The 984312-nt window shown below is 47.0% G+C and overlaps 2 protein-coding genes, 1 long non-coding RNA gene and 1 other non-coding gene across 7 annotated transcripts; 3 read left to right on the top strand and 1 right to left on the bottom strand.

The window, feature by feature from the left end:
* Nucleotides 1-12568: 12568 nt before the first annotated feature.
* On the bottom strand, nt 12569-583864 carry LOC138548412 (vitamin D3 hydroxylase-associated protein-like). Its single transcript, XM_069642275.1, has 15 exons — nt 583637-583864; nt 504073-504186; nt 455160-455303; nt 416037-416170; nt 388411-388617; nt 227113-227153; nt 210773-210897; nt 206993-207118; nt 180518-180615; nt 153053-153152; nt 140269-140312; nt 102928-102967; nt 57031-57139; nt 41422-41567; nt 12569-16705 (listed from the first exon to the last, which is right to left on the bottom strand). Exons 1-15 carry the CDS (start codon nt 583829-583831, stop codon nt 16586-16588), a joined length of 1743 nt encoding a protein of 580 aa, XP_069498376.1. The 5' UTR covers nt 583832-583864; the 3' UTR covers nt 12569-16585.
* Nucleotides 60513-139261, top strand: LOC138548429 (uncharacterized). Of its 2 annotated transcripts, XR_011292242.1 has the most exons (4): nt 60513-60862; nt 138629-138773; nt 138869-139011; nt 139156-139261. It is a non-coding gene; the product is annotated as an uncharacterized lncRNA (long non-coding RNA). The 2 variants fall into 2 exon arrangements; XR_011292236.1 differs by having other exon boundaries at nt 138629-139011.
* Nucleotides 459893-460080, top strand: LOC138565570 (U2 spliceosomal RNA). Its single transcript, XR_011301411.1, has one exon. It is a non-coding gene; the product is annotated as a U2 spliceosomal RNA (small nuclear RNA).
* A 196655-nt stretch (nt 583865-780519) lies between the features above and the next one.
* On the top strand, nt 780520-971826 carry NSUN4 (NOP2/Sun RNA methyltransferase 4). Of its 3 annotated transcripts, XM_069642274.1 has the most exons (7): nt 780531-780618; nt 827464-827517; nt 829613-830064; nt 884369-884523; nt 888769-888929; nt 953818-953942; nt 965037-971826. In XM_069642274.1, exons 3-7 carry the CDS (start codon nt 829667-829669, stop codon nt 965311-965313), a joined length of 1116 nt encoding a protein of 371 aa, XP_069498375.1. In that variant the 5' UTR covers nt 780531-780618; nt 827464-827517; nt 829613-829666; the 3' UTR covers nt 965314-971826. The 3 variants fall into 3 exon arrangements, with proteins under 3 accessions (XP_069498374.1, XP_069498373.1, XP_069498375.1); XM_069642273.1 differs by lacking the exon at nt 827464-827517 and having other exon boundaries at nt 780520-780618; nt 829613-830040; XM_069642272.1 differs by lacking the exon at nt 827464-827517 and having other exon boundaries at nt 780520-780618.
* The last annotated feature ends 12486 nt before the right edge of the window (nt 971827-984312 follow it).

The raw sequence follows: 984312 nt of genomic DNA, 5'->3' as shown, positions 1-984312 counted from the left end.
GCACCTTTGTAAACTATATGTAGAGAATTCCCCTAACCAGTGCCAGATCCCCCCTATTTGTCATGGGTATCAGGCAGGTAGTTGGGGCAAGCTCGGTGGATGCTTACCAGGCCTGGCATGGGCACACAAAGAGCCCATAACAAATCCCTCCTTTCATTCCTTCCTTGTGTTTGTAGTAACTTCCTGGTTACCACTGCCTGTTGCCAAACATGAAGTGCATGATAACCCATGAGCTATCTAGTGTTTGGGCGTGGCTGGCTACATAAGCCACACACAAGATTCTTCCAGGGCTTCGTGTTGCTTACTGTGAGCTGTATCAGCAACACACTTGCCGTGCTCTGGATCCGCCAGCATCTGCTTACCTGCTCTGGATCATCCTGCTTCTGCTTACCTGCTCTGGATCATCCTGCTTCTGCTTACCTGCTCTGGATCATCCTGCTTCTGCTTACCTGCTCCGGATCATCCTACTTCTGCTTACCCGCTCCAGATCATTCAGCTTCAGTTTACCTGGTTCTTACTCCACGCCGCAGCTATCTCCAGTCAGGAGGGGACTTCTACACAAGCACCTGTAAGAACAAAGAAGAACAGCATTAACACGCGCACATCAGTAATGCTGCGCATACTCACCGAATCTTCTCGCAACGCTGGAATCCAGGTTAGTTGCACGAGCGTGCAAACCAAAGTAAGATAGAAGAGACATTATTCATTGCATTCGCTCCAATAACGGGGATACTTATTTCACTGCGCTCTCTCTACGCGGTACATACTTACCAAAAGCCTCCGTGCAAACCAAGTCCCCAGTAGCGCTTAACCTGGACTCGAAGCGCTAATACCACATAATTTCTCCTGCAAGGGAAAGGGATAGACATTACAAGGCGTGCTCGAATTGAAGGCGCTGCACAAACCTCCCAGCAGCTAGCTTCTACACGCAGCACTACTCACCCGCAAAAATACCGGCAAACAAAGACAATACGGACAATTTTGGACACTCAACATTCACTCACAACGTTCACTTGTGGGAAGGACTTTCTAGCCAGTGAAGAAACTGGCGCCCGGAACTCTCAGTTTGCCATCTAAACTCAGCCTACAGACATTGGCACCAATCACATGAGTGAATCGTGCCCCTGCAAATGCAGGCTGGAGTGCACACCCTACTAAAGATCAAGGTATTCCTCCAGGTGAAACAGGGGAAGTGAAGACTCGGGGTCAAGGGAGGCTCGTCCTGCAGAGACACAGGTGAGTGTGACATATTTGTGCAGGCCAGACAGTGGCTACACAACTCTCCATATGCTCCAAGATCCCCCATATGTTTTTATAACCAAGATTGTGATGTCAATCATGACGTATTTTGAGGTTAAAACATGTTTGCTATTGAAGAGTCGGAAGAGCTTTGGAGACTAAGTTGCTTATTGCTGTCTTTGCTTTATATGGATAGTTAATAAAGCAGACATTTTGCCATTTACTTTGACTCTTTCTGTCATTGGGTGCAGGACTTTAAAACCTGTCTGTTCGGCAAATACTGGGGTTTTCCAGTCTACCCGTACAGGTTGATGTAGGATGTTAGTGTTTGGAGTAGGGAAAATAGGAAAAACCTGTTGGCCACATTACGCTTAAACCAGTGGACCAGTACAAGGTTGCAGGAAAACAGCGACGTTATCCTTGGATTTGTCACAGTAGTCTGTAACAAACATAAACAAAGAAAGTAAGCAGAATGTGTTCCCATAAAAAATAAGTCATACATCCCCAAAAGATAATGATTACCTGAATCAAACATTAGGACAAATTGTCTCTGAACATACATCACAAATTAACAGAACCACATAAACTGGGGACCAATCTCCCAACCTCCTAATGTAACAGCTTTTGTCAAACCTACTGCGGCATTCTGTAGCTGAAATCAACATAGAAAGGCAGTGTGTCTAGCAAAGATTACAGTCACTTTCTTTGTTCAATATGAATACAATATCCACAATTATCTTTCATGCAACACTTGCCAAGTTCAAGAAGCAGCAAGACGCTGCTTCAGTGAGCATTCTTACGAAAAGAACCTGCTTGAAGCGCCACACTAGTTAAATGGGGCAAAAACATTCAGTGCAAGTAGGGGCGTCATTAATCTATGTACAGAATATTCAGCAAGATTGCAAGACTCCAACTCCACCACACTAGATGCCTGTGTGATCGAGCTATCAATAAAATGTTTTTCATCTGTGAATATCGGCAGTGTTTTTAATAAAGAGGCACTTAGAAATGGTTAGTCAATCCTGTTTGTTTTAGATTACAGAGGGGCAACGTACTTGCTGGTTTTACTATTTTTAAACAATATTTGGTACTTAATTGTCAGCGGGAGTGGGCCAAGATCACTTTCTTGTGACCGGTCCCAGGTTTTTTTTTTTTCCTCAACAGCGGGAAATAGTCTTCCTTTTTAGTCTTAGTTGCCTTCTTCTTTGAAGCAAGCTGTAAGGATGTGTCACTCACGTTGCAGAAAGGCGTACTAATACATTGTGCTTCGAGGGGCAGTGACGTTGCCATAGCCAAACTGAGCCTATTCTTTTTTATAAGAAAAGACTAGCAGAACCAGTATTCAATCTCAATTTTTGGCCGCTGCTTGCACTTCACTCCTCAACTTTGGCATCTTTCCAATTCACCAAATGGGGCTTTTAAGCAAACGGCCAAATTCAAGCACAAAGTACAAAAGAAAAATATGAAAAAGGAAAAGGAGGTATTTGGCTCACCCTCTGCAATTATGTCTCACGCTCTTCCTTCAATCTGACAATCTGCCAAACTGCCCAACTGCAGATGAAACACTTCTCAGAAGTGCGTGCGCAGGAGCACGTGGCAATCAGCTTTTAAGAAGCCCAGGTCGAAATGGGAGGAGTCACTGGAAACACAGGATATATGGGAGTCGAACTAAATAACCTGGCCAACTGCAGATGAAGCACTTCTGAAATACTTCTCAGAAGGACACGCCAAAAGTTTATAATGGGGTTTCTTCAAATGTTTTCCAATGTGAATAGCATATGTACAGATTATGTCATTACAGCAAAAGTTCTGGTCAATGTGAGAATATATGTGTTCCTCTATTCTGTCATGTTAGTAATTCATTAAAACTATATTGTTTAAAACTTGAGGATAGGAATGGAAAAGCTATTACTTTCTTTTTACAGTGTTATGTGCATTGAAAGGACAGGTATGCATGTACAAGTGAAGAAATTAAACTTACAAGAGATGGAATTAAAGACAAGAATCAAATTACATTTCCGTCATTTGCACCACAAAGACCATACCGCTGTTGACCTACAATGCTGCTGTATGGGGTTATCAATTAATAAAGGTGATATAGGTCCCTGAAGTCAAATTGTTTAGAAAAGTCATGGGCATATCACAGGGTTTCCCAGGGTATTTACTGCATGAAGAGTTGAAGCTAGAATATGTGCCCAGGACTTGATTTTATTACATGCACTTATATACTGGCTGCATCTCTGGGCTATACCTGGTGTATCCCTAACCCAAGCCGTAGTCAGAGACGTAATGTCATGATTACATGATAGGAGTTTCTCACTGTGGTTGAATTACATTTAGCTCTCCCTTCGCAGAATTGGCTATCAAGATTATTTAAATGAGGTGGTAATGCCAGACAAGTCTGCAAAAAGGCAATTTGTTTGATGTTTTATTTCTGATCGTGTAGATACTAGGTGGGAAACTGAGATGCAAAAGATTAGTGTACAATTCTGTCACAAAAATACAATCCCGATCATTCGAAAATTGGATTAACCTTGCTGGTTTAGCCCAAGCAAAAGGGGAATTATCCTGCACCTTAGAACAAATCTACTCTTTGCACATACACATGTACGCTTACTGAAGACTAAGAACTTTGCAGGGCGAAAATGTGCATGTTCAGAGTATAACGTGCATGATCTCCAACATTTTTTACTATTTTGCCCTGTCTTCTCCAGTTTGAGAAAAAGATGTATTTTTCCCTTGCTGAGGGAACGGGGTGTGAGATATGCTCATGAGGCTTTCACGTATCTCCTTTTTTTTCTCGAATTTACCCGTGTCAAAGTGTCTCTCTTTCTACGTTGACAATGCTTTTTTATTGTACAATGATCTATCGGATGTAATAACCCCATAAGCTACTCTAGTGTTTTTAAAACTGGACAGAACTGCGTCCTTTGCAAGATTTGTAATTTTATCCCTTTTGTCTCTATTTCTTAATTATTTATCTCATCAATGGTTGTGCATATGTACATTTTGTTGTTTGTCTGTACAGTTTGATGGAATGTTATGATATGATAGGTTATTTATAGCGCACTTAATACATAGAGGTTTCTAAGCATGGACCCGGGGATCGAACCTGTGTTGCTCCGTGCCGCCTTGCTTCCAAGGTGAGCAGTTGCCCCTGAGCTATCCTCCCGAGACAAACTTAAACTAACAAATTACATTTTAGTTTCTTTTCTGATGTATAGGCACACTGAAGATAACACTGGCCTCCAGTTCAGTTGGAGCGGTCAGAAAATAATTACAGGTTATGGTCAGGCAAGATCGATTTTAAGATCTGTGAGAAACCTGAGGGTATTCTCACTCCTAAAACCCGTGGGTCCTCTTCTCAGGTGGCCAGGGAAAGGCCATCGCTCTTAGATCCTGACCCTGGGGGTGGAGAAGCGAGGGAAGATCACTAGGGTGGAGGATCATTGGGGATTGGGAGTGGGGTATTTCCTTTTGAGGACCAATCTAACCCTTCCCCAACCTTTATGGCTTACTATAAAGCTGTTACCCTCATTTCCCCACATAGGACACTTGACAGTACTGAAACGAGGACGAGGTGACTAAGAGTAGTGAACACTACAGCATTTCACCACTCTCGTACTGGGATGAAGAAGATGCATGCAAAGGGTTGCAAGAATCAAGCATGTCCATTTAATCAAAGTCAGGCAGATGCAACTGAGAGAATACACCTGTAACCTGTTGAGTGGTTTTGCAGGTGTACAAAATGAGACACCAAGAACGCCAAAGAGAGCCAGAGGGAGGCCTGTGGGGGAGAGACCAGCAGGGGACCCATGGAAAATGGAGGCAGCAGTGGTGGGACTGTGGAATGAGCCAGGATGCTGGTGTATATCTCAGAGGACCTTCGGGACCCAGAATGAGCGAGCCGGGTCTTTGCTGCAAGCCTGGGAGCCTCTGCGATACTGAGCGAGCAGCAGGAGCTGTGGGAATGGCAGGAAAAGAAAGGACTCCGCCATCGTCCTTGAAGCACCCAGCAGACGAGCTGGGCTTGTAGCGGTGGACTTCCCAGCCTCAGAAGTGCATAGGAAGCAGTGACGTTTGAAGGAGATGAGTGTCGGGGAGGGCGCTTACACCAGGACGCTCCTATCAGACTGAAATTAAGTAACAGCCCTTGAAAATGAATAACACAAATAACTGTTGAACACCGAACTGAATGGAAAATTCAAATTGTAAGCAACATGAGTGCATATTGAATACTGAATATACTGAACGACGAAGGGCACAAGTGTGTGGGGTAGGAGTAAAATACTCCAAAGGGACATTTTGTGAACAAATGCAGTGCAGCAAGGTCAAAGACTGGCAAGGAGTGTAATTCAACACATAAGGCCAAGAGGACAATAAAGTGGAACTAAGTTGAGGTTATTTGGTGCCCAGGAGCAGTGCCAAAGAACCTGTGTGGGATGAAGAGCCCATGGATCCTGGTTGCATGACCTTTGATGGGTGGAACGTGTGGTCCAACAAGTGCGCCTAGGCAAGTTAGCCCTGAATTCTGGAAACCCAAGACATTTGTGTAACAAAACAATAAAAGCTCTGTAAATGAACTGGTGGGGCAAATGTATGAAGAGCCCATGGATCCTGGTTGTGTGACCTTTGATGGGTGCAACGTGTGGTACAACAACTGCGCCTAGGCAAGTGACCCCTGAATGCTGGAAACCAAGGACATTGTGAAACAAAACAATAAAAGCCCTGTAAGTGAATTGGTGAGGCAAACCAGTAGGAGGTTTGAGTAGACCTTGAGCTGTGTGAATCCTTTTGAAAAGACGGACGCAAGTATAACTGGTGAAGATAGTCTTGGGGAAGGGAACCCTGAGACTTAAGCCACACGTGTTGTCTTGGGGATGGAGACTCAAGACCTTTTGTGTTTGAACTGTATTGCTTGGAACTTGGGGAAGGGAACTCTGAGGATTGTTTGTGACTGTGTTGCCTCGAACTGGAGAAAGGAAATCTGGAGACTTTTGTTGAGCTTACTTACACTTGGGAAAGTGGAGCTTAAAGAGCTGGGAGCTGGAAGAGGCTCGTCATTTTGAGTTAAACGCTATGGGCCTCATTCTGAGTCTGGTGGTAACCCTGCTGGTACTACCAGCGTGTTCCGCTGGACTCAGAATGAATTACCGGCACCTGAGTCAGGCGGCATCAATTTCGTTAATCCCCATTCCCTTAGTCCTATGGGACTCAATGGGGACACCAGAGCACTGGCACTGTTGACAATGGTGCCAGTGCTCCTGTGACAAGTCTTCCTACCGTGGCTGCTTTACCTAGCAGGGTCAGACCCGTCGGGCACAGAGGCTCCAGCAGGCAGACTTGTAATTTACCGGTCCGGAAACAACGGTGCTGGTAGGCTTACCAGCACCAATGTTTCCGGACCAGCAAATTATAATGAGGCCCTATTTCTTTTATTATTAATATCCCTACACATTGTTTAGCTTTAGTTGTGAGGGCTCATATAGGTTTTGGAACCAGGCAGACTTTTAAGTTGAAATCTTTGACTCAGACTTCCCTTAGTTTCAGTCAGTCAAGGGAATACCACTGTAGCATAGGGCAAGTTAGGCCTTCTATCATTTAATTTAATAAAGTATTTTAGTTTGAACTTTAAGTCTGTTGTCTGTGTCTTACTTCATGATGCCTTCACAGACCCCAAAATGATCCAATGTATTCAAAATAGGCATTCAAAGAGATGTCACAAGCTTTACTGCACATAATATCATAGATCAAATCCATTCAGCCGAGGTTGTCAATGGCATTCAGATGCACCACGACTAGGCATCTAACTATGATTAGTAAAGTATAAAGGTCATTGAACTACACAACTAAAAGCATTTTACTCTGAATAGTGGTGACACAGAGAGAGAATATTTAGGCCATGCATCATATTTGCCACCTGGTGGAAAACTGCTGCAATAAAACGCCAAAGAAACCCCGATGCATTTTACATGAACAAAAATCTTGATGTAAATGTTCAAAAGCAAAATGAAGCCTTGCTGTAGATAAAAAAAGCTCTATCCGAATATTAAAATTGAATATGTTGTCATTTTGGAAATGCCTTAAAAATGGCACAAACTCATAGAATTGTCGAAGATGAACAGAATGTAATCCTTCGGAATCTAAAAATGAAAGTTTTATTAAGGTAGCACCAATGGGTCAGAAGTTGGAACATAAACCCCAAATTAGCTTTTCTTTAGAAAGAGCAGCAGCCCCCCTCCTCAGGTAGCTGGGTTATTACACCTCTATGTTAACAGTCGAGCTGGGGAATAGGTCTATAAGAATAGCATATCTACAGGAAGGATGGAGAGATGGATTACGGAAGATGAGTTTGGGTGATGAACATGAAAAAAGGGGAAAAAACTGGAGGTTGGAGAGAAAAATAACTGATTACACCCAGAAGGGGAAGACTGGTCCATTGAGAGGAGGAATCCAGCAGCCCAGACCAGCCAGTACCTGGTTAGTGATTCCAAAAAGGCCACTAGAATCAAGGGATGCTAACGGGATGACATCTGGCTGACTGGTTTCATAGCTAGTTTTCCCAAAATCAGAAGTTGCATCTTAAAAGGTATATCAAATGAAATCCCTACTGATTCCCTAAAATTGTCCTACATTTAGCAGGGGAAAATCTGGGATGGGAAAATGTCAGTGGAATACAAAGGGGGTGCAATTCAAAATGAGGGGTACAAGTGCCAATACACCAAGGTTCTGTGCCTTCTAGACCCATCCCACTTTGCAGTGATGACACTTTAAAGTGGGCTTGCCTTGGTAAAGTTAAATATGTGTTGTGAAGATAGGTAGTGGTTCAAACTGAAGTGGAATCACAGTCAGTCATAGGGCCATGCAAGTACTATCGCCTGGGATAATATCATGCAGGTAATGCCACAAGCACATACCATGGTATGGATTTGATATTTGCGCAAGAAATGCATGCTGTAAGAATACATTTGTTGAACTAATAATTGTTAAAGTGCAAATCCTCTGCATTCTCCAGTCCTTCAATATTTATGCAGAGTCTGGTGTACTGTGGGAGGGAAGAGAGTTTTAAAAAAAAAACTAAATATCTGTTACTGGAGAATAGTATATCTTCAGCCCAGAAATCTAATCGATTGAAAGCATCACATGCAGGCCTCTTTAAAATTGCATATTTATATGAATATATCTAAGTTTTGCAAAATACGCACAGTTCCATTTATATTTTGCAAATGTATACAAATTGAAAAGACATGCACGTCATCAGATGTAAATACACACACACACGCATACAACCATCCACAAACATGCTTAGATTGGAAACCATACATTCTTGTTCAGTTAAAGAAACAAAGGTATGAATAGTTAAAGCTGCACCCACACACGCAGGAAACAGTGTATATGTAGGCTCAGAACAGTGCATATAGATTCCCAAGAACATTACCCGTGAATTCAAACTTACATGAGCCAATATAAACAAGTTGCCATCTGCATGTAAATGGTTTAAAACATAGTTCTAACTTAGCTGGTCATTGCCTATATGTCAAAAGGCCTCTACATACCTACAGAGCCAGGAGGGGTGCAGGGGTGTATGGCTGACCGCACTTGCTCTCCCCAGGTGCTCGGTGCACTCCCCAGCACCATATTACCTGCTGCCACGGCACCAAAAGCTGCCTCCGCTACCGATAGCTAATGTATTCACTACCTTCCATATATACAAGTGAGTTGGTGCATAGATGTATATTTGTCTTGATGCCGGAGAAAATCAAATGCTTTAACCATATTTGCCTTGTAAAATGTTTCATTGAAATATTAGTAGTGTTCATAGAGAACCCATACTAAGTCGAAATGTCTGCCTGTCTAGTGTCTATTAGAATACAACATATATGGAGATTGTGTGTCTGACAATGAATGCCTATGTGGAGATACATATGGGCAGGTATAATTTAGTTTTGTATGATTATATATACCATATTGTAGTGGGCCCCCGGGGTAAAGCCATATGCCCTGATCTAATTCTTTTAAAAACATTTCGATTGTTGAATACCTTACTGTCTGATATTTGCCCTGAATTGTGGGGTGGGCTTGAATAAACAGAGGGGGGAGGTTAAATTGGCATTTCACATCTGCTTGAGCCAATGTTAAAACGTATAGAAAATGCTAAACAGCTCAGTGGGGCCAGTAGATCCTGTCCACAGCGGACTGATGGTCTCTCCAGTGAGTGAGACGAGAATGGGGGGCCATTAGGTTGGTAAAAACAAGTGACTGCAAAATGTCCCAAGTAGGTGAACATCCACATTTAGGAAGGTTGGAGAGCTCAGGCTGTTTCAGGTCTGCGTTGTGGGGTGTTGCCTCTAGCAAAAGTAGAGGTTTGTGACTGGATCCACATGGATGTTTTGTGGTTTGTAGGGACTCATGACAAAAATACCATAGTCACGTAGATTGATGACTTGGAAAATGGGAAGGGATGGAGCCTGGACCAGCCATTCAATTCTAGGAAAGGAATACACCATGCTAGTGAAACAGGGGCTTTGTGGTCTCTTCTCCCCAGTAGGTGGTCCACTTCTTGAGTCTTTACAGAAAACGTACGTAGGAAAACAAGAAAACAGACTTTAAGGTGATATATGTATTAATTTATTTGAAAGTTATGGGTGTGGAGCTGGTGAAATCAGATGACAAGGCACAGTGCAAACTCTGTCTGCTTTCTTGAATCCTCCGCTAATCCAACGTATTTATTATTGTCCTAGAGCAGTTCTTGAAGGTTGGTCAATTTGCATGAGAGGGGTCATATTATGTGCAATAAACATATTTGTACATTCAGACATAGGAGCTAATAAGTGACACAATCAGTCTTTTACATTTTTGACAAGCATTTACAAGATCAGTGCAAGCTATCAACCTAAGAGTTCAAACAACCCCGACTATACAAGTCTACAAACTATGAATTACCTAAAAGCCGAGGTAGATATGATGGTAGATGTGTTTTTGATTTACATAATTCATTTTTCAGGCTATTGAGGCCCAAGAAGAGGTTTGCAGGCAGGACTCTTGGCATTTAGGGGGCACATCTCCAGAACGTGTTACCTGACAACCTAAGAGAAGAAAATAGCCATTCTTTTTTTCGGAAGCAACTCAAGAAGGTTTTATTAAACATTCTGGCTAGAGGCTCATCCCTCTGTAACTTGCCGCCTGCACTGGTGCTTCACTGTAATCGCTCGTTCATGCCTGCTGTTTTACCCCATTCTCTTACCCCAGTCCATCTCTGCCACCTTCTCCTACTTTCTAGTGCCCCTTGAGGTGTGTGGCTCTCCCTTCCTTCACTGTAAGCACCTTTATCCGATCTCCTGTGCTTACATTATCATGCTAGCCTGCATTTTCTCTTATACCCTGCCTCTGTTGACCTGCTGGAACGGAGGAATGGAAGCCTACATGTGATGTACAGTGGTAGAAAGGTAGCCTAGTCTTTGGGTTATGTTATGCTATATTAGGTGTTATATAGTGCAACGTCTACCACTTTTGTGAATTAACCTTATGATGAAAAGGCAGATGTGTACACCCTGCAAAGGTCTACATGGTTAATAATCGATTATACAGAATATGGCATGTTTATAGGGAGGCAGTCGAAGGTCACACGCCTGTCCACGTTCCGGATAATTCGCGGGTGCTGGATAACTCGATTTCAGCCTTTCCACGGCTTGGAGACTAGCGCCTCATGTCAGGGTGGAAGTGCCATGGTCCTGCCTTTCCTTTTTGGAATTGCATTTCAAGCTCAAACTGCCAGCCATCCTTTTACAATATCTCTTATTAACAGCACATGTACACAACTTGCAGTTTGCAGTATATGGCTGTAGACACAGCAATACGTTCGTCAATGGACTGACTTGTCTGTAGCATAGAAGTGTAAATGGTGACTAATGAGAAAAGCGAGGGGTGCATACAATGTAGCACGTGGTGTGAAACAATGACTGCAAGCAGGTGATCTTATTATGCATTTTCGTTCACAGTGTGGCTAAGCCTTGAAAGTATAGTTTTGTAGAACAAAGGGGAGATTTCGGTAGATTTGCATTACCTTTTTATCCTGTTTGTTGTTGTCTTCCATTCCGTGGGAAATAAAGCTATACTAGCACTCTTCATGCTCAACTTGAAACTTTAACAATGGATATATTGTCAGTTTGCTTTATTAAACACACTGTGTACTTTTTAAGTCATATCTATAAACTGGGGCATTGTGTTAGTCCTTGGACCCTACACATTAACAAGCATGTCTACAACTAGAGCTGGGAAGATATGTGGCTAAGTGTCTAACTTGCAGATTGAACTCAAATCCTGCTACTCCGTTTATCCATGTAATCCTGGGCACATCGAACTGTGCTTACGTCAAAATAGACTCCTTGTATGATTTCAGTTCATACTATATACTATTCAAAACAAGCCTCACTCATAGTTTACTGTAGACTATTGTGCAATATTGACAAAGGCACCAATTATGGCTTGTGGATGGTGAAAATGTTTTCCCTGGTCCACTAAATTCTCCATACAAAGAAACATTCATTATTTTTGAAAAATGTGGATGGCACCGAGGATCTTGGTTACATATTCAGATACTGCCGCGGATTGCTGTGAGGAGTTGCATCTCATACAAAATGATAAAAACACATTTCAGGTCTTAAATGTCTGAAGAGCTTTCAATTGAGAGCAAATGGCTGAAATACAGATTACATCGCAGCAATATATGCTTGTATGGCAACACAATCTAGGGGAGTTTTTATTATTTAGGCAGTCAACTGAGGAAATGAAGCACATTTTGTTTACAATATTGATGTCTACATTGCTGTGTCTACTTTTTACTACAATGTAACAACTCCACCTTTTTCTCATATTGTAATGCATTTAGAATGTTGGGGAAGGTTTGCAGTGTAGGGATTCCAGTGTGTTCTAAGGTTTCCATTCTGGGTGTTCTAGTGTCTGGAAACTGTCCTGGGCAGCACATGTAGACTCATGTGCAAAGCAAGATATTTATTAACCATAAATATGGTTTGTGAGGGGTAATTCCAAAAGGGTATAGGAGCACGTGACATGTCAATAGAATACACATGATTGACAAGGAGATGGAGGAGAAAGTACAAATTCCAGATGAAGGGATGAAGTGAGAGCGGACAGCAGGAGAAACATTCTGGAATTCCTGCTTTGGGGAGTTAAAGCAGATGTCGTTTCTTTTGGGTTGTCTCGTTCCTCTAGAACCTGTGTGTTTTTCCAATAGCAAACGTTGGCTGTGCATTACACAATTCCATGGCTATGTTGGGTACTAAGATGTCATAGGCACTGAACGCAACCATTTCAATACAGATTTTATTTATTTATTCCATATTTATAAAGGCGTCTATACACAAAGTGTTTCCAGCGTCACAAGACAGAAAAGGGGGGTGGGAGCAAGGAGATAAAAAACAATAATGATCCTGCTAAGCCTTGTAACATTCTGATCATGCACGTGCAGCATCAAGAGGTGCTGGGGGGTAGTAGGGCTCAGGTGTAGGCAAGCCCAGGAGGGCAAGAGCCAGGAAGGGACAGGGATCACCTTCAAGTGTAGGAAAGGGGGTGCACAGGACTCGGGAGGGGTGCCAAACCTCCAGGCTAGTCAGGGAGGGGGCCTGGAAAGGCAGTGGTAGTATGGCGGGTGCTGAGGTAGACTGGATGAGGGGGGCCTGGTGCCCTGTGATATTCATAAGAGACCAGGCCACCAGTCACAGAAGGTAGACAGGGTCAATAGCAGGGGAATGAAGAAGAGAAGAATAGGGTCTTGAGCAGCTTCCGGTACTTAAGGAGATCCGGCTCTAGTTTGAGAAAGGCAGGGAGGCCTTTCCAGAGGGAGGCTCCTGCCATAGATAGAGGTCTACCCACACTCTCTGCTTGGAGAAACGTCTGATCTGCAGAGAGTTGCAGCTAGAGGATCGAAAGCTCTAGCTGGGAGATACTTGGGGAGAGAAAGTTGGATGTAGCTGGGTCCCAGGCCCCAGAACACCATGTGGATGATGCAGAGGGTCTTGAATTGCATCTTTGCAGCCACCGGGAGCCAGGGGAGAGATATTAGGCTGCAGAGGGGTGGTCCCTGGGCTTGAGGCCAAGGATAAGTCTCGCAGTCCATTTCTGGATTAGTTGGAGGGGGCGAAGAGAGGAAAGAGGGAGATTGAGCAAAAGGCTGTTGCAGTGGTCAAGCCTAGAGAGGACCAGATCTCTGGAGATGTTGAGCTTCTAGGGGAAGGTGAGGAAAGGGAGAATGCCTCTGAGGAGGTGCAGCTGAAGTGGGCCTTCTTGGCAAGGTCTGTTATGTGAGGGGAAAAGGAGATAGGAGTCGAAGATGATAGCAATGTTTTTTGCCTACCAAGAAGGTGAAGGGAGGGAACTCAAAGAGGGTGGCCAGAGAGTGGGAGGGAAACAGGAAGCATGAGTCCCATTGAGAAGGATCTCGGTCTTACTGGCATTAAAGCAGAGAATATTAGCTTTGCACCATGCCTGAATATCAGTCAGGCATGAGAGAGGAAGAAGAGAAGGTAGTGAAGGGAACTTTAGAGGAGAGATGCGTGTTATCAGCATAACACTGGAAGTGAGGACAGAAGGCGGACATCAGAGGGGCAAGGTAGATATTGAAAAACCACAGTGATAGGATAGAGCCCTGAGGGACGCTGCAGGTAGAGTGATGTGGAGGAGAGTAAAGGGCCCAGTTGCACCTGAGAAGGTCGGTTAGATAGGAAAGAGGTCAGCCAAGCCAGTATCAGGTCTGTGATGCCAAGGGTATCACAGAGACGGTTTATGAGGGTGGCATGATTGACCGTGTAAAAGGCCGTGGAAAGATAGAGGAGGATGAGAACAGAGAGAGAGAGTTGGAATCAAGGTTTGAGAGCAGTTCATTACAGGTGTTCAGGAGAGCAGTTTCCATTCCTCTAAATGCTCTAAAGCCAGATTGGTGGTCGTGGAGACAACCAACAGATTCGGTGTGGTGGATCGATTGGGGGATAAACAAATTCTCCAGGCTCCAGGAGTTTGCCCAGGAAAGGGGTGATGGTGATAGGGTGATAGATAGCCAGACAGGAAGGGTCAGCAGATGGCTTTTTTAGGAGAGGGTGCATAAGGGAGTGCTTGAGGAGCAGTGGGAAAGAGCCAGTAGAAAACGAGTGGTTACAGAAGTCGGCCAAGGCAGGGGCGAGAGAGGAGATGTTGTCCTTGATAGTTCTTGACGAGCAGGGGAGCACCTGTTTGGAGGAGACTGTCATAGAGCGGACTACTTTATCTGGTGCAACAGGAGTGAAGGAGGAGATTATGGGAGAGAGGGGGGCCAAGAGAGGCATGAGAGGTAGGGGGAGGAGAGAGTGGACTTGATGTCCTGGGTTTTAGTAGTGAAGTGGGATGCCAGTGTGGTACAGAGGGCCTGGGAGGGAAGAGGATAAGTGGAGACTGCAGTAGGATTGGCAATTTCTCGGCCGATTTTTAAGATTTCAGCCGTGTTGTTGTTGACGCCAGCAATGCGGGCCTGGACATGGGCACTCTTCTTAGAGCGCAGGCCAGTTTGTCAGAGGATGTGCGTGAGGTCTGCCACTTCCACGCAGCAACTGGACTCATACCAAGAGTTGCGCTTGGAGGCAGGTTTCACGCAGATCCTCATAACAGGGGCAAAGATGTCCAGGGTGTTGAGATGGATAGATGATGGCTAGCAAGAGCTGAGTCAGTATGAGAGTCAATAGCAGGGGTGAAAGGAGGAATTAAGGTGGCAGCAGATGCATTGACTGACACTCGCTTCATCGGTCGAATGACAGAGAAGGAGACTGGCAGAGGCTTAGCCGGTGGGACAGAGAACTCCAGGTGGGAGGAGAGCATGGACTGACCACCAGGAGAGAGGTGTAGTGAGAGGGTTAGAGATAGGGATGTCTGCGGAGATGAGCGCAACCAAGGTGTGTCCGGCTGAGTGGGTTGGACCGGAGGGAAGAATGGTGAGGGACAGAGATTACGGAAGAGTACAGAGGTCGCTTCGGGAGAGCCAAGATGAATGTTGAAGTCTCTGAGGAGTAGAAGCTTGGGGGAGGTGAGGACATGTCAGCCCATTCTGAGAAGAAAAGGGGGATGGGTCCAGTGGCTTTATAGATGGCAGTGGGGGAGAGGATAGGAGACACAGCAAGCTTACAGACAAGGCATTCAAAAGAAGAGTAGGATTGAGTGGATATGATAGTAGCAGGGACCATTCAGAGAAAATCAGGGCCACTACGCCCCCAGATCGGTTGGGCCTGGGATTGGAGAGGATCGTGTAGGCATCGAGGAGAACAGTGACAGAGCTGTCCTTGAACCACCTCTCAGTGTGTGTTAGGATGTCATGGTCCTCAAGGAGGTGGCAGATATCAGAGGAGTGTTTGACATCTATGCAAGATAAGATGTTTGTACAGTTTGTTTTACAGATCTCAATAGAGTGGGTACAATATTAAAGTGGGTCTTGGACAGTTTGGGGTTACTATATACATCCAGGATTTAGCCAAAGAATGGAGGAAAGCCCCAGATGTTGCACCCACCACTGTCATTGGCTTGTGTTGAACAAGCTAGTTGTAGCTAGGCAAGTGGGGATCTGTTGTATCTATACTTTATATAACCTCTGGCATTTCAAAAGAAGCTTGCATTGCACTATAAAGCACACACTAATTAAGTGAAATATTTTGTCCACATTGAAAATGATCAAAACAATGTTGATGTACTAAACGCAAGTAGGTGAAGTGGCAGAGTACTTTGTCGGGACCAGGCGAAAAGTGCACGGCTGTGGAGAGCTGTGCCAGGTCTCGGTGACAAGAGAACGTCTGGCAGCACAAACAATTATAGAAGGCATCAGTTAACTTGTCATTGTTACATGTACAAAATTGCAATTGAATGCATGACAGCTGTGACATATAGAAAAAGACAGAAGTATTAGAATTTGTTGTATTGTTGTAGAATGGATGTAATGTTAAGTTAATGGGTTTTATACCATGCTCAGCTGCCACTTGCATGGTCTCCAGGCACTTTGGCGTGTCCAAAAGAGAAGGAGTTTGGTTAACCTAGTGGTAATAGAGGGAAAAATACAAGATAGATTTGCTGTTGTGTTTTGGTGTGGGCAGACCGGGAGCACCCAGGTCTGCATGGAGGCTTGTTTCTAGGTGTTCAGTGTTGAGCACAGAGCCATTTGTGCTAGAGAAATATACTTCTTCGAAATCCCTTCATATGAAATAATGCAGGGCACTTTCAACTCCTTGCCAAATAAACTGCAATGTTGGCTGGGTGGTATCGAAAGCTCTCATGTACGTGGATCACCAGCTCTGTCTCACTGAAGGGCACGGGCAGTTTAGTTCTTCTCGCGTGCCAGGGTCTCCACCTCCTTCATGAAGCGTAGGCACAGTTCTTCCTGCCAAGGCAACGCCACGCACTGCACACCAACGGGGAGGCCAACACTTCCTGCCACTGCCTATAGGGGCAATACAAGCAAAGAGAAACATGTTCTCATTGAAAAGTGCAGTAGTACTGTATCAAACTTAAGAAGGCTGCTGCCACACACTGCTCAGTATACAAGAATATACGTATGGTCTTTAAGGGGCCTCAGGCAGCACCTTATGATTCACACAAAAAACATTACAAATACTCTTCGATACAAAAACAAATATTTATGTGAAACTGTTGACCACAAATGTACGCTAATCTGTTTAGCGTTGAGAACTAAGCCGTTCAGACAGACTGTATTAGTTGATGGGTTCTTGAGTCTCTGTTGGTGGTCACCATCAACACTTCTGTGTTCCTCATCCTTGACATGTCTTCCCTGCATTTAACTCGCTCTTTGTGCCCTGCACCCTTTATCACCCTTTTTCCTCTGTGCTTCTGACTTTTCCTTTAGCCCTAAAATCTACAATCTTTGGGCTTCCTTTTCGTACCCTGCTAATCAATCTCCATTGGTGGCATCTGTTCCTACAGCGTCTTGTTAACCCAATGCCTGAATCAAAGATTGGGTTGGGCCTTTGGTGTGCCAATCCCTGTGCTGCTCCGCCAATTCTCTTCTATCTTCTCTGATCCAAATTATTTACTTGTGTCCTCTACCTTATCTCGTATCGGTTTCAGTTTTTTGTCAACTGGTGAGTCTGCACAATACACATTCTACAATGACCTGCTCACTCGTATCTAACTGCCTTATATCGCCTCTTCTATTGCAGCTTCATTTGTAATTTAAAAAACACACCTGTCAGATTGACATTGAATTTGGGCGCTGATAATTGATTGACAAGCATACATGTGAGATGATGTGATCCCAAATAGATAGGTTTATAAAACGTTATGAAATAAGAGTAGGGATGGGATGTTCCTTAGTCCCACGGGCAGAGAGTTCTGCAATCGTGGCCAACAGCTAGAGAAGCGTCTATCCTCTTTTTGAGTGTAGTGTGATGACTTTACCTTGCTCATTTTTTATTCTCAGATCTGTGTGATCTCATAGGCTGATAGATCTTATTTGCGACACAGGAGGGAGCCAGACCATTTATGCATTTGTACATCAAGCATAGGATCTTAAAATCGATTTGTTTACTCACCTCCAACCAATGTCAGGAATTTCGATAGTTTGTCACTGAAGTCAATTTTGAAATCTTATAATAATCATTGTGACTGCCGCATTTTGGGCCACCTGCAGGCTTTGAAGTTGGTATTTAGGAATGCATATTAACACAGCATTAGTGTGGTCCAGCTTTGAGTTAAACAAAGATCCTAAAACTATGGGGGATCAGCGTGGTCCAAGAATGGAAGCGCTGACCGAAGCAGTCGTACTATCCTGATTGTATGGTGGTGCTAATTTGATGGTTCTAACCGAAATCAGACTGCCGGGAGCATTTTCTTAACGGTTGAAGCATAGATAGAAGGTAGGCCAAACAAGTGCGTAGGTGGAGGTGCTGCCTCTATTTTATTTTAATATGCTTTTTGAAGCAAACAGTATAATTTCTGTTTCTGTGGGATTGAGTTGGAGTCTATTTATGGTCATCCATTGTGCAATCGAATCAGTGCATTTAATGATATTTCATAACAGCACAGTGGGGTCTTCAATCCACAGGTATAAGTGGAGTGTCATATGCGTGATATGAGAGTTTGCGTTTTGAGATAATTTTCATCAATGGTTGCATATAGATATTAAAAGGATTTGTGGACAAAGAGGATCTCTGTGGAACTCTGCAGTGTATTTTGGTTTCTGTAGAGGTGAAGTTTCCTAGCTTAACACTTTGCCGACGATCCTTCAAGAAGGAACAAAACCAGGGCAATGCTTTATTTGACATCCCTGCCACATTTGAGAATCTAGACAGCAGGATATCCAAATGTTCTGTGTCAAACGCTGCAGAGAGGTCCAACATAATCAACGTTCATGCCCCCCAGCAGAGGTTTTCAGCACAACGCCCCACACCACCACCAACGCTGTCTTGGTCCCATGCAATGGACGGAACCCAGATTGATAGATGTCTAGGATTTGGTGTTTGTCTAGATGGGCCTGTACCTGAAAAGACACTACTTTCCCCATCACCTTATCTGTCCATGGAAGACATGCCACTGGCTGATAATTCTGTAATATTCTAGGATCAAGGTATGTTTATTTTAGTAATGGTGTCAGGGTAGTGTTTTATAATGCCCAAGGGACAATCCCATAATTCAAAGAGAAATTAACTAAATCTCTTATGAAATCTTTTAGAGGGAGGGCATTAGTCTTGACAGCATAGGCTGGGATTCCATCAAACGCAAGTGTAGTGGTTTTGAGGTATTGAAGAAGCTTGAGGATAGTGTCATATCAGTGCCCATGAATTCAAAAAGAGCAGCAATTGGTCCTATTTCTTCAGGTTTAACTTTCAATTTAGATGCTTTTTGAGTGATGGCTTGTTGGATGACTTCTATCTTTTGTTTGAAAAAGACATTAAAGTCATTGGCCAGGGTATCAGAGGGGACCGAGTTAGAAGAAGTACTCAGAGTTGATAAAATTATTCAATAATAAAAAGAGTTCAGTGTTTTATTACAATTCAGATTTCTCCATTAATAATAACCTATAAATGTACAGCAAAACATCGAAATAACAAAATAAGTTGTACTCTATATAAAATAGTAGCCCTTCTAATGAGTGCTCTAAAAACATAATTATATAGATTATGCAAACATTCATCACTACAGCCCATAATCAGACAAATTGCATCATGATAAAATGTAATATGTTTACCCTTAAAATAAGAGTTTAAAAAAGCTTTGCGAAGATCTAAATAAAATGGACAAAGTAGTAATAAATTACCCAGGTCCTTCATCCTGCCCCTGTTACAATGGCCATTCCTAGATGTAGCGGTTATATACCACCTTATCCCATCTTTCAAAGGTAGCAGATTCAGTCTAGTCATAAGTATCAACCGCCTACAAGCCCCAGATCGAATCAAACATATTTCACCACCCCGACGCGTGGGATCACAAGAGGCAGTGAAAAGGACAAGTGAGGAAAGACCCCTCATTGTACCATTGGTATTTTAACATGGCCGGGGATTCCCTAATTTCCCACAACCACCTCCTTTAGGTTAGTATTTGTTGGCTGACCCATACAAACCTTTAGAAAATAGCTAAGAAATCTAATTTGTGCCTGGTCCTCTATTGTTGAGATCCAAAGTTCTAAACTCAGGGCACTGTTTGGTGTGCTGTGAGGGAGATCTAAGTTCAAGATTCTATTCTGAATCTTTTCTAGAGCTGTGCAATCAGCGTAGCCCCAAATCTCACTCCCACAGGTCCTCAGAGTGCGTACTTTGGCTTTGAACACCACACAAACATTTGCCTAGCATATGGCCACCGTACAGGGATGGACTGGCCTTTAGGGAACTCTGGAGATTTCCCGGTGGGCCTCTGCACCCTGGGCCTCTTTTCTGTGGTATTTCCAAATGTTCTCATAGGAAAAGCATTGGCTTGCTGAAAATGTGTCATATAGGGCCACTTTGAACTTTATTTCCAGGGCCTCTTTTGGTCCCCAGTAATTATTTCCAGGGCCTCTTTTAGTTCCCAGTCCAGCCCTGCCACCGTACATATAATAAATCTAAGCAGGCCGCCCAGCCTTGCACAGCCTTCTCAGCAGTAGCTGCAACATGCCCTGACCATTTCCCGTTCTTGGTGAAAAGCAATCCGAGGTAGCAGTATGATTTGACTATTGCAAGGAAAACATGGCATCAACAATAAGACAGACACAAGTGACCACAGTTCAAGGGTGTTTATTGAACTTCACAAAGCACAAAGGGTATGATAAACGCCTATCTAAACCTAAATCTACAGCAACCTACGACCATAAAATAATAACGCAGTCCTAGTGGTGTCTTGTCAAAATAAAAGGGCCTATATTAAAAAAAAACTATTGCCAATCCTTACCTCTAAATACAAATAGTGTCGGAAATAATGTTATAAAAAAGAAAGAAGTGTTCATAAAAGATATGTCGGATTTATAAGCCGTTGGCCTTCCTTCCTCGTGTTTTTAGAACAGGATAGGCAGTTCACTCGAGCATAGCCCTGCTTCTGGCTTCTTGAGCATGAGGTTACAGTTCACTCATCAGCATCAAGGCCTCCGGAGCGTACGTCTCTTTGCTTCTCAAAGTCCCTTCACTTAAAGGGCCTGATGCAATCAGATATACAACCAGATATTTTCCCCTTTCAGGTTTTCACAACTGGGTTTCAATATCCACCCTGGATCCCCCTCAACCAAGTTCAGGTCCATTAAGCATAAAGTTCTGCACAGGCTGCCCTCTACCGGGCTCGAGCCTGTCTTTCACTTTTCACTTTGCTCACAATGTTCGTAGGTTCTTCCTTTTCCGGGTGACTCAGGTTCACCCTGGATCCCCCTCTGCTGGGCTCAGCTCCCTTCTACACAATTTGTCTCCCTCAACTGGGCAATGTCAATTTTACATCAAGTATCGAAGACTTTCGAATGTGCACAGGGTTTGGCTTGACCACTTCAATGTCACAATTCACTTCTTTTAACGTTCGCACCCTTCTGGGTGGATACCCAACATCTGTCGAGTGACCAGCGTATCAGCTACTGCCCTGAACGTCTGTGCAACATTCGGCAGATCTACATCTGGAGGGTTAAACCCATTATTTAGTATTTTTGAGATTATATCTTTGTGAGGTACTTGATGCCAACAGTGATTAAGTACCTGTCGGTGGATAGGATGTGCGCAGCGGGTAGGCGTCAGCAGCAGAAAAGGCACTGCATAATGGCCAGACCAGAGATAGGAAATGGTCCAAATGTGGTAACCAGATAGGGGGAGGAGAAAATTAGGTCCAACGGGTTGCCCTGAGTATGTGCTGGCCCAAGAAATAGTTGTTCCAAATTCAGATCGTTCATGGCCTCCAGAGATGGCTTTTCTGCAATATGCGATGTACCAATAGAGCTCAAATTGAAATCCCCCACAAGATGTGGGAATTCCAGGTACAAATTAGTAGCCAGTTCATGGAACTGCTTGTAGAATAAACAGTCTGACCCAGGAGGGCGGTAGACTGGTAGAATGTGAATAGAGAACTGATTGGAGATCCTAATGCAGCCAAAGATGGTTTCAGAATTAATGTTATGATTTAGATTGTATAAGATCATAGGTGTCAGGAAGGGCTGGTCTGACTGCAGGTTTAGATGAGCCCTTTAGCCACGTTTCGGTGATGCGGAGCAGGTTGAGTCCTAGGTCAGTTAGCAGGTCGTAGCAGGAAACAGCGTGCTTAGCTAAAGATTGTGCATTCACCAGTAGAGATGTAAGGGCTCCGGTGCTAGTGGCTGTAGCAGGCATGGTAAGATCCGTATTGGGTGGAAAAGCTCCGTTACAAGGAGCAAGGTTGGGTAAATAACTTTGGGACTAGATTGTGCACAAGTGGCTACTAGGTCTATCCTTAATGGCCCAGGGCCCAGACTGCACACAGACGAGCTGGACTTTGGCATGACGTTGACGGGTGAGGCTCTAGCCTGCTGTGCTAGTCTGCTGTGCTTCCGTGAAAGTGTAGTATTTACACCGGTCATATTGTGTCAGCCGGGTGCCTCCCACTGTGTAAACAGTGAAGGACTCCCGGGTTCTCAATGTATGGAGGTAAGAAAAGAAGACCGCCTCCAACCAGGTACGAGGCCCTGATGGCTAACAGAGGAAGCCAGGCACCTTCCTGCTGGTGAATCCAGCTAAAAGTAAAGTATCAATAGAAAATAATGAATTAAAATAAAAACAGATATAACTTTCTTTAGTTAAAAATCAAGTTAAAAGCAAGACTCCAAGCCACACGCCCCACTTGAGTAGCAGGTTTCACAGGAAATTAATAGAAAGTTAGGCAGAGATGGGAAAATCAACATTAAGCACTCCAAAACAACAAACCTGACTGTTACTCCAGTGGTAGCTGATGTCCATAGTGCAATGATGGCGCTCTCCCTAAGAGCTGAGATTGCTGGGAGCCTCCCACTTTGTAAACATTGAAGAAGGACTCCCAGGTTCTCGATGTATGCAGGTAAGAAAAGAAGACCACCTCCAACCAGGTACAAGGCCCTGGTGGCTAGGGGAGGAAGCCAGGCACCTTCCTACTTGGATTTCCCTCCTTTCAATCCTCGACGGTCTTGCCGTCTTACGCCTTGTATAAAACTGCCGTCTTGGAACTGCTGCTTCCTTGTTTGCTTTGCCTTGCTCAACTGTGCTTTCGTGCTCCGCCTTTCATCTGTGTGGGGAAGTGTGATGGAAGTCAGGTGTGTGTAATGATCAGTAATTGCCTGACCTTGCCCGACCATTGTGTTGGGGCATGTCGGGTATACGGCTCTGGTGTTAATCAGTTTTCCCTCACGGTGAACTGTCTCTGAGAAAGTGTTTGTGTTGGGAAAGGGGTGGGGGGGACTGAGTTCCCAAGTATCGTACCGGTTAAGGTGTGACAGGGAAGGGGATACTGCATCTCGCGGTCCAGTGTCCCACTCCCACAAGACTCCCATCCAGGTGATCATCCGCACTGGTACATCCCCAGGAACTGGATCCAAAAGCGATGGCCATATCTTGGCCACCTGGATGACAGGTCCCCGGGGACTACCAGGTGAGACACCTTCATGTTTCTCACACTACCTCGATCATTTCTACCCTTGCCGAAGACCAAAACTTTGGTCTTCGATTTATTCAGTTTCAGGCCATGAGAAGGCCTCAGCCTACCCGGAGTTAGATCAATCAGGGCAGTGTCATCTGTATGCAAAAGAGAAGCAAAAGTGATACCGTTCAAAGAGGCGGGAATAACCCTGGTTCCCAGGTTATCTGGACTGAAATCAAACCGGTAAAGAATAAATAAAATTGGGGCACCTGTGCACCCGTGCTTCACATCCTTGTTGGTTTGAAGTGTGTCTGACAACTTTCCTTGAGAAGAAACGCACACTGGAGCATGCATGTCCCTATAACAAAGTTAAAAAGAGTTCCCACGGTCTATTTAAGGCAGTTGCAATGTTATTCAGGAGAAAAGAAGATTTAACTTTTAAATGGTTTTCTTGTAGTTCTTTACAGCTAGATTTGCCAGGTCTTTTAATTTAGCATTAATACGATAGGTTCTTGCTTCTATGGCGAGCACGTTGCCCCTGAGCTATCCTCCTGAGATTACATTGCAATGTTTTCTCCATTGTTTCTTCTTTTACCTATAATTTGTTTGTAGGTTTTTTTAGATCAGGAGTGAACCAGGCATTGGACATTTTATTTAGATGTTTAGGTTTTCTAGGAGCAATAATATTGCACGTTTCTTTCAGTTTTCTGAAGCTAGTGGCAAAATACTCTTCATACTGTAAGCCACCTTTTTCAGTAGTCAAGGCCTGGCTAATATCTCCTGTTATTGTATCCAAATTTTCTTCTGCGATGACGCCAGTGAAAGTCTAGTGCTTTGTCTTTGTTAAACTGTGCCATCTTGGCAATGTCCATGTCCTTGGCAAATTCCATCGTGCACCCTGTATGGAAACTATGTTTCTCTCCAGCACAAGCTCCCACACCCCATCGTTCTGAACTGTCTTCTTAGTCATCTTGACAGGTTGATCATTCGTCACTCTGTAGCACCCTTTCACCACTAGTTATTTAAGGCTCTGTCCACTAGTGATTTTCCTAATGTCCCTCAATACTTTTCTACTTATTCTCTTGGTCTGCCGCCTCTTTTCCCTCCCCTTTCTTTAGACATCCCACAGTACTCTGTTTTTGGCCTGTTTCTATTTTCTATCTGAAAAACCATTCTGGCATCTATCATTTCTTAACAGATGCTTCTCAAATGTTTCTTTAATGTTCCTCTTTTACTGGGGATATTCATGTTATCACTAACTCTCCCTCTGGCATTAAACACTGGATGACTCCCACGTTTGATTGAAGTTTTTAAGAAAACATGTTTCATCCGCTGGCTATGGGAACATCATAATTGCCAGCAACCACCAATTAAAAGCAATAGTGAAATGGAAATAAAAGATAGGCTTAAAAATAAGAGAACAATCACAGTAATGGCCAGGCGCATGGTCGCTGTGAATCCTTTGAATAGGAAGAAAAAAAAAGAACAGGAAGAAGTGGGTGGGAGTTGGGGGCATCTTTTCCGATCTTTAAGGGACCTCAGATAAACTGTGCCTGAAAAGTGGTAAAGTCTAGGCTCTATATCTCAGAACCTATATCTCTGAAACTTTTTGCAGTTGGAGCCGAGACTTGATTTGAGTGTCCAACGTTTGGCAAAACCTATAACCTCCAACTCTCATTTCAGATGTCTGAGTTGATATGGCTTCTTTGTTTGGGCTCACATGTATCCTGCCATTCCGCATCACTGCGGTCCAACCAGGGATTATGTGGTTTGACCCATCCCTATTTGGTCTAGGACGATCTTAAAGTTGGATATTACATTTTCCAGGTTTCTGTCTCAGCTTAGAAAGTGGGGCAGGTTGCTTTTTTGCAGCTTCCTATTAGGAGTTCTATTTTGCGAACAGTGCAGCATTCTTCTATATGTGGCCTATGGAGTACTTTCAAGTTCAAGTGCTCTGTAAAGCGCTTTGGATAAAGGCGCTATATAAATAACACATCATTATCATTATTAGACCTTGTACTACTTCTTGGTGCAGCCATCATGCCTCAATGGTTTCTTCACATTAGGTATTTGCTGTGGCTTTGATGAGCTGGCAGTGTCAAGATGCATGTGATAAACTAAAAGGCATGATGGGGTACACTGAAATTGTGCTGGTGTTCCCTCAATAAGAAGAATTTTCACTCCTGTTCTTTGGCTCTGCTGTTGAAGGATTGTCCCATTTGTATGTAATAAGGTTTTTCCAATTGTACTTGGCCTGCTAGTTCTTTCATATGTTGGGTCCTGCCTTCCTACTGCAGATTTATCAAAGTCTTTGTATTAACCATGACCAGTATGCTAATATTGGCAATCATATCAGTATAATTGCATAGCTCATCACAATGCTGCTTAATTGTGAGTTGTATATGAATTTTATTAAGTCAACCTCCATGTTCCAACATTAAGAGTACAAAAGAACAAACATGCCTTGAGCCTTTATGCAGAAGATAAAACTCTGCAAAGCTTTGCCAGCTAGCCTGACAAGCCCCGATTCAATTGATTATCATCTGAAGTTGGAGGAACATAGGAAGTTCGGGAACTGATGCAAACCACCGCTTACCTCAGAGGGCAGAGCAGAGAACGATATCTGTGAAACAATGTTGAGTATCGCCAAGCCACCCGTGACCAGGCAAGATGGTGGGTGTGGCTTTCTGGGGGTGTAGTTCACTGCAGGTACTGTGAGCACTCGACATTTAAAGGATCTGGTGTGGGAGGCTTAGACTGCTCCGTTGCTGGAGGGGGAGTTCAGATGCCTGTCGATTGCAGGCAGCCCTGGAAGAATGCAGGGTGAGCCCATTAGGTAGACAGAGCAGGCACTGGAGGCAGTGCAGTTATGACTGGGAGCCCTGTTGCAGTCTCAAGAGATGTAGCAGAGCTGCCGAGCAGGGTAAGCATTCTTGCCAAGGGTGTAGCTCGCTGTGGAGCTGTGGTTAGGGGAGTTCATTCATGGCGGATCCCAGCGGCTTGGAGTTTGCCCCTCTGCCAATGTTCAGCAGTGTCAACTAAACCTTCACTCCCAATTGTGCACCACTCCCAACAATTGTACACTCATTCCCCCGTCGCTATGGGAGTGCATGACTGACATTGGGCATACCCACTGGAGGGAATATGGGTTGCACCCAGGTTTGAGGGGGAATGTCGCATCCACTAGGGTGCCTGGGATTATCCCTGAACTAATCAGAGGGTTGCCTATGTGTCGACAAGTGGAAATCCAAGGTGATTGATTAATACAATGTGAACAAAGATGGCAATGGTGGTTTTTCAGTTTTAGTTTTTATGACAATCCACCTCTAACCCACTACAAGGTAATCACCAAAAGCAATGGGAAAGAATAGAATGGCCAAGGCACAGAAAATCAGCAGCTTTGCATGGCTCATGTGTCCAGATGGGGCCATGGGCTCATCAGGAAGATTAAGGAAGGAAACATGGGGCAGAGGAAGTCTGCATCATGGATGTTCCAAAAGCAGCTCACAAGTCCAGAAAGATGCTTGAGGTGAAAAATATGTGCTGTGGCAATGGATGTCTGAACCATTAGATGTGACCTATGCAAAGGGTTGGGCAGAGTGACGGGATCCGAAAGCATGGTGTTGGACTTAGAAATTGTGGTTAAGCTGCCGAAGGACCAGGTTAAAGATTTGTTAGTAATGTCCAATGGACTGGACGAAAGAGCAGCGAGAAGACCTAGGAGGTTCTACATAAGGATGGTTGGTCTGCCTGAAGGCCTCTTAATACAGTCCCTCATAGAGGGATACAAGATGTTCTGTAACTGAGGAGAGATGACAATGTTTTCTTGATCCAAAGAGCGTACAACTAAACCACCATTGCATCCTCCCTCCCACAAGAGCTGCAACTGCCACAATACTAAACTACAGGAACTAAGATGCTATCCTCCAAGCAGCCAGAAGCCTGGCCAGAATGTCAATGGAAACATGCGTTTGGTGTTTTGTCCTGAGTGTACATAGAATGTCCATGGTTGCGCTTCAAGTGGCCAAGAGGAAGCTTGCGGAGCTAGAGGTGAGGTAGGCGCTAATATTTCCAGGCACGCTGTGTGGTTGGCAGCAGGCAACTCCTGGCTGGCTACACTGGGAATGGACAGAGGCTTCGAACTAAACATTCGAATCGAACTGCCAAAATAAAAAGGCACAGCAGATACTTCCAGAACCCACTAGAGAATACCCTGTAAGGAAGAGTGACATAGAAAGTGACCTGCAAACCGCAGTTGTAGCAGCAGAAAAAACCCTTTGAAGGAAAGCAACATGGGGGCATTGCCCGCGATCAAGGAGACCCTGAAGAACAACCAATTTTACATGGTGCAGTGGCAGACTCAAACAGTGGAGGGTGGTGGGATTGTAATTCAAAAGGGAGTCCCCAGCAATACACAGGATCTGGAGGCCCAATGCCTTCCACTTTCTTTGCAACGAAATATCAGAAGATATAGAGTCGAAATAAACAGGATTATGTTTTTGTATCATTGTTCCCTCAGTCCAAAGTAAGCAGGTAGTTTGTGAAGCATAGGCGTTAATGATGGGGGAGAACCATGTTACAGATTGCAGCAAAGACCAAAAAGAGAGTTGAATATAGGCAAAGAGGAGGAAAGGAACCTAGAGCTGGAGGTGAAATGCATAGAAACCCAATGAGAGGATATTCAGAACAAAATAGTTAGAGAGGAGGTGCTACTGAAATACTGGCAAAGTGCTTAATGGCTTAGCTTGGGAGCACAGTGTGAAATATATTAACACAGGGATAAATCAGGGAAACTACTGTCATAGCTGCTGACAAAGGAGGAAGAAAGGACTCATGTGATTGAGAATAAACATACATGGCGATCTGAAGCTCCGGAATTGAAGTTGTGTAAAGTGTTGCTAATTATTACAGGCAGTCATACTTGGGACAGAGACAAAGTACGGGACAGGAGTTCAGTGCGTCATCGGCTTTTGCCAGAGGCGCAAGCAATGGTTGCCGGAACAATGTCAGTAATTTGACCTAGTCAAGAAGGTATGGGGACCCCTCTAAGCCTAGCCTACCTGGGTGGAAGCCAGTGCCATTCCTACCAAAGAAGGGCAAGATAGCAGTTGGGAGAGTCCCAGTTCCTGCCCCTCCCTAAGTGCCAGCACGAGTATCAACAGTACTACTGTGGATCACCCCATACCCCCTCAAACCATTGCTGGCCAGTTTCTTGCTTTGCCTTTTAGATCACCACAAGATACAACCAAGACTTGGGCTAACTGCCCACAATGCAACAGCATACCAACTCCATTTATCCCATGATTCCAGGCAGCCAGAGAGCTTCCAAACCAGCCGCCAGGGACTCCAAGTACCACTCACCAGCTGCATTATGTGCCACGCTCTAACAGCCGCAATAATGCTTGCCACGGAGCGGCTTCCGAACAGAGCAAAAGACATGTACCCGTTGGCTATAGATTTTGCTGCAATGCGACCCCCTAACCTGAGCTGGGGATCTCTCCAATGCGGACCACCAGACATAAGAAAGGCTCAGGGCTTAGACCCCTATTTGAATCCTTTTACCACTGTAACATCTCCCGGGCGGGGAAGTCAGGTCGAGATTGTTCAGGGAAAGCGGTCCAATAGGACGAGAGCGAGAGGATGTGTCAGGAAACAGGAAGTTGTGAGCTGTTCCAGTGAGGTCAGAGAAAGAAGTGGCAGACCAAGACACCAGGAGGAGAGAGGACGGTAGACTGGAGTGTGAAGGTGAATTGAAGAAAATGTGAGGTATTGATTGGTGAGAGCAAATAGTACTATGTTGTGAGTGTGTGTGTGTGTGTGTGTGTAGGGTGAGTGAAAGGTGACTGAGGGAGTGAGTAGAATGAGGGGGTGGCATAGTAGTGTAGGGGGGAGAGTGGTAGTTTGGTGGAAAGTGGAGAGGACTGCAGGAGTGGAAAGAGGAGAGTAGTAGTGGAGAGGGGAGGGAGACAGAGGGGAGTATGAGAGAGTAATATAGGAGGGTGGAAGTATAGGATAGAGCTAGAGAGACAAGAGGGTTAGAAAGAGTACTAGGAAAGAAGGTGGGTGGAATTATAAATAAGGAGGAGAGGAAGAGAGAATAGTAGCCTCTGGGCGTGAAAAGCAGACAGAGTGGCGCTTGAGTGTCTGAAAGGCACATCCCAAACACTATAGACCTAGCAAAGATTGCATAGGTCTAGTCTAGGAAATCTCTGTGATTTATAGAATAGTCAGAACATAGACAGTAGGAGTCAATAAGCAAGTTAGATACTAGCCTGAGGAGTAAGGAGGCCTGTAGTAGGGAGGAAACTGAACATCTTTTTTTTTTATTTAGTTGGTTTGGTCTCGACAAAATCCAGACCTTTCAACTTTTAAAAACAAATTAAAAACTCATATACACAAATTTACAACAATTTACATAATTGACATATATACAAGATAAATAAATAACAAAAGGTGATTAGATCTTTACATGTAGAAAACAAATTTAAAACATTACTCATTATGGAGTTTCAACAGTAGATCTTTCAAATTGTATTTTGCTCACAAATCAGCTTTTTGACAGTGCATACCTCGGTATTTTGAGCTGATGTAAATAATTAACCACGGCATATCTTACAGCCTTTCTGGTAGTGTGAAATAATAAGACCCATAGGTTTTCTGGAGTCAGGATCTCTTGGGTCAAAAATAAGGGTTTGAAGTGAGCATAGCGAATTGACAATAGGCTATCACATTCTGTGCACAAATGCTGAAGGGTTTCTACATGTTGTTTACAGAATCAGCAGAGTAATTGGGTATTAACATTGTCCTGTCGATTCACCACATCATTGGTCAACCACAGATTTAACCTAAATCTCATAAATCCATTCCGGTGGCTTGAGTTAGGAGACCTCACCATATAATCGGCCATCGTATTGTAGCATTTAAGTGCGAATGGAAAAGCCTCAAAATGTTTATAGTTTACACAAGCCAGGCGTGTCCGGATCCAGTCATCTTCCCAGATTTTTGATCTTGCTTTATCTGGGTTCTCCAATAATAGGGTTGGATCTATCTGAGCTTTCCTTAGAATTGACTGGATTTTTTGTCGCCATGTTTTCGGGAAAGTATCCATAGAGTTTAGTAGATACATAGATATGATATTGGTAATCCCTGTTGTGGCTTGATTTAGGAGGCATTTGCGGTATAAGGCACATAAGTGCCATTTATAAATTGCATATAGGGAGATTAACCCTAGCTCATGTCTTACAAGTGGTAAGGGCTGCGATGTTGGTAGCTGTAAAATTTGCCTGCAAATATGACCTTCCCTGATGGCCCAATAAGTATATGACATAATATGTCGGGTCTCAGCACCATACAAAATAACAGGTACTAGTTTTTGCTTATAGTATGTAAGAATCGGTAAGAGAGAATTTGCAATATCTCGCCTTAATGATCTTAGCTTGTGAGATGCACATTTGGAGTTTGTGGAGCCCTCGTTTATTGTACTGATCCTGGGCACACAGATTAGAGATGATGATGCCTAGGTATACATAGACATTAGTAACAGTAATCTTACTGTTCTGAAGAGGCCAATGATGCTGACCTAGGCTTTGTTTCCTAGTGCCAAATTGGACGACATTTGTCTTGCAATGTTAATTGTTACACCATTTGTTTTTGTATAACCATCGAGGGCACCTAGTAATTTTCGTAAGCCTTTAGGAGTGTGCGACATCAAGACCATGTCGTCAGCATACAATAGCCACTGAATCTGAACTCCCATTAACCTTGGAGAGTCAGATATCATTTTGCTAAAGCTACTCTGGATGTCAGAAACAAAGAAGTTAAACAAGGCTGAAGCTAGTAAAGAGCCTTGCTTCAGGCCTCTAGCTGTTGGAATGGGAGGAGTTAGTAAGCCACCGTTGGTGAGTCGTACTTGAATTATAGTATTGGTATATAGTTGTATTATCCATTTTAGAATGTGCCATGGACAATCAGCATCTGCCAGTTTCTTATACTAAAGTTCTCTTGGCACCGCATCAAACGCCATCTGAAAATCAATAAAGGCGAGATACAGGGGCTGTTTTCTTTGATAGGCTTGCCAGATGAGACTTGACAGGGTGATGATGTTTATACCAGTGCTTATTCCTTGCAAAAAACCCGTTTGATATGGATCTCGCAAGTTACTCCTCTGTAGCCATGTATTAAATTCTTTCAGGAGAAGTCTGGCAAACAATTTGCCAGGACAGTCCAGTAATGCTATAGGCCTATATGATCTGGGATTCTCGTGATTACCTTTTTTAAAAATCGGGAGGATAATTGACTTTTTCCAGGTTTCAGGGATAACACCAGATATCAATACCTGATTGAAAATACGGTTAAGAATGCCTGCCCATTCATCAATATGCATTTTTAACATGGCATTGTGCAGCCCATCTGGGCCTACTGCCCAGGACGAGAACGCAGGACGCATCGCTGTAGATAGCAAGTTCAAGAGGGGAATCACTTACAATGATTTGAAAATTGCCCTTTTCCCAGACTACACGAGGGAGGTGCAAAAAGCTTGCCAATCCTTTGATTGAATCAAGAAAAAGCCTCAAGTGCAAGTCATCAAATACACCCTTTTCTTCCCATCTCAATTCAAGATAAACTTATGTTCACCTCTTCAGTGATCCTCACAATCCCTGGGCATGGTTTGAAACGAACATCGGAAGAGATATGAGCTCTCAAGAGCGGAGAAACAACATCCCGGCGGTGTCAGACCAGGTGTCACCTCCGAGCACGGCAATTCACTGCAACGCCGACGCTGCCCCAATGGAAGGAGACACAGCCATCCTAGAATGCGGGTGATGGCTCTGCGCCTTTGATTAGAGGTCTTCCCATACACAATTTTTGGACAGGACTATGTATTCTGTGACTTTATTATTAAGGCCGCGTTTGATTTCCACTGGCTTAATGGAGGCAGGGCTCCTCCTCAGAATTTACTCTATTTCACAGGCCCCTAGTTAGTCACATATGCATGCCAATTGTTGCCAGCATACCTTAGGTTTGACTATATGTCTGTCGACAAGTGCTTCAGGTTGGGGCGAAGTGCACAGTGGGGGCGACGGGTTTGGGGATGGGTGGATGGTTATAGGTTTTATTGGTTCCCTTTCTTAGGCAAATTATAGGGACCAGGTATATTCATCCCTTCTGGGTTAGCGGACAGTAACAGTAAGATACACGCACATCCCATGAAGCACTTACATGGGGACCAATAAAACCTCAAGATATCTGTCACTCTTGACCTGGAATGTAAACAGACTGGGCTCTAGCATTAAATGACAGCTGTTTTTACAATTCCTTAACAGGTATTCATCAGATGTTGACCTTCCACTAAAACGCAACTTGTCGGAAAAGAGTGTAACCTCTATAAAAGGTCAAATTACAACACTACAACTTACGCCAGATATTCCAGGGGATCAAGAGGTGCCATGATCCTCATTCACAAGCCACTTAGACTGTTAAAGGTTCAGCAAGATCAAAGGGGACAATTTGTGTTGTTACACACTATCGTGCTCCTCCATGACTGTCACCAGAACAACTAGATAAGATTCAGACTTTGGCTGTGAACCACCAAGTAGTTCTATGGATTTTAGGGGAAGATTTCAATGACGTTATGTACCCAGTCATGGATCGAACCCATCTTCGAGGTAGAAACCCCAATAGCACAGAAATCTACACAGCTTCACAACGGCTCTAGTCCTGACAGATGCATGGAGGAAATTGCATGTACAGAAACGTGGCTTCTCATTTCACGCTGGGGTTCATACATCCATGTCCTGGCTCGATGACTTTTTTATTCCCAAACAAGACACACGTAGGTTTGTATCAGCTAGATTTCTGGCCAGAGGGATATCATACCACTCCACGCTTTTAATGGAACTCAACTGCAATAGATCAAAGTCCCAATCAAATTGGCGTCTAAACAGCTACTATCTTGGATTCGCAAAGTTTATGTAAGGTATATTCTCCAAAATGAATGAATACTTTACTCTTAATGAAGGGAAAGTTGGCAGCCCGGAAACACTTTGAAAGGGGTACAAAACTGTACTCGGCGGGGGGTGGGAGGGAAATAATCTCACCGAAATCAGCAAAATAGAAGGCCCTATTAAAACAAATATGCAGAGGCTGACACTGTATGACTGGAAGAGGAATTCCTTAGCACAGGATCACAGACAACACATGATGCACTTTTAGTGGCTAGAAAAATAATGCTAAATGTAGCCCTTGATGATGCACATCAAGCTCACTGGTTCATAGGGCAACCAGATTTATAAATCTGGTGACAAGGGGGCAAAAATGCTTGCTTGGCTTGAGAAAAGAGATGAAGGCACCAGGAATGTAAGGGAAATATTAAATTGGGGAGGACAGAAGGATTAGTGATGATGTAGAAATCACAGAATCATTCATGGACTACTATGAGGAGCTCTACAGAGCCCAGCACGGTCAGAGATCGATTGCTGGATCTAATGTTCTGTGTAATTATACCTTTCCTCGATTATCAGACCAACAGAAACTAGACACTGAAATTAGCGAGGAAGAGATAGCTACAGCCATCCCCAACTTCAGACCGGAAAGGCCCTGGGTCAAAATGGTTCTCCGTAGGGACTTGGTTGAAATTGAGTTACAAAATTGTTACGCATCATAATAGGGATATGGGTATCCTACCCGCGGACATCCGCCAGGCTAGTATTTTTGCATTATTATTATTATGTTATTTATTAAGCACGTACCTCTCTACAGATGTATACAACAGTACAGATGGATAACAGAGCGCTTTTCAGAGTTAACAACAGAACAGATATACAGCGGGGGTAGGATACAGAGGGACAGAGGTAAAGTTGTAGAGGTGGCGGGGAGGAGCGAGGTGGACAGCGCCTAGCAAGTCAGGTGGCATGGAGGCAACGTGATGGCTTAGACTCCTTGAAGAGGTGGGTCTTTAGTTCTTTTCTGAATTGTAGAAACGTGGGGGCAAATCTGATGCTGACGGTGAGGAATATTGTGGTTCTCTCCAAGAAGGTTAAGCCACTAGATCTTTGCTCCTCCTATAGGCCGATTTCCCTTATTAACGGGAAGGCTAAGATCCTGTCCAAAATATTGGCTAATCGCTCTTTTTACATCTCATATCCGCCCTAGTCCATCCAGACAAATGCAGATTTATGCCAGAGTAATCAATCTGCAGGAACATTCAACAATTACAACTGAAGATAAACCAGGCCTCCATGCTTCAGGATTCATCAGTGCTCCTATGCATGGATTTGGAAAAGGCCTTTGATTCAGTCTCATGGGAATGTCTGTGGGAAATCCTAGGACACCTCGGCTTTGGAAAGAATTTCCTTGGCTGGTTCTGCTTAGTTTATGAATCACCAACAGCAGAAGTTTGGGTAAATGAGGTGACCTCTAGATCCTTTCCATTGGGCAGGGGAACCAGACAGGGGTGTCTCCTTTCTCCATCATTGTTCACACTAGCCATCGAGGCATTGGCAATAAGCATAAGAACAGATCCGACATTGACAGGGTTCCGGTGGCTAACAGGTTGGGAGGACAGAGTTTCTCTCTATAATCCTTGGATGTCGACACTTCTCCCCAAGGGAAAGCCCCTTCCCATGAGGCCAAGGAGGTGAGGCCATTACCCAATGGTCCCCTAGAGGTGGTACTCAGCGGGAGGATCTCATGGGGAGAGACTCCCCCTCTAGGGACAAGGGCGAACATCTAAGGGAGACTTGGTATAACACCCCTGACCCTATACACCTCCCCACTTTGTAAACCCCAGTCATATACCAAAGCAACCCATGTACCGATCTAGGTACATAAACTTGACACAGAGACGAGGAAAACATGGACTACCCAAGGTAAAGTGATGGTAGAAGTAATGAGACGACGAGGACGCGACGAGGAATAAAGATTGAAGGGCAAAAGACATTGAAAGGGACTTAAAACATAATGCCAACCAGTCAATATAAAAATAGAAAAAGGACTACATGAAGGGAGACGGCCAACAAGAAGGTTAGGCAATCTAGCCTGGGAAGTTCTACGAGAGGACACCAAAGATGCCACGAGCAACCCGCTCACCAAGTCAGAGGCTGGAGAGGGGAATCCTTGGTCCATTGGCTTGGAACTAGTTCAGAGCAGAGCTAGGAGCTGAAAGGCGGTGGTGTGTACCCAGAAGGGGGTGAACATTATGGTCACGAAGAGCGCCATGACCACCATCAATATCCTTCCGCAGAACCGTGCAGGAGTGCAAATCAAGACACGCAGACCTGTCAAGAACCGGTGATGAGCTCCAGAGAAAGAGTTAATGGGAGAACGAGAAAGTCCAGGGCCCAGATTACAGAAACTTTGCACCGGTGCAAGTGAAACGTCTGCACGGTATTAACACTGGGGCAAAGTTTGCCGTATTTTTTAAAATACTGGGACACATTAAAAAAAAACATTGCACCTCGACAAGTGCAGTTTGGCATATTAAAAGCACCATAGAAAGAATTGCCCTATTGCAAAAAAGATACATTTTCAGTACATTTTTGCACCAGGACAAAGTTTGCCCTAGTGCTAATATGGAATGGTATAAGCACTAGGGCAAACTTAACCTTGATGCAAAAATGCATCAAAAATGTATCTTTTTAGCACTATGGCAATTTTAGCACTTGTGCTTTTAATAAGCCAAAGTACACTTGTCGCTGTGTAATGGTTTTTTAATGTGTCCTAGTGGTTTTAAAAATAGGACAAACTTTGCCATAGGGCTAATACCGTGCAAACTTTGCACTTGCACCGGTGCAAGGATTCTGTAATCTGGCCCTAGGTGGGGACCGGGTGTGATAGCAATAGTGAAAGAAGCTAGAGAGTGCCTCAGGATTCATCTTTCTCTGCACAGTGGTTGGTCGCACACCACTACTGAAGATAACCATAATAGAGAGTACCTCAGGAGTCATCTTCCTCGGCACAGTAGTTGGTCGTATATCACTACTGAAGATAACCATAATAGAGAGTACCTCAGGAGTCCTCTTCCTCGGCACAGTAGTTGGTCGTATCTCACTACTGAAGATAACCATAATAGAGAGTGCCTCGGGAATCCTCCTCGACGCAGTGGTCGGTCTCAAAACTACTGTTGAAGCAGACAGCAAGTCAAAGTATATTGCAAGTAATTTTTCTTGTGGCAGTACCTGGCAGGAGAGTGAAACAGGTCTGCCTAAACCAAGTCACAAAGAAGTACGGGTCTGGGATCTACACCCACAAGAAACCATTCCCTGCATTGTAGTACTTGGCAGGAGAGAATACCAAGTACTCCTGGGGAATGAAGAGAAACATGGGTCTGGGACCCTCAATCACAATTGGATCTTTGCTTTATGAGAAAGGCCAGGGGAAGGGAGTCATTCCCCCTGGTGTTGTGAACTGTGAAAAAGAGTCTAAGAAAGACCAGAGGTGAGGGGGGTCGGGTATTCCCTCTGGTGTTGTGAACTGGGAAAGCAAAGCTGAAGAAGGCTAGGAGAAGGGAGTCATTCTCCAGGCAAATTGAACCTGCAAGGAGGATCAGACCTGTGGTCCAGGGGAAAGGGAGTAATTCACCATGGGATACAAAGTATTAAACTTTCTGAAGTTAGAGGATCTACAAACCTTTTGTTTGCTTGTGAAGATCTAAAATTAGGGAGTCCTTCCCCATGGTGGAGAACTTTCAACCAGAACTGTGCCAGCTTGTCCAGGAGTAGGGAGTAATTCACCTGGACAAGAACATTGGTACAACTGTTTAGTTTAGTGATACGTGTATGGGACAGAGACAGGGACATTTTGATACAAGACGGCGGACTCCAAGTTACTAAGACATCTTGACAGACCCATTAGCTCTTAACCTGAGGCAGGGAATCCCCTCATAGATATATGGAGCGATGGGATTTCTCTTTATTTTCATCTCAAATAAAAGGCAATGGCTATGCCAACTGTGTGTCTGTCGCCTCCTTCTGCACCCTTACAATGGGTAACCCAGGACACTCAAGTCTGATAATAACCGACAGGCTTCAGGAATACAAAGTGTTTAGCAGACTCACAGTGAACTGGCACAAGTCTGTTTTTTTCCTGGTACAGGAACAGAAGTGAGCTATCCATCCTGACTGCTGTTTCCATATAATGAGAGATAGCTTTAAATACCTAAGAATTCCAGTGGGAACAGACCTAGCACAATATTTTGCACTGAATTTTCAGCCAATTCCGGACACATTCTTGCAAGATGCGAGACACTGGAAGTATTTACCAATACATCTGTTAGAAGACAGCCCTGTTCAAAATTTTAATGTTACCCAGATATACCTATATCCTTCAAAATACACTTCTCCTTGTTCCTTAACTATAATGCAACAAGATCGATACAGCCCTTAGAGAGCTTCTATGCGGCGGGAAGCAACCACTTATTGCTCTAACACCTCTGCAACGTTCAGTGTGGGAAGGGGGGGGATTGGCTTACCCAACATGTAACGCTGCTACTGGGCGAGCCAGCTTGCAACAGTCAATGGTTACATGGCGATCGCCCTCTACCTCACGTTAAGGCTGAAAAGGCATGGATGAGAGGTGCCACGCCACTCCAGATTCTGTACAGTAGTTACAGGGACTCAATCTTACCTACCATGATGCAACACATCATACGGGTATGGACTGATATACACCAACACGTGGGATGTGGTGAAAGGTGGACAGTGGCTCAACCTGTATGGTATAACGCACACATGCCTGAAATTAATAAGCTAGGTAGATTTGGGGCCTGGATTTACTGCAGTGTACTATTAATAAAGGATTTGATCAAAGATGGTAAACTTGTCTCCTAAAACGACCTTAAAGTTTCTGGTGGGCTGCCCGAAACAGAGCGTTATCACTGTATACAGTTTGCTTATGCCCTCTGCACACAAATTAAGAAGTGTCAGGAGATCCAGCCAGGCTCCCCTTTTGAGGCGAACCTTTTCCCAGGAACATAATGCGTCCAAGGTTATCGCAGCACTGTACCAGTTAATTACATCTTTCGCAACCCGAGATCTACCCGATCTTATCTCTAAATGGAAAACAGACATGGGCCTAATTGATTCAGAAGATTGGGTGGAGGCACTGATGTTTCCAAGAGAGGTGGTGATCTCAGCAAAGCTCTGGCTAATACAACTTAAAATTCTGCACAGGGTATACTATGCCCGTACCTAATTGTTCAAATGGGGTGCACAGAGCACTCAAGATGTGGGGGTCTGGAGGGAACCTATTTTCACATTTTGTGGGGGTATGGAGGGAACATATTTTCACATTTTGTGGGAATGTATATATGCCCATGTGGCCTCTATTATGTAGGCCAATCGCAAAGGGCGGCCAAAATAAGATGGAATGGACACAGATCATGTATAAGGAATCGGAATGCAAACTCGGCTGTAGCCAGGCATTGGCAAGAAAAAAGCACAATCTGGCTCAAATTAAATTTGTAATCCTCGAGGTAGTACAAAGAAGAGATCAACACGAGAACCTACAGAAGAGACTTGACCAACGAGAAACATTCTGGATTGACAGTCTCAGCTCTTTAACACCGAAAGAGTTAAATGAGGAGATAAACTACATGTGTTATCTTTAACCACTGTGATATCGATATACACTACCACTGTACACCTGTGTCACTAAATAGTGTATGGCTTTGAGAGTCACCTTCTAGAGAGATCCATTTAACAATTGATAATGTGTTTGCGCAGATTGAATCAGATGGATTATGTTTGTTTTTCAGTTTCTAGATTAGGCACTTTATGCACACTTGTTATGCTATTTGATCTATATATTTACCTAACAGTACAATTTTTTTGTATACACGTCTAAACCCATGGTTGCACTACTCAACAAGCAATTACGTGCTTGTGTAGATTTAATCAGAATGTTGGTGTTTGTTTACTATATTTTATAACACATATAGTGCTGCATTTCTATGAGCAGGCACATCAATCATACTTGGTGTGCTTTGTGATCATATTATTTGCCTCACACATAAGCTCTTAGACCTGAGCCAGGGAGGGTACATTATCAGGGAGCCTCTCTCGTAGATACGATGGGACGCAAGGGTTCCAGTTCGAAAAATGTACCTTGTTTCGAACTCTCTGTTTAGGCATAAGCGAATACAGTATTTCCATGAATAACACTCATTGTAATTAATATATACGTTTATTTGTGCGACTGATCCTTCACACCCTAGCATTACACTAAAGCATTCTATGTAGCCATGGAGACATCCCCGCCCCACCATGATCCCACGGTGGGTGGGGCGCGAGGCATACGTGCTCCGGCAACCACGCGAGAGCATGACGCCTCGTCCCGTCGCCATGGCTACACATAAATACAAGCGAAGTCGGCGCGCACACGCGTCTGCGCGGCTTCTATCAACTGCAGCTTGCTTGGAATTCTGTTGAGAGGTGAGTGCTGTTTCAGCTAAAGCGTTCTCTTAATTTACACAACAGATACATGGGCTGATAGATGTTTGATCTCCCCATAGAAGCCGCTTTCAGTACGTGCTCAGTTCACGTTCGAAGACACTTCATAAGAATAGAAGGAGGTACGATTATAACTTCCATCTCATATTATTAAAGCTTTAAGAAGGCATTTAAAGGTACGCTATTAGAGTTGACATGCATTTTCTCTTTTCTCCTATCCTGCGTATTGGGATGACACCCATTAATGAACTCGTTGGCATTAATTGGTATGTTATTTTTTGAACTTTTCTAAACACCACGATCATTGCGTGAAATGTTTGGATTTATTGTAATGATGTTCTGCCTGATGCTACAGGTTTGCAATTAGAGTATGATACTCAACACAAGCGTACAGCCCTGAAGATGGTTTTTACCGAAATGCATTGGCACACGTACACTTAATGGCCTACAGTTATTATCGTTTTGCCTCACTACTAGAAACACAACTTATAGTATTTTAACAGGAATGTGAACAAAACAATTCCCGGTATAAACACAAAGAGTCCCTGCATTTTTCAAGAAGGACTTTACCCAGAAGTCCCATAAGGAATTGTATGGGCTACATTTGGGAAGAAACGAATCTACAGTTACCATAAGAATCTGAATAACAAACGTTTAAACTCTTCTCAGCTCCTTTGGGGGCAAACTGAGAGCGCCAGTTTTAATAGGGTGGTGTCACCTTATTTACTTTTGTAATGTATACAGATTTGTCACTTTTGGAAAGCTTGTCTTACCAAGTTGTCTGCAGTCATTGGGGTAGAGCTGTCGGAGCATCCGGGATTGTTGCTGCTGGGGATCCTAAGGCTGTTATTAAAAGTTGTCCCTCTCTGTCGCAATTAGTCTAATAAAGCATAATATTGCCGGTATGTGGTGGGCAATGGAGCACCCCAGATACAGCACATGGTTGTTGAATGTTGATATGTGCATGCGCCTTGAAAAAAGGGTCTACAGCGCACATGGGCGTCTTGAGAAAAGCACAGAATATTTGGGGGAAATGGGAGGAAGACGGCTGAATACTTGTGCATTACTTTAGATGCGGTGGCATACATTAGAGCCAAGTGGTTGGATAAGGTCTACAGAAATGTCTCAATCTTATGTTCTCTGATGTCAAGTGATCAATTGTATTTAAGTTTGCTTTGAAAACAAATAAAATGTGTTGATAGAAATGAATAAATCTACCAATTCAGCCTACACTCTTGATTGGTTTTTACTTGTGAGTTTCCAAGACATTTTAAAATGTGGTCTTTGTTTTGTTAATATCAGGCATCAGAAATGATGGTATCAGAAATGATAGTGGCTTATCAATATATGTAGAATTTTCTTTAGGCCATGGTTCTGTTGGGAACATGACCAGGCCAACTGCAACTCCCCTCTGTCTGCGCTCTTCCTCTTGTTTTTCCATTGCGTTTCAACGCAGCCCCACCTCCCATGCCATCACCCGCTCGCTCCCTATTATTTCTTCATCTATCTAGGATCTCCTCTCCCTTTGATGGACAATTTGTTGCATTTTGTGTGCAAGCCATACCCATACATGACAATACAGAGCTGGCATTGTTGACAATGTTCTGCATATTACTTTAAGAGCAGTGCCAATACGAAAAGAATAAGGCAAAACGACAGGGGAAAAACTCACCTCTCGGAAGAGTTTATCATAAGTGTCCTTGTAGTAACCTTTGTAATGTTTCAGCTCTTCCTCGTCTCTTTCGGTCACTGTTGTGACTGGTACAACCCCAGCGGGAAAGTCCAGCAAGTTGTACAGGATCGTGTAAGAAGCAGCCGCTGGGAAAAACATGGAAAAAAGAATGCTGAATTGTACTCCGAAGAACTTAACAGTAACAAAAAACAATTATTTTAGTTTAGCCTGTTAGGAACACTGGCAGAAGCAAATGCGACTGCTGGTTGAATGCTGATCTTTTAAACTATTGGGGCACTGTAGGTGGGAGCAACCATCTTATAATTATTTTAGGGCCCTGGACAGGTTTTTTTTTGCTAATTTCTGTGACAAGCTCCGGTTTTGTAAGGTTGCTGATTGGAATCAAGAGACCATGAGGGCCAGGAGGGAAACTAAGGATGCTTCAGGCTACCCTGCCCATCAGCAGCCTTAAGAACTTCACCTGCCCTCTGCAACGCAGGACACCTCGGCATACAGCAGTAAAAGATCCTGACAGGTATCGAGACCCCAAAACAGCGGGTAACTGGGGTAAATGATTGGATATTAGAAGAGTGGCATCTGGTAGACTAACTCCAGCACGACAAAACCCTAGGGAAAACAAGCCAACCCTGAAGACATTTCCCATTAATATCAGAAATAAACCCTCAAGCTATTGCCCATAGAGCAAACCGCGCCATCAGAATATAGCAGTTGATTTCATGGTTAGAGACAACCTATTTTCCAGGTTTCAGGGAAATGTTCATCTTCCCACAAATTCTACATGTAATTGGGTATACAACATGCATTTTCAACCATGGCGGTCACTATCATTGACAGTCATCAGCGCAAGAGACGGTTAGGATAATTGCTCTGGATCAACATACATCGGATCCGGCAGATTCATACAACCAAGAATTCAGGAGTTCCAGTCATCAGACACTGTGCTTTTCCATAAGTCTTGAGTCACATCACTCCCAGACTGGAGTAGCAAAAACGTGCAACACTATTACTGCCAGAGTAGCAAGAGCCACTTGCCTGGCTTGCATCAAGGACTGCAAGGAACATACAATCAAGATGGCAAATAGCCATAATGAGGGCTTGATCCCCAGCTATGCCTGCAAAGTGTAAGAACTTCCAGTCTGCACTATTAGGGGTGGGAGTTAGACGTTGGAGCTTGAGAGAGCGTGAGAAAGAGATAGAGTGAAGTGCGGAGGGGAAGCACTAAGAGATCAAGTAGACCAAGTAGGAGGAAGGAGAGTTAGAGGAGAGGAAGACTGCAGAGGATTTTGAAGAGATCAGAAAGAACAAGAGGTTGGGAAAGATCATTTGGTGCTTGAGAATAAGGAGAGGGAGGGGGGAGAGGGAAGAAAGGGGGAGAAATTAGTGTGATGGGGTGGAGGAGATTGTGAAAGACCAGGAGGTATAGGAGGAGGGAGAGTTGAAACAGTTGGAGAGTAGACCTAGTGCAAAGCCAATTATGAGGGGAGCTGTAGGGAAGTACATGTGTGGAATTGGAAGAGAGTAATTGTTTGGAGAGGAGGAAGGAGACAATAGGAAGATGAAAGGAGTGTCTCAATGTCGAAGCAGTGGAGAAGAAAACTAAGATGGGAGGTGGACAGGGACCAAACTTTGTGGAAGTTGAGCAGGAAGGAGGAGAGACCAAGAGTGAGGCAAGAGCAATGAGAAAGAGGAGGTACCAAGAGATGGGACACCTAATTGGAAGAATGCAAACCATCCATGTATTGGTGGAGACTGTGGCAGAGACAGCAAATGGCAACTGAAGGTCAGAGCTTTGCATTTCCTGGTCCCCAAGAGGTCTTGCCAAGCATCATTAAGGCCTGGATATTGGGGCCATGATCCTCTTCCAGACAGTGGAATGTGCTACCAGGGAGTGTAAAAGCCTAACAAGCAGGGGAGTTGCTAGGTCTGGAAAAGACCCGGGGCTAAGCTGATGTCGGAACTGTTGGGACTGGGGGCTAGCTAGTCTTTTGGCTGTAGCTCCTGAGATTCTATCCGGGGCTACAACCGAAAGATCAGGGGTTATAGCCCCCTTAGCCCCCCCCCCCCTAGCAACGCCCCTGCTAACAAGTGCAGCAAAGGAACAACTTACAGTCCAAGTCAAGAAAGAAGTGGCAGGGCACTTAAAACCCCAAATGCTTTGACTTTATTTGACCACCACTGGTGCAGCCAAGGGAGTGAGAGAGAGAGAGAGAGAGAGAGGGATGGACATATGGACAACTGCCCTTAAGTTGGAATTCCTAATTTTTTCCCCTGAATTTCCTACTGCCCACCTTAAAACAGTGACGTTGATTCATCAAAATACCAGGGGAAGTGGAAGTGACATCACACATCTGATGACATCACAGGAAGTGATGTCACATGACATTTGACCAGATGGTAAGTTCCTCTTTAACCCTGGTGACATCACCAGAAGAGGTTTGTGGGTGTAAAAAAAGTTGTTTTTAAAGTTTTTAAAAAAGTACAATTCCTAAAATGCCAGGAGGTTACTAAAGCAGGGGCTTAAAAAAGGAAGATGTGATCAGTGTCCAGATCCCAAAATTGCAATTGTGGAGTCCATTAAGCTTGATACAGAAATAGGCTCAAAATCCAATTTATTGTTCATTAAACAGCCATCTGTGTCCTCAAAGACAATAATTAGAGTCGATTGCCCGCAGGGTAAGCAGGGATAGGCAAGTAGTAAAGTACCAATAGTTGCCCTGGCCAGACCCAAAAACCATATGGTTTTTGGGTCTGGACAGGGCAACTATTGGTAAACGTGGTGGTGATCTTTGTATGAAATTAAGGAGATTAGAATGTAAACTCATTTGTCATTTCAGATGCACCTCACTTGGACTCAATTCAGACCATGAAATGCATGTTTTTCTATAATGTCTTACTTTCCTTATTTACATTTTGCTTGCCTTGCCAAAGGATGTTTTTATTTTAATTGCAACTAATTTTTGGCAACATAATATCCTTACTATTGTCCTACACTTTGTCATTTTGTTGCAGCTTCATTGTACAATTGAACATTTGGTGCTAAACTATATATAATGTGTGAGATTGAAATGTGACCATTTTGAACTGCGAAATTGCTTAATTGTATACTTTACTACTTGCCTATCCCTGCTTACCCTGCGGGCAATCGACTAATTATTGTCTTTGAGGACACAGATGGCTGTTTAATGAACAATAAATTGGATTTTGAGCCTATTTCTGTATCAAGCTTAATGGACATCACAATTGCAATTTTGGGATCTGCGCACTGATCACATCTTCCTTTTTTAAGCCCATGTTTACCTGTACTGGTGTTTACTAGGGGACATCAGTGGAAGATTATCAGAGCAGCAGGCCATCAAACTTGCCCTAATTTTGGTATTAACCAGCGCACTGGCTGCTTACGATCCCCAGTCTGTCTTATCTCTAGGTTACTAAAGCAGACAGGAATATTTTACATACTAACCACATTTTAACAAGGATGCTGCCTTCATATGGGTTTCACCAAATAGAACCAACATAGGTTGCATCAATGGCATATGCCTCTCGCCCAGTTACTTCCATTTTATAATAGTTATAGCTTCACATATCAGGTATTGTCATTATATGAAAAGTAGAGCACCCATATTGCCAATTGCTGCAATAATAGAGTATGCTAAATGGATAATCTGTATGCAGATACTGCCATCGCCTATCTGTTATAGCCTTACAACGCAGGTATTGTCAGAATATGCAAGTTACAATTGTACATATGGAGATGCTCCCATCATGCCAAGTGAAGCCTCATATGGCCACTAATGGCCTCCAAAGACAGTGTCTCAGACACCTGCTATGGTTGCCACATGCGATGGTGAGTCTCACATATCTAACTGCTACCATCATAACATATGTGAATTGTCATATACTCCAAAAATTTCGTTCCATAGACAGTGACTAACTTTTATAGATAGTATAAGACACCATATGTGCAGCCTTAGGTTTAATTGCTGCCATAATATATCAAGAGCAGCATCAAATGCCTTTTTCACCATAGGCGATGCAGCCTCATATAGTCAGCTGCTGTTTTCATATGCGGTAGGATAACTCATGATAACAATAGATGTCGAGTAAGGAACAGTATATGGAGAATTTAAAAAAGGTTTTCATGATCCCTGTGATCATTATATATTCCAACATTGCCACTGTAAAACACCTTCCTGATAATGCACACAATATATCCCACCCCTGCTACTGTAAAGCACATGCTCATGATGCTTCTATCCACAATTTAGGTTAGCATGTTTGTGTAAAATGCATGTACCAACTGGCTGTGCCAGACATTAATGCTGTTAATGGCGCATTTAAAACTTTACTGATGCCGCACCAGCAATATATGCCAGCGTTACCACTGTAAAACACTTTCATTATGGTGCCCGGTGACTGAACTACCACTAGAATGCACATTGCATGATCTGCCCACAATATATGCCAGACTTGCTATATTGACTGTGCCCAATAAATGCTGCTATTGTCACTATAGGGATAATGCTGGTTTGTCAAATATATACACACACCCACACTCTCTCTCTCTCTCTCTCTCTTTCTCTCTCTCTCTCTTTCTCTCTTTCTCTCTCTCTCTCGCTTTGGCTTCTACTTTCCCACTGTTCTTGATTTACCACACCACGCTGTTTGCTTGTTTTTTCCACACCTGTCTAGTCTCAGGAATCATCTTCGTTTTGGTTCCTGCCTTTCCGGTCTAGAACCTGACTTCACATTCAATGTTCCTGCATGTATGTTACATGAGGAAGGCACATTGCTAGGGTAATAGTTGGGGAACTGTCACTACAGAGGCAGTACTCCTGCTCTGATGACCTACTTAAAACTCAGCCAAGGAAGTAGCTTTGGGGTACACCGGATTGTGGGGCAGCAGCCCACAGGGATGCCCCTTGGTACCCCCCTAACTGTGCCACTGACTAAAAGCACAACTTTTTTCTGACCTGGGAAAACCTGAGCGTTCATTGTTCCGCTAATGAACCAAAAGGTCTTCTCAGTTACAATTGCTCTTTTGTGAGAGTAATAATCAATTCAAATGTTCCGTTTATTCTTTAAGTTTTTCTAGCTCAAAGTTACAGATGTAATCCCCTCTGAGTGCTAGCTGGATAGTTAATGGTAATCGGTGCAATGACAAATGGTGTTAAACAGTTTAAAATTAACAAGCAGACTTTAAAGGCATGGGTAAAATTAACACCTTTGTCTGCCTGAGCCTTTTTTCAATGGTTTGCTTATATAGTGCTTAATGCCAGTGCCCCTTATACTTTGAAGTGCTTGAGGTGACCAGATCGAACGAAGTTGCACTGCACCGTCCTGCTCAGGAGTGCACTGCCCCTGTGTTATTCTCCCACTGTACCTATAGCATTGCTCTTGTTATGGTTAATGTTGACTTTCTGTAGGTCACGAGTAAGCATTCGGATTGCTAGACAAATATGTAAGAAATGTGCAAACAAGGACAGTGGCATTGGGCATCATGCCCGTAATTCAAATATTCAAACCTCTCTGCGCCTTGGGTCACTTTTGAAAGGGGAAGAAGACATATCTGCATTTTATTGTGTTGCGCTTTGAGACAGTGCGCAGGGAGGCCCCCACTCCTCCCAACCCCTCTCACTTTGACACTGGCAGATAAATGCAGAAGCAGGTGCAGGGCCCGGTAATATTAATACATGAAATCAATATCGGCATGTTTTAATCTGGATGTTGAAAGGGGCTGTGAACATTTTACAGGCAATGGGACGCTGGGTTTCTATGAGGCAACTTCAGGCAAGTAGGGGGGTGGGAGGTGAGGGGTCCCAACACATTGTTTTTACCGCCAGAGCATTTTCATGATCATAACATTTGTAGATTTACTTTCATGGGATAACACATCTGATCAAGCAGCAGCTCTTTGCTGCTGGGTGGGTAAACGCGGCTATTTCAAGGTTCACGTTTCCCATGTACCCCCTTGTGTTGCATCAATCTGTTTTTCTGTGTTTGCCCTACTCACTCAGCAAGTGATGCAAGCAGTGGCGTGTCCAGCGAGTGGCGTGGGGTAGCACGTGCTACCCCTGAAATCTGATTGGCCGCCCCATTATCCTAAACTATGACCATGAACTGTGTGCGCCCGTATTCCATGCCACCCCTGCATAATTCAGCGCCCTACTTGGGCCACTCCAGTCCAATGCGTCTGGACACGCCAGTGGATGCAGGGAGCTTGGAAGTGTTACGATGTGGTAGGTGTATTACCCATTTGATAAGAAGGTCATGACTTGTAACTTACATGTTTACCCTATATTTTACTCTTGCTCATAAACCTGATATAACAAACAAATGGAATTCGTGGGAATGTCCAACCAATTCACACCACAAAAAAATGTTCTTATCAATGAACGTGCAATAGATGAATGGGCTGCCTTATTTAGTTCAGAGCTGGTTAAAGGATGTATAGTATACACCATTGTATGGTGTATTCCCTATTAACGTCTTTGTTTTGTCTGAAATTGTCTGCAATCCACAAAAGGCCCTTTTCCTTACTTGCGTCAGAAAACATGAATTCCAACTTCTCTCCGCCGCAGTGCAGGTGAAACAAGGCCTGCTCATTTTATTAATTAATACAAATCAAAAAGCAAGGTCTTTCGCACCGGTTCCAGATGGCAACTCATCACAGCGCATGTACGTTCCGTGTTTGTGTTTGACTGTAATGGGCACACTTCAAAATTCATAAATTTTGAAAAGTTAGCAAAGTGAATCATTGCAATGTTTTGGTGAGTGCACCTGTGACATTCAAGGCCTATGTGTAAACCAAAATTTTAAAAACATCGAAGTACACCATTTTGGGATATTTCTCTCAAAGGCAGTACAAGGTGAAGATTTTTTTAAAAATGTTATGTTGATTTATACTGTGCACTGCTACCACCTGCAGACAGTCTCCAGACGCTCACGTGGCTCTGCAAAAAATAGTACGGGATCGGTTAGTGAGGGAAGTGTGATAGGATAGGTCCAGAACCAGGAGAAACTGGCATTTGTGTGTGTTGGCTTGCAGACGGTTGGTTGCGTGAACTGGTTTATCTTATCCATAAGGGTAAGGTCCAATGCCTGGGTTGTTTCTATGTGCCCGTTTGTTATGTGGGAGTGCGTCTGTGTGTTTTATGTTTAAGTTGGATGGTATGGCAGGTTGCGCGCACTGCGTTGTTGTATCTGTACGGGGATGGTCCAATGCCTGGGTTGTTTCTATGTGACTGTTTGTTATGTGGGAGTTTGTCTGTGTGTTTTATGTTTAGATTGGATTGTGTTTCAGGTTGTGCGCACTCGCTTGTTGTATCCGTGTGGGTAAGGTCCAGTGTCCACGTTTGTGTTTGTAAGCTTGTGTTACTTGTGTGTTAGTGTATAGGTTGGGTAGCCCAGTGGGTGTGTGAATTATTTGGTGGTGTGTTGGAGGAAGCAGGAGCGGGGTGGTTAGTACCTTGCCTGCTCTCAAAATTCTTCTATGTGGTTGATCTACACAATTCTATATAGTGATACACATGGTTAATTTCACAGTCCTTCAAAGTGTGATGCGTGGCTAATCTGTAGGGGGGTGGAGTAAATGTTTCACAGTCATGAGCATGAGCGGGTATATCAATGGAGCCAAAACATCCACGATTGGATCAGGGGACTTCTCGGATTGCCCCCCCCAGAAAATGTTTTAAATAATTAATTAAAAGAACAAGTTACTTTCTTACCTGGTAACGTTCTTTCGATGGGATGGTCCGACGACGTATTCCATATCTATGACATGTAATCACCACAGCTGTGCTGCTTCGGAAACTTTTTTCGGCGTCTGCGTCCTGCGTCGATGAGCCGTCTTCGAGGACCTCCTCCGACGTCCAACGTCATCCGATGTGATAAGTAGGACGCACGACGCCCGTAGCCTCAGTTGTAGTTTTTTCCCCCAGAACGTGGGACATTAGTCAACTGCCAGTCAGACACAAAGCCTTGCGGAACGTAAGCTGCAATCGCAAAAGAAATTCTGCAGCGGGGAAGGCAGGGCGGGAGCGATATGGAATACGTCGTCGGACCATCCCATCGAAAGAACGTTACCAGGTAAGAAAGTAACTTGTTCTTCGAGGGGATTGGGTCCTCCGACGTATTCCATATCTATGACAGACTCCCAAAGCAGTACCAGAGTAAGGAGGAGGGAAAGAATTTAGAATCAAAATGTAGAATAGTCAATCAAATAGCAGAGCAAAGGACCGCCTTGCCAAAGGCCAGATCCTGTGCTCGGATGGAATCAAGGGAATAGTGACGTACAAATGTATGTACTGAAGCCCAGGTGGCTGCATCACAGATGTTGCGAATAGGAACACCCCTCTGCAGGGCAGTAGATGCAGCCATACCCCTGGTAGAATGGGCCCGCAAGCCAGCCGGTGGGTCCTTACCCGCCAAGCGGTAGCACTCCGAGATGGCCAAAATAATCCAGCGAGACAAAGTCTGTTTCGTCACAGCTTGCCCTAAACGCTTTCCAGCGTAACCAATAAAGAGTTGATCGTCCACTCTGACCCGGGACATGCGTGAAACATAAAAGCTTAAAGCTCTCCTAGGATCAAGCCTATGGAGCCTCTCCTCTTCCTTACCATGATGCGGAGGAGGATAGAATGCCGGAAGAACAACCTTCTGGGCCAAATGAAATTCCGTCACTACCTTCGGAAGAAAAGAAGGACGAACTCTAAGGACAACCCTGTCCTTGTGAAATACAGTGAAGGGTGGCTTAACTGAAAGTGCCTGCAACTCACTCACTCTGCGAGCGGATGTAACCGCAACTAAAAACACAGTTTTCAGAGTTAACAGCCTCAAAGGGCAAGAATGTAAAGGCTCAAACGGAGCACCCATAAGAAACTTAAGAACAAGGTTTAAATCCCAACCGGGCACCAGGAAAGGTGACGGAGGGAACAAATTAGTGAGCCCTTTCAGAAACTGTGAAATTAAAGGGATTTTAAAGTAAGGACACTCTTCAGACGAGCGCTTAAAGATGGACAGCGCCGCCAGGTAACCTTTAATGGTACCCACTTGCAAGCCCCTGTGGGCCAAAGAAAGTAAAAAGGACAGAACCATGGGGATGTCACATGCAAAAGGATCCACATTCTGAACTCGGCACCAGTCGCAGAACTTACGCCAACGGCAACGGTACCGAGACTTTGTTGCTGGCCTTCGGGCCGAAAGCAACACCTCCATCACGTCTTCAGGGAGGTCCCAATCCATATACCTCAACCTTTCAGAAGCCAAGCGTGAAGGTTGAGGGATCTGACCTCTGGATGGAGAACCTGACCCCCCTCCCGTGAGAACAGATCGTCTCGGTAGGGAAGACGACGCGGAGGGCAGATGGACAAGTCGAGAAGGTCCGGGTACCACGTCCTCCGAGCCCACGCCGGAGCAATGAGGATCATCCGGGAACCGAACTTCCGTAACCTCCGCAGCACTTGCGGGATGACGGGGACTGGAGGAAACGCATACAGCAGCGGGAACGACCACTCCACCACAAACGCGTCTCCCAAGGCTCCTTTTGGAGGAAATTCCCGCGAGCAAAACCTTTCGCACTTCCGGTTGACACTGGAGGCAAAGAGATCCACTTGAGGGGTCCCCCAAAGGGCGAAGATCTCCAGGAGAATCTCCTGAGCCAACTCCCACTCGTGAGAGATCGTGCTCTGCCTGCTCAGAGCGTCCGCCGTCACGTTTTCGTCTCCGGCCAGATGAACTGCCGAGATCGAAACTTCCTGCTGGATGGCCCAGAACTCGAGCTGCATCGCCTTCCTGCACAGAGGAAGTGACCCTGCCCCCCCTTTTTGTTGAGGTAGTGCATGGCCACCGTGTTGTCCGTCAGGATCAGGACACTCTTTCCTCGCACAGTCGGCAGAAAAGCCTTCAGGGCTAGCCTGACGGCCCGCAGCTCCAACAGATTGATATGGAGTCTGGACTCCGACGGAGACCAACGACCGCTGACTGTCAGCCCGTTGGCATGAGCTCCCCAACCCGTGAGGGATGCATCCGTCACGATCGTCACCTCCGGCCAGGGAAGCCAAAAAGGAGCCCCCTTCATCAAGTTGCCTTCGGCGGCCCACCACAGAAGGTCCCGGGCGACCGAGGGCGGCACCTGAACCGGGTCCGACATCCTGCCGGAGGACTGCGACCATTGCGTCTTGAGCGCCCACTGCAAAGATCTCATCCGCAGGCGAGCCTCTGGCACCAGAAGAATGCAGGATGCCATGAGGCCGAGCAGCCTCAAGAACTCGAACGCTGGGAGCGTCTGGGCATGCTGAAACTTGTGCACCATCTGCTGAATGTGAAGAGCCCTCACCTGGGGAGGAAAACACTGCCCCAGGGAAGTGTCGAGCACTGCTCCGATGTACAGGAGCCGCTGTGTTGGCGTCAAATGGGACTTCTTTAAATTGAGGGAGAAGCCCAGCCTGTGAAGGGAGTGGCAGGTGACGGACAGATGATCCAGGAATTGCTCGGGAGAGCTCCCCCTGATCAACCAATCGTCCAGGTAGGGGTAGACGTTAATCCCCCCTTGCCGGAGATGCGCTGCCACCACCACCATGAGCTTGGTGAAAACCCTCGGGGCGGAGGTCAATCCGAACGGCAGGACCCGAAACTGAAAGTGCGAGTCACCAACCGCGAACCTCAGGTACTTCTTCTGCTTGGGATGGATCGGCACATGGAAGTAAGCATCCTTGAGGTCGAGTGACACCAACCAGTCCTGAAGCTGAAGGGCCTGGAGGACTTGAGAGAGAGTAACCATCTTGAACTTGTCCTTCCTGAGGAGTTTGTTCAAATCGCGCAAGTCCATGATGGGTCTCAATCCCCCGTCTTTCTTCGAAACCAAAAAATAAGGGGAATACCATCCCATGTTCCTCTCCGCTACAGGCACCAGTTCTATGGCGCCTTTCTCCAGCAGGGCTTGAATTTCCTGCGCAAGGAGCGGAGCCGGACTCTGCAAAGAGAGGTTCCCCGGTGGATTGTCGCGAGGCCTGTGCCGAAAAGGAAGACAGTAGCCGTGGGTTATGATCTCCAGAACCCACACATCTGAAGTAATGGCTTGCCACTCTACAAGATGCTGCGCCAGCCTTCCCCCAACCGGCGAACCATGGGACATGGCCTCATGACTGAGTGGGAGCGGCCGCGGCGTTACCTGAGGGCAAAGAGGCAACTGCCCGAGCGGCCTTGGCACCACGGGTACCCTGTCGTCCACCTCTGGTACCCCTGCGTTGGCCTCTTTGACTGCCAGCTCCTCTCGCTTTACTGAAGGACGAGTAATAGCGAAAGGAACCACCCCTCCACTGCTGTCCCCTAGGATGAAAAGGCGGAGGTTGGCGAACTGCAGCGCCCAACGACTTCGCTGCAGCTTTCGAGGTCTGCAACCTCTCAAGGCTCTCATCAGCCTTGCTGCCAAAAAGGTGTTCACCGTCAAAGGGCATGTTGAGGAGCCGAGACTGCACATCAGGAGCAAACCCCGACTTCCGCAACCACGCAAACCTGCGTATCACGGTGCTCGCCGCCATGGACCTACTGACGCATTCAGCTAAGTCCAAACCCGACTGAACGGACTCACACATGGCATCCTTACCATCCTGGACCATAGCAAGGAAACCATCCCGTTCGTCCCCTTCGGGAATATGTTCAGCCGCTAACGCAACACAGTTCCACAGAGTGTGTGTGAAACGAGACAAGGCACAAATGGAGTTGGCCGCCTGAAGCGCCATACCACCAGAAGAAAACACTTTCTTCGCCCAGCCATCAAAACGTTTGTCGTCCCTATCAGGAGGGATGGTAGGGTACGACGCCTGCTTTGCCGGGGCCGTGGCCGCCTGCACCACCCAACTCTCCGGATTAGGGTGCCTGGTCAAGTAGCAGGGGTCGCTACTGGCTGGACGGTATTTTCGCGACAAGGATCTGCCCACCGCCGGGAGACTCACCGGAGCAGTCCAAGCCGCTGCCACCCTACTCTGTAAAGCCATATGAAACGGCAGTACCGGATCAGTTGGGGGACCAACATCAAGGATGTCCGTCAGATCATCCTGCACAAACTCCCCTGGGGGAGCAGACCATCCCAAGTACTCAGAAACCCTAGCCATAAGGCGCCGGTACGAGGAATCGGCATGAGCCAGGCTCAGGCCTACAAAACTCCACCTCCGGAGAGGTGTCCAGTCCACTGGCATCATGCAGTGACTGTCTCAAATCGTCAAACTGACTATGGCCCGAAACAATTTCATCTGGAACCTGACTAGGAACCAGGCCATCAGAATCTTCATCCGCCTCTGAAATATAGTCCAGGTGGCGAAAAGAAGGCACCCGAGAGTGCTTGCTCTTAACCAGAGCCTTCCCAGGGGGTTCTCCCGAGCCACGGGGCACCTCCGACACGAAAGGCGTCGATGGCGTCGAGCGAATCGGCGCCGGCGTCGAGAGAACCGGCATCGGTGCCGAGAGGATCGGCGTCGAGGAAATCGGCGTTGAGGTCAGATGCAGCGCCTCCAGCAACGGCGGCGTCGACACAGCCCTCGAAGCCGGAGCCCCGAGCGTGTCCCTCGACCTGAGCGTCGATGGCTTCGACGACTTCCTCGGAGCCGGAGCCTCGAGAAAGCCTGTCGACGCCCTCGACGCCTCAGACGTCGATGTCTTCCTCGAAGACCTCACAGGTGCACGCGGTCTCGAACGCGTCGAGGACCGGGACCTGGAACGGGTACGTCGAGAACAAGTCTCCTTGTCCGAACGGGACCTCTCCCGTGACTCGTGCCGACCACTCTTGCGAGCGGTGTCTCTCGATCTCTCACGACCGACCCCACTCGGGGGCGCGGACGGCATAGTACCCTGCGACTCAAGAATCGCCAGCATTTTCTTCCCAAAGGAAGCCCATTCCTCCGGCGACGCACGGCTGGTGGGGTAAGCGACGTGCCGGGCAGAGTCCTCCGAAGAGGACCTGGAAGACGACCGGTGTCGGCGCTTCCGAGAATGCCTCGAAGAGGCTGAGGAGTGGCGAGACCGACTCCTAGAAGGAGACCCACGAGACTTCCGACGATGACGCGGAGAGTCACCCCTCGAATCATCCGTCGAAAGCCCCGCAGACTTCGACTTCCTGGGCTTGGACACCCGACCTACCGACAACTTCTTCTTACGTTCGCGTAAGGCTTTGGACGTGAGCGACTGGCAGTCGATACAGTCATCCGTGTCGTGGGCCTCCCCGAGGCACCAGAGGCAGGCGTCGTGCGAGTCCGTCACCGACATCTTGGACCCACACTCCCCGCACTTCTTGAAACCCGGACGCGGGGTCGAAGACGAAGTAGAAGACATCTCCACACGAAGGATTTTCACAAAACGAACAGGTTCGAAGAACCGAGAAGAACAGAACTCTAAAGAGTCGAGGCTTGAACCGAGAATCACAAAGCAACACGTTCGCGGAAAAAACGGAACTGAGGCTACGGGCGTCGTGCGTCCTACTTATCACATCGGATGACGTCGGACGTCAGAGGAGGTCCTCGACGACGGCGCATCGACGTCAGACGCAGACGGCGAAAAAAGTTTCCGAAGCAGCACAGCTGTGGTGATTACATGTCATAGATATGGAATACGTCGGAGGACCCAATCCCCTCGAATCATGCATTTTCAGTACAATTTACCTGAAAATAGGGTAAAAAAACACAACTTACATTCAAGTTACACCTAAAAATCCAACACTTGCAAAGTCACTAACAGCACATATGACCATTTTCCTACACATTTTCAGGATGGTGGTGCCCACAATATATATATCCCATCAATTCCGGTTTAAGAAGAACACAACCATGATAGCTTTGCCCAATAGTGCCAGTACTGTCATACGCTGTAAAACCACACTTGCGTTCGCTTTGCCCAATAATGACAATACTGTAAGAACGCACCAAAACCAGTATTGCCAGGCTGGAAGTACTAGCCACTATAAAAATATGCTTGTCGTTGCCTTATAATATCCATAGTGTAACTGTAAGAACACACCCTTGATGGTGTGGTCCAATACTGCAGTATTGCCAGTCACTGTAAGAATGCACTTTGCTTGGCCCAATTATGCCAGCAAGAACTTTAAGAACACACTCATGATGACTGTTTGGACCAATAATGCTAATGTAATGTATTTGTCTTTGCCCAAAAATGACAGTACCTTAACAATGAACACACTCATAATGGCCTGGCAGTACTGGAACATACGTGTACTGGCTCTGCCTAATAATGCCAGTATTGTAAAAACACAATTGTGTGATGGCAGCTTCCAGGAACGCCGTAGTGGTCTACAAAATACGTTTCTATGATGCAAGGCAGGTTGTTGTAAGATACCTGATATTTTGATTTTCAAGCAATACCTGAAAAATGTGCGAGTACCACAATTCTTGGCAATGTTCAGAGTTTCAAGGGCATTCAATAGCAACACCTGCCAATAGTGTGGGTACCTGGTCACTGGATGGCAGTACCAGGCAACGATGTATCTGCCAATGGCCTAAGACCAGGACATTTGATGGTAATGCCTGCCATTGTTGTGTGCACCTGGGCTTTTCATGGCAAGACAGCGCAATGACGGGCATATTTGATTGTTTGATAGCAACAGATGCCAATAGTATGGGTGGTATCTGGGAATATGATGTCAATGCCTGAAAAAATGCCCATACAAAACCTGCATAGAGCCAACACTATTGGCTATGTGAATTCTTGTTTAGATTTGCATCTGATTGTTATCATAATAGCTTGTATTGTATTGTAGTCATTATATAGTGCCATTCCCCCATTTGTATGGCCTCAATGTGCTTTGCGGTTGGAACGGCCTCAGGCCCGAAGTCCAAGTATGAGAAGTTCTAAGAGTTTGGTTTAAGATGCTTGTGCGCATTCTGCCAGTATTAGGACTTCAGAGGGCTGGTTAGGCTCCAGTAAGCATGGCTACCTCCAATACAGGTACCAAGTCCGCCCTGGTTCAATGGGGACTTATCGGGCTATTCCGACCTTTGCAGGACCGGTAAATCCCCATTGAAAATACTATTCCCCATTCCCATTTGAGCCACCGTAGGGCTCAATGGGAATCGGGAAGTAGCTAATAACGGTACCGCAATTTGCCGTACCGTTATTAGCTCCAAAGTCCCTTAACATCTCCCGCTAAGGGACCTCGGAATAGGGCGCAAAGGGATTACCGGCACCGATGTCCTTAACTGTGCCCGGTATCCCTTTGCGACCACCTAGTAATGAGGCCCTTTGGGTGTCAAGAATTGACATGGTCTAAGAAGGGCCATTATAAATGGAGAGGGAGTCAAGGGAAAGGTGAATGGTGAATGGGAAAATGCAACTAGGAGGGGGTGGTCGGTGAAGGACCCTTAAACCAATTCATGAGTCAAATTCTAGGGGTAGATGCAAATGCAGGGGGAGGGGGATTTTGATGAACTGCCCCTGTCCTTCTGCTCTTCACACACAATGGAAAGAGAGTCCAGTTTTAGAAACACAACAATAAATACTAACACACTTGTAGGGTTGGGCAAGGTCAGGTCTACAGTTTAATAAATTAAGTGAGGAAATGTACGAGAGAGTTTTAATGTTACATACTCATCAGCCTTGCAGGGTACCCGATACCAAAAGCAGGTGAGAGAACAGGGCACAGTATCACGTCCAGATTCAGTTCTGCCCATTTTTCAATAAATTCTAAGCGGTACTCCTAGAAAAACAGTAAGAAAAACAAGGCATCCATCATATGAACTGCATGCATTTTGATAGGCAAAAGAAAGCTGGACAAATATGGAGGCGAATGATGGTTCACTCTAAAGCGGGTCTAAAATTCAGGGTCACCAACTTCAATGAGAATGGCAAGCCAATATATATATTAAAATGACGTTGAGCCATAGTGCACTTAAGATGCTGTCACAGGATGGACTGGGATCGAGCAAGAAAGTATGTGCAGTGCAACACCTTTATTTAGTAAAATGATTAGAAGAGGTTGACCACATCGCCCCCATCCTACGATTATTACACTGGCTAGCCATCCAAGCCAGGACACTCTTCAAAACTGCCTGGATCAGATGTAAGGAAACTACTGCCAGAACACCAGCCTAGCTAGCCACAAAACATGTGGGTTCAGGTGGGACACCAGCCTAGCTAGCCACAACACGTGCTCTTCTACGAGCCAGACCGTTGTGATACTTGAGGCTTGACTGGCACCCAAAGAGAGTAATGGAAACCAGACTTCTATTGCTTTGTGCCAGCCCACCCGCATTCCTCTTTCCAACATCTGGTCTTGTCTGGGATCAGCATGGCCTGCCAGAATGCCCGAGTCCTGTCTGCCTATGGGATTGTTCTCTTCCTTCTCCTCAGTCCCACCTTCAACACTGGATGTTCCGGGCCTTCAACTCTTATGTATCATATGGTCTTCTTGATGAGGCCCCCACCTTACGCTCTTTCGATATCACCAATGGTCCTGCACTGTATTCACCACCTGATGTTAAGACCTCTAAATCACCTACTCCTCGTAGCTTTAATCTCACCCAGAATACTGCCTCCTCCCCTTGATATCTCTTCTGCCTCCTCTGAGCCAATGTCACCAGCTGATATTAACTTCTCTGTATCACCGACAGCTCCTGATGTTACAGCCTTTTCTTTTACTTTTTCACTTGCCCCTTTTGCCGCTTTTACCACCCCCACCTCTTGTCATCACCTCCTCTGCTGTTACCACCTCCTGGTGCACCCTTGATGTTAACTCCATTCTCTTAGCTCTCACCACCTCCTGCTGTCCTCTGCTGCCACCTCACCAACGCCTCTCCACCCTCCACTTTCTACAACTCTGTACAATCTCGAGCCACTCCCAAACCTGAGCTTGCTGCTACTCCAACCTACACAGGCTGCTTGGGATCCATGGGTTTTAAGGGGCTCTCCCTGGGTTGGTCATTGATTCGGCGGCTGCACCGGTGTTTGGTAAATCAGCCAGGGTTGTTATTGGTTGTTGCTCCCTGGTGTGCCTGATCTCACCTTTGGCCTTGGGGCCTCGGCAATACCTTAATTTGGCCCATCTGCCCTCTTTGATTTTTGTTTTTGTCCTGCTGCTGAGCCCCTCTCCTGGACTGCCTGTGCAGTGTCCGGATTGATCTCCTATTCCTTGAGTGTATGATTTACAGGCTGGAAACTCTTAGTAAGTTACAGCTTCCTGAATGCATACACATTATTGGTCTGTAGTGGATTTGCAACATTGTCTCCTTGGCGTGGAAAGGACATGCTAGTAGTCAACAAATTGATGACTTCCTCTCGCTTTCAATTTATGTCGTGTGGGTAGCCCTGGAGCAACTGGTCAGGGCATGTTGGATACCACTGATTGAATCGACACGGTTGTTGAGTCAATGCTAACAGGACTGTTCTACACTGGCATGTTTGTGAGCAGGGAAGGTTCACGACTGCCAGGGCTGTCCTTCTCAATAGCACCTGATTGTCCCTTTTCCTGTGACGGGGACCAAAGTGATCATCTCCATACAACCAATGGTCCCAGCATCCTCTGGCTCAAAGTGGCAAATGGCCCCTAAGTCAACCCTTGTCAGTCTCCAGACCCGGTTACCAGACATTTGGTCGAAAAAAATTGGTCGACCAGACAAATGGTCGAACCAATTTGGTCGAAAACCAAATGGTCGAATTTTTGTATTTTTTTATTTTCACCCCTTTTTTTAAATTTTTTGGGGGGTCCCCTCCCAACCCCCTTTTTTTTCTAAAAACCCTTTTTTTTAAAAAACAAAAACCCGAAAAATAAATATATAAATAAAAAAAAATTCGACCATTTGGTTTTTGACCAAATTGCGTCGACTAAATGTCATTCGACCAGTTTTCAGTCAACCAAATGACTGGACACCTCCAGACCCTTGTAGAGGACTTTATCACAGGTGCATTATCGCATTAATTCTGCAGTTCCACACAGTCTGTACTCCAGCATCTTGAATGTTATGATGCATGAGTAGAGAAATGGCACAATCCCATTTCTTGGGTACTGGAGGCAGTAGGTGCTGATTCGTATCAGTGAGGCTGCGAGGCTCCATTGGCATCTTGTAGATCAATGAAGTAGGGGATTCAGTCCAAATGTCTTGATGAGGTGAGTCTACTCAAAAGGGTGGCAATTGGCAAATGACTAAGTTGAACCACGAGTATTGACTGGCCATCCAGATAGCTCGACAAAGCGAAGTGGGGACTTGGGGCACAAGCAGCTCTGAGGTGTATGAAACAGTGTCTCTAACGCAGTTCAGCGTTTGGCCAACAGCCTGGAACGTGTCTCGAAATCAAAACACTGACCAAAACCAGTGCCTCTAAAAGGAATGTCCATCAATTTTACAACACTAAGGGTACCAGTAGTTTCCCTGTAAGGGGCCATCTTCTTTATTTCCCAAGCCAGGAAAGTACCTACAGGATACACTCCTACTCAGGGTTAGGTGATTGTTCTGGTTACTTAACTGCAGTCAGGCTTCAGATTGTTGCAGCTGGTGGTTTCTGTGCTTCAGAGACCTTTAAGGAATGGGTCTGTGGCAGGTTGACTAGGGTGACTGTCATCATGTTCCAATAACTGAGACTAGACACAAAGTATTATTTCAAATGCCTTTACTAAAGAAGTGCTCAAAAGATGAAGTGTCAGGATGTTTATAAAACTCAATAAATAAGATGTCTGACGAATATACTGTATTCATCACTTCTCGAAAAGGGGGAGTCACCCCCCTTTAGTTTAGGGAGGTGAGCCATCTCCGCATGACCCTCCTGAGAGGCTTGGGCAAGTAGGACCTCACCGGGAGTAACTTCCCCCTTTGGGGGACAAGAACTACCAGTATAGGTTGAGAACCCCGACAAAATCTGTACTCTCTGCCTATACGGGGCCCACCAATTTTAGACAGAAAATTTAGAAATGTGTTAAGACCTTTTTACACTGCTGAACCCTCCTCAAAATCAATCACTATTCATCAGAAGCATGTTACGTCTTGTAATTTGTTAAAACCTGTTTGTTTGGTTAACTTCACTGTTGACTTGACATCTAATACTCAAAAACCTGTTTCCTTTAATTTCAGAGATGAAGATAAAAGGGCCAATTTCCTTCTTTGGAAGAGAGTGAATCCAACGCAGAGGCAAATCTCTGACGGGAAGATGTCCTGGAGGGGAGAGCCACACTAGAACACAGAGACAAGGGTAGCTTGGTGAGCGAACAAAACGCTCGCAAGATGCCGCAAGGCTGGTGTCCTGACCAGCAAAGAAGTCCTGGTAAAAAGGGAGAGTCCAACAGTAAAGGGACCACTCATGAGCCGTGGTGGGCTTGTCTCTCCGTTAACTAACACTGAGACCAGAGAGCAGAGAGACCAGAACCCTGAGCTCCGCACTAGACGTGTACTATCTGCCGAGCAGCGGAAGGGAAGCAAACGCTCCAGAGGAGGTAATGCTGTTGAGAGGGGCAACAATTGTCATTAGAGGTTGGTGAAGCCATAAATGTTAATCATATACAAGAGCTAGAGGGATTTGGAGAGCCCAGAGAAATTGAAAGACATTAATGTTCAAAGCTGGGGAAGACACAAGGTTTATGGGAAGCAGGTAAACCCGAGCGGGCAGACTCCCTACTGAAATCAATCGAAAGTAAGCCTATCAGAGCACGAGAGGGGTTTGGAGAGCCCTGAGAAACAGAAGGACAGTCTGAACTGGAGAAAGAGAGAACCTGAAGGGTGCTAGCGCGGTATCTGGCATTTTGGTGATTCTTTCCGATCGATTTGACCACTGTATTACGTATATAACATGACTAACATGTGTTATTCAACAGGGTTATTGTTGAATATGAATATTAACAAAGGATACTTCTTGCTTCGAGCATTATCAAAAATCTGGGGCTTGGGAATTGAAAGAGTAGAACCAGTGAATGTCTGTATTGAACCGCACTCAGATGCTCAGACATCGATATTAGCTGGACTGTTAAACACCAGATCTGCAGTTGCACATGCTACAGAGATCTGTCTTTTAATTGAGTCCCAGAGTTTGGATGTTTTATCTCTGACTGAATGGTGGTTTACAGATACTGCCCCTTCTATTTTTCACTGTTTAATCCCAGAAGGCTATTTAATACAACCTATTAATCGACAGGACAAATTGGGTGGCGGAATAGCAATCATATCGATCCCACCTAAAATTTTACTATCTGAAATCTTTACAATGGGAAAGCGGCTCGGAGATAGGTGTGATGACCTTTTCACTGACCCCAAAGCATTCTGTAAGAATTGTATTGGTCTATAGGCCCCCGGGGCCGGTAGCAGTATTCTTTGAAGGTCTGGATGATTTTCTCATCTCAACAGGTAGCAAATATAAGGAATTGTTGTGCATTGGTGATCTCAACATATGGTTGGAGGATCCCACAAAACCAGACTCAAAGCAGTTACATGAACTTTTAGCTCAACACGAGGTGTCAATTCTGGCTCATTCACCCTCACACATTTTGGGTCACTGTCTTGATGCAGTTCTGGCCAGAGGAAAAGGGATTAGTATGATTAATAGACTCCCCATTCGATGGACAGATCATTACCTTAGGGGTTTTCGTATCAAGACTAGTCAATGTAAAACTACTACACCAGCTTCGGTAGGGGCCAAACAGACCCGAAAGAAAAAGGAATTGATTAGTATTCCAGGAATTGAACTTAGTAAGGCATTGAGCAAGTGTATCCATCTGCAAGGCTGTAATGTCCTTTTTCAAAAAGGGACTCAAATAATGAGCACTATTTGTACAAAATATGCCCTCTAACGCCCCCAACGCGTCAGCTATGTCGTCGTATACCACACACCTTTCTGAGTTAAAAATGGAACATAATTCCATGAAAACAGATGGTACTGTTTGAAATCACCTGAACATGCTGCACTAGCAAGTATAGCACTCAGTACCTACAAAAAGGCTGTATTTAGAGCTAAATCTGATTTTCTGTCAAAACAAATCTCTATTGCAATAAATCGTCTGCAAGAATTGTTTCGAGATAACATTTTGAATATTCAAAAAAAACATTAGGTTTCTTAGGGAAGCAAATAATACAGATATCACATCCTAACTGGATGGTGTCAAAATAAACAACAAAATTACCAGCACAACAGAGATTGGAACAATGGGGACAGGTCAGTTTAGTTTTCAACAAGTGTCAGAGGACGAGATCTGCACTCTCTTGTTACAATTAAAACCTACAAATGACTCTTTTTCCGATCCCTGCTTTAGTTGCTAAGCGACTCTCTTCTGATCTAACTCTGTTCATGACCAAGTTTTTTAATCTATCATTAACTAAGAATGTTCTCCCTGATCTCTTGAAACTTTCAGTTGTTTCTCCGCTACTGAAGAAGGCTAACTTAGACCCTGAGAACTATAATAATTATTGCGCTATTGCTGGTCTTCCCTGTCCGGGAAGGATTCTGGAAAAGGTGGTTACAAATACAAATTAACTACAGAGTTTTGTTGAGGATAATGGCCTACCCCATGCCCTGCAGTCCGTTTTTCGCCCCATGCATGGGACGGAAACAGCATTGCTGGCAGTATGGGATGAGGTTGCAGGCGGGGGATGCAGGCAAACTTTCCTTGCTCGTAATGCTCGACATGTCTGCCGCTTTTGATACGGTGGATCACAATATTTTGCTGGACAATATGAAAAGCCTTGTGAATGTAGATTCTTGTGCTCTGGACTGGTTTACTTCATTCCTTACCGGGCGCAAACAATGCCTTCAGTCGGGGGGTTTATTATCTGAAATCCTTCTTCAGTGTTTTGGTGTGCTGCACTTTCCGTGCTTCTTTTTAATATACATCTTCGTGCCTTAATGGACATTCTGGAGAAATATCATCTTAGATTCCATTCCTACGCTCATGACACTCAGCTTTATATCAGGCTTGATGACGTGGAGGATGCTATTGCCCTAGTTGGCAGGTGTTTGGAAGGGACCTGGATGGAAAGAAACTAGTTGCAACTCAACCCCCAAAAAATGGAAGTGATACCATTCGGTCCCAAGCACCTGCTTGAGGGAAAGAGCTGCCTCCCACCTCCCCAGTTCTTGGGGACTAGTCTCAAATATGCTACCAAGGTCAAAAACGTAGGCTGTATCTGGCAGAACGATTTGGGCTGTAATGACCATGTCACAGCCAAGGTACAAGCAGTTTTCTATAACATCCATCTCCTACGCCAAGCCCTACCTTATGTTCCTGACATTGATAGTGCTGTGGTTTTCATTCATTCGGAAGGAGTACCCTGCTGACTGCCTATCTATCTTGACTGCAGCACCTTTTGTCCTCCCAGCACTGCGAGCAGAGCTCTTGCTGGACATTGGTTGGCTTCCTGGAGGAGGCGGACTTCGTCGCGGTCACGTGACGAATCACGTGACTCACAGCCCGCATTTAGTGCCGGCCCAACCGCCCGAGCGGCGTGTTTTCATTCATTCGGAAGGAGTACCCTGCTGACTGCCTATCTATCTTGACTGCAGCACCTTTTGTCCTTCCAGCACTGCGAGCAGAGCTCTTGCTGGACATTGGTTGGCTTCCTGGAGGAGGCGGACTTCGTCGCGGTCACGTGACGAATCACGTGACTCACAGCCCGCATTTAGTGCCGGCCCAACCGCCCGAGCGGCGTGTTTTCATTCATTCGGAAGGAGTACCCTGCTGACTGCCTATCTATCTTGACTGCAGCACCTTTTGTCCTCCCAGCACTGCGAGCAGAGCTCTTGCTGGACATTGGTTGGCTTCCTGGAGGAGGCGGACTTCGTCGCGGTCACGTGACGAATCACGTGACTCACAGCCCGCATTTAGTGCCGGCCCAACCGCCCGAGCGGCGTGTTTTCATTCATTCGGAAGGAGTACCCTGCTGACTGCCTATCTATCTTGACTGCAGCACCTTTTGTCCTCCCAGCACTGCGAGCAGAGCTCTTGCTGGACATTGGTTGGCTTCCTGGAGGAGGCGGACTTCGTCGCGGTCACGTGACGAATCACGTGACTCACAGCCCGCATTTAGTGCCGGCCCAACCGCCCGAGCGGCGTGTTTTCATTCATTCGGAAGGAGTACCCTGCTGACTGCCTATCTATCTTGACTGCAGCACCTTTTGTCCTCCCAGCACTGCGAGCAGAGCTCTTGCTGGACATTGGTTGGCTTCCTGGAGGAGGCGGACTTCGTCGCGGTCATGTGACGAATCACGTGACTCACAGCCCGCATTTAGTGCCGGCCCAACCGCCCGAGCGGCGTGTTTTCATTCATTCGGAAGGAGTACCCTGCTGACTGCCTATCTATCTTGACTGCAGCACCTTTTGTCCTCCCAGCACTGCGAGCAGAGCTCTTGCTGGACATTGGTTGGCTTCCTGGAGGAGGCGGACTTCGTCGCGGTCACGTGACGAATCACTTGACTCACAGCCCGCATTTAGTGCCGGCCCAACCGCCCGAGCGGCGTGTTTTCATTCATTCGGAAGGAGTACCCTGCTGACTGCCTATCTATCTTGACTGCAGCACCTTTTGTCCTCCCAGCACTGCGAGCAGAGCTCTTGCTGGACATTGGTTGGCTTCCTGGAGGAGGCGGACTTCGTCGCGGTCACGTGACGAATCACGTGACTCACAGCCCGCATTTAGTGCCGGCCCAACCACCCTTGCGGCGTTAAGCCCTGGAGGCAGTAAGGGCTGGAGCCGCTGTTTTGCTGTTCGGCTGTGGCCGTGTTCGTATGCAGTGAGTACTACAGTTCAGAAATACCTTGTTCTGTTCCGTTAGCTACATAAGCCCTCAATTGCCACAAGGGTAAGGGGGGAGAGACGGACTCTGGCAGCTCCTTAAGCTGTCGGGCGTGCCTTACCCTGCGGCTGGATAGCCCTGTGAAGTCCCACTTTGCCGCGGCGAAACGAGTTCTCATATTCTACATACTCGCCTTTTTTGTCTTTTCACTTTCCTCTTCCTTTCCCCCTCCCCAAACTATTCCATCTGTCTGTAGTGAGCGGATTTAAATGATTCGCAACCCTAGCGAACCGTATCGTCTCACAACGGAGATGCCGTGTGACATACGCCAACGGATTATGTCAGAATCCCAAGCGTGCCCAGAGGAACGATCCCTTACAAAGGTGACCAAAGAATTATGCTCAACTCCTAAGCAACCACTACCTAAAAGTAAAACTAATCAAAAGGAAAAGTTGAAAACGGCCAATAAACGCAATGTTGATATACAAAATTATGGATTCGGAGTGAAAAGTAAACCTGCTGCAAATCTGATCCCTGCTGCATCTATGCCACTGGTTTTGCCATCCAATGTAAGTCCGCCGACTGATTCGGTAGTGTGCATGACCAAGGTTGGTTCACAAAGCAGTATTGTTGAAACTGCTGTATGTGTGCCAGCCAATTCCATAATGTGTTTAATTAAAAACACTATGCCTATGTCAGATTCTCACATGCATGCTGAGGGAAATGTCACTTTGCCAGAAATGCCAATCCCACTTTCTGATAGTATGTTACTAGAAAATGTCTCTATAGGTGTCCCAGTTGTTGCAGCCCCCAATATGAATGGCATTGCTAAGGAAATCACAGACACCACAGATACCAACATTATGAGTACCTCGATCAGAGTAATTGAATCTAATTTATCTAAATCTCCTGAGATGTTTAATCTATCGGAAAACAGCATCTCCACATTAGACATCTCTTATATCCCTCCAACCCCACGGAGGCTAAATAACGCCCCTCTGAGTTCGGAAAAAGTACTCAATTCCTCGAAATCTACCACGTTAACATTAGAAGTTATGAACATCGCTCTTATGGCTCTTGCGAAACTCTTTGAAACTGTTGATAGTTCATTAAAAAATGTGACTGAGAATATCAAAGCAATGGAAATAGATCAAAAGAAACGCAACTTAGTTGCCAACTCCAGGCATAATGACATCTATAATAAATTGATCCACATTATTGAGCATCAAAATGAAATAACACAGCGTGTGATTCAAAAACATGAAAATCTAAAAACCAACATGATAGGAATTTGTGCTTCTACCCAAACACTTGAAGATCTTGACTGTGAAATCATAGAAGTAATTCTAGACTCACAAACATATCTTCCTCCCCAAATGCTAAATTATCAACATAAGGCTAACTCAGACATTCCATTTGTTGAAGGTATTATAATAGAAAAAATTGTAACAGCTACCTCCACAAATCGGCATGTGAACTGCCCGCTCTCACAAAGAGAACAAAGGTCAGACTGTGGACAAAAATCCCAACCCACGTATTCAGTTTTCGACATGAAAGTGGCCAATGAAGCCATAATCAAATCAAAAAAGAACTGTAATAAACCCTCAGACCAATTAAAAAAGACAAAAAATGAAAAATCTGCGAAGATATCAGGAAAATCTTCCACTAAACAATTTATAACACTCTTGCTAGAGCTAATTTGAGAGCGACAGCGGCTGCGAGCCTTATAACGAAAAAATATACTGCGTTAGCGAATTTAAGAAAAAAAAATAAACAAGCAGACTCTATTCAATTGACAAAAAAAATTGCAGACCATCCTCCACTAGATGAACTCATCAAATTGGCTGAAAAACAGAAGTCTGCACACGATAAAAACCCTGATGCGATTACGAATTCCATACCAGTCATCGGTGGTGATCAGGAAATAGAGAACAATGAGGTTAACAAAGATTTAGCAGATTCAAGAAAGGCCATAAGACATGAAATCGATTCATATCTTGAGTCCCGATCGTTTGAACCACCAATCTTCCCAATTATAATGAATGGCCCTGCCAAATGCTCTACTGTGACTCATTCTGACACATTGTCAAAGACGAATGCAACAACAAATAGTCCAGGAAAGCGAGTCTCGTTTGCTGAGCTTGGTCCCTTCGGTGTTGAAAACAAGAGCCAAATCCACACTACCAATAATAACATATTACAAACAGATTTGAATGAAATTAAAGATTCGATTGCGCGTCTGTGGCAACTCAATACTAGATCACAGACGGTATCATCCTCAAAACAAGCAAATGAAAGACAATGGACAAGCCTGCAATCTGTTCCAAACATAAAATCTTCCCTAGGCAAAACATCAATGCTATCTAACACCCGATTAGCAAAAGAGGAGAACAGACATTCCGTGACACTTTCGTGTCGACAGGATTTAGGTTTGTCATATAATATGAATCGTCAAAGCATCCTAAGACTTTTTGGTGATGTGAAATCATTACAAGAAATTCAGTCACAAGATCTTGATCAAATTGAATTTCCAATCGTAGATGATAACACCATAGTCCTGATATGTTCCCGGTCACTAGTAATCCATAACATCATTTGGGCCGCGCGACAGGACTTATTTAACTTGGGATTTCTACTCACTCGTAACGAAAACAATCAAAAACAAATTAAATCCTGCCTGAAATCAACACCTAGATCTGAATCTTACATCCCAAGAATTCCTGCTGACCCTACGAAAAACATGTATAATGCCCAAAACTATATGACTAGAGTATAACTAGCTAATAATGAAGAGTTTGCAGAGCTAGCAGTATTGAGCTGGAACACACGGGGGTTTAAGCATCTAATCAATAACAAGGATAGCATATTGGGTGATTATGATCTAATTTTCTTGCAAGAAACATGGCTCTCCATTATACCAACATGGAATAATTATGATGTGTTGCTTAATCCAGCTATAAAAGCAACCAGAGGCAGACCTATGTCAGGATTGCTTACAGCGTCAAACTCTTTAGCAGACATTCAGCTTTGTTCAACACCTTCATCGAATGCATATATACAATGCTCTTACGTCACTATCAGACTGATTAAGATTGCATGCCTTAATATTTATTGGAATCCTATAGGCATAACATCTGCTCAGTTCTTCAAAAACTTAACGTCTGCTTTAGAGAATGCTAGGTTGAAATATGAAACTACTCACGTGATCATTGCTGGTGATCTAAACTTACATCTTGTAAATAAAAAAAAAGTGAAAGATAATGAACGTATATGCATGTGGAACAAATTTATGAAATCTTGGGATTTAATCATGCTAAATGGTACGAGCGTGGCTGACTCGCCTCCTCATGACACTTGGTTTAAAGAAAAACAATCAGCTATCATTGATTACATATTTGTTTCAAGAAGTTTGTTTGCACATTCAAACAACTTTGCAGTCAAAACATCACAATACAGCGATCATCGACCATTAACCTTCAAGATCAACCTACACCTCACTTCAACTGCACCAAGATATTTACTTAAAGGTCAATATGAAATTAATAATTCTTTAAATCGACTGAAATGGTCACATGAATCTCTAATTTCATACTATGACCATCTACAATCTTATAAATCATGTGAGTCATCATCTAAACCAAATAAAATATCTCCGTTTAGCTTAATGCAACTATATGCCTCCCAACAAAGCATTAACACCAAAATAAGTAAAATCTCTGATAACATAGTTCGTACTCGGAAAACAGTATTCAGATCACAAAAAAGAGAAGCCATGAAATTACCAGCTCATGTAAAAATACAAGCCATGAAATCCATCAAAACCAGCTATAAAAATTGGTTAAAAGAATACAAAATTACCAAACATCAGAATGATGGAGAACTCATGCTAACTGAAATTAAAAATAAAAACACGGCACAGCTCTGGCAATTACTAAATTCGGTAACCACCCCGTCCCAACTATCTTCACACATTAATGGTGTTTCAGAATATGACTGGTGCCAACATTTTAAAAATGTGTATGCTGCGCCAACTGCAAATGAAAATGTGTATATGACCTCCACTCCGTTTTCTCTTGAATTTGACGAGGATGATATTTATCATTTTATCACCAAAGCCAGTATGTCTCGAGCTCCCGGCCCAGACGGTCTATCTAATGCCATCTTAAAAAAAAACATTGACCTATGGGCACCGATTTTATTCTCTCTTTTTCAACTTATTATTAGTCATCAAAAAATTCCATCATCATGGACACAATTGATCATCGTTCCCACCTTCAAGAAGGGCAACAGGCAAGATCCGTTGAGTTATCGGCCCATTGCCCTTCTTGATGTCTCTGGGAAAATTTTCTGCAGGCTGATATTGCGAGAACTAAACAACTGGTCACTACAGTTTAAACGAAGAGACCCTTTTCAAACTGGGTTTGTTTCGGGCATGGGCACGGCCATTAATTTAACTATTCTCAATGCCATTAAATGTTCGTATGCCGTGCGGAAGCAACCACTTTATATAGCATTTGTGGACTTTCGCATGGCTTTCGATTCAGTGGACAGAATACTGCTAACTCAGAAACTGGTGCGATATAGCTGTCCGGAAAACTTGATAAAAATTGTGACGCTGTTACACTCTGACACCTCTGTACAAGTTAAATTAAATATGGAGGGCTTACTTTCCAAATCAATTTCGACTGCAAGAGGCCTGAAGCAAGGATGCATCCTTGCATCCACCTTATTTAACCTTTTTTTACTTGACATGGCTGATGATTTCATGAGAACTCAATCAGATCCTCCGAAGCTGGGTGATCACGTAGTTCCCTGGCTTCTATATGCGGATGATTTAATTCTGCTATCTCAAACTCCTTCTGGTCTTCAAAAAATGCTAAATGCTCTTGAGGCTTATGTTGCGAAAAATAACCTCACAATAAACGAGAAGACTCAAATTGTCACTCTTGGAAGACACCCAACTCATTCACATAAAAAGTTCCAGTGGACAATTTGTGATAAGAAACTTCAAGTAGTTACTGAGTATAAATACCTGGGCGTAGACTTTAACAATCTAGTATCTGAAAAGACAATCGAGATAAAACTTCAATCCAAACTAACAGGACTAATTTCCCAAGCAAAAATAATTCATGCTAGATTTGGAAAATTTTCCTGCATACCGGTAATGAGGTTTTATCAGCAGAAAGTACTACCTATAATTACATATGGCTCAGAATCTTTGTTACCCAGGCCTTCCAACTGCCTAACCAAATTAGAAGCTAAATTCTGGAAAACCATCCTTAATCTACCAAATGGCACCCCTAGTCTGTTGCTTAGGTTTGAACTTGGTCTGTTATCAATCCAATCATTGGTTACTTGGAAAATGTGTGTTCTGCTAAGAAAATGCATAATGGGTCTATTCAAACAAGACTGTCTAGCCATCTTAGCAAAGTATCTTCTAACATCATCTCATTCTTTTCCATTAAAATGGAGAACCCATGTATTAGATGCCCTTGTGGCGGCAAAAATCTCTATTGAAATATTACTCACCAATCCGAACCGGGCAAAAACCAAAATTTTCCAAGCTGATTGGATTATAACCCAAGACAAATGTTCTAAATAAAAAATTTTTAACAGGATGTTATTTGGTCACAAAGAATACCGAAGAATGGCAGACTACTTAGTTAGATGTCCATCCTTGAGTCTGAGACAAAAAACACTACGATTTCGATTAAATTTATGGCCTGTCAACGAAATCTTGCTAAGACGAGGCCTCATAACTAAAGAGCTAAGTTATTGTCGATTCTGCTCTAATAGATCGATTCTTGAAACTTTGGAACATATTATTATGCAGTGCGAAGCCTTTGTACCTCAACGTTTAAAAATAGCTGAATGCTTAGCCTGGAATCTTGCTTATCACACGCTGAATGAAATATGGCATGAAATCTTTAACTCCAGAAAGATTTCAGTTAGAATCGCGACAATGCGATTGCTTGATTTGGCTTTTCCGTTTGTGGTAAAGATTGCAAATAACAACCAAAGAATTCAATAAGGTGATTCCCTAGTAACTGAGAAGTTCCTTCTTTATATACTTATGTCACATGAAGCGCTTGACATTTCAACATGTAAAACTATGTAAAAAGTGTCATATGTCATATATGCACAAGTGTTTTATTTCATTTATTGTCATGGATTTTAACTTATGAACTATCACATATGAGATGATCCTATGATGAAATATGGTGTGAAATTTGAAATGTTGTAACTTAATACTGATTTTATTTGTTCATCTGTAAAAAAGTGAAAAAAAAAAAAAAAAAAAAATTTGTAAAGTTGAACTAACAACTAAATCAAATTAAATAAATAAATAAGTTAAGATAGTGCTGTGGTTGTGGGAGCCTTGGTTATTCTAAGTTAGATTACTGCAATGGACGTCTGCTTAGAGCTACGGCCAAACAGATTTACCGTTTACAAAAAGCCCAAAATGCAAGAGTAGGGCAGGTTTTCGGTGTAGCAATAAAAAAACAATCATCTCTGGTCTCCGTCGGTCGCTGCATTGGCTAGCAATGGAAGACTGTATAAGATTTAAAATAGGGTACTTGGTGTATTACTGTATGCGCGGGTTGGCACCAATCTATTTAATAAATAGATTGACGCGCTGTCAGCCTACCCGGGCTCTTAGATCGGAAGACCATTGCTTACTCAGTATTCCCAGGAGGAGATTACAGCTTTTCAGTTGCTGGACCAAGACTTTGAGTAGTCTTCCACTGGATCGAAGAAGGGCAAATATTCTTTTTTGACTTTTAGAGCGGTTTGAAGACCTATCTGTTGCAAGTAGATGTTGCTTTTTTTGTGCAAATTTCCTGGTAAATTTCAGCTGCATAAATTCACCCAACTAGCTGATTTTGTTTTTCTCATACTACGCTATCATCTGCACCAGAATTTGATTAAGTATGTTGTGTGCGCTATATAAATAATTCAAATCAAATATTGAATCAGAACATTGTCAAACACCAAGTCGGAAATGGGGGTATTGTATTAAGAAAGCCTTTTGTCTGGAAAAGAGGGAATCCGTATGGACTTAAGAATGGGCACAGAGGTTGTGTACTATGTTGTGAGACATTGACAAACTTAAAACCTAATGGCCTTAAAAAAAATTTCTTCCTGGAGAGAGTAGCGTATGCAATTTAGATTTGGCATACAGAACCTGTAGGAAGTTTGTGAACTTGACAAACTTTCAAAACCTCTCTGAGAAGGAATCCAAGTGATTGGGTCAGACAGAAGCTAAAGACTGAAGCTATTGCTCAGGCCTCCTTTTTATTTGTTATATTCTTTCTAAGTTGTAGCGCCAGAAAGTAGGACTATTTTGGACATGTGAATAGCACCATTGGTTTTAGTTGGCTAGTGTGGTGGTTCGGAAGAAGAACTCAGACTCTTTAATGACATTCTAATTCACTTTTATTCAAATTATAAGAAAAAAGCCAATCTTTCCCTGTATCTAAGGGAAGTTCCCTACCTATGTGTCTCAGGCTGAATCTAATTCTATCTGACCCAACCACGAAGATACCTAACAAACAAGTACTGGAGATGAAGAAGTTACATACCCATGGTAACGTTCTTTCGACTGGATGTTCCTCCCACGTATTTCCTATCTTTGATATTCCCATATCCAGCTTGCTGCTTCGGCAAAAGAATTTCAGTAGAGGGCGCTGCGCGTCGATGTGTGCCGAGTCGATGTCCCTCAGAGGCCTCCATCTTGATGACGGTGTGATCACGGGTATAAGTAGCCGCGCACAGCGTCCGTTGCTCAGTTCCGTTTTGAAGTGTTAGACATTGTCCAGGATGAGGCGGTTACTACCCTTGAGGGAGCGCAGACTGCAATTACAAGGGAAGTTTTACTGCAGGGAAGGATGGGAGAGGACGATAAGGAATATGTGATGCTGGAAATGCATTGGAGGGACAGGGCCTCCCTGTCCTTGTCCTGTAGTCCTTTTTCATTTGTGTTCTGTATTGATTTCTGCCCAGGAGTCCATGTGGGACTCCTGGCAGTGCAGCTCTTCCTGTTTTTGGTTTGGTGTACAGACCCATGGGATACCCTTATGGCACCCATGGGTGGGGGTACAACCCTGTGCCCCTAGTGTATGTTTTTGGGCACCGGTGGGTGGCCCACAGAGCAGGGTATGGGCTGGTGGCAGTTCCGTGCTGAATTTGACAGGTGCTCTGAGTATATTTCATTTTGGGATAACCAGGCTCTGCCATCGGAATCAGTTGATTCCTGATAGAAAACAAGATGGCCCCTGTGGCCTCTTGCTTTCTATTGCCTGTTACCTTGTTTTCCCCAAGTCCTGGGAAGCCCTGACTCTGTCCCTTCCCCCTGATTGGCTGTTGGGTGGAAGTTCCATATATGGTGTTGTTGTGAAGTCCAGTCCAGACTGGCTGGAGCCTTCCCAGTGACTGTATGTTGTGGGTACACCCTGTGGGTGGGACCTGGGTGAATGGAGTGTGTGACCAATATGCACTTCTTGTTGTGGCTGTCTGGTTTCTGGTATGAGAGACAAAGACTGAGACAGCCCTGCCCGAAACTGGCCTGAATGCAGTGTGTAGTGTTGAATGGCTGGGTACTTGTCCCAATCCACATTCCTTGTTGCGAGTGTCTGAGAGGGAGGAGGATGGCCTGAATGCACTGTGTGCCTGATTGGCTGACTGACTGCATGAATGCCCTTCTGTATGATTGGCTGCTGAGTGTGACCCAGCAGTGTGGATGAGAGACAGGATAGTATATCTGGGGACCTCTCACCACTGGAAATTGTTCAGAAGCTGTGTCTACACTTGAAGAGTAACTGGAACTGCTGATCCTCGACGCCCAGCTGGAAGAAGACTTGCTGTTGCATTTGCTTTGACCTGATCTGAAAGCTGCTGAACTCGTCAAAGACTGATTCGAGAGAGGAGCTGGTAAGGTGCCCTCTTCCCGTGCTCCGAGGGACCACCGAACACCGCTAACCTTCGCCGAAGCTCCCTGGAAGTCAGACCCTCGAAAGGCTGCCGACCCGAGATGGGACCGCCGAGGAGAACGAAGTGAAGCACCAGGACTTCGCCGCTGTCGAAGTCCATTGCCATCGACCAGGGTTCGCAGGTTTGTGTAACCGCTGGAGGCCCGTCGAAGTTGTGTTGCCCAGACGCGGGCACCACTTGATGCCGTGCCGCCGACGACCGGAGCCGACCGCTCCTTTGCCTAAGAACATTTGAATCGAAGGACTCCCTTGTCCGCAACGTCGACCGCTTTGTCCTACCGGAGAAAGTCAAGGCCGCCGACGCACCGAGTAGAATCAGCCGGTGGGTTTCCCACCACCTGAAGGCCACAAAGACTTTGACGACTCGACGCCCTTGCTGGGCCCCAGTTCTTCAGAAACTTTTTGCGGTCCTGAACAATCAATCGCCGAGGTGCCCCGCAGACCTCATACTCACAGGACGTTGCCGACGAACAGCACCTGGATCGATGTCGTGGTCTCGGCACCCTCGAACTTCTCATCAACGCCGTCGATGCCAAGTTCACCTTCTTCGACGCCCTCGACGATCTGTGGCTCCTGCTTTGAAGGTAGTCACTCAAGAAGGATCCGTTGACGCTACTTTGAAGAACTCTACTCCACCAGGTACATTGGGGGGGTAAAAACATTATAGGAGAAAACGAGACTATTGAGCAATATATGGACTGGGCTTGTGCTATATCTTTATTTTACAGGTTGCCCAGGTTGGGGGGATCTCCACACAGAACTGTGTTTAGGTAGCTGGCCAGTAGTCTGCCAATTGTGTCAACCATTTTGCTTTCCTTCCCATCTCTTGCTGGTTTCCTTGTTAGTATTTGTTTTATTTGTTTTGTTTATTTATTTGTTTGGTAATGCGCACCAAGCCATTAGGTAGACGGGCGCAACAGAAACAAGGAGTCTTAAAACTTAGTTACAGTGCAAAGGTAGCAATACATAGAGCAGTGATTGCAATAGGAGCAAGTTACAGGTACAGGATACATTAAATACAAAGCAATGGTCTTGGTAAAACAGGAGGCAATGTCATGAATATCAGTATATACACCTGCATGTACATATATGCATATAAACCTTACATGTCTACATTATTGTATATCCATATTACATGCAGATATGACAGAGCAGAGCGACCTGCTGTTAACCAGACTACAGTGTAGTAGGTGGAAGCAAAGTCGTGTAGAGAAGTAGGGGTGTGGTTCGTCAGTTAGGTGTCATTGGTATGTAGCCAGTTCAGTATTTTATGTCTAAATTTGGTGTAAGGTTGTCCTAGCCTGAGGTCAACTGGGAATTTTTTCCAACATTGTGCAGCTACTAGTTCCTCCTGCTGTCGAACGTTTGAACCTAGGGATCTCCAACATAAATGAGTGGCGGATCTCGTAGGGCGGGTGGCTGTTCTCCTAGTAATTTTATCCATTAGGTATGGAGGTGCTAGGTTGTTCAGGCATTTGGAGGTGAGGGAAGCTGTTTTGAGCAGAATTCTCTGTTATTTTCAACCAGTTTACCTCTTTCCCGAATTCGGTAATATGCTCTCTGTAGGGGATGCTCAATGCTGCCCTTAGGGCGTTATTTTGTAGTCTTTGGATTTTGTTTGTAATATATTTATTAGCTCCTGAGTACAGGGCATTACAGTAGTCTAATCCTGACATCATAAGAGCATTGGCTAATGTGGTACAGCTCACTCTCGAAAGGTATGGTCTGGAGGCTCTGATGAGTGTGCAAGTGTACGTTGTAGATGAGGCGAGGGAGATAACTTGCTTTTTGAGAGTGAGAGAGGAGTCCAAGTAGAATCCTAGGGTTTTAACTACAGACATCACCTTGATGGGATTGTTGTCAATGTTAAAGGATGTGTAGTTTGGGTTGAGTTTTTGGATATTAGCTTCAGAGCCTAAGATTAATAGCTCTGTTTTTTGTCATTCAGGCAGAGGCCATGGGATGCCATCCATGCCTGAATGAGGGTGTATATTTTGTTCACCAAGGCTGAGTCCTCCTCAAAGTTGCCCGAAAGGGGTATGAGGATCTGTGTGTCAGCTGCATAGTTAGTGTAGGTGACACACAGTCTATCCAACTTGTCAAACAGAGGCTTGGTGAAGATATTATACATGGTGGGGGATACGCAGGAACCTTGTGGGACCCCGCAGGTTATTTTGATAGGGTCGGCAGAGGCTGAAGTAGAAAAGACTCTCATGGTCCTGTTGGCTAAGAAGGATTGAACCCAGGCTGTTGCATCATTAGTGAAGTTGGCGGCAGATTGGAGGTGGTTGCATAACACTACATGGTCCACCAGGTTGAACGCTGCCGACAGGTCCAGTAGTAGTAGCAAAGCTATTTTCCCATTATCCTTTAGTTAGTTCTTCAATTTGTGTCTTAAGGTCTAGCAGCGGTGTTTCTTTGCCATGGAGAGGGCGGAAGCCCGATTGTCGTGAGCCGAGTAGGTGGTTGGCCTCCAGATAGTCCTGAATTTGTATGTAGGCAGCTCTATCTACAATGTTAAGAAGAAATGGCACAGTGGTGATGGGTCTGTAATTGGTAGGGATGGTGGAGTCCAGAGTTTGTTTTTTAAGTAGTGGTAGAACCCAAGATTCTTTAAGGTTGGCTGGTACTGTATTGGTTTTAAATGAAGAGTTTATCAATTTGGAGATAAAAGGGGCTAGGTCCCTGGCTGCATCCTTTATTATCTGTGCTGGGCACGTATCGCCTTTACAATTGGAAGGTTTGAGGGAGAGTATTATTTTTTCTGTTTCAACTATGGAAATGGTTTTGAATCTAAAGGGTGTGGTTATCCTAGTCACCCGGGGTCGACTAGTTTGTTGGTCGGAGAGTGGTAGTGAGGCCTTTTTATTTAGCAATTTTACATTGTAGGGACACGAATATATTCGATAGAGCATTTTGTATGTTGGTACACCATGCTTTATCCTTTGGGGCATTGTCTATCGGTTGGATAGGGGATTCTAGTTCTCGGAGGATGGAGAATAATTATTTAGTGTTGGATTTAGCTTTCTCGATCATGTCATTGAAGGTGTTCTTTTTGGCTTTGGTTATTTCTTTTTTGTTCATTTTTGCAAATTACGTTAGGTTATTTTTGTTATTTTCAGAAGGGGAGTGGCGCCAAATAGACTGGAGTTTCCTTTTTTGTAATCTTAAGGATTTAAGTTGGGGGGTGAACCAGGCATTCAGGTGCGCTACTTGCCTAGCTTTGTGCAGTTTAACAGGAGCAATCATGTCCAGTGTTTACCAATGCGTCAGGGTTGTTGTTATTTTATATTCCAGAGATGGCAGGGAGGAGAAGAGGGATACGTTTTTCAGCAGTAATATCCTTCTTACTTCTGGTAGGGAGAGGCGGTGCCATGTTATTAGGTTTGGGGCTGAGGAGGTCTAAAGTGGCAGAGAAATGTATTAAGTGATGATCTGTCCAAGATTGTGGGACAATATCGGTGATATTGATGTTGCAATTTAGGTCGGATACCCAGTCAAGGGTCCTTTTTATATGCGCTGATGAGAGGACTTTTTTGTGAGAGAGTATAGTTGATGCACTTTAATGAGATCTGATAATATTGGTGGTACCACTTTAGAATTGTATATATTTACCATTGTTGATTTCTGAGTACAAAGTGTGTTATTGTGATAGTGTACATACCTTTGAATATTAATTATATAAAGACTGTGTTTTCAGTAATAGTGTGTGGGCATTCCTTTGTGGTGGCCTGGGTACTACACTGTACTTAAGAACCAGCCTGCATCACCTCCTGAGAAGCTAGGCCTTGATTGCTCGACTACATTACCAATAATAGAGAATCTTTGCTGAGGTCCTCTGTGCCTCTCCTCTTCCATATAGAGAGCAGAAGTAAAGACACCCCCTCCAGTCTTTACAAACAGCCAGTCAAAAGAACGTTACCATGGGTACGTAACTTGTTCTTCGAATGGATTATGTCCTCCCACGTATTCCTTATCTTTGATAGACTCCAAAAGCAGTAATGTATATAGGAGGAAGGAGCCTTCCCGAATTGAGTTTCTTGGCTAGTGGAGGAATCCAAGCTATAGAATCTTGTAAATGTGCGTGCAGATGACCATGTGGCAGATGCACAAATGTCTTTTACTGGAACTCCCCTTTGTAGAGCTGACAAAGCTGCGATACCCCTGGTTGATTGAGCCCTCAGATGCTCCAGAGGGTCTTTACCTGCCAATTTGTAGAATGTTCCATCTATGGTTTGCTTGATGATGGCTAGGCCCAGCATATGACCTGTTTATCTCACAAACAATTGGTCAGTTTGTCTTAGTTTTGCTAGTCAGCTAATATAGAAACTCAAAGCACGCTTTGTGTCAAGTCTGTGCAGCCTTTCTTCCTCTTTCCCCGGATGAGGAGGAGGGTAAAAGGAAGGCACGGTTATTTTTTGGGCGATATGAAATTCCGAAACAACGTTTGGGAGGAAATTAGGCTTCACTTGCAGAATACCTTCATCCTTACGAAAGACAGTGTGAAGAGGTTTGCAGGATAAAGCCTGTAACTCACTCATCCTTCGTGCAGAAGTTATTGCCACCAAGAAGACAGTCTTGAGGGTAAGATATCTCAACGGGCTCAAAAGGAGTACCCGTTAGAAATTATAAGACAACATTTAGGTCCCACAGGGGAACTTGAAAAGGAGTTGAGGGCTAAACATTGGTCAACCCCTTTAAAAATGGAATTACCAAGGTCATTTTAAAGATTGAGGGTTACCTCAGCCGTGCGCTTGAAGATGGACAGCGCTGCTAGGTAACCATTAATTGTGCCAATCTGTAGCCCTAGATTTGCTAAGAGTAAAAGAAAAACTAACACCATTGGTGTATAACATGAAAAAGGGTTAACATTCTTGTCCCTACACCAGCTGCAGAACGTGTTCCAACGGCAGCGGTATAAGGATTTGGTTGCTGGCATTCTGGCCGAAAGCAACACCTCCATTACATCATCCTGGAGGTCCCAATCTTTGTACCTCAGCCCTTCAGAAACCATGCGTGAAGGCTGAGAGTCCTGTAAGAGTAGATCCTCTCTTTGTGGAAGACGAATCGGAGGACAGATGGACATGTCTAGAAGGTCCGGGTACCAAGTTCTCCTGGCCCAATCCGGGGCAATTAGGATCATGGTTTTCCAGAACCTCCTCAACCTCCTTATTACATGAGGAATAACGAGGACTGGAGGAAACGTGTAGAGGAGTGGAAATTCCCAGTCCACCACAAACGCATCCCCTTGAGCTCCTCTCGGGGGAAATTCCCTGGAACAGTACAGCACGCAATTCCTGTTGGCATTTGTTGCGAACAGATCCACTTGAGGGCTTCCCCAAAGGGCAAAGACCTCTTGAAGGACTTCCTGAGCTAATTCCCACTCGTGGGAGGCTGTATTCTGTCTGCTCAGAGATCCGCCAGCGTGTTCTTCGCTCGGCTAGGTGCACTGCCGATAGAGAGACTCCTTGTATTGCTCAAAACCAGAGCTGCATTGCCTCTCTGCACAGTGGTAGTGACCCTACACCTACTCTCTTGTTGAGGTAGTACATGGCGGCCATGTTGGCCGTCATTATCAGGACATTCTTTCCCCGTACAGACGGCAGGAAAGCCTTCAGCGCTAGTCTGATTGCTCTCAGCTCTAAAGGGTTGATATGTAGTTTGGACTCCGATGGAGACCCACGACAGTTGATGGTCAAATCACTGGTATGAGCTCCCCACCCCATGAGTGAGGCGTCCGTCACTACTGTTATCTCCGGCCATGGTTCTCTTTTCAAGATATTTTCCCGACAGGCCCACCGCTGAAGGTCCAGTGAGACTCTGTTCGGAATTTGAAGGAGATCTGACATATTTCCTGAGAACTGTAACCACTGGGTCTTGAGAGCCCACTGGAGAGATCTCATTCTCAGATGGGCCTGAGGCACCAAAAAGATGCAGGATGCCATCAGGCCAAGCAACCTCAGAAAATCGAAGGCTGGAAGATATTGGGCATTTTGGAATTTCGTCACCATCTGAAATTGTTTTTTAGCCCTCTCCTCTGATGGCAAGGCTTTTCCCAGGGATGTGTCCAGGACTGCTCCAATAAATTGGAGTTTTTGTGATGGTATTATGTGCGACTTCTTGAAGTTGAGGGAGAAGCCCAGCTTGTGGAGGGAGTGACAAACATAGTTTAGATGATCCAGAGCTTGTTCTGGGGATCCCTCCCTGATCAACCAATCATCTAGGTAGGGGTAGACGTGAATCCCCCCTCTCCTGAGACTCGCTGCCACAACCGCCATTAGCTTGGTGAAAACCCTTGGGGTGGAGGTTAGCCCAAATGGCAGAACCAGAAACTGATAGTGTGAGTTGCCAATGGCGAACCTCAGGTACTTTCTGTGCTTGAGATGTATTGGCACATGGAAGTATGCATCCTGAACGTCCAGAGATACCAACCAATGCTGAAGGTGGAGGGCCTGAAGGATCTGAGAAAGTGTAACCATCTTGAACTTGTCTTTCCTGAGGAACTTGTCAATTCTCGCAAGTCCAAGATGAGTCTCATTCCTCCGTCCTTTTACGGAATTAGAAAATATGGGGAGTACCAACCCTTCGCTCTTCGCTGTAGGTACCGGTTCTATAGCACCTTTCTCTAGGAGGTCTAGAATCTCCTGCATAAGGAGCGGGTCTAAATACGTCAAAGAGTTGTTCCCCGGTGGATGACTCTGAGGTGTGCGTAGAAAAGGCAGTAGCATCTGCCCTAGCATCTGAAGTAATAGCCTGCCATTCTGTCAGATGTTGAGTTAACCTGCCTCCTACTGCTTTGTGATGTAAGACCTCAGAGGTTTTGGGGCGGCTGACGCAGATGCTGAGGGTAAAGCAGCACCTGCTGTTCAGGTCTTAGTACCTTTACAACTTCCACCACGGGGGAACATCTCTGGCCTCTTTGAACTGCCCATCCTCTGCCTTTTACCGGAATGTGGAATAATAGCGAAAGCACCTACCCCTCCAGGGTGCACTTGTGGGGTGGTTCAGAGTTTGTCTTATCGCAGCTCCAGGGGATTTGGCCGCTGCCTTGGAAGTTTAAACTTCTCCAAACTGTCATCAGCTTTCTTGCCAAATAGATGAGTGCCGTCAAAGGGCATATTCAGAGGTCTGGACTGTAAGTCAGGAGCAAATCCAGACGGCCTCAACCACGCAAATCTGCGGATTGTCGTACTAGCTGCCATGGCTCTGCTGATGCTGTTAATAGAGTCGAGACTGATCTGAAGGGACTCACACAAAGCGTCCTTTCCGTCCTTGATAATGTTCAAGAAACCGTCTCTCTCACCCCCTTCAGGGAGATGGTCAGCCACCATTGAAACACACTCCGAAAGGGTGTGGCTAAATCTTGCCAGCGTGCATGTGGCATTAGCAGACTTTAGGGTCATGCTGCATGCTGAGAAAACTTACTTGTCCATGGCATCAAACTTTTTATCATCACGATCCTGCGGGATTGTAGGGTATGCACTCGGTTTTCCTGAAGAATTTGCAGCTTGAACAACTAGGCTTTCTGGGGACGGGTGTTTTGACAAGTATAGGGGATCTGCAGCTGATGCCCTATATTTTGCTGTCAGTCGTTTGCTGACTGCAGGGATCACCTCTGTCGTTTCCCAGTTTGTAGATACCTTCTTTTGTAAGGCCTTGTGAAAGAGGACAATAGGATCTTCTTGTGGTCCCTTATAAAGTATGTTGGTAAGGTCATCTTGCTCATATACAGGTGTGGGCCTAGACCACCCCATACATTCCATCACCCTATTCATAAGTGCCCTGTAATTACTCTCTGCATGATCCCCTGGGTCAGGCTTACAACATGGGGCTGGGGAAGTTTCAATCCCGCTTGCTTCCTGCAAAGAGTCCTGCAGGTCTTTCAATCTGGCCTCTTCTGAGACCAGTTCTTCCGGTATGGAATGCCTCCCACACTCCAGACCAAAGGGTCTTTCTGCATCAGAATCCTCTCCCTCCTCATAAATTGAGGATAACGTTTTAAAGTCATCTGAACGGGACAGAGGTATATAGCTTTTTTTCCAATGAAGAAGGGACAATAGCAGTCACAACATGATAATGCATGCTACATCTAATGTCCTGTGGTGTTAAGTGTGGAGGCAGAGTGTGGAGTCTGCTGGAGTCAAGTCTGTCCACTGTGTCTACTATTGGAGGTGTTGCCAAAGAACAGCATAACTACCACTCCTGGCCACGGAGCGGGCTGCGGAGTGGGCCGCGGAGTGTGGAGGCAGAGTGTGGAGCCTGCTGGAGTCCGCGGGATCAGCGGATCAGCGGAGCTGAGGACGCGACCTACCCAGGTAGAAAACCCCTATTGTGCACAACCATCTACAACTCAACTAGAACACAAAAGAAACTGTGTTAGTTCAAAAGCCGGCTGCAGTTAGCAACTTCCCACGTCCCATAACAAGCCGGCAATCGACAGAACTAGACAGACTTTAATCTTAATCATTTTGTCAACTGAAGCCTTGAAAGACATTGAGAACGAGCAGCGTGGGCGGACTGCGGAGCTACGTCCTTTGACCCCCTTGCGACAAACTGAGAAGCTACCACAAAGTACATTCAAATATACAGAACGTAACTTTCACCTAAAAGACTGCGTAGATCACTTTGAGCTGAGAAGAGAACTGTGTGGGGGGACTGTGGGACAAGATCCTTTGACCTCCACACACACCCATGAAATAACAGAACTCCCCCCGCCATTACCTGGTGCCGAGGCTGCCTGCAGCGTGGGCTCACTTGCGCGAGCTGGCGAGGAGAGAGGGCACCCGTGCTGGACGCGAATAGTGCCTGTGGTACGCCGACGGTGGGCTGTGGATCGCGGGATCTCTTGCTGACAGGAAAAGAACAGGGAGGGAAAGCAGAGAGGAACGCAGCAAGCGAAAGCTCCTCCCCTCAAATTCAAAACAACAAAATAATAACAAAAACAGCAGAAGATAACTAAACAATTACCACAGAGAAATACAAGGTCAAGAACCAAAATAATGCCAGAGAACCAGATGAAGCATGACGACAGCAGCAGCAGTGCAACGGAGGAGGGGCACAGTCCATGTCAGTTAGAAGTCCCTGGCAATCCTCCATTTAAAGAGACAGGACTCGATAAGAGAGAAAATAACAATATGAAAGAAAATAATTATGATTCCGTGCTGCCCAAAAAAGACAAACCATGTACAACACAGAAACACAAAGTAACTCAAAAAAATGTAGACCAGCATTGCAACAAGGGGCTAACCTATAACGAAACAAATATTGGAGAAAAAAATAACCCACAGCTGCGAAGGGGAAAGGACCAAAACACAACGCCCAAACACATGCAAACTGAAGAGCCTGAAACATTTACTGAGCAAAATAACATTTCAAAAGAAATAACTCAAGGAAGTGATTCTAGTAAATGTGACATCACTTTACTATCGCAGAAAGAGAAAGCCATCAAGGGAAAAGAACAATGGAAATTATATTACCAAAGAGCAACTAAATTAGAGTGGTTTGCAAAAGAAACTGCACCTATCAGCCAACGTAGACTGGGACGACTATCGCTTCATCTAACGGAAATTGAAGCACTCATGGAATTACAACAAACAAATAGGAAAAACAAACAACAAGCTAATCTTTCAGGGAGTAAGATTGAAACAAGTATGGAAACCAATAACTTGTCATGCTATTCTGATTTAAGCAATGCAACAGTAAATAAGACTCAAACAGCTAACATTGAAACAAATGATAAGAAAACAGCCCATAAGATAGAAGAATCAGTCTGTTACTGTGCACCTAAGCCAGCAAACCAACAGGAATCAGTTGCTACATCAATGCTGGATTTACAGAATATGCTGATATCCGTAACAACGCAAACAATGATACCCTACATAAAACTACAAGAAGCAAGCAATGAAACAACCATAGAACATACCACGATACTTAGCTCCATATTTACCAAACAGAAGAGTTTAGAACAACTCATACATAAAATACAAGAACGTCTTAGCATAGATGCGGAAAACAGTTAGATATGGCAACAACGTCTCGCTGGGATAGAAAGACAAGACAGAATGGACAAAGCATCGCTAATGGAAGCCTTAATCTCTTTTACAAAGACATTGTTAATGAAGAATAACACAGAAGAAAAAAACTCAAAAGGAGAATGGTCGTATAAATGGAGTTCCAAAGGCTTGCCTTTCTAAGACAAGAGTGTATAGAGTACAGACCTTGACCGAGACGCATCACACAGAGGGTGTGAACGTAGATGACGATATCCTCTTGATTGATTTGACACCTGAAGAGCTACAGAACAAAATAAGCAAAAAGCCCACAAATCAGGGTCTGGAATCAACTGCACATGAAATAAATCAACACAGTAAAATAGCAAAAGGGAATCAGAATTATAGAATATTTGAACAACAGCCCCAGAATAATTCAAACAAAGCGAAAACGACAGCGGCAAAGAAAATTGACCAAAAAACAACAAAGAGGCTCTAGAGCATTCCTCAGGAATCTGGGCCAGAGTGCCAAAAAAACTCAGCCCCAAGAACAAAGAAATGAGAACAGCTAACCCTGTAATAAAAGAAAGACACTGGAATTGGAGGGATAGAAGAGTCCACCCAAACCCAAGAAAGAATAAGAGTAGGCTCGAAAACAAAGTCCATAAGTTCCACAGCTTCTGAACAGGGAAACATCGAATCCCTGATGAACCTTTCCACATACTCAACACATGAATCAGAGAGTGCCCAAAATGAAGAAATTATTGAAATTGAACAACAAGAATCACAGACAAATACTTACTCAATGATTATAATCGACTGTTATGAGGAAACTATTACAGGATCATATATATCGATTGAACTTTCCTCTGAAGAAATTTCAGATGAAGAATTATATTCTGGAAACAGTACCTTGAGCTCAACAAGGCTAGAGAGATCAGAGCAGGAACACCAGTTCGAAGAAACAAAAGTAAATCTAGTCATGAACGCTCTGACTGGAACAAGAAACAAAAAATGAATGAAGAAAGCCTCCACTCAGAACAACCACAATTTGTAGACCCTTACTACAAAGAAAAAGTAATTAGATTGAAGTTGGAAGGAAAAACAGAAAAAGAGGCCAATATTGTGATGAATAGAACTAATTTATTACGACTTTTCAAGGCAATCCCAAAATTGAAAATGCTAAAGTCAAAAGATCTGAAATTAATCGAGTTTATAGATGAACAAAGATTGGATAAAATCTGTATATACTGTTGTTCATGGGAATTGCAGAGTTTAATATCATCATGTGCCAAAGAACTTGAATCACGTGGAGAAAACTTCAACATGACTCATCAAGAGAACAGCAGAATGTATTCTGACATTAGTAGTGCTACAAGCATTACGTGCAATGTTAATAAAGGAAAGATAGAAAAAGAGGAGGAAAGATGGCACAAGGATTATCAAAAAAGAATGAATCCCCAACAACATACAGACAAAATACCAATTGGATGGAATTATGAAAAATCCCCCTTTTGGCGAGAAATTAATACAGAAACGAGCAGGCAAAAGAAGACAGAAAAACTGATGCAATAACAACGAACAGAAAACATCGAACAAGCAGTAATACTTTGCTCATGGAATACAAGGGGACACTCGCATCTTTTCCAAATGGAACAACCAGAGCTGAACTCAGCAAATGTGATATGTCTACAGGAGACATGGTTAACTGAACCATCAGTATGCGAAGGATTCCTCACATACATGAATCCTGCAATAACCACCAAAACAGGAAGACCATCAGCAGGTCTCATTACCTTAATCAGACAAGAATTGGTAATAGAAATTATTGAATACCAGAATATAGGTAATTGGGCACAAAATACGCTATTTAAGATGCAAGCTATGATACAACCACGGAGCACTAACATGACAACAAGGGCTAAATATTTAAACATCACTAATGTCTAATGGAATCCGAGAAAATTTCAGGAAGAAATAGTAATAGATTCTATATTTACTAAGATCGATAACATTTCACAGAAACACCTAGATGTTGAATTTATTGTATGTGGCGATTTCAACTTGCATCTATTTGACGGCAACGGAGAAATAATAGAAGAACCGCTGCTCGAACATAGAGCCCGAAGATGGATAACAGAGACACGCAATAGAAACTTAGAAAGATGGGATGCATTTAATGTTTAAACAAATACACTGGCACCAACATGGTCCCGTGGGGAAACCAAGTCAATTATCGACTACATTTATACCAGCAAAGGAATCACTCAAACTAAAATCAAAGCCAAGAATCTGTTTAGCGAGCATAGTGATCATTACATACTTAAGCGCACGTGGGAAATGAAAACAGGTGAGTGCCTCAAAATTAAAATATTCCTAGCCTGACTGTATCAAATAGGAAGAATCGACTGAGGATCCCGCAAAACAGACTAAGTGAAATCACAGAAACATTAAAGAATTCAAAGAAATAAGATTGCAGTAAAATTTATTATGGATGGTTAACTAACCAATTCCAACTGAAGCAGAGACCGAATAACCATCTAAAGCCTGAACGAAAGTATACATATGACAAAGCTATTGCGGAAAAGAAACATGAAAAAAAATCTACTATAAAAGGAGCTCAAAAGGAATCCCCTCAGTCAAAAAAAAAGAATAGGTCAAGCCAAACAAAAATTAAAAAACTGGCTTAAAAATGCAAAAATGATCCAAGATCAAGAAATTGCCGAAACCATGATGGATTCCCTTAAAAACTATAACACCAGACGATTATGGGAATTATTGAAACAGAACAAAAACACAGAGGATGTAATGATAGTGGAAGTCCCAGAATCAGCGTGGGTAAAGTACTTTACGGAACTCTACAAAGAAAGACCCTCAGTAGGGAAAAAATCCCTGCAACGCACGGAAATGATATAGAATGTGAGTTATGATATCAATGAAATTATCAACACAATAAAAAAAACGAAATACATCAAAAGTCCCTGGCCCTGACGGCATGTCAAATGCGACATTAAAACAAAATCCTGAAGTTTGGGCCCAATTTTGTGGGAAAATCATAGATTCGATCAATCGTACCAAAAGCGTTCCTGATTCTTGGAAAATAGCAACATTAATACCAATATATAAACAAGGATCATCTAAGGAGCCAAAGAACTACCGACCATTGGCACTCTTGGACCCTCTGGGGAAAATCTTTGCCAATCTCTTATTGACAAGACTAAATATTTGGGCAAAACAAACAAACCATCTGGCAGTTCGTCAGACAGGATTTGTACGCAATGTTGGCACAAATATAAACCTGATAACACTAAATCTGATGAAGCACGAAGCTGAAAGAACAAAAACAGAAATAATAGTAGCGTATGTCGATCTGAGCCTTGCCTACGATAAGATCAATAGAGACTTGCTTTGAACCAAACTTAAGCCATGGAAATGCCCTAGCAACATCCTCGAACCAATACAACTCTTGTATACTAATACAAAAATAGCAGTGAGAATGACATCTGATAGCATAATAACAAATCAATACTTGGCATGGCCTAAAGCAAGGGTGTCTGCTGGCTGCAGCACTGTTTAGCCTTTTCACGTCAGATTTCGAAGCATCTATAAATACACCGAGCATTAATCTGCCGAAATTAAATGCGACTGCAGTACCATGTTTGATCTATGGTAAATACACTGTGCGGATTACAAACAGCACTCAACAAAACACAAGAATATATGGAAAAAACGAACTTACAATAAACATCAAGAAAACAAAAATTATGTACCTAACAAATAGGAAACAAAAAGGGAACAAAGCTTTTTCTTATTATCTACAGAAAAAAAAATTGATCCAGGTTATAACCTACACATATTTAGGAATATGGATAAATCAATCACTCACAGAATCTACATGGGCAGAACATTTGAAGTCCAAAACCCGGGCACTAGCACGACAGGGTCTGACGATCCATAAGAAATTTGGGAAATTTTCGTTTAAACCGGCTGTAACATTTTACAAGCAAAAGGTGACCGCGATCCTTGCGTACAGTGCTGAAACTATGATCAATCTGGACCGATCTATATGGATAAAACTGGAGGCGATGTACTGGCGGAAAGTATTGGGCCTACCTCAAAATATGTCGATGGCCCGCATCCGTTATGAGCTGGGCCTCCAATCACTAGAATCAATAATAGAATGGAAAATATTAGACCTATTCAGAAAATTGAACAGTGAAGAAAAGATACCGGCTTTGGAAATATTAAGAACCTCACACTTACACGTCAATGATACAGTATTAAACAAATGGAAAGAAATGATAATGAGCATATGTAACAAAAAGGGAATTGCATTAGAGACATTGACGAAGATGCCACAAAACGCATAAAAGAAGTTGAGACGAATCGATTGGATTCAGACACAAGAGCAGAAAGACCGATACAAACTGACCCTAAAGTGCAATGGAGAGGCACGAGCACTCAATCAACTACCACACTACCTAAATCTTTATCCAGATCAAAGAATTAGAGACATGTTTCTAAAATTAAGACTGAACCTACTCCCAACAAGAGAAGTCCAAGGGAAATGGAGCCAAAACAAAAGTGCAAACAGCGACTGCAGATTCTGTCTAATATTGGGAAAAACAGAAACTTTATACCATGTAATTATGGAATTTGAGGCACTCAATCAAAAAAGACTGCTCTACAGCGAGAAATACCAAAGTGCCCTAGTAGAAACAGGAAAAGAAGAAAGATGGAGTCAAATCCTAATGGGAAACAACAGAAAGATGCCACCATAGTCCACTTTTGGGAAACCATTATGTTGGAAAACAGTGGTAGCAAATAATAATAGTTAACCAAAGTATTTTTAAACAAGAAAATGTAAATTGATGTGAATCATAAATGTAAGGTTTAAGATGTAAACCGAATGCATTTTAAAATAAAAAATAAAATAAAAAATAGCAGTCACTACAGGTGGAGAAATACTTGTAATCGTTGTCATTGGCCTCAATGGATTCGTGATTGGCTTAGAGGTCATCGTTAGAATCGACTTTGACGTCTTCGATGAAGTCGTCGAGGGTATTGAAGCGATTGGCGACGACTAACGAGGGGATGACCTCTGCTTCGACGGAGACATCTGAGTCGATAGTGACAATGTCTTGTACATCACAGAGGCTTTTTCTCGATTCAAGGGTTTTTCACGCCCTCAAGGTGTTTGTTTTGGCAAGGTCGAAGACTCACAGCTCTTATGTCTACCAGGATTTTATCCTGGGGTATCACTTCTAGGTGTCTCTGAGGTGGGCAACACCTTTAGCATCTTTTTACGGAATTCCTCCCACTGAGCTGGGGAATTGTGCTTGGTAGGACATGTAAGCTCTTCTACAACAGTCTTTGTTTTTGTGCTCTTGAGTGTCTTTAGTGATGCATCTGTGACGACTCTCCTTGTGATACTTACTGGTATTTCCCCTCTCCTGGGTTCTCCCTTTGTAACTACCGTGTTCACTTGATAGTTTTGTCTGTCTTTCTTTATTATTTATATGCCACTGTTTTTCCCTTTTACTTCTGGGTGCTCATAAAATAATTACCCTCGTTTATCAGGTATTGGTATTCATAGGCTTCCCACACAGGGTTATTCAATCGCCTCTTTGTCAGCTTTACACAGTTCTAATTACAATGTTTTATGTTAAGTAACATGTCGTGAATACTGGGACGAGTTTCTCTTCTCGTATTTATCTGCCCCGGCAGTCTCCCTCTTTTCCCCCCATAACCTCTCTGTATGTCGGCAAACGTTGCTGTCCATGGCATTCGCTCGGGTGATACTCATCGATAGTGCCTTTCTCGTTCCTTGGTTTCATCATTGTAAAGACTGTAGGGGGGTATGTGTACTTCTGCCCCCTATATGTTAGGGTAAAGGCACATAACAACCCCAGCAAGGCTCTCAACCAGGTAGCTATGGATGAACAGTCAGGCTTAAGCTTTCAAGAGGTGATGCAGGCAGGTTCTTAAGTACATTGTTTCCCCAAAGCCTCCACAAAGGAGTGTCCACACACTATGGATGATAACACAACTTCTTTATATAAAATAAGTTTTGCTACTTATACCAACAGTATATACATATAAATAATAACACTTTGTACATGGAATATTTATTCAGAGAATGGTAAATATATACACTACTTAAATTCAGTAAGAACTGCACTAACGGCAGACAGTTTTAAATGGCAGGTGAATTTTTAAATAAGGTGTAACCAGCATAGAGTAGGAAAGAAGGGCAGGTTAGTTATGAACAGTGGCAGAATGCTTTCTTTAGACTACACAAGTAATTCTGAGTGAGGATCCCCCCACCTGGGCAACCTGTAATAGAAAAGTTAGGGAATAATTAATGTTGTCTTTTACAGCCCAGTCCAATATTGTATAATAACTTTGTGCTTTCTTTTAAAAGGTTCTACCCCACGAAAGTACCTGAGAGGCCACAGGGGAACAGGATCCAAGACGAATCTGGGACCCCTGGACGACTCTTGAGGATGCTGGGTCCAAGAAAAAAAGGAACCAAAGTATTTCCGAATGGCAACAGTTTGGCTCTTCGTGGTGCTCTCCTTTGTTCGATGATTTCTCCAACTGTAGAAGTCCTGTGAAGAAAAAAACCTGCTGTGGTCTCCTTAAACGCTTGGTGGATGAAGATAATTATAATTGGTTATTTATAATGTGCTTAATACCCAGAGGTTTCTAAGCGCAGACCCAGGGATCCAACCTGTGTTGCTACGTGGGGTCTTGCTTCCAAGGCAAGAGCATTGCCCCTGAGCTATCCTCCTGAGATAAGACCCCTGGGACCCTTCGATGACTTCTGGCGGCGACGGGTGCATAGGTCACTTTTGGTGTCACGTTTCAAAATATTGTGCTTTTCCGACTTTTGGCCCTTCAGTGCTGCAGCATGGACGTCTGGATGGCTTCTGGCAACCTGGACACCAAGTCTGGACCCTGGGGATGACTTTGATAGCTTCTGGTGGTGGGAAACCCACCGGCGTACCTTCCATGGCACTCAACAACTCTGGGATCTCTCAGGCGGGAAAAAGTGGCTAGTGGCGACTGCAAGGATGTCCTTTTAAATTTTATTTGCAGCTCCGGCTGTCCAGCAGCACTATGCCAGGGTACCCCCTCATCTGGGCAGGAGACAGCAATGGCTTCCAGCGGCAACAAAACGCACCTACGGACCCTGGGCGACACAATGGACTTTTCTGGCTCGAGATGTCCGGCACTCCTCCTCTGGACTTCGAAGACACCTTCTCTGGACAGCAGAGACAAAGGACTGACTTCCAGGATACTTGAATAAAGAGTAGCATTTTTGCACAATGGTCCCTCGTAGCTCGGGGAGAAGTCTCCTTTGCAGGTCCTCTCTGGGTCAGTCCTTGGGAGACACGACAGCTTGCAGATTGTTGAAGGAATCCAGCAGCAGACTTCTCTTCCAGCTGAGCTTCAAGGTACAGCTTCTTGCTAAGCTCCAACTTCAGCTACTGAACAAATTGGTAGGCAGTGGTGCTCAGATTCACCCCAACAGCCATTCAGGGGGAAGGGACAGAGTCAGGGCTTCCCAAAACTTTGGGAAACAAGGTAAAAGGCAATAGAAACCAGGAGGTCACAGGGGTCATCTGGACTCCTAACAGGAATCCATTGATTCCTATGGCATGGCCTGGGTGACCCAAAAATGGAGGACACTCAGAGCCACTGCCAAGTCAGCATGTAGCTTCCCCAGCCCATACCCTACTCTGTGGGCAACACACAGATGGACAAAAACACACATAAGGGGTACAAGGGTGTACCCCCACCCGGGGGGCGTGGCCATCTGCCATGAAGTAGGTTGACTTCTGAGCTAGTTCGCACCTGATCCGTAATGATCCAGTGAAACGAGTGACTCCTCAGTGGAATTTTGGCCTGACAATCGGCGAATGAAGAAAGGAAAGGCTTGGGAGTGCACTTCTGCAAGCATAGGCAGGGGTCCTGAATAGAACCCTGGTTACAGCGCGTCGGAAAACGGGGCTGCGAACAAAGCCCGAATCAAGATGGCGACCGGGAGGACCAGCTAGTGTGGACTGCGGGATTGTGGCCAGGCACAGCGTTCAAGGCGAGCATATCCAGGCAGAACCGGGAAGAAGCACCTTTGGGCAGAAAGACCGATATTGGCTGCCGTAATGCACCCGCTGACTAGGAGGGGAAGATCGGGGGCCGACGAGAGAGGAGAGAGCAAGGGAAGGAAGCTGTATTGTGGGATCCTTTTGAATTGGTGTTAAGTAAAAGCCAGGCCAGTTTCTGAGCATATTCCTTGTAATATTATCCGGCAGTCCATCTGTGCCTGGCGTCTTCCCCCGTCGGCAGGGACCTGATCGTCCCCACTATTTCCCCTACCGTGATAGGTCCGTCCAAACCATTCTGGACTTCCTGATCTAATATAGGGAGGTCTATCTCGCCCAGCAACTCTTCTAAGTGCTTGGGCGATATCGAGGGTCCCTTTTTATAGAGGGCTTGGTAGAATTCCTGAAAGGCCTCATTTACTCCTGTTTGGGTATTGCAGAGGTCACCTTCTATCGTGCAGATCGAGCAAATTGGGCTACGCTTCTCTACCTTCTTTTATAGCCATGCTAATAGTCGGCCCGTTTAATCTACTTCTTTGTCCTGCCTTTCAATATATTTAGAGTAATTATACTTGCACAACATCTCCCAGCATTCAATGCATTCCCGTCTTAGTATCACACTCTTCGCTGCATCCCCAGCTTGCCCTGCAGTGGACTGTTCCAGTTCTCTTAATTGCTGTTCTGCCGAGGACAGCACCCTGTTAATGGTAGCCTCGATGTTGCCAGAACCTGCGATGGCAACTCCCCTAACTACAACCTTCAGCGCTTCCCAGAATGTCCCTGCACTGGCAACACTCCCTTAATTATATTTGACATATTCCACAATACTTTTCCTAACATAGTCACGAAATGGGTGATCCTGTAACACTTCTCCTCTGAGTCTCCACATGGGTATTGGAGCCCTAGGGGGCTTAAGCCACCATTGTAGACTTAACGGGGCATGATCTGACAACACTCTACCTTCCTACTGCACCCTATCAATTACATGGGCAATGTCCTGCCCTACAAAGAAATAATCTGTTCTAGTATGCACTGCATGCGGTGCTGAGTAATAAGAATAGTGTCTAGTATATCCATGGAGTACCTGCCAAATGTCAACCAGGTCAAATACCCCTAGCAGTGTACTCAGTGCCTTAGCAGGTGGGGCTGGTTTACTATACTTAGCGTCTAACCTGTTCAGGGTTGGGTTAAGCGTGTAGTTGAAATCCCCTCCCTATACAATATTATTGTTCCTGTACGGGCCCAACCTCTCGTAGTGTGACTGGAAGAATACTGCTGCATTATGGTTGGGTGCATACGTGTTAACAATACAAGTATCTGTGTTTTCAAGGAGGCCCTGTACAGGACCATTCTACCCTCATTGACCTTTTTAATTTGGGTCATCTTAAATGGTACCGTTGGCGCTATCCATATTAGGACCCTGGAGCATAGGCGGTATACGCTGAACCAAACACCTGCCCATTCCATTTATCCACCAACAGTGTCTGCTTTTCGGGTGTTAGATGTGTCTTCTGTAACATTGCAATGTCAACTCTACTTCTTTTCAGGTACGCATAAACCCTATTCCGTTTGATATAAGCGTTTAGCCCCCTTACGTTCCAGGTAAGCACTTTTATTGTCCCAGCCATAAGCGTCCCATTGATTTGGAGATGCTATCTGCCCAGACCTCATCATGTGCTGATCTTATACTGCCATATAGGAATACATTTAAGTATGTTCTACTACTACCGCTCATTGACAGACAGGTGGACAAACCCCATTAACTCCCTCAACTCTCCCAACCAATAACATCAGCCCAACGTCTAATTCCGCGTTCGGACATATCTGCTTCCCACATCGTCCTTCAGTGTTCATGCCCCTGGATGGTGCACAGTGCGTTGGCACATAAAACAAGTGCCCTATAAAATAGAACTCGGAGGAGGTTGCTCAGTACTACCGTAAATCCTGTCATTCTTCGTGTAGTTTGTATCGTTGGTCAGTGGCCTCTCCCGCCATGTAGATCTAAATTAAGAGTCCACTCTCACTTAGAAAATCAAGTAATAAAGTAATAGAGTAATATAGTAAGCCCCTCAGCCAAGCAATATTCTTCCCAAAAGAGCCTGCTTATCACGGGGTCTTCTTGATAGCACTGGTGTGCCCACAAACTCTTTGGAGGTCCATTACCCCAAGAGAAAGTCCCTCCCGGGACCCTCGTTCTCTTTTATGGCTCATTCTGTTTACTTCTCCCGTGGTTTTCTCTCTCGTCTTTTCTGTCTGGACCTATTTTCTCTCTGTCCATCCACGCTTGGGCGTCCTCTGGGAGGTCGAAGAACCAAGCCCGGTTCTTGTTTAAAATGTTTAGCAGGTCCGGGTAAATTAACATGTAGTTTAGTCTGGCTTTGGCGGCCATTAATTGCACCCGGTATTTCTGCACCTGAAAGGTATAGTTAGGGTACACTGCCATCTCTTCTGAGGCTCTCTTCAGTACTCTGCCTTGTCTGGAGTATGCCAGTATCTTCTTGCGGTCTTTGTAGTTCAGGAACTTTGCGATAATTGGTGTAAGAGGTGCGCCAGGAGGTGGCCGTCTGGTCAACGCTCTGTGTGTTCTCTCTATTGTGAATCCCTGTGTGAGGTTGCCGGGGAACTATTTCCTGATGTAGCATGTTTTCTATGTATTTAGTGGGGTCCGCACCGTCCTGTCCTTCCGGTAGCCCCACTATTCGAATATTGTTCCTCCTGGCTCTCCCCTCTGCTTCCTACACCGTATTTTCAAGGAGACTGACCTTCTTCTGCAAAACCTGCACATTATCCTGCGTCTCCTGTAGCGCTTCTATGTTGATCTTCATTTGGGTCTCAAGGGTGGTGGTGCGCTTTGCCAAACTGCAAACATCCTGTCACAGCAGTCCCACATCCAATTGTACAGCCCCAATTTGTGTCCCTAGAGAGCACTTGAGGTCTGCAATAGCCTGAATAACCTGGTTATGTATTTCCGTAGACTCACCAACTGTCGCCTGTGGGGGCTCGGTGATCCCTTTTGAGTCCTGAGGCACTACTTTAGCATAGTTTTCAATGGACATCTGGCCTGCCTTCATCTTGGCGAATTTGGGAGGCATGTGGTCGGCAGAGCGCTATATTGGTGGTCCGCAATGCCTCTACTCCATATATTGCTGGCAAATGCTGAGGTGTGACTTGTGGCGCCTGAACTGGAGACCACAATGCTACAAGGCCTGCAGTCGCTCTGTTATTACCAGGCTCCTAATCATAGGTATTCCCAGTCCTTCTCCCTTCGCTGCAGATCCCTGATCTGCTCCCCCAGCCTCCTGCTCACCTCAGGCAGATGTCTGGGCTCTTTGGCCCTGTTCAGTCCTCCTCTTTACAGAGCAGAATGGTGCAAGTGCCCTGTCAGCCCTCTCCAGCCAAAGGATTCTTAGCGCAGGGGAGGATCTTTAAATGTAATTGCAAGGCTTGTGGGCCATCCGCTGGCTTAGGGTATGTGCAGGCCGCTGCTCTGCTCTACTTATTTTGTGTATTGCGCAATCACCACCATTATGTAACTGATGGCTGTCCCCCCCGCACCTCACTGCAGCCTCCAAACACCGCCTGCAAGGCAGCTTCCACTCGCTGGCTCTGCCTTTGAGGTTGCAGTCCTGTTGTGTCGGCCCTCCTCTTTCTGTACAGGGAGGGGAGGGGAGATTATGACCTCCATCTCTACCTCCAGTTTCGTTGCATGCTTCCCGCTGTCTCACTGCCCCTCCCCGTGAGTGCCACTGTCCACTGGAGCTGCCGCAGTGTTCCCCTGGCTCTCTGCCAATTTTGGGGGGGGGGGGAGTACCGTTTATAGCACTGCACTGCCCGGCCCAGTTTCACACGAGCGAGGCTCCGCCTCTCCTCTGTACCGCAGGAGTTCCTTAGCTCTATATGGAGATTCCGGCCTAAGCCCCGCAAGGGTTATTATTGTCCCCCTTACCGGAGTGGCCTCTGGCGTCGTACGCTCTCCTCTCAGGCACCGGCAGCGCTCTCCTCACAGTGCGGCCCTCCATACGCGTGCAGATCTTAAACATACAAATATACATAGAAATACATCCGCTCTGTATATCCTGTTGGTGCTATCTTCAGGGCACTCAGTCTTTATACATGTTCTGGTTTTCACGCGTGTCATCACGTGTCAGTTTGCCACAATTTCAAAATTTCTATTAGAAGCAGGGCAATAGTTTCCCACTGCTATCCTTGCTTCAAAAGGTGTGGACTGTACTTTTACTGCAGGTCGCTGCGGCGCAACAATCTGTTTGGATACCTACACCAAAGATCTATTTTACTTCGCCCCACGATCTTATTCTCTGGAGAAAGATTAGTGGTTTTCCACCATATTCGGCATTGTATTCTTGCTACGAAATCTAATAATCTCTGTGCTGGTCTCCCGTGTAACTCGCGTATGCTAGTCTCCTCTCGGAACGCTGGAGCGGCTCGTGGGGCGAAGTAAAATAGATCTTTGGTGTAGGTATCCAAACAGATTGTTGCGCCGAAGCGACCTGCAGTAAAAGTACAGTCCACACCTTTTGAAGAAAGGATAGCAGTGGGAAACTATTGCCCTACTTCTAATAGAAATGTTGAAATTGTGGCAAACTGACACGTGATGACACGCGTGAAAACCAGAACATGTATAAAGACTGAGTGCCCTGAAGATAGCACCAACAGGATATACAGATCGGATGTATTTCTATGTATATTTGTATGTTTAAGATCTATGTTGGTTCTAGAAACACATTCTTGAAGTGTCAGCACAGCCTTTTTGCCCACAGAAATCAGGGAGGGCATTAGTAACAGTGGTGTTTGAAATATATAAATACCCCATATTTAGGCATAGACAAGGTTTGTCAGCTTCTATGCCAATAGTGGAAAATGTATGCACAGATATATGTGGTTCACAATGAGTTTGGACCACAATGATGTGTTTTTAAAAACTTTTTTTTAAATTTATTGTGAATGTGATGTGTTTTTTGATAAACATTAAAATATGTGTATATATTTGATAAGTACATGGTTTTTCGCCCCTTTTGTTTGGTTAAGAGGCGAGCATGAGCAAGTGTATATGCATCTAGGGTGACTCACTCTGAACAGCAAGGGAAGGAAGCTGTATTGTGGGATCCTTTAGAATCTGTACTTTATTGTCCTCACCCACACAGCCCCTAAAAAGAGGACATTTGTAGCTCATCAGAATTGATTTTACTTAACACCTACACCGACTCCTATGAGGTTGGTGTTCTCCCCCCAAGCTTACGTGAATCAGTCACTATACCCCTCCTAAAACCCCACAAGCTAGCGACGGAATGTAACTCCTACAGGCCTCTGTCAATGTTAAATCAGGTTAGCGAAATTCTTACAGCTATACTAGCGGACAGAATGAAGAAGATAATACACACACTGGTGCAGCCGGACCAGATGGGATATGTCCCGGGGCGCACCATGTCCTGGAATTTGAGGCGGCTGCGCCATGTGATAGACCGTACGGCAGATTGGGAGATCCTGTGCGCCATAGCCATGCTGGACGCTGTGAAGGCGTTCGACTCAGTGAGATGGGACTGGTTGGATGCAACATTGTGCAGATTTGGATTTGGGCAGGCATACATACAGTGGGTTAGGTTGGTGTATACTAGACCGATGGCAAGAGTCAAAACTGGTGGGTGTATCTCGGAAGCCTGGGAATTGGGTAAAAGTACTAGACAGGGCTGCCCACTGTCCTGGCTATGGAACCCATTGCACAATACCTTAGGAGGGAGTTTATGGGAGCAGGTATAGTAATAGACGGGGCCACGCATCTGATATCATTGTACGCAGACAACACGTTATTGTATATCCAGAACCCTTAAGACAACCTGGAGTTGCTCTTAGAGGCGCTAGAGCTATTTGCGAGATTATCAGGGATTACGATTAGTACCGACAAATCTGCGCTGTTCCTGTTAGCGAGTCTGCGCAAGGTGGAGCAGGGGGCGCTCCCAGTATTGGTGTTACAGTGGACAGGGCCCACATTCAGATATTTAGGGCTCAATATATATAATGATCCAGCCACAGAGCATGTACACAACACGCAAAGGGCCCTAGTGGGCATCCAACGGTCCATGAAATTTTGGATCAAGCTGCCTCTCTCCTCAATAGGGAGGGCTGCATTATTGAAAATGGTAGCGCTGCCCGTCTGTTGCATTTCTTTGCGAATGTACCATATTATATACCACATTCCTTCTTCAAAATGATAGACAGTGTGAATAGAAGCGGCCTGTGGAATGGAGGGAGGAAGATAGCACTTTCCACGTTACATCGGCCATGTTTGTAATGGTGAGACAGCTGCAGTTTGAGGTGGACTGGCTTGCAGATGACCTGACTGCAGATACACTGATGCTGCAACCCCCGGGATCACAGTATTATCTAAAGGAATTAGTGTGGAATAGGAAGTCCCGGGGAGAACAAGGATCGCACCTAGTGTCCTTGGGAGTAAGGATGTGGCACAGGGTATTAGGGTGATAGGGCTCACAGACGCATTTTCAGTCCAGATTCCCCTTGTCGCCGTAGTGGCCAATTCAGCTCAGGCAAGACAAAAGATACAAGTGTACTGGGACCCTCCTTGGGTGGCCACGATAGGTGATTTGTTGCAGGATGCCTCATTTCTTCCCTTAGAAGAACTGGCTGACCATACAGGCCTGTACAGAGGCCAATACTTGTTGCATAACACTATTAAGAGGGAGATAATTTGAGGTGGCCAGCATATAGCAAACTGAAAGAACAGCATGCTATGGTAGATATCTTGTATGACATATCAGAGGGGGGGACACAATATCTAGGACATACGACTTCCTGTTATCTAATCAGATTTCCACCCCCCTGGCGATAAGGAGCCATTGGGAGGAAGACCTGGGAGCCCCTTCTACAGATGCACAATTGGCAGGGGTACAAGTATATCATAAGAAGGTGCCATGGAACTCGAAATTGCAATTGATACAGCTGCAGATTACACATAGAGCATATATGACGGCCCAGCAAATTTCACGGTTCTCTGGTGCTTCAGAACAGGTATGCCCCAGGTACAAAGGAGAGGAAGCGGGCATGCTCCATATGTTTTGGACGTGTCCGATAGTGGAACAATACTGGCAGGAGGTAGCGAGTAGAATGAACAGAGGGGGCTTGCTGTTGAATGTGGAGGCCCCAGCAGTGGGACTCTTGGGCCATTTCCCCTAAAGGGGCAAAACACATCACCAAATTGAAGGATCTGGTGTACATATTGGCTAAACGCAGAATTGCTATGGCATGGAGATCACCCATAGTTGACAGAGTCGTCCCTCGGCTGAGCAGGCAGAACAGGTAAACTAGGCCCTGCGCAATCGTCACAGTCGTCCTCCTCTTCAACGTCCTTGTGGACCAAGTGTAGGGACTCCTGATCCTCGTTGTCCGTGGACAAGATCTCCATGGCTTGGTCGATGGCCTGGGAGGGCTGTTTCGGGGCCTCCTCGCTCCTTCCTCCCCCCTCCGAGGGTCTTGAACCGGGGTATGAGCTGGTTTCACACCTTCTGGTGTGCCTCTAGACTTTGCCAAAGTCACTGTGGCGGTGTCACGCCTTGGGGATAGGACACCTTCTGAGCTGTGGGAGCTACCCTTTCAGTATCAGCGCCCTTAGCTGTCGTGGCAGTAGCAGTCGTCGACGGTGTCACCGAAGAGGTCTTAGCATGCACGTGCACCGGTTGAACCTGCTTTAGTTGTTCTGCCTTTTTCTCCTCCGTCTGTGGCTTCTCAGATCTCTCACGTAGTTTAGCAGGGGTAGATGATTTCCTCTTTGAAGAGGAGCTTGATGGTAGGCTGGCAATGGTGGCGGAAGGTGATGTTGATCATGCCCTATCCACTTTGGGACCCGCTTCCGCGGCAAACCCGGTGGACTCAGACTTGCAGCTCTTGGCCTTGTCTTGGGCCTTCCCGCCCTCAAAGGACTTAGAAGACCATTCCTCAGACCGGCCGGTCCTGGGTGAGGCATGACCATGCACGGAGCACAGGTCAGAGGCCTTGGCGTTAAGACATGCCGCCAGCCTATTGTGCCAGTCCTTCGCTTTTTTCTTCGAAAATCCGAAGCAAATCTTGCACTCTACCCTCCTTGTGGAAATTCACTAACGAGTCCCCAATGTCGGCAGATAAAGAAAAGAGCACACAGGCTTCTTTGAATCAAAAATAGAACTTTTTCTTTCAAAAACATGAAAAATTGTACAAATAGCTCAGAGAGCACACTCGAGGACTCCCAGCACTGAAACGTGCAGTAACAATCTGAAGATGGCTGCCAGAGGAGGGGCGTAGGGAGAGGACTGTTATTGGGTGGGGATAGTATGACCCAGAGGTCAGTGATTGGTTTAGAGGAGAAATACAGTTTTTAAGTGAAAGTTAAACTGTTTTTTCTGTTACAGAGGATTCCAGCCCGACGACCCCATGCTGGGAGAACTTTAATTACTAGATTGCTTGTGCACAGGGATTACTGTTGTGGACCAAATATTTGTGAAGTAATTATTTCTCTACACATTCGATAATATTAATTTAGGTGGAGCCCACTCAATACAGATTTCTGTGTTTCATAATGTCCCAGTTTGTGTTAGGGGGCCTATGGATGGTTCCCTCAAGGTTAGTGAAGGGGTTTTGGGTTTGTGGCTCTTATTGTTTTTAGTGGCGGTCTAGGGGCCATGCAGCGATCTTGACGCAGCATGCTCTGAAGGCTGTTTAAGATCTCCGGCTCTCCCTCTGATCGTTGCTGCAGTTATAGTGGGGTGCTGGTGGGCTGCTGTATCTCTGTCGTTTCTCTCAGCTTGATGGGTATTAACACTGGGTCTGAAAAAGAAAGCAAAAACCTTACAAGTATTGTGTGGAAGCGGTATGGGGTGGTGCAAGTGGGTGCTGATCATCTCACAAATGAACAGGCACTTGAGGGATGGGAAGGAATTAGGACCTCTCCACTACCACATCATCCTCTGGGGTAGGACTGGCTCTAGATTCCTCTCAGGTAGGCCTCCCACCTCAGGCTGAGTGGGGTTCCCATCCCCACTTGGCCAGGCCAGAGTATTGACCCTGTCATAACCCTCGAATATGATATTCAGAGTGCAATAATGAATGACCCACTGCACATTTGTTCAAGATACTTAGTTAAATGACTTCTGGAAGATGAGAACCTTAATCAATACAGTGACAATCATGAAGAACCCTGATGACAACACACAGATAGAGTGAAGAAACTCTAAGAAAGAGTTAAGATTCTTCTATTTGTGATCTCATGTATGTGCTCATGGGCTGAGCAACGGGGTCAGGGGCACCCTGCGTTAAGACTGCTGTCAGTTCACGTATCTGCCAAATTTCCTGGTTTTTGTTGGGCTTAATCGTATCATACTCACTCTCTTTTAACTAAAGTTTATTTCTGAATTTCAAGGGTTTGTAATACCATATCTTCTCCAGAGCGCACTTGCGATCGCCTTTGGCCATGGCTGCTGTCCATGTGGCACCAGTCATAAAAGACAGAGGCCCACTCGCCATGCCCTAGGGATGGAACTTACACCTATACCCCTGCCTACTAACTAACCAGATCCCCCCGGCAATGGCATTTGCCCATGGCAAGTGGCCAGGGCCGTCGCTGTGTCCAATGTCCATGTTGCAACAATAATGTCCACTGGGCCATGACCCCTGTCCATTACTTTCATTTCGAGGTTGTTTCCCCAGGCAAATTCTGACATTAAAACGCAAACAAATCCTTCCTGACCACTTTCAGTCGCCGGCCCATGTGTAACTTTTCCACAGCGCTTCTTGCAATGTTTCTGCTGCAATCCTGTGGGAATCCCGTGGAGATTCCTCAGTAAAGCAAAGACGTTGTGTTACAAAAAGGTGCCTCCCACCCACCCCAAACACTTCAGCTACGCAAGTGGGCCACTTCACCCTTCCTGCTTCTACCCTGTGAAAGCACCCTTTGCCCCTTCCAAATCTTTTCTTTTTTGGCTTTCTGGTGCATTCCTGCAAGAATGTCTGCATAGAGCAAAAGAAATAAAAGGTGGGTTTTTGTTTCTGGAGATTCTTACCGCTGCAATGCACCCTGGGAAACAAAGGTTTTTATTATACATGGGGCATCGTGTTCACTGTTGAATTGTTTAAAAACCAATGGATGGATTTACACTAAACTAAAAAGAGTGTACGTCACACTAGGGACAGTATTACTGGCACGCCCTGTGTCAACGCCCATTTTCGAGTTTTGAAAAACAAACTTAAATACTCTGCAGTTTCCACTAGATGACAGCCTATGCATGTGAATCTAAGCAGATACAAGCATCAGAAATAAGATTACGGTGAATAATGTATCATATATATATATATATATATACACATATATACACAATTCAGAAAGTTTCAGACCTTAATACATTGCTCACCTGTAAATACATTTGGGATGTATGTAATTGGGAGAGAACAGAGTGAACAAAGTGAAAGTCAGCCTGAACATGGAAGGGGAGTGGCGACATCAGCATTTATGAACACCAAGGAATGAACAGAGACAATGCAGAGATGGAGGGCATCCGGAAAAGCTCCCTGGACAATTCATGTCTTCACATGACCACGCTCTGCCATTGAGAAGAGAAGATCTCCACACTAAATGCTGTTATCCTACACCTACGTGATGCAGCCATGTCCTAGTGATGTAATAGAAAGGCGCTTCTTTACCTCTGCGTCACCATAGTGCGTATGCAGCTCCTTCACAGACCTAAAAGGGGAAGAATCAAAATAAAATATCGATAAATAAGATCACAAAAGAGTACCGTGGTTTAGAATGAGCTAATCAAGAAACAATGGCAAGTTAAATATATAAACACTAATTAATACAACAAGGAACAATTACACCAAGCACGGTGGTACAAAAATCAAAATCGCAAACCCGCTGTGAGGTAATTTTGGGTAAGTTTGTGCAACAAGGATACTACCAGGAATAGAAATTGTGATGTGCCTGAGAGGTGAGTGGGAAATGGGACATTAGGTGGGTTCCAGAAAGTTTCCTCAGACTCTGCATCACTGAATAGCATAGACTTCACCCGGTCTACGTGGATCTTGTACTCAGAGCAGTGCGCATTTACCCTGCTCTGAGAATTAGTGGCAGATATAATTGGCCATCAGCAAACTTAGTGAGTGAGCACCTAATTGGTTACAACCAGCGAGCTTTATATAAAAAGGCCAACTTGCCTACTAAAAAGGTTACCAAATCTTGATTTGCAGCCAAAATCCAGGTCTGGCAAGTACGTAATATTTTCGAGTTTACCATCTTCAATGTTGGTATTATGTAACTCTGGACTGGGTTTGAGTGATTAATCCTGTATGTGAGATGCCAACGTCCTGGTGAGCACCTCAGGTTTGCTTAATGCACTTGAATAGTGAACTTCCCACTGATCCCAATCTTGGTTTTATTTAAGACATTCCACCTGCCCATATGTGAATCGCCAGTCAATGTTTTACTCCACTCGGAGCCTGAGGCCTACAGCTGCTAACCGCAGTGTCACTTACATGGGCAATCTAAACTTCTGGGACACTATTCCAGCCTGCGGCTTTTAGGGGTTGGGGCCTCTGCTGTAAAATACAACATAGTGTGTTTCTAAAGCTCTATCTAAGAGCACCTATAAGGCTTGCTACATGCACTAGGAGGCTTCAGGCCACAGTGTAAATAATACTGGCTTTAAAGTGGCCTGACCAACCACAGAAGGGCAGTCTCTTACAGGTAAAGCAATGATTATGAACATTTACAAACCAGCACACAGCCACACAATGTTTTGAATTCTTGCTATCTGAAACTCTTGAGCTTCGCCCACACTCCTGAAGGATAATCCAGAGAAACATGTATAGTTGCCCATCTAGGATCCTGCAAAGAGGGCCTTGGAATGAGATGACTATATGTGCTTGGGTGGAACATGTAGGGCAGTACTCTATGATCGCATGGCCCTCATGGAGAATGTGATAAAGTGTCATGCCCTTGGAGAAGGAACAGTCTCCAGACACTACGCTAGATCCTCTAGGTTCTCTACAGGCAAGCCCCCAGAGCCACAAGAAGGCAAGGGAAGAAACCCCAGTAAATGGAGGGTGGAGGCGGGGGGGAGGCTGATGCTCCCTCCAGACAGACCCAACCTCCCACTTTAGGGAAATAAGCCTTTCCCATTAAGGGAATTAACATGTGACATCACAAAGTCCCAGGAAATATATTTTCACCTTCAGCATTGTTGCTGAAGGAAACATTACACATTACGAGTCATACCCGCGTAGAATCTAGAGGGTCAGTGGATGGATACAGACTTCTATATATACACAAAGGGAGACTGACTCGCCTAGAACACAAGCAACGAAAAGAAAAACAAAGCCAACTGACCAGCTCCCATGAATTCTGCAGGAGTTAAAAGATTGCAACCCCAAGGCTACAAAGAGGTTAGAAAAGTAGCAATTAGTGCAACTCACTTACCTGAGGGTTTCTGGACCAATGTTGACATTCTGGAAAAGCAGGGAGGCTAAGGGGGGAGATACTGGAGGCAAGTTGAAAGAGGGAGGAGAGATGTTCTTCTCATCACAGCCAGTTTAAAAACCAAAATGGTGACAAGGTGTAACGCTCACCTTCTATCCACAGGGACGCCCCTCGACTGGTCTGGGACACTTCTGGGTCCACTGCACTATCCCCGGACTTCGTTCTGTCAGGAATCAGTTCTAAAAGATAGGAGGTAGATTTTAGAGACTACGCCTTCCCACGAGGGACCCACCTCCCTGCGTTCCCCTTGCGGTTTCCTCTTGGGACTTCTCTCACCTTGATTTTCATAATGTCTCGCTCTCCGTCCTGCCGAGCTGGGCATGGGTGCGTCATTGTTGGCTTAATCCACAGAGTTACTTCACTGGCGATTGCCTGGAGTCCAGACCGGCTGCGACTCCACCTTTCAGGTAAGTCTTTTAGTGTTTCTTGCGTAATGTCTATTTTGATGAATGCCCCAATAACCTTCTTCTCTTGTCTTGCAGAGGCTGATGGAGGAAGCCGAGTCGAACGGCAGAGCTTGAGAAGGTAAGGATGCGCTAGATGCAGCGCTGAAAGCGTCCTTGCAAGTCGACTGACCTGTGCTGCTGTTCTTCACAGGTCGTGGAGAATTCCTGGGAGCGGCGATGAGTTGGGACCAAACGCCGAAGATGATGTTCGGAATGGCGGAGGCCTCCCAGGAGGGCTGGTAAGTAGCTTCTAATTCTTACCTCTGTGGTCCTAACGATGTAGCTGGAGAGAAATGAAAAGCTACGACTGGATGGAGGCGCCAGAGCTGAACAGGTAAGATAGCGATGCTCTTTAGAGTTGTTCGCACATGCAGGCCAGGAACCAGAGCAGGACCTGGTGAACGTCACGCTGCGAAAGCAGAATAACGCGAAGCGCGTGCCTTGGGTCGGGCGTGGTTTAAATACCCGGCAGGTATTCCAGGTGTATTTGGGGCGGACCCACCCTGAAGCTAGACTGCTTGTTGTAGTTCCCCAACAATCTTTGTGGGGGCAGTCATGTTCACCCATTGTCGATTGGAACCCATACTTGCCAAGAGAGCCTGATGCCAACGGCTCCAGGATTGCGTCCAAGGCACCCGCAATGGGCTGGTGTGGCCCTTTCTGGCTCTGTGGGAGTACTGAGGCGAGGGCCATGGTGCCCGAAACCCGTAGTCTGGGTTCGAGGTCGTGACAGCACTCCCCCCCCCCCCAAGGCCCCTCTCACGGTGACCTTCCTGACCGGTCCTGGCTTGTCAGGATGCTCTTGATGAAAACGTTGAAGCAGGCGCAGAGCATGGACGTACTCACTGGGCTCCTATGTTCTGTCCTGTGGGCCGTAGCCCTTCCAGGCCACCAAATAGTAGAGTTTCGTCCTCACATATTTAGAGTCCAGGATCTCCTTTACTTCATGCTCGGGCTCTCCCTGAATGATAACAGGCACAGGTGGCGTAGTAAGCAGAGTTCCCGGCTTCACAGGCTTTAGAAGAGACACATGAAACACCGGGTGTATCCTCATGTGGGCTGGTAATGACAACCTTGCAGCAGCTGGGTTAATGATGGATTCCACAGGGTACAGACCCAGAAACCATGGACGAAATGTTCGCTTCCCTTTTATAGGTATGTGTTTCGAGGCTAGCCACACCTGATCCCCTACTTGGTGGGCCGGTGCCTTGGTGCGATGCTGGACCGCATATCTTTTCTGGCGCGCTTTGGCTAGTTGCAGATGTTCTTGGGCTCTCTTAAATGCATGTGAGATGGTTTTGTGGAGGGTCTTGACAGCTGGCATTTCCAGCGTCGTTGGGAGGTCTAGCTCGGACGTGCGTGGATGTCTTCCGTAAACCGTAAAGAACGGCGTTTGTCCAGTGCTGCTGTGCAGTGAGTTATTGTAGGCATATTCGGCGAGCCATAAGAGATCCTTCCAATCCCCTTCTGCCTGGTGGAGCATGCAATGTAAGTACTGCTCGAGGGTCTGATTAGTTCTCTCCGTTTGACTGTCTGAGGGTGGTGGCTAGTAGACAGTCGGATGTCTATCTGGGCTAGAGAGCAGCATTTTCTCCAAAAGTTGGACACAAACTGAGTTCCTCGATCAGATATTAGGGCCGAAGGAAATCCGTGCAGGTGCACTATTGTAACGCTCACCTGGCTCCCACGGAGGTGCCGACCTGGTCTGGATTGCTGTGACCTCTTCAAGCGTGATGCGCAGGATTCGAAACACCGACTGAACTGGACACCCAAATCTGGCTTGTCTGGCCCGTAGAAAAATCTTTCTGTAGGTGGAGAAAGGGGATTAACTGTCTGCAGAGTATTGTGATTGCTTCCCACCTCCCCTTTGCTCTCTGACCACCTCCGAAATCCCCAATCAAGGCTCACCTTAATGTTTGAATGGATGAGCTCTCCATCCTGCTTCTGGTGCAGGGGCGCGTATTTGACCAGTTACTTCACTGGTTTCGGAAGGCGAAATGCCGTAAGTATGCAGTTTAAAAAGTTCCAGAGTAGAGTCTTCTCTTTGTTTGCTTTTCTTAACCTGCGATCTGTCCTTATTTTCAGGTGCAGAGTGGAAGTGATGCTTCGAGGGATATTGCCGGAGATAAAATCAGGTGAGTTTGTGATAAAATGATCCCTTTAAATGTCTTTGAATCCCTCTAGTAATGTCTTTCTTTTTTCCCCCCTTAGGGGCCAGGGTGCGGTCCCAGGCCAAGAAGTGGCGCCGACCCGAAATGAGGAGTGGTTCCGTCAAATATGGCCAGGTAAGTCTTGTGACGGAAAATCAGGCTTTCCTCATTTGTTCCTCCTGCTCACCTTTTGTCTCTTCTTCTCCCCTACAGGTGCAGAGATGTGGCGGAATGCCCAGAAGGTCGCGGTGGATAGTGAAGAGCCCACGAGGCAGGTGAGTGATGCGCGGCGCTGCAACAAGTAGCGCAATGCTTTTAAAGAATGTCTATCTTCAGGATCGCTGGCGTGATGGTTCCGGACACAGGTAGGAAGTTAGATTAAGTTCTTGGTTTTCACCTTTTCTCTTCCCTTCCTTCCTTTCAGGTATCCCAAGATCGAGGCGGGCGTGGCTGGAGGCAAGATGCAGGAGCAGGCACGGTGAGCGTTCAGCTGCTAGATGCAGAGCAACGCGAAGCACGTGTGGCAGTCCGGGCGTGGTTTAAATAGCCTTGGAAGAAGTTCCAGGTAAGTATTCTTCCACGGTCCCCACCCAAGTAAAATAGTTCCTTTGATAAAATAGTCCCTCCTAAGCCTCATTTGGCTTGAGGCTTCATGCAGCATGGTCTGCGTCAGGTAAGTGCACCAAACACCCTCTTTTATGAGCCTGGCGCCTATGGCGCCAGAACTGATGTTCAACATGAGCCTGGCGCCAAAGGCGCCAGGACAAAGTCCAAAGAGCCCCAATTAGGGGCTGCTGGGCGTTTACCCGAGGGCATGATGCCTGCTCCCGGGGGTGCTGGGCCTGTCCTGCTGCTCCGGGGGTAGGCATCATGACAGCACTCCCCCCCAAGGCCCCTCCGAAGGTCGTTCCCTCTGGAGGTTTCAGTTTGTTTGGGAAATCCCGATGGAACTTTTTTACCAGCCGAGGTGCATGTACGTGGTCGCTGGGTTCCCAAGACCTTTCCTGAGGCCCGTACCCTTTCCAATCCATTAGATAGAAAAGTTTTGATTTTGAAATTTTAGAATCCAACATTTTCTTCACCTCGAATTCAGGCTCCCCATCTATCTGAATTGGTTCTGGTGGCTTTATTAATCTGGTTCCTGGTTGCACTGGTTTCAAAAGTGACACATGAAAAACGGGATGAATACGCATGTTAGCTGGCAGATCGAGCTTGACTGTCACTGGATTAATGATAGCTTTGATCGAATAAGGGCCCAAATACCTTGTATTAAAAGTTCGAGGTCCCTTGAGCAATAAATGTTTGGTAGCCAACCATACTTGGTCTCCTATTTGGTATGAAGGCGCCTCCTTCCGATGCAGATCTGCATTTTTCTTGTATTTCTCTTTAGCTTGTTGCAAATGGGCAGTTGCATTCTTGAATGCTTGAGTTATAGTGGAATGCAAATGGTCTACTGCGGGCATTTCAAGGATCAGAGGAGAGTCCTGGTCTGAAGTACGAGGGTATTGTCCATATAGGGTGTAAAAGGGGCTTTGTCCAGTTCCAGAGTGCACCGAGTGATTGTATGCATATTCGGCCACCCATAACAAATCCTTCCAATTACCCTCCGATTGGTGCAACATACACCGTAGGTATTGTTCAAGGGTCTGGTTCATTCTCTCCGTCTGACCATCGGTCTGTGGGTGATGGCTGGTTGAGAGTCTTACGTCGATTTGTGCTAGTTGACAACACCTTTTCCAAAAATGTGAAATAAACTGGCTTCCCCGATCGGAGACTAATATCGACGGGAATCCATGCAAGCGGATGATATTTTCGAGGAATTCCTTAGCAAGGACAGAAGCTGAAGGTAATCCTTTCAACAGAATAAAATGAGCCATTTTAGAAAATAGATCCACCACAACCAGAATAGTATTGTATCCATTACAAGGGGGCAGGTCCGTGATAAAATCTAGTGACAAGGTGTGCCAAGGCGCTGGTGGAATGTCTAAAGGCTGAAGAAGACCGGCGGGTTTTGTCTTTTGGCCTTTGTTTTGGGCGCAAACTCCACAAGACATCACAAAAGATTTAATATCCTTTCGCCAGGAAGGCCACCAGAATTGTCTTTTTATTTTTTCCTCAGTTTTGGCAATGCCAGGATGTCCTTCCATCAGGGTACCATGATGACGGGAAATAACCAGTTCTTGTAATTCTTTTTCTGGCAGAAATAAGCGTCCTTGGAAGTAAGGTAGGCCATCGTTGACCGAAAAGTAAGACCCCCTTTGGATTCAATCCTGCAAAGCGATTGAGTCCAGGAGTTGTTTTACTCGTGCTTGAATGTCTTCAAAGGTTTGTAAGGAGGTTAATCCCAAAATTCTTTGTTCGGGAATGATCGGCACAGGTTCTGAATTAGTGTCTATTTCTCCCATTCCTATTCTAGATAGTGCGTCTGCTTTGCCATTCTTACAGCCGGGACGGTAAGTGATTACGAAATCAAACTCAGCAAAGAACAAAGCCCATCGGAGCTGACGTGATGATTGAGCCTTGGCAGTCTTTAAATATTGTAAATTTCGGTGATCAGTGATCACGGTGATGGTGTGCCTGGCGCCAAGAAGATAATGCCGCCAAGCCTTAAAGGCGGACTTAATGGCTAATAATTCCTTATCGGTAATTGCATAATTTACCTCAGGCGGTGAGAACTTTCTGGACCAAAATGCTACAGGATGCAGTTGGTTGGTTTCAGGGTCTCTCTGAGACAGGACAGCTCTCATGGCTAAACTGGACGCGTCGGTTTCGACTATGTATGGGAGATCGGGACGCGGGTGCTTCAAAATAGGTGCAGACGTGAATTTAGCTTTCAATTCCTGAAAGGCCTGTTCGGCTTCCTTGGTCCATTCGAAACGTTTATTTTTCCGCAAGAATGCAGTGATGGGTTGTACTACACGTGAAAATTCCGGAATAAATCTGCGATAAAAATTGGCAAACCAAGCATGCTTTGGACCCCTTTTACCGAGCTAGGAGATGGCCATTTGAGGATGGCCTCCACTTTCCGTGAGTCCATTCGTACCCCATTAGGTGTCAGGATGAATCCAAGAAACTCCACCTCGGTGGTATGGAAAACACACTTTTCCAGTTTAGCAAACAGTTTGTGCTGGCGCAATTCCTCAAGGACGGCCCGGACATGCTTTCTGTGATCAAATTCCGTAGACGAGTACACAAGAATGTCATCGATATATACGACAACACAAACATCGATAAGTTCCCGAAGGACATCGTTCATGAAGAATTGGAAGGCAGCAGGCGCGTTGCACAACCCAAAAGGCATCACCTGGTATTCGAATAAACCATATTTTGTGCGGAAGGCTGTTTTCCATTTGTCGCCTTCTTTTACTCGCACCAGATAAGCCCCCCGGAGATCTAACTTGGTGTATACGCAAGCGTCCTTCACCTGGTCAAGGAGTTCAGGGATCAAAGGCAGAGGGTAACGGTTTTTAACCGTTATCTGGTTCAATGCGCGGTAGTCGATACAAGTTCTAAGGTCGCCTTCTTTTTTAGGCACGAAGAACAAAGCCGAGGATACCGAGGACTTTGACGGGAGAATGAAACCATTGGCTAGGTATTGATCTAAATATTGTCTCAAATGCCGGTTCTCAGGTTCAGTAAGGGCATAAATCCTGCTACAAGGGGGTTGTGCACCGGGCACCAGATCGATTTGGCAATCGTACGATCTGTGGGGGGGTAACGTGTTGGCCTGTTCCTTTTGGAAGACGTCCTGAAAGTCTTGGTATTCCGGAGGTAGTTGCATGGAGACAGAGGTTACAGATGCTAGACTAATCTTCTGGGTAGCAGGTTTGTGCACAATCCGGGAAGGTTATCCTCTTTGCTCGCCAATCAATTTGAGGATTATGTGTCTCTAACCAAGGAATTCCAAGAATAACCTGAAACTGTGGGGCCTTGATTACGTCAAACACAACTGCCTCCCGATGGCCGTCCGGACCAATAAGAGTCACCTCAGTAGTGGAATGTGTTACCGGTCCTGAGGCAATTTCAGTTCCATCGACTGTGGTGATGACATCTTTGCTGGTTTTTGGACGCAGAGGGAGGTTAATCCTAGAGACCAATTCACGATCCACATAGTTTCCTATAGCCCCACTATCGATGTATGCCTTTATATCATGCAACCGCTTAGGCTGTTCCGGATCTACGAGAACCATTGGCACAAGGAAATGCGAGGTCTGAGAGTTAGTTTTCAAGCTCGGCAAGCGGACCCCTACGCTTGTCGGCCGGAGTCGTTTCCCGAAACAGTCTTCATGGTTTTTTCAGCGGCTCCTACCACCTTCTTGGGCGGTTTTGCCGGGCAATCTCGTAGAAAGTGTCCAGAGTTCCCACAATAAAGACATAATTTTAACTGCCGCCTCCTTTCACGTTCCTTTTGGGTTAAAGGTCCTCTAACCCCTCCAATTTGAATAGGCTCGGAGACATCGGCACCCTTGGGAGTGACGTGGGTCTTGACCAACACCCGGGTTTCAAACTTGGACCGATCCACTTTTCGGTTTTGGAGCCTGTGATCCAATTGGACCACTAAGTCTATATATTCTGTGCATTCTTGGGGCGGATTTACAACTTGGGCCAAGACATCTTTAAGTTCTCCGCGTAGACCCCGATAGAATAATGTGATTCTTTTATCCTCTGGCCACCCAGTTTCCACGATTAGTCTGTTAAAGGTTGCTATGTAGGAGAGGAGGTCTTGGTTGCCCTTTCGCAGGGATAGAAGTTCATCATCCAGAGCTTGTCCCTGCGAATGTCGAGCAAATAATCTCTCCATGCTTGCTTGAAATCCTTGGAAATCTCGGAGGATTGGGTCATGTTGAGTAACCAGTGGTACTGACCAATCGGCAGCACAGCCGCTAAGGTATGACAACACAAAAGCTACCTTGGTCTGGTCATTAGGGAAGGCCCCAGGTCTGCATAGGAAGTGCAAACGACATTGATTCATGAATACGGCGAACCGTTTGGGGTCCCCAGCAAAGCGTTCAGGTGGGGCCAGCGGCATATTTCCAGGTAGATTGATTTGCACAGGGTTACTTGAAGCCACAGGAACAGAATTCCCCCGGAACCAGGTAGAGGGGTTTGCCCAGCTTGACCTTGCAATACCTGCCTAGCCAGGTCATCAGTTTGTTCCTTAGATACGATTATTTCCCTCCTGAGGGCATTAGTCTCTTGACGAGCGGCATGTACTTCGGCCCATAATTCCCCCAGTAATTGGGCCAACATATCAGTCTCAGAAGTTTCCATAGCGCCTGGGTGGGAATTTGTAGGAAGGCTTCGCGTTCTGTAACGCTCACCTGGCTCCCAGGGAGGCCCGACCTGGTCTGGATTGCTGTGACCTCTTCAAGCGTGATGCGCAGGATTCGAAACACCGACTGAACTGGACACCCAAATCTGGCTTGTCTGGCCCGTAGAAAAATCTTTCTGTAGGTGGAGAAAGGGGATTAACTGTCTGCAGAGTATTGTGATTGCTTCCCACCTCCCCTTTGCTCTTCTCTGACCACCTCCGAAATCCCCAATCAAGGCTCACCTTAATGTTTGAATGGATGAGCTCTCCATCCTGCTTCTGGTGCAGGGGCGTGTATTTAATCAGTTACTTCACTGGTTTCGGAAGGCGAAATGCCGTAAGTATGCAGTTTAAAAAGTTCCAGAGTAGAGTCTTCTCTTTGTTTGCTTTTCTTAACCTCCGATCTGTCCTTATTTTCAGGTGCAGAGTGGAAGTGATGCTTCGAGGGATATTGCCGGAGATAAACTCAGGTGAGTTTGTGATAAAATGATCCCTTTAAATGTCTTTGAATCCCTCTAGTAATGTCTTTCTTTTTTCCCCTTAGGGGCCGGGGTGCGGTACCAGGCCAAGAAGTGGCGCCGACCCGAAATGAGGAGTGGTTCCGTCAAATATGGCCAGGTAAGTCTTGTGACGGAAAATCAGGCTTTCCTCATTTGTTCCTCCTGCTCACCTTTTGTCTCTTCTTCTCCGCTGCAGGTGCAGAGATGTGGCGGAATGCCCAGAAGGTCGCGGCGATGCTTTTAAAGAATGTCTATCTTCAGGATCACTGGCGTGATGGTTCTGGACACAGGTAGGAAGTTAGATTAAGTTCTTGGTTTTCACCTTTTCTCTTCCCTTCCTTCCTTTCAGGTATCCCAAGATCGAGGCGGGCGTGTCTGGAGGCAAGATGCAGGAGCAGGCACGGTGAGCATTCAGCTGCTAGATGCTGAGCAACGCGAAGCACGTGTGGCAGTCCGGGCGTGGTTTAAATAGCCTTGGAAGAAGTTCCAGGTAAGTATTCTTCCACGGTCCCCACCCAAGTAAAATAGTTCCTTTGATAAAATAGTCCCTCCTAAGCCTCATTTGGCTTGAGGCTTCATGCAGCATGGTCTGCGTCAGGTAAGTGCACCAAACACCCTCTTTTATGAGCCTGGCGCCTATGGCGCCAGGACTGATGTCCAACATGAGCCTGGCGCCAAAGGCGCCAGGACAAAGTCCAAAGAGCCCCTATTAGGGGCCGCTGGGCTTTTACCCGAGGGCATGATGCCTGCTCCCGGGGGTGCTGGGCCTATCCTGGTGCTCCGGGGGTAGGCATCATGACAACTATGTGCTCGAGGAAGATCCGGGCGAGGCCGGAAGAGCTGGGCAAACCCTTGAATGGAAAGAAGTGAGTCATTTTGGAGAATAAGTCCACGACTACCAGGATGGTGTCGTAACCTTGACAAGAAGGCAGATCAGTAATAAAATCTAGGGACAGCGTGTGCCACGGGGCTGATGGAATGTCCAAAGGTTGAAGGAGCCCTGCGGGTCTTGTTCTGGGCACAGATTACGCAAGAAGCAATGAATTCGATTACATCTTTGCGCCACGTTGGCCACAGTAACTCCTCTTCACCTTAGCCAAGGTCTTTGCAATTCCCGGGTGTCCTTCTATGAGAGAGTCATGGTACTCTGAGATGACTTGTTCTTGCAGTTCCTTCACCGACACGAACAGCTGGTTCCTATAGTACGGCAGTCGGTCTTTAACACAATAGTGTTAACCCCTGGAACCCTATTCTTGTAGTTGCTCTTGAGTTAGCACTTGCCGGATTTCGTATAAGAGCTCGTCCTGGGTCATGGTAGTGGTGATGCCTAGGATTCTGTCCCCAGGGATAATGGCCACAGGGTTAGGAGGTACATGTGCCATTTCTTCGGTGCCCATGCGCAAAAGGGCGTCTGCCTTGCCATTTTTGACTCTGGGTCGATACGGGATTACATAATCATACTCCGCAAAAAAAAGGGCCCAACGTAGTTGCAGAGATGACTGGGCTTTCGCATCCTTTAAATATTGGAGATTTCGGTGATCTGTTATCACGGTGATGGTATGTCTGGCTCCCAACAGGTGGAGTTGCCAAGCCTTGAATGCGCCCTTGATGCCAGCAGCTCCTTATCAGTAATGACATAGTTGAGCCCTGGCGGCGTGAACTTCCGCGACCAAAAGGCCACTGGATGCAGTTGGTCTATGTGCGGGTCTTTCTGTGACAGCACTGCACACATTGCCATACTAGACGCATCTGTTTCTACAATATAGGGGAGGTCTGGGCGTGGATGCCGCAAGATCGGGGCAGTGGTAAACTTCGCCTTGAGTTCTTGGAAAGCCTTCTCCGCCTCTTCTGTCCAGCGAAAAGTCTTGTTACATTTCTGTAGTAGTGAAGTAATCGGATGCACAATTTGGGAGAAACCGGCAATAAAGTGGCGATAAAAGTTTGCAAAACCCAGCATACTCTGGACCCCCTTGATGGAACTTGGCGCTGGCCAATTGAGGTCCGCGTCAACCTTGTGAGCAACCATACATATTCCCTTAGGTGAAAGGATGAAACCCAGAAACTCCACCTCTGAAATGTGGAACAAGCATTTCTCCAGCTTGGCGTAGAAGTGGTGTTGTTGAAGCTTGGTCAAGACTGTCCGTACATGCCTTATATGTTCTTACTCGGATGTTGAGTACACCAGGATGTCATCTATGTATACTAGGACGCAGACATCAATGAGTTCTCTAAGCACATCGTTCATGAAGTATTGGAACGCGGCTGTGGCATTGCACAGCCCGAACGGCATTACTTGGTATTCGTATAGGCCGTACTTGGTGCGGAACGCCGTTTTCCACTCGTCCCCTTCTTTAATGCGCACAAGATGATAGGCCCCTCGAAGATCCAACTTGGTATAAATCTGGGCTTCTTTGACCTGGTCTAGTAACTCCGGGATCAGTGGCAAAGGATAACGGTTTTTGATAGTAATTTGGCTCAGGGCACGGTAGTCAATGCACATTCTTAAGTCGCCTTCTTTTTTGGCACGAAGAATATCGGAGCCGCGGCCGATGACTTGGACGGACGGATGAACCCATTGGCTAGGTATTGCTTTAGATATGTTTTCAGGTGTTGGTTTTCTGGTTCTATGAGCGCATAGATGCGTCCACACGGAATCCGGGCTCCAGGCAGCAGATCGATCTGGCAATCATAGGGTCTGTGAGGTGGCAGAGTGTTTGCTTGCTCCTTCTGAAAGACGTCTTGAAAGTCTTGATAGTGCACTGGCAGTGTAGCGACTCCTCCCAAGACGCTCACTGCACCCTCACGCACCGGAGGACTGGCGTGCTTACCCCTCCGACCTTTTGGGTAGCAAGTGTGAGTGCAGTCATGGGCGAAAACCAATTCACAGGCACGCCAGTTGATTTGTGGGTTATGTGCGACTAGCCATGGCATTCCCAGGATTAGCCGAAACTGCGGTGCCTTGATCAGATCGAAGGTGATGATTTCGCGATGTCCATCCTCACACAAGAGAGTGAGTTCTGTGGTGCTTTCAGACACAGGTCCCGAGGCGATCTCGGTGCCGTCAACGGTGGTGACCGCCTCTGTGGTTTACTTAGGGCAGAGTGGTAGCCCCATCTTTGCTGCAATGTCCTGATCTATATTGTTTCCCACCGCTCCACTGTCAATATAAGCTTCCAATGAATGCATGACAGATGGGTACTGGTGAGTGATTAAGATCACAGGTAGAGCAAAATGGGAGGTCTGTAGTTGAATCTCCTCGCTCGACAATTGGACCCCTACAATTGTCGAGCTTGGCAGTTTTCCGACTCCTCGCCAGGGCGTTCTCCTTATCTGTAGCCCCGACGGTCCTTCTGGGCGGCTTGACCGGGCACTCTTTAAGGAAGTGGCCAGCCTTGCCACAATACAAACACAACTGCAGCTCTCTCCTTTTCTCCCGTTCGGCTTTGGTTAAAGGAGGTCTGACCCCTCCTATTTGCATGGGTTCAATGGCACCTTCTGACCCTCGAGGCGCTTGGTCCTTGGGTCGCACGAATACGGGGCGGGTATCCGACTTACCACGGTCGCTTTTTCGATCTTGTAGTCGCTGATCTAGTTGCACCACTAGGCTAATGAATTCAGCACAACGGGGCTTGTCCAGCTTGTGACTCAAGAAGTTGCCTACTAAGGTCATCCGTTCTTTCCTTGGTCACAATTAGTTCCCGCCACAAAGCATTGGTTTCCTGCCGCGATGAGTGAACCTCTGTGGGAAACTGCCCCAACAACTGGGCCAACGGATCAGTCTCTGAGGTTTCCATGCCGAGCGCCCGGGTGGATTATTAAGTACGGCTTTGCGTTCTGTAACGCTCACCTTGTATCCACAGGGACGCCCCTCGACTGGTCTGGGACACTTCTGGGTCCACTGCACCTTCCCCGGATTTTGTTCTGTCAGGAATCAGTTCTAAAAGATAGGAGGTGGATTTTAGAGACTTCTCCTTCCCACGAGGGATCCACCTCCCTGCGTTCCCCTTGCGGTTTCCCCTTGGGACTTCTCTCACCTTGATTTTCGGAATGTCGTGCTCTCCGTCCTGCCGAGCTGGGCAGGTGTGCGTCGTTGCTGGCTTAATCCGCCGAGTTACTTCACTGGCGATTGCCTGGAGTCCAGACCGGCTGTGACCCCACCTTTCAGGTAAGTCTTTTAGTGTTTCTTGTGTAATGTCTATTTTGATGAATGCCCCAATAACCTTCTTCTCTTGTCTTGCAGAGGCTGATGGAGGAAGCTGAGGCTGACGGCAGAGCTTGAGAAAGTAAGGATGCGCTAGATGCGGCGCTGAAAGCGTGCTTGCAAGTCGACTGACCTGTGCTGCTGTTCTTAACAGGTCGCAGAGAATTCCTGGCAGCTGCGATGAGTTGGGACCAAACGCCAAAGATGATGTTCGGAATGGCGTAGGCCTCCCAGGAGGGCTGGTAAGTAGCTTCTAATGCTTGCCTCTGTGGTCCTTACGATATAGCAGGAGAGCGATGGAAAGCTCCGACTGGATGGAGGAGCCAGAGCTGAACAGGTAAGATAGCGATGCTCTTTAGAATTGTTCGCACGTGCAGGCCAGGATACAGAGCAGGACCCGGTGAACGTCACGCTGCGAAAGCAGAATAACGCGAAGCGCGTGACTTGGGTCGGGTGTGGTTTAAATGCCCGGCAGGTATCCCAGGTGTCTTTGGGGCGGACCTGCACTGAAGCTAGGCTGCTTGTTGTAGTTTCCCAACAATCCTTGTTTGGGCAGCCATGTTCACCCATTGTCTATTGGAACCCATATTTGCCAAGAGAGCCTGATGCCAACGGCGCCAGGAATGCGCCAAGGCACCCGCAATGGGCTGGTGTGGGCCTTTCTGGCCCTGTGGCAGTACTGGGGCGAGGGCCATGGTGCCCGAAACCCGTAGTCTGGGTTTGAGGTCGTGACACAAGGCTTGATGTAAGTTGAGATCCTGCTCCTATAAGCTCACTTGAGCCAAACCCAGAGCAGCCCAGTCCACACAGCCCAGCCCATTATTCCAAAGCACCAACCAAGGGGAGGAGAGACTGGCCAGAAATGGTCAGTCAAGAGAGTTGGAAGGAGGGCACACACAGTCCCTGGAGGTCCCTAGTGGTGGGACCTAGAGTGCAGAGAGGCAGAAGTGGAGACCTGGTAGAAGATATTGATGTGTGGTAAGGTGAGAGAAGTATGGGGAGATCTATGTAAATATAGACACTTGTGAGCTGGAGGGGGGTTAGGGAGATTGTTGTAGGGAAAGGGAAAGGTCTCTTTGGAGAAAGAGGAAAGAAAAATTGATTTTTTGAAAGTAGGGAAGTTTGAGCTGGAAGCCATCTGGGAAAGGACAGAGAGGGATGTACTTTAGATAGGGAGGAGTAACATCCTCTCTTGGAGAGAAATGAGAGATGCTGTTGGAAAGGTGTAGAAGTGAGATCCAATTTTGGAGAGGCAGGACAAAGGTACCGTTGGAGGGAAAATAGAGTGAGATACTATTTTGTAAGTGACTTGAGACACAAAGAGATGGAGAGAGGAAGGCCGAGGATACCATATGGAAGAAAGATGAGTCAAGACGCAGGATTGGTAGATTGATGCAAGTAAAATAGGATTTGAGGTTGGAAGAGAGTTGGGGAGTAAAGCAGAGATATCATCAAGAGAGAGAGGAAACTGCTATGTGGCTAGAAATCGAGATAGAGCTAGAACATTGTCTCAGTAGACATTTTAGGGAGGTTTCAGAGAGCCATGATGTTCCACAGGAACTTGTAGAGGTGGGAGAAGAAATTAGAAGGCCTCACTATGCAGGTGGACAGACAAGAAAGCCCAGGTGTAACTAGGCACAACAGAGATCAATGTGTGGAGATGTTGGGAGGGGAGGAGGAAAGTAGGACCATGCTTCTCCTCTGGACTACACCAGGCACACCAGCCCCCAAGCTAAGAATTCCATGAAAGACCCTAGGAAGCAGGGAACCTGAAGGCCCCGGGAACATCTTTCTGTCCAAGAACAGTAGGCCTGCAAAACTGGAGAGCCAACCCTGGCAGAGGGTTAAGGGCTAAGACACCCTCTCCCTCAAGTATCCCTGAAAAGGGAGAGACACCCTCCTGGAGCGGGGAGGATTTTGAGGGCACAGGAGGATTTTGAGGGCACACCAAAAAGACTAGGAATCTTTGTTTTAGTGTTGCATCTGCCACCAGACATTTGGAGGACCGGTTAGCCTTTGGGACATTGACCACCTTGTTACAGAACCTATTTTGGAGCCAGTGGGGAAACACCAGTTCTCTGTTGGCCCAGTTGTTGAGACTCGCTGGCCCCTCTTTCACATTATGCCTGGACATTTGGAGTCCTCATCCTGACACATTACTGGTTTTGTTTTGTGCTCTTCTGGATTCATTACCTTATTCTTTCAGCACTTCAATAATGGAAACACTTTAAATCATATTCTTGTGTGTCTGGTCCTCAGTTCTGGGAATACAGTGAAAAGCAGGCTTCTACCGGCCCTGTCACAGCATATACACTTGAAACCAGGTTGAGAAGACCCTGTGCTGGATGCAGACACACTAACTATGCAGACTCTAGTTGCAATGTCTATGCAGTAATATGAAATGGAATGTATCTTTGACCCAGCACCATGCCAATACATTTTTTAGAAAATGTATGGTGGTATTGTGGGTAGGAGTTCTGCGGATTAGCTGTAGAACAATAGGCTTTCCTTCTTAGCAGGTAGATCAGAGGTGGCAAACAGAGGCATGTGTTGCAGACATATGAGGAACTTATTTGCGAAGACCTGCCAAAGCTAGTGTATGACCGAGACCTCTTCTAATCCGAAACATAATCGCAGCCCTTTGCGGTTTGCATGCTATAGCATTGAAGCCAGATGGTTCTTCTGAAAACACGGCTTGCCCTGCACCTGTATAAAAAGCCTTAACACAACACATTTATCAAAGCCTACCACGGGGTAGATGTATAGCCATGAGATTAATACTCAGAGCTACCTTGCCACAGTATCAGGGGCAAAGGCTCCTCACAGTGCACAGAGTGTCACTCTGCTACAATATTAGTAGCCTCATCTCACAGTCCAAGACACTAGCTTTGCCACAGTACCGGGCAATTCACATGATAACCCTGCTCTAGTATTAAGAGAAGAACACCTAACCATCGTCACCATCAGGACCATAAAGACCTCTCAAATTTAGAGGCTCGCCTTGCTACAGTATCAGTGTGAGGATTGTCTCCAAGCTTGCAGAGGCTCACTTGTATCCGGAGGCACATGCTGCTCACAATACCCAAAGGTCTGTCCTGCTGCAACACTGGGACCAGAAGCTTGTATTGTATTGTCACCATCCAATACATGGGGTGATCCAATACATGGCTCACCCCATGTATTGGATGGTGACAAGGATGTTAGCCCCTTTGTTATGTTGCATCGGGTCATAGAATATGTGGACACTACGTTACTAGATGTCCTACTATACTACGAGATCATGTAATGTTCAGTTAATTTCCTTGAAATAAATTAAACTAACTGGGGAAAATAAATTGCTGTTTTATATATTTGTATTTGTTTATTTGTAATGCTCACCCTGCCCAGGGGCATCAGGGCACATGTTTGAAGGCAGTGGTTACAGCAGAAATAAAAGTTACACGCATTTAAACAGTACATAAGGCGAGCAAAAAAGACAAGTCATGCAATATACAAAAAGTGACAAAAATGATACAATAAAGATGGAAGATACAGAGATACCGGAGCAGGTCGCACCTTCCAAAAAGGTGCCTGCGAGGATTAGGTTGAGGCGGTCAAGGCATCGAGTTCATGGAGCCACAGTTTAGTTTTATTTTTGAAGGAGTGGATGGCTATTTTAAGAGTGTTGGGTAGGAGGTTCCAGAGCTTAGCCCCAAGGACTGGGAAACTCGAACCTCCAGCTGTCTGTAATTTAAAGCTAGGGATAGACAGTGTGTGAGCCTGGGCAGATCTCAGAGGTCTGGTTGCAGTATGTTGCGAGAAGCGCGTGGATAGGTAAGTAGGTGCCCTGTTGTTCTGGGCCTTGTGAGTTAGTACGAGTGCCTTGAGTGATATGCGATGTGAAATCGGTAGCCAGTGCAGGTCACGTTTTGTGTTGGAGATGTGAGAACGCCTGGGTACGTTAAGAGCAGCCCTGATAGCATTATTCTGAGTGACCTGAAGTTTATCAAGGTTTCTTTGACTAGTTCCTAAATAGAGGGCGTTGCAGTAGTCAATTTTGGACATGATGAGGGTTCTGGCGAGGATCAAACAATTGCCAGTTGTCAAGAAGGGACTGCACGCTGTAATAAGTTTACAGATGTAGGATGATGCTGAGACTACCGCATTGGTTTGTCTATTAAGGGAGAGAGTAGAGTCTAAGTAGATTCCGAGTGTTTTGGTGACGTTGGATACTTTAATATCGTTCCCGTCAATAAAAAAGGATTTGTATTCTGTGTCAAGTTTGGAGAGTTTGGTGTGAGAGCCTAGAATGAGTAACTCCGTTTTTTCATCATTGAGGCAAAGCCCATGATGTGCCATCCAGGCCTGGATGACTGTGTAAACTTCGTTGAGTGCTTTGGAGTCGGTTACATAATCTCCTGTGATAGGGATGAGTACCTGGGTGTCGGCCGCATAGTTGGTATAGGAGACACCCAGATAGTCAAGTATATCAAAGAGCGGTTTAGTAAACACATTGTACAGAGTGGGAGATACGCAAGATCCTTGTGGGACTCCACACGGTACATGTGCTGGGTCAGCAGCGGCTATGGGTGAAAAAACCCTCTTAGTTCTGTTAGCCAGGAAGGAGCTGATCCAGGAATTGGCTGTGTCAGAGAAATGAGCAGCAGCTATTTTGAGGTGGTGGCACAGGATTTGATGATCAACCAAGTCAAAGGCTGCTGAGAGATAAAGAAGGAGCAGGAGAGTTTGTTTGCCTTTATCTTTCAAGTCCTCAGTTTGAGTTTTCAGATCAGTCAAGGCTGTCTCCGTACCATATCTGGGACGGAAGCCTGATTGTCTAAGCCCTAATAAATTATTGGTTTCTAGGTAATCCTGGATTTGTAGATATGGTACCGTGGTGATGGGCCTGTAGTTGGCACGGTTACTGGGATCGAGAGTAGGTTTTTTGATTCAGGGGATGACCCATGCATCCTTGAGTTTGTCCGGTACAGTGCCCGATTTGAAGGATGCATTAATGAACGAGGTAAGATCATGTGCCGCCTCCTTAATGACGGGGCGGGGCAAGTGTCTCCTTGGCAGTTGGAAGGCTTGAGCTTCTTGATAATATTTTTCGACTTCCTTAATGGAAAGGGGTGTGAAGCTCAATGGTTTGAAGGAATGATTAGGTGAGGGTGTTTTGTACGACGGGGGTTGCCCGCCGAGTCAGATAGGTGACTGTTTTTTGGTATTCATTTTGGCTTGGAGCAAGGCAATTTTATCTAAGAGTGCCTTTTGAATATTGGTACACCACGCGGTGTCAGGGGTGCAAGTATCAAGCAGTAGTTTGAAGTAGTAAGTTATGATGTATGACATACATTACTCACCGTAATCGTATTTCTGATGATTGTATCTGCTTAGATTCACATGCTGTGCATATAGTCTGACATCTAGTAGTAATCACAGAGTATGGCATCTTTTTTCCAAAGGGACTTCGGCATGGGTGTGACTGTAACACTATCCCTAAAGGGATGATTACGGTGAATAATGAAGGTCTGATGATGCTTGTGAATCTGCTCAGAATCACATGATGTGCATAGAATAGCGAGCAGTACCAGGAAATGGTGGTGGGATGTGTGAAGGAACAGTAGCAAAGAGATATCTTAGCACAGCTTGCCCCACCTGAGAATCAGACTTAGAGTGTGTGTCTAAGCAGTAGTGTTCGGTTAAAGTGTGAACATAACTCCTGGATGCTGCTTTGCAAATGGAATCTAGAGGAACATTTGCAATGAATGCTATGGTAGCCCTTGTGCCCTGAGTAGAGCGAGCTCTAGGCGTACCGGGTAAATCTCTCTTGGCAAGAGAATAACACAGTGTGATCCAATTAACATCCTTGTGAATAGTCACAAATGGTGCCTGAACTGAGAGAGCCTGCAGTTCACCAACTCTCGTTATCAAGGTAATTGCCAATAGAAAGGCAGTCTTATAGGTGAGGGCCTTAAGGCTAGCATTATCCATGGGTTTGAAAGGACATCCCATTAATCTTGTTAGAACAATTCTCAAGTCCTGTCTGTGAGATGGGTTTGAAATAGGTGGGTGAAGTCTCTTCACCCCTTCCATGAAGGCTTTAATCACAGGAATCTTCCATCATGAACCCTTCCTCAGATGTGGTAGATGCAGAGAGAGCAGCAAGGTGGCCCTTCAGGGAATTGAAAACAAGTACGGAGTCTAAAAGGTGTGTTAGATAAAAGACTATGGGCCTCATTACACGGTAGGCGGTAAACCATGGCGCTATTAGCGCTATGGTTCATGCCGGTAAAATCCCGGCACCGCCTTGGTGGAAAGGGGAATTACCGCCCTATTCCAAGGTTGGCCGGGCGGTAATTCCCCCTTCCACCATTGCCCTTCCCCATTCCCATTTTTGCCCCATAGGGCTCTATGGGAATGGGGAAGGCGCTAATTACGGTACCGCAAATTGCGGTACCGTAATTAGCTCCACTGGTCCCTTTGCGGGCGTTAAATTCCCCAACCCGCAAAGGGACCTTGTAGTAAGGTGGTAAGGATTTACCGGTACCGGTAAACCCTTACCGCCTACCGTGTAATGAGGCCCTATATCTTTAGGAGGTCAGTTAATAGGATTAGCGTTCTTAGAATTGCACCAAATGACAAAACATTTCCACTTATTGGAGTAACAATGTCTGGTGTTGGGTTTCCGTGCCTCTTCCAGTATGTCCATACATCTCTGAGGGAGTTGGAGATGCCCAGACTCTATGACTTCAGGAGCCTAGTTTCTAAGTTGAGTGTTTGGGGGCACGGATGCAGTGTCCCCCCCAGTCTTGCAACAGCATTTTGTATGGGAATGGCAGTTTCCTGGGAGGGGAGACTGATATTCTCATGAGATGGGAGAACCATGGCTGCCGAGCACACATTGGTGCCACCAGGATCATTGTGACTTGTTCCTAGTGCATCTTGTGCACTATCCTGTTGAGAAAGGGAATCAGGGTGAAATGGTTAAGCAAATCTCCCGGACCATGTTATTCAGACACCGTTCCCTTTGGACCATTTCTATGGGTACCTGGAGATGCAATCTGTGCATTGTGCATTCTCAAGAGTCACAAACAAGTCGATGTCTGCAAAACCCCACTCTGCAAGGACATTGAGTAGAATATGCTCTTGCAAGTACCACTCATGCTCTACAGGTAGGTGCAAGCCTCTGCTGAGCATGTCTGCTAGAAGATTGTGTTTACCTGGAACATGTTATGTTGTAAGAGAAGGAACATGTTGTATTTGAGTGCCCACTTCCAGATGTTCAGAAACAGTTTGGATAGCCCTAGAGAGTGAGTGCCCCCCTGTTTGCTCAAGTAGTACATAGCTGTGGTACTGTCTTTAACAATAAAAACTGTCTTCCCCTGTGGATGTGTTTGGAATGCTTTGAGGGCTTTGAACAATGCAAGCAGTTCGAACAGATTGATGTGATTGATTCCTACTGAAGGGGACCACACATGCGCTGCCTGTTGAAGGAGGTGAGCTCCCCACCCTACAGAGGGCTGAGGGAATGCCAAAGGGGGGAACCTTGAACTGATAATGTGTGTCCTCGATCTTGAACCTGAGGTACTTTCTGTGCGTTGGCAACATTGAAATATGAAAGTATGCATCGTTCATGTCCTATGTGGCCATGTAATCCCCTTGACGCAGCAGTGGGATTACTTACTGAAGATTTGTCATCCTGAACATTTGTGGTTTGACATATTTGTTTGCAGGATGCAGATCGAAAACAGAGCGCATGGTTAGATCCTATTTGGGTAAAAGGAAGTATATTGAATACATACCCTTGTTTACCTGGAGATGATGGACGACTTCGATGGCGCCCTTTTCCAGCAGGACCTGGACCTCATCCAGCAGGATACGCAGTTGGTCTGGTGACAGTCGTTTGCTTCAGTGTAGATAGTAGCGTGGTGGCTGGAGGAACTCGATGCAGTACCCATGGGTGACGGTCTTGAGTACCCACTGCTCTGATCCCCACCTACGCGTGGGTAAAAGATGTTAGTTGTCCCCCGACTGGGGACGTGTGGGTGGAGATGCATACTACCGAGTCACTTGAAGGTGAAGGCTGGGGAGCCTCCGGAAGCAGAGTTTCTACCTCTGCCTTTCCCTCGTCAAAACCCTCTTTGTTGAAGAGAATGAAAACCACTGGAGGAGCCCTGCCCAAAAGCCCAGTGGGTTACCCCCAAGCTGTACTGTCCTTCCGGAGAGCAGGAGAAAGACTGCCTGCGAAAGGGGTGTTGTTGCTTCCTTGCTGGACGAAAGGTTTAGCCGAGATCGGATTGAGTGATTTTAAGGTCTGTTGCTCCTTCTTGGCAGTTTGCAAAGCTTCATTAACCGCCTTTCCGAAAAAGGTGACATCCTCCACTGGCTTATTAAAGAGGGAGACCTGGGTCTCCGGCTTTAAACCTGAATTCTTTAGCCAGACGTGGAGCTTGAGAAGAGGACATCTCCCGCAGTTTCGGTACAGTCTATGGTGTACTAAAGAATATTTTGAGTGACTTGCCGTCCCTCCGCAACCACGGCTAGAAGGCGGGTGCGTGTTGGTTATGGAACATCTTTAAGGCCATCTTGAACGAGTCCCCACTGAACGTCACTGTAGCTCACCAGAAGCGCAGTATTGTTGGCAATCCGGCTGTAAAAGGCGGCAGAGGTGGTGACACGGTTGCCAAGGGCATACATTTTCTTGCAGTCCTTCTCAGGGGTTGGATGGGGAGTTCCGACGAAGATAGTGGTATCTACCGCACTTTTTTGTGTAGTATTGATGACCAGGGAGTCCGGGATGGCATGTCCCGTGATGGGCAGCGGGTCTGAAGGAGCTGGGCGGTACATTTTCTCCACATGGGGATTGACCGCACAAGTGAGCAATGGTTTGAGCAATGAGGGGGCCAGGTGCTTCTTCACTGAGTTCAACAAGGGGATAGCTTGGCTGACCACGAATTTTTCTTTAACCCTTTAAGTGCCAAGGATGAGAAGCGTTTTTTCCCCCCACATTTCGGGCGTTGCAGGGGTGTCTGGGTAGTAAATTCTGGGCCGATTTGCGCAAATCATACCTCTGCGGATTTCCACGGGTGTCCTCTTTTCGAAAATGCATGGGGTTCCCTGTTTTCCTTGGTGGCTTGGACACCCGAGGCCCATATCTGTAGGGTGTGCGGAGAAAGTGTGAAATTCAGGTGTCAAAACAGACTTGGGGTTACCTGTGTTTTAAGCTTTCCCCTTGGTGCCAAGGAAGGTGCACCCACACATGTGAGGTACCGTTTTCATCGGGACACCTGTGGGAACGCGGGACGGTAGGCCATGTGTTGTTGGCGGCGTGTTTCGATGGGTGAGCCGAGGGAAATGTGCGGAAAATGCATTTTTTTCCCCCACATTTCGGACTTTGCAGGGGTGTCTGGGTAATACATTCTGGGCCGATGGGCGCAAATCATACCTCTGCAGATTCCCACGGGTGTCCTCTTTTCGGAAATGCATGGGGTTCCCTGTTTTTCTTGGTGGCTTGGACACCCAAGGCCCATATCTGTATGTTGCGCTTGTCTGGAGAAAGTGTCAAATTCAGGTGTGGAAACAGACTTGGGGTTACCTGTGTTTTAGGCTTTTCCCTTGGCGCCCAGGTAGGTGCACACACACATGTGAGGTACTGTTTTCATCGGGACACCTGTGAGAACGCGGGACGGTAGGCCATGTGTTGTTGGCGGCGTGTTTCGATGGGTGAGCCGAGTGAAATGTGCGGAAATTGCGTTTTTTTTCCCATATTTCGGACTTTGCGGGGGTGTCTGGATAATATATTCTGGGCTGATGTGCGCAACTCATACCTCTGCGGGTTCCCACGGGTGTCCTCTTTTCGGAAATGCATGGGGTTCCCTGTTTTCCTTGGTGGCTTGGACACCCGAGGCCCATATCTGTATGTTGCGCTTGTCTGGAGAAAGTGTCAAATTCAGGTGTCGAAACAGACTTGGGGTTACCTGTGTTTTAGGCTTTCCCCTTGGCGCCCAGGTAGGTGCACCCACACATGTGAGGTACCAGTTTCATTGGGACACCGGTGGGAACACGGGACAGTAGGCCATGTGTTGTTGGCGGCGTGTTTCGATGGGAGAGGCGAGTGAAATGTGCGAAAAATGTGTTTTTTTCCCCACATTTTGGAATTTGCGGGGGTGTCTGGGTAATATATTTTGGGCCGATGTGCGCAAATCATACCTCTGCGTATTCCCACGGGTGTCCTCTTTTCGTAAATACATGGGGTTCTCTTTTTTCCTTAGTGGCTTGGACACCCGAGGCCCATATCTGTATGTTGCGCTTGTCTGGAGAAAGTGTGAAATTCAGGTGTGAAAACAGACTTGGGGGTACTTGTGTTTTAGGCTTTCCCCTTGGCGTCCAAGTAGGTGCATTCACACATGTGAGGTACCGTTTTGATCGGCACTTCTGTGGGAATGCGGGAAGGTATAACATTTGTTGCGTTTGTGTGGTTTTCATTTGCAGGTGCCCTTTGTCACACAACCCTTTCATTTCCCAAATGTGACCTACATTTAGTCGCTGCTTTATGGCACCATACACTTTTGTAACCTGCACAAGTCACCTACCCTTGAAAAGGTCTGCCTGTGCTCTTTCAAAAAATGTGTGCTTGCCGTTCCTCACCACATTGGTTTTCCCGATTTACACATACAAAGTGCATCTGTTCAGGCCGTGAGCGCAAAACTCCTGTGTTCCGTGGCTCAGTGTTTGGCTTGTGGTATTGCTTGTTTTGTAAAACACTACAAAAAATGTGTGCTTTCCTAACTACAAGAGTCGAGGGAATGTAGCGGAGCATTGCTTCTCTGAAAATTCATAGAAGCCATTGCCGTACCAAGCCAACCATGTCCAACACATACCTTTTTGTTCGGTCATTTTCCCGCTTTTCCCCCAATCTATGGCATTTTCCCCTACCTAGTGTTTGTCTGACCTACGCAAATCACCCCTTCCTAAACTTGGAATTTTGTCTACTTTTCACAAATATATGCCTTTCTGTCCTCCAATTCGGCTTTCCTACCCTTTTCTCCCATTCTGTCCATGCATGTCCAATTGGCAAAAATGGCCAAAATCATCTACCTCTCACAAAACAGTTGATAACCACATCAAAATATTTATTTTCCGTTTCCACTCAACCTGTTCTTGAAAGCCAGGAAATTGGGGAATTCAGCACAGCAAACCATTTGTGTTCCTAGCTCTTACAAGGAAAAAGCCACAGGCTTCTTTGTACATCATTTTATTGGCATTTTTTGAAAAAAAACAACATTTTTGCCCTTTTTGCTTATTTTCTCTCACCCATGTGGGAAAAAAAGGAGCCAAATTTGGCCGAGATATCTCATGTAACAAAAAAGTTACAAGGCTTTGAATGGCCACACACATACCGAAATCACCAAAAAAGGCCCTGGCACTGGGGGGAAATACCCATGGCACTTAAAGGGTTAAGGATGTTTTCCACAAAGTTCAAGTCAGGGACGGCTTCTTGTGTCCTGATTTTAAAGTGATCAGCTGTCTTGTTAAGAAGGTTATTAAACAGCATCTAGTCGTAGATATGCGACGAGTCCATGGGTTGAGTGATAGGAGGAGCATCCAGAAAAATTTGCAGATTTCCAGACCATGTCATTATAGGCAGGGTTCTGGCCGCTGTGGCTAGGGTCCTGGACATAGTATACGTCCTGGTCGGGGTGATCTGTGTCATCCAGATCTGTCTGGGTTCCTGAGGATGGGATTCCTTCAGGGTTGCAAATTGAGCACCTAGAGAGAGGAGCCTTTGTGATTTTAGAGGGACAGGACAGGAATCAGCAGCCCTATGGCATTTCAAAACCTCATCAAACTGGCCTGAGAAATTTATGAACTCAACCATTTTGTCCATACAGGCTTCAAACGTATCCCTGGTCCACTCAGAGGAGCCTGAAGCATCAGGAGGGGGATGGGCCAGGTAGATGGAGCTGGGTCTAGCTGCAGGGCCCTGGAAAGAGGAGGATAGGCCAGAGAACAGTCCTCAGGCAAAGGGGAGGCCTTGTTGGGGTCTGAAACGGAGGCCATTGATTTCGAGGAACCACAAGGTTTGGAAGGTCCCGCTGAAGACTTCGATGGGCCTGCGGGTGTAGAAGCTTTCCTCGAAGGATCCGTCGGGGGACATTTCAGGGGTTGTGTGTTTATGAGTAGGCGGTGCATGTGTATCCTTGTCGCCGGGATGCGACTTACCCATCACACTGTCGACAGCATGCTTGTCATGATTGGGGGCAGACACGTGGGAGTGCGAGGGTACCACATTTGGGTTAATGGCCTCCGAATCTGAGTCGTGCCTCCCGACAGGCTTCTCGTCTGAAGCGCTGAAGGGGCAATGATTCTCGGCCTGCATAGTGTAGGCTGCCCTCCATTTAGTACGCCAAGGTCTTAGGCCAAAATTGTTTGCAGGCTTTATAGTGACGCTCCTCGTGATTACTAGGGAGGCACTGAATGCATTGGCGATTGGTGTCTTTTGAAAGAAATTTGCTGTTGCAAGACGGGCAGAATTTAAAAGGTGTCTTCTCCATAGCAGAGGGAAATGGCAGCCAGACCAAAGAAAAGCAAAGAGAAGGGGTAGGCATTCTCAAGAAGTGAGAAGAACAGAATCTCACTATCCCTACTGTAAAGGCCGGGCCGGAAAGACCACTGCCACGGGGAAATCAGTCACCAAGCAGTCGAGGATGAAGTGTTGGTGGGCAGGATCAGGCATCAAGCATCCATCCAAGTAGTCTTCGAAGAGCAAGTGAATCGCCAGAGAATCCACTGGTTGTTTTGAATTAGCAATATAAACTCTTACGAGCTCTGCAGTATGTGCCACCAACTAGTTAGGTGGAAAAAACAATCCGTTGGACCTCAACGCATTAAGGATTTTGGGTACACTAGTTGTCACTTTAGAGATAGTGTTAAAGTCACACCCATGTCGATATTCCTTTTCGATATTCAAAAAAAGTATGCAATACTCCGCAATTACCACTAGATGACAGACTATATTTAGTATTTATTTTATTTTATTTATTGAGCATCTGTATGCCGCCTATACATCAAAAAGTGTTTCCAGGCACCACAAGACAAGGGGGGTACATGGGAGAAATAACAGTAACGGTCCTACTAGGCCTTGTGGCACATGCACAGCAGTGATTCTAAGCAGATTCACAAGCATCAGAAATAATGTTTAAGTAATTTAGTGATGTGCAATATAAACCCATTACATTGATTAATAATGTATTTTTTAGATATAAGCTTGAGAAATTCACTGAATATGAGTTTGATCATTATCATATATGTTTGTGCATTGTATTATTTGTTATGGCCAATGTCGTTTTTTACTTTTGTAACTATGGAGACTTTTGATGCAAGTGTTTGATTTTATTGTTGGAACACTTGAACTCACGTTTTATTTTTTGCCTGTCGTGCTTTACATGCTGGGGGTAGTCGCATACATATTATGAGAACAACTAAACTAGAAGTCTCAGAAATCAGAGGGGTATTGGTTGAAAAGCAAGGACAAGCTCTGGCGTGCACTTGCCAAGCGTTTCCTCTCCCCAAAATTAGGTGGTTTGGTTTCGTGCCAAAATCAGAAGTACCTACAAATTAAGAACTGTGAAAATGAACACCTGAAATCTATGTGTGTGTATGTCATAAATCAATAGGCTCCCACATCACGGCTGCTGAGCTATCTCACTTCTTTTTAACATGCTCTGGACAAGAATGCTTTCCCTTACTGGGCTTTGTACCCAAACATGGATGATCATGGTTCAAATCTACTCCTATCCCAATGACAGGAACTCTACAACCAGGCATCCCTAACAATCTTCAGATTTTGCAAATTGTTACAAAAGCCGTTTGTCTCCTCCATAGGGAATGGTCGGTGGAGCCGTATGACTCTCCATCTTCTGGCATTTAAGCGACTGGCTGTTAATCTGCAAAAGTGTTCCTATTTGGCTCAAAGGTTTAATATTTAAGAGGTTCTCCTTGTCTTCAGCAGAGTTTTTACTTTTCTTGCTGTGTGTTCTGCTCCTCTAAACCTATTAACGAATTCTGGCAACGAAGGACACGCCAGGTGTAGGCGGGGGACAGAAGGGGCAGTCATACCTTTTCTGATCCCACTTCCTGGCGTTCTTTGCTTCATCAGTTTTGGTTTATACTAAATCATCTGCAATTCAGGAAAAAAGTAAAATCTTGTAATTTCTCCATTTCAGGTTAATCTCTGCTCGTGGGCTTTAACACACTTTAAAACTATTTTATTTTGAATTTTTGTTTAGCGCTGGCCCTACCACTCGGGGTCTCGGAGTGCCTTACATAGTTACATGTTTTAAAAGGTGGGAGATGTAAAAAGAAGTTATACAATGTTTTCAAGACAGGATAGGAAGATTAGGATAGGCAAGTGATGTGTGAATGTTTGGGCAGGGGGAGGAGGAGTCTGGCACTGCATTTTGTATGGCTTGCAGGGGGCAAGGGTACTGTTGGGGAGTCCAGTGAGGAGAGTATTTTTGAGAGAACCAGTGCTTGGACTGTGGTGCAGTAGTAGTTAGGAGGAAGGATATGTTTGGTTTTGCATAGGAGGTGTAGTTGTAGATTGCATGTTTTGGTGACAGCAGCTATATGGTGTGTGAAGAAAAGGTGGGGGGCGATGGTGAAGCCAACGATTTGACATGTGTGGAGAGGGATATGTGTGGGTCGTCTGTGGCGAGTTCTTGGATCCGGGATGGGGTTGGCTTTGTGCCTTAGGGGGCAGATGAGGAGGTATTCTATTTTGGAAGGGTTGAGTTTGAAGAAGTGAGTGACCAGTTGGTGATGGTGGAGAGACAGGTTTTGAGGGTGTGGAGGTGGGAAGGGCGTGACCTTTGGAAGTATATTTGTGTGTCATCTGCACATTGGTGGAAATCGACGTTGTGTTTGCTAAGAGGTTGTCCATGGAAATCAACATGTTGATTGGATATAGGGAGGAGCCTTGCAGGACCCCATACTTGACGGTTGTGGGGTATGATCCATAAGGTGGCATGGAGACAAAGTGTGTCCTGTCAGTGAGAAAGGAGGTGCCAGAGAGATTCATCCTGTGGGCTAGGATGTCTAGTAGAATGGTGTGGTCGATGGTGTTCAAGGCTGTAGAGTAGTCGAGGAGTAGGAGTAGTGTTTTGCGTCTTTTGTCTGTGCTGCTGTAGAGGTCATTGAGTATGTGAAGAGGAATGGTCTCAATGCTGTCTCCAGTTCAAAAGCCATATTAGAAGGGGTTTAGTAGGTTTTTTGTGGTGATGTGTTGTTGTAGTTGGGTAGTGACAAAGCGTTCCACGATTCTGGTGAGGTATGGTAGGACAGTAATGGGGTGGTAGATTTCAGGGTGCGTGTGGTTGAGAGATCATTTTCTGAGGAGGGTGAGGTTTGTCTATTTTTGTGTGCAGCGGGGAATAGTACCATGTGAGAGACAGGAGTAGATGTTGGTCCTGACAGCCGCTAGATCGGTGATGCAATTGAATGCAGGTTGAGGTGGGCACGCATCATCCAGCACTAAGAATGTCTTAGTTTTGCGGGCGCTTAGGGAGGAGTGGACAACTCTACTGAACGGGCATGCATTGTCGATGAAGAAGTGCTGTAACTTGGACAAAGGTTTGATACTGCTACTGGCCGTCTCATTCTTTCATTCAAGGTCAAACTGAGCACTACAAACCTGGGTAATGATGACACTTGTTATTAACACATATACCAAGCTCTCTGAAACTAATTCCAGTACGCACTGCTACAAAAAAACACCAAATATTATATCATAATCGAACATTTTGTAAAGAGCAGTTGCAACAGGCGCCTGCATTCTGCCAGGTAAACTAACAGCTATAAAGAACAATAGGAGTGAACGCAGAGTCCAAGCCTCAATGGCTCAATTCTTTGATTGGTGTTCAGCGATTTAATAGGCCATCTAAAATGTTAATCTAATTGCATATCTGCGTTTCAAAAAAGAAAATTGCCCAATCCAGCATATTTGCCATTTGCCCAATACCTGCCAGGCACTAGCATTATGCGCACAGGTACACACCCCAATTGACAGCTGTCCTCATTTTACGGGCATGTGAGTTCTCTCGGAGCAGCTGGACAGGCTGCAGCACCTTTGTCCCGCGAGTAACAGGGCAAATGATGCCAATAATGGGCCAATGTGTGAGTGTTTGGGCATAGGCTCAATGTACATAAGATGAGCAGCCTGATTCATGGAATTATCTGCGCGTAAAACGCAGATTTGCGCGCCATTCTGCCTGAAAATCCCTGTTTGAGGTATGGGTATTTTCGGCCAGACTGGCGCACAAATCTGCGTTTTACGCACAAATAATTCCATGAATCAGGGAGAAAGAGTAGCCTTCAATGTACATATGCTTGATCCAACATTTTGGCTTTTACCAACAACTGTTTCCTCTGTACTTTGGCTGGACATCACACAGCAGCTTATCGACACCAGGGGAACAGAATCCATTATGTGCATGGTCTGTGTGGGTGGGAGGGTAACGGCCATGGCAGACCAAAGCCAGTGCATAGCAATTGCTGTGCAGTGGGAGGGAGAGCAGGTGAACTACACCTGTGAACATACTTATGTCGGCTCCTTCCCTCCAGATCTAGAAATCAAACATGAGGTTGGCAAACGCAAATGTTGCCTCCACCGAAAAGAGAATGCAAGGAACACACTCCTACATTATAACAGTGATCACCCTCGTCATCTTAAGGATAACCTGCGCATAAGAAGAAAGTGTACCAACCTTTCAGACTTTCATGAAAAAGCAGATGAATTAGATACAAGACTGAAAGAAAGAGGTTACCCAAAAAAGCTAATCAGCCGCTCACGTAAGCGGGCTCGATTCACGGACCGTGAGTCTTTATTAACAACTAAAACCCTGACATCGGACAACAGTAAGATGACATGCATTCTCACCCATGGATCAGAGACCTTCAAGATAAAGATAATGATTCTCAAACATTGGGATTATTGTGAAATTAAACTTAGCGGATGAATCCTGCCCCCGTTTTGCTCTAAAAAGAGCAGCACATATACGGGACAAACTGATACACTCCAGCTTTCAAAAACAGTCACCCAGAACTGGCCTCTGGGACCTAAGATCAGCAAAAGGCCACCCTCCATGCGGTGCATGCTCATTTAAAGAATTCCGGATTGGTGAACACATATGGACTCTACCTACTTTGTCAAACTGTAAGACTAAACAAGTTGTTTACTGTATCGAGTATCCATGCGGACTTAGATACGTGGGACAAACAACCAGAGCCGTCCATATCAGAATAGCTGAACACTGGTCCCGTATCAGGTGCAAAACAACCACGGCACCGCTTGTAAATGATTACCTGGCATCAAAACACTCACCCAACGATATTCTGTGGTGGGTGCTAGATGTAGTAAATACTCGACCAATACATCCAGATGCTTGCTTGAGAAAGAAGCATGTTGGATCTATTGGATGGAAACACATACTAAAGGGCTCAATGAGGAATTCATTCCACCCCTCTAAGAACCCTTAAATTCTTGGAAAAGCCAGCCCTCTCACCAGCGCCAACAGCAGTCTAAATCTATCTTTATAGGGTATTCTTACCCCATATACTGTCTGTAGGTTGAAGGTCCAATCCGCTATCAATGGAATGTCTATGCACTAACAACAGTAAACCCATTGGTTATTAAGCTGTATATCTGGTCTAAAGCGATAACTACAATCGCATTGATATGGTTACAATCAGAAATCTTAACGAGCCGACTTATGTTTTACAACAGAAAGATTTTCTTTTTGTAAAAAATATGGTGGTAAAATTATGCATATGATATGATATGGCATTTGTAACGCGCCTATACACAAGTGTTTCAAGGCGCGACGAGGTGGGGGGTGAACAGAGGGGAGACAACGATCCTACTAGGCCAGGTGTCATTCAGATCGCGCAAGTGCAAGGGTAGAGGGGTAGGGAAAAGTGCAAAGGGGAAAGTGCAGTACAGGGTTAGTAGAATACAGGATAAATGGTAAGGGCCAGCTGGTGGCAAGTGCAAGGTAAGTGCAGACAAGTGCTGGTAGGAGGGGCTGTAGGGATACAGAGACGGTCCCGCAGTGCAGGGGTTGCCAGAGAGGCAGTGCAGAGGAGAGTGGCTGGGCCGAGGACCGAGATCGGTGAGTGGCCCAGTTGCAGATTCAGTGCAGTTTCAGTAATATTAGAAGGGGAGAGGGGAGTGAAAGCGGAGGCAAAGAGAAAGGTTTTGAGGTGCTTCCGGAACCGGAGATGGTTCTCCTCAAGTTTCAGGGAGGCAGGAAGGCTGTTCCAGAGGGAGGCCCCTGCTGCGGAGAGAGATCTACCCCCAACTTATTGCTTGGAGAAGCGGCTGACCCTGAGGGAGTTGGAGACGGATGAGCAAAGAGCTCGAGAAGGGAGATATTTAAGAAGAGAGAGTTGAAGGTATTTTGGCCCAAGGCCCCAGAAGGCATTGTGGACAATGCAGAGGGTTTTGAACTTAATCCTTGCAGCCACTGGGAGACAGTGTAGTGATTTCAGTCCTGGAGAGATACGGTCCCTGGGCTTGAGGCCAAGGACAAGCCTTGCAGTCCTGTTCTGGTTGAGTTGCAGAGGGCGGAGAGTAGAGGCAGGCAGATTTAGATAGAGGCTGTAACAATAGTCCAGCTTCGAGAGAACCAGGGCTCTAGAGACAGTGAGCTTCTGGGGGAAGGAGAGGAAAGGAAGGATACCTCTGAGGAGGTGTAGCTGGTAGTGTGACTTCTTAGAGACGTCAGATATGTGAGGAGAGAAAGAGAGTGTGGAGTCGAAGATGACCCCGAGGTTTTTTGCAGGAAGAGGGCCAAGAGAGGCCGGCCAGAGGGCTGCAGGGAAGGAGGGAGTGGGTGTGCCGATGAGTAGAATCTCAGTCTTACTGGCATTAAGGCAGAGGTCGTTGGCGGCACACCATTCATGGATAGCAGAAAGACAGTCAGAGATGAGGGAAGGGGAAGAGGCAGCCGAGGGTAGCCTGAAAATGAGCTGAGTCATCCGCATAGCACTGAAAGTTGGGGCAGGAAGGGAGTGATAAGAGATTGGGCGATAGTTAGCCGGGCAGGAGGGGTCGGAAGAGGGTTTCTTAAGAAGGGGGTGCACAAGGGAGTGCTTGGGGGGGATGGGAAGACTCCAGAGGTGAAGGAGTGAATGCAGAAGTCAGCCAGGGCAGGAGTCAAGGAGTCGATGTGGTCCTTGATAGTTTTGGAGGAACAGGGGTTGACCTGTTTTGACGAGACTTTCATAGATCGGACTTGTCTAGAAAACCTTGTCAGCAGAAAAAAGGGGAAAGGCAGAGAAGGAGGGAGGAGGGGTGGCTGCAGGAGGGCCAGAGGAAGAGCAGGGAATAGAGAGGGGGAGGGGATAGGAGGAGAGTGAGGACAGGATGTCCTGAGTTTTTGAAATGAAGTGAGAGGCCGTTGCCATGCAGAGGGCCTGAGAGGGGACAGGAGAGGTAGAGACTGCAGCAGGGTTGGCCAGCTCCTTGCAGATTTTAAAGAGTTTGGCCGAATTGTTAGATGCCGCAGAGATGCGGGCTTGGATAAGGGCTCTCTTCTTGGTGAGAACGGAGAGCCGGTATTGCCTTTGGAGCAGGCGGCAGGCCAGTTTGTCAGGAGATGAACATGAAGCACGCCATTTCCTCTCTGCCACCCTGCAATTGCGTTTAAGGGTGACGAGATCCGAGTCATACCAGGAGTTACATTTGGCTTTGGGCTTCAGGCAGATTCTCATGACAGGGGCAAGGATATCAAGAGTATCAGATATAGCAGAGTGGAGAGGGCTGTGTCAAGGTGGGAGTCAGCCGAAGGGTGGGGGGGGGGCAAGAAGGTGGCAGCGAAAGCCTCAACTGACACGCGCTTCATGGGTCGGATGACCAAGAAGGAGGGTGGCAGTGATGTGGGTGGCTTTGCCTGTGGGGTAGGGAAGGTGAGGTGGGAGGATAGGAGAATGTGATCACTCCAGGAGAGAGGAGTGGAGAGACGGACAGAGAGGGGAAGGTCTGAAGAGATCAGAGCATGAAGAGTGTACCTGCAGAATGAGTCGGCCCAGACGGGAGAATAGAGAGAGAGAATCGCAGAGGTCCCGAAAGAAAGAGTCCCGAGGGGTGACAGGAGGCATCCAGGTGGATGTTGAAGTCTCCAAGAAAGAGGAGTTGAGTGGTTGAGGACAGGAGTGAGGAGGAGAGGTCCGCGCACTCAGAGAGGAAGGAGGAAATTTGACCAGGTGGCCGATAGATAGTAGCCACGGTAAGGGAATGGCTAGGAGAGAGAGAGAGAGTTGGCAGACAAGGCATTCAAAAGAGGAGTAGGTCTGCGTAGGAGTGACAGTGGCAGGAATCCTCAGGGAAGATAAGAGCCACACCCCCCCAACATATAATTCATGTTACAGTGGAGAGCAGCTAAGCCACTAGCATATACATTAGGTGACTACTTCACGCCGGCACATTAGGACATGAGTGGTATTCACTGTTCGATCCTTAACTCTCTTATTCGAATTAGATATATGGTGGCTGCAAAAATACATATCATAATTATTACTTGTTTGTTGAATAACAAGAATATATTCACCATTCTTCTAAAACGCGGCTGGCAGAGTAACGAAAAAACTGTTTACATGTTGCCTTGGTTACAGTGCCACGCATCCACAGGAAGTTATGCTAATACCCAATCAGGAGAAGCACAGCCCCAAACAGGTAGTAACTAACCAATCAGGAGTAGGTTACGTCACTACAGGAAGAAGGCATTTAGACGTACTCCTTTTCGAGTCACCATGTAAGTTGAATCATTGCAGCACTGCCAGATCCACTGTCAATGAGAAACATTGACACAAAGGTCAGCATTATTCACCGAATTTGAATGGGTTACTTCAGAATTTTACGCATCAGTAGACCCTATTTCAATCCGGTCTCGCGCTATAATTCAGATATCAGGTGCCTTTGACCCTTTCAGGCTAGTAGTCAATTGTCTCGCTTGAGTGCATGGCATGGCTTGCATTTCACGTCACTATCACTGCGTAGACATTGTCTCAGAAACTACCGCTATTCAAAACTATGACCACGAAGAGAAGCACTGCACGCATATTTAAATGCGCTATTTCCCATTGACTTACTGGTTATTTGTCTCTCTTGAGCTAATTAATACTAAGCGTTGCAGTTCATTTTTGCCCATATTTATTAGCACGGCCAAAGAATTACGTCATCGTGATTCTAAAGCCATTTTCCTCTCTATTATTTTTCCAGGATTCACTTCCGGAGATACATCCGCCGCAAGAATATCAACAAAATTATTTTGGACTCCGGCATGGAAAAGAAAACCTAAAAACGTCACAATTGAATGATTGCTCTTGAATAATACAGATGCAACCGTGACGAACACAAACAAATGGTACTTTTATAGACAACTTTTAGTAATTGAAAAAACAAACATCTTACTCCTATTAATTTAAAGGTCACTTACATTCATTAATCCTATACATTCAGAACTCTGCCAATGTAATATGAAGAACAGACGCCATATGAAAACGCGGGCACTGACTCTTCAACATGCTGGAATACGCTTGCTAGTAACGACGGGGCTCTTTCTGGGATAAACTGCTCCTCTTTTTTCCTCACCAACTAATGTGGTAAGATTCTCTTTCAGGAGTTTTATAAATAAGTAATCATCAGCTTACTTAACCCCAAATGTATAACATAAACCTTTGTAATTAAACACAGCCAGTACGAAACTCTCAGGATTTTTCCTTTCTTTGTGAATGCCTCCCTTACAGGGATTGTTACCCTAAAAATCTGCCCCGAGGAAGGCATGTATTCGAAATTTAGGCCCCACAGGTGGTCTCACCGAAACGTATAGAGGTCAACATCAAAGAAAAACTCAATGAGCTTGGAACATAGCATTTCAGACCCTGAAGTCAACTACCAATTGTTGTCTTTTACATAGGCAAACCTGTCTAACAACTCATCGAGATAAACTTGAACAACTTACAAATAATTCATTTTGCACAAACAATATTATAAACTGTTTTTGCTGTTTTATTGTTTATTGTTGTCTAAATGTGTAATGATTTCTTTCACATAAGTTGCTTTCACAAAACTGTTTCCCAAAAAAAGAAAAAATATTTGCTTTGCATTTCATTGTCTATATCTGTCTCATTTTGAGTTTTATTTAGCAACCACATTGTTTAGAACCCCTCAGGTTCTTATCATTACTGCTTTCATTGCAAACTATCTGCATTAATTTTTCTTGTCACCATGGAATAAAATTGCCAAGATTTAATACTTTTTGAACTTTTCTTTCTCTTATTTCTGCAGACAGTGCACTTTAACGACAAAGGATGAATGTACATGGATATCTAGGATACCAAATACAAAAACGAATGGAATTTATTTAATTATTGGGGCTAAATAACAATTTTATTAGCAGCTTTTTGGAATTTAACGTACGCATACTTTCAGACCCCCACCATAAGTTGCATCACTAGGGGCAAACCCCTTTTTTGTTACTGGCTTCTTCCCTCCAGGCCATCTGCTTCTATATCTCCTTCTCTATACTTCGACAATAGTTTTGCTCCATGGTGGGTGCCACCTAGGAGCCAAATGCAGAAACTCTTAGTCTCAGAAGGATAGCACATTGGCAACACGCTCGACTTGTCGACGCAGAGCAACACCGGTTCGATCCCTCTGGGTATTAAGCGCGTTATAAATAACCAATTACAATTCTTACCCTTCGATAGAGAACCAATACAGAGTCAGTCCACAGTGGGTGCTTTATGATCAATATTACTCACTAACTCAAAAGTACTTTCAACCAGTGTCGATCAGGAGGCAGAGGCACTGACTGCTTGGTGAAATGCTACTCCTAGATTCATACCAGCATTACTTACCCAAGTCCTCGAATGCTTTTGCAGATGTACGAAAACCTAGGAAACTAAAGGAAAAATAAAAATATGGTTATTTATGTGTTAGTTTACTTTTTTTAATCTTTATTGCTCCTACTATACGCAGGATGCAGAATACATCGCATCAACCAAAATGATGCTCATGAGGGAACGGGTATGGTGAGCACTGTGGCGGGCTGGGCCGTTGCCCCCACCCCACCCATCGAATGGGTTACTAACGCCACATTCAGACCTCGGCCTTGCAACGAGCAGGCCTGTTACTATGCCAGCAATGAAAAGTAGACTATTACTTAGGGCAGTGGATAACATAGGACAGAAAATGCATCAACCTTGGTTGCTATGATAGTTCAATGGGTTAATGTTACAGCTGCAGAGACTGTAGCGCAACCTGAAATTCAGTGGAGCAAACTCTAAAAACCTTTGTGGCTCAAGTGAGTGCATGCGCAAAAAAAAGCCACATAGTAATCCACAAAGGGCTTCTGAAGGTGCACATCTTTCCCTTTGCATTTTTGTGCAAGTAAGGGGGCGTTTCTTTGCATTTCAACATGGGAGGTGCTTTGATATGCGCAAGAATAAACAACCTTCCCCTATGCCTTTTTGGACCAGCCGCAGGGGGAGGTGCAGTGCATGAGAGGCTCATTTCGTATTCCTCATCTTTGATGACGATGATGGATTCCATCCGGCGCCCTCTGCTTCGGCAAAAGAATTTCGGCAGAGGGTGCCGTGGGTCGATGTTGTCGAGTCGATGGTCCCTCAAAGGCCTCCGTCAAGGGTGACGTCATCGGGTGTATAAGTAGCACGCACAGCGCCCGTTGGCCTCAGTTCCGTTTTTCAGCAGTGTACGTTGCTTCGGAGATTCGGTGCGCCTCGAGTTCTGTGATGAAAGAATAAACAACGAAATATGTCTTCCTCATCGACGCAGACCACGAAATCGGGTTTCAAAAAATGCAAATCATGCGGCTCAAAAATGTCGATTACCGATCCGCACCGAGTGCGCTTATGGTGCCTTGGAGAAGGCCACGACATGGAGGCCTGTATGAAGTGTCAGGCGATGACGGGGAAAGCCTTGCGAGAAAGGAGGGGAAAACTGCAGGTAGGTCGTAAGTCCAACCGAAAAGCTTCTAGCGTCGAGTCGAAGTCCCATGAGGAGAAATCTCCTCGACGCGAAAGGCATCGGTCCAGGTGCCGAAGCGATTCCCATCGCTCGTCGTCTTCGATGAAAAAGTCGAAGAAACGACGCCACAGATCCCCCTCCACTTTGTCTTCGGACGAATCCCCAAAAAGAATGAAATGTCCCACCAAACATTCATCATCCGAAGAGTGGGAAGCATTTAGAGTAAAAATGATGGAGGTGATCGAGAAAGCGAAGCCTCGGTCCGCGCCTTCCTCGGAAGCCGGCCGGGAGCGTTATCGCTCCGATACTCGTGTGCCCTCGAGCCCGGGTGATCGAAGGAGGAAGGATAGAGAACCTTCTAGGACGTCGAGCGAAAAAGATTGCTTGAGTCGAGTCGACCGCTCGAGGTCACCGACGCCGTCCGAGACTGAACAAACCTCGAAGGGCAAGTCTATGAAGAGTGCCTCGACGCCCTCGAAGCTGATGCCGTCAAAGTCGGGTACAACGTCGACGTTATCGACGCCGAAGCCCTCGACGCCAAAACTTCCAGCTCGACAAGATCAGCTAGGAAGAGAGAAAGAAAAGGCTAAAACACCTGGTTTGCATTCAGAACCCATTAGCACTCCTCCTCTACTTCCTCCAGAGAAGGTTTTCAAGCCTCTGCCTAGGAAGGAGTTTTTCAAATCCCTCACCTCAATTTTTGAGGAACAAGAAAGATCTGATGAGTAAAAAAATGTACCTTTTGGGCTTGAATTTGTTACTCCAAATGTTCCTGAATGCCTGATTTCAGAGGATAGCAGGGTGAAGGATTTGGTTGAATCATTGCACAATGCAAGTGGTATTGATACGTCCCCAGAAAATTAATTTGGTAGACCAGAGCCAGGTGAACATGCCAATCCATCATACCGTCAGTTAATGACGAAGGTAGTAGATTATTTGGGCTGGGCCAGGCCTACAGCCCAATTTGACCAAGATGATCTTACAGACATACTGGACCATGGTCCTACTGAAGACCCAATTCTACCTTTCCATGTGGCCTTACAAAATAGGGTGGCCAAAAATTGGGAGATGTCGGATTCTATTCCTCCAGTGAATAAATCCCTTACCTCAAAATACTGCCCTGCCAGTAGCGACCCCGGCTATTTGTCTAAACATCCCACTCCTGAAAGTTTGGTCATACAGGCAGCCACAGCTTCTAACAAACTTGCGTACCCGTCTATCCCTCCAGACAGGGACGATAAGCGTGTGGATGGCTGGGCACGGAAGGTATTTTCAGCTGGGAGCATGGCATTAAAATCAGCCAACTCCACTTGTGCCTTGGCAAAGTTTTCGTACACTCTTTGGGAGTGCATTGCAATGGCGGCGGAGCACATACCAGAAGGGGAAGAAAGGGAAGGATTCCTAGCCATTGTTAGAGATGGAATGGAAGCTATGCAGGAATCCCTTGAATCTGGTTTGGACACTGTTGATAGTGTGAGCAGGTCCATGGCCACTAGCACAGTAATGCGTAGATTTGCATGGTTACGGAAATCGGGTTTTGCACCAGACGTACAGAACCATCTTCTGAACATGTCCTTTGACGGGTCTCACCTTTTTGGCAGCAAGGCTGACGAGAGCCTTGAGAGGTTGCAGACCTCAAAGGCAGCTGCCAAGTCGTTGGGAGCTGCTATCAGGCAACCTCAGCCCTTTCGTGCGACAAATCAATCTTGGAGGGGACGATCCTATCGTTACTACTCCACATATGGAAGAACAAGAGGAATGGCCAGTCAAAGGGGCCAAAGAAAGTCCACTCACGGTGGACAAGCAAAACGTGCAAAGCCAGCTCCAGCTACAGCTTCTTTGCCATCAGCGGCTGCAGCAACCGCCACAAAACCACTTTGAGGACTTGCATCACAAAACACCTGTAGGAAGCAGGCAGTCACAGCATCTGCAAGAATGGAGAGCCATTACTTCAGATGTTTGGGCTCTAGAAATAATAGCCCAAGGTTACTGCCTTCCTTTTCTAACGCAACCTCAAAGCAATCCACCAGGGAGACACCCGTTGAAGTTTTTGGACCCGCTCCTACAGCAGGAAGTTCTAACCCTGCTTGAGAAAGGTGCTATAGAACCGGTACCTGCAGCGGAGAGGAACATGGGATGGTACTCCCCATATTTCTTGATCCCCATAAAGGACGGAGGACTGAGACTCATCCTGGATTTAAGAAACTTGAACAAGTTCTTCAGGAAGGACGAGTTCAAGATGGTCACTCTTTCTCAGATCCTTCAGGCCCTTCAGCTTCAGGGTTGGTGTTATTGGACCTCCAGGATGCTTATTTTCATGTGCCGATTCATCTCGAGCACAGAAAATACCTGAGGTACGTGGTTAGCGACTCACATGATCAGTTTCGAGTCCTTCCATTCGGATTGACCTCCGCCCCGAGGGTCTTCACCAAATTGATGGTAGTAGTGGCAGCACACCTCAGGAGAGGGGGGGATTCATGTCTACCCCTATCTGGACGATTGGTTGATCAGAGCACGATCTGCAGATCAGGCACTGGATCACCTAAAAGTCACCTGCCATTTCACAGTCTGGGCTTCTTCCTCAATTTCAAGAAGTCACAAATGACACCTTCTCAACGGCTCCAATATATAGGAGCTGTGTTAGACACATCCCTGGGAAAGAGCTCGTCTCCCAGGTCGAGGGCTCAAGACATTCTTCAGATGGTTTCCAAATTCCAAAACGCCCAAAATCTTCAGGCTTACGACTTCCTAAGGTTGCTCGGCCTCATGGCATCCTGCATCTTTCTGGTGCTAGAGGCACGCCTGAGAATGAGATCCCTTCAATGGGCTCTAAAGACTCAATGGTCCCAGTTCTCAGGTCGAATGACGGATCTTCTCCAGATTCCGAACAAGGTTCGTCAGGACCTTCTATGGTGGACTTGTTCAGAGAATATTCTGAAAGGAGAACCTTTTGGCAGCCATGGCCGGAGATTACAGTAGTGACGGACGCCTCACTCAAGGGGTGGGGAGCTCATGCCAACGATCTGACAATCAGCGGTCGTTGGTCTCCATCGGAGTCCAAACTACACATCAACCTTCTGGAGCTGAGAGCAATCAGACTACCCGCTGAAGGCTTTCCTCTGTCAGAGGGAAGAATGTCCTGATAATGATGGACAACACAGTGGCCATTCAATATCAAAACAAAAGAGGAGGTGTAGGGTCACTACCTCTGTGCAGAGAGGCAATGCAACTCTGGTATTGGGCAATTCAAGAAGGAATCTCTTTAACGGCAGTTCGCCTAGCCGGGGAAGAGAATATGACGGCAGATGCTCTGAGCAGGCAGAGAACAGTGTCCCACAATTAAGAACTGGCTCAGGAAGTCATTCTAGAGATCTTCGCCCTCTGGGGAACCCCTCAGGTAGACCTATTTGCGACCAGTATCAACCAAAAGTGCTAAAGGTATTGGCTCAAGAGAATTTCCCCCGAGAGGAGCCCTGGTGGACGCATTTGTGGTGAAGTGGAATTTCCCACTATTGTATGCGTACCCTCCGATTCCCGTCATTCCTCAGGTCATCAGGAGACTGAGACGCTTCGGGAGCCGCATGATCCTAATTGCCCCGGATTGGGCCAGGAGAACGTGGTACCCAGACCTTCTAGACATGTCCATCTGTCCTCCAGTACGTCTTCCTCAGAGAGAACCGTCTCTCTCAAGTGGAGGGTCAGGTTCTCCATCCAGAGGTCAAAACGCTCAACCTTCATGCTTGGTATCTGAAAGGCTCAGATACAGGGATTGGAACCTTCCAGATGACTTTATGGAGGTGTTGCTTTCGGCAAGAAGACCAGCAACAAAGTCTCTATACTGTTGCCGTTGGAAAAAGTTTTGCAACTGGCGCAGAGAAAAGAATGTCGATCCTTTTCTATGTTCTATTCCGGAAGTACTATCTTTTCTTCTGACCCTAGCACATAGAGGTCTGAATGTTGGAACCATTAAAGGTTATCTTGTGGCACTTTCCATCTTCAAGCGCTCGTCAGAAGAATGCTCCTACTTCAAAATTTCTTTGATAGCACAATTCTTAAAAGGACTCACTAATGTGTTTCCTCCTCACCCATTTCAAGTACCGATTTGGGATCTCAATTTGGTCCTAAAATTCTTAATGTGTGCTCCTTTTGAGCCTTTGCACACGTGTCCATTAAGATTACTAACATGGAAAACTGCTTTCCTAGTTGCTAGTTGCGAATTGCAGGCACTGTCTTCTGGGCCACCCTATACTGTGTTCCATAAGGACAGAGTTGTGTTGAAGGTTAAACCCTCATTTTTACCAAAAGTAGTATCTGAGTTTCATTTAAATCAAAAAATTGTGTTACATGCATTCTATCCTCCACCCCATCCTAGTAAGGAGGAGGAATGATTACACAGGTTGGATCCAAAAAGAGCTTTAGCTTTTATATCTCTAGGCTTTCTAGGCTTAGATTGGACAGCCAACTGTTTATTGGCTACATAGGAAAAAGATTGGGTCAATCAGTAACAAAACAGACAATATCACGCTGGATTGTGCTTTGCATTTCGGAATGCTACAGACTGGCGGGAAAAGACCCACCAGGAGGTCTAAGGGCTCATTGCACCAGGGGCATCGCTTTGTCTACAGCCCTGCAAAGAGGTGTTCCTATAAGGTCCATTTGTGAAGCAGCGACTTGGTCATAGCGGCATACTTTTTCAAAATTCTACAACCTAGATGCTTCCCAATCTAAGGAGCTAAATTCTGGTAGAGCAGACCTATACTCAGCCATCTGAAGATATTGAAGAAAAAAAAATCCCTCCTCCATAAGAATTATCCTTACTGCTTTGGGAGTCTATCAAAGATGAGGAATACATTGGAGGACACAATCCACTTGAAGAACAAGTTACTTACCAACTGGTAATGTTCTTTCGATTGGATGTTCCTCCAACGTATTCCTCATCGCCCTCCCAACCTATCCGTCTGTAGACTTTTCCCGGGCTGTTGCCACTCCAACTCTCGGAAGGCAAAATACCTGTCTACCGGTACAGTCTGCACAGTGGAAAATCGATAATGAAAGGGGGGAAAACAGAACTGAGGCCAACGGGCACCTTGCGTGCTACTTATACACCCGATGACGTCACCCTCGACGAAGACCTTCGAGGGACCATCGACTCGACGACATCGACGCACGGCGCCCTCTGCCGACATTTTTTTTCCGAAGCAGCTGAAGCTGGATGGAATACATCATCATCATCAAAGATGAGGAATACGTTGGAGGAACATCCAATCGAAAGAACGTCACCAGTTGGTAAGTAAGTTGGTCTTCTGAACCGTTCATGCATTGATTTTAAGAGAGGTGCCAGCGGTGTGAATCACTCTCTCCCACATATTTATTTATTTAGGCATTTGTATAGTGCACCGAACCCGGAGGCATCTGGGCACTTAGGCATATGAAGGTTGGTTACAAGTGTTGCTTACATAGGTGGTAGGTTACAGTCTTTGGTTACATCGGTTACATATACCTTGAGTTACAGTGGTTACACTTTACATTAGGTTACAGTTTAGCAGACAAGTTAGGACATAGTTGTTACATGGTTCGCCAGAGGTCAAGGTAGGAGGTAAGGACCTGGTGCAGGTAAGTATGTAGTTGAGGTGTTTCTAAGCGTCTTGGGAGAAGAGCCACTTGCAAACAAGGATAGAAAAGCATTTTCCCTTATACCGCATTTCAGTGTCAATCCTTGTGAAATGTGCTCCCAGAAACCACATGGTTGCCAGAAGCTAATGTATACAAGGGGGCTGGCCAACGCATCATTGTGCTACTATCCAGCCCCTGTGAAATGCCAAGTCATATTAGACAATAAAGTTACCTGTGCATTTCTGCAAATGAAATAAGCACAAAAAGCGCTTCCTCTGCACTTTCTTCATTTGTGCTCATTCCAGAGTTTCTGCCCCATTGTGTTTAACCTGAGCAGGGCAGAACCTGCCTTTCATCCTTCAGATGCTGAAGAAGTTCATTCTTGTCATGCCTTCAACCTTAAGGAGCTTGAGACATACCAGAAATTAGGCTGGAGCGATGTCTGCCACGGCACACACATCATGTTCTTTGCCAGGATGGACTTGTGCCATTAACATAGCTTGAGATGTGCCAATCATGGGATCTGATGGACATTTCGGTCAGGAAGGCATGGAAATCGTGGGACTAAAGCGCGCTGCCAGCTGTCACAATGTAAAGTGTCAAGTCATTTACATGACACTTTACATTGCGTGATCAGGCAGCACCCTTTATCTGCAGCACCCAAGTGCCACTGCACAACTTGATCACCCCTTGAGCCTGCTCTGCACAGAGACCAGCTTGTGAATTAATGAAGAGCAATGCTTGTAACACATATCAGAGAAAAAAGCTCTTTTTATTATGAATCAGCTTAAATCCACAGTCAAAAGCGCACAATGTATAGGATCAGTGCTGGAAATACTGTGGGATGGAGGGGGGGCAGTTTGAGATGGGGATGCGTGGTTCGGGGATGGGCTGTGAAGGAGTAGTCCTTTTATTTATTGTGTGTTATAGTTTAACACAAACTTTTCACACAAAAGGACAATAACAAGAAAATCCATTAAGAATCGTTAACATCAGTTACATTTAATAGTTGCGGGTCATTCTACGCAATTCATTCCACCTCAGCGGGATGCATCTAAAATCATCTTTCCAATTCAGCAAACATACAATTAACACAATACTCCTCTTTCTTTATTACTTTATTTCGGCCCAAAAATTCCATAAGAGTAAATACAACAGATAAAAACAAACAATAAAATGTGGTCATTGACAGGCCCCGCCTTCCCACTCTCACTCTGGCCGACCTCCTTTGGCCCTGTGCCCTCACCCACTAGTGAGGCAAAAAATCTGGGTTTCATCTTCGACTCCTCACTCTCCTCCTCTCACATCTCAGGCATCTCTAAAAAAAAATGCCACTACCAGCCTCCCCTCCTCAGAGGTATACTTCCTTTTCTCACTTTCCCCCAGAGGCTTACCGTCTCCAGAGCCCCGGTCCTCTCTAGACTGGACTATTGCAACAGTCTCTTTCTCAAGCTGCCTACTTCTACCCTCTGACCTCTACAACTTATCCAGAACAGAACCGCAAGACTTATCCTTGGCCTCAAGGCCAGGGACCGCATCTCTCCGGCGCTGAAATCCCTCCACTGGCTCCCTGTGGCTGCAAGGATCAAGTTCAAGACCCTCTGCATGGTCCACAAGGTCTTCTGGGGCCTGGTCCCACACTATCTACAACTCTCTCTCCCTAAATACTCTCCTTCTAGAGCCCTCTGCTCGTCCTCTTCCAACTCTCTGTGGGTGAGCCATTTTTCCAAACAGAGATTTGGGGGTAGATCTTTATCCTTCGCAGGTGCTTCACTCTGGAACAACCTCCCTGCCCTCTCCATCTTGAGCCTGATCTCCTTAAATTCTGGAAACTCCTTAAGATATTCCTTTTCTCTTCCTCTTTCTCTCTCCCTCGCTAACCTCCTCTCCATTCCCTCCTCCTTCTCTTCCTGAACTCTTCTTCTCCGTTTATGCTTGACCGGGCGCCTAGTGCACCTGCAGAGCATCACAGGTCGCAGGATCCACTGCCAGTCTTTGCACTTGGCCCCGGGCGTCTGCACTTCTTGAATTCGCTCCATGAGAAGGGTAACCTCTCTGCACTTATCCCAGGGCACTGCTTGACTGTGCGCACTTATTCCCCTCCCCCTCCCTTTCACTTCCTGTCTGTGCACTTACATTACCTAGAATGCACTAGGCCTAGTTCGCCTGGCCTATTCCAGTAGTTGTTTCTGTATGTTCTTCTCCTCCTCCCCTCCTCTATCTCCCCACTTTTTGTCATGCACTTACACTATCTGAAACGTCGCTCGCCTAGTATGGTAGCCTATGATTGTATGTCTTCTCCCTCTCCTCCCCCGGTCCCCTCTTTCCTGTCTTGCACCTCACTAGTAATAATTCCGTCAAGGCCTAGTATGCTAGTCATTTTTTGCTAGATCATTCAGAATCTTCAAGGCCTAAGAATAACTCTGTATTCCTCTGTTCCCTTCCCGCCTTGAAGTGCTGAAGCACTTCACTTGTGTATTAGCGCTTTACAAATAAACAATTACCATAAAATATGGATAACATCCAGGTAATTATGAGATAAAATAATCAATACAAGACAATGACACAGTATAGCATTCGCAATAGTACATTAGAACAAAACATCCCACATGCAAACACATAAACACAATGTTGGTCAAAACAGATTAGACAAGAACATCAGTCTAGCAGGGGACAGCCTTTGTCCTTCTCCAGGCGCACAGGACAGAATTACCTAGGAAATGAGTTGCCAACGAGTCCTTAGCTGCCAGACACAAAAAGATGACACCTCGAGCCCTCACAACACTATGCTGCTTAAACAGTGGTCTCAAATATTGTGTTCTTATGTAAGCATACTTTGGACACACTATGGCAAAATGACCCACACTTTCTACTGTGTTTGGGCAATGAGGGCAATCTGGCAAGTTACTCTCTTTCCACTTGCTCCTCAAAATCGCGAGGGGGAGACACCCCATTCGCAATTTTGTACATAGCACCCTCACGTGCTTAGGATGCAACACATCCAGGTATGGTTGTCCATATAATTCCTTTAGGAGACAATAGCTATTTGGTTGCGGTTTCTCTTTCCCATTTTGTCATGTAAGCTAATTTTATTTTTAAGTCTTGCTAGAATGGATTCTGGGCTCAGCCAATAACTAATCAACCCAAATTGAAGCCAATTCCACATTAACGGCCGCAAACCAGGCTAGGCTATGTCCACTGTTGGGTCAATAATGCCTCTAATGGACTGGCTTTGCTTTACAGATGCAACCGATGCTATGCAGGTTCATTTCCATAAAAGTTGGAAGATCTGGTGCGTTAGGGGTTACCCCAGAATATTTTTAAGACATTTCTGTTCTGCAATCTGGAGTTTTCCAGTTGTATTCATCCCCCACAATTCTGCCCTATATAAAGCAGCTTACCTGGCTTGGCCATTATACGTTTCCAAGGTAACGCTCACGGCTCCACCCCCGTGGCTCTGTCACGAATCTCGATATTGTGCCACTATGTCTGATCAATGTTGGAGCAGCATGCTCTACTTGATCCGTCCAGGGGCAATCGGTTTTATCTGTAATCCCTTTGGGCCCATCTCTCAACTTTAAGACAAAACTATATGTTTTCTTTGACCTACGCCTCCTAAATACTATTGCTTTTGTCTTTTGGGCGTTGATAGCTAGGCCATTTTGGTCACAGAAACTTTCAAAAATATTCAGCTGTGTGCATAAAAAGGGAAAGCAAAACAGCGTTGTCAGCAAATCACAAAATTGGATTTTTCTCAGTCGCCAAAGTGGGTGCATCAGTTAGCCTAGAGACCAATTTGCCAGTGACGCCAATAATAAAAAGACAGAACAAACTATGGGCTAGAATGCATCCCTGTCTGACGCCTATTTCAATACTCACTCTCGGGGTTTGTACGAACATTCAGGGAGTGCTTGATCACAGAGCCATTCTCCGCAAATCATCCCATTTGGATAGCTTTCAGAACTGTGCTTGGAAATCCCAAATAACAAATCTTTCAGAATTGTGCTTGGAAGACCCCAATATCAAATCACACATCTAAATATTTACATTTCATCAAGACCTGCAACTAATCTGAACGTCCCATAATACATAGCAGCATTACATCAAATTACACCAACATTTACAAAGACCATAATATTAATAAGAAACACGTTAAATCAACAGCAAAACTACTCTCAATACAATCACACATCCAGTATAAATCGTATTACATCATCATTAATACATTTCAATAGTGACATTTGTATATCTCATAGCAGCAATGCAAAGGGTGTCATCAGGATTAAACAGAAGTACCACAGTAATTCCCAAGAAGACATACCGTTATTTACCATGTAGTGCCCAAAGTAATAGTTTCAAGCAGCCTCTAGAAACCCACAATTCACAAACAAGTGTTTTAACGTCTCAACTTCCAAAGCACAGAAGCGACACAACCTTGCCTCTTTTGCAACTTTTGCTCTGGCCCCAAAACATACCTTGATGGGATCAAATTACATTTTTATTTACAAAATTGCTCCTCTGCACCTCGAGAAGGATGCTTATGCAAATAGGAAGACATTGTGCTAATTGATTTGATGTCCAACCTAAAATGTTCATTTCACGTCGATAACATCTCCCTAATTACAGGTCCAGTCCAGCTGCTTGATCTTTTTTACTTTATGGGGAGAAAAGGTCAACTCCTATATGGTTGACCCTAGAGTTATTAACACAGAGAGGCACAATTCTGTCCACATGGCCAACATTTTGGAAGAACCAATTAACGATACCTTGCTTAGTTTTATATACACAGTACCAGAGGGAGGTAAAAGCAAACCTGTAAACAGTTGAAGTCCTTTCCAATTCATGCGTGCCTGTAAGGACAGCAGGCCCAACTTGTGTCTGCTGCAGGCAATGGTGTAGCCTGCGGGAGTCGTACGACTTTCTTAGAGACCTTTGCCTGAAGCGTGTCTCGAGCTACCGCTAAATCAGTTACCTCAGCACCATAAATTAAGTTTGGTACAATTGTTTGATTATACAAATTGATTACAAGACATAGTGAAAAGCGTATAAAAGACCAATATCAATAGCACATAAAAGATAATGAATGGGGACCGAGCTCAATTGAAGCAGATTAGCACCAGGCCCCTGCATAAATGTACCCAGATATGAAATGTACATGCTGAAGAGGAAAGTGGCCAGCACACATCCTTGCCTAAGACCCCTCTCACTTCTTATCCACTCTGAGCACAGGCCCCGCTGATCTAACCTGGTCTCCTTTCTGGTTTCTGTATGTAGATCTGTCAAAATAGCAAGCAGGGATTCCGGACACCCCTACTCCCTAACTGTCTTACAAACAATTCTTCTGATGACGCAATCAAAGGCCTTACTAATGTCTAAAAAAGGCCACGTAGAGTTGTCTCTTGGCTAGGGTTGTTTGTTTTGCCAATAAATTAATTAGCAAACAAGGTATTGGTGCCACATTTTAAACTGAATTGCTAAAGATCCTGGCACTGAGATGTCTCTGGCCAAGAACGAGGTTTCTTCAAAATAAACAGAGAACTTGATATGCAGCATCCAATAAATATGTTGGTCTATAATTTATGGGATTAAGCCTGTCCCCACTTTTAAAGATCTATAGAATAGCATCCCTCCATGAAGGGGGATGACCCTTTGATCAATGATAATAGTTCAAAGAGAACCTTTGACCACAGTACTGGTGCTGATTTTAATGTGATGTTAGAAAGCCTGTCGGGGCCTGCGGCATTCAAACTTTTTGCCCAATCAATCACACATCCAATCCCCTGTATATCGAAGTCAAGTATGTTCAAGGATACCTTAGGATTCAATTTAGGATTTTTCCCCTCTGGCAAACAGGAATAACAGGTGACCAATGAATACAGGTTCCTAACGTAGACCTTCTTTTATGGTGTTGGTCATCCTGTTCTTTTTGTCTTGAAAATCTAATCACCCCAGCCTGGCTGTTCCTTGAGGTAAGGCAACGCCTCATCAAATGGAAATAAAAAATAAAGAACAAAAGTAAAAAAACAAAAAGAAGTTGCTCACCAGTGGTTTTGTAACAAAAGACAGGAAAGTCTTTATCAGGCGTGGAATTCGATAAAATGAGATCTGTGCTTTCAGGTTTGGATCGACAAATTCATCATTGCTGCAAGATAAAAGATTGCATTTTATGGAGCAAGAGAAGATGAATGACATTTTTAAATAAATGGATGCAAGCTGTGATTTCAACCAATCATAAACCGTGAATAGGCTGTGCTACATGTGCCAGTTCCCTTGAAGGCCTTCGTATTGGGCTGGCAAGGCTAGAAGAAAGTCCAGCGCTACACCTTACAATAGTCCATGTGCTCCTGATGCTACTGTTCAAATGTTCAGGTATCTGCAGCTTTACACCACTGTGAACCTAAACCTAAATCCCTCAATGTACCCATAACCATTAACCACACAAGTAACCTTAGCATATATATTTTTTTTATATAGCGCACCAAACCCGAACGTATCTAGGCGCTTGAGTTTAAGAGATTGGTTACAGTGCTTATGGTTACAGGACAGAAAGCGCAGGAAGTAAATTCCTCATAGAGAGCAGTACAGAGGGTAATTACATCACAGAGAAAAAGTATAAAAAGAGTTCAAATGGGCACATTCATGGAGCCTAACCCCATGTTGCCGGGTGGCTGCGACACAAAGATGCAGTAAAGTCAATCAGATGGGCACATTCATGGAGCCTAACCCCATTTATGTTTTAGGGTTCTTTTGTGAGATTATTGAATTGACTTTGCATTAAGCATTCTGCCTCCCCCCCACAATATACGATGTCAGCAACAACAGGTGTATGAGACCAACTAGGTCAACTAAGGAACCATGCAAATAATACGCTATCAAAGGGGGTGGAACATGACAAGTCCATTTGAAGTTGATATTGTATGCTGAGGGGCATGTGGACGGGTAGGCACATGAAGACATTGGGCACTGGACCTCCCGTAGCAAGGTTAATTTTACAAATGGGTCAGAGGGCCTGCTTATTAGTTCATACATTTGTGTCTCCTTAATTGGCTGCCCCTTGATTGGTTATGGAATAGAAATGATCCCCAGCACTTAATATTCTGCTACTTCTCTCTAGTTGATGTGGTGAGAAATTCCTTCCCCTGAGAATGGGTCTTTTCATACAATGGGATGTTCCTTCTTCAAGAAACCACTGATTGCTGGTCTGTCTTTTTGAAGGCACTTTTGGATTCTGCAAATTGACATAACTACAGACTGAAGAACCATGTCTATTGGATTGCCATGGTCTGCTGCCCTAGATGATATTTTTGTTGCATCGCCATGGTCTACTGTCCTGGAATATACCTGAAAGGAAATGTGAATTTGGGTACGGTCCTTAATTGAAGGCGCTAGAGCCCCAATGTGATTAGTGAAACGGGAGGATGCGTGTTCCAAAAACCCATAGACCACCCGTGTAGGCCTATATTAAGTGTCAAACTGGAATGAAGGAGCAGGGTCTTGGAAGTCAGCGCTCTACTCATTTATCTTAAAAATCCTGTTTCTAAAGTTTATTTAAGAACAATGGTCCAGTAGTTAAGTGCAATTATTAGACATATGCAAGGTTGATAATGTATTTTAATTGTCCTAGTGGAAAAGCTGCTCAGCCGACATATGTTTCTACCCCCACTGGGCCGTCCTCAAGGCTGATTTTGGACATACATTATTGCAGAAAACAAAAGAAATACACATAGCACATATTTAGTGCTACAGATGTAAAAATAAATACAATATTAACAACAAAAGTAATATTCAACATAGATCATACAAGGTTGTAATGTAAAATATATGATTCAATATAGATGTGGATAAGATCATTCATAATACATACCCGTTGTCAATTGGAACCGGAAGGGTATTTGCTTAAGCAGGCAAGAACAAAAGAAGAACAATGGTATTGATGTCAAATGTTCTACAATACATCTCTAAGATTAGTCGGTGATACACCCATGTTGTCAAAAATAGAAAAAAGTGTGTTGTAAAATACAACAGTAACATGCTATGCGGATAAGGGGTGTGCCTCCCACTTGCCAAACCGAGCCTAGAAATTCCCGAAAAGTATGCAGCAAGATGTGGGTTAGTCCTGCAACACCAAAAGACCAGCTAGTTGCATGCTAATGGAAAAAGAGAAAGGAATGAAAAGTCACAAGCCAACACCCAGAAACTGGAGTGTGCCACTAATCCGCAAAGACAGGACTCATCAGATCCGTCAAAATGAGAAAACAGATCCTATAAACAAGGTTTAAAAGCTCTTAGATAAGCGTAATTCAGAAAATGTAGCTCACATTATCAGATATCCTACCCTAGCCAAAATCCACAGGTTGATAAGGAAAGGATGTGTATCATCAAATCCTTTACAAAACAACAATTATGTGGTCCAGAACTAGATTAAATCCAAAATCTGTATGAAAGAAACAGAAAGTGGAGATCTGAGAATTCATATGCCTAATTCCTAGTACCTCATTAGAGCCAATCAAAGTAAAAGCACACAATTGCAAAACTAATGCAAGAGTCCAATAAGAAAGATATTACCATATATCATATGTCTCTTACACTTGAAACAAGTGATGTTGGTATAAAACAGAGTAGTGCATCTAATTCCGTGTTAAATCCCTGTAAAGTAACAAATAATCGTTGCTGTAAGTAGCAATACCATAGAGATCTAACATGTCTCAAGACAAAAAATATAATATCAATCCGAAAAGAACTCCCAATGTCCATGTGGCTTACCTAAAGACAGAACAAAATATCCTGGCTTCCTGACAGCAACAGCGTTTATCACGTGTAAAAGAACGCAAGGGCCATTATTATGGTCACTACTGTTAGGAAAGATTTCATATTGTATTTAATTTTCCCTCCATGTGGCAACTCCCAATCTTTTTGCTGCTGTTTTACACCCTGATCTAGACTTTGCCAGAGAAGCGCCGCCTTCCGCCGCACTCCTCTGGGCTTTTGCTCAACTCTTATGAGGAAACTGACATGCCCTTAAGACAATCAGTACTGGGAGACTTTGTTTCCCTTAGTCCTTTCCTCATGTTGCAGCTTTTGAGCAACATGAAACAAAAGTGCACTGTAACTTACTTTACCGCGCTCTTGGGTCTCTAGTCATTCCAAAGGCCCTAGAAACCTCTCGCTGGACTTATTATGAACTGTGCAAGTGTGTCACGGACGGGACTGGTGGCAGCTATCGTTTCTCTTGTGTTTTGAACCCTTTTTTGCCATGTTATCCGCGCTTCCCGCGTTGGGCACGAATAGGTGGCCTGGCTCCCAAAATGGCCATGCCACGAGGTTCTTTGTCCTGTCTGCTGACCGTCTTGCCCCTTCACCTTCCCCAGGTCGAGCCGACCCCGGGTCAGTCCTTATTTGGTTATGCACTTTCCCGCGAAACCCCAAAGCTTTTGCGGGCTTCTGCATGCCTTGTGTGTGCCTCCAGGATGTGGGCTGGGATGTCTGTTCCCAATACACATCCTGGGTGCCAGAGAGTCTAGAGTGTCCTGAATGCCTGGGACCACTGTGGTCCGTGATAGGTCCACGTATGGTGCGAGTGTTTGTGAGCAGATTTCCCATTGGGTCCTCTCCGTTTTGGCGCGAAGGGAACTTTGGATAAGAGGAGGCTGAAAACACCACTACCATGTCGATCTCCTGAGTTCACACCGAACAAGGGATAAGGAGCCAAGTATACTGCAACAAGAAGCTGAGTCGAGGAACCGCTGGTGACCCGCTGAAGGTTTGGCACACTAAGCCGCTGTCGTCCTGCGAGACCCCTCTGCATCTGATCGTCCTAGAAGGTCTGCGAAGGCGCTTCGACCCATTGGAATAGTGGGATCAACTATTCCCGGCACCTTCATCAAACCCTGCAAAAAGCCTCCCTGGAAGTGTCCCTGGGCCAACCAGTGGGCTGACCAGCTTACGCAGGACGCTTTGCTCTGTCACTGCTGCCGTTTCAGGGAAGCCCTCAAAACTTGGTCTACTGCTTGCTCTGCGTCCATGGCACTCTCACACCGAATTTCATACACTTGGCATTCCCAGGTCTGAAGTGAGACGAGTGTGCCCGGACCAGAGTAAACGCGGTTGCCGTGTTGCCCTGCTGAGGTAACAACCTGTGCACGTCCGCTGCATTTGGGACACCCTCGACCCTGCATCCTGCTACACAGAATCTACACGGTGTCAAGACGTCCTGATCATCGCAGCTGAACCTGCCAGCAACGTGAACTGAACTGGAGAGGTCTGGGTCTGCCTAGGTCGGGGACCGGTGAGTAGTCCATACCCCAACCGGAGGCCCCTCGCACAGGAGTCCATTTCTTTTCTACCGCTGTTACGAAATAGCGACTCTATCCAGCACTCTCACCCTGCATCTGCCCACAAGTGGAGGCCTCGCTTGAGTAGTGGGGACTTGTTCTTCATCGCTTCATTCACCTTCCTGAACTGCCTGAGACCCTTGAAAGAGACCCTTCTTTATCCATTGGCACCAGCGAGTGCATGTACTTTTGAGCATAAGGCTCATCTCTTCGTAGGGCTCGGACTTCCTCCTAGTTAGGTGTATTTCATATGTCGAACTGGGTCTAATGATTACTTGCACTGCCTGTTTTCCTCCCCATCTAGGTGGTCTACATATTACGTGCTCCTAACTCCTTAGACCCCTCGGTCTTGTATATATAATGTATTGATTGTGATGTGTTGGTTTACTTTAGTATTATTGTGATTCTTTGCTATGGTCTATGTTACAAAGGCCTTGTAATAAATGTGTCTATATTTTTAATATAACACCTGTCTGGAGTAATTTGTAAGTGTCCTTGCGTTGTGTGCTCATTGCGGTCTTTCAGTCACCCTCACCCCGCTTGAGACTTAGTCTTGACCGCCGCCATCGCTACCCTGATTGGTCTGGCTTGTCCAGAGGTTACCCTGTTCCAAGAAGCTAGGCTGACCTTCTGAACCTCTGCCCCTCCAGGTCAGAGTTCAGAAATCCATCTTAACAACTACCATCTGCATCATGAGCGTGTGATGTCACGCGACCCAGATGTCAGGGTGCGCACGGCATCACACGCTGCTGCTGCATGACGTCATCTGTTTACATCTCTGGTGTACATGCGCTTTAGAGATTCGAGAGATGTAATGGTGTTGCATCATCCGAACGTTCAATGTAAGTGTTGTAACCAGTGGTAAATAGAAATAAGCCTTATGTCTAGTAATGACCTTATGATACCAATTCTAAAATTAATCAATGCAACTCATGCACAGTGATACGAAAGGATCATGTGCAGCCAGTAATATACTTGTGAAAAAGATTAGAGAATCATGATCGAGTGAACTCAAGTTTAAGCAATGAAATTCTAATGGGCATTCCCAACAATACTGTAATAGAAGATGGGCTCTCAACTGACATGACATAGATAGATTACATATAAATGATAAATTCACTGGGCAAGAGCCCACAACACCAGCATGGAATTTACGGGTGAGCTTGGCAAACAAGGGAAGGCAGCGCCCGACTCCCCGGCACCCAGACAGTAACTAATGCTTGAATAAAATTCAGTATGAAAGCTTAAAAACTCGATCATAGCATCACATCAGGTACAACAGCATGTGTGACTGAAATTAACATAAAAGTGCCCTCATTTCATGGTCTTTGTTAAACAGCATATATGGCTGAGTTTTAACATAAAAATACACCCATTTCATGATCTGTGTTCAGACCTCGTACAGTACAACCTACGAGACATATACTTTCCATTTGTCTCAGTTTCAGTTTAATGTCTCCACCCCTTTTTCCTCTTTTGGCTCTCATTAGCCCCACACATTTGATTTCTGATTTATTGGACAATTGATGAAATGTTTGCCAATTTACTGCAAGTGGTACCAGTTGGTCCTGGCTACTAAGACTAGAGAGGTGTTCTCGAATCCTAATTCAGAGTTGCCAAATAGAACTGCCAACATAAATCTTGCCACAAACACAAATGAATGCGTATACAACATGTGTAGTCCTGCAGTTAATACATTCCTTAATTACAATTGTAGTTCCAAATGAATCAGAAAAACTAGAACAATCTGGGTGTGCATGTTTGCACATAGTGCATGTCCCACACTTGTGAAACCCCACGTTGGGTTTGAGCCAGTTAGAACTATCGGCTCGTGTATGTCTTTTAATGTCCAAATGTGAAGGGCAAAGATCATTCTTAATGGTGCGTGCTCTTGTATATACAAATTTGGGCTGGTCTGAGGGAAAAGGGCATAAGTCTTTGTCCAACCGCAGGATATTCCAATTTTTGGAAACTAATTTATAGAGTAAGCGTGTGTCGGTTGAGTATTTAGTTATAATACTCCGTTTCTGAGCCTGTTTTTTTTTTTTGGTGCATTTAATGAGCAAATTGGTTCCGTTCAAACTTTTGTATTTTTCAAAGGCTTTATCAATGCACTCGGGGTGATAGCCTCTGTTCAGAAACCTATTATTCAATAGAACACGTTCCTGATCAAAATCTTCTGCAATACTACAATTACACATTTCTGTTGTACTGCTACAGTCTGATGTCCTAGAGGATATTCTGGCACCAGCCCCAAAGCATAAAAACAGGCTGCAGTAATCAAGATTGTGGTTTGTACGGATGAGGTCATGGGAAAAGCTGGAGGTAGACAGAGAAGCCCGGTGGTGGACGACGAATGGCTGAGGGGAGCGTTGGAGAGTTGGAGACAGAGCTTAGCAAAGGTGAGGTCCTTGAGAGAGTGGTACCAGTAGTGTGAACCTTATTGTAGTGTAGTGTAGGAAGGGTGTGTATAGAAGCTGTGAGACAGAGAGAGAGATAGTGTGGGAGATACAAGTAGGGGAATGGGGCAGTAGAAGTTAATGAGGGTTGTGAGTGTTAGAGAGAGTGAGGTTAGGCGAGAGGGGTGTAGGAGAGGCGTGCTAGGAGAGGGTGTAGAAGAGAAGTGTGGAGGGAGTGTGCCTAGTGAGAGTGAGTGTAGTGGAAGGGATAGCAGGATACCCATGCCTGAGTTTGGTGGATAGGAGAGAAGTGGTAGTGTGGAAGGAGTGATAGTAGTAGTAGGATGCGGGCATGGGGGAACCCCCAAATAAAATGTAAAAACTATCTGATGAGTTTTTTTGGCCAAAAATCTGCAGCAAAAAACTCCAAGACGAAAACCCTGGTGGTGGAATGACATAGAACCGGGAGAAAGAAAGGAAGTAGCATAGGAGTGTGCAGATAGATGAGGAGGAGAGTAGCATCAGAGATACTGAGGTGATGAGTTTGGAGAGGAGTGAAGGCGTGTGGAGGTGGCGTGAGGAGCAGAATAGGTGGAGAGTAGAAACGATATAGAGGGCTTGTAGCATAAACAGCACACTTACACCACCCACTATTACTAACCAACTCTAGGGTTAGTACCAGGGTCTAAGTGTTTCACTTCTAAACCAAGTCAGTAGTAGACAGAAGGGGATTTTGGTCGGTAGCACTAACTGGAGGTTACGGATACTTGGGCTAGTGTGTGAATCTCACGGGCGGTGAAATAGGGACGCCTTAGCACCCCTTTCCCAAACCACTTTTTCAGCCGGTGCATCTAAAGAATTACCTATCAGCATTGCTCCAAAAAAAAAAGCAGTCTATACATTTCGATTTATTCTTAATATAACCCTTACAACTTTTTTGTGAGTCTGCAAATACTTGAACCCATCAGTGACGTGAGGCAGAAAGCTGCTGACTGCGCTGGTGCTCGGACAATGTCCTTGGCAGAGGAGTGACATAGTGAGGAGAGCTAAATGTGAGATGTATTGACCCACTTTTGCTCTGCCATGCGGCATCCATGTGTTCTGGTGGTGCCAGAAATCCTAAAATGGCCGCAAAAACTTGTGCGCGCCAAAACCACTGAAAACCGCGCTCTGCAAAACACAAGAAGATGGCTGCCCAATCTACCAACTATGCTGTCAGTGGTGGACCAGAGATCTCACTCCTAAAATATGTCACTGGGCTTCACAACAAGTAAAAATGGAGCACAGAGGGAAAAGCAGTGCTTTGCTGAAAGAAATCCAAAAACTTGCTTTTAAATCCCCTTTTCTTGGTTGCTGAAACTGCAGAATGCTGGTACAAGACACCCTCAAACATCCAATATTCTTGTGGGGTGCTACAATTCATTTAGTTCAAGAAATCATTGTGCATTTAGTTCAAGAAATCATTGTGCACTTACAATGTCCTGGAAAGCTGAATTTGTCATAAAAACATTCACAAGCAAAAGTTTCCTGCCTGGAGAATCTGTCAAAATCTGGGCGCAGTACCCGTGGCCGTCTGAATTACAACTGTCAGAAGTCTGCCTGATTAACCTTAAAATGTATAAGTTGAAAGTAAGTGTTTGCAATGTAAATGGCCTGTTACTGAGAGTAGCCTATGTTGTAATTGTTAATCCCATGGTTTAGAATCTGAAATAAGTGTTCTAGCTGCCTGTTTTGAAATCACAAGTTGTTTTTAAACCAAGAAAAATGCAACAGAATTGACATTTAATTTCAAGCCTGGCTGAGCTGCAAGAACTTGAAAGGCAGGTTTCTTCCCAGAAGGAGGACACTTCTCCCCAGCTTAAACTCACGGGGAGGTGCCAATTGCTGGGGAGCCAGAAGGAGACAATAGACTTCCTCCAGATCAAAGCAATGCCAAGTGTGAAGGGTCGTAAATGGCCTGGGCCCAGGAGGAAATGGGATGAGACTGCTTCTGAACTGCAGAGAGACAGAAGGAGGCAGAGACAAACAACCCTTTGTTGCTTAACAAGAACAAAAGACACATTTTAAAAAAAGACTGATAACTTACTGTGTAAAATTGTTAAAAACACAAAAACAACAGCATTGTTCATATAAATATTGGCTGCAAATTTTAAAAGGCGCCAGAACTCTGACATGTTCTAGGAAGAAACAGCGGAAAATGTGATATTACACAAAATGTATTAATAGAAGCATGAAACTTCATACACTTATGCCCATGTTCAACGCGCAGATTTGTACACATTTTCTGATAAACTGGACATTGTGTTCCTGATAAAAAGGGCAACATTCGGTGGAAAGCAGACACAAGATCCTACCGTGATGGGGTTTTGTGGAGTACCTGCTACTCAAAATATGTGATCTATATATGTGGTTGTTATAGAGGCTGCATATGGAACAAGTTACTTACCTGTAACTGTTGTTCTCCAGCATGGGTCTGGCATGGATTCACATGCTCATGAATATTCCCCGTCGTCAGGCTGGGAATCCTCGGTAAAGAAAAAACCAGTATCAGTTTCGTTTCTGATCTGTCTTTCGTAGTAATAACCAATCACTGGTCTCTGCGTCATACTGACCACAGCCAATGACTGCCCTCTACCTAAGCACCGCCTCTGGCAGCCATCTTCAGATTTGGAAGCACATGAAGTGGCAGTATGACCAAGTGAAGAGCCGCAGAGGGGTAGGCGGGAGGGTTCGCATGTGAATCCATGCCAGACCCATGCTGGAGAACAACAGTTACAGGTAAGTAACTTGTTCCTTCTCCAGCATGGGGTCTGGCATGGATTCACATGCTCATGAATAAAGAATACATAGCAGTACACACATGCACAACCACGGGAGGTGGCAAAGGCTCAACATTAAGCATCACATCAACTCAACATTAAGCATCTTACCTCCTCACCAGGCTCACCTCAGGCGAACAGGTTGCGCAGCACTGCTTGGCCGACCCTGGACTCCTCCCTGGAATCCCGGTCGACGCAGTAGAATTTCGTGAAGGTGTGCGTCGACCTCCACGTAGCAGCCCTGCATATGTCCAGCAGGGGCACACCAGATAGGAACGCCGTGGTAGCTGCGATCGCTCTGGTGGAATGGGCTCTCGGACGGCCAGGCAGCGGTCGGTTTGCCAACCGGTGACAGCACATGATACAGCCGGAGAGCCATCTGGAGATGGAAGCCTTCGAGAGAGCCTTCCCCTGATTGACAGGTCCAAAGTTCACAAAGAGTTGTGACGTCTTCCGAAAACCCTTCGTGCGGTCCACGTAGAACTTCAGCGCTCTAGCTACATCCAGCGAGTGCAAAGTCCTCTCAGCCGGCGACGAAGGCGACGGGAAGAACACAGGTAACACCAAGGGTTCGTTGAGATGGAAGTCCGACGGTACCTTGGGCATGAAGGAGGGGTGCGTCCTGAGCACTACCCTCGTGTCGTGGAAAGTCAAGTACGGGGCCTTGCAGGAAAGGGCCTGGATCTCTCCCACTCGTCGTGCGGAGGTGATGGCCACAAGAAAAGCAGTTTTCCACGATAGAAACTTCAACGGAGCCGAGTGCAGAGGCTCGAACGGAGGTCCCATGAGCTTGGTCAGCACTACGTTGAGCTCCCACGCCGGGGCCGGAGCCTTCACCGGCGGGAACGATCTGAACAGTCCCTTCATGAACTCTTTCACCAGGCGATGAGACCACAAGGACGTCCGTCCCGTGGTTCTGGTGTATCGGGAGATCGCAGCAAGATGAATCTTGATGGACGCGTGTGCCAGGCCAGCTTTGGCCAGCGTCAGCAGGTACGGCAGTACTTGGGGAGCCGTAATCCGTAGAGGGTTAATCTTCTGTGCGTGGCACCAGACAGAGAACCTCTTCCATTTGTGTCCGTAGCATTTAAGAGTCGAGGACGCCCTGGCCTTTGCAAGAATCTCTCTGCAGTCGGCCGGTATGTCGTATCCTCCAAACTCTAGCGCTGCAGGAGCCAGGCCTGCAAGTTCAGCGACTTTGGGTCGTGGTGGAGGATGGCGCCTCCTTCCCTGGAGAGTAGATCCGCGTCCGCCGGCAGTTTGATCGGCGGGGACGCTGACAAGTCCAGAAGGTCCGGGAACCATATCTGCCTCGGCCACGAGGGTGCGACGAGGATCATCCTGCACCGTGACCTCTTGAGCAGGTTGACTAGCCGGATTAGCAGAGGCAAGGGAGGGAACGCGTAGAGGAACAGGCCCTCCCAGGGGAACGAGAAAGCATCGCCCATGCTCCTCGTCTGGGGAAACCTGCTGGCGAACCTCCGGCACTTGGTGTTCGTCGCCGTCGCGAACAAGTCGATCTGGGGTGTGCCCCACCGTCGGAAGAGACGATCCACCAGATCCTGCCGTAGTTCCCACTCGTGGCACGAGCGCAGCTCCCTGCTGAGTGAGTCGGCGATGGTGTTTTTTATCCCTGCCAGATGAAACGGCACCAGAAAAATCCTTTGGGCGACGGCCCAATGCCACAGGTCCTGCGCCTCCTTGGACAGCGCTGGGGACCTGGTTCCGCCCTGTTTCCTGATGTAAAACATGGTGGTGGTGTTGTCGGTGAAGATCCTCACCACCTTGCCCTTGAGGGATGGAAGGAAAGACCTGAGAGCCCAAAACACTGCACGGAGCTCCAGGACGTTGATATGCAGGGACTTCTCCATCGGGAGCCAGAGTCCCTTTGCGTGCAGATTTTCGGTGTGCGCTCCCCACCCTTCCAGGGAGGCATCCGTAGTCACCGTCTCCTGGTGGGCTGGGGTCTGGAAGTCCATGCCCGCCGTCAGATGCGCGCGGGTGCCCCACCACCGTATCGCTCGTCGGAAGTTCTCGTCGAGCTTGATCCTTTCCTCGAAGCTGCCCGTCGTCTGGATCCAGCGCGCATCCAGGAATTCTTGCAACGGGCGCATCCGGAGCCTGCATATGGGAATGAGGTAAATGCAGGAAGACATCATCCCGAGGAGGGACTTGATGGACCTCACTTTGGCCGCGTCGGCCACCAACATCCGTTGCACCTTGCCCAAGATGGTCCTGGTCCTCTCCTCCGACGGGGAGGCCAGAAGGGACACTGTGTCGAGCCTCGCTCCGAGAAACAGTGCGACTTGCGCGGGCACCAGGTGGGATTTGGCGTAGTTCACGAAGAATCCCAGGTCCGTGAGGAGTTGGACGGTCCTTGCCGTGTGAACCACGGCGAGTTCCCTCGTCGGAGGTCTAGGATGGGGCGCCATCCTCCCGTCTTCTTCTTCACGAGGAAGTATCTCGAGTAAACTCCGGAGCCCCGAAGCCTCTTTGGGACGATTTCGATGGCGCCCTTTCTGAGCATCGCCTTTACCTCCAGGAGAAGTTGAGGGATGTGAAGTTCTTTCCTGGCCACGGGGGGGACACGCGGGCACCTTCTTTGAAACTCGAGCGCGTGGCCCCGGGCCAGGGCGTCCAGAACCCAACGGTCGGTGGAGATGGACTCCCACACGCTGACGAAGCCCGCCAGCCGGCCTCCCACCGGGGTGCTCCGGTGGGGGCCCGACCCCACAGCCGGTTCAATCCTGCTTGGACGCGGCCTTGCCGCCTTGACCTCCTGGGCGACGACGGCGGGGTCCGCTAGACTTGCCTCGTCCTTTGTAGGCCTCTTGCGACGACGAGCGGGCCGCTTGACGGTAGGAAGCGAAACCGCCGCCGGAACCTCTGGAGGCGCCCTTGCCTCCGCTGCTCCGAAAGGGCGTCCGACGTTGCTGCAGAACTCCGAGGGCCCGGGCCGTCTCAGTATCCGCCTTGATGGCCTGAAGGGAATCGTCCACTGTCTTCCCAAACAGGTTGTTCCCGTCGAAGGGCATGTCCAGGACTCTGGTCTGGACGTCCTGCCGGAAATCCGTAGCTTTGAGCCATCCACGACGTCGAAGGCAAACGCCGTTGCCCAGCTGGCGGAACCCAGTGTCGGCGATGTCCGTCGCCACGGTGATGGCGTGGTCAGAGGCCACCTCACCTTCCTGCAGGATCTCCAGGGCCTCCGCCCTCTTGTCGTCCGGCAGAAAATCCAGCAGGGGAGCTATCTTGTACCAGAGCTCCCTGTCGTAGCAAGCCACGATAGCCAAGGCGTTGGCCGCTTTAATCGTCGTCGCTGCCGACGAGATGACTCTACGTCCCATAGCATCCAATTTCTTTCCCTCGCCGTCCGGCGGGGAAGTCGATGTGGAGGCCGCACCCCCCCCGCTTTCTTCCTGGCTGCCGCGGAGACGACGGAATCCGGGGTAGGCTGTGCCCGGAGGCACAGGGGGGCCGTGTCCGGGACCCGGTACTTCTTCTCGTACCGGTCTCTTCTAGCTGGCGTCGTGGAAGGGTTCTTGAGGAGGGAAAGGCCCTCATCCCAAATGTCGTCCAACAGAGGCACTGCGAGGACCGTCTTCCTCTTGGCCTCGCGCCGCTGATAAAGGAAGCCTTCCTTTTTCTTCTCCTCAGGGCAGAGTTGGAAAAGCTCGGAAGCCCTGGAGATCATGGAGTGGAAAGATCCGATCTCGTCGGGCGGAGAAGCCCTGGCGGGAGGCGACGACGGAATATCCTCGTCGTATGCCTCGTCGTCCGTACCCGTCGCTGCCGAGTCAGTCCCCGTATCATCCCCTCGGGTGGACGGGGGGGAGGGCTGGACGGGGCGCGACGGTTGAAAAGGAGGTGGTGGATGGATCCTTCTTTTCTTGGTAGGGGGAACACCAGAAGGTCCCGGTTCTGGGTCCCCCGACGGGAAAGGTTCTTCCGTCGGTAACGGTAGTCTCGTCCTTATCTCGGAGCATAAGGACTGTATGGCCAACAAAATGGCCGCCGAGTTGTCTTGCGGCGCTGGCAGAGGGGAATCCGACGGGCGAGCAGGGGCCCCGTCGGTATCCTCGACGATGTCGTCGTCGTCGTCACCTGCGTCGGGGTCCATTCCGACGGGCTGGCCTTCTTCCACGCCTAGGCCGTGGCTTAAGACCTCGATCAGCTCCTCTTCTGAGGTTGAGGCCGAATCTACGACGACGCCCTGCCCCCCCTTCTTCTTCCCCACGGGGGGTTTCACGGGGGTCCTATCGATGGGCACAAAAGAAGACTCCCTCCGAGGAGGCAGGGAGATTCTGGGCCCCGAGGTCGCCACCACTGGCGCAGCCTCCACAGGCTGAGCCAGGGCCGCCGCGACCGTTTCGATAGAGGGCTTGGTCGGATGGATCAAGGCCTTCACCACCTTAGGTGCGCTCACCGCCTTATCCTTGAGGGAGGGGGCACTGCCACGCTCCTCCTCTGCCTTAGAGCTCGACCGGGGCCTCTCCAGGAGTTTCGCCGGGTGCTCGGCCTTCCTCTTACCCGACCCAGAGCGTTGGCTCATGGTTGATGGTGCCGGGGAGGGTGCGCCCTGCCTGGCGCCCGTAGAGCCCGACCGTTCGGCGCTCCCGGTGCCAGCGGACTCGCGGTGCTTAGCCTTATGTTGGGCCCCCGTCGCCGGGGCGCCCTCAAAGGTCTTAGAAGACCGCTCGGGTTTCTTCTTCTTCTCGCCAGACGGGCTCTTACCCTCCAGCCAGTTGGCGAGACGTTGATGGCGGTCCTTCATGGTCCGTTCCGACATGTTGCCGCAAAACGCACAGTCCTTTTCCACGTGCGTCTTGTCCTCATGAAGGCAGTAAAGGCAGAAAGAGTGTTCGTCCTCCTTAAAGACGTTCTGCAGCTGGCATCCAGGGCAGACCCTGAACAGCTTTCCGGGCGTCGAGCTTCCCTTCTCTTGGGCCATCTCCGAGACCGGGCCTGAGAAGCTTCTGGAGTCCTCCGAAGTGTAGCTCGACGAAATCTTCACCCTTGAGGGGCGCAGACGAATCCGACACGGGTCCCCGTTGATCGGATGTAGGATCGGTGGAGCTTGAGGCTCTTTTGACCGAAAGAAATCGAGTTTTTCTGAAAAACGCGAAAAAATAGCACTAACGCTCGAGAGCAATAGCACGAGGATCCCAACACATGAACGTGCGGTAAAAATCTGAAGATGGCTGCCAGAGGCGGTGCTTAGGTAGAGGGCAGTCATTGGCTGTGGTCAGTATGACGCAGAGACCAGTGATTGGTTATTACTACGAAAGACAGATCAGAAACGAAACTGATACTGGTTTTTTCTTTACCGAGGATTCCCAGCCTGACGACGGGGAATATTCATGAGCATGTGAATCCATGCCAGACCCCATGCTGGAGAAGTGTAAATATGCATTGTGTCAAAAGTATATTTTGATTTCAAGAGGCTAGGGGTGGACTCTAGGCCTCGTAAACCCAAACAATAAAGATGACACACTGTTTTTCTCATCCTATCAAGGAAGAGAGGAGACCCTGACCAATCCCTGGCAAAGGGGCGCGCTTAGGATAAACCAGCACACACACCCCTTTATCATAAGCATAAATAGAGACAGCTCAGCACTGAAAAAAGGACTCACAGATTCACCCACAGATTGCTGGCGGAGCACCCTGCTAGAGAACCATCCATCTTCCTTGCTCCAGACTCCAGAAACTTGGCAAACAGAAAGGCCCATTGCATAGCTGAACCATTCTCAGCTAGGCCTTAAATTCCAGAATCCCACCACATAAGGGGAACCAAAAGACAGCCAGGCTGTGCTGTACTGCTGCCTGCTGAAATAATTATCATCAGAACCAAGAGATCCAATCCAGTCTTGTGCTGAGCTGTGACCAGAGCCATTGCAGACCCGATCCAGTCCTGTGCCGTGCTGTGAACAGACCCAGTCCAGTCCGGTGTACCCAGCTGTCTATCCCAGAACCAGATTCCCTTCCCTGACCAGAAATCTTGACGGACCAGAATCCTGACGATTCCGTTTGAAACATATCTAGTGAGTATCTATAGAATAGGACTGTGTCACTAGCATATGTACTGTCCATAGTTAATCCCTATCTTAACCCATCCTATCTTGTCTTCAGAACCTGATATTGTTAGGAGTACTTTTGAATTGTCAGAACTTTTCTTGCGCTAAATTTCTCTCATCTGTTTTCTAAAATCATAAATCATTAGTGTTGTGAATAAATAAATTGAATCCCAGAAAGATAGTGAGTATCCACCACGTGAAGGGTCCCTGGCCAGGACTGTGGAGATTTATGTGTGGCATTCTCTTTTTTCAACTTCTGCTTGTAGCTAACATCACCAGCTTTCCATAGAACCTAAAACCGTATCCCAAATCCATACGGTTCTCCCGTAATCGCGATTACCACACGCTGAAAAGTTTGCCATGAATTTCGTTTTAGGGAAATTCCGACACGTGTAAAACAGCTTTTGATTGCTCCCGACCTGAGTTTTAAGATTTCACATTGCTTCTTAGTATTAAATCCTTGCTAGGGTTTATGTGCAACTATCCAAAGTGGCTCCCATAAGAATTTAAACAATTTCATCAATTTAGCCCATAATTTGTGTTTTACCCAATCCATTCTCAAGATGACTTTAAAACCATTTTGACAGCTTGCCAATCAATTCTGTTTTTCTCTTGTGTTTGCTGGGCGAAATTGGGATTGTTATTTTGTTTGAATTCTGCCATTCCTGAAACCTGTTATCCCCTAGCTCTTTACATTGCCTATTGGGGTTGAGGGGCGTCCAGCGGGAAATAGTAACCACACTGCTATTTGATTTGAACACACACACCAAAGTATTATTTCTGTGCTGAATTGTTTTTGCCCACTATTACATCTTGTCCATTAAAGAGATTGCTTAGTGTTGCATCACCTCATTGGGGATCCTTGTGTACCCATTAAATGTAGTGTGATTGAATTGTAACTACATAAATAAATATTTTAACTTTGCAAACCAGCCTGATTCCTGGTTCAGTGTGACCGGAGGGGTTCCAAGAGAGGGGCGTGATATGAGTGGTACATCGTTCAGAGTCAAAGAACTTTTAGACACAAATAAATAAGGATTTCAGTTGTGCATTACACGATAGGCGTTGACTTAGGTGAAGTGCCGGATTGAAAGCACCTACATAAACAAGGAGAAGCAGGAGAGCTCCCTGTAGAGCTGAGAGAAAGCAATGTGGGAGCTGTAGTGCAGAAGCTGGTACGAGTAGTGATGCCATCAACCCAAATAAAGAAGTCTTGCCGACGGTTGAAAACACAAGTGGAAGGATGTAAATTCCTGTTTTGGTTACTGAGAAACACCTGGAGGAAGAGGGGTCCCATACAGGTCTTGTACAGCTAGCCGTTGTGAAACCTCCGCTTCATGGTTACATCCCAGACCAAGTCATTGCATCAGACTATTCTGAACATCCGAAGATTACAGGCAGGAGAAAGACCGGAGCCATGACTAGGACATAGTCATTGTGAAAGAAGTGTGCAGTGATACTCTATACCCTGAGTGACATGTTGAATACTGTCCTGGTGGATGCATGGGTGTTTTCGTTTAATATTAGATTAGGGATCACCTTTGAACCTCTGATACTTTAGACTAGGCCCACTTTCCCAGACTACGTTAATCCTCCTTCCGTGCATTATTCTGCATGGATTCATCTTCTATTAAGGTGACCAATCATCATATAAGAAAGGGTTCTGGAACGTAGGGCTCCCCATATGTTTTGGACTAGGAAACAGATGACACTTCACCATTGAACAGGGCTGATGGGAATTGTACTCCAAAACATGTGATGAGGCAATGTTTTCAGAGATGCACTGAGCACATACTGTCCTGGGTGGAGGCCTGCGATCTCTTATTGGAAACTAGATCAGGATGTGGACTCTGGATCTCTGGTCTGTCAGGTTAGGCCCCTTTTTCACAGGCCTTCCACTTCCCCTGCTCTATTCGTTCACTTCTTCAAATGTATATCCCACTCTAATAGGCATCCTCCAACTCTAACTCTGCCTGTCCTTGATAAGACAGAAAATTCACCAACTTGTCAACCTCGTAACTGAGACTACGCATTTCCATTTACCGACTCCCACTACTGCGCTCAAGCAGAGAAGGGGTTCCACCCACTCTCCTTGGGGGCAGTAACGGGAGTCAGGGGTTACGGGGGTGTCCCCCACTTACCATTGTGGTAAGTGGGGGACAAGAAAGTTTATTAAAATAAAAAATAAAAAATAATAATAAAAAAAAGGACCTTGCAGCGTCAGTTCCGACTCACAAAAGCTACAGAGGAAAAGGAGAACAGGTTTTCCTCTGTAGCTTTTGACCTAGTCAGTGAAGCTCACCTAGCACATAAATGATCTGGCGACACCTCTACACTCCTTGCAAAAGCGGCATAGCTTCATGGCCATGTTCAAGTAAAACAAGCATTGAAACATTCAATAGTTTGGCAGATGGGTGAATGAACGGAGTGGTGCGAGGACAGCACGGTTAAGCCCACACAGGAAGGCAGTGTCACTTGGCACAATTGCACATCCTAGGAAGGCCAGAAGGTTGACCATGCAAGGACACAAGAGTGTAGGTACATGTGCCAATTTAACGAAAGCCCATAAAATGACAAGATGCAAGTTGGTCTTTTAGCAGTGGTTGACTGTCCTTATTGCCACAGCTTGAATTTGTGGGAAAAGTGGCCACTTTGTTTCAGCTACTGATTCTACCAGCAGCCCTGTCCTAAGATCTAGGCACCAGCTCTGGGTGGCAAGGGCACCACAATGTCATAGAGGACAGTGGCTCCCGGTGGCCTACGACATTCTAAATGGTTTATGGTCCTATGTGGATGGTTAAACATTTTCAATGGAATGTGAGAAGGCCAGGCCCCTTGTCACGCATGTGGGTACCCCACTCAGCCTGGGGTTGAAGCCTCCTAGGGTGAAATCCAGAGCGAGTCATCCCCCTGAGGTGGATGGTGGCAATTAAAAGGGCCCTAATTCTGCCCCCCCCTGCAGTACACCTCCAACACAAGATGTTTGCCAGTGGTTCTGTTTTTTTTAGATAGACATCACATCAGCAAGAAACCAAGAAGAAGCATTAGAATGAGAATTGTGATCTAGTGACACACATCCGTGACAAGAAAACTGAAACTCTACTCCGAACAGCCTACACCACAGTATTCAATGATCAACAGTCAGGGTTGAAAAACCAGCAGAAGCTACGGCACCCATGGGAACATGCGCTGCATCGTCCAGTGATCCACAGCAGAGAGAAAGACCAGTAGAGCAAAGCTGCAGCACCCATGTTTGGCAGGCAGAAAGACGGTGTGTGGTGCAGCGGAGGAACCACAGCGAGCACGCCCAACAACCAGAAAGTTCCCTAGACCACGAGGGACGAAGGAGGAGGGCCTCCATCTACTCTCCTATGGAGCTTGCCTTGGGGGAACCCGAAACCGGCCCTCTGAACATAAAAGCAAATTGGTGTCGTCCCGGGCCGCCATTGTTGTTTTTCGGCAGACCCACGTGGAAAAAGTGGGATTAACCCACTACTTATGACTTTTAGTTTCTTGAAAACGCCCCTGGTGAGGTAGACAGGGCCAGATGGGCCAGGGACGGAGAATCAATGCCAGTAGAGAGAGGGGGATATAAGGAGGCACCGGGAAGCATAAGTGTGAGTTATTTGGTTGAGTTAGACGGTTTATAGTCATAATGTCGACAACAAAAATGTCGACAGTCAAAAAGTCGAAAAAAAAATGTTGACTTTTTTTTTCAATGCATTTTTTTTTCGAAATGGGGGGTTCCCCCCCCCAGCCCCCCCTTTTTTTTTTATTTTTCCCTTTTTTTTTACTCCCGAACCCCTAAAATAAATATATAATTTAAAAAAACGAAAGTCGACATTTTTTTTTCGACATTATTTTGTCGACATTTTTGTCTGTCGACAATTATTTTTCGACATTATGACTCCCCACCGAGTTAGACTATGAGGCGAATATGGATGACCAAGAGAGAGGAAGGAAGAAAGGAAAAGGAAGGAAGGAAGGAAGGAAGAAATTAAAAGGAAAAGAGGAAGGAAGGAAGAAAGGAAAAGAGAAGGAAGGAAGAAAGGAAAAGGAAAAGAGGAAGGAAGGAAGGAAGGAAGAAAGGAAAAGGAAAAGAGGAAGGAAGAAAGGAAGGAAAGAAGAAAGGAAGGAAGGAAGAAAGGAAGGAAAAGAGGAAGGAAAAGAGGAAGGAAAAGAGGAAGAAAGGAAGGAAGAAGTGGGGGTGGTTTCAAGAGAGGGTGAGGTATTGGCTAGTGTTTGGAAGTGGAAATGCAATGTGAGTGCTTCAAAGTGTGACGTGTGGTTGGGTGAGTCAGTGGAGGGAACGCGTGTGATACTGGGTGAAATGAGGGTGACTGTGTAGGAGCTGGAGTGAGTAGTAGTATGGAGGAAGAATTGGTATTGAGAAGATCTGGGGACTGTTAGGATATGTTCCCACCTAGAAGAACCCAGAGGGAGCCAGATGAATAAGGCTTTGGCGATGTGCTCTGGAGAAGGTGTTTTAAAACAACTTCACTAGCCCTAAATCTAGCACTGCAGCACTTTATCAAGAATAATGCTTTATTAGATGTTTAGTTTATTATTTTAGGATATGATTACACAAATTATAAAAGTTTAGTATGTTTTAAATTATGTTTTAGTGCAAGTGGAATAATTGGGGACTGTGCTAATATGTGATTTTGGAATATTAATGTATTTTCTTTTGTGTGTATTGTGTAAGGTTGTATTTTAATACTATTTTGAAAAAACAAAAAAGAAAAGGCTTTGACCTTCAAGCTCGCACCACTAGTCAGCAAGTTTTTAGATAGTAGGTGTTGGCTATCTCTAGTTTACAGTCATCCTGGGGATTAGGGAGGCCTGGGATAGGGGTGGAGGGAGCCTACAGGAGATGAGTGCCCCCATCTCAACCTACACAATACCAAACCAGTCCTTTGCACATATTTTAATGGAAATCCTTGAACTGCCCTCAGAGCTTCTGTGGATTATTAAGGCCATCTGTGCCACTAGTCCTTCCTTTTGGGCAGTCCTCTCTGATTGACGCACCCTAACCTGCCCGATTGTATACTCCCTTAGCCTATCTTTTCTTAAGTATGTGCGATGGGTGGCTGACTGTACAGTTAGCCTTCCTAATTCAGACTCCTGTATTTCCCTTTGGCAATTTACCGCATGGGGGGGGGCACACTGAGTGGAAAGGTTCTGCGAGTTTCACTGAACTACCATTCCACATTTCCCTTAAAGGTGCAATAGCTATAGAGTCCCCAGCTCCAGTGGAAGTGAACGCACTGTGCTTTGGTGATGAGGAGGGCCTGATTTCACCTTTTCTCATGTGGTCTCTGCTCGCCTTGCATGAGGATAATTCCCGTAAAGGGACTCCATCCCTAGGTGGGGCTATGGAACTGCTCGCTGCATTGATGCCGCCACAGGGCCCACCATGCCTGAAGCTCTCCCACTTCACCCACATTAAGTAAACAAGCACAGTGTTAGGGAACATGACAGGAAAACAGGAGCAAGCAAGGAAACCACTGGGCAGAGGAGGCCAACATAATATACCAGAGGGAGATCTGCAAACTAACGGCAAACTGGAACACACAAAGGAGATGGAAAGGAATACAGGAAGATGTAGTAGGCTGTGTGTAGAGTACGGAAGAGAAATGAAAAACAGGCCGGCATGCCTGGTAAAGTTTAGATTGTCTTTACACCAAGATCTGTTAGGGTGTGTCATGCCACCAAAACTGTGTAGATTCATCAAGTAGATGCAAAATATTACTCCCACATAATGGAAAATGGGCACAAATAAATATCCAGCTTTCTTATTGTAGGACATACAGTCACATGGGGTTTCAATGAATTACTCAAACAACAAATGTGGTCCAAAGGCAAAGATTAAATGATTTTCAAATGTCAGTGAACATGAGAACATTGCCCCTGCATCTGCGACTTCTCTAAAAATGTACTTCTATGACCGAATCTTGAGAGTTGGCAGGCATAGATTGTCTTGCAATATGAAAAAAGATGGAAAAACCACAAAAGGAAATAAAGATAAAAGACGAAAGAAAATGCAGAAAAGGGAACTCAGTAGATGGTAGAAAATGTTACAGACAGAATGGGGAAAATGGGGGAGAAACTAATACATGCACAAAGAATGCAAGGCAAAGACAGATCACAGAAGGCAAAAGAAAGTGTGAAGGTGAACCAGCAGCCTGTGGCTAGTGTGGGACAGACAACCTATGTGATGCAGAGCCCAAGAACATTCGGGGGAGGATACCATGGTGGCACAGCACCGGAAGCCTGGGGCAGGGGATCTCCAGAGTGATTCTACCCCTACTACGGTCCCTTTTGAACCTTCCCACGGCCCGCTGCGAGGGACCGCACTCATTGAAGAGCAAGAATGAGAAAGTTATCTTACGTTATCTTGCATTTGGATTACACCTCCAGCCATAGTTTATGGTGTCGAGGTGCTTTGCCTGTCAGAGAGGCAAAGGAAGAGCATGATAGAACATTCAATAGTGGTAGGGAGAAGCAAAGTAGGATAGATAGTTGGGATGAGGGTGAGGGATGGTTAAGATGCCCAGGAAGGCATGAGAAAAAAAAGGTAAAGGAGCTATGTGTACAACTGGGACTCAACTGTATTCTATGGGGCACAGCACCAAGAGGAGAAATAGCTGAAGAGGAGGTGTTCTGCACAAAAGGTTCTGTGAAAAGCAAGCAAATAATCCTCACATTTTTGGGTTTTCTCATTTGTGTCATGGTTACCAAATCCCTAGGTTTGTGCGCAAAGTACTTATGGCCAAACTATGAGCCTTCCACAGTATCCTGGCGAGCCAGAGCATGTAGAAAACCATGCCCAAGAAAACACAGCATGCAAAGCCCCTCACAGCCAGGTTCTATATATGGGAAAGTTGGAAGGAAATATGAGCACATTCAACTGAGTGTGAGATTTCAATCATGCCTTCCTTCGGAGCAGAAGCCCAGTCCACCCTTCCTAGAGGTTCCAGAGTCCTGCTAGGGCCTTTAAGATAATGGTTCTATTGGTGCATGAGGCAGGAATCCTCTTAGGCAGAGGCTGGGCGCTTATGGGAGTTAATTTACATAACCCAGCCTTTGAATAGCCTTCTCATCATGGCCTGCAGTTACTGTGTACTGTTAGTAGAGAGCATCGTGCAAAGGTTTTGTGTGTTTAGGTGGTTAGTGTCTTATGGCTGCTTCAAAAGCGCTTCAAAATTAGACATTCAATGCAAAGCATTGTAATGAAACCTCAACATAATATAACATGGCCTAACCAACTAGTATAAACTGACATCATATTCTCCCTCAAAAGGAGCAAATGAGTACATACAGTAGCGCTCATGTAGATTCTAGTTAACATGCAATTAGCTTTGGGAAACAAACTCTTTAATCCCAGTAGAGCAAGACATTACAAACATGATTCTACAACTTAAAACAGGACATGGGGTAGTATAGCATAACAGTGTAGTATAACAATACACACACACTGCTTAAGACTCACCCAAGGTGAAACGGCTATTCTTGAAAGACCAAGGCCATGGGTCTTCAAAGGCAAGGGACTCCACCCCTCACACCTTCTTTTACTCAGTCCTACGGCAAATTGCTGTTTCCTTTCATTAAGAGGTGCCATTCCTCATTTTGTTAAGAGGCGTCATCTCTCTTGACCAGTGGCAGGAACTATTTAGTGGTTTGGATAGTGATAGCTCATCCTTTGAAACAACTGGTGGCTTCCATAAATAGTTTCTTTTGTATTTTATTTATTTCACTTTACTAAACCCTAGGCTTGTGCTTCTGGGCAGAGTGCTTAAGGACCCCATTACGTCATTAGCTCAGCTTTGTTCAGAGTCTTCCACTGTGTCATGGGGACCGTGAGCATGATGAATCTCTAGCAAGAAAACACACGGCCTGATTCATGGAATTATGTGCGCCGAAAACGCAGATTTGTGCGCCTTTCTCCCCGAAAATCCCTGTTTGAAGTATGGGGATTTTCGGGTAGAAAGGCGCGCAAATCTGCATTTTCGGCGCACATATTTCCATGAATCAGGCAGACAGATGGAAAAGCCGTCTGACCTACTTCCCTGGTGCCCTCCCCCCACCCCCAACAATGTTTGGAGGGATTGTATGTCAGGAACCCAAATTTCCCAATTTCTTTTAAACAGCTCCCTGAAAAACAAGCTAAATCAACTTTTTTGTTGGGGTTTCCTCAATCATGTTATAGATATCAAAAGGTTTTTTATTATTTTTGTTAACAAAACTCTGCCCTTGTGCTTCTGGGCAGATTGCTTAAGGACCTAATGCATGCGATTGGCTCCACCTTGGTCAGACTACTGAGTATTCTGCAGTGTCACATGTCAAGAATCCTAAATGAGATTCGTAAATTCACTATGTTGGAATAGAAATCTACTACCAGGGCGGAAGCCAAGGCCAGTCCTATCCCCGAGGGGGAAGTTGGAAGTTGGGATGGCCCCAGTCCCTATGTCTTCCTTATGGGCCAGCATGATTGACAGTAGGTCCACTCCTGATTTTTATTAATATTATTAGGGTATTTATTGATTTGGGAAGCAACAGAGCTCTTTACAAGTCATAAGGGAAGGGCATGGTGAGGGGAGCAGTGATGTAAGGGAGCAAGGAGCTAAAAATGGGGCGGGAGTAGGGATGGCAATCTGCCAGTAGGGATCTACAAGCAACTAAGGAAGGAAACAAGGGGGCAGGGGATCAGATAACTCAGTCTCAGGTTAGGGGGGAGTGGAGGGTATAAGGACCTAGGTTTTAGGAAGGAGCCATTCATTGAAGAGGAGGGTCTTAAGCTCCTTCTGGAAAGGCAGAAGGGAGGGGACGAGTCTGGTGTTGACAGGGAGGAGGTTCCAGGATCTCGGGGCGTAGACAGAGAAGGCTGGTCTTCTGATTCTTTCATTCCTGACAGAGTTTAGGTCTGAGCATGCCCTTACTTCCCGTGGATCCTAGGCATCTGAATATGCAGGTTGGAGACTTCTGGGTGACAATCGTATAAATGATGCATCAGGATTTGAAGATGATGCATGATGGCAGAAGTAGCTAGTGCAGGTTCCGGGTGATGTGCTCGATTATGTAGCGTCCTTTGATGACTCATGCTGCAACCTGTAGAACACAACTCTGGGGTGCCAGGGTAGTCGCAGCAGATCTGATGTTGTTTTCTGGGATAAAGTGCTTGATTTACTGCAGGAGAGAAAGTTGGTGCCATTTGTGTCTTTCTTGCTATGTGCTGCTTGAAGGAGAGGTGTCTCTCAATCTGTAACCCAAGGGACTTGGTGCAGGTGATCAGCTGGGGTGTGAAGCTCTCAAGGTTCATAGTGGAGTGCCAGGTCTGGATGTAAGGGTGTTCTGTGTTGTTGGTCAGCAATATAAATCCAGTCTTAGAGGGATTGAGCTTCAGGTAAGCACTCAACATCCAAGACTAGATCAATGGGAGTCGGGCCTTGATCCTGTGGATGTCTTCGATAGAGGAGATCTTGAGGTAGACCTGCGGGTCATCTGCGTATTTGTTAATGGGGATGTTGTGTTTAGCCAGGTGTGTTCCAAACGCCTTTATGTAAACATTAAAGATCATGGGGGAGAAGATGGATCCTTGCGGGACACCTCAGGTGACGGTTACAGTTGGTGATCTGGAGGAATCCATTTGGACAAACTGGTAGCAATTAGAAAGGTAGGATTTAAACCAGCTGAGGACATTCTCGCTGATCCCCATGCAGCAATGTAGAATGTGGGTGAGTGTTTGGTGGTCTTCTGGGTTGAATGCTTCTGAGAGGTCAAGTAGAACTAGAAGTAAGGATGGCTACCATTGAGGAATGTAAAGGCATGATAAATCACCTTGATGCTAGCCATTTACGTGCTCTATCGGGGTCCGACGCCAGATTGGCAGACTGGATGAGGTTGTTGGCTTCAATGTTCAAGACGTTACATGGTATCTGCTTTCTCAAGGACCCTACCTATGAAGGAACGCTGGGTGAGGTGGTGGTAGTTGTTGAGGTTTCTTGAGAAGTGGTAGGATTTGTCCAATCTTGAGGCTTTAGGGGAAGGTGTCTTGATTTAGGGAGCTGTTGATGATTGTCAGGTAAGGGAGGAGTGCTGCAGTAGGAAGGGTCTTGAGTACGGAAGCAGGGAGGATGCAGTCTGCGTTGGATGTGGCCCTGAGGGATGGTAGGGTGACAGTGAAGTCCTCCATTGTGAGTGTCCTGAAAGCTGTCCAGGTAGTTGTGGTTTTGCAAGATGGGATGTGTAGAGTGCTGTCAGTTGTGGTGTTGGTCTCTATGTGTTGGCAGATCATGCTGTTCTTATTGATGTAGTTAATGGCAGTGGATTTTTTTTGGTGGCGTGCAATAGGGTGGGTTGGGCAGAGTGTGGATGCACTTGTTTTATGGCCTTGAAGAAGGCTTTGCTTTCATTGTTGGCCTTTGCTATGGTGTTTTGGTAATAGTTGGCCTTGGCAGTGTTGATCATTCATCTGTGTGTTCCCTGAGCAGAAGGAGGTTGGATGTGCTGCAAGATTTGCGCCAAGTCTTTTCTTATTTTCTATAGTTCTTTTGTGGAAGCTAAGTTCTTGAGTGTACATGGGGAGGAAGGCTTGAGGGTGCATTGTTTTACTGGGACATTTCAGCTGATATTGGTTCTGAGGGTGGTGTTGAGTCCATAGAAAATTGACTCACAGTCCTCATTTGTCTGGGTTAGATCAGCCCATGGGAGATGAAGGTTGGCAAGGTATTCTGTGAGAGCCTCCACTGTAAAGTTCTTGAATGATCTGAAGGCTCGTTACTGGGTTTCCAATGGGTGTGCTTGACTGGGGTGGTGTGACTAATGTCAATGTGCACTGCCACATAGCCCGACCAGCCGAGCGGGATTAGATAGCTTTGATGGAGCGCGGACAGAGCAGCAATGAGGTCAAGGATATTACCTTTCCAGTGAGTTGAGTCTTTCATGTGCTGTGTTAGATTCATAGTGTTGAGTAGCCAGTGGAGATCTTCCTTCATTGGCTAGGTTGCTGGGTTGCTAGGTATGTTGCACTTTCTGAGAAAGATTTTCTTGGAGTCCGTGCGAGACAGGGAGTCTTTGATAAAGGTTGGTGTTGGACTTGCTTGGTCTGTAGATGAGGTGGAAAGTGACTGTGTCCGTTGGGGAGAGCCGGAAGGGGCATGAAGGTTTCCGAAAGAGCAGATGGTAACAACGTCCAGTTGGAGTGTAGCCACGGTACCTTATGAATGATGGTGAGGCATCCGTCCATCTTGTTCGAACAGCCTTTCATAGAATTCTCTACCTGTTGCAGATGGGGACATCTAGAATGTGAATGTAGGTGGATGTCATCCAGGTCCAAGTATTGAAGATGGTGTCCAAGTCATGTGTGGTGATAAGGTTGGTGATGTCTGCTTGTGGCTGATATCCGAGCAGACATTGGCGAGCATCAGTTTGTCTAATGGTGGATGATGGAGTGCTGATGTGATTTATGTTTATGCGGATAAGGTTTCTGAAATGTGGTGTCCATGATGTTGCTGGTGAGTGGTGTGGTTGGTGTTGAATGATGATGATGAGGATGACTGCTGGGGGAGAGTGGTGAAACAGATTCAATTGAGCATACCTGATGTTAGAAGACCAGGGTTTCTGGGTCCTCCCTATCCAAACAGGTCCAAACAGTAATATTCCTTTTCTTCGTGTGTTCTTCGGTTCTGATGCCTGGGCAAAGGACACATTTGATCGAAGAGTTTGGAGAGGAAAGGAAGTGGCAGGGCTAATCAGGTGGGTGGGGCTTATGTCACATGGACTAGATCCACTTGCACCAACTTACCAAGCGCAATAGAAAAGGGGAAAAAGGACAGCAAAATAAGAATATCGGTTCCAGAAGTAGATACTTGCAGATACCACTCACAGTGTGTCCAGCAAAGCGGAGGCCGCATCCGACAGCAGTCCTTGGTAAGCCAGCTCAGTGAAGGCGAAGTCCACGCGAGGAGGTGTGAATGCCACCAACTATACGGAAAAGGTAGAGTGTGAGAATATTGCAGCTCCACGTTGCTCAGTCTGTATTATAATGCATTCCTGTAGGCCTGCGTAAACCATTAGTTAAAATCTGAAGGCCATGCTCACTGTTCAAAACTGGATCATACCATTATTAGGAAAATTACACGAGGTGTATAACACTGCCTTATTTCCCAGAGCTCTTGAATGCAATGCAGACGCTAATGTTTATGGTCAGTTTTGAGCCACATGAGCAAGGCATTTCGGGTATGCAAGTTAGCCCAAATGAAAGCCTTTAGCTCCAGAAAATAGTCCTCGTCTTTCAAGGAAGTGCTATTTTATACATAGTTTCTTCAACCCATGACAGGCAGACAAATCTGCAGACAACAGTAGAACACGTTTGCACCAATGCAAGTGCAATTTTGCATGGTTTTAACACCAGGGCAAAAACAGCCCTAGTGCCAACAACGTATACTTTCAATGCATTTTTAGACTAGGACAAAGTTTGCCCTACTGCTAATGCCACTCCATATTAGCACTAAAGCAAACTTTGCACAGGTGCAAAAATGCCTTGAACGAGGTGTTGCCCAAGCAGCACACTTTGCCCTAGTGCTAATACCATGCAGAATTGCACTTGCACCGGTCCAAAGTTCTGGCCCATTGTGGTTAATGGAAAAACATGCACAGAAAGAGGTCACAATCAATCATTCCCCACTAGTAGCCACCTGGGAGATCTACCCGCCTAGACCCCCTGTCCCCACCTGGAGACTTAGGGCTGAAGCTCTCCTAGACATAGCCCTCCGCGAACACATTGCTGATAGGACTGAAGACTACTGGGAAAGGAACCTCAACAGTGTTAAACACATAGGCACCGCCTGGGAGGCATACAAAGTGGTCCTGAGAGGGGAGATGATTGCAACCATGGGCGGAGCACTGAGGTCGATTACTTCCTCCTTAGAACATGCAGAGAGTGAGTTGGGGGAGCTCGAAGGCAGACTAGACCCATCCCCAGAACATTTACAGAAGGTGATTGACCTCAAACAAACCTGTCTCACGCACTGGGAGTCCCTGGGTAGGCTGAGCTATGCCAAACACACCGAACGTACCCACGCTCTAGGTGACAAACCTGGTAAACTCCTAGCTTGGCTGTACAAGAGAGAAGCCCCCAGAACACCCATTTGCCAAGCACTCAAGCCAGATGGCTCCCTAGTGCACACCCAGACTGAAATTAATTCGGTGTTCTCTGAATTTTACAGCAATTTATACGCCGAACCCCCACCCGTGGACGTCTCCAACATAGAGGACATCCTGGACGACATAGATCTCCCCAGGCTAGAGCCCCATATGACGGACGCCTTGGACGAACCCATCACCCCAGATGAGGTCAAGGTAATCATTAGGTCACTCCCGACCGGTAAGTCCCCAGGCACTGATGGCCTCCCCGGGGAATTTTATAAATTGTACGAAGAGACCTTGGCCCCACTGTTGGCACAGGTGTTCAACGAAGCCTACGAGCGGGGTGCCCTCCCCGACTCCATGAGGGAGGCGGTGATTGTCCCCCTCCTGAAACCCGGGAAAGACGGATCGCACTGCGGCTCGTATAGACCCCTCTCCATGTTAAATGTCGATTGCAAGATCCTAACCTCCCTGCTAGCTAGTAGACTGCGAAGGGTAATTCCCCACCTGATCCACCAGGACCAAACGGGTTACGTGCCCGGTCGCTCCATAACAGAGAACCTGCGTAGGTTGCACCATATTATGTACAGCACGGAGCAGAGGCCTCAGAAATACGCGGTGGCGTCACTAGACGCCACCAAGGCCTTTGATTCAGTGCGTTGGGAATGGCTTTATGCCACTATGGCTAAAATGGGGATAGGACCTGCCTTCCTGAAATGGACCCGGCTAGTCTACACCAACCCCACCGCTAGGGTGCGCACGAATAGGACCTTCTCCAACAAATGGGCGTTACATAGAGGCACTCGCCAGGGCTGCCCACTCTCCCCGATGCTATACATCATCGCCACCGAACCCGTAGCCACGTACCTTAGGCAGGAATACGGAGATGGGGGTATTGTAATCGACGGAGTGACCCACCTCGTCTCTATGTATGCGGATGATACGCTATTGTTCTTACATAACCCCGAACACCTCCTGCCCTACATCTTAGAAACACTGGACGGATTCAGTAGATACACGGGTATCCGTATTAACAAAGATAAGTCCTGCCTCTACCCTCTTGCCGCCCTATATAAAGATGGCCCTGGATCCCTCCCCTCCCTAGATCTAGAATGGCAAGCGACCTCCTTTAGATACCTGGGAATCACCATACACCGGGACCCATTCACGGAACATACACTTAATACGGTGAGAGCCAAAGACACTCTAGAAAAATCTATGGAATTCTGGGGTAAGCTTCCGCTCTCGATGGCCGTTAGGGCCGGTCTACTCAAAATGGTGGCTCTCCCCCGCCTACTATATAACTTTACAAACGTTCCCTACAATATCCCCCCCTCCTTCTTTAAAAACATAAACAAACTATGCAGACGGTTCCTTTGGCAGGAGGGCAGACACAGGGTGGCGCTGGACACACTCCAAAGACCTTACGAGAGGGGAGGAGTTAAGGTCCCTAATTTTGAATTGTACTACCTGGCGAGCCAGCTAAGGCATGTGATGCGATGGATGGCCGATGAGACCTCCTCGGACACTAGGCTCCTCCAACCTGCATTACCCAACCTCCTCCTGAGGGACCTACTGTGGGCACAGGGCAGATTCACACAGCCCCTTCCATACTTAATTAGACTTGGAATAAAGCTCTGGAACAGAGCGTGCAAAACTGTGGGGCCAGCTGATCCTTTCTCACCACAAATCCCTATAGCAGCAATTATGGCTCATCAGCCATGGGGCTTTCACGAATCACGCACCCAATGGGAACCTTACGGAGTGGCCACCCTGGGAGATTTAATGCGGGATGAAGAGATCATGCCCTTTCCTGATCTTGCCGAAACTACGGGATTACCCGCTGGCCAATTTTTGCTCCATGGGGCAGTGATACACGCCATAAGGGTCAGATGGCCAGAGGCTACCACCCCCATGACGGAAAAGACGGTCATAGAAACACTATTGAACACAGCCGAGGGCGGCCATGAAACCTCGCGATTGTATGAAACCCTGCTCCAGGGCACGACTAACGCCGAGCTTAAATGTAGAGCAAAATGGGAAATCGAATTTGGCTTAGACTTCACGGATGCCGAATGGGAGAAAATAACCCACTACCATAAAAATGTTTCCAGGAATGCCCGATTGCAGCTCATTCAACTGTACATCACTAACAGAGCCTACCTAACACCAGAGGCTATATCGAATTTCAGGGGAGCCGAGGTCCAGCTATGCCCCAAATGTAGGGAGCCGAAGGCGGGTATGACGCATATGTTCTGGGGCTGCCCGGAGATACGCCACTTCTGGACACAGGTTCAGGGGAGGGTGGCGGACGCAGACATCGAGCTAGAGGTGAACTGCCCCGCAGTATGCATCCTGGGCAGATGCAAACGCAACCACAAAAACAAACCTCTGAACAAGCTCAAAGACTTGATCTACATAACTGCGAAGAGGCGCATAGCCATGGGATGGAAGAGCCCTAGGGCCCCGCATGGGGCATTGTGGTGGGGGGACCTGACTAAATGGATAACGGCGGAGACTGGCGCGTGGGAAACGGCAATCCTTGAACAAAGGCTAGACTCCAGCGGAGAACTACAACGCTGGGTGGCCTTGACTGAGCCACTTCTGCATCCTAATAACTCTGACGATGCCTCGGATGGATCGGACTTCCCTAGCCATCAATCTGGCCTATCGTAATGAGACAATAATGTTTACTTGGTCTTGAGTTGGGGGGGGGGGTGGGAGGGTTACGTTACTTTCTGATTATTCGTCTGATATTCAAGTGATGTATACTTGTTTTTGTGAATCTGTTAAAACCAATAAATACATTTTTAAAAAAAAGAAAGAGGTCACAATCAGGTATCATTTATTAGTAGACTAGGAACTAAGGGAGTCATTCAGGGTTGGGCCGATTTTATTTTTAATGAAATCTTGCTGGGGAAAGTTACTATCTCCGTCAGTGTCATGTCTGAGTTCATAGTGTACCACGAGGAGGGGAGGTATTTCTGGAATACATGCAGAGGTATTACAGAAATACCACCTACACCAGTGGCAAGGTATTTTGTAAAACATTTTGTAAGCCATTTCCACTTTCAATGTGAAGGTCGAAATGGATTATATACAGAAACCACTAGTGTAGATTTTGTTATGCACAAAAGGGTAACATTCTGACCTGTTTATACATTAGATGGGGGAGGCATCAGTGATGCCCACCTGTTCACCCCATTATCCTGTCCCTTTGTAAAAGCTTTGCCTGCACTTCCCTTTTGTACAGTAAAAGATGTTTTGCAAAATAATCCAGTCAATTTGGATTTGTTACCTCCACCTTTTAAGTGGGGGTAAACATAAGTGAACGTTCTGCAGATAGTCTGCCTAAAATCCTTCCACCATTTTCCCATGGAATATAACTGATGGTATTTGGTAAAGGCCTGAATTGTGTGGATGGTAAAATTGGCGGTATTTGCCAAACTCATCTGATTTTACGGTTATCATTCAAATCTAAATGACCCATCCAAGACGAATTGTTTTTCATTTTCTTGTTAAGATTACAATGTGACAAAAGACACCTACACATCAACAGCATATTCACATATATAGATACATGAACACAGATTTGCTCAGTCACACAAACAAAAACACAAACAGACACACTCTGTCTCCTTGAAAACAACAATAAATATACCAAGTCGCTCCCTTTCCATCTCCAGATAGACTACATTGCAGTTCACACACTGCGTCATTGAATGGTAATATGAAGCTGACTATCCAATAAAGTGCGGAGTCAGCTGAGTCTTAGAGTCTGCAAGAGTCTGCATCGAGCTCTGCTTGACGGATCCTGTTTGCTGCCTGGAGGCTGCTCCTGCTTTCTACGCTCGTCTGTGCTGCCTGGAGGCTGCTCTCGCTCTCTACACTCGTTTGTGCTGCCTGGAGGCGGTGCTTAGGAAACTTTGCAACCCTTCAAAGACTGCTGACTCTCGCGGAGCGAGCGCGGAGTCAGCTGAGTCTTAGAGTCTGCAAGAGTCTGCATCGAGCTCTGCTTGACGGATCCTGTTTGCTGCCTGGAGGCTGCTCCTGCTTTCTACGCTCGTCTGTGCTGCCTGGAGGCTGCTCTCGCTCTCTACACTCGTTTGTGCTGCCTGGAGGCGGTGCTTAGGAAACTTTGCAACCCTTCAAAGACTGCTGACTCTCGCGGAGCGAGCGCGGAGTCAGCTGAGTCTTAGAGTCTGCAAGAGTCTGCATCGAGCTCTGCTTGACGGATCCTGTTTGCTGCCTGGAGGCTGCTCCTGCTTTCTACGCTCGTCTGTGCTGCCTGGAGGCTGCTCTCGCTCTCTACACTCGTTTGTGCTGCCTGGAGGCGGTGCTTAGGAAACTTTGCAACCCTTCAAAGCCTGCTGACTCTCGCGGAGCGAGCGCGGAGTCAGCTGAGTCTTAGAGTCTTAGGAGTCTTTAGGAGTTATGGAGAAAGATGACTGCGTAAGTTCTACACTGCAGTCTATCACGCGTTCGAAGACAAGACGTTTAAAACAACCGTCTGCACGACCTCGACCACAATGCCGACAGGGATCTGCTGTTTTCACTGGACCCGCTATTCTGCCGGTCGCCTGTGCCGGGGTTGGGAGAGAAGAATCTGCAGATCTGCAATCCTCCCAAGTAAGTGTTTGTCGTGTGGTCCGAGAGGATAGTGACGTTGATACTTTACAAACTGATTCCTCTGGCATTTTCATGAAAGATCCCATCATTTCCCGGCCAAATGTTTCACCCTTGAATAATCAAACGGCACGTAAAAACTTAGGGGGTCAGGGCTCATCCTTGACCCACCCGTTTATGCTGTCAGCTTCATGCTTGGTGCCCTGCCCTGAGGAACGTGGAGGGCTTGGGTCTGTTAGCCGAAGTCTGACTTGTACTGGTGGCATGAACTTGGATAACCGCTCGAGTTCTCTTGAACTCGCCATAGTTAATGGTGGGTCCCTTGGTGGTGCACCACGTTACGAGGTTCCAATGTTGAGGGTGCTTGCTTGGCGGATCGTAAATAAGTTTTCGCTGGATACAACTCTGCCGGTTACGACAAATTCACCTTTTTTTTCAGTGTCAGAAACTCCATCTCATTGCAGAACCCCTGTGTCTCAGGAGAACGACAACATGAGACACCCGTTTGACTTTTCTACAACCACAAATACTTTGCTGCCGATTGTCTCGAATGTTGATAACACCTCGAATATAGTACAATCCAACGAGTTGCCTTTAAAAACTGCTTGCTCCCTTGGAGTATGTGCAGTGGGTGATTTTTCCATGTCTGATCTAGCCTTATTTGTAAATACACAATCCACAAATGAGCCCGTGGTACGCAATGATTGTAGAGAAAGAAGTACAAGTTGTGATGATGTATTTGAAGCATCGAAAAAGTCTATTAATCAGGCGTCAGATCAAAATATGCTCCCACTCCAACAACAAAAAAATGCTTTAGTGACTTCTGAAATAATACATTCTGAACATCTGATTGATGAGACATATAAGACTTCAAATGCAAATGCGTGTGAAGTTATCTCTTCTAGGAGAAATTCATTGGATGTGGTGAATAAACTATTAAAAGACCTCACAAAACTAAATCAATCCAGAATGGATAAAAAAACTCAAGAATCAGATTTGTTTATCAATCTGGAGAAGCCAAATGACATTAACAGCAAAATAGCTTCTACAACTAGTCTGAATCCAAAAACAAAGCGATGTCGTCTTGTAGATAGCGACTCATCGGGTCCCATCTGTTCGCAGCAAAGTGCTCCAAAAAAACGATCTGTACAGATCTCTGCGTACAAACAAACTGCTGAGAAAACCCAGGAGAGTACTCACATTCCATTCACAAAGACGCAAATGTCGCAATGTAGTGACTCCTCATCAGATGCTTCCTCAACTGATTCTTCAATCATTGAAAGGGATTTTCCTAAAATAAGGCGATCTCAGAAAAATATTCATATTCAAAGACCGCCTTCGGCTGCCTTAACGGAAACGATTGTTAAAAAACTGCTCCAAGATATACAACCTACATTGACCTCTACCATGTCTATGACGATTGGTCCTTTTCTCAAAATGTATGAGCATTTGAAAGACAGTATGAACGATTTGAGTACTTTAGCTGCTCTCTTGAACTCAAAGATGGTGAATATTGAAAATGACAACAATCTCTTTAAACAAGTGATTTATGACTCTAATAACAAAATTGATCACTCATTAATGGTCCTAACTGAGCAAAAAGAAAACAACAGAGAGGACAAAAAATTACTGGTAGAAGTAGCAAAACAGGCACTCGGCCTTCTAAAACCTCAAAATTCTAACATACGCCACTCTTCAACCGATTCAGTGACGCAGCATCAAATTATCGAAGAGAAAACCAATAAAAATATCACTATCGAAGTTGACGCTAATAAAGCCTCGGATCACGTAATGATAGAACCAACGCAAACATTATCTAATGAATTGAGTAAAAGCGTGATTTGTACTAGTGATGTCGAGGCTACTGACTCTCGTGGAACAAGTAATATCAACACAAAGCAAATACTAACCAACAACTCGAGTAAGAGTCTGACTCACAGTACTCCAGAAAGTTTGGAATCTGAGTCAATGGCAACCCTAACTCAGATGCAACTAAAGGAAGTTCTCAATCCTGAGAAAGAAAGTCTCTTGCAGCCTTTGAGCGGAAAGATCCTAAGGAATTTTTCTGAGGCTGTTGTAAGCTCCCTGTCTGCGATCAACTTAGCCAATACCGATCCGCAACTTCCAGCCTGCTCAAATAATACTGATGGCTTAACTCACAAGGATAATGATATCCCTGTTGTTATAAACCCTGTCGTCTTTCCCATCTTCAACCGTTCCACACATCAGAACACCCTTCAAAGGGGCTTAAAATCAAAACAAGTAAAGAAATCAAAAAATATACGAATCAAAGCTACAAATATGACAAATAACTCAAGAAAATTCCTCCGGAATATTAAAGCTGTCTATATGAATGTGCAAGCTGGAACTGTAGCTGAACAGAATGTCCCATTGCCTAAAGAGCAATTATCAGTGGACATCATTACTGATCAACAAGCGACCGATGCAAAAAAATCACCAGTACCCATTGTGCAGAGAATGCCGATAGAGGGAAGTACTAGGTCGACGGCTGCTAATATTTCTGTCAATTTGCTTGACTTATCAACATATAATGAGGAAGCAGCAACTGAAGTTACAAATGAAGATCTAGATGCGACAGTGGATGAATTGATTGCACCAACCTCGCGTGGACCGAAAGCACCTGCTTTGGCATGTATGCCGTTTGGTTGTGAAAAAAATACAAGGGTTTGTACTATAATATCACCAGAGAAACCACCTGCAGATTCACGACCAGCTCTTTCAACTTCGCCCTTCATGACTTTATGCCAAAGAAGGAACAAGCTTACCGAAGCGCGAAAAAGCTCAAAAAAGGCTCCAGATCAAGAGACAAACTGGTCTGTTATTAGCTCTGTTAAAACAGCAAATGAGCAAATAGAAATCAAGGATTGTGTAATTCGAGAACATACTCCCACTGTAGAAAAATCTCTAGGGAGTCTTGTTTCCAAACATAATCATAGACTTGTAAAGGAAAAATCACACTCAAAATATTGTTTGGTTCTCGAACGAATCGAGGAGAATGATGACGACCTTGTGCTTAATCGTAGGAACGTCTTGCGTCTCCTCCATTATGTCCCTTCACTACGCATGATTGAGACTAATGACATAAAAGTGGTAGACTTTTTCAATGAGAAGCGGAATGATATTGTGCGGCTATACATTGATTCACGAATCATCTGCAACACCTTATTGGAAGCTGCTTCGGTGCTGATTTCTATGGGCTTCGATATCAATGAAATTCAACAGAATAAAGAAGAAGATGAGAATTATAAAGAATCACGTAAACGGTTAATGACCGAACACGCAAGATATGCTCCCAATAACACTCAAGCCGTTATTAAATCGGTTTACATTGAGGAAATTGAATCTAGTCAAGACAAAATGTTGTCTGAGGTTAGTGGCTCAAAAATAGATAAAACCCCGAAGCTTCCAACTGAACAAATCAAAATTACCATCGCACAAAACTTAAGCCCATCATCGGCTGTTGTAACTGAATCAAAAAATGCCCGAGCAATTGATTCCTCTAAAGACTGGAGCTGGCTTGCTAAAGCAATAAATTCTCAAAATTCTCAACAACAAAGCTAATGCCAAACCGACAAAAAACCTATAACTAAGATAGCCAGTTGGAATACTCGTGGCCATGTGCACTTGCAAAAATCCATTTGGTTAGAAAATATTGATATTATGTGTGCCCAGGAAACCTGGCTAACTACATGTCCGGTAATAGAAGGTTTTGAGATTGCTTTTAATCCTGCAACTAAGAAAAAACTTGGCAGACCAACTGTAGGATTAATGACTTTGGTTCGAAAAAGTTCGGGCTACAGAATATTCGAAACTTGTAATCACACTCCCTATATTCAGACAACTGTGCTTCAGTGTGGAAAATCTGGAAAACAGAATAAGAACTTCCTGTATATCCTTAATCTTTATTGGCAACATAAAGTTTCTCCTGCCGCAATTTTCATTGACCAAATAACAAATATTATTGATAATATTTATGAGGTAGATGGGGCAGCAAACATAGTGCTGTGTGGCGACCTAAACATAAATTGCTTACCAGTGCCATCAAAAAAACCCAAAACTTTTGTCTTCGAAAAGGTGGCCCAATTATGGTTAGGAGAAATGGAAAACAGAAACATGCACATGCTGAATGGTCATACCTACGGGGATATACCACCAAAAGTCACGTGGATGAGGGATGCACAAGAATCCATTTTGGATTATTTTTTTGTATCTGAGAGCGTGCATATTAATGTCTTGGAATTACAGGTTATGCAAATGAAGGAAAGTGATCATAACCTTGTGACGATTACGATTGCGGTTTCATCACAGAACCTTTCCGATAAATGGTCTTTTGATTTAACATTGGAATCAAATAGAGTTCGGTTACGCCTTTCGGAAAAAGAGGCTCGGAGCATAACCCATGCATATCAAGAAAACAAAGATAAAATTGAATACTCCGATTTATTGGAAACATATAAGGAAAAAAAACATGGATTGAAAAACAGATGCTTTAAGAACTTGCACGTTTTTGATTTAGAAATCTCCAAACGCAAGCGTAAAATGAGAAGCGACATACGCACGTGTAGTGGAATGTCTTCAAATGAAACTGTTAATAAGATCAAAAACATAAAACAAGCTTATAAAAACTGGATAAAACAACACAAAAAAATCATGCTGCAATCTGACGCTGAACTTATGTTATCAAAACTTGGAAGTAGTAATACACGCGACTTTTGGAGTCTAATAAATAATCTTTCTGGCTCTCAGAGTGCTGTACAGACTAACATGGTTAGTGAGAGCGTCTGGATAACCTACTATAAAAACTTGTATGGGAAAAAAGGCTCTACTATAGAATCTGGACTGGCAAAAATGGAGCACTGGGATCTGGAGTTTCAAGAAGATGATATTTTAGAAACAATTAACAACTTAAGTACCTCACGTGCCCCTGGGCCTGATGGTCTTACCAACTTTACCTTGAAAGAAAACCCACAAATTTGGGCAAACTTTTGTAATACCTTATTCAAGAAAATTGTGTCAAGATGTGAGACACCAACATCTTGGAAGAGTGCTATAATTGTTCCTGTGTTTAAAAAAGGTGACAGACTAAACCCGGCACACTATCGCCCAATTGCGCTTCTTGACGTTTTAAGCAAGGTTTATGCTACCATGTTAAAAAATAAATTTCTAAAATGGTCCCAGCAAAACCATTTTGTTGATCAAAGACAAAGTGGCTTTGTGAAAGGAGTTGGATGCAGCCTGAATCTATTTATAGTTAATACCCTGAAAATGGACGCAATAAGAACTGGGACCAAGATTTACTTGGCAGTAATTGACCTATCCCAAGCCTTCGACAGTATAAACAGGGATATACTTTGGGCAAAACTTGAAAAAACAATGTGTCCTCCAAGCCTTCTTGCTGCAGTAAAAGACCTGCACACTGAGACAAATGTCAGAATACGACTTGATCGCCAAGGGAACTTGTCAACACCAATTCTGACTTTTCGAGGTGTAAAACAAGGATGTCCTCTTGCCGCCATTATTTTCAACTTCTTTCTTCATGACATTGACCAAACAATTAACGGAGAGGGATCATTCTCACCAAAAGTCAACGGATCACACGTGAGTCATCTACTTTATGCAGATGACTTAATTTTGTTAGACCTAACTCCAATTGGTCTACAACGGAAATTAACAGCATTGGTACGTTACGTTGAAAAAAATGAATTATGCATAAATGCTGCAAAATCGGAAATCCTTGTATTAAGAGATCTACGTGGTCAAAAAATCACCTTTAAATGGCATATAGGAAAAATACAACTTCATTCTATCACCGATACCAAATACCTAGGCATGAGGATTAGTTCCAGCTTGAACGATGCTCCATGGGTGGAACAAACAAAACTGAAGTGCCGGCAACTGGCTACACAAGCTATGGTGTTACATAAGAAATATGGCCGGTATTCCATGCTTCCAGTTATATCCTTTTTCAAACAAAAAGCTACCCCAGCTTTAATCTATGGGGCAGAATGTGCTTTTGGCTGCTCAAGCGACTTGTGGAACTCGATCGAAAACATCTTTTGGACTAAAGTCCTTGGTTTACCTAGAAGCACTCCCTCTGCATGTATACGATATGAGCTGAGTCTAACATCTATTAATGCAAGAGTGATTTGGAACTCATTGACCTTGTTTCGAAAAATGTCTCTTAAAGATCTTACCTTGCAGTTTAAAATTCTTACAAATCCTGTTGGGCAAAAAATGAGTTGCATTCTGATCTTTGTCGATTGTGTAATGAAACCAAAGAAACTTTAAAACATCTTGTTCTATTTTGCGTGGGTCTCACTGAGGATAGAACTCGACAATTTGGAAGCATCGCGTTGGAAAGAGCGACCTATCGTGTAAAAGACTGGTGGCAACTAATGTTTGATGCAACCGATCAAAGACTAATTTTAGCGTTAACTTTTTTTCTTGGAAGCTATGGCATCACGACTTGAACAGCTGGAGGATGAGGGAACATACAACTTGGAAACTACGAGCGTGCCTCGTGTCTAATCACTGCTCCAAGTTTATGTCCCTGTGGTCGCATTTGACGTATGAAGTTGGGATCGATCGAATGTGAAGCTTTGTAACTCGCTTGTGCTTGTCTGATGGGTTATATCTTCCTTTTCTGTTTTTAAAGGTTTATTATAAACCGTATAAAAATTAAAAAAAAAAAAAAAGTGCAACTTGGGAGCACAATAAAAGGCAAGTCCCCTCTGAGTCTTTTGTTCTTCATTGTCCAAGCGTAGAGCCCATATCCCCAATTACCAACAGGGCTCTGACCACACTTTTCTTGTTGTGTCTGGCAGAGGCTGACTGGTAAATCAAGGTGGTCCACCATCTACATGTGAGTCCAAGCAAAAGAAGGTGGTGAGTGACAAGGAATTCATGACTGAGTAATGTGGGCAAAAGAACGGAATGGAACGGAATGGAACTTAGTTAAGGGATGGATCATCAGGGGGAACATAATTGTAAGGAAGGGGGAGGTGAAGGGGTATTGGATTAGGGGCAAGGAAAATAGGATTAATGAGCCAGACGAAGAAATCTGGAAAGGTAGGTCAGCTGGTTGTGTGGCTGTTGTTGTGATCTGTGTCTGGCCTGCATGCCAGTGCACCCAATTGTGGGACTGATCCAACCCCTTTCGAATGGATTGCGTCCTCCCAGGTATTCCTCATTTTAGATATATTCGCCAGCTTGCTGCTTCTTTGGCAAAAAGTTTCGCCAGAGGGCTCTGTGCTCCAGGCCGCGTAGCTTGGTCCCTCGAAGGCCACCGTTGAGCTTCAACGTCATCCGTCGTATAAAGGGCTTGTGCCGCGCCCGTTGGATTCAGTTCTGTTTTTCCGAGCTTCTGCTTTGTGTATCGAAACGGTGCATCAGTTTTCTCATCAAAAAATGTCTTCTTCCTCAACTCCGACAACACATTCAAGACAGGGTTTAAAAATTGTCTGAAATGTGTAAGAAAGATGTCCATTACGGATCCTCACCGCAACTGCCTTTGGTGCCTTAGTCCTGATCACCGAGTCAACGAGTGCGGGTCGTGTCAGGCGATGTCGAACGAGGCTCTTAAGGAACGCCAAGGTAAGCTAGCGGTGAGAGATGAGTCTTTCAAGTCAGCTAAAAGACTAAAAGACTCGGGAGAGTTGAGAAAAAATCTCGTCATGAGTCGAGGCGGTCGAAGTCGAAAAGTCGCTTGAGGAAGTCTTCTTCCTCTTCATCTAAAAAATCAAAAAAGCGACGTCATAGATCTTTGTCCTCTTTTTCCTCCTCACCCGACACAGAAGGTTAATTGCTTGTCCTTCTAAGCATGATTCCCCCAAAAAATGGGCGGCCTTTACTGCTTCAATGCTAAAAAATTTTGAGAAGGCGGCCCGACCCCCTCAAAAAAGTTGCGTGAAGAGCATGCCCCTGTCCACTCTAAAAGTGACAGAGGGAAATCTAAAACGACACATGCTAAATCTGAAAAAAGGTAGAGGGCGTCCTCAGAGGATTATTTTGCAGCGCCTCATGAAACAATACAAAAACCTTTGGTGCCTAAATCGAGGTTGACAGAGGACAAAATGGCGTCCTCATCGTCGAAGTCAGGCATCGACTCGACGCATCCTTCGATTGGCTCCATCGAAGCCAAAGATGGCGTTGATACCTTTGACCTCAGTGTCGAAGCCTTGTTCGATGACGTTGAAGCCTTCCTCGATAACCTTGGGGATTCCTTTGACGCCTTCGACGCCTGCATCGCGGAAATCTTTTATACCGGTGCCCAAGACGACAGCTATGGCTAAATCCAGGTCTATGCCGCCACCTTTACCAGAAAATATTTCCACCCTCAGCCCAGGCAGGAATGTTTTAAATCCATGTCTGCTATTTTTGAAGAACAAACCTGTGACGAGGAAATTACATCAGCTGGTGTTAGATTTGGTACAAGGGAAGTCCCTGAGGAACTAGTAGATCCTAGTACAAAAATGACAGACCTTTATGACTGCCTACAATCGGCCAATGGCCTAGATACCTCACCTGAGGTAGAATTTGAAAGGCCTGACCCCACTGACCATGCTGAACTAGGGTATAGGAACCTCATGGGAATAGTGATAGATTTTAGAAGTCAGTGGCCCTCATTACGACCCTGGCGGAAAGTGACTGACCGGACCGCCACAGCGCAAATAGCGTTTCCGCCATTGTACGAAGGAGCAAAGTGCGGCCCATTCCGACCCATCGGGCACGAGCACCACGGCATGGCGGAAGTGCAAAGTCCGCGATGGCGGAAAAGACCCCAAAATGGCCCACACCGCCGCCGTACGGCGCCCTAGGTGCAATACCGCCACCCATCACAGCGGACACCGCAGTGTGCGCCTACCGGAAAGTACGGTGACCGGAAATATACGGAAACGGAAGTTAAAACATGGGCCCGGAACGGGAAACATCCCGCGTACACCTATAAAACCACTAAAACCACACAACCACTAAAAACACTACCCTGAGACACACCCCAACCCGTCATCCACCCTAGCGAAACCAAGAAAAATGGGAAAAGTAGCGAAGAAAGCGTGCGACCGCAAGCGGCACGTCCACTTCTCCCGTGAGGAACTCACCGTGCTAACAGAGACCCTCCAGGAGAATGCTGCCGTCGTCTTCTGCACGCAAATGACCAGGACGGCACTTGCAAACAAGAAGGCCATATGGGCTCTGATGGCACAGCGGGTAAGTGCGGTGGGGACCGCACCCCGCACCCCACAGCAATGCCGAAAGCGATGGGACGACCTGCGGATACGCGTCCGCAGCATACTCTCTGCCAACCGCAACATTGCCACAGCCACCGGGGGAGGTCCTGAATCACCCCTCAAGTTGACCCCCTGGGAAGAAATCTGTGCCTCCACCATCGGAATGGAGAGCATAGAGGGAGTCGGAGGGATGGAGAAAGGAGTGCAGACATCCAAAGATTCAGGTAGGTGGGCCAGATAAAACAATGCCAAATCCACAAAGTCCAACCATGTGAAGTACCATGTGTCCACATAGTGCAACAGAAACACATGTCCAGGAGAACGTCCACACACATCGGCCTGATAGCGCACGTTAAAACCCACAATAAATACATAAATAATGAAAAACCCCTAAAACACGCACTACACGTGCAGCAGGCACACCCTAACTGCAGGCTGCCAAACAACTGCACCCTCACTCCACACACAAATGAAAGCACCTCCAAGGCCCCGACCCAAATCACCCTCAGGTACCACCCCAATGCATGTGATACAATGCCATTCCAATTCCCACAGACCCATCAATAACCCTCGCCCTCCTTTACTCCACCACAGGGTCCGATCCAAACGACGAGCTACAGGACACCCCTACCAGCACACCTGCAAAGAGGGCCAAGACCAACGGCCAAAGACCCTCCACCTCAGCTGCACGCATCAAGACACGGCAGCAGCACAAATCAGGTGGCAGCACAGAGGAGGGAACATCAACAGGCACCCCAGCAGCCAGCATGCCCACACCACCACCACCACAGGTCCCCCCAACGGATGCCACAGAAGGCACTGCCTCTGGTGGCAGCAGCACCATAGGTGACACCCCATTGATGGCAGCATGCTCCGACACAGAAGACGGGGATGTCGAAGACAGATCCATCCATGACCTGTCCCAATCCCCCTGTCTGTCCCATCCCGTACAACATGAGGATACCACGCAGGGGCACCCACAAGACGACGACTGGCCATCCCCCACAAGCCCTGTGGCAAGGCAACATGAGGTCAACAGCCCCTCTGTGACACCCCCGCAAATGGCCATGGCCCAGCAGAGGCAACAGTCCCTCGACCAGTTAATCGTGCAACAGCAGCAACTGGCCACGCTCCTCAAGGACCATGCCGATGAATGTGGGGGCACTAAGGCAGACATAGAAACATCAACTGAGACACTTAGGGCAGAAATGGAGAGAGGTACAGAGACACTAAGGGCACAAATGGAGAGTAGCACCGAGAGCCTGGGAGTCCAAATGGAGAGAAGCACCGAGAGCCTGAGGGGGGAACTGCATGCGACGTCCAAGGACGTATGTGCTGAACTTGCCGCAGTGCGCCGTGTGCTCACTGAGCTCTCGCAAACCCTTAGGGACATGCATGGACGTGAGCAGGCAGAGACATCATCCGTTGCAAGTTCCGTCCAGGGCAGCCCCCAACGTAGATCTGGGAGGAACCTGCGCTCCACAGGCAGGGGTGCCCCTGATACCCGCAGAGGGGGCTTGCAATAGCGACAGCCCACTGACAATGAGCATCTTTGGACACTGGTGTTCGGGGGGGAGGTAGGAGGGTGGAGGGGGTGTGTTGGGCTCACTTGGGTGGCGGGTCGATAGGGTGTTCAACATGATATCACATATGCCATAAACAGTGCACGATCAACCAATGAGATGTGTGGACATTGATCTTTGTGTACTAGGCCATCATAGGCGTACAGTCCATATTGTGCATGTCCCAGACACACACAGTGCCACGAGTCCCGTGTCCATGTATCAGCCACCAGGCGTGAGTGCTAGAAGCATACATCAATGAGATGCTGACGAATGTCACGGCCCTCCGGTGCCTCGCAGACTCCTTGAGGTGCTGCCACGTCCCCGCCCTCATCATGACCTTCATCAGGTGCTTGCAGTTCTGCGTCAGGGGGCATGGGCACATTTCTACGTACGCACATGTTGTGGAGCATGACACATGCCATCACCATCTTTGCAACCTTCTCATGGCGGTACAGGAGTGCCCCGCCAGACCTGCTGAGGCAGCGGAAACGACCCTTCAGTAGGCCGAATGCCTGTTCTATGACTACACGGGTACGTGAGTGGGCATGGTTGTAGTCCTCCTCATGCTGGTCCCGTGGGTTCCGGACTGGTGTGAGGAGCCATCTCTTCAGTGGATATCCAGCATCACCTGTATGTGGACGAGAAACGTATGATGTGGAATGCCATTGCTACGTACGCACACCCCCCCCCCTTCCTGCCAGGTCATTGCCGAATCACATACCCCACATTATCATGCATGTAATGAGACTCACCGAGTAGCCAGGATCTGTTCCCTGCGTGTCGCTCCATGTAGCGTGGTATTGTAGAGTTCCTCAAGACCATAGAATCATGGGTTGATCCAGGGAATCTGGCACAACAATGTGTAATGATCCTGTTGGAGTCACACACCATTTGTACATTAAGAGAATGAAATTGTTTTCGGTTGCGGTACTGGGCCTCCATGGCATGTGGGACGACCAATTCCACATGGGTGCAGTCGATGGCACCAATGCAACCCGGTATGCCGGCAAGTGCATGGAATCCCACTTTTGTGTTGGTAATTTCCTGCTCCGAGCGTGGTAGGGAGATGTAGTCGTCTGCGTGCTGCAGGAGGGCATCGAGCACTTGCAATAGTGTCCGTGAGAACAGTGGCTGAGAAATGCCATGCAACTGTCCGACTGTGTGCTGGTAGGTGCCTGTGGCCAGGAAGTGTAGTACAGACACCACCTTCAGTAGGGGTGGGATGGCGATTGGGCTGTCTATCATGCTGACAAGGTCAGCCTGTGTCATGTCCACAATGGCGGCTATGGTGTCCCGGTCCAGACGGTAGAGGGTGTGGATCTGCTCATCAGTGAGGTTGAACGGATGTGCTCGGAGGCGTGGGATTGCGGGCTGCCTGCGTGGTGGTAGTGGCTGTGCTGGCGGCCCTTGCTGGCCCTGCCTTGCCCTCCTCCTCCTCCTGCGTCTCCTCCGTGCGGCCGGTTGTAGTTGGTGTTCGTCTTCTTCCTGGAGTTGGAGTACTTGCAGTGCTATCAGGTCCCCCAGGGCCAACATCGCGAGTCCTGCCGGTAGCATTTCGGTGTGGTTGTGGGAGGAGACTGGCTGTGCAATTTATGTGTTTTCAGGCTGTATGGCCTCCACCTGTGGTGATTCATTCCACCTGTGCAAACTGCTCTCCCCTTTGGCCGAGCACGTCCCGCACACAACGCTGCAATTCGGGGAATGGCATCTTGCTATTGCAATCATGTATTTGTACCGGATGGCCGTGTAACATTGGTTGATATGTTCATTCTGCTATGGTCCCATTGTTTCACATACTATCTGTGCAGTCGCGAACAGACTTGTGAAGGGTCAGTGGTACGTAGTACTCGAGTAACGGTGGGCCCTCATGCATCACTGTACCGAGTTGCAACGACGGGCGGGGCGTCCCATTTGTGGGTGAAGGCAGTTGCCATTTTCACACACAGCCGCACTTGATGGATTAATTAGTGATTTCAAACGGCCACAGATGCTTCTTCGACGTGATGTTGCAAATGAGGAATTCGAAGGGCGGCGCTTTCGGTTTTCAGCTAGCGGCGGGGAAATGCCCACAGGTCTGTCTGCAAATATAACGTACTATTGTTCAATGTCCTTGGGACAGGGGCCATGGCGAGGATGCAATGATTGATATGAATGGTTTGGGATGCGCAATAGCGACGTGGGCGATGAGGCCGGACGTTCCCAAATACATGTTACTTCACAACACTGGCATTACGGGCTGGGGCACTGTGGATTTTGCAGGCTGCATAACGCACAGACTCAATGGATATTTCTAATGTTATGTGAGTAAATATTCAGGCGTTTTAATCCCGGGATGAGGGAATGATGAATGGATGCATGGGCAGGTGATTTGATACAGAGTTTGCCATGTACAGGGCTTCTTGGAATCTATCCGCCTCCCCTGCGCTATGTGATGCAGGGCTGCCATAGTGGGACCATCGTCTATCTGGCCTTGTTGAGCCCTCCCTGTCTCGACGCGCCCTCAGACACTTGTGTCCATGCACGTTACCAATCCCATCTGATGGATTCTGTTTTGACAGACGCATGCACAGGTACACTCGTTTGTGATGGTGTTTACACCTCGATATAGATAGTTATGAGTCGCAAGTGGTTTTTGGGTGGTGATGAACCTTTGGAGTGGGCTAGCATGCATATGGCTGTGGATTTAGTGTGATCATTGAAGTGAGTTGTTCGAATGTAGTTCTGATGGCCATTCTGTTCTTTTTCTTTTCTTTTGGTTGACAGGTATCTCCTCCCCTTTTGCCACTGCCATCTGTATGCCACTCCTGCAGATGGGTTTTACTCCCGACACCTGCTGCTTCGTGTTAATCAGTGGAGCAGCATTACGATCTTATGGGACGATCGCCAATGGGCCACATGCCCTTACGCAGTACTGGTGGCTCGGAGCAACATTTCGGCCTTTCAGCTGGACTAGTGCCTCCCCATTGGGACGGCCCTGCGGTTCTGTGCGCTTCCATGTTGCCTTTTCGTACGTGAATGTGGCTCTGTGTACCATGATGGAACAGGGCGTCACACAAGTAGTGGCTGGTCATTTCTTGCGGATGCAGCCCACAATGGTGAAATGTGTTTTGGAGTTCATGGCCTGATGGCTGTATGGGCTTGGTGATTTTGTTGTGCATTAAATTTCTATTCTGATTTGGCCCGTGTAGCGTTCTTCTTTGCAAGTGATGTGGCATATTCCTATTTGGGGAGCGATGTATTGTGAGGAGATCTGCATTGGGTTCCAGCTTCGGAGTTTAGTTGCGTGGTACTGTACTGGACGCGTTTGCCTACGAAGCCCGTGAGGTCAGGGATGGGGGCTGCCAATATGACTGTTTGAATGTTGTCATGCTCAGGGGCGGGGGATTGGGTTTTGTGTAACAGATGCCGGTCAGCCAGGTGGACTGGTGGAATGATGTGATTTTCGGAATATTGCTGGTCACAGGTGCCTGTGTTTGCGTGCGTTTCTTGGTGGGGGACTGTGGTCATGTCCATTGGGATGGCTTCTGTATTCGTGCCATCTGTGCCCTGCAGCTCCCATTGGCCCCTCTTGTGTTTCATTTGTTCGTTGGCATGCATGGGTGACTTGTACATTTCAATGGTTGCATTGTGACTTCATTGCACCTACGGGGAGTTGTACTTTGTGGGCAGGGAGCGGTGTACAGGCACTCAGTGGGGCCGTTTACGGTTGATTCGCGATGCCGTACTTCTCACCATGGCGGAATGGTTCATTCCGCCATGCTTGATGGCGTTAGGTACATGTCCGCTAGGGTCGGAATTGGCGTACCCTTGCGCCATGGTGGTGTTTACGGTTTGGCATGGCGCGCGCGCGCGTGCTTGGTGCAGTTTGCGTTGGCGTTCACTACGGTGTCGCTAATGGCTTCGTACTTTGCGGTGACGGGTCATAGTCGCACCGAGCGCTATTCGATGGCGGTATTGCATTTCCGCCATCGTTTTCCGAATTCCGCCAGGGTCGTAATGAGGGCCAGTGTCTCCAAGGTATGACCAGGATGACTTGACTGATATTATTGATGAAGGACCTCAAAAAGACCCAATCCTTCCTTTCCACAAAGCTCTTCAAAAGAGAGTTATGACAAATTGGGAGACCCCTGAGTCTTTACCAGCTGTAAATAAGAAATTTGTAGGGCAGTACACACCTGCTCCATCGGATCCAGATTATCTGTCTAAAAACCCATCACCTGAAAGCTTGGTGATTCAAGCTGCGACTGCAAATAGGCAATCGGCTTACCCCTTCATGCCCCCTGACAGGGATGACAAAAAGATTGACGCCTGTGCGAGGAAAGCTTTCACTTCGGGTAGTATGGCCCTTAAATCTACTAATGTGGCTTGTACATTAGCTAGATTTACTTACACCGTGTGAAGCTGTTTAGATGCAGCGGCTGATCACATCCCGGAGGGTGAGGAGTGGGAGGGTTTCCTGGCGATAGTAAAGGATGGAAAACTGCAGAGAGTATAAGCAGATCCATGGCATCTAGCGCAGTCTTGCGTAGATTCGCATCGTTAAGGAAATCTGGCTTTGCATCCGATGTACAATCTAGATTACTTAATATGCCCTTTGACGGCTCAATGTTGTTTGACAGCAAGGCGGACGAGAGCTTGGAGAAGCTGCAGACCTCGAAAGCGGCAGAAAATCACTCAGCCTCAGCAACACTCTTACGCAGGCTCATCTTCCTGGAAGAGTCGCCCGTTTCGCTTCTATTCCTCTTTTGGAAAAGGGAGAGGGCAGGCCAGTCAGAGAGGCCAACAGAGAAAACCCTTTCGTGGTGGAAAATGGAGAGGCGCTAGATCAGCCACAGCAGCGGCTACTACCTCCTCAGCCACAGCTGCTGCAAAGCCACTTTGAGTTCTTAACCCACAAAACCCTGGTGGGAGGCAGAATCACTCAGTATCTGGACGAATGGCGGGGCATTACGTCAGATGCCTGGGCACTAGAGATAGTGACCCATGGTTACTGCCTTCCTTTTCATTGAAGACCTCAGGATCATCCACCGGGAGCCAACTCTGTAAAAATTCCAGACCCGCTCCTTGTGCAGGAGATTTTAACCCTGCTTGAGAAAGGTGCACTAGACCATGTACCTGTAGGGGAGAGGAACAAGGGTTGGTACTCCCCCTATTCTCTCATCCCCAAAAAGGACGGAGGATTGAGACAAGTTCAAGATAGTGACCCTTTCTCAGATCCTTCAGGCTCTTCAGATTCAGGACTGGCTGGTTTCATTAGACCTTAAGGATGCTTACTTTCATGTGCCAATCCATCTCAAATATAGAAACTACCCGAGGTTTGCAATTGGCGGATCTCACTATCAGTTTCGAGTTCTGCCATTTGGGTTGACCTCCGCCCCGAGGGTCTTCACCAAACTAATGGTGGTGGTGGCAGCGAGTCTCAGGAGGGAGGGGGGTTCACATCTACCCTTACTTGGACGATTGGCTGATCAGGCCAGGTTCACCCGAACGGGCCCAGAAACATCTAGCCATGACCTGTCACTTCCTACACAAACTGGGCTTCTCCCTCAATTACAAGAAGTCGCAAATGATTCCGAGCCAAAGACTCCAATTCATCAGCGCTGTCCTGGACACCACCTCAGGGAAAGCCTCGCCACCTGAGGAGAGAGCTCACCACATTCTGCAGATGGTAAAAGTTTCAAAATGCCCAACACATACCGACGTTTGACTTCCTAAGTTTGCTAGGCCTCATGGCATCCTGCATTATTCTGGTGCCAGAGGCTCGACTGAGGATGAGATCCCTGCAATGGGCCCTCAGGACTCAATGGTCCCAGTTTTTGTGGGAGATATCAGACCTTCTACAAGTCCCGACCAAAGTGGCTCAAGAGCTCCTATGGTGGGCTTGCAAGGAGAACATCCTCAAGGGGATACCTTTTTGGCAACCATGGCCGGATATAGCAGTAGTCACGGACACCTCACTCACAGGGTGGGGAGCCCACACCAACGATCTGACAATCAGTGGTCGTTGGGCTCCATCGGAGTCCAAACTACATATCAACCTATTGGAGCTATGAGCAATCAGACTAGTGCTGAAGGCTTTTCTGCCATCTGCACAGGGTAAGAATGTCCTGATAATGATGGACAACACAGTGGCCATGTACTACCTCAACAAGAGAGGAGGCGTAGGATTACTTTCACTGTGCAGAGAGGCAATGCAGCTCTGGTTCTAGGCAATGCAAGAAGGAATCTATCGGCAGTTTACCTCGCCGGAAAGATAAACACGGTGGCAGACGCTCTGAGCTGGCAGAGCACAGTCTCCCACAAATGGGAACTAGCTCAGGAAGTCCTTCAAGAGATCTTTGCCCTTTGGGGAACCCCTCAAGTGGATCTGTTCGCGACCAGGGCCAACCGGAAGTGCGAACTGTATTGCTCAAGGGAATTTCCCCCAAGTGGAGCTCTAGGGGACGCGTTCGTAGTGGACTGGGTATTTCCACTCCTTTACACATTTCCTCCAGTCCCTGTGATTCCTCATGTAATCAGGAGGTTGAGAAAGTTCAGGAAAACCATGATCCTAATTTCCTCCGACTGGGCCAGGAGGACCTGGTACCCGGACCTTCTGGACATGTCCATCTGCCCTCCAAAGCGTCTGCCACAAAGAGAGGATCTTCTCTCGCAAGAGGAAGGTCGGGTTCTCCATCCAGAGGTCAAGACACTCAACCTTCACGCTTGGCTTCTGAGAGGTTGAGATTTAAGGATTGCGACCTCCCGGATGACGTTATGGAGATTTTGCTTTCGGCCAGAAGGCCAGCAACAAAATCCTTATACCGGTGTCATTGGAAGAAATTCAATAACTGGTGCAGGGATAAGAATGTGTATCCTTTTCAATGTACCACTCCCATGGTGCTTTCTTTTCTATTGCATTTAGCCAACTCTGGGCTCCAAGTTGGAACTTTTAAAGGATATTTGGCAGCGCTATCTATCTTCAAGCGCTCCTCAGAAGAAATGTCATGTTTTAAAATGCCCTTAGTTATTCAATTTCTTAAAGGGTTAACAAATGTGTTCCCTCCTACACCTTTCCAAGTTCCCATTTGGGATTTAAATTTAGTTTTAAAGTTTCTTATGTGTGCCCCTTTTGAGCCTTTACATTCTTGTCCTTTAAGGCTCCTAACTTTGAAAACTGTTTTACTAGTGGCTTTAACTTCAGCCCGCAGGGTGAGTGCGTTGAAGGCGCTCTCTTGTAAGCCTCCTCACACGATTTTGCACAAGGATAAAGTTATTTTAAAGGTCAAGCCTTTTTTCCTACCCAAAATAGTTTCAGATTTCCATCTGTCACAGAAGATCACTTTACCTGCCTTTTATCCTCCTCTGCACGCTAGTAAAGAGGAGGAAAGATTCCATAGACTAGACCCTAAAAGGGCTCTCAGCTTCTACATCTTTAGACTGGAAAGATTTAGACAAACTGATCAGTTATTTGTCGGTTACACTGGACACAAATTGGGCCTTTGTGTGTCCAAGCAAACCTTATCCATATGGATCATTCTGGCAATATCTGAATGTTACAGATTGGCAGGGAAAGAGCCTCCAGATGGTTTAAGGGCTCATTCAAGCAGGGGCATAGCAACTTCCACGGCTCTTCAGAGGGGTGTACCAGTGCAGGACATTTGTGCTGCGGCCACTTGGTCATGTATGCACACCTTTGTAAAACATTATTGTTTAGACACCACTTCTTACCAAGGGGGACTTTGTGCAAAAGCCGTCCTTCATTCGATACATAAGTAAAAACTCTGGTACCCCCTCCTCCAAATTAATACAGCTGTGGGAGTCTATCTAAGATGAGGAATACGTGGGAGGACACAATCCATTCGAAGAACAAGTTACCAACTGTAACGTTCTTTCGACTGGATGTTCCTCCCACGTATTCCTCATTGACCCTCCCAGCCTACCCCTCTGTACAGTTTTTACCTTTTTGCACTTGTACTTCCTTAAGAGCCTGACATCTGCCGGCACATAATACAATTGATGCGACCATTAACATTGAAAAAACAGAACTGAATCCAACGGGCACGGCTCAAGCCCTTTATACGACGGATGACGTTGACGCTCGACGGCGGCCTTCGAGGGACCAAGCTAAGCGGCCTCGAGCACAGCGCCTTCTGGCGAAATTTTTTTCTGAAGACGCAGCAAGCTGGTGAATATATCTAAGATGAGGAATACGTGGAAGGAACATCCAATCGAAAGTTGGTAAGTAACTTGTTCTTTTTCTGACAAAGTGATGTATACTTGTTGTTTTATGAACATATGTTTCAATTAAGAGTTCTTACATTTTGTCAGGTTGGTTTATTATGTGACTTGGTGCTTTGCTTTGAAAGCCAGACTTATTGAACAGTAACAATAACACATTTGCAATTTTGTTGGTGCTAATACCGAAGACTGAATAGGAGAAGATGAAGTCTCCCCGGCTGCATAATTGAAAACCCTGGAACCAGGAAGCGAGGCCTGAAATCCCCACTTTCCACACTTTACACATTATGTGATCCTCAGCATCAGCTATGTCTCAATTTTCTTAGCTATTCTCAGGCAAAATCTCACCCATATGGAGTAATAATCTATAGTGTTACTCAATAAATTCTACTATTAGCCCTATATATATATATATTGCATAATGGTGGTGGTGCAGGATGCCATGTGAGGGCTGTATGTTGTGAGGGAGCGGGAGGGGTTAGACAGGGTACCAGGGTACCCGTTATGGGTTTTGTGTTATGGGCTGGGCAGGCAGGAAGCCAGGTACTGATGTTTTACCAGGTTATCTCTTGCTTGGCTCTTGGAATGGTGCCAGACTACCTGGTTCAGCTATGGCTCAACTTTACCATTGAATGCTAGCTTCCCCACCTCCTTACATTTTTATATTGGTCTAAAACTAGATAGGAGGGAATGGGATAGGGTGAGATGTAGTCTTCTGCCAATTTATAAACTTGGACATGAGGACACCTGGGCTCAAATCCTAGATTTCCCAGTTCACCAAATGATATTGTTCCGGTGAAATCATTTTCTATATTAGGTATGTGAGAGGGGTTCCCTGGGGTCTGGGTTTCTGAGAAACCCCAAACATAAGTTAAAGATGTGTAACATAAAAGGAAAGTAATATCCATAATGTCTACTACATATACTTGTGAATGTGTGACACGGGACTGGATTTTTTTCTTCTCTTGCATCTTTCAGTATACCAACACATTCTCTTTGATCCCAATCTCACTTCCTTCTTGCAGTTCCTAAACCCCTTTATCCCCCATCTTTCTTTCTCGCTTCTGACACCTTGGCACTGGAACCAGCTGCCTTTTTCCATCAGATCTGTATCTTCTCTCTTTACTCTCAGTTTATGTCTCAAACAATACTTTCTCTTTCATAATCTGGTAACTACATTGTAATTTCCTATTATTGTATTGTTTATTATGTATCAAGGGGCTGTACATAATTTATTATTTTTATTCAATAATATGCTAATATAATTACAGAACATTTATGGGAAATGCTCAGGAAGGCATCGGTTTTCAGCATTTAAATTTTCATTGGAGAAAGAAGGTTTGAAATTCTGACACTAATTGATATTACCAAGTGATGTCCTCAGAGTATTAATACTGTAATGGGCATAGCAGTGACATAGTCTCTCCAAGGAGCACATTTCTTTATTGGTCTAAGTTCCTTTCTGCGGCTATATGAGTATATATGCCCTGTAATGTAGCTCTCTATAAGAGCCCTGAAATTCAGAAAAATAACAGTGTCAGTTCATGCAGGTACCGTGTGTCCAGCCTTCTCCAGCAGCTGCTTCATATCCAGCACTGCACGCCTCATGGAAGGAGATGGCATCGTGTATCCATCAGTCTCAAAATACCCCACACGCAGCGGCCTGGTACTAGAGTACACCTGTAATCAGAAGAAAGATCATCAGGACCATCGAATATGGTGCGGGGGGGGTGGCAACAGAAATTGGCTGTAAAGCGCCTGCGTGTTGGCTTATCTGGAGAACTCAATCCCTATCAGGGTGCTCACTGTGTTCATGTCAGGTGACACTGTTAGTTTCCAGACACTACCAAGGTATTTAAATCAAGGGATCTAGTGGTAATTTGCATCCTCGTACACCGACTCTTAATTGCAAAGTGTTTTGTGCAAAAAGACATTCAGAGAAAAAGCGTGGATCATTGTAGTTCTATAGCAAAAAGGAGAACCTTGGCTGCTTAATCGCATCCTTATGTAAATCATCAATGAAGCGGATGAATATAGTGATCTTTCTCTAGGTAACTTAGATATAGAAGTATCAATTCTAGGCTTGTTGGGGCTAGTCTGGTGTGTCAGGCCAACATTTGGGACTTTGCAGGACACTTCTTTGCACCTATGGTCAGTCGGCTAGTACCGTTTCATTGTGATAACCACAAGCCCAATGGGGCACAGCAATTAGATAATGTGTCCAATGGAAGCCACGATAGGTTTTCGCATATGTCTGATTAATAGTCCTATGGGGACACAAACAGCACTTTTGTATAGATAATGATTTTTAAACATTTTGCAGCAGAAAAAACGTTTTTAATTATGTAAAGCTGTAGGCGGGAAAGACAGGATGTTCGAAAGTACATACAAGCATGTTTTTCATGAAAAACCTTGGAAACATATGAAAAACACTTGCAGCAGAACAGACTGTCAGAAATAGGATAACAATTTAAAAAATGCCTTGGATAGGCCAGAGGCAGCAAGTGCAAACCGGATAATAGACATGGACTAGGGCTGTGATGATTGTGATAGGAGTTGATAGCAGCGCCATGTATATATTGGGCTTATTAAATGAGACGTGGGTTGATCTGAAAATGATTTGATTTCCCCTTCTTTTCCTGATGTGATGTCATATTATTTTAAATGGAACATATATTTTCTTTTTATATTTTGATAAACGTTTTGTAGTCATGAAATTGGAAACGGACGGATGTGATAAATTGTGTTACGTATTTGTAAAATTTGTTTAAAATTATGATTGTAAAAGTTCAGTTTCTGAACTAATATGCAATTATAATAAATAAATAAAACACCTGGAGAACAAGTAGAGTGGGCCATCTTACAATAGTGCAAACAAATTAACAGGATATGTGGCGCAGTGGGACTCAACTGCAGTTGAAGTCTATCCAAAGTGTCATGAACGTCATAGAATTCATATAAGAACAGTGAACAACAATACTTACAAACTATGCAAGTGCTAGGGTGTTGCCAATTTGCACGCATGGTAAAGGAAAGACCCTCTTGTGGGTTGTGGCCTGCCCTTGTAATACAGCGCGAGTTGACAATCACTTATTCAAAATACATAGTGTGTGCTAAATTATAAATTGTGGCTTTGTTTCTATTGCTAACATTCCTTGTTTACAACCAGAAATGTCATTTCATTGTTCTGCAGCTTTACATTAACCAGAAATATTCCTTTAAAAAAGATGCAGTGTTTTAATTTGCATTCTAGGAACAGCACAGTCATCAAGAAGAGCTAATGAGATGCTTATACATGCAAAAGAGGCTAGGCCTCCAAATAGAGAAAGGCAGGACTGGCTGCTCGAAGTCATTCGATTAATGTAAGGCTTGAATCAACCCTTTGTCCAGACCCACCCTTTTCACAGGGCATTACAGAGGATCCCGAACTCTTGGCTGGTTGGTGGCAGAGCTGGGAAGGCGATAAATGTGACTAACAGCTTTCTAGAAAGCGTTTTCAATGTAATGCAAGACTGCACCTTGGTTCTAAATTATTGCAATTGTTTCAATTATACTGCAATATTTTGGGAGCTTAAGTAAGACTTTTTAAAGCCATGCTTCCTTTTGTATATTTCCTGTGGTCTTTAAATGAATAGCAGAATGCCCTTGTTTTGACAGGGTAGCTTCTTCACTGTTCAATGGTGTTTGGGACACACTGGGAGTCATTTTACAAAACCCCAGAGCATAAAAAGGTGCAAACGACAGGCAACACCTTTTTTTATGCGGCAGGCATTTTTTGTTATTTTTGGAAGAGAGAACAGAATGTACCCGTTTACGCCACTCTTTACACCTTCACCTCCTCCAAAAAAGTACATGTTTTTTGCCAGCAGGGTATTTTGCACCAGCAAAAAAGCCAGCGGATTTCATAGGAATCCATTGAATAAGCTGGCCGCCAGGTGTAAATGGCAGGGAGCAATTACCACATTTGAACTGTGAAGATATTTGTATATGTCTGATGGCGTCCTGTAAGGTTCCATTGGTGATTAGTTATTTTTTTTTAAAATATGCATGGGAGTGCCCTTGTAATGGCAGACTGGTTTTTCAACAGCTGTGAAAAAAGCTGCAGAGGCAGTGGTATACGATAAGCTTAAAATGCAGAAGTGCTTGTTTCAGTAGAAATAGAGCGCTGGGATTTGAATGGATTTATTAACATGGGGTTTGCTGCAGGAGTGAAGCCAAACTGCTCAGCAATTAGAGATACATACATAGGAATATAATAGCAATGGTGTGCTAGGTAACTTGCAAGGCAGTGTGAAGATGTGGTACGTTTTGAAATGCCTGAGGCCACCTCAGCTGAGTAGGGAGGGCCCAGCTGTTCCTACTCCTTCAATTACATCAGAGCCGTTTGTGTGCTTTTCCGCATGTTGACAAAGGGTGATAGGGCGTGCACAAGATATGATTTACCCCACTGGTGGTTAATGAATGGGCTGCCTCTTGCAATGACGCAGATTACATACAATAAAGAGAAGCTGGCTGGATGCTTAAGGACATGTAGCACTGACATTCATAAATGCAAGTGGACCAATGTGGTACACCAACATTAAAGGGTATTGAAGGGCACGAGCGACTGATCATTTCTGTTAGGGATGCCTGTTCAGGTGCCAGGGGCCCACAGGTTGCAGACACTGTGGCAAGCTATGGTCACCTGAGAAGTTGAAACAGGCTTCAGTGTAGAGAAACACTATTTCCCGCACGGCAATTTAGGCTATGTGGATGTTTTGTGCTACACTTCCCATTATCCCATGCCCTCGACTATGCTGGCTAGGGGTAATGGGAGTCGTAGTTTAAACATCTGGATAGCACAAGGTTGCAGACCCCAGTCTTATACTATTGGCTAAAGTGGGGGATAGCACCACATTCACATAAGACAACATTCCAGTGGTTGATCTTCCTTTACAATAACTCAAGCCACACAGAGAAATGTGAAGCTACAATGCCCCGATTGCCCACATCAATGTGTGACTCCTCCTCCTTGTTCCCTGATGTGAAGACCTAAACAGCCGACACATGTATCTGGCGCAAGCAAAAAAAAAGGTTAATGGTAACCTAATGAATTTTATAGCCTCTATCACCCGTCCGGCTGTGTATTTATTTATTGTGTTTTGCTTTTTGTTTGGTAATTACTGTTTTGTCTAGTTTAAGCATTATACAACTGTTTTCTGTTATTATGGGTATAGCAACAAAGGTGGGCGTTGTAGCATCTTAAATTAACTTTGAGAGTAGGGAACTTTGTGTTAATACAGTCAACTACAAGCATAAAGACATGAATGTATTCTAATCTGACCATGTATTTACCTCTTCATTGAAGGGAATGGGTGGAACAGTTGGATCCAGTCGGAACATGGTGTCACACAGTAGCGCTCTCATGCACAGTACCAGGCTGTCCACGTCCCTCGCCAAAGGTCCAAACACTGCTTTAACTAAGAGAAATGAGATAAAGGTTACTGCTCTCATCTTTTGTGTAACGCATACAGGTAAGAAAGAGGCCATGAGAGCGCTTGAACTGGGTCGTCAAAAAATCTGGGGTATCTGGTTCTTGGAAGACCTGTTCTATATCCCAGGCTGCAAGCAAACAACCCACCCAATTCTAACTTGGCCTTTTTAGCAAAGTGTCTAAAATGGTTTGCATCTTTAGGAAGGAGCACAAGACCCTCCTTTTCTAGAATTGGCTCCGCATTAAATGCTAGGTCCACATCACCTCCATTCCCGACCTAAAGAGAGATTGAGTGATCTGCTCCCCTGTTTGCTTGTAGATCCTTCTCGACCACATTGCCCGCCCTCCCCCATCCCATTAGGGTCCTCCACGGTCCTTTATATTGATCCCTTGCAATCTGCTTCCGATCTTTGCTGTGTGCTTACCCTATGACTTTTAAATCATTATGTTGCATCCTGAACCTAGGTCCATGCTCAATAAGTACCATAGGAATAATATATTACTCCTCTGCATCCATTCAACTGAAGAGAATTTACCACACCTTCTTGATGTCAGATACCTTTTCGAGCAGTCGGATAAGGCGCGAGAAGTCATGCTTGTTTCCATTGGCAGAACATGTGGGCTGACACTGCACGCAGTTGCCAGATCTGGGATTGGGATGGCACCTGGAGACCTTTCGGTATCCGGGGGTTGATGGCCAGCTGGACGTGGTGTCCTCCCATGAACATTACACACAGAGAGAGTGGGACGGTGCCCTCCTATCTACGTTGTTCTGGCAGAGATTGACCCTGTCGGTGATGGGCAGGCCTTGTTTGTTATATCATTTCGCCAACATACCCTATGTTATTCCTGGGTGGTTTTTCATCAAAGAGCACTCGGTGGTTAGGATCTTCCTGTGTGGGGGTAAGAGAAACAGGAATCTGCGTGGAACCCTGCAGGTGGATTTTGATAGGGGAGGAATACGACTGCCCTACTTTTAACTATATTACCCGGTAGGCCAGCTGCAGCTCATGGGGAGCTGGCTAGAAGATGAGACTACACTAGATACGATGCTACTGCAGCCGTCTCTTCGGATGGGGTTTCTTGTAGGAGGTACTGTGGGTCACAGATACTGGTCTCTCGCCCGAGCCCGTGCTCTTTCAGTTAGGGAGGACTCTTTAGAGAAGAGTCTGGAAGATGTTGGGCACCCGGAACCCTTCCTTCCCCAATATTTTGCTTGTGGAGATCGCTGAGAAAGGGTCGGAGCCTGCGACTAGAATTAGGAAATACTGGGAGACCGCCTGGAAGAGGAGAGACTGATGGATTTTGCAAGCATGTGGTAATGCTTAGGCATAAATGCAGGACAATTTTTGATGTATCAGAGTCTGGTGAGGAATATTGAAGCCCGTTGGCCAGACATTCCGATGGGAATGGAGGAGGACAGAACACTGGAGTCCATGCATGATGTAGCTGAAGGAGGCCACACGGTATCTCGATTGTATGACTGACTTCTGAACAGGCATGTGGAGACGACTTCGGTAGTACGCACACAATGGGAGGCAGATTTAGGCAGACTCTGAAATGGCACGTGCACTGGGGTACACCATAAGGATTTCTAGGAACTCCAGATTCAAGCTTACCCAGCTGTATATTACCCACAGGGCCTATATGAACCTTCACAGGATTTCTATATTTGGGAGGGGGGACACTGCAGTCCCTGAGATGCAAGCATAAGGTTGCAGATTTCTTTCTCATGTTTTGGACCTGCATGGTCATAGGCAGATTTTGGCAGGGGGTGATGGACAAAGCAGCTATGGGATACAGATGTATGCCTGGCCAGCAACAGCCTTTCTGTTGGGCCTATACCCAAATGGGAGGAAGCACACAGAAAACATCACACGCATGAAAGACCTTATTTGTGTACTGGCTAAGCGAAGGATCGGAATGGCGTGGAAACAGGCCGAGGGCCCCAGACTGCAGTCTTGGGGGGTACACCTGAAGAGATGGGCTTTTGCTGAGACTGCTGTCTGGAATAGGGCAGTGCATAGTGGGATGAAGGAAGGGAGTGCCGATGTTGAGCCTTGGGATGAGTTGGTGCTGGAAATGTTCCCGCCGCCTGAGGCGCACTCTCTGTAAGCGCACCTTTTAGTCAATGTCATTACCCTGGTGATAGGCTTTGGAGGGGTGCAGAGGGAATTGGAGGGGGAGTGCGAGGGCTCCGGGAGGGGATCACATGGTCCGGCTCAATGGCACTGTTGGCCTCTGGGTAGCCACTATGCTACCACCAGGGCAATGGGGGTTTTGCTGTATTGTCGCATAGTGCCTGGATACTTGAAGGTTCATTGACTGGACCATCAATGCTGATTAGTCACGGCTATGAGATGCGCTGATGGGATGTAGGCAGCCTACGGAGGAGGCTGGGATGGGTCCAGCCTTAATGGCACAGTTGGAGCATGTCTGATCAGAGCTCTATGCTTCTAGAGATGTGCAGTCTCTATCACCATCGGAAGTCTTTGGACTATGCAGACTATATCAGGGCACAGGACTTGATAACACTGCACTGTAGTGGGGGTGCGCTTATGCTCCTGGGATGGGCTAATGTGGTGATTTGGGTTTTGTTGGGTGGCTGGGGGGGGTGGGAAGCCATATAAGTCTTGTGTGGGTTTGACCGGGTAGTGCTTTCATTGTATGTTTGTGCAGTCTCTAGTTGGGAGGGTTGTGCTATCTGTTTTCTCACAAATGCTAATGAAACATTTAAAAAGAATTATAAATAATAATAATATTTAATTGACTGTAGTTTTACCATTATTTAAACCCTGTGCTGCCTGGTTTTGAAGAAGCTTCAGTGCAGGAAACGCTCATGAAAAGGTTCCTCATCAACTACCAATACAGAGGAAAATAAATACTCAGCGGGTGAACATCAGACACCAATGTGATTGAGTTGGGTTGCAGCGCAAATATTCCAGTTTCATGCTCTTAACTCTGAAGGGTCATATCCACAAATGCCTGCACTTTCTATGGGCATGGTGTGCATGTGTGAAGTACAGCCCGGTGGCTGAGGTATATGGAACCTACTGATCACAATTTCAATGGCTACAACTGGGCACCACTGTGCTCCCTTATCATTGGTGGGTGTGCTGATTGTCACAACGCAGAGTAGGATGACCACAAGGCTGGCACAAAGATACATTTATTCAAGGGTAGGTTTATGGACTATTTACAGGGCTGCACCAAATTAACAAAAAGTTATTGAACTTTAGCAATACCAGGATGTCCAAAACTGTAGGTCAACAGTTCAAGTCTTTTTAGTTACTTAATTTTAATCCAGTATCCCTTCCCAGAGTGAATGATCTGTTCAGTCACTTGCAGTCCTGGGGATTAAAGTGCCCTCGGCCCTGTCTCCTTGTGCTGCCAACTTGGGTCATCTGGTTCTCGTCTTTGGTTTGATGACTGTCAGCGTTTCGTCCTTGGTTCGGAGAAGCCTCTTTTCTCTGGTCTCCGGGCCCAAAAGCCTGGGCTGAAAAGTGCTAGGGGAATCTCTAGTGCTTCCACCATGAAATGGTAGCCAGGTCTACCTAGACTCTTCACTGCACGTCATTCCAGCATTGACTACTAATCGCAGTTTGTATTTGCCCACCAGCCAAATCAGAACACTTCGAGTGGATTGTGTCCTCCAACGTATTCCTCATCTTAGATGTATTCCATCCAGCTTTGCTGCTCTTCGGAATTTTTTTCGGCAGAGTGCGCCGCGCGTCGATGTCGTAGAGTCAATGGCCTCAGTTCTGTTTTTCCGCATTTACCTTGCTTCGGACCTTCGGCGCGCCTCGAGTTCTGTCAAGAAATATAATATAACGAGAAGTAATTATGTCCTCGTCATCGATGCCGACCACGACCCTGAGATCGGGTTTTAAGAAATGCAAGTCATGCGGCTCAAAAATGTCGATCACGGACCCGCACAGCGAGTGTTTGTGGTGTCTCGGGGAAGGCCATGACATGGAGGCCTGTTCGAAGTATCAGGCGATGACGGGGAAGGCCTTGCGAGAAAGGAGAGGAAAGCTACAGGTAGTTCGGAAGGATCGAAAAGCCTCTAGCGTCGAGTCGAGACCCCATGGGGAAAAATCTCCTCGACGCGAAAGGCATCGATCTAGATCCCAAAGCGATTCTCATCGCTCGTCGTCTTCATCGAAAAAGTCAAAGAAATGACGCCATAGGTCTCCCTCCACCTCGTCGTCAGACGAGTCTCCGAAAATGAAATGCCCCACAAAACATTTGTCTACCGAAGAGTGGGAAGCATTCAGGGTCAAAATGATGGAGGTGTTTGAGAAGGCGAAGCCTCGGTCCGCGCCTTCTTCGGAAGCCGGCTGGGAGCATCATCGCTCCGACACTCGTGCGCCCTCGAGCCCGGGTGATCGTAAAAGGAAGGATAGGGAAACTTCCAAGACGCTGAGCGATAAACGCTCGAGTCGTGTCGACCGCTCAAGGTCACCGACGCTGTCCGAGATCTATCACACCTCGAAGAGAAAACCGTTGAAGGCCGCCTCGACGCCCTCGAAGCAGACCCTGTCGACGACCACTATGTCATTGATGCCGTCAACACCTTTATCGACGTCGATGCCGAAACCCTCGGCGCCAAAGGCTCCAACCAAGCCAGGGCAGCTAGAAAAAGAGAAGGAAAAAGTTAAAAAAACATGTAATTCCTTCAGAGCCTGGTACTACATCTCTTCCTCCTCCTCTCCCAGAGAAGGTTTTCAAGCCTCTCCCTAGGAAGCAGTTTTTCAAATCCTTGACCTCAATTTTTGAGGAACAGGAGAGATCAGATGAGGAAAATGTACCTTTTGGATTGGATTATGGCAACCCAAATGTCCCAGAATGCTTGATCTCAGAGGAAAGCAGAATGAAGGATTTGGTGGAGTCTTTACACAATGCAAGTGGCATTGACACCTCTCCTGAGAATGACTTCGGTAGACCAGAACCAGGAGAGCATGCCAGTCCATCTTACGGTCAGTTAATGACCAAGCTGGTAGATTACTTGGGATGGGCTAGACCACCAGCGCAATTCGTCCAGGATGATTTAACAGACATATTGGACCGTGGTCCCACTGAAGACCCAGTACTACCTTTTCATGTAGCCTTACAAAACAGGGTGTCCAAGAATTGGGAAACTCCAGATTCTATTCCTCCGGTAAATAAATCCCTCGCACCAAAATACCGCCCAGCCAGTAGCGACCCCGGCTATCTGTCAAAACATCCAACTCCTGAGGGTTTGGCCATACACGCAGCCACAGCTTCCAACAAACTTGCGTACCCGTCTATCCCTCCAGACAGGGACGATAAGCGTGTGGATAGTTGGGCACGGAAGGTATTTTCAGCCAGGAGCATGGCATTAAAATCTTCCAACTCCACATGTGCCTTGGCAACATTTTCATACACTCTATGGGAGTGCATCTCAGTGGCGGCGGAGCACATTCCAGAAGGGGAAGAAAGGGAAGGTTTCCTAGCCATCGTTAGAGATGGAAAGGAGGCCATGCAGGAATCCCTTCAATCTGGATTGGACACTGCGGATAGTGTAAGCAGGTCCATGGGCACTAGCACGGTAATGCGCAGGTTTGCGTGGTTACGGATGTCGGGTTTTGCACTGGACGTACAGAACCGCCTCCTGAACATGCCTTTTGACGGGTCTCACCTTTTTAGCAACAAGGCTGACGAGAGCCTTGAGAGGTTGCAGACCTCAAAAGCAGCAGCAAAATCTTTAGGAGCTGTTATTAGGCAACCTAAGCCTTTTTGTGCACAAGGGTGATCATGGAGGGGACGATCCTATCGTTATTACACCTCATACGGGAAGACGAGAGGAATGGCCAGTCAAAGGGGCCAAAGAAAGGTCACTCGTGGTGGACGAGGAAAACATGCTAAGCCAGCTCCAGCTGCAGCCTCTTTGCCATCAGCAGCTGCAACATCCACGACAAAACCACTTTGAGGACTTGCACCACAAAACACCTGTAGGAGGCAGGCTGTCGCAGCATCTGCAAGAATGGCGAGCCATTACTTCAGATGTTTGGGCTCTAGAAATAATAGCCCAAGGCTATTGCCTTCCTTTTCTAAAGCAACCTCAAAGCAATCCACCAGGGAGACACCCGTTGAAACTTTCAAACCCGCTCCTACAGCAGGAAGTTCTAACCCTGCTGGAGAAAGGTGCTATAGAACCAGTGCCTGCAGCGGAGAGGAACAAGGGTTGGTACTCCCCGTATTTTTTGATCCCCAAAAAGGACTGAGACCAATCTTGGACTTAAGAAACTTGAACAAGTTCCTCAGGAAGGACAAGTTCAAGATGGTTACCCATTCTCAGATCCTTCAGGCCCTTCAACTCCAGGACTGGTTGGTGTCATTGGACCTCCAGGATGCTTTTTTTCATGTGCCGATTCATCTCAAACACAGAAAAAACCTGAGGTTTGTAGTTGGTGACTCACACTATCAGTTTCGAGTCCTGCCATTCGGGTTGACCTCCGCCCCGAGGGTCTTCACCAAGTTAATGGTGGTGGTGGCAGCGCACCTCAGGACAGGGGGGATTCATGTTTACCCCTATCTGGACGATTGGTTGATCTGATCAGAGCACCCTCTGCCGAGCAAGCACTGGATCATCTGAAAGTCACCTGCCACTTCCTCCACAAACTGGGCTTCTCCTTCAATTTCAAGAAGTCACAGATGACACCTTCCCAACAGCTTCAGTACATAGGAGCTGTAGTAGACACGTCCTTGGGAAAGAGCTCGCCTCCCAAGTCGAGGGCTCAAGACATTCTTCAGATGGTTTCCAAATTCCAAAATACCCAAAATCTCCAGGCTTACGACTTTTTAAGGTTGCTCGGCCTCATGGCATCCTGCATCTTTCTGGTGCCAGAGGCACGCTTGAGGATGAGATCCCTTCAATGGACCCTAAAGACTCAGTGGTTCCAGTTCTCGGGTCAAATGACAGATCTTCAGATTCCGAACAAGGTCAGACAAGACCTTCTATGGTGGACATGTACAGAGAACATCCTAAAAGGAGAACCTTTTTGGCAACCATGGCCGGAGATCACAGTAGTGACGGACGCCTCACTCCTGTGGTGGGGAGCTCATGCCAACGATTTGACAATCAGCAGTCGTTGGTCTCCATCGGAGTCCAAACTACATATCAACCTTTTAGAGCTGAGGGCAATCAGACTAGCGCTGAAGGCCTTCCTGCCATCTGTCAGGGGAAAGAATGTCCTGATAATGACAGACAACACAGTGGCCATGCACTACCTACACAAAAGAGGAGGCGTGGGGTCACTACCCCTGTGCAGAGAGGCAATGCAGCTCTGGTATTGGGCGATTCAGGAGGGAATCTCTTTAACGGCAATTCATCTAGCCGTGGAAGAGAATATGACGGCAGATGCTCTGAGCAGGCAGAGCACGGTATCCCACGAATGGGAACTGGCTCAGGAAGTTATTCAAGAGATCTTTGCCCTTTGGGGAACCTCTCAAGTAGACCTGTTTGCAACCGGAATCAATCGAAAATGCGAAAGGTATTGCTCAAGGGAATTTCCTCCGAGAGGAGCCCTGGGGGACGCGTTCGTGGTGGAGTGGAATTTCCCACTATTGTACGCATTTCCTCCGATTCCCGTCATTCCTCAGGTCATCAGGAGGCTGAGAAGGTTTTGGAACCGCATAATCCTAATTGCCCCGGATTGGGCCAGGAGAACCTGGTACCCGGACCTTCTAGACATGTCCATCTGCCCTCCAGTACGTCTTCCTCAGAGAGAGAACCTTCTCTCTAAAATGGAAGGTCAGGTTCTCCATCCAGAGGTAAAAACGCTCAACCTTCATGCTTGGTATATGAAAGGCTTGGATTGGAACCTTCCAGATGACATTATGGAGGTGTTGCTTTCGACAAGAAGACCAGCAACAAAGTCTCTATACCGTTGCCGTTGGAAAAGGTTTTGCAACTGGTGCAGAGAAAAGAATGTCGATCCTTTTCTATGTTCTATTCCGGAAGTATTATCTTTCCTTCTGACCCTAGCACATAGAGGTCTGATATTGGAACAATAAAAGGTTACCTTGCGGCGCTTTCCATTTTCAAGCGCTCATCGGAAGAATGCTCCTACTTCAAAATTCCTTTGATAATACAATTCTTACAAGGACTCACTAATGTGTTTCCTCCTCACCCATTCCAAGTACCGATCTGGGATCTAAATTTAGTCCTAAAATTCTTGATGTGTGCTCCTTTTGAGCCTATGCACACGTGTTCATTAAGATTACTAACGTGGAAAACAGCCTTCTTGGTTGCTCTAACATTAGCAAGAAGATTGAGCGAATTGCAGGCACTGTCTTCTGGGCCACCCTATACTGTGTTCCATAAGGACAGAGTTGTGTTGAGGGTAAAACCATCATTTTTACCGAAAGTAATATCTGATTTTCATTTAAGTCAGAAAATTGTCTTACCCTCATTCTATCCTCCACCCCATCCTTCGAAGGTGGAGGAAAGATAACACAGGTTGGATCCGAAAAGAGCTTTAAGCTTTTACATCTCTAGACTTTCCAGACTTAGAGTGGACAACTAGCTGTTTATAGGTTACACAGGAAGGAAACTGGGTCAATCGGTGACAAAACAGACAATTTCACGCTGGATTGTGCTTTGCATTTCAGAATGCTACAGACTAGCTCAAAAAGACCCTCCGGAAGGGTTAAGGGCTCATTGCACCAGAGGCATCGCCTCCTCCACGGCCCTTCAAAGAGGTGTTCCAATAAGATCCATTTGCGAAGCAGCAACTTGGTCTTCGCTATACATCTTATCAAAATTCTATAACCTGGATGCTTCCCAGTCTAGGGAGCTAACTTTTGGAAAAGCAGTACTATACTCAGCCATCTAAAAGTATCGAAAAATCTACCCCCTCCTCCAGAGGAATTGTCCATACTGCTTTGGGAGTCTATCTAAGATGAGGAATACGTTGGAGGACACAATCCACTCGAAGAACAAGTTACTTACCAACTGGTAACGTTCTTTCGATTGGATGTTCCTCCAAAGTATTCCTCATCGCCATCCCAGCCTACCCCTCTGTAGATTTTTCCGGGTTATTGCCATCTCAAATCTCGCAAGGCTCATACCGGTCTACCGGCACAATCTACACAGTACAAGATCAAAGATAAAAAGGGGGAAAAACAGAACTGAGGCCAACGGGCGCCACGCGTGCTACTTATACACCCGATGACGTCACCCTTGATGGAGGCCTTCGTGGGACCATCGACTCGATGACATTGACGCACGGCGCCCTCTGCCGAAAAAATTTCCGAAAAGCAGCAAAGCTAGATGGAATACATCTAAGATGAGGAATACGTTGGAGGAACATCCAATCGAAAGAACGTTACCAGTTGGTAAGTAACTTGTTCTTCTTTAGTGTATTATTATGCAATGCTATTTCCTGTTCCGGCATCCTTCAACAGGTGTATTTAAGGCATTGTAGGTGGGGTACTAAAATGCAGGAGCCCCTGGCTTAGCTTAAAGCACTGGAGGTCCTCTCCAGCCACTAAGAAGAGTTGGATAAATGAGTTAATTGCTTTCACATAGCCAACTATCTCAGCACTGCCCCAGACGCCACAAAGGACGAATGCATTTGCCCCCATACCCGATTCTTCCCAGGAACTAATGTATGATATTGCTGTGTACTACCAAAACAACTCCTGTACCCCTTTTATTGCCCCCACACCTAAAGCCTTGTGAATATCACAATACACTAACCTCCCGCCAACACATTTGTGCACAGTGGGGCAAGTCATGACTCCTCAGTCTGACACATTTCAAGATTCAGATCATTATCTTGTTCACTGTTCTCGACATAAAGTGAGTTCTGTATGACACTTACCATAGCACCAAACGCAGGATAGTGAAGTCAACCCTATTCCTCTAGACATAATTAAAGGCCTAGGCCCTAGTTGATGCATGGGCAACCCTCATATTTAGTGTCTGCCTGTGCTCCTTGTGTATTGTGTAGTATGATCGTGGACAATTTGTGAACTTGAATTCATTGTGTTTTTTAGATCCAGGGATCCACTTCTGAAAACTGCATCAAGCGAGCCAGTCCTGCGGAAAACACTGTCTACATTAGGACTACAGATGTGTTGAAACTAGAAAGAAGGGTGGCTTTTTACCATCGTTCTATGAGCTCTTTTGTTTCAAAGACAATAATAATATACAACAGAGAATTATCTCTTCTAGTAGACATTTGGCTCAATAGGTCAGGAAATTTAGCCAACCCCTCCTTTTGGCCCAGTAGGTCAGAATATCGTGATTTCTGGATATTGTCAATAGATGTTTAGCACATAGCACTTTGTAGGAAAATCTTGTCTTGCTGCTGCTATTTACACTTTTATGTATGTTTATTGAATATGGAGTTGGGGGCAGATCTCTTTCTTCGGCTGGCTCCTCCCTCTGGAACAGCATCCCTGCCTCTCTGAAACTTGAGCAGAACCCTCTCCGGTTCCGGAAGCACCTCAAGACCTTTGTCTTTGCTTCTGCCTTCTCTCTTCCTCTCCCCTGATGATCTCCTGTCTGATACCGCACTGGTCACCTGGTTACCCTCTGAACTCTGGCACTGGTACAGGTCCCGGCTAACCCAGTTGCACTGCCGCACTGCCTCTTGGCATCCCTTGCACTTGTGGCCTGTATCTGTAACCCTACAGTCCCCTTCCTGCACTTATTAGACACTTGCTGGCTGCACTTATATTACTCGCACTTGCCACCTGTGGCCGCGCTACTTGTTGCTTGGACCCCATGTACTGCACTTACCCATCCACCCCCCTTGCACTTGTGCGATCTCAATGTCACTAGGCCTAGTAAGATTGTTGTTTTGTCCTCCCTTTGTTTCCCCTCCCTTGACCCGGCGCGTCTTGAAACTCTTGGGTATAGGCGCGTTATGAATGCCATATCATATCGCTGTTTTAATATTATTGTATGTATATATTGCTTATGTGTTTCTGTTGGTATGTAACTCATACATTCCACATTGTTGAAGAACAAGTAGGTAATTGAACTGATAGATATGAATATATATTTTTTCTAAAATAATAACCTCTGTACACTGTTGTGTTGACTTATTTGATATAATTTGCCTCTGTGTTGAAGGTTCCTTATTGTGCACACCCACCTTTTGTTTTACTGTCATTATATGTGTTACAGCGAATCAGTTTCGTATTACCACCCTCTAGCCTGGCCGTATAATATGATGTAACTCCTGGGCTAGAGAAAGCATACTGGTCTCAGACATATTGGAAGTTGCAAAAAACACTATGGTGCAGTCCGGATGGCTGCCTTGTAATGCCAAGATTTTATGTTGCTTGGATGGCTCTCTCTGTGGCTCATTTGGGAACAAACTGTATGATAGTGGTTTGCACCTTATTTTGCAACAGTAGCTCAACGTTATTATAGTATTTGCTCTATCTGTTTAGCCCAAAATGATGGTTCAACAGTCAAGGCGTAATCAGTTACCCAAGATATATGTTGTGCATGTATTTTTTGTTGATTGTTGATGGGATCTCTGGGTGGGTTGAAAAGCTGACTGCCACTGTCCTTAAATGCACAGCTTTTTGTTCCTCAATTTGGTCTTTCTGTTAGAAATTGACAGTGACAAAAGCACCCATTGTACTGTCCAAGTGGTCAGATATATTTGCAGAGCTCTAAACCTTACCAGGCATTTAAATTATGCCCATCATCCCCCAATCCAGTGGTGCCGTAGAGCACAGGAACAGCACCATTAAGACCCAACTGTCCAAGGTTTGCAAGAGACTAGTCTTGAATGGTCTGTGGCCCTACTTGTAACCCTACTTCATATGTGTAATTACCCAAATTGGAAGCATGAGTCATGAGATTTTAACTGGATGCCCTATTCTAATTCATGCGAACCCCCCCCCTCTTCGATCCAAGGCAGCCTAAATGTCCATTTAGAAGATTAAGCTATTTTGAACTATTTTATGTCCAGTGTTCTTTTTGATATTCAAAGTTATTGGATGCTCAATCAACAGGTAAAGGTCGGCTAATCAGAACCTGCTGATAGACTCAGGCATCCAGTTTGAGGGAGTGGCAGGGTCCATCTGCAAGTGCGTTAGGCAAAGTTTGTATGCAGTACCCTTTGGGACCACTACACACAACTAGGACTATATGTGTAAGCAAACCCAACCTTTGGTATACGTCTGTACTACACAGTTTTGGTAGTGTTGCTGAGCGGCCAGGCTTATCTCAAGAGGGGAATGTGAGCAGTAATGATGTTACACAGAGGTGTAGAATCACAAGTATTCAAATAGACCCTTATACTCAAGGATTCTTGGTAAAACACTTATTCATTTATTTCACAGTCAGTTATAAAACATTCACTAGAAGGAGGCAATCTATATCACACAAAAATATACTACAGTACTTTACATGGTACGGGTCTGAGGCATTTAAACTACTTTGAAGGAGGAGCAAAAAGGCATAGGTTAATAAAATGAATATTACACTTCCTCTTAGACAATGCAAATAGTTTGAGTTCACCAGAGGAGCCAATTCAATGCAATAGGGTAGGCCAAAGTCAATGGGCTAAAGTCTTGTATCGGATAAAGCAGTTCAGGTAGTGAAACGGAAAAGTCTTTGCCAAAGTTCTCAGAAGTAGTTTGTAAAAGAAAGATTCATATGTTGGATCACAAGCGGACTAGGCCTGCAAGATGCCAAAGTTTCAAGCACTTTCGCAGTGAGAAGTAACTTCTCTCTGTCGGGTTTTGACAGTACCTTACAATGAAGAAAAAGACTTCTGTTCCTGGCAGTTCCTGCACAACTCGATGTTCCTGAGCCTCAGTCATAGGGACAAGAGGGAGTATATCAAAGGACTCCTGCAATGCACTGGGACTGGTTGCAAAGCTGGCAACTGCCAAATCTTCAATCTGCAGCACTCTGATAAAAATACAACCAGCTCCAAGAATGGTATCCAGGTGGCTTATGGGTCGAGTTGATTGGTCCCACCAACTCAAAGGGAGAAGTCGTCCTGGCAGGGCTTCTCTGTCGAGATGAACTTGGCGATTTGGACCTGCAGCAGGCCTTCACGGGGCAAACCAACGGTCCAGGAGTTGCAGCAGCCGTCCTCTTCAAGCTCGTCTTTGGTTCTTTCGTTCCAGTGGTCGACTCTGCCTTCAAAGCCAAGAGACTCGCCTTTTATATAGTTTCCTCCCATTCATTCCAGCCTAGCTGCCACTCACCCAGCAGGGTGGCTGTCCTTGCCGGACAGTCAGCCAGCCAGTCACGCCACAGTGCATTTGTGTCTCCTAGGAGACTAAGCACAGGGTGTTTTGGGCACCTCCCTCACTTCCTGCACACCCCAGACACTCGGGCGCCAAAGGCGGTCTTCAGTCCTGAAGGTTCCAAAGGCACCAAACCTGGTTTGGCACACAGAGACAAACTCTAGAAGGACCTTTCCTAAAAGAAATGGTGAAAAAAGAAGACCGGGGCCTGTTTAGACAAAGGGGGCTCAGAGGCCATCTTGAAAGACATGGCTCCCGCAATTTAATGCTACTGGTGTTCGTGGTCGGGTAAAATTATGGTAATTTGTTGTAAAACCACTGCCACCAGCCACTTCGAGAGGAAAGGGTAGCATTTCACTGCTACATGAGTTTCTAGACATAGGGGATACTAGGTAACCCCTCCAGCTCATTGTAAGATAGGGTGTGCTGGGTCTAGGAATTTGAAAAGAGTAGCAAAGTCAATTTCACTTTACTTTCTCTAGGAAACAGTAGTTTATCCCAGAGAAGGGATTTAAACCTTGGGACAGCCTAAGAGGCTTCCCTGTGTCACTGCACTGAGGGTGCTGTGTGACACACATGAAAAGATGATGCCTATGGAGTTTGTCTAAAAACTCCATAACCAAAGAAACACCAGATGACCTATTGGAAGCAGCAGATAGGGGAAGCAACTCAATATTGTTGATGCTCGACCTATCTGCGGCACTTGATACAATTAACCACAATACTGTTCTTCAACGGATTAAAAACATCGGAAGAGCAGACAAAGTGGTGGTAGACTGTTTTGACTCCTTTTTACAGGATAGAACACAGCGGGTAATTCTGGGAGCATTTCTCTCAGATTTAATACACTTGAGGTGCGGAGTCCCTCAGGGGTCAGCACTCTCTCCCCTGATCTTCAATTTATATATTCGACCACTATTTCATATCCTGAGGAGACACCGCTTACGATTTCACTCATATGCAGACGACACACAGATTTATGTAGAGACAATCTGTCGGAGGCATTTGAGATGATAGACCGTTGTATGCAAGATGTGAAAAAGTGGATGGCTTGCAATCAATTACAACTGAATGCAGGCAAAACAGAAATAATTCTGTTTAGATCAGAAAAGAAAAATAGAGAGGAAGATACAAACTACAACCCGCAAATCCTGGGAGTGAGCATTCCATTCTCAAGGAAAGTGAAAAATCTCGGGTGCACCTGGCAAGAAAATCTGGCCAGTGAAGCCCAGACAGGGGCAAAAGTAAAATCAGTATATTATTCCTTGCGACTGCTCAGAAATGTGCTCCCTTTCTTAACACCTCAAGATCTTCCAGTAGTGGTGGGAGCCCTGGTTAACTCCCACCTTGACTACTGTAATAGTCTTCTGACAGGGATCCCAAGGAAACAAATGCTAAGATTGCAGAGGGCCCAGAATGCGGCCGTTAGGCTAATAGCTCACCTGGGCAAAAGAGATCATGCGTCCACAGCCAGGAAAATGCTGCACTGGCTGATGGTGGAAGATCGTATTCAATTTAAAGTGGCATGCCTGGTGTACAAGTGCTATCACAAACTTGCACCTCGATATTTAAACACCAGAATTTCTACACTATTACCCAACCAGAGCCCTCCGCTCAGAAGATAAACTTCTGGTATGTGTCCCGAGGGCAAAATGTATCTCAAAAGGTGACAGAAGATTCTCTGTATTTGGGCCTAAGCTCTGGAACCAGTTGCCTCTTGGCACCCTTTCATGCACCACTCTGGAAAGATTTAGAAAGGAACTTAAAAACTTCTTATTTAAATGATCTTACTTCCTCAGGGTCGCCGTTACTTCAGACTTTCCACAGCGATATGTTTCAACCCTTTAGTTAACATCTGCGCCCTAATGCAGTTATCTGCCTGGTGCGCACTAAGAAATGACTCAAACTCAAACTCCGAGTAAAACACATTCAAAATACATGAGAGGGTGGGAATAAAGGGTCACACTTTCCCCAGGTAAAAAAAAATCCAGCAACGTTGCTGGGGTCTCTAAGGTGAAGGGAATTAGCACTTTTATGAGAATTCTTCCAAACACAGTGCACCAGAAAAAGTCGTCTATTAATCCAAGCTGGAGACATCAAAGCCAACGCAGTGTTTGAGTAACATCACCCTGAAGGCTGCACTTGATAAACCAGTGTAGGCAACCATGATTCTGCCTACTTAGGTTCTCATGACCTCAGTTCTTCTGCTGTCCAAGTCAGCCTAAGCAAGACATTCTGTATATGCTGCAGGGTATTCTGTGGTGGAAACCCCTACAATCTATGAACTGCAGCATTTCAGGATGCCATTGAATGCCTGGTTATTCTGATAGTAAATGCTGCAATGATAATTGAACATCCCATCAAGGCCGAACTGGAAGAAGATGCCATTTCACTGCAAGAGCTCACTGAGATGCTTGAATAATCTGAAATCCATGAAGGGACATATACTCTTAATTCTAAAACTAAGAGAGATTAAAGACAGTAAGAGAAGGAGCAAGGAATATTGGCAATAGAGAAAGAGGAGAAAGAGCTAAAGAAGAAAGGACAAAGGGAGTGCTAGTAAGGAGAGACACAGAAGGGATGATAGATGAGATACAAAGATATAAAAGTGTTAAGACAATGAGAGACCTCCCAGGTCCCTGCCACTTGTATAGGGGAGAATGCATTTTCAAACACCAATGATTTTCAATGAAGTCTCTATCCCACGCATGGATCATGTTCCTTAAGAAGGCTTTTATTCAATGATGCAGGATCCCATACAAGATGTGCTCATTCTTAGACCATTTAAACTGTGTTGTATTTTAATCCATGTTTATAATCTGCATTACTGTTTCGGGAGCACAAACTCTATTCCAGGGACCAGTATGAGAACTGTTAGGCATAATGTGGGATAATTATTAGGCACTTTACGAAAAGACAATAATTGACGAGACGAAGATAACCTCACCTGTCTTCTGTCCAATTTCTCTTGGGGATTCACCACGCGTGCTGTCAGATGAAAAACAGAACTAAATAGTTTCACACATCATCCCTACTACATAACAGCACATATACATGAAGTACACGTTCTAGGAGGTAAAGCATATACATACAGACACATACACATGGACAGTTATTTGTCCAAAATGGGTCACACACCACACTTTATAAATGTATAATTTATACAGTTTCAGTAGCAACACAGGTGGAGGAAAATACTTTACACAATTTGTCATAAGGATTAAACATCTGAAAGGCATCACCCCTATTCAAAACTAACCCTAAAGAGTTTGAACCCTATCCTAAAACTTATTTCAGCAATATTTAAAGTAAGAAGACTCTTTTGTGGTGCTGTGCAAATGTATACACAATTCTCATACATGAAATATTGGATCTTGGTTAAGTAAACAGCAATGGGACAGTTCATATGGTACATTTCTATGGTGGAGGGGTAGTGGCAGCTACCTATCACAGTCATCCAGGCGGACCCAAGACAGGATCCCATGTCTCAGTTCCACCATCTAAAACCAGACCTCACTAGCTCCAGATTAGGACTTTATGCCCCTAAGTATAAATGGCAGAAAGTGTGGTATCAAAATAGTTTAACAATCCAGCATCTTGAACTTTAATCAAAACAAAACAATCCCAGATAAGGCAGGGCTGTTGCAAACAACTGATCTCACTGTAAGTTCTGCTGTTGGAGATCAAGAGGTCATGGTGCAGAGATGACTGGCAGCTGGTTCCCAGGATTCCGGTCTCCATCAGTGACCTGACAGAATAGACCAGCAGGAGAATGAACTTGGCTGAGATGAAGGAAGACCTCTGCAATTACTTTAATGCTGGAGGTCCCCAAGGACTTCATGGTGTGATGAGCAGTTGAAGTGGCCCACCACAGTAAAGGACGAAGGACCATTGGACTCAGGCTCCACCTGGGCCATCTTCTTTGCAGAGGGCAGCAAGCAGAGCAGCATGGTCCCAAGCCTAAAATGAGGATGCACCAAGCTGCATGACGTCCCGCAATAGGAGAAGTGCCCACTTTGGATGCTGCACTCTTGATACAGGCCCATGACTTGTGATGAATCCTGTGGCATCTTCACAAAACCCCTGCCGAAAGTCTCTTCCCATTTGGCCAGGGGAAGGCAGCCGCTACCTCACTGAGTCATCAGTAAACCCCTGCCTAAAGTCTCCTCCCATGTGGCCAGTGGAAGGCTGCCGCTACCGGATCCTACCCGAGGGGTGGTATCAGGAGGGAAGAGACGACCGTCAAGGGGAAATATTGACTCTGTTAGGAGAGACGCTGTATTCATCCTATTTTGAAGATGACATTTCACTAATGCCTAAATATCTAATAGCATGTTGTCACTGTACAGTTCCCTCTCCCAGAAATACCCAAAGTACCAAGCATGAAGACTAATTTCATAAATATGAAAAGGGTACACTAGGGGATTAGGAAGTTAAGATCACAACCTCTAGGTGTTATGATTCTGCTTTACATCAAAGTTTTAAACGTAAAGGGGAAACACCAACTCTTAATAATATGCCCTAAACCTGAACACTCAATAAGATTGGGTTAACTAGTAATCAAAAACAAAACAAAAACAATATGGACTCCAGGTTCCATAATGCCCTTAATACTGAGATGAGGAAGAGGGGCCCAGAGTAAAGGAAGTGTGGTGAGCGGTCTAGTTGTTCCAATGTGAAACACATGAGCGGGACCTTTAAAAAGGTAAATGCTATCCAGGTGCGAGAGAGGAAGCAGCAGCAACAGCGGCATGGAGACGTTGTAGCGGTAGCAGGACGCCATGTAGTAGATGTGGCAGAGGTCGGGACAATGTGGCCATGCAGAAGACGTGCAGCGGGAAGCGGTGCTGAAGCCAGCCACACAGTGAACTGCTCCGCTACTGCAGTTACACCGGAGAGTGTGCAGAGCTGTGGACGCTCCATTGAAAGTCAGCGCACATGGCGGCTGACCGAGAGGAGCTGTCAGAAGCAGAAGAGGTCCCGACGAGAGCAGCAGCAACACTGGCGAGTCCGAAGGAAACGCCAACGCATACCAGTGAGTTGGTCCGGTGTAGGTGACCCAGGGGTGTTCGGAATGAGACCGCTAGGTGATACTAACTATTTTGAATACCGAACATTTGAATTAAGGCGAAGTGGGCACAATTCTCCTAATGAGGGATTCCACATATGGGAATATTGTAGCTCGCATTATCAAAGCCAGAAAAGATTGTTACACAAGCAAATTTGACGCAACTCTCCTAAGGAAGGATTCCACATAGGTGAATATTGTAACCCCGGGTTAGAAATTGCCAGGCGCTGGGAGCTATTTAGCTCCTGATTATGGCCAAGGAGAGCCTGGTTAACATGAAGCAAAGACCTACCTGGAGCTACTTTTGACTCCTGGTTCCCAAAACATCTAGCTATGTGATTTTAACCATGAATGTTTGGGAATGTATTTAAAAGACGATACAGAAAACACTTCAATGACATTTTGAGCATATTGGATAACATGGAATGGACAAAACGTTAGTTTGCATCTTGTGCAAAGTTAGATTTGGTGCACACTCTGCACTAGCTCCTGGTTCCCCAGAGGTAGCTCCTGCCTAACTGGTTATGCTAGATACCCAGAACTGCTTTTTGCTCCTGGTCAACAAATCCCAATTTCGATCTCTGTAACCCACATTGGGTGCAACTCTCATAAGGAAGGATTCCAAGTAGAGAAACTTATAACCCGCATTATCAAAGCCCAGAAAGATTGATACACTGACAAAATGGGCCTTAACTCCCCTCACCAGAGATACCAATTATTGTAACCCTCATTGTCAAGTCAGGCAAAGAGTGATCCATAGACAAACTGAATACAACCCTCCCCAAAAGAGATATCAAGTGGGAGACAATTGTGACCAGCATTGCCAGCAGTCAAGAAGTTTCATGGGTAGAAAATAAAGGTTGCAGGAGCAAGGCCCTCCTTGTATAAGAGATCAAGGCGGAGAGCACTAATCTGTATTTGCATTGCCTCAATCCAAAAGATAAGCAAGAAAATAATGAACCTTTTTGTGGAATATCATTTGAAGAAATGTAACATATTCTGTTAAGAGTCAAAACATTATCAAGAGAAACTGTTGGTGGTTCAGATCTCCTCATTTACGGTTATAGTGTGGAGATAAGCCTTACCACAGAGTACACATTGTAGTAGTAGGAGTTTTATGCTCGCAGGCGAGTACACTAGGAAAGGGATCAATTAATTAGCCCTGGCAGGTGAGTGTACCAGAAAGAAGAGCATTTAAAGTACTGTGTCCATAGTAAAATGTTGTAGTAGAAAAGAAATGTTGACTTCATCACCTTGTTTGGATAAACTGTTGCATTTCAGAAAGTGATGGTTGAACCATCCTTACTACTGTGTTTCTTACTGAATACGAAGTATGATGTACTAACAAGTGCGTAGCCTTTTTGAGAAATGATCACCTGCATTTCATTTGTGAATTCATGTTTGAAGGAAAACACTCTTTGTTCTATCAAGAAGGAAGGGTTTTGAAGAAATAGATTTTTGTTCTAATCAAGCAGGAGGTTGTGAAAACATTAACAACTGCCTTTGATTGTGAGCAAGCCTCTGGAGGAGAGATAATTTGCCAAGAGAATGGATACATTGAATGGGAAAGACTTTGTATGCTACATTGAATGGAACTTTGTTATTGCACAGAACTTTCTTGAAGTTCAACTTTGTCCCTAATATTCCTGAATTGATCCAACGGACGAGAAAACAACCCTGGCCACAAGGAATACTGGTTATACTTTTTGAGTTTGGATTGAAAAGTTATTTTGTGAGATTTAAGAAAGCCAAACAAACCTTGTATAATTTTGTTGTGTATATTAGTGTGGGGGCCAGATACTTTTTGGGCACTAGGTCATTTTTTTAGCCTTAGTTTGTCAAGATGGGACAACCGTGTTAGTTTAGGGAAAGATAGGCATTTGTCTAACCGCTTTTTTTACTTAATAAAAATGGCAACTTGTGAGAAAACTATCTGTGTGTCAGTCTCACATTTCTGACCCCTCACATACTTCTCAGAGCTATTAAAGGAACACCCTGGCAAAGCAAGTCTCAGAACTGGCTAGGTCCACCAGATGAAGGAAAAGAGGTACTGTCGACTGAAGAGCAGAGCTTGGCAAATGGTGGTCCAGCAGCTGACAACTGGTGTCCCTCTGCAGAATTGCAGACCCATAGACTTTGGATACCCTAATTTCCAAAATCGTGAGCTGGGGTACTCCAGCCCACCAATCTGGGATCATGCTACATTCTATCTTCTGGGTGGCTGTCTAATACTGGACAGCCAACTCAGGCAAAGCTAAAGCTATGACATGGCGTCATGGGTAGAATATGTATGCTGCCTCCTACCAAGCCTAAGTTACTTGCACACAAAGAAAATATTTCCCAGGCTCTGGAAAGAAACAGGGAAGCAGTTGTCCACATATATCTAAACCCTTCCCTGGTCTGAAAGGGCAACAACCAAAAGCACTGTAAAGCACAATAAGAGGGCTTTAAACGACAGTGGCCGCAATTTGGAGCACACAAAGAGCTGCCATGTGATAGAAAATAAATGTACCCAAGCCACAAAGCTGTCTGGGCTTCACTTTGTATGGGAAATACACCCACACAGATTAATGGAAAAACAAGGTTTGCTGCACTACTCTTCATAAGAGAGGTGGTAATGTTACAACAGCCCTAAATGGGGGACAGGAACCCCTGGACTAAAGGACTAACCTCTGCCCCTAAATCAATTGAGTTAAGCTTGTGAATGGGGTTGAAAACGACCTGTCTCTCAAAAATCAGCCAAACATTACACAAACAATCTGCAGATATGCTGGAGGTCCAATTTGTGATGGGAAACCTGAACAAATAAAGATTTTCCTAACAGGAAAGCTGCAAATTGAAAAGGTTTTCCTAACAAATACATATCCAGTTTAAATAGTCATCAATAGTAAACTGCAAAAGCCAAAAATAGTCATAGGCGCCCCTCTGTGAGAACGAACACGGCTAAATTACCTATTCTTTGGGAAGGTACCTACTCGAGAGTCTGCAGCCACATTTTAGCTCACTGTACCTTTCACAGAAGGGAAATCGCATTTGCATATCAGTCTTTGTCCTGCCCACATGGGTATTCATCACCCAAATGCTATGGCAATTCTCTTCTGAACCAGAGTACCAACAGCAACCCCAGACACGTGTTTCAGCCTTGTTGTGCCTCATCAGTGAGGTGGAGCTGTGCCTCTCTTTGCACAGTGAGCAAGGGGCCCATGTCTGGATGACCCTAGGAAACTTAGGTTGACTGAACCTAAGTCGCTTAAATAATCAAAAAGTAGTCCTAGACGCCCCCCTGCGTGAACAAACAGGGCTAAATGACCTGTTCTTTGGGAAGGTAACCACTCGAGAGGGGCGCTTACCAATAAACAGCAGCCTGAAGGCCCCCCTGTTTTGCAAAATGCACTGTGCAGACTACCATGCCGCCATCAATACCCATGCACGGTTTGCAGTGGGCGCTTGTTTCTCACCAGGGTCCTCTTAATCCTCTTCCTGGTGAGACAGGGCTGCCCAGGCTCAGAGCGACCTCAGACCCTCTGTCACACCACGTCAGCCTGCAGCGCAGACATACTGCTCACCAGTCCTACTAGAATAGCATCAACACCCTGTTTCCGAGTGAAGCAAGGGCCTATAACGTGGGCCCCCGGGACGTTATCCCCCGTTCCAGCCCTCGAATTGGGGTGTTCGCTTTATTAGCACCCTGTTGTGGCAAAGCGGTAACCCAGGGTGTTAAAAAAACGTATTTTCATTCAAAGAACGGGACGCTGCGCGCTCCGTTCTTTGAATGAAAATACTATGCTAAGAGGTACGCCATTTCCATGGTGGCCGCAAACAGAGAAGTAGGTAAGATGATGCGGCAACAGATGCTGCCGCAACAATCGGGTAAGTGGGGCTAGGGGAGTGAGGGATGGGCTAGTTTTGGAAAAAAGGGGAAAAAAACAAGGGAAAGGGTTAGGAGAAGATGACGGCACGCGGCAGGGGCGGTCACCTGCAAGTTCCATGGAACGAGGGCTGAGATCAGAGATTTCAGCCCACAATCCGCGTAACCTGTTTGGCTGCGCCCCTCCCCTCTGTCACCCCGGGTGCTAATATTCTGTCTGGCCGTTACCAGGTGCTGTGCTCCAGTCCTCAACAGGGTCTATATCTGGGCCTGAATTCTCACCATTGGCACTGGATCAGTGTGAGCACATGCGGCTGACCCCCTCCTGGACCTTGGCTCTGACCGAGGTGACACCCTCTGGCCCCTTACTCTCCAGCCCTTGCCATCCTCTCCTCCTATTCCTGTTCCTTCACCACCTTCTACTTCAACTTTAAATTCTCCTACAGTTATTTGTCCGCACCTCCACCTACTCCTGTTTGCCCTTACTCTCCAACCTCCCTTTCTCTCTCTTCCTTGCTCACTCATCCTCCAATCTCTCCCCAGCCCATCTCTATAAACATCACCCTTTAGGAACACTGTGCTCTCCCCTTCCCAGTCAGGAGAAGTCTGCCTCCTTTTATACTGTGTGTTTTAGGCTGATTGAGATCATGAGGACTCGGATTGCCCCACCGTTCCTTCCTGTTTCCTGGCCTTGTGTTATCACCACCTCTCCCATCACTATCCTTAACAACAGGTTCGGGGAGATTTCTACTGGTTTAGTTTGTCTGCCTAGCATGTTAAGGACAGGCAATAGTGGCATGACTGTTTCCTGCACCAGTGATCTTCCTTAAAAACTCATGGGGAATTGGCTTTGTTCTCGGATCATGCAACCTTTAAATGAATCCGAGATACCTACGTCTGCTGTGTGTTTTGCTTCATATGTGAGCCATGTTTGTCAAGCCAGGGCAATGTGTGCGCTGCTGCCTGGGATGAATGCCTGAATAGCTGCCCAGTCTGGACCGCGTTGAGTGGGAAGGCCACTCCGAACCGGGCAACCTGCCGTGCATTGTGTTAGGTGGCAGGCCCACACAGGAAAGTCCTCCCAGGCCACGATGAGGGTGGAGCAGTGAAGAGAAGTCTCCTGGGTTGCCCCCCTAGGCAGCCTAGGTGAAGAGGGAGAAGCCGTTGGGCAGCCTGGGTTAAGAAACGTGCCAAGATGCCATGCCTAAGCAGCTTGTGTGAAGACCAAAGGCCCACCCCGGTATTTCCCAGATGCAGCGGTGGAAGGAAGCAGGTCAATGAGAGCATCACATTCACGGCAGTGAGCACGTCCGTGTCCCCATGTCGACAGGGGATGCTGTCTCAAATTATTGCCCAGAAATTGGAAGAATGGCCTGTCACCGCAAGGGCATGAGGCCGCCCAGAAAAGGAAGACTGGCAGCAGGGTCGCAGTAGTGAGAATGGGCAGGACCCTACACTCCAGATGCTGCTCAGAAGATAGAACTTTGCGGCATGTTTGGCGGTGGAGATAGTGGGCCCCCACCCAGGCATGGGTCATGCACAGTGAGTTCAGGTAGCCCCACATGGTGGACAGGGCCACCCAGAAGAAAGAAGCTCTGGCGATCAGTCGCCAATGGATGCTAGGGAAACACCCCAACGCCCCCCACTCACCCCATCCACCTTCCATATCAGGGGGAAGCCACCACAAAGACAGCCCTTTAAGGTAATGTGAAAGGGGTGGCTGACTGCAGAAGTCAACCCTTTGCGATAGAACGTTTTATATGTTGTGTATGTCATTTTTTTTATCATTTGTATATTTATGTTTAAATAGAAATGTATTTTAATAGTTAGAATAATGTTGTGTCTAGTAGGATAGTGTATGTAGCTACAACTAGTCAGAATTTTAAGTCGGGGGGCTAGCTCAGGAAATGTTATGTAGTCATTGTTATGTAGGTGTGGAGTTTTAGGATTACATTTAGGGATTAGAGGTAGTGTATCCTGGTGTGAGGGCAGTGGCGGCCTGCCTAAGGCTTCCTGGTGGGCAGGACCCCCCACGTAGGTCATCCTCTAACCTTATGCATCAGCGGGTGGTACACGGGTGATGGTAGGGGGTCTGATTTGTCATGTTCGCCCTACATGTCTCACTGTGACCTCTCCAAGGAAGGACGGGCTGACAGAGCAGAATACATTTCATAAATAACACACACCAGGAGAATTTAAGAAGGGGAATCAAGTGTTAGAAATATAGAGGAGTTTAATTTAAACTCAGAAGTGTTTTTTTTTATAAATAAAGATCCTTATAAATGCATAAGGTAAGAACATATGGAGTAGAACAACTCCTGTTAACAGCAATATTATTTTACCGGTGCAGGGCCCCTTCCTATCTAGCTGCCCTGGGGACTGGGGCTAGGGTGGTGGTTACCATGGTGAATGTCCCTTGCCTGGGGCAGGGAAGGTGTGATCCCTGGGCTAGATTGAGGCTGGAAAACAGGGGCTACATCTGGCTTTGTCCCCCGAGCAGATGCTACCCTGAGGCTCACGCTCCGTGCATGGACTAGGGGATCCAAGCATGTATGTAGCCGCCTCCTCTCAACTGTCGTCTATGTGTGAGCTTTCTAACCCAGCTATGCTTTTTCTGCTGTGGCATACATGTGCCATACGCCTCATTGGGAGTACTCGAGGAGCTCTGCTGCAAAATCCTCCATTTACCACTTCCAGGGATTGCACAACGGAAATGGTAGCTTCTCCTGGCCCAGAGTGCCCCCCTTTGCCTTTGCAGCTTGTGCCATAGTGACCTTGATAGACAGTCTCCTTTGGACTTTCAAAACCTTATGAAATCAGTGACTTGCAATATCCTTATAACGTACCAGAGCGGGATTGCTTTCCCATATGCAGTATTGTGTTACTACTTAGGGCTTCATGCCAAATTCCTACCACGTCCAAGGGCTGTATAAGATGCTGTTTTATTGCCGGACTAAATGGAGCTCGATTGATCAACGACTGATCTCTTTATACAATGGCTGTTAAATACTCATCAGCACTAGAGACCAACCCTATGATTGAGTATGGACTGATTCAGCTGCAAAGGGGGATAGGCCAGACATGAGATGCAATGTTTGTGATGATCAGAGTTACTGTAACTGTTTACTATTAAAAAATCAAAAAATAGTCATAGGTGCCCCTCTGCAAGAGCGAACATGGCTAAATGACCTGTTCTTTGGGAAGGTACCCACTCGAGAGCCCGCACCACACAGTAGCTCAATGTACCTTTCACATTACATTAAATGGTAGGGTTTGTTTGTTTATCAGGGCGCTCTCGCGCCGCTTGGGTACAATGCCTGGTGATGCCTGGCCAGTTAACAGTGGGAGGAAATTCTACTGTACTTTATCTTTGAGAGATCCAGAGATAAAGTCCATACACCTCTAAACTCTGCTCGGGAAAATGAGAGAATATGGGGGTGTGGCAGCACTGTAATGCAAGAACATGCGCATGGCTCGCCAGGGGCCCCCAACCCACACACTTAATGTGAACCAACGTTATGGAACACATGAAGGTAACCCTGTGGTTATTTCGCCTTCCGGGCATCTCAAGAAAATAAATAGATTGTTATAACCCAATGCACACACAGGGACGTCATTTGGGGGTTGCCAGGGCTCGCAACTGCGACCCCTGAGGTCTCCCTTGCTAAACTTATTTTTAAAAATAAATAAATGTTTCAATGTAAGCTCCTGACCTGGCTGTGGCCAGCGCCATGTGGCTTTTTGTTTCTGGAGTGGCTGGCTTTCTTGTTCAGACCTAAAAAAAAAGACACAAAAAACAACAACAAATAAAAGGGGGTTGCACAACTGTAACACTTTGAGCAGTGACCCTAAATAAGAAAGAATAGGAATAACACATAATTTGTCTATCTGGAATTCTATACAATCATTGCTAGACTCATTAAAGATTTATTTCAGGCACACTTCAGGGGGTGAGTCACTGATTTAGTCTGTTCTTAAACATCTCACCTCAACCTTTCATTCTTCTGAGGTCGATAAATGAGTACCAACACATGTTGGGTGATATTTTATGCATATTTGTTCTATATAAAGCGCTTAAGCGTAAGCATCATTATCATTTGGATTTGGACGTCTGCTTGAATTCACAGTAATTTGCTAATATGGCCTTTTACATGTTGGCCTCTTTAATGGCAGTGCGGTGCCTGCTGAATAACCACACGGGAGCCAGTCTCCATTACGACCTCCTCTTTATTCCTCCATACTCAAACTGCCTTTCCTCCTCACTTCTCCTTCCCCTTCCCCTGTCTTCCCGCCACTCTCCTTGAAGGGGCTCTGCCCTTTATTCGCTCACAACACCTCCCACCCACTTAACATGAGACTTCCCGTTCTACATTTGCTCAATAAGCCGTTGTGGTCTCTTTGTGGTTCGACGAGGCCTGCTCGGTTAGTTGCGGGTCTCCTCCGCATTTTCTCGTTGCAGTTTCTCCTGTTTCTCTTCGCTTTTTGTTTCCTCCATTTCGATCGCTGGCTCTTTCGTTGGTTCACTTGCCTCTAGGTATAACTTGTGGAAGAGGGCTGTGGCGTCATTTCACTGTGGTCCTTTGTCGTGCTTGTCGCTGGTTCTTTGTCCCTTGTCGCTAGGCCGGGATCTGTGTGGCCCGTCCTTTCTTTGTCTCTCCCGTCTCTTGTTCAGGCATATAGTCCTTCACCTGGGTGACTTCAAACGATCTGTAGTGGATGTTGAGGCTGAGGCGGCTGTGTCCTATATCATGTGGATGGTGGTGGGTACTCCGCGGTGTCCATGGGTTGGGTCGCAGCATGGTTGTCCTCTTGGTTGTGCTGGCTGGGTTATTCCCCATTGCACTACGTGTGCTTGGGACCTGCCCAGGGGGTATACTTCTTCTCTGGTCTAATGACACTGCTTGTGGTTGACGTTGGTTGTGGCTTCGGCGCCACTCCCCCCTTCTCGGTATCTCGTAAGGTCCTCGGTGGTTTAGCTCCAGGTGGTGTGGCTGCTCATTCCTGGGTGGAATGGCTCTCCTTATGGCATTCTGAGCCACCTGTTGTACCAGGTATCTTTCTTGTGGCGGCGGTGCTCGGATCCTTACATGTATTGACCGGGTGTCAGGCCCTCTTGGTAGGTGTGGATCTCTAGCCGGGCTCATTGGTGGCATATGTCAGCATGCAGGGATTGTAGGCGGTCTCTCTCTGCACATCACATGAAGGTGGCTTTCTTGGCTACATCGCCAGCATCGCCTTCCGATGGCCGGGCATGGTCGTCTGTGTGGGACCTCCACTCCGCACCTGTGACATTTCTCCTTGTTCCGGGTTTGGTGTTGTGTCCTTCTGAGTCCTCCCCTTCTCCTTGGTCTGGTAGGCGCACAGTATCCTGGCTGTCTTACTGTTAGTATTACAATGTGGGCATTTTGGTTGTTATTTTCAATTGTGGCGGACACTCGCTCATGTGTTCTTGCCAGGTTGAGCATCTTTTGTAGGTAGAGGGACCTTTTGGGAAGAAGTTTCCTGAGTGTTGACGAGGTACACCCTTCTATGATCCTCAGTTGTATTGCCTCCTCCTCGTTGAAGTTGTTGAAGTTGCAGCTGCTAATTGTCTGTTGGAGACGGATGACAAACTCGTCAATGGACTCATGCGGAAACTGTACGTGTTGATTGAATGTGTAATGCTAATAGTCTTTGTTGGTGGGTATAATCAGCTTGTCGTTGATATGTGTTCCTCTCCTGCGCGGGAATCGTTTTCATGATCCCTTTTATTTCTTTGCCTGCTAGGTTGGTGAATATGGCCACTTTGTTTTACGGGTCATGGTCTCTGAGTGCCCGTATGAAGTCCTCAAACTCTTCGACCCATTCTTCCCACCTTTGGCTTTGGTTGTGGAGTGTGTGTAGGGTGAATGGGTCCGGCCATCGTAGGAACGGGGTGTGGAAGGCAAGCCCCATATTTGCAAGGGTGCGTGTTCCTACGTCAGTAGCTTGTTGTGATAGGTCTCCCATCCTGTTGAGGCATTGCAGTGTCTGGTCTTAGATGTTGTTTGGCTTGCAGGTATTTTGACCAGTTGAAGGTCTCCGCCAGCGTGTTCTACGGGTTTCATGCGTGTTATGTGTGAAACACCATTGTTGCTGGGGTGTGTGGGCCGTGCTCATACAGGTGGCTTTGCTGTGGTTATGCTGTCGGAGAAGCGTCCCCCTTGCTGGGGTGCGTGTGTGTCGCCTCTGCGCTGCTTACTGTTGGCACTGTGCTGTCGTGATGGACCTGCGCAGCGGGCCTTTGGTGTCTCTTTGTACGCAGTTGCCAGTGCGGGTGGTCTTTAAGCGCCTTTGATCCGTGGCTATTGGCAGCGTTTGTGGCAATGGGCAGTTGGTAATTGGGCTTTGACCTGGTGTTACTGTGTTGCTGGTTGGGCGTTCCGCTGCAGTGTTTTCCATGGTCTTGATTGTGGCTTCTTCTGTAGGCAGTGGCTTTTTGCCCGTGTACCTTGTGTGCTCTTGGCTTGTGAGTGGTGTTAGCTATTGTGTCCCTCTTTTGTTTTCCCTCTGAAATTCACTGCCGATCCTCCAGGGGGCGGCCTTTGCTCTCCACCCACATGGGTTGTGGGCTGCGTGTTATCCCTTGCTTTTCTTTTTTCTGTGCTGCCTTGCAGGGTTACTTTCCTTTTGGATGGGCTTGCCGACATGTGTTGTGGCACGTGTCTTGTTGATTCCCTCTGCTGCCTGGTGTGTGTCTCCTCTGGCTCCTTTGTCTTGTGCACCCCTCTTCCTCCACGGAGCTGCGCTCTGCTGTGCTCCCAGGTGCCTGTTATCACTGGCGCCTCTTCTCTCACCCGCCACTTCTCCTCGGCTGGTCGCGCTCCTCAGTGCACCTCTCGCTCGCCGCCCCTGCTACGCGGCATCTCGCAGGGTCGGAGTCTCCTGGTCTCAGCTGGGCTATCCACACCGTATTGCTGCCGGGCTCCTTGACCTTCCTGCACTCTGGGTGCTACTCAATCTGATGCAGCGTGACCTTCCAGGCCCCATGCCTCTCCTCGCAGGGTGCATACGGCTCACCTCTTCACTGCTGGTTGGGCAGACCTCCACTGGCACCTCACTGCTGGGCATGATGTCCCTTCATCACTGCTACTGCTGGGCTGGGCTCATCAGCTGCTCCCCGTCCTCTCTTCAGTTCCGTCCCACGGCGTACATCTTGTTCGGCTTGGTTCCCTGGGCTGGAACCCTCGTGCCTCTTCCGCGCTCCTTCTGCTCTCTTGATGCTGGGCTCTTTATTGCAGGGTGCCATCTACATAGCACTGCAGCCGTCTGTTTCCTCCTGGTCGTCAGTTGTTGGCCCCTTTCATGGCAGCGCGGCGCCTGATGAATAACCACACGGGAGCCAGTCTTCATTACAACCTCGTCTTTATTCCTCCATACTCAAACTGCCTTTCCTCCTCCCTTGCCCCTACCCTTCCCCTTTCTTCCCGCCGCTCTCCTTAAAGGGGCTCTGCCCTTTATTCGCTCACAACAATACACACTGATATTAATGATACATATGGTGATCCATTCTTGTATGAAATGTATATCACATTATAGTGATATCGTAACCATATTTCGATTGTGTCCTCCCACGTATTCCTCATCTTATGATATTCGTATTCACCAGCTTCGCTGCTTTGGAAAAAACATTCTCGGCAGAGTGCGCTGTGTGCGAGGTCGTGGCGTCGATGTCCCTCGACGGGATCCGTACCGCGTCGACGTCACCATCAGTATAAGTAGCTTGTGCCGCGCCTGTTGGCTTCAGTTCAGTTTTTCCGATTGCTTCGCTCTCTTGAACGGCGCGCTTCTTCCACCCCTTCTACTCCCAAGACAGGGTTCAAAAACGTTATCGACTGCGCATCAAAAATGTCGATTACAGACTCTCACTGCGTTTGTCTTTGGTGCCTAGGTTCAGACTATCAAACTTGCGACTGTGGCTCCTTTCAGTCGACGACGGAGAAGGCCCTTCGTGAGAGAAAAGGTAAACTGGCGGTGGGGCGGGAAGCTTCGCCTCTTCGAAGGCCTTGTCAAAAAAATATAAATAGTCGAGCGATTCGAACAAATCGGATCGCCGTAAACATTCTAAGAGGTCTCGATCACGCAGTAGATCGAGATGTTCTTCATCTTCTTCATCAAAGAAGGTTAAAAGGAGACATAGGTCTCCCTCCTCTTCCTCGATACGTCTACCGAATTGGTAAGAGGTCCGACTAAGTCGGATTCCCCAAGAAAATGGGATGAATTTAGAAGGCAGATGATGAAGGTCTTTCAGAATGCGGCCTCTACCCCCTCAAAGAAACCTCAAAAGAGCCAAACCCCGGTCGCTCCGTTGGACGACACAGGGAAGTCAGGAACTACTGCGGAAAGATCCAGTAGTAAAGGTGAACATCGAAAATCTCGAGTCAACGTCAAATTGACACCGACAAAAAAACATAAATCGCCGACGCCATCGGCGCTGACGGCTTCGACATCTTTGTTGAAGACGTCATCGGTGCCTTCGAAGATTCCTTCGCTACCGGTAACCCCTTACCTCAGTATTCTGAGGTCCCTTGGCGGGCCCCACTACGGCCGGCTGGTTTTACCAGCCGTCCTTAGCGGGAGCCGCTAAGGGACCATGGAGCAAATAACGGGCCCGCTATTTGCGGGCCCGTTATTAGCTTCTTCCCCATTCCCATTGAGCCTTATGGGGGCTCGAATGGGAATGGGAATGGGGACTTACCGGGTCCTCCAAGGTTGGAATGAATCGGTAAGTCCGTATTCCGACAACCCAGACCCGGAATGCGCTAAGAGGGTAGCCATGGTGCTACTCGCACCATGGCTACCTCCAACCTCGTAATGAGGCCCTATGTCTTCTATATTTGAAGAAAGTGCCTCAGAAGTTTTTCCTTTTGGAGTGAATATGGTACCAGAGAGGTTCCAGAAGAATGAATCTATCCAGAATCGAAAATGAGAGACCTATGTGACACCCTTCACTCTGCTACTGGCATTGATACGTCACCAGAGATAGAGTTTGCAATACCTGACCCTGCAGAACGTGCATATTAAGGGTACAGGAGTTTGATGAATAGGGTTGGGGAATATATGGGCTGGGGTAGATCCTCACTCACATTTGATCAGGATGATATGACTGATATACTTGACCAGGGCCCCCAGAAGGACCCGGTTCTCCCCTTCCATAGGGCACTTCAGAGGACAGTGGAAAAAAAACAGGGAGGTTCCTGATACTGCTTCTGCGGTCAACAGTAATTTTCCAAAGAAGTACAGAACTGCGAGTTCTGACCCTGATGACTTAAGGAGGCATCCCACTCCAGAAAGTCTGGCTATTCAGGCAGCAACTTCATAAAGACAAACAGCCTATACATCTATCGCCCCGGATAGAGAGGATAAGAAGGTGGATGCTTGGGCCCGTAAGGTCTTTACCTTGGGTAGCATGGCTCTCAAGTCTACAAATGTCACCTGTACCCAGGCCAGGTTCACCCATACCCTGTGGGGCTGCTTTTCGGCAGCGGCTGATCATATTCCGGAAGGCGAAGAAAAGGAAGGCTTCCTAAATATTGTCAAAGACGGAAAGGAGGCAATGGGGCAATACCTCCAGTCTGGACTGGATACTGCTGATAGTATCAGCAGATCCATGGCTGCAAGCACTGTGCTATGCAGATTTGCGTGGTTGAGGAAGTCGGGGTTCGCACCAGACGTGCAGGCCAGACTACTCAACATGCCTTTTGATGGCTTGAGGCTGTTTGGCAGTAAAGCTGATGAAAGATTACAAAAACTGCAGACCTCAAAAGCGGCGGCTAAATCTCTTAGCGCCTCTATGCGACAGCCTCAGAAACCTTATTCAGGCTCATCTTCCTGGAGAGGTCGTTCTTTTCGGTACTACTCCTCTTTTGGTAGAGGAAGAGGCAAGCCATACAAAGAGGTAAAAGAAATGTTGTTCGTGGTGGACGAAAAAGTGCAAAACCAGCCTCAGGAACGGCATCTTTGCCTTCAGCCGCTCCTGCAGCCGCTTCCAAGTCACTCTGAGGCCTTATCACACAAAACCATGGTGGGAGGCATCTGAAAGAATGGCATGGCATTACTTCAGATGCCAGGAACCAACTGTCAAAATTCCAGATCCGTGCCTTGTGCAGGACATTTTAACCCTGCTAGAGAAAGGTGCAATAGAACATGTACCTGTAGCGGAGCGGAGCGGAGCAAGGGTTAGTTTTCCCCCTACTTTCTCATCTCAAAGAAGGACGGAGGATTGAGACCCATCTTGGTCTTAAGAAACTTGAACAAGTACATCAGGAAGGACAAGTTCAAGATGGTAACCCTTTCTCAGATCCTTCAGGCTCTTCAACTCCAGGACTGGTTGGTATCTTTGGACCTTCAGAATGCTTGCTTTCATGTGCCAATCCATCCCAAGCACAGAAAGTACCTGAGGTTCGCAATTGGCGGTTCTCACTATCAGTTTCGAGTTCTGCCATTCAGGTTGACCTCTGCCCTGAGGGTTTTCACCAAACGGATGGTGGTTGTGCAGCAAGTGTCAGGAGAGGGGGGATTCACGTCTGCCCTTACCTGGACGATTGCTTGATCAGAGCGCATTCTCCCGAACAAGCTCAGGAACATCTGTCACTTCCTTCACAAACTGGGCTTCTCTCTCAATTTTAAGAAGTCCTACATGATACCATCCCAAAAGCTCCAGTTTATCGGAGCAGTCTTGGATACTTCCTCGGGCAAAGCCTCACCTCCCGAGGTGAGAGTTCTTCACATTCTGCAGATGGTAAAAAATTTCCAGAATGCCCAGCATCTGCTGGCCTACGATTTTCTGAGGTTGCTCGGCCTCATAGCATCCTGCATTTTTCTGGTTCCACAGGCTCGACTGAGGATGAAATCTCTTCAATGGGCCCTCAGAACTCAGTGGTCCCAATTCTCGGGGAGTATGTCGGATCTTCTGCAAGTCCCGAGCGCAGTCGCTCAGGATCTACTATGGTGGGCTTGCAACGACAACATCCTCAAGGGAGAATCTTTTTGGCAACCACGGCCGGCAAATAACAATAGTGACGGACGCCTCACTCACGAGGTGCTTAGCCCACACCAACGATCTGACAATCAGCGGTAGTTGGTCTCCATCGAAGTCCAAACAACCCATTAACCTATTGGAGCTGAGGGCAATAAGACTAGCGCGGAAGGCCTTCCTGCCCTCTGTACAGGGAAAGAATGTCCTGATAATGACGGATTACACGGTGGCCATGTACTACCTCAACAAGAGAGGAGGCGTAGGGTCACTACCACTGTGCAGAGAAGCAATGCAGCTCTGGTTCTGGGCAATATGTGAAGGAATCTCTCTATCAGCAGTTCACCTAGCCGGAGAGCAGAACACGGCGGCAGACGCTCTGAGCAGGCAGAGCACAGTCTCCCACGAGTGGGAGCTAGCTCAGGAAGTCCTTCTGGAGATCTTCGCCCTTTGGGGAACCCCTTAAGTGGATCTGTTCACAACCATGGTCAACCGAAAGTGCAAACAGTACTGCTCAAGGGAATTTCCTCCGAGAGGAGGTCTAGGAGAGGTGTTCGTTGTGGACTGAAAGTTTCCACTTCTGTATGCGTTTCCTCAAGTCCCTGTGATACCTCATGTAATCAGGAGGTTGAGAAAGTTTGAAAAAACCATGATCCTAATTGCCCCGGATTGGGCCAGGAGGACATAGTACCCGGACCTTCTGGACATGTCCATCTGCCCTCCAGTACGTCTTCCGCCAAGAGAGGATCTTCTCTTGCAAGAGAAAGGTTGGGTTCTCCATCCAGACGTCAAAACACTCAAACTTCACACATGGTTTCTGAGAGGTTGAGATATAAGGATTGGGATCTTCCGGATGACGTATTGGAGATTTTGCTTTCGGCCGGAAGGCCAGCAACTAAATCCCTGTACCAATGTCATTGGAATAAATTCAGTACCTGGTGCAGGGATAAGAATGTGGACCCTTTTCAATGTGGCACCCCAATGGTGCTTTCTTTCCTATTGCATCTAGCCAATCTGGGGCTCCAGATTGGGACAATTAAAGGATATCTCGCTGCGCTGTCCATTTTCAAGCGCTCCTCAGGAAAAAAGTTTTCCTACTTCAAAATTCCATTAATCATTCAATTCTTGAAAGGGCTTACTAATGTGTACCCTCAAGTCCCTTTTCATGTCCCAACTTGAGATTTAAATCTGGTACTTAGGTTTCTAACTTGTATACCTTTTGAGCCTCTGCACTCCTGTCCCTTGAGGCTTCTAACATTAAAAACTGTGCTTCTTGTGGCCTTAACATCAGCCCGCAGGGTTAGTGAGTTACAGGCTCTCTCATGCAAACCTCTGTATACTACTTTTGAACAAGGACAAAGTAGTTCTTAAGGTTAAACCCTCTTTCTTACCAAAAGTAGTTTCTGACTTTCACTTGTCACAAAAGATCATATTACCAATGTTCTACCCTCCTCCTCATCTGGGCAAAGAAGAGGAGAGGTTGCATAGACTGGACCCTAAGAGGGCTCTCAGTTTTTACATTTCAAGAATGTCAAAATTGCGTCAGGATGACCAACTTTTTGTAGGTTATACTGCCCATACATTGGGATTAACGGTGACAAAACAGACCATATCCCGCTGGATCATTTTGGCTATAATTGAGTGCTACAGATTGGCGGGAAAGGACCAACCGGATGGGCTTTGAGCCCATTCTACTAGGGGGATGGCTACTTCTGCGGCTCTGAAGAGGGGAGTCCCTGCAGCAGATATTTGTTCAGCTGCAACATGGGCATCAATGCATACCTTCATCAAGCATTATTGCTTAGATGCTTCTTCTTCCAATGAAGGCTTATTTGCCAAAGCGGTACTCCATTCCGTCCATGACAAAAATAATTAGTATTCCCACCTCCAAAATTAGCACCGCTATGGGAGTCTATCATAAGATGAGGAGTACGTGGGAAGACACAATTCATTTGAAGAACAAGTTATTTACCAACTGTAACGTTCTTTCGACTGGATGTTCCTCCCACATATTCCTCATCGACCCTCCCATCCTACCCCGCAGTACAGTTTGAATTATTTACACTTCTCTCACTCGAAGGGTCTTTCAGACATTAGGCACGCCTGGGTGTTCCTTGAATATCTCCTCGAAAAAACAGAACTGAAGCCAACGGGCGCAACACAAGCTACTTATACTGATGGTGACGTCGACACGGTACGGAGCCCGTCGAGGGACATCGACGCCACGACCCCGTGCACAGCGCCCTATGCCGAGAACATTTTTTCTGAAGCAGCGAAGCTGGCGGATATGAATATCATAAGATGAGGAATACGTGGGAGGAACATCCAGTCGAAAGAACGTTGCAGTTGGTAAGTAACTTGTTCTTTTCGTGTACTTAGGAACAATGCAATGTGATGTCCCTTCCTGGTTGTGTTCCATCACTCACTGTGATGTCACTTCGGGGTTGGGTAGAATGACATCACTTCCTGTGATATCATCAGGGGTCATGCGATGTCACCCAGACATTTTGGTGAAATGACGTCCCTTCGCACTCAAAGGAACAACTGCGTTAACTTTCCACACTGTGCGGTTACCGAATTTTAACAGATGACATTTGTGGCATCTGCGCACACAGCCGAAAACTGTAAAAGATCCACACTGGCGAACTGGCCCCACATAAAAGTAATGAAATTCGGGTCAGAACAACCTGAAGCAACTGCATGTAAAAAAAAAAAGACACGCATGTAAGGCAAATCAAGGCGAGCCAAAGGCCTTGATATGTTTAAAGTTCTATGAGCGGATAGGGCTGGGCCCGATCGTTTACACAGTTAAGCTTTTAGGCGGGCATGTATCGCACGGTGAGCATTGACAAAAAGCAACCAACCAAAGTCTTCCTCGTGGTGCTCCCTCTATGTCCCCTCCCCTCTTCTGCTCACTCTTGATGCTTAGGGGTAACATGACAGCGGTGTAACCCATTTAAACAAGTAACCGACATAGCATAGATCCATTCACATTCTGGAGGGAGAGGGGCACAATTGAAGCCTCCCTTATATGTTTAACAATCGCATCAGTAAGCTGCAGAGAAGACCCCTGTGACTCAATGTCTGCTGCTCCTGCTCTCTTCTCTGGCCAACACACGTCCTGTGATGTTCTCCTATTGTGATGAGGCAAAAACCTCGGGGGAACAGCGATGTGGTACAAAAACCACCACCAGTTGTAACAGCCCAAAAAAAGCGAACTGCATGACAGCACAACAGCCTTGCCAAGTCTTTGTTCCATCGTTATTTATTTTTGCATTTATTTACATTGCACTTAACCTGTAGGTATCTAGGCGCTAGTTTCATTGTAGGTTATTTATAACATTCTTGTTTTTATTTTTTTCCCCCAAGTGTGGGTCCAGAGTCCGAACCTGTGTTTGCTCAGCGTGGTCTTGCTTCCAAAACCTGTGTGTTGCCACAGAGCTATCCTCCCGTTTACCTTCAATTGTTCAATCTGTTCTTGCTGAATGAATCTTAGAGGGTAGCAGTGATCACTGAGGGGGGTGGTGCAGTAATTGCTCTCTGGCCTCCATGTGAAAGGTATATCTTTCCGTAAACCAATCTGAAAACCTCTCTGGAAATGTGTTGAGTGCCAAGGTTTCTGGGTGCCCCACCTTCAACAGTAGCAATCCATTGCTAGTGAGATTTTGTCACATGGTAATCATGGTGAGCTCTGGCAGGACCATCACATGACCGTGTCATGGTCCTTTCAATGTCCTTTGTTGAAATGAGTGAAATGCAGTGGTCGAAGTGAGCGGGAGCAGTCGGGAGCGGTGCTCCTATACTTTTTTAAATTACCTTGTACAGCTCCTATACTTTTATTTTAAAAAGAAACCGTTCCAGAATGGTTTTGTTTTAAAGTAAAAGTGTAGGAAGAAGTTGAAACCTTCTCTTTCAGTGCACTGCACTGAACTTTCCCTTAAACAGCAGGTGCAAGTGTTGGGGGGGGTGTATTGTGTGTGGGAGGGGTTGTGGCAATGGGGTTTGTGGGGAGCAGGGGCAGGCCAGCAGGGAACATAGTTCCATTACTTCTTTTCGTACACTTCGACCACTGGTGAAATGGAATGCCAGGAGAGAGGCTTGGCCCAGAGGAAGCGGTTGAATTAGTTGGGGTGTATGCAATGTTAGCCTTGTAAAGAATCACCCCTAAACTCTTCAACAAATGTTTACTTCAGTCATGTTCCCCAATCTAGTTAAATTTAAAGTGGAAATTATTTGCTTTTTACCTCTGCCATCGCCGTCCTGCCGCAGAGTGAATATTCCTGTCCCCAACTACTTCATGTTCCGATTGCGACACCTATAAAACTCAAATTATTGCATTCAAATACTGAATTACAGGAAGAAGGGCTTTTGAAGAGGGAACACGGAAATGACATTTGAATAGGGAAAGACAATTGTTTGGTTATAAACCCACCCATTCCTTGCCCATTTCCAAGCTAATCCCTATGGCTCCAACCCTTCCTGCCTTTGCCCACTCACAGGTTCTCTGAATGGGAACTCTTTGAAGTCTGAGTTCTTCCATGCTGGCGACTGACTGGCAAATGATTTCTGTTATCTCGTTTCTGTCTGTTCTTCATGTGCACTCTGAGGTCTATCGGCATGTGGTGCGTAATAAATAAATACGTTTCTAGAAGTCCAAAAGGCAAAAGGAGGAATGTCCTGGAATGAATAACTCTTTGTGGATCTTGCAGGAGTTCCACAAAAAAAGGGAGAGAGGGGGAATGAAGGGCATCGGAAGGAAAGTGAAAGGAAGACTGAACTGAGCTGATAACCGCGAGGCACGGAAGATACAGAGCAGAAAGAAAAAGGAAGGCAGAGAGGGAAACCGGAACAGAGCGGGACCGCGAAGAGCGTAAGGAGAGCGCAGTAGATGAGACCACTGGGAACAGAAGCGCGGTCAGGAGTTGACAAGGATGAGAGAGAAGTACAGTAAAGGATTTGCACGGATAAGGATAGCCACACGAGAGAAAGACCAAAACCGTCTCTAGCCGAAATGGTGTGACACAGGAGCAAGTAGCACAGGTCTGATTAGGACAAGCAGCAGCAAATGAATGCTAGGAAGCATAAACGTAGCAACGCCCCGGCTTGTCTATTTCCATGACAGATATAGTTGTCCGAATTCAGGCACCATCATGAAAAACACTAGAAGGTTCACTGGTGCTATGAACTAAATGTAGTAGTCGCCATCTTGAGTGATGTTTAAAGTGGATTGGATGGCACATTTTCCATTTATTCCATAAGGAGCAAGCAGTTTGTTTCCTAACAGCACGCTGTGTGCCCTTCAAATACAGCTATAATTTTAACAAACAGCTGATGCAATTTATCATAAGTCACAGGAACCTATGTGCCCTTCCTTGAAGTGATCAGCTGTAATCCCGATATTTAAGAAGGTGGACAGTAGTGACCCTATGAATTAGCGACTAATATTGACCTTCAAGATATGCTAGAAAGGCGTATGTTATGCCGGGAACAGCTAGTACATATAATAATTCTCTTGCTGTGCGTTCCCCCTTTGCTGTTATTCACCCCAGGTCAACTGCCTCACTTTAGCTCTATCATGCCAGCATTATTTAGAATTAAGTATGATGCATGCCCTGAAGCACACATCCTTCACGCAGAACTCACAGAATTTTCAACAGAGCCCTAGACAGACAGTCAATACGAGAAGCAACGCAGGTATGCAAGAGAATGAGAAGGGGAACAGAGCAAGGGAGGAAGTCATTGAGACAGGCAGCCCACAATGATGAGCAAGATGAAATATGAGTGAGTAAGAGTGATGGGATGGAGGGTACCAGAAAAAGGGAGGATGTGCGTGGATGGAGGTTGACAAATACAACCATCCGCATGGTGGGCGTGGGCTCGTCTGGGCCTTTTGAAATTTTAAAGTAAATGTATGATGGCAGACCTGCCACATGAAAATGTGTGGGGCTAATCTTTACTCACACCACAAAAAACGCATAGACCTGTGTACTCCAGCATGGACACAGCCTACAGGTACAGTCCGTCCCTGTCATATTTAGTTGGAATATGACAGAAGAGGAGAACACAATGTCATCCCAAGAAGTGAGGAGCTTCCCCTTGCATGGACCCTGATTAACTGACAAGGGTTCCACAGAACTTCCCTGCTCTTTGTGTCAGCCCTGAAGCTGGTGGCAGCGATAAAAATACTGTTAGAAACCAAAGGATGTCGCCCCCGCTAGTCCTCAGGGACTTGTCATTCAGGTCGCCAGGACATGGCCATTACTTTTGAATCCAGTTCCTGGGGGTGGACCAGTGCGGGAGGATCATCTGGGTGAGGGGTCGTCAGGGAGTAGGGGTGAGGCAGTCAGTGACAAGACGCAGTATTCCTCCCTTTCAAGTACCCGTGATCCCTCCTATTTCCTAGTATACTATGATGTCTGTATTCCCGCCCCCCTTCCACACAAACACTGGGCCCAGGAAGATGTCGACAGAGAGTATTAATGCTAACTCTTTTAAATCGTATTGGACGTGTCCCGCTAATTGGGTCAGGTAAAGTCAGGCACTTGACTCCAAGTGCATGCATCTGATGGCTATTAGCTCTCCACACACGGGTAACAGGAGGAACATAGAGACACACTCTGAGGAAGGTGGAACACTAGTAAGAGCAGAACTTCCAGGGCGAAGGCAAACATACTGGAGCAGAGCAACTGACCGATGGACAGGAGCCACGGGTGGAGATGCTCAGGAAATCCCTGCAGGAGGTTGTTGCCTCCAAAAGACTACAAAAGACACCTGGAGAAGGCTTAATCACAAACAAGAAGGCTGCATTGTTTTTCAAGGTCGCCAGTGACCCTCTCCGGTGAACGCCAGAGTTGGGGAGGCGAGGCCAAGTCTGTGGTACTAACCTTGACTCGTAAACTGAAAGACAGTAAAGACAAAAAAAGATACGCACACATCCGGTGAGTTGGCAAGCGATGTGAGAGACATGTGTGTGCTAAAGAAAGATTGAAGTGCAACATTATATTGCATAACTGAAGGCTGTACACGTATGGATGAGACACGAAGAAAGTCAGACCTGCGAATGAACCTTGAAATAACGATAGCTGTAAAGTCAGTGATACTGAGTAACGGGGTGGTCTGGCGAAAGGAAGTAGCCCACTCAAAGGTCTCCATGAAAGGTGAAATGTGTGCAGCGATAAAGTGAATGAACTGTAAAAGCGAGGTGATTGAAATTGACCCAGAGAAAAGGGGAGAGTAAAAAGGTGAACGTTGAACTTTGATGCATAATACAGTGAACTACCCAGACCAGGAAGCACTGGAACAAATAACCCATAAGTGTGTGAATTAAAAGCTGGAAAGTCGAAATTGTCCTGCGGAGGTATGTCAAAAAAAGCCATATACATTCAAAAGTCTTCAACATCAGGAAATGGTCTGAGCCCGACAAAGGGAGACCGAAGCTGTAATAAGTTAGGGGAAGGGAACCCCTGAAGGAGGTGAAATAAACTTGGGGAAGGGAACCCTTGCAAGTGGTTTGTTTTTTCTATGAAAGTTTTGAGCCCGACTGTGAAAGGTCTAAGTACGATTTAGGAAGACCGATTTGAACTTTTTTCTTTAAGAGGTCTGAGCCCAACAGAGGGGGACCAACATGAACTTTTTGGTGAACTTTTGCTTTAAGTGGCCTGAGCCCGACAGAGAGGGAACGACGTGAACTTTTGGTGAACAGTGTGTTTAAATTTGGAAACAAGACATTAACGTGGAAGGCCTTTGTGTTAAGAGCCCGAGCCAGAGTGTGTCATCTTACCTACAGGGACCGCATTACTATGTGTTGTCCAACGTGGGGAGGAGAGCTGATTCAGCCACATTTATTCTTTATATTTAAACATAGACTTTCCTTTGCATACATATTCTCGTTTTTACACTTTTTGTGCAAGATATAGGGCAGGCATTAGGTTTCTGCTAGTATAGGCCATTTTGATTTGATGGACTCATCTAGGACTGTTTTGTTTATTATTTGATGGTCGAGACTACTCCCAACTATAGGGCAAAGTAGGAGTTTCTCCAACTGCATTGAAACTTTGATAAATGTTTTACAAATTGTATCTTTGTCTCAGTGTCATAATTGTGATACCATGCCTCCCTTACAATAACAATAGAGATTGCTTCAAACAGGCCCCCATGGGGCCTGACTGCAGAGGGTAACAAAAGAGACAGGAAACCCAACACTACTTTCATATGTAACTGTCAACCTAAGGCCAGCTTCCTCCCTTCAGTATCAACGACAGTGAACTGACATTTCTGAGTCTATAGTTGCAGTAGACATCCCCCGCTAGGGGGACACCATTCATAAGATACAGAACGTGGTTTGCAAAAGCCATAGAGTCTGGTCTCTTAGCATCTTCAAGGGAGATCTGCTGCATTAAAATTGAACCACACAGGGAGAAACATTAACCAGAGAGACTCTTTAATCACAGCAGACAAAAAGGTGGGAGGGACATAGTATCACACAGGAGTGAGCCCAGAACTCCTTCTGTTGAGAGAAGGGTTCAGCCATATTGGATCTGGGACACCCCTTGTTCCTTTAGTACACCCTTACCTTTTCCTGTTTCAAAACACTCTGGTCATGACCTCCCACATATAGAAATGTGTTGGTAGGAACCCCAGGATAGGGTTCACTAAAGTAGGCTCAGCCTACACCAATCACTGTGGCCCACCTTGCTTTAAGAGAGGGGTGGAGCCCCTCTTTCAGCAAATCATCTGCAGACTGCACTTGAAGCACGGAGAAGAACTGATCCTTGGACACTGGCTGAAGATACAGACTCCCACAAGGATGGCCAGGAACATCCAAATATGGAAGAAATCTCGCTCCCCTTAACTTCTCCCAGGGAACAGAGGGAGAAAAGACCAAAGAGGACCCACCAGCCGCTTCAGAACCAGTACCCAGCCAGCACACAGCGTGCCCTGCTAGGCTCTGGAGCAAGCTCCCTAAACAGGGAGTCCCTACTGCTGTCCGCTTTAACAGACATTCACGAGCCAGGAGTTCCTCGATCCGCAACCGCCTTCAACACCGACCGCTGTCAAGCCTCAAGCTACCGCCATTTTGCAATCACTGAATGAACCCAAGATGTCAAGACCAGTGCTTCAGAAATGCCGAGCAGCGCAGAGACAACTATTCCTGCCCCTGAGTCGCTGTGAAAGCCAGCGTGCAGCCATTCGACAAGCTTCGCTCGCCTAACTGTCTTGCCAAATGATACCCCCGCTGACTCCCGTCTTGAGCTCTGTCGCAGAGGCCGGAAATGCCCATAAGCTGACTCGACGCTGTCGAGCACCAAGAACACCAAGAGGTACATTGTGGTTCTGCCCCCTGCTCCTTCCCAGAAGGCCCCTAGCAACATTGTAAGACCTGTTCTCCCTTTTAACTGAAGCCAAGAAGCCTTTTAAAAAACTTGTGGTTATTAACCATACCACCTACCTGTCGCGATTTGCTCCCTTCGCTCCCGTTCCCACCACTTGGGGGCATGATTTGAGGTTTATTCCCTACTGGACTTTCCTTCCGAACCTTATGCTACAGTGCTGTGATGAATTGGGAGCGCTAAATCCTTCTTTTCCAAGCTACTTCCCTTCCGGATACATTCCAGGTTTTTGGTAGCCAGTATGCTGCTTTAATCAAATGACTAATCTTCCCAGAATAACCTGGCCCACAGCTTCATCTCCAACCTTGCAAGATAAGGCTGGGTGGAGGATAGGCAACACCTGTGGCTGCAGGTGCAGCAAGCAGCACACCTGCGGCATGTGCTCGTTAAGCAGCTTTAAAAGCCTCAGTTTGCTTCAGTCCAGTGCTGGTCATTGATGCAGTGTTCCTGTTTGTGACTGGTCCCTTGTTCCCGGTTATTAGCTTTGTGCCTAGTTCCAGGTTTCTATTTCTTGTTCCTTATCCTTGGATTTCGAATGTATGTGCTTAATTGATTTCTGCTTCCCAGATTCCCTTTCTGTCTTCCTCTGTTAGCAGGCAGCTTTTCTCAGTGCTTTCCCTTTTGGTGCAGCCCAGTTTGCCTGTGTTCTATATTTCTTTGACTTTGTCCTTTGCTGTTGTAAACCTTGATACTTTAGTCTTTACTCTCAATAGATTAGCTTCCTGCCTTTTTCCTTGGATGGGTGGGGGAAGTTTGCCCTTGTAATTTCGTTTTCCCTGCTCCTGTTCCTTACTTTCTCTTGGAATCCATTCCATGTTTTCCCTTGCACCTTTTCATATATTTCCCATTGATTATTAGGTGTGGTGTGCGGTTGTAGCTAGCTCCTGTGTGAATGCCTATGTTTTCCTCACTATTCTGTAATCACTATTCCTACTTGCCCCTTGTCTGGAGTCTTATGTATTTAGTTATCCTTCCATTGCTGTTACAGCCTTTCTAGGTCCCTGTTTGATCAACAGGGTTCGTGGGCTTGCTGACATTCAAGTGGTATTTCTCGTCCTAGTAAGTACTGTTTTTAAATTCCTTATTCAATACCATCAAGAGTGTTAGATCACAGATCCTGTCGTTGCTTGCCCTCTTTGTGAGCTTAGCGATGTCAGTACCTGTAATAGCAATTGTGGGTAAGGAGCTTGCCGACTTTCCTTTCAGTCATAAGTGTTAAGATGGATTTCTGAACTTGATCCTGGAGGGGCAGAGGTTCAGAAGGCCAGCCTAGTTTCTTGGAATAGGGTAACCTCTGGACAAGCCAGACCAATCAGGGTAGCGATGGCGGCGGTCAAGCTAAGTCTCAAGAGGGGTGAGGGTAACGGAAAGACCTCAATGAGCACACAAAGCAAGGACACTTACAAATTACTCCAGACAGGTGTTATATTAAAAATATAGACACATTTATTACAAGGCCTTTGTAACATCGACCATAGCAAAGAATCACAATAATACAAAAGTAAACCAACACATCACAATCAATACAATATATATACAAGACCGAGGGGTCTAATGAGTTAGGAGCACGTAATATGTAGACCACCTAGATGGGGAGGAAAACAGGCAGTGCAAGTAATCATTAGGCCCAGTTCGACATCCGAAATACACCTAACTAGGAGGAAGTCCGAGCCCTACGAAGAGAGGAGCCTTATGCTTAAAAGTACCTGCACTCACTGGTGCCAATGGACACAAGAGGGCCTCTTCAAGGATATCAGGCAGTTCAGGAAGGTGAATAAAGCGATGCAGAACAAGTCCCCGCTACTCAAGCAAGGCCTCCACTTGTGGGCAGAGGTAGGGTGAGAGTGCGAGTTAGAGTCGCTATTTCGCAACAGCGGTAGAAAAGAAACAGGCTCATGCGCGAGGGGCCACCGGGTGGGGTATGGACTACTCATCGGTCCCCGACGCAGGCAGACCCAGACTTCTCCAGTTCAGTTCACAATGCTGGCAGGTTCAGCTGCGATCATCAGGACGTCTCGACACTGTGTAGATTCTGGGTAGCAGGATGTAGGGTCGAGGGTGTCCCAAATGCAGTGGACGTACACAGGTTGTTACCACAGCAGGGCAACACGGCATCCGCGTTTACTCTGGTCCGGGCGCACTCGTCTCACTTCAGTCCTGGTAATGCCAATTTTACGAAATTCGGTGTAAGGGTGCTGTGGATGCAGAGCAAGCAATAGACCAAGTTTCGAGGGCTTCTCCGAAACGGCAGCGGTGACAGAGCAAAGCGTCCTGCATAAGCTGGTCAGCCCACTGGTTGGCCCAGGGACACTTCTGAAGAGGCTTACTTGCAGGGTTTGATGAAGGTGCCGGGAATAGTTGATCCCACTATTCCAATGGGTCGAAGCGCCTTCGCAGACCTTCTAGGACGATCAGATGCAGAGGGGTCTCGCAGGACAACAGCGGCTCAGGGTGCCAAACCTTCAGCGGGTCACCAGCGGTTCCTCGACTCAGCTTCTTGTTGCAGGATACTTGGCTCCTTATCCCTTGTTCGGTGTGAACTCAGGAGATCGACTAGGTAGTGGTGTTTTCAGCCTCCTCTTATCCAAAGTTCCCTTCGCGCAAAAACGGAGAGGACCCAATAGATCTGCTCACAAACACTCACACCATACGTGGACCTATCACGGACCACGGTGGTCCCAGGCATTCAGGACATTCTAGACTCTCTGGCACCCAGGATGTGTATTGGGAACAGACATCCCAGCCCACATCCTGGAGACACACACAAGACATGCAGAAGCCCGCGAAAGCTTTGGGGTTTCGCGGGAAAGTGCATGACCAAATAAGGACTGCCCTGGGTTGGCTCGACCTGGGGGAAGGTGAAGGGGCAGGACGGTCAGCGGACAGGACAAAGAACCTTGTGGCATGGCCATTTTGGGAGCCAGGCCACCTATTCGTGCCAAACGCGGTAAGCGCGGACAACATGGCCAAAAAAGGGTTCAAAACACGAAAGAATATGATAGCTGCCACCAGTCCTGTCCGTGACATACTTGCACAGTTCATAATACGTCCAGCAAGAGGTTCTAGGGCCTTTGGAATTACTAGAGACCCAAGAGCGCGGTAATGTAAGTTACGGTGCACTCTTGTTTCATGTTGCACAAAAGCTGCAACATGAGGAAAGGTCTAAGGGAAACAAAGTCTCCCAGTACTGACTGTCTTAAGAGCATGTCAGATTCCCCATAAGAATTGAGCGAAAGCCCGGAGGAGTGCGGCGGAAGGCTGAGCTTCTCTGGCAAAGTCTAGATCAGGGTGTAAAACAGCAGCAAAAAGTTTGGGGGTTGCCACATGGAGGGAAAATTACATACAATATGAAATCTTTCCTAACAATAAGGAGCATCTAAGTGCTTACACCACATCCCTTTTCATATATTTGTATTGTTGTCACACTCTGCACTCCTGGGTTTTAGTAAAATGAGTCTTGGTTCCTGTGTGTATGTTGTTTGACTCTAACTATTCACTGTGTGATATTGTGCACATGTCCCTTGCCATATTCACTGCCGTTGTCCTTACCTGACACTACCCCATTTCAGTATCCAGATTACATTCCTTTTCCTTCTTAAAAACTGTCGGTTCTCTGTATTCCTTTATAGGTTGGACTGTTTTTAGTAGTATTATCAGATTGTCTGTTGTGATAATAATAAAGTAGATATTTGGTGTCCAGTCATAATTTCGAAAACAATTTCGAAAGTCAAAAAAGTCGAATCAAAAATGTCGAAAAAAAAAAATGTCGAATTGTTTTTTTTTCCGATATTTTTTTTTGGGCTCTAGTTTCTGTGAAAAAAATAGGTAAAAATAAAAAAAGGGGAGTTAGGGGGAACCCCCCCATTTCGAAAAAAAAACGTCATTAAAAAAAAATTGACATTTTTTTTCGACTTTTTTTTCGACTTTTTGCCTTTCGAATATTTTGTATTCGAAATTATGTCTATGAACCTAGATATTTGTATACAGCCTTGACTAGACACTCCTTTTATCATTGGGAAATAATTGTATTTTCGCTGTGTTGCAAATAACCAACAATCCACGACTTTTAGAGGAGTTAAGCCTACTGTTCCGTCCATGATACCAAAATTGGACAAGGAGGTTTATATATATGTTTATATATTTTTCTTTAATCAAGTTTATTATCGTTTTCATCTCTTACAACTGCTCATTAAACATTTTTGCAATCCAATATGTGGTTCTTGTCAATTATTCCCCGCTCCTTTTGACCCCTCACCTCTATGCATTGCTATCACAACCACCTTACCTTGTCACAACCTTCATAACCACATTCAACAACCTAGCTCTGCCGTGGTAGGTTAATGTCCATATTTATTGACAAAGGGAAGCATGCCACCTCTATACTCATGCGTGTCTCATCCAACAAGTGCGTCAGGTATTACATATCATACATAGTTCTTGCCTTCTGTATCTCTTCCTTTTTAGTTGGGATGTCCTTTTGTTTCAAGTGCTGTGCAACATGCTTCTTGCTGCAACTAGGAAAGTATGCACCATGTGGCCCTCCTCGTCTGCCACCTCATCCTCCACACTCATCCCCAAACAACAGTAACCCAGGCAACAGTGTCCTCTCTATCCCATCCAGGTCTTTAAGCCAATCCAGGACCTCCGCCCAGTACCTTTGTATACAGGAGCACCCCCACCAAAGTATACAGGAGCACCCCCACCAAATGTGGTAATAGTCACTGCCAGATTGTCTACAGCGGCAGCAGCGTGAGTCCGCCCCCGGCTACATTCGGACCAGCGCGGCCAGAGGATAGTGGCAGCTGTTTATTACTTTTAACGCCTGCATTCTATACTGCAGAGACAGCATAGAACGTTTCAACCCCCTACAGATCCCTGTATCAAATGATCTGTTATGTCTACCTGCACATTTTATTGCCCACTTTGCCCTTGTTGGGAGGATATCAATTTGTGACACCACGCCTGATTTCCCCATAGAGTTTGGCTGTTCGGCCTCTTGTGTTTTTACTCTGCAGTAATAGCTTCTCGAAGGGGGTGAGATCCCTTTGCAGGTTTTCCCCTCATCCTGGCTTTGTTAGCACCCTTTTGAGCAGCAAGTACCTAAATACCGATAATTTACCTATAATTCATTGCTCCAACCTGTCGAGTGACACAAAGCTACCCTCCTCCCACATCTGCCCTGCTCTGGATAGGCTTTCTTCTTACCAAGATTGAAAGCTCAATGGGTCCCCAATCAAGTTCCGCAGGGGTGGTGCCCAGATATAACTAGGGGGTGAGGGCCATGTCGAGAGCCAGCGTGTGGTGCGGTTTTCTTACCATATTGACCAGAACACTTCACCTATGTGGTGCGTCAACATCCTCCGTGGAATCTCCTTCTGCTGTACCCATATTCACTCCCCCAGTGTGACTGGCGCCAGGACCGTCTTGTCCATATGAAACCATTGCTTCCCAGAGTTGGGGTCTACCATGATTCTCAGCTGTGCCACTTTGTAATACGCTTCCATGTCAGGGAAACCCACCCCTCCCTTTTCGATAAGCGTTTTGTGGGCCACACTGGGTTTCGCTCTTGCCCACAGAGTTTATAATTGTATTGTATGCTTGTTTAATCCAATCTGTACGGATCCATTTTGGTGTATTAGAGGTGTGGGGCTGATTCATGGTTTAGAAACAGATATTCAGCCCTGGACCACTGGTACCCCAGAATTTAATTTGTCACAGAATTAATGACTGCATGCTAAGGTGAGAGTTAGAGAAGATAGAATGAGGGTGCAAGAGACCTTCCCTCACTCCCTGTAGACCCACCACCCTCTTGTCACCTTTCTGAAAGTTAACTAGCTACAGTTCCTACTCGCATAGCCCAGACGCAAAGCTTCATACCAAACCTCACCGCCATCGCATCAGCAATTGTAACAAGGAGACATCGATACCAGAATCATAGGAAAGTCACACACAATACAGCGACTCAAATACGGCTGGCTGTAGCGCAACAAAGGGTCAGATGTCCTAGGCTATGCCAATTACCTGAACCACACATCACAAGAGCCCAAAACGAGTGCCTTGTGTCACTCAGCACTGTCCCTTGCCCTCAAAGTCTGCACCCTGCACACATGTCTCCCCATCTACGGCCAGAAACTGTTAATACATCAATATTGCAATCATATCTGCCTTCCTTTGTTCTACTGTACAAATATGCTGTATGCTGCTCTGCAGCCAAACGCCCTCTCCCTCCACATTTAGCTAGTCTCTTGTCACCGGATGAAGCCCCAAGGTAGGGTTCTTCATATGCGAATGTACTGTGAGGGCATTAGTCATCCTAAACTAAAGGTGTTCGCTTGCAAAAGCCCTCCTGAGCACATATTGTACACTGAACCTGCAGCACGTTCATTGTGATACCTTATTCATGAAACATTTGCCTACCAACCGCAATCATCCTTTGAGCACTGGTCATTGCCCAACAGCAAAGAAAGGAAATGTTCTGGTGCTCACCTTTCCCTTGATTGATATATCCGGACAGACAGACTTTCCCTTAGGATCTAACACATGGCAATCACTGTGTACTGGTTTCTGTGGCAATGGAAGTACAACTTCCTTAAAGCCTCTACTTTTTCCCATATAAAATACCATTTATTTTTCTCCCACCGATCTGTGGCTCCAGCAGGATGACGGCTTGAAGGCCTTCTCCGAAACCTTCCAACATGCATAAAAATTACTACTTGAAGATAGAAATGGGTATATTTGCAACTTATATTGTATTTGTACTTTTTTTTTTAAATCACTATGAATGCATCAGTGAGATTAGCACCATAATACTACAACCGAGATGGGTCATTGCAGGCGTCTCTGGTTAACCACATTTCAGCGACATCCGAAAACATAACCATTTGAGATGCGAGACACACATCCAAGTTATAGTTGGTCTGATGTATGCTCAAACACCCACCTTCCAGCTGAAAAAGTGCTCAAACCTGACCATTATTCCTCATCTTGTTTAAATGATTTATCGAGTGAGAACTACTGACCATTAACTGATGACAATTAGGACAAAATAAAACAAGGCAGCATTCCAGACTGCCTACAATTCTATGTCAAGACCGGAGGCTCACATTATGCTTCTCTTTCTTTAATATACCAGTAAAGAAAAAGCTCAGCAGCAAGATATTTTGTGCACCAGAGTGCAACATGAATAATGTGCATAAAGAACAGGTGCACTAAATATAATAAACACAATAAAACATGGTAATACAGTCAAATATGTCCAAGAGTCTCTGAGGAAAACTCCATTCCCCAGAGGACTTCACTCGAGTTAATTTAGAGGCCACCAACATGTGACCTAGTCCTCCAATAGGTATTCAGATCCCTTCCATAAACAGTTCTAAACATGATGGAACTTCCTCCTTCTTTGCTGCTCACAGCAAGAGATAAGTACATTCATGTTTAGCACTGTTTATGACATGCTCATATGATTTCAATATGACGTTATTCCACAGTTATTTGCTTTATTATAGCATATTTCATTGTTATATTTTAAATTAAGCGCACTCTTTTTTCTATTAATTCATCTTCATTTGATGCAATTCGTACCTTTTGTTTGACGCTGCTTTCTGCTGGCGTCGGAGACTGTGTAACACAAACCTTTTCTTCGCACCTTTGCAGCTGATCAGCTGCTTTGGATCCACGCAAGCGGACCCATCGGTGGGCTTGCGCCCGCTTCCCCGGCACTTCAGTGCTCTTCTTGGGCACGGAGAGGCTGGCGCAGCCTTGGTGGAGCCCACAGCGCTGCCTGCGGACCACCAGGGGAGCTCCAGCTCTCCCTGGTCCTTTCCTCAGTATTCCGGCGCTCGAGTGCGCATGACTGCTCGCAAAACAACATGAATACTCACGCGAGTGACTCTCTATATTTAAAGTTAGAATTAGCATATATTTTTAAAAAATAAAATAAAAAAAGGGAGACGGAAATCTCCTATTCAGTTATCCTTCAAGGATAATAGCAAAAAGCTGAACTGATACTACTGGGCTAGAGAGAAGGTGTTCTAGAAGCCCAGAAAAAATAAAAAAAAATAAGTGTATAAAGGTGCTTTAAAAGACCATGGCAGCGAAGTACTCCCCTCAATCAGATCAGGCTTGGTCTGAGTGTGAGGAAGATACCTGCTATATTGATGAGGTGGCAATGGCAAACAGCCTGCAAAAAGTGCTGAGATCTTCGGTTGAGAACAGCATTAAAAAGGCAGTGACTGACATGCTCCTACCTATTCAACACCGCCTAGATACAATGGAGGAGCACCTAAGAGAAACATCTCCACCATGGAGGAAAAAGACTCAAAAGAGGAAGCACCTTACTGAAGGGGGATGTATGTATCCCGGCTTGCAAGAGCAGAAGCTCTCCGATCCCCTCCATCCCCCCCGAGCCAGCAGAACCTGCCACAGCTGCCGTAACGGACGCCTTCTCCAGGCTAAAGAAAGCCTTTATGGATAGGAAGGTAACCCCTTTCCATGATGGACCCTCTTACCCCGAGGAGGATAATAATGGTAATAGACACAAGCCCGGAGGGAGACAAACAGGGCACGGAAGACGATCAGAGCAAAAGCGTGTACGACATGATCTTTCCCACACCTCCTCCGATGAGGACTTTCAAACATAGGGTCCGAAGCCCTTAAGCTCGGGGATTGCGGCAGCCCCATCCCCAAGAAGTCAACTGGGAACAAGTCTCTTTCAGAGGGGATGTTCACACCAGAGGATCTCATACATCCCAGATCCACTGACTGGGAACCGTCTTCCAGGACAGCAAAATATATTTATTCCAGGCTGCGTAAATCTCTCGATAAGGAGGTTAGAGCCAGAATGCCCCCGTCCAGATATTGCAGACAAAGTAGCTTTAACACCGGAGCTGGATTAAAAAATTATTACCTTCTTAGAAAAAAATGTGAAAGACCCTAGGAAAGGCACAGATCGTGCCTGGACTTGCAGGTCCACTGGCGAAGATTTCAGATCTAGCGGAAGCAGCTATCAGCTCCTCTGACCCCATCGACATGGTGATCCTCTCTGGCTGGGTTCATGAAGGAAATGTAAAAGTTTGTCAGGACCTTCACAGCATTAGCTAAAGCTCAGGCATACATCAAGAGGGTCTTCGCTTCCAACATTTTCCTCCAGGGCCGGACGAGGTAGAGGTCGCTCCTCTGGCCATTATTTATTTGACAAAAGACTTCAGCACTCCAGAGATCAGCATAACGCCTAGCAAGAAAGCACCGACACATTCTTCCATTCAAGAGGTCATGGAAGAGGGCGTCCCTGGAGAAGAGCGGCTAGATATCCAGCCCAACAACAATCCTCAGGTCAGTGTACTTATAGCAGCACCGGCGCCACATACGCCTGTGGGAGGGAGGCTAAAGATGTTTACAAGAGCTTAGGATACCTTATCCGAAGATGCCTGGGTCAGGGACACAGTTCGCGGTCTGCGCCTAGAGTTTTTCGCGCAGCCCATTCAAACCTGTCACCCTATCCCTATAGTAATGTCCCAAACAGACCAAATAGCCTTAGACAACGAAATACACGCTCTATGGTCCTCATTACAAGAATGGAGGTAATGATCAGCATAGTTAACAGGTCCGGGCTATTACAGCCCGACAACCTGCCAATACCGCCACCGCCCGTACCATGCCCCTCCATACCGGCTCGCGCAAGTACATGCGCCTCTTCGGCAGAGTAAATACCGGGATGCCGGTAATAGGAGGACATCACAACTCACGCGGGCATGCAATTACCGGCATCCCGAAGGCAGTAATTAGGGCCTGCACGATGGCGGCCATACAGGCATCGTGGACCATTCATAAACAGCAACCTGCAGTCAAGGCAACTGCCACAGGTGCACACATTCACCACAGGTGGAGTCAGTGGAGCCTGTCCCAGCATAAAAGGAGTACACCCACACACCACACCCCTTCCCACACCAAAATGATACCACTAGCTGTTGCAATCATGGGGCTGGAGGACATGCCTATACTGCTACAACTACAGCAACACCACCAACTACAACAACAACTACAGCCACAGGCAGCACAGAGGAGACGCAGGAGGAGAAGGAGGGTGAGACAGGCCCAGCAATTACCGCCAGTGCAGCCAGTAGTACTTCGTAGGCAGCCACCAATCCCTCGCATCAGACCCAGTTCATTCAATCTAACCCCTGAGCAGACCCACACCCTGTACCGGGACACCATCACCACCATTGTGGACATGATACATGATGACATCGTCAGCCTCATAGAAATACGCACTGCCATCCCCCCGCTACTAAAAGTAGTGTCTGTGCTCCACTTCATGGCCACAGGCACCTACCAGCACACAGTGGGCCAGCTGCATGGCATTTCACAACCACTCTTTTCACGCATGCTGACCCAAGTGCTGGATGCCCTCCTGAGGCACGCTAGTACCCACATATCTCTACCACGGACTGCCCAGGAGATTGCCGACACCAAAGTAGGCTTCCATGCACTGGCAGGCATGCCCAATTGCGTCGGTGCCCTCAACTGCACCCATGTCGAATTGGTAGTCCTTCATGCCATAGAGGCTGTGTACCGCAATCGCAAACAATATCACTCCATCAATGTGCAGATGGTATGTGACTCCAGCAAGATCATCACACATTGTTGCGCCCGATATCCTGGATCTACACATGATGCCATGGTGCTGCGTAACTCCACGCTACCACGTCACATGGAGCGACATGCCAGTGCATCGGGGTTGTGAGGTGAGGGGATGCATACTCCACCAGGGAGAGAATGGGCGGCGAGTGGAGAATAAATAATATTTGTGCATACGTACAGGAACATGTGCATGTCAACAGCAAATTGCTGCGGCCATGGCTGTGAATCCTGAAGGTGGCAGCTCAGAGTGACTCAAACAGACCTCTTTGTATTTGCATGCAGGTGATGAAGGATATCCCTTGAAGCCATGGCTACTTACCTCTGTGCGGAACAGCCATGAAGAGGAGTACAGTCTGGTTCATACCCATACCAGTGTAGTGATTGAGCAGACCGTAGGTTCCGCTGCCTAAGCAGGTCTGGTGGAGCACTCCTTTATAGGCCTGAGAAGGTGGCAAAGATCACCATGGCCTGTGTCTTGCTGCACAACATGTGCGTCCAGAGAAATGTACCACTGCCACCTGACATTGACATGCATGCACCGGGTGTGGATGATGAGGATGAAGACGGAGGAGAAGCAGCACCCCTGTCAGTACGTGATGCACAAGATGGCCATGCTGTACGCCAATCACTGATTTTGAATACCTCTGAACCACAGGGACGTTGATGGATATGTGTCAGTGCTACACTGACTGAGCACTGGCTCCATGTGGACATGCACACAGGGAATGTGAGGAGTTGGTCACTGTGCACTGTCATGAATGAAATGGATACACACGAAATGAACAATGTCCAGGCATTAAATGATTTTTTACACAACGGGTGTATTAATGTAAACTACAGTAAAGTGCTACCCCCCCCCACAACACCAAAACTACCCACATCCCCAATGAACTCCCCATATCCCCAATGAACTCCCCCTTATACACCTGTACACCGCCAACACCATCTAACCCACTCCCATTGTTGTCCCACACTATTTCCGTGCTTTCTTGGTGTTCAGGTGCAGCATTTCTGACTGCCTCGCACTCCGCCTTGTCTGACGCACAGGGCTGGAGGGTGCAGAGGAAGCGGGTGTGGAGGATGGGGGTGTGGTGGATGGAGTGGATTCCGTTGTGATTGGCACGGCTGGCGGGGTTGTTGCTGCTGCATGTGCAGCAGTATTGATGTCAGGATCTGCTTGACGGTCCCAAGACTGGCTTGCATCTTCACCGCAGAGGCATTTATGGCGGCAGTGTTCCCTGCAATGGCCTGCGCTATCTCTCGCCTGGTGTCCTCTCCCTCCACCACATATTGTCGGACAAGTTCCAGCATGGAGTCCTGTCTTGCCTCCACCCTTGATAGCCGTGACTCAAGGTTGGTGGGAGCAGCAGTGGTTGAGGGTGCTGCGACCGGGCGTGCATTGGGCAGGGCTGGCCTCGGGGGTGGTGCTGAGGTCGGAATTGTGGTGTGCAGGATCCGCAATGGTGCTGGTTGGTGTGGCCTGAGTGTGGGGTTGGGGGGTGGACAGGGGGCTTGTGGAGTGTGGACATGCCACATGGATTAGGCCATCCTCGTCCGCATACTCCTCCGCTCCAATTTCAATGTCGGTCAGTGGGGCAGTGGCTGCTGCCACGCCCACGGAACTTGTCTCTGCAGAATGGTTGCCACTGCCCTCGTCTTCCGCTGGTGTTGCCAGCTCTGTGGTTCCGGTCTCAGGCGTAGCTGTGGGGCCCTCATGTGCGGGCATGGCCTGGGCACTCGCCCTGGGTTTTGGTGTGGGCTGCGAGGCTGCCCCGGAGGTGGTTTTGTCTGTGGCAGTTGTCTTGGCCGGGGACGTGGATGCCCTTGTGGGTGGTTCTTCACTGGCATCTTCTCCATCGGTGCCTAGGGGGGGGTAGAAGAGATGCAGGGCATCAGTGATGGTGTTAAATGCAAGATGCATTATATGGTGCTGTGGAGATTTTCATTTATGATGCATTCATATCTTACAGCTGTGTCACACAAGGTAGTTTGAAGGGTGGAATTTTGGCATTTGCCGTGTCGTCTCAATTTGGGAATGCTGCATGGCAGGTAGCATGCCGTTGTATTGGGGTTTGTGTGATGTATGACATGGGAATGGTCGTGTCTGTTGGTAATGGGATTGGCACTCATCATGCATTTCAGTGTGGCAGGGATTGGGCCTCCATCTGGACATGGATATATGTTGATGTGTGTGTGTTGGGACATGCATTGCCTTGCCTAGACTCTTTTCCAGATCACTTGTGCTACGTCATGGTTTCCCCTACTGGGCTCTGCAGGGTCACTCACATCCATCTCCAGTTGTTGCGGCACCTGTCTCCATCTCCCTGAAGCCCTCGATAGACTCCATCTGGATGAAGGTACTACACGTCTCCTCCCGCACATTAGTTTTCTCGGGGAGTGGGCACCACCGCCTGTGGCCATGGCCTCCCTCCAATTGCTGACCAGGATGTTGCGTACCCTAAGGCGGAGGTCATCCCATCTTTTCTTACAGTCTTTGACTGTCCCTGGGGTGATGCTGACTGCAGATAACTTTTAGGCTACCTCCTCCCAAATCTCCTTTTTCCTCTGCTGCGCCTTCCTTTTGAGGTTATGGGTGTTTATGTCCTCAGCATGGGCAGCGAGGGTGTCCACCAACATGTTGAGTTCCTCATCGGAAAAACCCTTCTTGCGCAGGCGGGGGTTTGATTTTCTGGTAGCTGTGGACATGTTGATTTGGGAGGCCCTGGTCTCTCCTGTGTAACACTGGTGGTTTGGGAGGATTGCAATGGATTGTGTTTTTAAAGATGGCCGCCGCCGCTTTTCCCGTTCCGCCGCGATGATGTTACTTCCGGGTCCGGTATTACGAGCCCGGTATTAGCATGATGTTATTACCGGGTCGGTATTAAGGGGTGCCTCTTAGGCGGATGCAGCATCGGGGGGTTGGAGGGCCTTTAGCGGCATGGCAGTATGGCCATTACCTGCATGGGGGTTCGCGCGTGCTCACTCACTCGTAATCAGCCGCTATTAGCACCGTCAAAAGAGCACAGACCCGCTAGTTCCTCCATGCCGGTAATGACCCAGTTTGTAGCGCACTTCTCGTAATGAGGCCCTATATCAGACACATGCGATTCGCTCCTGTGTGAGTCAAGGAGGTTTCTTCAGTCCCATATTTCTGGTGCTTAGAAAACAAAAGGTGCACCCAGTAAGAAACCTAAAAGCTCTCAACGAATTCATCATTTACCGCCATTTCAAAATGTATGCATGAAGGTATACATATGCTCAGGGACCTGCTGAGACTGAACAACTGGCTCATGCGTCTAGACCTGAAAGACGCTTACCTCAGTGCCGATTCATCAGGCACATGTAAGTTATCTGAGATTTTCATGTAAAAATCGAGATTGGGAGTTCACAAGTCTGCCTTTCGGGCTCTCCTGAGCGCCGTGGGTTTTTACCAAACTTCTAAGGCCTGTAGTAGCTCATCTAAGAAAACAAGGTGTCCGACTTATAATTTATTTAGACGTTATCATCTTTATGGCCCAGTCACAAGAACTAGTTTAGAGGCAAACCAGGCTAGCCATAGATTTGCTACACAGCCTCAGTTTTGTCATAAAGTGGGAAAAGTCAATTCTTCATCCATCCAGGAACCTAGAATTTCTGGGTTTCGTCGTGGACACTCAGAACTCCCAACTCGGTCTCCCATCAGCCAAGATCCACTCCACCGAACAAGAGATACGCAGACTCTTACAAAGGAGTCCATTTTCTCTTCGAGAGCTAGCAAAAGTGATAGGTTTACTATCCTCCTCCATTCAGGCAATATTTCCCGGCCGCCTTCACTATCGAGAACTACAAAGACTGAAGGGCCAGCACTTAAGACACAGCCTTTCTCACTCCAAACTCCTGACACTATCACCCCAAGCAAGGACAGAGCTCAACTGGTGGCTCACTCACATGGAAGCCTGGAACGGCAGAGCCATCTTCGGATCCGCACCAGAAATCACCATCGAATCGGACGCCAGTCGCTCTGACTGGGGAGCGAAATGTGGTTCTGGAGCCATGGGAGGAACTTGGTCTCTTCAGGAGCTGGATCTACATATCAACTGTCTAGAGCTTCTTGCAGGTTCCTTTGTAGTACGCTCTTTTTCCAGAGACAGAGTGAGTTGCTGTATCTTGCTAAAAATGGACAACATTTCCGTGGTAAAATACATCAATCATCTGAGTGGCACCAAGTTGAGGCCTCTAGCAGAATTAGCCAAGGATTTCTGACATTTCTGTCTGGAGCATCGAATTTCAGTCACAGCGGAATATCTCTCCGGTCTCACAAACCTGGTGGCGGACTGTATTCCCGTCACTCTATAGATTACAGCGACTGGAGGCTCAACAGGAAAGTCTTTCTCCGCCTCCAAGAGATTTGGGGTCCGAAGTCCATGGACCTCTTCGCTTCCAGACTCAATACCCAGCTACCAGTGTTCTACAGCTGGAGGCCGGATCCAGCAGCAGCTGCAACAGACGCATTTCTGCAACCATGGTCCCAGGGGACACTTTAAGCTTTTCCCCCATTCACCATGATAGTGAGGACCCTGGCGACGGCCCGTCAGGAGCATTTGGATCTAATCCTCATAGCGCCGGTCTGGACCTCTCAGACCTGGTATCCAGTTCTTCTGGAATTTTCCTCGGATTCTCCAATCCTACTACCCCAATTTCCGGATCTCTTACTAGATCCATCAGGTCAGCGTCATCCCCTTCTTCTCAGTGGATCTCTGACCCTAGCGGCCTGGAGGATTTCAGCTCAAGATGGAGAGTCCCTGGCATGTCCCGCATGGCGATCAGTCTCATCGAGGAGAGCTGGGCTCCTACTACCCTTAAGAGGTATTCCAACTCTTGGGGCACCTGGAACACCTGGTGCAGAAGGAAAGGATTACATCCAATTTCAGCACCTGTAGAGGAGATACTGAATTTCCTAGCTTCTCTAGTGGAAAGAGGGCTTGCCTACAGGACAGTGAACACCTATCGTTCATTTCTACGGGTCATAACCTTGTCCAAGGAGTCCCAGCAGGGGAACACCACCTCGTCTGCAGATTACTCAAGGGTGTGAGACTTACAGTCACAACCCTGTCCCGCTACGGCAAGCTTTGGGACGTTAATAAAGTATTGAACCTTTTCCTGTCATGGCAACATAACGAAGAACTATCACGTACGGCCCTATCCGGCAAACTTACTACCCTACGCTGCTTGGTCTCCAGCAGGAGAGTCTCTGACGTCAGAGCTCTCGATCTAGCGGGCAGGACCTACTCTCCTGATGGCATCGTATTTCATATACACAGGGGGACGAAGTGCAACTCCAGGGTGATTTCTTATCCCGCTTTTAGAGACCAGCCCAAGCTCTGCTTGGTTAAATGCTTGAAAGTTTACGAGGAAAAGACAGCTCCGCTCAGGACCTCCCCTAACGGGCAGCTATTGATAGCTCTGCGTAAACCACACAAGGAAGTTTCAGCTCCAACTTTGGCATGATGGGTGTGTTGGAGTCTAACTCAAGCAGGGATTGATACCCAGCACTTCGGAGTCCACTCCGCTAGAGGAGCCATGACCTCCAAAGCCTTTCAGGCAGGAGTTTGCTGAGAAGACATCATGAGGATGGGAGACTGGGCAAGCGAATCAGTATTCAAACAACTCTACCTGAAACCGGTAGATCAGCTGGCATCTATTGTGGTAAGTAAGCTTTAAACAAGCATAATGTGAGCCTCTGGTCTTGACAATGAATAAAGATTTTCCATAATAACTTACTAGAAAGTCTTAATTCTATTAAAGACACGGAGGCGAGCATTATCCCACCCGGCGAGGAAATAGCAGCGTATATCATACTTAATATTGATTAAATGCATTACTATGATTGTCAATGATTTGGAACTTATATGTATTCTGCCAGGATAATCCAATGACATTTCTCTCACACCCTGATAAGGGAACTAGGGTTGTCATATACATGAAGTAATTTTACCCTTTTATCCTTTTTTGAAAGCACCTGAAGAAAAGTCCGTCTGATCGGCAGCCCGACACAGGTTTCTTCTACGAGTTGGCTACAGTTAAAATTCTACTATGGACCGCCAAGTTCGCAGCTTCGAATGAGGAAGTTACATCATGTTTAGGACTGTTTATGGAAGGGATCTGGATACCTATTGGAGGACTAGAGACTCTTGGATGTATTTTACTGTATTACCATGTTTTATTGTGTTTATTATATTTAGTGCACCTGTTCTTTATGCACATTATTCATGTTGCACTCTGGAGCACAAAATATCTTGCTGCTGAGCTTTTTCTTTACTGGTATATCAAAGAAAGAAGTATAATGCTCGCCTCCGTGTCTTTAATAGAATTAAGACTTTCTAGTAAGTTATTATGGAAAATCTTTATTCTACCTTAAATCAATGAGTGCAAAGTTGCTGCTGAAAATGTAAATGTTCCTTTCTCTTCGTTCTCTATCTTATCCCATGTTCCGCTCTGCGCTTAAAAAAAAATGTATTCACTCTGAAAACCTTTTTCTATTTTTAGTTTGGGCTATTAGGTGGCACTGAAAGCGATATCTTTAACCCGAAACTATATCATTAAAATAAGAGCGTTAACATAAGAGCTTCAAATAGTAGCTGTAATTGAGGGTCTGTAATGCTTTTCAATGGAGATGGCATATGAGGATGGATGCATATGCTTTTCCTGTTAATTGGCTGTGTCCACCCATTTAACACCCATTTCCAAGTCAAATCCACCCATCCCTACCCCAAACCACACCCCTTTTGCACTCTTTCCCTGCATTTGTATTGTCTGCTGACATGTTCAGTTGGAAAATGTCTCTGAAAATGTCCATGTACTTACTTGTGGCTGTTGGTTTAGTGTTTTCTGATGGAAGCAGTATCTGATTGAATGTGCAGAAAGTTAGTGATGTCAGTATGATGTGATCGGGTGTAGAGTATGTGATTTTTCCAAGAAGTAGCTGTTTTCTTTCACCAAATTCTGTTTAACAAGCATACACTGCTAACTCCTGAGGCTGGGGAAAGGGCTGGTGAGATAAGCTGGGAAAGCGTTTATTTTTTTTTTAAACAGGACGTAGCGAACCACAGCAGGCTTTATTTTATTGTGAGCCCAGGCACGTGCTGCTCTTCATTCCTCCCGGCTCACCAGGGGGCCGCGTCCACCTTCTGTTATTCTCCAGCACCAGCCAATGCTCTGCAGGCCAGGGGGGATCTGCAGCAGACCGCTCGACCCACCACCGCACCTCCTTGCTCTCCCCCTCAACAGCGGATGTGGACACACTACTCTTCTCCCGTTGCACTCCTCCTGCACTGGGCGTCACCCAACAAATCAGGGGCCTGTGGGACCCATAGTTTGCGACACGCACCCACTCGGGCACAGTTGGCACCTCACTCCACTGTTCTGACCACCTTGGGGCCAGTGGCTGCTTCTCCTCACTAGCTTATGTGTGCCCCTGGGCTTGCAAGTTGTTCCAGTGAGTGTCCGTGTACCCTCGGTTGCCGTTCCAAGACGGCTAGTTCAAACTTCCTCAACACCAGCTGCAGATCGTCTGGCAGGTCTGATCTCCAGCTGTTGTAACTGCTGCTCTTCTGCATGCTCTCCGGCCACATATTATGGTCCCAGTGCCATCCTCATCTGCGACCTGCGCTGTTGCTACTTTTATTTTCTCATCTGCTGTTGCTATTTTAAACGGAATACTTATTCATTATTACTTTCATATTTTTCAAAGCCTAATTGATTAGCGTGAGATTGAGCAAGGGCTACCACAAAAGATGATAACAAATGTGAAACAGCATTTAAATTGGTGTTGGCATCCTTCACCTCGCTCCGTGTCTCCAGCAGCAGCATTCGTCCTAAACTTAATACAAATCGAAGAAAATGTGCACACCGGCAGCGCTCCTGCCCGCCTTGGCCTTGGCAAAATGTTTCATTTTAAGGTGAACATTATTTGACTAACATCACTGGGCCACTGCTAGGAAGCAGGAACCCCTTGGCCTCTGACTGAGCAATTGCAAACTCTGATCCTTGTTTTTCAATGCATGTAGCATAAGCACCACCTGGGCTGCATCTCACCCATTTTTATTGCGCCTTGTCGACTGGACTACCTGTCCAAAGATACGTGCATGTTACAACTGGATCGCCTGTCCAAAGATACGTGCATGTTACGACTGGATCACCTGTCCAAAGATACGTGCATGTTAATCTATCGCTATTTTATGCTTGTCCAGTGTAGAATAAGGAAACACATGTACAGAGTTAGGTCTTTATAAACGGGTAGACTCAGCATCTGTGGGGTTTAAGAGGTAATGGGGGCAGATATCATGCAGGCTATATTCCGAGTTTAGTGCATTGCATTGTTGATTATTACAACTGTTTATGCACAGCATGTACTTATATTAACTTTATACTTTAGAACAGCGGTCTGCAACATCTGGCTCTCCAGATGGGTTGGACTACAACTTCCATGATCCTTCACCATTCACTATTGTGGCTTGGGTTGATGGGAGTTGTTGCCCAAAACAACTCGAGAGCCAAAGGTTGCAGGTCCCTGATTTAGAATGATATTTTGGACTCTTGCAATGACCTAGTGCATTCTATTCGTTTTATGAAAACCACAGCTCACGGAAAAACTGCCTCGTTTACTTTTTAACAGCATGGGTGTTTTCTCCTTACAGCAAAACTAGATAAAAAGGAAGTGTCTCCAAGGCACATGATGCAGTCCTCGTGCCGGCCATCGTCTCGCTACTAGTTTAGAACAATAGTGAATGAAACTCGTCGGCACTATAGCCTTGTTCTGAAAATCGACCTTTTAATAAAACTGTCAGACTTTATCAAACTATGTATATATTTATTTATGCACATTCAAAAATCACAAAACCCGCGTTCAATAGGAGTAAGTATAGCAGCTAGTTAGCCTGATAAAAGCCACCTGATCTGTATGTATATTTATCATTTTATGCGACTTAACATAGTAGTGATATATAGTGAGCCAAAATTGTAATTTCCACAATTGTGTTCATGACCCCATGCTGCATTATAAACACCTTAATCTTGTACTTAATACCTCCTAGTGATTACTGGCAAGCTAGAACGAGTACACGATTGCACTAGGTCTGCGTGCAAAGACAAGTTTGATATATAATAATTGGTAGTGGCATGGGAACTATCTCTTTTTATAAAACTGCACTGAACCGATTACATAGGCAGTCCTCATTAGCGAGCAACTGGCCTCGCTCATCAAGTTCCCGCAGAACGCGAGGAAATGCATACAACTCAAACAGTACGGCAGGTCCAGGCAGAAACATGCTTCCACTCGGGGAAGTACCATGTTACCTCTATACTGTAATTATAATTATATTCAGTGAAATAGGGCCCTAGGTACACACATTCAGCGGTGGCTGGTGATTTTTAGTTTTGACTGTTGGGTGATGCCAAAAGCCCCAAATGTTTGCAGAAAGTATTACATCGCAGTACAGATAGGGATAAATGGCATATGAGGAGAGATACAAAGCTTGTAGGTGTTTGGTTAGTTGCCCACCCATTGACGGGCAATGGCAATGCTAATCCCTTTAGCCATTCCCACCCTCTTCCTGCGCTCCCCCCAACCTAAACACATCATTCTGGGATCTCTTTGAGCTACCTTTATTAAGCCTCAGCACCAAACGTTGTGCTCCATGCGCCTGCCAGAATTTTTGCAAAACTGTCTTCTGAGAGTTGACTTAATTTGAGCTGTAAACGCGCTACTGATGTCACAAAAAATGTCTTCACCAGGTCTACCTTCAGCCACTCGATTTACAAGCACTACGTGTGTCCTTCCTGTTTAGAAACAAGCATTGGCAAAGCTAACAGTTTTGGCTTGGGTGTAAGTATTAGACATTTGCTAGGAACTACAGAGAAAGGTAAAGGGGTGCCAGAAAGCTGAATTTGTGGTTGGCATGCCAAATGGAAATGCTGTGGCATAATGTATTTTTTTTGTATTTTTTATTGTTCTTTATATAGCACCTGTGTCCAAAGCGCTTTACCTAGGAGATCAGTGGTACATAAGAACAGTGGAGCAAAACATGGATCAGGTACAGCCGGTAGCAATCGAAGCAGGTGCGTTTAAGGAAGAACGGAATAAGGAGTAAGAAGTAATAGAGCAAAGGGACAGAGGGAAAAAGTTCCAGTGAAGAGGGGCGAGGAGCTGAAAAGAGCGAAAGCGGGAATGAGCGCAGGGGGGACGGGGAACGGTCAGTCTAAAGAGATCCGAGGAGCAGAGAGAACGAGAGGGAGAGTAGAATGAAAGGAGAGATGCAAGATAGTCAGGAGCCAGTCCGTAGAGAGATTTGAACACTAGGCAAAGAAAATTGTATTTAAGCTGAGAGTGGAAAGCCAACCAACCAAGTGAGTCAAGAGAAGAAGTGATCGAGTCACGATAAGAGAGAACAAAAAGTGAGCGAATAGCCGATTGATAAATAGATTTAAGAAGAGCAAGGTGCGAGTGAGGAAGACCAAAGAAGGTGACAGAACAATAGAAATGTCGAGAAATGATTAATGACGAGATGAGAAGTTTTGAGGCGTGGAAAGTAAAGAAGGGGAGGACTCTGCGAATGTTGTAGAGATGAAATCGACAGGCGCGGGATGTGAGAGAGATATGGTGATCAAGTCAAGTGGCACAGCGAGTAGAGCGCTCGCTTTGACATTCGTGCAGATCCTGCTAACGCAGGTTCGAACCCCGGCGGGGCCAAACTCAGCCTCTCATCCTTCCGAGGTCGATGAATGAGCACCACACAACGTGGGTAATAATAAGCAGCGCTCAGATACCTGAGGGTTCGTAGCGCTATATAAATGCCAAATTATTATTAAAGGAAAGGTTAGAGTCAAAGTAGAGACCAAGATTAAAGTTAGAAAGTGGGAGGTCATCCAGGATTTGATGGCAGACAGGCAAATTGAGAGGGTAGAGTGAATTTCAGGCGTGAAAGGGGAGAATGAAAGAAAGAGCTGAGTGTCATCACTGAGTGGTGAGATAGTCCAAAGGAAGAGATTATAGGAGGGAGGAACAAAGTATATAAGGAGAATAGAAAGTGACCAAGTACTGATCCTTGAGGAACACCATGATTGATTGGAAGAGGTAAAGAGGTGTTGCCACCCCAGGAGACAGGAAAGTGTGGTTGGATAGGTAAGACTAAAACCACGATAGAACAGAGCCACAAAAGCCAAACGAGGAGAGAGAATTCAGAAGCAAAGAGCGATCGACGGTGTCAAAAGCAGCAGATGAGTCGAGAAGAATAAGGACAGAGGAGTGTTTAGAATAACAAGCTGTGAGAAGAGAGTTAATCACGCAAGTCAAGGCTGTTTCAGTGGAGTGACGGGGATGAAATCCAGACTGAGTGGGAGGAAGAAGCGATAGACCAGAGATAAATGAGGAGATTTGAGACTACACAAGACGCTCAAGGAATTTAGATAGAAAGGGTAAGAGAGATATAGGACGAAAGTTTGAGACACGTAGAGGATTAGCTGTAGGTTTTTTAAGATAGGAATGATGATGGCATGTTTGAAAGCAGAGAAGGTAGAAGTGGGGAGACCGGTAATGAGAAAAGAGGTAAGAAGGGGTACCAGCAACGGGCAGATTTTAGGAATGAGTGGAGTCAGTAGGGGCAGTGGTTGGGTGAGCGTTAGCCAAGAGGAGAACCCCCTCAAAGTCAGAAACAGGGGTGAAGTGAGAGATAGTATTGGAAGGGGTACAGAGTGGTGAAGGAGAGGGCTTATAAGAGGGTGACAGTAGAATGTCCTGGCGTAAAGAGACAACTTTAGATGAAAAGACATTTGCGAGGTCAGATACTGGTAAGGGTGAATTAATGGAAGGATCAGTTAAAGGAGGAGAGAGAAGCCGAGTTAGTGCTTGAAAGAGACGTCGAGGGTGAGTAGATTGAGTATGGAGAAAGTCAGAGAAATAAGTGCATTTGGCAGAGTTGCTATAGTTGACATAGAGAGTATGATAGGAAAAGTAAGTGGCGGGATTGGTGGGAGAACAGAGTTTGAGTCACCGCCTTTTGAGGTGACTGTGATGCTGGAAATGCATTGGAGAGACAGGGCCTCCCTGTCCTTGTCCTGTAGTCCTTTTTCATTGTGTTCTGTATTATTTTCTGCCCAGGAGTCCATGTGGGACTCCTGGCAGTGCAGCTCTTCCTGTTTTTGGTTTGGTGTACGGACCCATGGGATACCCTTATGAGTGGGGGTACAACCCTGTGCCCCTAATGTATGTTTTTGGGCACCCTTGGGTGAACCACAGAGCAGGGTATGGGCTGGTGGCAACTCCATGCTGAATTTGACAGGTGCTCCGAGTATACTCCATTTTGGCATACCCAGGCCCTGCCATTTGAATCAGTTGATTCGTGATAGAAAACAAGATGGCCCCTGTGGCCTCTTGCTTTCTATTGCCTGTTACCTTGTTTTCCCAAAGTCCTGGGAAGCCCCAACTCTGTCCCTTCCCCCGACTGGCTGTTGGGTGGAAGTTCCATATATGGTGGTGTTGTGAAGTCCAGTCCAGACTGGCTGGAGCCTTCCCAGTGACTGTATGTTGTGGGTACACCCTGTGGGTGGGACCTGGGTGAATGGAGTGTGTAACCAATATGCACTTCTTGTTGTGGCTGTCTGGTTTCTGGTATGAGAGACAAAGACTGAGACAGCCCTGCCCGAAACTGGCCTGAATGCAGTGTGTAGTGTTGAATGGCTGCGTACTTGTCCCAATCCACATTCCTTGTTGTGAGTGTCTGAAAGGGAGGAGGATGGTCTGAATGCACTGTGTGCCTGATTGGCTGACTGACTGCATGAACGCCCTTCTGTATGATTGGCTGCTGATTGTGACCCAGCAGTGTGGATGAGAGACAGGATAGTATATCTGGGGACCTCTCACCACTGAATATTGTTCAGAAGCTGTGTCTACACTTGAAGAGTAACTGGAACTGCTGATCCTCGACGCCCAGCTGGAAGAAGAAGACTTGCTGTTGTATTTGCTTCGACCTGATTTGAAAGCTACCAAACTCGTCGAAGACTGATCCGAGAGAGGGCCTGGTAAGGCGCCCTCTTCCCGTGCTCCAAGGGACCATCGAGCACCGCTAAACTTCGCCGAAGCTACCTGGAAGTCAGACCCTCGAAAAGCTGCCGACCTGAGATGGGACCGCCGAGGAGAATGAAGTGAAGCACCAGGACTTCGCCGCTGTCGAAGTCCATTGCCGTCGACCAGGGTTTGCAGGTTTGTGTAACTGCTGGAGGCCCGTCGAAGTTGTGTTGCCCAGACGCGGGGACCACCTGACGCCGTGCCGCCGATGAATGGAGCCGCCCGCTCCTTTGCCTAAGAACATTTGAATCGAAAGACTCCCTTGTCCGCAACGTCGACCGCTTTGTCCTGTCGGAGAAAGTCAAGGCCGCCGACGCACTGAGGAGAATCCGCCGTTGGGTTTCCCACCACCTGAAGGCCACAAAGACTTCGACGACTCAATGCCCTTGCTGGGCCCCAGTTCTTCAGAAACTCTTTGCGGTCCTGAACAATCAATCGCCGAGGTGCCCGGCACACCTCATCCTCGCAGGACGTCGCCGACTAGCACCGCCTGGATCGAGGTCATGGTCTCGGCACCCTCGAACATCTCATCAACGCCATCAACGGCAAGTTCACCTTCTTCGACGCCCTCGATGATCCGTGGCTCCTGCTTTAAAGGGGGTCAACTCAAGAAGGATCCGTCGACGCTTCTTCGAAGAACTCTACTCCACCAGGTACATTGGGGGGGGTAAAAACATTATAAGAGAAAACAAGACTATTGCGCAATATATGGACTGGGCTTGTGCTATATCTTTATTTTACAGGTTGCCCAGGTGGGGGGATCTCCACACAGAACTGTGTCTGGGTAGCTGGGCCAGTAGTCTGCCAATTGTGTCAACCATCTTTCTTTCCTTCCTATCTCTATTGCTTGTTTCCTTCTTATTGATCTGTGTGACATTCTAACAGTATAGTTGATGCACTTTAATGAGATCTGATAATATTGGTGGTACCACTTTAGAATTGTATATATTTACCATTATTGATTTCTGAGTACAAAGTGCGTTATTGTGATACTGTACATACCTTTGAATAATAATTATATAAAGACTGTGTTTTCAGTAATACAGTGTGTGGACATTCCTTTGTGGAGGCTTGGGGACTGCACTGTACTTAAGAACCAGCCTGCATCACCTCCTGAGAAGCTAGTCCTTGATTGCTTGACTACGTTACCAATAATAGAGAATCTTGGCTGGGGTCCTCAGTGCCTCTCCACTACCATATAGAGAGCAGAGGTACAGACACCCCCTCCAGTTTTTACACTGGTGGCAGCGGTGGGATGCTTATGGTTTTAAGAATCAGTGTATAACCGTGCCACTTACAAAATATCTGCACTTTATTAAATTAAGATTTGGTTGTGTACAAAATAACTGCATTACAAACAATGGAGTCTATCGCAAATGGTAAATTGACTAGGATGAGCTTAGAGGCTCTCCAGAGTGCTTGTGAAGCCAGGGACGTAGACTTTGTGGATAAGTCTAGGGCTGAGCTGATAGCTGCCCTGGTGGACTACCAGACTGATGGTGAAACTCTTGATTGGGGGGGGAATGCAACCAATGATGACTCTGCCCCTGGGGTTTCTGCTGAATCTGTTTCTGGGAATGCCACCATTCCTGCTGCCTCTGTTCCGAACCCCAGCAATTCCATAGTACTTGAGTTATTGGCCTTTGAATGCCGCAAGTTGGAGATAGAAGCTGAGCTTAAGAAAGAGGAGCTGGCACAGCAAGTGGAACTCAAGAATAGGGATCTTGAACTCAAAGACAAGGACACTGAATGTCAGAGAATCCAGCTAGAGAAAGCTAGAGTGGAGACTTCAGCAAAACCAGTTGAGAGTGGCAGGTCCCCAACCACCAAGTTTATGAAAGATTTGGTTGGTGCGTTTGTGGAGGGTTCCGATATCCTCCAATGGATTGAAGCATTTGAAATGGCTTGTGCAATTCATGATGTTGACAAAAGAGATCGGGCTAAGTGTTTGTTAAGCAGAGTGCCTCAGACTGGGTATGACTGTATTTTGAAGCTGAGTGTGGAGGAAAGGGGTCAGTATGAGTGTATGAAATATGCTTTGATTGCCAAGTTTGGCAAGACACCTACCCAATACCTTAAAAGGTTCAGGGAATTTAAGAAAAGAGAGAATGTGTCTTGGATTGACCGGGTGAGTGCTGCGCACACAAACATGATGGGGTGGATTGATGGTTACAAGGTGAAAACCTTGGTTGAATTGTCCCACTTATTGTTTTTTGAGCATTTTTCTGAAGCCTGTTCACCATAGCTGCGTCAGTATGTTGCTGACCAGAACATTTTGGATCCCTTTAAGCTGGCTAGGTTGGCTGACAAGTGGGTCTCCCACCGGGTGTTCCCTAAGGACTCCAGTGGGAAGGACAAGGACAAAGAAAAGGGGGCCTCTCAGAAAGCTGAGGAGTCCCAAAAGCAGACACAGTCGGGTAAACCTAAACCCTCCTCTCCTAATACCCAAAAATCTAGTGGGGATAAGTCATACGTGGGTGTGAATAAGAGTAGTGGTCCACCTGCTGCAAAGCAGGCTCCCAGTGGTTCCAGTACCGTACCCCGCACTCCCGGCACTTGTTGGGACTGTGGGGCTCTGGATCACAAGAGGGGTGACTCCAAATGCAAAGGTAAGGCACTTGGAGTACAGGCTGTCAGCCTGACCTACCCTTACCCCATGTCTGAGGTGGAGGCCACTGTCCTCCCCTCCTCTACAGGGATCACATTTGGTGCTTCTGTAGAGATTTCCTTAGTGCCCCTTGGGGCCTGAGACCAGTACGCAGAAGTACTGGCGACTATCCCACAGAACACCCGTAGGTTTTTGAGAAGTGTCCTCTTGAATGGCCAGCCTTCTACTGGTTTGAGAGACACTGGGGCAAGCATGACAGTGGTGGACAGGACCCTGCTCAAGCCAGAGGACTATGTAGGTGCTCCTCTGAGAACCACCAGGTTAGCTGGTGGGCCTCCCAAATTATCGCCTGTAGCCTTAGTCACACTCATAATTGGAGACAAGACAGCAAAGCTTCCTGTCCTGGTTCATGACAATGTCCCTGCTAACATTCTGTTAGGTAATGATCTAGTAGAGCTGGGATTGATCTCGGATGCTCTTACCATGACTGCTGCTGCAGTCACTAGGTCATAGGTGACATAGGGTCTGGCTGTGAGTCAGGTACCCGAGGCAAAGGCAAGGTCTAAGGCAAGACGAAGAAAGAACAAGAAGGCAACCTCTGTGCCAGGGGCCCCTTCTCTTCCTGCTGTTCCTACAGCACCCATTGGGATCCATGCTCCGGACGGGCTGGATCCAGTGGTAAACCCCGTCTCAACTCCTGTGGGAGAAGAGCCAGAAGACTCTCCTGTGGGAGAGGTTCTCAACCCGGAGGATCATCCCGACCTTCAATGCTTGTTAGCTGAAGGGGGACCCTCCCGGGCAGACTTCTGTAAGGGACAGAGAGAGTGCCACTCTCTCGAGGGTCTAAGGAAACATGCCCTGACCCAGGCACAAGGAGAAGTGCCTATGACCTTCCGGATATATTGGGAGGGTGAGCTCCTTGTTAGTGAGCCCACTAAGCCTGAACCTGGTGCCCTCAAGAGGTTGGTGGTACCCCAGGTTTACAGGCCCTTCCTACTGCAGTTGGCGCATGAGGTGCCCTTGGCTGGTCATCTTGGTACCAAGAAGACTAAGCAGAGGCTCTCTGCCCATTTCTACTGGCCTCGGATGGGAGTAGAAGTGGAGTCCCACTGCAGGACCTGCCCAACTTGTCAGTTGTCTGGCAAGACTGGAGGCAGGGTCATTGCCCCACTGCAGCCATTGCCAGTGGTTGGCATACCATTTGAGAGGGTGGGCATCGACATTGTCGGTCCCTTGGACCCTCCCACTTCAGGAGGACATTGGTTCATCCTGGTCTTGGTAGATCATGCCACCAGGTACCCTGAGGCTATACCGCTTCGGACTGTAACTGCCAAGGTGGTTGCCAGGGCTCTCCTGGGCATTTTCATCCGTGTTGGATTCCCTAAGGAGGTTGTCTCTGACAGAGGATCCAACTTCATGTCTAGTTACATGAAAACCATGTGGAAAGAGTGTGGGGTAACCTATAAATTCTCTACCTCTTACCATCACCAGACCAATGGTCTGGTTGAGAGATTTAGTAAAACTCTCAAGGGCATGATAGGTGCTTTGGAAGAGCCCCTAAGGAGGAAATAGGATCTCCTCCCGCCATGCCTGCTGTTTGCTTACAGAGAGGTACCTCAAGAGGGTGTTAGTTTCAGCCCCTTTGAGTTACTCTTTGGAAATCCAGTGAGGGGGCCCTTGCCTTGATCAGAGAAGGCTTGGATGCCACCCCTCCAGGTCCCGCCAAGCAAGTGGGGGACTATGTGTTAGGCCTCAGACGGAGGATGACACAGATGATGGGTCAGGCAACAGCGAATCTCAAGGCCAGCCAGGAATTGAACATGTACTGGCATGACCTTAAAGCATCGCAAGTGGATTGGACTCTGGGACAGGAGGTCCTCGTGATGGAGCCTACCAAGCCTCCGGCATTGGCAGATAAATGGACTGGACCCTTCCGGATTATCTCCAAGAGGGGCAAAGTCAATTATCTGGTTGACATGGGAATCCCAGGGGAAGCCCCTCAGGTATTCCATGTTAACAGGCTCAAGCCTTTCCACAGGGGAGCAGAAGTATCATGTCTCTTGCTAGCTTCAGAGCAAGAAGAGGATGAGAGTGAGCCCCTTTCTGATTTGCTGCATAACAACCCTCAGGATGGCTCAGTGGAGGGAGTGAATCTCTCTCCAGATTTGACTACCAAGTGCCAGATAGGGGAAATTCACATATCTTGGTCATGGGGTAGGAGGGGCTCTCCCCATGCAGCAGAGGGCGTGCTGGACTTTGCTCCAGCAGTATGCCTCTCTGTTTTCACTGACGCCCGGCCTTAACCCGTGGTGTAAGCACGAGATTGACACTGGTGACAGTGTGCCTGTCAAAAGCAGGAGCTACCATATGTCAGACACTGTTAAGAACCACATCCAGGCTGAGGTCGCCAAGATGTTGGATCTGGGTGTTATTGAACCCTCAAGCAGTCCCTGGTCCAGTCCTGTGGTCCTTGCCCCCAAGGCAAGTTCCCAGGCAGGTACCAATGATTGGAGGTTCTGTGTGGACTACAGAGGAGTCAATGCCGTCACCAAAACTGACGCGCACCCACTGCCCAGGGCTGATGAGCTCGTGGACACCCTAGGGGCTGCCAAATTTGTGAGCACCTTGGACCATACCTCAGGCTATTGGCAAATAGCTCTGACGGACCATGCCAAGGAAAATAAGGAGTTCTCAACACCAGAGGACTCTACCAGTTTAGGGTCATGCCTTTTGGGTTGAAAAATGCCCCTGCCACCTTCCAGAGATTAGTCAACCATGCGCTCAGTGGGCTGGAAGCCTTTTGTGTGGCTTACTTAGACGACATCACCGTCTACAGTTCCACCTGGGAAGAGCATTTGACACATCTGGATAAGGTGTTACGGGCCTTGAAAAGGGCTAACCTCACTATCAAGGCTACCAAGTGCCAGATAGGGGAAATTCACATATCTTGGTCATGGGGTAGGAGGGGCTCTCCCCAGTAAGGTACAGGATGTACAGACTCCCACTACTCAAACCCAGGTGAGAGCCTTTTTGGGCCTCACTTGGTATTATCGCAATTTCATGGCAGACTATGGAACCATAGCTCCACCCCTGACAGCTCTGACTTCACCCAAACAACCTAGGAAGGTTAATTGGACTTTGGACTGAAGACTGTAGAGGGCCTTTGATGGCTTGAAAGAAAGTCTGTGTAGGGCACCTGTGTTGTGTGCGCCTGACTACAGCCGGCCCTTTATCGTTCAGACGGATGCCTGCGACACCGGAATTGGAGCTTTCTTGTCCCAGTTAGATGACAAAGGGAGGGAACATCCTATCATCTTCATCAGTAGACAACTCAAGGGTAGAGAACTTAGGTGGGCTACTGTTGAGAAGGAATGTTTCAGTATAGTTTGGAGCCTTAGGCGTTTTAGGCCCTACCTTACGGGGTCTACCTTCAAGGTCCAAACAGATCATAAGCCCCTGAAGTGGCTCATGCAGATGAAGGGTGAAAACCTGAAACTGCCCAGGTGGTCCATTAGCCTGGAAGGGCTAGACTTCACCATAGAGCACAGACCATGGAAGAGTCACGATAAAGCAGATGGCCTTTCCAGAAGGTATGTTGACCGTCTGGATGAGGGTGTCTATCCCGTGGGAGATTAGGCACTGTAACCTCAGTCTGGGGGGGGAGGAGGAAACTGTGAGGCTGGAAATGCATTGGAGGGACAGAGCCTCCCTGTCCTCATCCTGTAGTCCTTTTCCATTGTGTTCTGTATTATTGTCTACCCAGGAGTCCTTGTGGGACTCCTGGCAGTGCAGCTCTTCCTGTTTTTTGTTTGGTGCACAGACCCATGGGATACCCTTATGGCACCCATGGGTGGGGGTACAACCCTGTGCCCCTAGTGTATGTTTTGGGCACCTGTGGGTGACTGTCACGCTCCCCTGGCTCCCACAGGGGCGTCAATCTGAACTGGACAGCTGCGGTCTCCACCAATGTGACACGTAATGCCGAGATGATGGACTGGACTGGCCCCCTAGCTTTGTTTGCTTGTCTCTGTAGGAATATTCTTCTGCAAATGGAGAAAGGGAATTAACCACCCGTGGAGTTGAGCGTTAACCCCCCCCACTCCCGCTGTTCTCCCACTGATCACCTTTGATGTCCCCTCTTATAGTCTCATCTGATGGTTTGGAAAGATGAGCTCTCCATCCTGCATTGAGCGCAGGGGCGCGTAGAGAACCAGTTGCTTCACTGGATCGAAGGAATTGGTGAGTTCCAGAACAATATTGACTCAGATTCCCTGCAAGATGCTGTAATTATGCAGTTCATAAGAGTTCAAATGCCTGACTTTCACTCTGTCCGATTCCTTGCAGGTTGCAGCTTGACCCTAGCGAAGAGTTCCCCGTGGCAACCGGTAATATTCAGATAAGGATTTGTATTACCCAACACAGTTCGATAAAATAATGTCTATTTGTAACCTGTTGCTTTCTCCCTTATTCAGGTGCTGAGAGAAAGTATGAAGTCTCGGGGAATAATGCCTCCGGCGGTAAAATCAGGTAAATCTATTGTGGTGAGGAGGTTTCCCCTTGTTTGTCCCTTTGTTTCACCTTGCTGTCCTTTTGTTTCCCCTTAGGAGCGGGGTTCAGCAAGGATGCAGTGGAAGCTGCGCCGACCCGTGAAGAGGAATAGTACCCCTGGTGGTAAAATCAGGTAAGACTATGGGGGGTAACTAATATTGCCTCTGTGTATTCCTTTGGCTCACCTTGCTGTTCTTGTCTTCCCCTTAGGTGCCGGAGTGCGGCGGGAACATGCAGAAGGATGCGATGGAATGTGAAGATGCTGCGAAGGGCGGTGAGTTCAGCGCGGCGCTGCTGCAGGCGAGGCGACGCGCATAAAATAACTTCTTTCTTCCAGCTCGAAGGCACGATGGATCGGGAATTCAGGTAAGGATCAAAGGTATTGCTCTTGTTCTAACCTTTTCTCCTTCTTTCTCCCTTTTTCTAGGAGCTCCAGACTCGAGGCGGGCGTGGCAGAAGACTGGATGCAGACTTGCAGGCACAGTGAGCGTTACGCTGCTGGATGCAGAATAATGCGAAGTGAGTGCTGCTCTTCGGGCGTGGTTTAAATAGCCTCCAAAGTAGTCCCAGGTAAGTAATCCTCCCCAGCCCCACCCGAGTAAAAAATAGCCCCTAGGCAAAGTAGTCCCTTCCAAGACTCTTTTGGCTTGGAGCTCTTACAGCATGGTCTGCATCAGGTAAGTTTTAATTTATGAGCTTGGCGCCTATGGCGCCAGGACTGACTCTTCATATGAGCTTGGCGCCATAGACGCCAGGACTGCACCCAAATAGCCCCTAGCAGGGGCCATTTGGGTGCACGGTCAAGCACCAATCAGGGTGCTTGACCGTGGTCACTAGGTTCCCATGACCTTTCCTGTGGTCCGTAACCTTTCCAGTCGATTAAATAAAAAAGTTTTGACTTTATCAGCTTGAAGTCCAGGATGTTCTTAACTTCAAATTCGGGTTCCCTGTCTACAAGGATGGGTCTGGTGGCTTGGTTAGTCTTGTCCCTGGTTGCACTGGCTTCAAAAGTGACACATAAAAGACGGGGTGAATTCGCATATTAGCAGCTAAGTCCAACTTGACAGCCACCGGGTTGATAATGGCCTTAATAGAGTAAGGTCCCAAATATCTGTGGTTAAAGGTTCGTGTTCCCTTTGGAGATATAGGTTTTGTGGCTAACCATACTTGGTCCCCTATCTGGTATTGTGGAGTATAACTTCTACGCCGATCAGCATCTTTCTTGTATTTTTCTTTCGCCTGTTTTAAATGTGCAGTTGCTTCCTTAAAGGCTTGTGTAATCGTAGCGTGCAGATGGTCCACTGCGGGCATTTCTAAGTGTTGGGGAGAGTCAAGGTCTGAGGTTCGAGGATGGTGCCCATATAAGGTATAAAAGGGGCTTTGTCCAGTTCCCGAATGTACTGAATTATTGTATGCATATTCAGCGATCCAAAGAATGTCTTTCCAATTACTCTCAGTCTCATGTAACATACAACGCAGGTATTGTTCGAGAGTCTGGTTGGTCCTCTCTGTTTGACCCTCGGTTTGGGGGTGGTGACTGGTCAATAACCTCACATCCATTTGCGCCAATTGACAACATTTTTTCCAAAAATGTGAAATGAATTGACTGCCCCGGTCAAAGACCAATACGGACGGAAATCCGTGTATGCGAGCAATGTTTTCGAGGAACTCCTTGGCCAGGATTGAAGCTGAAGGTAATCCCTTTAAAGGAATAAAGTGGGCCAATCGTGGAAAAAAGATCCACAGTAACTAGAATGGTGTTAAATCCATTGCATTGGGGTAGATCAGTAATAAAGTCTAACGATAAGGTGTGCCATGGTGTAGGCGGAATGTCTAAAGGTTGTAAGAGTCCAGCTAGTTTTTTCTTTTGACTTTTGTTTTGGGCGCAAATGCCACAAGACATCACAAATGCTTTAATATCCTTTCGCCAGGTAGGCCACCAGAATTGTCTCTTAATTTTAGTTTCAGTTTTTGCAATACCTGGGTGCCCTTCCATTAGGGTATCATGATAACGGGAAATGACTAGCTCTTGTAGTTCCTTGTGTGGCAGAAATAGCCGCCCTTGGTAATAAGGCAGATCATTGGTGACAGAGTAGTCCGGGCCTTTCTTTACCCAGTCCTGCAGGGCTGTAGGATCAAAGAGTTGCTGGATCTTTACCTGAATGTCCTCTAGTGTCTGTAGAGTAGTCATGCCAAGAATCCTTTGTTCGGAAATTATAGGTACTGGTTCTGGGTTCACTTCTGCCTCTCCCATCCCTATTCGGGATAAGGCGTCTGCTTTACCATTCTTACAACCTGGTGGATAGGTTATCACGAAATCGAACTCGGCAAAGAACAATGCCCATCGGAGTTGGCGTGACGATTGGGCCTTGGCTGTCTTTAAATACTGTAAGTTCCGGTGATCGGTGATCACAGTAATGGTATGCCTGGCACGGAGAAGATAGTGCCGCCAAGCCTTGAAGGCGTATTTAATGGCTAATAACTCCTTGTCAGTAACCGCATAGTTTAACTCGGGTGCCGAGAACTTTCTGGACCAAAATGCTACTGGGTGAAGCTGGCCAGTTTCAGGGTCCTTTTGAGACAGGACAGCTCCCATGGCTAGACTGGATGCATCAGTTTCCACTATGTATGGAAGTTCAGGGCGCGGGTGCTTTAATACAGGTGCAGACATGAATTTCGCTTTCAGCTCTTGGAAGGCATTTTCAGCTTCTTCAGACCACATAAAGCGTTTATTTTTTCGCAACAGTGCTGTGATGGGATGTACAACATGCGAAAAATCCGGGATGAATCTGCAGTAGAAATTGGCAAAGCCGAGCATGCTTTGTACTCCTTTAACTGAACTTGGTGATGGCCACTTAAGAATTGCGTCCACCTTTCGTGAGTCCATTCGGACTCCTCTTGGGGTCAGGATAAACCCAAGGAATTCAACTTCTGTGGCATGAAAAACGCATTTTTCCAGTTTTGCATATAGTTTGTGCTGGCACAATTTCTCAAGGACTGCTCGGACGTGCATCACATGGTCGGATTCTGAAGAGGAGTATACTAGAATATCATCGATATATACGACAACACAAACGTCAATGAGTTCACGAAGGAGATCGTTCATGAAGTATTGGAAGGCTGCTGGTGCATTGCACAACCCGAAAGCATCACCTGGTATTCGAATAACCCATACTTAGTGCAAAAAGCAGTCTTCCATTCGTCGCCCTCTTTTACACGTACCAGATGGTATGCCCCCCGGAGATATAACTTAGTGTATATGCAAGCGTCCTTCACTTGGTCTAGTAGTTCAGGGATCAGAGGCAATGGGTATTGGTTCTTAACAGTTATCTGGTTCAATGCGCGGTAGTCTATGCACGTTCTGAGGTCACCTTCCTTTTTGGGCATGAAGAACAAAGCTGAAGATGCAGGGGACTTGGATGGGCGAATGAAGCCATTAGCAAGGTACTGGTCTAAGTATTGTCGCAGGTGAAGGTTCTCCGGTTCCGTAAGGGCGTAGATCCTGCTACAAGGGGGTTGTGCACCGGGTATGAGATCGATTTGACAATCTATGATCTGTGAGGAGGTAAGGTATTTGCCTGTTCTTTTTGGAAGACATCCTGGAATTCTTGGTATTCTGGAGGTAGTTGCACGACTGCTGTGGTTACTGTGGCCAGGCCTACGTTCAGATTTTTCTTTGGGTAACAGGTTTGTGCACAATCCGGGAAGGTTATTCTCTTCTCTCGCCAATCAATACAAGGATTATGTGTTTCCAACCAAGGTATCCCCAGTATTATTTGGAACTGTGGGGCTTTAATTAGATCAAACACAATAGTCTCTCGATGCCCATCCTGACCCAATAGTGTCATCTCTGCGGTGGAATGAGTTACAGGCCCAGAGGCAATTTCAGTTTCATTGACTGTGGTGATGACATCTGACTTGGTTTTTAGGCAGAGAGGTAGATTCATCCTGGAAGCCAATTCGTAGTCCACATAGTTTCCTATGGCCCCACTATCAATGTATGCCCTTACTGCGTGCAAGCGCAATGGCTGCCTTGGATCTACGAGGACCATTGGTATGATGAAATGCGAGGTCTGAGTATCCTTTTTCAAGCTCGGCAAGCGGACCTCTACGCTTGTCGGGCGTGGTCGTTTCCCGAGTCTGACTCCATATGGCTTTTATCAGCAGCTCCTACCACCTTCTTGGGTGGTTTTACAGGGCAATCCCGTAGAAAATGCCCAGAAGTTCCACAATATAGACACAATTGCATTTGCTGCCTCCTTTCCCTTTTCTTCTGGGTTAAGGGTCCTTTAACCCCTCCGATTTGCATCGGTTCTGAAGCATCTGCTCCTTTGGGGTTAGCGTGGGTTTTGACCAACACCCGATTCTCAAACTTGGCTCGATCAGCCTTTCTGTTCTGAAGTCTGTGATCTAACTGGACCACTAAGTCTATATATTCAGCGCAGTCTTGAGGTGGGTTCACGACTTGAGCCAAGACATCCTTGAGTTCTCCTCGAAGCCCTTGATGAAATAACGTGATTCGTTTTACCTCAGGCCATCCAGTTTCCACTATCAACCTATTAAAGGTTCGCGATGTAGGATAGAAGGTCCTGGTTTCCCTGTCGTAGGGACAAAAGTTCGTTATCCAGGGCCTGTCCTTGGGAGTGCAAATAGTCTTTCCATGCTCATTTGAAAGCCCTGAAAATCCCGAAGAATTGGGTCATCCTGAGTAACTAGTGGAATTGACAAATCAGCTGCACTGCCGCTGAGATATGACAATACGAAGGCTACCTTGGCTTGACCGTTTGGGAAGGCTCCAGGTCTGCATAAAAAGTGCAAGCGGCATTGGTTCATAAACACGGCAAACCTTTTGGGATCTCCGCCAAAGCGTTCGGGCAGAGCTAATGGAATATTTCCTGGTAGGTTTATTTGCACAGGGTTACTCGATGACACAGGAGCTGGATTTCCCCCGGGACCTGGTAGGGGTGCTTGTCCAGCCTGGCTTTGCAGTAGTTGCCTAGCAAGGTCATCAGTTCGCTCCTTTGACAAAATCAGTTCTCTCCTAAGAGCATTGGTTTCTTGACGGGCGGAATGCACTACAGCCCTCAGTTCCCCTAGTAATTGGGCCAATTGGTCAGTTTCTGAGGTATCCATAAGGCCGGGTGGGAATTTGTGGGTAGTCTTCGCGTTCTGTCACGCTCACCTGGCTCTCACAGGGGCATCGATCTGAACTGGACAGCTGCAGTCTCCACCAATGTGACGCGTAATGCCAAGATGACAGACTGGACTGGCCCACCTAGCTTTGTTTGCTTGGCCCGTAGGAATATTCTTCTGCAAATGGAGAAAGGGAATTAACCACCCGTGGAGTTGAGCTTTAACCCCCCCCACTCCCGCTGTTCTCCCCACTGATCACCTTTGATGTCCCCTCTTATAGTCTCACCTGATGGTTTGGAAAGAGGAGCTCTCCATCCTGATTGAGCGCAGGGGAGCGTAGATAAGCAGTTGCTTCACTGGCTCGAAGGAATTCCTGAGTTCCAGAGCAATATTGACTCTGAGATTCCCGGCAAGACGCCGTAAGTATGTAGTTCGTAAGAGTTCAAATACCTGACTTTCACTCTGTCCGATTCCCTGCAGGTTGCAGCTTGACCCTAGCGAAGAGTTCCTCGTGGCAACCAGTAATATTCATGTAAGGATTTGTATTATCCAACACAGTTCGATAAAATAATGTCAATTTGTATCCTGTTGCTTTCTCCCTTATTCAGGCACTGAGAGAAAGTATGAAGTCTCAGGGAATAATGCCTCCGGCGGTAAAATCAGGTAAGTCTATTGTGGTGAGGAGGTTTCCCCTTGTTTGTCCCTTTGTTTCACCTTGCTGTCCTTTTGTTTCCCCTTAGGGGCCGGGGTTTGGCGAGGATGCAGTGGAAGCTGCGCCGACCCGTGAAGAGAAATAGTACACCCGGTGGTAAAATCAGGTAAGTCTATGGGGGGTAACTAATATTGCCTCTATGTATTCCCTTGGCTCACCTTGCTATTCTTGTCTTCCCCTTAGGTGCCGGAGTACGGTGGGAACATGCAGAAGGATGCAATGGAATGTGAAGATGCTGCGAAGGGCGGTGAGTTCATCGCGGCGCTGCAGCAGGCGCTGTGACGCGCATAAAATAACTTCTTTCTTCCAGCTCGAAGGCGCGATGGATCGGGAATTCAGGTATTGCTCTTGTTCTAACCTTTTCTCCTTCTTTCTCCCTTTTTCTAGGAGCTCCAGACTCGAGGCGGGCGTGGCAGAAGACTGGATGCAGACTTGCAGGCACAGTGAGCGTTACGCTGCTGGATGCAGAATAGCGTGAAGTGCGTGCTGCTCTTCGGGCGTGGTTTAAATAGCCTCCAAAGTAGTCCCAGGTAAGTATTCCTTCCCAGCTCCACCCGAGTAAAAAATAGTCCCTAGGCAAAGTAGTCCCTTCCAAGCTTCTTTTGGCTTGGAGCTCTTGCAGCATGGTCTGCATCAGGTAAGTTTGCAGCATGGTCTGCATCAGGTACGTTTTAATTTATGAGCCTGGCGCCTATGGCACCAGGACTGACTCTTCATATGAGCTTGGCTCCATAGACGCCAGGACTGCACCCAAATAGCCCGTAGCAGGGGTTGTTGGGCTTGCTTGGAATAACTTGATGCCTGCTTCCAGGGTTGCTGGACTTGGTCTGGGTCCCCGGGGGTAGGCATCATGACAGTGACCCACAGAGCAGGGTATGGGCTGGTGGCAGCTCCATGCTGAATTTGACAGGTTCTCTGAATATCCTCCATTTTGGGATACCCAGCCCTGCCATTGGAATCAGTTGATTCCTGATAGAAAACAAGATGGCCCCTGTGGCCTCTTGCTTTCTATTGCCTGTTACCTTGTTTTCCCAAAGTCCTGGGAAGCCCTGACTCTGTCCCTTCCCCCTGACTGGCTGTTGGGTGGAAGTTCCATATATGGTGTTGTTGTGAAATCCAGTCCAGACTGGCTGGAGCCTTCACAGTGACTGTATGATGTGGGTACATCCTGTGGGTGGGATCTGGGTGAATGGAGTGTGTGTGACCAATATGCATTTCTTGTTGTGGCTGTCTGGTTTCTGGTATGAGACAAAGACTGAGACAGCCCTTCCCGAAACTGGCCTGAATGCAGTGTGTAGTGTTGAATAGCTGGGTACTTGTCCCAATCCACATTCCTTGTTGTGAGTGTCTGAAAGGGAGGAGGATGGCCTGAATGCATTATTGGCTGACTGACTGCATGAATGCCCTTCTGTATGATTGGCTGCTGAGTGTGACCCAGCAGTGTGGATGAGAGACAGGATAGTATATCTGGGGACCTCTCACCACTGGAAATTGTTCAGAAGCTGTGTCTACACTTGAAGAGTTACTGGAACTGCTGATCCTCGACGCCCAGCTGGAAGAAGAAGACTTGCTGTTGCATTTGCTTCAACCTGATCTGAAAGCTGCCGAACTCGAAGACTGATCCGAGAGAGGACCTGGTAAGGTGCCCTCTTCCCATGCTCCGAGGGACCATCGAGCACCGCTGACCTTCGCCGAAGCTCCCTGGAAGTCAGACCCTCGAAAGGCTTCCGACCCGAAACGGGACCGCCGAGGAGAACGAAGTGAAGCACCAGGACTTTGCCGCTGACGAAGTCCATTGCCGTCGACCAGGGTTCGCAGGATTGTGTAACCGCTGGAGGCCCATCGAAGTTGTGTTGCCCAGACGCGGGGACCACTTGACACAGGGACCAGTTGACGCCATGCCGCCGACGACCGGAGCCGCCCGCTCCTTTGCCTAAGAACATTTGAATTGAAGGACTCCCTTGTCCGCAACGTCGACCACTTTTTATCCGGAGAAACTCAAGGCTGCCGACGCACCGAGGAGAATCCGCCGGTGGGTTTCCCGCCACAAAGACTTCGACGACTCGACGCCCTTGCTGGGCCCCAGTGTTAGGGAGAATTCTTTGTTAAGGCTAATTTCCCAAACCTAGTGAGTCCCCCAGCAGCTTTGCTGGATTTCTGGGGTTTATTTTTTTCTCCTGCTAAGAGTGAGACTCTTTTTCTCCCACTCTTAGGCATGATTTGAGAATGTCTTTTGACTGTAAATGTGTTTTATGGGCTATGGGGTCTTTTACTCCATAGGGCTTCTTGTGTTTTTGGTATGTGTGTTGCACAGCACCCTCAGTGAAGTAACACAAAGGTGTCATAGTGACTCCCAAACATAGACTCCATACCCTGGGACTGACTACTGTCTCCCAGGGCATGTAAAGTCACCATTGACTTTACTAGTTTCAAATTGTGAACAGCACCAGTACAAACCATCATATTGTGGAAGTACTGGTGGGGGTCATTTGATTGCCCCTGGGTCTGTTTTCCAAGGGGGCACTGTCCAGTCCCCCCTGGTCGAGTTCCTGGCTGGTGGCAGTGGATATCACGCAAAATATTCCCCCGGAATATTTCCTATGGGATTTTCCCATTGATTTTAAATGCACCACTTTTTGGTGCAATGTTAAAGATACCGCTGGGTTATTTATTTAATATTTATACCCCGGTTGGGTCTTTTTGCCAGGACTGAGTTTTAAAATGGCGTTTGTGTTTGCCTCTGAAACTCTAACCCAACCCAAGCCGAGCCCACAGAAGCCCTCCAAATGGTGCCACTCTGTCTGGGATCTGCAGGATGTTTGGGAGGGGGATTAGGCACCCTGGACTAAATTGCCTTGGCAACTCAAGTTGCACTCTTGTGTGATTGGCCCAGTGGTGAACCCTGGGGGTTTTTCTGCATAAAAGCAGGGCTTTGGGGACTGGAACTTCAGAAGTCGCCACAGGACCTAAAGAATCCAAAGAGGGGAGAAGCTGAGCCATCTACAACGACGACACCACTGGTGGAGCCCTGCTGTACGCACTCACCACTTCCCCGACGACAGAGGAGATCATCTTCCAGGAGAGTCTTCTTCCCGTTGAGCTGGTGGGACCAACCAGTTCGCCTTTTTTGCCTTCCAACGTCTCGTGGTCGAATCGCCCGTGCCAAGCACCCCGGCGGCCGAATAGCCACGCTTCACCTCTACCGCGAATAAAAGGATCGTACCTTTTAAATCGAGAAACTTAGCGGCTGGTTTCTTCCCTGGCAGTGCAACGACCTCCAGCTTTCTTCCTCGTCGAGGTCATCTCTTCCTCTGGTTGAAGCCACGACTTGCACCCGCTGCCAGGAACAACTGCCACCTCTGGTGCTTTCTCACCCTTTCAGGTACTGTGTCCCGCCTGGTCTCCCTTGCAACAGATTGTCCAAGGTGTCCCATAAATCCTTGACTTTCTAACTGGGTTGACCTCAGACCTGCTAACTTTGTCTTTCTGAACTGATCCAACCTCTTTTTGACTTTTCTGCAAAGACTTTGAGTGCATTTCCACTGTGTGATCTTGGGCACACACAGCCTTGCTCTCTCCAAGAGTGGGCCTGGCCTATGAACTTTTTGCTCTACTGTAGACCCTGCCTTTCTTGACTTGCTGTGGTTTCTTAAAAGTGTTGGTACTGTCTTATTTTCCTACTCTGTCTTTTCTCTCCCTTTTTAAACAAATTATTGGAGTGCCTCTACAGTTACGCGTTCACCTCTGTTTTGCTAAATAAGTGGTGTCTTAACCTAGACTTGTCAAATAATTAATTAGGGAGGTGTATATACTTATAGTGACTGTGTTTGAGCTTGCTTGATATATTAGTGCCAGTGTATTTTCATAAGTGTGTTTTTAAATAAATAATTATATACTTTTATACCAAAGCTCTGGTCAGTGTTTGCTTGTCCTACTGTATTTTTAGCCCTATTGTGTATACTCTATATACTGCCTAACTCTTCTTGAGAGAAGTCTGACTGCTCAGCCACAGCTACCAGGTAAATCTGGGTGGTGCAGACTGCTACCAATTAGGTTTACTGCTTACTCCTGTAGTCTTAAACTTTTTGAAGTGGTCCCTAAGGAAACTGCACAGGTTTCTGCCTAACACCCAGTTCTTCAGAAACTCTTTGCGGTCCTGAACAATCAATCGCTGAGGTGCCCCGCACACCTCATCCTCTCAGGACGTCCCCGACGAGCACCGCCTGGATAGACGTTGTGGTCTCGGCACCCTCGAACTTCTCATCGACGCCGTCAACGACAAGTTCACCTTCTTCGACGCCCTCGACGATCCGTGGCTCCTGCTTTAAAGGGAGTCACTCAAGAAGGATCCGTCGACGCTTCTTCGAAGAACTGTACTCCACCAGGTACATTGGGGGGGGGGGTAAACACATTATAGGAGAAAACGAGACTATTGAGCAATATATGAACTGGGCTTGTGCTATATCTTTATTTTACAGGTTGCCCAGGTGGGGGGATCTCCACACAGAACTGTGTCTAGGTAGCTTGGCCAGTAGTCTGCCAATTGTGTCAACCATGTTGCTTTCCTTCCTATCCCTATTGCTTGTTTCCTTGTTATTGACCTGTGTGACATTCTAACAGTATAGTTGAGGCACTTTAATGATATCTGATAATATTGGTGGTACCACTTTAGAATTGTATATATTTACCATTGTTGATTTCTGAGTACAAAGTGTGTTATTGTGATAGTGTACATACCTTTCAATATTAATTATATAAAGACTGTTTTCAGTAATACAGTGTGTGGACATTCCTTTGTGGGGGCTTGGAGACTACGCTGTACTTAAAAACCAGCCTGCATCACCTCCTGAGAAGCTAGGCCTTGATTGCTCGACTACGTTACTAATAATAGAGAATCTTGGCTGGGGTCCTCTGTGCCTCTCCTCTACCATATAGAGAGCAGAGGTACACACACCCCCTCCAGTCTTTACAGCGACGAAGAAAGCGGCGCATAGCACAGAGATGGGGAGTAAGCCAGGGTTGGGCAGGTTTGCGAGTAGGTTGAAAAGGAGAACGAGGATAACGTTGGTTGAGGCTGGAAGCAAGAGATGAAGAAAGGCTGGACGCAGCTTCGTCGGCTGTGAGAGTAGAAAAGTTTGTGAGAGAAGGAAGGGAGTTAATACAGGTATCATTGAACTTGCGTAAGTCACTTCTAAATACTGTATTGGAAGAGGAAGGACTAGAGATACTAGGAGAAGTGAGTGGGAGCAGTGAAGCAGAAAGTAAGTAGTGATCGGATAAGTGGACAGGTAGAGCAGAAGAAGAGGAAACAGTGAATGAGGAAATAAAAATCAAGTCAAGAGTGGAACCAGAAGTATGAGTGCGAGGAGTCGGAAGCGGGGAGAGCAGGTGTGAGTCAAGTATGCTGAGGAAGGGAGAGGCGGAATGAGTAGAGGAGAGATGGATGTTAAAGTCTCCAAGGAAAGCAAGTGGAGTAGGGCTAGGTAGGATGTGACCAAGAAGGTGGCCGATGTCCTCATAGAATGAGCGAAGTGGGCCAGGAGGGCATTAAACAATAAAAAAGGAAATGGCATGGGGAGCAGAGAAGATCTTAAACAAGAATTCAAAGGAGGAATATTCCAGTAAGGGGATAGGTGAAGGGATAGACAGACAGTTAGAGCGATGTGGAACACCAACGCCACCAGCCCTTCCATTGGCACGTGGTACATGGGCAAAGGAGGAAAGGGAAGACGTGAGAGAAGCAGCTACTGTAGAGTTATGGGGAAGAATCCAAGTTTCAGTTATACATAGGAAGTGGAGATGTAAGTGTAGAAAAAGGTCCAGTACTGCAGCAGTCTTATTGCAGAGTGATCTAGCATTCCATAGGCCCAGGTTAATCGTAGCAGAGGTATCACCAATTTGTGGGTAAACAAGGTTAGGATTTGAACGTGTAGCATTAGAGCGACAGTTTGAATGAGGCGGACCAGGTGGTGAACTGGTAGGTATTGTGGTAGTCATTGAAAGGATAAACAGTACCTTGCTGGTGGTCCAGACTGCGGATAATGGGAGCCGGGAAGGTGCAAAAAGGGGCCAGCGGATGAGCAGGGTCATGACTATAGGGACATTGGCCGCAGACATGCCGCGGACAGCTGTAGACAGCAACGTCTCACTTAGCCCCACTTCCCCGTGGCTTCACCTGAAGGTGGGTTTTTCAAGCCGCGGTGAGCGGGATGAATGCGAGGCAGGTGGGTGTGGTCTTGCGCTGTCAGTGGTTGCCTGGCAATGGGGAGCGTGCTCCTAGTGGCCACGCTGGCAAGGTGGTCCCAGATGGTGTGAGGGCCGAGATGTAGTGCCCCAAGGCAGTCCTGGAAACACTCCCAGAGCTGCAACCAGCTGGCCGACACACTAAGTGTTATTTCTTGTTCCATTACACCAATATAATACAGTAGTGGATTGTTTAACTAATTTTCTCCCAATCAGGAGTTCTGTGCCATGTCATGTGGCTGTGTCACTTCAAAGCTGGGATGGTGTAGTGCTCTTCCTTTTCTCAGCCAGAGGGAGTTGGGCTATATTTGGGCTACTTTCCTGGCCCCCTTGGGCTACATGTAAATTGCCCTTTCTGGACACTTACTATACAACATAATTTTTTGGAGAGGAGCATTAACACTGACAACATACAGATGTTGCCATTATAAATCTCAGATTTCTTATGAGGAGAACTGTATGTGGTTAGTGGTACTGCACCACTCTAATAAAATAAGTTGTGAGGCAATCTATAAGATGTAGTTAATTGAAGTGGTTTAGTACCACTGACAAATGTTTCCTCCTACTCACAACATGTTTCCATTTCTATTTCATGTTTCCCTGGTTCTTATTTTGAGAGGTGCAGTAATTTTGATTTCTCATGAGGATATCTGTATGTTGTCAGTGGTACTGCTCCTTCCAATAAAGTAGGTTTTGAGGACATCTGCAGGTTGTAGTTCATTGGATAGGTGTAGAACCACTGACAACACACGTGTCCTTTTTAAGAAATCACATTGAAATTAAAACTACAAAATAGGACTACAACTAAAGACTGCAATTATACATAAAAACAACGGATGTCACTACCCACTTACGCTGTTGCTCCTGCCCCCCTGGTGCTCTCCCTCCTTCCCACTTGTGGGTCTACCTCCTTCCCCCTTGCACTGTCGCTCCTCCCCCTTGCACTGTCACTCCTCCCCCTTGCGATGTCGCTCCTTCAAGGATGAGTAGGGATAAAAATGCCCACTCAGCTCTCACTCACACAACCAAGAGCCAACGCAATCATGAAGGTAAAACAAGCACAGTTAATACCTCCTATACCTTTTGTGGTAAAGTGGGTCAAGGGAAGGCCATGCTCTTAAGAGGGGTGTGAATGTGAATCAGTAGAAACCCCAAAAGCAAAGCATAACAGTCCAAAATAAAGGGAACGTCCAAGAAAGGCGTCATAAAATAGATCTACTTTAATAAAACACATCATCTGCAAGCCAACTAAATGGAAAACACTGTACAAAACCCACCCCTGTGGAAAAACAGAGAAAATGCAACAAAATGAAGAATGTAGCACTTTGAGCATGAATACAGGGGTGATAGTCAAATACCAACCAGGGAAAGGGTATGTCTTAAGTGAAAAAAGGTACTGAGGTGACCTAACAAGTCTCTAGGGTCGCATTGGATCAAGGGGGCAGTCCGGGGTCAACAGTACCTGGTTTTGATTCTTGGTGGGTTGACGGATGTTGAACCCAGTTTCGAACGTAGATGCAAGCGGATCAGGCTCAGTTCAGGAACATTGGATCATGTGTGCCCATGCAACAAGTAATGTGCATTGGGCTGTGCAGTCGCGGGGGGGGGGGGGTCTCTCAGCAGTGCAGGTTGGGCAGTTCCAGGATCTCTTTGCAGTGGGCCAGGCCAAGTCAGGCTTCTAGTCGCTTGGCGGGACCGATGCATGGCGCTCCAGTGGGTCGAGATGGCGTGCGACGGTGGTCAAAGGTGGCGATCTTGGGTGCATCGATGTGCTGGTCGGTGAGGTGGCCATTTCAGGGCTAGCTGGACTAAGCCATGGTTTGCAACCCCTGTGCAGAGTCAGTGTGTGACTCGCCAATGGTTTGGGTTAGGTTCCGGCATCGAGCAGTATCTTCGGCCTAGCATGTGACGGACGCAGCTAGTGCACGATGAAGTGTCAAGCTGGTTAAAGTACACGCAAGAGTTCGGATTTGGGGAGGAGAACAAAAGCCAGTGCCAGGGTCTTCCCTCTCATTAAATGAGTGGTGAGCATGGAGTGACCCGTTTGGTGCAATAGAACAGAGAGGTTCAGCTGGTCTGGTCCTACGGCTGCCGTGTGGCCCACTCAGAGGGACCTAAGGACAGGATGGTTCCGTGCAAAGTCTGCTCTCCCAGCTTTAAGAGATTCTGGTGCACAGTGACCGGTCTTGGTCCACAGCAAATGTTCACCCCCATGTGCCCTGGGAGTGGCTAGGGGGTAAGCTCTTTCTTCTGCCTTGGATGGCTCCTTCACCTCAGGCTGAGGGCTTCAGAAGGTGTAACTTTCCCAAAGGAAGTCCAGTGAGTTCTTCTCTGGTGTAATTCCAGAGTGAATCTATGAAGTGACGAGACCCCTAATTTTAAAGGCAAAAACCTGCAGGTGATTGGACTAAAGCTAGCCTGGTTTAGTGGTTCAATCACTGTTCTTGAAAGATGTGGACTTTGCCCTTTTGACATCACACTGAAAGTGCTCTGCTCCAGAAGAAGTAAAGGGGTCAAGAAGGAGAGAGAGAGAGGCAGAGAGAAACAAAATTGTGGAAGTCTCCTGCCACTGAACAGATTGCTCCCGACTACTCTACACCTACTCCTTTCCTTCTCACTGGGATCAAACGCCTTCAGAAATGCAGCACCCTTTTGTTAGGCTATTCCCTATGAATGGGTGTGCTCCTTTGATGCTTGGGCCGAGGGAAACTGCCTGCTTTTGCGGCTGCCCCTGACAGAGAACAAAAGGCATGCAGGCATTCAGGCCATTCACTCCACCCAGACACCCATAACAAAGAATGTGGATTGGGATAAGCACCCAGCCTTTCAGCACACTACACTACATTCACTTCAGTTTCAGTCAGGACTGTCAAGCATTATGTCGCGCACACCACACTTAGACACCCACAACACAGAAAGGGAGTTCATTTCCATTCATATATGTCCCAACCCAAGGGTGTACCCAGAACATATAGCCCCTGGGAAGGCTCCAGCCAGTTTGACAGGAGGCAGCCCAGAGTCATATATGGTATTGCCACCCAAGAGACAGTGGGGAGGAAAGAGACAGAGCCAGGGCTTCCCAGGGAAACAAGGTAAAAGGCAATAGAAAACAAGAGGCCACTGTGGTCATCTTGCCTCTCTTCAGGAATCCATTGATTCCTATGCAAGGTCCTGGGTGACCCAAAAATAAAGGACACTCAGAGCCACTGCCAAGTAAGCATATAGGTGCCCCCAGCCCATACCCTGCTCTGTGGGCCACGCACAGGTGCCCAAAAACACACATAAAGGCTACAAGGGTGTACCCACACCCATCCCATGGGTGTTGTTCACTGAAACAAAGCAGGATCGGATCCTCAGGCACATCAGGTAGGGTCCAGCAAAGTTACTTTAATCAGCTTCAATAAGTTACATTAAGATGTTACAGTAAGAACACCACTGGCTCCCATCAACCAGACAGGAGCACTCCAACTGACACAGTCTGGAACCTTTACTGCAAACATACCCTCACTCACACTATAACATTCTCTCTGACACACCAGCACTCTCTGTTACATCACCAATCGCCTGCATTCATACCAAGCACAATACAACACATATCCCTTCTTTCCAAATCGCACATCACAACAAAGCAAATCACAACACATCACCTCTCCTAACGGAACATAAACATCCTTCACACACAGATCCACATGAGGGAAACATACGGGGAACACTCACACAGTGCACCTTTTTAATGAGAGTTGCAAGTCAAAAACATGGTACAACTACTCTAGCTGTTTCTCCACACATGAGCCATTCACACTTGGCGGAACGCGCCCCCCTATCTACTCGGGCTATGTCAACACACACACCAGCCACTCTCACTAGTCAGAAGGCGCTCCACCCGCCCCTTTCTGCTCAAACTTCATCCCTTCCATGGTTCACTCAAATGAGACTCATGCTAGTCCACAAAATCACCCATGTCCATATGCGCCAGTAACCACCCCTCATACTGAAGGAGAAGTCCCATACCATACAAACAGAACGTTTGAAGAGCACGGTGTCACTCAAAACCACTAACCACCCTTCACACCGGAGGAGAGGTCCCATACTAAAACCATACTAGCATTATATTCTATGAGCGCAGTGTTGCTCCACTTACAGCATCAAGTACAAACTGTGAGAAACCGGAGGGTATTCTCCCAGGTAGACCTCAGGAGTCCCTTATTCAGGTGGCCAGGGAAGGGCTGGCACTCTCAGATCTCAACCCTGAGGGTGGACGAGCGAGGGATGTTCACCTGGGTAGGGGGATCCGTGGGTATGTTTGGGGAAATACACGAGGAGAGGCGCAGCATTTTACCAGGGAAGAAGGACGAAGTCCCAGTAGCTTTTATGGGCTGGTCTGCATTTGCCTCCCTTCAGCCCAGTAGATCTCCCCTATTTTAATCCAACAACCCCTCTGCATCTGATAAACCCATCAGAAACTACAACTCCCAGAATCCCTGCTATTCTGTCTTCTTCCGGATATTCCCAATCATTCTTCTTCCCATCCCTCGGATTACCATTTTCTGCATTTCCAACCTGCTCAAATAAAATACTACCATTCCCACAAATCGCCTTGTTTATTTTATGATCATAACCCCTGATCACTCATGATTTCTTCACAATACATCTCATAGGATACTCGAACACTCTAACCCCCGCCCCCTACTGACACATACAATTTAGCACAACAGACTAATTCTAGAACTGTTCACCCGACATGTCCCAACCTAAGGGTCAGGCAAAGTCAGGCAATTGACCAAAATCACACACACCTGACAGCCCTTCCCTTTCCCCACAGGGATAAAAGGAGGAGCACAAGATGAGTAAGGCAGACCGCACGGTGCAAGAGCTAACTCAGCACAACAGTTCAAGAGGAGCTGCTAGATGGCGAATACTGAGAGGGTGACAAGAAGAGAAGTGACCTTGCCCTTTCCGATCAAGGCCCATGAAACCTCTGCAGATGGAAACATAAGTTTGCGAACAATAGCTAGCGTGTGTTGCAGCAGCAGATGTCTATGGTACGCAAGACCATTCTCTGCTGATAAAGCCGGGGAAGGACGCTGGTCTTGGTGGTACCAACCTTGACTCCAAGGATAAAGAAAGGCAAGCAGTTCATCACAGCCGGTGAGCCGAAGGAGAATCGATAATGATTGATAAGAAACCAAACTGTGTTGGGCGAAAAGTAGCCAAAGGCTAATTTGAACTTTGAAGGCTTAATGATACATTGATAAAAGAGGGAGAAGACCAGCAACAGAGGAGTACGGCACCACGTGGGCGATTACCCGAAGATAGCAACGACTATAACCAGAAGCCCATGGGAAAAGGCAAAGAAAGGTCAAAGTGGTCATACAGGGGTCTTGTAAAATCCTCGAAAGTCTTTGACCAGCAGATGATTGCGAAAGCTAAGGGAATTGAATCCTGCATGGTGAAATGAGCATATGAACAGTGTATTGAAGTTGGCAAGAGTGAACCCGGCAGAGCGATGCTAACGAAAAGGGGCGAAGTCTAAAGTCCTGTGATGAATTGTCTATAACCATCGGCGAGAGTGAACCTGGCAGAGGGAAGCCGACAACGAAAGGTCGGTGAGAGTGAACCCGGCAGAGGGAAACCAGTAACAAGGGGCAAAGCCAAAAAACCTGTTTAAAAAAACATTAAGATTTGTGAAAGCAATAAATATTACAAGATAAGGGGAAGGGAAGTGTCCCCCTCATCATTTGGGATCCGTGCCAGGCTGAGGGAGATCCAGGGGTGGAAATCTGTCACCCAAAGTTCACTGAGAAAGGAACTATCTTGTGAATTTGGTGAATACAATTTGAGGAGTCTGCACCCAGAAGAGGGGGATCCAGAGGTGAAGCCAAAACCCAAAGTGTTCGTAGAACTGAACTTTTGTGTTTGTTTGTTGAAACAAATCAGACCCTGAAGGCGATAGACTTTTATTGAAAAGAGACTTAAGGTCAAGCAGCCAGGAAGATGGCTGCATAGTCTTGGATATCTGGCCCCACATCATCCTGATTTGTATAAACTCCTGTAATATTCACCGATATGATTCCAGCAGGTACGCCCGGGGCTGGCGGACAGGACACAGTGCCTCCAGAGCGAGTTTGGCAGGGATCCGTTGCCTGTGGCGGACATGGTGGACGGTGGCAGATGGTGTTGGCTGCGCGTGATACGCGGCAGGCGGCCTGGTACTTGGTCTGGTACTTGGACTGCCCTCAACTTTCATCCTTCCTGCAGTGCCATTGAGTGAGCGGTTGGGCTGGTGCTGTAATCTGTGCCCCGCTGTTTGATCCTGGGTCGGCTCCCTACCGATGTTCGTGGCTTAGAGTTGCAGCCTCTGGGTGGCCACTGTCGGGTGCCTCAGCACAACAGATGTAGTCCGGTCTGCAGCGGACTGGATTGGTGTATCGCTGGCCGCGGCGCAGTGGGTAGGTCTTCGCCCTGCTCGTTTCCAGCCAGGGGACGTCCGGCCAGACGAGTCGGAACACTGTCGGACCTATAATGCCTCATTTCATCGTAATCACCTGCTCCCGCCGGTCCTGGCACCAAGACCCGTGCCCCTGATACGACCTGTCATACAGGCCGGTACTTGAAGCGGTTGGGTGGTCATTGCAGCCCGCTCGCATCGCTGTTGGAGTAGGGGTTGGTGGGCTGATACCGCTGGCCAACACAAATTGTTATTTGGCTCATTCCTTATATTTACCTGCAAAATCCTCACTGTGGACCCTGGTGCCAGTAATTGGGAAACTGTGGAACACTGCTGGCTCCCACCTGCTTTTGCTTTGCATGCTGCATCCTGAGGTGCGACTTTCCCTGGCACGTCGGGGCTGTCCCGTGCATGGCCCGGGAAGTGCCCTATGGACATGCATTTTCCGCTCCATTGCGCTCCCGACGCTCTTGGGCTGCGACCGCTCTGGCGTGCGACTAATCCAGGAGATGATCTCTGTCTCTCTCGCCTTCCTCTCCATTGCCTGCGGTGTTGGAACGATCAGCCTACAGGATCCATACGAGGTGAGTGCAGGAGGCCTGTCCCCCTCACTGGACATTGATAAGCCAGCTTGCTCATATAAGGCTGCAGACATCTGGGTTGTGTGAACTGGGGAGGGTCCACCCGCTCCTGCGCTGTCCCACGGCAAGGTGAATTGGGCTTAACATCAAAAAGTGGTGTGGACAGGTAACTTTCAGCTGGCCAGAGCCTTCTCGGGTGGTGGGGCGATCAGAAAGGTTCTGGGACGATCATTGGGCCTTCGATTGCTGACAGATCCTGATTAACATTTGCACCCCTTCCCCTGCATGACCCTTGTCTGGGTGTGTTTTCTTGTGCGCATTCCGCCTGCGCAGGACTTGAAACTACAGCGGTTCAAGTGCTCTACTGGACTGCGCTTGAGAAGAGGCTGGGTGCACTGCGTAGCTTACAGAAGAGGCACCCGGGTGACCATCCATTGAAGCAGATTCCTGGTCTTAAAGAAGCATTGGTGGGCACGGCCCAGTGTGTGTGGGGCTCATCTTGATAAACCCACTTTTGCTGAATGGTCCTCTCTTGTTGATGCAGGGGTGAATATGCCGATAGGTTGACCCTGTACTGGAATATTAATGTGGCAACACCTTATTGACTTGGATACTTCCAGTAGACCACACAGAGTTTTTCGCCACCAATCCTCCTGTAACATTTCCTGCTTTGACCTCGTGGTGGGGCAACATGACAAAGGGCTCCGGTGGCAAAAAAAGGGGCCCAATGGACTCGTACACTAACACCCCCGCCAAAACCCCAGAAGCTACTGAGCCGGTAACTGGGGATGAGCAGCCCTCAGCTTCCGCCTCTGCAAGGGATGACCACTTGCTGGCCGCCATGCAAAATGAATTCATGGCGGTCAACATGAAACTAGAGGACATCGTATCCACTATAGGGTCCCTGAAATCCAAGCTGTAGAAGGAGTGTGCACGCATAACGGAGGCTGAAACAAAGATTGGCGAGACGGAGGATAAAGGCGTCAAGCACGATCGGGATATAGCACAGCTGCAACAGGAGGTGAACAAGATCAGCAATAAATGTGATTTATTGCTCACGGCGCAATAATATCTACATCATAGGAATCCCAGAGGCGGCCTGCAAGGTCCCGATGGAACAATTTTCGGAAAACCTACTGAAATCAATGTTCGACTCAAAGTTCTCCCAACACTTCCTGGTGGAGAGGCGCATCATGTGTTGGTCCCTGTCCGCAAGCCAGGAGCTCCACCCTCCCCGAACCACCCTGGCTAAGCTTCTTAACTATCGAGACAGGGATCTCATCCTTCGTCTGGCCAGAGGAAAAGGAGTCCTTCGATACGAATCCGCTGATATACCCATATACCCTGATTTCTCTGCCAATGTTCAGGCTAGGCATAAATTATTAGACACTGTTAAAAAACTGTTACGCATGAGACAAGACCCATATGTACTACTGTACCCGGCTAAACTGAGCATCCAGCATGGTGGGCACGCTCATTTCTTTGAGAACCCTGCGGTGGCGACGGCCTACATCGAGGTCTCCATCTCCATTCCGCTCCAAAGGTGTGATTGGGACGGGGGGTGGTTGCAACATCCACCCACGCATCAATGAACCCGACATCATGGAAAATTACTGATCAACATATGGATATACCATTTTTATAAGTTGGGGCTGGCTGCAGGGGTGCGGCCGTCTGGAGAGTTTTGTTTTCTGCTCACGGGGCTCCCCGATTGAATTTTTGGGTCAATGGGTTCCATCGTCAAGTTGGTGGTGAGGTGGGTGGTGGGAAGGAATGTTGTCAAGTTGGGGATTCATGACACGCTAGTTACTTGTTGTTTCAGAGGTCTAGCAAGTTGTGTTCTGCTGTTAATATTTATTTTACTGAAAAATCGGTGCAGGCTGCTCCTCGACTACACAATACAGTTGTACCCTAAGTTTACCTTTTTACGTAATAAAAATGTACCCCTATAGATAATAAAATCTCATTCATGTCATGAAATATCCGTGGTCTCAATCACCCTATTAAATCATGCAAGGTAATAGCATACATTAACAGTCAAGCCCCAAAGGTAGTTATGCTGGAGGAGACACATGCCCAGGAGAAGACTAATGAAGTGTTTGCTGCCGGCTGGGGTCCTCATTACTCCTCGCAACATAGAGGTGTGATGACACTTATACACCACTCTATCCCCTTTCAGGAATCCAAACGCTGCATTGACTCATTAGGGAGGTATGTGATATTGTGGGGAGAAATGGCTGGTATCAATACTACTCTACTGAACACATATGGTCCTAATATAGACGACCCTGAGTTTTATGGCCAGATTATGGGCATCCTAAAAAAGGGAGCCAGTACACATATCATTTGGGCTGGTAACATCAACTTAATCCTGAACTGTGTGCTTGATCGCTCCAGGGCGACTCAGCGAGTCCTACGAATGCTGGTCGCACAGTTCTACATATCATGAAACACTTTGAAATGATTGATGCTCGGAGAGACCGCAACCCTGGCATACGCAAGTACACTTATTACTCGTCAATGCATGACGCTCACTCCAGGATTGACTATTGGTGATCTCGGCCACGCTAATGGCACGAATACAAGACTGTAGGATTCTCCCCCAAACAATTTCAGATCATTCTCCCATCATATTGACTGTATTGTGGGATGATCAGCCACTCCCTGTCCCCCCTGGCGCATGCCTTCATCACGTCTGCTAGACCAGTTCTTCCTTGATTCGCTCCGCAGTGGTGCAGTAGATTTTTTCCATAGAAATTAAGGTTCGGTGCAGTATCATTACACAGTATAGGAGGCTTTCAAGGTATGGGTTAGAGGGGAAGGTGATTTCCATATCCTCAGGGACACTCGATGGAAACTGCAGTGTGGAACTGGACCTCGGGAAGCTCGAGAATGAATATGGGAACACATCCCTTTGATGAAGGGATGACGTAATTCTTCTCTCTCTCCTATTGGCTGTCTGAATCAAATTAGACCCTCCTCCCGTGAATCTTCTGCTTCTTTTTGTTAAATGTCCGTCTTTGTCTATGTGAGCACATTGAGGCCTGCGGGCGAGGTGGCGCTATATAAAAATAATATATAGTTCGAAAGATAGACACAGGACCGAGCACTTTTAGGACTCATTAATGGCAACCTGATGCGGTTCAGGGATTTGGCGGATAGGGAAGTTCGACTGATGTATTTACCCATGCAGGCAAGACTGTATGGGGAGGCGGATAGACCAGGACGGCTCCTTGAAAACACTGTTAGATCTGAGAGGGGGGTGCAGTACATCACAGGGATTGGGGGCCTTTTGGGATCCTCTGCACAGCCCCAGAGGCAATCAATGACAAATTGTGTCGGTATTACGAATATCTATATTTTAAATCGGACCAATGCACTAATACAGAGTTGGAGGGATATCTGGCAGAGATACCACTCCCTGTGGTGTCGCAAGAGGCATAGCTGGCACTTAACCAACCACTGACTCCTGAAGAAATCACTGATGCTATCATGTTGCTCACGTCCGGCAAGGCTCCCGGCCCAGACGGCTTATGTATCGAGTTTTACAAGGCGTTTCACCATATTCTTGCCCCCAAGTTATTGCAACTATGGGAGGAATCTCTCCAACTTGGTTGATTGCCCCCCTTCCTTTCAGAAGTGGTGATCATGGTGCTATTGAAACCCAATAGACCAGCCACAGAGATGGCCTCCTACAGGCCCCTCTCCCTGATCAATTTGGACACCAACATTTTTGCTAAATTACTTTCCACTCGTCTCCTCCACTACATGTCGCATTTGGTTCATCCAGACTAATCTGGGTTCATCACCGGACGCTCAATGGCATTTAACCTGTGTAGACTTTTCAGCATTCTTTCCCAGATGAATCCAAAAGCACAGGCTGTTGCTGCCTCGCTCGTGTTAGGGAGAATCCTCAGAAATGTGCTAATTCCTCTCTACCCTATAGACCCCCAGCAACTTTGCTGGATTTTGAGGACTTGATTTTTTTACCTGTATTTTAATGTGATTTTGAACTAGTGTTTCTTTTGGCATCATCTTTTGCATTGTGTCACACAGCACCTTCACTGCAGTGGCACAGGGAAGTCTTCCAGATTTCCCAAAGGTTTAAATACCTTCTCTTGGATAAACCACTGTTTCCAAGAGCAGTAAAGTGAAATTGACTTTACTTACATTTGTTACTTTCTAGAGTCAGCACACACTATCTTACTATAGGGTGCTGGAGGGGTTACTTAGTATCCCCTTTGTCTAGCTTCTCATGTAACCATTTTATGTTACCCTTTCCTCGATGAATGGCTGGTGGCAGTGGTTTACTTTTAACTACCGTGGTGTCTTTATAACGTGGGCTGCAGTTGCAGCTGAAGTAAAGCACCCAAGGGCGCAATTTTTGTCAAAATGAACCTGTCTTTTTTAGCCATTTCTTCTTGGAATGGTCCTTGAGATTTACTCTGCTTGCCAAACCAGGTTTGGTCCCTTTGTTCGTTTTGCCTTTGGCGGGATTCATGAGTGAAGCCCGCCTCTGGCTTCAGGGTGTCTGGCTGGGGCAGGAAGCCAGGGAGGTGCCCAAAACTGTCACGCTCCACGAATCCCCCCCGAGCTTCCTCCTCACCGGTTTCTTCTTTCTGCATGGTTTTCGAGTTTCCTTGACCTTTTTCTCCTTTTTCTGATGTAAGTAAAGGCGAGCTCCCTCAGAATCCACCTTGACCCGAAGAGCAACACAGGCCCAGTGGGACTCCAAGGAGCAAGCTCCCAAAAGACAGGGAAAAAGCCACAATGGCACAAAAAACCCTGATGGAATGTCTTGAAAGACGATGTAGATGAAAGTCCTTTCTCCTCTCATTGTGGCGATGAATGGCACAGAAATGTCAATAAACTTCCCAGAGGGGAAGAAGAACAGGTTACTCCCTGAAATCTTCCAGTAAGCACACAAGAAGGCAAAAGTATTCCAACGTATAAACCTAACGAAGTAGCAAGAGAGAAACGGAAGAGGAACGACAAGAAAGTAGAGAAGAGCAATTCAAAGACCACTGAGTCCCCTTGAAGACAGGAAATGAAAATCACCCTCAGAGTTCAAGGAAATACACAAAAGTAATACCTCAGAGGAAGAGTCACCAGGCTGTAGAGATGGTAAGAAAGCTCCACAACAGAGATCACCCAAGGCTTTACAACGCAGTGCTATGTGTACTAGAAAGGGAGAGCCGCGTATTAATGTGCAGGAGAAAAACTGACAAAACAGAACGCAGGAAGTGTAACGCCCATGAATCGGTGTATGGGGAAAAGAGTGCCAACTATAAGAGTACCCGGAGACAGGTAAACAAGTCAGTGCCGTCCGAAGAAGACGCAGAGAAATAAATAAGGTACACGCACTGGGTGCATCGAAAGGCAAGACAGACAAAGGTTTGGAACAAGACGGACCGCAGGCAATCAGGGGCGCCTACGACCACAAAGGAGAGAGGACAAGGAAAACTAGGGAGAGGAAAAAGAACAAAGAATGGGGGACGAGACCCCGGGGCTAAGGTAGAAAGCGAGTACGAAGAAGAAGTGCTGGAACTCAGAGAGATCCCGCAAGAGTCTTTCTGAAGAAACCACAGATACAACACAGATACAACACAGGGAGAGAATGGCTCTGCCTACCCATATAGAGGCGGCCCCCATCTTCGTGGAAGGCTAGACCGCAGCAGAAGGTGCACAGATTAAGTGTATCTCCAGCTTTGCCATAGCTTCCATGGCCAGCGCATGACAGAAACTCCCTGTGCTTAGTCTCCTAGGAGACAAGAAAACACTCATAGGCGATTGGCCGGCTGGCTGTCCGGCAAAGGCAGCCACCCTACTGGGTGACTGACAGCTAGGCTGGAATGACTGGGAGAAACCTGCATAAAAGGCAAGGCTTTTTGGCTTGGAAGACAGTCGACCACTGGACGAAGAAATCCGAAGAAGAACTTAATGAGGACGCCTGCTGCAACTCCTGGACCATTGGTTTGCTCAGTGAAGCCCTGCTGCTGTGCAGAAACTCCAAATTCGTGTAGACAGAGAAGCCGCTGCAAGGACGACTTCTCCCCTTGAGTTGGTGGGACCAATCAACTCCACAGTAAGCTACCTGGACATCCTCTCGGAGCTGGTTGAAATTCCACTGCAGTTGCTGCTGGAACCAAATAGCCAAGGAGAGGAGCACCAGTTTGTGTGCGTTGCTTTTAAGCTGGCCAAGAGCGCCAGGAAGATCCTCCGGACTTCCAGCAAGCAGGACTGACCAAGCCTGAGCCACCTCAACAGAGTGCTGGACCCCAGAAGCAAGGAAAGCCCATCTCGACAGGCAGGAACCGCTGTGGTGCTGTTTGCGGTAGACGCGACGAGCTGAAACACTGAAGTGCCACTTGTTTGAAGATTGCTGGCTGCAGTCGGTGACCTTCCCATTGCAGTGCAGGAGTCCCCAGAAGTCCTCCCTCTTATCCCCACGACTGAAGAAGGCTTACTCTAACTGCCTGTTAAATTAATAATTGTTTAATCAAGAAACCTTGTGTGTAAGAGTTTATTTGAATACTTGTCACTGTGAACCTCTGTGTAACTCCCCTACAGCTCACATTGACCCCTCTTGAGATAAGCCTCACTGCTCAATATGCTACCAACCTGTGTAGTACAGACTTATACCAAAGGTTGGGTTCCTATTGCCAGGAGGTCAAGGTTGTTGTAGTGCACCCAAAGGAAACTTCATTCAATCTTGCCTAACAGCTCAATTTCGAAAAGGCTTTGATTCAGTCTCTTGGCAGTATCTATTCGCGGTACTGCAGACTATGGGCTTGGGTGATCTTTTTCTTCAGTTTGTCCATCTGTTATATGCTTTCCCTGCCGCTACGGTTTGCACTGGAGGCACACTAGCGTCCAAATTGTCATTAGGACGTGGCACCAGACAAGGGTGCCCACTGTCCCCATTGCTGTTTGCGCTCACAATTGAGCCCCTTTGCTTGCATAATGCGACTCAAACATATACACTGTGGTCTGCACATACAAGGTCTGCCACAAATAATGTCTCTCTATGCCGACAGCACGCTGCTGTATATACGTAATTCAGTCCTAATTTTGTTCCCATTGCTAGGGGGGGCACACAGGTTATCTATCTATTCAGGATATCTTATCAATGAATCCAAATCAGAACTGTTTCCATTGACCGAAATCACTCACGCTCCGCCAGACCTTGCTGGCTTCTGATGGGTACTTGATAAATGTAAATATTTGGGCATAGTTGTATCGCACACACATCGTTCCCTGCTGGTGGGAAATCATGTGGTATGCTTCTTGACATTAGCGGATAAGTTGGCTCTCTGGGCTAGACTCCCTATTTCCTTGTATGGCAGGCTCTCTATACTCAAGATGATTGTGGTCCCTAAACTACTGTACTATTTCACTAACATCCCTGTCTGGCTGGGCCTCGCTTTCTTCGTCAGGCTGCGTTCCCTGGTGGTTGGCTTTGTGTGGGGCTCGACCAGGCCATATGAACAAGGTGGTCTTCAAGCCCCTGATTTTGAACTATACTAATAAGGTATTGCAGGCACAATTTGCCAGTTACTGGTACTCCCCATCGGGGAACCCAATACATACAACCCTTGAGAGGTATAGCGCCTCTCCCTTTGAGTCTGAGAACTGTTGTTATTGCTAATAAACATGTGGACACATGCACATTCGACCCGGTCTGCATGATGGTGAATGGCTAGACTGTTTAGAAGACTCAGAGTCTACCCCCTACTGTGGTGCTGTTACGCTCACCTGATTCCCACGGGGGCGTCGATCTGGACTGGCTCGCTGTTGCTTCCACCAGAGTAACACGTAGAGCCGAGATGACAGACTGGACAGACCCACTTAGCTTCGTTTGTTGGGCTCGTACGAATATCTTTCTGAAGATTTGGAAAGATGAGCTCTCCATCCTGCGTCGAGCGCAGGGGCGCGTAGACGACCAGTTACTTCACTGGCGTGGAGGAATTGGTGAGTTCCAGTATTGACTCTAAAGTCCAATTGTTCGTAAGAGTTCAAAAGTTTGATCTTCACTCTGCCAGATTCCTTGCAGGTTGCAGATTTAAACCACCAGAAGAGTTCCAAGTGGCAATTGGTAAGATCCTGGTAAGTCTATTGTGGTTCTCCCCTTTGGGGCCGGGGTACAGCGATGATGCAGAATTAACTGCGCCGACCCGAAATGAGGCGAGTACCCCCCTGTGGTAAATCAGGTAAGTCTTTGGGGTTAGGTTGTATTGTCCTTGTTTTCCCCTTAGGGGCCGGGGTGCGGCGGTGATGCAGAATTGACTGCGCCGACCCGAGATGAGGTAAGTACCCCCCTGTGGTAATCAGGTAAGTCTTTGGGGGTGGTTTATATTGTCCTTGTTTTCCCCTTAGGGGCCGGGGTGCGGCGGTGATGCAGAATTGACTGCGCCGACCCGAGATGAGGTGAGTACCCCCCTGTGGTAATCAGGTAAGTCTTTGGGGGTGGTTTGTATTGCCCTTGCTCACATATTTGTTCTTGTCTCCCCCAGGTGTTGAAGAATGGCCTGGAGATGCTGGGTTTGCGATGGAGTAAAGGAATGCAGCCCCGGATGGTGAGTTCAGCGTGACGCTGCGAGGTGCGTGGTAATGCACCTGTGAAGGCTTCTCTCTTCCAGATCGACGATGTGCTGGATCAAGGATTCAGGTAAGGGTTTTGTTCTGACCTCTTCTCCTTCTCCTTTTCTTGTTCCAGGTGTTCCAGGGCTGAAGCGGCGTGGCTGAAGACTGGAGCTGCTGAAGACACGGTGAGCGTTACGCTGCAGCAAGCAGAATAACGCGAAGCACGTGTGGCTGTCCGGGTGTGGCTTAAATAGCCTTGGAAGAATTCGCAGGTAAGTATTCTTCCACAGCCCCACCCGAGAGGAAAGGAGTCCCTGAGGTAAAATAGTCCCTCTAAGCCTCATTTGGCTTGTGGCTTCGTGCAGCAAGGTCTGCATCAGGTAGGTATGCAGCATGGTCTGCATCAGGTAAGTTTTCTGTAATGAGCCTGGCGCCAATGGCGCCAGGACTGACTTTATTCTTATGAGCCTGGCGCCATAGGTGCCAGGACTGCAGCCAAATATCCCCTAACTGGGGTTTTTGGGCATGCTTCAAGTGGCATGATGCCTGCTTCCGGGGGTTGCTGGGCCTGGTCTGGCTTTCCGGGGGCAGGCATTGTGACAGGTGCGCTCCCGTTGTGAAATTGCCTGGCCTCCCCCAACATATGACAAGGATATTCAGATTGCGTGGGATCCCGTCGAAACACTGACACTACAGGATCTCTTCCCAAATGATTCCTTTGTCACTTCTGCAGACTTCTCTGAAAAGCTGGGCAACAATCCAACCCAAACACTACAATACTATAGGAGAGCAGCGGCTGTGAAACAATGGCCCTCTTTCCCTGCTGAGCCCAGTGAATGTGAGCTATTGGCGACCGTGGTTTCCGGCAGGGACCCAAGGGGGATGGTGTCCAGATTATACAGGGCATGCCAGGAAGCCCAGTCGCTCACCCAGGGTGTTATGGTAAAGTGGGAACTGGACTTAAATAGCCCGATAGACGACGAGAGGTGGCTCTGCTGGTGCTGGCTTACTAAGGAGGTCTCACTGAACGCCAAGTACAGATTGATACAATTCAAGATACTGAACCGGTTGCATTACACCCCCAAACGAGTTGCTCGGTTCACACCCGATGCTACTGGAGAGTGTGCAAAGTGTGGCGCTGATGTGGCTGACTCTATACACATGTACTGGAGCTGCCCACGGGTCGCCCATTTCTGGCAACAGGTCACTGATGGTTTACACGAGTTCACTGACATATGCCCCACGCTTTCGCCCCCTAAATACTTGTTTGGTGACATCGGTAAGGTATCTGTTAAGATACGTCGCCTCTTTAATTTGGGGTGTCTGATTGCTAATAAATGTATATTGAATTGTTGCCCCTGACATTAATGTATGTATGGCTTAAAGAAATGACTGATGCGAATGAGAACGAGGAAAGATACGTCTCCCTTGCAGAACCCAGCTGCAGACCCAAGGACATATGGAGACCCTTCCGAGAAAACCTACGAAGGACACGGTCAGACCTGTAGGTACATCACAAGCTGTGCCCGTAGTATTTCATATCCGTTTTACATGGTCTGCTTTTTTGTTTATTATGATGCTCAGATTCAATGGGAACATTCTTGTATGCTTTGGTGTTTCTGAGGCTGTATGTCTGTAACTGCACAAAATAAAGTTTAAAAAAACAAAAAAAGAGACTTAACCATCGAAGAACCTGATAGCTGATACGGAACTGTTCGCTTGTGCTGGGAAGGTTCGAGCGTGTGCTGTGCTAGCTGGAACAGAACTATCGGCTCGTGCTAAGAAAGCTTAAGCGTGTGCTGTGCTCCAAAGTTCCACCTTGTCCCGTGCTGAAAATGTGGGGAAGGGAGACCCCTGGCAAAGCCATTTATGATTTGAGAACACTTCCTTCTTTATTGAAAACCTTATCCCATACTCTTCCTGTAATTAGTTGTAAGGACTTGGCAATAGGTTTTTGTTAGTATAGGCCCTTTTATTTGACAACGCCACTAGGACTGCCTTATTTTTCATTTGATGGTTGACGCTTGCGCCCATCTTAGATTTCGGTTAGGCATTTTTCCACCCTGCATTCATTGTTCAATAAACACCCTTGAACTGGGATCACTTGTGTCTGTCTTTACTGTTGCCACCATGAGTTCCTTACAAAACACAGAGACATGTCACAAGCACACACCTCTCCGAGAGCCACTCTCACTAGTCAGAGAACTCTTCACAATCACACTATAACATCTTAGACATTCTTTCATAGCCCTAAAAGTCCATAGCTGAACACAGCTGTAAACCTGAAACTCCTCGAAGAGGTTAAACTAGCGCACAGCCTCACCACTCTCATCCTCTCTAGCTACTCAAAATACTATGACAATTTATATTTTATCTCAGCCCTAAAAGTCCATAGCTGAACACAGCTAAAAGCAGGTTAATTTGTGTACACTTACTCACATATACCGACACCAAATGTCATTAAAATACCCAGAACATATATTATGAACATATTGACTTAACTCCTAAGAGCCCATTGCTCTGAAGGAGCAGTTAACCTAAACAAAAGTCAGGGGGGATGCCGGAATAATGCATATGTTGTGGTCATGCTGTGCCTTGTCGGTTATTGGGACAAGGTGGACCAATCCATAACATGGGAACACACAACATCTATGCTAGGTTATGTGCATAACCTGAACCCATTGAAACGCAAATTGGTAAATATTGGTCTGCTGTTAGCTAAAAGGGCTATATTAATGTGGTGGACGAGTAAAATGGCCCCTACAATTGAAGACTGGCTCGTAGATATGATTTTGGCAAATGATAAGGAGGAACTGTATGCTAGCTTAATACCTCCACTAAGCCAACCGAGAGATATATGGGGAGACTTCCAACAATACTTGGTGAATAGAGGTGGGGAGGATGATGGCGTAATGAATGTACTGTAAATAGCATGTGTACTGAACTGCTCTCAATTATGTTATCGGAAATGACTCTCTGTGCTATGTATTCTATGCAAAAGTGTGTTTGTGCGATGCTTTGCTTCTGTGCAAGTTAAATAAAGTAAATAAAACCTAAACAAAAGTCCGTAAGTTGCTTGTACCTCTAACCTGGAAATCCAACAATGGACACTTACTGTTAAAGCATTGAACCTCCTGCAATGCAATACAAAAGTAAACTGCAATGTTACATGTAACACCAAAAATGTCCACACCATAATACTAACAGCTTCAACATTAATGCTACGCCACACGACACACTTTGGGGACATTACATTATGTCTGTCCGGGAGATGTCACACAAAGAATCCCTCATCCTCTTGCAAAGGACCACACGTGTGCATCTTACTCTTTAGCCCTGGGCTCTTCTATTACCCTTTTCACCCAACGCTAATCTATTCTACTTCCATCTCAGAGCCGCCATGCAAACGCTGTGCACATTGCGTTCCAACTCCCCCAGCATCTAACTTGACGTCACCATAGGCTTTTTGACCAGGACCACTGCAGAGGTCTGTCTTCCCAATGGCCACGGGTACCTTATTATGCCCAGCTTCTTCTCTCTCGGCAAGGCAACATCTCTCCCCATGCCCAGGCAGACCTCTTCAACCCCCATCGTAGTTTCTGCATACTCTGCTTTTCCCTGCCTTCATTGGAGGCACAAGGCGCTTCTCGTTACTTTGCCTGTGTCCTTATAGCTATGGCCAGCGGCCATTTTAGTGTTAGTGTTACTTCTTGCCCTGGCCCTTCTTGCTATGGTCAGGTAGAACCCCTCTATTCGCGCAAGGTGGTCTGCCGGGGCCTCAGCACCCTCTCCATCGCCCTGGGTCCTCTATAGAAATAAAGAAATAGAAATAAAATATCAATATAGCAGGCCTTGTTCCCTCTGTCCTAGAGGGTCCCGCTTGGCCCTTTTGCTGCGGGTGGCAGCTCTCCTTTCTTCACTTTTGTTTTTACCCTGGGTGATGGGGCTTACTTGTTGGGGGGAGTGGTTTTCCTCTCTATTCCAATTCTGCCCCCCCTTCAGCAGACCTCTCACTTAAGCTTCTTCTTCCACGTAGGTTCATTTCCAGGCCTCACCCAGAGACCAGCTTGTCGCCAGTGAAATAAAGCAGGGTCCTCAGGCACATCAGGTAGCCTCCAGCACAGTTACTTTAATCGGCTTCAATAAGTTACATTAAGATGTTACAGTAAGAAAACCACTGGCTCCCATTACCCAGGCACGAGCACTCCAACTGACACAGTCTGGAAGCATTCCCTCACTCACACCATAACATTCTCTCTGACACACCAACACTCTCTCTTACATCACCAAGCACCTACATTCATACCAAGCACTATACACCATTCACCAAAAGGAAAACATGAAGAGTTGCACTGCCAGAGGTCCAGACAGGACCGGAGTGGCAGAAAACATAAGAAAACACACACAGAGAAATGGTAGGACAAGGACTTGGAGGCCCTGTCCCTCCAAAAGGCTTTTCCAGAATCATACCGACATTGACATATATCCATATGGCTCGAAAACGGCACACCTGTGAAAAGTATAAAATAGCTAAATTGATAATCTATGTCATCAAAGTGGACATAGCAGGAGGTTGCATCCTCAACTTTAAGTTAGCAATGCAGATGTCGTAGTCCACATTCTATATCGAATCATGTGGGCATATACATCAAGTACCAAGGACATGGTGAGGAAGCTATATGCTTCAATAGCTATATGACAGACAGATGACATTGCACATAAATAAAGCCGTCAAACATACATCACAACCTTTCAGTCAGAGTTATCTAAGACTCAGTATACAGTCACAGGTGGAAGATGATATAATATTGGAGCAGCATATAAATGAACATGTAAGGGGACTAACACCATGAGTGTCACTCATTAGTGCCGGTACCCAGTAAGGAGGCAGGCGGATGCATATGCTTGTGCGTGGACATGCGCAGCCCAAACCAAGCAATAGAGAGCAGGCATGTTCATGCACTGTTGCATGAATCTTGACAGGAAGACGTGCCAGTAAGAGTAGGGGTCAGTTAAGAGAAGATGGAGGCAATAAAGAAGACATACTTACAAGACCTTGTTGTCGGTGTACTTATATAAAATAGCTGACACTGGTCCCCCACACCAGGACACAACATAGGGGGAGGCAGTTTCCAATCTTAACATGGGGGGCCAGTGATCTTGGAGTGTGATAGTGGTTAGTGACGTGTGGTGCAATCGTGTAGGTGTACTTTATGGTGATTGCACAGGGCACAGTGCTAGTTGGGTTTCTGCAGTGTCCCATTGCTGGAAGATAGTGATGCAGACTGTGACATGCCATTTCAGAAAAGCATCAGGAAGGTTAGCCATTCCAAGCAAAGCTATAGAATTCTATCCAATTAACATTACATATGGCTGTATGTTGTTTACAGTTTGATTAGCATCCTGGTCAACTTCTTGCCCAGCTTTACTACCAGCCTTCTGCCCTAGATGTGTCATGAGCATGGTACAACAGAGTTGTTCGGTTGGAGAGATCAGAAGGAAAGCCAATTGGAGTTTGTCATTGCCCTGGCATCCCTCCCCCTCCTTCACTAAAGCAACAGCTCTCACAGGGCAGTCTTAAAACTGCATCCTCCACCTCCGGGCATAACCAAGGGCTACACTTCTGCATGGCTGGTAATGAACGAGATTTCACCTTGTTTCCACTCACTCTATTGCACAGCCCCTCTCCACTCATTTCAGCAACTATGCAACTCTCTTGTTTGCCAACACTAGAATGCTCGATACCAAAACCAATTTTTGCTTCACTCAGTGAATGATCATTTCTGCTGAGAATTATTTTGCATGTGCTCTCTGTTAGGAAGCGGGGGTGATCGACCCAGGCTCCCAAGAGGTTCAGGGTCAAGCAGAGGGCTTCAAGTGTGTTGTAGACGCTTGTGGAGGCTATAGGGGGAGAGGAGAGGGGGTGTCGCTAGACGGTGTATTATGGGTGGGTTAGTGTGTAAGTATAGGTTGCATTGGGAGTGAAGCGTCATTTTAGAAATAGCTGCGATATTGAAATCATTGCCTAACGTTGCGCTGCAGCCAGGGCATTAGGCCCGGGCCATGTGTGCATGCTGGAATAGGTTGCAACATGGGCAGCAGTGAGAAGAGCCAGAGCTACATAGACTCATGAACATTTCATTGTTTGATACTGCTAGCATTGGTATCCCAGAAAGAATGTGCCCTGCAATGCCATCTGGGAGCTAAGAGCTCCCTGCAAATAGTTATCCCACGAGAAGAAGGGCATGAGTCTACACAACCTTCCCCTGTCCCAATTCTAAGGTATAATGCCCAGATGCCCCTGTCCTAAGATCCTAGCATTCCAAGGTACCAGCCAGCTCTAGACCACCGACCATAAAGCTGTTAGATTACTAATCAATCAGAAAAGATCAGAAAGCAGGGACAGGTTGTGCTGCAAAGTGCAGGGACAGGCAAAAAAACAAACCTTAAACCAGGGTGGCAAAGACTTGGAAAGGCGCTGACGTGTCTTGAATCAAACTGGGGTTTATAAGATATAGTGACCCCGAGTGTATCCTCTGTGCCCATGTCTGCAGTACCAGGTCCACGTTAGGTTACAGATAGAGAATTCAATTTTTTTCTGTTCCTAATTGGGAATTAAAGTAGCTTAGCACCTGATATTGTGCCAAAAAGAAGCCCACGTGGGAGAAGATGGAAAGGAGATGCTTGGACCAATGACCTTGCATCCCATAGGGAGCAGGCTGCCTATCTATAGGGTCGCACCAACCAGCTATGCGGATTTACAACCTATGTGATGTACATCAGTGTGGGATTTTGTTTTTTATAAGCTATTGTCCATGTTGATTCTGTGAGAGCGCTCCATTTGCTGGTGCATTTTTACATTTTGTAATAAACCTTGTTCTCCTTGTAAGAGGTGTGCTGGGCATTTTTCCCTAGTGGGTTGCATTTTTTCCTGGTGTGAGCGTTAACGGGCTTCTCTACATTTTTGGTGACCCACAACATGATTCCAGTGACCCCCTGTGAAAACAGAGGCTTCCAGGTCGCACATCTGGAGGGGCCGTGCACACCTGCAGTGACCAGTCCCACGCTCGCAACCCACTGTGGTGTACAGGAGCCGTCTTCACAGAATTCCAGTCTGCTCTTTGGACAGGGGAGTGGCTCCTAAGAAGGTGCAGACTGTTATTAGGACCCCGTGACGGAGGAGCTTGGGTGAACACGCAGATGTAACTACACCTCTTGCAGCGACAACAACTAGGGCTGAGTCGGGAGTGGGAGAACGGGGTATTTGTGTGTGGCTTTGTGCGTGTGGTAAAAGGGGGAGCGAAAGGGTGTGGTAGAGTGATGCATGTTTTGTTGGGAAAGTGTGTGAAGACCATGCAGCAGTTTTTTTAATTACTGGTTTAAGGATATGAGAAGAGATATGGTGACATGTGGGATCCTTTTCGAGCTTGGAGAGGTGGTGACGCCATTTGTTGAATTGTGAACAGAGGATAAAAAAGTTCGGGCTCTGTATAATTAGAAAGCCTGGATTCCTGTGTCCATTATATCCCAGGTGGGGGACTAAGGTGAAGTAGTGTTTATTATCTTAATTAATAGGTTTAGCTTGTTGTTTTAGTGTTTTATATTTTGTTTTGTAATAGGAGGGGGCCAAGGGAGGGCCTATGGAAGAAGAAGCATGAGTGTGGAGAGCGTGGATTGAGAAGGTGAGCGTGCGGCAGTGGTGTGAGTAGGGGGGTGATGGGTGAGCGAGAACGAAGGACTGGTAGGACCGCTGACAAACTATATTTGGTATCTGATTTAAGTTTTTTATTAAGATAAAGATTGTTACCATGGGGGTAATGAATCCGTTGGAGTATATTTGTATTTATTATGTTTATATAGCGCTTTCATACAAAGTGCTTTACATTAGAACATCAGAATACATAGAACATTATAACAAAAGAAGCAATTTCCAATGAATCAAACCAATAAAAACAGTAAGCAGAGCAATTCATCAGTGTGGGGGAAGGGGTGGCAAGAGGAGGGAAAGGGGAAGGGGGGTTGTGTATGGTGTGTTGCTGTTGTACAGGGACAAAATAGAAAAGTATCACAGACAGTAGGTGGCAGAGACACAAGTGGGGATGTCTCACGCATGGCCAGAGCAGAACACTAATAACAGAGGGGTACTAGAGCACATGAACATATTTCTGACAGCTAAATACAAAGGTAAAAAACTTCAAAAGAGGAAGGAGATTTTAGAACTGTGGATAATGGTAGAGGACATCGATGATAAGGATGAGGGCAAAGATCAGGGGAACCACAGACTGGACCCAGGAATAGTTAAGCCAACTGCCCCAGAAGAAGCACAGTTGCCCCTTCTCCAAGGAGGGTTGTACCTGCTCACCGCCCTGCCCGGCACTGGGTTCACCAATCCAACATATGTAGCCTCACCCCCATATCACATGGCACCTAACACCACTACAAGATTGCAAGCCGCAAAGAGAGTTGGAGGAGGCGTTAGAAACAGCTCAAGCCAAATTGGCACGGTTGCGGGCCCCAGGGAGGGGGAAGTAAACTGGGGTGTGGCCTGGATGAGTGGAGGGCCGGCGATATTCTGTTCCAATTGGGCAGCAATCCAATAAAGGATGTGCATTTTGAGAAGGGGAAGAGTGGTAACTGCAGAGCGGAAAGTGTAGATTATGGGACAGTAAGATTGGGCAGAGGGACAGAGACTTGCAGGAAGGAGAGTGGGGCAGCATGGATGAGGAGGAGGCACAGGAGGCACCTGAAATTAGCCATAGGGTAGGAAGTTTGTAGAATCCGCAGTCGAGGAGCAGGATTGGCCGGGCGGCAGTGGCATGGAAAAAGGAGCGTGGTGACAAGAAAGTGAAGAGGGGAATGGGCACACAGTTACCATTACTGTGCAAAGGACCTGGGAGGGCGCAGTACATATCCTGGGCTCAGATGGACAAGAATAACCTGATTAAAGCACTCCCGCTGCTTACTTCAGGGGATGTGAAATGGATATATGCAATCGAGAAAGAGACAGCTGGGATCCCTTTAGCGATGGGAGACAAAGAGCTTGCTTTTGGCGATAGTGGGAGATCAGGCAGGGGATGTTTGGGTGAAGGCTGGATATCCGGGAGTAAAAATAGAAGACAACACACACGATGGAGCACCATTCAACAATATCAGAGCGCAAGTGTGGGATGCATTGCGGCAGGCATACCCATACACGCCAGACCTACAGTCTATAATCCAATATACAATGGAGGAAGATGAAGACCCTGAGCAATACATTTTAAAAGTGAAGGAGATGTGCAAGGAGGAGACGGGGGAGCAGTGGGACTGATCAGTTCCTCTTTTCTATTTCGTTATCAAAAGGAGATTGCCCAAGGAGGTTCAGAAAGCACTTCAGAAAATAGTGGGCATCGAGGCGAAAGGGTGGGCCAAAATTCTAACTATAATTATACACCACTACAAACGAATTAATGAAGGAGAAAAGGAAACGGCACAGAGGTTACAGGCTGAGGAAGCGAAACTGGCACAGAAATAATTGGCAAAAATAGCAGTTGAAGAGGCAGGAACTGCAGTTCCTCAGACAGAGAAGGCTGAGCAAGCAGCGGCACAAGCAGATGGGAGAATAGAGGCACTGTGGCAAGGCAGAGGACAAGGGCAAGGAAGTGGTGGACCTCAGCCACAGTACTCCGAATGGTATCACGGAGGTCAGCAGTGCAGAAGAGGGGATTTCAAGGATGCAGGGCAGGCAGAGGAGGTTTTGGTGGGATGGGGCCGAGAAGAGGAGCGGGACCCTCTCATTGCTGAAGCTGTGGAAAGTGGGGGCATTTTGCAAATGAATGCAGAAGTAGCCCGTGGGTGGGGTACAATACATACAACTGCTCTGGCCCTGCACCACCACAACCATAATCCTTCCCACCCCTGATGTCCACCTCCATACCATATGAGATACACCAAGCATATACACAGTTGCCACTGTGGCCCCCACAGGCGCAAGCACCTGCCACGGCTAAGACCCAGATGCAAGCAGCAAAGTCAAACCAACCATAGGGCAGTAAAACTTCTAACAGCAATGCCGTTCCAAATGGATACCAACACATATCCCAACTAGGACAGCCCACAGAAAGCGCTCAATTGCCCAGTCCTGTCCAGGACTACCCACCCTGATGAGGAACCCTTGGTGGGCGCTGAGATAGGAAACCAATTCATCTTTATGGTTGACACCAGTGCCACTAAATCATGCATCACCTCCCACTATCAGGTGAAACTCTCAGCACGCAGGGCTTCTCTTGGGCTATTGCAACAGCTCCATATACAGAGGAGATAGCAATTAAAATAGAAGGAAAAGTGGTGAATGCACCCTTATTTTATTCAGAAACTTCCTCAGTAAATTTGTTAGGGCGCAACTTGTTGAGTAAATTGAAAATGACCATTTCCTTCACAGACAGGGGAGTAATATGTGCTACCGCAGGAATGTGTGCCATGAGAGCGATGGTATTTATACAGGCCAGAGGAGGGGAAATTGGTGGTTCGTGACATTCCTGTCGACCCAGATATATTTGTGTATGGGATCACAGTTTTCTTTGATGCAGTGCGCCAGATTGGTAAGACGTTTTGGCGGGTGTCATCTAATTTCATTTTTCAGCCCATTATGACTCCAGAGCTTGTGACAGGGATGATACTTTCACTAGATTTGCAAGTCCTGGTGGTGTTGGTAAAAAGGATTGTTGTGGTTTGTGACGGATACTGATGGGTGCGAATGGCCATCGTGTTGTGTATTGATCCAACAGTACTTTTGAAAGAAGTAACAGATGGAGAATTGTTTGAGGATCAGGTTGATGATGGAGAAATAGTGCTGGCTATTTGTATCCCCTGCGAGATTATGGTGCAATATCACAAAGTGCAATGTTCTTTAATGGCCCTTTTTGCCCCGCCCTCCTTCAATGAGAAAGATCTAGAGCAGGTCTCAGAGAGGTTATGGACAACCAGTGCCCACGATTTAGGGCTCCTACAGGGAGTGTCCTCTGTGCGAATAACACTCAAACCAGATGCAGTACCACCCCGAGTTAGAAGAAATATCTGCTGTCCAAAGAAGCAGAGGAGGGAATATGAGAGACCATTTACACACTCCTAAATCAGGGAATTATTGAGCCCTTCAACATCTCCATGCAACACATCAATGTATCTGATAAAAAAAGGCAAAAGGAGAGATTTGGAGAATGATCCAGGATCTCTGCCCCATAAATGACATTGTACAGGCAGAATTTCCTGTAGTTCCTAACCCAGCGACAATTCTGTGCAGCATCCCCAAACAGGCAACACATTTCACTGTGGTGGATTTGAAGAATGCCCTCTTCTCCATACCCCTGCACCAAGACTCACATATCTCACTGTGTTCACACATGGCGGACAATGGTTTGAATACACAAGGCTGCCACAGGAGTACTGTGAATCCCCTATTATCTTCAACAGCATACTGCAGGATGATTTAGGAAACATTCAAGTGCCCAGCATGATCATCCAATACGTGGATGACTTACTGGTCTGTGATGACAGTGAGCAACAGTGCCAAAAACATTCCATTATGCTCCTACAGCTGTTGGCATACAATGGGTATAAAGTAGACCATGTCTTCAGGGAGTGCTCTATTTGCGACAACTGATATCTGTCCACAGGAAGAATATAATACCAGAACACACTGCATCTGTGCGCAGTGTTCCCCAGCCAAACACTGTCAAGGAAATGCAAATACTTCTTTGGCTCTGTAACTATTGCAAAGCATGGATTTTAGATGATGCGGCCTACACCATGTCCTTGCAGCAAGGACTAAAATAAATGCAGAAAATAGATAAAAAGATAATATGGATAGAGGATATGCTTACAAGCTTTAATGACCTGAAAGAGGTAATCTGTAATGTCCCAGTGCTATCAAACCCCTGACTACGCAAGAATTCTTCCCATTTTCACATTCCAATTGTCAAATGATGACTGTGGTGCTCATGCAGAAAAGCATGATGTGCCAGAAGCTATTAGACTACTATAGCGGAGTGCTAGATTCAGTGATGCGGGGCCAATTCCCATGCGAACAGTCACTTGCTGCTGCTGCTACATTCGCAATTTAGAAAAACTCGACAATTGTGACTGTGATTTTCTGTAACACTGTATGTGGAGCAAGCAGTGTTTGCCATCCTTGAGTGATCAAAATCAACTCTGACAACATAGAGGGTATCGGCATATTAGGACATTCTGTCCAGCCAGAATATCCACATAGTGTGATACAAGACCTCGCAAAGCATGATTGTGTGACATTTGAGGGGGGAGGAAGACGACATACCAAAAGCAAAAGACAGCTCATTTGAAGGTGGGGTGGGTTCTCTTCATTGATGGGTCAGTGACAATTGACCAGGGGACAGGTTTGAGGCATACTATGCAGCAGTTGTTCGCCTAGTGGATGGGGTACATAAGGTCCTAGTGCAAACAAATTCAGCCCCAGCAGCAGAACCTATAGCGCTTATTGAGGTGCTTTAAGCAACTCAGGGGTGTTGCGTGACAATCTATTCTGACTCAGCCTAAGTCACCACCACATTGCACTCAGGGCTGGCACAATGAAAAAGAGAGGGGTTTGGGAGGGTGGACCGGTCCCCAGTATAGCATGCAGCATTATTAGACAGACTGATTGAAGCGCTATCCCAGCCCTCCCTGACGTTGTTGAGGAGAATTCTCAATAAATGGCTGATTCCCCTTACCTAATGAGTCTCTCAGCAGCTTAGCTGGATTTCTAGGGTTTATTTCTTCACCTGGTAAGAGTGTGAGCCTTTTTCCCACTCTTACCAGTGTTTTGCTGTGTGAATTTTTACCGTTTGTGTGATCTTGGGCACTGGAACCTCACCTACTCCAAGTGCACCACTTTTTTGTGTGTTACACAGCACCTTCAGTGCAGTGACACAGGGTTGTCTTTAAGACTTCCCTCTGACTCCATTTTTCTGGGTCTGACTACTGTCCCCCAGAAACAGGTAAAGTTGCCATTAACTTTATATAGTCACTTTAATTTGTAGACCCAGTACACCCCATCTTACATGGAGTACTGGAAAGGGTTAACTCTTATCCCTTTTTGTCTTTGCCTCTTGGACCCTTGTTTCGCTCCCTTAACTTTAAGACTTGGCTGGTGGCAGTGGTATCTACTCAAACTTTTCTACCGCAAATATATTATATAAATGTGGTATTGTTTTAGGCTATTATCGTAGCCTCGAACATAAACCCGCTTGACCAAATACATTTTATTCTGGTTCCGGCTGGGTTTATTTGCCATTTCTTTTTGTTAAAGTCTTTCTCGTGTTTTACTCTACACGCCAAACCGGGGAGGATTCCTTTGTTCGCTGTCTTTTTGCGGGTTTCTGCACAGAAGCCTTCCTTAAGGCGCCTGATAGTCTAGAGGGGCAGGATGTGAGGGAGGGATCTTCAGACCCCTGCCATGGGTTGTCTTGGCAACCCAAGTCGCACTCTTATCTGATTGGCTAAGGGGACTGGCCTTGCCAGGCCAGCCACCCTGCTGCGTGATTGACAGCCAGGCTATATGAATGGGGGAAAACTGCATAAAAAGCAGGTCTCTGGGTCTGGAAGAGCAGAGTCACCACTGGAATGAAAGAACAAATGAGGAACTGGAAGAAAAGGACCCCTACCACGACTGAACCACCCGGTGCTGCCCTGCTGCAGGTCCAAATCTCCATATCCGACAACAGAGAAGATCCTCCAGGAAACTTCTTCCCTTGAGCTGGTGGTACCAACCAGTTAGCCCAAACTGCAAGCCAGGACCCCTCCTCTGGTCGAATTCGCTGTACAGAGCTACAGTGGGCCGGATAGCCAGGAAGGTCAGACCCTGCTTGGGTTTTAAGGAGCGCACCTTTTATTTGTTGTTTGGCGCTGCTGCTGGTTTCTTCCCTGGGTAGTGCAGGGCCCTCCAGTCTCCCTACTTCTGATCAGTCCGACAGTCGCTTCAGGAACCGTGAGCCTGCAGGAACTACCAGGAACGTCTGCCACAGCTACACCCCCCTCTCCGTTTTAAGGTACTGTGCAAATCCGGTTGTGCGTTTCACTCAGCTGCGGTGAAAGTATTTGAAATCTTTCTCCAATCCGAGGGCTTGTCCTTCTCTTCTCTTTTACCTAACTTTTCTACCAACCAACCTCGTCCAGAATCTGTGCCACAAACTTCACCGTGATCTACATTGAACCTATTATCTTGAGCAAAAGACTTTTGAACCATTGACTTTGGCCGTAAGCCTTTTCTATCTGATTTTACCCTTGTAGCCTCTTGTTCAGTTTCGCTGCTTACTTACCTGTTGGTTTTGCCTAATTTGTAATAACTTTGTCTTTCCCTCCCTTTTAAATTGCTGGAGTGCCATTTTGCTCCCACTTCATTTTGTGAGCCTATCTTGTCTAGAATTTAAGGGAAGTGGTGTGGTGTATTTTGATTGTGATCTTGCTTATAATAGTGAAATGTTATACAACTGTTGAGTAAATAAATATATAGGGTCTCATTACGAGGTATGCCGGTAAGGCAAAAACGATGCCGGTATGGTAATACCGGCATCGTTTACCGTCCTGTTGCATTCCGAGCCGCAAACCCGGTATTAGCGGCACACTAAAAAACAGTGCTGCTAAAAGCGGCATAGGTGCGTACATGCGCCCCTTCAGGGAGCAAATACCGGCATGCCGGTAATAAGGGGTCATTCCAACCCACGCATACATGCAAATACCGGCATCGCGAAGCCGGTAATCACGGGCTGCACGATGCCGGAAAAACAGGCATCGCGGACCACCCGCAAACAGCAAGCAAGATACAAGGCAGCTGCCACAGGTGCACACAATCCCCACAGGTGGAGTCAAAGGAGGTTGTGCCAGTATAAACTGAGCAAACCCACACACCACAACCCCCCCTCCACAGGTGTAAGCAATGTAGAGTTTCCCAGTACAAAAGGAGCACAACTAAACACCACACCCCTTCCTACACCAAAATGCTACCACTAGCATTTGCACTCATGGCGCAAGAGGACATGGCTATACTGATACAACTACAGCAACAACTGCAACAACAACAACTACAGCAGCAAGAACAGGCAGCACAGAGGAGACACAGGAGGTGAAGGAGGGTGAGACAGGCCCAGCCATTACCACCAGCGCAGCCACCAGAGCCTCGTAGGCAGCCAGCAATCCCTTGCACCAGACCCAGCCCATTCAACCTAACCCCTGAGCAGATCCACACCCTGTACCGGTTGGACCGTGACACCATCACCACCATAGTGGACATGATACAGAACGACATTGCCAGCCACATACAAATACGCCCTGCCATCCCCCCACTACTAAAGGTTGTGTCTGTGCTACAATTCCTGTCCACAGGCACGTACCAACACACAGTGGGCCAGCTGCACAGTGGGCTCACAACCACTATTCTCACGCATGCTGAACCAAGTGCTGGATGCCCTCCTGAAGCACGTAAGCACCCATATATCCCTACCACAGACTGCCAGGAGATAGCCGTAACCAAAGTAGGCTTCCATGCACTGGCAGGCATGCCCAATTGTGTCGGTACCATCGACTGAGCCCATGTGGAATTGGTAGTCCCCCATGCCATAGAGGCGGTGTACCGCAATCACAAGCAATACCACTCCATCAATGTGCAAATGGTATGTGACTCCAGCAAGATCATCACCCATTGCTGCGCCCGATATCCCGGATCCACACATGATGCCATGCTACTGCGAAACTGCACGCTACCCCGTCACATGGAGCGACATGCTGGACCACATGCCTGGCTGCTTGGTGAGTTGCACAACATGGCCATGGCCATGCTGTGGGGTACTGATGTGTGCAGATTCAGAAGGGGGGCTACTGCACCAGGGTGGGAAAGGGGGGGTAAAAGTTGACCTGGGTGGCAATAGCCAGTGAGTGGAGAATGCATGCAGAGCTAAAAACTCCTCACCTGAACCAGCAAAACGGAACAGGACACATCACTGGGCCACATATCACAAATAATGCATATGGATGACAACAGGTAAGAGGCACAACCAGGGCACCATGGTGATGGCAAGCAATGCATGACTGAATAGGATGGCAACTGTGGTAATGCGGCTAGTGTTACCATGCATAGTAATCAATATACAGCATGAATTTGAGACTAAACATTGTCGCACTACCACAGCACATCTGCCTCAGCATGCAGGATTACACCCTGCATCATCTAGTTAACTCCATCCTGTGTACCATACCTCTGTACAGTATACATTGCATATAGGTGACTATTTTGTACACGTACAGGGACATGTGCATGCCCACACCAAATAGCTGCTGCCATGACCGTTCTCCCTGAAGGTGGCAGTTCAGAGTGACACACACCTATTTGTATCTTCTTGCAGGTGATGGAGGATATCCCTTGAGGCCGTGGCTACTTACCCCTGTCCGGAACCCACAGAACAGCCATGAAGAGGAGTACAATTGTGTGCACACTCGTACCCGTGTTGTGATTGAGCAGACCTTTGGCCTGTTGAAGGTGCGGTTCCGCTGCCTAAGCAGGTCTGGTGGGGCACTCCTATATAGGCCCGAGACGGTGGCAAAGATCACCATGGCCTGTGTCATGCTGCACAACATGTGCGTCCGAAGGAATGTACCACTGCCACCTGACATTGACAGGCATGGGCCGGGTGAGGATGAAAGGGATGGAGACGGAGGCGAAGGAGCCCCCCTGCCATTACGTGATGCACGGGATGGCCATGCTGTACGCCAAGCACTAATTGACGAATACTTTTGAAACGCAGGGACAATGAAAGTAATGTGTCTGCGACACACTGGCTGAATGTGGACATGCACACTTGTTTTGTTAGAACTGCCCCACTGTACACCATCATACAATAAATGTACATGTACAAAAAGAAGTATGTCCAGCCAATGATTTGCTTGCACACAATGGTGTATTTTCAACAGACGTGATATTGTGAGCATAATCTCCTCACAGCCCCCAGTAAACTCCCTCACCCACCCCCACAAACCCCAAAAATACCCCAGTAAACTCCCTCACCCACCCCACAAACCCCAAATGTCCCCATATATCCAACAAACAGTGGTCCCTTCACCAACGTACTTTTCAATCTGTCATTGCCTGTCCTGTTATTTCTTGGCAATTTTTGGATCCGGGGGTGCCATGGTCAAGCGCCGTGCACTCCTCCGCGTCAAACGCACAGGGCTTGATTGGGCCGAGGTGGAAGGGGTTGTTGCAGTGGAGGTGTCGATGGTCAGTCCCATGGTTGCCCCAAGGTGTGGGCAGAGCATTTGCGGCAGATTCGCAAGCAGGGCCTGTGTAAGTGACCCCATACACTGCCTAAAGGCACATGTCGATGCCTCCACAGCAGCAGTATTGGCTGCGATGGCCGTGGCAATGTCCCTCATGGTGTCATTCCCAGTGGTTACTTGTTGCCGCATGAGTTCCAGCATGGACTCCTGTCGGGCCTCAACCCAGGCGAGCCTCGAAAGAGTCGTTGGCTGCAGGAGTACTGGTGGCCGGGGTGGCGGTAGACAGGGTGGTGGCTGGCAGGGAGGTGGATGGCACCTGCGTGGGGCCCACGTCCAGAGCACTGTCCTCCTCAAAGATGCCAATGTCAGTCTCCAAGGTCCGAGTCATGGAGGCACGGATCGTCCATGCACTCAGACTCTGTAGGTGGGGGTGCTAGTAATGGAGCTTGGGGTGGTGTGCCGGACATGATGTCACCCTCATTATCCACCTTTGTAGACACAATGTCCGCGGTGAATGGCGGTGCATCAATGGAAACGCCTCCCACTGTTGTGGGTGGCTACTGCTGTTCTGTGGCTGCAGGTGTCCCCTGCAGGGTTACTGCCTTGCATGGCACACTGCCTGTTGCTCTAGGCAGTTTCTTGGGCTGGGGGGTGGCGGTGGCCCTGGTCCCTTGGCGTGCAGTGGATGAACTTGCACCCCTGTCCTGCATTCCATCTTCCTCATCGGTGCCTGGGGGATAGAAGAGATGCAGGTCATCAGTGATGGTGTCAAATGGCAGCTATGATGTATTGCGGTGTGATATGTTCATACATTCAGGCATTTAATTTCTGGGGTGTGTCATTTGGTGTTCTGAGGGGGCATGTGGGCAATCAATGCATGGCTGGTGGCATGGCATTGGTTTGGTGTCTGTGTGGTGAGTCCCATGGGCATGGTTGGGTCATGTTGCACCTCTGTTGGGATTGTGATTGGCACTCCGCATGCGTGTGGTGGAGGGTGTGGCACACATTCTTGAATGGATATGTTGATGTACACTTGGGACATGCATTGCCTTGCCTAGTCTCACTTCCACATCACTTGTGCCACATCATGGTTTAGTGTACATGGATGTGATGGTTCACTCACCTTCCTCTGTGGATGATGCGGCGCCAATCTCCTGGTCTCCAATTTCCTCGATTGATTCAGGGTCTATGAAGGAACTTGCGGTCTCCTCCCATGCCGTCAACTTCACAGGGGAGTGTGGGACCCCGCCTGTCGCCATTGCGGCCCTCCTGTTGTCCGCCAGGATCTTCCTCACCCGGAGGCGGAGGTCGTCCCTCCGCTTCTGCCAGTCACGCACACTCCTTGGGGTGCTCCCCACTGCCGACACCCTCTGTGCGACCTCCTGCCAGACTTCTTTTTTTTTTGTTTGGGCCGCATGCTTCAGGTCTGTGCTCCTGATAGTATCTGCATGCTGTGCAAGGGTGTTAGCAAGCATGCTTAGTTCTGCATCTGAAAAACGCTGCTTTCTCTTCCTTGGGGTCGACTTCTTGGTAGCCTTAGACATCCTGCTTCTGTTGTGGCACACAACAACACAAAAGAAGTGGTGGTTGTGGAGGATGGCAATGGATTGTGTTTTTAAAGATGGCCACCGGCCCATTTCCCGATCCTGCGCGATGATGTAATTTCCGGGTCCAATTTTTGCGAACACGTTAAAACTGTGCCGGTATGACCATGCCAGTGTTTAGGTATTTGTAATGAGGCGGTTAGGCAATGGGCGGGCCCCGCAATGCGGTACAGGGGGGTTGGTGGCCCTTTACCGGCATGGTGTTATTGCCACTACCGGCATGGGGGAACACGCATGCTCGCGCACTCGTAATCACCCGTTGTTAGCGGGTTCATACGAGCACGGACTCGCACATTCCGGCATGCCGGTAATGAACACGCTTTTACCGGGCAACTCATAATGAGGGCCATAGTTTTTACTCAGAAACCTTCAGTCAGTGTTTGCCTGAACCATAGTAATTGCTGTCCCTTGTGTAAACACTTGTACTGCTCACTTACTCTTGAGATAAGTTTGGCTGCTCCGCTACTGCTACCATTATAACTGTGTAGTAGGGGCTTGTACCAAAGGTAAAATTGTACTGTCACTTGTAGTCTTAATTGTGTGTAGTGTTCCCAAAGGGTACTCATGTAATTCTGCCTAACACTGGTGTACATCGGTGAGGATAACATTATAGTAGTTACACTTGGAGTGCTGCTATTACCTTGGATCATCTAACCACAAGGCTATCATTACTATAAAGCTATATTAATCATGTCTGATATGGATAGCCACAGTCAGGAGACCCTCCTGAGTTACATTGCAGATTATTTAAGAAACATTTAGAGGTCTATAATTCCATCCCAGATAATATTAAAGAGTATGATAAAGATAGTGTTCTTGCGAATGGTCAAGAAACTCCTGCCATCAGAGACAGTGGAGCCAGCATAACTGTGGTGGATGAATCATTTTTCAAGGTGGATGATGTTGCTAAGGCACCCAAAAGCCTCACCAAGTTAGCTGGAGGCCCTGTGCAAATGCTTCCCCAGTTACCACCTCCCATCCAGTGTAATGATATGACTGTCAAGATACCTGTTAGTGTGCAGAGTGAAGTGCCTGGGAGAGTCCTGTTGGGTAATGACCTTAAAACTCTTGGAGTTTTGTCAAGTATCCCCAGGCCTCCCAGTAAAAGGAAACAGGAGCTCACAAGGTCTGCAAGGGAGAGAACCCCGAGAGGCTCTCCAGAGGAGATGATGGAAGAAAATATCACTCCCACTCCACAGGAGTTGCTTACTGCTATTTCTAGGAAAAATTAGGCAAAGGGGAAACTCAAGACCTCCAAGAAAAAGACAGACAGCACCCCTGTGCTACCAACAAGGACATCAACAAGATTGTCCAAGGTCACACCTGTGACTACCCCACCTGTTGAGGCAGAGTGTGAGGTGCAACATTGTGTGGTTGAGCCAGCATCTGAAAAATCAGATCTGGAGGAAGACACCTGTCTTAGTTGGAGATCTTGACCCTGAGGAACATCCTGAGCTGCAGTCGTTACTAGCAGAAGGTGGACCCAACAGGGCAGACTTTAGCAAAGGACAGAGAGAGTGTCCTACTCTCGAAGGTCTTCGACAACAGGCTGCTAACCAACTTGATGGGCAAGTAGTTGGAAAGCACAGGTTGAGCTGGGAAGATGGCCTCTTCTACAGTGAACAGACTGAGTGTACTCCTGGGGACTGCAAAAGAATTGTAGTGCCCCTTGCTAATAGACTCCAGTTCCTACAGTTAGCTCATGAGATACCTTTGGCTGGTCACTTGAGCTTCAAGAAGACCAAGGAAAGGCTCTCTCTCTACTTTTACTGGCCTAACATCGGTTCAGAAAAGTGGACAAATTCTAGAGGAGCTGTCACACTAGCTAAACCTCTGGCAAGAGTGGAGCCCCTGGTGCCTCTCCCAGTGGTGGGAGTTCCTTTTGAGAGGGTGGGCATTGACATTGTCAGTCCCCTTGACCCTCCCACATCTTCAGGGAACAGGTTTATCCTGGTTGTAGTAGACCATGCTACAAGGTACCCAGAAGCCAAACCTATGAGAACTGTTACGGCTCAGGCTGTGGCTAAGGCTCTACTTGGTATTTTTACCAGACTAGGGTTTCCTAAGGAAGTGATATCTGACAGGGGATCCAATTTTATGTCCCACTACATGCAAGCCATGTGCAAAAACTGTGGTGTCACTTACAAGTTCTCTACAGCCTAACATCCACAGACAAATGGATTGGTAGAGAGGTTTAATCGTACTATGAAGAGCATGACAGGTGCTTTAGAGGAACCCTTTAAAAGAAAGTGGGACCTTCTACTGCCATGCCTTCTCTTTGCATATAGAGAAGTCCCTCAGGAGGGAGTTGGTTACAGTCCCTTTGAGTTTCTCTATGGCCATCCAGTCAGAGGTACATTGGCACTGATCAAGTAGGGGTTGGGAAGTGCTTCTTCCCCCAAGCCAGTCAGAGTGACTGACTATGTGATAGGTCTCCGGTGGAGAATGTCACGCATGATGGCAGAAGCAAGTGATAACTTGAAAGTAGGTCAGGCTCTGGGTAAATATTGGCATGACCAGAAGGCCAACGTGGTTGAGTTTACTCAAGACAAGCTTGTTCTAGTTATGGTGCCAACAAGGCAGAGGGTCTTGCAGGACAAGTGGATAGGACCCTTCAAGGTTGTGGGCAAACTTGGCTTGGAGAGGTGAACTATCTGATGGACTTAGGCAGACCTAAGGAGGCTCCCAGAGTCATTCACTCCAACCGTTTAAAGGCTTTGTCTCGAGACCAGATGTAGGAGCTTTGCTTCTAGCATCAGCTCAAGAGGAAGATGAGAGTGAACCTCTATCTGACCTCCTCAGAGGCCAACCTTTAGATGAACAGATAGAAGGAGTTAATCTCTCTTCTCAACTGACTTATAAACAACAGGAGGAGTGCAAAGTTCTGTTGAAACAATTTGCCTCCCTGTTTTCTCTATCACCAGGCTTGACCCCTTGGGGCCAGCAGGATATTCTCACTGGTGACTGTTACCTGTTAAAAGTAGGGGTTACAGAATGTCGGGGCATGTAAGATCCCACATCAAAGGAGAGGTCAACAAGATGTTTGATCTCGGGGTTATAGACACCTCTACATGTCCATGGTCTAGTCCAGTTCTAGTACCAAAGGCAGGATCCAAGGAGTTGAGATTCTGTGTGGACTATGGAGCTCTAAATGCAGTCACTAAGAATGATGCCAATCCTTTGCCAAGAACAGATGAACTGGTGGATAGACTTGGTTCAGCCAAGTACCTTAGTACATTTGACCTAACCTCGGGCTATTGGCAAATAGCACTGACAGACCATGCCAAGGAGAAAACTGCATTTTCTACCCCAGCAGGCGTCTACCAGTTTAAGGAAATGCCTTTTGGACTAAAGAATGCACCTGCTACATTTCAACGGATGGTTAATCAAGTTCTGAATGGGAGGACTTCTGCGTGGCATACTTGGATGACATTGATTGATATTTTATTTCTATCACGCTCGTACACAAGTGTTTCAGAGCGCGACAAGGCAAGGGAGGGGATGGGAACAGGGGAAAACAAAACAGCGATCTTACTAGGCCCAGTGACATTGAGAATGCGCAAGTGCATGGGAGAGGGGAGGGGAAAAGTGCATGGAAGGGGGGAGAAGTGGAAAGTGCGAAGCAGAGAAGAAACAGATAAATAGTAATAAATAAATAATAAAGGCAACAAACAGTGGTAGTGCAGCCAGCAATTTGCAAGTGCTAGTTTTAAGGCAGCAGACAGAGTAGGTCTGATAAGTGCAGGAAGAAAAAGGGGGGGCTGTATGGGTACAGATACAGACCCCAGTGCAAGGGGTGGCCCGGAGGCATTGTGGGAGGGTGGCAGGGTGAGCAGGTACCTGGGCCCGAAGGACAGAGGGTGGCCAGGTGCACGGTGCCAAGAGGGAACAAATCAGCAGGGGAGAGGGAGAGTGAAGGCAGAAGAAAATAGGAAGGTTTTAAGGTGCTTCCGGAACCAGAGATGGTTCTCCTCAAGCTTTAGAGTGGCAGGGAGGCTGTTCCAGAGGGAGGCCCCAGCCGAAGACAGATCTACCCCCAGCTCGTTTCTTTGAAAAACGACTAACAGCAGTGTTCAGCCCTACATGGAAGGAACATATTGATCACATTGGATATGTTTTGCAGGCTCTTGAGCCGGCCCATCCGACCATAAAGGCAAGCAAATGTCAAATTGGTCAGAGTAAAGTGATTGACCTTGGTCATGAGGTAAGAGGAAGTGAAATAAGGCCATTGCCCAGCAAAGTACAAGCTGTGCAAAACTGTGCCACCCCTACTACTCAGACCCAGGTGAGAGCTTTCCTAGGTCTCACTGGGTACTACAGGAATTTCATTGAGAACGATGGGACCATAGCTTCTCCCTTGAATGCAATCTCCTCTCCATAATTCCCTAAAAAGGTTAGATGAAATGAGGAGTGCTCCCAAGCCTTTGAAAGCCTGAAGAAAGCCCTTTGTCAAGCTCCAGTCCTAAGAGCTCCTGATTATCACAAACCCTTCATTGTGCAGATAGATGCCTCCAATATAGGTATAGGTGCAGTCCTTAGTCAACTGGATGAGAAAGGTAGGGAGTACCCCATTTGCTTCATCAGTAGGAAACTGAAGGAACCAGAAACAAGGTGGGCAACCACAGAGCGTGAATGTTTTGCCATTGTGTGGAGTTTGAAGAAGTTTAGACCATAGTCATATGGATCTATTTTTGTGATTCAAACTAACCACCAGCCCTTGAGATGGTTAATGCAGATGAAAGGGGAGAACCTAAAACTTCTGAGATGGTAAATCTGCCTGCAGGGGTTTGATTTTACCATTGAGCACAGAGCAGGATGTCATCACCAAAATGCTGATGGTCTCTCTAGGATGTTTATAACCGACTAGAGGTAGAGATTCATCCAGAAGTGGATTTAATCCTCCTGACCCTTAGTCTGGGGGGGCCGAGTGTTAGGGACAATTCTTAATAAATGGCTGATTCCCCTTACCTAATGAGTCCCTCAGCAGCTTTGCTGGATTTCTAGCATTTATTTTTTCACTTGGTAAGGGTTTGAGCCTTTTTCCCACTCTTACATGTGTTTTGCGTGTGTATTTTTACTGTTTGTGTGATCTTGGGCACTGGAACCTCACCTACTCCAAGTGCACCACTTTTTTGTGTGTTACACAGCACCTTCAGCGCAGTGACACAGGGTGTCTTTAAGACTTCCCTCTGACTCCATTTTTCTGGGGCTGACTACTGTCCCCCAGAAACAGGTAAAGTTGCCATTAACTTTATATAGTCACTTTAAATTGCAGACCCAGTTCACCCCATCTTACATGGAGTACGGGAAAGAGTTAACTCTTATCCCTTTTTGTATGTGCCTCTTGGAGCCGTGTTTTGCTCCCTTAACTTTAAGACTTAGCTGGTGGTATCTACTCGAACTTTTCTACCGCGAATATATTATATAAACGTGGTATTGTTTTAGGCTATTATAGTAGCCTCGAACATAAACCCGCTTGACCAAATATATTTTATTTTGGTTCCAGCTGGGTTTATTCGCCATTTCTTTTTGTTAAAGTCTTTCTCGTGTTTTACTCTACGTGCCAAACCGGGGATGATTCCTTTTTTTACTGTCTTTTCACGGGTTTCTGCACAGAAGCCCTCCTTAAGGTGCCTGATAGTCTAGAGGGGCAGGATGTGAGGGAGGGCTCTTCAGACCCCTGCCATGGGTTGTCTTGGCAACCCAAGTCACACTCCTTATCTGATTGGCTAAGGGGACTGGCCTTGCCAGGCCAGCCACCCTGCTGTGTGATTGACAGCCAGGCTGTATGAATGGGGGAAAACTGCATAAAAAGCAGGTCTCTGGGTCTGGAAGAGTAGAATCGCCACTGCAACGAAAGAACCAATGAGGAACTAGAAGAAGAGGACCCCTACCATGACTGAACCACCCGGTTAAGCCCTGCTGCAGGTCCGAATCTCCAAATCAGACGACAGAGAAGATCCTCCAGGAAACTTCTTCCCATGAGCTGGTAGGACCAACCAGTTTGCCCAAACTACAAACCAGGACCCGAATTCGCTGTACAGAGCTACAGTGGGCTGGATAGCCAGGAAGGTCGGACCCTGCTTGGGTTTTAAGGAGCACACCTTTTATTCCTTTTTTTTGTGCTGCTGCTGGTTTCTTCTCTGGGTAGTGCAGGACTCTCTAGTCTTCCTACTTCTGACAGTCGCTTCAGGAACCGTGAGCCTGCAGGAACTACCAGGAACGTCTGCCTCAGCTACAGCCCCCTCTCCGTTATAAAGTACTGTGCAAATCCGGTTGTGCGTTTCGCTCATCCGCGGTGAAAGTGTTTGAAATCTTTCTCCAATCCGAGGGCTTTTCCTTCTCTTCTACCTAACTTTTCTACCGACCAACCTTGTCCAGAATCTGTGCCACAAACTTTACCACGATCTACATTGAACCTATTATCTTGAGCAAAAGACTTTTGAACCATTGACTTTGGCCGTAAGCCTTTTCTATCTGATTTTACCCTTGTTCAGTTGCCCTGCTTACTTACCTGTTGGTTTTGCCTAATTTCTAATAACTTTGTCTTTCCCTCCCTTTTAAATTGCTGGAGTGCCATTTTGCTCCCACTTCATTTCGTGAGCCTAACTTGTCTAAAATTTAAGGGAAGTGGTGTGGTGTATTTTGATTGTGATTCTTTATCTTTTATTACCACGATCTACATTGAACCTATTATCTTGAGCAAAAGACTTTTGAACCATTGACTTTGGCCGTAAGCCTTTTCTATCTGATTTTACCCTTGTTCAGTTGCCCTGCTTACTTACCTGTTGGTTTTGCCTAATTTCTAATAACTTTGTCTTTCCCTCCCTTTTAAATTGCTGGAGTGCCATTTTGCTCCCACTTCATTTCGTGAGCCTAACTTGTCTAAAATTTAAGGGAAGTGGTGTGGTGTATTTTGATTGTGATTCTTTATCTAGTTTATAATAGTGAAATGTTATACAACTGTTGAGTAAATAAATATATATTCTTTTACTTAGAAACCTTGAGTCAGTGTTTGCCTGAACCATAGTAATTGCTGTCCCTTGTGTAAACATGTGTACTGCTCCCTCACTCTTGAGATAAATCTGTCTGCTCCACTACTGCTACCACTGTAACTGTGTAGTACGGGCTTGTACCAAAGGTGAAATTGTACTGCCACTTGTAGTCTTAATTGTGTGTAGTGTTCCCAAAGGATACTGCATGTAATTCTGCCTAACAGACGGCAGTGGTAAAATGCACCGTCCATACTAATGACACAGACATGGTCTCACTCGGTAACGCTGCTTCGACTACGGCGGCCAAACAAGCAGCATATCTTCTGGTGCCAAGTGTTTCCGAATACCGAGTTGTAGCGCAGGGCCAATAGTAGTTGCCAGCATCCTACAATTCATTACCAATTGCACAACTAATTGAACTACAGGGCCGTTCCCCACAAAAGGAAAGTGTGCAGCTAAATCTTTGGTCACAGAGGTGTTCCCTCGCTGGGGTGTGTGCGATGTATTAAGATTCGATAATGGCACTCACTTCTTTAATGAATTGTCTAAGGAAGTTAAGGCACTACTGGGCATCAAGCATCGAATGTGCATAATTTACTACCCTCAGGCCAAAAGGATTGGAGAACATATAAACAGCCCATTGAAAAGAAAATTGTCAAAGCTGTGCACCATGTTGAAGAAGAACTGGGTGCGCTGCTTGCCTCTTGCGTTGTTTAGCATGTGCATGCAGCCCTGTAAGGATCACCATTTATCACCCCATGAGGTGGTGACAGGGTGGAGTATGCACATGCCGATATCTCCTATCAGGACAGCATCCGATGCTCACAGGGCTGCATCTATTCTAGGGGACAAATTTAAAAGTTACCTTTCTCCCTTAACCAAAGCAATAAAATATATCTCGCAACAGATCGCCACACTGCGGTTGAAAGGCAACCAGCGCTGCACCTGATCTACAGATGTCACCTCCTCTACAGCTCTTTCCAGGAGATATTGTTTATGTTAAGAACGTTTGCCGCTGGTGGAGTGAGCCTGGATACAACAGCCCCTTTGAGGCCGTCTATGCAACTACCCTTGCAGTTAAGGTGTAGGAGCTGCGGTATTGGATACAGCTTTCGGGTGTCCGAAGAGCACCCCATGCCACACCCCCTTTCAAGATAAGTGAAATTTAAATGCATACAACCTGTACCACACACTGTCCATTGATTTGAATCACGTTTGTGAAGACACATTTGTGCTTACCTATAAAAGTGCAACTGAATATTGTTTCATGGTACCATTTTTAATGTGTCTTTGCAATTGATAATCCTTCCCAATACACAAAAGCTGCTATGCATAATTTACACAAAAGTGTTCTCTTTCTCTCTCTGTTCCACTATGGATGTGCACGTCTCACATAGCGCAAGTGATGAACAGCCATATTCTCCTTCCCGTGAATATTCTCTTCTAACAGTGTTTTCTTCCACTTATACCAGGGATATGCACTGTGCAGCTGGATTATCCGCTCTAAGTTTCGATTATATTTAGGGTGTAGTTTTATATGGGGTCGACATGACATATAAAAAGGGGGGGTGTAGAATTGCTGTAAAGGACACCCAGCAACAAATGGGGAAGCGTACAGACTTACTTATGTTATTTCATCATGTGCTCTCTGAAACCATCACAAATTTCAGTTCCCTTTAAAATGATTCCAATGCTGAGGCATTAAAATGTTTTAAAAGTCAGAAGAGCCAAGTACGACGAGTACAGAGGTCTAGGAATAGACATAATAGAAGATGTGCACCACCCAGAATTAAGCAATAGTTGGTACGCACACATGAGCTAGGTGGTTAAAAAGATGGTTAATGGCAGCTGTTACATTTGTTCCTTGATATCACACGCGTCGGGGACCCTGAGGTGTTAATGCCACAAGAAACATCGCTTTTGGAGGCTCAATGTTTGGTCCATCTCACTTTGTGCAGACAGCGAAGCACCTTTCAGGTACGAAGCATACGACTGGAGATGATGGACACAGATGAACTGCAGTGTGTGTGGAACCCCAGAAGTGTGCAGTGCTTACAAAGATCATACTTAAAGATGGAAGGTGTGAAGATTGTAGTGAGCAGGTGGCAGGAGACCACAATGAGCTGCATGGTGTTACGCTCACCTGGTCTCCGCGGGGGCGCGGACAATGCTTGATTGTGAATACTACTTTTGTGGTCACTGTAGTCTATGATGCACCCTGGAGAAGTCTGCTCCTATGATAGGTGAAGGGAGCGATGATTAGAGAAATGTTTGTAATTGGAGTGGCCCACCTTTCAGGTAAGCGCTGGGAATAATGTTGTTCGGTTCTTCCTCCTTGTAGATCGGCGGTGTTGTTCCTGGAGGAAAGATTTCAGGGCCAGAGATCAGGTAAGTTGGAGCTGGACACGGTGAGCGTTACGCTGCAAGGTGCAGAATAACGCGAAGCATGATTTCCATCCTGGGCGTGGCTTATATAGACAGCCACTCCCGAGGGCCCAACCACACCCAAAACATTAGTCTGCATGGGCTTGTTTTGGGAACAGAACTGTAATGCAGACCTCGATGTTGGATTCAGATCAGTACCTGACACTTGCCTGCTTTTCTCCAATGAGCCTTGCACCACAGGCGCCAGGACTGGGACAAGGAGTCTTCCTTATTGCCTTTGAGACCCGTGGGGCCATTCTTACACACTGCAATGTGGCCTGGGGGCAAATATGTAAAGAGTCACCAGGGGTATGAATCGTGACAGGTCTCCCCCCTAAGGCACCTTTCATGGTGGTCTTTCCGTCTGGGCCTGGCTTGGTTGGATTGTTACGATGAAAGAGTTTTACTAGTCGAGGGGCATGGATTTGTTAAAGGGGGGCTCCCATGTTCTATCCTGAGGGCCGTACCCCTTCCAATCCACTAAGCAGTACAACTTGGATCTGGTAATTTTTTTAAACCAGGATTTCTTTGACTTCAAGCTCGGGTTCACTGTTGATCAACACAGGGTTTGGAGGTGTTTTGATCCGAGTGCCAGGTTAAACAGGCTTTAGAAGTGACACGTGGAACACCGAATGGATCTGCATGTTTGATGGTAAAGCCAGCTTCACTGCCACAGGGTTAACAATGGCCTTGATGCTATAAGGTCCTAGGTATCTGGGGCGAAAGGTCTGGGTTCCTTTTATGGGTACCTGCCGGGAGGCCAACCAGACTTCATCCCCTACTTGATACACAGGAGGTTTTCTACGATGCTGGTCCGAGAATCTTTTGTGTCTTTCTTTAGCTCGAGCCAGGTGCTCTGTTGCTTTTCTGAAGGTGTGAGTGATGGCTGTGTGTAAAGATTTTACTGCAGGCATTTCTAAGGTCATGGGGGATCCAAACTGGAGGTGCGTGGATGTCGTCCATGCATGGTATAAACAGACTTTGTCCGGTACTGGTGTCTAGCGAATTATTGTATGCATACTCAGCTATCCATAAAATATCTTTCCAGTTACCTTCAGCCTGATGTAGCATGCACCTTAGATATTGCTCCAATGTTTGGTTTGTTCGTTCGGTCTGACCATCAGTTTGGGGATGGTGGCTAGTGGATAGTCGGACATCAATCTGCGCAATCTCACAACCTTTCCTCCAGAACCTGGAGATGAATTGGCTGCCTCGGTCTGAGATCAAGACGGTAGGAAAACTGTGCAATCGAACAATTTGCTCCAAGAACACCTTTGCTAAAACGGAGGCACACAGAACAATGAAAGACTCACCTGTGTGGTCACACATGGTCCCAATACCTTTAACTTCAAAAAAGTCATTAAAACGTACTGGCCAATAGTGAGATTGCAACTGAACGAGGAACCTACACCCAGATTCGCCTTCAAGAGAGCAAAAAACATTAGGGAACATCTAGTGCATTCCTCGTTCTCCAGGCCCCCACCACGAACTGGCCTTTGGGATTTACGCAAAACCACAGGTCATTACCCCTGTGGTTCTTGCTCAGTTTGTAGACTCACAAAAAAGATTCTCACATTCAATATTGGCACAAAACAGTGGACTTTGAAAAACCTATCCAATTGTAAAAGCAAGCAAGTCATCTACTGCATCGAATGCCCATGCAGCCTTCGTTACGTGGGACAGACTATGCGAAAAGTCGGCACCCGCATTTCAGAACATCGTTCCCGAATTCGGTGCAAAAATCTCACTTCCCCATTGGTTACACACTACCTGGCGAACCACCACACCCCAGACGATATGCTATGGTGGGTCTTGGACAGAATTCATATTGGTCAGAAGATACCGATTAGACTTTCTGAATTGGAAAGAAGATGGATCTACAGACTAGATACACTAGCACAGGGTCTCAATGAACAAACTCCTTATTGAAGACCCCAAGCTTTAACACTAGCCCGGGAGCCTGATTCCAACCCCCTTTCCTCCTTGATACTAACAGCAATACCTCTTAAGGAGGCCAATACCCATTCCACCCCAGGCATGACAGGTCCCCGTGGATCCCATCTTCTCGTGGCCCAACAGGCTCATTGGGGTTCAGTTTCATCTGTATTTTTTGCACAACTGGCTGGTTTGCAGTAGTGCCCTTCTATTTGATTTTCTAGGAACATTCACGGCGAACTATAGGCTCACATTTTCAGTAACACCAACATCTCACGTGCTGTTCCTACCATTCAGCCTGGTACCAGTTCATAGATCTATTTCTCAGATCCTTCCTTTCCTGCACGGAATACGCAGGGGATCAACAGGCCATCACTCGCATTTCAGGCATTGATTTCCTTTCTAGTCACGAATGAAGCTCGTGACCGGCTCTTCCCGCCCCCTTCGTGCCACGATTGGTTGGCCCCAACACACACCCACCTGCCAATCACATGTCTTGGCAGGTCCCCATTGGGCTTTACGTGATTTCCACGTTAGTTTTCCGGTTTCTCCAGCCCACATTTACAACACAGATAACCGAGCACGGCAATTGGTCGGCACGCGCCCACACCCATATGTCAATCATTCTGGAGGCAGTCTCCGACTGTATACAGCACGAGTTGCAGGGAGCTTCCACCTCGCTTGGGAGACACGCTCAACACGGTTGCCAGGACAAACGGTCCCCTCTGGCTTTCCCACTCGCCGCAATCCGTACTTCATACGGCAGCCACAGAAGAAGCAGACACTTCGTGGCTCTCTGCACGTTCTATTCTGGCTCCAGCCACGTCCAAGGAACGTCGCTATCCTCTTACCCAGGCAAGTCTTCTTGGAATTCCTTGACATTCTATTATCAGGTCCACTAGCCAGGGCAGATGGCAGATATTAGTTCACAGCAGCATGCCCCCCTTTTCCAGTTCAGGGGCATGCCATATGGCCTTCATTGAACACAACATCGTTGTAGATGTTTCTAGCAACTAAGTCTGCTCCTTTCTGCAGGTCATTTTCCTAGGCAGTATCGCGCTTTGGAACAGAGTTGTAATACCAAATGGGTATTTCACCCGCCAACAATTCGAAGTGGACACAGACGTCTCCAGTGACTGAACACCTGGCGACATCCACTCCTCCATCTCTTCACTTTTTCCTGAGAAGACATTACTCAGGCAATTTCCTTGTACTGATGAGCTCTTTCCCAGCACATTCTATCGGCTCCTCACATTTTACCATCTGGTTTTCATTTATTGCTTCCATTCACCTTCCTCAGGTCCTGTTGGCCCTGTCCAGTAGTGACGACTGAGGGACCAACTAGTACTGTACAGTAGACCCTCCCGGTCCCCTGCCTCAGCTACAAGCAACCTCCACTTAACCCACTAAGGCTCTGATCATTCCCACCCATTCAAGGTAAGCTACTCCTTACCACTCCAGCCTGCCCCACCACACCGTCATGGACCTAGGTTTGCAGACCGGCGGGTAGCCACCAGGGACTCCTGCACTGCTCTTCCAAAGGGGACCCAATGCCACAATCTGCTCCCCCTGCTCCTAATTCAGGGGGAGTTTCATCTGAACTTTTTCCAAGACTTCCCTCTCTACAAGGTGCTTTGTACGCATGTGGTCATGAGCTACATCTCAGACTCGACCAGGATCGATGTCTGCCTTTTTGATTAGTTTCTACCTTTGCATGCATTATAATTTTGTAGAGATGCACCTCCTGGGGACTCATTCCCCTCTGTTTCTTTTTTACCGAATTCTGTTTTCTTTCTCCTCTTTTCCACCCATACAGGGTCCTGCTAATTATTGCCCTGATGAAGGCGGAGTAGATTCTGTTTACATGGTAAAACATTTCTTCACCAATTTTGTTCCGCCGAAACGCTTTATTCTATCAGAGGGGAAACAAGGTCCTTCACAGCGACATTTGTGGACCACCAGGACCATTCTGCTCACGTGACATGATCCATTGATGGGAGCATGTCATCTAGGTTAAACACCTACATCCTATATGGTTTTTTTATTCCCCCTGTAGCGTTGGCAGACCCTATCCCGACACATAATATCTTCAACTTTGTGAATTGATTCTAATTACTAATGAATACCACTCCCAATTGCTTAATATGTTATATTACATTGAATAGAGGTTCAATTGTACTCATCACTTTGTACGTCTGTGTTTTTCTGTGATTCAATCAAGTATCCCAGTGATATATAACTGGCTTTTTGTCAATATTGTAATTGCTTTTCATTTATGTTCTTTCCTTGATGTACCAATTCTAATTTTCTTAGATTGTTTGAAAGCTCTCATACCCAATTGACAAATGTGAAATGAATGTTCGTTTTCTTGATTACACATGTCTTTCCACGTTGGTTTTTACTATATGTACTTAATTTTTTTACAATATTAAATTTTTTTTCTTTTTTACATCAATCTCTGTAAATATCTGTTTATTGTCTAGGAGTGTTCCAATATGTATTTTTGCATGCAAATTGATAACCATTAAGGTTATGTGGGTTTAGACCGGGTGTAATATTTCTAATTCATTTACACTTCACACTGGCTAACCCCTAAACATACCAGTACCTTTGTTCTGTTGAGAAAATGGAGGCATTTGGCAGATCTTTTAATGGAATGAAGTGGGCCAGTTTGGAAAACAGATCCACTACCACCAGAACGGTAATATAAACATGGCAGGGAGGCAGGTCAGTGATGAAGTCGAGTGAAAGCGTATGCCAAGGTGTGGGTGGAATTTCTAGAGGTTGCAGAAGGCCCGCAGGTTTTTGTTTCTGAGATTTGTTTTGTGCGCAAATGCCGCAGAACAGCACGAATAGTGTTATGTCCTTTCTCCACCTTTTGACATTTCGGAGTGGTTGCAACAGAACCATCCGTCTCCTGAAGAAGGTCGCTTATATTTACCGGCTTGAATTAGGGGCCTATTGTGACGAACGAAACATATGTTGAGTTACAGCAAATAAGCAATATGCCATTTGTTTTTGTATTAACACTTACTGTAATCACCAAGAGGTGTTGAAATGTATGTTAATATATTGGTTCAAGGTGGTCTTAGTACCACAAGTGTGGAATATTGACATGTATAGTGAGATTGTGAATGAATGATGGAATGAATGGTGGTGTTTAAATGTGGATGTTGAGAACAATAAATATATGTGTAAATTGTTATAAATAAATATATATTTTTTTGACAGGACTTGGTATTGTTTAAATGTGTGCAGATGTTCTGATCTCATTTCACCAGGTACATTTTTGTTGTTCCATTATATTTAGCCTGTAGAACCTGTGGCGGTAAGGCAATCCCTATTTCAAAACTCTTTCGCCAGGTTGGCCATCAATAGTTTCTCTTCACCTTAGCCAAGGTTTTGGCGATACCTGGATGTCCTCCTACTAGGGAGTTGGGATAGCTGGAGATGACTTGTTCCTGGAGTTCCTTACTAGGTAGGTATAGACGTCCCCGGAAGTATGGGAGTTGGTCAATTGTGGTGTGCAGTTCAATCCGTGTGGCCCATTCCAGTAAGGCCTTCTCATTCATCTGGAGGTGAATTCCTTTTTGGAGATCCTCCAGGGACAGAGTTGCCATAAGTCCTAATAGTCTTTTCACCTGGAATAATAGCTACTTGGTCTGAAGCCGAGTATACATTCTCATAGATGCCGATGCGGGACAGAGCGTCGGCTTTTCTATTCCGAACCCCGGGCCGGTATGCAATCACAAACATACTCTGCAAAGAATAAGGCCCACCGAAGTTGACGGGATTACTGAGCTTTTGCTATCTTGAGATATTGCAAATTAAGGTGGCCTGTGAATTTTTTTTTTAAACTTATTTTATTGACATTTATTCATTGCATATAGTTGGTATTTGACATGTGACCAATTAGAAGTTGGCAAAGTGTCTGTCTTTTTGTACAAATAATAACAGTTAACAGGTAATAACATAGTAAGCAGTTAGCCGAAACAGTCTTCATATTGCGCTATAATGTCCTCAGCGTTCAATCAGGGCTAGGGGTACAGAGGACTAACAGTTCAGGTGTCAGGGGGGATCCGCATTGGGAAACTCCCAAAGTTCAGATAAGTCTCATCTTTAGGCTTTATTGGTTTGGACATTCCATTCAAGTCGGCTTGTGGTCAGCGGTGAAGTGTATATCGCGCAGAAGGGCTTTCCATGATTCGAGAGTGTCGTTTGTATTATCTTCGCCTGTGTTGGCCCCATCTTGCCAGGCTTTGGTTTCTGCTTCAGCCCATCTTTCCAACTCTTTGATCCAGCGTTCGTGTCTCGGGCCCCCTGGTGATTTCCATGCCATTGCTATGGTTCTCTTTGCGAGGATGCAAGAGATGTCCATCAACTTGACTACGTGCTTGTATTTGCTCGCTCTGGGATGGGCACCTAGTAAGCATTCTTTTGGGTCCCATTTGTACCTGGTTATCCCCGCATCTGTGCAGGTCTGCTTTACCCTAGACCAGAATTTCATCGTCTTGTTACAAGTCCAGAACATGTGGATCAGGTCAGCTGTGTCGTTGCCACACCAGGGGCATTTTGACGATGCCTTTTTTATTGAAACTGGCCACTCTCTGTGCGGTCATATACGTCCTATACAGGACATTTAATTTTATCTGTCTGAATCTGGTGTTTCTAGACACCTCTTTGGGGTAGAGTAATACTCTTTTACATTCTTTGTCTGTCAGCGTAACTTCCAGATCTGCTTCCCACCTTTCCTTCAGTGTTGCATCTTTGGGATTGGGTTTGTCCATCAGTCAACTGTAGAGCCGGATCACCGGTTTCCAACCATCTGTGAGGTTGTGCATCTCCTGTAGTAAAGGGTCTGGGGTGGGTTCCTCATGCCAATCATTCCAATTTTCCTTGGCAATCTGTTTGAGGCAATGGTACCACAAAAATTGACCACTCGTGAGTGCCTCTCTTGTTTGCAGTGATTCAAAGTCTCTGAATTTGCCCTCATCAAACATGTCTCCCCATGCATAGTTCCCAGCTCTTTTCCAGCTTCTCGCCACGGTGAGATCTGTCAGGGTTTTGCATGCATCTGCAGGATGGGGGTATTGGGGGAATATGGGTGTCTTAGTTGCAGTATAAAGCAGGTTCTGGACCAAATCTGCCTACCTAGTTTTTCGATCATGTGGACGTGTTGCGTCTGTTTCAGTGGGTTCCAGAGTGTCTCTTTAGGGAACAGCTTTGAGGGCATTTGTATAAATAGTTCTGACTCGGGGATCAATTTGTCTGGAAGCCACCTCGTCACGTGGCTGAGCTGTGCCGCTAGGTAGTACATTTGGAGGTCAGGGAGCTGTATCCCACCTTCTTTGTAAGGTAGCGTAAGAGTTGTTAAAGACAGTTTGTGCCTGGCTGGTCCCCATAGGAAGTCCCTGATTAGGGTTTCCAGCTTCCTGAAAAAGAGTGGTCTGATGTAGTGGCAGATGTTTACGAAGTAGTACAAAAAACAAGGAAGGATCATCATTTTGACAATAGCTGCTCTGCCCATCATCGCGAGTGGCAGTTTTGACCAAAATTTCATGGATTTGCGGAGGCCTCTCATTGCTGCTTCTGTGTTATGTTCATGCGTAAGCTCCGGGGTGTGCTTCATGTTGATTCCCAGGTATCGGAACATTTCGGGTTGCCATTTTATCCCAATATTCGGCAGGTCAGTTTCCTTCAAGCCCCTGAGTCTGGCCAGTGGAAATGCACAGGATTTTAGTCTGCTGAATTTAATCCCTGAGTAGTGTGCGTAGTTGTCGAGGACGTCTAATGTGACTAGTGCATTGGTTTGAGGGTCTTTCAAATATAAGAGCACATCATCCGCGTATAGCGATATTATGGAGTGTTCGTTGCCCAGCTTTATGCCCGTGTCGAACAACTGCTTTGTGAAATAGATGGCTATCGGCTCGAGGCCTAAGATGTACAACATCGGCGATAGTGGGCATCCCTGCCTGGTTCCTCGCTGTATCGCCCAAAGTTTTTAAATTGTTCCGCCAGTTTTCACTCATGCCACGGGCAAATTGTAGAGTACTTTGACCCATCTCACAAAGCCTTCCCCGAAACCAAACTCTCTCAGCACCTCAATCAGCCATTCCCTGAATATGGAATTAAAGGCCTTGATGGCATCAAGCGAGAGTACCGCTAGATCTTTGTCTCTTGCATGGGTCTCTGCCATGATGTGTTGGAGTCTTCTCAGGTTGGCTGCGGTGTTGCGTCCCGGAATGAAGCCGTTTTGGTCATAATGAATTAGGGTTCCCACCACCTTTGCGAGTCTCTTGGCCAGAATAGTGGTCAGGATCTTACTATCGTAATTCAGCATCGCTAGTGGGCGATAGGAGTCACAGTCGTTGGGTAGTTTGTTCGGTTTAAGCATAGGGATTATGATAGTTTCCTTCATAGTGTTGGGAAGAATCCCATTCTCATATGCCTCCAGAAAAACCTCATGTAGAATTGGGGTGAGAGTTGCTTCATACGCTTTGCAAAATTCAGGTGGGAGGCCATCGCTTCCGGGAGCCTTGCATGTAGCTAGTGATCTGATTGCTTCTGTCACATCTTCTGTAGTGATCTCTATTTCTAATGCCTCTCTCTGTTCAACAGCCAATTTCAGGAGCCCCATCTCTTCTAGGGTGGCCTTGATTTCCTCCATGGGTATTTGTTTGTCATGAGTGTAGAGTTTGGAGTAGAATTCTGCGAAAGCATTATTGATGTCTTGTTGTGTCTTGTGCGTTATCCCGCTTTCATCTGTAATCTCTGTTGGAAGATGTCTTGGATGTTCACGCTTGCACAGCCAGGCCAACAATCTGCCTGGTTTAGCGACTTCTTTGTGTGCCCTGGCAGTGTGTGTTGCAAAATCAAATTTAGCTAATCTGTCCCAGGCTGATCGGCATTCCTCACAGAGTTCCTTCAGGTTCGCCTCTACCTCCGGCGTGGCGTCAGAGCAGATTTCCAGATGCTCTATTTCTGCTTCTTGTACCTCTAGTTCTGCTTTTAGGTACTTCCGGATACCTCCAGCTCCTGATATTACTTGACCTCGGGTCACTACTTTCATAGCTTCCCATAGTGTGCTCCAGCTTGCTACAGAGCCTTTGTTATTGTCTATGTAGTCCTCTAGTTTAGTACCCTGAATTCATGATCAGTGAGTGCTGCGGTGGGCATTCTCCACATCGGGATCGGTGGTCTAGGTCCCCTGAGTTTCCATTGCATGATTAGTGGTGAGTGGTCAGAGATTGATCTGCCTAGGTATGCTGTAGTTTCTGCCATCGAAATGTGTTCCTTATCTATGAACAGATAATCTATCCTCGTGTGGATATTTTGCAGGGATGAGTAGTATGAGTAGTATGAGTAGTTCCTCTCAGTGGGGTGTTGTTCTCTCCAGATGTCCACCAAATTGAGGTGTTCTAGTGTGCTGTTCAGCACATGGGTAGCAGCGTTATTTGGATGTTAGGGCGGCACTGACCTGTCGATGGATCCATTTCTGACACAGTTGAAATCGCCTCCCAATATATAGGTTCCTTATCTATGGTGCACAATTTTAGCGCATAGTGTTTTAAGGTGAGAGGGTATTCCATGTTGAGGAAGGTAGGAGTTCACCAGGCACACCGCAATGTGCTCGATAGTTCCCCACATTATTAGGTACCTGCCCTCTTTGTCGGTCTCCAGGCCCAGTTGCTGGAATGATACATTCGGGTTCACCCACGTGAAAACTCCACGCGCGTAGCTGGAATAAGGTGCACCTCTTCCGATTCCACCCCATCTTTCGGATAGTTTGGACTAGGACTCTTCCGTGAGGTGGGTCTCTTGAAGCATCGCAATCGAGACCTTCTTTCTGCGGAGATAGGATTGAATCTGATTCCTTCTTAGATATGAGCCCATCCCCCTCACATTCCATGTCATCACTTTAAGTTGTGTTGCCACTGGGTTGTTGTAGTGGGTTCTGCCTTTCTATCTCCTCTGGCATTCCTTGGTGGTCTCTGCTTCCAGCTAGGGGGTCTCCCGTTTAGGTTCCAGGTTCCGCTCGATCTTGGAATTTGAGTTTGTCCTAACCTGTGCCTCTTCGATTTTATTGGTATGAAGACTGTGTATCTAACAAAACAATTAACGTAACTGAAACTGGTGTGCCTAGCGACTACGTTCTCCTTGTGGTGCTCAGGCGCTCTCGCGCCATCAGGACCCATGCGGGTATCGGGCGCGAGCGGGGTCGGTCAGGCAACTCCTGGTCCTGGTCTGTTCGTGGGGGTTGAGCCTTGTGCCAGGCGGGAGGCCAAGCGAGGGCCGCGTCTGTTTAACTAACTGTTGTGTGAGTTACCTTCTTGGTTTCTGGTTGCTTTATGTCTGCGTTAAGAGTGCGGATTAGTGGGTGCTCACACTTCCCGTGTGTCATTTCGTGGTTTACCTCATTCATCCATGGGGTGGGTGTCTTTACCTTCTGCCAGGTTGTTATCTTCCATCCACATATTGGCGGCTGCTGTGGTCTCTAGGAATATCGCACGACCTTTGAAAATGACCTTTAATCTTGATGGGTAGAGCAACATGTATTTCAGGTTTAATTGCTGGAGCTTTGCCTTAATCGGCACAAATTAGTTTCTCTCCCTCCCTCCCTGGAATATTTCAAGGTGGTTCTCTGTCCTGAAAATTAAGTATTTTGGCGATTATGGGGTGAGGGTGTGAGCCAGGCGGGGGTTTCTTTTGGAGGGACCTGTGTGCCCTTTCTACTGCAAATCCTTGCGTTAGTTTCTCGACACCTATCTCCTGTTGTAGCAGGGACTCTATGTACGCCATTGGGTTGGAGCCTTTGTTTCCTTCCGGAACCCCTAGTATTCTGATATTGCCCCGTCTAGCCCATCCTTCAGCCTCCTCGGATCTTGCCTCAAGTATAGCCACTTTCTTCTCTAGGTCCACAACTCTGGCCTTCATATCTACTGTGTCTTCCGTTGTTTCATTTATGGTTGACTCAGCATTTGTCACTCTTTCGGTTAAGTTCCTGGCATCTTGGCACATGAGTTGGATATCAGACTTGAATTCATCGATCTTTGAGTCTATGAATGTGCGCAGTGATGCTATGGCTTCCAGCACTTGGGATTGGTTATCATTAGGTTCTACTTCTTTTGCCTGCGCGGGTTCAGGAGTGGAGGGATGTGGTTGAGTTGGGATCTTTGTTTTGGTGGTGACATAAGTGTCCATAGTGATTGATTTCACTTTGTTTCTGGCGGACATGATGAAGCTTTAGTGATGTGATGCCCAGTTTACCCCAGAGGCAGCGTATTTTGGTTTCTAATGCTGGACTAGTTGGAGGATCTTGAGACTAGGCAAGTGTGCTAGGCTTAATCCGTTGTAGTCTCTTGTTTAAATAGGAGCCAATCTTGTGACCCACAGCGCTTGCGGTTCGTTGTTTTGGGTGTACCAAATGTTTATCTAGTGCCTCAATGTGGCATGGATGGCTCCCCTGGTGGGGGACTGGTGCTTCCTTGTGGCCGCTTGGGGCTGATGCCCATAACCTTCTGGTTAGTTCCTGGGGGGCGTTTGATGTGCAAGTGGTGTGCGTCGGTGCTGAGATCAGTGAGGGAGTTTAAGCGGCTCCACTGTTAGGTGCGCGCACCCCTCAACCCTTCTCAGCTCTGATTTGTCAGCCTCCCCCTCTCCAAGGCCGGCTGATTCGGAGGCTACGCAGAAGGCAAAGCCCCCGTGTTTTCTTGGCTCAGCGTATTGCCTTCCTTTCTGTTTCGCCGCCGCTCACTGGTGCGCGTCTCTCTTTCTTCTGATGCGTGCATTTACGATCCTCAGCAGGGCTGGAGCGGAGTCGCGGCTGGCTGTCATCAGTGTTTCCCGTCTATGTCTTTTTCTATCCCTTTGCATATGGCAGGCGGGGCTTCCTCCCTCCGCTGGAGCGGGCACCCCGTGGTCGCTCGCGGTTTGGTGTGACTCGCCTGGGCTAGGTATCGCCCTGTGTCTGCTTGTGCCTTCGTGGAGGGTGAGATTCTCAGCGGTTGCGGCCCCCACCAACCACTTTGCTGTGTGTACCCGCTACAGTGGAGGCGGCTGGCGTCTCTGTCCCGAGTGCGTTGGTGTCAAGGGACAGTTGCCATCTTGGATGCGGGTAGAGGTAGGGGGGGAGATCAATTCAAGCGGGATCCCACAAGCTCCGTAGGTCCGATTCTCCTGCAAACTTGTTGGACCGTGTTGGGGTCCTCTTCCGCCACCCTCGTGGCTGCTTTCTTTCGTCGGAGGTGTAAATAAAACCAACTAAAAAGGATCGAGATGCAGCGTCTTGGCCGGAGCACGGCAACACAGCCTCTTCTTGCCATGAGCTCCAGGCCAGGCCCCCCAGGTGGTCTATAATAACCGTGATGGTATGTCTTGCACCTAGAAGGTAATGTTGCCATGCCTTAAATGCAGCTTTGATTGCTAGAAGCTCCTTATCTGTTACTGCGTAGTTAAGTTTGGGTGCTGAGAACTTACGTGACCAGAATACCACCGGGTGTAGTTGACCGGTCTCGGGATACTTTTTTGAAAGAACAGCCCCCATCGCCATGCTGGAGGCGTCGGTCTCGACTACAAAGGGAGATCTGGGCGAGGATCACATAGTACTGGGGCCGTGGTAAATTTTTTCTCGAGGTCACTGAAGGCCTTTTCAGCCTCTTCGGTCCATCAGAAGTTTTTGTTTTTTCGCAACAAGGAAGTAATCGGGTGGACAATCTGGGAGAAAACCTGGATAAACCGGCGATAAAAGTTAGCAAAGCCAAGCATACTTTGAACTCCTTTTACTGATGATGGTGATGGCCAGTTGAGAATGGCATCCACCTTGTGGATATCGATCCGGACACCCTGGGGAGTGAGGACGAAACCTAGGAACTCTACTTCGGTGACGTGGAAGTAGCATTTCTCGAGTTTGGCATATAGATGGTGTTGCCTGAGTTTCTCAAGAACGGCCCGGATGTGCGTGACAAGGTTTTGTTTGGAGGCAGAATGTACCAAGATGTCATCGATGTAGACTAGTGCACAAACGTCGATGAACTCATGCAGTACATTGTTCATGAAGAACTGGAATGCCGCAGGTGCATTGCAGAGCCCAAAGGGCATAACCTGGTACTCGTACAGTCCATATTTGGTGCGAAAAGCGGTTTTCCATTCATCTCCTTTTTACACACGTACGAGATGATATGCCCCCCTGAGGTCCAGTTTGGTATAGTCTTGGGTGTCTTTGACTTGATCCAGTAGCTCTGGAACAAGAGGCAGCAGGTACCGATTTTTTACTGTTACCCAATTTAAAACTCGGTAGTCGATGCATGTTCTCAGGTCCCCCTTCTTCTTAGGGACAAAGAAGATGGATGAGGCTGCGTGGGGCTTGGATGGTCGGATAAAACCATTTGCCAGGTATTGGTCCAGATAGGATTTCAGATGGAGGTTCTCTGGTTCAGTAAGTGCATAAATCCGGCTACACAGAATTTGTGCACCGGGTATGAGACCAATTTGGCAGTCACATGGCCTGTGAGGGGGCAACGTATTGGCTTGTTCCTTCTGGAAGACATCTTGGTAGTCTTGATATTCACTTGGTAGCACATTTGTTAAGCCGAGTACCACCACCCCTTTATCTTTGATAGTTCCTTTCTGCTCAGATGGAGATGCGTCCACTTTGTAGCATGTGCAAGCACAATTGTTGTAGAAGGTGAGACCTTTCGCACGCCAGTCGATATGAGGATGAGCCTCCAACCATGGCATCCCCAGAATCACCTGAAACTGAGGGGCCTTGATGAGATCGAAGGCAATGGCTTCCCGAGAGCCATCTTGACATAGGAGAGTCACTTCTGTTGTACAATGCGTCATAGGACCAGAGGATTTCTCTGTGCCGTCAACAGTGATGACCTTTTCCATTATCTTCTTCAGGCAGAGGGGAAGACCCATCCTCGTAGCTAGATCTTGGTCTATATAGTTACCAACAGCTCCGCTGTCTACATACGCTTCTATGCATCCTGGACGGTTGCTGGTGACAGATCAATTTTACAGGCAAGGTTAGGTGCAAGGTCTGTGGTTCCTTCTTTTCACTCGAGAAACGGACCTCTATGCTTGCCGGGCTTGGGATTTCCCGACTCATGTTCTACTTCTTCTTTGTCTGTAGCTCCGACTATTCTCCTAGGAGGTTTCACCGGACATTCTCGAAGGAAGTTGCCTGACTTCCCACAATACAAGCATAATTGCTGTTGTCTTCTGTTCTCTCTTTCGGCCTTGGTCAACAAACTCCGTACCCCCCCTATCTGCATAGGTTCTGAAGGGCCTTCTACCGGCCGCGAGATGTTCTCTTTTGGGCATACATACACAGTGCGGTTGTCTATTCTGGTTCAGTCAGTCTTTCGGTCTAGCAGCCTGCGGTCCAATTGTACAACCAGGTTGATGAACTCCGCGCAGTCTCTTGGGGGATTTACTACATGGGCTAACACATCTTTTAGTTCCCACAGTAGGCCTCGGTGGAACAATGTGGTTCTGCTTCTCTTCAGGCCAACCTGTTTCGACAACCAGTCTGTTGAAAGTGGCAATATACGTTAGCAAATCCTGACTGCCTTGACAAAGTGATAGGAGCTTGTTGTCCAAGGCCTGGCCCTGGGTGTGTCGTGTGAACAATTTCTCAATTTCCTGTTGGAATCCACCAAAATCATCCCAGTTAACTAGTCGTAGTGACCAATTCGCGGCACTGCCACCCAGATACGATAACACAAATGCAACCCATGTCTGGTTATTCGGAAATGCTCCGGGCCTGCAGAGAAAATGAAGGCGGCACTGGTTTATGAATACTACGTATCTTTTAGGATCCCCTGTAAAGCGTTCCGGTGGAGCCAAGGGGACTTCCCTCAGGGTTATCTCTCACCTTGTATTTGTGAGCGGTGAGCTCTCCGTCCTGCTTCTCAATGCAGGGGCGCCATTGTGAATGCAGGTATCCTAATGGACCTAGTTGCTTCACTGGTCTGCGGGCCTGCGTGTGGAGCCCAGACCGGCTGCAGCTCCGACTCTTGGTTTTGCTGTTTTCAGGTGAGTGAAGTGTGTCTTTTCCCTGTAAATGGTAAGAATCTCTTGTATTCTTTCTCAACTGTCTTTCAGACTCTCTCCTGTCTCTTTCCTCCTTTTCCATGTTTGTTCTTCTTTTCGATGTCCTTTCCAACCGTTCAGAAAGTGTCCGACTAATGTGATGTTCTTTTGTCAATGCAGGTGTTGCCTCAGCCGGTGTTCGTGACGTGGGCCGCGTGTAGTCTATGGTTGCAGCTGGATGAAGAGCGGGGGTCGCTGAGCCGAGACCCACGAAGATGACAGGTAAGGTTCGCAAAGCGCTGGCGTTGGGCTTGAGGCAATTATGGAGATTGCTAACCTGCTGTCTTGTTTCTTCTCTTTTGCTATGTTGCAGGTAGCGGAGGTTTCCTGGAGCAATACGCAAGTGAACAGGCTGGATGGAGTTCGATGTCCACTGCTTTAAGGTAAGCGCTGGGAATAATGTTGTTCGGTTCTTCCTCCATGTAGATCAGCAGTGTTGTTTCTGGAGCAAAGATTTCAGGGCCGGAGATCAGGTAAGCTGGAGCTGAACACAGTGAGCATTAGGCTGCAAAGTGCAGAATAACGCGAAGCATGATATCCAGCCGGGGCGTGGCTTATATAGCCAGCCACTCCCGAGGGCCCAACGACACCCAAAGCACTAGTCTGCATGGGCTTGTTTTGGGAACAGAACTGTAATGTAGACCTCCATGTTGGATTCAGATTAGTAACTGACACCCCCTAGGCACCACCAAAACTCCCCCACCAGACCCCGAGAACTATGTAAAACACTGGGTAGACCTAACAGGGGACAGAGGGTGTGTATATATATGACATGTACCCCCAAGCAATATGCACAAGCAGGGGAAAGCTTACGATCTGTGTACAAGGCATGGGTACCGAAGGAAGGGACACTGCCATACTTGGAAGCAGAAAAGTTGGAAAGAGAGAAAACAGAGAACGAAGAGAGGGAACGGCTTACATGGCAGTTTGTTAATGTGGGATTAACGAAAGGGGGGTAATGTTGGGAAGCGGGTGCTCGTCCCAGGCTCCTAACAGGTTCAGGGTGCTTGAGGTGTATTGTAGATGCCTATGAAAGGCTATAAAGGGGGGTGAGGGGTGTCGCTAGGAGCTGTATTATGGGCGTGTTAGTGCATGTGTAAATATAGGTTTTAATGGGAGTGAAGTGCCATATTAGAAATAGCTGCCATCATGAACTAAAGGCCTAATGCTGCGCTGCGCCAGGGCATTAGGACCGGGCCATGAACGTGCAAATAAGTGTTTGCATGCAGGAATAGGTTGCAACATGGGCAGCAGTGAGAGGAGCCAGCTACAGAGACTCAAAAACCTTTTTTTCATACTGCCAGCATCGTATCCCAGAATTAATGCTCCTTGCAAGGCTAGGTGGGGGCTGAGCGCTCCCTGCGAATAGTTATTCCATGAAAAGGAGGGCACGAACCTCTCCCCAGCCCCAACTCTAAGTTCTAGTGCCCAGATGCCCCCATCCTAAGACCCCAGCATTCCAAGGTACCGGCAGCTCCAGACCATCGCCATAAAGCAGTTAGATTACCAATCGATCAGAAAAGATCAGAAAGTATAGACAGGCAGCCCCTACCCGTCATGTGATTTGGGCTGCAAGTTGCAGGGAGTGGCAAAACAACAAACCTAAAACCAGGGTGGGAAGACTTGGAAAGGCGCTCACATGTCTGGACTCAAACTGGGCTTTTTAAGCCAAAGGGCCTCATTACGAGTGTGCCAGTCCGGTAACAGCGGTGCCGATAAGCCTACCGGCACTGTTGTTACTGGACCGGCACACTCAGAGTCTGCAGGCCGGTGCTGTCCCGCCTGCTCGGCCTGACCTGGAGGGCAGGACGGCACCCGCCTGCAGACTTTCCGGGAAGCACAGGCACCCTTATTAACGGTGCCGCTGCTTCCCTCATCCCCATTGAGTCCTATTGGACTCAAATAGGAATGGGGATTAACATTTCTCCAGCGCCTGACTTCCAGGAAAACCAGGGTTTCTGTGGAGCCAGGCACCACAAAAATGCACAAGTCCGGAGGCAGCCTGCCGGTTTTACTGACACAGCTACCGCCGGACTCGTAATGAGGCCCATAGTGTCCTTGAGTATATCCTCTGCGCCCATGTATGCAGTACCAGGTGCATGTTAGGTTACAGATAGAAAATGTATTGTTTTTCTGCTCCTAATTAGTAATTAAAGTAGTTTCGTGCCTGATGACGTGCCGAAAAGAAGCCCACGTGGGAGAGATGGACAGGAGATGCTGGGACCAATGATCTGGCATCCCATATGGAGCAGACCGCCTATGTATAGTGTTGCACCAACCAGCTATGCAGATTTGTAACCTATGTGATGTATGTTTCTTCTTTATAAGCTATTTGTCAGAGCGCTCTGTGGCAGCAGAGTTCTTTGCTGGCGCATTTTTACATTTTGCAATAATAAACCTTGTTCTCTTTGCATAGGTGTGCTAGGCATTTTTCCCTAGTGGGTTGCACTTTTTTTGGTGTGAGCATCAAGGGGCTTCTCTACATCTCTCACAGCATTCAGAGACGGGAATATGCCTTGGTATGAAGTACCACATTGAAACATGTTCATAGTATTGCCTTACATATATCGCAGTGTTCTCACAATGTTCTTTAATTTCCATATCAATTTACTCAAATATGGTTGTGCCATGCCTCTTCGATTCATTCACACAAATTCCTGCCTTGTAAAACACTTGGGAGCTTGTGTCAGGCTGAGACATAACGTAAATGAATGGCGTAAAAGCATGGCATACGGCTTGTATGCCATTAATTCATGCTACAGCACATATTCAATCATTTGTATGATGGTGAGGAGGGGCGGAACACAACTTGTGTTTCTCCCACCTGCCTTCCTCTACGCCACCCAAATGCTCCAGTATTTGCGCCGGCATGCTGGCACGAATGCTGGAGATCCCTATGGGGTATGCCATAAAGCTGGGGAACCTAATAGGGAACCATTGTACATGCTGCCTGCCATGCTCGCAGACTCCTGTAATGTCACCCTAGGCTGATGCAGGTACTAATTAAGCAAAGAGACTATGATTGTCATACATGTATTAATGGAATATTGAGTGAGCAAAAACAGATATCTGAGGAGATATTCAAAAACCTAAAGCAGGAAAAGGGTTGTGAAGCATCAAGAAAGTGTAAACAACTATTGTGGGGAAGAGAGAGAAAACTCCAAAAAGGGATTTGTTAAAGAGTGGGGAGACCACTGTATGAAAAGTTGTGAAAGGTATTGCGAGTTGGGAGTACAAAGTGAAGTACACCAAGAAAGAAGGAACTTGGTAAAGCCAAATAAGAGGTGGAAAACTTTTTAAAACTAGTACAAGGAACAACTCAGAATGAAAGAAAAGTGTTTAAAAGACTACATTCAAGAGAAGAACATTAAGGGTCATTTGCTCAGGAAAACAATCGCCACCAACAGTTGGGAAGAGCTGCAGGAGCTCATGAAAGACATTTCAGTACCAGAGGAGATCATCATAAGGAATATTTTTGTGCTACAAGAGACATTTAGATATTGCAGACCAGGCAATATACCAGAGATGGAAGAGAAAGACAAGTACAGCAAAAAGTAGTTAATAAACATCAATCTTTTCTGTGCGCTCGTTGCTGTCCGATCCCTGTGCATTTGCAGTACCGTAATTAGCTAATTACGCAAATTGCAGTACCGTAATTAGATCCCTGGGTCCCTTTGCGGGTTGGTTTTTAACGCCTGCAAAAAGCAGGCGTTAAATTCCCCAACCCGCAAAGGGACCTCGTAGTAAGGCGATAAGGATTTACCGGTACCGGTAAAATACCGGTACCGGTAAACCCTTACCGCCATCCGTGTAATGAGGCCCATAGTCTTCTGGTTTCCTTCACCAGTGTTTGGCCCTTCCAGAGTAGATTGAGGCAGTCCCCAACCTTGTCCTATCTCATGGTGTCCAGATAGGCCCACCACTCCGGTCTTCGTTCCTCGTCCTCTTCTCTTTCCTGGAAAATGGAGAATCTCGTCAGTTTCATTTGGCGCGCTTTTATAGGCTTCCCTACTTTCAAGTCCCCACCAATCGGCATCAGCCTTGTCTGGCTTAAACCTTATTGGCTGCTGAGGGGTTGTCCCACCTCCCTTAAAGGCTGCCGTGCTAGCGTGCACCATTTCTTGTTTCCGGAGTCCTGGGGAACTTTGGAGGCGATCACGTGATTGCATTGGGTATGGGCGGGCTCTGGGTGCCTTCCAGCCGCAACCGTTCCGGGGCCGCCGCGGGGCAGGCCATGCTGAAAGGCCGGTCGCCCCAACCCCACGCCGCCATGGAGTGCCTGCGCCTTCGTCCCCCCCCTTTGGGGTCGGGTTTCCTGTCAGGTGAGCGCAGCTATGATGCGCCGCGTTTCCGAGCTGCGGCTCGCGTTCCCTCGCTCTCGGCGCCTATGACAGCCGAGAGTGAAGGGGCCGACCCGCTGCCTCGGTTCTCAGGGGCCCCGATCACCGGTGCGCCCAACACCCCCTGCGGGCGCCGAGGCGCATACCCACAACAGGTTTCAGGAATCAACACTCAACAAATGCAGTTTCAATCCCAATTCCCCCAGCAAACTTAGAGAGAAACAGGACTGATTTTAAACAGGTCAGATGCTTTTGAATGTGGCTCTGAATGAAAGGAGAAAATGCTAGAAATGGATTTAATTCGCTAAATTGGATTCAGAACTAGTGGGAGCTGCTTTGGATGGTTCAGGTAAACACTAGCAATGATGATTGAATGACTGGCAGATAGGAAACTGAATTCAGAGGTTGAATGCAAAGAAATAGCTGTTTTACATGGAATGAAATTGAGCCAAATGCAGATTCGCGGAAACTTTTCCTGCACGCGTTAAACGCGATTGCGGCAAAACTTAAAGATTTGTTTGAAAGCTGCGGAGGTTAGCTTCAATTTGACACTTAAATTACGTTCCTAGCATGTACGGTTCATAAGTTATGAAGGTTTTAGTAAAGTTCGATTTTTCTCAAAAAGAGTCAAGATTTCAAATGAAAGATGCGCTTTTGAAGATTACAAACAAGGATTGGCTTTACACTAAGGGGCTATGAAGATGCGAGATACCAACGGTACAGCCACCAGTCCAGAAGCGCCTCTCTCTGATCTTTGCCCGCTTCGACACTTGCCTTTCTTCAGCAAATATAAATTAGCGCAAAGATGAATTATCACTACAATTATCACAGGACTATAGGGATGAGGGAAAGATTCAGGACAGACAAAAGACATTCTACAATGCAGTTCTGGATAGGATAAAATTGGTTGGATGGAATTTCTTAAGGATAAGAGATTGGCTATGGACAGTTCTATGCTAAATACTCACAACTATGGTTTTGGAATAGGCCCGTCAGGATCTGGTCAAAGGGTTTTGACTGGAATCTGCTCGCCACCGGACAGGATTCAGGGCACCTAGTTCTGCTCTCAGCACAGCACTCTGTCTCTGCACACCCTTTTGAACTGAATCTGACAGGTTGGTTCTGGGTTACAGCTCTGCTCTACTGGTTTGGATCTCTGGGTTCTAGCAAGAGTTCTTGGCAAGAAGCAGAAAAACAGCACAGCCCCGCTGTTCAATTTGTTGTGCCTCTTGGAAGTTTGGGGTTAAAATCAGGTTGCAAGATTTTACAGGCAAGCTGAGAAGGGTTCAGCTTTGGATTTTGTGCCTTCTGCTTTCAGAGTTCTGGAGTCTGGATCTGGGTTCCCCTGCAGAGCGCTTCGCCAGTAAATCAGTTGATGGGTGAATGTGTGTGTATCTAGGTCGTCAACAGTCCCTATTTATGTATTTCCCAAAGGGGTGGATAGGCTGATTATACTAAGCCCACCCTCTATGAAACTAATTGGTCAAAGTATTCCCACTTGTAACACTCACCTGATTCCCACGGAGGCGCTGATCCCGGCTGGGCTGCTATCGTTTCTTCAATTGAGAAGCGTAGAGCTCGGACGACTCTCAGGACTGGGCTTCCGCTTATCGAATGTCTGACTTGCAGGGTAAGTTTTCTGCAGGTGGAAGAAAAAGGGTTAATCACCGTTTGATGGGATTCCTTCTCCCACCAATCGCCAGTTTCTCCCACAGCCTAGCTTTCTACTTGTCTCGGCGAGCTCTCACCTTAGGCGTATAAATGCTGAGCTCTCCATCCTGCATCTGGTGCAGGGGTGCGTGGATTCCAGTTACGTCACTGGATGAGTTCAGTGTTGAGGCTCAAGTCTTTTGCGGCCTTAGTTGTGGCACTGGTGCTGGGATGCCGAAGAGCGATGCCTCCGTTACTGCACGAGCGGATGCCTGTAAGTATACTGTAGTCTTTAGGCTTTAAAAATGGGCACCTCAATAATGTCCCTTTTCCTTTGTTTCAGGCCTCGGGATGCTCTGGGCGTAGTTTTCCGTTGCCGCTGCACGTGCCGATGCACGTAAGTATAATGTCCGTTGGCCGCTTTTAATGGCACCTCTAATAATGTCCTTTTTCTAGTTTTCAGATGCCGGGATGCTGCGGGCTTTATATCCGTTGCCACTGCACGTGCCGATGCACGTACGTATAATGATCATTGGCCGCTTTTAATGGCACCTCTAATAATGTCCTTTTTCTAGTTTTCAGGTGCCGGGATGCTGCGGTTGATGCGGCCGCTTCTGCACGTGCAAATACTGGTAAGTTAAGATGAATGCGACTGCCTTCACCCGAACCCCTTTTTAATTATGTCCTTTGCCTTTCAGGTGCAGAGAAGCTGCCGAAGAGAAGGCCGCGGTTAGCTCCGTTGCAATCACGGATGGATCAGGTAAGCGGGCGCGGCTGCGAGCGAGTTGCACTTTTCTAACCTTATGTTTATTCTTTGCAGGTTTTGCCGGTGACTGGATTCTGGGATCTGGTAAGTATTGTTCTGTGTCTTTCTTCATCCACAGGTTGCTGCGCGGAAGCTGAAGATGACTCTGGACCTGGAATGCAGGAGCCGACTCGGTGAGCATCCTGCTGCTGCTGCAGAATAACGTGAAGCACGTGTTTTCCATCGGGCGTGGTTTAAATAGCAGAGAAGTGCTTCCAGTGTGTGTTCTTCCACCGGTTCCACCCAGGTAAGAAAAGAGTTCCTGAATGGAGGGAATAGTTCCTCCCAGCCCTGATGGCTGGGGACTTCAACCAGACTGGATTGTTCTGGGTAAATATGCAGCATGGTCTGCCTTAGGTAAGTCCACCCAAGCATTATTACACTGTTTATCAATATGAGCCCGGCGCCTATGGCGCCGGGCCTGAAACCCTTCATGAGACTGGCGCCAAAGGCGCCAGGACACGGTCCAAAGGGCCCCTGTAGGGGTCTGCTGGGTCCGGAGTAGTGGAAGACGGGTCTGCTTCCGAGGGCGCTGGGCCAGTCCTGGCCCCTCGGGAGTAGCGCCCATGACAGCGCTCTCCTGATTTCAGAAGGAAACCAGTGTGTCATGATGTGTCATGATGACGCTGTGTTTATGGTCCAGGGAAAAACCTCCCCTTTGTTTCTTCACAGAAAAGATATTTTTCGTATAAAGCATATTTTCAATATCACCAACTTGCTAATACTACATATTTACATCCCAAATTAAATAAGGCACGTATCCATCAAAGTCCCATCTTCTTAAGAGTTTTGGTTCACAATTGACAGTTTTTCGCGCTTTTGATTGGTTACCCAGTGTCCGATCTGTATAAATGTGTCCACATACATGCGCATAACATCTGGGCATACTCCTGTAAATTTTCATATTCCTAGCATTATCACAATTACTACAATATCAACATTTTTAGTGGTTCAGTCTCTGAACATCGCACACATTCCAGAGTAGTTCTACTTGTGAGGCACATTTTCATTTTAACAACCTGTACATTTCAGATTTTTACCAGTTTGGCTCAGTTTTCTATGAGTCTTTTTCTCAAAAATATATTTTCTTCAGTTCCAGATACACATTTCAGTCTAGCCCCAACCTCCAAGGTTTGGATGAGCCAAGAGCAACCTGAGTCTCTTCCTGCCAGCAGCTGGTTTCTGTTGACACCCACATTTGCATTTCCTTTCAGTCAAGGGTGTCTTTTGTCTCCTGTCAGGCAACAGGCCAAAGTCCTCCTCCCTCTTCCTTTCACAACTCCCTGCCAGTTCATCTGCAGAGAGCAGGGGGGAAGATTCCTTTGTTTGGGAGAAACTGTGGTGGAATGTCTGAAGCCCGGTGTGGCTGGCTTTAACTCACTTTTAAAACAATGTTTAAAATAGTCTTTTTCTAAAATACAATTTACATTTTTAACAAACATAGCCACAAATCTCTTAATTCCAGCCTTTTTAAAAACATAGAGGTTGAATTGTATCAACTGATATTGCTTTTGATGGTAAGTCTCTTCTTTTCCATACTTTGATTTTAATGTACAAGTTTAAATTGACAGGTTAGGTAAATGCCAGCTTCTGACACAGGCGAGCAGCGGTACTGCGCCCATTTCTGACTCATTTTTCCCATGCAAGCACCTTTGAATGTGGATTTTCTTATGATGAAATGTGCTTCTGCTGACATTGTGCTTAGGTGGATTCTTTAAATAAAGTGATGTTCAACACCCAACACAAGGATGTTGGATCGTTTGTGCTGTTTGAGAATCATTATTTTGCAAATTTAACAGCCAAGGAAAAACGGATTTTCAAGCAGTTCTGTGTTTCCCTTGCAATGCAGCACTCTTTTTCAAGTAGTTTCATTTTACTCTGTGGGCAGCCCAATGATAGGTTTTGACAGCGGTCTCCTGTGTTACCACTGACATAGGCAAAAATTGATTGGTGGACTATTTTTCAGGTTTTCCTGCGCACTTTCAGAGATTTTTAGCGCACACAAAGCTTTTCGGCAGCCATTCTGATGTTTTTGATGAAAACAGCGCACAACAATGTTGCAGGGCATAGACTAGTGGGTTAGGAAATCCCACACCGTGGGAACAGTCCCGATAGGCATGCACCAGGTGACCACTCTCCCATGATCACAGGGCATGACCAAAACATGTGTAACATCCCTGTTGAGTCACTTGCGCATCTGGGGCACCTGTGCACCTCTGCTCCCGGGAGCTGTGAGATTGCTTGCGTGGTCATGTCTGTTCTGTGTGACTTGTAGCTGTATCTGCTTAAATCTGGTGTTCCTAGACACTTTCCTCATGTATGCCAGCACTCTGCCACATACCCAGACTGTGAAAGGCAGCCGCAGGTATTCCTCCCACTTGGATCTCGCCTTGAGCTCTGTCTGACCGAGTGCGTCTAGTACAATCTTGTAAAGCCTTGAAAGTGCGTGTCTCCATTCTGGCACATCGTAAAGTGCATCCAGCATAGCGTCCCCCTACTTCAACGCTGGCCATCTGTCTTCAGCTGTCTTTAACAGCCTATATGACATAAATTGTCCTTTAGGGATGTCGTTTCTATGTTCTATTTCAGTTCAGCGAAGCCCCCCCACACCCCCTCCTTATATAAATTGCCCAAAGTGATTATCCCATTCGATTCACAATGAAGCTGAAGGCTGCACACCTTCCCCTCCCGACCCCCCGATTCCTACCCACAAATTGCTGTCAAGGATATTTTGGCAGAGTACGGGTCTCGCTTCCCCCACCATCTGCCACAGCCTGCACCAAATTCTCCTTCCCCTTGTTATAAGCGCTTATGTATCCGGCAGACTGGCGTTGCCCACCCTGAGTACCTCTATGAAGTAGTATGGCCCTACCTCGCCGCGCAGCAACCCTGTGTCAAATGAGCCTTTGTTGCTAGCCAAATCAGAACTGTAGTTGGCAATCCAGGTAGTATGCTTTGAAATTCGGCAGCCAGACCCCCCGCCCATCCCTATAATCTCTGCTCAGTGCGCCCAACGATATCTTGCACATTCCGCCTCCCCAAATGAATCCCCTTGCCAATGAGTTCAGTTTCTAGAAGAACTGCCCCAGGATATCATATGGTATATTGATAAAATGGGATAGCAGGAGCTGCAGTACCACCATCTACTTCTCCCTACTGATAGTTATGCTCGACAACCTTGTGAACCAGTCTAGGACCTCTAGCATATATGTACGTTTTACCTCAGGGTGCTGTACATATAGCAGCATGTCATCCACGTTCAGCAAGAGCACATGCATGTCACTGCCCACTGGTATACCTGCTCCCTTAAAATCCGCTCTGAGAAGTGCCGCTAAGGGCTGAAGTGCTAAGATAAACAGCATGGGAGAAAGCAGACACCCGTTTGATTCCCCTGTCCAGTTCCTACGCCTCTGAGATATGCTTCCCGTTTTTACCCTGGCCATTTATATAGCAGTTACTGCCACAGTAAAAAACACAGGCCTGCCCTAAAGCGCCGCAAAACCGCATGCAACCACTCCAACCGCACTGAGTCAAACGCTTTAATAGCGCCTAGCGAAGCCACCGTCAGCCCCCAGCGTTATGCCAGTAGGCAGCAAGAGTATAGTTGCCCTCAATTCCTCCTCTGTCAGTGGTGCATCTAGCATCTCCTCTTGCTTCTGCTCCATGCCTGGCAAAGTTATGTTGACTTCTATTTCTGCGGCGTCCCTTTCCATGCCTGAGCTGTACAACTTCCAATTGACTCTGTCGAAGTTGCATTAATTTCGCATTGGGCCCACCACTCCTCTCCCCACTCATCTCTGATAAAGCTGAGTATTTCCGTCATATCTGCGCGGCACAGCCAGGTCAGTACCCTGCCAGGTTTATCCCCACTTTCGTGTGACTCGCCAAGTATCTAGTGTAATCGTGTTTGCCTAACGGCTCCCAGTGTGCTATACAAGTCTGTCGGATCCTAGTGAGTTACTCCTCGCACCTCCCTTGGTGTTCCCGCCACTCCACCAATGCCTCCATCTGCCCCTCAATGCCGGAGATAGTATGCAGCAGTTCTCTGCTGATGCCCCCCATTTTACCAATCGCCTACCCTCTCATCACAAACTTAAAGGCCTCCCACAAGGTCCCTGTGCCGTCTACACTCAGCAAATGTTGGGCAAGTGGGCAAATAACTCCTCTATATTCTCCCCCATGTGGGCTCTGAACTGCTCATCCAGTAACGCTTCCGTTCTCAGCCTCCATGTCAGGATTGGGGGCTTAATCGCAGCTCTTTGTCACGTCACAACCAGCGTTGCATGATCCGAAAGAACCATTGCTTTGAATTTGGCTGCAACAATTTCTCCCAACGTTTCATCTCTCGGATCATATAATCTATGCGTGTGTGCACCCCATGTGGGCTCGAATAATAGAATTAGCCCCTCCCCTCTCCGTGCAGCTCCCTCCATAGGTCTATGGCGTTCAGTACTTTTGCCAGTGGTGCCTGTTTCTTGTGATCGTCATCAGATCTATCCAAGGTATGGTCTAGTGTACAATTGAAGTCTTCCCCCCACATCCACATGTCTCCTCTATACAGGGCCAATCTGGGGCACAGTGCCTTGAAAAAAGCGGTAGCATCATGGTTGGGGGCATATGTATTAATAATGCAGATCTCCCTCTGCTCTAGGGAACTCTGCAAAACCAGCATCCTGCCCGCATTGTCACACTCACATTCCAGCAGCCTGAATGGTACGGAGGGAGCCATCCATGTAAGAGGGCCGCAGGCATATGCGGAGTAAGTCGAGCCATACATCTGTCCTCCCCCTTCTTGGCAATCAATGCTTGTCTAGCCGCAGTGAGATGCGTCTCCTGCAAGAGGGCTATATGTGCCCCTTTTCCCTTCAAATATGTATGTACTCTGTTCCTCTTCACAAAGCCGTTTAACCCCCTAACATTCCAGGTGATGACTAACATTGCTCATTCCTGGCATCAGAACCCCCTTCTCATCAGGCGTCCCACTCGCCATACCCCTGTTCCCCTTTTTCCCTCTCCAGGTATGCAGGCCCTGGCCTAGATTGCCCCATTCTCCTCTTTGTCGGACTCCAACACTCGTTCGCCCCACGTGTTCCTCTCCCACTTTTGTGCGCCCTATTTAGCGATTTGTCCGTGTGGGCCTTGCGGCAGATTAGCATGCATTGTAAATCAACAAGTAATTGAAAGTCGTACTCCCACCAAAATCCTAACAATTGCCTAACAGCACACAGCTCACACTCCACCGTTCGTCGTCCCCCTCCCGCCGGTCTTGCATGCAGATGCTGGGTGTCTCTGACTGGCACCACAAAGAATTCAAAGAGGTTAAAGTGTGGAAACACAGTGATTACTGCGTAGCCACTCACCTCCTCTGCGCAGTGTCACCACTGTCACCATCGCAGCCTCCCAGCTTAACATCGTCACTCCCCCTACCGCCATTTGTAGAACTTATACTTCCCTACCACGTGTATTTTTGAGACCAGACTCTCGGTCTCCTCAATCTTCCCTCAAGCCTCTATCCCGCGCATCATCAGGAGAGGTGCGCTCCACGAGTATCCATCCATGCATGTGCTCCTTTCGTGTTGTTGAAAAAGCGAGCAGCACTGTTGTATACTGCGTTAAGCTTTGCAGGGTAAATCAACATGTAATTTGAAACAAGCGTTCCCCAGTCTTTCCTTGGTGGGTCCAAACGCTGCCTTCGGTTTCTGCACTTTCAGTGTGTTGGGTATACAGCTATCTTGGCAGACCCCCTTTCAATGACTGCCCCCTCATTGGGAAAATACAAAGATTGTCTCTTTATCTCTGTAATTCAGAATTTTCACCATCACAGGTCTCGTGGTGCCCTTGGTGGGGGTTTTCTGGCGAGGGACCTATAGGTTCGTTCTACAGTGAATCCCTGTGTTAGGTTACCCAGCCCTACCTCCTGTAAAAGAATATTTTCCACGAATGCTGTGGGATCTCTACCTTCCTCTCTTTCTGGTAGGGCCAGAATCCTTATAATGTTCCAACACGCCCTTTCTTTGGCATCCTCTGCCCTGCTTTCCAGCGCCACCACTTTCATTTTAAGCTCCTTTACCACCGTCATGGTCCCTGATATGTGCTGCTTGCTCTCAGCTGCTTGAGTTTCCACTGTTCGCACTTTTTCAGCTAGCATACGGATGTCCTGCCTCAGCAGCCCCACATCTGTACTAAACTCCTCTATCTTCTTTTACAGAGTGGTTTGGAGAGCTGCTATGGCCTTCAAGATTAGATTCCCTTCTGGTCTCTGTTTGGTTGCTACGGCTCTCTTGCGATGATCCACCACCACTCTCTCCATTGCGTGCAAAGGCGTCCATTCTGGTCTGCCTGGTTTTCCCCTTATATGGTCTATCAGGCATGTGAGCAGAGTACCCCCTCTGCGGCACCGTCCCTGTCCCCCTAATTTGTGCATAGGCATGTGTCTGTGGGGTGTCCTGCCCTACTTCTCCCTGCTTTTCCTCCCGGCGCGTCTCACTCCTCAGAGCCTAGCTAGTTGTGTGAGAGCACCCTCTGCTAGGGTAGTAGCCATCTGTCCAGTGTGCAGTGCGTGCGCATCTCCTCATGTCAGGACCTCCCATGGAGTTTGGATGTAGATGCGGCGGCTGCACATTGAAGGGACTCCAGTAGGTCCACCAATCCTGGTCTTTCAGTGCCAGCCCATGTTATTCTGCTTCCCGTGGCAGTCGATGGATGTGATCATGGACAGTGTTGGTGCAGGCACATTGGTGTGCCGCAATTGTCCTCCCAGTCCTGCGCCAACTGTTGGTTCCCCGTGTGTCTCCCTCCTCCCGGCCCAGCTAGCTGCCTGAGAGCACCCCCAGCTAGAGTATGGGCTTTCTGTTCAGTGCATCATGCGCACGCTCTCACCTCTGCAGTGTGGTTGTTTCTTCACAGCAGGGCCTCCCGGGGAGTCCAGGCGCAGATGCAGTGCTCCCACCACAAGGGGTTCCCGGTGAGGACACCTATCTCGTTATCCCTGTATGAGAATGCCAGCCCACGTTGCTGTGCTTCGCTCTGCAGCCGGTGGGGGCCGATATTTATCTGGACAGCAGGGCACCTCCTTCTGCCTCGCGGTGCAGCCCAGGCACGCCCGCCATCTGTCCTCACTAGAGGGCTTAACCGGCAGGCAGCCACTTTTTCTCCTTTCGCGGCTGTCAGTGGGGAAGCCCCGTCTTCTCCCTCAGTATTTTCAATGCCGGCTACCCGAATCATCTGCACACACGCCGGGGCAGCAGTCTCTGCGCAGATGCCAAAGTAGCAGTCACAGCCTACAGTGCAATTCCGGGCCCATGATGCAGTCAGCAGGTCTGATGCGAGCGCTGACAGCGCTTTCATCGGCCACAGTGCTCAAGGGTGCCAGGCACCATTTTCCTCTCTGGAGTGCCTATCAGCTTGATGCCGCTCTCCTCTCGTTCCAGGACTCCGCTTCGAAAGGTGCTGCCCTGCAAGTCTTTCTCTCACACCGGACAACAGACACTGCAGTATTCTGCTGTTTTCCACCACTTACTACTGTGTAAGGCTAATCTTTTGTCAGATTGAGCGTGAGCTCACTGTCAACACGTCTTCACTGCATGGCTGCTGGCCACGTCCCCCATTTAGATATTATAGACTTGTATGAAACCAGAAGACCCAGGGAGAAGTGCAAAGACAAAAAAAGCAAAGGGGAGGCGCCAGGAAGATTCTTTTGGGCCCAGTTTAGTTAGTATTATTAGTGGTAGGGTCAGATAGGGTTTGGTTTGGACTGAGGGCAATTTAGATTTTTGACTTCCGGACGATAGACAAGCACCTTAGTTTAAATTAGTAAGGCGAGAATATCCCTATAGCAATACGGCAAGCTAGGCATTTTCTATTATTTAAAATAAAACACTTAAAAATGTCTTTTGTTTCCGACTCCTCCTTCCAACCTGCCACATATGGTGTAAGAAATGGGATGTCAACCAACTGGTAAAAGGTGGAGACCGATGCTGTTCACTAAATAAATCCGACAGATCAAAATCCTACTGTGGTCACTGAAAAGTCAGTAGATTTTGATTTACAAAGTTTTGAAAACATACTAGTCCTAATGAATGAAAGGCAATTAATACCCACAAGGCTTAGTATTGTACTACCCCAGGTTGCCTACATTAGACTTGCCTCAAAATCAGGGCTCACATGGAAACATGGCTGGACGTCATGGCAGAGGTGATCAATCCTGAATTTAGAGGCGAAGTCAAGGTTTTGTTACACAACAATGGAAGTAGTCCATATACTGTTAAAGAGGCGGAGAAAATAGCACAAGGAATTCTTGAACAGACATTTTTTCCTCTTCCCCAAGAGGCTGCATGACTAGGAGGGACCGAAAGTGGCTCAAGGGGTTTTGGAGAGGCTGACATCCCTATAGAAGAAGTTCCCAGAGATGAGGCAGAAGAAATTGCACCCTTTCCCTATCTAGCCTTTGCGCAAGATTAATGATCTGTGCCTTAACTAGGCCTTTAGGAGGGTGATCACAGAAGAGCATGGACGTAGCTAGGCTAGACCTTTTTTATTTCTGAAGCAAGTGTTGTTGTAGAGGAGAGATGTCAGGAGAGATGATCTACCCCGAACATAGTTGGTGGTTCCCTGGAGCCATCAAAGGATTGTCCTAGAGTTGGCACATTCCCACTTGACAGCCATTCATCAGGGGGGTGGGACAACTCGGTTAGGTTGTCCCTAAATTCTACTGGCCCGGAGTCTTTGCTGAGGTTAAGAATTATTTTTTTGGCTTGTGAAATCTTCAGGAAAGCCTACAGCCACTTCTGGTTCCTTCTGCCCCCTTGCACCCTTTACCGATTATCGTGGTCCCTTTCTCTAGAATAGCCATGGACATAGTCGGCTAGCTCGAAACATCTAAGCTTGGGAATAAATTAATTTGAGTGACTGCAGACTATGCCACTGATATCCCTTTGAAATAACACCAGGCAGCAGATCTTGAAACCTCTCTTACCCTTTCTTTCTAGAGTAGGATTCCCGGAAAGAGATTCTGACTGACCAAGGCACCACATTCTTGTCTCGTCTGATGCAGGAGATAAAGGAGTTACTCCACATTAAGACCCTGTGGACATCAGTCTATCATCCACAAACAGACGGGTTGGTTAAAAGGTTTAACCAAAAAGGATCTTACATAGATTGGTGGAAACCAATAGAAAGAAGTGGGACGTAATGATCCCCTGGGCTTTATTTGCTGTATATAAATCTACTAAAGGAAATTAAGCCAAACCCCAGCAAAATAACCACAGTCACTGTGGCAGCCCTCCTCGCTGACTCTGAAAAAGAACATCAGTTGATCCCTCCATTGTTGCCCACCTGTCAAAACGATTTTAGAGACTTACTATCAGTTTACCCCAAACCATTTTTGGAAAAACCAAATAGAGTCACTAAATTGTTCCATTATAGTTGAACACCTACAGGGAACACCATCAACCTAAAACCTTATTGAGATCCTGAAGCCAGGAGAAAAATCATTGAAACAGAAATAGGGGAGATGCTCAAGGCTAATATCAGGCCCTGGTCCTCGCCGATCATTTTGGTTGCCAAACCTGTCCAATCCTGGTGTTTCTGTATCAACTTAGGAAGCTACACTCTTTTTCCCTATTTGATAAGTCACCCATGCCAAGGATAGATGAGTTGATTGAGAAACTAGGAACAGCTAAGTATATCTCCACGCTTGACCTGACAAAGGGATATTGGAAAGTCTCCTTAAATTGCGTAGATAGAGAGAGCATAGCGTTATCTTAACCTCCAGGCCTATTTCAAGCTTCAAAGACCTAAAATACATCTTGTGCCAGGAGCCAGCCCTCAAGAAGCCAGACTTCAATAGGGAGTTTATCCAGCAGAATGACACGTCTAAAGTCCGTCTAGGGGTAGTACTATCACAAGAACATGACAGTATTGTACACCCCATACTCTATGCCAGCAGGAAGCTCTTTCCCAGAGAACAGTCCTATGCCACGATGGAACCTGAAGCACTAGCAATCAAATGGGATGTAGTGAGATAAGGCCTCCTGGTAGATGGTGTACCATGTTGTTTCGTTATACGCAGATGATATTTTAGTATATGTATGGAGCCCGTAAGACTACCTGTAATCCAACCTGGATGTGGTAGATAACTTCGCAGGACTGTCAGGGATAGCGGTCAGTAGAACAAAATCATGCATATTTCCATTGGCAGGTTGGGTGGTGGTGGAAGACTCGAGACTCCCGAACCTAGGGTTGCATTGGCAAGTTAATGTATTTAGATATTCAGGGATTAATATATATATATAATGATACAGTAGTGACTCACCAGGAAAATACACTGAGGGCAAGAAACAGGCTGGTTAATTCAATTACATTTTGGGGAAAATTGCCCCTCTCAGTGATGGGTGGGAATACCCTGCTGAAAATAGTGGCCCTCACCAGATTATCATTATTTTTATTTATTTTTTACTTTCATTTAGTTTATACAAACATTTGAAAAAGAAAGAACAAAATCCTTTATACTTACTATTCAATACCTAATACAATTGCTACCTATCGAATCTTTGACTTCTAAAACTTCTCGCAATTCCTTGGATGCATATTACTATATACTCTTGCATGAACCACAAGTCTCTTTTTTATAATTTCACTTACGTCCTGTTGTTCACTATTGCATCTAGGTGGCTGCTCCTGCGATTCTTTGTCTTTTTCATCCATCATTTTTTCCAGCTGTTGGAGAAACAAGGCAAGTGCTAGGGACAGTTTTTTGTGAGTTTTGCAATGCAGACGTATCCACCAGTCTTCAGTACTGAATGTTGCCACCAGGTTTCATTCTTGGATCAGATATTTAGTACGTACATCTTTGAGCCCGGTGCAATGCAATACCAAGTGTTTCAGAGTTTCGGTATTGGCTTGGCAGAACCTACATCTTACATCTTTGCCTGCCTAATTCCTTCTGTTACTGAGAACATCACGTGTTTCGTATAAGTTCAGTCTGAACCTCAGATAGTACCTTCTTAGAGTTTTGCACGGAAACAATTCCATGTATTGGAGTGTCTGGTTCACAACCTTTGCTTCTACTGGGCTGTTTGCCATGCAATTATGCACACTTCTTTTCTCTATTGTCCTGATCCAATAGTGCTCAAAGAGTTTCTTTTTTACGGCATTTGGATTGTTTATCAACAATTTGGCATCCGCCCCTACCTCCTGCAGGATTTTCTTGCAGTTCGCTCTCGTTGTTGAAGAATCGGCTGTGTCCGCACTGGTTCTTGTTCTACCAATATCTCATATTGCGGTCCTGTCGATTCTATTGTCTTGTCATATAGTGAAAGCATGTTCCATATGATTCTGCTGTTCAGGGTCACCACTCCTACTTCATACAGGGCACATGCCGTTGGGTAACTTGCTGGAATTTGTAAGATATTTTTCCCGATCATGCCCTCACAGTGAGACCAAATTTCACATGAACAGCCGAACATGCTTTCTACTCCAAAGATTAGTGCTGGGACAACCTTGCTCTTATAAAAGTTTATCACTGGTCTGTACGAGAATTTTCCGTATTTGTTATGAACTACCAGTGCTTGTGCTGTTAGTTGCTTGCATTTGCTTAATATTTTGTGTACCATTGGTTCGTCACATAAACTCGAGTTGATGTAAACACCTAGGTATCTGTTGCTCTTCACCTTTTTCAGTTGTTCCTTTCCCAATGTCCAGCGAAATTTCAGTTTTTTCAAGGAGGCTCCTTTTAGATTTTCAAGGATCAGGATCTCTGATTTGGCCCTATTTACTTCTGAGCCCATCTTCTCTTGTGTACGCTTTCAAGGCTGTTAATTTCCGTTGCAGACCTATCGGTGTAAGATCTAATAATACGATATCGTCTGCATATAGGAGCCAGCTAATTTGAGTACCATTCAAGGTGGGCAGTGTACTTCTTACGCCCTCAAATGCATTCCCCACTTCAACTTTTTTATTTCCGAACAGCGTTGCACCTAGAGGGCACCCTTGTTTTATTCCTCGGGCAGTTGGAATTGCCTTTGAGTGCTGGCCTTGGTTGTCTAGCCGGATCTTCACTGTAGTTTGGGAGTACAACTCCTTTATCGCCAGTATGAGACTAATGGGACATCCTTGCTTTTTCAGATTCAGCCAAAGGGGTTCCCGATCCTCTCCGTCAAAGGCGTGTGCGAGATCAATTAGTGCTAAGTATACCTTCTGACCTGAGCGGATTACCTCCATTTTTAATAGATTGATCAGAAGGAGATTCAGGCTGCACCCTACTCCCTTTACAAAGCCCGTTTGTCTGATATCAATCGCTTTGCATGTTTTCAACCAAGCCGACAGATTCTGTAACAGCAGAGTGGCAAAGATTTTCCCTACCACATCAAGCATGGCTATCGGCCTGTAGTTAGTTGGCTCCGTTCAACATCCTTTTTTGAAAATAGGTACGATTATGCCCTCTTTCCACGTCAGTGGTGTTAGAGCTTCTTGTGTGATATTTCTGAATAGCGTCTCGCAGAACTCGGTCCATTCTTCTACATTTTCTTTAAGCATCTGGCTAGATAGGCCGTCTGGACCCGCAGCACGCGAGGCACTACATTTTTTTATACACTCCTTTATGTCGTCATGCTCAAAAGACAAGTACCAGGGTTGGATCATAGGGAACTCAGGAGAACTGGTCGCCATTTTCTTTTCAAAGAAGCAAGTATAGTGAGTTTCCCACTGGCTTTCTGTTACCATGTTTTAATCACTTCCTTTTGCGGATTGTCTGCTTCATTCACCAGCGACCAAAAACCTCTAAAGTTTCTTTGCACAAGTGTCTTCAACATTATTTCAGCATCTTTTTGCTTTAACGTTGCTCTGTGAATTTCCGCCCAATTTCTATATTTGTTCTTCAGTGATCTTATTCTTAGCCACTGATCTGCCTTATTTCCCCTTTTAATTTTTTGGCAATTTTTCCTTAGGTCTCTTTTTCTTTCAGCGATTTGTTCATCGAATGTGTGTTTTTTATGTTGAGGCTTCGCTAGGCATTTTAATGCCATTCTGTAGATTTCCATAAATTCCCGGTATTCAGTAGGATATTTGTTTGGCTCACTGGATTGAGGTTTTATCACGTCAGCCAGCGTTTTTATGTCTTTTGCAATCATTCTCAAATGGTTCCGTCCTGGTTCCAGTTCGAAGGCTTGGTTTGGCTGTGACTTTTTCAAGGGAACTGTTTGATTCCAGTTCAGCGTTACTAGATTGTGATCGCTTTGAGCGGTCTTTATCACCTCCAACGCTGTAGTTTGAGCTTCCATGGTTTCAGTTAGGAAGAAGTAGTCTAAAATTGACTTTTGCATTCCTCTCTCCCACGTTTCCACTGGTGGGATGTCTCCCTTTGTGTTCCCATTCATCATGTTCAGGGATCGATCATCCATTTCTTCTAACCATGTTTTTTTCATCTTCACCTCTTTTATCGGGAGTTTTGCCTTCGATTAACTCTTTGCCTCTGTTTCTATAAGTTTTAAATTGAGAATGCCACATATCACCATATTCGTCTCACCATTGTTTGCCATCACACTGTCCACAGCATCCAAAAGTTTGTCCATTAGAGTGTCCAATTTTGGATCCTGATGGTTCCAATATATATTGAAAATATGGACTGTTTTTTAATTTGTTCCCATCTGGGTGTTTGACTCCACTTTGGCATATTGTATATTACATGACAAATTTCTCGTTGCTTTAATACCAAATCCACAATTACGGTTGACTAATATAAGCTGACCTGACTTGGGGCATCCCTTCTTCTGGTCTATAGCGGGTTTCATCGCAATCTCGAAACCTACAATGCATGGGCATTCAGACAGCCAAGTTTCTTGTAAACATAGGATGTCACATGTTCGGAGTACCTCTGCGAAGAGACCTGCTAAATGTGCGAAACCTCTGGTGTTCCAGGTTGCCCATTTGACCTGATTTTGTTCCTCTTCGCATTAACTTCTCTGGGGTTCATTTAAGCCCTTCGCTAACCAGTCCCATTTACTTTCTTCTTCAATACTGTTCTCACTTTTTTTGTAGGATTATGAACACCATTTGCCTCTGGTGTGTTGGTCACTGTGATTTCGATTTTGGACACTTTTACCATGTCCCTGGGCCAGCTCGTCAACCTTGATTTGCGCTTTCAATGATTCTGTATCTGAGTATTTGCACTCAGGATTTCCTTTATCGGATTCTGCTTTGTTGATAATGCATTATCTACTTTGTAGATCTGAAATCCGGCTTCTATTAGGAGTCTTTCACACATCATCACCTGTTGGGTTATTTTCAGGGACTCGATGTGTAACAGCGCGCTTGCACATCCATTTTCATTTAGCAGTTCTCCACGGCTTATTTCTGCACTCTTAATTGCCCTCAAGGCAGGAATAAAATGAAAAAGTTGTAACACCAGGTTTCTAATTTAACGGCTGGTCGGTCTTTTTTGGCTCGATTCATTGATTAAGACTCTGAAGGGCAAATTTGCCCACATTGGTCTTTCGTGGTCTTGGTTTAACTGGCTTTCCAGGTTTCTCGCCACCTAGCAGGCTCTCATCTTTTCTCACGAAGTCTGTTCTAGGATTTTTATTGCACGTCTGAGATGGTACTTCCTTCATGGCCATTTCAAAGAAGGTAGCAGGCGCTCCTCTCCAGAAAGAATATGGCATGATAACCTGTTCTGAGATGAGAATTTGCAGCACACGCTTTTTGCTCACTGTACCTTTCACAGATGGGAAATATCCATTTGCATATCAGTTTTGTCCCGCCCACATGGGCAGTCCAGCACCGAAATGCTATGGCAATTCCTCTCTGAACAAGAGTACCAAAAGCAACCCCATACACGTGTTTCAGCCTTGTGGGGCCTCATCAGTGAGGTGAAGCTTTGTCTCTCTGAGCACAGTGAGCAGGGAGTCCACGTCTGGTTACCCCCAGGTAACTCAGGGTGACCAACCCCAAGTTCCTTGCAAAAATTTCAAAGAAGGTAGCAGGCGCAAAAAGCGTGTACTACAAACTCATCTCAGAACAGGTTATCATGCCATGTTCTTTCTGGAGAGGAGCGCCAGCTACCTTTTTTGACATACTTCCTTCATGGGTTGCGCCGGAGTTATAATCTCCTCAGTGACCACCTTTTTCTGCACTTTTCAGACTCGAGCTTGTTTTTCATCAGGCTTCGTTTCAATTTTTCTTCTATCGTGTAGAAGGATTTTGCATTCGAAGAGTCTACTGCTCTGCCACTAGCTTGCCCCTCTTTCTCTTGTTCCGGCGAGGCGATTAGCCGGATTATTCTTTTGGTTGGTAGTTCGATCTTCGGGTTCCCAGTCTCTGATGTTTTTGTCTCTGCGGGTTCTGCGGCCGCCACATTAATAGATGGTATCCGTACCGCCTCGTTTATCATCTCATCCTCCTGGTCATCATGTATGCTGTATACTGACATATTCAACAGTTCCTCCCCATCACTCTCTTGGTCACTGCCCAACACAGTCGTCTTGCCCTTCTCGGTTGACGCTTGCATCTCCGATAGGTCGCTTTGCTTTCCATTCTCTGCGCCCTTTTTATTGGCCGCCTGTTACGCTCACCTGGCTCCCACAGAGGCGTCGATCGGAACTGGACAGCTGCGATCTCCACCAATGTGACGCGTAGGGCCGAGATGACGGACTGGACTGGCCCACCTAGCTTCGTTTCCTTGGCCCGTAGGAATATTCTTCTGGTGGTTTGAAAAGATGAGCTCTCCATCCTGCATTGAGCGCAGGGGCGCGTTGATAACCAGTTGCTTCACTGGCTCAAAGGAATTGGTGAGTTCCAGAACAATATTATAACTTCGAGATTCCGGGCAAGACACTGTAAGTATAAAGTTCGTAAGAGTTCAAATGCCTGACTTTCACTCTTGTCAGATTCTTTGCAGGTTGCAGCTTGACCCTAATGAAGAGTTGCTCGTGGCAACCGGTAGTATTCTGGTAAGGATTTGTATTTTCCAACACAGTTCGATAAAATAATGTCAATATGTAACCTGTTGCTTTCTCCCTTATTCAGGCGCTGAGAGAAAGTATGAAGTCTCGGGGAATAATACCTCCGGCGGTAAAATCAGGTAAGTCTATTGTCGTGAGGTGGGTTCCCCTTATTAGTCCCTTTGTTTCACCTTGCTGTCCTTTTGTTTCCCCTTAGGGCCCTGGGTTCGGCGAAGATGCAGTGGAAGCTGCGCCGACCCGTGAAGAGGAATAGTACCCCCGGTGGTAAAATCAGGTAAGTCTATGGGGGGTAAGTAATATTCCTCTGTGTATTCCCTTGGCTCACCTTGCTGTTCTTGTCTTCTCCTTAGGTGCCGGAGTGCGACAGAACATGCAGGAGGATGCGGTGGAATGTGAAGATGCTGCGAAGGCCGGTGAGTTCAGCGCGGCGCTGCAGCAGGCGAGGCGATGCGCATAAATAGCTTCTTTCTTCCAGCTTGAAGGCGCGATGGATCGGGAATTCAGGTAAGGATCAAAGGTATTGCTCTTGTTCTAACCTTTTCTCCTTCTTTCTCCCTTTTTCTAGGAGCTCTAAACTCGAGGCGGGCGTGGCAGAAGGCTGGATGCGTACTTGCAGGCACGGTGAGCGTTACGCTGCTGGATACAGAATAACGCGAAGCGTGTGCTGCTCTTTGGGCGTGGTTTAAATAGCCTCCAAAGTAGTCCCAGGTAAGTATTCCTCCCCAGCCCCGCCCGAGTAAAAAAATAGTCCCTAAGTAAAGTAGTCCCTTCCAAGCCTCTTTTGGCTTGGAGCTCTTGCAGCAGGGTCTGCATCAGGTAAGTTTGCAGCATGGTCTGCATCAGGTAAGTTTTAATCTATGAGCCTGGCGCCTATGGCGCCAGGACTGACTCTCCATAGGAGCCTGGTGCCATAGGCGCCAGGACTGCACCCAATAGCCCCTAGCAGGGGTTGTTGTTGCACCCAATAGCCCCTAGCAGATAACTTGATGCCTGCTTCTGGGGTTGCTGGACTTGGTCTGGGTCCCCGGGGGTAGGCATCATGACACCGCTTCCCTGTTGAGCTCATTGTTATTGATTGTCACATTTAAGGCCTTAATGTTTCTAAAGAAATTCGATGTGCTTTTTGCATTTTTATTCTTCTGCGCCGCCATGTTTTTTGTTTTCTTTTTACATTTGCCTTGCTTAATTTCCCCTTCTTTTGTCTTTTTGATTTCCTTCCCTTGGTTTGAAGTATGGTTTGAAATATTCGAAAAACCACAATCAGGTTCAGTGGTCTTCTCTTTTAGTGGCGATTGCTTTGTCGGTGTTCCCCTTGGCGCGCTGTTCCCGTCCACTGGAATTATATTAGGCGTCTCTGCTGTTACACTTGGGAGTGGATTCGACTCTTCAATTGGAGGCACGTGTCGCTCCTCTTCATTTAGGCAGCACTGGGGTTCCAATTGCTCACTTGCGTCGCCACTACTTGATATGTTATCAACTGTCTCCGGCTGCATATCCTTAGCCAGCAGGCTGGTCCTTAGCCAGCAGGCTGGTCCTTTTTGTTTCATATCGTTCTCCCTCTTTGCCAAGGGATACTGTATTTGGGGCAGACTTAGATCCTCCTTTATCAAGGTGTATACTCATGTCTTTTTTGTCTCTTGGGGGTACGTTAATGAGAACTGGCTCATTTCTTTGTTTTGGCTGATTTTGATTTTCGTAATTTTGGGCTCTTCCTCTCAGATCTTGTATACTGGTGAGCTCCGTTCTCCTCATTTGCTCTTTGTTCAGTATCGTTAATGCTTGTTTTGCGACCTCTGCTAAGGGCGGGGATCAAATGTTTATTTCCACATCAGGCCATTCTGTTTTGTAAGACCATTTCGAGCAGATCACTTTCCATTTTTATCACTTTTGCATTCAATAGGGCGATTAAGGTGTTTTGGTCCTTGCATGTCTCATTTAGTTGCTCATATAGTATTGTCAGTGGGGCTACTGCAATTGTTGTGGCTGACATCAGTATCGGCTGTAGTTCATTAACTACTTTTTCAATTACTGCCTTAGAGGCCATCATCACATCCCGTTCTTTTCGGGAGAGCAACTTTAAGTTTTTATCTTTCTGTTGCACTTCGTTTGATTTTTCTGAGTCGGACTCTGTTGTTGATGATGCTGTTGAGACCACTCTCTCGGTTGGACCGCTAGTCCTGTTCTGCTATTTGGTTATACCGCCTTTTGGCATGTTATTCTCCTCACTTAGATTTTTTGCATATTTCTGGGAATGGTAGAATTCACTCTGCGAACTTGCTTCATTGCGGGTCCTTTTTGACTGTCCGTCATTTCTTGCCTCTAACATGGTCTTCATTTGATGTCTTGATGCAGCCATGTCTAGTGGAGTTATAAATCTATGAGCAGGGTTGATTTTATTCACTTCAACCCCATCTTGCACTCTGCTACTTACATACATCCGGACCGGTGTCGCCATTTTTGCGTTCAAAAGTGCCAGGTCTCTGATCACTTGATCCGCTATTGCAATGGAATTTCTTCGGGATTGTTGCTGAAGGCTTGTGGAGATCTCTAATTGCAAACTTGAGGAGGAGGCCAGTACCCATGATTATACCTCTATTTGTTGGTACGTGGGGGCTGGACTTGACTTTTTCTTTTGTGTCATGTCGCCCCTCTCAAATGGGTTGTTCCACTCTTGTTCGTCTGATGATGGTTGACCTGATGATGAATGTCCTTGGGTGTGCCTCCACCGCCACTTGTTCTGTCTTCTAACAGATTTTTCAGCACTCAATTGGGGTATTGCTCCGCACATTGCCTTCTTTGAGATCTTCTCTAGGCAATCTCTGCTGTCATCGCCTTTATCCCTGCTTATTTGCTCACTTTCTTTACAACTTTCAGAGGCACTAAGTGGGGAGTTTCTATTTTCTTTTCTATTGTCATGTACACTCATGGCATTGTCTTTCTTCATTTCATTTTTGTTTCCCTCCTCGACCTTCTTCCACGCCAGTATTTTCAGGGATCTAATATTTATTTTCTGAGTTTCCAACTGGCACAGCAAATCTGTAGACTTATTTGCAGAATTGTTTCCTTCGTGGCTGCTCCTGTAGGCTTCCAGGTTAACTGCACCTTTAGCTTCAATTCTGCCTGACTTCGGCCTCTCGGAGATGTCTCTCTTGCTGTTAGACACATTCCCATGATCCAACGCTACTCTGGGTCAGCCACAGTACTCCGTCGCTCTCTCACCACCCTCCTCTGTCGCCGCCTCCTCGCTTGCTACACTCGCGGCCCCTCCCACCTCTAACACCTTCACACCACAGGTCGCTGGCATTCTCTGCCCCCTCTCAGTTTCCGTCTCCGGGGGCCCGCTCGCGGTGAGTATAACCCCATTTGTTTCCTTTATTTTCTTAAATGCATTGTTTCGGGCAAGTATTTGTGCAATTTGTGATGCCAAACTCACAGGCTTTTGTCGTCACTTTTGTCCGTAGTGCACATTTGTACAGGGGGGAGGGTCTGAGCGACGGGCGTCTGCTCAGAAGCTTCCAATGCTTCGAGGGCTTCAATTTCACTCGTGGGTTCCGGGGGTGAGCAGCGAACTGCGGCCTTCTCCTGTAGACCCTCGGCTGGCCGGCAGTCGCCACACTCCATACCTCCCGCCACCAGTTCACCCTCATTCACTCTCTCGTTCTCTCTCGTATGAGGCCGACTACATCGTTGTTTATTGTTGACCCTCACTTCTCCGTGTTGTGGTGCAGGGAGGGCTCCGGGCAGAGGGGGTAAAAAGGAGGGTGAACAAGATTCAAGGGGACTCACCGGATTTGCGTGGTGGTGATGGGTTCTACTTCCAGTGCTGAGTCCACCGCTGGTCTCACCGTGCTCCACACGCCTCAGCTGTGCACGGGTCAGCGTTCTCCCTGCCATTTCCCTTTACCGCTCCACCGCCCACGGTTCCCAGGGAACACAGGCAACACACTCCTGCCATACTGCGTGACGCTCCGCGTCTGGGCAGGGGTTTTACCAATTCAGCTCCTCCCTCAGCAATGGAGCAGGAAAAAACACTGATCTTGGTCCACAGGCAACACATTTCTGCCACAATCCGCCAGATTATTATATAATTTCCTGAATGTACCATACCTTATTACTGGGTCCTTTTTTGAAGAATTGAAAACGATAGTGGGTGGATTTATTTGGAATTCAGGGAAGCGTCGGATAGCCCTGGACACTTTATGCAACGATTACAAAGATGAAGACATGAGGCTTCCACATTTTGAATTGTACTATCTGGCGGGAGAGTAACAATATGTCACAGGGTAGTTAGCCGATATAGAAAGGATAGAGCACAAGCTACTGAGCACAAAACTAACCCCCTACCTACTAAGAGAAGTCCTGTGGTTAAAGGAAGGTAGAACCAGAAACCCCTCACTCATGCAGTTAGGGTGGAAGATTTGGGAATGGACCAAGGCATTGTTGAAACGGAAAGAGCCATAATCTCCCCACATTCCCTTGGCGGCAATATATGGAGATAACACGTAAGACCTAACACAGATTAGGACACAATGGGGGGCCTTAGAGACTAGCGACAGTGGGAGATTTGCTCACGTCTGATGGGTTCCAGAAATTTTAAACACTAGAAAATGAATTTGGCATAGATAGGGGACAATATATAGTACATGCCAGAATGATACATGAAGTGAAGAGCAAGTAGGTAGCCACTCCGCTCCCTATGGAAGAAGACAGTGTACTTGACCTGTTATTCGTCATCTCAGAGGGAAGGCATGGTATGTCCAGGATGTATCAGGGACTGCTGGAAGCTGTATAGGGAGTGGTACTCAAAGGAAGAAATAAGTGGGAATCAGATATAGGTACAAGATATACGGAAACTGAGTTGGCCCAAGCATTGATATACCCCAAAAAAGTCTTGAGAAATGCTAGGTTAAAATTGACCCAGCTGTATGTGCACCATAGAGCATACATGATGCCACACCTCATTTCACAATTTCAAGGTGCAGCAGGTAGGAAGGTAGGAAGTGTCCATGGTGTGGGGGGGATGGTGCTAATATGATGTATATGTTTTGGACGTGTCCAGTGATTCAGGGCTTCTGGCAGGAGATGGAAGTAAGGCTCTGAGGGGGAGGACTATCTACTTACATGTGGACCCCAGAGACTCGTCTACTGGGAATGTGCTCATCCTGAAAACAAAATGATGGATCTTGCATGGGCATTGACAAAGAGGAGGATTGCTATGGCGTGGAAATCTCACAAAGGCCCTAGTATAGTGGGGTGGTGGAATGATCTGAAGAGATGGTCCATGGCTGAAACTACACTGTGGTACGAGGCATTTCAAAGGGGAGGGGGGGCAATATACAGAAAGTAACGGCTTGGAATGCCCTGATAGGTGCTTGCATTATGGAGGAGTTAAATAAAAAAGGAGGAATGCTAATTGGAAATCGTAGAGATTTGGCCGGAATAAGCCAGCTACAGTAGAAAGGGGGGACATCTGCCAATTTACAAGCTATGTATATGTGGTTGTCTTTTTGGTTCTTTTAGGGGGTTGGGGAGGGATACAAGAAGGGTGGGCAGTTAAGGAAATACAAATGATGGTATAACACATTTGATGCTGTAAAAGTGATTGAACGAATGTGAAAAAAAATAAAGAGGTTTAAAAAGAAAAGGTCTGTTTTGCATTTAAGATACTATATGAGGGGAAAGTTCAGACTTATCACAGACCACTCCAAGAGCCATGAGGTGGTTCCTAGACCTCAAACCCTTTTGCTTTTTAGTGGGACATAGAAAAGGAGAGGAACATGTGGACTTCAGCAGATTTCTACTTAAGACCAATGGAGAAGCCACACACTTAAGGGGAAGAGTATGTGACGAAGGAGGAGTTTTGTCTCTTCTTCCCAAGGGGCAGACACCCCTTTTGAGGCCATGGGGGAGAGCCCATTTCGCAAGACCAACCCTAGGTGTCTGGGCAAGTGGGACCTCACAGGGAATAACTCCCCCTTAGGGGACAACGAGTCCCATTCCTGAAGGGAACTCCCCATGCAGAACACTTTATCTGCATAAATGGGACTGCCTTGCATTCAAAACATTGTGTCCTCCTTCTGTTTGGCTGTAGGTAATATGGAAACTAACATGGTATCTGAAAATAAAGGAGATATCACTTTAAGAAGAAATGGCTATGAAAACGGGATGATGGGTCCCAAATCGAGCAGAAAGAGCAGTACGCAGGCAACCCCCCGGATGTCAGAAAGTCAAAGAGTGAGCAGAGCTAAGTACAGCCGCACAGCCCGCAATACTCTGAAAAGCAGGGAAGGCATTTCGGAGACGCCAGAGGACGGGCGTAGCAGACAGTGGGAGAACCGTTGTCAGGATGGAATCAGAGGAACAATCTAAAGAGGTGGCGTGACCACAAAGGTGCCGTGGTGGGCCTGGAGCCCTCCAAACTACACCAAAACCTGGATGATAGAAAGTGGGGAAAGCTGTTACCCACCGTCATTAGAGGAACACAGCGAGCTACAAAGAAGCCGAGACCGGAGCAACTGAAAAAAATAAGCGAACAGAGGAAATCGACTACGCGACCGTGAGTCAATTCCTGCTAAGTCACCCAAGGCTGATGCAGGTACAGTAGTGTGCTGGAAGAGTGGGCATCCGCCAGGAGGAAGAATAATTAAGCAAAGAGATTATGATTGTGATACATGTATTAACGGAATAACAAGTGAGCAGAAACAGATATCTGAGGAGATATTTAAAAGCCTAAAGTAGGAAAAAGGTTGTGCAGCGTTAAGAAAGTGGAAACAACTATCGTGGGGAAGAGAGAAAATCCCAAGAAGTGATTTCAAGAGCGACAATTGATAAAGAGTGGCGAGACTGCAGTAAGAAAAGTTGTGAAACGTATTGCGAGTTAGGAGTATGAAGTGAAGTATACCAAGAAAGAAGGAACTTGGTAAAGCCATGTCAGATGTAGGGAACTTTCAAAACAAATAAGTCAGAGGAATAACCCAGAGTGAAAATGTTTAAAGACTATATTCAAGAGAACAATATTAAGGGATATTTGCTCAGAAAACACGACCCACCAAGAGTTGGATAACGCTGCAGGAGATCATGAAAGAAAAATGTCAGTAGCACAGGAGATTATCATAAGGAGTATTTTTGTGATACAAGAGACATTTAGATATTATATACTTTACATATTTGTATGAAACCAGAAGACCCTGGGAGAAACCACAAGACAAAAAGGAGGCCGCCAGAAGTGAGATAGTTTAGTTAGTATCATTACTGGTAGGGTCAGACAGGTTAGGTTTTGGACTGAGGACATTTTGATCTTTGACTTCCCGACGACAGACGAGCACCTTAGTTTATTTTAGTTGGGCTGGGAATTGCCCTATAGCGATAGGGCAAACTAAGCCTTGTCTTCTATTATTCTAAATAAAATACTTAAAAATGTCCATGTTGTGTCTCCTTCTTCTGACCCGCCGCAGTATGCAAATTAGCCCAAATGCAAGCCTTTAGCACCAGGCAGGAAATTGCATTTGTCTTATCGGGCAGTGCTACTTTATACATAGCTTTATCAACCTAAGAAAGACATCTTTCAAGGATGCTAGCCAGTTAACTACATGATAGTAGTCATGAAGTTGCTCAGAGTGACCTAGAACACCCCCATTTTCCTAAAGGTTTCTGTCTAGACCTAGTCATTAGCACAGATTTATATGAGCTGAGGGGGCAGCTACAGATTACATGGTTGATGATTGATGTTCGAGGTAATAATCAGCGTGCAATAGAAAAGAGAAGTAGGTTCATTTTCCGTCTAGTGAACCATGTAAAAGATCTTAACGAAAACATAGAATGGCACCAGTTATGGTAATTCGCATATAGTGGAATCCATAATATTCTAATGTGAAATATATACTTGGGCTCTTTCATCTTTTAAAATGGCAGGTACATTTTTTGGATTGGAGAGCCATTTAAAAGGCTGTAATTAAAGAATATGCTCAGTTATGCCAAACCAGATACAGTGGAATAAGTAACAATGCGAATGCCATATGCAGATGTGGGCCTTTCTTCCCTTTTAACATGGCAGGACTGTTAGTGTAGTTTTGACCATCTAGCAACAGTACGACATAATTATAATTTCCTTTATCGGGATTAAAGCTGCTATATAATAACACAATAATATAGGCAGATCAGAAAGTCAGCCAATGATATATATGTAGGCTTTCTCTAGCTACAAACATTTGGTATACAATCAATTAACTTGGGAAATTACTGTCTTTATTAAAAATCGATGTATGATAGATGTTACCGTTTTTTCCCCATGTTAGGTATTGGAAGTATCAATCACAACACAATATAACAATGGTATTATCAGTAAAAGAAAATATCATAAAAGGGTATGTGTGACATTTAAAGATGCTCCCAGTAAAACACACTTTGAAGCTCACGCAACGTATGTAGCGTCCATGCCACCTATGCCGTGAACGTACAAAAAACTACCTGTTAGGTTCAGCTTCCTGATTCCCTAGAGAAACAAATCAAGGACAGAAGATATTATATCAGTTTACTGGGGTCCTGGATGCAAGCAGGTATGATGACAGACGAAGAGGAGTTTTCCGTTTAAATTATCAGACACGCAATGGAATATGGTCCGTTATAACTAATGCTTAGTATTGCACAATACGGGTGGCCCTTTCCGGTTCAGCTTCCCAGCTCGTGAACCTAATACCATTATCAAATAGAAGTCCTGAGTGGGAGTCGGTACAATATAGCAGTAAGACACTTTATACAACATGTATATTAACAAACATGTGATAACACACAGTAGCCATGTAGATTATGGGACAGCTTCAATGTGAAATAGATGTTCAAATGGATTGGGGAGGTAAAGAACTTTTCTCCTACTTGTTGGCCGTTGGTTTGACGATCAACATAGGGTCCGAATGGTGTCAAGTCTATTTAGGATTCTGACACTGGGGAAAGAAGAAAATAGGTATGTTGTTTCCATTCGGGTGGCACGTAATATGTGGTATTGGATGAACCTAAGTGTATATACTAAAACATAGCGACGTTTTCTTGTAGAAACATTGGGCCTCATTACACGGTATGCCGTAACCATGGCACTATTAGCACCATCGTTGCCGCCGGTATTTTACTGTGTCCGCCTTGGTGGATGGCGGAATTACCGCCCTACTCCAAGGTGAGCGGGGGCGGTAATTCCCCATTTACCAAGGCACTTCCCCATTCCCATTTTTGCCCCCATAGGGCTCAATGGGAATGGGGAAGGAGCTAATTATGGTACCGCAAATTGCGGTACCGTAATTAGCACGAAGGTCCCTTTGCGGGCCCATTCCTTAACGGCTGCTTAAACCAGCCGTTGAGGTCGGGTCCGGCAAAGGGACCTCGTAGTAGGGCGGTAAGGGTTTACCGGTACCGCGTTCCGTGTAATGAGGCCCATTGTCTAAGGAGCGCAGAATCGAATGAAGTGTAGCTCTGGCAAACTACGAAGTCATGGAATTTCTTGTATTCTCTTGCCTAGAAATGTCCACGGGTAACAATGAACTGTTATATGGAAATATGATTAATGATCTTCCACTCAATGGTGGTTTTGTTTGTAATTAATTGATGCTGAATGTACCAAGAGACATTTCCTGCTGAATATTAGCATATATTGCCCAAATACAAAATTGTTGGGAATGCAGGGACACTTGAACATAGAGAAAGTGTTAAGAATTGACATTGCAAGCTTGCTAGGTCGTTAAGGATGCTGCACCGTTTTCGCTGTATCTTGATTCAATATTACTGAGAATTGGTGGTGGTGTCTATTTCTTCATCTATCAATTCACACTGAGGCACCTATGAGGTGAGGTGTAGAAAATGCACTTTCAGAAAATAGTGTGGTTCCGTAAAGGAATTCAATATTTTTGGGAATAACTATATTTTTGTATTTTTAATTTGTTTTGTAAATCAGAATAATAAATATCTAATTTAAAGGATTGCTCTTACTCAGGTACTTAACATTGGTCTAATGCCCAGGCTTGGTAAGAGCTCTGGAAATTTTCCCTGAGGTCTTGCAGTACTGAAGTGATAGTTGATGATTGTTCACTAGCCTTGAAATTGGAAGGTTTTCGGTGTGAGCAATCTGTCTCATTTGATCATCAGAGGAAAGTGAGTATGCGCACCTCGTTTAGCCCCTGTGCCCAGTCAACTAATCAGGTAGTAAGCGCAAGTTACAAAAACCCTCATAAAATAAGGGTCTGGATAAAATGACATTATAAATAGAAGAAAACAAGATCTTCCTTTACCTGAGCCGATTTCCAGTTGGTTTTAAACCACAGGCTCCACAGAAAGCACCCGGGAGGCGGATGCTCCCTCCAATGTCAGATCCTATCCCCAAGAGGGATCCTCCAGCACTTATCAGGGCTCCTTCTCCTCCAGAGGAGCCACCACTGGTCTTCTTATTATTCAGGGGATGCACCGTCTGTCCAAAGATGGGGTTACTGCAGTCATAGCTGAAATAGTGTAAAACAACAGGACTAGTCAGCCAGATACGCGTCACAGGGCTAACTCTGGCCACTATATCAGAGCCAAAGTCTACATTTTTAGGTAATAGTTTCCCATTTGTCAACACAGCTAAACAATGTCTGAAAAACATTGAAAATGGAAAAAGCGCTTTCTAAATATTCTTTAGGCTTCTAGATTGCTTCTACTTTATCCAAACAGCTGAATGGTCGAGTTGTCATCAATAAATAAACCCTAAATGTGCAGGTATCTATAATTCTCCATAGCGACCCCACTACTGATATTATTATGTCCTTAACCTCAGAGCAAAACGCACCAATGGTGCCTTCATCAATGGTGCCATCATCAATGGACAGCATCTTCAATATGTTGATCTCATGGCCTTCCATTAAGAACATGTAAATGGACCTAATGTCAGAAATTATCTTTTACAGATGACCGTAGTTACAAGGTATGTGCAGCTCTACCTTAACTGCACACCTGCACACTAATAAGCCCCAAGGCAAGTAAACATCAGTACTAGAGCTGTATTAAAAAACTTCAAAATGGGCACTAAAAGATACATCAACTGTGCCCACTAGAGTACTGATGAACCATAATTTCCACTTATTGTTTTTTAAAATGTTTATTATTGTTGCATTCGCGGTTTACAGAAAACCTTACACAACATAAATAAGCAAAGAAAAATTGAGAGGTTCTCTCATAAAAACTATTAAAACAAAGAATAGAAATTCAAAATTACAGATTCTAAATATGAAAGCATACCACAACAATATCTTTCCACTTCTTGTTGTTTGAGTTTTTCAAATGTGTATTGCATATTTGGTTTTGATCAAACTGTACATAAATAAAAGACACAACAACTATAATTAAGGATATTTTCCATCTTAGATATCAAAAAGAAATCTACAATGCCGTACTACAACTAAAATCATAGAAATTTGTTTACCCAACATCATACGAGACCATAGGCAACCATTGCAATACAATATATTTACATACTATTGTAAGATCTCCCTGGAGCTAAAGCCCTACATTCGACATACAAACGAAAGAGCGTTTCTAAATATGCACTATTATTACAGAAACGGCAAATACGTTTACATGTCATAACCCCAACTGTTGCTCTTTGGAACTCCTGAGTTGGAAAAAGATTCAATCGAAAAAATGCAAAATGTGTCTAGCAAAATGTTTCACAGGAAACTTGGATGTGTGACTGAGTTACAAATGTTTTAGGAAAATGATGATTCACATAGATAACAAAAAAGTGCTTTTAATCAAAATCAAACCGGTTTGATGGACTAAAATCAATTAATACTTCAAACTAGTTAACACCATTTACATACTCCTTCAATAAGTTACTTTTGTGATGTTCCATTAATACCTTATTTTGATAGAACAACGTTCTTGGCCTAGCAACACGTATGCGATTACACAATGTCAATCAGCATAACCTGGTGCTGGAATACATGGAAAGAAGGCCTAATTCAGTAAGTATAACCTGTATAAGAGTCTACCTAGGATGACCAAGAAGGCCCTTGAATTCCTTTCCTTCCCATAAATTAAGTATTTTTAGATTAACCTCTATACCATACGCGAATACAGGGATGATTTTTTTGAGGGAAGAAAAGCCACAATAATTTCAGCTTCCTGGCTAGAACAGCCAAGAAGTAACCTTCTTTACTTTATTTCGATAAAAGTACATTTTACTTTTCGAAATATTAAATCTTAGGTATGTTACTTCTTCAACTTGTGGTAAGCTAATTCTGAATCCTCTTGGTCTTTTTAATAGAGGTAGCACATCGAACGATGGAGGGGGCTGCAGAACAACTCTTACACCAAATAATAAGATCGACTCAGGAAGTTGGCAAAAAGACTGCTTTAATCTCAATTGTCTAAAACAGGGAGTTAAAACGGACATCAACGGATGTCATCCAACATAGTCCCCATGCGCTCAACTCAACAGATTTAATTACAAAAACATACTTTTATAATGAAATTTCATCATACGTGACGTCATACTATGTGGCAAACTAAAAAACCTACTTGGGATTGTGATTGGACTAAGGGGAACATCTAAGTATACTTCTATAAGCGATTGGATTGCGATTGGATCTCTATCGTCAGGTGGACAACACATTCCCACTCCTAGTGCAAGTCATCTTCAACATTTGTTAAGTACACAGCATCTCATTGGCTCTCAAACTATAGGGCTCAATGTTCTATGGCCCTCTATTATTGGTTGGCACACAGGTACCCTTCTGCAACATTAGACTCGCTAACTGCATGTAAGCTGGTACCCCAGGTGTCAGTGGGTGGACTTGACCATGTCTCCCCACCCAATTAACCCAACATCTATCATGATATGGTAGGTTATTTATAACACACTTAATACCCAGAGGTTTCAAAGCCCAGAGCCGGGGTTCAAACTCGTGTTGCTGTGCGTCATCTTGCTTCCAAGGAGAGCACGTTGACCCTGAGCTTTCCTCCATGAGCTATCATCACTCGTACCTTCTGGCATTTGAATTGTCTTTGAACTTGGCCTTGCAAAGTATCACTGTTCCTGAGAATAGAAGGGAGTGAAAGCACATTCTTATTTGCTTGCCCAGTTTCTATTTCCATCCAACCCATGTGACCCAGTAGACTACTTTGGCTCCTTTATCGTATTTAAATGAAAGAAACCTGGCACTCATGGTATCTTTTCTTTGCATCTTAACAGGGGTTCATCCTGCTTCTCGCATTCTCTGTATTTTCAAGGATAGATAACCAATTCTTGGCTGTCCTAGCCCTTGACACCAAGCCAGACAGCCTTCTATATCCTTCCTCGATCTTCAGCTGTTTTCTTTGCTGCGCCACTCTTTCAGCCATCAATCCTTCTTTCTCCATAAATCTGAGCTTACTAAAGTTGCGATATCGAATGTCCAGATTCTATATACACATATTGGCGGCCCCACCTACAGTCTTTTCACTACGTATAGCCAGCCTTCACGATTACTTAGTCTACTTGCGTTACAGCATGTGTACAGTTACGAAACGGCTTGCATTTTCTGCAGTGCTCTTTGCACGTGCAATATTCATTCCACGTACTGAAGTCTTCTCAATTCTTTACTTCATCATCAGATTCTATAAGAACTGTACATCCTTTCCTTTGGTTATTCTTCTCAATGCATCCCCTTTACTTCGTATGACGCAACCAATCTTCTCTTTCACTCATCTTCACACTTCTTCAGGGATCTCCCTCAAGAAACCGTCATCTTTTTGGGGGTACATCATATAGGGCTTTCTCAATGGATCCCTTTTTCATAGATTCTTCGTGGAATATGCATCATTACCGGTGTTGCGCATGTCACAATGTCTGGCTTCCAACATATAAACAAAATGGGGGCGGGACCTCCGGTAGAGGCATTCGGCTGCTTCTCTACAGTTCCATTCAAATTCCAAACCAAGCGGGATGAACCACAACGCTTCGGAGGAAACTGTATAACATACGATTTTTTGGCATTAATGGTGAGATTGTTAGTCACTGTGTAGACTGTATTTAACATATGTTGTAAGTTGATTTGTGTTCTATCAAAACATTTGTGTTCTATCAAAATGATACCATCTGCATAACAGTCTCCTCATTTTCTTTCACTTGCTCTCTATCCCTCTATTATTATTATTATTATTATTATTATTATATTTATTTAGTGCAGAACTAGCTTTGAGAAGCAACGGAGCGCTTTACAGAGGTATACAACAGAACAGATGTACAGCGAGGTGGGATACAGAGGGGCACCGAGGAGGGGTACTGCTGTACCGGGTGGTGGGGGGAGCGGGGCGGGTGGCATCTAGCGAGTCGGGTGACGCAAATGTAATGGTGAGAGATATGTATGTGGGGAGGGGGATTGGGGAAATATTTAAGGAATGTGATTACTTTTTTCAGCAAAATCCTCTCGTAAAAACACCTTCCGTAATAATGTCAGTCGATATGACATAGAACCCTTTCCTTCTATCCATCCTCTCAATATCTACCCTATCTCTTTCTCTTGCTCTATCCTCTCTCTTTCTCCGTCCCTCTGGTCTCTTTCTCTTTCACTTACTCTGTCCCTCCTATCTTACTCTCTATTCCTCCTCTGACTTCTTCACTTTCACTCTATTCCCTCTTCCTCTATATCTCTCTAGCCCTCCTCTTTCTTTTTGTCATTATTTCTCTCTCTCCTCTCTCTATCCCTCCTTCACTTACTCTATCCTCACCTCTTTCTCTGTCTCTTTCACTTCGCTATCACTCCCCTCTCTTCTCTCCCTTCTAGCTCGGTCTCCATCTCTGCACCCCTCTTCTCTCTCATTCTATCCATGCTCTCTCTCCTATCTTCTTTCACTTACACTCTATGCCACTTCCACTTCTCTCTAGCCCTCTTGTCTCTCTCTCTCTCACTCACTCTACCTCCTATCTCTTACTCTCTTTCTTAGGCTCTCCATCTCCCTCTTTCTCATCTTACCTCTCTCTCTCTCTCTTTCTCTGTATTTTATTTATTTTTACCCGCCCAGACCCTAGGGTATCACGGTGTGGTTACAGAACAGTTTGGGCATCGGTCATACTTTGCTACAGAGTGCAGAAATTACTAACAGCAGACATGTAGTACATCACATACATAAACATAATTTACAATTTCCACTGGAGAGTTTACGCTAGAGAGGAAGCACAGCTCACTATGTTAATATTGATTAAATAACCATGTTTTTAGCAGCTTCTTGTATCCAGGGAGCAAAGACTTTTTTTTTATATTGAGGGGGAGGGTGTTGCAGTGTTTGGGAGCTAGAACTAGGAAACTGCTGCCCTCGCTCTGGTGGTTTTGTAGCGAGGGGATACAAGTAGAAGGTTGTCATTGGATCTCAGTGATCTAGTGGATTCTTTTAACTGTAGGGTGTTGTTGAGGTATGTTGGGGCTTTTTTAGCAAGACATTTATGCGCGATGCAGAGTGTTTCGCAAATAATTCTCTCTTTGATAGGTAGCCAGTGTCTTAGAAATGTGGTCAGACTTTTTTATCCCTAATGCTGCCCTTAAAACATTATTTTGTTATAGTTGCAGTTTGGTGAGGTTGGTGCTGGAGGTGCCTAGTAATAACACATTGCAATAATCCACCTTGGATAATACTAGGGCCCTGACCAAGGTGAGGCAGTTGGTTGGGGTCAGAAATTGTTGGCTAAAAGCAATATGTTTGGAGGTGTAGACTGTGAAAGAAGTGAGTGTTGATATGTTTAGTCATAGTGAGATTGGCGTCAAGGTAGACGCCTAACGTTTTCCGTCAAATAGTATCTACCAGAGGGTGGCTGAAACTGTGCTGGCATGGCGGTGGTGGGCGGCACAGTTACGTGAAAGGGCAGAGGGGCACCAAGGCCAAGAACACGGTAAGGCAGTACTAGCTACGCTAGGTACCAAATGAAAATCTATGGCAACGCTAGTAATACGGCGTCAAAGACAATATGACAAAGTTGAAATCATAAGGCACACAAGTGTTTCAAGGAGATATACACAAGTGTTTCAAGGCGCAACTCTACAATATTGATATTTTCTGTGTTTATTTGCGAGCGCCAGCTTGTAAAAATCTTTGCCTGTGAAGACAATTGTAACTGCAGATGTTAAAACACCATTGACCTTGGTGCTTTGTTTGATGGTAAATATGATTCTCTCCTGAAACCTTCCATAAGAATTTTACGGAGTATCGCATTCTAAAGATATATTTGCCTGCAAGGAACCTCAAATAAACAATCCTTTGTTAAATTTAGACTACTTGAAATTACCCAGAAATTACATTTCCCATTTGTTCAAGCGAAAACCACACGATATATCAGTCATGGAAGCAGCAACTGTCCTGTAAGTTTCATATCTATTTTTTATGTAATTATGAAATAGTACATACATGGGGAAAAATAAACAATGATTAGACATATATTGGTAGACATGTATTTGTAACAAAAAGTAGAATGCTAACTTTTTTTTAAATGATCACCCCCACTCCTCCATCTAGAGAAGATTTCGAAGTAGGAGTTTTACTTCTTATGTTTTAAAGTTGGGAGTAAAATTCCTAATGGGAGTATTTTAAAATAGAGTAAAAATATGTTTTAACTGGAAAATTGATTTCTTGTGTAATATTTTTAATTGTCATTTATGTATAGCCATTTCCCAGTTGAATTATCCTCAAAGCACTTAGTGGTAGGAACGCCCTTGGTGACCGACGTCCAAGTGTAGGAAAAATTCTCATAAAAGGTTTAGAATGTTGTGTGCAGTTGGCAAAGATAAGGAATTGGGTGAGTTAGCTGGGTTCCATTAAGCAACCCAGAAGTCAGGCATGTGGGTGGGTGCTGAGTGAGGTCACGACAGAGCGCTAGTGCAAGGGAATCTGTGTGTGGCTAGCTAGACTGAAAATTGGCGAAGGTTGTTGCTGTATTCAAATGGCAGAAGCCTTGAGGCAAGTCTGGTGTTAGGGGCAAAGCCATTACGTTTCCAGCTAAACCAAATTTGTCGTAGACGTTGCTGCAATCTAGAGTGTGTGGATGGATACCCCGCCGATGTCCACAGAGGTGGTGCATTTATGCATACCTTAAACTCAGATGGACCTTTTCTTTGATCTTGCTGTTCAAACCAATTGTCTGTGTAAGCAGTCGAGCGACCCTCATATGCTCTTTTAGACGCTATAGACAAGCTAACCTCAAAGTCCTTTAAGCCTAAATGATCGGCTATCCAATACCGTCTTCTAGACATGGCAGACAGGCTGACTTAAGATCTAGGTCAAAGGATTTTGTAGCATCATAGACAGGCTACCCTTAAAGTCTTAATTTATATCTTGTACATTCCATAATAGGTCACCTTCACACATCTTCTAGTGCAATGTAAGGATACCTGTATATATCATTATGTGTTACAATGGCAAACTTGTGGATTTTCTAAGTGCAATGGATAGTTTGCCGTCATGTATCCTCAAGTGCAATAGAAAGGTAAGCATTATAAGGTGCCGCCCAAGGTGTCCTTTCCCGGATCCGACCAGATGCAGCACATTGCCCACCCTTCAGTCCGTCTAAGTTTCACTGATCTTCTAAGTGACGTAGATGTGCTAACCATCACAATCTCTTCACAATTCTCAATGTTTAATTATATCTGAGGTAGCTGGTGCTTAGGCCATCTGTGAAGGCTGTATGATCTCTAGATTGAAAAGGACATGATGGCCTCATTCGTCTTGTATTAGTAATAGACAGGTTGTCATTCCTGAACTTGAGATTCCAGTTTCAAGAACATTCCGAGTGCTTTATCAGCAATCATATTTAATTCTTTGACAGGAGATGGGCTACCAGTGTGGGTCCTCTAGCTGTGCAGCTGAGGGGGGTGTAATGTGTGGGATGTTTTTACCCATGCATCCAAGCCCTACCATATAACTGTGCGTTACTGGCATTGAAAACATCATGATGGCCAGAACTCCCCAGAGAGTGCACAGGGAAAACATGAAGAATAGGCTGCCACCCATTTTTGCCTATGTTGTGAGCACAGGTGGGCACTGCCTAAAACCACCATTGGGCTACACACACAGTAGCCTGAAACCATTGGGAATGGCAATGCTGATTGCCAAAAGCAACCCAGACCTGTGGGGAATTCATTTTCTTAATGTCAAAAATGGATGCAATACCGGTGCTCACCACTATCAGAAAGCCGGCGTTTTAAAACCACCAGACTTTGGTGTAAAACTGAACAAATGAACCCAAATCAGGCCAAGGAAAGACTTGCTAAGAGGTGGATACAATGTAAAACTATATTCTGAAATGACTTGAAGGAAGTAATTATTTAATGTATATATAAAAATAGCTGCATGTAAGTTGGATTTGAATGTAGAAAACTGGGAACTAAAGTGACATTAAGCTGAATTCTGCCTGACAACTACCCCCGACAGGAGAAACCTGCTCAGCCACTCTTCCCAGGCCTAGCTGCATCCTGCTGCCCCTGCCGAAAGGAGATGACACCTCTCTGATTGGGTTAGGGGAGGAGCACCTGGGGACTGCAGGAAGTTGAACAAAGCCCTGTCCTGGACTCAGGCAAATGTTATATTGGGGGGCTCGTAAAATGGCTTCCTCTTGGGAGAAACTGGGAGGGGCAGGGCCTCTGCTAGCAAGCTGACCTTGGGGGAAGTGGACAAACCAGAAACTCCATGTGATGTGGGAAGCCACACCCCTTTTTGACCAGGGCATACATTTTAAAAAGATAGATAACTCATAGTGCGGACTGGTCAAAATTATATAAGTGATATCATTATTCTTGTGATTTTTCTGTGCACGTTTTAAGAGGTGTTTGGACCCTGTGGTGTATTCTGGGTGGTTGCTAGCAGAAAATAGGGTCTTACTCCAAATGTCTGCTTGTTAAAAATCTGACACTTCATCAATTAATGTCCATACTCCTTGCGCACATTTGTGTAATTTTTGGTAAATGTCCGATATTGGTAAACCGACCAAAAAGCGCAAAATGTTGTCATTTCTGAATCCCAGCTCGCAGGAACATGGGGCTTGAACAGAGACCTGTCTTAATTCATCTGTAATATGTACATTTAATGTCAACCACTTGTGTATCTGGGAAATATGTATTTGAATCAAATATAGATTTGTGGGCAAACTGACCAGGGGAGGATCCTCTGACCCATAAACAGACCTCATGATGACAATCCATTTCCTTCCCCCAATCATGGGAGAGGGGAGAATTGGGCCAATGACAAGTAGAGAGGAGCAGGCTCAGTTATGCCACGCACACACTTTCTAAACACATAAAAGCAGACAGTGCAGGACAGGTAGGGACATTCATTTTCCACTTTCTTGTGGGACGCTTTGCCGGGAGACTTCAGACTTCACATCCAGAGATCCAGACTTCAAATCCATCAATCTCCAGAACCTGTAGCAGAAATTAACTCCAGAATTTGTAGCAGAGAGGCATGAATCCACAAGCTGAATCCTCTTCAGCAGGCCTCAAAACCAACCAAACTATTCAACAGCCGAGCGAGCTGTTTGAATTTTTTGCCAAGAACGTTTGCGAGAACATGTAGCAGTATCCAGAAAGCAGTGCTGTATCCGGAACCAGAGAGAACCACAAACCAGACCGTTGTCAGCAGAACCGGTGCTTGACAGACCCAGAGAGCAGAGCTGACCTAGGTAGCCGGGACTTCAGAACCACCCGCCGGAAGTCCCGTCCAACCTGACCAGACCTTGACGGCTTATTTCAAAAATATAGTGTGAATACTCACTGTGCCAAAACCAATCTCTTAGTTTAAAACAATCTAATCTAAACTATTTTAGCCTATTAGAACTGCCTCCTAGAATCGTGTCACTCTGTCATCTTTAAAACTGAAAACTGTCATCTGTCATTCTGAGCTTTAAAATGTAACGCTCACCTGATTCCCACGGAGGCGCTGATCTTGGCAGGAAGGTGTCTGACTCGAAAGGTGATGTGCAGAACCCGATGGGCTTCTGGGGTCGAACCTCTTCGCACTGTGTCGAACTCGTAGGGTGAGGTTTCTGCAGGTGAAAGAATATGGGGGTTAATGGTCTGGGTTGTTCAATGTCCCTCTTCCTCTCTCTCCCTCTCCGTAGAACCCCCAGGTCAACGTGCTCACCTTAGATAGGTGAATGCTGGGCTCTCCATCTGCGTCTGGTGCAGGGCGCTGTTGCCAGTTCCTTCACTGGTGAAACATAGGCCTCTTGGACTCAGAAGACTGTTACCGTCGTTAACTGCACGAGCGGTGAGTTTCCAGACACCTTTTTAGTCTTTATAGTCTTTAGGTGCAAGGCACGTTAACATTGAACAGGACTTCGTATAATGCTTTTCTCCCTTTTGTCTTGCAGGACTCTTGGGGAAGATGGAGTGAAGCGCCTGGAAATGCGTGAGTAAATGCAAGCGCTCTAACTGTCTTTTCCTTGCAGCGTAGTTCGTGCTGAAGAGCAGGCGTTCTATTGCAAAGAGCGCGATGGGCGTAAGTAAATACCTGTCTAATGTCTCTTCTTTTGTCTTTCAGAAGTTGGTTTGCAGCGCCGGAGTCCGCGGAATGTCCGTAAGTAGATACAATGCTTTTATCTCCGCAGGCGGCGATGCAGTGTGAAGAAATCCAGAATTCACGGAGTGCCGGTAAGTAGTGACAATGCTTTTGTCTTCGCAGGCGGAGGTGCAGCGTGCCGAAAATGACCGCAGCCGATGGATCAGGTGAGTAGCACTGCGAGATAAGGCTGCCTTGCTAACCTGCTGTTTCTGGTCTCTGCAGGTGCTGCTGTCGACTGGATGCAGGAATGGTGAGTATGCTTCTTGCAGATTCAGGATGCAGGAATGGTGAGTATGACTCTTGCAGATTCGGGATCGTAAGAAGAAAGGCTGGAACAGACTCGGTGAGCATTCTGCTGCAGATGCAGAATAACGCGAAGCACGTTTCGTCTATCGGGTGTGGTTTAAATAGCCTTGGAGTGATGAGGCGTCTTCCTCCACGGCCCCGCCTAGGTAAGAAAAGAGTTCCAGTTCCAGAAGCTTTCCAGTGCTGAATCCAGGGAGTGGAGCTTGCCCCACCCAGGTAAGAAAGTAGTCCCTGTTCACAGAGGACTTCTAAGAGGCTGGTAAGTAAGCAGCATGGTCTGCTGCAGGTAAGTCCACCCAAGCATCTGCACACATATTATGAGCCCGGCGCTTCCAGTGCCGGGACCGAGGATTCTGATGAGCCTGGTGGCACCGGCGCCAGGACATGGTCCAAAAGGTCCCCGTGGGGACCGGCTGGTGCCTAGGATTAGGGTTAGGGGCCTGCTTCCAAGGACGTTGGGCTGGTCCTGGCTCCTTGGAAGCAGTGATCATGACAGTACCCCCCCTCAAGGCCCCTCCTAAGCGTGTCTTCTCCGGGGGTTTTGGCTTGTCAGGGTGATTCAGATGGAATCTTTTGACCAGACGAGGTGCGTGGACATATTCAGAGGGTTCCCAAGACCTTTCCTGGGGGCCGTATCCTTTCCAATCAACCAGATAATATAACTTAGATTTGGAGATCTTGGAGCCTAGAATGTTCTTTACTTCGAATTCGAGTTCTCCGTCTACCAAAACAGGTTCTGGGAGTTCAGCCAATCGGGTTTCTGGTTGTACTGGTTTTAATAAGGAGACATGGAATATTGGATGTATTTTCATATGCGCAGGTAATTCCAAATTGACCGCCACCGGATTAACTATGGTAGAGATGGGGTAAGGTCCAAGATATCTCGGGTTGAAGGTGCGGGGTCCTTTTAGAGGCAGGTGCTTAGTGGATAACCAGACCTGATCTCCTACTGCGTAGAGAGGGGCCTCTTTACGGTGTCGATCTGCTCCCTTTTTGACTTGAGCTTTAGCTCTTTGCAGATGGGCAGTGGCTTCTTTAAAAGCACGGGTAATCTCAGAGTGCAAATGATCCACAGCAGGTGTTTCGAATTCTTGGGGAGGATCCAGATTAGAGGTTCTAGGATGATGTCCGTATAATAGGAAGAAGGGAGTCTTCCCGGTTCCAGAATGAGTCGAATTGTTGTAAGCGTATTCTGCGATCCAAAGAATATCCTTCCAAGGGTTTTCAGTTTGTTGGAACATGCAACGCAGATATTGTTCTAGAGTCTGATTTGTCCTCTCGGTTTGTCCGTCAGTTTGGGGATGGTGACTGGTTGAAAGTCTTACATCAATTTGGGCTAGACAACAGCAACTTCGCCAAAAGTGGGAGATGAATTGACTTCCCCTATCGGAGATTAAAACCGAGGGAAAACCGTGTAACCGAACAATGTTTTCTAAGAATTCTCGAGCCAATACCGATGCCGAAGGTAGGCCCTTCAGGGGAATGAAGTGAGCCATCTTGGAGAATAGATCCACGATTACTAAAATGGTATTATACCCTGAGCATGGAGGTAAGTCCGTGATGAAATCCATGGACAGGGTATGCCAAGGACAGGGAGGAATATCCAGAGGGTGTAACAGGCCGGCTGGTTTCTCCTTCTGACTTTTATTCTGGGCACACACACCGCAGGAGATTACAAAGTCTCTAATATCCTTCTTCCATGATGGCCACCAGAAATGTCTCTTGATCTTTTCCATGGTTTTGGTAATGCCAGGAAGACCCTCCATTAGAGAGTCGTGATAACAGGAAATTACTTGTTTTTGTATTTTCTCACAGGGCAAGTACAATCGCCCTTGGAAATATGGTAGGTCTTGATCCACTGAGAATTCTTTTCCCTTTAATTGCCAGTCCTGCAAATCGGCCGGAGTTAGGAGTGACTTGACTGTAGTCTTGATGTCTTCAAAGGATTGAGCGTTGACCAACCCCAAAAGCCTTTGTTCTGGGATTATGGGTATTGGTTCTGGATTGGTCAAATGTTCATCAACTCCCATCCGAGAGAGGGCATCTGCTTTTCCGTTTTTACTTCCGGGTCGATAAGTAATTATAAAGTCAAACTCAGCCAGAAACAGAGCCCAACGAAGCTGTCTGGAAGATCGAGCTTTGGCCGTCTTCAGATATTGTAGATTGCGGTGATCAGTCATTACGGTGACTGTGTGTCTGGCTCCCAAAAGATAATGCCGCCAGGCTTTAAAGGCCGATCTGATAGCTAAAAGTTCCTTGTCTGTAATTGAATAGTTGATCTCGGAAGCCGAGAATTTGCGGGACCAAAAGGCTACTGGATGTAATTGGTGTGTGACCGGATCTCTTTGTGATAACACTGCCCCCATAGCAAGACTAGAAGCATTTGTTTCCACAATGTAGGGGAGTTCTGGGTGAGGATGTTTTAGAACAGGAGCAGAAATGAATTTAGCTTTTAAGTCCTGAAAAGCTTGTTCTGCTTCTGTAGACCATTCAAAACGTTTGTTCTTCTTTAACAGAGCGGTGATGGGCTGGACTATCCGAGAGAATTCAGGAATGAATCTGCGGTAAAAGTTAGCGAAGCCTAACATGCTTTGAACTCCTTTTACCGAGGTTGGTGATGGCCACTTGATGATTGCATCGACCTTCTTTGAATCCATATGAACCACATTAGGTGACAATATGAATCCCAAGAACTCAACTTCAGTTACGTTGAAAACGCATTTTTCAAGCTTGGCAAAAAGGTTATGTTGACGCAGTCTCTCGAGAACCTTTTTAACGTGTTTCTGATGTTCCTCTTCAGATGATGAATAGACAAGGATGTCATCAATGTCGACAACAACACACACATCTATGAGTTCTCTAAGGACATCGTTCATAAAATACTGGAAAGCGGCAGGAGCGTTACAAAGTCCAAAGGGCATCACTTGATATTCGAATAGCCCATACTTGGTCCGAAAGGCCGTCTTCCACTCATCGCCTTCTTTTATTCGTACCAAGTGGTAGGCTCCTCTGAGATCCAACTTTGTATATATGCATGCTTCTTTGACTTGGTCCAGGAGTTCAGGGATCAAAGATAATGGGTATCTGTTTTTAACAGTGATTTGATTCAGGGCGCGGTAATCTATACAAGTTCTAAGGTCTCCTTCCTTTTTCGGAACGAAGAACAAAGCCGAGGAAGCTGGAGATTTAGAAGGACGGATAAACCCGTTAGCTAGGCATTGGTCCAGATATTGCCTGAGGTGAAGATTCTCTGGCTCGGTGAGGGCATAAATCCTACTGCAAGGAGGAGTTGTTCCGGGTATCAGGTCTATTTGACAGTCGTAAGACCTATGAGGAGGCAGGGTGTTAATTTGATCCTTCCGAAAGACATCTTGGAATTCTTGGTAGTCGGGAGGCAATGTGGGAACCTCTGAAGAGATCGCCGCCACTGAAACTTCAGGCCGAGGATAACAAGTGGTAAAACATTCTGGAAACTGAACTGTCTTTGCTCGCCAGTTGATCTGAGGATTGTGCTTCTCTAACCAAGGGATTCCCAGAATGATCTGGAACTGAGGGGCCTTGATCACATCGAACACGATTTTCTCCCGGTGTCCATCTTGGCTCACTAGCGTCACTTCTTGGGTGGCGTGTGTTACTGGTCCGGAGGCTATCTCCGTGCCATCCACTGTAGTAATGACGTCTTTTACTGCCTTAGGGACAAGGGGTAGATTCATCCTTGATGCCATTTCACGGTCCACATAATTGCCGATTGCTCCGCTGTCGATGTAAGCTTCAATTGCATGCAAACGATCCGGGCGTGCAGGTTTAATGAGGACCATGGGCACCACGAAATGCGAGGTCACGGGACAGATCTTAACGCTCTGCAAGAGGACCTCTACACTTGCCGGGCTAGGTCGTTTCCCCTGCTCGGAACTTGAGGTACTGGAATCTGCGGCTCCTACAGCCTTCTTAGCTGGTTTCACTGGACAGTCTCGAAGAAAGTGCCCCGAGTTCCCGCAATAGAGGCATAATTGCAGCGGTCTTCTTCTTTCCCGCTCCTTTTGGGTTAAAGGACCTTTCATCCCCCCTATTTGCATGGGTTCCACAGTGTCAGCTCCCTTAGTTGAAGTCTGTGGTTTAGAAAACACTTGGGTATCAAATTTAGAACGATCAGCCTTCCTGTTCTGTAATCTGTGGTCCAATTGGACGACTAAGTCAATATAGTCCGAACATTCTTGTGGAGGGTTCACAACTTGAGCTAACACATCCTTGAGCTCTCCACGCAGGCCTCTGTAGAAAAGCGTTATTCTCTTATCCTCGGGCCATTGAGTTTCCACTATGAGTCTGTTGAATGAGGCTATATAGGTCAAGAGGTCTTGATTACCCTGTCGTAATGAAAGAAGTTCATTGTCCAAGGCCTGCCCTTGTGCATGTCTTGCAAACAGTTTCTCCATGCTGGACTGGAAGGCCTGGAAATCATGTAAAACCGGATCATCCTGGGTGACTAAAGGGATCGACCAATCTGCGGCGCTGCCACTGAGATAAGAAAGTACGAAAGCCACTTTGGTCTGGTCTGTTGGGAATGCAGCTGGTCGACATAAGAAATGTAAGCGGCACTGGTTGAGGAACACTGCAAATTTCTTTGGGTCACCAGAAAAACGTTCGGGCGGAGCCAAGGGCACATTACCAGGTAGATTGATTTGCACTGGATTTACAGATGATGCAGAAGGATAGCTTCCTCCTGGAGCGGGCAGGGGTGTCTGTCCTGCCTGCGTTTGTAGCAATTGCCTAGCGAGGTCCTCTGTTCGCTCCTTGGAAATGATCAGTTCTCTTCTTAGAGAGCTTGTTTCCTGTACTTCTGCTCTTAATTCCCCGAGCAACTGGGCTAAGTGATCAGTGTCTGAGGTTTCCATTGCGCCTGGGTAGGAGTTTTGCGGTGGGCTTCGCGTTCTGTAACGCTCACCTGATTCCCACGGAGGCGCTGATCTTGGCAGGAAGGTGTCTGTGACTCGAAAGGTGATGTGCAGAACCCGATGGGCTTCTGGGGTCGAACCTCTTCGCACTGTGTGTCGAACTCGTAGGGTGAGGTTTCTGCAGGTGAAAGAATATGGGGGTTAATGGTCTGGGTTGTTCAATGTCCCTCTTCCTCTCTCTCCCTCTCCATAGAACCCCCAGGTCAACGTGCTCACCTTAGATAGGTGACTGCTGGGCTCTCCATCTGCGTCTGGTGCAGGGCGCTGTTGCCAGTTCCTTCACTGGTGAAACATAGGCCTCTTGGACTCAGAAGACTGTTACCGTCGTTAACTGCACGAGCGGTGAGTTTCCAGACACCTTTTTAGTCTTTATAGTCTTTAGGTGCAAGGCACGTTAACATTGAACAGGACTTCGTATAATGCTTTTCTCCCTTTTGTCTTGCAGGACTCTTGAGGAAGATGGAGTGAAGCGCCTGGAAATGCGTGAGTAAATGCAAGCGCTCTAACTGTCTTTTCCTTGCAGCGTAGTTCGTGCTGAAGAGCAGGCGTTCTATTGCGAAGAGCGCGATGGGCGTAAGTAAATACCTGTCTAATGTCTCTTCTTTTGTCTTTCAGAAGTTGGTTTGCAGCGCCAGAGTCCGCGGAATGTCCGTAAGTAGATACAATGCTTTTATCTCCGCAGGCGGCGATGCAGTGTGAAGAAATCCAGAATTCACGGAGTGCCGGTAAGTAGTGACAATGCTTTTGTCTTCGCAGGCGGAGGTGCAGCGTGCCGAAAATGACTGCAGCCGATGGATCAGGTGAGTAGCACTGTGAGATAAGGCTGCCTTGCTAACCTGCTGTTTCTTGTCTCTGCAGGTGCTGCTGTCGACTGGATGCAGGAATGGTGAGTATGCTTCTTGCAGATTCAGGATGCAGGAATGGTGAGTATGACTCTTGCAGATTCGGGATCGTAAGAAGAAAGGCTGGAACAGACTCGGTGAGCGTTCTGCTGCAGATGCAGAATAACGCGAAGCACGTTTCGTCTATCGGGTGTAATTTAAATAGCCTTGGAGTGATGAGGCGTCTTCCTCCACGGCCCCGCCTAGGTAAGAAAAGAGTTCCAGTTCCAGAAGCTTCCAGTGCTGAATCCAGGGAGTGGAGCTTGCCCCACCCAGGTAAGAAAGTAGTCCCTGTTCACAGAGGACTTCTAAGAGGCTGGTAAGTAAGCAGCATGGTCTGCTGCAGGTAAGTCCACCCAAGCATCTGCACACATATTATGAGCCCGGCGCTTCCAGTGCCGGGACCGATGATTCTGATGAGCCTGGTGCCACCGGCGCCAGGACATGGTCCAAAAGGTCCCCGTGGGGACCGGCTGGTGCCTAGGATTAGGGTTAGGGGCCTGCTTCCAAGGACGTTGGGCTGGTCCTGGCTCCTTGGAAGCAGTGATCATGACATAAAATTTCAAATCCGGAAAACTACCTTGACTAAATCGGCCGTATCTCTGGAACCGTTTGTGCTAGGAGTGACATTAAATTTGCCGCGATTTGACATTTTGCACAATTTCAGCCACGTGTAAAAATCAGCAGCTCCTTGCTTTCCTTTGCTAAAATTCGTTTTAACCTGCAAGTTACTCAGAGCATTGCTAAAGTGAGCCTGAACTAATATAAACTAGATATCACTCACCCTGACCCTCCTCCAGGGAATTAAAATCAATTTTAGCATCATTTCACTTCATTGCCACCACATTCAAAGCATTTTGGGCCTGTGTTTTAAAATCATACCTGTTTTTCTCTAAGCTTGCTAGGGGGGGAACTGCATTTCGTATTGCATTTTGTTGAGATTCTTGAAGACTGTGTGCTCTCCTTCCATTTCTTACATTGCAAAGGGGGGGGGGGGGTGAATTGCCAGAGAAAAAGTGATTATATTATCTTTTGCTAAATCATATCAAGTTATTTCTGTACTGCACTTTATTCATCATTGCATTGTCCTTGAAGCCTTAAAAGCATTCTCAGCTACTTTATCCTCTCTATATCACTTCTAAGCCATCAAAAAGAGTGTACCACTGTAACATTATCCATTGTTGATCACTATCATCCTCACAAGTGTGCTATCAAATATTAATTTACTATAGAAGTGTGATATATATATTGTTTAATTTTTCAAATAAAACCTTTTAATTTGTGAAACAAACCTACTTCTTGGCTCAGTGGGGTCAGGGGGATTGTAAGAGAGGGGTGAGATATAAGGGTTGTCATCCAGATTACATGAACTGGACATAAACATATATCAATAAGGGTTTCCATCAGCAAGGCACTGACTTAGTGGGATTGCTTGATTGGAGTCACTTACAAATGGACGGAAACACAGTGAGGATTTTGTGTCCAGGGTGGCAATCCTAATACACTTCCTTGGTAAAGAACTGGCTACCATCAAACTGTCAAGAGCTGTATATAGTCAGCCTGAGCGCACCAGTCAGAGCAAAAGGAGGCTAGGTGGGCAGATGTGTGTTTGTGTACACTGACTGGTCAGTGGATGGGTGTGCAGGTCGGACCGCCACGACAGCAGCTGTCATCCGCCTACAGGTGTGTGCACACGTGAACTGTTTGTGTTTGAATTTAGGCGAGGTTGATGTATCTTGGTGAGGCAGTGGCAATAGAAATAAAAGGTGGGGAAGAGGGTTTCTGGTTGCCATAGGGAATAGCCAAGTTTTGAGGGCCTTTTTTAAGGAGAGGTAGTTATCAATGCGACAGATGTCGAGTGGAAGCAAGCTCCAGATGCCAGGGGCTTGGATGGTGAACGGGGATCCCCCTAATCCAGTGAAGTTGAAATGGGGCATAATGAGGAGAAGAGCAGATCCAGATCAGAGGTTCCTGGTGGGTCGATAGCTTGCGAGTTTATCCCAAAGGAATTTGGGTCCAGTTTTGTGGAGGGCGCAATGAGTGATTCACATGGCTTTAAAGGTAGTCTGTCTGCCGATAGGGAGCCAGAGTAGCACTTTAGTGTGGGGCTAACATTCTCTTGGCGAGAGCTCAAGTAGGAGGCAGCAGAGTTTTGGATTTTGTGGAGTTTCTTGAGCTGGTATGTCGGAGCGCCTAAGGAAAGGGAGTTTGCATAGTCTACGCAGGAGTGGATGATGGAAAGGATTGCAGAAATTCGGTGTGGGTAGGTTAGGTACAGGAAGATTCACCTGAGGATGTGACGGGAGAGTAACAGATTAGAGTCCAATGGGCATCCGAGATTTGTTACAGAAGTGAATGTTGCAGGGGCGGGTACTAGGGAGTGTGGCCAGGGGGCAGGTTGAGGAAGGAGAGTGGATTTGCAACATAATAGGATTTCTGTTTTGCTAGGGTTGAGGAGGAGGTGGTCGATTGTCATCCAGTGGCCGATATCGGAGAGGCAGGAGGTGATGTCTGGGCAGGGGGCGGCTAGCGACTTGGGAATCTTAAGGATGATCTGGGTGTCATCTGCATAGTTGTAGCATATGAGGTTATGATATCGGATGAGTGCAGTGAGTGGGCTAAGGTAGATATTGAAGATGAGGAGAGACAGGCGCCCTGTGGGACCCATTTCGACACAGAGCCGGAGGAGAAAGGGGGAGGAGCATAATTTGCGAGCGGTTCGAGACAAAGGAGCAGATCCATCTTAGAGCAGAGTCTTTGATTCCTAAGGAATGTAGCCTGTCTGTGAGAATGGTGTCGAAGGTGCAAGATAGGTTGAAAAGGATAAGTGCAGCACATTCTCCCGAGTCTGTTCTTTTTAAGTCATCCCAAATCAACACGAGAGAAGACTCAGTTCCTCGGAGGGGTCTGAGGCCTGTTTGGGCTGGGTCAAGAGGTTTGTTGGTTTCTGTGAAGAGGCCAAGATATTTTGAATGCAGTGCGGTTAAGAGTTTGGCAATGAAGCGGGTGTTAGAAATACGGTGGTTGTTGGGGGTTAAAGAGGGGATCAAGCATGGGTTTTTTGAGGAGAGGTTTGCTGTAAGAGGTTTTGAAGGCCTTTGGGGAGATGCTTGAGGAGAGGGACTGGTTGATGATGGACCATGCAATGCTGCCTGCACATGTTGGAATGTTCTTGAGATGAGCGGGGCACAGGGGTCTGTAGGGAAGACTGACTATCAGCTTCACGCTAGAAGCTTGAGGAACTCCGGGTGCGATATGGGGGAGAAGGAGTAGAAGACCGGCATGGAGGGAGGGAGGGAGTGGGTCTAGGACTGGGTGGAGAATGGTAAGGGGGCGTCAATTCTAGTTTGGAAAGGATGGCACAGTGCCTATCAATAGCAATATTGTGAAAGGGTTTGGATAGTGCGTTGGCAAGAGATTGGGAGTTGGGCTGTGGGTGGGGAGTTGGGCAGCCTGGCGCTTTGAATTCTGAGATGATTCTGTGCAGTTCCTGGCTAGGGTTTCGAGAGTTGAGGATTCCGTTCCCGTAGAACGATTTTTCGGCTTTTCTAATTTCTGTTTGGCAGGCCCTTGTCAGTCTTGCAAGGGATGTTTTGTTTTGAGTTGTGGGTTTGGTTCTCCAGATCCACTCCAGTTGGTGCTTGAGAGTTTTGATGGATTTGAGGTGGGTTGTGTACCACTTGGGGTTGAGGCCCGGTCCCGGAGATACACTGCAGGGCGCTGGAGAGTCAATAATCGAAGGGTTCAATTAGGGGGAAGGGGGGGTACTTTCCTGGAGTGAGATTGCTGGGAGTGTGTTTAGGAGGCAATGGGCTAGATCTGGGTTAATGGTGACTTTATTCCAGAGAGGGAAGTGGGAAAGAGGGTTTGGAGAGGGCAGGCTGGTGACCCTGGAGAGGAAGGGTGGGGATGTCAGGAGGGAGAAGGAGATTGTAGAGAGATCTGTCCAGATCAGAGGGCGGGAGAGCAGGGTGGATATCCCGTTTGTATTACAGTGTTGAAGGTGTGGCCTCCGATGCGGGTGGGGAGAGATATGCGTTGTGTCAGATTGAGGACTTATAGCTTATCAGTGAGAGAGCTAGTAATGAGTTTTGAGGTATTATCGAACCAAATGTTTAAGTCTCCTAATCTGTTGAGAGATGGATGGTGAATTAAGGTGGTTAATAGGGCTTTACTGAGGGCGTCTGCAAAATTCCTGTTGTAGCCATGGGGTCTGTACAGGAGTAGAAAGCCGTGGGTGATAGAAGGAGAAAGTTGGAACTTTACTAGCAGTGATTAACAATCCATGCTGCAGGCTAGGTTATCCTTAAGTAGGATTGGGAGCCAGTGTTTGTGGAGGGGGGCAAACCCTCCTCCCATGCTGGATCTATTTTGTACAATCAGGTTGTACCCTGGGCGAAGGCCTCAAATGCAATAGGTTCAAAGTTGTCAGCGAACCAGGTCTCTGTGATGAAAATGTCTGGATTTTTGTCTGAGATGAAGTCAGAGATGTTCAATTTGTTTTGGCGACTGACCTGGCGTTGATAAGTTTGCAAGAAAGCAGGTTTGGTTTCTGGGGAGGGAGTGCATTAGGGATAAAAGCAGCGGTTTTGTGCATTGGTGGAGGACGGTGACTGGGAGGGTCTGATCGGGCTAGGGTCACAGGGTGTGTTGTTGTAGGACATGATGGGTCATGGGGGTGAGGAGAGGGAATGAGGGCAAGGAAAGGATGGGGGGGTTCATTGGACAGCCTGGGCGAGGGTTCGGTCAGCAATTGGTGGGGCTTGGGGGGCACTGGGGGAGAGAGGAAGAGAGCTAGGACAGGGTTACGTGTGGGAGGGGTGAGTTGGGCGGCATAGGGCATGGGCAAAGATTGGGATCTCGGATATGAGAGGAGTGGGGAGGTTCTGTGGTGGCCAGGATCATAGCCCTTTTGGGGGATTCTGGGGTCAGGTGGGTGTGGGTGAAATTGGCAGGGGCTGTTGAGATTGTTGTGTTAGCCAGGGAGGCCCTTTCTGCACTTAGGGATGTGAAGTGCGAGTTGGTGAGCGATGGGGAATGTTGTGAGGGTGATGTGGGTAGAGGGAGATGCAGAGAAATCGTTGGGGTGTGTGCGTGGTGAAGTAGTTGGGTGGGGCGTCTGGAGAGGAGAGATGGGAGGGTGGCTGGAGGGGCTGGTGTTTTCGATACTAGATTGCCAGCGTGCAGCTCTGATTTCGGAGGGGCGAGATCTGCATTTGGAGGTGGGTGAGTGTTGAACTGGGTGTGGTGATGCGGGGAGGGGGCTTTGTGTATGATATGGTGTAGAGGGAAGTGGATGGGCGGGTGGAGGAAGAGTGGAGAGGTTTGCTGGGTAGGCCATTAGTTGGAGCGCCAGCATGTAGCTCTGATCTGGACGTTGTGTGGCATGGTGTCTAATTGTGGGAAACAAAATTCAGGCAAAACCTTGTAATGGGTGAAAGTACCTAGATTCAGAACTCACACTGTAGCACCTATATTCAAAGCATGTACTGTAGACGGAGGATGCACATACATTCGAACATTCAATGTAGTGAAAATGCACCTAGATTAAAAACATTCAGTAGTGTGGAAAAACTCCTAAATTCAAGATATACACTGTAGTCGGAAGAGTGATCCTAGATTCACAACATTCACAAGTGGGGAAAAGCACCTAGATTCAACAGCATTCTGCAGTGGGAAAATGCACCTAGATGCAAAACATTCAGAGTAGTGACAGTGCACCTAGATTCAAAACATTCAGAGTAGTGACAGTGCACCTAGATTCAAAACATTCAGAGTAGTGAACACGCACCTAGATTCCAAACATTCAGTAGTGGAGAAAACTCCTGGATTCAAGTTATACACTGTAGTGGGAAGAGTTTACCTAGATTCAAAACATTCACAGTCATGAATAAGAACCTATATTAAAAAACATTCAGTAGTGAGGAAAAACACCTAGATTCAAAACCTGCACTATGCTCGGAGTGAGAGAGGCCAATAGTGAGGGGTCTCAGGCCACCCAGAATTGAATCAGAACCTTACCCGGTGCAATGAGCACTCCCCTCTTTCACAGCTTAGCTACCCTACCCAATCCTCTAGATGTGCAGTGGTGGCCATCCAAGGTGAGTTATCGGGCAGGCTTAGTTATTCATGCACATTAAAAGATGCATGTTTACTTCTTCCGATTTAGACCTATGAAGAATGTGTGTAGATAATGCTCTGTTTATCCTGATCTTCATAGGTGTTTCAGGACCCCTGCTGTGGTGTGCTACTTGTTCCAATCAGGCAGTAACAATAGTAGTTTCTTCCTGTGGCACATTCACTACTGGTCCAAAGATATCCATGGAGCCGGGGGTGCAAGCAGAGGCAGATGGTTCCACGTGTCCGTTCGTTTCCTATTCTTTGTTGGGAGTATTTTAACTCCCTATCTTTATAGTTATATAACAACGCGCCTGCACACATGTGTTTTTGGCAGTATTTGCCTATTTTTAGGAAGTCAAAGTGGCCAAAGGACCCCATATCTGTAGGACTGATCACCCCTCTTTTGAGTATAAATAAAGTGGCTGGCATCCCATACAAGCATTAACAGCTGTTAATTTCTACTGGATGTAATCAACGCAATTCCTTTTTGAATAGACTGGACACCCCACCACTGAGTCATGGGAACTGATTTGGCGTTCCCGGTAGAGTGCCCATCTTTGGATTCAAACAGAGAACATGTGAAAATTATGCCATCCAATGGAGTGATGGTTACAATTATCTGGGACAACCGTGCTGGTCCTGTTCGCCCTTTTGCTGTTCCAATTATATGAGCCAGTGCTCCAATCGTAAGGTTTTAAATATAAGGCAACTGAGGAACCTTTTATCCGGTGTAAAGCTTACATTGCTCAGCCAACTGGTACGCAATGTGCTTCTGAAGAACCACCTATCAAGTCCAATGTGCACATGAATGTTTCTGAGATATGCACGAACCATCTAGATTTGCAGTTTGCATAATAACGTTAAAAATCAAAAGATTGCTGGGGTAATCAAACGTACCTGTTTCATCCAGCATCGTGTATTGTCACCGGTATGATTTTTAACCACAAAAATGCATAGAGGTGCTCAGGTTTTTACATAATGACTGTAAACAGTTAGAATGGCAGCAATAAATGTATTTAAAAATGTGCATTTTAATACAAAACATACTGATATACTAAAGGCTCGACTCCTTCACGGATTAAAAATAAAATACAATAAAGTGTCTTTTCTGCGAAGCCACTAAACAAAATAAATCCGATTGTACAGTGAATGAGTGAATGTCTTCTGTGATTTGTATGCCGAAAAATGTATTTAAATGTATATAGCGCACAGCGGCCTTGGGGCATCGTGGCGCTGTTACAGAATACTTGCTTGGTACAGACATACATGACAAGTTGCATGTTCAATTGGTTACAGTGGAACAGCATAACAGGCTTGAGAGAGTGTAGCATGTTACAGGTAGGTGACCAGATTAGTAGAACAACTTGATTTTCAGCATTTTGCGGAAGACGATGTAGGACTTTTCATTTCTGAGTGTAGCGGGGAGGGCTTTTGAATTTTTAGGTGCTAAATTTTGAAAACTGGAGCCTCCTGCTTTGGACCTTTTGAAGGAGGGGACAGAGATTTGGTTAGTGAGGTGGGATCTCGTTGGTCTGGATGAAGAGATGAGGGTGATCCTTTCCGATAGGTAGGGGAGGGAGGCGCTAAGTGAGAGGCATCTTTGTGTAATGGCCATGGTTTTGAATAGTATGCATTCTTTAACCGGCAACCAGTGAGCGTCTTTACTTGCCTGGAGAGCGTGGTTTTCAATGACTTGTTGCTTGTTAAGATTTTTGGCGGAGGTGCCCAGGAATAAGGCATTACAGTACTCAAGCTTAGTGCCGACTGTGGCTCTAGCAATTGAGAGGCAATTTTTGGTTGACAGGAATGGTTTGACTGCGTTGACGATTTTTGTGGTGAAGGCCGCGGAGGAGACTATGGCGCTGACCTGGCGTGTCATGGATAAAGAGGCGTGAAGGTACACACCTAGAGTTTTTATTGCTGGTGAGGCAGTGATGGTGGTATTGTTCATGTTGAAGGTGCTTCATTGAGGGGAGAGTTTATGGAGTGTTTCTTTGGTGCCTACCACAGGGATCTCTGTTTTGTCTCAGTTAAAACATAGTCCGTTGGTTGCCATCCATGTTTGGATGGCTGTGTAAATATTGGTTAGGGCCACAGAGTCTTGTTCGTAAATGCCTGTTTGGGGGAGAAGGATTTGTGTGTCGTCGGCATAGTTTGTGTAGGTTATGTCTCGACGATCTAAATCATTGAAGAGCGGCAGGGTGAAGATGTTATACAAGGTGGGTGCAGTACAAGATCCTTGTGGGACTACACAGTGTATGGTGGTTGGAGAGGCACATGCAGAGTCTGAGAAGGCTCATGAGTCTACCATTGAGGTAGGACGCAATCCAGGCTATTGCTTGTGGTGAGAATTGAGCTGCGTTTTTTTGTTGCTTACCGAGGATATCATGGTTGAGATCAAAGGCAGCCGATAGATTTAACAAAAGGAGAAGTGCTGGTTTGCTTTTGTCCATGATGTCGCAAAGTTATATGTTAAGATCAAGCAAGGAGGATTCTGTCCCATGACCTGGGCAGAATCCAAATTGCCTTTTGCCTAAGATCTTGTTTTCTTCCAGAAATTGCTGGATTTGTGTATAGGCAACCATATCCAGGATTATGAGCAGAAATGGGACGGTGGTGAATGGCCTGGAGTTGTTGCCTATTTCTAGGTCCACTGAGGGTTTTTTCAGAAGTGGGCAAACGCAATCTTCTTTTAGGCTGTCGGGGACAGTGTTGGAGTTGATAGAGGCGTTGATGAATGTTTTCAGAAAAGTGGCTAGGGTTTCTGCACATTCTTTGAGTAGTTTGGCTGGGCATCTCCTTTAAAATCGGATGGCCTGATTTTGTTGACAATTGACTTCCCTGAAGGAGAAGGGTTTTATATTGTTTTTTGTGACCTTAATGTCAGAGTGAGATGCTAACTTAATGTGTTCAGAGAGGTTTTTGTGATGCTCATGGATCTTCTTTTGCAAAAGTTCAATTTTGTTTAGCAAGGCTGTTTGTGTACTATTACACCAAGCTTTGTCTTTATCAATCTCTTGTGATTTGGTGGCTGGGGTGGAGAGTTTTTTGAAGATGGCGAAGAGCTCTTTAGATTTGGAGGTGGCATTAGAGATTCTTTTATTGAAGGAAGAAGATTTGGCTGAAATTATGGCTTTCTTATATTGAGTGGCCAGAGTTTTGTAGCCGGATAGCGTGGATTCCTGAGGGGAAGCTAGCCATTTAGTCAGGGCTTTGCATTTTTGGGCACGTAGTTCTTTCAGTTCTGCAGAGAACCGGGTATTGGTGTGTTTAATTTGTTTACCTTTTTTGATCTGTAATGGTGCAATGGTGTCAATAGCTGTTTTCAGTGTTTTGTTATAGATATCTGCCAGCACTGAAGGGTCTGGGTTAGCAGAGAGGTTGAGCGTTAGAGTGTCTAAGAGGGGGAGGATCCTTTCTTTGGTAAGGTTCGTGCACTTCTAGCTAACGCGGGTGGAATGGAGCAGAGATTTTTGGGAGTAGTGGCTCCGGTCGGTATGAGGAAGTGTATAAGATGATGGTACAACCAAGGGGTAGGGATATTGGAGCTGACGTCTACATCACGTTTGTGGTCTACTACCCAGTAAATGGTGCACCCTTTGCAATAGATAGGTGTGAAGACTTTTTGGTGGAAGCCGGGCTCTTGTAGAGCTTGGGCCAGGGCTTTGGAAGGCCTATCTTTTTGGTCATTAAGTCTCAGATTGAAGTCACCTAGGAGAACTGCTTTTGTGGAGTTTTTTAGGTTTTCACCTAGGAGATGGATGAGGTTCTCATAGAAGTCCGCTATTGGGCCTGGAGTGTGGTAGGCTAGGTGGATGGTGATGGTGGGGGAGACAGAGATTTTAATGGTAAGGGAATCGATATTCTCCCTGTGGTGTGAGGGGGTTTTTCTCTGACCGCCAGGCCATCTTTGATTATAAGGGCTACTCCCCCACCTTTGGCTGAGTGTCTGTCATGCATATAGATGAAGTGTCCTTGTGGGAGGGCTAGTGAGAGGGCAGGACCGGCTGCTTCATGTAGCCAGGTCTCCGTGATAGCTAAGATGTCGAGGTCGAGATTGGTGATTAGGTCGTGGATTTCTGTAACATGTGCTGGAAGGGATCTAGCATTAATCAGTGCACAATGCAGATTTGTAGGTGCCACGTTATTTCTTATTTTGCCTTTGCTTGCGTGTTTGGTCATAGTGGTTCCTGGATCCTTGGGCATGATAGGTGGTGATGGGACTTTGGCAGTCACCGAGGGGCCAGTTGTATTTTATTAGGGCCGTGATATGCGTTGCATAGCGTTCGCATCTGTTGATGTCACAGAGGGATGCATGTATGATTTATTGTCACCCGGCCACTTGATCTTATGGTGATCGCACAGCAAATAAGATTACCACAAGATGGCAGTTAGGAAACTGTGTGGTTAGCAGAAATTGGGGGCTTTGAAACACAATTTACTTGATGTATAAGCCCCTTACAAATGCACAATACATAAATAAATATTTATATCATGAAATGTAAGTTAAGATGTACTAAAAGGAAGCATTTCATAGGTCGATGTATTGTTCAAAATGGATGTGCTTGCGATTGGCCGATTTTAACACCGGAGTGCAACCGTCCATTAAGATATCTTGGAACCTCACTGGGTATTTTACTCTGGGTGATGGGCCAGTGGGCTATTTCCTCACGGACATGGTTGAACAGAGTGCAAGTGCTTCATTCCTAAAAGGCAGGCCCAGTGAATTCCATCAGGAGTTGCTAACAAACCATGAACAGCCTCAAAGGCAGCAAAATTACACATTGGCCGGATAGCATAGAAAGATGGAGAAACTAAAATCACAGCTCCTCCCAGCCAGGTTAAACAACCTCATGAACAAGTCTCAGGTGGTGGCGACAAAGGAAAATAAGAATGCCAATCAAGTTACTATCTGTACCAGTTTGGCCAACAAAAATAACTGGGCGAGGATTAGTAAGCACACAGGGAGTAGTTTCCGTTCTTTGAACCTGGTGGCCCCATTCCACCAGTTCGTAGTGGAAGATAGCTGAGCACAATTGAATAATGTTTATGCATTAACAGTGACTACATTTAGAATTAAAAGAATTAGCTCTTATATCTTACTTCATCAGCGACTGCGGAACATTGGTTTTCACGAAGGGAACTGCACCCTGCTTCTTCAGAACTTGAATGAGAACATCGTCTTCGGGTGAAGGTACGTCTATGAGCTGAACATAGCCTAAAGTAGAGTCATGGCCCTAGAATGAAAACAAGAGACGGAACACAGAATGTAATAATTTTCAAAAGGGCCAATGATTTCTCGTGGTGCATGTTCTTCTATAAGCCCAACTGAAGATAACTGAATGGAGCCAGCCTTAGGAGCATGTGTATATTGTGGCAAATACTATGATGTTGTCCCTTCTCCCTGCAGGAAGACCCTTTTCATTTGGCCAGGGAGGTGAGGTAGCTACCCAAAATTACCCCTGGGGGTGGTACTCGGTAGGGGGATTGCATCAGAATGGATTCCTCCTTTGAGATACATGGAGGATATCATGGGCCAACACAGTATTACCATCCCTCACCCACCTTACCTTTCTTTACTTTCCTCTTAATCCATAAACTCTACCATGTACCTATGTCAAATAAATAGTATTATTATTACTGGTACAATGAAGAATAGGGTTTACTCCACTGGACAGTCATCTCATAATACTGGGCAAAAAAGAACAAGGTTGACTATACTGAATACCTAGGTCAAGATACTGTGACGAAGAGCCCTGAACAACTGCTCTGAGAACTGGATTGATCATTCTAGAAATCAGACACAAAGCAATTTAAAGATGGTTGAGGGACTAAAAGAACGGTCAGTCCCTCCCCTGAGGCAACGCCATCGAGAGCCCAGCACCACAGGTGGCAGGGCTGGGGGTGAAGCTGCTGAGAGGGTGGTGACCCGGTGTCCCGACTTGCTGTGCCGGGCAACGACAGACCGAGACAAGTAGAAAAAGAAATCCACATGAACAAAAACACTGTGCTACGCCGACAAGTAAATATGCGCAGTCAGGACTGGACGAGGTGCAGCGGAACCGCTGGAGGCAGTGGGAACACAATAGGAAACTAAGAAAAGTGGTCTGAAGACTCGCAGAAGCCCGAGACCAAAGCCACGAAACAGGAGCCCGACAACAAGGTACAGGGGTTGCCTGGTTCTGTGAAGGGTTGTGGGGCCGAAACTAGAGAAGCCATTTTGAAGGTGTCTGGGACCCGAGCAAGAGCAACCATATTGAAGTGGTCTGGTACCGAAGCCAGAGAAAGCAAATGAAGGGGTCTGAGACCTGAGCGAGAGAAACCAAAGTGAAGGGATCTAGCAATAGTTAACCATTATTTTGGATGGCCTTCATCTTTCCTGGGTAAATCCCTTCCCCAATATTTTCCAAAGTCAGTTCTCCAAAGAAAAATCTTGAACCAGTTCTTATAAGTTCTAAGGCAACATTAAAGTTCATTAAACAAAAATCCACTGGTAACACTTCTTCAGCTATTAGTTGAAAAGATCACCTTCCAATTACAGCCAAAAGGTAGCACCAATGGTAATCCTGGATGTCTCCTTTCCATGATTAATTGCCACAGTTAAAAGATTAGGTGAAAAACTTCTTCTACGACTTTACAACTGATTACGACTGATGCAGTACATCTAGTGTAATTGTCAGGATGCTTCTCTTCGGGTTGTTGCTTTCCTCTTGACAACCACCATTCTATTGCTGTTACTGTGGGAACAGTCTCCTTTGTTCCACGGTCTGCTCTACTTCAGTCAACTTCAATAGAACATCCACAGACAGTCTATTCACCACCACAGTTCAGGCTTCTTCTACAGCTTTATACTTTAGAATTGTTAGGCATGTAAAGACAAGACACTAACCTCTACAGGTAGGCAAGGCACTCTCCTTTCCTAAACTTCAAAAAAAGATCAGCTTCTTTGCCTCTTCTGACTGCTTCACTGCCCCTGCTTCTTCTTCTACAACTTTTACATTCCAGAATTATTAGGCATAGAAAGAAAACACACTGTAACGTCTACAGGTAGGCAAGGCACTCTTTCCTATATTTTAGGAAAAGGGCAGCCTTTTTGCCTTCGGAAGCTGTATTACCACTTACCAGCTTCAGTTAATGTCACACTTGTATCAGAGGACACTGGACCTTTAACAACCTCGCAGATTAGGTGAATAGATCTCAATAGGACTGGTTTCACTCTGGAAAGGGTTGGTTTGAATAGTGCGTGTTCTTCTAGTCAGTACAACAATTTCTGGACTTAAAAGATAAATGTTTAGAATAAAACAAGGTTTAGTCTTCAAAGGGAAAACAGCTTTAAGTTCACACGACCACTCTAAGAAAGTTGTTTAACCTTAAAGAGACGGCAGTGATTGTATTTCTATTAAATATCGTGGAGACAGGACTCCTTTAGAGAAATACAATTGGCCACACACAACAATTCACTTGTTACATTTGTAAAGGTCAACGTTAGGTTTTTCGGAATGGATGTCTATCAGGCGTTCTCTTTTAATGAGAGACACGCACCACTCCGACAATAGTTAATTGTTCAACAATGGAAATAATAGGCTTCTCTTCTTATGCAAAGACTATTGTTCTCACTAACAGTGCACGTGTTTCATTTCCATTGTTAAAAGGAATTTCCACAACAACGAACAGTTTATACTTGCGTGTGAACTTACGCAATTTGCTTCTGAGCTGGTAACAGTTACCGGCAAGACTTGCTAAGTGAACTTGAATGCTGAGCTTCACTCACCAGCCCCAGGAACACCGATTGCAGGCTGCTTCACTTTCCCGGCTTTTTCAACTACAACTACTTCCGGTACTGTTGGGACCCACACCCTTCTGCAACACGGGTGTCTCCGGTCCAGCCACGCCAATTGGGCATCTCCTTCACGCCTCAGTCACTCGGCTTGCCTTCTGCTGCGGGCCTCAGGCTTCAGCACGGTCACGGCTCTGCAATCACAGCCACACGACGCACCTGGGGAAAGCGCCACTCTCAGCCACAACAATGCAGGGTTTGAGACAACAGGGCCCTCTCTCAGAGCTTACAAGTGAAATCTGCTGTCTCCACGCCCAGCGTCCTTTCTGTGATCACACTTCTTCGTAAATTTTCCAGTCTAATGCTCTTCTGCTACTGCTGCTGCTGCCAGCATTCCGACTCCTGCTCCACCTTTCTTCTGCTTCAGCCTTTTATGCCTCACAGGTTTGACAATTAGCTTCAGGTGCGAGCCATTGATTTCAATTTCCTGACCCTTGCAAATGCTATTAGGCATCATTGCCTGTCTACTACATCTACAAGTCAGTTGTTTCGACTTCTTGAATATTTTTAATGGTAGATTTAATTCCCTTAGCAATAAGAGAGGAGCTACAGGTTTTGACTTTACTAGAGGAAAATGATTTAGAAACTACTACTACTACTACTACTACTTTAACGGCTGGTAAAACCAGCCATTAAGGTCGGGTCCCGCAAAGAACCTCGTAATCAGGCGTTAAGGGTTTAACGGCGCCGACAACTTTTACGGTGCCGTTAAACCCTTAACGCCAGGGTTGTAATGAGGCCCATTGTCTGTGCCAACGCTTTCCAGGCTTCTATTCCTATACTCCTCTCAATCATCCCTTTCTGCAGCACCCGGTGCCATACTATGGTTTCAGCTAGTGACCAGCGCTTCTAGTCTGCCCACCAAGCATCTATCCTGGGACCTTCAGCGGATTTCCGGGCCATTGCAATTCTGCACTTTGCCAGCACGCAAATTAAGTTGTTCATTCTAGAAAGATATGTATGATATTTTTCTGCCACTCAGGAACAATCCCAGCAGACACAATACTGCAGGCCATGATTGAATTTGAATCCCTTCTCTGTTCGCTTCCTCCGTCACCCCCTCCAAAACCTTCCAACCACGGGGCATGTCCAGAACATTTGCATATGACTGCTCACTCCTGGTCCCACCTTGGACAGGTCTGGCCACAATTACTGCCTATGTACAACAGCCTGTGTGGGGGTCAAATACGCCCTGTGCGTAACTTACAGTTGAGTTAGCTTAAATTTAGCGTTTCCTCCTCCATAAATCAGCACCCTCCTCCATGCCGCATCTGTGGAGACTCTCCCCAGATCAGTCTCCCAACTCCTACGCACCACTAGCTCTGTTGAGTCTCGGCTATTCAGCAGCAAGTCATACAGTCTGGAGACCATATTGTAACGCTCACCTGACTCCCACGGAGGCGCTGGCCTGGTTCGCGCTGCTCTGACCTCTTCTAAGGTGATGCGCAGGGTTCAGAAGACGGACTGGACCGGGCCCCCAAATCTGGCTTGTCTGGTTCGCAGAAGTACCCTTCTGTAGGCGAAAATAGGGGATTAACTGTCTGCGGGGTAATGCAATCGGCCTCCCACTTTCCCCTCTCACCCTCCTCGAAACCTTTCTGTGATTCCCCGTAGCGTCTCACCTTAGGGTCTGGAAGGACGAGCTCTCCATCCTGCTTCTGATGCAGGGGCGCATTGGTATCCAGTTACTTCACTGGATTTTCGGATTGGTGAGAACCAAACTTGCTTGGCTTCCAGGTAAGTTTTTTGATAAGAGGTTTCCTTGTGTCCAATCATTAATGTACTAATGCTAGTGTCTTTTTCCCCATAGGGGCCGGGGTACGGAATGCCGGGGAACAGGCACCGACCCGAGAAGAGAGGTGAAATCCTTGTAGAAATCAGGTAAGTCTTTAATGAGCGTTTTTTGGTAATGTCTTTTCATTCGCTCATTAACGCTGATGTCTCTTTTTCCCCTTAGGGGCCGGGGTCCGGAAATGCCAGGATGCGGCGCGGACCCGAAATGAAGAGGGAATGAATCAACAGGTAAGTCTTAACATGGAGATTTAGCTTTCCTTATTCCCTTCTCTCTCTCACCTTTTGTTCTGGTCTTTTTCTCCCTAGGTGCTGGGGCGTGACTGCGAATCCGGATGATCGCTGCTGAACATGGAGGCGCCCTGTAAAGGTGAGTGAAATGCGGCGCTGCAGCGATCGATGCGATGAGCTTTTAAATAAAAGTCTTCCTTTTCGGGATTGTCTGCGAGATGTCTCCGGGATGCGGATTTAGCAGGTAAGGACTTTTCCTTCTTCTGTTCTCTTCTTCTCTTCCTTTGCAGGTGATCCAGGATGCTGGCAGGCGTGGCAGAAGTCAGGATACAGGAGCAGACACGGTGAGCGTCCAGCTGCTAGATGCAGAACAACGCGAAACACGTGTGGCTGTTCGGGTGGGGTTTAAATAGCCTTGGAAGAAGTTCCAGGTATGTATCCTTCCTCCAATCAGGTATGTATCCTTCCCCGACCACGCCCGGATGGTAAATTAGTCCCACAGGTAAAGTAGTTCCTTTCAGGCCTCAAGGAGGCCGGGATCCTGCAGCATGGTCTGCATCAGGTAAGTGCACCCAAGCACTCCCATAATGAGTCTGGCGCCTATGGCGCCAGTACTGATGTCTTTTATGAGCCTGGCGCCATAGGCGCCAGGACACTGTCCAAAGGGCCCCTATATGGGGTTGCTGGGTCCTTCCTTGGGGACTGGATGTCCACTTTCGGGGACGCAGGGCTTGAACCGGCTCCCCGGAAGCAGGCATCATGACACATGTGGCGTCCTGAAGCATTGTACATAGTGTCTAGCACTACAATAGTATTTACCCCCTCTCAAAGGCACGGCCATCTCTTGTCTATTCTTCCAACCATGCCAAGACATAAGAACTCCGGACCAAGATGGCCGCCGTCCCCTGAACCCGCACGATCCCCGCTCTCCGCCCGGGCAGCAAACAAAAGGAGGAAAAAAAGCAGAACTACACCCACCAAAAGACCCATCGATCCCGGCAAAGAGGATCGAAACTGGGGCGCTACATGCTCTCGAAGGAACGGTCCCCAACGGACTGGCTGGAGGTGCCGGAGCCCTTGCGCGTGCAGCCCGCGCCGAACCCACCACAGAGCCCCAAAGGCCGAAGGCCGAGCCCGGGAGCGAGAGAAAGCCGGAAGGATCGCGGCGGAGCCCAACTTCCCCGCAAAACAGACTGGCGGCCCCCTCGGGCCGGAGCGAGGGAGCGGCGAGGCACAAGGACCTGTGATGCCGCCTCCATCCAGCGGCGCCGCGCCGGCCCATCGCGTGATCCCGGAGACAGCTGCAGCACAGTCGCGGGGCGTTGGGGATAACCGAGCACCCCCCCCGCAACCCCTGGAGAGACCCGGAGCGCGGACACAGCAGCGGGCCCGGCAGAGCTAGCCCGGACCCTGCAGAGCAACAGAGCGGTAAGGAGCACCCGGCTCGACCACCCCTGGGCGCCGCGCAGCCCGGGATGAAAGCTCCCTCTCCACCCAAGCGGCGCAGCGTTGGAGGAGCCGCTGGGTGAAGTGCTCCGGGCCGCCCACTTCATACAACCCACCCCAACCCGCTCACGGGCACACAGATACTGCCGGGCTCCCCAAAACCACTAACTGAGGCCCGGCTGCCCCCAGCCCCCTGAACTATCGTGATCCCCGCCCGAGAGTCATAACTTAGCAGATTTAATCTGGGGGTACATCTAACTCGGACCAACGCAGCCCCCAAGGGGAGGAAAACCCAGACAACAGACCCTGGCCCCCGCAAGACGCCAGGAGCAGGTGCCACATCAGCCATCTGGAGGAACACCTAACATCAGCGTGGGCCACACACCACGGACCAACGCAGCCCCCAAGGGGGGGGGAACCCAGACAGCAGACCCAGGCCCCCGCAAGACACCACGAGCAGGTGCCACACTAGCCATCTGGAGGAACACCTAACTTCAGCGTGGGCCACACACCACGGACCAACGCAGCCCCCAGGGGGGGGGGACCCAGACAGCAGACCCAGGCCCCCACAAGACACCACGCGCAGGTGCCATACCAGTCTACGAAGCCCCAGAGCGAGCTCAAAAGTTCCCCCTCCTCACCCTAAATTTGAGCCGCAATACACACTGCTGGCCAAGATACGGTGAAACCTGCCACGAGAGGGGAGCATGGAAAACACCTGAGGACTCACACGCACCAGGCCCCGCAGGACCTAAATGCAAAACAAGAACTGGCCCCGGAGCTCTCTTCATCTCCTCCGGGCTTGTGCTGGGCCTGACCCGCCCTCCCGAGAAACAGATGCCAGGCACTAGACAAAGAAATACCCCTGCAGGAGCCAGAACTACGGCGAAAACACGGGGCAAAACAGCTGGAACAATACTGGGGGCACCTCCAAGACGCAAACCAACACGAGGACATAGAGGAATCAAGTACTGAACTGGGAACAGCCACAGCAGACATCAGCACGATGGCACTAAGCAAGGAGGACCTACAAGATTGCTTGAGAAATATGGAAAACAGAATGATGGAGGCCCTCCAGACCCAGCTAGGCACGATCCGGGATGAACTGAAATCCTCCCTCCAGGAGGTAAAGAAAGACATGGTGGAACTGGGAGACAGAGTGGACACAGTGGAAAGACGCCGCTCAGACACAACGGAGGAGGTGAAACAGAACAGCATCCTCCTAGAACAGATCGCCAGGGCCACACATAACCTAGAGCTGCAGGCGGAGGACCTCGAGAACCGCTCATGAAGGTCCAACATACAGGTCAAGGGCCTGGCCGAAACAATTGGAGATAAAGACCTCAAAGACACATTCCAACTATGCTTTAGCAGCATGCTCAATGACATCCCGCCATAAAGCACAGCCATCGACAGAATACATAGAGTGGGCCCCAAACGGAGCGACCCGGGAGCCAGGCCAAGAGATGTGATCATGGCAATGACCTCGTACTTAATTAAGGAGGACATTCTACGAGCAGCCCGAAAGAAGCAGACCATCACTATCAATGGTAATCAGATCCAACTCTTCCAGGACCTGGCTTTGTCTACCCTGCACAAAAAGAGACTGATGCAACCAGTCACGAGAGCCCTAAAAGCCCAGAACATCACATACAGATGGGCATACCCCTTTGGACTGCAATTCACATGGGATGGTAGACCACAGCAAATCTCCACATGCGAAGAAGGGGTGGCGCTGCTGCAAATAGAAGAAAACGAACCCCAAGGAAACATAGAAACACAATACCCAAGGAAAGGGGGGGACCCAGAGGATGGGAATGGTCCCCCAACACCAGGCGACGGTGAACAAAGGAATTTACACTAGAGGGGCCCACACTATTAAAAACCCCAAGGGAACGGGCCCAGCGCACTGATGAACGAAACACATGAAGGGCTGGAGAACCCGGGCCCGCAATGGAAGAGAGGCTGACCACAACCGAAGGATCACACTGAAAGGTAAAATAAGAGTAAAAGACCGAACAGGCCCGGGCGGAGAGAGAAGGGGGAGGGGGAATCTTGGAATTCTCAACAAGCCCAGGAATACCCCGGCAATTGGGACGCTGGGGGTACCAAGGGACCCAACGCTCCTGGGGGAACCCGGAGAAGGCGCAAAGACTCCTTGGTCCCACCACCATTAGGGCAGAAATAAGTTCACAAGTTTTTGAGTTCAAAATGTTTTCTTTTTGTTTTTGTTGGGAAATGTTGAGCTGGGAGGGGCTCCAACCACACACCGCTTAATTCACAACGCCAAAAGAAGGCACACAAATGACGAAATAGACCCCACGATTGATCCATGGCCGAACTGACGATAGTATCCCTGAACGTACAGGGCCTAAACTCGCCAGTGAAACGACGAAGCATACTAATAAGCTTGTCAGGGCTTCAAGCTACAATCGTTTTCCTCCAGGAAACACACCTGCTCGGCCCAGACGAGAAACGGATGGCCCACAAAACCTTTCCCAAACAATACTTCGCCTCCAGCGAGGGGGGGGGAGTAAAACCAGGGGAGTTGCAATTCTACTCAACGCCAATTTACTGTTCAAGAAAAAGCTTGTATATATGGACACAGAGGGCAGATTCCTCCTACTCAAAGGGACCCTGTACGAACAGACATATACCCTGATAGCATTATATGGCCCAAATGATAGACCAGACATCTTCATAGGGGAAATCCTGAGAAACCTGGGTAGCCGATGCGAGGGACAAATCATTGTGGGGGGAGATTTTAACTACATAATGGACCCCACTCTGGACAAGACTCTCTCCCCCACGATGGCAGATGGTAGGAACAGACAAGCACTGGGCAAACTGTTCAGGGACCTAGAAGTAATAGAAAAGTGGAGGTTTTTTCATAGCACAGAAAGGGAATACACCCATTACTCGCCTGTACACAGGGGCTACTCGAGGATTGACATGATCCTGGTCTCTCCCTCCCTCATCCCACAAGTAGAAGAGGTGCAAATACGGGTACAATACCTCACAGATCATGCCCCGGTTATCCTAAAAATGGCCCCCATGAAAGAGACACCCTGCCCCCACAGAACTTGGAAACTGAACGAAATCATACTCAGAGACATAGCCCTTAGAGCCCATATGGAAACAGCGCTGGATAATTATTTTCGAGACAACGCTAACGGGGAAACAAACTGGGGGTGATATGGGACGCAGGAAAAGCAGTCATGAGAGTGGAATTCATATCACAAACCACAGCATACACACGGGAAAGGAAGCTACTCGAACAGAAATTGGAACTAGAACTGAAGGAGGCGGAATCACAACATAAGGCCAAACAAACACCCAAAACAGTGAGGAACCTACGGAAAGTGAGAGCCCAATTAGAGACCCACATGGCAGACCACACCGCACAATCCATTCTACACACTAAACAATCCTATTACGCACACGGCGGCAAGGCCAATAAATTCCTAGCAGCTAAACTCAACAAACAAAAAACACGAAACTATATAGTTAGCCTCAAGAACCCCAAAGGGGGGACAAGCAGATCGGAAGAGGCAAAGCTAAATATCATGGAAGTTCCACCGAGAACTCCTGGGGAAGGAGGACCTGTCCCTGCAGTTCCAACTAGATTACATGGCCAGAATAACCCTCCCCCAGATAACGGCAGAAGACAATCTAAATCTCCAGGCCCCCATAACATCTGAAGAAATAAGCAAAGCCATAACGCACCTCCCACATAATAAAACACCTGGGCCAGACGGATTCGGGAACGGGTATTACAAAACCTTCAGGAACCAGTTACTGGGGCCGCTAACGAACCTTTTCAACTACATCAGGGAAACCGGGATAACCTCGCCAGATATGGGTAAATCAACCACAGTCCTCATCTTGAAGCCGGGAAAAGACCCCACAGACTGCACAAGTTATAGACCAATATCACTACTCAATGGCGATGCGAAGCTATGCGCAAAGATCCTAGCAAACAGGCTAGCGAGGGTACTACCCCAAATAATCCACGAAGACCAAGCGGGATTCATCATAGGGAGACACACACAGGACAACATTAGACAGGCGGTAGATATTATAGAAGTAGGGAACAAAACAAAACAAAAATTCTCCATAGCGGCCCTGGACGCACGTAGGGTGTTTGACAGCATAGACTGGGCATACCTGGAGCTAACCCTAAAAAAATACGGTTGTGACCCCACCTTTGCAAAGATGGTCCTTGCTAATTATAAACTCCCCTCCACCACATTTATAGTCATGGCAGATCCACCACGAACATACAAATCCGTAGAGGCACACGGCAGGGATGCCCATTATCCCCTCTCATATTCGCAATGGCTATGGAGCCAGTGGCACAAACCATAAGACAGGACCAGGAAATAAAAGGGGTACTAGCAGGTAGGGTGGAACAAAAAGTAGCCCTGTATGCGGATGATATCCTACTGTTCCTACGCGACACCGCCAAGTAACTACCCAAGGCCCTAGATAGACTAAAGTAATTTGCTAAAGCGTCAGGGTTCACCATTAACCTCACAAAATCTAAAGCCCTCAACATAACAGAAGAAGAAACAATACCCCAAAGAATGTCAGCCCAACATCCACTGACCTGGCAATAGACTACTTAGGAGTCCAACTAACACGTAAATATAAACACCTATATGGGGAGAATATAGTCCCTGTGTGCAAACAACTAAAGGAGGACCTCCTGAGATGGGACGCCCAGGAACTCTCATGGTTCGCTCGTATGACCGCACTCAAGTTGACCCTCCTGCCTCGCCTCTTGTATGTGATCAGTTCACTCCCGATAGAGATCCCCCTCAAAACATGTAGAAACTTACAGAAGGACATGGTGACCTTCGTTTGGAACAGAAAGAAGCCAAGAATACAGAAAAAAATCCTGACTAGACCACCCCTATTGGGAGAGCTGGGATTCCCCGACATAGAAAGATATGCACTGGCATCCCGGATAGCCCCCATGCTGAAATGGATGGGAGACCCCCCTCATAAAGGATGGATGGGAATAAAACAGGGAGAAACTAATATCCCGATCAGGACTCTACACGCTCTACGGTCGGGGACTAGAGGAGCAGAGGGCCACCTACTGGAATCCACCCACTCCTCATTAAAAGCATGGGACACAGCACTCAGAAAACACCACATAGCCCCCGGGTTGGGGCCCTTTACACCGATGGCACACAATCAAGACTTCACCCCGGGTAAACAGGATAGCTTCTGGGAAAGCTGGGGGCCGACACACCCGGCCTTCCTCAAAGATCTCTACCACAAAGGGTCCCCATTACAATTTGAAGAATGCAAACGGAATTTTGGCATAGGAGAAAGAGAGAGATTTAAGTATATACAAATCAGGCACTGGATCTCCCATGGAGGGGTGAAGAGGGCGGCCACTCGGACTCCCATAGGTCTCGAGCTCACCCTGCAGGAAGGCCAGACCCAAAAAGCAATAACGAGGAATATATAAGCTCTTAGACAAGGCGAGAATGGATGACTGAATATCTTACAGGGATAACTGGGAGAGGGACCTGGGGACCCCTATCACGGAGGACGAATGGGGCCAGATCTGGAAAAGGGCCCAGAAATCATCCAAATGCACCACAATCAAAGAGACATCATATGAACTATTCACAAGATGGTACCTAACCCCACATAGGTTAAACAAAATGAATCCAGCCTACCCTCCTAGTTGTTGGACAATGCGGCAAACGAGAGGATCTTTACCACATGTGGTGGACCTGCCCCAAGGCTGAAATATACTGGAAAGAGATACTGGGGCACATAAGAGAGATCACAGGGAAAATGCTCCCACACGACCCAAAGGTAATACTCTTGGAGACCGCAGTCGAAGGCGTCTACGCAGAGACAGGCAACAACGCTGCCCTGATTACTCAACTACTAAACGCGGCGAGAATAACCCTGGCCCAGGGATGGAAGAAACCTGAAGGCCCAATAGTCGCGTGTTGGTGGGTCAAGATATGGCACATTCTGGCGATGGAAGAAGTAGGGGCCCTAAAGGATAACAAATATCTGAAATTTAGGGCAGTGTGGGACCCATTCATAGACTATGTCACAGACAGGGAAGCTCACTTTCATAGACCCAACCTGCTGAGATCAATCTTGAACTAAGACTCTAGACAAGGAGGAAATACGAGGAGGCTCATGCCTCCAGCCAACATAGGCGGCCAAGGCCCAGACTGTAACAAAACTGCCTAACGGTGGACGGAAGCGAAACCATCCCAGCTCTATTGTTGTTGATCTTGTTTTTGTGTTTGTTTTTATTTGGGAGGCAGGAGGGGTGAAAGGGGAAATATACCGAAGTTCGAAGGAAGAGGGAGCAGGGGAGTTATAAATGTTAAAACTCATGGACGTACTACAAATTTGAAAACGGAATGGGGGGGGAAGTGGGATAAGAACAATACTGAGATTTAAGTATACTGTTCCTTACCTGAACGTTTGTAAGTAAGACTCCATGAGAAGAAAATAAAGTTGGTTAAAAAAAAAAAAAGATATAATAAGAACTAGCCCTTGTGTTTACCGTATTCACTGACATGGGTCGGGAAATCTATCATCCTGTTGTCCCCTAAAAGGTCATCCACCGTGGGTATTACTTTACTTTCCCAATGTCTTCTAAACTGTTCCACAATACCCTGTTGAACCCCAATTATTCCTGGGGACACACGAGGAGCAAGGGTCAGTGGCCCCCAGGAGTTTAGAGACCCTGCGCCACAGGTCTTTGCCAAGTTTCCACAGTCTAGAGAGTCTTGGTAACACAACCCGCTCCGACCACAGCACTTCCATTAGAAAGTATTGCCCCACTATTGGCTGCAGCAGTGAGGTGTCTTGAGCGACCTCATCCCCAGCCAGCGAGACCTCATCCCCCAGCTAATTCACCACAAATTGTGGTTGCCCTGCTAAATAATACAACTCAAAATGGGGCATTCTTTTTCCGCCACTGCTATAGTCCCTCTGCAAAGTGCGCAAGGCAATTCTATTTCTCCCTCCTCCCCACAAAAATTCTCAGGCTACCATATTCAACTGCCTAAAGAACCCTCCAGGTATCCTATAAGATATGTTAGAAAGGTGATATAGGCGACGCGGAAGTACAACCATCTTTAATAGTGCCACCCTACCTGGTACCCCAAGTGGCAGCCTCTTACAAACGCTCATGCAGTTGACCGATTTATCCTTATGTGAGGAAGCAGGATCATGCCACATGTTAACGCCTAAGTAACGGAAGGTGTCGACCGTCCACTGCAGGCCCAAATTTGGCAGCTGCTCCATCGTAAGTCCTCTAGGTCCCACCAGAGCGAACAAACAGGATTTCATCCAGTTGACCCTAATACCTGAAAACATGGCAAACTGACCAATGAGATCCAGTAAGTACGGTAAATTGGCCTGAGGTTGATTTACGTACAGCAGCATATCATCTGCATATAAAGAAACCAGATGTTCCACCACATCTACCTCAATTCCTGCCTCTGCATACTCCGTTCTAAGGAAGACAGTCATTTGGTTCTAATGCTAGGATGAAGAGCATTGGTGACGGTGGGCAGCCCTGCTTGGTACCCTTAAGTACTTTGCATGCCTCCGAGTAAAAAGGCAGCGGCATTCCCAAAACGCTCAAAAGGCCTTTACTGCGTCCAAGGAGGCCACTGCATAGACCTCCGCCAAAAAACGATTAGTACTATCTATTACATGAGGTAGCCTCCGCAAGTTCCACGAGGTGCTACGCCCCGGGATGTACCCAGTTTGATCAGTGTGGACTAAGCTTCCTATCACCTTTTTAAGTCTATTTGCCAATGCCGCGGTTAAAATTTTGCAGTCCTGATTCACCAGAGAAAGGGGCCTGTATGATGTGCAACTTTGTGAGGGTTTTCCAGGTTTGAGCATAGGCATTATAGTGGATTACCTTAGGCTGCTGAGTAGTGCTCCCAGTTCATATGCTTCTACGAAGCCTTCCAGAAGCATGGGCGCCAGTACGTCTATATATGCCTTTAAGAATTCCCTGGGGAGGCTGTCCGGTCCCAGGGTCTTGGCAGTCGGGAGTTCTGCTATTACCACACTAATTTCATCTAATGTCAGCGGGGCATGAAGCATGTCCACCTGCTCTCTCTCCAGCATCTGTAAATCTATTTGGGCTTGGGCATCGCTAATGTCTCGTCATCATCCATTATATCCTTTGAGTATAAAGATTCATAGAATCTCGAAAATACCTCATTAATCCCACTCTGAGTGCTGACAGCATCCGCATTTTCTATGGCACTAATCATATCTCTTGGTTCTTCCCATTGACATAATCCTGACAACAACCTCCCAGGTTTTTCTAACTCCGCAAGTAATCTCAGAGTAAATTTCGCAAAGTCTAATCTACCCAGCCTTTCCCATTCCCTGATGCATCTTTGGTGCAGTTCCAACAATTTCGACAACCCCCCGCTTGCCCCCTACCCAGTACCCTCCTCCAGCACAATATCGTTCTCAATAACCTCTAGGGCCCCCAGTACATCCTTTCTAAGGCCGCCCATTTTCGCGATTCCCACCCACCTCACATAGCTACCTCAAAGGCATCCCACATGGTACCTGCCTTTGCAACACTGCCTATGTTCATGTCAAAATACTCCTCCATCTTGTCCCCCAGGTAATTCTTAAAATCATCATCTTCCCTTAGCTGCCAAGCAAGTATCGGGGGACTCTGTGTGATCCCCTGCCATATTGCTATCAAGGGGCATGCTCAGAGAGGACCCTAGCCTTATGATACGCACCCAGAATTTCTATCCCTGTGAAAATATAATCAATACCCCTATGTACTCCATGAGGGGTATACCTCACCATACCTTTCCCTCCAAACATCTAACAATCACAAATTTGGTAAAAGGGAACTAAGCGCTTTAGCTGGTGTGCAGGTTTCCTACGTTTCTTGTCTGAACTGTCCAAGCCAAGGCTAAGGATACAATTAAAATGTCCCCCCCAGACTCATGCAGACCCCCTGTATGTAGCCAACCCTGAGTGTAAGGACCTACAGAAACACTGTGGCATCATGATTCGCAGCATATGTGTTCACCAAGCAATCTTCTCTATTTTCCAACAACCCGTATACCACGAACCTTCTGCCCGCGTCATCTCTTTGAACTCCAAAAAGTGGAAGGAAACAGAGGGAGCGACCCAAATGAGAATTCCACTGGCGTATGCCAGATAAAGAGCGAACCATACAGCTTACCACCCCATTTCCTAACTATTGTAGCTAGGCTGTCTGCCCTGGGGGTACGTTTCCTACAACAGCGCAAACTGTATCCCCATTCTAATTAAGTACGCATGTACTCGCAGTCTCTTAACCCAATTATTAAGCCCCCTAACATTCCAGGTGACTATACCAAAACCATTAATCTTTGTCATAAATGATCCCACCAGGGCCCCCCTTCTCCCACCGCCCCAGCCACCTGATTTCTAACTCACCTCCCGAGGGTCGCCCTCTCGCCAATCAGGGCCATGCTGCTTTCCAACTGCTATCCCCGCAAAGCAGAGCACTGTTATCTGCCACCCAGGCAAGGGGGATGGGTACCTGCAAATAGCCCATGTCCACATTTCGCCTATCAATATCGCATCGATCACAATTCAGCCTGTCAACTAACAAAACACTCCTCCTCAAACAAACACATTGTAAACCCACCCCTCCCACACCACCCCATAAAAACATAAAAACAACCCAAGAACTTCCCCTCAATCCAAACATCCCGGAAGCAATTTGTCTGCTCAGGCTCAGCCGCCTCTCCTGTACCCGCCACCCCTTCTCTGGGTAAAGTGCAGCAGCTCAATGCCTTAAAACTGGCATCTTAAATTACAACTGGGGTGTATGCAAGGTGCCTTCACAACAGTGCCGTTGAGGCACCTACTATACATCCTGGTGTCCCAGTTCTGCATGCCCCCGCATATCCCTCATGCCTTTTCATCTAGACGGTATGGGGGAGGAGAACCCAGAGACATCATTCGCGATCTGCTCCTATGCCGCCACACTGGCTCGTTGTTGCCTCTACTCGGGAGCTGCAGTGTCCCCTGCTTGTCCAGCAAGGAGCGTGCCTCCACAGTCTAAAAAAAATGGTGACCTTCCGTTATGCAGGACCTTCAGTTTGGCTCGATAGATCAACATATACCGCAAACTTGCTTGCCGTAATCATTCTTTGGTTGGCCCAAAAATCATTCTGCGCCATTGCACTAAAACAGTATAGTCAGGATAGCCAACTTCGAAGATCCTTTGGTGATAGTTCCTCCTTCTGTAGAATTGGCAAGAATCCTTTGCCTGTTGTTATAGTTCATAATTTTTGCTATTAATGATCCCAGGGGGTTGGAGGCACCCGGCGGGGATTTCTCCGTCAGTGACCGGTGTGCTCTTTCGACAGTAAATCCCTGTGTTAGCGTACCCGGGCCCACCTCCTACAGACACATGTTTTCAACGTAAACCGTAGGATCTCTACCTTCGTCTCCCTGCGGGAGTCCAAATATTCTAATGTTATTCAAGCGGGCCCACCCAAGTGCATCTTCCGCACAGTGTTTTAGTAACTTCACATCATCAAGCAGGTCCACGACTTGGGTTTGAGTACTAACAATGTTAGTTGTATTGTCTTACACTTGTAATTCAGCAGTGCTCAAGCGGTCTGCCAGCGCTCGTACATCCTGATGCAGTAGACCGACATCCACAATGACTGCATCAATCTTGTGCTCCAATGCGGTTTTCAGTACTGCTATTGTAATAAACTGGGGCACCCCCTCCTGCAGGGCTACTTGCGATGATGCAGCCATTTCCTCAGGGTTTCCCTGCTGCTTTGTGTTTCTCCCCTCCTTGTGTGCATAAGCCCCCATAAGAGTCTGCCTGGCCTTCCACTTACAACACTTGTCTGGCATCTGGAATCAATGTCTGAGCGCAATATTCCTATATCACGGCTGCCGAATTTGAAGGAAAGGTGCTCCCCAATCCACCAACCATCCTCCAGGGCAATGCAGGCGTCACACTGCCCCACTCTGTGTTACCACCCCTTATGTGGCCCTCTTGCAGGATGTACTCACCCCTAACAGCCCAAGGGTGTCAAGTGTAGAGTACACCCCTCTGGGGCTGGGGCCAGCCAGCCTACCTTTTCCTTTTCCTCCTTCTTGCGGCCTCTCAGAATCAAGCATCAACTCTTCTTTCCCAGTTCCAATACTTGGACATTCAGTGGATATAAAGGAGTTTCCCACTCGCTGCACCAGCTTGCTAAGCCACTCTCCCCCACTCCTTGTGCAGGTCCGGCACCACGTTCACTACCCAGCCGCCGTCCAAGTCTGCGCCTCCATGGGTGACACAGATCTGCCAGAGCACACTGCCCGTAGGTCACTCTCACCAAGTCCTCATGCAGCGCTTTGGTATTTCAAGCTGATCTGGCCCACACGCCTCCCATGCATCTCCAACAGGCCTCACTTGATTGTTCTAGTTTCGCCGCAGCCACGTGGGCCTAGCACTGTTTTTCTCCTCCTCTCCTCAGTGTCCCGCGAGTCCCACCAATCTCCCTCGTCCGTCAGATCAGCTAACCAGCACCTGTGCAGCCCCACGATTCCAGTGGCTACAGGCCAGAGTGGATCGCTATTGATATTAAATATATTAGTGTTCCATTATGTAACTAGTTCCTATGACCACCTTGCAAGCCGTTCCCCTTCATGCGCTGATCAATGTAGCAAATAGTTTGTGCCAGACAGTAAATGTTAATAACAGTTGGCTTTGTGTCCATTAATTAAATGCAAATGCAAACTGTGGATTGCCATTCAGCACAATGATATTATTGCTTTAATGCATAAATTGTCATTTTCAACAGAGAGTTGTGCAGAGCTGAAATCTAAGACAAGGCAGTCTCTAATCATCATAACAGTAACTGCTCTGTACTTCACATGATCCAGGGCCCCAGTGTGCACCCAAGCCGTACCCTCCATGTGTGAGCACTCACCATTCCCGGGGGAATCCTAAGCCGCCTGTCGGGTTTTCACGGCTTGCGCCGCTGTATTATATGGTCCTCGAGGGAGGTCTGCTGCGCCCCGGCAGGAGGCCCCCTTTCAAGCCAGGCTCCCACAGTCATGGCACCTTCTCAGTCTCTAGGAGGAGCTGTGCCTCCGACTTCACAGAGTCTGGGCCGGGCACCGAAGTGGGGCAAATCAGCTCACCCGATCTCCTTCACTGGGGCCCCTCCGTCTCGAGTCGAGTCAGCTTCTGGGTTGCAGATCACGTCGTACCACAGGGCCCGCTCCGTTGTACCTTTCACTGCCCCTAGCTCGAACTGTCACTCCATTGGTGCCGCAATCATTAGGCTGAGTAGTGTGGGCCCCCCTCCGCTCTTGTTTCTGATACCCTAATACCTGGGGGAAGAAATAACCATACAGACAGAGTATTTGTTTCGTGGAAAATTATGGCCGTAGGCTATTTTATTTTCTACAGAAAATAAGACCACACCATAATCATAATGACCAACAATAAAAATCGCTTTTGGGCACGTCGTGTCCAGGGGATGTGAAGCCCCGCCTTTTTTTTGGCTAATCTCCGATACCCATGGACATCCGTTCCTGGACACGCGCCGCCACACCTAAGTGGGTGTTGCATAGGCCACTCAGGGCCCACCAAAAAGCGTCCCTAACTACATCCCCGTGTTGCCAAAGCTCTGAAAATGTTATCTGAAAATACCCCCATTCCCTTGTTGGAGAGGTGTACGCCATCCTGATGGAAAAAATCCTGGTCATTCTGTGACAAGCCATGTTTTATGAAATGGATCCCTGTGCTCCTGCAGTACCTTTCTACTGTTTTGTTTAGCTTTTTTCTAGCCGTTTCAATGGCATGCCTCCTGTGTGCCCCGTACCATACTCTACGGGTGATGATCTCGGACATAAAAATTTCTGTTTTTCACCAGCAGTGTGCTATCACCCTTAATGACTCACACATGTTGCGCATTAGCTCAGCCCTATTTGTTTTGTCCAGGTCGTTACCCCCAAGGTGTATTACCAGGTATTCTGGAGGGTCCCTGAACCCGATCAAATCAGACAGCTGGTTGTGAATGTCTTCCCACCGCATTCCTGGGAATCCCCACCAGGAAGTTATTGTCTTTTTAAAATGCAGGCCCTCTTTGACGTCTATCCACCTGCCTGCCCGGGTCACGAACGAATGGCCGACTATCCACTCTGATCTGTATGGCCCTGTATCTGCATTTGTGGGCGGGAAAGGCATATCAGATTTTCTCGTACATATTTTTTGAAACATTGCGACCTCCACCCCCCAATTTTCTTTACGCCCTTTGTTCCCAGGCCCCCTGCCCATGCCGATGTGGCTCCCCCGATTCTGAAAGAGTGGGTCCCAAACTCAGCTGCATCCCACCCCGCTTTTGCTATGGTTTTCTTTAATATTGCTTGGAACTGGTATCTGCGGGCCCTGCCATCCCTGTGTATCAGTAACTGCCCACCGACTTCGGGTCATACCTCCAGGAATTGTTTGGTAATGCACCTGGGGCAATGTTCCCTTTCCTTGATGCAGTTTAGCTCTATTGCTCTTCCCTTCCCCATTTGGTCTGTTTTTGATTTTCTCAGTATTATTGACATGTCCTTGGACCCTATGCTGATGTCGCTTTTTGCTAGCCCGTCCCCTGCGACTGTATTGCGTGCTACCAGTTCCCCGATCCTGAATGCCCCATAGTATGCTAGCACAAAAGCCGTTCTGAATAACCTAGTCTCATAGTTGTCGCTACATGTGTCATGCAATAATTGTAACAGCTTCACCACTTTCTTAAAATTCAAAGGTCTCCTGCTGTCTGGTTTCCTTCCTTCCAACTTTGCCCAACCCTTCATTGCATATTTTATCTGTGGGCTAACCGTCGGGTCTATCGCACCGGCCACCTTTGCCGTATATGCGACCGCGGCCAAATGCGCTGCTGCCCAGATTTTCCGTTTTCCTTGCGCAAATGCTTTTGCCAAAAAATCGCACATTTTGGAAACTGTAATTTCCCCAACTTCTTGTAAACCTGTTCCTTTTAGCACATCAATCACATGTTTTTCATATTGCTTACCAGTCTTGTATGTTATCGCGCTCCTTGCCAATTTTTCAATCACTTGGCCTTGTTCCTGCGGTCTTTCCTCCTCTTCCGAGTCAACCTTGTAGTTAACCGATCTTTTTCCAGTGCTTCTAGTGGGACCCATGCCTTTTTTGGCGTGGGCGTTTTCATCCATTTTGCGTCCGGCCGTAGCTCCCTGAACCTGCCCCACTGGAAACGAGACAATGCGTCAGCAACCATATTTTCTTCTCCAGTGATATGCCTTGTCCTTATGTTAACATTATTTTTTAGGCAATCCAACGTTATTGCCCTCATTATTCCAAGACCAACGGGCATGATGCGCTTCCGTTATTTATCACGTGCACTACTGCCATGTTGTCGGACCAAACATTTAGCTCTCTGTTTAGCTCTGTTTCCCATGCGCACAGCGCTACCCAAATCGGGAACAGCTCTAGTAGCGTAATGTTACTTGTCCATGCAGCCTCGTGCCAAAACGTTTCCTGTCCCCCTTGGTCGTTCTCTGCTTCACTCTTCCCCAGCAGTCGTGATCCGCCATCAGCGCTCCTGTGGCCCCGGTCTTTGCAGTATCAGACCCCCACTTCTTGCAAATTCGTATAAAATCGGGCGCATGTAACTATCTTAATTAAAGGATCATGCGGGAGCTTCGCAGAAAAACATCCTCATGCATGGCTGCTAGACACGCCCCCCCCATCTTTGGCTCTGTTTGGCAGTTTACTAGAAAAAGCATGATTTGGTTACGGACCACAAGACCTCAAGCCACATGTCCATATACTACATTGGTGTGATATTGCCCGAGTGGGGGGGCCAACCCTTTAGGTAACGGACTGCCGCACAAGGTAACGGCCCGAGCCAAGCGACGGTGGCGGCGGTGCTGTTACCGAAAGGGGCAGCCCGCGGCTGTGGGTAATATCGCCATTAGCACCCGTGTAGCTTTCTACGCGGGTGCTAAAGGTTTAATAAAAAAAAAAAAAAAAAAAAAAAAACTCACCTTGCAGCATGGCCCAGCACAGCAACGTTGTTTACTCGAGACTCTTTTCAATGTTGATGAGTGATGTCAACAATTGAGCTGACTCATGTAAGCATGGTGGAGCGCTGTGCAGCGCAACGAGGTACGTTTTTCTTTTTTTTATTACATACTCTTTGCACCCGTGTAGGGAACTACACAGGTGCTAAGGGAGAGGGGTGATGGAGAGTGGGGAAAGGAAGAGGGTGCTGGCTAGTAGAAGCCAGGCTGCTTGGAACGCAGGCTTGTACCATACAATACAGCCTGTGTTCTGATCATCCTGATTGGCCAGCGAAGCTATTTTATGGATTTCAGTTGTTCCTTTTCCATTCTGAGAGGCTCACATTGCTGCTAGGGATATGATATGGCATTTATAAGGCGCCTATACACAAGTGTTTCAAGGCGCAAAAGACAAAAAGATATTTAGGTAGCATGGGATTGGCTTATTTTAACAACCCAGAAAGCACTGAGAGCCTGTCGATTCAATCGCTTAAATCATACTTTTGGTCTGTTTAGGACAGTCTGCGAGAGGAGGAAAACTGGGATAAACCTTACGTCAGATTCCACCTCCCGTTGAGCCAGGGCAGCAGAATATCTTATTTCAGTCACCAATATTTATGATTGGATGTTGCTAACTAGGGCGCGATTCAATGCTATCCACATTAATGCTATTAGATGTAAAGGGTTGGGGGTTTCTCACACAGGCGATGGTCAATGTTTGTGTGGGGAGATGGAATAACACACTGTCACGTTGTGTTATTTTGTCCACTCTATAGCGACATATGCAAAAGATATTTACTAAATGTGCTTGGATCCAGCGGCCTACGCCAATGGAGACCGACCCTCTTGCTTTTACTGTCCCTCCCCATGGTGGGAGTTGCCTTTGCCTGTTTTTGAAAAAGCATATGGTATAAAAGAATCATTCTTTGCAGTGAGGCTGTTAAATCATGATGTCATGTAGGCTATATTTTGTTTGCCTCACTTTCATTATTTGGGAGTTCACATTTTATTATTGCGATATCAGGCGACACATGTTTTTAGCTTTCTGGTGCTATATATTGTTTAATTGTGAGCCACGTCGCAAGCTAATGCTTTGTTTTTATGATGTTTGATGGAAACCGAATCAATAGATTTGACTGATTGGCACTAGGGATGTCATATGGGGGTTGCAAGTGTTACCACGTGGTACCTGTGGTACTTGCTTAGTACTGTGGGCACTGTATTTGAGACCCTTGGCTCAGATCGCAGAAGCAGGAATTAGAGTCCTGTTTATTTTAAGGAGTTGCCACACCTGGTCACATTCCCTAACCCCTCAGCAAACCCCCCCCCCCACATCCCCCCATTGGTTGCTGAGGCTTTAGAGCACATGCCAGGAGACCCACTTCACTGTGTCAACATGACCTTGCTGATGCAGTGAGCACAAATAGGAAGCTGCCAGGTGGGGAAAGAAGAACCTTTGAACGCTTGCCATCATAAAAATAACAATTTACAGGTTTATTGCTGGAGCAGTGCCAGTAGATGGAGCTTTGGCCGACTTGGCATGTGGCCAGGTAGGTGCAGGCGGACTGGATGGGGGAGTGGGACTAGGCAGAGGAACGGAAATGTATTTGCTGTGAATACCATGTGGCTTTAACTGACACTGACCAAATCACTGAGGCATTTCAAGCTGTGTTTTGGATACGATTGCAGCCTCTTTAAATGTGAGGGGCCACCAACCGAATACAATTGGCAACAATACCATACATAGGAAGCATTAACTTTCCTTTCTGGGCACAAGAGGCTATGAGGCTGTACATTACATTTGGTGGCTATACTGTGCATATGAGACACTTTCTGGAATTAGATGACATTTCTGGGGCATTTGAAGCTATACTTGCATATTATGAAGCAGCTGGACAAGCGAGGCTGCAGCTTACATGTGGTGATCATACCATGCACATTAGACATCAACTGGTTCTGTGACGTTGTACTTGGCCTTTCAGGCAGCAACACTTCCTTGCAAATGGCGACTATCCCAGGCATATTAATCCATTTACTGAGATGACTAAAAAGGCACCACGGATAACCAGAGACGCAAGCAAAATGGCTGCCTGAACAACTCACTGCCCGAACAATCGTGTGGTATTTCACTTCAAAAGGAGAAAATGGGAAGATTTTGAAGGTGAAGCCTCTGTGTAAATCTCGGTCTGCCCCCACAATGTGAGTAAAGCAGTGAATAGAAATGTGGCAGCTGGCTCAGCTGAGTACTGCAGCGTGACTTGAAACAGACCAGTAGCGCGGCACCGGAGCCGAGCAAATGGAAAGCTGGAATGTTGAGATTAGGGGGCAGCAGTCTTTAAATTCACCCAGCTAATCAAGAAAGAACTTTCCGCGAACGCCCATAACTCGCACCAATGGCAGTTAACGGAATGGAGTAAGAAGAATACACAGTGGCCGGTTTCTTCGCACCACAGCCTTTTACAAAGTCCTTTTGCTGCTCAGAAGAGCATCAGGGGATAATTTATGTTGAAGTAGAAAGAAATACATTTTTATATACTGGGTGAGCTGGTGACGAGAAAGCTCCCATAATGGAGGGTGGGGAATCAATGCTGCATGTGACTACATCCAACCCCCATTTGGGGTCAGGCGTCCCACCGGAGTGCTGATTGAGGTGCCGATGGCAAGCGACTCAGAAGAGGTGGAATAAGTAATTGCTGCTAAAGGGACAGGTTGCCAAGAAAGTAAGGGAAGGATCTCTGGGGCCCAGCAGCCCAGAAACAAAGAGAACCACGACTGAGCAGTGTGTGGCGAGGGGTCGGCTTTGGGCCAAGGAAGAGAGGAGCACACACTATTAACGTCAAAAAAGGGATGGAGCCTGCCACCAGACCCTCAGCAGATTGGCAACCAGGGAGGATGCTCGATGGGCAGGCGAGACACAAGCAGACGAAGAACCCGCCTGAGAATGTAGCAAGGACCAAAGGTCCATATTGTCATTTTGGAACTGACACACAGGGAGCCGGTAGCCCACCACAGGGACAATACTCCAGGCAACTAATAGGTCTCATCATCACCCAGATCCTCAAGGAAAATGCAGCCCAACTGGTGAGAGCCTGATAATTTTGACCGAGGAAAAAATCAAGATCGATCCTTTCCTCACTACACCACCGTACAAGAACTAGCAATAACTTGAAAGTACATAACCCCTGTTGGATAACAGCAATTAGACCAAACTACTTAATCTGAGACACAAGATATCCGCACTGCACAGTGCAAGAAAGAGCAAACAGAACTGGGGGCCAGTAACATAATTTAAAGCAGACTACGGGATACATTAGGCTTTTCATGTTTAATACGTTGCTGATTCCGTAGGTGTGCCTGTCCACCATTCAACAGTTTCTCACGGCAAGTAACCCCAGTGATAGATGAAAGTAACATGACCCGTCACTGCCCCACAGACCAAAAGTGGAAGAAGTCGCAACCAAAGCAGACATCTTGCTGCTTCCCGAGGAACTCAAATCCCTACAGTGAGACTTGTGCTCATTCATGACAGATCGAATATCCAGAAATTATAAGAATGCAGAAAAAGGGGAAGCACTAGAGAATAATCCACTATCGGCAGACCTCATGGAGAGGAAATATGAAGCTTGCATAAAAGAACTGAAAGAGACGCAATTAACCCTGAAGTTGGTTGACCTTTAAAATTGCGAAAGATGCTTTCCATAAAATCCTAGGGGCAAAGGAAATCGAACTTGAAAGCATCTGATGCCTGGAGGAAACTGTTAGGGCATTATTGTACACCCTATTTCAGGAACAAGGTGGAACTAAGGGGGAAGCCATCTTGTTTGACAGAATTCAACGAGGTTGTGGACTCCCCAGTGGCCTGTCCTCCATATTAGCAAAATGCCATAGAGAGAACAGAGATAGTAAAAAAGTGAGACTGAAGGGAGACACAGACTTTGACACCCATCACATTCCTGCAAAGTGTGATTTCTCTGGGCTTACAAATGAGCTATTCTACCGCCTCTGCCATCTATGTGATACCCCTCAAAAGGCAGAGTATTGAGATCTTTCCCATTATATCGTGTGGAAATGAACCAAGATTTGCTGTGCTCAACTTTTCCCCTCTTTCTAGAACTGTTCGGCAGGGTGAAATACTAGGAACCATTATATATGAGAACCTATGGAGTTCCCCACCGGAGGACATCGCTAAAAACCCAGAGGGGGTCAGTGAACTCCCAGTAAGACCTCCCTTCCTCTCCCCAGAAAATCACCATCTTTCTGAATGCAAGGGATATAAAGCTCCATCATTAGAGAACTTCGTCTCAAACTCCAGGGAAAAGACACTATACACAAGATTCGTCCCACTCCCACAGGTTGAAAATTGGAGAAGAGGGAAATTTGAGAAATGAAACAGAGCCTGAGCCGAGAGGAACACCCGAAGAAAACCCAATGTATGAAATCTTCGGGGAAAATACCATCTCGTGAAACATCAGGAGGAAGCTTTAAAATCACCTTCCGTCAACAATGGAATTCAGGAATCTTATTCTTATTACTTAGAGGGAAAACGAGAAAGCGAACCATTAAGGGAAGAGGTAGAAAATCTAAGCGAGGAGAGACAAAATCTAGACCACCCAACACCCAGGATTTATTTTTTAGCCCCCTGAATAAAGACATGCGAGGGTCAACATCCACCATCTCCCTGAATAACTCAGAAACCTCTCAGGCTGAACAATGTCTATTCTGTGGAGCCACAGTAAATAAATTTGCCCGGAAGCAATAGAGGAAGAGTTAATGGAAATCCAAGAAAGGATGAGGAAGATAGAAAGAGAAAGAGAGTTGAGGGAACTCTTCAAATTGTCTCCCGAACAACCCTGGGTTGACCAAGAAAGTGTTGAGAACCCCACCAGTAACCATCTTTATATAATGGAGGATAAAATCGATCCAGATTATATGATGGAAGGTTTGGAACAGCAACTTGGTAGTTCCACCAAGACATTGCTTAGTGAAACAACCCTGTCCAACCAGCATAGGGTATGTGAAATACCTGAGGGTATCTAGCATAACAAACCTCGAGAAACCCTTATTCAGGTGACCAATGAAGGGCTGGCCATCTCAGATTCCAACCCTTTGGGGGAAAGAGCGAGAAAGGCTCACCAGGATGGGGGAACCCGAGGTTGTACCCTTTTGTAGGATACAACACCTCTTCCTCGCCTCCTCCTATTAAATCTCTCCTACCCAGATTAAAAGACTCCTCCGTCTAGAGCCAATCCCCTAACATCCCCAACCCGCTTGCACCCGAAGATTATCCATCTCAGACTCCCTGTTTCCATACGCCCTACCCGAATACTGCCAGTCATTTTCTGTCCTGTCTCTCAGATTATTTTCTGCACTGCCAACCTGCTCAGGCAAATACTGCCGTTCCCACAATCCCTATAATTTGTTTAATGATCTTAGCTATTCTTGTTTGCCTCACAAACCATCTTACCCCGTAGAACAATCTGACACTCTAACCTCACTTTTCCGACATGTCCCGACGAAAGGGTCAGGGAATTAATCAGAATCACACACACCTGACAGCCCTTTACTTTCCCCGCAGGGATTAAAAAGGTGGAGCAAGAGAGCACAGTAGGAGCAAGGCAGACTGCACGACGAGAAAGCTACCCAGGACCGGCAGTTCAGGAGGAGGAGAAAGGCAGAGAATATCAAGTGGCTGACAAGGTGAGACACGACCTTGCCCTTTTCGACACAGACCCACAAAACCTCTGCAGAGCGAATCATAAGACCAAGGACAATAGCCCAAGTGTGCAGCAGCAGATGTCAACGGTACACGGAGCGTGTCGATGCTGATAAGCGGGAGTGAGCGCGACTCCTGCTTCTGAGGTACCTGCCTTGACTCCAGTTACGATGAAAGCCCAGCGGTTCATCACAGCCGGCGAGTCGAAGGGAGAGCCGATAAGAGCCGGGCTGCGGTGAGTGAAAGATGCAAAATGGCAAGTTGAACTGAGTTCAAAGAACTGTAAAAGTGTTGAGGGGAGACCAGTTGCAGAGGGAACCGGCACCACGTGTGTGGTAACTCAAGAGACTCTGGTCGATCCCCGTCTGAGTGAAACTACAGTTACCAGACAGCCATAGAAGAGCCGTCAACTTAGGTCAAAGTGGTCATACAGGAGGTCAAGCAAAATCCTTGTACAGTCGAAAGCCTTTGACCTAAGAACTGTAGAGAAAGTAAGGGAAGTGAATCATGCCTCATGAGAAAGTAAGGGAAGTGAATCCTGCAAATGATTGAAAGCAAAGTGAATGTGAAGTTGGCAAGAGTGAACCCGGAAGAGGGATGCTGACGAGAAGGGGGCAAAGTCTAAAGTCCCAAGAAACAGTGTTGACAAAGGTGAACCCGAACGAAGGATGGCCACTGGAATGGTTTAAAAAGACATTAAGATTGATAAGTGAAACGTTGAGATGCGTTAGTGAACTCGGTGCAGGGAGGCTGAAGATTTGAGAGGGGTCTGCGCCCAGAAGAGGGGTGTTCAGTGGTGGAGACCTATCACCCGAAAACAGGGAAGAAACCCTTTTGTAATAACGTTTTGTTTTTGGCACTTCAGAAGCTATCAGGCCCTCGGAACCAGGGCCAAGACCACCTAAGGCCTTGCTACTGATGGAAACTGTTTTTGAAGGGTCCGAGCCCAAATGAGGGAGATCCAGAAGTGAAGCCATCACTGAAAGTCCATTGAGAGAAGGAACTGTTATTTTGAAAAAAGAATTGTGAAGGGTCAGATGCATCCATCCCCTAAAGAGAAAATGTAAAAAGGTATGTTGTGTTTGTTTGTTATTTTACTGATCCTCAAAGGCTAGAGACTTGGCTGTCCTGGCTTCTGAGAAGCTGAAACAGGAACTGTTGGCTCATGCTAGGGAAAGCTCGAGATCTGTGCTATGCTCCAAGATCCCACCTTACCCCATGCTCAAAACGTGGAGAAGGGAGACCCAAGCCAACGCATCCTGACATATTATTTGAGAACACTTCTTTTTTTCCTTGGAAACTGTCCCACATCCTGTTTGTATTAGTTGTTAGGTTTGGCAATAGGTTTCTTAGCATAGGCCCTTTTTATTTGACACAACGCCACTAGGACTGCCTTATTTTCATTTGATGGTCGACGCTTGCTCCCATCTTAGATTTAGATTAGGCATTTTTCCAACCTGCATACAGTTTAATAAACACCCTTGCACTATGATTACCTGTGTCTGTTTTTACTGTTGTCACCATGGGTTCCTTATAGTGGATACAATCTGTCAAGACCTTAGACCTAATAGTGGCACAGGTAGGGATGTGGTCATCTCTATAATGCTGTCATTTTATCATAGGCCAATGGTCATGGTCGCAGTGAATGGAGTGCCATCAGACAGGTTCCTGCTGGGAAGGGGAACCAGACAGGGCGGTCCACCTTTCCTGCCATCATGGAAGTTGCTACCACAAAGTGACATCAAGTAGCGACTTGTCCTAAAAACAAGCTCTCTTTACAGATAACATTAGCTTACATCTCGGACCTCAGGACGTCGATATCCAATCGTTTGAAAATGCTTGCCGACTTCAGAGCGCTTTCAGGTCTAATGATAAATGCAAGCTAATCAGTTGTTTTACCCCTTAAAGAATGCACAACTGACATTAAAGAGCTACTAACAAATCCAGCATTGGAATTGCTTAAATACTGGGAATCCTGGCAGTAGAGTTCACCATGTAGTCCAAAGCAAACTGAAGACAGTTTAATGACATACTGGGAAGCCTGGTAGGAGAGTACAGCAGATATTAAAAAGGAAATGGAAGATTGCTTAATAAAAGAACTGGGAATCCTGGCAGGAGAGTACACCAGGTGCTATAAAGAAACCTGTAACTGTTTGAGAATTGGGATTCCTGGCTCGAGGGTACACCAGGTTTTCTTAAAGGAAGCAGAGCCTAACAAGCAACTTGGATTGTTGGAACGTCTGAGCTCTGTAACATTGTGTAATATTCTAGGGGAAAGTCCTTCCTTCCTGTTTTTCTGGGAACCTTTGAACATTTATACTTTGTTTTGCCACATTGGAACTGTGTGTTTGGTCTGCTAGGCTAAAGTCTTAAGAGTGCGGCTAAAGAAGGTTATCCCTATCACATCTTATTAGGTTTAAAATGTGAGGGTCAGATTAGAGTTGTGTACACATGAGAGACTTTTTACTTTGCCATCCTGCCTGATCCCTTTGTTAGTTTTATTGAGGCAGGGAACCTTAAAGGAAAGATAGGCATTTGTGCAACCCTTCTTTTGTTAATAAACATGTATAGCCACAAAATCATTTTGTGTCTGACTCTTACTCTCGACTCCTCACATATGATGTAAGGAATGGGGTCCGGCTCAGTTGACACAAACTGGGGGACCCTCGAGGCCAATACAACCACTAGTCTAAATGTCAACAGTATGGCTATTAATTCAGGAATGGAGTTGACCCACATCACCCTTTCTCCTAGCAGGTCCTATATCCCAAACAAGGAGACCAAACACACCCAGTTCAGTGGGTCAGAACCACAAAATCTGACTCAACTGAAAAACCTTGAACCCCATGGCCATCCACCCTCTACAATGGGTCTCGCTTTTCATCCATTGTGCGCTCAAGCTATTCTCCCGGTGAGGTGAACCGTACAGGGAAACAACTGCCTTCTCTTTTGTCCCTGAGAGGGCCTGATCCTAGTTGGAGACAAACCTATTGTTTCTTTGGAGCTATAGGTCAATCTTCCCCCTTGGTGGGCAGCACATATCATACCTCCATAAGATAAAATAAAACAAAACACAAGCCAAGACGAACATGGTTACCCATCCTATCCTAAGGCAGGGAGGTGAAGTTGATTCTTCTGTATTTTTCAACAGACCCTATTTAAATACAAATGGAAGCGGTTGTAGGTAGTTTAACGTATGAAGTATGAAGCCCTTTGGGATTCTCCTTCCAACAAAACCTGAGAATTAGTTTTTTATCCTTTGAAGGAAGACACTGATAGAGAATTCCCCCTAGAGGCAGATAACCCTCTCACTTCTCACATTCCCTGGTAACTTACTAAGCCCCCAGAAATAACAAATCTCGGGTTACCCAGTAACTCCAACACAGTCAGTTTCTCCCATGATAGAGACCCAGAAATGTCTGGAGGGCCTAGTAATCTTAGTCCCAGTCAGGAAGAGGACAACCCGAACAAACATGTTGCTCTCTTCCCAGAATCAGAGAGACAAAGGTTTCTCCCTTTAGAGAAGACCATCTCCAATTAAGAAGGGAGGAAGAGAGGGAACTTACAAGGAGATTTGAAACAGATAATGTGGGAACCAATCCTGAAGAAAGGGAAAAGCTAGAGAGTCAGGAAGCCCTGGAGCAAGTCCTAGAGTTACCAATGTCTAAACCTCTATGGAAAGACACTCACACTCATTCGTAGAACAGCGGAATCCTCATTGTAAAAGCCACAAGAACAGACATTGATACTTTTCGAATCCCCAAGGATACCATGTCTCCATACTAGAGATTGCGCCCAAACGTTTTAGGTCAAATGTTTTAAGGGCAATTATGCAAATACCAAGCCGTCTTATGAGGCAGTAGGATCCAAACCATTGGAGTATGTTCCCATGGCCACAGATACTTCGATAGTAAGAAGTAAGGAGGAAGCTACATCGATACATCAGTCTTTAAAACTCTCTCTTCTGTTCAGAGGCAACTATGTTCCTTTTGTGGGGAAACGGGTCACTGCCCAAAACATTGCTCTTTTAAAAACCCTGAGAAACCAGGGCTATCATCCTTGGAGGGAAAACCCACACCCTCAGGAGGAATATGGCATTACAAAAACTACTATTTGCAACAACAGAGATTCCTAGGCGAATATCCTCTACACACAGCCCCAAGAACTAAGAACCTTCTAGTTGGAAAATCCGTGAAAACCACGCCAAAAGGAAGAACGGGAAAACTGGTGAGAACAGTAATACTTTTCTTTGTACTGGGGACCAAAATACATAAGACTCCCCATTTCCTTGTACAGACAGAACATCTGGGACCTATTGGATAGTGGAAGTAAAAGGTGCGCTATCTGAGCTGAATTACTCACAAAGGGCTGGAAAAGGAAAGGCATTCAAAGAACCAATTGCATCCATGGGCATAGAGAGATGTACTACTACACTCAAATTGCCGTTGCCATCTTGGGAAAGAAATCATTTAAGGCGACAGTGTTCCCCGATTTGCCTACTCCCATAATTCCGGGCCGTAGTTTTCCCCAATGTAATCAATATATCTTGCAACTGATCAAACGGAACTCGGCAGAAAGGACCAGAAGGGTATTACTATCTCATCCGACTCCTCCTCCATTAAAATCCCACTCACTATTTGATAACTAGAAAGGAGAATAATTTAGCCCCAATTCCTATATATTGACTTGGGAACAAGTCAGATTAAACATCCAGTCCTTTTTGCCCCATAGGGATAACCCAGACTGTAGTGGAAGGATATGTGATGAACCCGAGGGTAACATCACTTTTGGGGGAAAGTTTGTTCCCAGGTGGCCAGGGAAGGACAGAAGCTACCCGACACAAACTCTGGGGGTGGCTATAATCGGGAGCACCACCTGGGGAGAGACTGACCGCGGGAAGAGGAGAGCTCCTTATTAGAAAAGGAAACACACAATTCCCCTCTAGGACAGAAAGCCAACTGTTACTTTACACTAGCCCCTGTGTGTATGTCATTTTGTATGATAGAAGGTGTAGGATAAACTCTTGGTTGCGAGTCAGGAAAAATGTACTGAGATGAAGAACAACAACCAAGTAATGAAGATTGCTCCTTCGGAGAAACCACTGATGAATACCGTTTCTTTTCATCAATACCGGGAACTTTAAAAGTGGAAGAGAACCAAAAAGGTGGAGTCTCTTGGATCCCGATGTGGTTTGGGAAGCAGCATTGGCGCAGTGTGGAGAGGCAAGCGGGAGAGAACCAGAGAAATCCTGTGGCAAAGAGTCTGAGTCAGAAAGACTTCTGTCGCAAGGCTGGGAGCTGCAGAAGCTCCAGAGTGAAGACCAAAGCATGAGCGGACGGAAAGGGGCTAGAGTAGTGACTGCAAGAAGGAGGAGGTTCAAACCACAGCTCTCACACAGCTGAGGACGCAGAAGTCACCAAGAAGGTCCGGTGAGCATGGGGGAAGCCATAAGGGCACCAGGGTGCTTCAGTCCAGATACCGCAAACAAACATAGAGGCGAGCCTCCGCACGACGGAGATAAGTAAACAAATTAATGGGCAAGCATTGTCAAAAGTCAATAGTGATGACATTGAAGGTTTGAAGAAAGGAAACCAAATGATCAAACAATTTCAAAAGCCAATAGTGATGACATTAAGGTTTGAAGAGGAGAAACCGAGTGAATGATCAAGCATTGTCAAAAGCCAATAGTAATAACATTGAAAGTATATGGAGGATTCCAAGATGGCCGCCACACCTTGGGGACGTGCGCGCGGTGTGCTCTGCCAGATCATGCTAATACTAAAGCACTGGCCCCCTCAAGCTTTTATCTTTGATGTGCAATTCAATTCCGGAAAGACCCCAGGCATGCTGGAACGGCGACGCGTGCCCACCAAAGTATTGGCGGTGAGATGCAAGTAAGGCGAGGAGACAACCCTCCGTTAGGGTGTGGCCTGCTGGATCCTGAGCCTGGCAGGGTAGGTGGGGCAAGCACAGACTTTCCCCTCCGGTTAGGTGACATTGATTAGCAAGTGAACACCAGATTGGGGATGAGAGGCACAAATACCAGGATCGATAAATCAGGGATCACTCAAGAGGATGGGACACAGTGGAGGGGCACCGCAACAGAATCCTCGAAACAGCTTAATTGACACTAGGAATAACTGTTGGCAATGTGAGATACAATGCTGGGTAACCTGTTACAAATCAGGAACAACTATTGGTGAAGTTTTAACCTGGAAAGGCAGTAGCTGCTCGTGGTTAGAGGTTGACTTTTGCAGGACTATATATAATTGGGCAGCAGCTTACTAATTTACAGAACTTCTACTGGAAAAACATTGGCTAAAAGGCACTGCACCCTACACATCACATGCCGAGTGGGAAAAGAAGGCTACCCAGGTGGGAATCACCAAAGACCCTCAGAGCAAAACAAATCTGCTGCTAAAATTGTGTGCATTGGGCCAGGACTTAGAGATGGTGGCTTCTAAAGAGGACTTTGCAATGAGCTTCCAGGAAGTTCCTAGCCTCATTTAACTGCAGTTTACTTCTTTTACCACGGAAATTAGGCAGTCACTATCTGACTTTGGCAAAGACATTGCTTCCCTCGCGGAGCATGTAGAAAACAATGAGCGGGCAATCCAGGAACTGACAGAGCAAACAGTCTGATATAGCCATTGAAGATCTGGCCAGGCTAACACGCAATCTCGAAATGCAGTGTGAGTACCTTGAGAATAGATCTAGATGCTCTAATATACATATAAGAAACTTGTCGGAATCGATCACGGGTGCACACTTGAAGGATACTGTAACCCACATCTTTGCTGACATAATTGCGGGAGAAGAAACTGAAACGGTTTCGCTGGATCGCCTTCATAGAACTGGCCCGAAAAGAAATGACTCTTGGCGCTCACCCACGGGATGTCTTGGCAGCATGTACTTCATATGCTCAAAAAGAGCAGATTCTAAGGAAGGCATGGGAGTCGTCTACAATTACTTACAATAAGAATGAGATCCAGCTCTTTCAAGATCTCTTGCAGATAACCCTCCAAAAACTACGCGAGATGCAGCCGGTCAGAACACTACAATCAAGAGGAATTAAATATAAGTGGACTTTCCCTTTTGAATTGAGCTTTTCGTTAGAAGGCAGACAGCATAGTATCACCTAATGAGAATCAGCATAGCCCTACTACAAAATCAAGGATGATGCGACAGAAGGGCCAGCGGAGACCGAGAATGGACGTTTGACTCAACAACTTAAGCCCTGGGAGTGGTTGACTGCAACCCATCGTGGTAGGAAGGAGAGGCCGAAAAAACAAGAGGACTGGAAGGTGTGACCGTCATCAAACCACTACCAGAATAAAGTATCTTTAATCAAGGTAGTTAGAAGCAAACGGGTTAAGAACTGATTTACGGATTATCATGAGATGGAGGGATGGAGCACACCATCTTGGAATTCATCTGTTCAGGTAACAGATGGGGATACTAGGATGCCCCTCACGTTGCCCTGGGGTTAAAGTTGACTCATGATGGGGTTTTTTGCCCAGGGTTATGTTAGGTACCATGGCTCACACCAGGGGACATTGTTTGGGGACATAGTTGGGATGGTTGGCAAGGGTCTGGCACTCAACGGACGGGTTTGGGAGTGTGTTGCATGGTATCTGAGAGGAATTTCAAAGACGTCAGCGTTCAAACTATCTTTTGATTGTATGAAATCAATATGGTATGAGGACAATTCAAGTGTTTAATGTTAAATATTAGGGGCCTGAATGCGCCGGCGAAACGCAGGAGGTTAGAATCGCTCCTGGGGCATTACCAACCGGACTTGATGGCGCTCCAAGAGACCCATATATGTTTGGCAGATAGAAATAAACTTCGTCTGCAATGATATCTGGTGGTATTACAGGCAAATGTGGTGGGAAAGGTGGCTGGGGTGCTGATACCGATAGGGTCAGCTCGCCATATCAAAGTGCTAAGGTCAAAAACTCACAAAGAGAGTCACTATGTTTTTACAGTCTTGGCCATAGGCCCAAAGAGGGTAACAGTGTCCTCGATTTACGCTCCCAATACTGGCCAAGAAGATTTCTTAAAATAAACTCTCTCGCTATTGGAAGCTTTTGGGGAGGGGGAAATCATTCTTCTGGAAGATTTTAACATGGCTTGGGACCCTCTGCGTGAACTTAGTGCGGTTACCCGCTCTACAATACCTGTGCATTCTAAATTGCTAAAACAAAAGCTTGCAAGTTTAACCTTGGTAGATGTGTGGCCGACAATTATGGGGCAGGAGAAAGGATATACTTTATTCACACGTTCAGCTGTCTTTTCCCCGCACAGACTATGGGCCTCATTCTGAGTCTGGCAGTAGCCGTGCTGGTAAAAACGGCATGGCTGCCGCTGGATTATATTTTTTCTGGCGCCCGGGAATGGGCAATCACTGGGGCAGTACAGCCCCGTCAGACCCAGTAGTTTCCCATTCCCGGGCACCGGAAAAGATAACTCCCCATTCCCATTTGAGTCCCATTGGACTCAATGGTAATGGGGAGGTTGGATGCACCGGCACCATTCGTGAATGGTGCCGGTGCATCCAACATGGTCTGCAAGCGGGTGCCATTCCGCCCGCCAGGTCAAACCTGGTGGCGGAAAGGCACCCGCTCGCAGAACTCGTAGTTTGCCGGTCCGGAAACAACGGTACCGGCAAGCTTACTGGTACCGTTGTTTCTGTACCGGCAATCTTGTAATGTGGCCCTATGTATGGGTCTCATAACCACTTTTGGGAACAATCACCCAAATCACCTGTCAAGCGATTACACTCTCGGACCATGCACCTCTTATTATAGACTTGAATATAGCTGGGGAAATTCAGAGGGTATGGGCTTAGCGATTTCCATCTGAAATTTTGGGGGACTCAGTACTGAAAGATAAAATTGAAGGCAAGATTGGGTTTTTTATTTAAACTTTAATTTAATGCATGAAACCTCTGCAGATGTAACTTGGGAGGCCTTTAAAGTGACTCTTTGCAGAGTTTTCATAGCAGAAGCTGCTTACAGACGGAAACAAAACATAGTATTGTAGATGAGCTGGAGCAAGAGCTAGAACAAATAATGGGGAAAATGTAAACGAAAATGGGTCCCTCCATCCAAAGAGCTTAAATGACTGTGGTTGGCAAGTTCAATTTACTCCAAGCAAAAAAAGGCTGAAAAGTCCTTATTATATCTTAGACAGAAATGTTATGTTAAAGCTCATAGGGCAGAATGCTTGTTAGCCAGACAACTACTCCAAAGAACAGCATCACAAACTATTCAGTCAATCCAATTGCCCGCAGGGGATATAGTTACGGAAACACCACATCACAATTTCACACTTTTTATTCGAATATATAACAGTTAGAGTGTCCACAAATGGGAGCTCATGTGACGTACCTGGAGGCAATTACCTTCCCCCAGATAGCATCAGAGTATTGGGAATGCCTTGAGAGGGATATCACTACAGAAGAATGGTTATAAATTCTCTCCCCCCCCCCCCCGAATAAATCTCCAGACACAGATGGATTCTCTGCCTTGTTTTATAAAATATATTGGGAGGTACCGACAACTTGCATATTTATAGAATACGTTTATACAGACAGGTTGTATATCCTCCTCTATGGAGGAGGCAAACATATTACATTTCCCAAAGCCTGCAAAAGACCATGTTAGGTACGGATCTTATCGCTCTATAGCTCTTATAAATCTATACGCTAAATGGTATTCTAAAACATTGGCCAATAGGATAGAGGATCTACTCCCCACAATTATACACCCAGATCAATCTGGTTTTATAAAACATTGTCAAACTCATGATAATATTAGGCGTACTTGTCACATCTTACAGAAGGTTGGAAAAAGGACATTACAGCAGTCTTACTATGCATGGGTGTAATTTTAGGGGGTGTTGGGGTTTTTTGCCCCCTCAACTTTCATGGCACACCATTTTGTCCCCATTCGTGCGGCTGGGGCACCTTTTCTTCAGATGTCATGCCCCCCCAACATTTTCAGCAAAGTTACTCCACTGTTACTATGCCTCGACGCTGAAAAGGCCTTCGACCGGGTCGAGGGGTTGTTTCTTTTTTAGACTTTGGCCAAAATGGGCTTCAGCCCAAAGTTTACAGAGAAAATAAGGGTACATTATAAATTCCTGTTAGCCCGTTTATTTATTAATGGACAACTCTCCCTACCCATCACACTTCAAAGGTGAACTAAGCAGGGTTGTCCGGTGTCACCGTTGCTGTGTGCTATTTGTGTTGAGCCATTCCTATCAAGGGTCCAACAAACAGAAGATATGCAAGGGATAAGCCTTTGGGGGATATTGCATACAATTATGGCCTATACGGATGATATGTTGCTCCTCATATCCGATCCGGTAAGAACAATATCCTCAGTGGAACGAGAGTTAAAGAACTATGGATCAGTGGCAGGTTTGAAAATTTACCATTCTAAATCGGAAATTTTAAATCTGTCCCTTCCCCTAAAGAAGTACAGTCAATGCGCACACAAACACAATTTGGCTGGGCACAAGATGGAATTACATTGCTAGTTGTCACTATAACCTCTGAAATAGATGGGATGGATGAGGCCAACTATCCTCCCTTGCTGAAAGAAATTATGTGCCAACTAGCTAAATGGGGGTCCGTTAACGGGCGAATCAACAAGGTAAAAATGGGTCCCGGCCCCCTGTTTCAAAAAGCTACAAAGAACGATATCAGCATTCGTTTGCAATAACAAAACTCCACGGGTAGCTCACGACATTCTAATCACCCGTACAAATAGGGGAGGTCTGGGACTCCCAAATTTTCAAAAGTTCTATCAAATTACACAACTTCCAATAGTGAAGGATTGGTGGGGTACATATGTTGAGAAAAGGTGGGTGCAGAAGGAACGCGCATTAGGAGGGTCGCAGCTTGGTGACAATTTATGGCTGCCCAAAAGTGACTGTTCCCCCATCAATAGCCATAAGAGAAGGAATACAAGCTTGGTGGAAGAGGTCTGGGATATTGCGGTTAGGAAATATCAATTCATGATGTTTTCCTCACCCTTCACGCCATTGTTTCTTAATCCCCAGTTTACACCGGGCCTCGACTCATGAGCATTCATTAAATGGAAACTGGCAGCCTGCACAAAACTGCGAGACATGTTTCAAGGCACTGACCCAAAGTCTTTTATCCAATGCAAACTAGAACTGGGATCAAATGAATCAGCTTGTTTTCAGAACTTCCAGGTCCGGCGCTGGATATTGGCTCCCCCGAACAAACAGGCGGCAACCAGAGAGCTAACCTCATTTGAAATATGTGCTATCTCCAACCCAGGGAATAAGGCTCTAATATCAAATGTATACAAAATTATAGCAGAGGTTTCCCCCCCCCCGATACCCCTCCGTATTATAGGTCCCGCTGGCAGCTAACGCTGGGAGAACAGATCTTGGAAGCAGAATGGGAGGGACTTTGGAAAGATATTCCCAAATGTACCTGTTCAATCCAAATAAGGGAATTTTGCTATAAGTTGCTAGCTCAATGGCGTTATACTCTGGCCCGCTTGCATAAAATGAGATCACCATTTCGGATCATTGCTGGAGACAGTGTGGCTTGCTTGGGGATTGGGGCATGTATGGTGGAGCTGCCCGATTCTGAAGGGATACTGGGCAGAAATATTTGGTTCGTTAAAACCTAGTACTCTCAAGTCTAATATACTGTGTTGATGTTGGAGACAAAAATTAGAATGTTCGAAACAAACCTTTGTTATATTGCAATTGGCAGCTTTATTAGGGGTAGCACAAAAGTGGAAATCCAAGGACCCGCCATATCTTGCTGAATGGATATGCAGATTAAGGAACTTTGTTGCAGTTGAATGGATCACATACCCTATTCAAGGAGATGAATCAAAATGTTCACAAGACTGGGCTGAGGTACTTAACTTTCTAAAAATTGACTATCACTTTCGATACTGTCCTCAGCACCTTCAAATCCTTGGCATTCAGTGACTTTATAGTATTTCAATATGTACCATGCAAGGGGATGAGAGGGGCTAGGAGGCTCTAAGGTTACATTAACCATCCTGTGAGGCTGAAAGGTAACAAATCAATCAGAAACAAGTCTTAAAGTAAAGCACTGATGTACCTTAGAGTGATTACTTTCCTTGATGCTGATGGGAACACCATACAACAGGCCTTTGTCCTTCTGTTTCTTCAACTCCTGAAGTTGATCCTCACACTCAGAAAGGTAATCTGTCAGGCAGTTCACATCTCTGTGCACTTCCAAGGCCTTGGAGTGGTGGAGAAAGCCATGTGACAGAAGTCAGTATTGTCTTAGTTTATACACAGCATACAATTACAATTTCCAATTACAGTTTCCAAACAAATTCTAGTCAGTAAATATATGGTTATTTGGAGGATTTTCATGAATAACAGTACAATACATCATTAAGTAACAATTGCAAAAGACAAATACATTATCAAATCATCCAACAATAGGACAAAATTAAAATAAGCAAATCAATAATAACAATTTATTTGCACAATCGTAACGCACCAATGTAGACATCTTCCTCTTCCCAATAAAAAGTGTAGCATGGAGATATATTTCTAAAGACCAGAAGACTCTAGGATCATTTGCCATCTGCGCCAAGGTATTCTCATTGCATACTTTTATCAAAACAAAACGAACACCCATGGGGGAAAGAACCATCATAGGCCAGCACAGTGATCTGTGGACACTCTGGCAGAAAAAGAAACCCTTGGGACAAAGATCCAGTTTATCCAGACAACAACACATGCAAGCACTATGCTGTCAGCAATGTGAGAAGAGGAAAGATAGATGGGAGCGGGAGCTTCTATGCGGCAGACTCCCAAGTCATAGACTGCATGCCAGCCCCAAGAAGGCCTCAGGGAGCTCAGGGTGGGGTCCCTAGACCACCAGGGACTTGCAAAGGAACAGAAGCCACTCAAAATCTGGATACCTCGGGGGAAACCACTCCTCGGCTCCCTGACACAGACACGGACTCTAAGCAGAGCTGGCCATCATCCCAACAGAGGTGTGGCTCCAAAGAAAGAAAAGGGGAAGGCTTAACACACCATATAGATAATTTCTGTAATATAGATTCCTCCCAGGTGGGGGAAGATGGGGACAAATTGGCCAGCGGTAGAGGACCAATCGGGAATCACAGAGGGGTTTTAAAGAGCTAAAGATACCGGAAGAAAAGTGTTGTTCGGATGAGGAAAGAGGAGGTGGAGGCTGCAGACAAAGAAATCAGCAGGAGAGTGGCTCGAGTAGTGGATTCTGGATACAATTTTAAAGAAGGTGAGGAATTTGTTAGTAAGTGTAAGTGGTATTGCGTTGTGAGGGTGCATGAACGAGTGGCAAGTGCGTTTTAGACAGCAGGTGTACAGAGAAAATGGAAAATAAAAGGAGGCTAAAGGAGGGTGTTGAGTAGTAGTAGTGTGGTGGAGGGAGAAGTAGTGTCAAGAAGGTAGTAGCAGTGTAAAGGCAGCGTTAGGAGTCAGGATCAGACTGGGACAGGAAATAGGCCTGATCACACAAAAAAAAGTGGCCCACCCCTCGCCTCAAAAAATTGTCCCACCCGTCGCCTCTTGACCTCTGATGACATCACTGCAAGTGATGTCATTTGACCCAACCCCAAAGTAACATCCCGGGAAGCAATGAAACACAACCTTTCACCCCTTGACAAAACAGGAAGTGGCATCAAATAGCATTGTTCCTAAGTTCACTAAATTACTGTGAATCCAAGCAGACGGCCAAGGCCAAATGATAATATGTTATTGTATAGCACTTACGCTTAAGCTCTTTTTTATAGAACAAATATGCATACAATATCACCCAACCTGTGTTGGTACTCATTTATCGAACTAAAAAAGGATGAAAGGCTTTTAGAAAAAAAAGAAAAGATGAACAAAAATATATTTTTTTTATATTTTATTTCTTCCAAACCGTCTCAGGCATGGCCAGAAATCGGCCCCCACTTCACAGGGACGATTTTGGCCCCGCCACGGGTCGAATGGCCGAGGGGCCAATCCAACCCTGGTAGGAGTGTTGTGTAGTAAGTGATCACATGCAAGGATGGAGGCAAGGCTTAGAAGGACAGATGATATAGACACAGGAAGTAGACCGAGAGAGTGAATGGGGTAGAGTGAGAGGAGTAGAGTAGTGAAAGAAGACCAGGAAGTGAGAGGGCGAGGAGTGTTAAAGCATGACAGAAAAGCGACTGAATAGGGCAGAGTATCTGTAAGGCACAATCCAACAATCCTATTATAACACTAACCTCTGGATAGAGTACAGACAGTCCAGTGCATCCTTGAGGGAGTTTAGATAGAGAAGGCATTAAGTCTTTCATTCTTCCCTTCTAAGATAAGTAAGCACTTGGACAGTAGGGTGAAGTATGTGTAGGTATATAGTAACCTAGGGAGTAGGGCGGACTAGTGCTTTTAGACGAGAAAGGGATTGTCCTAGAGCCCGGAGAGTTTAAATAAAACCCAGTGAACTGCCTGAGATTTTCTTGAGCCATCTGTGGCACATCAGAAGATGAATATATGCTGGCGGCATTGCCAATAGCACAATATACGGACAGCAGATTTGGCTATCATTTTTTTCGGATGACTGTACCAACTGCAAAAAAACAAAGAATTGGTTTCCTCTGAAGCCGCATCACAGACAAGGCAGTAGGTAGGTCAGTGCCTCAGCTTAATGTATTCATAAGTATCAGAAGTTTAGCTGACCCCAAAATTCCCCAGTAAAGTGAGCAAAGAGATGGAAGAAACCAGCCATCGCTCTATGAAAAAATGGAATGAAATAGCCATCATGTGGTTCAAGCTGTGGCATATCATGGAGACCCATAGAAATATTTGCAGTTGGCGTTATTTGTTAGCAAGACCAACATTTGCACTATTCAGCTCATGTAGCAGCGAAAATACAAACAATCTCATACTTGTGGCTTGTTGTGCAGCAGAACCTAAAACATTCTCAGCGGTGCTCTCTGCCTTCTGAGATGGTGGCTCTCCTCTGTGCATTATCGTGCATGCAAAAGAGAAGGAGTAGAACTCAATATGATAATAGGGGAATCCCCAGAACTGCCCAAAAAATGTTCTATTGCTTTGTGTGTCTGGAAGCAAATACGTTATAATAGGAGCAGGTGTGTTGGCTCCAGCTATTTTGCCATAGTCATCTGGAATGTACTGCTCATTCCTCTTAACAAATATCAATTATTCGGCATAGGGCACAGTGAGGATCTCCTGTAATCAAAGAAAAAAAAAGACTCCCTCAGATTGTACACTGCCAGAGGTGCAAGGAATTGATTAAATGGCTACTCTCACGTGTGCTGCTGGCTAGATGGACCGCCTAAATACCTCAGGTTTATCACATCTACCCCAACCGTATGACAGGCATCAATTAGACAAGCACACAGTGCTGAAATACTGTAGGATCTGCAGTTGAAGATGGCTCAGCGAAGAGTTTGCCCCATGGGCTCCACCTTCTATCAGCAGTGTTCACAGAAGATGAATCATATGGCATAAGCAACAAGAACATTATAGGTCCCAATGATTTATGTTCAGGGGTTTGTGCAAAATATTTCAGCTGCTGTGCTACATGCAATTTGTTTTACAAGCACCATCAGATAGTGTCTCATGCTGCAAAATCTGAATTCTTGGACTTTTCAACTACCATAGAGTTTGAAAAGTGTGCCCTTTAACCTTGAAACAGGAGACAGGAAGTTACGTCAGGAGGTATTCAATACACATTTTTATTGCAGCTATGCGTGGATCCTCACTGAAGGTTGAGAGCAAATCGCTCTGTTGTAATCAGTGATGACATTGTGTTGGTCAGTCCAACATGTGTAAAGTGGAATTTCAGGAAGTGATCATAGAGGTCAACAAGTTGGGTGTGGCAAATTGTGGTGCATCTGTAACTGGTGGAGGCATTTATTGCACTGTAGGCTCAGCTGTAGTGTAAGCCAATCTTCTTTTCCATGAAAATCATTTAATGCAAACACTGGCAATTGCTGATAACATATTTAACCACCACGTTGAGTGCATCCGTCTACCAAAAGCCATGTGTGGTTCTTTCAACTCGTAGTGCAGCAAAGCCCATGTATACATGAAGGGACCATTGCCACTGTGCCAAAACCCCCTCTACCTTCTATCAGACATTAACTCCCATCCTAGTGCCAAACCACATGCATCTGCTGTGCCCCGAATTACTTGGGACCTCTTAGCTGACAAGGAAAAGGCACCCAGTGACAATCATGTAGTCCATGCTCTGTGCACCTGTCCATATGTCCACTGTGAAGCAGATTCTGTGGCACTCGGACAGATCTAGTGCCTTCCCTACTATGCAAGGACCCTTTTGGTAAAGCTCAGGTACAGCCTTGCATGAAATGTAACAGTGATTGGGAATTTCCCAGTTGTGTTTGACTATTTCTATAAGCCACTACAACCTTGTTTTTCTACTAAGAAATATAGCAGAAGGACTGGGGACAACATAACAAGCAGGTTAGTGTTGATTAATCTGAATCTGTTGGGTCCACACTCAAACACCTCCATCACACTAAACTTGAGCAAAATAAGGGGGTCACTGCTGAGCCTGCAAGCCCTATGGATTGGGCCTCTGCATCCCACATGAATGGGCAATGGTACAGAATAGGAGGTATCGTGATTGCTTGCTTGCATTGGGATGACTGCATTCTGGCTCCTGGGTCCTTCAGAGTCCTGAACATGGTGCCACATTATATGGGACAGCACAAATGTGGTACCCAAGTTAGCCTAGCCTTTACATAGCCCACCATATTGGCAGAGTACAGGTGTATAGATGGTGTAGTTCTTTATCATGTATGAACTAATTCTATTGCTTCAATGCTTTTTGGCTAAGATCAAGTGTAGTATTTGTTCTTAGTTTAATATCCGATACGTCCTCTATCTGGGGATCATATATTAAATTGATTTTTGGAACAAGGAGATCGAATGGGAGCTTGCTCTGTCCACTCAACGCATCAACCTGGTATTGCAGTACCTCCAGGATGTTTGCACTTTACCACTCGGGGTAAACAAAAAACAAACAAAAACATGTATGCACTAATTCCACACTTAGAAGTTTTCTGGTGGGATGATACATTTTCGATGCTCATCTGGCCACTAAGGTTGTTATCGTGGTGGTGGTGGAGCTGTGGTTGCCCCTAGCTGATGTTTTGCTCTTACACATCTACCAGACTGCACTTGATAGACACCTTACATAAATGGAGGAGTAGCATTGTCAATCCCTCCCAACTCTGTATCTGTGGATTGTCATAATCTCTTCCTCTTCATCAGTGGTTTCCAGAATAATATCCAGTAGCCTGGACTTAAATCATGATACTGCTCCCCATCATTCTCAGAATAATCAGTTGATGTGAGAGCAGTGGTCAACAAAAACCTGGCATATTATGTGCCTATACACTAGTTTGTAGAAACACACTATCTGTGCCACTCCCCAGTTTACTGAAGAGACAGTGAACTGAACACCCTTCTCTTACGGCCTGCAAAACCAGAGTGCATACTGCTTTGTCTTGCACACCAGAGTGATGTGCGGCAGAAACCGCTGAATGACAGATTGAGCCCTGTGTACAAATCACAATTCTGGCATCCCCAGTGTATAAAACAGCTTCCGTAAATGCAGGTTAGAAGCATGTGCTTCCACTGGCATATTGGCGTGCGCTAGATCATTTTGCACTGAAGATGGCCGCTTCTCCTTCACAGACACAAAAAGAAGGCTAAATGTGCTTATTACACTAATCGCATTGAATCTCCTCTAAACCAAACTTGGGAACATTTTAGCCTAGTACGATCGCTCTCTTCTACCTCGTCGCCTCACGTTTGGTCTCTCCTTCACAGACACTGTGCGACTCATAGTCGAATAACTGTCAAAAATGTCCACAATTCAAGAGAAAATGCTATTGTCTGGCCTTAGAATGGTCGGTCCTGAGGCTTTCCCATTGGTCACTGATCAACTTAGCGTTTCATCCAGTTTTCCTTCTTTTGCTCCCGCTGACATTGAAGCAGCTACTAATAGAATTAAATCGCCCTCTCCACTTGATTCCATACCGCTTTTCATTTTGAAGCAGGTCATGTCTAACATTGCTTCGCTGGTTGCCCAAGTAATCAACCATTCTTTCACTTCTGGTCTTGTTCCTTCTTCCTTAAAGCACGCACTGGCAGTCTCACTTCTAAAAAAAAAACAATAATATACTTCCTTGGAACCTACTCTTCCTGCTAACATTTGCCCTATTTCCCTCCTTCCCTTTTTAATGAAACTCTTGGAAGCACTTACTCCTCTGCTCAGTACTTTCCTAGATGAGCAATCTTTCTTTGATTTCTTTCAATCTGGTTTTCGCTCATGACCATGTGCAGCTTTAAGATCAAGGTGGTGTTAGGGTGCTGATCCTAGTTGATTTATCAGCTGCTTTTGACACCATTGGCAATTTGATACTGCTTGGTCGTCTAGCCGTGGCAGGTATCTTGGCTCTGTGCTGTCATGGTTTAGATATTTTCTGGCCAATTGGGCTCAATCACTTTCTCTCTTCTCTTTTCACTCTACCTTGGTCCTTTTGACTTGTGGGGTGCCTCAGGGATCAGCTCTCCCCCTGTCTTGTTCACTATTTATATTTAGTGTGAGGAGCCAGGAATGCACCGCAGAAACTGAGGACTTATGGTTATACAATTTTATTCAAAATAATAAGGGGTTGAAAAATGTCTTACTATCCCTAATCTAGGAGGTAGTGCCCTACCTCAACCAAAAACTAAGGTGTCTGTCCTTTTTCAAGATGTCCAAAAGTTAAAAGTATGTCCTGTGTCCGAAAATCCTATTCTGGCCCTCAAACTCTAAAGTGCAAAGCATAGTATCTTTGGTTCACAGGTTGCAAAAATGTACGACTTCAACACAAAAATACAAATCAAAAGAAAATGTTCCAAGTGGTCAGTATTTACAGTTCCAGAGAATGGCTCCCTTCCCCTGGTTTCCTTTACCAATATGAAAGGTTCACACATAGAATAACCAAGTTGTTCAGAACCCCAAGAGAATACTTCCCTCTTCTTAGCGTATTTACAGTACCAGGAAAATAGATCCTTTCCCCAGGTTTCTCTTCACATTCCAAATAATTTAAAATCCTAAGGGTATGTGACTTTCTTTGAAATCTACTTTCTTTCTTTACTTTTATTACAATCTCAAATGTGTGGGTCTCCATAGATATACTTCTCTCATGTACTCTCCTGTCAGAACTTCTTTGCAATCTTTTAAATACTTATCTTCACCTGGTATACTCTGCCAGGTGTGAGGGGTCAAGAATGTGAGGCGGACAACTTTGTATAGGCTTTTCATAGGATGTCATTTTTATTAACTCAAAATGGGGTTTGACAAACGACTGACTATCCCTACCCTGAAGAGGATTTCCCTGCCTATCAAAATAAACTAAAGGAAACACTCGAACAAAAGGAATCTGTCCCTCTCATGACTTTAACCGCTGGCCTGAGAACTCATGGCCTTTGGTCCTCGCCACAGTATTCCTGCAAGGCCCCCAGGGCCCAATCATGCCCCTCTCGGCTGTCCTGGAGCCAGTCCTGGCGCCACTGGCGCCAGGCTCATATGGCTGGTGGAGTTTCCATTGGGCAGTGGACCAACATGGATGCCCCCACAAGGATCAATGTGGAACTGCATCATGCAGTCTAGCATCCAGGGCGTGGTCCGCCCTGAAGGCACCTGGGATACCTGCTGGCCATTTAAGCCACGCCCGAGCTGAGGCACGCGCTTCCTGTTATTCTGCACTTGCAGCGTGACGTTCACGGAGACCTGCTCGCAGCATCCTTGGCCTGCGTTTCCGGGGAGAAGAAGACGACCACCGTTATTCATCCTTACCTGTTTTGCCTCCAGCTCCTCGATCAATCCGGAACCTTCCCTGGAACTTATTTTTCCACTAGTAACATCCTAGAGAGGAGAGTCAAGAAGAGGACAGTTAGTGAGCCTTCGTCTTCCGATTCCATCGCCTCCAGGCTCCGCTTACTTACCGATGCTCTCCTGGAACTCCACCGCCGACCAGACATCTTCCATCCTACGATCCGCTTCCCTCTGGCCACATTTCTTCCAGGAACTTCGCGGCGACCTGCAAGGAAGACTAGCACAGGTTAGCCTATTTCAAAGACGCTAATGGTGCCGCGGTTCGCGCATTCTCTTACCTACTCGAGCACCGCCCTCTCCATCAGCTCGACGTCTCCATCACCCCTTCTGCATCAACGAGAGAAGGAGAAGTTCAACAGGGCAACAACTATTGCGGACACTTATTCTTTAAAAAGACTAAAGGCTTACCTCAAGAGTGGATTTGCGGCCGGGCCCACACCAGTGAAGTAACTCGACGGAAAGGTGCCCAACCATGACGCGCCCCTGCACAGAACAGCAGGATGGAGCGCACCTTATCGACATACAAGACTAATCCCACGGCAGCGCGAGTCCCCAGGGGAGGTGCATCCGTCCCAGAAGTGCTCCAGACCAGTCGGGTGGCGTCCCTGTGGATACAAGGTGTGCGTTACAGAACGCGAAGCCCAAACATAATAATCCACCCAGGCGCCTAGTATGGAAACCTCAGAAACCGACCAGTTGGCCCAGTTGTTGGGGCAATTACGTGCGGAGGTACATTCAGCCCGACAAGAAACCAACGCCTTGCGGAGAGAACTAATTGTGGCCAAACAAGGAACTGATGATCTTGGCAGACAACTCCTTCAATCGCAGGCCGGACAAGCCCCGTTTCCCGGAATTAGACCGCCCACGAGTAATCCGGTTCAGATCAATCTACCGGGGACAGTTCCACTAGCTCCACCGGAGCGTTTCTCGGGGATCCCCGAAGATATGCGATCTTCATGAATCAGTGTCGCCTCCACTTTTTGTGTCAACCTGGGGCGTTTCCCAATGACCAATCGCGAGTGCCTTCGTTTTGTCCTACTTGAGTGGTAGCGCAGCAGATGGGTTGGTGCCGTTCATCAGCCGGGGTGATCCACTGTTACACGATTTTGGGAGCTTTCAGCAGGAGCTGGAAAAACTCTTCGCCTGTCGCTCCCATGGCCAGGCTTTGGATAATGAACTTTTATCCCTCCAACAAAGGAAACCAGGATCTGCTGGCATACATCACCACCTTTAATAGGCTGGTAGCTGAAGCAGAATGGCCAGATGAAAAACGAACCACCTTGTTCCACCGGGCTTGTGAGGGTAGTTAAAGGATGTACTGGCCCAAGTAGTGGACCCACCCAAAGACTGTGCCGAGTTCATTAATCTGGTGGTGCAACTCGACCATCGGTTGCAGGATCGGAGAATAGACCGAAGCAAGCCGGATGCACGTCCCATGTTTGCGCGTCCCGAAGAGCATGCCCAGGGGGGATCTGAAAACACCATTGAACCAATGCAACTAGGAGGGGTTAGGCCTCCTTTAACCAAAGCCGAACGGGATAAGAGAACAGCAGTTATGCCTGTACTGCGGAAAGGCAGGCCATTTCCTAAAGGAATGTCCAGTTAAACCACCAAGAAGAGCCATTGGAGCCACAGACAAGGAGAAACCAAGTGAGGAGTCGGAAAACTACCAAGCCCGGCAATTGTAGGGGTCCAATTGTCGAACGAAGAAATCCAACTACAGACCTCCCATTTTGCTTTACCCGTGATTACCCATCAACAGCCAACAAATATGCATTCATTAGAAGCTTACATTGATAGCGGAGTAGTGGGGAATTACATGGAGCGGGAGCTTGCAGCAAAGATGGGGCTTCCCCTCTGTTCTAAGCCTACCACAGAGACCGTAATTACTGTAGATGGCACCGAGATCGCCTCCGGTCCTGGTCCTGTGTCCAAATGTACCACAGAACTCACCTTCCTATGTGAAGATGGCCACCGCAAAACCATCACCTTTGACCTCATTAAAGCACTGCAGTTCCGATTAATCCTAGGGATGCCGTGGCTGGTCGCGCACAATCCACAGATCAACTGGCGTGCCCGAGAGTTGGTCTTCTCCCATGACTGCACACACGCCTACTATCCCAAAGCAAGGAAGGGGAAGCATGCTAGTTCACCCGTTCAAGAAGGTACGATAAGTGTCTTAGGTGGGGTTGCTACCTTACCAACTCAATACCAGAACTTTCAAGACATGTTTCAAAAGGAGCAAGCGAATACCTTGCGACCTCACAGGCCCTACGATTGCCAGATCGATCTGATACCTGGAGCCCAAATTCCATGTGGCCGTATCTACGCGCTCACCGAACCTGAGAACCAACATCTGAAGACATACCTGAAGCAATACCTGGCCAACGGTTTCATCCGCCCTTTGAAGTCATCGGCAGCGTCTCCCTTATTCTTCGTACCGAAGAAGGAAGGAGAATTGAGAACGTGCATTGACTACCGTGCATTGAACCAAGTCACCATCAAGAACCGCTACCCCCTACCTCTGATCCCGGAACTGCTAGACCAAGTCAAGGAAGCCCAAATCTACACGAAATTGGACCTTAGAGGTGCCTACCATCTTGTGTGCATTAAAGAAGGGGACAAGTGTAAAATGGCGTTCCGTGCCAAATACCACGTATACGAATACCAAGTGATGCCGTTGAGCCGGTGCAATGCCCCAGCAGCATTCCAATACTTCATGAACGATGTTCTAAGAGAGGTGATTGATGTCTGCACCTTAGTTTACATCAATGACATCCTGGTGTATTTGGCTTCTGAACAAAATCATGTCAGGCATGTACGGGCTGTTCTTACCAAGCTCCATCAACTCCACCTCTATGCCAAACTCGAGAAATGCTCATTCCACGTTACAGAGGTAGAGTTCCTGGGTTTTGTCCTCACTCCAAAAGGAATACGAATGGATCTACACAAGGTTGATGCCGTCCTCAATTGGCGAGCTCCAAACTTAATCAAGGGAATCCAGAGCATGCTAGGTTTTGCAAACTTTTACCGCCATTTAATCGCAGGATTCTCGCAAATAGTACACCTGATCACTTCGCTATTAAGGAAGTACAACAAAACGTTTAGATGGACAGAGGAGGCCGAAAAAGCCTCTTGGGAACTCAAGGCGAGATTCACCACTGCTCCAATCTTACGACATCCACGGCCAGACCTTCCCTATGTGGTGGAGACGGACGCTTCCAGTACGGCGATGGGTGCTGTATTATCGCAAAGAGACCCGTACACTGGCTAGCTACACCCGGTGGCTTTCTGGTCACGAAAGTTCTCACCACCTGAGCTCAACTATGCCATCAGGGATAAGGTGCTGCTGGCCATAAAGGCCGCTTTCAAGGCCTGGCGACACTATCCATTGGGAGCCAGACACATATCACCGTGATAATGGACCACTGAAATCTACAATATTTGAAAGGTGCAAAGGCTCAATCTTCTCGACAACTACGCTGGGCCCTTTTCTTCGCGTAATAAGACTATGTGATCACGTGCAGACCTGGAGTCAAAAATGGCAAGGCTGATGCCCTTTCCCGCATGGGCACTGATGAGGTGGTGTATAATCTCCTGACCCTGTGACCTTCTTTCCGGGGGACAGACTCTTGGGCATTACAACCACGATGACTCAAGAAGAGTTGCTGTATGAAGTTTGGCAAGTGTTAACTCAGGAGCAACTACGAGAGTGGGGTTCTAGAGGAGAACACTACTGTGTTAAGGACCAGCTGCCTTACTACAGAAATCGGCTATTTGTGCCTGTAAAAGAACTTCAAGAACAGATCATTTCGGAGTATCACGACTCCCTCATGGAAGGCCACCCGGGAACTCCCAAACGCCTGGCCAAGGTGAAACGAAGTTACTGGTGGCCAACGTGGTACAAAGATGTAATTAAATTCATCACTTCCTATGGTATCTGTGCTCAGAATAAATCATAAAAGCAAAGACCTGCTGGGCTCTCACAACCATTGGACATTCCACCGGCTCCGTGGCACACGTTGTCACTTGATTTCATCACTGACCTACCTTCCTGTCAAGGTTATAACACTATCCTGGTGATCGTGGACCTGTTTTCCAAGATGGCCCACTTCTTCCCGTTCAAAGGTCTACCAAACGCATCTGGTCTCGCCTGAACCTTCCTTGAACATGTGGTACGGCTGCATAGGTTCGGATCGAGGTATCCAATTCGTGTCTAACTTTTGGAGGAAGTGTTGCTCAATGGCCAAATAGACATCCGATTATCCACCAGCCATCACCCCCAAACGGATGGTCAAACGAAGAGGACGAACCAAACACTTGAGCAATACTTGCGCTGTATGCTTCACCAAGTGGAAGGGAATTGTAAGGATCTATTATGGATTTCTGAGTATGCCTATAGCAACTCACTACACAGAAGCACCGGGCAAACTCTGTTCTTCACAGTATATGGCAGACACCCACGCACGTCAGAATTGGACATCCCTACGACTCTGGAAATGCCAGACGTCACGAACCTACACGCGACCATTTCGCGAGCTTTCACGAGAGCCAACTTGCATCAAGCCAAGGCTCGCCAGAAGAAATACGTGGACCAGCATCGCACCAAAGTCCCTGACTACCAAATCGGGGACATGGTATGGCTAGCCTCTAAGCATGTACCTCTAAAGGGAACTCGGACATTCCGCCCGCGGATTTTAGGGCCGTATCCCATCGAATCCATCATAAAGCCTGCTGCGTTAAAGTTGACGCTACCAACCCACATGCGGATACACCCGGTGTTTCATGTATCCCTTTTGAAACCAGTTCATCCTGGAACCCGAGTAACTACCCCACCAGGGCCTGTGATAATTCACGTAGAACCAGAATTTGAGGTAAAAGACATCCTGGACTCCAAGTATGTTAGAACAAAACTCTATTATCTAGTGGACTGGAAAGGGTATGGTCCGCAGGACAGAACATAAGAGCCCAGTGATTACATTCATGCTCCACACCTGATTCGGCATTTCCACCAAGAGTACCACACCAAGCTGGGACCAGACAGAAGGGCCACCCTTTAACCCCTGGCCTGGGAACTCAAGGCATTTGGCGCTTGCCACAGTATTCCTGCAAGACCCCAAGGGCCCAATCATGCCCCTCTCGGCTGTCCTGGAGCCAATCCTGGCGCCGTAGGTGCCAGGCTCATACGGCTGGTGGAGTTTCCATTGGGCAATGGACCAAAATGGCTGCCCCCACTAGGATCAACGTGGAACTGCATCATGCAGTCGAGCATCCACGGCGTGGTCCGCCCTGAAGGCACCTGGGATACCTGCTGGCTATTTAAGCCACGCCTGAGCTGAGGCACGCGCTTCGCGTTGTTCTGCACTTGCAGCGCGACGTTCACCGAGACCTGCTCGCAGCATCCTTCGCCTGCGTCTCCGGGGAGAAGAATAAGAACACTGTTATTCATCCTTATCTGTTTTGCCTCCAGCTCCTCGATCAATCCGTAACCTTCCCTGGAACTCATCTTCTTCCACTAGTAACATCCTAGAGAGGAGAGTCAAGAAGAGGACAGTTAGTAAGCCTTCGTCTTCCGATTCCATCGCCTCCAGGCTCCGCTTACTTACCGAAGCTCTCCTGGAACTCCACCGCTGACCAGACATCTTCCATCCTACGCTCCGCTTCCCTCTGGCCACATTGCTTCCAGGAACTTCGCGGCGACCTGCAAGGAAGTATAGCACAGGTTAGCCTATTTCAAAGACCCTCATAGCGCCGCGCTTCGCGCATTCTCTTACCTACTCGAGCACCGCCCTCTCCATCAGCTCGGCTTCTCCATCAACCCTTCTGCATCAATGACAGAAGGAGAAAGTCTACTGGGCAACAACTATTGCGGACTCTTATTCTTTAAAAAGACTAAAGACTTACCTCAAGAGTGGAGTCGCAGCCGGCCTGGACTCCCAGGCCCACGCCAGTGAAGTAACTCGACGGAAAGGTGCCGAACCACGACGCGCCCCTGCACAGAACAACAGGACGGAGAGCGCACCTTATCGACATACAAGACTAATCCCATGGCAGCGCAGGTCCCTGGGGGAGGTGCATCCGTCCCAGAAGCGCACCAGACCAGTCGGGTGGCGTCCCTGTGGATACAAGGTGAGCGTTACAGTCCCTCACACTTATACATACAACAAGCGTATAAAGGGAATGTATGACAATTCAAATATAAAAGAAATAACGGTTATGTTCAAAACCTGATAACTGTTTCTCCTTGTAATCTGAGTTTATTACCCGTCCCCAGATTCAAACAGGATTCTCAATCAAATGTTTAAAATAGGAAAGATAAGTCTTGCAACAACATTCTAATAAAGTTATTCTTTCTCCAACATGTCTCTCACTTGGACTTGAACAACAGTTCAAAATGTTCAACATGTCTTTATCTCTCCACTTGTGGTAGAGAGTTCTGCACAACTTCTTAGAAAACCAATATACTTCCACAGTTTATCTGTATCAACAAAAGTGCTTGTCAGTTCACAAAATACTTGCATCAGCAATAATGATTTTTCAAGATGATTCCACAACAGTTCACAATATACTTAAGTGGTCTTGCCACTTCTTTTTCTTCACGGTCTTTAACCACAACACAGTGCTTCAATGACTTCTACCTGGCCCACTCACCTGTCGGGTCTACAACTAAAAAGTCCCTTGCCCTGGTATACTCGCCTGCCAGGACTCAATGACTTGAAGTCCTGAATGTTCAAATTACTCCCTTCAATGGATTTCTAAATTTACCAACTTCATTTCTATCCTTAATTACATCTTCTAAAGGAGGATTATAATGAGTGGTTCTGCTTTACGTGAGATTCAGAATTTTTAGAATCGAAGATGTTAATGTTTTGAGTTTTGCATTTAACATTCCCCTGTGAAAGGAGTCTTTACCATCATAAATGTCGGTGACTTTTGGGGGGGTTTCTACTCACAATAAATGATTGATTATAACAGCTGTCATCACTGTCAGAATAGGGAGCATTGGGAAAGAAACCCCTCTCCCCCACCAACAGCAAGCCATTACATATTCTGGCATCACTGACATTTCTTCATCTAAGTAAGACAAATACAGCCTCTTTCACAATGGAGTCTCCTGTCCCGCCCGGGGCTATTTTCCTCCGAGGTGATCCTCCAGGCTAATACCACCCCCAGGATCTACTGCCGGGGCTTTGACACAATAGGTTTTGCTTTTATCCATGAAACAAAATTTACCCACTGTTGGCATGCTGTTCTTTATTTAACAATGTTGGTTTCAGTTATGCATCTTTCTTTCACCCAATGCACCTCTGCTTCTCTTCCAAGTGTTCACTTTTACTGGTCTTTCTTTCACAATTACTTCGCATTCCTTTTTAAGGTGCGGATTCAACAACCACAACCCCTTCATGGCATAGCTTACAGGTATGTTAGCTTCTTCAAATATTCCACTTTGCTTGCGTGTTGCTTCTACAAAGCGGCGTACACTCAGGTAACACTTCTGCTTTCCCTGGACTTCATGTGTGCTTGTAGAGTCATTTGCGCTTCTCTTCTTCGGTTCCCTTTGGGTTGCCGACTCGCCCTGCGTCCCGTTAGCTGCTGCTAACTGCTCTTCTGCCGTCTGGGTCAGCCTTGACACAATTTCTTGCGGTGTCCTCTCTCTTAGCATACTGGTCGGTCTCCGTGCAGGCCACCATGCAGCTCGTCTGCAGCTCTCACTTCTTGCTGTCAGCTGTGCTGGTTTTAAACTTCCCGGCATGACTGAATAGTTTCCAAAGACTAGATCCCTGTTTGGGCTTACCAGTCTTAGTGATCTTCATTGTTCTATCCCCCTTCCTCATCTCTCCTGTTATCACGTTGTTCCTTATGTGATGTTGAGGAAACTGGTATGGGAACCTTTTGGGAAAGATCATTACTGCTCCCTGCCTCTTACTCGTCTCATCTCAGAGATTAGCATATTGTTCTTTGTTCCATGTTGGGTATTACTTAAAGTAGATCTGGTACATGGTTGAGGGAGAGTGTCGCAATGTGTCATTAAAATCTGAGAAATGGAGGGAACATCCCTAAAGGAGAAAGGGGGATGTTGTGTTTTACTGTGCCAATCCACTCCACTCTCATAGGTGTCGTTTCTAGTCCCATGGTCCAACATCAGAAGACCAGCCACAAGATCAGTATCAGTCAGCTTCCGCCTTTCGCTCACCATATGGGGAGAGACTTTCCCCAGAAAAAGAGTGATGAGCTTCGTCGTTTTCATCACACCAGCCGCTTACCAAACTATTCCAATCCCATTGCTTCCGGTGCTATTCATATGCCGACGACACACAGATTGTTGTACTTTTGGAAGGCTCTCAATTTGACAAAGCCTCTCAGTTAAGGCTGTACTTGGTCTCTGTGGGAAGTTGGATGGGCAACAATTGGCTGACGCTCAACGAGGACAAGACTGAGATTTTGGTAGTTGGTCTCCCTTCGGCCGCATCTTTCTGGACTCCAGCTTTTTGCCCTTCTTTGCTTGGCCCCTTCCCGACTCAAATTTCAGTGGTTAAGGACCTGTACTGTAAGATTTCAGCTTCTTTATCTGCTGAAGCCCAAGTTAGCACTGTATGTCAATCCGGCCCTTATAAACGAAAGATTCTTCAGAAGGTACTCCCCCATTTGTCGGCCCACATGCATGCTCCTGTGGTAGTTTCCTTTGTCTTTGGTACTATGGATTATTGGAAAACTCTTTCTAGTGCAGCCAGCATACCTAATCCAGCTTGAGCACATTTTGCAGGTTAATTTTTCCCCTATTTTACATTCTTTCTTTTTGGCTTCTCGTACAGTCATTCATTTTAAATCCATGTGTATTGTTTACTGCACCTTTTATGCCAAGAGTGCTGAATATCTCCAATTGAAGTTCCTGCATACATTCCTTCTCGAGCTCTTTGCTCCCAAGATACTCTTCTTGTTCAGGTCCCTCCTTTCAAGCGATCACAGCCTAGAGGACATTCATTCTCTGTGGCTGTGGCTACTTTATAGAATGAACTCCCTCATTAACTCTGGGCTATTGAAAATCATTTACTTTTACTGAAGCACGCTGAAAATGCACCGGTTCTAGGTCTCTGTGTAGTCTTTAAACTGGTGGCTGTTGCCTTTTGTACAGGTTTTCCTCAGCAACAAGATGCCTTGTGGTGTGGCTTTAGAAATAAATTAACATAACAAGATGCATGTGTTGCACCCTCGGTTAAAACATTTGCAGATGTTCTTCATCATATGCTCTCCACCCCAGTTGTAATAAAAAATATTGGACACTCAGTTCTGCTACCTGCCGCAAACGAACTATGGATTTTGTAAAGAATAACCAACCTATCATATTTCATTATTTTAACTCTCCTTCAACAAAGACCTTTTTCAATCTTGGACTACTGCCCAAAGGAGCTTAAGTTAACTCAAATGAAAAATTATTATTCATTCATCATCGACTTACATTAGCCAAACTGCCAGTAAACACCTGCCTCCACATACAAGACTGATCATAAACCCAACCAAGCGTGTCCTATTATTAACTGAGGCCAAACTCAACCAAACATCCCTGCCTGAAGGACGTTTGGGGAGGTTTGGTCTAACCAAACCTGCAGAAATGTGGGTAGCTTGTAGTTTACCAGAGCAGGTTTGCCTGGGCTTCTGCATGAAATAAATTATTAGAACGTTTCAGGCTGCACCCTACCAGAGGCAGTGAGCAGTCTTAGAAAATAAAGGTAAAAGCGGTCAAAAAATAAGCATTGCTGCCTCTTCAATCTATTTTCGGCAATGGTCATGTACACACACTTCGCCAGCATCTCCTGCATTGTACCTTAGTATCGACTCTCACACTGCTATTGGATATCTAGGCATTCCCCTTGACTCACATATTAAAAGTCATATTGCCAGGCGTACCCAGATACTCCTCAAAGCACTCAAAGGGTCTGTGGACTTTCATTTAGCAAGCTGGCTCAACCATGTGCCGGATTCAGAGAAACTGGACTGACCCATTGGGGAAAAAAAAAGATTCTGCTTTTGGGCCCTGCAGATCCAATCCAATCTATCAAATTGGCCAGCTTTGTTTAGCCCTCCATCAGCACATAATATAGGCAACCTAAATCTGGCTTTGTTGGACATTGATCGCTCTTCCCCAATCAGAGTGAGCACTGAAGTCAAAAATAAGTTTATTCACCTTCCCCTGTTCAGAGGTGTCCTTTCCTTTCTGAAAGCCCCTAAATTGCATGCAAACTGGATACAAACATGTTGCCTGCCTAATCTTCAGTCTGATGCAATAAAACCCTTTCCTACAAACATTGAGGCCTGGCACTGGTCGATTTGAAACCCAAATCTGTGTCAAGACCGAAGGCTCACATTATGCTTCTCTTTCTTTATTAACTTAAAGAGAAAAAGGTCAGCAGCAAGTGCAGCAGCAAGTGTTGATGCACCCAAAATGATGATATGTTCTATACATAACAGGGGGGCAGAAAAAAATATATTCATGAAATAACATTAAACCTGAAGAAAAATAAGTTCCAGTCCATAACAAACAGTCACTGAAGATAAGGAACACAGAACATGTGACAGTAATTCTCCAATAACAGTAGACAAGCCCCTCCAAATAGGGACCAGTAGTGCATAACTCCCTCTTTCTTTGCTGCTCACAGCAAGAGATAAGTATATTTTTCATTATATTATGCTTTTCTAATTGTGAAAATATTAGCATGCTTAACATTTAATAATATTGTTCTTACAATATTAAGAGCTGTCGGACTCCTGCCTGCAATGTTAAATTTCGTTTTATTGATTTATTTACTTGTGAAGCCCTGCCGCGTAACACGTGTCTTTCTTTGTTGTTCCTTTTTCGCTTCTCCCCGACACCAGCTGCTCCTCGCTGGCGTTGGAGAACGTTGCCCTCGATCTGAGATCCCTCGCTTATGTAAACATCAATTTTTGCTTTTCCCTATTTCTTTTCATCATGCGAAACGCTTGCGCGCGCCTTCCCAGACTCATTATAATGTTCTGTCAGGTTCAGGAAGGCCGCGCGGAGCATCCTCATAGGTGCAGTAATGCTCGCAGCCACTAGAGGGAGCTTGTGCTTTGTATCTGTTGATTTCAGGATATTTTACGAGCACGAGCACCGGAGGAGAGCTCTCTACACTTTAAGTCCTTCTGTCAGTCTTTTCGTTAGATGCATAAAAAAATACAAAAAAGAAGATAAATTACAATCTAGCAAGAGTGGGTTGGAGAGAAGGTGAAATCTGATTTCCCACTGTAAATCAAAAAAAAAAAAAAAAAAAAGTGTGAGGAAATGTCATTCATTACTATGGCAGCTCAATATTCCCCTCAAGCTGACCAAGAGTGGTCAGAGGAGGAGGAGCTGTAACGCTCACCTGGTATCTACGGGGACGTCACTCAGCCAGTCCTGGCCTCTTACGACCTCAAACCCTTCCCTGGAGGCTATTCGACTGGCGACTGGGCCTGAAACACAGGATTGGTAGAGTTTAACTCCCTATTGTCTGTGTGCTTAAACCCCTTCCTCCCCAGGGTCCAACCCTTCCCTTTGATCCACAGCTCACCTTGTTTTCTTGGATGGTGTGCTCTCCGTCCTGCTTTCAGCGCAGGGGCGCATTGATTGATGCAGGCTCGTTGGTGCCTAGTTACTTCACTGGCGAGAGTCTGACTGGTAAGTATAATGAGTCTTTGAACAGTTCTCTAATTTCGTTCCTTTCCTTCTTAGATGATGGCCGGCGTCCGGGGATGGCGGCGTGCTGCTGAGATGAGTGGCGCTGAAGGTGAATGAGAGCGTGATGCGCGATGCACCCTTTTCGTATTTGTTCTTTTTCTGTGTCTTTTAGGTGCCGCGACGTTGTCAGCGTGGATGCCGGTTATGAAGAACAAATGCAGTGAGAAAGCGTGGTATGCGGCGCCTCTAGATGTTTCCACGCTAACCTGGAGTGTCTTTCCACCTCGCAGATGGATGAGAAGTTACGGAGACACAGTTCCCCCAGAGCGGCTAGGATTCAGGTAAGCGTTTGAAGCTTGTACTGTATTTTTTTAAAAAAAGTAAGCGAAGAGCTGTAGAATGCTTACTAATGCCTTTTCTCTGTTATTTTCCTCTTCTTAGGGAAGCGGCGTGCCGGGATGGAAATGACACACCGCCGAAGATTCCAGCAGAACAGAAGGAGCGTTGAATGATGGGCAGAAGGGCTGCATGCTAAGGCTGTTCCTAACGGTGTTCTTGTTCTTGCAGGAGCTGAGCGCAGAAGAAAGATGCAGGCCCACTGGAGACCGATCCGAACACGGTGAGTGTCACGCTGCAGGTGCAGAAAACGCAAAGCATGCTTCTCAGCCTGGGTGTGGCTTAAATAGTCTCTGGGTATCCCAGGTGGCTCTGGGCTGAACCACACCCAAAAGACTAGACCGCACATGCAGTTCTGGGAACCGAAATATGTGGGGGCATCCATCTTGTCCCCATCAATGCATTTCAAGTCCAATCCCCAATGTTATCCTATGGGAGTGAGTGAGTCTGATGCCACAAGCACCAAGTCTGACTCCAAGTGAGTCTTTGGAGGGATGGAGAGGCCCTTGAGGGCCATGTAGGTGATCGTGGCCTGGCTCCAGCCTGACATCTTGGAGGGCTGGGGACAAGAGGGGCAGGAATCATGACAGCACCCCCACCCCCCCCAAGGCCCGTCTCATGGTGGCTCTTCTGTCTGGTCCTGGTTTGGTTGGATGGTTTTGATGAAATTGTCTAAGCAAGCGAGGTGCATGGATGTACTCACAAGGCTCCCATGTCCTGTCTTGTGGACCATACCCCTTCCAGTCTACTAAGTAGTATAATCTGGTACTGACGTACTTTGAATCCAGGATGTCCTTGACTTTGAATTCTGGCTCCCCGGGCAACTACTACTGGCTGCGGTGGCGTTGCTACCCTGGTCCCAGGTTGAACAGGTTTAAGGAGAGACACGTGGAACACAGGATGAATCTGCATGTTTGACGGCAAAGCCACAGGATTTATCACAGAGGTGACGGTGAATGGACCCAGGTATCTTGGATGGAAAGTTCGGGGTCCTTTAATGGACACGTGTTTAGACGCCAGCCAGACTTTATCTCCCACTTGGTAGTTGGGGGCCTTTACTCGGTGTTGATCAGCAAACTTCTTTTGGCGATTCTTCGCTTGAAGTAGGTGTTCAGCTGCCCTTTTAAAGGTTTGAGAAATGGTCGTGTGCAAGGTTTTGACTGTTGGCATTTCCAGGTTTGTAGGAATGTCCAACTCAGAAGTACGTGGGTGCCTGACATACATGGTATAAAAGGGTGTCTGCCCGGTGCTGGTGTGTAGGGAATTATTATAAGCATATTCAGCAATCCATAATAGGTCGAACCAGCTTCCTTCAGTTTGGTGTAACATGCAACGCAGATACTGCTCGAGCGTCCGATTTGTCCTCTCCGTTTGACCATCCGTTTGGGGATGGTGACTGGTGGACAGCCGGATGTCAATCTGGGCCATAGAGCAGCATTTTCTCCAGACGTTTGATACGAACTGAGTACCTCGGTCTGATACCAAAACTGAAGGGAACCCATGGAGCCATACAATGCCTTCAAGAAACACCTTTGCCAGAGTGGAAGCATTTGGGAGCCCCTTAAGAGGAATGAAATGTGCCATTTTTGAAAACAGGTCCACGACCACAAGAATAGTGCTAAACTCTTGACTGGGTGGTAAGTCAGTAATAAAATTGAGGGACAACGTGTGCCAGGGTGCTGGTGAGATTTCCAATGGTTGTAATAGCCCAGCCGGTTTCTGCTTGGACGACTTGTTTTGAGCACACACTCCACAAGACAAGATGAATTGGATAATGTCTTTACGCCACGTGCGCAACCAATATTTTCGTTTTACCTTGGCTAGGGTTTTAGCGATTCGGGGGTGGCCCTCGATCAAGGAATCATGATAACCGGACATGACTTGTTCTCGTAGTTCTTGGTTTGGTAAGAATAAACGATTCCTGAAGTAGGGCAGCTGATCTTTTATCATGTAATGTTCTCCTTGCGCACCCCACACTTGTAATTGTTCCGGACTCATCAGGTTTTGGATTTCTTCACATATTTCTTTGAGTTATGGTTGCTGTGATTCCTAGGAGCTTGTCACTCGAGATGATTGCTATTAGATCAGGAGTCTGATACCCTTGCTCTTCCACCCCCATACAGGAAAGGGCATCGGCCTTCCCGTTTTTCACCCCTGGTCGAAATGTAATCACGTAGTCATATTCAGCAAAAAAAAGAGCCCAACGTAGTTGTCGTGAGGATTGGGCCTTTGCCGTTTTTAGGTACTGGAAGTTCCGGTGGTCAGTTATTATGGTGATTGTGTGTCTGGCGCCCAAGAGATAGTGCCTCCATGCCTTAAAGGCTGACTTAATGGCTAGGAGTTCTTTGTCTGTAATAGCGTAATTGAGTTCAGGTGGTGTGAATTTACGCGATCAGAAGGCAACAGGGTGTAACTGGCCCGTTTCGGGGTCCTTTTGTGAGAGGACGGCCTCCATAGCCATGCTTGAGGCATCCGTTTCCACCAGGTATGGGAGATCAGGGCGAGGGTGGCGTAAGATTGAGGCAGATGTGAATCTTCCTTTGAGTTCCTGGAAAGCCTCCTCGGCTTCAGTTGTCCACTGGAACTTTTTGTTGCTTTTCCTTAGTAATAGTGATGGGATGCACGATTTGCGAAAATCCTGGGATGAACCGGCGTTAGAAGTTTGCAAAAACCAGGCTACTTTGAACCCCCTTGAATGAAGTTGGGGATGGCCAGTTCAGGATAGCATCTACCTTGTGTCCATCCATTTGGATTCTATTTGGGCTGAGAATAAAGCCCAGGAATTCCACCTCAGAGACGTGGAATGAGCACTTTGAGCTTGGCGTAGAGCTGGTGTTGGCAGAGTTTCTCCAATACGGATCGGATGTGTTTAACGTGGTCCTGCTTTGATGCGGAATACACTAGGATATCGTTGATGTACACTAGAGTGCAGACATCAATCTATTCCCGTAGGACATCGTTCAGTATTGAAATGCAGCAGGCGCGTTGCAAAGGCCAAAGGGCATTACTTGATATTCGTACAAGCCGTATTTGGTGCGAAAAGCGGTTTTCCATTCGTCCCCCCGTTTTACACAAACAAGATGATATGCCCCCCTCAGGTCGAGTTTCGTGTAGATTTGGGCATCTTTGACTTGATCAAGCAATTCAGGGATCAGTGGCAGGGGGTAGCGTTTTTTTATGGTAATCTGGTTCAGTGCGCGATAGTCGATGCACGCTCTCAAGTCCCCCTCCTCCTTCGGTACGAAGAATAGAGGACTGGCTGCTGGAGACTTCGAGGGACGGATGAACCCATTGGCCAGGTATTGGTCAAGACAGGCCTTCAGGTGCTGGTTTTCTGGTTCTGTGAGTGTGTAAATTGGCCCACAAGGGATTTGTGCACCGGGTATCAGATCGATTTGGCAATCGCATGGTCTATGCGGTGGCAGGGTATTAGCCTTTTCTTTCTGAAAGACATCTTGAAAATCCTGGTATTCACTTGGGAGGGTGCCGATTGCCACCGTCGCAAGCGTGGAGGTTCTGGTGTCTATTGATTGTTTCTCTTGGCGATAACATGTGTGGGCACAAGTCTCGGGAAAGGCCAATTCTGTTGCCCGCCAATCGATTAGAGGATTGTGAGCTACCAACCATGGCATTCCCAAAATCAACCGGAACTGTGGTGCCTTAATGAGGTCGAAAACGATAGATTCTTGGTGTCCATCCTGGCACTGAAGGGTTAAAGCAGCAGTGCATTAGGATACTGGACCAGAAGCTATTTCCGTGCCATCGACAGTGGTAACAGTGTCGGTGGTTGATTTAGGGCATAACGGGAGCCCCATCTTTGCCGCAAGATCCAGGTCGATGTAATTCCCAATGGCCCCACTGTCTATGTACGCTCTTACTGCGTGCATCTGAGATGGTTGTTGGGGATTGATGAAGACCACAGGTAGTGCAAAAGGGGAGGTCTATAGTTCACTTTCTTCGCTCGACAAGTGGACCCCTATACTTGCCGGGCTGGGGAGTTTTCCGATTCCTTGATGGTATCTTCCTTGTCCGTGCCCCCTACCCTCCTCTTCGGTGGCTTCACAGGGCACTCTTTAAGGAAATGACCTGACCTTCCACAGTACAGACATAACTGCTGCTGTCTCCTGTTATCCCTTTCCGCTTTAGTCAAGGGGGACCTGACCCCCCCGATTCGCATTGGTTCTCCTGAACCTTCCGCTGTTCGGGTAGTATTGTCCTTTGAACGCACATACATAGGGCGAGGGCCCGGTCTGGCTCGGTCTGCTCTTCGGTCCTGCAACCTATGATCCAGTTGAACAACAAGGTCAATGAATTCTGAGCAGTCTTTCGGGGTGTTCACTACTTGTGCAAGAACATCCTTGAGCTCCCCCGCAACCCCTGATGAAATAACGTGATTCTCTTCTCCACTGGCGATTCTGCTTCAACTACGAGTCTATTGAACGTGGCTATGTATGTCAATAAGTCTTGATTCCCCTGGCGTAGGGACAGAAGTTCGTTGTCTAATGCCTGCCCATGAGTACGCCGGGCGAACAGCTTTTCCATCTCCTGCTGAAAGCCCCTGAAGTCATGCAGCAAAGGATCGTCTTGGGCCACAAAGGGTACAGACCAATCCGCAGCGCTACCACTCAGGTAGGATAGCACAAAAGCGACCCGTGATTGGTCATCCGGAAAGGCCCCTGGCCTACAAAGGAAGTGCAGGCCGCACTGGTTCATGAACGTTGCAAACCTCTTGGGATCCCCGTAAATCGTTCAGGCGGGGCCAAGGGAACTGCCCCAGGAAGGGTTATCTGAACGGGATTGGCTGATAGCGCTGGCATCGAGGGCACGCTTCCCGGCAATGGTGCATGACCTGCTTGTGACTGGAGAAGTTGTCTGCTTAAATCATCAGTACGTTCTTTGGCTACTATCAGCTCCCTTCTCAGGGTGTTGGTCTCCTGCCTGGCTGCATGTACTTCGGAACGTAGCTGTCCCAACATTTGAGCTAACTGGTCAGTTTGACGTTTCCATGACGCCCAGGTGGATTTTGATGTGAGGCTTTGCGTTCCGTAACGCTCACCTGGTATCCACGGGGACGTCACTCAGCCGGTCCTGGCCTCTTACGACCTCGAACCCTTCCCTGGAGGCTATTCGACTGGCGACTGGGCCTGAAACACAGGATTGGTAGAGTTTAACTCCCTATTGTCTCTGTGTGCTTAAACCCCTTCCTCCCCAGGGTCCAACCCTTCCCTTTGATCCACAGCTCACCTTGTTTTCTTGGATGGTCTGCTCTCCGTCCTGCTTTCAGCGCAGGGGCGCGTTGATTGATGCAGGCTTGTTGGTGCCTAGTTACTTCACTAGCGAGAGTCCGACTGTTAAGTATGAGTCTTTGAACAGTTCTCTAACTTCGTTCCTTTCCTTCTTAGATGATGGCCGGCGTCTGGGGATGGCGGCGTGCTGCTGAGATGAGTGGCGCTAAAGGTGAGTGAGAGCGCGATGCGCAATGCACCCTTTACGTATTTGTATTGAACTGAGTTCTTTTTCTGTGTCTTTTAGGTGCTGCGATATTGTCAGCGTGGATGCCGGTTATGAAGAACAAATGCAGTGAGTAAGCGCGGTATGCGGCACCTATAGATGTTTCCACGCTAACCTGGAGTGTCTTTTCCGCCTCGCAGATGGATGAGAAGTTACGGAGACACAGTTCCCCCAGAGCGGCAGGGATTCAGGTAAGTGTTTGAAGCTTGTACGGTATTTAAAAAAAAAAAATAAGCGAAGAGCTGTAGAATGCTTACTAATGCCTTTTCTCTGTTCTGTTCCTCTTCATAGGGAAGCGGCGTGCCGGGATGGGAATAACACCGCCAAAGATGCCAGCAGAACAGAAGGAGCATCGAATGATGGGCATAAGGGCTGGAAGGTAAGTCTGTTCCTAACAGTGTTCTTGTTCTTGCAGGAGCTGAGCGCAGAAGAAAGATGCAGGCCCACTGGAGACCGATCCGATCATGGTGAGTGTCACGCTGCAGGTGCAGAAAACGCAAAGCATGCTTCTCAGCGTGGGTGTAGCTTAAATAGTCTCTGGGTATCCCAGGTGCCTCTGGGCTGAACCACACCCAAAAGACTAGAACACACATGCAGTTCTGGGAACTGAAATATGTGGGGGCATCCATCTTGTCCCCATCAATGCATTTCAAGTCCAATCCCCAATGTTATCCTATGGGAGTGAGTAAGTCTGGAGCCACAAGCGCCAAGTCTGACTCCAAGTGAGTCTTTGGAGGGATGGAGAGGCCCTTGAGGGCCATGTAGGTGATCGTTGTCATGGGCGCTACTCCCGAGGTGCCAGGACTGGCCCAGCGCCCTCGGAAGCAGACCCGTCTTCCACTACTCCGGACCCAGCAGACCCCTACAGGGGCCCTTTGGACCGTGTCCTGGCGCCTTTGGCGCCAGGCTCATGAAGGGTTTCAGTCCCGGCGCCATGGGCGCCGGGCTCATATTGATAAACAGTGTAATAACGCTTGGGTGGACTTACCTGAGGCAGACCATGCTGCATATTTACCCAGAACAACGCAGTCTGGTTGAAGTCCCCAGCCATCAGGGCTGGGAGGAACTATTCCCTCCATTCAGGAACTCTTTTCTTACCTGGGTGGAACCGGTGGAAGAACACACACTGGAAGCACTTCTCTGCTATTTAAACCACGCCCGATGGAAAACACGTGCTTCGCGTTATTCTGCAGCAGCAGCAGGACGCTCACCGCGTCGGCTCCTGCATTCCAGGTCCAGAGTCATCCTCAGCTTCCGCGCAGCAACCTGTGGATGAAGAAAGACACAGAACAATACTTACCAGATCCCGGAATCCAGTCACCGGCAAAACCTGCAAAGAATAAACATAAGGTTAGAAAAGTGCAACTCGCTCGCAGCCGCGCCCGCTTACCTGATCCATCCGTGATTGCAACGGAGCTAACCGCGGCCTTCTCTTCGGCAGCTTCTCTGCACCTGAAAGGCAAAGGACATAATTAAAAAGGGGTTCGGGTGAAGGCAGTCGCATTCATCTTAACTTACCAGTTTTTGCACGCGCAGAAGCGGCCGCATCAACCGCAGCATCCCGGCACCTGAAAACTAGAAAAAGGACATTATTAGAGGTGCCATTAAAAGCGGCCAACGAACATTATACTTACGTGCATCGGCACGTGCAGCGGCAACGGAAAACTACGCCCACAGCATCCCGAGGCCTGAAACAAAGGAAAAGGGACATTATTGAGGTGCCCATCTTTTAAAGCCTAAAGACTACAGTATACTTACAGGCATCTGCTCGTGCAGTAACGGCGGCATCGCTCTTCGGCATCCCAGCACCTGTGCCACAACTAAGGCCGCAAAAGACTTGAGCCTCAACACTGAACTCATCCAGTGACGTAACTGGAATCCACGCACCCCTGCACCAGACGCAGGATGGAAAGCTCAGCATTTATACGCCTAAGGTGAGAGCTCGCTGAGACAAGTAGAAAGCTAGGCTGTGGGAGAAACTGGCGATTGGTGGGAGAAGGAATCCCATCAAACGGTGATTAACCCTTTTTCTTCCACCTGCAGAAAACTTATTCGATAAGAGGAAGGCCAGTCCTGAGAGTCGTCCGAGCTCTACGCTTCTCAATTGAAGAAACGATAGCAGCCCAGCCGGGATCAGCACCTCCGTGGGAATCAGGTGAGCGTTACAATCGTGGCCTGGCTCCAGCCTGACATCTTGGAGGGCTGGGGACAAGAGCGGCAGGAATCATAACAGGAGCATATGAGATTGACGAGGTGGCCATGGCAGACAGTTTTAAAGGGGTTTTGTTTCAAGGGGTTAGGAGTTTGCGCAGGGGACCGGCCGTCCCGATACCACACGTTCAGTTTGAGGTAAGGGTCTTGCCTGCAGCCTGGCACATGGTTTGTCTGGGAACCAAACTCCAGGGTTCCCGAGAGGTTCGGTACTGGGTGGGGTGACAAAACCTTGTTTGGTGTGGGCCCTGGCAGTTATTGCTGGTCCATTATTTGAAACTCTTGATACTTGGAAATTATCGACAATTCAGTCTTGGATTAGTGTTGTACACAGTACTTTATCTGATACAACATGACAATTGTGGCATCTGGTGCCAAATGTGGTGAAACAAAAGAGCTGACGCGTGTTTCGACCGTAGCCTTTATCAAGGCAAAGGAGTTTCCCAGGCAAACATCTGAGAAACATTCAACTCTTGAGGGAATGTTTACACCGGAAGATCTGATCCACCCCAGGTCAACGGACTGGGAACCGTCACTAAGATCAACATAATATATTGAAGCCAGACTGCGCCGGCCCTTGGAAAAGGAAGTCAGGGCTAAGCTCAAATCGGAATGCCCTCGCCCAGAGATTCCGTGGAAGGTAGCCCTGCCCCCTGAACTCGATACGAAGATGATCACCTTCCTAGTGAGGAACATTAAGGATCCCAAGAAAGGCATTGATCGTGCCTGGAGATCATGTCAAGATAAGGTCCTGGATATCACAGGGCCCCTGGCAAGGATAATGGACCTGGCCGAAGAGGCCATTGACACGTGCAAACCAATTGACACTGCTAGCCTATCGGGTTGGTCCCAAGGAGCGCTCTGCTTGCTAGGGAACATCAACTGTGCCATTTCTACAGAACACAGGAAGGGCATAATTCTTAAAAATGTACCCAAAATTGGGAGAACTGGCAGGCACAGAGTTGGAATAGCAGCTCAAGATCTTTTATTCGGAGACCCCTTTATGAAAGACAAGGCCCAAGCCTCTTTTAAAAGAGTATTTCCCTCCAAGATTTTTTACCGGGCCGGATGAGTTAGGGGTCGCTCCTCCAGCCGATACTCTTTTCACAGAAGAACTCAACATTCAAGGGACCAGCATAATTTCTGGCAAGACCATTCAGACACATTCTTCCCATCCAGAGGGCGAGGAAGAGGACGCGGCTGGAGAAGAGCAGCAGGGTATCCAGCCCAACAGCCAACAGGACATTGTAACCATAGCAGCGCCTGCTCCGCAGACACCCATAGGCGGGAGGATAGCTCTTTTTGCGCAAGCCTGGGACTCCTTATCAGGGGATGCCTGGATCAGGGACACTGCGCGAGGCTTGCATCTAGAGTTCTTTGCTCAACCTTTATAAGCGAATCGCCCCTCACAGATAGTCATGTCCGAGTCAGACGCAGCAGCGCTAGACAGCGAGGTACACTATCTTCACCAAAAGCAGGCCATATGCCCATGCTCGAGTCAGGGCGGATTTGTCAGCCCTATATTTTTGATTCGCAGGAAACAAAAGGTACATCCAGTAATAAATCTCAGGGCTTTGAACGACTTCATAGTATACTGCCATTTCAAGATGGAGGGGATACACATGCTCAGAGACATTCTAAGACTAGGCGACTGGCTCATTCGCCTGGATCTCAAGGACACTTATCTGGCAGTGCCCATTCAACAGGCAGACGTAAACTACCTGAGGTTCTCCTGGAAGGATCAGGATTGGGAGTGTACGAGCTTGCCCTTTGGGCTCTCTTCGGCCCCTTGGGCATTTACAAAACTCCTCAGGCCAGTCCCAGGCCTTGGTAGAACAACAAGCCCCACTCACCATAGATCTGTTACACAGCCTCAGTTTTCTCTTCATTTCGGAGAAATCGGTTCTCTGCCCCACCAGGAGCCTAGAATTCATGGGATTTATTGTGGAAACGCAGAGCTCGCAACTCCGCCTGCCTACTCCCAAGATACGCACCACGCGTCCGGAGATTCGCAGGCTTCGACTGAGGAATGTCATCTCCCTCTGGAAGTTAGCGAGGGTAATAGGTCTATTTTCATCTTCCATACAAGCAATATTTCCCGTCCCCCTTCACTACCGAGAATTACAGAGACGGAAAGGACAGCATCTGAGGCAGAGCCTTTCCTACTCGCAATGCCCAACACATTCACCTCAGGCAAGGACAGAACACGTCTGGTGGCGCACGCATATGGAAGCCTGGAACGGCAGAGCGATCCTCGGGTCCACCACGGACATAGTGATAGAGTCGGATGCCAGCCACTCAGGTTGGGGGGCAAGATGTGGCACAGTCGCCACCAGGGGAACTTGGTCCCCTGAGGAACTGGAAATGCACATAAACTGCCTGGAGCGCCTAGCGGGCTCTTTCGCTGGGCGATCATTTGCCAGAGGCAGAGCGAGTTGTTGTATCTTACAGAAAATGGACAACATTTCAGCAGTGAGATACATAAATCATCTGGGTGGCACAAGATCAAGACCTCTAACGGAACTAGCCAAGGACTTTTGGCATTTCTGCCTGGAACACCAAATCTACATCACAGCGGAATATCTCCCAGGGCTCAGAAACATAGTCGCAGACTGGCACTCCTGCCATTTCACCGACTACAGAGATTGGATGCTCAACAGAGAGATCTTCCTCTGCCTCCAACGGGTAAGGGATCTGTTTACCTCCAGCCTCAACACCCAGCTCCCGGAGTTTTACAGCTGGAGACTGGTTCCAGCAGCTGCAGCGACGGATACATTTCTCCAGCAGTGGACCGGGGGGAATTCTTTACGCCTTTCCTCCCTTCACCATGATAGCGAGGACCCTGGCGAAGGCCCGTCAGGAACGAACAGAGCTTGTCTTCATTGGTCTGGTCTAGACATCTCAGACTTGGTATCCGGTTCTTCTGGAACTTTCCTTGGATTTTCCAATCCTTCTACCGCAATGTCCAGATCTGCTAACCGGTCCGTCAGGTCAATGCCACCCCCTTCTCCTCAGCGAGTCTTTGACTCTGGCGGCCTGGAGGATTTCAGATCAAGATGGAGGGTCCCAGGCATCTCCCTCAAAGCAGTCAGTCTCATCGAGGAGAGCTAGGCCCCTGCTGCCTACAAGAGGTACTCTAACTCTTGGAGCGCCTGGACACGCTGGTGTTTAGACCGAGGGCTCCATCCAGTATCAGCACCTATAGAGGAAATTATGAAGTTTCTAGCCTCATTAGTAAAGCGAGGTATTGCTTACAGGTCGGTTAACGCTTACCACTATGCAATTTCAGCTGGCCACGATCTTGTGGAAGGCCTCCCAGCAGTAGAACATCACCTAGTATGCAGACGTCTTAAGGGCATTCGCCTAAGGGTACGGCCCACGTCTGATACAAGAAACTGTGGGAAGTTAACAGGGTGCTTAATCTTTTCCTTTTTCTGGCCTCATAACGAGGAGCTATCTCGCACAGCCCTCTCCGGTAAGCTCACTACGCTGTTATGCTTGGTCTCCTGCAGGACAGTCTCAGATGTCAGAGCACTCGACCTAGCAGGCAGGTCATTTTCTCCAAATGGCATAGTCTTCCACATATCCAGAAGAACCAAATGCAACTCGAGAGTTATATCATATCTTGCCTTTAGAGAACAGCCAAAGCTATGTCTAGTCAAGTGCTAGAAGGTCTACGAAGAGGTGACGGCGCCACTTAGGATCACTCCTAACGGGCAACTGTTGATAGCGCTTCGTAAGCCACATAGGGCGGTTTCCACACCAACATTGGCACGCTGGATACACTGGACTCTCTCCGAAGCAGGAATCGATACTGATCTCTTCGGTGCTCACTCAGTGAGAGGCGCCATGGCCTTCAAAGCCTTTCAAGTTGGAGTCCGTTTAGAGGACATCATGAGGATGGTTCACTAGGCAGGCGAGTCCATTTTTAAACAATTCTACCTGAGGCCAGTAGAGCAATCTGCATCCGTAGTGTTAAGTAAGCTTTAAACCAGCATAATGTGAGCCTCCGTTCTTCACATAGAATAAAGATTTTCCAGAATAACTTTTTAGAAAGTCTCAATTCTATTGAAGACACGGAGGCGAGCATTATCCCACCCGACTAGCGAAATAAAGGGGGCATAACGCGCTTAAGTGCAGTTGCTCAATGTCCTTTCAGGGCTCGATTTGTTGTACTGCATGCCATGTTAATTTGCATAATAAAGTGCTAATTTCTCTCCCGCCCATGCACGCTGAATAGGGTTGTTATATACATCAGGTAAGCCTTGATATTTTCTTTCCTTCTCATAGTGACTTTGGACACGCCATCCTGACCTGCTCTGGATTTCCACACAACTAATACAAAACAATGTGTAGGGATGTCAACCATAAATTAAACAGTGTTCCAAAAGTAAAATTCGGAGCCATTTCCAGATCGGGCTTACTCTTCAGCTTCTTTTCCCGAAATGTCAATACGTTAATTACAATGTTTGGTTTCGGATTTGTAGCAATACCGCCAGGATGCCCTTCCCAAGTTCGACTCTTTCGTAAAGGTCAGGATGCCCTTCCCCCAAGTTGAATACAATTTCAGGGCAACATGTCAGGGTTCGCTTCCCCAAGATCAATATCAAAAAAGGCAACACAAAAGAAGTCTCTTGGAGCTTTGGTTTCGTATCTCAACAATTCTTTAAGACTTGGGCTGCCCTTCCTCAAGTTTGCTATACACCAATAGTTGTTTTCCTACTTCCACAACAGCAAACTTCCTTGTTAGCTTGTAGGGGTTCTCTGGACGTGGCGCAGTTTTAGACCACAGAGTTCACCCATTACAGGTCACGCAACCAGGAATATTGGATTCACTTTTCAACAGTTCTTTATTCCACCGATAGTAGTTCTCTGGTCTTGGCACAGTTTTAAAAACACTGTCCAGTTCATTGTTCAACATTTAGCAGGTTTGTTCTTCACTTTCTTTCAGTATTTAATACATTCAATATTCAATAAATGTAGTTTAACTTATTTCACTCAGTTCAATACTCAAAAAGTGCAGCCTTGTATGTTTAATGAAATTCAGTATTCAATAAATGTAACTTTGTTTCCTTCATTCAATTTGGTATTTCAGAAATGCTGCTTCATTTGTTAATCCACAGATGAAACTTTGCTTCTTGCATTCAATCCTGTTTTCAAGAATGGCAACTTTACTGGTTTCATTCAGTTTGGTTCTCATTAAAGTAACTTTAGTAGTTTCATTAGTTTCAGTATTTAATAAAGGCAGCTTTGCATGTTTCATTCAGTTCGATAGTCAATAAAAGTCAACTTTGCCTGTTGCTGCAAACCGCTACTACATTCCCTTGGAGCGCCCCGACACTTACCTGGACCTGGCAGCCCTGCTCCCATTGGTGGCTTCTCCACCAGCGGGAAACACGTTTGCTGGGTGCTTCGCTCAGCACTCTCTGGCTCTCGTGCGCAGCTTCGCCTCTTCTTCTCAGCAGCGCTTGCTGCCAGCCTCCCCTTCTGTGGGATCTCCATCCTGTTCAATTATACCAGCAGGTCTCCCAGGGTGCGGTTCCCTTTTCAGCGTCTCGGCTTTTCATGCTTCCGCATGGCCCCTTGTTCTGCTTCTTGCTCGTTCTCCGCTTCTCTCTTGTGGTTCAGCCTTCCACTTTGTATAAACCTGTGGTCCATTAATGGGCTGCGGTGTATACCATTAACCAAGACTGCCTGGCCCTACTTACATGAACATGCCGGACCTTCATGCACCTTCTTCGTCCCAGTACCAAAGGGGTGAGAGGAAATGGTATCCATTGCTCTCAGTTGCTTCTTCCCCATCTCATTACTGTTAGTTACTCCAAAAGGGGAACAAAGGGGACTGCCTTGTAGTGACCTATAAAAAGTTGGTGAAGGGTTAAGCTGGTTATCACAAGGGTAAGGGGGTACCATGTCTTGCCTAAGGATACCACATTCCCAAACCCCAAGGACCCACTACCAAGGTGAATGCCCCCCCTCGCTTGTCCACCCCCAGGGTCAGGATCCAATAGCAATGGCCACCTGCGTAGAGGATCTAAGGGGAGTAGGAAGGAATCTATTGTGCCGTCCGCCAGAGTTTAAACTTGTCAAGATCACACAGTAACAGAAAAGATAGAGATGTGTAGAGGGGTGAAAGCAAGAAGAACAGGGGACAATTCACCACAAAATCAAAGGTCAAACTCAAAATGTTCTTAATCTTTCAATATCCAGAAATGAGAATTGAGAAAAACGCGCTTGGGGCAGAAGGAGAACAAAGCTCATCAGACTCCCTTGTGATTTGATAAAAAGCTGCTTTATGTTGATGATGGTTCAGTGTATCAGTTTGCATCATCACGTGCCCCCTTGCCTTTCTCACTAAATGGCCCTTTCAGCTTTTATTATATCGTGTTCCAATTCCTCCCATTTTAAACAAATGTGCCTTTTATTTCCTATTTCCGCCCCCTCCATTTTGCATAAACGAATCCATAGATGCGGAAACACAAGTGAAAAGGATACATCCACATTACACAATACGCACTGTGCAGTAACAGTTGATTGCAGATCCCTTACGGATGATCAGTGAATAGTCGACTTACCCGCATTACTCAATGCTCACAGGGCAAGGATGACAGCTGCTGGAGAGCGCAAAGGGATGCACAGAATCTTTGGAATGTGAGTTTCATTACGTGAATGTCATGTTCCCTTTATGTGTGACTTTACAAAGCATGTTTAAATATTGTACAAAGGTTCATGAACACAGAGTATATTTCCTTGATGCCAACTTTGAATGAGGAAACATTAGAGTGCCAGAACCCAGAAATATTGCATTTTTGTGACAAGACAGGTGCCAAGGTGGAGCATCATACATTTCCCTATCTTCCGCTATCATCACATTAACAAAAGGTCCATTTCCCCTTTATGGTGACTCGAAATCCCACTACCCATGCACTCAAGCGCCCTAATCTTCTCCAACCCCACCCCTGGGGCGGACACAACCTCTTGGGATTTTTGGAGTTTGGCAAGCTTGTTCAAGTATTTTTGGCTACCAGTATTTTACTCTGGTTGTCATGTTCCCAGTACGCACGCTTATCCACACGACCACAAGCACTTCCCGTATTGGAATTTTGTTTACCAGGGAACATTTCACTACAGATTGCAGGTTTAAAAGGTGAGCACCTTTTATACTTTGCCAGCATATTTATTGGAACTTTTTTCAAGGTCCAATGCTATTTTGTCTTGCACACTTTCCTCTAAGGGGAAGGTCAATTGAACTTCATTACCCTACTTATGCACACAATGAAACAAAAAAATATATGTGTGTTTGCACTGGAAGAAAAATAGCCACGATTTTTAGAAGAGGGCACACACTGATGAACACAGATTCTGAAAATGTTTGAAAACACTGGAAAAACACCCCCCACACATGCTTGGGGAAAAGGCAACTGGGTGTCATCAAGGAATACAGGTAGGCGTCTGGTTTGACCTAGTGTGTTGACTATGCTTCCCCGAGGGTTGGTCTCTCCCATGTGGTCCTCCCACAGATAGCCACCCCCAGGATCAGAGTCAGGTAGCGTTTGCCTTTCCCTGGCCACATGAGGGGAGACTTCCCCCAGAGAAGTAGTGACCACTTCACTATGTTCTTCACACACCCAGAGTGTGGCGGGTAGGCCCAGATATGGACCCAGGCATGCTGGGCCTAGAGACCCATGCTATACCTGACTGATGATGCCCAATGAAGCTGAAACATGTTTGGGGATGCTGGTGATCTTGTGCAGAATAGATGTGACCTAGCAGTTTGGGTTGGATTGCTCTGTTGGTGGTGGGACCAAGCCTAATTTGCATATGGTCTTTCCCCTTTCTGTACTGGCTTGTGGGGCAAAGAATGATGGTCTGGAGAGTTGCCCATAGCAATTGCCAGAAGTTTAATTCTAGACTTTTCAGCCATCACCTCTTTGTTTTATTTTGCCTAGTGTAAGAAACCTGATGGTGTCTCACACGCTAGTCCCCAGGGATCTGTCATCCAGGTGGCCAGGACATGGCCATCCCTTTTGGAACGAGTTCCTGGGGGTGGAACAGTGCGGAAGGATCACCTGGATGAGGGGTCCTTGGTGATTGGAGGTGGGATACCGGAGGGTGAGACGCTGTATCCCCTTCCCAATAGCACCTTATTTCCATCCTACCAGGTAGGATACCTAGGAATTGAACCACCTCCCACCCCTTTTCCAGCACTAACACTTTCTCACTGACAGTTCACTGTGATCGACAACAGACTAACACCAGAGCCGTATACGTGACATGTCCCAACACCATGGACAGGCAAGGCAATTGCAGATTATTACACACACCTGACTTTCATCACACTTCCCCACACGGATAAAAGGCAGAGCACAAAAGCAAACTCTGAGCGAGGCAAGCCACACGAGGAAACAGCACAGTGTGCGTCGATAACCAAGGCGGGGAGTAGCGATTTCCGCCGTTGTACTGTCCTTGGCTCCTACAACAAAGCAGCGTCAGAAAAGACAGCACAGCCGGTGAGTCAGCGAGACCGATACCAAACCAGCTTGTGTTTTGAACCAATGTTGCAAGCAGCAACATTGTACAAAGAGAACAGTGTGTGAGGCGTTGGCGATGAGCAATGCGAGTAAAACTGGAACCAAAGAAGTAACTGAACTTTGTGATTGAACTTTGGGAGGCAACCCAAGATACCATACGCAGAGTGGTCCGGCACCACATGGGCGCTCATTCTAAGGTCTCCATTAGGTATCTAACTGATGCTGAGTGTGAAGAAAAGGAATACTGATATTGAAGTGGTCATGCAATGGGTCTTGCTAAATCATGTGCACATTCGAAAGTCTTCGATAGTTTAAAGTATATCGCAATTGGTCTGAGCCCGGCTGAGGAGACTAATTGACCAAAAGAAAGGGATCTGAGCCCAGCTGAGGGGGCTCTGGGGTGAACCGTGAGTCACCAGAGAAATAATTATCTGAACATAGTTTCAAAGGGATCTGAGCCCGGAAGAGGGGGCTCCAGGGTGAACACCCAAATTGAGTGCTGGAAAAGGATAATAATGCTTTTGTGTCGTTTTTTTATACCAATCCCTCTGAGTCAAGAGATGTGCATGAAGTAAAGAGGCTTGGACTCAGGTCTTGAACTGTGAAAATGGAACTGCATCCTCGTGCCACAGAAGCCAGAGTGTGTGTTTTGCTAGAGTGAACCGCCTTGTCCCGTGCTGAAAACGTCAGAAGGCCAACGTCCCAAACATCCTGACTTATCATTTTTGTGAACACTTCTTTCTTTTTCAGGACCATCACCCCACCTCATTTTGCAAATTAGTGGTAAGGATTTGCAATAGGTTTTTTTAGTATAGGCCCTTTTAATTTGTCAAGACTTCACTAGGACTGCGTTATTAGTATTTGATGGTCGTAGCTCACTCCCATCTGTAGATTTAGGTTTAGATAGGCGATTATCTCACCTTTGTGAAAGTTCAATAAACACCATTGAACTGTGGTCACTTGTGTCTGTGTTACTGTTGATACCATGCTTTCCTTACACCAGGCATGGGTCCTGTGCCTGCTGGGCCTAGAGACCCAAGTTACTCCTACCTGATGCCACCCAATGAGGCCGAAACATCTCTGGGGATGCTTTTGGTTTCATGCAGAAGGGAGGTGACCTAGCAGTTCGGGCTGGACTGCCCCTTCGGGGGTGGGACTAAGCCTGTTTTGCATATGGTCTTCCCCCTTTCTGTAATGGCTTGGCAGGCGAAGAACAATGTATTATTCATTTATTTATATAGAGTCAAGAGGCCCAAAGGCAAAGACGCATCAATCCACCAGGGGATACAAACCAGATGGACAGACATACTAACAATTACCAAAAAAGCCAACTACCCCTAGTCTAACAATATTCTGGAGAGTTGCCCAGCCAGAGGTTTAAGATTAATTCTAAACCATCCAGCCATCACATTTTTGTTTTGCTCTGTAAAATAATATGATACATGGCCAGAACACTCCATTCCTTTCATTTTAAAAACTAGTTTGAGCAAAACTCTTGCATGTCCTACATCATTAGTGGCATATTAGTGGGTATTAGCCTATTTCACCTAAACCAATGGACCTAATCACAGGGTCGGACTGGTGCATAAAATTGTCTCGGGCACCAACGAAAAAGTGGCCCGTAGTTGCAAATGGGAATTCATTCCTTTTGTGACGTTGTTTGAATAGTACCCAATGGAGAGGTTTTTTTATACAATGTGATGCAAATTGTACATTTTAGATAATATTTATTCAGCAACGTTGGTCAAAACTATTAGCCACAAGTAACTCATCAAAATGCCCCACATTGGCCAAACAAGTGCTCCACTTTGACCCAATAAACTGTCCCACACAAGCATTTTGCGTTTTTGGTTCGGCCGTGGGCCTATTGCCCTATATGCCAGTCCGATCCTGCCTAATGACCGATTTGGTCGAATTTTGCATGGGTTATTTGGCCTTTGGGGCAAATTTGGTTGCATGCATTGCAAAATACCAGCCATGGAAAGCGGGTGTTGCGGGGGTGGCCCACCCCTTCCCAAGTTTGATATTTTGCAATTTTGGGTGTGAGGGTGTGTCCCCCGCTTCCTTGAAATTGAAAGCGGGGAGGAGGGACAAAAAAAACGCATGTGCATTTAAATTGGGACCCGGGCAAATTAATTGTTGGTCAGTTTGCCGAGATTAAAATAAAATCGGCAAAACATACCCAAATATGAGTGTGTATGCAGACATTTGCATTATGCCTGTATTGTATTATTGGGGCATATAGAGTTACAAACGTCAAGGTGAAAGCAATGTCCTCGGATGCGGACATACTGAATAACCAAATATGGGTCGCTGGATCACAGCAGCCCGAGGGGTGTTGGCAGAGTTTTCCAATTGAGGGATACTGGCCAATTAATGCGCAATGTATTGTGGGTATATCTTATTGAACTTCCACAAAAACATGATTAGAATTTTATGGCAGTGCAGGCGTTGCTTTTTAGGCATCCTAAGATTTTCATTATGAATCATGACACAGGTAAATGTACCGAATTTTTTGATGGCCTCTTGCACAATTTCCAAGACTGCCTATAGAGTAAGAAACATAAAAGGTGGTTTTAACTTTGTGCTGCATAGAACAACTAAGAATGAATTACCAACATACAAAAAGATGATGTTCACTATTACTTGAAGATATCTCTAACATAAAAATGTTTGAGATGTGGATGAAAATGCACAGTGAAATACATACTTCTTTATTGAAATTGGGAGTAAGATGAGAAATGCATCATATGAGATACGTATAGCGTATGGAGGTTTGTTTAACCTATTTATAATCAAATTCTTTCACTATTAGGTAGTTTCCAGGTTATTCTTCTATTGTAATAATGAACCTGTGGGAAAGGTGACAGAGTAGCTCAGGTTGCAAGGGATCTTTTTGTGAAACCTGTCCAGCATGTTTGCCAATCACAAACAGAGCTCAAGAGGCAGTAACAAGGTATTTCTGAAGAAAGGGAAGTGTAATGAATACACTCAATACAAATTGTCTTTTATCGCACCCTTCTGACATAATTGGTGGACTTGCTGCGCGTGACTCTAAATAAAAAGTGGGTCATCACTGGGAGAGGAAGATGCGAAAACTGGGGTGTTGATGGGTGCTGCTCGGAAGTACCCGGTTCCTGTGTGCCAATCTGCTTTCTACGAGTCTGGGGAAGGAACTGGTCTTCCATAGAAAACATGCACAAATCTGATAAACTACAGCGCATTGGGCCTGGTTAGCTGCTGTTTTGGGAGTATATGATATGACTCAAGAGGAGAGCTTACTTGTGGCTCAGTTACATTTAATTTGCTAATGGTCAGAATTGTGGCAGATGTTTGTAACAGGGGATGTGTATAGCAGCAGGAGATCTTAGAGGGGAGTCGGTTAGTCAGGGGAAAAAGGGGTCAGACCAATAAGGCAAAACAACCTGTAACCCTGCACTTCCACCACTGGCCTCCTACAGACAGGTGCCATTTCACTAGTTCACATTGCCACTGTCAAATCGATACACTGTATCCCATGTGCAAAACAACAAGCATCTGGAAATTGGCAGATGATGGGGAAGGGGCAATCTGAAAACTCAACACAATTACCATAAGCTACATGCTAAGGGTTATGGGAAACGAAAGTGTTTATTTCTGAGAAAGAGGTACTTGAAATTTGAAGTCCCCAATTACCCATTTTGTCTTCTGTAGTATACTGGTTGGCAGCTGAGAGATGCTTCAAACCTTACTCTAGCATGCTCAGATGCTGTGCTCAATGGCCTGCTGTTAATTCTGCCCATCAAGGGCTGTGTCCATCTTAGGCAGGGCAGGAAGGCATTTGTCAGCTATTCGATAGGCCGTCGTAGCAGGGGCCAGAGTCCCTGCTCGTCCCTCCCAAGGTCAACCTTGCTCTCTCCCACAAGCACCAAATGTCTTCTCACACGGCCAAAATAACATTCCCCTGCCATCAACGGCATGGAGTTCTTCACGATGAAACGAGGAGCAGAAAAGATGCAAGGTGAAGTATGGAGTCCTGGAAAGTACAGCAGCTTGGCCTAAAGGTGGTGGTGGTCCCAAAATGTATGGACATTCCAATAACACTGAAATGTCAAGTTTGCAGTCACTCTGGCTCCTTGCTAGGTAAGGGTTCTGGCCGATGGCCCTGAAAACTTTTCCACCACAGCTAAAATGGACCAGGACAAAAATAGCAATGCCTTATTCATCCAGATATTAAGGACTGTCCTTCTCAAGGTTAGAAGTAGGGATTACCAAATGCATAAACTGTTCCCCACAAGGGGGTCTTCTGCAGCCAAGAAGGTACCGCCTCACCCATGCACTGCTACTTACACAATGTGACGAATCTAGCAAAGTCATCACTACTTCTCCGGGGGAAGTCGCCCCTCATGTGGCCAAGGAAATGCAGAAGATACCCGAATCTGACACTGGGGGTGGCTCTCTGCAGGAGGATCACATGGGGGAGAACCACCCTGGGGAAGCATAGTGAACACACTAGGTCAAGCCAGACCCCTACATGTATGTCTTGATGACACCCACTTGCATTTTCCCCAAGAATGTATGGCACATTGTGATGTAGATACATCTGCATGTGGCTCTGAACACCAATCTTGCTTACATCACCACCCCTTTCATAATACTGAGTCAAGGAAGAGGGAGAGAGTAAGGAGGATCACTAGAAGCAGTAAGCCAATGCTGCGTTATCATCTTTGGATGTTAACAAGTGCCGGGACATTTAAAAAAGGGCATGCCTGAGCAGGGAGAGACTCGCATCACCCAATGCTGTTTAGGATACCGGAGGAGTGCAGGCTGCAGACCGGAGCAAGGAGGCTGGTGAATACAGCGTGTAGGAATGTCGTGCAGAGAGGGGTTCGCCGCACCATTGCCACAGACAGATGGAGCTGCCAAAAGAAGAAGGCAACGCAGGAACCATGGAGCCAACGAACAGCACTCCCAGTCCTCAGGCATGCAGCAAAGACCACCGTGAGATGCGAGGGATGCCAAAGCTGCCAGCGAACACTGGTAAGCCCAGAGAAGAAGATTGGGAAACCCGGGACACTTCAGAGTGAATACCACATACCATTAAAAGGCGAGTAAGCCCAAATAAGGAGCTGGAACATGTGCTGATATTAAGACTGTTGCAAGAGGGTACATTAAGAATAATTTCCTGGATACAAAAACAAATGAATGTTGAATGGATAAAGCCCTGGCAGGAGAGTAAACCAGTCAAGCGAGTCTGGGACTCGCACCCGTGTGAAAATCCCTGGCAGGAGAGTGTACCAGGGACACAAAAAACGAGGGGGGAATTCCCCAATTGTAAAATTCGGAACAGTATCAGTCTGAAAGGAAGTACCATCGCCCTTATTGAGAAAAGGGCATTTGAGGTCCAGTGAAAGGGAAGATCCATTCCAGTTTTTGAGAAAATTACATTTGATGTTCAGTGAAAGGGTAGAACCATACCCCTTTTGGAACTAGGATATTTGAGGTCCAGAAAGCGACAAACTGTATGTCTAAAAAATATTATATGACTGGAAGGAACTCAAGGGAAGAGCTGTCCTCATTGGGAGTTGGAAATAGGCTGAAGTAACGAGGTAGCAACAACTTAAAACCCCAGTAGGAGAGTAAACCAGGGGTTGGAGAGGAAGGGAGAATACCCTATATGTGGAGTAAAAGATTGCGAAACTTAAGTGAACAGAAAACCCCTCTTGGAAGCATGAATTAGTACAAATCAGAAAGGGAAGGAACATACCCCTTTGCAAAAGGACATCAGAGGTCTGAAGAGAAAGAAGCTGTATATTGTGGAGTATATTAAAACTGAAGCAAACTCAGGGGAAGAGTCATCCCCCTTGAGATTGTGGAACTTTGTTGCTTCTTCACAAACAGATGAAAGCGCCATTTTAAAAAGGGCTAGAAGAAATCCAGGGGGGAAAGAGTACCCCTTTTCTGGTGGAACCTTATTTGTTTTCTTCACCTTTTTGAACATTATGTTTTGGAACTTTTGCAAGCTGCAGGTGTACAGCTAACAGACATCCCCATTTTCACGTTATATTAAGTTTGGAGTGTGAGGGTCAGTTTAGGAATTTGGACACATTATAGAGAACTCTTTTTGATTTAGACCTCTTGACACAGACAGTCCTTAGTTTTGGTGAGGCACGGAAACTCCTCCTAGAGATAAGGATAGGTAGGATTTCCCCAACCCACTCTTTTGTTAATCAAAGTCTTTAACCATCACTGAAGAGGTTACTGTGTCTGAGTCTTACTCTTGATTCCTTACAATTCTAAAAGAGAGAAAGGAGAAGAAAGTCTGCCTTTCTGCATAAAGTCAGGGGCTGACTAAATTGTGCCCATAAATTTACAACTTTAACACAAGTTGGTATGATGTCCGAGGAAGAATGTAAGAGAATTATGTTTGCATAGTTTTGAACTGGTCCCAAAAGTTATGAAGAGGACCTTTTGGCCATGTGGAATCATTTTGTTTTCCTAGTAATTTTCTACTTTTCTTGTAGCACATGGGCTCTGAATTTGAATAGCTTTGCTGTCTAAGACTTGAGCATGCAAGGTGTAGTATGTTCAATTTAGGGAGATGGTTCTGTTGCCTTGGGTCTGATGGTGAAGGGTGTTACATTTATGGGGGTATTTCTGCTGTATAGCCTGGCCATGTACGATGGAGGACATTTTATTTAAGGGAAAACACCAGGAAATGGTCTCAATAAATGGTATGAGATTACAGAAATCAAGAACTAACACGGATTGATTATGAAAACACAAGAACGTTTTTATGAACTTTACGGAATTTATAGTAACAGGAAGCCATGTGGTCAACATGTGGTCAACAAATGTGGCATAGTTTAGCTCATGCTTCTAATCTAAACAGATAGAGAAGTTGCCTATAAATAGGGCGAGAAATTAGAAAAATGTGGCCATTTCATTCAAGATATTTTAGAGCTCAAATAATATACCTTTTCAGAAAGTTTTAAGTAGTTAAAAAAAGACATACAATTTTGACCACAAGACAGTTTTTTCACATACATCAGAAAATCTTTCTACCCGATGAACAATCTCAGCTGTGACAAAGTCCCATTCCCTTTTATTGGGACATTAATGGGGTGACCAAGGGGGTCAGGGACCTTCCGAGGTAGTAGATGACTGCCCCGAGGTGGTATGGCCGGACTGTTGGTCAACCTCCCTTAGTCCCAATGTCTTGGCAGGGGACTGTCGCATGCAAAGAGCAGATTGCTAATGGCCCTTTAAGGGTCTTGTCAAAAGAATTGGAGCCTAGGGCGGGACAGACTATGCGTATACACATGTTCAGGAAGCCCTTATCTGAGTGGGCAGCGGTCTGGCCAATTCCAGAATCAAGAAAGGCCATAACCTGCTTTCCCTCCATCTGGATCGGGAGGTAATATCGCCTGCCTGGCTTCATTTGGCCCAACATCTCTGCTTATTCTGCTGTTTCGAAGTCTTGGTATTCTGGCTCAATCTGCCCTGCCTAGCTGAACTTGACAATGGAGAAAAAGTTGAACTTGGACATTGTGCTTCCAGACATTTATGCTGAAGAGAGACTGAGGCAGACCTAGTTTTTAAATCGATTCCACAGAATAGGGGAGAGGCCACACTTACTGCTTCACGTTGGAAATTTGTTTCGTTTTTGGATTGTTAATTACTTTCAAAGTAGTTCTTTGAAGAATTGTGTGCAGAAAGCAAAAGGGTCAACTTAAGACAACCACAGTGGAAAGTGGTTAGGTTGGTGAACATTCTAAAATTGATTCAAGTACTATTGGTCTGATGAAAACAAAAGAGAAAATCAAATTTAGGGCCATACCCAGCTTGGTTTCGTCTGTTAATCTATGTCCATGATATGACACATCTTAATCCTATCTAGCATGAAAACCATGAAGAGTAAAGTTCAGTGAAATCGCCAACAGGTCAGATAGTAGCAATGAAGAGGAGGGGGCTACATCAGGCTCCTCTGGTACAGGACAAGCAAGTGGAAATAAAAATAGATATCAGTACCAACAAGGTGGCTATACAGCATTTTTGGGATGGGATAGAGGAGGGACCCAAGATTCTGAGATCTGCAACTGCAAGCTGGAGTGGAAGGAAATGGTAATAAATAAAAGAAACCATCATCTAGACCCAGCTGAGTTGACCTGCTCTATCACAGCATAGTTGTTGTGATAACTAACCCACACAATGCATAAAATGTAATACACGGTTTAGAAAAATTTGAATTACACAACTTTTTGACAATAAACCAACATACAACTCTTCTAAGATTATGGCTCTATACAAGATCACCTGAACCCGTGGATTTTGAAAACATAACACTTGGAGATCACCAACTGGTTAAAAACCAAGAGTAAAAACAATTCTATGGTTATGCCATGGTTGAGAACGGTGTCCAGACATTTGGTCGAATGAAAACTGGTCGAAAGACATTTGTTCGACGCAATTTGGTTGAAAACCAAATGGTCGAATTTTTTTTTAATTTATATATATATTTTTCGGGTTTTCGTTTTTAAAAAAAAGGGTTTTTTAGAAGAATAATGGGGCTTGGGGGGGACCCCCCCAAAAAAAAGGGGTGAAAATAAAAAAATAAAAACATTCGACCAATTGGTTTTCGACCAAATGTCTAGTAACCGTTGAGCAACGTGCATTTGAAGACTTCAGCTTGGATACAGAAATAAAAATTAAGAGCACAGACAAAAGAAGAGTCACAGTAATAAATGCTTTGGGGGATGTACAACAATGGGGGTTTTAGGAGGTTGAGTGTAGAGCCCAACATATGTTTAAGAGAACTAATTAAAGATACATTATAAAAAATAAATTTACAACCGCTCTAACCGAAGAATCGATAAACCAACACGTTTAAGAACAGGAATAATTTACACTGGGCCCAAAATTAATTTAAACTCCCAAAATCTGCCTGCCCATCCAATAGTGTAGAGTGGGATCCATAGTAGAGTCCTCAATTAAATATGTTTTTTTCCCCTAAATGAGTACATTCCAAAAATGCTAATCGTATTAATAAGACAGAACACAATCATTACAGTGGAGGTTTTGAGGTGCATCATCACAGAAGTCTCTCATCGCTCTCGATATTGAATATTTATATACCAGAATAATTATGGATAAAAGCTGGGATTTTGCATTGTGACCCTCTAGAATATCACCCAAAATAATGTGGCTATTAGTGTATAATGGTGGTATGGAAGGAGAATGTCTTTCAAATGTCATGGTGCATTTAGTCACAAAATGGAATGAACACACATTGGGGAATCAGCGGCCGCCAATATAGCTCACCTATATGTGGAATCATTTGAAAATGCAGCTATTTATGATTAATACAATCCTTTTATACATATCTTAGTCTGTAAAGGCTTTGTAGAATGGTGAAATTACTAGAACCCTCATTTGAAATTCACACCCACCTGAATTAAAGATATTGTGAACTTTCCTTGCTATCGCCATCTATACATCTGATAACGGAAGGTCAGACTGTATGAGAACCTACAGCTGGGAATTCCCTGTTAAGGTACCACTCTTTCCATCCAACACTAAGCCCCTTTGGGACAACGTACTATTATGGTCATTTTTATGCTCATCTAAAAAGGACAACAATAGAAGTGATTGTATCCCCTATAGCGAAATTCAAAGGTAGAGGATATCGAAATTACTAAACAAGCAATATTATTATTATTATTATCATTATATTATTATTTTTATTATTGTATTTAGTGAGCAAAGGCATAGCTTTGGGAAGCAATGGAGTGCTTTACAAATCATAGGGGGTAGGATACAGTGAGTAAGCAGAGAGACGAGGGAGCGAAGAGGATGAGGGTGGGCATTTTGGCAGCAAGGAATCTACAAGCAACCAGCGGAGGAGTAGGTGGGGAGCAGATCACCCATTGTTAGGTAGGGTAGGGAGTGGACGGTGTGGACCTAGTTATTAGAGTGCAGCCATTACTTGAAGAGGTTGGTCTTGAACGCCTTCCTGAAATGTAGACACGAGGGGTGAGTGTAGCGTTGATGGGGAGGCAATAACCATAGGCTGGTTTGGGGAAAAACAAGCATCCTGCCTAGAAGTACGAGCTCATATCCTCTTCACATTCTCCTTCAACACAAATGGCAAAGTTCAAACAGTTCTCTTTGGCAAACACATTGCCTATCTTCTAACAGTCTGTATCACAATGTCTTTACAACTTGACACCCTTCTCCTGGTATCTTGATTTAAGAATTCAGCACAAGGGGGAATGACTCCCTTCACCTGGTTTTGATTACCAGTAGAATGACTTCCTTCTCCTAGTCTCCTTCCGCTTGGTTGCACAGTTTATCAATACCAGGGGCAATGACTCCATTTCCCTCTCTTCCACTTTGGTAACACAGTTCATCAACACCAGGGGGAATTACTCCCTTCCCCTGGTCTCCTTCTGCTTGGTTGCCCAGTTCATCAATACCATGGGAATGACTCCCTTCCCCTGGCTTCTCTTCCACTTTGGTAAAACAGTTCAACAACCCAGGGGGAATGACTTGCTTCCCCTGGTCTATGTAATAAGTAGTTTCTGCCACAGTTCTTCAAATGATAGAAGGACCAGCAGCCCTGCTGCTCCCCTTCTTCGATTGGCCTCACTTGGTATCTCTCTCTACCAAGTAATGAAACAAAGAAGAGGACTTGTGTTATTTTCTGAATTTGGGTTCCAGACCTTGGTCTCTCTCTCTCTCTCTCTTCGGTTTGGGCCACTGGATGTACTCTCTCGCCAAGTACCAACATGAGGAAGATGCCTTACTTCTTGATTTGGGCCCCAGACCTCAGTTTCCCTCACTCTTCGGTTCAGCTTACTCTCTCGCCAAGTACCGCCATGAGGAAGATTACTTGCTTATTGATTCGGGTCCCAGACCCTTCTCTGTTGGTCAGTGGTTTTCGCTAGGCCACTGGGTTGAGGAAGCATTCCTCAGATGCAAGACCCTCTCACCACCTGCCTCGCTTCCCTACCGGGCCTCCCGAACTTCCCCATGCCCGTCACTGGAATCAGGTAGCACTCCAGTTTTTCCTTGGATCGTGGTGTCTCAATGACAGCACCAGTGTTCCTTCTCCCTTGGTCCATTGGCTGCTTGGGTCTCTGCTCGTCTTCTCTGCTTTGTTGCCCCGATGCGGTCACCAGACCGTCCGGTCCACCTGGCCAGAGTCGCACCACTGCGCTGCTTGTCAGGACTGGCGGAGGGGCGTTGCTTCCAGCTCGACCTCTGGACTGCCCCGGCTACTTGCCTGCATCCGCCGCTCCACCTGGTTCTTCTCTGGATGTAACATCAAAACACCTGTAGCTGTAGTTGTCATGTCAATCTGTATTCCTCCTATGGGCTACCCCGTCCCAGTACTTGGGTCAGGCAAACCCTCAGGGTTCTCAAAACCTTCTTCGTCCCAGTACATCTGGTCATGTCATTCTCTGATATGTTATAGAAGTTCATGGGCCTACTCTCACTATAAGAGTTTGAAATGGTAGTGGGGCTTAAGAAGTAAAGGGGTGACCAGAACATGGGTGGAGGGTGGGTATACTGCGTTCTCCCTGATTTTCTCCCTTATCCCCAGAGGGGAGGTCTCTGCCAATGAGATCCCCCTGATGAGTAAAACCGTCAGGGCGACTATCGGGTAGCAGCCTCACCACCCTGGCCCTCTGAGGAGAAGTGACAACATCTCAGGATTCATCACACAAGTTATATGCAATTTTATCTACTTTTGTAAAATCATAAAGTCTCTAAAACCTATCTTGCATTGATCAACAGACCGTGTTAGAATATGCTTTTGAAATGCGCTATGCAATGCCATTCATGTTATCACATTCTTTTTGAGGTCAAACACACAAAACCCTCCCTTTTCTTAGTTATGGTAATCTTTATTTATCTGGGCTACAATAGTCCATGCCACAGGTGTTCTTCAGAGATATGTTTAAATAGAGCGCCCAACATTTTGGCACCTGGAAAACACAAAAGAGGGAAAATGTGTGTTTTGAATGAGTGTCCAGTTTTCTTTATCCTATTGTAGTGAGGACAACTTAATGGACACAATATTTTCCCTACAAATAAAAATAGACTCTGTACATTGGAATGTATGTAGTCAATTGGCAGTGGTGGTGCTTTGCTGCACTGGACCAGCTTAAGAGGAGCATGTACAGGGATTGGTTATTTGCATATGTTCCTTGAAGGTTTTCTTGCCATTTAAATAGATGTATCTTGTACAAATTATGGCATTAGAAGTCTAGCCAACTTATATAGAAATCCCATGTTCCATCTTTAAATGAAAAATAAAGTATAACAATGTGTTGAAGGGGCAAACGTGGAAGCTCGAGTTACATTTCTTTGCAGGTAGGACAAACCATATCGAATACTGCTGTTCTTGGGGTAGAATAGCTGCATTTTCAGTTCTCTAATTCCCTTTTAACAATGCCTACTAGAAGTGGGGGAATGTTGAACATCAGGAGGGAGTATTAACTAAAAGGGTTCCTCGCTGCATGCATAATCAAGCATTGCTCTTTCAGGTTACTTTCCAGCTTTGTTATCTGCCTCTATTATTTGGAATGCTCAATTAACCAGCACCTGTCTTGCAATTAGTAGCTAATAGCATTTGGATGAAAAAACTCTTGGTAACAAAGTATAAAATTCCAGTTTAACAGAGATGCCGGATGGTGGAGACCTGGCAAACATGTGCAAGTCAAGGAAACTTTAAGACTGTCCAGAAGCTAAACATCAAGTACCAATGACCACCAAATATTTCATATCCCCTCACCTTTCCCATGTAAGTGTAGACGGCGCTCTCTGGGGACAGGGACCCATCTTGCAGTTTATTAGTCAGCTCCACAAGAGACAGGGAAAGGATGGATGCGGGGACCAGCCCAGGATTCTGAAGTAGAAACACACATTTTTCTATTAATAACAACACATTTACGTGTACCTTCTATAAATATGTACTTTGTCATTGTGGAACATTTACCTTAAATAGATTAAAAAAAGAGAACCCAACAGTTTTGAAGACTATAGTATACACAAATCATTATGCTGATGTAGGGACTCATCATACAATGCATGTAGGGATGTATGCGGACTTGTAGAGTGCACCCTCATTCATGGCGATTTGCTGGTGTTCGGCAAGGGTGGGATGTCTTTAATAGTATTTAAGAACCAGATTCGAATATCCAGGTTTTAAATTTTCTCTGGTAAATGTAAAACCTGCAGATTGAGTGTGCGTGAGTCTGTGGCGGGGGCTGAAGAGAGGTCTATATAGGGTGTGACTGTGAAGCGAATAGCCCAGAGTGAAAGGAGCGTGGTTGTGTAGTGAAGTAGTCGTGCAGGAAAGTAGTCGCGGGTGGAAGAGAGGTATTAGGGGGGAAGAGGGGATAATAGGAGGAACATAGTAGTGAGGAGAGGAGTGTAGTAGTGGGAGGAAAAAAATAGTTGAGGGGCGGGGTATTCTGAGGAAAGGAGTAGTAGAAGGGAGAGGAGAGGAAGGAATAGTAACATAGAAGGGTGGTAAACCACTTCCTCATAAGACAAGAGATTAGACACAGTAAGGGTTAACGATCCAAAGACTAACCAGGGGCAACAGACGCCTGCGAGGTTGGGCATCGGTAGTAGATATGAGAGAATGGGCCCTACAAATATTACAAGACTGTCGAACTGTCCCCACGGCATAGCATGATTTCTGACTACAGTGTCCGTTTCTTGGAAATGTATGGGCTACCTGTGACATACAATAAAACGTTTGTATGTTTGACAGGGATATTCGCATTCCAGCTATTTACGTTCGAGGTCATACCACCTTCTTTAATCCCAATATACTCCCCCTGCAATCTAAACTCAAAACATTGGCCTGTAACATTAAACAATATATCAACTTTGGACATATGAGCCCATCCCCTAACGTTCCACCTGTTACACTTTCCAAACTGTGGTCAATGAACCCACCAGTGTATGTCTGTCAATTTTAACAGTTAGACCAACGGGATGGATTAGAAGCCAGACAGTCCCTACTGTCCAACCGACAAGTGTATCATGGCTTAGTTTATTCCCCTCACTTTAACTTTCCATACTGTAAGGCACTCATGGTGGCAACAGTAAAGACAGACACAAATGATCACGATTCAAGGGTGTTTCTTTTTTTTTCAACAATACTTTTTATTAAGCATTTAAACAAGTGAAAACTGCAGACATTGCATTGTCAGCATTAGCAGTTGCAATCGACAAACACCATGTCACATCAGCCCTCTGGGAGAAAAGGCTGGTAAATGCTCCAAGTCTGGCAGGCAGCTTGCCCAGGGCCTGTTGAGACTCCAACAGGGCCTCTCAGTCCTGAACCAGCGTGTGAGCGGGGGCCTTCGTGTGAGGGCGGGGTATTGTGTAGCAAAGTCCATCAGAGAAGCCCAAGTGTTTAAGAAGGGGCCTAGTTTCCCAGCGTGAAGTGCCGAGATTTTTTCAGCTGCCACCACTTCCCAGCATTTAAACCACCATAGTGAGCTTACCGGACCCTCTGTACTTTTGCAAACACGGGCCAGTGCAATCTTTGCGGCTAGAAGCAGATGAGTGCATAATCGTGACATGTGCCTGGACACCGGGAATGCCCCTCCCCCCGTTTTACCCAGGAGAATGACTCCCGGATCCCAGCGTATGGATACACCTGCAATTTCTTTGCTATGACCTACCACTTCCCTCCAATATTTCTCCGCTCTAGGGCAGGACCAGAGGAGATGGAACAAGGAGCCATTTTCAGAACAGCCTCTCCAGCAGTTCGGGAAAATGTCCGGGTTGAGTTTATTCAGTTGAGCCGGCGTTGCATAATATCTATAACAAATCTTGTAGCCGCATTCCTTGTTGTGCTATTAGCTCCATGGCTGCCTCCAAACCGGGTTCCATTACCCGGTTCCTGCAATGGGGACTTACCGGGTCATTTCGGCATAGGAGGACCCGGTAAGTCCTCCTTGCAGGAACCATTCCCCATTCCCATTTGAGCCCCCATAGGTCTCAATTGGAATGGGGAGGGAGGTAACAACGGACACATTACAGGTGTCCCGTTGTTACCTCCCTCTTCCCCTCGCGGGACCCGGAAAAGACGTCTGGTTTTACCAGACGTCTGATCCAGGACCCGCAAAGGGAACCACGTAATACGCGCTCCCGTAATGAAGGGGGCCGGTCCCGAACCAGCCCCCTTCCTTACGGGAGCGCAAGCCTCATAATGAGGCCCATTGAGATCTTTTATGTAACCTGGACCAAATGTTCCCCCATTCCATGGAATCTATCTCCCGTCCTAGATCCCTCTCCCATTCCACCATGTATCTCTCGTTTGTGGAGGGGTCGGTTCTATCTAGGAGTTTGTAGAGTGAGGACACCTTCCCCCTGCCTTTCGGTGCTGCAAGAGTGAGCTGAAGAGCTGAAAGGGCTCTCGCCCCCTTTATCTTCACCACCCTATTTGAGGCCCAGTGCCGCAGTTGGGAGTATCGAAACTGCTCTAATTCTGAGACCCCAAATTTCTCCTTACACCTCTCAAAGGAAAGGGGGGGCCCTCCTCCAGGAAATCCGATAGGATCTGGAGCCCTCCAGCTTGCCATGCAGTGAACCCATGTGGGTAGATTCCAGGGGTGAATTCAGGGTGGTTCCACCAAGAGGTGAGTGGGCCTAACCAGGCAGTGCAACCCCATTTGCGGGCTGCCGCTTTTCATTTGCACACTGTATTGCTGGTAGATGCTAACAGGCCTAGTTTACCTTGGATTTTGATAGGTGGGAGGTGCGGGAGATCTGCCAAAGGCACCGGGCACCAGGCCTCTTCTATGTGCCTCCACAGGGGATAGTCTGAAGGGAGAACCCAGGCGAACGCGTGAGACAGCTGTGCCGCTAGCGCATACCTGTTCACATCCGGCCCCCCTAAGGCACACAGCTCCCTCCCCCGGAGCAAGATTTTCTTCGCTATTCTGGGCATCCCCCTACCCCCCCAGATAAACTTTTGCACATTTCTTTGTAGAGACATAAGTTCCTTATCTGGGAAATGCACTGGAAGGGCAGCGCAGTAGTATAGCAACCTGGGGACCAGGTTCATCTTCACGCCGATATGCGGCCAAACCACGATATTTCCTGCGCTTGTCATTGTTCCAAATCTCGCTCGAGTTCGCCGAACAGCCGCGGGAAGTTGCACTGTGATGTTAAGGCTGGATGTCTAGGGATCCGGACACCCAGGTACCCTATGGACGAAGCGGCCAATGGGATTGGGAGGGCCTGACGAAGGCCCGCCTTATGCAGTTGGTAAGGTTGATTGCCATCACTTCCGATTTGTCAAGATTCACCCTGAACCCCGAGAGCTGGCCGAATACTTCGATTTCTCTCCAAAGAGAGGCCAGCGAAAGGAGGGGGTCAGTTATAGTGAGCAGGACATTGTCCGCATATAGCGCTACTTTGTACTCCCGATTTCCCACCAAGAGCCCCCGAATCCCCCGGTTATTCTGGACCCTATTCGCGAATGGCTCCATGGAAAGCGCAAAGATCAGAGGTGATAAGGGGCAGCCTTGCCTCGTGAGCCTGGAGAGATTAAGCGCCTCTGACCTAGTGCCTTTGACCCGCAGTTGCGTTTTGAGGAATTGGTAATTAGCCATCACCCAGGTTACAAAGTTCCTGCCAAAGCCACAGTGCTGCAGAATGGTTCGGATGTAGCCCCAATCCACCAGATCGAACGCTTTATGAGCATCCAGTGATATTACCAGCGTCCCCTCCCCCGTTCTGGTGGCGCATTCAATGAGGTCTATAATACGCCTAATATTATCGTGTGTTACCCTCCCTGGGATAAATCCTGTTTGGTCTAGATCTATAATTTGCGGGAGGTGTGCGTTCAGCCTGGCTGCCAGGATTTTTGAAAAAAGTTTACTGTCATTATTCAGCAGGGAAATAGGTCTATATGATGCAGGGTCCTCGGGATCTTTACCTAGCATGTGCAGGAGAACCGTTATTGATTCCGCCATTGACTTGGTGATAGCCCCTGTCTCCGGGAATGAGTTGAATAGCCCAGTTAGTTGTGGGGCTAAGATGTGGGAAAAGGATTTATAAAATTTAGCCGTTAATCCATCCGGGCCCTGGGTGGAATTTTTCAAGGATTTAATGGCCTCAATCGTTCCTTCCACTGTGATCGGACCTTCTAAGGTTCTCAGTCTGGGCCGATAGTCGAGGGTTTTGCTGGCAATAAGAAATTCTGGTAGCCCCTCGAGGATTGTAGGGGGCCCGACATAATCGCTTTGTGGTGCTCCACAAGCACCTTCATCTTATCCCGGTTGTCATAGTGGATATGACCCATCTTGTCCCTGAGGCGGGCTATAGTATTCCTAGTGTGGACTCTTTTTAGCTTGTATGCTAGGATGCGGTACGCTTTGTTGGATCTGCTATAGTAGAACTGGTTGGTGAACGGAAGGGGTTTTGCTGAGCGGTGCACCCAGTGCATCTCTTGCGCTATTCTAGCTTTGCGTAGCACCTTTTCTCCCTTCCTGGACCAACAACCTTGTAGGTCTTTTTCCAATGACGAGACTGTCCCCTCTAGTTTAGCCCCTAGGATCCTTGAAACCCTTTGTAGCTCAGCCCCGGCACTTATGAGTGATCCCAGAATCACCGCCTTCATGGCATCCCAGACAACCCTGATGGGGGTCTCCTTCCCCAGGTTTTCGGAGAAGTAGTTATTTAAAGTTTCCTCGGTTTCCCTTTTTATATTTGCATCTAACAATAGGGAGTCACATAGCTTCCAACACCTCGTTGGTGATGGGGGGGGGCCCTGGATGCATAGGTCCGCCAATACGGATGCATGGTCCTAGATTGTCCCCGAGTGAATCCTTACCCCCTCTAAGCATGGGTAGATGGCAGCTGTAATCAGTAAAAGGTCAATTCTGGAGAATCCTCTATGGGCATGAGAATAGTGCGTGGAGCCTCGGTCCCCCCCATTGGCCAACCTCCACGCGTCCACAGTCCCAGTGTCCCTAAATAGTTTGGATAAGGCTAGTGCTGAGGCGAAGTCTAACTTGGACGGTGGGAGTGTTTTATCTACGTTGGGGTCTGGAACAGCGTTGGAACAGCGTTAAAATCCCTCTGCGAATGTCAAAATTAGTGGAGTGAGTTTCGCTAAAAATTTGTCCTGCGCGGTGTTTGGTCCATAAATGGAGATTAAGGTAATTGGTTGTTCCACCAGCCACCCCTTCAGTAAAATGTACCTGCCGTCTGGGTCGCGCTTTACAGTGATTCCCGTCAGAGGGACTTGTTCACTTAGCAGGATAGCTGCACCTCTTTTCTTCCCCCCGGAGGTGACAAAGAATCTTGCTTTGAACCTCTTGAATCTCACCCGAGCTTCATCAACCGGGAGCAGGTGAGTCTCCTGCAGAAAGACAATGTCTCCCTCTATCTGACTGAGTGTGTGCTCCACCGATCTACGTTTCCCCGGAAAATTGAAGTCCTGGACGTTCCATGTCAGCACTCTGAGCTCTCTTTCGTCAGCCTGCCCCACGGGATGCCTTGATAGTTTTTACTTTGGCGCTGGCAAATGGCACTCCCGTGCCGGGTTCCGATGCATTCTGAGATGGCCCAGGGACACCCCCTGGTAAGGCCCAGCCTGACAACCTCAATATTTCCCAGTGACCGGACATCATCATTAGAATTCGAGACAACCTACAGAGCGATAATCTATGGAAGACAAAGCCAGCCCCGAAAGATAGTGGAGGGGTTAGGATCACCCCCGACCCCCAGGTCCAATCCAGTCCGTTCCTGGTCCCCATGCCTGCTCGATGAAAAGTGATCAAGCTCAATTTGGATTTGGCTTCCTCTGCGGAGGGCCCCAGGGTTTGCGCTGCTTATTCACCCTTGTCCATGATTTTACAGCTTGCTTCTTGCCTTGCTCTCCGGCATGTGATTCTGCCTCGGGTCCGTCGCTCAGCACTTCAGTGCCCATTAATTTCTCGGCCTCCTTCAGCGATTGGAATTGATACTGCACCCCTTCACATAGGAATCTGATGGATGTGGGGAACCCCCATTGATAAGGGATTTTCCTTTCGCGCAGCCAAGCCGTCGGTGGCTTAGTATAAGCACTGCAGGAATGGTAATGCTGTTTTAAAGGCTCTTCTTGGCAGGTGCATTGTATGAGGATGCTGGACATCAAAAACTTGATCACATGGGCATCAACACTTAGGTAAGCACATAAGGCTCTGGCAAATTAATGTAGAGCACATTTGCACCCGGAGGTTTTCTGAAAGTTTCATTCTCATACAAAAGCACAGCATGGATATTAATCCACAATAGGACAACGATCAAAAAAATCAAATAACGATTCGCCCCTACCTCGCGGGAGTTTCAGTGCAATTACATTCCAGCTAAATAACGTTCCAAGGTATTCGTTATTAGTCATCCCACACATTGAAAGTAGCAAAAATCGAATCTTCTTGTTAAAACAACATACCAATTAATTATTCATGAGCGGCGACCCCCTCCTTTTATTCCCAAGTGTGACACATTCTGATACTGTCGGCCTGATTACGAGTTTGGCGGTAATGTTAAAACACACACTATTTAAGACGGACACATGTTTTACTCATCCGCATAACTGAGAAACATTTGCAGAAGTCCAAAAGCTTTTGTATAGAGGAAATTGCATACACACAAGCTCAGCCTCGAGAGCCATTACGCTTGTGGTAATAATTCAAGACCCCAGTGAAGTGGGGTATAAATGAGTTTTTAACAACTACACTTCTTTCTTGCTCAATCTATGGTGCAACGTGCAAGTCTTTTATCCATGCAGCTGCCACTTCCATCAATGGTAAATGATTAATCCTCAGCTCCAAACACATCATTTGTCTCAAGCTGCATACTAACAAGTTATTTCTGAGGGACAAGATCCACCCTTAGAATTTTATTGCATCCAAAGGGTAATCTCTTTTTCGTCAATAATTCCAACCTATGTGCAGCATAAGCAACAATAGCCTATTAAAGTTATTGTTTAACCTTTACATGAGATTCCAAACCTGTCAAGTTCAGACTTAACTTACAGATATAAAATGGCTATGTAAATCATTTGTAGCATTTCATCTTTCAATAACTATGATTGCCGCTCCATCGGGTCCTCAACGCAAATATTCATGTATGCAGTAAAAGATGACTTTCTACAAAGCATTAGGCCACCTTTGAATTGCCTCTCCTCCAGCTGGCTCCAAACACATCCCATGATGTTTGCTTTAACCTTTTCAGATGGGAAAAAGAGGCACCTTCGCACCATAAACAAAGATCAGCAGGAAGTGTTCCTTGTAAATTTATATGAAAGCGGGAGGGCCGCAAATTATCCCCATGCAGAGAGAAGCCCCATCTTCTGAATCTTATGCACAAGTTTTATCTGTGGGAAACCATTTACTAGCCCCTCACTACTCAGTCACTGGCTAATGCTGGATTCCCAGGAGCTGCTTTTAGTTCGCGCTTAGCCAATCTTAATTTTTCAATCCCTGCTGGTGGTGAAAAGGGGTAATACTTGAAACCAGTTAAACATTGCCTTCCAACTTGGAGAAGGCATGGAGAGGTTCAAATGTATGCCACAACAGATGTCAGTGGGAGAGAAAGCACTATAAGAGGATTCTGCACTATCCAGGCAAAGTTGCTGAAAGGATGATATAGAAAAAATTCATGTGCGTCGTAAAGCAGCATTTCTACCGGAGAAACGCTTTCTACCCGGAAGTGACGCCTTAAGTGGAGAGTTGCTTTGAATGCTGAAATAGTACTCAAGCCTGAAAGGCACTTTCACCCTATAATTGGCACTTGAACCAGATAATTGCCTTGGGTCCCAATGCAGTCTTTAAACCTGAAATTTGTTTTGGCCCCGAAATATAAGCGATTCTTTGAAGTCTGAATTACTAACCCCAAGGTGCCTTTAAACCTTCTGAAATGGACTTGCAGTCTTTTTTTGATAAAGATCACCTTTTAAGACTTAGAGATGACAAAACATTGATTCTGGAGTCTGCCATTGATGTGGCCGAGGTTAGTGCTGCAATATTGCAACTGAAAGACGGAATATCGCCAGGGCCGGATGGGATTATTTCGGAATTTTATAAAATATTTGTTGAGCAAATATCGCCTATTTTATGTGTCCTCTTTAATGAATTTTTAAAGTCAGGAAGGGTATGCGATTCAATGACAGATGCGATGATTACTGCCATTCCTAAACCTGATCGAGATCACAGGAAGTGCATTAATTATAGACCTATTTCGCTGTTGAATGTGGATTTCAAGATATTTACAAAAATTTTGGCAAATAGGCTTATGGTTAATATGGGTGATCTAGTGGATGAGTCTCAAGTGGGTTTTATCCCGGGCAGATATGGATATGATAATATCAGGACTCTTTTAGATGTCATTGGAATACATCATAATAAAAAATCGAAAGGAATAATTGGGTTTTTTGATGCGGAGAAAGCATTTGATCGAGTTAATTGGAGGTTTTTGGAATGCACTTTATTAAACATGGGATTTGGACCAACCTTTATGAAAATGATTGTGTATTCATTATGAGGTTAAAGCAAGGGTGACTATAAATGGTTTAATATCGGAGTCTTTCTCTTTATCCAAGGGCACGAGGCAAGGGTGCCCTTTATCGCCTTTTTTTGTTTGATTTAGCACTTGAGCCTTTGGCGGCTTATATTAGGCAATATGGAGAAATTAAAGGTTTGTGTGTTGGAGGTGTGGAAGTTAAAGTATTGTCTTATGCAGATGATATGCTGGTCCTGTTGTCTAATCCTGAACAGTGTGGATTGGTTCTGAAACGGATGTTTGAAGAAGTGGGTAAGATTTCGGGCCATAAAATAAACTGGAATAAGACAGATATTCCCGTTGTCTAATGACTGTAGTAAAGATATTTTGAAGGTATGGAAATGCAAATGGTCTCCTGAGTATGTTAAATATCTTGGTGTGTATATCATTAGTGATTTGAGGAAAAATATGCACTATAATATTGATAAACTAGTGGATAAAATTATATATCCAATAAGACGATGGAAAAGACTTCATTTATCATTATGGGCAAAGATAAATGCGATAAAGATGATTTTATTACCAAAAGTATTATATATAATCCAGTTGATTCCGTTATTGATTTCCAAAAAACAGATTATGGAAATTGAAAAGATTTTTCAATGTTTCTTGTGGGGGTTGGGTAAGAAGCCGCGGATCCCTAGATTTATGCTGATGCAAAGTGTGGATGAAGGAGGTTTTGGATATCCTGATTTATATAAGTACTGTAAGGCGTTCCTGCTCAAGAAGGGTACTTATTATTATACGAATGATGACTTTGCATGTGCTATATGGCTATGCATGGAGAGAGGGGTTTGCAATCCGTATCGTTTAAATAGCCTTTATACCATGGACAATATGTCAGTTAATAGATTAAAGTTGAAGTCTATAGTGGCAACCAGGCAAACCTTGCAGGGATGGTTTGGAGAGAATTGCCAGTCGTATGGTTTTAGTGAAGCTGCTTTTCTTTGGCACAATGAGGTTTTACAATTAAACAATAGATGTTTGATTTGGCAAAATTGGGTTCGGAAGGGAGTTTTGACAATAGGTGATATATTGGGTGGTGATGATCTTTTGGCATTTGGGGACATACAGAGGAAATATGGGTTGCATGAAAGAGAAAGACAAAAATATGAAAACCTGAGCTCCCTGATCTATCTTAGGAAAAGGATGATTGGCAATTCATTGGGAATCAAACCCGCACTGTGTCAATTGCTTACAGGATAGGAATATTCTGTGCGTACATATATGACCTTTATGCAATTGGAAGATAAACATGTTGCGGCGTGGGATAAATTGAGAATGGTGTGGTCGGATGATCGAAATATATATTTTACGGACAGGGAATGGAAGGATATTCTTAGGGTAAGTGCCAATGTAGGTACGGATTTGAACTTGCATCTGATTAGACAGAAGGTGGTGGGTAAGGTGTACTGGACACCAGTTAAAATGTATAAACTGGGGTTACAAACTGATAATCTATGTTGGGATGTGGAAATGATGTTTGCACTCTTATGCATCTTCTATGGGATTGCTCTAGAGTTCAGACTTTCTGGACTGATGTGATTGATAGAATTGATTTAATTGTGGATGTAGCTTTACAGAGATCGGGTTATTTCTACATCGAGGTAGGTGTAGGTGTTCTTTGATATATATTGGTTGGATAAATAAGGCTTTATTGGTGGCCATAAAACTGATCCTTCGAGTTTGGAAAACTAGGAAGAAGCCTACAGTTGAAGATTGGTTAGTTGATTTGTGCACCTTTTCGAATTTTGAAGAGTTCTCATTTAGAGTGAAAGACAAGGAAGAGGTGTACAATCTGTTTTGGGGTCCATTCAATGCCTTTTATGATTGACATATATATATATATATATATATATATATATATATATATATATATATATATATATATATATATATATATATATTCCTTTCTGTATTCGATTCTTCTGTGATTTAATTTAATGACACACTAATAAAGATATTTAAAAAAAATAATTAAAAAAATAAAAACCTGGAAAAGGATTTGCATACAAATGGACGCTGTGAATCTTCAAAATAAATAACAGGAAATACTACATAAGAAATTGGGATCCATCCAAATTTTGTTGGGAAATGTTGATCCAGTAACTATGGGTCAAATGGTCGGACATCTTGTGCAGTGGTGTCCCCGTTCAGATCCCCAGTCATGACTATGTCATGATGTACCCTTAATAAAGGAAGCCTCTTGCCGGCATGTACTTTAGTTTGGTGGCAGACTTAACGGCAACTCCGTCTATGGCTCATTGTTTGGTTATTCGCCATGTCTCACAGACTGTGTCTGTGATTGGCCCGTGCGGCCATGGACCCATCGGCGGTGACTGGGTGATACGAGGTAACTCCATCAGCCCGTGTGACCACAGCCTGGCTGCTCTGGATCTGTGTGATCACAGATTAGAGTGTCTGAGCAGGCTGCACCCTGCAGCTATTCTTGCCGCGTGAAAATGGCAATACTAATCCTTGCTGTATGCCCATAGCAACTGTCTGGCCGCCACGGGCACCCCCGAGTCCTCCACCACATCTTCGAAAGTTGACAAAACGCAAAAGGACACAATGGAGTCATCAGCTGGAAACACTGGGTTCAGGAGTGAAACTTATAAGAAGACAAAAGCTGAATGCTCTTTTGGCAACTCTGGTAAGCGGAGAAACTGTATGGAACTTCGAGAGAAAGTGATTTACAGAGTTTACAGAGAAGAAGGATGGGTATTGACAGGAAGGATTGACTGAACTGGACACGGTCCCCTGATAAAAAGTGAAAAAGGATGTTAGAACTGTAATGTACATTGATTTAGTAAAACTAGATGCAAGCATTCTGGCGTTTACTTGTTTTAACGGTACCACTCCGTCACACCGGAGAGAGATTTCCGCTATTAACCTTTGGGAAATGCAACTTTGGGATCCTTCTTCATTTACAATTCACAAAGAAATACACACCCATCAAGTTCTTCACTTGCCCCTTATCCCCTTTCCTTGTCTGTCTTTCCGGTAGCCCCCTCAACTGCTATTTTGCTCGCTTTTCCCCTCAAAGGCCATCCGAAGTGATGACAGAGAAAGTACTCTTTGGTCATATTCTATGTCAAGACAGGAGTCTTCTTATTATGCATAACAATCTTTACTTACTGACACCACAGCAGCAAAGGAAAAACCTTTATATATAAACACATTTCTTTTAACTTAAAACTGAAAAACAGTATTTCGATGATACCGAAGGGAAAAATACCAAACCAAGATGAAGGACAGGTCATGCCCGGCTAGCAACCAATAGGCAGAGACCCTCCCCCATATAAGTCATTTTCTCTAACATCCTATCCTCTTTCTTTGCTGCTAACACAAGCTAAGTCATTCCCTTTGGTTATGTACTTTGTTGCGAGTTGGTGTCTATAGCATTGTTCAGAAAGTTCTATCTTGATACTAAGTTCATTGTCTAAGCCTCTTTTTCCTTGGTTACACGCTGAGGTGCTTCCCATGAAAAGCATGTGTCAGTGGCAGCCTGAGAGGTTTAGGTCGATTTTACCGCGCACACATGGTCGTAATGACCGAAAGTTGTAAAAATGCTACCACCAAAGGTTCGAACACCAAACGTTTGTACCTTTGGTGGTAGCATTGCAGGTAAGTATAATAAAAAAAAAAGACTGCAGGGGCAGCGGGGGTGTCCGCCGCAACACCCCGCTCACTATACTTGACTGTATAGTGAGCAGGGCTTGCAGGGGACACCCCCGGCAGACCCCGTAGTATGTGTGTTTGCATGAGAAAGGTGCAAACTTTTGGTAGTTCGCACCTTTCTCATGCGAACGTTCCGACCGCGGCCAAATCAGCCACGGTCGGATCACTCGGATTCGCCTGAGGCGCCGTGTTTATCCCTCGCTCCAGCCTTGGCCGACTTTTGCAATCACTCTTTCACCAATGGAACCTTCCCTTCCCCCCGAAGCACTCTCTTGTGCACCCTCTTCATAAGAAACCCTCAGCCGACCCCTCCTGCCCGGCTAACTATCGCCCGATCTCCATTACTCCTTTCCTGGGCCTAGGCAGAATCTTGAAAAAGCTGGCCATCTCCCAGCTTAATCTTCATATTGAATCTGTTGGTTGTCTCCATGACCATCAGTCTGGCTTCAGAGCAGCCAGAAGCACAAAAACTGCACTCCTGAACATCTGTGAAGACCTGCTCTCTAACCTTGATGCCAATCACCCCTCTGTCCTCATCTTACGCAATCTCTCCTCTGCTTTCGACATGGTCAACCATGCCAACCTGCTCAACAGGCTCTGTGATAACCTGGGTATCACTGATCAGGCCCTGGCCTGGCTGACCTCTTTCCTCTCTGACCGACCCTCCCAGATCACACTTGGGCCCTTCCTCTCCTCCATCTCACTCTCTATCTGTGGTGTTCCCCAGGGATCTAAACTTTCTCACTGGCTGTTCAACCAATACCTGGCACCTCTTGCCCACCGCATTGCTGCTCTCTGCTCCACCTTTCCTTGCTACCCGGATGACACTCAGCTTGCTCATAGGCTCCCCTCAGCTGCCTCCCCTCCCTCTCTCATCCCGGATTGTCCGTCTGCAATCCAGGAATGGTGTGCCTCTAATGATCTCTGCCTTAATGCCGGTAAGCCGGAGATCCTCCTCATCGGCACACATGCACTTTCCTTTCCTGTCACTCTCTGGCTGCCCACTCTAGGCCCTCTTCCTGCTCCCATCTATGAGGCTAAGAACCTCAAGGTCATCTTTGACCTCACACTCTCCTTCTCCCCTCACATCTCTGATGTCTCTAAGAGGTCAAACTACCAGCTGTACCTCGTTAGAGGTATTCTTCCTTCCCTCACCTTCCCCCAGAAGCTCACTGTCTCCAGAGCTCTGGTTCTCTCTAAGCTGGACTACTGCAACATCCTCTTTCTAAATTTGCCTGCCTCTACCCTCTGTCCTATACAACTCATCCAGAACAGGACTGCGAGACTTGCCCTTAGCCTCAAGCCCAGGGATCATATCTCTCCAGCCCCGAAATCTCTCCATTGGCTCCAAGTGGCAGCAAGGATCAAGTTCAAGACCCTCTGCATTGGCCACAAGGCCTTCTGGGGCCTGGGACCGTAATACCTCCAACTCTCTCTTCAGAAATATCTTCTAACTTGAGCTCTTCGCTCCTCCACCTCCAACTCCTTGAGAGTCAGTTGCTTCTCCAAACAACGAGTTGGGCGCAGATCTCTTTCTTCGGCTGATGCCTCCCTCTGGAACAGCATCCCTGCCTCTCTGATACTTGAGAAGAACCATCTCTGGTTCTGGAAGCAACTCAAGACCCTTTTCTTTGCTTCTGTCTTCTTCTCTCCTCTCCCCTGCTGATCTCTTGTCTGATACTACAATGGTCACCTGGCTACTCTCTGAATTCGAGCCCAGGTCCCTACCCTCCCAGTTGCACTCCTGTACTGTCCCCTGGCACCCAGTGCATGTGTGGTCTGTATCTGCAAACCCAGAGTCCCCTTACCTGCACTTATTGACACCCAATGTCTGCACTTCAACACTCGCACGTGCCACCTGTTGGCTGCACTACTGTTTGTGATCCTGTGTCTGGCACTTGCCCATCCCGCCGGCACTTCTCCCATCCCCTATCCCCTGCACTTGCACAATCTCAAGGTCACTAGGCCTAGAAAGATAATTGTTTTTGTCCTCTCTTGGTTTCCCCTGCCTTGCCTCATCGCGCCTTGAAACACTTGTGTATAGATACGTTATAAATGCCATATCATACCAATTCTGTTCATTTTGAAGTGTGACATAGTGTGTGCAGACAACCGGTACATTGATCTATTCATCCCGGCAGCATCGCACTCGCACAGAGGCCTGTCCTCCGGGCCCAACCATTGCCCGTTGACCTCAAGCTCGACGTGCACTAGCTAGCGGTGCTGAGTGTCAGCAACTGCAGCCTCCCTCTTTCTCCCCTGAGGGGATTTTATAGTCTAGGCGTGCTTTGCCGTCATGTGTCATGCTCCGCTCCCTGCGCCTGGGTAGGAAAACAAAATTTAGCGAGGCTTGTCTCTCATTTGCAATTACATTGGGCCCGCTCGCCTCAGCAGTAGATACTGCAGCGCTAACGCCTTCTCAGGGTGTTTGTGTTAAACACAACCTTACACCTCAATAGCGGTTACACTGTAATTAGTGGCAATTGCTGTGGAATTACTTGATCTTTTTGCTTTTCTGCAAGCCTGTCACCAGCCCCTTGATTAGTTCTTGACGTTGCCACGCTGCCCCATACATAAACATGGTTGCTACCAAAGCGCGGGGGGGGCACTTCCTCAGCTGATCCCAGTACCCAGGTTAGGCCTTCAAAGAAAAGGCAAAAGGTCTGGGGAGGATACTACATTTAAAGGGTCTGGGGGGGGGGGTGTCTCTTTCTGCTTCAGACACTAGAGCAATTCAAGACTCTATGGACTCTTCCCTTCACAACCATAGCTCTACCCTGGCCTCAGCTTTTCATAGGTTGATCAATAAAATTTTGTATTTTCAACCTCATCCTGAAGCTGGCCCTTCCCTTGCGGTACATGCCCTTAAGAAGTGTTCTGTAGGGGATTCCAAGATGGCCGCTGCTCTTTGAACACTGTTACCCTGGAGCTCCCGTCCTGTAACCGACCGAAATGGCCGATGGCAAGTAATTAGCCCTCCCCGGCGCTCCATACCGGTGGAGAGACGGACCCAGTGTTGCGAAAGGGTGCGGCGATTGAAACATGAGTGGCGGAGCAGTGAACTGCGGCGCTTGCAGGCAGGCGCGGGTGGTCTGGTTGGCGGCCATTGATGACGAGGGACCTCCCGAGCGCCTACTGAAGACTGTGCGGGACCAGTCTTACGTGGCTCCCGAACATCCGAGCCCAGACCTACGGCACGAGGGAGCACAGCCTGCAGCCTCCCGTAGCCGGTGCACCTGGAGAGTGATGCGGGGCGACCCGCAGATGGCAGCTGTCGTGTCTGGCTGTTGACGGTGGTCGGCCCCCCGGCTGTGGTGCTGTGATCAGTGGGGAGACTTCCGGGGGTCTGCTGTTATCCTGGCGGGAACTCTCTGGGGGAGTGAAGAGGCTCAGATCGTGGTCCCTGGTGCACGGAGCAGCGGGGGCGCGGGGTAGAGACCTGCTGGTGTTGCCCGACTTGTCTGCTGACTGGAGGCCGGCAGCGGGAGGTGGAGGGGCTGATCCTCTGGCTGGAGAGACCCCGGCGGCGCCCTGCACTAATTCGCTGCCTTGGAGATGGAGGTCACTCGTGGACGGGGAAGCGTTTCGGCTTGGTGGAGGGGAGAGCCCGAGCTGTGACAACCCTATGCATAGATCCATTGGGATCTGGGGCATGCTGGAGGTCAGAGAGACATAGGATGGGGGATTGATGCACCTGCCGCCCCAACTGATTCTTGCTGTGACTTCCCCCATTCCTACGCTGTCGCTGCCAGTACCCGGCGTCGGGCTGTGCTGGTCTCTCCATGGAGCACATTGGGCGAGACCTGGATAGATCTCTCTGTGGAGTAGTCCTGGGGTTTCTTCCTGCCCAACACCCGATCCAGCTGGGTTTCTGCCTGGGGAGAGGTGAGAGCGCTTTGGCCGGCACTGTGACACCTTATGGATAGTAGAAGCAAGATGGACTGAGGTGAGGTGTTGGCGGTCTACGCAGTTTTGTCCTGGACAGGTTGGTATCCCGGGCTGCTGGGGTGGCCGCTGCTACTGGCAGGGACCTGGGGAGAGAGTGCGAGTGACCCGCAGCTTGGGGAGGCATTGCAGTATATCGAAGCAACAAGACACCCCCTGGGCAGAGTGGCGTGTAGGGGGGCCAGCCGCAGAGATCCGCGTAGATCAAGCACAGTAGAGTAGACGGGACCCCAAATTCCCCGAGGTGCAACTGGACCTGGGGGCTTACCATGTCCAGGAATAGACTCCGGGACCCCCCCCTCACACTCCAAGTGCAGTGGTAAGAGTCGAGAGACCCCCCTGGCTAGTTTTTGGGCCAAAGAACAGGACCAGGAGGCGGGGCCTGGGAGGGAACAACCAGCAGACGATGGAGGAGGACCAGGGGGAGGTATCTCCCCCAGTGCGCCAAGAGGGGAATGTCACATATTCGGCCCTTCGCCAACTCCTCGGGGAAATGGTGGACAAGATCACGTTGGTGAACCAAAGTCAGATGGACATTCTGAGAGAGGATTTGGCTGAGGGTCTAAAAGATATAAAGCGGGATGTTCACAAGGTGGAAGAGTGCGTGGATACCAATGAACGAGCCATTCAAGGCCTGACGGAGGACGCGCGTAAGGCGGATAACTTGCTGGAAACCCTAGCGCAGGCCACTCAGAATCTGGAGACCCAAATGGAAGATTTGGAAAACTGCTCCAGGAGAGTTAATATACGAGTTAAGGCATTGCCAGAGACTGTGCATAGTCAGGTCCTGGCGCAGACCCTCATGACTATCTTCAAGGACCTTCTGGAGGGAGATACGGTTATCGGAGCTCGGGACTAGGCCTAGAGATGTTCTAGTGGCCTTCCACAGCTATGTGATAAAAGAAAGAATCCTTGGAAAAGCGAGACAAGCCGGCCGGGTATATTACAACAACAGTGAGATGTTTCTATATCAAGATCTGTCCCAAATAACTCTCAACAAAAGACGGCGGATGCGACAAATCTTGGAATTCCTCCGTAAGAAACAGGTTAGTGCAGATGCTTCACCCTTTTGCATTGGTATTTATGTGGGAGAATCAGCAGCGCAGGATCACGACCTGTGACCAGGGCCTGGACTTGCTGGGCATTGAGGAACAGTCATTGGCAGATTCAGAGGGCCCCTCTGGTCGAGACGGGTCCAACAAGACTTGGGAGTGGGCTACAGCCAAGCGGAAAAAGTCTAGGAAACGGTCTGCCCGGGCGGCGGGTCATGGCTCATCAGAGGGGAGCGGCTTGCACGCCCAATCTGTTTCTACAGATGCCCCGGTGGGAACCGGGGTTTTGCAGCCATAGCCGCTCAGTAGACTAAGTCCGGGGAGGGTGCTTGCTACATATATCAGTTTCGGCTGTCTGATTGCACAGGTGATTATAAAGGTTCAGGACGGGACAGGGAAGGGAAACACGTCTTGGGATGGGATTGGGATATCCTGCGTTGGGTGTTCCTGGGTTGCTGTTGGAGCTCAGCTCTCGCCCATTGGGGATGAGGGGAGCATGTTGCCAGCTGAGTCCACCCAGGGAAGGGATGGGGCGTTGGGGACAGGGAGGGGGGAGGAATCTCTCAGGAGCAGAGAGAAAGAGTAAAAAAGCTGGCCCATATACTCTGAGTATGAGGTGGGTACCAGGTAGGAGGAGGAGGACTGCGTAGTGGGTCTAGTATTAATGGTCAGTCCCTCAATTTGAGATGAACCACTTGAAGATTCTATCGCTGAATGTGAATGGGCTTAATTCTCCAGTTAAAAGGAAAAAGGTAGAACTTTACATACGCAGGGAGAATCCACACATAGTTGCTTTGCAGGAAACCCACATCCAGACATGAGAGCAATGGAGGGTCAGGACCTGGGGATATGGCAGGCTCCATCAGGCCACACAAATGTGTAAGAATGGAGGGGTAATCCTTGCCCTGAGGGATGGGCTCGACCTCTCGATTAACTCCATACAGAAGGATAATCAGGAGAGGTATTTAGCGTTATTGCTGGAAGGCAGAGGAGAGATTTATATGGTATTCACCCAATACAGGTCAGGACGCTTTCCTCCAGAGATCTCTCATCCGGTTAAGGGATTTCACCAAGTGGCGTATAGTTTTGACTGGGGATTTTAACCTGGCCTGGGACCCATCCAGAGACAGAAGCAGGGAAGTATGGGGCATGGCGGGCGGACCCTCTGGGGATCTTAAAAAGAAAATCCGAGACTTAGCTTTAGTCGATGTGTGGAAGGAAACACAGGGTAGAGATAGGGGGTATACCTTTTACTCCTGTGTTCATAGAACCCACACCCGTATCGACTACATCTGGGCTTCGGCCCTACTTTTGGGAGCTGTTACTGATATCTCCTTGGGGCCCATAGCGCTCTCGGATCATGCCCCTATGACAATAACCCTCCGTAGATTGCGGGGACCTTCTGGTTTGTGGAGGTGGTGGTACCCCTCATCTCTGTTTAAAGATCCGGTCCTGGTCAGGGAGGTAGATCAGGAGCTGGGGGACTATGTGGAGAAGAACGTTTGGGAGGATACGTCTCCACAGATATGGTGGGATGCCCTTAAGGCTACGATTAGGGGTAAAGTCCTGGCAATAAAAGCCAGGAGAGAGAGGGAGCTGAGGCTGGAAGAAGAGAGGGTGGGTGCGAAACTTAAGGAGGCAATGGGAAACCTGGCTACGAAGCACACACCAGCCATCGCCAAAGAAGTCCGAATATTAAGAGGACAATTAAAACTCATCCAAACTAGAGCGCTGAGTGCAGCTCGTTAAGTTTGCGCCAAATGCATTACATTAAAGCAAATAAAGCCGATAAACTGCTAGCCCGAATGTTGCGTAAGAACGAGCAACGTGGGACGATCCTAGCTATAAAGGGGGATGGGGGCCTGAGACTTACGAACAGCGATCTATGCCGCCTTATATACATCAAGTAACCCTGATCCCTATTGCAGAAGGCTTACCTAGACAGGATTGATCTCCCAGCAATCTCGAGGGAAGAATGGGAGCGACTAGAGGGGGAGATTACTACGGATGAGGTCAGGAAGGCAATATCTGCACTCTCCCCAAATAAAGCCCCTGGTCCGTCCGGATGGTTTCATGGTTGAATTTTTTAAAAACCATAAAGAGGTCCTAATTCCGCACCTAACTCGACTTTTCAATCACGTCGGGGTGAGTGGCGTCCTCCCGGGATCCATGGACGAGGCCAAAGTGACTCTCATATATAAGCAGGGCAAGGATCCAGAAGAGTGTGGATCTTACAGACCAATTGCACTTATGAATGTAGATGCAAAGATTTACACGAAGATCTTAGCATCCGGATTGGACTCCCTAATGCCCAAGCTAGTACGTAACGACCAGGCAGGCTTTATAAGAGGGCGCCAGACTGCTGATAATGTGCGGAGAGTGATCCATTTGATTGAGAAATATCAAATTAAAAAGGGATCCCAGCTCTTCTCCTAGCGATCGATGCCGAAAAGGCTTTTGACCGCATGGAGTGGAGCTTCCTATTGCCCACAATGGTAAAAATGGGTTTTGGCCGCAACTTCATGGCTTGAGTAAAGGCTGCCTATTGGAATCCATGTTTCCGATTGTTGGTCAATGGCCAGCTATCAGAAACAGTGCAAATCGGGAGGGGTACAAGGCAGGGCTGGCCCCTGTCCCCGTTACTTTATGCTCTCCATCTGGAACCTTTTCTAGAAGCGATAAGGGAGGACGGAGGGATAAAGGGCATGGTATTTGGCGGGCGTACCCATAAGGTAGCCACGTTCGCCGATGATATGTTGCTCTCACTGACTGACCTGGAGACATCTCTACCAGCTTTGCAAGAGGAAGTAGATCGGTTTGGGCTAGTGGCGGGATTAAAGGTGAATACTACTAAGTCGGAGATACTCGGCCTGAATCTGCAATCTGCCACTGAACAGAGTATCAAGGAAAGTTATGCGTTTAGGTGAGTGGGCGGGGGGCTTCGATACTTGGGGATCCATCTCACCAGTGCGGTGGAGGAGCTCTATCGGGCGAATTACCTCCCATTGCTGGAGAGAATTAAGTCCAAGCTTATTGACTGGGGTCCATTGCGCATCTCGTGGCTGGGACGCATCAATGTTCTTAAATTGGGAGTATTGCCACGGTTGCTATACTTCTTTGCTGCTCTACCGGTGGCGGTTCCCAATTCCTTTTTCAAAAACCTTAGGTCCCTTACTGGCCCGTTTCTTTGGTCCCACAAAAGACCTAGGGTGGCCGTAGCACTCATGCAGACCCTTACCAGTAGGGGGGGCATGGGGGAACCCGATTTTAGGGCCTATTACCTAGCAGCACAGGTGAGAGTGCTCCGAGATTGGCAGAGAGACGACCGGGACAAGCCGTGGAGGCCAATGGACAGGGCGGTGGTAGCGGGGGCTCTTGAGTGAGGGCTTTGGCTCCCAAAAGCAGATAGACCCCCTCAGATGTATAAAGGCCGGGTTACCTCAACGGTGGGGGAGGCCTGGGACACAGCAGTGGTGAGAGCGCATATAACTACCTTCCCCTCCCCTTATACACCTCTGTATGATAATCCTCAGTTCTCACCGGGCTATAAAACCTCAGCATTTGATGACTGGTAATCGGGGGGTTGTCAGATGATTCGGGACATGTTTGAGGGAAATTGAGATTAAGCTAAAGAATTTCGAACAATGTAAGTCCGAATTCGGACTGCGGGAAATCCACAGATTTGGTTATATGCAGTTGAGGCACTGGCTATCCCATCCTGTCCAAAAACTGGTGGGCACGCGCCCCTTGACTATGCTTGAGAAATAGCTAGATACACACGAGGGAGATAGGGGCCTTATAGCATCCATCTACAAGGTTCTTAAAATGGGAGAGAATATTCCACGCAGAACATACATGGAGAAATGGGAAGAGGCCACTGGGGCGGTAATAGATGAGGGAGAGTGGCAGGAATTGTGGAAACAAATCCCGAAGCTAACTAAATCCATTCAAACCCAGGAGAGATGGGTAAAGTTAATCCATCAATGGCACCTAACCCCTGTCAGATTTAGTAGAATGCTTGAGCGGCCATCCCCGCTCTGTTGGAGGGATTGCGGGGGATGGGGCTCGTGGGCCCACATATGGTAGGAATGCCCGTAGCTGGCCAGTTTCTTTGGTATTATTCACCAGGCTATTAAATGGGTGCTGGGCCTCACGCTAGCTGGTAACTGGGGTCTTTCCATGTTGGGCCTGAATAGGACCCTGATAGATATTCCCACGAAGTCGGGTCGTATAGTATACGTTACTATGATAATGGCTGCAGCACTGACACTGGCGTGTAGATGGCGATCGAAGGAACCCCCACGGGAACATGAGTGGGTAGCAAGATTATGGTCGATTGTGGCCATGGAAAGGCTTTCATACTACTTGCAGGGTCAGCATGGGAAATTTCTGTCTGGCTGGGCTCCTCTGCTAAACTTTTTGAAAGAGGGTGCACGTAGGGTTTGGCTTCCTAGAAGCATGGAACTCCTTGGCATCGTTCTACCGCAAGAGGACACTCACACAGAAGCGACTAGAGACGAACAAAATCACTATTTGTCCTCGAGCAAGGGGTTGGAGGATACCTCTTTTGGCCATTACTCCTCTTCCACAAGGAAGATTTGCCTTAGTAGTGAATGCTCCTGGGATTTAGGTGGGGTGGGGGAAAATGGGGGGAGGGAGGGTTTTTTTTGTCTTTTTCTTTTCTTTTGTTTCTCTTGTCTCTTTTGTTGGTTATTCAGTATTCAGAGTTTACTGTTTTCCCTATTGTGTTTGATCTGTTTTACTCAAAATATCAATAAAAATTAATTACAAAAAAGAAGTGTTCTGCCAAGTACAAACATTTGGAAGGACAACTCAGTCATGCGTCCAGTTCCCCCAGTCAAGGTCATTCCCCTAGGAGGGCGTTGAAGCCCAAGTTGCTGCATGGGGGAACCCCTCAGTGAGGGCTGCCTTTTAACACCCCTTTTATTCCCATGTCCTCACAGGATAGTTCTGAAAATTCAGATTCCGCACCCAAGAGGCGTAAAAAGAAGGGTTCCCCCGTAGATCTACCCCAGGGTGCTACTGGCCCTTTGTTAGATTACAGCGGGGTGCCATTCTTTGATCCTTCCCTCATCCAACACCCAAGCTCTGCAGAGTGGCACCCATCTAATGCAGTCTCTACCTTTTTACACCATTGGATTACGAGACCCTTAGGAGGATAGCAACAAACTCTGTTATGAATGCACTAGACCAGTTATCCCCATCAAGGTGGCTCTTACCCCCAACATTGACCAACCTATGGTGTCTGTCTTGTCCCAAAAAGGGTAGGACCTCAAGAAGGGTGTTGACAAAGCCTTATGCAGTTGCCAAGATAAGCTATTGGATACTTTGGGTCCCTTAACACAGATTTTTTAATTAGCAGAAGAATATGCGCTGTCTAGTACCCCCGTTGATGTTCAAGCTCTTCGGGGCTGGGTCCTGAGGGTGGTCTGCCTGCTCGGCAATACGAACGCCGCTATTTCCAAAGAAAGGCGCAAGTCTCTGCTTATGCGCTTTGATTCAAAATGAGCAGATATGGCAGAAGGGGAGGCAGCCCCAAAAGCCCAGGGCACCTGTTTGGTGAAAGGTTTATTAAGGACCTATCTGCTTATGTGCATATTTTCACTGCCCTGGATAAGGCACAGGCTAACATTAGGAACGTTTTTGCCCCTAAGGTTTTTGACAAGGCTGGACGAGGTAGAGCCCGCTCTTCTGGCTGCATCTCCCGGGGCTCTACCCGTCCCAAGCAATATTCATCCAGAGGTGCACATCCTTCCTCATTTACTCGAGGAGCCCAAACCACTTCCTACCCCCACAGGGGGTTTCAATGGAGATGGCATGCCGGCAGAGAAGCTGGTAGAGCAAGAACACCTCCAGGTATTGCCTCATATTCCAAGTGTTTCTTCCTGCAAAGGTTTGGGGGCCAGGTTGGCAAGATTCTTTCCTTGGTAGGAGGTGCTCACTTTCGATACTTCGGTATTGTAAACAATGCAAGGGTTTCAAATAGAACTGTATTCCCCTCCCTGCCAACTCACATCTCAAATTCCACTGTTGTTCGATAAGGCCAAGCAAAGTTTGGTAGATGCGGAGGTCTGGGATCTTATTTCCAAGGGCGCAGTAGTCCCAGCCACCATCATGCCCTCCGAGTTCCTCAGCATGATTTTGATAGTGCCAAAACCCGAGGAGGGGTTTCGCCCAGTCAGAAATCTGCGGGCCCTCAACTCATTTGTAGTTTACCAACATTTCAAGATGGAAGGCATCACCTCCTCAGGGACATCCTTCTCCATGCAGATTGCATGGTCAAAATAGATCTCAAGGATGTCAACTTGGTAGTCCAGGTCTCCACCGTTCACCAAGAGTTTCTTCAGTTCCAATGTGGGGTGTGGGGGGGTCGCATTTGGCAGTTTTCCTCTCTTCCGTTCAGCCTCTCTTCAGCCCTGTGGTGCTTCACCAAGCTAATGAGACTGGTGATTGCTCGCCGCAGGTCAAAGGGTATACAAATAATAATTTATTTGGACAACATTATCCTTCTGGTACAGAATTTTCAGATTCTCCAGGGTCATCTTCATCTAACGGTCTCTCTTTTGCAAGCCCTAGGCTTTGCCATAAATGCGAAAGTCAATTTTCCAACCTACTCAATGTATCCAGTTTCTGGGCTTCAATATAGATTCCAAGCAGTGCATCCTTTAGCTTCCGGACTGCAGGCTCTCCAAAATTTGGAAGAGTTGCCTACTCATCAGGAAGGGGGGGGTCTCCCTCAGACAGCTAGACAAGGTAGCGGGGAGGCTTTCCACCTCCATTCAAGCCATCTTTCCAGCGCCCTTATATTACAGAGGAGAGTGTTTATTGCACTTCGCAAACACTTCAGGATGGTGTCAGTGGATGCCTTAAGCCGGTGGGTCAGGTGTCATGCAGCAAGCAGGCATCAATGTGGACAGCTTCAAAGCGCATTCAGCATGGGGCGCTATGGGCGCTAAGGCATTTGCCAGAAAAGCGCTCCTTCAGGATATCATGAAGGCCGTGGATTGGTCGAAGGAATCTACATTTAGGACCTTTCATTTCAAGCCAATTGACCAAGTAGCCTCGTCGATGGAACAATTTGAACAAGCATAATACAAGCCTCTGGTCTTGAAATAATTCTATTAAAGACACGCAGGCAAAGTATTATCCCATCCGCACAATCTGCAGGTGACTAGAAAAGTCAGGGGGGAGAAAGACAAGGCCGCACGCAAGAATGGCAGGCACAGACGAGGCTAGAAGTTCAGTAGGGCAAATAGTTTTGCAATTGCCTGCCCGACAGGTGAACACGTTCTTATATCTTATCTATTTCTCCAGGTGCAGAGGCTAAACCAGGGAGGATCCTGACCCCGAACAGGATATCAGCGTGTGCATGAAAGCACAAACAAGCCGAGCACAGCCCTGTTGGATCGAGTTACTATTTGTTCCTGGACTTCCCACCATTGGGCTTTCAAGTGTTACAGATGTCTGCGAGGGGCAGCAAACGAAAAAGGAAGGGCAGAGGAGGATAAGGAGGTGTATGTGGGGGTCTTCCTCCTGATTGGTGGACAGCATCATGTGGGACTAAAATTGGAGTAGTCAAGTTTCAACTACAAAAAGACTGACTCAAGGAAATTGTAGCCCTGTGTTGCTTACATCTTTGAAACGTTATTTGCTGCTCGAGTTGTCAAATAAAGAGTTTAGCATAATGCATTGCCTCCGTGTCTTTAAGAGAATGCCTTTCCTTAACAATAGTATGGAAAATCTGAACTGGTACATAGCTGTTTTAGAAAGTCCACTCCAGAGAGTCAAATGATTTTTCTTTTTTGAGGGAAGGCAACCACAAACATTCGGTCCCCCTGGAGCACTTGATCTGTTTTTATATATAGCCACATGAGGACAAGCATATTGAAGCACAATTCAAAGCAAAGCAGATGGGTGCATTGCCAGGATAGTGGTTAGTATTTAAAGGGAACGGCAGAGGCACTATATCAACCAATGTGTTCTATAGTTTGACTACTTACAGTCGTTTTTCTTTTACTGTACATTTGCAGTATATATTTGCTATTTTTCTGCTCTGCTCCTATCAATTCTTTCTGAAGAGTTCTGGTGGGAGACCATGCGGATGCCCTAATGTGTTTGAGAGTCAATATAAACCTTTTAGTATGTCTTGCTGCGCGATTTGTTAATTTAAGGACGATCTTTCACCGTGCAGTCATGTTGCCGCTGCCTCACATGCTCAAAATGGTCTACCCCTCTGGCTTCCATCTTTGATCCTTAAACTTCCAGGAAATATGCTCCAAAGATGTTCACATAATATCTGGTTTGTCAAGATCTACACTGCCTGTTTTTCCATTGTGTTGAAACTACGCTGAATCTCCTCGTTGTAAAAAGTTTTCCCCTTAAATGACATGATTGGTGTGGTCATGTCTTTTGCCTTTAATCTCTGCCAACTCAAGCCTTAGATACTCTCGCACTTCTTTTGACTATTTCCAGGAGACTGTGGTCAGCGATCTTCAAGTATTGAATCTTCTTATCTAGGTTTCCTTCTCTGCTGAGCTCTTGCCATCATTGCTGCCTTATCTACATTGCATTGTTTGCCTACTTGCCTTACACTCATTCCCTAGAGTTCATGCTTGACTAGAAGGCCTGTTGCTATGCCATCAGAGTAGCAATCCAGGCAACACCCTCCTTCCTGTTCTTGAATGAGCTAAAAACCTGGCTATTGCCTTCACACCTTTATGTTACCTAGACTCTGGTACCACTTTCCAATCATGGGGTGACTATCTGCAAGTAAACGTAGTGCTAACGCGTTGTTTGTTTACAAACACACACCGTACTGCATTACTGTCTGGCCTTCAACACTCTTGCCTGTTATTGTTACCCTAATCGTTTCCCGCTATATAAATATAATATGTGTGTTCACCATCTTCAGTAGTCATCTTCCAATGTGCTCCTTTTCCCCGGCTACCTTTGTTGGAACTAAATCCACACACTTTTTATATCAGGGTAGATAACCCTGAAAACCTTTGTTTTGGCCCCATTATTAGGCAGTTTTCTAGACACTTTCTCATCAGTATGACATCAGTTTTACCTATGAAATGCTCACTCTGCCATCAAGCATGGAATCAGTCAGTGCAATACCGCCCATCGACTAAACATCCCCCTGACTAGATGTACCTTGTCTCACTGATACTATTGGATCCTGATCAAGGATCAAGCAGATGCTCCCTTTCAACTTGATCTGCTCAGCCTGTCGGATGGTTCTTAGTTGCAATGTTGAATATTTGCTGAGCAGCAGCTAAACAGAGCTCCTTGATATCTATCATCTAGTAAGCAGGGGCTACCACTAAGCAACGAAGATTTAGATATGTGGCACACTATGTACGAAGTTTCACATGAGATGGTAACTATAGCGTTGTGTCCCTTATTTACATACCATTTTGTCTTCAAATGTGCCCTACACAGATTCCTAAAACACACACAATAATATCGCGAAGGCCTCTTTGTACCCCACTAATTTATCTGCTAAGTCGAAAGTATCTCCTCAAAGCTGTTGGTATCAAGCTTGTAAACTATGATAAATAGCTCTAAAGTACAATAATGAGCTAAATAGCTCCTAGCTATTATGATCGCTACTGAGGCAGTTCCCTCCCACCCCCCTTCATTTGAAGACTGTGGGCCTCATTACACGGACGGCGGTAAGGGTTAACGGTCACCGTTAATGGCAACGGTGACCGTTAACCCTTACCGCCGTACTACGAGGTCCCTTTGCGGGTTGGTGATTTAACGCCTGCTTTTTGCAGGCGTTAAAAACCAACCCGCTAAGGGACCTCGGAGCTAATTACGGCACCGCAAAATTGCGGTGCCGTAATTAGCGCCTTCCCCATTCCCATAGAGCCCTATGGGGCAGAAATGGGAATGGGGAAGGGCAATGGCGGAAGGGGGATTTACCGCCCCTCCAACCTTGGAATGGGGCGGTAAATCCCCTTTCCGCCAAGGCGGTGCCGGTATTTTACCGGCATGAGCCATGGCGCTAATAGCGCCATGGCTCACCGCCTTCCGTGTAATGAGGCCCTATGAGCCTCATTACACGGTAGGCGGTAAGGGTTTACCGGTACCAGTATTTTACCGGTACCGGTAAATCCTTACCGCCTTACTACGAGGTCCCTTTGCGGGTTGGGGAATTTAACGCCTTCTTTTTGCAGGCATTAAAAACCAACCCGTAAAGGGACCCAGGGAGCTAATTACGGTACCGCAATTTGCGGTGCCGTAATTAGCACCTTCCCCAATCCCATTATGCCCTATGGGGCAAAAATGGGAATGGGGAAGGGCAATGGTGGAAGGGGGAATTACCGCCCCACCAACCTTGGAATGGGGCGGTAATTCCCCTTTCCACCAAGGCGGTGCCGGTATTTTACCGGCATGAACCATGGCGCCAATAGCGCCATGGCTCTCCGCCTACCGTGTAATGAGGCCCTATATCTTCTATTGCCCATCCACAGGTCGGCCGCAGGTACCACCACCCTTGGAATTCCTTCACCATTCTCATACTCAGTCTTTCACACCGCTGGTCTCTTATCCTCCTCCAATGAGCTAAGCGCAGACAGCTTCTTCCAGCGTTTTGCCTCCTACTCTAACCTAATGAAATCATATCTGGATTGACTCCATTAAACATTCTTCAGCCAACACCTTGAATTAAAAAAGGTAAGCGCTGCCTCTCCTGTCCCATGCATTCCAAAGTACGTACTTACACACACACACGCGCACACACACACACACACACCCTAACAACTCAGACAAACTTTTCCAAATCTGCAAGGAGGTGGCCGTTCCTGTTGCAATCTCTACCTCTCCTGTTGCATGGCTCTGGCTTCTCATTTCACCACTAAAACTCAGGATATCCTGTTCACTCCCTCTTCCTCGACCTCCTCTTCCTCTCCCTTTACCACCCCAGGCCCCTCTTCCGCCATTTCTCCTACTCTTTTCTCTTCCTTTCCCCTGTTCACTCCTGACTGTTTCTAGACCAGTCTGATCTAGGAAAGTCTCGTCAAACCAGGTGCTCCCCTGCTTTTCCAGAACCATCAAGGACCACATTGACACCCTTGCTCTAGCCTTGGCCGAATTCTGCAGTCACTCTTTTGCCACTGGAACCTTCCTTCCCCCCCTTAAGCACTCTGTTGTGCACCCCCTTCTTAAGAAGCCCTCTGCCGATCCTTCCTCTCTGGCAAACTATTGCCCGATCTCCATCAGTCCTTTCCTGGGCAATCTCCTGGAAAAGCTGGCCATCTCCCAGCTTAATACACATCCTGAATCTGTTGGTTGTCTCCACTACCACCAGTCTGGCTTTAGAGCAGCCAAAAGAACGGTAACTGCTTCTGGCTGAACACCCGTGAAGACTTGCTCTCTAATCTTGACTCTAACCTTCTTTCTGACATATTCTCCTTGATCTATCCTCTGCTTTCGACACGGCCATCCATGCCATCCTGCTCAATCGCCTCTTTGACAACCTGGGTATCTCTGGTCAGGCCCTGGACTGGTTGACCTCCTTCCTCACAGATCGACCCTCCTAGGTTCAACTTGGGTGCTTCCTCTCTTCTAACTCTTATTCTACTAGTGGTTTTCCCCCGGGGGGGTCTATCCTCTCTCCCTGGCTCTTCAACCACTATCTGGCACCTCTTGCCCATTGCATCTCTATTTTCTGCTCTAACTTTCAGTGTTATGCGATGACACCACGCTCTCCTTCAGGCTCCCCTCAGCCACTTCTGCTCCTTCTCTCATACCAGACTACCTGTCCACAATTCAGGAATGGTGTGCTCCAATGATTTCTGCCTTAATGCCTCATTAGGACACATGTTCCCTCCTTTCCGCTCTCACTCTGGCCGCCCACCCTCTACCTGCTCCTTCCTGTGAGGCTAAGAAGCTTGGGGTCATCTTCGACTCCACCCTGTCCTTCTCCCCTCACATTTCTGATGTCTCAAAGAAGTCACACTATCAGCTGCACCTCCTCAGAGGTATTCTTCCTTTTCTCACTTTCCCCCAGAAGCTCACTGTCTCCAGAGCCCTGTTCTCCAGAGTGTGGCCTGGTTCTGGACCATGTAACAGTTTAGTTTAGTTTATTTTCTTATATAGGGCACCTCACCAAAGGGTATCTGGGCGCTTATACTTTGACAAAGAAGCAAGGTTACACACATCAGATACAAAACCCGCCAGGCGGGGAGGCGGTGAGTTACAGATCACTTTTTTGCAGAAATGGGTACTGGAGGTGTGTTGCAGATCACCTTGATGGCAGAGTCAGTGAACAAGAGATCAGAACATAGGCAGAGGCAATTATTATTAGTTACATTTATAAATATATTTACATAGATTTGGAACATAAGTAAGATTATTTGCAACCCAGCAGTGGGACGCACACTCAGGAAGTATGCGGTTATCAGGATGGGGATTAGACGTGCTTAGGAGTCGTTTGGACTGAGGAGCCAGGCTTTGGTTTTGGTTCTAAATGTCCAGAAATCAGGCTCTGCTCTGATGTCAGGAGGGAGGGCGTTCCATTGTTTGACTGCTAGCACTGGGAAACTGGCCCCTCCTGCTGTTTTTAGGTTGAATTTGGGGATTGTAAGCTGGTTGAGGTAGTTGCATAAGGTGGGTCTGTTGGTCCGGTGTCTTGTGAATTTAGCTGTCAGGTACGCAGGAGCTGTGTTGGCTAGGCACTTATGAGTGATGACCTATGTGCAGAGAGTAGTTCTGTCCCGGATGGGTAGCCATTGAGCTTCTCTTCTGAGGGAGGAGATGTGGCTCGATCGCGGGATATTGAGGGCTGATCTAAGGGCATTGTTCTGCAACACGTCGAGGTTGTTTAAGTTCCGTGCAGAGGTCCTGATGAATAGCGTGTTGCAATAGTCGAGCATGGAGAGAATGAGAGCTTTTGCTAGTGTGGTACAGCTGGTGGTAGATAGGAAGGGCTTACACGCGTTGATCAATTTGTTAGTATAGGCTGTGGTGGAGGCTAAAGAGTTAACTTGTCTATTTAACGTCAACGTGGAGTCGAGGTAAATACCCAGTGTTTTGACTTCCCCCGAGACTTTAATGATATTCCCGTCAATGTTAAATGACTCATAGCGGGAGTCTAATTTGTTTAAACGAGATTGAGAGCCAATGATAGGTAGCTCCGTATTACCATCGTTTAAACAAAGGCTATGCGTTTGCCATCCAAGCTTGGATCTCTAGATAAATCTTGTTAATCAGTTTGGTATCTTGAGAGTGACATCCAGTGAGTGTGACGAGGATCTGGGTGTCGTCTGCATAGTCGGTATATGTGACACCCAGATTATCGAGGTGGTCAAATAGGAGTTTGGTGAAAATATTGTAGAGTGTGGGCGACACACAAGAGCCCTGAGGGACACCACAGTTAATGGGCACCGGTGGTGCTGAGGCTGCGGGTGAAAAGACCCTGGTGGTTCTGTTGGAGAGAAAGGATTTGATCCAGCTGGCTGCATTCGGTGGGAAGGCAGCTGCTGATGTTAGGTGTTGAGTGAGGATTTCATGGTCTACCAAGTCGAAGACAGCTGATAGATCCAAGAGCAGGAGAATGGCAATCTTTCCCCTGTCTTTAAGCTCCTCCATCTGAATCTTGAGATCTAGCAATGCCGTCTCTGTACCATGTCTGGGTCTAAATCCGGATTGACAAAGTCCTAATAGGTTGTTGTCTTCAAGGTGATTTTCTATTTGTATATAGGCTGCGCGGTCCAGGATCTTAAGGAGGAACAGGGCCGTTGTGATGGGTCTATAATTTGTGGGCACATTGGGGTCTAAAATAAGCTTTAAGAGGGGCATGACCCAGGCTTCCTTGAGGTTGTTGGGTACTGTTGGCACACAAGTTTTTGAATGATGCATTTATCAGAGTAGTGATAAATGGGGCTAATTCTCTTGCACTGTCCTTGTTGACTGCATATGTCACCCTGACAGTTCGATGGTTTAATTCTTGAGATAATATTTTCCACATCTTTGATGGAGACTTGAGAGAAATGGAAGGGGTTACACGGTGGGATATGGTGCTTAGACTCTTTGAATAAGTGCGAGTTAAGGGAAAGTTGTTTTTTTTTTATTGTAGGAGAGCTATTTTGTCTGAGAGGACCTTTAGGATGTTCGCACACCAGGTCTCATTTTTGGAACAGTCGTCGATAATAGAGGCAGGGGACTCTAGTTCTATCAGGATAGTGAAGAGTTCCTTAGTGCTAGATTTCCAGTCTCTTTCTAAATCTACCTGCCTCTACTCTTCCCCTTTACAACTTATCCAGAACAGGGCTCGTGTCTCTCCAGCTCTGAAATCTCCCCACTGGTACCCTCTGGCTGCAAGGATCAAGTTCAAGACCCTTTGCATCATTCACAATGTCATGATCCCTGCTTCCAAGGGGTCAGGACTTGCCTCACATCCTTGGAAGCAGGCCCATAACCTTGATCCCGGGTACCAGCCAGTTCCTATCGGGACCTTTTGGACCTTGTCCTGGCGCCAGTGGCACCAGGCTCATAAAGATGACCGGTCCCGGCGCTGGAAGCGCCGGGCTCATAATGCTTAAGAGTGCTTGGGTGGACCTACCTGCAGCAGACCATGCTGCTTCCTTACCAGCTCGAAGGTCTTCTGATCCTTCTCTGCCTGGAACTACTTTTCCTGTCTGGGTGGGGCAGGAGCCACTCCCTGGAATCAGAACACAGGAACTCTTTTCTTACCTGGGCGAGGCTGTGGAAGAAGACGCCTAAGCACTACAGAAGGCTATTTAAACCACACCCGATTGATGAAACGTGCTTCGCGTTATTCTGCATCTGCAGCAGGACGCTCACCGTGTCAGCTCCAGTCTTCCTGAGATTCTTCAGCTCCAGCTCCTGTGAAAACGAATTCCTTACCTGCTAGAGATCCGATCCTCAGCTGCACCTGCCAAGACAAAACAACAGGTTAGCAGAATTCAATTCGAGAGCAGCGCTCTTACTTACCAAATATGGCGGCATCTTCCAAAGCCTTCCGCCACTTTCTTCGGCTCCCCATCGACATCTGCAAAGAAAAGGACTTGATTAAGCATTGCATTCTTGAATTGCTTACCTGCGCTCCGCACGTTCTGAACTTCAAGAAGCGCTGCATGCCGGCATCTGCAAAACAAAGGGAGACATTTTAAGGCGCATTCTAAACCAACCATAAACTTTCTACTTACGCGCTCGCAAGTTCGCCGGCATCCATCTAGCAACGCTCTCTGCATCCACGATCTGCAAGGACAAAAGAGACATTAAGGCGTGCTTTTGAAACAAACAGCAGTCATTTTACTTACGTGCACCGCGCTTCATCTTCTTCGTACATACGCGCTTGCACGATCCTGGGCACTTATTCATCAGCGTCCATTGCACCTTAACCTGCAGGACAAAGAGACATTATAAAGGGTGACAGCAACCGGTCATCTTTCCTACTCACCTGCTCGCCGCATCATTCCACTACAATTTCAATCTCGACACCCTAAGACTGAGCAAGGGACTAAATTAAGGGTGCTCCAATAACTATCAAGAAACCGCTCGTGCGGTAAACAGCGGTATCTTCCAGCATCAACCTCTGCAATCAAGAGGATTGTCAGTGAACCAGTGAAGTAACTGGTACTTGCTCCCCTGCAAAGACGCAGGATGGAGAGCCCAGCCTTAATATATCTAAGGTGAGCAAGCCACGCCCTTGGTTCAAATAAGAGGACTGAGGAAGGAGAAGTTCAGTCAATCCAGTTCCTAAATCCTTGTTCTTCCGTCTGCAGACACCTCACTCTACACGTCCGGTACATCGTGAGAAGGGGACCAGCCCTAGGAGAAGGCCGAGATCTACGAGTCACACTAGAAGACACGGCGACAGCTCAGTCCAGCCCAGCGCCTCCGTGGAAATCAGGTGAGCGTTACACACAAGGCTTTCAGGAGCCGGGGACTGCACTACCTCCAACTTTCTCTTCCTAAGCATCTTCCTTCTCAAGCCCTCTGCTCATCCACCTCCAGCTCTGAGGGTCAGATGCTTCTCCAGGCAGAGAGTGGGGGGTAGATCTCTTTCCTCTGCTGGGACAGCCTCCCTGGCTCTCACAAACTTAAGCAGGACCACCTTTGGTTCCGAAATCAACTGAAAACCTTCCTTTTCGCTTCCGCTTTCTCTCTCCATCTCCTATTCTGATGTCCCCGATTGTTTTGCACACTGGTCACCTGGCCACCCACTGAACTTCAGGTCCAGGTACCTGCATGTCCAGTTGCCCTTGCACTGCCTCCGGGGGCCCCCCCATGCACTGACCGGTCTGTTCTGCAAACCTGCAGTCTCCAGATTCTCTGCACTTTTGAGCCACTTACCATCAGCACTTATGAGCTACCTCCACTACTCCCCGCCCCCCCTTTCCGGCACTTCTCCTCCTCCTTACCCCTATACTTGCACAATCTGAATAACACAAGGCCTATTAAGATCGTTGTTTTGTCTTCTATCTGTCCTTCCTTGTCTTGTCGCACCTAGAAACACTTGTGTACAGGCACATTATAAATGACTTATCATATCCTTCTGGGATATATTGACCCACTCAACAGAATTTCCCCACATCGCCAAGCTGCATTTGGGCAGAAACAGCCAAATGGCTGCGCTGGATCCTGTGAGTGCCATGGCTCAAAACTGAGTTTTGACGACAACAACAAAAAGATGGCTGCATCATCCTGCCTAGCACGTGAAAGCAAGCGTCCCCAAAAAGGCATTGCCCTCCCCAAAAAGAGAGGCAGTAAAGGACACACCCCAGGAGGGAATGAGGCCAAGACCAAGTAAAAGGTTTTTTATCTAGTCAAATAGGGCATGCAAAGGACTCTGCAAGCTCAGAGCGCTTTGTCTGACAATAGCAAAGACAGTCTTATTTATTACAAAACCATGTCATGAGTCCTACACACTATAGGGTGCACATAGTCTTAGGGATTGGGGATTGGGTGGCGTCGACTAACTATAGGCACAGCAGTGATGAGCAGCTCCAGGATTGGTGGACATCAGCGTGGTGCCAACGTGGGGCGGATGGGTCAGCTGGGCTCGTCGGGGTGGGGCTGCCAGGCCAGGCGCAGTCAGTGTCGTTGATAGATGGTTGCCCTAACATCCTGACCTTGTGGCCACACACACACTCATCCGTTTAGACGATTCCAGTTGTCCTGCAAATCCTGCAATATGTTACTCTAAGGGGTAATAGGATACTGGAGAAACACATGCAATGTGAAGCTTTACCAATACATCAGGGCACTGTTACTTCTGACCTGTTGACCGGGTGTCATAAACTTGGGTGTCTGGTCTAAGGGCATGAGGTGAACTGCCCTGTCATTCTGGTCTTGTTAGATGTAGTAAAAAATTACTTTATGATATGTTAGTATAGGGTTGCATATCTTCTCTCCAAGGCCCATTAACTTGGGGTGAGCAGGAGTACTACTAGATCAATGGAGGTACACCTTTGGCCCCTTGAGGCGGTGGGGTTTAGGACCAGGTTGTAAATACTTCATTTGGCCGACCATGGCAGCCTCGGATATGTGGGAGGTGAATACTTGAAGCAGGTCCAACGGAATGAGGGGAGGTGAGGCTGTGCTGCCCGCGCACCAGCTAGTCCTGGCGGCCCTTGGCGGGAGGAGGGGGAGGTGTGTGTGTGTGTGTGTGTGTGTGTGTGTGTGTGTGAGCAATTTTCTGTGCCTGGGCTGCACACTATGCAGAATGAGGAGACGGTTATTAAAGTTAGTGGTTACACATTTCTAATGTCTATTCATTCATGTACTATTTCATATACGACTATGAAAGTTTGGCAGTGTTTCATATATCACTGAATATTGGAAGACTACATTTTAGCAATCACACATGGTAGCAGTTGGATAACGCATGAGGTAGCATTAGGTTTGGTGGTGTACTCAGGAGCATAAAAGCAATACGTTCAAAGGTGGTAGTACATTTACATTCTTGGTCATGCATTTAAACGTGCCCCACTGCACGACACACACATATATTCTCGGTAATACTTTTTCCGCCTTCCTTTGTATTTAGCAGCATTCGTTAGTTAGCACTAGGTGGGCTGTATCAAGCCCTTTCATTGAGTCTTCTAGGCACATGGTATCTTACACGGGCTGAGGTCATTCTTACTTTACCAATACTATGAACTATTATCCCTTCCCCAACACGGGTGATTATAATTAACATAGCAACCCTATGAACTTAGACTTTGTTGTGTGGTTGACACTTCATTTGGGGACCATTGACAGGGGTTCACACGAGGAGGATATCGACACCATATATTTTACATGTTAGGGGTTAGATGCGGGGTCGAGGCCTGTTCTATTAGGATGGTTTTTTGTTATCTTCCAGAATTGAACCGCGAGTCAGGTCACTTCGGGGACAGTGATGTACTGTGGAAGGTAAATGATACAGTGTTTGTTCTGATACTTGTTCGTGTCTGGTTGCTCGGGAGAACAGGCCTTCAGCGGATTTACCATGGAGTGGAGGCGGTGGGGGAGGGCATGGCTCCCTGTGCACCGTGAGTGGTGGGCCAAGCTGCAGCATTTGCAGGCATGCTGTCTCATTCGGGTACAGGTCGCTATTATCTAAAATGGAGTCCTGCTGCTTCCAAAATGGAGTCTATTGTCTGTTAAAGTACAACATGATTGGCCCTGTGTATCGATCAGCAGCCACCCCGCTACCTGGGCCCTGGTAACATGGGGCCCCCGACGAGCCACAAACCTCACATTGGAGGGATATGTTGTGGAGGGGGTCTTATAGACCTATCCTCCCATACACACGCTTCAGGCAAGATGAAACAAGGGGACACACTGAAAAAGTATGCCAGTGTGTTCTGAAACAAATAAAAGGAAGAAAGTGGAAAAAGCAGCGTTGCTTTGCTGCAAAAGCCCACATCTCAATTTTTCACCTTTAAAAATGCGGCTTTGACGCTATTTCCATCTGTTCATTCTGAAACCACTGTGATGAAAAATGCCCTGTCATGCCCAGGATATTTCCCTGTGCTTCACCACAACCAGGCATAATTCCTGAGTGACAGGCTCAGTCAAAACAACTCTGGGAGAAATCAATAAGCAACTTCACTTTCACTCGCACGGAAACCCGCGTTTATTTCTTTATAAAAGTATCCAGGCTCAGCAGTTCAAAGAGACTTTAACTCTCTGAGCCAGGTCAGTGTCAATGTATTTATATTTTAGATGAACCTTCTGCATTCAAGGAAATGACTATATCTGCAAAGACAGTGTGGGCATCTGGAGGGAGCTGCCAAACCGAATTGTGGCTGGTGATAATACACACATAGGCTATTTTTTATTTTTTATTCCTCAGGTTTGTTTTAAGTCAAGACTCAAAATAAGAAATTAAAGAGTTTAAAAACACATGGGCTGAGTTTGCAAGTTCCAAAAAAAAACAGTTATTCAAGTGCCAGCCCTGAAACTTCCCCCTAGGAAAGGAGGCACACCATAAACTTCCTCGTCAGACATTCATCTCTGCTCTAGGCTGGGACAATAGAAGTCATGGGACACTAACCTGTCAAGTGGAACGTGGACATAAAACCTTCAATTAAACTGGGACACCCCACCCCACACAGGGCTGAAGTGACAGTTGGTTACAGCTGAAAAAGAAAAAATGGTGCAGTGACAGACAAAGGACTACCTTTTGGTTCCAAAGACAATTTTGTAAAGAAACTTTAAAGACTTTTCATCTCTGCAGCAAGAATTAGTAAAAATGTAAAAAGTTTGCAGTTTTAAATCTAATTTTATGTGCTTTCTTTTAAGACTTGGTAGAACTCATTGCCACATGGGGAAACAGAAGTTACAAAATATGACAGATTACCAGTAAAGCATCCATGTTGCAAATGTGAATTTTTGTATATACATCCCTCATGATAATCCACACCCATGTATACAGTTCTAGAGTGTTGAGTCATCCGTTAAGAAAAGTACGGGCAGGGTTGTCTTCTCATGCAGGGCGGTTATCTTTGTCTACTAAGGAGTTTCGAGACAAGGCATTGTACTGGTGTCAAATTTCTTTTAGCCAGCAATTCCGGGAAGAGGAAAACCCAAAGTATGTTGAAGTATTTTTGTGCCTGATTTGAGGAAGGATGCTCTTGCCTATATTATAGGATGTGAAAATTGTGTGCGTAACAAGGCGGACCATACTAAAAAGATAGGGTTGTTACAGCCTTTACCAACACCTGAGATGTCATGGACACACCTTTCCATGGACTTTATTATGGATCTTGCCCTAAACAATCAGCATGATCTGATTTGGGTTGTGGTAGATTGCTTGTCTAAGCAAGCTCATTTTATTCCATGTGTAGGAATTCCTGGTGCAGGTCATTTGGCAGAATTGTTTTTACAGCACATTGTTAGATTGCATGGTCTCCCCAGAAGCATTGTTTCGGGTAGAGGAACCCAATTCACCTCGAGGTTCTGGCGTGCCTTTTGCCTGATGTTGGGAATCAGCTGTACTCTGTCCACTAGTTATCATCCACAAACTGACGGTCAGACGGAGAGAGTTAACCAGACTCTCAAGCAATATTTGCGATGCTATTTGGGAGATGGTATGGAATCCTGCGTGAAAGCCTTACAGCTGGCTGAATTTACATACAATAACACTGAGCATGCATCCTTAGGGATGGCACCCAATGAATGTTTGTATGGTCATGAGCCGAACAGGATACCTGACAAATTGCTTGGGGTGAAACAGATTCCTGTTCTTCAAGGGTTCAAGCAGCTGCTTCTCGATATCAGACAGAAGGCACACTCAAATTTAGAGCAAGCTAAAAGTGTGTATAAAGCACAGGCTGACAAAAGACGGCAAGAGGCCCCGAAATGCAAGGACAGAGATAGGGTATGGCTATCTACGCGGAATCTGTCTCTGGTGGGTACCCGTAAGTTTGCACCCCGATTCATTGGGGTGTATGAGATTATACAGTGCGTGTCATCTATGGCTATGAAATTGTATTTGCCAAAGACATTAAAGAGCCATCCAGTGTTCCATGTATCTTTGCTTAAACCCGCAACTCCGGGGATGACCACGCGATGACCACCACCCATTCTGAAAGAGGGCCAAGTGGAATACGAAGTAAGAAGGATCATGGATTCCAAGAGAAGGCGACACAAGTTGTGGTAACTCATTCAACGTTCTGGTTATGTTCCGGAGGACGGTTCATGGGAACCGGCAGGGGCCATACCTGCTTCTAAACTGGTGAGACAATTCCATTTGTCTGACCCTGAGGAGCCAGGTCCTGGGAACGGTCCTGGGAGAGGAGGTACTGTCAGGATTAAGGACTGGGGCAGACAAGGGGTTGTGCAGCGTGGGAGATAAAACTGTAGGCAAAGGAAAGGCTGTGTAAATTGAATCAGTCTTGGAACTGCATTTCCCAGCAGCACCTGGAAACTTTTCTGTAGTTGTGCATGTTGGCACACATATGCAGCTGACACTAATTGCGGCTGGCATATTCGCCATCAACCGCCCGTGCCAGGTACGGATTATTTTGTATGCATGGGGTATGATGGCGAGGATGCAGAAGATCTCTAGGAGCGGCAAGCCGAAGGACGGGAAAGGCACAGGAGGACTGCGGGCCATGCGGCGGTGAACAGCAGGGTGCCCGCTCCTAACGGGGAAGGTCTTCTGGTCCAGGTAGTCCCGGCAGTCCTCCTGGGCAAAAAGCTAAGTACTGGGTGCTTGTTTGATTTTGTGCTGTCTGTGTTGCAGTCGGTGCATCGGCCGCCCGAATCAGTTTCACGACCATGCCTCGGAACTGAGGGATATGATTGTTTCTTTTTCCTGTCAACACGCATCACTATGAAAGTATAGTTTATTGATTGGGAACTTAATACGCTCTGAGGAGGGACGTGCTATTTGCTTGTTTGCAAAAACGGTGGTGTGAATGAAAACCATTATGCTGCTGGCAAGGAAGGAGCATGGACTACAATTGGTTTTCTGTTTGAAGGAGGACAGGGGATTTGCGTTACAGCTCGGACGCGTGTGCTTTAATAACATGTGTCAGTATAGATGACCACCATGCACGTACGCTCATGTTAATATTGGGAAGCTGAATTCAGGGCTTGTCGGGTTTGCTTTTCCCTGACCACGGGGCCATGTGTTTGTATAATCATTGTGGGAAAACCTCTCAGTATGTCTCTTTCTGCTTGCTAAGTGTTTTTCATACTTTCATGCTCATCATGTTTCACGTTATCTGTTTGCATTTACCAAGGTTTGCACAGGCCATAGGGAAGTAGGTAAATGTACAGGAGAGAAAGGCTCAGGAAGGGTTAGGATCACAAGAGTGTGTCAGGTTATTGGTATATGTATGTATGTTTCCCCGGTGCTTCCTCTTACCTATCCCAACAAGATTTCCCTACTCCTCTTTCCCGTTTCCTAACTTCCCCCATCCCATCCACAACCTCTCCCTAATCCCTTCCCCCCCCATTGGCTGCCATGTGGCTACCTGTGGTCTTGACAATCAGGCGCCTGTGCCAACCACGGTTGGAGGGTCGAATCCATTCGGCTTCGGGGGAGAGTGTCGATACTTTTCCTTGTGTAATCTTGACAGAAGGTGTCCTTATACTTAACATATGTTTTCAGGGCGATAACGATTATTTTACTCACATACAAGATGCCACTAGTATGTCTGCCAGAGGGGAAAAGCTCTCTTAGGCTCAGCGGGATCCAAGTTTCCACAATGGAATCCTGCAAGGAAACCCCCACCACACTGGTCAATATGTCAAATTCAGAATAACATACTCTGATCTCTAAAGCCCCATTGCATAATCCTCACCTTCATTTGGTGAAGTCAGATTCTAAATTCCGCCATTGTCGATTGCATCTATGTGAAATGCTAGGTTCTTTTCACTCACGGAACATAATAGCATCATCGCGGTGCCGGATGACATCACCACGCATGGTGCCGCGATGACATCATCGCGCTGGGTAGCGCTATTAAACTCACCATACATAGTGATGGGCACACAACGTGTCCCCTATTCTCGGCCCACATACAAAATACACGTCCCCCAATGTGAGAAAAGTTATCAAAACAAGCACATGTCCCTACCTAGCCGAAGGAGTCATACTGTTCAGCGGCCGTGTCCAATTCCAGAGTCATTCTTTTTACAGAAAACATCCCTTCTTGAATTTCTAGAAAATAGGAGAGCCCTAGCTCTTCAAGAAGACTGGATACCACTTCCTCATGCGGTACCTTCATAGTATTTCTACACATTAAACCTTTTTCAGGATTGGTTTGTGCTCCATATATAATCTGTCCTGTCATGTTGTTACTTGACATCTAAAAATTATTTAACTGCTTAGTCATCACCTCAGCCACAGCTACCACACTGAATATACTTCCTAGGAACCATTAGTCACAATGATAGCAACAAGCCACATTAACATTGGTTTGCAACCATATAACCAGAATGATTACCAGCACAGTTGTGCTTTAGGTCACAATGTGCCATTCAATATTCTCATTTAAGCCCCTAATGTGACTCTTGGTCAATGATATAAGCTTTTGATCTAAATTGAGCAGTTTCTTATTAACACGATCTTTAATATGTCAAGTAACAACATGACATTTCTCACCTTTTAAGCTTCTAAAGTCCAAATTTCCACCTTCATTTCTTTTACGACTCTCACTGTTCCACTGTCCTCTTTGGACTACCTAGTTCACATCTTACCCCTCTCAAATCTCCATTCAACTCTTCCATCTGTCTTCTCTCTTTCAGAGATTATATCTCCTCTTCTCTTGCCACTGTTGGTTGGTTACCCTTTCACACTCAAATTAAATTTCATTTTCTCTGTCTTGCCTTTAAGTCCCTCTATGGTCTTGCTCCTAGCTATCTCTCGGCTCTGATATCTTTCTATACTCCTTCTCGTTTTCTCCGCTCTACTTCCCAGCTTCTATTGGTAGCACCTCGTCCCCCTTGGGCCCACTCCCGTTTTCGCACTTTTAAGCTTTTAGCCCCTCTTCACTGGAATGCTCTTCCCTACTTTCTTCATTCTATTTCCATCTATTCTTTATTTCGTGGATCGCTTAAGTCTCATTTGCTGCAACATCCTCGATCAATTGTTTTCTGAATGTTTTGTTTAACCATTATATTGTACCGTTCCTTGTTCTCTGCACAGCACCTTGGCAAGGCGCTTTATAAAACACAAATAAAATATATCAAAGTGGACTATGGAACACCTATCAATCTTCTCCTTAATGTAGATTGCTACCAATAGGAAAGCGACAGTGCCGATGGCAAGATGGAGAGACCATCCTGGGATGCCAAACTGGCACGCGATAGGGAATGTGGTTCTGTGGTTGTTCTCCAGCGATAGTGCACGGGTGGTGTAAAACATTCTGTCAGTGATGGTGAGGATTTGCTTGACCATGTAGCATTTGTCAAGAAGTAGGGTATCGGGGAAAGATATACTTCTCTTTCAAGTTCCCCTTACACCTCCTGTGGATGCCCGGTAAAGCCAGTGCAAGTGATGTGGATTCACCGGGTGACCTGCTAAGTTAGAGCGATGTTCGGTGCTTGCACTGCTGTAGCATGACTGACCAAAGGCCGTGTGACTGGGATTGGGATTGGGCTCAGTCAGTGTTTGTGGTAGTGGAGCGGCAAGCTGGGCTATGGTATGGGATGTGTTGATTTAGGGATGAGGCAAGTGAAGAGTCTGTCATCATCCTGTCTGTTTAATGTTGGTTATGTTTGCATTCAGAAGTGTATTTGTATTTTATTGAATTTATATAGCGTTTTAATCCAAAACGCTTTGCAAGAGAAACAAACAAGATACATCAAACATTAGAAACATCAAGCATTAGGTAACAAATTGAATCAAACCAGAAAACAGTACAAGAAACAATTTACATTATAGATGACTATTGGTGAGAGAGAAGAAGGAATAAGGCATGAGAGGGAAAAAGAGGAATGAGTAGTGGTAAAAGCAGAAGTAAAGAGGAAGGAGGCAGTGAAAAGGAGAAGAATGGAAGAGATAAGATTTAGAGATGCTGGAAGAAGGATAGGAGGGAGTAGAGTGGATGGGTTAGGGAGGTGAACGGAAGAGATAAGATTTTAGAGAGGTACAGAAGATATGGTAGGAGGAAATGGAGCGGATTGAGAAGGGGAGGCGGTTCCAATGGAAGGAAGCGAGCAATTGGAAAGAACGGAAGCGGGAATGATGTATGTATGATTGTTATCATACACTGCCAACATCGCCTTAGTTTCCTTTAAGTGTTTGTCCCTTTGCTGCGGTTTCTTCGATTAGGATTGTTCTGTATTGTAAGATGACACAGGGAGTATTGTCTGCTGTTTAGTTCTTGCTCCGTGTCATTGGCTGTTAGATCTGTGTGGCATTGTGCTTCTATGACCACGGATGATCGATGCATGTGTTGAAGTAGTGCTGTGGATTGGGTTTAGGGCTATTGGTAGATGTGTTGTGTGCATTACAGTGCGCTGGCAACTACTCAAGTGCCTTCAGCTATGGTTGGAGAAGTGGGAATGGGGTGCACGTTAGACTGGTAGGCATGTTTGCATCTCGGCTGCTAGATTTTTAAACTCTTATAATCCTAGGTTCTTACAGTACTGTGACAGAGCCATGAAGCGCTGATGTATAGGTATTGAAAACTCTGCGGTACCCTTGATGGGTGCAATGTTTTAGTATTGGACGTTCTCTGCCTAGAACATGGTTATTTATTTAAAACAACATGGTAACTTCTTCCAGCATTTTAATGCCTTATCACAAGGGCAGGATGTTTATGAGGGCTCTTTACGTAAAAGAGTCGCATCATGCATTGTTGTGTTTTGAAATATCCATCAGTGTCACCTCTGAGATTATCAATAGTGTATAAGTACATATATAAATTAGCCTACAAAATGAATGCCTCATTTGTGTTTCTGTGAGGGCAAGGGGGAATTTTAGAATGCCTCTGCCACTACAGCATAACTCACAAAGCAGCACAAATAGATTGCAAGCTATCAATCTCAAGCTTCCAGTTATGTCATGTCCGAAAATAAACACTGTGCCAATGTGTACCACTGAACTACAAGTAGACAGCATATGTGAAAACTACATTTCTATCTAGGCCTAGCAGATGAGAAGTGTGTTCAGGAAGGAAGGTTCCGGGAGCTAGCCACGAACAATGGTGCACTGGCTTACAGATAACTCTGGAGATTTCCATGTAGGCCTCTGCACTATAGCCCTCTTGTATGGGTACTGCGAGGGGTCAGAAATGAGAGGACGACACAAAATTGTAATTTTCTCATTATCAGACATCTTTATTAAACAGAAAGCGGTTGGATAAACGCCTCTGTCCCTATCGTAAGCAGAGTGACCTTAACTAAGAAGCTAAAACTAAAGATCAGTCTGTGTCTAGTCATCAAACGAATAAACTGTCCTTGTGTCCAAAACACTCTAATTTTGCCCTCACACTGGAAACAAATTAAGGGTGTAAGGAAATGTATCTGACTTTATGGTTGGAAAAAGTGTTCAGGATCAAAATAAAATGGATTCAGAAAAGTCTTTTCCAAAGAGAACCCCTTGAATACAGAGGGTGGTTCCCTTCCCCTGTATATTTAGATAGAGTGGCTCTTTCAAACAACAGTTTCTTTGGTTCTTTAAGTTAGTTTCAGACAGTTCTTATGCAGACAATACATTCCAGATCATTCAACTCTTCCTACTGGATTCATAAAAGTTCTTATTCATATGATGAATTTAACAATAGGTTTTTTCTTGTTACAGCTTTGGTGGATCTCCTGGTATACTCCCCTGCCAGGAATCCTCTTGTGAATTCTTCAGATTTCCTGATGTACTCCCCTGCCAGGTATCTTGTCACAATATCAAAAAGTCTTGGTTCAACTTCACAACTTCAAATGTCTGGTGCGTCTATGCTATAACCAAATTTGTGATAATGAACACAACAGATACAGAAGGAATGTCTAAGGTTCACTTAAAGGATACAGACTGCTAGTTACAAAGGATACACTCGATGTCTTCTCCCATCTACTGTTGTCAGAGGTAGAACGTAGTGTCTCAAGAGAACCTTCTAGCTAATGTCACTCTCTGACTAGTAAAACCCACAGTCAAAGAGAGCCATTAGTGAGAAGGGCAGGAGTGGACCAAGACTCACCAGGCTGTCGATAGAGAGTGGACTAATTAGAAGGCTATTGTTACAAAAGGACAGTAAGAACCTATGTTAAATACACTAACCTGGGTGTACAGCCACAGGTAGGTCCAAACAATGACCGAATGAATCCAAAGAGAAAACAACAACAAGGAAAGGGTAGTGAGGAATCTAACCCGGGCGGAACGAGGGCCGCACTAGAGTCGGGTTGGTGCACACAGGTAAGCGTCCAAAGTTCTGTGCACTTTGTAGCAGGAGAAAAAGAAAATCTTGATCCAGGAAGACAAACCCTTTACAATAGTTGAAGGTCCAGTTGAGTCCTGATCAGGAGTGAGTACGGAGATTGTCAGACTAAACTCTCCTGCAAGTAGGGTGGGATTAAGGAGAGGAAGTATATCCAGAAGGGAAATAATAGTCTATGGAAAATGACAAGGAGTAATGAGGTTGATAGTATTGCCGAATTGGATGTATATGGAGTGGAACTCTGCCGGGTGTTGATTGCAGTCCGTGGAAATTGCTATGTCAAGTAGGAACGTGGCGGGGCTCCGTCTTGGAACGAAGCAACAGGTTGAAGAGTGTTGCGTAGGAACGCGATGGAGCTGCCAAAATTAGAAGAAGGCTGCGTAAGAACGCAGAAGAAAGGAGTAGCTCTGAGACGAGTTGGAGGTTGCCTGAAACTGCATAGGAATGCGGGGAAAGGCAACAACTTCTAGCGATCAACGCCATCAAACCATTCCTCTCCAAAGAAAACTGCCTTTCAATAGCAAGAGCTACCATAGGCGCTAAACTTGACTATTGCAATGCACTCTTAGCCGGCACCTCTGAAAAAAACCTAAACAAACTTCAGGTCACCCAAAATAACGCTCTAAGAGCAGCCTTAAACATCTCCAAAAGGGACCACATCACACTGGCAAGACAATCAGTTCACTGGCTCCCTGTCAAAGAACGCATCACCTTCAAGGTACTGACTACTACCCACAAATGTATCCACCACACTGCACCATCATATCTCTCAGACACCATTCTCAGACCGACCTCATCCAGACCTACCAGACTGTGCTACACTAACCAACTCACTGTACCACGCATCAACAAGATTACAGCAGGAGGGCAGGGTTTCCCCTACATAGCACCAAAACTTTGGAACAATCTCCCCCACGCCCTAAGAGCAGAAGGCTCCCTCACAGCGTTTAGAAAAAAACTCAAAACCTCTCTCTTTAACTAAATTTCCTCTACCTACAGCCAATCAGGCACACATTGCTAAATATTGCTACTGCCCAAACTTGTATGCCTGTATGCCTCTATGCTGTAACTAAGACGCGCTTTTCCTGTAACCAGCGCTATTCTGTAACCAGCGCCACGATGCCTCAGGGCTGATTCTGTGCGCTTAACAAATACGAATAAATAAATAAATAAGAGCGTCTGTGAAGAACAGCAGAAGCAAGCTCCGGAATGCAGATACCAAAAACGATCAGAAGCGCAGCTGTAAGGCATCAGCCTTGTTAAATAATGTAGGCTGACGTGCACCTGACCAACGCGATGATGCGTACGTTGGTCATGTGATGCAAGCTCTCTCAGAAGCGTCTCCGGGCCAATATCCAATGAGTATAGAATGGCTTGGCTGTTCTGAAGGCTGAGGATGCCGGGAAATAGGAGCATTTGGGGTAAGTAACGGACCCTGGGGTGGCAGGCATGACAGTCTTTACACCAAGACCTCCTCCATGTGTTTCCCAGTTTCTCCAAAACTGGTACATTTCCTTCTATGACTTTAATAGACTTCCTGGTATACTTCCCTGCCAGGAATCCTTTGGTGGGTTCTTCAGATTACCAGGTGTACTCTCCTGCCAGGTATCTTCCCACAATTATAAGGTTCGCATTCAACTTCAGAATGCCTGGTCTATTTGGCTGCCAGGGCTTCCTCTTTGGACTTCCTAGATCCCCTGATATACTGCACTTTCAGCAATCTTGCCACAATGTCTTAACACTTTATATGCTTTAGTGGATTGCCTAATATACTCCCCTGACAGGAATCCTTCTTTGGGGTCCCACAGATTCCCTTGTGTACATCTCTGCCAGGTATCATTGCTCCCAAATATCCACTTCCTGGTGTACTCCTTTCACCAGGGCTTCTTACGAAGTTCATTGTCCTCCAATATGCCACAGTTGCATCACTTTGCTGTCTTTCGATTTATTTGCTTAGGGTAATACTTGTTCCAACTTTTCTAACATTGACATCTCAAACATAGGGTCTTCTCAGGTTTTGTTGTTGCACTTTATCTGGTCGGTATTTAAATGTTCTTAATTCATTCACTTATATGCCCGTCGGTACGCCCCTGGGTCCCCAATGGTTCTGGGTAGTCTCAACGACGATTTCCAGAATCCCCGACCTGTGGCATTTCTCTGCAATGCAACTTCCTCTCTAGATCGGCCTCCTTCATGCTGCAGATCTTTTTCCAGTGTGTATTTCAGGTCTGTGCTCCACCTCTGGCTTCCCTCGCTGGCCGGGACAGGAGAATGCTACTTTCTAGTAAAGCCGTATCTCAGGGGGCTTTGTTGCTGCTGCGGGTGTTCCGACGGTCCTCCGAAGGTGCCCACTGCATTTGTCTGTCCTTCGCACAAAGCCTGTGTGGGACTCTCATGGTTGAGAGCTGCCACCTGGATGTGCCTGTTCTCTTGTCTTCCTCTGGCACGGTCCTCTGCCGTTCTGCTTGCATTTTGAGTGTGGATGACACTTTTAAATGTCCTGTGCACTTGTGATTCAATCAAACAACTAGTCTGCATATTCAGTTTGGGGCTTCTTTCAATCTGTATCAACTCCTTCCTCCTCGTCCTCATCTCAGTACTTGAGGCTTATGGATGTTGATGTCCATAGAGATCATGCAATTTCTAAATTGATGTTTAGAAATCTTACTTAGAAAAACATCAGGAACAGGGGATGTCGCTGTGTTATGTATGTTTAAGGCATGCATGGAACTCTGTCTAGAGTGACTCAAAGGAAGGGGTTCTAGGTCTTACAATAAGGAGGATTTGTGGGGTGACAAGTGTAGGGGAGGACTGGTCCAGGTCCAGGAAACCCCTCTCGCCTGCGTTTCTTCCCCAGGTGAGGGCTATGGCCCATTGGGCGTTCCCTCATGCCACCCGGGCCCAGGTGGTGGAGGGCTCACCCACTGGAGACATTGCCCACACGTATCGAATGCCCACATGTATTGATTACAACACAAATTTAGCTAGGCCCAAAAACCATTCTTTGCCCGGTAAAGATGGTGTGAGCTCAGCGCACTGTAGCGCGGCCCCCACCCTTGGAGAACATCCCTGTTGCCGCAGCACCCTGGCAGATCCGCTGCGAGCACGTTCCCACGAACAAGACGGACATGAGCTAGCGCAATACGCTAACATTGTAACAGTTCACCTCCCGCAGTGTACCATCACTATCAGCATGACCCGGCCAGCAGGCCTGAACAATGAGAAGAACAGTAAAATGGTCCTCTGATGGCAGACAGTCTTTATATATATGTATATATTAATGTCAAGACCTCTTGCATTATTTCTTTCTTCCACAAAATACAAATGCCTGTAGAATGTATTAAAATGAGAGAGTATGCTCCCATGATATAAGCTATGGCGAGCTCGCACCATTGCAGGTGGATGCCAATGATAAAGGAACGCTCCAGGGATCTGTTCGTTGCGTGTATCACTGGGCAGCCTACCTCACGTGGTTTCGCGCCATAACTAAAGCTAATGCTGCTAGAGTACACGAGAAAGCGGATGCAACTATACTATGAACTCATTAAAGAATGCGCGAGAGTGCACGTATCATGTGTGAATGTCTGAGCCCCTCATATGCCACCACCGTCACGAACGGTGGCGGGTCGTTTTCTATGTACTCCACTGATCTAACCACTACCTCATTTACTGCGAATGTATATGCATGTAACTGAAGCACTGTAGCTGCTAGAGTGTAATGTACAAATATGATGCTCGAACTGGGTATAATCGAAACGCACCCAGCAAAGGTTAAATGCATGTTTTGACGTGATTTTAAATAAGTATTATAGAAAGTGTTCAAATGTTTGCGATGTCTTTGCTTGTATTCAGCAACACACGAGGGAGATACCTTTGTGAAAACGTACAAGGTCTCGATGTATCCCTCCCTCAGAAGGCTGCCAAGACATGAGAACAGAGCCCCGCTCTGCGTTATCACGCCTCCCCCGACCCGACTGGAGCCGCTTCAAAGACTTGTAGCCCCACTGCAGCACCCAAGGCCGCGGCCAGCCACCTGCATTATTTACAGCACAGTAGTAAACCTTAGTTTAAACTCAAGCACCCCCTCGTAAACCCCACAACCCACCGGACTGTCTCAGACTTATGGCCCTGTGCAATCAGGACACCCAACACTTTGACAGCACACAGCAAAACATCCATAACCACTTCTAACAAGACAGAAAGACCTGTACCACCAGCCCCAGTTCCCGAAGCTTAGCCCCTCGACCTACGGTCCCGGTCAACAGATCACGAGTAACCAGGCCACGATATATTATCTCCAGACCCCTCACAAGGTGCATTCCTCCTGTGTTGCATTAACCTATTGAAAGATTTACTAAAGAGAATAGAACTGTAAATGACTGAATGATTGCAGTGTGCATGGCAGAGGGCAAGTAAGTCAGAAAAGGCATTCATCTCTGCCACAGGCCGCCTCGGCACGCCAACACCGCCCGGATGAACTCAAGCCGACCTGCCAGGCCCAGCCCACCCCACGAGGGTGACCAGTGACGTCCTCCAGCCAAGACCAACCACACCGCAGCAGCACCTATAGTTAGTCGTCGCCACCCAATCCCAAAGAACTTGTGCCCCCTATAGTATGTAGGTTTTGATGACGTTTTTTGTAAATATATACGCCTGTCTTTGCTATTGTCAGGCAGAGCGCTCTCGCAGTTTGCAGAGTTCTTTGCATGCCCAAATTCTGATTGATAAACTCCCACTTACGCTCACCCGCACTCTGTCTTGGCCTTATTCCCATTTTGGGAGAGTCCTTCATTGTCTCTCATTGCGGGGAGGATCGTGCTGTCTGGGGACGCTTGCTTTCAGTGGTGACCCCGATAGCGTGATTTTTATTTCTTCCTAAACTCCTTATAACCGTCCCCGTTTGGCACGAGAATCTCTGGTCGAAAAGGGATACGCACGGTGAGCCGGCTCCAGGAGGCTGCCCGCCAACGGCGACCGGTACACTAAGAAGTGCGCACTCAATAGAGAGGGGGCACGGGATCCCGGTTGAAAAATCCCCTTTGAGTACCGCTCGCCGGAGCCGGGGCTGACTGTTGAGCTGACGGCGACACTGCCTGGACGACCCAGTTTCGGAGAGTATCGGTTCAAGACGGGCACGTGAGTACTGAGTGCGAGCGATCTTAAGGGGAGCGGGAAGTGAAGTGTAGAACAGGAAACGAAGAGGGGCTACGCAGATCTACTAAAGATCATCTTAAAATTTCCTTGCTTTTTCTTTGCATATGGCCATTAGGATTAAGAGGTAAATAAGAGATAAAAGTGACGGGAACCTAGCTCCGAAAGGGGGTGGAAGGCGGCGCCGCATAGTGCTATCTTGACTAGTACTGGGAATATATGAAGACGTGGAGTATAAAATAAAAGTGTTCAGCAAAAGGGGACACTGAGAGTACATTAGTGACCGCTATTACTTTCTTCCTTTTTCTTAAGGGTAGGGGGGAGAATAAAAGAACTGTGATTAGCACAGGCTTGGGGAGACAGTAAGAGAAACAAAGTCCTAATAGAAGGAGGGGAAAACAGGTTAATATCTATATATATATGCGCATCTAGATATTCAAATAAGGCGATTAGGGACAGCCGGCTAGGGAGGAAAGGGAGGGCAGCTTGAATGGTGAATGGTGCCAAGAGGTGTGTGCACCTCGTATGTGCTAGAAGAGATTTTGACGTTGTGAATGTGTGAACGATTATAAGTGCATAATAGTTAAATGGTCATGATAAGTGTGGTCGGATAAAAGTTTTTTTTTTCTCTCTTCAGACAACGCCAATATAGTGGAGTGAGTGGGTACCTTTTTGATTTCCAGTCTGACATTGTCAAACCAAAGGATGGGTTGCTCTTGTATGTGCCCCTCAAAAAGAACATAATAGACATTGTGTACGGCCAGTTTTGTATTGTACAGATAGGGAGGGGGAGAGCCCAAAGGGACCCAGCATTGAATGTGAAGTAAAATATAAAGAATAATATTTATACGACATTTACATTGTAGTTGCAAACACACTAGGCACATCAGCACTAGGAGGGCATAGAAATGGGGGCTGAAACTCCCTTATCGCATATTTGTAAGAATCTCCCGGGGTACGTAGAGCGGATTAAAAAATATCACGACCAATGGGTGACCGAGCTAAAGGGGGAGGGGTTACCTCAGATTTGGCCCGAGGGAGGGTCATTTGATAAAAGTGTCCTGGATACAGTGGCCACATGCATTTATCTAAAATACAAAGGAAAGCAGCTGCAAAATAGGAGGGAAATATTAGATCTTTGGAGGTTATTTGAAGAGATACCACCGCCTAAGGCACCAGCACTAAATCCTGATCTCCCGTCCACCACAGACAATCCACTGCTAATACAAAGAGATGTCAAAGAAGGCTCAAGTGTAGCGCCACCAGTAGAGGTAATAAGTTTGTACCCGATAATAAAGAAGCCTGTGCCCGCAGAGGGGTACAGTGATCCCACTTACATACCTCCCCCGAGAGATACTACACCCCTCCGGCCCACGGCACCTCCGCCATACGAAAGCACGAGGGAGCGAGCCCAGGCAGGCGCACAAAGGGTGGATATAGAGAAGCTCACAGATGATTTAGAATCAAGACTGACGATAGCAAAGGATGAGCTCTCGAGGATAAAAGACATATGCGAACGAACAGCACTAGATGCAACTAGATCAGGGCGTACGTCTAGAGCGCTAGGTGAAAATAGAAAGCCCGAAGAGGGGTGGAAAAAGGGCGAGATTTTGTTCAGAATTGAGGAAGAACCAACGCGAATAATAGAAGTAGGGCCCGGAGAAGGAGATGTTGTAAGTGAAGAAAGGAGGGGGGGGATTAGAGAAGAGTTGCTGTGTGATATAAGGGACGAGGTAGAAGAAAGCGACAGGTTGAGTATGGCGATAGGAGGGGGAAGCGAAGGGGAGGAAGGTACGTGTTCACTGAGAACCTTGGATGATGAGTGGACGGGGCGACTAAGGAAGCATGGACTGGAGGATCCAGGCGGAGTTCCTCTTCCGCCCCATAGTATGCCCCAACACAGCACCAGGATCAGTGGTATCGTTAGATTTGCACGCTGTGCAAGTGTCAGCAAAAAGAATAGCTGTGATCGGAGAGGACGAGGAAGGGTGTGAGTGGCGCACAGTGCTATGCACAAACGCCAACATCGCCCTGCGAGAGGTAACAGATGAGGATCTCTTTTCAGACTCAGAAGGGGATGGTGAAATAGTGATGGAAATAGCGATGCCCTGTGACAGCAGTCCTGACACAAAAAACATCCTTAGGACACAAGCCACTGGCTTACTATAGTGGCACTTTAGATGCCGTGATGCAAGGCCATTTCGCGTGCGAGCAATCACTCGCTGCAGCCGCGTTCGCGATTGAGAAAAGTGCCACAATAGTAATGGGCTGCCCTGTGACATTGTTTGTGGAACATTCATTATTTTCAATACTCGAGAGATCAAAAAGCACACTGACCACACAGCGGGCAACTGCCTATGAGATTATACTGTCCAGTGCCAACATCCATATAGTGAGATGCAAGACAGTGAACCCCGCCACATTCATTACAGAAACGTGCACGCTCGAAGACATGCAGAACCACGATTGCGCAACCTACACAGGAGGAAGTGGGGAGGAGACAGTGGTGTGTGAGAACACTCTAAGCGAAGGGGAAGTGTACTTTGTGGATGGGTCCGCATCTATTGACACGGACACGGGAGAGAAACACGTTGGCATGGCAGTGGTGAGGTTAGAAGACGGCGAGTATGAAACACTGGTACAATATCGTCTCCCATCACATTACTCCGCGCAGGCAGCAGAACTGGTTGCACTCATAGAAGCACTACATGCAGCAAAGGGTTGTGCAGTGACAATATACACAGACTCAGCTTACATGACAACGACAGTACATGGAGGCCTAGCAAGATGGGGGCGGAGGGGCTTTAGGAGGGCAGATGGAACACCTGTACAGCATGCAGAATTGTTAAAAGAGTTAATTGAGGCCCTGCAAAACCCCACGGCAGTAGCAATAGTAAAGTGCCAAGCACATACGTCCAACACAGATGTTGTGTCTTTAGGGAACGCGGCAGCGGACGCTGCCGCCAAGGAGGCTTCCTATTTTCAGAAAAATGACACAGGTGAATACATGCTTAAGGACAAAACAAACGAAGAGCCCCCAGAGGGATATAATGTCATGCCCATACCACAAATAATAAAATTGCAGGAAGGAGCCAGTGCAGAGGAAAAACTATTGTGGACAAAGCGAGGGTGCAGCAAGTCAGGAACAGACCTGCTGTGGAGGCAAAATAACTCGGGGAAGGTGGTAATGCCAATTCAGCTACTAGAGATTGCATTTCAACAGCTACACTTCCCTGCACATAACACCAAACAACACATCGCAGCAGAAATACAGGAAGAATGGTTCGTGCCCTGCCTTCAGGAGCATGTGTCTCGATTGGCAATGGAATGTACAACATGCCAAATATACAATTCAGGGATGACATTACGCACTCTCCGGGGAACAATCCCTAAACCCATTGGCCCATTCAAGGAACTACACATAGATTACGCAGACATGGGGGAAAGGTGTAATGGTGCACGGTACATGATTGTGGTCGTGTGCCCATTTTCAAGGTGGGTGGAAGCAGGACCCTGCGCGCGCCCCGATGCCAAGAGCGCCGCCAAGTTCCTAGTAAGGGAAGTATTCCCGCGCTGGGGAATTTGTGACGTGATCCGCTCAGACAATGGCACTCATTTTGTGAATGAGCTTTTTAAGGAAGTGACTACATTGTTGGGAATAAAACATAAATTATGCTCAATTTATCATCCTCAAAGTAATGGCGTAGTGGAAAAGATGAACGGACTGTTGAAGGGCAGGTTATCAAAACTATGCTTTTCATTAAAAAAGAATTGGATTTACTGCCTACCGCTTGCGCTATTTGAGTTACGAAACCAGCCAAGCAAAGACCACCATTTGTCCCCGCACGAGATCGTGACCGGGAGACGGATGAACACTGCACATTCACCACTGCGCGAACACTCAGACGCTCACAGAAGCGCCGCGATATTGGGGGATGAGTTCACAGACTATTTAAAGAAACTGACAAGGGCAGCGCGCGTGATAGCAAAGCAATTGTCCCCACCCTTCACTAGAGAAGAGGGAAATGTAACAGGCGCTGTCACGGAGCCAGGGCAACAGCTACAGCTAATGCCAGGCGACTGGATATATGTCAGAAGTTTTGTGCGTCGGTGGAATGCACCACGATTCCATGGCCCATATGAAGTAATATTTTGCACGCCTACGGCGGTAAAGGTCAAAGGGTTGAGGTACTGGGTGCACTTGACCGATGTACGGAAGGCATATAGCAACGTACAAGAGGAGGTAGATGGGGAGGCACAGACAACAGCAAACGCTGCAACTGAGCAGAATGACTGAATATGAACTTGCGTGTATGTGTTGGTACTGAATTTGAAGAAATGCACAACTGATAAAGATGCAAAAAAAAAAAAAAAAAAAGGGGGAAAATTTTGTTTTAACTTTCATCTTGTTGAGTGTTAATATATATATATATATATATTAAATGGAATGCCAAACTATGAGCTTGTATACACCCTTGTCTGTGAATACCCCTCCCCGCATCCCCACCCGCTCCCATTCCCCGTCACATGTATATTGGCGCTGATGGTGCCAACAAAATGTTTACATGTATGCACTCAATGCACTTTTATATCTTAAAACAGGAGCTTCCATGGCATCTAACGGGCGGCCTGCAACGGATAGATTTACTAGAATTAGAGAATGGTTAACTGTGAAATGTATATATTCGTATGAATGTGGACTATCTGCGTGCATTATATTGTTTTTTACATTATTATTTGGTCTGGTTACATACTGGTTCATAGCGTTCATCTCTATCGAGATGAACGAGGGGGGAGGGAGTAACACAACTACTGGGACCAATACAACTGCAGGTGTCAATGCAACTACAAGGGAAGGTGATTTTTTGATATGGGATGGAACTAAACTTGTGTGGGGCTACTATACTACGTCATCCAATGTTGTCATCTCACACGATGGAGGGCCAAAGGGTGAAAGACAAAACAACACACTGTCCCCACCTGAGATGTCTAATTACAATGCTCACAGCTTAAACGACCGAAATCCCTCTGCCATATCCTGGTTGTATAATACCCCCACCAGCCAACCTGCCCCCACGGCCATAGAGAATCAAAGAATGAGAGAAACACATGAAATATTATATGATGACTGGGTGAAGGGGGGCGGGAATGAGAAAGGGGGGTCTAGTTTGTCTCTTGCCCAGGGAATCGGGAAGAATATGAGGAATAAGAACAATAGACGGAAGAGGGAAGCAGGAAGGAGGAAGTATGATGAGTACTATGGGCTAGGTCTAGATAAGATGGAAGACCCACGACACCCCCACCAAACAAATAAGTGGTATGCAGACATGAGTGCCACAGCTAAACAAACAACAAACGAGAGCTGTTATGTTTGCTCCCTCATCCCTCACGCATCAGGTACACCCAAAGTACTGTTACCCAAAGAGTTGCCGATTATAGATGCCCAATGTCTCCTTCATCTCACGTTATGCAGAATTAAGAACACCTTCCAGGCACATGAAGTGACTTTTCAAATGCTGCAGAACGAGAAAACGTGCTACCCAAAACCGTCAGGGGTTGTATGTCTGAAAGAACCATTTTTTGCAATCGAAGGGACACTTTTTTCTGACAACAAGTGGAAGAATGAAGAAGTAATGTGTAAAGCTGAAGCACTGAGGGGTGTGGCACCGGAGAAATTGCAATGGATAGAAGAAACATGCACACCCGTATGGAGAGAACACATTTCAAAACTAACCTGGGTTACGCCCATCGAAAAGCCTTTCAAGTTGCAGAATGAAATAGACTATGAACTATGTTTCAAAGGAGAGGGGAAAACGTCCATGGGGACAAACAAGAAGTGCAACAAAACCCTCACTATCCCAGACCTAAGAAAAGGGACTGCGGCCCTTATGGACACGTATTGGGTATGTGGAAACCAGGCATACCTACACCTCCCCCCGTCGTGGAGTGGCAGCTGCTCAATGGCCACTCTGCACTCAGCTCTAATGGTGATACCAGAAAGCCACATCGATGGAAGCAAAAGGACACAGGAACGCACACAACAGAGTGTGGCTCAACCAACTGCAGAACCACAAATGTATGTCCTGTCTTCTGGAAACAGGGGAGAGGTGCTGACCCGCAACAGACGAGCATCAAACTATATATCAAAGGCATCATCAGAATTATTGGCCCAGATCCCAGACAAATATCGATTATTCAGCTCAGCAGAAACATTCTTTGCCTCGCTCATATCAAGTGTCCAAGCAAGGGCTAACGCAAAATGGCTCCAGATAACCCGCTGGGAATTAATTCAGCTGGCGAACGACACCGAAGAAGGTTTTAACATAATAAAGGTCGAACTAAGAGCCTTGCGACTGATGACCATGCAAAACAGGAGTGTCTTGGACCTGTTGACGGCGATGGACGGCGGTGTTTGCCGAAAAATAGGAAGTGCCTGCTGCACTTTCGTACCTTCTGAAGACGCAGAGAACGGCTCCCTGTCCCATGTGATCGAAGCAGTCCACAACCTAGGAGAAAAAATGAAGATGGAAGGCGGAGCAGAAGATAGTACATGGTTCGATAACCTCTTCTCCTGGGTCCCCTCATGGCTTGGAACAACGATGAAATTTTTGATGCCAGCTGTGGTGTTCCTCCTTTTGATTTTCTGCCTATGCCAGGTGGGTCTTCGAGTCTGTGCTAACGCAGTACCAAATGGTGCAATGATGATGGTGACAATGGGCAACTCACACGGTACAATAAAAACGGTGCAAGAAGCACAAGTGCAAACAGGGGTAGACAACACACCGAGGTACCAACTGGTGCCCATGTACCACGACAAGGATATTGTAGATAAGCTTTGGCACACCACCATCAAAGAGCCCCGCATACTAGAATGGTACGAGGAAGTGTGGGTAGATTTGGAAGGAGATGGTGGGTGCATATATCTTACGTGTACTCCAGATGAATACGCCAGGAGAGGTGAGAGTTTAAGGGGGGTGTGCAGAGCATGGATGCCTATCAAAGGAACTCCTGCATGGGATGAGGCGGTGATGGACGAAGCAGAATGTAGGAGGATAGAGGAGTTAAAGAATTCATTACTTAAGTAACGAAAGGGGGGAAATGTAGGGGAGGACTGGTCCAGGAGACCCCTCTCGCCTGCGTTTCTTCCCCAGGTAAGGGCTATGGCCCATTGGGCGTTCCCTCATGCCACCCGGGCCCAGGTGGTGGAGGGCTCACCCACTGGAGACATTGCCCACACGTATCGAATGCCCACATGTATTGATTACAACACAAATTTAGCTAGGCCCAAAAACCATTCTTTGCCCGGTAAAGATGGTGTGAGCTCAGCGCACTGTAGCGCGGCCCCCACCCTTGGAGAACATCCCTGTTGCCGCAGCACCCTGGCAGATCCGCTGCGAGCACGTTCCCACGAACAAGACGGACATGAGCTAGCGCAATACGCTAACATTGTAACAGTTCACCTCCCGCAGTGTACCATCACTATCAGCATGACCCGGCCAGCAGGCCTGAACAATGAGAAGAACAGTAAAATGGTCCTCTGATGGCAGACAGTCTTTATATATATGTATATATTAATGTCAAGACCTCTTGCATTATTTCTTTCTTCCACAAAATACAAATGCCTGTAGAATGTATTAAAATGAGAGAGTATGCTCCCATGATATAAGCTATGGCGAGCTTGCACCATTGCAGGTGGATGCCAATGATAAAGGAACGCTCCAGGGATCTGTTCGTTGCGTGTATCACTGGGCAGCCTACCTCACGTGGTTTCGCGCCATAACTAAAGCTAATGCTGCTAGAGTACACGAGAAAGCGGATGCAACTATACTATGAACTCATTAAAGAATGCGCGAGAGTGCACGTATCATGTGTGAATGTCTGAGCCCCTCATATGCCACCACCGTCACGAACGGTGGCGGGTCGTTTTCTATGTACTCCACTGATCTAACCACTACCTCATTTACTGCGAATGTATATGCATGTAACTGAAGCACTGTAGCTGCTAGAGTGTAATGTACAAATATGATGCTCGAACTGGGTATAATCGAAACGCACCCAGCAAAGGTTAAATGCATGTTTTGACGTGATTTTAAATAAGTATTATAGAAAGTGTTCAAATGTTTGCGATGTCTTTGCTTGTATTCAGCAACACACGAGGGAGATACCTTTGTGAAAACGTACAAGGTCTCGATGTATCCCCCTCCCTCCCTCAGAAGGCTGCCAAGACATGAGAACAGAGCCCCGCTCTGCGTTATCACGCCTCCCCCGACCCGACTGGAGCCGCTTCAAAGACTTGTAGCCCCACTGCAGCACCCAAGGCCGCGGCCAGCCACCTGCATTATTTACAGCACAGTAGTAAACCTTAGTTTAAACTCAAGCACCCCCTCGTAAACCCCACAACCCACCGGACTGTCTCAGACTTATGGCCCTGTGCAATCAGGACACCCAACACTTTGACAGCACACAGCAAAACATCCATAACCACTTCTAACAAGACAGAAAGACCTGTACCACCAGCCCCAGTCCCCGAAGCTTAGCCCCTCGACCTACGGTCCCGGTCAACAGATCACGAGTAACCAGGCCACGATATATTATCTCCAGACCCCTCACAAGGTGCATTCCTCCTGTGTTGCATTAACCTATTGAAAGATTTACTAAAGAGAATAGAACTGTAAATGACTGAATGATTGCAGTGTGCATGGCAGAGGGCAAGTAAGTCAGAAAAGGCATTCATCTCTGCCACAGGCCGCCTCGGCACGCCAACACCGCCCGGATGAACTCAAGCCGACCTGCCAGGCCCAGCCCACCCCACGAGGGTGACCAGTGACGTCCTCCAGCCAAGACCAACCACACCGCAGCAGCACCTATAGTTAGTCGTCGCCACCCAATCCCAAAGAACTTGTGCCCCCTATAGTATGTAGGTTTTGATGACGTTTTTTGTAAATATATACGCCTGTCTTTGCTATTGTCAGGCAGAGCGCTCTCGCAGTTTGCAGAGTTCTTTGCATGCCCAAATTCTGATTGATAAACTCCCACTTACGCTCACCCGCACTCTGTCTTGGCCTTATTCCCATTTTGGGAGAGTCCTTCATTGTCTCTCATTGCGGGGAGGATCGTGCTGTCTGGGGACGCTTGCTTTCACAAGTCATCAAGAACCTGGGTATTATAAGATCTTCTTTAGTGAGAGGGGGAGAATACTGCATCTCTTTCAATGGAGTCACCACCTTCCCCCGGCAGTCGTCTCCTCTCATATGATCCTCCCTTATATTACCAACCCCAGGGTCAGGATCAGGTGGCCATATGAAGAGGTCATCGCTGGGGAATCAGTGATGACACCACAGGGTTCATCACAATACCCATGTTTTCTGTTTCTCTTACTCTGCCTCCCATGCACAGTGCCTGCGTTGTTCCAGGGCTCTGCCGTGTCCCCTTCATGTTCTTGTGGGAGAACCTCAAGCCCTAGTGTGAGGCCTGGGTTTGCTAGCACAGAACGTAATATGTGGCACTTTGAAAATCATTTCCAGGGCCGAGATTCATTCCCAGTCCACCCCTGCCTGCAAATAAAGCTAATGAGGAGATGGCAGGGTGGAGGTCAAAGGCTAAAAGGCAGAGCTGATGGGGGGCCTTCGGAGAAGACTGACTCAATGATATGATATGATATGATATATGGCATTTATAACGCGCCTGTTCACAAGTTTTTCTAGGTGCGACAAGACAAGGAAGCGGAAACAGAAAGAGGACAAAACAAGGCTCTTACTAGGCCTTATGTCATACAGATCGCGCAAGCGCCGGGAAAGGGAGAAGTGCAAAAGGGGGCGGGGTATGGAGAAGTGCAGGTAATCAAAAGTGCAGCCAGTGGGTGGCTCAGTGGAGGTAATCAGAAAGTGCAGCCAACAGGTGGCTCATAAGTGCAGAGAGAGGTGACTATAGGTTACAGATACAGACCACAAGTGCTGGGGAAGCCAAGAGGCAGTGCAAGGGGCAACTGAACAGGCAGGGGCAAGTTCAGAGGGTAGCCAGGAGACCGGTGTGTGGAACAGACAGGTCATCAGCGGGGGAGAGGACGAGAGAAAGCTGAAGTGAAGAGAAAGGTCTGGAGTTGCTTCCGGAACTGGAGATGGTTCTGCTCAAGTTTGTTGGAGGCAGGGAGGCTGGTCCAGAGGGAGGCCTCAGCCGAGGAAAGATCTGATCCCAACTCTCTGCTTGGAAAAGCAGCTGACTCGCAGAGAGTTGGAGGTGGATGAGCGGAGAGCTCGAGATGAAAGATACTTAGGAAGAGAGGGTTTGAAGTAGTGCGGTCCCAGGCCCCAAAAAGCCTTGTAGACAATGCAGAGGGTCTTGAACTTGATCCTTGCCGCCCCTGGGAGCAAATGAAGTGATTTCAGAATTGGAGAGATACAAAACCTGGGCTTGAGGCCAAGGACAGGTCTCGCAGTCTTGTTCTGGATAAGTTGTAGAGGTCGGAGATTAGAGGCAGGAAGATTTAGAAAGAGGCTGTTGCAGTAGTCCCGCCTTGAGAGGACAGAGCTCTGGAGACAGTGAGCTTCTGGGGGAAGGTGAGGAAAGTAAGAATACCCGTGAGGAGGTGCAGCTGATAGTTTGACTTCATAGAGACGTCGTAAATGTGAGGAGGATAGGGTGCAGTCAAAGATGACCCCAAGGTTCTTAGCCTCACAGGAAGGAGCAGGAAGAGGAGCAAGAGTGGGCAGTCAGAGAGAGATAGAGGAAAGGATGGAGCTGGTGTTTCCGATGAGGAGGATATCTGTCTTACTAGCATTAAGGCAGAGATCATTGGCGGCACACCACTCCTGAATTGCAGACAGTCAGGAATGAGAGAGGGAGTAGAGGCGGCCGAGAGGAGCCTGAAAGAGAGGTGGGTGTCATCCGAATAACACTGGAATTTGGAGCAGAGAGCAGCAATTTGGTGGGCAAGAGATGCCAGGTATTGGTTGAACAGCCAGAGAGAGAGGTTAGACCCCTAGGGAACACCACATGTAGAGATAGAGATAGAAGAGAGAAAGGACGCCAGTTGGACCTGAGAGGGTTGGTCAGTGAGAGAGGAGGGCGGCCAGGCCAGGGCCCGATTGGTAACACCCAAGGCGCTTGAGCAGGATTGCATGGTTGACCGTGTCAAAAGCAGAAGAAAAATCGAGGAGAATGAGGACAGGAGGAAGGTTAGAGTCAAGGTTGGAGAGCAGGTCTTCACAGATGCTCAGGAGAGCGGTTTCCATGCTTCTTGCCACTCTGAAGCCAGATTGATGGTCATGTAGACAACCAACCGATTCAGAATGAAGGTTAAGCTGGGAGATGGCCAGCTCTTCCAAGAGTTTGCCCAGGAAAGGAGTGATAGAGATTATGCGATAGTAAGCCGGAGAGGAAGGATCGGCAGAGGGCTCCTTAAGAGGGGGTGCACAAGAGAGTGCTTCAGTGCGGAGGGGAAAGTTCCAGTGACAAAAGAGTGATTGCAGTAAATGGCCAGAGCTAGAGCAAGTGTGTTGATACGGTCCTTGATGGTTCTGGAAGAACAGGAAAGAACCTGTTTTGATGAGACTTTCATAGATCAGACTGGTCTAAAAATATTGTCTGGGGTGAACAGGGGAAAGGAAGAGAAAGGAGGAGGTGTGGAGGCCACAAGCAGGTTAGGAGTGGAGGAGGAGGAAGAGAGGGTGGACAGGATGTCCTGGGTTTTAGTGATGAAATGAGAAGCCAAGACTGCACAGAGGGCCTGGGAGGGAACTCTCAGAATCTGAGTCTTTGGATTATTGACTGACCTGTTTGATTCTTGTGGATAACTTCTTGGAGATTGCGGATTTCTTTTTCCTGGACGAGCGTGCCTTGTAGAGGTAAGGTCTAGAATCCTCTAAATCCAGTCTGCTGGGCTTCGGTGAGCGCGCTGGTCGCTGACTCCCGGTCGCGGCGGCTCCGGGGCTAGGAAGTCGGTCAATGTTCCAGGAAGGGTCCGGGACAGAACCAGGACAGGAAAAAACAAGGTAACGAGGTTTCAAAAATGGAGGACACGAAAGGTAGAGGAAAGGAGACCAGGAAGGAAGGGAAGCTGGGGGAATCACGAAGGGAAGGGCTGAAAACTTAGAACACAACTTGCTGGGCAAGGTGCAAGCAAGTGAAGCGTTGAGACGCGCGGAAGCACGTGTACGTGTCTGTTTTCAAGGAAGCATGTGCATCAATATGGAACACTAGAACGCGCCGAATCCTGGCGTCGGCCATGTTGAAAGTGAATGGAGTAGTGGTTATTGACTGAGGGACCAGGCAGACCAGAAGGGTCGATATCGCCGATTCATGACAGCATGCCTCCTCCTAAACTCTAGTCCACCCGGCTTTCCTGGGTAAGTCCGATGAAAATGTTGCAATAGGTGTGGTGCATTCATATTGGAGACTGGTTCCCAAGTCCATTCGCTTGGTGGATAGCCCTTCCATTTCACCAAATATTGGAGACTACCTCTTCTGTATCTGGAATCGCAGATCCTAGAAACCTCGAATTCAATTTGGTTATTAATAAGAAGTGGAGGAGGTAGTGGTCTTGACTTGGTTGACTGGTGGAAGGGTTTCAGCAGTGATGTATGAAAAACCGGGTGGATCTTCTTCCAAGTGGCAGGTAATTGGAGTCGAAAGGCGACCGGATTGATAATCTCAATTACTGTGAAGGGTCCGTAAAAACGAGGAGCCAACTTGTTGGGCCTCAGATGCCTGGGTAGATATTGCGATGAGAGCCAAACTTTATCTCCAACAGTGTAGGAAGGCCCGGGACGTCTTTTGGTATCCGCAAACCTTTTCATGTCCATTCTGGTCTTTTCTAGGTGTTCCTTAACTTGCTTGTTAATGGAGACTAGTTGTGCAATCCAAGCGTCTACTGAAGGAATCAACATGGGTTGTGGTAAGAATGTGGGTAATACTGAAGGGTGGAACCCTTGGGTACACAAAAACGGACTGATCTTTGTCGTGGAATGGTCTGAATTATTGTAGGCAAATTCAGCCACAGGGATCAGGAGTGACCAATCATCCTGTACCTTAGATGCAAAACATCGTAGATACTGTTCCAGGGTTTTGTTTACTCGCTCAGTGATTCCATTTGTTTGTAGATGATAACCTAATGACAATTCACGTTGAATAACCAATTGTTGAAAGAGGTGCTTGAAGAACCTGGAAATATATTGTGGTCCGCGATCAGAGACGATTTTGGGAGGACAGCGCATGCAACCGGAATATGTGAGTGACAAAGATCCCTGCCATCTCGAGTGCTGAAGGTAGTTTGGATACAGGGATAAAATGCCATGTGGGAAAAGAGGTCTATAGTGACCATTACGGTGGTAAATCCTTTGGAGGGAGGAAGGTCCACAATAAAATCTGTGGCAATGAATTCCCAGGGTTGAGATGGTAATTCAGGTTGATGAAGCAGACCTATTGGCTTCCTATTGTCAGTCTTGTTCTGGTTGCAAACTGAGCAAGATTGTATAAAGGCGCGTATGTCAGAGCGCATCTTAGGCCACCAGAAGTTTCTTCTAATTGTCTGATAAGTGGCTGTGATTCCCCGGTGCCCGGAATGAAACGTGGCATGGCAGAGACTCATAATCTTGGACTGAACTTTCTGGGCAGGAACAACCAAACTCTTGTCCTTAAAGAGGTATCCATCCTTGATAGAAAGAGCCCAGGGATTGTCTTTAAAATACTCCTTCCAGATATCCGAAATTGCTGTCTCTTCTCGTATCATTTCTAAGAGCGAGTTAGCCTGTGCTATGAACACCTTGTCAGGAAACATCTTGGGAATGAGTGGTATGTCCTCTTTCATATAATCCGATCTTCGGGAGAGAGCATCTGCTATTACATTAGATGGACCAGGACCGGGTTGAATGCTGAATTGATATTTGGCAAAATAAATAGGCCCATCGTGCTTGCCGACTGTTCCGGCATTCCATGGCCTGTAAAACTCGGAGATTCTGATGATCGGTCCTTACAAAGACCGGATATCTTGCTCCCAAAAGGAGATGACGCCAATCTTTGTAGGCTTGTCTGATGGCAAGTAGTTCTTTCTCCAAGACTGAATAATGAGTTTCGCTAGGATGCAATGTTCGCGACAGATGAGCAATGGGGTGTTCCTGTCTGTCTTCAGCTTCTTGCTTGCCCCGATTGCGTGTTCGGAAGCATCAGTTTCTACGAGGAAGGGTTTGGTAGTGCCCGGTTGGGCCAGGCTGGGTTCACTAATAAACAGATATTTGAGGTTCTGAAAGGCGGCTTCTTGGATGGCTGTCCATTGGAAGGGGGTATCTTTCTTTAGCAGATGGACACTGGGTTGTACAATGGCTGAGAACAAAGGGATGAATTTCCTGTAGAAATTAGCAAACCCTAGGAATGACAGCACCTGTTTCACTGTGGTTGGGGCCGGCCAAGAGAGGATTGCTTTGACTTTGGTTGGATCCATGGCTACCCCTTGAGGACCTAGTACAAACCCTAAGTATTTCACTGTGGATACGTGAAAAATACACTTCTAAGGTTTGGCCAGCATATGGTGTTCACGTAATCGTTGTAGGACCATAGAGACGTGTTTCTGATGCAGGGTTGAGTCTTATGAATAAATCAATATGTCATCTAGGTAGACGATAATGAATAGAAACAGCATGTCAGAAAAAACTTGGTCCATGAAACGTTGGAATACTGCAGGAACATGTGCAAAGCAAAATGGCATCACCAGATATTCATAGTGACCAAAGGGGGTCAGAAAAGCCGTCTTCCATTCATCGCCCTCCTTGATGCGAATCAGGCGGTAAGCCCCTCTCAAATCTAGCTTAGTGAAGATCACAGTTCCACGTAGGGCCTCGCCTCCAGGATGTCCAAAAAGAGTGGCAAGGGATATCTATCTTTCAAGGTACATTTGTTCAAACACCGGTAATCCAGGCATGGACGGAGTTCCTTAGTATCCTTTTTAGGTACAAAAAATAGAAATGCTCCGGCTGGTGACTTGGGTGGACGAATGGTTCAGTTGGATAGGTTGGTGTCTAGATACTTGCGCAAGACAGCTTTCTCAGGTTATGACATAAACATCCTTCCGAATGGAATTACTGCATTCTCTTCTGTGTCAATAGCACAATCTTCAGGGTGATGAGGAGGGAGTGATTGAACAATGGCAGAAGAAAATCCATGGTACACCTCGGGTACCTGGTTGATGGCGGAGACTGTGACGTGTTGTGGATGAGGAAGCTTCACTCCGGAGGACTGTTTAGGTTCCCCTAATGTACCACAAAGACAATGAGTGAGACAAAACTCGGAACCCGAAAACAAGGATTCAGCTGGCCAGTTGATATATGGATTATGTTTACGCAACCATGGCATGCCAAGCACTATGGGATAGTGAGCCGCTTTGATTATGTCAAAACGCAATATTTCTTGGTGATTGTAAATAGAGAGCATAAGATCAGAAGTTTGTTGAGTTATGGGTCCGGAAGATAGGGGTCTTTTCCTTCCACTGCTTGGAAGACTTCCTTGGCTTCTCTGGGAATATGAGGTCTCTGTGCCCATTCGTCATCCAGAAAAAGACCCATGGCACCGCAATCCACCAAGGCCAGGATAGAAAGTATCTCTTTGTTGGGTGTTGAAAGGTTCACTTGGAGTAGCACTAATGTACTACTTAAAGGACAGTCTTGTGTAAGTGAAATGTCGGAGCATGATTCCTTTTCGCGAAACTGGGCTCAGTTCAGGATTGCGAGCTGGCATTTCTCGAGCGTCGTGGAGGGGCAATCGGGCAATTACGCACTAAATGTTTATCTGATGCACAGTACATGCAAAGACCGCTGTTGATCCTTTGAGTTCTTTCCTGGGTAGTGATGGGGCCTATCAAGGATCCAAGCTGCATGGGTTCTGGCTCAGGTTGACCTTGGGTTGGATTTTCCTGTTCCCTGGGACTGTTATATTCAGGCAGAGATTTGGGTGGTAGGTTCGGTGTCTTCTTCTTCTCTGCCTTTCTCTCTTGTATCTGGAAAACTATCTGTAAGGACAGGTCTAAGAGGGCCTGGTAGGATGCTGGATGGGCTACCCTGGCTAATTCATCCTTGACTTCTTTGCTTAATCCGCGTCTAAACAAGGTAAAACAGGCTTCTGGGGTCCAGTTAGCATCTTTAGCCAATTGTTTGAAGCGAGTAACATATCAGCATGTCCTGGTTTCCCTGCCGGAATTCTAAAAAAAATTCTTGGGCAGAATACACCTTTTCGGGCGGTCGAACATGGCCTTGAGGGCAGAAACAAATTCATCGTAATTGTCGAGTACCGGATCTCCAGCGGACACTAAAGGGGTAGCCCAGGCCAGCGTGTTGCCGGATAGATGAGAGATCATGAACCCCACCTTAGCTCTGGGGGTAGAGAAGTAGTATGGCTTGAAGGTGAAATGAACCAAGCATGAATCCAGGAAGGAACATAGGGTTTTTGGATTCCCATCATATTTAGCCACAATGCCTCCTACCGATGCACTCTCCTGATATGCTGAATCCCTGGACAAAACAAGCTGTTTTAAGGCAGCATTTTCAGCCTTTAGGTTCTGCACTTCAGTAGCGAGTTCCTGCATACCTCTCATTAGGTCTTGAATGGCTGCCTCCATAGTGGAAACAGTAGTAGTTTGTTGACGTCTCAAACAGGGACGTCATTTCACCAAAATGCCAGGGGTAGCGGAAGTGACATCACACGACCCTTGACCCCCTGATGACATCACAGAAGTGATGTCATTTGACCCCGCCCCAAAGTGATATCGCAGGTAGCGATGGAACATGAAATTTCACCCGTTGACAAAACAGGAAGTGGCATCACATAGCATTGTACACTACGAAAAATATAGTTAAGATATCACTATGTGATGTACATTGATACAAGAATGGATCGCCATATGTATCATTAAGTTCTGTGTGTTTTGGCTCATATTGCCAAATTACTGTGTATGCAAGCAGACGTCCATGACCAAATGATAAGCGTAAGTGCTACATAATAACACATCATTAAGCGCTTGATGTAGAAAAAATATACACCCAATATTACCCAACCTGTGTTGGTACTCATTTATCAACCTCAGAAGGATGAATGGCTGAGTGAGGCGTTTAAGAACAGACTAAATCAGTGACTCACCCCCTGAAGTGTGCCTGAAATAAACATTTAATGAGGCCACCACTTATTGTATAGAATTCCAGAAAGACGCATTATTTGGTATTCCTATTTTCTTATTTAGGGTCAGTGCTGAAAGTGTTAGAAGAAAAATAAGAACAGGAGTCCCACAAGTCTTTTTTTAAGGGGCCTGAACAAGAAAGCCAGCCACCCCAGAAGTAAAGAGCCACAGCCCAGGAGCTTGCATTGCGAAAAAAAAAAAAAAATGAAAAATTATTTTTTTTTTTTTTTTAGTAGAGGTCGCAAGGGAGACCTCAGAGGTCGCAGTTGTGACCTCTGGCGACTCCCAAATGACGTCTCTGGTCTCAAACTGTCAGAATCCGAGTCTTCGGATTCGTGACTCACCTGTTTGATTCTTGTGGATATCTTCTTGGAGTTTGCGGGTGTGGGATGTATTTACCCATGCATCCGAGCCCTACCTCAAAACTGTGCAGTACTGACATGAAAACATCATGATGGCCAGAGCTTCCCAGAAAATGCACAGGGAAATGCATGAAGAATAGGCTGCCACTCATTTTTGCCGATGTTATGGGCACAGAAGGAAACTGCCTAAAACCACCATTGGACTACCCACACAGTAGTCTGAAACCATTGGGAGTGGCAATGCTGATTGCCAAAAGCAAACCCATAACTGTTGGGAATTCATTTTCTTAAATCCCAAAAAGGGGTGCAGTACCAGTACTCACCACTATCAGAAAGCCGGCGTTTTAAAACCACCAGATTTTACTTTTTGTAGAAAACTGAATAAATGAACCCAAAACAGGCCAAAGAAAGACTTACTGAGAGGTGGATACAATGTAAAGTTATATTCTGAAGTGACTTGAAGGTTTATAACAAGACTGGCTGAGCTGTGGATTTCAGCAGTTTAAGTAAATTTGGACTGAAAGACACTAAAAAAATCTAAATGTTTAAATTGACTGAGTGACCTACTTTTGAGTGTCACATAGGTTGCAATTGTTTAAATGTCATAGTTTTAAACTTAGAATCAGCCTTCTAGCTGCATATGTGAAAATGTTTAGTTTTATTTGAATGCAGAAACTGGGGAACAGAAATGACATGTAGCTAAAAACTGGCTTAAAGAGATTCCAATTTGCCTGGCAACTACCCCCATCAGGAGTGAAACTTGAGTCACAGCTGTGTTCCCAGGCCCATCTGCCTTTTGCTGGCCACACTAAGGATATGCCATCTCTCTGATAATTGAATTAAGGGGAGCCCCACAGAATACAGGAGCTCTGAACAAAGCCCTGTCCTGACTCAGGCAAATGTTTTATTGCAGATGTCGTAAAACAGCTTCCTCTTGGCAGAAGCTGGGAGTGGCTGGGTCTCTGAGCTTGGCAGAAACTGGAAAGACTGGTTTCTGTACCATGTGACCTGAAAAGACACACCTCTATAGCCAGAATATGGTTTTAGAAAAAGATGAATAACTCATAGTACGGACTTGTGAAAATTATTTAAATGATACCATAATTCTTGTGATTTTTCTGCCCACATTTTAAGAGGTTTTTCGAACCGGTGGCATGTTCAGGGGGGTTTTAGCGGAAAAGAGGATATTACTCAAAATGTGTGCATGTGAAAAATCTGACACTTCATCAACTAATGTCCATACTCCTTGCGCACATGTGTGTAAATTTGGGTTAATGTCCGAAATTGCGAAACCAGTTAAAAAGTGAAATATGTGCCATTTTTGAATGCAAGCCCCCAGGAAGAGCAGATTTGGACAGGGTATACCTCCTGTGATATGTGAAGGGTGCATGTAATTTAAACAAATGTGTACCTGTGCAAATATGTTTTTTGAGTAAATATAGATTGTGTGTAAAGTTGACAGGGGTGGGTTCTCTGTATCATAAACAGACCTCATCATGATGACACTTCATTTAATTCCCCCAATCAAGTGGAAGCGGATGAAGTGGCCAATGACAAGTGGAGAGGGGCTGGCTAGTGATGCTGCTCACACACACCCATTTTCAAAACACATAAAAGCAGAGAGACAGGACAGATAGGGACTTTCAAATCCATTTGCAGCTGGAAGCTCTGCCGGGAAAATCCATACTTTACCTCCATCAATCTCCAGAGAAAGCTGTGCAGAAAGATCCAGACTTTAAATCCCTCAATCTTCAGAATCCAGAGAGAGAGCAGACCCAGATCACTGTGAAGTGCAGAGACCAGAGTCCCATCTAAAATCTGACCAGATCCATGGCGAGGCCCATTTCACTCAAGAATATAGTGTGAGTACCTAGAAAACTGTGCAGAACCAATCTCCTAGTTAAAATAATATAATTCAATCTAGTTTAATCTAAGTAGAACTGTCTCCTAACTGTCACCTGTCATTTGCAAAGCTGTCACCTGTCATTTTCTAGTTGCAAGTTGCACTTGTCTTTTTGAACTTTAAAATTTCAAATCTGAAAAATGACCTTTATTTAATTGCTAGCCCTTGTAGTTCCTCTGTAATCGCACCAGACGCATTCGCGAATTTTACCACGATTTGCAAATTTCTCCACTTGCAAAAAGATAGCTGCTTTTGCTTTCCTCTGAAAAAAATTCGTTTGCCTCATAAAAATTATCCCTGAATCATTGCTAGAGTGAGCCTGGACTAATATTAACTAGATACCACTCACCCTGAACCTCTAGAGGGAATTAAAAGCATTTTAGCATATTTTTTTCTACATTGCCAGCACATTTAAAAGCATTTTGCCTGTGTTTTCAACTTCTGTAGTCTAAGTTGCTGGGGTGAACTGAATCACATTTGATTGCATTTCTGAGAACTGTGTGCCTTCCTTCCATTTCCTTGCATTGCATAAAAGGGGGGGTGAATTGTACAAGAAAGTGATTACATTGTTTTTGCTGAAATCCTATCAAGTTATTTTCTGTACTGCATTTCATTCCACATTGCATTCATTTGAAACCATAAAAGTATTGTTGCTATCTTATCCATTTCATGTCAACTCCTTAGTGATTATAAAGAAGTGTGCTAGTGCCAGATTCTCCGTTGTTAATCTTTATCATATCAGATTAAGTGTGCTATTCAATTATTAATTTATTATAAAGCGTGATATATATATATTGTTTAAATTATCAATTAAACCTTTTAACTTGCAAAACAGAACTACTTCTTGGCTCAGTGGGGTCAGGGTTATTCAAAGAGAGGGGTGTTATATAGGGGTAGTCATCCAGAACGCATGAACTGGACATAAAGATATATTAATAAGGGTTTCCATTCAGTATCCCAGACTAGGTATTGACTTAGCTGTAGTGTTGAATTGAATCCTCTTACACGGGTTTCTTTTTCCTGGACTGGCGTGCGTTGTAGAGGTAGAATCCTCTGAATCCAGTCTGCTGGGCTTCGGTGAGCACGCTGGTCGCCGACTCCCTGTCACGGTGGCTCCGGGGCTAGGAAATCATTCAATTTTCCAGGAAGGGTCCGGGACGGAACCAGGACAGGAAGAAACAAGGTAACGAGGTTTCTGAAAAAGGAAGATGCTAAAGGGAGAGGAAAGGAGACCAGGAAGGAAGGGAAGCTGGGTACCAGGAATCATGAAGGGAAGGGCTGAAAACTTGGAACACAACTTGCCGGGCGAGGTGCAAGCAAGCAAAGCGTTGAGACGCGCGGAAGCGTGTCTGTTTTCAAGGAAGCATGTGCATAAATATGGAAGACTGGACCGCGCCGAATCCTTGCGTCGGCCATGTTGAAAGTGAACGGGGTAGTGTTTATTGACTGAGGGGCCAGGCAGGCCAGAAGGGTCGATATTGCCGATTCATGACAGGAACAGGAGAGGTAGACACTGAACCAGGGTTAGCTAGCTCCTTGCAGATTTTGAAGAGTTCGGCCGAGTTGTTGGCTGCTTCAGAGACTTGCGCTTGGATGTGTGCTCTCTTCTTGGCGAGGACAAAGTCTGTACTGCCTTTGGAGCAGGCGACATGCCAGTTTGTCAGAGGGTGCACCTGTAGCCCTCCACTCCCTCTCAGCCACCCTGCACTTGCATTTGACGTTGAAGAGGTTGGAGTTGTGGCAAGAATTGCACTTGGATTTGGGCTTCAAGCAGATCCTCATGACAGGGGCTAGTGCATCAAGATTGTCAGAGATGGAAAGGTGGAGGTTGGAAAGGGCAGTGTCAGGATGTGAGTCAGCCAAAGGTGCAGAAGGAGGAGAGAAAGTAGCAGTGAACGCCTCCACTGACACACGCTTCATGAGTCGGGTGACTGAGAAGGTAGGCGGCAGTGCTGGAGTTGGCTTGGCCTGAGTAGAGAGAGAGAGAGAGATTGGAGGAAAGGAGAAGGTGGTCATTCCAGGAGAGAGGAGTGGTGAGAGGGTTGGACAGGGGGGAGGTCTGAGGGGATCAGAACATCCAGGGTGTGCCCTGCAGAGTGAGTCAGGCCAAAGGAAAGAATAGAGAGACAAAGTGAGTCAGAGGTCACAAAAGAGTCCTGCAGGATGTTAAGGTCTCTGAGGAGGAGAAGTTGAGAGCTAGCGGCAAGGAGGTAGGAGGAGAGATCCGCCCCACTCAGAGAGGAAGGAGGCTACCTGGCCAGGCGGCCAGTAGATAGTGTCCACAGTGAGAGAAAGGGCAGGAGAGGAATTGGGTTGTATGGATAGCCTAGAGCGGATTATTCATTTTACAACTCGCATTGTGTAAGTCCCAGTGTAATGGGGGTTGTGACATGATTAATTTCTAAAAGCGCATAGGATTCACTGAAATATTTTTCTAAAAACAGCCAAATTGATACATTAGCATCTCACTGTCATTAACCATTGAAGGAAAAGAAGGAAAACTTTGTTTTGTTAAAATATGCATTGTCTAGCCCCCCCCCCCTCATGAACATTAAGGGGGAGGATTTAGTCTTGCGGGGACAGCAAATGGCTAGAATATTGGAAGAGCATGTTTGGTGGACGGGTTTTTGTTATTCTCTCCTCCAAATCCTCCCACCAGCATTCTGAGGGTGATGGGAAGAGTGGGGGAAGAAAGGCTATCGCGCAGGCAAGAAACAACAGGGTTACGGTGTCCAGTCATAATGTCGAATACAATAATTTCGAAAGTCAAAATGTCGAAAATATTTATTCGAAAATAAAAATGTCGAATTACAAAAATGTCGAATTTTTTTCGAATTAATGTTTAAATAAATAATTAATTATAGTTTATAAAACATAATATTTTTAAATGGTTAAAGGTATATCCATGGTGGGTGGGGGGGATGGGGTAGGGGATGGGTTTTTTTTAATAATTAATTATTTAATTAATGTTTTATTAAATACTTTTTTTTAAAAATTAAAGGTATATCCATGGGTGGTGTTGGGGGGCATGGGGAGGAGTGGAGGGTTGGGGTAGGGGTTTGGGATGGGGGGGACCCCCCCATACCCTAATAAAAAACGTTAGTATGTGTGACATTTTACATAGTTATTTTAACATTGGTTTTTCGATTTTTTTTCCGACATTTTATTTTCGAATTAATGACTTTCTATTATATGTGTTTGACATTTTTGAATTCGACATTTTTGTAATTCGACATTATTTTTTCGATATTATGACTATAAACCCAGGGTTACCACACACAGAGCACCTCTAGCCAGAATATAAAAAGCAAAGGCACGTTTGTACAGTACGGAAAGTGTCAAGGAGCTTAAAGAATCTCTGCAGCACTTTTTGCAACGCAGAAAATGTGGCGCTCACAGTTTGAAAAGATAATATACTTGAATTTGATGCCCAATATACAGGGGCTACTGGCGAGAGCTACTCGGCTGGTGATGTTCACAAATATGAACATTTGTACCGAGATTTAGATTGCCGTTTTATTTGCTCTTTATATAAAAAAAGAAATAACATATACATCGAGAATAATATTAATACCTGAACAAAACTCTCTCTCCTAAATATTGTCAAGCATATCAGAATGTAGGAAACTCATTGAGACATTCAGGCTGACACCGTATGCTATTCACCAGTACTCGGTAATCTGGTGTGTAGCTTGAAAGAGCAACAGCATTCAGATCCTGTCAGACCCGATCAAAGTTTTGATTTCAGGAAGTTCCTGTATGAAAAAGGCCGGTTTGCACAGGTAGGCTAACAAATTGGCTGAAAATGCAGACACACTCCTTGTCTTAGTGTTTGCACCTCACTGCACACCTGACATGGCAGATATGCATTCAGAAAAAAAAGGGAGGTCCTGGGAGTGTCTCTCTACCGACCTATATCCCGGGTCAGAGTCTCAACCAGAGTCTTTAGCTCATCATCCTTTCACAGAAGAGACCTTTACACTACCTATCAGTCTTTGGCCTGCCCAAGGGCAGTCCAGCACCGAAATGACAGGCAATTCTCTTCTGAACAAGAGTACCAACAGCATCCCCAGACATGTGTTTCAGCCTGGTTGGGCCTCGTCAGTGAGGTGGAGCTGTGTCTCTCTAAAAACAGTGAGCAAAGTTTCCACGTCTGGATTATCCTAGTAACATAGGGTGAAAACCCAAAGTTACTTAATGTGCACAATAAAAGGGGGGACCTGGGAGTGTCTCTCCCAAAGTGGACAAGCACCAAAATAAAGTGCAGCGAATGGTTTTCCACATTTAATTAAATGTGAAATTGATATTAGTGCTTGAATTCGTACAATTGGGGTACGACTGACATAAAATAAAGAATTTAGTAACTTCAAATTTAAAAGAATGAATTCAGTTTTACCATAAAAAGCAAAAAGTACCTGGATGTACCTTTTTTCTTGCAATGTGGGACTCGCATGTGCAGTCATGTTTCTACACACTCACACATACACGCTGACAAAAGAACGATTACAGTTGTAGCTTTATTGTACTCATTACGATTGCATGCTGGCAATGGTAGGCTGTCAAAGTAACGCCATGTCGAATAAATCTAAAGAAACACAGTGAGATTAAAACGATCACGGCTGCAGCTTTGTTTCACTTGACATGCAGATGTATGCACTCCTTCCCTTTCTAATCAGCCATCATTGGCACCTCTTGGTGACAATGGCCACTAAACGCATTTCCTATTTACTCTTGTTATTGATAGTTAACCCCTTGTTGGCAAACAGCTCGATCCCTCCATGCACCTCTGAATCAGGCTCCGATTTGCAGAGAGAGGCTTGCATCCCTCAGCTGGCAGTTTAACACCCCAAGCTATTCTACAGTGATTGGACCCTACATTCATCCATTTTGATTTCATCTTTTTTTAATAGTGTGTTATTGTTGTAACAAATCAACTTTTCACACAAAGATATACATAAAACAAATACATTTATTAACACCTCAATAGACATTGAAATAAAAAGTTATATACAATTAATAAAATATAAAAATAATTCAAAGATTGATAATTCATGTATCCAAACTTCTACAAGCTACCATTCAGAGTTTTTTCCACTTGTAACCAAACTTGTGTAACTGATAGTACTAATGACAATCTTTTCACTCTTTTAAACAGGACCACCAAAAATGATGACGTTTACTTTCATACAAGTCCTGCACCAGAGACTCAGGGCCTCATCACAAGTCTGTCGGTAACCCTTAAAGGCGGCGGTAGCGCTATTACCGCTACATTTAAGGGGCCGCCAGATCATGGCCTTGGCGGATTTCCCCCCAGCTCTTAGCGGGGGAGAAATCCACAGCAAAATTGCCGATTTTCGGCTCTGTTAACGGCGATGGGAAATCCGCTGGTGGAAATAGCGCAAATGTTCCCCATTGGGCCTAATGGGCAATGAGGAATTCCCAAATGGGCCCAATGGGGAAAGGGCACTAACCGTTCCGCCAAACCCGTGATCCGGCGCTAATAGCGCCGGGGGTTTGGTGGTAGGGCTAATAGCACCGTTGGTAATACCGCTGGCGTTACCGCCAAACTCGTGATGAGGCCCTCAGTCTGTAACATCAACAGCTCGAAGCACAGTGCAGTCAATTAAAGAACGTGTCTTAATATCTATAATATACTTCTGCCGTTACAGAAGCGATAGGTTCTTTCTTCCAACGGTATCACTCTCCAGGCCCCAACTACCGCCATCACTTTCAGTTGATTAAAGTGCATTTGCATAAAAATACGCCTATGCTTTGGGCTTGGGAATTGACATATGTATTTTTGTGGCTGTAACAACTAAAGAGACGACAATGATACGTTTGAAAGGTTTTCAACTTTGACAGGTGATCGTGGCTGTTAGCCCACTCATAAATGTTCGCTCGTTCTTTAGTTCCTTTAACAAAATGGCCGATCCGTATTCCTGTTGCGGCCTCCATACTATTTCTTCAAAGAACATTTCATTAGTACATTTGAACCACTGAAATGGCAGATTAGTATCCTCCAGCATAACTTGTTTTAAAATACTTGGTATCGAATTTTCACCTGCTGTCAATATTTTAATACAGATCTTCCCTCTATTTAAATTGGCTCCCAAAGCCGAAGATGAGAAGACCCAATTCCGTTTTGTTCTTACTTACTTAATGGGCGTCCCCTGCAGTGACTCCCAAAATCCTCCTCTATACAATACCCTTGATCTTATTTTGACACAAGTAATGCTCGATGTTACTTGCTTCCAAATTGTTAACTATACTAGCCTCCATGTTCAGCTTGTATGCCTGTCTTACGCCCAACAGGCTTAGGCCAGCAGTTTGTGTTGTCAGCTTTTTATTAATGTCATGGTGGCCGTAGACATTTTTCTTTTCTGCATCTCTCCACCAGTTGCCCTCTGTTTTTCCATTATTGGCACGCCTAAATAAATGTATGCATTAACCTTTTCAATCTGTGCAACACTTGTTTTTATGTTCTTAACCTTCTCTTTCTTACAGCCAAACGACATACTTTGTTTTAGACCTATTTAGCTCCATCATGTTGTTTTCCCTTGCGTACACCATCCTGGCTTCAGAATTCGCTTTAGACAAACCAACGGGTGGTCATATATGACCACATCATCTGCATAAGCCAACCATGGAAGGGGGTGCTTTCCAATCTTAGGGGGGAAATTATGCATCATCTCCAAGGCAACCCCCAGGTCAATAAATATCACATGCAGCGGTGACTATCGCGTTCGATCATTAATAGAATGTTAAACTGCGTAGAAAGCACTGGTCTAAATCCGGTTTGCAATTGACCCAGTAAAGCTGACTGGTTCACCCAACAAGTTACCTCCTTCGGAAACAATGCCGCAAACACTTTGCTCGACACGTCAAGTAGCGAGATTGACCTGTAGTTATCTGGGTTTTTCCTACTACCCTTTTAATGTATGGGTATAAAGTGTGATACTTTCCAGGAATCGGGTATTAATTAAGTCTGTCTCAACAACCTTATTAAATAAACAAAACAGGAGGTTTTCCCAGTCCTCCAGTTGTTGCTTCAGAACAATATTGGCTCTCCTGTCAGGACCCGGGGCTCTTCAGTATTTCAGGCTCTTTATGGTAGATAGAACATCTTCATAAGCAGTTTCAAGTCTGAAGGATATTCTCTCCTGTATTGTCACTTCCATACCTCTACATTTCTCCAAGATGTTCTCATAACAACACTTTTCTTCAACCACGTTAACCAGTGCACCTTGATTACGTGCTGGGCCTTTCGTTAGTGCATGCATCCATTTTTTATTATCCCCTTTTTTCAAGCTCTTATACGTAGATTGTCACTCCTTGACCCTGTATGAATACATGTACCTTCATCCAATTTCTGTAGTTGTTTTTTATTTTTGTAATGTTGGCATCCCCCAAAATTCTTACTCTATGGATGTCCTGCCTCGTGTCTTTTTACAAATAGCAATAGCTTAATCCTAAGAGACCAGATCAACCTTACTATCTTTACAGATCTTAAATTCTCTGATCGATAAAAAAGGGATCTGTAATGCTTCAAAACTAACCTGCTATCTCGTTGGGGGACAGAAAATTTTGCAAGGAAGCTACATCAGTGTTGCGAATGTTCCCTATATCAGCAGCTATTGCTTTTAGATTCTTGATAGTCTAGCCAATTCGGTGGTCTGCATCATTAACTTCCACTCCTCCAAACACTGGCTCTCTTACTTCCTCAATCAACTCAATTCCAACAACGTCAGCAGCGCATGATCACTACAGTTGTTAAAGACATCCTTATTTCTACCACACAATCCATTGTTGACTTGTTCAAGAAAAAGTAATCCAAAATAGACTGCTTCTGGCCAGACCTCCATGTATTTGCAGCCAGGATGTCCCCCTTAATCATTATATTTGCCACTGTTTGATCTAAATCTGCCCCAAAAATGAGCCAAAGTTTCTCTTGGACCACCCAACGGCCCGCCTGCAGCACTCTGGCCACTCTATGCGCAAGCCGGGACGTGGTGAAAACTGGAAAATTCTTATCTACCCTATATATAGGTATAAAATCATAAGTGACATAACGATTTAATGTAGAGAATTGAGGAACGCTTTAAATTGGGGTTATTCTATACCCTAAAGATAGGGGTTAGGTGCCATTCCTTACTACATGTATCCAACTTTCGTGGAATATAGTTTCAATTTCGAATTCTTATTGCGTTTCAAAATTATAAACTATTGAAGTTGTGTTCCTCCCACGTATTCAACTGGATGCAGGCTACCATTTGTGTTACACAGACGACAATTTCCTGTCGTTTTGGCCTTTGCTACAACTATTAATGAGTCCCAAGGGCAGAGTTTTCACCGTGTTGGAATATACGCCTATAGACCCGTATTCAGCCATGGACAATGAATTACATGTTGCACTGTCAAGATGTCGCTGAAAAACAGGTATGAAAACGGAAAGTTCTGAAACAATTAATAACATTGTTTAGAAAGAAGTGCTGTAAATAAAGATGTTTCCAAGTTCATCCCGTGTTCACTTTCTTCCAAGTTCTGTTACATGACAAAGGAACCCAGTGACCAAGTGACCAAAGGAGGGGTGCGAACAAGCCGCCGAGTTCAATGCGCAGCAGTCGCCGGGGGCAGGCGAACGAATTGTGTCGGTCAGGGGGATGGGCACCAAAGGTGCAAGGGGGGGGCAAATATTTTACAAATATTTTTAAACATTTTGATCCCTTTAATGCCAGGAACAAAATGTCACTCGGACTCATTTTATTCCTGGCATAACATAAGCAAAATGGGAAGACTTTTAAGCATTTTCTTTACGCTTCACCCCATTTTCGTCCATTCGCATGACGGAGAGCAGTGGCGGAACGCAACTTACGTTTCCGCCACCACCCTTCCTCTACCCCATATGAATGCCCCAGCGTTTGCACTGGCATGGTTTTTCATGTGGCACAAATGCTGGTGATCCCTATGAAGCCCGTCTGCTTTATGCACATTAATCAGATGGACTCCATAGGGATCCATTGTAAATGCTGCCTGCCATGCGAGCATTGGCAGGCAGCCTGTACAATTATAATTAAACACTGCCTGCAATTAACCAAAACGAGCACAGCACGCTTTGGTTAATTGCAAGCGTAAACGCTGCGGGCCATGCAAACATGGTAGGCAAAGTTTACTCATTTGCACAGCGGGGTGCAAATGTGCAGGGTAAAAGGCAGAGTACATGTGAATACACCGCTGTGCAAATGACCAAAATGTCCCCTAGGTGTCTGTGTCTATATGCACCAGGTCCCATCCGCCAAATTACGCTCCGGGCAATATGAGCCCCACTGTATGTTAGCGCCCATATGTCTTAAACGACACACATAGCTCACTGCGCTAGGTGCTTGTTGCGGAAGTTTCTGCTCATGCTGTAGAAAGCATGAACAAGCCCGGATAGGGCCAGATCGTTTTTTTCCTGGGTTTGGTAATAATGTGCGTTAACACTAGTGCTTTGAAGCACGGTTAAGTGCTATATAAAAGCAACTAGTATCCGTTATGTTTATTTTTACAACGGCTTGTGGACACTGCCTGTTGCACGGTGATGTGGAGCAAAGTGTTTCAGAGGGAACGCTAATGCGTTTACAAAGTGTTTGAGACACAACATGGATGCATTACATGGTGATAGCCATGTTAGCAAAAGGTTTAGAACACTCTCGTTGTCATTGCTTCTGAGTGCAGTGTTCACGGTTATCATGCAGGGATGGGGGTCTTTTCTGAACTGGGATGGAGTCCCATATTGGAGGTCTCCCAGTCAGCCCATGGCTCCCGGCGAACAAACATTGTGCCATGACTGGTTAGCCCACCTCCCCGTATATTTCCCTTTTTCATGCCAGTAGTTGCTCCTTTCCCCCACGCCACTCTACCAGGGTGTGTGGCGCTATTCCACTACTTCGGTTACGCTTCTCCTTCTGACATTGATAGGTCCAGCCATTCTTAAATATGGACAAGAGCAACTTTAAACCCTTCGCCACCCACCCTGCAACCTCCCACACGTCAGTTTGACAAACAATGAACCCAAGACAGAGTCAACACAATTTCTATTGGTGCCCCCTCTGTCCCACTGCATTAGCATGGGGCACCGCCATTTAAGAATGATGGTGATCGCAGCACTATAGCGCCCACCTCGTTCCTGAAGCGCTGCACCGCCTGCTCCATCTGCGCCAGTGCAGCCTCTTTCTTCTGCCTGCCCCGTTCAATTTTGCTCTGAATGCGGCGCCGGCGGCGGTTCCATCGCAGCACCACCAAGAGCACTGCCGCGGCAGTGCCGCCGAGGAGCAGCGCGGGCAGGTGAGCCACCTCCAGCCCCGGGACCTCCATAGCGCCGAGTGAGCCCAGGCAGCGAGGGCGGGGGACGAAGTACTGTGAGAGAAAACACGGAGCGGAGCGCATGCACGACTTCGGGGATGGTAGCAAAGCGAGTGACATACAATTCATGTGCGAAAACCCGGAATGGATCGCGGACTGGAGCAAGCGACAGGTGGAAAGTGATCATCGGCTTGCCCCTGCCGCAGATTCCTGGCCTGGGCGTACTCCTGATGTTAAAGGTATTTGTACTGCGCACAGTCACCAACGGAACTGGTTCCCACCAGGCGCTCTGGCGGATCTGCAAACAAGAATGCGGATGGGGTTAGTCGGGTGCAGACTGGGAGTAGGAAAGGTGGTGTGCTGCATATCGGATGATGGGAGCCCTCGTGTGCTGTTTGTGCAACTTGAAGTGCGTGCCGTTTGCTGTGCCAGAAGATGGTTTTGTGGACTTTTGTGTGAGTCAAGAATGCAGAGATTTGAGCTTTTCGATTAGTGGGTTATATGTCTCTCAGTCCTTATCATTAATAGAAAGTATATGTGTTACTTTACTAGCTCTGAACTCTGGTACAAGGAGTACCTGTAACTGGGTTGGTTTATCGAGGGATTCCTGAAACTGAGTGTCACTGTATGACCGACAGGGTCCACCACCCTTGAAGCAATGACTGCATTCCAAAATATATATAACCTGGCTCCACTGCCCAAGGGAAGCTGACGCCATTGACTAACCCTGAATGCCTATTGGTTATACTTTGGGCTGTGACCCACAAGTGCTGAGTAGGTTCCCATGATTGTGTCAACATGAGATGCTATAGCACTTACTCCCTCCCCCAAGCTCCATCCCTGTCCACCTGTATTCAAGCAAACCCTTCGCTTCCACAATACACAGCGCCCCAGCGTTCTCCGGACCACATGCACGCCACAACCCCCTTGCACCAAGCCACAGCCCCTCATCCCTCCCAAGATGGGGCCCGGCCGCTCCGTCTACGCCACCAAAGGTTCCCAGGTGGCACTGCCCCACTTCAAGAGTGGCCCCATGCGCTGCCCCAGATGTATGGCTCCCTGAAGCCCTGTGCGACTTCAGTGAAAAAAACAGTCCTAACAGTGTCAAAGGCCTGCCTGGGAGTGCCAAGTTCCCTCCTTCCAAACAATTGCAAACCAGATATAATCTGTATATATTAAGCAAAGACCAGTATGTATTTGCTTCATTTTTTAGAGGACTCTGAAGGCATTTAGGGCCTGATTCGTTTTCCTATGGGATTGCACCATTATAAAGTACTTCCATGAATCAGGCCCTTATGTCTAAATGCTTGGTAAACAATGCCGGAAAAGTGCGTAGAGGTCTCGTTCTGGGTAAAACTCATGGTTTCCTCTAACTGTGCGCCATAGGAGATTAAACAGCAGAATGAGTATATTTATTTAACCCTGTTGCTAGGTTTGGTGCCGGAGTTCAGCACTGAAGCGCTGGGAGTTTGGTCAGGGCACCAACCACGTTGAAATGCTCAGGACAAAATCCAAGGCTAGGGTGCTATTAGGGCCATTTTTGGTTTTGGTGCGTTGCCACCTAATCACTTAAACATTTGTACTGTAAATAAAAAAAACAAGCATTGGCAATGCCAATTGTTTTGGCGTTTACTACTGTTCTTTGCATTTTGTATTTATAGGCACCAGGGTGAAAGGAGGAGAGTGCAAAGTGTCAAAGGAGGATGTGATAGTAGGATTTGATAGGGGGTGCAGGTGTACACAGAATAATTATCATAACAGGGGAAGCCATTGATAGAGGGTGCCATCAATGATGAGCAAGAGGAAATATGAGCAATAAAGGGTGAGAGTGTAAGAAACCATCATGGAGATAGTGATAATGCAGAGAGAGCCAGCACAGAGAGAGACAGCAGAGAGAGAGTGCAGAGAGAGAGATTGGCAGCAAAGAGAGAGAGAGAGAGAGAGCAAGGCAGCACATAGAAAGGCAGAGAGAAGGGCAGAGAGAGACATCATAAGTGCCAGCACAGAGAGAGGAGTGACAGCTCAGAGAGAGACATATAGAAAGGCAGCACACAGAGAGAGGCAGTGCAGAGAGTGACAGCCCAGAGAGAGAGAGAAAGATGGCAAATATTTGCATTGTAGGGTTGCTGAGTCGTCCAGGAAAGACGCTGTTCAGCAGTTGCAAGGCAGACAGGAAAGTGAACTGAGCTGTGATGGGGCCAAGTAACCATTTTGTTCTCAACCAATGCTCCCAGATGATACCCTGTATATATAAGCAAATAAAACAAACAAACAAACAAACAAATTGCGATTCCAAATTTGGCTGAACAGCCCAGATCTGGCTCTGTCTCCCGCTCTGGCCCCTTATCGAGAGTGGTGAAGGTGGGAAGGCCCCGCCTTTGGATTACTGAAACAATACCTTTTTCCGTCAGCAGCTCTTCAACCTCCCACGAGTGCTCGAAATACAAACCCTGCAACGTGCAAGGGCCCAATTCCCAATATGTAATGCAGACAGAGCGCATTGGCACCTGGCACAAACCCAGCACCCTGTCTCGCACAAGATCTGCAGGGACACACTTCAAATGATGTTTAGGGGCCATCTTGCCAACAGCTGGGAAAACCCACATTCATATGGTAAGAACACAATATGGTGGCAGAAGTTTCATTGTGGGCTTCAGTTCATGCCCCAGTTTACACACTTGTCCACTACGTGATCGAGGTCACATTACGGTGCATCTCTGCCCCAGATCGTTTGTTTCTTAATATTAGTCACGCCGGGAATGGGCTACAGGTAAGCACTGTATGACCCAAAGCGCATAGATGTTAGAGTTTAAATTGAATAAAAACTGTCCTCCCACTGTGACCTCAAATGCCATGAAACAGTGCAGTAGTTGTCTACGAAATTCTCCAAAGGGATCAAATCAAACAATTTGTGCGTAAGTCAGCCATATTCATTTTGCTGGCACCCTACGCAGAATGTCACCGGACCGGAAGCGGGGGCACGGCGGCGCCATGAAATGAGCCATCAATAGCACAAAACCATTCGAAAATTCCTACGAGCAAGCCATGCATGGACGCACAGGTAAAAAACATTAATGCACAAACGGTATCCAGTGATTATACCGAATATAAAATAGAGAATGAAATGTTAACGAATCCTAAATAACGAATAATCCAGAATTTCTGTTTATAAAATCAGTAAAATGACTCTAAACCTGCGCAAACAGGTTAAGCCATTAGTGCCTGCCCAAGTAAAACGCTCTTCACAGAGCTTTGAGCGGTCTTGCCACCAGAGACTGCATACAGAAACTGCAAAAGCCTCACATAAAACAATCTATCCCTTCATCTGAGGAGGGGGCACAGCGTTGTGAAGCGAGCCGTGAATGGCACAAGACCGTTCAAAATTGCATACACGATATGGGCAGCTGTACTCCCTGCGCTACGCATCCTGCCTCTCCATGTCAAAAACTGTACAAGCAGGGCGCGAACAAAAATATCCCCCCCCCCGCCAACACCCAGTACCCTAAGAAATCGCAGCACTCTTGGTGCCAAAGTTGCCATGTTGAAATATACCATGGGAGGGCCACAGAATTCACCAACGGGTGGGAAGCCCCACACTGGGCTCGGGCGCGGATGCCCAGCTACAATATCCGCTGCACACTGCGGGCCGCTCAGATGGCTGCGTTTACCCACCCACCTGCATCTGCCATTTGTGAGAAACCTGAAGGAGTCTCAGCCGATAGTCCCAAGAGATTTGTCATCCAGGTGGCCAGTTCACAGCCATCGCTATGTGATCCAGTTCCTGGGGTGGACCAGTGGGAGAGGATCACCTGGATGAGGGGCCTTTGGGGAGTGGGACACAGAAGGTTGAGACAATGTACCCCCTTCCTTGTAACACCTTTCCCCGATCCTACCCTGTAGGATACTTGGAGACTCTACCCCCCTTTTCCAACACAAACACTTACACCGTAACAGACAACGGACTAGCACCAGAGCTATTTACCTGACATGTCCCAACACACAGGTCAGGCAAAGTCAGGCAATTGACAATAACCACGCACATCTGACGGCCCTTTACCTTCCCCACAGGAATAAAAGGCAGAGCACGAGAACACACTACGAGCAAGGCCGAACGCTCAAGGAAACAGCTGCACTGTTAAATGACTTCAATTCATCAATCCCACTAAGTCAGTGCCTCGTCTGGGACGCCCAAGGGAAGCCGTTATTTATATATTTTTATGACAAGTTATACTCTGGATGATAAACCCTTATATAACGCCCCTCTCTTTGAATCCCCCTGACCTCACTGAGCCAAGAAGTAGGTTTGTTTTGCAAATTAAAAAGGTTTATTTGAAAAATTAAACAATAGATATATATCACACTTTTATAATAAATTAATATTTGATATCACACTTAGACATATGACAGTGATCAACACTGGATGATGTTATACTAGCACACTGGTTTAATTACTTAGGAGTAGTATAGAGGATAAGGTAGCTGAGAATGCTTTATATAGTACAAGGAAATGCAAGGCGGAAAAGAAGCAACACAGGAATAAACTTGATATGATTTCAGCAAAAGATAATAGAATCATTTTTTCTCTGACAATTCACTCCCCCCCTATGCCATGTAAGGAGATGGAAGTAACACACACAGTCTTCAGGAATAGAATCACAGTATAATATGAATTCAGTTCCCCCCTAGCAAGCTTAGAGAAACCGGGATGATTTTAAACACAGGCAAAGTACTTTAAATGTGGTAAGCAAAGAGGGGAAAAATAGGCTAAAAATGATTTTAATTCCCTCTAGAGGTTCAGGGTGAGTGAGAGATACTTTAAATTAGTTCAGGATCACTTTAGCAATGCTCTATGAATGATTGTCAGGTTGCAAACAAATTTCAGCAAAGGAAAGCAAGAAGCTGCTATTTTGACACGTGAAGAAATTTGAGCCAAATCGCAAATCGTGGCACTTTTTCCGAGTGCGTCGAGCGCGATTACGGAAAAAGTATAATGGATAGAAATGTTGCAGCATAATAGTCCAAACGTGGGTCAGGACACCAAACAGCACCAAACCGGCCATTCAAACGGAGGAGAAATGCGGAGACCTGGAGGGACGGCGAAGGGATAATTGCCCTTTTGAACTCAGACCCGCAAAGCCTTCAAAAAGGGAATTATAAGACCGGGAAGCATAGCTACAGGTGTCAACGGTACGCAGGGGCCTCCCGCAGTGATAGCATGCTGACTACTGTGGTACCGTCCTTGACTCCAGCAGCAAGACAAGACAAGCGGACTCAACACAAAAGGTGAGTCAGAGGTAGCTTATAGGAAACTGAACTGTGTTTGAGCCCAAGGTTACAAGTGGCAACATTAGATGAACACAAGAACTCAAACAAAGAACTTGTGTGTGTTTGAGCTTTTGAGAAAGCCCAGAGAAGGGCCAGCTGCAGAATGGTCAGGCACAGCAGAAGTGCTCATTCAAATGACTCTCGCTGGCCCCTTTTGTATTGAAACTGCAAGTACCAGAAGGCCCTAGGAAAGGGCAGCGTGAGGTGTCACAGTGGTCTTACAAGTGTCACATCAAATGCTTTGTACAATCGAAAGTCTCTGACCCATTGCCAAATGAAAGCTAGAGGAAGGGAAACCCAGCTTTCTGAAGAGAACGTTTTGTGAACAAAGGCAAGTGTGAACCCGACGGAGGGATGCAGAGAAAAAGCTAGGGGAAAGTAAACCACGCTTTTCTGATGAGATGAAGTAAATCATGAACTGTGTTAGAAATGCATGAAATGTGTTAAAATTGGCAAATGTGAACACAGATGAGGGATGTCTGTGCGTTGGGGTGAAGAATAATACACCCGTGAACATTGTGTTGACAAGAGTGAACCCGGCAGAGGGTTATCCACAGCGAGAAGTTGCTTAAAAAAAACATTAACAGCCCGATTCATGGAATTAATGTGCGCTGAAAAGTCCCGCGCAAGCGTGCGAAAACGTGCGAATCGCAGTGCAAGTGCGAAAATTGCAGCAAAACCCGCGCACATCGATTCATGGAAGTCCGTGTGCGAGTAAAATGTGGGATATGAGCTGAAAACCTGCGTGGCGCACGCCGGCGCACAGGTCATCTAACGGCGTGCGCTACGGCCACAGCGAAAGCGCACATAGCGCAGTGCACGCGGAATGGGGAACAACGCATGAAAATGTGGCCGTCACGGGGTAAGTACAGGAGGCAAGTGCGCGGAACGCCCACACGCTCGCCTACAACATGTATTCATGGAATCGAATAGGGCAAACCAGTGCACCAGCGAAGACGTGCACATGCCTAAAGACGTACGCCACACGAAGGCAGGTGGGAGCGTCCCTGCGCATGAAAAAAATGTGCGCCAACAAAATGCACGTATAGACAGCTCGGATGATTGTCCCATACTGTGGCCCTCTAGGACAAATGACGTGCAAAGGGGTATGCGACAAACACGAACACCCGCTGTGTCAAAAATAGCGTGTGCGTGTATTTCGGGGGTGCGCGGGAAGTTTCACACGCGATTGGCCTTGGGCGAGCGGGGTGTGTGTAAATCTGGGGTTGCGGGAAGTTTAACACGCGATAGGCCCTGTGCGAGTGGGGTGCGTGTATTCCTGGGGTTCGCGTGAAGTTTCACACGCGATTGGCCTGGGTACGTGTAAATCTGGGGTGCGCGGGAAGTTTCACACGCGATTGGCCTTGGGCGAGCGGGGTACGTGTATTTTGGGGGTGCGCGGGAAGTTTCACACGCGACAGGCCCTGTGCGAGTGGGGTACGTGTATATCTGGGGTGCAGGGGAGTCCTACATGTGAATTGGCACTGTGGGTCCTCCCAGGTGTTCCCTCTACACCCTCCACGGCTCCCGCAGGCAGCCCACACCACAGGGGACTACCCTGCACCCCTGGTCATGTCCCGCAGGCAGCCCATCCACCATGGGCATGCCACCCAGCCAACCCACATGTCACCTTGCACTACTGATCACCAACGCATGAAACCCTCCACCCCCACCCCCCAGCAGTGCAGTGCACCTGCCAGCAGGCCTCCACTCATGTCCCCTTGCACCCCACCCCCCAGCAGTTCAGGGCACCTGCCAGCAGGCCCCCACTCATGTCCCCTTGCACCTCTACCCCCCAGCAGTGAAGGGCACCTGCCAGCAGGCCCCCACTTATGTTCCCTTGCACCCCCACCCCCCAGCAGTGCAGGCGACCTGCCAAGAGGCCCCCACTCATGTCTCACTCATGTCCCATTGCACCACCACCCCGCAGCACTGAGGGGCACCTGCCAGAAGGCCCCCACTCATGTCCCCTTGCACCCCCACCCCCCAGCAGTGCAGAGCACCCGCCAACAGGCCCCACACATGTCCCACTCATGTCCCATTGCACCCCCACCACCCAGCAGTGCTGGGGACCTGCCAACAGGCCCCCACTCATGTCCCACTCATGTCCCCTTGCACCCCCACCCCCCAGCAGTGCAGGGCACCTGCCAGCAGGCCCCCACTCATGTCCCCTTGCACCCCCACCCCCAGCAGTGCAGGGCTCCTGCCAACAGGCCCCCACTCCCCTTGCACCCCCACCCCCCAGCAGTGCAGGGCACCTGCCAGCAGGCCCCCACTCATGTCTCACTCATGTCCCCTTGCATCCCCACCCCCCAGCACTGAGGGGCACCTGCCAGCAGGCCCCCACTCATGTCCCCTTGCACCCCCACCCCCCAGCAGTGCGGGGAACCTGCCAACAGGCCCCCACTCATGTCCCATTGCACCCCCAACCCCAGTGCTGAGGGGCACCTGCCTGCAGGCCCCCACTCATGTCCCACTCATGTCCCCTTGCAGCCCCACCCCCAGCAGTGCAGGGCACCTGCCAGCAGGCCCCCACTCATGTCCCACTCATGTCCCCTTGCACCCCCACCCCCCAGCAGTGCAGGGCACCTGCCAGCAGGCCCCCACTCATGTCCCACTCATGTCCCCTTGCAGCCCCACCCCCAGCAGTGCAGGGCACCTGCCAGCAGGCCCCCACTCATATCCCACTCATGTCCCCTTGCACCCCCACCCCCCAGCAGTGCAGGGCACCTGCCAACAGGCCCCCACTCATGTCCCATTGCACCCCCACCTCCCAGCACTGAGGGGCACCTGCCAGCAGGCCCCCACTCATGTCCCCTTGCACCCCCACCCCCAGCAGTGCAGGGCACCTGCCAACAGGCCCCCACTCCCCTTGCACCCCCACCCCCAGCAGTGCAGGGCACCTGCCAGCAGGCCCCCACTCATGTCCCCTTGCATCCCCACCCCCCAGCACTGAGGGGCACCTGCCAGCAGGCCCCCACTCATGTCCCCTTGCACCCCCACCCCCCAGCAGTGCAGGGCACCTGCCAACAGGCCCCCACTCATGTCCCCTTGCACCCCCATCCCCCAGCAGTGCAGGGCACCTGCCAGCAGGCCCCCACTCATGTCCCCTTGCACCCCCACCCCCAGCAGTGCAGGGCATCTGCCAGCAGGCCCCCACTCATGTCCCCTTGCACCCCCACCCCTGAGGGGCACCTGCCAGCAGGCCCCCACTCATGTCCCCTTGCACCCCCACCCCCAGCAGTGCAGGGCATCTGCCAGCAGGCACCCACTCATGTCCCATTGCACCTCCACCCCCCAGCAGTGCAGGGCACCTGCCAACAGGCCCCCACTCATGTCCCATTGCACCCCCACCCCCCAGCAGTGCGGGGAACCTGCCAACAGGCCCCCACTCATGTCCCATTGCACCCCCAACCCCAGTGCTGAGGGGCACCTGCCAGCAGGCCCCCACTAATGTCCCACTCATGTCCCCTTGCAGCCCCACCCCCAGCAGTGCAGGGCACCTGCCAGCAGGCCCCCACTCAAGTCCCACTCATGTCCCCTTGCACCCCCACCCCCCAGCAGTGCAGGGCACCTGCCAACAGGCCCCCACTCATGTCCCATTGCACCCCCACCTCCCAGCACTGAGGGGCACCTGCCAGCAGGCCCCCACTCATGTCCCCTTGCACCCCCACCCCCAGCAGTGCAGGGCACCTGCCAACAGGCCCCCACTCCCCTTGCACCCCCACCCCCCAGCAGTGCAGGGCACCTGCCAGCAGGCCCCCACTCATGTCTCCTTGCACCCCCACCCCCCAGCACTGAGGGGCACCTGCCAGCAGGCCCCCACTCATGTCCCCTTGCACCTCCACCCCCCAGCAGTGCAGGGCACCTGCCAGCAGGCCCCCACTCATGTCCCCTTGCACCTCCACCCCCCAGCACTGAGGGGCACCTGCCAGCAGGCCCCCACTCATGTCCCCTTGCACCCCCACCCCCAGCAGTGCAGGGCACCTGCCAACAGGCCCCCACTCCCCTTGCACCCCCACCCCCAGCAGTGCAGGGCACCTGCCAGCAGGCCCCCACTCATGTCCCACTCATGTCCCCTTGCATCCCCACCCCCCAGCACTGAGGGGCACCTGCCAGCAGGCCCCCACTCATGTCCCCTTGCACCCCCACCCCCCAGCAGTGCAGGGCACCTGCCAACAGGCCCCCACTCATGTCCCCTTGCACCCCCATCCCCCAGCAGTGCAGGGCACCTGCCAGCAGGCCCCCACTCATGTCCCCTTGCACCCCCACCCCCAGCAGTGCAGGGCATCTGCCAGCAGGCCCCCACTCATGTCCCCTTGCACCCCCACCCCTGAGGGGCACCTGCCAGCAGGCCCCCACTCATGTCCCCTTGCACCCCCACCCCCAGCAGTGCAGGGCATCTGCCAGCAGGCACCCACTCATGTCCCATTGCACCTCCACCCCCCAGCAGTGCAGGGCACCTGCCAACAGGCCCCCACTCATGTCCCATTGCACCCCCACCCCCCAGCAGTGCGGGGAACCTGCCAACAGGCCCCCACTCATGTCCCATTGCACCCCCAACCCCAGTGCTGAGGGGCACCTGCCAGCAGGCCCCCACTAATGTCCCACTCATGTCCCCTTGCAGCCCCACCCCCAGCAGTGCAGGGCACCTGCCAGCAGGCCCCCACTCAAGTCCCACTCATGTCCCCTTGCACCCCCACCCCCCAGCAGTGCAGGGCACCTGCCAACAGGCCCCCACTCATGTCCCATTGCACCCCCACCTCCCAGCACTGAGGGGCACCTGCCAGCAGGCCCCCACTCATGTCCCCTTGCACCCCCACCCCCAGCAGTGCAGGGCACCTGCCAACAGGACCCCACTCCCCTTGCACCCCCACCCCCCAGCAGTGCAGGGCACCTGCCAGCAGGCCCCCACTCATGTCCCCTTGCACCCCCACCCCCCAGCACTGAGGGGCACCTGCCAGCAGGCCCACACTCATGTCCCCTTGCACCCGCACCCCCCAGCACTGAGGGGCACCTGCCAGCAGGCCCCCACTCATGTCCCCTTGCACCTCCACCCCCCAGCAGTGCAGGGCACCTGCCAGCAGGCCCCCACTCATGTCCCCTTGCACCTCCACCCCCCAGCAGTGCAGGGCACCTGCCAGCAGGCCCCCACTCATGTCCCCTTGCACCCCCACCCCCAGCAGTGCAGGGCACCTGCCAGCAGGCCCCCACTCATGTCCCATTGCACCCCCACCCCCCAGCAGTGGAGAGCACCTGCCAACAGGCCCCCACTCATGTCCCATTGCACCCCCACCACCCAGCAGTGCGGGGAACCTGCCAACAGGCCCCCACTCATGTCCCATTGCACCCCCAACCCCAGCGCTGAGGGGCACCTGCCAGCAGGCCCCCACTCATGTCCCCTTGCAGCCACACCCCCAGCAGTGCAGGGCACCTGCCAGCAGGCCCCCACTCATGTCCCACTCATGTCCCCTTGCACCCCCACCCCCCAGCAGTGCAGGGCACCTGCCAACAGGCCCCCACTCATGTCCCACTCATGTCCCATTGCACCCCCACCCCCCAGCAGTGCAGGGCACCTGCCAACAGGCCCCCACTCATGTCCCATTGCACCCCCACCCCCCAGCACTGAGGGGCACCTGCCAGCAGGCCCCCACTCATGTCCCAATCATGTCTCCTTGCACCCCCACCCCCAGCAGTGCAGGGCACCTGCCAGCAGGCCCCCACGCATGTCCCATTGCACCCCCACCCCCCAGCAGTGCAGGGAACCTGCCAGCAGGCCCCCACTCATGTCCCACTCATGTCCCATTGCACCCCCACCCCCCAGCAGTCAAGGGCACCTGCCAACAGGCCCCCTCTCATGTCCCCTTGCACACCCACCCCCCAGCAGTGCAGGGCACCTGCCAATAGGCCCCCACTCATGTCCCTTTGCACCCCCACCCCCCAGCAGTGGCGGGCACCTGCCAACAGGCCCCCACTCATGTCCCATTGCACCCCACCCCCTCAGCAGTGCAGGGCACCTGCCAACAGGCCCCCACTCATGTCCCATTGCACCCCCACCCCCCAGCAGTGCAGGGCACCTGCCAACAGGCCCGCACTCATGTCTCACTCATGTCCCATTGCACCCCCACTCCCCAGCAGTGCAGGGCACCTGCCAACAGGCCCCCACTCATGTCCCCTTGCACCCCCACCCCCCAGCAGTGCAGGGCACCTGCCAACAGGCCCCCACTCATGTCCCACTCATGTCCCATTGCACCCCCACCCCCCAGCAGTGCAGGGCACCTGCCAACAGGCCCCCACTCATGTCCCATTGCACCCCCACCCCGCAGCACTGAGGGGCACCTGCCAGCAGGCCCCCACTCATGTCCCCTTGCACCCCCACCCCCCAGCAGTGCAGAGCACCTGCCAACAGGCCCCACTCATGTCCCATTGCACCCCCACCCCCCAGCAGTGCAGGGGACCTGCCAACAGGCCCCCACTCATGTCCCCTTGCACCCCCACCCCCCAGCAGTGCAGGGCACCTGCCAGCAGGCCCCCACTCATGTCCCCTTGCACCCCCACCCCCCAGCAGTTCAGGGCACCTGCCAACAGGCCCCCACTCCCCTTGCACCCCCACACCCCAGCAGTGCAGGGCACCTGCCAGCAGGCCCCCACTCATGTCCCCTTGCACCCCCACCCCCCAGCACTGAGGGGCACCTGCCAGCAGGCCCCCACTCATGTCCCCTTGAACCCCCACCCCCCAGCACTGAGGGGCACCTGCCAGCAGGCCCCCACTCCTGTCCCCTTGCTCCTCCACCCCCCAGCAGTGCAGGGCACCTGCCAACAGGCCCCCACTCATGTCCCCTTGCACCCCCATCCCCCAGCAGTGCAGGGCACATGCCAGCAGGCCCCCACTCATGTCCCATTGCACCCCCACCCCCCAGCAGGGCAGGGCACCTGCCAACAGGCCCCCACTCATGTCCCATTGCACCCCCACCCCAGCAGTGCGGGGAACCTGCCAACAGTCCCCCACTCATGTCCCATTGCACCCCCAACCCCAGCGCTGAGGGGCACCTGCCAGCAGGCCCCCACTCATGTCCCCTTGCAGCCCCACCCCCAGGAGTGCAGGGCACCTGCCAGCAGGCCCCCACTCATGTACCATTGCACCCCCACCCCCCAGCAGTGCAGGGCACCTGCCAACACGCCCCCACTCATGTCCCACTCATGTCCCCTTGCACCCCCACCCCCCAGCAGTGGCGGGCACCTGCCAACAGGCCCCCAACCATGTCCCATTGCACCCCCAACCCCTCAGCAGTGCAGGGCACCTGGCAACAGGCCCCCACTCATGTCCCCTTGCACCCCCACCTCCCAGCAGTGCAGGGCACCTGCCAGCAGGCCCCCACTCATGTCCCCTTGCACCCCCAGCAGTGCAGGGCACCTGCCAGCAGGCCCCCACTCATGTCCCCTTGCAGCTCCACCCCCAGCAGTGCAGGGCACCTGCCAGCAGGCCCCCACTCATGTCCCCTTGCACCCCCACCCCCCCAGCAGTGCAGGGCACCTGCCAACAGGCCCCCACTCATGTCCCATTGCACCCCCATCTCCCAGCACTGAGGGGCACCTGCCAGCAGGCCCCCCACTCATGTCCCCTTGCACCCCCACCCCCAGCAGTGCAGGGCACCTGCCAACAGGCCCCCACTCATGTCCCATTGCATCCCCACCTGCCAGCAGGCCCCCACTCATGTCCCATTGCACCCCCACCCCCCAGCAGTGCAGGGCACCTGCCAGCAGGCCCCCACTCATTGTCCCATTGCACACCCAGCAGTGCAGGGCACCTGCCAACAGGCCCCCACACATGTCCCCTTGCACACCCACCCACCAGCAGTGCAGGGCACCTGCCAACAGGCCCCCACTCATGTCCCCTTGCACACCCACCCCCCAGCAGTGACGGGCACCTGCCAACAGGCCCCCACTCATGTCCCCTTGCACCCCCACCTCCGGGCATTGCAGGGCACCTGCCAGCAGGCCCCCACTCATGTCCCCTTACACCTCCATCCCCCAGCAGTGCAGGGCACCTGCCAGCAGGCCCCCGCTCATGTCCCCTTGCACCCCCATCCCCCAGCAGTGCAGGGCACCTGCCAGCAGGCCCCCACTCATGTCCCCTTGCACCCCCATCCCCCAGCAGTGCAGGGCACCTGCCAGCAGGCCCCCACTCATGTCCCATTGCACCCCCACCCCCCAGCAGTGCAGGGCACCTGCCAACAGGCCCCCACTCATGTCCCATTGCACCCCACCCCCCAGCAGTGCGGGGAACCTGCCAACAGGCCCCCACTCATGTCCCATTGCACCCCCAACCCCAGCGCTGAGGGGCACCTGCCAGCAGGCCCCCACTCATGTCCCCTTGCACCCCCACCCCCAGCAGTGCAGGGCACCTGCCAACAGGCCCCCACTCATGTCCCATTGCACCCCCACCCCCCAGCAGTGAGGGCACCTGCCAACAGGCCCCCACTCATGTCCCATTGCACCCCCACCCTCCAGCACTGAGGGGCACCTGCCAGCAGGCCCCCACTCATGTCCCATTCATGTCTCCTTGCACCCCCACCCCCCAGCAGTGCAGGGCACCTGCCAGCAGGCCCCCACTCATGTCCCATTGCACCCCCAGCAGTGCAGGGTACCTGCCAGCAGGCCCCCACTCATGTCCCACTCCACCCCCACCCCCCAGCAGTCCAGGGCACCTGCCAACAGGCCCCCACTCATGGCCCCTTGCACCCCCACCCCCCAGCACTGAGGGGCACCTGCCAGCAGGCCCCCACTCATGCCCCCTTGCACACCCACCCCCCAGCAGTGCAGGGCACCTGCCAACAAGCCCCCACTCATGTCCCCTTGCACCCCCACCCCCAGCAGTGCAGGGCACCTGCCAACAGGCCCCCACTCATGTCCCCTTGCACCCCCCACCCCCACCCCCCAGCAGTGGTGGGCACCTGCCAACAGGCCCCCACTCATGGCCCCTTGCACCCCCACCCCCCAGCACTGAGGGGCACCTGCCAGCAGGCCCCCACTCATGTCCCCTTGCACACCCACCCCCCAGCAGTGCAGGGCACCTGCCAACAAGCCCCCACTCATGTCCCCTTGCACCCCCACCCCCCAGCAGTGCAGGGCACCTGCCAACAGACCCCCACTCATGTCCCACTCATGTCCCCTTGCACCCCCAGCAGTGGCGGGCACCTGCCAACAGGCCCCCACTCATGTCCCATTGCACCCCCACCCCCCAGCAGTGCAGGGCACCTGCCAGCAGACCCCCACTCATTTCCCACTCATGTCCCCTTGCACCCCCACCCCCCAGCACTGAGGGGCACCTGCCAGCAGGCCCCCACTCATGTCCCCTTGCACCCCCACCCCCCAGCACTGAGGGGCACCTGCCAACAGGCCCCCACTCATGTCCCCTTGCATCCCCACCCCCCAGCAGTGCAGGGCACCTGCCAACAGGCCCCCACTCATGTCCCCTTGCACCCCCACCCCCCAGCAGGCAGTGCAGGGCACCTGCCAACAGGCCCCCACTCATGTCCCACTCATGTCCCCTTGCACCCCCAACTCCCAGCAGTGCAGGGCACCTGCCAACAGGCCCCCACTCATGTCCCCTTGCACCCCCACCCCCCAGCAGTGCAGGGCACCTGCCAGCAAGCCCCCACTCATGTCCCCTTGCACTCCCACCCCTCAGCACTGAGGGGCACCAGCCAGTTGGCCCCCACTCATGTGCCCTTGCATCCCCACCCCCCCAGCACTGAGGGGCACCTGCCAGCAGGCCCCCACACATGTCCCCTTGCACCCCCAGCACTGAGGGGCACCTGCCAGCAGGACCCCACTCATGTCCACTTGCACCCCCACCCCCCAGCAGTGCAGGGCACCTGCCAACAGGCCCCCACTCATGTCCCACTCATGTCCCCTTGCACCCCCACCCCCCCCAGCAGTGAAATGGCGATCTTATGACACAAACCAAAAGTCAACTATGTACATTAACACATGTCCGCAACACGAAGGCAGGCGGTAGCGTCCCTGCGCTAACAAAAAGCTTGTATATTCAGCTCTGATGAATGTCCCATACTGTGGCCCTCTAGGACAAATGACGTGCAAAGGGGTACGCGACAAACATGGACACCCGCTGTGTCAAAAATAGTGTGTATTGCGGGGGTGCGCGGGAAGTTTCACACACGATTGTGCCTGGGCGAGCGGGGTACGTGTACTTCAGGGGCTCGCGGGAAGTTTTACACGCGATTGTGCCTGGGTGAGCGGGGTACGTGTATTACTGGGGTGGACGGGGAAGTACAGGAGGCAAATGGGCGGAACGCCCACACGCACGCGCCAAAAAAGAAAGGCTAATCCGGAAACACGTCCGCCAGCAGGAAGCAGGCGTACGTGGACCCGCGCAGCATGAAAGTGCACGCAAACAACAAGCAAGCTCAGACGCCAGGATGAACATAGCGTTCCTAGAAGCAGTGGTCGTGGGATACTGGAGGAGGAGGATAGTCAGGTCCAGAATTTTCACACCCAGAACCAGCCTTTTTGGCATGCCTGATGACCAGGTGTATGGGAGGTACAGGTTTCCACCTCACATAATACTCGACCTGGTCAGTGAGTGGGAGGATGACCTCACATCACCCACCCTCTGCTCCCAAGCACTCAGCCCCCTGGAGAAGGTCCTCAGTGTACTGCACTTTTTGGCCACCGGATCATTTCAGCGGACAAGTGCCATAGTGGGTGGGGTGTCACAGACCAGGCAGTCACGCTGCCTACACCAGGTCTTGGCCATCATGACTGCACGCCCATCAGTCCGCAGGCACATATACCTGCCCAGGACAGGATTTCTACGGGGTGGCAGAATTCCCCAAAGTCCTAGGTGCCATTGATTGCACCCATGTGGCTCTACGTCCCCCCCCAGGGCATCAGATCACATCTATAGAAACCGCATGCACTGGCATTCCATCAACGTCCAGTTAGTATGTGATGCCAAGAGAATCATCACCTCAGTATATGCCAACTATCCAGGGTCCACCCACAACAGTTTCATTTACAAAATGTCAACCCTAAACCGGGACCTAGAAGCTGGGCGGCATGGCGATACATGGCTGCTTGGTGTGTGTATAAATGCCACAGCATATGCATGCATGCCAGATACTGAGTAATGTCACAACCCTACTAATGATACCCATTACCACCTCCCTAGAGGACAGTGCCTACCCTCTGAGCACCCACATGATGACGCCAATTCGGAACCCCACCACACCACCCGATGTAAGATACAACACAGCCCATATTACAACCCGGGGCATAGTGGAGCGCACATTCGGAGTGCTCAAGTCACGCTTTCGCTCCCTTGACCGTTCTGGCGGGCAGCTGTTATACGCTCCCCCAGTAGTGTGCAGGATCATAGTGGCAGCATGTGTCCTGCACAACGTTGCAACATGCCGGGGCCTGCCGGTGGACATGGTGGTGCCTCCACATCCCCAACCACATGCACGCCCGCTGCGCATGGGAGGGGAAAGGGCACGGGGTGAGGCAGCCCGAACGCAGCTGGTGGCTATTTACTTCACTTAGAATCACACCCCTGTGGAGTGCACACAGCCCTAGCACATACCATCTGACAATCAATGATGATGACTCAAGGGACAGTCAACTGTCACTACCATACCAGCCTGAGCTTGGTCACCTGGAAGTGTCACAATGTGTGCATACCTACGTACAGAAACACCACCAATGCTGTGTCATCAAAAGACACATGTGCTGCTAAATGCATTACCCCTTTGCAAAATACAACATGAGAACAGTGCCATGTCACCCAACCCCTCCCCAGCACCACCACCCAACACACCATGGCATATCATGCTATGTGAGAGCAAACAAAGCAATCCCGAAAGCCTGACACATGTGTCACAAAGAATAGTGTCCCTAATGGAAACTGGCTACAAACAATATGCTCCCAGTAATGTTGAACTAACAACACACATGACCAAATACTTACCAACAATACAATGCAGCTACACAAGCTCAAACATAACTAAAACATGACAGTACTAAGTTAAAGTAGTCGTAGTCTTACAACCTGAATATGCAACCACATCGCCCCCTTCTAACTGTAGTCTTGCAGGCTTCAAAACTTGTCTGTGTACTGCATACAACATGAACTCCATCTCCAAAGTAGACGGCCTTGTGAAGACATGAGGAATGAACCTGCAAATTGAGAGGGAGACATGGAAGCAGAAGCATACATAATTCCAACATGCAGTGTACAATACAACTACAATATACACAAGGAATGTCTACACAGTATTGACTACAGACTGCCCACACAGCTCATGGGAGCTCAACATCACTGTGTACATCACTGTCACTTGGTCACACCCTTTGCAAGCCCATTGAAACGGGAAGCAGGAGTGGTGTGTGTCTCACGAACCCAAGCATCAAACCCAAACTCAGGACAAGCCTGCATGTGCCCAGCCGGAATACAGTGGATGCCCACGGGAGCCACACAAGGCAACACACTGTCAAAAAAAAAAATCAAAAATCAAAAAAGCAAAAGTCAAAAATCAAAACTGGCCATGTGGGGTCCACGGGGGGGGGAGGCCACCCAGGAGGTCCGAGGACAGGGTGCGCACCAACAGCCGCCTGTGTGGATGTTGGGAAAAAAAAAACACCTCCATGGGCTCATGGCCTGCACGGCTATACCAATGTGGGAGAACTGCTGCTGTCGCTCTGAACACCCTCTGCTGCTGCCACAGGAGGTGGTGGTGCTATGGGAGGCAGGCCACGCAAAGCCCTGGTATGGTCCTCCATGGCAGCAAGCATGCAGGCGTAGAAGGTCTCGTTCTGGAGGATTATAGTGCGGAGATCCCCATGCAGCACCTGACGTGATGCCCGGATCTCCTCCCGAGTTGCCTGCATCTCAGCTGAGAGCGAACGTGTGAGCCGCTCCAGCTGCTGTTCTGTCCTCAAGTTAGTGGAAGTCCAAAGGTCAACAAGAGTCTCCCTGAGGTGATGGAGTTCTACCCTCAGGGCTTCCCTGTGGCCCTGGGACTCTATTGAAATCGATTGGCGTAGAGTCTCCAGTGCCGCCCTTCTGTCCCTGTTGGACGCCAACATGTCCTCCCTGTGTGATTGGCAAATGGAGTCTGTTGCCTGCTGTAGTAGCTCCATCTGCCTTTCAGGGGGGACAATGGAAGTGGCCACCCTCTCCATTGCTTGAGCCATCATCTCAACTGATGCTGCCTGTTGGGTTGCCATACCGTAAATGGATTGTTCCCATGCGGTATTGCCTGGTGGCGTACGGCCACCGCGTCGGCGGGCACCACACCTGTTTGGGGCAAGGAGATCTGCGCCTTGCTGTGCCGGCACTGCCTGAGGCTGCAGGACTGCATTCCCCCTCTGATCTGCTGGCCCAGGAACAGGATCAGATGTTGTGGAGTGTGACCCTGCACCTGTAATGGCCAAAGGCTGACTAACCAACACTGACATCCCCATAGAGGGTTCTAACCCTGGTGCAGGTGGGTTGGACAGAACAGAACCCCTTCCAGAAACACTTACCTGCGACGCCACATAGGTCTCATCATCCGAATCAACACCTGAATAGAGGTCTGGGAAGGTGCACCCAGAGACACCCCTAGACAGTATCGTCTGCAGTAAGAGTGGGTTCTCACCCACCACCACACCACGTCCCCCACTGGTGGCCGGCTGTGCCTCAGGTTCCTCCTGGGTCTGCACCATCTCCTCAACTTCACCAGCATCAAGTGCGTCATCCCCTGCAAAAACATGTTACGCTCACCTGACTCCCACGGAGGCGCTGGCCTGCTTCGCGCTGCTGTGACCTCTTCTAAGGTGATGCGCAGGGTTTGGAAGATGGACTGGACCGGGCCCCCAAATCTGGCTTGCCTGGCTCGCAGAAGTATCCTTCTGTAGGCGAAAATAGGGGATTGACTGTCTGCGGGGTAATGCAATTGGCCTCCCACTTTCCCCTCTCACCCTCCTCGAAACCCTTCTGTGATTTCTCGTAGCGTCTCACCTTAGGGTCTGGAAGGACGAGTTCTCCATCCTGATTCTGATGCAGGGGCGCGTTGGTATCCAGTTACTTCTCCGGATTTTCGGATTGGTGAGAACCAAACTTGCTTGGCTTCCAGGTAAGTCTTTTTGAATAGAGGTTCCCCTTGTGTCCATGCATTAATGTACTAATGCTAGTGTCTTCTTCCCCATAGGGGCCGGGGTACGGAATGCTGGGGAACAGGCACCGACCCGAGATGAGAGGTGAAATCCTTGTAGAAATCAGGTAAGTCTTTAATGAGCGTTTTTTGGTAATGTCTTTTAATTCGCTCATTAACGCTGATGTCTCTTTTCCCCCTTAGGGGCAGCGGTCCGGAAATGTCAGGATGCGGCGCGGACCCGAAATGAAGAGGGAATGAATCAACAGGTAAGTCTTAACATGGAGATTTAGCTTTCCTTATTCCCTTCTCTCTCTCACCTTTTGTTCTGGTCTTTTTCTCCCTAGGCGCTGGTGCATGACTGCGAATCCGGATGATCGCTGCTGAACATGGAGGCGCCCTGTAAAGGTGAGTGGAATGCGGCGCTGCAGCGATCGACGCAATGAGCTTTTAAATTAAAGTCTTCCTTTTCAGGATTGTCGGCGAGATGTCTCCGGGATGCGGATTTAGCAAGTAAGGACTTTTCCTTCTTCTGTTCTCTTCCTTTGCAGATGATCCAGGATGCTGGCAGGCGTGGCAGAAGTCAGGATGCAGGAACAGACACGGTGAGCGTCCAGCTGCTAGATTCAGAACAACGCGAAGCACGTGTGGCTGTTCGGCTGGGGTTTAAATAGCCTTGGAAGAAGTTCCAGGTATGTATGCTTCCTCCAATCAGGTATGTATCCTTCACCGACCACGCCCGGATGGTAAATTAGTCCCACAGGTAAAGTAGTTCCTTTCAGGCCTCAAGGAGGCCGGGATCCTGCAGAATGGTCTGCATCAGGTAAGTGCACCCAAGCACTCCCATAATGAGCCTGGCGCCAGGACACTGTCCAAAGGGCCCCTATATGGGGTTGCTGGGTCCTTCGTTGGGGACTGGATGTCCGCTTTCGGGGACGCAGGGCTTGAACTGGCTCCCCGGGAGCGGGCATCATGACAAAACATGAAAGACAAAAAATGGAAACAGGCATTAGCACCATAGCACACAAATAGGCCTGACAAGCTACAGAACCAGTACATGCTTTACACATGTCCCACATGACTATAACCCTCCCATGCATGCACTTTCACAGAGTTGGAAGGGGAGGCAAAAGTCTGACACTGATGACACCAAGATGGAAGACCAACACATTTGCTGCATGCTGGGTAGCACTGCCATCACACATTGGCCTGTGAGTGGCATGTCCTATACACATAAATGACACATGCCATCACACAGATGGCATGTACCATAGCCATGGTACATTCCACAAGTACATCCATATGTCAGTGAATGAGTACTGTCACCCATCCATGTGAGATGGACTTGAAGAGATGAAAAATGCCACATAGTGTGAAAAGATACGCCATGTGCCACACACTGCAACACATCCAGTGTACAAAAATACAGTGATTGCAGGGCCATGTACACATCAATGGTTGTGCACTTCAACATGACAGGAAACAACTAGCATGTTCCGCATTCAAACAGGCCCAAAAACATCATGTGATCAGGACAATACTCATTCAGCCTGAATGGTCAAATCTTCCACTACAAAGGTGACACATGTGGGCCTATGTGGGGTTCTTCACTGACAGAAGCATGTCACATATGTCACAATAGGGCTGAGGAATGTGTTGCAAAAGTGGGAGAATTGAAACAATCAGCCTGAAAGAACACTGAAAAATACAAACAATGTTGTTGCATGATGCCACCTCAAGGGCAACTGCCGTAATGTTGCGCTAAATTACTACTGTGGGTAGAAGGGATAGTGTCACACCCAAATTCAAGGCCGCAGAATGTCAGGATGCAGGAGCAGACACGGTGAGTGTCCAGCTGCTAGATGCAGAACAACGCGAAGCACGCTGTCAGGAATCGGCCCGGGAGCCGCAGGGGTCATAGGCGAGCTCTGCCCCCGCAGTCTCACAGTAAACGGGATCAGGATACATTGCTTCAGCGGTCGCTATCCATTCGGTTACCTCGCATTAAAGGTTTAATCCACGGCCACAAGAACCGGTTACAATCTCGTCCTTCAGGATTTTTGCGTTGGCGGTTACCATGGAGATTAGGGCAGCGACGTCGACCCGCACCACGGCGGCCGCACGTACAGGTCATGTGATCACGATTTTATAAAACACTAGCCCGCAGTAAACTCGTTGCTTCTGATTTTGAATCCTGGAGTCTGCTACGTGTTTGCGAAAATTCTTGTCTTCCTGCTCTTGTATCTTTGTTTTCCTGTCTATCCCTGTTACCTCTTGTCGGGACATTTTCCCCACGCTTTCTGCTTACTCGCTCCTGTCTTCTGTCTAGCCCACCTGCGGAAAATCCCGTTCTGCCTCACTGCTAATTGTTACCGGACCTCGCCCAGGATTGCCTCTGTCTCATGATTTTGCCTTCGGAACTTTTGTCTACTATCGACCTGGATTGCCTTACGGATTGCCTCTGCCTCTCGACTTGATCAACCTGGACATTATCTCCCGCTTTGGATCCACCTGACCAGTGCTCCTTATTTCTAGACTGCCGGTACTCTACTCCTCTCCATCCCCCGGTACGGACTAGAGACTGCCGTGGTACCATTAGGGGCGGAGATAGGAGCGTCCTCGTTTCGTCGGGGATTGTACTGCCGACCCTTAGGCGTACGCGTGCCGGCGGGTATAGTCCTACATCCCTGTACCTTGGCGGTCTTACTGGAGCATTGGATGCCCGTGGAATTCCTATCAACAACCCCATGGTAAGAGTGTCTGTCCTACTTTCATGTTCTGTTCTTGGTGTCCCTTGTATAAGTATTAAGGATTGTTTTCTCTTATATTTTGTAACAGCTATTTCTGTTCCTTGTGACATGTGTTCTGTAGTCAGCTAGTATACCAGTTGATTCCCTCGTGTCTGACAGTAAATTGTCAGACACGAGAGAATCTGCTGCCACGCGCCATTTGGGTCCATTCTTCCAAACAATAGATCCCTGGTGCTGGTTTATTTTATATCCAGACACAGGGTTACATTGTAGGGTAGAATTCTTCGTCTACACTACGAGGGCAACCCAAGAAGGCGATCCTGACACACGTGTGGCTGTTCGGGTGGGGTTTAAATAGCCTTGGAAGAAGTTCCAGGTATGTATCCTTCCTCCAATCAGGTATGTATCCTTCCCCGACCACGCCCGGGTGGTAAATTAGTCCCACAGGTAAATTAGTTCCTTTCAGGCCTCAAGGAGGCCGGGATCCTGCAGCATGGTCTGCATCAGGTAAGTGCCCCCAAGCACTCCCATAATGGCGCCTATGGCGCCAGGACACTGTCCAAAGGGCCCCTATATGGGGCTGCTGGGTCCTTCCTTGGGGACTGGATGTCCGCTTTCAGGGACGCAGGGCTTGAACCGGCTCCCCGGGAGCAGGCATCATGACAGCACTCCCCCCCCCAAAGCCCCTCCCAAGGTTGTTCCCTCCGGGGGTTTTGGTTTGTCTGGGAAGAGTCGGTGGAATTTCCTGACTAATCGAGGTGCATGCACATGGTCGCTGGGTTCCCACGACCTCTCCTGAGGTCCGTACCCCTTCCAATCAATTAGGTAGAACAGTTTTGACCTAAACATTTTTGAGTCTAAAATGTTCTTCACTTCGAATTCGGGCTCCCCATCTATTAGAATAGGTTCTGGAGGTTTGAGTAGTCGGGTTCCGGGTACCACTGGTTTCAGAAGTGACACATGAAAAACAGGGTGAATTCGCATACTAGCTGGTAAATCAAGTTTAACAGCCACTGGGTTAATTATTGCCGTAATAGAATAAGGTCCCAGATATTTTGGGTTAAAAGTTTGAGGCCCTTTGAGTGGTAAATGTCTGGTAGCTAACCACACTTGATCCCCAATCTGATACGGAGGTGCTTCACTCCGATGTAGATCAGCATTCTCCTTGTATTTTCTCTTGGCTTGTTGTAAATGCGTAGTTGCCTCTTTGAAGGCTTGGGTAATTGTAGAATGCAGATGTTCCACTGCAGGCATTCCGAGGTTCTGTGGTGAGTCAAGGTTTGAGGTTCGAGGGTGATGCCCAAACAAAGTATAAAAAGGACTGTGGCCAGTTCCAGAGTGTACCGAATTATTATATGCGTATTCGGCTATCCAAAGAATGTCTTTCCAGTTGCTTTCAGATTGCTGTAACATACACTGTAAGTACTGTTCAAGGGTCTGATTTGTCCTCTCGTCTGACCATCGGTCTGGGCGTGGTGACTGGTCGTTAATCTTATGTCGATCTGCGCCATTTGGCAACATTTGCGCCAGAAGTGGGAAATGAATTGGCTTCCCCGGTCAGAGATTAGTATAGATGGGAATCCATGTAGCCGAACAATATTTTCCAGGAATTCTTTGGCTAGGACAGAAGCTGAAGGTAAACCTTTCAAAGGAATAAAGCGGGCCATTTTGGAAAACAAATCCACAATTACCAGAATAGTATTGTACCCCGAACAAGGAGGCTGGTCCGTAATAAAATCCATTGATAGGGTGTGCCAGGGTGCTGGTGGCATGTCTAGAGGTTGAAGGAGACCGGCTGGTCTTTTCTTTTGACTTTTATTTTGGGCGCAAACACCAAAGGACATCACAAAAGATTTAACATCTTTTCGCCAAGAGGGCCACCAAAATTGTCGTTTCACCTTTTCCTCTGTCTTGGCAATACCGGGGTGTCCCTCTATTAATGTATCATGATAACCGGAAATAACTAGTTCGTGTAATTCCTTATGTGGCAGGAATAAGCGTCCTTGGAAATAAGGTAAACCATTATCTATGGTAAGGTCTGATCCCTTTTGTATCCATTCCTGTAAGGTTGTAGGGTCCAGGAGTTGTTTCACTCTGGCTTGAATGTCTTCAAGCGTCTGTAACGAAGTCATGCCTAGAATCCTCTGTTCGGGAATTATTGGTGTCAAGCTTCCCTCACGCTTCATGGCAGCCCGGGCTTTACCCTATAAACACCGTAATCCAGGCGTCCCTGTGTATAGTAAACAAAGAATTCCACGTTCTCAGCCAGGCGCCTGGAAGTTGGCATGGCAACACTGGCAGCCTGTTTTCCGTCACGTGACACGTTCGACTCGAGCGTGGTTGCCGGTTCATGTGACTTAAGCACCTCCCATTGTTGTTTCGGTGCTTCTGAATCTCGTTACGAACAGTTAGCGCTATTCTGCCTCGGTCCCTTGAAAATCCTTACTTCCTGTTTTCCCGTTTTTGCTCCTGTTCCTACCCGTCCTTATCCTGCCCTCCTACCTTACCTGCCTCTTAACCAGCTTGCTCACGGAGTGTCTCCGGACACGTTTTGCCTTCTCTACTGCCTGCCTCCTGCCGACTACGGAACTCCAAACGGACTGCTTTTGGACACGTTTTGCCTTCTTTGCTGCCCGCCTCCTGCCGACTACGGAACTCCAAACGGACTGCTTTTGGACACGTTTTGCCTTCTTTGCTGCCCGCCTCCTGCCGACTACGGAACTCCAAACGGACTACTTTTGGACACGTTTTGCCTTCTCTGCTGCCCGCCTCCTGCCGACTACGGAACACATAAGGATTGCCTTTGAACTTCCTGTTAGGATTCACAAAACCAATCAGTGACTTTTGGGTTTTCGGCACACGGACTAGAGACTTCAAATTGGTGTGCCATAAGTCTAGAGGCGTCCTCGTGCCGTCGGGAATAGCCAGTTGGGGTTTTCAGCATAACTGGAATTACTTGGACATTTCTTTCCTGCACATCTTTTCTCTGCACCATCCAGACAGGAAACCATTGCACAGACGTCAACCTCCCTGGTTATTTCCGCATCTTGTGTGTATCAGGTCAGTGGTTACTTGAATTACTGTGTGGTTACGCTTGTTTACCATTCAGTCTTGTTGTCTTGTGATGGTAAACGTCTGTTGATAAATTCATTATTTGTAACAGCGGAACCGCAGTATCCCGTGTTCCAGGCCTGCGCCTCCTGTGTCTCGTCTTGCATCCTGTCTTTCATATAGTGAATCCCTCAGCTTGTCTATTTGCTTTGCCAAGTTAGAGGGGTACATTACAGGGAAGACCTCCTCGGCTACACTACGGGGCTAGTCTCGGCTGGACATAACAATTGGTACTGGTTCTGAGTTTGTATCACATTCTCCCATTCCAATTCGGGATAAGGCGTCTGCTTTGCCATTCTTGCAGCCAGGTCGATAGGTAATCACGAAATCAAATTCAGCGAAAAACAAAGCCCATCGGAGCTGCCATGATGACTGAGCCTTGGCGGTTTTCAAATACTGTAAATTCCGGTGATCAGTGATCACTGTGATGGTATGTCGAGCGCCAAGCAGGTAATGCCACCAGGGTTTAAAAGCGGACTTAATGGCTAAGAGTTCTTTGTCCGTGATTGCATAATTAACCTCGGGTGCCGAGATTTTTCTGGACCAAAATGCTACCGGATGCAGTTGGTTGGTTTCGGGATCTCTTTGGGACAGGACAGCTCCCATGGCTAGTCTGGATGCGTCAGTCTCGACGACATAAGGGAGATCTGGACGCGGGTGTTTCAATATAGGTGCAGAAGTAAACTTAGCTTTTAAATCCTGAAAGGCCTGCTCTGCTTCTTCAGACCATTCAAAACGTTTATTTTTCCTCAAGAGTGCAGTAATGGGTTGTACCACGCGTGAAAATTCCGGAATAAACCGGCGATAGAAATTGGCAAAGCCGAGCATGCTTTGAACCCCTTTTACAGAGCTAGTTGATGGCCATTTGAGGATGGCATCCACTTTTCTTGAGTCCATTCGGACTCCTTTGGGTGTCAGGATGAAACCTAGAAACTCGACTTCTGTGGTATGGAAAACACATTTCTCCAATTTAGCAAATAGTTTGTGTTGGCGCAGTTTTTCAAGTACTGCCCTGACGTGTTTTCTGTGATCAGATTCCGAAGAGGAGTACACCAGAATGTCATTGATATATACGACAACACAAACATCAATGAGTTCCCGAAGGACATCATTCATGAAGTATTGGAAGGCAGCCGGCGCGTTACACAATCCGAAAGGCATCACCTGGTACTCGAATAATCCGTATTTAGTACGGAAGGCAGTTTTCCATTCGTCGCCTTCTTTTACTCGTACCAGATGATAAGCCCCCCGGAGATCTAACTTGGTGTATATGCAAGCGTCCTTCACCTGGTCAAGGAGTTCAGGGATCAGAGGCCGAGGATAACGGTTTTTAACCGTTAATTGGTTCAATGCGCGGTAATCGATACAAGTTCTAAGGTCGCCTTCTTTTTTGGGTACGAAGAACAAAGCCGAGGATGCCGGGGACTTTGACGGGCGAATAAAACCATTAGCTAGGTATTGATCCAAATATTGTCTCAAATACAGATTCTCAGGTTCGGTAAGGGCATAAATCCTGCTACAAGGGGGTTGTGCACCGGGCACCAGATCGATTTGGCAATCGTACGATCTGTGAGGAGGTAACGTGTTAGCCTGTTCCTTTTGGAAGACGTCCTGAAAGTCTTGGTATTCCGGAGGTAGTTGCATGGAGGCAGAGGTTACAGATGCTAGATTAATCTTCAGGTTTTCTGGGTAGCAGGTTTGTGTACAATCCAGGAAGGTTATTCTCTTAGCTCGCCAATCAATTCGAGGATTATGTGTCTCTAACCAAGGAATTCCAAGAATAACCTGAAACTGTGGAGCCTTGATTACATCAAACACAACACCCTCCCGATGGCCGTCGGGACCAATGAGAGTCACCTCAGTAGTGGAATGTGTTACCGGTCCAGAGGCAATTTCAGTTCCATCAACTGTGGTGATGACATCTTTGCTGGTTTTAGGACGGAGAGGGAGGTTAATCCTAGAGACCAATTCACGATCCACATAGTTTTCAATAGCCCCACCATCGATGTATGCCTTTATTGCATGCAACCGCTTAGGCTGTTCTGGATCTACGAGAACCATTGGCACAATGAAATGCGAGGTCTGAGAGTTTGTTTTCAAGCTCGGCAAGCGGACCCCTACACTTGTCGGGCGGAGTCGTTTCCCGAAACAGAGTCTTCATGGTTTTTTATCAGCGGCTCCTACCGCCTTTCGGGGTGGTTTTGCCGGGCAATCTCGTAAAAAGTGTCCAGAATTCCCACAATAAAGACATAATTTTAACTGCCGCCTCCTTTCACGTTCCTTTTGAGTTAAGGGTCCTTTAACCCCTCCAATTTGCATAGGCTCAGAGACATCAACTACCTTGGGATTAGCATGGGTCTTGACCAACACCCGGGTCTCAAACCTGGACCGATCTGCTTTTCTGTTTTGAAGTCTGTGAACCAATTGGACCACTAAGTCTATATACTCTGTGCATTCTTGGGGCGGATTTACAACTTGGGCCAAGACATCTTTAAGTTCTCCGCGAAGGCCTCGATAAAACAACGTGACTTTTATCCTCTGGCCATCCCGTTTCCACAATTAGTCTATTAAAGGTTGCAATATAGGATAGGAGGTCCTGATTGCCCTGTCGCAGGGATAGAAGTTCGTTATCCAGAGCTTGCCCCTGAGAGTGTCGAGCAAATAACCTTTCCATGCTTCCTTAAAACCTTTGAAAATCATGGAGAATCGGGTCATCTTGAGTAACCAGTGGAACTGACCAATCGGCAGCGCAGCCGCTGAGATATGACAATACAAAGGCTACCTTGGTCTGATCATTAGGGAAGGCCCCAGGTCTGCATAGGAAGTGCAAACGACACTGAATCATGAATACGGCGAATCGTTTGGGGTCCCCAGCAAAGCGTTCGGGTGGGGCCAGCGGCATGTTTCCAGGTAGATTAATCTGCACAGGGTTACTGGAAACCACAGGAGCGGGGTTCCCTCCGGAACCGGGTAGAGGAGTTTGCCCAGCTTGACCTTGCAAAAGCTGTCTGGCCAGGTCATCAGCTCTTTCCTTTGATATTATTAATTCCCTCCTGAGGGCATTAGTCTCTTGATGAGCGGCATGTACTTCGGCCCGTAATTCCCCCAGTAATTGGGCCAACTGATCAGTCTCAGAACTTTCTATAGCGCCTGGGTGGGAATTTGTAGGAAGGCTTTGCGTTCTGTTACGCTCACCTGACTCCCACGGAGGCGCTGGCCTGGTTCGCGCTGCTGTGACCTCTTCTAAGGTGATGTGCAGGGTTCGGAAGACGGACTGGACCGGGCTCCCAAATCTGGCTTGTCTGGCTCGCAGAAGTATCCTTCTGTAGGCGAAAATAGGGGATTAACTGTCTGCGGGGTAATGCAATCGGCCTCCCACTTTCCCCTCGAAACCCTTCTGTGATTTCTCGTAGCGTCTCACCTTAGGGTCTGGAAGGACGAGCTCTCCATCCTGCTTCTGATGCAGGGGTGCGTTGGTATCCAGTTACTTCACTGGATTTTCGGATTGGTGAGAACCAAACTTGCTTGGCTTCCAGGTACGTTTTTTTGAATAGAGGTTCCCCTTGTGTCCATGTATTAATGTACTAATGCTAGTGTCTTTTTCCCCATAGGGGCCGGGGTACGGAATGCCGGGGAACAGGCACCGACCCGAGATGAGAGGTGAAAACCTTGTAGAAATCAGGTAAGTCTTTAATGAGCGTTTTTTGGTAATGTCTTTTAATTCGCTCATTAACGCTGATGTCTCTTTTTCCCCTTAGGGGCCGGGGTCCGGAAATGCCAGGATGCGGCGCCGACCCGAAATGAAGAGGGAATGAATCAAGAGGTAAGTCTTAACATGGAGATTTAGCTTTCCTTATTCCCTTCTCTCTCTCACCTTTTGTTCTGGTCTTTTTCTCCTTAGGCGCTGGGGCGTGACTGCGAATCCGGATGATCGCTGCTGAACATGGAGGCGCCCTGTAAAGGTGAGTGGAATGCGGTGCTGCAGCGATCGACGCAATGAGCTTTTAAATTGAAGTCTTCCTTTTCAGGATTGTCGGCGAGATGTCTCCGGGATGCGGATTTAGCAAGTAAGGACTTTTCCTTCTTCTGTTCTCTTTCTTTGCAGGTGATCCAGGATGCTAGCAGGCGTGGCAGAAGTCAGGATGCAGGAGCAGACACGGTGAGCGTCCAGCTGCTAGATGCAGAACGCGAAGCACGTGTGGCTGTTCGGGTAGGGTTTAAATAGCCTTGGAAGAAGTTCCAGGTATGTATCCTTCCTCCAATCAGGTATGTATCCTTCCCCGACCATGCCCAGATGGTAAATTAGTCCCACAGGTAAAGTAGTTCCTTTCAGGCCTCAAGGAGGCCGGGATCCTGCAGCATGGTCTGCATCAGGTAAGTGCACCCAAGCACTCCCATAATGAGACTGATGTCTTTTATGAGCCTGGCGCCAGGACACTGTCCAAAGGGCCCCTATATGGGGTTGCTGGGTCCTTCCTTGGGGACTGGATGTCCGCTTTCGGGGACGCAGGGCTTGAACTGGCTCCCCGGGAGCGGGCATCATGACAAAACATGAAAGACAAAAAATGGAAACAGGCATTAGCACCATAGCACACAAATAGGCCTGACAAGCTACAGAACTAGTACATGCTTTACACATGTCCCACATGACTATAACCCTCCCATGCATGCACTTTCACAGAGTTGGAAGGGGAGGCAAAAGTCTGACACTGATGACACCAAGATGGAAGACCAACACATTTGCTGCATGCTGGGTAGCACTGCCATCACACATTGGCCTGTGAGTGGCATGTCCTATAAACATAAATGACACATGCCATCACACAGATGGCATGTACCATAGCCATGGTACATTCCACAAGTACATCCATATGTCAGTGAATGAGTACTGTCACCCATCCATGTGAGATGGACATGAAGAGATGAAAAATGCCACATAGTGTGAAAAGATACGCCATGTGCCACACACTGCAACACATCCAATGTACAAAAATACAGTGATTGCAGGGCCATGTACACATCAATGGTTGTGCACTTCAACATGACAGGAAACAACTAGCATGTTCCACATTCAAACAGGCCCAAAAACATCATGTGATCAGGACAATACTCATTCAGCCTGAATGGTCAAATCTTCCACTACCAAGGTGACACATGTGGGCCTATGTGGGGTTCTTCACTGACAGAAGCATGTCACATATGTCACAATAGGGCTGAGGAATGTGTTGCAAAAGTGGGAGAATTGAAACAATCAGCCTGAAAGAACACTGAAAAATACAAACAATGTTGCTGCATGATGCCACCTCAAGGGCAACTGCCGTAATGTTGCGCTAAATTACTACTTTGGGTAGAAGGGATAGTGTCACACCCAAATTCAAGGCCGCAGAATGTTTTGGATGAAGCACATGGGTGACCCATACTACTCAGTCACACACACCCTCATCTGCCACTCAATCAGAACCCGTCACCCAAACAACATACACATGCATTACACACACACGCATGTGCACTCACCGGACAATGTTTCATAATCGGGTAGTTCTCCCACACCTCGGATATGTTCCTCTGTGACGAATGTCTCAGCAACAGACTCATGTTCAGTGAGTTTGTTGTCCTCTTGTGGAGACCCACCGCCAGTCACCAGAGTAGCGGCATGACTTGAGGCCAGCTTGTCCTTTGCTCTGCGTTTCAGGTCGTTCCACCGCTTGTAGCAATCATCAGCTGAGCGCCTCACAAATCCAAGGGCACATATGTCGTTGGCGATGGTCTGCCAGTGTGCCTTACGTTGACCAGGTGTGGTCTTAGACCCTGCAGTCACCACCATTTCGTGGCTATGTTGCAACACATAGCTCACAAGTGCATTAAGCTCTGCGTCATTAAAGCAACGCTTCCTTGACGTGCCGGAGTGTGTAGCCGTGCCTGGGGTCTCAGCCTGTCGTGCCAGAGCACCCTTCTTCCTCTTTTTAGAAGGTGGAGCAGAGCCAGAGTGGCTAACGCCGCTCTAGTCAGTAGGGGCAGAATCACTGGTGGACTGGGTTGTTGGAGTGTGCAAATGCACATTGACCATAGGACTTGGTGCAGGCATTGTCTGAAGTGTGATTTTGGAAGGGGGAACATCAGTATGATGGACCAGGACCGACACTGTCCTGGCTGGGAGAGTCAGAGCTGGGGCGGATGGAGCTGCAGCTGCCCCTGCATACTTGGGGCAGCAGATGACATAGCTGCCCCAGATCCACGTGCCTTGGTGACAACTTGCACCGCCACACGTGGCCTAGACTTGCTGACCTGGAAGTCAGCCAGGGAGTCATCCTGTGCCAGGTCAGGTGCCACAATTGGCTGGTCCAACAGGGGCTGAGCTGGGATGGTCTCAGCCACGTTTCCCTCAACCATGGGGAGGGGGGGCATGGGTGTCCCTGATTGGTCCTCCACACATGGGGGTCTACGGACACCCTGCAAATCCTGGCCACGTCCCCTTCCGCGCCCACCACGTCCACCTTTTGAAGGTCAGCCACCTTTGCCTCCCTTACCGCTTGGTCGCCTCCCAACCATGGCACTGATGTTGTTGTGCGTATGGGAGGAGCAGTAAACTATTGTCCTGGGCAATTGGGGGTCAAAGGGGTAGGGTACTAGATGGAATTCGTACCCTAGTGCTCTAACAAGGCTGTCTGTGACCCCTGGGGGAAGATGACGGGTCACGCAATGCACAGGCAGCCCAAAAACAAAAATAAACGTGCACGCAACCCCTCGTAGACCACGTGCGTGGAAAAATGAACCCGCACTACGCTGTGGCACCCAGAAACAAAAAAATAAGCGTACGTGTAATACACGCAGCCTACAATGACCTCTGAAGGGGTACGCGACACACGGGGCATGCACAGTTGCTAAGTACGTGCAGAACTCACCGTCTGCCTGGAAAAAGAATGTGAAAAATACGCGCGTGTGCGCGTTGGCAACACCCCCGCCAAAAGAAGAATTGTACGCTGTCTGAGGAGACAGGACAAAAGGAGAAGTGAACACTGTTTGAGGAAACAGGCCCAAAAAAAAGTAGAAAAATGAAAGCTGTCAGAGGTAACAGGGAGTACGAACTTGAAACGCTGTGAAGTAATCGCGTGTGAACCAACAAGAAGTACAGAATCCACCCACTCGCTCTCCACAAAAAGCACGTACAAGGAAATGGCGTCCTACACGTACCTTTTAAACCGGCCCACACGTACACGTCACTTACGCGTGTATACATCCTTTCCTCCAATTACACGCGCGGACACTCGGATGTGCAACTTTTCCACGTGTGCTCTATCATCACGTGCTATGAGGGGAACACCTGCGCGCGTCACGTCGCTTACACGCTAAGGGCCTTTGGTCCAATGAAATCGCGTACGTGCGCTGACGCGCTTACGCGCTAAGGGCCTTTCCTCGAATTACACGCTGACGTGCAAGATTTTCACGTGCCAAATCACTCCGTACCAAGCTGGCCACATGTTCACACACGGAAGACCACGCTCCTGCCCAGAGGGCCGAATTACTGCCCCCCAGAACCCCGAGCACGCTCCCACCTGCCATCTGCTGCTGCCTGATTGCCTGCTGCCCACGTGCCCTGCCATTTGCTGCCTGCACGTCAGCCAGGGGTGCTGTTGCTGTGACCACCCCTGCTGGAACCGAAGACTCCCGACTGGGATTCCATTGCTCCACAGCCCAGCCCCAGGACCCAGTTGCCCACCCACTCCTGCCTCTGGGGTTGCCATGTCGGGCACACCACTATCTGAGACCACTGGCAACCCGCAGCCAGAGAGGCAGAGGGCCACCAGCTTCACTGCCACCGAAGTTGGTTTCCTGGTGGAGCAAGTCCTGGGGCAGTATGATGCCCTCTTCGGAAGGTCGCGCGCCGACAAGGAAGGACAGACAAGGATCTGGATGGACATCGTGACTGCCATCAACGCGGAGGGGGTGGCAGTCCGCGACATCAAACATGTCAAGAAGCGCTGGGAGGACTTCAGGTCCAGGACCCTCAACAAGGCCCGGCGCCTCTTGAAGGCAGCGGATGCTAAGGGGCCACCTGTCGGAAGACCAAATGAGGGTCCTGGAACGCGTATGCCCCATGTCCAGGTCCTTGAGAGGCAGACCCGTCTGGAGTCCAGCGGTAGGTGTACATGCATACTGATTGAAAGATGTGCGTGTGGTGGTGTGCCAGTAGTGTGCAGGTTGCACGTGTGGTTTTGTAGGGCCATGTATGGATGTGTATGTACAGGGCCGTGAGGCTGACACATGCGAGTCCTTTCATGTGTGAGACACATGGATGGTGTATTTGTGGGGAAGCATGCAGGCCAAATGCAGATGTGTGAGCACACATGTTTGAATGACTGTGTATGTCAGTTGTCAAGGTTTTGGTGTCACACATGGATGTTGGTTCAAGCTGCATGTATCTGCACTGTGTACATGTGCATGTATGTGTATCTGACAAGTGTGCAACTGGATGCATGTGAGACTGATATGTAGAAGACTGATTGCCAGATGTGACATGGATGCCGATCTCATCACTGCAACACTTGGTGGAGGTGTACACATGCATGCAAGTGTGGTGGCGTTTGTGCATGTCTAGTGCACTCCCTGTGTCTCATGTGATGTCTGGCTCACCTTTGCCTGCTTATGCTGTTGTATGTGTATGGATGGTGCTGGCTGTTGTGATATGGCTGTGAAATAGCTCATGTGTGTGATTTGAAAGGACATGTGTGTTGGGGATTGTGATGCCATGTCCGAAGTTTGACAATGACACTCGTGTGCAACTGTCATGTGTGTATGAGTCCATTGTACAGTGCCCTGATGCCTGTGTCCTATCTCTCCCTGTCAGCTGCGTCGACTGATGAAGAGGGCGGAGAGGGTGCTGTGGAGCACAGCGGCAGGGATTGCACTGCCAGCCGGAGACGCAAGGCCTGGCTCCCCTCCCAGGTTGTAATCTCGTTGGGGAGTGAGGAGTCCGGTGCCGTGTCCCAGGTCGCAGCTGCCGAGGGGAGGTCGAAGAGGCGGAGGTTGGAGTTGGTCTCCTCAGCAGCCGAAGGGGCATCTGAGACCCCCACAGGGCCCGATGGAGGAAGATGGCACGGAGTCATCCAGGTTGGTGGGGGGGTTTGGTGGAGGAGGAGGCTGTGCAAGGGACAGAGACGGGGTCTGGAGGTGGGGATTCCACTGGTGCTAGTGGTGCAGTGCAGGGGCAGGGACAGGAGGAATCACAGGCCGCTGCGGAGGTGCCTGTGTGTAATCCTGTCCCCGATCCTGTCACTGCATCATCTTGCACCAGCAGGAATACGTATGTCCAGACCCGTTCTCAGGGAGGGGATCAGCTTACACCAACTGGCCTTCCTCTCCCTGCGGATGTGGCTATCCGGCACCAAGTTGAGCCTGTCCTGGGTGGGGTGGCGTTGCATCAACGTGCCATGCGAGCTGACCTGCAGTCTTTTCATGAGGAGACTGCACGTCTTCTCGCATGGCTCATTGACCGCGTAGACCCACTGGGACAGCTCAACAGGACCGGATTCCTCTGTTTTCTGGACCTTGTTCCGACTCCCTCCTCAACTGAACCCCATATGCGCCAGTCGTCCTCCGTGCCATCTTCCCACCCATGTGTCACCTGGGTGCCCTGTGGAGCTGCCTCTGACCCTGCAGCCAGGCTGGTGGAGGACACAGCCCTGCCACAGTCGGGAGTCGGACGTCCATCAGGGGTGGCCACCTCAACAACTGCACCCTAGCTGGAGGAGGATGTGCAGGCAGCAGGAGCCAGGGCACAGGCAGCGGCACAGCAGCAGCAGAAACAAGGTGAGAGCCTTGATGGCTCGGGGCCTTCATCATCAGAGGGGCAGGCATCGGCCGGAGGGCAGGAGGACCCTGGACGGGAAGTGTCTTCCGTGTGGCAGCGGTTGGGCCATGCGATAGATGCGGTGCGGCAGCGGGCGGAAGAGGCACGGCTCACGATGGTCAGGGCAGAGAACTCCAATGCGTAGGACCCTGAGGCGGGCCGAGTGCCTCGAGGCCATTCGCAGGAACCTGGAGATCCAGATGTCATCGTCCCTGCGAACCCTCAGGGCCATGGAAGAGGACCGCCTCTGGGACATCGAGCAGGAGTTAGATGATGCCCTTGCCCGGGACATCAACAAGTGAGCCGTTGGACTTGCCCGCTGCCCTTGTAAATAGTTAGTTAGTATTAGGTTTCCTTTTGTTTTTTCTTTATTTTGGACTGCTTGGACAATGCACCACATTTTTGTATATAGTTTTTTTTATTAGGTAGTAGGTTTTGGTAGGTTTCATTTCTTAAGTTGGGCTCATGGACCCTGGATTCTTCAATTGTACATAGTTCTACATTGGATTCATCTTTTTTAATATTTTTTTTGTGTTCACCATGGAGCAATGGTTTTTACTTTTTATTTTCCCTTGGATTTGATTTTTTGGACTGACTTTGGACAAAATTTCTTTTTGGATATGTTTTCTTGATTTTCATTATTTATCAGACATGGACCATTTCTTTTGTTATTCCCATTGTTGTGTGTTTCATTTGATTTACGTTCATGTTATCTTTAATATATTTTTTTTATACTTCCATTTGTGGTATTATCTCATTGGTTTCATGCATGTCATGATATGTGTTTTGACATTCACTTGCACCCATTGTGTGTGTGTGTGACGGACATGTGTTCATTTACATACTTGCCATTGGGGTTGTATCATGTAATCAGCATTTCTATGTGGGTGGATGCAATACTTGGGTGGGTCTTTGGCATGTGGAGGCTGGCCATAAGGGCCAGGGATCTAGATTGTGATGACGTGTTGACTGGGGGACATGTGTCAGGGCCTGCTGGCAGGTGCCCTGCACTGCTGGGGGGTGGGTGTGCAAGGGGACATGAGTGGGGACCTGCTGGCAGGTGCCCTGCACTGCTGGGGGGTGGGGTGGTGGTGCAAGGGGACATGAGTGGGGGCCTGCTGGCAGGTGCCCTGCACTGCTGGGGGGTGGGGGTGGTGGTGCAAGGGGACATGAGTGGGGGCCTGCTGGCAGGTGCCCTGCAGGGGGGTGGGGGTGCAAGGGGACATGAGTGGGTCCTGCTGGCAGGTGCCCCGCACTGCTGGGGGGGTGGGTGTGCAAGGGGACATGAGTGGGGGCCTGCTGGCAGGTGCCCTGCACTGCTGGGGGGTGGGGGTGCAAGGGGACATGAGTGGGGGCCTGCTGGCAGGTACCCCGCACTGCTGGGGGGTGGGTGTGCAAGGGGACATGAGTGGGGGCCTGCTGGCAGGTGCCCTGCACTGCTTGGGGGGAGGGGGTGCAAGGGGACATGAGTGGGGGCCTGCTGGCAGGTGCCCCGCACTGCTGGGGGGTGGGGGTGCAAGGGGACATGAGTGGGGGCCTGCTGGCAGGTGCCCTGCACTCCTTGGGCGGTGGGGGTGCAGGGGGACATGAGTGGGGGCCTGCTGGCAGGTGCCCCGCACTGCTGGGGGGAGGGTGTGCAAGGGGACATGAGTGGGGGCCTGCTGGCAGGTGCCCCGCACTGCTGGGGGGAGGGTGTGCAAGGGGACATGAGTGGGGGCCTGCTGGCAGGTGCCCTGCACTGCTGGGGGGTGGGTGTGCAAGGGGCATGAGTGGGGGCCTGCTGGCAGGTGCCCTGCACTGCTGGGGGGCAGGGGTGTAAGGGGACATGAGTGGGGGCCTGCTGGCAGGTGCCCTGCACTGCTTGGGGGCTGGGGGTGCAGGGGGACATGAGTGGGGGCCTGCTGGCAGGTACCCCGCACTGCTGGGGGGGTGGGTATGCAAGGGGACATGTGTGGGGGCCTGCTGGCAGGTGCCCTGCACTGCTTGGGGGGTGGGGGTGCAGGGGGACATGAGTGGGGGTCTGCTGGCAGGTGCCCCGCACTGCTGGAAAGTGGGTGTGCAAGGGGACATGAGTAGGGGCCTGCTGGCAGGTGCCCCACACTGATGGGGGGTGGGGGTGCAAGGGGACATGAGTGGGGACCTGCACTGCTTGGGGGGTGGGGGTGCAGGGAGACATTTGGTGATCAGTGGTGCAAGCGGACAGGTGGCTTGGCTGGGGTGCATGCCCATGGTGGATGGGCTGCCTGCGGGACATGACCAAGGGTGCGGGGTAGTCCCCTGTGGTGTGGTCTGCCTGCAGGGGCCGTGGAGGGTGTAGAGGGAACACCTGGGAGGACCCATACTGCCAATTCACGTGTAAGACTCCCCGCGCACCCCCGAAATTCACGTACCCCGCGAACCCCTGAAATACACGTACCCTACTCGCACAGGGCCTATCGCGTGTGAAACTTCCTGCAAACCCCAGTAATACACGTACCCCACTCGCACAGGGCCTATCGCGTGTGGAAGTTCCGGTGAACCCCAGTAATACACGTACCCCACTCGCACAGGGCCTATCACGTGTGAAACTTCACGCAAACCCCAGGAATATTGGCCCTGTGCGAGCGAGCGAGGTATGTGTAGTTCTGGGGTACAGTGTGAAGTTTTACACGCGAAAGGGCCCTGTTGAGCGGAGTACGTGTATTCCTGGGGTTCGCGTGAAGTTTTACCCGTGATTTCAGCAGGGTACGTATATTACGGGGTTCGCGTGAAGTTTCACCCGCGATTTCAGCAGGGTACGTCTATTACGGGGTTCGCCTGAAGTTTCAACTGCGATTTCAGCAGGGTACGTGTATTACGGGGTTCGAGTGATGTTTCACACGCGAAAGGGCCCTGTTCGAGGGAGTATGTGATTTTTCAGGGGTGCGCTGCAAGTTTTACACGCGAAAGTGCAACGCCCGTGCACAATACGTCACAGACGCGCTTACGGCCTTTGGTCCAATGGTATCGCGTACGTGTGCTGACGCGCTTACGCGTTAAGGGCCTTTGGTCCAATGATATCGCGTATATGTGCTGATGCGCTTAGGGCCTTTCCTCGAATTACACGCCGACGTGCAAGATTTTCACGTGCCAAATCACTCCGTATCAAGCTGGCCACGCGTACACACACGGAAGACCACGCTTCTGCCCTGAAGGCCATTTTCCTGCCCCCAAGAGCCCAGAGCACGCTACCACCAGCCATCTGCTGCTGCCTGTCTGCCTGCTGCCCACGTGCCCTGCTATTTGGTGCCTGCCCGTCAGCCATCTGCAGGGGTCCAGTTGCTGTGTCCACCCCTGCTGGAACAGAAGACTCCTGACTGGGATTCCATCGCTCCACAGCCCAGCCCCAGGACCCAGTTGCCCACCCACTCCTGCGTCTGGGGTTGCCATGTCGGGCACATCTCCATCTGGCACCACTGGCAACCCCCAGCCAGAGAGGCAGAGGGCGACCAGCTTCACTGCCACCAAAGTTGGTGTCCTGGTGGAGCATGTCCTGGGGCATTATGATGCCCTCTTCGGAACAAGACGCGCCAACAAGGAAGGATGGACCAGGATCTGGACGGACATCGTGACTGCCATCAACGCGGAGGGGGTGGCAGTCCGCGAATTCCATCATGTGAAGAAGCGCTGGGAGGACTTCAGGTCAAGGACCCTCAACAAGGCCCGGCGCCTCGTGGAGGGGGGCCGGTTTAGCCTGAGCATCATCCAGATGAGGGTCCTTGAACGCATAGGCCCAGCGCTCCACGCCCAGGTCCTTCGGAGGCAGACCCGTCTGGAGTTGAGCGATAAGTGGCCAAGCATTGCTGTGTGAGACAGGGCATGTTGCAGTGTGCTGGTAGTCTGATACTTGCCTGTATGTGTGACATAGGCCATGTATGGATGTGTGTGTGCAGGGACATCATGGTCATGCATGTGGGACCAGTTATGTGTGCACCACATGGTAGGTGCATGTGTTTTAATGCAACATGGGGACCTCTAGGCAGAATGCACACCTGAAAGCATGCCAGTCTGTGTTCCAGGACATGGAAGGGGGGGGAGGGTGAGGAATGGGTGCTCATGTCATATACATGTATGGTGCACGTGTGTGTGTGTGCGCCAGAGAAGTGTGTGTTTGACTTTGAAATGCCATGGATGCATGTGACTTTGAAGGCAATATCTTGGTTTACAGGGGCCCTTGTACATGGGTGTTGATGTTGATTGCAGGCGCCAGGAGTGTTTCTGCATGTGTGTTGCATGCATTGACCCATTTGTTGTGGAAGGACAGGATGGAAGCGACATTTGACAGTGCCACTCATGTGTCATTGCTTCCTGTTTAGGGTATTTTGTGCTGTACCCTGATGCTTGTGTTCTATGTCTCCCTCTACGCAGCGTCAAGTGAAGAAGAGGGCGGAGACGGCGCTGTGGAGCCAAGCGGCGGGGATGCCTCCACCGGGCGGCGACGCATGGCCCAGCCACCCTCCCAGGAATTATCATCATCCGGGAGCGAGGGGGCTGGTGCCGCGTCTGCCACAACGGCTGTGGCGGAAGGGTCGGGTGAGCCCCCACAGGGGCTTCCAATGGCGGAAGACAGTGTGGAGACATCCAGGTTGGTGGTCTCCACAGGGGAGGAGGAGCCCGCTACAGAGCCGCACATGGGGCCTGGTGGGGGGGGGGGTAGTACCACTGGTGTAAGTGGTGCAGTCCAGGGCCAGGGTCAGGAGGCAGCACAGGTCACCGCGGAGGGGCCTGTGCATGTCGCTGTCCTTGACCCTGTGACTGCACATCATGCACCAGCAGGGAAGTCCTGTCCCAGGCCCGTCCGCAGGTAGGGGAGAGTGTCATATCACCTGCCTCTCCACTACCTGCAGGCGAGGGTTCCCGCGACCGTATGGGATCCGTCCTGGAGGGTGTCGCGTTGCGCAGGCATGACACTCGTGATGACGTGCGTTGTTCCTGGGCGGAGAATGCATGCCATCACGAAGAGCAGCGTCGTGACGTGGCTCTGCTGGGAGGGGCCCTGGTCGGTGGGTTCCTACATGTGACGCGCACTCTGGCGGACCTCTCCTCCTCTGTGGAGGCTATGCGCCGGTCGTTCTCCACATCGTCTTCCAGCCCAGATTCCACCAGGGCCCCCTGTGGATCTGGCCTGACCAACACAGCCAGTTTGGTGGAGATCCCATTCCTGCCACAGTCGGGAGTTGGCGGTCCAGCAGGGGTGGACACCACAACTGGAGACCAGCAGATGGAGGATGTGCAGGCACCATCGAACAGGACACATGGACAGCAGGAGCAGGCTGTAGGTGGGAGCAATGATGGCTCGGGGCCATCAACATCGGAGGGGCAGGCATCGGCCATAGGGCAGGAGGACCCAGGAATGGGAGTGTCTTCCTTGTGGCAGCGGTTGGGCCATGCGATAGATGCGGAGCGGCAGCGGGCGGAAGAGGCACGGCTCACGATGGTCAGGGCAGAGAACTCCATGCGTAAGGCCCTGAGGCGGGCCGAGTGCCTCAAGGCCATTTGCAGGGGCCTGGAGATCCAGATGTCATTGTCCCTGCGAACCCTCGGGGCCATGGAAGAGGACCGCCTCCGGAACATCGAGCAGGAGTTCGATGATGCCCTGGCCCGGGACATCAACAAGTGAGCCGTTGGACTTGCCCGCTGCCCTTGTAAATAGTTAGTATTAGCTTTCCTTTAGTTTTTTCTTTATTTTGGACCGCTTGGACAATGCACCACATTTTTGTATATAGTTTTTTATTAGGTAGTAGTTTTTGGTTGGTTTAATTTCTTAAGTTGGTCTCATGGACCCTGGATTCTTCAAATTGTACATAGTTCTACATTGGATTCATCTTTTTTAATATTTTTTTTGTGTTCCCCATGGAGCAATCGTTTTTACTTTTTATTTTCCCTTGGATTTGATTTTTTGGACTGTGACTTTGGACAACATTTCTTTTGCTTATGTTTTCTTGATTTTCATTATTTATCGGACCTGGACCATTTCTTTTGTTATTCCCATTGTTGTGTGTTTAATTTGATTTACGTTCATGTTATCTTTACTATATATTTTTTTATACTTCCATTTGTGGTATTATCTCATTGGTTTCATGCATGTCATGGTATGGGTTTTGACATTCACTTGCACCCATTGTGTGTGTGACGGACATGTGTTCATTTACATACTTGCCATTGGGGTTGTATCATGTAATTGGCATTTCTATGTGGGTGGATGCAATACTTGGGTCGGTCTTTGGCATGTGGAGGCTGGCCATAAGGGCCAGGGATCTAGATTGTGATGACGTGTTGGCTGGGGGACATGTGTCGGGGACTGCTGGCAGGTGTCCTGCACTGCTGGGGGGTGGGGGTTCAGGGGACGTGTGGGGCCTGCTGGCAGGTGCCCTGCACTGCTGGGGGGGTTGGGGTGCAAGGGGACATGAGTGGGGGCCTGCTGGCAGGTGCCCTGCACTGCTGGGGGGTGGGAGTGCTGGGGGACATGAGTGGGGGCCTGCTGGTAGGTGCCCTGCACTGCTTGGGGGGGTGCAAGGGGCCATGACTGGGGGCCTGCTGGCAGGTGCCCTGCACTGCTGGGGGGGTGGGGTGTTGGGGGACATGAGTGGGGACCTGCTGGCAGGTGCCCTGCACTGCTTGGGGGGTGGGGGTGCAGGGGGACATGAGTGGGGGCCTCCTGGCAGGTGCCCCTCAGTGCTGGGGGGTGGGGGTGCTGGAGGACATGAGTGGGGGCCTGCTGGCAGGTGCCCTGCACTGCTGGGGGGTAGGGGTGCAAGGGGGTAATGCGTTGGTGATCACTAGTGCAAGGTGACATGTGGCTTGGCTGGGGGGGCATGCCCATGGTGGATGGGCTGCCTGCGGGACATGACCAGGGGTTCAGGGTAGTCCCCTGTGGTGTGGGCTGCCTGCAGGGGCCGTGGAGGGAACACCGGGGAGGACCCACACTGGCAATTCACTGCACCCGGAAATACACGTACCCACTCACACAGGGCCTATCGCGTGTGAAACTTCATGCGCACCCCAGTAATACACGTACCCTGCTGAAATCGCGTGCGGACCTTCCTGCGCACCCCAGCAATACACGTACCCTGCTGAAATCACGTGTGGAACGTCCCGCGCACCTCAGTAATACACGTACCCTGCTGAAATCGCGTATGGAACTTCCGCGTACCCCAGTAATACACGTACCCTGTTGAAATCGCATGTGGGACTTCCCGCATACACCAGTAATACACATACTCTGCTGAAATCGCGTGTGGAACTTCCCACGCACCCCAGTAATACACGTACCCTGCTGAAATCGCGTGTGGAACTTCCAGCGCACCCCAGTAATACACGTACCCTGCTGAAATCGCGTGTGGAACTTCCCACGCACCCCAGTAATACACATACCCTGCTGAAATCGCGTGTGGAACTTCCCACGCACCCCAGTAATACACGTACCCTGCTGAAATCGCGTGTTGAACTTCCCCGCACCCCAGAAATACACGTACCCTGCTAAAATCGCATGTGGAACTTCCCCGCACCCCAGAAATACACGTACCCTGCTGAAATCGCATGTGGAACTTCCCGCGCACCCCAGTAATACATGTACCCTGCTGAAATTGCATGTTAAAATTCCCCGCAACCCAGAAATACCCATACCCTGCTGAAATCACGTGTGGAACTTCCCCGCACCCCAGAAATACACATACCCTGCTGAAATCGCATGTGGAACTTCCCCGCACCCCAGTAATACACGTACCCTGCTGAAATTGCGTGTTAATCTTCCCCGCACCCCAGAAATACACGTACCCTGCTGAAATCGCGTGTGGAACTTCCCCGCAACCCAGAAATACACGTACCCTGCTGAAATCGCGTGTGGAACTTCCCCGCACCCCAGAAATACACATACCCTGCTGAAATTGCGTGTGGAACTTCCCGCGCACCCCAGTAATACACGTACCCTGCTGAAATCGCGTGTGGAACTTCCCGTGCACCCCAGTAATACACGTACCCTGTTGAAATCGCGTGTTAAACTTCCCCGCAACCCAGAAATACACATACCCTGCTGAAATCGCGTGTGGAAATTCCCCGCACCCCAGAAATACACATACCCTGCTGAAATTGCGTGTGGAACTTCCCGCGCACCCCAGTAATACACGTACCCTGCTGAAATCGCGTGTGGAACTTCCCGTGCACCCCAGTAATACACGTACCCTGTTGAAATCGCGTGTGGAACTTCCCCGCAACCCAGAAATACACGTACCCTGCTGAAATCGCGTGTGGAACTTCCCCGCACCCCAGAAATACACATACCCTGCTGAAATTGTGTGTGGAACTTCCCGCGCACCCCAGTAATACACGTACCCTGCTGAAATCGCGTGTGGAACTTCCTGTGCACCCCAGTAATACACGTACCCTGTTGAAATCGCGTGTTAAACTTCCCCGCACCCCAGAAATACACGTACCCTGCTGAAATCACGTGTGGAACTTCCCACGCACCCCAGTAATACACGTTCCCCGCTCAGCGTTTGCTGTTTGGCAGCCCTATATACTGGTCCAGGGTTAGCGCAGCCCTTTGCGCTGAATTGGGAATTTTGATGGCTTTTACTTGCGCGAGGGCGTGCTTGGGGGCGTAACTGGCGCTGCTGCAGGGTCACTGCGCCACGGCTGGTTTTGGAGGCTAAAATCCATGAATACGCTGTGCACGGAAATCGATTTTAGCGCACATGGCTGGTGCAGACATTCGCACGCGCACACTGTGCGCTTGCCGCGTGCGCCACTTTTGTGCGAAATTCTATGAATTACCCTGTTAGACTCTTGAATATTGAAAGCTGCATTTGAAAGGTTGTAGTGAACCCAACGGAGGGAGGACCAAGTTTAAAGAAGGATCTGAGCCCGGCGGGGGCGATCCTAGGGGCGAAGAGCAATCGCCCAAGATACAAGATTACCGAAGGAACTTTTGTTGTTTATAACCAGCATGTCTTCCAAGGCAAGAGACTTTGTAGAAAAGAGACTTAGCCCCTGAAGGTTCCAGTATCGTTGAATGGAACTGTGAACCTCGTGCTGGAGAGGCCCAGGAGTGTGCTGTGCTCAGAAGTCCCGACTGTCCCATGCTAAAAATGTGGGGCAGGGAGACCCAGCCATACCATCCTGACTTATCATTTTGTGAACACTTCTTTCTTTTCTGGTGAACATTATCCCACACTCATTTTGTAACTTTGTGGTAAGGATTGGCAATCGTTTTTTTTAGTATAGGATCTTTTTATTTGACAAGACGCCACTAGGACTGCCTTATTATTATTTGATGGTCATCGCTTGCTCCCATCTTAGATTTAGGTTTACATTAGGCGTTTATCTCACCCATTATCAATTTTGATAACTTGTGTGTCTTTACTGTTGCCACCATGAGTTCTTTAGACATTCAAGTTTTAAAACAATGCTATGGTTCCCGATTCTAAAGGGAAAGAGCGGGTTTGAATGTGGCTAATGCATCTATATTTGGGCAGTGGCATAGTGGATACTACAAAAATAAAAACAAACACACTCGAACGAAAGAAGTAGTGCACACTGCAAACGTGCTGCAAAACATAACTCTACACACAAACAGCCTGCAAACAAAGAGCGTGGTACGAAAGGAAGAGAACACTGCAGCCACTTGCAGACCCTCCAAGGGAGCGAACAGAAATGCGCAACCTCTAGTGAAATAAACATGGCTATCTCAGGTTGACGCTCCGACCCTCTCGCTCAAGTGTCGTACTAAAACATTGACACAAAACAAACCACTGTCGAGTTAACAAACAAATTAAGTGGAACCTTGCTGTCTGTTTGCGAAGGGCTGCGTTCCCGTTTCCATGCAGGGATTATTGACATACCGAGATACTAATCCACGAGCTGCAATGCAGGTACTACCTGGTTTGCTCGACTTCATTTTACTGGCACGCCCTGTTCATCCATCTACGGGCTAAATTGGTGCTATATCTCTGTCCGTTGTTCTATATACCATTTCTGCAATATTGCTGGCAACCTCATTTCTAGCGCACACAATGCCACCTTGTTGCGCAGATTCCATGTATCCCACTTCTACATGCAACTTTGTTAACCTGACTTACCCTCTCTGTGCTCCTAAAACTACATCATTTCATCTTGGCCTATGGAATGCTAGGTCATTGTGCAATAAATCCTCAACTGTACTTGATATGTTTTTACGTCTAAATTTATTTCTTTGTAATACTGAATTTTGGATTTCTGTCAGCAATAATACTATACCTGCATCACTGTTTACCTCTGCTACATCTTTTTGCCACACCCCTTGGTTTTCTTCCCGTGAGAGTGGCACTGGTATCTTAGATCATTCTTCTTTTACTCTTATTCCTCATGCTTTGAATTGACTTCATTTTAATTTTCATATTCCATTTTCTCTGCCGCCTTCCCTAGGTCTTCAATCTCATTCTTACTCATTTATCGTCCACCTGGTCCTGTAGCCTCATTTTGGGAGGACATTGACACATTGCTGTCTTTTTTGCTCCATATTGTCACTCCACTTATAGTTCTTGGCGACTTGAATCACCATCTCTTAACTACTCACTCTGCTCTCCCTTTCCTTTCTATTCTCGATTCACACTATTTAGTTCCTGTTTCTACTCCTCCTTCTCACATCGGAGGCTCCTGTTTGGATCTTATATTAATTTCCACCTGTGTCCTCTCTTTTGGTCTACCTCTCAGACCATCATCTTCTCTTGGTCTCTGTTACTAAAAATTCTTCCTCTCGCACTATGCCTCTCTCAACCCCTCCATCTTGCTTACATCGCGATCTGCGCAATTTCAATATTACACTTTTAATTTCTACTAGCACCACTAAATTGGTGTCTCATGCATCGTTTTCCACTCTGGCAACGGATAGGACTGCTTCTGCCCTTTCCTCTTCACTGTCATCATCTCTTGATTCACTGTACCCTTCTTCAACCTTTTACCCCACACGAAAACCCCATCAACCTTGGCTATCTCCGGCTATCATGTTCGCCGGTGTTTCGAAAGATGCTGGTTAAAGCTGAAAACTCCAGGCAACTACAGTTCTTATGCATTTTACCATGCCCTCTATGATAACCGTCTTTGCTCTGCTAAACAATCATATTTCTCTGATCTTTTAAACTCAGTCTTCTCATCCTAGGCGATTATTTCAAGCTCTCTCCTGCCTCATTTCTTCTCCTACTCCTCAACTAATTCTACCCTTACTGCCACAGGTCTTGCGTTCTATTTCACTTCTAAGGTCTCCTCATCTATATACGCAATTGAATCATCCAGTATGCCCCTTCCCATCCCTCTGGTATCTCCTAAGGTGACCATTGCTGGGTTTGTCCCATCACTAATGAGAATACCTTTCTCCTTCTTGCTCGTGCTCACCCTACTTTCTCCCCATTGGATCACATATACCTAAAGTCTACCCTCTACTTGTTCCTTTTCTCACAATTGTGTTTAATTTTTGTCTATCCTCTTTGGTTTTTCCATCTTCATTTAAGTATGCTACTACTATCATTCCAATCTTGAAAAAACCTTCTGTTGATGTATCCTCTGCATCAAATTTTCGTCCCATTTCACTCCTACCTTATCTTACTAAAATTCTTGAACGTATTGTTTACTCTCAGGTTTCTACATTTTGACCAGAGTTGCTGAATACTCTTTAAAATGCACAATTTGCAGCACACTTTACCAAACACACCCCCATGGTTACTATTCAATCAGTGTCACAAAAGGAATGAATGGCAATTTGCAACTGAGTGCCACTTTCTCATTGGTGCAGCGGTGCCCGAGACAATTTTATGGCCCAGTCCTACTCTGTTCAAGTAGATCCACATCTGGCTGCCTAAAGGAGCCAGCAGCTGCATAGTTGTTCCAGGGAGCATAACTTTGTTCGTATGTTTTCAAGTGTGAAACGCGGCAGCTTAGAAGTCGCACGCGAGAACCTCTGTCGACAGGGAACTGTGTAAGCAGGCCAGGAGCAGAGCCCTGCAAGTGGGCATGCGCGGCCCCGTACACCCCCCCCCCATGGACGGGCTTCCCCTGACGCTGGCGGCAAACCACAGCACACAGAAACAAGACAGTCCCCCGACACGGTGAAGAATGTGCTTGTCTAGGCCGGTGAGATAGCTCGGCGACTTATGTTCTGGCCTCGGATATTTCTACACAAGCCGCAGTGACTATTTCGGACCCAGGCAAGAAGGTTCACAGCACTACGTTATTCTGGTAAGTTGAGCGCCATTACAATGGGTAATAATTAATTACACATTTGATCACAACCCTCGGAAGTGGGGGAGATCCGACTCAAAGCGCTATATAAAGCGGTGTTATTTATCAACTGGATGAATCAATGAATATATACATTTATTTGGGCAAACCTATTATACAATGGATGACTAATTGAATATATTGCAGTGCAAGGATACAATGAAGGCACTGGTGACGGGTATATGCAACTCAGGAAGTCATTGTTGATTATGTAAGTGTGTCTGTAAAGCAAGGCAGGTGTTTAATAATTCGACCCATTGAGTCTATACTCCCGCTCGAGCCGCTGTAAACATCGCAGGTGTAGCTGCTGGTAAGCGCTGGAGTGGCCTGATGGAAGCACGACTGGATGAATGAATGCGCCCTTCCATGGATGCATTCGTGAATGATTTCATTAATGCAGCATTAGGCGAGGTGGGCACGGCCGCATGGGAGATGTAGCTGATGGGGAGGGGAGTAGGGGGAAGAGGCCGGGGGGGGCGGCGGATCAATTGTTATAACCAACCACTTCTGAATTTGCACCCCCCTTCCGAGGTGTATGTCCAGCCGGGTGGGGTCAAATCCCTTGGACACCCTTTAAAGTGATTGCAATGACCCGCATAATGAGGGTCCGCCTATACATGATATACAAACCCATACGAACTTCATGGAGCACTCCGCCACACTAGCACTTTGACTGCACTTTATAGTGGGCGGGTTTGGGTCAGCTCGGCCTCATCTGCCAGAGCTGAAAGAGACAGCTGAAAGAGACAAGATACTTGTATGTGTTTAATTTGGGGTTTGGAGGGCATTCATTATGAGTTGGATAAACCTTGAAATTGTGCTGCCCAAGTACCCCGAGAATGGAATCATATGTAACTATAGCGTAAAACTATGAAAACAAAAACGTGTGTCGTTTGGCTTCAGCTAAATGAATGTACGTTTTTTCATTTTAATTTTTGTAATGCATTGGCCAGGTACAATACATGTGTTTGAGATTGAACCTTGCAGTGCAGGCACATGGATATCAGTGTAATGTGGGGTCGACTTTTCAGTGTTACAGGCTGAACTGTGTAAGTATTTATGGGAACACAGGCAACATAGTAAATAGCTGCCTGGAGCTGCCACATATGCAAGGATGTAGGTGTGTGGCAATGTGTACACGAGGGAGCGTGCACTGATACACTTTGGTGTGGATGCACCGACATTCCCAGGCGCAGATGTGCCTGAGCCCAGTTCCACACTTGTGGAATTCTATTCATATAGATTTGACTCAGAACAATTCAGAGGTTGAATGCACCAACCCTACCTCCCCTTGCTCTACTCCCACCTACCCACTCTACCTCCCCTCTCTACCCACACCCACTTTACTGTGATGTCACATGTATCGCAGGAAACCGATGTCATGTGTTGGGGGCGGGCGAAAGGAAATAAAGGAATCACCAGAACTGCGTGTCACGTTGACGTCTCCGGGGCAACCAGGGTGGGACGGACAGGGGAGCGGAGGAAAGGGAAGTGACGCGGGAGGGCGGGGCAAGGGCAGTTAGAAAGTTGTATTGGAATAAAGAGCAGGTTTGTAGCAGAGCTCCGTGTCAGCCTTTTTCGTGCTGCGCAGTGCTCCTGGTCCCGCGCGGGGGACATCACAATGGCAACGAAGGTGGGATGAGAAGCGGCGTGTCCCCCACCGTCGAGAGAGAGACACGCGCCGCCCAACACACCCGCGACAAGGTGCAGAGCGCCTGCTGGTGCGAACGCCATCCACAGCACGAAGGAAACACGCAGAGACGCCGGAGATCCGCCCGACCCAAGCAGGCGCAGGCCGCAGCAAAAAACACACGGCAGGAGCTCGCCCGTGTCCCTACGCAGAGGCCTGGCCCACAGTGACGAACGCACGCGCAAGCGGATAGCCCCGCCCTCGTTCCCAAGGAAACAACGAGGTACGGCGCACCCGCAAGGCCCACACCATCATGTGCGACACTGCTCCGTGCCCGCGGAAAGGGTTCAGCGTACACCAGAATCACGTGGGTGAAGGGAAGCAACCCCCCCCGTGGCCTCACAGGCTCATACAAGTGAAGGGGAGCCAACCCGCAAAGCAAGGCACGGGGAAGTGCCCAGGACAAAGTAAAGGCACAAGTGGATGGTGCTCGTGCCCCACTAGGCGGCCATCCCACTGCAGCGAAGAGGTCTCCACACAGAAAGGAGACACGCATTTGCCGTCATGTCAGGTCAAGATGACGCCAAGGTGCGCAAGCCCAAGGGAATGGGCCCCCGGCACCAGATCATGTGCCATACCAGTTACCAGACACTCTGGCAGCCCAGATGCCGGGTGCCTTCGACGTGACAGACACAAGCAACATGGGCCCCCGATGGACCAAATGGATACGGGACTTCAACCTTTACATGGGGGCCACAGGACCCGTAGCGGATGCAAGGCAAGGGTGTCTCCTGAAGTTGGCCATAGGCTCTGCCACCCGCGACATCATAGACGAGATGCCCCAGGACTCCATAGACTCCTTACAAGATCTCAAAGACGCACTGGCGGCCTATTTTGCACCTCACACCAATGTTGATTATGAAAGACATTTATTTCACAGCACGAAGCAGGCCAAGGGAGAGACGATGGACGCCTACGTGATGCGACTTTGCACCAAACTCAAGCACTGTGACTTCGCTAACTATTCAAACACTGAGGCCCTAAGATCTCAAATAATATCAGGGTGCGAGACTCAAGCCTTCCGCAGGAAACTGCTCCAGAAATCCCGCACACTGGAGGAAATCCTGGCGCTGGCGAGGGTTGAACGAGCCATTGACTCTCGTGGAAAGCTTCGGGACGACCACAGCGGGAGAAAACTTAAACAAATTGCAACTATAAAGGAAATCGGAAGAACTTTTCTGTTACAAGTGTGGAATTCGAGTACCCACATGAAGCAACGCTGCACGTCATTTGGCGAGGAAGGCCATTTCAAAGCAGTGTGCAGACTATTCAGGGATCGAGGGAGGGAGCGGCCCAGACGCAACACCACTCGCACGAGGAGTCGCTATGGAGGAACGTCCAGCACCAACCCAACCTCAAGCACCTCCAATGCCCAGAAGCAAGCCGTGAGCGATGAGAGGGACAAGGAATCTGGTGAGCACCAACAGAAAAGTAGGGAAAGGAGGAGATTTGTGATGCGTGCTAGACCAGAGAGAAGATCACGACAACACGTACGCTACTTGGTAGAGCAATCACCTACTGAGTCCGATCCCAGCTCATCAGGGAGTGACCAGAAAAAGAAGGCATACGTCTACGCCCTAGGTAATCCCAAGGCGACAACCCACAGCCTGACACTCATCATCAAATTGCAGGAAAGACCAACCAAATTCCTCATAGATACCTGAGCCACTGTCAACGTGGTGAGTGAACAAATATACTCTGAATTAACCCCAAAACCAAAGCTCCATGCCGGCCACAGTCGACATCTACGCATACTGAGCCAAAACACCTCTAAAGTGCACAGGACTGTTCAGCGGGCTTTGCCGCTACAAGGGACAAGAGATTAAAGTTCCAATTCACATCCTGGCCACAGAGACAGACAGCGGCTGTGTTCTGAGCTTCAAGGCAGCCGCAGATATGGGTTTGATACACATACTCTACAACATCATGGTCCAAAAGTATATAGATCCCGTCGAAATGATTAACAACTTATATCCCAAGATATTCAAGAGAATAGGGAAGCTCAGGAACCGGCAAGTCAAATTACACGTGGATGACTCGATATGCCCAATAGCTCAACCATATCCCGGGATCCCCGTCAACATTCAGAAGAAGGTGGAGGATGAGCTAAATAAACTGCTGGAACAAAACATTACCGAAAAAGCCACGGGACCAACCACATGGGACTTGTTACGCTCACCTGGCTCCCACAGGGGCATCGATGTGAACTGTACAGCTGTGGTCTCCACCAATGTGACGCGTAGGGCTGAGGTGACGGACTGGACTGGCCCACCTAACTTCGTTTGCTTGGCCCGTAGGAATATTCTTCTGCAAATGGAGCAAGGGAATTAACCACCCGTGGAGTTGAGCGTAAATCCCCCCCAGCCCCGCTGTTCTCCCCACTGATCACCTTTGATGTCCCCTCTTATAGTCTCACCTGATGGTTTGAAAAGATGACCTCTCCATCCTGCATTGAGCGCAGGGGCGCGTAGATAACCAGTTGCTTCCCTGGCTCGAAGGAATTGGTGAGTTCCAGAACAATATTAACTCTGAGATTCCCGGCAAGACGCCGTAAGTATGTAGTTCGTAAGAGTTCAAATGCCTGACTTTCACTCTTGTCTGATTCCTTGCAGGTTGCAGCTTGACCCTACTGAAGAGTTCCTCGTGGCAACCGGTAATATTCTGGTAAGGATTTGTATTATCCAACACAGTTCGATAAAATAATGTCAACATGTAACTTGTTGCTTTCTCCCTTATTCAGGCGCTGAGAGAAAGTATGAAGTCTCGGGGAATAATGCCTCCGATGGTAAAATCAGGTAAGTCTATTGTGGTGAGGAGGGTTCCCCTTGTTAGTCCCTTGGTTTCATCTTGCTGTCCTTTTGTTTCCCCTTAGGGGCTGGGGTTCGGCGAAGATGCAGTGGAAGCTGCACCGACCCTTGAAGAGGAATAGTACCCCCGGTGGTAAAATCAGGTAAGTCTATGGGGGGGTAACTAATATTCCTCTGTGTATTCCCTTGGCTCACCTTGCTGTTCTCGTCTTCTCCTTAGGTGCCGGAGTGCGGCAGGAACATGCAGGAGAATGCGGTGGAATGTGAAGATGCTGCGAAGGCCAGTGAGTTCAGCGCGGCGCTGCAGCAGGTGAGGCGACGCACATAAAATAACTTCTTTCTTCCAGCTCAAAGGCGCGATGGATCGGGAATTCAGGTAAGGATCAAAGGTATTGCTCTTGTTCTAACCTTTTCTCCTTCTTTCTCCCTTTTTCTAGGAGATCCAAACTCGAGGCGGGTGTGGCAGAAGACTGGATGCAGACTTGCAGACACGGTGAGCTTTATGCTGCTGGATGCAGAATAACGCAAAGCGTGTGCTGCTCTTCGGACGTGGTTTAAATAGCCTCCAAAGTAGTCCCAGGTAAGTATTCCTCCCCAGCCCCACCCGAGTAAAGAAATAGTCCCTAGGTAAAGTAGTCCCTTCCAAGCCTCTTTTGGCTTGGAGCACTTGCAGCATGGTCTTCTTCAGGTAAGTTTGCAGCATGGTCTGCATCAGGTAAGTTTTAATCTATGAGCCTGGCAACTATGGCGCCAGGACTGACTCTCCATATGAGCCTGGTGCCATAGGCACCAGGACTGTACCCAAATAGCCCCTAGCAGGGGTTGTTGGGCTTGCTTGGGATAACCTGATGCCTGCTTCCGGGGTTGCTGGACTTGGTCTGGGTCCCCGGGGTAGGCATATTGACAGGTCTCCCCAATCGTCCCAGTCCCGAAGAAAGGGTCCGAAGCCATCAATGTGTCGATATGTGGCGCCCGAACCAAGCAATCAAAAGGGAGAGATACCCTATGCCACAAATCACCGACATGATCCACCTGCTGAACGGGGCAAAGGTTTTTTCAAAACTGGACCTACAAAAGGGGTTCCATCAGCTGGTATTACATCCCGAGAGCCGCAACATAACCACCTTCGCCACTCACGTTGGCCTTTTCAGGTATAAAAGACTGAGCTTCGGGGTGTCCTAAGCCACAGAAACATTTCAAGCAGAGGTCCACAACATAATAAAGCACATCCAGAACTGTCTCAACTATTCCGATGACATCTTGGTGTTCGGAGCCGACGTAAACAAGCACAACAAGACCCTCATGAAAGTGTGTAAAGCCCTACATGATGCCAACCTCACACTGAATAGAGACAAATGGGAGTTCCGGAAGAACACACTAAAATTCTTTGGCCATGTCTTCTCAGAATCTGGGATGAGCCCGGACCCGGACAAAGTATCAGCCCTGAACGACACCGTAGCACCAACCACTGTATCTGAACTTCGGTCATTTCTAGGCCTAGCCAGTTACTGCAGCAGGTACATCAAGGACTTTGCATCGGTCAGTGAGCCGTTAAGGAAACTGACACATCAGAACGAGAAATTTGAATGGACTAGTGACTGTCAAAAGGCCTTCGAGACTATCAGGGAGAGGGTGGCGAAGGCGGAAAAAATGTCATATTACTACCCCATCAGGAGAACAGAACTGACAGTCGACGCCCGTCCCGTCGGCCTAGGCTCCATCCTGGCCCAGTTTGATCCAAGAGAACTGTCACAAAAGCACATTGTGTCACGCCCCTTCGAAGACGGTGGTCCTTGTGGCATCGATGGACCTTAGGACGGCGGGTGTCAGCCATTTTTACTAACAAGATGGCCGCCGTAACTGGAGTTGCGGGTCTAGCCTCTGCACAACTCGGTTTCCAGGAAGTGCTGTCTCCCTACCCGAGTGTAGGTATATCTGTTCCTGAGATCAGCACAGAGTTGCGTTGCTTCTCCGCTTTAACAACGCTACGTAAGTTCGCTTCTAGGTATCCTGATACGGCTTGCTAAACACTGCATTTCAGCATTCTAAACTTTCCTGCTCTGTCTCAATTTTAGTGCATCTCTCACTGCCTCTCTGTCTCCCGATTCCACGGACTCCATCTCTTTCTCACCCAAGTTTGCCCTCCGGTCTCGTTCCGGACCGCGGTAAGCTTCATTCGGAATTCTCCGGTATATCTAGGTCCCGTTTCTCTATATTTCCCGACTTACTATTATCCCTTCCTTCGCATAGTTACAGGTCTATGTCACACCGGTATTACGATCGCCCGTGCAAGACTCTGCTCCATCAAAACAGCTCCTAGCTCCGCCCTTCTTGCCTCTCAGGTAAAGACTTCCCCGTGGCTTCCCATTATTCTTTCTAGTTATCTCACTATTTCTCATCAAAACCTTTCTTACAATCGTAGAAGTTTACTGAGGATTCTGACTGGCACCTTTTCCCACACATCCTTCCTGTTTAAGGTTAATCAACATTTCTCTATATCCTACATATCCATATTTCACTTACCTGTTGATACTTACCAGTCTCTTTCTCTCTCAAGACGAACGTCCTCCGGACTTCACCTGAATCTCCGCCTGCAACTGAAGACATCATACCGCTACCTTCGGCACAGGGTTTTCTTCCCCAGAGGGTTTCCCTGGGACTTCTTCTCCTACCTGGTTTTATCTGGGAGGGGGAAGAGGTACTTGGGAGGCTTTCACTTTCATCTCTCCGCTTGGAACAAGGAGAGTCTTCCCCTGCTGGAAGGTGTCAGTCATAGGAGGAGGAACAGAGGTAACGGTGAGTCCTTGGGGTAACCTGCCAGTTGTTTAAATTGGAATGAATATGACTTTCATCATTTATGACACATTGTGGCTTATGCCAGTCGCAGCCTGTCGAACACGGAACAGGCATACTCTCAAGCTGAGATGGAGGGTCTGGTCGCCGTATGGGCATGCAAACATTTCCATTTGTTCCTGTACGGAAAGCCGTTCCAAGTTGTCACGGATCATCAAGCCTTACTATTTCTCTATGGCAACCCACAAGTTAAGATGCCACCAAGGATTGCCCGGTGGGGGCTAAGACTTCAAGATTACGCATTTGACATCATCCACAGGCCGGGGAAGGGTGAGAACCCCGCCGACTTCCTGTCAAGGAGACCAAGAGGTGAGAGCATGCCCGAACCATCAGTAGCGGACCGATATCTCAGATACCTGGTCCATCAAACCACGCCGAAGGGTGTCAACACGGAAGAACTAGCGAGGGAGACGGAGAACGATCCAGCCTGCTGCATCATATGTGAAGGACTAGAGTCAGGACATTGGTGAAGAGCCAAAGAAAGAGGAAAAGCAGCGGGAGGCCAAACATGGAAAGATGTAGAACGACTTCGCTTAATGAAAGAAGAACTGGCAGTGTCGGAAGATCACCTTTTACTCAAAGACTGCAAATTAGTAATTCCGGAAGCCATGAGGACGAAAGTCATCAAGCTAGCACACGAGACCCACAGAGGCATAGTCTCCACTCAGCGCATGCTTCGCCAAAAGGTCGGGTTTCCACACATGGATGCCCGAGTAGAGGCCGCCCCAAGAGCATGTCCCGCATGCTTCCTCATTACGTCCAACCGGCATCCCGAACCCCTGCGCATGTCAGAACTCCCGCAAAACATATGGGAGGCGGTGGCTGCGGACTTCTTTGGGCCCATCGAAGGGGGGAAATACGTCCTGGCTTTGATGGACGAGTATTCACGATATCCGGATGTATAGCTGGTCTCATCCACGGCTGCTCACCACGTCATTCCGGCACTGGATCACATGTTCTGAACATATGGCGTGCCCAAGGTGCTCAAGACGGATAATGGAGCTCCATTCAGTGGACATCAATTCGCTCAGTTTGCAGAGTATCTAGGATTCCATCACCGAAAGATCACGCCCCTATGGCCCCAAGCCAACAGGATGATCGAACGATTCATAGCCAACCTCAAGCAAGCCCTGCAGGTCACGCGCCTAACAGAGCAGCCATATGAACAAGTACTGAACCAACTGTTGCGGGACTACCGTGGGACACCCCACAGCACAAAAGGGAAGACACCTGCCGAACTCATGTTTGGGTGGAACACACAGACACGACTTCCACAAGCTGAAGAAATCACCTCACGGCCGGCATTAGACTCCGAGGTCAGAGAGTGAGATGACGCTGCCAAGAACCGAATGAATGAGTACACTGACGCCCGCCGGAAGGCCCAACCAGCCCAAATAGAAACAGGTGACGTAGTGACGGTTCGTCAGCCATCGACCCACAAGCACACGCCAGCATTTCGTGAAGAGCCTCTCCTCGTCACACAAAGGAAGGGGTCGATGATCACCGCCCAAGGGTCAGCAGGAGCGGTAACCCACAACTCCTTCCACTTCAAGGAGCTTCCGCAAACAGGGACAAGACGTCTGAGCAGTAGAGTGCAGACCCCACCAGACGAAGAGTCGGATGACCAATATGTGGACGATCCGTGGGAAACAGACGAGCCCGAGCAGGAAGTAGGGTCAGGAACTGCTGAAAGCAGGACGCCGCTGAGGCCCGGACCAGCACGACCGAAGCGAACTCGAAGCAGAGCTCGCCGTTGGATCGAGGAAATGGACTAGAGACTCACCAGACCGCCGCTTGTTGCCAAGAGTTTGGTAACTGTTTAAAAAGGGGGGGGAGATGTCACGTTGACCTCTCTGGGGCAACCAGGGCAGGACAGACAGGGGTGCAGGGGAAAGGGAAGTGACGCGGGAGGGCGGGACAAGGGCAGTTAGGAAGTTGTATTGGAATAAAGAGCACGTTTGTAGCAGAACTCTGTGTCTGCCTTTTTCTTGCTGCGCAGTGCACCTGGTCCCGCGCGGGGGGGGCAATCACACTGCGTAGCAGGCAGTCCGGGTTTATGCACCCTATCTGCTGGTCATGTGATTCATTGCTACGTCCCTGCTGAAGGCCCGCACGGGCCCGGGTACCGCGATCAGATCTCCCTCCCCACCGGAGATCTAGAACAGAACTATGCATGCCCATTCCCAATCTCCATACGCATGCTGAAACACCAAGGGAGCCTGCGGTCGCAGCACCTACCGGCTCGAACCGCTCACATGGCAACTCACTGTGACCCTGACCGAGCAGGCGGAACACGTGTGCTGTCTTTCCGCTTCACTCCAGTAAGCAAAGGGAAGCCAGGAACGGTGCACGAGACCGTGAACGTTCTGATCATATGCGCTTTGTTACAGAGGCCGCATCAACTGCAACCATTGTTCCACGTGTATCACGGACATTCCATTATTACGCAGTCACACGCGGATGCTGAAATTATGTTCCCCTAACGTTCCGTTGGCCCATTTGAACGTTCCTCATGCATGCAGAGGCATGGAAATGCACAGGGGTCAAATGGCATGTAATCTGCATGCTGGAAAATAACATGTGCGCATTTGTGTTGACAAGGCCCACTGCATCCAAGAATTTCACATGCGCACATGTGCCTACCGCCTGCAAGACATTTAATCAGCACGTGCACACACACACATGCTCCAGGCAGAGTGCTAGCTGAAAAATACGCACATACACCAGATCAGCGCCATGTCCAGCACAAATGGAAGCCCAACAAGGGAAGGAGCAAGCGCCTCTGACAGGAGAAGAATCAACCTCAACCCTGATCGTCAAGACCCTGCACAAACCACCCTCATGGGGCCATTCGACCCATATGCCATGGGAGCCGCTATCCGTTGGGGCATTTGGCTGCAACAATTTGAGCTGCATCTAGAAGCCATAGAGATCACCGAGGACAGAAGGAGGCGCACACTCCTCCTACTCAACATTGGGTGAGCAACCCTGCACCTATTCAATACGCTACCCAACAACGGCGCTGCAGATGACTACACCACAGCCAAAGGGACATTGATCAATACGTTAAAACCAGACCTCAACCAGGACTATGAGAGGTTTCACTTCTACATGGCCAGACAATGCAAAAGTGAGACAAGGAAACAACTTCCATGCAAGACTACGGGAGATGGCTGTCGGATGTGAATTCCCCGATGAAGAGTTTGTGATCCGTCTCCAAGTCATAAACGGACTGTCATTTGAAAAGCTGAGAAGAGCCGTACTGTCCGAAAAGAACATATCGTTGTCCCGCATCCTTGAAATGGGACGACTTCGTGAACGCACGGACGACTGCAATCCAATGCCTTCCACTTGATAGTCCCCAGAAAAATGAAGAAATCACAGCCATCAAAAGACGGCATACCACCAGAGAACAAGATGAAAAAGGCCAGAACCCCTCCAGGCCAACCCAACTTCAGGGGCGAGACGACACCTGCAAATGGTGCGGAGGCCCATGACACTGAGGAGAACCGTGCCCCACCTGGGGTTCGACGTGCCGCAAATGCAAGCGCCTAAACCACTTTGCAGCGATCTGCCTACACCCACCGGGCTGGAAGGAATGGGAACAACCACCACCACAACAAGACCACAGAAGGAAGTTCAGCCCACGTGAACCTCCCCGCCAGCCAAAGGGGAGAGGAAGGACAAGAGCAGTAGACAGCTCGCAAAGGTTACCAAGCAGCAGCAGCAAAAGCGAAGAAAGTGAAGAAAACGTCTCACCAGACAGGCGCAGGAAAGAAAGGCAAAAGCAGCCAGGCAAGAAAGTACACTGTGTGCACTTGATATTCGCAGTGGAACCACGGAAATCTAAGCAACGGAAGACCAGGAAGCAACAGAAGCGACCCTCCTGCACCGTCATCTCGGACGGAAATCCAATGAAAGTAGTCATTGACACGGGCGCAACAGTGAATGTGATGCCAACACATGCCTTCAACAACCTCAGTCCGAAACCAACGCTTCAGGACAGAAAGGTACAGCTGTTTGCATACGGCTGTAAGAAACCGCTGCCAGTGCAGGGGTAATTCCGGTCATACCTTTCACACAACAACACATCCTGCATATCAAGGATCTACGTCGTAGAAGCAGGCTGTGAAACGCTCCTGCGCTGCAGAAAACTACAGTTGATCCAATTTTCTTTCAGTATCCAACCAAAAGAAATTGACCACCTCATCAAGAAACACCAACAAGTGTTCCAAGGCATTGGGTGCCTTTGAGGCTGGACCATCAAATTGCACATAGACCCTACCATTGAACCAAAAGCAGTACGGCATCGGAGGCTTCCCTTTTCATATGTGGGAAGCGGTTGAAAAGGAGCTAGAGAAGCTTGAGAAGGCCGGCATCAGCGAGAAAATATCAGGACCAACCCTGTGTGTTTCGCCCATGGTGGTTGCTCAAAAACCCAGGCAGCCAAATGCTGTGAGAATCTGTATGAGGCTCCCCAACGCAACGATCGTGAGGGAACGGCACATCACGCCAACTATCGACGAGTTGATCGTCGATCTGACTGAAGCTAAACTATTCAGTAATCTGGACCTCAGATCAGGAAACCACCAGCTGAAACTGGCAAGAGAGTCGAGATATATCAGGACATTCTCCTCCCATCTCGGCCTGAGAAGATATAAGCGCTTAAACTTCGGAATATCATCAGCAGCCGAAGTGTTCCAGAATGAGATCCGAAAGGTCCTGAATGGTCTAGCAGGAACCACAAATATAAGTGACAACATCATCGTCTATAGATCAGAGACCCAAGAGCACCATGAGCCCCTCGTAGCTGTCCTGCAACGGCTAGAAGAGGCCGGGCTTTTGCTCAATGCCGGGAAATGTAAATTCTGCAAAGAAGAACTCTGTTTTTTCGGCTACATGTTCAACTCAAGCGGGGTGTCACCTGACCCTGAAAAGGTGAACATCAAGAACACCAAAGCCCCAACGTCGGCCACAGAGGTAAGAAGCTTTATGGGGATAATACTGTGCAAGATTTATTCCCGATCTGGCCACCATCGCAAGCCCACTGCGAGATCTAACAAAGAAGGACCAGAAGTGGGAGTGAACACCCTAACATCAACAAGGGTTTCAACAGATCAAAGACTCGCTGTCAGCACCACAACCATGGCGTTCTTTAACATTGAGCGAGCAACAGTTTAAATTTGGATAGGAATCAAGACTTATCCGATGGACGGTGTCCTAACACAGTAGGACACAGTTCGTGCCCAAGGACCACCTCTACAGACAGGAGCATGTAAAATTAACTACCTGCATCTTGTCAGACAGTATAATACCGTCATTAGGAATTATAGTATTGGTAGCTGACCCTAATGTTATGTTTTATCAACAGTTCCGCCAAGTGAAAGTCGAAAATCCCTTCACGGAGGGAAATCTGAGCCTTATTCTATACATAGTCATTGTGACCCATCTTCTGAAGAATGTTCCTTACCCAGCTAGAGAACAGAAACATGTTATGATATGATATGGTATTTGTAACGCGCCTATACACAGGTGTTTCAAGGCGCGACGAGGCAGGGAGGGGAGGAACAAGGGGAGACAGACAACGATCCTACTAGGCCAGGTGTCATTCAGATCGCGCAAGTGCAGGGGTGGGGGAGGGGGAAAAAGTGCAAGGGGAAGGGGAGGGGGGGGGAGTGCAGTACAAGGTAAGTGGCGTAAAGTAATAAAATACATAGGGCCAGCTGGTGGCAAGTGCAAGATAAGTGCAGAACAAGTGCTGGGGAAGGGGGGGGGCTGTAGGGATACAGAGACAGTCCCGCAGTGCAGAGGGGTTCAAGGGCATCAGTGCAAGTGGAGAGTGGCTGGGCCCAGGACCGAGGCCGTTTAGAGTGGTCCAGTTGCAGGATCAGTGCAGTTTCAGTGAAGAATTAATTTGCTGTTCAGCAGGGGAGAGGGAGAGAGAAAGCAGAAGCAAAGAGGAAGGTTTTGAGGTGCTTCCGGAACCGGAGATGGTTCTCCTCAAGTTTCAGGGAGGCAGGAAGGCTGTTCCAGAGGGAGGCCCCTGCCGCCGAGAGAGATCTACCCCCAGCTCGTTGCTTCGAGAAGCGGCTAACCCTGAGGGAGTTGGAGGCGGATGAGCGAAGGGCTCGGGAAGGAAGATATTTGGGAATAGAGAGTTTAAGGTATTTAGGACCCAGGCCCCAGAAGGCCTTGTGGACAATGCAGAGGGTTTTGAACTTTATCCTCGCAGCCACTGGGAGCCAGTGTAGAGATTTCAGTCCTGGAGAGATACGGTCCCTGGGCTTGAGGCCAAGGACAAGTCTCGCAGTTCTGTTCTGGATGAGTTGCAGAGGGCGGAGAGTGGAGGCAGGCAGATTAAGATAGAGGCTGTTACAGTAGTCCAGCTTCGAGAGAGAACCAGGGCTCGGGAGACAGTGAGCTTCTGGGGGAAGGAGAGGAAGGGAAGAATACCTCTGAGGAGGGGCAGCTGGTAGTGTGACCTCTTGGCGACGTCAGAAATATGAGGAGAGAAGGAGAGTGTGGAGTCGAAGATGACCCCAAGGTTTTTTGCCCTGCAGGTAGGAGCAGGGAGGGGGCCAAGGGAGGCAGGCCAGAGAGCTGCAGGGAAGGAGGGAGTGGGAGTACCGATGAGTAGAATCTCAGTCTTACTGGCATTAAGGCAGAGGTCATTGGCGGCACACCATTCTTGGATAGCAGACAGACAGTCAGATGAGGGAAGGAGAGGGGGAGGCTGAGGGTAGCCTGAAAATGAGCTGGGTATCGTCCGCATAGCACTGGAAATTAGGGCAGAGAGCGGCGATGCGGTGGGCAAGGAGTGCCAGATATTGGTTGAACAGCCAGGGAGAGAGATTAGATCCCTGGGGGACACCACAGGCGGAGAAAAAGATGTCGGAGAGGAAGGACCCCAGTTGGACCTGGGAGGGTCGATTTGAAAGGAAAGAGGTCAGCCACGCCAGAGCCTGACCAGTGATACCCAGGTTTTCCCGGAGACGGTTGAGCAGGATGGCATGGTTGACAGTGTCAAAGGTAGAGGAGAGATCGAGCAGAATGAGAACACACGGAGTGTTGGAATCGAGGTTCAAGAGCAGGTCTTCACGGATGTTCAGGAGAGCAGTTTCCGTGCTTCTGGCAGCTCTGAAGCCAGATTGATGGTCATGAAGACTACCAACAGATTCAGCATGGAGATTAAGCTGGGAGATGGCCAGTTTCTCCAGGAGCTTGCCCAGGAAGGGAGTGATGGAGATAGGGCGATAGTTAGCCGGGCAGGAGGGGTCGGAAGAGGGTTTCTTGAGAAGAGGGTGCACAAGGGAGTGCTTGAGGGGGGAAGGGAAGACTCCAGAGGCGAAGGAGTGGTTGCAAAAGTCAGCCAGGGCAGGAGCCAGGGAGTCGATGTGGTCCTTGATAGTTTTGGAGGAACAGGGGTGAACCTGTTTAGACGAGACTTTCATTGATCGGACTTGTCTGGAAACCTCGTCAGCAGAGAAAGGTGGAAAGGCAGAGAAAGAGGGAGGAGGGGTGACCACAGAAGGGTCAGAGGAAGGGCCGGGTAGGGAGGTGAAAGGAGGAGAGCGAGGACAGGATGTCCTGAGTTTTAGAGATGAAGTGAGAGGCCAGTGGAGTGCAGAGGGCCTGGGAGTGGACAGGAGAGGTAGAGACTGCAACAGGGTTGGCCAGCTCCTTGCAGATTTTAGAGTTCGGCAGAGTTGTTTGATGCCGCAGAGATGCGGGCTTGGATAAGGGCTCTCTTATTGGTGAGAACGGAGAGCCGGTACTGCCTTTGGAGCAGGCGGCAGGCCAGTTTGTCAGAGGATGAACATGAAGCACGCCATTTCCTCTCTGCAACCCTGCACTTGCGTTTTAGGGTGACGAGATCCGAGTCATACCAGGAGTTACATTTGGCTTTGGGCTTCAGGCGGATTCTCATGACGGGGGCAAGGATATCAAGAGTAACAGATATAGCAGAGTGGAGCATGGAGAGGGCTGTGTCTGGGTGGGAGTCAGCCGAAGGGGCGGGGGGGGGGCGAGAAGGTAGCAGCGAAAGCCTCAACTGACACACGCTTCATGGGTCGGATGACCGAGAAGGTGGGTGGCAGTGAAGAGGGTGGCTTTGCCTATGGGGTAGGGAGGGTGAGGTGGGAGGATAGGAGAAAGTGATCACTCCAGGAGAGAGGAGTGGAGAGAGGGACGGAGAGGGGAAGGTCAGAGGAGATCAGAGCATCAAGAGTGTGCCCAGCAGAGTGAGTAGGCCCGGATGGGAGAATAGAGAGTGAGAGAGAGTCGCAGAGGTCACGAAAGAGACCAGTGGGGGGACTGGAGGCATCAAGGTGGATGTTAAAGTCGCCAAGAAAGAGGAGTTGAGTGGTTGAGGACAGGAGTGAGGAGGAGAGGTCAGCCCACTCAGAGAGGAAGGAGGAAATTTGACCAGGTGGCCGATAGATAGTAGCCACGGTAAGGGAATGGCTAGGAGAGAGAGAGTCGGCAGACAAGACATTCAAAAGAGGAGTAGGTCTGCGTAGGAGTGACAGTGGCAGGAATCCACTCAGGGAAGATAAGGGCAACACCACCCCCTGCACGGTTAGGCCTGGGCATGGAGAGGATCTTGTAACCGTCAGGTAGGAGTGTGTCAAAGCTGGCTGTGAACCATGTCTCAGTGAGATAAAGGACGTCGAGGTCCAGTTCCTCAAGAAGGTGACAGATATTGGAGGAGTGCTTGATGGCAGAGCGAGTGTTTAGTGTGGCAATGTGGAGAAGGCTGCCATCCTTGAAGAACTTCCGGGGAGGGGTACAGATCAGAGGTACGCCCTGCGGAGGTATTGAAGAAGGAGGTGAAGAAGGAGCACGAGAGGGGGCAGGGAGGGGGGGGGTAGAGGCAAGGTAGCCAAGGATAGAGGAGGGGGGACAGCAGGAGAGGAGAGGAAGTTGATGAGGTGTGGGAAGCGTCTATCGAAGAGGTGAAGGTTGGCCCGAGGGCCTTGGACCAAGACGGTCCCATTAGCGTAGACATTAATGATGGCCTTAGAGGAGCGGAAGGGGGCCAAGAGGACATCCCAACGGGTGCCACCATTAATGGGAGAGGAGGAGAAAGGAGAGAGCACAGAGACCATATGAAGTGTCCATAGGTCAGGCGAAGGCACGAAAAAGAGGATGTCAGTGAGAGTTTCCTTAGAGCAGGCATTAGTGTAGGTGTCAGCGATAGGGAGGCCTGGGTTGGAGACCAGGATGTCCTTTTTAAACTTTTTCCTACCAGATTTAGTGAGGAGAGCAGGATAGTCAATGGAGAAGCAGTTAGAGAAGATAGGCGAGACGGAGAGCACCATGGAGTAGGAGGGAGGGGGGGGGGAGACAGACGAAAACGAGAGCACGCAGACAAGAAGTGAGCGGCAAGCACAAGTTAGCACAATTAGAGCAAACAAACAGTAAAGCGTATTAGGTACCGGGCCACCTAAGTTTGAGAATCCTGCGAGGGGAGAAAAAGCACCCTAGTTTACCACAATTCAGAGCAAACACTAAAGCGTATTAGGTACCGGGCCACCTAAGTTTGAGAATCCTGCGAGGGGAGAAAAGCACCCTAGTTTACCACAACTGTGAATACAGTGAGGCAAGGCCCCATGCGGATGTAACCAGGAGTAGGAGGGGTGGGCCGGGGAACAGAGAACAGGTGGAACTGGCGCCTGGCGTCCCCTGCGGACACCTGCAGACACAAAGGGAGCCGCACTGTAGGAGTCGCCCGTGGCCTGGGGCCCTTAGCCGCGGGGGCTGCCGGGCAGAGGGCTGCCCAGGAGGGGGGAGGTTATAGGCAGAGGGAGAGGAAAGGGGGGGTGTGGGCGGGCAGGGAGGGAGAGGAAGACCAGGAAGTGGGAGGGGGGAGCAGGAGCAGGCCAAACACCGCGCTAGGAGCGCGAAGAACAATTAAACTATTTTATTCAAAAACAAAACACTCACTCATGTTGAGTCTAAATTTCTAGTATATGTGTAACTAGAAACTTATTAGAACAAAACTGACGGAATGAATATATGTACTTTGATGCTGTTTTATAATTGACTGAGTCCATTAACCACTCAGATTCCTATTGCTAAGGAAAAATTGTCACAAGACTATTGCTTTTTATAATAGTTTTTAACATGTATGCACTTTAGATTGTAGTATTGTTTTTATGAATGAAGTTTCAATAACATTTGATATATTTTCTTAAATTCACTGAATCATTGGTCGAACTGTTCCCCTATCCAACTACCTTAACTTTATCTTGTTGCTTAATAATGGGCACCGTATTTGTGTTGGGGAACAGTTAAAATGTAGTAACTGTTTTTTTAAACAGACAAGTGGACGAAATGTGAAGAAATGGGCTTTTGGCCATGCATATTTGTGGTATGTAACAACTGCAAATAAAAATTCAAATAAGAAAAATAAAATGGGCACCATAAGGGAATGAATGCAATGTACACAAAGTATGAGTCATTAACCCCGGAAAAGGGCAGTCTTTACATGATAAATTCTAAATAAATTTATAATGTGGCAGGATAGCAATACACTAAAAGATGGTCTGGCTTTGAGTCATACATTCAGTAGATTAAAACGCCTCACAGGTCATCTATATAAAGAATGATCTTGCCAACTGAGTGTATATAAATTCACATTTAATGAATTAAAACATACCTGTGTTACCTTAAACTGGCAAACAATTCATTAAATAAACGATGTACACACCTTAAAATATATTGACTTAAAAGCACTGAGCAGACAGTGTCCTGGATAACCCAAGTTCACAGCTTTAAATACATTGGCTCCTCATAAAAATAACTGAATAAACAGGGTCTTGGATAAACAAACTCACCTCCTTCCGCCTAATCCCAAAACCAGTTAATAGCAGACTACCTCCTTGCTGACATAAATGACCCATAGTGGTAGCTGCAGTCTACCATACAACGGGTATTACCACACATAGATTCAGACAGGAAAGTGACACAAACATGATGACAAATAACTTAACCACCACAAAATAACTTTTAATGTGGTAAGGAACTGTGACATAAACTATATTTCACTCGACTATTATGCATAAAACCCTCTTCACAGGAACAAAGGCTATATAGAAGATGCTTCCTTTAGCTGACCACTAATGCTGTGATACACTCCACCATGATAGGAGCTCAGGGCACCAATAACCGAGTGACTTCTTTAGTCAGCTAAATCAACTGAGACACCAAACTTGTAGTGCAATCCTAGCTTCCCACAGTAACACTCTTGTGCATAACACATACAGGTAAAGTGCGTGGAACAATGCTATGTCGTCGTTTTGTCTTGCCTCTACTTCTACTTTAGGCAACTAACAGATGCCACTGGAACGACTTCTTGAGACGGAGAGAAACAGTACTGCTGCTGACTCCAGCCGCTTTCGAGTACACGGTTAGTGTCAATGCTATATAGATGTCCTTCCTCTGAGAGCTTCCCCGGCAGCCTCACGGAATCGACAGTACCAGTAAACCTAACTGCCCCTGAAAAGTACACAGGCAGCTAAGGGTAATAATGGGCACTCTGCAAAAGACAGAGAGCCCTCCCGGGGAACACTGAGCACATTGTTATACCCAGCAAAAGTTACCAGACCCCAAGAAACAAAATAGATACCCAATGCACTGCCGTTCTTAGAGCGCTCATACCTCCTCGGTCAGTAACTGACTACAGTCCACCTGGACAAGTGTGGGCTTCTGAGGCACTTAAAATCTTAAAGTAAGTGACTCACAAATTTGTCCCAGAGATGATACTTTCTCTAATGGTATTTCCCCTGTGTGCATTTTTGTTTATGACTATGCAACACTGGATGCTCTGTGAACGTCCTAGCAGCCTAACAAAAGGGCATTACTGACAGAAATCTTCTTTTGGGGTGACTTTAAACGTGGGTCCCTAGCGTGCTGCACAGTACCACACAGTCTACACAGAATACAGGATGCCCATCAACATGTGAGGTAGATAATATATGTCCTCTCCTTTACATTATTTGTTCGCTCAACAGCTGCCCGCACCAGGGAGTACATAAACATCACAAAACTGGTGACTTTCCCTAACTAAGAGCGAATTTAGGAGGAACTAAACAGATGCTGTATAGGGGTAGAATTCACCTAAGGGATCTCACCCTCCCACCTCATTACTGTGGTGTGTGATGAATCCAATGGGCTCATCACTGTTTCCCTGGCAGGGACCTCCTCCCATGTGGCCAGGGACGGCAGCCGCTACCTGATCCTGACCCTGGGGGCGGCTGTATGAGGTAGGATCACATGGGGGGAGATAACCTCTGGGCCGGTACCCTGAGTCCATCAGGTGAGAGGCGGTATTCCCCCCTTCTCCTGGGGAAGAACTTATAATACCTGAGTTCTTAATGGCTTGTTGTCACCCAACGGTTCCCCTTTAATGTAAAAGTCAGAAAATGTCATGGGTATCAGGCAGGTAGTTGGGGAAGCTGGGTGGAGGCTTGGAAGGCCTGGCATAGGCACACAAAGGACCCATAACAAATCCCTCCTTTCATTCCTTCCTAGTGTTTGTAGTAACTTCCTGGTTACCACTTCCTGTTGCCAAACAGGAAGTGCATGATAACTCATGAGCCATAGCTCTCAACTCACCCGCTTTTGGCGGGTGTCACCTGCCTTGAAAGCAGACGAATCACCCGCCAAGTCCCTCATTCACTTCTATGGGCCTCTCACCGGCCAAAAAAAACAATCGGGTGTTTTCACCCGCCTTGGTGACAAAAAAGGTTGGGAACTATGCATGAGCTCTCTAGTGTTTGGGTGTCGCTGGCTATATAAGCCAAGATTCTTCCAGTGCTTTGTGTTGCTTACTGTGAGCTGTATCAGCAACACACTTGCTGTGCTCTGGATCAGTCAGCATCTGCTTACCTGCTCCGGATCATCCTGTTTCTGCTTACCTGCTCTGGATCATCCTGCTTCTGCTTACCTTATCCGGATCATCCTGCTTCAGCTTACGTGGTTCTTACTCCACGCCGCAGCTATCGCCAGTCAAGAGAGGACTTCTACACCGGCACCTGGAAGAACAAAGAAGAAAGCTTTAACACGCGCACATCAGTAATGCTGCGCATACTCACCGAATCTTCTGCGACGCTGGAATCCAGGTTAGTAGCACGAGAGCACAAACCGCTGTAAGAAAGAAGAGACATTGTTAATTGCGCTCGCGCCAATAACGTGGACACTTATTTCACTGCGCTCTCTCTCTCTCTACACGGTGCATACTTACCAAAAGCCTCTGTGCAAACTTACCTAACCACCAAGTCTCCAGTAGCGCTGAACCCGGACTCGAGGCGCTAGTACCACATAATTTATTCTGCTCTGCAAGGGAAAGGGAGAGACATTACCAGGCGTGCTTGAATTGAAGGCGCTGCGCAAGCCTTTCAGCAGCTAGCTTCTACACGCAGCGCTACTCACCCAACCAAATACCAGCAAACAAAGACAATACGGGCAATTTGGACACTCAACATTCTCTGCGCAACGTTCACTTGTGGGAAGGACTTTCTAGCCAGTGAAGAAACTAGCGCCTTGAACTCTGGGCCTCGCTGTGAAGGCATAAAAACAGCGTTTGGCATCTGAACTCAGCCTACAGACATTGGCACCAATCACATGAGTGAATCGCTCCCCTGCAAATGCAGGATGGAGTGCACACCCTACTAAAGATCAAGGTAAGCCCATAGGGGGACATCACAGCACACAGTAAAGAGAAGGGAAGGGCCCTGGGGAATCGGGTGAATTCAGTGAGTGTACACCTTGTATTTGACAGTTATTCCTCCGGGTGAAACAGGGGAAGTGAATACTCGGGGTCAAGGGAGGCTTGTCCATCGCTCCTGCAGTGACACAGGTGAGTGTGACAGAAAACCTTTCCTCTTTATCACTCTAGTCAAATCCCCCCATCTATGACTCAAACATTCACAACTCACACCTAACATCTTCTGGTTTTGATGTGTCTTTATGTGAGACTTTTGAACCACATAAATTAAGAAAACCAATAACATCTATGGACTTCAACGCCCATAACCCCTCAGGTACTGAGACGAGGAGGAAGGAATTTATGCAAATCAAGAGAAGCCCAAAGCCGAACATTCATGCTAGTTGTTTTGCTGGGCCTACTTTGCGCAGGACATTTAAAAATGGCATCTGCACTAATTGAACAGGCAGTGTGGGAGTGGAGCTAGCTGGAGAAGACGTGCAAATCCAGGCGCGGCTCACAAATGAGAGACACACATACCAGAGTGGCAAGAATCGAGGAGAGGCGCTGCAGGCACACTGAAGGTCTGTCGGAGCACTGGGAGCCACAGAGGAAAGCCGGCGAGTGATCGCAGAGCTGCAGGAAACACTGGTGAAATGTCTGCACAGTGTGAGAAGCCAAAGCAGTGAGCAAGCTTCATTGCAGTGGCCCGCCAAAAGTCGCAGACACTGGGACGACTAGTGAGTCCGCCCAGAGCCCCTGCGAACCCCGGGACGTACTGGCACGCATGCAACTGAGTGACTTAATGGTATACGATTGCTAATACCGACAATACTCAAGTGATTTGAATGCAGACAAAACCCAATAATTCAATACCCAGAAAGAAGAATATTTGAGTGCAGACAAGACAAAGTGCAGCAACAAGCTCCAAGCAAGTAAAGATGCATGAGATGCCAATGTGGGGAAAAGATGAAGCAAGTGTTACCATAGGCAAGCATACCGAGCACCTCAGAATATATGCTACTGTGGTATAGTAAAGAAAATCTGAATAAGAAGTCCTGGCAGAGGAGTATACCATCTATATAATGAAATGGTAATTACCCAATTTTTTGTTACCGGGGAAACCATTCTCAAAAGGGTAAATATATATGAAACAAAGGGGTGCCGAAGCACAGAGAATTGATTACCCCTCTCTTAATCGAAATGGGAGTTGCGAGAAAAGAGTATTGGTCACACTAGGACAATTACATCAACAAAATACATTCTATGTCTATGACTTATAGAACAGTTGTCAGCACAAAAAGACATATGCGATGATTATAGCTAAAGAAAATTTCTTTTGAATAAGATTAAAAAAAATAGTAAAACAAATATGGTGTATTCATACATATTTGTTCTAAAAAAGCAACACTGAAAAAATCAACACTAAAAAGGGGTATGTCAAAATAGATATGACAAAGAGAAAGGTTCTTTTGGCAGGTTAATTAATGAAACTGCTAAATTTAGACGTTCATTGAGAGATTAGGTGTCGACATGTTTCGGCCATGTAACGAATTAGACCTCCTCTCTGTTGTCCATTCGGAAAAAAGGTGCCAAGGCCATCTTCAGGACAAAGGATTTCTTCCCGCGTGTCTTCACGTACAAGGTTTTACCCCAAAAAGTGATGTATGTTCAACATCATTGATCTAAAAAAAACACATTTACAATTAATTCATCAAACAAGTTGCTTACATGTTTTCAACAATTAATCATACTGTCTACTGTGCTAATTATGGTGAAGTCGCCTTTATAAATGGTTTAGCCAGATACCACATGTCTAGCATTGTAAAAACGAGAAATGAATTATATAAAACCGATAATCTATTTAAATACAGGTGAGAAATTAAAACTGACATATAGATACAATAGTGTGACATATAGCTCTAGAAAATTATCTTACTTTCTTCACCAGTTCGAATGAGGTAAAAAGGGACGATGATGAATAACGTCACTTAAGTGGATGATTTCTTTTCACATACTGCCCAGGTTTTAAGTGATGAAATACGATCCTGTGGCAAAAGAACACCTGGTTTTACGTAAAAGGGAAAGTTAAAGTGATTTAGGCGACATGTTCTGTCCATTTATACTTTCCTCAGCTATTTATATTTAAGCCATAGTGTATTCATTCTGAATAGAAAAAACAAAATACTTTGTGTATTTTATGAGGCTACCGAGTTGCCAGGAGGCTTAAGCTCACTAATATTCAAGCCGCAAGTTATTTATGTATGACAGTAACTAAGTACAGCGTGATAGTGCTTACATTCAAGTGGTAAAACTGGTTCCGTAGGTGGAAAAGTCCAACTGGAATGCGACGGTTTTTTACACAACACAGTGGCAAGGTTTTAACCTAATAAGATCAAAAGAGACGGATATTGAGGATTCACGCTTTCCGCCATGATAGAATACATATAAAAAGGCTGAATGCAAACTGTTTACCTTCTTAAACAGTTTGTGTTTGCGGGCGGTAACACACGTGGTGTATAATTAGGATTTGGATCCCAATCTGAGTGAGAATAGGATACGAAGCATTTATTAGCTACATGTAAATGCAATCGAACGAGTGGTTACAAAAAAAATCCTAAAATGGATACATAACAGGGCTTGCTCGAGCAAATGAAGTTCGTGCTTGTCGCCAAAATCACAATGGAACTGATAGATGCTGGTAAGCACATTGAGGGTACACAGCTGATGTGCATTTGTCACTATTAAGCCGACCTAGTGAGCACAATAGACAAACAGAAAAGCAAAATGCCAAAAGTCAGTCTTACCGTGTGTACTCACCCCGCCGTTAATAACGGTGATGGGGATGTTGAATCAACATAGTTTACAGAAGGGTACCTGGTACTACCAGACTCACTATCTGTAAGATTTCTTACATTTTAAGACCGTGGACTGAACGGTAAACAGGATGACTCTGTCAGACAGTGAATGAGAAACGCGGTCAAAGAAAAAACGCGGTCAAAGAAAAAACCCACGTGAAGCCGTGAAACACTTACTTGTTTCCTGTATGTGCCGTATTCCTAAACAAATCTGCTCGTCGGGTGGAACTCCATCTAAAGTATGAAAGTTTTTATAGAGCGCCTAGTGACGCCTCTCAATGATGTCAGCCTGGTTGTGTTGGACACGTGACTAACGATCGGATGTCAGCGCATCTTTTAAAGAGACATAAGACGTGATGAAAGACTCGTGTTAAAGAGACAGGGAGACACAGTCGTGGGCTCATTGCTACAAAAGTGGCTGCCGCACAAAGTGAAAACGACTGGTTCTGGAAAGAAAAACCCACTGCCACAAAAAAGTGGGAATGTTTGGGTGCAAACCATTCGTCATGTGCAAACAACAGAAAAGCACTAGGGTCTATGGAAGAAAGTAAACTCAAAATCAGACTGTGTGTAGAGCCACACATAAACATCAGTCTGGTGTGAGTAAAAAAAAGAGAGATAGGAGGTGAGTCCATATGTGGAAAAAACCACAGTACAAAAACCGGCCCCGGCAAAGTGGTAGAGCATACAGTATAGACGATGTCAAAGGGAGTAACCTCAGAGGACTAGCGAAGAAACTAGCTAAGAGGAAAGTGCCACAGAGACCCAGCACAGGTGGGCGTCATCAGATTTATGAAAAATGTTGCAGGCATGTACATACCAAGAGAGAGACAGGGGAAAAACAATCCCTGATCCCTGTGGACGCATTAGCCTAAAAAGCTGTTCCATTCCACTGATATATTTAAACCGTGGTTGACTATTGAGGATGTAAATCCACCGTTGGTCAGCTACACTAAGTGCCAAAGTTCTATTACCGCCTCTGATTGAGGACAGAATTTTTTTAATCACAAACCACTGCATGTCAGTGTGTTTGTGTTTGGCTGTTGTGTAGTGGGCAACCAACTGTTTTTTATCTATCTTTTTTTTAACACACGACCTGTGTTCTCATATTCGCTGTCTAATCGGTCTGCTAGCTTTTGCTAAATATAGGAGGTTGCACGGGCATCTAATGCCATAGATAACCCACTCTGACAGACAGTTAGAAAACTTTTTCAGTGTCCAGATGGTGCCACTTAAGTGGAGGGTTTTTACATTTATAAGCGAGCACACCGAACATTGGCCACATTTAAAATGGCCAACGACAAGGGGTAAGTTCCAAAGTGAGATTTGAGACAGCGGTTTGCGTTCGATGGGATAGGTGTGTACCAAAATATCTCTAAAGTTTCTTTGCCGCTTAAAAGCAAATCTCGGCTGAACCGGGCAGAAGTCTTCGGTGGATAGTATATGCCAATGTTTTTTAATCATTCTTCTAAGTCCATTGCTAATGGGGTTAAATGTGCTTACACAGGTTAATCTATTTTCTTGAGTTTTGGCTTCGCGGTGGAGGCATCGTTCTCTATTGGCATGTTGTGCCCTTCTATATGCAGAATTAATAGATTTTTTGGGGTATCCTCGTGCTTTCAGGCGCAGTTTTAGATCTTTTCCCTCTTTGGCATAGTCTATAAGGATTCCTGGCAGGGGAGTACACCAGACAGTCCGCAAAAGTTACAAGAGATTATAACATTATGAGAAGATGTCTGGCAGGGGAGTATACCAGGGGATCTAAGAAGCCCGTGAAAGATGTCCTGGTAAGCAAGCATACCAGGCATTGGAAGTTTTGTAAAGATTTTGATATTGTGGGACTATACCTGACAAGGGAGTATACCAGCAGGTCTGAAAAAACCCATACAAGGATTCCTGCCAGGGTATTGTTTGAACAAGAACTTTGTAAATCCAGTGAGAGGACAACGGAACTGTTGGATAAAGAGACACTCTTGCCATCCTACCTAAAAATCGAGGGGAAGGGAGTCACCCTCTGGATCCAATGGTCTTCCCTTGGCGTACATCTTTGTTGAAACCATCTTTTTATTTGTGCTTGTGAACACATGTTTGCTAACATGAAGTCAAAGACATTTCCTTGCAGCTGTGAGACGTGAGACGCGGCCGGATGTAAGATGGATGCAACCGCAATGCTGAACAGCAGGTAAGTGATGGTGTAAGGGAAAGTGCGAAGTATGGTGAAGCGCAACCTTAAACTGACTGTTTTTTTGTTGTCTAACCTTGTCTTCTGTTTTTCCTTGCAGGCGCTGCTGTCGACGATGGAGCGTGTCGTGCTGTGGTGCCTAGATAAAGATATCAGTGTTCCGGAAAGTGTAAAGATGAATACCTGGTTCCCTGAAGAGATGTACAGGTAAGAACAGCTTCCCCCAGTTGGTAAGTATGCTAGCAGGAAGCAGGATTTCCAGGAAGCAGGATCTTCAAAGGTAAGTCTGACCTCAGGCGACAGTGAGCGTTACACTGCTTGCAAGTGCAGAATAACGTGAAGCGTCTGTCTTGAGGATCGGGGCAGCTTATATAGCTGAGCTCGTGGGCACGCTCATTAGGGCCGGCTGACCAGCCACACCCTGCCACTCCTAGAGAGTGAGCACGTGCGAAGGCAATCCATTAGCAGCCACACCCAAGAATACACTTGGGGCTGCTGAATGGATGGAATGTTCAAGGTTAATGCATCCTGCTTAATGGATGGCATTTTCAAGGTTAATGCATCTGAAGTTCTATGTCCATAATAAAAGTCTTATGGTGTTAAATGGATGTTCTTGTTTACTTTTGTTCATGAGCCTGGCGCCAAAGCTACCAGGACAGTGTCCACCCAGGTCTCCTGTGCATGCAACCCCTGCATGCCTGTGCCCCTGACTTCATGACCATGACAGCACTCCCCCTTAAGGCCCTTCTCAAGGGTGGTTCTCCTCCCGGTCCTGGTTTGGGATTATTGCGATGGAACTGTCTGACTAAACGTGGAGCATGGACGTGTTCACTGGGTTCCCAAGTTCGGTCTTGAGGTCCGTAACCTTTCCAGTCAATCAGGTAATACAATTTTGATCAAAACACCTTGGAGTCCAGGATGGATTTGACTTCATATTCTGGTTCTCCATCTATTACTTCGGGCTCTGGCAGAGGTCTAAGCCGTGTATTGGATTTCATCGGTTTGAGGAGAGAGACATGTAATACAGGGTGAATTTTCATGTGAGTTGGGAACTCCATTTTCATGGCGACAGGATTGATTATGGACTTTATAGTATAGGGGCCCACGTATCTTGGGTGGAAAGCTCTTGGCCCCTTCAGGGGAATATATTTGGATGCTAACCATACCTTTTCTCCAATCTGGTAGGCGGGAGCTTCCTTCCGATGTCTATCAGCAAACAGTTTTTGTCTTTCCTTAGCCTTGGTCAGATGCTCTGTCACCTCCTTAAGAACCTGAGTGATGGTTTTATGTACGTTTTTTATGGCTGGAATTTCCAGGGTTTCGGGTGGATCAAATACTGATGTCCTCGGATGTCTTCCGTGCACAGTGTAGAATGGAGTTTTCCCTGTGCTTGTGTGAACTGAGTTGTTGTATGCATACTCAGCTATCCAGAGTATATTTGTCCAAGAATCCTCTGACTGTTGCAACATACACCCGAGATATTTCTCTAAAGTTTGGTTGGTTCTTTCAGTTTGCCCATCAGTTTGAGGGTGATGGCTTGTGGACAACCGGAGATCGATTTTGGCAATCGTACAACACTTTCTCCAAAAGGCAGAAACAAATTGAGTTCTGCAATCAGATTCTAATATTGATGGAAATCCATGCAATCGTACGATTTGTTCTAGGAACACAGAAGCGAGAGTTGACGCAGTTGGGAGTCCCTTCAGAGGGATGAATGGGCCATTTTGGAGAATAAATCCACAACGACTAATATGGTGTTGTATCCATTACAGGGTGGAAGATCCATGATGAAGTCCATCGACAGGGTATACCAAGGTGCTGGCCGTATTGTTAGGGGATGTAGTAAGTCAGCAGGGTTCTGTTTCTGAGACTTGTATTGTGCACAGACACCGCAGGTTTCAATAAATTGGGCAATGTCTTTTCGCCAGGTTGGCCACCAGTAGTTTTGTTTTACCTTAGCCTGAGTTTTGGCTATTCCTGGGTGTCCTTCCGCTAATGATTCGTGGTAATTTGTGATGATTTGCTTTTGCAGTTCTTGGTCTTGGACATATAACTGTCCTTGGAAATACGGTAGATTGTCTTTGATGGTGTACTGGTCATCTTTTAAAAGCCATTCCTGTTGTGTTGATTGATCCATCGGGGATTGCAAAGTGGTTCTTTGGTCATCCACACACATGGTGACAGCTATTCTGGTTTGAAACCTTTCCTCAGGAATTATGGCCACAGGGTCGTATGCTGTAAAAGCCTCTTTTTCTTCATTCATGCCTGACAGAGCGTCTGCTTTCCCATTGCATACTCCAGGTCTATAAGTGATAATAAAATCGTATTCCGCGAAAAAGAGAGCCCAATGAAGTTGACGCGAGGATTGTGCTTTGGCAGTTTTCAAGTATTGCACGTTACGGTGGTCCGTGATGACAGTGACCGTATGTATCGCCCCAATAAGGTAATGTCGCCAGGCCTTGAATGCTGCTTTAATCGCTACTAATTCTTTATCTGTGATGGCTTAGTTCAACTCGGGGGCTGAAAATTTGCAGGACCAGAATGCGACGGGTGTAGTTGTCCTGTTTCAGGGTCTTGTTGTGACAATACTGCTCCCATGGCTATTTTTGATGCATCTGTCTCAACTATGTAAGGTAGGTCTGGTCGTGGGTATCGAAGGACTGATGCTGTAGTGAATGCTAGTTTCAACTTCTGGAAGGCTTCTTAAGCTTCTGTCGACCAATGGACCTTTGGATTTTTCTTTAACAAGGAGGTAATTGGATGTACAATTTGTGAAAACCCAGGTATAAACTGATGATAAAAGTTGGCGAATCCGAGCACGCTTTGCAATCCTTTCATGGATATTTCTGAGGGCCATTGGAGGATTGCATCCACCTTTCGTGTATCCATATGTACGCCCTGTGGTGTGAGCATGAAACCGAGAAACTCGACCTCGGTTACATGGAAAAAAAAATTCAACTTGCCATACAATTGGTGTTGTTGAAGCTTCTCTAAGACTGCCCGGGCATGGCCTACATGTTCTTCCATGGAATTTGAGTATATAAGAATGTCGTCAATGTAAACAAGAGCGCAAACATCCAGTAGTTCATGGAGTACATCATTCATAAAGAATTGGAACGCCGCAGGGGCATTGCAAACCCTGATATTCAAAGAGGCCGTACTTCATGCGGAAGGCCGTTTTCCACTTGTCTCCCTCTTTTACTCTTACAAGATGGTATGCTCCTCTTAAATCCTGTTTTATGTAGATTTGAGAATCTTTCACTTGGTCCAAGAGCTCTGGTATAAGTGGTAAATATATCGATTTTTTACTGTGATCTGATTGATGGCTCTATAGTCGATGCAAGTTCTTAAGTCCCCCTCCTTTTTAGGCACAAAGAATAAGAGGCGAGGAGGCAGGTGACTTGGACCGGCGAATGAAACCGTTCGCCAGGTACTGATCCAGGTAAGTTCTAAGATGCTGATTTTCCTGTCCTGTCAGAGCGCAAATTCGGCTGCAAGGGATCTGGGCTCCGGTTACAAGATCTATTTGACAATCATAGGGTCTGTGCGGGGGCAGAATGTTGGCTTTCTCTTTTTTGAAAACATCCTGGTAATCTTGGTATTCAAGCGGTAAGGAGCTGATGAGACCCAACATGATTCCTTTGTTCGGTTTCAGATTAGTGTCATCTTTTTTGTAACATGTGACGGCACAATCATGAGGAAATGTCAGAACTCGTTTTCGTCAGTCGATCCTAGGATTGTGTGTCTCCAGCCAGGGAATTCCCAATATCATCTGGAACTGAGGAGCACCGATGAGATCGAAAGTAATGTCCTCTTGATGCATGTCCTGACACAGAAGCTTGACTTTCTCGGTGCATTGTGTCACTGGGCTATATGATAGCTGTCATGATGCCTACCCTCGGAGAACCAGGCCAGGCCCAGCACCCCCGGGAGCAGGCATCACGCCCCCGGGTAAAAGCCCAGCGGCCCTTTATAGGGGCTCTTTGGACTCTGTCCTGGTGCCGTTGGCGCCAGGCTCATGTTGGACATTAGTCCTAGCACCATAGGCACCAGGCTCATAAGGGGAAGTGTTTGGTGCACTTACCTGAAGCAGACCATGCTGCACACTCACCTGATGCAGACCATGCTGCATGAAGAACCAAGCCAAATGAGGCTTAGGAGGGACTATTTTTCTGAAGGAACTATTTTGTTACTTGGGTGGGGCTGTGGAAGAATACTCACCTGGAACTTCTTCCAAGGCTATTTAAGCCACGCCCGGACAGCCACACGTGCTTCGCGTTGTTCTGCATCCCAGCAGCTGAATGCTCACCATGTCTGCTCCTGTACCTGGACTCCAGCCACGCCCGCCTCGAACCTGGAACACCTGTAAGGAAAGAAGAGAAGAGAAAGGTGAAAACCAAGAACTTATTCAACCTTCTTACCTGCATCCGGAATCTTCACGCCAGCATTCCTGAAGGAAGACTTCCTTTTAAAAGCACCGCGTTGCTCGCTGCAGAGCCGCGCTTCACTCACCTGTTCCCGAGACGCCGCCCGGCTCCATCGCGGCTCTCAGCACCGGTCGCCACATCTCTGCACCTAGGGGAGAGAAGAAGAGACAAAAGGTGAGCAAGGGAACACAAGAGGAAAGCCGAACTTTCAGCCATATTACTCACCAGATTTTCTTGGTGAACCATTCCACATCTCGGGTCGGCGCCGCATCTTTGGTAGGTACCGCACCCCAGCCCCTATGGGGAAAGGACAAAAGACATTACTGGGGAATTATAAAGACATTTAGAGGGGTCACCCTCATCACTAACTCACCTAATTTTACCACCGGCAATTTAACCGCTCAACGCATCGCCTTTGTTCTGCACCTGAAATAAAGGACAGATCACAGGTTAGGAAAAACAACATAAAAGGAGGCTCACACTTGAACTTTTGCATCTTCATACTTACGGCGTATCGCTCAGAAAAGTCAAGTGGATTTGCCAGCGCCATTCTAAAAACCAGTGAAGTAACTGGACGAACGTGCGCCCCTGCACCAGAAGCAGGATGGAGAGTTCATCCTTCCAAACCATAAGGTGAGCTTAAACCGGGGGTTTTGTAGGAAGTCAGAGAAGGACGAAGGGGGAAAAGGGGGGAGCAAGCACACTATTCAGCAGACAGTTAATCCCCTTTCTCATCTGCAGAAGGATATTCCTACGGGCCAGACAAGCAAGATTTGGGGGTCCTGTTCAATCGGTGGTCCGAATTCTGCGCATCATGCTTGAAGAGGACACTGCAACCCAGACCAGACCAGCGCCTCCGTGGGAGCCAGGTGAGCGTTACAATAGCTGAGAACCACCCACAGCAGTGATGTTTTCCGATTTCTGTTTCTGTGGAAGAGGAAGGCCTATTCGGAGAGCCAAATCTTGGTCAATGTAGTTACCCACAGCTCCACAATCAATATATGCCTCCAAGGCATGTATTTTTGATAGTAGCTTGCCAAAGGCGCCAGGACAGTGTCCACCCAGGTCTCCTGTGCATGCGACGCCTGCATGCCTGTGCCCCTGACTTCATGACCATGACACATGCTAAGTAAATCTGTTCTTTGCATGGGATCCTCAGGAAGTGCAGGGAAATGTTCTGTATCAACAGTTGCATGCTCCTCCTTTCTGTCTTCAGGGTGTATTAAATGATCTGAGGTCCCGTGAACTTTGAGTTTACTTTCTTGCCAATATGCTATTTTAAGAGTTTCAGAATCACCAAGACTCTCTTCCTCTTCTTGACTTGGGTGCCTACCTAACGGACTATTGGGCATTTCTTGCTTCTGAACTTCACTATCCTCACCTTTTCCTCTGCACTCGACTCTGGATATACCGTGCAATACAGCACTCGGCTTTGTGAATTTTAGGAAATCCTCATCACACAAATCTTCGGACCTGCTTCTGGTAACTATCTTTTCGGGTGAAAGAGAAACTCCAGTAGCGCCCGGATCCATTTCTACATCGTCTCCTATGGGTAGGAGATGTGAGAAACCTGAGGGTATTCTCCTGAGTAGACCTCAAGAATCCCTTATTCAGGTGGCCAAGGAATGACTGGCGCTCTCAGATACCAACCCTGGGTGTGGACGAGCGAGGGAGGATCACCTGAGTAGGGGAACCCGGGGTTATGTTCAGGGAATTGCCCCAGGTGAGACGTGGTATTGTACCGGGGAAGAGGGAGAGGGGAAAGATATACCTGAGGCCGTTGTAGGCTATAATACATTTACCCACCTTCCTCCCGTTGAATCTATCTTACCCAAATCTACCATCCTCTCTGTATGTAGCAAATCTCCTAGGATCCCACACCCGTTGCGTTCAGAAACCGTCTCTCTCAGAATCCCTGCTTTCCTGTTCCCTATCCGAATACTCCCCATCATTCTTCTTCACGTCACTCTGGTTATTCTGTCCCGAACACCTAGTATACGGCATTGACAACACACTACCATTCCCACAATCCCCCCTGTACAGATCACAATAAAAACTCTGGTCATTCTTGTTCACTCCACAACCTCCACCAACCCCCTAGTAAGAGAACTATAATCCTGTATAACACCTTTTCTCCATCCTACCTCTTAGGATACTCAAGAATTCTACCGCCCCCCATTTCCAACCTGAACACTTCTTTACATGTAACAGACAATGGACTAATATGAAATCTGTTTACCTGACATGCCCCAACCCGAGGGCCAGACATAGTCAGGCAATTAACCCAAACTACACCCACCTGATGGCCTTTTGTCATGCCTGCTGATTTCAGGACCGCGGATACTAAGCGCTGTCCTCCCTACACTCAGGGCATCTGATGAGTCCAAAGCAAGCCGTTCTACACATGCTGGAAGGTGTTGGGATGGTCGCCATGGCGACTATGCGGCGGTGCGTTGGTACGCCGCAAGGTCACCACGATTGACACGCTCCCCCGCAATCACGTGGACGTGGCGAGTCACGTGTCAACTATTTAAACATTCACAATGCTGAAATCCAGTGCTTCTGATTTTATGTTTGTATTCTGAAACTCTGTTGTTTACTGCGTTCCAGCGCGCTACTTTGTTTCATATCCTGAAGACTCAGCAACCGCTTCTTGGACTTTGACTGTCTCCGCCCACAAATTAGTTGATACAGGATCCTTCGACCTCAGACTGGTAAACGGATTGGCTACATTCTTATACTCAATACGGTTACATACGTATCCCCATTGTTTGATTCCTGCGTTTGAACCTCGCAATTCTACCCGAGTTTTTCTTTAGAACTTTGCACAGTTAACACCTCGTTTCTATCCGGGGGTAATCCAGAGCTCCATTCTCTCTTGAGACTCTGTTACTCTACTCCAGCTTCATGATTCCTCAGAGCTCCAGTTGATAGGTGTACCTCACTCCTTGCACTATTATCCCAGCATTTCCCCCAATAATTGCATTGTATGGTTGTAGCAGGACATATTCTACACATTCTTTCTGAAGCTCTAATTGATTGTCCAATTCCCTTGGGTCCTTCCTTCACTGTGAATTAGTGCACAGAACATTATGGACGCTCTGCTGCCTTCAAGTGCGCAAACCTGACCCTAGAGCGTCCCTTGTGCCTTATGGGTTTAGCTCCTTACTAACAACCCCTTTTCCTGTCATTTCCTTCTTCTGCTACACGTTGGACTACTTGGACTACCATCTTTTCCAATTGCAGTAACATCAAATCTACCAAGGTAAGAAGACTGTTAGAGGGGCAATCCTAAGGGACAGAGGGAAAGGGATACCACCATGACAGGTTCATTATTTACCAGCATTTCTTGCTTTATAGGGGAACCAAGTGGGAATTCTGTTTTGCCTCTACTGAAGCTCGGGATCCCACGCTTCCAGGTCATTTTTGACATATCTTCACGCATATTTCTAACATACTAGAAGTACGGCTTCTGATATGTGTTTATTCATCCAGTCTGGTGTATTCCTGTGCTTCAGATCACGCACCCTTTTAAATGATAAACTCATCAAGCTTTTCACGTTCATGTTAGCTAGTAGGGAGTATCATTGGGAAGCTCTATTAATGAATTAGAGGTAGCAATTTCCTGGTCTGACTGTCTTGTCCGTCTGAAGAAGAGAGGTACCAACTAACATTGCCAATTTCAAACTTGTCTCTGGTAATCTACATCTTGCATATTACTGGCTTGTGTTAATTGTGACAGATAACTGCAACACCCTTTTGTTTCCCCACAGGAATAAAAGGTGGAGCAAGGGAGCACAGTACGAGCAAGGCAGACCACACGACGAAACAGCTATCCAGACCTGGCAGTTCAGGAGGAGGAGAAAGGGGGCGAATATCGAGAGGCTGACAAGGACAGACACGACTTTGCCCTTTTTAAGGCAGACCTGCGAAACCTCCGCAGAGGGAACCGTAAGAAAGAGGACAATAGCCCAAGTGTGCTGTAACAGATGTCAACGGTACACAGAGCATGTCGACGCTGATAGGTGGGAGCGAGGGAAACTCCTGCTACCGTAGTACCGACCTTGACTCCGGTAACGAGGAAAGCCAAGCGGTTCATCACAGCCGGTGAGTCAAGAGGAGAGCCGATAAGAGTCAGGATGTGGTGAATGAAAGTCACAAAATGGAAAGTTGAACCAAGTTCAACGAACTGTAAAATTATTAATGGGAGACCAGCTGCAGAGGGAACAGACGCCACATGGGTGGTGCTCCGAGAAACTCTGGTCAAGCCCCATCTGAGTAAAACTACAGATACCAGAAGGCCGTAGGAGAGCCGCCAAGATAGGTCAAAGTGGTCATACAGGAGGTCAAGCAAAATCCCCATACAGTCAAAAGCCTTTGAACTATAAAGAAATCAAGGGAAGTGAATCCCGCAACATAAGAAAGCTAGGAAAGTAAATCCCGCCACATGAGAAAGCAAAGAAAGTGAATCCCGTAAACATTGAAAGCAAATGTGAATGTGAAGTTGGCAAGAGTGAACCCGGAAGAGGGATGTTGACGAAGAGGGAGAAAAGTCTAAAGTCCCAGGAAACAGTGTGTTCACAAATGTAAACCCGGCTGAGGGATGTCCACAGTGAACTGTTTATAAAGTCATTAAGATTGGTGAATGATGGAAAAGCCATAGTGAACCCGGCGGAGGGAGGCTGAAAATTAAGAAGGGTCTGCGCCCTGAAGAGGGGGATCCAGGGATGAGGCAGTAGCACCATGAACAAACTGTTGAAAAGACTTTGTATGAGAACGATAAGGGATGATTTGTTGAAAGCCATAGTGAACCGGTTGAGAGAGGCCAACAGTCGAGAAGGATCCGAGCCCGAACGAGGGAGATCCAGGGATGAAGACATCACCCAAAGTTCATTAAGAGAAGAACTATTATTTCATTTGTGGAATACGAATGTGAAGGGTTAACGCCCAGAAGAGGGTAAGCCAGGGGTGAAGCCATCACCCAAAAGGTGTAAAGGGTCAACGCCCAGAAGAGGGAGACCCAGAGGTAAAACCATCACCCAAAATGTTCTGAAGGGTCAGCGCCCAGAAGAGGGGGACCACCAGCGGGATACCGCCCACCTGTGATGAGGCCCTATGAAAAATAGATATACTTTAACAAAGCACACCATCTGCAAGACAACTAAATAGAAAAACTGGACAGAAAACCCACACCTGAAGAAAAAACTGAAAATAAGCAAAGGTACCACAATGCAGCACTCTAGGTAATGAACTGGGCCTTTGTTGCTCTTCAGGTCAAGGTGGATTCCGAAGGAGCTCGCCCTTACTTACATCAGAAAAAGGAGAAAATGGTCAAGGAAACTCGGAAACCATGCAGAAAGAAGGACTCCGAAACCCCAGACAGCTCCGTTGAAGAAACAGGTGAGGAGGAAGTTCAGGAGGGATTCGTGGAGCGTGACAGTATACAATGCTCAACCATGCAGACATTACGATCAGAGAACATTGCTCTTTGTCAACAGGTGGTGGCCAGATATGAACATAGAGGCGATCTTCCTCCCATGCCACTTCCCAGCGGAAAGTACGATGGTAACCCAAAAACACTTAATGAGTTCCTGGATGCCTGTGCTGTAGATTTGACCTTTAGACCCAGGACGCAAGAGCTAAGGTGGGCTTTTTGATCTCCAACCGCGTAGGAAACGCATTAGCCTGGGCAACTCCTCTGGTTACTCACCCCAACCCTTCTTTGGCTGATTACGATCAGTTTGTGTTAAACTTACAGTGAAGGTTTAATCGTCCAGAAGTACAATGCTCTTCATACAAAGGACTCTTGGATGTACAGCAGGGAACACATGATGTACAGTTTTACGTTTCCCAGTTCCAGAAGCTATCTGCCCATGCAGGTTGGCCTGATTCAGCTCAGCAAACCTTATTCCGAAGGGGATTACAGGACAAGATCAAAGACAAGCTAGCACGAATCGCTCAAACCAACTCTTTCCAAGAACTGTTAACGTTAGCACTACAAATTGAATTCCGTCTCTCAGAACGACGACTGAAAAGAAGAAGAACTCGAGGTTAACCACCGATCCTCACTCTACCTTCGGTACCTAAGGACCGGGGAAGCCCTGACAAAACCATGCAGATTGGGGCAGCACGACGGCCTTTGATTCCTGAAGAGAGAAAGAGACGCCGGGAGATGGGTCTCTGCATGTACTGTGGGTCCTCCAAACATCTTTTGCGTGCCTTTCCTTAAGTACTACCCAAACGCCAGGGAAACGCTTTGTCCCGTTCCTAAGCAGGGGAGCAAACGGGAATAACCAGAATAACCCCTGCAATAACACACAGCTTACTCGAGATGAGAAACATAACAGATTGATGGTATTCCAAATCGACTTCTCGATCCCTCTCCTCTCTAACCAGAAGGTATTAACCATGCTAGACTGTGGAGCTCCTGGGAACTTTGTGGATGTAACATGGGCAGAAGAAAGCCATATTCCTCTGCAGGAAAAGAAGAACCCGCAGCCGGTTGAAGGAGTCGACGGCAAACCCTTGTCATCAGGACTCATACGGAAAGAGACCCTGCCGGTTCAGGTTTCGATGGAGACCACCACGAAACCCTAGTATTTGACGTCATAAGGGCAGCCCACTTCCCGTCATCCTGGGGATACCCTTTTTGCACTGCCACAGCCCCAGATTGACTGGAAGGCTAACATCATTTGGTTCACATCCCACGAATGTGTGCAAGATTGCCTCAAGGAACATGTGGAAAGGGTTCAAATCTGTGATCCGGTCGCCTTACACCATCCTACTGTTGCCTCTCTACCCAGTCCTTACCAGGAGTATGCCTAAGTCTTCAAAGACCATAATCCCAAACTGTTACCTCCACACAGAGCGGCATCGACCTCAAGACTGAAGTCCCTTTGCCTTTTGGCAGAATGTATCCACTCTCATTACCAGAACGAAGAGCACTCAAATAATACAGAGAGGCCAACTTACAAAACGGACTGATCAGAGAGTGAAAGTCTTCTGGCGAGGCTTCATTGTTCTTTATCTCAAAGAAGGGTTCCACCGAGTTGCATCCCTGTATAGACTACAGAGGACTAAATCATATCACTACACGAGATAGCCCAATCAACAAGTCCACACAGAGGTAATTTCAAAATCCCATTCCAAAGAGCTGTTAATATGCACAAAGAGTATTCCAAAAAGCCCATTCAAAGAGCCAACGTGTGTTTCGACCCACTTGGGTCCTTTTCAAGGCTGGGCCTGAGTAATACACATTTTTACTCTTGTAATATGCAATTTTAAAGGTTGCTGCCTATGCCAAATATGTAGTTATGCATGATTTCTGCATAATGCCGGCTGGTATTCACAACCAGTGTTTAAGACACACATATTTGAGAAAAAACAAAATTGACGAAACAGGCGATGGATTCATGCAATTATAAATACAATCCAAAAGTATTTCCAATGTTGTCCATAATACATTGTAATAGTTCAATTCGGTAAGTCAATTCATCTACCAATCGATAAGACATAAAACAATGAGAAAAAACAAGAAGGGGGGCAGGGTATTTGATAAGGGACAGGGCAAAAGAAAGAAGAAAAGAAAAACCAACAAACATCAGTACTTTGTATTAGCATGTCGTTTTTGGAAGAACTCGCCATTTCTTCCGATTAGTGCAAATATGCTCCATAAGCTTCAGTCCTGTGAGGTAGTTATAGGCCGGCGGTGGCCATCCCCGAAGCAGTATGCGTGTATAAATCATACTACACTTGTCACCTCCATCCGTGATTTGTCTAGTTTGCATGCTATTTAACCCTATTTGTGACATGCTTGGTGTGGATACACTTTTCACCTCCATGTGCTATTTGTCTAGTTTAGATGTGGTGTTACCTAATATAGTGACATGCTTGGTGTGGATACCAATACTCATGTGTTTCATGCTTAAAGCAGTGCTGTAAATAGAAAGATTGTTACCTATGCCAAATATGTAGTAATGCATAGTTTCTGCGTAATGCCGGCTGGTGTTCACCAAACAATAGTGAAGCCTTACTGCTTCCAAAGGTGATTTAAGTTGTTTCGCCAAGGATATCCTATTTGTAAACACATCATCTGTGTTGTAACTAGTAGTACAATATGCTACTGACTGTTAAAATATATGTGCCCATAATCAGTTGTTGGGTTGAAGCTTATTACCTTATGCTTGGCCGTTGAGAGACTACATGTAAATATCAGTTCAATCTTTATCCGGTCCATATGGTATTACTGGCTGTGAATATAGACCCTCTGTTAGTATCAACAATCTAACTTCCTAAAGGTTTGTCAAGTATATTAATTAGTCCAAGGCTGCAGTGACAAGAAAACCCCTCTACTTACTCGATACGTCTCTAGTCCTTGGTTAAGATGCCATTGCGAGTATGCAGCTCTGCGCGCGGTCCGGCGCTTCCCCATCCAAAAGGATGATGTGCACCTACCCCACCAATCTTACAAACAGCCCTCACATTCTCATAACTCCTCCCACCGCCCCGTCTGCCCCACAAAATCCAGCAGCACACTGATCCTCTCCCTGCCTCTCACCCGACTCCTCCCAGCAAAGCCTTCCCTCTCAGTTCAGCCACTCCCAGGAAAGACAACCGAACCCTCATCAACTCTCTCTCCTCAACATGCCTCTCACACACAAGCAGAAAATGTCCCACAGTCTCAGGCACCCCACACACCGCACAGTCCCTCGACTCACGCTTCCCCACTCGAAACAGACTGTCATTCAGCCCCACATGCCCTATCCTCAACCGGTTCAGCATCACCTCCTCCCTCCTCCTCCATTCCAGTTTCCCTGCATCCACCTTCACAGATACTTTCTCACGAACACCAAACATCCACCTGCCCTTCACCCCACTCTCCCACCTCTCCTGCCACTCATCCATAACCCGCTTCACCACCAAATCCTTCACCACATCCACACTCAAAAGTATCCTCAAATCAACCGCTCCTCTCCTCATACCTGCACCCGCCGCCAAATCCACCAACTCATTACCCAAAATGCCACTGTGACTGGGGACCCACGCCAACTCCAGATCCATCCCCCCATGCAGACACCGATCAATCTTCCTCCTGATGTCCAAAATCACACCCTTCCTATCACCATCCCCTGCCACAATCGCCTGCAACCCACTCAATGAATCCGAAAACACCACCACCTTCTCAAACCCAACTCGCACACCCTATCAATCGCCAATGCAATCGCCACCAACTCAGCCGTACAAATCGACAAGTCATTCGTCAGTCGCCCCACTTTATACTCCCCAGTGCTTTCCAGATAAAACGCCATACCCACTCTCCCAGACACAGGATCCTTCGAACCATCCGTGAACACCTTACACCCTTCCTTCCCTGCCACATACGCCTGACCCGACGCCTTGATCTCACCCTGCAAACCCTGCTTCTTCGACACCACACTCGCCAACTCCAAACACACCTTTGGAGACCCCATCATCCACATCGGCCATCTCACCAAATTCGTACCCGTCACAGCAAACAACTCGCCCACACCCCACTGCACCCCCTTTTCCCACATGTGAAACCCCAAAGTGCCCCCCTTCCTCCTCCACCGGTCCCTATAATAGTCAAACCTCCAATTATACAGCAAACATTCACGCACCGGGTGAGCCACACTCTTCGCACTGCACTTCACCCACCACCTCATATTCAACGCATCCCTCCTCAACCCCAATGGCATCTCCCCCACAAGCACTTGAACCGCATTCACTGGAGAGGACCTCATCACACCCGAACACACCCTCAATGCCCTCGCCTGCTCCCTATCTAACCTTCTTCTGACTCACCGTGAAACCCACTGCCACCTGACATCCAAAATCCATCACACTCAAAATCAACCCCTTATACAACATTCGTAAACACTTCTGCTGCGCACCCCACTCTTTCCCAGGCACCGCCCGCAACAAATTCAACCTACGTTTACACTTATCCACCACACCATCCACTTGCAAATTCCAGTTCAACTTCCTATCCAAAATCACCCCCAAGTACCGAAACTCTTCCACGCTCTTCACCCTCACACCTTTCAAAACCAATTGCAACTCCTGCTGCACTCTTCTCCTCGAGAAAACCATACTCACACTTTTATCCACAGACACCGAAAAGCCCCATTTCCCACACCACTCCTCCATACGCACTATCGCAGTTTGCAGCCGACTCTGCACCAACAACAAACTCCGCCCTCTTACCCATACCACACCATCAACTGCAAAGAAATCCACCTGACACCCGATACCCGCCAAAGCTCGAATCAACCCATCCACCATCACATTACACAGCATCACACTAATCACACTCCCCTGCGGCGTCCCAGTCTCCATCTGAAGATCACCTAAAATTCAGGAAATCACTAAAAACCTGGCTCTACAACACCATTGACTAAACCTGGAAACTAAACTGGTAAAAAGGACAACTAAACCGAAAAGACACGGACACCCTGACCGGGGAGAGCAAAGCCCACGGTAGCTGGATGGGTGACATCGGATAGACAGGAACACAGGCGGCATGCACGGAGACCGAGTCAACTAACACAGACAACCCACCAACACCTTCGCCCACCCTTAATTTAATTACCGCCAGGTACCACATTGGTGTGGAATTACCGAGACACTGGCAATCTCCCCCACTACCTGAGAGGTTGTCATTGGCAAGCCCACTAGAGTCTAAATGGAGGATAAGGGGAACTATCAGAGAGCATATTAGAGGCGGAGGCTAGAGGAGTATGGAACCTGCATGCCAGTCAGACCCAGATCAGGACACAGCCGCAACAGGGGAGACTACGCAAGCCGAGTGCTCCAATTCAGGATAGAGACGCAAACTAACCAACCCTACTAACAATTTCCCTTTTCTGCATACACCTCTCAAACTCCAAACCAAACACAACCAAAACCTACAGCACAACAAACCGCACAAACTTCACTACATGGCAATAACAAAACAAAAACACACATAGCCTTGCACAACAGTACACGACGACTACCGGCCGCAAACACCCCAGGCCCAGCCAACGGACCCACCGGGCTGAGACCGCCAACAGCACATCACTGCTCCCTTGCACTTTTCCTTCTTCCTCCCACTAACCCATCCTCCCCTCCTCTTTCAGAGCCGCCAGAGCACCAAGGGACCACTACGGTGGTGATAGTGCGCGGTACAAATGTCCTTTAACATTAACATTAACATTAACATTAACATCTTCCAAATCTCAGACATCACCCCCTCACTCTCACCTGAAAGATCCTAGTAGCCAAAAACGCCCTTATCCACCGAAACATCCTCCCCTTCACACCCATCTCCAACAGTCTCACCAACAACCCACTCCTCCACACCATATCATACGCCTTCTCCAAATCCAAAAAGAACGCCCCCACCAGCTCCCCATCACACAACGCCTCCTCCATACCAGTCACCAACCTCAATAACGGATCTGCCACCGACCGATTCCTCCTGGACCCACTCTGAAAATCACTCAAACACTCATTCGACTCCAAATAAAACCCCAATCGCTCAACCACCATCCGTTCCATAACCTTACACAGCACAACAGTCAGCGCAATCGGCCTATATGACTTACACTCCGTAGGGACCTTGCCACCCTTCAAAATCGCCACCACAATCGCTCTCTTCCACAACCTCGGCAATACTCCACTCTTCCAGATCTCATTGAACAGTGCCAACACCTCCAACTTACATTCCACTGGCAACTTCTCCAAAGATTCATACATGACCCCATCCACCCCTGGACTAGACCACTTCCCCTTCCGAATCGCCCCATCGAACTGCATCATAGAAAACGGAACTTCATACTGCTCTTCCCAAGGCCCAACATCCGCCAACAACTCCCGCATCTCGTCCTCAACCACACCCATACCTAGCCTCACCGCCTCCGGGAAGTTGCCTGAACTGTGCACCGCCACAAAATACTCCTCCAACAAATTCGCCTTCTCCCCATCCTCACTGACCACCTCCACCCCTTTCAACAACACAGACATAACACCCTGCGGCCTCATCAACCCGGACATCCGCTTAAACTGCTTCCAAACCTCACCCACACCTGAATTACTCCCCAGGGACCCACAATAGCCCCTCCAATATCCATGCTTCCTTTCCCTAATCACCCTCTTCACCAGCGCCTTAGCCTTCTTATATGCCAACAAATCCTCCAACATTCCCGATCTCACCCCCCTGGCCCTAGCCTTCTTACATGCCGCCACAGCCCGTGAACATTCCACCGACCACCAAGGAACCTCGATCTTCCCACCCTTCCCCTTCACAATCTCCGGAACTGCCGCCACTGCCGCCGCTCTCATTCCCTGCACCAGATGCTCATTCCATTCATCAACCCCCCATCCCTACCCCGAGGAACAATCAATTCCCGACACAATCCCTTATACAACTCCCAATCAGCCTTCCTAAAATTCAACCGACTCCCAAGCATCCGGGACCTGACCCCTACCTCACCCCTCACAGTCACCAAAATGTCAGAATGATCGCTCCCTATATCCCCATCCTCACGCACCTCCCAATCACATTCACCAGCAATCGCAGCAGACACCCAGGTCAGATCCAAACACGACAACTTCCCAGTACGCACATCCAACCGCATGCCCAAACCATCATTCAGCAAAAACAGACAAAATTCATCCGCCATGCCCTCCAACAGTTCCCCATTCGCATCCGTCCGGTCACTACCCCACAACATATTGGCACTGTTGAAATCACCACACAAAACGCAAGGTCCCACATGTCCCCTTATCACTCCAGACAGCACACCCACCTCCACCACCTCACACGGATTATAATAATTCAACACCAATACTTCCGATCCCCCTACCCGAATCCCCGCCCCGATCGCATCCACTGCTCCATCCACCACAATCTCCCTTGCAACCAACCCCTTCCGAACTGCCAGAGCCCCCCCTCTCCTCTCCACCCAGCCTATCCTTACGAAACAACTCAAAACCCGGAATCACAAACCTCAGATCACCCCTTAACCACGTCTCCTGGATACAAACCACATCAACATTCAATTCCCCACAAAAAACCGCTTTCAACTCCTGCCCATTCCTCAACAAACTCCTCGCGTTCCACTGCAAAATCCTCAGGCCGACACCCCACTCTGCTTCCGTACTTTAGCAACCATCCTGAACACATCCTGTTCCAACACATCCACAACACTCAAAAACCTCCTCCACGCTTCCACCACTCCTTTCGTAAGATCAGACACACTGGGCCTCATTATGACCCTGGCGCTAAGGGATTACCGGCACCGGTAAGGGTACCCATACCGGTAATCCCTTAGCGCCTGATTACGAAGACCATTTGCGGGTTCCCACCTTAACGGATGGTTTTACCAGCCGTTAAGGAATGGACCCGCAAAGGGACCTTGGTGCTGATTACAGTACCGCAATTTGCGGTACCGTAATTACCGCCTTCCCCATTCCCATTGTGCCCTATGGGGCAAAAATGGGAATGGGGAAGGGCCATGGAGGAAGGGGGAATTACCGCCCCGCCAACCTTGAAATGGGATGGTAATTCCCCCTTTCTCCATGGCGGAGTCGGTAAGTTACCGGCATGGACCATGGTGCTATTAGCACCATGGTTTTCCGTCTGGGTCGTAATGAGGCCCACTGACAGACAAATTCCCCTGAACTAGCTCCAACACACTCACCATAAAGCACATAAACTCAGTTTTCGGGACAACTACCATTTCTACTCCTTTCACCTCACCCACCATACTCTTCCTTCCCACAGCCTCATCCACCACCGGCTCTCTTCCACACACCTCACTCACTACCCGTACCGGTTTCACCTTTGCCACAGCCTCCGCATAAGATAAACCTTCTGCCGCCCTCACCTGCACCACCTCTCTCGCCACCCTGTGGCTCTCACACCCCCTAAACGCAGTAGAGTGCCACCCCCCCACAATTCACACACTTCTCCGGGGTCTCCACCATGCATTCCTTAATATCGTGATCTCCACCACACCTCCCACAGGCCTCTTATTCCTGCATACTCTCGCCACATGTCCAAACTGCTGACACTTATAACACCTCAAAGGCAACGCTACATAAACTTTCACACGGAACCTCTGGTAACCCAACTCCACCACCTCCGGACACTCCGCCCTCGCAAACCTCACTGCCAGAGTCGTAGACACCACATCCCCATGTGCATCTCTCCTCCCCAACCTCCACGCCTCCACCACCCCCAAATCCGCCAGCTGCTCCTCCACCTCAGACATATTCACAGACACCGGCACTCCATACAGCACCCCCTTACACGACACACCACTTTGATCAAACACTCGCACCGCATGCCTACCCAGACAACGCACCTCCAGAATCTTAGCCTTACTACCAGCATCCGTCCCCTCCACCAACAACCGGCCTCCAGCCACCACTAGCACCCGAGTGACATCCCCCACAGCCGCCTTCACCCATCCAGCAATCACCATCGGATTCTCCCCCAGAAACGTCTTCACACGACTATCAGGCTTCAACACCACCTTTCACACACTGTCACACTGCATCTGCTCCACCCCAGACACACCGCTCCCTGAGGCCCCAAGCCCCTCCAAAATGCACTTTTCCTGGCTCTCCGACCCAGAGTTGCCCCGGTCCAGCCCCCCTCCATCATTCGTCTGTGTAGACCTGCTGCAATGCCGCCCCTCACTTCTCTCCTTCCCCCCTCCACAGATGTAGATTTCACAGTCAGAGTCCTCCCCCTCTTCGCCCCCTCCTCCACCCCTCCTTCTTTTAGCCTTCCCACTCCCCTTTGCCATCCTTACCACCTCCTCCAAGCACACTCACCACCTTCACCCGCCTAGAGAATCCGCTCCGCCTCCTCAAGCACAGCACCCTGCACCCAGACACCGCTCCGCCCTGCCTGAGTCCGCCTCCTCATCTGATGAAACACTGCTCTCTCCCTCTCGCGTCTGCGCACAGCCAGCCACGAGCCACTTCCAGCAACTCTGTGTCTAGACCGTGTTATGCTGCTGATGCACTCGCGTGACTTGACTTTATGGTCACGTGATAGCGGTCACACGGTCACATGGTGACTCGACCACGCCCACTGCATCGCGTCGATGCATTCACATCACCACACGCCCGCATTCTAAGTCATTCTTGTCCTACCAATTATTACGAATGCGGCTGATTTATTCGAATTCCATATGCCGGCACGGAACAGATGTTAGGAATGCGGGGATATAGAATGATGTTTCCACATATTCAAATCACTGATAGTATTTGCCACATGATATATCCTGTGGTCCTTGACTTGAATTCCGTGACCTGTTTAAATTATTGCCTGGTTCAACATGCCAAGTAACTAAATATAAAATTTGATGTTGATGGGGAATATTTTTTCTCTTTGATTGCTATGTAATTGTAACATGGCTGGTCACCACCCTGCCTAGCACCTATTCCCCTAGCAATGATACTCCACTTAAATGTGTGCTAATCAATGTACGCTCCCTACCAGCTCATGCATTGGATGTACATGACCTCATCACCATAGACAACCTTGACCTGCTCTTTCTGTCAGAGACCTGGCTTAAAGACTCCTCTGGACCTTCCCTCTCCCTTGCCATACCCTCCGGCTATACATCTTCAGACAAGACCGGGTAGACCAAAGGGGTGGAGGAGTAGCTGTCATCACTAGGGCAATGCTGGCCCTCAGACAGATCGGAGGTCAGCTGAATCACAACTCAGACTACCTCCGCCTCAAAGCCCAACCATACCATCACGCTCCATGTTGTCTATCGCCCACACGGCCTGGCTTCAGATTTCCATGATGCCATCACCCACGCACTCTCGGAAAACCTCAAAAACACGTCACAAACTCTGCTCGTAGGCGACCTCAATCTTGGCCTAAATGACCCTAGGGACACCAATGGCATAGCCCTACAGAAAGCCCTATCCACCCTTGGGTTCACCCACGTTATCTCACAACCCGCACACGCCAAAGGTCGCTCCCTTGATTGGGTGTCACACCACAACTGCTCCCTCTTGATCTCCGACATCTCACCCATCCCCTGGTCAGACCACCACTGCATCAAATTTGACCTCTCCTCTAAGGGGACTCCGACATCTACCATCCCACTCCCAGCCGCTCTCGAGAGAATCTCACGTAAACTCACTATGGAAAACATCGCCCCTTACCTCGCGGTTCCCACACTTAAACACCCGTTCCCTAGTGACCCGGAGGTTCTGGCATTCACCTTCAATCAAGTCATCACCTTAGCAGTGGACACAGTAGCCCCGCTCACCCTTAAAAAGGCTAAGAAAGTTAAGCACTCTAACGCCTGGTTCACTGAGGAGCTCCTAAATCTTCGTTCCAAGAAAAGGGCTGCTCTAGCTAACTGGAAAAACCGCTCAAATGATACGACCAAAGCTATTTTTAAAGCTGTCTCCAAGGACTACAGAAAAGCCATCATTCAGGCAAAAGCCTCCTCATATAACACTAGAATGGAAGGCGCCAAGTCGGGAACCAGGGAAATATTTGCTATCTTCCGAGAACTGGAGTCTCCTGCTCCACCCCCCCCGACCATCCTAAAAGATGACATCTGGTGTAACAAAATTCAAAATGCCATGCTCGACAAATTGGAAACCCTGCATACCAAAATCCTAGCACACCAAAGTGCACTTTCCAACCTCATTGACAACTGTAACAACACCACTAGGGTTGAAGCCTCCTCCACCCCGGCACCCATGTTCGATTTCAGACATGAGCGAACTTGAAGTCACTGCCCTCCTTAACACTATTAAACCATCTAACTGCAAGGGCGACGCATGCCCAGCACAGATTATTAAAGACTGTGCCTCCCCTTTGGTCCCCATCATCACAGCATTCATTAACTCGTCCTTCCGGGCTGGACACGTTCCAACTGGACTCAAAGAAGCCTGGGTCAGACCACTCCTAAAAAAACCTTCTCATGACCCTTCAACCCCTGGAAATTACAGGCCGATTACCACGGTGCCCTTCCTGCTCAAAATTCTTGACAAAGCAGCTTACCTGCAAGTTCAAAAATGTATCGAAGACAATCAACTCCTAGGTCTTCGGCAGTCCGGCTTCCGGCCAAGACATTGCACGGAAACAGCTCTGCTCGACCTAAAAAATCAAATGGACGACCTGAGAGACGCAGGCACACCTGCACTGCTCCTACTCCTCGACCTCTCCGCTGCTTTTGACTTGGTGGACCACAAGACCCTATGCCATCACCTCTCCACCGCAGCCAACTTCTCCCCGAGGGCCTGTGCCTGGATAACTTCCTTCCTGCAGGACAGAGTCATGAAGGTGTTCTCAGAATCCTCGTGCGCCAACCCCAGCCTCATCAAGTGCGGGGTTCCACAGGGATCGTGCATAGCTCCCACACTCTATAATCTATTCACTAGACCACTATTCAAAATCCTTGACGCTCTGGGCATCTCATACACCAACTATGCAGATGACACCCAGGTGCTGATCCCCCTCTCTGGTGACTACACATCTGACCTTAAAACCCTCAATGCCATCTACTCCACAATCCAATCATGGATGGCCAAAAACTGGCTTTACCACAACAGCGAAAAAACAGAACTCCTTCTCTAATTGGGGCCCCCTCCACCTTGAGGAAACTAGATGAACATTACCAATCGTTCACAGTTGATAACATCCTTATCACTGTCTCCAAAGTCATGAAGACACTGGGTGTCTACATTGAACCTGACCTATCCATGAACAGACAGGTCAATGCAATCGCATCCTCTGCAGCGTACCACTCTAAACTCCTCAATGCAGCTACACCTTACCTCGCCCAACCAAATTGCCTCAACATAGCTATGGCAATAATTGGGTCGAGGTTGGACTACTGCAATGCCCTCTTGGTAGGCACCTCCCAAAAAAACTTGGCCAAACTGCAACGGGCCCAGAATAATGCCCTCAGGGCCGCAACCAGCATTTCAAGATGTGAACACATCTCTGAGGCCAGGAGGAAGGTCCACTGGCTCCCCGTCAAGGAGAGAATTACGTTCAAAACACTCGCCCTGGCGCACAAGTGCCTGCACGGTCGTGCCCCACCCTACCTATTCTCAGGGAATCAGCTTGCACACTCCTACTAGGCCCACCAGGGCGGCCTACACCAACAGAATCCTTGTACCTTCCACCCGTACAAGCTTACCCAACATGGCAGCCACGTTGTTGAACTCCCTTCCCCATCCATCAGGGAGATAGACTCCCATGCAACCTGCAGTAAGGCCATCAAAGCTAGACTGTTTGTCTAAACAACCTCTGCTATGCATACTGTAACATGTTTTTTTTACAATGCACTGTTTTCCTGCCTAACTGTCATGAAATTCTCCCTTGTTAACCGTAACTAATTTCTGTTCTCAAGTCCCTGCTAGGGCCGCATTCTTGTAACCCTGATTCAAGCCTCCCTAAGCTTTCTCATAGTGCCTCAATGCCTGAGGGCGACAGTGCCCTCTACAAATGCAAATAAATAAAAGAAATTTAAAAAATATCTAATTTCTTGTTATAAAGCCATTGGATTGGTTGTCACACACATGTTATGGCATACACAGTGAATTTGGATCTGCAGTTGATTTGGTCCCGTATCTTAAAGGAAAGACCTTGATGACAAATGAACTCCGTGACTGGTGACACTGCATATTGACGAATTGAACTATTGCAATGTATTATGGACAACAAAATACTTTTGGATTGTATTTATTATTGCATTACTCCATCGCCTGTTTCGTCAATTTTGGTTTTTCTCAAATGTGTGTGTCTCAAACACTGGTTGCGAATACCAGACGGCATTACGCAGACACCATGCATAACTACATTTCGAAGGGATTGTGTCCTCCGACGTATTCCTTATCTTTGATGTTACCCATCCCAGCTTGCTGCCTCAGAACATTTTTTCAGTAGAGAGCGCTGCGCGTCGATGTCCCTGAGTCGGTGTCCCTCCACAACCTCTGTATCGGCGCTGACATCACTGTGCGTATAAATAGACTTGCGCAGCATCCGTTGCTCAGTTCCGTTTTTCCGCGTTTCATGGGCCTTGGAAACGTGACGCTCAGTTCCTTTCTTCAAGAAAAATCTTTTTATTCTTCGAAGATTATTATCTTAATACGATGGCTTCTTCATCCGAACTATCAACTCCACGGTCCGGTTTCAAAATATTTCGTGACTGTGGGAAGAAAATGTCATTAATGGATTCTCACAAAATCTGTTTGTGGTGCCTGGGGTCGAAGCATCACTGTTCAGAATGCGAGGACTGTATGTCCATGACGGCAAAAGCCTTGAAGGAGTGTAAGAGGAAGTTAGATAGAGGTAAGAGTTTTAAAACTTCTACTCCCTCGAAAGTTTCTTCGGCTGAGTCTAAACATTCGTCTCCTCGTCGACAAAAGAAACATTCCCGTTCAAAATTTCAAAGCGGTTCTCATCAGTCTTCGAGATCAAAACACTCTAAGAAGACGCGTCGTAGATCTCACTCTTCTTCTTCTTCCTCTACCTCCCCAGAAAGGGTCCCCTGCCCCACGAAACATAGCTCTCCAGCTAAATGGGAGGAATTCTGTAAAAAAATGCTTTGCGTCTTCGAGAAAGCGACCTCGACCCCCTCAGAGACGCCTAAAGGTGATACCCTGGGTGACAGACCCAAAAGATCAAAACGCTGCGAGTCATCGAACCCGGCGAAAGAAACTACTCGAGAGCGGCATGAACCATCGAGTAAAAACAGTAAGACTGCGTCATCAACGTCATCGTCGAAGATTCCTTCGACTCATAAATCTGCATCATTGACGCCTTTGTCGAAGGGTCCTTTGATGCATAAATTGATGGCATCGACGCCGTCTTCGACGTCCCTGTCGACGCCAATAAAAGACAAACCTACAACTGTCACTACGACACAGACAGTAGAGGTCTTCGACCATGACTTCGAGGATGCCATCGACCTTCTCGACGATGCTGAGTAGGATTCCGATCCTTTTTCAGGATTGTCGAGTGCTTTTTCTCATTGTTTTATGTCTTATCATTTCTTACATGAATTAACTTATCAAATTGAACTATTACAATGTATTATGGACAACAAAATACTTTTGGATTGTTTTTATAATTGCATGACTGCATCGCCTGTTTCGTCAATTTTGGTTTTTCTCAAATGTGTGTGTCTTAAACTCTGGTTGTGAATACCAGCCGGCATTACGCAGACACCATGCATAACTACATTTCGAAGGGATTGTGTCCTCCGACGTATTGCTTATCTTTGATGTTACCCATCTCAGCTTGCTTGCTGCCTCAGAACATTTTTTCAGTAGAGGGCGCTGCTCGTCGATGTCCCTCCACAACCTCCGTATCGGCGCCGACATCACTGTGCATATAAATAGACTTGCGCAGCATCCGTTGCTCAGTTCCGTTTTTCCGAGCTTCATGGGCCTCGGAAACGTGACGCTCAGTTCCTTTCTTCAAGAAAAATCTTTTTATTCTTCGTAGATTATTATCTTAATACGATGGCTTCTTCATCCGAACTATCAACTCCACGGTCCGGTTTCAAAATATTTCGTGACTGTGGGAAGAAAATGTCATTAACGGATTCTCACAAAATCGGTTTGTGGTGCCTGGGGTCGAAGCATCACTGTTCAGAATGCGAGGACTGTATGTCCATGACGCGAAAGCCTTGAAGGAGTGTAAGGGGAAGTTAGATAGAGGTAAGAGTTTTAAAAGTTCTACTCCCTCGAAAGTTTCTTCGGCTGAGTCGAGACATTTGTCTCCTCGTCGACAAAAGAAACATTCCCGTTCAAAATCTCAAAGCGGTTCTCATCAGTCTTCGAGATCAAAACACTCTAAGAAGAGGCGTTGTAGATCTCCCTCTTCTTCTTCTTCCTCTACCTCCCCAGAAAGGGTCCCCTGCCCCACGAAACATAGCTCTCCCGCTAAATGGGAGGAATTCCGTAAAGAAATGCTTAGCGTCTTCGAGAAAGCGACCTTGACCCCCTCAGAGACATCTAAAGGTGATACCCTGGGTGAAAGACCCAAAAGATCAAAACGCTGCGAGTCGTTGAACTCGGCGAAAGAAACTGCTCGAGAGCGGCATGAACCCTCGAGTAAAAACAGTAAGACCGCGTCATCAACATCGTCGTCGAAGATTCCTTCGACTCGTAAATCTGCATCATCAACGCCTTTGTCGAAGGGTCCTTTGATGCATAAATTGATTGCATCGACTCCGTCTTCGACGTCCCTGTCGACGCCGATAAAAGACAAACCTACAACTGTCACTACGACACAGACAGTAGAGGTCTTCGACCATGACTTCAAGGATGCCATCGACCTTCTCGACAATGCTGAGTAGGATTCCGATCCTTTTTCAGGATTGTCGAAGACATTTACTTCCACGTCGACAACCTCAACGTTTTCTCAACCTATGACAACCAATTTGGCTCCCTCTGCTCTAGAAATGGGTTTTAAACCATATCCTATATCTGACTATTTTAAAGTTTTGTCCTCTATATATGAGGAAGGGGAGGATTTCGACCAGGAGAGGCCTTTTTGTTTACAAAGAACTACAATATCCATGCCAGAGGAATTTATCTGTGAAGAGAACAGGTTGAAAGACCTACAAGATTCTCTGCATGAGGCAAGTGGTTTAGATACTTCCCCAGAAGTAGATTTTGCTAAACCAAACCCTGGAGAGCATGCTGAGACCCCTTATAGGATTCTGATGGCTAGAATAATTGAATTAATGGGGTGGTCTACACCTACACCTGCTTTTCAGCAGGATGACCTTACTGATATTTTAGAAAAAGGTCCACAGGAGGATCCTGTTGTTCCCTTTAATACTGCTCTACAAAGAAAAATATCTGCAAATTGGGAAATTCCTGAAGTTATCCCTGCAGTGAATAAAAAACTTTATGCTAAATACAGGGTATCAGCTTCAGATCCTGAATATCTGAGCAAGCATGCAACTCCAGAGTGTTTAGTTGTACAGGCAGCAACTTCATCTAACAGTAAGTCAGCATACCCTACTATTCCACAGGATAGGGATGATAAAAGATTTGATGCCATGTCAAAGAAAGTATTTTCGGCATGTAGCATGGCGCTTAAGTCGATTAACGCCACTTGCACGCTAGCAAGATTCAGCCACACACTTTGAGAGTGTGCTTCATCGGCGGCTGACTGTCTTCCAGAATGAGAAGAAAGGGATGCATTCTTAAACATCATCAGGGATGGAAAGGATGCAATGTGCGAGTCCCTCCAATCAGGCATTGATTCTGCTAACAGCATCAGCAGGGCCATGGCGGCAGGTACCACAATCCGTAGATTTGCGTGGTTGCAGAAGTCTGGTTTTGCTCCAGACGTACAGAAATACTTCTGAACATGCCCTTTGATGGCACTTCTTTATTTGGGAAGAAGGCTGATGACAGCCTGGAGAGATTACAGACATCCAAGGCAGCAGCGAAATCCCTTTGGGCTGCAATCCGGCAGACTCCAAATCCTCCTTCAGGAGCTTCCTTGAGAGGTAGGTCCTTTCGCTTTTACTCCACATTCGGAAAAGGCAGAGGACAGCCAGCTCAAAGGGGCCAGAATTGGTACAAAAGCCAGCAGCAGGCGCCACTTTACCCTCGGCATCTGCGTCAGCCGCTTCTAAACCCCTCTGAGGTCTCTCCTCACAAGACACCAGTAGGGGGCAGGTTAACTCAACATCTGGCAGAATGGCAGGCTATTACGTCAGATGCTTGGGCATTGGAGACAGTTGCCTAAGGTTACTGCCTGCCCTTCCTACACATTCCTCACAGTCATCCACCAGGGAACAACTCTTTGAGGTTTGCAGACCCGCTCCTTATGCAGGAAATTGTAGACCTGCTAGAGAAGGGTGCCATAGAACTGGTACCCGTAGCGGAGAGAAACAAGGGTTGGTATTGGCCCAACTTCTTAGTACCGAAGAATGACGGACGACTGAGACCCATCTTAGACTTGCAAGAATTGAACAAATTCCTCAGGAAAGACAAGTTCAAGATGGTAACTCTTTCTCAGATCCTTCAGGCCCTCCAGCTTCAGGACTGGCTGGTATCTCTAGACCTTCAGGATGCTTATTTCCATGTGCCAATCCATCTCAAACACAGGAAATAAGTGAGGTTCGCAATTGGCAACTCTCACTATCAATTTCGAGTTCTGCCATTTGGGCTGACCTCCGCCCCGAGGGTCTTTACCAAGCTAATGGCGGTGGTGGCTGCAAGTCTAAGGAGGGAAGGGATTTGCGACTACCCCTACCTAGACGACTGGTTGATCAGAGCAGTATCTTCAGAACAAGCTCAGATCCATCTAGATTATGTCTGCCACTTCCTTTACAAGCTGGGCTTCTCCCTCAATTTAAAGAAGTCATAGATTATACCATCACAGAGACTCCAGTTCATTGGAGCAGTTCTAGACACTTCCCTGGGAAAGGCCTCGCCACCAGAGGTGAGGGCTCAAGATATTCTATAGATGGTCACCAAGTTTCAAAATGCCCAATGTCTACCAGCCTTCGACATCAACCTGTTAGAGCGGAGAGCAATCAGACTAGCGCTGAAAGCTTTTCTGCCATCAGTACAGGGAAAGAATGTCCTGATAATGACGGACAACACAGTGGCCATGTACTACCTCAACAAAAGAGGAGGCGTAGGGTCACTGCCACTGTGCAGAGAGGCAATGCAGCTCTGGTTTTGGGCAATTCAAGAGGGAATCTCTCTATCGGCTGTTCATCTAGCCGGAGAGAAGAACTTGACGGCGGACGCTCTGAGCAGGCAGAGTACAGTTTCCCACGAGTGGGAGGTAGCTCAGGAAGTTCTTCAAGAGATCTTCACCCTTTGGGGAACCCCTCAGGTCGATCTGTTTGCCACCAGCATCAACAGGAAGTGCGATCAGTTTTGTTCAAGGGAATTTCCCCCGAGAGGAGCTCTAGGGGATGCATTCGTAGTGGACTGGGAGTTTCCAGTTCTGTACGATTTTCCTCCAGTCCCTGTCATTCCTCAAATGATCAGGAGGTTGAGAAGGTTCCGGAAAGCCACGATCCTAATTGTCCCGGATTGGGCCAGGAGAACGTGGTACCCGGATCTTCTGGACAGGTCCATCTGCCCTCCAATTCGTCTTCCGCAAAGAGAGGACCTTCTCTCGCAGAAGAGAGGTCAGGTTCTCCACCCAGACATCAGAACCCTCAACCTTCACGCTTGGTTTCTGAAAGGTTGAGATACAAGGATTGGGACCTCCGGGATGACGTCATGGAGGTGTTGCTTTCGGCCAGAAGGCCAGCAATAAAACCTTTATACCTCTGCCGTTGGAACAAATTTTGCAGCTGGTATAGAAAAAATAATATTGAACCTTTTTCATGCAATACACCAATGGTGTTATCGTTCTTGCTTTACTTAGCAAATTCAGGTCTTCAAATTGGTACAATCAAAGGCTATCTCGCAGCGCTGTCAATCTTTAAGCGTACTACTGAGGAGCCTTCATATTTCAAATTACCCTTGGTAATCCAATTTCTGAAGGGGGTAACTCATGTTTATCCCCCAAAGCCTTTTCAAGTTCCAGTGTGGGGCCTAAATCTAGACTTAAAATGTCTGATGGGTACTCCTTTTGAATCACTCCATTCCTGTTCATTAAGATTTCTCACTCTTAAAACAGTCTTTCTAGTGGCTATAACATCTGCTAGAAGAGTGAGTGAATTACAAGCTCTATCTTGCAAACCTCCTCATACAATCTTTCATAAAGACAAGGTTGTTTTACAAGTGAAGCCTAATTTTCTCCAAAGGGTGGTCTCTGAATTCCACATTACTCAGAAAATAACCTTACCTTCGTTCTATCCTCCTCCCCATCCAGGGAAAGAGGAAGAGAGGTTACACAGGCTGGATCCAAGGCGTGCCTTGAGTTTTTATATTAGCAGACTTACTAGGATAAGGCAAGCAGACCTATTGTTTGTAGGATACACAGGGCACAAATTAGGATTGCCAATCACAAAACAGACCATTTCAAGGTGGATCATTTTAACCATTCAAGAATGCTACAAATTAGCAGGAAAAGAGCCCCCTCAACATCTTAGGGCTCATTCAACCAGAGGTATTGCAGCCTCTTCGGCTCTCCAATTAGGGGGTTCCAATTAGAGACATATATGCGGCTGCCACATGGTCGTCCGCACATACCTTTACTAAATTTTACAGTCTGGATTCCTCCTCTAGTCAGGAAACAAGATTTCTGAAAGCTGTGTTGCATTCTGTACATTCTTAAAGGGAAATATTTCATGTTTTTACTCCCACCTGCTTTTTACACTACTGCTATGGGAGTCTATCAAAGATAAGGAATACGTCGGAGGACACAATCCCTTCGAAGAACAAGTTACTTTCTTACCTTGTAACGTTGTTTCGATGGGATGTTCCTCTGACGTATTCCTTATCGCCCCTCCCATCCATCCCCGCACTAAAAATGTCTTTATAGTTGCAGTTTACGCTCCTTCAAGGTTAATAACCAATTCATGCAAAGCAATTTTAAGTTTCAAAACGGAACTGTGCAAGTCTATTTATATGCACAGTGACGTTGGCGCCGATACGGAGGCTGTCGAGGGACACCGACTCGAGGGACATCGACGAGCAGCGCCCTCTACTGAAATTCTTTTCTGACGCAGCAAGCTGTGATGGGTAACATTAAAGATAAGGAATACGTAGAAGGAACATCCCATCGTAAGACCCCATCGAACATCCCATTTTACAAGGTAAGAAAGTAACTTGTTCATTTGGCATAGGCAGCAACCTTCAAAATTGCATATTACAGGTGTACAAATGTGCATTACATAGGCGCAGCCTTGAAAAGGACCCATGTGGGTCGAAACACTTGTTGGCTCTTTGAATGGGCTTTTTGGAATACTCTTTGTGCATATTAACAGCTCTTTGGAATGGGATTTTGAAAATACCTCTGTGTGAGCGTGTTGATTGGGCTTTTGACGAATACTTCTTGTGCATTGACTTTGAAACACTTTTTTGTGCATATTGATGTTCTTGGATGGACTTTTGAAACAAATAATATATATATATTTTTTTTTGGTTTAGAAATATCTATGGTGTGTAATTAAATAAGTCACCCTACCAGGGTATTATCAATCTCACGCTGGTATTTACTTTGCAAACAGAAATTAGTGACAGCGCACACTCCTTACAAAGCATCCAGTTTCTCATATTAGGGCAGGTTAGGGTTTTCCTGCGCTGTACAGAGGTGTAGCAGTCACACCCCTTCCAGGTTACATCTAACCATCGACCTTCTCGACAATGCTGAGTAGGATTCCGATCCTTTTTCAGGATTGTCGAAGACATTTACTTCCACGTCGACAACCTCAACGTTTTCTCAACCTATGACAACCAATTTGGCTCCCTCTGCTCTAGAAATGGGTTTTAAACCATATCCTATATCTGACTATTTTAAAGTTTTGTCCTCTATATATGAGGAAGGGGAGGAATTCGACCAGGAGAGGCCTTTTTGTTTACAAAGAACTACAATATCCATGCCAGAGGAATTTATCTGTGAAGAGAACAGGTTGAAAGACCTACAAGATTCTCTGCATGAGGCAAGTGGTTTAGATACTTCCCCAGAAGTAGATTTTGCTAAACCAAACCCTGGAGAGCATGCTGAGACCCCTTATAGGATTCTGATGGCTAGAATAATTGAATTAATGGGGTGGTCTACACCTACACCTGCTTTTCAGCAGGATGACCTTACTGATATTTTAGAAAAAGGTCTACAGGAGGATCCTGTTGTTCCCTTTCATACTGCTCTACAAAGAAAAATATCTGCAAATTGGGAAATTCCTGAAGTTATCCCTGCAGTGAATAAAAAACTTTATGCTAAATACAGGGTATCAGCTTCAGATCCTGAATATCTGAGCAAGCATGCAACTCCAGAGTGTTTAGTTGTACAGGCAGCAACTTCATCTAACAGTAAGTCAGCATACCCTACTATTCCACAGGATAGGGATGATAAAAGATTTGATGCCATGTCAAAGAAAGTATTTTCGGCATGTAGCATGGCGCTTAAGTCGATTAACGCCACTTGCACGCTAGCAAGATTCAGCCACACACTTTGAGAGTGTGCTTCATCGGCGGCTGACTGTCTTCCAGAATGAGAAGAAAGGGATGCATTCTTAAACATCATCAGGGATGGAAAGGATGCAATGTGCGAGTCCCTCCAATCAGTCATTGATTCTGCTAACAGCATCAGCAGGGCCATGGCGGCAGGTACCACAATCCGTAGATTTGCGTGGTTGCGGAAGTCTGGTTTTGCTCCAGACGTACAGAAATACTTCTGAACATGCCCTTTGATGGCACTTCTTTATTTGGGAAGAAGGCTGATGACAGCCTGGAGAGATTACAGACATCCAAGGCAGCAGCGAAATCCCTTTGGGCTGCAATCCGGCAGACTCCAAATCCTCCTTCAGGAGCTTCCTTGAGAGGTAGGTCCTTTCGCTTTTACTCCGCATTCGGAAAAGGCAGAGGACAGCCAGCTCAAAGGGGCCAGAATTGGTACAAAAGCCAGCAGCAGGCGCCACTTTACCCTCGGCATCTGCGTCAGCCGCTTCTAAACCCCTCTGAGGTCTCTCCTCACAAGACACCAGTAGGGGGCAGGTTAACTCAACATCTGGCAGAATGGCAGGCTATTACGTCAGATGCTTGGGCATTGGAGACAGTTGCCTAAGGTTACTGCCTGCCCTTCCTACACATTCCTCAGAGTCATCCACCAGGGAACAACTCTTTGAGGTTTGCAGACCCGCTCCTTATGCAGGAAATTGTAGACCTGCTAGAGAAGGGTGCCATAGAACTGGTACCCGTAGCGGAGAGAAACAAGGGTTGGTATTGGCCCAACTTCTTAGTACCGAAGAATGACGGACGACTGAGACCCATCTTAGACTTGCAAGAATTGAACAAATTCCTCAGGAAAGACAAGTTCAAGATGGTAACTCTTTCTCAGATCCTTCAGGCCCTCCAGCTTCAGGACTGGCTGGTATCTCTAGACCTTCAGGATGCTTATTTCCATGTGCCAATCCATCTCAAACACAGGAAATAAGTGAGGTTCGCAATTGGCAACTCTCACTATCAATTTCGAGTTCTGCCATTTAGGCTGACCTCCGCCCCGAGGGTCTTTACCAAGCTAATGGCGGTGGTGGCTGCAAGTCTAAGGAGGGAAGGGATTTGCGACTACCCCTACCTAGACGACTGGTTGATCAGAGCAGTATCTTCAGAACAAGCTCAGATCCATCTAGATTATGTCTGCCACTTCCTTTACAAGCTGGGCTTCTCCCTCAATTTAAAGAAGTCATAGATTATACCATCACAGAGACTCCAGTTCATTGGAGCAGTTCTAGACACTTCCCTGGGAAAGGCCTCGCCACCAGAGGTGAGGGCTCAAGATATTCTATAGATGGTCACCAAGTTTCAAAATGCCCAATGTCTACCAGCCTTCGACATCAACCTGTTAGAGCGGAGAGCAATCAGACTAGCGCTGAAAGCTTTTCTGCCATCAGTACAGGGAAAGAATGTCCTGATAATGACGGACAACACAGTGGCCATGTACTACCTCAACAAAAGAGGAGGCGTAGGGTCACTGCCACTGTGCAGAGAGGCAATGCAGCTCTGGTTTTGGGCAATTCAAGAGGGAATCTCTCTATCGGCTGTTCATCTAGCCGGAGAGAAGAACTTGACGGCGGACGCTCTGAGCAGGCAGAGTACAGTTTCCCACGAGTGGGAGGTAGCTCAGGAAGTTCTTCAAGAGATCTTCACCCTTTGGGGAACCCCTCAGGTCGATCTGTTTGCCACCAGCATCAACAGGAAGTGCGATCAGTTTTGTTCAAGGGAATTTCCCCCGAGAGGAGCTCTAGGGGATGCATTCGTAGTGGACTGGGAGTTTCCAGTTCTGTACGATTTTCCTCCAGTCCCTGTCATTCCTCAAATGATCAGGAGGTTGAGAAGGTTCCGGAAAGCCACGATCCTAATTGTCCCGGATTGGGCCAGGAGAACGTGGTACCCGGATCTTCTGGACAGGTCCATCTGCCCTCCAATTCGTCTTCCGCAAAGAGAGGACCTTCTCTCGCAGAAGAGAGGTCAGGTTCTCCACCCAGACATCAGAACCCTCAACCTTCACGCTTGGTTTCTGAAAGGTTGAGATACAAGGATTGGGACCTCCGGGATGACGTCATGGAGGTGTTGCTTTCGGCCAGAAGGCCAGCAATAAAACCTTTATACCTGTGCCGTTGGAACAAATTTTGCAGCTGGTATAGAAAAAATAATATTGAACCTTTTTCATGCAATACACCAATGGTGTTATCGTTCTTGCTTTACTTAGCAAATTCAGGTCTTCAAATTGGTACAATCAAAGGCTATCTCGCAGCGCTGTCAATCTTTAAGCGTACTACTGAGGAGCCTTCATATTTCAAATTACCCTTGGTAATCCAATTTCTGAAGGGGGTAACTCATGTTTATCCCCCAAAGCATTTTCAAGTTCCAGTGTGGGGCCTAAATCTAGACTTAAAATGTCTGATGGGTACTCCTTTTGAATCACTCTATTCCTGTTCATTAAGATTTCTCACTCTTAAAACAGTCTTTCTAGTGGCTATAACATCTGCTAGAAGAGTGAGTGAATTACAAGCTCTATCTTGCAAACCTCCTCATACAATCTTTCATAAAGACAAGGTTGTTTTACAAGTGAAGCCTAATTTTCTCCAAAAGGTGGTCTCTGAATTCCACATTACTCAGAAAATAACCTTACCTTCGTTCTATCCTCCTCCCCATCCAGGGAAAGAGGAAGAGAGGTTACACAGGCTGGATCCAAGGCGTGCCTTGAGTTTTTATATTAGCAGACTTACTAGGATAAGGCAAGCAGACCTATTGTTTGTAGGATACACAGGGCACAAATTAGGATTGCCAATCACAAAACAGACCATTTCAAGGTGGATCATTTTAACCATTCAAGAATGCTACAAATTAGCAGGAAAAGAGCCCCCTCAACATCTTAGGGCTCATTCAACCAGAGGTATTGCAGCCTCTTCGGCTCTCCAATTAGGGGGTTCCAATTAGAGACATATATGCGGCTGCCACATGGTCGTCCGCACATACCTTTACTAAATTTTACAGTCTGGATTCCTCCTCTAGTCAGGAAACAAGATTTCTAAAAGCTGTGTTGCATTCTGTACATTCTTAAAGGGAAATATTTCATGTTTTTACTCCCACCTCCTTTTTACACTACTGCTATGGGAGTCTATCAAAGATAAGGAATACGTCGGAGGACACAATCCCTTCGAAGAACAAGTTACTTTCTTACCTTGTAACGTTCTTTCGATGGGATGTTCCTCTGACGTATTCCTTATCGCCCCTCCCATCCATCCCCGCACTAAAAATGTCTTTATAGTTGCAGTTTACGCTCCTTCAAGGTTAATAACCAATTCATGCAAAGCAATTTTAAGTTTCAAAACGGAACTGTGCAAGTCTATTTATATGCACAGTGACGTTGGCGCCGATACGGAGGCTGTCGAGGGACACCGACTCGAGGGACATCGACGAGCAGCGCCCTCTACTGAAATTCTTTTCTGACGCAGCAAGCTGTGATGGGTAACATTAAAGATAAGGAATACGTAGGAGGAACATCCCATCGTAAGACCCCATCGAACATCCCATTTTACAAGGTAAGAAAGTAACTTGTTCATTTGGCATAGGCAGCAACCTTCAAAATTGCATATTACAGGTGTACAAATGTGCATTACATAGGCGCAGCCTTGAAAAGGACCCATGTGGGTCGAAACACTTGTTGGCTCTTTGAATGGGCTTTTTGGAATACTCTTTGTGCATATTAACAGCTCTTTGGAATGGGATTTTGAAAATACCTCTGTGTGAGCGTGTTGATTGGGCTTTTGACGAATACTTCTTGTGCATTGACTTTGAAACGCTTTTTTGTGCATATTGATGTTCTTGGATGGACTTTTGAAACAAATAATATATATATATTTTTTTTGGTTTAGAAATATCTATGGTGTGTAATTAAATAAGTCACCCTACCAGGGTATTATCAATCTCACGCTGGTATTTACTTTGCAAACAGAAATTAGTGACAGCGCACACTCCTTACAAAGCATCCAGTTTCTCATATTAGGGCAGGTTAGGGTTTTCCTGCGCTGTACAGAGGTGTAGCAGTCACACCCCTTCCAGGTTACATCTAACCATCGACCTTCTCGACAATGCTGAGTAGGATTCCGATCCTTTTTCAGGATTGTCGAAGACATTTACTTCCACGTCGACAACCTCAACGTTTTCTCAACCTATGACAACCAATTTGGCTCCCTCTGCTCTAGAAATGGGTTTTAAACCATATCCTATATCTGACTATTTTAAAGTTTTGTCCTCTATATATGAGGAAGGGGAGGAATTCGACCAGGAGAGGCCTTTTTGTTTACAAAGAACTACAATATCCATGCCAGAGGAATTTATCTGTGAAGAGAACAGGTTGAAAGACCTACAAGATTCTCTGCATGAGGCAAGTGGTTTAGATACTTCCCCAGAAGTAGATTTTGCTAAACCAAACCCTGGAGAGCATGCTGAGACCCCTTATAGGATTCTGATGGCTAGAATAATTGAATTAATGGGGTGGTCTACACCTACACCTGCTTTTCAGCAGGATGACCTTACTGATATTTTAGAAAAAGGTCTACAGGAGGATCCTGTTGTTCCCTTTCATACTGCTCTACAAAGAAAAATATCTGCAAATTGGGAAATTCCTGAAGTTATCCCTGCAGTGAATAAAAAACTTTATGCTAAATACAGGGTATCAGCTTCAGATCCTGAATATCTGAGCAAGCATGCAACTCCAGAGTGTTTAGTTGTACAGGCAGCAACTTCATCTAACAGTAAGTCAGCATACCCTACTATTCCACAGGATAGGGATGATAAAAGATTTGATGCCATGTCAAAGAAAGTATTTTCGGCATGTAGCATGGCGCTTAAGTCGATTAACGCCACTTGCACGCTAGCAAGATTCAGCCACACACTTTGAGAGTGTGCTTCATCGGCGGCTGACTGTCTTCCAGAATGAGAAGAAAGGGATGCATTCTTAAACATCATCAGGGATGGAAAGGATGCAATGTGCGAGTCCCTCCAATCAGTCATTGATTCTGCTAACAGCATCAGCAGGGCCATGGCGGCAGGTACCACAATCCGTAGATTTGCGTGGTTGCGGAAGTCTGGTTTTGCTCCAGACGTACAGAAATACTTCTGAACATGCCCTTTGATGGCACTTCTTTATTTGGGAAGAAGGCTGATGACAGCCTGGAGAGATTACAGACATCCAAGGCAGCAGCGAAATCCCTTTGGGCTGCAATCCGGCAGACTCCAAATCCTCCTTCAGGAGCTTCCTTGAGAGGTAGGTCCTTTCGCTTTTACTCCGCATTCGGAAAAGGCAGAGGACAGCCAGCTCAAAGGGGCCAGAATTGGTACAAAAGCCAGCAGCAGGCGCCACTTTACCCTCGGCATCTGCGTCAGCCGCTTCTAAACCCCTCTGAGGTCTCTCCTCACAAGACACCAGTAGGGGGCAGGTTAACTCAACATCTGGCAGAATGGCAGGCTATTACGTCAGATGCTTGGGCATTGGAGACAGTTGCCTAAGGTTACTGCCTGCCCTTCCTACACATTCCTCACAGTCATCCACCAGGGAACAACTCTTTGAGGTTTGCAGACCCGCTCCTTATGCAGGAAATTGTAGACCTGCTAGAGAAGGGTGCCATAGAACTGGTACCCGTAGCGGAGAGAAACAAGGGTTGGTATTGGCCCAACTTCTTAGTACCGAAGAATGACGGACGACTGAGACCCATCTTAGACTTGCAAGAATTGAACAAATTCCTCAGGAAAGACAAGTTCAAGATGGTAACTCTTTCTCAGATCCTTCAGGCCCTCCAGCTTCAGGACTGGCTGGTATCTCTAGACCTTCAGGATGCTTATTTCCATGTGCCAATCCATCTCAAACACAGGAAATAAGTGAGGTTCGCAATTGGCAACTCTCACTATCAATTTCGAGTTCTGCCATTTGGGCTGACCTCCGCCCCGAGGGTCTTTACCAAGCTAATGGCGGTGGTGGCTGCAAGTCTAAGGAGGGAAGGGATTTGCGACTACCCCTACCTAGACGACTGGTTGATCAGAGCAGTATCTTCAGAACAAGCTCAGATCCATCTAGATTATGTCTGCCACTTCCTTTACAAGCTGGGCTTCTCCCTCAATTTAAAGAAGTCATAGATTATACCATCACAGAGACTCCAGTTCATTGGAGCAGTTCTAGACACTTCCCTGGGAAAGGCCTCGCCACCAGAGGTGAGGGCTCAAGATATTCTATAGATGGTCACCAAGTTTCAAAATGCCCAATGTCTACCAGCCTTCGACATCAACCTGTTAGAGCGGAGAGCAATCAGACTAGCGCTGAAAGCTTTTCTGCCATCAGTACAGGGAAAGAATGTCCTGATAATGACGGACAACACAGTGGCCATGTACTACCTCAACAAAAGAGGAGGCGTAGGGTCACTGCCACTGTGCAGAGAGGCAATGCAGCTCTGGTTTTGGGCAATTCAAGAGGGAATCTCTCTATCGGCTGTTCATCTAGCCGGAGAGAAGAACTTGACGGCGGACGCTCTGAGCAGGCAGAGTACAGTTTCCCACGAGTGGGAGGTAGCTCAGGAAGTTCTTCAAGAGATCTTCACCCTTTGGGGAACCCCTCGGGTCGATCTGTTTGCCACCAGCATCAACAGGAAGTGCGATCAGTTTTGTTCAAGGGAATTTCCCCCGAGAGGAGCTCTAGGGGATGCATTCGTAGTGGACTGGGAGTTTCCAGTTCTGTACGATTTTCCTCCAGTCCCTGTCATTCCTCAAATGATCAGGAGGTTGAGAAGGTTCCGGAAAGCCACGATCCTAATTGTCCCGGATTGGGCCAGGAGAACGTGGTACCCGGATCTTCTGGACAGGTCCATCTGCCCTCCAATTCGTCTTCCGCAAAGAGAGGACCTTCTCTCGCAGAAGAGAGGTCAGGTTCTCCACCCAGACATCAGAACCCTCAACCTTCACGCTTGGTTTCTGAAAGGTTGAGATACAAGGATTGGGACCTCCGGGATGACGTCATGGAGGTGTTGCTTTCGGCCAGAAGGCCAGCAATAAAACCTTTATACCTCTGCCGTTGGAACAAATTTTGCAGCTGGTATAGAAAAAATAATATTGAACCTTTTTCATGCAATACACCAATGGTGTTATCGTTCTTGCTTTACTTAGCAAATTCAGGTCTTCAAATTGGTACAATCAAAGGCTATCTCGCAGCGCTGTCAATCTTTAAGCGTACTACTGAGGAGCCTTCATATTTCAAATTACCCTTGGTAATCCAATTTCTGAAGGGGGTAACTCATGTTTATCCCCCAAAGCCTTTTCAAGTTCCAGTGTGGGGCCTAAATCTAGACTTAAAATGTCTGATGGGTACTCCTTTTGAATCACTCCATTCCTGTTCATTAAGATTTCTCACTCTTAAAACAGTCTTTCTAGTGGCTATAACATCTGCTAGAAGAGTGAGTGAATTACAAGCTCTATCTTGCAAACCTCCTCATACAATCTTTCATAAAGACAAGGTTGTTTTACAAGTGAAGCCTAATTTTCTCCAAAAGGTGGTCTCTGAATTCCACATTACTCAGAAAATAACCTTACCTTCGTTCTATCCTCCTCCCCATCCAGGGAAAGAGGAAGAGAGGTTACACAGGCTGGATCCAAGGCGTGCCTTGAGTTTTTATATTAGCAGACTTACTAGGATAAGGCAAGCAGACCTATTGTTTGTAGGATACACAGGGCACAAATTAGGATTGCCAATCACAAAACAGACCATTTCAAGGTGGATCATTTTAACCATTCAAGAATGCTACAAATTAGCAGGAAAAGAGCCCCCTCAACATCTTAGGGCTCATTCAACCAGAGGTATTGCAGCCTCTTCGGCTCTCCAATTAGGGGGTTCCAATTAGAGACATATATGCGGCTGCCACATGGTCGTCCGCACATACCTTTACTAAATTTTACAGTCTGGATTCCTCCTCTAGTCAGGAAACAAGATTTCTGAAAGCTGTGTTGCATTCTGTACATTCTTAAAGGGAAATATTTCATGTTTTTACTCCCACCTGCTTTTTACACTACTGCTATGGGAGTCTATCAAAGATAAGGAATACGTCGGAGGACACAATCCCTTCGAAGAACAAGTTACTTTCTTACCTTGTAACGTTGTTTCGATGGGATGTTCCTCTGACGTATTCCTTATCGCCCCTCCCATCCATCCCCGCACTAAAAATGTCTTTATAGTTGCAGTTTACGCTCCTTCAAGGTTAATAACCAATTCATGCAAAGCAATTTTAAGTTTCAAAACGGAACTGTGCAAGTCTATTTATATGCACAGTGACGTTGGCGCCGATACGGAGGCTGTCGAGGGACACCGACTCGAGGGACATCGACGAGCAGCGCCCTCTACTGAAATTCTTTTCTGACGCAGCAAGCTGTGATGGGTAACATTAAAGATAAGGAATACGTAGAAGGAACATCCCATCGTAAGACCCCATCGAACATCCCATTTTACAAGGTAAGAAAGTAACTTGTTCATTTGGCATAGGCAGCAACCTTCAAAATTGCATATTACAGGTGTACAAATGTGCATTACATAGGCGCAGCCTTGAAAAGGACCCATGTGGGTCGAAACACTTGTTGGCTCTTTGAATGGGCTTTTTGGAATACTCTTTGTGCATATTAACAGCTCTTTGGAATGGGATTTTGAAAATACCTCTGTGTGAGCGTGTTGATTGGGCTTTTGACGAATACTTCTTGTGCATTGACTTTGAAACACTTTTTTGTGCATATTGATGTTCTTGGATGGACTTTTGAAACAAATAATATATATATATTTTTTTTGGTTTAGAAATATCTATGGTGTGTAATTAAATAAGTCACCCTACCAGGGTATTATCAATCTCACGCTGGTATTTACTTTGCAAACAGAAATTAGTGACAGCGCACACTCCTTACAAAGCATCCAGTTTCTCATATTAGGGCAGGTTAGGGTTTTCCTGCGCTGTACAGAGGTGTAGCAGTCACACCCCTTCCAGGTTACATCTAACCATCGACCTTCTCGACAATGCTGAGTAGGATTCCGATCCTTTTTCAGGATTGTCGAAGACATTTACTTCCACGTCGACAACCTCAACGTTTTCTCAACCTATGACAACCAATTTGGCTCCCTCTGCTCTAGAAATGGGTTTTAAACCATATCCTATATCTGACTATTTTAAAGTTTTGTCCTCTATATATGAGGAAGGGGAGGAATTCGACCAGGAGAGGCCTTTTTGTTTACAAAGAACTACAATATCCATGCCAGAGGAATTTATCTGTGAAGAGAACAGGTTGAAAGACCTACAAGATTCTCTGCATGAGGCAAGTGGTTTAGATACTTCCCCAGAAGTAGATTTTGCTAAACCAAACCCTGGAGAGCATGCTGAGACCCCTTATAGGATTCTGATGGCTAGAATAATTGAATTAATGGGGTGGTCTACACCTACACCTGCTTTTCAGCAGGATGACCTTACTGATATTTTAGAAAAAGGTCTACAGGAGGATCCTGTTGTTCCCTTTCATACTGCTCTACAAAGAAAAATATCTGCAAATTGGGAAATTCCTGAAGTTATCCCTGCAGTGAATAAAAAACTTTATGCTAAATACAGGGTATCAGCTTCAGATCCTGAATATCTGAGCAAGCATGCAACTCCAGAGTGTTTAGTTGTACAGGCAGCAACTTCATCTAACAGTAAGTCAGCATACCCTACTATTCCACAGGATAGGGATGATAAAAGATTTGATGCCATGTCAAAGAAAGTATTTTCGGCATGTAGCATGGCGCTTAAGTCGATTAACGCCACTTGCACGCTAGCAAGATTCAGCCACACACTTTGAGAGTGTGCTTCATCGGCGGCTGACTGTCTTCCAGAATGAGAAGAAAGGGATGCATTCTTAAACATCATCAGGGATGGAAAGGATGCAATGTGCGAGTCCCTCCAATCAGTCATTGATTCTGCTAACAGCATCAGCAGGGCCATGGCGGCAGGTACCACAATCCGTAGATTTGCGTGGTTGCGGAAGTCTGGTTTTGCTCCAGACGTACAGAAATACTTCTGAACATGCCCTTTGATGGCACTTCTTTATTTGGGAAGAAGGCTGATGACAGCCTGGAGAGATTACAGACATCCAAGGCAGCAGCGAAATCCCTTTGGGCTGCAATCCGGCAGACTCCAAATCCTCCTTCAGGAGCTTCCTTGAGAGGTAGGTCCTTTCGCTTTTACTCCGCATTCGGAAAAGGCAGAGGACAGCCAGCTCAAAGGGGCCAGAATTGGTACAAAAGCCAGCAGCAGGCGCCACTTTACCCTCGGCATCTGCGTCAGCCGCTTCTAAACCCCTCTGAGGTCTCTCCTCACAAGACACCAGTAGGGGGCAGGTTAACTCAACATCTGGCAGAATGGCAGGCTATTACGTCAGATGCTTGGGCATTGGAGACAGTTGCCTAAGGTTACTGCCTGCCCTTCCTACACATTCCTCAGAGTCATCCACCAGGGAACAACTCTTTGAGGTTTGCAGACCCGCTCCTTATGCAGGAAATTGTAGACCTGCTAGAGAAGGGTGCCATAGAACTGGTACCCGTAGCGGAGAGAAACAAGGGTTGGTATTGGCCCAACTTCTTAGTACCGAAGAATGACGGACGACTGAGACCCATCTTAGACTTGCAAGAATTGAACAAATTCCTCAGGAAAGACAAGTTCAAGATGGTAACTCTTTCTCAGATCCTTCAGGCCCTCCAGCTTCAGGACTGGCTGGTATCTCTAGACCTTCAGGATGCTTATTTCCATGTGCCAATCCATCTCAAACACAGGAAATAAGTGAGGTTCGCAATTGGCAACTCTCACTATCAATTTCGAGTTCTGCCATTTGGGCTGACCTCCGCCCCGAGGGTCTTTACCAAGCTAATGGCGGTGGTGGCTGCAAGTCTAAGGAGGGAAGGGATTTGCGACTACCCCTACCTAGACGACTGGTTGATCAGAGCAGTATCTTCAGAACAAGCTCAGATCCATCTAGATTATGTCTGCCACTTCCTTTACAAGCTGGGCTTCTCCCTCAATTTAAAGAAGTCATAGATTATACCATCACAGAGACTCCAGTTCATTGGAGCAGTTCTAGACACTTCCCTGGGAAAGGCCTCGCCACCAGAGGTGAGGGCTCAAGATATTCTATAGATGGTCACCAAGTTTCAAAATGCCCAATGTCTACCAGCCTTCGACATCAACCTGTTAGAGCGGAGAGCAATCAGACTAGCGCTGAAAGCTTTTCTGCCATCAGTACAGGGAAAGAATGTCCTGATAATGACGGACAACACAGTGGCCATGTACTACCTCAACAAAAGAGGAGGCGTAGGGTCACTGCCACTGTGCAGAGAGGCAATGCAGCTCTGGTTTTGGGCAATTCAAGAGGGAATCTCTCTATCGGCTGTTCATCTAGCCGGAGAGAAGAACTTGACGGCGGACGCTCTGAGCAGGCAGAGTACAGTTTCCCACGAGTGGGAGGTAGCTCAGGAAGTTCTTCAAGAGATCTTCACCCTTTGGGGAACCCCTCAGGTCGATCTGTTTGCCACCAGCATCAACAGGAAGTGCGATCAGTTTTGTTCAAGGGAATTTCCCCCGAGAGGAGCTCTAGGGGATGCATTCGTAGTGGACTGGGAGTTTCCAGTTCTGTACGATTTTCCTCCAGTCCCTGTCATTCCTCAAATGATCAGGAGGTTGAGAAGGTTCCGGAAAGCCACGATCCTAATTGTCCCGGATTGGGCCAGGAGAACGTGGTACCCGGATCTTCTGGACAGGTCCATCTGCCCTCCAATTCGTCTTCCGCAAAGAGAGGACCTTCTCTCGCAGAAGAGAGGTCAGGTTCTCCACCCAGACATCAGAACCCTCAACCTTCACGCTTGGTTTCTGAAAGGTTGAGATACAAGGATTGGGACCTCCGGGATGACGTCATGGAGGTGTTGCTTTCGGCCAGAAGGCCAGCAATAAAACCTTTATACCTGTGCCGTTGGAACAAATTTTGCAGCTGGTATAGAAAAAATAATATTGAACCTTTTTCATGCAATACACCAATGGTGTTATCGTTCTTGCTTTACTTAGCAAATTCAGGTCTTCAAATTGGTACAATCAAAGGCTATCTCGCAGCGCTGTCAATCTTTAAGCGTACTACTGAGGAGCCTTCATATTTCAAATTACCCTTGGTAATCCAATTTCTGAAGGGGGTAACTCATGTTTATCCCCCAAAGCATTTTCAAGTTCCAGTGTGGGGCCTAAATCTAGACTTAAAATGTCTGATGGGTACTCCTTTTGAATCACTCTATTCCTGTTCATTAAGATTTCTCACTCTTAAAACAGTCTTTCTAGTGGCTATAACATCTGCTAGAAGAGTGAGTGAATTACAAGCTCTATCTTGCAAACCTCCTCATACAATCTTTCATAAAGACAAGGTTGTTTTACAAGTGAAGCCTAATTTTCTCCAAAAGGTGGTCTCTGAATTCCACATTACTCAGAAAATAACCTTACCTTCGTTCTATCCTCCTCCCCATCCAGGGAAAGAGGAAGAGAGGTTACACAGGCTGGATCCAAGGCGTGCCTTGAGTTTTTATATTAGCAGACTTACTAGGATAAGGCAAGCAGACCTATTGTTTGTAGGATACACAGGGCACAAATTAGGATTGCCAATCACAAAACAGACCATTTCAAGGTGGATCATTTTAACCATTCAAGAATGCTACAAATTAGCAGGAAAAGAGCCCCCTCAACATCTTAGGGCTCATTCAACCAGAGGTATTGCAGCCTCTTCGGCTCTCCAATTAGGGGGTTCCAATTAGAGACATATATGCGGCTGCCACATGGTCGTCCGCACATACCTTTACTAAATTTTACAGTCTGGATTCCTCCTCTAGTCAGGAAACAAGATTTCTAAAAGCTGTGTTGCATTCTGTACATTCTTAAAGGGAAATATTTCATGTTTTTACTCCCACCTCCTTTTTACACTACTGCTATGGGAGTCTATCAAAGATAAGGAATACGTCGGAGGACACAATCCCTTCGAAGAACAAGTTACTTTCTTACCTTGTAACGTTCTTTCGATGGGATGTTCCTCTGACGTATTCCTTATCGCCCCTCCCATCCATCCCCGCACTAAAAATGTCTTTATAGTTGCAGTTTACGCTCCTTCAAGGTTAATAACCAATTCATGCAAAGCAATTTTAAGTTTCAAAACGGAACTGTGCAAGTCTATTTATATGCACAGTGACGTTGGCGCCGATACGGAGGCTGTCGAGGGACACCGACTCGAGGGACATCGACGAGCAGCGCCCTCTACTGAAATTCTTTTCTGACGCAGCAAGCTGTGATGGGTAACATTAAAGATAAGGAATACGTAGGAGGAACATCCCATCGTAAGACCCCATCGAACATCCCATTTTACAAGGTAAGAAAGTAACTTGTTCATTTGGCATAGGCAGCAACCTTCAAAATTGCATATTACAGGTGTACAAATGTGCATTACATAGGCGCAGCCTTGAAAAGGACCCATGTGGGTCGAAACACTTGTTGGCTCTTTGAATGGGCTTTTTGGAATACTCTTTGTGCATATTAACAGCTCTTTGGAATGGGATTTTGAAAATACCTCTGTGTGAGCGTGTTGATTGGGCTTTTGACGAATACTTCTTGTGCATTGACTTTGAAACGCTTTTTTGTGCATATTGATGTTCTTGGATGGACTTTTGAAACAAATAATATATATATATTTTTTTTGGTTTAGAAATATCTATGGTGTGTAATTAAATAAGTCACCCTACCAGGGTATTATCAATCTCACGCTGGTATTTACTTTGCAAACAGAAATTAGTGACAGCGCACACTCCTTACAAAGCATCCAGTTTCTCATATTAGGGCAGGTTAGGGTTTTCCTGCGCTGTACAGAGGTGTAGCAGTCACACCCCTTCCAGGTTACATCTAACCATCGACCTTCTCGACAATGCTGAGTAGGATTCCGATCCTTTTTCAGGATTGTCGAAGACATTTACTTCCACGTCGACAACCTCAACGTTTTCTCAACCTATGACAACCAATTTGGCTCCCTCTGCTCTAGAAATGGGTTTTAAACCATATCCTATATCTGACTATTTTAAAGTTTTGTCCTCTATATATGAGGAAGGGGAGGAATTCGACCAGGAGAGGCCTTTTTGTTTACAAAGAACTACAATATCCATGCCAGAGGAATTTATCTGTGAAGAGAACAGGTTGAAAGACCTACAAGATTCTCTGCATGAGGCAAGTGGTTTAGATACTTCCCCAGAAGTAGATTTTGCTAAACCAAACCCTGGAGAGCATGCTGAGACCCCTTATAGGATTCTGATGGCTAGAATAATTGAATTAATGGGGTGGTCTACACCTACACCTGCTTTTCAGCAGGATGACCTTACTGATATTTTAGAAAAAGGTCTACAGGAGGATCCTGTTGTTCCCTTTCATACTGCTCTACAAAGAAAAATATCTGCAAATTGGGAAATTCCTGAAGTTATCCCTGCAGTGAATAAAAAACTTTATGCTAAATACAGGGTATCAGCTTCAGATCCTGAATATCTGAGCAAGCATGCAACTCCAGAGTGTTTAGTTGTACAGGCAGCAACTTCATCTAACAGTAAGTCAGCATACCCTACTATTCCACAGGATAGGGATGATAAAAGATTTGATGCCATGTCAAAGAAAGTATTTTCGGCATGTAGCATGGCGCTTAAGTCGATTAACGCCACTTGCACGCTAGCAAGATTCAGCCACACACTTTGAGAGTGTGCTTCATCGGCGGCTGACTGTCTTCCAGAATGAGAAGAAAGGGATGCATTCTTAAACATCATCAGGGATGGAAAGGATGCAATGTGCGAGTCCCTCCAATCAGTCATTGATTCTGCTAACAGCATCAGCAGGGCCATGGCGGCAGGTACCACAATCCGTAGATTTGCGTGGTTGCGGAAGTCTGGTTTTGCTCCAGACGTACAGAAATACTTCTGAACATGCCCTTTGATGGCACTTCTTTATTTGGGAAGAAGGCTGATGACAGCCTGGAGAGATTACAGACATCCAAGGCAGCAGCGAAATCCCTTTGGGCTGCAATCCGGCAGACTCCAAATCCTCCTTCAGGAGCTTCCTTGAGAGGTAGGTCCTTTCGCTTTTACTCCGCATTCGGAAAAGGCAGAGGACAGCCAGCTCAAAGGGGCCAGAATTGGTACAAAAGCCAGCAGCAGGCGCCACTTTACCCTCGGCATCTGCGTCAGCCGCTTCTAAACCCCTCTGAGGTCTCTCCTCACAAGACACCAGTAGGGGGCAGGTTAACTCAACATCTGGCAGAATGGCAGGCTATTACGTCAGATGCTTGGGCATTGGAGACAGTTGCCTAAGGTTACTGCCTGCCCTTCCTACACATTCCTCACAGTCATCCACCAGGGAACAACTCTTTGAGGTTTGCAGACCCGCTCCTTATGCAGGAAATTGTAGACCTGCTAGAGAAGGGTGCCATAGAACTGGTACCCGTAGCGGAGAGAAACAAGGGTTGGTATTGGCCCAACTTCTTAGTACCGAAGAATGACGGACGACTGAGACCCATCTTAGACTTGCAAGAATTGAACAAATTCCTCAGGAAAGACAAGTTCAAGATGGTAACTCTTTCTCAGATCCTTCAGGCCCTCCAGCTTCAGGACTGGCTGGTATCTCTAGACCTTCAGGATGCTTATTTCCATGTGCCAATCCATCTCAAACACAGGAAATAAGTGAGGTTCGCAATTGGCAACTCTCACTATCAATTTCGAGTTCTGCCATTTGGGCTGACCTCCGCCCCGAGGGTCTTTACCAAGCTAATGGCGGTGGTGGCTGCAAGTCTAAGGAGGGAAGGGATTTGCGACTACCCCTACCTAGACGACTGGTTGATCAGAGCAGTATCTTCAGAACAAGCTCAGATCCATCTAGATTATGTCTGCCACTTCCTTTACAAGCTGGGCTTCTCCCTCAATTTAAAGAAGTCATAGATTATACCATCACAGAGACTCCAGTTCATTGGAGCAGTTCTAGACACTTCCCTGGGAAAGGCCTCGCCACCAGAGGTGAGGGCTCAAGATATTCTATAGATGGTCACCAAGTTTCAAAATGCCCAATGTCTACCAGCCTTCGACATCAACCTGTTAGAGCGGAGAGCAATCAGACTAGCGCTGAAAGCTTTTCTGCCATCAGTACAGGGAAAGAATGTCCTGATAATGACGGACAACACAGTGGCCATGTACTACCTCAACAAAAGAGGAGGCGTAGGGTCACTGCCACTGTGCAGAGAGGCAATGCAGCTCTGGTTTTGGGCAATTCAAGAGGGAATCTCTCTATCGGCTGTTCATCTAGCCGGAGAGAAGAACTTGACGGCGGACGCTCTGAGCAGGCAGAGTACAGTTTCCCACGAGTGGGAGGTAGCTCAGGAAGTTCTTCAAGAGATCTTCACCCTTTGGGGAACCCCTCAGGTCGATCTGTTTGCCACCAGCATCAACAGGAAGTGCGATCAGTTTTGTTCAAGGGAATTTCCCCCGAGAGGAGCTCTAGGGGATGCATTCGTAGTGGACTGGGAGTTTCCAGTTCTGTACGATTTTCCTCCAGTCCCTGTCATTCCTCAAATGATCAGGAGGTTGAGAAGGTTCCGGAAAGCCACGATCCTAATTGTCCCGGATTGGGCCAGGAGAACGTGGTACCCGGATCTTCTGGACAGGTCCATCTGCCCTCCAATTCGTCTTCCGCAAAGAGAGGACCTTCTCTCGCAGAAGAGAGGTCAGGTTCTCCACCCAGACATCAGAACCCTCAACCTTCACGCTTGGTTTCTGAAAGGTTGAGATACAAGGATTGGGACCTCCGGGATGACGTCATGGAGGTGTTGCTTTCGGCCAGAAGGCCAGCAATAAAACCTTTATACCTGTGCCGTTGGAACAAATTTTGCAGCTGGTATAGAAAAAATAATATTGAACCTTTTTCATGCAATACACCAATGGTGTTATCGTTCTTGCTTTACTTAGCAAATTCAGGTCTTCAAATTGGTACAATCAAAGGCTATCTCGCAGCGCTGTCAATCTTTAAGCGTACTACTGAGGAGCCTTCATATTTCAAATTACCCTTGGTAATCCAATTTCTGAAGGGGGTAACTCATGTTTATCCCCCAAAGCATTTTCAAGTTCCAGTGTGGGGCCTAAATCTAGACTTAAAATGTCTGATGGGTACTCCTTTTGAATCACTCTATTCCTGTTCATTAAGATTTCTCACTCTTAAAACAGTCTTTCTAGTGGCTATAACATCTGCTAGAAGAGTGAGTGAATTACAAGCTCTATCTTGCAAACCTCCTCATACAATCTTTCATAAAGACAAGGTTGTTTTACAAGTGAAGCCTAATTTTCTCCAAAAGGTGGTCTCTGAATTCCACATTACTCAGAAAATAACCTTACCTTCGTTCTATCCTCCTCCCCATCCAGGGAAAGAGGAAGAGAGGTTACACAGGCTGGATCCAAGGCGTGCCTTGAGTTTTTATATTAGCAGACTTACTAGGATAAGGCAAGCAGACCTATTGTTTGTAGGATACACAGGGCACAAATTAGGATTGCCAATCACAAAACAGACCATTTCAAGGTGGATCATTTTAACCATTCAAGAATGCTACAAATTAGCAGGAAAAGAGCCCCCTCAACATCTTAGGGCTCATTCAACCAGAGGTATTGCAGCCTCTTCGGCTCTCCAATTAGGGGGTTCCAATTAGAGACATATATGCGGCTGCCACATGGTCGTCCGCACATACCTTTACTAAATTTTACAGTCTGGATTCCTCCTCTAGTCAGGAAACAAGATTTCTAAAAGCTGTGTTGCATTCTGTACATTCTTAAAGGGAAATATTTCATGTTTTTACTCCCACCTCCTTTTTACACTACTGCTATGGGAGTCTATCAAAGATAAGGAATACGTCGGAGGACACAATCCCTTCGAAGAACAAGTTACTTTCTTACCTTGTAACGTTCTTTCGATGGGATGTTCCTCTGACGTATTCCTTATCGCCCCTCCCATCCATCCCCGCACTAAAAATGTCTTTATAGTTGCAGTTTACGCTCCTTCAAGGTTAATAACCAATTCATGCAAAGCAATTTTAAGTTTCAAAACGGAACTGTGCAAGTCTATTTATATGCACAGTGACGTTGGCGCCGATACGGAGGCTGTCGAGGGACACCGACTCGAGGGACATCGACGAGCAGCGCCCTCTACTGAAATTCTTTTCTGACGCAGCAAGCTGTGATGGGTAACATTAAAGATAAGGAATACGTAGGAGGAACATCCCATCGTAAGACCCCATCGAACATCCCATTTTACAAGGTAAGAAAGTAACTTGTTCATTTGGCATAGGCAGCAACCTTCAAAATTGCATATTACAGGTGTACAAATGTGCATTACATAGGCGCAGCCTTGAAAAGGACCCATGTGGGTCGAAACACTTGTTGGCTCTTTGAATGGGCTTTTTGGAATACTCTTTGTGCATATTAACAGCTCTTTGGAATGGGATTTTGAAAATACCTCTGTGTGAGCGTGTTGATTGGGCTTTTGACGAATACTTCTTGTGCATTGACTTTGAAACGCTTTTTTGTGCATATTGATGTTCTTGGATGGACTTTTGAAACAAATAATATATATATATTTTTTTTGGTTTAGAAATATCTATGGTGTGTAATTAAATAAGTCACCCTACCAGGGTATTATCAATCTCACGCTGGTATTTACTTTGCAAACAGAAATTAGTGACAGCGCACACTCCTTACAAAGCATCCAGTTTCTCATATTAGGGAAGGTTAGGGTTTTCCTGCGCTGTACAGAGGTGTAGCAGTCACACCCCTTCCAGGTTACATCTAACTTCTATATTTTTAGATTCCATATCGCCCATTACCTGTCAAACCCCACACCAGTCTTTTTCACTATACGAGATAGGTACCCAATGCCTGTCATCAGAGACATTCTAGAGGCAGTCCAAGGTTCACAGGTATTCACCAAACTGGACTTGAGAGGGGCCTACCACTTGCTGAGTATACGAAGTGGGGATGAGTGGAAGACAGTCCTCAGGACTCCGCTGGGGCTGTTCGAATACCAGGTTATGCTGTTTGGCCTAGTCAATGCCCCAGAGGTGTTCCAGAGATTTGTGGATAAACATTTCTCGGATCTCCTCTTCGTCACAGTAGTGGTTTACCTCGATGATATTCTCATCTTCTCCCCTACGCCAAGGGAACATCGCATGCATGTAAGGGAGGTCTTGGAGCGCTTGAAGGAAAACCAGCTGTTTGCCAAACTGGAGAAATGTGTGTTTGAGACTTCCGAAGTGTCTTACTTAGGATTTATCCTATCAGCTGAAGGAGTCAGGATGGATCCCGAGAAAGTCAAGGCGATTTCCCACCCACCACCTGGAGACCACCTCGGTGAAGGAGGTCCAGAGGTTTTTGGGTTTAGCCAACTTTTATTACTGGTTCATCCCTGACTTCTCGGTGATCGTTCTGCACATCATCAACTTGCTCAAGAAGGGAGTAATGTTTACATGGACTCAAGAAGTTCAAACTGCCTTCTCAAAGCTCAAGATGTTGTTTACTACAGAACCTGTCCTTTTGCAGCCTGATCAATTCAAACCTTTCATAGTGGAAGCCGATGTATCTGACGGAGCCCTGGGTGCAGTACTCCTTCAGAAGGCTGAAGACCAGGTGGAGCATCCCGTTGCCTACTTCTCTCGTACCCTAACTTCCAGTGAGAGAAACTACTCTATACTAGAGAAGGAACTGCTTGCGATCAGAGAAGCATGCAAGGAATAGAGGCACTTACTCCAGGGAGCCTCTCACCCATTCACTATCCGCACAGATCATCGCAATTTGAAGGTGCTCCAACAAATGGAGTGTAAGAATTCGAGACATGCCAGATGGGCATACTACTTCTCGCTCTTTGACTTTGTCATTACCTACATTCCGGGTTCTAAGAACATAGTGGCAGACGCTCTTTCCCGTAGTATAGGTGAAGAGGTCAGCTGCTGTACTTATGGGGAGAAGATACTCTCGGAAAAGAAGATTCTTTCCCTGGTCAAGCCGTTTCTTCAGGAGGTTCGAGACCAGGTCAGGACTGAGGGTGAAACCTACAAGGACTCACCTTGAGTCAGAAGGGTGGATACCTGTTTCATAAGCAGGTGTTACACCTGCCCACTAAACAGTTACAGACGCAAGCCATGACATGGTGCCACAACCTCCCTCTCGCAGGCCATAAGGAACAGAAGGGTACACTGTAGTTAGCGCAAGGAATTTCTGGTGGCCTTCTTGTAGTTGGGATATTAAGATCTATGTAGGGACTTGGCCCACGTGTGCCGCAAGTAAGATTCCCATATGCAAACCCTTAGGGTTACTTCAGCAAGATCAACTACCTTCAAGACCTTGGCTCCATATTGCGACAAATTTTATAGTCGAGCTACCTCCCTCCAGAGGCATGACCGCTATCATGGTCACAATTGACTCCTATAGTAAGATGGCACATTTTTCCATACTGCCTAGTATTCCTTCGGCCTGAGAGACAGCCACAGTATTTCTCAAGGACATTGTAAGACTACATGGATTACCTCAAACCATTGTGTCTGATCACGGTTCTCAGTTTACCTCCAAATTTTGGGCCGCATTTTGTGATCACTTGGGTATCCAGAGAGCCTTATCGGCGGGATTTCAACCTCAATCAAAGCGCCAAATGGAAAGATTGAATGCTAACCTGGAACAGTACCTCAGAGCATTCTGCAACAGGGAACAGAATGACTGGGTCTACTGCATCCCAATGGCAGAATTTGTGTACCACAACTCACACCACACCGCCATCAAGATGAGTCCCTTTATGTGTACTTATGGTTACCACCCTCAACACATCCCTTGGTCTGACTTATCCACGTCTAAAGCAGTTGGTCCAACATATCCACGTCTAAAGCACCTGCAGTGGACAGTCTTCTCTCAGGACTCTGGCAAGTGCACAGGAATGCCTTGGACACCCTGGAGAACAGCTGCAAGGTGTACAAAAGAAAGGCTGATCGCAAGAGAAGTTCTAACCCGGAATGGAAAGCAGGTGACAGAGTTTGGTTGTCTACCAAGTTTTTACCACGGTGGACACATGTTGGAAAATCTTCCCCCCCGTACATTGGGCCCTATCGGATCCAATCTAAGATCAACCCGTTAGCCTTTCGTCTGCGATTGCCTCAGAGTCTGCAAAGAGTCCACCCGGTATTTCACTCTTCCCTGCTGAAGACGTATGCGGAGGATCCTTACAAAAGTAATGATAATAATAATTTGGCATTTATATAGTGCTAAGAACCCTCAGGTATCTGTGCGCGACCTCGGAAGGATGAAAGGCTGAGTTTGGCCCCGCCGGGATTCGAACCTGCATCAGCAAGCTCTGCACAGATGTCAAAGCGAGCGCTCTACTCGCTGTGCCACTTGACTGGCTAACCAGTACTGTAACCAGACACAAGTTTGTTCCACCTTCTAACCCAGAAGAATACGAGGTCTCACGTCTGGTTGACTCAAGATACAGAGGTATGGACAGGGCTTTTCAACTAGATGTGCAAAAGATATATCCCTCTCAGGATTTTCATAAATCAGATGAATTAATTAATAAAGTATTCAATTAACGTAGGACTGTTTCAACTGCACCACCCCCTTATGTGCCTCTTCTGTTGTTGTTCCTCCTCTTACCGTTGTTGTTCCTCTTCTTTCCCTTGTTGTTCCCCCTACTGCACCTCCACCTGTGCCAACAGTTGCCGTCCCCATAATTCCGTGGGCTAAAAAGTACATAGAAGAGGGTGATGAATCAGCTGTTTAAGTTACGATTTCTGATCAAGGGGACATTCCTGAACAGAATATTTTGATAGAATGGATGGGAACATATTAAGTTGATATATCGAGTGATTTGACGGACATGAATGTCCCACAGCGGTTGATGGATTTGAATGGCCTTGCTCTCTCAAGGGACATTGCAGGGAAAGTATATGAGCATGTAGAGAAGGTATTTGAGTTTCAAAGGGAGCTTGATCAGTTTACAGAAAGATGAGATGGATGATAATGGACGGCAGGCTTCATATGTACAGAAGCGATTTCTTCCTCCATTGAAACCAATAAGTAAAGAAATGCGCATTTGCACAAGAGACGCCCTTAGATGGATTTCGGATGTTTCAATTTCTCCCATTGAAGTGCATGACACGTCAGTATGCTTCGGCAATGCAAAGGAAAGTGTTACAGGTGATGGTAGAGTATCTACAAGATGAATTTATGAAGAGAAAAGAAAGTTGTCCCGCAGATTTGTTGGTTATTTATAAAAGAGCATTTTCGCCCGAAACTGCTTTGACTACTTTGTCACTTGATTTGGCCTTGTTGCTTAATAAACATTCAGATTTGCCTACTTTACGGCGGCGCTGTTGAGCAACATGGAAGATGGCTGCCTAGCTGGAAGGCTCTGTGTGACACCAACGCTAATCCGACAACAATGGCGGATTCATCACATCCTGACATCTATGATTGCCACCACACGCTGCTGATACTACGAGGCACGTTCATCTTTAATCCTGAAGGAAACTGGAGTATAGTGGCCGATATACAACTTCCCGAATTGTGGACGGCTGCGTTGGCGGCAGGACCAGGCCCTGGGCTACGTGGATCTGCTGTGCGGCCCTGCCTCTATGACGGGACTCGGTGGGGACCAGCACCCGCAGCATCCCCATAACTGCTGTGTGCAGCCATCGCAGAGCGTGCCGTCAGCTGCTTTCCCCCTGAAGGCAGAGCTATTCTGAGCGAAGGAACACTGGGTGCTGCACGGCATTGATATTGATATTGATATTTTATTTCTATCGCGCTCGTACACAAGTGTTTCAGAGCGCGACAAGGCAAGGGAGGGGATTTTACTGGGCCCAGTGACATTGAGAACGCACAAGTGCATGGGAGAGGGGGAGGGGAAAAGTGCATGGAAGGGGGGAGAAGTGGAAAGTGCGAAGCAGAGGAGAAACAGATAAATAATAAATAAATAATAACGGCAACAAACAGTGGTAGTGCAGCCTGCAATTTGAAAGTGCTAGGTTTTAGCCAGCAGACAGGGTAGGTCTGATAAGTGCAGGAAGAAAAAGGGATGATCACTGGAGCCAAGCGGCTGTACTAAGCTCCTCTCATCATCCCGGAGCGGGGAGGGTCAGACCTGTGTCTCGTGCCGCGGACCTCCCGGGTGCCGCCTGTGGCACCTAGAGCCACACCCACCCGAGCGCACTGGTGGCCGGCCTCCCGGACCTCGCTGAACATGGCAGGCGGCCTGTGAAGTGCCGGTGGCCCCTCGAGTGGACTAGAGATGCCTCAGCGGGACCCCTGGGCATTGAGATCGGCCCGTACCAGCGCCGCCACCACAAGTAAGTGTGCTGGCGGAGGGACTGTAGTGGTGCCGCTACTGGGCTCTGCCTGGACCTGGTAAGACCCATGCTCTGCAGTAGTTGCAAAGGCCCAGCAATTGTTGCATTTACCTCATTGTCTCACAGCCACAATTTGGCTGAGGTGTTTTCATGATTGCTTCTGCTTCTGCTCTTTCAGGGGTCACTTTTTTGCCCTCTTCAGATATTGACTGCGAAATATACAAGACCTCCTCCTGGCAATATTGTTATTTCTCCTTATCTACCTTGTATCTCTAGTCTGCCAAATCTGTTATCCACTGTATCAAGTCTTTTCTGCACTGCTCTGTGTCGCTGCACACCAGAATGCCATCTACATCACTGTGCTGTCAATATGTGTTTCCTAAGTCCATCTGGAGAACCCTGTTGAATACCCCTGGGGCAAACAAGTGTGTTTCCACCTTTTATTTCTATATGAAAATGAGGTCAGGTCTTGTGACTCTTCATGAAGGGGGATTGAATAGAACGCATTCTTTAAATCGATCACTGTAAAACATTTGACTTTGGAAGGGATGTTCCACAGTATGGTGACTGGGTTCAGAACCATTGGAAATTCTGCTTCAACAATATTGCAACAATATTGTTTATGGGGCGTAAATCCTAAATAAATTTCCATGAACGCCCCGTTGATTTTTTCACTGGATACACTGCTGTGTTACATGGGGATACATGGGGACTCTGATGGCACCAGTATTCCTTGTTCCACTAACTTGGAAATTGTCTCATAAATACCCTCATCTGCTTCTTTTGACATGGGATATTGCTTCCTCTTGGCCAAATTGCTCCTGGCTTTAATTTGATTTTAACTGCACCTAGTCCTTTCAGCAGGCCAACATCATAGGGACTGCTGGTCCACAGTGTGCTTGGTACCTGTGCCAAATATTCCTGGAAAAATTACATCTTTTTTTATCAATGCCATCCTCTGTGGAACTTCCCTGTTCTAAATCTTTACCCAATACGTGAGGCTTATGAATACAACTTCATCATCTGAATTCCTGTGTCTGAATAATTTCTCATCTGTCAAATGAGTCCGTTTCTGGTCTTTGTCAAGAGCTATTACTGCTCGCCGTGCCTTTCCTTCATCATTAGTTCAGTGAATAATCACTCTCTCTTCTATCACTATACTTGCTTCTAACTCTAGTGGGAACAAATGTCATTCCTACTCATCCATGGAAACATCTGGCCTGAATACAAATACTGCAGGTAGCTGCAATATCCCAGGAAGCCATGCTAGCGAAAGGTTCACTCCAAATTGAAATACTTTGGGATCCATGGGTACGCCCCACTGTGCTTTCTGCCCTAAGAATGCTATTATAAATTCCTGTGCGTTCGTATAATGAATCCCTGGAGTGGAGCACACTATCCCCTGATCAGTGAATTGTATGGTCATATTAAGCTTTCTCATCATATCCCTCCCCATTATGTCGACTGGGGTCTGGCCGGAGTATAATTATGTTCTCCTATAGTAATAGGGTAATCCTCAGTGAATTGAACAAATCTGAAGCCCCAGAGAAACCTTGTGCATTCATGGCAATGCCTGATATTGGGTATCTCCCCTCTCAACACAGGACCTGGTCCCTCCCATATATATAAAGAAGGAAAATTGTTTCCTACCTATCATTACTCCAACCGTTGGTTCCACTTGTGGGTCTGGTGTAACAGATAGGATTGAACACATCAAGTCATTCTGTGGGCTGTCCTATTGTGGGTATAGGTTCATCCCTGTCCCAGTGAAAGGATTCCCTCCCACTACGGTCACACTCCCTATTTTGGGTGCAGGTGTTTGTGCTCCTGCACTTGCGCTCCAAGCCATCATGGTGTTCGGTTGGACTGGTGCTTGCGGTTGCATCTGCGTGTTATGATCGGACTCATGTGTGACGTATCCGGATATTGTACTCCAAGCACCCTCCATACATCTACACTGCAGTTATTAAAAGGTGCTCCATCATGATCTGTGTTCTGTCCGGTCTCTGCGGGGTAGCCTGCTCATTTCCAAATGTCATCAGTTCTCTCCCCAATGGTGGCAGCGAGTAAGCTTTCGATGTCGCCCATGTTAGGGCGAATTCTCATAAATGTGCTAATTCCCTTCACCTTAGAGTGCCCCCAGCAACTTTTCTGGATTTTGAGGACTTCATTTATTTACCTGGAAAGAGTCTGAGGTCCTCATTACGAGTATGGAGGCAGCCATGCCCTTACCAAGGGCATGGCTTCCTCTATACCGGGTTCCAGTACCGGGTTCCTCCAATGAGGATTTACCTGGCTATTCCAACCTTGGAGGACCCGGTAAGTCCTCATTGGAAAAACCTATTCCCATTCCCATTTGAGCCCCCCATAGGGCTCAATGGGAATGGGGAGGGAGTTAATAACTGGCCTGTTAATAACGGGCCCGTTATTAGCGGGCCCGTTATTAGCGGGCCCGTTATTAGCTCCCTGGACCCCTCGCGCAAACTGCTAAGGACGCCTGGTTTTACCAGGCGTCCTTACCGGGTCCCGCAAAGGGAACCTCGTAATAGAGCGTCCCGTAGTGAAGGGTGCCGCTTCATTACGGGGGCGCCTGCCTCGTAATGAGGCCCAGAGTCTTTTTTCCCACTCTCTCATGTATTTTGATGTGTGTTTTACTCTTGTGTTCTTTGATTATGGAGTTTTAGACAACTCCATAGGCATCGTCTTTTCATATGTGTCACACAGCACCCTCAGTGCAGTGACACAGGGAAGCTTTTTAGCCTCTCCCAAGATTTTAGCACCTTCTCTGGGATAAACTACTGTTTCCCAGAGAATGTAAAGTTAGATTGACTTTACTAGTCTTTTTAAATTCCTAGACCCAGCACACACTATCTTCCAATAGAGTGCTGGAGGGGTTACCTAGTATCCCCTTTGCCTAGAAACACATGTAGCAGTCAAATGCTACCCTTTCATATCGAAATAGCTTGTGGCAGTGGTTTTACAACAAACTACACCGTTAGCTAAAAATTGCAGGAGCCATCTTTTTCAAGATGGCGTCTGAGTCCCCTTTGTTTAAGCAGGTTTAAACAGGTCCCAGTCTTTTTCTTTCAACCTTTCATTTTTGGAAAAGGTCGTTCTAGAGTTTGTCTCTACATGCCAAACCAGGTTTGATCCCTTTGTTCCTATGCCTTTGGCGGGCTTCAGGACTGAAGACCGCCTCTGGTGCCCGAGTGTCTGGGGTAGGAGACCCAAATGCACTCTGGCGTGATTGGTTGGCTGACTGTCCGGCAAGGACAGCCACCCTGCAGGGTGAGTGGCAGCTAATCTGGAATGAATGAGAGAAAACTGTTTAAAAAGCGAGTCTCTTGGCTTGGAAGCCAGCGTCGACCACTGGAACGAAAGAACGGAAGATGAGCTGGAAGAGGATGGCTGCTTCAACTCCTGGACCGTTGGTTTGCCAGGTGAAGCCCTGCTGCAGGTCCGAATCGCCAAGTTCATCTCGACAGAGAAGCCTTTCAAGGACGACTTCTCCCTTTGAGTTGGTGGGACCAATCAACTCGTAAGCCACCTGGACACCATACTCGGAGCTGGTTGTATTTTCCTCAGAGTGCCGAACCGAATAGCCAGGGAGACGGACACCAGTTTGTGTGCTTGAAGACATCTACCGGAATCAAAGATTTGCTAGTTTGCCAGCTTTGTGACCAGTCCCAGTGCAGTGCAGGAGTGCCCTGACATCCTTCCTCTTGTCCCCACGTCTCAGAATCTGAAGGTTTGTCACTCACACTTTCCTTCCCACTAGCCCACTCCTCACCTGATGATTCTGTGGGGTTCTTTACGGATTCGTCTGATGAGCTTTCCGGCTTTTCCCTCCAGGCTGTCTTTGTCGTTGTCTTGACAATCTTATTCTTCTGTTTGACGAAATAGGAGCGAGCTCCCCCGGAGGCCACCTTGCCTATAAGCAATTAACCCGGCAGCGGGGAACTCCGGGGAGCCCACCCCAAACCAGGGAAAAGCTTTGCCGAAAAACCCTGGAAGATTGTGTAGCTGTAGCTGACAGGAAGTTGTTGGCGTGTGTCCGTACTTCAATAACCAGCATGCACTGGTAAGTGTTCTTTTGTGAATAGGTATTACGGTCCAGTGCGGAACAGCCCAAACAGTACAGTACTCCAAAGAACTTGGACAATGAAGAGTTCCCAGCAAAAAGGCGTACGATGGCAAATAAGACGCTGAAGCAGGTGTGAGTATTAGAAGGCAGCGCAGAGCGCGTAAAGCAGCGGAAGCAGATAACAGACAGGAAAGCGGAACATACGGGAGTAGGAAACCGCGAACAGCGGTAATGGGAAGACACGGGCAGACTAACAGGTAAGGAAGGCACAGGAAACACAGAGTAACCACTGGAGGCAGAGCACAAGCGAGGTGTACTCACGTCGGCAGCAAGAAAGTTGCAACGCACAGGTGTTCTCCATTTTCCGGTACTTGTAGGCAGTACAACAGAAAGACTAGACCGCACCTTGCAGTTACTCGGAGTCTAGTCCTTCTTCCATATCGCCCATCTGCTCCATACTTTCCAAGGGCGATATATGACAGTATGACCCCTCCTCAGCGGTCCTCCTCCCGGTTTACCCGGGTGTAGTCGATGAAACCTTCGGATGAGTTGGGCTGCAGAGATGTGACTGACCGGTTCCCATGAACTTTCTGATCGTGGGTATCCTTTCCATAATACTAGATACTGTAAGGTGCCTTTCTTGTATCTTGAATCCAATAATCTGGATACTTCATACTCCTTCGATGTTTCAATGGGTAGGTTACCGGTTCCTTTCTTCCTTCTTTTTCGAGGGTCTTCCACATATTCCTTTAGTAAAGAGGTGTGAAACACTGGATGTATCCTTTGGAATTTTGCAGGAAGAGCCAATCGAAGGGCAACTGGGTTGATCTTGGCAGTAATCTTGAAAGGTCCGATAAAACGGGGAGAAAACTTTCCTTGATGTACCCATCGGGGCAAAAACTTGGTAGATAACCATACCTTGGTACCAATGTCCCATTGTGGATTGGGCCTTCACTTAAGATCAGCCCACTTCTTGTTCTCTATACGGGAGGTTTCAAGATTAGACTTGGTGCTCTTGTGAAGAGACTGAAGGGTGTCCAAAAGATGGTCCACAGACGGAATGTTAGTAGACACCGGACCAAACAGAGGAATGTGTCTGGGATGCACACCGTAGGTACAGAAAAAAGGACTCATGCCTGTCGAGGAATGTCTTGTATTATTATAAGAGAATTCTGCCATAGGAAGTAGGTGAAACCAATCATTTTGCTCCTGATTACAAAAGCACCTAATGTATTGTTCCAATGTTGCATTAAGACGTTCTGTCTGCCCATTGCTCTCAGGGTGGAATCCTGATGACAGTGATCTTTTGATATCCAGGGTCTTGCACAAGGCAGTCTAAAACTTTGAAGTGAATTGTGAGCCTCTATCCGAGACTATGGATTGCGGAAGACCATGTAACCTAACCACGTCTTTCAGAAACACCTCCGCAGTGATACTTGCTGTCGGTAGACCTTTCAATGGTGAAAAATGCGCTAGTTTACTGAATGAATCCACAGTGACCATTATGGCCGTATGTCCATTGGAAACTGGAAGGTCTACAATAAAGTCTGTGGAAATGTGTTGCCACGGCCCATCTGGTAGAACGTCCTGTTGAAGTAAGCCTAATGGTTTACAATAAGCATATTTATTCTGAGCACATATGGGACACATAGCCACATATTCTTTGATGTCTGTTTTCATGGTAGGCCACCAAAACTGTCTAGACACCAATTCCATGGTGGCAAGTTGACCCTTGTGTCCTGCTGATGGGATGTCGTGACACCAAGCCATGGCCTGTTCTTGTAGATCCTGAGTGGGTAAGAATAAAGCATCTTTCATAAATGCCAGATTTCCTTTTTGGGTCATTCCATAGTCGTCTATCTTTCTGTTATTCTCTTGGGCTTTCTGTACTTGTTGAAGGAACGTGTTAACCATATTGATGAACTTTTTCCCTGCTAGAAGAATTTCTGGACCTTGATATCCTCCACAGACATTCCCTTGACTGCGGGAAAGAGCATCTGCTAATGAGTTATCCTTTCCTGGTAAATAGGTGATTACAAAATCAAATTGAGAAAAAAAATAGGCCCATCTGGCATGTCTGGAATTTCGGCATTCCATTTTCTGTAACACCTTTAAATTCTGGTGATCTGTACGAACTTGAAAAGGACAAACTGCTCCTTGTAATAAGTGTCTCCACTCCTCGCAGGCTTGTCTTATGGCCAGAAGTTCTCTTTCCAGCACTGAGTAATTTCGTTCACTGGGACTAAGGGTTCTGGAATAATAAGCTATAGGGTGTTCCAACCCGTCTTCCTTCTTTTGTAACAAAGCAGCTCCAATCGCTCCTCCTGAAGCATCGGTCTCCACAATAAATGGTAAGGATTGTTCCGGTTGTCTCAGGATAGGTGCTGTCACAAATGCTTCCTTAAGCCTTTGAAATGCCAGATCCGTCTTCTGGTCCCAGAGAAACTTGACTCCCTTTTTAAGGAGATTAGTAATAGGAAGGATGATGTCTGAAAAGTTATGTATAAACTTGCGATAAAAATTTGCAAGTCCCAAAAACCTTTGTATATCCTTAACTGAATTGGGTGTGGACCACTGTGTTATAGCTTGAGTTTTGGCTGGATCCATCTGTACCTGATCTTCGGAGAGGATGAATCCTAAGTAGGGTACTGTAGTAACTTCAAAAACACATTTTTCAGGTTTGGCCAATAGACTATTGTGTCTTAATCTGTGGAGAACTTCTTTGACGTGTTGACGATGTTCAGTCAGAGTGTTAGAGAATATGAGAATGTCGTCCAAATAAACCACAACAGAGGAATACAACATGTCTGCAAATATCTTGTCCATGAAGCGTTGAAACTGGGACGGTGCATTTACCAAACCAAAGGGCATAACCCTGTACTCGTAGTGTCCCAGGGGAGTCCTGAAAGCTGTTTTCCATTTGTCCCCTTCACGAATACGAAGTAGGTGATAAGCTCCTCGAAGATCTAATTTGGTAAAGAGATGTGCTCCTTGGACTGCCTCAATAATGTCTTTCATTAAGGGCATAGGATACCTGTCTCGTATCGTCAGACTGTTCAAACCCCGGTAATCTATGCAGGGTCTTAGTTCTGTGGTTCCTTTTTTCGAGATAAAAAAAAAGAGATGCCCCTGCTGACGATGAGGAATCCCGTATGAGGCCATTTTGTAGGTTGATTGACAGGTATTCCCTCAATGCCTCCTTTTCAGGTAAAGATAAAGGGAACATCCTTCCAAAGGGTACTTCAGCCTCCGGAATTAGTTCGAACTTGCAGTCTTCTTTTCGATGAGGAGGAAGATTCCTCAGTTGGGTGTCTAAGAACACGTCCTCATATTCCAGGTACTGGATGGGAATTGCATTGACACTGAGGACGGTATTTTGTATTGTTGGAAGCACACAGGACAAAGCGGGTTCATTAGTCAAACACTGTTGAGCACAATACGTGGATCTGAACTCTACTGTGTTAAGTTGCCAGTCAATTGCGGGTTGTGTTTTCTGAGCCATGGTATGCCTAATATGACTGGAAAATGAGCTGCTCGAATGAGATCGAAAGATAGGTACTCAGAATGATTTGACACTCTGACCCGTAATTCCTGTGTTTCCTGACAAATGGGTCCGGAAGTCAAAGGTGTGCCATCCACGCCTTCTACTGGAATCGGTTTGATCTTAGGACGTCGAGGCAGGTGGTGTTCATTCGCCCACTTATCATCTACGAAGTTACCAGCAGCTCCACAGTCCAGCATAGCTAAACATTCAATAGGTTTAGTAGACTGCCAGTCTAATGTAATCTTAACCACCATCAGTGTGTTATTGCTGATCAAAGCTGGCTGAGCATTAGCACAGGGATGCATAGATGTCTCCCCTTCCTTATCCCTGTTCAAGGTTGGGGTCTTTCGTTTCCCTGCTTTCTGGGAGGGACTTCTGGGCAATTTCGCAACAAATGTGTGTTGGACCCACAATACATGCAAAGTCCAAGATCCTTGCGTCTCTTCCGTTCGTTGGCTGTAAGTGGTCCTCTCGCAGTTCCTATCTGCATTGGTTCTTCGTGTTGAACCCTTTCAGGTACTGAGGGTAGGCTAGTGAAAGGTACTAAAGACCGGGGCTTCCTCTTCTCAGCTTTCCTTTCCGACATACGGAATTCTATCTGTAATACCAATGACACGAGTTCCTGAAATGAAGCAGGTCTGGCTACTCTGGCCAGTTCGTCTTTTATGTCTTCATGCAGACCCCGACGGAAAATTGCCTGCTGTGCCGTTTCTGGCCAACCTGCTTCACTTGCCACCTTCTGAAAACAGGTAACATATGTCTGTATGTCTGAGTTTCCTTGACGTATGTCTAATAGGTTTTCAAAGGTGGAGAATAAGACTTCAGGCCTCTCGAATCTTTCCTTGAAACGTGTTACAAAGGCACCATAGTTATTTAACGCTGGGTCTGAGTTTGTCACTAGTGGGGTGGCCCAGGCTAGGGCATTACCATCTAAGTTCGAAATTAGAAAACCCACTTTTGTTCGATCCAACTCGTATGTCTTGGGCCGAAAAGTATAGTGTATTGTGCAGGCATCCAGAAACTCCTTCAATTTCCTGGGGTTTCCCTCATATTTAGGTAGGGATAAAGGAGGTAGTTCTCCTCTGTAATCATCTCTCTGTTGCCTCAATGCGGCATTATCAGTTTTTACGGTTTGTACTTCAACCCTCAGAGCTTGTATGGCGTTAACCATCTCCTGATACTGTTCAAGACTAGCCATCTTCTCTTGGCGTTGCAATCTCTCAGAATCTGAAGGTTTGTCACTCACACTTTCCTTCCCACTAGCCCACTCCTCACCTGATGATTCTGTGGGGTTCTTTACGGATTCGTCTGATGAGCTTTCCGGCTTTTCCCTCCAGGCTGTCTTTGTCGTTGTCTTGACAATCTTATTCTTCTGTTTGACGAAATAGGAGCGAGCTCCCCCGGAGGCCACCTTGCCTATAAGCAATTAACCCGGCAGCGGGGAACTCCGGGGAGCCCACCCCAAACCAGGGAAAAGCTTTGCCGAAAAACCCTGGAAGATTGTGTAGCTGTAGCTGACAGGAAGTTGTTGGCGTGTGTCCGTACTTCAATAACCAGCATGCACTGGTAAGTGTTCTTTTGTGAATAGGTATTACGGTCCAGTGCGGAACAGCCCAAACAGTACAGTACTCCAAAGAACTTGGACAATGAAGAGTTCCCAGCAAAAAGGCGTACGATGGCAAATAAGACGCTGAAGCGGGTGTGAGTATTAGAAGGCAGCGCAGAGCGCGTAAAGCAGCGGTAGCAGATAACAGACAGGAAAGCGGAACATACGGGAGTAGGAAACCGCGAACAGCGGTAACGGGAAGACACGGGCAGACTAACAGGTAAGGAAGGCACAGGAAACACAGAGTAACCACTGGAGGCAGAGCACAAGCGAGGTGTACTCACGTCGGCAGCAAGAAAGTTGCAATGCACAGGTGTTCTCCATTTTCCGGTACTTGTAGGCAGTACAACAGAAAGACTAGACCGCACCTTGCAGTTACTCGGAGTCTAGTCCTTCTTCCATATCGCCCATCTGCTCCATACTTTCCAAGGGCGATATATGACACCACGACTGAGGCTCAGGAATAGCGAGATATGCAGAAACTGCCAGGAACAGAATCTTCAACTGCATCTTTTTCTTCAATATAAGGTACTGTGAAAACCCGACCGAGAACTTACCTCTCACTGCGAAAGTGCGTACAACTTCGGCAACTTGCACGCCTAGACAGCTTGTGACCCGACATATGAATCTTTCTTCGATGAACTACTTCTGAGAACCGTGGCAAAGACTTTTCCGTTTAACTACCGGCCGTTTTTACCTATACAAGACTCCAACCCATTGACTATAGTCTACCTATTGCAGTGAATCAACTCCTCTGGTGGACTCAAATTATTTGCACTTTTTAAGAGTAACTGTAATATTTGTTTTATTATCTTATGCCTTTTTGCTCCTACTTCAAATGCTCTGAATGCCATTTTGCTCCTCCTTCAAAGTAGTTTAAATGTCACAGAACCGGATAGTGTGAAGTACTGTAGTATATATTTGTGTGATATTGATTGCCTCCTTTTAGTGAATGTTTTCTAACGGACTGTGTAATAAATTGAGAAGTGTTTTACCAAGAAACCTTGAGTATAAGTGTCTATCTGAATACTTGTAATTGTAGACCTCTGTGTGACACCCTTACAAGCTCACATTCCCTCTTGAGATAAGCCTGGCTGCTCAGCTCTTTACCAAAAACTGTATGGTACAGACATATATCAAAGGTTGGTTTTGCTTACACCTGTAGTCATAGTTGTGTGTAGTGGTCCCAGAGGGTACTGCATGCAAACTTTGCCTAACAGCCCACTGCCAACGTCATTCCCGACATCATTCTCTCTAGCTCATGAATCAATTTTCCCGCCCCTCATGCCAACGTTGGCAACTTACATCTCAAATTATCTTTGTCCTTTTTTGGCCATAGCATATATTGCGGTCGTCCTCCCACCTTCTCTAGAAATGGGAATTGTATTAATTCTAGATTTTTAGGTCCAGTTCCATCCTTTGTTTTTGTGAAGGTGCCAGTCATGCTCACTTTATTCCGTCCTGGTAATATCCTTAACCTATTTGCATATTGGGTTATCTCTTCTGCACTCTGCGATCATCCTTTTATACACTTGGGATATGACACAGGTTCAGGCTTTTCTCCTTCTGGTTCTTCCAAATAAGACCACTTTGTCTCTTTATCTGTCTTATGCCCATGAATAGGACTCGCGCGGCTCCCTCCTATTAGTCATTTTCACTTTCATACCTTTCCTCATCTGAACACATTGTTCCGCAATTATCATCACTTTCTTTGTCTTCTCTGTCCTCAAATTCTAATCCATTTAGAGGGCTTGTCCGGTATACTCCTGACACTGCTTTTTCCAATAAACTCAGTTCTCCTCTCTGCGACAATCCTACTAGACTCCTTTTCACCTTCCGGATAACACCACTGTCCCACCTGCTTCTAGTGAGGTTATTGACCCACCTTTGTATCGCTGCTCTCTCATCCTCATATGGAAGAGTATGATTTTTCATTATCCTCTCCATCTCCCTAAAGCGTCTTTCCAAACTCCTTTCTTTTTCCCGCTCCTGTTCCTCACTTTTCTCCTTCCCTCAACGTATGTGTTCCTTGACAATTCTTTAAATTTCTTTTCGCCATCTCTCTCAGCTAAATTCTATCTGTCTCTCTCTCTCTCTTTCTTCGTCTATTTCCTTTGCTCTCTTTTCTCACTCTTTCCATGTCTTCTCGCTCTCACTCCTTTTCTCTTTCTTCTAATTCCTTTTAATTTCTTCCTGTTGTTTCTTCTCATTTCCTTTGTTTTCTCTGTTTTCTTTCCCTTTCTTTCACTTCCTCCATTATGTTACCCCGATTCTCTTTCTTCGTCTTCTAACTTCTGTCTTTGTCGTGCCCCTGTTTCCTCTTTTTCTGGTCCTTAACTTCCCCTTCCTTGTCATTAGGATTGTCTATATTCCTTCCATCCAATTACAGTAATATCTGTCCTCCCACCCACTCATTTGGAATGGTCGCTGTCTCTTCCTTGTCGCTCTGCCTATTTTTCTGTCTTTAGATCTCTTCTTCAATCCCTGTTAGCTCTGCCTGTAGTTCGCACAGCTCGCTATACTCATCGCACATAGACACTTGCCCTCATCATGCGCTGGGCGGAAGCGATTAAATCCGGCGTTAATGGTATAAGCGCCGCCAATACCGCTCTGCCGGATCACGACTGTAATCCAGCCGGCACTATTACAGCTGGGTGCTATTACAGCAAGCTGTAATAGCACTGACAACACAACCTGCTATCACAGGCTTATCATAAGTACAGTACTGGTTCTAATAGTGCTGGAATTCCCCTCGGCCGCAAGCTGGAGGAAAAAGAACACAGGTGTGAGTAATAAAGACACAGGTGCAAACAATGCTCACAAGGGGCCTCATTAAGAGTTTGGCGGTAACCCTTAAATGCGTCAGTAACGCTATTACTGCTGCATTTAATGGTCCTCCAAATCACAGGTTCTTCGTGTTGAACCCTTTCAGGTACTGAGGGTAGGCTAGTGAAAGGTACTAAAGACCGGGGCTTCCTCTTCTCAGCTTTCCTTTCCGACATACGGAATTCTATCTGTAATACCAATGACACGAGTTCCTGAAATGAAGCAGGTCTGGCTACTCTGGCCAGTTCGTCTTTTATGTCTTCATGCAGACCCCGACGGAAAATTGCCTGCTGTGCCGTTTCTGGCCAACCTGCTTCACTTGCCACCTTCTGAAAACAGGTAACATATGTCTGTATGTCTGAGTTTCCTTGACGTATGTCTAATAGGTTTTCAAAGGTGGAGAATAAGACTTCAGGCCTCTCGAATCTTTCCTTGAAACGTGTTACAAAGGCACCATAGTTATTTAACGCTGGGTCTGAGTTTGTCACTAGTGGGGTGGCCCAGGCTAGGGCATTACCAGCTAAGTTCGAAATTAGAAAACCCACTTTTGTTCGATCCAACTCGTATGTCTTGGGCCGAAAAGTATAGTGTATTGTGCAGGCATCCAGAAACTCCTTCAATTTCCTGGGGTTTCCCTCATATTTACCGCAAGGTAGGGATAAAGGAGGTAGTTCTCCTCTGTAATCATCTCTCTGTTGCCTCAATGCGGCATTATCAGTTTTTAGGGTTTGTACTTCAACCCTCAGAGCTTGTATGGCGTTAACCATCTCCTGATACTGTTCAAGACTAGCCATCTTCTCTTGGCGTTGCAATCTCTCAGAATCTGAAGGTTTGTCACTCACACTTTCCTTCCCACTAGCCCACTCCTCACCTGATGATTCTGTGGGGTTCTTTACGGATTCGTCTGATGAGCTTTCCGGCTTTTCCCTCCAGGCTGTCTTTGTCGTTGTCTTGACAATCTTATTCTTCTGTTTGACGAAATAGGAGCGAGCTCCCCCGGAGGCCACCTTGCCTATAAGCAATTAACCCAGCAGCGGGGAACTCCGGGGAGCCCACCCCAAACCAGGGAAAAGCTTTGCCGAAAAACCCTGGAAGATTGTGTAGCTGTAGCTGACAGGAAGTTGTTGGCGTGTGTCCGTACTTCAATAACCAGCATGCACTGGTAAGTGTTCTTTTGTGAATAGGTATTACGGTCCAGTGCGGAACAGCCCAAACAGTACAGTACTCCAAAGAACTTGGACAATGAAGAGTTCCCAGCAAAAAGGCGTACGATGGCAAATAAGACGCTGAAGCAGGTGTGAGTATTAGAAGGCAGCGCAGAGCGCGTAAAGCAGCGGAAGCAGATAACAGACAGGAAAGCGGAACATACGGGAGTAGGAAACCGCGAACAGCGGTAACGGGAAGACACGGGCAGACTAACAGGTAAGGAAGGCACAGGAAACACAGAGTAACCACTGGAGGCAGAGCACAAGCGAGGTGTACTCACGTCGGCAGCAAGAAAGTTGCAATGCACAGGTGTTCTCCATTTTCCGGTACTTGTAGGCAGTACAACAGAAAGACTAGACCGCACCTTGCAGTTACTCGGAGTCTAGTCCTTCTTCCATATCGCCCATCTGCTCCATACTTTCCAAGGGCGATATATGACACCACGACTGAGGCTCAGGAATAGCGAGATATGCAGAAACTGCCAGGACCAGAATCTTCAACTGCATCTTTTTCTTCAATATAAGGTACTGTGAAAACCCGACCGAGAACTTACCTCTCACTGCGAAAGTGCGTACAACTTCGGCAACTTGCACGCCTAGACAGCTTGTGACCCGACATATGAATCTTTCTTCGATGAACTACTTCTGAGAACCGTGGCAAAGACTTTTCCGTTTAACTACCGGACGTTTTTACCTATACAAGACTCCAACCCATTGACTATAGTCTACCTATTGCAGTGAATCAACTCCTCTGGTGGACTCAAATTATTTGCACTGTTTAAGAGTAACTGTAATATTTGTTTTATTATCTTATGCCTTTTTGCTCCTACTTCAAATGCTCTGAATGCCATTTTGCTCCTCCTTCAAAGTAGTTTAAATGTCACAGAACCGGATAGTGTGAAGTACTGTAGCATATATTTGTGTGATATTGATTGCCTCCTTTTAGTGAATGTTTTCTAACGGACTGTGTAATAAATTGAGAAGTGTTTTACCAAGAAACCTTGAGTATAAGTGTCTATCTGAATACTTGTAATTGTAGACCTCTGTGTGACACCCTTACAAGCTCACATTCCCTCTTGAGATAAGCCTGGCTGCTCAGCTCTTTACCAAAAACTGTGTGGTACAGACATATATCAAAGGTTGGTTTTGCTTACACCTGTAGTCATAGTTGTGTGTAGTGGTCCCAGAGGGTACTGCATGCAAACTTTGCCTAACAGCCTACTGCCAACGTCATTCCCGACATCATTCTCTCTAGCTCATGAATCAATTTTCCCGCCCCTCATGCCAACGTTGGCAACTTACATCTCAAATTATCTTTGTCCTTTTTTGGCCATAGCATATATTGCGGTCGTCCTCCCACCTTCTCTAGAAAAGGGAATTGTATGAATTCTAGATTTTTAGGTCCAGTTCCATCCTTTGTTTTTGTGAAGGTGCCAGTCATGCTCACTTTATTCCGTCCTGGTAATATCCTTAACCTCTTTGCATATTGGGTTATCTCTTCTGCACTCTGCGATCATCCTTTTAGACACTTGGGATATGACACAGGTTCAGGCTTTTCTCCTTCTGGTTCTTCCAAATAAGACCACTTTGTCTCTTTATCTGGCTTATGCCCATGAATGGGACTCGCGCGGCTCCCTCCTATTAGTCATTTTCACATTCATACCTTTCCTCATCTGAACACATTGTTCCGCAATTATCATCACTTTCTTTGTCTTCTCTGTCCTCAAATTCTAATCCATTTAGAGGGCTTGTCCGGTATACTCCTGACACTGCTTTTTCCAATAAACTCAGTTCTCCTCTCTGCGACAATCCTACTAGACTCCTTTTCACCTTCCGGATAACACCACTGTCCCACCTGCTTCTAGTGAGGTTATTGACCCACCTTTGTATCGCTGCTCTCTCATCCTCATATGGAAGAGTTGATTTTTCATTATCCTCTCCATCTCCCTAAAGCGTCTTTCCAAACTCCTTTCTTTTTCCCGCTCCTGTTCCTCACTTTTCTCCTTCCCTCAACGTATGTGTTCCTTGACAATTCTTTAAATTTCTTTTCGCCATCTCTCTCAGCTAAATTCTATCTGTCTCTCTCTCTCTCTTTCTTCGTCTATTTCCTTTGCTCTCTTTTCTCACTCTTTCCATGTCTTCTCGCTCTCACTCCTTTTCTCTTTCTTCTAATTCCTTTTAATTTCTTCCTGTTGTTTCTTCTCATTTCCTTTGTTTTCTCTGTTTTCTTTCCCTTTCTTTCACTTCCTCCATTATGTTACCCCGATTCTCTTTCTTCGTCTTCTAACTTCTGTCTTTGTCGTGCCCCTGTTTCCTCTTTTTCTGGTCCTTAACTTCCCCTTCCTTGTCATTAGGATTGTCTATATTCCTTCCATCCAATTACAGTAATATCTGTCCTCCCACCCACTCATTTGGAATGGTCGCTGTCTCTTCCTTGTCGCTCTGCCTATTTTTCTGTCTTTAGATCTCTTCTTCAATCCCTGTTAGCTCTGCCTGTAGTTCGCACAGCTCGCTATACTCATCGCACATAGACACTTGTCCTCATCATGCGCTGGGCGGAAGCGATTAAATCCGGCGTTAATGGTATAAGCGCCGCCAATACCGCTCTGCCGGATCACGACTGTAATCCAGCCGGCACTATTACAGCTGGGTGCTATTACAGCAAGCTGTAATAGCACCGACAACACAACCTGCTATCACAGGCTTATCATAAGTACAGTACTGGTTCTAATAGTGCTGGAATTCCCCTAGGCCGCAAGCTGGAGGTAAAAGAACACAGGTGTGAGTAATAAAGACACAGGTGCAAACAATGCTCACAAGGGGCCTCATTAAGAGTTTGGCGGTAACCCTTAAATGCGTCAGTAACGCTATTACTGCTGCATTTAATGGTCCTCCAAATCACAGGCTTGGCGGATTTTCCCCCAGTTCTGGGGCTAAATCCGCTGCAAATTTGCTGATTTTCAGCGTTATAACCGCCGGTGGTAATACCACCAGCGATAATAGCGCTGAACATTCCCCATTGGGCCCAATGGGGAATGCCACATTCCCGAATGGGCCCAATGAGGAATGGGGACTTACCGGTCTGCCAAACCCGTGATCCGCTAATAGCGCTGGGGAGTTTGGCAGTAGGGCTAATAGCCCCGGCGGTAATACCGCCAGGGTTAGCGCCCAACTCGTGATGAGGCCCAAGAGGCCTACAAAAGACCTACCCAGGCCGGAAACACACTTCCCAACACCATGTTGCTATTTGGAGCAAGGAGCTTTGACATGGACTTCTACCTGCTGCGCCTGGAGCTACAGAGGCCTGACAACCAGCCCAGTGCACAGGGAGCACAGAGAGGGGGTGGGGGTGAGGAGGAGGAGGAGCAGGAGGAGACCAACCCCAGCAAGGCGTGCAGCCATCCCTAGGGTCCTCTCTGCGACGATCCTACTAGACTCCTTTTCACCTTCCGGATAACACCACTGTCCCACCTGCTTCTAGAGAGGTTATTGACCCACCTTTGTATCGCTGCTCTCTCATCCTCGTCTGGAAGAGTAAGATTTTTCATTATCCTCTCCATCTCCCTAAAGCGTCTTTCCAAACTCCTTTCTTTTTCCCGCTCCTGTTCCTCACTTTTCTCCTTCCCTCAACGTATGTGTTCCTTGACAATTCTTTAAATTTCTTTTCGCCATCTCACTCAGCTAGATTCTATCTGTCTCTCTCTCTCTTTCTTCGTCTATTTCCTTTGCTCTCTTTTCTCACTCTTTCCATGTCTTCTCGCTCTCACTCCTTTTCTCTTTCTTCTAATTCCTTTTAATTTCTTCCTGTTGTTTCTTCTCCTTGCCTTTGTTTTCTCTGTTTTCTTTCCCTTTCTTTCACTCCCTCCATTATGTTACCCCGATAACCAGGCCGCAAACACACTTCCCAACACCATGTTGCTATTTGGAGCAAGGAGCTTTGACATGGACTTCTACCTGCTGCGCCTGGAGCTACAGAGGCCTGACAACCAGCCCAGTTCACATGGAGCACAGAGAGGGGGCTGGGGGTGAGGAGGAGGAGGAGAAGGAGGAGACCAACCCCAGCAAGGCGTGCAGCCATCCCCAGGGTCAGGCCATCACCCTGGGCCCTGACCGATGGCCAGTTGGTAGCAGAGTACAGGCTGGACAGGGCAGCCATCACACAGTTGCTGGACTCAATTCAAGGGGACATTGGGAGCAGGATTGCTATCCGCACTACTGTACCCTCACTCGTGAAGCTGGTGTGAGTCCTGCAATATCTTGGCATGGGCAGCTTTCAGCACACAGTTGCTATGATGCATGGCCCAGTCCACATTTATTGCAGTCTTGGGCCAGGTGCTGGATGTGCACTGCTGCGCAACATGAACCAACAAATGGCATTGCCCACCATACAGGCACAAGTGAATGAACTAAAGGCACAGTTCTATGCGATTGTACAAGTGCCAAGCAGCCCTAGACTGTACACGTGTTGCACTGGTTGCACCCCGGGACCATGAGGCAGCGTACCGGAATAGGAAACATTTCCATTCATTGAACGTACAGATGACCTGTAGCCCAGACCTCACCATCAGCCACTGATGCGCTCGCTACCCTGGATCCACCCACGACTCCATGGTGCTGCGCAACAGCACACTGCCAACTTACATGGGGAGGCACAGAGGACAGCGCACATGGATAGTGGGTGAGTACAAACCCTACCTGAAATGCATGCCAAAGTACAAGAAATGAATGAAGGGGGGGGCAGAGCCACTGGAAGCCTTGCATGCCACCAGGCACCACAGTCAGCACCATCACAGCACCAGTACCATGTATGTGGGGCACACATGGTCACCTGCACACGACCACCACACCTGGACCCACACAAGGTGATGGCCACACACTGCTCAAAACACTATAACACATGGGACCACAACAACCAGAATGCACTGTGTTGCAGTTCTGCTTTACACCCTGACACCCAAGAGCAACCCCACCCAGGGGACCACACAGGAATGCAAAGTGAAAGAAATCCAATACCCAGCCCCTAAACCACTGTAGATTATCAGGATCAAACCCGGATATGAACATCCCTGAGAGAGTGACCCATGAAAGCACATTTACATGCATGAGAGCCAAAACAAAAACTGGTGCCATGTAGCTAAATCTCCACCATCCACTGAGACAGCCATATCCAAATACAAATGACCACTGGCCCGAACAGCCAGTCATGACGGAAGCCTCATCCTGAGGGTCTGGATGCACCACTGTGCCAATCATACCCAGGGAGTGGTGCAGGTAGAAAGTGGGCTACAAGGCTCATGGCGCACATTGCAGAACAAACTCATGGTACATGACTACACCATATTACAAAGTGGTTACATGACTGTACTTGATGAGCAGGAGTGCCACACACAAACCCATTCTCATAGTGCTGCATCCACTGGCGCAACTTCAGTCCTCCCATGTGCAGACAACTGTCATCCGCCACAGGACAGCCAGCTCAACAACACAGGGTGCATGTACGGGTCAGATGATGCATGGCATGAAAGATGAGGGATGTATACCAATCAGACAATCACATTGCATGTCCCTGTTGCACACAAGGAGGACCGCAGTGCATATTGTATTGCTGCTTAGTCCATGCACACCCATTGAAGTGACCTAGGCCTCATGTACACATTTAATCCCATGCAGTTGACTCAGGATACCCGCAGCTCACTGGCTCACAATTACTCCTGTGCGGAATCTCCAAACACCGGCGAGCAGGCATACAACAATGCCCACAGTAGGACACACATATGTATAGAAAAGACATTTGGATTGTTAAAGGCATGATTCAGGTGCCTGGACCGTACTGGAGGGGCACAAATGTATGTGCTCGAAAAAGTTGGTAAGATTGCGGCAGCGTACACAGACATGTGGACTGTGGCTGTGAGTCTCCACATGCTGAGGGGTCCCTTTGCGTGTGGCCATTTGCTGCACAGGACTGTGTATCGGTGTCGAGACAGATCCAGCAAGCTGCTCTTCACCGGATGACGCCCCCTCTGTGGTGGTTGTACTCATGGCCACATCCACACCCTGGAACCCTTGGTGGCTTGGGACGAGTTTGGTGAGGTGGACCTGGTAGCTTTTGTGTGTCGAGTGGGGTTAGGCCCTAATGCTTGTGTGCGCCGAGGCGGCGTGACACTGCTGCAGGGCCGTCACGAGGGGGAAGCAGGTGGGCAAACTGCCCCGGGCCTTGCGCTTGCTAAGGGCCTTGCGGCCCCCTCTGCTAAGTAGAAGTCAGCACAGTCCACCCGTGTCCTTTATTCACACGGGGGACTGTACTGTCTGCTCTCTGCCCCTGCAATGATTTTGCTTTTTGTTGCAAAGCCATTTGGCTCCGCGACAAACAGCAAAATAATGGGAGACAGCAGGGCTCAGAAGTGAGCTCTGCTGCCTCCCGTTATTCAGCTGACAAAGTAGATATGCTGAATGGCAAGAGATGAGTTCTCTCCTGTCAGTAAGTGTGTTCACGTTGCTCAGTGTGTCCAAGGAGTTCTCTCCTGTCAGGCAGCATGTCTACCTGTCGGCTGCGTGGATACTTTTAAAGGGTGGATGGAGGTTAAGGTAAGTTTTTTTTTAATTTTAAGTTAAATGTATATATATATATATTATTAAATTAGTATGTATATGTGTATGAATTTATGCATGTACGTTGGCTTTTATGGTTTTGCCAATGCTGTGCTTGGTTTTATGTATGCATGCCTGTAAGGAGTTGTGTAACTGGTGGATGAATACATGGGTGAAAGTGTTTTATGTGAGTCTGTATTCAGCCCCACCCCTAAATGTAGTCGCCCTGTTGGCCTCTTCATTAAGGGGTGGGTTTATGGCATCAGAGGTGCACATAGGCTAAAATTTCAGGGGGCAGGGGGCTAACACTTCAAATGTTGGGAGAGACGCTAACTTCAGAAGCTGTGAGGGGGTCAAACCTACTTGTGCTGGGGCATCTAACATCTTTCTATATTGGAATGAAACTATCCTGATGAAGCTTCAATGTTACAAGCAGCTAACTCTTGCTTTCATTTCTGAAAGTCACACTTAAGACCTCTGTGAGAATGAGATGTCTCATGTCACCACTTCCCTTCTAAGCACTCCCCTGGCATGCAAGTTCTAACTCCACATAACGATTTCAATTACCTAAAAATGTATGCATATGAATGCAGGTGCTAACAGTGGAATGTTTTATGTTAGTAATTTCAGGACTTTTGTTAACAGCGAAGCCCAGGCACCATTTAACGTTTGTGTCCTGTTCAGTCTAGCCACGGCTCTGTTGGTCAACCTGGCAGGATAGCGGATAGTGAGTGGGGCCAATAAACCCATTGCTCTGTCGGCCTCCCCACTGAGCGATGGCATCTGGGCCTTTCAGCTTTTACAGTTGAAATGGGCCCCCAAGTAGCTGCCCCCATGTTGGCAGTCTTATGACACAGAAACCTACTGATAATCTGCAGCTTTTAACCACCTTGCTGCATTATTTTGACTTCATTATTGATTTAAGCACACCACAGGTGCCCTAGATTATTTTTCAATCAGTAAGGCAAGGGGTGCCCCAAACATCAAAGAAATGGGCCCCTACCAGCCCTGACAAATCTTCAGCTAGCCCTGCTCCCATTTCCTCCCAATTCCCTGAGCCCAGCTAGAAAGCCGAATAGTTATTGCACCTTACCTTTGGCCACTAGTCGTACCTTTCACCCCGATTCAGAGGCCGTTTACTTTCATAATGCTATGCTAATCTCTGGAGAAGTGGTCTATCTAAAAGCTGAGACCAGAATTTAAAACTTTGGTTTATCAAAGTGAGTCTGTTGATTTTGCATGGATAGTTTTTTGTGTTCTGGATGTTTGATGCTGATGCAGCTCCTTAACCAGTGCTATGGGCTGGTGACACATCGAAGAGGCATTCTGCCTCAAAGTGGCAGGGGGCTGGCGCCGCCCATGCAGCCAGGTTGAGTCAACAAAGCCCACCATTTCAGGAGGGGGCTAGAGCCCGATCTGCTCACTGGCATGCCATTATTTTTGGTTGGGTTATTAGGTGTGCCACCAATAAGCCAGAACTATTGCTTTAGCGAAGAGACAGTGGTGGAAATAGACTTTTTTTGGGGGGCGTCGCTCCTACCGCAGTGAAAGAAGGTCCAGCGACTGGAGGATTAGGAGGGTGTAGGGCAGGAATTTTAGTCACCCCATGAACATTTGCTTCTTGACTCTCAGAGAATTTATCGTCAGCAAAGTTTAAAATCTGCACCCCTTTTAAACCTTAAAAATGCACATCAATATTTCCAGTATAGTGCAACATTGACAAGCGATTTCACAGGGCTCCCGCTCAGACCCTCAAGTTGTCTTGTGGGGAAGTGTCTCACTTTGGAACCTAGTGTTCAAATCCCTGCCCAACCTAGTTTAAAGCACAAACAGACCAGCATTCTAAAATAAACATATAGTGCACATAGATTTCCCAGATTGTGGCGCTGTATCTGAGATCTGGTGAGTCATTTTTTGCCAGATCCTGGATCTGGGAAGATCTGTTCCAATGATAGCATTGAGTACAGATAGGAAGAAATGGCATATGAGGAGGGACACAAAGCTTGTTTGTTTGTTTATTATTTATAAAGCGCTCTGGGCCCGGAGGTAACTGGGCGCATTACGCAACAGTTTAGAGTGCAGGTAGGTAAGGCAGGCATGAAGAATACAGTGGTAAATTACAATAATTTACAGTAGAACATGTCGAGCATAGCGTGAATAAATAGCAGAAAGGTCAGTGACCAACAAAGTGTAGATGGGTGCAATATTATGGACGAGGAGTAGCCAGGTAACCGGTAGCAAAGTTACCAGGCCTTGGTGTGGTGGCAGACACATCATTTGCGAGGAGCCACTTTTTAGTGTTCAGTCTGAAGCTGTGGAAGGTTTGGTCCATTCTTAAGTCGAGTGGTAGGGCATACCATGCTGTGGCTGCTTGAACCGGGAAGCTGGTGCCCCTAGCGCTTTTAGGTTGAAACAGGGAGTGATGATGCAGCATGAGTTGGCTGATCTGGTAGGTCTGAGTGAGGTTTTGCAGATAATCTTGTCTTTCGGTATTGGTGGGCAGCGTTATTAAGGCATTTGTGTGAGATAGAAACAAGCTTGAAGTAGATTCTATCTCGGATGGAAAGCCACTTGTTGCTCTGTCTTATTTCAGAGATGTGGTCTTTTCTTGGAATGCTCAAGGCTGTTCTCAAGGCATTATTTTGTAGAGTTTGCAACTTGTTTAGCACTTGTGTGTTAGCTCCTGCATATAATGCATTGCAGTAACTAGTACATAATTAGTGCTAGAGCTAGAGTGATGCAGCTGTTAGTAGATAGGTAGGCTTTGCAGGCATTAATAAGCTTGCAAGTGTAGGCTGTTGCCGAGGCAGTGGCGTTAACTTGTTTCTTTAAACTCAGGGTAGAGTCGATGTAAAAAACTAGGGTTTTTGTTTCCTTGACAGATTTAATTATGTTGCCATCAATGAGAAAGGACGCGTATTTGGTGTAGGGAAGCGCCTAGGATGAGGATTTTGGTCTTCTCATCATTCAAGCACAGGCTATGGGTGGCCATCCAGGCTTGAATGACAAGGTAGATTTTATTGAGTAGGGCATTGTCGGTGTCGTAGTCGCCAGATAGAGGAATCAGTATCTGGGTGTCATCTGCATAGTTGGTGTAGATGACACCCAGGTGGTCCAGTATGTCAAACAGCGGTTTAGTGAAGACATTGTATAGCGTGGGGGAGACGCAGGAACCTTGTGGGACTCCACGGGTAATAGGGATAGGACCAGCCGAGCCCGTGGGGGAGAAAACCCTCATTGTTCTATTGTTGAGGAAAGACTTAATCCAATTGGAGGCTTCAAGAGAGAAGTTGGCCAATAAGGTACGGTGTTCGCAGAGTATGTTGTGATCTACCAGGCCAAAAGCGGCAGATGGGTCTAGTAGAAGGAGTAACGCGCATTGTCTGTTGTCTTTCAGGAGGTCATTTTGTGTTTTAAGTCGATTAGGGCAGTTTCCATACAGTGAAGTGGTCGGAACCCAGACTGTCTAAGCCCTAGGAGGTTGTTGGTCTCGAGGTAGATCTGGATTTGGGTGTATGCTGCCTTGTCGATGATTTTCAGTAGAAAGGGAACCATCATTATAGGTCTGTAGTTGGTTGGGATGGTGGGGTCAAGTGAGGCTCTTTTGACTAGGGGGAAGAACCCAGGCGTCTTTAAGGTTGGTGGGAACCTGACATGAATTGAAGGAAGCATTTAGTATCCTCGTGACTGTTAGGCAGAAACCTGTGCAGTTCCCTTAGGGACCACTGCAAAAGATTTAAGACTACAGGTGTTGGCAGTAAACCCACTTGGTAGCAGTCTGTACCACCCAGATTTACCTGGTAGCTGTGGCTGAGCAGTCAGACTTCCCTCAAGAAGAGTTAGGCAGTATGCAAAGTATACTCAATAGGCACTCAGATACAATAATACAAGCAAACACTGACCAGAGCTTTGGTATCAAAGTATATAATTATTTATTTAAAAACACACAGTTGAAACACTCCAGCACTCTTATTGTAAAAATATTCTAAACACAGTTACTATTATGATATATACAACCCTTTTTCCCTATTAGAAAATCACAGTAAAACACCACTTATTTTCATACAGAGGTGAGCGCTTAACTAGATTGCACTCTAATAAGTTTGTGAAAAAGGGGGCTGGGGGAAAGAACAGAATATGCAAAGGTACACCACTCTACGATTCCAGAACACTGTTAGCAAGGCAGAGAGCAAAAAGTCACTGGTGAGCCAAAGTCCAAAGGCTGGGCCCACTCTTAGAGAGAGCAGAGCACAAATGCGCCCAAGATCACACAGTTACACTAGGGTTAGAAAGTCTTGCAGAGGGTTCAGAAAAGCGTTTAGAGAGGCTTAGAAAGGTTTAGCCAAGGTGTCCCAGGCTAACCCAGGTTTGAAAGCCAGGGGCTAAATCTACCCCGTACAGTCGGTAGCAAGGGAAGCCAGGTGGGACACGGTACCTTAAGTGGGAAGGATCCTCCAGCGGTGGCAGTTGTTCCTGGTAGTGGGTGCAAGTTGCGTCATCGTTCAGGGAAAGAGAAGATCTCGACTTGGAGGAAAGATGAAGGTCGTTGCACTACCCGGGCAGAAACCAGCCGCAGAGTTTTCCGGTTAAAGGTGGTACCTTTTTCTCGCGTTCGTGGTAAAACGTGGTATCCCGGTTGCCGGGGTGCTTGGCACGGGCAAAGTGGCCACGAGGTACGTCGGGAAAGCGAAAAGACGGTGCAACTGGTTATCCCCACCAGTTAAAGAAAGAAGACTCTCCGGCGGGAGATCTCCTCTGTCGTTGGGAAAAAGTGGTGAGACGGTCCAGCAGGGCCCCACCGGTAGTGGTGTCGTGGCAGGTCGGCTCAGCTTCTCCCTCGTCGGATTCTTAGGTCCTGTGGCGACTTCTGAAGTTCCAGTCCCCAAAGCCCTGCTTTTATGCAGCAAACCCCCATTCACTCAGCCTAGCTGTCACTCAAACATGCTAAGTGGTGAGCCTGCCGGCTCACCACTTGGGCCAATCAGGATGGAGTGCGACTTGAGTTGCCTAGGCAACTCAGTCCAGGGTGCCTAAATTCCCCTCCACCCCTCCTAAGTACCCCAGACAGAGTGGCACCACTTTGGAGGGCTTCTGTGGAGAAGCCCGCCAAAAAGTGGAACAAAGGGCTCGACTTGGGTGGGATTCACAGAAGAGAACACAAATGCCATTTTAGAATCAAGTTTTGGCAAAAAATACCAACCGGAGAATTAATATTAATTAAATAAACCGGCGGTGTTCGAGGCTACCGCAAATAATTAAATAAAGATAGTAGCCTAAAACAATGGGAAATCCCATAGGAAAATATTTGCGGTTGAATATAAAAAGTAGTATCCACTGCCACCAGCCAAAACTAGATAATGGGGGGCGGAGACGTGCCCCCTCGACTAACAGACCCTGGGGCAATCGAATTGCCCCAGCCAGTACGTCCACAATATGATGGTTTGTACTGGTTCTGTTCAGAATTTAAGACTAGTAAAGTCAATGGTGACTTTACATGCCCTGGGAGACAGTAGTCAGTCCCAGGGTATGGAGTCTATACTGGGGGGTCACAATGACACCCCTGGGTCACTGTATTGAGGGTGCTGTGTAACACACATCACAAAAACACATGAAGTCCTATGGAGTAAAAGACCCCATAGCCCATTAAACACTTCTAGATTCAAAGAAACACACTCAAATCATGTCCAAGAGTGGGAGACAAAGAGTCTCACTCTTGGCAGGATGGAAAAAAACAAACTCCAGAAATCCAGCAAAGCTGCTGGGGGACTCACTAGGTTAGGAAATTCAGCCTAAACAGAGAATTCTCCCTAACACTCGCCCCCCCAGACTAAGGGACAGGAGGATTTAATCCACTCCTGGATGAACCTCATACCTCTAGTCGATGACATACATCCTAGAGAGTCAATCAGCATTTTGATGGTGACACCTTGACCTATGTTCTATGGCCGAAGCAAAGGTTTTCCTTTGTAAGCTATATGACTTACAAACCCTTTGAGGAACATCAGTCTTTTTAAAGTTATAGGGGACCTGGTTGACCAGTCCCTCAGAAGTTGTTACAACTTCTGAACCTGTGTTAGACTTTTTCAAGGGGCCCTTATAAAGGATTCCCTTAGATCTAGAGGGGCCTCCAAGGTTCCTCACCACCTCTCCTGTGGAAGCAGGTTGGGTCTTAGGCCTCTTTGTTGGAGGGGTTGGGGTTAGGCAATGTACCTGCTTCCCCTTCCTCTTAGATCTAACCTTACCTACTTTAGGAGTTTCCCCCCTAATATTAGGATTTGAGTTGGAGTCTTCAGTGGAAGGTCCAACTGTCTGAAGGTTGTTGGCCTTAGACTTTTCTTTCCTGGTTTTCCACCAGCATTGAGAATGACCAGTTCTCTTAGGCCTAGGTAGGGGCCCAGTAGGTCTACCCACCTCTTCCCCAGGAGCAGGGGGAGTCACAGACTCTGAAACGGGGGGAACAATGATGGAGCTTGGTTGGGGCCCCATTTCCCTACTGTACTAGCCTGAAATGTGCTTGGGTTAGAGGTCAACTTACTAACACCAGGGCTTGTAGTGGGGGTCTCAGTAGAGGCTCCCACAGGCTTAGAGTGGTCCCTTACGGTGGCCTCTCTAGCCAATTTGGTTAGGTTCTGGTTCTCCATACTGGGAGGCCTGGGGGTATGTGACACTACTCCTAGAGTTCTCAGGTCATTCCCCAACAGGACCTTCCCAGACACCTCAGTCTGAACACTGACAGGGATCCTCACTGTCATGTTGTTACACTGAATGAGGGCTGGTAGAATAGGAACCATCTGGACAGGGCCTCCAGACATTTTAGTGGGACCTTTGAGTGCTTTTGCCACATCCTCAGGTTGAAATAAGCTTTCATCCACTACTGTTCTGCTGGCCCCAGTGTCTCTCCTGGCAGGAGTATCCTGGCCATTGACAAGAACACTGTCCACATAATACACCTTAGAGTTAACAGGTAGGGAGGTATACACAACACTATTCTGGGGACTAACCAGACCCATAGGCTCTAAGTTTACAGTTGCTTGAAGACCCAAGGGTTCTTCAGCAAAGAGTTCAAAGTGGGCACTAGCCATCTGTACTTCATCCTCAGGAGTGAAGGCTAAGGAGACTGTGCTGATCCCTGCAGGTTTACCCTTTCATCTGGGATCCCCTTTGATATGGTCAGTAGCATTACAGATATAGCATTGTCCAAATGCTCTCTGAAAGGGTGGCTTGTTCTGACCTCCTTCTGGTTGTTGATCAGAAGGTACACTAGCCTGATTTGGTTTACCCTGGTTATTTTGTTGTTTGTGGCCCTCTTTGGTATGGGAGGTATTAGAATTCTCTGGATTCACTTTAGGTGGCTGCTTTCCCTCGTCCTTTTTCTGAGTGACCCCTGAATCCTTGTGTCTGGCCCTGTTGGCAACCCACAAGTCAGCAGCCTTAGCTAGTCTTCTGGAATCTAATTCCTTTGAATCAGCCAAGTGCTGTCTGAGCTCAGGAGAGCAGGCATCATAAATTGACTCCAACATAAAAAGATTCTTCATACCTTCATAAGTGTTCACCTTGTAACCCTTAATCCATCCCTCTAAGTTTTTCAAACATTCACTCACCCAGGTAGCCCAAGGGGTACCGTCATTCTTTTTGAGGGTTCTAAACCTCTTATGATACTGGGAAGAGGTCTTCCCAAATCTAGCTATCAGAGCTAGTTTCACACATTCATACTCTTTCCTATCCTCCTCCCCCAACTCCATTACCACATCAGTTGCAACAGGGGGAAGCCTAGAGAAAAACCAGGTGAGTAAGTCATTTCCTGTGATGTTCTGGAGCCCATGATTATATTCAAACAGAGACAACCAATCCAACACATCCAACTTAGGCTCATACATACCAACCAATTCTTTAGGCATCCGGGGTCTTTTAGGACTGGAACTTCTAGAGGAGCCAGAGAGAGAAGCATTTTCGACAGATAATTTCTTCATTTCTAGCTCATGCTTGAGCTCCATTTCCCTTAGCCTTAGTTCTTGATTCATTTCCTGATGTCTCTGTTCAGCCAGAGTATTCAGTCTCTTGAACTCTAGTTCAAGTTTCATTTTCTCTAATTCGAGATATTGAGGACTTAGTGTGGGACTTGGTAAAGGCCCAGTAGGTACAGCAGGTAGAGCAGACAGAGGCCTAGGGGGGACAGTCACAGCAGCCTCACCCTCCTCTTCTCACTCTTCCTTAAGATTATCAACATTTTGATCAATACCAATTTCTATACTGTTATCTACATTTTCTGGCATGGTAGGTTCCTCAGACCCATCATCCAGACTTTGGTTAGCTAACAACCTTTCTATTAACTCCATTTTCTTGCCTTTAGTCAGGGGGTTCTTATGCTTACATAATACTCTTAAACAATCAGCAGTTTTTGTAGCAAGGGACTCTTGGCTATAGGTTTCCATAGTTGACATGTTAGAAAGATTACTTTTTCAGTGCTAAGCTTTGTGGTTAGTTGTACTAAGGTATCCTCAAGCACTCTAAAGTGTATACTCAATACAAATCCCACCGCTGTACACCAGTGTTAGGCAGAAACCTGTGCAGTTCCCTTAGGGAAGACTGCAAAAGATTTAAGACTACAGGTGTTGGCAGTAAACCCACTTGGTAGCAGTCTGTACCACCCAGATTTACCTGGTAGCTGTGGCTGAGCAGTCAGACTTCCCTCAGGAAGAGTTAGGCAGTATGCAAAGTATACTCAATAGGCACTCAGATACAATAATACAAGCAAACACTGACCAGAGCTTTGGTATCAAAGTATATAATTATTTATTTAAAAACACACAGTTGAAACACTCCAGCACTCTTATTGTAAAAATATTCTAAACACAGTTACTATTATGATATATACACCCCTTTTTCCCTATTAGAAAATCACAGTAAAACACCACTTATTTTCATCCAGAGGTGAGCGCTTAACCAGATTGCACTCTAATAAGTTTTTGAAAATGGGGGGGGGACAGAATATGCAAAGGTACACCACTCTACGATTCCAGAAGACTGTTAGCAAGGCAGAGAGCAAAAAGTCACTGGTGAGCCAAAGTCCAAAGGCTGGGCCCACTCTTAGAGAGAGCAGAGCACAAATGTGCCCAAGATCACACAGTTACACTAGGCTTAGAAAGTCTTGCAGAGGGTTCAGAAAAGCGTTTAGAGAGGCTTAGAAAAGTTTAGCCAAGGTGTCCCAGGCTAACCCAGGTTCGAAAGCCGGGGGCTAAATCTACCCCGTATAGTCGGTAGCAAGGGAAGCCAGGCGGGACACGGTACCTTAAGTGGGAAGGATCCTCCAGTGGTGGCAGTTGTTCCTGGTAGTGGGGGCAAGTTGCGTCGTCGTCCAGGGGAAGAGAAGATCTCGACTTGGAGGAAAGATGAAGGTCGTTGCACTACCAGGGCAGAAACCAGCCACAGAGTTTTCCGGTTAAAGGTGGTACCTTTTTCTCGCGGTCGTAGTAAAACGTGATATCCCGGTTGCCGGGGTGCTTGGCACGGGCAAGGCACCCACGAGGTACGTCGGGAAAGCGAAAAGACGGTGCAACTGGTTATCCCCACCAGTTAAAGGAAGAAGACTCTCCGGCGGGAGATCTCCTCTGTCGTTGGGAAAAAGTGGTGAGACGGTCCAGCAGGGCTCCACCGGTAGTGGTGTCGTGGCAGGTCGGCTCAGCATCTCCCTCATCGGATTCTTAGGTCCTGTGGTGACTTCTGAAGTTCCAGTCCTCAAAGCCCTGCTTTTATGCAGCAAACCCCCATTCACTCAGCCTAGCTGTCACTCAAACATGCTAAGTGGTGAGCCGGCCGGCTCACCACTTGGGCCAATCAGGATGGAGTGCGACTTGAGTTGCCTAGGCAACTCAGTTCAAGGTGCCTAAATTCCCCTCCACCCCTCCTAAGTACCCAAGACAGAGTGGCACCACTTTGGAGGGCTTCTGTGGAGAAGCCCGCCAAAAAGTGGAACAAAGGGCTCGACTTGGGTGGGAGTCACAGAAGAGAACACAAATGCCATTTTAGAATCAAGTTTTGGCAAAAAATACCAACCAGAGAATTAATATTAATTAAATAAACCGGTGGTGTTCGAGGCTACCGTAAATAATTAAATAAAGATAGTAGCCTAAAACAATGGGAAATCCCATAGATAAATATTCGCGGTTGAATATAAAAAGTAGTATCCACTGCCACCAGCCAAAACTCAATCAGGGGGGACGGAGACGTGCCCCCTCGACTAACAGACCCTGGGGCAATCGAATTGCCACAGCCAGTACGTCCACAATATGATGGTTTGTACTGGTTCTATTCAGAATTTAAGACTAGTAAAGTCAATGGTGACTTTACATGCTCTGGGAGACAGTAGTCAGTCGCAGGGTATGGAGTCTATACTGGGGGGTCACTATGACACCCCTGTGTCACTGCACTGAGGGTGCTGTGTAACACACATCACAAAAACACATGAAGTCCTATGGAGTAAAAGACCCCATAGCCCATTGAACACTTCTAGATTCAAAGAAACACACTCAAATCATGTACAAGAGTGAGGTTAAAAGAGTCTCACTCTTGCAGGAGAAAAAAAATAAACCCCAAAAATCCAGCAAAGCTGCTGGGGGACTCACTAGGTTAGGAAATTCAGCCTAAACAGAGAATTCTCCCTAACAGTGATGGAGGGGGCGAGATCCCAAGCAGCATCTTTTATAATTTGTGCCGGGCAGATGTCGTCTTGGCAGCGGGAGGGTTTTAGAGAAGCTATCATTTTTATGACCTCAGATGTAGTGACTGAGGTGAATTTGAATTCTGGTAAGGTGTTGAAAGCTAGAGGTTTTTCAAATTTCTTGGTAGTCTCAGCACGGTTAATGGTCAGTCTTTTGGTAGCAATTATGTTTTGCAGAGTGGCAATTTTGTTAGCAAGGGCGCTTTGGATACCGGTGCATCAATCTTTGTTCTTTGGGTGAGAGTCGTCAGGGGCTATAGGCGATTCTAACTCTCTAAGAATTCTGAATAGTTCCTTAATGCTAGAGCTCGCCTTTAGTATCCTGTCATTATAGGTTTCATGTTTAGTTTTGATGATCTCTGCTTTGTAGCGAGAGGAGATTTCGGTGACTTTATCTTTGTTCTCTTTAGTGGGTAGGTTTTTCCAGGTAGTTTCGCATTTCCTTTTTTCAGATCTAAGGGTTTTTAGGTGTGGTGTGAACCACATGTTGAGATGTACTTTAGGATTACTTTTACAGAGTTTCAGGGGGTCAATGGTGTCTAGGGCCTTGGTAAGTGCGTTGTTGAATATGTTGATTCATTTTTCTGGGTCTTCGGTAGTGGAAGAGTTAGAGTTTGGACTAGGGATCAGGATAGGGGTTTGATTTTCAGCTGTGATGTTGCGCTTGTTCCTGGTAAGTAGGGGTGGTGCTATATTCCTAGATTTGGTAGTTGGTCGGGAGGCATTAACATCGAAGGTTATCAATGAATGGTCAGTCCAGGACAGGGGTTCGATGGCAGATATAGAAGTTGCGCAGTTATGGGCTGCCAGCCAGTCTAGCGTTCGTCCTTTCACATGTGTGCGTTGGTTGATTATTTGTGTGAACTTAAGTTCACTTAAAGCAATTTCCAGGGATTTAGCAGCCGGGTCATTAGGGTCGGCTAGGTCTAGGTTGAAGTCGCCTAAGACTATGATTTGGGAAGAGCGTTTAGTGTTATCAGAGAGCAATGTGATGATATCCTCCTCAAAGTCTCCGGTTGGTCCAGGAGGTCTGTAGATAAGATGGAAAGTAATGTTACTGGTATGGGAGGTAGTTAGTTTGGCAGTGATAAGTTTGCAGGACTTGACTGTGGGGGAGGTGGAGAGTCTGAGTGCCAGGTTCACCTGAGCTATGAAGGCTACTCCGCATCCTTTGGAGGTTTGCCTATCTGCTCGCATAATGGTGTAGAAGTCAGGGATGGCTAACATTAATGAGGGCCCTAACACAGCATGAAGCCAGGTTTCGGATATTGCAAGGAAGTCAAGATCATTGTCTGTAATGAGGTCTGCTATGTCTATTGCATGAGCAACAACAGATCTTGCGTCGATTAAGGCTCCTTTGCTGATGGGGGCTAAGGTCTCAAGGAACTTGGTTTTAGAAGACATGTGCAGTCTTTCTCGCTTTTGCTTGAGTTTTATTTGTGGTGCACTAGTGGTAGTAGTGTGTAGTAAAGACGATTGATTGGGTAGCGGCAATGGGGCAGTTTCAAGGTAGATATTGGCTGAGTAAGTATCTAGACGGAGTCTAGAACCCAGTCTGAAATTTCTGTACGCACCACAGCATAGTTGGTTAGGAGTATGTTTGGCAGTGACCCGCTCGATCCATTGAAGGGGAGTAAGGTAGGCGGAGTCGTTAGGATTTGTTGGATTAGGCAAATGATCAGTGTTGAAGGTCAGCGTAGGTAAGAATGTTGTCGGATTGCTATGAGGCATGTCTCGCGATACTTGAAGTGGAGGGAGAAACGGGGTAGGTTGGATCCAGCAAGATAGCAGCATTTTCTCAACGGGCAGGAGGTCAAGCAGCTTACTGGATAGATATAAGAACAGAATTATGAAGCTCTGGAGACTGTCAGTGAGACGCTTAGTGAGAACCATGCTTGGTTCAGCAGATGGTTGGAATTTGTAGTGGTAATGTATAGACTGCAGTAGGCTGTAATACACAAAAGGTCACAATAGTCAGTGAGGTCGAGGTGGTGCAGTGTGCAATAGACCTAAACAATGGATATCAACAGGCACAATTGGGTACATGCAGTATATGTGAGGTATTGCAATAGTCGCAGTGGTCACAATCAAACCAGTGTGTGTGAAACATAAGATGCAAAGAGCAAAATCAACAGGCACCGAGGAAGAGCCTATCACAGTAGCTAGCAGGCAGCAGTAATCAGCAGTAATCAGTCAGGCATATGTGATGCGTGGGAGGCGTAAAACCTTAAATAACAGAGTGATACTAATAACAAGCTGGTGCAAAACAATGTTATAGTATCACTGACAGTCTAAATAGGTCAGTCGTTCACTATGAAGAGGCGACATCAGGCTAAGTTCATGCGTGTAGATTATTTGCCCACCTTCACTTCTCATGGCCATGCTAATCCCTATGGCCATTATCACCCTGTTCCTGCCCTCCCTGACCAAAACACCTCCTCATTGGAACTCTGGGGTAGCTTTAAACAAGCCTAGCCATCAAACCTTGCCCTCAATGTGCCTGCAAGTGTTTTCCCAAAGTAGTCTTCTGGGAGTTAATTACTTCATTGGAGTTGTAAACACGGAACTGGTGTAATAAAAATGTCTTGATCAGGTCTGCCTTCAGCACTTGATTTGAAAGCACCCTATGTGTCTTTTGCAGAAGTCCTGTTAAAAACCAGCAATGCCAAAGCCAACAGTTTTGGCTTGTGTATAAGTATTATGCCTTTGCCAGGCACTGCTATTAGCTGCTCAGCTACTCAAACCATTTTGCACCTGGCACCATCAACGGCCAGCTAATACCCATACAGAAGTGCCTTTCCCATGCCTACACGTAAGCCCAAACTGTTAGCATTGCCAATAATCTTTTTGCTTTACCCTTGATGCACAGGACTATGCATCAAGGTTAAAGCAAACATACTAATTGGCTACATTGGCCAGCATTGAATTTAGGCCAATCTAGCCAGTAATAACACTTATGGTGCACCATCAGCCTGGATATACTTTCTGTGGCATGGAGTCCGTACATGGCAATAATGGCACATATTGATGCAGCCTGCGTGGACATACATGAGAACAACCAGCATGCATATATTTTTATACTAGCATATGTTGTGTGGAAAGGTGGCCTGAAATGTTTTGGAAAATACTCTTGTGCACGGTTTGTGATTTGCAACTATTGGGATTTTCCTTGTACTTCCATACAAAACCAATTGCAAACTGTATGGATTTCTACCCAATTTTGCAAAGAAAGTGCTGTAAAATGCTTGTTTTTAACCCAATGTTTCAAACATTTTCTTGGGAGTGAGAACCCCTTCAAGCAACCCTTGTTTGATTTGGGCTCCCTTACTGTGCTCAAACATTTAAGCCTCTTAAGTTCAGAAATGTACCAGCCTCCACTGTACATCATTTGTCACTGTGTATGATGTGTGTTTCAATGCGCACATAGAGGCAGGGTGCTCCTAAATGATATGATATGGCATTTATAACGCGCCTGTACACAAGTGTTTCTAGGTGTGGCAAGGCAAGGAGGGGGAAACAAAAAGGAGGACAAAACACTGATCTTACTAGGCCTTGTGTCAATCAGATTGTGCAAGAGCAGGGAAGGGGAGAGGGGAGAAGTGCTGAGTGTGGGGAAGGATGGAGAAGTGCAGGTACAAAGGAGAAACAAGAGTGCAGCCAACGGCTGGCATGTTCGGGTACTCATAAGTGCAGCCAAAGGGTGGAGAATAAGTGCAAGAGAGGGGACTGTAGGGTGACAGATATAGACCACAAGTGCAGGGGAGCCAAGAGGCAGTGCAGGATTACAACTGAACAGGCAGACAGGGCCCGAATTCAGAGGGTGGCCAGTGCATGGATCAGGCAGGTGATCAGCAAGGGAGGGGAAGAGAGAAGGCAGAAGCAAAGAGAAAGGTCTTGAGTTGCTTCCGGAACCGGAGATGGTTCTGCTCAAGGTTCAGAGAGGCAGGAAGGCTGTTTCCAGAGGGAGGCCCCAGCCGAAGAAAGAGATCTGCTCCCAACTCTTTCCTTGGAAAAGTGACTGACCCGCAGAGAGTTGCAGGTGGCGGAGCGGAGATCTCATGCCATTCTATATATATTTATGCATATGATACAAAAGTTAGTCTGGTATAAACCCTTCTTCAGTAGAGAAATCTAACTTTGCTGTAGTGGATTTGCAGTTATAGTAATAAACCATATTTGGGATCCTGCACACAAACTGAAGGAGAGATTTCTCGAGTCTCCTGTTTGCGGAGGGGCCACCGCTGGCCCAGTGGAAAAAATTGTAAGGGGGCCTCACCAAATGTTTTGCCCCAGGCCTCACCACATCTTGTGACAGCCCTGCACTGCTGCAGCCCTTCGCTGGTTGGTGGTGCTGGTGGAGGCACGTCTGTGCACACGTTGGGATGGCCTGCTTCCTCGTCATCCACGTTGCCCTCGGATGATGCCTACGTGCTTGTAGGGAACATAAGATATGACATGAGGATGGAAAACTTCTAGTTTTTATCATGCATTTCAGTACTTACGGGGGGGAGTTACAGGAGGGAGGGGTTTGGTCAGGACAGTTTCACTCAGGCTTGGGCCTGACCTGTTTTGTTTTGGCGGTGCTGGTATTACTGGAGTATGCTTCGTGAGGGAGGGACACAGTTCGGAATTGCTGGCCTAGCCATTTCATGCTAGCACATGCACAGCTGGCATGCTGCAGTCAGTGAGGGGGGCTGGTACTACACACGCCCTCCTGACAATGCTGTTCCCCCGCCATGGATGTGTGTAGCAGGGTGCTGCATGTGTCCATTGGCTGCCCTACTCACTACTCTGGATCACAGGGGTCGCCTAGGTGCTCTGGAACAAGGGTGCTGTCGTGGGTGCCTGTGGTAGCTACTACACACTGTAACCCACTCACAGTGCCCAGCTGTCGGGTATTCACACTGAGGATTGAGTGGTGGCCTATTCACAATTCAATTTGCAAGGGGGGGTTATTTACCTCCAGCCTCCTGGGTGCCGGTGCCTGCCTCTGCCCCTCCCACTTCCTCAATAGATTCCATGTCGATGACATGGCAGGGCTCCTCCCATGGTGCCAGCTCCGGTGGAGGTGGTTCTCCACCGGTCACCATGCTCTCATTCGTGTGCTGTGCCAGGAAGCCCCGGACACGGACCCGCAGGTCATTAAATCGCTTGTGGCAACCCTCACCATCCCTGGGTACATGGCCCACTGCAGTGACCTTCTCACCAATGTCTACCCAGATGCAGTTACGCCACTGTGACCCTGTCTTCATCTGTTGGGGACCATAGAGTTCATCCTGGTGGGAAATCACCTTCCCCACCAGTATTGTGAGTTCAGAGTCCAAGTACTTGGGCTTGCACAGCCTACCCAGGGCAGACTTGCCCCTAACACACCCATGGAACATTTTCTGCAATTTGTTGAAGTGGATTGCTTCCTGGGGCTCCGAATTTAGGTGGATTGTGATTTCCAAAATGGCCGCCACTTTGGTTCCCTTTCCGGCGGAGACGCTTTTCCTGCAGCGCTAATAGCACTTGCTGCCGTCGCTAACGCAATGTACGCTGTGTTTTCGGGTTTCCAGCCTCTATTACCGCCAAACGGTATTTGCGTTAACACCCGGGAAGTGCGCGTGTGGCTGCCGAGTCGTGATGGGTCATGGTTTGCGCCACAACTCAAGGCGTTGACGCAAATAATGCTCAGATGAATAGGCACCCGGATACAGCCCAACTCGTGATGAGGCCCACTGTCTTTTGATTATTTAACTTGGCTCCATTTATAGCATCTTCATTACTATAAGCGGGTGGCGCATATGTGGGGTTAGTATACCCTGCCACTGCTTTTAATTCTTTCAATGGATAAAATCCCTATCCTTCGTCTGGCGGTTCGATGCTCTGGGAGGTTGAGGAGGAGCCGAGGGTGCTGTGCCCTCCCCTTCATGCTGATTAAGCATCCACTCCTTCCATAATTCTAAAATAGTGAATCTCTTCTGAAGTTTTTTTCCTTTATACGGAGCAAGCAAATATGTCACCATTTGTTGCAACACTGATTTTGAAAGAGTGCCCTCTTGTAGCCAAGGTAAAGACATTTTGCCCACTGTGCCACAAATTCACTTTGCGTGGTACTACTAGATTTTGTCCTTGCACCTCACCAGGAACTTGCACAGGTACATAAGGGGAGTGTCTCCCCCATGATGGCACGTCACGCTCTTGACTGCCAATACTTACCGGACCTCAAATGACACTTCAAATCTACTAACTCTTCATTACTCCTTTACAATCTATTATCGACAATATTTTCTTCAATTTCCAACACTTTCTACACCTCTTCCCAAGCCTCTCGGCTTCAACAACAACTGTTTAGGCACTCATCACAAACGCTGCCCATGCTCAGGACTACGTCCTTTTGAGTACAAACCAAAGATCCACGTGACCTATGATGTAAATCACTTATCCACAAAGCCTCATTTCTACCACGCACACCACTTCTCACCCAGCACTCTTTACAAATATGGGTGCACCCTCAATATAACACAACATATCACAAATCCCTACGGCCGTCTTTCTCTAACAAGGCTTGCTTTATTTAATACTACCCCAAATGTGGCATGGAGCCCTCTTCCTAGACCTTGTCGCAGGTAATCTCTCTTACTTCTTAATAACTTAATACCCTGTCTCGGGGGTTTAGGGCTTCACTTTCCATAACCCTGGCTATAGCTATCCACTCATAAATAAATTCTTTATCACTCTTCACCAATATTATACAAATGGCTCCCTCTGACCGTCATTTATCAATTTGATGCTCTTATATTTACATCTGTGGATCAGCCGAGGCCTTCTGGATCAATCCCCCCTCAATCGGCCACTCCGCCTCTGCGTTCTGTTGGGCGCCCAGAAGGGATTGGGCAGGATTTTCTCCAAAAGGAGCTCCTGACGACCATCTCAGTTCATGTGTGATTTCCCTGTCTCCACAGGTCATTCTGCAGTTCTTAGGCTCACAGCGGTAAGACTCAATGTTTCCGAGGGCACTGGCCAACCGTCCAATCCGCTATTACCATATGCAATGTTTGGGGGTTTAAAGATCCCAGCACTTAGCGGAACAGAAAGGGTGGGAAATCCCTCGCAAAGATACGGAAGAGTCAAGATATTTGACAAAGTCCTGTTTTATTGACAATTATACAACAGGGACAGCAATGAACATGAACTCCACACAAACTACATCACAATTGACGTCACATTACACTCTTAGTTACAAAAACCTACGGGAAGGAGGGATTGGTGATGGGGAATCATTAAGTATATAATATAAATGGGTTATTCTTCTCATTGGTCATGCTCTATCTGATGGCTCCACCTGGGACCACCTCTAAATTGATAATGGTGAATACATGTAATCTCTACACTACTTGATTGGTTAATGCAACAGTTGCAAAACAGCAGCATTTGAGAACGGGATTGGTTGGCATCGGCTTCGCCAACTTGGACTAGTTGGCAGGTCATCAGCACATGAGCAACAATAGTGGTAGGGGGAGCAGCATCAAGGTGCTGCTTTTCCTAATTATAGCACACCATCTCAGATTTCCTAGGCTACGAGACAGGGCTTTCAGCTTTGAGCTTGGATTTATCTTGCATCTTTTTTCTGAGAATTTGAGGGGAGTGAAGGCCTCAGTCTATCTGTGTCTGGAGTTAATGAATAGCCCTTGTTCTCCAGGTATAGGTCACGTGTCAGGAGGCCATGTTTTGAATTATTCTGCTCTACTTTTACTAGGGTTTTAGCCTATTTTCATATGGGTGTGTTAACCCTTCCTTTCCACTGGAGACTTGCTTGAGCTATATTTTAGTTTGAGCACCTGGTCTTTAAGGGCTGTTTGTTTCTATACTTAATCTAAGAGAAATGTGACTTGCGCTTGGGAATTGTTATCTTCTGTTCTCCTCTGTGCTATTTGTGAGAAACCTAAGGGTATTGTAAGGAAGGCCTGGTACCAACCAGTAAGACAGACACAAGGGATCACAGTTCAAGGGTGTTTATTGATGTTCAGGGGTTGGAGAAATGCCTGTTTACCCCTAAATCTAAGGATGGGAGCAAGCTTCAGCCATCAAAATAAAGATAACGCAGTCCTAGTAGTGTCTTCGCCAAAATAAAAGGGCCTATGCTAAAAATAAACTATTGCCAGTCCCTGCTTCTAAGAAATAAACAGTGTGGAAAATAATGTAGACAACAGAAAATGTGTCATGAAACAATATGTCAGGATGACTGGATAGTTGGTTCCCCTTCCCCACATTTTCACCACGGGACAAGGCGGCACCCTTGGGATTGGAACACACTCAGCTAAGCACAAGGGCACGGTTCCAGTTCACATATCAGCTCTCCGGAAACAAAAGTCTCTTACTCAATCAAGGAAGGCTTCTCCCTTGCAAGACAAAAGTTCAACAAAGATTGTTCAAAGTTCCTTTCCTCAGGAGTTTACTTTTTTTTTAAACAAGTGTTTTACTTCCACTTTGAGTCCCCCTTGACCAGGCTCATGCTCCCATTTCACTTTACAAGTTAGCATAGGCCTCTCTGCATCTAACCCAGGCCTCTGTATGTCGCACCACTTTCAGCTTATACTTTGAGTTCACCTCCGTCGGGCTCAGACTCCTATTTTACTTTCACAGTTCACTGCAAACCAAAGACTTTCAATTGTGCAGAGGATTTGACTTAAAGCCTTGCAGGACCACTTCGATTCTCTTCCTCATAAATCATATTCACATTTCATAAGTTCCGTTAGCAGGATACATTTAGGCAGAGACCTTTCGATTTGGCACAGGCATGGTGCCGGATCACTCTGCTACTTAGTATCGTGCGTTCACTTCTCAAATTTCAGAAAACAATTGTCGGTTTTCCCTTTCATTCGTGTCTTTCATCAAACGCCTTTTCCATTCGACTTCACTGGACACTTTGTTGCCACCCGTAACCTTAGTTCATACGCAGCCCGTTTTACACAGTTGCCATCAACTCACTGGCTACATGCAAGGTTTCGGCTCGCGGAATTCATCATGGAGCCAAGGCGATACCTCAGCGGCTGCACTTCTCCCCCGACTCGACTGGTCAGGGTGGAGGACCCTGGTATCTCAGCCACGCATTACAGGATTCCCTGGCCTCAGTTCCCCGCCTCACATGTGCTGCTTTCTAGTTTTCACCAACCCATCGGTTACTTGTCAAACGGCTCAAGGGCATCACCCTCCTTGGTTTCGTTCCATGACTTTCCGTATGGCTTCCTCGGTTCAGCTGCGGTCTGGAATAGGCTGATCCTTCATTTGCTCTCTCCCATTCCTTGCCTTGCTGGAAGTGTGTTCCCGTGCTTTGCCTTTTATCCAGGTGGGGAAGGTAAAGGTGATTCACGTGTGAGTTGTTCCAGGCAATTGCCTGACTCTGCCTGATCACGGCAGCGGGACATGCTCGAGTCTGTCTTTCCCCAGTGTGTAAAGGGAATGTATATGTGTTTGTTCAGGCAAGGGGGGGTTAACAAACTCATATACTTGATTTGGAAAGAGGGAGTAAAGGTTTTAAAGGGTGGGGGATACTGCATCTCACCATTAGATGTCCCACACCCACTCCCCAAGGATCCCCCATCCAGGTGATCCTCCTGCACCAGTCCACACCCGTGGTCTGGATCCAATAGCGATGGCCGTGCCCTGGCCACCTGGATGACAGATCCCTGAGAACTGGTAAGTGAGATACCTCCTGGTTTCTCACAGTATCCTCACTCCTACTCCGCCTGGATCCTCTGCTCAGGTGCCCAGGGAAAGGCCATTGCTTTTGGATCCAGTCCCTGTGGGTGGAGAAGCAAGGGAGGATTACCTGGATGGAGGGTCCTTGGGGATTGGAAAAAGGGTACCAACAGGTGAGGCATGGTATTCCCCCTTTTCCCTGTGAGAACCAGCCTACCCCTACCCTGGACTTTATGGCCTATTGTACAGCAGTTCCCCTCAATTTTCCTCACTCAATCTACTAAAGTACTGGGACAAGGAAGAGGCGACTAGGAGTAGTGATATGATATGATGTGGCATTTATAACGTGCATGTACACAAGTGTTTCTAGGCGTGACAAGACAAGGAGGAGGAAACAAGGGAGGACAAAATAACAATCTTACTAGGCCTTGTGTCATTCATATTGCGCAAGTGCGGGGAAGAGGGAAAGGGAGAAGTGCCAAGGGGCAGGGGAAGTGCAGTTAACTCACAAGTGCAGCCAGCCGGTGGCCCATAAATTCATAGAGAAAGGACAGTAGGGTTGCAGATACAGACCCTTAAGTGCTGGGGAGCCCGGAGTCAGTGCAAGAGCATCTGGACATGCAGGAGCCTGGGCCCGAGTTCAAAGGGTGACCAGTGCGTGGAGCAGTCTGGTGCATCAGTAGGGGAGAGGAAGAGAGAAAGCGGAAGCAAAAAGGTAGGTCTTGAGTTGCTTCCGAAACCAGAGATGTTTCTGCTTAAGTTTGAGAGAGGCAGGGAGGCTGTTCCAGAGGGAGACCCTAGCCGAGGAGATAGATCTGCTCCCAACTCTATGCTTGGAGAAGCATCGGACCCTCAGAGTGGGAGGTGGATGAGCACAGAGCACGTGAAGGAACATGTTTTGGAAGAGAAGCTGGAGGTAGAGAGGTCCCAGGCCCCATAAAGCCTTGTGGACAATGCAGAGGGTCTTGAAGTTGATATTTGCAGCCACGGGGAGCCAGTGAAGAGATTTCAGAGCTGGATAGATACTATCCCTAGGCTTGAGGCCAAGGACAAGTGAACACCAGTGATTCATTTCACAACTCTAGTACTGAGACTAGGAAGATGCCTGCAAGGTGCTTAAAGGTCAGGCATATCCCTCTAATTTCAGTCAGTCCATACCAATTGGGAACTCACACCTGCAACCTGTCAAATGGATGCAGGTGTTTAAGAAAGGAGAAATCCAGCAACAGGCACAGCAACATGGAGGCCTGTGTGGGAGAGACCAGCAGGGAGCCTGTGTAGGAGAGTCCAGCAGGGAGACCAGTTTGCGAGGAGGCAGCTGTGGTGGGTCCTAGAGAGAAACCAGTATGCCGGCAGACGATCCACAGGACCTGTGAAGCCCAGGAGCAGGCAGACCGTAAGGAGGTCAAAGGTGTGGGAGCCTCTGTGGTTGGAGATGCTGGAGGAGAAGAACAGGAAGCCAGGTTGCCGCCAGTGTATGCGGAAGGGAAGCAGAGCTGGCGGCAAGCGCACAAGAGCCTCAGAAGTGCGAGCGTGTCTCGTGGTTAAAGGAACGCCAGCGGGAGAAGCCAAAACCGAACAACGCAGCTGAACGGAGGGAACACCAGGGACCGGTTGTTATGCTTGAGCTAAAACATGGTGCTGATGCGCAGTGCATTCTGGGAGCGCTCAGAGACATTATGGATATTTACTTCATGCCGCAGTGAAAAGCTGCACTCATTTTGCTGAGAGCTAGATTCACAATGCTAAAGAAAACATGCTTTCCAAACCTGGTGTGCAGTCAAGGACATTTCTGCTGGGAAAGCTAACTTTGTTATGTCTTGTTATGAGCTATGGGACTGTTTTCCGTGGTGCTTGTTTTTAGAGGAGGTAGGCACTTTTCTCCTTGAGGGTACTGTCGGTTGACCCAGCTGGCAACCAACGGCTGCTCATCAATGCGCAAGTGTGTTGCCAGAAGGTTCGAGAAATCGCCACCCCTTTTTGAAGGGTGCATATATGCGGAACCCCTGAGCGGTCAGGTGAGACTTCAGCCGGAGGGGGGACGCTTCTGTCCGGCATACCTGTGGGCTGTTGTGCTCTCGGCCTGGCTGTTATCGGGGTCTTCCAGCCGCTTCTGGCGAGATGAAGAATCCAGTTACGCTCACAGTGATGTATTTTCTTCTGAATTCTCTTTTTATTCTTTGATTTATTTCTATGTTATCACTGGTTGCTTCTAAGCTTTGAATAAATAGCCGTATAAGTGCTCATTATTTTCTAAGAGTGTGTGGTTGCAAGTTATTGCGTCTTCCTGCGTTCAAAGTATTGGCTCCGTAATTGTACTGGTGATTTATGACTGTCCGGGCACTTTGGGAGAGCAATACATTTTTGGCGTCACGAAAAGGATACTTGTGATGAATTGTTCCAAATATTCAAGAATCTGTTTGAACGTAGATAGGCTTCGGTTACCTTGCAAGCGAAAGTAATTTGGCAGTGAGTGTTGAACTGTGTTAAGCTGTTTTTTTGTTCCCTTTGCCGGTGTGTGCGTGCTTGTGGGAGTGATTGCAGTGTGGAAAGAAAAAAAAAATAGATATAAAGAGTTTTTGTTTGCAGTAATGAGTAGTTTGTTCAGGAAAAAAAGCGTTACCGCTGGCGGTGAATGTTCTGATGTTATCATTCCAGGCTGGACTAAGAGTCCATATGATAAATTGGCCCAGGCGTGGGCATGCGGCGCAGGGCTAAGTGAAACATGGGATCAGGGATTGGGAGATGCTGATCCATCTGATATAATGGTGTCCTTGCAACACGTTCCAGTGGAACGTGGAAGAGAATGTGCTGCATTAGGTAGGCGAGGTTGGGTTCTTTTGCATGCTTATAGGAAAATACATCAAAAGAATTTGGAAATGAAAAATGAGGTTTTGCGATTAGAAAGAGAGCTGGCTGCAGAAAGGCAGACTGCGTTAATGCAGCAGATTCAAATGAAACTTTTTAAAGATAAGGCTGTCACATATCAGGCTATGGCCGAGAGGGCAACAGTCAGCGTAGCCCGGTATAAGTATAGGAAAAGACGGGGCGGGGTCAACAAAAGAAAGGTGGCAGCTGTAATCTCTACCGCCGGTGTGGACTGGGACCCGGATAAGTGGGATGGTGATATTTTTGACTCCACCAGTCCAGAGAGTAGTTCCGCAAATGAGTCCGACCCCACGATGGAAATTAAGCAGAAAACAGTGACAGCTAAACCCGTTAGAAGACGGCGAGCCGGACCCCACCCGCAGAATCCGGCAGGCAGAGTGGTGGATTTAACCACGCTGGAGGATTACACCCAGCAGGAGGTTAGGGAAATTATTACCCGTTTGAGGCAAAAATCAGGGGAACCTTTATTGACATGGATGGTGAGATTGCTAGATGGGGGTGCCGCAGGGTTGTTGGTAGATTCCACTGACTCACCGCGTTTTCTACCCTTGTCAACGGACACCAATGTACAGGAGGTCTTAAGGGCAGGGCCACCCCCTGATGACAATGGTCAAGATGCACAGGTGTCTTTGTTGCACCTAGAAGCCCAAGCATGTAACCGTAAATACCCCATTACCACAGATTGGCCTAGTGAGGAAACAAAGTGGTATACTTTGAGAGAGGCAATTCAAAAAGTCAGAGAGCATGCTATGAAAGATGCAATTCACGTAGATGCTCCGGGACACATGGGGGCCGTGCCGCTCTCAGTTTCAACTCGAAACATGGTGATTAGAACTGTGCCACCTGCATACAAAAGTGTCATTGTCACTTTGCTTGTAGGTATGACGGGCAAACCCACTGATGAGGTAGTGGATGCCATTCAGCAACTGGCAGATTTAGGGGAGTGGGACAAGAGTGATGACAAGCCACGGGAGAGAGAGGGGCGTAGTGAGAGAAGAACCAAAGGCAGGAGGCAAGATAGTCGAGACTCCTGAGTGTCCCGAAAGGACATGTTTCTGGCTTTGATAAAAGATGGTGTGCCACGAGAAGAAATTGATGGCATTGAAACCAGAGTAATGTATGAATTATACAAAAAAAGAGGACTTGCAGCCAAAGAGCGCTATCAACAAGTTAAGAAACAGGTAGTAACCAAGCCACAGGGGGACACCTCACCTTCCGATCCTCCTGCGGAAGAACAAGAAGAAGGGTCTATGGGGACACCTTCTCCGTACCAGCCAACATACGCTAATTTGAGGAAGGTGGTGAGTGCAATGTTAGAGGCGGAGTCAAGTCACACTCATTCAAAAATTTGACTAGGGTTACGGCCAAGCTCCGGCAGCGTCTGTTCGCATAAAAGTTGATAGGCGGCCCCATGTTGATGTTAAAATTTTTTGGGGGCCAGGAAATACGCAAGGGGTGCGAGCATTGATAGATACCGGGGCAGAGGCCTCTCTGATTCATGGCAATCCAGCACGATTTAAAGGCAAACAATTTACTATTACAGGTCTCGGGGGGAAAGGAGACCCCCGCAGTACAAATGAAAGTGGAGATGAAAATAGGCAATTTGAATAGGCAGAAATACCAAGTGTTGATTGTCCCGATACCTGAATATATAATTGGCTTTGACATTCTGGAAGGGTTGACTTTGGGACTTGGAGGTAAAACGTACCAGTTTGGGGTGAGTGCATTGACCTGTACACCCATTACCGTAGGCAAAGTGAAGATGCCCCCAGTGCAAGTGCCTGTGGCAACCAAGCGGGTAGCAATGAAGCAATACCGCATTCCTGGGGGGCACAAGGAAATTTCAGACACTATCAAAGAGTATGTGGAGGCGGGTGTGTTACGCCCTATCACCACTGCATGGAACAATCCTCTCTGGCCTATTAAAAAGGGGCATGGGTCGTGGAGGATGACGGTGGATTACCGTGAGTTGAATAAACACACTCCACCCTTAGTGCCCGCGGTCCCAGATGCCATTACCTTGATTGAGAATGTCCAAAAGTTTGAAGGGACTTGGTATGCAGTGATCGATTTAGCCAATGCATTTTTCTCTGTGCCAATTGCTGAAGAGTGTCAAGAGCAGCTTGCATTTTCTTGGAACGGGCATCAGTACACCTTTAAAAGGTTACCTATGGGGTACATACATAGCCCGACTATCTGTCACCGGCTGGTGGCAGAGCACTTAGACAAGATACCGTGTAAACCTGACATACAAATCTCTCACTACATTGATGATATTTTGATTCAGGGCAAGGATGAGCACAGTGTGCAAAGTCAGTTAAATGTCATAATGGAAAGATTGAAGAAGGAAGGGTGGGAGATTAACCCGAATAAAATTCAAGACCCAGCTGAAACAGTGATATTCCTAGGGATTCATTGGCATCATGGGCATCGGGAAATGGTGCCAAAAGCCCGGCAGAAAATACTTGAATTCACCACTCCATTGAACAAAAGCAAGCTCAGCAGTTTATAGGGCTGTTTGGGTTTTTGAGACAGCACATTCCCCATTTAGGGCAGATATTGACCCCCCTCTACAAAGTGACATGCAAGAAATATGAGTTTCAGTGGGGGGAAGAGCAGCAGAAAGCATTTGATTTGGCGAAAGACACCGTGCAGCAGGTGCTTGATTTATGGCCATTGAAGGAAGGTGAAGTGGAATTGAATGTGTCTGTACAAGACAATTATGCTAACTGGAGTGTGTGGCAGAAACAGGACAGGAAACGTGTGCCATTGGGATTTTGGAGTCGTACGTTGCCCGATGCTGGTAACTCATACACTCCGTTTGAGAAGCAGTTGCTGGCATGTTATTGGGCCCTTGTTGATACAGAGCAAATGACGGTGGGCCATGATGTATTGATGAGGCCAGAAATACCAATCAGGCAATGGGTACTGAGCTCTCCTAAAACACATAGAATAGGACATGCTCAAGAAGCCAGCATAATTAAATGGAAATGGTACATTCAAGACATAGCCAAATCAGTGAAGGGTGGCGTCGCGAAATTACATGAGCAAGTAGCCAACATACCGCCCTCAGATTACATACCACCGGAAGTGCCTGAAAAACGTGAGTCTCCCGTGAAATGGGGAGTACCTTAAAGCGATTTGACAGTGGAGCAAGCAGAGCATGCCTGGTTCACGGATGACTCAGCCCGATATGTGGGAACTGAGCAATACTGGAAAGCAGTGTCGTACAATCCCAAAATAAAAAAGATATTGACAACGTCAGGGAAAGGGAAGAGCAGTCAGTTTGCAGAGCTTTACGCAGTTTACCAAGCATTGAAACAAGAGACCCCTGGTCGATGTCATGTGTACACGGATTCATGGTCAGTGGCGAATGGATTGGCGTGTGGTTGCCAACCTGGCAAAAGAATGGGTGGAAGATTCATTCAAAAGAGTTGTGGGGAAAAGAACTGTGGCAAGATATTGCAGAAATGTTATCACAAAGTGAAGTCACTGTGTGTGTGGACGCGCATTGTGGCACAGACTCATTAGAACGTTGGTTTAATTCTGTTACAGACAAACACACCAAGATTTCATCTGTGGATGCGGAGGCTCAGGAAGACGATTTGGAGGGTTTGGCCAAGTGGGCTCACCAGAAATGTGGGCACCTTGGAGAAAAAGCTACTATCAGGTGGCCACAAGCTCGAGGAATCAGTATTCCTTTAGAGGTAGTGAAAACAATCATTTTGCAATGTCCAGTGTGCCAACACCAACAGCATAGACCTATCCCTCAGATTGTTTGGGGTACATTGCGAAGAGGAAAACTACCAGGTCAAATTTGGCAGATTGAGTATATCGGTCCCCTGCCAATCAGTAAAGGTTGCCAGTATGCATGCACTATTGTGGATACATATTCAGGATACATGATGGTTTTGCCGTGCATGCGTGCAACACAACTGAATACCATCAGGTTGTTAGATCAGATCATATTACATTACGGAGTGCCTTGCAGATTCAAAGTGACAATGGGTCACATTTCAAAGGCAAACTAATACAGGAGTATTGTCAGGAAAAGAGCATTGAGTGGCTTTACCATGTGCCTTATTACCCTGCCGCTTCAGGGCTGATTGAAAGAATGAATGGGTTGTTGAAAGAACAGCTGCGCAAATCTGGAGATGGCAATTTGGCAGGCTGGCATGATCGTGTGTTTGATGCGGTGCAAGTATTAAACAATAGGCCTGTGAATGAGCATGAAACTCCTTTGATGCGGCTAATGACTCCTTCTTTACAGATTCAACCCAATTCAGTCAGAGAAACCCTATTGTACTGGGAAATTACCCCGAGTTCTTTAGCTCCCTATCGGGCGACTCCAGAGTCAGCAGGGGTAGACTTGCATTCCCATGAAGAAATCAGATTAGACCCAAGAGGGATTGTTGTAATTGAAACAGGGATTGGAGTACAAATTCCCCCAGAGCATATGGGATGGATTGCCCCTAGATCTGGCCTAGCATTGAAGGGAGTTCAAGTGTTGGGAGGTGTAATTGATGCTGATTACCAAGGTGAGATAAAAGTCATCCTGATGAATAGTGGAGACCAATTGTTACCGATCCACAAGGGTGATCGGGTGGCCCAATTGATTATCATTCCCATTAAGTTGTCCATGATTAAGAAGGGGGAGCCTCCTACAGTGTTAATTACCCGTGGGTATCGTGGTTTTGGCTCTTCAGACAGTATGGTACCGGGTGCGAAGGTGTGGGTGGAAAGGCTAAGTGGCCCACCAGTGCCCGCAGATGTCATTGCATCAGGCAAAGACCAAGTAGTTTTAGTAATGGAGCCCGGTAGAAAGAAATGGCAATATGTTCCCGCAGACAAATGTTACCTGAGAGAGTGATGTACAACACTGATATCTCTTTTCTGGGTTTGCCTTGTAGATCCTGTGTCTGGCTGGTGTAATTGTGGTACTAAATGGACTCCATTTGGGAGTGTTAAACGGCATGCTGCTACCAATGAAAAATGTCACATCTGTGCCAGTGATCAAGGGGATACTGATAATGATGAGTAATGCTGTCCAAAAGCAGCCTTATGCCGATGCAGAAAAGCCAGCCAGACCGAAGACATGGATTCGTGAAATGCGGCAAACACGTCAGGAGCAAGTGAAAACAACCTTGATGGGGGGGCGCTGTTGAGCAGCCAGCAAGATGGCCGCCTAGCTCCAGAGCTCCGTGGCCCACAGATTACCATCTGCAGACAACGGCGTGATCTTGCCATCCTTGGCCCCAGAAACTACCCTGGACTGTTCCCCTACGCACATAGCACATACTGTGCGAAAACCGCTGCCTGCGGTTCATCTGCGGCTGAGATACGCTCACCGTGGCCTGCCGGCCCAATACTGGGCCTGCCTCCTAGAGCCCGCGAGCAGCGCCGCTGTGACGGACTTGGAGCGCCACCGCTGCCACAGTGAGAACTCGCACAACGAGCACCACGGTATTCCGCCGGGGCGGCCTGTCGCGGAGAGACATGGACCCGGCTGCCGCCCTGCGACGCAGCCTGGAGCTCCCTGCACCTTGCTGCTGTGGGCCCTGCTGACTACGGGCGGCTATGGTAGGTGCCCCCCTGGGGGTGTACAAGCGGCGCTGCCACCACACTGTGCCCTCACTGGTCTCTCCCCGGCCCTACTTCACTGATGGTGGTGACCGAAGCTTGCCCCACCCCCCACCAACACCAGCAACGCTCGTCGTCCCCTCCTGGGCACGGCGGTGATCCGCGACGGCCCGGGCCTGGTATCCCATCTCATTAGTGAAACTCGCCGTGCCTGCCCTCCTGCCCCTGCGGCGCTCAACGACCTCCGTGGGCGTGGCGGCGGTGTGTGGCGGCCACCCTCGGGCCTGCTGCGGGGCGGCTGTTGTGCTCTGGCCCGGGCGACGCCTGGTGGGGTGGGAGGCACTGGTGGCCCGATCCCGGGCACTGAGGCGTGAAGCACCTTACAAGGAAGGGGAAGGAGCAGCAAATACTACGGGTGGCGCTGCGGCTCTCCATTACTTCGGGTGGCAGCCCCCACAACGGAAGGCCTCTCCCCCCCACTTGCCGGGGATCTACTGCTGGAGGATCTGATCGGAGCGAAGCACCATACGGGGTGTATCCACCCCACCGCATTGGCACTTGCAGCCCACAGCAGCATCGTTTCTTAGCCCAGTGGAACCCCCACACCTATCTACTGTGTTTTCTGCCCAGAGAGCCTAGATGCAATTTGAAGTGAGGCGGGGTACACGGGGCCCCTCCTGATGCCTTACAACTACCTTCCCCTGCTGTTCCTGGGGCTGGAACCTGCTAAACCCACCGGCATATAGCCCCTCTGGGTGCCCCTGCTTTGCTGCTTCCCCAGCCTGGTCCGGCCCATTCCTAACCCGTCGGGGCTAATACTTGATCTACTAAGCGCGGATAGCCGCACGCTCAGCAACTGGCCAACTATTCATCCCACTACAGAGCTCCTGTCCTACTGTCACCATCAAAACCGCCTGCCTTGGAGCTCCTTCCCGTCACAGCGATGTCCAACAGAGAGCGCGGGGCCAGCAAGGTGGGCGCCATGGACAAGTTTACCAAGTCGGCGCCCAGGGTGGACCAGGCATCCTTCTCTGCAGCACAAGAGGAGGGCGATATACATCCAGAACCCCCCCAGCCTGACTTAACAATTATGATGGAGTCCATGGCCAAAAACTTGCAGCCTTCCATGAAAAACTGGACAATACCAATGCGAATGTGACCTCCCTGAGAGCTAAACTAGACCAACATGGGGCCAGAATCACAGAGGCAGAGCAGAGGATTGTCACTAACGAGGACAATGTTCATACCTTGCAAAACACAGTCACGGAGCTATTCCGTGACATGAAACAAGTCAAGCCAAGTGCGATGACCTCGAACCGAGGTCGCAAAGAAATAATATTCGCATTGTGGGGGTCCCTGAATCTGCTCTAAAGGGTCGCATGGAACTCGCAGTTGAATAACTACTCAGAGACCTCCTGGATAACCCCAAGCTGTCGCCGTTCTTCACGGTGGAGAGAGCACGTCGTTCACTGGCCCCACGCCCTAAACCAGGAGACTTCCCAAGACCAATAATCGCAAAACTGCTAAGCTATAGAGACAGGGACCGTATACTTTGCTTGGCCAGAGAGAAGGGGGAGCTAAGGCTGGACTCGCAAATCATTAGGATTTTCCCTGACTTTTCCGTAGGGGTACAGCTGGAACGATGCCACTTCGGAGGCGTTAAGAAGATGCTGAGGGAAAGGAAGACTGAGTATGTGATGCTCTTCCCAGCCCGCCTAAAATTTACTTACCACAACAAGCTGTACTTCTTTACGGTCCCGGACGAAGCAGTTAAATTCATTGAGGCACAGATCCCGCTGGCGGATCCCGCGGATGAACCAGTAGATAATGACTAGGATAAAGGCTCTCATGGTCCTTCGAGAGCACTACCAGTTGTGCCATACCTTAAGTCTGCCCCCCTTCGGGGTGTTCTGTCCCCCCTCCTCTACTCCTTCCTGGGCCTAACATAGCCCTTACGACTAGACCCAGGAGCGTCTCTTTTGGAGGGGGTGCATTCCTTAGCATCCTGACCAGAATGGCAACCACATGGTCTATACCTTGATACTTGAACCTTACAGCCCGGTGTCATTCTGTACCGATGTTTGTTCAGTCCTCATTACCTAAGAATATACTTGCTATTTCGTAATCTTTACATGTGTTAGCCGTTCAAAGATTAATGATGTATGTTATGATATGTATCATCAATGTGGGTCAACGGCAGTGGTAGCCCCCACTGCAGCTGCAATGCCTTTAAAGGCGGAGTGTTTACGGTTAAGCCCCTGTTGGGCTATTGGTCAAGCGTTGCTCAGTTGGGAATGGCACGCAGTTGGGCACACCAAGGGTGGGTACTTATGCACTGCTAGTTTGGTTCCGGCGGTGAGGGTGGAGGGTGGGGAAGTTGGGGAATGTTATCATAAAATCGGCAGGAAATGAATGACTGGTTTTGTTGAGAGGCGCTCTTGCGCCGCTGCTGTACACATCGGGTTAGACAGAGACAAATCCTTTGGTTGGGATGTCCAGTAAATTGTCAATATGGCTATTAAAATAATGACATGGAATGTCCAGGGATTGACAAATTTCACAAAGTCCCGCAGGATTGCGGCATATGCACAGAGACACGGGATCAAGGTGCTCCTGTTGCAGGAGACACATGCTTTGAAACACCTATCATCTAACCTTGCACAGTCCTGGGGCCCTAACAGATTCTACACCCAATTCTCCACTCAATCCAGAGGGGTCTTGACCCTCATCCACAAATCGGTACAATTTGCACTCCACACATCCCACATTGATACAGAGGGTAGGTATGTTATTCTCCATTGCACTTTGGCTAATAAGGAATGTTTGCTCGTGAACTCGTACGGCCCCAACGCCGACTCCCCTGAGTTCATTGATGCCCTGACCGCCATCCTTATGAGATATGTGGAGGTTCCCATTATATGGGGGGAGACATGAATCTTATATTTGACAATGTCCTGGATAGGACATCAATGGCCCGCAGGGTCATGCCTCAAGCTGCCAAAAGACTCCTCGCATATATGGACTCCCTCAATCTACATGACGTGTGGAGGACGCTTCATCCCCATGTTAGAGATTACACCTTCTATTCTACAGTACATGACAGCTCCTCGAGAATAGATGTGTTCCTCCTTTCTGGGTGCCTGGTGGGTAGGGTGACAGGTGTTGAGATACTCCCATGCACGCTCTCTGATCACTCCCCCGTGCTACTACAGATCCAACTTGGACACACTCTGACCCCCCGGCCCGCTTGGCGCTTTAAACCTGAGGCCCTATCCGACATTGGCCCTCATTACGACCCTGGCGGATTTCGCGGTGCAAAATGCACCGCGGAGCATGGCGGAAAGCCGCCGATAGCGCCATGGGGGTTGGCGGATTTACCACCCCATACCGACCTTGGCGGAGCGGTAAATCCCCAATCCCCATTTTACCCTTCCCCATTCCCATTCTTGCCCCATAGGGTATAATGGGAGTGGGGAAGGAGTTAATTACGCCGCCGTAAAGTACGGCGGCGTAATTAACAACGAGGTCCCTTAGCGCCATGGTTTTCTCCGCCCGGTAAAACCAGGCGGAGAAAACCTCCATGGCGCTAAGGGAACTCGTAGTACGGCGGACGGGTCCGCCGCGATTACCGCTGGCGGTATCCCACTCCGCCAGGGTCGTAATGAGGGCCATTGTCTTTAAAGCGGACATCCTGTCTGATATACACACTTTCTTCGAGAACAACAATGCGCAAGACACACCTGAGGGGACCCGATGGGAAGCATTCAAAGTATACATCAGGGGGATGTGCATCTCAAGGGAGGTCGGGGTTCTCAAGGCCATAAGGCAGGCCCTAACTAGCTCCGAAAAGAAACTCAAAACCTTAGAACAAGAACATGCCTCTGCGATAGCTCCGGCAACCCTAGCGAAAATTAGGACAGAACTAGAACTCTTTGAATCCCATGCCATGAGCGAGGTGCAGTACTTTGCTCGCCCCGTGGCTGCCCGAAGGTATGGGGAGGGAGACAGACCTGGTAGAACCCTAGCCAAATTAGTATGCGCGGAAGGGGGTAGATCCCAGATAGATAGCATTCTAGATGAACAAGCCCAGCGACACTGGTCGGACCAAGCGATCATTGACACCTTTGCTAGCTTTTATGCCAGCCTATACGGCCCCCAGCTGGAACACAACGCCCACGACCTGGATGACTTGTTAGAACGCATCCCAATGACCCTTATCTCCCAAAGCACTAAGGAACAACTGGATACCCCGTTCACCCTGGAGGAGATAGTCCAGGTAATTCTGACCTTCCAAAGAATAAAGCCCCAGGCCCTGATGGCCTCACGTCTGAATTCTATAGGGAACATGTTGCCATCCTTGCTCCCATACTGCACGGGGTCTGGACCGAATCGCTCCGGTTAGCCACCCTCCCCCCTTCTCTGCGGGAAGCCCTAATCACCGTCCTCCCCAAACCTGGGAAACCTCTAGACGAATGCGGCTCTTACAGGCCCCTTTCTCTCATCAACACGGACACGAAAATATTTGCTAAAATAATTGCAAACAGGTTCCTTCCATTTATGCCTCACCTGGTCCATGCAGACCAGAGCGGCTTTGTTCCTGGCCGTTCTACAGGACTTAATATTCGCCGATTGTTCAATGTAATTTCCAGAATCGACCCAAAGGCGGATGCAGTAGCGGTCACGCTAGACGCCCAAAAGGCATTTGACATGGTCTCGTGGCAATACCTATGGGCTGTGTTGGGGAAAATGGGAGTGGGACCAAACATGATCTCCTATATAAAACTGCTATACACGGGTCCAATGGCCAGGGTACTAGTGAACTCCATCGCCTCCTCTCCCTTTCAGTTACACAGGGGCACCCGCCAGGGATGTCCGTTCTCCCCCATCCTCTTTGCGCTTGCCATTGAACCCATGGCTGACCATGTCAGGGATAGTCGCACCCACAAAGGTATTCGCTTACAAGACACACCGGAAATCATCTCACTGTACGCCGATGATGTACTCCTTTATGTAAGGAACCCCTCCACACACTTGGACCCGATCATCTGAGACATAACTAAAATAGGTACATACTCCGGCTTTACTATCAACTACTCTAAATCTGAAATATTCCCTCTAACCGCGGCAACCCGACAACCATCATGCGAATACCCCCTACGATGGTCCCCAGGGGGCATCAAGTACTTGGGGGTGCAGGTCTCGCTTTCAAAAACCTCTCTACTGGCTGAGAAGTACGAGACGACGGCGCGGCTCATTGAATCCAAGATGCTTAATTGGCGCAACCTCCCACTGTTCTGGCGGGCAGACTGTCCCTAGTCAAGATGATTGCGGTCCCCAAGCTTCTCTACATCTTTGCCAATGTACCGGTGTGGCCCGGGAAGCAATATTTCAAAAAGCTCCACTTGGCGTGTGCCCAATTCCTCTGGCACTCCGGTGCCGTTCGCAAGAAGTGGCAACATATGACCCCTCCCTACGGAAAAGGGGGTTTCACGGCCCCAGATCTGACCCTGTATTGGATAGCGGCGCAGGCCAAACATGCTACGCACTGGTACGCACATACGAACCCGCCCCCCACATGTCAAACTAGAGAAACTGGCAGGGGATGGGACCAATATCACGACCCTGGTACTACACCATACATTTCAGTCAGACCCCCCGGCAGACCCTGTGGCCACCACAATCAAGGCATGGAATAAGATCTTGAACACCACACAGGACCATCATCCATATTATAAATGGCTTCCCATATGGCAGTTCCCGGGACTTTCCCCCACGCATGACCAGCATTTTGTGCGACACTGGGAGGCTCTGGGATATCGAGCACTAACCGACCTATTCCCAAATAGTAAATTTATTACCCCCCAAACATGGCGGCCCGAACACTCCAACTCAGCGCTTGAGCTACTGCAATACTTCAGGCTGAGAGTGGCGGTCCGTGCAATGTGGCCCTCGTACCCAGAGGAGCCCCCAGACGCACCCGAACTCCAATATGTAACAAACTCTACAGGTGGCAGGGGCATAATATCCTCCTTGTACAAAATGCAACTGAAAAAACGTGGGAATACATCCCACAAACCACGTGAAGCTTGGGCAAGGGAGCTAGAAATAGAAATCACTAAAGAGATGTGGGACAAAATGTGTGCATACACGCGCAAAGTCTCCCTTAGCGCTAGATTCCGATGCATACAATATATATTTCTCAACAGACTTTACTACACGCCACAGAGAGTGGCGAAATTCACACACAACCCTTCCCACACCGGCCCGAGATGTAACTTTGGGGAGGCAGATTACGTGCATATGTTTTGGTCCTGTGCTGCATTGAATACGTTCTGGCTGGAGGTGACAGGGGCTCTCTCGGAGATAATTGGGTTTCCAGTAGACCCGGAACCGCTGGCCTTACTGTTTGGAATGTGGTCCGGAGAAAATGCGAAAAAAATGTCGACATTTTTTAATATAAGTGCAATCGTAGCTAAAAGATGTATATTGCAGAATTGGAAGCGCCGCTCCCCTCCTACTTTCGAGATGTGGCTGAAGGCCCTCACTTGGGTACAAATGTGCGAGGAGGAATATATTGTACTCTTGCCTGCGTCATCTCGCCCAAAAATGTGTGGACAGACCTTTGCAGCTATTTGAACAATAAAGACGAGATGGACGAAAGCTCCACTCCATTTTTCGGAACCGCCCGACCCTGCACCATGTATACTGAGCACCTAGCCCCTCGAGGATGTCAAGCCCCCCCCCATTCCGCATTTTTGATGTATGCGCATGATGTAATGCCCGAATGGGACAATGCGATTTCTGTTTTCCTCTGTGTATGATGTACTGTACCTGTCTTTACTTTCTGCCAATAAACAAAAGTAAAAAAAAAAAAAAAAAGAAAACACCCTTGATGCCAGTCATGCGAGAGGCATCTTCAGGACGGCGAAAACATTCTCCCATGATTACAAAAACAGAGAATATGTGGGTATACCTGGCAAAACAGGTGCTCAACATTACGCACTTTTGCCTTACTGATGTGCCCAATGCTGAAGCCTTATTGACTACGTGCTTAGTAGCAGTGCCGACGCCAGTTCCGGTTTTAAAGCGTATTTTCGGCGTCACACACAATGATTCTTTGGTTCAAGATTTTGATATTAGGCAATCTTTTTCCATCTATGAGTATTGCAGATTTTGCCAGGAGACAGATCGCAAATGGAGAAATTTGACACGTGTTATAACCTATAATATAACCCAAGGCGATGTGTGCTACCCTAGACATGCAATGCAAAAGAAATTGGCAAATGCCAACAGCTCGATTTAACTAAACAGCAAAATCATACGGTGTTTGAGCAACGATTATGTTTGCGAGTGCCACGCACATGAACCAGCATGAATAACACTATGTCTTGTAATCATACAGTGATAGCTGCCAGTCATTTGAATCATGTGAAACTTCCAACAGGATGGCTCTTTTCATGTGGCAACATCACATACACTAATATTCCAGCTAACATTTCCAGAGGTCCATGTGCCTTAACTCGATTAGGACTAATGATGTTTCCTTTACACCCAGCGATAACTCGAGGCAAAAGGTCAACTTTCGAGTCTGTGGGTCTATCCCCCGATTGTGATTCACATGTGCATTTGTTATCAGAAGCTGAGGTTCTAGCATTAACCCGTTCATTAGTGGGAGTTTGGGGTTTAGCTGCTGGGGGTTACAAATCTTTGATTAAATTAGCATGTTTAGTAGTCAATGGACTTAATCATACTTCTCAGGCATTGAAAGAATTACTCCTTGATAGTCAAGTTATTAGAAAAGCAACTTTGCAAAACAGAGCTGCTGTTGATTATTTATTGCTAAAGCATAATTTAGGTTGTAACGCAGTTGAAGGTATGTGTTAGGTGCACCAATTACTATCCATCCAAGACACCAATCTTGTGTGTACCAATTTCCCAAAGAGCTTTGAAGTGGAGTCAAGAAGGTAGATAGGTTGATATGACCAAAGCAAGGTTAAGGTGCCTAAAACTCAATTTTTGCTCAAAGATATCTGCCGGTACTCTGTCGGCCCGGACTCTTATGTTAATGTTGCAAATTAATTTCACAAATCACTTCTTCCATTTTAAATCACTCGCCCTCACTTAGATCTGTGTCATACTTTTGTGTTTGGCTGCTTTTACTCCAATTTAGGCTTAAAGCGAGAACAGCAATTTGGCGATATATATTTTGCAAAAGAAGTTTAGTCAGTCTTTAGTCAGTCTTCTGCTATAATGTTGGCAGGTTGTCTAATGGAGGTCAAGGAGAGTCCACGAGCAACCGTCACCCACAAAAATGTACTGTCATAAGATCTTACTACAACCTAATCTCTCCCAGGCTGTGAGTACCCAATATGTCTTTGCCTGTAAGCTGTTCACAGCCATTAAACGGTGATGTGTTGCATGTTCTCATAATCATGAGAACCAGCTTGCATATTTCTACATCTCAGAGAATTTGCCATGGGCTATATTTTGGGTTAGGAGTTGTTTTGTTTTAAGCAAAAGCCTCTGAACATTTGTTATTAGATATGATGACTCTGAGCCACCATTTAGGTTGATGTCATTATCTCATCTTGTGATGTTTACAATATTATTTATCACCACATCTGGCACTGATAGAGTCCATGGAATTGTTTTCCTGTTGTTACTTAGAGGATCCACTATGTGGTCACCATGGACCACTTAGGGTTCAACTATTGTTAGGCTTTTATCTATAATGGTCTCGGGATTGTGGCCGGTCTCCACTCACTCTGTGACAGTTAAGTTGATAATCTTTCCCCAGTCTCCTGTCCTGTGCTTGTTATAAAATAGTTTAGGATAGAGGAATGTCGACTATTGTGAAAAGTAGACTTATCTTGAATGGCTGGGGTCATCTTGTCAATCATCGTGAAAACATCCAAATCAAGCATAAATCTATGGTAACATAGGCCTTCAGTAGTGCACCTGGGGCCTGATGTAACAATTTACGATATCCCCTATGCCAGTTCTTGAACAGTATCAAAAATATGTTCCAGCCCCTAACTTTAAATTAAAATCGATACCGAAATGTTGGCAGTTCAACTGTACATTATCCTTCCCCTCATGAGAAGGGGCATCTGAAACAGATGATCTAAGAGCACATATCAGATTCAAAATATTCTTTAATGAGGGAGCATTGCAAAAATGTACCAAGAGAATCATATACACGACTGAGTCCCGTACTCTTAACGGGAGGATGTGAGGACAATCTTCCTCTATCAGTGTAACCGATAGACTGCCTGTGAAGGACACCCACATGCACAAGCTGCCTTTTAGTATTCCCAATTACTTGTTTACAGTAGGTGGCGAAACCATTCTCTGGGGCTAGCCACCAAGTCTCCTGCAAACATACAGCATTATACTTTCTTTGAGCAATATTTCTTGGTAGTAATTTACACAACACAAACACAGTCGAATAGGGTGACAACAGAATGAGGTTTTTCTCGAAAGGTATAACCTCAAAACGAACAAAGGCACTTAAGTTTGGCCTTGTGGATGGTCAACATATGTTTCGGCCCTTAGAGAATTTTGGCCATTATCCCTAACACCTATCAACTTTGGGCTTCTCTTTTCTAGTCCATGTTTATCAATAATATTGAACAGGATTTTGTGAATAACACGAGTCACTTACTAACCCCATCACAAAAACATCTTTTGTATGTTTTTTGGCAAAAGTGAATAGTATCCGTTTTTGCTTGTTTTGAGTTGATGTCACAATTGTTTTTCATTTATATATGAGTTGATTTAAAAAAAAAAATAGACTTGGAATAAAAAATAATCTTTTTAAATAAAAAAAGTGTTTGGTAAGAGTAAAAGTATGAAAAAATAAGAAAGACACACTGTAGGTAAATGCTGGTGTAATACAATTGGGCAGACCTAAGCGAGGGGTAACCAGCTCACTCTTTGTTATATACAATTCTAGGATTTCTCACTATTTATCTGGTCCCCCTAAAACAAAAAATAGGGAAGCACCCAATTTCTGTACTGCACACGTGAGAGAAGACATAGGATGATCTTTTAAAGCTACAGTCTCGTATTGATTACTGCTCTACCCTTGCCAAGTCAGACTGTCTCGTCCCTACATGAATGGATGCCATTACATTCCCAGTGGATCATTTAGATGTCAGTGGAGCTAATAATACTCCTGCTATAATCCCTAGGCCCATGGTGCCTACAACATTTATAGCATTTACTGTATCAGGCTCACCCCTGTCCTTTCTAAACTGACAAACGTAATTGCCAGGTCTCTTGTTGGCATGAAACTGAAGAGGAGCAGGAAAGGTGGGGCTTGCAACGTAGCCATCTCCAAGGCTTTGTTTACTTGACCTGGAATGTCTGTGTCTGCTGTTACCAGTAGCTGCTGCCCTAATTCCTGATGAGGCCGCCATGGGTCAAAGTCAAAATTATATACACTGTATTATGTGCCCTGTCATTTCACTCCCTAAGTCAGGGGTACAAGCAGGGCTATGATCAGATTTTGCTCACTACTTGGAGTCAAATTATTTTTCCGGGAGTAAAAAAGTAATTAGTTTTACCAATAGGGATACTTTCTGCTTATTAAAAGATATCCTTTCCCCATAAAATTCTTTTTGAGATCGGGCATTAGTATTATTAGATTTCCTTCCTTCCTATGCCAATGCTCTACTGGTCACTAATTCGAAAAAATCTCAGTGGGGCTTTGTGCGTTGAAGCAATAATATGTTCATTGTTTCTCGTTTTCATGGCGCATTTTCCTTTGTTGTGCATACGTCTCTTAGCTCTAAGGCTGGTGTTATCACTACCCACAGGAGAACGGAATTTTGCATCATCATATTCTAAGGTACAGTTATTTTGATGCAATTATCGTCCTTATACAAATTATTAGAAGCATGTTCTCCTGGCCCCTGAATTACTTCATTAAAGTGGCACTTGAACTCCTTTCAGCATGTTTTTGACACATTGCTCTTAATTGCCATTAATCCATCGACAAAATGTATTCTGTCTGAGTTTCTTGACAGCCACATCAGTTAAGACAAGAGATATTTGTTTTTTGTAATACAAATGAGTGATTTTCCACTGGCATAAAACGTGCTGGACCTCATTATGACTTGGGGCGGTATCCCGCTGTAAATCCGCCAGAATGCCACCCAAACGAATTACTTTTACCGCCACTTGGTCTGGAGGAATTTCCGCCGTATTACAACTGGTGGTGGTGGTGTATTTCCCCCATTCATATTGAGTCCATAATGAGTCAATTGGACTAAATGTGGCTTTTCTGGCAGAATTGCTGCAGCAGAAATTCCAAAGTTTTTGCCCTTGAGTTGGAGCATTTACATCCAGGATTTTCCTGGAGGCAAATCCTCAACTGCAGGCCAGAAATCGTAATTTAGCGTAGTGGTAAAGTTTCCAGTAATGGAGTTACTGCCAACTTTACCACTTAGCGCCGAACTCGTAATGAGCCCAACCTTTTTCTCTGCGCAGAAGTACATTTGCAAGTTACTGTGGCAGATATTGAAGTCTTGGACTGGTTGATGAGTTTTCTGTATAATCACATATGGCTTATTTTAGCCTATGTGTTTGGAAAAAGCTTAAGATTTGGAAAGAATTGCAGTGGCTGGGAAGAGGAAATTCTTTTCCCAACCCAATTCTGCGACGGTAGCTCACAAAGTGGCTTACCTCATTAGTCAGTTGCGCACATGGAAAATAATGTTCGCACAACAGCTAACCTGTTCCGCACATAGAGAAAAATAATTAGAGGGAACATTGATCTGGACCTTGCTGGTTTCTGCAAAATTCTATATGAAACACAATATTTTCAAAACCAATAAAAATGTTGATATTTAAAAACATTTTGAATTTTCACTTCTAGATGAAAAGTGACACCTACAAGCCGCGACTATTGAATTTAAACAGAGGATAGAGATGGCAAGTGTGGAGGAATACACAGATTCATACCTGTTAATAGACGGGTGAAACAAAAACATTTTGTTTTTGGCGGGTGAGAACCCATTGATGTGTATGGACGGGCAGGGAGATTGGCTAGTGGATGAACTGGCGCGATGGCTAATGTCAACAAATGGGTGATTTGAAAGGTATGCTGATTGCGAGTGCTGTTTGGCTTATTACCTACCTACTGACGGCATGCTCACCACTACCTGTCCCTCCCGCCCTGGAATCTTTTTTGAGCTAGGTGAGGTCTATCATGCAACCCCATGCTGTGTGCTGTATATATAGTGTGCCTGCCAATGCTATTTCCAAGCAGTCTTCGGACAATTAATCAATTAATGGCTGCCTTGCATCGAAAATATCCAATAGATACATTGTTACGTTCGTCCGTCCTGCTCCCTCCTGAAATCGCCCTGCTTCACTGCACACTCAGCAACACTCCGAAATAATAACACGAGAGACCAGAGGTAGAAGGGTATTTGCATGTAATGAAAGCATGTATCCAAACCACCTGGGTGGACTGGCCGGCAACATCCTTATATAGAGTTTAGGTGGCTATTCCATTCCTAAACAGCATTACTCATGTCAAAGGGGATGCCTGCGGCCTGCATCCGGGCCCATTATGGAGTGTAGCAATCAGAATGCAAGCAATACAAGTGTTCAAGTTCTTATAATGGCCTGTTTCCGAGCACAGGGCAATGTGGCCTTGGGTTCTGGTTATAGCCTGTTAGGTCCTGTGCGATCTGTGTACTTTCTCTCAGAAATGAAATGGGTTTCCATCCCTGGAGGCATGACGGTCACGCATTCCACAATCACAGTGACCTTGCCGGTGCCAGATCCCATCTCCTTCTGCGCAGAGGCCTCTGAAAAAATAGAAAAAAACACATAATTAGATCATGTAACATACGCCCACTTTTCTTTTTCATCTCTTTCATTTTTACAAGCGTTGCCTAATATTTCGCATTTCTACATTTTCCATACACTTCCTAGCTATACATTTTATAATAGCAATGGTGCAATATATACACAGTAATAGTATTACCAACATTTTGCTCTCTGCGCCCATCTTCATAACACGTGCATATTACTCTTTTAAATCCATATATGTAACTTTATCTGGTGTCTATCGTGATTGTCATGGCACAGTGCTCGTATCTTCCTACCTCATAGTCCTGTGGTTTCGCTCCTCCCCCACCCCCTGATTTAATGCAAAATGGTGCAAACAGTGATTCTTGGAACTTAAATGAAGGTACAGGCCGCCCTGTTTCATCCTTTCTAGTCCCTGCCCTTACATCCCCCACCCATTTTTCCAAAGTAAATGGTTCTGCCACCAGCGGTGTCCCTTGTTGTGCATACGTAGGAAACTGTGAACATAACCAGCAACTGGATATGTTGAAAGTATCGGCCACCGCCTGGGTGATGTTGAGGAAGCCATTCATATGCCATTTTGCAGTGGTGATCGAAAGTAGTGAGAGGATGAGCCATATGCACAGGCGCATCTGGAAGACAAAAATAGACATGTATTTATCCAAATACCTCTGTAGTACCTTTTTTGGTACGTACTTTCTGTACTTTTCTCACACCCTCCTTTCTGCCCCTGTGCCCCTGTCGTGCACATTTCTTTCCATGTATTCCCTTCCTTTTTTCACTCTTTTCAATTGACTGAGGTGTCTCATAACTAGACCTTCACCATCCCATTGGTCAATACAGTATACAACGTTACTTATCCTGTCTGTTACAGTGTATGGTCCTTTCCATTTAGGTTGACTTTGTGCAATTCTACCCTCACTACGTAATTATCAGTGTCCCCTATGTGTAGTATCAACTCCTTTCTTGTTTTGTTGTGTTTTCTTGCTGTGTCAATGTCTGTTTGTGCCTATGTTTCTATTGTCATTTTGCGGATGGCCTGTAATCTATTTACCAATGCTGATATGTAATCTGCATCAAAAACTTCATAATCTTTGGGTGCCCCCGTTGTCAGTGGCAGGAATAACTTCTCAGTGCTGGGCATGCTTCTTCCAAACAGTATTTCATAGGGCGAGTACCCGGTAGCTGAGTGTTGTATTGATCGCATTCCGTGTAGTATGAATGGAAGCCGTAAGTCCCACTGTGATCCATCTTCATCCATTATTTTGAACAGTTACTTTTTAATTTCCATACAGAAGTTTCTCCCTTCCTTTCTGTTCCTTTGTCTTTCCCCTGCGCAGTGTTATTTTCAGTGGGCCCTCCCCCGCTTCTGCATACCAATCCTCCTCCTCTGTCTGTGGTTCTGGGGGTGGTGGCGTCGGCCATTCTTCTTCCAATCCTTCTCCTTGCTCTGTTGTTAGGGCCCTGCCCTGTTCTTGCAGGGTGACATGGGGGTACCAGTGTACGTGAGTATTCTTTTATTGCCAATTTTGCTGTTGCATCTGCCCTGTTGTTTCCTTCAGCCCATCGTCCTTTTGTCTTGTGAGCTTTTGTTTTGATGAACCATATTCTATTGTGCTGTCCTAATAATTCATCAATGTCTTTCCATTCCTGCTCAAATTTTATAGCTGAACCACCAGTCCCTCGATAGTGTTGGTCTCTCCACCATTGCAAGTATATGGTGAGCCCTTTAAATACATAGTCTGAGTCCACCACCAACTTCCGGTGGTATTTTCTGCATTGCCCTAAAAGCCGGTACTACCGCTTGGAGCTTGACATACTGTGCGCTTTGTCCTTCACACAGCATTGAGTTGTGCTGCCACTGATCATTTTGCTTGTACACTACCGCTGCTGCAGCATGTAGCTTGTTATTTACATATGTAGAGCTCCCATCACAATAGAATGTGGGACCATCAACATCTTTATCTGGTGCACATGCCCTGAATATGTTGTGTAACATGTTCACCGTTTCTGCTTTGTATTCATGTGGCTCGTCCTCCTGTATACCGTCTACTGGTATGTACTTATCTCCTCCTTCCTCAAAATGTAGTGTGATTGTAGTTAATAATGCAATCCATTTACCTATCCTCTGTGTACTGACATTCCCTTGATACATTTTGGAGGATAATAACATCTGTAGAGGTTTGTGGTTTGTTTTAATGATGCATGTATCCCCTCCCGTTATATATCTAAATTTGTTGATTGCCCAGTATAGTGTGCATAGCTATCTCTCGCAGTGCTATTGGTGCCATTTGAACTGCTTTATTATATGGTGGGGGACTTACATATTCCTCCGGTTGCGTAGTTTTTACAGGCAACACCGGATAGGGCCAATCATCTTTGTCTGGGTGCTGTTGTTTGTATACCTCTAATGCTTTTTTGTGCATCTCTAGCTCCTCTGGGCAATCCGTAAACTGCTGTCTAATATCTTCACACTCTTGTGCCTTTAGCACAATAGTAGACGACATCTGCATACAGTATTTGCCGTTTGCCGTGCGTATGTGAGGTCATCTCTCATGTCGCACAGCAGTACATTTTGTCGTGTAACCTCTTCATTTTCCCCTTTAATAATGCGATACATCTTCCAGAGACATGTCACAATGACATGTGTCTTATTTTTGCAATAATATTTCTTGCCTTTGGTGTACAGTAACTCATCAATTAAATCCTCCACTGTTTTTGGAGGCCTGTCAGTATTCGACCACATGCATATCCCCTTCTTTTTTCATAAAAAGTCCTCAATACCCTCTTTAGCATCCTCTTCCCGCCTGGTCAGTGGACTGGCGTCCGCCATCGGTCTTATTTTTCTGTCCCTATTTGACCCTACCACAGTGCAAGCTTCCGACGCTGCACAGTGCTTGATGTCAATACAGCTTTGACCCTGCACCTGTAGTGTGCTCTGACTGTACCACAAGCCCTACTTTAACGTGCTCTGACTAACACTGCGGCTCTGTTGCTGCCCTTTGACCCTGTACCAACAAAAAAATAGTACTCTGAGGCAACTGACCCTACCAGACAGACAGTTGGCGGTACCTCTACGTGTGTCTCGGAGACCCCAGGCCTCCGAAGTCAGACTCCCTTGCAAAAATAATTAATCCATTTTTAGTGCTACTTTGCACTAAAAAAAAAAGAAAATACAAATACATTGGTACAGCGAAAAACACTCTTTTCACTTACCGTATTTGATGTTACCTCTGCGACTGTGCCAGTGATGGGCGAAAAAGAGAGCTCCCGGGCTTCAGGCACCAAATGTTACGATCGTCCGTCCTGCTCCCTCCTGCAATCGCCCTGCTTCACTGCACACTCAACAACACTCCGAAATAATAACACGAGAGACCAGAGGTAGAAGGGTATTTGCATATAATGAAAGCATATATCCAAACCGCCTGGGTGGACTGCTGTGCTCCCACAGGCCGGCAACATCCAGTTTAGGTGGCTATTCCATTCCTACACAACCTTACTCATGTAAAAGGGGATGCCTGCGGCCTGCATCCGGGCCCCTGCATGGAGTGTAGCAATCAGAACGCAAACGATAAAAGTGTTCAAGTTCTTATAATAGCCTGTTTCCGAGCACAGGGTAATGTGGCCTTGGGTTCTGGTTATAGCCTGTTAGGTGCTGTGCGATCTGTGTACATTCTCTCAGAAATGAAATGGGTTTCCATCCCTGGAGGCATGACAGTCACGCATTCCACAGTCAGTGATCTTGCTGCTGCCAGATCCCATCTCCTTCTACGCAGGGGCCTCCGAGAAAATAGAAAAAAACACATAATTAGATCATGTAACATACATGACTATATAATGTAGGGTGACCAGACGTCCCAGTTTTCCCGGGACATTCCGGGAAATGACCGTCCGTCCCGGAATCCCGGGAGTTTTTTCATTTTAGAAACACTGTCCGGGGTTTGCATGGTTGGGTGGACACCGTCCGGGGTTTGCATGGTTGGGTGGCTACGGTAATTAAAATTGTCGTTTTTACAACAAACACTTTAAGAATTTTGAAGTTGGAGGTGTTAGGCAGAATCCTGTGCAGTTCCCTTGGGGAACACTGCAAAAAGATTAAGACTACAGGAGTAAGCAGAAAACCCAATTGGTAACTGTGGCTGAGCAGTCAGACTTCTCTCAAGAAGAGTTAGGCAGTATATAGAGTATACACAATAGGGCTAAAAACACAGTAGAGCAAACACTGACCAGAGCTTTGTATAAAAAGTATATAATTATTTATTTAAAACACACTTTAGGCAATATACTAGCACTCTAAATCAAAAGCAAGTTAAAACACAGTCAGGTAAAGTATACACACCTCCCTTAATAATTATTAGACAAGTCAGAATTAAAACACCACGATTTGTTAAACAGATGGGAGCACATAACCTGATGACACTCCAATAGTTCAGTTAAAGGGAGAGAAAAAGGCAGAGCATAGAAATAAAACAGGTCCCAGCACTTTTAGGATTTCTCAGCAACGGAATAAAAGGCAGTATATACTGTAGAGCCAAAGTTCATATGCCAGGCCCACTTTAAATGGAGCAAAGCAAAATCTGCCCAGGATCACACGGTTTAAAATGCACTAGAAGTCTTTGCAGAATGTTCAAAAGAGGTTGGGGCGATTCAAGAAGGTAAGGTTAGAAGGTCTAGGGCCAACCCAGTTGGAAAGCCAAGGATTTAAGGGTCACCTTGGGCAAACCGAAGAAAGGGAGGCCAGGCAGGACACAGTACCTTAAAGAGAGAGGAAGCTCCAGCGGTGGCAGTTGTTCCTGGCAGTGGTTGCAGTTCGTTGTTTCGACCAGGGGAAGAGAGCATTTCGTCGAGGAGGAAACGTGGAGTCGTTGCACTGCACAGGGATGAAACCAGCCGCAGAGTTTGTCGATAAAAGGTGCGTTCCTTTTATTTGCGGTCAAAGTGGTAAAGCTTGGCTATCCGGCCGCCGGGGTGCTTGGCACGGGCGATTCGACCAAGAGACGTCTTTGGAAGGCGAAAAGGGAGACTCGTCCAGCAGAAGATCTTCTCTTGTCATCGGGAAAGTGGTGAGGTAGTTGCAGATGGCTCAGCTTCTTCCCTCTTCGGATTCTTAGGTCCTGTGGCGATTTCTGAAGTTCCAGTCCCAAAGGCCCTGCTTTTATGCAGAAAACCCCCCATTCAACAGCCTAGCTGTCACTCAAACATGCTAAGTGGTGAGCCGGGCGGCTCACCACTGGCCCAATCAGAACAGAGTGCGACTTCAGTTGCTAAGACAATGCAGTCCAGGGTGCTAATTCCCCTCCCCACCCATCCTGTGGAATCCAGACAGAGTGGCACCATTTGGATGGCTTCTGTGGAGAAGCCCGCCAAAATGTGGAACAAAGGGTTCGACCTTGGTCAGAGTTACAGAGACTGACACGAACACCATTTTAGAAAAGAGTTCTGGCAAAAAGACCCAACCGTTGATTTAATATTGACACCCCTGTGTTACTGCACTGAGGGTGCTGTGTAACACACATGAAAAACAGATGATACCCTATGGAGTAAAAGACCCCATGGCCCAAAATCACACAAATAGTCAGAGACATATCTCAAATCATGCCTAAGAGGGGGAGTAAAAGAGTCTCACTCTTACATACATGCCAACCCTCCCGATTTAGGCGGGAGAGTCCCGATTTTTCAGTGAAAAATATTGCTATTTTTCATGCTCTCCCGCCTAAAATAACCGTAGCGCTGATGCATTCCTATGGGAAATGCATGTCTCCCTATTTCTTTGGGGAAATCTCCCTCCCAGGTACGTCGCAATGTTGGCATGTATGCTCTTAGCAGAAGAAAAAAACAAACCCCAAAAATCCAGCAAAGCTGCTGGGGGACTCACTAGGTTTGGGAAATTAGCCTTATGAGAGAATTCTCCCTAACAGGAGGATTGCCTAGAACCCAACCTTTCAGCTATGAGTCACAACACTTAATTACTGTGCCACAGAGACTTGCTTGTAAATGACAGCAAGCCATGTATTAGCTATTAGAGAAAACGCTTGTTTGAATTAACATGGCAAGACTCACAGACAAAACTGCACAAATGGGATCATATACAGTTTATGGAAAGGAGAAGTGCTGGAAATATGATTGGGTGGTGGTTGTGGGGGCCTGTGAGGGGAGGGGCGGTAATTGATGGGCTGTGATGGGGTAGTCCCTCTTTTATGTTGTTGGACGTCCTGGTTTTTCGTTTTGGAAATCTGGTCACCCTACATAATGTATTTGTGGCAGACCTACTCTGCGTTTCAGTCATACAGACAATATTGCTCCTCTGCAGTTTAGATACCCGTGCAATAGCGCTGTTGCCGAAATATAAACTTCTTGTGGGTCAAAAATGTCTATGAAACGCGAAAATAATTCCTTCAGTTTTTTCAACACATTTTCAAAAAACAACCCATATACTAAGCGCCGTAGTCTTATTCGACTCCAAACATGTACACCTTTCTAACATGGCGGCCTGCATAACAAATGCGGTGTGCATCTATTGGCTATAAGGGAGGGACATTGTTCTGCGAGGGGCGGAGTAGTAAGATGGCGGCGCTCGTGGAGTGCAGGAGTTTGCTGATGGTGTGCGGCGTGCCGGCGTTAACCTTCCGCAGATACAAGTTCAAGAAGAAATGGGTGAGAGGATACTGTCAGACAGATCTTCTGCAAATTAATATGGTTGTTTTATCTTGGTTGGCAACGGGACCAGCGCACCCTTAACTGGGGACCTAGGAGAAAACGTTGCAGGGAGTAAAACAAGATAATCCTTGCTATAGATAAAAATACCCAAAAAATAAAAAACTTTGAAACTTCCGCCACTTATTTCATAGTTTTGCGGCATGAAACTTGTGGCACAAAACCGTTCACGTTTCTGCTCGTCCTTTTTGCATAGACTTGCATTATAGCCCGAAACTTAAGGGGTTAAAACGTGGAAACAAACTAGTTATACTTTGAGTTGCAGTGCTTTTACGTTCATCACGCTTTGCTGATTCAAACACATTCGTACTTACAGATTAAGTCAATTCAAATTCTGTATCCCATAGAAAATACCAATTTGCTGTTGGTTTGTATTTTTGCTTAGTAGAGTGCTAAATTGATGTTATTAAACGTAAAATATAAGTTTTTTTTTTTTGTGTTGGTAATTTTTTAAAAAATTTACAATAAATTACATCATTTTTCAATAAGCGAGACACCAACATAAACTGTACAATCTCTTCATCTTATGATACTGTAAAAGCATAGAGCACTAGAAAATGCATCTATATGTCTGTTTTTGCAAATTTTACTGAAGAGACTTGTCCTGGTGGGGCTTTATACAAAGAAAATACCTCCTTTTGTATGTTCGGGGGCCGGCCGTTACACAGGCATGCATACGCACACGTCCATGCATACACAGAACACACGCCGGAGACGTGTGATGGCTCTGGTCTCCGGCGCGAACTGCCGGGCACCGCCTTTATTATTAAAACGCGCATGCGCAAACTCCGTGGAGGCTCGCGCATGTGTCCCTTGTGTACTCAGTACACAACATCCCTCCTTTTCCCCCAGAAACAATTAACAATTAACTGCAGAAAACAAACTGGTTCCTTCTTCGGATTTCCAACGACAGATTTCCCCGCCTATGGTGCAGGGTCCATGATAAAGTCTCGGAACCTCTGTGGAAGCCGTCGTCCTGCCCTTCTCGGGTATCGTTGTGCCGCGTCACCAGGGGCCTCCGATGTCTCGGGATCTGCAGGTGGAGTGGCTTCCTCTGTCCATGTCTCTGCCTCTTGTTCCGGGACTTGTTCCACTGTTGTCTCGCTACCTGCGGGCTTGATGCGCTTAAAGAATGACACATTTCTGGTAACGGGTCCTCTGGCATTGGCTGCGGTGACCATTGTACCTTTCACGTGTGTTACACCCAGTGGTTGGGTCTCGTAAGTTGTCGACAACTTTCCTTCTGGTCTTGTGTTTCGTACCAACACGGTGTCTCCAACTGCAATCTGTTTTTCAGGCAGTCTTCTCCGCGCTGTTTCATTATCATTTCTTGATGACCTTTCTGACTGTACTTGGTCACTGTCGATCACTCCTGGTTGTCTCCCTTCTGATTCAGGTATGAGTCCTCTTGGTATCCTCTTGAAAAGTGCTTCCACAGGGGCTATTCCAGTTGATCGATGTGGAGTTGTGCGATACTCCCGGAAAAATTCGAATAAATTCCATCGGAGGTCTTCTCCATTTTCGGATATGCGAAACACCTTGTTTAGTGTGCGCATGAAACGCTCTACTTCCCCATTGGCTCTTGGCAATAGTGGGGTACCTTTCGGTGTTTTATCCCCCTCTCTTCACAGTATTGAGCAAACGATTGCCGTTGAAAAGGTGCCCCATTGTCAGAACATAACTCGATGGGAAAACCTTGGCTAGGGTGGTGTGGTCACTGGCCTTGGACTCGACCAGTTCCACCTCCTGGATATCGGGACCACTGGTCAGTTACTACTAGGAAGTGTAGTCCTCTTCCGGTAGTGCCAAAATCGGCATGTACTGTCCCCCAGGGTAAATCACTCCTCGCCATGGTCTGAATCGGTGGTCCACTCTCTTTTCCAATTCGGGGAACCAGACTTTGAGTCTGAGACGTGCCTTCATTCTGGTCATCCCTTGGTGTCCGTTGTGTGCCAGCTGAAGGACCTTCGACACGAGTGACCTGGGGATCACAATCCGGTGACCTCTCAACAGGAGACCATCGGCAGTTACTGACAGTTCGTGTCGTGCACTCCAGAGCAATTGCAAATCCCTTTTGCGTTTCTGCATTTCTCCGGGCATTGTTCATGAGGAGCTCCCGCCATGCTCCTGTGGCTACCGCACCTTTCACTCTCAGAAATGCTTCATCTGAGTTAGATTCGTTGGCAATTTCTTGTCTTGTCAAGGCAATGGGAAGTGCGGACTCGACGACCATGTGAATGGTGTCCACACAATTTGCAACCTCCGTAGTATCTCTGGATCGTCCTGCGCCGGGAGTCCGCAGGGTTGTGCGTACCTGGGCGGTATACCAGCTTCACCCCGTACTCCATGAGGGATAGCATCCACCTTTCTATTCGAGGTGGCGGTTTGGAAGAAGCGCCTGCCAGAATGGGAATTAGGGGCTTGTGGTCCGTCACCACTACAACAGGTTTCCCCAGGATATATAATCTAAAATGTTTACAGCCCCATAGTATTGCGAGGGCTTCGCGTTCAATTTGAGAGTATCTTCTCTCTGTGTCGGTGAGTGCCTTGCTGGCGTATGCAATGGGTCGCATGGATCCCTGTTGATCCGCCTGCATGAGAACCGCCCCAAGTCCCACTGGACTGGCATCCACTATAATTTCAGACTCCGGGGCTGGGTTGAAATATGCCATGATATCTTGTTCAGACAGAGCATCCTTGATGGCCGTGAATGCTCTCTGTTCCTTTCCAGTCCACGTCCATGCCACTTCATTCTCAGGGGTTCAGAGAGGGATGCTAAATCTCGAATAAAGCGCCCACAATAGTTCACCATCCCTAAAAAGCTGCGGACTTCTGCCGGGGACGTGGGTGGTGACACCTCTGGAATGTCTTTCACCTTCTCAGGATCTGGGGATATTCCTCCCGCATGGAAGACAAATCCAAAAAACTCTAGGCTGTTCTTCAGAAATTCACACTTTTCTTGGTGCAGCGTCAGCCCGAGGCTGTGCAGTCTGTGAAATGTGTTTTCCAGACGCTTGATATGCTCTGCTTCAGATTTGGCAAAAACTAGGATATCATCTGACATGTTAATGACGCCTTTTAGTCCAGACAGAGCCCGCCGGATGGCATTTTGGAAGACTTCTGCCGCAGAGGATATTCCAAAACGGAGTCTTTTGTATTGGTATAGTCCTTCGTGAGTTGTAAAGGTCGTAATATATCTGGACTCTGGGTGGAGCTCCAACTGGTGGTAACCTGCTCTCTGGTCCAGTTTTGAAAAGAATTTTGCTCCCTGAAGTTCTCCAACAATGTCATCTAGAGTGGGAGTGAGATGACGTTCTCTTTTTATGGCCAGATTAGGTAGCCTCATGTCTACGCAAATGCGTACAGCCCCAGGCTGTTTGGGCTTTGGGGCCACTACAATTGGGTGGGTCCTTCCACCTTTTCAATGATGTCTCGTTCCACTAAGTCTTGCAGCTCCTTTTCCACCTGAGCCCACAGATGAAACGGTATGCGACGATGTTTCAGCGCCGTTGGTCTGACTGACCCATCAATGTGGAGCCTTACGGGCTCAGCCTTCAGTTTCCCCATGCCTCTGAAAAGCCTCTCAAAGCGTGTCGGCGGGCTTTTTAGATCTGTATGATATACAGCAAAAGTAAAATGAACAAGGTTGAGTGCTTCAGATGCCGCGCAGCTTAAGAGAGTGCGGGCTTACGCTGGTAACAAAAAACCTCGCTTTGATGCTGTTCTGGCCATGGGTCACTGGGGCTACGAATACCCCTTGGATGGGTAGGGGAGTATCTTCACCAAAAGCGTATATTTGAGCCTTGGAGGGCGACAGCGCTGGTGGGCCTGAAAGTGCGTTGTAATGTCTGTCCGCCAGTACGCAGACTGAAGTTCCCGTGTCGATGAGGACTGGAGTGGGAATTTCTCCAATGTCTACAGTACATGTGGGTCTTCGTCGAGTTCCAGGGCCATTTGCGATGCTGGAAATGAAGAATATTTCTTCCTCTTCTTCCTTCTTCGGCAATGTGTAGGTCATGCACGTCCTGTTCAAGGGATGATATGCCCTTCACGGTGCGAGCGCCACCTCTACCGGCCCTCTCTGGTCCTCTGTTTGCTGCCACGGGCATGGTGGCCCTACACATTCTGGCGTAATGCCCAGGTATCCCACACCTGCCGCATGTTTGTGATTTGGCTGGGCATTCACCTCTGTGTGGGAGGTCATATCCACAGTAAGAGCACGACTGAGGGGTACCTGATGTCATGGGTCCTTCTCCCCTCTTCTGTGTCCATCTGGCCTTCCCAGGTGTGAAACGTCCGACTGCAAGTGCCTCCTCCTCATTCTTGGGATGCGTGGCTGCGTCCATTTTCGATCCTCTGGCCTCCGCCAGTTCATACGCTCTTCCCATGTCTAGGATTTGCCGGAGAGTCAGCCCTGGTTCCCTCAGGACTTGCCTCCTGAGTTTTCCGAGCAGCATCCTTGCAGCAATTGGTTTCGGACCATTTCCTCTTCGTTGACCCACCTGCAGGAGCTTGCTAGGTGTCTCAAACGGGCACAAAACTGGTCCAGTGACTCTTTGCTCCGTTGTTTTTCTGCCCCTGTGACAAACCTGTCGAAGTCAACATTCGCTAAGGGTAGGAAGTGATCCCGAAGTGCTTGTTTGACAGCGTCATATGTCGCCGCTGGAATATCGAGGGAGTCATATATTTTCTGGACTTCAGTGCCTGCGGAGTACATCATGATGGCGATCTTTGCCTCGTCCTCTGTCTCCCCCGAGGCCCTGAACATCATTTCCAGTCTTTTGACCCATCTGAGCCATTTTGGGCCAAGTTTCAATGGGGGCCCCATGGTATCGAATTCGGGCATGGGAGCCAGAGTGGTGCGCACTCTGCGTGGTATTGGGGCAACAGCGCCCTCATCATCTGTTTCTGCACCCATCACAATAGGTACTCACAGTATTTTCTTGGCAAGTTGATGGGTGATCCGGCTCCCAACTGTGGCAGAGTCTTGCTGCTGGCTCTTCTGCCATTTCCTGTGTCACAGCCCTGCACCAGCTGGGCTGTGGAGTGTCCAAAAATTGTTGCAGCTGCTTGTAACGGGCAGATGGCGCACGAGCACCTAAAACGGGCCGCAACCACTGCGTGTGTTGTAGTGAATGAGCACTCAAAATGGCCGCCGGCTGTTTGAACGGGTCCGCGACTGCGGAGTTGTATTCCGTTTCACTGATGTCGTCGGAAACGGGAAGACAGCTCCGATCCCGCCTCCGTCGCCTGTTTTGTATGTTCGGGGGCCTGCCGTCGCCCGTTACACAGGCATACATACGCACGCGTCCATGCATACACAGAACACACACCGGAGACGTGTGATGGCTCCGGTCTCCGGCGCGAACTGCCGGGCACCGCCTTTATTATTTAAACGCACATGCGCGAACTCCGTGGAGGCTCGCGCATGCGTCCCTTGTGTACTCAGTACACAACACCTCCTACATCTGCCAAAACAATTGACTTTTCCAGCGCTTGTTTAAATGGAAGCCCAAGACAGAATGTCGTCCCTGGTGACCTAGTCAGTTATGCATTCTCAAAACAGACCTATATTGATCACTCTCAATCCTGTTGAGTGTCTGCATATGCTATTGGCATTCGGATATGACGGGCAATATGACAATTATCAATGAAGCGAGGAGGCGTTGAATCTGGCTGTTACTACTTTATTCATTAGATGCGTACTGGCGCACAGGCGGGAGCTCCGCCTACAGCAACACGTGGGTTGGAACCCACAACACAACAGAAAAGGGACAGGGCCTGCCCTTCACAATGTTAATAATAAAAAGAGTACTTTACATCTCCCTCCTGCTTATCAAAGAACGTAGGGTCTTCACTAATTTCTTCGATCCAACCTCGATGGCTTGCGAACCACCTTCGAGAAGGGCTTTGCACGTAGGGAGTTTCTTCTGCGTTGCAGTCACTATCGGCGTCCATGTCACCATCTCTGTATTCAGAATCCAGGTCAGAGTAGTCCTCGCTGCCTGTTGGGTCGCTGTTCTCCTGATGTGCTTCACCTTCAAACATCTGAAAAAACAAAGCGTTCGGGTGACAGTGGGGCTGGCTGCTGTTATCACGGACCCTTGTACGTGAGTCGCGGTCATTGGCTCTGGCTTGAAAGCGGGGACCTCTTTAGAGTCTTGGGTTTGCCATACCAGTATCTGATCTACTATTTGGAAATGGCTGGGCTTTGCTTTCCGCCTATGGTCCGCATAGTCCTTCATTGTACTCTTGCTTTCTTTATCTTTTGTCTGGGCATTGTCGAAACATTCAGTAGAGAGAGCTGTTGGGATTGTGCGGCAGTGTGGTTCTTACGACTCGCCCACACTTTAGCACTGATTGACACATTCCTGTGGATGTGGTGTAATCCCACAGCAAGGTGCTGATTTCCTGCACGTAAGATCCCTTAGTGATTGAACATACTTGTAGGGTGCATTTTAGGTTGCCCATAAATCTCTCCACTTTTCCATCTGCTTGCAGCCACAGGGATGTGACTTTGCGATGTTGGAACCCAAGGTGTTATGCAAACATGGCGAAGTCATATCTGCTGAAAGGGGGTCCATTGGCGGACTTCACGATAGAGGGAAGTCCCTAGTCTGAAAATGTTTTGTCTAATGCCGGTATCACTGCCTGAGCACTGGTGGAGTGAATTAGATGAACAACCTGGACATTTTGTCGATGATTACAAGTACATACTTGCCATTAGCTAGTGGGGCAAATATGTTGATGGCAACCTAGTCCCATACCTGTAGTGGCATAAGTGTCCTCTTGAGGGGCTCAGGAAAAGTGCGTAGGGTGACTGCCTTCCACGCTACGCATGTTCCACCTTCTCGTCCATCTGTGGGAACCACACTTTGGTTCCGAGTTGTCTTTTTGTGGACATAATTCCTCAATGTCCTGTGTGCGCCAAATCAAGTATTTGGTTCTGCAGGCTTGCCGGGAAGATGATCCTATTTTCTTTTAACAATAATCCTTCCGGGGAGATGGACAACGTATGTCTTATGAGTTGGAATGTTTGAAAATGTCTCTTCAACTGCTGATAGTGGCTGATTGTGCTTGTTTTGACATGCCACTGCCTGACGTTAAGCATTCTTATATTGTCTGGAGCAGCTGGTCATTTTTCAGACCCTCAAGCAGTTGTGCACTCGTGATTAATTTGGGTAGTCTGTTACTCATTAGATAGTTTATGTATTGGTTGGCTTTAATTGATTGTCTCTCGTCCTGAGCTGGTATGGGATATCGAAATAAGAAGTCTGACGGGTTATTGTCTTTCCCCAGGCGGTGTACAATCTTGAAAGAATACTTTTGCAATCGGAGTCCCCGCTTTGAAATGTGTGGGAGCATCTTGGCCGTTGGTTTGCCATAAATGGTGATAAGGGCTTGATGATCCGTGATATGATATGATAATGCATTTGTAACGCGCCTATACACAAGTGTTTCAAGGCGCAATGATGGTAAATGGACGCCCATACAGGAACAGTTGTTAATGTTCACATGCCCGTACAACTGCGAGACTCTCTCAGGTTGCGAGTATGCACATTCCGTTGCAGAGAGACTGCGACTTGCGTACACTACTATGCGTCTGGCTGAGTCGGGAGAAGCTCCAGGTTTTGTTTGGGCTACAATCGCCCCTAGACCGACGGGTCCGGCTTCCACTGTAACTTCTGTGTTGAGTTCAGGATCATAATACGGCATGCATGAGGTAAGGCAATGTGTTTTTTGATTTCATAAAAGGCCTCATCACACTCGCTCAACCAGGAACATTCTTGTCCCTTTCCGGTGAGTAGTTGGTGGGGCGTGCTGACTGAAGCGAAATCCTGGATGTATATGGTGCAGTAGCTCACCATTCCTAGAAAAGATCTGACCGCAGACACTGAGGTGGGTGTAGGGACTTCCACTAATGTTTGCATTTTGTCTGATTGTAGGCTGTTGTTTGAAGACAAGTGCCCAAATAATTTGACTGTCGTTTTGTTGAGCTCGCACTTGTCAGCATTTAGAGTCAAGTTGGCGTTTTCTAGCACCATGCACACTCTCCAGAGCTGTCGTCGTGTGCTTCTTGTTTGGGGCCCAATATCAAAATGTCGTTGCTATAGTTTAGGCAGCGGGGAAAATATATATTTGATTACTTGGTGAATTTCGTTTTGAAAAATCTCTGCGGTCGATGATAACCCAAAGCTGGGACGCTCGTACCAGAAAAGCCCCAGGTGTGTGGAAAAAGTTGTTGTATGTATGGAGGCGTAGCTCTAGCTGATGGTAGACCTTGTTTGTCAAGTTTCGAGAATACTTTTGCCCCGTGCAGCAGATGCATCATGTCAAACATTCGGGGCACCAGCTGTCGTTCTTTTTATCACCACATTGGGGGCTCTCATATCTACAAAGATGTGGATGCTGTTGTTCTCCTTCATTGGCACGAGTACTATGGGGGACACTGTGGGTCCCGATGCTGGCTCAATGATGTCTTACAGTCAAATAAAGACTGTATCTCGTCCTCCACATGCCTTTGGATGTTACAGGGTATGCCCCTATAGTGTCGGGCCGTTGGTTGTACCTGTGTGTGTATGTGCAGCTTAATTTGGGACTTGTATTTTTTCATTGATGACATTAACCGTGGCTCCGGTGTCTGACGAATTCGATGCCCTGTCCGTTTATTTGCAGCAGCAGGGTTGGGCTGTATTCGGTGGCTGTATTGTTCCCTATGGCGTGTACATATCCACTTTTCCGGTCGCCACTTGATGAGGTGGAATTTGATTTGCGTCTTTGTTGCGGGGATGCTTCCAGGTATCTTATTTTCTGTCGTGGTGCCTGATTCTGTGAATAAGACTTCTTTTCTGCCTCCTCACCGCCTGTCTCTGCGGGATGTGTTTGTGAGCTGTGCCTGCTGATTGTAGGAGATCGCCACGTGTTCGTTCAAGGACTTTCCCGCCTCGGGCGATGGCTTTCCCGCCTCCTAGTGTCGCTGTTGTTCTCTGTCGACTAAAAGAATTTAATGTTCTTGCAAACTGATTGAAAGTGGTCTTCTCCTCCACACTTGTCACAATAACGACCTACGGCCAGGCATGGGCTGACATGCCGGAAATTGTACCCTCATCTATAACACTTCTTTTGATCTTGCATTGAGACGTGCGTATGGGCACAGAGCTGCTGGTGACGCGGATTGCATGATTTTAATATTGCCTACCGATTCTGGTTGCAGAGACAGGGCAGAGTCCGACCTCGCAAGTTGAAGAATTTCATTGTGAGTTCTGCTTTTCTGTAACAACTTTTTCCGTAACTCATGTGATTTGCACCCTGCAATGGTCTGTGTGATTTTAGGGCCTAGGAAATCGCAGTATTTTCCCCTTTTCCACAATCTCATTACAAAATTGTCTGTGTTTTTTTTTCCTTTTTCCTGCGTGGACGTGTGGAAAATGTGTTGTTGATTGTCCACGTTCTTCATTGGTGCAAAATAGTTATTCAGTGGAAATGTCAGTCATATTTTCTGGCACTTCAAACAGTGTCCCTCACTACCGGGCCTAGAGAGTGCAATAATACTCCTCTAAAACAGCGTTGCGTCAATGTGTGTAGTTCCTTAAGCCACCTGGACCATCTTGGTGCCGGACAGCTAGTGTCTAATATGTCAAAATGCTGCCTGGCTTGTAGTTGTAATGATTCATGGCCTCCCTCCTCCCTCCATGCAGGATTACGAGGGGTTGAATTAGACTGAGGACTCTGTTAGCTGCTGCCCACATCATTATTTGACATGGTGGCTGGGGCACAAGGGTTTGCAAACGCTCACCTTTGGGTAGTGTAGTGAGCTGCCCTTGGGGCTTGATAGACTGTCGTAGACTGGATGAAGCAGTAATGTGGAGAGACCTTCTAGAACATGTGTTCCCCTGTGTCTGGTGCTCGTGACATAGGAGAAAATGGCTTTGTGGCAACGTGTGCAGCTTCATGGAATGTATTGTGCATCATGCAGATAACTTCCTCTCATGGCATTGCATCAACTGGGCACTGTTGTGTTTTTAGAAGTAAGTCTTTGTTGCTTGAAATGCTCTGGAGCAATGGACTGCCAAGCTTTCCTCTGTTGCGGTGACTGTGTGCATGCACTTGCATGGCTCAGCACGTGTTATGTGCTGCGAGCGCGTGTGCTTTTGCTTTTCCTCAGTGGCGGTGAAAGTGTTAATGTTTTGAACACTCATCAATCTCGTTGCTCCCTCACACAGAGCGGTCCGGCGTAAAATGTACCTTGCGTAGTGGGCCGGAGCAGGACGTAGTTGCCTCCGCCTTTGCAGCGGAACGGGAAAGCAGCTGGAGCTTTTATCTTCGTGCGGACCCAGGAGGGCACCAGCGCTGAAGATCCTGCACGCCGTGGGATTACCTCGTCGCCATTGTTGTGTATGCCTATAATATTGGCATTCAGATGTGACGGGCAGTATGACCCTGATCAATGAAGCACGGAGGCGTTGAATCTGGCTGTTCTCTTTATTACTGTCAGGCAGCGGAGTATCCTCCCGAACCTCCTCCTCCCCATGACCTTCTGAAGAACTCTCTGTAGGTTTCATCATTCTTGTCTTCCATTGGTCTGAGTTCTTCTTTTCCTTGGGTTTCTTTTGTGCAAATAGGGTCTAGCTCCCTCGGAGGCCACCTTGACAGGTCTGAGTACCAGGTCATGGATGACCCCAAGGAGCCAACCCCTAAACTCGGGGGGGGGGGGGGGGGGGGGGGGGGCGGGGCGTTCAGCGAGCAGGCACCAAAAAACCCTGCGTGATGGTGCAGATTTAGTTCAAATGAAGACTTTGATGAAGAGATGGTTCACGCTGTTAAGTAAACTGCGCCTCAGAATTATCTCCAGCTGTTCCCAAGTTGATGTTACGAATATAGTTCCAAGGAGGGCTCAGAAGAAATGCTGAAAGCAGTCTGCACTTGGCCAAGGAAGTAATAACCAGGAGACTGGAACATTTCCACTATAGCAAGCCAGTTAAGTGTATCAACAAACAACTAGTCGGGAGGATGAGGAAAACATAAACTTGCCAAAAGGAATGTTGACTAAATGAAGCTGATAGGAACAGGAAGTCTGAAAGGATAAGAAAAGAGGCTACCGCAACGGAAGGTGCAGGAAATGGCCCAAGAGTTCCAGAGAAATATATCGTAAGGCTTCCAGATCGCGAATAAGATCGGAAAAACACTGCGACCAGCAACGGGGACAAGCAAGAACAGGTAAGGAAAAACTCAGTGAGTGCGAGGGATGCCGAAACTAGAAGATAGTTAAGAGAAGAGCAGAATAGACGGAAAGCCGGGGCTAGAACAAAAGGCTGATCGCAGATAAAGGAGAGAGATACCGGAAAAGCAAGGACTAGAGAAAAACCACGTATGGGCGGAAACCAGATGAGAGGGTACACGGAAGAAATGAAAGCAGACAGTCTAGAAAGCAGTACAGGGTACAAGGAAAGGGCGGAACCAAGCGTACCAAAACATGTAGGCGATGAGTAGAACGCACAAGGGCAAAAGCGGAATGGACAGAGTCTAATAGTAGAACCGTGAAAACACAGCAGCAAAGTCCTAGAGGAATTGACGGATACAACGGAACGGTGCGTTGATAAAACACCAGGCGGCCATGTTGGTTGAGGACTAGACTGCGTCCTTGACACGGAACAGCACATGACCGCTAATGTTTCCACCTCTGCCACCGCTTCCAGGTGCGAAGCTTGACAATTCATTAGGTGTGAATTGGCGCACGGGCGGGCGCTCCGCCTACAGCAATACGTGGGTTGCAACCCACAACAGAAAGGGGACAGGGCCTGCCCTTCATAACGTTAATAATAGGACATTACAAATTCCTTTGGAAGATTTGGGACACATCGAGCAGAGATCTTATTTTGCCAGAGTTGGATGCAAGCAGCTCGCACAGCTGCGGTTTTTCCTTTGCATTCTATGACTTGTAGTTTTGCTTTCCCACCAATTATAAACCTAAGGATATATGTTGAGGAATGTAAGACAAAATGGACTAAAGGAAGGGGCCACTTGCACCACACGTATGACAATTAGATGGGTCTACATTTCTAGACTAGGTTGGCCAGAAAGTTTGGTTCCAACCCTATGTTGCTTATGGCCAACTGGTTGTACAAAGGACTCCTCCAGATCACAAACTCTACCCATCACCTGTGGAGTCGTGCAAGGATCCATCCTCCCGCTGTGATCTTCAATCTTTACATGGAACTGCTCGAAGCCTCCTTGCTCCACACATCCACCAATATGCAGATGACCCGCAGATCTACCTCAAATATTCCTCCATCGAAGACATTGAAAGGCTCAGAACCTGCCTAATATTGTTCATGTCCTGCATGTCCAGTGCTTACCTAAAGCTCAGCCCCTCCAAGTCTGAATTCCCACTGCTGAACAACACCGTACACCCAGATATCCAGACCTGGACCTCCCTTGAGGGCTTCAGACCCCAGCTGGCCACCTGCACCAAGCACCTTTTGGGTTTGACTGACCGATTGCTGCATTACCTTGCTTCTCTGTTTGCAGAGAAGTCTAGAGGCAGGGCTGGCCCTTATCCACAGCCACTTTGCTGCCTGAGTTTAACAGGAGGTAAGGGGGTTGACAACGTCACCCCCTGCTGGGGAAAAACCTCTAGGTGGCAGGAATCCAGAAGTTGAATAAAGGTATCCAGGAAGACCAATGAAGGCTGATGGCACAGGAATCTAGAGAAAAGTTAAGGGAACAAAACCAGGAGGGATGAGGCAAATCAGACTTCTCAATGAGGATCTGGCAAGAAGAAATGGGCAAGAACAAGGAAGCAGGAATGCGCAGATGGACAAGAAGGAAGGAAGGAAGGTCAGGACAAGCATCCCTAGCGGTATGAGGTGTGTTGAGACACAGAGCTCCCCGGGGCTCTGATCATCTAAATGCAAGAGGATGGGAGACGGCTACTGTGCGTTGGAGAGCAGAGTAATTGCATAACCAGAAAACCAATACAGATCTGCTGTCCAAGACTTGGTCCTCTGCCACCTGAATGGTGGCAATGCCCTTTTGGAAGGCATTCCGGTAACTTCCCTGGTACCCCCGAGATGTATCCTGCAACACAAGGACTCCGCAAATTCAACCACATTAAACATACCGTCATCGACCTGGACTGGATCCTGCTGCAACACTGTATAACTCTGCATCTCCTGATGCCATTGATCAACCAGAAGTAAGAACATGTGCAGACTAGAACTCCATTGGTGCAGGAAGGAAAGAATGAGAAAACTGTCCTATGTCGCACTGTAAGATTCTGGAGCCCCCACCGCACCGTCCCCTCACATCAACATCAGACTTGCCCTATCGCTTTCATGGTTCAGGAAAGGGCTCAAGACATTCCTGTTCACGGAGTAGCTCCTCACTAACATGTTGATCCCCACTCTACCTGAGAGTCTGTGTTCTGTTTCCGCCCCTGGTTGCTTGTACATACCTTGCTGCCATTTGCCCGCCCTACCTTTTATTGTTGGCTTCCCGCTCCCTTTTTCTCTGTGTTCCTCCTATAATTGTAAATTTGCCTTGTTCTTCCGAAGCTAGGGCCATGCTTAATAAATACTCTAATAATAATATTACCCATGCCAGCGCTTTGGCTTTCCTAACGTTGGTCACTGAATCATCTCCCTGGGTGTAATCTTTTGAAAAATGGCAGCCCGGGTCTGGTACTGCACAGCTATGGTGGCATGAGGTCCTCTAATGCCATTCCACACACCACCATACTCGATGGAAGGCTGGCAGGTGCATGCCATACCTTAACCCTGACTGTGAATATGTGTTACTTCGCAAATGCCACCTGAGTGCGGGAGTCCAAGGTGCAAGTCGGCATCCCCCTGCAGTGCCTGCTGGGTGGCACAGGATAGCTTAGATAATAGTATGCACGCTCACGCAGAGCCTGCAGCCATGTGATGCTTTAGGCCATGTCAATGCAGCTGTCTTCTGCCATGCAGGCTGCATGGCATGTTTACAGACAAAGACAGTCTTTTAACACACTAGCAGTGACATCCCGAGAACTGGCTGGAAATCTAATTTTTGTTTTCAAACTTCGCAGCAGTGACCTCTGCACTTGAACCAAATCATTTCACAGTGCGTTTGAACGGCAGGGTTTGATTTTCAACACAGCACTTTCTGACCTAAAAGGGCGTTCAGATCTCCCAAGCGCACACTTTCTGCTGGGGCCATGGTTTCTGTCGACTGCAGTGGCAAGACCAAATAAAAATACTTCAGTCAACGGTGGATGAGCTTTTTTTTTATTTTTTATTTTTTATGCCTATTAACAAGCATACAAAGAAAATTCAAGAAGTGTTTGAGAAGGCATAGACCTTATTTGTAGAAAATGCTTTACCCGACAGGACATTAAAGATCCAGATGATTTCAGTAAGTTAAATATTTCCAAGATATCTAATACAAAAGGTCATGAGCAATTTTAATAAAAATTTTTGTAGATCGATACCTGAAAGATTATATAAATGTTGTCCCTGACCCACCCGCTCACCCAGGCGTGACTTCTGCCGGTCGAGTGTGGGTGATGACCCAAATAGAAACTAAGGATTGGTAACTTCCCAACTCTGATGCCTCATCAGGTCAAGAAATAACTGGGCTCAGCTAAATCGATACCAGTGCTCCGCTAAATCGAAAATCAAACAAATTACAACAGGGATCTTTTTTAGCAAGAGGAACCCGGAACGTCTGGGAGGGCTGTCGGGGGGGGGGGGGGGGTTAGTTATCAGATCCCAACGAGCACCTGTGGATCTGAGGTAGAGCATATATACCAATATTGAACCTCTCCAAGCTGCCTCTGAAGTACCACCAAACCTCATTAATACCTTTGGGCCTTTCATTTATTCCCTCTCAAATTCAATACAAATTTCAGCTACTGCAAAAAAAAATCTTCTGAAATATGTTGGTCTGAGGGTATATTTTACCTGTTGAAAACAATCCTATTAGATGCTTTTGTTGATCCAGCCATACCTAGATCAGATTTTGTCCAAAAAGATCAGACTATGCCACCTATGTTTGCTTTGCAAAATATTTAAGCCAGTTCATATTAGGACCGTTTTTCTATACTATGGCCTGGTATAATAATACTACTTTATTTATGGCCAAATAACACAGTAAAAACAGACTAATAACAGGTAATACTATCACACAACACTAATTATAGATACATATACACAATCGCTGGAGTAAGGCAAAATACAGATCAAACCCCTGAAAAGCAATGCACAAATTAATATTAGCACCACATGTACACAGAGGTACAATCCTAACTTCAGACGTTCATCCCTAAGATGTATGGGGCCTTGTGCCTAGGAGTTCATCAAAGATCCATACAGTTTTTGTGAAGCTGGAAAAAATGAAGGTCGGGGTCCAACAAACAGTTCAAAGGGTTGGGGGACAAGTTATTCTCACTAACAAACATGTCCCCCAACTTTGGGAGTGCTTGTATAAACAAGTAATGGCAAAGCCAAACTATTACAAAATGTATAAAAGTTATAGAAATGTTTAAGAGGGAGTTGGGGGTTCAGGTAAGTATTGCCACAACTCAACCCTTTTACTTTGATTCTTCAAAGGATTTGGCAAGTCTGCTGAAAAAGGGTCCAAGGTCGCTTTTCCTGCCGTCGGCCTCAGTCCTTGATCCCCAGGGGTTGTAGGTTCGAGCACTTAATTAGTGAGCGATTAATGCTGGTGCAAGGTCTTCCAGTTGAAAAGTGCAAAAGAACTCGATGCAGGGCCTCTCCGGGACAGGACTGGACGCAGGTACGCAGTTTCGGATGATGGCCACCGATGCAAAGGGATTCACTTGCTGCGTTCAGACTTTGCCTCCTTTCTCGGGTCCCCTTGATTCTAGGACCATGACATTTCAAAGGCAAGTCTTGTTGACCCCCAAGTTTCAGTTCTCAACTTGGAACAGTGACGTCTGCAGAACAGTAGCCGGAACTCGGAGCTGGTCAGCCACTGGGCGGTCCAGAGGCCAGCAGCAGGTCTTGAAGCTGGACAGGATTCTTGCCTCCCTTGGTTTCTTGCAGAATCTTTCTAGAGTGGGTGCAGGGGTCCTCTTATCCAAAAAGCCAGGAAAGAGGTGTAACACCCACGTGCCAATGACAGATCTTGCACCCACACACCCAACACTGGTCCAATCAGGACCACTGGTGGCAAAACTCATCCATACCACTCGGACACAGTGAACACAGTTTGTGGATTGAGACCAGACAGTCCCAGCCCGCTTCCTGGCAGCAAAGACCCATGGCCCTCCAGTAGCCCACCAAAAGCCTCGGATTTCCTGGCCATTGGAAGTTCATATTAGGGTTTTCCTGGACACAGAAGCCAGGAAAAAGGGTTAAAGACAGAATGGCCAAAGGACAAGCGAAAAACCATGTGGCACGTCCATGTTTGGACACTTGCCACAGTTGGTAGCCGAACGGGGTAAGGCTAAAATTAAATATACCAAAAAGTAACTGCTACCACCAGCTTGTCCTTTAAGCACACCTAGAGTAACAGGAAATCCTCTTGAGTGTTAGTCTACGGCAAAATAAAGTGTACCCCATTGTACTGCATTGTAAGATAAAAAGTTACCAAAGTGATACGTTCCTAAAAGTAGCAACAAGGGAAACCATCGTTTCCCAGTACTGACAGCCTGAAGGGCAGTTTCCCCATGACGAAATGAGCAAAAGCTTGAGGCTTCAATGTACTGCAAAAAGGGGTCAGAATCAAAAATGAAAGCACAAGGTTCGGGGGTCCATAGTAGCTGAAGGAAAGGTGCTGTAAGGGTGGCTCTATTGGAAAGAAAATCACTAAATGAGCATAAGCAGTATAATGAATTGGTTGTTTCTGTTGTGTTTTTTTTGTGTGTTTTTAGTATACATTCTACCTTTACACAATGTCATGTTTTCAATCCATCATTTCATTACATATAAACTAATAATTTCAGAATAATGAATTGGTTGTGATACCAGATGAGGTTGTTGGTATTAACACATATGACCAAATAGAATGTAGTCTGTTACAAAATCTGGTTTATTATGAGAAACTTGGTAATGACTAGTGGAGGAATAGCACTCATTAGAAAAGTCACAGGTACAGAAGGGGTATAACAGATTTCCATCTCCCTCTGCTCCACTGCCCATAACAATCAAAGCCAGTCCAACTGGATCTTTTGAAAGCCCTCTTATCCTCCCTACCTGACCCCATCACTGCCTACAGTAATGCTTAATGTAATTTTGTATATTTAAATAGTACTCCTCTTTAGTTTGAAGCACTTACCCTCTTAGGTTAATGTTACATTTAAAGTCACGGTTCCCAAGATGGCCGCCGAGCAGTAAGGACACTGCAGAGTGAGCTCTGTTCCCCACATGAAGCTGGAACTGTGGAATGAACCTTATTAAGCATGTATACAGAGCTCCTATTTCTGGTGTATGCGGCTCACATTTAGGGAAGTTGAATCCCGAAAGGATAAACGGAAAAGGAGGAGCGACCTCGGCCGAGGCATCTATGGACTCTGCCGACCGGCGCTGCGGAGGTACGCCATGCCCAACTGAGGGATATCGTATGGAGAGCACAGCACGAACATATGACACAGAATGTATGACGACATAGCAGATTTCTCCCCTATCTGAGATTTGGTAGAGAGAATCTTGAACGAGCTACGTGGAACGCTGAGGAGTCGGAGCTAACGTGGGCCAGTGGTGCACCGCCTAAGCTACCACCCGTAACGGCACAGAACTTGCAACAAGCTTTGCCGGCCACCCTGGACCCGAATTACATCCTGATCAGTTAAAAAGTGATTGATTATTTATATACACAGCATGAAGCTCCCAATGCACATAATTAACATAGAGACTCCCACAGAGGGCATTTAGAGAGTGGCTCCTCTTTAATATCTCAGTGAGATCCACTAGGAACAAGCAAAGTGGAAATAGGCGGAAGTGGATTTCGGATGAGCATTGTTGTGCAATTGACACCCCATCAGGTACTGAATATATAAATAGCCGTATATTGATAACGAGCGCAAAGGACAAGGAGTTAGGACTATGGAAGAAGCGGCAAAAATCTATACACACCGCACTGGTGGGCTAATCTGTATGCCAATTGACTGCATTTGGTGAGATATAGTATAAATAGCACCCACGGGAAGTGTTTGGTCTGAAGAGATTCGCCCTTGGAAAGGAGTGAGAGAATGGAAGGCCGCTGCACTCTTAACAACTTGAACCAATGAGCCTCAGAGAAAGCCCTGCATGCTACTGCTGCAAATCTCACAACACCTATGGGCGAAAAGCGCTTGTGCTAACCAAGCAGTGGGAAGAGGAGAAACAAACTTGTCGGGTGACTAGGAGGTGAAGGATGGAGAAATCCCCCTTTTATTCTTGACTATGTGCCATGTTGCCTACAAAGGATATCTATCCAAAGAGCTGAAGCTCTAGGTTGAAGCGAGAATACAGAGGGACATTTAACAACATATTATTAGGAACCGTCCCAGAGGAGCACTTGGTAAATACCAGGTGGAAAAGAAGCGGGCGTACTTCCTTGCTTCCACCCCCTCCGAAAGATAACCCAATCAGAAGCTGCTGGCTCAGGTCTAGTGCGGCTCAAACACATCCAGATCACAGTAGCGAGCTGGTGATGGTATAGAAGGACACTGAGAACGTCGACATGGCAGCCTCTAAGGTAGATGTAGAACGGTGCTTCCAAGTTTTTCAGGATAAGCTTCCCGCATCATTGCAACTTCAATTTGATACCTTACCACAGAATTTAAATCTGTCCTGTTGTACATACGAAAAGTCATTGCCTCTCTTGAGGAAAGAACAGATACTAATGAGAATGTACTACAAGATCTAGATAAAGAAACCTCAAAGTCGGAAGAACTCCTCGTACAGTTGGCGAGAGCAACACAAAATCTGGAATTGTATGGATCTGGAGAATAGATCACAAAGTTCTAACAATCGGGTAGCAAACATGCCATAATCAGTCAATGACTCTGCTTTGAAAGAGGAAGTCACAGAAGTATTTAGAGACTTTGCTGAATACGGATGTGTAGGTAACAATTCTAATAGACAGAATACACAGGGTTGGTCCAAAACATCAGGATTCGGGCGCCCGACCCAAAGACACCCTGGTTGGAATGGCATGTTACCTCCCCAGAAGGAACAAATCTTAAGGTAAACCAGACAATCTACACAGTTTACACTTAACGGAAACAAACTCCAACTATACCAAGACCTTTCTCTGTTAACGCTACAAAAAAGGAGAGATCTACAGGAAATCCTACAACATCTGCAAACGCCTACGATATTACATAGATGCACTGTCCCTTGGCCTCTTGTTTACTTGGGAAGGTAAACTGTATCGAGTCGCAACAAAGGAGGAGGCAGCCTGAATCTTGCGCTTGGATCAGGAAGATCATGTAGATGCCAATTTCAGCTTCCAGAGGCCCGCGATATTGGGAATGGACAACAAGGCAATGCACCTGGACAAGAAATCAGAAAAGGCCCTCCTTCCATGGGTCACGGTTCAACTGATGGGTAGAGCAACTCGAATTGACATCCACACCATCACTATTTTGGATCACGCCACTTTGACTATTGAAATCTACCTCCCTAAAGTAATTCCCACACTTTGGAGCTGGAAGTTTCCGAAAGTACCGCCGAAGTACTTGGCTGTTGGGCTGGGACAGAGATTGCTCTGCTGTTTTGCCTACTTTAACTTTTCATGGCCGTCTCCATACGCAAGGAGAACGCCTGTCCATCTGAAACACACTCGTGCTGGACTTGTTTCGACTTCCAAGTAATTTCTATTTATTTATTGGACAAACTCAAGCCCTTATCTTAAGGACTTGGCGTTGCAATTGGACCGCACCATGGAGCTTTTCTCTGCTCGTGGCTCACTATTTTTTTTTCTTTCTATTTTTCCCAGACCACATCGTTGTTTTGCATGCTCTGTGGCCACACCCCCTTCCCAGCATCCTATATTACAACAGTGCGCACGCACCAGAAGTACCGCCAAAGTACTTGGCTGTTGGGCTGTTCGGGTGGCGTGTGAGCAGGTGGCAGGATGCTTCTAAATTATGCTTAAGACTCGTAACCCAAACTCGTAAGCTTTGTCGCACTGCCTTCTGTTTACAAATATCTAGCTAAAGCGCACTTTTCTGAATACTCACTTCTGCAAAGAGTATGCGATGGGTGACGTGGCACGTTCAATATAGTGTGCTATGTCGGCGCGGTTGCGCAGCAGCCATATCGAAAACAAAATCCCTACAAAAAAAGCAATATGAACAACAAATGCTGTCTAATGATACTCTCTTTAAGACGCGATTTTCAACCAATCGCCAACAGAATGCTCCTGCACAAAGTGTGAGCACAAACGCGTCCCTTTCTGCTGATGTCTGTGATCAACACATTTAATGTTAATGATGCGTCATCAAAACAACCCACTCAGATTCTTGATTCCAATCAAACTGATCAGGGGGAGGTGGCATTTAGCACTGTAACGACTCCAATTAAAGGTAAATTCCATCCTAATTCGAGGAAGAGCTTCCTAAGTGTGCCCGAAACAGAAATTAGTCATGCATTGGGAGCATTCGAAGATGCACCTTCGGGTCCGCCATCTGACATAACTATTTTAGCACCTGCTGTCTATATGAATTGGAAAAAAGGATAATTCTTTCTGTGGGTCCCTCAACCCCAGTTATAGCTTGTGCGAGTGGCAAACGCAAAGTCCATCTACACTGTGATGGCCTACGTATTTCTTCCTTTGAACCGCACACATCCCAAAATGAGATGGAATCGTCTTCCAATAAACCCTTATTAATCCCAGCACACACTGAAGAGTTCCCCCCCCCCCCAACCAAACAATGAGGGACAAGCATGCTCGACTCCTGAGAGCGAACCCTTTCCACTGCCAATCCCATTGTTGGTGTGAACAATTTTGACCCACAACCCAATCCTTCTACCCTAGCAGATGACTTGCAAATATTTGAAGCCTCCTATCCTGTAATCTCGAGGCTACTTAACCTTTTGGACAGAGGTCACGATTATACGCATTATGGGCCTCGTGATATCAAGTCCTCACTCACTGAAATCTTCTCGAAATTGAACAAATTGGAGGGATACATATTTGCTGATAATTACAAGCAACAAGGAGGCTGTCATTCACCTGTGCCCTCCACTATATACTGTCAATCCACAGCTAGACAAACTGACTTTCCTATTACAACTTCCGGGGTCAGTCAGAACTCCATTGCTGGCTGTCAAACCTTTGAATTTCCATCAACATTTGCTTAAACATTAAGTGCACCAAAAAATAGTGAGACCATCCGAATCTTTACTCATGCCTAACTCTGTCAGATGGTCTCCACACATGCAGAAAAAATCGATCAATTGCTTTTCTTCAATCAACCCAATGAGGCTGAAGTACCTAATTTAGACCCGAACAAGGAACATGCACAGTGTACTGCTGTTCCGACCACCCAGATAGTCCATCGGCTCTCTTAGCCATTATGAATGAAGACAATCACAAAAAAAACAACAAACGGCATGCGACTTGCCTCTATATGACAATCATGGGATCGCTCTTCAGAAACACTTTATCTCACGAAAACAAGAGATTATACACTCGCGCAATTAATAGACTCAATTTGCGCAACGGCATACAAGCAGAAGCTGAATCTAATAACAAAAAAACTAAAACCTCTAACCAAAAAATCATCTCACTGTTGAGGCCAACCCAAATAGTGACGTACCCATGAGTGAGGGTATCATGACCAACTCATCTATCCAGTTTTCAACTGAGCTAGGGATTAATGTGGATGAGCTCTCTTTGGAAAGCAGACTGGCTCTTCAGCTACAATCACGCATGGGTGACACCAGGGGTAAAAAAAAGCAACTCCACTACCAGTCAACACAATTTTGGACAAACAGAATTCTCTGCTTCTCTTACCACATTACAGCAATCTGTTATCCACCTTTTTACAAAACCATCCTTAACAAGAAAACTACTGCTAGGCAAAATTAAAAGAGTGCGACGGGCCAAATGGTGACAAGGAACAGGGACTGACAACAAACGAGGGAAATCACTCGGTGCATAAACCACCGGACAACACCTCTTTATTGTCCACCTGACGGAAAGATGTATTTGAATCTACGATGCCACAGAAGCATCAACAATACACGATCAGCCCCATGAAAAATCAATCAACACCAAAACTAACCTTGTCCGCTCTAATACACCAATTAAGATCAATCAACTTGATGGTTCTCTTACTACAGATAATAAAGTCAAAATTATTCATAAGGAGCTTGGCCAGACCATTAGCTCAAAAGATGACCCTGTGCATTCTCTATTGATCTCGAGTATTCTGGGCTGGATCAGCTGTCCAGAACTAAATGGAGATCAGAGCCTCAACCGCTCATTTATGCTCCGGATAGTCCACAAATTTCCTGCACTTAGAACTCTAACATCTAAAGATATATTATGGATTACACTGCAACCTGTGAACTATAGGATGGTAAGTTCAATCAACCATAAAAGCCGAATTAATTTGAGAACCTAGAAGAGAACTGAAAATGTTGCAACTAATTTGAACTCCACTACAATCAATTGAAGAAGCAAAAGCTTTTAATGAGACTCCCCTTCCAATCCCAAAAATTACCATCCCCGAACCTGTGGGGACCATCTTGTCCCACCTCCCTGAGGCAGCAGTACTTGCCCAATTAGTGGCCATTTCTGCCACTACAAAAGATTGGAGATTGTTACCGGCCTTATTGGGTTCAGCGAAAGTCACAGAAGTATTTAGAGACTTTGCTGAATACGGATGCGTAGGTAACAATTCTAATAGACAGAATACAAAGGGTTGGTTCAAAACATCAGGATTCGGGCGCCCGACCCAAAGACAACCTGGTTGGAATGGCATGTTACCTCCCCAGAAGAAACAAATATTAAGGTAAACCAGACAAGCTACACAGTTTACACTTAACAGAAACAAACTCCAACTATACCAAGACCTTTCTCTGTTAACGCTACAATAAAGGAGAGATCTACAGGAAATCCTACAACATCTGCAAACGCCTAAGATATTACATAGATGCACTGTCCCAACATCCTCATAGCAGCAAAAACGCATTCAGAGTGATGGACTGGAATTCGTGTGGAGCAAAAAACCTACTAATATGGGCGACAAGGTTTGCCTCTCATGAACTCTTATGTTGTGTCAAGAAACTGTCCACTGAATCCATTGAGATCAGAGGGTTTGTTTCCTACCATAGTGCAGCCACTCATGGACTGAAAGGTAGAACCTCTGGTGGAGTCGCAATTTTCCTTAACATCGACCTTGTATTCGCACTACTATTGTCCCGTATTACGCAGTCTTTTGTGGCCATTGTTATTGAGTTAGATTTAGGAACGTGCGACTACTACTTAGTAATTTCATTATATTTCAATCAGCTTCACATTCCCATTCACAAGCTTTTTGAAATTCTTGAGGCATTTTTTGATGAGGTTTTCTCCAAGTGGCCGAACTGTAAAGTAATTCTTGGAGGCGACTTTAACTAAACCAACCCAAATGAAATGTCGCCATCAAGGAAGAGAGGAGTGCTTTGGCATGCACTCCCGTCTCAGTGGAACATTGTGTTGACCACATTTCAGGCTAAGGGTCATACCCACACCTGGACACGCAATAACCAGAAATCTTGTATTGACTACATTGCGGTATCATAGGACTTGTGTTTAAGATGCAATGAAGCTGAAATTATCACATCTGAGTGACCACAGTATTTTATATCTCAATATACAACTGCGGATTTCAGTATGGGAAAGTGATCCCCTTAACACCTTCCTCATAGGTGAACGACCAGGGGCCACCCTAAGGTGGAACCCGAAAGTGTGTGTGAGTCTAAATGCTCTGATTAAAATGAATCTAAAACAAACTTTGAGGCACAGTAACAAAACTGATACTTTTAGTGTGTGTGTATCAGAAATTACAGCCATAGTCAAAGCCTCACTAGCAGTTCTGGTGAAACGTAGAATCCAAGGCAAAAAACAGCCTCATTCCACCGACTTATGTAGTGTTGCAATCAAAATACAAAAAAAAATGAAATTATGAGATTAGGCAGCTAAGAAAAATGGGACTGAATGACCTTGAATTTCAGCGCCAAAAAAGAATAGTAAGCAACAAATTTCACAACAAAATCAAAAATTATAGAATTTGCCATCATTCATCAACCAGGAAATGATTACCTCCTTATGTTGCAACGATAGACCAGCTACTTGGGCCTTATTAAGGGGGGGATGATTCTCGATCAAACTTCGAACAAACAATATTTCTGAAGAAGTTTGGATGCACTTCTACTAAGATAAGTTTTCGCTCCCGGAAAGATTTAATAACCAGCTTTCTAAATTTACACAGTGTGGGGTGGAGGACTTCAGTGGGTGGACTCTGGCTGATATTATCTGGGTGCTTGGAAAACTGATTAATTCTAAGGCACCGGGTCACGACTGCATTCCACCATGTGTTCTAAAAACAAAGCACAGAGCTGTGAGCACCCTTGCTTAAGATCCAGTTCGATGAGATTATTTGTTTTTCCAAAATACCACCCTCATGGTTGCAATCAATCATCATAATTCCTATCTACAAGAAAGTGGGGGCAGTCCGACCCCGAAAATTTCTGACAGATTGATGCTGGTGCTAAGGTGTTTGCGATCTTGATATTACAACAGTTAAAGTCGCACATAAATCAACATGCAATTCTCTCCCCATTCCAGATTGGGTTTCGTGCTTGAATGGGGACTGCATTAAATGCGACAGTATTAGCACACTTGCTGTCTAAAACCAAAACGTCTAACTCGGGTGCCTTATACATGGCATCGGTTGACCTTTCCGCAGCGTTTGACTGTGTGATATGTAATATATTGTGGGAGAAACTTGACAGTAAAGATGTGCCCAACTATTTAATTTCTCTTATAGCCAAACTACATCATGACACATCGTACTTGGTGCGAATTGGCAATTATGGTGCCACGACAAATCCTATTCCAACCGAGGTGGGGGTTAAGCAGCGTTGCAATTTGGCCGCAACTCTGTTTAACCTCTACCTCTCTGATATTGGACAAATATGGAAAACTGAGATCTCATATCCAGCTACATGTGGGCACCTGAGGATTCAATGGATTGCCTTTGCAGATGATGTGCTGATTTTTGATCATACACCCTATGGTTTACAAAAAAAGCTTGTCCTTTTTTCTGATTACTTATTCAATCACAACTTAACGTAAAAAAAAATCGAATCTTCATTTTTAAAAACATGAAAAAGAAACTTTGCACTATGAAATGGTCTATAAATAGTATTTCCATTCCTGTAGAAAACGTGGAGAACCAAGTTACATGTAAAAGTTTGTTCCTTGGGATCGATCCCAAATGAAAATTGTGTATGCCAAATTTGGGACATTTTCTGTGTCCATTGCTACAATTCTACTTGTTAAAAGTAGAAGCTATTCTATTGTATGGGCTATATATATTTTTGGTAAACATTGATTCCATAGACCAAATTCAAGGTCAACTATGGAAGACTACATTAAGAATGCCAAACGCATTGCCTAATTGTGTTTTGTGACAAGAGTTCTTCCAGATACCACTGGCGTCCGCTTTCAATTTTCAGAAAGATGTTTTTCCCTCCAGTACACTCACTTTACGAGGTATTTCTTATGCTCATTAGGAGGGATCCACCGTCGATGGTAGCTTTCTCCAATTCTATGACCACCAAACCCCCAAGCTTGACGAATTTGGCCTAAAACCGAGCGACTTGGAATATCGCTCTGCGATTTTAAAAAAAAAAAAAAAAAAACAGCTCTACGAGCATGATTGGCTAAACACTATGAATGAGATGCAAATTAAGAAATTATACTTGGAAGCATCTATTTTTGCGACAGTAAGAATTCCTCGAAGAGCATATTTGCTGAAATTCCTGTCTAATAAACATCGCAACTTATATTTAAGATTTAAGCTTAACCAACTACACACTTTAGAGAAAACAGTGAGTTGGGATGAGTCTTTCCGCTGACAAAAGTTTTATGTAGATTTTGTTGTGATGGCAAACATAGGGAAACCTTAAAACACTTAACCATTTACTGTACCTATTTTGAAGTTACCCGTTATACACTGTTTGGTCCGAATTTACTCAGCATGACAAGTCCAGGGAATGGTGTTGGAAGATTATTATGTGGGAATTCTCGTGCAAATCAATACTGGTATTAACCAAATTTCTTGACATACTGGTGAATGAACTAGATAAAAAAAAAATGCATAATCGAAAAAATAAGGAAGGTGTGTTCTATCAAGTATCTTAAGTGATCAATTAAACTAAATCTTTGAATGCCAACAATTCAATATATTAAAATTTCAGAATAAGATTTGGATGAACTATAAGGAGAAATAATTATTTGAAATCATGCTTGATGTTTATGCATTGACATTTTCTGTTTAAAAAGTATTTTTGTAACTATGATGAAAAAAATGTTTTTGTAATAATGTTGTAAAGTTTGTTCATCAAACTAAACAACTTTTAATTTAAAAAAAAAAAAAGTTTCCGAAAGGAATATTGTCAGATCAAGTTCTGTGATGAACTAAACCATAAGTTTACAGAGGTTTTTCAATCTGAGCGAGGAAGTGAGCCTAGATATAGTTTGGGACGCGTTCAAGGCGACTCTTAGAGGGGAGACTATCACAAGGCAAGTGTATAGGGAGACACTTGGGCGTAAAATGGAAATAGACCTGGACGTAAAGGATATGTTAAAACAGATGGAGGTAGAGTCATCATTAAATCTCCAAAGGCAATGCCACAATGCTAAGGGCAGACTGGAATTAATACACACTAAACGAGCAGAAAAAAAGCCTATTGTATTTAAAGCAAAAGATAAAGATATAAAGGTAAAGAAAGCAGACCGAATGTTAGCCAGACAATTAAAACAGAAAATAGCGACTCAAACAATATAGGGGGTGGAAGATTAATTAGGGGATAGGGTAACGACGGAAGAAATAATAACCCAGCTCCATGCATTTTTATTCAGCACTATACAAATCAGATGATCCGGAGCTGGCAAATCAACAAATATTTGCAAACACTCCAGCTGGGGAAGATTTCAGAGTCGTATAGGGCAAATTTAGACAGACATTACCCGGGATTAAGTATTATTTTTGTAATAGCTAACCTGACCTTACACAAAACACCAGGACCGGCTATGTGGCAGATTTTTCTAAAATGTTTGAGCAATTTTGGGTTCAAGTTTAACTGACCTCTTCAACTCCTTCACTAGAAGCAATAAAATGTAAGCTTCTATGGAGGAGGCCAAAATAATCCTCCTCCCAAAATCGGTGAAAGACACAGCTAAATGGGTCTCTTACTGCCTGATAGCCCTTATGAATATTGATGGAAAAATATTTACAAACATTCTGGCACACGGATTAGAAGGCCTTCTGCCTATGCTTATCCACTGCGATCAACGGGATTTATAATAGAGCGCCAGGCCCATGATAATATTTGACTAATTTGCCACCTTCTCTAAAAGGTAGCTAAAAAAGAGGATGAGGCTATATTGGTGTCATTGGATGCCGAGAAAGCTTTTGACCGTGTAGAGTGGTCCTTCCTGTTTGGCACTCTACGAGCTATGGGCTTCGGGCCTAAATATTTATCGATAGTACAAGCTAGTTACATGAACCCCTCGGCCTGATTGCTCGTTAATGGGCAGTTATCCCTGCAGGATTTTCTCCACAGGAGCACGAAAGGGGGTTGCCCACTATCTCCCCTGCTTTACGTAATACATTTAGAACCATTGCTATCACAACTCCGTCAATCAGATAATATACTTGGCATATCCTTTGGGGTAGTAAGTCGTAAGTTAATGGCATATGCAGATTATATGCTTTTTACGATTACTAACCCAATGCCAATAACTTCATTGCCTGTAGCACTTGCACACTTGGAGGAGTAGCTGGTCTTAAAATTAACGTTACAAAATGTGAACTTTTAAACATTGGGCTCAAACAAGGTGAATTAGCCAAAGTAAATGAAATGATTCAGCTTCGTTGGTTACCGAAAAGCATTAGGGTGTTGGGAGTGAATTTTACATGATCACACTTCTGCCCACTTTTGGCGGGGATTCAGACGCTAGTTCAATATTGGAACCCCCTGATCGTTTCATGGCTCGGCCTGAGTTAATTCAGTTAAGATGGTGATCTTACCTAAGGTGTCGTATTTATTTTAGGCCCTCCCGATCTGAATCCTGACCTCCTTTTTCCGTTCATTACATTAAATAATCTATAATTTCATATAGAATTATAAATCGCCCCACCGCTTTGCGTAGAAAACCTTAATTCTCCCTCCTAATAGGAGAGGGGTGGGCCTTCCTAATTTTGGAGCATATTATCGAGCAGCGCAGCTACGAGTAATAAATGAATGGTTTGTGGAAGGGAGGAATAGGAGATGGAGACAGATGAAAGGGCAATAGTGGGACCTAGAATGGGAGAGCAACTATGGCTGCCTAGAACAGATAAACCTTGAAATGTACATCATCGCGAGATTACAGGATTGGTGGAGGAAATGTGGGATTAGGCTATCTGACAGTAGCAGTTTCCCACATATCCCTCCCCCTTCACCACCACTTTTGCAAATCCACAGTTCACTCCTGGTATAGCTGCCAATTCCTTTATTGAGTGGAAAAAACAGGGATGTACGAAGTTCCGTTATGTTTTTGGGGCAGGCATCACGTCATTTGCGTTATGTAAAGAGGAGCTGGCCTTTCAGGAGAGTTAGCACTTTCAGTATTTTCAAGTCCGCCATTGGCTGATGGCTCCATCCAATAAATCAGCTGCTTTAAGTACATGAACTCCGTTTGAGCAATTTTTGACGTCAAGTTCGGGAGATGAACACATTTCCAGACTTTATAAACTTCTAATTGACCAACCTCTGCCGAGGACTCACATATCGACAATCTTGGGCAAAAAACGTAGGGCTCCCAACTATGTAAGAAACCTGGTCTTGTTTATGGCCAGACATAACCAAAATGACTAGGTCCATACAGATTTGGGAATTTTGACTTCAATTAATGTTCCAATGGCACTATACTCCCGAACGCTTACTTAGAATGGCTCCAGGGGTTCCGGGCTCTTGTTGGAGAGAATGTGGAGGGGGAAGGAGACTGGCTGAATGTTTGCTGGTCGTGTCCCAAATTGTCCCATTTCTGGCATGTAGTCCAGGAAAGTATGGGAATAATGTTCTCTTTCAAGACTGAGAGGTGCCTGGGTGAAAGCATATTAGGATTGGCACAACAGGAACATATAATCTGGCAGAAATACAATTGGTAGGCATTTTTATTCTTCATTCTACACTTCATTAATTTTTAAATAACCACAATTCAAACCTAATCATAACATCAGTGGATTACATTTTAGGTACATAGTTCTTACAACCTCAATATTCTAATTAATAAAATAACCATATTTACATTATTTAATATTATTCACTAGAACTAATCCTACACATATACACAACCAGACACTACACCCTTGACAAACCTTAACAGACAACACATAGGAATTTCATATTAGTCCCCTCTCATTTCATGTCGTTATCTTCCACCTGTTAGCCCTACAATGCTAGCATCAACCATGCAGTCTATTGAATGGCCCCCATACTACTGAATAGGGGTCCTCTCGCATCAGGTTTTTTTGGCATGACTTTCTCATAACTAGCAAGTCCAACAGCAATCCCTGCACATCTGGCTTTTTCCTCGACTTGCATACACTTTGAATTTGCTATGCCGCCACCACAAGTCCTCTGTTGATCCACCCACTATACTCTCAAGCCACCACACATCTCCCGGTATTTGACAGCAGAATTGTTGAATATGGCGTTCTTGGCAGTGCAACTCCCAGTTCAAAATCGAATCTACTCGGAACATAATTCCAAACACCAACCCCTCTTGGGCATTCCCATAGCATGTGTAATAAAGTACCCCCACTATGGCCACAGCCCCATGTACCCTCAGTCATACCTAAGCCAGCCATCCCTGCAGGTGTCCAGTATAGGTGACACAGAATCCTATGACACACATATTGTAAATTAAAAATCCATCTTGGAGTGTGCCAGTTCTCATCAGATTATCCCACTCCTTTACAGGGATGTTCTTGCCCAACTCTTTCACCCATGCTTGCTGCAATTTGTCCCATGCATTCATACGAAAAGTATCCAACGGCAAGTGGCAGCCTTATTGGTAGTGGCTCAGACATGGAAATCCCCAGACCCCCCACATATAAAAGACTGGTTTCAGAAATTGTGGAATTTTCTATCCCTGGAATTGGTCACCAATACGATTCAACGGGCGCAGGCTATGTTTTCAACAGAATGGGTGCCAATTCTGTACTTCTTGCATGGGGATTATATGGAACAAAACTGTCAGCAGAATTTACAAATATTAGACATACATTAAACTTAACGATGGACTAGCATCCTGTGTACAAGGGGGTGGGGGGGTGGGAGTTCGGGAGGGTTAGGTTAAGTTTGTCGGGTAATATGGGGGCGGATGTTTGTTTTTTATTTTTCTGTGTATATATGAAAACCCCAATAAAGTTTTATTTTTAAGTCGACCTGTTTTGTTTGTCCCTTTTTTATGTCCTACTTTTTTAAAACGAGAGTTAAACTGTTTAACCACTTGTTCTTATCTTTGTGCTATTGTTGAGGCACCCTTTTGTGGGAATGCCTTCACCATCTGTAAATGCCATTGTAAGTCCTTTCTGTTTAGAAATTGAAATCCCTGTTGTTCAAATAAATACAAGTACATAATAACGCAACATGTTTGTGGAATCGCATGGATTCTTTTTTTTATTTAATTGATTTCATGCTGTCATGAAAGTCAGATCTTCTAAACCGACTCACTTTCAGACAGTGTTCTGTGGTTTAAAAGGTGACTTTGCCTGTTTTTGACCACATCTTGTGTGTATAATTGAACTTTACAACATCGCCATAAGAGCCACCCTACTTGTACTTTCTGCTGGTATTAGTAATTGGCATGATACCAGTAGTCAGGTTAGTAGCTAACAAACATATAAACCGGAACTATGCACGAGCAGAGTAACTATGTAGCTTTCCTTTTACAAGCATAATTGGCCATAATTGAGCGCTTCAAATTAACCAGATTTTGATATGTCAACTTATTAATATTGTAGGTTGGGGAAAGTATTGCGAGGAATTGCAGACTGCTGTACTAAAATGTATTTTCGCAGCAATGGGTCTGAACTCTTGTCCCAGCCGATTTGTTAACTTACTAGTCAGTAATGGGTTTTTGTTAGGATTCATTGTTAGCTTGCCTACAAGGGAAGATATTCTAAAATGTGCACAAGCCTTTTTTTTGTAATAAAAACAAATATCCATATTGTAGCGCAGGTATTTCTTGGCATGGTGGCGGGCACATTACTTTCCAGGAGCACTCCCCAGCTCCTCCCCAGAAAACCGCTGCAAGTAGTGGGTCTCTAAGTAGCCTGCAAATATTAAATCCATGGTAAACCCTCCCTGTAACAGGAGATGGGCTTCCCCCTCCGTTTTCACTGTTCCATTGACCCCATTCAGAGGACCACCGACACCAAGGTGGATTTTGTAAATGATCCGAACCGGGGGCCCTTTCTATTTGAAACCAAAGCATAGTAACAGAAGTGTGTTAACTTTAAATAGCATAGCTACATCTTTCCCTTACCTAACCTGTCGTGACTTTCGCTCTGAGGATCTGCTCTGCCAATCCACACTCCCTAAGCAGGGAATCATGGTGAGACTCTTAGGGCGCCACTTATGGAACAGACTCCCTCTACAGTGTGTGGTGTCGGTGAAATAGAAGGAAGGGCCCAGTGGGGGAGGGGGGTCTCTACCCATAGGTGGCCTTTGGCAGGCCACCACATTCCTTTCCTGCCTCCTGCACGAGTAAGAACTATTTCCACTTCTATATAAACACCTAAATATTCATACAAAACATATATACATATTTATTCATTACTAAATACGTAACTATGAACATTTAAGCTATACACATTCAAAACTATGTGCAATGTATACATGGGTGTGACTGCTGCAGTCAGTCACACCCTTCACAGTTCCTTCTTCTGTTCTTTGATTCATGTCCTGGAGACAGGCACTGCCCCCATTTACTGGTGCCCGGGGCTAGCCAGTAACAAGACACTGTTTCTTGAATGTCAATCAAAGGAGGTCCCTAGACTAGGTGGCTTGTAAAAATCAGCCATCTTGCAAAAAAAAAACAAATTGTAAAAGATGTACAGTCCACAAGTTAATACAGATACAGAATGAAAAGGCACAATAAAATTCAAAAAGCCAAATAATAAGACCACATATATTTTATGATTGCACATACTGTGAATAAGTTCATAGCATAGGAAATGCATTGATGTTTACAAATATACAAAAAGGATCTAGAGTCAGTCTGAGGGTGCAGGTAATGTAGTTTTCAAAGATAGTCCGTGTCTATCTGTAGACCTGTGCATAAGGGTTTTAACTGTGGGGGCCTATTATGTCCAACTGGCCCAGCCTTCTTCAGCACAAAAAGTTCTCAGCAGGGAATCCATCGGTATAGTGATATGATGTGACCTTTATAATGTGCCTATACACAAGTGTTTCAAGGCGCAAAACTTTGTGTTGCTATGTTCCACATAATCTGATTTGGTTGTGAAGTTTCTGTGTAGACGTAGAAATAGACTGAATGGCAGGTTGTCGGAGGTTTTTTGATTTTGAATAGTGTTATGTAAGATGGTGTTCTGTCAGTGGGCTTCTTTAAAATGAAATTGTTTAACCTCCTTGAGTTTGATGGTGAGGTTGAGGAAGGACATTTCAGAACTGAATTGCATAGAAAATTTCAAGTGTGGGTTCAACCCATTTAGCCAGTCAGAAAATTCATGGAAAAGATCTCCAGAGCCTTGCCAAATCAAGATGATGGCAACATTTTAATGTTGGATGTGTATTGGTGGTCTGAAAATATATGATTTATATAACAGATTTTCGATGCTGGGAGTAAAAGCTGCTCCCTTAGCTGTACCTTAGTTTGAATGTACCGTTTGTTATCCAATGTGAAGTAGTTCCTGTCCAAAGCTGTCTTGAGAAGTTTAATGAGGAAGGTCGTAGGCACTTCATGGGAGATTTTTACTTTTCTAAACACTGCGACCGGCCACACTGCAGTGACTTCATGGGAGACACGCATTCAAGAGAAATATGTGCAACTTTGCCAAGCTTACAACATGCTTGATATCTGGAAATTTACATTAGGATACCATGCCGCACCTGACATGCGCGCCATTTAACCCAAATACCGAGATTTGCAGGTTCACGTATACCAATGAACGGTTGTTTTGGACTAGAGGAAAAAAAACGATAAAAACGGAACTAAACATTGTGCGGTTCTTACGCACAGTTAAATAGCCGACAACTTATCAATCAGTCACTTATATTTTCATATGCCCTGAAGACGGCCCGGTTAGGGTTGAAACAGGTGTTGGCGTTTTTCACTGATGAAATATTGAATTGGCACTTTATTTCTGATAAAATACTATATTGTGGACCTTTCTATTGTAAACTTACAAACATTTGATGTAAATTTAATTTGTGGATCTTTCCATTGTAACACTGTAAAAATGTACACAACTCCAAGAGTTGGAATTTGTGTTTTTCTTTTTGATAAAATGGTTTAACAACTCAGTAACAAAATTTGCAACCACTTTTTTGGTTCGATATTTTGTCTGGTTGATAGACACAGGTCGGCAGCGCAGACAGTGAAGACCTCCAAATCTTCTGTTAACTTCATGGGAGATGGGTCGCTGGTTTGACCACATGTTCTGTAACTTGGATGTTGGTATACAGAGCACTAATGTTAAGGGTGACAAGGAGTGAGTGAAAAGGCTAGTGTTCGACAAGTTGGATAATGTATGTCTTTCAAAAAAAGCTTTAGGTGAAACGGTTAAGTGTGGGAGAAAGAAATCCAAGCATTTTCCCATGGGTTCCCAAATAGAGCCACAGAATGAGACAGTTGGTCTGCCTGGTGGGTTATTGATATCTTTATGGATGTCTGGAAGGACATGGTATTTGGGGCTTTTAACATCTCTGGGGGTAAGGATGCGAGCTTCCTTGGTGCTGAAGAAGCCCTCATGAATGCCATCAGTGCAGAGATATTGAATATGTGGTGCCCTGTCCACCACATGGGGCACTGACATGTCGCTCGTATCTGAGTTGAAGTCTTTTAATCTTCAAGGCGCCCTGTTGCTACATGAGCACCTCTGGCCATGCTGCACAGCCTATGCTTTATAGAAGTCCTACAGCAGCCACAAGGCCCTGGGGGCTGGCACAATCTCAACATGAAGTGGCACCACTGTTTTCTCCTCTGGTTCTGCTGCCGCCCCTGGCGATCTGTCTCAATATTCAGTGCCCACATGGCCTGTTAGGGGGGGGAGAGGGGTGAGGTGCTGCTTTCGTCGCGTGCTGGGCATACATTCATTTCTTTCATGCAGTGCCGCCCATTGCCATGGGGATGCCGCCATCACTGCTTCACTTGTGATGCCTCCCGTATCTACTACGTACCTGTGCAGCACAGAGCGGGAGGGAGCAGGATCGAGCTGGCTCTCGGGTGCTCTACACTTGTTCACTTGGCCCTACCTCATGCTCAGCGACCTGGTACTTCAGGACCTTCATTGCCCCGCCTGTCCGGATGTGCAGGCTTTGCACTGCGATTGCTCCTTCATTCTCCCGGTCCACTTTTGGCCCACACAGCCCAGGAGGGCTTCTCTTCTGGCCCCGCCCTGTCTGGCGCTGGGTTCCACAGGGCCTTGGCTGCAGCACGTGGTCCCAGGCTGCTCTGCACAGGCAGCTCTGAGTTAAGCGGTCCTGTTCTTATCCCCACGCTACCCTGGGTCTTTGCTTCTGGGCCCGACCAGTCTGGCTGACTCTCCACCAGGCCCTGTGGGTGCTCGGCCATACCAGGCCCACAGCCTTGTACCCACGTTTGATGCCGGGCAGCCCCTGTCCTATGCAGCCTGGCTACCAAAACTCCTCAAGGCCCCCGGCCCTCAAGTGAGCTGCTATTTGTTGCCTTCTGCTGCTTCTCCTTTCAGCTGTTATGTAGACCCTGAATTTCCGACCCTGGTCCAAGCAAAGAGTGTCCTCCATCACCCCAGGACTCATCACCCCAGACAAGCGACAGTCCCCATGGGAACCACCAAGGCCACTCGGTTAGAGAGGGGCCTGCACTTGTAAAATAAAATTGTTGATGACAGGATATTTGCTACACCCGGATTTCTTATCTTATTACACTGGACACAGACATCAAGGTGGATATTATAAGAATCTCACGGGACCCCTCCTTTACAAAACACTTAACCTCTTATATCTAATTCCCTTTCTGGATTCTGGGGAACACTCCGCTGATGGCATTTGGGGCCTTCCACCTCCTGGGACTATTTCCCCGACTCCCTGTGCGCGACTCGTGCTTTCTAATGTTCCTGGGCAGCTCCCTGCTGGAGTGGGGGCTCGCCTGCATCACCACCTCTTCCAATCTTCATGCAGCCCAGTGGCCTAGGGCCAGCCCCCCTGCACCCCGCAGTGCCCTTTTTAAAACCAGGCATAATCCCTGTTGGCATGCCACCGTTCCCACTGCGGGTGGGATGTTGAATTCAGGCACAGGCCCTGTTGTCATGGTCAGAGCCGTGTTCAGTTGCATTGTCCGCGGCATGCTGGATCTTCATGGCCCGCTGTGGCGTCTGATGGACACTGGATGCTGTCTGCTTCTCTTCAACTAGGCTACCTCGCTCGTGTCTTCTCCACTCGGGCTGCTACAATGAGGCAGCTGGAACTACACTCCCCCTTTCTTCGCCCAAGCCTAATAGGGCAGCTTGGGATTTTTCTTCACTGCAACCCCCCCACACCCTCTCCACAGTGGAGCTGACATTGCTGCTATTCACCATTCTGGTGGCTCAGGTCTTCACTGTTGTGCCTGCCTCGTTGGCCCCAAGGCAGCCTGTTTGGGCGCGGTCGGGTTGCCTGGTTCGGGCTACTACACGGCCCAGACCGGGTACCTCTTCTAGCCTGCAGCCCAGGTCCACAGTTATCAAACCGGGTCTCCCCCCCCCCCCCCCCCCCCCCATTCCCCACTCTCTCAGCCCAGCGTCTCCAATGTCTGTGGTCCATGGATGGCCCTGCCCCCCTCCAGGGGATTGTTTTAGCTTTCATCTCCTCTGCTGTTCATGGTGGCTGGATTTATTAGTCTAAAAACATATACACAGAAATAAAACATACAATACATGAAATAAAATACCTTATGTCTGTGTCTATTCTTTCCAGGTTTTCCTTTAGGGGACAAGCATGCAGCCCCTATTTGGGCCACAGGCTACAGCTAGTCCCTAAGAGTTCCTCCACTGGACAGAGGAGACTTTTATCTGTTCTTTTCATTTTCCTGTTAACATTCTATTCAGCCCCATGGTAGGCTGGATGGTTTAATACTATATAATACGCCAATGTTCACACACAAACCGTAAATAAAATGCTATACCCCATGGTGGCTGCCTTTTTTTTATTTCTTAATTTCCTGCAGGGTACCAGCATGTAGCCCACATTAGCCAGGCCCAAATTGTGCCAGGGGCTACATACAATATGATGCTAAACAGCAGGCCTGCGTTGTTCAATGTTATCTGTATTAATACCAAATGACAAACTGGGTATTCACTCAGGCCCATCCGACTGGATGTCACTGTACCAGTCCACTGAACAAGACGCCGTTAACGGTCGACCAACTGTCTCTTTACAGGGCGGATGTGATGGTAGAACGTTTGTGTCCATTGCGTGCGTGGCAGAGAATACAACAAATGATTCCTCTTACACACATGAGGTACAGAACTTGAGTACCACGCTGCCTCCTCTGTAGTTGTTAACACTTCCATCACTCTGGGCAAGGGATGGCAGTTGACCAAGATACTGCGATTCAAATCCCTTAAATCTGCGCACAACCTAATCCGTCCTTCCGGATGCTGAGTCATTGTGTCATGACAATAGGAGATGGCCAATTGCTACATTCAATGGGTTCACCCTGCTCGCACAAACCTCGTAACTCCATTCCCAACCTTTTCTCTCACCCCCAATGGAAGATTCCTCACCTTATGCACACAAAGCATAGCATTCTCCACCAACTGAACTTTTCGACAATATCCACGCCATCTTCAATACCTTTGCAGTACAAGTTACTGAATTTCCTCCCCACCTCATCCATGAACCTCTCAGACTTGTCTTTGCTAACCATCCTCGCTTGTAATTCTTTCCCAGGATGCAATTCCAAACCAAGTTTTCCCTGCTGCTTCCACCCCACCAGACAATCTCCTTTTGCCACTACGTACACTTCAGCACAAATGTGTTTGCTACTATAAGCAACGTTACACCAAACAAACGCCAGATGTCAATTTTTACCCACCACCATAAGTTTTTGGCTGCATGCCAGACGTGTGCAACATGTGGCTCTTGTCACCCCAGATTTCCATATGCTTCTCAGATATAATGCTGTAAGGTGACCACGAATCGGCTAATGCTTTAATAGCACACCCATCCACAACAATTTCTACATCGGGAGGAGTGTATTTCCCCCCCCTTCATGCTCAGCCACTTCACCCACGATGTGGATAATCTTGTTGGATCACTCCTGTTTCTCCTCCACCATACACTAACTAACACTTGTCTCAACCTCTGACACGCTGTTTTACACAATTTAGCGATGCCCTTTCCTTCCGCACTTGACTCTCATGGCAAAACACTCCTTGGGATTAAGCGCATGCTTCTCAAACCCACATCTGGTAATGCCCCATGCGCCTCACTTGTTAGTGAACTTGACTACTTCCCTCTGACCTGTTGTACCTTTTTACTGCATGCACTTTTGACTCCTCCCCAAACGTCTCCTTATCACTCCCACTTGCATGCTCGCCTTTCCATTTTTAGCATTCATTTCCTTCAAGCTCCTGCTTGTTAACTCCATCCACTTGGCAATAGTCCACGCCACCTGTAAATTATGGTTCTCCGCCTGCCATAATGGTCCCTGAATCTTTTGACTGGATGTATGCATCATTAGCTGCTCCCGGATGTACTCCTCCCTCCCTGTAAATTCACATGAAGTCAACAGTCCTCTCAAATGAGCCAGAAACGAATCAGCTGTTTCACCAATCCCTTGCTTCCTTGAAAAGAATGTATACCTCTCACCACATTTACTTATTTGCCATACTCAGCCACCAGCTTCCTAATCTCTTAACCATACACACCATCCCCATCCCTGCTCCCGACGTCTTCACCATCAACCTCTTGTACATCTGGCAACTTTCATCCTAACCGCCTCTGTCCCCACACAACAGAGTTGAGAATTTCCTTTCATCAGATAATCTATCAAAATCTGATGCCACAAAATAGAGTTTAAAAAGATCTTTCCAGTCCTCACACGGGACTGGTGGCTCACCAGGGGTAGCCAAAAACCTGGGGCATGGGTCCAGATTCTGCATTGCAATATCTGATAATTTTACAAATATGGCAAATAACCAACACACACAATTGGAAATAAAGAAATGCCTCCCCCAACTAGAGCGACTCCCTATTCTCGCCCAACCACCACCTGTCAATGTTCGGCAGGCGCGACCTCCCACTGCCACAACAATGTCCCAATCTGGAAGAAATTCACACTGCCAAAAACACATAAATAAAAACAAAACAAATGTGTAGGTTCCTCAACATCAGCCTAAATGTCCCTGGCAGGACGAATTCCCTCTGCCAGCTGAACTGTTAGCTGTCTGGATAGACTCCGTAGGAAATGCTTGCAGTACAGTCTGACCTTGATAAGATATAGCGACAAGTAACCTAGACACAGTCTTGCCTGACCAAAATAGGGTGCACTACCCTTCACTGTGCCGCCAGACCTGAAGGTGGCGCATCGCCTTCCAGACACACATATTCTGTTCTTGCCAGTCTGACTATGGAATGGCAAAGGAATATGCACACCCCCACATGCATACAGCACCTCCCCCCAGACGGACTCGATTATGCGTGAGGATCAGCAAAGGCACCTCTTCACAAGAAGTGCGGCACTCCAGCCAGCACTGCTCTGCCACCATTATTAATGGAGTAGCAGGCCCAAATCCTGCCTCAGACGGCCCACCACTGACCAGAGCGGGCGATGGCACTCTCTGCAAGGCAACACCCCGCTCAGACTCCGGCAGATACTGCCCACTATAGAAACCTCCAGCCACACCAACGACATCCGCCCATCGGAGCAAGGATGCTCTGCTCCGCGTTGGATGTCTTCCTCCGCTTAGTCACCACAAAACGTAGTGATGACCAAAAGAAAAACAGGGTAGGTTCACCTTATAGGCAAATAAGTTTATTGTAAAATAAGACCCCAGTACAGGTCCATCCGAATGGATGTCGCTGTACCAGTCTGCTGAAAAAGTCCCAGTTATCGGTCGACCAACGATCACTTTACGGGGTGCACACGATGGCATTCTATGATGGAACGTTGGTCTGCCATAACTTTAACCTCATAAATATGGTGACAGGGTAACATTCCCATCTCATTTTGGGGACAGCGTTTGCTAAAACGATATCTTTAAAGACTGCTTTAGTGATTCACGAAGGGATTCAAGTAAGCGGCCAAAACTGAATTGACTGACCATACTTTTATCCCACTACTCTGGCTTTCTACTTTGCTGTACAGATTAGACATCTGCTGCAGGCTCCTGCCTTTGTAGCTGTCACCACAACAAATGGGCTCATCTACATTCCAGAAACCTAATGTACTCTTCGTGGGAATCTAACATCTCCTGCCACTAGCCATTGACGAGTGCTTGGTGAGTAAGAAATTGTGGGGAGGTGTATGTGGAGAATTGAGGGAGCAAGTAACTTCTTGTGCCGGGTAGTAGATGACACATTGAGATGTATTTCTCGGGTGCACTTCATTCATGCAAATATTTCCTAAGTGGGTGCCATTTGCATTCCTGCACAAAGTATACAGAATACATTTGTTCTGATGCAAGTTTAAAAGCCAGGACATTCTTCATTGTATTAAGTTAAGATTTTTGCTCTCACTACGTAGACTTGCTTCAGAAGAGGCTCTGATAAAGGTCACCTGTTTGTAGTCTGGATAAATGATTATTTTTGTGAGCAATTTAGTTTGCAGTGTGGAATATGCAGACCATGCTTGTCTGGTGCTTGTTTGGGTGATGGGTTTGTTTGTTGTGAAGGTAATATGGGGTATTGAGCTAGATGGCTTTGAATACAATGCAGAGTCCTTTGAAGCCATATATCTGACGTGTGGGGAGCCAGTGGAGCGGAGAGTGCTGGGGTGATGTGAGTGGGAGTTGCGCTGCTGCATTTTGTATGGCTTGCAGGGGAAAGCGTTCTGTTGAGGAGGCCAGTGAGGAGAAGATTACCGTTGTCCTGCGTAGTACCAGTGCTTGTTATGTGGTGTGGATGACATTTGGGAAGGAAGGGGAGGATGTGACTCGTCTTTCATAGTTGTAGGCTTCACATTTTGTTGACAGCGGGTATGGGTGCATGAAGAAAAGATGGCAAGTCGATAGTTAAGTTTGTTCTGTCAGTGAGGTGGGATGTGAACCAGTTGTGGACAGCACCTGACAGGTTCATCCTGTGAGGTAGTATGTTCAGGGGAATGCTATGGTAGATGCATTGTTGTCGAGGATTACAAGTAGGACTGTGCATCTTTTGTCTGTGATGTTGAGGATGCGAAGTGTTGCGGTGTCAGTGCTGTGACCATGTGGAAAGCCAAATTGGAAGGGGTTGAGTTAGTTGATTATGTGGTAGTATTGTGGTCTGGTTGCGAAGTGTTCCATGATCCTAGCAAGGTAGGGCAGGATAGTGATGGGGTGGTAGTTTTCAGTGAGGTCAAGGGATGTCTTTTTCAGGAGGGGGGAATTGTCCAGTTCTGAGTGTGGAGGGGATAGTACGATGTGAGACAGGATTTGAGGTTCAGCCAGTGTGGAGTGAGCACAGTGGTGAAAAAGAATGTGGCTTGAAGTGGACATTCGTCATCGAAGCAGTGTGTAGGAATTTTTGGGATGTGAATGGGATGAGGGTCTCTTTCGCTGGGATGGAAAGTGTGCAATCTGTTATGTTTGGGAGCAGGGGGTGGAAGCGGGACAGCATAGGGAGGAGGCCTAAGTAGAATACTGAAGTGGACAGGTTATGGAATGTGTGTATGCTGGCTTGGAGAAGGCCTTGATGATTTTGAAATGTTTCTCTGCACAATGAGGTGGATTAGAGTTATTGCGGTAGTAGGTGGCTTTGGCATAGCCTATGGTAGTTATGTATTAGTTGCAGCAGTGTTTTTAAGGAGTGCCCTGGTGGCGGGAATGTGTTCTTTAGCCAGGTTCTTCCTAGGGGTCTTGCTTCCTACTTGGTAGAGAGGAGCCAAGGAAATTATCTGCAAGGGCCAAGGGAAATTATAAAAATATTTGAACAATTGGATAATGCCAAAGCGAAACTAATGCAACCAGCTGGCCAGCCTGGAGAAAGTAGAGAAGAGTGCTTGTTGGATTAGGGAGATTATAACTCAAGAGGAAGGGATTTGCAAAGGCTGTGTGCAAATTGCTGATTCCTTTGATAAATGGCAGGTTTGAAGAGGGATGTCACGGCGGAAGCTGTAAAGAGGGCAATGATGAAACTGTCAACCCATGGTTCATTTTGGTGGTTGCAGGATTTGTGATTTCTTTGGGTGTGTATTTTGTCTACTGGCTGTGTGATGCTGTTATGGAGGAGGAGGAGGATGGTGGTATGAGGGGTGCTAAGGCTGCGTCTGTAATGTCTGTCTGTGGGCATGTGTGGCAGGTTGGAGCATCTTGTGTGGTAGTGAGAGGTCGCAAGTGGTCAGATTGCAACACCCAGATTAGATTTTGCACAAAAAGCTGATTTCTTTTTTTCTCTCTCCCTGAAATCAAGGTCATGGTTGATGAGTTGTGCGAGGGTCCAAGGGCGAGGACAGTGTTTAGTATGGGTTGTTGTCTCATGGAGTCTTCCAGGGCTGAAATTGCCATGGTAGATATTGATGCAAGGGAGCTGTAGTTGTCAGTAGTGAAGTCGGTCTGGTCAGTGGAAGTTTGGATTGTGTGTTGGGCGCTATAATGAGGTGGATAAATGAGGTGTGGGTGTGATGGAGAGGAAGTGAGAGCTTCAAAGAAAGTGTGTGTGGTCGGTGGTTGTTGCTTAGTCAGTAGCCTTTTGTAAATAATGCAACAATGAGAGAGTGGGTGCAGCATGTCAGGGATGATGTGTGTGTGGCTGGGGAGTGTGTGCAAAATAGCTGATTGATAATATGGGTGTGCAGGAGCATAGTGGCAGTTGAGGCCAAGGCCAGAAATGACAGTAGAGCAGGGCAGATGGAAACCGCAAGGTGACGGCGACTGGCGATTCCACGAAATGAAGTAAAATCGGCAGTGGACTCCGTGATCTATGAACAGCACCACTGAAACTGGGATGGACTACATCCTGAAATGTTTTGATCATATAAGATGACCTGGTCAAGATGCTATGAATCTGAGAGTAATCTTTGTCCTCTACCTCAACATTGCTTGGATACATTTATATACATTATATTTTTTCTCATAACAAGATAACCAATACTTGGAAGGGCGGAATTGGGAGAAGTTTACATGCTAATGCAGGGATCAAAATAAGGATTTTATTAGCAGGAGCTAAAAGCAGCTTCTGGGTATCCAACATCACCTAGTAAGCAGAATCTACCTTTGGGAACCAGGAGCTATTATATTGTGGGCCTCAAATGGAGCTATTATATTGTGGGCCTCAAACTTAACTCCCACATGAGATGCATACTGTAACTTTTTGACATTTTATGTACGACCCATTATTCTACAAATGTCTTATGGGTGTATCCTAAAGCTCATTTATACACGTCATATGGATATGTTTGGGCATGAGGAGCCAAATTTTGCTCCTGATAGCTGTTGGTATCAACCTAACCAGGCTTCCCTAGACTTTAATCGGTAGATAAATACCTCCCAGCAATTTTGAACCCTGTTATATTTTGTGTTTTCCATTGGAAGTGTTGCCGACTTTGTCCTATGGACCTGTTGTAATAATATAGGTAGCATATGGGATGACATTGCAAAGAAGTGTACTTGAAGGCTTGAATCTGTTCACATGTAGATCAAGGAATGTGAATGATTTATACAAGTGTCTCTGTAGCGCAATTCCTGACTTGATTTTGCCCCCACCTAAAGTTAATTCAGGAAACACATTTAGTTATCACTGTAGTTTCTTGGAAAGGGGATATTATTTGATTTAACACGTTTTCAAAGGTTCTTATAGGGTGTTCATGCAGAAATCACTCTCGTTTCATAAAGTTGAAAGAGATCGAGTTTTATATATCATTTTCTGGAGCGATATGGGGAGAATTAATACCTTATCTAACCATTATTTATGCCCCCACACTCATTCGGCCTCCCTTTATTACAAGCCATTACTTACGAAGTACAGAGTACTCCTTGGTGGGAGAGGCTTCCCCTTTCACTGCATGATCCATTCATCATTGTGTAGTCTTGATTTCTTTGTCACCATGCACAGTCCTATAAGAGGTGTAATACCTGCTTCTCGGTATTTCGCAGTTCTACTCTCTGGGAGGAAGTGACGGAGGGGAATGTCTTTGTGGACGAACATTTTTCGATTGGGTATCCCCAAAATGTTGGAGATGCTTGAAGCCAAATGGACGATTACTTGCAACGTGATGTTGGTTTGTTCGACTGCGCTGGGGCACGGTGAGGCGTTAAGGCTGTGATGAAGGGGATGGATGCATCTATTCTCTCTGCAAGGGCCAAGGAAAATATTTGAACAATTGGAGAATGCCAAAGCACCAGCTGGCTGGCATGGAGAAAGTAGATAAGAGTGCTCATTGGATTAGAGCGATTAGAACTCAAGAGGAAGGGGTTTGTAAATGCAGTGAGCAAAAGGCTGAGGCCATTGGTAAATAGCAGGCTTGGATAGAATGTCACAGTGGAAGCCGTAGAGTGGGCAATAATGAAACCCCAAGTGAGGAAGAACCCAGTTTCCAATGGCTTGCTTCTGAAACTGTGTAATAAGGTTGGGGGAGGGGGGTGGAGCGCAGCCCACATATGCTAAACTGGGTTACTGCTAGCATAGACCGTGGGGAATTTCTAGGCATCTGAGAGTAGCTACTATTGTGGGTACACATAAGCAAGGAAAGCCACCAGACTTGTGCTCTTCCTTCTCAATGGAGAATCCAAGTTCATAGCAGACATTACGGTGATTACAATTCTGTTACATACTGGTTTAAAGTAGCTTTCTGTCCGGCAGAGCTATGAAGATGATTTTAAGAAGGCTGTATAAAGCGATATCCGTGGCAGACATTCTACTGGGCCTCTTGTCTATAAGGTCTTTAGATTCGGAAAAGGCCTTTGGATTTGACTGAATGGAATTCTATATACGCTAACCCACTGGCCAGGATATGCGTTATCTGATATGTCATGATAATCCATACAGAGAGGTACCCACCAGGAATGCCCTCTCACTTCAGTTTAACCACGCAACCTCTAGCGGAATTGATTAGGAGGAACCACCATACTGCAGGTTTTTCCATGGCCAGGAGATTTGGATAGTATATCATGTTATACTCTTATCAGTATTCCTGCATGATCCCAAGATGTCAAACCCGAGAGGAATGGATATGATATAGAAATGTGTCATCTATAGACGTTTCAAAATAAAATAGGGTAAGTATATCTTATTCCCATTGTGAGGGGAAAACTGAGGCGATTCCTGTTCGCGAGAGTCCTTTACCTCTACTGGGATGCACATTTGTAAACACAAAAATGTATTAAGGAGGTACTTAAACTCTGTACTGTACAAACTACAGAAGGATGCAGGGCATTGGTCGATCTTCCAGTCTAAATTCTGGGGCTGGCTGCGCTATTTTTCTTAAGCAGGCTTTGTTGATATCCTAAACACTCCACTTGCTATCCCACAGATAGGATATGGGTGCTATGTTGTGGAAGATTATCTGGGCAGATGAAACACCCTGTGTGCTGTTGAAGACCCGATTGATCAGTTTGGGAAGGTGGTACTGGCTTACCTCATATCCGAAAATATTACTGGGGCTTCCCACCTCGGGATGACTAAACATAGACACACCTCCAGCTTGAAATCGCTCTGCTGAACAGGAATCTATCATGGCAGGTCCTCTATTGACCACCCAGAAGATTGGGCATTCCTCAGACAACAAGAAATGTCTTACAATCTAAGAGGGAGGTCACTAGCAATTTGATGCCAGGGGAATGTTACCTTTGTGGCCCGACTCTGGAACAACCCGGACATATCAGAAGTTAAAAAGTGGAGGAAAAAGTACCTGTGAGTGGATTAAGGTATAGTGAAAGTAGAGGATTTTATTTCTCATGTTCTCCTTCCCTGACTTGAGAGGTTGAATCCACGTATGATTGAGTTTTCTGTAAATCTGAATCATGCATGCCCTATTAAGGCAGTTTACAGGTGGGTTGGTGTTTCTAGAACACTACAAGCTGGATGTTAATTCCAGAAGGGCTTATAAACAAACCTTCATGCTTTATCAAGTGGTCACTAGTGTTCCATCACCTACTCTAATAAAATTCAGAGCCAATTGGAAATCCAACGTGGGTATGTTGAGAAATGGACAGAAGCCCTGATGATTTCAAGTGGGCATCACTGGTAGACTTCAATTTGTACAATTTAAAATACTGGACATGATTTGTTTGTTTATAATGCGCGCCAGACCCATGGGTAACTAGGCACTTGTGTGGAAGGTAATGGCTACATGGCACAGTATATACATTTTATACATAGTTGTACAAAGGAAAAGCGATTTGTACAAACATTTACTATCCAGAGAATTGTTGCAAAAGATTGAAGTCCCTGATCCAAGATGTCTTCTGTGCAGTAGGAACTATTTTCTTTCTTAATGTCTTGTGGAGTTGTGCTGAAATGAAGGTTAACTAGGGCAGTGTATTGCGACACTCGTAAAGAGTTTGTTGAGTCCTTTATAGATGTGCCCCAAACTGGTGCTGCTTAATATCTAGGTCAAGACTGAGTTATCCAGATATATTTTTGCCACCGCGGTAGTGGCCAAATGAAAAAGCCTCCTTGTGAGGAGTGAAAGGTGTAGCGAGACTGGTGGCCTCGGAATAGGGGGTGGACAAATGTTGCTTTATAGAAGAGAAAATATTTACAGCTCGGGTTGCCCTGTGAAGCACCAGAAACTGTGGAACAAATGGGGATCGCACGATTGATATTTGGGCTTACTGCCATGTGTCCTGCCTAGAAATGGTGAAAAATGTCATGTTTTTTCAAAATGTTTGTCCAGTTTCTTTTGGGAATGTGAATACTGGTGAAGGATAGTTATTCCTATTGCACTTGGTTGATACATTTCTGTGACATTAAGAGTTGATGAAGATCAAAATGCAGTACATTTGTTTAACTGGATTTGAAAATCAAAATCTTTGGAAAAAGTGTACCGGTGACACTGAAATTCTTTTGAATTGAGAAGATCAAACCAAACCCATTGGTAGGAACTGCAAGCAGAAGAAAATTGCTATCTCTATGTTGTGTGGAACGTGGTTTGAATACAGAGAGAGAACTTAAAAATGTCCTGAAATAATGCTAGTCTCTGTCCACAAAGTTTTGGACATGTTAATGAAGATGTGTGTTCCTCTCCCAGACCGACTGCACACCTGGAGGTCTTGCCATGCGGCCATAACACTGCTGCAAAGAGGTAGGAGACCACAGAGATGATGGAGAAATCCCATCATCTTTATCGAAATTGAAGACCTTTTTTATTTGGACTGGAAAGTTTGTAATACTGTGCATTTTCTACCGCGCGGCCTGGCACCTCTTGCCGACAACTGTGTTCTTGAGTGGTTTGCTATCTATTTGCTTCTGTTGTGCCTTTTCTTGCCATCCTTGCAGCAATTTCAAGATGGCCGCCGCCTTTGCTGTCCTGTAAAGGCCGCTTGGAGTGCCTCCCAACTTGCCTCCCTGCAATCCTATTGGGCATCCGGAAAGTTAAACTGGCCAACTGGGGACCGGCAGGCTTTAGCCGGCTCCCTCCCCGAAGGCCCCCTCCCTAAGGCCCTGTCCGTGGGTCCTCTCCTACAAACCCCCCCCATCCACCCAAAACCTGCATATGGAGGCTGAGAACCCCTCCCCCCCCAGGACATGTTCTGGACAGCTGAAATCATTGGAGCATCTAACATTTCTAAGCATGGGTTTCACCTTGTCCTGCCAAAAATCGAATTTAGCTACCATCTGCAGCCTCTACTTCCTGCCCCCTGTTTCTCCTCATCCCCTCCCCACCCTCTCTGCTAGCACACTCCTTCTATCCTCCTTGTATTGTTGGTGTATTCCCCACCACTCTTATTTTCAACCAACCCCCACCCCATCCTCATCTCCCCTCCACCATACTTGCCCATTCCCTTATACCTTAAAACTGCTTCACTACTCTGAGCATAGTAATGCCTAGTAGTCTCCCTTCCTTACACTCCTCTTGCCTTCTCCACCCACCCACCACCCTCCACTGTATTTATAATCACAACGCTATATAATTGTATGATTTAGCATTGTATAGTAGCCTGTCTGTTCTGCCCTGCCACTCCCCGCCCCCCCATTACCCTATTTGTGTAAGGCACTTTGAAGTTTTTCACTGTTATATGTATTATTTGCACTTATCCCTGTGCACTGGGCGCCAACAAAGCGATAAACTCCGGAGTCTATAACCTCTGCACTTCTTGCATATGCTACCATGTATGAAAAGCGCCCAGATACCCCTGGGTCAGGCGCGCTATATAAATAAAATGAACAAACTTACCCTGATCTGACCAGGCCTGTATCATTCAGAAAGTAAGGGCTCTGAATGACTGTTGTCTTTCCCACTATTTCTCCCTCACCCCCTACTCCTGGAGCGCTTTGAAATTCTAATGACACAATAAATAAAATAAAATGAGTTTAGCTGGTTATTCCTGGTCTCCACTCCCCCTCTACTCACCAGGCCACACCTCCTACACTGAGATGCCTGCTGTTAGGGTGACAGTATTGAGGTTCTCCCGCTATGGGGGGTCACACAGCTTTGCTTATTTACCCTTGGATCCCCTAGTACCTTACGTAGTAAAATAGATTGTACTTTCGTACCATCCGTGCAATGATGTAATTGCACTTACTGGGATAACTACCTTAACATTATTTCTGCAGCATACCATATTTTTCTGGTTCTAGATCATTCCTTTCCTATTTTTTCAAACCTCCCCTTTCATCACAACTCTAGTGGCGGCTTCTGTTTGACCACTTGTCTAACCTCGTGTCTAATTTTCCTCGCTCTTCCAGGTTTGTGTGGTTGGTCTTCCTGCCTGTCTTTTTTTGCACTGCATTTGAAGACTGGTACTAGCCATTTTTAAGTTCGGTTTCTCACGTTGTTTGTCATTCTGAGGAAGTGCTGCTTGTCTTGACCTTTCGTATGGTGCTTTAATAATGTAGCCATGGCATCACAGGGCCTGTGAATATTTGAAGAGAAACAAATGCTCAATTTGACTCATTTACCAGTGCTTGTTTTTCGATCATTGATCGGTCTGGTTAGATCTTTAATTTCTCACTGGTGATGTCCACTGGCTGCTAAAGGAATCTGTGAATTCCAGATTAGGATGTTCTGAGAAAATCTTACTATCGTCGAATGTTGGTGGTAGCATCATAACTGCCTGAGGGAGTGCTGAATTATTTTGGTGATATGCAGAGGGAGCATGTGTTTCTCATATATGCACTTTAGAACTTGAATGATTCACTCGCATCTTAAACTGGGCATTATTTATTTTCTCTTACAGGCTGCAACAGTTCCCAAGATCCCGCCCACTAAATTAGCCCTGCAGTACTTCGACATGAACTATAATACCCATTTTGATGATGTGTGGCCTTCCATCAGAATTGGCCTTCTATCTGAACAGAAGTACGGAGCCCTAATCAACAATTTTAGCGTTTCAGAAAAGGTTATGGAGAAGCTGGAGCTTCTCGGTGCTCAGGATTTTGTCTTCGGTACTCCTGAAAAAATCGAACATGCTAAGCCTGGTATGGGTGCGGATTTCAAAACAGGAGGGGACTGTGGTACTCGTGAGCAACTGGTTATGGAAGGATGTGCAGGAGACACGATTTCGCCACAAAAAGTAACTTTTTCCTCTGATCTCTTAAACAACGTTCCAAGCCTCAAATGTTACACGTTTGCCAGAGGAGACATCAGTCGATTTCCTCCATCTAGGTACAGTATGTTTTGGCTGAACAGGTATTTCACTTTCAATAATGTGTAGTTTATTATTTTGCTCTGTTATCCACTATGCTGGGTGGCTCAGCAGACAAATATTTAAGCACTGCATGTATATTATTGATACTTTGTAGCTGATCACCATGCTAACTGTCTATTCCAATGTCAAGTCCTTGCCAGTAATGCTAAACTACCTTCTTTAGCACAAGAATACATTTGTCAATAATCCTTCCATGTGAGGTTATTTCTGTATCCATACCTACTTAAGAGCAAATCCCACCACTATTTTCATAATTTATAACTTTTACCCTTCAATGGGAGAGTTGAGCCAGCAATACAAATAACTAGACTGTGTTTGAAGTGAAAAAAAAAACCTCAGGCAGAGGGCTCAGTCCATTTATGGCTGAGACACCGGGATTCCTAGATGCTGCAAACCATGATGAAGTCGCAGGGCTATGTAGGTTTAGTTTTTCTGCTTATCGAGAGTGGACTTCGGAATGCTTGTCGCTTGCTTTAAAGCCACGTTTGTTTTTGCACTGTTCTATTCCCCTTCTATAGTACTATTTTTGTCAGCCCGGACGTTGAAAACCAGTTAGGGTGTTTCTTTTGACCTGACTGGATTGTTTCCTCAGCCTGTCCCACATTGTTTAAAGTGCCACTTGATGGTGAAGAGCTAGCTGGGCTCTCGGATGAGCTCATTTGTCCAGAGCTATGGCGCAAGCGCACTGCCCTGGGCCATACAACTGTGTGGGAGCTGAATAAGCTGACCACAACCACAGATCCTCGTTGGGAGAGTGCCGCAATGTTTAAGCTTCAAAAGAGCAGGAGGATGTGTTTGCAGGATGTATACTGAGCGTCCCTAGGCCACTCTCAACGTACCCCCTGACTAGGATTTCTTCAGAGGCCACTCCTGATGTTCCAGAATCCGTTGGGGACGCTTTCTGCCAGTCGAGGAAGGCCCAGGAGTTGTGGATGCAGAGGCCCCTTGTGGACGCAGGATTTAGTTTCAGTCGGTCAGTCTCGGTGCTTAGGAATCCGTTCCAGACACCTTGCAGCTGAACACCCAAATGAAGAAAAGGAGCTGGTGACCACAGGATGCGACAAAGACTGATTTTAACGGGAATCCCCACGGTCAGCCAGTGACGGGTGAACTTCCAGCAATGAACAAAAGAGCAAGACGTGTGTGGTTTCAATTCATTCAATATGCTCAAAATGCAAGAGCAGACATCTTGTTGTACAAGTTGAAGATCCTCCAGTTTCAAGGATGCACTCGAAATGCTGACGGGTGCGGCGAGATGGCCAAGGACAGAGCTGGTCAGTCCACCAGTTGGTTCAAGGACAGTTCTGGCGGTGTGGATCTTCCGGACCCCTGAGACATTGGTTGTTTCCACTGGTCGAAGCTCCGAGGGTCTTCCTGAAATCAGGCAGAGAAGGGCTTCACTGCGACATCGCTGGAGTTGGACAGATGCAGGGATCATCAACGGACTGCTCTTCATAGAAGACTTTGTTCCAAAGATGATCTGAAGAATGGCTGCTGGAGTCCTCCTTTTTATCCAAGGACTGGAAGCTTGCACAGGTCAACCAATGGTATTGATCTGCACCATTCAAACTGCTTGGTGGTTATCCAGTCATGGATAGCCACTTGCCACATCATCTGCCCAGCAACAGACATTCAAGAGCCAAGATGTGTAGTGGAGCCACAATGTCCCAGCCCCACATCCGTGCTCACACACACAGCCTCTTTTCCTGGCAAATCGGCAGCTTTCCCTGGTAAAGTGCTTCACATGTACAGCAATTCAGACCCGGGAGTGGAGGAAGGAAGTCAAAGAAAAATATGATCAAACACCTTGTGGTGTGGCCATTTGAGGATGCTTGCCACCTTTTAGTAGCCGTTTGCGGTAAATGCAAAAGTGCACAAGGAAAAAGGTTAACGCACGGTACAAACGTATCTGCTGCCACTAGCTCATTCTAGGCACATTGTAAATGTAAGCAAAAATCCATTGCCGAAAATGTTGTAAGGATACAAAGTCTCCTACCTGCACTACACTTTACAGTGTTGTGTACAAGAAATTCAGTGAGACATAGTCAGTACTGACTAATCTATTCGCCTATAAGAATGTGAAAAAAGACAAGGGAAGTAAAGCAGAAGGCTTTACTTGCCTCTAAATTGTCAATTCCAGATTCAAAGCAAAAAGAGGGTTTCCCATAGGAAGGCAACAACAAGAACATCTTTCCTAACACTTTGGTCCTCATTTTGAGGTATGCCGGTAAGGCAAAAACTATGCCGGTATGGTAATACCGGCATTGTTTACCGTCCCGTCGCATTCCGACCCGCAAACCCGGTATTAGCGGCACACTAAACAACGGTGCCGGTAATAGCGGCATAGGCGCGTACACGCTCCCCTTCAGAGAGCAAATGCCGGTAATGGGGGGGGGGGGCGGTAATTCCAACCCACGCATACATGCAAATACCGGCATCGCGAAGCCGGTAATCACGGGCTGCACGATGCCGGCCATATAGGCATCGCGGACCACCCGCAAACAGCAAGCCGGATACAAGGCAGCTGCCACAGGTGCACACAATCCCCACAGATGGAGGCTGTGCCAGTATAAACTGAGCACACCCACACACCACAACCCCCCCCCGCCCCTCCCCACCACAGGTGTAGACAATGTTGAGTGGCCCAGAACAAAAGGAGCACACCTACACACCACCCCCCCCCCTCCCTCCCTCCCTACACCAAAATGCTACCACTAGCAGTTGCAATCATGGCGCTGGAGGACATGCCTGTACTGCTACAACTACAACAGCAGCAACAACAGGCAGCACAGATGAGACACAGGAGGAGAAGGAGGGTGAGACAGGCCCAGCAATTACCACCAGCGCAGCCAACAATCCCTCGCACCAGACCCAGCCCATTCAACCTAACCCCTGAGCAGATCCACACCCTGTACCAGTTGGACCGTGACACCATCGCCACCATAGTGGACATGATACAGAACAACATTGCCAGCCACATAGAAATACGCACTGCCCTCCCCCCACTACTTAAGGTGGTGTCTGTGCTACACTTCCTGGCCACAGGCACCTACCAACACACGGTGGGCCAGCTGCGTGGCATTTCACAACCACCATTCTCACGCATGCTGGACCACGTGCCTGGCTGCTCGCTGAGTTCCACCACAGGCCCATGGCCATGCTGTGGGATACTTATGTTTGCGGATGCAGAAGGGGGGGGCCTAATGTACCCGGGCGGGAAAGGTGGGGGGGGGGGGAATAGTGCACCTGGGTGGCAATAGCCAGTGATTGGAGAATGCATGCAGATCTAAACACACCTTACCTGCACTAGCCAAATGGAACATGACACATTACTGGGCCACATATCCCAAATAATGCATATGGATGACTACAAGTAAGTGGCACAACCAGGCACCATGGTGATGGCAAGCAATGCATGACTGAATAGGATGGCAACTGTGGCAATGCGGCTAGTGTGACCATGCATAGTAAAGAATACACATCATGAATTGGAGGCTAAACATTGTTGCACTACCACTGCACATCTGGCATAGCATGCATGATTACACCCTGCATCATCTATTGAACCCCATCCAGTGTACCGCACCTCTTTACAGTATACATTGCATATAGGTGACTATTTTGTACATGTACTGGGACATGTGCATGCCCACACCAAATAGCTGCTGCCATGACTGTTCTCCCTGAAGGTGGCAGTTCAGAGTGACACACACCTATTTGTATCTGCTTGCAGGTGATGGAGGATATCCCTTGAGGCCGTGGATACTTACCCCTGTGCGGAACCCGCAGAACAGCCATGAAGAGGAGTACAATCGTGTGCACACTCATACCCGTGTTGTGAATGAGCAGACCTTTGGCCTGTTGAAGGCGCGGTTCCGCTGCCTAAGCAGGTCTGTTGGAGCACTCCTATATAGGCCTGAGAAGGTGGCAAAGATCACCATGGCCTGTGTCATGCTGCACAACATGTGCGTCCAAAGGAATGTACCACTGCCACCTGACATTGACATGCATGGGCCGGGTGTGGATGAAGGGGATGGAGACGGAGGTGAAGGAGCCCCCCACCTGCCAGTACGTGATGCATGGGATGGCCATGCTGTACACCAAGCACTAATTGACGAATACTTTTGAAACGCAGGAACCATGAAAGTAATGTTCCTGTGACCCACTGGCTGCATGTGGACATGCACACTTGTTTTGTCAGAGGTACCCCACTGTACACCATCACACATTAAATGTACATGCACAAAAAGATGTCCAGCCAATGATTTTCTTGCACACAACGGGTGTATTTTCCAGACATGTGATAATGTGAACATAATCCCCTCACGACCCCCAGTGAACTCCCTCACCCACCCTACAAACCCCAAAAATACCCAGGTAAACTCCCTCACCCACCCTACAAACCCCCCAAATGTCCCCATATGTACAACAAACACTGGTCCCTTGACCAACGTACATTTTTCAAATGTCATTGTATGCCCACTCTATTTCTTTGTTTTTTTGGGATCCGGGGGTGCCATGGTCAAGCACCGTGCACTCCTCTGCATCATCCGCACGGGGCGCGATTGGGCCGAGGTAGAAGGGGTTGGGGCAGTGGAGGTGTCGATGGTCAGTCCCATGCCTGCCCCAAGGTGTGGGCGCTGCATATGAGGCAGGTTTGCAAGCAGGGCCTGCATAAGTGCCCCCAGGTACTCCCTCATGGCACTTGTGGATGCCTCAACAGCAGCAGTGTTGGCTGCGATGGCTGTGGCAATGGCCCTCGTGGAGTCATTTCCATCTATTTGTTGCCGCATCAGTTCAAGCATCGACTCCTGTTGTGCCTCAACCCTTGACAGGCGAGCCTCGAAGGAGTCGTTGGCTGCAGGAGTGCTGGTGACCAGGGTGGTGGTAGGCAGGGTGGTGGTGGTGGTGGTGGTGGTAGGCAGGGTGGTGGATGGCACTTGTGTGGTGCCCACGTCCAGGGCACACTCCTCCTCAAAGAGGCATATGTCTGACTCATCAAGGGCCGAGTCGTGGAGGCAGGGATCGTACATGCTCTCTGCCTCTGTAGGGGTAGGGATGCTGGTAATGGGGCTTGGGTTGGGTGTGCCGGACATGATGTCCCCCTCATTCTCCACCTCTGCATCCACAACGTCTGCGGTGGTTGGCTGAGCATGAATAGAAATGCCTCCCACTGTTGTGGGTGGCTGCTGCTGGACAGTGGGTGCAGGTGTTTCCTGCAGGGTTACTGCCCGGTGTGGCACACTGCCTGTTGCTCTAGGCAGTTTCTTGGGCTGGGTGGTGGCGGTGGCCCTGGTCCCTTGTCGTGCAGTGGATGAACTTGCACCCCTGTCCTGCATGCCATCTTCCTCCTCGGTGCCTTGGGGATAGAAGAGATGCAGGTCATCAGTGATGGTGTCACATGGCAGAGATAATCCATTGCGCTGTGATATGGTCATACATTCATGCATGAAATTATTTTAGGGGTGTGGCAGTTGGTGTTCTGAGGGGGCATGTGGGCAATCCATGCATGGCTGGGTGCATGACGTGGTATGGTGGATGTGTGGTGAGTTCCATGAGCATGGTTGGGTCATGTTGCACTTGTGTTGGGATTGGCACTCAGCATGCGTGTGTAGCAGGGTGTGGCACACATTCTTGACTGGATATGTTGATGTGGGCCTGGGACATGCATTGCCTTTACTAGTCTTACTTCCACGTCACTTGTGCCACATCATGGTTTAGCCTACACGGATGTGATGGGTCACTCACTACCTTCTGTGGATGATGCGGCGCCCACCTCCTGGTCTCCGATTCCCTCTATGGATTCAGGATCTATAAAGGCTGTCTCCTCTGATGCCGTCAACTTCACTGGGGAGTGTGGGCCTCCGCCTGTTGCCATTGCGGCCCTCCTGTTATCCGACAGGATCTTCCTCACCCTGAGGCAGAGGTCATCCCACCGCTTCCGACAGTCCCGCACACTCCTTGGGGTGGTTCCCACTGCCGACACCCTCTGTGCGACCTCCTGCCACACCTTCTTTTCGGTCTGGGCCGCATGCTTCATGTCGGTGCTCCTGATGGTGTCCGCATGCTGGGCCAGGGTGTCAGCGAGCATACTTAGCTCATCGTCTGAAAAACGCTGTTTGCGCTTCCTGGGGGTCACCTTCCTGGTAGCCTTGGACATCTGCTTCTATTCTGCCACAGCACAAAAGAACTGGTGGTTGGGGAGGATGGCAATGGATTGTGTTTTTAAAGATGGCCGCCGGCCCATTTCCCATTCCTGCACGATGACATAATTTCCGGGTCAGTTTTTTGCGAACACGGTATTACCATGCCGGTATTTAGGGGTTGGTATTAGGCGGTACCGCAATGGGCGGGTCCCGCGATGCTGGTATAATGGGGGGGTTGGAGGGCCTTTAGCGGCATGCCGGTATTACCATTACCGGCATGGGGCTCGCGCGTGCTTGCGCACTCGTAATCACCCGCTATTAGCGGGTTCATACGAGCACGGACCCGCTCTTACCGGCATGCCGGTAATGGACCAGTTTTTACCGGCCAACTCGTAATGAGGCCCTTTGTCTGTGATCAAAATATGCTTTGAGGGCTTGTTTCTGGTTGGCTGGTTTACAGCTCTGCATGACTTTAAAAAGTGTTACTCCCGTAGAGTGATAGGTGTATGCCTATACATTTTAGGATCTCTTGTAACCTTGTCCACTGGGCAATCCTTCCATCAGGGTTGCTGCACTCTGTCCTTCACCTCCTCGTTGATCCTCTCTGAGGCTGTTTGCTCGTAGACTGTACAGAGTCATGCATCTATGTTTAGAAATATTTGTATTTTGCAAGACACCAGCTGCATGCCATTGTCCACGATTATGGTTTCTGGATGTCCTCCTTGAGAACTCTTCTAAGGCATGTAATTACTCCTTCTCTGGTTATCCGTTTGGCAAATTTGTCTTTGATGTAACTTGAACCACTTTTTCTCAGGTAGCCTGTTATGGTCTTGCCAGGTTCAAGGCTATCTCTTGCTATGCCTCCTACACCAGACCTCCCTGGAAGTAGCACTGGGTTCAATCGGGCTTTGTAGAGGATATATTATGTCGTTGCTGGCCCAATCTTCATTGACAGCCCATTGTGGCTCCCACTGCTTCGCGCCAGCGAATCGTAGAGGGAGCCCACCGCATTCACCCAGGAAACGCACTTCCAAAGAGGCTAACATGAAAATAATTCTGGTGGCCAGCAATGACATATATATATATCTTCTAAACAGCAACGTTGAACCCCTTGCCACTTCCACGGAACGGAGCCCATGACAGAAGATGGCATTGGATCTTTCTGGGACCATTCAACAGAATACCTGAGAACGAGAGGTTCGCCATAGTCTTGGCTATTTCTCAAGGTGGCCAAAGTAGAATTAGCTGAACGGCTAACCACAGAAGCAGTAATTTGATTCCTCAGCAGAAAATTTGTTGGAGAAGGACGTTCAGAAATGTAAACGCCGACAATGACATGCAGCTGGTGTCTCGGTAAATGTACTTCTTTCTAAACAACAATGGGGCCCACAATTACAATGTAGGCCTGTACATCCACAAGCAAACATGATTGTGAAGAGATTCAGTAGGGTGATGAAGGATGGAGTACAGATGAAGTGACTTCTGCTCCACAGGAGTACAAGGACCTGTAGGGGCTAAACTGCCTACTTGGCACTTGTATTTCTACAAAACAAGAGTGATCCCAATCATAAAGGTAAAACGGGTACAGTTAAGAGATGCCTTCTTGCCTTTTGTGGTAATGTGGGCTTGGGGAAGGCTATATTGGACAGGTGTGAATCTGATCCATTAGCAACCCAAAGAGCAAAGTATAACCGTCCAAAATAAAGGAATGTTCAGTCAAGGTTCTATAAAAATTAATTTAATTTAGTTATTATGCAGAAGCTGTGTTTAATTAAATAGTAAAGCGGAAGCTGGGACACACGCAGCGCCAGAGTTTGTATTGATTACATCTGCAGACGTGCAATTAAGCAGCTAGCAAGGACGCTTGGCGGATCGCAACATAAGAGGTCGACAACAGCCAGCTACCTCACTTCCACGGCATCAGTCTCTGAGGTAACAGAAGTTCTCCAGAGACCATGGTCTCAAAGGAATTCATCCATTTCGAATTACAGGTCCTGAAGAAGATGATCAAAGTTATGAGAATCATTGAAACCGGTCGACCATACAGGGCATGAGTAACCTCATGCTTAAGACAATGTTCCACAGATTTGGACTTCGACATGTCTCACAATAGAGCAACATTTTTAATTCTGTAAACAGATTACAGCAGTTTCAGCTAGCCTTTCAAGATATGCTCTTTAGTAAGGGCATTTTTATAGCGCCGACTACATTGTCTGGACTCATAATGGCTGTGTCTGCCTCTCAATAATGGTAATTTAAAGTACAGAAGGAAACCCTGAAGCAAGGACAGCACACCACCATTTGATTAGAGTTGGATATAATGCACATTACGTGTCTACACTATTAGCTTTCAACAGCCCTTGCTGGTGTATTTTTTCTTAGTAGTCTAATGGTTTAATATCCCACTTGGTGTGTTGAAAAGACTTGGTATGAAAGAAGTTTAGATAGGGCCAGCCTTTCTCCTATCGCCTGTTAGATAGGCGTTACAGCACTCACAGCCTGGGGATAGAAGGCACTACATAGACAGGGATAGGGTGTTCTTCCTATAGGGAGAGCAGTCTAGTGTGAATGAATGAGTGGTATCTAGATACCATACGGATGGGAATGGTTTGTTCTAACAAATCTTCCAATGACCGTTCACCTGTGATACAAAGTATTAGCATTAACGGTGGGATAATGTTTTGGGACCGCAAGTCCCCTCAATTAGGAGCTGTAGGTGTTTTTAATTAAACAGACAGTTTAGCAGGATGGTATGGTTGACCGTGTCGGACGCAGAAGAGAGGCAGTAGGATGAGGACAGAGGGAATGTTAGGTTGGAGAGCTGAATGCTATTTTGACAACCCACGTCTGTCAAAATAGCATAACATATGCAAAGTTGGAAAGATGCAGCACTCTGGGGTTTTTAAATTAACCACCAGATTCACTAACTAATGTTAATTAAAGGGTTTGTTTTTGGAAGAAGGTTCAATGAGATGGCATATTTCTCTCTGGGGTTTCAAAAGTGGGGCAGGGGCACTGGGCCTCTTGAAGGTGTCCTATTCAGTTCTTTGGTGGTTGCAGAGGCTTCTGTGTGCAGTCATGCAGGTACAACCAGTAAGAAGGTTGCAAGGAGCAGTTTAAAGCTGGGAAGAGTGTCCAAGCAGCACAGCTTTATTGGTTTAGCGCCTTAGCTGCTGAGGGTTTTCCCTCCCAGTGCTGAGCCCTTTTTTTGGTGATTTGGGTATGTCGCCATTCAATCCCTTGTAACTTTTTGTTACATATATCTCTGCCAAATTCTGCCCCCATTCTTCCCACATGTAGACGGTCCTAACGCCACCAAGCGATCCTAGTTTGTTATATGGGGGTGAGAGAAAATAATAAAGGAGCACATTTTGTGTTTTTTCAGACAATGCCAATAAAATCATATTCAACAGACAGGTTTTTTTTCCTTGTAAGAGGTAGGAACAAATGGTTTGCAGTTGAGTGGAAACAAAAGAAAACCTATTTTTATAAGGTTACCATCAGTTTTGTGAGAGGTAGGCGATTTTCTTTTCTTTTTTAGGAAAGTTGGATGGGAAGACACATTTCTGAAAAGTAGACAAAATTCCAACTTTAGGATGGGGTCTTTTGCGCAGGACAGGCAACAAATATGTAGGTAAAATTCCCATAGTTCGTGGAAACATTGGAAAAATGACGGGGGGGAAAAAAGGTATATATTGGACATGTTTGAACCTGTAAGGTAATGGCTTCTGTGACTATTGAGTGCTACATTCCCCCGAATCTTCTAGTTTGGGAAATTAAAGGGTTGTTTAACAAATACATGAAAATGTTATCAAAACCAAGAGAATACCACAAATGTCCTAACTTCCCGCATTCCCACAGGTGTCCCGAAGAAAACGGTACCTCGCTTTTGGCAAGACCGGATTTGGCTTTGTGGACAACTCGCAGATTTGTGCCTGGGGTGCCGCAGCCACCAAGGAAAACTGGGAACCCCATGCATTTCTGAAGACACACGTGGGAATCCACAGAGGTCTGACTTGCGTAAATCGCCCTAGAATGTATTACCCACAAGGCAAAGGACAAAGTCCAAAATTTAGGGGGGGGGGGGGACTACAGTTTTCAGACATTTGCCACCAGGACACCACCGAAACACGCCACCATCTACATATGTTCTACCATACCGCGTTCCCACAGTTGTCACAGAGGTAGGGGGTGAAGGCAGAATCAAAGAGGAAGGTCTTGAGATCCTTCCGGCACCGGAGATAGTTCTCCTCAGGTTTTAGAGTGGCAGGGAGGCTGTTCCAGAGGAAAGCCCCAGCTGAAGACAGATCTACCCCCAGCTCGTTTCTTTAAAATAAACAACTGACCCTGAGCGAGTTAGAGGAGCGAAGAGCTCGAGAAGGGAGGTATTTGCTGAGGGATAGCTGACGGTGTTTTGGACCCAGGCCCCAGAAAGCCTTGTGGACAATGCAGAGGGTTTTGAATTTAATCCTTGCATCCACTGGGAGCCAATGGAGAGATTTCAGAGCTGCAGAGATACGATCCCAGGGCTTGAGGCCAAGGACAAGTCTTGCAGTCCTGTTCTGGATTAGTTGCAGAGGGAGGAAAGTAGAGGCAGGTAGATTTAGAAAGAGGCTGTTACAATAGTCCAACCTAGAGCGAACCTGAGCTTGGGAGACTGCGCTTCTGGGGGAAGGAGAGGAAAGCAGAGTACCTCGGAGGAGATGTAGTAGGAAGTTTGACTTTTTATAGACAGTTGTGGGCGGAGAAGGAAAGTGTGAAGTCAATGGACCCGCAGGTGGGGGTAGGAAGAGGGTCAAGAGAGGCCAGCCAGAGTGTGAGGGGAAAGGATGGTAAAGGTGTGCTGATGAGAAGAGGGGGGGGGGGGGAATCTGTCTTGCTGGCATTCAGACAAAGATCATTGGGGGCACACTAATCTTGAATGGCAGTTGGGCAATCGGAGATCAGAGAGAGGGAGAGGAGGTGGCCGAGGGCAGCCTGAAAAGGAGTGAAGTGTCATCAGCATAGCACTAGAAATTTGAGCAGAAAATGGCAATGCAGTAGACAAGAGTTGCCAGGTATTGGTTGAAAAGCCAGGGCGATAGATTAGACCCCTGCAGAACACCAAAGGTAGAGAGGGAGATAAATGATAGAAAGGATCCAAGTTGGACCTGGGAGGGTGATTAGAGGGGAAAGAGGTGAGCCAGGCCAGAGCCTGATCGTTGATAGCCAGGTTATCACAGACAGTTTAGCAGGATGGTATGGTTGACCATGTCGGACGCAGAAGAGAGGCAGTAGGATGAGGACAGAGGGAATGTTAGGTTGGAGAGCTGAACTTTTAGCAATTCGTTTGTGCGATCGCTGCAAATTAGCAATCGCACAAACGGGAAATCCAACCCCCGGGCTATGTGAGGAGGAGGTTCCTCCTTACGGCCCGCGGGTTGGATTTCCTTCAGTGTCGCGTCAGCGTGCGCAATGCATTCAGATTTGACGCAATATTTCACTGCAGCATTTCTGGCTGTGGTGGTGAAATGGAAGGTAAGTTCCTCCCTCAATATCCTGTATTTCTATGCCGTTTGGATCGCGGGAGGCGCAGTTGGAAAGGGAGACTCCTACCCTTTCCAGCAAAACAGTCTTTGAAGCATTGCTGGGCGCTGATCACTCAATCGGGGCCCAGCAATGCCCCTAGACCACCAGGTTTTTGAAGTGGGTTGGGGGGGGGGGTAAAGGGGCCGCTTAGTATACAAGCAGACCCCTATCCCCTGCTGCCCTAAAGCATGGGGCAATACATTGGGGAAGACAAGCACACTAATGTGCCCATCTGCACCTAAGGAAGGGGCAAAAACAATTTGAAAGGGGGTACCCCCCACACCCCAAATGGATGAGGGGGCATGTCATGTAGCCTTCCCGGGGGGGTGGCAAATTGGCAGTATAATCTGCCCCTAGCAAGGAGTACATTTGTGTTTACTGGGTGTGAGGGTCACTAGACCGCCAGGGATGACATGAAAGAGGGCGATGATCAGATTGTGACAGTTCGGATTTATTTTTGCTAGGCTAGCCACAAAATGTTGGTTTCATTTACAGGTTGTTTTTTAATGCAAGAAGCATCTGTGTTCTGTAAGTAGTTATTATTCTACGGTTAGGGACAATTGTCAGTGGGGTGGGTGGGACTGGGGCTGGATTGTTGGTGGTGTGGGCAATCTGGGGATGTATTGTGGTGGGCCGGGACACAACTGTAGGGTCAGTCCACAAATCGCCCCCCATGCCAGTAGACCATTGGCATTTCCCTGGAAGTGGCCATCTCCCATGTGGATCGGCCATCCCCAAGAAGCAGTCCCAGGGAGCACCCTACCACCACAGAGCGCTGTCTGTTATTGCTTTACGGCTTCTCCATCTGGGAAAAGATGGAGAACCTTCCGAGGCTCCCTGGAACCGCTGCTGGGCTTGTGGATGGTCAACCCACATGGGGGACAGAACGAAATATGAATAATGTTATTGGTATAAACCTGTGCGCTACACCGGATCTAGAAAAATTTGCAGAAGAGGATGGTGAAAGTATTGGGGGAGAAAGTCCTGGAATGAGCCAGGAAGTTTAATGGAAAACTCACTAAATCTGGATCCAGGTATTAGAAGCAATAGCTCTCTAAATGTAGGAGATAAATTGGACGCTCTGACAACCACAATTGACTTCCTACTTGGTGTATGTACCAAGTTATTAAAAGCGCAAAATGGGATTGAGACCTTGGTACAACAGACTATAGAGAACAGCGTTGGGAATAATGATGGAGGAAAAAAGTGAAAAATGTGTGGTGTGCAAGAATGACGTGCTGAGGGCGGGAAATTATGTTATGGGAATCTTGAGTGAATTATGTCTGGTAGTAGAACAAGGTGGTGAGAGATCTAAAACACTGGAGGATGGGAACTCTGAACAGGAGAGATCCCATTAGAAATTATTGAAAATGATAGTGATGGAATGTATGACCCAAAATCCTCCTATGGGCCAAAGAAACAAACAAGACGAAAGCGTAATAGCTACTAGAAATGGGGGAAGAGGGGGCGCTAAAGTCAAAGCCCGAAAGAATAAGTGCGCAAAAAGGGATAGTGTGGCACTGACAGCAACAGCACCAACCGACCTGGAATGTGTGGAAGTTGGAAATGGGTTTGACATAACTCCAAAAGAAAATGGATGAAGAAAACACCCTCCCCCAAAAAAGTAGGGGGGTATAGAAATGTGGCGAAAAGGGAAAATGCAAGGGCCTGAAGGGGAGGAATTGGAAGATGAGAATGATTGAAGTAAGCGATCTAAATATCCCTAATAAATGAGGGAAAAGGAGATATATAACTTATTACTGGGCCTGTGGTAGCGGACCAGTAGTTATGGTTAAGTTGCTAAACCCATAGGAAGAGCACTTTTTGGGCGGCTTATAACTTTGCTCCCCCTGGATGAATCCTCACCAAACTTTGCAGAAAAAGTATACAGCCCGGTCTGAATCTTAATGCAGTTTGGTGAAGATTCGTCAAGAGGGGGGCAAAGTTATAGGGGGTCCCAAATGTATATATTTTTTCCCTAGACTGAATGGAGTAAAACTTTGCTCACGCCTACAGCCCAAACCGCTGGACAGATTTTCCCCAAATTTGCGGCAGGAGCGGTGGCTTGTTTCCAAAAGCGTGCTTTTGTTAATTTGGTGTAAAAAACGCCCAAAATGTAAGTAAACCAAATGTGATCTCTATGTCTGCTCCGCGGGACACACTTCCTGTTCGCTCCACGGACAGGACACTGATTGGCTAGTGGGGCTACGTCATGTCAGCGGACAATCAACGTGTTCGCTGATTGGTTGAAGTGAAACGTAAGGTGTGTCGCATTTTCTCGATGTGCCCGCCATCTTGGATTCGCAGACATCGGCCATGTGTCCACGGACATCGCAGTAAAAACATTTTAAAAACACAACAATTGCACTTGTCAAACTTATCAAATAATCTCTGGGGAGGCGAGTGGTGATGAGGATGGTATGGGATATGGCTGCAAGAAGCAAAAAACTGGGCTTTTTTCACTGTGAAAGTCCCCGAACAGTTTGGATGTTCGCGAACAGTCCTGTAAAGTTCACGGACACCTCTGCATTACAGGGTTGGTAAAAAGCAGTTCTTGGATGGCTTATAACTTTGGCGCCACTTAATTAAACTGCATGAAATTATGCACTTATATTCTTTACCTGATTCCGAATGAGTCTGCAAAGTGTGGTGTGATTCTCTCAAGAGGGCGAAATTAGAGGGGGAGTCCAAAAAAATGTAAAGGCTTGTAAATGAGCTGCAACTTGACGAATCTACACAAAGGAGTGCAAAAACAATATAGATGGTCCCATACATGATTTTGTAAAGAGGGGGAAAATTAGAAGGGAGGGGGTCCCAAAATATTATAAAGGCTTATACATGTGGTGCAATTTGATGAATCTACACAAGTTTGCAAAAAGATTTTAGATCATAGATATAAATGTTTTCATAAAGTCTGAATGGATTTTGTCAAGTGGGGGGCTAGGTTATAGGACTATTGTATGTACATACATTTGACACTTTTGAAAAAATAAAACATGGGTGGATTTCCAGCAAATTTGTGCAAGGAGCATTGGCAAGGATCTGAAGGCATGTTTTTACAAATGTGCCCGTGTTTTATTTTTGAACAAGTGTCATAATGTAGGTACAAAAAATAGTGATCCCTTTTTGGTGACTGAGGTATAGCTGGTAGCCATGGGCAGTGGCCAGATTGTCTGGGTCATGGACTAAGGTGGTAATCCGTACAATCTGGCTACTGGCCATGACCACCGGGAACAACACATGGGGTTAAAGTGGCCATGTCCACCTGGGACCCGCCTTTTGCTAAAGTTGTTTGAAATTGGGATAGGTTTGAAAGGGTAGAAGAATGTGCTCTTAGTAATATGGTCTTGGGGTTCTCTCCACCTTCTGCAGGCTGCCATGGAATGCATGAGAGGTCCTGTATGGAACCCCACCTTCCCATTCAATGCTGCCCATCTTAGAAAAGGATTTTTCTTCTGGCGTCCCGGTGTACAAAGACCTTTTTTGTTTTTTTTGTTTTGGGGAACCTAGTGTGCTAATGGCCTTCATCCCTCATTACAGGGGCTAGAATGGGGAGGATAATGGGCCAGAGACCTCGTTATCCACCCTTGCTTCGGCTGATAACTTGGGCTGCTGGGCCGGTATCCACAGTTACCATTGCCTGGAATAGGGGATGAACGCCACAATATTCCCATTAGCATGACACAAAATGCAAATGTTGGAAAATCTTATTGAGTCTATGTACTTTACTAAGAAATGTAAAGTAGATGGATTCTATAGGTTTTTTTTTTTAGTTGTATTTTTTTAACTGTGAACGGTGGTTCCTAGGGGAACATTTCTTTTGTTGGTTTTGGATGTATGTTTTTTTTGGCAGGTGAGATTAGAACGAAAGGTGGGGAGGGAAATGAGGGAAGAGGCACCAAACACTAATATGCAGGAACAGGTGGACAGGGGAAAATGTTGCGCGTTTGTTATTTCTAAGGTAGGGGGCAGTGTATCTCATGCTCCTTGATTACAGCTTCAAAAGCACTTGAAAAGTTTGTTTATTGATATGTTCTTTAATTGAATAATTTTGATCTGTGTTCTCTGGTTCACTATGCCTTTCTGTATTTGATTCTTCTGTGATTTAATGTAATGACATACTAATAGAGATTTTTTAAAAAAAGTGCTTCCCTCTGCAGAATGTTTTGTTGCAGTATATACAGAGGACTGTTGTCTTTGAAAAAAATGGATCAAGAACCTCTTTTGTTGCTTGCAAGGTAGCTGGTGGGATTTTGTGTCCCGCAGAAGTAGGCTGTGTGGTTAAAGTATTGGTTGAGGAAGATGAGGTGGAGGAAGACCGCCTCCTACTTGCTAAGAAAGAAGCAACCTTTCTGAGAGCATTGTGGTCTTGGATTTGGTGTGGCAGCACATGGAGGTGGTCCCGTAGGATTACTGTCCGGAGAGTCCGCAACTGAATACAAAGTTGCACTCAGTGCATTTTTCTTTGGTATTTTTAGCCTTTGGTACATTACCAACAGTGGTAAAGAACTGCCACACCCATGATTCTCTCTGGGTGCTAGAGGTAGGCACTTCCTCTACCGCATCGTCTTGGTCCTCTTCATTATCTAGGAAGTACTGCACTTTTTTTTTGTTTTGAAGGTCCTCCAGCTGGTGGTGATGGCTGCTCTTGGGGAGGAGGGTTGGCATTAGCTGATGCCATTTTTAAGATAAATAGCAGTTTTGCTAAAATGTTTCCAAGTATGTACTCGGTACTAGATTGTTAATGGATAATGGGTAGGAATAGGTGTAGGAGCTGTACAAGGGAAATTTTGAAGTTGAAAGTTCCAAGATCCGTAGAAAACGCTGTTCCGAACTGTCCGCAAAGCACAGGTCTTATTGCGAAGTGCAGACGCATTCTCGGCCACGTCATCGTGCCGCGCAGCAGCCTATGGTCATGTGGCCCGGTCCGCAATGAAGTCAGATGTTCGTAGACGTCTCCGGATGCAAAATCAGTTGAAATAGTTGCTAAAAGTGTATAGAAGAGTTAGAAATGATGCTAGAAGGTGAAAAATGGCAGTTTTAAGGTGACACTTTGTAAATTGGACACAACTATTGCTATATTGGGTAAGTATGATATTAGTAAGTTGTAGGAAAATAGCATGCACTAGTTAAAAACCCATGAAATTCACTGAAAAAACTTTGTTAAAGGGACGTTATGGTTACAAGTAAAACCGAAAACCCCCAGAAATTCGCCAGTTATGGTAAGCTAAGCAACCATAACTCGCGCTACCACCGTGCACTGCTAAGACTAACACCCAGGACATCAAAGATGACATCGCAATTGTCATTGATGACATCACTGATGACATCACATGTGAAATTAATTTTGATAAAGTCCCTACAACGGGTTGTGTTTATATTGTTGGTAACAAGATGTCAGGGGTGATCGGGAGACCGATCATGAACTACTTTATATTAAAGAATGTACCCATCTAAAATCATTATATTGTTGTGTTGCCGTTAATACAGAAAACTAATCGTATATAAACATAGGCAATAACTGCAGCATGCACCATAAAAGTACAATATTTATAATCTAGTAATTTTGGATAGTACAATAATGAATACTACGTTATCAGTGCTTTGAGTAATGTTAGCTAGTTATTACATGTTTAACAATGCAAGACTTACAACATGTGTGCTGGTACAAACAATACATCTGAAGAACCACAATGCATACTAATCAGAGGCACATACAGGAAAACTAAAATAATGAAGAAAGAAACTGCATCATCAGAAAATGTCAACATTAAACTTCTCTTCAAGTATACAAATGAATTGTGTGTTTTAGGCATGCTAATTTCCCCATGTATGTGCACCATGAGCTGAGACCAAACCCTAAGGAAAGTAATTTAAGAACATATGACAAGGATGACGTCTAGATATATATATATATATATAACACAATTTATTATATTTTGACTGTCGGTGAACAAAACCACCTGGCCTATATGTCGGTGAACAAAAACAAGTGGGCCCGATATGTGATGTCATCAATGACATTTGTGATGTGATCTTTGTCCTGGGTGTTCGTCTTAGCAGTGCACGGTGGTGGCACAAGTTATGGTTGCTTAGCTTACCATAACTGGCGAATTTCTGGGGGTTTTCGGTTTTACTTGTAACCATAACGTCCAACCTTTTTTCATTGAATATATATATATATATATATATATATATATATATATATATATGATTGGCTATGAGCAGAAGTAATATAAAAGTTAGAAGTAGTGCGCTCTATGACCAAATAAACAATGATACAGAAAATGGTATTCTGGGTAAAAGTATTAAAATTGAGAAAGTTACTGAGGAGAGTCCCTATATGAACCAGTCCTAGCAATTAGAACAACTGTTTAAGATCCCCCCACCCCAAGTTCAGAATATTAAATCAACGGATATAGAGAGTTATATTGCCAGAATCCCGTAGTTGGGAAAATTGGGCAATAGTACAATTTTTAGATCTGCGGTGGTGCTAGACCTGATTCGGGGAATATTCAAAAAACATATGGGGTAAAGAATTTGAGATTGTAATATGTAATAATATCACCAATATGGAACTAAAGAAAGATAATCCTGAGATGTTGAAGAATAAGAGTAGCGCGGGGCCGCAGGGAGAGAACAAACGGAAATATGGATCCCAGATAGACCCTATTTCCCGGATCACTGAGATGAGGAAGTTGCAAATGAATCCTCCTTGTCATGGAATAGTAGGGGATTTAACTCCTTACTGCACAAAGTTGGCACAACATTACTAATGGAAAGTTATCTATTTGCCCTCCAAGAAACGTGGGTGAGTGGTGAAATGCTTCTGATGGGATATAATATATGGCATAAAGCAGCCATTGGTGGGGAAACGGGATGTCCTGTTGGGGGCTTATGCATAGGGTTAAAAATCATATTCCTTAAAGAAAATATGAACTCTTTGGGAATTCTCCCTTTGTTATGTGTGCCTTAATGTGAGCCGTTTTGGGGAGATGTTACTTATCAACCTTTATTTACATATAGGGAATATTATAAATGACACAATGGAAGGATGGCTATTGGAATCCCCAGACTCAGAAATATATATTGTAGGTGATTTCAATGCCTATTGTGATGTTGCTATGGTGGAGAAATGGAAGGAATTATGTGATGACTTTAGATACCATGCCCACTGAGATGGGGGGGGGGGAGAAATGTGGTCCCAATAGGTCCCATCAAAAACAGTGAACAGGATCACATGGTTGAAATTACTCCTAAATTGGGGTTTGGGGTATCTGGAGCCGGATAACGGGGAAACAAGGCAGTATACCTGTTCTAATGGAAAAGTAGGCTATCGCCTGGACTATGTCTGCTAGTGATAGATTAAGAAATTCCATTATATCATTTAAACCTATTTCCACCCCTCTTCGCGACGATGAGGCTCTGAAAGGAAAATGTGCTAAATTAACCCAACAAAGGTGGAATATAGGAAAGGAAATTAACATACAGACCTCTATGGGAGGAAACAGGATTATATGGACTGAAAAGAATTTTGAAAAAATTGAAAGAATGTTCGACCCACTGCCCTTAGATGGTCATGGCGTGACCCTTGATGGTTTTAAGGTGGTTGGGAACTTTTTGGGAATGATCCAAAGAGAAAATTGTAGGCTGAGTGTTAAACATGGGAAAACCCATGTACATAAATATGATTTTCAGATCCATGAAAGGAAAATAGAGGTAAAGGAGTAAATTGGGAATCTTAAATGGAACCATGGGATAAAAGTAGAGGAGAATTTATTAAGAATAAGAAACATTAAGACTAGATATAGAAAATTGGCTCAAGGCACATAAACCTAATATTAACCTTTCTAATTGGAGGGGCATATGAGTTGTGTAAAACTCATGATTACAAGGATGAGAATAGAGAAAATAATGAAGTGGGACATGAAAGCTGGGTACAGTTTATCTCTACACCTTTTTTTTTTTAAAAAACATTTTTTTATAACTAATAGGATAGACGTCGCGCACAAAAATAGTTGGGGAAAATTGGAAACAGAATTTCCCTTATGATATTTCAGATATACTTACCACATAACCAGACAGGTTGGCAAATATTACAATCAAACGCAATACTAGAAAATGGGCAGTGCTACTTTATCATGTATTTACCGACATGGAAGAAGGGTAACATCCCAGACAGCTGGCGGAAAGCTATAGTTGTACCCGTTTTTAAAAAAGGGGATAAAGCTACCCGACAACTATCGCCTATTAGCAATGGCTGATAGTAGCTGTAAAATATTGCTTCCTGTTGGTGGATAGTATTAATAAATGGAGTAAAGAGAGGGGATTACTCCCTGTCCAACCTGCAGGGTTCAGAAAAGATCATAGAACATTGGATAACCTTGCTATGCTCAACCATATTCTCTCCGACACTAGGGACAAAAAAGGTACTAGACTGTATGCTATATTGATTACTCTAAGGCATTTGACCGTGTCGATGGAGACAAACTTTGGAAAAAAATTGATGGATAAAAAACTCTGCCCTAGAATCCTACATTTTTTGCAGGAAATGTATAGAGACACCACTGTCGTTATTAGCCTATGCCAAGGGGATAGAATTTCCCCCAATTATTAAAACAAATGTAGGCCTTAAACAGGGCTGTGTGACATCACCGGTGTTATATAACCTTTGTGTCAAATATATGGGATAGATATGTCATCATAAATAACTTCCCACCAAAAGTAGGAAGTAGGGCTATTTGTGGTCCAATGTATGCAGATGACACTATATTATTGGACAAAAGACTGGTGGGATTACAGAGGTTGCTAGACATGTTATACCAATATTTCAATTAAAATAACTTAAAAATCAATATAAACAAAACTAAGATAATGGTGTCTGGTGGGCCTAAAAGGAAGAAGGAAAAAATTGATTTCTGATGGCATATTAACTCTTAAATACTGGAGGTGGTGGATATATACTCTTACCCGGGCATTCCGATTTTTAAATGGTCCCCCTAAGGGTTTTTATTATGAAATGATAGAGTTCAAAGTGACTAAGAAATGGAATATCATTTAAAAAAAAAAAGCATGTCGGGTAAGGGTGGATATTCCATTGAAGGATACCTGGAAGTATATCAAAATTGTATTATCCCTGGGGCACTCTATTTACTGGAATCGGTGGAAGGAAAGTGGATGGATAAAGGAAGGCTGTGGAGACCTATACTGGGCCTCCCTGTGTCTACCCCGATAGAGGCTATAAGGTGTGAACTGGGGTTAACTTTGTTTGAAACTGTGGAAAATACAGTGCAGTAAACTTTTTTTTTTTTAAGGATTGTGATGTGGGAAGATGAGGATTAGACCTTAATGAGTCTAATTGGTAATAACATGAATGAGAGAGAAAAATTGAATACCTATATGTCAAGTTTAAAGGGCAGAACGCTTTCTTTCCTTAAAGAAATAAGTATGAACCTTCCTTCTGGAAAAGTGGAGGTCAATAGGTCACTTAAATACCTTTTTTAAAAAGAAAGCATTTGTCTGGGATTTGAGCAAAAACTTGTATACAAAGTAACAATATGATATATGCTCTACAAGGGTTAAAACCTACAACCCCAGGATGTTCTCTGTTGAAAATTGGAAACAGAAATTTGGTGAGCTTTATTATGCAACTGCGATTTTAACATTCTTCCATGTAAGGAATATACGGGGGCCTGGAAGGGGATACCCCGGGAGGAAAGATTGTGTAGACATTGTAATACGGAGGTAGAATCCATTAGACATATACTCACTGATTGTGAAAACTACCAGAATGGTACGTTAAAGGGTATGGAAAATTGGTGATTGACTTAAGTATGATAACGTCTGACCAGTTTTGGTCGATCATATACGGGGCCGTAAACATGATATATGTTGGGGCAGCCTTTTATATATGGGAGAGAGCAATTTTTTTGTGTTTGACCTTTTTTAAATGATGTATTGTAAATCTAGGATGTGATTTGTACTAAATAATGGATGGAATAATGTATATCTCTCGTTATAAATGTATGGAATGAAATGGGACCACCTTATTGGTGTTTAAAGGGGATGATCCTAATCAGGGTTTTTATTGGATTTTGTATATTGAGTGTGGAGAAATATCGGATATGTTTAGTTCATAATTATTGTTTTTTATTTACTTATATTCTTGTATGATTATGTGATTTAGTGTCTAAGGTTTTAACTAACCAATTGTATGTTAAACTGATAAAAAAGGTATGTGTCCTATAGGACTCCATGGAAATGGGAATTTATGTTCGCCTGAAACCCGTAATAACGGGATATCAGGTGGTGGAAAGGGTAAGGCGAGTTTGCCGGTATCCCCGGTGGGTTACCGGGAAACTCATAAAAGGCTTTGTCGTCTTACATCATACCCAAAGTGTTTTGTGCTAAAGGAATTGGAGGGGACTGGACGAAAGATCCGAGTTATGCTGAGCTTCCTCTCTTACGCTAAATCCACCCCTTCCCTTGTTGATGGCATCAAAGGCCCTTGTGGTATGCAGCACCCTGATGTGAGGCTAGTCCTTATTGGATGGCTGTGCTCTTAGGATTTTTTTTTTTTCTTTTTTTTGGAAATAGGAAATCTATTTCCCAGGACTGCTTTTGGTGGGAAGCCGTCCTGCTGGAGATAGGTGTATTCAGACCTCATAATGGATCAAAAGGAATGCCCTAGACATTCAGTCTCCTGTTGGCGGGGCCAGGCTTTCTGACCACAATATGTACACTGCTTCCCTAGTTGGCCTGGGCTCACAGGTCAGACCCATTTGTGATCAATTGCATGTGGCTTGGATAATTGGGTGATACTAGCCACAATACCTCAAACTCTGTTATGGCTTATATTTAAGGTTTACAACTGCCTCTGGGATCGTGACTCTCATAGTTATGTGGTTTGTGACCCTGGAGAACCTGCACTGGAGAACACTATGCTTTTGGCATGGTTAGCAGATCACTCTTCGCAGATGGAATTACCTGCATAATGTTTGTTAATGAAAATCAAAAAAGCCAGGTCTTTGACAACCTTGACAGATGGCAATCTGTCACAGATGACTCTGATGAACAGTTGCTCGGTGGACGAGGTTCTGAGCAATATCATTTTTTTGGTATGTGCATATACCTAATGCACTTAATGAAGTACCATCTTTTGAAGTCTATGGACGGGGGGGCTGTAAGTGGCCAACCAGATCACCAGTACTAGTTCAGGATGGGCTGCTGCTATCTGGCACCTCTTTACAGGAGCAAGCAGGTTCCATAGCCTGTAAGGTCCAGACGAGCGGCCGATCCTCCTGCGTTCCAGTAAGGTACATGAGGGAGGGAAGGAATGCAAAACCTATAGGAGAGACCCTGCCCCTATTACTCCACAGCCGCATAGTTAAGTTACTGTAAGGTTGGGACCCGTAGTCCTTTTGGTTGAGTGGGTTAGCCACTTTAGAATAGCCTGAGTAGTTTCATGTTTTAAGTGAGTTTATTAGCCACTCTGTTACTGTGACATGCTAAATTGTTGATGGTTATTGTTTTGGTAATGTATGAAGGGGAGAGGGTGTGTTACATCTTGGGCACCCTGTTGTCCTTTCTCTATCTTGTAACTCTGCAACTCCTGACCCAACCTCTGGAACATTGGGCGATACAATATTATCACATATATTGTCAGGAGCTGTTGCAGCTGCTGTTCATGATATGTCTGCTTCTATACAGTAGGCACAAATAGAGGAAAAATATGCCTTACTTGCTCCTTGGCTAATGCAGCAAGTTGCTTAACCTTGCTAGGTTAATGTGATTGAGTCTCTTTGGAAACACCATTTTTGTACTCCGTATTTGCCACAGGGAAAGAGACAGGAGCCTGCGGATGTTGTTGTACAGGGTCAGCTGTCCTATACCTTACAACAGTGTGTTGGGATGTCTTGTCACACATGTCCTTCTCCACCTAGTAGATTTTGCAGGAATCTTACTCGCAGCCCTTGGTGTTATCATCCATCCCCTTGTTTCAAATGTTACCTTTCTATGCAATGGGAAACTGATGTGGGAGGGTTTCGAAGGGAGTCATTCCAGAGGGGACCGGAAGAAAGGATCATCAGTTAGCATCCCTATTGTAAGAGTGTGGAAGGAGGGGGCTGACGCACAGGTGACCTTGTATTGGTTATAGACTTTAATTGTGTCAAAATAAAGAAGGAAAATCCCTATTTCTAAGAGGGATTTCCCTGCCTCAACTAAAATACTAAGGACTCTGTCAGGATGGACAAGAAAATAAATAGTCCTCTGTCCTGTATCAACAAACCCCTTTCCATCCCATGCTCTCTTAACTAAATTAAGGAAAATGCTTTTCTTCTTGGCCCAGAAGAATGACTTGCTTTTTCTGGACTGTTAATCAATGCTCCACTCTTGGTGAAAGAGAGAGTTCTGTACAAGGTGTTGGGAAGGCAACAGCCCGGCCCCTCCCACCCCCGCTTTAGAGTGAGGCGAGAGGCATTCAAAGCACTATGATGGGACAGGGGGGGACAGCGAGAGGGACGCCTTCCTGTACTACGGCGTCTTTAATGTAACTAAATATAGTTGAACCGCATAGCATAGTATAAGGCGCAAAGTGGCATCGCTATTCTGCATAGATATTAGTAATCCTAGGTAGAAGGGAAGGCGTGTGCAGGAAACGTGGCATTGCATGCACTAGGCCGAAATTTGCAGGACCACACCATTCCCCAGCCATACCCGAGCTCCCAGGACAGTTTACACCCCCAATCGCCACAACGTCTATTCATTGTTCTAAGAAGTGTGGCAAAGATGTTTTACTCACCCAAGAAGAATGTGCCCTACATGGCCAGGATCACAGACGGGTGCCTGGTGTGATGTTCTCTTACACTGGCCAAAGAATGAACCAGCTCACTGCCCGGTGGCCACGAGTTATAGCCCATATGACTGACTAAACCTTAAGATCCCTGAATTCCATGGTACCAGGTGCCCCTTTTGACCACCAACCCCAAAGTAACAAGTCCTGAAATGTTCAAATAGGACTGACCGGGCATATCGACAAAGTGATAATCGTTTGATTTGTATTGCGAGGTGCTGGGAGGGATACATTATAGTTCAAAGCGAGGGTGGAGACCTTGGGGCCCGATGGGGTTTGTGTCTGCGCCTGCCCCAGAACATCCTTTGTGGCCGTCTTCAGGCATGCCAAATGCACATGAGTGATAAAACAAGCTGTATAGTAGGAGTATAATTAATTTGTTTCCTGACCGATGTGTGAAGATGAGCCCTGCAGCACCCACATGATGGAAGATGGATGGACTGGTACCAATAAACTGCTATCCCTTATGGATAAAAGTGGTACCTGTATGGAGTTTCTTTTTGTGGGGATGTATGTTGGCGACCTTGAATTAATTAAGGCTTTTCAGCTGTGTCGCATCCGTGTGGCCAAAGTTGGAGGAACCAATCCCCTACCTCCTTGGTTAGAAAACAGATCAAAGTGGTCTGCCACTCAAGGATTGCGCCACACATGTTTTTTCCAAGTCACAAAACCCTTTATTCCTGGTTTCAATGTCACAAACCCCTTTATTCCTGGTTTACACGTGTTTCGGCTGCTCAAGAGTCTTTCTCAAAACAAATAGGGCAATAGCAAAACAGTCATATTCCGTCTTATTGTAATAGTCCCGGGTAAATCCCTTGAGTGCTTCTGATTCAGATTCCTTGCGTCAGCTTTAAAATCTATGGTTTGTATAGCTACCTGATGTTCAATGATGGTATACAGCGCGCGGACATTCCAGGTTGCTAGTCGGTATGATGGTTTCCAAATTATTTTGTCTACTGCCTTAATGGTATCGGTAGTGTCTTTGATAAAGGCCTTCAGTTTTGGTACACGCGGTTTGCAGACCCATGGGATTCTCTCCTATTGATATTGCAGTCCTGGTTCCCTATCCTGCCAGGTACAGTGACTATGGAGATGACCTTGGAGGCAGTTTGCCATTGGATGCATGTCCCAGTCTGTCCTTTGTAGCTTCCCTGCACTTCGGCGTTCCCACCACTGTCACGGCTACCTGGACCTTCTCTGGGTGCTTTCCGGCTACCTCCGGTTGTCCGTTGGGTTCACCTCCCTGTTTGAGCTTCTTGCTGTCCCTTCAGGGGCTGCGGCGACTCTGCTGCGTTCCTCTACTCCCAGGCTGTACGTCTCGACTTGGCCACGTGTTCCAGCTCTCCTATTTGGCTGGCTGCCCTGTTCTATGTCCCCTTCCTTGGTCCGACCTTGGCGGACCTGTCAGGCATGCCCCTGTCAGCGGTTAACGTCCTGGCCTGACTACTGTTCTTCCAGCTGATTTTGAATCTCCCGGTTCCTCAAGGGATGGTCTGACAGATTCAATTGTCCTTCAATCCTTCTTTTTATTGCCAGTAGCCGAGTACCTTGTTTGGCGCCACTAGACCGCTTTCCCTCTGGTTCTTCGGGGCTTCGGCATGGCTCTGCACCTCTTCGTCCCAGTACTTAAGGGATACACGTCCCTTGAGTCCACACTCTTCCTTGTCCCAGTATTTCCTACACTAATTGTTACATAATCATATAGGGACACTAGGGAAAGTGTTGGTGGAAAGGGGGCAGGAAGGTGTCGGGGTCAGGTGGGTTGTAGGATACCATGTTCTCCCTAGGTTGTCACTAATCCCATAGGGGGTGATCCACCCGCTGAGTACCACCCCCAGGGTAACTATCTGGTAGCAGCCTCACCTCCCTGGCCTTGCGGGAAGGGGCTCTCCCCGAGGGAAGAAGTGACAACATATGGGGATTTGTCACACTATATATTCTTTGTGTTGGAATAAACCTATTGTCGGAATCCATTCCGTGTGTGCACACCATCCTAACATAGACCTGATCCAGGGACTTTCCTCAAAGGTAGACTGGCTAATACTATCCGGATTAAAACCTGGTACTCATGTTGGGGTGCCATGTTTGTCTTGCGCTCAAATAAGCCTACACGTACACGTGTTCACAGTCTGTGTGTTTTGACCTTCGCCAGAGAAATTCCCTTCAGCCTATTTGATTGTGGACAAAGAGATTCAACACATGAAAAATGTATGCCATTGTTCAGTCCTGTCTTTTCATGGTAATTTGTATAGGCAACCACATCAGTGGCTTCTAGTACAATTCGCCAGTGCAGAGGCATTGGCATTTTAGCAGTTTTAACAGACATTTTGATGGCTCTCCTATTCCCCCTTGCTGATGCTCCAGTTTTTCCTGGTCACACAGAGCTTTTATATAGTCTTGAGTGGGTTGGCTAAATCAAAACGTACTAATTAGAAATGGGGGCACCAGAGGTGATCTTGCAAGCAAAAAATATATTGTTTTGTAAAGCGACATGCAGAGAGAGGATCATAGTGACTAGAACCTATAGAACAAAAGGCATATCTGTGGGAGTCTTGTGCAATTAATTCAAGATTTAAAAGTTTAGCTTCTAATGCTGGCTCTATAGTGAATAACTGCAATCATTGTTCAACTGTCATTGGTTAAGCCAACCGTTTGTTAGTACACGAGTGTTATGGCAGTGACTGCAAATGCATGCACCTGGTATATACAAGTTCAAAACAATTGGCTTTGACAATGCTTACGAATTCAGTGCAAATAACATATGCAAGGAGACGCATACAGTTAATACATCGAGTGGCTGAAGACACTTTTTATTAAACCAATAACTGGTTTAGAGCTGCAATGAAGTCCTGGCCTTTCAGAGTATTGCTCAAATGACACAGAGCTATGCTCTGACACCCATGCGGATGTGCTTGAGTGGGTAGGAATGGCCATAGGCACTAGAATGACCACAGGTGGTCAATGAGTGGGTGAAAAAGCCAAACAAGACCTACAGGATAGTCTACCCTTCACATCCCTTGCATAACTTTACTTTCCATGACAGTAGTTTGTTTTAGGCAGTACTTGCGTCGCTACCTAATTGCCAAAACGAAGATGCACCTGCAAGAGGTTTACTTTTTCAGTACACGTACTGGTGTGACTCCACACAGATGGTTTCTGCACAACATTGAGATCGGCAATATTCCTTCAAAATTCTCTCTTTGGCTTTAAAAGTATTTTCCAAGTGCAAGGGAACTGTAGCGGCTCACCTTTCGAAAGAGGGACCGTCTCGATTCCCCCTACATTCGGGAAGGTGAAATCCGAGGTAGCAACTGTGGGGGCCCTTCACCAAAAAGCTTTACTTACAGTCACTGAGATTTGTCGCTCATCAGACCCCTGCCAAAAAGATTGACCGTCTAGGAGCGGTGCTTGATGTGAGTGCTCATGGGCCTAAAGTGTCTGCCCATGGCGGCCCGGCATTCTTTGATTCTGTTACACGGTGTTGCTCTTGTAAACTTCGAATTGACTCTTGTAGGGCTGCACTGATTCCGAGCTAGGCTTGTGGTATATAAATACTGTATATGCTCACAAGTGTATCTGTTACTATCATTTCACCTGGTATTGTTTTAAGTGCAGGTCCTGTGGTATGTATCGCACCAGTCATTCTACATCAGCATGCTGGGACTTGGAGCAGACCATCTCCGGTCCCTATACCCCAATGATTAAGATTGGTCAGCAGGTAGGAGGGCGCTATATCCCTGGATTGCCAAGAGGCAGGGGAGTTGCTAGGTCTGGAAAAGACCCGGGGCTACTATGATGTTGGAACTGTTGGGACTGGGGGCTAGTTAGTCTTTTGGCTGTAGCTCCTGAGATTCTATCCGGGGCTACAACCAAAAGATCAGGGGCTATAGCCCCCTTAGCCCCCCCCCCCTAGCAACGCCCCTGCCAAGAGGCAGTATGAAACAAAAAAAGCATGCTGTATGCTACCTCCCGATGTTGCAGTTTGACATCCTGGTGAAGATCAGTAGTCACATCATTTGACCCAGGAGACACTGCGACTCGCTGTGTGTACTCTCTGGAGCATCATTGTAATTGGGTGCAAATTCCGAGGTTGCGTGTGGGGCAATGAAGAATGTGCTGCGCTAGGTGCACCCCAGAGCTTGATAATACGTCCCCAGGTTTCTTTCTCTTAGCACCAGTACTAATGCCAAGACGCGGTGGTTGTGCTGGTGGTCCAACTCATCCAAATCCTAGTACTGTCCCAGTGCAAAACACAGCCACAGTAATTTTACTTGCTCTATAACAAGCCAGCATTTTTTTTTCCTCCATCACTTTGTGAAATTATACATTGCCCTGGCGAAAGAACTTCGTTTATTTGGGAGTTATTGAACAAAAAGACACACACTGATCAGAAATGCTGTGCATGAGGACAATAGTGAGTAGAGCAATCCTGAAAGGTGCGTAACAAGAGGTCGAAGGTGATAATTGAGCAGCTTGTTACCAGGTAGGGGAGGGGGAACATGCAACAGACTCACAGTAAGAATTGCGTACATTTATGTACAGATTTCATGTACAAATGTTATATTTGCATGGAATACAGTTATTTGTATCTGCAAGTGGGCACTATGGAGGAAGAGAATTCACAAACTGTGGGTCTGTGTTGAAAAAAGATGGACAGCTTGCACATAATGCTTTGGATATGGTTCAATCTATTCAAAGAAGGGATGATCAATCGCATAGTTAACTGAATAATCATGTTCTTGGGTAATGATTTTTTTCCCCCATATTTTAACACGTTTTGGTGGTGGGTGTTGGGCGCCATAAGGCAGCATATGTTTTGATCGGTGGGCACTTAGATCGTGGTTCTACAGGTAAGCGTTTTGTTTTTTTCTGCTGCCCAACTCCATCTGAAGCAGCATGGCGCTCCAATTCCAAACAGAGCCATCCCTGCCGTCCTCGATTCCCCGTTCCAGCTTCCCCTTCAGTCCCGCCTCCGGCACCCTCCCGCACCGCCCCCGCGACCGGATTGGTGCCTGGAAGCACCCAGCAACAGAGGCCCTAAAAACCCTGCTGGCTCGCCGCACCCGCGCCATTTGCGAATTCCCCTGGCGTGGTGAGTAGGCCCAGGCCCCCAGCCCCCCAGAGCATCCCATCTTTATTTTACCTGTGCTTTAAAAAGCACGTGCAGCGCACTCGGCGACTGCTTGTCCCAGCAAGCCCCACCGCTTCCTGACTCCCTGTGCCCGCCTCCCGCACCGCCCCCGCGACCGGATTGGTGCCTGGAAGCACCCAGCAACAGAGGCCCTAAAAACCCTGCTGGCTCGCCGCACCCGCGCCATTTGCGAATTCCCCTGGCGTGGTGAGTAGGCCCAGGCCCCCAGCCCCCCAGAGCATCCCATCTTTATTTTACCTGTGCTTTAAAAAGCACGTGCAGCGCACTCAGCGACTGCTTGTCCCAGCAAGCCCCACCGCTTCCCGACTCCCTGTGCCCGCCTCCCGCACCGCCCCCGCGACCGGATTGGTGCCTGGAAGCACCCAGCAACAGAGGCCCTAAAAACCCTGCTGGCTCGCCGCACCCGCGCCATTTGCGAATTCCCCTGGCGTGGTGAGTAGGCCCAGGCCCCCAGCCCCCCAGAGCATCCCATCTTTATTTTACCTGTGCTTTAAAAAGCACGTGCAGCGCACTCGGCGACTGCTTGTCCCAGCAAGCCCCACCGCTTCCTGACTCCCTGTGCCCGCCTCCCGCACCGCCCCCGCGACCGGATTGGTGCCTGGAAGCACCCAGCAACAGAGGCCCTAAAAACCCTGCTGGCTCGCCGCACCCGCGCCATTTGCGAATTCCCCTGGCGTGGTGAGTAGGCCCAGGCCCCCAGCCCCCCAGAGCATCCCATCTTTATTTTACCTGTGCTTTAAAAAGCACGTGCAGCGCACTCGGCGACTGCTTGTCCCAGCAAGCCCCACCGCTTCCTGACTCCCTGTGCCCGCCTCCCGCACCGCCCCCGCGACCGGATTGGTGCCTGGAAGCACCCAGCAACAGAGGCCCCAAAAACCCTGCTGGCTCGCCGCACCCGCGCCATTTGCGAATTCCCCTGGCGTGGTGAGTAGGCCCAGTCCCCCAGCCCCCCAGAGCATCCCATCTTTATTTTACCTGTGCTTTAAAAAGCACGTGCAGCGCACTCGGCGACTGCTTGTCCCAGCAAGCCCCACCGCTTCCTGACTCCCTGTGCCCGCCTCCCGCACCGCCCCCGCGACCGGATTGGTGCCTGGAAGCACCCAGCAACAGAGGCCCTAAAAACCCTGCTGGCTCGCCGCACCCGCGCCATTTGCGAATTCCCCTGGCGTGGTGAGTAGGCCCAGGCCCCCAGCCCCCCAGAGCATCCCATCTTTATTTTACCTGTGCTTTAAAAAGCACGTGCAGCGCACTCGGCGACTGCTTGTCCCAGCAAGCCCCACCGCTTCCTGACTCCCTGTGCCCGCCTCCCGCACCGCCCCCGCGACCGGATTGGTGCTCGGCGCGGCCATAAGGAACACTCCAGGGCAGCCCCCTGCCCGGCAGCCCCTGCGGCTAAGGGCCCCAAGGCCAAGGGCGGCTCCGACATTGGCGGCTCCAAGATGTGTCTGCAGGTGTCTGCAGGGGACGCCAAGGAAGCCAGCAGCCAACAGACACCAACAAAAACCGTGAGTGTGGTATGGGTGGGGAATAGAGCAATCACTCTACTCCAGAAAACCCCCGCCACTCTATCTTACCTACCAAGAACATAGACTGCCATAATACTTACATGTCCACTCTTTATAGAATTGTGATTGTTAACACATCCACTCTTTATAGAACTTTAAATGTTAGCATGTCCACTCTTAGATAGAAGCACCATATGTGACTGTTGGCATGTGCCACACTTAGATGGAATTTCTCAAGCTTAGCCCGCGTCGGATCTAGATAGAAATACGATGGTTAGCATATGCCACACTCAGATGAAATTTCTCAAGTTTAGTCTGCGCCAAATCTAGACAGAAATGTGACTGTTAGCATATGCCACACTTAGATGGAATTTCAGAAATGTGACTGTTAGCATATGCCACACTTAGATGGAATTTCAGAAATGTGACTGTTAGCATATGCCACACTTAGATGGAATTTCTCAAGTTTAGTCTGCGCCAAATCTAGACAGAAATGTGATTGTTAACATGTGCCACACTTGCATGGAATCCTCAAGCTTAGCCTGCGTCGCATCTAGATAGAAATACGATGGTTAGCATATACCACACTTAGATGGAATTTCTCAAGTTTAGTCTGCGCCAAATCTAGACAGAAATATGACTGTTAGCATATGCCACACTTAGATGGAATTTCAGAAATGTGATTGTTAGCATATGCCACACTTAGATGGGATTTCAGAAATGTGACTGTTAGCATATGCCACACCTAGATGGAATTCTCAAGCTTAGTTTGCGCCAAATCTAGGCAGTAACATGATTGTTGGCATGTGCCACACTTGGACGGAATTCTCAAACTTAGCCCGCGTTGCATCTAAATAGAAATATGATTGTTAGCAAATACCACACCTAGATAGAATTTCAGAAATGTGACTATTAGCATATGTGACTCTTAGCATGCACCACACTTAGAATTATGAACCTAGCTTGCGCGACATCTAGATAGAAATGTGACTGTTAGCATGTACCGGACCTAGATGGAATCCCACAATTGCAAGGACAGCAATGCCAACTAACCAACCAACTAACAATTCCATCCCTCTGCAGACACCTCTCAAACTATAACCAAACACAACCACAAGCCTTAAACGCAGCAATCCGCACAAACTTCACAACAATGCAACAACAAAACAAACCACACATAGACTTGCACAACAGCACACGACGACTACGGACCATAAAACACCCCAAGCCCAGCCGACGGACCCACCGGGCTGAGGCTGCCAACAGCACATCACTGCTCTCTTGCACTTTTCCAGCTTATTCCTACTAACCCACCCCCCCTCCTCCCCTTTTCAGAGCCGCCAGAGCACCACTTCGGTGGTGATAGTGCGCGGTACAAATGACCTTTAACATTAACATTAACACTACAGGACCAAGAATAAACAGTACTATTTGTTCCAGTACAAAAGAAATTTAGGGCAGGTCATGGTTTCTCCAGTCTAGGGGCTTCTTGTTGCAGTGATTCCCAATGTCGCGATTGATCACCACTTATTGAAATTCAGATTAGACCATCTAAAGGGAAGGAACATTTTGAGTGTAGCACTAAAGGCCACAAGACCCATTGGCTGTTGGGCTTCCTAGTGATGGGAGGGTGAAAGAGCCTTGTTTGGGTGACAGGGACAAACTGCTATATTTGCTTGTGAAAGGCCACATAATAGGTCATTTGCAAATGGGTGGAGTGGCAAATGAGGCATAATGATTGTATTGCACCATTTCCCTCTCAAACCCATTACTGTGCACACCTGGTGGAGAAGGGACACAGACCAGTGTTTACATCTCTTCTGTGCGTTATACACTTGCATTACATCCACCTCAGTAGGATTGCATAGGAACAATAACTATTTTTGCAAAATGTAATGCATAAAAAGCATGTCGTTAATACATCAATAATCGTAGGACACGACAGGTTACATACATCGTACACAACATGGTAGAAATAGTGTTCATCCAAAGATGTTATTTGGATATAAATTCACAACAAATACATTCTCTATGGTCATTTACACAGGATGAGCATGAGGCACAAATGTGCATTTGTAATATAAAGTGTAATAGTCACTGAACTGAACAGTGCATCAGTGAGGTACTAGAAGGATGATACTGTCAACACAACTATGATTCGGCCTAAAAGAGCTCAGCTGGTGTAGCTGTTTGGATCAGGCTTCATCAGGACAGGATAACTATAAATGCAGAGTATCCTGTGGATTCTGTCAAGAAATAGACCGAGAGGGGAGTCAGGAGTGTGTAGGGTTCAAGGACAATTCTTCTATTGGTGCAATAAATGCTATTATTGTAAGTCTCTCGAAAGAGGGTAAATTCAAACGTATTTTACTGTATTTGGTTGCCGAAAGGCAACGGTCTAGACGTCCAAATAGTCAGATGAGGTGTTAGAAAATCCAACGTGGGTCAAGTCTGCAGATAATGACCACGGATGTACATGAGAAATGGTGCTGGACATGAAGAAAGGACGAGTAGTGCTGTATACATATAAGAGCACTTACCTGCAACATGCTAATTTACTGGATAAATCAGATGGTGGCATTTACGTGTAGACGTAATCCCATGAGGGCAGACACAAAGTCTTGCAAGAAGGTCGTTGCTGTTGGTAGAACGGGGCAGTCATTAAAGTGCTGCACGTGGTTCCCTTGCAAAAGTGAATGCAAAGATATGGGCAGTGATTATGTATAGGAGTGCAGGATGACTACTGTGGCCAGTTTCTCTCATGCACCAGAAGTCTAGCAACGAGCGAAAAAAACAAAGTGCTCGTGCTGCGTGGGCAAGCGTAAAATAGCTCAATCGCATGAAGAGCCCAACATCGAAACAGAAGACACCTGCAGATTAAATCGAACAGTACAGATGGATCACTGGCGGTGTGCATCCGTGATTACATCTAAGTGAAGTGTGTGGTCACGGGGTCGGTGGCATCTACCAAAAGACACCAACTCGTGTGAACGTACGAAATCAAATGACCGTTAAGAGATCAAGCGGAAAGTTCTTAACCGCGCACGGCTCGTAGATAACACGAGTCTGTAGCAGAAACGGCATGCGCTTTGTCTTAGTAACAATAGCCTTTTATGTTGGCAGCCCGTAGTTCAGAGCTTATTACTTGCAGCTACAAAGCTCAATGGCATGCGAAAAATGCAAACTAATTTAGATGCCAAGTGAGAAGTGGAAGGAATTTAGAGGCCATAATATGTGAATGTTATATGCAGTTGTCATGGCAACCGCGACGTAATCACGAATAAGCCAAAAACCGTGTGGTTATTGCCCAGAGTGAAAAAAAGGTGGACCAAATGGGTGGTAGGTAAATGTGCCCAGGTTAGTCTCTTTGCAGTAAGCTATGCTACGATGCCTGAAACCAGGGTCCCGTTTTCAGGGGGGATGCTAACCTACTAGGTCTAGCATGATCTAATATATAGAAATGTGTGGTGTGTTACCAAAAACACCACAGACTCAGCATGTGTCTTAAGAAATAGGTGCTGTCTAAAAGCATCCAGGGAAAAAGTATGGCATGGTTTCACATATTACCCAAACAAAATGGCATCAACAGACTTGAACATTGTGAGACTAGTGAGGTCTCCTAACTATCGGTAAAACATTCTAACCTATTCTAACAAGTTACCACGGCATTGGCAAAATCACAAGGTTGGTGGACGTATCTGAATTAATATTGGTATGCTGTGTTATGTACCTGAGTGATAGAAGAAAGTCTACATCTACCAGGTCTCCCAAACCCGAACACCATGCATCATTAACTGCTGAGGTTGGGATGTACATGGTTACATAAAATGTTTCCACTCGACGGTTACATTGAGTCCTTCTTTTACGGTGTTCAACTTGTGAACCCATTTTTGTTCAAGTCGGGTCAATGCCTTGTCTGTGTCCCCTCCCCTGCTTGTCGAGGACAACTTTTGAAGCACAAACCACTTAAGGTCCATGTTGGTAAGTTTTTTTTTTTTTTTTTTTTTGTGGTGGTAATGTTCAACCAAAGGTTTGGCTGGTACCTTACTTTTAATGCACTATCGATGCTCAGATATTGTCTTGTTGGCTCTCATTGTTTTGCCAACATACAGAAGGCCACATGGGCATTTGATGATGTAGAGGAATTGCTTAGTATTGCAATTGGTGTGGTCTTTCAGAATCCAGGAGACATTTTTGTATTTGAAGATATTTTTGGTTTCCGTGAATTGACAGGCTAAACACTGGCCACATCTGTAGTGTCCTTGCACTGGTGGAAGATTCCATAAGGTAATGGGTGTAGTTATTGGTGCAATAAAGGTGTGGACGAGAGACTCTGGTTTTTCTTAAATGCAAACAAAGGTATCTTTTTCAGGGTTGCAGTGTTCTTTATCAGATGCCAATGTTTTTTGACCGTGTTCTTGATGAGGTTGCTCAGAGGACTGTATGTCGTGACACATACCAGTCTGTCGAAGTCCTTTTTGGGTTTTTATGTTAGACACATTGTTCTGTTGGTGTTAGCTGCTCGCTTCTTGGGGTATCCTCTGTATGAGTTTCTTTTAGAGGTCCAGAGCATGTTTGTTGTATGTTTCAAAATCAGAGCAGTTCCTTCTGACTCGTAGAAACTGCCCAAAAGGCAAGTTGTATTTGAGACCGTCTGGATGATAACTCTTGAAATGCAAAAGACTATTCCGAACAGTCTGTGTATGGTACAATTTGGTTTTCAAGATGTTGCCAGGCCTGTAGATATGGAGATCTAGAAAGTCAATGCAATGATAGCCCCATTGCATCATGAATCGTATATGACCGTTGCGTTGATTAAGCCAATGGTGGAACAATGACCATTCTTGTTGGGTACCATGCCACACCAGGAAGTCCTTGTCTATGCAGCGTTTCCAAATAACGATCATGTGTAATTTGGGAGATTCCTTAGTCGTGGTTATTCAGCATTATCACCGCGGCTACAGAATAAAATGTGATCAGTAATGCAAGTGCGTCACAAATGACGAGTTTTCAGAGGGGGGTGGGAAATTGGAGAGGGCTTGGGAGGTAGGGAGACCTGGGTGTATATACCACATGCATAGTGGCCACGGCCAAAGGTTGTGGCCAGTGGCCTGGTAGTGTTGGCTATAGCCAAAGTCCATGGGTAGTGGCTTGGTAATGTTGTGAGCACGGCCAAAGGCAAAATAGGCTGCTATTGGTGTGATTGATGCAGCTCACTTGGAAAGCTCTGCGTGAAATGGGAACTTACCCAGAGTTCCTCTCCTGAACTCTCTAATTTGCATACCTACAGTGCCTTGCTGGTGGCGTTGTGGCATGTGACTTGGCTTAAATAGTTTACCCTACTTTCACATTTCAGGTGAGAGGGTTTGTTAAAGCCTTTTTAAACCCACCATAACTTTATTGGTATTTTGTAAACCTGTCCCAATGCCCCAACCACAAGGCTGTCAAAACTATACTGCACTGTTGATCCCCAATAATGGTGAAACTAGGTATTGCGGACTTGCAAAATGTCTGTCTTGGGTTGATAAAGTTATATATATAAAGTAGCACTGGGCGACTTTCGTGGAGCCAAGAGACATGCATTTGGGCTAATTTGCATACCAACAATGCCTTGCTGTTATGTCTCTGAAATGGAGATGAACTTTCTGCGCTCGCAACTGGGTGGTGGTTTGGAATGTGACTTTTCTGAAATGTATTATACTGCATACATAAAATCCTATTAAGGACCATTTTCCCTACATTGATTTCACGTTAATCTCAAGTTAACAGACGCTCTAACCGCCTCCCCCCTAACCCCACATTTGTTTCACTCATCACTGGTATTGGACTAACCATTACCAGTTTCATGGATTCGTCCGTTAGAGGGAATATAGGCAGATTCAAACTTAAAACGCCTTCAGCCCAGGGGTGATAGGTTGGAGGTTTTGAATTAATCTGAACCACTGGCACTGCTCTGGGCAACCTTCCACAACACTTATTTATTTTTATCTTTTTAGCCCGCCTGTGCCTTTGCGAAAGGGTTCCTGCCCAGAGCAATGCCTTGAAACAATTGTGTATAGGTGCGTTATAAATGCCAGATCATATCGTAGAGGTTGAGATTCATTCTATACCTTCCACCCATCTCCTCTTATTTTTCTATAGATGCCCCAAGTGAGACGGGTATGTCTAGACTTGGGTCTGTGCCTGCTAGGCCTAGAGACCCAAGCCTCGTCTCACTGATGAGGCCCAAATAGGCATATCTGAGGATGTGCAGAAGGGATGTGACCTAGCAGTTTGGGCTGGACTGCCCCTTTGGGCGTTGGACTTAGCCTGATTTGCATATGGTAGTTCCCCTTTTGTAATGGCTTGGCAGGCGAAGACCTATGGTCTGGAGGGTTGACCAGAGCAATGCCAGAGGTTGAGATTAATTATAAACCTTCCAGCAATGACTACCATTATTTTGTTCTAGTCCACCTAAAACGTGAACATGCTCCTATAGAATTAACTACAAGCACATCCCTTCAGTAGAGAAGAACGTTTTCACCCCAGGGAACGGATGTGAGAAACTAGGCATCACTGATGGCCTCCATATTTCCAAAACGCTGCAGAAAAGGGTCAGGGAGGCCACTTTTATTAAGAAAATGTGCATCAATGGTATGAGCCACTTCCATAGATTATACATTTCTGCTTTCACAAGGAAGGAGGCAATGGGTAGGAATACAAACTAAAACATTTCATTTTTAAAGTTACCACTGCTACATTTCTTCAGAGATCCACCGAACTCTAATAATGCCATACATATATATATTTTTCTTTTTATTGTGGTATAGTTTATTCAACTTTACACAACAGATATCAAAAGAAATAACAATCGTGAGTAAAATCTTTCTAGTTATATCCTAAAATCACTCCTTTCATAATAAAATGATAAAAATGCTCACTATTTCTCTCCAAAACAGGGTGAAGTGAGTGATGCAGGCGTGGTTATTTGAGTTCATAAATTCCTGCAACAAGATTTTCAGAAGGGGTGTCCTTTAGACCAGCAAGATCGCATTGCACCCACCTTTAACTTGTGCAGGTATTTGCATGCGCATAACAAATGTCTCGGCGTCTCCAAAACCCCTTCCTCACATAATACATTCCCTGGAGACCTCAAGTGTCCGGCACCAAGCACTTCGACATGCTGGTTATCACCATGTTGAAGTTTATTCATAGGTAGTTTCAAATGAAATTGCTAATGTAAGGGAGGAAGGGTCGTTTGGGTCCCCCTACATTCTGGGAGAGGTGTACATTATGTTCATACAATGGTTGGAGACGTTCCCTTGTCTGAGCCCCGGTGACGGGTGCGAGGAAGCCATTGAAACCACCTATCCAATGCACCTTGCACGACGCCAGAGACTCCATTTTGTATTCACCACAAATCCATCTTTTGACTACGCCGCGCATGAAACTTGGAGGCAAGTCTACACCTCTCCCCTGTCCAGCGCTGCGCACAGCCTGCCCGACAACCCCTGCCTCATCCCCACTGTCTGCGCTGCGGCTGCTCTGTTCTCACGGAAGCTTGGGCGGGAATTGTTGCAAGCTGACACTGTATCTCTCTTCTTCCTCTGAGATCACTGCCCTGTGTGACCGGGCCAGAGACCGGCTCATGGAAACCATTTGTCTCCATGAACCTGGCCCTGCTCCAACAAACCCCCACCGTTAAGAGTTACTATCTGCATGAACCTTAAACCCCTCATTCCTTTGATGTAACAAGGGTGAGACCCCTGCCCATGGGCCACCCTCGTCTGCCCCATATTACTAATCCTGAGAAAACAGTTCTCCAGTGTTAACAAATTCCGACACCTTTGTTTGATCCTCGAGGCACCTGATGAATGTGCCCCAAATGTACAGGCCAAGAATAAGGCACCTGGACCACCACACCCCTGTCCCACTCTGGTCCTGGTCAAGAATGTATACCTATTACTACAATTGATGGACCACAATGTGTTATGGTGAGTCTTGTGTGTCATATTAAATCTTGCATGCCCTTGATTACTGTGAAGCTTAGAATTAGAACTGTGTGGACACAGCTTGACCCTTTGCCCCTCCCTGATGAGCCCAGCAGCCCCACATGCCTCAGGAAGCTAAATGTTCAACCTCCGCCAATCCACCACCAGCACAACTATACAATTGTATAATGTCTTGTACAACAATTAAATGTATTTGTGTAACCCTTATAGCACACGTCATAGATGACGCGTTTTAGACTAACAATGTGATTATACTGCATTGTTGGCAGAGCGCTCTCAGAGCAGCTGAGTCCTCTGCATGCCGCCTCGTATTTTTATATAAAGATAACCTTGACTCACTTGCAATCTCTCCTGGTCTCATTTCCTACTGGGGTGTGTCCATCGCTGTCTATTTCTTTAAATTTTTATTGTTATTTTGGGAAATGACCACTTTCATTACCCAGAAATTGTTCAATGTATGTGGATCTTCACTGGTTAAGCAGAATGTGAGCCACATAATCTGAAGCCAGATTTTTAGTGCTAAGGGTGACCACAGCTTGTTCATGGGCAATCGGGATATCTTTCAAAACCTTCTTGAAAGGTTTTTCAAGCAGATATTCCAGTGCAAACAGCAGCCATTTGTTGGCCAAAGTGCAGAGGTTCCCCATGCTGGTGGTTGCCATCAAGGTGATTCTAGCACAGTGGGCATCAAATCTCTGCCGCAGGAGAGTGGCGGCTGGTGTATTGGCCAATTCCCAAGTGTGGTCAGAAAGCTTAAAATGACTCTAGTTTGGAAGGGCATGATCTTAAATTCAAATTATTCCATCTCAATTGGAGTATTTTGGGGAAAACGCACTAGGGCTCTTAGCAGGCGTCTACATTCGTGACAACTCTTCTAGGCTGGAGAGTGACCAGACTTCTTCTCCGTATTGTAACAGGGACAATACTTTGATCTGGTAGAGGTTTTTCATTGATCCCGTTGAGAATCCTCCTTCTTTTCATGCAAAGGAGCGGATGCCTCCAAGGACATTTTGGCCTTCAGCCTGTTGTATTCAAGATGAGTCATGCTGTTCAATCTAGAGTTCGAGTACATGCCCAAGTATTTGTAAGAGGGTACCCCTCCAGCTCTTTTCCTTCAATTTCCCAGGCTCTAATTTTTCATTTCTTCCTCCCTCAATTGAATCTTTATTTTTGATTTCGAGATGTTTATTGCCAGGGAGTTTCCTGTGGCATAGGACATCTGCTTCGACAGTGTGGCTTGCAGACCATCCGGAGTTATATCTAATATTACAAGGTCGTCAGCCTATCCCAACCATTGTACCGGGACTCCTCCTAGTTTAGGGGGGTATGGCGATAAGCCAGGTAAAGATTTAATAGGATAAGAGCCGGCTTACAGCCTTGTTTAAGACCCTTGTTCGTCTCTTTCCAGGCTGAGGTACAAGCCTGCTGGTCCAGTCTCATCCTTACTGGAGTCTCAGAATAGAGTGATCTAATCATTCTGAGAAGGCCTTGCGGGATGTTGTATTTAGCCAGTTTCTGCCAGATCCTCATGCGGTCCACCGTGTCGAATGCGACACTAAAATCAATAAATGCTGCATAAACCGGGAGCGTTCTACTTCTTGCTTGCTGAATTATTGTAGTAAGGGCTAGAACATTGATGCCAGTTTGATTGAATGGAATAATATAAAATGTTTCTGCCCAGTCCTCTAGTTCTTTCAATAGGGCCCACGCAAAGATTTTGGCAGGCAAGTCCAACATAGCGAGGAGGCGGTAATTATTCGGAATGTCTTGTCTGCCCTTCTTTAATATAGATACAATTATGCTGTCCCGCCATGACTTGGGGATCGATTGTGTTGACTCAAATCCATTTGAAGAGATGGTGCATGGCATGCTCCCAGAGCTCGGAATCCGCCTTCAGCAGAGAGCTGCAGGTGCTATCAGGGCCCTGTGCCCTGGATGTTTTAGTTGCTTCAATGATACCCTGGATGTCCTTTGGTCCCAGGGACTACGACAATGGGACCTCAAATACCCTCCAGCTTCCATCTCACCCAGGCGTGCCACAGAGGACCTGATGAATGTGCCGAACCCAACCCTGCTGTGAGACTCCATTCAACAGTTCTGACTTATGTTCTTTACCGTTTACAACCCGCCAGACATTTTTTGTGTCCCTCGAGAGGGAAGCCAGCACCAACTCTCGCCACAGAAGGCAGTTCTTTACATATTTGTGATTCCTTGGCCACTAGTGGTACTTGATTTTCGCGGCCTTCACCCCCATGGTGTGTGCATCAGGTGAGACTTTTGACTTCGCTATGGCCTGCAGTTCTCTCAATGCCCTCTTTCTGCTTCTATCTTAACAATGGTTATTACTATTCACGGGACCCGAGGTCTCTCGCCCCGCTGTGTTTATGGTAGTAAGAGAGCATCCCTGGATAAGGGTCATGACCACCTCCAAATAATTGCATCCCCAACCTTACATTCCCTTCTCTGGACTAATATAGGTACCCAAAGCGTGGTCAGGATGGCCGTACTCGTGTTGCAGTCATTCCACGAAAAGCGGGTTACGACAACTATTGAGGCTTAGGCTGCCTGTCGTTCTCAGGGAGAGCTCCCTTGTCTGTAGGTCCAGTTGTGCCACTAATGGGAAGCGGTCTCTCTCCACACACTGGTATACGCAGTAGTATTCACCAAGGCTGGAGAATTGGCGACAAACATGTAGTCCAATATCCTGCTTCCTCCATATCCCACTCTGGTGTAGTTGGGCGGGGTGTCAGAAGGACAAGCACCATTAATTACTTTGAAGCTGTGATCAGATAATAAACATGCCCATTTGCACCCCCACGGGTGTGATCTTGTCCCCATTGGGTCATTATCAGGGAATTCATCATCCGAGGAACGTCATAGTGGTATGGTGGAATTAAAGTCCCTGCATAATATTATTGGGCCTTCAAATGTCCGATCGCACAATAGCCGCTCCAGATCTTTCAGCAGAGTAGATATAGGGTGGGGACGTAGATCACAATGGGAAGTATTACACGAACGCAGTCCCCAGTGTGAACAGGGTGAGTGGTCATTTTTCCCATCAGAATGTTGGAAGAGGTGCAGACTTCAACTAACTCCAGAGTATTCTTTACACAAACACCAGACCACTCTTTGGGCGGCCTCTAGGTCCCATTTCTAACTCGCGTGTTATGAGGTTCCAACCATCCACCACTAGTGGGACTGTCAGCCAGGTTTCTTGGATCATAATGAGGCTTAGGCCTTCAATATCTTCAAATAATCCATCCTGCAAGAACAAGTGAGAATTGCCCCTTGTGTTCCAACTTAGGCTCAAGAATGGCAGATTAGTGCTGTGGTTAGGGACACGGTGCCCCTCTTGTTTCAACCAGGTTCACAAAGGCGTTTCCAATGGGAATCTTCGCCTAATGACCCCTGTTTCTTTGCCATGTGCTTAGTAGGCTTACTGATAATTTGGGCCAGCTGCAGAGTGATCGAGGAGGATGGCACTTGCTCCCCTTTCTTTTCTTCTCTTCTGAGTGGCAGGAGATCTGTTAGAGGGTTCTGTAGGGTTTGGGAATTTGCCCTTGTGGGTGTTGGTAGATTCAATTGGAGAACATTTGTATCCCTTCTTGTATAATGCCTCTTGTTGCTCAATGATGTACATCAGGACTTCTTCCGAGTAGAAGTGAACATGTGAGGTAACATAGGCAGTGCTTTCGCACATGTCAACGATCCCGATGTCACTGCTATCGATATGTCGTAATGGAACAATCTTGTGGAATAGTGGCAGTACCCACAAACTATTTGAGTAGCCATTGGGCACCTTCTGAAATAGGCTTTGTATCCGTAGCGTGTTAATGTTATGCACATGGGGCCTATGCTTGGAGTTGTGCTGGCAGGAATCTAGATTACAGTGCTTGGCTGCCTCTTTGTGGAAGGTATGAGTTTGTGGAGCCCATTTGTGGTTCGGCATAAAAGGCATCTTCAATTTTGCCACAGGCAGTTCGTGGATGCAGACACTAAGTGGCTCGCCGTGGTGCCCAATTGCATAGGGGGCATCACAAGAGTTCCTGAGGTAGTTCTGTGCATGTCGGTACATGCGTCAACACTTGTATTTCCCATGAGAGAGTTGGTTATAGGAACAAGAGTATTGTTTGTATTAATCAACTTGTTACTGTTTTTTGCAGTGTCTTTCTCACAACCGCTACCTCTGGCGTGAAGGTTACCACACAGAGAGGGCCTTTGAACCAGACATAGTGGGGACCGATGTAGCCTCTTCAGGACGATTCTCACCACCACCATCACCGCTGCTGCTGATGCAAGCGGTGCCTGGTTTCTGCTTATTTAAGGCCATCTTTTTATTTATTCATTTTTATTTTTTTTTCCTCAGGCAGATCTAAATGAATAGCAGCCTGTTTCTTCAATTACCAGTTACATTACTGGCCTGTCCTCCTCTAAGTTGTGTTATGATTCAGTTAGGTCCTTCAAGATCACCGTAGCCAGATCTTGCAGGGCTTCGAAAATGGCATTAATGTATTTATTGTTCGTAGTCGAGGTTCTCGCCAGTGGGTAGAAAGCTTTCAAGAGTGCATTAACGGGGTGAGCTATCGTATGAACCTTCTCCTCCAGCAATGCTAGTTTAGCTGTAGTGATGCCGGTTTTTTCCAAGAGTTGTGTCAAAATCAATTCCAGGATAGAAAATATAGCTGTCGAAGAGTTACTATCATCGCGATCCGAAGTGTGGTAGGTCTGCTCTTCGCTTCTTCACTGGCCACGGCCGTCGTGTCTGACCGAAACAGATCAGGAATTGAGGGGGTGGATGCATACTTTAACAATTGTTTCTATCTAGTTGCACTGTCCTCTAGTGCAAGCCTTTGTGGCATTGGAAGGTCTGTTTAATTGGCCCTGGAACTCCACACCAGAGCATTCCGTTAAGTCCAGGTGCCGCAGGCCGGCTGGCTGGTTGCTGCGTCCTAGAGTGGGTCTATTGAGTATCTCCACCTTAAAGGCGTTGGTGTGATGAGTGCCTGCACTACAGTCGGGGAACCGATAGCAGCAGGTCATTTGATAGTTCAGTGCACAAGTCTTTTAAGATCTTTGTTCTCTTTATGCAAATTTGCTTGTGCTGGGAAGTAGTCTCTCATTTTCAGCACTGGTTTGCTTGTTGCCAATGTGCCAGCAAAAATGAGTCTGCTGTGGGCAGCCTCGAGCAGACGGTGCCGCAGCACTGGGTAAGCATTCAAGTCCTTCGGGCACAGTGTCTCCCATGTGTCATGGGCATGGGCTCAAGAGCCGGAGGCAGTGTGGCTTGATCATATAGTTACTGTCGTCGTCCTCCGCCAATGTTAGGTTTTGCACCTGGTGGGGTTGTACCTGATTTGAGAGCAACTGTCTCTTCCCGAGAGTAATGCGTTTGGCGGTAACGCCATAGCCGCAACATCCCACATTAGGTCCCTGTGCCCTGCATGTGGTAGTGCTTAGTTTCCTCTTCCCCAGGATTCTCCCATGCGTTTTTCTCCAGCAACATGTCCCCCATTGCCTTGGCCTACCCCTACCACCCTCTCATTGTGGGCGGACAGGCCGCAGTTGCTTTATTAAGCAGGGGGTAGGTTGCAGGTGTTCCATTTTGGCAATGCAGCATCGGGATTCTGCTCTGAGTTGAAAGCCCTTACATTTAAACTTGGCAGACAGCATTTGGTTTTGTGCGGAGCCGACGCCCTTACACTTGACAAACTTCCGAACACTCCCCAGTTCGGTCAACGGCTTTTCAGGTAGTCACTTCCACTTTACTACTTTTCCCAGGTGCAGGAACATTCAGCAGCTCTTTACCCCTGGCCTTAACCTCTGCCTCTTTTACCCGGTCTCTTAGCCTTCTAAGCCGTTCCCCGTTGCTTGTGTGACTTATCCTCTTACATGCCCCCATTTTGGTTTCCTGTCCTCATTCATTCCCCGTTGCACTTGGTACCTTCCCATTTCCCCCCGGTGATTTCTCCTCTTTCCCCTGGTGTTGGTTGCTGCCTCCCACCCACTCTCCCCCCTGTGGCTGCTTCCTCCTAGTTTCTCGGGCCAGTTAACCTCTCCTGTTTCCTTGCATTCCTGGTTCTCTGGACCTCTCCCCTGTCCCTTGGGTTCCTTCCATTTAGTCTCTTCCTGCCTCCCTTGGTCTCCCTGCTCTCCCCACTCTCCTCACCCTTTGCTCGACCCATGGTAACCAACCGCTTCTTCATACTTTTGACCCCCTACCCCTTTCCCCGACTAACTGGATTCCCATGCACCCTTTTTTCTATTTGCCTGCCAGCCCCTTCCGCCTGTTGCTTTTTCTACACCAAGCCAGTTCAGGAAAAGAGGGTGTTAGCTTGGGGTTTGGTGCTTATAAGCACCTATTTGGGCGATGGGCTAACCTTCTTTCCTCCCATCCCGCCTCATTTCACACCTGATATTTCCCTCCCCCCGCCCACTTCCTGACCTCTGCCGCCGGCCAGTCTACATGAGGCTCCCTAGCTGCCCCGTGCTACAGGTTGATGGGGGTTTGGGGGGCCTAGGGAGGCCTGCTGGGTGGTGCGGCTACAGTAGCATCCTCCCAAGCTTCCCTATGCTCGCCGTGTCCCCTGTCTGTAATGGTAGTTGATGCTCAGCGTTTGGGCATACTCTGGGGAGCTGAATTCAAGGAATAGTGAGATTATTCACAAGTGAATCGGGAGTTTATAATTCTATGTCAAGACTGGAGACTCACATTATGCCTCTTTCTTTTATTGAACATAATGAAAGCAGCTCAGCAGCAAGTATTTTATGCACCTGACTGCGGGCAAAAAAAACCTGCATCACAAAGGTGCAATAAAATATCCATGAACAAAGAACTTGAAACTTGAGGAAAACCACTCCAGTCCATATAACTGTCTCTGGAGGAAAAGAACTGCGTTTCCCAGAGGGCTAGGCAGAGTTCATAGTAGGTCACAGAACATGTGACCTCAGTCCTCCAAAGCGCCCCGACATGATGTATTCTGCTGCTCACAGCAAGAGATAAGTACATTTCCATGCTCCTATCACCTTACCGTGTTCATTTATTAATATATTTAGCTTGATCTTATCTTTACATCTGTCTAGTTGAATAACATTTTATTAACGTAGATTGTTGTTAAGATATTTTAACATTGTTTTTTTATAATGTGAGAACCGCGTAGCCCGCGTCCCCTTTCTGCGTTTGTGTGCACTGTCTCCGAAGCCAGCTGTTTCCTGCTGGCGTCTGAGAATGTTGTGGAAGATTGGGGCCCCTCGCGAGGCACAAGGGATCCCAATTTTATATATCTGCATTGCGGACGTTCACGCTCGCCTCCCCGGCTCGGCGCAGGCTTCCTGAGGCTCGGGGAGGCCGCGAGAGCTTCTTCGTGACCGCAGTGATGCATGCGACCACTAGAGGGAGCTTCTGTGCCATCGCTCCTTTCCTCAGCCGGCAGCCACTTTCAGAGCCTTTGAAGTGATTTTTTTTTCAGATAATTTACCTGATGATGTAAAAAAAAATAAAAGAGAAAAGTGTGTTGGAAACACACCCTCTTCACTGGATTTCAGTGGGCTGGAGAGAAGGTGGTCTGCTTTCCCACTAGAGAAAAAGAAAAAAAAAGTTAGAAAGCTTGTCGGCCTACTACTCAAGTTCTCAACGCAGCTAGGCCCTTCCTATCTCGCCAGAACTGCTTTACCATTGCTAGTGCAATAATCTGATCAAGGCTTGACTACTGCAATGCCCTCCTCGTAAGGACTTCCTGTAAAAACTTGGCTAAACTCCAACTGGTTCAGAACAACGCTCTTAGGGCGGCCACAGGAACATCGAGGAAAGACCACATCTCTGAAGTGAGAAGGCAGGTTCACTGGCTCCCTGTCAAAGAGAGAATGGTCTTTAAAACCCTCTCCCTCACGCATAAATGCCTCCATGATCTTGAACCCCCTACCTGGTCCAAAGAATTGCCTAGACCGCTGAGAAAGGGCTACTCTAACATAATTACCACTCCCAAGACACGAAGAATCCGTGCTGGGGGTGCTAGCTTTCCCACGATGGCCGCTTCTTACTGGAATGCCCCTCCCACTCACCTAAGGATGATCGAGTCCCACCTAGCATTCCGCAAAGCAATCAAAACTAAGCTTTTTGTCTGAATGTTGCACTCTTTACATCTCTCCGCATTGTGGCTGATGTGAGCTGTTGGAGAAATGCTGCACGCTATTCGGTTAATGAGGACTGATGTAATGATGACGGATACTGTTGTAACGATGAGTGTTGTATGTAACTGTGAGCCTCATCTGCCACTTATGTTGTCATTACTATGTACCTTGAATCAAGAGACCACCTGGTCGCCTGTAACCACCTAATCAAGTTTCTTACCAATTTCATGTAACAGCGCCTCGATGCCTCTGGGCTGTAAGTGCGCTATACTAATACAAATAAAGTCGAAGGGTGCATTTAAGATTTTTATATTCATCATTATGGCAGCCCAGTACTCCCCTCAGGCAGACCAAGATTGGTCTGAGTATGGGGAGGATGCTTACCAAATTGATGAAGTGGCTATGGCAGACAGCTTAAAAGAAGGTACTGGGATCCTCTGAGGAAACCAGCATCAAGAGTGTTTCAGAAATGCTCTTGCCCATCCAGCATAGCCTGGACAGTATGGACGAGCACTTGCAAAAAACTCCTCCGCTATGGACGAAGAGGACACAGAAAAGAAAGCACCTTTCTGATGGGGGATGTACTCTTACTCGTAAGAGTAAATACTCTGTGATTCGCTCCCTCCCAACCCTCGAGCCAGCCAGAGCAAGCCACTGCTGCTGTTCTAGACGCCTTCTCCAGGCTTAAGGAAGCCTTTATGACCAGGAGGGAGGCCCCTTACAATGATAGACCCTCTCACCCCGAGGAAGACAATAGGGGTGCTAGACCCTCGAGCCCGGAGGAGGACTAGCAGGGCACTGATGACGAGCAGGACAGGAGGGGTACTATAATATTGATCAGACCCCCATCTCCTCGGATGAGGATGATCAAACCATTGGGTCAAGACCTTCTACCTCGGGGAATCCGGCAGCCCCCCATCCCCAAGAAGACGGACAGTGAACATTCTCCTCTAGATGGGATGTTTACGCCGGAGGATTTGGTACACCCCAGGTCTACGGACTGGGAACAGTCGTCCTGAGCCACGGAATACATCAAGGCCAGGCTGCGTAGGCCCCTGGATAAAGTTAGAGCCAGACTCAGAGCCACTTTCCCTGGAATCTCTGAGCGAGGGCATTCTGCTCTAACTCCTGAACTCGACTCCAAGATGATTACCTTCCTAGGTAAGAACACCAAAGACCCCAGGAAGGGCATTGATCATGCCTGGAGATCCTGCCAAGACACAGTCCTGGACATTACTGGACCCCTGGAGAAAATAATGGACCTGGCTGAACAGCTATTGATACAGGCGGTTCTATTGACCCAATAATTCTTTCAGGTTGGGCCCAGCGAGCACTCTGCTTGCTGGGGAACGCCAACTGTGCCATATCCGTTGAACTCAGGAAAGGCATCCTGCTAAAAATAGATTCCAAAGTGGGAGAGCTGGCAGACACTGAATCCGTAACAGCAGCCAAGGGTCTGTTATTCGGGGACCCATTTATGTAAGAGATGTCTAAGTTTGTTGGCACCTTCACCGCCTTGGACAAGGCTCAAGCATCCATTTAAAAGGGTCTTCGCCTCCAAGATTCTTTCCTGGGCCAGACGAGGTATGGGGGTGGGGGTCACTCCTCCGGCCAATATTCATTTGATAGAAGACATCTACATTCAAGAGACCAGCACCATGCCTGGCAAGACCGCTCGGACACCTTCTTCCCATCAAGAGGGCGAGGCTGACGAAGAGCCGCGAGATACCAGCCCAACAACAACCAACAGGTCAGTGTACCCATAACAGCACCAGCTCCGCAGACACCCATAGGAGGGAGATCCTCTTTGCGTGATCATGGGATTTCTTATCAGGAGACGCCTGGGTCAGGGACGCAGCTCAGGGCGTGTATTTTATTTATTTTTATAGCGCAGCCCAAACCCTGGGGCATCTGGGCACTGATAACTTACATGTTATACAGTCATGAGTGTACAATTAATAACAGTACAGCTAATGAAGTTAGCAGCAAATAAACGGTGAATGTAAGAGTATATACAGGCAATGGTAGATTACATAGAATTCCTTGCTCAACCCTTTCAAGTGAGTTGGCCCGCCCCAATAATAATGTCTGAAGCGGACGTGGCAACGCTAGACAGCGAAGTACGCAGTCTACATCGGAAGCAGGCAATTCACCCTTGCTCAAGCCAGGGCGGCTTCTTCAGCCCCATATTTTTGGTTTGCAGGAAGCAAAAGGTACGCCCAGTGATCGATCACAGGGCTCTGAACAATTTCATAGTCTTCCGCCATTTCAAGATGGAAGGGATACACGCTCACAGACCTCTTGAGACCAAGCGACTGGCTCATTCGCCTGGACCTCAAAGACGCTTACCTGGCAGTGCCCATGAACCACGCACGCAAGTTACCTGAGGTTCTCCTGGAAGAACCGGGACTGGGAATGTACGGGCTTGCCTTTCAGGCTCTCCTCTGCACCATGGGCATTTAATAAGCTTCTAAGGCTGGTAGTGGCTCATCTAAAAGATCAGGGTATCAGACTAATAATATATCTAGACGATCTTCATGGTTCAATCTCAAGCCCTGGTAGAACAGCAGACCAAACTCGCCATAAATCTATTAAACAGTCTAGGTTTCCTCATAAATTGGGAGAAATTGGTTCTCTGCCCATCCAGGAACCTAGAATTTCTAGGGTTCGTAGTGGATATGCAGATCTCGCAGCTCCGTCTCCCTGTGGCCAAGATAAATTGCACTAGTCTGGAGATTCCCAGGCTCCTTCATATGAATGTCATAGCCTTTCGAGAACTAGCGAGAGTAATAGGTCTCCTATCCTCTTCCATTCAAGCACTATTTCCCGGTCCTCTTCACTTCCGAGAGTTAGAGACTGAAATGTCTGCACTTGCGGCGCAGCCTTTCCTACTCTCAACGTCTGACACTCTCGCCTCAGGCGAGAAGAACTCATCTGGTGGCTCACGCACATGGAAGCCTGGAACGACAGAGCCATCTTCGTGTCCACCATCGAGTCAGACGCCAGCCGCTCCAGTTGGGGAGCAAGATGCGGTAGAGTAGCCACAGGAGGGACTTTGTCTCTTCAGGCGCTGGAAATGCACATAAACTGCCTGGAGCTCCTCGCAGGCTCTTTCGCTGTGCGGTTATTAGAGTGAGTTATATTTTACTGAAAATTGACAACATTTCCGCAGTAAGATACATCAATCATCTAGCTGGCACCAAATCAAGACCTCTAGCAGAGCTAGCCAAAGTCTTTTGGCATTTCTGCCTGGAACACTGGATCTCCGTCATGGCAGAGTATCTCCCAGGACTCAGGAATATAGTGGCAGACTGGCATTCTCGCCTTTCGACTGACTACAGCAACTGGAGGCTCAACAGATCTCTTCCTCCAACGGATATGGGGCCCCATGTCCAAGGACCTATTTGCCTCACGCCTCAACACTCGGATCCCAGAGTTTTACAGCTGGAGACCGGATACAGCTGTGGCCGCAACAGATGCATTTCTACAGCTATTGGATGGAGGGGATCTTACCCCCCCCACCCTCCTTCACCATGATAGCGAGGACCCTGGCAAAGGCCCTTCGGGAGCAAACAGAGCTGGTCCTCATAGCCCCGGTCTGGACATCTCAGACCTGGTATCCAGTTCTTCTGGAACTTTCCTCTGATTTTTTTCCAATCCTTCTACCCCAAATTCCAGATCTGCTATTGGACACGACAGGGCAACGTCACCCCTTCTCCTCAGTGGGTCACTGACCGTAGCAGCCTGGAGGATTTCAGGACAAGATGGAGAGTTCCAGGGATGTCACTCAAGGCCATCAGGCTGGTATCCTGCTACCCTCAAGAGCTACTCCAACTCTTGGAACGCCTGGACAAGTTGGTGCCTGGACCGGGGGCTTCATCTGGTTTAGAAGTAATTCTGAATTTCCTTGCTTCATTAGTCGAGAGAGGTCTCGCCTACAGGACGGTTAATGCTTACCGCTCTGCAGCTTCAGCCGGCCACAACCTCGTGCAAGAGGTCCCAGCAGGAGAACATTCCCTGGTTTTCAGACTACTCAAGGGTATCCGGCTTACAGTGCTGCCTCCGTCTCCTTATGATAAGCTTTGGGACGTTAATAAGGTGCTCAACCATTTTCCTTCTTGGCCTCATAATAGCTATCCCGTAATGCGCTTTCCGGCATACTTACTACACTGCTATGCTTGGCCTCCTGCAGAAGGGTTTCTGATATCAGAGCTCTCGACTTAGCAGGCAGGACCTTTTCTCCAGATGGCATAGTTTTCCACATATACAGCCTTTTAGAGAACAGCCCAAGATTTGTCTAGGTCTATGAAGAGGTAGCGGCGTCTCTTAGGACCTCTCCTAACAGACAGCTATTGATAGCACTGCGCAAACCCCACAGAGCGGTTTCCGCTCCAATATTGGCACGCTGAGTGCGTTGGACTCTAGCTCAGGCAGGAGTAGATACCAATCACTTTGGCGCTCACTCCATGAGAGGTGCCATGGCTTCCAAAGCCTTTCAGTTTGGAGTCCGTCTAGAGGACATCATGAGGATGGCAGATTGTGAAGGTGAGTCAATTTTCAAGCAATTCTACCTGAAACCGGTAGAGCAACCGGCATCCATTGTAAGTAAGCTTTAAACAAGCATAATGTTAGCCTCCGGTCTTGACCTAAGATAAAGATTTTCCATAATAACTTAAAAGAAAGTCTAATTCTATTAAAGACACAGAGGCAAGCATTATCACGCCCATCTAGAGAAAAAGCGGCGCAGGATACGCTTGAGTGCAGTTGTTTACCGTATTGCTTTGGGGTGAAATAGCCTGACGCATGGCAATGTGAATTTGCAGAATAACACACTGATTTCGCACCCACCCTCGCAAGGGGACTAGGGTTGTCATATACATCAAGTAACCTTAGTTATTTATTCTTCCTTTGACAGTGTCTACAGACAAGTCCGCCTGATCATCGGATCTACACCGATCTTTCTCGCAGGACATCTCCTATTTGCGGCTTCATTCCTATGTTTTTTCTGAGTGGCCAAGTTCGCAGCCTTGAAAGAGGAAGTTGCATCATTGTGGGGGCCCTTTGAAAGGACCGCTACATGCTTATTGGAAGACTGAGGTCACATGTTCCATGACCTACTATGAACTCTGCCTAGCCCTCTGGGAAAAACAGTTATTTTCTTCCAGAGACAGTTATATGGACTGGAGTTGTTTTCCTCAAGTTTCAAGTTCTTTGTTCATGGATATTTTATTACACCTTTGTTATGCACACTTTTTTGCCTGCAGTCAGGTGCATAAAATACTTGCTGAGCTTCTTTCATTATTTTCATTAAAAAGAAAGAGCAGCATAATGCTCGCCTCCGTGTCTTTAATAGAATTAAGACTTTTTTGTACGTTATTATTGAAAATCTTTGTCCCCTGCAAATGTCAAAATAGGGCTTCAGTCCGTAGTGATCTGCAATGTTTATAGTGTCCTCACGAGCACAATGATCAGCGAAGTGTCCATATACTCACCAAACCAAATGATAGAAGCTCCATGGTTGTACTGCAGTCTACGACATGTCGCAGTCATGCCACCCGGACACCAAGACACTCGGCTTCACGCCGCCTCAGCTACGCCGGCTGGCAGGGTGTTTTCAAGGGTCCGCCTCCTTCACAGCGCAATACCATGGAGAACAGACTCCAGTCAATAGCAGACACAAAGACACTCGTCCTCACTCTGCCTTTTTGGCACATGGCTTTTTATTATTACTAAAGATGATTGATTTTTTTTTTTAGTTTTTGTGCTTCAAACCTTTTTATGAGGCCATTCCTGCAAAACCACCATAACACAATCTTCTTATTCAATGGTCATTTGGGATAATAAGTCATGGCTAGACTGAACTTTCTAAATGTTTTCTGTGTTTACATGTAAAGCGCCAGCCATGCAGAAGTCATTGGGATTAAAACAGTTCTTACTGTGGATGTCTGACTTGACCTTTCTTTACCACCTCAATAAGAAGGCTTTATTTGCAAATCAGAATTGTGAGCATTTACTTACTGGCAATACGGAATGGAAGCGTTAATTTTGCATATATATCAAGTGACGGGTGGCATGAGCCTCAGAACGCATCCATCTAGATTTTTAATTGTTCCCATGTAGGCATGTTTGACTCAGCCTGATAGTTCAAGCCCGACTGAAATCGCAAAGTAAATTGCAGGTTTACTTTGGTGACTACACCGATGACATGCGTGCTGGGAGAGGGCAGTTAGGTACTTGTATTAATGGGGCATGTTGATCGTATTGGAAACCGGCTGTGGTATATGGGCTCACGAAAACTGGACATTTTAAGAGTGCATAATATAAACTAGCAATACTATGCTACATGGCTACACTGGAAGCGGCTACACTGAAAGCTGGGCAAAATGGAACATGACGATGAAGGGCGAATTTAGGATGAAGTAATTGGCATCGGAGCATATTGTGCAGTAATGGTGTGCTAAGTGTGTTTGAACGTAACCAGCAGTAATGTGAACTGGATGTGGCAGCTAGTTTCAACTATACATGCATAAAAAAAAGTATTATAAAAGGATTTAGTCCTTGTAGTGGCATTGTCACTTTGATTTTCATTATTACAACTTGTAGCTCTAAGTGTTAATGCTACACAATTTAATACAGTTTGATTTCACTGGTTTGAAGACCTTGATTTTTGCATTTGAAAGGAAGCCAGGCAGCAACCCAAATAGGACATCTATCGGCTTGTGATCTGAGCAGCAGTTAAATCTGCTTTGAACGAGTGTATCTAAAAATCGCGAAATGTTTGAATTTAAGTGCAATTCATCCCCCTGTCTATACAAAACGGAATTTTTTTTTAAATGTATCGTTTGTCCTCCATTGATGTGTTGTTTTTTTTGTGCTCCATGTGATTTTATTTTAACCTAGTAATGTATGAACGTCTACCTAGTTAATTATCAATGTTTTCTAGGCCTGACGTTACCGGACTACTAACGTACTACCTGATGGATGCTGCGTCGCTTTTACCAGTCTTGGCCCTTGGGGTGCGACCAGACGATGCTGTCCTGGATCTCTGTGCAGCACCAGGAGGAAAAACACTGGCTCTTTTACAGACTCAAACGTGTCGTAAGTGGAGATATTTCTGCATACTTAAGTGATTACGATTCCACATAACTGATATTTGGGGTGGCAAAGCATAGCTAGCCTTAGCATTAATATTCAACAAAACAAAAGGACAGAAAGGGAATCATCACCTGGTAAAACAAATCCTTTTGCAGCCCAGCGGCTTTGGCTTATAGGTCACAAAGCCAAAATGAATTGCAATTACTTGAATAGAGGGTCACTTTTGATGCTTTTTAAAAAAAGACCAGATTTATACCTCTTCATCAAATGACATTGAGTATGTTACGTTCCCAGAGCGACAGGCGACCCATTTAGTGAAAGTCGGGTTTACATCTAAAATAGGGGCAAAGGCAATCTTGGATGCAGCAGGCCCTTTACAAAAACAAGGGATAACCATACATGAAGACATGCCCTCAGACATCAGGGTTGGGGAAGGAAGGGAGGAGGAAACCAAGGAAGGAGGCAAAATAAAAAACGCCCAAGTAAAGGAAATGTCAACTGTTGCACATGGTAAAATCGAGGGGGATAAACGGACAATGTGGGCGCTCCTCCCGGAGATCATAACACAGGTCTGCCAGAAATTGGGTGTGGGTGAGACATGTCTTTAGTTGGGAGAATATGAGGGTGGCAAGTTGGAACACGCGTGGCTCCAGTTCCTTTAGGAACCTCAATGAGATCAGAGGTATTTGGCAAGAATGACCTAATTCCTACAGGAGACATGGTTGGTTAACGCACCAGAGCTAGAGGGCTTCATAATAACCACACAAGCCGCAACAACAGTGGGGAAAGGAAGGCCAAAGGGTGGTCTGCTACTTGCTTGTAATGCCACTCGCTTTAACGAGGACAATAATCTCAGACGAAGAAGAGGGGATCTTGGCAGTAAAATGTGTGGTCGCTACATCTAAAGGGTCGAAACAAATAGTAGCAGTAAACTTATACTGGAATCCGGCGTCTTTAAAGCCATATTTCTGGATGCCTTGTCTAGTGTGCTGACTGAAATAAAATTGACTCACCCTGACGCATATGTTTTGGTGGCAGGGGACTTAAATTCCCAATGTGTTGAAAGTGGGAAAGGGAAAGGAGCACCGAAATACAAGGCCATCTCCTCAAATGGAAACATTAGGGGATCTTTCTTTAAAGATTGGGACCTAAAATGGGGAATGGATCTCTGGAAGGAGACATTCCTCCTGCAAGCACATGGTCCCGGGGAGCATCAGAATCCACTTTGGACTACATGTTCATGTCTCCTAGTATGTTCGACCAATGTGAAACTATGAATATAAAAGGAGGCACAAGTGACCACAAACGACTGGAAATGTCAGTTAAATGGCAAAATGTAAGGATCGTAAAGAGGTTGACAGAGCACATAACAGTAAATAACCAAAACAATCGTTTGGTTAAATATAACAGGGACGGAGAGAAACTGAATAAAGCCCTGGAAAAATACAAACATGATTTAAGCGATACAAAACTGAAGAATAAGTGCAACCCTTATGCTTTCCATGACTTTTTGTGGTCAGTTGAGGCCCCCAGTCTTGTGGTGTGGCAAATGAGACAAACCTATAGACACGCATTTGACAAACACACATGGGATGCAGTGGTCGATAGTGCCATTAGAAGGGAGGAAGCTGTAAAATCTATCAAACAAAAATAAAGGCAATTAAAAGTAAATACAAACAATGGTCAAGACAACAACGAATGTCCCGTGCCCAGACAGACGGGGAAACCATGCTCAAGGCCGTCCTAAATAAGAACTCCCAGAATTTTTGGTCTTTAATAAACCAACAATCTACAGACCAAGTTGGAGCCTTGTCAAACATGGTTACTGAAACAGAGTGGATAGAATTTCTGTTAAAGAAGTATGCACAGTCGAAGGGGGAGCCTCCTTTTCTCATCTCTGGCGGCCATTGGTACTTGGATACAACGGAAGAGGATATCTCTGCCTTAATAATGAAATCTTCGGCCTCAAGGGCGGCAGGGCCCAGTGGCTTAACATATCAAGTCCTGAAGGGAAACCCTAAAAGGTGGGCCCGCCTCCTAAACACACTGTTCCATGGGATATTGAGGCATAAAAAGATCCAGTCATCGTGGAAATCGGGAATCATCGTCCCAATATTCAAAAAGGGGATCGAAGAGACCCCTTAAATTACAGACCAATTACTCTCCTCGATGTGGAAAGCAAGTTGTTCACCAGCCTAGTACTAAAAGACTTGGAATCTTGGGCTGAGTCAAACAACATCCTCCCAAAACAACAGACAGGCTTTCGAAAGGAACACTCCACCTCACTTAATGGCATAGTACTTTCCACCCTCTGTAACAGCAAGGTGGAGGGGCAAGCGTCACAACTATATGGTGCTTTCATAGATCTATCAAGTGCCTTCGATTTGGTGAATCGGGACAGATTATGGTCCAAATTAAAAGTTAGAGGCGCTCCAACCCACCTCATTGATATACTGGTCTCCCTCCATGAAGAAAACACGGTTCAAGTAAAACTCAACTTAGATGGATTTTTATCAACACACATCCCAGTAAAGAGGGGGGTGAGACGGGTGCATGGTTGCTCCCTTCTTGTTTAACTTCTATTTAGCTGACTTTGGACAGGGGGTGGAGACCGCAGCATTGGGCAGTGCCAAGTTAGGCACAAATGCAATAAAGTGGCTCATGTATGCTGACGATATCGTCCTACTGGACAAGACACCAGTGGGCCTTCAGAGGCTATTAAACGCCTTGGACCAATACATGAAAGACAACGACCTAAAGGTTAACCCGGATAAATCGAAAATTGTGATTTTTGGAAAGAAAGGTGGCAGAGAAGGCAAATATTGCTGGACAGTGGTGTCAAATGAATACCTGTGACAGAGGAGGTCATCTACTTGGGTTACACTCTGTATGCCACACCTAGAGCCTGTATGCTATGGTCAGAGATACGACAAAAGTGCACCCAATTGACAGCCCAATTGCAAAAAATGATTAAGCAATACTGTAGGTTTTCCCTCCTACCCGCCATCCGTTTCTATCAAGCAAAGATCATTCCTCTCCTCTTATATGGCTTAGAGGCAAAACCACTGGCATGGTCGATGGATTGGCAGGCAATAGAAGCCAAGATATGGAAAAAAGCTTTGTCCCCCAAACAGCTTAGCAATGGCCAGCCTGCAGTTTGAGTTGGGCCTCTCCTCACTTGGGGTGCAGGCTGATTGGAAACTTCTATCTCTTTTCAACTTGATAATCCAATCCTAGGCGTAATACACTATATGAAGACCTAAATGTCCATTTGAGCCGTGTCTCGTTGGGGGCACTGTATGACCTAAAGAAAGTATCCCTAGAAATCCTTGCCAGATGCAACAGGGACATAGGTACTCTAACCACAAACCCCATGAAGATTAAGAGGGAGCTACTATTAACAGACTGGATAAAGACAATTGACCACACACGATCCTCAATAGTGGCACCCTCTCTTTCCCCAACGGACAAGAGACTTAGTTCCTTAGCCAACTATCTGATGAAATTCCCGGATGCTAAAGGAAGGCAACATTTTCTCAGACTCCGTTTGGGCTTGATTCGTACTGGATCTGTCCTTGCTCGATGGGGCTGGCGGGGAAAGGAGCAATCATCTATGCTCAAAATGTCGGGAACCAAAAGACCAGTCATTGGTGCATCTACTAAGATTCTGTGAAGGCACATGGGAGGTGCGAAAGAAACATCTGGAACGTTTTGTTTGCTCAAGTGATGGCTGTCATCAGAAGACTTCTGAGTGAGAATGACTTCAGGTCATGAAACGGCTTTGACTATAAACCTGGTTAGAGTCCTACAACAGTTAGGTTTCACTGGAAATTAAAAAGTTAATTTAATCATCTAGACTGAAGCAGTGAAGTTAAGAAATGTGGAGAAACAAGTTTTTTTTTTTAATGAGATGTAAATTTGTAAATGTATTCCTTTTGAAAGTTTTCTTTTGTATTTGTGAAAAAAAAGTTTTGGTTTATACCACAATAAAAAAAATAAAAAAAACAATATCATATAATGGCTCAGTTGTTTCAACTCTTGCTGCAGAGATCTGTGTCAAACATTAAGATCACAAGTTAAAATACTGGCAAGGCAGACTGCATTCTTTCCTTCTAGCCCAGTGTTAACCATATTTGTTACCAGAGCAGATTCCGTTTGTGCGAAGTGTGCTGTAAATGTTCTTTTTGAAAAAAAATGTATTATCCTTCATAGTTTGTTTAGACATTCTATCTGTCTGAACTTTGACAGGTTATGTTGCAGCCAACGATGTCTCTGCTTCCCGCATTGGTCGGCTACAGAGAGTTCTCCACAGCTACATCCCTGAAAGTTTCTGCTCTACAGACATTGTTCGTGTTACTTCGTGGGATGGCAGGATATGCGGTGATGTTGAGAGTAGACGATACGACAAGGTAGATGCGCTCTTAAAGATGCTAGTGACTGATTTAAATAAGTTGTGGTGAATTGTTTTTGTCTGTTCATATGAAGAGGGGTACACTGCATGCCATTGAAGGTTGCACCCGCTCCTCTGGTATTACTTGATCGTGGATTCTGGCCCACTTGACACTAGTGAAACAAACCATGTCTTACTGGAATACATGTACTACGTGCTTATGAACCTGTTTTTCTTTGTATATGTTGTAGACCTGTGTTATAAAAGAATGATGGGCTGCAGAATCTTTATCTAATGATTGTTCAACAGCTGTTCTATTTATTCCTCTCTCATCTCTGGAGCTTTGGGGGGGTACTCCAGATGCCCTTTGGTTTATTCATTAGAAACACTATTCGGTTTATGGTCATGGAAATGTTTCCTATGTGGGGTTCATTGCAGTCTGTGTTCTGTGCTTTGAAGCGGCCTTGCTTTTATAGTTGGTCTTTAAATAATACTTCAGCCGGTTCCAGCGAACCCATGTTCGTGCATTATGCGTTATCCTAGCCGCCTGCCCAAATATTGCGCGTAGTCCGCATAGTTTTGGAAGCACACCCATATTTCTGAGGCTTGTGGAATCTGCTTAGATCACATGCTGTGCATAGGCCGACATCTAGTGGAAGCTGCCGAGTTTTAAAGTTGTTTACGAAACTCAAAGGGACGTTGACCGGGCGTGCCTGCAATACTATCCCTAGTGTGACGTCCACTGTACCCATTATCCCTCACGCATCGAGGTCCCTCGATTGTTTTTTTTTTTTTTCCTGCCTTTCTAGACAGACGCATATAGCGGAGTTCCTCTTTCGGTGTAAAGCCATTGACTTATTTCAATTATCGATAGTTCATTCTTTCTATCCTTTACTTCTCCAGCATGGGGTCTGGCATGGATTCACATGCTCATGAATATTCCCCGTCGTCAGTCTGGGAATCCTCGGTAAAGAAAAAATCAGTATCAGTTTCGTTTCTGATCTGTCTCTTAGTAGTAACCAATGGTCTCTGGGTCATACTGCCCCCAGCCAATGACTGCCTTCTCCCTAAGCCCCGCCTCTGGCAGCCATCCTCGGATTTTTACTGCACGTTCAAGTGTTGGGAGTCCTCGTGCTAAAGCTCTCAAGCTTTTTCCGCATTTTGCGTTTTTTCAAAGAGATTTATCTCATTTTTTGGTTAAATAGAGCCGCAAGCTCCACCGCTTCCACTTCCGATCAACGGGGACCCGTTTCGGAATCTTCTACGCCCCTCAAGGGTGTAGTTTTCGTCGAGCTACGCTTCTTGGAGGATTCCAGAAGTTTTCTGAGGCCTACTTCGTGGACCATGGCCCAGGAGAAAGGAAGCTCGACACCGGGCAAGCTGTTCAGGAACTGCCCTGGATACAAGCTACAGAACCTGTTTAAGGAGGACGAGCACTCGAAGTGCCTCTACTGCCTTCATGAAGACAAATCGCACGTGGAGAAGGACTGTGCGTTTTGCATGAACATGTCGGAACGGACCATGAGGGACCGTCGGACCCGTCTCGCCAACTGGTTGGAAAGCAAGAGCCCAGCAGGTGAGGAGAAGAAGAAACCCGAGTGGTCTAAGTCCTGCGAGGGCGCCCCGGCGACAGGGGACCAACAGAAGGCAAAGCACCGCGAGTCCACGGGCACCGGGAGCGCTGAACGGTCGGGCTCCCCGGCTGCCAGGCAGGGCGCACCTTCAACAGCGCCATCAACCACGAGCCAACTCTATGGCTCGGGGAAGAGAAAGTCTGAACCCGGCTAAGCTTCTGGAGAGGCCCCGGTCGTTCTCGAAGTAACCGGCCGAAAGGGTACGAGGCGGTGACCCTCCCCCTAAGGTGAAGGCCTCACGCGCGCCCAAGGTGGTGAAGGCCTTGATTCACCTGGCCAAGGCCTCTATTGAGGGTATTGCTACAGCCCTGGGCAAGCCTGTGGATGCTCCCCCAGTGGAGGCGACCTCGGGGCCCAGAGTTTCCTTGCCCCCGCGGAGGGAAGCCTCTTTTGAACCCATCGAGAAGACCCCCGTGAAGACCCTGGTGGAAAAAGAGGGGGGGCGGTGGCCTTAACAGACACGACCTCCAAAGAGGAACTGGTCGAAGTCATAGAGGAAGCCAGTCCCCAGGGATCCCGACGAGGGGGGTGACGAGAGCGAGGGTGGCGACGACGAGGCTCCGGTGGAGGAGGGGCAACCATCGCGCCCGTCGCAGCCCGGGTCACAAGACAACTCTGTGGCCATTTTGACAGCAATCCAGGCCTTATGCACGGAGATAAGGACCAGGTTGCCCTTGCCTCCGTCGGACGACCCGACAGAGCAGAGTCTATCGGGAAGTCCCCCCCCCCCCCCTAACAAGAGAAGGATCCATCCAACCCCGCCTTCTCAGCCACAGCCCTCTCAGCCTTTGTCTCCTTCCCCTACTGAGGACACGGGGACAGATACGGCCACGACGGGGACAGATGACGACGGTGGTGACGACGGGACTGATCTCCCGTTGCTGATTCCTTGGGCGTCCCCTCCCGACGAAATTGACTCGTTTCACGCCATGATCGCCAGGGCATCCAAGCTTTTTTAGCTCTGCCCCGAAGAGAAGGAAGGCTTCCTTTACCAACGGCGTGAGACCAAAAGGAAAACTGTCCTCGCGGTGCCGTTGTTAGATGACATCTGAGACGCGGGACTTGCCCTCCTCAAGAGCCCATCCACGACACCTGCTAAGAGACCGGTACGAGAAGTAGTACCGGGTCCCCGACGCCGCCCCTTTGTGCCATAGCGCGCAACCGACCCCGGATTCGGTCATTTCAGCAGCTGCCAAGAAGAAAGCGGGGGGGGGGGGCATCGACCTCTACTTCCCCGCCGGACGGCGAGGGGAAGAAGCTGGATGCCATGGGACGACGAGTCTTCTCGTCAGCGGCGACGACGATTAAGGCGGCCAACGCCCTAGCGATCGTGGCCCACTACGACAGGGAGTTGTGGTACAAGATTGCCCCCCCTCTTGGACCTCCTCTCGGACGATAAGAGGGCAGAGGCCCTGGCAATCCTGCAGGAGGGTGAGGTGGCCTCTGACCACGCCATAACGGTGGCCATGGACATTGCCAACACCGGTTTCCACCAATTGGGCAACGGTGTTTGCCTTCGGCGGGGGTGGCTCAAGGCGATGGATTTCCACCAGGATGTACAGGCCAAGGTTTTGGACATGCCCTTTGATGGGAACAACCTGTTTGGGAAGACAGTGGATGAGTCCCTTCAGGCCATCAAGACCGACACGGAGACGGCTCGGCCCTTGGTAGTTCTACAACAATGACGTCCGCCCTTTCGGAACTCCGGAGGCAAGCAAGGTGCCTCCAATGGATTCGGTGGCAGCTCCTCAACGTACTGTCAAGCAGCCCGCTCCTCATCGCAGGAAGCCTACAGGGGACGAGGCAAGTCAGGAGGACCTCGTCGGCAAGGCGGCGGCCAAGCAAGACTGAACCAGCTGTGGTGTCGGGCCCCCACCGAAACACCCCGGTGGGAGGCCCAGGGGCACACACTCGAATTCCTAAAAAAAAGTGTCCCCGCATTCCAGACGTGGCCAGGAAGGAAAGCCACGTCCCTCAACTACTGTTGGAAGTAAGGGTGATGCTCCAAAAAGGTGCCATCGAGCATGTCCCAAAGATGCTTCGGGGCTCCGGAGTTTACTCAAGTAACTTTCTCATCAGAAAGAAGACGGGCGGATGGTGCCCCATCCTGGACCTGCGTCGACTGAACAAGTGCATCAAGGCACAGAAGTTCCGGATGGTCACCCTCCAGCACGTGCTGGGACAGCTGGAGGAAGGCGACTTCCTATCGTTGTTGGATTTGGAGGATGCGTACTTTCATATCCCCATTCTAAAAAGGCACAAAGTTCCTCAGGTTTGTGGTCCAGGGGCGGCACTACCAGTTCAAGACCCTCCCATTCGGACTGAAGTCGGCTCCCAGGGTGTTCAAGTGCCTAGCACCGGTGGCGGCGTGCTACGCCTACAGGGATCTACGTTTACCCCTATCTGGACGATTGCCTCATCCGGGCAAGAGCAAGGGAGCTCGCCGTCGAACACAAAGCGAAGAACGTCCAGCTGCTCACGGACCTGGGATTCTCCATCAACTTCCCCAAATCCCACCTAGTCCCGTCGCAGGTCGCACTGTTTCTGGGAGCCAAGCTTGATACAGTGGCGCGATTGGCCTCGCCGTCGGAGGAAAGAACGAAGGGCATCCTGGGCAAGGTACAGCGTCTGCTGGCCACGGACGTGGCCAGAGTGAGGTCCATCAAATCCCTTCTCGGAATGATGTCCTCCTACATCTATCTGGTGTGCCTGTGCAGGCTCCGGATGCGTCCTTTTCAGAAGTTTCTCGACGCCCGCTTGAGGCAAGCGACGGACAGCTTCGAGGACAAGATCTCATCAACATACTGGAGCTCTGGGTGGTGTTCTGGGCTCTCAAGTCTTTCCTCCCGTCCCTCAAGAGCAAAGTGGTGAGGATCTTCGCCGACAACACCACCACGATGTTCTACATCAGGAAGCAACCAGATCCCCAGCCCTGTCCAAAGAAGCACAGGACCTGTGGCACTGGGCCGTTGCCCAGGTGAGGTTCCTGCTAGATGAAAGGGTACCAGGGACAAAAAACACCATTGCCGACTCACTCAGCAGGGAGCTGCGCTCGGGCCATGAGTGGGAACTACGCCAGGATCAAGTGGATCAACACTTCCGGCGATGGGCAAACCCCAAATAGACCTGTTCGCTACGGCGACGAACTCCAAGTGCCAGAGGTTCGCCAGCAGGTTCCCCCAGCTGAGGAGCATGGGCGATGCTTTCTCGTTCCCTTGAGACGGCCTGTTCCTTTATGCATTCCCTCCGTTGCCGTTGCTGCTCAGGCTCATCAACCAACTCAAGAGGTCCCGCTGCAGGATGATCCTCGTCGCAAAAGTGGCCGAGACAGATATGGTTCCCGGACCTTCTGGACTTTTCGGCGTCCCCACCGTCAAACTGCCGACGGACGCGGATCTCCTCTCCAGAGAAGGAGGCGCCATTCTTCTTCACTACCCGGAGTCGCTGAATTTGCAGGCCTGGCTCCTGCAGCACTAGAGTTTGGAGGATACAATACCCCGGCTGACTGCAGAGGTCCTTGCGAAGGCCAGGGCGTCCTCAACTCTCAAGTTCTACGGACACATGTGGAAGAGGTTCTCTGTCTGGTGCAGTGCACAGAAGATTAACACACGCAGGATTACAGCCCCTCAAGTGTACCATACCTACTGTCGCTAGCCAAAGGTGGACTATCTCACGCTTCAATCAAGATATATCTGGCAGCGATTTCCTGATCCGCCAGAACTACAGGGCGGTCATCCCTGTGGTCTCCTCGCCTGGTGAAGGAATTTATGAAAGGACTGTTTCGATCATTCCCGCCGGTGAAGACGCGAGCTCCGGCGTGGGAGCTCATCGTGGTGCGGACCAGGCTCATAGGTCCGCCATTCGAGCCGTTGCATTCGGCCCCGTTGAAGTTTGTCGTGAAAGACAGCGTTCCTTGTGGCCATCACCTCCGCACGACGCGTGGGTGAGATTCAGGCCCTATCCTGCAAGCGTCCATACCTGACCTTTCACGATACGAGGGTAGTGCTGAGTACGCACCCCTCCTTCATGCCAAGGTGCCGTCAGACTTCCATCTCAACGAGCCCTTGGTGTTACCGGTTTTCTTCCCGTCGCCTTCATCGCCGGCCGAGAGGACTTTGCACTCGCTGGATGTAGCTAGAGTGCTGAAGTTCTACGTGGACCGAACGAAGAGTTTTCGGAAGACATCACAGCTGTTTGTGAACTTTGGACCTGTGAACCAAGGGAAGGCTCTCTCGAAGGCTTCCATTTCCAGATGGCTCTCCGGCTGCATCATGCACTGTCATCGGTTGGCAAACCCACCGTTGCCCGGCCATCCGAGAGCCCATTCGTCCAGAGCGATCGCTGCTACCACGGCGTTCTTGTCTGGTGTGCCCCTGCTGGACATCTGCAGGGCTGCTACGTGGAGGTCGACGCACAGCTTCACGAGATTCTACTGCGTCGACCGGGATTCCAGGGAGGAGTCCAGAGTCGGCCAAGCAGTGCTGCGCAACCTGTTCTCTTAAGGTGAGCCTGGTGAGGAGGTAAGAAATGCTTAATGTTGAGTTTTGATGTAATGCTTAATGTTGAGCCTTTGCCACCTCCTGTGGTTGTGCATGTGTGTACTGCTAATTATTCTTATATTCATGAGCATGTGAATCCATGCCAGACCCCATGCTGGAGAAGGAACAAGTTACTTACATGTAACTGTTGTTCTCCAGCATGGGTCTGGCATGGATTCACATGCAAACCCTCCCTCCTACCCCTCTGCGGCTCTTCACTTGGTCATACTGCCACTTTACGTGCTACCAAATCTGAGGATGGCTGCCAGAGGCGGGGTTTAGGGAGAGGGCAGTCATTGGCTGGGGGCAGTATGACCCAGAGACCAGTGATGGTTACTACTAAGAAAGACAGATCAGAAACGAAACTGATACTGATTTTTTTTCTTTACCGAGGATTCCCAGCCAGACGGGGAATATTCATGAGCATGTGAATCCATGCCAGACCCATGCTGGAGAACAACAGTTACAGGTAAGTAACTTGTTCCTTCACCGACCCCCCCCCCCTCCCCCCCGACATCACGCAGGTGAAGACAAAAACTGCCTGTAGAAAGACTACCGTGACGGACCGTTCGGCATTGGAAGGCCACCCTGGGCATCGTCTCACAGTAGGGAGAGAGGGGGGGGTCATTTTAGGATGTATATGCCTCCTTTCCTACACTATTTTCGCCCAGCTGCCATAGTCTGTAGTTATGGAAAAGACCCCATTTAAATTCTGCCCCAAGTGCAATCGTAAATTCCCGTGGGTAGACAAGCATTTAGTCTAACTTGTTTCTCCCTAGAGACCACATCGAAACGTCTTGTCAAGCGTGTAGGCTCTTCAAGCCGAAGACTTTAAAGGACTGCTCCAACGCTGGGCCCACTATGCCAGGCAGCTCGAGGCCATGGAGGTAGAAGGTGCCTTCAGCGATGGCAGCAACACCGCAGTTTCAGACGGTGAGGGCAACTGGGTAGCTCCGGCTACCCAATCGCAGGCCGGCGGCCATGTTGTGCGGACTGCACCTGGTGGCGGAAGCGCAACAAAAACATCCTCCACTACTAAGCATAACCCCAGGTCGAGAATCATGGGTCGAGGGATCGACCACGTCCAACACCCAAGGAAAGGTCTGTTGAGTCCCTGTCCTCTCGGCACTTAGTTCGAGATCGCTGCACGACCGGGCCCATCTGTCGAAAGACGGCAAGGGTGTCGCCCTTTAAAAATCCGCAGACGAGGCCTCGGCCCTACACGCATCCGAAATTCGTCGCTCAGCATCAGATCCGGTAGTATGCGCCAAGATGTCGGATAAACATGGGTATGGGCTCCAGGGAGGGGGAAAAGAACACCGAAAGAAATCCTCAAAAGCAATGCATATGGATTAGAGCCCTCTTAGGGGAAAAAAACCAGAAAGAAAAACCTAGAGAATCTAGGCCCATATCTCATAAAGATGAACAAATATCTAAGGTAATGCCTCCCACAGATGAGGATTTAGGACTTTCACAACCATTGGTAACCCCAAGTTCAAAGGAAAGGTCTTCCCAAGACACATACAGGGTGATGAGGTACCTTTATGGCCAATTTCTACGAAAAAGACCCTACATACTTCAGAGTTTCCACTCCCCCACCTTGGCTCCCTCTAGGTCACAGGTCTCTGCTCTACCTACTCAACCCCCTTTTTAAAAGGTCTCGTACAGATGTTCCACTGCAAAGTACCATCATAGAACTCTGTGACCTAGAATCGGAACACGAAGATCTCTCTATTGTAGAGGGAGCAGACCCTTATTATGGCGATGATGACGATAAAGAGGCTGCCACAGAGGCCAATATGTACCCTATACAGACTCTCCTATTGATCAAGACCCTCCAATTGTTGATTCTCCTATTGATAACCAACCCATTCTTAACGAGGTGCTAGCCAAGGCAGGTGAGCACTTTCAAATTGACACCCAGGAGGATAAGGACTTTGTGGAACAGATCCTTGGGGACAAGAAAACAGTGGCACAGTTTATTCCTCTACTAAAGTCAGTGCAGCACAGGATACTACCGTCATTGGAAGCCCCTAACCTTACACGGGCTGTAAACCCACGTTTAGAAAAGCTATTTAAACCTGCACCTTCAGACACATTATATATTAGAGGGCAGCTGAAGCCAGACTTGTTTGTTGTAACTACAACAAGGAAAAGAGCGGGCAACCCCCTTGCTTCCTCTGAGGCCCCACCCGACAAGGAAAGCAAAAAGATTTACACCATGGTTAGGAAGGTCGCCTCCTCTGCGGCTTATCCAACCAGAATTGCGAACAATGCAACACTTTTGGACAGTTACAATTGCCACAAATGGGAGGAAGTATCGGCTTTACTTTCATCTGCCCCAAAGCCACTAAAGTCCCAGCTAGCACAGGTGGCTGCGAAAGGGAGGGCAGTGTCGAGCTGTTTAGTTAAAACCAACCTTGACACGGCGCACAATGCCAGAAGAATCATTGCTCAGGGTACTTTTATTAAACGGCATGCGTGGCTGTGCCAATCAGGTTTCAGACCAGAAACTCGGGCCACCCTAATAAACATGCCTATTGAACCCAATGTGCTCGTCGGTAAGGCCGTCGAAGATGCCCTTAAGACAGCAAAGGAGGTGTATGACGCGCTTAAATCGTTGGGTCAACTCACCAACAAGCCTCCTGGCCAAAGGGGTAATAGCAATTTTTGGCCTTTTCGCAGCCAAAGTTCTCAACGGGGTTCCAACTACAGTCAAAACTAGGGCTCCTCCTGGGGAAATAATCAAGGTCAGTCCTCCCAGGGCTATCCTAGGGGACCGTGCAGAGGGCGAGGGAGCGGCAACCCCTCTCGAGGTGGCACACCACCTCAAAAGCAGTGACATTCCGCTTCAGGTGCCCTCCCATGCCTCTCCAGTGGGAGGGCGCATTTTCAGCTTCACCCACGCATGGGAGGGAATCACCTCACACAGATGGGTGCTGTCCACAGTAGCAGGTGGATACTGTATAGAACTAATGAAGGGGAAACCTTTCTACGATCCAGAGATACAGGCGTTTGTCACGACGGACGCCTCTCTAGCGAGGTCAGGGGCTCACTACCTTCACCACACAGCTCAGGGTCTGTGGTCTCGCACTGCAGCTCAGAACCACATCAATCTGCTAGAGCTTCTGGCAGTATTCAAAGCCCTTCGGGCATTCGAATCCCATTTAACAAACCAATCTGTGCAGATCCTGACAGACAGCACTACAGCAATGTTTTATATCAACGAACGGGGGAACACGTTCTCCAAATCTGTCCAGACTTGCGCAGCAAATTTGGAAATGGGCACTCAACAGAATGTTCCTGTCGTCACAGCATGTTCCAGGGGAACTCAACTCTGTCAGACTCATTGAGCAGAGCTCCCCTACCAGAGGAACACAAGTGGCATCTGCACGAAGGAGTCGTAGAACACCTCTTCTCTCAATGGGGTTTCCCCACAATAGACTTATTTGCCACAAGCGAAAACAGTCAGTGCCCAGACTTCGCGTCCAGGTTCCCCCAGCTAGGCTCCAAGGGGAACGCCCTATGGATGAACTGGTCAAGGAAACTTGCTTAAGCTTTTCCCCCCTCATGAGGAAGGTGGTGAACAAGATCCACAAGGAACCAATGACACTTATCCTAGTTGCTCCTATGTGGGCAAGACAACCATGGTATCCACATCTACGCAAACTGGCGATGTGCGATCCCATCAAATTCCTGTGCCAGTACAACCTACTCACTCAGCATGAGGTACTAACCGGGCACTCGCAGCCTCACTCAATGAACTTGGCAGCATGGCTCCTGAGGTCCTAGAGTTCGGACATTTCAACCTGCCACAGAGATGCATGGATATCTTGAAATAATCAAGAAAACCAAATTAACCCCAAAGAATGTACTCCATCCCATATTCTAAGTTATATGTTCCATTTGCTAGATGCAGGGTTAGTATTCAACTCCCTAGAGGTCCACCTGGCGGCTTTATCAGCCTACACAACTTCCCATAATAAGGTCTCATGGTGGAAGGTACAGGTCATTTAAAGCATTCATGGAAGGTGTAAAGAGACTCCACCCTCCAATCTCTAACCAGCCGCCAGGATGGGATCTCAATGTGGTACTCGCTAAACTCATGGGACCACCTTTTGAGCCTATGCACAAGTCTAGTCTCAAGCACCTGACTTAAAACTGTGTTCTTGGTGGCTATCACTTCCATAAGAATAGTTAGTGAAATTCAAGCATTGTCCGTGCAGGATACTTTTTTTTGTTGTAAATACAGACTAGCTGGTTTTATGTTCCCACTCTAGGTTCTCCCCTAAATTCATCTCCAAATTTCATGTAAACCAGTCCCTTGAGCTACCGGCTTTCTTGCAGGAACCCAAAAGCTCAGCTGAGGTAAAACTCCACACACTAGATGTGAGGAGAGGGGTCCTCTACTACGTAGACAAGACCCAACCAGTAAGAAAAACGGATCAATTGTTTGTCTCCATAGCGCCAGCCAGAGAAGGAGACCGCATTTAGAAAAATGCCATCTCTAGGTGGATATCGGATAAGACACTGCCTTTTACGCCCAGGGCTCACTCCACAAGAGGCACAGGAGCCACGCTGGATTTCATTGCAAATGTCCCCTTACAGTATTTGCAAGGCAGCTACATGAAGCTCTATAAATACTTTCACTCGGCACTACTGCATTGACACTCATTCCAAGACACCTACACAAGAGGGACGAGCGGTTCTAAGCCATTTATTCGCTAATGAACCTTCACATACCACCACCTTCGTCTAACACTGCTCGCTAATCTATGCACAGCACATGTGATCCAAGCAGATTCCACAAGCCTCAGAAGGGATACATTTCTCACCGTAATTGTATTTCTGATGCTTGTATCTGCTTAGATTCACATGCGACCCACCCTTCCTCCCCTCGGAGAGAAGGCGCATGGATGCTACGCATCTGCTTGGATACAACTGTACTCAAGCTACACCTCATGCTATCTCATGTCAGAAAAATAACAATCTGAGGGACCTCGACGTGTGAGGGATCATGGGTACAGTGGACGTCACACTAGGGATAGTATTACTGCCATGCCTGTCAATGCCCCTTTTCGAGTTTCGGAAACAACTGTAATACTCTGCAGCTTCCACTAGATGTCGGCCTATGCACAGCATGTTAATCTAAGCAGATACAAGCATCAGAAAAATATGATTACGGTGAGAAATGTAAGCGCCGGGGAGGGTGGTTGTAAGCCTTGCAGGATTCCGTATGTTAAAATGTCCTTGCCCAACATAAAACCATTTGCGTGTATTCTGAAGACTGTTCTTCAGAAAATAACCAAACCATCTGGTGGCCGAGATAGTGCAAGATTACTGATCAAATGCAGCAAGAGGTCCAACAGGATCAGTAATCCAATTTGTCCCTCATCGGCTATTTTCGGTAGGGTGTCTTTGACGTCTAAAAGTGCCATCTCAGTGCTCCTGAATGGTCAAAAGCCAGATTGTATATCATAGAGCCTTACTTTCCAAATGAATCTGTAGCTGTTGCTTATCGGTTTTGTCTGGTATTTTTAACAGGAATGAGGCATTGAAGATGGACCTGGAATTGGTGAAGATCTCTTGGTCTTGGGGCGCTTTTTCCCAACAATGGCGTCACCCATACCAATTTCAGGTTATCTAGGATATTTGCAATCTTGAAAAAGGTTTGATTTGGGCAATGATGGGTGCCAAGACCTCTGCACTGTTTTAATTAACTTGACGTCACATGGGTCGCTAGGACATTTTGTAGCATTAAGACCTTCTTTTTATGTTATTAGTCTCTATGACCAATACATAATTCATTTGAAACTGTTCCACTTCTGTTATGGCTAGTTGGTGCCGCTTACCACTGGATATTGAATCTTTGTCCATGTTGTAGGCCTGTAATAAAAGTGAAGATGACGCTGTTGATTGACTATCGGGCATGACAGCCTATACGCCACTTTTGGATCCTAACATACCAAGCAGTGCAGAGATGCAGTCCCTGATATTTCATTTGGTCTTGAATTACATTGAGGGCATTACGATAAAGAAAAATTAGTTCCTGAAGGATTACTGCTGGTCAAGAGCTACAGAGCAAGATGAAAGCCATAGTTTCGGAACAAGTAATTTTCAGCATCTATGGCCGCACCTTCCGCTGCCTAGGTTTAGGTGAGGGAGGAGTACAATCACTATGCCAGTAGGAGAAATTTAAGCAGCCCAAAGTAGACCACCGCCTGAGATATTGGTACTGCATAGCATTTGTCCTGAAGGGATTGTTGTTCGCCCTACAAAAGAAGCATGATATCTTGACATGAAATTCAGTGTTGATGCTTTAGAAAATATCAACTGCAAAATGGTACAGATAAGGTTTCCTACCCCAGGGAGAAAACATGCCCACCCCCACAAGTGTCCAAGGAACTCTGGATGTCTACATGTAAGACTGGTTTCAACAGATGCAGTGGTAAGAATGAGACAGATGTGAAGCAGGAGGATAGTGTTGCTGATTATCTTGGAAGAAAGTAGGAGAAATAGATGAGAAAGGAGAATGTAGGTTCCACAGAGGATGTAGCAACAAGGAGGCGTGGCTGAAGAAGTCAACAAATGGCTGGTTGAGAACTAGGATCCTGTTAAGACTCCTAGCTTTGTGGAGGATCAGTACCCAAGCAGGTCTCCAACTGTTCATGGATTCAAGGAGAGGTTCACTGAGGAGTCTTAATTGACAAGACATTAATTTATGACCATATATCAATCGCATTTTTTCTTTTGATGCGTCCTACATACATTACGAGACATTTATAGCTTTGAACCTTATAGGTCTGAAACGCCCATCTTGTGATAATCTAATCAGTTGATGGCTCGCCCTATGTGCAAGTACCGTGGTGGCAAGAAATCCTACCCTGCGCCACTCTGACATCATCCAGCGACCGAACGCTATAGAATGCCCATTGTCATGACGTTGGTGGACAGCCTAGCCCAGGTCTGCCGTGTGATCTATGAAATCCAGTGTCGTCACGCAAAACGCAGAAGATGTCCATTCAATGTGTACACACATTTAGTTTGTTTCATTCGATATGCACAAAGCAACTTTACTTAGTCAAGACTTTAGTATAGTGCTATGTTTCGTTTTAAAAAGCACATGTTTAAATACATCAGTTGTGGCCATTCAAACGGTTTACAGCCATAACCATTGAAAGAATAGGCTAACCATCAACAAGATATTCGGAAGTCCAAGAAATAGGAAACCTGTTATAAGAAATTATAATTGTTTGCATTTTAGACACAATTGTAGTTCTACTTTACAATTTTTATTTGAGATGATCCCGAAACACGTTTTCTTCTTTACTCCTACGTCCCGTCCCCTTTCCTCCATACTTATGAGACATTCCTGTGGGATGTGACCGGAGCACTTTGTAAAAGCATCAAAAATCTTGCTTTTTTTTTTTAGTCCTTTCTTTCTAGCGGGGTACTGCACGCGGCCGTAACCCCGCCCATCTTAGCTCTGCATCGCCCATCAGTCCTTTTCTCCGCTCGTTCGAGACTGGACGCACTTAGCATCTGCAGAAGTTCTTACCTTTTTTCCTCCTCTCTGGCTCTCGCTAGCGTTCGCATGATAGTCAGTCTATGCCTTCTCAGCTAGACTTCCTGAATTGTTCTTCCTGTCAGCGACCCTTCGCTAGGGCAGATCCCCATCCTCTGTGTTTGGGTCCCGATCACCATTGGGACTCGTGTTTTTTTTGCGATTCCCTTTCGGTCCGGGCACTTCAACGTCGGTTAGAACGGTGGGAGGAGGTTTATCAGCGCGCTCCTCCTATGCATTTTCAATCCTTTGAGGAAAAGAAGAAACGCCCGGTAAGTCCCTTACTTTTTGGGGGACTCCTTCCCGGGGTCTTCCTGGTCTGGTAGCGTCAACAGCTCTGTTACCGGGGCTTGCCCTGAGGTGCCCTCTGGCCCTAAAAAGTGTACCAGAGTTTTCTCTGAGGGTCTCCGTAAGGGGCCTGTGGACACCGGATCATAATCCGAGGCCCCTCCTGTGGGGGCTATTTGTAGACCTAGTTATACCGAGTCATGGGGTATCGGAGCTCGCTCCGAGGCCTCCTCAATTGTAGCTTTCCTCAAAAGTACCGGGGTGCGCCCTGAGGCCTCTGGTTGATACCGAACGGAAGTTCGAGGCCCGCCATGAAGAGGCTTCTACTGGGCTTGGGTCCGAGGTCCCTCGTTTAGAGGCTAAGGTGGCCAACAGTTCTGAGAGGCATGTTAAGGCCTTGTCGGTGAAAGGTGTTCCTCACCGTTCCCGCTCTTGCGGTGACTCCAGAACTGTTGAGTGGGCAAGGAGTGAGGTTTTGAACCGTAATTCCTCCTTAACCGGCAGTGCCGAGGTCCTTCCTGAGAAGGCTAGTTTGGCTATTGGCATGTCGCAGAAACCTCCCAGGACGCACAGTACCGGCTCGGCCTAGGTTCCTTGTGTAAAGGCTAAAATGAAGACCCCTGACCCACCTTTGGGGACCCCTGCCTCACTTCCACACGTGTCACAGTTCTCCTCAGGTGCCGACAAAATAGTGGCCGTTCCCACCAAGACCACAGCGGCCATTTTGGATGCATCCCTTACAACTACACCATCGGCCTCGGGTGTAGGGATTGGTTCCATAGGTGAACATGGGTTTCCTTGTGCACATCTGTTTCGTCCCGTTTATGACCGGAACGCCCGGATAACCCTTCCGCACAATGTCTTGCTGCCTGCGGGTTCGGCACCCTTGATTTTTGTGGATACTTCTGGGGATGTGCCTTCTTGGCAACCCTCTCCCCTGCGTCCCTGGATTTATCCTCCTCATGAGATGCCTCTTCCAGCCGCTCCAAAGCCGTCACCGGAGGATGCCTTCTTCGGTAAGTTTCAAGTACTTATGCGTTCCGACCCCATGAGAGAGGATTTCAAGGGTCTGGTTAGGGAGATATGCCCGGCTGTTCCACCTGTGCCTTCAGTGGTTCCACCGGCGCCTCATTTGCCTGTGGGGCCTCCCCCTTCCCTTCTGCCCTTGTCCCCACTGGGCAAGGTTGTTGGGCCCGATGTGATTCAGCAAGACCCGGACCTGTCGGATGACGTGCAGGGCGATCAGGACAGCGAAGACCAGCCCTGCTCTATTCGAGCTTTTCATGACCGGGTACTGTACATGATATGTCTGTTGGATGTCCCAGTACCCGAGGCACCCGCTCCGCAAGAGGGTGTGCTTGCTTTCAGGGGCGTTCACCTTGTCTCCTTCGGAGTGTACCGGTCTGTTCTTGCAGAAGGACGTTTTGGCCGAGGTCCGTAGAGTCTGGTAGAAGCCGCACTCTGGACTGTTCGTCAATAAGAAAATTGACGCGCGTTATAGGCTGCATTCTTCGGAAGAGGTGGCCTTAGCATCTTGTCCGCCCTGCTTTTCCACAGTGGTGGCTGCGGCCACTTTGCAGTCCAGGCCTGCAGCATCCTCTTACGACGGCTACTCAGGTCCTGGGGAAAGAGGACAAGCTCCTCGACTCCCTGGGGAGAAAGATTTTTGCTAACTCTGCCCTGCCGCTACGGCAGGCTAACGCAGAACTGGTGTTAGCGGGGGCGAATATGAAGATGTGGAAAGGTCTGTCGGAGTTCATTCCTGTCAAGAAACTGGAGGATTTTAAGACGGGACTGTCTGATGCCAGGGTCCTGGCCCAGGATCTGCTGGAGGCCGTGACTCATCACGTTGACACTTCGGCCCGGGGCCTGATGCTTGGAGTTGATACCTCTCAGCAGGCTTGGTTACACGCCACCAAGTTCTCCAAGGAGGTGCAGGACAAGGTTTTGGACCTGCCGTTTGACGGCAACGAGCTTTTTCATTCCTCAATGGATGTGGAGCTGACCAAAACTAAGGATGGCACCCAGACCGCCAAGTCCTTGTCCGTCCTGGTGAAACCGCCTTTTAGGACGCAGAGACTGTTGTCGCAAGCCCGGCCCTCTGGTTTCGGGGGTTTTCTAGATCAAAAATCCCACAGAGTGTACACCCCTTTGGGAAACTCCTGCCGGAGGCAGCAACAGACTCGGTTTTTCTCCCGCTCCTCAGTCTCCTCCTCAGGTTCAAGTGGAAACGCCACCGAAAAACCTACCAAATGAGGGTTCTCTGCGCTCGCACAAGACCCCGGTGGGAGGACGCATTGCGTCTTATTGGGAGGCGTGGCAGACAATCACAGATGACGGGTGGGTCTTGTCAGATGCTCGGGCGGGCTTCCCCTTGCCCCCTACCCCACCCGTGTACCCTCCTTTCCAGCAGTCGGGATCACCATCCCTCAAAGCCGAGATTCAGAAATTGCTGGACCTCAGAGCAGTGGAACCCGTTCCCCTAGGGGAGCAAGGGGGAGGGCTTCTACTCCCGGCTGTTTACGGTGCCCAAACCCAATCGGGCTGGCCTGCGCACCATCCTAGACCTTTCCCAGTCAATCTTTTCCTACCCCAAGAGAAATTCAAGATGATCACACCTGGCCAGATAAAGTCTTTGCAGATGGGCGATTGGCTCAGCGTGGTGGACCTTCAGGATGCATAGATGCATATACTGATTTTGAATCCACTCAGGAGATACCTCAGTTTCTCTGTGAGAGAGGAGCATTTCCATTCTGAGAGCTTCCTTTTGGCCTCATCTCGACACCGCAGGTCTTTACAAAGATGTCGGTGATTGAAGCTCATCTTCGTCTGCAGAGTATCCATGTGTATCCATATTTACACGATTGGCTCTTACGCAGCCCTTGCCGCGTGCAATCTTCAGTCTCTCCTCCAGCTCCTGTTCCATCTCAGGCTGTCGGTGAACTGGCAGAAATCTTCCATGACGGTCTCTCAGGACTTGATTTTCCTGGGTTTTTGCTGGAACACGATCGACAGCAGAGTTTACCTGACGGGGGACAGAATGGCAGATCTGTTGGCCACGTGTCAGATGTTTGTGCAGTCGGAGAGCAGGTCGGCCTGGTGGTTCCAGAGGCTTCTGGGCCTCATGGCCTTGTGTGTTTTGGCTCTACCTCTCGCTCGTCTCAAGATGAGGCGGACTCAGATGGCTCTTCGGAGTTCTTGGCGTCAGGCTGTGGATCCGGACTCAAGTTGATATTGATTCTGGCTTTCATGAGAGCGGACCTGGAGTGGTGGTCGTCTCTCAGCAACCTGTAGGTGGGTGTGGGTTTTCAGGACCCAGTGTTAAGCAGAATCCTGTGCAGTTCCCTTAGGGAGCACTACAGAAGATTAAGACTACAGGTATATGCAATAAATCCCCTTTGGTATCAGTCTGTACCACAATGATTTAGTTGGTAGCTGTGGCTAAGCAGTCAGACTTATCTCAAGAGGGAGATGAGCCGTATTCAGGGTTTACACATTAGGACTACAATACTATGGATCAAGGAAACACTGACCAAAGCTTTATCAAAAAGAATATATATATTTATTTTACACACACTGATGTTCACACACATCGCTATTATAAAAGCATGTTAAATCAGTCAAGAAAAGTGTACACAACTCCCTATTTAAATTGTAGACCAGTTTGAGCAAGAGTGAAAACTGAGCAAAACGGCACAGTGAAAACCAAGCAGAAATGGCACTCTTAACAATTTCTCAAAAGGGAGGGAAAGGCCACGTTATACAGGAATATACTCTTCAATACGCCAGCAACACTTCCCAATAAGATGGTGAACAAGTTAGGCAAGGCAGTATTTTAGCATGTATAATACAGAGGTGAAAACCAAGCAAAATGGCACTTCACGAGTTTAAAAGAGGGAAGGAAAGGGTGGTTATAAGAATTGGGTACACCAACACATTTCTAGGTGAGAAGATATCTAGAGAAGGCAGTTGTAACATATTTAGCCAGAGTCAATAGGCCTGTGCCAGGGTCAGTGGTACAGGCAAAGTGCCCAGGAGCAAAATGTTCTTGTAGCTGCAGTCAAGTCTTTGATAAACGATTCGAAAAGGCTGTTGCAGGAGGTGAAAGACCATGATGGGTTCGGCCAACCCAGTAGGTAAGACGAGGATTTAAAACACCTTTAGCAGTACCCAACGAAAAGGGCGGCCTGGCGGAACAATGTACCTTTAAAAGTGGAGGTAGTTCCTGGCAGTTCCTGCAGTTCGGGAGATCCAGCAGAGGAAGAGAGGCTCTCGTTGTGGAGGAAGGTTCGAGTCACTGCACTGCCCAGGGATGAAACCAGCCGCAGTGCTGGCAACACAAATAAAAGGTAGTTCCTTTAAATCGCGGTCGTGGTGGACGGGTGACTGGCTATCCAGTCTCCGAGTGTTGGGCGCTGGCGATTCGACGACGGCGGGTCCTGGAAGGCGATTGGCAAACTGGTTGACCCCACCAGCTCAAGGTAAGAAGACTCTTGCAGGGGAAGATCTTCTCGAGTCTTTGGAGAAAAGTGGTGAGGATCTGCAGCAGGGCTTCAGTCGGTGGTTCAGTCGTTGCAGATGTCTTTTGCTTCTCTCCTCTTTGGCTTCTTGGTTCCAGTGGCGACGTCTTGTCCTCCAGCCTTCAGGACCCTGCATTTATGCAGCAAGACCCCCCCATTCATACAGCCTAGCTGTCACTCACACAGTGGGGTGGCTCTCCTGGCGGGAGAACACCCAGCCTATCAGGGGAGAGTGCGCCTTGGGTTGCGTAGGCAACCCTGTCCAGGGTGCCTATCCCCCCCCTCCCACACATCCTGTCAACCCCAGACTCAGTGGTGCCTAGAGGAGGGCTTCTGTGCAGAAGCCAGCCAAAAGGACGAACAAAGGATCCCCGACCTGGGTTAGGACTATAGAGAGACACTAGAAAGAAATTGAATCAAAATTCTGGCAATAAAAACCTACAGGAGTAAAGTTAATATTAAAAATAAACCGGCGGTATGTTAGAGGCTGTCAGTAAAAGTGGTAGCCTCGAACAATGGGAAAATCCCATAGGTAAATATTCACGGCTGAATATTTACGGTAGTAACCACTGCCACCAGCCAGAAACTTTTGAGAGAGTGACTGTACGGTACCCCCTCGAAAATGAACACTAGGGAAAAACTATTAACCCTTCCCAGTACCTCCATAGTAAGATGGGTTGTACTGGTTTTGTTCATAAGATGTGACTAGTAAAGTCAATGGGGACTTTACATGCCCTAGGAGACAGTAGTCAGTCACAGGGTTTTTTATTGTGGTACGGCACGGAGGGTGCTGTGTACCACACATGAAAAAGATGATTCCTAGGACGGTGAGAAAAACCTCATAGCCCATAAGCACACAAGATAGCCTAAAACGCACACTAGCAATCTAAGAGTGGGAAAAAAGGATCTGACTCTTAGCAGGAGAAAAAAATAAACCCCTCAAATCCAGTAAAGCTGCTGGGGGACTCTATAGGTAAGGGAAATTAGCCACAGAAGTGAATTCTCTCTAACACCCAGCCCCGATGGTAACGGTCACAACGGACTCCTCCCTTCTGGGGTGGGGTGCGACGTTGGATCTTCTTCAGGTCTCGGTCTGGCGATTTTCCTAGCGCTCAAGGCGTTCAGACTGGTCATTGCCAACAAAGTGGTCCGTATCCGCACGGACAATGTGGTGTCAATGTATTCCATCAACAAGCAAGGGTGGGGAAGGCGTGGCCAACTGCGCGATGCAGTAGACGTGTGCCTTCGGAGCTCCCGCTGCCGCGGCCTAACATCCTGCTACAGACGACCACCTGGAAATATCTGGTGACCCCCAAAGCAAGACCCCGGTGCCTGACACCCAGGGGCACACCTGTGGCGAATCCCAGCCAGAAACGCGCAGGGGCTTCGGGACCAGGAGCGAGGGAAAGTTACGCCGTTGCGGCTCGAGGACGAACCAAGATGGCCGCCGGACCATCGGGCGCGCACTGAGTGGGGAGCGGAGCACCCACACATCCAGCGGCGACCGCAACTGAGGCGGAGCACCGGTGCACTGGCGGGAGCCGCGAGCGAGGCTCCTGGAGGAATCTGAGAGAAGGGACCGCCGGCCCTGCTCCGCCAGGACGAGGAGGGACGGGTGCGAACAGAACAGAGCACCGCTACGGAGACCCGTGCGCTGCGGAGGCGGCCCCGCCGGTGAGTGCCCGCCCCCCCCCCGAGTGACCACTTTAGGGGCTGTTGGACCACTGAAAGTACAACGGTTGTTGGAACTGGCGAACACCCCGGCACATCACAGCAAAACTCCCAGCGTCTGTGGCTGGGCCTACACACCCACTATCACGGGCTCACCAGCCAGCTCTGTGCCCTCCTTTTCCCCGCCGGCTGGGGGGGTGCCTAAACCCACAGGGCGTTGGCAACGCTTATCGACTTGTGCGACTCTTTGGTGAGGCTGGGCCGGTGTGTAACAGGACAGTACCTAAGATACAGGGGGTGCTCGGGGGGCCCGGCGGCGGCCATGGGGAAAGACAAAACTAGAAGGCCCACCATGCAAAACAGAATCGACCAGTACACGATGCCTCCATCGCAATCTCCTGATACTCAACCGTTGCCGTCGGTAGAAGTGGACTCTGCATCTGGGCTCTCCTTAAGAGACGTCATGGCAGCCATAGCGGATTCCCGCTCGTCGATGGAGCAGAAGATGGACGGAATCAGCCTGGATATGTCCCTCCTCCGACACGATCTGCAGAAACTGTCGGCACGAACGGGTGAGGCGGAACAGCGTATTTCCAACACGGAGGATGGGTTGCACGCAATGCAACAACAACTTCAAGGCGTCTCCGTCAAACTTAAAACTCTCGAAGCCAGAGTCGAGGAGGGGGAGGGCAGGTCCAGGTGCAATAACATTCGAATTCTCGGTATCCCTGAGAGGGCCGAAGGTCCCTCTATGGAACTTTTCCTGGAGCAGTGGCTGATGGACCTCTTCGATCAGCAATCCTTTTCCAAATTCTTCTCGATAGAGAGGGCACACCGAATGCCCACTGGCAGACCAGTGCCTGGTGCTCCGCTGCGCACAGTGATAGCAAGGCTACTAAACTATCGGGACCGAGACACGCTGCTGCACCTTGCACGAACCAAGGGTACGGCCACCTTTAATGGCTCCAAGATAGCCTTCTTCCCGGACTATACGCGGGAGGTCCAGAAGGCAAGGCAATCCTTTGAAAGACTTAAAAGACAGCTCCAAGCGATGGGAGTCAAGTACGGTCTGCTCTTCCCGGCCCAGCTGAAAATATATCACAAGGGCACAACGGTCCACTTCAACGACCCGAAGGAGGCCTGGCGATGGGCAGAGCAACACATTGAGGGGGACTGGTCGGCGCCTCGAACCAACAGGGGCAGAAATCCTAGACCGCCGCCGGACCATCCTCTGGAGCCGGACAGGCCACCCTCACCGAACCAGCTGGCGGAGGCTGGAGATTGAACATGACTGTTTCTTGCGGATGGGTCTGGCCCCACGAGCGGGGGCACGACCAAACCGTTGCCACAGAAGGCGCGGGTGTGCCACCAAGCTATTGTAAGTCGTCTGTCATTAATAATGTGGCTTGCGGGGGCATATCTCCATTGCACCTGGTAAAGGCAACAGGGGCCCCCCCCCCTCCAATTTCCAATTTTTAATCTCTTTAGCTTTAATGTGAATAAGGGTTTGTAAGGCTGACACCTTGCACTTGTTGAGGGTCAAGATGTTGGGGCTACAGGTACTTCGTGTTGGGGTGGAGTATGGGGAGGGGGAGGGAAGGGAAAGTTCTAATAAGTTCTTTGTTACCCTAGGAGCAACGCGTCCCCGCGGGCTCCGAAATATGTTGAGGTTCAGGGTAGGACGAGGCTACAGATGCTCCAGGCAACACAATACTCGGCACTTCAGACACACACCGCAATACATCACCATTGGCAGAGACACCTTCCTCGTAAAACACCTGTCCAACTATTTACTCCAATCTCTGGATGGCACCCTCACAACCCCAGTCGATCCCGACTGAACGTCCCAAGTCTCTCAAGGTGCTCACCTGGAATGTAAACGGGATGGGCTCTGCGATCAGAGGCGCTTGATTAAACAAATACTCAGTAGACATTCCCCCGATGTGGCCTTGCTATCCGACTAGCGGGCTCGAACTGTTCTTACTTCCAACGCACTAACTACAGGGCTGCTTTCCACGCGGGATACACGATGGGATCTAGAGGTACTCTCATTCTCATACACAAACGTGTTCCTTTCACCCTCCAATGTTCGGAACAAGATCGTTACATACTGATCCTTGGTACGTTGTGGAATGAGAAGGTCGCCTTCGTCTCGGTGTACTCCCCGCCCGGACTGGGGCAGGAGCTACTGGACGAGTTGACTGCCCTCATAGGTAAACACCAATCTGACAAGCTGTTTCTGGGGGGAGACTTTAATGATGTCATGTGCAATTCCACTGACCGTACACATCTCAGACAATGCAACCCGGACACCCCCACGAAACTATCTAACTTTGCGTCTGCCTTGGGTTTGGGTGATGTATGGCGAGAGTTGCACCCGGACGCTAGGGGGTACTCCTTCCACTCTGGTGCCCACGGCTCCCTTTCCAGGATCGACTATCTTTTTGTCCCACACACGATCTCTACAGGGCACTTGCGGTGGATTTCCTTCCCCGGGGCATCTCAGACCATTCGCCTCTACTCGTGGAGATTCGCGCACAAGGCGCTCCCCCCCCCCCCCCCCCAGGACATGGAGACTAAACACTTACTATCTGGGTTTCCCTGAGCTTGTTGACCACCTCACTGAAGTCTCTACCGAGTACTTTGAAATTAACGATAACGGAGAACAAGATCCGGTGGTGATCTGGGAGGCCAATAAGACCGTTTTGCGGGGTGCCTTAATCTCCTGGGTGGCAAATAGAAGGCAGGAGAGACTCCAAGATATAACAAAGGCGGAAGAAGAACTGGCCCAATGTGAGAACGAGCACATCCTTGACCCATCCCCGCAGACCCAACTCTCCCTTAAAAGTGCCACTGAGCGGCTCCGAAACCTAGCTTGGTTGGAGAGGAGGGATGCGGGTCAACGATGTGTTCGCGAGATTGTCACCCCACGGGGTGAGAGGTTCCATTCGGACGCAGAGATAGCTGAAGCCTTTGCCCAATTTTATGAAGCACTTTACCGGGCCCCGACCTCGCGGCTGGACCCAACCCTCCTAAACGACATAATATTCCCAACTCTCTCAGTGCAACAAAAAGCACGCTTGGACTCTGACCTCTCGGAGACCGAGGTGGCTGAAGCACTAGCCCAACTACAGACCGGGAAAACGCCAGGCCTGAACGGGTTCCCAGTCGAAACATGGCAGAAGGTGGGGGGGGGTCAACATAGCATCTTCCCTCCATAAAATGTTACTGACGGCCCGGGAACAAGGCGCTCTCCCGCAAGACCTGTGTAAGGCTACGATCGTAGTCATCCCTAAACCTGACAAACCCCAGGAGCAGTGTGCCTCCTATAGGCCAATCTCGCTAATCAATGGCGAGGCTAAAGTCCTCGCCAAGGTCCTGGCCAACAGGTTACAACCGGTGGCTGATACCCTAATACACCCGGACCAATGTGGCTTTATGCCACACAAATCGACCCGGATGAACTTGCGCCGACTTCACTTAGCGTTAGAGAGGGCCCCTACCGTTGACAATCCGCATGCCCTTCTAGCAATCGACTTCGAGAAGGCTTTCGACTCGGTCCGATGGGAAGGCCTCTGGAAGATCATGGCACAGATGGGCTTTGGGGAGGGGTTCCTGGGATGGGTGAAGCTGCTATACACAAAAATCTGGGCGGAAGTCAAGGTGAACGGGTGGACATCTCGCTCCTTCCGACTGGGTAGGGGCACACGGCAGGGATGCCCCCTCTCCCCCCTTCTCTTCGCTCTGGCGATAGAGCCATTGGCCATATGGCTTCGCCAGAGCACATCCTGGGTGGGATTCAAATGGCCAGAGGGTCACGAAGATCGGATATGCCTATACGCTGACGACCTCCTGATATACCTGGGAGAGCCTACCCGAACCTGCCCCATAGTGACCCAGATTCTTGTCCAGTACGGGGAATTTAGCGGTCTAAGGATCAACTGGAAGAAATCTGTTTTCTTCCCGGTGAAGGGAGGGGGACAGCCCGACCCAAGGGAATGCCCATACCAAATAGAACAACTTGGCTTCTGATATCTCGGGATCTGGATAACAACGGATCTAACTAGTTATAGCAAGCACAATCTCAAACCAATCCTGGACCGATTCTCTAACGACGTACAACACTGGAAGCTTCTCCCCCTGACCCTCATGGGCAGAGCCGCTCTCTTCAAAATGTTGGCCCTCCCGCGATTCCTCTACATCCTTCAAAACGCCCCTTTGCAGATCTCAGGGGCTGAATTTGGCCCGGTGGAAACCCTCCTTAGGCAGCTCTTGTGAGGCAGGGGACAGGCGCGTATAGCACTGGCCACACTTCAAAGGCGGTATGGGAGGGTGGGATCGGAGTGCCCCGCCTTCAGACCTACTATTGGGCCTCACAACTTGTGGTGATCAATTACCTACTACACGGGGACCGGGAACTACCCCATATCAAAGCCGATGTGGCTGCCATGCACAACACCGATCCAATACAGTTACTGTACCAAGCCCCCCCCCTAGACCATCCCCACCAACAACAAGGGCACAGATTACCACCACTTGGAAGAACGTACATAAGTTTGTGGGATGGGGGAACAAGACATCAGCGGCGCAGCCCCTATGGCGAAACGCCAACCTGAGAGAAATGACAAGGTTTGAACCTTGGCCATCCTGGGTAAGAGCTGGGATTCAGAAAGTGGGGGATGTCCTGAAAGACGGGAATCTTGCCCTGTTTGCAAACCTACAACACAGATTTCGGCTCCCGGACACAGAGAGATACCATCACATGCAAATGTCCCACGCCCTAAGAGTCCACATAGCGACAGAAGACAACATCCCGGCGTACTCGCCTATAGAACGTAACATTTTCCCTGAATATATCCCCTCCAAATGCACATCCATCCTTTATAATGCCATCACATCCTTCGCGACCCCTGAATTGACCAGTTTAAAAGCCAAGTGGGAAACAGATGTAGGGGACATCGACCCTGAGGACTGGATACGGGTATTAATGCACCCACGGGAAACTGCCATCTCCTTGAGACTCAGACTGGTGCAACTTAAAATACTGCACAGTGTGTACTACCCTAGAACTGCACTGTTTGGGTGGAAGAAAGCAACAAACCCGAACTGTCTGAGGTGCGGGGACAAGGAGGGGACCTTCTTCCATATTCTGTGGTCCTGCCCCCGCATCCGAACCTTCTGGGAGGTCTGCTGTCGGGAATTGGCCCGGATACTCTCCAAAACAATAGAACTTGACCGAAATGTCCTACTCCTGGGAGTACCAGGGGAGTACGAACTGAATAAATGGGAAGAACTGTTACTGCACACGGCGGTCGCCGTAATGAAGCGAAACATTGCACAGAAATGGAGTCCCGGGGTCTCCGACAATGGAGCAGTGGGCGCTGGACATGGACACATGTGCTATGTTCGAAAGACGGATCTATAACGCAAGAGGCTGTCCTAACAAGGCCTCTAAAATATGGGCGGCATGGGAGGAGGGAGGGCCCTGAAGGATATGGACTCTGGGGACGCTAGTTTGAACATTTACACTGTGAATTGTAGTTGTGTCCTATAAGAATGGTGATCTAAGACTTACTATTACTACTGCTTAACGGGCTGTGTCGCCCTCATTTGATGTAGCTGCCTCTTCTTTCTTTTGTTCCTCTCCCTTGGTTTTGGTTGTTTTGTCTATGTTATGACTAATTGATAAATAATAAAATGTCTTATCCAAAAAAAAAAACAAGCAAGGGTGCACAAAGTCTCCCCCTCTTGTGGACCTGTCATTCAGATTTGGGAGTGGGCGGTTTGTCATGGTGTCTGGCTGGTAGCAGTACACATCCTGGATCAGCTGAACGTTGCAGCAGATGCCCTCAGTCGGCGGACCATGGTCCGCTACGAATGGGAACTGAAGGCGGAGATCCTCTCGTGGATTTTCCTGCGTTGGGGCACTCCGTAGGTGTACCTCTTTGCAACGACGGCAAACAAGCAACTTCTGTATGCCTCCTCTCTGGGGGATGCTCTCGAGATTCCTTGGCACAACATGAGGGCTTATGCTTTCCCGCCTCTGATTCATCGGACGATTTGCAAGCTGAAGAACACGGTGAATTGTTCTCTTCTGCTCAGATCCCCGTGGTCGCTGGCCAGGTTCTGGTTCTCAGAACTTCGTATGTGCACCGATCAGGCTACCGTTGAGTCCCGATCTGCTTCACCAGGGGGATCAACAGCTGTGGCACCCCTCCCCACAATCGTTCAGCATGGTGCCGGAGTTCAGGTCCTTCGAACATTTCAACCTGTCTGCTGAAACATGCGCATTATCCAGGCAGCCAGGAAGCCCTCGACGAGGTCTCAGTATAGAAGCAAATGGCTTAGGTTCGGTCATTGGTGCTTAGGCAAGCAGCTGGACCCAAGGGAGGCTACGATTGACACCGTGCTGTCCTTCGTATCCCACCTAGCAGAGTCGGGCATTCACGTTCTGTCATGCAGAACTTCTTTTGGCGGTAGCCACCTACCTTTCCACGGACCACTGCTCTTTTTCTCTGTCTAATCCAGTGATTAGACATTTTGCTGGTTTAACATGCCTTTATCCCCTGGTTCGCAAATCGCACATGACGTGGGATCTGAATGTGGTCCTTATGGCGTTGTGCCATAAACCGTTCGAACCAATGGCCACGGTGGACCTTAAGCACCTTTCGTGGAAGGTGTCTTTTTTTTGTTGCCGTTACTTCAGCAAAGCGTGTGAGTGAGCTCCAAGCTTTGTCGGTGGGGCGTCCCTCCTTGGTTTTCCACAAGGATAAGGTGGTCCTACAGACAAATCCTTCTTTCCTGCCAAAGGTGGTCTCTGACTTCCATCTGAATCAGTCAATCTCCCTGCCGGTCTTCTTTCCGAACCCCGTTTCAGAAGCGGAAAGGGTTCTGCATTGTTTGGATGTTAGGAGGGCTCTTAAATTCTATCTAGACAGAACATTGGGAATTAGGAGCTCTTCTCAACTATTGGTGACCTTTGGTAGTCCACAAGGTAGACAGACCTCTAAGGTGACTATCTCCAGATGGATCGCTGCTTGCGTTACGGAGTCCTACACTGGCCAAGGGTTGCAGCCTCCTAAAGGTATTCATGCACACCTGGTGCAGGGCAAGGCAGCTGCCTTTCAGAAGTATGTCCCCTGGGAGACCATCGCAAAAGCGGCTACATGGGCCTCCCCATGGGCTTTTTGTAAACCTTATTGCCTTGACCTGATCTGATGCTCAGTTTGGCAAGGCTGTGCTGAAGAACCTTTTTCAGTAAGGGTTTTTTCCACCCACCCGTAGTTCCTGTACTCCTAGTCCATAGTCCCCTTTCCTCCATACGCCCGCCTGCCGTCCCCTCTTATAAGGTTCCTTTGTTATTGCTTAAAGGTCTCTGACCTGGCGATAGAAAAGGACTGATGGGCGATGGGTGGGACGGAGCTAAAATGGGCGGGGTTACGGCTGCGTGCAGTACCCTGCATAGAAAGAGAGGAAGGACTAAACATGTTTTCAACATTTTTGATGCTTTTAAAAGTGCTCCCGTCCCACAGGACGGTGGAATGTCCCATAAGTATGGAGGAAAGGGGACTATGGACTAGGAGTAAGGTGGTTACTACGGTGAGTAACCTGGTTAATATTTCCTATTCCAGGTTTTATTAAGATTTATTTATTTTGAAATGCAAATGTTCCACTGACTGGCATCAAAGTCCATATTGAGAAAACATCTGTTTTTATTCGAGAGCTGGTTATCACAAATCGCATGGCTTTCCAAAGGTTTGTGTAACACCCAATACCGGTCGATTTTTGACGTTGGTTCACATCTGTATTACTGGCATGTTGGTTCATATGACAAGAACCTCAAATGTGCAAACGTGCACCTCACGAACATCCCAAATCGCACACAAAATCAATCCACTGGAAATGGTGATGCTGAGAATCTATTCCATGCAACAGCATATGGGAACTCCCCACCTCCCCTGTCCCCCCCGCTTCTGGCATCTGCCCAGTCCCCTCCTCTTCCCCGCTCTCGCCTGCTTTCCCTCTCTTCCCTCCCCACGCCCCCCCCTCCCCTTCCCTCCTCTTGAGGATCAATCTGTACTCAGAAGATGTCTGCCTATGACACTCAGCGTTGGTGTTAGGCCAGGAATATTCTTTGTTAGGCTGTCTTTTCACAAAAATTTGGGAGGATAGCCTAGGGCTTGCACTGCACAATGATATTCGGGTAGCTTGAGATTCCACTTGGAGGATTAGCACATGTAGGTTCATCGCATGTGTGGCACTCAGAAGAAATTTGTATGCCAGCTCCTGGATCGCTTAGAAGATATTGGGTAGGTTAACATATGTGATGTATTGCTTGTGAAGAACTGCAAAGGTTAGCACATGTATTGCCCTTAGAAGAAATTGTGAAGGGTAGCACATGGGTTGCACTTAGAAGAAATTGTGAAGGGTAGCACATATAATGCTCTAGAAGAAATTCTGGAAGGTAGCACATATATTGCACTTGGATGATCTGTAAAGGTTAGACAGATTTTAGGGTGGGCAGTGTTAGTGCACTTTGATGGACTGGTAGTGGGCACTATTCACTTATATAGGTTAGCCTGTCCTTTGCACACAAAGATCTATGATAACACCTCCATTTCACTTAGATCTATGTTAGCCATAGTAATGCATACAAATATGTGCAAGTATCATTGATATTGTACTTGGAAGATGCCTGAAGGTAGCCCATTATAGAACTTAGAAGAAAATAGTAAGATCATAAGGCTAGCCTGTCTATTGCGTTTGGAGAATCCTATGATCCAAGATCGTATGCCTCTCTGTCACACCTAGTGCACCTCGAAGAATTTGAGGGTGGCCTGTCATAGTGTCTAGAATAGCCTATGAGGGTACCTTCTATTTGCACACAGACAATCTGATCACACAGCAAGATCAATGATGAGCTCCATCTGAGCTTTTATTTTATTTATTGAACATTTGTATGGCGCCTGTTCAGCATAAAGTGTTTCCAGGTGCCTCAAGACAAAAGACGGTGTGGGGGGGGGGGAGCAGAGGAGATAAAACAACCATAATGGTCCTACTGGGCCTTGTGACATAAGGTAGGTATAACGCGCATCTTTGGATATCTGGCGCAGGCACAACTATCCATCCACACACATTAGAATGCATCTTACGACTATGACAAATTTGGTCTAGCTGGATACTTACGTCTTCGCCTCTTTACACCATACTTGCCTCAACACCGCTGCGGTTAGAATACTGCAACATATGACAACGTCTAGCTGGACACGTCTTTTTTGCACTAGCACACTGTCGTGACCTCCCTCGCCACTCATGCACGTGCCCGACATCTCCGGTTGCTTAAGAGAGCCTAGCCAGCCCACATAAATCCTAATCCTGGCCAAATGCGCACACACATTTTAAGCCTCTTCTGAGAATGTTTCACATACCTGGACTTCGGTCCCCGAGGATGTTCCCACCACAAGCGTGTTGAGGCCATACCAATGGGAAAAGGTGCTATATAAATGACTACTACTACTACTATTGAGCTCTTGTCCGAATGGGATAATATTGGGTGTGAAGTCTCCTTTTTAAATATAGGTACATTAACTGGGCTAGAGACGATGTAGAGACGATGGCTTCTGGACCAGGAGTCATTTCTACTGTACCCCTTCACATAAGGATCAGCAGTCTGCATTTTTCAACCGAGGTAAACGGAATTCATAAAACTGTAGGCAGATTGCGAATGGTTACTAAATATGGAAAACTGTCGGAAGTTACTTTTCAAACCACTTTGAGTCCATTGATTCCTATTGTCAAACAAGTGGAGTCATGAATTGAATAATTAGAACCATCATGTAGTAATCCTAAAGACATGTTGAAATTGTTCATATTGGGAAAGCTCCCCTGATGCATGTGAAAATCCTCTTGTAGCTCCAAAATGGACTTCAGTGGAATAACATCTCCCAACCCAAGTATCCTGATATTAGCCCGGTTTTGTACCAAATAAAAGGCTTTGGAATACCTTCAAATAGGCCTTCCAGCAAAGGAGAGCTTGGAGCATGTTCTTGTTGTCCCGACCCATCTTGCATCTCCGTTCATTGTCTGCATTCCTAATCTGCTTGCCAGGCATCCAAAAGAATCGGTTAGCATGTAGAAACTGTACTGAGACATGACATCCAATTCTTCATTTGCTAATCCAATCTCTGTTCTCTTTTTGAAAATATCTAAACATTGCCAACAGCCTTTTGTGAAGCCCAGTAATACTCTTGTAGGTGTGGCAGCCCAAGACCCCTTTCACATGATGATCTGCAAAGCACTTTAAGCACCACTCAAGGAATGCCATTATTCTAAAGCAATTTACAGATGCCACCATACAACTTTGAAAATTCTGAGTTGGGTACACTCTATGGTGCAGCATGAATAAGGTAAGTGCAGAAAGACCACTATCTTACAGAGGGGCATCAAAGAAAGTGTTGATAATGACCCACATTTAAAGTCAGCTAGCAGCCAATTCATTAGTGGCTCCAATTTCAACAGAGGAAGCTCTGTTCGATCCATTGTCACATGAATCCCAAGATACTTGAAGGAGACCATTTCCTTTTGCAATGCACAGCTCCACAACTCTGACCCATCCCTTGCCATGTAACAAAGATTTGTCCCAAGTTATTCTGAAATCACTGTTCTACAAATTCCTAATAATGTCCATTGTTTTCGCGATGGACAACAGCAGAATTTGCAAATACATCAGATGTTATGTTAATGGATATTTGTACTGCGCACCATCACCACCGGAGTGGTCACCTGGTGCTCTGCCGGCTCTGGAAAAAAGAGGGAAGGGGGGTGAGTTAGTGGGAATAAGCTGGAAATTTGCAAGAGAGAAGTGATGTGCTGTTGGCAGCCTCAACCCGGTCGGTCCGTTGTTTGGGCTTGGGGTATTTTACGGTAGGTAGTCGTCTTGTGCCGTTATACGAGTATGTGTGGTTGGTTTTGTTGTTGCAGTGTAGTGAAATTTGTGCGGATTGTTGTGTTGTAGGATTGTGGTTGTGTTTGGTTAGAGTTTGAGAGGTGTATGCGGAGTGGTTGTTGGAGGATAGGTTCATTGGTATTGCTTTCTGGAAGTGAGGTGTTGAATTTCCGTATTCTCTCTAGGTGGGGTGCAGGAGTATCTCTGCGTCTCTGTCCTGGTCTGGACCATCCGATACTCAGTCCCTTTCACACATGGCATCCAGTCGCATTGATAAACTTGCCTCAGTTTATCAATGCGACTGGATGAGCCATCTACTTGACACCTGTCTGTATGTGGGGCGGGCAGGCGTGTGTGTGTGTCCTTCAGATTTGTCTAATCCAGTCGGTGCGCGACGTTGACTAGTTAATGCTACTCCATCCATATGTGGCGGGTGGTTGGCATTCATCGTCTTATACAGTTGTTTGCCTGCTATTCCTCCCAGACCCTTCGAGACGCGGTACATTCCAAAGCTTGCAATTACGTCCAGGGGCGGCACCTGTCATCATTCATAACTCACATGGTCAGTGCCCATACCAATGTCCACAACGTAGGTCAAGAGTGGCCAGTGCTAACATTCACACAACTCTAGCAATTATGAGTTGTTGGCTGGAGTTGGCTAGGGAATGCTGATTTCTGTCCTCATGGGTGTTGCTTGTGTCCTATTTGACTTAGCATCGTCTCTATTGTTGTAGTGAGGCTTTCTCTGGTCAGTTCTGGCTCGGGTCAGTGTTGTCCAAAGTTTAGTCCTTTTTGTTTGCGTTTCCCGTTCGGTTGTTTTGGTTTTTCAATTTGGATCTGTCGTGTTGAAGAGCCAGGTTTTTAGTGATATTCTGATTTGTAGGTGGTCTTTGGTGTTTATTTCTTTCGGGATGTTGTTCCAGGTTTTTGCTGCTAAGTGGGAGAAGGAGGAGCCCCCAAGTTTTTTCTTAAGGCATGGTTTTTGTTCCAGGCGGATTTCGTTGCTTGATCTGAGGAGTCTTGTTGGCTTGTAGATTGTCATTTCCTTTTGTAGGAATTCAGCTCCTTGTCCGCTGATTGCCCTGTGTGTTATGCGCATTGTTTTGAAGGTGATGCGATGGTTTACTGGGAGCCTGTGCAGTGTTTTTAGGGCTGGGGTGCTGTGGTCTCTTCTGGATAGTTTGAGGAGCAGTCTGGCTGCTGTATTTTGGATCCGTTGTAGTTTCCTCAGGAGGTATTCTGGTATCCCGAGGTAGAGGCTGTTGGCATAGTAGATCCTTGATATGATGAGGGCGACGATTGTGAGTTTAGGGGGTGAAGGAGAGGAAAGGTAGGATTCTTCTTGCAGTGTGGAGGAGGAAAAAGCATTTCTTTATGATTGCATTTATTTGTGGTTCTAAGGTAAGGGTGTTGTCCATCAGTACTCCCAGATTTTTTACTACTTTAGATGGTGTTGGTGCGGTTCGCATTTCCGCTGGCCAAGGAATGTAGGTGTTCTCTTGGTTATTGGATATGATCATGATTTCTGTCTTAACTGGGTTGATTTTCAGGTTGTTGGCATTCATCCAGTTAAAGACTTCTTTTAGGCACTCGATTAGGGTTTAGTGATCAGCTTGACTGTCTTCAATTTTGTAGATGATTTGAGTGTCATCTGCATAGTTGTAGCATGTAATGTATTTTTTGAAGATTCTGATTACTGGAGTCTGGTAGATGTACAGTGGTGATAGCCACCCTTCTGGTACTCCAGTCAACTCGTGGGGTGGATTTGAAGGGTTTTATCCATACAGTTTCTGTTCTGTCCGCTAGGAATGATTTAGTCCAGAGTAGTTTGTTATGCCCATTTCTTCTAGGCTTTGTGGTTAGAGTGTCATGGCTGACTGTGTCGAAGGCTCCGGATAGGTTCGAGCAGAGTCAGGGCTGAGGTTGTGTTGGAATCGGCGTTAGTTTTTAGGTCGTCCCAGATGGATAGTAAAGCTGTTTCTGTTCCTCTTGCGGGTCTGAAACGACTTGTGCTTGGTCTAGCAGGTGGTGTTTTTCTATGTGGTGTTGGGTTATTTTATATACGTAGGTTTCGAGGAGTTTTGCTGGGTAGAGAATGTTTGAAATCGGCCTATAGTTGGAGAGGTCTTCTACGTCGCCACTTGTGTGTTTTAAAAACGGTTTAATATATGTTGTTCTGATTCATGTTAATCTGCTTAGATGCACATGCTCTGCATGTGGACCGACATCCAGTGGTAACCGCAGAGTATTGCATCTTGTCTTTCGGGGACTGAAAGGGTAATTCGGCATAGGCCTGTCTGTAACACTATCCCTATCGTTGCGTGTAGTGTACCCAAAATCCCACAAGCGCCGAGGTCCCTTGGATTGCTTTTTTCCACCCAGATAACTGGTCGCCCTATAGCAGAGCTCTTGATAAGACATTGTTTATCTTTATTCTGACTTTTTCGGTTATTTCCCCTTAAGTCACTTCGACAGCGATTCAAGCAACCTCGACAGACTGCGGGATGTTTTGACGGCGGTGGATTTTGGCGCCTAAGATCCAGCGGCTGAGCCATCCACGTCGCCGGGCCCTCAGGCTGGCCTATACAGTAGGGAGAGTGGTGTAGCGGTGGCCATATCTTTCGTTATGTCTCTCCTCTCCCCCTCTTTACCCTCTAGGTCTGGTCATCTTTGTTTATACCTTTCGCTATGGAAAGGACTCCATTTAGGTTCTGCCTTAAGTGTAGGGTCAGGTACCTGTGGAAAGACTATCGCAGAACGTGTAATTCTTGTCTACCCCTAATCACGATGAGAAGTGGTGTGCGGCGTGTAAGCTCCTTCGGCCTAAGACTCTTAAGGAGCGCTGTGTAAAGCGGTGGGCCACGTACGGTATGCCGAAGGCTGAACCCTCTTCCCCCACCGCCACACCCGCCGAAAGTGACGGGGGCACTGATGATGACCAAACATCCGTATCGGATGTCATCGACCTTGAGGCCGATGCGTCTGCCATGCCCGTCCCCGACCCCTCTAGGCCTGACGGAAGTCTCGCTTCGGGGACAACGCCCAGCGACAGGGGCGTACAAAAACCACGAAATGCTAAACCCACAACCCCACCACCGATTTTCGACGGTTCCGTCAAAAGGTGAACCCGTCAACGGGACCGCCAAAGATTTCGACGGAATCCTCTGATCTGGTGGATCAACAGCCTACCCTGCATCTGCAGCAGCGTCTTGTGACTGGGCACTCCAAAAATAAGGGCGCTACCTCTAAATCGGGTTTACATGCCGAAGCATGCTCATCCGACGCTGCTGCGCCCCCTAAGGCCACGATAGGCCCGAAACCTACTCCTAGGCCTCCTAGCCTTCTCTACAGCTAGGCCCTCTGATGCCACGGTAGGCGATAGATCTACCGCTGACCCATTGACTACCGATTCATCGGAGATTGAGGATAGTAACGCTAGGATTACTTTGGCGGTTGGGCTTACACCTAAGATACCATTGAAACGCATGGAGCGCCAGTACTCGCAAAACTTACGAGGACAGTCAGGAGCCTCTGTCCAACACCCTTGGGGACACATTTTGACGTCAAAGAGAGGAAGACAAGGTTTTTCCACCTTTGGGCCCTTCTGGGTCATCTAATTGGACCAGGCAAAACATTCAAAGGATGCATGGACCGTCTAGAAAGGATTGTCTTACGTTCTGAGCAGCCTCCCCCTAAGAGATCTCGTGAAGACCCTATTTTAGGGTCAGCTTCACGTTTCCAGGAAAGTCGTGACTCTCAGCCTTCGGCTTCTGCTCACCATAAAGATGTGGTCCAGATGGACACTTACCAGGACATCTACGACAAGGAAGAAAACCCTTACTTCCTGTAGGACTATCATGATGACCAGGCGGATGCCATGGACAACTGGGAAGAAACCCAGCAAGTGGAGACCGAGCCTTGGATGCTCCCCACGCAAGATCAGGACACTGATGTCCTCTGCCTGGATTCTCCTCCCACCACTCCGGCCCACCAGGCCTCGTCTGTAGACGATCAAATGGCCTTCAATGCCATTTTAAGGAAGGCAGCATAGCACTTTCAGATCACCACCCAAGAGGCGGTACCCGAACAAGATTTTGTGGAAGACATTCACAAAGAGAAACCCCACTCAAGCCAAGCCATTCCCCTCCTGAACTCTGTTAAGAGAAGGTTGGCCTCCTCCCTGGTCACGCCAGCTCAGACCCGGGCAGTGAATCCAAGAGTGGAAAAACTATTTTGGCCAGCTCCTACAGACCCTCAATATATTAAAGGCCACACCACCCCCGGCTCCTTGGTAGTCGCTACCACCCAGAAACAGGCAGGGGTACCCCTTGCTACGAGAGGCACCTCTGGATAAACAATATAAGAAGTTGTACGCCTTAAGTAAGCGTGTTACCTCGGCAGCTGCATACACCACATGCATAGCGAAGAACACCACGCTGCTTGCCAGTTATTCAGACGCACAATGGACCCTTGTACAAGGTCTCCAGGAGGTTCCTGAACCCGCTAGGTCCATACTTCTCACCCTCGTGGCCAAGGACAAGCAAGTAAATCAGAATATAATCAAAAACACTCTGGACAATGCTGAGATGGCACTTGGCTCCGCAAATCGAGGTTCAAGCATGAAACACAGGCCGCTATTATTAATAAACCCATAGAAAACACCAATCTCTTTGGGAAAGTGGTTGACGATGCTCTGGAGACGGCCAAGAAAGAGCATGAGACGCTTAAATCATTACAACAAATGATTCTGAAGCCCCCCCCCCCCAACCCCCCTAAAAGGGGAGGCGGGTCTCGTCAATCGTTTCGAGGGCAATCCCGTGCAGGTCAAAACTACAACACTGGAAACTGGAACACTGGACAAGCACCCGCAAGCCCCACCAACTGACCACCTAGGGGTCCCAACCCCAGAGGAGCCACAGCCTCTGGTCAGAAATGACAAATGGATCCAGGTTCCCTCCCATGTCACCCCGGTTGGGGGGCGTTTAACATCGTTCCTCGCGGCATCCACGGGTCCTGCGTTGAATCCGCCCGCCCGACCACCACAGTTCAGACCGCCACGTTCACGACGCTTCTCGCCGGACCATCTGCAGATCCTGAATCAAGAGGTGGAAACGCTGCTGGGAAAGGACGCCCCTATTCTTCAGGTAAACAAGGGTATTTATTCAGTGTATTTCTTTGTACCCAAAAAGGACCTCACCATGCGCCCTGTTCTAGACCTGTGCCCAGAGAACAAATGTATAAAACCTCAAATGTTTTCATATGGTAACGCTACAGGAAGTGACCCCACTGTTGAACCACATGACAACATTGGACATGAAAGATGCATACTTTCATATTTCAATGTTGCCAGATCAAAGGAAATATCGAAGGTTCATGATAGAGGCTTGGGCATTACCAATTCAAGGTGCTCCCGGCGCCAAGGGTGTTTACAAAGGTCCTGGCAGTAGTGGCAGCACATTTATGCAGACTATCCGTTCCGGTTTACCCTTACCTCGACGACGGGCTTATAATAGGGGACTCTTGCGACACATAAACCTAGATTGGTCTGGGTGAACCAGGGTTTACAATCACCCGCTACAGCCTGTTCGCCAAGGTTTTGGTCAATATCTTTGTTTCCCCATTCAGGGGCAATCTTGGGTAATATGCTGCACAGCTTGCAAAGTCATGCATACTTTTCTTGTGCAGCTGACCCTATCACTTCTGCGCATTGTTTCACGATATTAAATGAAAGAAGCTGAAATCACCTCTCCTGTTTCTTTGGGGTGGTTACCAGATAGTACCCTACAGTGAGTACAGAAAATCAAGGACTATCTGATTTGAACGTAATGCTCTTCATTAAATAATCCAAACTCTGAATGTCTTTCCTCTGAAATATCATTGAATGAATGTTAAACATAACAAGAGCAGGTGCTTTATTAAACACAACATTGGCATATGCAGAGCAGCTTCTTTATTTAAGCTGCCATGTAAAAGGGAAATATGATAACGATGCAACATGTATTTTAGTGTTCTACAAGGAATTATCTGAGGGTAGATTACAAATCACTTTTGGGGGTTTGTATATGTATGAACTACTGAAGATCATATAAATAGCACATTTATTTTACCTGGGATAACCTCTCATGTAGCTTTTTCATACTGTTCACCTTAACTGTGTACTTTGGTTCACATGAACTCTACATGCGATTTTTCAGGTTTCTTAAAACTGGAATTTCCAAAGGCACTATTATCTTTCACTTTGATGTTAGCTTGAAAGGCTAATGGACACAGCTGTTTAAACGAAGGGCAGGGGCCTGTATTCTAAAATAAAGTCAAAATGATTCAAAACACTGGACTTTCAGGGTCTTGTCGGAAGGTCATACTGAATGCATTGTTAGTCATTAATAACGACTTCAAATAAGCAGACGTCTACACCAAACCCTCTGCATTTGTGTTCTTTTCTTTGTCGCCATCATTGCCTTAGCTCTGCCCCTTAATACCACTTTCTAAGCTTCCCTGAGGATTCCTAAATCTTTGACACTTTGAGTTCATTCATTACCTTTGAGTCTCCCTGATAAAACGCCAAATTTAGCCAGCAAAGTGAAGTGACAAAAGAGCCTGTTGGAAGATGGATCACCTCAATAGATGGAACACCTTCAGTAGGTGCAAACGTATTGATGAGGTACAAGGAGTATTGAATCCCAGAATAAAAGGAGTTACCCTTGGCTCCAGGCCATATGTCCACTAGCACCATAGACTGAGCTAAGCCAAATAGCTTTGGCTGGATAACTGAATCTCCAGCAATCCCGTCTGATCCATCTGTAGTCCAATGGAGACCATCATTAAAGTCTCTTGCTATAATGGATAAAATATTCTCATTACTGACAGGACGGGATCCGACTACACATTAGCGTAATATGTTTGCCCAGCCTCCATGTAACCACTAGGTATCTATCACTCACCTAATTCTGAGTTTAAGGTCACCCAGGGAAGGCATTTCCTTTTCAAAATTGCCACTCGCTGGACCATCTCGGAAACCCAGCACGGACGGTCCTATTGTATACATTCCTACTGATGGAAGAACACTGTACCAAGGAGTTGTCTCTTGTAATGAGATTATGTTTGGGCCTATGGGTCACTGCCTCCTCTTTATCCTGTCACAAACCGTTCACAATCCAAGATAGACATTCCTTGAATAATGCAAAGCCTGTTTCGAATGGATTGTGTCCACCAACGCATTCCACATCTTTGACGTATAATGTCCACAGCTGTGCACTTCGCAAACTTTTTCGGCAGAAGGTGGGTCCATGTCCCTCGAAGGCCTCCGTCGAGGGCGACGTCACAGGATGTTATAAATGGGACGCACGGCGCCCGTAGCCTCAGTTCTGTTTTTTCCACGACTGTGTAAACTTTGTGAGACTCGGCACGCCTCATGTGTTTTCTTTGTAGAAGAGGTCTTCCTCCTCGACCCCTCCAACTCTGCGGTCTGGCTTTAAGATCTGCCGGGACTGCAAGTCGAAGATGTCGCTGACCAACCCCCCCCCCTTCCCTGTGGTCCCCCACCTCTCCCCCACCCCATCATCGGTTCCGGAAGCACCTCAAAACCTTCCTCTTTGCTTCTGCATTCTCTCTCCCTCTCCCCTGCTAAATTCTTCACTGAAACTGCACTGAATCTGCAACTGGGCCACTCTCACCGACCTCGGTCCTTGGCCCAGCCACTCTCCACTTGCACATTTATTTATTTTTATTCTACTTACCCTGTACTGCACTCACCCCCCCCCTCCCCTTCCCCTTGCACTTTTTCCCTTCCCCCTACCCCTGCACTTGCGCGATCTCAATGATACCTGGCCTAGTAGGATCGTTGTCGGTCTTCCCCTTGTTCCCCCCTCCCTGCCTCATCGCGCCTTGAAACACTTGTGTATAGGCGCGTTACAAATGCCATATCATATATCACCGCATTTGTTTGTGGTGCCTGGGCGAGTTGCACAACACCGACTGCTCGTAATGCCAGTCGCTGACTAAGGCCTTGCGGGAGTGGAAGGGGAAGCTCCAGGTAGGTAGGGGCTCGAAGCCTGTTAAGTCCCGGACTTCCAAGTCCAAGGGGGTTTCTACCGACGACTCGAGGTGGCGACTCTCCGCGTCAAAAGGATACCCGGGGATCTCGGTCCCGGAGTGGTTCCCACTACTCGCCTTTCCCGTCCTTCCCCGTCGTCCTCGGAGGATGGTGCCTCGAGGAAGGTTACGAGCCCTAAGAAGTCCTCGACTCCAGAGTAATGGGCGGCATTTATGAAATCCATGATGGTGATTTTTCAATCGCAGGACACGGGTCTGGTCCCGCCTTCTGATGAAGCCGGCCGGGATCGGTCTCGTTCTGCGGCTCGTATGCCTTCGGGCTCGCATCGCGACACACATCGGGAGCCATCTAAATCCCATATGGACAAGAATTCGAGATGTCGCAAGAGACGTGTCTCTAGGTCTCCGTCCTCGTCCCCAGCGAGACTGCAGCTACCTATGGTGGGCTCTGTCGACTCGATCAGTGCCGTGTCCGTCCAACTCGGACATCAATGCTTTGCCCTCATACCAGCCCACGGCGTCGTCGGCACCTGTGGCGCTGAGGTTGTCGATGCTCTCGACGTCTAAGCCTTTGGCGCCTTCGGGGTTATTTTCTCTGAATTTGCATCTGGAGTACCCAGATTTTGTAGATCCTCCGAGGAAGGCTACTGGGAAGTCTGTGCGGCCTGTTTTGGCCTCTAGGCCCTCTTCTGTCCCCAGTCCTGGGTTTCGACTCCACCTGGATGATATTAATGAAGTGGAGGAACAATGTGAGGTTGATCCTGGTGACCTTGTGGATGCTCCATTTTCTTCTGGAGATGGCGAGTTGGAGGAGTTGCGCCAGACGGTTTATAGTCATAATGTCGAAAATAATAATGTCGACATCCTATACTTATAATGTAAAAAGTCATTTTTTCGAAAAAAAAATGTCGACATTTTTTTTTTTTGACATTATGACTATAAACCCTTAAAACTATCAACACCTCACCCAACACCCCCCCCACACCCCCCAACCACCCTTTCACCCCTCACACTCAACACATACCATTTATTTATTTATTTATTTATTAAATAAATAAATAAACTAAAAAAGGATCATTTACTATCGGGGGTCCCCCCCCAACCCCCCCTCACCCAACACCCCCCTGCCACCCCCCAACCACCCTTTCACCCCTCATACTCAACACATACCAATTATTTATTTATTTATTTATTCAATAAATAAATAAACTAAAAAAGGATCATTTACTATGGGGGGGGTCCCCCCCAACCCCCCCCTCACCCAACACCCCCCTGCCACCCCCCCCCACACCCCCCAACCACCCTTTCACCCCTCATACTCAACACATACCAATTATTTATTTATTTATTTATTTATTCAATAATTAAATAAATAAAAATTGTATTTACTATGGGGGGGTCCCCCCAAACCCCCCTTCACCCAACACCCCCCTGCCACCCCCCCACACCCCCCAACCACCCCTCATACTCACCACATCATATATATATTTATTTATTTATTTATTCATGCACTAATTTAAATTTCGAAAAAATATCGAAAAATGTCGACATTTTTGTTTGTCGACATTATTGTTTTTCGACATTAATTTGTCGACATTTTGACTGTCGACATTATTGATGTCGACATTATGACTGCACACCGCGCCAGACCCTCAATGATGCAGTGGATTGGACACACCTCTGGAGGTGGAATTCTGTAGGGCTGAGCCTAGGGATCATGCAGAGTCTTCATATAGGAGGCTTATGGCGAGGGTCTCGGAGTAGCTGGGCTGGTCCAGGCCTCCTAAAGACTTTGTGCAGGATGACCTGATGGACATTTTAGATCAGGGTCCGTCCTCTGACCTGGTTTTGCCATTTCATTGTACCTTGCAGAAAAGGGTGGCAGTTGCTTGGCAGTGCCCGGAATCTCTCCGGCTGTGAATAAGAATCTCACTAAGAAATACTGCCCTTCTGTTAGCGACCCCAGCTATTTATCTACTTACCCCACTCAGAGTTTGGTGGTTCAGGCGGCTACGGCCACCTCGAGGCAGGCGGCCTACCCTACCATCTGTCCGGATAGGGACGACAAGCGCTTCAGTGATTGGGCCCTGAAGGTATTTTCTGCTGGGAGCATGACCTTGAAATCGGCCAACTCCACGTGTGCCTTGGCAAGGTTTTCACACACACTGGAATTGTTTCCTTAGCGGCTGAGCATATTCCCGAGGGGGAAGAAAGGGATGCGTTACTTTTGATGGCGCAACTTTATTTGGCAGCAAGGCTGACGAGATCCTTCAGAGGTTATAGACCTCTAAAGCTGCGGCAAAATCTTGAGTGCCGTGGTGCGTCAACCTCTGTCAAAGTACCCATGGTGGTCGTGGAACTCGTGGTGCCAGAGCCACTCAGGCAGCTGCCTCTTTGTCTTCAGGCACTGCCGCAGCCGCTTCCAAACAGTCGTGAGGCCATGTCCCATGGTTTGCCGTTTGGGGACAGACTGTCTCAGCATCTCGAAGAATGGCGGGCCATTACTTCAGATGCGTGGGTGTTGGATACCATAGCCCATGGCTACTGGCCTCCCTTCCTTCAGCGGCCTCACGACAATCCACCGGGGAAACTCTCTTTGAAGCTTACGGATCCGCTCCCTGCGGAGGAGATCTTGTCCCTGCTGGAGAAAGGCGCTATAGAACTGGTGCCTGTAGCGGAGACGAACAAGGGATGGTATTCCCCTTTTTTTTATCCCAAATCAAGACTGGGGATTGAGACCCATCATGGACTTGCATTGGTTGAGCAAACTCCTCAGGAAGGACACGATCAAGATAGTCACTTTCTCAAGTCCTCCAGGCCCTTCAACTTCAGGATAGGTTGGTGTCTCTGGTCCACAAGGATGCTTACTTTCATGTGCCGATTCATCCCGCGCACAGTAAGTACCTGAGGTTTGCAACTTGCACTTTCAGTTTTGGGTCCTGCCGTTCGGATTGACCTCCGCCCGAGGGTCTTCACCAAGCTCATGGTGGTGGTGGCAGCGTACCTCAGGCGAGGGGCCTGGGGAGTTTCCTGTCTACCCCTACCTGGACGACTGGCTGATCCGGGCGCCCTCTCCCGAGCTATCTTTGGATCATCTCGGTGTCACCTGCCGCACCCTCCACAGGCTGGGCTTCTCCTTGAATTTCAAGAAGTCGCACCTGACACTTTCCCAACAGCTCCAGTACATCGGGCTGTGTTGGACACGTCCTTGGGCAAGGGTTCGCCTCCCAGGTAAGAGCTCATCACATTGTGCAGATGGTGGACAAGTTTCCACATGCCCAGAGTCTCCTGGCTTTCGAATTCTTAAGGTTGCTTGGCCTCCCTGCAATGGGTCCTCAAGATGCAGTGGTTGCAGTTCTCCGGCAAGATTACGGATCCTGTTCTAATCCCACGCTCAGTCTCCCAGGACCTTCTGTGGTGGGTGAACAAAGGGAACCTGATGAAGGAAGGGGGAACAGTATTGGCAACCGTGGCCATAGGTGACTGGAGTTATGGACGCTTACATCACAGGATGGGACGCTCATGCCAACGACTTGACCGCCAGCAGTCGTTGGTCTGTGTTGGAGTAGAGACTCCACATCAATCTCAATCTGTTGGAGCTGAGAGCCATCTCTCTCACAAGAGTGCAAAGGTTCAAATGGAGCACCCATGAGCAATCTGAAAACCAAATTCAAATCCCAAACCGGCACCTGGAAAGGGGACGGCGGGAATACATTAGTCAGTCCTTTAAGAAACTGAGAAATCAAAGGAATCTTAAAGTAAGAACATTCTTCAGACGAGTGCTTAAAGATAGAAAGCGCCGCCAGGTAACCCTTAATGGTACCCACTTGAAGGCCCCTGTGGGCTAAATAAAGTAAGAAACAAAACCATAGGAATGGAGCACTGAAAATGATCAACATTGTGATCTCTGCACCAGTCGCAGAACGTATGCCAACGGTACAGGGATTTTGTTGCAAGCCGCCTGGCCGAAAGCAACACCTCCATCACGTCATCCGGAAGATCCCAATCATACCTCGACCTTTCAGATACCAAGCATGAAGGTTGAGCGTCTTGGATGGAGAACCCATGCCTGCCTGCCTCCCGGCAACCCCTTCGGCCCCCCCGCATGAGAGAGAGAGCAGGGACGACGACGTGGAGGACATATGGACAGGTCTTGAAGGTCCGGGTACCACACTCTCCTGGCCCAATCCGGAGCAATGAGGATCATGTGGGAACCGAACCGCCGTTACCTCCGCAACACTTGAGGAATGACAAGGATTGGAGGAAAAGTGTACAGCAGCAGGAATGACCATTCCACCACAAACGCGTCTCCTAAGGCTCCTCTTGGAGAAAATTCCCTTGAGCAGGATCTCTCGCACATCCAGTTGACACTGGTGGCAAAGAGATCCACTTGCGGGGTTCCCCAAAGGGCGAAGATCTCCTGAAAGACTTCCTGTGCCAAATCCCACTCGTGAGAGACTACGCTCTGCCTGCGTCCGCCGCTGCATTTTCGTCTCCAGCCAGATGAAATGCTGAGATCGAAATTCCCTGCTGTATGGCCCAGAACCAGCACTGCATTGCCTCTCTGCACAACGGGAGTGACCCTACACACCCCTCCCCCCACCCATTTTGTTGAGGTAATGCATGGCCACTGTGTTGTCCCTCATGATCAGGACACTTCCCCCGTACAAAGGGCAGAAAAGCCTTCAAGACTGTATTCTTGGTTGCGGTTACTTCCGCTCAGTGAGTGAATTGCAATCACTTTCATCTAAGCCACCCTTTATTGTGTTTCACAAGGACAGGGTTGTACTGTGAGTATGTCCCTTTTTTCTACCTAAGGTAGTCTCTGAATATCATTTGCGTCAAAGGGTGGTTCTTCCATCTTTCTACCCTCCTCATCCTGGTAAGGAAGAGGAGCGTCTCCATTGGTTGGATCCTAAGAGAGCTCTTAGCTTTTACATTTCTAGGATGTCCAGGGTCAGCGTGGACTATCAACTCTTTGTAGGATATGCTGGACACCGATTGGGCCAGGCTGTTACCAAACAGACCTTGTCCAGGTGTATTATCCTCACCATTACCGAGTGTTATCGTTTGGCGAATAAGGACCCTCCTGAAGGGTTGAGAGCTCATTCCACTAGAGGCGTGGCTACTTCCAGCGGTATATTTGTGATGCCGCTACTTGGGCTTCAATCCATACACTTGTAAAACTTTATTCCCTGGATTCAATCCATGGTCAGGATATGGCCTTTGGGATGGCGGTTCTTTATTCTGCAATCTAATTTGATACTCTAAATTCTTTTCCCTCCTCCATTTACTGGTACTGCTTTGGGAGTATGTCAAAGATGTGGAATGCGTTGGAGGACACAATCCATTCGAAGAACAAGTTACTTACCAACTGGTAACGTTCTTTCGACTGGATGTTCCTCCAACGCATTCCACATCGCCCTCCCAGCCTGCCCCTCAGGAGAATTTCCTATGCGATTGCAGCTTCCGTTTCCGCAAGGCTAAGTGCAGTCCAGCAGGCATCAGAATGGTACCACACGTTCTGGGGGAAAAAACTTAACTGGGCGCTGTGCGTCCTATTTATAACATCCTGTGACGTCTTCCTCAGCAGATGCCTTTGAGGGTCATGGACCCGATACCATCGACGCAGGACGCCCTCTGCCGGAAAAGGTTCCGAAATGCACAGCTGTGGACATTACATGTCGAAGATGTGGAATGCGTTGGAGGAACATCCAGTCGAAAGAACTTTACCAGTTGGTAAGTAACTTAGTCTTCTCTTTAAAACTAAAACAAACCTATGAAGAATAAAACATTTGAAAGCAGGACAATGGGAGCCTGTTCTGCTAATAGCCTTAATGCCTGCGTTCATAGTGCAGGCTTGGCTGTTCGTGGCCTGCTTTGCTCGAGGCTGGCGGGCCATTAACCTCCAAGTCTGCTTGCAAACTCATGTATTGCATGACAGCCATCTTCAACATTTAAGTTTACCTAAATTCTCATTGCTGCAAAAAGGAACTCTAACATACCCATGCTAACATAATAGTAAAATACTTTGCGCATTGATTAAAGCTTAGTAATCTTAACACTGTTTTTTTTTTATGTGGAATTTCATAGCATTTTTATAAAAAGAGTACATGTTGCGTTGAATAGATACATCGTCACACAAACAAGTGGTGCATCTCAAGGTTTTCAAACCATCACGGTTGCGGGCTTTGGGAAGCTGATTAAATCATAAATCTGCAACTAACTTCTGAGCCTGTAAAATTTGAACACTCAACAGATAAAAATGTGTCTTGATGGTAAATTGTTTCACTGTAATATAAAATTCACAATTCAATAGTTTAGATTTGGGACACAAAAAGCATTAATAAGATAACCCAATTAGCCTAGTACAGTCATTTAAAAGGTTAGAGAAACTATGCTAATACAATCCTGAATGACCATACCCAATGCAAGGGGATGTAGTTCTTATCAGACATACAACCCTATTTAAAATGAGACTTAAGACAGCATTTTCATGTAGTCCGATTTTGAAAAATTACAAAATAAGGGTAAGTTGTTGTTTCGAGGTAATGGGCGTACATTTGATCACAAGATCCAAACATTCATTGACTGTTGAAAAAGGCACACATTAAATAATTTCAGCTCCACCCCTTTAGTGGCCTTTTGTCTTGGCCTCATGGATTTTTAATTCCAGATGACTGCCATTGTAATTTACAGGAAAAAGTGAAAGCCGTAAGTTAATCAGCTTCATCCATCAAGCTGTTGTGTTTTTTTTTTTATACTGCTTCGTCCACACAAATGTTTCTATCTGAGGATTTGAAAACATGATGGTTAAATAATACTCAGATAACGACATCAGCATTTAATACAAAATGAGGGTATACGTTTATGGCTTCTATTATAGACCTTAATGTGCAATAAGGTGTATTAATGGTCGTAAAAGGTGAACCCATGAAGGCTACATATAAATCCATTCATTTTTGGGGAGCCGCTAGTGTGCTCCGAAGCAGGACAGCATGATCTGTAAAAGCTACTGGAGGCGTTGGCTTGCGTGTAAAAATACATGGATCTGCTAGACCTAGTAGATCATTTTCCAACCCTGCAGAAGTACCCTATCCCTGTTCCTGCCATTGTTACAATATAAGGATGCATGGTGATACTTGGCTGCGGGAGAATTGTACTTAGTACCTGCCAGTTAACCCTAGTGAATTCCATTGACAAGTCCACACATAACGTAACACACTTTTCTCCCTTTCGATGACTGATTCTTTCAGTAAACCTGCTCTCCCTAAATAAGATTTGTTGCAGTGTCTAGATGCGTGTCAAAATGGACTGGTGAAAACCTTCCAGGAATAATTTGTAGTACCCAAAGCTGCACTTTCCAAATGTGTGGCTTATATAGCCTGAACCCACAACACCTGGTAGAATCAGTGCTCCAAATAAGAATTTGAGGTGGGAGTATTTTACTCCCTATTTTTAAACTTTGAGTAAATGTGATTTTAAGAGTAAAAATGACTTTTCTCCTTTGCAAGAGAGTAAAATATGTGACATCCAGCCGACGTGTGCAAAAACAGTATGGAAATCATTACTATGCGGCAGCTTTCTGCCTTGTGACAAAATACCTTTCATTATTTCTGTAGGTCTGGCCATTCTATCTCTCCTGTGTATATATATTTAAATATTGAAAACACAAAAACCTAGCCAATTGATTAGTAAAGCGAGCATGAATTGTAGTGTGTGTTTTGAGGTTCGATTGCAGAATTATCTTTTGATGTTTAATGAAAGTCCTCAGTTCCTCGAGCTATTACTACCTAATGGTATGCCAATGTTATGATACGACAGTGCAGAGGCAAGGACTCCATGCTAAATTCTATATCTAATCTCATGGTCAAATGGTTATTTATTTTGGCAAAGCGCTGTACATAGAACAAATGTATCACAATTATCACCAAACCAAAGTCTGTAATCCTTCATCAACCTTGAAAGGCTGAGTTGGCTTGGCCGTGATTCGAACCTGCAGCCTACAGATCACATCAACGCATGCTCAACCGGCTGAGCTATTTTATTGGTTAACATCCTTCAGAGGGCGGTTAACTGAGTATCGACTGAGGTATACTAGTCACAGTGCCTAGATGTTGGACGAACCATGTATGAAGTGCTACAGTTAAATACCGATCAGGGACCGGTTTTGCAGAGTTTCCATTTCAATTACAAATGTAACTTTCATTTGTTTTTGTACAGCACTTCATGGAGAGTCATGTTTTGGATGTTTTAATTGTAGTCTTCGAGATTTGAAAGGCTAGAACACCTGTGATTGTTCAAGGGTGAGTGATCGTCATTACACCAAAGACACTGCTGCTACTGACCATTTATAGTAAAGTACCCCATGGACTGCAAGATAGAATGGATGCAAAATAGACAGTGCATAGACATAATTTTACACACTGTTTATATAATTAGAGTGCAAGTTCAATTAGAAGTGTAAACATCATCTGCCTCTGAAAATTATACCATTGTGCAATACTGGCTTACTTTCACTGGCGAAAAGAAAGCATAATTTGTTACAAAATATTAATTCTAAATTGCAACTTACTTTTCCATCTTATTAATTTCACAATCCTAAAAGGCTAGGAAAGTAAATATGCACATTGCTTCTGTTTGCTCCATGAGCAGCACCACAGCAGCTGAATGGAAATAAACCATTCCTTTTATCAGTGTGCAGTTTCTTTTTTTGAAAGGCTTCAGAGAAATGCATTTTGTTTCGGAGGCTTTTATCCATGGGTTGCAATTGCATCCATGTAGATAAAAATCAAACAGTCTTCTGGTTTCTGTCACGTAACCTGACCTTTACACTGCCCTCTGCGCTAAACTAGTGTGTAAATATACACAGGAAAATAGCAAAGCTGTCGTATTTACAAGATTTGCATGCTTAAAAAGGCCTTGTAGGCACCTTATCTGGAGTCCTGGATAGAATTGACATGCATGCGAAGGCACTGGAGTATCTAGTGTAGACGAAAGTTTTGGGATAAATCCCTTTGAGTTCTGCCACCATTTTGCCCATAATTTGGATATGCATACTGAACAGACCACAGATAGATAATATTCAGATTAAAGGAGTTGAGGAACCAGATCTTCTTTCATATATCCAGGCACTATTCAGAAAAGCTGAAACGCCCATTGAGATGGATGGGGCCCATCGAGCTGTACTGAAACGGAATGTGGGAGTTCAGATGAAGGATTATAGTTGTGCCAATCTCTACTTAAATAGATAGAGAGCAAGACTTTACAGGAAGCGACAAAGTCGTCCCTGATGATAAAGACATCTCCCCAGAGGTATTAAGATTAAGCTCAGAGTAGATTAGAGAAACAAAGGGACTTTCAAACCAATTAACTTACTGGCAAAACAAAAATGTGTGATTCCTACAATTTACGTTTGACGGTCACGCTCTTAGGATGACCACAGTGAAGGGAGCAGTTGTCTTGCCCTTACAACTGAAAGATGTCTACCAGTGCCAAAGGGATTTCCAGGGTGTGGTGCTTCTGGTGATGGACTCTTGGGAGGGAGGCAGAGGGATTTCTCCAGCATGGGGTCTGGCATGGATTCACATGCTCATGAATATTCCCAGTCGTCTGGCTGGGAATCCTCGGTAAAGAAAAAAATCAGTATCCGTTTCGTTTCTGATCTGTCTCTTAGTAGTAACCAATCGCTGATCTCTGGGTCATACTGCCTCCAGCCAATGACTGCCCTCTCCCTAAGCCCCGCCTCTGGCAGCCATCCTCAGATTTTTACCACACGTTCAAGTGTTGGGTGTCCTCGTGCTTAGCTCTAGAGTTTTTTTTTTTGCTGCGTTTTCGCGCTTTTTCAGGAGATTTTCTCATTTTTAGGTTTAATCGAGCCTCAAGCTCCACCGTTTGTACTTCCGATAACGGGGACCCGTTTCGGAATTCTTCTACGCCCCTCAAGGGTGAAGTTTTCGTCGAGTTAACGCTTCTTGGAGGATTCCAGAAGATCTGCGACCTACCTCAACGGACATGGCCCAGGACAAGGGAAGCTCGACGCCCAGATCCAAGCTGTTCAGGTGCTGCCCTGGATGCGGATTACAAAATGTTTTCAAGGAGGACGAGCATTCGGGATGTCTCTACTGCCTTCATGAGGACAAGACACACGTGGAGACTGTGCGTTCTGCAAGAACCTTTCGGAACAGACCAAACAAGATCGTTATTCCCGCCTGGCTGGAGAAGGGCACAGCCGGTGAGAAGGCGAAGAAAAAGTCTGAGCGGGCTTCTAAGTCCTGTGAGGGCACACCAGCGACGGGGGCCCAACAGAAGGCCAAGCACCGCGAGTCCGCGGGCACCGGGAGCGCCGAAAGGTCGGGCTCTTCGGATGCCAGGCAGGGCGCGACTTCCCCGGTACGTTCAACCATGAGCCAGCGCTCTGGTTCGGGGAAGAGGAAGTCCGAGAACCCGGGTAAGCTGCTGGAGCGGCCCCGGTCGATCTTGAAGGCTCCCAAGGGGGAGCGAGGCGCTGAGACTCCCCCCCCCCCCCCCCCAAGGCGAAGGCCCAGGACACAACTAAGGTGGTGAGGGCTTTGATCCAGCCGGCAAAGGCCTCTATCGAAGTGGTTGCTGCGACTCTGGCGAAGCCGGCTGAGACTACGCCAGTGGAAACGGCCTCTGGGCCCAGAGTATCCCTGCCACTGCGGTGGGAATCCTCTTTCCAGCCCATCGTTAAGACCCCGGTGTAAAAAGAGGGGGAGGGAGGGGGCAGATGGACATTACAGACTCGGAATCCGCCTCTGAGGAGGATCTAATGGAAACCGGGAAGGGCCTCAACGAGAAGTTCGAGAAGGTTCGATCCCAGGGGACGGTTCCCGCTGATGTGATCGATGATGGCGACAAAGAGGGCCCAGTGGAGCAGCCATCCTGTCCGTCGCAGCCATTACCCGAGCCCCAGGATAGCGTTACGGCCATTTTTGGTGATCCAATCCTTATGTACTGAGATAAGGAAGAGGTTACCACGGACCCCGACGGAGGATCCAGAACCAGGCCCGTCAGGAAGCCCTCCGAACAAGCAGAGGAGAGTCCTACCTGCTCCTCCCTTCGTGCCCGCGAGGCCTGCGGACCCCTCATCCCCCTCGCCGGACCCTAGAGAGGATACGGCGACGGGAACAGACGACGACGACGGCGGCGATGACACAACGGACATCCCGTCATCACCCCCCCTCGGGCTTCTCCACCTGACGAAATTGGCTCCTTTCACGCCATGATAACCAGGGCATCCAAGCTCTTCCAGCTCTGCCCTGAGGAACAGAAAAAGGAAGGGTTTCTTTACCAACGATGAGAGGCCAAGAGGAAGACGGTCCTCGCGGTGCCCTTGCTCGACGACATCTGGGACGAGGGGCTGGCTATCGTCAAGAACCCTTCCACGACACCCGGCAAGAGGGACCGGTACGAGAAGAAGTACAGAGTTCCCGATGCCGCCCCCTTGTGCCTCAGGGTCCAGCCCACGCCGGACGCTGTCGTCTCGGCAGCGGCCAAGAAGAAGGCAGCGGGTGCGGCGGCTTCAACTTCCACTTCCCCGCCGGACAGCGAGGGCAAGAAGTTGGACTCCATGGGACGACGAGTCATCTCGTCGTCGACGACGATTAAGGCGGCCAATGCCTTAGCGATCATGGGCCGCTACGACAGGGAGCTTTGGTTCAAGATAGCTCCCCTGCTAGACTTCCTACCGGGCGACAAGAGGGCGGAGGCCCTACAAAATCTGCAGGAAGGAGAGGTGGCGTCGGATCACGCCATAACGGTGGCAACGGACATTGCCGATACCGGATTTCGCCAACTGGGCAATGGGGTTTGCCTCCGACAACGAGGATGGCTCAAGGCGACAGACTTTCGCCAGGACGTCCAGACCAGAGTGTTGGATATGCCGTTCGACGGCAACAACCTTTTTGGGAAGACTGTGGACGAGTCGCTCCAGGCCATCAAGACCGACTCGGTGACGGCCCGGGTACTTCAACAACGACGGCCCTTTCGAAGCTCCGGAGGCAGAAAGGGTGCCTCCAAGGGATCCAGCGGTGGCTCTTCTACATACCGCCAGGTGGCCCACTCCTCGTCCCAGGAGGCCTACAGAATTCGTGGCAAGCAAGGGTGGGGTCCCGCTGTCGTCGGCAAGGCCTCCTCCAAGCAAGACTGAACCGGCCGTGGCGTTGGGCCCCCACCGAAGCACCTCAGTGGGAGGCCCTCGGTGGGAGGCCGGCTGACGAAGTTCATCAGCGTGTGGGAGTCCATCTCCACCGACCGTTGGGAACTGGACACCCTGGCCAAAAGAAGTGTCCTCGCATTCCTCCCGTGGCCAGGAAGGAGAATCACGTCCCTCAACTGCTGTTGGAGGTAAGGGCGATACTCGAGGGTGCCATCGAGCTCGTCCCCAGGAGGCTACGGGGCTCCGGAGTGTACTTGAGGTACTTCCTCGTCAGAAAGAAGACGGGCGGTTGGCGCTCCATCCTGGACCTGCGTCAATTAAACAAGTACTTCAAGGCGCAGAAATTCAGGATGGTCACCCTCCAGCACGTGCTGGGACAGCTGGAGGAGGGCTTCTTCCTATCGTAGTTGGACCTGGAGGATGCTTACTTCCACATCCCCATTCTAAAAGGACACAGTTTCTCAGGTTCGTGGTTCAGGGACACCACTACCAATTCAGAGCCCTGCCGTTCGGATTAAAGTCGGCACCCAGGGTATTCACCAAGTGCCTGACACCAGTGGCGGCGCGGCTGCACCTGCAGGGGATGCACATCTACCCCTACCTGGACGACTGGCTGATCCGGGCAAGGACAAGCGAACTCGCCGCCGAACACACAGCGAGGACCGTCCGGCTGCTCACGGAACTGGGATTCGCTATCAACTACCCCCAAATCCCACCTGGTTCCGTCGCAAGTAGCACTGTTTCTGGGAGCGAAGCTCGATACAGTGGGGCAATTGGCCTGCCCGTCGGAGGAGAGGATGAACGCCATTCTGGGCAAGGTGCGGCGCCTGCTAGCCACGGCCGTGGCCAGGGTGAGGTCCATCAAGTCCCTCCTCGGGATGATGTCCTCATGCACCTACATTGTACCCCTTTGCAGACTTCGGATGCGTCCGCTACAGGAGTTCCTCGACGCCCGCTGGTTTCAGGCGACAGGCTGCTTCGAAGACAGGATCCCTCTCGACGAGGAGTTCCGTCGGGCGATCCTATGATGGGGTACCCGTGCGCCCCTCACTATAGGCACAGACTTTCAGACCCTGGCGTTTCAGGAGACTGTGACGACGGACACCTCTCTGGAGGGTTGGGGGGCCCACACCGGTGATCTCCACGCAAGAGGCCTTTGGCTCCCGGAGGAGAGGTCTCTCCACATCAACATTCTGGAGCTTCGAGCAGTGTTCTGGGCGCTCAAGTCGTTCCTTCCGTCCCTCAAGGACAAAGTGGTGAGGATCTTCACCGACAACACCACCACGATGTTCTACATACGGAAGCAGGGAGGCACCAGATCCCCAGCCCTATCCAAGGAGGCCCAGGATCTGTGGCACTGGGCCGTCGCCCAGGGGATGTTTCTGGTTCCCTTCCACTTGGCAGGAATAAAAAACACCATCACCGACTCACTCAGCAGGGAGCTGCGCTCGTGCCACGAGTGGGATCTACGTCAGGACCAGGTGGATCGGCTCTTTCGTCGATGGGGCAAACCCCGGTTCGACCTTGTCGCAACGGCAAAGTGCCAGAGGTTCGCCAGCAGGTTCCCGCAGCCGAGGAGCATGGGGCAATGCTTTCTCGTTCCCTTGGGATGGCCTGTTTCAATACGCGTTCCCTCCGTTGCTGCTCCGTCTCATCAACCAGCTCAAGAAGTCCAGGTGCAGAATGATCCTCGTCTCACTGGCGTGGCCGAGGCAGATCTGGTTCCCGGACCTTCTGGACTTGTCAACGTCCCCACCAGTCAAGCTGCCGGCGGACGCGGATCTTCTCTCCAGAGAAGGAGGCGCCATTCTTCATCACGACCCGGAGTCGCTGAACTTACAGGCCTGGCTGCTGCAGAACTAGAGTTTAGAGGGTATGATATCCCGGCTGACTGCAGAGAGGTTCTTGCAAAATCCAGGACGTCCTCAACTCTCGTGTTACGGTCATAAGTGGAAGAGGTTCTCTGTCTGGTGCCGTGCACAGAAGATTAACCCTCTGCGGATTACGGCCCCTCAAGTACTGCCGTACCTACTGTCGCTGGCCAAAGCTGGACTGGCTCACGCATCCATCAAAATACATTTGGCTGCCATCTCCTGATATACCAGGACTACGGGACGGGCGTCCTTGTGGTCTCATCGCCTGGTGAAGGAATTTATGATGGGACTATTCCGATCGTTCCCGCGGTGAAGGCTCCTGCCCCGGCGTGGGAGCTTAATGTGGTGCTGACCAGGCTCATGGGGGGGCCCCATTCGAGCCTATGCATTCGGCGCCTTTGAAGTTCCTGTCATGGAAGACTGCGTTCCTCGTGGCCATCACCTCCGCACGACGAGTGGGAGAGATCCAGGCCCTATCTTGCAAGCCTCCATGCTTGACTTTTCATGACACAAGGGTGGTTCTGAGGACGCACCCCTCCTTCATGCCCAAGGTGCCGTCGGACTTCCACCTCAAGGAGCCCTTGGTGTTACCAGTTTTCTTCCCGTCGCCGGCCGAGAGGACTTTGCACTCGCTGGATGTAGCTAGAGCGCTGAAGTTCTACGTGGACCGCACGAAGAGTTTTCGGAAGACGTCACAGCTGTTTGTGTACTTTGGGTCTGTGAATCAAGGGAAGGCTCTCTCGAAGACTTCCATTTCCAGATGGCTCTCCGGCTGCATCAGGCACTGTCACCGGTTTGCAAACCGACCGCTGCCCGGCCGTCTGAGAGCCCATTTTTATCTTTATTTATGCTCTAGTTTAGTTACATATCAAGCAAATATCATTTTGATAGCAGCAATTAAGAACAATCATCTATAGTAGAGAAAGGCAAATGATCGACATATATGTAATAAATATTTACAATACAGTTAAAATTACCATACAATGTATCTGGAGCCCCCAAATTAATTAAAGAAATCAGATTTATCCTAAATGCTAGTAGCCCTATTCCAAATTTCAAAAGCACCAGAAGTTATAACTCCAGATGGAGCAGCTATCAAAGTAGACCAAAATTGTTCTTCTCTAATGCTTTCTATTGCACTTACAAAGTGACCATATCTTTCCTATAAATCTGGCAGTCTCACTCTCAATATTACAACATCTGCATAGGTCATTTTAGAGGAGAGAATCTTTCCAGTGGCCGATAAATTCGTTTGTAGGAAGTATATTGAATCACAAATATAGTATACATCGCTTTAAATTAATGCTGCAGCATTTTGTTAAATAGCTACAAGGTGTGTGTTTCCTAGAAAGCTCTGGTATGAATGTTCTCTATATCGAGCATGTTGATGCAATTGCTCGAAATTAGAGATCAAATCCCATTGCCAAGATTTCTGCTTGACGATCTTTTTGTGGTCGGGCACATTTTTTAATATATTACTATCTAAGCCAAAGGTTCGCAAAAGAGCCATACTAAAACCTTGTAGATCAGTAATAAAAAGATTGGGTGCGGCTTATGAAAATCGTACTCCAAGCAGCTTAATAAGGGATTCGAACTGCGATCATGCTTGTCCAGTTTTGCATATGAGTACTCTCCAAGTACTCCACAGTGAGTACAGAGGGCAAACCTTCCACAGGAACAGCGTTTGGTAGATTTATGATGGGGCGCAATATTTTTGCTTCAAGCTTCCTCAAACACTGTACCTGCGAGGCTGACAAAACCTCACGGGCGTATAATATAACGGGTATAATACTTGTCTTATAAATCTCAACAAACCCACTAATGTTCATCCCCCCCTTTATGTTCTATAAAATTCTTTACCATCCATTGCTTCCATATTTTCCCCTGGACGTATTCTTCGTTAAAGGATGTCAATGCATCTACTTGTACGGGAACGCCAAAGTATAGAAATTCCTGCACATCTTTCAAAAATAGATATTATTGACAGGCTTTAACCTTTGATTTCGATTTTCCTCCAAGGCACATTGTTCTGGTCTTATGCTTACTAATTGAAGGGAAGCTGGACACAAATGAGAAAATTAACAGCTTCATAAGCACAGACCCCCCAGCACGTCTCTACTCCAGGCTGGCGCACTTCAACTACTCCAGAACATCTTTCAAAGATAAACATTCTCTATAATAGCTAACCCTGTGTGTGTGTGTGTGTGCCATGTAGAACCATAGCTACCTCATACCTACATGGCACACTCCATTATCTATCTACAATGGAGCCAGGCAGTAACTATTTACAGCACAACATAGATAACTTCATATATTTACATTGCAACACAACTAACTTTATAACATAAATAATCATGTTATTGTCCATCACGTATATAGCAAGATCTACTATAGACCGCTCCAATCCATGGAGTATGGTTGAAAATAATTGTCGTCCACATAAGAAATGCTGACAACTTTGGTGTCATTAATTTTAGGGGGAAAATTACGAAAGTTGTTAAAGACCGGGGCAAGGTCCGCTGTGTACAAGTTATATAATATGGGTCCGAGTACACATCCTTGTTTTATGCCATTAGTTGGAATGTAGTCAGAAAGAAGGCCTTCCGAACTGAGATTAAAAGAAATAGAAATATTTGTATACATGGATTGAATAAGGTACAATAGCTTTGAATCTATGCCCCAGTTCTTTAATTTCTTCCAAAGTTTAGCTCGAGAGACCAGATCAAAGACCTTAGTGAAGTCAACGAAGCAGCAATACAGTGCATTACCTTTCTTCTTATGATAAGATGAAATAAAGTACTGCAGCGTAGAAATATTACTTGTGGTATTATGACTTTTTTCAAACCCGTTTGAACAATTCCTAGTATCTTTCTTCAGTCCATCGAGATAAATAATCTAATAATATCTTTGGAGTCCATCATAGCTAACAATCGTTAGTAGATGGTTCCAGTCAGCTGCCCCTCTTAAAGATAGGAACCAGGATAGATCTTTTTCAACCAAGCGGAATATTGCCAGTTTGAATGATGTGTTTAAACATTGCATTAAGAAGCTTTGCCCAAATCAATGGGCTACCCTTGAAAACGACATTCGGGATGTCGTCAGGGCCGGGGGCCCTAGATGCTTTTGATTGTACAATCAATTTAAACAAATTTTCTTAGCAAATGTCGAGCTGAAGGAAACTATACAGCCCGGTACTGACAAACATCATAGTCCTATCCACAAAGGGTTGGGCTCAGGTGAATGCTCCAAAGGAGTAAAAAAACAGGTCCTGGACATATTGTGCCCATAGCTCTTGTGATAAGGGATTGCGTTCTTTGGGTGTGTGGGAGTGGAGGGGGGAGAGAATGATTTTCTGAAGTCGTCATAGAACTGCCAGAATTTACTGGTATCATGTGTTCTAAGCCAGAAGAATAGTTTGTGCCAATTGGCACTTCTAAGGGATGACTTGCGCTGTTTTAGCCGGTTTGTATTCTTGGTACTCAGATTTATCAGAACTCTCAAGTCTCTCCTCAAGGGTGAGTTCATAATTATTTCTGGCCATGGCACGCTCCTTGCAAAGTAATTTCTTTCGCTCTTCTATAGCGTAATCAAAAGGAGCTCATTTTTGGAGCATATTATTTTGTCGTGGTCTCATCCTAGTTGATAACATTGCTATTGTGGAGACCTTTACTCCCAATCGGCCCTTTCAAATACCTCTATGAAGTTGAGTCGTTCCAAGGAAAGCGTTGTGTTGGTAAACATGTTTTCCTCAGTCCAACTGAGGTGGCTGCCCAGGAAGTTTGAGGTGGTAGTAGGCATAATCTTTGGAGATGCATTTTTAATATTCATATGCGAACACAGTACTCTGTGGTCTATAATGAATAATAATCAATTATTAAAGTGCAATTGCAAAGTCGAGCTACATAGCACATAATCAGTATATGATTTAAAAATACCATTTGACTAGGTATAAGGGGCGGATCACTACCAAGATGAGAAGTTAAAAATGTAAAGTCGAAAGAATCAATTATATCAAACCAAGGAGAGTGACCATAACAGATATCGATTCTCAAGTGCAAGTTTCTTTTGTTAAAATCTCCTACCAGCAAGACAGAACCTGTTGGTGAGTGGCCGCCATTGAAGTATGGCGTTGCAGATCCTATTTTGAATATGCTTGGTAAGCAGACCACCTGGAGGATCGTAAATGTTAATAATTAATATTGTCGTTTCAACTGAAAGGTCTGAGCGGATGTGTAAAACGCCCATTAACACATTGATAGATTTTTGTAGTTTTTGAAAGGTGTTAATCTTAGGTGTGCCTTGGCCCCTATGGCCAACCTGCCACTAGCACACCCTTTCTTAGAGGGAATGTGAAAACCATCTATGCACAAAGACTTCGTACACCAGGTTTCCTGCAAAAAGAATACATCATCAGTTTCTTAAAGCCTTTGCCCCTCAGGATTGACTAAAAAAGAATGATGGCCTTGTGTATTCCATGACATAAATTTCAAGCAATTTGAGGCAATTAGCCCCGCTGTATAAAGACATCGGCACCCACAAATCCTTTCGCTGTATGCTCGCCGTTTGCCGGAGTCTTTCAGTTTGTAAGGCACGGAGAGCAGCACACTCTGAGCTCTTAAGTGCAGATGAGTAATGAGTTTGGTTTATAGTTTTATAGGATAAGCAGAGCTTTTAACCTTCTTGCAGGGAATTGGTGAGAACCCAATTTTGAAGCGAGTCTGCATGGGTTTTCGCCATCGTTGGCGGAGAAGCAAACTCAACCAATGGCCAGTTGGTAGTGTTGTTCCAATATGGCAGCTCAATTGTTAAGATGTCTCTAGACTGGATAATCTCCAGGAAGTTAATCTGCTTAACAATGGAAAGAAGGGTAGATCTATTTAATAATGGACAGGAGGCTGTAAGTGTAATTTCCTCAAGAAGGATCCATGTATTTATGTCCTGAAGTACTTGAGGAAGTATGACTGAAGTAAGGGGCCTTGACAGTATGTCAGTTTGTTTCTGTATGAGTATAGGTTTTACTTTAGTAGACTCAGCAGCAGTAAGAACTACTCGTTCTTTCCATAAGGTTTGTGTCGTCCTGCACTGTTTTGCACTCTTTATTCGTTGAGGGGCCACATAAGTGAACCTGTTTATGGTACCATCAAAATCACATTTCCTTTTAGCCAACAAATTCTTAGGGCTAACAACTCCCTGGATATTCAAAACAGTTGCTAGTTTCAACTTTTCTACTTCAACTTTTCCTGTAGTAAGATCTATCAAAGACTGGGATTCTGTTACAATTCGTTTATTTTTCAACACCTTTCCCAACTCTGTTGGAGGAGAGATTTGGACTTCTTCAAAGTCCCAGCCAAGTGTTTTTGCTTTCCTGTAATGTTTCAGTGGTGATGTCATGCCAGTATTGTTAATTCCATAATTTTAATTCACTTGTTTGCACTGTCATAATGAGCTCTTGTTTCTTCAGGGGCGGTTCCAGGGCAATTCTTAGCTGTATTATGGCCCTCAATGATTTCGAAGACTTTTTTGCGAGAACAGAAAAGAGGTCGAACATTTGCAACGTTATTGCCTTAGCAGCCAGTTGTTCCTCAAGAAGAATCGCAAGTGTACGAGATTGAGCGGACATCATGGCTTTCAATTTATTAAAGTTGAGCTGGCAGTCAAAAGGTTGTGCACCCATTATATCCTCCTGAAGGGTTCAATCACTGATACTGATTGAGTCTTCTGCAGAGTCAGAGTGTGACACGAATGCGGCCATGTTAGGGGAAGCAGACAGATTGGTTGCTGTTAAGCTATCTGAGCGTCGCCCCTCTGTTAATATATTAGATCACCACCCAGTGAGGCTCTTTTCAGATTGGTTACCAGTTTTAATAGTGACTTATTATTGTCTATAGCCTCAGATGGTGAATGCTTGGATTCCTCATTAACGGAGACGGAAGAGTGCCTTGGAGGAGGCAATTTTGTATAAAAAAAGGCAGTGCTAGCCGCCTGAGTTGGTGGAATGTGTGTAGTGGCTTGTGCCAGTCCTTGTTTAGCTACGCCTTTCCTCACGTTTCGCTTCTTATTCATAGTCGCACTACGCAATGTGGATTTACGAGTCATTGGAGCAGTGTTGCGTGGCGAAAAGTGAGCCTCTACAAACCTCCTTTTAAGACAATGAAGAGCAGTGTTCGAGTAATGAGCGACTCACTGTGCTGCAATCTACTAAACCAAAAGACTGCTTGTGGCCGGATAGCTATCCACTTTTTTCAAAACTCGCAAGGTGAGAATAGTCAATTAGTAACTAATATAATGTTTTGATTAGTCAGTCTCTGCGGCTCGAAGAAAGCAAATCAGCTCTCACCGCTTATGCTGCCCTGCTCGAGGCCCACAGAAACAAGTAAACAATCTTGGCTTGTGACTTTAGCCTAAGCATCTTCAGCAGCTCACACACAGTAGGCCGTCAATAGTCTCAAGTACCAATACACGCGGCAGTCTCATTGATAGTGCACCGAGTGAGTTAACAATGGAGCTACTGGGAATAAAAGGGGAGGCGGTTCAAAGAAAAATTATCCCCCACTCACCGGTGTATCCCGAAAAAGTTGGTTGACCGCTAGTAGAAAAAATGCTGCTGCCGCTGTAGTTACAAAAACAGCTCCACAGTAAGGTGCCCCTATCAAAAGGCCACTGACTGAGGTCCAATGATGGGGAGGAGCTGCAATGTAATTATATGTAAGGCTTTTTAGGTGGAGCACATATTTGTATTATATTTGTATTGCACACCTGGCCCGGGGGCATCTGGGTGCATTACTTGGGGGAGGGTAACAAGGGAGGTAAATATAGTAACACAACATTCACAAGAGAAACAGCTACAGTAGTGAGAATAGCAATTCAACACATGTACAGCAAGGCAGTGAGGCAGAATTAGTGGAAGTATAAATACAAGATGCACAGAAATTATGGGAAGTAGATTGTTTAACAGATGTGGGAAACGAGCTATAATAGGTTACATATTGCAGGTGGTGCGGTCCTGCTCAGTGAGCCAATATGTGGCCTTATTGTTAAAAGCCAAGTAAGAAGGTTCAGCTCTGTGTGGCTAGCAACATGTTCCACAGTTTAGCGGCGAGGACAGGGAAGCTGGAGCCCCCTGGTTTCTGCAGCTTGAATCTCGGTATAACCAATAAGTAGTGGTGCACAGATCTTAATGGTCTGTTCGGTGCGTAGGTAGTGAAACGGTTGGCAAGGTTGATAGGTGCCTGGTTAGTTCTGGATTTGTGAGTAAGTGCAAGGTTTTCAGAGAGATTCTAGCGGCTATCGGGAGCCAGTGTAGACTGTTGTGTGCCAGATATGCTCGATTTCCTTGTCAAGATATAAAGCATTACAATAGTCAATTGTCATGATCTCTGCTTCCAAAAGGTCAGGGTTTTCCCAACTCCCTTGGAAGCAGATCCATAACCCAGGTTCCGAGTGCCAACCAGTCCCAATTGGGACCTTTTGGACCCAGTCCTGGCGCCAGTGGCACCAGGCTCATAAATATCCCCAGTCCCAGCGCTGGAAGCGCCGGGCTCATAATGCTTGGGTGGACTTACCTGCAGCAGACCATGCTGCTTACTTGCCTGCCAGTTGAGCCTCTGATCCTCTTCTGTTTGGAACTACTTTTCCTGTTGGGTGGGGCAGGAGCCACTCCCTAGATTCAGAACACTGGAACTCTTCTGGAAAGCAGGAACTCTTTTCTTACCTAGGCGTGGCTGTGGAAGGAGACACCTAAGCACTACAGGAGGCTATTTAAACCACACCCGATGGATGAATCTTGCTTTGCGTTATTCTGCATCCTCTGCAGCAGAACGCTCATCGTGTCTTCTGCATCTGATCCTGGGCCTAAGGAAAAAGGCTTACCATCCTGAATCCAGTCTTCAGCAACACCTATAAAGACAAGAAAGAACAGGTTAGCATTACAGTCTTCAGTGACAGCTCTTCACTTACCTGGTCCATCGGCTGTCACCAACGCCTCGCGCTGCATTCCGGCATCTGAAAGACAAAGGCTTACCTACTCTTCGTGCGCTCCGGAGGTCTTCACACTGCATTCCGGCATCTGAAAGACAAAAGCTTACCAACTCTTTGCCCGCTCCGGAGGCCTTCGGCGCTGCATCCCGCATCTGAAAGACAAAACAAGGTGCGTTTAAAGACATTGGGGAACTTTAATACTCACGTGCCATTACTCCTTTCCACATCTAACCCAGTGGGTATTCCGGCACCCTGCAGCCGCTCCGAACTTGTACCTGCAAAATAAAAAGACAGAGCGCATCGTGAAGCAGGCAACAAGTGCTTACTTACGTGCTTCCAGGCGCTTCTATTCATCACACGGGCTCCATCTTCAACTCACTTCAGCCCGTCATCCGCAATCGCCGGAACCCTGCAAAACAAGAAACATCATTACTAAAGACTTTAAAGACATTAGAATTACTCGAAACTTACCGTTCGTGCAGTAAACGACGGACAGCAGTCCTCTGAAGTCGAGGCCTGCTCCCCTTATCCAGTGAAGAAACTGGTTACAGCACCCTGCCTCGAGGCAGATGGAGAGCACGGCGTTCACTTACCTAAGGTGAGAGCGTTAACCTTTGGGGTTCTACAGGAGAAGAGAAAGGGAAGAAGAGAGAGACATTCAATAACCCAGTTCCTTAATCCCATATTTTCTATCTGCAGACATCTTACCCTTCGAGTCAGACATACAGTGCACAGAGGTCCAGCCCAAAGAGCCAGCCGTGTGTTACACATCACCTTTGAAGATACGGTATACGCCCAGTCAAGACCGGCGCCTCTACGGGAATCAGGTGAGCGTAACATCAATTTGTGCCGTGACCAATGTTCTGGCAAGGGTAATGCAGTTTGCAGATGTTAGGAAGGGTCTGCATGGCGTTATCAGCTTGCAGGTATAAGCTGAAACCGCATTAATTTCTCGTGTGAGTGACAGTGGAGTCCAGGTAGATACCAAGTGTTTGTGTCTTTTGAGACGTTGATAATGTTTCCTTCAATGGTGAAGGATTTGAAAGTGGGATTCAGTTTATTAAGTCTAGTGTGTGATCCTAGGATGAGTAGCTCGATTTTCTCATCATTTAGGCACAGCCCATGATGAGCCATCTAAGCCTGGATGATCAAGTAGACATTGAGTGCTTTAGAGTCGACCGCATGGTCCCCAGTAATGGGGATAAGCGTCGTCAGCATAATTGGTGTATGAGACACGTAGTCCGTGAAGGTCACAGTCTGAGAAAGAAAGGCGCCATCAGTTTAAGCAGTTAGAATGCAGATAAGACTAACTTGGAGTTATAGATTTCCCAGTATAGGCTTTGCAGATTTAGTGATTAGCTTATCACAGGATAAGAAAAAAAAGAACCCCTCTCTCTATAGGTTTACCTGTGCTCAACTGTCTAGAGGTGGACTGATGGGAGTGTTGCTGTTAGTTTCCTAAACCGCAGCTGGAGTGGCCTTGAGGTTGAATAAGTGTTGGGATGAAAGGACAGGCAATTTTTTTTTTACCCTCCCCTTAGTTGGAAAAACCTGACCAACTGTATTTTGTTTCTGCTCTTTTTAAAGTCTTGTCAACTTATTTTCCAACCGGCACGCTTCATAATGAGTTTTCTAAAACAAAAATGGCCTGTGTTTCAGGATTAAAGCCTGAGCCTCCTAGCAATGCATGGTGTTTAATCTCTGTTGCCCCTGCAATCTGTCGTTCTACTGTATCGGCTGCATCAAGTGTTTATTTTAATTGCGTTATTTTGTTTCCCTTCAATGGTCTTTTTAAAAGAATGTACATCTGCAGGGTCATGCTTTAGCAAGTCCTCCCTCCGTGCCCTGTTGTATATGGAGATTAGTACTGTTGCCTTTATGATTCTTAGATTGTAAGCGGCATTCATAGCCGCCTTGCTTCCAAAACTGTACATCCGCCTGCTCTCCTTATCTGGGGTATATTCAGTATTGGTCATGGGCGTATTAGTCCTCATCCTAGTGGTAGGAACCACCAGTGAATCGGGTGCTAGTTGAACCTTGATTTATATTTGATCTGAACTGGAAGGTTTGTGTTTCTTCTCCACCATTGAGTTTTATGGAGACTGGTTTTCAAGCGATGGATTGACCCTCCTATGTGATGGCTGACAAGTGGGATGCAATGTGCCACCAGCCTTTTTCTCTTTTGAGACAAAGCCAGTCTTCATTCTCTTCTGTGAAAATCCCACACCTTTCAGCAGCTGTGTAAAAATCCCAAACCTTTCAGCAGCTGTAAGAGGTCTGAAAGAAGGAAATTGTCCTCTGTTGGTGAAGCGGATACCGATTTGACCGAATCCAATTTACCCACCCCACCAAAAGACCTAAAATACATAGCAGCAAAAGTTTGAACCTTTTGTGGTATGTATGTTTTGGTGGTGTAGCTAAAATAAAAAGAAAAAAAAAGAAAACAAGGCTGTGGGGGTGTCCTCCAACACCCCACTCACTATACTTAAAGTATAGTGAGCAGGGTTTCGGGGGAAACCCCCGCCGCTGCCCGACAAAAAAAGAAGGAACCTGCTCTGCCATTCCCGATCACGGAAGTGAAAGGGAACCAGCAACGGAGGGACACCGCGCTTCGTGGTGAAAGGAAAGAAGAGTGGTTGGGGTTGTGGGTTGCGGTGTGGGCAGTGGTTGGGTTTTGGCGTTGTTTTACAACGAATGTCTGCATGAGAAATGTACGAACATTTATGTATATCGTACATTCTCATGTGGTCGTTTCCATTGCTGATCTTTCCGCCACGGTAAAACAACCCCAAGCCAAGGATACTGGCGGTTCACACTCATCTGGGGAAGGCATTAAATATTCATAGGGGTCTAAGGCCTGATTCTCCTTTTGAGAGTTGGTATCACCAGTGTCCTCAAATTCCTCCTATTCAGTCTGGCTTACTGAATGAGATTCCCCTCGATTTTGACAGTGCTTCTTCTCCTGCCCTAGTGACTCTTTGGCTTGAAGTTTTGTGTAAGTTATGACACAGAATCTTTAATTTCCTGTATTGGTCATTCTTTGTTGCTTTTTTATTGCTGGTCGAACTTAGATTTGAGGTTTTTTCCTAAAATAGCAGCAACGATGTCCTAGCCAGCTTTTCCTAGTCTTCCTCCCACTCGCCCTCACGAATTGAAATCTACTAATGCTTTTCGTTTCAGCGTCTTGGTCATGAGTTTTCTCAGCCAGTGTGTGAGAAACGGTAGGTGGTGGTTGTGGTTTTGTCGGCCCTTTATGTGGGGTTGAGTGTTCTTGCTGCCAACCAATGGGGGAAAAACAATCTGGGGAGTTGACGGATGATAGATTCTATGGGTATCTGTACCCGTAGGATGGGGATAATGTGACCGGAACGCTTCAGTCAAAGCCCCTTTTTTTTCCAACTTCGAAAAACAACTGTTCTACTCTGAGCCAAGCCAACCACTAGATGTGGGACTGTGAGAAGATTTTGATTCCAAGCAGATACGTGTTTGAGAGAGGCTATTTACTGGTAAGTGATTTTTGTTTTACAACATGCCTTTTGTCATTTCATGCCAGCAGTGATTCTGAAACATGACTAGCATCTTGCTGCTTCATTGACACTGTGACAATAACCAGACAGTCATGGGTATGCAGAGTAATGAACTTCCTTTTCCTCACGTTTATAGGTGTTAGTGGATGTCCCATGTACCACGGACAGGCACTCTCTCAAGGAAGAAGACAACAATATATTCCACAAGTTGAGAACAAAAGAGCGGCAAATGTTGCCATTGCTGCAAGTGGAACTGCTTGTGTAAGTGGGGGCGTTCAGTTACTTTGTGATGTAAAGGGGAGGGGGCATCTGGCATCAGCCCACCTTTCTGAGAATTTGTAAATTAGCATAGTTGCAAAGTAATTCAGATGCCTTGTTCACATGCAAATACGTTGCTTTTTGTTTGATGATCATGCCCAGGCTTTACAGATGTTTAAAGCTGGCTTTCCACCACCTAGTCAGGTGATAGAAAAATTACGGTCCACACCACAATTCCGGCCCACACCACAATTCCATCAATGGAAGTCTGTTGCACGAATCAGAGGGCCTTTGACCTTTAAATTCTTCCCCACACCAAAGATTGGTGACAGACCTGTGTGCAAAAAATATGAAGGCCCAATGATTCTAACCCCTTCAAGGACGTATGGTAGAAATTATCTCTGTGCCGTCAGTACCTCCAAGCTTTGGGTTGGTTATCAAGTCTTTGCTTTGGATCCTCTCCCTATTAGTTTTGTTCTAACAAAAGCCTAGTATTTCTTCCAATGATGCCCTTGTTAGTTTTCCCTCCCAAAATCTCCTTTTGCTGTTGGGCATTCTTCTTTCTGTGTCAGTGTTCCTGCTCCTGTGTCATTGGTTTTCTCCACTTAACCCTCCTGCTATCCTTCATGAGTTATTTAATCTCATATTCTCAGTGGCCCCATATGGTCTTGGTTCCCTTCTCTCTAGATTAGTCCTCTCCCAAACACTGTGTTGATCGCCAAATGTTTTGTTTGTATTGTCATTAATGATGTAGTCGGGTCATCTGAAGTTGATTTTCCAGCATTGTTTCCAGCATCTGAAGTTGATGTTCAGCATTGAGTCTATTTTTTTTTTCCTTCCTGTCTCGTACCCATTCAATGGAAACGGAGTGTGGAGAATATTGCCATCTTATGCCCTGTCCCTCTGCTGCCCCACGCCTTCTGGAGAAATGCCCCTTAAAACACTGATTTGCGACTTGGGAGCAGTGGACAGAATCTTTACACAATTGTTAAGGAAGGCATTAACCTTAGCACATCGTCATAATTGGTTTAAGATCTAAAGGTCAGAAATAAGGGGGTACATTTTTACTATAGCAGGAACACATTGAAATAAATGAAGCTAAAGAGAAGAGGGAACAAATGTTAAACACAAGGTACCAGGTTTCTAACAAGATGTATGGGCAACATACGCTAGCCAGAGAGCTGGAAGCACCATGGAAAAAATAACCGATGGCCTTTTAAAAAGCAAAATATTGTAGGCCACTAATTCCAATAAAGCCAACTGATTTTTGACCTATAAAGCGAAGGTATGTTTCTTCCACAGCTTAATTAAATATCACCATAGAATAATGCAAACATGGGGGAAGCCAATCTAGCCACCTTGTCTAAATATTATAGTAGTTTTTTATGGATCAGTGTTATGATTTGAAGCAGCATAGGGATATTTTAGTTGTCGTCAAATTACCCAATGTAACAATATGATCATTATGCACTTGAAAGCCTGATCTGAGAGCTCTTGGGTTATAAAATGGATCCCTCCTAAAAAAAACTGTGCATTCGTATGGGTACTCTGCTCTTGGTACATTTTTTTTTTTTTCTTTTAAACAAAAGAACAAACCGCAAGGCTCCCTAATTGGCAAAACATTTTAACGGGTTTCTATTTGCTGGCTCATTGGCACTCACAATGCAAAAAATCTACTGGCTAAGGAACTAGCCATTATGTTCCATGATGTACCTCTCGCTATTGGTTCTCAGTTATGATTCCAGAATTGATTGTAATGTTCTTGCTAATAAAATGACCTCCCACTTACTAAAATTGGCCACATGGACTGGTCATATTTAAAGCTCCTTCTATTTGAATTTGGCCTTGGTTGTAACTTCATGAATTATATACTTACTAATTATAAACGGCCACAAAGGAAGGTCCGAGTTAATGAGACTGCAAAGGGGATCTTCATTGAAGTTCGCCTATTGAATTGAACCTCTAGCCGAAAATGACACTTGATGGGAGAGATTCCATCTACTTTAAAAAAATTGACACTATTTACTGATAACATCTTTATACAAATTCAAGTTCATCCATCTCCCAGTATTCATGAACCCGAGGAATGTTATTTAGTTTCTGGATTAAAAGAGCTTTTAAACATCTAAAGGGAGTAGGAAAACACATTAGGCTACCTAAGATTAAGTGCGAATGTGAAAGGTCTGTAATTGGGCAATATACCTGATCTGCAAGGGCCTTATCGACGGGATCCGGTGCCGCTACAAGGTCGGATCAGGTATTATTGCTGTTGGCACCCCGGGTTGCCAACCTGGTAACCCTGTATGCTGACAGCAATTTATTTTGTATGAATGAACGGGCTGCGTCATGGAGTCCTGTTAATTCATACAGAAAATTGACTCAAGGTGGCTGTCACGGAGATGGAAGACTGGGCTCCAAGCGGAGCCCCTCCTCCATTTCCATTGTGTCCAGAAGGAAGACTGAGTGGCGGCAGGGCCGCCACAGCCACTGACAATCAGGTAAGTGGGGGGGGGGGGGGTGTAGTGGGAGGGGTATGGAAAATTTGAATGCGGGGGGAGATTGGGTGGGGGCAGCAGCCATCAGGTTGCTTGAAACGCATGCTTGGATCAGTAGATTCAGCCCGCGATACTAACAACCTGATTGGTTGCTCCCTCTGCACCGGGTGCTATTTCTAAATATTTTGGGTTGTCCTATTTCACATAGTCTACTTTCATATTTTAGGTGGAATGGTGGCTTTCAAACTTGTATAAACTCACCATATCTTTGCTGTTTTCCAACCACAGGGATGTCTTGCTATACTTAACTCCTAGTAAGAATTAAACCTGTATGCAGTTGTCTCTGCATATTTGAGATTTCTTTGATTTGAAAAAGCTATGTATAAGATAGCACTGCCCTATAATATATGGACCCTTATCTTGTGTGAAAAGCAAAGCTTGTATTTGAGCTAAATGGCATACCCACATTGCATAGGTCATGTCGTTCTGAACTGGAGGTGAACTTTCAGTGATGGCAACTGGGTGGCGATGTTGTATGCGTGATTTAGCTGTAATGGATTATTCTACTTCTGTATCCTTCGTGACCGCCTAATCAGCTGTGCATAATATCTGGGATTGCCATTGTGTATGTTTGCCCAGGAAAGTTTGAATGTGAAGCCCCTCAATGATTGGGTAGCTGCAAAATATTTGACGGTAAGTAAGGTTGCAATTCGATGCTGCATAAACACAGTTCAATAATTCTGTGATGGGGCATCTGCGCCTCAACTGTCAATAGCTGGGACAAATTCCAAGCATTTTGAAGCAAAAAGACTAGGATCCTGTAGAAGCTCTGCTGGAGTTATCTGCGAATTCAAGCCTTTGCAATGGCTGGAAATAACCATGAGCTGGAGGCTTATAGGAGACACTCCCAGGCCACAGCAATGGCATCAAGCATCATCGTCTCTTCCACCCCACTCACAATCCAGGACGCAGATGCTAAAGCCGGGCCTGAACTTGTCCAGGACCTGTGACCTCACCTCTGACCCCCAGTGGGATGCCGGCTATCGCAATTTGTCGATCAGTGGCGGACGATCTCCACAAATAAATGGGTGCTCGATGTCTTTTAGCAGGGGCACGCTCTGGAATTCCAGGACAAATCAACCCTCACATCCCTCCCGTCGCATAACAAGAACTGCACGCAGTGAAGCTGCTAAAGGAGGTTAAAGTCAGGGCAAATAGAACCAGGTCCTTGGTGGCCCCGTGAGTGTACTCAAGGTACTTTCTGGTAAAGAAGTCATGGGCTTGGTGACCATTTCTGGACTTGCGACGCCTCAACAAGTTCATCAAGTCACAAAAGTGGAGGATGGTCACGTTGCAGCACATTCTTGATCAGCTTGAGGAAGGGGATTGCCTAGTGAGCCTCCACTTGGCGGGTGCTTATGGCCACATCCCCATTCATCACAAACACCAGAAGTTCATGCGTTTTGGCGTTCAAGGGCACAATTACCGTTTCAAGCCCCTGCCCTTCAGCCTGATGTCGGCATCAAGGGTATTCACCAAATGCTTGGTCACGGTGGCAGTGCATCTGTGCTGCAAAGGAATCCAGGTCTTCCATTACCTGGAGGATTGGCTCATTGGATCCCGTTCTCACGCACTGGCAGTCCAGCACACCCCAAAGACCATCCTCACTTTGCTAGGAGTCCCGATTAAACTAAACTATCGGAAGTCCTGCATAGTGCCATCTCAGAGCACACTATTCCTGGGTGCCCAGCTCAACCTACTTTTGTGTCTAGTGACTCCCTCGGAAGTTAGGGTGAAGGCCATCCTGGTGACGGTCCACCGGCTATCGGCAGTGTCCGTTAAAACAGTTTGGTCTATCAAGTCCCTGCTAGGGATGATATCCTCCTACATCCATCTAGTCCTATTTTGCAGACTACAGAGGAGACCCCCCCCCCACCCCTTCAGGAATTTCTGGGTGTCAGATTGCAGCAAGTCACTTGCATGTGGACTGTCAAGATTGCCCTCAACCGGGCATTCCGTCAAACAGCCACCAAAGTGAATTGTCAAATATTTGCCAGCAGGTTTCCTCAGCCCAGGAGTCTGGCCCCCCCTCTATGCTTGCCTTCTACAAACACAAGTGGAAGTACTTCAGGGTGTGGTGGCGACCACAGGAGATTTCTCTGCTCAGCGTGACGGCGCCACAGCTTATTCTGTACCTTCTCCAAGGCTGGCCTTCCCCCACGCATCTATCAAGATACATTGGGTGCCATATACCAATACACCTGGACTCCAGGCAAGCTCTCCCTATGGTCGCACTAGCTTCTTAAGGAGTTCCTCAAGAGCCTCTTCAGTACATTCTTTCCGTGTTGCCCCGGTGTGGGAGCTAAACATGGTACTGTTGAGAGTGATGGAGCCTCCGTCTGAACCACTGCATTGATCCCCTTTGAAGTTCCTGTCATGAAAGACTGCCTTCTGGTAGCGATCATCTCGGCCAGGCAGGTTAGGGAAATGCAGGCTCTTTCCTGTAAAACACCATATTTATTGTTCTACTCGGGTAATGTGGTTTTGCGAACTCATCCCTGCGTTCTGCTAAAGCTACCGTCGGACTCATCTAAATGAGCCTTTGGTTCTACCAGTTTTCTTTGCGTATCCTTCACTTGCTGAAAGGGTGTTGCATCCCCTGGACCATGTGTGTCCCCTGAAGTTTTATGTTGCACGCACTGAAGACTTTCGAAGGACTTCTCAGCTTTTCGTTAATTTTGGACCTGTGGGACATGGTATCAGGTAATATTACCCCCACCAATAATATCGCCATATATATATGGTTGTGGGGAAGGTCATAGGCTATATTATTGCTGGGGATAATTTATGAGCTAAATGGGACTGGGGGTTGCGGAGGGTGTCCCCCGCAGGTTCCATAGCTTAATATTGCCTCAAATATGGCGATATTTTTGCGGGGATATTAACACATGGAACCATGGGACATGGGAAGGCCCTGTCTAAGACTTCCATCTCCAGGTGGATCTCTGGCTGTATCATGCATTGCCATCGTGTGGCCAACAGACCGCTTCCAGGCTGTCCGAGAGCCCCTACCACCGGAGCCATCGCAGCAACAACAGCGTTTCTCTCTGGTGTTCCCCTGCTCAAAATCTGTAGGGTTGCTACGTGGAGGTCTACCCACACCTTCACAAGATTCTACTTTGTCCACAGATTCCAAAGGGGGAGGGGGGAGTCCTGGGCCGGCCAAGTGGTACTACATAACCTGTTTGAAGTGATTCTGTTCCAGGGGTAAGTGTGTTGCTTTTGTGAGCCTTCCCGTGGTTGTGTATATGTACTGCTGTGCAATTGTATCCATGAGCATGTGAATCCATGGAAGACCCCATGCTAGAGAAGGAACACGTTACTTACCTGTAACTCATGTTGGGTCTTGCATGGATTCACATGCAAACCCTCCCTCCTTTCCTTCTCGGGCTCTTCTTGGTTCATACTGCCACTTTACGTGAGCAACCAAATCTGAAGATTGCCACAAGGGGTGGAGTTTAGGAGGACGAGTCTCATTGGCTGGGGGCATTAGGACCCAAAGTGACACTGATAGGCTAAAGAGACGAGCAGTTTTACCTTCTAGCTAAACTGCTTTAAATTTACAGAGGCTTCCCAGCCTAACGGCGAGGAATATTTATGAGCATGTGAATCCATGCAAGAACGATGGTGCAGAATAAGAGTTAAAGGTCAGTAACTTGTTCCTTATATGTAGGCATATTCTCTCTGGAGTTTATAAACTGATGGTCCTGCCGTCGGTCACGTTTAGCCCCACCGGTTCTGCACACTGATAATTCCATAGTGATATAAAAACCTGTCGCCCAAGTTGAACTTCTGTGTAATTGAGTGCACGCAGCATGCTGAGTCGCCTCTTAATGGCATTCACCAATGGTAGGAAGAATGTTCTACTGAAGGTGGTAGTTCTTGAGGTGCAGAGCTTTTAAAAATGCACTAGTGCATGTGAATAAAAGGTCTGAATTCTAGTGCAAGAGTTCCATTGATGCTGTCCCCTGATGGAAAAGTACCACCCAACCTACGTAGAGCAGCATGCACTAAACACACTCTGGACAGAGTCTAAGATATTAACTGGGAGGAACATATTTATGGATTTTGTCAAAGAAATTTTGGATCAACATTCCATAAGAAATGGCAACAGCACATGACCTTAAAGAATATTCTGTCTTTATTTTCAGCAAAGAGAGATCTGCATCTTGTAATGATGTGATCTCTAGAGGACTGGGGCAGACTGAGCTTAACAGCAGCATTGTGGGTGATTTGTAGCCTGTATTTATAGGAGCATGAAAATCGGACATTTTAAATTTCTGTGGTCTGACAGGAGTTGAGAAAGATACCCACCACAATGGCCCTATCATCCAGAGAGGGACAAAAGGAAGGAAATGACATAGTTCACCCGGGTCGGAAAAATGTCTTTTTCACATTGAGGATCACTGTACTGTCCAGTAAGACTGAGATAACATGAAGGAGCAGTGGCTGCGGGAATGCCAGCGAGAAAGAGAAATTGGAAGGTCATCATGGGGTTCCATTTGATCTAGGAGCAGATTCTCAGTTTAAACTTAATTACGTTGTAACCAGATGGCCCTCATTTAATTTTGGATGGTATCTAGAAAGTGCTGCAACTCTGCTAATTGCTCCCCATCAGTTGGTTTAGAAAGACTGATGTATAGTTGAGTATCATCTGCATTTGCGTGATCTGCTACCTTATGCCTTTGAATGAGTTTGGTGATGGGTTCATATATCGATTGAATAGTAGGGGCGAAATGGGAGGACCCTGACGGACACTGTAGTTGGATGGTATCGTTTTGAAATGACCATCTGCAATGACCATGTTCTGGGTTTTCAGATTATTAGTCTAGCAAAGGGGCCTTGTTTTATTTATTGTGCATTGGTAAGGCGCTTACACATCAAGTAAATTGTGTTTCAAAGTGCTCTCAGGGCAACAGGGAGGGAACGTGGGAATAAAGGAAAATATAACCATGAGAGAGAGGCGGTCCCATTGGGGGGGGTCTCAGCGACTGTGCGGTTTAACAGAGGAGTGAGGGAGCGTGGGGGGCATGGGGAAGGGGGGGTTGTGAGGAGGTGAAAATGAGTCTTGCGGAATTTTAGGCGATACGGCTCAAGAGAAAGGGAAGAGATTGTCCACCTGCTCGCTGTTTAATTCACTTGAAGGGCAGAGAGTTGGTGCCAAGTAAAGCTCTGGAGGGAGTTGATTTAGTGAGAGCCAGTTGTAGATAGTGTGCCCCAGACAGCCTTATGGATGATTCAGAGGGTTTCGAATTTGGTCCTTGCAGCAACTGGGAACCAGTGGAGAGGTATTTCATCACTGAAAACAATACTGCCAAACTGCAGACGCTCTCTCTGCTGCTTGCTGACTTAACCGTGAACACTTATCAAATGTCTTATATTGCTTTAGAATAAACCAGACTATGGAACGTTTCAAGAGAATACACTTGCTTAATTACTTAAGTCCCTACATGTCCTGGTTAACCGCTGAACTCGCCTGGTGACCCCAACCAGTAGACCGAAAGACCATTGAACTAAATCTATTTTAGAAAGTTACTTCTCTTTAATGTTGCATTGTAAGGCTTCATCCAGGGGGAGGGGGAGAGTACCCCTCTCAGCCAGGAAATTAAGGTAGAAATAAAAATCAGCCCCCCTCATGTCCAACCACCCCACCCCCCCACCCCCTTCAGGTAGATGCTCTGCGCACCAGAGCAGCAAGGAAACCCCACTTCGTGAGCATGGCTGAGTCTGCTGGCAAGCTCAGAGTTAAGACTCTGACGACCCGACATTATTTCAAGGGTTTTATTTAAATCTACAAGCAAAAGGCCCAAACTTTAACAAAAGGAAGTCCAAGGTTGCTAGTCAGGATGTCCGAAATCATTTTTAAAAATCCTCTCTTCAGAGTCCCACTCTAACATAACCACGTTCCTATTTTCTAAAAGAAAACAACCAAAAGAAAGACTTTGTAGAACTCTGGAAGGGATGGATGCGGACCTCTGGCCACAGCCCTGTGTCTTTTTAGTATACGCCTTTGCCCATAGTTCATGAAAGATGGTTCTTAGTGGGCTGGAAGGTTGTCCAGGTCTCTTCCCCTTCTGGGAATCTTCATAATCCCCGCCCTGGGGTGGCTGCAGCCTCTCCAGACTCTGGGGCTTGCTCAGTGTTTGTGTATTGCAGACTCCTTACCTTCTTGCTCCCCTGCTCTGAGGTATGCTTCTTTCTCCTTCACCCGTTTCCCCCTCCAGTTGAGCCACTGCATACCTAAATGCCTCGAGCAGTGCTCCTTGGGAGGTGGGCTGTGGAGATTGGTCGTCTCTCCTCTCACAGTGGAGTCGCTTATGTGACTTATCAGCTGTGCTCCGTGTTGGCCTGCCAAGAGACTCATTCTCTGAGCTCAGTTGGGGAAGAGTGGCTTATGCTACTACTCTGCTGGGCCGTGTGCTGCCCTACATAGAATCTGTTTCTGTGGACTGCGTCTCACTACACTCTCTTGGTGCGCGTTGTGGTCCTGCCAACTGACGCTAACGTTTTCTGTCTTTGGCGCAGTAATGCTGTCGGACTACTCAACCTCCTCTGTGATTGGGTGTCCAAGGACAGTCCTCCAGTGGGCTGGTTCACTTGTGCCGCCTTATTTTTCACCGGAGATTGGTCATACAGAGTCAGACATTAGTAAAGGGTGTACATGTTCATTGCAATGGCCACCCCCTACGAAGGTATTCGTGCCTGAGGATGGGAGAATAGTGACTTGTACTCCTTTTGGAGTCTCTATCCTTCAAGGGGGAGTCACCCCCAGAGGGATCCAGCGTACTCTGCCTCCTAAGTGGTAAGTGTAGCAGGCTCAGCTCCCTGGTCCCAAAGGGGGTTGCTCCCCTTTGGGAAGAGGTTACTATATCCCTAGACTCGTCACACCTGGTAACCTTAATTAAAGTCACATAGACCAAAATGGACCGAGAGGTAAGTGCAGGATGACCTTGCTTCAAACTTAATGAAATGGTCCAGGGGAAGGGGCCCCCAAACCACAAACTGGGACAGTGAACGTGCTACACTGCCAGAATCCGAGTGATTTGCCCGCGGCTGAAATTACTGCGGACAAATCGTTCGCACGAGAAAGGTGCAAGCTTCCAAAAGTTTGCACCTTTCTCATGCAAACACACTTACGTGCTATGGGGGCTACAGCGGTGTCCCCCGCAACCCCCGGTCACTATACTGTAAAGTATAGTGAGCGGGGAGTTGCGGGGGACACCCCTGCAGTCTTTTTTTTTTTAATTTTATTTTTTATACTTAGCAGTATAGGTTATCACCAAAGATTCGAACCTTTGGTAGCATTTTTAGGACTTTTAGACCATGCGATCTTTTGCATGCAGTCAAAACCACCTAAACCACACTGCCATGGTCATTGCACTGCATGCCTGTGTGGACACAGTGGCTGGGGCTTAGCACCACCCCATACCCCCCTCCTTTTCAAAACCTTTCCCTGTACATACACATCCTGGGGAGGGAGAGCGGGCACAGATTGGTTAGGCAAAGATGACCACTCCCCACAGAAGGAGGTATACTTTAAAGCAGGGACATGGAGTAGGAACCGTGGGTTTTTTGGGTGAGGTCCGAGGTGGATGACCAGCAGGAGGAAGGAAGGGGCGGTAGATTGTGGAGGAGATTGTTGGCGCGGGCGAGGTTTTGGCTTAAGATGGAAAGTGGTTTTGCAATTCGAGTGTGCCTGTTTGTGTGGCAAGTGAGTAGAAGGAGTTGTGTAAGCAGTGAATAAGAAGGCGATGATACTGGGTAAAAGGATGGCGTGTCAGTAGTAGGAGAAGGAGAGGAGTAGTATTGGAATGGTAATATCAATGAGGAGGAGGAGGAGGAGGAGGAGGAGGAGGAGGAGGGAAGAGGACGATTTAGACAGTTGGGGGGGGGGGGGGTCAACCTTCATAAGCACTAACCAGGGGTTATGGATACCTGGGTTAGTGAGAATTGTGGCAAGACTAGAGATGGGGGTGGCTCTAAGTCCCACAAAGAAAATACCCCTTGATCTGTCTCATGCTGTTTTCTGTGCCATCTTGACACTTGCCTTTTTTTTTTTTTTTTTTTTTTGCACAGTAAGTTGGAAAATATTTTGACTAATGTATTGGGCGAAGTTCCTTATTGAATGCTGTAAAATGTTCTACTTAACCAGGCTAATCCATTCCTGAAGAATGTTTAATTGGCTGCTTAACCACATTTACCACTATGAGAACATTTTTTGTCTACATGTTGGTCTCGCTCACCCGGAACACATGGGCAGAGGGGTACCCTCCGGAAAGTAGAATGTTTTGTGGGGGGGGGGTTTTTGCTATAGCTCTACTGCATTAATCGGCTTATTCTACAGGGAACCATTTATTCAGCTAAAAGATGGTGACTTGTTCATCTCAAATCTGTCCACCCCTATTCCCTATTGTTCTGTGATTAGTGCCTGCATCCCTATCAATGAACTGATTTGGCACACTTGCATTTTTGCAACTTACTTGAACTGAGAGTATTTAAATAAATTGGCATTAATTGAACCTCTTGCATATTCTCCTTTCAGGTCTGGAATCCGCGCTGCAAGGCCCGGTGGCAGTGTTGTCTACTCCACGTGCTCCCTCTCCCAGCTGCAAAACGAGTGTGTGGTTGAGAGAGCAGCCGAAGTCATGTCCAGCAACCATGACATCCAGGTGCAAGTGGAGGACCTGAGCCCCCTTCGTGAACTATACCAGGACACGTTCCGTTTCCACAGGACCTGCCGGGTCGGGGAGCTCATCCTCCCACACCTCACAGCAAACTTTGGACCTATGTACTTTTGCAAATTGCGCAGAATGAACTAGCATGCAATGGGGCATGTGGACAGCGTGAAGGTCATCAGCACAAACTAGTGGTTCCACCATGGGTAAACACCGCCCTGCTGCATTTGACCCCCTCCCCCCCCCTTTTTTTTTGTATAGTGCGGATCGCTTATTGACATCTAGAATACTAGGGTTTGCAAAGATGGGAGTGGACACTATTTCATCCCTTTTAGTGTATATCGGTTCATATGAATAAAAGGACCTCACTCATGAACAATGATGCTAAAAATATCTGGTGTACCCCTGCATGTTATGTTCGAGTTTGCAGCAGCTGGGGCCCAATCGTTAATGGATTATACTGCCACCACTGTGTATAGATCACTCCTTTACTTGACTGAAAGCAAAGTTGCTGACTGCTCCTGAAAGATGGGGAGAAAGAGTACTGGGCGCCCCTTGACTGGGGAAGCAAGTATGAGTCCAGCTTAATGAGTCCTGAAGGAAAGATTACAGCGGAGCCTGATTCTAGAGTGAGAAATGAAGTCCAGCGTCTTTTCCTTTGCTGGCCTAGGGAGATCTTTTCTTTAAACATTGTGACCTCCTATTTACCTTTTGCACAAGGTGGAAGAGCGCACTGGGGGATGCTGCCTTGATGACCTTATTCAGGTTTGCATGGAACATCTACCAGTCTCATAAATTGCACAAGCGAGTTCAAAGGCATTGGCCACAAAGTTCAGAACGAGGTGGTTATTCCGTTTTTTATTTTTTAACATAACGTGATAATTGGTGGAATTCTTTTCAGAGACCCAACAGCAGCATTTATCCTGCAGTAATCCACCGCAGAAGTACCCGTGCGGATGGTCGCGAAGGGTCGTTTCATTCGTGGCGCTGTTCATTAAAGAATCCATGCTTATTCCGTCTTCTTCAAAGGATGGAATGGTTATTACGCTATTGCATGCTTCCGTCTACAATCTAGCAGGACAATATTAGCCCCTCCTTTGTGTACAGTACATTATTTTGATAAGGCTCTGATTGTACAAGTCAGTAACTCAAACAGATTGAAAGCAAACCCACACAATGGACGGCTAAGATTGGAAAGCTGATTTCTAGGGAAGAGTGGATAAAATGGGAATGACCCCCAGTTAGCATGAAAGCGCATAAATTGGTGGTGTAAGCACTAGTTGCAATGTTCGGGGGGCAAAGAATACCTTGCATTGTCAGCTTGTGGCTGTGCGTTCCACCCTTCCAGCGGTTACACCCAGATCGTCAAAGGCCATTGGTTCAGTTGCCTCGTTTTGATGTTATTTTTGATATCATTAATAACATGAATCATTGCTAATTTTGGATTATCATTGCACTAGCCTTTGGCAGTAACAATAGCATGGACGTGGATATTACATCATCTTTGTTACTATGATCAATTATCATTCATTTTTGATGTGCTGCTGTTAAGTTAAAAAGGCTATTACTAATGAGAAATTGTTAATGCTAAAGTTAAAATATACCATATTCTAAGCTAATAAGGGAGACCTCTTTGGGTTTAGGGGGAGTGCTCGGGCAGGAATATAGATGTCAATGCCAGAAGGGAAATGTGTTGCAAAAAAGGTAAATGTATCGCACTTTAAAAAAAAATGCTCCCTTATAAACTGCCAGTTTCTCCCAAAAACCTAGATTTTACTAGTGCTCAGGCAAGCAAATCGTTCTCTTTCCAGGTATTCTATGCTGTGCCACCCTGAGGGACATCTTCCTGAGATACTGCCAGGCTTTCAAGAATGATGCCAGTAGGATCCTGTAGTCTCATGATGTTAAATATGCCCACCAGATCCTAGCAATTGCACTTAAATCGGGCACACTGCAGGGGGTGTCACCCCAGATGCAACGAAACAGGCAGTCACCGTATGTTTACATGCAACATATGTTGAAAGTTGCTTAATGTAATATATTTAATGTAATATCTGGTAGAGACTATGTGTTTGCTTAAACGGGCAGAACAATGTAACATGGTTATAGTGCAGTGGGTGAATGCAGCTGTTTTTGTGCAGTTTCAGACTTCTGAGAGTGAGCAATGGCAAAAGCAAAGCTCTCAAGTAGCCCACCCTGGCTTTGCAAATTGCTGGATTTGTGCTCTGTATGGTTGTTCACTGTTTATTATAAATGCAGCACTACGAGTCATAGAATGCAAAGGCAAACAGCAGTGCACGAGTTACTCACCCCAGGCAACTTGAGTATTAACAAATGCTCTTGGATGATGTAAGGGCTGATCAACGTTCTATTGAGGGTGCAATCATAATCTCTAAACCAATAGAGGTGAACTATTTTTAAAAGGGTGATAATGTGTTGGGAGAGTGAGTACCACGAAGTACCTGGAGGCCTGTGACTTGCTAGGATGTACGAGTTGCTTCCCAACATTGACACGCTTCACATTAGGCGTTTAGAGGTGTTCCCGGAAGTCATGGGAGAGAGCAATCACCACCTAATGATTGCTCCATCGGGAAGACCTCTTCACCCCTCTTTGGCACCAAAAAAATGTCCCTGCCATTTAAAGAGTGACAAACGCATAACAAACTGCTGGGATGGTGTACTGATGATAGAGTTAAAAAGAAGAAATAGTCGGAAGCTCAGCATGGGTAGAGTAGTTTGCTGGAAGCGAACTAGAAGAGAAGCAGAGTAGGCTTGAAGAAGGAACAAGAAGATGAGTCCGAGTGTAAGCGGGGGTGGGGGCCGTCGGGCAGGCTAGGTGTATGTGTGCCCCACAATTTATCTGGTGACTATCCTAATTATGAACCCTCCTAAGATCTGCATTGCTGAGGCATTAACTGGTTGTACCACATTATTGGGTCGTTTGGGGCTGTACTGGGAACTCGATGCCAGAAACTGCACATGCAAGGCTGTACCTTACATGTATTGTTAATTGGGTTTTACTGTTCATTTGGTTCCGTTAGGCATGGCTTCGGTACATTGCCACGGTGTGTGACTGGATGCTGCATACTTCCTACACACGTTAATTTTACCGACTTTATTATTTTAATTCTTATTGATTTTCTTTATATTAATTTCCTTGTACACCGGCACTGTTGCTAGGACTGATGTTGTCTGGCCTCCCAAGGACTGAGGCTAGCACTCGGACATTCAGTCCTTTTTTAAATTCTATCCACCAGTCACTCTCAGAAGCGGCCCCATCTCTTTGCCTAGCTGCAAGGGACGGGGATTGGCTAAGGTTGTATCGTGTGCTTATACCGTAACCCAGGGAACAGACGGCGTAGCTGTTGTGCGCAGCTGGAAAGAGCCTGTCGTGCCTAAGTTTAACCCGTCTGTGCAGCCAGGGCCAGCGACGGGCTGGGCCAGCAGTATAATATGGGGATAACGCGACAGAACATACTTGATCTGGCACCATCTGCAACTAAGTTCCCGTTGGGTTAAGGCTGGTCTTCAACTATTGACCCACGATCTTCAATGGATGGTAAGTGTGCCCTGATGGTTTTCCTATTAAACACCAGATCGCTGCTGACTCATGCATCCTCCATTAATGATCTGTTGAAAGATTGCACACCTGATGTGCTTTGTTTATCTGAAACATGGCTGACAGAGGTGCCTGCGCCAATGTTGGCACAAGCCTTGCCCCAGGATATAAAATGTCACCTTGATCGAGTTTCACTGCACTCTGGTGGAGGTGTAGCTCTGATCCATGAATTTATGCATTTTGTTTCTGTGATTCCATCTACCCATGTGGTGGCTATGGAAGCTCTGCTGGTTAGGCTAGCAATCTCAGCCTGATGTACTTTTTTTTTTAAGGATCTATAGACCACCCGAGCGTCTCGTGGGTTTTTTAAATCCTTTTCTTGATCTGGTTGTTGAACTTCAGGTCAAGTTTGGATATCCGGTGGTGTTTGGCGATTTTATATTTTAAAATGAATCCACTGCTTGTCCCCATTCTTGGTCAATTCTTTCACAGTATCTCCAACTTGGGTCACCACCAAATTATTACGGAACCAACACGTCCTTGGTAATACTTTGGACTTGGTGTTTGGCAGGGACTCTCTGCTCCGTGCGCTCCCAGTGGAAGCTTTGTGGTCAGATCACTATTTGGTCGCCTTTTTGTGCTTAATCTTCCAGGCCCCCTGCCTAAGATTGCTTCCCCATTAGCCATGCAACGTTACTGGAGCTCAGCGAACCTTGATGCCCTCATAGCTATATTGAATACCAAGTGTGTCTCATCCCTCCATAGTTGATTTAGCTTTTTTGACGTATAAGAGCCTGCAGCTGACCCTGTGGCTCCTTCTAAGCCTACTAAACAGCAGAGTCTGCCCTCTGAGCCCTGGTTCTCAGATGAGCTCAACACTGCCCGCCTTTACCTTCGGCAGCGTTAGCGGAAGTGGCACCGCTCCTACGGCAGTGCAGAAAGATCAGCCAATAGGCAGTGTGCTAGTAACTATCATGCTGCTATTGTGAAAGCGAAACGGGTGTTCCTTTCCCAGAAAATTGATAAAGCCCTGAATCAATCTAGAGAATTATTCTCTGTGGTAAAATCACTGTCCTCTGGGCCTAATATTACCACTTCAATTACTCCTACTCAAGAACTTTACAACTCCTCATCTAGGTTCTTCGTTACCAAGATCGAGATCAGTCTGACATATTTGTTCGGCCAGTCAGGCCAACGCACTAGTAGCCCTTGTTTCCACTGTTGTTGGGACTGATTTTCCATTTAGGTGGTCCATTTTTCCTTGTTTTTCAGAGGTAGAGGTGAGTAAACTAGTGGAAGAGAAATTATAGATATGCTTGAACATCCACGCTCTCCAAGCAGCCCAGTGGTTAGCAGTCTTGGCAGCACTGATTTAGGTGCTTTTTGCAATCTTCCCTCTTGGAAAAGAGAAGGGCCAGAATGCACTGAGCAAGGTAACCTATCAACATTGCCCCTAGGCTATCTTCCTGTATCGGGAGGATAGCCTAGGCGCAATGTGCTCGCCTTGGAAACAAGACGACATGGAGCAACACAGGTTCGATCCCCGGGTCTGGATTTAGAAACCTCTGGGTATTAAGCGCGTTATAAATAACCTATCATATCAATATAGTTGACTACATCTAAGACAGTCGCATTCTTGGTAGCTGTGAGCATGTGTCTCTGCTGCAATATAGTGAATTTCCCTGGAGATCTGGCTCCAGAGAGGAAGGGTCAGTTCCAATCTGGGATTGCAGACCCCAAATCACTCACCCCGGAATGCGTGATGCTGCATCAGGCCATGTGAACACAACGACAAGAGGCTTGTGCATCAGTCTTGATGTCTGAAAGGGCACATGCATGAAGGGTATCAAGCTCATGGGAAGACACAAGGCGAGAGCCCTCCGCTTTGATGACCTGCAGCTGTTTCACTGTCAACTAATGAACTGCGGACCAGAGGAAACTGGTACAAACGAGGCAAAATCACTGGCTGCAATAGTGCCATAAAAGCCTCCACATAAAGGCTAGTAGAAGGATCGCGTGCTTCAAATCCTACTTTACAAAACAGGCAGGACCACAAGGATGCTCCATCTGGTTGTCGGCAATGGAAAAGGCAGCAGACCAAACAAAGATGTAATTTCATCAGAGCACAGGAGTGCTACTGAGAAACTTGATGTTTGACAACCCCCTCCAGGTCCAAGAGAACGCAAACCCAGTGCAGGTTTCTCCATGCAGTGGTGGCAGTGTGGTGAAACCAGGCCTGTGGTGACTATGCAGAGAGTGCAAACTCCCATTGAACCCATCCCCCACCATTGCCTGTCAATTTTCACTGAATATAAGAGGGAAAGTAAAGAAGCTTCTGGAGATGTCGGCTATAGACGTGCCAGGGGCACACCCTTTCGATGGCTTTGACTGTTTCGCCATTCCCAAGAATGACATGGCAGTCCTCTGAACAATCTTGAACCTCTCGGACTTCAACCAAGTTCCTCCCTGAAGAGAGATTCAAGGTGGTTATTTTGGCACAGGTTATTTTCTTTGTCGAAATGGGTGTTTGGATGTTTGCACTGTGAGTCTACAGGATATGCATACAAATCCTCATTTGGCAATCATATTGACTTTTACTGAAGTTTTCCTTAACAAGCTAGAATTTCCAAATACATCTACCTTGCTAACTTGATCTCTCGCTACACTCCTCTGTGCTCCCTCTGCTCTAGAATACGCCCTAATCTCTCAGTACACTAACATCCTCTCACTTCCACATCTCCTCCCTTCTGGCCTTGCACCACTGGAACTCCCTCCCATCCCATATGAAAAATAATTCTACTAATTGCTCCTAAAAATGTTCATTCAAAATTCCCTCTCCTAATTCGAGAAGGACCCCCTCACTGAACAGCCTGGAGGAAAACCTTTTCATGATGTGTAACATGTATATAACCAGCTCCCTTCCACTATCTGTTATGGAATATCTGTTTGGTCCCCCTGTAAATGTCTCTGGTCAATTGCTGTCTATCCCCCTTCTAATGTATGGCCTGAATTTTCCAGCTTACTGGTTTTGTCCAAAATACCCATCACCCTCATTTCAATAAAATGTTACCTCTGTTTGGGTATGATTTGGAATTTGAGATGAGTAAAATGTAGTGGTCTCTTAGTAACCTGGTCATATCTTTCCGAGCTATTCTGTGAAAGTCTAATGTATGGGGCGAATACTACTGTTAAGTAAACTTCTTACCATGACTACATTTTCTTTTTCTCCATACTCACATTTAGTTTATCAGTTCTTATCTGGTCCGATAGACTTTGTGTCCTCAGTAATGCCTTTTAGTACATCCTTTGTTGAGGGGTCAATCTCCTGTTAAAATCCTAGAAAGATACTTCCATGCGACTGAGCTGGGCTCTTGCTTTGACTTGTAAAATGGTTCCTTTGGGATGAGGTGGCAAGAACTGCCACTGTCAGCCCTCAGGAATAATGCTGGAAGATCGTGTCTGGCTTTTTTTCTAGAGCTGGAGAATATATCTTTACTGACCACTAAGAACACATACTGGTACTGGGACAGTGCCTGCAAGGTTTCCTCTTTACCCACTATACTGGTAAATTCAGAGCCTTTTTTGGGCTTGTGGCAATGTTTTAAGGCTTGGACATAGGGCAGAAAATTCAGATCGCTACATGAGTCTTGGAGAATTTGAAACTTGAAACAAGGTTTCAAACATACTGAAATTGTATGAATTCTATAATTTGCACCTTAGACACTGGATCTGAGGATAGAGACATGCACATTTGAAAGTAAATCCTATAGTCCATTTACATCGCTTTAGATACCGGAAGCGCTAATATATTGTAATATATGTAAGCACTCTGATATGGCACGATCTACAGGCCCGTCTTGGGAAAGTATTTAGTCTAGGGCAGGGGAAACTTCCCTTTGTGCCAAAGTGGTATTCAGTGACAATTGACAGGGAATGGTGGGGGAAGGGGTCAATGGGAGTTTGCAATCTCTGCATAGTCACCACAGGCCTGGTTTTACCTACTTTTCGTAGGAGCCTGAGAGAGTGATGAGAATTTGTTTATCGTCTGCATAGTTGGCGTAAGGGAGGTCAAATAGCATCTTCGTAAAGATATTTTACAGCGTAGGGGAAACACAGAAGCCTTGAGGGACTCCACAGGTGATGGACGAGGGCTCTGCGGAAGCAGTGGCGGAGAAGACCCTCCTGGATCTGTCAGAGAGGAAAGATTGGATCCATTTGGCTGCATTGGGAGAGGAGGCTGATGTGGTTAGGTGGGAGGTCAGAATGCTGTGGTCAACCAAATCGAAAGCAGCTGACAGGTCGAGTAATAGGAGTAGGGACGGGTGGCCCTTATCTTTGACCTCGTCCATCTGGATTTTCAGATATAGAAGGGCTGTCTCTGTGCCGTGTCTAGACGTGAAGCCAGATTGACAGAGGCCTAGCAGGTTGTTCGTTTTGAGATGGTTCTGGATTTGGATGTAGGCTGCTTTATCTAAGATTTTTAGTAGGAATGGTCCAGTTGTAATTGGCCAGCAGTTTGATAAGGGGCTTGACCCACACCTCTTTGAGGTTCTGGGGTACAGAGCAGGAAGCAAAGGAGGAGTTAATGAGTGCAGTGATGAAGAATGCGTATTCTTTTGCTCCTTTGATGATGGAGGCTGGGCAAATATCCCCTGGACATTTGGAGGGTTTAAGTCCGGATATTATGGTCTCAACCTCTTTTGAGGTGACGGGTGAAAATTCAATAGTTTGCCGTTTTTTGGCAAGGGTGTGCGGTGTTGGTTGGTATGTTTTTCCTTTAGAGGCAAGGAAGAGTCTTTTGGATTCTATTTTATTTTGTAGCAATGCTATTTTATCTAATAGTCTTCTGGGTGTTGGCACACCATGTGGGATGGTTATTGCAGACTGTCTGTGGCGGAGTGGGCGATAACAATTCTTTAAGTATGGTGAGGAGTTCTTTGACATTAGATTTGGCATTTAGTATTCTATTGTTAAAGGAATCCTTTTTGGCTTTTAACATGACTTCTTTATATGTGGCTGCGGCCGCTTTGAATGGAATTTATTTTGAGAGGAGGGGTACTTTTTCCAGTTGGTTTCCGCAAGTCTTTTGCATTTCCATAGGTCATTTAGCTCAGACGTGAACCATTTGTTCAGATGGCTGGGTTGTTTGGCTTTTCTGGTTCTGTGGGGGGGCTATTTGGTCTAGTGCTAGGAGCAAATTTCTGTTGAAGGAGTTTATTATTGTGGCAGGCTCTACATTGGTGGTAGAAAGGGTGTTGATGATGGGCTGGATAAGTGGAGGTATGCTCTCTAGGGTGATCAGCTGCTTGTTTCTGGTGGTGGCAGGAGGCGCTTGTGCAGCGATTGGCGGAAGTTGAATGGGAGAATTGATTTCGAATTGAATTATGTGGTGGTCCGACCAAGCGCACAGTGAGTTGGAGAGTATTTTGGTGTTGCAGGTTAGATGGGCAACCCAGTCAAGGGTTTTTCCTTTGTTATGAGTGGGTGCTGAAGTGTGTTGCGTAACTACAGCTTTTGCGTGGGAGTCGAGTGGGTCCTGGAGACCCAGGTTTAGATTGCCTAATAGTAGGATTTGGGAGTTGTGTATGGTGTGAGAGTAGGTTCATGATATCCTCTTCAAATGAGGATACGGGACCGGGGGTGTCTGTATATTAAGGGTATGAGTATGGTGCTTTGGGGGTGATACTGACAATTTGACGGAGAGGAGTTCTCCGGATGAGAAAGGTTGGGAGACAATATCTCTCATGCTGAGCTGGGGCTTGGTAATGTCCAACTTACTTGTTGTTCTAGCACCTCTGAGGATAGTGTAGTTGTCAGGTAAGGCTAGCATAAGCGCGGGACCTGCTACTGGGTGTAGCCAGGTTTCTGTGACTGCTAGGAAGTCAAGGCTGTTGGCTGTTATAAGGTTGTCTATGTCGAGTGCATGCGCCCTGAAGGATCTGGCATTTATGAGTGCTCCTTTAAGGTTGGCGGCATTGGGCTGGATGGGTGGGTCAAGGCGGTTGGGCTTGTGAATTGGGTGACTGGTTCTGTCAGGGCCGGTCTTTGCGTCAGGCGGCTGCCTGACGTCAGTCAGCCTCTAGGGGGCGCTGCACCAGCAGTCCACAGTGCTAGAATACACGTGTAACAAGTTCATTTCCTAACATTATAAAAATGAATGTGCCTGTTAACTTTTATATTTATTTTATTTATTTGAATTTTTGTAACGCGCCAACATGCCCGCGGGCCTCAGGGCGCACATAGAACAAAACAAGATGAGGACAAACAAGAAAGTGGAAGAGGAGAAATGAGTCAGGACATTATTCCAAGTTGAATAAGTGAGTCTTGACGGCACGTTTGAACGCAGTGTAACTCTGGATCTGCCGTATACCTGCTGGAAGTGTGTTCCACAAAAGGGGACCCTGAGCATCCAGTGTTGTGCCTCCAAATTTGGCTGTCCTGAATTTGGGATAATTGAGAGTGACCGCCAAAGAAGAACGAAGGTTCCTCACATTGGGTTTGATGCCTATAGGGAATGACAGATAGGTTGGGCTGCTAAAACTGAGGCATTTATGGGTCGTAGTAAGCATCTTATGCGTTATGCAGTGTTTAACGGGTAGCCAGTGGAGTCTTTTCCTAAAAGTAGAGATGTGTGTGCGACGTGACCGATTGAAGATGTTACGCACGGCATTGTTATATGCCACTTGTAAGGATTGAATATTAGAGGCTGTGGTGCCCGCCAGGAGGCTGTTACAGTAGTCCAATTTTGAATTTATCAATGCAGCGGACAATAGAGCACAGTTCTCTTCCGATATGAATGGTCGAATATATCTGATTCTCTTGTTTATAATACTACAACTAGATTTTATGCTGGAAATATGAGGTTTCATGGAGAGTACCTCATCAAGAACTACTCCCAAGGTCCTGACTTTCTTTTGAACTGTGATGGTGTTGTTGGCAATATGAAAAGAGGCATAGTTAGGATCCAGTTTTGCCCGGGTGTTTTTAGATGCCACAATAAGGAGTTCGGTCTCTTTGTCATTAAGGGCCAGGGAATTACAAGCCATCCAATCTTGTATGGCTTTATATGTTTGGTTAATGGTTACAGAGTCACTACTGTATGAGCCACTCAACTGAATAACAACCTGAGTGTCATCAGCGTAGTTTGTATATTGCACTCCTAGTTTGTTCAGAAGATCGAGAAGGGGCCGGATGTAAAGGTTGAAGAGCAGCGGCGACAGACAGGAGCCCTGAGGGACACCACATGTCTGAGAGATAGGGGAAGATTGTTTATCACCCACGCAGACCCTTACCATTCTGGGACCCAGAAAGGAGGCGATCCATTTGGATGCAATTGCAGAGCAGTTGGCAACCTCTCCGCGCCTTGACACTAGTAAGCTGTGATCAACTAGGTCAAAGGCTGCGGAGAGGTCCAATAGCATGAGCAGAGCAGCTTGGTTTTTGTCAGCTATGCTAGCAAGTGTAGATTTGAGATCAAGCATAGCTGTCTCAGTTCCATGACGAGCCCTATATCCCGACTGACGGGTGCCCAAGATATCGTATTTTTCAACATGGGCCTGTAGCTGTAAGTAGGCCAGTTTATCAAGTATCTTGAGAACATAGGGCATGTTAGTTATGGGTCGGTAGTTGTCATTATTGGCTGGGTCTAGGCCTTCTTTTTTCAGTAGAGGAGTGATCCATGCCGACTTAAGCAGCTCGGGCACTAGACCCTCATCAAAGGAGAGGTTAACCAGTTTAGTGATCCATGGGACCAGGATGTCTAATGACTCCTTAAGAATACTGGTGGGGCAGTCATCTGATGGACAACATGTAGCTTTGAGATCCTGAATGATTTTGAATACTTTCACTTCAGTGTAGTGCGTGAAAAAGAATGGGGAGATAGTATTTTCACCAGTGTTGGGTGAGGTGGTATCAGGAGTGGATTGTGTATGACTACGTTATCAAGGGCTTTACTGATTTTTTCTTTGTGAGAATCAATCTTGAGAAGAAAGGCATCATGAATGCCCTGACACCACTTATCATCCTTGATAATGTTGTTCGTGAGAGGAGGCTGATTTTGAAATTCCGCTTAGATTTTAAATAGCTCCCCAGTGTTAGATTTAGCGTTAACTATTCTGTCATTATAGTGTGTGGCCTTAGCTTCAGTGATGAGCTTTTTATAGATGAGGACGGATTTTTTGTATTTGGTTAGGGTGTAATCATTGGGGTCTTTTCTCCAAGCTCTTTCAAAAGCTCTTTTTTCTTGTCTAGCTGTGAGAATTTCATTATTGAACCACGTGTTCTTTGTGGTTTCAGTCTTTATTGCCTTCATCTTCAGAGGGGCAAGGTCGTTTACTACTTCTTTGATGTTGGTAGACAGATGGTTAATCAATTTTGTGGGATCATCAAAGTTGTCTAGGGATTGAAGCTTGATTAACAGACGTTCAGTGAGTTTTGGTGCTGTTAGATTCTTTAGATTGCAAGACATTTTTTGAATACGTGGGTTCGTACTAAGTTTGGTAGGAGGAGACGGTAGTGAGATCTTGGCTTGGATGAGAAAGTGGTCCGACCAGATGCACGGTGTAACCATGATGTCAGAAATATTGGTATTTTGGAACAACAGCCAATCTAAGGTATGTCCCTTGCTTTGCGTGGGAGACTCTATCCACTGGGTAAGGCCAAAGGAGGTGATGGTATCCATAAGATTGGTACCTGCTTTGTCCTGCTGGTCATTGGCCCCAATAGTTAAAATCACCCATGACCATAACGGGCCTTTAGTGGCACAGATCTGGGTTAGGAGATCACTAAACTGTTCTTCAAAAAGGGGCATGATTTTAGGTGGACGATAAATCGTGAGTGTGCTTAGTGTGGTGTTTGGGGAGGTTTTTATTTTTACCCATAGACTCTCACAGCCTTCCGTAGAAGTGTGGGGAATTTCGTGACATTCAAGGCTTGACTTGCACATCATTGCCACTCCACCACCTTTCCCCAACAAACGGTCTGCTCTGAAAAGAGTGTAATCGTCAGGCAGGGAGAGTGTGGCCTGGGTGGGTAAGTCAGGGTTGAGCCAGGTTTCCGTAATACCAAAGAAATCGGGCTTCTGATCGTTGGTATAATCGGAGATTTCAACGCCATGTTTGTATAGCGAGCGCGTGTTAAGAGAGAGAGATAAAACTAGCAATGGCGCAATCTTGCATCTATTCATGGTTGACTGGCTCTGTGTTTTCTTCAAACACATGAATAAGCAGTGGAAAGAAGTATCTAAAACTTACTTTGTGAGAGACGATGTATGGGCTAGCTAGTCACTTGGCCCGCAGACGCGGGAGTTACCAGCAAGCCGGCGAGCTGTTGTGATGACCAGTGAAGACCGGCGTGACCCAGAAGCGCCTGAACAATGTTAGGAAACGAACGTGTTACACGTGTATTCTACCACTGGCACTGCTGCAGGCTGCGGCCTCGGCCCTCAGGCAGGGCAGTGCTAGAATACATGTGTAACACGTTCATTTCCTAACATTATAAAATTGAATGTGCCTGTTCATTTTTATAATGTTAGGAAACAAACGTGTTACACGTGTATTCTACCACTAGAACTGCTGCAGGCTGTGGCCTTGGCCAGGGCAGTTTCTAGTCCATTTGGTGCCAAGGACGAAACACTAGGAATACACCCCCCCGCACCCTATCCCATGCGCCACTCCTGTCGCACCCTGCGCACCACTCCCACTGCACCCTGCGTGCCATTCCCAAACTACACCGTTAAGGAACTCCTACCCAAAGTCAGTCTGTCACACAAGGAATTAATTGCCACTTTTTCACTGGTGCTCAAGACAATTTTATGCCCCAGTCCCACTTAGGCTGCAGATGAGGACTGGGCACACCAACCAAGAGACCATGAATATGGCACAGGATGCAGTATATTCAACCATCAAAGAACACAATATGCTGAAGGGGGTTTGGAGGCAACCTAAGATAAAAGGGCAATGACAGGGAGACACCTGAACCCAATAAACAATTACTTTAACATTTTTGAATGGGAATCAAGGGTTCTGCTTTGATACAGTAAAGTCTTGACTGTTATAAGGGTACATGGACCAGGATTATTTATTTAAATATTCTTTAAGCTACGAACCGGTTTATTTATGCAATGTTTGTTGGATACTTGTATCCGACACAAAATATGCAGGTACCCGACAAACATTGCATAAATAAATAAATAAACCGGTTCGTAGCTTAAAGATTATTTACTCAGCAACACTGGTCAAAACTATTATCCGCATAGTGAAGTAGCTCATCACCAGTGCCATGGAAGTGGTTTAAAGTGTAATTGATATATAGTTTTGAAAAGAAGCAGCATGAAAGAAATAGTGCTGCTTTAAACTATTATTTTGGCCATTTTCTGGCCTTTCAGGGATGCACCATGGGCCCAAACTGGTCGGGGCCCACCCACGGTGCGTCCCTGCAAGGCACGCCACTCCCCACTGCACCTCCCCTCCCATCTCAATGCCAGCACGAAACCCTTTAGTGACTAATGGGCCACCATTAGCAGTTTCCTGCCGGTATTGTGATGAAAGGGGCTGGTCTTTGCTGCAGGGGGACCTAAAGTGTTTTTATTGGTGTGCTTATGCCCCCACCCCAAGTGGCGCAAAAGTGGTCAGAGGGAGCCTCTGACTTCTGTAATGTCACACAGTACTTTTGTACTTTTGTAATACGTGACATTACAGTCGTAAGGGGCAGTGCCAGCACCTGACCTCCGGAACATTCCCCATGTCAATGCGCGGCCCCACAAACTGGGGAATTCCATCCCCTCCGGAGGCTCCAGGGACCAGGGCAATTGCATCTCCTTGGGCTATTGCGCCCCGTGCAGTTGCCTGCCTCGTCCGGGCCAAGAAACAGGCCTGGCCCCGGCCCTCAGGCAGGGCAGGGCAATTGCAAATAAATTAGCAACATTTGTTGCTCTATTACCTTTTCCCCCGGCCCCAAGTGGTGCCAGCCAGGCCCATGGGTGCACGTGCGCCCTCCTCCAGACTATGGGCGCGTACTGACACTGAAGTGTGGATCGATTGGGGCTGGCTGGTGTTGTCGGCCCCGGCCATTACAGAAAAGAGGAGCGAGTGGGTCACTAAATCCTGAAGTTGTTCCCTTCACAAGCACACACTGCCAAGCAGCAGCAGAATCAGCAAATACAGATCTGCATCCTGCCCTCACTGATTGGCCTTGTTTCAGGAAACCCGGCAGTAACTACAGCCTGCGGAGGCAAGCACATTTCTTCTCCCGTCCTTGCAGGTGAGGCGTATTGTTGCATAGGCCTTTTATTTATTTTAAAAGGGTATTGCAGAGATGACTGGGCCATCCAAGAACAGCCTCTGGAGGCCACGAAGCTAGACACTTTTGTCAAGGCTCAAGTAGTCATGAAAAAGGAAGCGAGCACTGGGGGTGGACTCTCCTCAGGAGATCAAAAGGCCGGTTCTCGGAAGACCTGGGCAGAGTGTCACCGTCAGCAGATCTTAGACAGTTGCACGTTCCAGCAGGGTTGGATTGGTTGGTCCGTTGGCTGGGCCAAAATCACTTTGAGGGCGAGGCCCTGGGGGCCACTACCACGCTTGGGCCGGTTTGGGGGTTACTACGGCCCCCTAGATCCCGCTCCCGAGCATATTGTTTGTCGTTCCCTCTTTCCTGGGCATGCAGTGCTAACTTTATTTTAGTGCAAGAGTTTCATACATTTCACTGTTCGCTCAGACTTGTCTTATACTCTTCTTTGTCGTTATGCTTCTTTTGTTTGGAATAGCAATCACGCTAGTCTAATGAGATAAACAACCACCTACATGAACGCGCCTTGTGAATGATGGTGTGAAGGATGGATGCAGGCGCTGGACCAAAAGCTGAGCGAAATCTGCACAGCAGCTGGCTTGGGAAAGCGACTCAGCAACTACAGTAGAAACCATCTCCATGGACGGTTGGCCTGTCTTCCGTATAATGCAAATACCCAGACTTGTAGGATGCATGCTTCACTTTCTTTGTTCCTTTTGGGGCAACATGCTGTAGCATCAATTCATGGCCTCTAAAATACGCTGCACAGTGCAGCTTCTGATCTCCTTTAACACAAACGCTAGGATATGGCCATGACTAGTTAACGCCACATTAATCAAAGCCAGGTCTCTAAAGAATGGTTCAAGTGTTGGGGAATCACCTGCTCACACTTTGTCGTGTTTCCAACCAGTGCGCAAAAGATGTTTCAAAGCGTGGGCTCTTGATGCCACCCATTTCTGCATTTGATACACCAGCAGCTAAACACACCCTGGGGAGGCAGCTCCTTCTGCATAGTCCATTTTTCTCCCAAGCTCGGGACAATGTTTTACCATAATGGAGAATGAGAAAAGGCGCAGGGCTGCAAAGCTGGGTGGTGAGGGTAGAGGGCAAAGCGCACTATGCTTGGGGTAGACTGGAGATGCTTCCCCTGATACCCGCAGTTCTCCAAGTCCCTTGAAATGAAATTCATCTATTCACTGCACAATGTGCAAGGGCCACTGTTGTTCAAGCAGCACGCGACTAGTAATTTGCAAAAAGTAAACTTAACGAGTCCCAAGAAAAGGTCATCTTCCACCCTTTTAAGAATTTAATTGTTTTTGTTTTATGTTGGGATGGTAGACCTCGTTTTTCTTTGTGATCTTACTGTTTCATGGTGCCGTTGGGAGCTAAAAAGAGTGATCACAAAGGAAACATTTAAGAATGTTGAGAGTTCACAAGCATGAGCGAAACAAACCCCAATACTTGAACTGCCATTTCTCTTCCGCGGTAATGCACTGCAGTGTGTTTCAATGTAAAGTCCACATTGTAATGTCATAATTTTAGAACGCCACCTCTCCAACATTAACATTGGGAGCTATGTTGAATTGACATGCATGTTAACTCTCTGCATATATTTAAAGTAGACTTTACCACTCACATGGAGTAGTGATATTGTTTACGTGTGTCCCTCCTAAATATATTTAACTTCCTGTGAAATATTTGATGCAACACTTATTGCATAAATGCATGTATTTTAATACTGAGATAGACGTGCTTGTACAGCTATCGGTGGGTATGTTGCTGGTGCTTGTTCTTGGAGGTTCGAGTAACAGTGATGACCAGTTCATCACCTTTTAAGAGTGGGTCAATGTTTGAGGTCATACGAATGACATTAATGTAGATCTGAAATTGTCGATTTTCTGACCTGAGTCACAGCAGCAAACTGGTCATTGTTACTAAAAATAAAGAGAAAAAGCAGACTAACATAACCAGGCCTGTTTGGGTTTGACCCTCTTATTGCTGTTTTCTGAGGTTCATGAATTTCAGCAGATGTCAGCATTGACAATTTTGTTAACTCATAGTCCCCACTCCTGCTGCTCAGCCCATTACACATGCATGAGATTACAGGTCGGGGGAAGGGGAGCGCCAACTATGCTTCCCGCCTGGTGTGCAATCTGTTGTAAGACTGGCCCTGGGTTCTGTTGTTGATCGAGTTGTGTTTCACATTTGTGCAGGAGGTGGTTTGGGTGCCCTGCCCAGCATTCCTTAGTATTTGTTGAGAGGTACGATGGCCCAATATGCCATTTCTACGTTCAGGGGTGCATGGTTCGACAGGACTAGACTTGGATGGGGGAAGTCTGAGGTAAAGTGCAATTGTTAACAGGAGAGGTATTGTTAAGTGGCTTGGGTGTGAGGGTGAGCAGGTCAGTAATATGCGCAGTGTGTGTTCGTGGTCTTGCTCTTAGTTGTTTTTGACGTGACAGTCCAATACCATAAACTCGATTTACAACACCATATAAAATTGGGTGGCCAAACAAAACTTGTCCTTGAATGATGACAAAACCGAGCTCCTCATTGTCGGCTCCCCCTACCGCCTAAGCAAACCTTTCCCCCCACCCCTTCTCCTCCATCTATATTGATCGCACCACCATCCCTGTCCTGAAAAAATGTAAAGACTCTAGGTGTAGGTCTTGAAGCCGAGCTGACCATGACAAAACGCATAAATGCGCTGTCATCCTCCATGGCCTATACCTCACGGCTCATCTCACTGAGCAGACCATTTTTGATTCCTGCTAAATGCCTCACCCAGGCCTTGAAAAATCTTTAAAAACCTGCTAGACCTGCAGGTTGAGTAACTTAGTTTATCCATTCGACCTTTGAGAAATACACTTGACCCACAAACTGGATGGCGCTTTTATTTTTACTGACACAACATGGTGCCCACCGGAAGAAACATTACTGGTGCAGTCTTCTTGCATTTTCATAACCGTGACTACTAATGCTGCTTAGATTTTTTTTATTTCAAAACTAATCAGCACATTTTATTTTTTACTGGAAAAACATGGCAACACATGAAACCTATTTAGAAACAAATCCACGGATTGATCACACACAAAGACTACCACCATATAAAGCGCCTTTGTGGTGAATTATTCCTGCTTGTGATGTACTGACAGGTGTTATTATTACCCCACTTAATAGTTAATGGTAAAGGTATTTGTACTGCGCACTGTCACCAACAGAATTGGTGCTCCGGCGGATCTGTAAGCGAGAAGGCAGGGTGGGTTAGTAAGGTGAAGAGGGAGTAGGTTAGTGAGAGAGAAGTGGTGTCTTGTTGGCAGCTTCAGTTCGGTATACACAGTGCGTTGAGCTTTGGTGTGAGCATCGGATCAATGTCAGTCCTCGTGTGCTGTTGGTGTGGCTTATGTGTTTTTTTATTTGCGGTGTGGTGAAGTGTGTGCAGCTTGCTCTGCGACAGGTGCTTGTGTAGGTTTTTGTATGAGTTAAGTATGCAGACATTTTGGGCTTTTTGGTTAGTGGGTTATATGTCTTGCATCTGGCCTTTGTAGTTTGCCTAAGTGCGTAGATTCGAGAATCATGCAGAGTGGGGGAGAGACCCAGGCTTTACAATACACTACATTTCCCATACAGTAGACGGAGATGGGGGCCACACCAAGACCTGAAAGTCCTGCAAAGTGGGAGCAAGGCCCAGGCTCCACAATACTTTGTTTCACCATAGAATAGACAAAGGTGGAGGCTGCACCTAGATTTAATTAAGAGTCCTGCAGAGTGGAAGTGACGCAGGCTAATGTTCACAATTCTAACTAGATGTGGCACTTGTTAACATTCACAATATATCCAGATGCGACATAGGCTAATGGTTAGTAGTATAATACGTATGATTAATAGTGTTTATTATTCCTTCAGAAAGTGATGCAGGTGACATCCGCTTGACAAGCTATGTTCTGAGGTTAGGTAACGTAGAGTTGCAGGTTTTTCTGGAGTAGAGTAATTGCTCTACTCCCCATCCATGCCACACTTACTTTTTTAGTTGCTGCTGGTTGATGGCTGGCCACTGGCTTCCCCTGCTGACACCTGCAGATACATCTTGGTGCCACCAATGTAGGGGCCGCCCTTAGCCGCAGGGGCTGCCAATCGGGGACTAGGTGCGGGCTTGGAAGGGTAGGGGAATGGAGATGCCGGAGGCAGTGAGGGCCGCAGCCAGGGCCTGGGGCAAGAAGTGGTGGCCAAGTTGAGGGGTAAAAAGGCCCAAGGAGGGTCACTGGCATGGTACACTCGCCTGCAAGCGATCATGCTGGTAA

The sequence above is a fragment of the Ambystoma mexicanum genome, chromosome 1q (genome assembly GCF_040938575.1).
Source record: "Ambystoma mexicanum isolate Mex_15411 chromosome 1q, UKY_AmexF1_1, whole genome shotgun sequence".
In the NCBI taxonomy this organism is placed as follows: Eukaryota; Metazoa; Chordata; class Amphibia; order Caudata; family Ambystomatidae; genus Ambystoma; species Ambystoma mexicanum.
This window is presented reverse-complemented; position numbering and strand designations above follow the sequence as displayed.

What these genes read in the sequence shown, in the direction of transcription:
- NSUN4 (XM_069642272.1), top strand. Translation starts at nt 780,529, where the DNA reads ATGGCGGCGCTCGTGGAGTGCAGGAGTTTGCTGATGGTGTGCGGCGTG. An exon ending in TTTACAGACTCAAACGTGTC is followed by an intron (nt 884,524 to 888,768) that starts GTAAGTGGAGAT and finishes GAACTTTGACAG; the next exon opens with GTTATGTTGCAGCCAACGAT. An exon ending in CTGCAAGTGGAACTGCTTGT is followed by an intron (nt 953,943 to 965,036) that starts GTAAGTGGGGGC and finishes TTCTCCTTTCAG; the next exon opens with GTCTGGAATCCGCGCTGCAA.
- LOC138548412 (XM_069642275.1), bottom strand. Translation starts at nt 583,831, where the DNA reads ATGGAGGTCCCGGGGCTGGAGGTGGCTCACCTGCCCGCGCTGCTCCTC. An exon ending in AGGAAAGTAATCACTCTAAG is followed by an intron (nt 416,171 to 455,159) that starts GTACATCAGTGC and finishes TTTTCATTCTAG; the next exon opens with GGCCATGACTCTACTTTAGG. An exon ending in AAAAGCATTCGAGGACTTGG is followed by an intron (nt 102,968 to 140,268) that starts GTAAGTAATGCT and finishes TTCCCCTTTTAG; the next exon opens with GTCTGTGAAGGAGCTGCATA.